We start from the raw sequence: 1,153,433 nt of genomic DNA on the forward strand, positions 1-1,153,433 counted from the left end.
ATATTAACAACATCTTCATGAGAATCATTTAAAAATAAATAAATCAATATTTTTATCCAAATCCAGTCAGGTTGTCTGTCTGTGAACTGCCAATCCTTTTCAATCCCTACACCTGAATCATCTGCACTTTTACATTGTGCGAGTCCTTCTTAACAGTCATACTGCCTTCATGGGATGTATGATGGTACAGCGCATGCTTGACCAACACCTGTTTCAACCACGTCTTTACCATGCATGCCTTTACCAATTATGCCTTTCCCAAGCAATTTTGTTGTAAAGACATGGTTGGTAAAGGGACATGTGAAGTAAAGAGGCATTTAAAATTCTTGACCAACATGTGAATAATATCCTGGGCTCAATACAATCCAGATTAACGAAAGTTGAAACAAGAACTCCTGCCTGGAACGTCTGACAATTTTCTCGACTGGGCAAAAGACATAGGAGACACATAACATAGGCTCCATCCCTGTAACCAAAATTGTAAGCGCAGCCTTAGTTATGAAACCAATTGATAACACTGCTCCAATAGGCCCTACCACAAGCACCTTTAACCATTGAGGCAGCAAAAACACGAGAAAGACTGGGGAGGAAAGGGCAATTATGGGAGACTTGGGGACGGTAAATAGCGATTTTGGGTCACAAGCAGTCATCACAGAAACTACTGATCAGACCAGACAATCTGTAGAACAAATATACGACCGCTTGGATCTCCCATCAGCTGCAGCCCCATGCGTGGTAGTCTTGACAAATGTCCTCCCTTTAAACCTAAATAGTAAGGAGAACTGGATTTCACTGAGAAATAAATCCATAAACTGGCTGGGTGTTAGAACAGGCTTAACTGACCATCTATTTAACAACTTCAAGATGGCAAGGAGAGAGAAATGGGTAGGCAGGGGGAACAAAGTCCAGAGTGGCGATTTTGTGGTACTATCCTTTGGTTCACCCCAGCTGGTGGGGACAGACCTGAAGAGGACTGGGACTACAAAAGTAAATGGGAACGGAATCTCCTCCCGCCCATTGGGCTACTTTTACCATTCAGATGAGGCCCCTAGGAATGAGCTCGCTATATTAGAAGAAGAATGGATGAAGCATTTTACCAACATTTACAATGCACCCCAACGATATATACACAAGATCAGGAATGTACCGACAGTGAGGAAGTGATCCCCTATCAAACCGCGGCTATCGTCCCATTTTCCTTGGAGGAAGTCACCAGTGCAATGCAAGCTAGTAAAAGCAGTAAAGTTCCAGGACCTGATGCCATTCCAGTTGACATGTATAAAGAGAATATCACTCTGAGGGACCTCTATTGAGGCCATTTGCGCCGCAGGTTTTCTGCCATCCTGGGGAGAATCAATCATTGTACCTATATACAAAAACGGAGATCTACTGGCCAATCTCCCGGATTGACTCCCTAGCAAAGATAGCGGGACGCATAATCCTAGAGAGACTACAGAATTGGGCAGACTTACATTATAAGCTTTCAGACTTGCAATACGGCTTCCGCCCCGGGATTGGGACGATAGAACAAAGTCTTAATCTGAGGACGCTAATTGGGAAATGTGTAAAGATCAAAAATGGGAAGTTTTACCTAGCATTTGTAGATCTCTAATCGGCCTTTGACTGTGTAATTTATGAAAAATGATGGTCAAAACTAAAAGATATGTGGGTAGAGATGCCGATTATTAGCTTCTTGAAAGACCTATATACGGTGTGTAGGGCCAAAGTTAGATACGGGGCAAGAGGAGAATGCAGGGAAGTTTTCGGCATCGAGAGAGGGGTGAGACAGGGATGCGTTTTGGCCCCTTTCCTGTTTTCCCTTTACATAAATAGCGTGGGGAGGGGCTAGTGGCAGTTACAAAAGATCTTCCACAAATAAGCACGCGCCCTGTCCTGGCCCTCCTCTATGGCGACGACGCAGTTTTCATAGTCCGCACTCCATTGGCCCTGCAGACATTGCTTAACAACTTTGTCCGTTATATAAAGGAACTGGGTCGCCAAGTGAACGAGTCAAAGACCTATATTATGAAATGCAGTAAAAGAAATATGAAATGTAGGAATATAACGATAAATGGAATGAAGATCGGTTTCAAGGATACTTTCTCTTACCTAGGAGTGCTATTCGGCAAAGAAGGTTCATGGAGCAATACCATTGACAACAGAAACAAAATTTAGCAAGGCTTGTTGGGTTCTCAAAAGCTTTGCAAAACATTTGGGCTCAAATCCCCCGGAGATGATGATGAGGATATTCAAAGCGAAATGTCTTAGCATAGCACTTTATGGGGCGGGTATATGGGGGGTCATAAGAAATGCGAGGAGATGCAACTAATTGAAAATTAATTTTTTAGATACCTCTTAGCAATTCACACAAGCACTTCACTATACATAGTGCATTCAAAACTTGGTGCCCTCTTTCTCACAGACACGATTAAGTTAGAACCAATCCAGTTATGGCACAAAATCTGGACTTCAGATCACACAGACTTCAATCGAGCAATGATTGGCAACTGTCTTAAATCAACCCACCACTCACCCATTGCATGGTTGGCGTATGTCACGCGTTTTTTCTGCGACATGGCGCATCACAAGTATTTTGAGAAACCGTAATCGCTGGGTACTACTAGCAGAAAAATGCTGAAAAGGGAAGCAATAACTCACCTGGAAACTCTTAAATTAGCGATTGAACTTTTAACATCTAGTGTTTTAAAAAATCACCTGATTTTAACTAATTTTAATATGCAACCTTATCTTAAAATGGTCTTAAATGCATGGCAAAAGTTTGTTATTACACGTTTAAGACTGGACATATTCCACCGATTAATTACCTTTCCTACAATGAATGACTGGTCCACAAAATTGTTTAACGGCCCTTGTGATGATAGGATGTCTCAGAATACAATGATTGTGGTATTCCTTTGCTAATTCTACACTTGGCAAAGGAAGAGGTATGTCCTACCGATTAGATAATTGTCTCTCATGCAATGCCGTCCTGCATATTTGTTTTTACAATCATTGCCAACGTTAGAGATTTGCTTTGGAATGTCATCACTGTTTTTTACGCTAGAAATAACATGCAAATGTCACCACTTAGGATAATATAAACTGAACACATAGTATGGATATAGCCACTATGGCCCGTGGCAGCAAGAGCAACCAGGATGTGAATATTAAAATAGGATCCTATTGTACTTTTAACAAGCTGAGTCTATGTTTACACTGTTTATAATTGTATTTAATTATTATGAAATGATATGAAATGGATGCATATTATTATTATTTTTTTAGTACTGTATAAACTGTTTTTATAGATGTTCTTTTTATGACACCGAATAAAGCCATATATGACTATGAAGAAATATATATTTTTTAAAAACCTTTATCAGAATTAGTTAAAATTAAAGATTATTCTACATTTTTGTCCATTTTCAGTCAGGTTGTCATTATACTCATGCCATTCGCGAACTCCCAATCTTTTTCAGCATCTACACCAGCAGCATCTGTACTACTGCATTGTGCTAGTCCATACTAAGAGCACTATTGCCCTCATGTGGCTTACTCCTTCCCATCAAGCAGATATTTATCGTCTGACTGTGCTATGTGCCACAATCGTACATATTTTAACTATCTCAAATATATTATATTTCACTAATGGATTGCAAATATTAAATACAGCTTTAATAGTATTTATTAAACATTAATGATATTTTTTTTTATCTTGGCCAACTTATGGCAGGTTGTCCTTGTACTCCTTCCGTTCTAGAACACATGCTCCTGGATAATATCTGCATCCATATCATGCGTGTCCATGCATTGTGCTAATCTGTCGCTAACAGCAATACTGTTCTAATGTCACATATTTTTTTTCGAACAGGTGTTCTTTATGCTTGCTACAAAAAACAAGAGAGGGGGTGAAGAGGTAGTGTCCTTAACGGGCACTGGAGGTGGATACGTCCTCCCCATGAAATCTATACAAAACACAAGGATCCACCTGTAGATGGGTATCTTTAAAGTGGAAGTTCTATCATTGGTTAGAGTGTGTCTCCTACATTGGTTGGAAGCACACAGTGATTGGTTGGAAGCACACAATGTTTGCTTCAATACCCCTCACACAACAAAAGGGCCCTTGTTGTGACCCAGCTGCGGGACGGGGCGTGCTACGACCTACGACTACGCTGGAGCACTGATCTTCATTACTAAGTGTTGTGTAAGAGTTTGAGAAAGGAAGGGTCAACGGTGAGCGAGAAAGTGAAATTAAAAAGGACCTGGCCCCTGTGGACTAAAAAACTTCACTATTCCCTGGAGCTGGTCTTATTAAAAGCAGTGGGTCAGAGATGTCCTGCGTTAATGTGCGTATACTCCTAGTCAAGTCAACATGTTTTGAAGCTCCGGGGCTTCTTTATCAGGACTAGAACTGATCCCTTCTATTCTCACTATGTTAACGAGAATGATATCGTTAAAGCAAGTTCAAGTTCAAGTTCGGTCATTTGTATAGCGCGCTACTCACCCAGAGGGTCTCAAGGCGCTTGGGGAAGGGGTTCATTATTTGTCGAATAGCCAGGTTTTAAGTTCTTTTCTGAAGGAGATGTGGTTTTGAGTAAGGCGGAGGTGAGTGGGGAGCGAGTTCCAGGTCTTGGCAGCTAGGAAGGAGAAGGATCTACCACCCATGGTGGATTTACGGATGCGCGGGACTGTGGCGAGGGCTTGATTGGACGACCTTAGTTGGCGGGTGGGTTCGTAGAAGGACAGTCGTGTGCTGAGGCATTCGGGTCCTAGATTGTAGAGGGCCTTGTGTGCGTGGGTGAGAAGGCGGAAAGTAATTCTTTTGTTGACGGGAAGCCAGTGGAGGTCTTTTAGGTGTCCGGTGATGTGATCTTGGCGCGGGACGTCTAATATGAGTCTTGCTGATGCGTTGGAGTTTTTTCTGTAATTTTGCTGTGATTCCTGCGTATAATGTATTACCATAATCCAGTCGACTTGTAACCAGTGCGTGGGTGACGGTCTTTCTTGTCTCGAGGGGGATCCAGCGGAAAATCTTTTTGAGAATGCGAAGTACGTTGAAGCAGGAGGATGAGACTGCGTTGACTTGTCTGGACATCGAGAGAGAGGAGTCTAGGATGAAGCCAAGGTTACGTGCGTGGTCTGTGGGTGTGGGTGCTGTGCCCAGAGCGGAGGGCCACCAGGAGTCGTCCCAGGCAGATGGGGAGGATCCTAGGATGAGCACTTCAGTTTTGTCTGAGTTGAGTTTTAGGCGGCTGTGTTTCACCCATTCGGCTACTTCTTTCATGCCTTCATGTAGATTGGTTTTGGCGGTGTTGGGGTCTTTGGTGAGGGAAAGGATCAGCTGGGTGTCGTCGGCATAGGAGATGATGTTAAGGTTATGTTGCCGCGCGATGGATGCGAGTGGGCTCATGTAGACGTTGAAGAGGGTGGGACTGAGTGAGGATCCTTGTGGGACTCCGCAGATGACTTCAGTGGCCTCTGAGTTGAATGGGGGAAGTCGGACTCTCTGAGTTCTCCCAGCTAGGAACCGATGTTGCTGAGGCGTTGTATGAGGGTGCTATGACAGACTGTGTCGAAGGCGGCTGAGAGGTCGAGTAGAATGAGGGCAACTGTTTCTCCGTTGTCTAGTAGGTTTCGGATGTCGTCTGTTGCAGCGATGAGGGCGGTTTCGGGGCTGTGTTTGGCTCGAAATCTGGACTGAGAGGGGTCGAGGGAGTTGTTGGATTCAAGGAAGGCGGCGAGCTGGCTGTTGACGGCTTTCTCAATGACTTTGGCCGGGAATGGGAGGAGGGATATGGGTCGGTAGTTTTTAAGTTCAGAGGGGTCTGCTGTGGGTTTCTTCAGAAGGGCGCTGAGTTCGGCATGTTTCCAGCTTTCTGGGAAGGTGGCAAAGTTGAACGAGCAGTTGATGACATCACGGAGATGGGGTGCGATGATGGAGTCGGCTTTGTTGAAGATGTGGTGGGGGCAGGGGTCGGTTGGCGAGCCAGAGTGGATTGAGTTCATTAGGCGGATGGTGTCTTCAGTGGTGATTGGGTTCCAGGCGCTAAGGATGTTAGTTGGTGGAGTTGGATCTGAGGGGGGTGGGGAGTGTTGATCGCTGGGAGTTTTCTCGAAGCTGTTGTGGATGTCTGCGATTTTGTTGTAGAAGAAGGAAGATAACGCATCGCAGAGGACTTGGGAGGGAGTGATGTCGTTGGATGCTGCGGTGGGGTTGGTGAATTCTTTTACGATGTTGAAAAGTTCCTTGCTATTGTGAGTGTTGTTGTCGAGACGATCCTTGAATGCTGATTTCTTGGCTGAACGAATCAGTTGGTGGTGTTTGCGGGTGGCTGCCTTGAGGGTGGCCATGTTGTCATTGGTTGGGTTTTTTCTCCATGTTTTCTCCAGGGTGCGGCATAGCTTCTTGGATTTTTTCAGGTCATCATTGAACCAGGGAGCCTTTTTGCTTGCTGATTTGATTTGGTGCTTTTTCAGGGGTGCTAATTCGTCAGCACTGTGGGTGATCCATTGCTTGAGATTGGTGGCCGCTTGGTTAGGGTCCAATGAGAGTGTGGGAGGGTTTTGGTTGAGTGAAGCGAGGAGTTGGTTGGAGGTGATTTTGTTCCAATTTCTCCGAGGAATAGGTTGTGGGCGGTTGTGGCTCAGGGTGGTTTTGTAGCTGAAGTGTACACAGCTGTGGTCCGTCCAGTGGAGATCTGTGGTGCGGTCGAAGGAGATGTGCTTACTGGAGGTGAAGATAGGGTCGAGCGTGTGTCCGGCTATATAGGTGGGGGTATCAACGAGTTCTTTGAGTCCGAGGTTGTTCAGATTGTCCAAAAGGGTGGTGGTGTTGCTGTCGTGTTTGTTTTCAAGGTGGTAATTGAGGTCTCCTAGCAGAATGTAGTTCTCAGAGGCGAGGGCATGTGGGGTGATGAATTCTGTGATGTCATCGCTGAATTGAGTGCGCGTGCCTGGAGGCCTGTAAATGAGGGTGCCTCTGAGTGTGGTCCTAGGGTCAGTGTGGATTTGAAAGTGGAGATGTTCGGCGGTTGTAAGATTGTCGTCGGAGCTAGTCGTGATTTTGATGCTGTTCCTATGAATGATGGCGATGCCTCCTCCTGTCTGAATGGTGCGGTCTTTACGGATAATCTTGTATGATTCCGGTATGGCTATGGCGATGTCGGGTGCTGAAGAAGTGTTCATCCATGTTTCTGTCAGGAAGGCGATGTCCGGTGACGCAGTGTCGAGTAGGTCCCAGAGTTCAGTAGCGTGTCTGTGGACTGAGCGGGTGATGAGCAGTAAGCATTTCAGGCGGTCAGGGTCGGTGCTTTTTGCGTAGGGAGTGGATTTGGTGAGGGTTCTGGAGCAGTTGAACTTGCATGAGAGACAGGCGAAGGGCCGTGGGTACGACCAGAGATGGAAACGCAGCAATGAGGTGTGCGTCCGGGGTTGAGGGCGAGGAGGGTTGGGGCATCATAAGTGACTCTAGTGGGATGGGTGTGGCGGGGGACAGGCGCTGGGCGCGGTCCAGGCGCGGACGGGCGAAGACGGGCTTACCTTTGGCGCACCTTCGGCGCGGCCGCAGCGCGTGGACGCTGCGCGTTGAGTCATCTGTCTTAAGTGGATATTGGAGTGGGCGGAGCGTGGGAGGGTCAGCTGGGAGGCGGTAGCGGGGAGGCGGGCCAGGGGAAAGCACAACAACAAAATGGTGGGAGGGATTCAAAGCGAAACCCAGCACAATGCCCGCAATGAAGTGAGCTAAATAACGGTGATGGATCAAGCCCTGATCTTTGGACTGGGTAAGAGTGGCCTGCTTAATTCAGACACTCTGTTCATCACCACCCCCTTTTCTGAATCGCAATGAAGGAGGGCTTACCAAAAATCAATAATGCACAAGCGCTATTAATTTAAACAGCTATTCAGTCAACAGAGCTGCGATACCACAAGCGCTATAAACGACGATGCACAAGCGCTATTAATTTACACAGCTATAGTCAACAGAGCTACGATACCACACACGAGTGCTGAGTGAAAGTGCTTCAGCTGTGGGCGCTGCAGAGATAATTGCGAGCTGGAGCCAGGGAGCGTCGGGGAGCGACCGTTCGGGACGAGGTCCAGGCGGTCTAGCAGAACTAGTGATATGTAAAATAAGTGAAAATGCAAGTAATCATGCACTGTATACAATACCCTTTTTGGCATTTGACTTTGTTAATTTAGTTATTTAGGAGACAATGCTCCATGAGCCTCAAGAACGGGTGGGAAGGGTGTTGCAACTGAATCAGTTTTGTCGACACAGCCTAGCTCAATTCAAAGTCTACCCGCGGCTCCATGGTATGAACACGGAGCCGCAGAACTGAGCGAGAATATCAACATAATGCTTCTTTTGGCCAGAGCCTGGTGCACCCCCAGGATCACTTGAGCCCCCCCCCAGACCTCCCCCCCCCGGTTTGATTGCCCCTGTAATAGGGCATGGAAGTTTAGAGGCCCAGCTGATTTCCTGCACTTGCATGTATGTATTGTTGAGCGTCTGCTGTCACTTAATTCACGCCAGCCTGGCTGATGAAGGGTGATGCCCTGAAACCGGTCCCAGGATGCTTGTTTCCGGTCCAGGGAGGACCTGGCTTGGCAGTTCAGGCTGGACTGTTCCCATAGGTAACAGGGTCAAGACTGATTTGCATACGGCTGGATCCAAACTGGGGTGGTGGGGTGAGCAAAAGAATGATGGATTAAACCCAGATCCTTGTGACTGGGGGTGAATGTTCGCATTGTCCAGCATTCCATCCATCAATTATTTCTTTTGCATATGTCACCTTAAGTGGGAAGGGTATGTCCAGACGTGGGTCCTGTGCTCACTACACCACTGGTTTGAGGCTAGCCAGGCTGATGTAGGGGTATGCCCTGAAATCAGTCCCAGGATGCTTGTTTCCAGTCCAGGGAGGACCTTGCTTGGCAGTTCAGGCTGGACTGTTCCCATAAGTAACAGGGTCAAGACTGATTTGCATATGGCTGGGTCCAAACTGGGGTGGTGTGGTGAGCAAAAGAATGATGGATTAAACCCAGATCCTTGTGACTGAGGGTGAACGTTTGCATTGTCCAGCATTCCGTGCATCAATTGTTTCTTTTGCATATCTCACTTGAAAGGAAACCTTGCTATGCAGACTGTCTTTAAAAGATAAATGAATGCACATTTTGACTTTGGGTGTATAGGCACTTTAAAAGTGATAATAAACTTTATTTTTACATAGTAGGCCCCCCAAACCACTCTACCCCCGGCAGGTGTCCCAGTGGTGGGTGGCCATGTAACTATAGGCAGTGAGAAAATCTGCCTATTTTATTTTTCCCCGTTGTAGGTACTTTTCTCCATAGGCTAACATTGCAATATTTTATATAACTATTGATAAATCCAACAACTTACCACTATTGGATTTATCATAACTAGTACAGAAAAGAAGTTATAGAAATGCATTTTCTGTGATCCAAAATCCAGCCTTCAAGCAGTCTCTGCTGATTGGTCAGCCTAAACAGGCTTAGTCAGGCTGCCTTGATGAGGTAATACGTTGCTGCATAGATCAGGGTTTGTCTGATGAAGAGAGCTCTGAAGTTGTGGAGGATAGGCCACAAAGAGGGGGCATGGTGATTCAAACTGAGCTCAAAGAGGATACCACTCAGGTATATATATTGACAACATTGATACTTCCAGGATATGATCACTACTTTGGGGTTTTTATTAACAGGACTTTACTCTTAGATCTATATGTCTGGTTTCATCTAGACTTTCCTGACTTTAATCACAAAGGCTTTGGGTCTTTCTAAATACCATTTTTTTTGCCAACTTTATTCACTATAAAAGCAGTTATGAGCCACTCTAAAGGCCTTTTTTGGGCCATTTGGTAATTTTTTTAGAGCGGTTGCCTTGATTTTCGCAAGAGACACTTTTTCCATATGCACTGCCACACATTATTTTCCCTCTACAAAGCCAATGATAAAAAGAGCAAACTGTCACATCTTATAACGTAAGTAATTCACATGTAATATTGTATAAATGTCATATATTTTTTAAAAATCAACAGCCTTGAGGAAGTCGTCAACGACTAACCACGTGTCAGCTGTTTCATCTTTTGACATTAACCTGCTGGTTACTGAACTTTTGATGTCTTGAAAATAAAGCTTGGGACCTGTGACACTGGCAGAGGACTGCGAGTAGCCCTGGTGGCGCCGCAATTCTTAAGTGCTCAGCATTAATAACTTCTGCGAAAATCTGTGCAATTTGTACAACTTCTAGTGCTCTGTTTTTAAAATCTGTGAATATTTTAACTGTTACTTTTTTAATCTGTGAGCGTGGGGTACTGTGAACTGCTGTGTTGGGGGCATTTAAACGTTTTTACACTGCTTTACCGACCCCGTTCCGCTGCGGCTGCTGTGCCGTTTGTGCGGAAGGCGGTAACCACTAGTCCACAGAATCCCTACTTCCGGCAGAACGCGGTCTAATCGTCTGCCGGAAGGAAGGGTATTTAGCCACGCATGCACCGGACGCGCAGCGGGCGCGCCTAAGGCAAGCCCGTCTGCGCCTGTCCGCGGCCGAGAGGGGCCTGGGGCCAGAACCCCTGTTGGAATTGGGGCAGCCTTAGGATATACCCGGCAACAGCTTATTGATTTATGCACAGCGGCCAGCCCACAGTGTAGGCATGGACTGGATCCCAGTAAGGGGGATGTAGTAAGGGTTTGCAAATACTGTGGTATCATGTTGAAGGGTGGTGCCCGTGTAGGAAGCAACACCAAGGAACTTAGCTGTGCGCTGCTTAATTGCAGGTCAATAAAAAAGCACAACATGGAAGTACGGGACCTATTGCTGGATAATAAATTGGACATCCTCTTTGCAAAAGAGACTTGGCTCGATGGGTAGTCGGACCCTGAAATACTGGATGCCCTGCCCCAGGGATATGGCATCTGCAGGCAGGACAGGGTCCGCGGCAGGGGGGGCGGGATTGCATTGATCCACAGGGATAATATTATCTGCACCATGGAGCCTGCTGGCATAGCGGGCAGTGAGACAGGGGCGTTCTCTATAACAGCGTCCAGTAATATGATTATCAAAGGCCTACTGATCTATAGACCCCCAGGCGGGAGCAGCAGGTTTGTGGAGAGCCTAATACACAATCTGCTATCTCCTGCTATGCACTACGACAAATTCCTTCTATTAGGTGATCTCAATTTGCATTTTGATGATGAATCTAACATGGCGGCCCAAGAGGTTCGCCAGGAGCTGTCAACCATGCAATTGGCACTGCAGTCGGCGCTACCCACGCATCGGCTAGGCCATCAATTGGATCCACTCTTTTGTAATTGGGAGGGCATTAAGGCAGATCCCCCTGTCCCGATGGTTTGGACTGACCACTACTTGGTACCTTTCCGCTTTAAATTCATGGAGGGCAGTAACCCGGAGAATGGAATTGGCACTAAAAAGAAACAGCGGAAATGGGCTAAATTTTCTTCAGACACATTTGGTGCCAGTCTAATACAGGGGGCCCCCCCTGATGGGCTGGGTATCACTATTGATGAAGCTTGCGCTGCACTTGATAAACGTATTGAGACGGCCATAGATCAGACTGCCCACTGGTCGAGGAATGTCCCGGTGCGCCGCACTAAATCGGCTGCCTGGTTTAATGCTGAATTGAAAGAAACTAAGACAGCCTGCAAACGCATGGAAAGAGCCTGGAGAAAGGGCTACCTTCCGGAGGCGGGTAAGGCGTACAAAGACAGCCTCAGGGGCTATCACGCCTTGATTAGGAAAACCCGTTCGGTCTACTACACCAACCGCATTGATAAGGCTGAGTGTTCGATTAAGGAACTCTCTGTAGTCTATAAGGAGATATCATTGCTGGCTTCAAGAAGCGAACAAGCTGGTTCCTCTGCACAAACATGCAACCAGATTGCTGATTTCTTCTACAAGAAAGTGCAAGATATCTATACCACCTTTCCTAGCGAGGCCAGGACTGGCCTCAGCGGTGACACGCCAATGGAAGGGGATATCTTGGAGAAAGACAGCATCAGTACTTTCTCGGTCCCGGATGAGGCTATGCTAATTGCAGTAGCGAGGGGGGTCAAATCTGGCTCCCCCAGGGATCCGGCTCCTGCTAAGATTTTGACTGGCAGTATGGAACTATTGGCACCCTATGTCAAGCACCTTTTAGCTCTGTCATTTGAATCTGGCAGGGTGCCGAATACATGGAAGCAGGCTGTTGTACTTCCACTTACAAAAAGCCACAAATTAGCATAACTCAACTTAGTAATTTGCGCCCGATCTCCCTCCTACCCTACTTCTCTAAAGTAGCCGAAAAACTGGTTAACCATCAACTGACGGCCCACATCGAAGCGCATAGGCTTTACCATCCCTCCCAGGCCGGTTTCCGTGCCCATCACTCCACCGAATCTGCCCTCCTCTTCTCAAAAGAGGCGCTGAGGAAACACGTAGACAAGGGACAGACAGCAGCGCTGAATCTTCTTGATCTCAGCGCCGCGTTCTACACTGTAGCCCATCACACCTTGCTACAGTGTCTGAGGAGAAGTGGAGTGATTGGGAGGGCTTGGTCATGTCTGGAATCTTTCCTCCTTGACCGCAGCTTCTATGTAGAACAGGGTGCATATAGGTCAGAGGTTTTTGACCTAAAGCAGGGAGTTCCCCAGGGCTCCAGTCTTAGCCCCACCCTGTTCAATTTGTACGTAGCGCCGAAGGCTGCTATTACTGAGCAGTATGGGATAGAGGTGGTAACTTATGCCGATGACACGCAGCTGGTTGTGGCTTTGTCACAACCAGCTGAGCACGCAGCCAGCAGATTCGCATCCTGCCTTCAAGATCTGGCAGGCTGGATGGCCAACAACTGTCTCAGACTGAACGGGGACAAAACCGAGGTGCTCATCGTTGGCAAGTCCCCCTCGGTGTGGACCTCTGCCTGGTGGCCTCAGGCTCTGGGCCCATTACCCGTCCCCAAGGATCATGTGAAGAACTTAGGCATGTGGATAGATTCCAAAATGTCCTTAGATTATCTCACGCGGCGTGTCACAGGGACGTGTTTTGGAATCCTCCGCAGTCTGAGAAGGACACTCGACCAACTTCCAGCATCTGCCAGAAGGGCCCTGGTCCATGCCTTGGTTACCTCTAGGATGGACTATGGGAATGCCCTAAACCTGGGAGCTAACGCGAGTTGCATCTGCAGCATATCCAGAATGCAGCCACGCGACTGGTGCTGCAGCTACCCAGGAGAGCCTCCTCAAAAAGGGCCTTGGAGACATTTCATTGGCTCCCCATCAAGGAACGTATCAAGTTTAAAGCACTCTGTGTCAGTCACAGGATCGTTCATGGTAAGGGTCCGGGCTTTTGCGCAATCTGCTCCTTCCTTACAAGCCCACCCGGCTCCTGCGCTCTATGGGTGCGGGCCTGCTCTCGGTCCCTAGAATCAATAGGGCGAGAATGGGAGGGCGATACTTCCGCTCCTTAGCCGCACGGAGATGGAACACCCTCCCACTTAGGCTTCGTGTGGAGCACTCGGAGGTGGTGTTACGAAGGAGCTGAAAACTTTCCTGTTCCCGAAGCCTTAATTTTCCGGCGCAGGGCTATCCCCATTCCATCTGCCCAGGTTGCTGCTCAGTCCTTTGATAGCGCGGGGACACACTGGCAAGTGTAACCAGGCGCTTTAGAAACTCAGAATTATTATTATTATTTTATTACAGCAAGATAAATTAACTGTGAAATGCTCTGGATATATCAATGAGCTCAAAGAGAAAACAAATCACTAAGGAATGCCAGGCGTACCAACCACCACATCCTGTGCCCCCCGCCAGATGGCAGGCTTAGAACAGGAATTTGCAGCGGTCAGGGGGAGAAGAGCGAATGGAAACGAGGGACACTGTGGGTTTGTTCAGCCAGTTCTAACTCCTCTGGAGAGAAATCATACATGTTGAATTTTGGAAGTGCAGTGCCTTGTAGGACAAGAAGATGCCGCACTTTCGAGGAAGTTGTCATGCTTTTGGGCGACACCCACCATCTCATTGGACAGAGGTGCCCCCCTGCTTGTCGCCCTAGATCACTGAATAAATATGTGGGAACTGCATAGTCTTTAAGTTCTGAGGAGGAGGACTGCCCTGCTGGAATCTGGATCTGCACCCAAAGGCCTGCAACCTGAATGACTGCACATGCGGCACTATCTGGTAATACAGTCCTGGGAACTGTGCCTTGCTTCAAGAAGCTTAAGTAGTGGACGTCAGGCAAGCTACAAGTTAACAGAGTCCACATGCATCATCTCCATCAAAAGTCCCTATCCTGGATTGCGTCCAGTCGACTTTTAAGGATTTGGACAGGTGCACTGTGGGGATTGAAGTCCAGTCATCCCAGAGACCATCCAGGAGAGTGTAGGCCTTTGGATTGGGGTTTTGGACACTGAACCTACAAGGATACTTTGTGGAAGCACATCCTGATGTCTGAGGAACCTTTGTTAAAAACGTCCATGAGGTGACTGACCCGACCTCAAGAGTCAAGCACACTACCTTCAACCACGACCCAGTCTGGAGTTCGTCCCTGAAAGCTCCGGAGGTCTTGACTTCCAGGATTTGACTGGGGCCTCGCAGAAAGTCAAGCCGGCGAAGCCTCAATGAATCTGGCCGGCTGTGGAGAGTCGAGTGACATCAAAATAAAAAGCTCCAGAAATATTTAAGTGTGAAGGTAAACTTTTGACCAGGGCCTCCTGCTTAGTGTATGTGACCAGAACTCCATTGCGGTCGGCCTCAGACGTCAACTTTTTCCTGGCCAAGCTCGACTAGTTGTCCCAGAGTGGCACTATATGTTTTTAGGCACTATAAAGTGGTTAATCTTTCAAAATTCATATTTCTGGTTCCCTACATTGGAATGTTGACGTTTTGGAGTCTATTTGTTCATACAAATATATCCTCTTTTCACAAATTGGGATGGGATTTTTATTGTGTGCTGTGTCTTACTTATTTAATGGATTGGTGCTTTTAAATGCTTTACCCTTCTGTCTCCTAAGTTAGGCCTGACTGTGCGCTGTCAGCTACCAAGTGTTGAGAAAGGGACAAGTTTTCTGAGACCTTTACTGAACCCAATACCATGTTGGTGGCCTTATTACTAGTGGTAGGTGCATACTTATCCCAACCAATAACCCACTTTCCAACAATGTACCAATAAAAATGTGCGTTAATAGCAAGACAGTGTAAGAAGATCAATAATGATGACATTACCGGCCTCCTACTATCCTGGAACCATGTCAAAGACGAAGACACCATCAAAACCATGAACACCATCCACACCGTCAGACTCCTGCCCTCACTACATCTTCAACAAAGTGAGCTCCATCATTGCCCCCCAACTCCGGAAGATCTTCAACAGCTCCTTCAAGGCCGCCATCTTCCTGGAGAGCTGGAAACACGCTGAGATCAACACCGTACTCAAGAACCTCAAGGCGGACGCAAAGGACCTCAAGAACTTCTGGCCCATCTCCCTGCTCCAGTCCTCGCAAAAGTAATTGAGAAGATCGTCAACAGACAACTGACCCACTTCGTCAAAGAGAACAACAACCTGGACTCGTCCCATTCCAGATTCTGCAGCAACCACAGCACCGAAACCGCCCTCATCGCTGCTACCGACAACATCAGGACCCTGCTGGACAACAGCGAAACCGCGGCCCTCATCCTCCTAGAACTCTTGGTCGCCTTCGACACCGTCTACCACCACAACCTAGGCACACGTCTCCACAATGCAGGGATCCGCGGCATAGTCCTGTACTGGATCACCGCCTTCCTCACAGACCGACCCCAAAGAGTCTGCCTCCCTCCATTCCGATCAGAAGCCATGAAGATCACCTGCAGCGTACCCCAAGGATCATCACTCAGCCCAATCCTCTTCAACATCTACATGACACAACGCGCCTACATCGTCCGATCCAACAACGTCAACATCGTCTCATAAGCCGATGATGCCCAACTGATCCTCTCCCTCAACAAAGATCCCGCCACCCCCAAAACCAACTTCTACGAAGGAATGAAGGCCGTCGCAGAATGGATGAAGAACAGTTGCCTGAAACTGAACTCGGACAAGACAGAGGTCCTCATTCTTTGCTCCACCCCCTCCGCCTGGGACGACTCCTGGTGGCCGGCCTCGCTGGGAGCTGCAACAACACCCACCAACCACCCACGCAGCCTGGGGTTCATCCTGGAGTGTCAATGACCCAGCAAGTCAACGCTGTCTCCTCCTCCTGCTTCAACACCCTCCGCATGCTTCGCAAGATCTATAGGTGGATCCCCGCCGGAACCAGAAGGACGGTCCCCCAGGCCCTCGTCACCAGAAGGCTGGACTACGGCAACACCCTCTACGCGGGAATCACGGCCAAACTCCAGAAAAGACTCCAATGCTTACAGAACGCCTCTGCACGCCTGATCCTTGACATCCCCCGCCACAGCCACATCACTGCCCACCTGAGGGACCTGCACTGGCTCCCCAACAACAAGAGATTACCTTCAAGCTCCTCACTCATGCTCACAAAGCACTCCACGACACCGGACCAGCATACCTCAACAAACTACTCACCTTCTACATCCCCAACCACCAGCTTCGCTCCGATGACCTCGCCCTCGCCACTGTCCCACGCATCCATCGAACGAACACTGGCGGTAAATCCTTCTCCCACCTCGCCAAGACTTAGAACACCCTCCCCAGCCACCTGCGCCAGACCTGCTGACCTTCAAGAGACTTCTCAAGACCTGCCTGTTCGAGCAGTAGCAGCTCTCCCACACCCCCTACCCCCTTAGCGCTTTGATACCCTCGCGGGTGAATAGTTCGCTCTACAATTGTTTTATTGATTTATTGATTGACATGATACCTACTTTCATATTGAGTATGTATAAATACTACAGACTTCTAATGAACCATGTTTATATTGAACTCTAGAATTACTCTTTTCACAATTCTGTTGGGACCAGAGGTGGGTATTGAGGATTATGCTGCTGATCTGTCTTCAGTTTTATTTCTCTAGCAGCCTTACACAATTAAGAAAAAACTACCTTTATCGTGAACACTTGTGAAGAGACCAAACAAGTGGCAATCGTTTCGCAAACCATACAAGTCTAAGAGTCCTCTGCCTACCATTACGCTCCTTCTTTTTTCAATGCTCTAGTCAGCCAAGGTAAGTTCTCCTGGGGTCTTTTGACTTTAGGCCTGTCAAGGGGGGGCTTACGACATATATATGTAAATATTGCCACTGCTAACATGGGTCCATCCACAACTAACTGCAGGAGAGCCGCCATGTTCCAGTTGTGGTCTTTTGTCTATGTGACCTTTTGGTGTGGTGCATGGTAGAGGTCTGCCGGCCGCTAGAGGAAACCTGTGCTTATTTGTTCAAGAGCTCTCACACACTACCTGGACCGTGCACTGTCAGCTCTGACAGGCTGAAAGTAACTGACGCGCCCATCCATGTTATTTGTTGAGACCTCTTAAAATATTCCCTGCCCACCGCCTGGAGTCTGAACGCCCTCAGGGTTCGGTATCTCTTCTGTTGTTGCTCATGGTGAGCTGAGGGGCACTCTCTTTCTCCTGGAGACAGCCTGCAGTACCAAGTGGACACCAACCCAGGCGGTTGTAATTGCATACTCTCTGCTGTTGTAAGGAGGTCGTCCCAGGACATATAGTGGATCATTTTGGTGTCCGAACCATCCACTCCAATGAGTCGAACATACTTCATACCACCCTTCACTTGGCACTCCACCCAGCCATACCTAACCCTCTGCAATCAGCTAGAATGCAGCATACAAATTAATCTAACGGGACCTACACTGAGGACGAATTATACCTAATATTTCCCCTTTTGTCAGGAGGTTGGTGCAGCCATTCACAAAGTTGTGTCAGATGTCGTGGCACTACTTCGAGAAGCCTTTGAACCCCGTTCCTTCGAGGGAAGAACTATTTGAACTCTCTGGGGTCTCACAACCTTGTGGGCGGTCTCAGTACTTCCCTAAGTGCATGAAAAACTGCGTTGCACACCAGGAGTTACCATGGCTGCCTTTGATAGGCTGAAGAAACCCTTCAGTGCACACTCTTCACCTTTAAGAGACTCCCCAAGCAAGACCCGTTTACTGATACTCAAGTTGAACCTAACTGTACGGGTGCTTGTCCCTCGGGTTCACCTGAAGGATGATGATTCCCACAGGGACTCGGAGGGGTATGTGGGCCACAATAGGCCATGGTGTCAGTCTTCAAATGCCCCTGTTGTCCCTCCATGAGCGGTCAACGAACTAGGGTCAGATGTTTTAGACCCGAGAGAACATTCTATACCCCCGCTCTTCTGAATGGGTCCCCAGGGACTATGTGGCCGGCAGGCTTCGCAAGCCCCTCAATAAGGGGTTTCGCAACCACCTTCAGGGAGAATGCCCCTGTCCATCGCTGGACAGCAAAATGGCATGTACACTTAAGATAGACGCATGGATGGACAAGCTTCTGGCAAAATATGTGTGTGACCCTAAGAAGGGCATTAACCTGTCCTGGCGCTCGTGCCAGGATACATTTGTGGATGTCACTGGTCCCCCACTGAGAAGCGCAAAGCACTTTTGAAATGTGGCCCGGTTCACCAATAAGGTTTTCTCTAGTGTGGGCAGAGGGGGTGCGTGAGGCTTGCATGCCCTGAGCCTGTGGCTCAGAACTGCAGCAATCATGTGGGATTGGACTCGCTGCAAGCTCAGCACTGCAGCGGGGGGAGTCACCCTTCTCTTACAGGGGTGCGGCAGTGGTCATCTGTGGCTCCACACTGGATGGGACAATACCTTAATTATTCAGTCATGCACGGGCCTAAGGGGTCATAGATCCTGCAGTGCAACTCTCATCTGCCGCTGCCGGTAGGCAGTAAGGAGAGCAGGTGATCGCCAGCCTGACACCCCCACCCCCTTCCGGTGAGGCTGAAATCGGACAGAGGATGGCATAATTACCATTGGCATCTAACTGAGTCCAGCTTATATTACCTCAACTGCACACTGGTGCCTTGCAAAGTGCATAAACATAATTCTCCAGCTGGTCCACCTGCATTAATCTGGCCCGGCAGCCACCCCGACAGCTGATTTCCGTTCTTGGTGGAATGCCTGCAAGCGCCACGGTGGCAACACGGACATTGCGGCCAGCTCTAGCCCTCTAGTGTGTTGACTTCTCAGCTGCTAGCGGTCACTGAGAGCAACCAGTTCCCGCAGATAGCATAGGCGCCCAGGCCTCCCTGCTGGTTGTCATTGGGACTGTTGTACATTTATCTGTGAAATGGGTGTTGCTGGTAATCTTCGGAGTTTTGCTCATGCGCCAAATGCCCTGCTTCACCACTGGTGCTCCCAGGTGGGCCGTGGGTGCTTGGAGCTGGCACACTCAACGCACCAGCAGCACAAAGAGTAACCACGATGGGGAAAACGGACAACAAACAACAAAACAGCACTTTGAAAAACGCTCCGCCAGGCTCCATGACAGTGATCAGACACCACTAACGATGGTGCCGGAGACACAGTTAGAACCGGACCAGGACGACGATGTCAAGGCCATGGTAAGGGAGGTAAAGGTTAGTTTACAGGCGATTGATTCCAAGTTGGATACCCTCGCAGCGCGCATGGATCAGGTCTCCCAAAAAGTGGACAAACACAGACTTGATGCTTTGGAAATCAGTGTCACTGATTCAGATGATCATCAGGTAGAGTCTCGGGAACACCTCCTTCGCATGGACTAAGTGCTGGATGTTATTAAGGCGCATAACGAGGACCTCGAAGCGCGCTCACAATGTTCGCTTAACGGGCATACCAGAATCCACAAATATTCCTAATATGGAGAAGTACATTGAAGGCCTCCTGCAGGACCTTTTTGGTTCTGATCTGTCGCCCATGTTCCTTGTGGAGCACACCCATCGCACCCTGGGGTCCAGAACCCCCCACGGAGCGGCTCCCTGTCCGATCCTGGCCAGCTTATTCAATTATCAGGACAAGGATACTGTTCCCAGACTGGCACGGGAGAGGGTGGAGCTGCAATACCATGGCATTTTACCCAGACTTCACACAAGTGGTCCAGGTGGGAGTTCATTCCAGCGAAGAAACTGCTTCAAAAAACTTACACTAAGTATGCAATGTTATACCCCGCAAAGCTCCGGGTGCCGGGCGGGAGCAAACCACTATTCTTCAAGGAAGCTAGCGCTGCTTTCAAATTTGCCAAGCAACACGCCAATAAGCACCATGAAGGGGTCAGAGAGAGAAAGACTCGTCTCCGCAGAGTCAGTTAACTGACAATGACTAATTACTGTGGCCTTATTGTTTGGTACTTAAATCACTCCGATTAGACCAGACCTATACATCATTTGGTGCCTGTCTTCCTTTTGTTATCTAATAAGGGTGGTTCTATTTATGCTCGGCCACCCTGTCTTTGTGTAACAGGGCAGTATGCCGGCAATTCCACGCCCCCACCGGGATGATTCCCTACAGCCCCACGTTCCGAGGGTGCCAGTTTATAGCGGGTCATTACAATGGTAAAACTGAACCTGTTTTGGGTGGGTGGGTGGGTCGTTAGGGTTTATGTTTATTGTTGTTTGTTGCAGTACATAATGCTTTCCTGGCTGTGGGATTCATATCCAGTGTTGCAGTTGTTCAGATCCGGTAAGGTTGCCACCCTTCAGACAGATTCCACGTGGGTGGTTATGTTGCCCCATGCTTGTTTTATTTTTATTGTTAAACACTCTCGCACTTTTCGCCACAACTGTCCAAGCTAACCTGCATTACTTGGAATGTGCACATCTTAATCACCATTGTAGTCACGACTGGTGCAATCATATCTCACGAGACATGCTGTTGATATTTGCTTCCTACAGGAGACCCACCTTAGAGAGGCCGCCCGATCCAGACTGTTATCCAGTAGATGGAGCGAAGTGCACACGTCTAGCTATTGCAATTACTCATGAGGGGTGGCGACTGATAAAAAAGGGAATCCCCTGACAAAATGTTGAAGGTAGTTAGTGACCACGATGGTAGATATCTGCTACTCTTGGGGAAAATGAATCATCAACAAGTAGTTATTGCGAACATTACAGTCCCAATGTGGACGATCCCTCCTTTTTCAACCAGGTATGGCATCACATACAATCCTTGGGAGACGCGGCACTGTTTTGGGGGAGCGATTTCAACACTGTTTTGTCACGGTCGGCTGACAGAGCTGGACTATCGCATTCACACCATCCACAGGCAGCTGCAGTTCTTAAAGGCTTAATCGCAGATTATCACTTGCTAGACACATGGCGGGTATTCCATCCACATGCCCGTGAGGGCATGTGCATCACACAGCAGCATCTTGCATGGTCCAGGATAGACTTCTGGCTCACTTCAAGGTACTTACACTCTTGGGTCATAGAGGATGCACATCATGCATGCACATTATCAGACCACGCCCCGATAACCTTAACTCTCATGGTACCCACACCTTATAGGCAGCCGTTCACGTGCGCCTTCCCTCAAATGGCTGCTAGACACAGCTTTATTTATCTAGGGTGGATTTTCCAGTCTCTGTTCCAATATCTCGCAGGACCTGGGATGCAGACCTTGGGGAGAGTATAACAGATGAGCTTTGGGAATTCGGGTGTAGATAGTTGGAGCGAATGTCCCCTTATCTATAGCCTCAGGCTCATCCACTTCAAATATCTCCACTGCCTTTACAGCACTCCCACATAACTGCATAGAATGGGTCTGCGTAATAACTGTTGGCGGTGCGGGTCCTCGCAAGCAACCTTTTCACATTTGGCCTGCCAGTGTGGTCCTATAGCAAACTACTGGCTGGAAATATTACTCCACATCAAGAACATAACCGGGCAGGAGCTGCCTTGTACCCCATTGGTGGCACGGCTGGGTGTAATTCCAGGTGTGCCGCAAAAGCTGCCGGCAATGTTATTATTATTAGCCAAAAGACAGGTGGCTGTGCACTGGGGTGCCGTCTCCTCCCCTACTACAAAGTAGTGGGTCCGGGACGTGACATACTGTAGGGCACAGCTGGCAAGTTACTGGGAGCTTATGCCCACTAAATCTCGCCCAATTGATACCTGGGATCCATTTGTGGGATGATTGAGTTCTGCTGCCACAGACGACCTATGATGTAATTGCAATGAGACGGGACCCATGTCTGACACTGGGATCTTGATTAGGAGTTGTAATGTTTTAACTTATGAACAGTCATTGCAGTGATTTATTGTCCTAATGTTCATGGAGTACCTGTTCAATGACTCTTTCCCCATGGTGTGGTAATCGCCTGTTTTGCACGCTGGATCACTGCATATCAATGCTACGATTGGGCCGGCTGGCCCACCTGATTGCATTGTACAGCACTGTATCTTGTTTGTAATTATATTAAAATTAATATATAAATAAAAGATTATGGGGCAGGTTTGCAGACTTTCTATCAACTGGAAACTCTACCTCGGAAGCCTGGGTGCTACAGACAGCATAGGGTGTCCACACCAAGATTTAAGGCTCACCAGTCCAACTTAACCATCCTCACACCATTTCCATGTTGGCATCGGGACGCCTCTCTGGTGGACGACAAGTTATCATAACTCCTTGCCAAAGGGGTGGTAATTACGTCAGTTCAAAATTTAGGGGGTTCACCTCCTTAGGAACATCTTGCGGCCAAAGGACTGGCTTGGTCATCTAGATTTCAAGAATGCTTACGCTACAATACCTATTTAGCCCCTCATCTGAGTTTCCTTCCGTTCCAATGGCTCTCCCAGATGTTTTAGTTCACAATTCTCCAGTTTGGCTAGTCGTCAGGACCATGGTCAAAGTCCAGGCGGTCCATCTGGTAATCTATCTGGATGACATCCTCCTGATGGAGCAGCGCCCTTCGAAACTGGACCCGTTTCTGGATTTTGTGATAGATTTAGTAGCGATAAGCCAAAGCCTGCCATCCAGAAAAATGACCAAGACCCGACCTGCTCTATGAAAGGCTCCCCAGAGACAGAGATCCTCCCTGAGGCAGACCACTTGCCCAGTGGGCCTGCTTTCATCTTCGCCTAGGCTATTTTTCCAGGCCCACTCCACTACATGGCTTTGCAGCATCTCAAGGCGTACCACTGTCACCAAGGGTTCACATACTCTCAAGTGGTGCTGCTCTCTGAGGAAGCTAAGACGGAGAACGAATGGTGGTTAGCTCACTTGGAAGTCTGGAACGGAAGAGCGATTTTCAGTTCTGAACCAGACTACGTCATATAATCAGATGCCAGCAAGACCAGCTGGAGCACAAGATGTGGAGAGTTCTCCACAGAAGGAAAATGGTCTGCTCAAATACTGTGGGGACACATCAACTGCCTAGAACTGCTGGCTGGGTAATTTGCTGTCCGGTGCTGGACAAAGGACAAGGTCCAATGCTGTGTGCTCCTCGCGATGGACAACAAGATTGCAGTTCAATACATCAACCACTTGGGAAGCACAAGGTCCAGGATTCGCTCTACCTGGCAGAATCCTTTTGTGGGGTTTTTCCTGGAGAACTAGAATGCGGTCTTAGAGGATTAGCACCCGGGTTCATCCAACTGGGTGTTGGAATGGCACTCAAGACATTTCAGGATCCAGATAATTTGTCTCTCTCTCCTACACAGAAGGGACCCACTCTCAGCCAAGCTTTTGCACTGTTCCTGTACCATTAACTAGAACTTCTTTTCAGATGGAGTCTAGACCCCAAAGCAGTAGCGATGGAACGCTTTTCTTCAAGACTGGACAAAGGAACAGGGTTATGATTTTCCCCCATTCTCCATGATCACTCATCTTGCTGCCCATGAAAGGAGGCAGAATTCTAAATTGGTGGTAGTGACCTCACAATTAAAATTTCCACTTTGGTATCCAGTTCTAGCATTCAGATCCATAAACACCTTTTGGTCTACCATTTTAGCAGGATCCCCCCATACCACCACCCCAAAAGCGCCACAAAGTGGGGGACCCCCCTTGGTACGAAAACTCTTGAGGGGTAGCCATTTCTCCTTTCTTCCGGAACCCCGTTATTCCTTTCTATCAGTAGGGTCTTAAACATGTTAAATGTATGGATGAATAACCGATCTCTGTCCTGTAAAGAACTATTGGGTACATTAACAATGCTGTTGTGCCTAATTTCTTGCAGATGCGTCTCAGGTGCATGGGCCCTGGATATTACAGGTAGTTGTGGGGTTTTTTTTACCCCAGAAGGGGTACTTTTCAACATTTCACGGCAGACTAAGATCAACACTAGGGTGGTGTTGTACCTGTTTTTCTTGTTGCTCCAAGCCTGTGTGGTGAAATGTATTAAATAACATGAATCCATGACAGAGGACCTGCCCCTACTGGGAAAGACAGTTGCTAATTGCACTCAGGAAGCCTCATGAAGCAGTGTCCTCTTCCATCATAGCCAGATTGGTAAAATGGGTCATGCAGTAGGCAGGCACTGACACCAAATCCTTTGGGGCCGCCCACTCTGCTAGAGGCACCATGGCCTCCAAGGGTTTTACTTTACCCACCAGGTTGGGGGATATTCCCAATTCTGCTCCTCAGACACTACTTTGAAGACGTTTTATTTTAAACCAGACATAAACATGGCCTCCCTTATAGTACGGAAGCTTTGAACCAGCACAATACTTGCTTCCCTTCTTGACACAGAATGAAAATGTTCCTAGCAATCATAAATGAAAATTGCAATTCTATTAAGGACACTAAGGCGAGGATTATCCCCCAGCCCCCGGAGTGCTGAGAGCTACTATTCCCTCGTAGGGATACACTGCAACAACCACAGGTAAACATTTAAAAAAAATAGTGCTGGGGTAGGTACTTTTCCTGGGTTCCAATTCAATTTCTTGTTTCGTGTCCTTGCATAAATACACAGAGTGCAAATTTGTCCTTGATTATAATTTGATTAAGAATTGATTGTTTGGATGTTTTGAATGAACAATACCAAATCAGGAATGTGGTGATAAATCTTATGTTTACTCAGGGAATGATGGATCTTTAGGGGTTTTTTCCTGTTGCATGAAAGAGGAAGAATAATGGCAGACAGGAGACTTTTGAGAATAGAACGGATTATAAATGGTTGGCTTTTGTTTCACCTTTTCGAAAGTATTCATGGCAAAAGTATTTTTTCTTAATTGTGTAAGCTGCTCAAGAAATAAAAGTGAAGATCAGTAGCATAATTCTCGCCTCAGAGTTCTCAATAGATTTGAAATTTTCTGTTACGATTGCTGGGACATTATTTCTTGTTGAGAATCCATAGAGCTGTCAAAATGACTATTAATACTGCTAGTATTATGCATGCTAATATCCTATTAGCTTTTCAATATAAGCACTTCAATGTTAAGAGTTCCAGAGATCATTAATGTCAGAATGGAAAGAAAGCCTTGTAAATCACTGTGGATAAGATGGCTGAATTGACAGATGTGTAGAAAACTCCACCAATGTTGTTTTTCTCTTTTTTCTATTTCTTTCCTTTGGGACTGTATATATGAATTGAATATAGAATCATTATATGAAATGTATAATATAATTGCTATGAACATTATCTATGATATGTTGAGAATTTGTAAATGTTGCATTAAGTAAAGGTTCAGTTAACACATTAGCGTTGTTGAATTAGAGTGTATTATATCTGTAACTGTAATTAATCTCATGTTTTCATTTTGTATTATATCCTCTTTCTGCAGGACTGAAGAAGTGGCCTACTTACCGCGAAATATGTGTTGGTTGTGATTGGACTGTATACTATGTATTGGTTTTAATGATTGGAAAATACGGGTCTTGTGAATATTGGCCTCAGTCAAATGAACTGTACAAGAAAGTCAGAAATTAAGATGTTTTAGGCATATTTTCAATAAAGAGAACATACTGAAAATAGAAATAATTGTTTACAAATGATGACTGAAGAAAAATAAAAACTTTTTTGTTTGGCTCCTGTTGGACTTGGCCCTTCTGGCAGGTTCACCCCTAAACTTTTTGCTTTTAATTGTGACCTAGAGTTAGTTATTCTTGGCTTCTGCGCACTTTAACACTGTGTCCCAGTGTAAAGTGTGTGTGCACTCCGAGTGCATGTTGTGATATAGGCCTGCCCTCCCATAGGAATGCATGGGGAATGTATGTGTCCATGGTAGTTCCTGATGTGTGGGGAGTGCAGGGGCGAGTTTGGTATGTGCAAACTCGTGAGATTAAATGCTGCTTGATGATGTGTGCGGATTTAATGTGTCTAGTGTGGAAGTGCCACTTCTAGAAGCTGGCATGTCTGTGTCATAAATGTGAATTGACTGTCTGGCTTGTGATTGGCTGGAACTGGCTGGTGTGCCTGGCTCCAGGAGTCGGGATGGATCTGCCCCGGTGATGAATGGAGAGATCTGCATGTTGTTGGGAGGGAGGAGTGCACCTGGGAACTGAATAGGGCTAGGCCTTCCCTCCACAATGCTGGCTCCGCCCCGTGTGGTGTGTCTGATGTCCCTAGCCTGTCCTGTGAATGGGGAGATGGGCTGAGCACAACAAAGTGCTCCAGAACCAGCTGCGTCTGGTTTTCCCCCACCCTGCACCCTAGAGACAAAGGAAAGTGTGTATAAAAAGGGGCTGTGACCCCATGAAAAGTGTTCTCTGCCTGATCCTGACTTGAGGGGGGCCTGCTGCCTGCTGGGCGCCAGGAGGAACCGCCGCTGGGGACTGCCTCCCTGCCTGGAGGGCCCTGTGAGCTGGCCCCTGGGCCCAGCCTTTGCCCTCCTCTTTGCCTGCATCCTAAGGACTTTGTTCTCCAAGTGCCTGAGAAGCGCTAAAACTTCATTGCGAAGAAGTGCTAGCCTTTGTGGCTGAGAGCGCTTCAGCTTGGGGGCTTCCGGGCAGAGTGCTGTGCCCGGCTACTAGCCGCGCTGGGATTGGTCCCCAGCTTTCAGGATTCCAGCCGCGTCATCCCTGGGCCGCGCAGGGATGGGTCCCCGGCTCGAGGGCTTCCCCACACGCACCCAGGAAGCAGGCCGGGCCCCGGAGAAGAACCAGGAAGCGATCTGCCACCCAGCTAGGCTTTCTCGAGGGAGAGAGCCCCGCCCGCCACCATTGAGAACACAAGGCCCCAGGAGCAGGACCGGGTGAGAAGGAGAGCCCCGCAGCCGCTTGCAGGCCATCAGAGGGGCCTGGTGAGTGCGGGCGTCTCGGGGAAGGGGCACCGATTCAGGTGAGGAGCGACCCCGGATGGCAGCGGGTCGCTTCCCTGCTCAGTGAGGCACTTTTGTTTTAGAGCCTGAGAGGCTCCACCAGTACGGGGGCATGTTCTATAGGTAGAGCCTGATAGGCTCCAACGTGTGGGCGCATTTGGTATTTAGAGCCCCAGAGGAGAGCCAGGGTGCCCGCTGGTGCCCCGGCTCAGTTCTCCAGCCGCTCAGCACTTAGTGGGCAGCTGCTTCGTTAGGCCCTAAAAACCCTTGCGCATTCTTCCTTGGCTGCCTACGCAGCCCAGCCCTGACATTTTGGACAAAGGGCGTTTTAGCCCCTGAGAAGCCAAATTGGCCTGGGAACAGTTTCATGTGTTGTGCCCTTGCTTGGGGTACATGGTTATGCCGTATGTGATTTTTGCGCAAAGGTGATTACTTGCCTAATGTGATTTATGCATAATATGCAATGCCTTTTTGCCTACACCTCTAAATGTGTTTTCATGCCTAGGAGGATGTTTTACCTAGTATAGTTATGCTAGTGAGTTCATGGTTCCCTGCGTGATATATGCCTAAGGTGGTTAGGATTGTGTAGTGTGTACCTACCCTTTTTACCAGTGGTTACTGGTTGTGTTCTACGCTGGTTCTTTGGTACTACAATTATCCTATGTTCTAAGTGCTATTCCTACAAAGTGCTCCTTCTACAAAGTGCTAGTTCTACTAAGTGCTATTCTTGACAGTGGTCCACGTGGCCCTGTCCGATGTATATAATCCCCTGTAAATACTGCCCAGTGCCAGTTGGCACAGTGTAATTATGTGATTATGATCTAATGTGTTTATGGTAATACAAAGGCTATTTTTATATATAACCTTGTGTGGAGTTCCTTTTGTGGGGGGCCTGGGATGTTGTTGCTGGTGGGTGCGTGCACAAATGCTTTACACATTGCCTCCGGGATCAGCCTTACTGCTAGTGTCATGTTTCTAAGGGGGTGAGCAGGGGTTATCTTTGGAGTGTAACTTCCTTGCCCTAACTAGAGTGGTGGTTTCTGCCTGACTTTGGCGCAAGCCTCAGCCAATCAGAAATCCCATTTCTAACACTCCCTACAAATATATGAGGTGTAGCTTATAATTTATCAGTCAGATGTGTTACTGACTAAGTGGGTAGCAACCTGTGCAGGGTCCTTAGCATCTGTTAGCCCTGCATTAGAAGGTATTCTCTTATGGCTAATGTTCTCTACAAGGGAAGAATATACTTCCTAACGTGTCATCATTAACTGTAGTGTACTGCCCATTTACTAAACATATACTTATAATATATATACTTACTGATGGCAATCTCCCAGTTAATCCTGCACATATGTCCATCATACAGATACAACACATGCAGTTCTATGAGGGGAGAGATAACACATTGGTGGGTAACTTCAGGAATTGTAGGGGTTTTACAAAGGGTTGGACACCATATGCTGATGATTTAGAATTGCACTTTCAGTCAATGAATAAACATCTATGGTTGACAAACCTATTAAATAACATTCCACGCCGGTGGCTTTCTGAACATGCTTGGCTATAAGGAATCTCCTCCAGCCACAACTTTTATTCAGTATCAAACAGCAGCACATAAAAAACAATGAGTATGTTTGAGAATACTCTAAGTAAACGGTCTCCAAACAAGAATCATTTCCATTATATGAAGGCTTGTGGCAGATATCAACCGCCATGTGCGGTTCCAAACTTTGTTTTCCAATTACAAGTCAAAATGTAAGTGCAGGTATACTCTACATAAATCACTGCTCCTTCAAATGAAGAATCCACCTTTTGAAGCAATTATGACATGAGAATGAATAGGTGATGAGAGGGGAGTGTGCTTGAAATTTCCTTGGACAATATCTTCACCTATCTAGAACATGAGAAATTAGCAGATACAGACACCTCTGGGATTTACAAACCCACTTTTCACTGGAGAGTTCTCAACATCTGGTGAAGTGAAGGAAACTCTCTGCAACATTCTCTGCATCTGAGGAAAAAACACAAACCAGATCAGGCAGCTAACAGAAAGCAGAACAAAAACCTGCTGCCTAATACTCTTTTCAGGAAGAAATGTTTAGTCAGCCAAAGGTTGTCTGAGGTAACGTTTCAAACCTGGAAGCGGACTAATAAAAGCAACAATTATCAGAACAAGCACTAATACAATACAAGTTTCCACCCCAGTTAGAAACGCACACCACACCCATTCTCAACGACCAAGCACCCAGACAACTCATCTCTACTGACAAGCACTTGACTATTGGATATGCTGCATCTGTGGTTGGAACAGATTTAACCAACCACTGACCCACCTCAATGCTGCCATGCACCTAACATAGACGTTTAGAGAATAAATATTTGAGTAATGATGCATACTGATACAAGTCCTCCTGAAGAAGGACCCCCTATGGTCCGGAATGCACTGAGGCAAAGAAACAGAACTATCGATTCAAAGAAAGAGTTGAGTCATGTTTGACTGAAGATGCAACAAAAAAAAACACATCTTTAAGGAATGCTCCAATTAAATGCAACCACATTTAGCCAAATAAAAGATATATCACATGGAGCAATGCTGAATATTTGTGATAAACTGTCACAGTGTGGATTCTAACTTACTGATTGAAAAATGTTTTTTGGGCTGTGCACTAAAGGACTCCCATGAGAAGGCTGCACGTTTCTCAGATATGACACCGTACAACACACAGCAGGAAGTAAGATACATGGTGGAAGTAATCTAAGTCAATATTATAAGGATATTGGAGTTCTGTGAACATGTGGAAGTAAACTGCTACTGGTCATAAAACTGAGGGTCTTTGCAATATTCTTTTCATGTACACTTGGGAACATCTTTTTGTTATTATGTGTGAGAAGGGGACAGGAGAAGACAATGGATGTGAGGACTGCAAAGCAGCATTGAGAACTTTAGGTCCCCTTCTCTAAAATACTTTCAGGATCAACAGAGGCAAATTACACTTTGAAGGCAAGGAGATGCATAATTTTCAATGTGGTGCTCAACAACGCACTATCTAAACAGAAATATTTTAAGATGAAAGCAGTTCTATTAAACCTTATGGTACATTCATCAATGCCACAAATGGGCAAACAACGCACACCATGCCTGGAATCTCTGCTGCATCTCCACACCTTCCGCATATTCCCTACCTCAATCCTGTTCCAGCGCTGGATTGAGGGGGGCAAACATCCGGCCGCACATTTGTTTTTGCTTCTCCATGTAATCCCGATAACAGCTGCAAACAAAATGTTGCATTAAACAACACATTGCTAATACAAAAGATTAAATAAAAAACAGAATCATTAGCATTCTATGTAACACGAGCTTTCCTGATATAGCCTTCCTCATATTATCAATGTTACACTTGTGGTGGAACCTTGTGTGCAGAACCCTGCATACCATTGCTCAAAGGCAAGCTTAAGCTCTTCTTTGTACCCCATGCACTAGATTTCTTAGGCTATCAATTTACAAACACAGCAACCAGACCACAAAATGCCGTTCAGAGCCATTGGGAACCGGTCAGAGAATGCTCAACAGCCAGCATCCTCTGATAAACTACAACAAACCACTATCCAGATCAACGCTCAATGTCCACAGGTAAGAGGGTGTTGTTGCATTATGTGCACAAAAAAGAAGCCTGCAGACTGGATACCCGCCAAAGAACATAAAGGACGAGGGTTCATAGGCCTCAGACTTTCTGGTTTCAAGTGCAAGTCATGAAAGTGAGGTCTCCAACAAGTACATGGAAAAAAACTGCACTTGGATATGACATTTAAAAAGGGCTTGCAAATGTAAAAAGAATGAGAAAAATCAACAGGTACCACATTACTGGTATATGCTTCAGCTCCAAATAGGTATTTTTGCTGTTTGTTACTTGAAAATGAAATACCTTGAAAAAACAAGATACAAGAGGCGTATGGCAAAACCAAAACAGTATAATTAAGCAGAGCGGCTGTTAAGACAGTTACAGGCACAGGGTCTGAGGACTTTCTCAATTTACAATTGATCTGAGACTTTCTTATATACTGTTCACCGTAGCAATACATTTTTCTGGCACTCCTTGTATGGTGAGGAATGCAAGTAGCTGCATTTGGATTCCTAAATTAATTGTCTAATGGATAATGCATGCGGGCTTTGACTTTGCGTGGACACAATGCAGCTAGTGGGTAACATGTCCAGATGCCTGGCATGGGAAGGGCGTGATCACTGCGTGTGTTGTGTTCCAACTGGCTGTAAGTTCCTAACTTATGTGGCACCTGACTTTATGTTTTAGGAGCACGAGTATCTGCTACAGCTGTGTGTTTTTTATTGGGGCCAATCACCCTTGACCACTGTAGTGTCGCTGCGCCTATCTATGGGATTGCTTTAAGGTTTCCTGTCGGTGCATTTGTCTGCCGGCTTTGTGCCACCCCACCTGTGACCTATTAATCAATAACTTGGGCATAGGCCTCAGTGCTTGCCAGACTAGGTATTTGCGAGTCAGGGGTTGATGTAGAGTTCACAACGGGCAAATTTGTTAGTAAAGATGCGATTTTGTTCACATAAATGAATGTATCGTTTTTAGTATCAGCATTGACTTTTCCCATATTAGCATTCCCCTTTGTTGATTTTTCAACTACACTATCTAACCCATACTTTTTGACAGTTATTTTACATGGGGCCTGTTCTTTATGCACACTTTCGACAGCTACTACATTTCTAGTTACTGGTATTTTTCCCAGTTTGAGGACTGCGTTTTTATAGCAGGAAATCCCCAATTGCACAGACCCATAAAAACCAAAACAACACAATGAAAACTGGCAACAATGATATGCACAGACCGGAGATCCACCGGGTGAGCCAGGAGAACCAATTCGAGAACCACTCCTGCTCAGGGGCACCTCTCTCTTCACGCAGGTCTCTTTGTAAGTGGTGCAGCGATTATAGTCCATATAATTTCCTGGTATCAACGTACAGCAGGACACACTATTCTTGGCACACACTCATCCCTCCTTTGTGGTCATTAAGTCTAATACATATTGGTGCTGCATCATTATGAGGCAGATTGCTCCCAGGTCTTCCTTGTTCGAATTAAGGCAGAGCTCAGTGCTGTTCATCATCTTAAGCATCTCCCACCTGGTTATCTGTAACCTGCGGGCATTGGCTTTTGTCGTTTGGATAAAGAAGATTATAGACCCACGTGCTGATACTTGTGTGTCCATGAACAGTCTGAATTCTTCTGATTTGTCTTTGTACTGGGCACAGCCAAATTATTCTGCAGCTATCTTTTCACAAGCTTGATGCAACAAAGTTGTCTTCTTCCCTAACAGGTGCTGGTACAAGTCTGACAGTTCTTCTCCGGGAATGATCAGCCTTGAGGGGTGTATTGTGACCAGAGAACAGAGTTCACACCATTCCAAGACAAGCAGAGTATAGGCAAATTCGCCGCAGTGCCAGTAGTAATCCATCAACCTAGAGATGCTCCATTGCACATCAGTTATGTGCATAATCGTGCCGCAGTTCGCATTTGTGCACAGTGGAAGCGTTCCTTTACCTTTGTAACACAAGGAGTGCAAGGAAAATGCTACTTACCAGTAAGCATCTGTTCTTGGCATGTAGAGCTGCATATTCTTACACTGTGCATTAGATCGCCATCTGGTGTTGGGCTCGGATGATTACATGTTGTTGTCTTCTTGGAAGAAGTCTTTGTAGTCACGAGATAGGTGACTCCTCCCTTGGACGATAGTGCGCATGGGCATCGGCTCCATCCTTTGATTGTTTTTCGCCATGATGGGAAATGATGGAGTTAGTAGAAATAAAGAAGGGATGTCTACGCGTGTATATCTGGAACAGATACAGGCCCCGGGGAGGCGAGAGGGAGAGTATGAATCGGCAGCTCTACATGCCAAGAAGAGATGCATACTGGTAAGTAGCATTTTCCGTTCGAGGCATATGAGCTGCAGATCACTGTGCATCGATTGTACATCAGTATCTCCCCTAGCGCCCTAGCGGTGGTCACCTGTATCTGTTGCAGTAGTTTGAAAGAGAGTTTTGAAGACAGCTTGGCCTACTGCAGCTAGCTACTTAGCTTGCACATCAACACAATAGTGTTTAGTGAAGGTGTGTGTTGTAGACCATGTTGCTGCCTTGCAGATGTCTTCTAGGGGAATGTTCTCTAAGAAAGCCATGGAGGCTCCTAGTTTGCATGTGGAATGCACTCTAGGAGGAACTGTTAATGTACGTTTTGCTTTGTGATAGCATATTTGTATACATTTTACAATCCACCTTGCAATTCCTGCTTTAATCAATCAATCAATCAAAGCATTTGTATAGCGCACTACTCACCCGGAGGGTCTCAAGGCGCTAGGGGGGGGGGTCTGCTACTGCTCGAACAGCCAGGTCTTGAGCTGCTTCCTGAAGGCGAGGTGGTCGAGGCAGCAGGACAGCTTGTCAGGGCAGCTCAGGTGGTCAGCGGGCAGGAGCAGCGGAGTGGGGGCGACCTCGCCTGGAACAGGCTCAGCGGTCGCTTTAGAGATGGGGTTGCCTTTATGTGGTGGAGAGAAACCTACAAACAGTTGCTTTGTTTTACGAAAGGATTTGGTCCTATCAATGTAATAGAGAACAGCTCTTTTTTCATCTAGTGTGTGTAGAGCTCTTTCTGCTACAGAGTCTGAGTTTTGAAAAAACACTGGCAACTCTACTGATTGATTTAGATGAAAAGGAGTAATTACTTTTGGAAGGAATTTAGGGTTAGTACGTAGAACCACTTTGTTACGGTGTAACTGTAAAAATGGTTCTTGTATAGTGAACGCTTGAATCTCACTAACTCTCCTAAGAGAGGTAATAGCAATAAGGAAAGCTGTTTTCCATGTGCGAAATTGCAGTTCACACTTATGTAAAGGTTCAAAAGGGGGCCCCATGACCCTTGTGAGGACAATGTTTAGGTTTCACACTGGAGAGGGTTGTAATCTAGGAGGAATGATTCTCGTTAATCCTTCCATAAAAGCTTTAATGGCAGGTACTCTAACATATGTTGCCTGTTTTGTAGATATGCTGCAATGAATGCAAGATGTAAACGTATAGATGAATATGCTAGATTACATCTTTGTAGATGGAGAAGGTAGCAGAAGATATTCTGATGGAAGCATCTAGAGGATCAGTTTGATTATTAGTGCAGTAAATGGCAAATCTCTTCCATTTTGCAGCATAGCAAGCTCTAGTAGTAGGTCTTCTGGCTTCTTTAATGATATTCATACAGGCTGGTGGCAGGTTAAGGTAACCAAACTTCAAGACTTCAGGAGCCATATAGCCAGATTCAGTTGACTTGGATCTGGATGTCTGAGGTCTCCATGGTTCTGCGTTAGCATGGATGGTGTCAGACACAGTCTTTGGTGTGGAACTAGAGAGAGTTCCAGCAGTGTGGTGAACCACGGTTGGCGTGCCCATGTGGGAGCTACTAGGATGAGTTTGAGAGACTGTTGTCTCAGCTTGCGTACTACTAGTGGTATTAGTGGTATCCGATCTGCACTCGAGGCAAAAGATACCAGGACCTTCTGTAATCTCGTTCATACCAAACCAGACGTTAGGACCTCGATTGATCCAAACATCCCTGAAGAATTCTAGTTTCTGCACTTTAAAGAGCTCTACTCCATCTCCCCTATATTAAGAAGTGTAGCCCCCCCAACCCTTCTGGCCCCGGATCCTATGTGGTCTACACCGCGATTTACTTTGGCTGAGGTACAAATTGCTGTGCACAGCCTGGAATCTAACAAAGCCCCTGGTCTAGATAGGATTCCGGCTGACCTTTTCAAAGAGGAACCGATAGTCTGGGCCCCACATCTTTTACTACTATATAATGCAATTTTGCAGGGTCTACCTCTCCCAGGTACTTGGTTGGGGACGGAGATAATACCCATCTACAAGAAGGGTTCTCCTCTCGAACCCTCAAATTTCAGGCCGATCAGCCTTATCGATGCAAGCCAGAAGATCTATGCCAGGCTACTTTTACAACGTTTACAGGACTGGATCAACGACAATAATATTCTGACCCCGCTTCAGGCGGGTTTTAGGGGCAAAACGTCCACAACCTACCAATTATTTCGGCTCCAGGTTCTCCACTGGAAGCATGTTGTTTTGGACGGGGGAAGTCTATATCTAACGTTCATGGACTTAAAGTCAGCATTTGACATGGTGGGCCGGAACCAGCTTTGGTCCATCTTACTATCCATGGGAGTTCCACCATACCTATGCTATCAATTTAAACTTCTCCACGATGGCACCTTTGCCAGAGTACGCTATGGAAAGTACGGTCAACTAACGGGGCCTTTCCCGGTTGAGAAGAGGGTCAGGCAGGGTTGTGTGCTTGCCCCAACCCTCTTTTCCCTCTTTCTCAACGGACTCATAGAAGATCTTCTAACTATTAAAGACATCGACTCCCCAAAACTGGCCTCCCAGAGATTTCCCGCATTAATGTTTGCGGACGACACCCTGTTGCTTTCAAAATCGCCTATGGGCATGCAGAGGGTGTTTAACTTTTGTAACAAAAGAAACCTGGTGGTTAACATCGACAATACCAAGTACATGGTATTTTTTTTTTTTTTTTGGAAAAGCAAGACTTTATTGATGATTCCAACAACATTACATTGAAGCGCCTACATCCCTGAGGCCGGCTGAAAGGGTGTCATACGTACAATATTTAAACAATTACTCCTGTCCTCTCTGGCTGTGGGCTGTCTATGGATCATTAAACATGTTGGACCTCCAAAACCCTTAGTATACGGACAGTACAGCCGCTTGCATTTTGTATTTTATGTAAACAATAAAGAAAAGAACTAAAAAACATGACTCAATATCCACAGTCACAACTGTACTCTTGCGTTCCTGTACCTGCTTATTTCCGTTAGGCGTCGCCTCTGTAGGCTTCACTCGAATCCACCTCCCCTTGTGCCCAACCCCTTCCTGTTGTACTCTCTGTGTCACATACTGCACAAGGCCCTCATGCATGCCATTCCATATTCCCTAACAATTAAACATTGTCTATCTCTTCGTCAGAACTATCGCTATCGTCTTCTGGCAATGGCTCGCATATGTCCCCTCTGTAGGAGTTCCATTGTAGCCAGACCCCATTCCACTTGCGCGGGTTGTCTCTCATCTTGTATACTGCCCTCTCCGTTATCATGAGTGTGTCCATGTTTCTGCTCCATTGTGCCAGTGTGGGGAGCTCCGCCGTCCCCCATTTTTGCGCAATGTCTCGTTTGGCCACCATGCAGCCTATCGTGACCCACAGCTTACCATAGTGCGTCAAATCAGTAGGCCCCCAGACATTTAACAGGCATACACGTGGGGCCAGTGCTACAGTGGTGTTCAGTGTCTGTGCGATGGTACGGAGCACCCGCTGCCAATACCCCACGAGGCGTGCGCAGCTCCAAAGTGTATGCAAGAAGGTGCCCTCCTCACCGCACCCCCTAAGACAATAAGGATGATCCGCCCTCTGCAATTTATGTAGAGCCACTCTTGTGTAGTAAATCCTGTGTAGGATTTTTAGTTGTACCAGGCGGAACCTAGCTGATATGCCAGCTTCACGAGGGGATGCAATAGCTGCGTTCCAGTCAGATTCATCAAAATCCCCGAGTTCCTCCTCCCACTTATCTTTTAGCTTTCCCTGTGGATCAGGTAGATTATTGAGCAGTTTACGGTATGTTAGGGAAGTCGCACCCTCCTGCATACAGTCCGTAAGCAGACGGTCTTCCAGCGGGGAGGACTCCGGGGGTGTGGTGCCCGGTGGGAGCACTGCCAGCAGGGCATGTCTGATTTGTATGTATCTATACTGTTCTGTGTTTCCCAATTCGTACTGTTGTTGAAGGGAGGCGAAGGAGACCACTCCCTCCCTGGACCACATGTCACCCACAGTTGATATCCCAATGTTGTCCCACTGGGCGAAGCCCTTAGTACGCCTCAAGTGACCTAGAGCCTTAGTGTCCCACAGCGGGGTGAGTTTTGTGATGATTCCGTCCCAATGTAGTTTCGATTGCGCCTTATACCATAACTGTACTGTGTGTTTGGTGGGTCCTATCAGTTTCGTCGCAATACCCTTGTGATACAGAGGCGCTAGCATGCTGCTAGTACCCAGTTGGGCCCTATCAGCCTTAAACGCCGGGTCAGCCTGTGGGGCGTGTATCCATTTGTTGAGAACCTTGAGCTGTGTCGCCCAGTAGTACAACTGCATATTGGGTAGTGCAATTCCACCGTCGTACCAGCTCCTGTTGAGTTTCGCGTGAGCAATTCTCGCTGGCCGATTCCCCCACAGTAGACCTGATATCAGTGCAGTCACCTTCTGAAAGTAACTGGGAGGTATTAATGTCGGTGTATTTTCGAGCACGTACAGAAAACGCGGCAGTGCCATCATTTTGAACAATGCTGCTCTGCCCAGCAGTGTCAGTGGAAGTCGTTGCCAGTGCTGTACGTCATTACGCAATCTAATGAGGGGGGGTTGTAGATTACGACTAGAGAACTCCGCCGCATCTCGGGTGACATATATTCCCAGGTATTTAAAGGACGTGGCAGCCACTTCCAGTGTGCACGAGTCCGGCAGGGTCGGGAGTGGGCCCTTGAGTTCATAAATGGTCGATTTCGACCAATTAATGGTGTATCGTGACACCCGCCCATGTGAGTTGCAGATAGATAGGAGGTTTGGGACGCTGCTGTCCAGATCCGTGAGATAGATCAACATATCATCAGCGTACAAAGACACTCTGTCCTCCCAGCTAAGATCCCACCTAATCCCCTTCAGTAGTGGCGTGTTCCGAATAGTGATCGCAAGAGGTTCTAAAACCAATGCGAAAAGGATGGGCGAGAGTGGGCATCCCTGCCTGGTTCCCCGTGCCAATTGTATGTCTCGCGACATGTGACCGTTTGCCACCACTCGTGCTACTGGGTCTTTGTATAGTAACCGGATCCAAGTGATAAATTTGGGTCCGAACCCCATGGAGGTGAGGACCGCAAAGAGGTAGCTCCACTCCACCATGTCGAATGCCATTTTGGCATCCAACGATAGTATCGCTGCCGGTTCCGTTAACAGTGGGGTTCTCGCCAAGACTCCCTGCACTCTACGAAGGTTTAAGGCCGTACTCCTATGCGGCATAAAGCCAGACTGATCTGGGTGGATCAACTGATCCAAGTATGGCATGAGCCTGTTTGCCAACAGTTTCGCCAGAATTTTTGCTTCAGGGTTCAACAGCGAGATAGGTCTATATGACGTACACTCATTAGGCGGTTTGCCCGGTTTCGGAATGGCCACTATAGTCGCCATCCGTTGGTCCGGAGGCAGTGTGCCGTTCTCCCTACTATCCACATACATCTGTAGCAGGGGTTCACTCAGGGACTCCGACATTGTTTTGAACCATTCAATGGGCACCCCGTTTGGGCCCAGAGCCTTGCCGGGGTGGAGTGCATCAATAGCCAATTGAATTTCGTCAATTGTTAAGTCGGAATCAAGATCCCGTGTCGCCTCTTCCGTCAACGTTGGCAGTGCCACCTGACCCAGGGCAGCCCGAGCCTCCTCCCCTGTCACAGTCACCGCCGGGGTGTATACCTCGCTGAAGTGGTCAGCCAGTACATTCACTATGTCTTCCGGCCGCGTGTGTACCTTCCCATGTGTGTCCGTGAGTTGTAGTATGTTCCTGTTGCCCCCTGCTTCCTATCTAGCCAAGCCAGGAGCTTACTGGCTTTGTCCCCAATGTCATATACCCTGTGCTTGGCGGCCGCAATGTCCGCCATGGTCAGTCGTTTCATATGGTCAGCCAGAAGGCGTTGGCTTCTCTGTAGGGAATGCAAAGTAGCACTTGACGGATCTGCCATATGGGCGGTGTTAGCTTTGTCAAGTTTCAGTTCCAACTCTGAGGCTTCCTTCCCCTGTGTTTTCTTGTGATGTGCGATCACTGCTATAGCTTGTCCCCTGAGTACAGCTTTATAAGCTTCCCAAAGCACTGACGGTGATCCCACCGAGGCCCGATTTTCCTCAAAATAGTGCTGGGTAGCTTTCTGCAGGTCCTTACGAATGGACGGGACTTTGAGATACCCCGGATAGATCGGGTAGATTCTCCTACGGTTCATTTCACGACTGGACAGTGTTAAGGTGATCGGCGAGTGGTCTGAAATACCCCGTGGCTTTATTTGTGCTTCATCTATGGTGAGGCGACCGTTCCCTAGTGTGAGGAAGTGTCGTGTATTTCTATAGGTTCTGATTCGATCCCCCTATTCCTGACCCTATTCTGGTTAAACTTACTAGCTAGTTAACTAACAGTCAGCCCATGAGGCAAGAAATCCCCCATGATGCAGATACCGTTATCTGACGCAGTCACACTACGGCACAGGAACGTGTTATCTGATTAGGTCATAACGCTTGAGATCTAATTAGACAAGCGATATTCCTCCAGCCCCTGATAAGGCATACGACGTTCTCATAACAAATCAAACCTATGACAACCTGGATAATCCGTGCGGCCATTGTTTTGATTTCACAGAGAACTTTAGTAAAGAATGTGCTAACGAGCAAGTCGTATGACATCTTTATTGACGTACCTATGTCCATCCTTACGTCAATCTCGGCACCTTTAAGGTATAAATATTGCCGACCTTGCCCTATGCAAACACACGCGTGGTGACAAGACGGAGCAGCCATACTTGCCGAAGCCGAGAGCAGAAGCAGACCCCGCAGGCAGCAGCCCCGCCTTCCTGACGCGCTGAGAGACGCGCTGCTATCTCAAGCCGAGAGACCCAGCACCGGCGCTTCTGGGCAGCCCTCGCAGGCAGCCTGGAATATCGAGAGCAGAGAAAGAGATACCATTCCTCATTCATCCTAAATTCCAGGTACAGAACTGAATAACCCCTCCTAGAGAATTCTTTAGTTATTCACTTGGCAAAAACAAACTTAAACTAAACTGTAACTTTCTATTCCCGCCCACGCATTAGACTTAGGTCAGGTACACGGGGTAGGCGTATTTAGAAACACCAGTTGAGTACGTTTAGTCAAATGTATATGTGTATGTAAATATATTTTAATCATTTTAAACATCATATGGCTCAGAAACCATATCAATGTTTTTACAGTATTATTTTATACTATTGCTTCTAATGTATGCACTTTACTTAACTATAAGTATTGCAATAATATCGATCCATTTCTCTTGTACGAGAAAAGAGACTGATCAATAAATAACATCTTTTATTGAACACGCCCGTCTCTTCCTTTTCTCTACATTCTGATGAGACTAAGAATGCACGTACTGACTGAGTAAAATAATTGCCTTGTGCTCACACGACTCTCGAGATTGACTCTTGATTAGGGGAGAGCAAAGTTGTCATGTTCTATGGTTGTCAGAAACTAAATCCCTTCTTGTCTAATCAGGGGAGTTCATCCTTCCTTGAACATTCGAGAAAGTTTCTAGCGAACTCTGAGCTTAGCTGGCAAACCCAAAAATTAAGTCTAGTTTCGACAGTAGTAGACCTAGTTAACGTCTGGCCTAGGTCTTTACTGCTGTAGGTACTATTCCAATGCGCAGAGCCTATTGGGAAAATAGGAGCTACACTACATGGCGCCCAACGTGTTTGGAAAGGGCGATAAAACTAACGTAAGACATTTAGAGTAACTCAGTCGTGCTTTCTCACTCAGACCCCTTTTCCCAAATACTCCAAAGACGTCTGGAGTGGGTGAAAGGTTATTATATCCTCCAAAACCTCGCAGGAGGGAACTCCTATGTATGGTTCTTGGTCTAGTCAACGTTGAAGGATAAAACAGTTCCAAAATATTGTGCACCTAATCTCTGTTTCCATAAAGAAACCTGATCTGCAAATAAAAATAATACCATCCTGTCAGTAAAATGGGAGACAGTGATGGAGAAAGAGAGGCAATTAGATTAGCTACTGAAATAGCAGATGCTGATGCTACCATGCAAACAGCAGACCCGGATATAATACTCATCCAGGTCGCCAAAAGGAGATCTATAACCTTAAAACTTATAGAAAATGGACTGACACCTATGTTATGTTATGTTATGTTATTTTTTATTTGTTAAGCGCGCATACGCCCGAAGGCTTCTTGGCGCTGGAGAGAATCAAACATAACAGTACATAAAAAGACACAAATCACTACTTACAATAAACCTGAGAAAAAAGAAAAGTTTTGAATGTCTTCCTAAAGGTGAGGAGGTCCCTGCTGTGTCGCAGAGTCAGGGGGAGAGAGTTCCACAATGAGGCCGCTAAAAATTGGAAGCTGCTACCTCCCTGACGTTTCCTTTTAAAACGGGGAACCTCAAGTAGGTCGTGCTGGGCAGATCTCAAGCTGCGCGAGGGTTGATATCTACGCAGTAGTTGTCTAAGAAAGATAGGGCCCTTACCTTCCAAGGCCTTAAACACAATGCAGCCCACCTTAAACATTGCTCTCTGCTCCACAGGCAGCCAGTGCAAGGTCTCCAGTCCATGTCTAATCGATTCCCACTTCGGGACTTTACAAATGAGTCTTGCTGCTTGATTTTGCAGATATTGCAATCTTTTCAGCTGGCCAATAGGAGCCCCCAAATAGAGGCCATTTGAAAAATCGATGTGAGAAAGGACAAGAGCACTGACTGTTTGGATTAAAGCCATACCTGTGAGGAGATGTGCTATTTTCTTGATCTTCCTCAATTGGAAAAATCCCGTGGAAACCACTGTTCCAATTTGACTTTCCAAGGAAAGATCCTCACTGAGAGTCACTCCTAAGCTTTTAGTTGTACGAGATTTTTTAGGAGGCGAGCCCATGTCCGATGGCCAAAAACAAGGGTTCCAACTGATCTCACTCTTCCCAGGTAGAATGAGCTCAGTTTTTCCCGGGTTTAGCTTAAGGTGATTTAGCGACATCCACCTTTGAATAAAAGACATGGTTGCTCGAAAATCCTCAGCCGCGTTGTCTGCGTTTAAAACAAAGACCAACTGCAGATCATCTGCATAGTTGTACACATCAACATTAAACTGTTGTAGGGAGAACAAAAGAGGCCGCATATACAAATTAAATAATAAAGGGGACAAGGAAGATCCTTGGGGAACCCCACAGAAGGAGATATTTTTAGGGGCTGTAAAAGAACCCAGACGAACCGACTGGGTACGTTCTGAAATAAAGGACCTGATCCAAGCCAAAGCCGAATCTCGAAGTCCGGCCTGTTCGACACGGTTGACCAAGATGGTATAGTCAACCGTGTCGAACGCGGCGGACAGATCTAATAACACCAAGGCCTGGTGCAGGTCCCCGTCAGCATTAGACCTCAAGGTGTTCTGAACGGCCAGTATCACTGCCTCGGTGGAATGACCTGGCCGGAAACCTGCCTGGTTAGGTTGTAAATAACCAGAGGTTTCCACAAAACTCGATAGACAATTGGTCACATGGGCCTCCAATATTTTGGATAGGTAAGGCAGTAACGATATTGGTCTATAATTTGAGAGGTCGGAGGAATCAATGCCGGGTTTCTTTTTTAGAGGGATCAGCAAGGCCTGTTTGAAACTGACCGGGACAGTCCCAGACATCAGGGAGTTATTAAGCAAAGGAAGTAGGCTGTTGGGAATTGCCCGACCAATCTCCCTCATTATTTGAGGAGGACAAACATCCTGAGGAGACCCAGACTTAACTCTGGTCAGCAGATCTGGGAGGATTTGGTCAGTAATTAGAGGAAAAGAATGCAAAGTAAGGGGGTTAAAAAAGGTATCATCTATCGGCATGCAAGCTGGCAGCCTAGATAGAGTATCCTTAATCGATGCTATCTTGTCATAAAAATAATCATTCAAGGAGTTACATAGAGATTGTGAGGGGACAACTGGAGGAGAAGTTCTCTCATCATTGCACAACTCAGTCACAATCCTGAAAATTTCTTTCGACTTATTAGTCGCATTAAGTATTTTAGAAGAGAAATAATCAGTTTTGTGAGTGTGCAGTGTTTTTTGGTAGGCTTTACGGATTAGGCAGTATGCAATCCTAGCATGAGGGCAGTAGTTAGTACGCCATGTCCTCTCATATTGCCTCACTTCAAGTTTTAATTTCCTCAACTCCGGTGTGTACCACCTATGTGCACCCACACCGCGTGAGTTATCGAAGCGAGTGAGAGGGACACATGCATTAATGGCCAAATTAAGCCATTCTTGAAGCCTACAATCAGTAGTCTCCACATCCAAGCTCTGTTCTGGCAAGGTAGACTTTAACAAATTTAAAAAATTTGAAATGTCCAAAGAGGACCATTTCCGAATCAGACTGGTAGCCTTCAGTTTAAATTGGGGGGCTTTCACAACACAAAAAGAGAAACTGATAATAAAATGATCAGACCAACTACATGGTTTAATATCAATAAAATCAATAGGTAGGTTCAATGACCAAATTTGATCGAGACTATGGCCCTTTTGATGAGTTTGAGTGTCTATATGTTGTAATAAATTCAGATCACTCAAAAGAACCTTCATTTCAGCTGCTAGGGGGTCTAATAGTATATTGTCAAACCAGAGATTAAAATCCCCGATCAAGAGTAATTTAGAATTATTGGTGGTCAGCATGGCCAGTTGCTCAGCAAGAATAGCAGGAAACATAGCCATGTTTTGGGGCGGGCGGTATAACAAAACCACCACAAGTGTCCCATTAACAGTATCCAGCTTGACAACAATGTTCTCCACGTTAGGTAAGTCCAAGGAGGAGAGTTGTCTAAGTTGATGTTTCTTATTAGAAATGATGGCCACCCCGCCCCCAGAGGTGGCACAGTCATATTCGTAATTGAGGCACACGAATATCGGCAGACAGAGGTATACTATACATGGATACATTTTCCAGCAGCAAATGCTGTAACAAAGTACTTCCACTATTACAAAGTAGAGGAACCTCCTGAAACGTACACTCCTTTCGAGGAGGTGGAAGTACCACTCAAATTCCAAGAGCATTTGCTCTTATTTGATGGCGCCCTAAAACATAATAATCACATTACAAGGCTCGGTCCTTTAGGAAGACCAGGAGCAACGTGGCCGGTCTTAGCCGGATACACACCACATCCAGACATCGACGAGATGACTGCACCAGAGCTATTAATACAGCTAAAACAACTACTAAAAATTCACAGACAATTAGTTCAGTATGTAATGCGGACTTCAACAATTCAGCCAGCGATTAAAATTCCACAGCTGACCCCTCACCAGGGGAACACAAATAAAATCACACCACAGAACATCCAATCCTGCCTAGGTAAAGTTCCAGCTAAACGGGAACAGATACCATTCTGGTTGGCACAGAAAATCACCCAAATAGAGGCGGTGTTTCCTGACACCACCCCATTAGAAAAGCACAGGATTCTGACTATATGTCTCCCAATGGGAATCGCACCACACATTGAGGACTGTGACACTTGGGGTACGGTCTTTGCTTCAATCTACACAAAAACGCACGGTGTTCCATCCATTTCGGTAATACCAGATGTGCTAAAACAAATTCAAGATGAATACGGTCCAGAACCTGCTTTAACTCTTGGTATGAAATTACTGAAAGACTTCAAGCAGGTCTCGGCTATATTACTAGCCAACATAAAGGGTGAAGCAGCAAACGTGGCGATCCGCCAGAGGTTAAAAGAGACAGATATAGCAGACCAACCAGCTGAAATTGCCAGAATCATAGAAAAATCCTATGAAGAACTAGGCAGAGATAGTCTAGGTGGAATACCAGTAAAACCGCAACTGACTACAAGTCCAGAAAAAATATTTTTTAATAATAATTCACCAAAAAAGAACTGGGATGGAAATAAACAATCCAATCCTAAAGAAAAGAAATTCCAGTCCAGAGGAAGGTCTCCTAGGCGAAGAGAGAAATCTCCAAACCCGAGACAAAGGTCACCTCAGAGTGAACCCTCTGGGAATAGATATAACCTTAGAAATAGGGATAATATTAAAAAACCTGATAGATATCAAGACATTGATACACGTCGGTCTCAATCTTTTCAGAATTCCTCGCAGAAATCGGAAAGAAGAGGACGATCAGAAGAGCACGCCAAGTCCAAAGACAAGGAACCTGCTCAACTGAAAAAGAAATCACAATTTCCAAAAAAGAAGGTAGCCAGTATCAAGGTAGTTAACAATGCCGAGAATACTGAGGACACAACTGAAAAACGGAGAATGGGCTCAGACAATGCTAGACAGCGCAGCAGAGGTGAGCATAGCTCGCAAAGTCCTTATGAATCATCTGGAGACAGTGGACACGAATGAATACCTTCAAGTGGAAACTGCAGATACCAGAGTTAGCAAGCCCCACAAAATATACGAGATAACATTACGTATAGAGGGAGATAAGACTAGGAAAATAAGGGGACTATTTTGGGATAACCTATCCAAGGGCTATGACATCCTTCTAGCTGAAAAAGACTGGCCACCGGAGTTTGTCAGGGAGTGCCCTCATGGCGAAGAAGTAATTATGCCTGCCTTCTCGAATCAAATACCGATTCATAAAAAATACACACTTGCTAGAAAGTGGGCAGTGGCCTTAGCACCTGCTTTATATAAAAATCACGTAGGATGGGATGAGGATTCTCCTCCTCACAAAGTCCAGTTAAAATCACAACCTACTGCACAAAGGCAGTACCCAATTAAGCAAGAAGCTAAAAAACAAGTAAATGAAATACTAGATCAGCTAGAATACCAGGGGGTGATTGAAACTTGCACCTCACGAATGAACAATCCTTTGTTTCCGGTCTCCAAACCAGACAATTCGTACCGTCTAGTTTTGGATTACCGACACCTTAACACATGTTGCAAAACTTTTGCAGTGCAAAACTCACACAGTGCTGCACTAATGAATAACATAGTGCGCAAAAAATACAAAACAACCTTGGACATCTCCAATGGATTCTTTTGTCAAAACATAGCACCAGAGAGCAGATATTTAACAGCTTTCTCAGTAAATGGCACTCAAAAACAATTCTGTGGTGGCCAAGGCGGCGATGTGAACAGACACATCTCGGGCGAGCTCCGTCGCCCCGCTGCCCCAACTAGCCATCATAAGCGGAACCCGGGGGGCTTTCAGGGGAAATCTGCCTGCCAACTGCTCCCTGGACAAGGGGTGACCTCCGGGGAAATCGCCCCGGTGCGAGAGACCCAGCGGGGGCCAGCCAGTGCCCAGAACGATTACCGGCCAGGGTGCTCCCGCCATTTTGCCGCCGAGCCCGGCGACTGGCGCCCTGAGCGCGCCTTCATAGCAGGCGTCCCCTTGAGCTGCAGAGGTACCTGGAGGAGCGAGCGGTCTCCGGAGGCGGATTCCCCAGCTGCCGACTACACGTCGGGAGACCAGAGACCGGAGGGAAAGCTGCAGCCGATTTAGAGGCGGCCCCCTGGCGGGGGTGTTGCTGGAGCCCGGCTGCGGACATCACGCGAGACCCCGGCTTCTGCGGAGGCGCAAGGCCGCGACTGGCGCGGGGAGACGGCCGACAGAACTGCTGCTGCGACGCCCTGCTGCGGGACCACGATCGGTTGCTGAGGAATCCTGGAGTGCAGTTCCCGTTGTGCCCGCCGCCTGCCTGCTGACGGCTGAGCCCTGGTCCCTTGAGCCGCGACCGGGCTCCTTCAAGGTACTGTCCGCCATCTTGCCTCCCCTACCGGCCCCCGCCGCCCGGGTGCCTGCCCTCCCGCGCTCCCGGCTGGACACTGCTGGACACCTACGCTCACTCCCCCCTGCCCTCCCGCGACCTGGCTGGACACTGCGGGCCCTGTCGGGTGGTGCCCGCCTGCTAGAGCGGGGCCGGGCGCTGCGGAGAAGGCCCTCCCTGCACCGCGCTGCCACTGGGGTTGAGGGAACCGGCCTTTGCTTTGTGAGCCACAGCGGGTCCCTGTCCCGCCTTTGGATAGCCAGCGGAGCGGGGTGGTGGAGCTGCGGGTGGCGGCGCGCTCCCCGGACTGAGGCGGAGTGACTACACGGCCGCCGGTCCTACTCCGGGACCCGGCTTCAGTGAAGGGGTGAGGCCGCTCTGGGTGCGGGACGACTGCCGGCTCCCCTGGTGGGGTATCGTCTCGCTCCCCCTGACCCTTGCTGGACTGTCCTTGGCGCCCCCCTCCTGACCTGCGGACTGCTGCTCTGCCGGCGCTCTGGGCTGAGGCGCTGAGACCGGTCACGCTGATTACCTTCCCGGCCGGCTTGCCTCCATATCCTGGAACTGAGCCGCCATTTTGGGCCCCTGCATCAGTGCCTCTGCTTGACTCCGCTACCCTTGGGGACCCTCTGGGAGGCGTTAGAGAGGGTCGGGCCCCACTGGTCAAGCTCCGGTGCCCGCGCTGGACCCTCATCTGCACTTCTGCCCCACGGCACCTGGGGGGGGCTTTGGGCTGACCGGCTGCCTGGAGCTATGGCGGCGCCTGGAGCTGCCGCGCAGTGACTGAGAGCGCCGGAGGAGCTGCCCGCTATCCTGGACAGGCCTTGGAGTGCTGTTGCTTGCCACCTCGACTGCACAAGCGACCCCACAGCGTACTGGACCCCTGCTGCCCGGGCGAGCCTCACCTGCCACCAACGGGCCGGGACTGCCCTACCTCGGGCTTGTGGAAGTTGTCCCGCGCCGCCTCCTGATCCCCGGCCTTGAACCCCTGATCGCAGGACCAGGGCTGCTCGACCACCGGGGCGCTGGTGCGACCTCCCTTGATCTTTTCCTCACCACGACCCGGAGGATCCACGCAACAGCCTGCCCTGCTTCTCACTATCCTTGGTCACTCCGAGTTGGTCATGACTCGGGGCAGAGGGACCAAGCCGGACCCCCCCCCAGCGACGACCAGGGGCACATCCGTGGCTTCCATGTGGGGTAAGGCGGGTTCGTCGCCATCTTCTGGGGGTCCCCCGCCAACGGGGGAGAAGCCTCTACCGCCGGCCGACTCCCCTCCGGTGACTCAGGCCTTCATGTCCTCCTTCATGGCAGATCTTAAGTCCGAAATTGGGTCCCTCAGGACGGAGGTCCACACATGCGTCAAGGAACTACGCAAGGAGGTCACCGACCTCGGCGACCGGGTAGATGGCCTGGAAAAGACGGTCGACTCCCGCACCGACGACCTCGAGCAGCTCTGGCAGAGAGTGGCGACCCTCGAAGAGCAGCACATCCAGCTCCAGATCAAGCAGGAGGATTTGGAAAACAGGGGGCGCCGCAACAACCTCCGCATACGGGGTGTGCCACTCGGAGAAGAGGGGACTAACACCATGGCCTATGTGGCGCTACTCCTGCAAGCGGTGTGGGGCGAAGAGGATGCTCCCCCACCGCGTCTTGACCGCGCACACCGAGTCTTTGGAGCGGGGGGCAAAGCTGGCCTCCTCCCAGACATTGTCGTCAGACTTCATTACTTCACGGAGAAGGAGGCCATACTCAAGGCGGCTAGGGATGCCCCGGACCTGCGGTACGAAGGCCACAGAATCCAGATCTTTCAGGACCTGGCCCCCACCACGCTCCACAGGAGGAGGGTCTTCCGACCGATCACGGAGAAGCTCCGGACCCTCAACATTTCTTATCAATGGGGCCACCCTTTTGCTCTCATCTTTAAGTGGGAGGGCAAGCGAAGGGCCCTCCGGTCCTACCAGGAAGCGGCGCAATTGCTTGAAATGCCGGGGTCCCCGGATCACAGCCCGGCCCGCTCTCACCACACAGAGAAGGCTCCTCCGCGCCCCGACTGGTCCACTGTACGTAAACGTCGCCGGTCCCCCCCTGTGGACGCCCTCTCTGCCTCACAGACCAAGCAGGACATTATTGCCCACATCCGCTCCCTCGAGGGCGACCGCGGGGAGCAGGACTCACAGCTTCCCGCTTCTGGCGCTGAGGGCGGGGACCGTCCTACGACACCGGAAGGCCACTGATTGTGACCACTGAGACCCGAGCTGCCTTCTGCCTCCACTCGCCCATCGGACACACGGACTTATCCTATCGTGTCACGGCGGCCTGTTCCTACTGCTCTTGGAGGGGGACCTCCCCCATCTCTCTAGCGGGTCGCCCCTGCGGCTTCCCCCCCTGTGGGGATCGGGAACATCTGACTCTGGCCGACACCTCTCCTGGGTCCTGCTCCACTCCACTGAGCTTCGATGCCCTGTTGGCGACTGGTCCGCGCATGCGGACCCATGACTCACCCCCGGACTACCTAGCGGCAGCGGGGTGGACGAGCTGCGAGACGACTGGATTCCACTTCATCTACCTAGATCTCCGCTCCCCCCCTTTGTCCCATAGGAAGTGACATTCCTGAGTTCATCCAAACCCTTGGGTAAAGGATGTCTGGTACCTGGGACAATGTACACTGGCCCTGTTGGCCTGTTTTGGTTATATCTCTTCTTTGCGCCCTTTATATTTCTTCTCTCTCATCTCTTCCTCCTTTTCTCTTGCTCTGCCTTCTCTTACTGTTCTCTCCCCGCGCCTGCGGAGGGGTGGCGTGGTGGGTCCTACAGGGGTTGACACGCTGGAGGCGAGTTGAGGCTGCCGCTGCCCTGGCTGAGGGGAGATTTGCTACACTGGGTCTTGCGCTGCTCCACTCCCCCTTGGTACTATGACAGCGAACGTCCCTACACCCTTGAAGGTCCTCTCACTCAATGTCAAGGGGCTCAACTCCCCCAACAAGAGAAATCAGATATGGCGCTACCTCCTACACCACTCCCCTGACATTATCCTCCTCCAGGAGACGCACCTTCTCAGGGGAGACACCACACGCATGGCGCACCCTAGATACCCCACACAGTTCTGGGCATCCTCCGACACCAAGACAGCGGGGGTGGCAATCCTCTGCAGGGCTGGCATTAGGCGGGGACCCACGAAACCCTTCAAGAGTGCTGACGGGCGTTTCCTCCGAGCCACGGTGCAGGTGGGTCGTATACAGCTCACCCTCGGATGTGTATATGCGCCCAACCAGTCGCAGGACAAATACCTCCAGACACTCCTGCGGGATCAGTTCCCATCGGGTGACCCTAACGTGATCCTGGGTGGGGACTTCAACCTTGTCTGGGACCCTGAGCTGGATCGTGCGGGGGCCTCCTTCAATGGCACGGGAGCGATGTCCGCTACCCTTAGAACGCAGCTTACAGACCTGGGACTCGTGGATGTGTGGCGCTACCACAACCCGGGGACCCGGGACTACTCCTTTTATTCACACTCCCATCGGACATACTCCCGAATCGACTATCTCTTCACATCCCTTGCATTGGCCCGAGACTCCTTGGCTGCCGCTATATCCGACATCTCCCTGTCAGACCACGCCCACGTGGAACTTTTGCTGCAGGACCCCCTGGCCCACGCCACTCGTGAACGCCGATGGGTGCTCCCGCCGAGAGTCCTTCGGGACCCGGAGGACGTCGCCAGCATCCGTGACGCCATAGACTCGTATTTCGCTGTCAACGACACCCCTGACTTGCCCTTTCATACGATCTGGGATGCCTTTAAGGCCACCATTCGGGGCCATATCACCTCCCTGGCGGTGGCGCGGAGGAAGGAGGAGTTCAAGATGGAAACCGACCTGGCTAACGAGATCAAACAAGCGGAGGCCCGGGACCGGGACTCCCCTTCACGGGCGTCAAAGAGAATTCTCGCCAACCTCAGGGGGCAACTCCGCGCTCTGCGCACCAACAAGGCGGAACACTCCCTACTGGCGCTCAAACAACGCTACTACGAGGGCGGGGACAAAGTTGGCCGCCTGCTGGCCGGCAGGCTGCGGGCACGTGCCGCTAGGGCCCACATCGCCAACGTCAAGCGGCTGGACGGCACCTGCGCCACCACTGAGAAAGCCAAGCAGGCCGCATTTGTCGCTTACTACACTTCTCTATATGCTGAGGAGCCTACCTCCGCGGAGGCGCGGGAGGCCGTTCTTGCGGATTTCGAGGGGTCTCCACTGTCTCCGGCGTGTGCAGCTACACTAGAGGGCCCCCTGCAGGAGGAGGAAGTAACGGAAGCTGTTAAAGACCTTCCCACTGGAAAGACCCCGGGGCCGGACGGCCTGCCGTTGGCCTTCTATCGCCTATTCCTGACCCAGCTCCGCCCGCACCTGCTGCGGCTATACGGTTCCTTCTCGGACACCACCGGCCCGTCCCCTGACATGGGCCTGGCGGAAATCGCCCTGATCCCCAAGCCGGGGAAGGACCCCACCTTATGTGCCTCCTACCGCCCCATTGCCCTCCTGAACACTGACCTTAAGATCTACACTAAGATCCTGGCCAAACGGCTGGACCCGTACATGCCGGGATTGGTAAACCCGGATCAGGTGGGTTTTATACGGGACCGTCAGGGGGCCGACAATGTTCGCAGGTTGGCACATCTGGTGGGGAAGGTGCAGCATTGGGATATCCCGGCTTGCCTCCTTTCACTAGACGCGGAAAAGGCCTTCGACCGGGTGGATTGGTCCTTCCTGCGGGCGGTCCTCCGGAAACTAGGCCTAGGCCCTACCATGATTTCTAGGTGCATGGCCCCGTACCTCGGGCCGCAGGCCAGAATTCGGGTCAACGGCCAACTGACATCGCCACTCTCGATCCACAGGGGCACGAGGCAAGGATGCCCGCTTTCCCCGCTCCTGTTCGCCCTAGCGGTGGAACCCCTGGCGGAGCTGATTAGGCGCACTCCTGACATTCACGGGATCCCCCACGGGGGGCGCTCCAACAAGGTAGCACTGTTCGCGGACGATCTGATCCTTACTCTTACGCACCCTCGGGACTCTCTCCCAGCGGTGCATAACGCCCTCACACTGTTTGAACAAGCGTCCGGCCTTAAGATTAACCACACCAAATCTTGGGCTCTGAACCTTACCATCCCCGAGGAGGAGGTCTCTTTCCTGAAGGGGGTCGCGCCCTATCGTTGGGCGGAAGACCACATTAAATACCTGGGCCTGGACCTCACGCCCCACCTCGACTCGTGGTCCACGAGGAACTGGGCCTCCTGCCGCAAGGAGGTTCTGGCGGACCTGCGGAAATGGAAGCCCTTGATGATTTCTTGGCTGGGGCGATTGAATGCGGTCAAGATGTCGGTCCTCCCCCGTATTCTATATGTTTTCCAGTGCCTACCCACCCCGATCCCGCTCCACTGCATCAGGAATCTCCAACGTGACCTCACGTCCTTCATATGGGGTGGCAAGCGACCCCGGTTCTCGCAGAAGGTTCTCATGGAACCGAGAGACAGGGGCGGTCTCGCCTGCCCAAATCTCCTCCACTACTACTGGGCGGCGCATCTTCGGTTCGTGATAGAATGGGGTGCACGCGAAAGCGACAAGCACTGGTTCCACATGGACCGAGTAGTCACGGGGCGCACCATATGGGATCTCCCTTGGCTGCCGCGTGTGGCGCGCTCCAGAAGTGCTTACATGGCGGTCCCAACGAAGACGGTTCTTGACGTGTGGGACAGAGTGGCAGTGCCCAAGGGACTAACGACGTTCCCCTCACCACACACCCCCATTGCAGGTAATCCGCACTTCCCTCCTGCCGCCCGGACCCGGGCTTTTGAGAGCTGGACACAGGGAGACTGCAGGGTTGTGGGGGACCTCTTTCTTGGGGGGTCGCCTAAATCGTGGCCAGACTGCAGGGACGAATTTAACCTCCCCTTAACCGCCAGCTTACAATATGCGCAGCTGCGCCACTGGACTTCGGGAGACGACATGTTTCGGGCTGCTACCAGGGCATACACTCCATTCGAGAAGTTGGCACGCTCCCTAGGGGGACTGAAGCGGCTCATCTCCCAGATCTACAACATCCTGCAACACCCCACCAATCCGCCCGCACACCCCTACCAAAGGCAATGGCAGTCGGCGACTGGCGCCGATATCACACCTTCTCAGTGGGCTAGGCTGTGGACTGACATTCCCAAAACCTATCGCAGCATTCCGCAGAGGGAAAACGCATACAAGATGCTTACGCAATGGTACTACACCCCCCTGCGACTCAGCAAAATGTTCCCCACTTCCTCCCCACTGTGCTGGAGGTGTGGCACTGCGACTGGCGACTTCGTACACATCTGGTGGTCGTGCTCTACCCTGGCTGTCTTCTGGAAAGAGGTCCTTAGTCACATCAAGAAGGTGTTGGGTTTCCCCCTCCCCGAGGAGGTATGCACACTCCTGCTGGGCATTCGACCCCCCACACTCAGGGCCCTCACGCGCAGCGACTGGATCCTCACCCTTCACATGTTAGGCGCTGCCAAACAACTCATTGCTCTGTACTGGAAGCGGGCTGAGGCACCGCCGATAGCGTCCTGGTTCGTGCGCCTCTGGCAGGTCCTGACTATGGAGCTGCTCACGGCGCGGATACAATCGAAGGGGGTACGCTTCAAGGCGGTGTGGGAACCTCTTGTGCGCCATCTGTGCTCCATCAGCTATGCCCGCCATATGCCTCCCAGACTTCGCGCCCTGCAGTTATTTGAGGACGCCCTCATCCCTGCTGACCCGAGCAGACTAGGCTCTTAGTCGCTTCCCCCGGTGCAGGCTTGCGTCTCCTATCCCCGACCGGCGACTGCAGTTTCTCCCCCTAGACCCCTCTCCGCCTCGCTACTGCTCAGTCCTCTTCCGACTTTTTCTTCTTTCCTACTTGCCTCTCTGGCTTCCGCCCCTCTTTGGGGCAGTTTGGGCCCCGTTGGGCCTTTTGAAAATGTGACATCACTGCTCCCTCTCCTATACGCGCCTCCCCCGCACAACGATGCATCGCCAGCGTATGGTTGCCTCCTGCCGCCATTGCCCCTAAAGCCACGCAGCCGGCCCCCTCCAGGGGTTGTAGGCAGGGCGCTGTGTTAATGCTCCATCCTCCCCTGGCAACGTGAGTTTACACACTCCTTTTTTGCGCGGCCGGCCCCGACTTGGGGTTGTAGGCTTATCGCTGTGTTCACAATAAAACAGTTTTGAACAAAAAAAAAAACAATTCTGTCGGTTAGCCCAGGGGTACAAGAACAACCCGGGGGTATTCTCAGCGAGAGTAACAGAATTACTACAACTATATGATGATGAAGCATTATCTTATGTCGATGACATTTACTTAACAGATGATGACTTGGAAACTCACTTGAAAAGAGTGAACACCATAATACTTGGTTTCGCTGCAGAGGGTTACAAATTCAACTTCAAAAAGTCCAGAATTGCCCATCTGACGGTCCTATTCTTAGGATATGAGTTATCAAGTGAAGGCAAAAGCCTGGCAGACAATTTCCTAGAGAAATGTGCCGTAATCCAAGCTCCTAAAACACTAAAAAACCTACAGTCAATTCTAGGCTTCCTAAATTTCGGAAGAACTTACATTGCAAATTACGCAGAAAGGGTCAAACCCCTTTACGATCTAATTAAACCAGACTTTAAAAGATCCAGTTGGACTCAAGCACACACAGAAATTTTGAGATCCTTACAAACAGACATGCTAATTAAAACAAAATTAGAAACCCGTGATAATACACGCAACCTTGTGATCCGAGTCATCCCAGGGAGATGCGGATTCACATACCTAACCTCTAATGAGGGAGATAAGGTACCAATTGCATTCAAATCACATTTGTACACAAAAGCTGAACAGAGATTCAGCAACAAAGGAAAAATTGTTCAAGCAGTTCAAACCGCAATAGCTAGAGAAAAAGACATAGCTGACGGTAGACATATCACAGTCAGAACAGCAGAATCAGCCTTTGAGGCATTAACAACACCGTGTAATTTACCAACAGCAACATTGGATCCAGAATGGTTACAATGGGTAAATTCAATCACAACGGACAAAGTATATTACTTCTTTGATCCAGAACTAGAAGAATTAAAAAATCTAAAATATGAAAAAACGTATCCTCTGCCAATCGACATTCTGCCTCTACGACATTACGCCTGTGTAATCTATACAGACGGACATGCTCAACCCTCCGTTTGGGGAGAACATGCATACAATCCCACATGTGAGATTACAAAAGAAGTGTGGCGCGGAGGTAAACTAAGACCTCTATTAACAAAATCACACTCAGTAGAAACTAATTCAGAACTACAAACTGAAATAATAGCTTTGAAAATGGCGCTAGATAATGCGGATCGCGAATTCCCGACACTTATAGTGTCAGATTCATATTTCTGCGTCAAAGCATATAACAAGGATTTGCAGACATGGATTCAGAACGGTTACAAAGATGACACAGATGCACCAATAAAGCAGAGACTGCTCTGGGAACAAGTAGCTCTTTTGAAAAAAGAACTACCAAAGACTCACGTGACACACTCACTGAGTCACCAGCGTGATGGCGTTCACGTTGTAGGGAATTCATTGGCTGAAACAGCCGCAGCGGCAGCCAGTAAACCGGCTCCCGTAGATCGAAAAATGCGTACATTAAAATACATTGACGGCGAAACATTGCTGGCGGTGAAAACGTCATCAAAAGGCGACTGCTCAGCGTTACCGATCAATTATCCACTCAATTATACATACATAATCGATGCAAACTCCGTCCCTTTTGCTCGAATCCCTGGAGTGGGGGATAGAGTGATTCCAAACATGGACAGGAGAAACTTGTTAATCGCAGACGCACACATGGGCGAGGGTCTCAGACACCTTAAATTAAAAGATTCTCTGGAAGAATTACAATCACGGTACTGGTGGCCAGGCATGAGCCTGCACTACACCATGTTTGTAAAAAACTGCCCAAACTGCAACAGAGATCGTAGTGGGGAGAGAAGCAGTTTAATACCTCGTCGTATCAAGGCAGATAATATCACCACTAAAAAGAATGGCTTGCGATTAACATATACAGGCTAGTTTCCACTTATAATGTAGATCCACAGCACTCGGCTGACGTCCGGACTGTTATACAAGATTTGCGAGTCTAAATGGCATATACGCTAAGAGCATGCTACGTTCGACCATTTTTTTTCACTCAGGCAAACCAGCCTGGGGGGGGAAAGAATGGCCAAATGAGCACAGCCCAGCGGGAATCTTCTCACTTCCTTCCTGAGGGTATGGGATGGTGTAAAGAAAAAACCAAGGCAGAAAGCAATCTATAATGGAAAGGACATTAGGTTCGGGAGCTGGGTGGGTCAAACATCTAATAAGTGTCCAACGTAGTCTAAATAACTTGCCAAGAAATTCTCTGAAGGGATTCAGTCCGTACGAATTATTATTCGGAACTAGGATGTTGATCTCTGACCTTGATAGTCAGACTTCAGTGGTAACAGAAAAAAGCTTTGATGTCAAAGACCGTTTGGCTATTTTGCAGGACTTAAACAAAACAAGAAAAGACCTGAGCAACATACAGTTGAAAGAACAGCCAACGACCACTGAAGAATCACCACCTGTCCCAGCAAGACCTGTCTGGATTCCAAAAGTCGGGGATCTAGTCAGGGAGAAGATCGCGGTAAAGAAGGAATTTGGGCCTTCTTACAGAAAAGCAGTTCCTGTATTGTCTGTCAACGGGACAAGATCAGTTGTACTACCGCCACTTGCTGGAAAAAAGGAGAACCGAGTTGTATCCATCGACCTGGTAAAACCACAACATGTGGCCGATAACCAACAGTAGGCCAAGTGGACTCCCAATAAGTAGCAGAACACCAAGGTTTGCTACCAGTACAGAGGTCCTATCAAAGAGGCTCATCACATTCGAAACGCCTACAGAAGAACAACAAGGACTATGCAACAATGCAATAGAACTTAGACCTCTGAAAACCCAAATAAAGACATTTAGCAGAGACACACCAATCTATACAGAAGTACCAAGTGAAAATGCGAGAAACAAAAATCCTGAACCAATTGGAACAATTGACAGAACTGCATCCGGTTACTTCATCAACTTCGATGATTCCTCTGAAGGCTTCAGCGAACAAAAGACACAGCCATCATCAAAATCCTTTAAAGACAAAGCGAAGGAACTTTTGAAACAACTGAAAGAAACATATCTGGTTTCTCCATGGATTGAATTTTGGGTGGGTTTTGGTGCATTTATCCTCACACTTTGGCTCATCATGGTATTTACCTTGGGACGCTTCATTGAGGGAAAATATGCTAAAATGGACACAGCAAGTCAGAACATCAACTTGGTCCTCAAACCACACACATCTTCACACGTCGAGAAAAGAGAACTTTCTTCAGAACTTTCTTCAGCCAACTTCACAGCAATTCCAATATCTGGTGGGGTAGCCTGGGACAACACTGACTATGAAATTTATGGTCCGGTCGAGATCCTGAAATATCCACACCAAATCAAGATCTCCTTGAGTGACTTTGCAAAACCAAACTCATTTGCTGATGATTGGGACTTTGAAAGTATAAACAATATGATGTCTGACTTAGTAATGTCTGCTAAATTTACAAAACATGATTATTTGCAGGGTTCTACAAATTATGACAGCATGTACTGCTATAACCATTATGGTAACCATTTCTTGCATAAATCTGCACAACCTAGAAATGTTTTAAATTTTAATCAATGGGAACATTGTGCTACACCTCCAAAAGGGAGCTCTAGAACCGTGTATGGCAAATATTCATATTTTTCAGGTTTTAACATAACTAATGCTGAAACATTTTATTACAAATTGTCAAACAAGACAGGGATGAAAACCATGATAACCAACACAAAATTGATATATTCAGATTCTTTCTTTGAAAAAATGAATACTTTTGGATTTGATTATTGGGACAAACATGTTGATTTGAAAAGTGTTTGGGGTACAAAAGAATGGCAAGTACAGGGTATAGAAGCTTTGTTTAGAGCCTGCATGATCCCAGAACAAATGATATTTTTAAATGACACCGTTCAACAAACCACCTGTCTTGGCTTAGCCAAAATCAAAGATTTAAATAACCTGTCTATTCCAAAGCCAACAATGTTTAGCAATAACTCTGAAACAGATGAAGAAATAGACATAAACCATATACTTAACCAAAACAGAACACATCCTGATTGGAAACAATGGTTGATCTGGCCCACAGATACAAATAACTGTCAAGATAGATTCCTGAATAAAACACAGGGTTTCAAAATGACCAGGCCAGACCCTAGATATCCCCAAAGACATCACCCAGGGATAATAACAACCTACAGTGTGGGCAAATTATGCCTTCAATGGCTACAAACTTCCACACTGCCTGAAATTAAGCAACACCTAACTTTACTTACTGATGGTGCTGACTTGCGTGATTTCATAATGGGACCACGCAAACAGCGTCAAAAGCGTTTCATAGCAGCCTCTGTATATGCAGCATACAATGAGGCCTGGAAGGTTACTCAAATTGAGACAGCAGAAAGAATACGGGAAATTGACCGTATTAATTTGGGAAAATCACTTTCTGTAGTGGACAATGGGTTAATGACTCTGTCCTCCAGAATTTTTTCATTGGACAGCATTGTGTCTTCAGCAATCGATATATTATCGCAAGACTTACTGTTATTACAACATGGTCAGTCACAATTGCGTTCTATTGTACAGCTTGGCTGGACGTTACAAAATCTGCGTTCAGGCTATGTGCCTTGGCGTTTAATCAACACAACGTCACTATTTCAAATCTTTAACCTTACTGATAGACAAATCGGTATGGCGCAGAAGGGTGCTGATTATACAATCTTGAGCATTGAAAAACTAGAAAGATTACCGTTGACAATGTCAGAACGACCTGTCAGTGAATGGATAATCCACGGAATCATAAATATTCCAATCTCAACCTTCAGGTTTCAATACTGCCAAAAATATATACAGGCTGGCATGTACGAGAAATTGGGAAAGGGGTACCTTAAAACAACATGGAACCTGCCCTATTCACATGCATGTGTCAGTAACAAAGGACAGAAAATGTTTCTTAGTGGCATCAATTGTGCTATGTCACTAAGCGGCACGCTTCTGTGTAACGGTATTAGTTTGCACGGAGCCTGTGAAGGGAATTCATACAACCTTTCATGTCACCAGCAAGGCGCACCTGCAACTGAAATAGAACCATTCTTTCAAAGACTCTATAATGGGAGTTACATTCTTATTGTAGACCGCAGATGCTGTAGTCTTATGCCCGGGACTCCTTATCTCGTCACTTCGACGGCGAAGGTCAAGTGCTGTGGACGTTCTTTGTTCCCCAGCTCCTTTCCAGACAGGGAGGCGAGGGCATGGCCCAGTTTGAAAATTACTTCTATTCGAATAGACACTTTAAGCAGAATGAAAACAGTGCTTCTTCAGACGCCTACAAGGCTCACGTCATCTAAAGAAACGTATGATCTACAAGTCGCAAGGACGACTGCAGAGATACATACATTATTATCAATTAATTCCCCCGTACATTTCGCGGAAATCCTGAGCGAAATCTTAAATATTTCTGATACCACAGGGGTCTCAAAGGTATTTAAGACAGTATTTTCGATGGCATTAACACCATTCAAAGCCATACTGGGTATTTTTCCAGACTTCGTCCATTCGATTTTTGGCGGACTTCCCCTGATCCTAGGACTAATTGCAGGAATCCTATTCCTAGTCCTTATTTTTCGTTATGGCAACCCATGTCACAGATCAAACTCTCGCGACAATGGAAGATACGATCCTAGCCATTGGATACCGGGACCGGATATCAAAAATCCTGGGACTATCCCGGCTTAGAGACCTAAACATGACTTGGTTTCTATCATTTCGACCAATGTGGCAAAGGTGTGTTTTACCTGTACTAAGGTGTCTGCTATGCGGAGAAGAATGCGTGTTAGACACCTGTCTGACGCTACAATCGGATGCGCCGGTGGATGCAGATACACTGTTGGTTCCTACCAAGGTTCACGCACTGTGCTGCCCTCAAAGGCTGCCAATTCTGATGACGGCATTCCTGGAATCTTCACCACTGCGATTGAAGAGTAGTGAAGTTCAAGATGAAAGCAGCATCGAACGGGTACGACCTTCTGTCAGCAATGCAAATCAGAATGTCAATGGAGACAATCATGCGCATGAATGCATGGTTACCCCTATTTCCGACTTAGTGGAACTTTCCCATGAAGCTGTTGACAGTTTTTTCGAAAGCCTGAATGATATGATGTTCTCTCCGGAACAGAAATAGAGACTTTTGAGTAAACTCGCACACGGCGTTCCCTGAATTCGGCCTTCAACTTTAAAAATAAAGTCACATGAACAATTACAATCCAGTTCACGGACAGCAACTTTTTTCAGCAAGCCCCTAAAATATTTTTTTCTATATATTTTTTCCCGGGACACTGATTTTCTGCTTAAAGTAAGAGACTATTCCTAGAGAACTAAGATTTCTATTTTAGATACTTTATAGACTTTATAGACTTTAGCTGCCCGCTGGTATGTTCGCAATAGATTTTATGTGATGAAATGGTTTCGACTTTTTTTCTGTATAGCCATATTAAGAGCCATTTCATGTGTATTTCTCATATACCAACAATCAATAATGCATAACAATGCGTGTTCACTTTTGCATCTAATTCATAGCTTAAGTGCATACAATATATATGACTGCAATTTTTCAGTATATTTGAAAATTTCGAAATGCATTTATGTATTTTGGGGTGGTAAGGTATACACTATACTCTATAGTATGTTGTACTATGTTATACTATGCATAGATTAGTAGATATGACCATAGTTAGCGTGGAGTGGGTGTCGTGTATTTCTATAGGTTCTGATTCGATCCCCCTATTCCTGACCCTATTCTGGTTAAACTTACTAGCTAGTTAACTAACAGTCAGCCCATGAGGCAAGAAATCCCCCATGATGCAGATACCGTTATCTGACGCAGTCACACTACGGCACAGGAACGTGTTATCTGATTAGGTCATAACGCTTGAGATCTAATTAGACAAGCGATATTCCTCCAGCCCCTGATAAGGCATACGACGTTCTCATAACAAATCAAACCTATGACAACCTGGATAATCCGTGCGGCCATTGTTTTGATTTCACAGAGAACTTTAGTAAAGAATGTGCTAACGAGCAAGTCGTATGACATCTTTATTGACGTACCTATGTCCATCCTTACGTCAATCTCGGCACCTTTAAGGTATAAATATTGCCGACCTTGCCCTATGCAAACACACGCGTGGTGACAAGACGGAGCAGCCATACTTGCCGAAGCCGAGAGCAGAAGCAGACCCCGCAGGCAGCAGCCCCGCCTTCCTGACGCGCTGAGAGACGCGCTGCTATCTCAAGCCGAGAGACCCAGCACCGGCGCTTCTGGGCAGCCCTCGCAGGCAGCCTGGAATATCGAGAGCAGAGAAAGAGATACCATTCCTCATTCATCCTAAATTCCAGGTACAGAACTGAATAACCCCTCCTAGAGAATTCTTTAGTTATTCACTTGGCAAAAACAAACTTAAACTAAACTGTAACTTTCTATTCCCGCCCACGCATTAGACTTAGGTCAGGTACACGGGGTAGGCGTATTTAGAAACACCAGTTGAGTACGTTTAGTCAAATGTATATGTGTATGTAAATATATTTTAATCATTTTAAACATCATATGGCTCAGAAACCATATCAATGTTTTTACAGTATTATTTTATACTATTGCTTCTAATGTATGCACTTTACTTAACTATAAGTATTGCAATAATATCGATCCATTTCTCTTGTACGAGAAAAGAGACTGATCAATAAATAACATCTTTTATTGAACACGCCCGTCTCTTCCTTTTCTCTACATTCTGATGAGACTAAGAATGCACGTACTGACTGAGTAAAATAATTGCCTTGTGCTCACACGACTCTCGAGATTGACTCTTGATTAGGGGAGAGCAAAGTTGTCATGTTCTATGGTTGTCAGAAACTAAATCCCTTCTTGTCTAATCAGGGGAGTTCATCCTTCCTTGAACATTCGAGAAAGTTTCTAGCGAACTCTGAGCTTAGCTGGCAAACCCAAAAATTAAGTCTAGTTTCGACAGTAGTAGACCTAGTTAACGTCTGGCCTAGGTCTTTACTGCTGTAGGTACTATTCCAATGCGCAGAGCCTATTGGGAAAATAGGAGCTACACTACAGAAGTAGTCAATCCTGGACAGACTATTATGTGTAGCTGAGTAGTAGGTGTACTGTAGTTGCTCTGGGTGCAGTATGCGCCACACATCCACCAAACCCTGCGCCTCCAGGAACCCGCTGAGTTTGTTAGGGCCATCGACATGTGCTCGCACGGGAAATCTGTCACGAGTGTTGTGTAATACTGCATTAAAATCTCCCCCAATGATTAAATCACCTTCCGGGAGTTCTAGGAGGAACTTGCCGAGGTCTGGCAGTGCCACGGCATGTAGTGCTGGTGGGATGTACACCGAGACCACAGATAACGGCCTGCCCTCCCATTGGCCATGAACCGCTGCGAAGCGGCCTTGATCATCTATCTTGGTGGATTCGACGATGTAGTGGGAAGAGTTTCGCATTAGTATGCCTGTGCCACGCGACCCTGAGGTGAACTCCGCATGCGCCACCATGTGGTAGCCTCGCCTATCCATCGCCCGTGTAGTAGCGCCCATCAGATGTGTTTCCTGTAAAAGGACCATGGCGGGACCCACTCTCTTAATTCCCTGAAAAACCAAACCTCGTTTAATCTTATCGCCCAGCCCTCTGACGTTCCATGACATTATTTGTAACGGGGCCCCTTCGGGGTGATTTGATCTAGTCTGGCCATGGCAGTGGCTTGTGGCGGGGCCAACCCAGGATCTTCGGAGTCGAGCCACATCGTTCCCCGTGTGGGAGTCTCTCCCGGGGGCGGGCCCACCGCCTCGTATGCGGGGCAGTGCGTCCGACCAGAGGCGAGACATATGGAGCGACAAGAAATGTACCGTCGCTTGTACTGTAAAGTGACTTGTAACGCTGCTCAGTGCTCATGACGTGTTGCATTGTGTTGTGTTGAGTCAAACCACTAACTTTTAAGACCAAGTGATCTATAAAAATGAACATCCCCTTACCCACAACTGCCCCCCTCCCTGCTTCCCTGCTATACGGACTCGAACCTGCCCGCCTCCCCAACTTAGCAGAGTGCACTTCCCAATCCCCAACCATTGTACTTGCGCGCCGGGGCGAAGGAGTCTCCGAGGTCAGCGGCCCCTCAGTCTTCTCCCCGGAGGCCCATCGCCCAGTGTCCAGTGGCGAGCCTTAGGCGTGCAGCACAGTAAGTTCAATAGAATTTAAGTCTGGAAGTCATTGCTCATCGTTATCCTCTTCGCCTGCATCGACTCTCAATGGTGAGCCCTCGTTTAGTCCCCCTCCTCCCGATGCTTGGGATTCTGGATGATGTCCAGCTGTACGGTCCTTCTGCTGCCGGTGGGGTCGCCGAGGGCGGGCGTTCGTTCTCCATCCCTCCAGCCAGTCCCGCGCAGACTCCGGGTTATCAAAGAACCAAGTTTTATTTTCAGCAACTACCCGCAACCTGGCCGGGAAGAGCATGGAATATGGGATCTCTCTCACTCTGAGTTTTTCTTCACCTCGAAAAACGTTCGTCGCCTGCGTGCCACCTCAGCCGTGTAATCAGGGAAGAAGGCCACCGTGGAGTTTTGGATCTTAACAGGAGGGGACGTCCGGGCAGCCTGCAAAGTGACATCCCTATCCCTGAAATTGAATAGTCTGGCAACAATGGGCCGTGGGGCCGCTCCCGGCTTCGGTTGGCCTCCCGGCACGCGGTGCGCCCTCTCCACCGAAAAGAATGTGGACAGTCCCTTTGGTCGCAGTTCATTTGTGATCAAGTTCTCTACGTATAAGTCCATGGCTCTCACACCTTCTGACTCCGGTACGCCGATTATGCGGATGTTATTCCGTCTGGAGCGCCCTTCCTGGTCGTCGAGCTTCTCACGTAGTACCTTATTGTCTGTTGCCAACTTCTCCACCGCCAATTGAAGTTCAGACACATCTTCCACTAGTGATTTTGTTACCACTTCCATGGCGTTGACTTTTTCCGTCATTTTGTGGAAATCTGCTCTGATCAATGTAATGTCGGTCGAAATCGATCCTACCGTCGTTTGCAGCTGCGCCAGGGCCTGCATCACCTCATCCAGTGTCGCTTTTTTGCTCCCTGGTACGTCCACGGATTTACCAGCTATCTCCTTTCCGGTCGTCGGGGACACAGCGGGCCTGTCGCAAGCATACCGGTCTATTCGAGTCTGTGTAGTGCCACTCTTCAGGCTCTTCCCCGCCATGTTTGCTGTTCCCGCGGTCCCCGGGCACTCCTGCGACGGAGGACCGCGTCTGCCCCTTTTGCGGTTGATTTTGTTCGCCGACGTTTCAGCCTGTGTCGGTGGCCGGACAGGAGGCGTTGTACCTATCCTGAATCGCCTGTGATGAGAGAATCGCGTTTTCGCCCCGGTATGCCTGACGGGGACTGCAGGAGGAGTAATGTTGGATGCGTCCCGTACCTTGTGCCTATGGGAGATGCCACCAGTCAGTTCCAACCCAGGGACCAAGTGTCCTTGAATGCCGTATCCCAGCTCTGTGTAGGGGTATTAGGCTTCCCCTATCGTTTGCATCGATCAGGGAGTGCCCCGAATACTGTCGATCGGGCTCACCTGCGGGACGTAGCCTTACTACATGAAGCCCCTCTTCTCCGCGTCCCTAGTTGCTTGAAAGGCAACCGCCCGCTGCGTCTTGGAGTTGGTTCACACCCAGTCAGTCCACTATAGAGTGCCCAGTTGCTCCCTGAGTGCCACTTGCCCCGTGATGCCAGCGCCGCCGGGGGGGGGGGTTACAATGTAGTGCGGACGGCGGTCACAGTCCTCCGATGCTTTCCCCAATCAATTGGGCCAAGCGTGGTCCTCTTTCACCCTGGGTGCACACCGCCGGCAATTCAGCGCCTTCAGCATCCGCCGCCCACGTCCACTGCCTCTCTTGATTCTGGGCGCGGTGTCGGTAGTCTGCAGGCCGGCCGGGCCCCGGTAGTAGTGTCCTCCGCTCCCCACAAAATGGCGGCTCACCTCAATATCGCCATTCTCCACAACGGTCTATCACGCACGATCTGGGCGTTGAGGAGCGAGGAAGCGATAGCCAGTCTCTGCCTCCGCACTCCCGGTCGTGGGCCGGGTCCGGTCCTCCCGGTACACACACCGAGTCTCCGCGCACCCCAGCTGGACGGGTGGTCGGCGGGAACTTCCGGCGCGGGACCCCCGGGGCAGCTTCACTTCCTGTCGGGCAGGACTATTAGGGCAGTCCCCGGCTTGCTCGCGCCGTGCGGGCCGCTCCGCAGCTCTGCCAGAAGTCGGCTTCCAGGCGTCGGATTTTCACGCCGCTTCCAGCCGCTTGCAACGCCCGGTCCTGGGCTCCGGGTCCCTCCTGCGGGGATGAAAAATGTAGCGGATTGGTTGTCGGATCTTAGGAGAGGCCGCCTCAGCCGCGGAGCCTTTCCTTTATGCTGCCGCCATCTTCGGCTGCTAGCCACGCCCCCAAGTACATGGTATTTAACGCTAACACTACCATTTGACTGATGCCTTCCTGGATCATAAGTCATTTTATAGCTTTGAACAGGAGATTGATGTAATTCAACCTACCCTAGCGAAGAAGCTGTACCTACAGTTTAGATATGGAACACTGCCCCTTTATTCACTGACCGACAGGTGGACGGGGGGTCCTGCACGCTCATGCCCAAGCTGTAGAACAGAGTATGAAACTATTCTTCCCGTCACCCTCTTCTGTCCGGCCTATGGCACTTTACGGAGAAAGTGGATAATCCAGCTGCGTAACAATTTGGGTATTAGGAATTATCTTGCTTTCTTCAGGATTTTGAAATCGGATACAAATCCAGTGATAGTGTCCGCTGTAGCTAAGTTTCTATTTTCAATGTGGATTACTCGAAGGAAATTGCTCAGTTAAGAATGGCACATGTTGCACTTTGTTTTATTGTAGAGACTCAGGGAACTAAGTGGATCAGCAAGGGATATCTTACAATTTTTAAACATTTGTAGACTCTTTAAAGTTTTATAGTTTTAATATATTGTCTCCTCCCCTCTGTTGATTTCAGAAGATGTATTTTAGACATTATATTATTATTGAATTGTTTGGAAACTGTACATGTATTCGTATGTGCTTTTATGGTTAAAAGTAACCGAAATAAAGTTTTTGAACGAACGATTAGTGGTATTGGCGGAAAAGCGTACGCAAATCTGCCTGACCAGTTCATCCATATCGCATTGCCCTTGGACAGCCGGTGTGGAAACCTGGCGCCGAAGATTGTGCATTTTGCGTTTTCGTATGTAGCAAACAGATCTATGTCTGGATGACCCCACTTGTGAAAGAATGGTAGAAGAACTTACAGATGTAATTCCCATTCGTGAATCTGTTATGTCTGTGGACTTAACAGATCTGCTATATGATTGGGAACTCCTGGAAGGTGTTCTGCAAGCAGATATATGTTTTGTGGAATGGCCCATCTCCAAATGTTCTGAGCGAGTTGGGACAGTTGCAGGGAATGTGTGCCTCCTTGTTTTTGAATGTAGTACATAGCTGTCGTGTTGTCTGTGCAGACAACTTTGTTCTGTACGTGTACTTGGAAGGATTTCAGTGCTAGGAATATTGCTAGCAGCTCTAGGTGATTGATGTGAAGCACTTTTTGTTGATCAGTCCATTTTCCTGGAGTTGTATGGTGGAGCAGATGGGTTCCCCATCCTGTGAGGGATGCGTCTGTTGTCAGTACTATTTGTGGAACAAGTTCGAGGAACGGCCGCCCTCTGGACAAGTTTTTGGTGTTCCACCACTGCAGAGTGTGTGCGGCTGTCCACCAACACCAGGTCTGTAAGTTGTCCCTGAGCCTGATTCCACTGAGTGCTTGGCCTTCCTGCAATGGGTGCATTTGCATTCTTACATATGGTACAATAAAAATGCAAGATGCCATCATGTCTATTAGTTGCATGAACACTCTGGCTGGGAGAGAGTGTTGGTTTTGATACTGTGTGACTAAGGCTTGTATGCTCTGTATCCTGGCTGGACTGGGATAAGCTAGAGCTGTATTGGTGTTTATGGTAGCCCCTAGGTATTGATGTACATGAGAGGGCTGAAGATGTGACTTGGTGTAGTTGATTGTAAACCCCAAGTTGTGCAGTGTTTGAATTGTTTGAGATGTGTGTAGGACACACTGCTTGACTGACTAGGCTTTTATGAGCCAATCGTCCAAGTATGGGAAGACGTGGATATGTTGTCTTCTGAGATGTGCTGCTACTACTCCTAGGCACTTTGTAAACAATTGTGGTGCAGTTGTGACCCTGAATGGAGGGACTTTGAACTGATAGTGTTGTCCTTGTAATACAAATCTGAGATACTTCCTGTGAGAAGGATGTATGGGAATGTGGAAGTAGGCGTCTTTGAGGTCTAGTGTGATGAGGAAATCGCCTTGTTGCAGCAGTGGGAGCACTTGTAAAGTGATCATGTGAAAATGATCAGAGTGTATATACACATTGAGAGGCCTTAGTTCTAGAATTGGTCTTAGTGTCCCGTCCTTCTGGGGTATTAGTAAATAGAGTGTGTAACCCCTGTTCCTTGATGTTGTAATGGAACTAACTCTATTGCGTCTTTTTGTAGCAATAAGAGTACCTTTTGTAGGAGCAGCGTTAGATGTTCTGTGGACATTGGACGCTGTCTGGGTGGTATATGTGGAGGGGTAGCTGTAAGCTCTAGGCAGTAACCATACTGGATAATTTGTCTTACCCACTTGTCTGGTATAATGGAATTCCAGACAGGTAGGAACTGTGTTAATCTCCCCCCTACAGGAGTAGAATGCTGTTGGGGGAGCTGACGGAAGTCACTGTTTAGTGGTGGAGGAGGTTCGATTGTTGTTATTACCTTGACCTCTTCCCTTGTTGTTGTTGCCTCTGTAGCCTCCTCTAAAGTATCCTCTATTGGAGGATGTTTGTGTATTTGTCTTAAAGGAAGCTGAATTGTATGCTCCAACTTGTTTGGAGCCTCCTCTGTAGAAGGAGCGACAAAAAGAGCCTCGTGCTTGGGTGGACTGTAGAGCTCCCATTGACTTCGCTGTGTCCGTGTCTTTCTTCATTTTTTTCAAGTGCTGTGTCTACCTCTGGACCAAACAATTGTTGTTGGTTGAATGGTTAATTTAAGATAGTAGTTTGCACTTCTTGCTTAAATCCTGAAATGCATAGCCACGCATGACGTCCAGAGAGGACACTGGTGTTTATTGCTCTGGATGCAGTGTCTGCTACATCAAGTACGCATTTAATAGAGGCATTTGATGTAAGCTTACCCTCTTGTATGAGGTAATTTGCTTGTGCCTTATATTGGTCAGGTAGATGTTGTAAGAGCTTCTCTAACTGATCATAGTGAGCCCTGTCGTATCTTGCGAGGAGGGCCTGTGTGTTAGCGATGCGCCATGTATTGCTAGCTTGGGCAGCTATTCTTCTATGATCTTTGATTCTTTATCAGGAGGTGGTGCTTCGCCTGATGTTTGGGAATTTGCTCTTTTCCTGGCGTTTGAAACTACTAGGGAGTCTAAGGCTAGCTGTCCTTTAATGTAGGCAGGGTGCCCAGGAGCTGGTCTGTACTTTTTCTCTATCCTTGGGTTTATGATTCTAGCTCGTACAGGATCTTTAAACACTTCTGGTGCATGCTTAATGACTCCTTTAATCATTGGCAGTATTTGCAGAGATTTTTGGGAGTGTTCAAAAGTGTGTAATAAAAAATCTTCCTCTGCCTCATCTGAATGCATGGTGACATTGTGATAGATGGCAGCCCTATTAATTAAGTGTCCAAATCAATATTGTCTTCTGGAGGAGAAGGTTTAGATGGATAGGTATGTGGGTCAGGAATATCTGGTACATCCTGTGGGTTTGGATACTCCCAGTCTGGTGAACCTGTTGGGTAGGTAAAAGGGTCATCTGGGTCTCTCCCTCCCCCCATGCAATCATTATCTACATCCTGAGGCGTGTATGTGGTGGAGAATGAGGAGGAGAATTTTGAGGTGAAATTTTTAAAGGAAGAGGAGAAGAAGGAGATATGGGAGAAGAAGGGTGCATAGGAGATGTGGTAGAATCCTTCTGGACAGGCACTGGAGGTATAAGTGCTGTATCTGACTTCCTCTTCCTGTGTGGTGTAGTGGAAACATGTCCTGTTTCTGCATCAATGTAGATCCTTTTTTGTACAGGATCTGGTTGGAAAAGCTCCTCTTCTTGAGGCACAGCCTTCGGCGCCGATTTTTTCGGTTCCAAACCTGTTTGTTGCTTGTCTTTAGGCTTAGGAGTTGATGTTGAGTCCTTTGGCGTAGATTTCGCCACTGAAGAGATTATTTTTATGGCCGAAGCCTGTTTCGTGGACTTAGAAGCATTGGAAGCAGGTTTTGTCTGTTTCGGCATCAAGGGTATCGGCTTCGGAGTGGAAGCTGTTTTAGGGGCATCACAAACAGGCTTCGTTGTTTTCGGAGCCGCTTTGTCTCTCGGAGTCGACGGTTGCGTAGTGTCTTTCGGAACTGGGACTTCTTTTTGTTTTGTTGCCGAGGGAGCAGGTGGTATCGGCACATGCGGTCTGCTCGGTACGGAGCTAGCGGAAGGCTTCATTATTTTCTTCGGAGCCGGGCTCCATGGCAGGGCTTTCGAAGTGTTTTTTCGGTCTCAACTGGGACACGCAGGCAGAGTGTTGAACTTTGCCTTCGATTTTGGTGTTTGGGCTGGGGTAAAGGCAGTGGTACTCACGCGTTGACCTGAAGGTATGGAGTCATCGGAGTCATCTGCCTCGGATACGATCTGGAGATCATCGGAATCTTCTTCTGGGACGCATGGACCTTCATCACAGATATCCACCGGTTCCGGAGCTGATCTCTGCATAACGCGTTGACGGGCCCTCCGATCTCGAATAGTCTTTTTCAATCGAAAGGATGCACGGGCTGTGCAGCTGGATTCTTCGTGTTCTGGCGATAAGCACAGGTTACAGACCTCGTGATGGTCACTGTGTGAAAATTTTGCTCCACACTGGGGGCATCTTCTGAATGGCGTCCTTTCCATGAGGTGTAGGCCTCACGGGGAGGGTAGGCCCAACGGCCCGCGTCGACAACCAGAATCGAGCTGATGAAGTCGAGTCGATGTTTATCGATATTGTAAGTGGTTTGTAGAAGTTTGAAGACAATTTTTCGCGTAGAAGTACTTGAAAAGTAGATTTCGAACCGAAGCGGAAAAGTTTTATCTGAATCCAGTGGCAGAAAAAAACAATCTAAGGATGGAGCCGATGCCCATGCCCACTATCGTCCAAGGGAGGAGTCACCTATCTCGTGACTACAAAGACTTCTTTCAAGACGACAAAAACATACAATCATCCGAGCCCAACACCAGGTGGCAATCTAATGCACAGTGTAGGATCTGCAGCTCATATGCCTCGAACAGTAAGTTTCCATACAATTAGAGGCTGTCCATTTCCTTTTAGCCACGTGTATCCACCTACCTTGGTGTTCCAGATTTCCTGACATGGGATGCTCATGCTCCCATTCAACCCTCCCCCATGTGACTCATTTCCCTTTATATCATCGAGGTGGATGGCCCCACACAGGAACTCCATATCAGCAGCTCACTTGTTATTAAAGAAGACTGCCCCAGATACGCTAACGATCACCTTTGGTTCACAAATGGAGGCAGGAGCAGATGTGTTTGTGCACAGAGTTGGAGATTTTGCTACCTCCAAGAATCTCTTCTCTGGAAAGTCTTGAAGCTAAATAGTATCTTCCCCTATGGTCCCATTTCTACGCATCCTATCCAGCTCGGTTTGGATATAACTAGGTTTAGTAAAGTGGTATAAAACCGTTAGGTTGGTTTAATATCTGGTCAAATGTACTACTACCCTGTGGTGTTCTACCTTGTTGGGTTGGATATTCTGCTTACATAAAGGTGAACAACTAACACCACTGGGTTTGGGCCCCCAACATTAAGGCCAAGCCACTGACCTAATAGAAAACTAAACAATTGCCAATACTGTTCTCTTCAATCCTTCTCTTTTAACCATGGCACATTAGAGTTAAACACAATGTGGGTGCAAGACTTATAGTTCAGTCCGAATCAATCACTTTGTTTATTTTTACTTCAAGTACATTTGTTGGTTAATTTTCATCAAATTTGCATTTTCGACATCTACAATCAACATACAAAACAATTTTTACATTTGATAAAAAATTAAACTGTACATATTCAAAATCATTCAGCACTAGCAGTCCCTCAACACATCCCACATTCAACTAATTCACTCTCACACACACACACAGCTACAACACTCTATTTACACTTGAATATTAATTACAATAATATATAATGGCCATAGACAATGGTTTTGTCTAATCACAAAGATTTGGAGAAATGTTTTTCATTTGAAGATCTTATGGCTGAACAAATAATGGTCAATTTAAAAGTGATTGATTCAGACTGAACTATAATTCTTGCACCCACATTGTGTTTAACTCTAATGTGCCGTGTTTAAAAGAGAAGGATTGAAGAGAACAGTATTGGCAATTGTTTAGTTTTCTATACATAAAGGTGAAGGCATTTTGCTTTTTCAGGGGCTACCTCTTGGGATAAGTAGTATCTTTCTGCGCCTCCTGCATGCGGGATCAATGAAAAGATATAACATGCCCTGGCTGATGTTTGGGAGCCCACTGCGGTCATGTGCTCACACCAAGAGTTGTGTAAAAGGGCGCTATGTAGTGCATGAGAAATGCTACTGTTTGGCTAAGTGGTATTGTAGATGACCTGGACAAGATCCCTACGCAAGCGCTGTGATCATTTCTGAATAGACTCCTTTTGACTAGGCAGTTCCTCGACAGTGAAAAAGTCTGGTATCACCCACAGGAAACAGAGGGAACATAACAATGCAATCATACGTTACTTCTTATTTGGCATTGCAGATCTTGATATGGGTCTCCAAAGAGGAGGCAGTGGTCTTACTGTGATTGTGGTTTCCCTTATTAGTTCAAACAAAATGTTTGCAGTGTTAGTTCAAAGTCTTGATTGTACACTTCTTGTCCATGCTGTTTTTTTCATATTGGCAGCTGGGTGGTGGTGCACTTGAAGGCTCTGTGGTTTGGATCAGAACTCTGTTCATGTGTTAATTTAGAAACATAACATATACACCGTAAGCAATGGCTTTCGGGGTCCCTATATTTTACCTTAGGACATGTGTTCTTCAAACTCCACTAGTCGCGATTTTTGTGAGGTACCAGAAGGTGGCCCCTCTTGGGGTATCTTTTGATAGCTTTGAGAATTTAAGGGTGATTACTAGTTACCAGACAGAATAATCGTTTTTTGAGCCGTTGAGTCCTCTCCCACCCCCCAATTTCTAACTGGGTGCTTAGATTAGTGCAAAATATATTTGTGGAGTGGTCTCATGAGCATAGGAAAGGATCGCATCATGTTGCAGCAAGGGCTCCATGTGCGCCACTAGCTTCCTAAGGGTGTGTCTCGACTAATTTGCACACTTGGGTGCTGTCGGTGAGAGTTGTGTCTTTCAGCCAACATATGTGCAGGAATATGCCATGAAGGAGTGTGTCGCTATTAAGTTGTGGGTGTTTGCAATGTGCCCCGAGAGCCAGTGTGCATGTATTCTGTTCCCAGCATGTGGCATGCAATGTGAACCTCCATTGTGGCCACAGGTATCTCGACTCCGCCTTTTCTCTAGAAACTAATTTTTGGGCTAACTCTGGACTGCTTTCTTTAGTTTTGGGAGTTTTCCCTAAGTCTTGCGTGACCTACTGCACCATTTGTCAATAGACGGAGGGGGACAGTGATTACTGCGTGGCCCCCATTTACTCCCACCTATACTATCTTGTGGTGTCCGATGTCGGGGCGTACTGCTTTTCCTACATGGTGCATGCTAGGCTTGGAGCGTTTGTTAGTCGCTATGCCTGATAAGGGGGTGAGCGCATCTGGCGCTTTACCTTTGTCTAGAGCTGCAGTGGTCATTGGGGATCCCCCTTCTACCAGGCACCTACACCTCCACATCCTGCTTCATTTCAGTGTATTCGGATCTGCTGTCCCTTGTTTGTGGCTAGGACATCCTAATGAACTGGTATGCTTTGTTGCTATTTTGAAGGGGTATGGCACAGTGGTTAGAACACAAATAGGAAAAACCAGGCTGGGAACAAAGTGAAAAACCCGGGGCTTTGACCACAAACATTTGCCAAAGTCTGCAGAGTGATGATGATGAACCGGGTCTGCCTCTGCAATTTGGGGACACCTGGTCACCTGGTGAACCCTCCAACTGAAGGTTGGACTCGACCATGCGGACGCCTCGCAGCTTTATCTGCTCTTTGTGAGTGCACTATGGAGTTTGTAGGGTTTTTACCATCCCAGGCACACAAGAATGCTTGTTCCCGCTACTGAGGACAGCTTAGCTTTAGTACTGAAAAGGGGGCCTCCAGTGTGAGGAGGTTTCTAACTATCTGGAGATGCAGTTGATACTACTTGCTGAAAAGGAAACATTGGTCCCGGGCCAGATGCCCGAGAATGGGGCATTTCGACCTATTGACTTTGCACACGGGGATCTGAATGTCTGTTTATTACATATGTTCTCTGACAGCCGCCTCGCCCCCACGTCAAACTCCCCCTCTCCCCCCGGAGTATGGCCATCCAATCCCGCCCTGGGGTGGGGTTCTTAACCCCTTCCATGCTCATGACGAGCTCAGCTCGTCATGCAGTACACTGCTCGTGTGCTCATGACGAGCTGAGCTCGTCATGTACAATGGAATTTAAGAAGGATGAGCACCAAGCGGGAATTGCTTTAGCATTGATAGTGATAAGCAGCAGAGTGGGGCCTTGGTTCGCGGAGGTGCATTGACGTTAAACTTTAGTGAGGATACCAGGTCGAAGGAACACATACAACAGCCCTCAGTCGTCATGAGCCCCTGGACGCAAGAAAAAGTTTTAATTCCCATTGTTGTCTTATTTGTCTTTCTTTTGGTTTGGTACAGTTTTTTTGTGGCAAGTGGGTGCTATTTATTCTTCCGTCTACTGGGGAGTTTTATTTTACTGTACATTTTGGTGCTGTGATTACGTGAAAGTGTTACCTTCCCAGACAGTTCACCCTTCCTGTCGGGGTTGAGACCCCGGTCCCAGTTGGGCTAAGTTCCGGGTCTGCAATGGTTGTGCCATGTGTTTGTGCAACTACCTGATACCTGCTGTGGGGGTGCAGCGGATTGCGGACTTCCCTGCGGCTTAGTGTAGGGTGTATTCGGATTGCCGTGTACTTTGTTTCGTGGCAGGATATTTGTGGGGTTTTGTGGTAGCTGTCCCTGGCCAATCTATCTCTGCTCAAGGTATTCCTTTAACAAGCATCTGTCTACCAGGTAGCACATCCTGGGGCAATAGCAGTACTCTCCAGTGTCTGGCTGCTGCCAAACTCCCTGGCCTCTACGGCCATAGCTGTGTTGGAACCTAGAGTTCCCCCTTGAGACTGGTGCCGTTTGCATGATCGCGGCCCTTTTAGTAGCGTCAAATATGAGGCGGTATGTGAGACGTACCCAGTGCCTAACAAGCTTGCAAAGCTCCGAGAAGTTTTTCATGTTTTTCAAGACTGTTTCAGTGAAGGCAGTCTAGTTGACCGGGGATGTGTCCGCTTATCTACCTGTGATGTGGGGGTGGGGGGAGTTTAATACCAGGGGTCCCAGGAAAGAAGCTGTAGGGGAGGAGCAAGCCATAGTCCCGTCCCATTGCCAGAGAACTGGGTGGTCATTTTAAGTTCGGCCATAAAGTGGACGAAGGAAAATATAATAGCTGTCCACTCACGTGATTCTCTACTATCTCTAGTTTGAGGGGTTTCGTAAAGGGGATCCATGTCATCATACCTGAAAACCCTTGAATGACTGTAGTGTCTTTTGATAAGGGGACTATCTAGCCCTTCCACTAGGCATGACCTTGTCGCCCGCGTCAATTAGGAAGCTGTATGGTGTATTGTTCATGAGTACCATGACTATGGGTTCTTACGGTTGGCCCGTGGGTGACAGTACAATGCGTGTGTGGTTGTGTGCCTTTTCTGATTAACTGGACAAATCCTATAGCCTCACCCTCGTCAACAATTTCCGGGGCACTGGGTCTCCCTTCCTCACCCCGACTTGATGTATCACTCTCTAGAAATGCCACAAATCTCCCTATCACTCATGTATGTTCGTCTGAACCAGTGGGAGTGTGTGTTCTCCATTCTGCTGAGGTTCAATTTGTTGAACATGGTAGATTAGGGGAGGTCAAACTTTTGGGCACTTTTTCGAGGTACTTGGGTTGCTTTGGAATGGTCTGGTCTTTCTGGCTTTTTGGTTTCTCATGCTTGGGCCTAACTGCCTGTCTTTCGAGGGTGGGGGTGTAGATGCACCGGCTCCTACTATTGGTGGATTGGAATGACTGAATGCAGGGAGGCGCTGACGCCTTGCTTGCTATCTTATCAGTAGTGTAGGGTAATCGATCTGGGACTCTTCGAAAGAGGACTCATATCTCTAGTAATGCCCCTCTCCTGTCTCTTTTAACCTGAGCATTTAGTTTGAATGCGTGTTCTGGTATGTTCAATTGCATTTGTGTCAAAAGTCACTTCCTTAGGGCAGGGAAATGTGTGCCTTACTGTGTGGGTGCCATTCTTGGCAAAACTTATTACGTTTGCCTGCCTGCATTGGGGAACCTGGTTACCATGTGTTTTAATGGGGAGTCAATGATAATTCGGGAGGTTTAGTGGACAAAATACAACCTAGCTCTTTTTGGGGAGTCTGTCTTGATATGATCATGGGGACAACTGTACGTGGTGCACTATTACAGTTTGACATACTATGAGCTCAGCGCTATCTACAGATGCATAAAACAATTCAATATGAAAATTTCAATAAACACAGATGACAATACATATGAAGGATTGCGTCTTAGGTGAAGCAATGCAAAAATAGAAAACAGCATCCAATGTCAACTTTTTGCAAAATATAGTTTGCAATGAATAACGTCACGCTCATACGAAGTATTAAACATAGGGGAAAAACATGAAACATTAGGATAGTATCTGCAGGATATTAATTCTTGTGCTATATACAGTTTGCAATACTTAGTAGCAGCAGAACATCATATGTACATTACACTAACTCAACAAAAACGGACAAAGAAAAATTATTACTTTGTCAAACATCTCTTAACTCGCTGATAGAGCATCCTATCCTGTGACTAGCGGAAGCGCTGTGCGGTACACAGTACTAAGTGAGCATGGAACAAAGGTAATGGTAATAGATAAGGAAAAAGGAATAACTCAGGAACTACGGGTCCCTCTTGGTCCCACACTAGTCACACCTAGGTTACCAGGTCCAAATCTTTTTCCCTAAATTTCCTAATCACACCTTGTCTCACACCCAGGGGCCAAGAGTACTATCTGTGTCATGCTCAGCGGTCCAAGCGACCAACACCTCTCACTCCTTTCGGATAACAACAGTGTGAAAATACCAGTAGGAGGAGAAACCCTTTTAGACTAGACAATATGTGACTGAGGTGCAACCTCTGCCCAATCAGGCTAGCTTCTATCACAAAAATAGCATCCTGGGAGCCATAAAGGGCTAAGAATACTCACCTTTCCTAGCGTGCGGACTTAAAAAAAAAAAGGTGACTTTTGCAGGATCGCCTCAGAGGCCGCCTTGTGACTACTCAGCTAGGACACCTCAAATAGGTATTATTTCAGATTTAGTCAGTGGCAAGGCGTTCAGGTTATCCTTTTGGGATTCTCCCTATTTTACCATATGCCAGATGCTTTAAAAATAGATTCTAAAGCGTCTCTTACCCTCCGTGACTGCTGCTTCAGGACGGACCTCGGCTCCACTGATTTAGCAGAACTTCCAATCAATTGTGGTCCCTGCTCACATTTCTTGCTGTGCAAATGTGATTCCGTCCAGACAGTGTCTCCTTTCTTTGACTGCAGTTGGGTTTGAGCTACCAAATGTGAGAAAGTGCCCTCATTATGCATGGCTGCCCCCACTTTTTGCCAAATTGCTGATGTGCTTTGAATGCGTGTGCCCTGGGCTCCGGCTAATCAGGTACCCAGGGCCTCTATTTTCTTTCCCTTTCCCTAAATTGCATTGAAGCCTAAACCCAATTGGCATCTCTGGCCACCGGTCAGTCCCTGGTAAATGGTACGAGAGGTACCCACGGCACTGTGACCATAGAAGGCCTCTAAGGGCTGCAGCACTTATTGTGCCACCCCGTAGAAGTCCTATACCATTACACTCACACACTGCCTTTGCCTGCTGCGTGTTTTGGTGCAGAACAAAGTGAAAAGTCAACGTTGCACACATCCCTGTGTGCCATGCCTACAACCCACTGCCTTGGCATAGATCAGTCACCCCTCTAGCTGGGTGCACTATACTAGTGGTGAGGGTACAGGTGCATGAGCACTGTCCCCGACAATATCTAAGTCCACCCAGAGGACCTGCCTGCCTTCAACCTCAAAGACTATCTCCTGTGAACACCGGATTTGTTCATCTGCAACCTCTGGTTTCCGCTGGACACTGCGGATCCACCTTACTCTGCACCCGCCGTCCACGGCCCGAGCTCGGGTGGGCAAACACCACGAGCAGGTCCGCCTCGGCGATCCTAACCCAAGATTCAATGACCCTTGACCTGCCTCCAGCCGACGCCTCCAGCCTAATCCGGAAGGTCCCTTCTACCGCGACCAGGAGCTGGTAAGAAGATCCGACCCCCAAAAGGCACCCTTGCACCCGATGCCCCATGGCCTTGGGTGGGGAAACTGACAGTGCCTAACCAATCCCTAACTTCCCAACTTACCTCTCGAAGTTGTGGCTGCACCCAGAAGACCTTTGTCCCCAATCCTGCAGTGCCTTTGCAAACCGGAGGTTCCCCATTGCAAACAACTGGGCGCCTGATGTCGAAACAGCACCCTGCGCCCGGCCGCCCTAGTGCCACTGGTGCTACTTTGTTTCCCCACTTGGCCTGAGCTAAAGTCTAGAAGCTTTGCTCCCACAACCGAGTGTCCTGCTCGTCAGCAGCCACCAGCCGGTTGCCCCCTACCCCCCATTGTATAACATTGGGCCTCAGCACTAGTGCCGCTGAGGGTGAAACTAGAGTGCATACTTGACCCTGGGGGACCCCTGAGTCTACCCCAAAACCTCAACTCTCACTACCAAATACCTCAAAACCGATAACACTATTTTCCTCCATAGGACAACATTGACTGTTTTTCTTGGAACAGTTTCTAAGTGTGAAGTTTGAAAAACTAAAGAAATTCTTAAAAATTGTACCATTTAACTAAAACAATTTCACTTACCTGTTTACAGGAAATGGCCCAGAGTAGTATCCAGGTATACTACTCTGAGTAAGAAAAGTAAAATGTCCATTTAAGTCTATGTACTGTATTTACAAAGTATTGCATTTCTCTGCAACCATACTGTAAGCCAAAACAAGATGCATATACAATTACAATTCACACAGTTTACAAACTGCATTAACACTGTAAAGTATTTATTGCCTACCTGTGCCAGACTTGCTTGCTTCTAGAAAATAAAATAACTAAAATAATATTTTTATACAAAAACAATTGGTCTGAAGTTCAGTCTTTGAGTGTGTGAATTCATTTGCCGACTGAGTGTGTACAACAAATGCTTAACACTGTCCTCTGATACTGCTTTACTGCTCGACCACACTACCACAAGTAGAGATTGAGGTGCTATCTAACTTTACCTCTGCCTACCTTTGGGGTTCCACTATACTCTGTGCACACCACACCTCACTTTGGTATAGTATATACAGAGCCAGCTTCCTACACCAATGAGCTCCGATGGTGGCTCGTCAAAATGTTACTTGAACGTGAAATCCCTTGGGGGAAAAAATTACAGACAAGAGGCATTTGTTTAATTAAACAAACTGTTCCTGTTTTGACAGTTACAGGCACATGGTCTAAGGACTCTCTCAAATTACAATCGATCTGATTTCTTATATACAGTTCCCCGTCTCAATTTTTTTTCCCAGCGTGCCTTGTATGGCTTAGGAATGTTAGTTACTGCCTTTGAAGTCCTAATTTATTTGGCTAGTGGATAACACAGGTGGGCCTCAACCTTGCATGGACACAATGCGGGCAGTGGGTAACGTGGCCAAATGTCTGACATGGGGAGCAAGTGATCACTGCATGTGCTGTGTTCTGATTGGCTATATGTTCCTAACTTATATGGCAGCTGACTTTATGGTGCTTTAGGAGTGCGCGCACCCCCTACTGCCATGTATGCTTAATTGGGGAAAATCTCTCTTGACTGGTGTTGTGTTGCCAAGCCTATCTGTGGGATTGATCTAAGGTTTCCTGTTTGTGCGTGTATCTGCGGTCTCCATGTCACTCCCCCAGTGGCCTATCAATCAATAACCTCAGGCCAAGGCCTCAGTGCTTGCCTGAATTCATATTTGCAAGTCGGGTTGATGTGGAGTTCACAAAGGGCAAATTCGCTAATAAAGAGGCAATTTTGTTTGCATGAATGAATGTATCGTTTTTCATATCATCATAGACTTTCCACATTAACACTTTACTCAACTCCCCTGAGCTACCAACCAATATACTCCATGGATAAGAACCTTTGAACTCAGTACATCAAAGGACCATCAGAACCCCTTTTAGAGGGCCAAAAGGCAAGCAGGAACTATTGGTCTCAACTGTGGAAGTTAAGGCCTTTTACTTCTGTCCCAGGTCCCGAGCTACTATGAGCCCTGAGTAACTGAGCCAAGTACTACCCCTTCAGCACTTGACTTTCGGGGGTAGCACAAGTCAAGCAGTCCAATGTTTCTCTGGGGGAGGTAGACACAAGTATTGCACCTGCATACGACTCAAAATATGCTTAGCAACCGTAATAAATAAACGTGCAACCAAAAATTTTATTGTATGAAAAACGTTATTAATCTATGAACACAAAGTGAAATAAAGCACACTACAAAAAATATCCACAATCTTCATAAGACCGGCACTCTAGCATTTTCCGAGCAAGATCAGAGTTCCACTTCCCGGTCTACAAACTGTGGTTATGCGAGGGAACATTCAGGCTAGGCCCTGCTAGCTTTAGGAGTCTTAAAAGTTCCTTTAAGGCTTGTAAAGTCAACACGCCTCAACACGATAGCCATATAGTATGGGGAAGTTCCCAGAAGGGCTCTGCTGCCCAGTGGTCAGTCTTATCCATTCTATCAGTCATTGCAATGCAGGAGGCCCGGGAGCATGGTGGTCGATGTCAGGCTGTAGTCAAGGAGGCTGGACATCCATGGCGCTCCTTCAGTTGTGCAATAAACCCTCCTAATTCTATCTGCAGGTCTCAGTCGGCTTCCTGTTTCCAATGGTAACATTGATGCTCTGGTTATACGGGTCACCAACTGATATGCTTCACTTTTACACACCTACTTGAGCAAATGCCCTTTCCTTCCCTCTGCTACCTCCTCCTGGCATATAAGGGTCGTAAACAGCAGCACACAGGGGAACAGCCCTTTCCAGTCACATCACTGAACAGAGGTAAGGCCATCCGTTCATACAGCAATGTACCAGGGCAATGGTCCTTAATCTTCACGCCGGCCCCACTTATCATACGGGGTCACGGACTTTAGCAGCACATGGGCACACGGCCCAATCAGTCAAGTGGTTCCACCTGGACCGTGAATCATACACTAACAATATGGGGGTTAACTAGACAGGATCCCCACTTGATATCGCTCCCTCAAAGTACTCTTAAAGAACTTTCAAATGAGGACGTAAATAGTAGAAGAGTTTGAGAAGTATTTTCACATGGTCCCCTGGTCTTGGCAGGCAGGCAGACGCTGGCGCTATAGGGCAAGTTGGCTTAGGTCTCTGGGGTGATGTCCTCCCACCCAGCAGGGAGATCAGCACACCTTGGTACCCAGTCCTGGCCACAATAGGTAGAAGTTGTGCTGAGCATCTCCACGCTGATGTACCGCTACAGTTTGACAATTTAGGAGACTGAAGCTCCTCTTTTTATAATTATTTTCCAGACACAGATGTAATTTAGTGTCCCCGTCTTTGAAATTCACACTGTGGGTGCTGCTTCATTTGAAGTGCCCACTCCTCTGCCTTGCCCTTTGTCCAGGGAGCAGTTTGTCACAACGGCAACTCCAATCTTTATAGCCCCACAACACAGGCCATGTGAGTGCCGAGAGAAGAACAATAGTTACTTACCTGTAATCTGTGGTTCTCCAGTATTGGTGTCTTTCATAGATTCACATGCCTGAATCATTCCCCGTCGTCGGAGTAGGAGTCCCACGGTACATAAAAAAGCAGTAATATGCCATTTGTACATAGCAAATAACAGTAATACTAAACCAGGAAGTAAAGTAGCCTCAGCTACCAAGGAAAAAACTTCCACATTAGTGACTATCCAAGTCATTATGTTTAGACCAAACTGCAGCCAATCAGGCCACAGCTCCCACCAGAATACTCTCCCCAGAGACCCAGGCTGTCAGATTTTGTAGCACCGGAGTGTACCTGAGTATATATATGTATATCTAACAGTCTGGGTGAGACTCTGAGGGGAGGTGGGTGGGTGCATGTGAATCTATGAAAGACACCAATACTGGAGAACCACAGATTACAGGTAAGTAACTATTGTTCTTCTCCAGTATTAGGGGTGTCTTTCATAGATTCACATGCCTGAATCCGAGTAGTTAGCAGTAATACAATGTAACGCTCTTAGACTCTAAGGTAACAATTTTCATGCATGAACAAAAAGTAATGCAATAACATATGAAAGCGTCAAAAGAGCAATAGGAGGTGGGAGAGATTATCAGAGGCTCACCTTATTGAAAAAGATTACGCAGGACTGCTCTCCCCACCGAGGCATCGGTATCACTTGAAGAATCCAGACAGTAATGCCTCGTGAATGTGTGCCTGCTGGACCATGTTGCAGCTCTGCAAATCTGCAGGAGAGGCACACCAGTATCCCCGCAAGATTCTCTGTGGGGAATCCAGCTCGCAAAGTGTGTACATTTCTTGTTCTGATATGTTGCGAAAAGATCCAGATCGGGGTGACCCATCTCTGGAAGATCCGATCCAGCGCTGGCTGATGCAGTTCCCACTCGTGAGTGCTGCTCTTGGATCTGCTCAGTGAATCTGCCAGCACATTGGCTACTCCTGGAACATGCACCGCTGACAAGTTGATGTCGTGAGTCAGAGCCCAATTCCAGATCTCTTGAGCCTGCTGGGACAACCGGGCTGATCTTGTGCCCCCCTGCTTGTTCAGGTAATGCATGCTCGTTGTATTGTCTGTTCGAATTAACACTGTTGCGCCTTCCAGTATCGCATGAAATGATTTCATGGCGAGGAAAATGGCCCTCAATTCCAACAAATTGATGTGCCATTTCTTCTGATGTCTGTCCCATTTTCCACTGATCGTCATCCCTTGAAGGTGAGCGCCCCAACCTTCTAGCGAGGCATCCGTGGTTACGATGAATCTGGGGACTTCTGCGTGGAAAGCACAACCCACCTGCAAGTTGTGTGTCTGACTCCACCACAGGATTGTATTCTTCATTCGAGGTGTTAAGGTGATGATATCCTCGAAGGAACCTGATACCTGCACCCATTGATGACTGAGTTCCTCTTGTAAGGGTCTCATCCGCAGACGACAGTTTGGAGTGAGAGGGATGCATGATGAGATCATCCCTAGGAAAGATTTGAATTTCCGAACAGAAACGCACTCTTTTCTGAGGAGTATAGTCGCCATCTTTTGGATCTTCTCCTGTCTTTCGCTTGAAATGAAGACCTGAGCGAGCTTGGAATCCAGTGTTGCCCCTAGGAAACACTTCCTTTGTGATGGTATCTGTAGGAGAGTAGGGTCTGCAATCCTATGATCACCCAGATTTTTGCTTTTTGCTTCACTGGTTTACGACTTTCCCTGGCTGTGGGCCTGCTAATCAGACCCACAGCCTAGCTGTTCTCTCTAATCCAAATTGTACCCAGGTACTGAATTGGCACTGGGCCCTCTCAAGTCCCTGTACCCAGGGCTGAGGTGCACCCAGAAGTCTCCCAGGGGCTGCAGCATGTATTATGCCACCCCTGGACTGACTAACTAAATCTGACACAACTGGCTGCACGACAGCTGGGGCAAGGTGGTGTAATCACCCTTTGCTGTAGATATAGTATTCCTATATCTAAAACCTAAATGGACACACAGATCTCCTATCAGTCACTCCTATGGCAGGCCTTAACAATCCTGAAGGCAGAGTGCTTGGAATCGTGTGAGATAGTGCTCTGGCATGAGCTGAGCCTGTCTGCGGCTTTCGGGATCTATCCCTTAGCCGTTTCCATGATATCGCATACCATATACTCTTAAGTGCATTATAATCCTCGCGGTTATATGCCAACTCTGGTATCGCTTTATCAAAACATGTCGAGTAAGGTGTCATACGAATTGGAATACTAACCCCTCGCCAATTCTGGCGACGGGGTTAGCATTCCACCCTTCTAGAGGGACACGACATGGATGTAACCTGTAACCCCGGTTAAAGTCAGACAGAGCCTTAGCATCCACAAAATGGATGCTGCCACCGAGACACAAGTCTGCCCTCCTGCTGCTGGGAGTCCTCCCAGAGCAGGAGGCAAGGACAAAGGGTTTCCTGCCAGGGGCGGTGCCAGCACCGTCCCAGACAGGGTTTTGTGTATTCCAGGTAGGCAGGGCTACAGAGGAAGGTGACTGCAAGTGGCACCCCGGTGCTCACTGTGCATAGGCCGGCTTGAACCAGTTCCAGGGGCACACCAGCCCCTGAGCTGGGGAAAGCCCGCCAAAGGAGAGGGGTGTAACCACCCCCCTCCTGGTCCCACCCATAGGGCAGGACTTAGTCGCGTGCCAGCCCCCTTTTCCCAGATAAAGGTAGGAGCAGGCCCCCTTCCAAATTAGATCATCTTTGGAATCAAGACACGACTTTCTACGAAAGGACTTCAAGATTTCTTCTTCAAGATTCTCCCTTGTGACTAAGGAGTAGTCACCCTGCATCCGCAGGCACCATCTTAAGAACACTGCGGTCTGCTGCAAGTCCTTCCTCCGGAATCCGACTGCCCAGCTCGACGAGAACCGGCTTCCCTGGCACCTCTGACCTCTACCCACCTCTACAGCTAAGCTAAGAACCGTGGGTGCGACGAGACCTCGAGGGACCGGCCATCTTCAAGACTGCACGACTTCTTTCCAGCACGACCGCCGAGGAATCCCCTGGTGAGTGCTTTGGGGTCCGAGATGCCCCGACCCTGAGCAGCTCCAGCACCGAAGTTCAGCCTCCCAGCATCTCCACGATCTGCGTGGGGCCCTTCTGCTTTTTGCTGCTCACCGCGTTGTTTGGCTACTAGCCCGCTGGCTTGTGGCCTTCTTAACGACGCCCGACGACATCACCGCTGCTGGTCTGGTTGCTCCAGACTGGCCCTTGCTCCCTTCCAGAAGAGGAGCCCCCTGGACCCTCCTGGTCCACTCCAGATGCCATTTTAGGTCCACCGCGTGGGCTTGAATTTGCCAAGACTTGTTGCCCCAATCCGGGGTCCAGCGACGTCGACAGCATCATCCATCGTGGGACAGCTCGTACCTCCATCCTGGTCGCCGACAACGCCTCCTGGTCCGTGAGACTGCAGAGCACAGCGTCGCCCACTCACCTAGTCGAGGTGACTACCATCCGGTGCCCTCCTGGTGCCACTTGACTACTGGCTAGTAGTCACGAACTTGGTCCCCTCTGCTTTCAGGTGTCATCCATCTTCGATCCAGGCTTGGATCACTCGAACAATCTTCACTGGTCGCCTGCCAGCAACTCCTTTCCTTCAGGCTCCTGGTTCGTCAACGAAGAATCCCGACGTCTTTTCAGACCTATGCAGCTGCAGCCCCTGGGCTAGGTAACTTCGGCATTTCGGTGCCTCAGCATAGCCTCACTATCCAAGGGTCCAGATCCACTTTCGTTTTTGACCTACCTAGTCGGGTTCGCCCGAGAACACTAACTTTGTGAATACTAGCTTCCATAGGCTTTTTCCCGCGTTGCGCGTGAGAGTTCCCACTCTGCACGTGGCGCCCCTAGGCCTCCTGCTCCTAACCTGAGTGTTCAGTATTGTAGGCCTAGCGTTTCTAAAGCCTCTGAGAATCGTTACTTACCTGCTAGTAATCCTCATTCCACTTTTGTAGTATATGGTTTTACGTGCCCCTCGGGCATTTGTGTAAATTGTGCGACTTAAAGTATTTTCATAAGAGTTTTGTTGTGTGCTTAGCTCCCTGTCTCATAAAGAGCCATGGTAGTCTTGTTATAAATAAATACACTGTTTATTTTCATAACAACTTGTGTGGTGTCCTTTCACTGGATGTTCAAGGGGTAATGTGATGGTAAAACAGCTGGCTTAACACGCCCTCTAGAGTCTTAGCCTTAGACTGCTCGTATCCATGCTACTAGGATAGCTGGTCTATAAGGTTGACTTACAACCAATCATCAATAAGGGTTGTTTGGACTGATATATAGTGATCACTAGAATAGTGAACACTGCACATCAGGCCAACTTCTCACATTGGTGGCAGCGGTGGGATTTGAGCTTGCTGTTGTTTTACCACACATATCCTAAGAATATCTTGTGAAAGATCACATAAGTACTAAAGGTACATATAACTTAGCTTAGAATACTCTGAGTTCTACTGAACCAGCTGTTGTAGCTCCTAGGGCCTAGCACACCCTAAACTACAACTCTAGCAAGGGATCAGTAGGCAAACATATAGTGTAGGTAAGTGCACCACTTACACCTCACTAGAAAAGCATGTCTACCCAAGGAGAATCTACTGAGACTCCCCTTGTGGATATTGACCCTCCACAGGTCAAATCAAGATATGCAGCTCTCAGTTTCCAGGAGATGAGACAAGTGTGTACCTCCAGGAAACTAAAACAGGGGTCTAACCCCACCATTCCCTTTTTGATAGGTCTCTTAGAGACTTATGATGCGAGAAAGATTTCTCATCTAGAGGGGAATATGCCAGCCTTAGAGGGTACCTCTGGGGATCCAGACCTCCCCAACACTGCCAATGCAGTTGAGGAGGAGGATCAAGAGGAACTCTCTGGGGATGAGGTAGACAAAGGTCTTGAGGTAGTCAGAAGGCTAACTAGGGCCAACTTAGACTTGCTTGGGCTAGGATCTGGGGGACCCCCAGTACTGACCCTAAGTAGGCCTAACCTTGGAGTTAGGAGAGATAGATCTCTTTCTAGGGACTCCAATAGATCTCTGCACTCTAATGCCTCTTCTCAGAGGAGAAGGAACTCTCCCCAGAGGAGATTGACTTCCCCTCAGAGAATGGAGCATGAAGCTAGGATGAGACAGGCTACTCTGAGGATTGAAAGGGAAGAACTTGCCCTGGCCAAAGAAAAGCTTGCCTTTGCTAGAGAGCAGCAGATGAGTGGGTTAGCTCCCACTGGTGGCAGCAATCTCCCAAGAGATAGAGAGAAGGGTTTAGACACTAAACACCTGACCAAAATAGTGCCCCCCTTTAAGCAAGGGGATGACATCCAGAAATGGATGGCTGCTTTGGAGAGGGCCTGCACTGTGCAGTGCATTCCCCAGAGTCAGTGGGCAGCTATACTGTGGCTCTCCTTTGATGGTAAAGGTAGAGACAAGCTCCTCACTACAAGAGTGGAGGATGCTAATGATTACCAGGTCCTGAAAAATACACTGGTTGATGGGTTTGGTTTAACCACTGAGCAGTACAGGTTGCTGTTCAGAGACACCCAGAAAACTCAGTCTCAGGACTGGTCTGACTTTGTGGATAGTGCCACTAAGGCTTTGGAGGGCTGGTTGCCGGGTAGCAAGGTTACTGATTACACAGGATTGTATAATCTGATTGTGAGAGAACAAATTTTAAATAATTGTCAGAACCAGTTGTTGCACCAGCACCTTGTTGATTCAGATCTGACCTCTCCCCAAGAATTGGGACAGAAGGCAGACAAATGGGTCAGAACAAGGAACAAGGATCAAGCAGAACCAGAACCAGGGTGGTCAGAAGAAAGCAGACCAGAAGGGTAATGCTAAGAAGGAACAAAATGACCAGAAGTCTTCACCAGGCAATCGTCCAGATATGGGTATATCTGAATACCCTGTAATCGTAAGTGGGCCGCTACAGGTGCTAACATCTTTGTGAACACCCTTGGGGCTTAACGTAGTCCAAAGGGAAGCACCTTGAATTGGAAATCCCTGCCAGCCACTCTGAACCTCAGGAACTTCCTGTGTCTGGGGAAAATGGGTACGTGGAAGTAAGCGTCCTGAAGGTCGAGTGTTGCCAAGTGGTCTCCTTCTGCCAAGAACTGGAGGATCTCTTGGAGCGTTAACATTCTGAACGTAAATTTTTTGATGTATTTGTTGAGGGCACGCAAATCGAGGATTGGGCGCCATTCCCCTGATTTTTTGCGTATCAAGAAAAAACGAGAGTAAAAGCCTTTTCCTCTCTGATGTTGAGGTACTCTCTCGATTGCCCCCTTTCGTATCATTGTATTGATTTGGATGAATAGCTCTTTGAGATGTGCTGGGGGCGGCCCTTTTGGGGGTGAATTTGGAGGGGTTTTACAAATTCTAACATGTGGCCTTTGGAAACCACATCCAGCACCCATTTGTCTGTGGTAATTTTGGACCATTTTGAGTAATGTAGGGATATTCTTCCTCCAATTTGTTTTTGGCTGGGACAAAGTGGCGGCAGGAAACGATTCTGACTTTTTGCTGGTGTTGTCTCTACCCCGATATGTTGTTTTCCCTCGGGGCTGTGAATAATTATTTCTTCTCTGGCCAAAAGGTTGTTGTGTATATGGCTGGTACCTCTGGGTATTTTGGGTGTTTGTATAGGAACGCTGTTGGTAATAACCTCCTCTATTGGTGAAGTTCCCTCTTCCTCTTGCACCACGAAAGGAAGATTTCCGATACTGCAGAGTACCCAACGATCGTGCAGTTTCTGTATCCTTCTTGATGGCCTGCAAAGCCTCATCCACATGCGAGCCGAATAGGTACTCGCCATCATAAGCCATGTTCAACACCTTGGCTTGCACCTCCTGTCTAAAGGATGTAGATTTCAACCATCCCTCTCTTCTAAGGACAGCAGCTCCTGCCAACTGTCTGAATCCTGTAGCTGCTACATCCACCGCAGCATCAATGATCTCCGACGAAGCACACTCCCCTTCCTGCAGAATTTTTATGGCTTCGGTCCGGTCCGGTTCAGGCAGTTTCTTAATGTATGGCGAAATGTCTGACCACATTTGCCTATCATACCTGCCGAGAATCGCCATCGAATTAGCAACCCTAACTGTGGTTGCTGCAATCGTCGATACCTTTTTCCCAATGGTATCGAGTCGTCTCCCGTCTCTGTCCGTTGGAGTGGAGATTTGAGACGACGGGTTCTTTGCTCTCTTTTGAGCTGCTTGCGAAATGACTGACTCCGTCTTGGCCTGGCCGATCAGGCAAGCAGGTGAAGAGGCTGGTGCTCTGTACTTTTTATCCACTCGTGGTAAAACTGCAGGTAAAGAGTTTGGCGTGGCCATGATCTTTAGACCTTCTTTCCAAATAAAGTCTATAATTGGAATAGACCAACTTTGCCTCTGAGCCAAACTTTTAAAATCGTACAGGAAACACTCATCCTGCTTAGTCTCCATGGTAATGAGAAATCTCTTGGTTGCATTGTCCATAATCCTATGGAAATTCGCAATATCCACCGGTGGTGACTCGGCCTTTGGTTGTTCATCTGGAGAAGGTGTGTCAGCCTGATAATCTTCATACTCCGACGAGTCCGTTTTATCTAATTCACCTTCTTCCTGAGCCTCCTCCTCAGTATTCTCATCCTCCGTTTGGTTATAGGGCACCGGCATTGATGGGTTATGCCCCGCTTCTTCTGTCATAGTAGGTATTGGATTCGGGGTCACTCGAGGCTGTGGAGAAGAGATTTGTGATTCGCCAGACTCTGAAGGCGGAAAACGGCGATAGTAATCGCTCAACATGTACTGCAAATTTTGGAAAAGTTCCATAGGCATTTGCATCCCTGGTGTCGGTGTAGTATCCAACCTGGGCGGTTGCGTCACTTGCTCCTCTTCCTCCTGATCCTTTACTAGTATAAGCAGGTCAGATGGACTCTTGGCTGCTTGAAATAAATCATCACCAGAGTCCTCTACCTCAGAATCCAAGAGCCTGTCTGGCAGCGTTAGCGGCGACAAAGATGCAGACTGGGATGGGCGTTTTTGTAAAAGTGCCGTAGTGGTGGCTGGAGATGGCAGTGATATCACGTTGCTTCTTGCTGACCAGACTTGGAGATCTGTGCAAGATGACAGCTTTGGTGTTGATGGATTCTCTTGAGCCACTGGAAAGTCTGTGTCTTGCGGCCTAGACTTTGTTGAGATCGATGCACTCGTAGACAATGATTGCTCCGTCGACGACTGTGGCTGTTTAGGCTTCATCGACGAGACGTTTTTCGTCGTCGACGACGAACTCGTCGACGGGACCATTTTCTTCGTCGACGGGGCCGTCGACAGAATTATCTTCTTCGTCGACGAGACCGTCGACGAAGACTTCGTCGACGGGGCCGTCGACGGGGTCTTCTTCGTCAACGATGGGATCGTCGACGGGGTCGTCGACGGGGTCTGTCTCGTCGACGACGGTTGCTTCGTCGACGGTGTCGCCGTCGACGGCAAACTTTCCGTCGACACTGGAAAGTGTTTCGCCGACGGAGGCTCGTCGATGGGAGGTGAAACTTTCTTCGTCGACGAGATGGGACGAATCTGGACATGAACCAAAGTTGGAGAGGACGCTGAGGACATCACCAAAGAGGGTTTTGGTGAGGAAAAAGTCATAGTAGAAGTAACTGTAGTGGCTGTCTGACAGAAAACCGGCAGAGAAGTTGCTGCCTTGGTTACGGGCCTCTGAGGTGACAATAAAGACACAGTCTTTTTTGATTCTGGTGGCCTCACAGATTTTTCAGAGGATTTTTTCATTTTTGAGGTAGAAGGCTCATCAGCGTCCTGAGTGAGCTGGGCCTGCCTCGCCACCTTCGCCTTAGGAGTAGTCACCTTACCCTCAGCCATCCTTTTCCTAGATCCCACAGAAGACACTGAGGCCAAACTTCCTACCTCAGAGAGGGGGACATCCTTGTCTTTAATCCGCTGTATCCACAGCAGCAAGCGACCCTCTCTGTCCCTGAGGGTCTTTGAAGGGAAGGTGCGACAAATCTTGCACTCCTTAGCCTGGTGATCAGGGTACAAGCAGTAGATGCAGAGAGTATGCGGATCCTCCTTGAACAGCCTTGCCTTTCCACAGGATTCACAGGCCCTGAACAGGGACTTTGATTTAGACATGTTTGAAAGTGAGAACTTACAAAAATAGAGAAAAAACTGAGCAGAGCTCAGTGAGACTCCCTATCACACGACGTGCGGTAAAAAATCTGACAGCCTGGGTCTCTGGGGAGAGTATTCTGGTGGGAGCTGTGGCCTGATTGGCTGCAGTTTGGTCTAAACATAATGACTTGGATAGTCACTAATGTGGAAGTTTTTTCCTTGGTAGCTGGGGCTACTTTACTTCCTGGTTTAGTATTACTGTTATTTGCTATGTACAAATGGCATATTACTGCTTTTTTATGTACCGTGGGACTCCTACTCCGACGACGGGGAATGATTCAGGCATGTGAATCTATGAAAGACACCCCTAATACTGGAGAATCACATCTGGATATCAGCCTCACTGATAAATGACTAACAAGAGGTTACAAAGGCCCCAGCCCTGCATGAATTCGTGTCTGTAGAGTGCTTCACTTATCAGACCCATCAGCGCTCTGACAATATGCTGAAGCAACACTAATGAGCGGCCTTTCCAGTATCAAAAAGCCCTTTTGAAGCGCACAAGAGAGCTTGGCTACCACTTTCTCATGTCAGTGCATCCCACCAAGCTCTCAAGAATGCAGGTGATTCACATACCTGTCTAGGAAGGCTCCTCCACCTCCATTTCCCTTTTCAAGACTGAGGGTTTCCAACATGAAAAAACAAGTTACTTACCTGTACACTGTGGTTCTACAGTATTGATATCTTCTATAGATTCACACGCTGGAATCTTCCCTGTCGTCATGGTGGGAGTCCCATGGTAACAGTAAAATAGCAGTATAAAAAGTCAAAAGGACAATCTACATTGATAATCAACAGTATTTAGTAAGCAGATAGCCTCATTAAAGAACATCTAAACTCCAGCCAATCACATCGCAGACCCCTGAGTATCTATCCCCTGCAGGGCCACCATACCTCAGATTTCGAGCAAAAATGTAGTTAGTAAAATAAAAGAGGTATGGAAGGGTGCACATGTAAGGGGAGGATGGAGAAGGAGTAGTTTCTTACCTGTAACTCCAGTTCTGTAGTAGGGGTACCTCTGTTATAGTCATAATCTAGTGAATAGTCCCGCCCATATGCGTGGACCCCGGAGCAATCAAAAATAATCTCTTAAATTGTCCTCAGTGCAGTCCTGCATAGACACTTGAGAGAAAATTAAAGACAATAATGCAGCCTATACCTGCAAGGCTACACTGTCCAGTACTTCAACTAGAAATACAAAGGATATTCCACCAACATCACATTTAACAGAGTCTGTTAAGTTTCACCCATAGAGAGACTTCCACTTCACAAAATCCTTGGAATGATAGAGAGGAAGGGATGGACAGACAAGCCCCCATAGGCTGCCATTATGTGTCTGGAAAAGGGATACCATGCCTCTAAGGAACTCTCCAGAGACCCTCAGTATCCCATGATGCACAGCAAACTCCTTTTACTTTCAGTTCTTTTTGAAGATGTATAAAGAAAGGCCTGCAGCATACAGTACAGTACCATTTTCTCCACCGGGGAGGAGGGCGGGTGCTTATGACTATAACAGAGATAACCCTACTACAGAACTGGAGTTAAAGGTAAGAAACTACTCCTGTAGTAGGGGATCTCTGTGTATAGTCATAATCTAGTGAATAGAATGGCAAGCCCATCCCAACAATCTAACCGGCGGTGGAGAAAAAGACAACACCACTACTGTGTAAACAGATTTCTTAACGAAGCCTGCCCCACCTGAGCATTTGCTCTGGCATCAGAGTCCAGACAGTAATGCTTAGCAAAGGTATGGACCGACTTCCACATGGCAACCCAGCAGATCTCTGCAATGGGAACATTACGTAGCAAAGCCGGTGTAGCCGCTTTGCCCTTGGTAGAATGAGCCTTAGGTTTACCTCCTATGGTCTTATTAGCCTTCTGGTAACATAACTGGATACAGGACACAATCCACCTAGAGATGGATTGCTTCGAGGTAGCAAGACCAGTCCTGACCGACCCATAGTTGACAAACAGTTGGTCTGACCTACGAATGTCCTTGGTCTTATCCAGATAGAATTTCAATACCCTTCTCACATCCAGGGAACGAAGAGATCTTTCCGCTGGAGTGGAAGGATTCTGGAAAAACGTAGGTAAAGTTATAGTCTGATTAACATGAAAATCAGAGATCACCTTAGGAAGGAACTTAGGGTGAGTACGCATCACAGCCTTAGCAGCATGAAAAACAGTATAAGGTTCTTGACAACATAATGCCTGAATCTCACTCATCCTTCGGGCCGATGTAATGGCCACAAGGAAAGCCGCCTTCCACGATAAGTGCTGCCGTGAAGCCTTATGAATGGGTTCAAAAGGATCCTTCATCAATCTGGACAGCACCACATTCAACTCCCTGGAAGGCGAAGGACTCCGAACAGGAGGAAACACTTTCTTCAATCCTTCCAAAAAATCTTTAATCACAGGGACCTGGAAGAAGGAAGTCTGTGAAGGACATTTCCTGTACGCAGTTAACGCTGCGAGGTGAACCTTAATAGATTGAAAATTAAGGCCGGGCTGAGCCAAACGCAAGAGATATGGTAGGACAACATCTTCCTTTCAGGTAGTCGGATCATAGTTCTTGGAAGTACACCAGATGCAGAATCTCTTCGACTTGTAGGCATAAGACGTCCTAGTGGAAGGCCGCTTAGCCTCCTTGAGAATGTTCATGCAATCCTCAGTTGGATGGATACCATCATGCCCTCGTTGATAATTTCCTGAAAGTCTTCCCTCTTGTCCCTAGGAAGGGTGCTCCAGAAACTGTTGTAGGGAGTCCCATAAAAACCGGTCATACCGACCCAGGAGAGCCGTGGCACTAGCGGCTTTCATTGACGTCGCTGCCGTACCACACACCTTTCTTCCCGCTGAATACAACATACGGCTCTCCTTTTCCGGAGGCACCGTAGAGGACGGGGCAGTAGCGTGCTGCTTCCTAGCTGCCGTGACGATCACTGAATCCGGCACCGGGTCCGATCTAAGGAACGCCGGATCGGAGTCTGGGGGTCTGTATTTTTTCTGCAGCCGGGAAGGAGCAGATTTCATCGACGCCCGGAGTCAGGAAGAGCTTCATAGCCGGCTCCTCCAGCCCTGGCATCAAGGGCAACAAGGGCCGAGACAACTGCCTCTTGTTAAGGGTCTCGAAAATCACTGACGTAGAAGGTGTGGGGACCGTCAGCGTAATTCCCAGCTTCGCCGCCCCTCTTAACAACACCTCTTGGAACTACACAATGTCATCCACCGGTGACACCCTCATAAGTGGTGAATCTGATAAGGTGGGTGAGTAGTCGCGGGCACTGGAAGAGTCCGTGCGACGGGACCTGGACCTGTCCCTCCGGTGACTGTGTCTGGACCGTGTTTAAGAGCGACGGTCACTCCTTGAACGGTGTCTCCGCCTGGACCGTGACCTTGACCTCCTAGGCCTAGGACAATCCACTGGCCGTACTGGAGGGGTAAGCCGGAGGCCGTACCGGAAGCCTAGGTTGTGGAGGCCCCGTAGGCGGCAATGGAAGGCAACGGTACAGACCGTGGAAGAGGCCGTGGTGGAGGAGGAGGAAGATGTGGAGGAGGAGGAGTAGGATTACGAGGAGGAGGATCCTTACGCAACGGTGAAGGAGGATCCTTAGGCAACCGAGGAGGCGTGGGCGTCCTGGGCCTAGAAGGCGAGTAGGTCTGAGAATAATCAGAGTCCGCAGACCGCACCACTCTTCTCTTCTTCCTCTGTGCAGGCCTTGATGAGGATGTCCTAGAGGCCGATCTCTTCTTAGACGAGAGCCGGTGCCGCAGCGACCGTGGGCTCGTGGATGCAGAGGACAGGGTGACTACCGAGTCATGGGACACAGTCCTGCCCCTTGAACGCCCCCTGGACCTCGACTTCTCTTTCCTCTACGCCAACTTCTTTTTCGACGTCGAACGTCTCGACGTCGATACATCCTTCGACATCGAGTCTCTCCTCCTCGACGTCTACCTTGACGACGAATGGCGGTGTTGCCACAACGGCGATCACCGGTGTCTCGACGTCGACACGGTCCTCGACGTCGACCTCATCCAAGGTATCGACGTCGGTCCCCTCGACGTCGAACGGCGACGTCGCTTCGACCCAGAGCCCTGGGACGACGGGGAGCAGATGGTGGTCAACGACGTCGACGACGCCGAGGCTATAGACGTCGACGGAGATCTGTGCCGTTTCCTGGTCTTGTCTTGACTGGGGAGCCCCCCAGAGGCCGTAGCACGGGCAGAGGATGAAGTCCCGCCATGCCCAGACCCACCTTGGTCCTGCGGTCTCCTGAGCTCCAGTCCTTGGAGCCGGATCTTCTCTCTGTCCTTCAGGGTCCTCCTGGAGAATTGTTGGCATATCTCATAGTCTTCAGGGACATGAGAGGGTGGGAGGCAGAGGATACACACCCTGTGAGGGTCTGACTTTGCCTTCTTCCTGGCACACTCAGGGCACTTGTCGAACAAGGCTGGCATATTCGACAAAATAGTGGGCAAAACTGGCCAAAAACTCCAGAAACAGGTAGAAGAAGCAGTCAGACGTCGAGTGAAACACTCCAAACACTTTAAAAGTACAAAAAAATGGAAAAACACCCAATAGGGAGTGCTCAATGCTCCAGGGTCCTGCTAGCAAGAGACGGAAAAAACAACTGAAAGTAAAAGGAGTTTGCTGTGCATCATGGGATACCGAGGGTCTCTGGAGAGTTCCTTAAAGGCACGGTATCCCTTTTCCAGACACATAATGGCAGCCTATAAGAGCTTGTCTGTCCATCCCTTCCTCTCTATCATTCCGAGGATTTTGTGAAGGGGAAGTTTCTCTAAGGGTGAAACTTAACAGACTGTGTTAAATGTGATGTTGGTGGAATATCCTTTGCATTTCTAGTTGAAGTACTGGACAGTGTAGCCTTGCAGGTATAGGCTGCATTATTGTCTTTAATGTTCTCTCAAGTGTCTATGCAGGACTGCACTGAGGACAACTTAAGAGATTATTTTTGACTGCTCCGGGGTCCACGCACATGGGTGGGACTATTCACTAAATTATGACTATACACAGAGATCCCCTACTACAGAACCGCATGTAAATCTATAAAAGATATCAATACTGGAGAACCACATTGTACAGGGAAGTGACTTGTTCTTCTCCAGTATTGTACATTTTATAGATTCACATGCTTGAATCAGACTAGTAAGCACTACATAATAACAAAAGGAGGTGTAAAAACAGGTGAACCATCCCACCATGCGACATGAATTCATCACCTAAACTCAACCTAGCAACTTAACTTTATGGGTATACAAAAATATATATACATAAATAGGATTTGCCATAAAATATATTGGCAATTATATTAATAACAATAACATTCTTAGAAACCTCAGAAACTGAGACCTACCTTAAGCGAATAGACGACAAAGGGTTGCTTGGCCAACTGCAGCATCCATCCTTTGTCGAGTATCCAGGCAGTAGTGCCGTGTGAAGGTATGGACGCTTGTCCATGCCGCCGGCCTTCAGATGTCTGGTAGGGAAACACCGGCAAACAGGGCCAAGGATGTCGCCATCTTCCTCGTGGAATGAGCAGTCACTTTAGAGGCAAGCGGGCGACCAGCCCTTTCATGGCAGTAGGTAATAGTAGAAGTAACCCAACGAGCAATTGACGCTCTAGTCAAAGCCTGACCCTTCCTAGGGGCAGAGAAGGCGATGAGCAGTTGAGTAGACTTGCGAAAATAGTTAGTCCTTTATAGGTAAAACCTTAAACATAGCTTGATGTCCAAGGAATGCAGAGCTCTCTGTGCTGGTGCAGACGGATCAGGAAAGAATAAAGGCAGGACTAGAGGTTCATTTAGATGGAATGTGGTAGGCACCTTGGGTGTGAACGAAGGATTAGTGCGTAGCACCACTCTATCCTGCTGGAATTTAAGGTAAAGTTCTGTTGCTGAGAGAGCTTGAATTATGCTAATGCGTCTAGCAGATATGATGGCTAAGAGTAAGCCACCTTCCAAGAGACACTTGTGAATTGGCTCAAATGGTGCTCTCAAGAGAAGGGACAACACAATGTTCAATTGCCAGAGCACCGGAGCAGGTCGTACCGGCGAGTAGACTCTGAAAAGACCTTTCAGAAATTCCTTTAACAATCTGCAGGGCCATAGGTACAACTGGTTCGATCGTCTTCTCTACCTTGAGATCGCGGCCAAATGAACTTTTACTGAAGAATGAGAAAGGCCAGCTTTTGCAAGCGACAAGAGATATGGCATAACCTCCTCCGGAGAAGAAGAGAGAGGACAGCAGGAGTGCTTTATACACCAGGAGCAGAACCTTTTCCATTTGGCTGAATAACATTTGACCATGGAAGGAGCATGGGCTTTGTTAAGAATGGAACAGCACTCCTCAGAACTTTTTAAGTCACCAACCTCAGTGTGGTGAGGATCCAGGCCGACAAGTGAAGAGATTGAATCTGTGGATGAATCACCTGGCCTTGGTCCATTGAGAGTAGTCATTCCGAGGGCTGAAGACGTATTGGAGAAGTTTCTGATAGGCAAAACAGCTCTGTGAACCAGTATTGCATTGCCCATCCCGGGGCAATGAGAATGATGCACCAGGTTCTCGTTTCATCTTCTGTAGGACTTTGGGTATTAAAGGGAATGAAGGAACGCGTTAGCAAACGTCCCTTCCCAGGAAAAATGGAAGGCGTTTCCCACAGAACCTGGCTGAGAGAATCTGCTGGCGTAGAATTCGTATTTTTTGTTGAGAAATGCAGCGAACAGACCCTGGGTTGACTATCCCAAACACTGAATTATTTTTACAGCTGAACGGCATCCAAATCCCACTTGTGACACTGCTTGGAATTCCTGCTGAGCGAATTAGCCCATTCGTTGAGCACCCCTGGAAAGTGCTGGACCTGTAGAGAGTTCTTATGGTGAATCAACCAATTCCAATTTCATTGTGCAAAACTTGAGAGCCGGAGATCTCGTCCCTCCTTGTTTCTGAAGGTAAAACATGGTGGTTGTATTGTCCGTGAGGACATGGCTCAACAAACCTTTTATTCTTGGTAGGAAGGAACATAGCTCCAGAAATACTGCCTTCAGCTCCAATGGGTTGATGTGGCATAGAGATTCCTGATCTGACCACTTCCCCTGAACCTGAAGTTCCTGGAGGTGAGCTCGCCATCCCTCCGTGGAGGTGTCAGTTATCATAACCATCAAGGGTTCTGGCAGAAGGAACGTTTGGCCTTGTGAGAGATTTCTTCTCACTGCCCACCAAGACATCGCCTTGATCATCTGAGGCGTGACTGATAGTGTCCTCGAATGAGCCTCAAGCTTGAATCCATTGGGCGTCGAGCTATTCCTGAAGAGGCCTCATTCGCAAATCGACAGAGAGGAATCAGGGGAATGAAAGGTAACATCATACCCAACATTGATTTGTAAATCCTCACAGAAAAACTTGTTTGAAGAAAGGGACTGAACCATCTTTGGAAGACGAGAAATTCTTTCCTCTGTGGGAAATGCCATTGAGATCAGTGTCTAACCTTGCTCCAAGAAACACCAGAGATTTTGAAGGAAGGAGTAAAGACTTCTCTTCCTTGAGACCCAGGGATAGAAAAAGGTAAAGACAGGAGTTTTTGGACTTTCTTGCCCCTTGAAATGTTGGAGCTTTGATCAACCAATCATCCAAGTAGGGACAAATCTGGTGACCAGAGTGTCAGAGATAGGCTGCTACTGGCGCCAAGCATTTGGTGAAAACCCAGGGGGTGGACTTTAGCCTGAAAGGTAGCACCGTGAACTTGTAGTGGCACCCTGCCACTTGGAACCTGAGAAAAGGATGGTGCTTTGGATGAATAGGAATGTGAAAATACACATCCAGAAGATCCAGAGAGGTCATGTAATCCCCTGAATCCAAGAGACGGAGAAGGAGAATCTCCTGGAGCGCCAAAATCCGAAATGGCTGACTTTTGATGAACATGTTCGACAACCTGAGGTCCATGATCTGCCTCCATTTTCCCGTTCTTTTCTTTGAGAAAAAAATGGGAGTAGAACCCCAAGTTGCGCTGACTGCGTGGCACTATTTCAACCGCCTGCTTGTCGAGAAGGAGTTGTATCTCCCTTTTGAGAAGCGCCAGATAGTGAAGAGCAGTCTTTCTTGGGGGAAAATCCAGAAATTCCAAGGTGCGACAGTGGACGAAATGAAGTTCCACTGAAGAAAGAATTCGGAGCAATCCTGAGCCGAATGTGGTGTGACTAGAGTGGCGCGTGCCTGTTGAGTCTCATTGTCTTCCGCCCATGTCAAGTAATTTTCCTCCAGATGCAGGACTCCTTTGGGCCAGAGCCCTGGAGTAAGCCAATGCAGGCGTCTGCCGAAAGGACTGAGTATTGAGGTCCGAAACCTTGCTGATAATAAGGATGAAAACGCTGCCGAGGCTGGTGCCGAGCTGTTAATTGACCCCTTCCTCGAAAAGAAGAGAACCTTTTCTGTTGCAGATTAGCTAAAGATTTTGCCGTATCTGTCTGATTTAATTGCCTGAAGAGCTTCATCAATATGCTTGCCGAACAGGTTCTCCCCATCAAAAGGCATATCCAGCACGTTAGCCTGAACTTCTGGGCGAAATGCTGTCGCTTTCAGCCAACCTTGTCTGCGCAACACTGCAGCTCCTGCCATTTGCCTAAAGGCGGTGGAAGCAATGTCCACATCCACATCAATGGCTTCAGATGAGGCTCTCTCTCCTTCTGAGATGATCTCCATTGCCTCCTTGTCCTCAGGCAGAAATTCTAGTAAAGGTGCGATGTCTGACCACATCTGCCTACCTTACCTCCCTAGGATGGTCATGGCATTGGAGGCTCTGAGGGCCGTAGCAGCCAGCGCAAAAAATAATTCTCAATATTGTCAAACCTATGCCTTTCCTTGTCTGGCGGTGCGGTATATGGGGAAGCAGGGCTCTTAGATCTTCTTTGAGCAGCCTGCATTATTACCGAATCAGGCTCCAGATGGCCATGAGACATGCCGGAGAGTCTTCCAGCTCCCAGTACTTCTTAACCAGTTTTGGATTCTTCATTAGCTTGATGCCTTCCTGCCACAAGAAATAAATAATAGGGATTGCTTTAACCGAACGTTGTGTGGAAGCTTTAAAATCGTACAAGAAGCCTTCCGTCTGCTTGGCGGGCATAGGAAGGTCAAAGAGCTTTGACGCTCTTTCAAGTAGGTCGTGGAAGCTGCCAATTTCTGCTGGGGCTGAGTCAGATATTGGCAGCGTGGGAGAAGGCGGTGTATGTGCTACATAATCCATCCACTCATCATAGACATCCGTGTCCACTTGTATCTCTCCTTCTTCCAGTTGATGGTCACCACTGCCAGATGTCCCATTGGGTATCTGCAGAGAAGGAAGGGACTTCTGTTTCGGAGGTGAAAGTGGGGTTTCCTGAACTTGAGTCATGGAAGGCTCCTCTTGCCAATAAACTGGTTTTTGGACCACACTTGCTTCTGGGAACCATTTATAATAGTCATCTAGCATCAGACGCAAGTCCGTGACCAATGACACTGGCACATTAATGGAGGGTTCGTGTTGATGGTCCTCCTCTTCCTGCTGCTCATAGTATGGGTAATGCTCCTGGAAGGTATCCAAGCATTGTGTACCAGAGAGTCGGTCCGAAAAAGAATAATTGACTTCCAAGTACGCCAAAGGGTCATCTGGTAAATCCTCTTCATCTGATTCCTGGCACTTTACGCTCAGCTGAGAGGGGCTGTAAGCAGGGCCAAACGGACCTTCATCCTCCGGTTCCTGAAAATCCAGGAGGCGAGAAGGAAGCAGAAGAGATATTCTGGAAAAGTCCTGTAGAAGCGATTTGTAGATGGACATTTCCATTTTCCTCTTCAACAAGATAGTAGACGGATCATCGTCAGAGTGTGCACCAACGGGAAGTATCCGCAGGCGGGGCAGAGACAGTTGTTGACAGCGCAGCACACAATTAGACCGTTGACAGAAAAGCTCTCGTCGACGACTAACTCTTCACTGAAGCCATTGATGACATCACTACTTCCGTCTTCGTCGACGAGACAGCAGTCGCGTCTTAACCGTTGATGTCGCTGATGAAACTGTCAACTGAGACTTCTTTTCAATGGTCGTAGGTGGAGAATGCCTCGTCGACGGGTTCGACGACGGGCAGAAAATTTGTGAGGGAGTAAGAGGTGCAGAAGGAGGAGCAGAACCAGATATTTTTTGCACCTGAGACGAGCCAGGCTGCTCTTTTTTCGCTCCCCTTTCCCTTAAAGACTCCTTGCTCTGGGATCTTTGTTTCTTCAGATCTCTCAGACTAGAAGAATCCTCTTCCTTTCTTTTCTTAGAGGAAGTATTGGGCCTCTCCACACTCTGAGTAAGATTCCCTCACATGTCTTCGGAGGCCAAATCCAAAGTTTTCCCTCACGATCCTTGAGGGGTTTTGAGGAAAAAGTCTGTTAGTGCTTACAGTCTTTAGGTTTGTGATCGGGGCAAAGGCAGTACAAGCACTCTTTATGAAGGTCCTCCAAGAAAAGCCAGCACTTTCCCCAAATCTTGCAGGACCTAAACAGCCCTTTTTAAGACTGACATTCTGTAGAAATTACAGAAAATACAGAAATAAGGAGTAAGCTCACTTTCTAGCAGCACATCAAATGAAGATTAGGATGAGGAAAAGGAACTGCTAGCTGAAAGTTGGAAAGTTCAATGTAGAAACACTGTGTCTGAGCAGAGCTCAGGGAGACTCCCTAACACACGACGTGCAGTATGAAATCGGAGGCAAGGTGGCCCTGCAGAGGATGGATACTCAGGGGTCTGTGATATGATTGGCTGGAGTTTGGATGTTCTTTAATGAGGCTATCTGTTTACAAAACACTGTTGATTCTCAAGGAAGATTGTTCTTTGGACTTTTTATACTGCTATTTTACTGTTACCGTGGGACTCCCACCATGACGACGGGGAAGATTCACACATGTGAATCTATGAAAGTTACAATACTGGAGAAACCCACAGTCCTCAATGTACTGTATCACACAAACAATACAGCATAGAGACAAACACATGGAGCACAGCACTACATACTAAAATGATGTAGACCAATGGGTAGTTAAAAACACAGCAGAGGAACCTTACCTTAGAATGATTTTAAATCGTCCTGCAGGTTCATCTTCGGCTCCTTTGTTAAGGGAACTGCATTGGTTGTCAGCGAAGAAGAGATCCTTTTTTAAGATTTGCTACCTTACATATAACGCGCTGAACGAAAGAGGTCCCCTATATTTGCGGAAAAAACTACTAAAATATTCCCCTTGCAGGAAACTTAGATCTAGTACCCAGGATCTCCTTCAGGTCCCTCGAATTAGTCTCGTTCGCACTGGGGGTAGAGCCTTCTCATATCTGGCCCCGAGATATTGGAATGAGCTCCCTCCAGCTTTATGCAAAATTCCAAATTACAGCATTTTCAGGACACAGTTGAAAGCTTTTCGGTTTTTAATAATGATAGCCAAGCTACTCTGGCTTATCAACTCAGTACACTTGCCTAGTCAGCGCCGAGATGCCCAGGGTGATTTGAGAGCTTTACAAATACATAAAATAACATAACATTAGTGGGCTTGTAGGCCTCACTCCAGTGACAGAGGTAAAAAAAAAATCCTGTGCACTCTACTGATCATTATGACAACCAGCATTGGCAAAAAATAGGCCGCACCTATGCAAGAGCTAATTGGTCTGCCAATGTAGTGTAGCCATGTTGTACACCAGTGTGGCTGCTGTTCAGCATGGCTAAAAGATGGTGGCATAGAGGTTAGTCGTGTGGAGTGTCAGACTGGAGGGAAGAAGAGGGTCGTGAAGTGTCATGAAGTGGATGTGAGTGGAGGGGTGTAGAGTGGAGTATGGTGTTGTAGAGTGGAGTAGAGTCTAGTGAGGAGTGACAGAGTGGCATAGAAAGTGAAATGTCACAGTGGCACAGTGTCTCACAGAGTCAAGCGTCGCAGAGTCAAGCGTCGCAGAGTGGCCTAGACTAGAATTGAGTGTGGTTGAGTGGAATGTGCGGAGTGTTGTGTTGTAGTGTCACAGACTGGAGTGTGCATGGTGTGGTAGCGCACTCACATTTTCAACTGAAATGACCATTACACAGGCATAAGGTTTTACTGATAAAACTATACAGCGCAAACGATAATATGTGAAAAAATTGCAACACCTAGTAGTGGTGTGGCGCAGCGGGCAGAGCAGGTAACTTCGGAGAGCGGTGCTCATGGTTCGATCCCTGGCAGTAGATCAGCACTATGCGACTCTGGGCAATAGATCACCTAAACTACCCATGACCCCCAGCGCCTGGATACTCTTAGGGGTGATGCGTTTGCGCTTTACAAATGTGGAGTTAATATTATTACTGATTAGTTTTAATCATATTTAAATATTTGTTTCCACCACACTCCAGAATTACAAAAAAGGTTTTAATTTGTGCTCTCCCTGAGATATTCTGAAATATTTGCCAGTTCATTTACAACAATTTACATTTCACTGTGTGCTATAAAAAACATTTTCTTTCCCTGAAGCCTGCAAGATTGTTACGTAATTCCTCTCAATTTGAAGTCAGAGATAGAAAAGTGAACACCAAGCTTATTCGGAAGACAGAGGCTGACATTTGACCTCTGTCTTGGAATGCCCAGCAAATGTTAGAAGAGAAGAACAAAATTCAAAGACCTGTCTACAGAAAGCGAACACAAGGAGTTGATGGACGGAGCACTGACATTTTTCAGACACTACCCCCAGTCACAGATCTGGGTTGAATCCATTATCGTTCTTTAGCTCACTTCGCCACCCCAGATCAGACACAGCTATATACAAATCAGTCTTGACCCTGTGTCTCCTGGGAACAGTCCAGCCCGAACTGCCAAGCCATGTCTTCCCTGGACCAGCAACAAGAATCCTAGGACTGGTTTCAGGCTAACAGCCCTCATCAGCCAGGGTACATTGAATTCAGTGGCAAATTGAGCAAGGGACCCACGTCTGGGTATATCCTGCCAACTTGGGCGAACAAAGCAAACACAAGGAGATGATGGACGGAACGCTGACATTTTTCAGACACTTACCGGCAGTCACAGATCTAGGTTGAATCCATCATCGTTCTTTAGCTCACTTCACCACCCCAGGTCAGACACAGCTATATGCAAATCAGTCTTGACCCTGTGCCTCATGGGAACAGTCCAACCCGAACTGCCAAGCCATGTCTTCCCAGGACCGTAAACAAGCATCCTAGGGACGGTTTCGGGCTAACAGTCCTAATCAGCCAGGCTAGCTTGAATCCAGTGACAAAGGAGCAAGGGACCACGTCTGGGCATACCCAGTCAACTTAGGGCGAACAAAGCAAACACAAGGAGATGATGGATGGAGCACTGATATTTTTCAGACACTCACCCCCAGTCACAGATCTGGGTTGAATCCATCATCGTTCTTTAGCTCACTTCGCCACCCTAGGTCAGACACAGCTATATGCCAATCAGTCTTGAATCTGAGCCTCATGGGAACTGTCCAGCCTGAACTGCCAAGCCATGTCTTCCTTGGACCGGAAACATGCATCCTAGGGCTGGTTTTGGGCTAACAGACCTCATCAGCCAGGCTAGTTTGAATCTAGTGGCAAAGTGAGCAAGGGACCCACGTCTGGGAATACAAAAAGATAGCGTTTGCGAAAGAATTCAGCAAAGAGGCAATGTTCCACAGGATGGACATAGAAATGCTGGGCCGGCTATTACAAAAAGTCAGTAAATAGAAAGCCAGAAAATGTGAGTTTTCAAACTGATTACAAACCACAAAGCCAATGAATGGTAAACAATGGGCGGAATGAATTTCAGGAAAGTTTCAGAATGCCCACAAGAAGTCTTTTCACAACTAGACAGTTGCACTGTCTAGTGGGCTTCGACGTCAAAACGGTATGCTGCCACCACTGGGCTTGTGCTACTTATCTCTTGGTAAAGGCAGTAGTCCTTTACCACTACGCTGGCAGCGCTCTGTGCACCATTCCTTGTCTAATAAGACCATAATCTGTGACAGACTCAGGTCATGGCACACATGCATGATTTGTGTTCACCCTTAACCAAAAATCAGTACCAAGGAACCAGATAACATTGCAGCTGGGACACTCAGGGCAGGGGTGAGCGTCCATCACCATTACAAGGGACGTTTCCTTCACAACAGACTTTTTAATTTTCCAGTCATCATTCTATCCAACCTACGAAGACCTCACCCGCTACGAAATCCAAGTTTACCCCACATTGAGCTTTTGGCACCAAAACCAGCGGGAGCGCATTGACAACGTATCAGACTTCAAGTACCTGGACTACCAAAAACTAAAGTCCAAAATTAGGACAAACTACTTAGTTATCCGACCTGAATTTTCCTTCACAGTTGGTTTGTAATCATGTGTAGGTCCTAGTCTACAACAAACAGCGAATTTTAATTGGTACTTTACTTTATCTTGGTGCATTTTGAACTAAAAAACTATTCTAAAATTCATAACTCAAGTCCTCCTAAACTCATTTTAATGATCCTGATGTATTTGAGCTCATTAACGTTTTCTATATTTTTCTAAACTGGTTTAGCAATTTTATTATATTGTGATTCTTTGGGAATCGCATGCTGCTTGTGACGCATACACTGGCAATGGCAATAGGTCAGGCCTGTAATTGAAACTGCCTCCTCAGTGATTGGTAAGTTTAGGTACACATTAGCCCCCAGATGCAACAAGCATCCATTTTGCGAATCCTTATTAGCGAAAAATAAGGATTCGCTAATAACGAATAGCAAAATGCCATCATGAAGAACTCGCTTAAAAAATAGCGATTTCTTAAAATTCCTGAATTGCGATTCGCAAATTGCGAATTGTAATTAAGGAATACATTCCCATTCATTCCTATTGGCCTAGAGGCCCATAGGAATGAAGGGAAAGAATCTCAATTTGCGATTCTCAATTAGAGAATCTAAAATTAAGATTGCTATTTCAAGGGTGCCAGGGTGTCAAAAGGACACCCTGTTGCGCCCCTGAAATCTGCATATGGGTACATTTTGCACACACACATGCCCAAAGGGCATGTCTGTGTGTAAAATGGAACTTTGAAAAATGCACTTAAGTGCATTTTTCAACGTTTTTGAAAATTATCATGAAGTTCAACTTCATGGTAATTTGCGCCCCCTATTAGCAAAATCGCTAATTTGTACACTTTAATGGATTGCATTTAAGGAATCTCAATTTGAGATTCCTTAAATGCAATAGCAATTTAAGTAATTGCAATTTTGCGATTTTTTAAATTGCGATTTTTGCATTTGGGATGATGCACCCCAAATGCAAAAATACCGGTCGCAAAGGGGCAGATTCTGCTAATCTGCCCCTTTGCGAGAGGTTTTTAGCTTGATGCATCTGGGCCTAAGTCCTCTAATACATGCACTCAGTCAATCATTCATGCACTTATGCATCCATTCTGCTACCCACTATCTGATTCTTGCATTTAACCACTTACCAATCCATAAATAAAACACCCACATGCTCAACAAGGATATGCAGGATAAACAGAATAACAAAAACAAAACGTACCCTGGCTGAACATGGCACACATAGGTTTGAAATAAAATAATACAGTTAAACGTAGTAGCAGACGGTCATCTTGCAACAGTACAGCACATATTATTATTATTATTATTATTAAAGGCTTTTGTAGCGCGCTCTATAAAATAGTATCCTGGCGCGGTAAAGGCAGAGCAGAGAGGAGTCAGATGGGTAGCAGAAACAGAAGTGAAAAGAAACCTATAATGTAATGTTAAAAAGATGGGTCTTCAGTCCTTTCTTAAAAGCACTGATAGTAGACGCAGCTTTAATGTGAAGGGGGAGAGCATTCCAGGCTTTCGCGGCTCTGACTGCAATGGATTGGCCGCCTAGTCTGCAGTACTTAAATTTAGGCACGGACATTTGGCACAGATTGGCGGACCGAAGGGGGTGGTTAGGAACATAGAGGACAAACCTTTTTCTCAGGTAGACTGGGCCTATTTGATGGACAGCACGGTAGGAGAGGACTAAAATTTTAAAGAAAATCCTGTGGGCAACTGGGAGCCAATGGAGGTCACAGAGTAAGGGACGGGCACTGGAGCACCTAGGTGTGTTAAACAAGAGTCTCGCAGCGGCATTTTGTATGACCTGAAGGCGGTAGTCCGCAGAACAGTCCATTCGCATAGTCCAACCTAGAGAGTATCAGAGCGCGAATAACAGTCTCTTTTGCCTCTCTCGGGAGGAGGGGAAAAAACCTGCGTAAAGTTTTCAGAGTGGAGAAGCAGACCCCAGTAAGTTTTTTTAGATGATCTTCAAATTTGAGGTCATTTCCAAACCAGACTCCTAAATTCTTTACGGGGCCACCAATGGATTTAGGGCAGGGCAGGTCAGCAGGCCAAAGAAGACCACTAAAATTGTCGGGGAAAGAGCCATACAGCAGAATCTCAGACTTACTTTCGTTGCACTTTAACTGGGCGAGTGCTAACCATTGAAAAACAGGAGATAGGCAAAATTGGGCCGCCGACGTATCTAAATTGTTTTTTGACCAGGTAAACAAAAGTTGTGTGTCGTCGGCATAGGCCATAATTTTTGCCCCTAACTGTTCTGCAAGGTAGATTAAAGGGGTAAGATAAATATTAAAAAGCAGAGGGCTCAGAGTAGAACCCTGTGGGACACCCGTAGTAAGTATTTTAGGGGAAGAGGCAAAGGGAGGCATCCAGACTTGTTGCGTCCTATTATTTAAAAATGATGTCAGCCAGTCAAGTGCAGGGCCAGTGATGCCTATAGCAGCTAGTCTAGAGAGCAAGAGAGTGAGGTACCGTATCGAAGGCAGCAGAGAGGTCTAATAAAATCAGAGCCGCTCTGCCACCTCCGTCTAAACATTCTCGGATAGCCTCAGATATTTCGACTAAGGCCGTCTCGGTGCTATAGGCCGCTCTGAAACCAGATTGAGCTGGATGAAGGGCCTGCGTGGTTTCAACAAACTTATCCAGTTGGTTGAAGGCAATCTTTTCACAAATTTTTGCAAGAGCTGGCAGCAATGATATCGGCCGAAAATTAGAAGGGGCGGCAGGATCCAGTCCAGTTTTTTTTAAGAGTGGGAGCAATTTTGCTTGCTTCCAGCAGGCTGGAACGGTTGCAGTGAGAAACGAAAGGTTAATAATCTGAGTAACCTCGTTTCCAACTGTTTCCGCTAAACCCGCAAGTACTCTAGCAGGACAAGGGTCAGAGGGGGATCCTGATTTTAAAGCCGCAATAACAGCGACAATGTCTGGTTTCAGTGACAGAGCAAAGTTAACAAATTGCTCTGTGGGTAGTGGCATTACAGGGGGAGGGGCTGCCAGGGACGAGGAAAAACCATTACTAGTAGTTTGCAAATCATCCTGAATTTTAGCAATTTTTTCAACAAAGAATACAGAAAGTTCTTCGCACCATTTCTCCGATGAGGGCAACAGAGGTTGTGCCGCACAGGGTGATACAAAACTTTTTACAATGGTAAAAATTTCCTTGCTGTTGTTATTAGCTTTATTAATTCGGCCAGCATAATAACTGCTTTTGGCAGATCTGATGGCTGCGTAATACTTTTTTTGTGCGACCCGCAGATCCTTCTTAGCCTCGGGAAGATATGCTTGTCTCCAAATCCGTTCAAGCTTCTTGCAACCTGATTTAAGATCGCGGAGAGCGTGGGAAAACCAAGGTTAGAAGGGGTGGAGCGTAGTCTACAAACCCGGCCTTTATAAATTGAGGCAGTGGTCGCATGCTCAACCTAGAAGTTAAACGAACTGGCTGCCGCCTCAATTTCTAAAGTGAGTGATGGACGGGAGGCGGCTAGACAGTCTGAGAGGGTATCTAGGTTAATCTTCTGTGTGTGAGCAATTTGGGGGCAGATCTCAGCAGAAATAGATAGGGACCAGGAAAACCTGATAAGCTTATGATCTGACCAGGTTACTAACTCAGGACAGGCCATGTCGATGTCGAAATTCGAAAATACCAAATCCAGGACATGTCCACCCAAATGAGTAGGAACCGCCACCCACTGTTTTAACTGGGCCATAGAGAGAGCTTCGTTAAGGCGGGCTGCATCCGGCGAGTCCAAACTATCAACATGGATGTTAAAGTCCCCCAGGAGAAGATATCTAGAGTATATAGTTTTTTATTTCCAGTAGGTCTGCCAAGTTTTAAAGCAATGTATTGGCCACCTTGGAGCACTGTCCCAATACAAGTATTAGTGAGTCAGAGAGAATACCAATTCAGAAATCCCCCTGCAGATACCAGTAACTAAAGGAACCACTGTCGGCCATAGAGAGAAGCTATACTCCCTTGGCCATTGAGGCACATTAAGAAACTTCTCCAATAACTAAGTACTGCTAATCCTGCTATTTTTCACACGCAGTGCAGGATTAAATCCTGTAGAGGCCATAAGGTAGTCGTCGAAATTTCAGGACCCCTTCCCCTCGCAAATTATCTCCTAATATGTTTTTTGATTTTACCAACCAACAATTTTAATAAACCAATTTTATTACACAAAACTAAACATTAACAATTATTAATGTTAAACAAAAATTAATTGGAAACAAGCTTGATTGTAATTTTTTTTAAAGATCAAATGAATATTAGTTTGATGCGTTGTTGCGGGCCCCCTGAAAGGAATAGGGCCCATAGGTCTTTGACTATTTGGTAATCCGGAACTATGCATACAGAGCTAGAGGTTGGCCTGACTTTATTTACTTGGTATAGGGCAAAGAAAGGGGTGCCACCTAAAGAGTCTTTTGGGCTTTAAAAACTGAGGGTGAGACAACAAAAAGGTGGGTAGTGGCAGAGGATGGGGCATGTCAAAATAGGACCTAAATAGTATTAAGAGTGAAAGAGTTTGAGAAGTATTTTATTTGCACGGCTAGGATGGCCATTCGGTGAAAGACAGTCATCATAACAATGCCTGGATGGAAAGGCTACTGTACTGACATACTAGTGGGCACAATTGAATTGGTTCAGGCATGGTTGGAAAGTTGTAGAAAACATGAAAGTGAAGGAGGAGGTCATGCTACCTGCAATGCAAAACAGTAATGAAAGAGTGAGGATGCCCTTTAAGAGAGGTCTACATATGGACCATCATGCATTGGGATGCAGTCAAATTGGAGGAATGGGACCAGCAGTGTTATAGGGTTAAACATCACACACTTACCAGTCTAACTTTTTTAGTTCCTTATTTATATCCTGGTTGAAGGGTTCCCGTCGTTGAGCCCCAACTAAGAAATCCCGAGCTCGCTTGTATTCGGTCAAAGCTAAGCAGGCCTGAAGAAGAGAGAACGGAAATACATTTTAAAAATGGTGGGCATCAGACAGCTAACGTTACTTATCTTTAACAAAAATTTCTTCAGTGCTGGCTTCTTCTTAAGGTACACATCGACGACAGAACACTCTGCTGCTGTACAGACTTTTAAAATCATATTTTATGCTATGAATTCAGGCTTTTTTTGTACAGCTTTAAGTCATTACATTTTAAATAATGCAACCAGAGGATAGGAGATCCTGCCTATTTGGCCTGACTGAAAACCGTGATAAACAGGTGTAAAAACTGAAGCTTGGAGGAGGAGAAGGGGCAGACATTAAAATTGCTTAAGGAGAGGTACATAGCTGCCAAGGTTTCAGATTGCAATGTGTGACATTTTCATCATTTCAGTGAAATTAAGAGTGACAGTTCACCACTATGAGTGACTCTTTCTCATTAGCAAAATCAAGCAATTAAGACGAGGGAAACATACATTTCAGAAATTACACCCATTTGATCAACAAGAACCCCCAAGAAGATATTACAACTGTTGCAAAGCACTAGAAATAGAAGGGGACTAACCACCTTATTCATGCCACATGATTGCGAGGTGCAGACTACAGGAAGCCCCCAAGCGCCACATTCTGAAATATCAGCATGTTTATTTACAGGCGGGCTGCTCGCTACCGGTCTAATCAGCGCTCAATTAAGAGAACTTGGGAAAATTACACAGCCGAGGATTTGCCTAATGCAGAAAAGCCAAAAAACCTGTACTAACCGGCCTTCCAGCTGCGTACGCTCAACAGATCGATGCGTGCACCGCGGAAGCCTGGGAAGCAGGCTCTGGCTGAGGAGGGCTGCAGGCGCATCCTCAAAACCCCTAAACACAATGTATTCCTAAAACCTTGCCTGGAATCAAAGCTCCTTGTATACAGTTTTATTACTATTTCACGTTTGGATGTTTCAGCATGTTTGAAACTCGGTTGCAGTGAAAATGTTTTCATGTGTGAGGAAATGCGTGTACTTCCCTAGTGCAAATTCTAAACAACTTGTTGCAAAGTGTTTAGACTACATCTAGTGTTGGCTTGTGCGGTTTTAAGTCTCGCGTGCGTTGCAGGGCAGAGCCCTGCTCCGCCTCCACAAGAGATTTTGTAGCAGAGGATTTTCAGAAGTGGGCTTTAAGCCCCGCCCCTCATTCCCATTGGCCGCGTCACTATTTATGTTAAACGGTGGCCTGCCATTGGAAATGAAGTGTTTTGGTTGCCTCCCTTTAGCTTGCGATCTGGACTCGGTGGGCTGCTTCACGGCTGTCGTGAAGCACATTCTTATCTTTATGGGGCCATGTGTTTAAACTTATTTAAATTTAGAGATGCACTCCCTTCTAATTTGCTTTACACTTTCAACTATATATTCACACTGTTTAAACTACTTATATCCAGCGTGCTGCAGGGGTAACACGTTTGTCCTTTCCGTGTCAAAAACTGAACCTCCCTACCTCGAGACCTTAGGTCCCGACCCCTACGCACAATTGCTACGAGGATTTACCAATAATTTACCATCAACATTATAAACACATTGAAACCAAAAATAATTTGCTTAAGTTTGAACATTTATTTCGACACCATAAATATTCATTAGTTTGAATTTTTTAGTAGATCATGAAACACAACTTGAATAATATACATTTCAAAATGTCATTTGTACATGAAAAAAATTCATTCAAACAATTTCTTCTGTACTTTCTTGGAGATGCTCTATGCATTTCGGGTCACACCGGACCCTTCATCAGGAGCAAGTACCATCTAAAAAACAATATCACACAGCAATGAGCATTATATACCAACTGGAGCATATAATGTGTCTACATTTTTCAATAGAACAACATGCTTTAGTAAATTTAAAATGACTTGTAGTGTATGCTACCTCGTGAAAATGCCCTTCACCTCAGTGCTCAAAGCAAACCAAACTTCCTAGTATATGCTTACTTAATCCATCCTAGATAGTACGCTCGTAATCTGTAAAAAAAGAACCATTCAGTAAAAAGAACCTGCATCGAGAAGGTGCATCTAGCTTTGTGATACAAAAAATATATCTGTGGCCTTGCCTTCAGGACTTACCGAAGGACTTCAATAATCTAATGCCTGCTGCAGAACTTCTCAAAGAAACATTCGTCTTCCTCAACGCCCAAGAAGGGATCAACAATCGTAAACCCTGGAACGACAATTCCGATCAGACTGTTGTCAAACCTCCGCTTTAAAAAACAACTCAAACGCACAAAGCTTCTGCTATCGTTAAAATTTACCAGATCTTCCACCTGCTGACTTCGCAACTCCGCTTGCTTGTGCCTCCGTGTAATACAACTCCATGACCTCTGCCTGTGCGTAGGAACTAATACCGTATCTCGAGCTGCTAACAGAAAAGACGGACTACTCTTCCGGCTCTCCACAGGCCGCCATTAGTAAATGGTGTTAAATGGTGTTAAAGGTGATGAAAACAGGCTGCATTTCACTTGAAACGATTCTAAATGCCCTAAAAACTCTTCAAAAAACGGCAACTTCTCCACGACCATAAACCTCAATACTAATTGAAATCAAGACCTATAACGTGCCCAACCCTAATAAAATCGACCTAATTTTTTTTTTTTTTAAACTTTATTGTTCACAGCCATGAACAATGACCTGACGCCTCAAAAAAGTGACACAAAAACACTATACATGCACCAAAACAAAACGTGGAAGTGTAGGGAAATTGAAATGAACTTGCATGTTGGTTTGAAATTTTCAAAGTTCTCTATACAACATTATAACAACATATACAATATATATACATAAGTACTGATCAACGGTATCCACAATAATTAGCAAATTTACAAGAAACAAGATAAATCAATCCTTTCATTTAATCCTTTCGGCTCTTGGGTACCCAGTTTTTTTATCCAAAATATTTCTCGCTGAAGGAGGGATCTGGTACGATCCGCACCTTCAGGGAGAACTACCTGGTCTAACACTGACAACTGCAATTGGGATATACTATGCCTTTCTTGTGTCCAGTGGGACGCCAGACTACTCTTCATATTTTTATTTCTTATGGTGCTCTTGTGTTCTGAAATTCGCACTTTTAATTTTCTCTCTGTCTTGCCTACGTAGACTTTCCCGCAGGGACATTTTATGTAATAAATCAGGTTCATGGAGTTACAATCTGAGTTATGATGTAATACAATTTCTTTGCCTGACAAAGGATGATGTATGATATTTCCAGTAATGACGTTACTGCAGTGCACGCAATTTGCACATTTTTTCATTCCTCTACTAGCTGTAATTTCCTTTTTGTGAGTAGAAAATTTCAAGATTTCTTTGAGATTTTTAGACCTTGTGAAGGCGAACAAAGGTTTGACATTAAATAAAAATCTGATTCACTTTCCAAAAGAACCCAATGACGATTGATTATGTTCTTAATTTTTTGGGTACTAGTATTGAATTTGGATACAAATACATGCCTTTCTTTCTTTTCCTTTGGTTTCTGAATCAACAAGTTTTTACGTTCCATGGCATGAATTCGTTTGTTTGCCTGTTCAATAATGTTAATAGGATATCCTCTTTCCTCATACTCATACATACATACAGGCAACAGACAGAATCTTGAGAGAAAACTCCTACAGTTGAACACGTATGATGAAAATATACAATTCACTCATGACATAAGTGATTCTCAAATACCGTTTTTGGATGTTCTAGTAAAGATTGAAGATCAACAAATAATTACATCTCTTTATAGAAAGGATACTGATGTTAACAACGCTCTTAAATATCAAAGCTTTCATCCACCAAGCTTGAAGAAAAATCTTCCTTTCTCTCAATTCATGAGATTAAAGCGTATATGTTGTGACAAAAATGATCTGGAAGCTCAATTAAATATTCAAGCACAAAAGTATGAGGAAAGAGGATATCCTATTAACATTATTGAACAGGCAAACAAACAAATTCACGCCATGGAACGTAAAAACTTGTTGATTCAGAAACCAAAGGAAAAGAAAGAAAGGCATGTATTTGTATCCAAATTCAATACTAGTACCCAAAAAATTAAGAACATAATCAATCGTCATTGGGTTCTTTTGGAAAGTGAATCAGATTTTCAAGGTTTATTTAATGTCAAACCTTTGTTCGCCTTCACAAGGTCTAAAAATCTCAAAGAAATCTTGAAATTTTCTACTCACAAAAAGGAAATTACAGCTAGTAGAGGAATGAAAAAATGTGCAAATTGCGTGCACTGCAGCAACGTCATTACTGGAAATATCATACATCATCCTTTGTCAGGCAAAGAAATTGTATTACATCATAACTCAGATTGTAACTCCATGAACCTGATTTATTACATAAAATGTCCCTGCGGGAAAGTCTACGTAGGCAAGACAGAGAGAAAATTAAAAGTGCGAATTTCAGAACACAAGAGCACCATAAGAAATAAAAATATGAAGAGTAGTCTGGCGTCCCACTGGACACAAGAAAGGCATAGTATATCCCAATTGCAGTTCTCAGTGTTAGACCAGGTAGTTCTCCCTGAAGGTGCGGATCGTACCAGATCCCTCCTTCAGCGAGAAATATTTTGGATAAAAAAACTGGGTACCCAAGAGCCGAAAGGATTAAATGAAAGGATTGATTTATCTTGTTTCTTGTAAATTTGCTCATTATTGTGGATACCGTTGATCAGTACTCATGTATATATATTGTATATGTTGTTATAATGTTGTATAGAGAACTTTGAAAATTTCAAACCAACATGCAAGTTCATTTCAATTTCCCTACACTTCCACGTTTTGTTTTGGTGCATGTATAGTGTTTTTGTGTCACTTTTTTGAGGCGTCAGGTCATTGTTCATGGCTGTGAACAATAAAGTTTAAAAAAAAAATGTTTTAGGTCGATTTTATTAGGGTTGGGCACGTTATAGGTCTTGATTTCAATTGGTATTGAGGTTTATGGTCGTGGAGAAGTTGACGTTTTTTGAAGAGTTTTTAGGGCATTTAGAATCGTTTCAAGTGAAATGCAGCCTGTTTTCATCACCTTTAACACCATTTACTAATGGCGGACGGTGGAGAGCCGGAAGAGTAGTCCGTCTTTTCTGTTAGCAGCTCGAGATACGGTATTAGTTCCTACGCACAGGCAGAGGTCATGGAGTTGTATTACACGGAGGCACAAGCAAGCGGAGTTGCGTAGTCAGCAGGTGGAAGATCCGGTAAATTTTAACGATAGCAGAAGCTTTGTGCGTTTGAGTTGTTTTTTAAAGCGGAGGTTTGACAACAGTCTGATCGGAATTGTCGTTCCAGGGTTTACGATTGTTGATCCCTCTTGGGCGTTGAGGAAGACGAATGTTTCTTTGAGAAGTTCTGCAGCAGGCATTAGATTATTGAAGTCCTTCGGTAAGTCCTGAAGGCAAGGCCACAGATATATTTTTTGTATCACAAAGCTAGATGCACCTTCACGATGCAGGTTCTTTTTACTGAATGGTTCTTTTTTTACAGATTACGAGCGTACTATCTAGGATGGATTAAGTAAGCATATACTAGGAAGTTTGGTTTGCTTTGAGCACTGAGGTGAAGGGCATTTTCACGAGGTAGCATACACTACAAGTCATTTTAAATTTACTAAAGCATGTTGTTCTATTGAAAAATGTAGACACATTATATGCTCCAGTTGGTATATAATGCTCATTGCTGTGTGATATTGTTTTTTAGATGGTACTTGCTCCTGATGAAGGGTCCGGTGTGACCCGAAATGCATAGAGCATCTCCAAGAAAGTACAGAAGAAATTGTTTGAATTAATTTTTTTCATGTACAAATGACATTTTGAAATGTATATTATTCAAGTTGTGTTTCATGATCTACTAAAAAATTCAAACTAATGAATATTTATGGTGTCGAAATAAATGTTCAAACTTAAGCAAATTATTTTTGGTTTCAATGTGTATATAATTAATGTTGATGGTAAATTATTGGTAAATCCTCGTAGCAATTGTGCGTAGGGGTCGGGACCTAAGGTCTCGAGGTAGGGAGGCCATGAGTTTAAACACATGGCCCCATAAAGATAAGAGATCCCCATGGTCTGGCGCAATCCTCTTTTGCTTTCGGGACTGCGCTTGTTTTTTTAATTACGAGAGATTTCAAAAGCGCAAGAGCTGTTCAGTCTATACGTGTCGTTGGGAAGGGGCTAAGGCACTCTTTATAAGCGGGTTGGAGAGGCATTTACTGAACCTGGTATTACTGCTTTTCGGAATTACGGCTTTTGATGATAAAAATCACATCCTCTGGATACATTTGACATTTGTCAGCTTGGAGGGGATGCCTGGCGCTTTTACGAGCAAATTTAGTGCAATAACGCCCAAAACTGCATTTCATTACCTATCATAGGGTGGGGGGGCGGCGGGGAAGGGAGAGTAATTGGGTGTTATTTATGGCACCCAATAAATTCCGAGACAGCAGAGTCTAACTTTATCGTGTGCAATACACGTTACACCAATTGCTGGTCCACGCGTTAACTTCTGTAAAGTCTCAGGAGCCCCACTTAAACTTCAGGGTTACGGACTTTCAGCGCTCTGGACCGGTCTAGTGCTGTCCATGGTGCTGAATTCTTTTAAGTTTATATTTGTGCATTGTATCGTATGAGAGGTGCTCTTTCCGAATGAACTGATGAGCTGAAACCTGAACTTATCTGTGCCCCAAGAGCAGGGCCAGAGCGCAAAAGCAAGTCTCTTGAATATCTGAAGGCTTAAACATGAGAAACCACCACTCTTTGTATCTTTCACTGTGCTCTCACGTGAGCTGATTATTGAAGTTTGTTTGAGGCACTGACTGGCGCGTTTGTTGTTGGTTAATCATTGCTATGTGATGTCTTGAACACAATCTTCACCCCAACTCGCACAAGCTAGGCCTGGACTATTGGACACCGCTCTCCAGCGCAATTCAGGAAGCCTGGAGCCCGAGCCTCCCTTGTGATAGCCGTCACCCTGCTCCGGAAGGAAGACACCAGCTTTTGGACTGCTGGGTGGGCCCTGCTGCTTCAGCCTGTCACCATCTCTCCTTCCACTCTCGTCCCTCTTCCCTCCCTCTATTGCCCTTCCCTGCTCTCACCTTTACCTAATTTTTCCTTTTTTTTCTTTCTACCCCTTTCCCTCGTCTTTCTCTTGCTTTCCTTGTCTCACACATCTCTCTCCATATCTACCTCGTTACATCTATCCATGTCTCTCCCGCTCTCTTCCATTTGTTCATATGTCGTCATCTGCCAATCTTTCTCCCTACCTCTTCGTTTTTTGTACATCTAGCCCTCAAACCAAATTCCCGTCTCCCCGTGCCACCTCCTTATTATCCATCAACCTCTCGCCCCACCTCTTCCTCTCTTTCTCCTTGTTTTTTCCCCCTCCGTCCCCCTCTCTCTCCATCCCTCCACCCTCCCTAACAGGCCCTCCCTGCCTTCTCTATCCCTTCGGTGGCTTCCTTTCGTGGTTAAGGATTGCGGTATTTTCCACACCTTGGTTAGCCTCTGCTCCTGCGGTGTCTCTTACTGTGTGGATGCAGCTGTATTTATTCTCCAGGTTCACATCGCTCGAGACCCCTGGGTAAAAGTGCTGCGTATAAATTAACATTTGCTGCCTCCGCAGCCCCTCGCCTCCCCGCTACATGCTTTGCAGGTTTCTCACCGTTTCTCTGGATCCCTTTATCACATTTCAGTCCCTCTCCTAATTACTGCATATTTTGGCCTTTCTGCTTTGCTCTCTCTTTTGTTCGCCTTCTTCTCTCTTTCTGTTGTCTCTCTTGTTTGTCTTCACGCTTGATTAATCTTTGAACAACTTCAATTGTCTTTTTGAGAGAAGACATTTAAAAATTTTATGCCTAGAATTTTGGAAGGATTTTCACTTATTTTGTGGGCTTATTGCCTATTTTGTGGGCTTATTGTCTCATTGTGAAATTGACGCATAGAGAATTGATGAGTAAATATTTTTGTGCACAGTTTTGCACTTTGCACCGATTTGAAGCACAGTTTGATTTGGTGGGGTAGCAAGAGCTTTTGCCACCGGGTCGATCTCTCAGTTGGCTGCTTATGACGGCTGTGCAGGTAAGACAGTGGGTTGTGGGGGGAAGGGTTGACAGAGGACAGTGAGCGGAGGGGGGGGGACAGACAACTAGACAGAATAAAATATAAAAAACAAGAAAACTTACCTGGCGCCCACCGCCGCCCCCCAAAAAGTGCCACCCATGGTGGTCTGCCCCTCTTCCCTCCAGCTCCCGCGGTATCTCTTACTCTGTGGATGTAGCTGTATTTATTCTCCAGGTTCACATCGCTCGAGACCCCTGGGTAAAAGTGCTGCGTACAAATTAACATTTGCTGTCTCCGCAGCCCCTCGCCTCCCGGCTACACGCTTTGCAGGTTTCTCACAGTTTCTCTGGATCTTGTTATCACATTCTGGTCCCTCCCCTTATTGCTGCATATTTTGGCCGTTCTGCCTTGCTCTCTCTTTTGTTCACCTTCTTCTCTCTTTCTGTTGTCTCTCTTGTTTGTCTTCACTTTTGCTTAATCTTTGAACAACTTCAATTGTCTTTTTGAGAGAAGACATTTTAAATTTCCATGCCTAGAATTTTGGAAGGGTTTTCACTTATTTTGTGGGCTCATTGCCTATTTTGTGGGCTTATTGCCTCATTGTGAAATTGACGCGTAGAGAATTGATGAGAGTAAATATTTTTGTGCCCAGTTTTGCACAACTGTCTTTTTGAGAGAAGACATTTTAAATTTCCATGCCAAGAATTTTTGAAGGTTTTTCACTTATTTTGTGGCTCATTGCCTATTTTGTGGGCTTATTGCCTCATTGTAAAATTGACGCTTAGAGAATTGATGAGCATAAATATTTTTGTGCACAGTTGTGCACTTTGCGCCCATTCGGAGCACAGTTCAATTCGGTGGGGTAGCTAGAGCATTTGCCACCGGGTCGATCTCTCACTTGGCTGCTTATGACTGCTGTGCAGGTAAGACAGTGGGGGCTGGGGGGAGGGTTGACTGGACGATGAGCGGGGGGAGGCGACAGACAACAAGACAGAATAAAATATAAAAAACAAGAAAACTTACCTTGCGCCCACTGCCGCCGCCCCCCAAAAAGTGCCACCCATGGTGGTCTGCCCCTACTCCCCCCAGCTATGCGTCTGGTTTGATTGTCACTCTCTCACAATTTCTGTGAAGGCCATAACTGCAAGACTCACCTACGGGATACAGCATGCTAATCTGTGTGAAGGGGGGGTGGTCCAACAATATTGTCAGAATATTATCTCTCATTAATATTGGGTTCCAAATATAATTTACCAAAATCTCACCCCATTTGAGTTAATAGAAAATCTACACCCATTGGGACAATATTTATGTAAACCTTATTTAGGATATATTATCAGACAATATTCCCCTCAGTGACATGGTGATATGCAATCATGAAGAGTAGAGCTGTACCGGTGTCCAAAAATACCCAAAACACGTTTGGTGACTTTACTCCTAATTGTTTCCAGCAAAAGTAGCAATCAAATGCAAAAACAGACTTGAATGGGTATTAGTATTGGGGTTTTGTTTTTTTCCATAACTTATTTGATTGAATTTCTGCCATGACATTGGGGTGTGTTTATGGTGTGGCTTGCCAGCACAATTGCAGACAGACAATTATGTTATGCTATAATAATTTACACTGCTCATGGCTGCCCAGGTAAGTGCTTCCCAGACCGTCAGAAGCATCAGTCACTAAAACAGGTTCTCCCACCTAGAACAGCCAAGTCTTTAACTGTTTTCTGAAACTGAGATAATTAGAGAAGCTGCTTAGGTAAATGGGAACTTTATTCCACAGTCTGGGGGCCAAGACGCGGAATTACCTACCTCCCTGTCTAGCCAGCTTGAAGCGTAGAATAGCAGCTAGGTTGAAATCAGTGCATCTTAACATTGTAGTTGGGCGGTAAAACTGCCTTAATAAACATGCATTGAAAATGCAATAGGTCTCGCTTTTGATTAAGTTAAAGCCATTTGCTTTTCTAATGGTATTGTATTCTAGCTTTGCATCATTTAGTGTATATTTGGGATATGATGTAGTTGTATTTAGTTAGAATTGTTTTGTTAGCTGTGTAGTAGTTTAAAGCATAACATTAGTAAGAAAAGAGCAGAGTTTTAGATTTGGGAGCTGAATGAATAGAAGAATAGTATGTGTGTTAATTTCGAGTAGTGAGGATTACAATAGCAGAAGGCACACACCCCCAGCACAAAGCAATGAAGATTATATGTTATATGTGTTAAAGAAGTAAAGCAGGGACAGACAAGCATATTTGTTTTCTGTGTATACTGTATTACCAGTAACTAAGCCAGGCTGGCTGTCACCCCTGTATTGACAAAGCAATGACAATAATATGTTATATGTTTTATGTTGTAAGTGGTTTTTAAAAGTGGCGAGGGAAGAGCAAATATATGTAAATATGTGCACATATCACAAATATACACTAGATAATGCAAAGCTACAATTCAATACCATTAGCCTGGGGAGTAGGCCACACTCGGCGGCACGCTGCCAGCTGCCACACAATCCACAGTTAGGCAGCGCTTCAGTTGAGACACTATGCGCAATGCATCATATGCGTAACGATATATGTCTGTGCGTTGATGCGGAGCACCACACTGAAATGAGTTAGTCTAACGCCTGAAGCGTGGTACTTGGCAGGACTTGAGGCAAAGCAAAGATGGGCCTTCTTTCTTCTCAGACTTCAAGTATGTCAGGAGTACAATGCAATGCACATAATTTTCGCGGAGGAGAGAAATAGAGAGAAGTATATAGCTCTCTCTCTTGCTAAGAAACTAAAAATCTTTTTTTCAACTATGCTATACGCTGAGCCAGCCTCAGATTCATCAGAGGCTGCTGCTATGGGCTCAATGGCATAACATTTTGAGAGAAGTAAACTTCAACAAAGATACCATGTCTGTTAAAATAACCTTGAAGTATTCACTGTTGGAACCATTCGACTTAAGGCACAATGTCAAAACATTCTAGGCTGCATAACTCTCAGGCTAAGAATAGCTTGGAGATGGCGTGGCCAGCACCATGACTGGCTAAGACGTGACTCTCTAGTGCTCCGGCTAGCTGCCTCATAATCCGACGCTCAACTTACCCCAAACTGCACCAAATTCATACCGGAGGTGCCCCTGGCGGGTCCGACCCTGGGGAGCACGCTATTTCGCGCAATTGTCCACGGACGACGACGCGGCGCCGACCAGAGGGTGATCCCCCCCCCTCGGAACCCTGCGAGCCTCAAGATGGCGGAATGACCACAGGTCCGCGACCGGAGCAACCCGAGACCCCCGACCTGAGGGACACACACAGACACGCGGCGCCTCGCACAGTCTTTCCTGCCACTGTCAGCTGGAGAGTCGGCGGGCTGGACAGCCGAGGGGGTGATCCCGCGCTCCCGGGGCATAGCGGACTGAGACTCCTTCACCTACCAATCTGGAGAAGACGCGGGACTGGTGAGGCACCCTCGGGATTGTACGTGGCACCCGGAATGTGGAGTCCGCTGCGGACCGTCTGAGGTATTTAGACTGACCTGGTGAACTATGGGGAAAAGAGATCTACCGCCGAAAGTGTCCAAGCAGGGAACCATGGACAGTTTCACTGCCCCACGCACGGCCGCGGTAGGCCCCAGCGATATGTCAGGTACACGCTCGGACACCGCGCTGCTGATGGAGGCCATTCAGGCGTCACGGACGGATATCCAGGAGTCCAGGGCTGCCCTGGAAGTAAAAATAGGAGAAGTGTGTTCGGAGGTGACACGACTGAGACAGGACTTCTGGAATCTGTCCGAAAGGGTTACCACTGCAGAGACTCGGATGGGTGAGGCGGAAGACGCAATCACTACCCTGCGCAAGGACATGGCGGTACTGCAGGCTTCGCACCGCCAACTCCTATGGAAGGTCGACGACGCTGAAAATAGAGCGAGAAGGAACAACCTCCGCTTTATTGGCTTTAGAGAGGGAATTGAGAAGTCTGATATGGTGTCCTTCTTGCGCACTTGGCTCATGGAGACCTTCCCTACGGCGCAATTCTCCCCTTGCTTCATCATCGAAAGGGCGCATAGGGCCCTCCTGGCGAGGCCCCCGGAGGGAGCGAGACCGCAACCAGTCATAGCACGCTTTCTTAATTTCGCCGACAGGGACCGCATCCTGAGAGAGGCAAGGAAACTGGGCGAGATACGTCTGGAAAATGCTCATATCATGGTCTTCCGGGACTACAGTCAGGAGGTACAAAAACAACGCCGGGCTTTCGACTCCGTGAAGGCGAAACTCAGAGACCTAAAAATCACGTATATGCTCCTCTTCCCGGCAAAACTCAAGGTGGTATATAAGGACCAGTCACTCTTTTTCACCCACCCGGAAGACGCTTGGCAATGGCTGGAGGAACGCCCGATCCTAAACAGCAGGGAAAGAGCCAGCAGAGAGTCATCGGACAAAGCCCGGCAAGATGCAACCCACTGGGAACGTCCGAAATCACAAAGGTTGAGACTCTCGAGGAGGACGAGGAGGCAAATCCAGATGACACCCTACCACGGCCGAGATCTGAGACCCACACGGAAAGGGCGCTCGGCCTCGCCGACTGAATCTGCCGGGACGGGGTCAAGATTTACTGGACTACATTCGAAGGCCCGATCGGAGGACGGAGAGGTAGAGGACCTGGAGGATCGCACGTCTGGAGAAGAGGAAGTGGAGGAAGGGGGTCAATCCGCACACCCGCTGGTGGAAGAGATCCGAGTGCTGGAACAGGACTTCTCTGGACAACTGAGTGCACCTGAATCAGAGACACAAGGCTCCAAATCATGAATTGTGGGGCAGCGGTCCGCTGAAAGTACTTAGGGGAGCGAAGAGGTCCCCATGATGATGCGCTCTTTGGACGATGGTGTGCGTGGGCTGTGGGAATGGCAGCCTGGTAGAGGAGAGGAGAGCACGCCAGTTGACACGCTTCCTTGTTTCACAAGTCGTATTGTTGTTCTTTAGCTTTTGTTTTGCGAGGAAGTCGAGGAGACAATTCCAGGCGACACCCTACCATGGCCGGGATATGGGACTCCAGCGAAAAGGACGCTCGGCCTCGCCGACGGGGATGGCCAGGACAGACTCCCTATCTGCGAGGCTGCGACCACACGCCCGATCGGAGGACGGCGAGGAGGAAGACCTGACAGGACACACGTCTGCAGAAGAGGACCTAGGGGGAGGAAGCCAATCCGCGCATCCGCTTGTGGAGGAGATTCGTGTGATGGAGCAAGACGTCTCTGGACAATTGGGCGCACCGGAATCGGAGACACAGGACTCTAAATCGTGAACCACAGGGACACGGAACTTTGATTGCCAACAGTGAGGCGCAGACGTCCCCTATCTGCCACGTCCTTTGAACAATGCTGCATGCGGGTCGTGGGATTGGCATCTGGCCGGAGGAGTGGAGAGCACGCAAGTTGACACGCTTCTTTGTTACACAAGTTTACTAGTTATTTGACTCTTTGTTCCCTGGGTACTTGACAGGGAGGGTGTTTGTGGGTGGGCGACAGGCCTACTCCTGCGGAAAGTCATGTCCTGTATAGGGACAATACTGGAAGGGGAGGGAGGTGGAGAGGGGGGGAAGAAAGGGAGTTCTCTTGTTTGTTGGGACGAGGGTCCAGGGGGGGAAAGTTGGGGGAAACACGTTTTCATTGAACGCAGCCAGCAGCACGCACTGAACACACGCTTCACCTATACATGCCGGGGTCCAGGCGATGGTAGATCCCATGCGTTCCAATGGCGAGTACCGTAGTCACTCCACAAGGGGGAGATAGGAGACTGAGCATCCTGACGTGGAATGTCAATGGGCTGGGCTCCAAAATCAAAAGAGGCCTAGTGAATGCCTACATTAAAAGGGTGGACCCAGACTTCACTTTTTTGCAAGAAACGCACCTCAGAGGCACTCAGTGTGCTTTTATCGCGCGGGGGAGGCACAAGGTGTTAGCGCATGCGGGATACACTTCGGACTCTAGAGGGGTGGCAGTCATAGTTAAAAAATCATCCCCATTCTGCGTCACACGCACGTGGCTAGACCCCCAGGGAACCTACGCGGGAGTGCAGGGTACCTGGAACAGACGTACCCTTACGCTTATCTCGGTCTATGCACCGCCCAAACTACAACCCCGTACACTCACGGCGCTTACGCATATACTCCTAGAAACCTCTGATACGGTACAAATAGTGGGAGGGTACTTCAACTATGTCATGCACACTGGCAGCGACAGAACTGGTGATGTGGCTAGGAGCGGACACCAAACTACACTCTGCGGCAAGATGTCAGCCATAGGTCTCACGGACGTCTGGCGGTGGCTACACCCAACACAACAGGCGTACTCATACTATTCTGGGGCACATGGGGTGTTTTGAGACTTGACTACGTCTTTATGTCCCGTCAATACCTGAAAGCGGGCGACATTGCAGAATACAGAGCCATGGGTATATCGGACCACTCTCCACTGTACGTTGGGGTGGGACAGACCCAGGGTAGGCATCCTGGATCGTGGCGCCTGGCGGCATGGGACTTACAGAACACGAACATACTCAGAGGCATACGGGCCGACATTAAGGTATACCTGGCCGAAAACATGGGCACGGTGGATTCCAGCGTTACCCTATGGGAAGCCATGAAGCTGGTACTTAGGGATAGGATAAACGCCAGGTTAGGTGAGGAAAGACGGAAACTCCAGGTTGACGTGGCCGCATTGGAACAGGACATTCTAGAGAGGGAAAGAGACCACTTGGCGCGGGCAAACACCGAGACCCTTAGGAGGCTTCTAGACGTACAGAAACAATACAGGGAACTAGTGACTGACGAAGCTAAGAACCAATCCCTCGCCACGCTCCACAGGTTATATGATGTGGGGGACAAGTCAGGGAAGCTACTGGCTTGGCTTAGCAGGAAAGAAAGTGCGGAGAGATGGATAGATAGTGTTAAAACCATTGGGGGGGACAAGGTCAACACTGACATGGAGATAGCCGAAACTTTCGCTACGCATTTCGAGGCATTCTATGCAGCCCGCGACCTTGCAACTCCAGAAGAGGCGCTCCGGTATCTCGATGGAACGCTCCTACCGACTCTGCCACCCGAATCCATGCACGCCCTGGAGGCGGACATTTTCGGTGGATGACATTACTGAGGCTCTCGCTAGAGTGAGGCCAGGGAAAACCCCGGGCCCCAACGGTGTCCCGGCGAAATTCTTTAAGCGTACGGCGGACCTACTAACGCGGCACCTTAAGGGCCTCTTTGTTGGTGCCCTTGGAGAAGGAGAACTCCCCCCAGACTTAACTAGGGCCACCATTGTCCCGATATATAAGGACGGCAGACCTTGGGATGAATGCGCCTCATACCGACCCATTTCCCTCCTGAACACGGAGGTGAAGGTCCTAGCCACCATCTTGGCAGCCCGCCTGAGGACAGTTATTACGGGTTTGGTGCATATGGACCAGTCGGGTTTCCTACCTGACAGAGCCACTAAATTGAATCTCAGACGAACCCATAATTGGCTCCAGGAAGTCAGAGGCCGTAGTGACCCTCACTGGTTCCTTTCCCTGGACGCTGAAAAGGCGTTCGACGCAGTACATTGGCCCTTCCTCTTTGCAGTTCTATGTAGGTTTGGTTTTGGGCCGAATTTCATCCAATGGGTGCGACTCCTCTACACTGCCCCGAAAGCCAGGGTACGGGTGAACGGGATGCTATCACGCGAGTTCCAGATTCAGAGAGGCACTCGACAAGGATGCCCCCTGTCCCCCCTCTTGTTTACCCTTACGATAGAGGTGCTTGCTGCCAGGGTGCGGCATAACGTGGCAATTCACGGCTTTATGAGCAGTGCCACGGACCCGCAGTCTGAAAAAATCTCACTATATGCAGACGATGTTCTGCTTTATGTCACCGAGCCGGACACCTCGAACCCGGAGCTCTTCCGAGAAATAGAATGATATGGTACTATGGCGGGACACAAAATAAACTGCCATAAATCGGTACTCTACGACCCGAGGGGCCAGAACCACTGGGGCCCTATACCTGCCGCTCTCCAGACAACCTCGGAGGGTTTCCACTATCTCGGGATCTATATAACCATGGATGAGCCTCTTTCCTTCAGTAGGAACTTAGAACGGATCATATTTGCAGCGGTGGCGGATATGAATCGGTGGAGGCAGCTCCCGTTGACACTCCTAGGCAGGGCGGCCATGTTTAAAATGGTCACACTGCCGGAATACCTATATGCTCTGCAAAATGAATATCACCCGCTACCGGCAGCGGTCTTCCGTAGGATCCATGCGGACCTGCGCTCCTTCCTCTGGCTGGGCAAGCATGCTAGAGTGGCCCTGTCGACGCTTCAGAGGCATCAATACAGTGGGGGGGATCTCACTTCCCAATCTAGAGGCATACTATTGGGCTGAACATCTCATACCGATAAATGATTGGCTCCATGCCCCAGCTGATCACCCCACCTACGCTCTGGAAAGAGCGAAAATGTCATCCAAACACTTACTTTCATATCTATATGGACCCTCTCGTAGCACCTCACTCCTCCCGGCGACAGCCTTAACTATAGCTGCCTGGACGAAGGCCAACCGTCGTATGGGATGGGATAAAAGGCCTACACGACAGACTCCACTGTGGCACTGCCAGTGGCTAGTGGAACTCAACAAATTACGGGGCTTTCAGAGGTGGGACGACATAGGCATTTCCACGATAGGGGACGTAATTGCCAAGGGAGAGCTCAAATCGTTCCAGGTACTTCAGTCGGAATTTGGGCTCCACAACACGCAACACTTTAAATATATACGGCTACGCCACGCATGGAATGCCTAACACATTACACTCACAGACATTCCCGAGTACGCCCCTCTGGAAGGGCGGCTCCTTCAGGAACACATGTCGGAAACGGCATATAAAACACTAACCAACCATATGTTGGGTGACTTAGCAACGTTGAGGGCTACTTGGGAGGCAGATGTGCGAATGATGGAGGATCTGGACTGGGACACGGTTCTGATGCACCCCCGGGAGGTGGCGGTCAAGTCCCGGTTACGTCTGATACAGTTCAATGTACTCCATAGAACCTACTACGACAGACAACGGCTTTGTAGAATGGGGAAAATAGAGGATCCAGGGTGTCTTAGGTGTCATGGCGAGGTGGGCGACTTCTTTCACACGATATGGTCCTGTAGGGTCATACAAACATATTGGACCCAGATATTCAAAGAACTGGAGGAGGTTCTGGAGGCCTCGATCTTACAAGACCCCAAGTTAGCGCTATTGGGCATGACCAATGAGGTAGATCTGACGCGCCCCCTCCTCATTTTCCTGGTCCTAGCATTGGTGGTGGCGAAAAGGGACATCGCAAAACACTGGGGGGCGCCGGACTCACCGACCCTTGAGGAATGGAGGAGAGGGCTTGACCTCTACATGGCAGCTGAAAGGGTGACTTATAAAGCCAGGGGCTGTCCCAAAAAATTCCGCAGAGTTTGGTCCAAATGGAGACAATATCACGGGTTGGATGGGGGGTTGTGAGGGTGGGCCTTCTTTGCCAGGAGCGGGATGGGCCACTGGGGTACACAGGACATCAACATTGACAAGCTGCAATTCATTATTGTGTTAATGGGCCGGCAGGGGGCAAGGGAGACTTGTCACGTGGAACAATGTAGTGTGCTGGTGGCGTGAGTGAGAGGGGGAGCGGGTGGGAAGGGGCAGCTGCGGCACGGTTCTGGGTTCATAATCTGAAGGAAGGTTAAAACGTGTTTTCTTGCTGTTTAAGGGGAGGGAGGGGGGAGTTTAGTTCACGAAAAAAGCAGAGGCTTGGAATGCTCTTTGATTGCTCAGAAATGTATGTGGGGCATGTCAATGACACCTTATCAAACTTTGCCGCCCAACCTCCGGGATGTGGGCTGAATGGCCGTGTGTCCACATGACGATAGGGTGAGGCACCACGTGTGTCTCACGTCAGAAATATCTGAGTGTTAGTCACCGATTTACAGTGAATCTGCAATAAAAACAAATACAAAAATTTAAAAAAGAATAGCTTGGAGATGAGAAGGTGCTCGCATATTAGAATTCATATGCATTAATAGACAACTTGCCACCCACCTGAGAGTTAAAATTCTGAAAAGGGACTCCACTCACTCATGATGCAGAGAGGAAATCTGAGCTATGGAGGCATCTGGGGGTGGCGTACTCAGACTCACCTCATATGGGGATATTGGGCAGTTGCAATTGGGTGAATAAGCACTATTGTTTGACAGAAGTCATGGTAATACCATTTATGCAACATATTAAATTACCTGGGATTCGCTGTTTAACAACAGGGAATGATTCAGTATGTAAATGTATGAAAGATCCAGCGCTGAAGAAAATTCTGAATACTATAGAGAAGAGAAGACAACATTGGACCCTAACTGGGTCGGTAAAAATAGAGAGGCCATAGGCTAAAAGACTGTAAAGCAAAAACAATTGGATCTGACAACTCTGAGGAGTTTGGCAATACTTGTATGACACAGCCAGTATAATAGACACCAACTGGGGGAACAGATTGAAGCCTGCAAGGGTTTATTTGCCAGTTGACGCCATTGAGCTTGTGGATGTCTAAAAGTTGATGTTAAACATACCAGGATGTTCTGCAACCTCTCCAGCCACATGCAATTATTTTAAATTCTGGTGCCAAATGCACAATCACAAAAATAACGTACCAATGGAACAGGACCCATGCAACTACCATTCAGCCTCTGTCAGACTATTTTTAGATAGTGCTGCCCGAAGTACACTGTGTTAAAGATATCAGAGTAAAAAAACACATCGGAGGGAGAAAAAAAATCATGAAAAAAGTAGGTAAAAGCCAGCAAGAAAATGTTTATAGATACGTATATGAGGCTAGTGGTTCTGTAAAAATATATATTAACAAAAAAATGGAGTAGCAGGAGAGAGACTTTAAAAATACTCCAGTGGAATGTAAAATAAAAATAAAGGAGTCAACAGGTCTCACATTTTTAAAGCAATACTCTTATTCACCTATCCATAACAAATTGCTACTCAGGGTCTCTTGAGTATGACAAAAGTGCTTGCTATAGCAGGATGCAGTACTTTAACTTAGTAGGTTACATTAACATGCACTTGCTCCTCAGAAGACTCCAGACCATTCACAAGTCAGACTCATCCTAGACCTCCCCAAACAAACCTATATTGCCCCCGCCCCACCAGAGAGACCTCCACTTGCTCCGAATCCAACATAGATTTCAGTTCAAGATCATCACACACGCCTACAAAGCCTTCCACAACCTAGGACCTGCCTACATCAACCATCGACTGAGCTTCCACCAGCCCCATAGACACCTGCGCTCCTCTTCACTCGCCCTCGCACACACTTTCAGAAACAGTCACAGCCGCAGCTATGGCCACTACTTGTCCTACATCACTGTCAAGACCTGGAACCACCTTCAGAAAAAGACTCAAGACCTGGCTCATTAATAGGGAAGCAGTGCAAAGAAACTCCTAGGGGTGATAAATAAATAATATAAATAATAAATAATCGATAAATAATGCACCCTCTCCCCAAGCGCCTTGAGACCCTCTGGGTGAGTAGTACGCTATACAAATTCCTGAACTTGAACTTGAACTATAGTGTTGTGCTCTACAAATGCTGTTTGATTAAGTGTGTGCTCATACCCTGGCATCAAAAGCATCAATATTGACTATCCACAGCGCCCTGGAATGCAAAGCACCATCAGTCATGGCCCTTGTATACATTCACGAACCCATCTAGCACACAGTGGGAGCTGAGACGAGGGGCTGCCTGCAAGACATGGCCTTGACGAGGGGCTGCAGTCTTTGAGCTATACTGTAGTTCTATGCACGTCTCAGATGGTACGCACGCCACCTACCTCTGAACTGAACACTCTTATCTTGGTATTTCACTGTGTTCTTCTTTTCTTAGGGCAGGGAGGATGAGTGGGCCACCCGCTTCCAGTCTGGCAACTCTAAATAAAGATAGCACTAGGCCAATGATGAATACATTATGGGGGCCCCTGGTCCCTATGTTTCTGAAACAAACTTGGTGGTTTTGGGGTCTCTGAAGTGGCAGGAGGAAAGCATGAAGCAGCAAAAATATCACACATCCTACATCTCAAGCATGACCTCAGGAATGAAGTGCCTTTCCATCATTACAGAATTGGCAAAGCCAATATATAAGACATTCACTTTCCTTTGTAAACCAGCCCTGTTCACTTTGCCGATTTTATTGTATTTTTTTGCAGAGGAAGAGGAAAGGTTTTGTCCCAGACAGCAGTTTAACCAGAGCTAATCTGTCTGTGATTGCTCCTCAGGACTACCTGCTACTTTACTTCTGCTCCACAACAGGCTCCCTGTCCGAGGTAAGGGAAAGCAAGAGTGAAAAAAGCAGCATAGGGATATAGGTGTGGCGCCGCGGCCAGGGCAACTGACGCTGGAATCTGGGGATCAGGGTTCGATTCCCGGCTCCGGCGGCAGGTTAGCCCAGCACCATGCGACTCTGGGCAATAGCTTGCTTAATCTTCCCGACGGCCCCCCAGCGCCTAGAGACCCTAACGGGTGATTGTGCGCTATACAAATGTGGATTATTATTATTATATTATAGGGAGAAATACAAATCAATGCTTCTTGCTAAATTCGCCTTCTACACATGGGGTTATTGCTTCAGAACATGTAGTGTGTATTCAAGGGGCAACTGACAAGACAACCAACTCATGCAACACAACGCTGTGGTCTTCCAAGCACATCTCTTATTTCATTGAAATTAGAGGACTGTAGAAGAGAAACCCCTAGGTCTGCTTAAGATTAATGTTCACAAAATAATACACTTCCGCTATTTCTGAGTTGTTTGAGAGGCAGCAAGTCAGGTTATCAACCACAGAAGCACGAAAGGCTTAGTTGGCGTGGAAGGATTAAAACTAGACTCCGCAGATGACATCAGTATCGAGTGTTTATGTCACTGTGCCATTTATTGGCCAAACCTACTGTCTTCTAAAAGACATTCCTTCTATTAAAGAACAAGTTATTACATAATTACAGTACCCTCTTTCCCCCATATACGTGGGTCTGAGGAATGGACTTTTCACCAGTCCTGCAAGAACAAAAAGACATTATGTCCCATCCTGCAGACCAGACTGTCGATGAAGTAGTGTCTGGAAAAGTATGGATGGGTGCCTATGTAGAAGCTATGCCTCTAGCTAAAGTCGTAGTAGCGGCCTTCATCCTGGTGTAATCGCAGAGACCCTCAAGAAGCTTCACTTTTCCCACAGCAGAGCTTGAAACACAGGGTAATCTACCTCGAAAGGCCCTCTTTTGAACTGCTTTCTCACTTTACGGTGAGCCCAACTAAAAGTTGGTCACCTACCCTCTGCTCCTAAGTACTATCAACATAGAAATGAAGGGCCACCTTCAATCAACTGGTAAAGCCTCTCTTCTTCCTTAGAAAAAGGTGGTGGCAAGAAAAACGCGGGACACGTTTTGGACTGTCCTACATGGAATGGTGACTACTTTTGGGAGAAAGGAGGCCATGGTCCTCAGTGCCAACTTGTCAGGAAAGTAGGTGGTATGTGGCAGATATACAAATAGCGCTTGTAATTCACTGAAGGGCAGAAGAGATTGCAATCAGTAACAGCCACAGCCTCAATATAAAGCTGGGCTTGGTTTCCATTGATGTACACATCAAAAAAAGTAAGAATCCAATTAAGAGACGATGGCAGCACAATAAAGGGTGCAGGCGAAAACACATGTAAGCCCTTTCAAGAAATGTATCATAAATCTGGACTTAAAGAGGGTTGATCAGGCAAACGTAGAAAGATCAGAAGGGCCAACTAGTAACTTTTAACAGTGCTCATAGAAAAGCCTTGCCAGACTAGGAACCGAATGAATAAAGGAGCATAAAATAGCTTAGCATGGAGACGATCAAGCTGCCTGTGTCCACACAAGGTCATAAACGTAGTCCAACGACCAGAGTAGATGATAACCAGGTGGCAAGCAGCCTAAATCATATCCTCCACCTCATATAGTACATCAAAATCATTCAAAGGTTCCACCCAATTAAGTATAGATGCCTTGAACTATATTATGTGCAGAGGCCATTGCTTGTCGGCAAGATCTGCTGTGATGCGGAGGCAACTCTCCAGGTAATTGGCCATCACAGATATACCGTAGGGCCAGCTGTAGTCTCAGAGCCCCCAGGCATAGTGCAAGAGACTCAGCACTGTTATACTTGTTACAGTGTCACATGGTGGTTGTGTTTTTCACCAGGATTGAACAGACATGCCCTTGATAGATGACAAAGGCTTGAAGACCAGACAGATGGAGCACAGCTCAAGAAGGATGGTGTCTCTGCCCCACATAAGCCTCAAGGTCTTTGATCTGTACTTTCTCATGGCACCACTCTACCCACCAGCCCAGAGAGTAGTGATAGCACTATGAGGTCTGGCTAGGGTAGAAAGAACGACTTTATGCATGTAAGATTAGTATCAGTCATCCATCATTGAACATTCCCGGTTTCTTCATTCAAAAGGCAAACAATGTCCCCCAACCCAAAGTCAAGCTTACGTAGGGCAGAGCTTCCACTGCAGATACCACTGGGAATTAGGTATTAGCTGGATGCAGGAAGCCAGAAGACCAAGGAGCCTCCAAATCATCTGGCAGCTAACACAGGCTAAAACATTTGAATCATAAGTGTCCAGACTCGTCGCGGAGGTGGAAACGCATTTAAACCTAGTGTGTCCATGCCAGTACCTATAATGGGAATATTCTGCTTACACTAGAGATGGGACGTAGGCACAGTGTCCATAAAGTCCAAGGACAGTAAGGGTGGAATTTCCTGTAGGGGCTCTGTGACTAACTGAGGCAAATCCGCTTTCAGCAGCCAGCAGTAGAGGTAGGGGAATGCATCCCCGATCTGTGAAGATGGGCAGCGACCACCAATATCATCTTCATTAATTCCTGGGGACACAAAGAATGGCCGAAGGGCATAACTGTGAATTAAAAGAGTTCCGACCCAAACAAACGGGATAAAGCACTTTCCAGTCCTGTGGGGCGCCCCTTTGCTGGGGCAGCTGTCACACTTTTTCTTTTAACCTAACCTAACTAATGACAGGGTACTCCATGCAGGACAAGGATATCATCCAGTCTCTGATGTCCGAGGCAGACAAGACCAGTGCCTAAGGCATCATTTTGAACTTGTTTTCCTGGGGAAGGTGTTTAGAACCATGAAGTCTAAGATCAGCCTCAGGTCCCTATTGTTCTAGGACACCAAGAAGTATTGGTCATTGCACCTCGGTGCCTTTCTCAGCCTTGGGAACCTTCTGCACATTTGGTAAGCAGTGTCTGAACCTTTCCAGCCATGGTGCTGCCATGATTTGTCAAAGTCAAGAAGCAAACTGGAGGAATGTAGGGAGTGATAGACAAAAATGGAGGGGTGTAACCAAATTGGTCTGATGAAACCGCAGACCAGCTGGGTAGGCAAAATGAGTAAGCAAGCCAAATTCTGCCTGGTGCCCGTTCCAGGCAGCTGTAGTGGGCAAGGTGGAGGAAAAGGACTTCGGCATCTGCTGGTCCCAATGGCCTCCACCATTACCCTTCTTTTGGAGCCACTAAAAGCTAGCAGGTTATTGGACGGGGCCCCCAGGGAGGGCTGCCTCTGCTGGTAGACAAGTCCCCAAGAGTAACCCCAAAACTTATAGTACTCTAGTCAAATTGTCAGAGGGAAGAGCAAACCTAAAGATTGGGCTGTGGCTCGGCTAGCTGTAAAACTTTCAAGGGTAAAGTTAACTTTCTTTTCGAATAGCCTGGGCCCGTTCAAAGGCATGTCCATTCATGATACCTGAACATTTCTAGAAAGCGCAGAGGCTGGCATCCAGGTAAGATGCAGAACCACAATGCTGATACCCATGTCTCGATCTATAGAGTTCAGACCAGTCTGCAAGATTAATTTGGCTGACCAGTCTGCATGATTTATTTGGCTGACCATCATACACCATTTGTGCAAGTGGGTTTTCAAACTCCTCAGCGAGGTTGTTCATAATTAACTCCCCAAGACTGGCAAATGAAAACAACCTCTTGGTAAGGACATTTATGTACTTGGGTTCCCTGTCAAGAGGAGCAAAATGTAAGGTGCTAGGATTCACCTTACTCACATACACCTGAAATACATGGCTCTCTTTGGATTTGGATGTTGTGTCATGAAGACCACATCCTTGTGGGCTAGCCTATGGCATCGAGCAACAGGGTGCTACGATTGCCTGCATTAGGGCTTTGTTGAAGGGCGACAAGAGCTCTGAGGTGGAAAGACCTAGTTTAAAAATGTCAGTGTACAAATGTGCCTTAATTTTCACAGTAACTGCAAAACGTCCACAGCCCTGCCCATGACCACCCTGAAAGAGGTACGCTCCTCAGTAGGTGGCCCAAGTGACAACCAATTCCATCTCGGGCAACGTGTTCAAACATCTAGCCTGTTGAAGGTCAATGTACAAGCCATTGTCTGTAAAACAAGAGGGAGCCAATTATTCACCTTCTCGTCCACGATACAGATAACGTGTGAGACCCTGGGTAGCATCCGAGTCCCAGACAAATAGTGTCTCTAGACTCCAACCGAACTGGCGTTGAAGCAACAGGCCTATGGAAGAACGGTACTAAACTTTCAGTTGTGCCTATGTAATCTCATAGTGGGCACAGCTTCAAAATGTAGAGGACTTCATTTCTGAATCTAACATTGAAGTTGGTATTGGATCTGGAACCAGCACCTCTTGAGCCATGGCCAGAAATTAACCTGAAGGAACACGCATGGGCTGCAGGAAATGGCGAGGAACGGCCTGGCAGCAACATAGGACTGGGAAAAGGCAGAAAAAGCCAAGCCATTCCTGGAAGATCTCAAAGTCAGCAGTCTACCTGGAGGCCTGGCAGATCATTGGGGCCTGAAGGCGCACCAAAGAGACCCAAAATTATACATAATATCTTGACTTCACACTGCTGTAGAGTCAATAATTTGCAACAACAACGTGATGGATAGAATGCTTGAATTAATCTCAGCCACTGACAATCGCTTGGAGGCGAAACCCAATCCACTGGTTTTCACCCACCATGCCACCTCAATTTGGACCCAGCTATATTCAAATCAGTCTTGATGCTGCTCCAATCAGAACAGTCCAGCCTCAACTACCAAATACAAGCAACCTAGGACTAGTCTCACCCTTATTATGGTCTCTTCAGCTAGGTATGGATTGATTCCAGTGGCACAGTGAGCACGGGACCCACATACCCGTTCCACTTATTGAATAAACTGCAGCAACAGCACGGTGATGGATGGAATCCTTGAATGTATATCCCCCACTGGCAATTGCTCAGGGCTGCAACCCAATCGATTGTTTGTCACATACTATGATGCCTCAGTTTGGACCCAGTCATATGCAAACCAGTCTTAAGCCTGCTCTAATCAGAGCAGTCCAGCCCGAACTGCGACGCCAGGCCCCACTGAAATGGAATACAAGCAACCTCGACCAGTTTCTCCGATATTTTGGGTTCTACAGCCATGTCAAGATGTATAGTCAACAATGGCACTGGGAATTTGGGGCACATCAGCTTCAATCTCAGAATGTTGTCCAAATGGGACAACGATGGCAGAATCAGGTTTTTAGAATGCTGAGGATGCAACTTCTCCCTGGAGTGAGAGCGGCAAGAAGGAACAGATTTCAGACTTCTTGCATTCATGCAGAGACTTGCCTTTCGATTTCATCTTGAACTAACCCAAAGACTGCAATCTGGACCTAGATCAGGAGTGATCCCCTGGACTTCAAACAGGACTAACCATGATTACTGTGCTCAGCGATGTACAGCTTCACATTCCCAGATGGACTTTGGATGGATCAGGGAGCACCTGTCACAAGACTTAAAAGTCGTGCTTGGGATGCCAGCACCAAAGAGACGTAATGTGGATCTGCGACCAATATCAACTTCCCGCTGGTGTATTACGGTTTAAACTGATCATTATTCAGAGGAGACAGTTTCCTAATCCACAAGACACCAAAATGGATGGGAGCGGAGCAACGAATTCCTATAGGAGGGCAAAATAAGAGGAATGGACGTTAGTGCACAGGCGTGGTGCCTGTGACTCAGTTTAGTCACTTCCAGAGGTGGGCCACAGACACCATAGTGCCTGAAGAGCCCACCTTTAAGCACACTGGAGCTATTTTAGGTTAACGTTTCCAGATCCAGTCCAGCACCTGGGAAAATTCTAAAGGGAAGGAATTTGTGGTTAGAAGTCTCCATCAGAAATCCTGGATGAAACAGTGAATTGACCAGGATTACATAGTGTAGTCAAATGATGAAGTCAGTATTATTGAATTATTCTAGAAACTATGTCATTACCTCTTTCATTCTCATTTTTATACATGTACACACACATCTCACACAGAAAGCCTTTATTAGGGCTGGTATTGGAAAGGTGCCCAAAGTTTTTTTTTCTAAGAATGTCCCACAAAAGAAAATGAAAACAAATTAAAGCTCTAACATGGCTGCCGCATACTTGCATTAACATTTTTACATTTAAAATACATTCACTTTTTACTGGTAATTTTTGTAATGGATTTTTCATTTGTGCTATGCTTTTTATTATAATTATTATTAATATTTTTGAACGGGACAAGAATAAATTACTATACATCCAAGGTCTCGTATCTCAGGCAGCTACAATGTTAAACACTTCATAACTTTTAAAGCCGGAAAATAAATAATCGTAACTGGGCACCCCAAAGTGCAAGTAAAATAAACAGTTTGTATTTAAAGCTACTGTATAACATACAATAAAACAGCACACTTTCAAGCAGCTTTGTCATTAAAAGCGAAAGGAACTATTTTTAGGCGGACGTGAATAATGTGCACAGATTTGTACAGTCACTCACAGCGAATGGAGCCACTTGTAAAAGTGTGCTGACCCACTGCCCCATGGCGTATGTTGGGGCAGGTGGAAACAACATTTGAATGACAATTCAACAGTTCAACTGATAAAGCCTCTGACCAATAACTCCTCCTACTATGTATATTATGAATTATTTTTTGGGGAAAAAGCAAAAGCCTAGATAAAGAGCTAAATCTGCCTCAATGGCAAGACCTAAAACATCTTTTACCAACGGATGATTATTTGATGAACAAGTAGTCTCCAGTGTCCACGCTCTGCAGCACTGGTAATGCTCATGAGGCCCCTTGAGAAGCATGGCTGCTTTGCTTTTAATGACTAAATGGGTGACAGTGGTTGGTGGAATACTGAACACTATTCTAGCGGGACTTTGTCCTGTTCATTTAGTATTCAATATATAGCAGTAGCCACTACAGAAACAGCTTATGTGTCTGTAACGCTGCTGCTGATCCTAAAAGGGTAATTCCTAACTTCTAATCATAATAACCAGTACAACATCTGTCAAGCATCTGCAGATGGGGCGTGGCATCCCCTGGCGCAAGCAGAGGGTACTTCTCCCATTGAAGCCATACGTAAATCTTCCAGAATTCCACATATCCCCCACCTCATCCAACCCACCAGAGGGACCATCGAGGCTCAATCAGCTTTGAAGCCTCACAGCTCTGGAAGCACCAAGTGACGCAACACCATAGAATATCAAAAGCTTTAATACATTTTTTTAAATATCAAATCAAGTCAGTAGTGAAAGGATACAACTCATCCAATCAGAACATTGTGAGACTGTAGGGTTCTTAAGTGGGACAAACACCAGAACAGGGAGTAATGTCATCAAAGCTAGGCAGGGTAGTGAGAGACACAACAAGCCATCCATTCATTAGAAAGGGGCTGGCTATAGGGGTTATCATATTTATTTGTATTTATGTACTGTTTTTCATGTCTACAGCCTTGAGAAAGTCGTGGTACGGACTCTGTACTGACGAAACACGTGTTGGCCTGTTCTTTCTTTGACGCTTGTCAATAAAAAGAAAATCATATACAAAAAGACCTAGGCTTGATCATCTTGTCACAAGAAGAATATTTTTGACGAATCACGCATATATTATGATTGTATTGTTAAAGAAATTGTTGTGACCAACAGGTCATTAGGTCTTGTCCTACGCAACGCGCATGCGTTGCATAGAAGGGAACCCAATGCCTTTGGCAGAGCTTTTTTAGCAAAGAAGTGCACGCGTTGCATTGCTTGTAATGCAACGCGTGCACATCTTGGCGATTTCCTTTCTGGAGCGCTTGGCGCCATATGGTGGCGCCATATGGTCGCACGCTCCTGAAAGGAAATCGCCCATGTCCCCTTCCCCTGCTGCCACTTTCACTGCCGCGCGGCCGATGCTTGTTTTTGTGACTTGTTCTCAAAATGTGCCATGTTGTATACCGCTTACAAACAAGCTATAAATAGGCCGGTGTTAAGCGCTACGTCAGTCCCTGGAGATGACGACATACCTATGCAAGGCCGGGCCGATGTTCCACTTTGCTCATCTGTGATTGTCAGTGAGAACAGCGCCCACAGGCTCTTAGTGGGGGGATTTAGACACTACATCTCCGAAAAGAAGAACTCAGGAAATGGACCAGCCAGCCCGGCCAAAATCTGACTCCTGGGTTTTGCACACTGTTGGGAAAAAAATCTGTGGAATGTGCAAAAGTTTCTTTAAAAAAAAAAAAAAAAAAAAGAAGAAGTGCGCAGAGATCAGAGTGACTCTCAAAGAATTCCCACCAGCCAATGAAGCCAGCCCAGATGCAGGCTGGCCCAAAATCCTGGTACTCGTTTGAGCAAGATGTCGCCCCAGTCCCCCTGGCCTGGCTGCCGCTTCTGTGCACACGGCAGCTGTAGCAGCGTGATTGTGCTGCTGAGCCCACACCCATCCAGGCCCAGCGTGAGGACATCCTGTTGGAGGCGGGCTGCTGAGCCAGGAGCGCCATTTGGGAGGAGGCCTCCATCTTGACACGGTGCTCGTGACACGGAGTCTATCTTTTTTATGAGAGGTCGAGCGACAATCTCAGGAGACCGAGGGGCAGATTTATAAACCCTTTGCGCCACTTTTGCGTCATTTTTAACATGGGGCAAGGGGCTTGTAAATCTGCCCCCGAGTGCTTACAGAGCTGCTGGAGGTCATTCATTTCATTAATGTGGTGTTCTATACATGACTGTGCACTGATTCAGACGATCGATTTTTGCACTCACTGTTTTAGTTCCCTTGTTCTGGTTCAATCACTCGCTTTTGTAGTCACTCACCCATTAGATCATTCCCTCATTTGTTCCCTAAGTCACTCATTCATTCGTTGGCTCACTTTTTCACACCTACTCACTTGCTGGCTTACTTTCAATCGCTTGCTCACTCACCTACCTACCTACCTACCTACCTACCTACCTACCTACCTACACATAGTTGTTCATGCTCACCCACTCTCAAACATGCATTCACTTACTCATTCACTCATTCACTCGGTCACGAACCCACTCGCAGCAGGGCTCATTCGCTTCCAAGACCAATCGCTCATCCACTGGTTCACTCATTCACACACTCAATTACTCACTACATCGCTAACGTAACTGGCATAAACCCATTACTCCCTCCCTCTCAAAGCTGAAGGGTGGTCACAAAGTCTCTATGTGACGGACAGGAACCTCCCATGTGGTGTAATGGCAAGAGCTGCCGACTTTGGAACTGGGAAACAGGTTCGAGGGTCGGCGTCTGCTCAGCATCCTTTGATTCTGGGCAAATCGCTTAAATCTATCTTCCTGTGCCTAAATAAATGTCTTGTAGAGCGTTCTATCACCCAGGAGATGGCACACCTTCGTAATTCGTATGAACACATCTACTGCCCTGTTGAAAGCGCATGCACTTCTGCCGCGATTGTTTTTCACCCTTGACGCAAGCTCCCCTCCCTCACCGCTCACTGCCACAACCCCAGCCTGCTCTCTGCAATTACATGCCCCCTCTTGACATCAATGATCAGTGTGGCAGGGTAAAGCGCGCTATCATTATCGGTTTCCAAATAACGCCTCCAGGGCGTCTAGATCTCAAGTGGGCGTTATAAGGTGATAATGACCGACAACGACTTGGACGGCGGGACGACGGGGCAAACTTCCCACTAAGTAGAGGCAACTGCTGTCCGATATGACCGAAGGCTCATAACTAGGACACACAGATTTAAGGAGCTTAGGTTGTTGAATTTTTAGTTCATTTTAATCAATATTCTCGTTTTCTCCTCTTAGTCTATTTATTTTGGTAGATGAAAAAATTAAGTAGCCACTTGTATTTCCACATGTATTAAACTGGTGCTTACATACTTGCTAATAAGTGTGGCTTTTTAGTGCTCACTAACCACACACTATGAAAAAAAAATATTCTCATCTGAAACTATTTTCCCTGCAGTAGAGGTCAATACTCGCATGAGCAGCTACTTCAGGTTCATTTATAAACCCCATGCCCTTTTAAACTCCCAAGTGCTGCTGATATGCATAGCTTTTGGGCTTAGTTCTTCTTGACTGGCAGCAAATAGATACACTCAAAGTGCGTAATGTTGAATATGCTACTTACCAGTATGCATCTGTTCTTGGCATGTAGGGCTGCTAACATTCATATCTTATGCATAGATCGCCGCCTAGTGTTGGGTCCGGATGATTGCACATTGTTGTCCTGGAAGAGTCTTCGAAGTATCACGAGATAGGTGGCTCCTCCCCTTGACTACAGTGCGCATGGGCATCGACTCCATCCCCAGATTGTTTTTAGCCATTGTGGCAAAGATGGAGTGTGATAGTGTAAACGATGTCCATGCTAGTGATGAAATGCATGAAGTAGTCTGCAGCTGCTACAGGCGCCGGGGAGGTGGGCGGGCGATATGAATGTTAGCAGCCCTACATGCCAAGAACAGATGCATACTGGTAAGTAGCATATTCAGTTCGAGGCATGTGGGCTGCTAAATTCATATCTTATGCATAGAATACATAGCAGTCCCCTCATGAACGGCGGCCGCCCGTGCCAGCTGCAGAAGTCTGAAAAAGAGTTTTGAGAACAGCCTGTCCTACAGCTGCCTGCTGTTTGGAGAGCACATCTACACAGTAATGTTTGGTAAATGTATGTGGTGTAGCCCACGTGGCTGCTCTACAAATATCCTCTAAAGGAATGTTACCTAGGAATGCCATGGAGGCCCCCAGTTTGCGGGTGGAGTGCGCCCTGGGGGGGACCGTTAAAGTGCGTTTAGCCTTCTGATAACAAATCTGAATGCATTTAACGATCCACCTGGCTATCCCAGCTTTGGAAATAGCGTTGCCTTTGTGCTGTGCGGAGAAGGCAACGAAAAGTTGCTGTGTCTTCCTAAAGGGTTGTGTTCTATCAATATAGTACATCAGTGCCCTTTTAACGTCTAGCGTGTGGAGCATTCTTTCTGCTACTGTTTCTGGGTTAGGAAAGAATGCGGGCAGTTCAATGGTTTGATTGACATGAAACTGTGACACCACCTTTGGAAGGAACTTGGGGTTAGTGCGGAGCACTACCCTGTTTGAATGCACTTGTATAAATGGCTCTTGTATCGTGAGCGCTTGTAGCTCACTAACACGCCTTAGAGACGTGATAGCACTAAGGAAAGCCACTTTCCATGTCAAGAACTGAATCTCACATGAATGTAGAGGCTCAAAAGGTGGGCCCATCAACCTAGTGAGGACCACGTTGAGATTCCATACTGGAGCGGGTGGGGTCCTGGGAGGAATGACCCGCTTCAGCCCTTCTAGAAAAGCTTTAATGGCAGGCACCCTGAAAACAGAGAGATGCTGCCTGTTTTGAAGATAAGCCGCTATGGCGGATAAGTGTATCCTAATGGAAGCGTACGCTAGATTGCATTTGTAAAGATGTAACAAATAGCAGATGATGTTAGGAATGGAGGCATCTAGCGGGTCAATGTTGTGTGCTGTACAATAAATGACAAACCGCTTCCATTTTGCTGCATAGCAAGCTCTTGTAGTGGGCTTCCGTGCCTCCCTGATGATGTCCATGCATTCAGGAGGCAGGTTGAGGTAGCCAAACTCTAAGACCTCAGGAGCCAGATCGCCAGATTGAGCTGTCGCGGATCTGTGTGCTGAATGTCGCCATGGTTCTGCGTCAAGAGCCTGGGTGTGAGGTGCAGCCTTTGATGCGGTACCACGGAGAGTTCTAGAAACGTGGTGTACCATGGTTGGCGTGCCCACGTTGGAGCAACTAGGATGAGTGTCATCGAGTGTTGCTTCAGCTTTCTTGCCACCAGCGGTATCAGAGGTGCTGGGGGAAAAGCGTACGCAAATCTGCCTGACCAGTTCATCCATATCGCATTTCCCTGCGACTGTGGGTGAGGGAACCTGGCGGCAAAGTGTTGGCATTTTGCGTTTTCCCTTGTGGCAAACAGGTCTATCTCTGGATGACCCCACTGTTGAAAGTACGGGTGGAGTACTGATGGATGTATCTCCCACTCGTGCATTTGATGGCTGTACCTGCTGAGCAGATCTGCCATCTGATCATCTGTGCCCGGGAGGTGTTCCGCCATGAGGAAGATGTTCCTCTGAATGGCCCACTTCCACATGCTCTGAGCCAGGTGAGACAGCTGTGGAGAGTGCGTACCTCCCTGTTTCTGGATGTAATACATCGCCGTCATGTTGTCCGTCCGGATTAACACGACTTTGTTGCACAGATGTATTTTGAAGGATTTGAGTGCCATGAAGATTGCCATCAATTCCAGATAGTTGATGTGCATCTTCTTTTGCTGCGTCGTCCATAGTCCCTGCACAGTGTAGTGGAGCACATGAGCTCCCCACCCCTGGAGAGATGCGTCCGTTGTTAGGATAATCTGTGGCACAGGCTCCTGGAACGGTCGGCCCTTGCAAAGGTTGTGTGGATTCCACCAATGCAGAGAGTTGTACGCCCGACCGGTGACCAACACTAGGTCTTTTAACTGTCCTTGAGCCTGAGTCCACTGATGCGCCAAGCATTCTTGTAGCGGACGCATATGCAACCGTGCGTGCGGGACAATGAAGATGCAGGAGGCCATCATGCCTATCAACTGCATGAACACTCTCGCTGGGAGTGAGGTTTGCGGTCTGAACCTCCGGATGAGCGACTGGATGTTGCCAATCCTCACCTGGTTTGGCTGAGCCGTAGCTGTCAGAGTATTGATTGTCGCGCCCAGATACTGCCGCACATGGGCTGGCTGGAGGTGCGACTTTGGATAGTTTAACGAAAACCCCAGACTGTGAAGGAGGTGAATTGTGTGGGACATGTCCGCGGCGCACTGCTGTTCCGACTTTGCTTGAACGAGCCAGTCGTCTAGGTAAGGATAGACATGTATGTTTTGTCTCCTGAGGTGCGCCGCCACGGTCGCCAGACACTTCGTGAACACTCTGGGGGCAGTGGTCACCCCGAAGGGCAGGACCTTGAACTGGTAATGCCTGTTTTGTATGGTGAACCTGAGGTACTTTCTGTGGGACGGGTGGAGTGGTATGTGAAAATAAGCATCCTTGAGGTCCAAGGTTGCGAGGAAGTCCCCCTGGTTTAACAATGGTAGAACCTGCTGTAGTGTTAACATGTGAAAATGTTCTGAGAGTATGTAGAGGTTGAGGGGGCGTAGGTCTAGAATGGGCCTGAGCGAGCCGTCCTTTTTGGGGATTAAGAAGTACAGGGAATAAACCCCTGTGCCTTCTTCCTCCACCGGCACGAGCTCTATAGCGCCTTTTTGCAGCATCACCAGGACTTCTTGCTGCAATAAGTGCAAGTGCTCTGCTGACATAGGACGGTGTCTTGGGGGTATGTTGGGTGGAGTGGATGTTAGCTCTAAACAGTAGCCGTATTGGATAAGTTTCCTGACCCACCTGTCTGTGGTGATGGATGTCCAGACTGGCAGGAACTGCTGGAGTCTCCCCCCGACAGGTGTTGGATGGTCGGGGGCAGTGACAGGGAGTCACTGTTTGTTGGCAGCGGAGGAACAGGAATTATTGTTGCCTCTGCCTCTGCCTTTTGCGCTGTTTCCTCTGTAACCACCTCTATTTTGTTTTGGGTACGAGGCCTGGGCGCCTCCCTTGTTGAAATGCGACTGCTGTGCCAAGTGTCCTCTAGCAACACCCCGTGCACCTGAGCGACAAAAAGTGTTCCCTCTGTATTGCTGAGACTGAAGCGCCCCCATGGACTTAGCCGTTTCAGTATATTTTTTTATCTTTTCGAGGGTGGTATCAACCTCTGGGCCAAACAGTCTGTCTGGATTGACAGGCTGGTTGAGGATAGTCGTTTGTATCTCAGGCTTGAACCCTGAGATGCGGAGCCATGCCTGACGCCTTAACATAACACTAGTGTTTATTGCTCTTGCTGCTGTATCAGCGGCATCTAGTGCACATTTAATCGCAGCGTTAGAAATTAGCTTGCCCTCTTGTATCAGCATCTCAGCTCCTTCTTTAAACTGGTCTGGAAGGTGTTGTAAGAGCTGCTCTAAGGTGTCATAGTGCGCCCTATCATACCTGGCTAACAGGGCTTGAGTGTTAGAAATGCGCCATATGTTGGCTGCCTGCGCAGCCACCCTCTTGCCCCCTGCCTCCAGCACTTTAGACTCTTTGTCCGGGGGAGGAGCTTCACCCGTTGTCTGTGAATTTGCCCTCTTGCGGGCATTGGAGACCACCAAAGAGTCGAGAGGCAACTGTCCTCGAATATAAGTAGGGTCACCAGGCGCCGGCCTGTATTACTTTTCAATACGTGGGTTCACCACTCTGGCTCTGGTGGGTTCCTTGAAAATGTCTGTGGCATGCTTGAGAACCCCCTTAAGCATTGGAAGTGTCTTCACCGTTTTTTCTGATGCCGAAAAAGTATCAAATAAAAAGTCAACTTCCACTGGGTCGGCATGCATCTCTACTTTGTGGTTTGAAGCTGCCCTTTCAATTAAGGCATTAAATGCCGCAGAGTCTTCAGTGGGAGAAGTTTTAACACCATACAGATGTGGGTCACTAACCAGCTGTTGGTCCCCCTGATCACCAGAGTGTATCCATGATTCTTGCTGCTCATCAGGGTCAGTATTTTCAGGAAAGTTATACTGCTCATCTTCGCCACCCTCATCCCCATTGGATCCAGTGGGTGAAGGTGTAGGACTCCTCCCAGGCCCTTGAGGGATGGGTTCAACAAGGTCCGGCGTGTCTGGTGCAGGCCTTTTCTTTTTGAGAGGTATGACATAGGATTCTACAGGCTGTGCTGTAATTTTCCTTTTATAGAGGGTTAATCTACCCGTGTCGGTGTCGATAAACTGCTCTGAATGTTCGGTAGGCAAGGGTGGTCGACCAAAACCTCCCGTGAGCTGAACCACTGATTCCTCGGTCACCGTACGAGGGGCAAAAGCCTTCGGCGCCACCTTTGGCGGTAGAGTGTAGAGTATCGGCATCTGAGTCTTGTCCAGTGGAACACTCTGCTTCGGCACCGAGTGTGTTTTTTGCTCCGACGCCTTGTCCTTTATTCGTTTCAGGGAGTCCGTGACTTGCTTTGTAAACGAAGCGGATGGCTTCGTCGAGCCGACCGACGACCTCTGCCCACCCACAGGGGAAGAGCCATGCGTCGACGATATGTCTTTGTGCGGCGGAGGAGCGGATGCACCTTCGACAGCTGTGTTTCGGTCCCCCGTCCCGGTCTTAGTCATCGACGTCGCTGACTTTGGAGCAGCGGATTTGACCTTCGGCGTAGAGGCTCCAGACTTCGGCTCGGTGCCCTTTGCTGACGCCGTTTCGACTGTCCGCGTGCCTGTTGGTGCGGCAGTCGTTGCTGAAGGAGTCTCGACAGTCTTTTTCGACTTCGGCTCGACCACCTTAGACGACACTAGCTCAACGACCTTCTTCGAGCCGGTCTCCTTGGCCCCTTTCGGTACCTTAGCCTGATCAACAGCCTTCTTTGGCTTCGAGGCCTCCGAAGACGACGGCGCTGATGCAGTCCCAGACGTCTTCAGTTTCGATGGTGTGTCGGCCATCTTTGTAGTTTTCGATTCCGAAGGTTTCGGTTTCGATTTGTGTGATGGAGGCTCCGTAGTCGTGTCCGTAGCCGGGCCAGGAGGCGGGGCCGAGGATCAAGGAGTAGGGTCGTGGGTAAGGCCGAGAGGCGATCCCGTGACCTGAGCCTTAGTAATTGTACGCACGGGGCATAGCTCTTCCTCTGAGCTATCTTCCGCAGCCCCATAAACTTCCTCGTCGTCCCCTACCTCCTCGACGGTTTTGTACAGGTCCAGGCCCTCGATGGGTTCCCCGTAGTCGGCCTCGACCTCCGCCGATGAAGGTGAGATTTGCAGGTGAAGCTCTTGCTCGTCTGCTTCGGGGTCTGTAAAGATGTCGACCGGCGCTGGTGCCGATCGCTGGGCCTCGAGGCGCGCCACGCGCCGAAACTTGAGCGTCTTCTTCGACCTGAATTTGGAACAGGCCATACAGTTGGCCTCGTTGTGGTCCGGCGACAGGCACTTGTTGCATACAGGATGCACGTCGATGTGTGGGTATTTCGACCCGCACACAGGACAGTACTTGAACGGGCTTCGTTCCATCGTAGCGTCATCTGGGTCTTGCTGCGTCGACAGGGCCTCGATGACCGAAGAGTCACCCGACTCCACAGTTATCCGACTCGAAGAGTTGGAGTACACACGAGACCGAACGCTAACAATACCGACGAAGTAAAGAAAGCCTTGTGGCCTTCAAAAGTTGTTTTATCGATTCCGAACAGGAGACGTCGAAATCACATCCGAACCCAATGGCGGAAAAAAACAATCTGGGGATGGAGTCGATGCCCATGCGCACTGTAGTCCAGGGGAGGAGCCACCTATCTCGTGATACTTCGAAGACTCTTCCAGGACAACAATGTGCAATCATCCGGACCCAACACTAGGCGGCGATCTATGCATAAGATATGAATTTAGCAGCCCACATGCCTCGAACCTATATTTTCCAAATGCAGTATTGAACATATTATTAAAATAATCGAGAATCCATAATGCTATTTATAAAAGGTGAACACAAACACAAAATATGCCCTATTACACAACACAAATGCATCTTTTCATAGTAGTGTGCCCATACATGTGCATCCTAATATTCCTTCATTTGTCACCACCACCTACCCTATGGTGCAAATTGGAAACAACACATGAGTACATTTTGCAAACAAATGTACACTCCCGACTGGAATATCCTTGGTGACGTAAAAGGCATGAGAACTCCACCATACATATGAAGAACATATTATAACGTGACTTTAAAAACATGGACCTCGTAGAAATTAGTCCTAGACAAATTCCAGAGTCATCTAACGAGTCTTAACCCACTCCGCAAATATGACAGGTGGAGTAGTGAAAATGGTAGTGTTCATAGTCATTACATATGTGAAACCTCAGGGCAACTTCTTCAGAAGGGTTAGGTAGGGTACATGGGGGGACAAGATTAAACTTAAAACTGGTTCTCCGGGAAGAATTATAGCCCCACTCAGTGCTTTTAAGTGGGCAGGTACTGTCTAGCACTGAGTACCTGCACTTCGATTACCTGTACTCTTCAGCAGCGGTCCAAAGCTTTCAAATGGAGGGTACTGACACCTTTATGTAGTAAAGAGGTACTCTGGGATAGTGTGTATCCTCGTCTATATTTCCATTTCAAGCACTGATCATACTTAAAACTCTGTGCTTCTATACAACATTTCACAATCTTTACGAAATTAGTTGAGAACATATTCTCAAGTCCAAAGTCCATCAAGCTCATAGCCGCAGGGTTACTTTGTTAGCACCAAAGTTGATTTCCATGATTATTTGTGGAAATCATCTCCCATATTAAAGAGCAAATCAATCCCGTTCCATTATTCCCAGCCTTACGCAGATAATGTGAGCAGAGAAAAGCAGACTCCTCACACAATTTGCCAAGTGAAATGTTCTCTGTGGGAGTACATTGGTGTAGGTTAAAAAGGTTCTCTAAGTAAAGCGCCTCCAATTTGTTGAATTCCTCATTGTTTTTTCCCTTTATAACTGAGCAGCAATGGAAACAAGCATTGGCATAGCTAATAGGTCTCACCTTTGGGACCTTATAAGTGTTTAGTTATCCAGCACAATATCCTTGGTGCAACAACACCAACTGTTGCATGGCTGACCACTTATAAGGTCCAAAAGGCGAGACCTATTGGCTATGCCAATGCTTGTTTTTAACATTTCTATCAGGATAGTGCTGAATTGACCCTTTTGTGCATTTCTGTTTCGGCCATCCCTTAGATCTGCTTCAGTCACCCTTGGTAGTGAGTGACGGTGGTCTCCCTAGCACTCCTACTGTACTGTAAGCAATTGTGACAATTCTGTGCCCTAACCAAAACGTTTTTTGATATTTATTTGAATGTGCGGTTACTCCCTTTCAGGGAACACCACTACCAACTGCTTCCGTCACATATTTGATTTATTGCCTGACTGGTTTTAAGGTTGTTGGATCCACCGCTCCTTAGAAGCAGCCGCGGGAACGCTTGGCTCGCTCCTACGCGGCCGCGAGAGTTGCGCATTCACCGGCGGGAGTGCGTGGCGGTTCGCCGACCATCAGAGGGCGAGCCTCCTTCCCTCGGGCATATTTATCCTCAGCGGGACGCGGGCAGAGGTTGCGTCAGCTGCAGCAATCGCCGATCGCCTCCGCCCGCGTCTGTGCTGTCGCGCCTGTTTTTCTGGCACACCTGGAGAGTGAACACCCCCCTGGGGTAAGATTAACTGATTTCTGTGCCGAGCAGCACAGTTCTCCCAGGTTAAATTTTGATTTGTGCCCGTGTGGAAAATAAGGGCGTTTTTGGTGCAGCTCCTAGTGTTGGGCCTACTTGAGACCGATATATACACGGTCTGGCCCTCCTTTAAAATCCCGCCCGCCTGGGGTTAGTTGGTCTCCTGTTTTCACTGTCTGGGCTCTGTCCCAATTTTGATAAGCCCTCTCACCTGGTGGGTGGCCACCGAGATACTTACCCTACTCACCTGACGTATGAGTAACTTACCTTGGGTAACGATGTATCTGGTAGAGACGTTGTCTAGCCGCAGATTCCTTAACTTAGAATATCCCCAGGCGTGAGACTGGATCCGGAATTTTTTTGCAGCAGCACCTTTGTGCGCCGGGTGACAGCGCCACACGACCCCGCCCTGACGTCATCATACGTGACATCAGCAGGGTCATATAAGTCCCTCCCGGAGCACTGACATCAGTTTTCTGAGGCACAACGCGGAGCCACCTACTATAAACTGTGAAAGTATGGGAACAGAGTGCGAGGAATGAAAATTCCGCGAATAAGAAAAAGGGGGATGGTGGAAGACACCATCCTAAAGACAGAATGCACACCGCCTACACAAATAAGTGGAGACCGTGAGGAAAAGCCCCACAAGCTAAGCGGAGGCCACTTCCCGAGTGCCACATGGGAAGAACATCACATTAGACAGAAATAGACCGATAGTGTCCTGTAGAACTGTGCTGTCCAGTAAGACCGGAACACAGAAAGAATAACAGAAAGAGAAGACTGGGATTTCCCCTCTAAAAACAGAGGTAGGAAAGAGAGGACAAATGACCCTCTAAGTGGCTGACCACGAGGAGACCAGGACCCCGAGGCAGTAGAGCAGACTAAAGGGAAGGGAACTGCAGAATAAAACAAACCTTCCCTTGAACGAAAGGTTCCATATAACAGAAAAGAAGCCCCTCAGCAGAGGTTAACTGTATATGAAAGCACCCAGGGGAGTGCAACAACCTGAACCCCCTGAAGATAAAACCCAATGGCAACTGAAGAGGCCAGTGGAGAAAACCACCAGAAAAAGGTACTCGCAGAACGTGGAGGCTGGGTGGGTTTTAAGGAATCTGTGGCTAGACAACATCTCTACCAGATACATCGTTACCGAAGGCAAGTAACTCGTACATCTGATAGAGACATCTAGCCGCAGATTCCTTAAGTTAGAAAAGATACCATAGCCATACCCCAAAGGGAGGCGGGTCTGCGACAGGACTACAGAAAGCGCCAGGCATGTGATCCGGCAACAGAGTGACGGATAAAGGGGAACAAACTGGCAGAACAGTCTGACAGCAACCCCAGCAACTCAAAGCGCAGAAGTCACAGGATAGAAGATATCCGACAACAAGCCAGAATGGCGCCACACAGTACCAGTATAAACAAGCATTTGCAATGCAATAGGTCTCGCATTTGCGAGAGTTTAAGCTATTGGCATTGTAAATGACAACGCCTTTTCTTGATCTGTTTGGCTAATTACCACATACATAAAAGGCATTGTCATTTACAATGTCAATAGCTCAAATTCTTCTAAATGTGAGACCTATTCAAAGAAGCGCCCGCCATTGTCCAGGGTTGCTTAGAAAGTGAAAGCACGCATGGTGCGCTGAATGTTGGAGGAAAACATGTTGTGCCTGCAGTAGGAGAAACTATTTAAAGAAAATAGTGCTTACAGACTAAAGAATATGTACAGTGTCACAACCAAATTCAAAGGACTTATCCTCATAGGAGGTTACAAATGAAGACACAGCGGCACTAAGGAGGGATTAACAAGCCTATTAACGAATCAGAAGCCATCCTTTACAATGAACAATGACACAAGCCAGTGACAAATACGGGCGGAGAGTGGGTGGCGCTTCTAATGCATACTCAAATACAGCATGTCTCGCAGAGCAGCGCATGCGCTGCAAGGCTGGACCTAAAAACAAATGTAATTGGTGATAGAGAATGCTCCAGAACACGTGAGTTAAAGAATCTGTTGCACGTTTCGAGCATTGTCTGAGTGTTGAAAGAGAGGACCCCATTGTAGGTCAGTCTGGGCCTGGTGGTGGCACACCAAGTGTGTCCTCCCTGGAGAGCGATTGTGTTGCTGGAACATCTGCTGAACTTTTCACAGGGCATTAATGACTGTCCGTGCCAGTGGTGGCATGCTCCACTTGTCGGACCTTGGGGGTGAACTACCAGAATACCCAGTTAAAATATCATCACACAAAAATATTGAATGCAGAGTATCGACTCCCTCAATATTGTGAAAGTATATCTAGCTAGTGAGTATTTGATTCATTTTCCTATCCTCCCTTGTTACAGAAAAGTCACTGCTTGCAGTGATATTCAGGTGGTCTAGTGGGTGCCCACGGTAATGTGGATGACAACTGCCACCTCCTTCCTTCTTACAAAGCCTCTTGAGCCCCCTCCAGCCCAATGTAGAAAATCCTGAGTGTGATTTGTTAGTCTCGAATAGGACCATGAAGTGTGGTGCCCCAAGGGGTAGTACTTCTGGATGCTAGCCTTTCTCTAGCGCTTCTATCCCCCCAGCATTTAACACGTGATAGTGAAACCAGTTAGGCTTTCAACTGATCTCCTTGTGAATGTGTCCACTGCACCCACACTGCTATCAATCTGTAAAACGAGACGGATAGTGGTCCATCCTTGTTTTCAGTATCTCCCAGCATCTCCCAACCTAAGGGAGAACAACAAAGAGTTCATCCCCCTCACAACAGGACAGCTGTGGAGAATTCACCAATGGGGCGTATCAGTTCTGTCTCTACTGGCAGCTGGCGTGATTTTGATTATGCTTTTAAATTACAACTACAGAGAGTGCACTGGTCCTGAGGAATGATAAGGACCTATCTGACAGCTGAAACATGTTGACAACATTAAATTATTCTCACTCTCCTTTGGCAACAAATGTGTGCACTCTCTATCCCCCATTAAGTTGACCCACATCACAAACCTTATATTAGTATTGTCTGTGGCTAACCAGAATAGGGTCAGATTTGATAGCCAGCCCTCCATTGCTCATCAAACTTCATATTAAAAATCCCCTGATGTAACAGTAACAAAAACTACAGACAATTATAAGAAAGCTCTTCAAAAACTACTCACCTATGGTTAGGTGTCCCCTTGACAATGTACAATGGGAGAGGAAATAATCAGCAATCTGCCCCTGCTAGTTGCCTGGAATGCATTCACACACTAACACGTTTCAGATGCTTTTTTAGTACTATGTGTCTTATCTGGAGTTTTGCAAATGGGTTACTCCATCTCAAACTTAACAGATATCTGGTCTGCCTTATTACAAGAGCAATATATCCTATGGCACTTATAATAAAGGTGGTGCTATATCCATCTCATTTGTGCCAGAATAAGCTTCCGCCAAACTCTAAATCAGGCTCTAAGTCCAGACCAAGACTTTGGCATTTTGGACTAAGTAATAAACAAAGTAATCACCACTATTCATTAGTCCGGGCTCCTTGGATCTCTATTTTTCTCTGGTAGACTTGTTGTGTATAAAGTGCCCCTACACCATCTGGTGTATCGCCCCAGCACCCTGTTAGCCAGACACTGATTTTCTCTTTCATTTGGGAAGCCAGGAGACAAATGTTTATTTTCGGTGGTGAATTTTGTGCAAGTTAACTTCTGGCAATTTTGTGTCTTCTAAGCAACATGCCTCAACAATACTTCTGTTCCTCTGTGCATACAGGACCACTGAGAAAACTAGGCTCAGAGTTCTGACGTACCGTAGGCGTTTGATACATACTAGCATGTTGTATCATTGACCGGAAGCTGCAGAAAGCCAGCCCATCATAAGATATATCAGTCTGGAAAGTCCACAAAGTTAATTAAGGAGAACTAAGCTCCTTTGCATGTGCCTTGTTTAGGTCTCGCCAATAGAGACCTTTTGGAATCGATTGAGCTTTTGCCCTAAAAACGTGCACGTGTTCCATTACCTTCAATGGCAACGCGTGCAGGTTTGGCGATTCCCTTCCGGGAGCGAGCTTTGACACCATATGTTTGTAATTAACTTGCAAACATATGGTGCCCCTGCTGGCTCCCACAAGGGAAACGCAAGGGAAAAAGGCACAGGCCCCCCTTCTCTCTCCCCTCCCCCTGCTGCCTCTTGTCAAGCGTGCGCGCTTGTTTTCATTAAAACCGCTAAACGCCGGCATCCCATCTCCCCCTTCTGCCGTCTCACGCCTTGTCCTTTGTTAACCAGAATGTGCTTTCTTCTCTCTTGTAAACGCTCGAATACCTTTTTGCCAAGTCCGCACTATATAAAATAGCAAACAAAAATGACATAAGATTAAAGCGCGGTTAATTATTTATTTGCACCATTGAGAGTCTGATAAAATCGGTGTTTCTCAACCCAGCAGAGTAAAGTAAGGGTGAAAATACTATTTAATGATAATGTGTGGTTGTCGAGAAAAAGAGGGACTTTTTTTTCTTGCGTTTTACATATCACGAACTAGACCCAAGACATCGGGTATCAGAGTACTCTACATGAGCACCAGTTTCGTTACAGAAGTACACATTCAAACGCACCGACTGCGCATAAGAGCAGAAGTTTGGGCACCGGTACTCACTATTTTACAAATTAAGCACTGTCTGAAGACATCGGCAGTGCCAGTCTGTCTAACGGGGTTCTGTGTCTCCACCATAGAATTCGCTCATGTTTGGGCCCTGCGTTTACCTCCGTGAGGCGTCCACTCTCGCCCAGTGCCCGTCTCCTCGCCCCTGGGCAATGATCACAGACCTTCAGGCCTTACCCCAGATGGCAGTCATGTGCTGCCAGTCCTACACCTGAATATACAGGCCCGTTCTATCCGTCTTCCCCGCTGTCAGAGGGTCCGCACTTCCAAGGGAGCGCCCAGTCAGATCTCTGCAGGGGGCCAGCGTGTGAGAATCCCCCACCGGCCTCGGGAAGGGGCAGGGACTGACTGTCAGAGAGGCCTCTTTTTTAGTTGGAGAGCCGCACCGAGAAAGCTCTCCTGAGGGGGGTGTCATAGCGCTATGAGCTATTTAAACGCTAAGTTACAGCACATGATAATGTTAACACGGGTCAGCAAAAGCTAATGTTATGAAACGTTTGAAGCAAATGCACTCAGTATTAATTAAACTGATTTTCTTACGGCATCAAAGACACCTGCCACTGGGAATATCAAGAGGATGTGGCGTAATGGTGGGAGCTGCCACCGTTGGAACTGGGGAACCAGGTTCAAGTCTCTACGTCCGCTCAACAACCTGTGATTCTGGGCAAGTCACTTAATCTCCCCATGCCTAAAAATTAATGTATTAGTGTAACGTAACTAGTGCTCATGTGAAGCGGTCTAATTCCTTTGGGTCGAGTTTGCGCTATAAACTGCAAAAACAACACTTTGCCTGTCACGGGGCCACACACTCACTTCCCACTGTTGCGCAGGGCCTTGTCTTTTTAACTGTTCCTTCGCTGCTGATCAACTCCCCGCCAGGTACGATCCCCTCTGCTCACCTCACATACGATTGTGACAGTTCCCCCGGGAATTTGTTACCTCTAGCAAATCTTCAACAAGGAGCATGTCAGCTCACGGTTGTGAGGAGCCAATCTGTATACCACTGTGATGTCACAACTGGGCTGGGCTTCCACATTCTTGCACCGTCTCCAACCGACAACAAGGCACTGATTTAGGCGGGGCGTTCCTCCCTTGGCCCCTCCCCGGACCTCCTTCGAGCCCTCCCCTTCCACGGTGCCTCCCTCCCACTCACTCCCTCTGGGCTTTATGGTTCCGATCACCCTTGGCCCGGAGTCAGCAGTGTAGTGTTGGGGAGGGCCCTAGGCCCGCATGGTGGACAGCAGCAATCATGTACACGCAGACACCAGTTAGGGGTAGTGGGAATGGCTACGAGCACGTGCGCTCGGCCCCTTTTATTGCCAGCGTCATGTGACACCATGACGTCTGTGGTGGGTGGGTGTACAGTGTAATACAAACACTCTTGAACACTAGACCGTGTTCATGCTAGGCCTCTACATCCCTCCCATTTTTTAATCGCAAAAACCCACACACAGAAATCAACCTGTGGGAAAAACAAACTGTATCAGGGTGCAGTAAAGTGTTCAACTTCCGCTGAGTCCTTTTTATCCGCCGCTGCTTGGAATCACAGACGATGTACAATCTGCTGCGGGGAACATCAGTTCACAGTGGCACCGGTTTGGGGGTGCTCGATGGAACCAGTCTATTGACGACTCTGCGACAAGATTGTCCTCACAGTCCTTCTTTTGCTCACTTCTATGGCGACGGGTGCAGTTAGAGTTCTTGTCGTTCGCCGGGGAATGATGCACGATTTCCGGTCTCGGCCTTAGCTTCACTTGTAGTCTGTGTCCTACTTGGCAAAAGGCAGATCCGTTGCAAGGCATCCCTCTCACTAGGATGACCCCTCTCGTCGGTGTTCCCCTGCCACGGGATATCCTTGAGGTCCTCTCTCTCCGATTTGCGCTGGGCTGGATGTGCCACATCAGGTTGCTCCTGCGCCGCCGTCAGTGGGGGTATGTAGCAGACCATGTGCCTCACCTCAGATTCCGCAGCCTCGTCCCGAGGTAGCTGTTGGTTTCTGTCTTTGCTTGCGATGTCTTCGCCCTCCCCGGACCTTTCGGATGGGCGTCAGAGGACCGTCTCTCGTCGCGGGGACTGCGTCCCGGAGGCCTCTGCCCCTGAGTCACCACGGCTGGCATGTGTCCAGTGTCCGTGTGACCCCAAAGGTGGATGTCACAAACGGTCTCGCTTGCTCCTCTCCGCAGATCCTGGGTGTGCGGAAACATCGTCTGTCAGCTGGTCTTCTTTGCCACTGGTGTTCTTCCGGCCTCGTGTTCCTCGCACCGTTGTCCTGGCACTTGTCGCCTCCCTTCTCTTCGGGAGTGTGAGTGGTCTTCATGCACTCCTCTCTCTTTCCTAAGTTGGTTCACTGTGGGGACGTTGCTTCGCCCTGACTTCTCCTTCTACTCTTAACTGTGGCAACAGGCCACATGGATATACTTCCTTCCTATTCACGGTGGCAGACGTGCCACTCAGATCTCTCCTTTTCTTCCTTCCTTTTCACAGTGGCAGACGTGCCACACAGATCTCTTCTTTTCTTTCTTCCTTTTCGCAGTGGCAGACGTGCCACTCAGATCTCTTCTTTTCTTCCTTCTTTTTCGCGGTGGCAGATGTGCCACACGGATCTCTCCTTTTCTTCCTACTGCATCGCGACATCACTTGGTCCGATCTTGTGTCTTCTCTCCTGACCTGGGTCCTCCATGCAGTGCGCGCACTCTGCATGTGTACCCCTGGTCTTGTCCCCGTCGGGGACACTTTCTCCTTCTTCCTCAGCAGCCAGAGTTGGTGTCGCGACCCTTCTTTTCTTGATGCTTTCATTTCTTGATGCTTGTTGGTGACGTTCGGGGGTCCACGTCCGTAGACCTTTTCATGGTTGAACGTCCTGGACCGGTTGGTGGTCCACTTCTGCCAATGCCTGGCAGGTTGCTTACGGTCGTCCTGTCGGACTTTGCGCTACAACAGTTCCTGGGGACCCGATGTGGGTCAGCACTTGATGGGCGATCATTCTGCGGATCGGCTCCTGGGAGGCGCCACGTCATGTGGTCGTGCGTGATAGTTGTTCTGCGCGATGGCGCTGCCTGCGCTCTTCTTTCGCTTGCGGTGGCTGTGCGTCGCCACGTGGCGCGTTGTTTGCGCACTTACTGTTCAGGGTTCTGGGACGCCTGTTGCATGACGTTGGGTACTTGCTGCTTTGGCTGTCGTCAGGTACTTGATGCTTCGGACCGTTGGCGGGAGTAGTTGATGCTGCGGTGAGCGCCTGTGGCCACAAGGCGTCGCTGCTCTCTCCGTCCTTTGATCGCGGCAGTCTTTTCCCTGGACGTTCTTCAGGTGCTTGGCAGTCGTTTCCTCCAGACGTCTTGTGAGTGCTTGGATGCTTAGTGAGGCATTGGTGCCTCTTCCTACGTCGCGTTGGAAGTGGCTGCCGCCGACTCCTTGCTGGTGTTTGTGGGTGTCTTCTGCGTGGTTGCGCACTTACTTGCTGCATGAGTTTAGATGCTTTCGTTGGGGGCGCTACACAGTCTGTGGCTTCTTCGCTGCTGCTGATTGAGCTTATGTTGTGCAATGCTTGGTTTGTCCTTATGGATGCAGGTGCAATTTTGCTTTTGGCCACTGGGTGGCAGTGAAGCTGGATTCTTGGTAGCAGCCTGTCTTGTCTTCCCCTGATGTGCACTCTACTGCCTCAGTCTCTCAGTGCACAGGGGGGGCTGGAGCTGCTGCTGTGAATCGGCCCCAAGGACTGGACGCCAGGGGCTGGAGCTACTGCTGGTCACCTGGCCTCATGCAGCCTTCCAGGTGAGTCCCTTCCCTGATTTGGTTTGTTTGTGCAGGGAGGGGGTGGTAGGCTTTCAGTGTCCTGCTGGGTAAGTGATGTGCAGGGAAGACGGCTCAGTGTTTTGCCCAGTTTGAGGTTTGAGCTCCACTTTGGCAGCACTGGCAGCTTACAGGCACTTTGTTTGTTCATGGAGCCCACGAGGTGGAGGCTCCTCTAATCTGCAGCGGCGCTGGCCGCATGTAGGCGCTTCCTTCTTCAGCCGGGAAGCCTAGGAGGTGGGGCACACTTGGACACGGCAGCGCTGGCCACATGCAGGCTTTGCAAACCTCCCCACGCTCCCCGCTCGCGGCAGCCTCCGGCAGTCCTCACGCGGGCGGGGGGGGGGGGTTTGAGAAATGGTGATGTTTCCCCCGCAGGCAGGGGAAGTGCGTCGCCCCCCTCACTCCTCGCTGGGTAGGGGCACTTGAGGCAGGCCGCGGGTGAGCTCCGCCGGCTCTGCCTATTTAAACGCCGGTAATGATCCGGCCCTGCTGGCTCCACTTTCCGGTCTCCCGCCGCAGCAGCTTCACTATGCACACGCTGCGCGGCGGAGACCTGCCTTGCTTGTCGCAGGCCGCGGGTGGGCTCCGCTGGCTCTGCAGTGTCTTTCCTTTCGGGGGTGCCGTCGGCAGGCCGCGGGTGGGCTCCGCTGGCTCTGCTCTGTCATTCGCCACTGGGGGTGCCGCCGGCAGGTCGCGGGTGGGCTCCGCTGGCCTGTTGAGTCTTCCTTCGGGGTGTCGCTACCGGCGGGCCACGGGTGGGCTCCGCTGGCCCGCTAACTGTCCAGGCCATACTGCGAGGGGGGTCAGGGGACGGGTAGCTACTCCGCTCCCTCCCCCTCGTTCTTGTTCTTGGCTGCGGGTCCGGTCACCCCTTATCTACGCCGCCTTAAGTCTCTGTGCCCCGCCGCTTCGAAGCACCCTGCGGCGGGGGCGGGGGCGACTCGGGCAGGCCGCGGGTGGGCTCCGCTGGTCCTGCTTACTTATTGGTACAGTTCATGGCGGGCACTTCGCCCCTGGGGCTCACCTTCGGCCGGCGGGCCAGATGCTTGGTTGCGGTCGTGGCGGGTGGGCTCCGCCCGGCCCGTGCACCTCTCCGGTGGGGGTTGCAGCCTCGCGGCCGTCGCAGGTGGGCTCTGGGCGGTCCGCTCTTGCTTGGTGGCACTCGGTGGTGGCGGTCGACGCGGGTGGGCTCCGGTCGGCTTGCTGTGGGGCTCCCGGTCGCTGCGGGGCTCCAACGTGCCCACCGGCTTCTCGGCGCGCTGCGCCCTGCTGCAGGGGATGCCCTCTAGGCGGGCAGCTCTCTTCCCCTTTTTCTCCTTGTTCAGCCGAGGGTAGTGGCACGCATGGGCTGCACTACCGGCCTCGTCGCCATTGTAGTGTTGGGGAGGGCCCTAGGCCCGCATGGTGGACAGCAGCAATCATGTACACGCAGACACCAGTTAGGGGTAGTGGGAATGGCTACGAGCACGTGCGCTCGGCCCCTTTTATTGCCAGCGTCATGTGACACCATGACGTCTGTGGTGGGTGGGTGTACAGTGTAATACAAACACTCTTGAACACTAGACCGTGTTCATGCTAGGCCTCTACAAGCAGGAAGCACCGGGGAGATATTCAAGGAGCGTCTGGCAGGTGAACTGAGCGAGCGCCACCGGATCTAGCACCCACCAGCCCTGGAGTCATGGCCCTGCGGGTCTCCGGAGCACTGTGCGTTATACAGGCGCTATTGCCTGCGGCTTGCTTGGGCAGGTGAGACTCGTCTCCGTCGTCACTGATTCCCTCACACCACAGGGGCACTAATGGGCCCCGGGGAGGAGGGCAAGAGCTCACTTTACCTGCCTCAGTGCGCTCTACACGAGCGGGGGGGGGGGCTGGGGCAAGAAAGAATGCACCTGCGGGAGGGGGGGCGCTAGAGGGCGCACTGCGGAATGGCTGCCTGACCAGACAGCTCCGCCGGACGGACTCCAACTAACGTTCTTAAATGCGTTAGCAGCACCCGCTCATAGAAGTAAAAGATGGAATTGGCCAGCGGACTGTGTCGGGAACCCGCTGAGAAGACTTCCGACGCCTAAATAGCGGGTGAGGAGGTGAAACGCAACTTTGATCTCCTGGACACGGTCTGCTTGGGGTCGGACTAGATGGCACCCACGCTCTAAGCCCCGCGGAAACAACAGAAGCGGAGACTCGGTAACGGACTGGGGCTGGAGGTATGTGTCGGGGCGCGATGCGGAGCGGCCAATTGCATCGGTGCGTTATATGAGCACTCGCACTACACAGGTGTGGTGAGCACACGGTGGGGCAACGGACAGCGTCTGTAGCGCGGAGCTACTGCTAAATTGCAGACATACGAACTGAAGCTCAACAAAGTTTGTACTTGCCACGATATCATTCGCACTAACGGCAATCTGAGAGCATTGTATTAAATGCGTGGTACAAACCACATCTTGTCATGGACAGCCCCGGCGCGACCGTCAGGAACTGTGATTGTGATGCACGGGAAGTAATGCCCATAACATGAACTGCACATATCTAACATATCTACACGCGTGGAAGCCGTTCCAGAGTGCGCAATAACCTAGTATGCACACACTGAACTAGCTGCCATGGAATCGTGAGAGTTCCCACACACCTAGCCCAGTCAAAATGGTGCGTCCCTGACATAAAATGGCAGGCAAATGCATGATCAACTCTCCATGTACGTGCTGAAAACGTCCGGCAGTGTCTCCTGCCCTTACAGCTGAAATGCCTCGCTCATCCCGCTCACGACCCTACAGATCCAAGGATTACTTTGCACTGACCCTCAAGGCTCATCACACTGCAGCAGAGCATAGTGGTCATTGCAGACAGCGCGTGGGCAGATATACAGTACACTTCGGGGGTGCCGCTTGCAGTGCAGCCCCCCGCCCAGGCGCTACTTTACCATCGATGCGTGCCGACTGTGAGGAGCCGGAGGTACACGACGTTTCTCACGATAGCACACGCGCAACACACCTCTTGTGCACGTTACACTGACACTGCGCTCAGTCATCATCTGAATGTACAACGCCTGGCTCGCAAACGCTTGTGTGTAAGCGGGTGCGGTGACACCTATCGCCGCAGACGGTACATATCCGCGTCAAAGCTTTGCATCCTTGGTGGAGCCGTGCTGCGCTGCAACCGACTGCTGCTCACAAGCGGAATCTGTCACTGCACGATGGGGAAGCCAGACAAGCAACAACCAAAACTAAATTTTGAACAGCGTAGGACGACCCGGACACCTGCCCCGCATTCGGACACGGAAACGGACGCAGAAGCGGGCGCGACGCAGGGTATGGAATCCATTTTGAAAGCCATTCAGTCTAGTCTTCAGGACATAAACGGTAAATTAGACCATCTCACCTGCCGGTTAGACAACATGGCGGCGAAGATGGACAAACATGGTGAAAGACTGGATGAGGCGGAAACCAGAATATCGGCGGTGGAGGATGAAGCACGCACAAGCACGTCTAAATGCACTGGCTTTGAAAAAATTCTGGAGGTCATCAACTCTAAAGCAGAGGATTTGGAAGCCAGATCGCACCGCAATAATGTACGCATCGCAGGCGTGCCGGATTCCACAGCCACAGGCAGAATGGAGGCGTATGTGGAAGAACTTTGCCTGACACTCTTTGGTAAGGAAGCACTGTCACGATCTTTATTGTCGAGAGGGCTCACCGTACATTAGCACCACGTCCCCCACCAGGCACACCACCCAGACAGATAGTGGCCCGCATCCTCAATTACCGTGACCGTGACACTATATTGAGGATGGCACGCGACCAGAAGGATCTCCAATACCAAAACAATCGCCTGGAATTTTATCCGGATCACACAGTTGCTGTTCAACAAGCTCGCAGGGAATTTACGGCAGCGAAGGCTAAGTTGCGTGATCTGAAAATAGAGTACGCCATGCTATACCCTGCATGGTTAAAGGTGACGTGGAATGGCAAAGCGACTATACTCTCTACGCCCAAGGCCGCGGCTGACTTCATCAAGACAGTCGCTGCTGCCCGGAGGGACAGGAGTGGCCAAGACCCAGATCAAGGCGGGCAATGATGGCTGGTGTGTGGTAGACCAACACAGACTACGCTGTCAATGGTGGGAGACATCCAGATACCTGGTACTAACTACACTGTTTGACGTATCCACTGTATGGTATTGGCGGTGGACCCCACTAGTAGTAACTCAACTTTTTATGTTATTACGGACCAACATCGCCTGAGATATAGGGATGTAACGGAGTGCACGTGAGATAAATTTTCCGATAGATGTTACATTGCCTGGAAGACATAATAGCTGAACGCTATGTACTGCACCATGCTGTGTTCTTGACTTTGGTAATTTGCGGAGATGGCTGAGTTGTGGCTTTGGGACTAAGGCAGTCGTGGCCCACCTAGGTAAGATCTAACCATACTAGATGAGGGGCCACTGGGCGATCTCTGGGAACATTTTGCTGTGCTATCACGTCCCATACACTGTTTAGACGAACTCTATTCCACATAATAGACCTTTACCATTTGAGGGCTCACAGTCTACACGTTGCTATACCTTATTGTTGCGGGCTTTTTGCTTCGGAACTATGTAAGTGTATGTGACACAGTGCATCCTCACACCCTCCTGATCGCTGGTGAAGTCCGGTATACAAGCATACATCCTTATGCCTTGCGATGTGCCTATGCCCTTACTAGGTGGGAGGGTGGGCATACTGAATGGTCGCAGTTGGGCGCCAGATCACATTGTCCTACCCCTAGATGGCATGGAGGGACGACTTGCTGGGTGATAAGCTGATGGACATAGTGACGGGTACCTTTGTGGCCCGCTCGCATTGCACCGATATTCGCCAGTAATAACTGTTCTGTTACACTGTTTAAGCTGCTTTTTGTTAACTTAGTCCGTCCACATCTGATAGGTCGGATGGAGATATGTAACCCAGGCGGACCCCACCATGGGTGATCCCCACAGAAGTTTTATGCATTTAGCTGTTGCAGTTCAGAGGGACACATGGCTTCGGCAAAATTGGGATGCTGGAGTGGGTGGGAAGGGGGCAAGTTGGGGTTTAATTATTATGAAAACGCCAGAACATTTAAGATGCATTGCTGATTTCCATGATGTGCTTAAGATATGGAGCCCGGAGTCAACTATTGTTACATTGGTACATAAGGTGTCAAGAGAAGTCGTGATGAAATATGCTATATTATATACTATGACGGAATATAGGTACGCCAGATAAGAATGGATTAAATCTTTTAACTTGGAATGTGCGGGGATTCACAGATCCCAAAAAGGTCCGACAAATATTTGCATGCCTCGACAGGCACCATATAGACATAGCACTTTTACAAGAGACACATATTGACCCCAAAACAAACAGAAACATTGGAGGAAAATGGGCGGAATCTAGGCATTCTGCGAACTATTCTTCCTATTCGAGGGGTGTGATGACATTAATCAGAAAAGGAACCAACTTTAAAATTACTCGCACAATCCTAGATACAAATGGGAGGTATGTGATAGTCACTGGCATGCTTCGAGGGCAATGTATAACTTTGGTAAATGTATATGGCCCAAATATAGACTCCCCTGACTTCTTCCAAGGACTGTGGAATTACCTACTTGAGTTAGTTGACACGACCATTATATGGGGGGGAGATTTTAATGTTGCCCTGAATGCATCTTTAGATCGTTCTGCGCAATCCTCAGAGCCACATAGAAAGGCCAGGAGTAAAATAGGCGACATTATGGAGGAACTAAATCTTGCAGACATCTGGAGGGTTAAATATCCGACTGTGACCGAGGCAACACACGTTAACATGGCACACAATAGCTGGTCGAGGATAGATTTTTGGCTAGGATCGGACAGTACTATATTATGGACCAAAACAATGAAAACATTACCAAGGACTCTATCGGACCATAACCCGGTCCAATTGACACTACAAATACCGCACTACACACCACCTCCATTCAGCTGGAAATTCAATGCACAAGCACTCTTAGATCTTTTATATGCTACCACCATTGCTACTGCCATTAAAGACTACTTACATTTTAACACAGATACCGTTGACGACCCTGGCACACTTTGGGAGGAATTTAAGGCGACATTGAGGGGTGTGTGCATCAGCACAACGACTGGGATACTGAGGGATATAAGAGGGCAGCTTACCAAACTCAAAAGTCGTATGAAGGACCTAGAACTAGAGTATGAACGCACTCACGACGCTGCACTGTTGAGCGACATCAGGCAGACTTTCACTGAACATCAAACATACGCAGAGGACGAGCTAAAATATGTCACTAAGCGTCCACTAGCCAGACAGTTCGGAGAGGGTGGTAGACCGGGAAGAGTGTTAGCCGGGAAAATCTGTGAGGGCAGACGAACACACACAATCACGCAAGTACGAGATGGGGCGGGTACGCTGCACACACAGCCAGAAGGTATATTTTGCAGTTTTGTACAAAATTATAGAACGTTATATGAATCCAAACATGCAACACCACCGCAAGAGACATTCAGTTACCTACATGACATCGCAATTGCATGGTTATCGGACAACCAGAGGGAATATTTATCACAACCTATAACGGTGGAGGAAGTTACTGAACTTATCCCCTCCCTACCTAACGGGAAAGCACCAGGGCCTGACTGGTACACATGCGAATTCTTTAAAGCGCATGTGGACTTATTAGCTCCGCATCTGGTGGCAATGTATGGTGCCGCATTCGATCAGACTACACTGCCACCTTCCTTGCGAGAAGCAGTACTAATCACCCTCCTAAAACCAGATAAGAACCCGGAACTATGTGAATCGTATAGGCCCTTGTCCTTGCTTAACGTGGATTCAAAGATATTGGCTAAATCTTAGCCGTCCGATTGCAACCCCTGATGACAAATTTGATTTTACCGGATCAAGCAGGGTTCATACCCACTAGAGCCACATCTCATAACACGAGAACTCTATTTGCGCTATCCCATTATTTAGATCCAAACACTAAGGCAGTGGCAGTAATGTTGGATGCTGCCAAAGCTTTTGATTCCATCGAATGGTCTTACCTTTTAACAATATTACAACGCATGGGATTTCCTACACGATTCATAGCCTGGGTAACGCTGTTGTACACAAACCCAATAGCTAGAGTCCGGGTGAATGGGTATATCTCAGAGCCATTCCGAATAACGCGAGGCACCAGACAAGGCTGCCCGCTATCGCAACTACTCTTCACCCTTGCCCTTGAATCGCTAACCTGCATCATTCGACAGACACATAACCACTCAGCACAACATTTCCCGGGAAGGCCACTGCACATCTCGCTATATGCGGATGATATGCTCCTCTATGTACGCGATCCAGAACAAAACCTGAGCCTGCTTTTAAGAGAATTCGTCAAATTTGGACACCACTCTGGATTACAAATAAACTGGGACAAATCGTTAATCATTCCCCTAACTGACTCAACAACACCGCATGTTCCAGACTTTCCATTAGACTGGCAGACCGACCCTACCAGATATTTAGGGATCTGGTATAGCAGAGACCCCGAAGAGGTTATTCGAACCAACTATGGCAGAGTAATCTCAGTGCTGGAAGAGAAGGTTGAAAGATGGATTCAGCTTCCACTGTCGTTGGCTGATCGTATTGCTATTGTGAAGATGAATGTTCTCCCCAAACTCTTATACTTATTTAATAACATACCGATAACGCCACCTAAAGCGATTTTTCAAAGTATAACATCTTTAGTACTAAAATTGATTTGGGCGGGGAAACAAGCACGCATTGACTTACGTACTCCAACACTGCCTTATGAGAAGGGGGGATTCTGTGTTCCAGACTTCTTCCTTTACTACTTGTGTGCGCAGGCGCAATACGCCGCGTACTGGTATCATCCCACACCCTATTTGACACACACTGCTGTTGAAGAGGGAGATGCTGTACCTATACCACTAACGGCAATTATGACACATAAACGCCCCCCTCTGAGCACGGTGGACATCAATACTATTGATGTAACAACGCATTGCGCCCCTATATGCCCCAGCACTCCCATTGCATCATCACCCTGAACTACGGTGACCGGAGAAAGGGTCGGTATGGATCTTCTGAAACAGGTGGGCATAGACACATTCGGAGACCTGTATACTGATGGGACGTTTTGTCAACCAGACAGTTTGTCTTACATATGCAACCAGACCACACTCTTCCGCTTCACTTATTATCGGCTACAAAGGGCGATCCGGGACCTTTACCCAGACTATCCAACGGAGCCACCCTGCTTAAACACGTTACAGCTCATTATAACATCATCCAACACAACACATCTAGTGTCAAGACTGTACAGATCGGCTCAGAATGAACTCCCTTATAACACCACTAAAGCGATGCAGAAATGGAGTGACATATTGCCAGAACCTCTGTTAGAAAACGAATGGTCTGCCGCATGCACACTCATTAAACTACTAACACCAAATGGCAATTTGCGCATCTTGCATCTCAAATACCTGCACCAAACATACCACACCCCACTGCGACTCCATACATTTGTGCTCTGGGAAGACTCTAGCTGCAAAAGATGTGGATGTTGGGAGGCGGATTTTGCCCATCTGGCCTGGTACTGCATAAAAATACATGACTATTGGGGGAACATAACTGATACATTAGAATGCATGGTGGGTGTCGCCATTGAGTGCTCCATGAAGGTCTGCCTGCTGGGTCTTCTCACAACGGTCAGGGCACAGAAACGTAAGTTCTGTGCAGTTGCCCTCCTGATGGCAAAGAGGCAAGTGTCCAAATGTTGGGGTAGTAAAGCAGTGCCGACTCTTAAACAATGGCTACGAGAGATGGCCTACTGCAAAGATAGATTACTTACCTACGAAGAAGAATTGCCGTCTAAATCACGCCCAAGAGACTACTGGTGCTATCTCACTGACTTCTTGCAAAACACGGACACAGACACAGACTCAACCCCATAAGCTGTTTGTATATACATAACACACATGCATGGATACTGAATGCAGTAATGTACTGGCTTTATTAGTTTCTGTTTTTTTTTTTTTTTTTTTTTCGTTTTCTGATCTTGGTTCATAATTGTTCTAGAAAATGAAGTTCTCTACCATTGCCTTACAAACACAGCATTTATTGGTGAACCATATACACACGTCTCTCCCAAAATTTGCCGCCGAGCCCCCGGGATGTCGGCACACAGGCTGTGTTACCCTAAAGTGACAATCAACAATTACTCGCTGCTGGACCCCGGGTTGTAAGCAACTGGCTGTGTTGGATATACTTACTTCAATAAAGGTTTTTGAACAAAAAAAAAAAAAAGAATGCACCTGCGGGAGCCGAAAGGGTCTTGTTTAAATGTAAATCTGCTTGCTGTGACCTATGTGAATGGATTCAATTTGCTTGCTCGCTCCGCACTTTGTGCGGCATAAGAATAGACCGGCTATTAGAAAAAAAAGCTCTTTACTCATCGGGCTTAGAAAATCCTGAGTTGAGCGCGCGTGCGCATTAGGAAAACAAAAGTGAAATTGGCTGAGGCTTTGGAGGACGGAAGGGGGACAGGCACATTGCGTGTTCAAGCGCACGTCCACAATTGCAGTCCAGCCTGCAGCCTGGGCTTGCCCATCTCCTGCCTCCCTTGAGAGCCCTTGAAAGCCTATTCAACGACAATAGGTCTCACTGGTGACCGCGCTTCGCGCTGCATCGCCAGGTGCGAGACCTAAAAATGACAGGTAGAACAATATGATCCCCAGAAGAAAGAGAGAGAAAAGGATCACTCTCCACTAAATGAAGCACGAAAAGTGCATTAACCCAAGCTTGGAATGAACTGGAAGAGATGCAACCAGCGCATAACCGACTATTTATAAAAGGAGGCCGAAAGTGCCAGTGGCAAAAGCTTAAAAGCAAGCCAGAACCAGAGCAATGCAATGGATATAGCCAGCAGGACAAGAAGCACACCAAGCACACACCCAGCCCCAAAAGGGTAAAGAGGGGAAATAGCATCAAATCCCTAACCCGCTGAAGCAGGTAGGATATGCTGCCGGCAAGCGGTAATATAGGCCTTAAGTGGCTTACACAGGAACAGTAGAGCGCCCGACCGGGCAGCACAAAGCCAGAAGGAGGAACAACCACCATATAGAATTGTCAACAGAAATTAACAGTAATTAATGGCCACTGCCATCAGAAGAACTGTCCCACAGGAGTAGTACTAACAAGAGTAGGCCACTCTGAAGGGAGAGGCCAAAAACGCCAAGTGAACGAATGGTGGAAAGAGTCTTACAATCCAAGACCAACACTCCAAAAGACACGGATGGTGTTGAACACCAAAAAGGGAACATATGACCATTGGAAAACACTCCAGGAAGCGGAAGCAAGGAGGACCTATGGCAACTTGCAACCACTTAAAAAGGGCTCTACACAAATGGAGATATTGGTCCGAGTTTGCAACCATGACAAGAGGTGGCAGCGTAGGGAAAGGAAACCTAAGTCAACAGGTATGTAGACAGAACGTATATGCCGGACCACACCCAGCACATTGAAGAACAGGGATGAGCCGTTTACGAAGAGGAGACCATGAAATCTCCAAAAGAGATGGATAACCATGGCAAAAGCAGATGTCACCAAGGAAAAACATAGAATACCACGGACATTCAGTAGGCGCATGGAGCCCAAATCATCCCAGGCTCCAAGGAGATAAGCAAGGCTATATAATAACGTACAAGTACCCCACATGGAGTATGTATACCTCGGACAATGAGGGACACCTCTTAGGGCAAAAGCCAGGTCAAAAAGAATGCAGCAATGGACCGAACCCATGAACAGAGTTCCGGGGCCGTTATAACGTTACCCAGTTGAACTACCGGCTGAAAGCCACAAGCAGAGGACACAGCAACCTGTGAAACACGGCCACAGAAGACCAACAGGCAACCAAAAGCAAAATGCATCCAAGAGATGCTGATAAAAGGGTAACACCCTTGACCACAGAAAAAGAAGACGTAAGGCTCCCTGCTTATTTTAACACAGAGCGCATCGGGAGGCTCACTGCCTATGTTCAAACACAGAGCGCATGTAACGGATGCGAAAATGAAAAAAGTACCACAGAACACCAGCCTAGAAGGACCTAAGTGGGAGGACGAAAGCCCGCCAGCAGCCTATGAACCGCTGACTCGGCGTGAACATCAAAGAGCAAAACCCCATTAAAGGATAAATCAACCCGGATATTTTCAGGGAAAACACTGTCACACAACCAACCATGACGCCTTAAGGCAACACAAGTCACCATGGCTCGCCCCAAAGAATCTGCAGCATCTAAGGCTGAAAGGATTGTGAATTCGGCCATGTCGCGGCCATCCCGAATGCAGAGAAGATCAGCACCAGCACCTTGGGAGGTGGCGGTAAGCAAAGACTCTGCAGAGTCCCACAGGGCAGAAGTAGCCCGAGCCAAAACACAGATGATATTTAAAGACCGAAGGGCTGCACTGGTGGACGCAAAGACATACCTGCCCTAGGATTCGAGCCACCTGGACTCCCAAGAGGGAGGAAGCGTTAAGGGGGCAGAGAAGGAAAGGCTGTCTGTAACACAAACCCCTGCGCATCAGGGTGCACAAAAAGACAGACCGGATCATGTGGAGCTGGGCGGTGGCGGTGCAAAACTGAGCGTGCCACTGGATCACTTGAAGAAGGGCGAACCCAGGTACCCAAGAGGGCATCATAGAGGGATGCCTCAAAAGGCAAAAGTGGCTCCACATTGCCGGTTCCACGGCGGAGGACCTCCAGCAAGGGGTCAACCGACAAGAGGGTAGAAGGGGGTTGCATATTCAGGATGCGGGTGGCCGAAGAGACCACTCTCAAAAAAGCTGCACCAGACTCAGTAGTCCTCCGTGGGGGGGGAAAGAGCTCATCAGTGGGGGATGGTTGTAGACTGACCCTCCCAAGAGACTGAGGGTGCACCCAATGCCCCACGAAGGTAGCCCCATGGAAGAATCAGGAACCTGACGGGGTGCCTGGGGAGAGGAACAGCCTGCCAGATCTGGGAGCTCCTGAGGGGGCTCCACAAATTCCAAGGGGGTCACTGGTAGCACTAGCTCCGGCGACACTGAGCGGGAGGGCAGGGCTGAACCCTCTCCAGAGGCCTCTATAGAAGAATCCAGAACTCGGCGTCGACACGGCGTCAAAACGACATGCGTCGGTGGCAATTGTGCATTGTCAGACGCCGACTCGCCAGCCTCCGGCATCGAGTCGATGCCGTCCGGCGCTGAAACTATAACAAGTTCCCCCTCTCAAGTAGAAGAGGATGCTGGGGCCAGCGAGGCTATCTTCCGCGCTGCTCTGGCGCCGGCTTCGCCTCATCCAGGGCGTGCTCAGATTCCGGAGAAAGGAGCGGAGCAGAGGAGGCGAGCCTTCAGCGCCGGGACGGCGCCGACCCCAGCTCCGGACAGGCAGCCGCCTGCCCGGAATGCTGGGGTGTGCTCAAGTCAGGGCTATGGTTACCAACCACAAGGGCTGTCCTGCAAACCTGAACCAGGGACAATCAGTCTATACACCTAACATTTGGTTCAAGAGGAGGAAAACTTAAAATATACAATTCAACACAACAGATTTAGAATTGCAGACAATAATACTAAATAAACAAGGAAAAGAGAAAATAGAAAAGAGTTGAAGAAGCCCTTCATTCAGAAAATTCACTGTTTTTGGTATCAAAAATGGTTAATACATATAGTATAAAAATCTTGAACATTTACACTCAAGGCAAAATGCTGGTGTACAAAAAAACATATCACAAACCAGACAAGTGGCAAATAGAACAATACATGTTACAATAAAGGTACAACATAAACAAAAATAATGTGTCCTTATGTAATTTTGGCCACATAGGCAGCGACGGCGTTTCAACCGCTGTATCACTTTACAATCATCATCAGATCAGAACTCGCAATTCACTTGAGCGTTACAAGTCTGTATAAAAACAATCAGACCAGTCTGTCAATGCCGGTCGTCCATAAGAATTCTGAGGATATAAATCACAAAGAGTAGCTTAAACTAGTCACACTGTGTAGTGGACACTTAGTTATATAGGTTCCGAAGAAGCCCCAGGAACGGGAGAGGACCCAAGGGAGGCCTGCAAGGCTGTAGCATTGCAGGCCTCCATTTGGGCCCGAGTCACCTACACACCTGGAAAGGGCGGATAGAGGGGGGGCGACCGTCGGGAGTGCAAGTCTGGAAAGTTCCGGGAACCAGTGCCCCTGACAACAGAAGAAGGTGAGGTCGATGACCCAGTTGACAAGCGCCTCGACTTACCAAGTGGATAACGACAGCCCCGGACCCCAGAAGGCGATCGACGGCGGAACCGGACAGCCGAGGGACCTGCAGTTGACGACGAGGCCGGGGGGGGGGAGACGACTCCGACAGGGGCAGCCGTGCTGAGAGAAGCTTCATATGGCGCTCCCACCGAGACTTCGGTTTCAGACGTTGGCATGCTTCAAAGTCCGTGGAGTCATACTGCTTGCCCAGACACCACATACAAATAAAATGCGGGTCTGTCACAGACATCTGTCACGAACAAGAATTACAAGATTTGAAGCCCGAAGGCATCGCACATTGTTCCCGATGCGAAGCATCTAAAATGAGGCCTGAAAACAGGCTAGAGGACCTCACTCCGGATCCGCGTTGCACACGGAAAAGAAGGAAACTGACGTCAGAGCACTGGGAGGGACTTACATGACCCGACTGACGTCACGTATGAGGACGACGTCAGGGCGGGGTCATGTGGCGCCATCCCTCTGCGCGCAGAGGTGCTGCTGCTGCTGCAAAAAAAAATTGGGGATCCAGTCTCACGCCTGGGGATATTCTAAGTTAAGGAGTCTGCGGCTAAATGTCTCTTTCAGATACCTACCTCAGATTCTCCTGTTTTAGGGCATGGAGGAGATTGATGATTATTACGAGGACGAAGAGGAGACCCAATATTTCCCGCTCACAGACTACTTCTGTGACACGGTTGATGCCTCCATCGTCAGGGCAGTCTAAGAGGCGGTGGCTCCTTTGGAGAAGTGGTTAATTGACCTGTTACAGAGGTGCCTTCAACCCCTCCCTGCGAGGGAAGAGACTCTAGGACATTTGGGCCTCCAGGGTTGAGCCCCGCTGCCCCGCCTGAGAAACCGAGCAAACACCCCCATCCCAAAGGGGTGGATTTGGACGGGTTTGATAGACTGAACAAGGCATTTCTGGACACCAAGGTTCCACCTATGCCATCGGGTCCATCCCCTTCAGTCCCTCCGCCTGCAGGAACTCAGGGGCAAGTGGCTTCTCTGCATCCTTCTGAGGACTCCCAGGGCGCTTCGGACGCGGATTCCGATCATGGAAGGTCTTGGCACCCCTCTCCCTCTTGGTCCTTGAACCCACCCCAGGCCCCAACTCCTCAGGGCATCTCCCAGTCTGACCTCTCTGGGATCCAGAGGATTTGATGCGCCCCCGCTCCTCGGAGTGGGTGCCCTGTGAAAAGGTGGCCAAACATGTGGTAAGTCACTTGCGGAAACCCCTAGACCAGGAAATCAACTCCCGCCTTAGGGTGGAATGACCTCGCCTATCCTTTGAGGGCAAGGTAGCCGTAACGCCCAAGATCGAGCTAGAATGGCGACCTTCCTCACCAAAAGACCAGAAGCGCATGCCAAGATAAGTTATTGGATACCACAGGACCATTAGTCAAGATTTTTGACATTGCCGAGGACACCAAGGCACCAGGAGCCCTAATTCCACCAGAAGTCTTGTCCAGCTCGGCACAAAGGGTGATTATTTTTCTTGGGATCGCGAACTGCGCCATCGATACGGAGAGACGCAGTTCTCTCCTAATCTAACTGGGCCCAAAACTTGGCGAGCTAGCCACCTTGGAGGCTAGTCAGGTGGCTCAGGGACCCCGTTTGTTAAGGAATTGAGCAAACTTGTCTCCACTTACAAAACCCAGCCCACCGACAAGTGCATTTTTAACGTGCAGGTATTCGGTGGGGCCTGTTGTGGCAGGGGGCGCTCAGCTGGTCAGTTCCCCCAGACAGCCTCCGGTAGAGGACAGCAGTCGCAGAGGGGACAGTACCAGGACTTCTAGCACTTCAGTGGATTGTACTCCACCACCACAGAGGCCAGCGAGATGGAGCACAAGGTGGAGATGCTCCCCCCGCTCATGGTGAGTTCAGTCATTATCTCATGTCATTGGTTGGGGGGCAGGCTGACCCTCTTTATGGACAATTGGTGGGCTCTTACATGCGACGCTTGAGTACTCCAAATCGTACAAGATTTCCATATAGAGTTTTTGGGTTCACCCGTCCAGGCCTCGCTTCCAACACCGATCAGGTTTTCCGGCAGGGAAGCAGCTTTGATAGGGCAGGAGATCCAGGAACTCCTGGACAAACGGACAATTTGCTATGCATCTCCCCACCCAGGAGTTTTTTTAAGCAATCTTTTCCAGGTTCAAAAACAGGATGGGGGTCAGCGCCTGGTGATAAACATCTGTGACTTCAACGAGTGGCTGGTCTACCGCAATTTCAAAATGGAGGGTATTCACCTTCTTCAAGACCTTTTGCGCCCCAACGACTGGATGGTCCGTTAGGATCTCAAGGACGCCTATCTGACTGTCCCTATTTTTCTTCCCCACCGTTGTTTCCTGCAGTTCCAGTGGCAGAGCCAAATTTTCGAGTTCACCTCTATTCCCTTTGGCCTATCGTCAGCACCCTGGTGTTGCACCAAGGTCCTGCCTCCGGTGGTGGAGAAGGTGAGATCACAGGGAGTCAGGATGATTGTATATCTGGATGACATGCTTTTCATGCATCAGTGTCCACGAACGTTGCCGAATCAGCTTTAGTCGGTGATACTTCTCCTACAGTCTCTGGGGTTTGTAATCACCCAGACAAAAGCTTGCCTCGTTCCCACTCCCTCAATCATATTCCTAGTGTTTGTGATCAATTCCGCGGAAGTGACCCCAAGTCTCCCTTCCAGGAAATGTCGAAGATTCGCCACAAGATTCTACAGATTTTTCTGAAACCTTGGACTTCCCTGTGAAGCATCGCCAGGGTGTTCGGGCTTCAATCATCTGGGTGGGACACGCTCCAAGGCCCAGCGGATTTGGCCAAGAACTTTTGGGAAGACTGCCTGACCCACTAAGTGTCATGATAGCGGAACAACTTCCGGGAGTGACCAACCAGGTGGCGGATTGGCAATCCATATACCTTCGGGGCTCGAGTCTGTGGAAACAGTTCCCTCCGTTGTTTTGGACTCTTCAGGGCCTATGTGGTCCCTTCTCTGTTGACCTCTTTGCTTCTCGCCTCGACCACCAACTTTCCAGGTACTTCAGCTGGAGGCCGGGCTCGGGGTCGTCAGCCACTGATGCATTCCTTCAGGATTGGTCACAGGAGCAGGGCTATGCCTTTCCCCCCTTCGTTATGATAATGCTATTGACAACGCAGGTCCGTCGACAGAGGGCAGAGTTGGTGGTGATCACCCCGGACTGGAGAGCGCAAGCTTGGTTTCCAGTTCTGATGGAATTTTCTTGGGTTTCTCCAATCCGTCGACTGCATCTCCCTTATCTCCTGCTCGATCCAGCGTGCAACCCTCATCCCCCGATAGTGAACGGGACACTATCCCTGATGGCATAGGGGATTACCGGTCTCGATGGCAGGTCCCGGGGCTTTCGAGACATGCTGCAGAACTCCTCTCTCAGGCATGGGCTGACGGTACAGTCAAACGCTACCGGTCAGCCTTGTCTCAGTGGATGGGTTGGTGTCTGCAACGGAGTCTGGATCCTGTGGGTGGCAGATGTCATCCACATCCATAACTTTCTAACCTATCTGGCTTCGGAGGGATTGGCATACAGAACGACTAACACCTTCCGTTCTGCAATTTCGGCAGGCTATACAGTGGTGGCGGATCACCCTATGGGAGATTATCCTTTGAAAAGAAAGCTCCTCCTGGGTATTTGCCTTTCCCTTCCCCCGGAACCACAATATTCAATTCTGTGGGATGTGAACAAGGTCTTGTGCCTGCTTTCAGAATGGCCCAGCAACAAGTACTTGACACGCAAGCAGCTTCCGTCGAAGCTGGCGATGCTGCTATGTTTGGTGTCCTGTGGACGGGTCTCGGATGTCAGAGCTCTGATCATTTCCGGGAGGTCCTTCAACCAGAGTGGGGTCACCTTCCATGTATCCTGTCGGACCAAAGGCCAGTCTCCGATTATTTCCTATCCGGCTTTTCCTGACTGTCCCAAACTCTGCGTCGTCAGATGCATTTAAGGCTTACGAGGTCATGATGGAGGATGCCTGCCCGCCCAGGGAACGGCATCTCCTGATTGCCTTGCGGAAACCATTTTGAGCGGTGTCTTCCCCAACAATTGCACAATGGGTCCATTGGGTGATGATAAAAGCCAGCATCGATACCAATGTTTTCGGCGCACACTCAGCGAGAGGTGCCATGGCATCCAAGGCTTTCAGGCTAGGGGCCCACTTGGAGGACATTTTGAATGCTGCAGACTGGTCGTCCGACTCAACCTTTAAGAGGTTTTACTTCAAGCCAGTCTCCTCCATAGTTGGTCCATAAGCTTTTAACTAGCCTAATCTTCGCCTCTGGGTCCTGACATAGAATGAAAAATTTCCTAGCTTTCATAACGGAAAGTTTCAATTCTATTAAAGACACAGAGACGAATATTAGCCCTCCCTCAGGATATACCTGGGCCCGCCCGGGTTGATCAGGATTTACGTCAGGGTTTTCCTGTTCGGTTATGAGTGTTGCAATAATGATGTGTTCGATAGCCTTATCACACGCAGGTTATTACGACTCCTTTTTCTGCCCACAGGGACAGAGTTTTCGAAGCAGGATTAAGAACTACCGCAGTCGGCTTTGTCGCAGGAAGAAAGAGGATGTCCAGCAGGGATCATGGTCTATTATTGTCCCAGGAGGCGCCTGATTGGCTGATGGACTGTATTACGAACTTGGTGGTTTTTGCTATAGACTTCATGGGAAATGAAGTCCTATTACTGTGGTTTAACCCGTTTACCACGGCTGTTATTTCGGCGCAGTGCTGGCGTTCTAAGTAGTGGGCGTGGCCATATCGGCAGTTGGACGTTCGCAGCACCAGCCAGGTAGTGCTCGCGACAGCCAACGGCTGGCGGGAGCACGGAAGGGGTTAAGGCTGCTTGTTAAATAAATGAAGAAAGATAAGCCTACTCCTCACCTCTGTGTCCTTAATAAAATTGAAACTTTCCGTTACGAAAGCTAGGAAATTCTTAATTCCTGTCAATGTAAGAGATTTATTCTGGGGCAGCAGCCATCTCTAAATTTAGAGTGCTGTTACTAAGTCAAGGTGATGGAGTATTTTACTCAGTCTCCCTGACTGAGTAATAACTGTACTCAGCCCCAAAGTAATTAACAGATCCAACATATTAGAACCATTTAAAAACACAAAACAATCTAAAGCATCTCTAAAAAGATCATTTTTATCAGACATGCCAAAGGGACAATGTTATAGAAAATCTACTGCATAAATACGTTACGAAAGCTAGGAAATTCTTAATTCCTGTCAATGTAAGAGATTTATTCTGGGGCAGCAGACATCTCTAAATTTAGAGTGCTGTTACTAAGTCAAGGTGATGGAGTATTTTACTCAGTCTCCCTGACTGAGTAATAACTGTACTCAGCCCCAAAGTAATTAACAGATCCAACATATTAACAAAGAACCATTTAAAAACACAAAACAATCTAAAGCATCTCTAAAAAGATCTTTTGTATCAGACATGCCAAAGGGACAATGTTATAGAAAATCTACTGCATAAATACTATACAAGTGTCTGCAGTCAGATCCCAGCACAGAACATGCTGAGACCTTTGGTTTTGATGCGATTTGTTTTTGTACTTGCCTGTAAATATAAAAGCTAGACACTGGCTGTAAAGGAGTTTCTACTCCTAGTGCAAGCCTTAAAGCTTGACTTTGGTACTCTGAGTTAAGTACCCATAGAGAGTAACAGAACTATCAAAGTGCAATTGTATAGCTGAACCTGGGGCACCACTAGGGGAATACAGTATCCAAGCAGGATAATGACCAATAACCACAGACCGTCTCTGAACCGCAAGAAAGGGGTCCATCCCAGGGCTACATAAAAAGGATCTGGCCACATCTGTTGGAGAAGCTTTTTCTGGGCCTGCGAACTGGGAAGGAGGGCTGACCTCAGGTAGATCATAGAAATCTATTGTTTCTCATAGAGTTTTATACAGGACAGAGAAAGAAGAGGGCTGCAGCATTGTGCCCTTTGAGGTTACGTAGTTTTCGGCTCCGCTTCGTATTCAGCCGCCATTTTGTGTTGCCTCACTCAGGCAGCACGGCTACCGCGGTAAATATGGTGTTTTTGCCTTTTCAGCTGCTACGTGTTTTTCTGTTAAAGAACAACCCTTGTCCATGTTTACGAAACCGATGTTAGGGTCTGGCCGAGTTCGTAAAGCCGTGTCTAGACTGATTAATCCATGTCTTACTCCACTGTTTGGGTCTCACCATTCTTCTCTTCTTTATCTTGTTTAACTGGCCTTCACCATTCTCTTCGTGTGTTCTCTTGTTACATAGCCCTTCCTTTGAAGCATTCTACACATGTTCTACCACCTGCAAATTGAATTACGGGCACTAGTTTTGATTAACCTGAGGGGAGGAGAGCACACGGGGTCTGAAAGGAGGGTGTGTTTTGGGCATCCGATAGCTTGTTTTCCAACTATTCCTATTTGTCAGTTTTGTGTGTATTGGGAGTTGTCATTGTAAACTTGTTTTGTATAAAAGACTGTACGCCACGGAATGAAGTGGCAGTCTCTTGAGAACCTACCTGTGTGGATAACTGTGCTTAGCTGCAGCTAATAAACTTGCTTTTCTACGCCTAACAGAGTGTCTCGTGTCTCTGTCTGTCAAGGCAGGTGAACCCGGAGATATTAGGCGTGCCCTGCGCCGCTTGGCCCATAAGGCCCGGTTCTCCAATTGGTGCCAAACGTGGGGCGACTTCAGCGGTAGTAGTTTTTGCCCAAAGGTCCTGAGGAGCTGCGCAAGAAAATTCCGCAGGATTTCGCGAACCACGTGAGTGACCCCTGCATGTCGAAGTGGACCGAAGGTCTTTTGAAGCGCGGCTACTCCTTCCCGACGGCTGCTGACGACTGCTGCCCTGACTGTCGCCCTGCCTTGGCCCTCTGGTGATGATTGGTAACGCGAGACGTTAGACAGACATCTGTTGGCGTGAGAAAAACATTTAGTTAAGTATTCGTGGGTAGCGCCCACTCTTTGTTTTCGTTTTTGTTATTCGATTAGCGCGCTAACCGAAGCCAAGGGGTTAGTACGTTTGTGCTGTGACTATATTGTCTAAACACCCTTTGACGTTTGTAAGAAAGTCCAGTTCGTTACGAAATGCCTAGATTTAGTAAGTTTAGGAAATTTTGTTGTTTTGGTTGTTCTAGGGATTCCCGGCTAGAGGATTCTTGTCCGATTCCTCCAGTTGGAACTCCCACTTACGAGCTCTACTCAAAACATGGTTTGGGTCCTATTGTTTTTAATGAAACATGGATCCGATATACGAAAAAGGATGGTTTTTTACAGTGGCCACAAAATGGTTCTTTTGAGTCCGATATACTAGATAATTTGGAAGCGATTCTATTTAAGAAAGAAATTAAGCAAATGAAAAAAGATAAGAAGGAGCAGAGTATGACGATTTTACAGGCTGCCCAACAGTTTAAAATGACGAAGCTGATCAGGTGATAGAGGTATCGGAAAGACAACATCGCATGGCAATAGATAGATGTTATCCTGTGTTACCTACTGCACCAAAGAGTAAAAATCCCGACGAAGATTGTTTTATATCCCATATGCTGACATTACCTCCACCTTATGTGTTAGGCGCTAATGCACCGCCATTACAACCTGCTGTTAATCCAGCTGTTTTGGTTCCTGCACAATTGCCTGTTCCTGTGATTTCAGCTCCGCCCCCTTTGCCAGCGACTTCTGTACCCCAATCTTTGGTGCCTTTGTCTCCTTCATCTGTCGTTTCTTTTGCTACGGATTCTTAGTCTGTTTTGCAGAATACACTGTCTCCTGTTTTAGTGTCAGATTCCCCTACAGCGCGACAACGTTTAGTCGGCACTGTTTCAGGTCTTTTGTCACCTTTTCTTGGGCCTCTTTATTTTTCTCCTGCATCGTCTAGGAGACAATCCCGTAGTCAGATTCCAGATTTGGAAGAACGGACTACGTTAGATTCTCTTGCTCGTAATTGGATTATGAGTAGTGTACAGTATAGTGTACGTGATATTTTAGATACTTTCCTTCAATGGAATGCGCCTACGCAGAGATACGTGTTCAATGCTATGTGCAATATTCTGATTAAAGGATGGGGAGATGTGGATTTGGATTCACCTCCTCAGGATTTATTCGAAGTACAGGATTAATTTGATAATGGATTCATTGTGGGTCCTGCTGTGGAGCGTGCCATTCAAAAGCTTGTTACTTTCCGGTCTTCCTTTTTCTCTCAAAATTCTCTTCAGCTTGATCCCACAGTTCGTCGTAAAATGGCACAATATCCTATGCGAGAGGTTCCTCCAATATGGAGAGATGCGTTTCCTCAAGCAGGTGCTAACTCAGGTATTCCTGCTCATTTTCAGCGTATATGGGTACATGATCCTTGGAAAAGGTCAGAAGTATTGGCACTTAAGCAGTCTTTACCGGACCCTCGTAAGAATGCTGCTGGGTATTATAAAGAGCTGTCCCAGACTGTTGATGCCTGCATTATGAATTTGGCAGATATTGATTTACTTATGGGAAATGTAGTCCCACAAGCGATATGGACTAAGATTCGTAAACAAGATCATGATGCAGCTTTTGGCGGTAATTGGGCTGCTATTTTAGCAGCAGATGCAGGACAAATAGGTGGTGCCAAACCTGATGATTTAATCACGGAATTACCTGGTAAAATAATAGATCTTATGAAAACAATGATGCCTGCGGTACGCGTTAACTGGGATAAGTTAGCGGCGTGCAAGCAAAAGACGGATGAAAGTGTCTCCGATTTCTTTACTCGCTTCGAGGAGACTTTTATCGACCATAGTGGTCAAGATATGAGTACTGAAGGTGGATAGCGATTGTTCGTAGATAAGTTTGTCTTTAATTTACTTCCAGAATGATCGCATAAATTGAAGCAATCAGAGAGTTCATGGGCCGTTTCTTCCACTGCCCAGATATTAGCTACTGCTCAATACTATGAGAATAGGGATAAGGAGGATAAAGAAAAAGTGGAGAAAAAGACTAGGGAATTAAAAACGAAGGTTCTTCTGCAACAGGCTTATCCCCCTCGTTCTGCTCAGCCCCAATTTCAAAAGCCCCCACAGTTTCAGAAATTGTTGCAGAAACCGGTATCCTCAGCTCCGAGAGTTCCGTTGGGTCCTAATCAATGCGCCTATTGTAAAGAGGAAGGTCATTTTAAGAATGCTTGTCCGATTTTATTGCAGCGTTATGGTGGGTCGTTAGCACCACGGGGTCGTGGTGATTCTCGGTCCGCATCCAGAGGTAGGGGACGTGGTGCGTCGACTCAGGAACGACGTCCCACTCCCCCTCAGGATTCTACTAATTGTTTTGATCAACAAAAATATCAGTCCGCACAATATTACAACGAAGACTATAGTTTTGATGATGAGAACGTTGATTTTCATACTAGCTAGGACAGCCGTAGACAAAGTAAGGGAGTCGTATCAGTTCCAGTGGATCAGGAAGGACCTTATGTTAATGTTGTAGCATTAGGTGTTACAGAACCATTTCTCTTGGATACTGGTGCAATGAGAAGTTCTATAATGCATTCCAAACTCCCTGGGGCACCTTTGTCTGGCTTAACGAATGTTTCTGTAGGATTCTCTGGCGCCCCAGTTACTAATCCGATCTCGTGTCCTTTGCCCATTTCTATTGGTCCATACGATTTGGAAGCTCTGCTTCTTTTAACAACGGGTTGTGGAGAGAATTTGTTGGGTGTGGACTTATTAAAACGCCTGAATGCTACGCTGTATTGTTCACCTTCTGGTGTACATCTCACTTTAGGTGATAAATTGACTTCTCCAATGTATGTATCTAAAGAACAGCTGCCACTTAAATTGTGTTCACTTCCTGCTACGCTTTGGGCTACGGGTCCAAATGATGTTGGTTTGCTTCAAATTCCACCGTATGTGATTACCGTTAAACCCGACGTTAAGCTGCCACGTGTTCCCCAATATAAAATATCCAATGATGGAGAGAGAGCTTTGTTGGCTATTGTCCATGACCTGGTTCAGAAGGGTGTGGTTGAAGAGACTAGAGGGAATGTTTGCAATAGCCCTGTTCTGCCTATTCTTAAACGTACTGATCCCTCTCAGCCAGCTGTGTACCGTTTTGTAATTGATCTTCGAGAGGTCAACAAAATTGTTGTCCCTCAGTTTCCGGTTGTGCCAGATATTACTGCTTTGCTCACTATGATTCCTGCTTCGACAGTTTGGTTTTCGGTCATTGATCTTGAAAATGCTTTCTTTAGCATTCCTATTGCTGAGGAGAGTTGGGATCTCTTTGGTTTCTCTCTTGGAGGCCGAAGCTTCCTGTTTAAGCGTGCACCTCCAGGCTATTATGAAAGTCCTTCAATATACAGCCAAGCTTTGAAGTCTCAGCTTGACACCTTTTCCTTGCCCTCGGGTGCTACTCTTATTCAATATGTTGATGATTTGTTAGTGGCTGCTGATTCGGAAAATGTCTGTAAAACTGCAACTGTGTCGCTTTTACAACATTTGTCTAATTTACACCATAAAGTATCATCTTCTAAGTTGCAATATTGCCGACAAGAGGTTACCTATTTAGGTCATCTCTTGTCGAAGCAGGGAAGGCGATTGACCCCAGAACGTATTCATGCAATTTCACGGATGCCTGTACCATCCACACAAAGAGGTGCGTGCTTTCTTAGGCATTACCTCTTACTGTAGACAGTGGATTCCGAATTTTTCCCTACTTGCTAAACCTCTGTTGGCACTTACTCTTAAAGATACACCCCAGCCTCTTCCTTGGACTGATGAATGTCAAAAGAGTTTCTCTGATTTACGTACTGCCTTGTGTTCTGCTCCTGTATTGGGTACTCCAAATTACAGTAAACCTTTTACACTCTATGTTCATGAAAGGGAAGGTTGCGCATTATCAGTCCTGACACAACAATTCGGAGACAAACAACGGCCATGTGCCTATTTTTTGGCTACATTAGATCCGGTAGCTAAGGCATTACCTAGTTGCCTCAGAGCAACAGCAGCAGCGGCGATTTCTATTCGTCAATCTGCTGGATTGGTGTTGGATCATACTCTTAACGTTATTTTGCCACATGCAGTAGATACTCTTCTTAATAGGACGAAAACCCAGCACTTAACGAGCGCCCGTTTGTCTGGATATGAGTTGACACTTTTAGCTAGTCATATACATATCAAAGTATGTAATGTTCTAAATCCAGCAACATTGTTGCCTGTTTTGGACGAGAAAAATGTACAAGATCAGCATGATTGTTTTCTTCGTACAGAAGAGGAAACAAAAGGTTGAATCGATCTAAAAGACACACCACTTGTGGATCCGGATGGGATCCTGTGGGTAGATGGGTCTTGTTTTAAGCTTCCTAATGGCGAGACGACAGCTGCTTATGCTGTTACAACTTTGCATACAGTGGTAGAAACCGCACGTATTTCACAGAACTCAGCGCAAGCGGCAGAGTTGGTTGCATTAACGAGAGCGTGTGTGTTGGCGAAAGGGAAAAGAGTGACTGTTTATACAGACTGTCAGTATGCGTTTGGTGTTGCCCATAGTTTTGGTTGTTTGTGGAGGGAAAGAGGATTCTTTACCTCCCACGGCACTAAAATACAGCATGGTCAGTTAGTAACCGACCTTCTTGAATCACTTGCTTTACCTACTCAAATAGCAATTGTAAAGTGCAGTGCACATAAAAAGATTACTGACTATGTGAGTCGAGGAAATGCGTTTGCGGATGAAATAGCGAGGGAAACAGCGAGGAATGTTGAAAGTTGCATGTATGTTGCCGGCCCTGCAAGATGGGTCGCGGAAGGTGGTATGTGTGAAAACACAATAGAAAGCGTGAAAGCGATTCAGAATGAGGCCACTGCGAAAGAATTGAGTACGTGGAAAGAGAGTACGGGAATGTTGGATACGACGGGATGTTGGAAGGAATTATCAGAGCATCAGCGATGGTTGTTACCAGATGCGTATGTACTACCTGTAGTTACTATGGCTCATGGACCAGCCATATTAACTCAAGGGGTATATGCAAACTTTTAGTTCCAGTATGGCAAAATGAAGGTATTCCCAAATGTGCAGAAAATGTGGTGAAACATTGCATTGTTTGCTTGATGTACAATCCAGGAAAGGGAACTCCAACTCCTGCAGGTCACTTTGCTCCCCCTATGTATCCATGTGAGGTACTGCAAAGAGACTATATCCATATGGAACGTTTTAACAATCTCAAGTATGTCCTAGTGGTGGTTTGTGCCTTTTCCAGATGGATAGAGGCCTACCCCCTAAAGGACAACACTGCTTTGTCCACTGCTAAGATACTTTTAAAGGAATTCTTCCCGAGATTTGGTTTGCCGCGCATTGTCTGGAGCGACAATGGGAGTGAATTTGTAGGCCAAATTATGCAGAAGGTATGTGTGGGCCTTGGTATTAGACAAAAATTCCATGCGGCAAACCATCCTCAGTCAGCGGGTCTGGTAGAGTGCTATAATGGCACTCTCAAACTTAAGCTAGCGAAGATTCAGGCCAGCACAGGTCTTTCTTGGCCTGATGCCTTGCCTCTGGCACTTCTTTCAACTAGGACAACTGTTCATTCTCGTTCGGGGCTTAGCCCATACAAAATTGTTTTTGGACGCCCAGCCAATGTTTGGGGAGTCCCCAGACCCAAAAAGTACTCAGACATTCCGTATCCGTTGTTGGTTGACTACCTGCATGACCACACCACTAAATTGCATGTTATTCATCAACAGGTCCAAAACGCGTTGCCGGAGGCCTCCTCAAATCCAGGACATTCCATCCGACCTGGGGATTGGGTTTGTCTAAAGAACTTCCAGAGGAAAAAGAACCTGGAACCTCGTTGGGGGCTGCCGAGACAAGTACTGTTGACCACTCGTACAGCTGTAAAAGTTGTTGGAAAGAAGAATTGGATCCACGGCGTGCATTGCAAAAGGGTACCATTACCGTTACCTATGACCAGTGGGTCCGAGAAGGTGTCGGTGATAGCGAGTGTGAGAAGGTACCCAGATTTGTACCGTTCAGCAGTGCACGCCTGGATTGGACTAGTTCAGAGAAGGAAGACGACGACGTCTTACAGGAAGCTGTACCTTTACACTTGAGACTCAATACGACAGATCCAGAAGGTTTATTTAAGGATCAAACGATACCTGGGAGGAGACGATACAACCTGAGAAGGAGGTTGCTTAAAGACAATTAATTCTGTGTTTCATAATTCTGTTTGCATTTAAAAAAAAAAAAAGAAAAGTTCCTTTTTCCTTTATCCATCAAGTTTCAGGGTCACGGTAGGAGTCTTGAGCTGTGACCTGAATAGTGACTAGGTCAACAGGACTTGCAGTGTCATAGGACGGCTAACAATCACAGCCAAGTGATTAAGGAAGATTATCGTGAGCAACGCCTTTAGAGTAATGGATATTGCAGGAAAAGGGAGTGATATTAAAATGACGAAAAGAGCTCATTATAAGAAATTATTATTTAGTCGTTGTGGCGTAGCATTGTGTGTTTTAGTGTGTTTATGCAGTTTATTAGCATGCATAGGATGGCTTGTACACATTTTGCAGCTAGCACCTGTTCCTACTTCTGTTTTTCTAATGTCCTCTACTACCGTTTCTCCGCATAAATTTTACACACTCCCAGACCATGAGCAAATGAGAAGAATGGAATATTTTAACAATTCATTCATTCAATTGTTAGACCAGCACCAATAGATAGTAAATACTACTGATTGTTGGGTTTGTGGTCTCATCCCGCATAATACACAGAGAGGAATGCCGTATCTAGTCCTTCCATTTTCTTATGAAGGTTCTGCTTGGGCTTATCTGGCTATGTTTTCCAATGCATACCAGAGTCAACTTCGATATCCTCCTGATGGGTCCTATAATGGTGGAGTGGATTTCAGTCATAGTCCTTTGATAAAGGGAATAGTAACCATGGCAAAGATTGCTGATATTAGTAAAATTCCCAAAGACGAGAAGAAAGCATATGATGGGTGGAATGTGACTCGTTATACTATCAGCCTCACTGACAAAGTTAAACAAAAGAGATTTACACCGATTTGGGCCCTACCCCAAAGCGGTCATTTGTGTCTGCAAATAAATGGCCAGAATACCAAAATTAAGCAAGAGAAGGGTAATTGTTCCCATACATATGTTTATACACCCCTGATTTCTTCACCACTAGTGCCATCTCAAGGTACATATTTTATCTGTCATGACAGAGCTTATACATGGCTTCCCACACATTTTTCGGGAACATGTTATATAGCTTTTCTCCTTCCTCCTACATATACTGCTTCTGCTGATCACCATAGAAAGATTTGGTAGAGGAGTTGTAGATTCGGAAGACACAGCTGGACAAGAGGGAGGAGATTTTCTGAAAGGGTTTCTTCCCTTTTGGGGTCCAATGGCAAATAGCAGAAACATTAGACACCTGATTCGTGTGGTTGATGCCACAATAAATGTAACTTCTGGAGCCTTGAAGAATTTGACAGCCGAACTTCAGGCAGATCGTCTTATGACTTTACAGAATGGGATGGTTCTAGACATAGTTCTTGCAGATAGAGGAGGAGTCTGTAAACTGATTGGGTCTAGTTGCTGCATTTATATTCCGGATAATGCCCCTACAGTATGCCAAGCCATCTCTAAGCTACATGTCATTTCTGAATCCATTCATCAGGACACCGGAGATTGGACTGTGATGGGATGGTTCTGGGGACTACTGTCCACTTGGGGATGGAAAGTGTTAACTTTCCTTGGAATGATTCTAGCCATAATATTTTCTTGCTGTCTCTGTTTACAGTGTGGCCCAGCTATTTGTGGACTTTGTGCCACTGTCTGTGTCTCCAAGCCAGTAGCACAGCAAACAGAGAATATTAGGATGATGTTGCAGCAACAACTCAATGACCTCATGACCATTGATATTGACTCAGACTAACATGGGTCCCTTTGTGCCTTGCCTGAGTATAGCAAAAGGAGGGTCTGATGTTACGTAGTTTTCGGCTCCGCTTCGTATTCAGCCGCCATTTTGTGCTTAGCCGCCATTTTGTGTTGCCTCACTTAGGCAGCACGGCTAACGCGGTAAATATGGTGTTTTTGCCTTTTCAGCTGCTACGTTTTTCTGTTAAAGAACAACCCTTGTCCATGTTTACGAAACCGATGTCAGGGTCTGGCCGAGTTCGTAAAGCCGTGTCTAGACTGATTAATCCATGTCTTACTCCACTGTTTGGGTCTCACCATTCTTCTCTTCTTTATCTTGTTTAACTGGCCTTCACCATTCTCTTTGTGTGTTCTGTTGTTACATAGCCCTTCCTTTGAAGCATTATACACATGTTCTACCACCTGCAAATTGAATTACGGGCACTAGTTTTGATTAACCTGAGGGGAGGAGAGCACACGGGGTCTGAAAGGAGGGTGTGTTTTGGACATCCAATAGCTTGTTTTCCAACTATTCCTATTTGTCAGTTTTGTGTGTTTTGGGAGTTGTCATTGTAAACTTGTTTTGTATAAAAGACTGTACGCCACGGAATGAAGTGGCAGTGTCTTGAGAACCTACCTGTGTGGTACTTCTTAGATAACTGTGCTTAGCTGCAGCTAATAAACTTGCTTTTCTACGCCTAACAGAGCGTCTCGTGTCTCTGTCTGTCAAGGCAGGTGAACCCGGAGATATTAGGCGTGCCCTGCGCCGCTTGGCTGATAAGGCCCGGCTCTCCACCTTAAAGGAGGAGCAACTAACTCCCCACACAGGCTCTAATGATTTCGGTAAAAGTCATTTAGAAAAACAAATTCAATCATAAATATGATCTGGAAGAATTCCAGAGGACTGCTTGACTTACTGATATATACTGCTATGAACACGGCAAACATACCAGGGTTGCATAAGAAACAGCCTCTTGCTAAACAGGACAGGATGCTTTTAGTTCATGTATAGCGTAGCTTATTAGGGACTTTCCTAGAATCCAACAACAAGACAGCAGCTGATTATTAACTTTTCGGTTAGCTATTACTTTAAGAATACCTGGCCTCCCTTTTGTGTAATACCGGTCCTCTACCAATGCCCTAGATATGGGCAGGAGTGGGAGTGCGGTAGTAGAACAGGAAGTGAGGTCAGAGTACTAGACAGTGTGTGAATTTGACGCAATGGGAAACTATTCACATCCTCTTTTCTTGCGCAGCTTGTGGATGATGATGTAAAAAATAGAGAAAGAAAAAGACATAAGCATCATATCAGACAAGTTTGAATCCTACCAATATATGTGTGCATAGCATTGCACATGGAGGCCCAACAATACATGCTCAGTTACAGAGAAAAAAGGGAGACTTGTCAGCACATACAGTTCTTACACATGAGGGGTAGCAGCAAGCCCGCTCAACAATCAACGTATACTTTTCACCTCGACCTGTTGAGTCACTTACATACTTATTTCCTTGAAAAGAGCCCAGGACCATATCTGAACCACTAGCTTATAAACTTGTGCAAGGTAACCCTTCCTCGCTGGCATTTTGCCTTGTGAACCTTCACTCTATTTCCTTCTAAACAAAGAACTGATTTCTAGAAAAATGGCCTTCAACTACAAAATATAACCACAAAAAGCTCATCTCACTAGCACCATGGACAGCGAACCCTTAAAGCTCTGTCAAGGGCCACACTCCAATGATTTGTCATGATGTAAAGATGTGCACCTCGGTATTGGAAATTAACCTAGCACAGCATGCTTCATTTCAACAGGTCTCACAGACAGTCTTAAAGTAGGGGAGTCCTCAAGGACCCAAACATCGAAACCCTGTGTACTCAGAATGGTTAGATATGGTGCAGTGGTTCATATCCAAAGGAGAGCAAAGGGTCCGTTTGAATATAAGAAACCATCAGGCACACTGTGTGCACTGGGTCCCTGCAAATCCGGATCCCAGTGCTTGAGTTCTTTCCGAAAACTGTACCTTAGTTTCCACAATTGGGACACCTCGGGCTCACATGTAAGTCCTTTAAAAATGGTACCAGTGGTACCAAGGGCCTTGTGGCCAAAGAGGGTCCCTAAGGACTGTAGTATGCATTGTGCCACCCTCTGAGACCACTCCCCAAGCACATGCACACTGCCATTGCAGACTATGTGTTCTGGTGCAGATAAAACTTAAGAGTGGACATGGCACACAACCGTTGTGTGCCAAGCCCACAAAACCACTGCATGGGTCATAGGCAAGCCAACCCTCTGGCAGGCCTCACAGCCCTAAGACAGTAGGCACCATTCCAGAGGTGATGGCATAGCTGCATGATCATTATGCCCCTACAGTGCCTGTGCCATTCATAGACATTGGAAGTGCAGTGGAGTTAATATTGAGTACATGGGCATGATGGCTTTACTTAATGCTAAGGAGTTTGGTATCAAACTCCTCAGCATAATTAACCCACACTGATGCCAGTGCTGGATTATTACAGAACGCACTCAGAGGGCAGCTTTGAGATGCCCCCTGAAAAACAACCAACTCCCTCATATCCAGCTGACTGGTCAGCACCAGCCTGCCACACACAGACCCCCTGTCCGACCCCCTGAGGTGGGAGCACTTGTGCTCTTGTCGGTCAGGAACAAAGGCTGATTGGGGTGGAGGTGTCCCCAAGCAGGAACAACATTCAAGGCAGAGAGCCTCAAAGGCTTACTTGCCCTTTGATATGCTAGCCAGGGCCTGTCCAGCTAGAAAAGATGCCCGCCCCCTTGACCAAGCTCCACTGTTGGCGGCAAGGTCGGTGGAAAAATTTGTAGTCAGGAGAGGTGTATAATCTCTCAGCCAGAACCTCCTCTAAGGTTTCTAGAGTTGAAGTAACCCCCGCCTAAAAAAATCCTCCATCTTGGATCAATCTTGATGGAGGGATGTCCCCTCCCCAAAGAGAGGTGACATCTAAGGGTGTAGTCACCCTAAAGGCAAGTAGCCCATTGGCTACCATCTGCCAGTACCTGTAAAGCCCCTAAATTTAGAATTTAGGGGCACCCCCAAAAGTTGATCCTCAGATTTTACAGACCAAAGCAAAAGGCTGAGGAAGACTGCTGACAAACCAGTAACGGAACGGCTGCAGTCAGAACTCAGCAGGAACCCCGCCACCTGTAACCGGTTCGACAACTGGACCTGTTGTGCTCCCAGAAACCCTGCAAGGCCTCAAAGAAACCCCAGAGACCTTTCAGCCTTCACCCAATCACAAAGAACTTCCCTTTGGGCTAGAGGCTTTAGCCCCTGGCATCCGCCGGTACAAGAACGGCAGCAGTTGAGGACTGGTACTGTGTCGACGCGACTCACTGTTGCAAAAGAACGCTAAGACCGCAGTGTTAGAGGACTGCCCTTGTGTCAATGCGACTCTGCCCTGCCAGAATAAAGCACTGCAGCTGGACAGCTTCAATGACCCAGAGGGATCGACTCAGCCCAACGATCAAAGCTGTTCACAGCTCCGTTCGCCGAGAGCCTAAACCCCCCAGTAAATGACAGTCTCCGCCTTCATGACCGCTGCCACTCTGTGAATGTCCGACAATGGCTGAACTGCACATACACTGCGCATCTCTATCCCAGTGATCCGGACTGCTGAGTTGGCAGTGCCTTCATTCGATCTACAGTAATTTGCAGACAACAACCAGGACGGTAACAGTGTTGGCATTCTACTGAATCCTATCCATCTTCATTGCTCTCTGCTGACCACAAGGGTAAGGAATATGCTACTTACCAGTATGCATTTGTTCTTGGCATGTAGGGCTGCTGACATTCATATCTGTGCATAGATCGCCGCCTAGTGTTGGGTCCGGATGATTGCACGTTGTTGTCCTGGAAGAATCGTCGAAGTATCACGAGATAGGTGGCTCCTCCCTCGAACTACAGTGCGCATGGGCATCCTCTCCATCCTCAGATTGTTTTTCGCCATTGTGGCAGAGATGGAGTATAGTACAGTAAGAGATGTCCATGCAAAGAATGAATGCTACAGCTGCGACAGGCACCGGGGAGGCGGGTGGGCGATATGAATGTCAGCAGCCCTACATGCCAAGAACAGATGCATACTGGTAAGTAGCATATTCCGTTCGAGGCATGTGGGCTGCTGAATTCATATCTGTGCATAGAATGTATAGCAGTATCTCCCCTAGCGGTGGCTACCTGTGTCAGCTGCAGCAGTCTGGAAAAGAGTTTTGAGAACAGCTTGCTGTTTTGAGTGTACATCTACACAGTAGTGTTTTGTAAATGTATGTGTGGTTGACCGTGTGGCTGCTCTGCAAATTTCGTGTAAAGGAATATTTCCTAGGAAAGCCATGGATACCCCTAGCTTGCGTGTTGAATGCGCCCTAGGGGGAACTGTTAAGGTGCGTTTTGCCTTCAAATAACATATTTGGATGCACTTAAATATCCATCTGGCTATACCTGATTTTGAAATAGGATTACCCTTGTGTTGTGGGGAGAAGGCAACAAACAATTGTTTTGTCTTCCGAAAATTTGTAGTTCTGTCTATGTAATATAGCAGACCTCTTTTGACATCTAGGGTATGCAAGGCCCTTTCAGCTACTGTTTGTGGGTTCTGGAAGAACACTGGCAGTTCTATAGTTTGATTTATATGGAAATGAGATACCACCTTTGGCATGAATTTAGGGTTTGTTCTAAGAACTACTCTATTTGCATGTACTTGAATGAATGGCTCTTGAATAGTTAGGGCTTGCAGCTCACTAACTCTTCGAAGCGAAGTAATGGCAATAAGGAAAGCCACTTTCCAAGTAAGAAATTGTATTTCGCATGAGTGTAGTGGTTCAAAAGGTGGTCCCATTAGCCTGGTTAAGACAACGTTTAGATTCCAGGCTGGTGAAGGTGGGTGTCTTGGAGGAATGATGCGTTTAAATCCTTCCATAAACGCTTTAATTGCTGGCACCCTAAATAGTGAAAGGTGTTGCCTGTTTTGCAGATATGCTGCTAACGCAGCTAGGTGTATTCTGATGGAAGAAAAGGCTAAATTGCACCGTTGGAGGTGCAATAGGTAGCAGATGATGTTTTGAATGGAAGCATCAAGTGGGTTAATGTCATTGTTGTTACAGTAAATGACGAAACGTTTCCTTTTCGCTGCATATCATGCTCTGGTAGAGGGCTTTCTTGCCTCTTTGATAATATTCATGCAGTCTGGAGGCAAGTTGAGGTATCCAAATTGTAGGATTTCAGGAGCCAGATCGCTAGGTTCCGTTGTTGCGGATCTGGGTGTTGGATTTCGCCATGGCTCTGAGTTAGAAGACTGGGTGTAAGTCGCAGTCTTTGATGAGGCACCACTGATAGTTCTAGGAACGTTGTGTACCATGGTTGCCTCGCCCACATGGGAGCAACTAGAATTAGCGTCAGGGAATGTTGGCGCATTTTGCGTGCCACCAGCGGTATTAATGGAGCTGGGGGAAAAGCATATCAATCAATCAATCAATCAATCAAGGCATTTGTATAGCGCCCTACTCACCCGGAGGGTCTCAAGGCGCTTGGGGGCGGGGGGGGGGGGGTCAGCTACTGCTCGAACAGCCAGGTCTTGAGTTGCTTCCTGAAGGAGAGGTGGTCTTGGGTCAGGCGGAGGTGGATGGGGAGGGAGTTCCACGTCTTGGCCGCCAGGTAGGAGAAGGATCTTCCTCCTGTTGTGGCTCTTCGGATGCAGGGAACGGCGGGGAGGGCGTGGCTGGTCGATCGTAGCTGGCGGATTGGAGTGTAGAAGGTCAGGCGGTCGTTGAGGTATCTGGGGCCTTCATTGTAGAGAGATTTGTGTGCGTGGGTGAGGAGTCGGAACGTGATTCTCTTGCTGACGGGGAGTCAGTGCAGGTCTCTCAGGTGTCCGGAGATGTGGCTGTGTCGGGGGATGTCCAGGATGAGTCGTGCTGAGGCGTTCTGAATGTGCTGGAGTCTTTTCTGAAGTTTGGCTGTGGTTCCGGCGTAGAGGGAGTTCCCGTAGTCCAGTCGGGTGGTGACAAGCACCTGGGTGACTGTCTTCCTGGTTTCAGTGGGGATCCACCGGAAGATCTTTCGTAGCATGCGTAGGATGTTGAAGCATGACGAGGAGACGGCGTTGACTTCCGTCTTATCTGAGTTCAGTTTCAGGCGGCTGTTCATCATCCACTTGGCTACGTCTTTCATCCCTTCGTGTAGGTTGGTTCTGGCGGTTGCTAGGTCGTTGGTGAGGGAGAGGATCAGCTGGGTGTCGTCGGCGTAGGAGATGATAATGAGGTTGTGTTGGCGTGCGATGGCCGCGAGGGGGCTCATGTAGATGTTGAACAGCGTGGGGCTGAGCGATGATCCTTGTGGTACGCCGCAGATGACTTCGGTGGCCTCTGATCTGAACGGGGGGAGGCGGACTCTCTGGGTTCTTCCGGCGAGGAAGGAGATGATCCACTCCAGTGCCTTCTCCTGGATTCCGATGTTGCTGAGGCGTTGCACTAGGGTGCGGTGGCAGACCGTGTCGAACGCCGCAGAGAGGTCCAGGAGGATGAGTGCCGCTGTTTCCCCATTGTCGAGCAGGGCTCGGATGTCATCTGTGGCTGCGATGAGGGCGGTCTCGGTGCTGTGGTTGGCTCTGAAACCGGACTGCGAGTGGTCGAGGGATCCATTCCTCTCGAGGAAGGCGGCCAGCTGTCTGTTGACGGTCTTCTCGATGACTTTGGCAAAAAAAGGAAGGAGCGAGATGGGGCGGTAGTTTTTGAGGTCGGTGGGGTCCGCTGATGGTTTCTTCAGTAGGGCACTGAGTTCGGCGTGCTTCCAGCTCTCGGGAAGGTGGCGGTGTCGAAGGAGGTGTTGATGATGTCCTGGAGATGAGGTGCGATGATGGAGTCGGCCTTGTTGAAGACGTGGTGAGGGCAGGGGTCGGTTGGCGATCCGGAGTGGATGGAGTTCATTGTGCGGATGGTGTCTTCGGTGCTGATCGGGGTCCAGGCGCGGAGGGTGGTGGTGGTGGGGGGCATTGGTGTGGTCGTAGGGTGCGTCGGCTGTGTGCTGAAACTGTTGTGTATATCTGCGATCTTGCTGTGGAAGAACGAGGCAAGCGAGTTGCAGAGGTCTTCCGATGGGGTGATGTCCTGGCAAATTTGCCTGACCAGTTTATCCATATCGCATTGCTCTGCGACTGCGGATGTGGGAACCTGGCGGCAAAGGACTGGCATTTTGCGTTTTCGCTTGTGGCAAACTATTTCTATTTCCGGGTGTCCCCACCTCCGGAAGAATGGTTGGGGCACTTTGGGGTGAATTTCCCATTCGTGCATCTGTTGGCTGTGCCTGCTTAGCAGGTCGGCAACCTGGTTGTCCTTGCCTGGGAGGTGTTCTGCCATGAGAAAAATGTTCCTCTGAATTGCCCATTTCCACATTGCTTGAGCTAGGTGCGACAGCTGTGGCGAGTGTGTTCCTCCCTGTTTTTGAATGTAATACATAGCTGTCATGTTGTCCGTCCGGATCAACACAGCTTTGTTGCGTAAGTGTGTCGCGAAAGCTTTGAGGGCTAGAAAGATGGCCATCAACTCCAGAAGGTTGATATGCATTTTCTTTTGCTGTACAGTCCAAAGTCCCTGTACTGTGTAGTGTAGGACATGGGCTCTCCATCCTAGTAGTGATGCGTCCGCTGTTAGAACTATTTGTGGGACAGGCTCCTGGAACAGTCGTCCTTTGCAAAGGTTTTGTGGATTCCACCAATGCAGAGAGTTGTATGCCCGACTGGTCACCAACACTAGGTCCTTTAATTGCCCGTGAGCCTGGTTCCACTGCCTTGCTAGGCATTCTTGTAGTGGACGCCTATGTAGTCTGGTGTGAGGGACTATGAATATGCCCGAGGCCATCATGCCTATTAGTTGCATAAACACTCAAGCTGGTAGTGAGTGTTGGGGTCTGAACTTTTGTATTAGCGTTTGCATTCCCTGGACCCGTGCCGTGTTGGGATATGCTTTCGCTGACAGTGTATCTATTGTTGCTCCTAGGTACTGTTGGACGTGGGAGGGTTGTAGATGTGACTTTGGGTAGTTTAGTGAGAATCATAAACTGTGCAGTAGGTGTATGGTCTTTGACATGTTGTTGGCACGCTGCTGGGCTGTTGGCGCGCGTATTAGCCAGTCGTCCAGATAAGGGTACACATGGATGTGTAGCCTTCTGAGATGTGCTGCCACTTTAGCCAGACATTTGGTGAACACTCTTGGAGCTGTTGTCACCCCAAATGGCAGGACCTTGAACTGGTAGTGTTGGCCTTGAATGGTGAACCTCAAGTACTTTCTGTGAGCAGGGTGTATTGGTATATGAAAGTATGCGTCCTTGAGGTCTAAGGTTGCTATGAAGTCTCCCTCGCGAAGCAGTGGTAAGACTTACTGGAGAGTGAGCATGTGAAAATGCTCTGACATAATCTACAGGTTGAGGGGCTTGAGGTCCAATATTGGTCTGAGAGACCCGTCCTTTTTTGGAATCAGTAATTATAGGGAGTATACTCCTGTTCCCTGATGTTGCAGTGGGACTGGTTCTATGGCCCCCTTTTGCAGCATGCTGATGACCTCTTGCTGAAGGAGCGTTATATGTTCCTGTGACATGGGACGGTGCACGGGTGGTATGTTGGGTGGTGTTGAGGTGAGTTCTAGGCAATAGCCATGTTGGATCATTTGCCTGACCCACTTGTCTGTGGTGATATTTAACCAGACATGCAGAAATTGTTGTATTCTTCCCCCGACTGGTGTTATGTGGTCTGGGGATAGTGTGAAGAAATCACTGCTTTGTGTTAGTGGAGGATCTAATTGCATTGCCTCCACGACCTCTTCCTTTGGTATTGTTCCCTCTATAACCACCCCTGTTGGTGTTTTTGTTATATGTGGATTGTGTATTAGTCTTGTAGTTGGAGGACTGCTGTGATGTTCCTCGTGCTCCTCCTCTATAATTGGAGCGACGAAAGGAGCCCCGGTGTTGGGACTGCAGAGCTCCCATAGACTTTCTTTTTTTTTGAAAAATTTGTTTATTGAGTTTTGCATGAAATCATTATAACACTCATTTAAATCAAACCATTACACTACAGCATTCCACTTCGGTGACATTGCAATACAATGTACATATCCAAGCCACATAGCGGTGTTAGGAACAGGCTGAGTAATACATCTCATAACAGAATTCTATTCACCAACTAAGTTCGTCGCCTGAGTTCGTAAATAGTCTGTGAGGTATACCCAGTAATCACGTGGTCTTGACCAGGCTGGTAGTTCTTCCTCATATGTGCGTAACGTGTCCTGACAGTATGTCATGTCCGTAATCCATTGCTTAATGGATGGTGTCTGTTTACTGTCCCAGCATAAGGATATTCTACGCTTTGCGAGCAATAAAGCTATTACACAAAATTTTCGTTTTAAAGCTTTCACATTTGGTACTAAACCCAACAAGCAACTCTCCACAGTACAAGCCACCGGTACCTCCAGCATGTCTGTTAATGTCCCCGTAACCCGTTTCCAATAATCGTTTATTTTTACACAGTGCCATGCCAGATGTAAAAAGTCAGCCTGATCATAGTTACATCTAATACATTTCGCTTCAGATCTTAAACCATATTTGTGAAGTTTAGCTGGCGTGTAATATGTTTGGTGTAAGTATTTTACATGAAGTAGTCTTAGGTTCCCGTTCTGTGTCAGCAATTGTGTTAGATTGCAGGTCATTAGCCAGTCGTCATCTGTTAGTGGATCTGCCAGAGACATATTCCATCTATTCATAGCCTTTTGCTAGGTATGTCCTATTTCATCTTGCGCGATTTTATAGAGGCGTGATACCAAGTGTGTGGTATTGGGGGACGTGATGATATGTTGCAGTGAACGTAGCTGTGCAGGCTCTCTGGGAAAATCTGGGTATAGATCCTTCACAGCACTCTTTAATCTATGGTGGTTGAATTGAAATAATAGTGATTGGTTTTGAATATAGGTCAGGTCCTGGGTAGTGTTAAAGACCCCATCCGTGTACAAATCCCCCATAGTGACTTCCCACTTGCTTTAGTAAGTCCATACCCAGTTTTTCGTTCGTCACCGATATTTCAGGGTGATGATGCAGCGGGAGAGCAGGAGCATATAAAGGTAGTTTGTTCGCTAGTTTTCCTAGTGAGCGCCACGCTGCAGCAGTGGTGTCAATGGTGTTTATGTCACGCTCATGTAATGGTGGCCTCTTATGTGTGATTATCGCGTCTAACGGGACCGGAAACGCATCTCCCTCTTCTACCGCTGTCAGGTACGGGACTTCATGATACCAATGGGCAGCGTATTGTGCTTGTGCGCATAAGTAATACAAATAAAAATAAGGCATGTTTAGTCCGCCTCTGGCATATGGTAATGTAAGCGTGCGTAATTCGATTCTCGCCTGTTTCCCTGCCCATATTAACTTCAAAACCATCGTCGTGATTCTCTTGAAGACTATCATCGGTGGGCGGATAGGAATGTTGTTAAACAAGTAGAGCAGTTTAGACAATATCACCATTTTTACTAGTGCTATGCGGTCAGCTAGCGAGAATGGAAGTTGTACCCATCTGTCTACTTTGTCTTTTATGTCAGATATTACTCTGCCATAGTTAGTGCGTATAACCAGTTCTGGGTCCCTATGATACCATACCCCCAAGTATCTGAGAGGGTCCGTCTGCCATTCTAGTGGAAATTCTACATCATGTGGCGTAGTAGAGTCAGTTAGAGGTATAAGGGAGGATTTGTCCCAATTTATTTGTAGGCCCGAGTGTCCGCCAAACTGAATATATTCCCGTATCAAAGTCGTCAAATTTTGTTCTATGTCGTCCGCATATAGTGAGATGTGCAGTGGGTGGCTTGGGAATTGTAATGCAGAGTGATGATGTAATTGTCTGACCTTACAGGCGAGGGGCTCTAATGCAAGGGCAAATAATAAGGGAGAAAGAGGGCATCCTTGTCGTGTTCCACGTTCAATTTCAAAGGTTTCTGATATATAGCCGTTTATTCGGACTCTGGCGACTGGCCTGGTATAAAGAAGTTGTATCCATTGGATATGGAGCGGGGGTAATCCCATTCGCTGTAGAACTGCGATTAGGTAGGGCCATTCGATGGAATCGAACGCTTTTACAGCATCCAACATAACCGCCACTGCCTTAGTATTAGGAGTCAGGTAATGTGACAAAGCAAATAATGTTCATGTGTTGTGAGATGTGGATCGAGAGGGGATGAAGCCCGCTTGATCAGGCAATACCAGTTTGGTCATAAGTGGTTGTAGCCTGTTAGCCAAAAGTTTTGCCAAAATTTTGGAGTCCACATTGATTAGTGATAATGGTCTATACGATTCACATTTTTCTGTACTTTTATTGGGCTTTAGTAATGCTATTATCACTGCTTCACGCAAACTTGGGGGTAAAATACCAGTTTCAAAAGCCGTTCCGTACATTCTTACCTGGTGTGGGGCCAATATATCTGCGTACTTTTTGTAGAATTCTCCGGTGAACCCGTCTGTCCCCGGTGCTTTGCCATTAGGCAAGGATTTGATCGGGTCTACTACTTCTTCTACAGTTACTGGGAGGGATAGGTACTGTCGTTGTGTGTCCGAGAGCCACGCGATAGCAACATTTTCTAAATATGCAAAAATCTCAGCTGTCGATTTGGTGGGTTGCGTTGTGTATAGGGCCTTATATGATTGGACAAAACTAGTCAAGATAAGATAGACCTAGTGTCTGTGCATGTATCTCCATTGAGATCTGTAATTTGTAATACTGATTGTGAGCCTCTGGTTTCAGTTATTTTTGCAGCTAGTACTCTGCCTGCCCAACCGCCTTCGCCAAATCGTCGAGCTATGGGGCGCTTATGTATGTATTTGATCTCGTCTTGTGCAAATGTTTGATGTTCTGAAAGTCTGCCTAATATCAGTCAATATGGAAGTGTCCTGTGTACTGTTGTATAACATTTCCAGGTCCTGCAGTCGTTTTTCACACCGTGTTACCTGTGAACGGATGTCACGGAGTATGCCTGTGGTCGTGCTGATGCAGACACCCCTTATTGTCACTTTAAAAGCTTCCCACAGTAATCCTGGGTCGTCTGTCGTGTCTTCATTATGCATGAAATACTCTGTGATTGCCCGGGTTATCGTGTCAGCATAGATCGGGTCTACAAGTGCAGTGGCATTGAACCTCCAACTAAATGGGGGTGGTGCGTATTGCGGGATTTGTAATGTTAAGATCACTGGATTATGATCTGATAACGTCTTCGGAGGGTGTTGTATTGTTTTGGTCCACAACAATGCATTCTCAGACCCCAGCCAATAGTCTATTCTTGACCAGCTATTATTAGCTGCAGACATGTGTGTGGATATTTGTGTTGTGGGATGTTTCACTCTCCAAATATCATACAGTTGTTTATCAGACAGGATATCGAGCAGTTTGGCCCGTACCTTAGTTTGGTGCTCTATGGTGGAGCCAGATCTGTCCAGTCGGTCATTTAACGCCAAGTTAAAGTCTCCCCCCCAAAATAATGTCCTGTCTAGATCCTCCTGTAAATATCCCCACAGTGTGTGAAAAAAGTCTGGATCATCAGTGTTGGGCCCATATGTGTTCAGGTATGTCACTCTCTATCCCCTTAGTATCCCGTTGAGTAATATATACCTGCCCTCTCTATCGATTACTTCCTTTTCCACCCGAACATTTGTCCCTTTTTTAATCATGATTGATACTCCCCTGGAGTAAGAAGAGTAGGCAGCATGGTATACTGGTTCTGCCCAGCGTGTGCCGATAGTTTTAGAGGCATATGGCGCCATGTGAGTCTCCTGCAACATGATGATATCACCATGCCATCTATCAATGCTAGCGATAATCTGCCTTATTTTCTTAGGGTTAGTGAAGCCCCTTGTATTCCATGTGATCATGTTTAACTTTGTTTTATCTGCCATGTCCTGTGTTACCACCAGTTGGCGTTATCATTCGAGTGTAGTGCAGTGCAACCTCAACAGATGTCTGCATGTCTGTCTGTGCCTGTCTCACATACCTCAAATGTATAGTGCTTACAATATGTGTTTCCCAAAGTGTAGCAATGCTTCTCAAGTGCTTTGGTTTGAACAACTGAACAATGCCCTTCCCCCCCTCCCTCCCACCCACAACAGCAGCCCAATCCTGCCGCCGCCATACCCAAACATAGAACCTTTCATAACTAGAATTCAGGTCAGGGAGCTCCCATGTGGAGGCTCGCCGAGTACACACATCTCCATCCAAGTTAATGGATGTGGACGGACTATTGCATAGTGCTAGATAGTGTCTTCTGGTTTAATCTTATGAGTTGAACGGTAGTAGACTATCTAATTATGTATTAACAACAAACACATTTCCTCCTATAGTCTCAGAACTGGCATGGTCATAGAGATACAACAGCAGGTTGCACATAACACATACTTCGTCGCACATTTTGCAGTCCCACTTGCCCTACAAGATTCCCCACATTTCCCTCCGCATTTCCCCACCACTGTGACTGTGTCACATCCTCTCGTAGAGATCTCAGTGTGAGGTCTTACCAGTAACAGATATGTGAGCTGCCACTTGCCACACCTCCCATACATTATCATGCCATAACCAACATTTTGAAAGGCCCCCCGTCCAGACCATCGCCACTGGCAATCTCAGTACTAAAATAGCGTTGTGTCTGATCATTAGCTACTTTACGGCACATATGTAGGTGAAGTCTAAGAACAGGCGTCAGCAAGGGAGTTAGGTCAGTCTGTGGGCATATCTGCGCTATCTTAGTATGATTCCTCAAGCACAGCACCCTTCAGTGTGTCCTGGTGCAGTGCGCACCTCCGTGCACCCAAACGCCACTGTGTCCTTCCATCCTTTCGAACTGCCTAGTATGTCCGACAACCTTGTCTTCATGACGTAATGAATCTATTGTGTTACAGTCTTATGCCACCACAAACGTTATGTCCTTTGCATCTTTGTCCTTTCTTACCTTGTTGTGGCCGTTCACAATACGCCGGATATACCCACTGCACCTCGTCCGGTATATAATGTCATTTTGCTGTCTTCATTCAGAGTTCTGTTCCTGCTCTTCGCGATGTTGCTGTTTCTCTGTTCATGGATTTTCTTGATAAACTCATGGGCAGCTTTCGGCGTAGGAAGTATCGTCGTTTTCCCTCTCCAGCTGACTTTGAGCCGCGCTGGATATAGCATCGCGTACTCAATTTGTAGAGATCGCAATTTTGATTTTGCAGTATTGAACTCCTTCCTTGCCTGCTGTACCGCATATGTGTGATCTGGGTAGAACTCCAGGCGGCTGCCTTGATATTCAATGTCGTTCTTTTCCCGGGCCATCCGCAATATGTCATCCCGATCTCGATAATTTAGAATCCGGGCTACCACGGGCCTCGGAGTAGCTCCCACTGGAGGCTTGGGTGCCAGTGTGCGGTGGGCACGTTCCACTATGAATATGGGTGACAGCTGTTCAGTCCCGAAGATTGACTTGCACATCTCTTCTATATATTTTTCCATCTTCCCGGTGTTGGTAGTTTCCGGTATGCCCGCTATGCGGACGTTGTTGCGCCGTGACCGCGCTTCCAAATCCTCGGTTTTGTGTCTAAGTTGTTCCAGTAATTTTTCTTTCTCTCCACTTTTTGCGGCGCTTACTCGTGTTTCATCCTCTACGGCTGATATCCGTTTCTCAGCTTCATCCAGCCTTTCACCCTGCTTGTCTAGTTTTATCGCCATTGTGTCCACCCGGCAAGTGAGATGATCGAGTTTGCCGTTGATATCTTGAAGGCTATTTCGTATTGCTGTCAAGATGGCTTCCTTGTTATGTTCAGCGCCACCTTCCGCGCCTGCGTCGTTATCCCCAGAAGTGGTCGGTGCTCTCCCCGACCTTCGTGGCTCAAATGTGAGTTTTGGTTGTTGTCTCTCAGGCTTCCCCATTTTCCCTTGTCGTGGGGGAATGTGTGGTAGTCGGGATCGCAGTTAGTCTCTTTTCGCTCCTGTGGCAGATTCTGATCGCTATTTACAATCTATCCAATCTGTGTCTTCCACCCGAAGTGTTATACAATGAATTAGCAGCTCACATACACACTCTCAGTTCAGCGTATAAGCCTGCAAACATGCTTACATGCACGTAGCCTCGTCACCGAGAGGTGAGGTGGTACTCTTCCGATAGAACTCCAAATCTGCCCCCGTCCACGTGTTGTCTGAAAAGATGCGTGCCAGTAATGCCGTCCAAGACATTTGCCAAGGCGCTGCAGTCGTGTGAATGTAGGAGATTCCGCTGGGTAGTGCTGTTTGTTAATTGTATGCAACAGTTAGGGTCACTTCTGGCAGGGGCGATCTCTGTGTGCCTTTGTCATCTGCCTTCTTTCTTTAAAATGGAGGCTGCCATGCAGATGGTCTGTGAAGGGTACTTTAGTGGGCAGCGTTATTACGTGTGGCATACCAACTCTGCAGTTTATGAGATCTCCTGCAGCCGCATTCGACTCGGGCGTATGTTACACAAGCCGGTCCCTATGTAATCCGCAGGTAGTTGCAGCTTCGGTGATCATACGCGGCCGTTTGCCGAGGTTGTCAAACTCGCGGGCGCCGCCATCTTGGTGAAGTGACATGTGTCCAGCAAGTCGTGTTACGCGAGTCAATCACCACCTTTAGGAGCGCGGGGGGCCAATTCCTTTATAGCGCGCATTACTCTGCAAGTGTAGATAACGTGTTCCGTTATGTCCAGGGTTTTAGCAACAGACGTTTCGCCCTTCCTCCGCCATCTTTGTATAACCGCGCTTGTGCCCGCTCCCAGTGAACCATAGTGAACCTATTTCCACAGAGTGTGGTAACAGCCGTGGTAAAGTGATACGGAGTCGGGTACTCTCCGGTTTAGTTCACACGCGCTCAAATTGGTCAGTGGGACAGTAGCGGCTCAGCTGGGAGTTTTGTTGCAATTTCGTGCGGTTGCCATCTTACCCGCCCACAGCACAGGTCAGTCAACGGAGTCTTGCAGTATTTTCCTCTGGAATCACCGGTATTAATGCATCTCCGCCAATACCCAAGGAGGCACTGTATGTTCACGCATCAGTCTATGCGTTCCTCATTGTCGGCACTATCGGTTTATCGCCGTATTTTCGCTTTTTCGAGTCCGTCCGGCGGAGCTGCTTCACAGGGCAGCCATCCCGCAGTGCGCCCTCTAGCGCCCCCTCAGAGCTCCCATAGACTTTGCAGTTTCTGCATCCTTTTTCATTTTGTCCAGGATAGAATCAACCTCTGGACCAAATAAAAAGTCTGGGTTAATTGGCTGATTAAGAATTGTAGATTGGACCTCATTCTTAAAGCCTGATATACGAAGCCATGCATGGCGCCTTAGTAGTACGCTTGTATTGATGGACCTGGCAGCTGTGTCTGCCGCCTCCAGGGCACATTTAATGGATGCATTGGTGATGAGCCTGTGTATTGGCTATTCTCCAGGAGTTTGCTGCCTGAGCCGCCACTCTTTTGCCTGATGCTTCAAATATTTTAGACTCCTTGTCTGGTGGTGCAGCCTCACCAGTAGTCTGTGAGTTTGCACGCTTACGTGCTTTGGATACAACCAAGGAATCTAGGGTTAGCTGCCCTTTGATGTATGTAGGATCTGTAGGTGCAGCCCTGTATTTTTTCTCAATTCTAGGGTTTATGACCCGTGCCCTAGCCGTGTCTTTAAAAATGTCACTTGCATGTTTCAATACCCCTTTTAACATTGGGAGTGTTTTGACGTGTCTCTCAGATGTCGTCAGTGTATCAAAGAGGAAGTCTTCCTCAACAGCATCAGAGTGCATCTCTACATTGTGGTAGGTTGCTGCTCTATCCAGTAGTGAATTGAATGCTACTGTATCCTCTGTGGGTGATGGCTTAGTAGGGTATACTGGAGGGTCTGTAATGGGTAGAGTCCCTTCAGTGTCTGGTTCCCCTCCTCCACCCCATGCCTGTGTGTTTGGCTCCTGAAGAGGGTTTTGTGGATAACCAAACCCTACATCTGCGTCCTGATCTTCATCAGGGGTGTAGTCAGAGCGTGCTGGTGATGTTGGGGTATAAGGAGTAGTATGCATAGCAGGAGTGATAGGTTCAAAGAAAATGAGAGAGGTAGCACAGTCCCTTTTTTTCTTTAGGGGGATCCTAGAAAGATCTTCAGTTGGTAGAGGTCTTTTCTTTTTGGTGTAGACAGACACCTTACCAGTTTTTGGGTCAATGTAGATTTTTGACTGGTCTTCTGTGGATGGATCTGGGTCAAGAAGTTCCTCTTCCACAGTCTTTGGTTTTTGCGTTGTGACCTTTGGTTTTTGTGTTTTTGGGTCGATGTTTTTTGTGCTATCGACTGTTTTTGGGGGTTGGATTGGTTTTGGGCGTTTTTCCAACAGGTTTTGTTGGTTGAACGTCCTTGGCTTGCTTTACAACCTGTTTCGGACCAAGCGGTTTTGTCGGTTCGACAGTGTCTTTATGTTATTTTGGAGCCTGCTGTTTCGGCTCGACGGCCTTGTTCGGTTCGATGGGCTTCGGCTCGACCGTTTCCTTGTCGTCCACTTTCGGTTTCGGTTTTGGCTCGACTGTAGTTTTGGGCGTAGGCCTTGTTCTGTCGTCGACCAGTTTCTTCCCCTTGTCGATACCTGAGGCTGTTTTGCTCGAATCGACGTGCTTTTTGGGGGTCGACTCGACGGGCTTTTGTTTTTGTGTCGAATCGACGTGTTTCGGCTTCGAGGTTGACTCGACGGCCTTTGACTTTTAGCTCGACTGCTTTGCTCTTCGATGTCGACTCAACGGTCTTTGTTTTCGAAGGTTGTAGTGGTATTACGGCCTTCGGTTCGACGTAATTCGGTTCGAAGACGGTATTGTCGATCAGTTTCGGGTTTGATGGAACCGATGTTTTGTGATGTGTCTCAGAGGGCTCTTTTGAAATGTTCTTAGCCAAGCGGTATAGCGGGGCTGTAGAACGAGGAGATTGATCTCGGCTAAGGCCTGCTGGCGATGCCTTGACCTGAGTCTCTGATAGAGGTGTAGTGTCTATATGGGGCAGTGTACTCACGGTTCGCCCAATGTCGTCATCGGAGTCGTCTTCAACTGCTACGATGTCCTGATCATAGGCCTCGAGATCGACGATCAGTTCTCCCTCCTCGGGGTAATAATCGGAGTCGGGCTCCGAGTATTGTCTGTCGCCTTGATCCGAGTCCTCGGCGCTCGCTAGATCTTCTTCGTCATCGAAGACGTTATCGGGCTCTGGCGCCGACCGTTGCATTTCTTGCCTCGCCGCCCGTCGATTTCGAATAGTCTTTTTCGATCTGAACTGGGCGCAGGCTAGGCAACTATCTTCATTGTGATCTGGAGATAGGCATTTGTTGCACACTGGATGCTTGTCTGTGTGCGGGAACTTCGAGTTGCACTGAGGGCAGTACTTGAATGGACTTCGTTCCATCGACGGTCGCTCCACGTGGTGTCGAGAAGGCCTCGCGGCCCGATTCGACGACCGGAGTGCAACTAAGTTTGAAGAGTGTATCGGCACCGAGCGCTGAACAATACCGACGGATCCAAAGGCCTTTTGGCCCTTAGAAAAAGTTTTTCTTGATTCCAACTTGGAGAGTAGGAAAGTACATCCGAACCCAATGGCGGAGAAAAACAATCTGAGGATGGAGAGGATGCCCATGCGCACTGTAGTCCGAGGGAGGAGCCACCTATCTCGTGATACTTCGAAGACTCTTCCAGGACAACAATGTGCAATCATTCGGACCCAACACTAGGCGGCGATCTATGCACAGATATGAATTCAGCAGCCCACATGCCTCGAACATATCATTACTAGTATCGACCGCCGCGTAGATACGGAATCCTGCATCTTTTTCGGGTGCACCCAGTCTCTATTGGCTAACATTGGGCTCAGTGACCTCTGAACCCAGCCGCCCCATTGCTGCTAGTGGAGCGGTACCTTCCCTACTTTGAATCTTGCCCAGTGTTGGCCTAAACTCTCAAAGACTGGAAGAGTAAGTCGTATACTTACCTGTTAATGCATATACCTGCTTTCCTCCTATAGGATTACATTGCATTTTCTCCTCTTGCACTGTAGTACGAGTTACTTGCCTTCGGTAACGATGTATCTGGGAGAGAAGATTCTAGCCGCAGATTCCTTCACATATATTATCCCCAGGCGTGAGACTGGATCCGGAAATATTTTTGCCACAGCATCCCTGCGCGCCGGGGCGGAGGGACATCACGCGACATCAACGAGGTCACATAAAACCCACCCCCGCGCGGCTACCTCAGTTTTCTTCTGAGAACTTTTCCGCATCACAACGCGGAGCCACCACAAACTGTGGTAGCATGGGAACAGTGTGCGAAAGAGTATACAAAAAAGAAACCCATAGAAACAGTGCAACACCGCAGTGTACCAGGGCAGAGAGAGAGAGAGAACAGAGCAGAACACAGAACAGCACCCTGACAATACATAGACTGCAACGCCCCATCTCTCCCCGGAGAAAAGGAACCTGCATAAAGGTCACGTCACATGCAGCAGGCCTACAACACACTCCAAACAAGGAAGGGAAGACAGTCCCAACAGGCAGGAACAACCAACCTCCAGCCACCGTAGCCTAGAGGGCATCCACCCCCCCCCCCCAGAAACAAGGGTAAGGCACTACCAGAGGGCCCCACCTCAGAGGGGGTAGAGGGGCCAGGCCCCACCAACAAGAGGAAGGGTGGGAGGGAGAGAGGAAGGCAACCTCCCCGACCCGGAGCAACCCAAGCAGTGGGGCACATCAGCACCAGAACCCCACCTTCCCAGAAACAAAGAGGAGGGAAGACTAGCCACCAGACGGAGCCACCATCAAACGTCAAAGAAGGTACTCACAGAGGACATGGCCCCCCACCGGGAGGCGAGTACCAAGAACCAGCCCAGGGGTCCTCGCAGAACGGGGAGGAAGGGCGGGCCGTGAAGGAATCTGCGGCTAGAGTCGTCTCTACCAGATACATCGTTACCGAAGGTAAGTAACTCGTACATCTGATGGAATCTGTGGCTAGTAGTCTCTTTCACGTAGAACAGATACCCTAGCAATACCCACGAGGAAGGAGGTCTGCGAAAGGACCCCACCAGACTGAACAGGACAGAAGGCCCACAGGAGAACAGACCTGTAGACCAGGGAGGTAACCTTGTACCTACCAAGCAAGAGGACCCCTATAAGCCAAAGACCAGCAGTCCCAGAAGGGATGTAGGAGGAAGGAAGAGTGGAGGCCCACACACTCACAACAGAGGAACCAAGGGCAAGGCCGGAGAGGCCAAAGCACCCCAATCCACCCCCAGGGCAACAGAGCTTACACCCAACGCCAGGACAGGCAGAGTAACAAGAAGAAGCCCAGAGGGCCCAAGGAAACCAAGGAAAGAGGCGCGCCCATCCAGGTGGAAGGCAACAGGCAAGCCAGAACAGTAGTTATAACCATAAAAAGCCTGAAGCATGAAGGACTCTAAAGCCTCCCAGCTCTCAGCACAAGAACAGGAAGGAGAGGAAATGCCGGACCTACTAGTACAAGGGCCACGCACACAAACTCAAGAAGCAATAGCAACATACAGAAACGCCATGGAGAACAAGCACCCGAAGGCATCCAGCACTCCCCAGCAGAGCATCACTATTTAACAGCTTCCACAACCCCACATAGGGTACGGTAAGTCCCAAAACATGGGAACCCTCTTTGGAAGAAGTTCCGCAGCAGAGGAGAAAGCAAAAGCGTCACGGGAAAAACCAGCCCCACGGAAGGCTTGACATCAGCCCAAAGAAAAACAGAAGGCCTAATCTCAGGGCCAAGTCTGTGTAACAATGCCAGCAAAAACACACACACACAGGCAACAAGGGCCGTGCATCAGCCAGTAATGCCAAAGTCCCAGCAAGGAGGGTTCAACAGCCAGCACATACCAACTACCGCAAGGGCATCCAAAAGGCCCAAACCCAGGTCAACTCAGCAGTCACTGAGGAGGGGAAGGAGGAGGAGGAGGAGAATAAGGCGGAGGAGAACGGAGCCCCGCCAGGAACCTCTGGATGGCAGAGTCAGCCGGGGCATGGAACAACAGGCTGCCATCAAAAGGAAGATCAATGAGCCTCTCCCGAATGTTCTCAGGGAACACGCCGTCTCGAAGCCAAGTATGGCAACGGAAGGCGACCGAGGAAGCCATGCTTTGGCCCAGCATCTCCGACTTGTCCAGAACGGAGCAGAGAATTAACACTGCTAGCTCCCAGCCATCCGGAGCATGATGCTGTAAGTCCACCTAAACAGTATCCTGGGAAGCCGCGGATCCCAGAGACTCAGCCGAGTCCCACAACCAAGAGTAGGCCCTCGCCAAGACACACAAGGTGTTAAGGGCCCGCAGGGCAGCACTGGTAGAGGTAAACATGTTGCGCCTCCAGAGTCCAGCCAGCGGGCCTCCCGTGACGGCAGAGTTAACAGTGGCGGCAGGGAGGGGAAGGCGGTCTGCAAAAGTGTACTGGCAGCAGAGGGGCAGAGGGGTAGAGGGAGAGGCACGCTGGGTCACGCAGTGCCGGAAGGTGTCCGTGCAGAAGGTGTTGAGGCACCGGATCCCCAGAGGCGGGACGCCTCCAAGTCCCAGTCAGGGAAGAAAGGAGCGTACCCTCAAAGGGGAGGAAGATCCCCCTCCCACCAGAGCCCTAGTGTAGAACCTCCAAGAGATGGTCGGCCGGGAAATGAGCAATCGGGACCCACATGCGCAGAATACCCACAGCCGTGGACAACGCATGAGCGAAGGCCGCCCCCGCCTCCCTAGGGCCCCACGGAGAAGAAAGCAGTTCCTCCATGGGTGACGGCTGCAGACTAAGGTGACCGTCCCCAAAGCCAAGCGGGAAGGGCAACGGCCAGACCTGGAAGCCAGAAGGTACTGAAGAATGGGGGACCTGCAGCTCCTCCGACGAGCACCTCAGCCTCAGAAAAGGTGGGGAGCCACCCTTCGACGATGCCGGTGAAAAAGCCACCACACGGCTGCCAGTCTCTGGGGAAGACGACACCAATATGCAACCAGCCTCCGGAGAAGAGGGAGCGTCCGAAGACGAATCCGCGGCACGACCTCTGTGTTGAGCCGAAGAGTCCGCACACTGAGGCAGGACGCCAGCAACATCCGGCGCCTAAGGAGAGACCGGATAGAGCTCCTCCAAGTCACACCATGCCTTGGACTGGAGTGGGGCCGGAGCCAAAGTGGCCAAGGGGTGGCACCGACTCGACCTCCTCCGAGGCAGCCACCTGCGTGGAGGGATAAGATGGACCGGAGGAGTGACCCGAAGTCCAGCGCCAGCTGCGGCCCAGAATGTTCGGAGGCGGTCCGGCGACCCATGGGGTGGGGCCAGGGACGAATCAACCGCCCACTTGCCCTCCGACGAGGCAGCCGCCCGCGGGGAGGGACGAGAAGGGCCATGAGGAGTCCCCACCCCACCTCGACCCAAAGCGGGACAAGGAGAGGTCACAGACCCCTGTGGCGCTGCCAGAAGCAGGCACCGGCGCCTTGGCGGCATCAGCTCAGCCTTGGACGAGGCCTTCGCCAGAGGCCCGATCGGTGCTCGGGGATACGACGCGAGCCCCGGCGACCTCCCGCGACACCACAGGGACTCCCGCGGGAGTTTGTGGCGAGGCAGAGATGTCGTGGCCTGAAGGAGAAACCCCATAGGTGGGGCACCCCAACAGCACCACATCTTTCAAGCCTGGATCAGAACCATTTAGAACTGGACTGGAGCCGCCGGCAGGCAGCGCCGCGGAGGGCCTCGTGCGAGTCGAAGGATCCATCGACGCCCCAGGAGGGGAAGGAGGAGGAGACGCCAACGAGGCCCACAAAGCCACCGGGGAACTACGCTCTTGCGACATCAGAGAAGGACAAGGACGACCGCCACGCCATATCTGAAGCCGTCTGCCGGAGCTGATCGAGGGGAGGAAGTCGACCTGGAGAGACGCGCCGATAGAAGTTTCATTCGGCGCTTCCGCCGTGACTTCGGCTTCAACTGCAGACACGCCTCACTATGAGTGGTGCCGTGATCCTCCCCCAAACACCACATACAAATGAGATGAGGGTCCGACATAAGACGCCCACACGACGTGCAAGTTTTGAAGCCTGAAGGCATTCGCAAACTGTTCCACCAGACAGAATACAATTATGGTGAAGAAAAAAGGGCCCCAAACAGGCCCGCAACAAGACTATATACGCGTTGCACGTGGTAAAGGAAAAAACTGACGTAGGCGCACCGGGGTGGGGTTTATGTGACCTCGCTGACATCACGTACGCGGACGGCGCCTAGACGGAGTCACGTGATGTCACCCGCCCCCGGTGTGCAGGGATGCTGTGGCAAAAAAGTTTCCTGATCCAGTTTCACGCCTGGGGATAATTCTACATGAAGGAATCTGCGGCTAGTAGTCTTTATCAGATCTATCTTTTTAACAGCTAAGTTTGCTACTGTTTTTGATTGACAATAACAAGGTATTCTTATTGCTGTAAAGCGTATTTACTGCCTTGCAAAACAATTCCTACTGCATTTTGAAAAGTATTACTTCTCTTAAAACTGTTATTTACCTGCAACTGAGTTGCTCTTGGTAATAAAATAAATTAACAAAGTAGTAACTTGAGTGAGCGAAATCATTCCTTGCCTGAGTGTGTACAACAAATGTTTAACACACCCCTCTGATAAGCCTAACTGCTCGACCACACTACCTCGAATACAGCTTTTAGTATTATAACCTTTAAGCCTCTATAAGTCTCTGGGTATCTACTGGACTCTGTGCACACTACACCTTACTTTGGTATAGTTTATAAGAGGCAGCTTCCTACACACTGGCATATTGAAAGGAATTTGGATGGCCAGAATTCTCCCTGGAGGAAAGAAACGTCTTCCTGGTAATACTGCCAGCATGGGGATGGATGCAGGCCTGGCCTCCAAATAGGTCCTGCAACAAACTTCCCACATTCACTCAACATCCATAACACATGGCATTTAGCTAGGTGCAGTAGCTGCTTGCCGCAAGGGCTGGCACTACGGACAGCGCCACGCTGAGCATGGGTGAAGGCACTGCAATGGACGTAAGAGCTATGGTATGCATGGCTGGTGTGCGACTTACTGATTGTGCTCCAGAGCGTAACTTGCAAATCTTAGTGTTTTTCGGGTTTGAATTAGTAACCATAACTGCACTTTAACTTTAATTGAACTCCTTGTGAAGGGGTGACTGGGGAATCAGGAAGAGGCTGTAGACGACGTTTAGGTAACGAGGGTTTTATTTTCATGTACAGCTTTTTATGACGAAACGTCAGTCTTTCTTTAGCAAATTCTGCTGGATCCGTGATGGCTTATCTGGTATTCCTTTTCTCCGTGCCTGGGTGGTTTTGGGGGCTTCTGGATAGTAGTGGAAGCTTCCTCTCTCGTGGCAACCGTAAGGAAACAGAAAACAACAGGACCGTTTTAGTGTAACGTCCTCATACTGTTATCTACCCGGGGAACCAGGGAAGTGCAAGGACACCACTGAGTTGTGCTTGACTAAAGTGCTTAGTGAAGGAGTCGTGGGGACAGCCATGAGGAGGTAGGAAATACACAAGGGATCGGGTAAAGGGAAAGATACTAGGAGGGCGTACCCTGCGCTATCGAGGAACCCCACTCCTCCTCCCCACCCCACTCGAGAGCTTTTCCCGTACCTGTCGCAGCCACACCCCTCCCTCGGGAGTGTGGCAGGGCGCAGCACGGAATCGTTGGCCTCCTGGCTCGTCTGCTTCTCCGCTTGTGTCGTCTTCTTCTTCTCCTAGACAACGCCGTCCTCCTCTCGACTCTTCTCCTTTGGTGATGTCACACGCCGGCTGTGGAAGTTCCGTGTTTTTCACCAATCCGGTACAGTTGACGTCATGGTGGGTTGGGCCGTCCTCGGATTCTCGCGTCCAGTTAAAGGCGCCGCTTGTATTTTCATCTGTGTAGCTTTGCCAAGGGTCTTGCGCGTCCTGCAGGGAAGGAGGTGAGGAAACTGAATCAGTGAGCTGTCACCATTCCACCTCTTGTTTGTCCCCTTGTGAGATGCGTTCCGCGTTACACTCCTCTAGATATACATTGAGCTGTTATAACTAAAACAAACAATTGAAATTCTCCAATTCCAGATCATGGCATAAACCATAAATTAAATCTTGCCTTTGCATTGCAAATGACATCAATAAATCAATCAATCAATCATATAATTTGTAAAGCGCACTACTCACCCGTGAGGGTCTCAAGGCGCTGGGGTGGGGAATGCTGCTACTGCTCGAAAAGCCAGGTCTTGAGGAGTTTGCTGAAGGTCAGCAGGTCTTGGGTCTGCCGTAGGTGGATGGGGAGGGTGTTCCAGGTCTTGGCGGCGAGGTGGGAGAACGATCTGCCGCCTGAGGTCGCTCTTCGGAAGCGGGGGACTGTAGCGAGGGCGAGGTCGGCGGAGCGGAGCTTGCTGGTGGGGCTGTAGAAGCAGAATCGTCTGTTGAGGTACGTTGGTCTGGTGTTGTGGAGTGCCTTGTGTGCGTGGGTGAGGAGCTTGAAGGTTATCTTCTTGTTGACTGGGAGCCAGTGCAGGTCTCTCAGGTGGGGTGTGATGTGGCTGCGGCAAGGGATGTCGAGGATCAGGCGTGCAGAGGCGTTCTGGATGCGTTGGAGCCGTCTCAGGAGTTTGGCCGAGGCTCCTGAGTAGAGGGCGTTTCCATAATCCAACCTGCTGCTGACAAGGGCCTGGGTGACTGTTCTTCTCGTTTGAGTGGGGATCCACTTGTAGATCCTACGGAGCATGCGGAGGGTGTTGAAGCAGGAGGAGGAGACGGCGTTGACCTGTTTAGTCATGGAGAGAGTGGAGTCGATGATGAACCCTAGCTTGCGTGCGTGGTCGGTGGGTGTTGGAGCGGTTCCCAGTGCGGTCGGCCACCAGGAGTCGTCCCAGGCCGAAGGGTTGGATCCGAGGATGAGGACCTCCGTCTTGTCTGAGTTCAGCTTCAGTCGGCTGTTCCTCATCCATTCAGCAACGGCCTTCATTCCTTCGTGAAGGTTGGTTTTGGCGGTGTGGGGGTCCTTGGTGAGGGAGAGTATCAGCTAGGTGTCATCGGCGTCGGAGAGGATGCGGAGGTCGTGCCGACGGGCGACGTGGGCGATCGGTGCCATGTAGATGTTAAACAGAGTTGGTCTGAGGGATGAGCCCTGGGGTACGCCGCAGGTGATCTCGGTGGCTTCGGAGCGGAAGGTGGGAAGGTGGACGCTCTGTGTTCTGCCGGAGAGGAAGGAGGTATTCCAGTCCAAGGCCTTCTCTTGGATCCCAGCGTTGTGGAGGCGTGTTCGTAGTGTGTGGTGACAGACCGTGTCGAAGGCGGATGACCGGTCCAGGAGGATGAGGGCCGCCGTTTCTCCGTTGTCCAGCAGGGACTTGATGTCATCGGTGGTGGCGATGAGAACAGTCTCGGTGCTGTGGTTGCTGCAGAACCCGGACTGGGAAGGGTCCAGGATTTTGTTCTCCTCGAGGTAGGGGTCAGTTGTTCGTTGACGGTCCTCTCAATGACCTTTGCCGGAACGGGAGCAGGGAGATGGGCCGGACGTTCTTGAGGTCCTTGGGGTCCGCCTTGGGTTTCTTGAGTAAGGCGTTGATCTCGGCATGTTTCCAGCTCTCCGGGAAGGTTGCCGACTCGAAGGAGGTGTTGATGACTTTACGGAGATGGGGCGCGATGGATGTGCTGGCTTTGTTGAAGATGTGGTGTGGGCATGGATCTGACGGAGATCCGGAGTGGATGGTGTTCATGATCTTGATGGTGTCATCGTCGTTGATGTTGGTCTAGCAGAGCAGGCGGTTGGTGCGGATAGTGGTCGTGGGGGCGGAGGTCTCAGTGGTTAAGATAACATCTCAAGTGACAACATTCATTACATCATTAACAACCTCCCCATTGATCACACTGCTTGGTCCATAACGTGCACCACATGGGATTTTTCAGTTTTGCATTTGCTGAACCATAACAAACCTTCAACTACATTGCAGAGATCTGTTTCAAGTTTATCACTACAGAAGAGAAAAACATACAAGAGAAAAACACGGTTTACTGCTTCAGACAGCATGTAATAATTACAGAGAGAAACAACTTTCCATATAGTCATTATACCTTACTGCACAAATCTGACACGTTGCACTTTGGTTTTGGGTAAATGTGAGAAGTTGGCCTGATGTGCAGTGCTCACTATTCTAGTGATCACTATATATCAGTCCAAACAACCCTTATTGATGATTGGTTGTAAGTCAACCTTATAGACCAGCTATCCTAGTAGCATGGATACGAGCAGTCTAAGGCTAAGACTCTAGAGGGCGTGTTAAGCCAGCTGTTTTACCATCACATTACCCCTTGAACACCCAGTGAAAGGACACCACACAAGTTGTTATGAAAATAAACAGTGTATTTATTTATAACAAGACTACCCTGGCTCTTTATGAGACAGGGAGCTAAGCACACAACAAAACTCTTATGAAAATACTTTTAAGTTAGCACGTTACACAAATGCCCGAGGGGCACGAAAAACCATATACGCTAAAAGTGGAATGCGAATTACTAGCAGGTAAGTAACAGTTCTAATAGGCTTTGGAATCGCTAGGACTGGACTAGGGAATCGTTAGATTACTACTAGGAGGCCCAGGGGACTCGGGTGCAGAGTGTGCACTCTCACGCGGGATGCGGGACAAAGTCTATGGAGGCTAGTAAAGGCAAAGTTAGTGTTCACGGGCGAACCCGACCTGGTGGGGAGAAAATGACAGTGGATCCTGACCCTTGGATAGTGAGGCTATGCTGGGACACCGGAGTGCCGAAGTTACCTAGCCCAGGGGCTGCAGCTGCATAGGTCTGAAAAGACGTCGGGGATCTCGTTGCCGGACCAGGAGCCTGGAAGGAAGAAGTTGCTGGCAGGCGACCAGTGAAGAAAAGTTCGATGGATCCAAGCCTGGATCAAGGAAGAAGAAAACCTGAAAGCAGAGGGGACCAAGTTCTTGAATCACTAGCCAGTGATTAAGTGGGCACCAGGATGGCACCGGGCGAAGTCACCGCAGTCAGGTGAGTGGGCGCTGCTGGGCTCTGCAGTCTCTCGGACCAGGAGGCGTTGTCGGCGACCAGGATGGAGGTGCGAGCTGTCCCACGAAGGATGAAGTCGTCGGCGTCGAAGTTACCCAGGAGTGGGCAACAAGCCTTGGCTAATTCAAGCCCACGCGGTGGACTCAAAATGGCGTCTTGAGTGGACCAGGAGGGTCCGGGGTGCTCCTCTTCTGGAAGGGAGCAAGGGCCAGTCTGGAGCAACCAGACCAGCAGCAGAAAAGTCGTCGGGCGTCGTCAGGAAGGCCACAAGCCAACAGGCTAGTAGCCAAACAACGCGGTGAGCAGCGGAAAGCAGAAGGGCCCCACGCAGATCGTGGAGATGCTGGGGGGCTGCTCTTCGGTGCTGGAGCTGCTCAGGGTGGGGGCTTCTCGGACCCCAAAGCACTCACCAGGAATTCACTCGGCGGGCTTGCTGGAAAGAAGTCGTGCAGTCTTGCAGATGGCCGGTCCCTTGAGGTCTCGTCGCACCCACGGTTCTCAGCTGGGCTGTAGAGGTGGGTAGAGGTCAGAGGTGCCAGGGAAGCCGGTTCTCGTCGAGCTGGGAAGTCGGATTCCGGAGGAAGGACTTGCAGCAGACCGCAGTGTTCTTAGATGGTGCCTGCGGATGCAGGGTGACTACTCCTTAGTCACAAGGGAGAAATCTTAGGAAGAAGTCTTGAGTTCCTTTCGCAGAAAGTAGTTTCAGGATTCAAAGATGATCTGATTTGGAAGGGGGCCAGTCTCTACCTTTATCCTGTAAAAGGGGGCTGGCACGCGACTAAGTCCTGCCCTATGGGTGGGACTAGGAGGGGGGTGGTTACACCCACTTCCTTGGCGGGCTTTTCCCCAGCACAGGGTCTGGAGTGACCCTGGAACTGGTTCCAGCCAGCCTATGCACAGTGAGCACCGGGGTGCCACGTGCAGTCACCTTCCTCTAAAGCCCTGCCTACCTACAATACACAAAACCCTGTCTGGGACGGTGCTGGCACCGCCCCTGGCAGGAAACCCTTTGTCCTTATCTCCTGCTCTGGGAGGACTCCCAGCAGCAGGAGGGCAGACTTGTGTCTCGGTGGCAGCATCCATTTTGTGGATGCTAAGGCTCTGTCTGACTTTTAACCGGGTTATAGGTTACAGGCATGTCGTGTCCCTCTAGAAGGGTGGAATGCTAACCCCGTCGCCAGAATTGGCGAGGGGTTAGTATTCCAATTCGTATGACACCTTACTCGACATGTTTTGATAAAGCGATACCAGAGTTGGCACATAACCGCGAGGATTATAATGCACTTAAGAGTATATGGTATGCGATATCATGGAAACGGCTAAGGGATGGATCCCGAAAGCCGCAGACAGGCTCAGCTCATGCCAGAGCACTATCTCACACGATTCCAAGCACTCTGCCTTCAGGATTGTTAAGGCCTGTGTTGTATAGCTCCTATATATCCTTATATCGTGTTAAGTTAGCATAGGTACGTTTCAGATTTAAACGCCATTTTTCCTTTCTTGCAACTTCTGCACACGACCCTTAATTGTTGACTTAGCTTTCAACCTAGTAGTTTGCCGTGGTGAATGTGAGAATAATATGTTATTGCTCTATCTGCTTTGTTTAATAAAACATGTCTGCACGGAGAGTGCTGAAGTTTCAGGAGCAACACGATATGGAATTGTTATGAGGTCTGATCTCCACGCCTTCATAGTCATAACACAAGTGCAGCCTTTGCCAACTTGGGCTTGAGGCGGGATTGATATTGCTTTGCACGAGAATAGTTAACACACTTGATGCGGTGCACATGCAGAGAGAGCTGGTGTATGCTGATGTGATTCCTTCATGCTAGGACACTAAGGTATGGGCCCGCCCTAAAACAACCCAAAGAGACCTTCTTAGATAATAATATAATATATGTGTTAGGGAGGGTGAGATATAAGTGTTGTTAACTCTTATTCATTACAGCATGTTAACATGCTGTCACCATTCGCTTTTTATGTCTTAGTAACTATGCTGATAATTTTGCTACTGATAATAAGTATACTTGTATTATCAAAGATACTGCGCCTGAGAAGACGGCATTAGTAAATAAACATTTCAAATGCACATGTGTCTTCTTTACTCCATGTTCTGGTTTGTAATGATAATATAACGAAAGAGTGTTCATGAGTCCCACGTACCCTGAGGTACTGTAAGTTCATGTTCTGGTTTGTCTAAACATTGGGTGTTTGATATGTCCAATGAGACACTGTAGCTAGCTCGGTAAGGGGTGAGTTGGTTGCTAAGGTAAGTTTTGGGACATCCTAATTTGCCGAGGTTCCACTCCTCTGTGCACAGTTCTGTGTGAGTACAGAAACCCTGCAACATGGCGCCCAACGGTTTCGGTGGTCTTATATCATGACACTCGAGTAGTTTATCGTTCATGCCTTAACCCCTTCACGTCCGTTTCCGGAAAACGGGGTGTTGGTGAAACCTACCTATTTTTTGAAATAGGTCTTTATTCAAGCTTGATTCTTACTTAAACGGTTTCTTTGAATTACTACCCAGTTGTGCTACAAAGTATTCTTTGTGTTTTCTTGTTTCCAATTCTGTGATGGCGGCAGCGGTGGCTATTGCGCAGCATAGTCGCGTAGCGGTACGCAACCATCTTCAGACGTACCAGGTCCCAGTAGATGGGATGGCTGTGATTTTCGTGGTAAGTGCAGATCCGGCGTTTCCTTACGAGTTGTTTTACTCTTGGGTTACGTTTCCGGCTGTGGACGCTAATTCTGGTTTGTACCACTCCTACACCGCCTCGGATGTCCCGGCTGAATATACGCCATACAGGGCATTGGAAATACCTATTGATCATTGGCAGCATCGAGTTTGGTTTGATGGCGCCCTCCCCCACTCTTTGTCCCGTGCGAGGTTAGGTCCACTCTCAATTCCAGGTACTAATTGGCCTGCGCTGGGTGGCTTTACCCCGCACCCGAATCACGGGGCTTGTACCCTGATAGAAATTCGCAGGCTGCATGTAGTTTCCATTTCCGTGATTCGTGCTTTAGTGCAATACATCGGTCGACATCTTCCTGGTGGTCCCCAGGTGGGTGTGATCGCTCCCATGGAACGAGGCGGAATGCGTCTCAATCCTGTTATGGTAAATTCGGTTTTTGGTGCGCGTCCTGTTGACAACGATGACTTCCCATTCTGGCTAGCGGAGAAGTTTGATCAACTGGAGGCGGTTTTTCCGAATTCTACTCCTGCTGATAAACATAGAATGTTGACGATTACTCTACCGAAGGATATTACTCCTGAACTTGCTGACTGTGAAAGCTGGGGAAAAACTTTTGCGGCAGTTTATACGAGGTGCTTCGGCACCCCGTCTATGAATGCCCTGCCTGAAATCATTAGACGTGTTCAGAATGATCACGGTCCAGAGGCAGCGGTGGAATTGGGTATGCGCCTGTGTGGTTCTTTTGAGATTGTAAGTGATCTCATTCTCTCCAATGTTAAAGGAGATGCAGTTAACTTTCAGGTGTCGAATGCTTTGGCTGCTCTGCCCGATGCCGACAAACCCCGCCATTTAGCAAAGATTGTAGTGGCCGCTTATAAAACGATTGGCCGCACAAGTAGAGGTCTAAAATATTTTCCAGTAAAGGATAAAAAACAACCACAGGGACAATCTGCAGTGACAGATGCCCAGCCCAAGTCCAAGAAATCGAATTGGCCTAAAAAACGGACACAGGGGAAGCAGACAGTGCAGACTCAGGGTTCTTTTCCTGCAATACAAGCTCCTGCGCCATCCGAAAAAGTTTATGATTTGCGCGACCGCGCGATGATTAAATCACCTGATCGTTTTCAGGGTTCTGATCAACGCTCTCCTCGTTCCTTTCAGGACACATCGGCACCAAAGACCGGTGGAGGAGGAGGGGGTGGACGTGGACGTGGTGGCCAACAAGGACGTGGTCAGTCCCGCCAGACGGACGGCGCAGTGAAGCAGGAGGATTCTACGCCTAGGCGTCCGCAGTTTGCGAAAAAGAAAGTCGCAGCCTTAACAGCGCATCGATATGCCACAGATAGTGAGAACGCGGCTTCGGAATCTGACGTGGGCTCTGACCTTGCTGGACAGCGCGGCGGAGATAACCATAGTCAGAGAGGCGCTGCGTCCACTACTGAGGGTGACAGCGACTGATGTCTACGTTGTGATAGAAACAGCGGATACGAGACTTGCTCCCCCTGAACGACTATATGAAATTGTCCTGTTAATTGAAGGTGACATACAGCGTACCGTTAAAGGTGTATTTTGGGAGAATCTGTCTTCTACATATGATATTTTGCTTTCGGAGGCTGACTGGCCCCCACCTTTTGTGCTCGCGGCGCCGCGAGGGGAGGAGGTGATCCTACCCAGTTTCGCGAACTCTGTCTCGAAAGAGCATGCGCAGCATTTTGCAGAAGAGTGGGCTCGGGCTCTCGCGCCGGCTCTGTACCGTAACCAATGTGGTTGGGATAAATTGTCGCCTTGCCACGAAATTCCGTTGCGGTCTCAGCCACAGCCTCAACCTCAATATCCAATTCGGCGTGAAGCAAAATCTTCCGTCGCGGAAATCCTTGAACAATTGGAATATCAGGGAGTTATTGAAACGTGTGTGTCACCGATGAATAATCCCCTTTTTACTGTGAATAAACCTGACGGATCATATCGTTTGGTTTTGGATTACCGGCATTTGAACTCGCATTGCCGTAACTGTGCAGTACAGAATACCCACGGCTCTGCCCTAGTGGATAGTCTCGTGCGTAAGCGTTTCAAGACAACGCTTGACATATCCAATGGTTTTTATGCCCACCGATTGGACAGCTTTAGCTCCCAATGGACCAGTTTTACAAGCGCTGGAGTCCAAAAGCAATTCCGGCGTCTTCCAATGGGCTACAAGAATAGTCCTGGTGTATTTACCGCTCGAATTGTCTCTATTCTGGAGGCACTCGACCCTGATGCTTTTTCGTATGTGGATGACATATATCTCACAGACGACGATATTTGGGAGCATCTGTGTCGTGTAAATTCTCTTGTTTGCAACTTCGCAGACATGGGTTACAAATTCAACTTTGCAAAATCGCACATTGCTGAACACACAGTGTTGTTTTTGGGCTATGAGCTCAACAATGAAGGTAGAGGTTTGGCTCCTCACTTCTTGGAGAAGTGCGCACAATTGCGCGCACCAACAACACTGAAGAAATTACAATCCTTACTGGGCTTTTTGAATTTCGGCAGAACTTACATTCCGGAATATGCCCAGCGTGTCAAGCCTCTGTATGCTTTGATACAACCAACTTTCTCAAAATCATGCTGGCTGCCTGAGCATTCAGCCATTTTGCAATCCTTGCAGGCTGATCTGCTCGCTTCTAAATATTTACTGACTCGTGATAACCACACCAACCTGGTAATAAGAATTATTCCTGGGACGGTGGGTTTCACCTACCTCACTTTTAATGAAGGTGACACAGTACCTATTGCTTACAAGTCACACTTGTACACCTCGGCTGAGATGCGGTTTCCCACCATAGAAAAGGTTTTAACTGCTGTACAGATGGCAATTCTAAAAGAACGTGCTCTGTCACAGGGGAAACGCATGCTAGTGGTAACACCCTGTCCTCATTTGGAGGCAGTCACGAAAGCCAGTGTACCAAATTCAAAGGCTTTGCACCCTCGGTGGATTCAGTGGGCTGCGTCATTGTCATCCGCAGATGTCATGTTTATTTTTGACGCCTCCTTACGGTCACAGGAGTACTTGCAGTATGAATTCGTTCATCCTGCTCCTCTGGCGATGCGACCTTTGGAGGACTTCCATTGCATCATTTACACTGATGGGTCGGCGCAGGTTGCGCATGGCTCTAAACATGCCTACGTTTCCGCATGCGCCATTGTGGTCGGTGCTATGTTGAATGACGAGTTCATTTCCAGGGAGGTACACACGTTGCCCCTGGGCGATTGCACTGCACAATTGGCAGAGCTTCGTGCTCTATTACTAGCTTTGGAGTACGCAGACCCAAGTGTTACTACTTTGATTGTAAGTGATTCTTACTACTGTGTCCAGTCTTACAATGAAAACTTGTTCTTTTGGATTCAAAATGACTTTCGTGATTCCAAGGGTAGCACAATAAAACATAAAATGATCTGGGTTCGAGTGGCAGAGCTTAAAGCTATGTTGCCACTCGTTTATGTGATTCATACTCTCGGTCATCAGCGCGTGGGAGTACACGCTCTTGGCAACTCGCTTGCTGATGAAGCGGCGAAATCAGCAGTATCTACATACTTAGTTGCAGCAGTTACTAGGTCTAAAACCAAGATTGATAGCGACATCTTGGCAGCGGTTGCTGCCTCTGAGAAGGGAAGTAAACATCCTTCGGGATTCCCTTCGAAGTATAAATACCACTTAAGTCCCGAAACGGTTCCTTTTGTGACAATTCCTGATGTTGGGGAACGGCTGATTCCCAACTCGGATCGCAGAACAGACTTGATTACAGCGGCTCATGAAGGTGTGGCGTCTGCGCATGCGGGCGTCTCAGCAACTGTAACGCAATTACAACAACGTTTCTGGTGGCGGGGACTGTACAAACAGACGCGTGATTATGTCCTTCTTTGTGACATATGCCAGCAGATTAAACCTTCAACTGCTACGCGTCCGCCTCAGACTCAGTTGTACATTTCTAATAAACCACTAGGCTGTGTTTATTTAGATCACTGCGGTCCATTTTCATCTGATACTGCGTATAAATACATCTTAGTAGCAGTTGACTCATGCACACGCTTTGTGTGGTTATGGCCACATCGCAGCGCTGATTCCCGGACTGTCATCAGAGATTTGCGTATCTTTATAGGGATTTTTGCCTGTGGTACCTTCCATTCGGATCAGGGTCCGGCTTTCGCCTCTAAGGCGTATAAGGATGCCATGACTTCGATGGGGGTCCAAGTCAAGTTTTCGTCACCCTACAGACCCGAGGGTAATAGTGTAGTTGAACGAATGAACCGTGATTTAAAGCAATCTTTGACAGCCCGAGTTATAGGCACTGGCAGAAACTGGCTGGCTCACCTCTATGGCGTGCAGCGTGCTCTTAATAATCTCCCTAGAAGGTCTCTGGGTGGGCGGACCCCATACGAAATGCTCTTTGGCATCAAGATGTTCGTCCCTGACCTTGACGGTCTAGACTCGGTGGTTCGCGCCACTTCCTTTGACGCAGATGAACATTACAATGTTTTACAGAATCTACAAAAGACGAGAGACACTCTTGCAAAGGAACATTTGCCCTCCACATCGGATGATGCGTTGCAGATCCCGGTAGTTGGCTGGCTACCCCAAGTTGGAGAACTGGTTCGAGAGAAGATCGACAACAAGAAAGAGTTTGGTCCCTCCTATCGAGCTCCGGTCCCAGTGCTTGGAGTGAAGGGCACAAGAACAGTCATTTTACCACCACTTCCAGGTCGTAAGGAAAACAGGTTTATTTCTATTGACAATGTCAAGATACACAGAGTGGCCGATTCTTCTTAGCATGACACCGGCTGTTTCCTGTCCTTCCATTGTGAGGAATTCAGTTATGCCCACTGCTTCTAATAATGAACCTGAGGTGGCCATCGAATTACCTGCTGTTTCCAGTCCGTTATTGAATAATTTACCAGGAACTAACCTTGATGAGACAGACTATACATACCCCACTGATTTGTCCATGCCTGACCTGCAAGCTCGTTTAGCCACAGAATCCAGATTTTCATTTGACTCTGCTTCCCTTGCCTCGAAAAAACCCTCTAAAATTGCAGTATATGCTAGCCTGTTTAAAAAACATTTTTTGATACCTCCTTGGATATACATTTGGCTGGTCCTTTTTTCAGTTTACCTTTTTATGTCAATTGGTTTTGTGTTTTATTTTTTTCGCATTATGAATGGACACTATGTCGAGGAGAGAACTTGCATTACTCATTTAAATGGAACTTTGGCCCCACTTTCCTCTTCACATTCTACACATAGATTAAAAAGAGACTTGACTTTGGTTAACATCACAGCGTGGCCTGTTCTGGATGGAATCGCGTGGGATGCAGTTCGTTTTCAGATTCATGGTCCAACGGAAGTCGTTAATGTCCCTAATGTACTAAGAGTTAATATGGGGGATGTAGTGAAACAAAACATTCGTTCTGATGATTGGGATGTTAATGCTGTGGAGAGTTTGTTTTCTGATTTGAAATATTATGCTGCTTTTGATGCTGAGGATTTATATTTAGAATCTGCTAATTATGGTGAATTGTTCTGTTACCAACATTATGGCAATCACTTCTTACACAAGACATCTTCCCGGAGGGATGCGGTTAATTTTACTCAGTGGGAACATTGCCCAGCACCAACACAAGGGAGTTCAGAAACGTTTCTTAAAAAGTATACTTATTTCACTGACTTTAATCAGTCCAATCCCGAGTCCTTTTATTTTAAATTTCACAAACAGCCACAGTCCAAGGTTCGACTTACAAATACAAAATTGTTATATTCAAAAGCCTTCCTGGATCAATTAGTTACTGGAGGGTATGAGTTATGGAAGGATACCATCGACCTTAAATCAGTTTGGGGCTCAAGGGCCTGGCAGGTACGAGGCACTGAGGCTTTGCACCGTGCATGTCTCATCCCAAATCATATGTGGTTTTTAAATGAAACCATTTCCCAGACCACGTGCTTTGGATTGGCTACATCTAAAAGGTTAAACACCCCGTCTTTCCCGGAGTTGGAGGAATATGAGAATTGGAGTAATTTTACTAAATTGTCCATTAGAGAAATACAGGCTTTGCTTCTGAATTCCTCCTTTAACATTTCCAGTATGAATCCCAAGGGTTGGCTGCTTTGGCACCGTAGTGCTGATTCTTGCCAACAGAGATTTTTAAATATAACTAACGGTTTTAAGGCTGTTAGATCTGATCCCCGTTTTGATTTGAGTCATACTGTCACCTCTTACTCAGTTGGCAAGTTGTGTCAAGCTTGGCTGAAACATTCAACTTTACCTGCGGTTAAGTATCACCTTTCCAAACTGAATGCAGATGTGGATTTGAATGATTTCATTAAAGGCCCAGCTAGTGGCAGGTCGAAAAGATGGTTATATGGGGTTTACAATGAAATTTGGAAACTCTCACAGATTGAGGCTGCTTCACGCCTTAGGGCTATTGATCAAGCAAATCTTGAAAAGGTGCTTGCAGTGGTTGACAATAGCATTAACGTGCTTTCCTCTAGAATTTACACATTAGATAATATTGTGTCGTCTGTTGTTGATATTGTGCATGATGAAGTGTCTGTATTATACCATGGTCAAAATCAATTACGTTCAATCATGCAGTTTGCATGGACACTACAGACTCTAAAAATGGGTAAAGTTCCCTGGGGATACATGAACGTTTCCTCTTTGTTTGCACCGTTTAATTTGACAGACAAACAACGCTTGCTTTCAATGCGTGACGCTTCCTTTTCTATGCTCCATATTGAAAAATTGGAATCTTTACCTTTCTCTGTGGCAGAGACCACTGCTGCTACGTGGCTTATCCACGGTTTAATAACACTGCCTTTTGCTTTATATAAGTTTTCAAATTGTATGAAATATGTGCCAATAGGTCGTTTTGAACCCTTAGGTAGCGGTTTTCTTCATGAGGTCTGGTCACTCCCATACACATACAGATGTTTCAAGGATGACCAAGAGGTTTATCTAACAGGGGATGAGTGTACTGAGACTCCAGATCATTCTTTAATGTGCAGACACATACAGTTGCACGGTTCATGTAACAAGGACCGCCCGAATATGGCTTGCGTTTTACAGGGCACGCCAGTTCCTGCTATCATCCCCACGTTTAAATTGTTAGAGAATGGTAGTTATTTAATGCTCAATAATGAAAACTGTTGTGGTTTAATTAAAGGTATAGCTTTCATAGTAACAGTTAGTGAGCGAGTTATTTGCTGCAGAAATGTTCTTTATCCTCCCACACGTGAACATAGGGAGTCTTCCATTTGGCCACAGATACCGACCTTGGGAGCAGAATTCAGCGGCATGGCTAGAATAAGAGCTCTATTGTCCCAGAAAGAGGTGGCCTTGAGCTCGGCCCGTGAAACTTTCGTGCTTCACATTGCTAACACCCGCACGGAGGTTCAGGCTCTTTTAAACACTGATTTGCCCTTGCATTTCGGAGCCATGGTCCGTTCTATCTTTAACGCGTCCTCCACGACGGGCCTAGCACATTTTTTTAAAGTTGTTAGCGGTGGTCTCGTGACTTCCTTTGAGAAGATTTTTGGAGTCATCCCTGCTTTCTTCCATTCTATTTTTTCATCCTTGTTTGGAGGGTTTCCGTTTTTGCTTGCATTAGCGGCTGGCGCATTGGTGGTTTTCTGCCTTTTTAAATATGGATGCCCTTCCTGTGCAAGACCACGCACGGCTACTACTGACGCGGTTTCGCAACCGCATGCTTGATTACTATGGCACACTGCCGTTAGCGACTCTAAGCACGGCTTTTGGATTATCTTTTCGGTTCTCCTATTTCACCTGTGTCCAGCCTGTATTTCGCTGCCTGACCTGTGATTTCCTTTGGGCCATTGATTTGTGTCTCTGCGGACCGATATCTGCTGACGTCGATTTTGATCAACTGATGAGTCCTATCATTGCTCACGAGTTGGTTTGTTCTGACGAAAGGATTATGGCCTTGGCGGTGGCACATGGACTAATGGGTCCCTGGGATGTGTTGTCGGCAGCGCGAAATTTCTTGGAACTAAGTTTTCTTGAGAACCCACCGAGCTGTCCTCTGATGGTTATAGAGGATCCGGTGATGGAAGATCACGTATGTTCCTTTCAACTTTTAAACTGGATGGCTGAACTGTTTTCGGATGAGGACAGTGACTTCCTCCTTGAGGCTGTTGCAGCTTACTTTTCATATACAGTCTTATCATAGACACTGCCTCAAATTGCCATGCTGATTGATAGCATTCCCTTGATTTTATTGACTTTTGGTCAAGACATTTTATTTTTTGCTTGCCTATTGGCTTGAGCCACATTATATTTGTGGGCTATTTTTTTAGCATTATTTTTTATAATTGAATTTTTATTCATGCTCGTTTATAAATGGATTCTGCTCTCATGTGATGGCACTTCTGTTACCTTATTTAGTCCGTTCTCGGATCATGGGGGGGTGTTGTATAGCTCCTATATATCCTTATATCGTGTTAAGTTAGCATAGGTACGTTTCAGATTTAAACGCCATTTTTCCTTTCTTGCAACTTCTGCACACGACCCTTAATTGTTGACTTAGCTTTCAACCTAGTAGTTTGCCGTGGTGAATGTGAGAATAATATGTTATTGCTCTATCTGCTTTGTTTAATAAAACATGTCTGCACGGAGAGTGCTGAAGTTTCAGGAGCAACACGATATGGAATTGTTATGAGGTCTGATCTCCACGCCTTCATAGTCATAACACAAGTGCAGCCTTTGCCAACTTGGGCTTGAGGCGGGATTGATATTGCTTTGCACGAGAATAGTTAACACACTTGATGCGGTGCACATGCAGAGAGAGCTGGTGTATGCTGATGTGATTCCTTCATGCTAGGACACTAAGGTATGGGCCCGCCCTAAAACAACCCAAAGAGACCTTCTTAGATAATAATATAATATATGTGTTAGGGAGGGTGAGATATAAGTGTTGTTAACTCTTATTCATTACAGCATGTTAACATGCTGTCACCATTCGCTTTTTATGTCTTAGTAACTATGCTGATAATTTTGCTACTGATAATAAGTATACTTGTATTATCAAAGATACTGCGCCTGAGAAGACGGCATTAGTAAATAAACATTTCAAATGCACATGTGTCTTCTTTACTCCATGTTCTGGTTTGTAATGATAATATAACGAAAGAGTGTTCATGAGTCCCACGTACCCTGAGGTACTGTAAGTTCATGTTCTGGTTTGTCTAAACATTGGGTGTTTGATATGTCCAATGAGACACTGTAGCTAGCTCGGTAAGGGGTGAGTTGGTTGCTAAGGTAAGTTTTGGGACATCCTAATTTGCCGAGGTTCCACTCCTCTGTGCACAGTTCTGTGTGAGTACAGAAACCCTGCAACACCTGCCATAGGAGTGACTGATAGGAGATCTGTGTGTCCATTTTAGGGTTAGATATAGGTATACTATATCTAAAGCAAAGGGTGAGTACACCACCTTGCCCCAGCTGTCGTGCAGCCAGTTGTGTCAGTTTTAGTTAGTCAATCCAGGGGTGGCACAATACATGCTTCAGCCCCTGGGAGACTTCTGGGTGCACCTCAGCCCTGGGTACAGGGACTTGGAGAGGGCCCAGGGCCAATTCAGTACCTGAGTACAATTTGGATAGAGAGAACAGCTAGGCTGTGGTTCTGATTAGCAGGCCCACAGCCAGGGAAAGTCGTAAACCAGTGCAGCAAAAAGCAAAAATCTGGGTGATCATAGGATTGCAGACCCTACTCTCCTACAGTAAATAATTTTCTTAAAACAAATATATGTAATAAAATGCCATGGCAACAAATAAGAGTCAAAAGTTGCCACGGAAGAGTCTTGTTCCATTTTAACTCCCATAAGAATCTTTGCTCTCTGAACAGACAAAGGAAATGGTGAAGGAACTACATCAAACTTGCCATGAAAGTAGAATGCTACTCAGAGAGGCTCCACTGTTTGGTGTGGTGTAAACTAATTTATTAGGAATTAGCATTTAAATAAAATGTTGGGGTAGGCTTGAAAGGGTTAAAAAGTTAGACATATCTGAACAACCAGTCTACAAGTGATTGTTCAAGGAGAAAATCTATTATCGCCTATTTTGGGTACACTGAGTGACCCAAGCACTCAGTCTAGCTGGTCGCAACTTGGAGAAAACCGTTACTGTAACATGGCTCAGGGACTTGGACTCTTGAGTCCTGAAATATAAGATTTATGGACCTGTGAGGATCCAGGGGAGCACTGGCTGACCCCCTGGCTCAGGTAGTTGGGAGTGGAGAGGAAGAGCCCCAACGAGACCCCTTCAGTCACAATGTACAAAAAAAAGTAAATTTTAGCACAGAGTTCACAGATCCTGAAGAATGAATGGAAGCAAGCCACCCCCTTCTATAAACAACAAAAGGCAGCACACCAAACAAAGCATATGCCCTCAAAATAATTATACCAATATATACTAATACTTAAAAGCACAATAAAATTAGATAACACATATTCAACCAGAAGATGAATGTTTCCTTCATAGTGATATCTTTCATAGAATTAATGGTAATATGATATGTAATCTCATTTGTAAGATTTATTACCATTATAATTGAATCTCGCATCACTGGTAAGGCCGTAACATTAAATTTACTGTGCCAGTTATGGTTTCAATAGCTGTTCCGAGAGTTATGGATTGCAGCGCTATCCATAATTTGAGAATTTCAGTGGTTTTACAGTTTTCATCCAAAATTATAACTGTATTTCAACTCTGGCCACCTGCCATATTTCTCTCTTAGTTATTTTTATATTGTGCCATGGGCAAAGTGGTTTGTAGAGCATGGCAGACGGCATGGATTATGGTTTAAGTTGCATACTAGAACTGGCAAAATTCTGAGGTTAGAATAATCTTTAACTCTGTTTTTAGGAAATTTCTATAGGTTTTTATGATGCCCGTCTTTCCTGTGTCATGTACCCTTTCAGCGCTGTGCAGAACCGCAGGCCATATGCAGCGGAGGTTGGCCAGACCCTGCACCCAACTCACCACGGGCAGGTAGCTGTCAGGATCCAGCAAAAATGGCTAATAATACAAAAGCAAGCCACATGTTTTTGATTACAGTGCGTGGGAAAAGCAGACAACCCAGAAAGGATGGTTTAAGAGAGAAGGCTGGAAGGTCTGGCATTCCAGTCTAAGAAATTCTCAGGATCATGGAATCTGGTAGCTCTGGGTCAGCATAAGAAACATCAGTGGTAGCACCACTTTGCTTCACAACCTTCTTGAATGTACGGCTCCTGTCTGGCATTTAGTTCGCTCAACGTCCCGGGTTTCTGCACTTTTGTTGTTTTTCTTCCTCAAATTTGCATTTTCCTTCCTTTTAATAGCCAAATGTTCCTGCATATCCAATTTCTTGCTTCATTCTGGAATTCTGTGAAGCCCCCTCAGCAGGATTTCCTAACGGAATCCATCCTGGCATTCTAGTGCCGTTGTTGTCACTGAGTGGTGCTGCTAACATCATGAACCACGAGGCTTAAGATTCAGTGCTTTTTCCTTTATGATGTACTTCAGGATGCAGACACCTTGAAATCCCCCCCATTCTAAACGAGTGATTGAGGTAAAATAAATGGGGGTTAAGCAGGGGGTGGAAGGGGGCGGTTTGTAAACTCCGAAATTGGTATAGACAAACTTCTGACTCGAGAACCTGTCTCGACCCTAAAATCTTAAAGATGCAGTCCCTCGATTAAGTAAAATGGTATTAGGCCCTTCCAACAGCAATGACTTAGAATGATTTCAGGTACAAAACGAACAAGTACTCGGAGAAGTTCATCACACACAACTCAAATCTTGCAAACATCAATCACAAGAATCAGCCACTGAATAAAATGCAATCCATAAAGCCTATTGTTAAGGTAATGTTCAGTGCATGTAGAAATGTTTTATTATCCAATCAAAATTGAGAAACAAGCGTAACATGCCTATTGAGGGGTCTAGAGACTTCAGTCAAAAGCAAAGTACTGATAACAAGGAGAAGGTGCCAGAAGACAGTAGCAAACTCTTGCTATAGACAGAAAAAAAGAAATGGCCTGGGACAGTTGTTGACACACAGGTAGGGTGTTGGACCAGTAATGACAGAGCATCTCTTCTCTGCAGTCTGTCAGACTTTAACAGTGACAGCATTCCTTTGAAGACTTTTGCCTGTCCTGCCTGTCGCACGATACATTTCCAGCAAGTCGTGAAGCTACGACAGCAGAAAGAAAGAGTAAGGAGGAGTACTAAAGGTGATTTGTAGTGTATGACTAGTGCCCTGCCTGCACAAATCTAGCCATGAACCATGTATCCAAATTTAGAACTGTGTCAGCACTTCTCCTGATTATTTAATGGAGTCTTGTATGATGGCTCTGGTCAGACCATTGTGATTCCAAGCCTCATGTGATTCATTTCTGACTGCTTCTTGCCGGTCCTAAACTAATCCTGAAACACAGATCAGAATCTTAATTATTCGTTTTACAAGATGCAGCCTGCTTTCATAATAGAGTGTCCATCCATCAAGCTCTAGCATCTTGCTTGTTAAAATTCTAGTTGTGTTGTGATTTACCTGGCCACATCTGAAGAGGGCTTTGGGGTTGTTCCGGTCAATTTCAAGGGCCCTTTCACCATACACAAGGGCACGGGCCGGGCGCTCCAGCTTCATGTATGTCAGCGATAGGTTCAGAAACACCAGCAGCCTTGCAGTCCTAATCAGATGCTGGTCGCTCTCTCCAACAGGACTACGGCCTAGGATCGAGGAAGCCTAGCATCAAGTAAGGGGAAGAAAAAAATGGCATGAGAGACCAGAATAAAAAAAAAAAAATCAAAGTTAGGCATTGTAAGATTTATACTTTAGCCTCCTAGGTCTCAACATTCCTACACTATCCTTTCACACAGCATCAGTAACTACTGGTAAGACAGCAAAGAGCAAAATATGCCCTTCAGTAAAATTAACCTGTATCAAGAGCTTCTGAGTGCCCAACGTAATGCACCATTCAGCTGCTCAAATAAAGAAGTATGATGCATCCAAACCGGATGAGGCAAGTGAAACAAGTTATTTGTATTTAAAGGCCAGGAAAATTCGAATCACACATTTACAACTCAGAAAAATAGACAGAAGCTCAAAAACAAGCACTGAACAACCTAATGCCAGATGACTACAAGTTAGACACCTTCCATCTGAGCATGTATCTTTCTGCCAGCTTGTGTAATCTCTTACCCGCTTGTATCGATCCTTGGCATCATAAAAGCGATTCTGGCGAAAGAGGTAATTCCCAAACTCTCTCTCTATGTTAGCCACCTTTAGCATCTTCTCCAGAGGGAACGTACTCTGCTGCTCCTGAAAGTAAACAACACTTCAAAGGAATGTGCTTTACATGCAAACATAATATGCCTTCTTACGGGATACTGTTGCATTTTTGAGAAAGAGAGGAACTAAAACTTGATAGACTAGGCGTAAGCCCTCCTGCTCTTTGACCAGTGCAAACACCACTTGATAGTGTTCCTTGAGCTATCTACTACTTTCAATGCCATCAATCATAATATCATCTTCCGCACTTTTGGAAACGGCCATAGAGTGCATGTTACAGAGCTGGTTTAAAGCATACCTGTCCACTATTCTATCCCACTCCCACTATTCTATCTGTTATATCAGATCCATACTAGCATATCCACTATACAACCTGTACAATTGACCAAGTTTTTTATTTTGTTTCAATCTACTGGAGTGTTGTACTACTAGCGGGAGGCACCATCTCTGCCGCCTTTGTAGACCTTAAAGCTGCATTCGATACGGTACCGAGGAATAAGCTCAGGGCCCTATTGAATGACCTAGGGCTACCTTCAAAGCTTTTACAGCTTGTAGTCAAACTGCATGAATCCAATTATGCACAGGTTAGATGGGGATCACAAGGAAACAAACATTACACCTAGGTCTCAAAGGGGTGCGTTTTGGCTCCCACCCTGTTTTCACTGTTTATAAATGAGGAGGTTAAATATTTTATAAAGTTCTCCACCGACGCACCCGTTGTTGCAGGCAAAAAGGTTCCAATACTAATGTTCGCATATTCTGCAAATTCGGCAAATTCTGTCCCTATTAACCCTGGCCCAAAACAGATTTGTGAGAGGTCTAACTGGCCTTCCCCAAAGCACTCCACTCACACACCTATATTTTGATCTGGGGTGTAACATCCTGGCAGAGGTTGCTAGGTTTAGACCATTGGCCTATTGGAGACGACTATGGTCCACTCAGGAGCTAGCCCACTATGCCCAAGCACTCAAAGATATTAGAGATGCTGATAACACTCACAAGATCCGCTGGTTACAGCGAGTAAAAAGCTCCCTAGTGAACATGGGCATGAGGCACTTGTGGGATGAGCCGGAGAATAACACGTTCCCCCCAACCCCGCCAAAAAAAAGTTTTTAAAGAAGCATACTGGGCTATGATTAGAGCTGGCAATCTTTGTTCTTCTAGCTCATCATCACTATCTTCCTGGAACATAAGTCAGAACCTTTGTATGAAGACTTCGGGGACTTCTTAACTAAACCCGCTGACAGGAAACGTTTCTTCCAGTTTCGGACAGGCACTTTACCGATTAAAGTTTTCACCAAAACCTGGCACCACTCCCTAGACAGTAAATGCACATACTGCCATAATGTGGACGAGACAATTCCTCACATCCTATTTGTATGCCCAGGATATAGCTCTCCACGAAGCAAATGGCTTAAACCAATTTGCTTGAATATGGGCACCAGGTTGAGTGCTACCGCACTGCGAATACGAAAGACAAGCACACAGGAAGCAATCATGATCGCACTAGCAAAGTTTCTAGGATGGGTGATGAGAATCCGTCATATGATCGAATGCAAGTAGACTGCGACAGTGACTATTCGTAATCATTGTCTTCTACTTTGCTTCTTCAGTTTGAGCATGTATCATAGCCCTTAGCCAGCACTGGGATTCATGGTTTTAGAATTTTAGATGTAATGTAAGAGAATGTCTTTTAGCCACCGTCAACGGCTTCTACTGATTCTAAACTTCATGTTTGTATGAGATTTTTTAAACCAAAAAGAAATTTGCCTGTCTTTTATTATGTATTACCATCTTGTCTTGTATAGTTATTGATCAGATTTTGAGACTATGTATATATTGTTCTCTTTTTGATTTATTGTGATGTTATATATTTATTATCTTTTATGATCAGTATGGTCGAAATAAAGACTTAACAAATCGACAACCAGTATGTCAAACCATTAGGTGAGGTCTTCTCAAAAGCAGGTACTGAATTCCACCACTATGCATATGATACACAGCTATTTTTACACTTTAGCTCTATGGCTATACAACATCTGCAGATGTATGAAATGTGAACTAAAGCCTCAATGAGTGAGCTCCTCTTACTACCCCCCAAGCACTCTAAATTCCAGCACCGAAACAACTTCCCCAAAATTGTAAACCCTGCTAAGTCCCTGGACTGCATGTTCGCCAAATAACTCATTATTGAGCTTCGCACCAAACAATAACTTAAAAGCACTTGATTCCAAATGAAACTGTTACAAAACATCAAACATGTCAACCCTAACAAAATTATAAATCTGCTGCTCAAGCTCTAGTGAGACCAGATGTCGAGAATGGGAAATACCCCATAACCATCCTACCTAAATCTTGCCTATTCAACAATCACCTGCCAGACTCCTAACGCAGGCCGGAATATTTGACAAAATTCCCACTGGTCGAAATTCCCTCAAATGGTTAACACTCGAGTCTTGCTGCAATCACAAAACTACCTGCCACACATACACAGCCCTAAGCTTATCCCCTTGCTTCTTCCCCAACACCTCACCACACAAACATTGTAACTGGAAGGCAAAACCAGAATCCTAAGAACCTCATCAAACTTTCTCTGGGAATACCCCGAAAATTTCTTTTTAACAGAGGACTTGGCCACTCGTTGCAAATCTTCAAACCTAAAGGAGCACCTACACAGCATGAGCGAGCATCTTGCACTTCATGGATATGAAGTCTAGCACCACTGTTTTTTATCCTAAGGTAACAAATGCTGAGGTTTATCTGTGATATTAAATGCTGATAATGGCATACTGTTTATTTCCTACACTCTACGCCATAATAGATGCTCAACTTCTCACCACCTCCTTGAGGTCCAGCCTGACATTTACTCCTTGTTCTGGTCCCCGTCCTCTCACTGTCATGCTTGTATACCCCTGACTACTAATGTATGATTGCTAATATTGAGGGCTGTGTGAGATGAACCAAACATTTTGTGGAGGTTCACTGGTGTGAGGTTAGCCCTGTGCAGGATGTTATGCTGTATGTACTGAAACCTAGCGTTTTGTGACAGTTTTTTTGAGTTTGAGTGCCCTTTCCAACTCTTTCTTGGTTAGTTCCCGGCCTATGCCCTCCTTCCCTTCGGGTGAAGGAGGATGGGTCATGTGTAGGGTATGCCAGGGCTTGGACAAACCATGTGATTAGTCAGCGACCACTAGCCATGATTTGGAGCGTGTGTATCAGTGTGTACTGATCAGTCTCTGTGTTGGATGTGCTGGATGTGCAATAGCTGGATTAGTTCATCTAACAATTGGCCATGAGCCAGAAAGTGACCACTCTGGAGTTCACTTTCCTCTTGCAGTCTATCAATGGGTAGAAGCGCGACATTGTAGAATAGGGCTCCCAGTGTGACGGCTCCTGCAGCCTCACATGTCAACAGGCGTTCCCTCCCTATCATGTCGTTAAATTATGTCATGGAGCGCAATCGAATTTCAGGAGTGTAATGGAGGATGGACGGCATGAGACGCGATCTCGCTGCATTTGATAAGACCTGTTTTGGTTCGACATTGGTAAGCCCAGTGGCTCATACTGCACTGATCCTCTGATGAGAGTTCACAAAAAAGTTTATTAAAAAAGTTCCCAAAAGCTACAGCGCTCTTCAAACAAATCTTTGGAAGCCTCCAGCTGCACCTACATTGAATCTACAAGATTCCACTTCCAGCAATAACCACCTCACCTCAAACCACCTCAAATGCATCCTGCTCAACACCCGCTCCGTCCACAAACACGCCGTCGAACTCTGGGACCTCCTGGACAAAACAGCACCGGACGTCGCCTTCCTCACGGAAACCTGGATGAACGCCACCTCAGCCCCCGACATCGCCATAGCCATCCCGGACGGCTACAAGATCACACGGAGGGACCGCGTCAACCAAACCGGAGGCGGCATCGCCATTGTCCACAGAAACACCATCCGCATCACGACCAACACCAACGACACCCTCTCCGCCGCAGAGCACCTTCACTTCCAGATACACACCGACCCCAAGACCACCCTCAGAGGGACCCTCATCTACAGACCCCCGGGACCACGCCCACATTTCAGCGAAGCCATCGCAGACTTCATCAGCCCGATCGCCCTCGCCTCCCCCGACTACATCCTACTAGGCGACCTCAACTTCCACCTGGAGAACGACAAGGACATCAACACCACCACCCTACTAGAGAACCTCGCCAACCACGGACTCAAGCAACTGGTGAACACTCCCACCCACTACGCCGGCCACACACTCGACCCCGCCTTCTCCTCCAGCAACCACATCTCCTTCAGCCACACCACGAGCTCCACTGGACCGATCACAGCTGCGTACATTTCAACTTCACAAAAACAACGACCCACCACCGCCCGCAACAAACCCCCCGAAGATACTGGAGCAAGATCACAACCGACCAACTCACCACCTCCTTGACCCAAAACCCGCTCTCCAACAGCACGGACCCCAACGAAGCAGCCCGCAACCTCACACAATGGATCACCGACTGCGCGGATGCCCTTGCTCCACTGAAGAACCCTCCAAGCAATCCCGACAGCAAGAAAGTCGCATGGTCCACCAACGATCTCAAAGACTCCAAGAAATCCTGCCGTGCCCTCGAGAAAGCCTGGCGCCACAACCAGTCATCGGAAAACATGAAAGCCCTCAAGATCGCCACCCGCAAACACCACCAGCTGATCCGCACCACCAAAAGGACAGCATTCAAAGAACGACTGGACAACAACACCCACAACAGCAAGGAACTCTTCAACATCGTGAAAGAGCTCTCAAACCCCAATGCCAGCAACAATGACATCACGCCATCGCAAGACCTCTGCAACTCTCTCGCCATGTTTTTCCACCGTAAGATCATCGACATACACGACCGCTTCGGCGCCCAGAACCCTCACCCTGCCACCGAACCTACGACCCCCACCATTACCCTTTGCGCCTGGACCCAGGTCAGCACGGAAGACACCACCCACACGATGAACTCCATCCACTCGGGCTCCCCTACCGACCCCTGCCCACACCACATCTTCAACAAGGCCAACTCCATCATCGCACCCAAACTCCGGGACATCATCAACAACTCCTTCGCATCCGCCACCTTCCCGGAGAGCTGGAAGCATGCAGAGTTCAGCGCCCTCCTGAAGAAACCCACCGCAGACCCCACAGACCTCAAGAACTTCTGCCCCATCTCGCTCCTCCCCTTCCCCGCTAAAGTCATCGAGAAAACCGTCAGCGCACAGCTGACAGCCTTCCTCGAGACGACCGGCTCCCTCGACCCATTGCAATCCTGTTTCCGAGCGAACCACAGCACCGAGACCGCCCTCATCGCAGCCACCGGCGACATCAGGACCCTGCTTGACAACGGAGAAACTGACGCCCTCATCCTCCTCGTCCTCTCGGCTGCTTTCGACACGGTCTGCCACCGCACCCTACCAACCCGCCTCCACCACGCCGGGATCCAAGGAAAGGCCCTGGAATGGATCACCTCCTTCCTCGCCGACAGAACCCAAAGAGTCCGTCTCCCGCCCTTCCTCGCAGAAGCCACCAAGATCATCTGCGGCGTACCACAAGGCTCCTCGCTCAGCCCCACCATCTTCAATGTCTACATGAGCCCCCTCGCAGCCATCGCACGCAAGCACAACCTAAACATCATCTCCTACGCCGATGATACCCAGCTGATCCTCTCCCTCACCAACGACCCCGCCTCTGCCAAAGCCAGCTTTCAGGACGGCATGAAAGACATCGCGGGCTGGATGAAGCTCAATTGTCTGAAACTGAACTCATACAAGACGGAAGTCCTCATCCTCGGCCCGTCCACCTCCACCTGGGACGACTCCTGGTGACAAAACTGTATTACCCCTGTGCACTCAAAATATTTCAAACTCTTTTGACCAAAATTTCGAACATTCAAGGTTGCGCATGCATCTGTCACACGTCGTCAATCCGTGCCTTTGAACTGAGAAACTGGAGTGAGCAACTTGTACTCACAAGATGCGCGCTGAATATTACATGGAACGAACAGTTCCTACACTGTTTTATCTAATTAGAATCCAAACAGGGTTACTCCATATTTGTGAGGTTTCAAAGTTTTATTTTTGTCTTTTTAAAGTTCATGATTTAACTGATGTCATCTCAGTAAAACATTCAATTTTCAATCTTCAAGAAAAACCCAATGCATTTCGGGTCACGAAAACAAAGGACCCTTCCTCAGGGGTCTGAAAGGAAACATACGGGACCCAGTTAGTTACCAGTACAAAAAAACAATGTGCATTATCTATCGACATGCTATAACATACATAACAACGAAAACAAAATAAAATGAACAATGCAAATACATAAAGAGCGGCTTTCCTCCTAATTATCTCACTGAAGGTGAACGATAACTCATATAACAGCAATGTTATGAAACGAGTGTCAGCATTTTAAAGCGAAATGATAACAATTGTAGATAGCAATTCATTCAGACGCAGCAAGTGGTGGACATTAAAGCGCTTTAAAAAACGAAGTCTTGAACTTACTAGAAGATAGAAAACAACGCGTCTCTCGAAACGCTTCAACAAACGGGTGCCAACCCTTCACATTGAATATTAACCAATCCCAAATGAGGACCTGTGCACGTGACAGCAGATCACGTGATATGAGTACCTAAGCTTCAACATGGCGGAATCGCCGACGGTGTACTGAAACATGGCAAACTACCTATACAAATAATGATATCTGCAATTGCTAATGGTGGCTGAAAAGTCAAAATGATAGTGCTGATAGATATGCACCAATATACCTAAATATGGGAAAACATTTCACGCAACATACAAGATAAAACGAAAACATAAAATCATAAAACATGTAATATATCAGGTTTCACAGTGAATAGAAATCTACTGTTACCACAATTGTTGATTTCAAAATAAACGTTTTGAAAGGGGAAAAGGAAGGGGAAAAGAACAGTCCAGTTACCAATGTCTTCAAAGATCAAACGATCATTATAAACATTGCCGTTATATGAGTTATCGTTCACCTTCAGTGAGATAATTAGGAGGAAAGCCGCTCTTTATGTATTTGCATTGTTCATTTTATTTTGTTTTCGTTGTTATGTATGTTATAGCATGTCGATAGATAATGCACATTGTTTTTTTGTACTGGTAACTAACTGGGTCCCGTATGTTTCCTTGCAGACCCCTGAGGAAGGGTCCTTTGTTTTCGTGACCCGAAATGCATTGGGTTTTTCTTGAAGATTGAAAATTGAATGTTTTACTGAGATGACATCAGTTAAATCATGAACTTTAAAAAGACAAAAATAAAACTTTGAAACCTCACAAATATGGAGTAACCCTTTTTGGATTCTAATTAGATAAAACAGTGTAGGAACTGTTCGTTCCATGTAATATTCAGCGCGCATCTTGTGAGTACAAGTTGCTCACTCCAGTTTCTCAAGACTCCTGGTGGCCCCATGCCCTGGGCTCCCCACCCAAGCCCACGGACCACGCACGCAACCTCGGTTTCATCCTTGACTCCTCCCTCACGATGGACAGACAAGTCAACGCTGTTACCTCCTCCTGCTTCAAAACCCTCCGCATGCTCCGTAACATCTTCCACTGGTTCCCCACTGGAACCAGGAAAACGGTCACCCAGGCCCTCGTCACCAGCCGTCTGGACTACGGGAACGCCCTCTAAGCGGGAACCATGGCCAAACTTCAGAAAAGACTCCAGCGCATCCAGAACGCTTCAGCTCGACTCGTCCTGGACATCCCCCGACACAGCCACATCTCCGCCCACCTGAGGGACCTGCACTGGCTCCCAGTCAGCAAGAGGATCACGTTCAGACTCCTCAACCATGCACACAAGGCTCTTCACGACTTAGGCCCCGAGTACCTCAACAAACGCCTCACGTTCTACACGCCAACCCGCCACCGTCCCACGGATCCGCAGAGCCACCACCGGAGGAAGATCCTTCTCCTACCTGGCGGCAAAGACTTGGAACACCCTCCCCACCCACCTGCGACTCACCCAGAACCATCTCTCCTTCAGGAAGCTCCTCAAGACCTGGCTTTTCGCGCAGTAGCGCCCCCCTCCCTCCTTCCCAGCGCCTTGAGACCCTAGCGGGTGAGTAGCGCGCTTTATAAATGTGATTGATTGATTGATTGACTTAAACTTCCGAACTGGCCTGAAGGAAGACTAAAAAAAGATTTTGCCAGACTCCATTGGCAGACGCTCAGGCAGTCACTCTTGCACTGGGTTTTAGAAGACTGTATTTTGGAAGGCTGGAGCACATTCCGGTTTTCTGCAGAAAACCCAAATTAGCGCTCAAATAAGGGCGATGGCAGCAGACAGCTAACCTGAGAAAAAGGTCAAGGATGTAGCAGGATCATAGAGAAAACTGACCTCAGATGACCTTAGAAGACAGGGAAAGAAGTGTGCCACTCCAACAGCTTATCCGGTGGTGTTATAGCTTCAGTGGCAGCATTGCCACCTCTTGTGCAAAAGTTAACCAGCCTACAAAGTGTCATGTACTTATGGTGCTTTTTTCAGAAAGCTTCAGTTTTTCCACTGGTGGTGCTGGGTAAAAGGCATCCAAGAATTAGGTCCTCGGGTTACACTGGAACACATGTCAGTTCAAGTCAGCATAGGCCTGGAGCGCACATGACAGAGTTAGGCTTCATAGTAATTCCAGAACATAAGTTTCAGTAAAGACTTGGCCAGAGGGCACTCTTGCATGTTTAGCGCTAGTATCAGGGCCGGATAGGGAACCCAAAGCAGTCCTGGCAAGTTTTGTCAGACCAGCCTCCGTACAGTGAATGGTGAGTGCAATGAGCAAGTCTGACCACTATGAAGGGGGGTTTGGGGGTGTTCTCCCCCCACCCAAGAAAATTTGGGGAACAATAGTGCATTCTACAACACATTTGTCATTTTATAGTTAATTGTATTCGTTTTCAAAGCATAGCAAATGATGACCTTAAGTAGGTTGCAGTTAGGTCGAGGACATTTTTTAAGGTTCTGGTCCTGCTGGGCTAGTACAATTGTTTTGATTTTTCGAACCCTGTGTGCACCAGGATACAACAATCTTTGCTGGGGCTCTTCAATGATTAAAACCAAAGGGGATGATGGACGGAGCATTGAACATTGCAAGCACTCACGCCCAGTCAACTGATCTGGGTTTAATCCATCATCATTCTTTAGCTCACTCCGCTACCCCAGTTCAGACTTGGCCATATGCAAATCAGTCTGACCCTGTGCCTCATGGGAACAGTCCAGCCCGAACTGCCAAGCCATGTCTTCCCTGGACCAGAAACAAGCATTCTGGGACCGGGTTCTGGCTAATCAGCTGTCATCAGCCAGGCTGCTTGAATCCAGTGGCAAAGTGAGCAAGGAACCCACGTCTGGGCATACCCTGCCAACTTAGGGCGAACAAAGCAAAACCAAAGGGGATGATGGACGGAGCGTTGAACATTGCAAGCACTCACCCCCAGACAACTGATCTGGGTTTAATCCTAGGATGCTTGTTTCCGGTCCAGGGAAGACGTGGCTTGGCTGTTTAGGCTGGACTGTTCCCATGAGGCACAAGGTCAGACTGATTTGCATATAGCCATGTCTGAACTGGGGTGGCGGAGTGAGCTAAAGAATGATGATGGATTAAACCCAGATCAGTTGACTGGGGGCGAGTGCTTGCAAAGTTCAGCACTCCGTCCATCATCCCCTTCGGTTTTGCTTTGTTCGCCCTGACTCAATGGTTAGGGTCCCCTCCAATAATAAATAAGAATTTATTTCTGCCCAAATAAACCTTTTTTTTTAGCAACATCAGGATAATAAAAGACTGAAAAAAAAAACCCACAATTTTCTTCCCTGTACCATGCAGCTAGCATGTAGCTCTTTGATAGCAGTTCATAGCTCACTGTGCTAGATTACAATTGTAACTTATAACCCTCTGCACTACCTCAAATGAGTCAAACCTGCCACTAGATAACACTCCCATCTCTCTCCAGCAGGTACATTAATCACCAGAGTTAACTTAACACTTTTATTGGTGCCTGAACACTGCTGAATATACAAGAAACTCCAGTGCTTTTAAAATGACTGCACGCCTACAAAACCAGCCCCCACCCTTCCAGCCTCCAGAGAAAACACCTGATGCCTGGTACAGCAAGTCTAGCCTTAGCTAGCAGGAACCTTAGAGGAAATTCCCATGTTAAGAAAAGAGCCCATCTCAGAGTTCAAAGTTTCTTCATGTGGAAAGTTACTGTCTGATTGGTCGTCTGAAGAATCCTTCCTCAACTGTCAGGATATACTTTGAGAAAAAAATGATCGTTTGGACTGGCTGTGATAACAAAGGACCATTCACCTTAGACTAATTCTTCAATCCAATAGTCTCCTGAAGAAATCAAAAATGTAAAGCCACATAAGGAGCCAGTAAACTCCATGACATGTAGGAATGAAAATAGAAGTGTGCACATTAAAGCTAGGGGAGTTTGGCTTACTATACTGCATTCACCAACATAGGGGAGCAACTTCAGGGTACCTGAACCCAGTGCCCGGTGAGGGGGCGCACAGCCCCCCTCCCCAGGCCACTTTGACCCTGGGGATACCATCCTCCGGGGCCTTCCACATTTTTAAAAGAAGAGGGGGCACACAGCCGGTGCCGGGGACCCCATACCCAGGTTCCGGCCAATTAAGGGTGGGTGCCCTACTGCCCACTCAGGCCTTTCACCGTGTCCATGTTTGGAGCCGCAGGAGAGCACCAAAGCTCAAGTCAGTTCCCTGCATACAGCAGGAGCCAGCATTGCTCTGCCCGAAAAGAGCAGCTAAAAATGCTGCTCCTTGCAGATGGGAGCAATAGTCAGGTCTGTTTCCATGATCGCATTACTAAACAAGCATTTGCAATGCAATAGATCTCGCATTAGGAAAGTTTGAGCTATTGGTATTGTAAATGGCAAAGTTTTTATTTATGTTTTTTTTTTAAATAGCTAAATTAATAGCTTTGTCATTTACAATGGCAATAGTTATAACTTTCGCAAATGTGATACCTATAGCATTTGTAATGCAATATGTTTTGTATTTACATGACTTAGATGTATTGATATTACAAATAACAATGGCGTTTAATTTTTTTAATGTCTTGGCGGCGAGGACCCTGTTCCCAGCAAGCATTGGGAGGGGGAAAGCTGCCTGCCAAACACATTGAAGGGCATAAAAGGACCGACAGTGCCCTCAAAGCATTTAGAGGAGCCATGCTGACAGCAGAAGAGTGTATAAGGGGCGAGGATGTGCCCTGCCTGAGGGGAGTCAGCCTTTACCAGGCAGGACCTTTACAATGTAGCTAAGTATCTGTACCTGTGCCATGCAGGTCTATTTTTGTAATACATTTTTTTATGTTATTTAAAAAAATTATTTTATGGTTTAGGGATCTGTAGAGATAAAGAGAGGTGAGGGAAACTTGCGGGTTTAGGTTGTTAGAGGAAAAGAGCGGTGAGGGTGACGAGGTTTGGAGGTGGATAGAGGTAAATGGGGGTGAGGGCGATTTAAGAGCTCAGGGGTGGGTAGAAGCAAAGGGAGCAGAGGGTGACTCAAGGGTTATGGGCTGGGTAGAGGTGAAGGGAGGTGAAGGTGTCTTGAAAGTTCAGGGGTGGGTTGGCGTAAAGGGGGGTGAGGCTGATTTTACTGTTCGGGCGTGGGCAGAGGCAAAGGTGATTTTAGGATTCAGGTGTGGGTAGAGGTAAAGGGAGCTGAGGGCGACTTGAGGGTTCAGGAGTGGGTAGGAGTAAAGAGAGGTATGGGCAACTTGAGCGTTAGGGTGTGGGTAGAGTTAAAGGGAGGTGAGGGCAACTTGAGGGCTTAGGAGTGGGTAGAAGTAAAGAGGTATGGGCAACTTGAGCGTTAGGGTGTGGGTAGAGTTAAAGGGAGGTCAGGGCAACTTGAGGGCTTAGGAGTGGGTAGAAGTAAAGAGAGGTATAGGCACATTGAGCGTTAGGGTGTGGGTAGAGTTAAAGGGAGCTGAGGGCGACTTGAGGGTTCAGGAGTGGGTAGAAGTAAAGAGAGGTATGGGCAACTTGAGCGTTAGGGTGTGGGTAGAGTTAAAGGGAGGTGAGGGCAACTTGAGGGCTTAGGAGTGGGTAGAAGTAAAGAGGTATGGGCAACTTGAGCGTTAGGGTGTGGGTAGAGTTAAAGGGAGGTGAGGGCAACTTGAGGGCTTAGGAGTGGGTAGAAGTAAAGAGGTATGGGCAACTTGAGCGTTAGGGTGTGGGTAGAGTTAAAGGGAGGTCAGGGCAACTTGAGGGCTTAGGAGTGGGTAGAAGTAAAGAGAGGTATGGGCACATTGAGCGTTAGGGTGTGGGTAGAGTTAAAGGGAGCTGAGGGCGACTTGAGGGTTCAGGAGTGGGTAGAAGTAAAGAGAGGTATGGGCAACTTGAGCGTTAGGGTGTGGGTAGAGTTAAAGGGAGGTGAGGGCACCTTGAGGGCTGAGGGGTGGGTGGAAGTAAAGGGAGGAGAGGGTGAGTCGAGGGTTAAGTGGTGGGTAGGGTACAGGGAGGTCCTATTCTATTCAGATGTTTTTGTATAGCGCTTGGCTATCAGTAGGCCTCCCAGCGCTTTCATAGCTACCGTAGGGGGTATGGGTTACTTGAAAGGTCACGGGTGGGTAGAGGTAATGTGTCTTGAGTGTTGAGGGGCCAGTAAAGGTATGGGAGGTTAGGATGATTTTAGGGTTCGGAGTGGGAAGAGTTAAAGGGAGATATGGATGATTTTAGGGTTCGGAGTGGGAAGAGTTAAAGGGAGTTAAGGATGATTTTAGGGTTCGGAGTGGGAAGAGTTAAAGGAAGTTAAGGAGGATTTTAGGGTTCGGAGTGGGTGGAGTTAAAGGGAGGTAAGGATGATTGTAGGGTTAGGAGTGGGCACAAGCCAGGAACAAATCAGGATTTGCAGATGATACTACAGTGCACCAACCTATTTAGTCGGCTTTTTAATTGAATTGTTGATTTTAAAGTCAAGAAACGACCGCATGCATGTGTATGTGCAGGCTCACAGCTGCTGTCTCGCTGGGGGTGTGGAATCTAAAGAGGTGAAACCAAAATCCTCCCAAAGTCGCCTGGCTGGGCCGTCCTGGGCGCTGGAAAAATGAAACCAGCTGCGGTTCCTCTCCACCCTGGGTCCCGTGCCTCTGTACGTGCTTCAATATGAATAACAACACCCCTGGCATGAAAGGCAGAATAAGGGACTTAAGTCAGGTGACTTGCTTAGCCAGCACACTCCCCCTTGTAATGGGGCAAGGTAAGGCCTGCCACGTGGGCAATACACAATGAGGAATGACACGGACTCTAATTATCAGTTAGCCGGAAAGACCTCGAGCGGTCTTCCGCATGTTTATTTATACCTCGGCGCGAGCCCGCCCCGAGGTTGTGCGTGCGTGCGTGGGGGAAAAGATACATTGTGTGTGAGAGCCCGGGTGGCTCTCTACATCCCTCCTTTATTTTAGTCCTTTTCCAGCCGGCACGTTCTCAGACTCGTGTTCAGGGGGATGACCAGGCAAAGTCTATCAAACGCTGGCTAGGCCTCGGATTGGGCCTCAGGCTGTAGCGGTGGTTCCGGGTCCATGGCAGTTCGACAACCCCGGCTGGGGTTGTCCCTGGACCTTCGCTCGCCTCTTCGGCCCTTGGCTGACTCCGCCCGATGTCGGGGCCTGGTGGCGTTGGCCGGGGCGGAGTGTCCCCTCGTGGCGGGGCAGGTGCCGGACTAGGAAAACTGTCGAAGTCCACATCTTCCGGGTCTCCGGGTTCCATTCTCCCTGCTCTCCGATGTCCAGCGGCGGTGTCGGTTACCTTCTTGAAGCATGATACATTTCTCGTCACAGTTTGACCGTCTCTCCTTGCTGTAATCATGGTCCCTTGCATTCGGTCCACTATCCACACTTCGGGCTCAAAGGGCGTTCGGAACTTCCACCCTGGGTGACGATCTTTGACAATGACCGCGTCCCCTTCTCGGATGGCTGGTTCTTTGGCGTGACGGTGTACACTTGCTTTGATGTTAGTAGCTTGTCTTCGGGCCTGGGTGGCCTCGGCGTCCCTCTCTTCCGGCACCCACGTGCTCGCAGTGGGGATACCGTCCCTCGGAGCTCGTTTGAACAGTACATGTGAGGGAGCACATTTGGTCGTCGAGTGAGGTGTCTGACGGTAGGCTCCGAGGAATTGGTCCAGGGCAGTCTCTGGGTCTTCACCATTGTCTACGGCTATCCGGAGAGCTCTATTTAATGTTCGCATCAGCCTCTCCACTTCCCCGTTGGCCTGGGGCCACAGCGGGGTGATCTTTCTGTGCCTGATCCGGAGAGCCTCCAGGTACGCCTGGAATTCTCTCCCCTGAAAGGGAGGTCCGTTGTCGGACTTGATTTCTTCGGGGAGCCCCATCGTGGCGAACACGCGGTTTAAGACCTTCTTGACCTGCGGGAATGCAGTGGACGCTATGACTTCCACGATTGGGAACTTTGAGAAGGAATCAACTAACACCAGCATGTGCCGTCCGTCCGGGAAGCTGCCAAAGTCTATACTGAGTTGAGCCCACGGCGCCTGGGGTGCTTCTTCAGTGAGTACGGGTGCTGGGACAGGCTCTCCTCCAGTGATCGTGCAGGCATGGCAGGACCGTATCATCGCTTCCACTTGGCTGTCCATCGCTGGAAACCACACTTTACTCCTCAGGCGGGCCTTTGTCTTGGCCATGCCTTGGTGTCCTACATGGGCTAAGCTCAGAGCTCGTTGTTGGAGGCTTTCCGGCATGACAATGAGATGTCCTCGTAACACCACTCCATCATCTCCTACACTTAGTTCACTGCGTACTTGCCACAGCTGTTGTCTGGCGTGACTCACTTCCGGTCTGAGGCAGGAGGCGCCGTCGAGAAAATGGGCCCAACGGTTTCCCTCGAGGGCCTGTCGGACTTTCATCAGGGTCTCATCCCCTGCAGTGGCGTCTCCGATTTCCTTGAGCGACATGTTCTCCGGGCATGCGGCCTGCGTGACCATGTGGACGATTTCTTCCACTTCTTCTCCGTCTTCGGCGAGGGGCTGCGGTGGGACGACATCCGGGTGTCGTGACAGGTAGTCGGCGGGGTTGTGTGCTCCTGGCCGGAATACCACTTTAAATCTGTAGCCCTGCAGCTGGACAGCCCATCGTTCGATGCGCGGGGGAGCCAGCCGTGACGTCCCCGCGAAGAGGGGCAGAAGAGGCTTGTGGTCCGTGACCACCGTGAATTCCTGCCCACAGAGGTAGAGATGAAAGTGCTGGCACGCCCGTTTGATGGCCAGGGCCTCTCTTTCAATTTGGGCGTACCTGGTCTCGGTGTCCGACAGGGCCTTGCTGGCGTAGGCAACCGGTTTCCACTCTTCTGGCCCGTATTCCTGTAACAGAACGGCTCCCAACCCTACTGGACTGGCGTCGACGATCAATTCGGTCCGCCTGCGTGGTTGGAAGTAGGCCATAGTGGTATTGTCCAGAAGGCTGGTCTTGATGGTCTGGAACGCTTTGTTAGCGGCTGCAGTCCAGTCCCATTTCTGATCAGCACGGGTGAGGGCTCGGAGGGGTTCCGCAATGGCAGCCAGATTCGGGATGAACCGGCCACAGTATGTGGCCATGCCCAAGAAGCTGCGCACTTCAGTTTGACTCCGTGGGGTGCTGGCTGCTTTGATGGCCTCCGCCTTCTTGGGATCGACTTTCAGGCCCTCCCTCGTGAATGTGTAGCCAAAGAAGTCCACCGACTCTTGATAGAATGCACACTTGGCTCGGTGTAGAGTCAGGCCGCTGTCTGCAAGCCTTTGCAGGGTCGCCCTTAAATTGGCATGGTGGTCTTCGAGGGTTGTGGAGTACACAAGAATGTCATCGCTCAGGTTGATTACCCCTCGTAGGCCAGATAGCACCTCGCGGATGGCGTTTTGAAAGACTTCGGCTGCCGATGAGACACCGAAGCTGAGCCGGGTGTAGCGACGCAGCCCCACGTGCGTCGAAAAAGTGGTGATGTATCTGCTAGCTGGCTCCAACTCGAGCTGGTGGTACCCTGAGTTGAGGTCCAGCTTTGAGAACCACTTCGCCCCGTTGAGGTCCGCTATGATGTCGTCCATAGTAGGGGTGATATGCCTTTCACGCTTGACAGCGGTGTTGGGGAGCCTCATGTCCACGCACAGACGAATGGCTCCAGGCTGCTTCGGCTTGGGGGCGACCACCAGTGGGGAGACCCAGGGTGTCGGGCCCGACACTTTCTCGATTACTCCCAGTTCTTCAAGTTTGCGAAGCTCCTCCTCCACTTGTGGCCGGAGGTTGAAAGGCACCCGCCGGTGCCTGAGTGCGACGGGTCTGACGGTTGCGTCGATGTGCAGCTTGAACCTCTTTCCTTTGAGCTTGCCAAGGCCCTTAAACAGTTCAGGGAAGTCCTTTAACATGAAATCTGCGTGTGCTTGGTGCACCTGATTGGCGAAGAATACCAGTCCCAGGTCTTCTGCCGTGTGGCAGCTCAGGAGGGTGCCCTTCTTTCCTTCGGTGATGTGAAATTTGGTTTCAGTGGAGTACTCTCCGTTGACTACGGTGGTTTGGATCACTCCTCGAAGAGGCAGAGGTTTAGTCCCTCCATAGGTGTAGATTCTTGCCGCGGACGGTGTCAATGTCGGCTTCGGGGACATCCTCTCGTACTGGTCCGAGTCCATGACATTCACGGACGCTCCTGTATCAATCAGCGCGTTGACACTCGTCCCATCTACAGATATGGAACACATGGGTGGCGGTCTTCTTTTCGTGGATGCTCGGCTCACATAGGAGACGACATATACTTCGTCGTCTTCATCGTCTTCGTGCCTGGGCCGGCGGTCTTGCGCTTCAGTGTCAGGAGGGGGCCTCTCCTGGTCGAGTGACAGCCGTCGGACGCGCTGTGTTACTGTCCTGGCGCGCGGGCCTGCTGATCGGAACTTCCCTCCCCGGCAGACGGCGGCAAAATGATTCAGGCGCCCGCACTTGAGGCACGTCTTGCCTTTGGCGCCACACGTGGCTGTGGCAGGGTGATCGTCACCGCAATATCCGCATTGGTTGCCTCGTGGCGGGCCACCTCGCTGCTTCACTGGCGGGAATCGTCTGTGGATCGCATCCACCCGTTCTTCTTTGATGGTCGGGGCTCTTGCAGCGGGTGGGGCGATCACCGGGGTGCGCAGTGCCACCTCCATTTCCTCTGCTCGGGCATCGGACAGTTCATGCGATCTGGCCAGGATGAGAATTTCGTCAAGTGAAATTCCAGGTTGCCTGAGGATCAGCTTCCTCAGCAGCTTTGACTTGCATCCGACTATGATTTGATCCCTGATTTCCTCCCGGGGGTTGGCGAACGGGCATGTGCTCGCAAGTCGACGGAGTCGAGCGTAGTACATGTCGACCGATTCGGAGTCCATCTGCCAGGCACGTTTGAACTTGAACTTTTCAAAGTCATTGTTCAGCTGGGGATCGAAATGTGCGTTGAGGGCCGCGACAGCGGCATCATAGTTGTCCTCGGGCCCAGTGTTAGGGAGCGACTCGAACAGATCATAAATCTCTTGACCTCCATATAGAATGAGGAGCGACCTCTTCACCGTCCCATCTGTTTCTCTGGTGCCTTTGAAGTACAGATTTAGGCGCCCGACCCACGCTCTCCAGCGGAGCGCAGCTGTCGCTGGGTCCGCAGATTCGCTGAACGGCGGGATGGGCGCTGTGCCGGCGTGCTGATGTGCGTGAGGCGCTGGCATGGGAGGTCCTACTGGGGCCTGGGCCCCTGCTTGGGCTTGAACCAGTGGCGGTGCTGCGGGCACGACTGGCGGCGGCTGGATCGCCTGCTGCGGGGGTTGGCCAGCCCCGTCTTGGGCTGCCCCTGTCGCGTTCTGGCTCATGGCTTGGCGTCACGCAGGCTGTGCGGGTGCTTTCCGGATTTGTGGCGTAGTGTAAAGCAGGGCCGAGGTGCTTGGGCGCGCCACGTGTTGAGGCGCTGTGAGGTCTGGCACAAGGGAGGCGGCTGTGGTGTAGGCGGGGCACTGGGAACTCCTACTGGTGGCAGGTTCCTGGCAAAAGTCCTTGCGGTTGCCAGTGCTTGTTGCACTTCAGACGAACTGCTCACCCTTTCCCTTCATTCAATAATATTTTTTTTTTTTTCCTGTTTGAATGTCTTTTGTGTCCCGCGTTTAATTTCAGCAGGCAGCCGGCCGTCCTCGCAGAGCTGCGGAGGTGTCTGGCGTGCAGCGAGGGCAGGTGCGGAGCGGGAGGGGCCAGGCGCGGTGCTCGGCACGCACCGCAGTAGGGGCGCTGTTCGCGCGCCATCTCCGGGAGGGAAGGCGGGTCCGCTGCAGGCTGTCGTCACGTGGTGCGTCTCCGGGCTCCTTTGGAAGCCTGCGGCCGGCAGGCGCACCTCCTCCGCGCTGGCTGGCGAGAGGAGGCAAGGCGGGGACCGCGCAGGCGGGGCAGACGGCTCACTCACCCGCAGGATCTCCACGCTGCGCGCCGACCCCACGAGTCCCGCCGGCTGAAGGCGCTCCCTCACGGGAGACGCGTGGGCGGGTCTCGGATGGAGGGGGGACCGGCACACCACGGCGGGTGGGCACCGCGGCAGGAAGCAGGCGGCGCAGCAAGCCGGAGGCACCAGGCACCAGGCACACGTGGGGAAACAAACCGGCCTCGTCGCCAATGTAATGGGGCAAGGTAAGGCCTGCCACGTGGGCAATACACAATGAGGAATGACACGGACTCTGATTATCAGTTAGCCGGAAAGACCTTGAGCGGTCTTCCGCATGTTTATTTATACCTCGGCGCGAGCCCGCCCCGAGGTTGTGCGTGCGTGCGTGGGGGAAAAGATACATTGTGTGTGAGAGCCCGGGTGGCTCTCTACACCCCTGAGCATTGTTTCAGCAGCACTGCTGGAACAAGCAGCCTCTTCTCCGTGGCTGCAGCTCTGATCTCCCAAGGAGCAGGCCGAAGGCCTCATCAAGAAGCATGTCCCCAGGGACCCCTCCCCTCCTCCCTTCCCCCACCCTAGTCACGAAGGTGCCTGCCCCGGTGACCTGGAGGGGCTCGGTGTCTGCAGCGTGTGTCTGTTGTCTGCAGCCTCAGGCCCGTCTTGTCGTGTCTGTGAACGGTGCTCTCCAGACTGTAGGGTGACCAACCGTCCGTAAATTTCACGGACAGTCCGTAATTTCGGCCGTCTGTCCGTTGTCCGTGAAGGATTCTTTAACGGACGCCATTTGTCCGTAATTTTAACCCCGGGCACCGGTCGCACTACCCTAAAGCCGGCACAGCTTCCACCCTCCTCCCTTCATGACTCTGATGCAAAGCGCAGATACCCCGCAGCATTGGAGAGGCACAGTGGGGTGGCAACCCTCACACCTTCAGCCCTTGATGAGCTGTTAAAAGGTGCTTGAAGGGGACGGAGAGGGAGGGGCGGCAGCTTCAGGAGCAGGGGCATCTATTCAGATGCAAACAGCCCTGAATGCGCCATGTCTCTGCGATTAAGGAGGGCTTCACACATTACATTTCTGCCCAGGGCCCCAAAAATACTAGAACCGGCCCTGATTACATTGCGCAGCCCTGGTTCGCTTCACAGAGCTTAAATACTGTCACAAAATTTTAAACAAACCTGGGTTCTTCTAACATGCAGTCTTAATGTAATAACATTAAGAAATGGCACAATCACACCCACACTCATTAACAAAGTATGGAGGACAATCAGTTAAATCAGTTCTCTTGGAGCATCTCCTGTAAGTACTGTACATCAGTGTGGGGGGGGGCAAACTAACATTTTGGAAAGAGCCTGTCTTCTCGTTGTCTTGTCCGGGAAGGGGTGAGGAGCCCTACCCCACCCTGGAAGAGGCCAAGATTATACTAGAATACTGCATGGCCACCCCTGTGCCCACTCTGGTGGATCCTGTTCCCCCTCCTGTGATGGCTCCTGCCCCGCCCCAGTGATGGCTCCTGTCCCCCTCCTGTGGTGGATCCTGTCTCTGCCCTGGGTGGCTTCTGTCCCAGTCCTGGAGTGGCTCATGCAGCGAGGGTGAAGTTCTTGATGGGCCTCTTGTCAAAAAGGCTCAGCTCAAAATGTATATGAGTGGATGGCTGGATGAATTAGTGAAAGGGTGAATGAATGAATGAATGAAAGATTGAATAGATGGATAGTGAGAGAGGATGGATGGATTGATGAGTGAGTGGAAGGATGGAAGAGAGAAAAGGTAAATGGCTGGATGTATGGCTGGAAGGGTAGCTGGATGGGTAAAAGGGTGGATGGATGAGTGAAAGGATAGATGAGTGAAAAGGTGGATGATGAGTGAGTGGGTGGATGGATAAGTGAAATGATAGATGGATTGATGAATTGATAAATGCAAGGGTGAATGGATGGACGAATGAGTGAAAGGGTGGATATAAGGATGGATGAGTGAGTGAAAGGGAGGGTAGATGGACAAAATGATGAATGAGGAGTGAAAGGATAAATGGATGAGAGAAAGGATGGATGAGTGATAGGGTCAATGGATGGATTCATGAGTGGATTAGTAGATGGATGGGTGGGTGGATGGATGGAAGGAAGGATTGCTAAGTGAAAGGGTCGATGGAGAGCGAAAGGGAGGATGGATGGATGACTGATAGAGTGGAAGGGTGGAAGGATGAGTGACTGGGTGGATGGATGAGTAAGTGAAAGGATGGCTGGATGGGTGAAAGGGTAAATGGCTGGATGGATGAGTGAATGGATGGATGGATGGGTAGAAGAGTGGATGGATGAGTGTACAGATGGATAGGGTGAAAGGGTGGATGGATGGATAATGGATGGATGAGTGAAAGGATGGATGAGGGGATGGGTGAGTGAAATAATAGATGGAAGGATACATGATGGATAGGTTTGCAAATTGTTGAATATGTTTGGATATGGCTGGGCTTACTTCTATACTATTGCGCGACCTCTGATGTGTCTGTAAAACGTATCCTATTGTCCTGTAGTTTTGTCCTGAATTTTGACCTCCTGTCCTGAATTTCGACCCTTTGTCCTGAATTTTTACACTCACCGTCCTGAATTTGCACCAATGCCAGTTGGTCACCCTACTCCAGAGGCAGCAGCGTGCTAGTGACGGGGACCTCACCCGAAGCCCCTATGCCGCCACTGTCCCCGTGGAGGGGCAGCAGGCCTCTAGCTAGAGTGAACGCTGCCAACCCCTCTCAAACCACACCCGTGCATGAGAAGCTGCCCCCTAGCGACAGGGAACGCTGCCAGCCCCCTGCACCACCCCCGTCCAGGAGCAGCAGGCCTCGCGTGACCGGGGGGTGGGGTGGGGGTGGGGTCTATCAGCCCCCAGCCCACATATCCGTCCAGGAGCAGCAAGCCCCTAATAACAGTGACCGAAGCCGAAGCCCCTATCCAGCCACTGCCCCTGTGGAGGGGCACCGGGCCTCTGGCTAGAGTGAATTCTACCAACTCCTCTCCAACCACACCCGTGCAGGAGCAGCATGCCCCCTAGTGACGGGGACCTCTGCCAACCTACCGTCGCCACCATCACCACCCCGTGCAGACCAACCCCTCCACCCTCGCCCAGGGGCAGCAGGCCTCAGGCGACAGGGGGTGCTAGTCCCAGCCCGCACTCCCGTCCAGGAGCTGCAGGCGCCTTTAGTGGGCAGGCGCTCTGTGACCTTCAGGCCAGGAACCGTCGGTACCACAGAGTGGGATCCACAGTCGCACCTCTCTGCCAACTCTCCACAACAGACTCTCCCAGCGCCTGCAAGCTTTGTTCTTCCCGGGTGTGAGTCAGTCTGTCCGAATTAACATTGGTGCCCCGTCTCCCCAGTGCAGATGTCTCCCCCTTGTCACCTGACGCTCGGTGACTTCACACAATAACGCAGGTTGTTCCCAGTGACCGCAGCTCAGTCATACTCACACTGGGGCAGCTCCTAGCTCTCACTTGTGATCCGGAGCGCTGTGTCACCATCACAGCCTCCGCCACCTCATCTCACCCTCGGGCAAACCAGGAGAAGTCCTTACAGGCCAGCGTCTGGACACCTCGAGGCACAGGGCAAAAGTTAACCAGTCCCCTTAAACAATAACTTTTTCAACTACAAGAAATATTCCAATTACTAGCTTGCAAAATAAATTAACTATTTGGTGTCCACCATACTCGTCACATACAGAGACTTTTATCTTGCCTTGTCAAGTTTGAGCCCAGTCCAGAGACGGACTGGTCTTGCAAAGAACATGTAGCGTCCTTCCAATATACTGACCGGAGGCCTGGAGCAGGGGTCATAAAATATGCAATACTGGGGTAGATTTGGTTGTATATCAGGTAAGTCAACAGGGTTGGGGCAGAGTTAGTCACATGTTGCTTCACCGCCGGCCTGTGAACAGGAAGTCAGGCAGGACGGGCGGGACAACCGGAAACAGGAAGTAGGAGGGCGGGAGCCTACCCCGCCTCCCACGGAAGAGCCGCGATTGTTTGGAGCACCGGAGCAGGCAGGAGCCTACCCTGCGCCCCGGTGCCGAAGAAGGGAGGAAGAGTCCTGCTGCCGGTTAGAGCCGCTGCACCAAGGAAGCCGGTGAGTGGGGCTTCGCCTTGTTATTTGCTGGCCTGCGAGGGCGGGGGGGCATGTGTGTGTGCGCGCGCGTGCGGCGGCGGGCTGTGTATGTGTGTGAGCGTGCGTGTGTGCGTCTTGGAGTCTGTGTGTATGCGTGTGTGACTGTGGGGGGGGGAGGGGGTTGCCTGTCTGGGTGCCTGCGTGTATGTGTAAGTGTAAGTGCGTGTGCGTGCGCGTGTGTGTCTGTGTGCATGCATGCGCGTTAGGAGTATGGGAGGGAAGTGTACGGCGCGGCGCAGGACGGAACGTGCGCGTTCGCGCACACAAATCCAGGAAAAAAGCGCGTACCACTTTCTTGTCCGTCCTTCCCCCCCAGACTGATAACTATACGTCTCCAGCTGGACACATGCATCCTTCGGATGCATTACCAGCGAGACCCAAAAAGCATGGGTACCCGCACTTTTTTTTTTGTACATTTTTTTTTTACACATAGCCTCAGCGAATTTGCTGCAATATTAACAAAAAAACACAAAAGTTTTAGTCCCCCAACCACCTGGCCTAAGTGGTCAGGGTATTCCTACCTGCCACTATGTTTTTTTTTAAACATTTTGCTTGGGACTCGGGCCAAGTTCCCAGATGGCTGCCAACACTGCCTGGTTGAAGTTGTGGCAGCCAATCAGATCTCACCATGAGATCTGTCGGATCTGTGGAGGATTCGCGTTACTAGAGATACATACATCTTTTTTCTTTATTAACTCCAAAACTACTTAATGCATTTACACAAACTTACGAAAAGAAATATTTCTAGACCAAGATCTAGCTTTCTGTCAAATTTGGTGTAATTCTGCGGCGTGGGATGTAGTAATTTCTAAAAATCCCTATGGGAAGTTGCATAGGGAAAAACTTTTTGAGACCTCTCTTTCTTCTCAGCCCCTGCTTTTCCAATCACCTTGAATCTTTCCAGACTGCAACGGACGTGAGTGGCAAATTAGTTTTGAAAAGTTAGGGAAGATTAGCCAAACGGTGGGGGGCGTGGCCTAGCGATCCAGCATGGTGGACGCGCGTTAGACAGGCTCTGCTGAGCCCATAACAAATATCCTTAATGTGTCCTGCTCCGTTGGCCAAATCTTCATCGTGGTTCCCCCGCAGCTGGAGTGGAACCTGGTGGTGGCGGCGGCAACCTATAAGTGTGCCGGGAGCGCAGAGTTTGAGGCGGCAACGGTGGTGCGCTGCCCTGGAGGTCTAACAGGCGCGATCGAGGAGGAGCATCTGGGAGGCGGCTGGCGCTGCGAACGACGGGCGCGGAGCGCTGAAGTGCGACGAGTGTGGAGGGGCTGGCTGAAGAACTGTATTGGCTCCTGGTGAGCTGAATCAAAGCGGGTGCTGCGGCAGTGGCGGCGCCTGTGTGGCCGGGGGTCTTTGGAGCCGGCACGATGAGTGCATTTGTTGTTCCTCCCCCCACCCTGTCCCCGCCTCCTCTCTTTATTTCAGCAGTCGGATCAGGCCGCGTGAGGGGGTCGGGCAGACTCATCGAAGGCCGGAGTTGAAAGCTGCGCTAGCGGGAGTCCGGGCTGCCCGGGGAAAGGCCCTTGAGATTACACAGAGCCCCGATTGGGTGTCAGTAAGCCTGCCTGCACTCTGATACTCCCCGACTGCAGGGGAGTGTGGGCCTGCTGTGGGAGGGCCAGCGCGGAGGCAGTTGAGCCACACAGGTCATTATTATCAGCTTAGAGGAGATACGCAGTGGCCAGTTTATGCACCACAGTCTTCAGGATTGAGCCTTGGATTGTATTGCCCTTGCCTGCAGAGGTGGGGGAACATTGGAGTTACAGGAGAGTGGAGCTGGACGCGGGGCCATTGGCGGTGAATGCTGGGAGTTGCACAGAGCTCCGCTCTGTAGCGGACGGCCTAATACATATATTTACGTTTCACCTGGCAGTGGCCGACGGTGGAATCACGGCATGAAGGTCGGCTTTGCGATTGGCAGCTCATTGGCGCTACTGACTGTTACTTGGTGAAGGCCCGGGTCTAGGTCTTGTATATAGTTTGGGACCTGGTGCGGAGCGTGATGAGCACTACCCTTGGCAGCTGGAGGGAGTACCAGGGAGGAGATTGGGACACCCGATGGGTAGACACGACTGTCCGTGGAGGCAGCCGGGTTAGCACTCGGTGCGGCTTGTGGGCAGGAGGTCTCCGCCCACGTCCTAACTCCTCAAGAGACTTCATAACAGAGACAGATATTGCAAGCTGAGACCGCAGAGGGGGAAGACCTGTACGCCCCAAGATCCACAGGCTTGGTTTGGCCTGGAAGTCTGCCTGGGGGAATATATAGTCGTCATCTTGTGGTATTAGCGTCCAAACTTCATCATGACAAAGGATAAAACAACAGGAGGCTCTGCTAAACAGAGCACTTTGGACCACTACACCGGAACAGGGTCCTCAGCAACCGAACAAGGGGGTGCACTAGGTGGCATCCCAGACAATGCCGCACTCATGGCGGCGATCAAACAATCCAGGGCTGCCTTGGAAGCAAAGTTTGGTGAAGTAGGCTCCAACGTCATGCTCCTAAGGCAAGATCTGCCTAACGCGAAGGAGCACATTACGGAGGCTGAGACTAGGGTCTCAGAGGTAGAGGATTCTGTCACTGCCTTGCAGAAAAAATCTGCGTCATTAGAGACGGTCACCAGAGGACTGACTTCGCGAATGGAGGATGCAGAGGGCAGGGCCAGGAGAAGCAATCAAAGTTTTGTGGGATTCCCTGAAGGTTGTGAAGGAGGTGACATGGAACAGTTCCTGACTAAATGGCTTCCCCCGGAGTCGCTGTCCTATTCTATCGTTGTTGAAAGTGCGTTTAGGGCCCTAATGCAGATGCCGCCCCCGGGAGCCGGACCACAGCCCGTCATTTTGAATATTTTAAATTATCATAAAAGGGACATGATTTTAAAGCAGGCTACAATTAAAGGACACCTGACATTCGAAAACACTTGTATCTTCATATTTCAGGATTATACGAGACTAGTCCAGCAGAAGCGACAGTCATTCATGGCCGCCAAGACTCGCCTCCGAGAGCTGAAACCTCCATATGCGCTGCTGTATCAAGCCAGACTGAGAGAGATGTACTAGTCCTTTACACTGTTTTTTGAGTCGCCAGAAAATGTCTTCAACTGGACGGATGAAACAGTGAAGATCTGGCATCTCACACCGCCCAGGATGGAATCAGATTCCTCATCCAGTGATGTAGTTCGCAAGCCACCTAAGCCTAAAGTCAAAGGAACTAAGAGGTCGAGATCCAGACGCCGATCTAAATACTGCAGCGACCCAAATAGATCCACCTCGGTGCCTCAGCAAGGGATTTCGGCCTCGTAACCACATCAGGACTCTCCCGGATGGGGGATTATAGGTGCCATTTGTTCAAACCTACAGAGCGAGAGTGAAATAAATGTAAATGTAAATGTAAATGTGCTGGACTTGTAAAGCGCACAGCTGCCCGTAAGCGTCCCGGCGCTTGCTTAGGGAACCCGTCCTGGTATTCCCCTGTGAGAAACCCCGGCAGGGTGTCCACAAGGTGAAAGCCAGGCATCCCGCCGCGAGGGGCCGTAGTGGAGATTAAGCAAGCTATTGCCCAGAGTCGCAGAGTGTGACCCTGTGAGTTGAGTAGGCACCAGAGCGAGAATTGTCGAGTCCGTGGAATTTTGAGCCCAAGACCCGCCGAGGCAGGGAGCTGGTACCTTTGTTAGACTCTCAATAGTCGGGGAATGCCCATTGACTATAGGCAGGATACAGGGGAACCATTGGCAGAGCGGACTGGGCGCTCCCGTTGGGGTCCACAAGCCAACTCCGCCGCGACAGATACTTCAGCAGTTTTGAGGTATAGGTGGGCTGGGGGAAAGTTGGGGTATACATGTTGTATGTTTGCACTGCATCACCGCTACACGAGGCCACTATTCACACAACCAGATGATAATTGTCCTAAGTAGCGCAGACCTGAGTCCCTTAGATGGCATTTCCTATAGATAGGGTGTGACTCCAGGCAGGAGACCTCTTGAGCTGCAATATCCAAGTGGCGCTAGATAAAGTTAAAAGAGGGGCCATACTCCAACATGCTAAAAGGTACCGGACTGACATCCTAATGCTTCAGGAGACACAATCAATGGGAACTAAAGCATTATGCCTCCTCAGATATGGTTACGTTCAAGTATTCCACTTTGGTTTCACCAGAGGATCTCATGGGGTTGAGATTTTAATCCATCGTAGGGTCCCATACAAACATATCAAGACATGGACAGACATCCAGGGGAGATACATCTTAGGGGTACCATTTATGAGGAGCAGGTGGTACTGGGCTGTGCATATGCCCCCGCCGCTGTCGTGGGCTAATGTCGAGCGCCTAACAACCTTATGTGGTACATAAGGGGGTGGTGATGTACGGAGCATCTGAACCAATCAAGCACTAACACCCAGTCAACAGATCTGGGTTTAATCCATCACCGTTCTTTAGCCCACTCTGCCACCCCAGTTCAGACATGGCCATATGCAAATCAGTCTGACCCTGTGCCTCATGGGAACAGTCCAGCCCGAACTGCCAAGCCATGCCTTCCCTGGACCGGAAACAAGCTTCCGAGGATCGGTTTCTGGCATTTCAGCTGTCTTCAGCCCGGCTTGCTTGAATGCAGTGGCAAAGTGAGCAAGGACGAGGCGGCAGCAGGTCTTGACCTCCCTCTAACCGAGAAAGAGATTGGTGTGGCACTAAGAGATTTGAATTCTGGAAAGGCGCAGGATACGAATGGATTCCCATGCAAATTTTTAAAGAAATATTTCTCTAAACTGGGGCCTCACTTTTCTCAGAGTTGTGGATGACGCGAGGCACCAAGGCAGTCTACCACGGGACTGGAGACACACAGAAGTGGTTATATTCCATAAACAGGGCCGGCCCCCGGACCAACATGCTTCATATCCCCCCATTTCCTTGTAGAATGTCAAGACCAAAATCTTGGCCAAGGTATTAGCTAATCGCCTTCAACCCCATATAACCACTTTGATCCATCCAGGCTGGGTTTATGCCCCAGAGGGCTATGTGTCACAATATCAGATGAGCCCACACTGCCATAGCCACCATTAAGCAAACAGTAGTAAGAAACACCCTTTCGCTGGCAGAAATGGATAGGGCTTTTGACTCCCTTAGCTGGGTGTACCTGTTTACACTTCTAGACCGACTTAACCTGGGCCCGCGATTTATGTCATATTTGAAATTGTTATATACTGACCTCACGGGGTTGATGCGTGTTGCGGGATCTATCTCCTTCACATTCCCAATCGGCAGGGGCACCCATCAGGTGTGTCCCCTGTCGCTGTATCGGTTTGCGTTAGCTATGGAGACCCTGGCGCGTAGGTGCGGATAGATGCGCAGGTGGCGGGCTTTGAGTGGGCTCATGGGCTCTCGGACCGCATTAAATTGTATGCGGATGATGTCCTATTCTTTGTAACAGACATCAACAGGATAGGACTGAAGCTACTCCTCATTATGCACATTTTTGGTGAAACCTCAGGTCTATTCATGAATCCACGTAAATCCACTTTGTGGGTGCTGGGGGGAGCTGCAGAACTGGGGCCTTGGGCCTCGAAGGTTCAGGTGACGACAGAAGGTGTGAAATACTTGGGTGTTTTCCTGTCTGATCTGCCGAGGGTGGCATGGGACAGAAATATTGATTCTTCCCCTCCTCAAAAAGCCATAACTTGACCCTCTGCTACCTGAGAACTATCGTCCTATCTCGCTCCTACCAAGTTTGGCTAAAGTTTGCGAGAAGGTGGTCACATCTCAGCTAACCACTTTGTAGAGGTGTCAGGCTTGCTTCATCCAGCACAATCTGGTTCCCGCACCTCATGCAGTACGGAGTGAGCACTGTTAGAGGTGACAGAGGCGATCCGGGAGTGTTTGGATGCCGGTGGGAGAGCAGCTCTGGTTATGCTAGATCTCTCGGCGGCATTCAACACTGTGCCCCATTCTCTGCTCCTTGATCGTCTATTGGAAATTGGTATTTCTGGATCGGCGCTGCACTGGATCAGGTCCTTCTTGGAAGGCAGGTCGCAGCAGGTCTGGCTCCCTCCTTGTGCCTCTGTGCCTATGCAGGTGACAACTAGCGTGCCGCAGGGATCGTCACTTAGCCCTCTTCTCTTTAACATCTATGTGACTCCGCTGGTTTAACTTGCGGAGTCATTGGGGGCTAAAGTGATGGCCAACCCGGGTGACACGCAGCTTTTGTTTTCCTGGAGGAAGGGGGACAACTCTGTTGTGGCCGCGCAGCACTGTTTGTCCTCTATTTCACTGGCTGGCAAATGCACAGCTGAAGTGTAACGAAAGAAAATCTGAGGTGCTCCTGTATGGCTAGTTCCCAGTGGACTTTAGAGAAAGGCTGTGGCCTCCTGACTTCCCTCGGCCCACTGTGGGAAAGGGGCCCGCAAAATATCTCGGCGTCTGGTTCGATGAAAATCTGAACTTTTTGACACAAGTGAAGAAACTGGCAGGGACCTGCTTTGGCTCTTTGAAAATCTTGAGGAAGTTTCTTCCTCTTCTGACTGGAAGTGCATAGGAAACCGTGGTCGGTGCTCTGATCTTGTCCTGATTGGACTACGCCAATGCTCTTTTGGTTGGCAGTCCAGGCTATCTTTCAAAGAAAATGAAAATAGTCCAAAATTCGGCAGCCAGACTGTTATTGAGCTTACCTTCTAGACTTAGTGTTCGCACCCACCTGCGTAACTTGAACTGGGACCCAGTTGAATCTCGACTAAAATTCAAAATGCTGTCCATCGCGCATCAGGCCCTTTATAGTTTAGGCCCCATTTATCTTCAGAAGAGATTTGCTTTTTACAAACCCAGGAGACAGCTGCTCTCGTCTGACCAGTTATTGAGACAGACCCCCAGGTTCAATCGCCAAAGGCTCGGCGGGAGTTCCTTCATTCGAAGGGCCGGCCTGGCCTGGAACAAGCTGCTATTGGCACTCCGGGGCATTGCTTTTTTTTTTAAAAACTAAAAACTTTTCTCTTTTAGCTTCTGATCGGTGTGCAGTCTTACTTTCTAAAGCAAGCGCCGGGACACTTCGAGTAGCCGTGCGCTGTACAAATTAAATATTACATAACATAACTGTGAGAAGTTGGCCTGGTATATGATATTCTAGTGAACACCCTGCACCAGTCCAAACAACCCTTATGGTGATGGTTGTAAGTAAACCTTATAGAACAGCTATCCTAGTGGTAGCGTGGACAGAACAGTCTTAGGCTAAAAGACGCTTGAGGGCGGGTAAAGCCAGCTGTTTTACCATATGTAACCCCTTGAATACCAAATGGAAGGACACCACACAGGATATATATAAAATATATATGTATTTATTTACTAAGACACTCCTCTGAACTCTTTATGAGATCAGAGGACAAAGCACATAAGATACTTAGTCAGAATATGTTAAGTTGCACAATTTACAGTTAGGCCCTAGGGGCGAAGCAAACCATATATTAAGAAAGTGGTATAAGTACCACGTCACGGGAAAAGGAAAGGACCAGTGCCTAGGGAATCGCTGGGGCTACACTATCTGAACCTTAGTTTAGAAGTAGGAGGCCCAAAGGCGGCGCGTGCAGTGTCTTTACACACACGCAAGAGTCAATGCAAAGTCAATTGGAACTTAGAAGTTAGATTTAGAAGGATTTAGGACGCTTCCGGTTTAGCTAGGAGGAAACAACTAAAAACCTAGACACTTGGATAGTCAATACCCTTGGGAGCACCGAAGTACTCGCGTTACCTCACCCACGGACGGCGGGTGCATAGGTGTGAAGATGTGTCTGGTTTCGTCGTTGATTCCTATGGAGCCTTGAAGAAAGATGCTGCAGGCGATCAGGAGGAAGATGTCCAGGTGGATCCAAGGGTGGATCGAGGAGGAAGTTGTCCGCTTGGATCTAAGGGTGGATCGAGGATGAAGAGGACCTGAAAGCAGAGGGGACAGAGTCTGGGTCACTAGCCAGTGACCGGGTGGAACCAGGATGGAACCAGACTATGTTGAGGAGCAATCAGGTGCTGTCTTGAAGCTTGTCTTTGCAGCCATGCGGACCAGGAGGCGTTGAGGACGACCAGGTGCTAGAGAGAAGCTGTCCCACGAAGGCTCTCGCAGATGGAGGGGTCGACTGCCGAATTGGAGTCAACAAGCCTTGGCAAAGGCAACCCACGCAGGATTCAAAGGCGGCTTCTGGTGCAGACCAGCAAGGTCTGAGGGGTCGACTGCCGGATTGGAGTCAACAAGCCTAGGCAAAGGCAACCTACGCAGGATTCAAAGAAGGCATCTGGTGCAGACCAGCAAGGTCTGAGGGGCCTCACCTTTGCAGGGAGGTAAGGGCCAGTCTGGAGCAACCAGACCAGTGAGGTGATTCAAAAGGATTGTCGTCACAGAGGCTACTAGCCAACGGGCCAGCAACCGGACAATGCGTCGAGCAGAACACAAGCAGAAGGGCCCCAAGCAGAACTCGTGGAGTGTGGAGGGCTGATCTTCGGTGCAGGTGGAGCTCGGATTCGGGGCTTCTCAATCCCCAGTGCACAGCTTCGAGGATGCCTCAGGAGCTGCACAGTTAGCAAGTTGCAGGCTTTTCAAGATGTCCGGTCCCACGTGTCTCGTCGCCTCCACGGATCTCAGCTATGCTGCAGTCGTGAAGAGAGGGTCAGAGAGGTCTGGAAGTCTGGGTCTCTGTGCTCGGGTTCTGGCGGGAACGTCGACAAAGCAAGCCGTTGAATTGCTGGATAGTGCCTGGTTGCCCAGGGTGGTCACTCCTTGGCCACAAGGGAGTTTCCCCAGTTTTCAGCTTCAGCAGAACGTCGAAGGTCCAGAGTTTCGTGTCAAGTTTCAATTCAGGATTATTCTAAAATCTCAGGACTTAACTCCTACCTTTATACACCTAAAAGAGGCTGGATTACTTTCTAGGTCCCTCCTATGAGTGGGACCAGGAAGGGGGGTGGTAACACCTCCTTTCCTTTGTCCAGTTTCGTGCCAGAGCTGGGGCTGGAGTGCCCCAGCAACCGGTTTGAACCGGGGTATGCATGGAGCACCTACGGTGCTCCAGGCAGTGTCTCAATCTATTCAGCCCTCCCTGTCCCAATACACAAATTCCTGTCTGGGGTGGTGCTCACACCTCCCCAGGCAGGAAACCTAGTCCTTCCGTGACTGGAAGGACTCCCAGCAGCAGGAGGTCAGACTTGTGTCTGTGGCAGCAGCGTCCATTTTGTGACGCTGGGGCTCTGGTTCACTTTAACTGGGATAGTCAGCAACAATATGTCTTCTCCCTCTAGAAGGGTGGAATGCTACCCCCGTCGCCAGAATTGGCGAGGGGGTAGTATTCCAAAGCGTATGACACCTTACACAACATGTTTGGATAAAGCCAAACCAAAGTTAGCATTAACCGCGAGGATTATAATGCACTTAAGAGTATATGGTATGGCGATATCATAGAACAGCTATAAGGGCATGGTTCCGAAAGCTACAGACAGGCTCAGCTCATGCTAGAGCACCATCTCACACATAACCAAGCACTCTGCCTCCAGGATTGTTAAGGCCTGCCATAGGAGTGACTTATAGGTTACTATGTGTCTAAATATAAGGTAGGTATAAGAATACTACACCTAAGCAAGGGGTGATTATACGACCTTGCCCCAGCTGAGTGATCAGCCAGTTGTGTCTATTTGAGGGGCCAGCCAGGGGTGGCATAATACATGCTGCAGCCCCTGGTAGGCCTTGGTTACACCTATGCCCTGAGTACCTAGGGTACACTTCTACAGGGGCTGACAAGGTGAACCAATTCCCAATTGTGGATGTACCTAGAGTACATGGTGTGAATTTAGAGAGAGTGCATCTGTGCTGTGGGTCTGATTAGCAGGCCCACAGCCATATCTAAGTCGAAAACCAGTAAAGCAAAGCAAAAAGTGGGGGTGACCATAGGAAGCAGACCCTACTCTCCTACAATAACAGATATGGACATGGGTACATGAGGAACTGAAAGTTTGGTCACACATGCCCCTCTCCATTTTTGGTAGATCAGCTATTTTTAAATTGGTGTTGTTGCCGCGCTTGCTCTATCAACTGTATAACCACCCGTACCCGTAGAACCCCCTGCGTGGTTTTGCCAGGTTAATGCAGCGCTGGGCCAGTCTCTGTGGGTAGGGGGGGGTCGTCAAGGGTGGCGCTGCGGACTTGTTTTCAGTCGACGGATGTCCAATCAGATTATATGGTATCGCATCTATTGGTGCTGAACGAATGGTGGTATGGGGATAGGAAGGACCCTGCGTATGTGGTGGAACGAAGGTGTATGGGAGAGTCTACCCTTCACACCATATTGTATTCAGTGCCCATACGCAACTCTTTACCGCCGGCCACTCGTGTAGTATTCCAGGTGTGGAAGCAATCTCTCCACAGGATGGGGTTGTGGAACAAGCTGACTGGGGAAACTCCACTGTGGTATAAGGGCCGATTGCCTCAGCTTGCTGCGTTGCCTGGATTCCGTGGGTGGGACAATATAGGAAGCTCTACGCTAGGAAACGTGATGCTTGGTTTGGTTCTGAAATCATTCTAAGATCTTCAACAGGATTATCCGATACCAAAAACAAAATTTTATAAATACCTCCAATTTCTACACACCATTTATTCTAGCATCTCGGGATTAGAGTCCCTCCCAGAATTCAGTCCTATCAAAGCCAAAGTGTTTAATGGTCGATCTGCAAGACCATAAAATCTCGAAGATTTATCAGTCCCTGGTGACTAACCGCCCTGATACGTTAGATAAACTCAGAGAAGCTTGGGTGACCGATCTTGGCCCAATAGACGGAGATGATTGGGTGGATGAACTGGCCTCCCCTCGGGGAGCAGCAATAGCAACGTGGCTACGTCTTATCCAATTTAAATACCTTCACCAGGTTTATTATACCAGGCTCAGGTTGTGGAGGGAGGATCTAGTGTCATCCCGGATATGCCTGCGGTGTGGTTGGGAGGAGGGATCCCTAATAAATACAATCTGGAATTGTATGGCGCACTCAAAATTCTGGCTGGGGTTCTGGCCTGTCTTGCAGAGGTGTTGGGGTGGGAGCACCCCTCCTCCCCAAGATTAGTGATTTTACATATCATGGAGGGCATAGGAGGTAATATATACACAAGAGGCACTTGTTGTTGCTGGGGTTGACTTTGGCAAAGAGGGATATAGCAAGGTTATGGAAGGCAGCGACCCCACCTTCTCTCTCAGCATGGAAAAATGGGCTGGACTTCTGTATGGGATTGGAGATCCCAATATTCAAGGCCAGGGGTTATCCGCAAAAGCACCCCAAGATCTGGAAAAGATGGGCAGGCTATCAGGGCCTTTATTTGGATCCAGTACACCCAGTGGACGCATCTGTATCAAGGTTGTTATGTGGGCCTCTTGTGTAACGGGTCAATTATGTAGTGACGTAATTTATTTGGCAGGGTGGGTGATGTGGTGGCATCCAAAACATAGTAGTGGAATAGTGCAATAGGGGGTTTGAGGAGGTACTCATAGGACGGCACGTGGGCCCCCAGGGGCCCGGCAAGCCTTCCTTGGCGGCCCGCGGACCTTGCAGACATTGTACCTGTGATTTTAAAAAAAATTATTAAAGAGTGTCAGCAAACACCGCCGCTGCAGCGCGGACTGTGAGACACTCTATGGGGGGATTCACAACAAAGCCTCATTAACAAGTAAATGGTCTTTTAAAGACCTGTGAAGTACTCAGGTGAGGCTGTGCGGGCGCCCAGGAAGCTGGGGTGAGGTAACAGAGGGTGACAGACAGAGGGAGGGAGACAGGGAGGGATACAGAGGAAGGAAGACAGAGGGAGGGATACAGTGGGAGGGAGACAGAGGGAGGGAGACAGAGGGAGGGAGACAGAGGGAGGGAGACAGAGGGAGGGAGACAGAGGGAGGGAGACCGAGAGAGAGGGAGAGAAGTAGAGAGAGAGAGACAGAGAGGGAAGAAGACAGAGAGGGAGACAGACAGAGGGAGATAGAGAGAGAGGGGGAGGGAGACAGAGAGGGAGACAGACAGAAGGAGATAGAGAGAGAGGGAGACAGAGGGAGGGAGACAGACAGAAAGAGGGAGACAGACAGAAAGAGGGAGACAGACAGAAAGAAGGAGGGAGACAGAGGGAGGGAGGGAGACAGAGGGAGGGAGGGAGACAGAGGATGGAGGGAGACAGAGGATGGAGGGAGACAGAGGATGGAGGGAGACAGAGGATGGAGGGAGACAGAGGATGGAGGGAGACAGAGGATGGAGGGAGACAGAGGATGGAGGGAGACAGAGGATGGAGGGAGACAGATGGAGGGAGACAGATGGAGGGAGACAGATGGAGGGAGACAGATGGAGGGAGACAGATGGAGGGAGACAGAGGGAGGGAGACAGAGGGAGGGAGACAGAGGGAGGGAGACAGAGGGAGGGAGGGAGACAGAGGGAGGAGGGAGACAGAGGGAGGAGGGAGACAGAGGGAGGAGGGAGACAGAGGGAGGGAGACAGACAGAGGGAGAAAGAGGGAAACAGAGGGAGAAAGAGGTAAACAGAGGGAGGAGGGCGACAGAGGGAGGAAGAAAGAGGGAGACAGACAAAGGGAGACAGACGGAGACAGAGGAAGACAGACAGTGAGGGGGAGACAGAGAGGGAGAGCGAAAGAGAGAGAGAGAAGGAGACAGAGGGAGGGGAGACAGAGAGGGAGGGGGAAACAGAGAGGGAGGGGGAGATAGAGAGGGAGGGGGATACCAGAGGGAGGGGGGGACAGAGAGGGAGGGAGACAGAGAGGGAGAGATGGTGGGAAACCGAGAGAGGGAGACAGAGAGAGAGGGGGAGACAGACAGAGGGAGACAGAGGGAGGGAGGCAGAGAGAGGTAGAGAGAGAGAGGGGAGAGGAAGGGAGAGAGAGGGAGAGAGCGATAGAGAGGGAGGGAGAGAGAGAGCGATAGAGAGAGGGAGGGAGACAGAGAGAGAAAGAGGGAAAGAGAAAGAAAGATGTGTGTATGCCGACTCTGGAGGCTCAGTGGACGAAGGCGTCCACTGCATGGCCTGTGTTCAACCTCATGGTCACAATTGTTTTTTTTCCTCTAGCCCTGCCCCTCTCCCCAACTGACCCTGCCCCTATCGGTGCGGCCCTCAGCCACAAACCACGCTGTAAATTTAGCCCCCGAGAGAAAGTTTGTGAGTACCCATGTGATAAAGTATAAACTACATGTCAGTGTCAATACTTTGCGATGTCTAATTTGGCAGATGTTTCCTAGGGTAATGTCAAATTCTCAAAAAAAAAATTATTAAAGAAAGTATAAATGACCACTGCAATGATTAGATTTCCAGTACTCTGGGGGTAGGGGAGGGCAGATATGGTAGAGGATCTAGGTGATAGTTTAATATTTTTTTAACCAGTTATTAAAAATGCTTGCTGCAGAAAATAACACAAATAAAGACGAGAAAGACAAAAGCCGAAGTCTGAATAAAACTATATATGATAAAGTATAAACTACATGTTAGTGTCAATACTTTGCGATCTCTAATATGGCAGATGTTTCCTGGGGTAAGGAGCTCTGCACTGTACTTGACCTTTGACATAATAAAATCTGTTTTTTAAAAAGATTCTCAGAGCCATCTCTCTCAAAATATTCTTTGGTACTGTTCCTTTTAACCACTTGGCTGCTAAGGGTGTTCAAGGAGCTCCATTGACTTTCCATTGAAATCAATGGAAACTCCATGACGAGTTACCCTTGTCATTAGCTCTGAAGGGGTTAATACGTAGCAATTCCCCACATGGAATGCAATTGATTAAATCACTCGGATGACTGATCCTGGCGTGCAACACCTAGTTGCCAGCTGTTGATTTCCTAAAGAGTGCTGTCAGGATTTTGCTCTCTGCTACAAAAACTCTCAAGTCTAGGAAAGTAACCTCTGTCGAGCTAATTTCGCTTATGAATTTGAGGTTAATGTCATTAAGAGCCCAGAAACTCAATGTTTCGTAAGGTTGACTTTTTTAGTGCCTCACCATATGAAATATGAAATACCTGCATTTGTAAAGCGCACAGCTATCTCCAGAGAGGTATCCTGGTGCTGGGGGCAGTCGGGAAGATTTAAGCAAGCTATTGTCTAGAGTCACATGGTGCTGGGCTAGCCTGCAGCCGGCGATCGAACCATGAACCCCGTGGTCCGGAGTCAGGCACCCTGGCCGCTGCACCACACCTCTTCCACTACATCCTTGACATGGTGACTAGATCACCGATAGGCCTTAACATAGGGGAAGAGCTTGAGGTGCACTTATAATAGCAGTAAGAAGGGGAAGCAGGCAGACTTGCTTTTGGGGGTTTAGGAGCAGTTGTGGAAGAGACTCAGCCCATTCAGGGCTTTAACATGATTGTTCATTATTAGCAAGCACACGCAGAAAGCTGAGTTAGGGTCCCTAAGGGAGTGCTGCCCATACAGGGCTCGATTCCGAAGCACATTTAATTTCATCATATATATGTAAGACACAGCCCTTTTAGGTTCCTGAACTGACACGGCCCATTCAGGTCATGATTACTATGGTGCATGAGCGGTTAGAAATTAGTGTTGCGATGAAATTGTTGCAGTTATGCGCAGCACCAATGTGATGTTCAATGTAATTCTAATAATGTATTAGCTAACCATGCAGGTTTGATTGACGTTGTACCTTTGCACTTCAGCGTTGGCCAAGTGTTTCTATTGAATGCGCTCTGCTAATTCAGCCCGTAAAAGTATAATGACATTCAGCCAACACGCAGCGTGAGAGCACGGTTCGCTAAGGACGAAGTAAAACACCACTTAACAATGGTGGCTCATATATGTTTCGTGCCTGACCGTTGATGTAAATGTTCTGCCTGACTTCCAATTACTTAATATGATGATGTATTTATAGAGCCTTTAACGCGGAGGTCGCCAACACTGAGGAAGGTGTCCCGCTGAAACGAGTTTGTTTTGTTATGCGAGTGCCCCAGGTTTGCCTTTGTAGCGTGGAGATTTTCTACGAGTCTGCCCTCGTACACGGGGCACCCGCCAGCGAGTGCAGGAGTAATATCAGGTTTTGGAGCTATATATATCACTTGCAAACAAGGTCGTAGCTTTACAAACGACATCAGACAGCCAATACAGTGGTTAACCTTGACTCTGATGTGAGTTCCCTTACTAGCAACCGTTTGGTTCCTCTTCTGGTATTCAACCTACAGGGACTACTAGTTTGACATCGGCAGAAGAGTTGAATATGTTTTCGGCAGGACCGACGCCAAACCCTAAGGCCTCGGAATCCCCAATCCAAAATTGGCAAAGAAGGAATCAACGCAGGAGACAGAGGAGGAGGAAACAGCAACAACTCAAACAGGGGAACTCGGGCCAAAAAGTGAAAGCGATAAATGGAGATATGGATAATACTGTCATGTACCTCACGGATACCATGCTTACAGCTGCTGAATTACAACGGCTTTCTTTGCGGCTCATTTATTGCCCTGCAAGTATTCATTTACAATCAGTCAAGTGTGGATATTTTTAAATGTATCCGTAAGTTAAAATTGATCAAATTCCACAAATTGAAAGATTCCACATCAGGCAAGAAAGCTGACTCCATCTCCGACATGGCCGCTTTAATTTGCTTGCAAACCATGTCAGCACTTTAAAGTTTTTACACTCTTTGGCCACTGATGATTATCTGACTGACTCTACACAAGTGGAACTCGCTGGAGTTGGTGTTATCATCAATAAACCAGCCAGTAGTCCTTTTCTTCCTCCTTCTAAATTTGTTCCTGTTATGGCCAAAGATGCCATTGATGTTTTTAGTGCTATTGTAATTGAAGATCCTACAAAACTCAATATCACTATGAATCAAAAAACACAACGAACAAAGCATCTACATCATCAATACCTTAACCTTATGAAAAAACCTGGTGACAACCATGAAATCATCATCATTAATACGGCTATTAGGGTGGCAATATTGTTCTTTGGCCATGGCAACAGTATTTGGAAGAGGCGAATAGGCATTTGGAAGATAACCTATGCTACTGAAAAGTACTGTATTTTACGGCGTATAAGACGACCCGGCGTATAAGACGACCCCCTACTTTTCTTGATAAAATGCAGGTTTCGTGCTATACTCGCCGTATAAGACTACCCCCACTTCCAACGCAGTGCACAGTGCCACCATCGCCATTATCCACATTAGTATTGTTACGTACTCATATGCATGGTGGTTTGCCATTATCCACATTAGGGTAGTTTTGTTACTCATATGCATGGTGGTTTGCGGTGGAAAATACTTCTGTTCATTAGCATAGCCTGTGGTGGAGCCAGATGATTTCCCCTGTGTCTCGAGAACAATAAATAGGGTGGATATGCTGCTGGATGCATTAAGGAAAATTTGATGTTTTAGGCAGATTACCGGTACCGTGACTGTAATTTATTTCCCTTTTTCAGATCCACTTTCAGTGGGTTTGCTTTAGATACTTCCACAGTGCCACCATCGCGTACGTAACGTTAGTTCTTGTGTTTGAGTGCCCTCCTATACCGTACCTCTACTTGCACACATGTAACTTTTTCCTCCTGTAATGCCCATTTCCTATTGAGAAGCGGTCTGACACCTTCGGGTGAAGTCCGCGCTATGTAAAAACACATGAAAACATACCTTCAAATTTTGTACCCAGCGTATAAGACGACCCCCGACTTTCCAGAACATTTTAAGGGGTTAAAAAGTCGTCTTATACGCCGGAAAATACGGTATCTGTGTATGATCTACGCAAGGTGAAAGAAATTGTGTTCGAACATCTGAACCATTAGAAGCGATCTGGACTCCTTACGAAAAATGAAGTCAACTCTCAGAAATGATCATCCTCCAGTTCTATATTTCCTCCCAGAAGTCCCTAAAGGTATCACTCCTATACCGGGTAGGCCCATCATATCTGTGAGAAAGAGTCTGCTTGAATCTATGTCTAAATATGTAGATTACTTCTTGCAGGAGTCTGTCTTCAGTCTTCCGTCTTTCATCAAAGATACTAGGGACTTCATTAGAAAGCTAAAGGGGATTAAATGGGAAGAAGATTATCTTTTTCTCGTGATGGAAATTTCTTCCTTATACACGAGTATCAACCATATTGATGTGATCACAGCTGTTCAATCCTATCTTGATCAAAGATCAATTCATTTGTATGAACATAAACGCATGCTTGTGTCTATGATTGAACTCTGTTTAAACAACAATTTCTTTCTGTTTAACAGGCATTTGTTTCACCAATTGAGAGGTGTGGCTATGGGGGCATGCTTCTCCCCCAGTTACGCATGTCTTCATGTTGGCTGGTGGGAGGAGCATGTCCTCAGAGCTCAACACAAGCCGACATGGGATTTACATGTCATTCATTGGTGGCGTTACATCGAGGATGTTTTCACAATATGGAAAGGCACTAGAGAAGAGGCAGAACAGTTTGTAGCATCTATAAATGTCAATGAATTAAATTTGAATTTCATAGCTCCCATGAGTGATCAGTGTGTAGAGTTTCTGGATGTGTAGATCTATATAGACAACGGAGATATCCACACAAAACTCCACTGGAAATCCACAGCTGGTAATTCGATATTACATGCAAGTAGTGCACATCCCCGGCATTTAATATGTAGCATTACCTATGGTGAATTCTTAAGAATTTGGCGCATTTGTAGCTCTGATATTATTCTCGAGCAGTGCCAATCTGAAGCAGTCAATTGCTTCATTTGCCGGGGGTATAGTCACTCTACTGTCATCAATGCCCTCTCTAGAGCTAATCCCCACACCAGAGAACTTTGTCTGTCGTCTAATGTTGATTGCTTTTCTGATAACACTCTAGAAAGAAGACTCATTACCACCTTCAGTTTTGTTACTTTTTTTTCTATTTAAATAACAACTCAGCACTTTAATTATTTGCACTTCAGGGTTTTTGCACTAGCATTTTATGGTTATGCTCTTTGACTATTGGAAGAAAGGGGTCCTTTACTGCTGCTTAAGGTTTTTCCAATAACAATGTCCTTCATTGCAATTACATGTGTATCGGAGTTTTTATTACTTTCATAACAGCATGCCTATGTTATTTATTTGAGTCACTGTACCAAATTGTAAGAGATTCTCTTTGCACTGGCACTTTAAGAATCTAGGACTTGCACTTTATGAAACCAACACCATGTGATGGTATTTTACCATTTGTGTGTGTGTTTACGTTGTTATGTTTCTAGTATTACGTTCTCTGATCTATAATCATAACGTAAAATTTGTATTTATTTGAATGTCAATTAAAACAATCTGACAATTTATATTTATATATATATATATATATTACCTACTGGCGGTCGCCAGTAGGTAGTTATAGTTAGGATTGTTTTCCATAGGAAATCTGCAACATTCTATTGGGAATAACTTTGGCGCCGGTGGACGAATCTTCGCGAATTTCTCAAAGAAGATGGCCTGCTCTGCTCTGCTCCTTCCCTGAAAGTTTGGGGGGGATTCGTCAAGCGGGGGCCGAGATATTTGGGGGGTCCCAAAACGTGTTTTCCCCATTTTAATTTCCATAGGGCGGTTGGACTCACTTTTAGCTCTAACGGCTGAAAGGATTTCCATCAAACTTGGCAAAATTGTAGGGACTGGTAGCCCGATGTGCCTTTGCTATGTCTGAAGATATGTGCTCCAGTGGATTTTGGGTAATTTAGGTTAAAAAAAATATATATATCTATAAGCGCGCCCCGGTACCCGCACCGGGGAGTGCACCCGGCGCGTAACGAGAGTACGCGAGCGGAAAGCTGATTGGCTTTCGGGTGTCTGTCAACATTCCAAACAGACCGGAGCGTCCGCCATCTTGTGTCTCGGTAGGATCGAGACACAAGAGGTGCCAAAACAAAGGGGGAAATAACCAAAAGGGGGCAGGGTAGACCCCCCCCTCACCCCCTGGGTTTGATGTGGGGGTCATAAAAGGGCCCCGCCACATAAAACATTTTTTTTTAAAAATTAGATTTTCGCGAGGGGTGCGCCCGGTACGCGCCCCGGTGCGCGTACCGGGGAGAGTACCCTGGAGAAAAAACAATGCCAGACTTCTTTACAAATGTAGCATTTTCTAATACATTGGAGGTAGTTCTTTTTCATTTATTTAAGAACACAGCTCTTTGATGAGAATTGGAGGTAGCTCTGAAAAGAACTTTTGTTTTTCTTCTTTTTTTTTTTAACAAAAACAAAAACAGGGAACTGGAAACAGCTCAACAGGAGCCCAAAAAAAATAAAAAATTAGGCCTGGGGATGGGAGCGGTGGTTCTCGAGAGCTCGAACCATGAGTGTGACACTTTGCTCCCCATAGCAAAGAAGATGGTCACATTTTCGGCATTTTATTATAGCCTGATTAAAAGCAGGCTGAATAGTTGGTAATCTCTCCTGCTCACGCCGACGCACAGAAGGTGTTGCTCCACCGGTAGAAGTAGAGCCACCATCCCTGGGAGCCTCTCGTGCCAGAGCCCTGACACTCTCCCGTGCATAATTCTTGGGATGTTTCCTTTCCACGTGGCGTGTCATCGTCCAGTGTATTTTTTTCTGGGATTTCCTCTCGATAAGATGGTGTGGCATATTTTACACTCCACTTTTGGAGCATTTACCTTCTTCTCCCCCTCTTGGAATTTTGAAAAATTTCCAAATGAAATGTTCCTTCACAGTTCGTTCAGGAACCTCCTCATCAATGAAATCCTCAGTCTCATCACTGCTGCTGGATGCTCTTGCAGCCATGATAATAGAAGTAAATATGACACAGGTGCCAAAACCAGGTCTTGCACTCACAAAGTGAAACAAGAAGTGAAGGAAATGGGTGGGGATTTCAGTCTTTGTAAAAAAAAAAAAGTTAGGAACCAATGAAAAGTGTTATTTTCAGATCACATGACCCGACGCGCTTACGCTACGCGCCCCGGTGCGCACCCGGGGGTGCGTAGCGTAAGCGCGGCAGGACGTTGCGCGATCGTATGCGCTCGCATGCTTCCGGCTGCGCTTACGCAGTGCATCATATGACGCATCACGCGGTTACGTGAAACGTCACGATGTTGTTTTCGTTTGGGAGAATAGCGCTAACGGGACGCTCACAGTACGCGCCCCGGGGCGCGCTATAACATTGCGCTTACCCGTGCGTTCACCGGTACGCACCCCGGGAGCGCTCCGGGGTAAAAAAAATTTAAAAAAAAAAAATTTAAAAAACGATTACATAATTATACAATATAAAATTCGTTATAATTTTTTTTTACTTTTTATACCTATAGAGATTTGCTATTAAAAAAACATTGAAATTCACTGAAAAAACCATAGGTTTCACACCAGTTATAGTTAGGAATTAGCATTTAAAAAACCTATTAAATTCACTGAAAAAACCATAGGTTTCACACCTGTTATAGTTAATGAGTGATGTCACTGACCATGTCATGAGTGATGTAATATGTGATGTCATCAGCAGTGCATTGCACGCGCAAGGTATAGTGAGTCCAACTAACTATAACGTGGGAATCTCAATGGTTTTATGCGAGTAAAACTTTCAGCTAACTATAACAGGTGTGAAACCTATGGTTTTTTCAGTGAATTTAATAGGTTTTTTTAAATGCTAATTCCGAACTATAACTGGTGTGAAACCGATGGTATATATCTTTCCACCAGTGCTGGTTGAAGAGTCACGCTGTCACGGGTGGTCTCGTTATAGCCACCAGCAGGCTACCTTATTCGATCCACAAATCTTCCAAATTACGAAGAAAACAAGACACCCAGAGCTTCAGTTCGAGGATTTATTTGGCAGATGAACAAATCTCCACGACGCGTTTCGCCATTACGGCTTGGTCACGCTCATCTCGTGGTGCTGACAGCCATTTTTAAAACCCCAACACCCAGTGCACATTGATTCCATCACGGAAAAGTGGCGGCCATCTTGTAACATGTTTTTAACGGGACAATTCATAAGTTTTAGTAATACAATACCGTCTTATAACCTCAAGGTATGATACAATTGAATAAATATATATATCTCATATTGTTATATATTTGTGATAAACATTTGAGTCCCGTGATTCATTATAAAATATAAACACAATTACATTGTCTTGCGCGGATTTGGATACACAGATCATGGTGAGTTTTTTCTAACCAACTAGTCTTAATATATCGTTCAAAATTCTAAACGAACACAAGGCGTCCCACTTTATAGATCCTTCGTTCTGATTGTTGGTTAGGGACCCGGGGCCAGTGATAATGCCCGTTTGCTCTCCTATTCCTCCACTGACATGCTTAAGTTACAGCGCGCTGGACCTTTGAACCTCAAGGCTAAGAAGGTAGCTATGGCTTGTGGTATTTTCCTCCCTTGCAACGCCTCTCTTGATCTTGACTCTGTGTGTGCTCCACCTCAGTCTACAGCGCCCCTTCAGCCGCCCTTTGATCTCCCCTCTCTGAATACTGACACCCTTACGATCACTTACCTGAACACTCGTTCGTTGGTTAAACACCAACTCGAGATCTTTCAGTTGTTGCACGCAAAGTCTATCGATATCCTCCTTCTATCAGAAACCTGGTTGTCGGATGATTCCAGCCCTGATATTCTGGCTGCTATTCCCTCTGGCTATTACATACTGCACACAAACCGGCCTCAAGGTAGACCAGGTGGTGGTGTTGCAGCTATTATCCGCCATCGACACAAGTTTGTGATCATAGAAGAGGTTTCTCTCCCCAGGGTTGATAACCTCATTTTGAAATTCTCCTCTGCTAGGGCTTCCCTTGTCTGTGCACTTTTCTATCGCCCACCTGAACTCATGCCTCTTTTTCCTCAGTTATTTGGGGACTTAATCTCTCAGCTGGTAATCAACCACGCTAGGGTCGTCATTATTGGGGATTTCAACTATTGGCCCCCGGACATTCGCGAGAGTAATCTCTCGGTAGAATTCTCCGATCTTCTGCGGGGTTTGAATTTCTCCCAGCATATTCATGTATCTACACACATAAAGGGTCATACTCTTGACCAAGTTTGGACTTCCAATATTGATATTACCCCTCCTTCCATTTTCCCCTGTTCCTGGTCCGATCATTTTTTTATTTCTTTTGCATTGGCTTACGCTCCCTTTGTTCCTTTGACCCCCGTCACTAACATCACTGCCCGTAATTGGAAACGGGCTAATGTGGAAGAATTTCACTCCCTACTGGCTGCCTCTGCCCCCAGCAACCAGGCCTCTATTACCACCCAGGCATCTTGCCTCAACTCCTGGCTCAAAGCAGCCAGCGATAAGGTCGCACCCCATAAAAATATTAAGTCCAAACGTCCCCATGACGCCCAACGTTGGTTCACCGAACAACTAAAGAAGGATAAATTAGCACTCCGCCAAGCTGAGCGCCGTTGGCGCCGCACCTATTCACCCGAAAAAAAAATCTGAATATGTCGTATACAAAACTTCCATTCTCCAGGCAAAAAAGTTATACTTTTCTCAAAAAATTTTACATTCTGCATCTAGGGTAAAAGATATTTTCTCCATTGTGAATGAGCTCACACAACCTGACAGGGTGACTCTTCAAGTTGTCCCCTCGCAATCGCTTTGCGATTCTCTTAATTCCTACTTTATTCACAAAATTATCACTATAAAAAATAACATCCCTATCCCTTCCTCCTCCTCTGCCCGGGTCTTTCCCTGCCAGAACTCGTTCTCACTGGATGTCTTTCCCCCTTTCACTGGGACTGATTTTGGGGCCTTACTAAACAAAGCGAGCTCGGGCTCGCCAAATGACTGCTGCCCCCCGCAGATTCTTAAAGCAGCCTTTCTCGCTTGCCCCGACACTCCACTTACACTTCTTAACGAATCTTTAGCTATAGGAATTGTCCCCGACTCCTTTAAACATGCAGCTGTGGTCCCTATCCTGGAAAAGCCTAATGCTGATCCTCTGGTTCTGGCCAACTTTCGCCCTATCTCCCTGCATCCTTATCTAGGTAAGATCTTAGAGACTCATGTCACTAACTGTCTTAGTTAGTTCTTTTATCGAGAACTCCCAGTTTCTTGACTCTCAGCAGGCGGGCTTTAGGCCAGCCCATTCCACCGAATCGGTTATTCTGGCGGTGATGGATGAGCTCAGAAAGGTTGCTGATAATAACATCTCTCAGGCACTTGTGTTGTTAGATTTGTCTGCGGCCTTTGACACGGTCTATCACGACCTGCTGATCGACCGTGTCAACAACGCCGGTGTCCAGGGTCGGGCTCTTGAATGGATTAGATCATTCTTACATCAGCGCACCCAGGCGGTTCATCTGTCTACCTTTGTGGCACCCCAATCCAGTCTGACTTGCGGAGTCCCTCAGGGCTCTGCCTTATCGCCCCTCTTGTTCAACATCTACATGCAGCCTCTGATTGCTTCCCTCCGTAATAGCCCAGTTACCATCTTTAATTACGCGGATGACCTCCAGCTGGTTTTCAATTTTGATTCCACCACTACATCCTGCGCTAATTTTCAATCTACCATGCTCTCCATTAGCGAGTGGATGTACCATAGCCAGCTGAAGTTAAATCCCGATAAAACAAACTTGTATTAACCAGGGGACTTGCCAACTCCTGGAATGCTAGCTTCTGGCCTTCCTCTTTGGGCACCCCTCCCCTTCCTGCTGACTCTGTGAAAAGGCTCGGCATTATCATCTGCAAAGACCTCTCAATGAAACCACAGATCAATGCTGTCACCTCGGCCTGTTTTTTCCATCTGCGCAGGATCCGTAAAATCTGTAGGTTTGTCTCCACGGAGGCTCTCACATTGGTTATCATAGCCTTGATTACATCTTGCATTGATTACGCCAATGCTCTTTATGCAGGCATTCCTGCCTACCAGTTGCACCGTTTGCAACTTGTGCAAAATCAGGCAGCCAGGTTAATCTTTTGCCAGCCTAAACATTCACAAACTTCATTGGCTGCCGGTTGCCATGTGGTGTATCTTTAAACTTGGCTGCATCACTTTTAAGGCGCTATATGATCAAGGTCCTGCTTTTGTAGCCTCTAGAATCCGCCGGTATACCCCTTCCCGTGAGTTGCACTCATCCCATCATAACCTGCTCACCATTCCAGCAGTCAAGCGTAAAAAGCATGGTGGCCTCGGCTTTGCGTTTTTGGCCCCCAGATTATGGAATTCATTCCCGAGCGAACTCAGACTTTTTCCTAGTTACGCGCTCTTTAGGCGCTCACTTAAAACTCATCTCTTCCGGAAGGCCTTTGTGTAATGCTGCACCCTTCCTTTTCCCTGTTGTCTCTAGCGCCATGAAACCGCCTGGTGTCCGTGCGCTGAATAAATGCTTTTAACATAATATATATATATATATATATATATATATATATATATATATATATATATATATATATATATATATATATATATGATGAAGAAGTATATAAGTATTTATTTTTGATATTTAGGTGGGTAATTATTTGTTTATCAATTTAGGTATTTATTTCATGTATCAATCTCGAAATTTATCAAATATAAGTTGAAGATGTATAATGTGAAATCAATACTGTTATAAGCAAGCCTTAAATTCATGGATAGGAATTTTTAGTATATTTCTTGCACAGATTTGTCAATTCTGGAGTTCTACAGTTTTGCCTCGAACACTAAGTATCGTTTCTATGTCTATATATCGGGCAAAGGAAAGGGGAAGTACTTATTTGCACTAGCACTTTAAAAGGGAGGTGACCCCACACACATGTCATGTGATCAAGGCCCTACGCGGGCTGAAACGCATCGTGGTGGTGCTGCTGGGCTTAACGAAAATAAAATAACTGCACCATCTATCTGGGTTTGCCTCGTCTAATTTTCCTACCTTGGAGCGAGGTTGGAGGACGAATTTTGTGTATGTATGTATGTGTGTATATATATATATATATCAAAAATCGTTTCTAAAACCCTCGGCCTCCATGAACGAGAGGCGCGTCGACGCTTGTAGACCTCCGAAGCCTGGTCTATAGATATCAGTGTGTTTCCAACAAACGGAAAGTCGACGCCGTGTTTGGTAAAGTATTTTTATTCAGGCAGCTGAAAAAGTAAGACGCGTTTCGCCCCCCAGCTGTGAATACAGGAGAGCCGGACCGCGACCTGAGCAAGGAACTCACAAGCCACTGAAAAGTCGACCTGCGTGCATTGATGAGTCGGAGGACCCGGAGGAGCAGCAGAAGAGGCTGAGGTGAGCGCGAGTGATAATACGGTTTTGAGGAAAGCCAGTGCCATTACGCAATACCGCAGAGATTTACTGTTAGCCGTTACTGGCGGTTCGTTTGCAGCACGACTTCAGAGCGTGAGGAATTTTTCTATTTAAGACATGTCAGCTGGATCAGGAGGAAGCAGCATTGGCTATATTCAATTATGATGTTTCCAACAGCAGTAAGCAAGTGGCAACAGCTAATACTAATATCAAAGCCACGGATGGGCAAACTCGTTTAAAAAGGTTGGAGAAGCTTAAACGCACAGAACTATTCAAATGGTGGGAGGTGAAATCATATACCAAAGATACCAAAGACTTTTTGAACAAGATTGCTAACATCACTTGGGAGTCCACCTACTTGCTAATGCTGTTAGACAATACGAGTTTGTATACTTGTATTAAGCATGAGCATGGTTTAAATGCTGTCTGACACTATTTGGATCAACGGCAGTTGCGTTTCGCACAACAGAACCTACTGTTACTTGAGTTTGCTGAGTTCTGTCTCACGAATAAAAAATTTTTGTTTGAGGACCAATTCTTCAGGCAAGTATCAGGCACAGCCATGGGCACCTGCTTTGCCCCCAGCTATGCAAACTTGTTCGTTGGCTGGTGGGAGGAGCAGGTGCCCAGGCAGTATCAGGGGTCAGGACAGTGGAAGAGTTGTGCAGTGGCATCAATATATCGATGACCTGTTCATTGTGTGGCAAGGGACGGTGGACATGGCTCATCGATATATCGATGTTCTTAATAATAACAAGTACAACTTGCACTTTTCGGGTACCATTAGTCCAGTGGTAGTGGACTATTTGGACCAGAGGGTGTTTTTTGACAACGGAGGGTTGCACACTGCACTCTTTCGCAAACCTTCGGCTGGCAATTCTATTCTTTTCGCCAGCAGCAATCACCCCCCCAAACTGATCCAAAGCAAAGTATGGTGAGCTCCTAAGAATACGGAGAAATAGTTACCGAGGCGGCCGCCTCGGAGTGCATCAGTAGGTTCAACATGAGAGGTTATGACCAGGGCTCTCTAGAGAAAACTCTTAAGAGGGTTAGAAAGATCCCTAGAGAAAAACTTCTCATAGACAAACCCAAGTACAAAGACATCAGCAAAGAAGGTAAATTCCGTATGATTACTCCTTACTCCTCTGAAGCAAACCATCTGAGAAAGATGCTCAGGAAAAACTGGCACATCCTTAAAACTGACACTGTTATTAAGGATACAATACCGGCACACCCATTGGTCACGTTTAGAAAAGCTAGCTCCCTACAGGATATGCTGGTTAAGAGCCACTTAGAGAAGGTCGCACCAAGACCCGGAACTTTGAAAGAGATTAAGAGCTTTTTTCCTTGCAGCAGGTGTAAGGCTTGTGCCGCAAGTAATTGAGTTCTGGCATATATTTTACCCGACACAGGAAAATCCAAGGAAATCACAAAATTCATTACATGCAGTACACCCTATGCAGTTTACTGTCTAGTTTGCCCAGGTGGCCTACGCTATATAGGCAGTACTATACACCAGCTCAAGATCAGAATCCTAGAACATCTGAGGGCGATAGACAAAGCTGATCCTGCCTATCCAGTCGCACAACATTTTGCAGAGTTCCATCAGAGCGACAGATGCAAACTACAGTATTTCGGTCTGGATTATATTCCGAACAGAATCAGGGGTGGGGACAGGCTACGCAAGCTGCGTCGCCTAGAATCTAGATACATCATTGATTTAATGACCAAATCTCCCAAGGGCCTAAACAGTGGAGAGGAGCTAGTGGTACATTTGGGAAAGTAGTAGATCATTTTCCTTTTCATTTTATTTTACTTTATTTTAGTTTATTTTATTCTGGCTCTGTCTTGATTGATTTTGGATGTGTTCACTATTTCTGAGATATATGTATCTAATGTTTATGAATTCAAGGAATGTTTTAAGATGGATATGATCACTGCATATATGTTGTTGCGCCTTTCAATGATTTTAACTCTCACAGATTTTACATGAAGAGGGAAATTACATTTTAGGAAGGGACACAAGCAGATATACGGCGAGATTTTGATTTGGCACCCCGGTGTAAACATAAATATCTATGGCATTATGGATTGCATTTAGATAGATATCAGCACGAGAGTGCATGCAATATATTATTGCCAATGTACTCTGCGCATGTGCGCTGATGTATTTCAACATGGTGCTCTTGGTTTGCTTAGGACGAGGTGTTGTTCCCTAATTATATGTAACTTAGGTATACAAGTCGTGTTTGTCGTGTTTTTTACCCCTTTGCAAAAAAATATTGTTGCCAATAAGCGGTGGTATCAGGTTAACATCAGCACGAGATTGTAAGCGATAATGTATTGCCGTTGTGCTCTGTCAAGATGCGCCTGGGAATTCAAATATGGCGCTTACTGTTTGCGTCGGAGGTATTGTCCCTTTGTGACTTCCATGAATGTAAACAGAAAACTTTATTAGTACCCCATCTTCGAGGTGCCATGAACACCCAAGGCTTGACGCCGAAACGCGTTGTTCAGCAAAAAATAAAAGAAGTTTGCAAAACGCCCCCGCGAGTGCGATAATTCTTGACAAAACAAAGAATTTAAGATTATATATATATATATATATATATATATATATATATATATATATATATACACATACGCTGCTTTCCTAACATGAAAATGGCACTAATTCAAAAATAAAGATGAATAATTGTCTTTAAAAAATTGGGGGGCGTGGCCAAGGTAGCCAGCATGGCGGACGCAGCCTGAGTTAGCTCCGTCCCGCCACTCCAGAATCCGACGATTTCTCCTGCTCCTCCCCTGCCCTGACCCGTCCCGACGGAGTGCACTGCTGTCCCAAGCGGTTAGCGACCCCCGTGAGCAGTTTTGGGGTGACGGGAGCACCGGACGCCACTGAGCGGGACCCGGCCCGGCAGGGCCTCCTTTCGCCACGAGAAGCCGGGACCTAGAGTGCCACGAGTCCGGGCTGCGGAGTGGTGCGGCCGCGCGAACCATACACGGAGCCACAGGGGTTCCTGCCTACTGCCGGCGTAGAAAGGCCGCGGACCGCAGCGAACGCGAGGCGCAGGAAGCGGAGGAGCGGTGCGGCCTAGAGGGCGGCTTCAACCGGGACCTCGATTGGGCGGCAGAGACGTCCTCATCCGACGCGGCCTGGGACACCTCAAGGTGAGAGAGCTGGGAGAGGGGGCGCGAGAACCAGCGAGGCGGCGCCCTATGCTAAACTGGTACAACAACAGCGACAATCCTTCACAGCGGCCAAGGCACGGCTACGGGACTTGAAGATCCAATATGCCTTGCTCTACCCTGCCCGCTTACGGGTTGTGTTTCAGTCCCGTACCCTCTTCTTCAACACACCGGAGGAGGTGTTCACCTGGACCGACGAAACTGTTAGGGTTCGGGTCCACACTCCACCCGGGCATGACTCGGACTCGTCCTCGGCGGCGGGGCGGCGGCAGTCTTCCCGGAGATCACGGAGTGCGAGCAACTGGAGATCGCGGCCCAAAAAACGCTCTCCTTCTCGGGAGGTACTGGAGGAAGGGCCCGACACCCCGGACACTCGAAAGCCAGATCCTTACGCGGACCAGAGGTCATTTTGCATGCTCAACCGGATGGGGTGAATACGTTATGTGGTGAGACTCCTATTGGGGACAAACGATGGACTAGAGGTTTCTCACGGCTACTGTTAAACTGTTTCTGCAATATTGAGCTGGGACGGGGGTGGGTGTGGGGGGGGGGGCTACGGCCTGATGAGCAGGTACGTTCCCTGGGTTCAAAGTAGTTTATTACCCCAGAACGTAAGTTGGGGATTGGGTGACTAGTTTATGGGGATCCATTGGTGTGGGTGGCTTCCGGCCTCCCGTTGGGGGCTGATGCACACCTACACCGCGACACGCACTTCAACGTTGCTGAGGTATGGGGGGGGGGAGGCTGGGAGTTGAGGAATCGTTGGGCTAGAGGCTATTGGGGGGTGGGGAGGCGGGGGCGGTACGGGGTTGGGGTGGGGCGGTAGTTCTCTGCAGCACGATGTTCAATCAAGTTCCGGTATGGTCCTGTGTACGCTTTCGATCCCTAACACCCGGGCACTTCGTTTTTCAGCCTATTGATGGCGCTTAGAGGCCCCGAGCCGGGGTTCCCCAGTGTGTCGCTTTGGATTGTAAGCTGGAATGTGAGGGGTATGCTGGACAAAATCAAGAGGGGCGCTGTTCTGCGACAGGGGAAGAAAGAGAAAGCAGACGTCCTGCTTTTGCAGGAGACACACCTCCTGGGCACCAAAACCCTTAGCCTGCAGCAATATGGGTATCAACAGGTATACCATACTGCTTTTGTTAGGGGCTCCCGGGGAGTGGCTGTTTTGATTCATCGCAGGGTGTCCTATGCCCACTTGACACAATGGATAGACGCTCAGGGCAGGTACATATTTGTCAAAGGAATGATAGGGGACGAACCTGTGGTCTTCGGAAATGTGTAGCCCCGCCCCCGTTGCAGTGGTCGCTTGTTGAAAAGTTGTTTGCTGTATGGGCTGAGATCCCTGATGTAATGGCTGTGATTGGGGGTGACTGGAACGATGTTATGAACTGCAGAATGGATCGCTTCAAGCCTGGGGGTGAGCAGACGGCGGACGCTCCTACCAAACTAAACGATATGGGGAGAGGGATGGGCTGGATTGATACATGGCGCTACCAACACGGTCATAGCTGGGAGTACACCTATGTCTCGGCGGTGCATAAATCCTTCTCAAGGTTGGATTACCTGTTTGTTCCTTACGCGCGGATTGGGAGGGTGGGCTCGACAGCCATACTGCCGCGGGGTCTCTCCGACCACTCCCCAATTACTCTTGACCTTCTCCTAGACAGGAGGCGACAACCATTTATATGGAGTCTCTCCACATGGCACTTGCAACAAGCCGACTATCAGTTGCATATGATGGAGGCCATAGCCCACTATTGGTAAGACAACGATGGGTCAGAGACAGATGAAGTGACCCTTTGGGAGGCCCTGAAGCCCACACTCCGAGGAGTGGACATCGCATGGTGCGCAGCGGCCCGACGGGCACGTGGGGAGGACCTAGAGAAGGCGGCAGATCGGGTCCGTAACTTAGAAGAAAGATGTACTGCGACCGGGGACGGCGGTGACGTGCGGCGGCTCCTACAGGCGCAGCAGGCCTCTGCGTCTTTAAACCTTGAGGAGTCACGACAGATATGGCTCGCTACACAGAGTAGAATATACCAATGGGGCGATAAGTCCAGCACAATGCTGTATAGGCTTTGCCAGAATACATTCCAGGCGCGGACACTGCCGGGTCTACGAGATGAGTCCGGCGCTTCCATGTCAGCCCCCGAGAACCTGGCGGATAGCTTTGCGCGCTACTATGCGGCCTACTATGCCCCCCCGAGAATCCCTCCCAGCAGACGCAATTGATCAATTCCTTGTGGACCTTCCGCCACGGGTAATATCGGAGGAGGGGCGGGATCGCCTCGAGCTCCCATTGTCGGCTGAGGAACTGGGAACTGCCCTGGGGGAATTAAATGCTGGGAAAGCCCCTGGACCCAACGGGTTCCCATGCAAATTCTTTAGGAAATATCACCTTCAGTTGGGGATACGTTATAAGAGAGCACTGGAGGCGGCCAGGGAATGTGGCCGTTAACCGGCGGTTTGGAGACACGCTGCAATTGTAGTCTTTTGTAAACCCGGGAGGCCCGCTGAACGCCACGAATCGTATAGACCTATATCACTCCTCCAAGGCACTCGCCAATCGCCTCCTTCTGTATATCACTGACCTGGTCCACCCGGATCAGGCGGGCTTTATGCCACACAGAGCAACGAGACACAATATTAGGTGTGCTCAGGCGGCAGCTGAGATGATGCGGGCCACTGGTGAGGTGCCGGGTTTTTAGGAACCCGGTGGTGCCAGGGGGTAGCACCCGAGGACCTCTGAGTTCTCCCTTGTTCCGGACCACAGAAACACGGAGTCTTCTAGTTACCGTCAAAGATCAAGTTTTATTGGTAGCTACCAAGTAACACGTGTCCCAGAAGTACACTGCACGGAGAGTAGGTTCTCGGGAGACTGTTCGTTTTTACAGAACCAGCCGTCTCCTTATATACAAAAATAATAGCTGCAAGAAAGAATTCCTGAGTTTATGATATGGCTATACACATATTTCTACAATAATACAAAGAGCAGAGTCATGTAAGCAAGCCCATATTTTAGATGTCCAGTTTGTTGATAGATTACCCAGTTAGGCCTGGAACTCCCATCAGATATCGATGAAACCTTAATAAAGGAAGGCACAACCCAGTCATAAAACTGGCCATAAACAAGGAATGTGGACAGGTGCATGTTTGCAGAAAGCATGGTCTGTATGTGTGAATGGTTTGTGGAATGTTATGTATTGATGCTATCGTGTTCGGCCACTGGCCGAGGAGCTGGCCAAACAGGTATGGCCTAAGGCCATGGAGTCAGTTGGGACAGGTCAGGGGGAAGTCACGAAAAGGTGGACGTGTCCCTTTTGATCAAGCTCGACCTTTAATTGACTTAACATGAGGGCAAGATGCAAGATGGATGCCGTTCACAAAATGGAGTTTAAGGGATGGGGACGGAAACTACGATTTTGGGGTGTTGGCAACCCTCGATTGTGACGCAAATACATAGGAATGATGTCCTAATTATTATCGGTTCATAGATACCAAAATCGTCTTGGCGCGTTGAGGTTTTGTGACACGGGTATTGGACCTCAATATCGGGAAAACACCAGGGTCCGGATTTTTGAGAACCACAGACCCTCCTTTTGCCCTCATATAAGGCAATAACTCATGCTAATCTGAGTCCAAATCGGTATGAAGAAATTCGTGGAGATGTTGCTGTAGCATCATTCTGTTACTCAGCTCGTCCCGTGACACAGGCTTCCGTACACACGAGGTAGCACAGAGGCCACATAGTGCAGGAGCACACTGTATACATAGGCAAAACATGAACAGAAGTGCCAAGGTCATCCCAATGAAGATCAAAATTTTCCATCCCCAGGCAGTGATCAGCTCCCAGAACCACCCCAGCAGGGACCAATCCCCTTTCTCAACGTGAAGGGAACCAGATATTTCGTGTAGTTTGGAGATGGCCTGGTATACTGTCGGTGCGTTATCAGGGATGAATATGCAACAACTGGATTGGATGACTCTACACACACCACCACGATCGGCGAGTATGATGTCTAAGGCAATTCGGTTCTGAAGGGTCATAAGTCGATCCGACTGAAGCTCGGTTGTCAGATTGCCAAGTGCTCCGGCCGTCGTAGTCAAGGCGGATTCAACTATCCTCGATAACTGGAGAATATTTCTGCTGTTCACCATAGGCCCCCAAAATGGCAGAAAACCCTTTGCGAAGTCAGCGAATTCCTGACCCGCGGTGTCGTCTTTACTCACGACACCCCTAGCTGTCCTTGTCCGATGGTAATCTGCTCTGGCCGTGTAGGTGGGAGGCAGCAGAAATGAGACAAAACATGTACCTGAGAAATCAGGGGGCAACCACGTGTAGGCTTGGTCGTGGCAAATGAAATACGTGCCTTTGGCTGCCAAAAGTATAGGGGAAGTTCGGGAAGTAAATACGTATGTTTCCGTGCAAATGCTCTTTCCTAACTGTGCTGTGGGGTCCCTACCAATACCCTGTAAGCATAAGTGACCTCGGTGGGGCACTATCCAAACTGGGCGGGATTTCTTTGCTGCCTGGCTCTTGACCAGGTAAACCCCATGTTTGGTCACATTCCAACGGGTGTAGGGACTGAGTTCATCTTTGGGCATTGTCAGATATGTGTCGATATCCCTACTCATATTCCTTATCCCTGCAATTAGTGCCTTGTTATTGGAATCGCTCGCAGTGGAACGGGTTGGGTACGGTTCTAGGGCGAATAGGAACATGATCTGGAAAGCCCACAGAGAACCATAGTAGCTGAATGGCAAAATGAAGTATGGGATCCCCTTATCGGTTGTGTGTGGCATAAGTCCGCATATCCAACAGTTTGATGCGTTCATTACGGACTGGTGTTGGTGTAGGAGCTGAATGAAAGAATTGTTTACAAATTCGAGTCTTCGGGCAGACTCGTGTTCAGGTAGAGGGTGAAAGTAGTGTGGAGAAATAGTGGGAGGAGATGGTGGCTGGGTGTCATTCGAAAAGGTAACTTTAAATACGAATAGAGTATAACCAGTAAAAAACACAAGTATGCTACATAACATTAAAACACATAGTATCAGGAATCTTCTTTTGGACAGTATTGTGCATAACTGTTTTCCGAAGTTCGTGAGTCTGATAGGTCTCTCTACCCTTGGAAACTCCATCCTCTAGTTGCTGCCCGCGGTGGTTGATTGATTCTCCCAGGGAGCGCGCTCTGCTCAGTCCGGGGTAACTCCCGTGTACCAATCAGAACCGTGGACCTAGAACTTCCCAGTTGCACTCCCCAGACTTCAACCGCGACCCTAGCAGCAGAACCGGATGGCGGTTCGAAAAATCAAAAAATGAGCTAGTTCCCCTGGGACGAGAGAGCTGAAAAATCAAAAAAATAGTTCTTAGGGGAAAAGGGAAATCACATTAGGTCAATCGTTTATTAGTCTCTTTGTTTAGACCGCAGGTCGTACCGTCGTTTCCCAGGTATGGTGTGGTCTTCAAACAGCGTCTCAGGTTCGGTAGTGTCCAATTGCATAGACGGCGACACAAGTCCTTGTAAAATATAATCACTCTCCTTTTCAGTACTAGTTTCTTTCAAACGTGCATCGCTGAAAGGGATGATGCGAGGTACGGATTCGGTCTCGGAGTCGGCAAGTCCTTTGTTGACCCACCGGTCGTATGGAAGGGGTAGAGGGACCCGTTTGCAGTGGGTCCCATGTACCCAGTTCTTCTTGCCTTCCACCCGAACAGCAGATCTCGTTGAAAGCAGCACTAGGTGCGGTCCGGTCCACCTCGGCTGTCCGTTGTTGGTGCGCTGGAAATTCCGCACCAAAATCCAAGAGCCGGGCTCGATGAGGTGACCTGGATCGTCAGAGGCTGGTGGAGAGGAACTGTGAACCTGTTGGTGTAAAACACGCAATTTAGTTGTCAATTCGCACAAATAGTCAAGTAGTACGGGGTGTTCTATCTCACTTAGTTTCTTGGGTCTTGGCACACCCCAGACGTTGGCTGGGTGGCCAAACACGATCTCATGGGGGCTAAGTCCTAATCTGGAGTGGACAGTCATTCTGGTTGACAAAAGCGCTAGAGGCAGTGCGTCAGGCCATTTAAGACCTGTACTGGCTTGGATCTTTGCTAGTTTGAGTTTTAGAGTGCCATTGTAGCACTCTACTAATCCAGCTGATTGGGGGTGATTGGCAGCGTGGAATTTTTGGTGGATGCCTAAACACTCACACACTCTCTTCATCACGCATCCTACGAATTCACTTCCGTTATCACTCCAGACAATTCTAGGCATGCCGAACCTCGGAAAGAAATCTTTGACGAGTGCTTTGGCAGTTGATAAAGCGGTATTGTCCTTAAGGGGGTACGCTTCCACCCATCTTGAAAAGGCGCAGACAATAACGAGCACATACTTTAGGTTGTTGCACCTCTCCATGTGGATGAAGTCGAGCTGTAAAACCCCGAACGGGTACGTTGGAGGCGCAAAATGACGAGTTGGGGTTCCCCTACCGGGATTGTACTTCAAACACACCATACACTTTTTAACCACATTCTTTGCATATTTTGGGATATTGCTATTCTGCCATACTGGGGCCAATAGTTTACATATTCCTTTTGAACTGATGTGCGCAATTCCGTGAGCTATCGTTACTACTGCAAGTACGTATGCATTAGGTAATAGCCATCGCTGGTGTTCTGATAGTTCGACCCAACAACCATTCGCATCCAATCTACCTGTGCTTTCTCTCCATTCATTCACCTCGTTCTCAGTGGCCTCAGCTTGTATCGATTTTACGCTTTCAATGGTGTCCTCGCACATTCCCACATCAGCAGTCCATCTAGCGGGACCCATAACATACATCCGACTCATTGTGTTCCTTGCAGTTTCTTTCGCAACCTCATCTGCCAATGCATTTCCGCGGCCAACATCATCCTGAATCTTTTTGTGTGCACTGCATTTTATAATGGCGACTTGTAGGGGCAAGGTGAGTGACTCAAGGAGCTCATTAACTAGCTGGCCATGTTGTATCTTTGCACCATGGGACGTAAGGAACCCACGTTCACGCCACAATCTCCCAAAACTGTGAGCCACACCAAAGGCATATTGGCTGTCAGTGTACACATTCACTCGCTTTCCTTTCGCCAACACACATGCTCTAGTAAGCGCAATCAGCTCTGCAGCTTGTGCAGAATTGTGGGAAATGCGTGCAGTCTCTACAATGGTGTATAATGTCGTTACGGCGTATGCTGTGGTCGTATCACCATTCGGCAACTTGAAACATGAACCATCAACCCACAAAGTATCATTGCATTCGGGAAGGGGAGTGTCCTGTAAGTCTACTCTCCCTTTTGTCTCTTCTTCTGTCCTGAAACAGCAGTCATGTTTGTCAATCTTGTCTGTCTCTGTCGGGATGGGTAATAACGTAGCGGGGTTGATTGTATCACACCTTTTTATGTGGATGTGACTTGCTAGCAGGGTAAGTTCGTAACTGGATAGTCGAGCGCTAGTAAGATGTTGTGTCTTGGTCCTATTTAGCAAAATGTCAACTGCATGCGGAACCATAATGATCAGAGTGTTATTCATGACTAGTCCAGCAGACTGTCGAATGCAGACAGCTGCTGCGGCCGTTGCTCTTAGACAACTTGGCAGTGCCTTAGCCACTGGATCCAGAGTTGCCGAAAAATACGCGCATGGGCGCTGTTTGTCCCCAAAGTGTTGCGTTAAGACTGATAATGCACAACCTTCCTTTTCGTGGACATACAATGTAAAAGGCTTACTGTAGTTGGGGTTTCCCAACACAGGGGCCGAACACAATGCAACACGCAACTCGTGGAAACTCGTCTGACAATCTTCAGACCAAGGCAAAGGATTAGGCGTGTCTTTGCGGAGTAGTGCCAGCAAGGGCTTGGCTAGTAGTGAGAAATTCGGTATCCATTGTCTACAGTACGATGTAATGCCCAAGAAGGCTCGAACCTCTCTCTGTGTCCTTGGGGCACTTAGTTCTGCAATTGCCTGTATTCTTTCTGGTGTCAGTCTCCTTCCCTCCTTCGATAAGATGTGACCTAGGTAGGTTACTTCTTGTCGGCAAAATTGCAGCTTTGAAAGGGAGACTTTGTGCTTCATGTCACATAAGTTACGCAATAATAACAACGTGGCTTGTTTGCAAATCTCCTCAGTGTCTGCGGCGATCAGTAGATCGTCTACGTACTGGATCAAAGTTGACCCATCTGGCAGCACAATTGTGTCTAGTTGTGTTTTCAGTGCCTGACTGAATATAGATGGGCTTTCGCAGTAGCCTTGAGGAGCGCATTTGAAGCGGAAGCTTCGTCCTCCTAAATTGAAGCCGAAAAGGTCTCTTCTCTCTTCGGCGATCGGGATGCTGAAGAAAGCGTTCTTCAGGTCAATCACCGAGAACCAGTCTGCTGAAGCTGGAACCATTGTCAATAAAGCAGTAATGTCGGGGACAACTGGAAACTGTGGGATAACTATCTTATTTACCTCTCTGAGGTCAATCACAAACCTATACACAGGGGGCTGTGAAGGATCAGTACGTTTTAAGACCGGTAAAACTGGACTGTTACAAACGTTCCCTGTTGTTTCTTCAATAACATCTTTATCGATCAAATCATAAATGATCGTTAACAACGCCTTCTCGCATTCGTTAGATATTTTGTATTGAGGAATACGTGGCAATCCGACGTTGGCTTTCAAGGTTATGACATACGGTGCTATCTCCAAACGACCTACGTCATTGGAACCATTAGCCCACAGTATATCAGGAAGTGATGATAATTCGGTTGGAATACCTTCTTTCGACAAATACATTGGAGAAATGACTTTTTTCCCTAACGTAAGTTGTACTCCCGAGGGAGAACAGTACAAAGTCGCATACAACCTTTTTAGCAAATCCAATCCTAACAAATTTTCACCGCAACCTGTTGTAAGAATGAGGGGTGCTTCTAATTCATAGGGGCCAACAGAAAGGGATATAGGACTAGAGATCGGGTTTCTAACAGGGGCGCCAGAGAAGCCTACTGAGACATTTATTTCGCCAGACAAAGGTGCGCCAGGAAGTTTTGAGTGCATAATAGAACTTTTTGTAGCACCAGTATCCAGCAGAAATGGCTCTGACACTCCTGAGGTAATTACCTTGACATAAGGTCCATCTTGGTCTACTGGAACTGAAACAACTCCCTCTCTTTGTCCATGGCTGTCCTAGCAATCGTTACCCTCATTGTCGTGTTCGGTGTAATAGTCGTCAGCATAGTACTGAGCTGACCTAGACGATGCGTTATTCTGTGGGTCAAAGCTATTCATGGAATTTTGAGGCGGAAAAGAAGCTGTGTACTGGGAGAAATTTCCACGGCCCCTACCTCTGGGGGCATGTTGAACACCTCTCCCTCTTACACCTGAAACACCGTTTAAGCGTCGCGCAAGAGCCGGACAATTACTCCTAAAATGACCCTCTTCCTTGCAATACGCACATTGATTCGGGCCATACGGAACACGCTGGTGGGAAGACTCGTTTCCTTGCGCGTCTCTAGAATACTGCTTATTCTGTTGATAATTGGGCTGGCTAGCCATACGAGGCGGATAGGCCTGTTGGAGAAGAACTTTAGTTTTTAAATCTTTCGTCTTTTTGTCTGCCTTGTCTAGCTCGTCTTTGCGCCTGTTTTCGTAGTACTGAGCTGTTGCTAGAATCTGCGCTGATGTAGAGACAGCCCAAGCACTCTCTGAATCTTTTAGTTTAGCACACAGTTTGGGAAGCAGATTGTGTACAAACTTGTCTACAAACAATCTTTGGCCACCCTCGGTAGCCATATCCTGACCACTATGGTCAGTGAAAGTTTCCTCAAATCTCGTGAAAAAGTCAGACACATTCTCGTCTTTCTTCTGCTTGCACGCGGATAGCTTGTCCCAGTTTACGCGTACTTCAGGCATAAGTGTCTTCATGTACGCAATAATTCTACCGGGAAGTTCAGCTATTAACGGCTCAGGCTTGAAACCACCGACTTGTCTAGCATCTGTAGTCGCAATGTTCGCCCACGAGTCACCTAATTCTTGGTCATGATCTGCATGACGTATCTTACTCCATAAAGGATGTGGAACAACGTTCCCAAACAACATGTCTATATCCGCTAAATTCATTATACATGAGCTGGCAGTTTGGGACAACTCCTTATAATACCCAGTCGGGTTTTTACGGGGATCGGGTAGTGTCTGCTTGAGTGCTAAAACTTCGGATCTTTTCCAGGGGACATGTACCCATACACGCTGGAAATGAGGCAGAACCGGTGGAACTGCAGTTGCGTCACCTTCCCTCCAGACCGGAGGAACCTCTCTCATGGGGTACTGTCTCGCTCTTTTCCTGCTGGATGTACCACTGTCAGAGGATGACCCAGAATTACCACCCGTACTTCTATGTGATAATAATATCTCAACTGCTTTTTCAACGTCGGGACCTACAATCATACCCTCCCCAAATTTAAATCGTACACTACACAACTCTTGCTCGTTGGTCTTCTGACCATTATCTACCAAATCCTCACACAGAAAAACACACATCTGCTCAAAGACGTATCTTTGCGTTGGTTCATCCCATTGACGGAAAACGTTCATGACAGACTCTACATCATATCTTGCTGTGTCCATAGCCCAATTTCGTGCTAACTTATTCAAACATTCCCTTTCCTGATATTCGGGCATTTGGCTTCGTAATTGTCTTTGTTCCGTGTTAGGGGTCGTTTTAGGCGACCGAAAAAGTGGTGAAGGAAAGTTAGTAACAATGCTGGCCATTTTATGCCAGACGAAAGGTGAAAGTGGGGGAATAACTGGTGGTAGAACAGAGTCACGCAAAGTAGAAACAGAAATGTTCGTAGAACGAGTATCAGAGAGACTAGAAAGTGTGCTAGGCGAAATTTTAGAAGGAACAGTAGGAGAAGTAGATGTGATCGGTGAGCCTTGAGGAGGCTGCGCCAGAGAAACAGGAGCCAGCTGAAGAGTAGCCGGTGAGTGCGGTAAAGGAGCCTGTATAACAGCTACCAGAGGTGCAACTAAAGGTTGCGGAGGTGCTGTGGCATTTTGTGCATAGGGTGGTGGCGAACTTAGCAAATGAGCCATTAATGGATCTTTTTCACGCTCTTTTACTGTCTCTCGCTGAAGAGATGGCAAAACGGGGTAGCATTTATCTATTGCCATTTTACGTTGCCTGTGCAACTGCTCACTTATTCGATCCTCTTCGTTGTCTTTAAATTTTATCGCGGCTTGCATTACTGAAATACCTCTTTCCCTCTTATTCTTCTTTTCTAATTTAATTTCCTTCTGTTTGGCCTCTTTACGCCATAAGCGGAAAGAGTTAAACATCGCCGGTCGGGCTTTCTTCTTGAATAGTTTGACTTCTAGGTTATCTAAAACTTCTGAGTCGAAACTACCGTATTGGGGCCATTTTAAAACACCATCCTTGCGGGTGTATTTTATCCATACTTCGTTATATGTTATAGGACCTACGCCGTGCTTTACATAGAGCTCATACGTTGGAGTTCCAATTGGAGGAACCGGACAAGATTCCTCTAATCGGGAGTCCTTACTACAACCAAGACAAAACAAGTTTCCAAGTCTGCTAAAACCAGGCATCTTCGCTCACTAGTCTAGCTTCAAACTTCAAAGGATTATCTGTTTACGATATATCTCGTGAATACACGAGTCCTTCGGCTTTGGGGCTTGCAAGTACCAAATCAAAGCGTATCTCAAGGATACCAAAAACTAAGGACAAACTAAGGACTGGGAGACGCTCCACTTATACTTAACTGAAGTATTTGAAGATCTGTGACGTCGCTAGAAGACTCGTCTATCGTTTCGCTCTACCAAAGATCACTGGGTCCAAAACAAGGCGATAGTCAGGGCAGCAGTCCTTCGTAGCCGTCGGGACGCGGGGAACCTCGCAGCAAAGACCTTCGGAACCACGTCGACATACAGGGGTCGCTGAAGTGGCTGGCCGTCCTCCGGAATTTTCACACGAAGCTCCTCACGAACATCTGGCTTGGACCGTCACCGCTTGATATCGCCCCGAGTTGGGCGCCAACTGAGGTGCCGGGTTTTTAGGAACCCGGTGGTGCCAGGGGGTAGCACCCGAGGACCTCTGAGTTCTCCCTTGTTCCGGACCACAGAAACACGGAGTCTTCTAGTTACCGTCAAAGATCAAGTTTTATTGGTAGCTACCAAGTAACACGTGTCCCAGAAGTACACTGCACGGAGAGTAGGTTCTCAGGAGACTGTTCGTTTTTACAGAACCAGCCGTCTCCTTATATACAAAAATAATAGCTGCAAGCAAGAATTCCTGAGTTTATGATATGGCTATACACATATTTCTACAATAATACAAAGAGCAGAGTCATGTAAGCAAGCCCATATTTTAGATGTCCAGTTTGTTGATAGATTACCCAGTTAGGCCTGGAACTCCCATCAGATATCGATGAAACCTTAATAAAGGAAGGCACAACCCAGTCATAAAACTGGCCATAAACAAGGAATGTGGACAGGTGCATGTTTGCAGAAAGCATGGTCTGTATGTGTGAATGGTTTGTGGAATGTTATGTATTGATGCTATCGTGTTCGGCCACTGGGCGAGGAGCTGCCCAAACAGGTTTGGCCTAAGGCCATGGAGTCAGTTGGGACAGGTCAGGGGGAAGTCACGAAAAGGTGGACGTGTCCCTTTTGATCAAGCTCGACCTTTAATTGACTTAACATGAGGGCAAGATGCAAGATGGATGCCGTTCACAAAATGGAGTTTAAGGGATGGGGACGAAACTACGATTTTGGGGTGTTGGCAACCCTCGATTGTGACGCAAATACATAGAATTGATGTCCTAGTTATTATCGGTTCATAGATACCAAAATCGTCTTGGTGCGTTGAGGTTTTGTGACACGGGTATTGGACCTCGATATCGGGAAAACACCAGGGTCCGGATTTTTGAGAACCACACTGGGGCCCCGGCGGCACTCCTGTTGGCCGATATAGATAGAGCCTTCGACTCGTTGAGCTGGGTTTACTTACATGCACTCCTGCCTCGCCTGAACCTCGGGCCCCAATTTCTGTCATACTTGAAGCTGCTGTATACCGATTTGACTGCCTCTGTGAGAGTGGCTGGAGCGGTGTCCGACGCCTTTCCTATCGGATGGGGCACTCGACAGGGGTGTCCCCTCTCGCCATACCTGTTCGCCCTTGCCATGGAACCGTTAACGGCGTGGGTACGAATAGACGCACAGATGCGTGGGTTTGAATGGGTGGCGAGACCGTCGGACAGAATCGCGCTATACGCCGATGACGTTCTCTTCTTCCTCACGGACCTCAATAGGTCAGGGCCGAGGGTCCTTGAAATCATGCGAGTATTCGGGGAGGTGTCGGGGCTCAGTCTCAATTTGAAGAAATCCACGCTGTGGACGCTAGGGGTCCGCATGGAATTGGGGTCCTGGGCGTCGGCATTCCAGGAGGCGACCGGGGGCCTAAAGTACCTGGGGGTATTCTTGACAGACCTCCCTGGAGTTGCGTGGGAGCGCAATATTATCCCTGTATGGGACCGGGTCCGGTCGGAGATGAAAACATGGTCCCGTATGCCTCTGAATCTCTATGGCCGTTCGGCCATTTTCAAGATAGTTGCCCTCCCAAGCCTACTGTACCAACTACAGAACCACCCCTACCCTATCTCGCCACAGTGGTTTCGTCAGGTCAACTCGGCATTAGGTCAGTTCCTCTGGGCTGGGGGCACGGTAAGAGTTGCACTCCATACCTGTTTCCTTTCCACATATTGCGGGGGCTTGGCATCGTTGGATATCTTATCCTACTATCAGGCGTCCCACCTATTGATACTAAATGAATGGTGGTACGGAGACCGGAGTGATCCAGTGTACGCTCTGGAGAGGTATCTGATGGAGCCGGACTCCCTTCATACTATATTATACTCGGCTGCGAAGAGGAAGAGGCTCCCGATGGTCACACAGGTGATCTTCCGGATTTGGCGACAGGCGCTGCGCCGTATGGGATGGTGGAACACACTGACGGACGAAACCCCATTGTGGCAGAATGGTCGGCTAACGGCTCTGGCGTCCCTTCAGGGGTTACGCGGCTGGGACGCGATAGGAATCTCAACATTGGGCCACGTAATGAAGGGTACGACCCTTAAATTGTTCCAAGAACTGAGAGACGAATATGACATGCCCCGAACCCAGTTCTTTAGATAATTGTAATTCCGACATGCCATCTCCCCCACCCTAGAGGGGCTAGACTCCTTGCCTGAATTCAGCCCCCTGGAGGCTTAGGTATTCATGGGAGAACTAGAGGATAAAAAGATATCCCGCATATATCAATCGCTGATCACGCATTGTTCCCCCTCGCTTGATAAGCTGCGGACTACATGGGAAGGAGACGTGGGTGAATTAGAAGAAGAGGACTGGAGAGAAGCCCTTGCGGCCGTTGCCGTACGCCTCCGGTTCATCCAATTTAAATATTTGCATAGAGCTTACTATACTAGAGAGGCTGTGGCGAGCTGGCTTGATTGCGTCACCTGAATGCCTGAGATGTGGTCGGGAGATGGGCTCTTTTATACACACGGTTTGGTCCTGTGGAGCACTGGAGAGATTCTGGACTGGTGTATGGGATTGTTTGTCTGAGGTGTTAGGATGGGAGCTTCCCCGTACACCGCAGCTGGACCTTCTTCATGTAATGGAACAGGTGGGGGCAACGTCTACAAACGGCATTTACTGCTTCTTGGCCTTACCGTGGCCAAGAGAGATGTGGCTAGAGCTTGGAAGCACCCCAGCCCCCCCTCCCCCCCCCCCCGGTAGGAGTGTAAAAAAAGGGGTTAGATCACTGTATGGGGCTGGAGCGTCCGGTGTTTGAGGCCCACGGCTGTCCCAAGAAACACTATAAAATTTGGAAAAGGTGGGCGGACTACAGGGGACTGTGGCTGGAGTCGCCAGCAAATCACGATCTTGATGCTGTACAGATACGCTTAGATCCTGGGTGAGGGAGAGTGTACCTTAAATTATTCATAATTGTTTTCCTTCTTGGGAATCGATGGACATCGTGCACGGGTTTGGGTGGGATCCGGGAGGGAGGAATGCCGGGGGGCAGGGAGGCGGGAGAGTTGTGGTGACTGTGTTATTTTGAATTACTGTATTGATTGCTTTCAGTGCATTCTGCTTTTATGCTCACAGCTCCTCCAGTGGTCGGAGTGCTGTGTTTTTTTTCTTGCAATCTCTCTCAAAGAAAATAATAAAATTTTGTTCGGAAAAAATTAGGAATAGGCAGTGGGGTCTAAGGACCTCAGCCTGCTTGTAAAAAATGTTTTTGTTGGCATTCACAAAGGGGAAGGTGACCCTTAGGGACCCTTTCCAGTTTATGAATGCTTGCCATAACTTTTGATTTTGTGGTAAAAAAAAAAACAACATGTTTTGCGACACGACTTTGGCCGGAAACATTAATATATATACTAAAGATTCTGTATTTGGAAGAGTTGCACTTTACACACTCCTTTCAAATACTGATCCTGTATTTATTCTAAAACCCTAATTTCGATTCAGTAACATGTTTCTGAATCACAATACGGGATTGGTACATTTAAAAAAAGCCATTTTGTGGTCACAAAGGCTCTAATTTGACATTGGCAACCGTAAAAAAGTGTTTGATATATTGGGCCCAGTACTGTTAAATCTAAGGAGAAAACAACTTAGACAAGGCTAATAAAAACTGCTCTCAGGTTGCCATAAGTCAATTCTCATTTTAACATTCCTCACTAAAAAGCAACTTTATGCACTCAATGTACTGAAAATAAAAGCAGTACAATACTACTTAGTCCACTGTAAAGTCTAAAAGTCAAAAGAGAACTCACATTGTACAATTAGGGCAGAATAACTGGAACACATTGTCACTGAATTTCATGTAGTCTCCTGCATCTGACTTACCGGTGAAAGATCAAAGAAGTCATCGGACAGAGCAGTATCCAGAAAGTCCAGCAGCTCCATCTCGAAAAGTATGGTGGCATTAGGTGGGATAAGCGGGGGGCAGCCCAATGTCCCATAGGCATATGAAGGCTTGAACAGGTACCTGGAGAGTTCTCCCTTCCGCATGGTCAGCAGAGCCAACTCCATGCCCCACAGAGTAATATCTGCGAGAGAGGAACACAACTTAAGAGTCAGCATACAAGCATCTAATGTTGCTACATGTGTTTAGAGTTATCAATTAACAACACCTCAGGACCACAAGAAAAAGCAATTCATAGGTACTACCAGTGGCGGCTACCATCTATCGAAAGTGGTAGGGTGGCAGGTGGAGATTGGGTTGGGAAATAAAATAAACATACTTGCCTGCCGCTCCGCTGACCCTGCTGGCCGCCTCGCTGCTCTTCTCGTCCAGCCGGAAGTGGATGGATCTAAAAGCCGCCCACCCGACTCATACCCTGCTCTCATGCTTTTCCTAGCATGACAGCAGTACTAGGATTGGTCTGAACGGCATTGTTTGCCACTCAGACAGTGCCTTGGAGATTGCGGCTTTTCTCCAACCCAGCTGTGCAATGCAGGGGGATTGGAGAAACATAAGTGCACATGTCTGTTTTTCCGGCCTAGGACAGCCGGCCAAACTGGCAGGTGCACACTACTCCACCTCTCTGCCATGCCTGGCCCAGGCCTATACTCATTGCTTGTTATGTTATGTTAAGTTTTATTTCTATAGCGCACGGCTACTCAATGAGAGTGTCCCGGCGCTTTATTTAGGCAGCTCAGTGTAAAAAAACATAACACCATAAAACAAAAACAGACAGAGGAAAGAAAGACCTACTAAAGGTTAAAAAGCCAGGTCTTAAGGCTCTTCCTGAACAGGAGCAGATTAGGTGTACGCCGCAAGGCCAGGGGCAAGGTGTTCCACAACTGAGGGGCCCTCAAACTAAAGGAGCGACCCCCGGTACGGGCCTTCCTCACTCGGGGGACCACGGCCAAAAACAGAGATTCCGACCGCAGGGATCGAACCGGGCGATAAAAGACGAGCCTGCGCTGTAAATACCTTGCTCCAGAGCCAAAAAGCGCTTTGTGAGACAGGGTCAGCGCTTTAAACATAATCCGCTTCCGGATGGGCAGCCAATGAAGCGACTGTACCAACCCGGATGCTCTCGCTCGCCTATGAAGGCCAAAAATGGCGCGAGCCGCAGAGTTCTGCACAACCTGCAGCCGCTGAACAAGATAGTCCGGAAGACCTAAATAAAGGACGTTAGCATAGTCCAGTCTGGAGCCAATTAAGGCTTGCACAGTGATCTTTCTATGCTCTTCTGTGAGCAGAGGTAGGAACTTCCGGAGCATCTTAAGAATGCCAAAGCAGGTGCCCGTCAAACCAAGAATATGTGATATCAGCGTCAGATTATTATCAATCTTAACTCCCAGGTTTTTTACCACCTGGGATGCCTGAGCAGGGGGACTCCATCTCGGCTCAGGTAGCGATAAATAAAATGATAATAACATTGTGTTATTATCATTTTATTTATTTATTTATATTTATTTTATTTTTATTTTGAAAGTTTTATATAGCGCGGACAAGATCCTTGCAGATATCAGAGCGCTTTACAGAGAGAAGTACATGAGGGAGCATAGTCAGACAGATAAATCAATAGGTCAAATAGTACAAATAGGTGGCTACAAAGCCAAACATGTGTACAAAATAGTACAAATAGGTGGCTACAAAGCCAAACATGTGAGTAATAAGACAGTTAATACAAATAAACAAATGGGTCAAACATGTAGTATAGATCGGTGCAGAGTACTAACAGTGTTTATCATCTGATATCTGGGCAGTGGGGCAATGTCCTAGGTACTACTGCGCAAAGTCACTGACAGTGGTCTTAATTAGAGCACAAGCTGAATGCTGTGGGATCAGACATGTTCTATTCAGGTACCCAAACAATACAACACATTTATTGCTGTTGTCACCCTGCATTTGTTGATATACATGAATATATTTCATTGTGTAATGCTTCAATTAGAGAAAATGCCTCCGGCACTTATGTTCTGCTTTTGTATTTACAGTAAAGAGACGAGACCTTAGTCCTCAAGGGACAGGGTATTGGTAGTTCTTCAAGTTCACCCCAAGCAGCCGTATAATGTGCGAGGATGTACTTTTTAATCTTTAGATAAGGATGTTCACAAATCACGTTGTAGTTGTACCACCATCTAAAGAAGAAGTTTTGGTAACCTTCAGCATTCTGTACACTGCAACATTTTCCTCTGTCTCGGCACAAACAAGAAGAAGGCAGACCAGCAAGGAGCTAACTGAACTGAGGGCAGCCACTACTGCATTCACACAACACAGACTGGTGAAGCTGGACCAAGTAAGGTGAGAGGCCTGCAACAAAGCCAAAGAAAAACCTGGAAGTGGAATGAAATATCACTATAACAAGAGGTCGCTCTGCATCAGGTCACACTTCAGTAAAGATTTAGGTCAAATCATAATATTTGCATCGAAAATGCTGCACTGCTAGAAGTACACCGAGCAAAGAACCATGGACTACACACATCACCCCTCAATGACAAAGCTATCAGCGGCGGCCGGGACAGATCAGAGGTATGGGAGCGGGGGAGGAAGGACGCAGGGGAAAGTGGGTATAAAAAATAAAAAATAAATTACCTTTTCACTGCTTCCTCAGCACATCTCTCCTGCCTTAGCAGCATTGTGATTGGACTGAGTGCAGTGTTTCGGCACTCAGACGATGACTGGAGGCCTGGGCATGTTCTCCACGTAGGCTGCAACGCAGGTTGTATGGAGAACATGCAAAGTGCGCAAGATTGTTTTGGGCGGCCCGAGAGGGCCAGCCAAGCAGTCATCGCGCAATAAGTGTGATGAATTCTTATAGGTTCTGTATCGATCCGCCTATTCCTGACCCTGTTCTGGTTAACAAGTTAACTAGCAGCCATCCCATGATGCAGAAACCGTTATCTGATTAAGCCACACTACGGCACAGGAACGTGTTATCTGATTAGGTCATAACGCTTGCCATCTAATTAGACAAGCGATATTCCTCCAGCCCCCGATAAGGCATACGGAGTTCTCAAAACAAATCAAACCTATGACAACCTGGGAAAAACCCTGCGGCCATTGTTTTGATTTCATCGAGAACTTCAGCAAAAGAATGTGCTAACGACCAAGTCGTATGACATCCTTATTGACGTATCTATGTCCATCCTTACGTCAATCTCGGCACCTTACAGGTATAAATATTACCGGTATTGCCTTAAGCAAACACACGCGGTGGTGACGAGATCGGAGTAGCCAGACTTGCCGAAGCCCAGAGCAGAGCAGACCCCGCTGGCGCAGCCCCGCCTTCCTGACGCGCTGAGAACGAGACGCTGCTTTCTCCTGCCGAGAAATCCAGCTCCGGCGCTTCCGGGTAGCCCTCGCAGGCGGCCTGGAATATCGAAACCAGAGACGAGAGATACCATCCCTCATTCATCCTAGATTCAAGGTACGGAACTGAATAACCCCTTGCAGAGAATTCTTGAGTCAGTCACTTGGCAAAACAAACTTAACTTAAACTGCTACTTTCTATTCCCGCCCACGTATTAGGCTTAGGTCAGGTACACCGGGGTAGGCGTAGTTAGAAACACCAGTTGAGTACGATTAGTCAAATGTATATGTGTATGTAGCTATTTTATCCATTTTAAACCACCTTATGGCTTAGAAACCATATAAATGTTTTTACAGTATTATTTTATACTTCTGCTTTTATTGTATGCACTTTACTTAACCATAAGTATTGCGATAATATCGATCCATTTCTCTTGTATGAGAAAAGAGACTGATCAATAAATAACATCTTTTATTGAACACGCCCGTCTCTTCCTTTTCTCTACAATCTGGTGAGACTAAGAATGCACGTACTGACTGAGTAAAATAAGTTGTCTTTTGTTTTCACACGACTCTAGAGATACACTCTTGATTAGGGGAGAGCAAAGTTGTCATGTTCTATGGTTGTCAGAAACTAAATCCCTTCTTGTCTATCCAGGGAGGTTCAACTCCTCCTTGCCTATTCGAGAAAGTTTCTAGTGAACTCTGAGCTAGCTGGCAAACCCAAAACTTTAAGTCTAATATCGACAATAGAAGACCTAGTTAACGTCTGGTCTAGGCCTATACTATTGAAGGTATTATTCCAATGCGCAGAGCCTATTGGGATAATAGGAACTACACTACATGGCGCCCAACGTGTTTGGATAGGCGATAAAACTAACGCAAGACATTAGAGTAACTCAGTCGTGCTTTTTCACTCAGACCCCTTTTTACCCATAATACTCCAAAGACGTCTGGAGTGGGTGAAAGGTCATATCCGCCAAACCTCGCAGGAAGAAACTCCTATGTATGGTTCTTGGTTTAGTCAACGTTGAATGATACACTGTTCCAAAATATTGTGCATCTAATCTTTGTTTCCAAAGAAACCTGATCTGCAAACAAACAAAATAACCTTCCTGACAGTAAAATGTCAGACACTGAAGAAGAAAGAGAAATAGCTAGAGTAGCAGCTGAACTCGTAGCAGCTGATATTACTATGCAAGAAGCAGACCCGGATTTAATACTCATCCCGGTCAACATAAGAAAATCTATAACTTTAAAACTTATAGAAAATGGACTGACACCTAGAGGTGGCACAGTCATATTCGTAATAGAGGCACACGAATATCGGCAGACAGAGGTATTCTATTCATGGATAAACTTTCCAGCAGCAAACGCTGTAACAAAGCACTTCCACTATTACAAAACAGAGGAACCTCCTGAAGAGTACACTCCTTTCGAGGAGGTGGAAGTACCACTTAAATTTTAAGAGCACCTGCTCTTGTTTAATGGCGCCCTAAAACACAACAATCACATCACCAGGCTCGGTCCATTAGGTAGACCAGAAGCAACGTGGCCGGTCCTAGCCGGATACACACCACATCCAGACATCGAAAGAATGTCTGCAGCAGATCTTCTAATACAACTAAAACAATTAATAAAAGTACATAGACAATTAGTCCAATATGTAATGCGGACTTCAACAATTCAACCAGCAATTAAAATACCATTCTGGTTAGCACAAAAAATCACCCAAATAGAGGCGGTGTTTCCAGACACCACCCCTGTGGATAAACACAGGATTCTGACTATCTGTCTTCCAATGGGAATCGCACCACACGTGGAGGACTGTGACACTTGGGGTACAGTCTTTGCTTCCATCTACACAAAAACGCATGGTGTTCCATCAATCTCGGTAATACCAGATGTGCTAAAACAAATTCAAGACGAATACGGTCCAGAACCCGCTTTAACTCTTGGTATGAAATTACTGAAAGACTTCAAGCAGGTCTCGGCTATATTACTAGCCAACATAAAGGGAGAAGCAGCAAACGTGGCGATCCGCCAAAGGTTAAAAGAAACAGATATAGCAGACCAACCAGCTGAAATTGCCAGAATTATAGAAAAATCCTATGAGGAACTAGGTAGAGATAGTTTAGGTGGAATACCAGTAAAACCCCAACTGATTGAAAGTCCTGAAAAAATATTTATTAAAAATAATCTAAACAGTCAAAAGAAGAACTGGGATGGAAACAAACAATCCAATCCAAAAGAAAAGAGATTCCAGTCCAGAGGAAGGTCTCCTCGGCGGAGAGAAAGATCTCCGGACCAAGGACCCAAGTCTCCCCAAAGTGAGCCCTCTGGGAAAAAATACAACCTTAGAAATAGGGATAATATAAAGAAACCGGATAGATATCAAGATTTTGATACACGTCCCTCTCAATCTTTTCAGACTTCCTCGCAGAAATCGGAAAGAAGAGGACGATCGGAACCCAGGGAAGGGCACGTCAAGTCCAAAGACAAGGAACCTGCTCATCCAAATAAGAAATTACAATTTCCAAAAAAGAAGGTAGCCAGTATTAAAGTAGTTAACAATGCCGAGAATACTGAGGACACAACTGAAAAACGGAGAATGGGCTCAGACAATGCTAGACAGCGCAGCAGAAGTGAGCATAGCTCGCAAAGTCCTTATGAATCATCTGGAGACAGTGGACACGAATGAATACCTTCAAGTGGAAACTGCAGACACCAGAGTTAGCAAACCTCACAAAATATATGAAATAACTTTACGTATAGAAGGGGATAAGACTAGAAAAATAAGGGGACTGTTTTGGGATAATCTCTCCAAGGGCTATGACATCCTTCTAGCTGAAAAAGACTGGCCACCAGAGTTTGTCAGGGACTGCCCTCATGGCGAAGAAATAATTATGCCTGCCTTCTCAAATCATATCCCAATTCATAAAAAATACACACTTGCTAGAAAGTGGGCAGTAGCTCAAGCTCCTGCTTTATATAAAAATCACGCAGGATGGGATGAGGACTCTCCTCCTCACAAAATCCAGTTAAAATCACAACCTACTGCACAAAGACAGTACCCAATTAAGCAAGAAGCTAAAAAACAGGTAAAAGAAATCCTAGATCAACTAAAATACCAGGGGGTGATTGAAACTTGCACCTCACAAATGAACAACCCTTTGTTTCCTGTCTCCAAACCAGACAATTCATATCGTCTAGTTTTGGATTACAGACACCTTAACTCATGTTGCAAAACTTTTGCAGTGCAAAACTCGCATAGTGCAGCGCTAATGAATAACATAGTGCGCAAAAAATACAAAACAACATTAGACATCTCTAATGGATTCTTTTGTCAAAAAATAGCACCAGAGAGCAGATATTTGTCTGCGTTCTCAATAAATGGCGCTCAAAAACAATTCTGTCGGTTACCCCAAGGGTTCAAGAACAGCCCAGGATTATTCTCAGCGAGAAGTTGTGGAAAAGTAAATTTTGCCATGTTCTGTGTCCCTACGTGTCATCCATCATATGTTATGTGTGCATGATTAAATATGCATATGTATTCCCCATGTACGATTCAAGACACAATTATAGTTGTGTCCACCTCTAACATGCCAGTTTCCAGTCCTCGTGAATACTACGAATATCAGGCCTATGTAAAGCTACGTTGCCACGTTTCTCAGTGTGCACGTTATTCCATTGTAAAGTCCCCGTTTCTAGGCCTCAAAAGGGCCTGGACACCAGATTCAGCTCCTGTCTCCTGAAACCTCGCTGAGGAGCGATACAGCCCCCACCTGTATCCTCGACCCTTCACTTACTTCCTGCCTCACAGTGCCCGGTTCAGCCTGGCTCAGCCTCTGAGTCTGCCAAAAGTATGTTATAGTTCCAGTTATCAGTTCAGTCCTCCTTCTCTGCATTCCTAAGCTACTGAATCGCATCAATAGTTTCCGTCATTGTCTAGCCTTCACGTCTCCACGTTAGAGAAATACTGCATTTAATGGTCATTTAATATTCTTCATCACGTACTACATGTAGAATAATGCATGGTCCAGTCTTAGAATCAAGTCAGCCTTTCCCCTCCTAACTTCTAGTTTATATCAACATGTTCTCTAAACATCAGATACTAGATACTGCTTAGGTACATGTCGCCCTGACTCTCCAGACTTCAGTCTCTGCTCCTAGCACAGAGTTCATAGCCCCCAGCTTCTCCTAGTGATACGTCATTGCTAGTTTGCGCGCACCATCAGGTTAGAGGTCCCGGCTCCTTAGGTAGCCCCCTCCATGGTTTCCGCCCCATTCATGACATATTCTGTTACGTTTGCATCACATGTCTATGTATACGCCCTGTTACACCTCTTTTCACCCTTATCTTTCGCGACTGCTACGCGTCACACCTTCTGCTCCACCCACTGCTACGCCTATTGCAATGTAATGCTATGTGTTTGCGTTATGTATATATGCTCATGCACTGTTATTAAAAACGTCATTCCTTTTCCTTGTCCCGATCCTGACACCAGCAGCGCTGCTGGGCCCTGCCATCCTATTCCTATGCAGGTTGTCCTGTTCCTGTCCTTTATGCTGTAATAAACCTGCGAAACTCCTACTACCTCGAATTTTGACTCTTATTTATTGAGCTATCTGTTATTCATTTATACATTCAAAAATAGGGTATTATTTATTTATTTACCACATAATGGCGCCCGAATAGGGACTTGCCCTTTCCCCACGCGTCGGTGAAGCCACGCCGACCCCCTGACCCTCTGCAGTCGTGACGGAACTCTTCTGCGCACCGGCAGATATTTCTGCTTCAAGTATCCCTCAGGCCCACGGAGGAGACGGAGGAGGCGGTCCAGCATCCAAACGAGACGGTGGAGGAACGCGGCGAGTCCCGACCAGAGCCCAAGCCGAGAGTTCAAGGTCCGAGGTATCCGGAGGCCCACCCGTAACTGAAGTCCGAAGTTCGTCGTCCGTCGTCGTAGCAGTCCAGTCCAGTCCGAGGCCTTCCGTTCTTGCTGCCCGGTGAGTACCGTTACTGGGGTAGTATCTAGACAGGGTCAATCTAATTGACTCTGGTCTGTGGGTTGGTGGTACACAGACCCACAAAACGAAGTGTCCACTTCGGTGGATGCGGGTCCTGACGTGTTTCTTTATGAGACCGGTAAGTTTCGTACTGTTTCAGCAGTGCATCTAGTTCCTGTTCTAGTCAGTTCTGTTCTCAAGAAAATTCATGTATTCTGTGTTCCGTATTCCAGGTAGTATTCTGTTCGAACTGTTATTTTTAAATGTTCTTCATGTATTTTAATGTCGTGGTATGAATGGGGAATAAGTATTGTGTTCATTGTGTATTGTATTGTGTCTAGATTATAGTTCAGTCATGCCGCTCTTTTCGAAATTACGTCAGTTAAAAACCAGAAAGGGTCTGCTGGAAGCAGCAGTTCCAGTTCCGCCTAGGGACAGTCCAGGTCATTTTATGTATCAGAAGCATGGCATAAGCGCCATATTGTATCTAGATTTATGGGTAGAGTATACCAAACAGTTAGAAGAAAAGTATAGATGGCCCGTATCGGGTACATGGGATGCCGAGTGCATCATGCGAGTAGAAGAAGCATTATGGAAAAAGAAAGCCAGACAGTCACAGAAAGATGCCATCGAGTTATGGCGCAAAGAAGCTCATAAAAGAACTGAAAAGGAAATCAGAAAGTCAGAATTAAGTAGAGAATCCTTAGAACGAGCACAAGAAAAAGAACTAATCGAGATAGGTGAACAAGTCAAAACCGAACAGTCAGACAGACAGAGGCATGCCCTTATTAGGGGTATGTATCCTCTCCTTGCCGAGGGCTTGCCAAAAGCGACCCCAGAGGCATCCAGTAATTTCCCGCCACCATTAGTTCCGACCAAGCTACGTCACAAACAGACCGCAGCTGATATTTTTATTTCGTCCTATTTGGACGACACAGTCCCAGAATATGCAAATCCTGTTCGCGCTCCGCCAGTCCCTGTAAATCAGGCACTTCCCGCTCCTCCAGACACCGGAGTACCTGTTACGGTACCCCCGGTCCAGCCCGCCATACAAGTCCAGCCTACATTTCCATTTCCCACTCTGCCAGGACGAAGAGCCTCAGTAGACGACTCTAGTTTAGGGGCCGCAGGGGGAGGTACTCCTCAAACCCCGCCGCCACACAAGCGTTTAACGACAGCCGAATTACATGCACAAGCGTCACAGCGTACGCCCAGACATCAGACTGTAGCAGAAATAAGAAAATCCCTTGCCGAATGCGGCTATGATCCAGTCCCAGGCGAGGATAATATGGTTTTATATTCATTTCGCGTAAGAAAGGTGACCGAGTATCTAGTCACCTTACCGAATATGAAAGAAGATCTAGACAGAATATATCGTTTCATCCGTACAGGGGATGATCCAGAAAGTATTAGCGAGGCCATGTCTCAAAGGAAAGCCGAGATCCAGCTCATGATATTAAAGTTTCTGATCAATTGTCTAATAAGAGAACAAGATTACCCGTCTAAAGATCCGGCTGAAATGAGAACCCTGACAAGGTGGAGTGATAATATAGCCGAGGGTAAGCACAAGACCGTCGGTGCTATGGAGAGTATGTACAAGAAAATCCGTAGAGAAATAATAAAATTACACGAACAGCGTAAAGCAGCACAAGTAAGCGAGAAAGAAAGTAACTCTGATACTGAAGAGGTAGAGGACGAGAATCCCGCCAGAATAGCGTATGTAGGAAAACCTAGATTTCCAGATCGCCATTTACGCCTAGAACACAAGTCTATTTTTCATTCTCCAGTACCAGAACAAGGTTCACTAGAACAAGTGTTTCAAGCTACCGATCACATTCTGAAATCACGAATCGGTTACAGTGAGTTAAGTACCATGCATGAACAAGAACTAGCCCGATCAGCAGTCCGATGGATTACTGATTCTACCACTTTTCCAGACGAAATAGTGGCACAGATGTTTCTGAAAATGCCCCCAGCCGAACAACGACTGGTGGGTATGTATATGATTCAGCACCTCATTACATTGTATGAGGGTCAGCACTCTGATCCAGGTCCGTTACATGATGTCCTGAACGAGTTACTCCAGTATAGATGGAAAGGTTTAGGTACCGATTTAATTAGTGTCATTCTAGAACAGCGTCACAAATATAGAACGTTTCTGAACCCGCATTTTGTTCATGTCTCACCCCCAGAAGGTAAACCATTTTACATGGAGAGACAGAATCCGTTACGAGAAGTCCACCCAGTCAGAGGAACGGGTGGCGAACTAGAACGAGTGTTTGTTTACACTCCGATTACAAAGATGGAACTCCTCGAGATGAAGAAATTAATTCCCTGTCATGACAAAGATCCAGCAGGGTTCCATAGAGAATTAAAAGACATGCTCCGTATGGGAGAATACACGTATCCAGATATAATTAAAATGTTAAAGGTTCTGCTGCCCGCAGGGGTGTATGAAAAGCTCAAGGAAAAAGAATGGGAGGTGGGAGAGAAAAAGATCGATTGGGCAGTTCTAGAAGCTGAAGACAAGGCACGAGTACCAGGTACCGGTCTTGGAGATAAATGTAAAGAATTACCGGAATTATTAATACAAGTTTTACCCAGATTATTGACAACTAGAAAAGAAGACTGGGATGCAATCTCAGCCTGTAAACAGAAACAAGACGAAGATATCAGTGATTTTTATTCTAGATTTGAAAAATGTTTTAGCATCAACAGTGGCCTCAAGACAAGTAGTGAGTCATACCCTCACCTTTTTGTTACTAAATTAGTCGAGAATTCAAGCCCACAAATTAAAAATCGAGTTTTGAAAGTCGAAAGTACCTGGCAAGCTAATACCCCGTCCCAGATGTTGCAGACGCTTCAATACCACCAGAATAGGATCAGAGAAGAACAAGAACACGAAAGAAAACGTATGAAAGACACGAAGATGAAAGTACTAGTTGCACAATCTGTTCCTCAAGACAGTCAGAAGAGGGGTCCGAATCAAGCCAGTCATCCTGCAGCTCCCGTTAAAGGGAACTGCAATTATTGTAAACAGCCAGGTCATTTTATAAATGAGTGTGCAGTTCTGAAACACAACATAGCTACTGGTAAGACTAAAGAAAGACCACGTCCGCCTAGACAAGAACAAGTTTCACAGATTCCTCAGCCACAGAATGCACAACAGACAGTTACAGCACCGCAGCCTATCGCTGCAACACAGCACGTTACACAGCAGATGTACCAGTATGCACAGTCTGAGTATCCAGAGTACCAGCAGTATTCATGAAACAGCCTAGAGAGGGAGGTAGGCTTGCCTCTCATCGAGATACCTGTAGATCAAGAAGGTCCCTATGTTCACAGTCAAGTATTAGGGAAAGACAGAAAGTTTTTGATTGATACAGGGGCAAGTAGGACCACAATTAGTCACGCCGAAGTTCCAGGGGCTCCGCTCTCAGGCTCAAGAAATGTTTCCCTTGGATTCTCAGGAAAACCTATCGTAAATGAGATTTCAAAACCAGTTTCTCTAGAAGTAGGTCCATTGTCCCGCACTACTGATCTGTTACTTACTAAGTCATGTCCAGAAAATCTATTAGGCATTAAAACACTGAAAGAGTTAGGTGCAGTTATATGCTGTTCCCCAGAGGGAATACGATTGTTCCTACGTGACTTTAAGGGTCACTATGTATTACGAGATTTTGATTCAAGACTGTCTAATGTTCCGCAGCACTTATGGGCGCAAGGTCCAACTGATGTAGGTTACATGCAAATCACACCCTATCGTGTGACTCTCAAGCCAGGTGTAGTGTTACCACGAATCAGACAGTACAGATTGCCACCTGAGGCTGTAGCAGCCTTATCCAAAATTATTGACGAGCTTATTGCTCAAGGAGTGGTTGTAGAAACTGACTCCAACGTATGTAATTCTCCGATTATTCCAGTCATGAAACGTACTGATCCAAATGCACCCCCAGTATATCGATTAGTGATTGACCTACGAGAGCTTAATAAATGTATTATTCCGCAGTACCCAGTTGTCCCAGACATCTCTTCCCTATTAACGGCCATTGATTCCGAAGCCACGTTCTTCACTGTCATAGACCTCAAGAACGCATTTTTCAGTGTCCCTATTCATCCAGACAGCCAGTTCCTTTTCGGATTTTGTTTAAATGGAAGGAGCTATATGTTCACACGAGCTCCTCAAGGCTTCACAGAAAGTCCTAGTATTTACAGTCAAGCACTTAAGAGACAACTAGACAACATTCACATGCCAACTGACACTGCCCTGCTCCAGTATGTCGATGATCTACTGATCACAGCCCGTTCTGAACGTGCTTGCGAGCGAGCATCCCTTACAGTCTTGTATTTCCTAGCCGAGATGGGGCACAAGGTGTCCCCTTCTAAGCTTCAATTCTGTGTCCAGCAAGTGGTCTACTTAGGACACTTACTGTCCAAGAGGGGTAGGCAGTTGACACCAGACCGTATCCAGTTAATAGCGAGTCTTCCTCAGCCCAAGACCCAGAAGGAGGTACGTGCTTTTATTGGCCTTACTTCTTATTGCAGACAATGGATTCCTCAGTATGCATTTCTAGCCAAGCCACTGATACAGTTAACGACACAGGAGGCAGCCGTACCGACTGTCCTCCCTTGGACATCTGAACATACACTTAGTTTCAATGAATTAAAGAAAGCCTTATGCCAAGCACCTGTTCTAGCAACACCGAACTACAGTAAGCCTTTTACACTTTTCGTCACTGAACGCGAAGGTACAGCATTATCTGTTCTCACACAAGATCAAGCAGGACAATACAAGCCCTGTGCTTATTTTTCGAGCACATTAGATCCTGTAGCCCAGGCTCTGCCTGCGTGCCTCAAGTCAGTTGCAGCCACAGCACTAGCTATCAGACAAAGTGATTCCATAGTCTTAGGACATACCTTGACAGTACAAGTTCCACATTCCGTGGAAGTTCTTTTAAACCGAACACAAACTCAGCACTTGACAATTGCACGTTTAACAGGTTATGAATTGACACTGTTCCAGCCACACATAGAAATCAGACGCTGCAACGTTTTAAATCCTGCTACACTGTTACCATCAGTTAATTCAAATCCAGCCACACATGATTGCGTGGAAGTAGTTAACATTACGACAAAGCCAAGACAAGATCTGACAGATACTCCGTTACCAGACCCCGACCTGACACTTTATGTGGATGGTTCATGTATGAGAACAAGTACAGGAGAACTAGTCGCCGCGTATGCAGTGACTACTGACACTGAAGTTATTGAAACACACCGTATTGATACCCTGTCCGCTCAAGCAGCAGAGCTAGTTGCTCTGACACAAGCCTGCATACACGCCAAGAACTTGAAAGTTAATGTTTACACAGATTCACGTTACGCATTTGGAGTTGTACACGACTTCGGAGTGCTCTGGCAGGAGAGAGGTTTCATGACTTCTCATGGAACCAAGATTCAGCATGGTCTCCTTATTCAAGCTCTGTTAGATGCCATACATTTACCGACATCTATCGCTATCATGAAGTGCAAAGCACATACGAAAGTTACTGACACCATTTCTCAAGGTAACGATCTAGCAGATCACACAGCCAAGCTTACAGCACAGACTCTAGACATTCCAGTTAACATGACACACACTCCAGATCCGACCACATGTATGACAGTTAAGGACCCTACACAAGATGTCATAGATATCCAGTTACATGCTACTCCCGAAGAAATCAAGAAATGGTCCGAACAAGGAGGGGTCCAGACAGATCAAGGATGGTTAACGAAGGGTAGAGCCACATGGTTTCTCCCCGACTCTATGGTTCAAGTCATTATTAATACCGCACATAGTCCAGCACATTTAGGAGAAAAAGCTATGTTAGACAGTATCCAGAACATTTGGTTCAACAAGCATTTACGAGCTGCAGCCAAGCAGAAAGTCCGTACCTGTATGATATGTTGTCAGTTTAATCCAGGTAAAAGTGTCCCGGTGGAACAAGGTGGATTCCAGCCCCCTGACCACCCTTTTGAAGTCCTCCAGATGGATTATATTCAGATGGAGCGATGTCGAGGTTTCAAGTATGTCCTTGTAGTTGTATGCGCTTTGTCCAGGTGGACAGAAGCATATCCAGTCCCAGATTACACAGCCGCGACCACTGCCAAGCAGTTGGTTCGTGAGTTTTTCCCTCGTTATGGACTCCCTAGAGTCGTATATTCTGACAACGGCCAGCCATTCTCATCTGAACTCATGAAGCATGTTTCCCTGTTGTTAGGGTACCAGTGGAAGTTTCATTGTGTACGCCATCCTGAAGCAGCCGGTCTTGTAGAGAGACATAACCAGACTCTGAAAATCCGTATCGCCAAAGTATGTAAAGAGAAAGGTGTGGACTGGCTAATAGCTCTGCCAGTCGCTTTATTTTATATGCGCATGGTCGCACATTCCAGATCAGGTCTGTCCCCGTATGAGGTCGTTTTCGGCCGCCCCCCTAACATGTGGGGTACTCCTAGACCCCGAAGTATTACCGATGTTTCAAGTAATATGCTGACAGATTACCTAGCTTCCTTGATGTCTGCCCTCAACTCATGTCGTTCACAGGTTGCCGCCGCATTTCCAGACAATACCGAGGTGGCACCGCATGAAATCGTTCCAGGATCCATGGTGATGGTGAGGAATTTTGACAGATCAAGTCCGCTGGAGCCTCGCTGGAAAGAGCCCCGACAGGTCCTCCTCACCACCCGTACAGCCGTGAAGTTGGAAGGTCGCAAAGGCTGGGTGCACCTTTCTCATATAAAAAAGTTTAATGGACTGAAACCCGTCTTAAAGAACATTTCCCAGGATTTGAAGGATTGCCAAAATATTGTTCTCAAGGACTGTCCCGCAAAAGACATTGCTACAAACCCTCCCCTGTTAGAGAAAACTCCGCAACAGGAGTATAAACTCAAGTTAAGGTCTAGTAAAATAAGTCAGTCAGTTTGATTGTCTAAGTCCTCCCCTAGGTGAAACGGTTAGACTGTTTCTGACATGTATAAAATAGACCCCCATAGTGAGAGAGTTAGTCAAAACTCAATCCGATGTATCATTTTTCTATGTTTCATATTATTTCTCAGCATTATGATTTCCTGCACCAGTTATGCATTTTTCTTGTATTTCCCAGTTCTTCATGTAAATAAGTCTGCTAATGCTACAGTAGAGCACACGTTTAGTGATCTGCCTCCTCATGAACTCTCTTACCGCCTCGCTATGCGAAATAATTCCTTTGTCCGCATGTTACATTACTCACACCAGACCAGCAATGCCACTAATTGTTGGGTGTGTGGTCGACTCCCCCCTTTCCAGATGCCGAAGGGAGTTCTGCCACTTTTTCCTTATCCATTCTCACATAATGGTTCGTGTGGAGCATGGTCCACGTTAACGTCATCCTCAACAGATATGTCTTTTCTTAACAATACATGTTTTCCAGACAAGCAAGGTCTTCCCCACAGAACAGGGTTAGATCTAGAAAATGAAGTGTATAATTTAGGTAATTATTCTTCGAATTTCATGGTCTTGAATGTTCAGTCTGATACTACTCCAGACTTACCTGCTATTTCAGTACTGCCAGTCAAAGGTGAATTATGTGTCCGAAATAATGGTTCCGTACATGTAGGACATAGTGATTGTACTACTATTGTCAAGTATAGTGACAGTGGGAAATCTATCTTCAAAGCTTCACGTCATTCTTATTTTATTTGTGGTCAAACTGCATATGTTCGTCTGCCCCTCGATTGGGAGGGAACCTGTTACATTGCCTTCCTACTGTCACCTGTTTTTCTAGCCCCATCTGATTATCACAGGAATACACATCTAGTACACATTAGACATAGAAGGGAGTCCCCAATTGTCGATTATACTGAAACTGCTCTAGAACAATATACAGATTTCAACAGAGGTTTCTTTTTCTTTATAGGACCTATCCAGAATAGTAAGCTAATCCGCAGGTTAACCAGAACCCTTGAAGCAGTAGTCAATGAGACTGCTTCTGCTCTAGGTAATTTAACTGAGGAGCAATCTGCTATGAGATTTGTCGTTTTACAGAATCGTCTCGTCCTTGACGTCATACTGGCCGATAGGGGCGGGGCCTGTAGAGTCATCGGATCTAGTTGCTGCATTTTCATTCCAAATAACGCGCCGTCTGTTTATTCAGCTATAACCAGACTCCATAAAATTGCCCATCTGTTACACCAAGATCCAGGCACCTGGACATGGTCCGGTTGGTTCTGGAATATAATTTCCGCATGGGGATGGAAAATATTGTCCTTCCTAGGTATTGCAGTAGCGATCATATTCAGCTGCTGTCTCTGTATACAATGTGGCCCTGCGATTTGCGGCATTTGTGCTACCTCTTGTATTCCTAGTCCCAAGCCCCGTTCTAAATCCCGTTCCAGGATAATTCGAGACGAGCAAATGATACTGTATGAAATGATAGATGGTATCATGAATATTGATGTTTCCTGATGGAAACGTAGTGACAAGGAGGGAATGTGGAAAAGTAAATTTTGCCATGTTCTGTGTCCCTACGTGTCATCCATCATATGTTATGTGTGCATGATTAAATATGCATATGTATTCCCCATGTACGATTCAAGACACAATTATAGTTGTGTCCACCTCTAACATGCCAGTTTCCAGTCCTCGTGAATACTACGAATATCAGGCCTATGTAAAGCTACGTTGCCACGTTTCTCAGTGTGCACGTTATTCCATTGTAAAGTCCCCGTTTCTAGGCCTCAAAAGGGCCTGGACACCAGATTCAGCTCCTGTCTCCTGAAACCTCGCTGAGGAGCGATACAGCCCCCACCTGTATCCTCGACCCTTCACTTACTTCCTGCCTCACAGTGCCCGGTTCAGCCTGGCTCAGCCTCTGAGTCTGCCAAAAGTATGTTATAGTTCCAGTTATCAGTTCAGTCCTCCTTCTCTGCATTCCTAAGCTACTGAATCGCATCAATAGTTTCCGTCATTGTCTAGCCTTCACGTCTCCACGTTAGAGAAATACTGCATTTAATGGTCATTTAATATTCTTCATCACGTACTACATGTAGAATAATGCATGGTCCAGTCTTAGAATCAAGTCAGCCTTTCCCCTCCTAACTTCTAGTTTATATCAACATGTTCTCTAAACATCAGATACTAGATACTGCTTAGGTACATGTCGCCCTGACTCTCCAGACTTCAGTCTCTGCTCCTAGCACAGAGTTCATAGCCCCCAGCTTCTCCTAGTGATACGTCATTGCTAGTTTGCGCACACCATCAGGTTAGAGGTCCCGGCTCCTTAGGTAGCCCCCTCCATGGTTTCCGCCCCATTCATGACATATTCTGTTACGTTTGCATCACATGTCTATGTATACGCCCTGTTACACCTCTTTTCACCCTTATCTTTCGCGACTGCTACGCGTCACACCTTCTGCTCCACCCACTGCTACGCCTATTGCAATGTAATGCTATGTGTTTGCGTTATGTATATATGCTCATGCACTGTTATTAAAAACGTCATTCCTTTTCCTTGTCCCGATCCTGACACCAGCAGCGCTGCTGGGCCCTGCCATCCTATTCCTATGCAGGTTGTCCTGTTCCTGTCCTTTATGCTGTAATAAACCTGCGAAACTCCTACTACCTCGAATTTTGACTCTTATTTATTGAGCTATCTGTTATTCATTTATACATTCAAAAATAGGGTATTATTTATTTATTTACCACAAAGTAACAGAGTTACTACAAACATATGATGACGAAGCATTATCTTATGTCGACGACATATACCTAACAGATGATGACTTGGATACTCACTTGAAGAGAGTGAACACCATAATACTTGGGTTCGCAGCAGAGGGTTACAAATTCAACTTTAAAAAATCTCGAATTGCCCATCTAACAGTCCTGTTCTTAGGATATGAATTATCAAGTGAAGGCAAAAGCCTGGCTGACAATTTCCTAGAGAAATGTGCCGTACTCCAAGCACCTAGAACACTAAAAAACCTACAGTCAACCTTTCCCCGGAAGCTTGTTTCCTTCCCAGTGTAAGAATTGGCTTTTGTAGTTTGGTTTGCCCTGTTCCCATCATGCACTGGGACAGGGACAGACTAATTTGCATACAGCCAGGTTCTGAAACTGGGATGGTGCAGTGAGCTAAAAAACGGTGTTGGATCTAGCCCTGATCTCTTGACTGGGTGAGAGTATTCTGCTTAATTCAGAGACTCTGTCCCTCACCACCCCTTGTTGTAAATATTTTTGTCCACCCTAAGCGTGGAAGGGTATACTCAGACATGAGTCCCTTGCTCATTGCACCATCAGGATTCAAGCAAGCCGGGCCGAAGACGGCTGTAATGCCAGAAACCGGTCCCCGGAAGCTTGTTTCCTTCCCAGTGTAAGAATTGGCTTTTGTAGTTTGGTTTGCCCTGTTCCCATCATGCACTGGGACAGGAACAGACTAATTTGCATACAGCCAGGTTCTGAAACTGGGATGGTGCAGTGAGCTAAAAAACGGTGTTGGATCTAGCCCTGATCTCTTGACTGGGTGAGAGTATTCTGCTTAATTCAGAGACTCTGTCCCTCACCACCCCTTGTTGTAAATATTTTTGTCCACCCTAAGCGTGGAAGGGTATACTCAGACATGAGTCCCTTGCTCATTGCACCATCAGGATTCAAGCAAGCCGGGCCGAAGACGGCTGTAATGCCAGAAACCGGTCCCCGGAAGCTTGTTTCCTTCCCAGTGTAAGAATTGGCTTTTGTAGTTTGGTTTGCCCTGTTCCCATCATGCACTGGGACAGGAACAGACTAATTTGCATACAGCCAGGTTCTGAAACTGGGATGGTGCAGTGAGCTAAAAAACGGTGTTGGATCTAGCCCTGATCTCTTGACTGGGTGAGAGTATTCTGATTAATTCAGAGACTCTGTCCCTCACCACCCCTTGTTGTAAATACAGTAAATTCTAGGCTTCCTAAATTTCGGAAGAACATACATTGCAAATTACGCAGAAAGGGTCAAGCCCCTTTATGATCTAATAACACCAGATTTTAAAAGAACCAATTGGACTCAAACACACACAGAAATTTTGAGATCCTTACAAACAGACATGTTAATTAAAACAAAATTAGAAACACGTGATAACACACGCAATCTTGTGATTCGAGTCATCCCAGGAAGATGCGGATTCACATACCTGACCTCTAATGAGGGAGAAAAGGTACCAATTGCATTCAAATCACACTTGTACACAGAAGCTGAAAAGAAATTCAGCATTAAAGAAAACATTATTCATGCAGTTCAAACCGCAATAGCTAGAGAAAAAGATAAAGCTGACGGTAGACACATCGCAGTCAGAACAGCAGAATCAGCCTTTGAGGCATTAACAACACCGTGTAATTTACCAACAACAGCATTGAATCCGAAATGGATACAATGGGTGAACTCAATTACAACGGACAAAGTAAAATACTACTTTGATCCAGAATTAAAAGAATTGAAAAATCTAGAATATGAAAGAACATTCCCTCTGCCAATCGACATTCTGCCCTTCCGACAGTACGCATGTGTAATCTATACAGACGGACATGCTCAACCCTCCGTTTGGGGAGAACAAGCATACAACCCCACATGTGAGATTACAAAGAAAGTGTGGCGCGGAGGTAAACTAAGACCTCTATTAACAAGAACACACTCAGTAGAAACTAATTCAGAACAACAGACTGAAATAATAGCATTGAAAATTGCGCTAGATAATGCAGATCGCGAATTCCCGACACTTATAGTGTCCGATTCGTATTACTGCGTCAAATCATATAACAGCGATTTGCAGAAATGGATTCAAAACGGTTACAAAGATGACACAGGTGCAACAATAAAGCAAAAATTGCTTTGGGAACAAATAGTTCTGTTACAAAAAGAACTATCAAAGACTCACGTGATACATACACTGAGTCATCAACGTGATGGCGTTCACGTTGCAGGGAATTCATTGGCTGAGACAGCCACAGCGGTAGCAACTGAATCGGCATCCGTAGCTAGAATAAAGCGTACAATGAAATACATTGACGGTGAAACAGTGCTGGCGGTAAAAACGTCATCAAAAGGCGACTGCTCAGCGCTACCGATCAACTATCCACTCAATTATACATACATAATCGATGCAAACTCCGTCCCTTTTGCTCGAATCCCTGGAGTGGGGGATAGAGTAATTCCAAACATGGACAGGAGAACTTTGTTAATTGCAGACGCACATATGGGCGAGGGTCTCAGACACCTCAAACTAAAAGATTCTCTGGAAGAACTACAATCAGTGTACTGGTGGCCAAGCATGAGCCTGCAGCATCACATTTTTGTAAAAAAATGCCCGGACTGCAACAGAGATCGCAGTGGCGAGAGAAACGGTATACTACCGTGGCGTTTCACTCCAGAAAGGATCAGCAGTAAAAAGCAAAGCGTCCGATTAACATATACAGGCTAGTTTCCACTTATAATGTAGATCCCCAGCGCTCGGCTGACGTCTGGACTGTTATACAAAGATTTGCGAGTCTAAATGGCATATACGCTAGGAGCATGCTACGTTTGACCAATGTTTTCACTTTAGCACTCAAGCTTGTGGGGAAGCACGGCCAAATGAGCATAGCGATGCGGGATTCTTCTCACTTCCTTCCTGAGGGATACGGGATGGTGTAAAGAAAAAACCAAGGCATAAAGCTATCTATAACAGAAAGGATATTAGGTTCGGGAGCTGGGTGGGTCAAACATCTAATAAGTGTCCAACATAGTCTAAATAACCTGCCAAGAAATTCTCTGAAGGGATTCAGTCCGTACGAATTATTGTTTGGAACTAGGATGTTAGTCTTAGATCTTGACAGTCAGACTTCAGTGGTAAAGGAAAAAACCTTTGATATCAAAGATCGTTTGGCTATTTTGCAGGACTTAAACAAAACAAGAAAAGACCTGAGCAACATAAAGTTGATATATGTCAACAAAGAGAGAGGTAGGGAAATCAAGGACACTCTCTTTGTCCCCAGTTAAGTATCAAACAACAAGAAAAGAGAGGTCTGGTCAGTCTTAAGGCTGCCAGAGATATGGAGCAAGGAGATAAGTGGGTTTTGTTTGTACACAGTCACTCCGATTGAGTAGGAAAGCCCTCACACACCGACCTGGTCAGTGTCATGCTTCATCATCGGGCCCCACCGAAGAGGCCGAGTGCCTCTTCGGTGTGCTGCGACGCCAGAAAGACTGCGGAGCTGGTCTTGTGGGGAGGACGTTATGTGAAAATTAGAAAATTAAAAGTGCCTAACAGGGTATCAGAATTTTTTTTTTAATGAGTGATCCCTAAGACACGTGTGGGTGGTTTTATGTGTCTGAATTTACGTGCCAAGTTTATTACGAGTTGGGATAAATTCTGCTAAATACCACGCGTTTTAAAATTAATCAGTCAACCTGACCAAACTTCAAAAGGACCAAAAGAAGTTTGAGTTCGAGAAAGTATACCCTTACTCTGCAGCTTCGTTCACTCCACCAGCACGCAATGCCAACAACTCAGACTACTCAGATGATGATTCATCTAATAGCAGTGGTTCCAGTAACAACTCTTTCAAACAAACAAAAAGAAGAGGGAACCGAGGCAATAGAACCAACAGAAGCGGGCAGGGTAATCAAGGCAACCACCAACAGTGGTATCCCCCACAAATGGGGATGGGCACACACCCTTATGCCTTCCAACAGCCACCCTATCCGTTCATGGGTTGGAACCCGGGCTTCATGCCCCCAGCCAATTTCCAACAGCAGTATAGACAGCCTTTTTTAGAGAGCGGACGGAGAGGCCGAGGCAAAAGGAGAGGGAACACCAGAGTAACCTGGCAAGAAGACGACTCAGTAGCGAACCACACCCGGAGCAATCAGCAACCGGGCACGAGCGGAGTCTGAGTCTAGTGACAAATTTGTCTACCAGAACACTCACTCCGGGGGAGATTCAAGTATTGGAAAAAGGGTTAGGCTTTGTCCCCACAGCAAAACCTGACAAATTCAAACTACACTGCGAACTGGCAGCATTCTTCCGCAAACTAAAATTAAAAGCGTTTTTCGATGGGAAAACAGACCCAATGGAATCAGTCAGGAAAGGTGACACAGGTTTAAGACCTAGCTCGACTTTCATCCCGCCCCAACACACAATACCAGCGGCCATAACTGCTTTTGAGCAAGCTGTGTTTAAAGACCTAGAACATTGCCAAAATCCAAGAACATTCAGCAATTTCAGTACTGCTGAATTCGAGGCATTGCAACAACTACAAAACGACACCTCCATAACCATCAAGCCTGCGGACAAGGGCGGAGGGATCATTATCCAGAACACAACTGACTATGAGATCACCTGCAAAAATCTACTCGGTGATGTCAGAAATTACACTCCACTGACATCAGATCCGACTCCTGAGCTCTCAAAAAGGATCAGCTCTTTGGTTAAACAAGCAGAGGATCGAGACCATATATCCAAGAATGAAGGGGCATTTCTGAATAAAACAAGTAGTGTTATACCCTACTTCTACACGTTGCCGAAAATGCACAAGAATAAACTACCACCACCTGGACGTCCAATCGTCTCAGGGATTGGTTCGCTCCTAGAGCCGTTATCACAATTTTGTGATCACTTTCTGAGACCATTAGTACAGTCCACACCAACCTACTTGAAGGATACAAAAAGTCTGCTGCGTCTACTAGCAGAGATCACCTTCCCTGAAAACTCGATCACTCTGGTAACATTAGATGTGGAAAGCCTCTACACAAGCATTCCACAGGACGACACAATCAAGGTCCTCACTAAGGTACTGGATTCAACCAACTGGGAATTCCAGACCCCAAAAAAATTCATTATTGAGTGTGCCACTATAGCACTGAAAGAGAATTTTTTCTCATTCAAAGACCAACTGTACCTACAATGCTCTGGGACATCCACGGGCAGTACTTTCGCGCCGAGCGTGGCGGGGTTGTATGTGGCAGACTTTGAAGCTAAACATATCCTACCACCCACTGCAACCTTTTTTTCATCAATGTTACTGTGGAAACGCTACATTGACGACATTCTGCTTATCTGGAACGGCAGTGATAATGATCTGGAAAATTTCCTCACATGGATCAACACTCTAGACCACAACTTAAGATTCACTAACACCAAAAGCAGAAGAGAAATTGTGTTCTTGGATGTGGTCATCTCAATCAGTGGAACGACACTCGCCACAAAAACCCACAACAAACCAACAGCAAAGAACAACCTCTTGGAATTTAACAGTTTCCATCCGCGTCCGCTAAAGGAAAACCTCCCTTATGGCCAATACCTTAGGCTACGAAGGAACTGCAGCATCAGCAAAGATTTCAAAGACCAATCAGCCAACCTGACGGAAAAACTAAAAAGTAGAGGCTATCCTACATCCACCCTCAATAAAGGATTTAAAAGAGCTAAAAACCAGCCAAGGGAGGCACTTCTGGAAGAAAGGAATAACAAACCAGACCAGATCCCACTCACATGTGTCACCACATACAGCAGTCTCTCAAACATCATGAAAAAGAGCGTAAACAAACATTGGAATATTGTAAAAACCTTTAAAAAGGACTGGGAAAAACCCCTTTTTTCTTTCAAAAAGGGACGCAGTTTAAGAGATGCCTTGGTACACACACGCCCAAAAGAGAAACCACCAACTATGACACCATCAGTGACAACAACATGGGGTCTCCCTAAAATTACCGGACACTACCCCTGTTCGGACTGCAGTGTGTGCCACCTAACACAAGCTACCAAAACACTGGCTCTAGAAGAAGGGAAAGTGTGGACCCAACGTGGACATACCAACTGTAATTCGATCAATGTGATCTACCTGATCACCTGTCCTTGCCAGCTCCGATACGTAGGCATGACCACCAGAAAAGTGAAACAACGGATCTGCGAGCACCGCAGCAACATAAGGTGCAAAAAAGTAACAACAAAACTGAGTCGCCACTTCCTAGACAAAAATCACACCACCAACGATATGAGGTGGACTGTGATTGAAGCTATCGAAGGTACAAGAAATGTACAAAACAGACTGTTTGAAAAAGAACAGCGTTGGGTATACCGTCTGGGGACAAATACCAACGGCCTCAACGACGATATCCCCTGGAATACAGTCCTTTCGTGAACTCCCTGACTACTAGCCTCTTGTGTCTTCTAACGAGATATATAGGGTGATCTGAACTATTATACCATCAAAAACTAAATAATTGCCGCATTTTTCATAATCTGTGCACACTGAGCATAAAGACATCTAAGTGGAACTATGTCCGTCAAAAAAACAAAAATATTTTGAAATTTCAACTACAGTGCATTTCTCCTTTAATACCACTCAACTGTCCCTCCAATCATAGCAGTATTAATACTCATGTATATATGGAATCCATCCATCCAAACACAAACTATTATTGAATAGAAACGATCGCCTTCGGTAGCCATAACAACCGTCAGCGTGTCTAATTCCCTTTCATGTAGTGTTCAGGGATAGGCTCGCCACTCCAAGCCTCACTCTGATCTGAAACGCTCCGCGCCCAGAGGGGCGTGTGCGCTCCAAGCCTCGCTTTGAGCGAGACACGCCCAACCAGGAAACGGGCGCGCAAACAAGGAACAAAGCGCTTTTAAACGCATTTACCGGCCCCGCTCTCCATCGTCGGGGTCCGGTAAAGAGGATTCTTGCAGGTTTAGAAGCGGATTGTGAACGCTGAGGGCGTGAGTGTGCATCTCCGGCGGAACGACTTTTTGCGATCACCATAAGCTAAGTACCTGTATGCTTGGGTCATATTGACATTTAACTCTCTCATTTCCTAGGATGTGCCAGGCGCGCTCCAATCCTCCTCCCGAGACCCATGGTGCTAGTAGCGCCCTATTTTAAAGTGAGATTTCCTCCATACCTACCAGCTTAGGGGGGTCACCGACAACTTGGTCAAATTGATCCCTGCTCATGGAGAATTCACATCGTGTTTTTACTTCCCCTGCTACAACAGTAGTTTTTAAATAAAACCCACCTTTAGCACTCCACCTCCTAGCGTGTACAATATCCCTAAGGGCTACATGGATGGTGCATAAAATATCATCTATTGTGTGCACACAAAAGCTTGTCACCATCTTAGGAGCACTATGATAAGTGTATTCTGGCATATACTAATTGTATGTATGTCTTTATCTGTTTGTCCGTGTATTGTTTCTTACAGGTGCTGACACACCCTTGAATTTGTTTTTTTTTTAGAATGAGCAATTGCTCTTCTAATTTTTAAGCACTTTTTCACTTTTTCTTTTTCACTTTCACGCCCCCAGGTCAGGGTGGACTATTAGAGTGTCCATACCGCCGGGGTTTAGTCCTGAAGAATGCCTTGGTGAATACATACCACAAGTACGGCAGAAACATGTTGACTGATTAATTTTAAAACGCGTGGTATTTAGCTGAATTTATCCCAACTCGTAATAAACTTGGCACGTAAATTCAGACACATAAAACCACCCACACGTGTCTTAGGGATCACTCATTAAAAAAAAAATTCTGATACCCTGTTAGGCACTTTTAATTTTCTAATTTTCACATCACGTCCTCCCCACACGACCAGCTCCGCAGTCTTTCTGGCGTCGCAGCACACCGAAGAGGCACTCGGCCTCTTCGGTGGGGCCCGATGATGAAGCATGACACTGACCAGGTCGGTGTGTGAGGGCTTTCCTACTCAATCGGAGTGACTGTGTACAAACAAAACCCACTTATCTCCTTGCTCCATATCTCTGGCAGCCTTAAGACTGACCAGACCTCTCTTTTCTTGTTGTTTGCAACATAAAGTTGAAACAACAGCCAACAACCACTGAAGAACCACCACCTGTCCCAGCAAGACCTGTCTGGATTCCAAAAGTCGGGGATCTAGTCAGAGAAAAGATCGCGGTAAAGAAGGAATTTGGGCCTTCTTACAGAACAGCAGTTCCTGTCTTGTCTATCAACGGGACAAGATCAGTTGTACTACCGCCGCTTGCTGGTAAAAAGGAGAACCGAGTTGTATCCATCGACCTGGTAAAACCACAATCATGTGGCCGATAACAAACAGTAGGCCAAGTGGACTCCCAATAAGTAGTAGAACACCAAGATTTGCTACCAATACAGAGGTCCAAACTAAGAGGCTAATCACATTCGAAACGCCTACAGAAGAACAACAAGGACTATGCAACAATGCATTGGAACTTAAACCTCTGAAAACCCAAATAAAAACATTTAATAAAGACACACCAACCTACAATGAAGTAACAAACGAATATGCAAGAAACAGTAATCCTGAAGCAATTGGAACAATTGACAGAACTGCATCCGGCTACTTCATAAACTTCGATGATTCCTCTGAAGACCTCAGTGAATCAAAAACACAGCCATCAACGAAAACATTTAAAGATAAAGCTAAAGAACTTTTGAAACAACTGAAAGAAACCTATCTGATTTCTCCATAGATTGAATTTTGGGTGGGCTTTGGTGTATTTATCCTCATACTTTGGCTCATCATGGTACTAACTTTGGGACGCTTCATTGAGGGAAAATATGCTAAATTGGACACAGCAAGTCAGAAAATCAACTTGATCCTCAAACCACACACATCTTCACACGTCGAGAAAAGAGAACTTTCTTCAGTCAACTTCACAGCCAATCCTATACCGGGTGGGGTAGCATGGGACAATACTGACTACGAAATTTATGGTCCGGTTGAGATCCTGAAATATCCACACCAAATTAAGATCTCGTTGAGTGACTTTGTAAAAACAAGCTCATTTGCTGATGATTGGGACTTTGAAAGTATAAATAATATGATGTCTGACTTAGTGATGTCTGCTAAATTTACCAAACATGATTTGCAGGGTTCGACTAATTATGATAGTATGTACTGTTACAACCACTATGGTAACCATTTTCTACATAGATCTGCACAACCTAGAAATGTTTTAAATTATAATCAATGGGAACATTGTGCAACCCCTCCAAAAGGAAGCTCAAGAACCTTTTACGACAAATATTCATACTTTTCAGGGTTCAACACAAGTAATGCTGAAACATTTTATTTTAAATTGTCAAATAAGACAGGGACAAAGACCATGCTAACAAACACGAAATTGATATATTCAGACTCATTTTTTGAACAAATGAATACTTTTGGTTTTGATTATTGGGACAAAAATGTTGAAGTTAAAAGTGTTTGGGGTACAAAAGAATGGCAAGTACAAGGTATAGAATGAATATGCTACTTACCAGTATGCATCTGTTCTTGGCATGTAGGGCTGCTAACATTCACATCTTTTGCATAGATCGCCGCCTAGTGTTGGGTCCGGATGATCGCACCTTGTTGTCCTGGAAGAGTCTTCGAAGTATCCTGAGATAGGTGGCTCCTCCCCTGGACTACAGTGCGCATGGGCATCGGCTCCATCCCCAGATTGTTTTTAGCCATTGTGGCAGAGATGGAGTGAAAAGTGTAAAGGATGTCCATGCTAATGATTGAATGCAAGAGTATGTCTGCAGCTGCGACAGGCACCGGGGAGGAGGGTGGGCGATATGAATGTTAGCAGCCCTACATGCCAAGAACAGATGCATACTGGTAAGTAGCATATTCAGTTCGAGGCATGTGGGCTGCTAAATTCACATCTTTTGCATAGAATATATAGCAGTCCCTCCATTAGCGGCGGTTGCCCGTGCCAGCTGCAGAAACCTGAAAGAGTGTCTTGAGAACAGCCTGTCCAACAGCTGCTTGCTGTTTGGAATGCACATCAACACAGTAGTGTTTTGTAAAGGTATGCGGTGTAACCCATGTGGCTACTCTGCAAATGTCTTCCAAAGGAATGTTCCCTAGGAAAGCCATGGATGCCCCCAATTTGCGTGTGGAGTGCACCCTTGGGGGTATTGTTAAGGTACGTTTAGCCTTTTGATAGCAGATTTGTATGCACTTAACAATCCACCTGGCTATTCCTGCTTTGGAAATAGGGTTGCCCTTGTGCTGTGGCGAGAAGGCAACGAAAAGTTGTTTTGTTTTCCTAAAGTGTTGTGTCCTGTCAATATAGTACATCAACGCCCTCCTAACGTCCAAAGTATGGAGCATTCTTTCCGCCACTGTTTGTGGGTTTTGGAAGAATGCGGGCAGGTCAATAGTTTGGTTGAGATGAAACTGTGACACCACCTTCGGAAGGAATTTGGGGTTAGTGCGTAGTACCACCCTATTTGGATGAATTTGTATGAATGGCTCTTGGATTGTGAGCGCTTGCAGCTCACTGACACGTCTTAGTGACATAATAGCAATAAGGAAAGCCACTTTCCATGTTAGGAACTGGAGTTCACACGAGTGCAGTGGCTCAAAAGGTGGTCCCATCAGCCTGGTGAGGACCACATTGAGGTTCCACACCGGAGCTGGCGGTGTTCTTGGGGGAATGACTCGTTTCAGACCTTCAAGGAAGGCTTTAATGGCAGGCACTCTGAAGACAGAGAGATGTTGCCTGTTCTGAAGATAAGCTGCAATGGCGGATAGATGTATCCGAATGGAAGCGTACGCTAGATTGCACTTGTAAAGATGTAACAGATAGCAAATGATGTTAGGGATAGATGCATCTAGCGGGTTTATGTTATTGGCTGTACAGTAAATGACGAAACGCTTCCATTTTGCAGCATAGCATGCTCTGGTAGTCGGCTTCCTTGCCTCCTTGATGATGTCCATGCATTCTGGAGGTAGGTGAAGGTAGCCAAACTCTAGGACTTCAGGAGCCAGATCGCCAGGTTGAGCTGTTGCGGATCTGGATGCTGAATGTCTCCATGGTTCTGCGTTAAGAGCTTGGGTGTTAGGCGCAGCCTTTGATGCGGCACCACTGAGAGTTCCAGAAACGTGGTGTACCATGGTTGGCGTGCCCACGTTGGAGCAACTAGGATGAGCGCCATCGAGTGCTGCCTTAGCTTTCTTGCCACCAGCGGTATTAGAGGTGCTGGTGGAAAAGCGTACGCAAATTTGCCTGACCAGTTCATCCATATCGCATTCCCCTGCGACTGTGGGTGAGGGAACCTGGCGGCAAAGTGTTGGCATTTTGCGTTTTCGCTTGTGGCAAATAGGTCTATCTGTGGATGACCCCACTGCTGGAAGTACGGGCGGAGTACTGATGGATGTAACTCCCACTCGTGCATTTGATGGCTGTATCTGCTGAGCAGATCCGCCATCTGATTGTCCTTGCCCGGGAGGTGTTCTGCCATGAGGAAAATGTTCCGCTGAATGGCCCACTTCCACATGCTCTGAGCCAGATGAGACAGCTGCGGCGAGTGGGTGCCTCCCTGCTTTTGAATGTAGTACATCGCTGTCATGTTGTCCGTCCGGACTAACACTACCTTGTTCCACAGATGTACATTGAAGGACTTGAGCGCCATGAAGATTGCCATCAGTTCCAGATAGTTGATGTGCATCTTCTGTTGCTGCGTCGTCCATAGTCCCTGCACTGTGTAAGTGAGCAGATGAGCTCCCCATCCCTGGAGAGATGCGTCCGTTGTCAGGATAATCTGTGGCACTGGCTCCTGGAACAGTCGGCCCTTGCAAAGGTTGTGTGGATTCCACCAATGCAGAGAGTTGTACGCCCGACTGGTAACCAACACTAGGTCTGTCATTCGTCCTTGAGCCTGTGTCCACTGATTTGCTAAGCACTCCTGGAGCGGACGCATATGTAACCTTGCGTGAGGGACTATCAAGATGCAGGAGGCCATCATGCCTATCAACTGCATGAACACTCTCGCTGGAAGCGAGTGTTGTGGTCTGAACCTTTGGATTAGAGACTGTATGCTGTCTATCCTGACCTCGTTTGGCTGAGCCATAGCTGTCAGGGTATTTATTGTCGCACCCAGAAACTGCCGTACATGTGCTGGTTGAAGGTGCGACTTTGGGTAGTTCAGCGAGAAGCCCAGATTGTGAAGGAGGTGAATGGTAGTCGACATGTCCGCGGCGCACTGTTGTTCCGACTTGGCTTGAACGAGCCAGTCGTCTAGGTAGGGGTAGACATGGATGTTCTGCCTCCTGAGGTGCGCCGCTACCGTCGCCAGACACTTGGTAAACACTCTGGGGGCGGTGGTCACTCCGAAGGGTAGGACTTTGAACTGATAATGCCTGCCTTGGATAGTGAACCTGAGATACTTTCTGTGGGGCGGGTGTAGTGGTATGTGGAAATAAGCATCCTTGAGGTCTAAGGTTGCTAGGAAGTCCCCTTGGTTCAGCAAGGGAAGAATCTGTTGCAGTGTGAGCATATGGAAATGTTCTGACAGTATATACAGGTTGAGGGGGCGCAGATCTAGAATGGGTCTGAGAGATCCGTCCTTCTTTGGAATAAGGAAGTACAGGGAATAGACCCCTGTGCCTTCCTCCTCCACTGGCACGAGCTCTATTGCGCCTTTTTGCAGCATCACCACTACTTCTTGCTGCAATAAGTGCAAGTGCTCTGCGGACATAGGCCGTTGCTTTGGTGGAATGTTGGGTGGAGTGGACGTTAACTCTAGACAATAACCGTACTGGACAAGTTGTCTTACCCACCTGTCTGTGGTGATGTTTGTCCAGACTGGCAGGAACTGCTGGAGTCTCCCCCCGACAGGTGTTAAATGGTCGGGGGGCAGTGACAGAGAGTCACTGTTTGTTTGGGGCAGAGGAACGGGAGTTGTTGTTTCCTCTGCCACGTCCCCTGGTGCTGTTTCCTCGATAACCTCCTTTATTCTGCTTGGGGTACGAGGACTGTGCTCCACCTTTAGTGAACTGTGATTGTTGACCCATCTGCCCTCTGGTGACCCCACGTGCACCTGAGCGACGAAAAGTGTTGCCCCGGAATTGTTGTGACTGAAGGGCCCCCATAGACTTAGCCGTTTCGTTGTCTTTCTTAATCTTTTCGAGGGTGGTGTCAACATCAGGACCAAACAGTCTATCAGGATTGACGGGCTGATTGAGTATGGTTGTTTGAATGTCTGGTTTAAACCCTGATATGCGTAGCCACGCTTGTCGTCTTAGCATGACGCTAGTGTTAATAGCCCTAGCTGCTGTGTCTGCGGCATCAAGTGCACACTTTAATGCTGCGTTGGAGATGAGTTTTCCCTCCTCTATGAGCAGTTTGGTACCCTCTTGAAACTGTGTAGGCAGGTGTTGTAAAAGTTGCTCCAGGGTGTCGTAATGCGCCCTATCGTAACGTGCCAATAGCGCCTGTGTATTTGCAATACGCCAGAAATTGGCAGCCTGCGCAGCTATTCTTTTGCCCCCTGCCTCAAGCACTTTGGACTCCTTGTCTGGGGGAGGAGCTTCACCAGTCGTTTGGGAGTTGGCCCGTTTGCGGGCATTTGCGACCACTAGAGAGTCAAGAGGCAACTGTCCCCGAATATATGCGGGGTCAGCAGGTGCCGGTCTGTATTTCTTCTCGATGCGTGGGTTGACCACTCTCGCTCTGGTAGACTCCTTAAAGATCTCTGCAGCATGTTTAAGGACCCCTTTCAGCATAGGAAGTGTCTTGACTGTTCTTTCAGAGACAGAGAAAGTGTCAAATAGAAAGTCTTCCTCCACTGGGTCAGCGTGCATGTCCACGTCATGATTAGCAGCTGCCCGTTCGATTAATGCATGAAATCCTGCAGAATCCTCTGTTGGGGATGCCCGTGCACTGAAAAGCTGTGGGTCTTGCCCCACAGGTTGGTGTCCCTGGTCACCAGCGTCATCATAGGAATCCTGTTGCGCATCAGGGTCAGTGATGGGGAAATTATATTGGTCATCTAGTCCCTCCTCCTCTCCCCCAGAGTGGTCGGGGGAAGGTGTTGGACTTCTCCTAGGCGGAGGCTGGATAGGTTCAACTAGGGCAGGAATGTCCTGAGTAGGCCTTTTCTTCTTCAGTGGAATAATAAAGGAGTCCACTGGCGGGGAAGTGATCTTCCGCTTATAAAGGGTCAGCCTGCCAGTGTCTGCGTCGATAAAACGCTCAGATTCGTCTCCTGAGTCGTGTTGTCGACCCGATAGGCCGCTAGACGTTGAAGATTCTGATGTCTTCGGCGCCGTCTTTGGGGCAAAGGCTTTCGGGGCTTCCTTCGGCGGCAGAATATATAAGAGCTTGGCAGTAGGCTTTACAGGCACGTCCAGTGTCTTCTGGTGCGACGGCGCGGAAGCCGATGTCGCAGTAGCCTTCTCACGAATCCGTTGCAATGAACTGACGATTTGTGATGCTCCACCCGCCGAGGCACCTGGCGCCGACGAGGAGTCCGCCAGCGGGCCGCCGCCCCCGACTTTCTGGGGCACTTTTGGAGGCTTAGACGTCGATGCCGCAGCTTTAGGCACGGAGTCCTTGGGCCTATGAGCCGAGCCTCCGCTCATGGATCCGAGGGATTTCGTAGACTCCGCCTCGACGATGCGTCCGGCTAACGGTGCCCCTCTCGGCACCGAGTGTTTATCACCGACTTTTGCGGACTTAGTCTGTGCCGCTCCGGTCGACCCTTGACGGACGACCTTCTTTGAGGACGCATCCCCCTCCGATAACTTCGGCACTGTTGAGTCAACAGTCTTCTTCGGCTTCAGTGGCCCGGAGGTCGACGGAGCCGATGAGGTAACAGGCTTTGGCGTCTTAGATGGAACGTCCGCCATCTTAGGTGCACTCGAATCCGGTGGTTTCGGTTTCGATTTGGCGTCGGCCATTTTAGGTGCAGTCGATACCGTTGGTTTCAGTTTCGGTTTCGATATGGGCTGCGTAGCCCCCGCAGGTGTGTCCGTGGCCGGGCGTGAAGGCGGGGCCGTGGCTTGCGGTGCAGGGTCTTGGGTAAGGCCGAGAGGCGATCCCGTGACCTGAGCCTGATCCGTATAACTGTCGGGGCATAGCTCATCCCCTGAGCTATCTTCCGCGGCCCCATAAACTTCTTCGACGTCCCCTACCTCGTCGACGTATTCAAGGTCTTGTTCTATGGCCCCGTCGTCTTCGTCGGGTGCAGCTTCGACCTCCGTCGCAGGTGGTGAGATTTGAAGATGATGGCTTAGGCTCTCGTCTTCTGGGTCGTCGAAGATGTTATCAGGTGCCGGTGCCGCTCGCTGGGCCTCGAGGCGCACCGCGCGCCTAAGCTTGAGCGTTTTCTTCGACTGGAACTTGGAGCAGGCCTTGCAGTTCTGCTCGTTATGGTCCGGCGAGAGGCATTTATTGCAGACCGGGTGCACGTCGATATGTGGGTATTTGGACCCACAGACGGGACAGTATTTAAACGGGCTCCGGTCCATGTTGAAATAGTCGCGGTCTTGCTGCGATGAGAAGGCCTCGATGTCCGAAGAGTAACTCGACTCCGCAGATTCCGCCTCAAAGAGACGGGAGAAACTCGAGACCGCACGCAAACAATACCGACGTAGGTAACGAAGGTCTTTTGACCTTGAAGAAGTACGTTTTCTCGGTTCCAACAGAGAGACGTCGAGACCGCATCCGAACCCAATGGCGGAAAAAAACAATCTGGGGATGGAGCCGATGCCCATGCGCACTGTAGTCCAGGGGAGGAGCCACCTATCTCAGGATACTTCGAAGACTCTTCCAGGACAACAAGGTGCGATCATCCGGACCCAACACTAGGCGGCGATCTATGCAAAAGATGTGAATTTAGCAGCCCACATGCCTCGAACTCATTGTTTAGAGCCTGCATGATCCCAGAACAAATTATATTTTTAAATGACACTGTTCAACAAACCACCTGTCTTGGCTTAGCCAAAATCAAAGACTTAAATAAACCGTCTATTCCAAAGCCAACAATGAACAGCAATAGCTCTACAGATGAAAAGATAGACGTAAACTATATATTAAACCAAAACAGAACACATCCTGATTGGAAACAGTGGTTGATCTGGCCCACAGATACTAATAACTGTCAAGACAGATTCCTGAACAAAAAACAGGGGTTCAAATTGACCAGGCCAGACCCTAGATATTCCCAAAGACAACACCCAGGGATAATAACCACCTACAGTGTGGGCAAATTATGCCTTCAATGGCTACAAACTTCCACACTGACAGAAATTAAACAACACCTAACTTTACTTACTGATGGTGCTGACTTGCGTGATTTCATTATGGGACCGCGCAAACAGCGTCAAAAACGCTTCATAGCAGCCTCTGTATATGCAGCTTACAATGAGGCCTGGAAGGTTACTCAAATTGAGACAGCAGAAAGTATACGGGAAATTGACCGTAATAATTTGGAAAAATCACTTTCTGTAGTGGACAATGGGTTAATGACTCTGTCCTCCAGAATCTTTTCTTTGGACAGCATTGTGTCTTCAGCAATCAACATAATATCGCAAGACTTACTGCTGTTACAACACGGTCAGTCTCAATTGCGTTCTATTGTACAGCTTGGCTGGACGTTACAAAATCTGCGTTCAGGCTATGTGCCTTGGCGTTTAATCAACACAACGTCACTTTTCAATATCTTTAACCTTACTGATAAACAAATCAGTATGACACAAAAGGGTGCTGATTATACAATCCTGAGCATTGAGAAACTCGAGAGATTACCAGTGACAATGTCAGAACGACCTGTCAGTGAATGGATAATACATGGGATAATTAATATTCCAATATCAACTTTCAGGTTTCAATACTGCCAAAAATATATACAGGCTGGCATGTACGAAAAATTGGGAAAAGGGTACATTAAGACAACTTGGAACTTGCCCTATTCACATGCATGTGTCAGTAATAAAGGACAGAAAGTGTTTCTTAGTGGCAATAATTGTGCGATGTCACTAAGCGGTACACTTCTGTGTAATGGAACTAGTTTGCATGGAGCCTGTGAAGGGAACTCAAATAACCTTTCATGTCACCAGCTAGGCGCACCTGCAACAGAGATAGAACCATTCCTTAAAAGACTCTATAATGGGAGTTACATTTTAATTGTGGATCGCAGATGTTGTAGTCTTATGCCCGGGACTCCTTATCTCGTAACTACGACTGCGAAGGTCATGTGCTGTGGACACTCATTGTTCCCCAGCTCCTTTCCAGACAGGGAGGCAAGGGCATGGCCTAACTTGAAAATTACTTCTATTCGAATAGATACTTTAAGCAGAATGAAAACAGTGCTTCTTCAGACGCCGACCAGACTCACGTCATCAAAAGAAACGTATGATCTCCTAGTCGCAAGGACGACTGCAGAGATTCACTCATTGTTATCAACTAATTCCCCCATACATTTCGCAGAAATCCTGAATGAAATCTTAAATATTTCTGATACCAGTGGAGTCTCAAATGTATTTAAGACAGTATTTTCGATGGCATTAACACCATTCAAAGCCATACGGGGTATTTTTCCAGATTTCGTCCATTCGATTTTTGGCGGACTTCCCCTCATTTTAGGACTAATTGCAGAAATCCTATTCTTGGTCCTTATATTTCGTTATGGCAAACCGTGTCACAGACAAAACACCTGCGACAAGGGAAGAAACAATCCGAGCCATTGGATACCGGGACCGGATATCAAAAATCCTGGGACTATCCCGGCTTAGAGACCTGAACATGACTTGGTTTCTTTCATTTCGACCAATATGGCATCGATGTGTTTTACCTGTATTAAGGTGCTTGCTGTGCGGAGAAGAATGCGTGTTGGACACCTGTCTGACGCTACAATCAGATGCGCCAATGGATGCAGAAACATTGTTGAGTCCAATAAAGGCTCATGCCTTGTGCTGCCCTCAACGGCTGCCAATCCTGATGACGGCATTCGTGGAAACTTCACCACTACGATTAAGGGGTAGTGGAGTTCAAGATGAAAGCAGCATCGATCAGGTACGACCTTCTGTCAGCAATACTAATCAAAACGTCAATGGAGACAATCATGCGCACGAATGCATGGTTACACCTTTTTCCGAGTTAGTGGAACTCTCCCAGGAAGCTGTTGACAGCTTTTTCGACAGTCTAAATGATATGATGTTCTCACCAGAGCAGAAATAGAGACTTTTAAGCAAGCTAGCACACGGCGTTCCCAACACCCTGAATTTGGCCTTCAACTTTGATAGCAAAATAACATGAACAATTTTCCCTCCAGTTCACGGACAGCAATTTTTTCAGCAGCCCCAAAATATTTTTACGGTTTTTCGGGACACTTATCTTCTGCTTAAAGTAAGAACTATTCTTAGAGAACTAAAAATTTCTATTTTAAGAAACTTTATAGACATTAGCTGCCCGCTGGTATGTTCATAATTATTTTTATTCTGTGATGAAATGGTCTCGAACCTTTTTTTCTGTATTAAGAGCCATTTTCATGTGTAAATTCTCATATACCAATTAGCAATAATGTATACATATGCTTGATTACTTTAGCATTATTCTACAGCTTGAGTGCATATAGTACATGTGAATATTTTTTCCGTATATTACATTATTCGAAATGCATTATATGTATTTTGGGGTGGTAAGGTATACACGATACTCTACAGTATGTTTTACTATGCCTAGATTCGTAAACATGGCCATAGTTAGAGTGGAGTGGGTGTGATGTATTCTTATAGGTTCTGTATCGATCCCCCTATTCCTGACCCTGTTCTGGTTAACAAGTTAACTAGCAGCCATCCCATGATGCAGAAACCGTTATCTGATTAAGCCACACTACGGCACAGGAACGTGTTATCTGATTAGGTCATAACGCTTGCCATCTAATTAGACAAGCGATATTCCTCCAGCCCCCGATAAGGCATACGGAGTTCTCAAAACAAATCAAACCTATGACAACCTGGGAAAAACCCTGCGGCCATTGTTTTGATTTCATCGAGAACTTCAGCAAAAGAATGTGCTAACGACCAAGTCGTATGACATCCTTATTGACGTATCTATGTCCATCCTTACGTCAATCTCGGCACCTTACAGGTATAAATATTACCGGTATTGCCTTAAGCAAACACACGCGGTGGTGACGAGATCGGAGCAGCCAGACTTGCCGAAGCCCAGAGCAGAGCAGACCCCGCTGGCGCAGCCCCGCCTTCCTGACGCGCTGAGAACGAGACGCTGCTTTCTCCTGCCGAGAAATCCAGCTCCGGCGCTTCCGGGTAGCCCTCGCAGGCAGCCTGGAATATCGAGACCAGAGACGAGAGATACCATCCCTCATTCATCCTAGATTCAAGGTACGGAACTGAATAACCCCTTGCAGAGAATTCTTGAGTCAGTCACTTGGCAAAACAAACTTAACTTAAACTGCTACTTTCTATTCCCGCCCACGTATTAGGCTTAGGTCAGGTACACCGGGGTAGGCGTAGTTAGAAACACCAGTTGAGTACGATTAGTCAAATGTATATGTGTATGTAGCTATTTTATCCATTTTAAACCACCTTATGGCTTAGAAACCATATAAATGTTTTTACAGTATTATTTTATACTTCTGCTTTTATTGTATGCACTTTACTTAACCATAAATATTGCGATAATATCGATCCATTTCTCTTGTATGAGAAAAGAGACTGATCAATAAATAACATCTTTTATTGAACACGCCCGTCTCTTCCTTTTCTCTACAATCTGGTGAGACTAAGAATGCACGTACTGACTGAGTAAAATAAGTTGTCTTTTGTTTTCACACGACTCTAGAGATACACCCTTGATTAGGGGAGAGCAAAGTTGTCATGTTCTATGGTTGTCAGAAACTAAATCCCTTCTTGTCTATCCAGGGAGGTTCAACTCCTCCTTGCCTATTCGAGAAAGTTTCTAGTGAACTCTGAGCTAGCTGGCAAACCCAAAACTTTAAGTCTAATATCGACAATAGAAGACCTAGTTAACGTCTGGTCTAGGCCTATACTATTGAAGGTATTATTCCAATGCGCAGAGCCTATTGGGATAATAGGAACTACACTACATAAGGAGGGTGCTGCCTACCACTCCTCCCCTGCCCCGCCCCCTCACACAAAGCTGCATAAGTAGGAGAAAATAAAATGATAACGCAAGTTATATTATGTTCCCTTTGTTTCACTGCAAAAAAAATTGCGAGGCAATGTTCCACCGCCTTAGCGGAGGAGCCGCCACTGAATGCTACGAAATGGTGCAACTGCACGGGGATAAAACTCACATTACTACTATAATAACCAGTTACTTTCCAAATTATTAAACCATGCCTGACCTAGTCTAGGCACCTGCAACCGTCAACCCACCAGATCAATGCGCAGTTACCTGTGCCCAGCTTCATCAATTTGGGATTCCGTCTGTAGCGGTTTGTGTCAAAGGGCTGGTCAGCATACTCCAGGTACCCCGAATACTTCACTGTAGGAAAATATGAATAAACAAACCTTTGCATAAATACATCTAGGGTACACTACAAATGAGACTAGCAAGCAAGCAATGATTGGAATATAATAAAACAGAATTGTTTTAAAGGCAGGTAACTCGCTGAACAATAGGTTTACAGGGAACAAAAACACACCACACCATTTTTTAAATATGTTAAACTCGATGATTTTTCGGCCACATCTTTAGTAAGAGGATATAGTGTCCCCAACTCTACTGGATAAAAAATTAGGAAATGGATGACAGAGGCCAAAGGAGCAGGTGCCCCCATATCATATCAGTTCTGGAATTTCTAGGCTATGCTCCTCCTTCTATAGCTAATTTAAGTGGAAGCCACTACTTGGTTTGTGGGCCGAGATCATCTTTCTCACAAAACCCTGGTGGCCCCCTCATACTTTATACTGCGCTCAAATGAATAAAACTGGCCAGTTACAGGCATGACCAACAGCCACAATTGAGTGCAAGAAGTGCTCCCAAATAAAGATAAGTAGAAATACAGAGGGCTAAAGCACATAAGGACTTTCAGCACAGGGCCATAATAAAAAAGCTGGGGCCTTCTCCCGACCTACTCACACCCCCAGTGGCTACTACTCACATGAAAGCTACCACTCACATGAAAGCTACCACAGCCAGTAAAAGCCAAAAGTGGTAATACTTCGAGGATGGTGGGTGGGGGGCTTAAGGCACCACTCATTGTGCTGGCAAGTCAGGTACATTGTATTCTTCTTCCATAAAAGTAAAGTAAATGAATGTCAGGTTTGTATTGTGTTTCATTACATCTGTCAAAACATATTTTTCATTCGCCTAATGAGAGCAGGCAGAAGTAATTCAGGTCAAATAAACTAGATTGCAGGTGTGCAGTCATTTATAGGGTGATGCCTTGTCACAGGTTCAAATTTTGAATGCTGGCAGAAAAAATTCGGACTAAGTGGACATTTTTAAGGACAAATATTCCGAAGAAAAGTTCACATTTTAGAGAGACAGCATTAGAATACTCAAATTGTATGAAACCGTGAAGATTAATAGTGATGGAGCAGGGGAGTGACAACATTTTTTGTGTACCCCTTGTAAAATCAATCTCTCATAACCATAATGATATTAATAAAATGAAGCATGCAAACTAATCAACAAAATGCATTTAAACATTTTACATTACACGTGGGAAACTAATTGCTGTTTGCGAAAATAATATACTAATAATTGTAAATGAGTCATACGAATATAGAACTGTAATAATATATAAAATCAAATAAATGTGTGCTTAAAAGTAGAGAAAAAGATATTTTATGGCATGATAAAATACAATTGGTAAGTAAAATTACGCTATCTGTTTGCTTTGCTAGGTAACAACTAATTGGGAAAAATTAGAATGGCGGGAGGTAAACAGAAAAACTCTAATTCTTAAACTAATTTTTGTTGTGTTTGTTTTCTCACTAGTTCTCATTGAGGCCTACGCGGCCTGTCTGTGGAAAATGGTTGTTGACTGAAGCGTTGACATCAGTTAAGAAAGAAACGGCCTCCACGCATGCGTGTTGGGAAAAACAGTGTGAATAGAAATGGCCTGTAAGCGAATTGAGTGATGTCATGGTCAACTTGGTCTGATATGAGGAAGCATGCCAAAGGCTGCTTGCTTCTGTTAACGTGGGAAAGGAAGCATAAAGACGAAAAAGAGATGCATGATACAAGCAACAAGTAAACTTTTGGATGATGTTATGAAAAGTGCAAAAGAGGATGACATTGCTAAAATGCAAATTGGTTTGAACGATTGTATGAGGTGATCATCACTACCCCTCTAATGGACCTATCAGAATTAACTGTGGACCCCAAAAGTTTCAATTTTAAGTTAGATAGCTAGAGAAAAAGGGTATAAAAGAGCTTGTTTGGAAAGGGTAAAAAAGCTTGCTCCAGAGATTTCATTTTGCACCACAACATGCTGTCGGTTTGGACAATTTTATGGTGCTAGAGACTTTGAAATATTTTTGGACTTTAATTTTGATGGAGCAAAGAAGATGATTGAATGCTGAATTTTTATTTTAGAAGGGAGGCATCGAGGGGAATAGAGAGACAGTTTGGGAACTTATGTGACTGTCATTTTCATGTGACAGAAGGGTAATATATCTTTTCGAATTTTCATTTTTCTTTTAACATGTACTAAATAAAATGCTTGGATTTTGCTTGTCTAAATAAATTGCTAAATTTCCTTTATCAAATTAAGTAGATAAAATTGTTTTAAAATTTCAACTCGAGTTTGTATTTATTCTAGATAAATGTCATGGCAAATAAGAAATGTTAAATGTTTATAGGATAACTATGATTGAGCTGGTCTTAATCACCATCAACTGACTTCTACTAGCTTGGTCCATCGACCAAAATAGCAGAGTACATTGATGTATTTGTGTCCTATTCTCAGGTTAGCATGATGATCAAACATTATAAATGTATATAATGTATAAAGTGCAGAATCTACGTACCCCGCTATCCAGCAGCTCGCCTTCTTTTTCACTGACTCAGGAACATGTGTGGTGTGTGTGTATGTGTATGTGTGACTCGCGGTGTTATGAACCCCACCGAGGAGTAAGAAATAAGTTGTTTCTGAGTTAAGTGATAGGAGTACAGAGGGTTTTTGGAGAGCTCCGCTGGATCAATAGCAAGCAAAGAAACGTGTGCCAAGGTTAAGTTTTATGCTTTACTGCTTCAGATTGTGTAATAGGGGGGGGACATACAGAAGACTGCCCAAGTGAAAACCTGAATCATAGCCCAGGTACCAGTCACAACAAGCATTTGCAATGCAATAGGTCTCGCATTTACGCGAGTTTGAGCTATTTACATTGCAAATAACAATCCTTTTTATTTAGTTTTTCGTTTTTAAAACATATATAAAAGGCATTGTCTCGTTTAAATGCGAGAGCTATTGCAGTGCAAATGCTTTTTTTTGTATCATGGTGGGAAAACAATGCAATTTGTTTTGATAACGTAGTGCAAATGAAAACGCATGCGAGACCTAAAAACAGATGCAGAACATCTGCTGCAGTCACAATTCGGAGCCCGTTCCTGTGCCAACCTCAAAACATAGTTCATATGTACCCATTACGCAGAAGAAGGTCCATTCATAAACCGCCTCACCAGCTTAAGCTGCCTCACTGTAGAAAGCCCTCTAAGCCAGACGCTGGCTATCAATACAAAGCCCTCTTAAAGCAGTGTCATTTCACAGACAGATTATCTAATACAGGTAATCGAAGGAAAACACCTGCAGGCTGGGCTCTAGTACAAGTGTGGAAATATTCCTCTCATCATAAGGCTCCGGTCCTACAAATCACATTTAACGTCCTACAAATATCTGCTTGCTGTCGCCGTAGACATTCAGGAGCAGTGTGTGAAAGTTTCTCTTTCCTTCATCCTGAAAGAGTATCTTCACCGAAACTCAAGAGCATGAGGTCTCTAGAAAGCAACTGTATTAGCAATTTGGGCTGAGTTACTCAGCAGTTGATGGTCAGTCAGCCATACCAGGATGTACTACTGCAACTATTCCAACAGCTTGATCTTCAACAAACGTTGATCAGCTTCTACCAGGACATGAACGCGATGTACGTAGAGGGTATTCCGCTCCCTCCGTCCACTCTTGCATCAACACATCAAATTCTAAATCAGGGGAGATGCAACTTGAAATTTCTGACTGTGAAATTCAGAGAGTGAGTGGGGTAGAGCGGTTTCCTACTTCCGGGAGAAATCTCTGGATCCCAGTAGATCATTAACAATTTGTCTTTTTTTACCTCTGTACTCCCCAATTCATTATACACTCAATTTGTTTCTTGCTCTCGGTTCCCGCTGGATTCCTTCTTCCTTACTAGGTGCCAAATCTTTGGTTACCCATAACATAATTGTTTTGGTCCAATAACACATATGCGTAATGGTGATGATATTAAAAAAGAGGGAGGTACCCTAATACCCAGAAAGGGACGGGGTAGCACCAAAAACACACAAAGTACCTAATCAATACACAAGTTAATGTGTGGATCATGTGTTGAGATGCAATATAATAAAAATATAGTTGGAATGCAGTAGATATCAATTAAATGTAAAAGGTAAACAAATTCATGAAGGCAATATACAAACATATGTTAATATAAAAATGTTTTATTAAAATTAAAACAAAATATTTACATGTGGGTTTAAAACCTCTTATTTTGTAAAAAAAACATTGTTGGTTCTGACGAAAACAATTTATACAACGCTACAAAACTACACAAAGGTCGACGTGGCGTTTCTGTGAGATGTAACTTCTTCACCTTCTTCAGGACAGAGTTTTCTAAAGATAATCTACGTAAAGTATCAAAGTAACAAGTCTTTTTATGTCACTCGGGAAGGGTGCAAGGAAGAATCTCATACATATAGTTTAAAAAAGGAATGACCTTAATATTGATCAAATAATCCTTATAATTTGCGTTTGTTGGAGCCACCAATGAAGATAACGTAAGTAGAGTTTAAAAAGGCCAATTAAAACTGGTCAGTGAGTAGCACAACCGGAGCGCCGTGATTTGGCTATATGTTTGAGAATCGCCGTATTCAGTAATTGAAGATACTGTACTGATCAGATTTCTTGGCAGTAGTAGAGGGGTGAGGGTAAAATCGGATAAAAGTACATCGGCCTCCCTGCTTCAACTTAACGTCTTCCGGGTCAGGTTGATGACAATCACACTCACAAGATACCCGCCTCTTTTAATATCTCCTGCTCCCCTGCTTGTTGTAAAATTCCGCTACATTCGTCCTGACATATTATGGTGAATTTCAGGCTCAAGTGTTAGGCTTTAGATTAAAATATTGCTGTCGCTTTCATACACCAGAGAAGAATGAAAAGCGGAGAAAATCTAAACCCAAACACGTGCTTTATAACAACCCCGGCATAGTGTTTTATAAACATTAGTGTTTTATAAATACTAGAAAAACAGTGTTTGTCTATTATGGGGGTTAGGCAGCTGAATAAACAGTGGTAAGCAAGGATTTAAAAAGGCTTTGAAAATACTGAGAAAAAACTATTGAATCCACAAAAAAATAAACACAAAGTCAACCGACACACATTCCACAGCTAGTCCCTTATCCACCGGAGATATCTTGGAAGTTTGAAAGGAATGAACATGCATTCCCTGGCTACCTGACCTTCTTGTCTGTGAGGATTCTGACGAGTTCCAGGCATGCTGCGGGCGAGGACCGTGCTCTACAGCACCACGATGGACACTCTCATACGGTGTCTATGTCGGAATGACTGCCTGTATGCAGCCACGACCCTTTATTTAGCCGTGCTAGTGTGTATTGGTGTATGCGAGCATAGGTGCAGTTTGACACACTACTTAACTTACAAACTGTAAACAAAAACGTAATCAACAGCTATACCCGTGTTTGCTTGTTTGTCTTTTTGTTTAGCATAGAAAGTCTTGCAGTCTCACGGATGGTGGGAGATACAATCTGCAAAGAAATTCTATGTCAGGACTGGAGGCAAGGATTATGCCAATCTTTCTCCACTTTATTGGCACGCAGCCAGATAAGTGCTCTTCAGTTTCCTTTCAACTGTTTACTACTTAGATTGCGTATTTATATCTCATATTTTAGTGATGACATAACGCGATTGAATATCATCAATATTTGCTTTCTTGCTGCTGTTGTATTATTGCGCTTTGGTTGTTGTTAGTTATTGTTGAAACAACATCAAATACCAATTGCATGTGCGCTGCGGCGCTTCTTTCTTTGGATTGTGCGCGTGGGCTGCGCTTTGTTGTCTTTTGCCGCGGGGATGGTCTCATCCGTAACTACGCGGCATTCTGCTGGCGTGTGCTCCACATTCCTCCCCCCCTATAGGGCGTGGGTGGCGGTTTCGAGTGTCGCGTTCCTGAAATTTCTACTGACGCGCGCCATTCACGGAGCCTACTGGTAGAACGCCTTTTGTGGGTCTGTAGATGGCAGCGTTTTGTTTTGCTGCTCATCAGACGCGCTGTACGCTCGGTTCCTTGCCCCGAGACCTGAGAGGAACCTGAGTCCGTATCCCTACCTACGAACGCCTCCTCGAGGTCTTGTATCGGTCGCATGCCCTTGTTGGGGACTAATCCCAGACCAGTCTGTTACCCCAACCAGGGGTGTCTGTGCTTCTGATATTCTTTGCCAGCAGCTGTCCCCTGGGGCTAGAACCCCGATGAATTTGTCTCCTGGCCACCCTCGAGTTTGGCTGACACCCAGCCCAGTGTGAGGCCATACCTAAGGCCCGGTGGTTTCCACCCAATATTAAAAGCGTATATATATATATATATATATATATATATACATATATATATATATATATATACACATTTGTTTTCAGACATCTTTGTTTTCCTGGCATATTTTCTGCACTCCTCACTTATCATGGAGTATTATAAGGAATACCAGGAGGAGGAATAACCCCGGGCGGATGTTCCTTGGGCCTTTTACGAGGAGGTTGATACCTCTATTTATAGGGCAGTGGATCAGGCCATTACTCCCTTGGAAGGCCGCCTCTCCAGACAGATAGAGCAGGCGTTTGCGAGCCTGCAAAAGCAAGTGGCGCCAAATGTGCAGGCCCCAGCTGCCCCAGCCCAAGATTCCCTTGGCCGTCCGCTACCTAAACGTCCCTGGGAACCGGGTGTCAATGTGGATGCTTTTGAGCGTCTGAAGCAGGCATTTCTCAATAGCCAGCCTGCTCTACCCGTTGGGATCTCCACCCCACCCCCACAACCTACTGCCCCGGCCCCACAGCCTACAGTCCCTGATGATCAGGGTGACCCAGACTCTGAACCCGGTCCTTCGAGATCTGAGGTTCTGTGATTTCCGACTTCGCTCCGTAGTCAGCCGCCATTTTGTGATAGCCGCCATTCTGTGTTGTCTTCACTCAGGCAGCACGGCGAACATAGTGTTTTTGCTTTCCCAGCTGCTATGCGTCTCTCCTGTTAAAGAGTAACGCCTTGTCCTTGTTTATAAAACCGATGTCAGGGTCTGGCCGAGATTGCTAATCCATGTCTAGACTGATTGATCCATGTCTTAATTGACTGTTCGGGTCCCACCATTCTTCATCTACTTTATCTTATTTGACTGGCCTTCGCCATTCTTCTCTTGCATTCTCCTATTACACAACTATCCTTTGAAACACGCAAATACGTCCTGCCACCTGCAAATTGAATTACATACACTAGTATTGATTAACTTGAGGGGAGGGGCGAACACAGGGTCTGAAAGAAGGGCGTATTCAGGATACTTGATTGCTTGTTTTTAAACTTTTCCTATTCGTTGGCTTTGTATGTTTTGGGAGTAGACATTGTAAATATGTATACTATAAAAGATTGTGCGCCACCGAATTAAGTGGCAGTCTCCTAAGAATCTACTTCCTGTACTTCTTGGATAACTGTGCTTAGCTGCAGCTATTAAACCTGATTTTCTACGCCTAACTGAGCGTCTCGTGTCTCTGTCTGAAAAGGCAGGTGAACCCGGAGATATTAGGAGTGCCCTGCGCCGCTCGGCCCATAAGGCCCGGTTCTCCAACTGGCGCCCAACGCCGGGCGACTTCAGTGGTAGCGGTTCAGCCAGAAGGTCATGAGGAGCCTCGCAAGAAAATTCTGGAGGATTCGCAAACCACGTCAAGCGACCCCTGTATGTCGAAAGTGGACCGAAAGTCTTTTGCAGCGCGGCTACTCCTTTCCGACAGCTGCAGACGACTGCTGCCCTGACTGTCGCCCTGCCTTGGCCCTCTGGTGATGATTGATTTCGCGAGACGTTAGACGGCCATCTGTTGGCGTACGAAAACCCTTAGTTAAGTATTTATGGGTAGCGCCCACTCTTTTGTTTTGTTTTTGTTATTCGACTCATGCATTAGTCGAAGCCAAGGGGTAAGTACGTTTGTGCTGTGATCATTGCCTTAAACCCCTTGAAGTTTGTGAACAGTCCAGTGCGTTACGAAATGCCTGGGCTTAGTAAGTTTAAGAGATGTTGCTGTTTTAATTGTACTAGGGATTCCCGGCTAGAGGACTCTTGTCCGATTCCTCCGGTTGGAACTCCCACTTATGAACTCTATTCGAAACATGGTCTTGGTCCTATTATTTTTAATGACACATGGATCCGATCTACGAAGAGAGATGGTGTCCGGCAGTGGCCACAAAATGGTAGCTTTGAGCCGGACATATTAGACAATTTGGAAGCAATTTTATTTAAGAGAAAAGCCCGGCCGGCAATGTTTGACTCTTTCCGCCTATGGCGTAAGGAGGCCAGACAGAAAGAAATTAAACAGGCGAGAAGAGATAAGAAAGCGCAGGATATGCCGATTTTACAGGCTGCCCAACAGCTTAAGAATGATGAGACTGATAAAATGATTGAAGTCTCAGACAGACATCATCATATGGCGATAGATAGATGTTATCCTGTGTTGTCTACTCCCCCACAGAATAAAGATCTTGACGAAGATCCTTTAATGTCTCATTTATTGAGATTACCTCCGCATTGTCCCGAAGACAATCTCGTAGTCAAATTCCGGACTCTGATGAGCGAATTAAGTTAGACTCTCTTGCTCACAATTGGATAATGAGTGGTCCACAGTATAGCGTGCGCGATATTCTGGATACTTTCCTTCAGTGGAATGCGCCTATACAGAGATATGTTTTTGATGTTATGTGTAATACTCTTGTTAAAGGATGGGGAGATATGGATTTACCTCCTCAGGATTTGTTTGACATTCAGGCTAAATTTGATAAAGGACTTATTGTGGGTCCCGATGTTGAGGAGGCCGTCCAAAAACGTGTCACTTTTAGGTCGTCCTTCTTTTCTCAAGCTTCTCTCGAACCTGATCCTGCGGTTCGGCGTGAAATGAAACACTATCCTATGCGAGAGGTTCCTCCAAAATGGAGAGATGCGGTACCACCTCAGGGTGCTAATCTGGCTATCCCTGCTCATTTCCAGTGTATATGGGTACATGTTCCCTGGAAACGATCTGAGGTTTTGGCACTTAAACAGTCTCTACCGGACCCTTGTAAGAATCCTGCTGGGTATTATAAAGAGCTGTCCCAGACTGTTGATGCGTGTGTCATGAATTTGACCGATATTGATTTGCTGATGGGAAATGTAGTCCCTTAAGCACTGTGGGCTCGGATTCGTAAGGAGGACCACGATCAAGCTTTAGGTGGTAATTGGGCTGCCATGACTGCTGCAGATGCAGGACAAATAGGTGGTGCTAAACCCGATGATTTGATTACGGAATTGCCTGGTAGAATAATAGCTCTGATGAAAACAATGATGCCAGCTCTATGTGTTAACTGGGATAAGTTAGCCGCGTGCAAACAGAAGAAAGATGAGTGTCTCCGATTTCTTTACTCGTTTTGAGGAGACGTTCATAGACCACAGTGGTCAAGATATGAGTACTGAGGGTGGACAGCGATTATTTGTGGATAAATTTGTATTTAATTTACTTCCAGAATTATCGCATAAATTAAAAGACTTTCTGCCAGATTCATCATTCTCCCGTTTTGCGAGCCCCTAATAGCGATTCATAAGGAATCGCTATTAAGGAATTGCAAAACGGGATTCATGTAGGAATTGCAAAAAATATTGCGATTCCTACATGTTCCTTATTTGCGATTGGCAAATTGCTAAAAGCAAATAAGGAATAACTTCCCATTCATTCCTATGGGCCTACAGGACAATAGGAATGAATGGGGAGTTATTCCTTATTTGCGATTAGCAATTAGCTAATCGCAAATAAGGATGCGATTTCAAGGGTGCAGGGGTGTCCAAAGGACACCCTGTAGCACCCCTGAAATGTAATCTACATTGGTGTTGCGCACACACATGTCCAAAGGACATGTGTGTGTGTAACATGCAAAAGTAAAAAAGGCACTAAAGTGCTTTAATCTATTTTTTCGCTATTTACCACGAAGTCAGACTTCGTGGTAAATAGCGGCCAATATTGCGAATTTGCAATTTAAAATTGGTTGATGAATAGCATTTAAGGAATCTCAAATAGAGATTTCTTAAATGCAATTCCTCGCACAATAGCGAATTCTATAATAGAGATTATTGCATTTGGGATGATGAATCCCAAATGCAATAATTGCGCTCGCAAAGGGCCAGATTCTTAGAATCTGGCCCTTGGCGAGCCGATTTTCGTTTCATGAATCAGGCTGTTTGAGAGTTCATGGGCCGTTTCTTCGTCTGCACATATATTAGCCACTGCTCAGTACTACGAGAATAGGGATAAGGAAGAAAAGGATAAAGTTGAGAAAAAGCCTAAAGAGTTAAAAACAAAGGTTCTTTTGCAACAAGCTTATCCCCCTCGTTTTGCTCAGCGTCAGTTGCAACAGCATCCACAGTTTCAGAGATTGTTACAGAAACCGGCACCTTTTGTTCCACAACCTTTGCTGGGTCCTAATCAATGTTCCTATTGTAAAGAGGAAGGTCATTTTAAGAATAGCTGTCCAGTTTTATTGCAGCGTAATGGTGGACTATCAGGGCCACCAGGCCTTGGTGGTTTACAGTCAACGCCTAGGGGTAGAGGGTGAGGTGCGTTGTCTCAGGGACAGCGTTCTCTTCCCCCTCAGAATTCTATGAATTATTTTGATCAGCAGAATTCTCAGTCTGCGCAATATTACAATGACGATTATTGTACTGAAAGTGAAAAATCAGGATTTTCACACTAGCTAGGACAGCCATGGACAAAGCAAGGGAGTGGTATCGGTTCCAGTGGATCAGAATGGACCTTATGTTAACGTTGTTGCATTGGGTGTGTCAGAGCCATTTCTTTTGGATACTGGTGCAATGAGAAGTTCTATCATCCACTCCAAACTCCCTGGGGCACCTTTGTCTGGCTTAACAAATGTTTCTGTAGGATTCTCTGGTGCCCCAGTTCGCAACCCGGTTTCTTGTCCTTTGCCCATTTCTATTGGTCCTTATGATTTGGAAGCCCCGCTTCTTTTAACGACTGGTTGCGGTGAGACTTTGTTGGGTTTGGATTTATTGAAACGTCTACATGCAACATTGTATTGTTCCCCTTCTGGTGTACATCTTACTTTGGGTGATAAATTGATTTATCCTATGTATTTGTTTAAGGATCAACTACCACTTGAATTGCGTTCACTTCCTGCTACCCTTTGGGCCACGGGTCCAAATGATGTTGGTTTGCTCAAAATTCCACCGTACATGATTACTGTCAAACCTGATGTTCAATTGACACGTATTCCTCAGTATAAGATTTCTAATGATGGCGAAAGAGCTCTGCTGGCTATTGTTTATGATTTAGTTCAGAAGGGTGTTGTTGAGGAAACGAGAGGAAATATTTGCAATAGTCCTGTTCTGCCTGTTCTTAAACGTGCTGATCATTCTAAGCCTCCTGTATACCGGTTTGTGATTGATCATCGAGAGGTCAACAAAATTGTTGTCCCTCAGTTTCCTGTTGTCCCAGATATTACCGCTTTGCTCACAATGATACCGGTTTGGTTTTCAGTTATTGATCTCAAAAATGCTTTCTTTAGCATTCCTATTGCTGAAGAAAGTAGGGATCTCTTTGGTTTCTCTCTCGCACGCAGGCCGAAGTTTTCGATTTCAACGCGCACCTCAAGGCTATAGTGAGAGTCCCTCCATTTATAGCCAAGCTTTGAAATCACAGCTTGACGCTTTTTCTTTGCCTGCAGGTGCTACTCTTATACAGTATGTAGATGATTTGTTAGTGGCTGCTGATTCAGAGGATGTTTGTAAAGATGCAACTGTTTCGCTTTTACGTCATTTGTCTTATTTACATCATAAGGTGTCACCTTCTAAGTTTCAATATTGCCGCCAAGAGGTTACCTATTTAGGTCATCTCTTGTCGAAGGAGGGAGGGCGATTGACCCCAGAACGTATTCACGCAATTGCACGAATGTCTGTACCATCCACACAAAAGGAGGTGCGTGCCTTTTTGGGCATTACCTCTTATTGTAGACAGTTGATTCCGAATTTTTCTTTGTTTGCTAAACCTCTGTTGGCACTTACCCTGAAAGATACACCCCAACCTCCTCCTTGGACTGATCAATGTCAGAAGAGTTTTTGTGATTTACGTACTGCTTTGTGTTCTGCTCCTGTGTTGAGTACTCCAGATTATAGTAAGCCTTTCACACTCTACGTGCATGAACGAGAAGGTTGTGGATTGACAGTTTTAACGCAACAATTTGGAGACAAACAAAGGCCATGTGCCTATTTTTAGGCTACATTGGATCCGGTAGCCACGGCATTGCCTAGTTGTCTCAGAGCAACAGCAGCAGCAGCGATCTCTATTCGTCAATCTGCTGGATTGGTATTGGACCACACTCTTGTTGTTATGGTACCACATGCTGTGGATACTCTCTTGAACAGAACGAAAACGCAGCTTCTTACGAGTGCTCGCTTGTCTGGGTATGAGTTGACGCTTTTAGCTAGTCACATACATATCAAGCGATGCAATGTCTTAAATCCGGCAACATTGTTACCTATTACGGAAGAGAAAGATACACAAGAACAGCATGATTGTTTTCTTCGTACAGAGGAGGAAACTAAGCGCAGAATAGATTTAAAAGACACACCACTTGTGGACCCGGATGGGATTCTATGGGTAGATGGGTCGTGTTTCAAGCTTCCTAATGGCGATACGACTGCAGCCTATGCTCTAACCACTTTGCATACAGTAGTAGAAACTGCACGTATTGCACAGAATTCAGCACAAGCAGCTGAGTTGATTGCACTGACAACACCGTGTGTGTTGGCACAAGGAAAGAGAGTGACTATTTACACCGATAGCCAATACGCATTTGGCGTGGCTCATAGCTTCGGTCGTTTGTGGAAGGAAAGAGGATTCTTTACTTCCCATGGGACTAAAATACAGCATGGTCAGTTGGTAACTGACCTTCTCGAATCACTTGCCTTACCTATTCAAATAGCAATTGTGAAGTTCAGTGCACATAAAAGGATCACAGATGATGTGGGTCATGGGAATGTTTTTGCAGATGAAGTAGCGAAGGAAACAGCGAAAGATGTTAAGAGTCGTATGTATGTTGCAGGCCCTGCAAGATGGGTCAGAGAAGCAGGAATGTGTGAGGAGACAGTGGAAAGTGTGAAAACGATTCAAGAAGAAGCGACTGAGAAGGAATTGAGTAAGTGGAGAGAGAGTACAGGAATGTTGGACGCGACAGGGTGTTGGACGGAACTGTCAGAACACCAACGTTGGCTGTTACCAGATGTCTATGTACTGCCTGTAGTTACTATGGCGCATGGTCCAGCTCATATCAGTGCGAAAGGAATATGTACGCTTCTGGCTCCAGTATGGCAGAATGAAGGTATTCCTAAATGTGCGGACAATGTGGTGAAGCATTGTATTGTTTGTTTGATGTATAATCCAGGAAAGGGAACCCCAACTCCGGCAGGTCATTTTGCTCCTCCTACGTATCCTTTTGAGGTTTTACAAATAGACTATATTCTTATGGAACGTTCCAATAACCTCAAGTATGTCCTGGTGGTGGTCTGTGCCTTTTCCAGATGGATAGAGGCCTACCCCCTAAAGGATAATACTGCTTTGTCTACTGCTAAAGTTCTCTTAAAGGAATTCTTCCCGAGGTTTGGTTTGCCGCGCATTGTCTGGAGTGACAATGGAAGTGAATTTGTGGGTCAAATTATGCAGAAGGTGTGTGCGGGTCTTGGTATTAGGCAGAAATTCCATGCGTCAAACCACCCTCAGTCAGCGGGTTTGGTAGAGTGCTATAATGGCACTCTCAAGCTCAGATTAGCAAAGATTCAGGCCAGCACGGGCCTTGCTTGGCCCGACGCTTTGCCTTTGGCACTTCTCTCTACGAGAACAACTGTACATTCTCGTTTGGGACTTAGTCCTTATGAGGTCGTTTTTGGACGCCCAGCCAATGTTTGGGGAGTCCCTCGATCTAGAAAATATTCTAACATTCCATACCCATTGTTGGTTGATTACCTGCATGACCTCACCACTAAATTACGTGTTATTCATCAACAGGTTCAAAACACTTTGCCGGAGGCTTCCTCAGAGCCAGGTCTTTCTATTCAACCTGGTGATTTTGTATGCCTAATGAACTTCCAGAGGAAAAGGAATTTGGAACCTCGCTGGGGACCGCCACGACAAGTGCTTCTTGTGACTCGTACAGCAGTGAAAGTTGTTGGGAAGAAAAACTGGGTCCACGGCGTGCACTGTAAGAGGGTACCCTTGCCTTTACCTTATGATAAGTGGGTTCAAGGAGGCATAGGTGACAGAGTGATAAAGTACCCCGATTTGTACCTTTCAGTAGTGCACGCCTGGACTGGACAAGTTCTGAGAAAGAAGATGACGACGTACTGCAAGAAGCTGTACCAACACATTTGAGACTAGACACAACGAATCCAGAAATTTTGTTTCGAGACCAAACGATACCTGGCAAGACACGATACAACCTAAGACCTAGGTTGCCGAAAAACAATTGAACTTTCTTTTCTTTTCCTTTAGTGACATTTCCTTTTCACTATACATCAAGTTGCAGGGTCACGGTAGGAGTCTTAGGCTGTGACCTGAGTAGTGACATAGGTCTGCAGGACTTGCAGTGTCATAGGACGGCTAATAACCACAACTAAGTGATCTAGGAAGATTACCGTGAGCAAAGCCTTAGAGAATGGATAATAAAATGGAAGGGAATGATAAAGTTACAATGGAAATTAAGTATAAAAAATTCTTTTTTAATCGATGTGGCGTAGCATTGTGTATTTTAGTATGTTTATGTAGGTTATTAGCTTGTGTGGGTTGGATTGTCTACACTATGCAGCAATCACCTGCTCCAATTTCTGTTTCTCTACCTCTTTCTATTACTACCTCCCCGCATCAGTTCTATACACTCCCAGATCATGAGCAAATTAGGAGAACAGAATAATTCAACAATTCGATCATCCAGTTGTTGCATCAGCATCAACTGGTAGTCAACACTACTGACTGTTGGGTTTGTGGGCTTATGCCCCATAATGCTGAGAAAGGAATGCCATATTTAGTCCTCCCGTTCTCCTACGAAGGTTCCGCTTGGGCTTATTTGGCTATGTTTTCCGATGCATATCAGAATCAACTTCGGTATCCTCCTGGTGATATATATTCTGGTGGAGCAGATTATAGTCATAGTCCTTTGATAAAGGGAATAGTGACTATGGCCAAAATTGCCGACATTGGTAAGATTCCTGCTGATGAGAAACGAGCATATGATGGTTGGAATGTGACTCGTTACATTACTAGCCTTACTGATAAGGCTAGACAAAGAAGATCTTTACCAATCTGGACTATACCTCATAAAGGTAGTTTATGTCTGCAAATAAATGGTCAGAATAATAAGAATAAACAGGAAAAGAGTGTTTGTTCCCATACATACATCTATGCACCCTTGATTTCTTCACCACTAGTACCATCCCAAGGTACAAATTTTGTCTGTCATGATAGAGCCTATACATGGCTTCCCGCCTATTTTTCAGGAACCTGTTATGTGGCTTTCCTTCTTCCCCCTACATACACTGCTCCTTCAGGTCATCACAGAAAGAGATATGGTAGAGAGGTTATTGATTCTAAAGATACAGCTGGACAAGAGGGAGGAGACTTTATCAAAGGGTTTCTTCCTTTCTGGGGCCCAATGGCCAATAGCAGAAACATTAGACAGCTAGTTTGTGTTGTTGAGGCTACGATAAATGTGACTTCCGGAGCCTTGAGTAATTTGACAGCTGAACTTCAGGCGGACCGTCTTATGACTTTGCAAAACCGAATGGTTTTAGACATTGTCCTTGCAGATAGAGGAGGAGTCTGTAAATTGATTGGGGCTAGTTGCTGCATTTACATTCCTGATAATGCCCCGACAGTATACCAAGCCATTTCTAAGTTAAACGTGATTCCTGTCTCGATTCGCTCCCTGTGTTCTCTTGTCCACCACCAGGGGGCTGAACTGTGGGACTCTCCAGTGTTCTAATATGCTTCCTGACATTACCCTGCATGCATGTCTTGACTTCCAGCCATTTGGACACTATTTGGGAATGGACATCCATTCCCAATCCATGCCGGGTTTTGTGAAAGCCAGCCTGCTTAGACTTAAAGCCAGCCTACTCATGCCTGAAACTCCATTACCCAGAATTCCCTGCTCACTGCTTTGTCTCCAGCCCTGCAGGCCAAGGATGGGTGGAGGAATTCAGCTCACCTGTGGCTGGCTGCTGCTAGCCTGCTCACATCAGCTGCATGTGATTACTGTGAGCTCTTTTAAGCCCCATCTCCCTTCAGGCAAAGGTTGGTCATTGCAGCTGTTTACCGGTGAGACCAATCCTTGTTTCCAGAGTTCCCTGAGCTTTTGCTATTCTTGTTTCCAGTGTTTCCTGAGCTTTAATTATGCCTTGTTCCTGAACTGCAGCAGTTTCCCTTCTCCTGAATTAGCACTGCTTGCAGTGCTACCTTGTTTCCGGAGGTCCTGAGCTATAGCTATGCCCTGTACCTGAATTAGCACTGCCTGCAGTGCTACCTTGTTTCCTGAGTTCCTGAGCTATAGTTATTCTTTGTTCCTGGGCTTAGCTATTTCTTGTTCCTGATTTGCACTGCTTGCAGTGCTCTCTTGACTCCTTGTTTCCTGAGCTCTAGTAATTTCCCTGTTCCTGAACTCGCACTGCCTGCAGTGCTACCTTGACTCCTGAAGCTTTGGTAGTTCCCTGTTCCTGAACCAGCACTGTCTGCAGTGCTGCCTTAACTGAGCCTTAGCTCACTTCTTGTTCCTGCCCCAGCACTGCCTTCTATGTTAGTTTGTTTTCTTGATTCCTTAACCTGCACTATTCTAATATACCCTTGTAGCCTCCCCTTCTGTATATCGGTTTCCAGTCACTGCCTTGCTTCCCATTTCCTTGGTTCCAATCTAGTTTGCTGCCTGTCTATTCTGCTGTCTTACTTCTGTTACCCTGTATGTTTGTTACCTGCTTTCAGCCAAGTGTGCCCTGTCATTTCCTACCTTTCCTGTTAAGCACTCCTCCTTTCTAGCTCCTTGTCTATTGTGCTTGTGTTTAGTTCTACCCCTTTGCTGTTACTGCCTTGCGCGTTCCTGTTTGATCGCCAGGATCCGTGGGCTCAGCTGACTACCTAGGTGGTGTTTCTTGTTCACTGTGAGTTTTGTCTTTGAGTTACATTTATAACATCACTATAGGTATAAGCTCCACAGACCCTGCCTTTGCATGCATATCCTAGGTATTTGCAGTAAGTATCTGTAACAGCAATTGCTTCAGTCTTACCATGTGGAGCTCCTGAGTGCTTTACGCCACACCCCCCTTTATTGTTAATGTTGTTTCATATATATGTCTTGCACATTCATCCTGGGTGTAGTTATTCTGAATGCTAAATTGCTTTGTGAGTGCCCTTCCTTTCTAAGTCTTACCCATCTTGTTCACTTGTACAGGCTTCCCCTTTGGATCCCTTTTTCTCCTCTGACTCCTGTATGATCTTGGGCAGCGCTGTACTCCTCTACCTGTCTAAGTTTTCTACCCAGTTCCCAGTCCTTGCCCAAGTCCCTGACTGTGTTCCCCACATAGTCCCGGACAGTCCCTGTCAGAATGACCAACCCACATTTCCAGGGTCACTTCTGAGGTTTCTTTACATTCAGTTAGCTACCTCCTTTTGTTTCTCAGAGCTCTCCCAGTCAGTCCTTGCCAAGATGTTTAGTGTCAGATCCAGAAAGTCTGCGCAGGTTGGCAGACATCCATTACCAAATCACAGTTCTATACAACCTAGTAGAAAGTCCTTAGACTCTAGAGATCGATTCATTGAACAAAACAGACTCTTACGTGCTGAATATTATTCCCTGTGGTCAGCTGATCCATCAATGTTAGATTTTTATTCCATCTGTAACCCTGATCCTCACCTGATGTCAGCCTGTGACCTACAGGATGAAAACTAATTTCTGCAAACCTTGTTAGCAGCGGAAAGCCAAAATAGTAATTTAGAGAGTGGTACTATTAGGGGACATTTTCCTGATGTTTGTAACTCAATGTTTTCTTTGAAGATAATTTCCAGACACCGTATTTATCAGCATCTTACCAAACTGGTAGTTCAATGACCCCAGTTAAAGCATGTTTAACCACACAGCAGCCAAGGAAAGAGCAGATTCATTTTATAACCTCTGTATTCCATTCAGATGATGTTACCCAGTCTGTTAGTCCAGTACAGATCACAACACCGAATACTAGAGGAACCTTGTTAAATACTACTTTCAAAGTAAACTGCGATCAGTTTGTCAAAAGAGAGAGAAGACCTATTAAATCACAGACCACTAGTAGCAAGTTTAAACAAAATCCAAGGTTTAGTTCTGTTGATTGTTGTGAAGTTTCAAAGTCTACCACTGTCCTTGTAGAAAAAGATCTTCAATCTTCACAGGATATATTTGAAGCGAAGATTTTGGAATTACAAATGGAGAATAAAATGTTTTAGACTCTGTTAAAAAATTATAACCCAGAATTCAAGTGGGAATCTAAAACCCTGGTACAAGACTACTTTTCAGCTTCTATGATAGCCTCCTTAGAAATGGAGAATGAAACTTTGCGCGCTGTTTTGCGGTCCCCTCAGAGCTGGTCTAGTAATTGTGTAAATAATCCTGTGGCTAATCACTCAGATTCCACTCAGGACAGCCATAGTAACATGTCTCAAAGTGCAGTTAAGGAAAGTATTTGTTTGAATCCTGATTTTTCTAACTCCTCTGTTTTGTCTTCTAGTGCTAAATTACATCTATGTGCTACATCTGAGATGTGTCCCTCCAGTTTTGAGGAACCCCAAATTCCAGGCAAGACCCAAAACTTCTCCTTGCTTTCTTTTTCTGGTAAGGCCAGTTCAATCTCAGAGATAACCCATAGACAGGCCAGTAACATACAGACAAAGCATGAACCAGTGCCCCACATAATCCCTGATGTGACAATGTCCTGTGACTCAGACCATGCTCTTGATTGAACGGCTGTGACAGAAATCAACTTCCTTGCTGAAAAGGAACAAAATCCTGACCCCTTCTTTGCTGTTTTGCCTTCAAGCACACCAAATATTGAAAAGTCTGGAAAGGATAGTACTGTATGCTCCGATGCACCTGTACCACCTTCTAATGCAGAAGAAAATGAGAAAATTTCCAAAGACCAAGTGATCTCTTACTTGTTTGATCTGACTAAGACATGTGAACTGCCAAATGGTAAAGGGAGTCTGATCATCACAGACGCTAAGACAAGCACTATTCTGAGCCATCCTGAAGAAAGAACTTCAGCGTGTTTTAATGTGCAAAGCAACTGTGAAGATTTCACTACAGACAACAAGGAAGCTACTGTTCAAGGGCTACCGCTGTTTCCAGAATTTAAAGCCTATCATTTTTGTGCCCCTATGCCATCAGCTTGTCGGCTTTCAGAGTCTCCAGAATCCTCAGTTTGCTTGGCATCTGAGCCTATGCCTGCAGCCTTCCTGCCATCAGTACCGGGGCCTCCAAACTACCTTCCTCCAGAGCCCGAGTCCGCAGCCGGCCTGCTGCCTCCAGAGCCCGAGTCTGCAGCCGGCCTGCTGCCTCCAGAGCCCGAGTCCGCAGCCGGCCTGCTGCCTCCAGAGCCCGAGTCCGCAGCCGGCCTGCTGCCTCCAGAGCCCGAGTCCGCAGCCGGCCTGCTGCCTCCAGAGCCCGAGTCCTCAGCCGGCCTGCTGCCTCCAGAGCCCGAGTCCTCAGCCGGCCTGCTGCCTCCAGAGCCCGAGTCCTCAGCCGGCCTGCTGCCTCCAGCACCAGAACCTGCAGGCTCCCTGACTCCAGCACCAGAACTTCCAGGCTCCCTGCCTCCAGCACCAGAGCTTCCAGGCTCCCTGCCTCCTGCACCAGAGCTTCCAGGCTCCCTGCCTCCTGCACCAGAGCTTCCAGGCTCCCTGCCTCCTGCACCAGAGCTCCCAGGCTCCCTGCCTCGTGCACCAGAGCTTCCAGGCTCCCTGCCTTCTGGACTTGAGACTCTACTGTGCCAACGTTTTGACCCTGTGCTTCCAGTTTCCCAGCCTTCAGAGGTCTCAATACATAAACATTCAGAGACTGAACCTCCAGCACCAGAGACAAAACTCTCAACATGTAAGCCTCCAGGGCCTGGGTCTCCTGCATACCTGCTTCCTAAGTCTCCTGCATGTGTATCTTTAGCATGTTTTCTTCCGGGGCCAGAACTTTAGGTCTGCTTCCTATCACCTCCTTCATTTTCCGCCAGTTTGTCTTTGACCTCTGTGCCTCCTGCCAATCCGTTATCTGCTTTTGACCCTACAGTCAATCAGCCTTTGTTTTCAGAGTGCTACTCTAGCCTGTCATCATCAGGACTTCAAACACATTTAATGCAGGCGTCTAAGCCCTTGTCACTGGATTTAGACTCTTCCAGTACTACCTTCAATACTGCTGTTAATTTACAGAGTATTATCCAACTCTCCAGAACATCACAATTTACCTTCAGTCCTCTGATAGCCTGCACTGAATCTATGATGGGAATTGACTTAATTCTTAGGAGCAAAGGCTTTAGATCCAGTTCCAGACTCCGGGAGACGGTCTTTGGAGGGGGAATACTGTCACGATTCGCTCCCTGTGTTCTCGTGTCCACCACCAGGGGGCTGAACTGTGGGACTCTCCAGTGTTCTAATATGCTTCCTGACACTACCCTGCATGCATATCTTGACTTTCAGCCATTTGGACACTATTTGGGAATTGACATCCATTTCCCAATCCATGCCGGGTTTTGTGAAAGCCAGCCTGCTTAGACTTAAAGCCAGCACGCTCATGCCTGAAACTCCATTACCCAGAATTCCCTGCTCACTACTTTGTCTCCACCCCTGCAGGCCAAGGATGGGTGGAGGAATTCAGCTCACCTGTGGCTGGCTGCTGCTAGCCTGCTCACATCAGCTGCATGTGATTACTGTGAGCTCTTTTAAGCCCCATCTCCCTTCAGGCAAAGGTTGGTCATTGTAGCTGTTTACCGGTGAGACCAATCCTTGTTTCCAGAGTTCCCTGAGCTTTTGCTATTCTTGTTTCCAGTGTTTCCTGAGCTTTAATTATGCCTTGTTCCTGACCTGCTGCTGTTTTCCCTGTTCCTGAATTAGCACTGCCTGCAGTGCTACCATGACCCCCTAGCCTTAGTATTCCTTGTTCCTGAACTGCAGCAGTTTCCCTTCTCCTGAATTAGCACTGCTTGCAGTGCTACCTTGTTTCCTGAGGTCCTGAGCTATAGCTATGCCCTGTACCTGAATTAGCACTGCCTGCAGTGCTACCTTGTTTCCTGAGTTCCTGAGCTATAGTTATTCTTTGTTCCTGGGCTTAGCTATTTCTTGTTCCTGATTTGCACTGCTTGCAGTGCTCTCTTGACTCCTTGTTTCCTGAGCTCTAGTAATTTCCCTGTTCCTGAACTCGCACTGCCTGCAGTGCTACCTTGACTCCTGAAGCTTTGGTAGTTCCCTGTTCCTGAACCAGCACTGTCTGCAGTGCTGCCTTGACTGAGCCTTAGCTCACTTCTTGTTCCTGCCCCAGCACTGCCTTCTATGCTAGTTTGTTTTCTTGATTCCTTAACCTGCACTATTCTAATATACCCTTGTAGCCTCCCCTTCTGTATATCCGTTTCCAGTCACTGCCTTGCTTCCCATTTCCTTGGTTCCAATCTAGTTTGCTGCCTGTCTATTCTGCTGTCTTACTTCTGTTACCCTGTATGTTTGTTACCTGCTTTCAGCCAAGTGTGCCCTGTCATTTCTTACCTTTCCTGTAAAGCACTCCTCCTTGCTAGCTCCTTGTCTATTGTGCTTGTGTTTAGTTCTACCCCTTTGCTGATACTGCCTTGCGCGTTCCTGTTTGATCGCCAGGATCCGTGGGCTCAGCTGACTACCTAGGTGGTGTTTCTTGTTCACTGTGAGTTTTGTCTTTGAGTTACATGTATAACATCACTATAGGTATAAGCTCCACAGACCCTGCCTTTGCATGCTTATCCTACATGTGGGTATTTGCAGTCAGTATCTGTAACAGCAATTGCTTCGGTCTTACCATGTGGAGCTCCTGAGTGCTTTACCCCACACCCCCCCTTTATTGTTAATGTTGTTTCATATATATGTCTTGCACATTCATCCTGGGTGTAGTTATTCTGAATGCTAAATTGCTTTGTGAGTGCCCTTCTTTTCTAAGTCTTACCCATCTTGTTCACTTGTACAGGCTTCCCCTTTGGATCCCTTTTTCTCCTCTGACTCCTGTATGATCCTGGGCAGCGCTGTACTCCTCTTCCTGTGTAAGTTTTCTACCTAGTTCCCAGTCCTTGCCCAAGTCCCTGACTGTGTTCCCCACATAGTCCCGGACAGTCCCTGTCAATTTCCGAGTCTATTCATCAGGACACAGGAGATTGGTCTGTGATGGGATGGTTTTGGGGACTACTGTCCACATGGGGATGGAAAGTGTTAACGTTCCTTGGAATGATCTTAGCCATCATTTTCTCTTACTGTCTTTGTTTGCAGTGCAGCACCGCCATCTGTGGTCTTTGTGCCACCGTGTGTGTCCCAAAGCCTGTGTCACAGAAAACAGAGAACATTAAAATGATGTTGCAGCAACAGCTCAATGACCTCATGACCATTGACATTGACTCAGATTAACTTGAGTCCTTTTGTGTTTTGCCTGAGTAATGGCAAAAGGAGGGGCTGAGGTTCTGTGATTTTTGACTTCGCTTCGTAATCAGCCGCCATTTTGTGATAGCCGCCATTTTGTGTTTCCTTCACTCAGGCAGCACGGCGAACATACTGTTTTTGCTTTCCCAGCTGCTATGCGTCTCTCCTGTTAAAGGATAACCCCTTGTCCTTGTTTATAAAACCGATGTCAGGGTCTGGCCGAGTTTGCTAATCCATGTCTAGACTGATTGATCCGTGTCTTAATTGACTGTTCAGGTCCCACCATTCTTCCTCTACTTTATCTTATTTGACTGGCCTTCGCCATTCTTCTCTTGTATTCTCCTATTACACAACTATCCTTTGAAACACGCAAATACGTCCTGCCACCTGCAAATTGAATTACATGCACTAGTATTGATTAACTTGAGGGGAGGGGAGAACACAGGGTCTGAAAGGAGGGTGTATTCAGGATACTTAATAGCTTGTTTTTAAACTTTTCCTATTCGTTGGCTTTTGTATGTTTTGGGAGTAGACATTGTAAATATGTATACTATAAAAGATTGTGCGCCACAGAATTAAGTGGCAGTCTCCTAAGAATCTACTTCCTGTACTTCTTGGTTAACTGTTCTTAGCTGCAGCTAATAAACCTGATTTTCTACGTCTAACAGAGTTTCTCGTGTCTCTGTCTGACAAGGCAGGTGAACCCGGAGATATTAGGCGTGCCCTGCGCCGCTCGGCCCATAAGGCCCGGTTCTCCAGACCCTGGCTCCCTTCCTGCCCTTCACAGGTCTCCCTTCCCCCCTCATACATGCTGGACCCCAATGATATTGTGCATCCTTTTCGGAGTGGACCCCGGGCAATAAGGTTGCCTGCTATGTAGCGGGACACATACGGTGCCCTTTCGAAAAGGAGGCCCGTAATTGCCTTAGGGCAGAGTGCCCCCGCCCGTCTTTGGAGGGAAAGGTGGCTCTGACACCAGAGAAGGAAGTTTATCAGAGATCTTAAAAAAGGGATTGATTGTTCATGGAGGGCGTGCCAGGACAAGCTCCTGGACACCCTGGGCCCTATAACGAAGAATCTGGACATGGCCGAAGAGGCCAAGGAATCGGGCTTCATTATTTCCCCTGAAGTTTTGTCTGGTTGGGCGCAATGAGTGGTTATTTTCTTGGGCAATGCCAACTGCGCCCTGTCCACTGAGTGTCGCCGGTCCCTACTCATTAAGATCGATCCGAAGTTAGGGGACCTGGAGGACTCAGAGGCAGGTGCCGTCGCTCAAGGGGGACTGTTTGGCGAGCCCTTTATGAAAGAGCTCGGAAAATATGTTAACACCTTTACTTCCTTGGACAGGGCACCCGGTCCACGATCAAGAAAGTTTTTCCCAGTGTTTTTCGAGGGGCCGGCCGAGGCAGGGGCCGCTCACCAAAACTCAGACCAATCAAAAAGGCTGCAGACGGTACCAGGATCCTTCCAAGTTTGAAAACTTTTATCCCACACGAGGACGCCATGGGAAAGGCAGAGGATCCAGAGGAGGTGCGTCTAACGCTAGACTCGGTGAGTGTTACCCCTTTTTCCCTACAAGATATAGGGGGGCGGTTGGCAAACTTCTACCATGCTTGGGTGGCCATCACGCAAGATGCCTGGGTGCTTCAGACGGTGAGGGGGTTTCATATAGAATTCGTGGGAAACCCAGTGCAGAGGACCCCTCCCCGTCCCATCCAGTTTTCAGCTCAGGATGCGACCTTGGTGGACGAGGAGGTTGCGTCCCTCCTCCATAAAGGCGCCATCGCCCTTACTTCCCTGCATCCCAGAGGATTCGTGAGCAATGTTTTCTTGGTCGACAAAATCGACGGGGGCAAACGCCCAGTCATAGACCTGAGCGAGTTCAACGAATGGCTTGTTTACCAACATTTCAAAATGTAGGGCATTCACCTCCTGCGATATGTGCTTCATCCCCTGGACTGGATGGTCCGCTTGGACCTCAAGGACGCCTATTTGGTGATTCACATTTTTCTTCCCCCCCCATCAACGGTTCCTGCAGTTTCTCTGGCGTCACCAGGTCTACGAGTTCACAGCCCTTCCTTTCGGGCTCTCTTCAGCGCCCTGGTGCTTCACCAAAGTCTTGAGGATGGTGGTGGAGTTTCTGTGGGCTCGGGAGTCAGGATGATTGTCTACCTCGACGACTTTCTCCTGATGGGCGTCGGTCCCCGTCAATTGACGGAGCATCTTCAGATGGCGGTGACACTGCTTCAGGGTCTTGGCTTTGTGAACAACAATCAGAAGTCACTGTTACAGCCAGCCCAGACAGTTACGTTCTTAGGGTTCGTCATCGACTGCACCACCTCTTCTCTCAGCCAGAAAGATCTCAAAAATTAGTCACAAATTGCACCGTGTTCTTGCCAGGCAGCAAGTGTCTCTTCGTCAGCAGGTCCGGGTAGTAGGCCTTCTCTCTGCTTTGATACAAGTCATCTTCCCAGGCCCGCTTCAATACAGGGCTCTCCAACGCCTCAAGGCTTACTTTCTCCGCAAGGGATTTCCATACTCCCACAGGGTCACCTTGTCAGCGATGCTCCAAAACTGCTGGGGCCCCTTCTTGGAGGACCTCTTTGCTTCTCGGTTGGACCATCAAGTTCAGCGATTTTCCAGCTGAAGGCCCGACCCCGTAGCTGTAGCCTTCCTCCAAGATTAGAGTGCGGAACAGGGCTATGCGTTACCTCCATTCGCGATGATCACGCAGTCCTCGGTGCAAATCCACAGACAGAGGGCAGATCTGGTCATGGTTACCCCTCTTTGGAGGTCTCAAGTGTGGTTTCCAGTTCTTCTGGAACTTTTTTGGGATTTTCCAATCCTACTCCCCCAGTTTCAGACTCTTCTCACGAGTCCGAACGGGACTCCGCATCCTCTACTGGTAACGAACTCACTGCAGCTCATGGCGTGGCGGATTTCAGGAGTAGATGGGAAACCCCAGGCCTTTTGCGAGCAGCTGAGACGTTCATCTCCAAGGCTTGGGCGGACAGTACAGTTAAGAGGTACCGTTCCGCGTGGGCCAGATGGTCCCGTGGGTGTTTGAGACGGGGTTTTAATCCCTTGGTTGCGGGAGTGATATACACGTGGTGAATTTCTTGGCGCAACTAGCCAAAGATGGTTTGGCCTACCGTTCTGTCAACAACTTTCGGTCGGCCATCTCTTCTGGTAATGTCCAGGTGGAAGGGGCACCCATTTGCGAACATCTCATGGATTGCAGGCTGCTGCGCGGTATCTGGCTTTCCCTTCCCCCAGAACTGCAGTATTCGGCATTGTGGAACGTTAACCAGGTCCTTAATCTTTTCTGGTCTTGGCAACCAAATAGATTCCTCTCTACTCTAGGAAGGAACTGTTGGCAAAGCTGGCTATGCTTCTGTGCCTGGTTTCCTGCCGGAGGGTATCAGACGTGTAAGCCCTTGATATTTACAGGACGGATGTTTACACCTGATAGAGAAACTTTTACCTTGCTCAGGCGTACTAAGTGTCACACCAGGATTATTCCCTATTCTGAGTTTCTTGACTCTCCCAAACTCTGCGTGGTACGTTGCCGCAAGGCTTATGAGCAGATGACAGAGAAGTTTCGCGACAGCTACTCATTTCCCTAAGGAAGCCCTTTATGGCAGTTTCCTCACCCACCATGGCTAGATGGGTGCGTTGGGGATGCAGGAGGCAGGTATCAACCTCAGACAATTTGGGGAGCACTCTACGAGGGGTGCAATGGCTTCAAAAGCATTTTGCATGGGGTGCCCGTTTAGAAAATATTGTCAATGCGGCGGATTAGTCTTCGGACTCCACCTTTAAGAGCTCCTACTTCAAGCCAGTACTTAATATGGCTCAGTTGGTTCTGGGCAAGCTTTAAACTAGCATAATCCTCGCCTCCAGTCCAGACATAAAATGAAAAATGTACTAGCTAACTTAACGGAAAGTTTCAATTTTATTAAGGACTCGGAGGCGAAGATTATCCCGCCCTGTATTCTAGGTGAACGACCCTCCCTGTACTGTAGTAAGTAACTTCTTTCAGTTCAGATGGTTGTACTGAATGCTTAATGGCTTTGGACTGTACGTGCTTTCCTTGCAGTATTTTCCAGGCCAATTCCTCTGGTAATATTGTTCATATAATTTGCAGGGTCCCACACTCACAAGCAGGACTCCTGAAGACATGGAATGGGCTGCCTTTGAGCTCCGAATGAGAAAGAGGGGACACTAACAATGGACTATGTATTGGACTGAGATACCCTGATTGGTTACGGTCTCCTGTCTCTGATTGGATGTTACCATGTGTTGTTTTTCTTGACTACTTTCCCTTTGGTTCATGGGAAAGGTAGTTTCTTTGTTAATCTTAAGGCTGCTATGCCAATAAAGTGGAGAAAGATTGGCATAATCATTGCCTCCGAGTCCTTAATAGAATTGAAACTTTCCGTTACATTAGCTAGGAAATTTTTAATTCTCAACCATCACGCAATTAATAACAGTAATATTTGTAAAGCTCAAACAGCTACCTCAAACAGATGTCCCGGAGCTGTGCAGTAGTGAGGTATGTAGACTGGGACCTAGTGAAGGAAGTGACCACCCGGGTCACTCGTGACCACCTCTCAGCCTTCCATACAAATGATGAGTCTGTCAGACAGTAGAGAATACAAACCAAGTATATTTATTCCGGTACACTCGAGTTGAGCCCAGTCTGCCAAGTCTCTGTGGATTGTTGCAGAGGGAATGACATCAGAAAACATGGAGATACATTATGTACGATTCAGAACCAATGAAGGCACGCCCAGACTGGAAATTTCCAGATTGAGGCAGCTACAGAAAGGAGGTACAGAAGGATGTTTCGATCCTGAGACCGGGCACAGACTATCTCTAAACCAAGGTCGTTCTGTCTGTGCCCATCACTAGACTAGTGGGAGCAGGCCTCTATCTAGTGGGAAAGATATGTGCTAATAAGAACAGTAAGGCTCAACCTTGGAGAAACGAAAACTATCGAAGCTGAGAGAAATTAGTTTCGGTCAGAGCTCAAAATGGCTGCCAAACATAAAATGGTGCTGCATATGCTAACTTAACATAGGGCACAATACGTAACCAATACAGCAAAAACATTTGTATTCGAACACTAGGAGTTAGCCTTGACTGAAGAGCCAAGTCTTTAAGATCTTTCTGAACTCCGGTTCTGTGTCTACCATGCGCAAGTGCAGTGGTAAGGAATTCCATAGCATGGCTGTCCTAACTGCGAAGGACCTTCCTCCCTTTCAGGATTTTGCAAAATGAGGAACACAGAGTAGGTGCTTGGAATTAGATCTTCCAAGCCTCTTTGCGTACCTTCCATCATCCAGGTGTTTCACACTTTGTAGTTGCTCAAGGACGGTGTACCAGGAGACTAGCCCACCTCCGCCCACAAAGTCATCTTCCTCATCCTCTTTCTACGTGACCTGGGCTGCTTGTGCTAGGACATACCCTTCTTAAGCAAGGCTATGTTTCAGGTTACAAGCATGGAGCCCTTCCTAGCAGTGATCATGGTTCAACAAGTGGCCATTTGCCAGGGCTGACTCGCAAACTGGGTCTGGAATTTGCTACTTGCACCAGGACTCTCATGCCTTTATCTGCCTATCATTGGCTCTCCGTTGCAGGCCAGCATAAACGTCACTTCGTAAAGTTTGTCTCAGGCCTGCCACTGCAGAGCCAGTGTGCAGTCTAGTACTGCCATGCTGACTTGGCAAGTGCACTCACTTGCCAGTCCCCAAACCTTCCCTTTTCTACATATTAGACACCCCTAAGGTAGGCCCAAGGGCAGGGTGCATTGTAGGTAAAAGGTAGGACATGCCCTGATGTGTTTGATATGTCCTAATAGTGAATTACAGCCATTTTCGTTTTTACCTATTACAAGGCTAACTGCTCCCATAGGCCAGAACGGGCAGTTTGATTATAACACCTTATAATACTAACTGACCCAGGGAACATGGTTGAAAAAGGAATTTAGTATGCTTGAACTCAGAATGATAAAATATATTTTTTAGTGAAGTTGGTTTTAACATTCTGTGTTTGAAACGATCACTTTTAGAAAGTAGGTATTTTCTTGCCTAACTTTCCAAGCCTGCCTCTGCTATGTTGTCTATTCCTGGTCTGGTTTTTGAGTGCCAGGGAACTCCAGGAGGCAGGGTGAGTCAGCACAGGGCTGAATAGACCTATCTGCATGTAGAGTGGTGGGAGGAGTTGTACCTGGGCCTGAGTAGGGCTGTGCCTGCCTTCCACAATGCTGGCTCCACCTCCTGTGGTGTGTCTGCTGACCCTGGCCCACACTGTCAAAGGAAAGAAGGTGTCATGTAAACAAAGTGCACCAGGACTGCACAGAACTTGTATGGACCTGGGACAGTCACACTCTGCCTTCAGAAATAAAGGATTTTGGTGTATAAAAAGGGGGACCCAGACCCCAGAACTTTAGATCACTTCTGGGAATCAAGACAAACCTTTGCTGAGGAGAAGAACCAGGAAGCTGAAGGAGGAGACTACCCCTGTGGTGTGTGTTTGGGGATTGGCCTGCAGTGGTTGCTTCATTGCCAAAGAAAGAAGAAAAGGACTGAGTGTGCTTTTCATCAACTTGAAGAAGAATCATCAAGTGTTTGAACTTAAGCTTGCCTCCTGCCTGAAGTCTCAGGGATACAAGACTTCACCAACCAGCTCCCCCTGAAATCTCTTGCTGGGAATTGAAATGCCTGCTGTTGTGCTGGGCCTTCTGAAAGTCTGCGTGTTGCTGGGAGCTGGGAGCGCGACTCAATGACGAGAAGCATGTTGCCGCTGCAGCAGTTGTCGTCACATCACCAGGGAAGCGTGCCGCCACTGCCGCCATCGCATCACCGAAACCCATCCTACATACCTGCGAGGGACTCAAGGCGCTGGAGAGGGTGGGGGGGGGGCGAGCTACTGATCGAACAGCCAGGTCTTGAGTATCCTCCTGAAGGTCAGCAAGTCTTGGGTCTGTCGTAGGCTCAGTGGGAGGGTGTTCTATTTCTTGGCGGCGAGGTGGGAGAAGGATCTCCCGCCGGTGGTTGTTCTTCGGATGCGCGGGACGGTGGCAAGTGAGAGGTCGGCGGAGCGTAGCTGGCGGTTGGGGATGTAGAAGGAGAGCCGTCTGTTGACGTAGGCTGGGCCGGTCTTGTGGAGTGCTTTGTGTGCGTTTATGAGGAGCTTGAAGGATATCCTCTTGTTGACAGGGAGCCAGTGCAGGTTTCTCAAGTAGGGGGTGATGTGGCCGTGTCGTGGTATGTCAAGCATCAGTCATGCGAGACGTTTTGGATGCGTTGTAGTAGTTTGAGTTTGGTCGGGGCTCCCGGGTAGAGGGCGGTTCCGTAGTCAAGTCTGCTGCTGACGAGGGCCTGGGTGACTGTCTTTCTTGTATCTGTCGGGATCCATCTGTAGATCTTGCGGAGCATGCAGAGGGTGCTGAAGCAGGAGGAGGAGACGGCGTGGCCCAGCTTGGTCATTGAGAGCATTGAGTCGAGGATGATTCCCAGGTTGTGTACGTGGTCAGTGGGTGTCGGGGCTGCCCCTAGTGCCGTCGGCCACCAGGAGTCGTCCCAGGCTGAAGGGTTGGAGCCTCCGTCTTTTCCGAGTTCAGGGTCCTTGGTGAGGGAGATGATCAGTTGCGTGTCGTCGGCGTAGGAGATTATGTTGAGGTCGTGCATCACCGGAGAAGCGTGCCGCCTCCGTAGAGGTCGCCGTCACTTCACTGTAGAAGCGTGTCGCAGGGCCTGTCCCGGCTCAGAAGATCACTGAGTGGCCGAACGGCCGTCGGGCGTACACGCATCACATTAACATTGTTGCATCATAATCAAGACGCCATTTTGTCGCATCGCACCGGAGAAGAGTATCACATCGAGGTGTCATCCTATCACATCGTACGGGAGAGCCGTAAGAAACAGACGCATCACCTCCCCACAAAGTAAGGTAGCGAGCATCAACTCCCCTGCGCAGCAGTAAGGAACTGACGCACTACCTTCCCTGCAACTACTTTGTTTGCTTTGCTTTATGCATCTAGGGTACTTTGAAAGTAAAGTGTTGCATTTACAATCTTAAAGAGAACTGAGCTATTTCTTACCATTTTAAAGACTATTTTTGAGGACATTATTGTGGATTTTTGTCGTTTGGTCTTGTGTTAAGTCTATATAAAAATATTTATTTTTATAATACAACCAGTGTGGTGTCCATCTGTAGTGTTGTCAATGTATTACTGTATGTGTTCACAAATGCTTTACACACTGCCTCGGAGATAAGCCTGCCTGCTCGTGCCAAGCTACCAAGGGGGTGAGCCAGGGTTATTTTAGGAGTGTAGCCCCTTACCCTGACTAGACACAAGGGTCCCTATTTGGTCAAAGGGACCTACCTCTGCCAACTAGAAACCCCCAAATCGAACACCCTCCCAAATCATAAGCAAGCTGAGGCAGAATTTGTTGTACAGTGGGGAGGGAGTCATTATGCCCTAATGAATTGATAATGTCAGACTTGAGATTGATCTGTTGTTCCATCGCAATCTTTCCAGTCTTATTGAAAGTGTCAAAATAGCTTAACCTCCCAGCTGGCTTGGGGCCACCCCGGTGTTATTTTCCAATGTCTGGCTCCCTGTTCCTCCACATATTTTTAAAGTCACTGATTTGGAAAGATAGCCCATTGTCTGTCTTCAGCATGTTTGTTGTGCTGTATTCTGTGAATATATTCATGAACATGAGTTGCACCTGCTCCAAGACAGTCGCACTCACAACTTCGACTACTGGGAATTTGGTGTATTAATCAACAAAAACGAGTAGCTGATTTGCATTTCTTCCGTCATCACTGGTAGGCTGGGGCCGCCTGTTACTTGGCAGAACAGGGATTCAATTCTCATTCCTTCAGCTTGTTTGTCCGTTCCCGGGTACCATACTTTTTCCCTCATCCTCACTTTGATTGTGACAATGGCTTGATGGCCAACTTGTGCCAGCTGTCCCGCCCAGTTTCTTAGGGAAGACTAGATAACCAAGTTCATTTTGTATCTTCCACAGACTAGGAAGATCTGTCTGTGGAGGCTAAAATGTTTGCTTTGGATCGAAAGCCTTCTCCAGGAGTTGTCCAGGGTAGCCTTCAAAGCCCGGGTGACACTAAGCTTTCTCTGTGGCTCAGATTAGTGCTTGTGTGGAGATCACTTTTCTTCAAGCTGCCTCAGCTATCAAGCTGTTGAATTCTTCACCATCCCCTGTCTTTGCTATACTCAGTGTCAGTCAGTCGCGGCAGGCATCTCCGGGGAGCGTGCTGGACGAGCGGGTGTGCGCCAGCTAAATAAAAGTAAAGAATGTAAACTTAACTTACCTGGACATGACTTCCTCTTCTGGTCTTCTTCTCTCCACTGGAAATAGCAGCAACTCTCTTGACCAATCAGGGACATGCTCTCATACAGAATGAGAGCAGCGCTCGGATTGGAGGGAGCAGCTTCACTCAGAGCTCCACAGCGCTGTTGAGGTTATGGCTTGCTCTAACCCAGATGTCTTAAGACAGCTTAGTTAGAGCTGTTTAAAGTACACATATGTGGCTGGCCGTCTGAAGACAGCCAGCCAAAAAGACATGCACATTCTAATCCGGACATACAAGCCCACTCTCCTCCCTGTTGAGTGCCATGCTGCTGTCCCTCAGCAACAGCCCCATCACTCTTGACGCACTGTTCAAGACGGGGAAGAACATAAAATGGTAATAAACTACCATTTTATTTTTCAGGGGTTTGTGGGGGGTTTTCAGTGGGGTTACGCTCCTCTGCTCCACCGAAGGCGCCGCCCCTGGTGTCAGTTGGTTAAAGTTGGCTGGGTTATTACAGCCAGGATGGTACAAAACGTTAAACCCCTATCTTTACAACTGATATGTGGTGATGTTAGCCAAACTGTCCAAGAGAACAGATGGATGAGGGATTTGTTACGTCACTTTCTTGTCGCTAGATGCAAAGATAGAATTATTCACACACACCCTTCGCGCCGCCAGCGCTTCTCTCTTGATATAAGTGTGCCAGGTCCTAGTGGGTGACAAAGTTTTGCTAGAAAAGGCTACTGGTACAAGCATTCATTGTCCTATGGTGGTAGGGTCTGGCCTCCAGACCTATGGGCCTGGCATCCATGACCACTCTCGTCTTTTAAGTTGGATTCACATACCTCATTGTGGTTTCACACATTAGGGTTTCTTTGGTGTTATTAAAAGCCTTCTGGTTTTCATACCACCAGGGATTGTCCTTTTTCATCAATTGTCTTACTTGTTCACATGTTTTGCAATGAGCATTGTTGCATGACCTGAACACTATATGTGGCTATTCTCAGGAAGATTCAGACGTCCGTTGTCATACTCAGATACTTGGTTTCCTGAATGTACTCTGATATTTTTGGGTCAACCCGAATTCCTTGTTTCAGGAATATATATTATCAGACCATCATTGTGTATGATAGGAGCACACATTTTTGCCTGGAAAGTCAGTCCACATTCAGATAATCTTTGGATGGCTGCTCTCAGCCTGCCACAGCATTCCTGTATGGTTCTTGCATGTATCAGCACACTGTCACTCAAACTGAGGACTCCAGCAATTACGGGGAGAGCTTCTCATATGTTTTGAAATACCTCTGCTGCCAAGGATATCCCAAAGTCCAGGCACTTGTATGGGTATAGCCCTACATGTGTGGACAAAAGTTGCTATATAACTAATTGCTTTGTCCAGTGGAATTTGATAGTATCCAGCTCATATATTTGTTTTGGTTTTAGCGATACCCAGGGTGCTGGCTCTGATACATTTTCAATTCCACCAAAATTTGACCATGTGTAATTCTTCTTCCATAGATGGTTGGAGCTGGAAAGGGGTCCTCCAGTGTTTGAGTGCCACCGGTCAGACTGACTTATCAATAAACAGTGATATCAACTTTGTCTTCAGTCACCCTAGGCCTTCAAAGAGGTGTTGGGAGTTCTTTGAAAATGTCTTCTACTTTTGCTTTATCTATGAAAGCTAATAAATTCAGCATTTTGGTTGTATCACAGCTCATGAGTGCATCAGCACTTGTCTTCGGTACGAATAATTTAGCTAAAACATTTTCTTTTTTGTGTGAGCTCATGGTCGTGAATGTTTCCAATACCTGGATTGGATTTTTGCTTCCAAATGCAAAGAGGCTGCTTTTTGTTATTTTCAGTTTCAGACATGGTTTTAATTTGCAGAAATTGGGAAGAACAAATGGCTTTTATTTAGGTTTCCATGTCGATCAGGGCTGGGGTGGGCAGGTCTAGTAACACATCTGGGCTGCTCGGATTTGTTCTTTGGGGAGTGTTCTGTAAAAGAGAAGGAGTAGTTTCTGTCCTGTAACTCCAGTTCTGTAGTAGGGGTATCTCTGTTATAGTCATAATCTAGTGAATAGTCCCGCCCATGTGCGTGGACCCCGGCAATCAAAAATAATCTCTTAAATTGTCAGAAAATTGCAGAACTGCAAAGACACTTAAGAGAAAATTTAAAGACAAATAATGCAGCCTATATCCACAGGCTACACTGTCCAGTACTTCAACTAGAAAATTCCACCAAAAATCCACAAACAGCAAAGCCTGTCCAGATTTCCCTTGCTTTAACAGCAAACACCCTCAGAAATGATAGAGAGGAAGGCATGGACAGACAAGCCCCATAGGCTGCCATTATGTGGCTTAAATAGGATACTGTGCCTTTAAGAGAACTTTCCAGAACTTCTCCCAGTATCCCTGAATGCATAGCAGGTCCCTCTCACTTTCAGTTCTTTTTGAAGGCGTAACACGCCAGACCTGTCACATTCCTTAAATGAACATCTCTCTCCACCGGGGAGGCGGGAGGGCGATTATGACTATAACAGAGATACCCCTACTACAGAACTGGAGTTACAGGACAGAAACTACTCCTTCTGTAGTAGGGGATCTCTGTGTATAGTCATAATCTAGTGAATAGAATGGCAAGCCCATCCCCACACCAAAGCGGCGGTGGAGAAAAGAGAATTAACGCCACTATTGTGCGAACAAATTCCGCAGCGAAGCCTGCCCAACCTGAGCGTCTGCCCTGGCATCAGTGTCCAGGCAGTAATGCTTAGCAAAGGTATGAACCGACTTCCAAGTGGCCGCCTTGCAGATTTCTGCAATCGGAACATTACGGAGCAAAGCTGTCGTGGCAGCTTTTCCCCTGGTGGAATGAGCCTTAGGCTTACCTCCTAAGGTCTTATTAGCTTTTTGGTAACATAACTGTATGCAGGACACAATCCACCTAGAGATAGACTGCTTAGAGGTCGCAAGACCCGTCCTGACAGATCCATAATTGATAAACAATTGGTCAGACCTACGAATATCTTTGGTCTTATCCAGATAAAATTTTAAGACCCTCCTAACATCCAGGGACTGTAACGACCTTTCCGCTGGAGATGAAGGATTCTGAAAAAACGTAGGCAAAGTTATGGTCTGGTTGACATGAAAATCAGAAATAACCTTGGGAAGAAATTTAGGGTGAGTACGCATAACAACCTTAGCAGCATGAAATACAGTATAAGGTTCTTGACAACACAACGCCTGAATTTCACTGACCCTGCGGGCCGATGTAATGGCCACGAGGAACGCCGCCTTCCAGGACAGGTGCTGTAACGAAACCTTATGAATAGGAATAAAAGGCTCCTTCATCAACCTGGACAGCACCACATTCAATTCCCATGAAGGCGAAGGAAGCCTGACAGGAGGGAACACTTTCTTCAAGCCTTCCAAGAAATCTTTGATCACAGGGATCTGGAAGAAGGAAGTCTGCGAAGGGCATTTCCTGTAGGCAGTCAAAGCAGCAAGATGAACCTTAATAGAATGGACATTAAGGCCAGACTGCGCCAACTGTAGAAGATAAGGAAGGATGACATCCTCCTTACAAGTCGTCGGATCATAGTTCTTAGACTTGCACCAGATACAAAATCTCTTCCACTTGTAAGCATAGGAAGTCCTAGTGGAAGGTCTCTTAGACTCCTTCAGTATGTCCATACAATCTGCAGGAAGATTCAGATGACCATATTGCACTAACTCAGGAGCCATGCCGCCAAACTCAAAGACGAGAGGTTGGGGTGCAACATCAGCCCCCCGAACTTCGTGAGAAGGTCCGGCCTGCACGGCAGCCGAATGTGAGGAAGGAGAGACCGGTGAAGCACGTCCGTGAACCACCACTGTCTGGGCCATTCCGGGGCAATCAGTATCATCCGCTCCCCGGACCGGGACAGCTTGATGAGAACCGTCGGAATCAGGGGAATGGGTGGAAAAGCGTACAGAAAGCTGTTCGACCAGTCGATCCATAACGAGTTCCCCAGCGTCCCCGGCTGGTAGTACCTGGAGGCGAAGCCTCGGCATTTGCTGTTTTTGGCGGTGGCGAACAGATCTACGTCTGGAGTCCCCCACCTTGCGAAGACTTCTCCTAGTACTTCGTCGTTTATGACCCATTCGTGGTTTTCCTGAATCAGTCTGCTCAGTGCGTCTGCCTGAACATTCTGCACACCTGGCAGATGGGTAGCCGTTATCGTCAGTCCTCGAGCCAGAAGCCAGCGCCAGATCGCCTGCGCCTCCTGCGACAGGGTGCGTGACCTCGATCCTCCCTGCTTGTTGAGGTAATACATCGTGGTTGTATTGTCCGTCTGCACAAGTAGAGAGTCGGTCTGGAAGGACGGATGAAAGGCCTTCAGCGCCAAGTGAACAGCTCTGAGTTCCAGGAAATTGATGTGGTACGTGGACTCCATCGGGGACCACGTCCCTTGAATCTGTAGGTCTCCGGAATGCGCTCCCCAGCCCTGGAGAGAAGCATCCGTCACGATAACCCGAGTGGGAATGTCCTTGTGGAAGGGAACCCCTCTGAGGAGATTCTCCGCTGAACACCACCACTTCAGAGACTGAAGAGCATGCAGAGATAGACTTATCTTGTCGTCCCAAGATCCTCTCCTCTGATCCCACTGATCCTCCAAGCACTCTTGCAACGGTTTCATGTGCAGCCGTGCATGTGGCGTCAGGAAGATACAGGAGGCCATCGTTCCCAGTAGAGAAGACACCGTCCTCACTGTCGTGGATGGAGCGGCCATGAGAGCCCGAGCCTTCCGAAGCAGTGATAATCGTAGCTCCTCCGAAGGAGACACGCTTGCTGACAGCGTATCGATGGAGGCTCCCAAGTACTGAATGCACTGGACTGGAGTCGGAACCGACTTGGACATGTTGATGTGCAACCCCAGCTTGTTCAAAAGAACGCACGTTTTCTGGAAGTGTGCTTGCGCTTCCGTGAAGGAGGAGGCCTTGATCAACCAGTCGTCCAGGTACGGGTAGACATACACCTTGTTCTTCCTTAGGTGTGCTGCTACCACCGCCATGCACTTTGAGAATGTTCTCGGCGCAGACTTCAGTCCGAATGGCAGCACTGTGTATTGATAGTGATTGGCGCCGACATGGAACCGCAGGAACTTCCTGTGTTTGTGTGCAATGGGCACATGGAAGTAAGCATCCTGGAGGTCGATGGCACACAGCCAGTCCCCCCGTTGCAGCTGAGGATAAATCTGATGCAACGACAGCATGCGAAACTTTTCCCTGCGAATCCACTTGTTTGCTTGTCGCAAATCCAGAATGGGCCTGAACTCGTTCTTGTCCTTTTTTGAACCAGAAAAAAACGGGAGTACAGGCCTCTTCCTCTTTGAGACAGAGGTACGACTTCGATCGCCCTTTTCCTTAACAGGATATCGGCCTCCGCCTGGAGCTCGCGCAGCTGATACTGCGAGCCGATCGGAGGGATCGATTGAGGAGGGCTGCTGAACCGAAGACTGTATCCATTGCAAACAATATTCAGCACCCACTTGTCCTGAGTAATTTTTCCCCACTCTGCCAGAAAAGATTGAATGCTTCCCCCCACCGGAGCGGGTAACAGTTGTCGGGGAAGTAAGTGCTCAGGGCCTAGACCCGGCCTGGCCCTTAGTCGCTAGTGCCGACTGATGGCCGCCTCTGCCCCTCTGGCGTTTCTGGAATGGTCTTCTGAACTGCTGCTGCTGTTGTTGCTGCTGTTGTCCAGAAGACTGGCCACGCCCCCTGCCTTGACCACCGAACCGGCGCTGGAACGGACGGTACATCTTCTTGGTCTCCTTGGGCTTCTCCAAACCCACCGCTGTGAGCGTTTCAGCTTCCGCCTTCATGCGGGCCATTTCGTCATCAGCGTGCTTCCCGAACAGGGTTTCGCCAGAGAATGGCAGATTGGCAACCCTCTGCTGAGCGTCCGGTTTCAGAGACGTAAGGCGGAGCCATGCATGTCGTCGCTGGTTTATTCCGTGGCAGAAACCATGCGCCGCCAGAAGAGAAGAGTCGGCCGCAGCGCTGATGACTTGATTCGCCACCAACATTCCTTCGTTAAGCACCTCCTGGAAGTCTTCACGCTTGTCCCGCGGAAGGAGCTCCGCGAATTGTTGAAGGGATTCCCAGAGGGCTCTGTCATACCAACCCAGCAAGGCAGTGGCACTAGCTGCTTTCATTGAGGTCGCCGAGGTTCCACAAACTCTTCTCCCAGATGAATCCAACCACCTAGATTCCTTATCTGGCGGAACTGTGGAGGAAGGCGTGGTGGCATGCTGTTTGCGCGCCGCCGTCACAATCACCGAGTCTGGAGGGGGCTCCAGCCTGAGAGAGGCCGGGTCAGAGTCCGGAGCCCGGTACTTCTTCTGCAGTCTGGAAGGCGCCGCCTTCGACACTGCTGGAGTGAGGAAAAGATCCAGGGCTGGTTCTTCCAGGCCCGGCACCAGTGGTAGTAACGGCCGAGACAAATGCTTCTGATGGAGCGTCTCGAAGATGACCGAGGTCTTCGGAGTGGGCACCGTCAAAGTAATGCCCAATTTCGCCGCACCCCGTAACAGCACGTCCTGGAAGGACACCAGATCGTCGACCGGTGAAACCCTCGTGTCCGGCGAATCTGACAAGGTCGGGGAGTAGTCCCTGGTCCCAGACGACCGGGTCCGTGAACGAGATCTGTGTCTCCTGTGGCGCCGTCTAGATCGTGTGGAAGACCTGTGACGCAAACGTTCCCTTCTCCTGGAGCGGGAGCGCGACCTCCCAGCACGTGGGCGCTCCACAGGTTTCCGTGGAGGCGTCTTCCGTGGCCTGTCCTGGGGCTTCGGGGTAGGCGTATCCTTAGGAGGTGTCGGAAGCAGAGGCAGCGAGACCGACCTCGGCGGCCTATGAGGAGGGACCGGCGGTGGAGGCTGCCCCGCAGGAGACGGGGGAGGCAGGGAAGGGAGAGGCGGCTTAGCCGGAGGAGCCTCCTTCGGTAGAGGAGGAGGGGTCACAGGCCGTGGCAGCATATATACCACCGAGTACACCGTGCCCGATGACTTCTTCGTGGGAGGGGCCTGTGATCCAGACCCTCCAGAGCGTGAGCGACGCCTCCGACGTCCTCCACCAGATCCAGCGTGACTTTTGGCGCCAGAATCCCTCCTGCGCCTCTTAGAGGAGGTTGAGATCCTCGGTGACGCTGATCTCTTCCTGCGCGACGTCGAGCGCATTTTTCAGGCGTGGAACGGCGATCCCTCGACTCTGGCGTCGAACGCCGTCTCCTCGACGTCGAGTGTTTCTTCCTAGACGACGAACGTCGCCCCTTCGACGACGAGCGGTCAGACCTCGACGGCGAACGTCGACTCTTTCTCCTCGACGACCGCTTCCTCGCGGTCCTCGACGCCGAGGATCCCCTCGGCGTCGAACTGGTCGACGGCGACCGGCGGTGTCGCTTCGACGGCGAGCGCCGGTGTCTTCGTCGACGGCGATACTTCGACGACGACGCCGTCGGCGGTGACTTCGGCGGCCTAGCCAGGCCTCTCGACGTCGATCTTCCACGCTGTCTCGACCCGGAGCCCCGGGGAGAAGGGGAACACACCGTCGTCATCCCTCTCGACGTCGTCGTCGATGCTATCGACGTCGACGGAGACCGGGACCTTTTGCTGGTCTTCCTGCCTCTGGGGAGCCCCCCAGAGGCCTCAGCAGGGGCAGAGGGAGCCTTCCCAGCCTGCCCAGACCCACCTGCAGCCTGCAGTCGCCTCTCTTCCAGGCCTTGGAGCCTAATCTTCTGCCTTTCCCTCAGGGTCCTCGTAGAAAAGGTCTGGCAGATGTCACAATCTTCAGGGACATGATCATCAGGGAGGCAAAGAATGCAGACGTCGTGTGAGTCAGTCTTGGCCTTCTTCCTTCCACATGCTGGGCACTTGTCGAATAAAGCAGGCATTTTAGATCCCTAAAAGCCTGAACAAACACACAGAAGTGAAAAGGAAACACCAAGAATCAAATGAGAACACTTTTAAATCCAAAAAGTGTAAAAAAGTCCAATAAACCCTTGAAAAAGGGAGAGCTCAATGCACAGGGTCCTGTAAGCAGGAACCGGAAAAAATAACTGAAAGTGAGAGGGACCTTCTATGCATTCTGGGATACTGGGAGAAGTTTGGAAAGTTCTCTTAAAGGCACAGTATCCTATTTAAGCCACATAATGGCAGCCTAAGGGGCTTGTCTGCCCATGCCATCCTCTCTATCATTTCTGAGGGTGTTTGCTGTTAAAGCAAGGGAAATCTGGACAGGCTTTGCTGTTTGGGGATTTTTGGTGGAATTTTCTAGTTGAAGTACTGGACAGTGTAGCCTGTGGATATAGGCTGCATTATTTGTCTTTAAATTTTCTCTTAAGTGTCTTTGCAGTTCTGCAATTTTCTGACAACTTAAGAGGTTATTTTTGATTGCCGGGGTCCACGCACATGGGCGGGACTATTCACTAGATTATGACTATACACAGAGATCCCCTACTACAGAATGTACATTTCATCATCTTCCTCATCTTCAGGGTAGGTAGGAAGGGTTGATGACATGCATGGTCTGCTACTCAACTACAAAGTTTCGGACATGACTGTATGAAAGGGGCATGTCTGCAAACTCATCCCACTCTAAAAACGTCCTCATTTCCTTCCTCTGCGCTGTCAGACATAGTGATTAGTTTCCCACAGTTACCACATGTCTTATCCTGTGCCTGGCACTGAGCTGCTGGGTGTGGTTCTACTCCACAACATTCTCTGGTCGTTGGTTTGGGGAACACAATGCAGCAAGTTCCTTCTAGGGTTGCACTGCCCGCACTGATTGGCTTTGTCCTCATTAAAGTGGTGGAGTCATACTCTTCTTTGACTGGGACCTTGGTTAGCGCAGATTCCATATGTTTAGCTCTGGGATTGGACAGTTCACGTAACCTGCAAAGTGCTTTTCATCAAAGTGCATGCCTGACTTCCAGAGTATCGTTTTTCGTGGCACCACTGCACTGCATCCTTTTATGAGTTGAGGCCTTGCACGTGGGGCTGTCCTCGATGCATGTGCTAACTGTTTCAGGCATGCATGAAACTCATCGATAGACTAATTTTCTTGCTGTTTGGTTTGTCTTAGCTTGAAGCACTAAGTCTGAATTCAGCAGAGGTTTAAAATAGGAATCTGGTGCCACCTCTCCCATCTTAGTTTCCTTCACTACCTGTTTTAGTTAAGCTCTCAAGGAATGTAGATTACTATTCACCTCTATAATGGAGAAATAGTGGCCTCGTCACTCATCTGTCTCTGTAGTGGCTTCAAAATAGTTATTTAATCTGGTCAGCAAAGCTCTTCATCTGAATGCAGCTCTGGATGGGTCAGCTTCCTCGCTGAACGGGGGTAACGAGTTGTTGGCCCCTCAACATAATGTGTCCTTGGTGCAGTCTCGGACGTGAAGTGGGCTCAAGGGGTCACCTGTTAGTGCTTGCTCTCAGTGTGCCCTCGGGCTGGTGTTGCGATTACCACCCTTCCTGTGGTCACAGTCACAGTCAGGATTGTTGTGTTTTTTAGTGCCATCTTGGGGGAAGATTGTTACCTCACCTGTGTCGCGCTCTAGCATTTGCCTGCCTAACTATTTAAGACAGGAAATGCAAGCGCGCAGCGGGCGCTCCAGAGGCAAGCCCGTCACCGCCCGTCCACGCACCGATTGCGCCCAGCGCCAGCCACGCTGCTAGTGGCAGCCTAAATCGAGACATGATACAATACTCTAGGGAAGAGTTGCTTCATATCGTTAAGGGGGACGTAGGGGGGAACTGCCTACCGCCTATTGCTAAGTGACTAGATAGAGAGATCTTGAAGTGTGGGCTGATTAACAGCAGATCCCTGATAAAGCACTATCAAGAGGTGTCCAATTTGCTAGAGAATATGGACTTAGACGTCCTCTTTCTAACAGACACTTGGGCAAGCCCGGACACTCTGGTAGAAATGGGCTTTGCCTGCCAAGCTGGATATAAAATACTTCACAAACCGACGGTTGGTGGAAGAGGAGGGGGGGGGGGGGGAGAGACGGGTTAATTTTTAAGGAAAGGTGGAATTTTGCACCTATATAGATAGATGAAGTATTAGGGATGGAACTGCTTGGCTTCTCACTTTAAGAGGCCACAGGCAGGATACTCACAGGAATGGTCTGTTATAGACCTCCGGACTCAGCTACCCACGATCAAACCCTATTTGCCATCATTACCAACTTGAGTACATCTCACTCCAGAATGATTGTTCTAGGGGATTTTAATCTGTGGGATAAAAATAAGCCTGATAGTCATCTGAGAGACCTAAGAAATACCTGTGAGAATTCTAACATTTATCAATTGGTCCATCAGCAGACTCACTCAGGAGGACATATCATAGATCTTCTGTTTGCAAACCAGAATGAGACTAAGGTGGTCGAGGTTTTACCTCAAAATTGGACTGACCACTCCCTTATTCATTTTGACATCATGATATCTGGTGTAGAAGTTAGTAATATCCGGCCGGCAATCTATCAAAGGAGAAGAGAATGGGCCAAATTAGTGAAAAATAGGACTAGTCTACCACCCCTGAACCAGAATCTTTTTTACCCTTATGTCTCTGTAAAAGAAAACTATCAAATCTACTGTACCTATGTAGTTGATACTCTAAACCTATTGGCTCCAGAAAAAAGATTTAAGTATAGAAAAAAGACCTCTGCCCCATGGTACAATGAGGAGCTGAAACTGCTACGTTTATCATGTAAAAAGGCTGAAAGAAAACGGAGGAGGGCCTATTCTGAGACAGATAAAGCCAATTTGAGATCATTACAGTCTCAGTAAAAGGTGTCTATCGCTAAGGTCAAAGCAATTTTCTTTGCTACATCCATTTTACAAGCACCCAACAGTACCAAAGCACTCTTCAATGTTTTCAGAGATATCTCCAGTCCTGCCTGCATGAGTAACATGTGACGAGATTGCCTCCCACTTTGAAGAGAAAATTTTAAAAATTGTTGGGGAACTTCAGATCTTGGATCATAGCAATCAGGATGAGTCTCCTAGGAAGGTGCATGAGGGACCTTTGACAGACAGCTCCCTGGGATATTTTAAACCACCCTACGGAAGTATTCTTTATTCAGTTCGCCTAAAGTGTGTCCTCGGGATCTCCCTTAGACCCCCCTCCCACATAAGATCTGGAAAAATTTTGGGCAGGAAACCTTTCCCTGGCTGGGAAAGATCTGCTGCCAGTCCCAGGAGGTAGAAGAGGTGCCAGAGATATGGAAGCAGGCAGTGGTGACTCCCGTTAAAAAAACCTTCTCTGGACCCTACTACCCCAGCGAATTTTAGACCCATATCCCCTTTTGCCATATCCCATTAAGATTCTTGAAAAAATAGTTAATAAAACTTTGTCATGCTATCTGGAAGAAAATTTGTTGCTGGACAAGGACCAATTTGGTTTTTGTCCAGGAAATGGTAAGGAGACCGCTCTGGCCTCAGTCAAGGACAACCTATAAATGCGTGCTGACAATGGAAACTCCTCGGTCCTAGTATTACTGGATAGGTCAGCCGCATTCGATACGGTGAGCCATGTAGTGCTAGTAGAAAGATTAGTGAATATAGGGATAAAAGGACCGGCCTTGCAGTGGTTACGTTCATATCTGTCGGGACGACAACAGGCTATGTCTTTGACGCCTTTTACCTCGGCTAAGTCAACAGTCCATCATGGAGTACCTCAAGGCTCCGCGATCAGCCCCATACTTTTTAATATCTATTTGCGCCGTCTGTTCCCCATGACTAGATCTTTTGGAATTGACCTGGTGAACTATGCAGCTGACACTCAATTAGTGTTTTCCCTGGAAGGAAAACAAGCAGTATCTATGGAGACCTTCCAGGAGTGCATGTATCAGACTGCTAGTTGGCTCAGAGGAAACACCCTACAGTTTAATGGAGGGAAAACAGAGGTGGTGTTTTGTCCGGCAACTAGAATGTCCCGGCCCTTATCGGCAGAGTTTAGGCTCACCCCTGAGGATGAACCACTGTTCCCTGCCAAAACAGTGCGTAATCTGGGGGTCCTGGTGGATGGCAACCTCCAAATGGAGGCACAGGCCAATAAAACCATTGGTGTTTGTTTATCCCTACTGCGCATGTTACAGAAGATCCTCCCGCTACTACCACAATGACTCCCGCTCTTCGGTAGTGAGGAGTATCATCTTAAGTAGATTGGATTATTGCAATTCCTTATATTTAGGAGCACAGCAATATATTCTGCAGGGGTTGCAGAGAGTCCAGTCTATGGCCGCAAAGCTGGTGCTTAAGAGACAGCGTCGGTCTTCTACAGCCCTGGCCTTGAGTGATCTTCATTGGCTGCCTCTTAAGGAGAAAATATGTTTTAAATCTCTCTGCATTGTATATAAAGCGGTCCACCGTTTGGGTCCTGTTCCTCTGCAGGAGAGATTTACCTGGTACAACGCTGGGAGATGGCTTCGTTCCTCTAGTAGTAATCTGATCACGGCCACCAGGTTCAAGAGCTCACGGATGGGTGGCAGAGCCTTTGGTGTGGCGGCGGCCCGCCTCTGGAACGAGCTGCCCCAGAATCTCAGACAGATTAGCACGCTGACGTGCTTCAGGAAGAGCCTGGAAACCTGGCTATTCCCTAGGAACAAAAATTAGTCCCTCTCTCGGACAGCTTTCTCCATTGTTATACTGGCTTTCTTCACTCTAAGCGCTAGGATACCCGTAGGGTGACAGTTTTCGCACTATACAAGTATCTACTTCATATAAGTATCTACTTCACTTCACTCTCAGTAAGTTTGTGCAACATGCTGGAGTCTCATGCTGTTGATTTAGTTCAGTTTTCTGGGTCTTTAGGGAGCCAAGCTGCTCTTGTATTGTCTTGGTCTCTTACAGCCCTTGCCTTCATCAATTTTCAAGGTGTATCGACACCGCTGGAGTCGGGGAACCTTTCAAGGAACCAACGCACTTCAAGAGTCAGGCTCGCCACGCGCCTGGTGCTTGTGTGAGTGTGTGAGTCTGGTGGCGAATGCTGTAGGTGTCTGCTTTTGAGCTGGCATCGTCTTAACAGCGTCTCAGCAGCAAATGTGCCCTCATCAATAGTGTGGCAGGCCTCCTGCGGACTGAGCACTGTGCACACCTGTGCAAGGAAGGATCCGTCATATGCACCGCATGTGACTGCCCACACAAAGCCACATGCTTATATTTAAGAGGGGATGGATGGAGTGTGGGTGTCAGTTGACCCACTAAAGGCAGATCAGCGAATTCTGACTTCAGATGTCAGAAGAACAAACATGTGTTTACTCTGGAGACATTGCTCTTTTGCATGGTAGCATTCTTGAATTAAAGGGTCGGACCAGGAGGCATCTGAGTCTTACCACAGGCCATCCTAACACATGGAGCATTTAGAACAACCAAATGGCCCTTTCCTTTCTGTGTAGGCTACTGGTGTATAATGCAGAGGCCTGATGCAAACCCCCTTTTGAAGGGCCACAGGCCAAGCAGGGGCTACTGAGCCCCACAGGTAGAGGGTGAGGTGGTTTGCCCCGATGTCCCGAGATCAGTTCTTCTAAGGATCTGTAAGCTGGGTTAAGTACAACACCTTCAGCACTTGGATCTGTGTTGGGGATCGCAAACAGTCAAAGGCTCAACAATCACACAGCAGATCAGAAAAGGATTGTTCAACTTTGTGATTTACTTTCAAGAAGAAAGGTACTTTTTAAATCTTTATTATTATATCATCAAGTAAACAAAGTACTACCATTACCAGCTCAAAAACAACAGCAATAACAAACAATATGGATAGGTATCCAATACTCATAATTTCTCACCTTCGCATTGTACATTAAAGAAAAGCAGGCAATTTAAGTATATACACATCATGAAAGCTGAACCATCCTAGTTGTGAGTACACATCCTTTGTTTTTGCTCCAACTTACCTTGGTGTCCCAAGCCAACCAGTGATTGAGCTAGATTACATCAATATTAGGCATCACTCTGTTTTGTGTTTCAGACAGACTACATTTTAAATGGCACACAGATTTTGGAGCAAGTGAAAACACAAGGCACATGAAATATGAAATGAGGCCTAGTCAAATGCTTTACAAAAGGGGCACTTTTGGGGTATTCAAAGTGAAAGAATGAAATGAGGCCTGGTCAAAATGCTTTCAGTCTGAAATGCTTGTACTGAATTAACATGTGTTTTGCAGTGTAGAGAAACTCGTGATTGCAGTTTCCTTTTTAGCTTTGAAGATAATTATGGAATGTGTGCTTTCCTCCCAGCTTCTTTTCCTTGAACTCCCTGTTCCTGTCTTAAGAGACTTTGCTTTTGTTGCATATTTGGACAATGCATATTCAGTTCATAACACACCTTCTTATAATGTGTATTAATTAATCAACCATGCACCAACACTACACACGGGGCAAACGCATTTTGCATGAAAAGCTATCTAAAACATTAGAGCATGTTGCTATGAGTTTGGATTAACTGCATGCGCTTTGAAAATTTGCAGTGGTGCATGTTTATGCTATGTTGTACATTGCACATTTTTGCATGATGTGCACAAATAATAGAAAAGCTGCTTTAAACTAACAGCTTTTGCTACGTAATAACTAATACAGGGTACTAGTTTGGGGGGAGGTAAACATAATGGGTTTTATTTCATAAATCAATACTCTTTTGTGTTTGTTTTGTTTTTGGACCCACCATAAAATGGCTGTCTAAGAATCCAACATGGCTGAGATTTGTGCTGAATGAGAGACGCATACGCAGCTGCATGAACTGCCAAGTGCCTCAAGTGAAGACACATGGGTCAAGGCCACAGTGAACTGTACACTCTTGTCATCGTGCCAATGTATCAGTGTTTGTGGGAAGTGTCATTCCTGCGTGCAATGTGAATGCAAGGAGGAAATAGACTGATACATGTTCTTTCCTATTTAATGTTGCAATAATGTATAATTATTGATGGTGATGCATATTACTGCATTAAGCATTAACGCTTCCTTTGTTAAAACTGGTATGAGTTGCATTTGCAATGAGAACAGGATGGTGAGACCCTCCTGTCATCTATGCTAACCAATCACAGTGCGAGTTTCTATTGAAACTGCAACATTATTAGTATAGTAAGCCAAGAATTAAAGTATAAAAAATTACCCCATAGGGGGTGTGTCAGCCTTCGAAGTCTTAGAGGGAGGAGAGGAGAAGAAGCAGATCTGAGACCAGACATCATATTGGTTGGGTACGTGAACGTCGCAGGTGCAGCCTGGGAGGAGTTTGCGTCTGAGGATAGATAGAGGGAGGAGGGGGCAGAGAGGCATAGGCTAGCCTTGCGCAAGGCAGATCACATTCCTCAGTGATCTTGTGAAGGGAGGGCAGCCTCTCTCAGATGAACAGATCAGGGCCGAGAGTGCAGCTGATGGAACAGGTTTAGATTTAAATGCTAAAACTATAAGTTCATGCTTTGACTAACTAACTAGTTTTCAAAACATTTATTTGTCTTATGCATTTCTATCTCTTTATGGGAGATTTTTGCCAATTATTAATTATTGATTAGCTTTGCATAACTCACTCTTGAATTATTTTTTTCTGAACTCTTTAAAGAATTCTGACTGACATTTGATGCCTCATTCCCTTCCTTAATGGAATGTCTTGTATTCAGTCTGTAATATGTTCAGTATTAATTCTATTTTCCCTATTTTCAATTCTGTAACCTGATTGATATTTGACTAATGAATAAAGGGTCAGAGAACCTTAAATTTTAACTAAAAAATAAAACCCTTTAAAATATTCACAACTCTCTTTATTGGCTTAAATATTAATTGTATGTTAATTTTTCATGTTTATGTAAAGTCTCCTGAAGGTGATTCACCTATACGGCAGTAAAAAAGAGGTAAATGAGGTTTTGCATTGAGAAATTACCGTGAAATTACCGCTGGATCCGTTTCTGGTAGCAGAGGTAAGGTTAACACCATCACCAAAAGGAGCATAGTTTAGTTTAAAGCCTAAAGAAATAGCGCTAGAAATTAATTGCCCAAGTTAGATAAATGTCCTGATTCCTGATTCCAATGCTCAGAACCTGAAGACTAGCAAAGCAGTACTGGAAGGTGACGCAAGAAGGCTATTGCTGGAGTGGTGTAAGTATCAATAGGGTTGTGAAATGTTGTTAATGTGCTATGATGTATTTTTGAAGTGTTGAAAATAGTATGGGATTTTGACAGCTGGTGAAAATTTTGCTCATTTTGAATTGATTGTTTTGTGGATTATATTGGTAATTTCATAGGACAGAATGTTTTGATTATGATCTTAACATGAAAAGTTAGTGTCTTGTTTTATGTTGTCTGGAAATCCCAGGAAGGAATAGCGTGTGGTGAATGGAATCCACAATGCAGAGAGATTGCTCGTCTGTTTTTGAAATAGTTTTGTGAATAATTTAGAGTGATTGTTAGCAAAGAGTTCGCTGGTGAAACTTTGGATAACCTAGAAAGGGTGACACCAAAGGAGTAGCAGGTTCTTCTGAGCTTGAGTAAAGGGTAAAGTGGAAGGGATTTACTCGCAGTGTTTGAAGAGTAAACAGAAGTTCTTACTTTGTGAAGAGTAAGCGGAATGTGTTACTTGCAGTGAAAATAAATCTATCCTTTAGTTAGTGGAACAGACAGAGTAGCGAATGTTTTTTTGTTGTTACTAACAGAATTTCGATTTTGAAAACACAGAAAAATTTTGCAGTAAGATTTTGTGGAGTGCCAGTAGTAGGAGTTACACTGACTGAAATTGAAACTGACAGCATTGGAGAAAAGAAATTGCATTGAACTAATGCAGAAATGAAAATGTTCGAAGGTTTAAAGAAACTTTTGGGAGGTTAAGGGAAAAATGTGTTTTTAATTGGTGATGCTCCTGAAGGAACACCCGTGCATTTTAGGTCTACCAATTTGGGACAAAATTCATGTATGTGGGTTCACCAATGGTGCAAGATTACTGAAAAAGAAGGTCCTTTGAGGTTTCAAAAACATGATACTTTTGAATTGCAAATTATTGACAAATTAAGGGAATTGTTTTGTGAAATAAAGACACCATCTAGAGCTGCACAATTAGTAGCTTTAAGCATGTGGGAAAAGACAGCAAGAGACAAAGTAATTGAGGATAAAAAGGTAAAGCTCCCAAATGCAGGAGAATGGAATTAATGATGACAAAAAGCTTCAAATAAATAATGATTCAGGGGATGAAATAATGGATGCATGGTTAGCTAAGTGTCCACCAACTTATGTGGTTCCCATTAAAAATACTGATAATATTGTAACAATAAGTACTACAGTGGCTACTGCTTCTGTTGAACAGAGAGAAACACAGACTGAGAGAACTGTGCAGACATTTTGTTCAAATATTACAAACTGCAGATGCATATGCAATGCATAGGAAGATTGCGACTGTCCCATTTAATGTGGTCCCTACTCAAAAAGTTCAAAGAGCAGCAGAAGGAGTGATTATGTCAGGGTTTATTTCAGAAACTCAGAATTCACAGATTATTTAACAGAAACTATCACAGACAGTCCAAGCACTGAAAGGTGGGGGGAGGAGGGGAATGGTCTTTACAACATCAATAGCCCAGGGTAAAATGAATATATTTGAAGATGGGATTTTTCAAACCTACTTTGAGGAAGCAGCAGTGATTAAAAAAATAGAGAGCATGGGGGAACAAATTAACCCAGACCCTGAAAAAGAGCGACATCTTAGTGTTTTAAATTCAACATTTGAACATGAAGAAATTAACAGTCCCTGCTGTTTAAATCATGCAAATGTGAACCAGTGTAAGGAGAAATAATTAATTTCCCCGAGTAAGGAAACAGCTGCAAGTGCAGTAACTACACATGATGGACTGACAGATGTGGCTCAAAATTATGAAATTGATGTTTCAGGGAGTTATCCATTTCAGAACATTTTCAGGGCACATGAGGATGATGAAGCAAATGAGAAAATGTGTTCTTCAGGAATGCAATCGCACATTGCAGAAATAATAAAATATATTTTCAAATGCAATGGGTTTGAGAAATGAGGAGACAAATGGGCAAGAAAACATGAGAAGAAAAAGAAACCACCAGACCTTGTTAGGGAAAATAATAAACAGAATGAGGAGAGAAGCTTGTGCTTACTCATTGAGAGAAAAGGTGGGAAAAGTGCATGTTCATGTGCCACGGAACAAAAGTGAACTTGCAGCATTTCTGAACACATTCCCACAATTGAGAGACTTACCTATGCTGTGGTACCCACAAGTTGATGGATTTGTTGAAATTTTAAAAGAGATGTTTATTAATTTGGAAATTTTCTTTGACATTGCTATGCAGACTGAATTGTGGTTTAAAACTAAAGTTGTTGTGCAAAGGTCAGGTGAGGAGACAATGAAAAAGGTTTGCATGAATGCATCATAATTTTCTGTTATGGAGAAATACGTAGCAGTGATTAATTTCCTGAAGGGCAGTGTGCCAGCAAAGGATGTTGATAGGGTACAGATTAAAAGAACACAGGATGGAAGTAAAGGTGTTTTGGTTAGTGCAAATTCAGGTATGGGTGTTGTACTGCTGGAAAAAGTATTCTTTTGCCATCTTTATAACAGATTTGAGCATTGGAAGAAGACATTTTAATTTAAAAATGATGCAGCAAGTGGAAATGCGCAAACACAGAGAGAAATGCAGGTGTAAAATATGCCAGTTAAGCAAATGTCAGTTCAGAAACAGGTACCAATGGCAGGAGTTTTTCAAGCCCAGATGCTCCCACAAAATATGGAAAATGCTCAAATTAATTTAAATTAGTTATCCAGAGCAAGTGTAAATTCATTCCAGAAACAAAATAAGAACCCATTTCAACAGGTTGCTGTATTTGAAATTGAAAGTTTTATCCCTACCAATTCTGAATTTACCAAGTCCATTGAGAAAACAGTGGAAGGTACAGACTTAGTTGTAGGAGTTTAAAAAAAAGAAATTACAAACCCAGTCTTAGAAAAGGTTGGAGCAAAAATAGGCCCATTTGACAAAACTTGCCAAGTTGTTGTTTGTGACTCAGGCCTAGCAGGAAAACAATTGTTTTGCCAATTAAACAGCACATATTTCTGTACACCAGATGATGTTAATTATCAGATTCCTGATGAGGATGTACATTTTAAAATGGCCCAACAAGAGACAGTGTGGTAAATGAATGATGCACAGTCCACTGTGTAAGTTAAGATCCTTTATTGCAAGTTCCTTCCAAGTCAGGTAGACAGGTCAAGATCATAAGTAAAGCCCCACCAGGAGCCAGCTGTTAGCAGCTCAGCCTTTGATTATCAACTGCCACAGTAAGTTAGAGAGAGGCACTGTGAGCCAGAGGGACACCCAGGCATTCTATGATGTCACAGATATCATAGTACAGTCTATCCAGATAAGAACAGCGGAGAGGACATTTACTACACATCCTCTTCCCTTATGGAGTAAGAACAGAATAAAGAAACAATCGGCAAAATGCCTTAAATGCAACATCAGCAGGGAAGTACACAATTGAGATGAACCAAAAGTAAAAATGTACGACCTGAGATGACATTAGAATGAGGTATCATAAGCAGAGAAAAGAACAAAGAAACAACATTACGTCACAATATGCCTCATCCCCCTCCCTTAACAAAACAGCATGGTTTAAAAAAAAAACCAAGACGAACAGCTAAGTTAGCTGGTGACACTTGTAACCTCCCCACACATGGGTACACCACAGGGTAAACACCCTAGAAAACAGAAATGAGTGTGGACTGGGAGAGACACAATAGGGGTAAGATTCACAAAGATACACCAAAGGAAAAAAAAAACGAACCACCCCGATACAGATATGCTGACACTAAACATAAGAAAAATTCACAGCTCAAAATCTTACCAAAACGAAGCCCTGGCCAGTAGCTTCACCTAGGTAGACTTCGACAGGAACATAGTGCACAGACAATCTCCACCAAAAGCAAGGGACAGCACAGAGTGTGGAAAATGGACTACTCGCAACACTTAACCTCCCCAGATAAGGGTACAACACAGGACACTAAACCAGGAAATAAAAATGGGCGTGGACTACCCACAAATAGTCAACCTCCCCTGAAAAGGGTACACCGCAGTGTAGAAACAATAACCCTGGGACAAAAGATGGGGCATGGACTACCCACAAACACTCAACTTCCCCTGAAAAGGGTACACCGCAGGACACTAAGCCTGAGAATAAAAATGGGCGTGGACTACCCGCACATAATCAACCTCCCCTAAAAAGGGTACACCGCAGGGTAAGGATAATAACCCTGGGACAAAAGATGGGGCATGGACTACCCACAAACACCCAACTTCCCCTGAAAAGGGTACACCACAGGATAAAGACAACAGCCCTGGGACAAACGATGGGGCATGGACTACCCGTAAGTACTTAACCTCAAAGGGTACCCAGCAGGGTAGTAATCCTGGGAATAAACATGGGGCATGGACTACCCGCAAACAGACACACAACCACCTCTAAGCAGAGTACAGACATAACATCCCCCAAGAAACAAAATAAGGGAATGACTACAGACAAGCACCTACCCAAAATGCCCTAGATAGGGTACACAATAAAGCCCTAGATCACCCTAGAAAACAGAAATGGACAAGGACTACGCACAAAGCACACAACCACCCTTAGAAAGAGTAAACCTGTTAAACACTAAACACACCCCTGCGGGGACATGTTAACAATACGAAAATTAATAAATAACATGAGCTCCGGTGAGCGACTTCTCACCTGGGGTCTTAGTACTCCGCTTCCTGGAGACGCCACTGAAATTAATAAAAGACATGAGCTCCGGTGAGCGACCTCTCACCCGGGGTCTTTGTACTCCGCTCCCTGCAGACGCCATTGAGATCCCCGCAGTCGCCGTTGAGTTTCGTCAGGAAAATAGGAAGTAATCCAAACTATGAGGAAAGTCCCTTCAACTCCGTTGTTCCACACTTTCACAAAGAAGATTACACTAAATTTTTGGAAGAGGTGGACTAGTAGTGACTTAACTCGTGTGTCACAACTGAAAGGCTCTGCGGCACAGAGGCGTATACAAAAGGTTGTCATTACGCCAAAGTAGAAACCCCACAAAAATGCCTCGAGCTCCATGACGCAATTCACAGCACCAGACACGCTTACAAAAGTAGCTTGGAACAGCGCACTAAAGCGGACCAAGATGGAGGCACGCTGTTACGCCTCCGCCGGAAGGTTCACAGCAAAGGCGTGCTGAACAAAGTCGACCTGACAGTAGCAGCGTGAAACGTAACAGGAGCAACGAATTAGAACGTGAGAAATACCTCGCCAAAGGGAGAAGACCTTCGCTAGCTCCCTGAGTATTCTAAACACGTCATCAGTTGGACGGCAGCAGGGAAAGAGAGAAGATCGCTGCTGACAAACCGTCGACCAACCGTTATCAGCATCCAGGACGGTGAGTAAACGAAATCGGCACCATTTAGACTAAAGCTGAGGCCGTGCAGACTTTACATGTTGCTAGAAACTTTCAATTCTTCAGTAAGCTTAACGAGTTGCCATGCTGTAGAACACTTCAACATTCAGCCTGCGAAATGCAAGAACATTGCGCATATAGTAGAGAGTTTTTCTCGTTGTGAAGCGGAAAATAAAATTGCAGTAATTCACAAGAAAGACTGATCCTCAATATTGTTCTGCTTGTAGTCACACACTGCGCATCAAGCTAAAACGGTACACTCACACGAAAAACAATATCCCAGAATGCGTTGACTCAGAATAGCGTTGCCAATGTACTTGATCAGTATGTTGCTGGATTCTTCAGAAATATTCCAGATGAGAACAGGCTCATAAGTCACAAGTGCTCAGACAGCAAACCACTAAATAAAAACACACGCCCAGGGTTCAGGCTGTCCAGGTGGGACAGGACACTAGTGGGGTCAGCTGGGTGTTACTTTTAAGCTTAGGCATAATTTCCAAATGTCTTTAGTTCCGTTACCTTTCCGCTTAAGTTTGAGTTCAGAAAGTCTATGGTCCCTTTCCTTGAAGTTGCTTCCTTAGTTCACAAGTAGGTTCATCCTTTACAAAACGTCCCCAAGTTGTGGTAAATGAAAATGCACAGTCCAGCTGTGTAGATTAGATAATCTTTTATTGAAGATCCCTTCTAGGTTAGATGGATAAGACAAGATAAGTAGTACAAATATAAACCCCACCAGGAGCAAGCTCCAAACAGCTCAGCCTGAGTTGATCAACTGACACTCTGAGCCAGAGAGAGGCACTGTGAACCAGAGAGTCACCCAGGCATTCTATGATGTAATGAACATTCTATTCAGTGAAGAACAGAAGAGAAGTAGTTTACTACACAGCTGTAGCATTGTTTTCAGACAAGACAGTTGAAAATGCTCCTTCTGATTTGAAAGAAATAATAAAGACAGAAATAAGAGTTCACAGAGAAGGATGTCAGATTAATAAAATGTGCAGAACAGGTCATATTCAAATTAGAACCAGATGACATGTATTCAAGAACATCTTCGGTTGCAGAAATTCTACCCATAATTAGAGATAAACTGAGTAAAGGATTTTTGATGGAATTGATTTGAAGTTTATGTAACTTTTTGATCACAGGTTCACAGAAACTAAATTAAAAGAACAGAATAGTGCAGGAGAATAATAGCATAACTTTTCTATGTTGTCCTGTGGTACTGAATCCAGTCAATATATTTTTTCACATTTCATGTGCTGAAGAATGGCTTACTGTTATTGATTTTAGTCAAGTTCATGTCAAAGTGCCATTGCATGAGAATAGTCAGGAGTACTGTCAAAAAAGAAGATAAATAACTGGGACACATAATTGGAAAGGGAGGTAGAAAGGGGTCACCAGAGAGTGGAAATAATTCACCAGATGAATCCACCTCAAATTAAGAATGAAGTTATGAAGTGTTTGGGAATGGTTAGCTGCTGTAGAGACTGGTTATTCAACGTTTCCCTAGTGGCTAAGCCTTTACTAAGGTTGACACACAAGGGTGTGTCTGATCCGCTTCCATTGGACAACAATAGCACAAAAGCATTCCTAGAGTTGAAAGAGAAAAAATGTTGCGCCCCAGCATTAGGAATGAAAGTTTATTTGAAAGAAAATACACCAGTTTGCAGTGAGAGGGACAGTTGCGCTCTCTCAGTGCCAATTCAAAAACATGAATGAGTTCAAAGATCTGTAATGTATTTCCCAATAAACTTTGACCCGAACGTCACAGAAATGCCAGCAAATGAATTGGTTTGTGATTAAACTGAATAGGAGTGTCTAGATATCATGAAAATATGCATAAAGCCAAGATCAGACTTTAAGGATGAACGTCTGATTCAGCCCAACAATGTCCATTTTGTAGATGGTCCACGTTTAAAAGGTAGTAATGACACATTAAGAGCAGCACATGATATGCTCCCTATACATTATGTTGTCAAAGCTTCATGCTTTCAGTAGTAACCTCAGCCCAAAATTTGAAATGGATTGCCCTTACCATATAACATACATTATATGTGCTCAATTGGGAGTCACTGTTGTCATGGGAGAGAGAAATGTTAATTCAGTTGCACAAAATTGTGTTCTGTTAGCATATACATTAAATGGAATCCTCACAGGTGAATTAATAGAGGCTCAAGAAAATGTTTTAGAAATAGAACAACATGGTTGTATCAGAATACATTTTGAGAAAAATGACAACTGCATAGTAGCAAATGTGTTATAGCAAAAACTGATGCCCAGGTATAGATTGCCAGTTTCTCTGAAATCAGATCACAATGAGGTCTCAAAGATGATGTGTGCAGAACCATAGATTGGACAAGGATTTCATTGTAGCCATCTACATGAAGTTTCAAGCATAATGAAGGAACTCGAAGACAGAACAGAGTTTCACTTTGCAAAAGACTGTGTTCCATCATCACTGAAGTGGATTGAAAATGTCCATGCAAATGCACTTGTGAAAACAACTGATGAAAAGACTAGCCATTGCTGTGAAGGTCTGACTGATGTGGAGCGTGCGGTTTCTCACCAGAATGCAGCTGCTACACAAGATCTACATAATGGATGGTGCTAAAACTGATCTGAGAGGTGCTGTAAAATGGAAAGGTCTGTTCCAAATGATCCTGGCAAAGACTGTTGAAATGTGGAGGCCTTCTAAATTGGGTGCATGCCTCTCACACACATATGGTCCTGTGTCCCCCTGATAAAACCACTCCTCTTCAAGAAGAGATGCCATCTGTGGTCAAAAGTCCACAGAAGAGGGTCAGTCAAGCTGTAAGGGAACAAAAAGAGTCTGAAGCAGCACTAGAGAAAACTGAAGTGGCAGTGGATAAGCAAAAAGTGGAAACTGGCCCAGATGAAAGCGGTGTCCATAGGGTGAAAGAGTCAGATGCAGCCTCTGAAGAAGAAATTAGTGCTGTGGGCCTACGAGTGGAGGTAGGAAAAAGCTGTCTGAAAGGGTATAAAAAAGTCTGCAGTGGTCCATTGAAAAATAATTTGCACCCATAGCTGAAACATCTGAATCTGATCAAAGTGAAAATAAAAGTGGAAGGCTTGGATTGAAAAAGTGCAAAGAATTGATGGTGCTCTGTCAGAGTTTCTCAGCACCTGAGTGGTCAAATTGCATAGAAAAAGTACAGAATGCCACACTGTATGAGCCACCCTGATGGCAAGCTGATGGAGAGCCAAGAAATGCTGAAACAATAACTGAGAATTGTCAAGAGCTGAAGAGAAAAGAATCTTTGAATAATGAAAGCAAAAGAAGAAAAGAAAATAGAAAAGAGAACTGTTCTGTTGACTTTTCCTTTTATTATTTTAGTTACTTATTTTAGAGAAGACTACCAGTTCCAAGAAGCTACTTACAGAGCGCTGCACTAAACATTTGAGCTTGGCTATATATGATCTGATTACAGACTAAACTTGTGTTGCCTTAGAAATAGAGGTAACATTGTTATATGCTCAGCTATTGCAATACAAATGTCATCTGTGAAAATAAATAAGTGTGATGATTTTCAAATCATTTGAGGTATCATGAATTGTTATCATCAAAGGGTGAGTTGAGAGCTAGATTTCATCAAGATAAGGATCATTCTGTTTTGTGTTTCAGATAGACTGCATTTAAAATGGCACGAAGATTTTGGTGCAAGTGAAAACACATGGCACATGAAATATGAAAGGCCATGTCAAATGCTTTTCATAAGGGGCACTTTTAGTGCATTCAAAGTGAACTTGAAATGAGGCCTGGTCAAAATGCTTTCAGTCTGAAATGCTTGTGCTGAATTACCATGTGTTTTTGCAGTGTAGAGAAACTCGGGATTGCAGTTTCCTTTTTAGCTTTGAAGATAATCATAGAATCTGTTCTCTCCTCCAAGCTAATTTTCCTTGTAATCTACACTCCCTGTTCCTGTCTTAAGAGACTTTGGCTTTGTTGCATATTTAGACAATGCATATTCATTTCATAACACATCTTCTTATAATGTGTATTAATCAACCATGCATCAACAAAACACGCGGGGCAAACACATTTTGCATGAAAAGCTATCTAAAACATTAGAGCATGTTTCTACCAGTATGAATTAACTGTGTGCGCTTTGAAAATTTGCACTGGTGCTTGTTTATGCTATGTTGTACATTGCACATTTTTGCATGATGTGCACAAATAATAGAAAAGCTGCTTTAAACTAATAGCTTTTGCTAGGTAATAACTAATACAGGGTACTAGTATGGGGGGAGGTAAACATAATGGGTTTTATTTCATAAATTAATACTAGTTTGTGTTTGTTTTGTTTTTGGGCACAATATAAAATGGCTGCCTAAGAACCCAGCATGGCTGAGGATTGTGCTGAATGTGAGACGCATGCACAGCTGCATAAACTGCCAAGTGCCTCAAGTGAAGACACATGGGTTAAGGCCACAGTGAACTGTACACTCTTGTCATCGTGCCAATAATGTACCAGTGTTTGTGGGAAAGTGTCATTCCTGCTTGCGATGTGAAAGCAAGGAGGAAATAGACGGATTTTTTTTTCCTATTTAATGTTTCAATAATGTATAAATATTGATGGTGATACATATGACTGTATTAGGCATTAACGCTTCCTTTGTTAAAACTGGTATGGGTTGGATTTGCAATGAGAACAGGATGGCGAGACCCTCATGTCATCTATGTTAATCAATCACAGACCGAGTTTCTACTGAAACTGCAACATTATTAGCATAGTCAGCCAAGAATAAGAGCATAAAAAATGACCCCATAGGGCGTGTGTCAGCCTTCAAACCTTAGAAGTCTTAGAGGGAGGAGAGGAGAAGAAGCAGATCTGAGACCAGACATCATATGGGTTAGGTACGTGAAGGTCACGAATGCAGCCTGGGTAGAGATTGCGTCCGAGGAGAGATAGAGGGAGGAGGGGGCTGAGAGGCATAGGCTAGCGTTGCACATCATATTTTTGGCAAGGCAGATCACATTCCTCTGTGGTCTTGTGAAGGGAGGGCAGCCTCTCCCAGATTGACAGTGGACAGTAGCAGAATTGTAAAGGTTGCTTAAGTAAAGGCATTGGCAGACTAGTGCGCCTTCAACTACTATGGCAGAACGGGACAGGTTTCACCGAAAGAGCTGAGCAGTGACAGTGTCATTTTGCACCATGCAGCGTATTCAGAACTGCGGGCTGTACTTTCGTTGCTCCGCCATGTACTTTTCTCTGAACATGACTCCCGGGCTGCAGAGGCTCTTCACCTCCTTGGCCCAACAGTTCACTGTGCCACAGGACACCTTAATATGCTTTGTGCACTGTGAGTTGCTGTCGCTGAGGTATGGGGGTTTTGGCGTCAGGGACAAGGTAAGAGGCGCATTCTCCCCCAACAGTGTTAGAGCTTCCACTTTTCCCATATGAGTTATGTGACCCTCGCCTTCGTAGAAAATATAATTGATATACTCTTTATAGGTTAATGTACCCTCTGCTACATTGGGAGTGCGCCCATTGTACATTTACGCCCTTTTCATAGGCATAGCTGCCATGCTTTCATATTATTTGTGAGAGATATAACATATCCAAGATTTCAGTGTGCTTTTGTGTGACATACCGATAAGTGTCATACGTAGCGTAATGCCACTGTCCAGATATTTAAACAAGTAGTGAAACCCATGGAATGGGATACATATCAGAAAGTACCACATTTTCACTCATAGTAGCTCTGGTGAAACTGTCTAAAAACTACTGCAAAACCCTAAAGGGTTTATGGACGGTCACTGACCTACTTTCCATAACAGGAGCGCAATTGTGGTGCACCGATATTAAACTAGTATTTTAATCCAGTGTCAGCTACTGTCTATTTTCTCAAGGATGCCCACATTTCTTTATGGTACACTTAATAGTTTTTTAGGTCTCCTCCTCTGGATGTCCACTCTGTCTTTTGAATGCAGACTGTGCCCTCTGCATGGTGCTTGCCCCGTGAATGCTGCCCACTGCTTACAGACAAACCTGTGCATGCTCACTTCGTATGTTCCCATGCCAGCACTGCACATTCTCCTCTTACTTCACACTGCCCTTTTTCCTTTAAACTACCCAACGGCAATGTTATGACACGGCCAGCTACATCATAGGATTTTCCAAAATCTTATTTAGCCAAGCTGCACAACATCATGGAAGTTATACAGCATGGCTAAAAACCATTGACAAGCACCATTGAGACAGAACAAATAAATAAAACAAAAAAATCCAAATTACCCACAAAGGTTCCATCAACACACCACTAATACAAAAAAATATTTACATAATATAGAGAGTGGAAAAGCAACTCACGCATAGCTAAAAGACATTTATATTGACGCCTACAAATCTCAGATTGCTTTGTCAATGCTTGTCTTTTTTCGGCAATGTATCTTATCCACATGTGGTTACACAGGTCATTTAATTTAGTTTTACATTAGTCCCAGCCAGGTATGAAATGTTTATCCACTGGTAATTTCACTGTAACCCATTAAGCTTTGGCGTTGCTAGTCTGCTCCTCATTTCTGCCTATGCTAATGTATCTTCACTGACCTCGTCGTAAGTCCGAGCTGCCCACATTCTAATTTCCTCTACCAAGTCTCAATATGGTGTGCCCTTCACCCAGGCCTTGAATATAGGACATCTATACTGAAGCCAATGTCGGTCAACACATCACTGCACTAACACCAGCCCCAGTGCTGCAAAGCTGTGTTGAGCACCCGACCCCCTGGGCCATGGGATGATGCTCAGCAAGCAGTGCTTGATTACTACTTCTATTTTTAGATTTGCTGTAGACCTCCGTTTAGTCACTACTTGTGCCCACTACTCAGTGAACGCCTTGCAAGTACATGTTAAATGTATTAGGGAGGCTTCCATCTCATCAAACCTCAGGTATTTAGTCTCATCGGCTTCAGAGGGATCATATACATGTGATGTAAGAAACTGAAGTGAATTAGTTTGAATCCTTGCATTACTTGATATCTCCGGCACCTATTCTCAAGAACACTCCCAATTCTCATCCGGTAACGGGCCCCGTATGTCATCCTCTCACATCTGTCATGTTTGTATCTATTTTCTTTATATCCCTTTTGTGTGCCCTATTAATATTTAACTCAAGCGTTGCTGAGGTAGTTGATGTATTGGGAAACCCTACCCAGACTTCCCTGGCTATTATGTACAACTTTGCATTATTGACACACTGTCCTGGCCCCACCCCAAATGTCTCATGGGACACAGCAAAAGGAAACTTCCCCCCTCGATATGGCTTTGATGCAGCCACCAGATGTCCTAGCAAAGGGGTGTTCCAGGACCTTTTTCACTGCCAGATCTCATGTACCTCCTGCCTGGTATACACCGTGGGGTTAGTGTGCAGGTATATTTGCCTCATGCATCAGGAGCAGCAGCAGAGATTTCTCCTCAAACATACCTCTTGGCAGCCATCTCCCCCATCCCCAACGGTCAGAATCTGCACACCATTTTGCAACATGATGCGGTTGAATTCTAAACCAGGTAGGTCAAGGCCAACCTGTTCCCAGTCCATTTTTAATATATTTGGTCTGACCCAGCTCTGCTTGCCGGGTTGCACCAGGAAGATCAGAAGGCTATACATTACTTTGACTGTCGGATGCAGAATCAAACATAGTGAGTTCTGTAGCACATAAAGGCAACAGGTACGAAACACCAAGCTCGCTAATGTGATTCTACCATAACAGACAGATTGAGTGAGTTTCAGAAACTTACTGATGCCTCAAGGCACTGGAGCACTCTCCCCACTTTCAACAATTGCTGTCCTTCAGTGGAGTGCATTGATCTGTATTCCTAAGTAGCAGTATATCCATCAGTTTCTCAAGGCAGATCACCTCAAGTGATCCCGGCTAACCTTAATATATTGCCCCCAGACTTTGCCAATCATCTCTAATTCCTGTAAGAATATAAGGAGACACTGATGTGGCTGGGTTAGACACACAAACGTGTCATCAGCATGCCCTGAGGCTGCATGCACCGAGTCACCTATCTCCATAATGCTTTCCCCAATCCAACCACCTAGGTGATAGATTTGGTGTTCAATAAGTGAACAATACTTGAGCCTCTCTGCCTCTTTAGGTCTGAGGCTGGCAATACTGGTAATGACTGCATTGAGTTTGGCGAGACAGTGCTGACTGCTTTAAGATCTATGTATTTATAATTGTAAAACTGGACTGATTTTCTCTTAGATGCTTTGGCCAAACCCGATGACTCAATACCACTCCAAGCATTGTGTTCCGCTACCAGTTACATAGGGTGTTCTATCTGACAAGGCACTGAAGGGCTAGGAGAAGGACGGGTGGCTTGCTACTCTGGAGGTTAACTACATTTGTTCCACATGTTGAGATACAATTAGTCATGTAGTTTATCATGCAGTTGTCACACCTTCTGTAAGCAGTTATAAAGTGATATATCATGCAATCTGTTATACAGCAATAATACCTTCTACATACAATTTGTACTGAAGAGCGTTTGCACTCTACAATGTAGACAGTCATTCAGGTGACTGTATTTGATCAGATACATATCTGTGTGTGTGTTACATGTGCAGGACCACCAAGACCCCAATCAAACTCACAGAACCTACATATTAGTCCATGACAATAATACAAGTTAGAGGCATCTCCTGGCACCAACATGCCCAAAGCATACTACAAGCTATGTAGCTGGCTAAGGGCTGCCACCTCAAAAGCACATCCTCTCACCAATATACATATGTGACAAACTAGAATGCGGCCCCATGTCTCAGGTTGAGTTCACATAATTACTTGTGGACAATCTAAAAAATAAATAAATAAAGACTTGATTAGGTGAATCACAAAATTATATGATATATTTGTATGAAAGGCCTTCGAACGAAAAACTGGCCGAAAATGATTTGGGGCAAGTAAACGGCAGTGTACAGGTTAACACTCCCTAACTTTGCGGTTCATTAGATAAAGGAAGTGAGAATCAGTTTTAGATGTAATGGTAAATAGATAGGAAAGTTATTTTAATCCTGTTCAATGAGGGATTACACATTTCTGCTCCATTAAAGACAAAATGAATGCACCTCGGTGCACCATCCTTTTTGCTGCCAATAGGAGTGCATCAATGTTGTTTATGGTGGCTCTGCTATCCATTGGTTAAATATGTGATTACCGCTGTGACCAATCGTGTGCACTGGCTTGAGGTAGCGGAATGGGGTATGTGCACTAGCTTAATATAGGGCCAGATTGTACCTAAAAAATAAAAGGGCATCCCTGGAAGGTTTCACAAGTGCCAACATCTGTTCAATAACCCTTCTTCCAATTATCAGCATTTGTATTGACAAGTTTCACCACAATGTATTCATTTTGCAAACTCAAGTCTTTAAAGAAAAGCTGTAAAGAGATTTTTGACTTTGCACAAATCGCTCAAAAATGCTTACATTACACATGTCAATGTCCCTGACAATATTTTGATTAAGGACATTGAGGGAAACATGGGTTTCTCCCAAGATTATTACCCTACAACACTACAGTCTGGATAAGCAGAAAGATCCACAACTACAAAGTTACCTAATTACAATGACAGACTGCAGCTTCTTCTAGGATGCAGACATGAAATTAAGAGAACTGAGAACAAAAACAAGTACGCTGTACTTGCCAAAACATAAGATAGGTACAGAGTGAGGGCCATTTAATAATGTATTTATGAACAACGGAGGAGGTTTGCTGCAACATATGTTAACCTGGTAGTATAGTGATAGATAGTAATTTTCCTGTTGCAGAATGTTTTAATGATGTTATGAAATGTTAGCCTAGTGTGTCTGACCAATATGCAGTTACAGCTTAAAATTCATGTGCTGCAACCCACTGAGCTATTTTTGTAATATGCAAGCTTCAACTGCTCTCATAGGAGAGAGGGACTTGTCTATGGCAGACAGACTTCTGATGCTGACATTTGCTCCGCAGCCCCAATGTCTCATGGTACAGTTTCCCCCCCTCCCTTATGAGCAGAAAATCCCTGTTTCAGCATTCCTTGCCTGGAGTTAGTTTTGCAGAAATGTTTCCATGCCCCGGAGAAGCGACCTTGAGGGTAGATAAAGTGTTGCCTTCGCAGGTGCAGATGCCGCATGTATGAGTTCATTGTTCACCACTTTGCTAGTTCTGTAATTTTCCAGGCTGGGCGTGTCTTTACCCTGCCATGTTATGTTATAATGTATTGTCATGATAGGATGAGTCAGTCCTCTCGATGCACTCCCTGGGGTGTAGACCTGACAGGGCCCATCTGCAGATGAATATTATGTCCTAATAAATATATTTCTAATTCTTCTCCACTGCCTGGCTGGCTTATTATATGAGAATGATAGATGAGTGAGGTAAGTCGCTCAGGTGGATTTGAGCCACGCTTATCAGATGGCGCCCGAACAGGGACTCCGTGATAAGGATCTTTCTCACCCGTAAGTGGGTAGCAGAAGGCCGGGGACCCTCTGGTCGGCACGGTGGGTCTGGGTACCCACTTTGATGCCGAGCTTGGTTCTCGCAGCGCTGCCCCACCCTGCTGATCGGGAGAGGTCCCGGTTCATGATCCTGCACCGGAGTCCAGAAGGCGGAACTTTGGAGCTGACCGTGTTGGTCCCAGCAGCCGGCGGTGGAGAACGGTGGAGGTCGGTTCTGCGAGCAGAAGGTGAGTGGTCCGAATGTTGATTGAGGGAGCTGGGATGCTCCATGAGACCAGTGTGTCTCTTAGACCGGTGTGTCTCTGGTGATTGGAGGAGCCAGTGTGCTCCTGGGGCTAGTGTGCTCCGGGGAACTCAGAGTGCAAGTGGCGCTCTGACAGACTATTGGTGATGGGGGTATTGGGTGGATGTCTGTTTAAGAGCATCCGACTGGGTGGTACTGAGTGTGGCTCACCACGGTTAAATACTGGGAAAGGACCCAAACCCCTAGTGTGAGTGGTTTGATGGAAGAGTCCCAGATCTTCTGGGGTAAAGTGTGCAATGGTCTGTAGTGCCGCCCGGGTGGCGGATGTGTCCTCCAACCTCAGAACAGTTAGTGTACTGTTCAAACTGCGGTAGGGTCAAGGTTCCTCAGGACTTGGTCGACGGGCCTTGTCCCATTATGGTAACACGTGTTTGGCATGGACTCAATGCATAGGACGTGCGTGTGCGTGTGTGGTTGTGTGTGGAGATAATTGTTTGGTTCTTTTGTGTCTGGGTATGTGTGGGTTCTTTGGCGGTATCTGAGTGAGTTTGGTGGTGTTTGATTGAGTGTGCAAGATGCCATGTTTCAGTAAGTTGCGATGTTTTGGGTGTTGCTTCAGTTCAACTGATGTCAGATTGGCCGAGAGCCAACCCGCTCCTGTAGAAGACTCTTGATTTTGTTTAATATTTTTGATACAGCTAAGATAGATTACTTGCAAGAGGGATTGTTTGCTAGGCACAGCTGTCAGAGCATGTTTGATTCCCTAAGGTTGTGGCAGAAAGAGGTTCAGCAAAGACAGATGAGAGGATAGCCCAGAATATGGACAGATCAAAAGTTTAGTTTTAAAAGAAGACAAAATGTGTACATTTAAAGTTGCTTTTAATGGCTCAGTGAGCCAATGTGAGCAGTGATTAAGAGGATGGGGTATGCATTTCACGTAATATGTTTGATTTGGTTATAATTGGTTTGGTTTGAGAGCAGTCTGTGGGCTGCCTTTTGTTTGTGTAAATGTTTGTTTGAATGAGGTGAGTGCGTCTTGTTGCATGAGTTAGATTGTCTGGTCCTTGTGAGCTACCTGAGATGGTTGTGCCTGACTATCAGTGTGTTTTTCATGTAGTTTAAAAGTGCATGCAGGGCTGTGCTCTATGGAAAAGAATTTGGTTTCTTTCATCCCCTTAATTTGTGAACAGTAGAAGATGAAGAAAAAGGGATTTGATTACCAGTAATCAGAATGTATATTAATAGAATGTAGGAAGAGTGTAAAGTTAGAAAGAAGAGAAAAAAAAGAAAGAGAAATGTATTTGCCAAAATAGTGTTAATTATTGCATGTTAGAAAGAGTTAGGAAGGCTTATTGGCTTTGTCAGCGCCAGAACGACGAGCGTGGAGCGCGAGGCAGATTTGGCCTTGGTGATGAATGCCAGAAAGGCTGGAAGGCTGGCTAGCAGCCCAGAATTCTTAGCTCTTGGAAGACGGTGAGAGTGAAATGCATTTTTTGAACTGAAAAAAGTGGCCTCTAAAAGGGGTAGAGAGCAGAAGTTGTTTAGTTAGTTTTAAACATTACTTGTTGAGTGGATGTGTTTCAGTCCACAATAAAATAAAAGAGGTTGTAGAACTCTGGGCTGGTAAGGTTTTGAATAACAGTGTGTGAATATTATTAAGTTCTGGAAGGGTTAAATGGAAAAGAGAGAATGTGAGCAGAGCTAGGAAGGTTATGTAAAATGGAAATATAGATGCTAGCAGCAGAGCACAGTAGATGTGACCTTGTGTGATAAGAACATTCCAATGGGTTCGCAGAGCACAGAGAGCAAGAGAAGAGACAAGCAGAAAATTGTGAAGTGGGGGCTAGGAGGCTCAGCTCCTGGCACTGACAGCAGAGATACACAGTTGGAGCCATGTGAATTGTGAATTTGCAGCGAGTCTGCATAATTATGAGTTCTGCTCTTTCCAGCAGACTGCTGCTGGTTCAGACTAAAGAATAATGCAGTTGTTCAGAACACATGTGATTTAGAATTAGGAACAAAATTATGAATAACTTTCAACAGGTTATTCCATTTGGACATAGAGAATTACACTTTAAAATGGCCTAGACTGAGAAAAGAAGGATTGCTTTGAGAAAAAATAATTTACTAAATATGTTAGTTCACCTTGCCATTCTGCCGTGAGGGAAACGGCCAGCGCGAGAGGGGAATCCGCCGTGAGGGAAACGGCCAGCGTATTTACAACACCGAGGGCCAGGGACTACATCCCCCAGCAGCCCCAGACCCACGGCGCTCCCGTGACGCTCCTGCTGCGCCGGCTGGCGCCATAACACCGCGGAGCTCGAGCGGGGCGGTGGGGACCTTGGCTAGCTCACCTTGCCATTCTGCCGTGAGGGAAACGGCCAGCGCGAGAGGGGAATCCGCCGTGAGGGAAACGGCCAGCGTATTTACAACACCGAGGGCCAGGGACTACATCCCCCAGCAGCCCCGGACCCATGGCGCTCCCGTGACGCTCCTGCTGCGCCGGCTGGCGCCATAACACCACGGAGCTCGAGCGGGGCGGTGGGGACCTTGGCTAGCTCACCTTGCCATTCTGCCGTGAGGGAAACGGCCAGCGCGAGAGGGGAATCCGCCGTGAGGGAAACGGCCAGCGTATTTACAACACCGAGGGCCAGGGACTACATCCCCCAGCAGCCCCGGACCCACGGCGCTCCCGTGACGCTCCTGCTGCGCCGGCTGGCGCCATAACACCGCGGAGCTTCTCCCGCCCCGCGGGACGCGCCGGGCTGAGGCCGGGCAGAGGGCGGGCCGTCTGTGGCCGTCAGCGGACTTCAGCGGCCGGGCGGGCCATCCATCTGATATATCTCTTTAGGTGAGTGGAGTCCCATCATCATGGTATTAATCACTAACACGCCCACACTTGATGACTTTACATTTCCGCCACCTTCTTTCGAGACCTTATTAGAGAACGCTTTACACATGGTGTCCAATGAAATTGCCGATACAGAAAGGAGAATGTCAATGAGTAATTCAAATAAGGAGGTACCCATGCAAGTAACCCCTAATATTCCTATTTCCCCAGTGGTCCTGATCACGAAACCTACCACCGGTTCTTTGTCACATGAGCCCTCACCGGAAGTAACTGGCCCTGCCATAATTATTGATTCTCAACCTGATATTATTGTCACAACCCCTGTAAAAGGAAGCACTAAACCGGCAGGGGAAAAACGTAAAAGGGGTTCCTCCAAACCTTTTGTTAACAAAAGGAGACAACCCACTTGTAACAAGAATCCGCCCACACCTCAGAGTATGTGGACTAAGCAGAAGCAACAACTTACGAGCGGGCCAACAATCTCCATCGCTGATTCGGAACCTGTGGACTCTGACGTTACCTCCACCCCCATTGGCATTTCTACTGGTAACAACAATACAATCTGGACACAGACTGTCCCATCAGGGGACAATACTTCCCTAACTAAACAAAATGGGAACGTAATAGAGACTATTGTGGACACTATTTTTAAACGTTTAGAGAGTCAAATGATCTTACAATTTAAGAATGTTTTTAAAAGGTTAGACAGATTGGAAAACTTGGTTAAAAACGAAGAAGTAAAAAGAAAGGGAACTGTTGCACTGGATCAGATTAAGGGTGATCGCCTCCTGAAAGACTTGGAGACACCGAGTAACACCTTATCTAGGGGGGGCCTGTAACCTTATGTAGTAGTACTAAACCCGTCGGTGCACCCAGCACTGGCGGCATACAGACACCTAGTCAACTACCCATCCCCCCACTAAGAAGTAACAGTGTCGGCCATAATAAGGCTGCAGTTAGTTCGCAACCTAAAACAACCATACCTGATGTCTCGAGTACATCATACCGTGCTTGTCCCACCACTAGTAATCTGAAAGATGCTCAAGTAACAGTAAAAACAGGGACCAACTTGGGTAGTACCAGTGATATGGGCCGGTCTGGGGACAGCAGGCCCATAAAACATCAGGGGCCTGCCTTGCATCTGCCCCCAGACGCCTGCCCTTACGTCTTGGTCCTGGCAGGCATCCCACCACTTAGGGAGGGACAAGGAGAATCTTGGGTCCAGTTAAACAACAAATGCATTGACTGGCTATCAAAGCATAAAGGGGTTGGCTATGACATATCGAAAGAGATCGTCTCAGCCCGCAGGGTGTCGTGGGTAGGCCCTCAATTTAAAGACATTAAAGGAGACTGCATGGTTATTAACTTTAGGAACCCCGGCACAGTTAAATTTTTGCTTAACACGAACAATGCACGCCCAGGCCCGTCTACTGTTGTAATTTCACTCCCTCTAAGTTACTTCTATAGACCGCCACAAAGGCCATTCTATTCAGCTCCATCTCCCTTTGGGCTATATAATAGGTTTGCCCTTCTATCAGAACTGGACACGTTGGACTGACCATCAGCTACCCAATTAGATACCATAGTGACTGATCAGCCACCCCTGTTAGCTAATCAAGAGTTAGCATTATCGACCCCTATGGCCGTCTCACCCACTGCTGCCAACAAACTGCCATGCATCACAAAAATGGTAGAACAGAGCTCTGATCTGTCTCTTATGAGCTGGAATATAGCTGGTCTTAAATCAAAATTAAAATTCAAAGAATGGACCGATTGGATAAAAAGTTTTGATATATTAATGATGCAGGAGACCTGGTGTACCACCCCACTCACATTAGAAGGTTTCTGTTGTCATAACCAAACTGTACATGCTCCACCTATGGGTCGACCTAGTGGGGGTCTTTCAATTTGGGTGAAGATAAAAGCTGGTGTGCAAACCAAATTGATCAAGACTAATGCAAAGTGCTTTATGGCCTTGAAATACACCAACAGGTTAAAGTTATGTTTAGTTAATTTTTATAATAATGATTTTATATCCCATCCAAATGAATTTTTTTTAATGTTGTTTAAATTCATTGATGAAGCAATTGTTGGGCAAAAATATGGAATTTTTGACGGTATCTGTATTGGTGGAGACTTCAATGCTCATATTTATCGTAGTAATCCCGTGTGCAGGAGTGGAGAAGAACTGAGGGACCATCTTGCCCCACGTGTTTAATTAAATGTCATGGAAATTGCTGGTACTGAGGGGAATAATGTTCTTACCCCCACATATATTGGTCAGGGGAGCACCTCAACTATAGATTACATATTTGTTTCCCCATCATTGTGTGACATTTTGGAAAAAGCTGAGGTCATGTGCTCCACCTATAGTGACCATCACCCAATATTAAAACACTTAAAAAACCCCGGGATTAACCAAGATGAAATCAATAGGGTAATTGGAGTAAAAAACCTGAAAGCTTCTACAGATGGATTAAGAGTTGTATGGAAGGGAGCCGACAATGAAGGCATTCTAGCAAGAGTGATTCACAAACACCCCACACTAATTAGGAATTGTCTGACCAGTGATAAACCGGGGCATGTTATTGTTGATTGCTCCTGTGAACTCTGTACTGCTATTAAAAGAGAGACTTCGAAACCAGCCCGGGCTAATAGGACTAGTAACCCACGCTGGTTCGATTCGTCATGTTCCAGGGCTAACAGAGATCTGAGGGACGCCATTAAGACCATACCGAGAGATTTGGCACTTGTAAGAACACTGAGAGCCAGGTATAAGTCCATATTACGTACCCGTTCTGAAGCACTACTGAAGGACCATTGGGAAACCCTTGTACGCACTGCGGTTTTAAAAGACATCACTGGGTTTTGGAGGGAGGTCAAGGCCTTAAGATTGCTTGGCTCTAACTTAACACCTATTAATTGTAACATCACGGGGGACACATGGGCCGAGCACTTTTCTAAGATTTACGCTGTATCAGGGTATTTCCTCGACACCGTCCTCCCCGTTAGGTCTTTGAAGATTGAACTATACGAGGTTGAGGATGCTATATCAGAAAGTGCGGGCAATAAAGCCCCAGGCCCAGATGGTCTATCAATAGACCAAATTAAATCTGAAATCAGCTTCTGGGCCCCCCTCCTTTGTAACCTTTTTAACAACTTATCTGACAATTCCATCCCAGAGTCATGGTCTAACAGTGTTATCGTGCCAATATTTAAAAAAGGCGATAGATCAGATCCTGGCTGCTACCGCCCGATATCACTGATTGACAATACCCTAAAGGTTCTCGGGAGGGTAATTTTTAAGAGGATAAGCAGCTGGGCCAACGATAATAATATCTTATACCAAAGTCAGCTCGGTTTTAGATCCAATGTGGGCACTGTAGAACAATGTCTGAATCTGAATCTGCTAACGGCAAAATACACTATTGTAAAAAAGTCCCCCCTGTATTTTGGTTTTATGGATTTAAGTTCAGCCTTTGATTTTGTTAACCGCTCACGTTTGTGGTTACTCCTATGATGATTCTTTGGTTTATTTCCTTTCCTATCTCCACAGGGATTTAAAAGCTCGTGTCCGTATTAATAATGAGGGCGAAGTTTCCAAGGACATTTTAATTGGCAGGGGGGTCAGACAGGGCTGTGTGCTCGCCCCCCTGCTTTTTATCTTGTATATCAATGAGCTGAGCAACACTTTATGCGCTCTAACCAATGATGTCCCAATTGTTAACGGCACCCCCATTCCCGCTTTGCTGTACGTGGATGTCGCGGTGCTAATGGGCCACACACCCAACGCTTTGCGTATTTTAATTTTAGGTTTTGTTTCCTTTATGGCAGATTTGGGTTTGTCGACTAATTTAAAAAAATCGTATATTATGAACTGCGGCCCTAAAAGATATAATATCACTACAATTAAATCAGGAGAAAACACTTTAAAAAGCACAAGCACTTTTCCATACTTAGGATTATTATTCTCAAATTCTGGATCCTGGCAGCCACATGTCGCTTATGGGAGAAATAAGATTGGCAAATCTATTAATTCGATCCTTTCTCTCCGCCAACCTAGACATGCAGACGTCGTCACCTCACTTATAAAGATCTACCGCACTCAATGCCAACCTACGGGCACCTATGGCTCAGAGGTGTGGGGATACTCCAATTGCACCCCTATCCAGATTGAGGAAAATAGATTCTGTCGAAAGGTACTGGGGGGTGTTGTCTCTGCGGCAACATACATTTGCCATAAAGAACTTAACTTACCTTTCATAGAAGACTTCATTCGTTCAAGACCAGCTCTTTTTTGGTTAAAAATCTGGTTGAACCCTTCGGCCCATCTAACACGCAGCATATTATCTGACTGCCTACAAAGTGATAGGTCCCACCATATCCCATGGTTGAATGCGGTCGAGAAAAGTTTGATCAGTGTGGGGCATGGCTCTTTATTCACCTTTCCCAACACCATAGACCGCTCCCATAAGAACATAATTAAAGGGGCTTTGTACAACCTCTATGGTGTGGAACGAGCAACATCTGAATACCTTAAACCATCAATTATCAGGTACTCCACCCTTCTCGAACCCAATGCGGGCTCATCTCCGTCACCGCAGAGATATTTGCTTACTACATTGGGTAGATGGAATAGGAGTCTTCTGTTCCGGTTCCGGGATGGAAGTATTGTGAACCTGTTAAATTTCCCACTTGGATATAATAAACATCTTGATAAGTTGGATTGCCCTTGCACGGCGGGTGGTAAACAAAGCTTGGTACATTTCTTCTTTTTCTGTGGTTTCTACAGGCTGTACACCTCCCGATACTTAATGCCGTACTGCCGTAGACATGAACTTAGAGATTTTAATTTGGCATTGAAAGTCTTTCAAATGTTAAGTGCGGATGAAGAGATATTCTGTGTAAGTAGCTTTCTTAAAGCTGCTGTTCGCTCCCGTGCTTCAATGGATCCACTTTGAAGAAATCAGTATAACTGTATCATTTGAACAATTCTTTTTTTTTGTACATTTGATGGTTGTATATTATTGTATGGATTTGTGGAGGCTCTGCTCTATATGAAATGATATTTTTAATTTTTATATAACTTTTGTACCAATCATTACTGTCTTTTATTAATCACCCTAATATGATGTATTCGCTGTTTTAATTACGATTATTTTTAATGCATATGTACTTTTATGGATGTTTTTACTCCGAATAAAGATCATTTGACTTGACTTGACTTGACTAGTGAGTGTTTCAGATAAGCACATGTTACTCCTATTGTTTGGATTGTATTCAGTAAGTGATTGATTTGTGTGCAGTTCAATGGCAAAAAGAAAAGAGAGATTTATTGGTTGTCTGTTGTGTCCATTTTTGTTGTGATTTTTTTGTTTCACTGTTGGACAATGTCATAGTATAAAAGTTTTCTATTTCAATAATTATTGAGTTGGGGGGTCTCTGATTGGCATACTGATTAGTGTCTTTGCTAGTGGATACCTAGTGGAGAGTACTGATGATGCGAGGGTAGGTACAGAATATTGCTTGTGTTGCTCATAGGAACGGCCTGGTGGGAATGAATATATGTGTGTAATGTATATATGTGTGTAACAGTATTTGTCTGCAGTTTGTCCATGGGACACCATTGCAGTGGGCCCAGTGCCCCACCCGCTGAGTGGAAATGCAGAGGGTGTGTTTTGTGCAAATGTCTGCTAGTGTGGAAGGTGAGAATATACCTTTGGCAACAGGAATAAATGTAGTGAGATGGCGCCCTTTTTGTTTAAAGTTAAGAAATGACATTGGTTATAAGAGGGCTCATTTAGACAGCGAAAGATGACTTTGCAGAAATATTTGGTATTTTAATAGTTGTGTAGTAGTGTGTTATCTAGGAAACCTGAATCGATATTCCTATTTTATGCCCTTGTCCGGTTATAATCAATAATATCCATACAACGGCATAATAATCATATCCATAATTCAGTCGTAGCACATGCTGTCACATTAAGCAAGGCTACTTCTCTGGCCCCCTAGTAAGCACACCGAGTTCTCTAAACAAAACCAAGCCTCCAGCAACCTGGGAAATCCCCCTTGCCTTTGTTTTGATTTCGCCCTAGAACTCCAGTAAAGCACTGTAAGAACGGCCAGTTCTTAGTGACATCTTTATTGACGTCTTATGTCCAACCTTACGCCAAACCCAGGCACCTTTCAGGTATAAATATACCAACGTTGCCTTAAGCAAACACACGGTGGTAATTCTGGAGCAGAGCAGCTATCTACTTCCGAAAGCCCAGCTGATGCGAGAGCCCACGGACGCTGCCCCTCCTCTTTTGACACGCTGAGAAAGACGCTGTCTTTTCTCCTGCCGAGAAATCCAGCTCCGGCGTTTCCAGCCTACCCTTGCGGGTTGCTGGGATATCGAGTCCTGAGAGAGAGATAACAGACCTCCTGCTTTCTATTACCCAGGTACGGAACTGACTAAACCCTTACAGAGAATTCTTGAGTCAGATTCTTGGCAAAACAAACTTAACTTAAACTGCTTACTTACTCCTTCCCACGTATTAGGCTTAGGTCAGGTACACCGGGGTAGGCGTATTTAGAAGCACCGGGGTAGGCGTATTAGAGTACGATTAGTCAATGTATATATGTATGTATATATTTTATCTATTTTAAAGTATCATATGGCTAAGAAACCATATCAATGCTTTAACAGTATTATTTTATAATCCTCCTTTTACTGTACGCACTTTACTTTACCATGAGCATTACAATCGTGGCAATTCATTTCTCTTCTATGAGGAAGAAGACTGCTCAATAAATAACACCTTTTATTGAAAACGCCCGTCTCTCTTTTCTCTGCATTCTGGTGAAACTAAGTACGCACATTTGACTGAGTGAAATAGCTGTCTATTGTTTTCACACAACTATAGAGATACACTCTTATTCAGGGAGAGCAAAGTTGTCATGTTTTATGGTTGTCAGAAGCTAATCCCTTCTTGTCTATCCAGGGAGGTTAAACTCCTCCTCGTTTATTCGAGAAAGTTTCTAGTGACCTCTGAGCTAGCTGGCAAACCTTAAGTCTAATATAGTCAGTAGAGACCTAGATAACTTCAGTCCTACGTCTACACTGCTGAATATATTATTCCAATGCGCAGAGCCTATTGGGAATATAGGAACTACCCTACAGAATAAAATTTTTACGCAAATATGGAAATTCCTGGTTCATGACAAGTGAATGATGTGAACGTAAATGTATATCTTTTTCCCTTTTTGATGCTGCATTAACTGCCATTAACAGATTGTCATGTGATTTTCAATGCTGCTAAATGTTTTATATTCTTGGCTGACGGTTAAAGAGGTTAGGACTGGTTCTTGTCTAGAGACAGCAGACAGGGTTTTCAGAACGGACAGTGAATAGTTAGTATATATACGGTGATGATAGATAATATAGATGAACAGGTGTGAATGAGCTCCAAACATAGGTTTTAAGGTAAGTATTTGTAGAAGGTATTTTTACTAAATCGTTGCCTTTTTGTCCAATATTTTGTGTGTTGTTTTTTTGTGGTTTGATTTGTTTCATTTCAGTGCAATGGGAAATATTTTTATCTGTGTGTTACGGTGAGTGTTGATGCAGCTTTGTGCTAGACAGATTAAGTGTGCACTGACACCGCATGATGCATGACATGCATGAGAAAAATATAGTCCTTTGAGTAACTAATATTGTGTTTTCCTTTTGTGGCCTTTGTGTTTGGTATATGTATTATTGCGTATTATTTTATGTTATACGCATTTACCTACATTGTGTGTTTTATGTTTTCTTTGGCTTATTGTGCATTGCTTGTTCTGTTCTGCGTGGATGGTATGCTGATCGATCTTAAGCCTGACAAATTAAGTAGGCCAGCACGCTGGGTTTTGGGCCACAGGCTCACTGTGCATGTAATGCATGGCATCGTGTTGTGTGTTACAGCTCATTTGCATGTGTTACAGTGAATTTTCTATGCTTTCTGTGCTTAGCACAGCAAGTATACCTGCTGCCTTGGTATGCTTGTTTTTATTTTATGTATGTTTCTGTATTGTATTGTTTTGACAATTCTATTATTGATACTAGAACAAGCTCCTCTATGGGGAATTTGTTCTGGTCCCTAAATTTCACAGACAACACTTCAGCAGTGTATGTCTATTTGGTTAAAAGGGGTATGGAGGAAAATACAAGAGTTCTACGGTGTACTCATGGTGTTGTGTCACTAGCCTGACCATCACCTAAGTAATTTTTGTTCATTTATAGATTTTCCTTTTGCCGCCATTTCCCTAATGAATGTCACATAGTGCCTAGTTATGGGGGACTTTAGCTGTGTCCCAGTCCCATTTCCTTTTCCTTACTCCTTTTCCTTAGGTAGATTGATAAAACAATAGGTACACACATCATTTTATGGCAATGACATTTGTACATGTGCTAAAATATGTTCTAGCCCTCTCAAAAGTGCTATGTCTCCCCTAGAATTTTGTTTATGTTCAGTGCTACACCCAGTGGTTGATGGTGTTGACTGAAGTGAAATATGTTTCAGATTTCCTTCTGTCAAAATGGGGGAGGAGGCTAGCTTCCCGCTGAAGCTAGCTCCCCGCTAGCTCTCCTATAAATTAAAACTAGGTAACATGTATATTGCTCCCTCCTGTCCTGCTTTGATCTAAAAGGGGAATTAAATGTGGGTAGTTTTGTTCTATAAGTGTTGGGTAATAACACCATTATTGTAGTCTTGCAAGTGCATTGCTAGTTCTTTTTCAGCTAGTCTGTGAAAATAAACTGATAGTTTTTATTAGAGAATTATTTTAATTGGATAGGGATGAAAGGGAACAGCCCAGACTAGTGTTTCCTTATTTGACCTTTGAAGGGAACAATAGGTCGGTACCTTTTTGTTGATTTTTTCCTTCACATTCCTAGGTAACATCATCATTATTGTGCAGCACTAAGTAAAGGTGTACAAGTCTCTTATCAGTTAGCTGGTATAGTTGAGCTGATATTCCCTATTAGAGCTGGTGAACAGGTTTTCCCCTAAATTAAATGTTACACGGTCTAAATAGTGAGAAAGGTGAAAGATGCTTGTGCGATCCTCAGCAAAATATTTTTAGAAATTAAAGATTTGTAGAAGTTAGTTTCGTGCTGCCTCTATAATATGTGAGCATGGTCATGAGCAAAAATATAGTTGTTTTGAGTAAGAAAAAGAATATTAGAAGTGTTTGAAGTTTTGCACAACAATGAAGGTTTACAAAATAGACGCTGTGTGCTCGCTATAGGAAGAGCGGTTTGAACTTCCCTTTTTGCTGTTTCTTAAGTGCAAATGCGGGAATACAACATGTCTGTTTTTTTGTTTTTTTCTCTTCTCTTAGAATTCAATAAATGCATACGTCTGTCCACAGGTAATACAGCAAAAAGTCAGATATGTAATGTATCACCTATTGTCAGTGCACAAATTTATTAGAGCAATATGAAAGTACAGAATAGACCTCATTTGGTTTCTTTGAATTTGAATTTTATTCATATGCCTTGTCTAAAGATCTTTGTTCTATTCATCAATAGAAATGTATCACACCGCCGGAGCCAGAGGGGACCCAAGCATCAGATCCAACTTCAAGACTCGGTGCAAGTCAAGTCTCGTCGTCAGAAAATAACAACGGAAGTCTTGCTTGGAGCCAAGGTAGCACTGAAGCAGCTGTAGGTGTGTGATTCCTGGGTAAGAAAAGGGCAGGCCTGACCGAGATGGAGGACTCACTCTTCGCTTTTGTGCCATTTCCCAATGGTTGGAAAGGGTTTCTCAGAAATACTTGAGAGGGGCAGTTCTGTCTGTGTAAAAGGCTGCCACCAGTTCTCCAGTGGTTATGCTTCAGGTTTCCCTGTTCCCCATCTGTTTTGGAATACACAGTTTTGTCTGCTGTCAAGGAGGTACCTGGTCACACTTTATACAATCTATGGCCTCGACAGAAGAGCGGTGCACCAGGAGAAGAAAAGTAGGAGGTCGAGAGAGACTCTAGTCTTAGGGTACAGATACAGTGCTCTTAATATCTGTTAAATTAATATCTGGTGTACTTAGCGAGACACTGGACAGAATTTGTAGAGGGCACTACCTGGATTGGTGGTTGCTAAATTCTGCAAGAAAGACTTTGCATCATTGGCCAAGATTGTTTTCCATTTGAGTTGCTAGTAAGTGCAGCTCCAACGCAGATGATTTTTGAATTTTTGATGGACAATACGAGCCGGCCTGTGAGGCTCAGACGGACCCAGGGAGAAGACTCCCCTCTGGCTGGCTGTGTTGCAGATTGTTTCCTTTAGTTTACTTTGGACTTTTAGCTAGGAAAATGAGTCCTTTTGAATGTTCCTATTCCCAAGGAGGAGCAGCCTCTGCGGCTCCTTGTCCAGATGTCCCTGATCATTTGGTTCTTATGGTCTACAAATTTAATATTGTGATTGTTTGTATCCTGACTATTGCTTTCATATTTCTCTTTAGAGAATTAGTTTCTTGTTGCTTGGCGCATACCCTCATGAGTATTGTTTCAACGCCACCTGAGAATGTCATTGGTACTCTAGATCCTCACGAAGAGGAGCACTGGGAAGTTCATTAGGATGATGCAGTATTCAAATGTTGCACCTGACACGTTATTTATAGAACAGCAAAAATTATTGGGTGTGTGGGTCATTGCCTTCATACACACACAGGGGTGGATAATTGTTGCTTGTATTCTTGCCCTATGGAAGTAGCTGTGAGGGTTAGTATACTTTGAGTAGTTTTTAGTAAAACACATTTCTCAGCCCGATAAAAAATTTGCTTCAAGGATGTTAGATATAGGTCCTAGCTAATAATGCAAGTGAGCCTTCAGTATTGGATTCAATAGGGTGTTTTCCTTGATAATGACAGTTTGATCTTATTTGCATTAATTCCTGCTCATGACTTAAAGTGTGATGTATTTTTTAAGTAGTCCGATCATGACATAGTGTTATAGAGAAATGGTACCTCGAGAACATATGTTTAGATTAGTCAAAAAGGAGGGTGTTTCGCACCCAGAGAATAATTATTGTCTTAGTAGGTATTGCAGGGGTTGTTCTTTTACTTGTTGCCTCTGCATTTCCTGCCCTATAGTATGCTGCACTACTTCTGTGATTATGCCCATCCTAGTATTTAATTTCCCAATACCAGATACCTTTTATGATGATATACTATTGGTTATTCTTGGTTTTTTTTTTGTTTCCCTTTGATTGATGAGTGATGCCTTTAGAATTGTATAGTCCTTACATTTAAGCTGTGACTGCACTTGTGTTAGCCACAATAGGCTAAAAGGAGGGTCTGATAGATAGTAATTTTCCTGTTGCAGAATGTTCTAATGATGTTATGAAATGTTAGCCTAGTGTGTCTGACCAATATGCAGTTACAGCTTAAAATTCATGTGCTGCAACCCACTGAGCTATGTTTGCAAAATGCAAGCTTCAACTGCTCTCATAGGAGAGAGGGACTTGTCTATGGCAGACAGACTTCTGATGCTGACATTTGCTCTGCAGCCCCAATGTCTCATGGTACAGTTTTCCCCCCTCCCTTATGAGCAGAAAATCCCTGTTTCAGCATTCCTTGCCTGGAGTTAGTTTTGCAGAAATCTTTCCATGCCCCGGAGAAGCAGAGCCTCGGCTCTGTGACCTTGAGGGTAGATAAAGTGTTGCCTTCGCAGGTGCAGATGCCGCATGTATGAGTTCATTGTTCACCACTTTGCTAGTTCTGTGATTTTCCAGGCTGGGCGTGTCTTTACCCTGCCATGTTATGTTATAATGTATTGTCATGATCAAAATATGTCATACGGGCCTGGATGCTTAGTTTGGGAACAATGTGGGTTACGCATCGGGATAACCGGAACAATCCGACTAAAGAATTAATGGAATTAATAATGTTTTTTATAACACATTTGAGTTTCCCAAAGGTGGGTAGTGAGTTTTAAGACATGGCTTATTCTGGTGCCCCCTGGCACAGATAGGTTTTAAATGTAAGTTGAGGGAAAGGAGTGTGGACGCAGTGTTTGGGAATACTTTAAACAAACGCTCTCAGCTTTTAAAAGCCAAAGCTTGAATTCCACTGTGTTTGCTATGCCGGATTTTGGCATCTTTTTAATGTATTATGACGAGTCCTCCGAGAAGAATCATGATTCTTGTGGATTATGTAGTCGATCTGACAAAGGATCTTAATAAAAAAAAGTAACTTTTTGACCACATAAGGTCCATGCCAAATTTGCTTCCTTTTCTTCCAACATCATGGGGATTCTAAAGGTACCCAGGGTTTGTGGAGTCCCCTGGAGGGGACCCAGAAATTAGCCAAAATACAGCAACATTTTTGTTTGGGGGAAAAATTGTTTAAAAGTGCTGCAAATGAAAGAGTCTGTTTTTCCCTGCAAATGGTATCAACAAAGGGTTTGTGGTGCTGAAATCACAATTTTCCCAGTTTGCAGGGACTAACAGACTTTTTGTCAGACAACCAACATTGTTTACACAGTTTTGGCATTTTACTGGCACATAGCCTATTTTTGCTATTGTTGTGCTTTCAACCATCTTCCAGTTAATGGTGGAAATAGGTATGAAAGCAATAATGGATCCTGGAATGCTGTACATTTTAGAAAAGTAGACAACATTCTGAATTGTGTAGATCCTTCAAGGTTTCTCCAACAGTTGAACATAGGAAAAATTGAAAATGATTTGGAAAACAAATAGTCATTTGTGCAAATGTTTTCTCCTGCAACTTCTTCTCATTATAACAGATGTTTGAAATCAATATACCGTTACATCCACTAGACCTTTCTGGTTTCGGGGATATATAGGACTTGTTGGGTTCACCAAGAACCCGATGAACCCAGAGCCAATAACTGAGCAGCGTCTTGCAATGGTTTTTAATTATGTACCAGGTATATAGTAATTAATTTGGAAAAAAAAAATATATATATAGTGAAAAATTGGGATTAAAGATACCTTCTGAAATTGGAACAAAATATAAAGTTTTGAAACAGCAGCTATTTGCATATTTCCGAAATTGTGAGTACCCATACTAGCATGAGAATTATAGGACATTTTTCAAAGTGACTTCTTTTTTACACATTGTCTTTCATTTGGAAAGCAGAAATGCATCGAAAGTCAATAGGAAATAACAGTTGCCCTAAAAATCTGTTATCCTAAGTCTCCCGATAAAAATGGTCCTCACTTGTGTGGGTAGGCCTAGTGCCTGCGACAGGAAAACACAACGTGGACACACTTCATTTTATCACAGTGAAAACTGACCCTTTTTTTTGCAAAGTGCCTAGCTGTAGATTTTGAACCCTAACTCTGCCGGCACCTAGGGAAACCTAGCAAATCTATAAATTTTTGAAAACTAGTCACTCAGGGGAAACCAGGATTGGGTGACTTGTCTGGCTCTCACCATGTTCTGTTGCCCAGAATCCCTTGCAAACCTCAAACTTAGTTTAAAAAAAAAACATTTTCCTCACATTTCTGTGATGGAAAGTTCTGGGATCTGCGTGGATCCACAAAATTCCACCCACCACGCATTCCCCAAAGTCTTCCAATAAAAATGGTACCTCACTTGTGTGGGTAGGCCTCGTGCCCGTGACAGGAAACGGCCCAAAACGCAACACAAACACACCACATTTTTACAGTGAAAACTGACCTCCAAAGTGCCTAGCTGTAGATTTTCAACCCTAGCTCTGCCAGCACCTACGGAAACCTCCTCCCTCCCTGGTGCTAGTGGGTGGATCCCTGCTTGCTTCCAATGATATCTCTCCCATGTATTTTGGTGCTCGGGGGGCTGAGATAGCCCCACAAGCACCGAAACTGTGAAACTGAAACTAAGTTCCGTTTTAGTTGCAATGACGATAGCGTGCCATGCGCGACATCGTCACTGCAAGGAAAACCAAAAATAGGCCTGGGGAGCTTGAGGAAGCTCTTCCCTTCCCCCCCCCCCCCGAGGCAAAAAAAAGGGGTAAATCCCTCTGCTCTCTGCAGCTGAGGGATTTTCTGAGGCTGTGCTCATGATGGAATGGTTCCCTCATGAGCACAGGAGAACTGATGCCCATGACGGAACTATTCCGTCATGAGCACCCAAAGGGTTAAGATGTGTTGGTGGAGTGGGAGGATGTGATGTGTGTTGATGAAGTGGGAGGGTGTGATGTGTGTTGGTGGAGTGGGAGGGTGTGATGTGATGTGTATTGGAGGAGTGGGCGGGTGTGGCGTTATGTGTGTTGGTGGAGTGGGTGTGATGTGATGTGTGTTGGTGGAGTGGGAGGCTGTGAAGTGCGTTGATGGAGTAGCAAGGTGTGATGTCATGTGATGTGTGTTGGTGGAGTAGGAGGGTGAGATGTGTGTTGGTGGAGTAGGAGGGTGAGATGTGTGTTGGAGTGGGAGGATGTGATGTGTGTTGATGAAGTGGGATGGTGTGATGTGATGTGTGTTGATTGAGTGGGAGGGTGCGATGTGTGTTGGAGTGGGAAAGTGTGATGTGTGTTGGTGGAGTAGGAAGGTGAGATGTGTGTTGGTGGAGTGGGAGGATGAGATGTGATGTGTGTTGGTGGAGTGGGTGGGTGTGATGTGTGTTGGTGGAGAGGGAGGGTGTGATGTGATGTGTGTTGGTGGAGTGGGAGGGTGTGATGTGATGTGTGTTGGTGGAGTGGGAGGGTGTGATGTGTGTTGGTGGAGTGGGAGGGTGTGATGTGTGTTGGTGGAGGGTGTGATGTGTTGGTGGAGGGTGTGATGTGTGTTGGATGGAGTGGGAGAGTGTGATGTGTGTTGGTGGAGTGGGAGAGTGTTCGTAATCATCAGATTAACATTTCTAAGATGATGACTGCAATGGAAGAAAACTGCAACGGCAATCTAGTTTTCTGGGAGTGAGAAACTCTAAAAAGCCTTAGCGCAAGCACATGAATCATACATACTGAAGTACCACGACATTTTTACCTTTTACAAGCTTCCTCAGAAGCATTTAATCACAATATTATTACTTAGTTAAAGTAACTAGTCCTATATTTTTGAGTGTGTAAACTAGAGGTTATTCCCCTTTTTGAGAGGCCCTCGAGCAGCTGCAGTTTCGTTTTTTGGAAGAACCGACAATCTACGGCCATAATGTTCTGAGAAAAAGAAGTCAGTAAGCAAGAAAATAGTATTTAAAAGGAAGTCTAGGAAATACAGAACGATTCTGAGAACAATTGAGTTTGTCACTTACAGCCATAAGGAACATATTTAACCAAGTGTGAAGATGAGTGTGTAGAATTGTCTAAACTGATTTCAGGCCTCGAAAAATCATAAAAATGTTAATAAGTCTGCAGGTCTAGTAACTTGAATAATCTACTCGACCTAACTGTAATGTACTTGACCCGTAAATAGGTCTCTGTGTGATGCTAGACAAATATTTTATTCAGGCAGCCACCTTTTTCTTTATTATCACATTTGAGAACACCTTCAAATAAGCAAGTTCAGCATTTCTGCTGCACAAAAAAAAAGATCTCTTTTATATTCTATACACTAAGCGTTTGCTCCATGTATATTACGAATCAGGCCCAAATATAGGGTACACATGACTCCTAACTTGCCTCTTAGTTCACTAAAAGAATTGCAGCCACGACTGGTCCATGGAGGCTTAGGGGCCACCCCCCAACCCCACCTTTTGCCCCTCATGAACAGTGTCTGCCAGGCTGAACAAAAGTGAGCCCGACAGACACTGTTCACTTTCAATTCAGGCACTAAATGCGCAGGCTCCTAGCTGCCTGAGCTGAACTATGCTGGGCTGGGAAAGTCAGGCTCCTGTGGGCGTGACCACCTCAGCTCAGACAGGTTCTTGAGGCCCTCCTCTCAGTGACGATGGATAGCAAGCATCACTGATTGCCTCTCACCTGGGCGCCTCAGTTTGAGCCCTGAGGCGCCCAGGTTCGGGTGTCAATCAGTGACACCTCATCACAGAGTGGGGTGGGGTCAACAGTCTCTCCAGAGACCACCGAGGCAGAGCTGCATGCAAGTGTAAATTTTTGGTGCGTGCATGCACATATGTATGGATGTTTGGTAATGAGTGATGTGAATGGATGTGTTTGTATGTGTGCGTGTGTGAATGGGTATGTGTGCATGTGTGTCCCGTCTGCACCCTTCCCTCCCAAACTTACCAGCCACCATTGTAGCATTGTCATCAAGGTAGCAGCAGGAATATTTCTCAGTTCATATTTAAAAACGCACTTTTAATAAATACAATGGTATATCATGATGCAGTAGTTAATAGGCCACGTATTTTTCAATGAAATGGCGAGAAACTTTCCCACTAACAGGCATATTATTTTTCTAATAAAACTATATTGTGTATAAACAATGTTAGGAAATTGGTTTCAACAAAACATATTTATTATTTGTACATCACCAAGTGAAGTGTTTTTATTTGTTTTCATCCTATAAAAATGATTCTATTACCACACAGTATTCATCTATTATTGATAGATGAAAATGTCAGTTAAAACGTAACAGTTAAAAAAGAGAAACTGTACCACCCCGTTATAGTTTACTGAAGAACCTTTAACTTGCACTATTGCCATAGGCACAGTGTTATCACCAATAATTTCATTTCAGATGTCATCAGTGATGGTATTAATAGTGTCATAGAACATTTCATGAGTGATGTAAAACCTGAGGTCATAAGCAGTGCATGGCGACAGAGAATTTTAGTTTTCTACAGTTAATTATAACTGGTGAATTTCAGAACTTTTTGAGTTAAAAAAGTTATTAATTGCCATTTTTACTTCTGCGCTCCTGGTCCTCTGCAATAATAGTGCCAATTTTTTAAAAAGGGAATAGGGACAACCCACAATGTTACCGCCCGATATCTTTGATCGACGTCACGGCAAAGGTGTTGGGCCGTGTTGTCCTTAATCGCCTCACAGAATGGGCGGACACTCAGCAGATAATTACTGACACTCAATACGGGTTCAGGGAGGGAAGGTCAACTACGGACCAATGCCTGAACCTCTACCTTCTGGTGGCTAAGTATACCATAGCCAGCAATGAGGCGGTCTACTTAGGGTTCATGGATCTCTCTGCTGCGTTCTATCATGTGAACAGAGAGAAGCTATGGGCCCTGATGATAAGCCTAGGGATGGACCTTGATCTGGTTAATATCCTTAAAGCCTTGCACTGGAATACCTCTGCTTCAGTACGCTTTAATTCAGACGGAGGTATTACATCACCTTTTCCATGCAATAGTGGGGTTAGGCAGGGCTGTATTTTAGCTCCTTTTCAGTTCTCCCTTCATATTAATAATCTAGATAGAGAATTAGGTAAACTAGGAATAGATTCCCCCCAAGTAGGCAGCCGTCGGGTTCCCGTCCTACTTTACACGGACGACGCGGTGTTGTTAGCCCGGACCCCTATGGAGCTTCAGAGGCTAATTGACGGGTTTGTCGGCTTTATGGACACACTAGACTTATCCGAAAACTTGGACAAGTCTTACGTCATGCTCACAGGGTTCAGACCTGACAAGAGGTTTTCCTACAAGATAGGCACCCACAAACTAGGGCAGGTTTAGTCCTTTTCCTATTTAGGCCTATTATTTGATGGGTTGTTAAATTTCAAACTCCTTGTGGAAAAACACCGTTCAAAACTGGTGGCCTCAACTGGGGCAATAACGAATTACGGTCGCAGGCTGGGAAGGTGGTCGTCTGAACAAGTCATGAATTTGTACAGATCAATCTGTTGTGCTAAAGTAGCCTACGGGGCAGAAGTTTGGGGCTTCGTAAACATCCAACAGCTACAGGAGAGGAAAACAAATACTTTAGAAAGGTACTTAAAACCCCACACAGTATCCCTGCCCAGATCATACACGAAGAACTAGGAGGGGCTTATATTGAAGACCAAATCAAGGTCAGGCCGCTTATGGCCTGGGTGAAGATTTGGACTAACCCGGAGGCAAACTTAAGCAGACAAATTATTACAGATTGCCTGAAAAGAGACAAAGGAATGTGTATCCCCTGGTTAAAATATGTAAAGGCCACACTCTAGGGTATCGGCTGTAAGAACCTTTTTATTAACCCTGAAGTCATTACTACCCAAGACAAACAGAGTTAAAAAAAGGTTCGGGGAACGGGCAACAGCAAGTAGGGCGGCCACTGACGATTGTAAACCCACAGTTGCTGCTTACAGATTACTGAAAACTAAGAATGGAATGCAACCCTAGCTGCACTCACACATAACGCACAGGACAGATTTTTTATGACCCGTTTTAGGCTCAACCTTTTACATCATATACTGGAAGGGTACCTGCGACAATAGGTCTCCGCAGGATACCCTTCATTTTGTTTTATGTTCATTTTATACACTACCTAGGCGCAAGTTCCTGGTGGGATTCTTGAATAGAACAAAGTTTAAACACGCCAAGGTAGCTTTATTGTACCTGCAAAAGGCTAATGATGCTTATACTCTGTTCTGTATTGTGAATTTTATTAAAATGGCAGTCAGGATAAGGAACTTAAGAGGGAGGAGCTGATTGTACTGCTCGTTAACTGATTGACCCTTGGCTAATGAATTGTATTTTAAGGCTTTTTTAACAGTTTATCTACTTTTATGGTATTTTTTAAATGCCAAATAAAGAAATATTTGATTTGACATTTTTACTTAAACATAATGGCAATTTAACCTTTAGTTTCTTTGTGATTTTTTAAGGTTTTTTGTTGTTAATGTAAAGTAAGATATTATTACCATACCAAACTATAACATTTGTTTTTCAGTAAATTTCAACCTTTTTTCCAATGTCAAGGAAGATTTTATTAACATATGTAACTCTGCCAACACTCCGCCGTGCACAGATTGGGTTAGCCATAAAGCTTGGGCTGGGCCCTGTGCCCAAACCCCCACTGGCAGCCAAAGCCCCTCTGCGCACTGTTCTTTTTACATGTATACAATCCCAGGACACTTGTGAGTGTCTCCCCGGAGTCAGCACATCCTCCTGTGCTCCTGAGAGTTTCCTGAAGGATTGTGGTGCACTAAACAAAACATTATTTTAAAAATTTGATTCCAGGGGGTCCCTCATGAACACTCCTTATAAGGGCTGTGGGTAGCCCAACACTGCCCCCTTATACTTACATTATTTTTCATTTTCAGGACACGGGAACCGTCTCCCTGAGTCCTGTAATGGTAACTGCAACATTTTGGTTTGTTTTTCAGCCAGTTACTCAGCGCCAGTGCTCTTGCGAGAGTCACAGGCGATGGACGATGGGGAAAAAGGCCCGTGTCCGATCACTCCATTTTTTTAAAATTGCGTGCCTGTGGGAAACTTGTGACTCTTGCATATCCAACTATCTTGATAGCTATAAATTTAAACCATAACTTCTCAAAACCTATAGGACAAATTTACACAAAATCACAAAAAGCACACTTTCTGGGTATAGATCTATTTTCTGACAAATTTGGCGTAGTTGGGTTCCGCTGTTATGGTATGTCTGGCTGTTTAAAATTCTCAATGGAAATTGCATTGGGAAATTGTTTTATAAGACCCCAATAGGCACCTTCCCCATTTTCTTGGTACCTACATGATGGCTTAGCCCAAAACTTTCCAAGAGAGAGCTGAATTGGATGATCCTTTTTTGTTTTGCTGTTATGGAAATGTTGTCCTTACTAGAACTCATGTGACAACTGATACAGGGAGATTTATAAACAATGTCTCATGAATGAATTAATGACACAGAAGAAGGTTCCACGCTGAAACGTTTGTTTCTTGGTTTGCCGAATAAAGTCTGATGCGAGCCCCCCCCCCCTTGAGTGCGGTATTTTCTCTTTGGGATTTGGAGAAAACGAGCTTGAAAATATATATATATATATATATATATATATATATATATATATATATATCCAACGTAAGAGATTGCCCTCAAAGAAGACACCTCCCAGGGAAGAGAATACTTCATATTTATTGCGGAAAACAGAGGTAACAGCTCCAATGAATCCATCTATTAATTCTTGCAGCCATACGCGTTTCAGACAGCCTCGTGTCCTTGTTCACTGGCCAAACACAGATAACAGCAGCATTGTGGAAACAGTCGATTATATACTTTTACTTGGTTCCGCCCCTGTGGGCGTTTGCTGCAGGGCATCCTGGAACTCGTGGTTTCCACACAGTGTTACCCCAGTGGGTGCTGTCATTTCAGTGCCAAAGTTATAGTTATAAAAAAGTTTATATCCCCAGTGGGTTGATTTCGATGCAGGGAACTGTAAGCGCTGCCAATCTTGCAACCCGCAACATAGAACTCTTCAATCTTTCGGCATCCGGGTTCGGAATCACCGCAGAGCCGCCTTCAAGCGGCGGGGCGTCTTCGCGGCTGGACTCGCCGCTAAATATCCAACGTAAGAGATTGCCCTCAAAGAAGACGCCTCCCAGTGAAGAGAATACTTCATATTTATTGCGAAAAACAGAGGTAACAGCTCCAATGCATCCATCTATTAATTCTTGCAGCCATACGCGTTTCAGACAGCCTCGTGTCCTTGTTCACTGGCCAAACACAGATAACAGCAGCATTGTGGAAACAGTCGATTATATACTTTTACTTGGTTCCGCCCCTGTGGGCGTTTGCTGCAGGGCATCCTGGAACTCGTGGTTTCCACACAGTGTTATTCCAAGAATTAATAGATGGATGAAGGCGTGGTGCCTTTCTCAAATGCTGCAGTCCCAACAGTGTGTCACCCGCTTGTACATCTTTACATAGGCTCCGCCTTCCCAAGTGGTGTTTGGCCCACCTGCCCCTCGTTAGCACTGCCCGCATAATCCACTGAGGAACTACCAGTCCCATAATCCTGCAGGCTGCTCCTTCGGTGCAGGTAAGAGGGAAAACACACTCGAAATGAATTTAACAATTAAAAGTCCCTTTCTTTCTTCACATCAGCCTCCGTTGATCTTTTAGGACGCAGGTACAGTGACAGCGTAATTTCTCTCGGAGGTTACGATGGAGGGTCAAGGAAGAATCCGATATCTCGGTTAACATCGCCAAAAGTTCCCATGTTGCCTTGACCACAATTGTGAAAGGGCCCCGTGTTCGCACCATAGGCAGCGCGATAAAATGAAATCAACTTCTCCTCCTCCTCGCGGTGTTAATGAAACACAGGACTCAGTAGGGTTTCTTTAGTCGTTTTAATGGGTAGCTTGCATAACCGGTTTCGGCGTGGTGCCTTTCTCAAATGCTGCAGTCCCAACAGTGTGTCACTCGCTTGTACATCTTTACATAGGCTCCACCTTCCCAAGTGGTGGTTGGCCCACCTGCCACTCGTTAGCACTGCCCGCATAATCCACTGAGGAACTACCAGTCCCATAATCCTGCAGGCTGCTCCTTCGGTGCATGTAAGAGGGAAAACACACTCAAAATGAATTTAATAATTAAAAGTCCCTTTCTTTATATATATACTAGCAGCCCGTCCTGACGTTGTCCGGGTATGAAATAGAATGTGTGTAATGTGTGTATTTGGTAAGGGCAATTTATTTTAAAATCTCACGGTAGACAACATTTTTTGTTTCATTAGAATAGGGACGGAGAAGGCCCAGCTGCAGCCCTGGTTGATGTTAGCAGGCGCGTGTAATTGGTGTAGTGATCCGCCGCCTGAGCCCGGCTACAGCCCTGGTTGATGTTAGCAGGCGCGTGTAATTGGTGTAGTGATCCGCCGCCTGAGCCCGGCTACAGCCCTGGTTGATGTTAGCAGGCGCGTGTAATGTCGTTGAATGAGAGAGTTATCAGCCGCGGGTAAATCCGTTTAATGAGAGAGTTGAGTGACAGCGAGTAGGAGAGGCTGCAGTAATTGTCCCCGCAGACACGCTTATTTGTGTGTTCCCCCGCTTGAGGCCCAGATGCAGGCCTGTTTGATGTTAGCAGGCGCGTGTTCCCCCGCTTGAGGCCCAGCTGCAGCCCTGGTTGATGTTATCAGGCGCATGTAATTAGTGTACTGATCCACCGCCTGAGCCTGGCTAGAGCCCTGGTTCATGGTAGCAGGCGCGTGTAATTTCGTTGAATGAGAGAGTTCAGTAACAGCGCGCAGGAGAGGCTGCAGTAACGTTACTTACCAGGCCTCCAGGTGAACGCGTTTGTCACGCCCCCAGCACACGGCCACAGCAGACGATCTTCTGATTAATGTACAACCCACATGGCATGAAGGGCGGAACGTAGCATACGCCCCCAGCGTTTCTCACGCCCCCAGCGTGCCCCTTGATGCGGCGCAATTGCATTCACATGGCATGAAGGCCGGACACACGCCCCCAGCGTTTCTCATGCCCCCAGCGTGCCCCTTGATGCTGCACAGCAATGTAATTGGCGCTTGTATGTACGACTCACATGGCATGAAGGGCGGACACACGCCCCCAGCATTTGTCACGCCCCCAGCACACGCCCGCAGCCCACGATGTGATGGCCGAACCACACGCCCCCAGCGTTAGTCAGGCCCCCAGCCCACGCCTACAGCACAACTCAGACACGCCCACAAGGGACTACTTTGCTGGCACGGTTCTTTTACCTTTTAAATGTATAGAGGAGTTGGCCTAATGGCTAGGGCGCTCGACCTCGGACCTGGGGATCTGGGTTCGAGTCTTGGTAACGACGCCAAACATCCTGTGATTCTGGGCAAATCACTTGCCCCCAGATGCATCAAGCATCCATTTTGCGATTCCTTATTAGCGAAAAATAGGGAATCGCTAATAAGGAATAGCAAAATGCTATGCAAAAAGAAATTGCTTAAAAAAATGTGATTTCTTAAAATTCCTTAATTGCGACTCGCAAATTGCGAGTCGCAATTAAGGAATACCTCCCCTTTCATTCCTATGGACCTAGAGGCCCATAGGAATGAATGGGCCTAGAGACCCATAGGAATGAATGGGAAGACATTCTCAATTTGCGAATCGCAATTAGCGAATCGCAAATTGAGAATGCGATTTCAAGGGTGCAGGGGTGTCCAAAGGACACCCTGCTGCACCCCTTGCGCACACACATGCCCTTAGGGCATGTGTGTGTGCAACATGAAACTTTGAAAAATGCACTTTAGTGCATTTTTCAAAGTTTTTGCAATTTACCATGAAGTTCAACTTCATGGTAATTTGCGAGCCCTATTAGCGAAATCGCTATTTTTTAAACTTTAATGCATTGCATTTAAGGAATCTCAATTTGAGATTCCTTAAATGCAAGTAATCGCGAATTTTCGATTTCTTATCCTGCGATTTTTGCATTTGGGATGATGTATCCCAAATGCAAAAATACCGGTCGCAAAGGGGCAGATTCTGAAAATCTGCCCCTTTGCGAGCGGATTTTACCTTCATGAATCTATGCCCAGATCTCCCCGTGCCTAACAAAAATAAATGTGTGTCCTCATGTAACGTAACTGGTGCTATGTAAAGCGCTCTGATACCCGATTCAGTTTGGGTCAAGTTCGCGCTATATAAAACTCTGCAAAAATATATATATATATATATATATATATATGGTGGCTGTCTTTATAGCCTATGTCCTTCTGCTGCAACAACCCTTTCCAACGCTGTATTGGGTGTTGTGATTGGTGCTGTGGTTACTGAGATTACCCGCCTCAAAGGTTTGGGCTCTCTCTTTATAATATTAGTATGGATATGGATATATATGCTTCTATAGTAAAAGGCAAAACTCTATGAAATATAGTTCCACCAAAGCAGATGTTAATAGTATTTCGGCTGCGGGAAACTGATAAGAGAAACAGACGTTTCAGTATTTATACATGCAGGAAAATATGCTACAGCCAATAGAAATGAAGGAAAGGTAAATGTCATGCACGGGAACCAATGAGAAGACAAGAGGAGGCAGGATGTAAGTCTTTTTCAAGTGTATACTAAAAACAAAAGATTTCTTAAGCACAGCTCAAGCGCTGTGCAGCAGAACCCTAAATAGCACTCTTTCTGGATTCACATCTAGCTTTCTACCAAATTTGGTTTTGGTTTGGGCTGTACCTGTTTCTTAAGTTGGAAAAATGAATGGGGAAATTGCGTTTTTAGACCCCTCACCTCCCCGCCCCCTGGTTTTTCGACCTAGGAGTCAGTGCTCTGACCCTTAAAAGTATATGATTAATTGGGGGGCGTGGCTTGGGCAGCCAACATGGCGGATGCGGTCTAGCTGAGTTCCATGCACCCACGCTTCGAATCCTTCATAATCCTGCTATAAATCTTGCCCAGTGCAGCTAACCGGAGGCCAGAACGATTGAGCCTTAACCCGTGACGACATCTGTGGGCTGCGGACCAGAGCGACCGTTGCAGGCCGTACATCCTATGCTGTGGCCCTGGGCGCCGACCGTACCGGACGTTACTGGCCTACCTCCCTCCCCTGTCGAGGCACAGCTGGGAGCAGTGGGGTTGGCTCGGGCCCCCGAGGTGTGGTGCATTATCCGGCAGAGGGCTGCTGCATTCGGACTACTGGCGGGACTTGCTACCGGGCCCCTTCGCTTGCTGGCTGACGTGGCATGTGGTGCTGTGCCCCGGCCGGGGCCTTGACTGTGGGACGGCTCCCGGCAAGATCTGGCTGCTCCCTCCTTAGGAACAGGCCCCTGTTCTGGGTGCTGACCGGTGGTGATGGGCTCCTGCGGGGGCCCCCATGAGGATTGAGTGATGCTGTACGCCGGTCACGTGGGCCCTCTCCACCTCCGTTTCCAAGAGAGATTCCCCCCGCCCAGGGGAAACAGCAGGGCTGGAACTCTAATCAGAAGGTGAATCAGTAACCAGCAAAGTGAGGAGAGGTTGCACTATCCCTTTGTTTGATGCAGTGCCCCATATCCTCCGTCCTTACTGATACCTGAGGGACCTCGGGCACATTGTGGGATCTTGCGCTGGGGCCTGGTGGGCGGCGGCGGCTGCCCGCCCCCCCTCCTCCGCCTTCAGTAGTACGCCATCACAGCCGCTGTAGACTGCACTGGAAGTACATTACTGGAACCATTGCTTGGCTTGTGCTGTGCTGCGGGCTGCAGGGGGAGACGCGTGCTGGGATTGCTTTCAGAGGCGCAGCCTGGTCTGCGGGGCTGGGTATGCCGCGGGCTGGGGGTCCGGTGAGTCTGGTCCCGGTAGGGGTCCTACTTGGCTGGACGTCATTGGCTGCGGAAGAGGCTGAGCTAAGCTCAGTGTGCCTTGTGGCTTAGGGACGGCCTGTTTCTGGGAGGACCGGCCCGCAGTGACCCCCCTTCCCCAGGAGCCTCCTGCAGTGACCAATCCACAACGCATCTTGACCTCGGTCATCATCTTTGGGGTAGAGGGAGCCCCCCCGCTGAGGACCGCTTGGATTCTCCGATAGACCATTCCACGGCCCAACGAGATGGGGAAAGACAAACCTGGTGGGTCAGGTACAAAACAAGGTACTCTCGACCACTATGCCACGACGACGAGCGGGGGGCGCAGGTGGAGCCATTCCAGACAATACGGCACTCTTGGTGGCCATCATGGAGGTCAGGGGCACCCTGGATGCCAAAATTGGTGCAGTGGGATCCGAGGTCTCCTTCCTTCATCAGAACCTACGAAAGACGGTGGTTCACATCACTGATGTGGAGACACAGGTCTCACTGTTTGAAGATACGGTGACCACCCTCCAACAGCATGTCAACAAACTAACAGTGATTTAACAGGAGCTGGCGTCTCGGGTCAAAGATGCGGAGGGCGGTGCTCAGAGCAACAACCTCCGCTTTGTTGGATTTCCAGAGGGTTGTGAGGGCACCTCCATGAACCGTTTTCTCACCCAGCTGCTCAAAGATCTCCTTCCGGTTGATATGTTATGTAAATGTAAATGTAAATGTATTTCAATTTATATAGCGCACGTTTCACCCAGGGGTCTCAAGGCGCTTGCTTAGGGAACCCGTCCTGGTATTCCCCTGTGAGAGATACCCCAGCAGGGTATTCACAAGGTGAAAGCCAGGCATCCCGCCGCGAGGGGCCGTAGTGGAGATTAAGCAAGCTATTGCCCAGAGTCACAGAGTGTGACCCCGTAAGTCGAGTAGGCACCGGAGAGAGAATTGTCGAGGCCGTGGAATTTTTGAGCCCGAGACCCGCCGAGGCGGGGAATCGAACCCTGGTCCACGGCTGATCTCAGCTTCCGGGTCTGCCGCCTCTAACCACTGAGCCACACTTCTCCTCCTGCTTTGTGGTCGAAAGAGCTCATCGGGCACTGATGAAGAAACCTCCCCCGGGAAATACCCATGACGGTCACAGCCAAACTGCCTAATTATGCTGATAGAGATGCCATACTGAAATTTGTTAGATTACACTTGGACAAGCTAATCTTTGATTCCAGGCCAATAATGATATTACCAGACTACACCCGCCTGGTCCAACAGCAGCGGGAATCCATCATGGCAGCATAGCGATGGTTGCGAGATCTCAACATCCAATATAAGCTCCTATATCCCGCCCGGCAACGTGTTCTCTACAATTCCAAATCCCATTTATTTGATACTCCTGAAGCATTGTTTGCCTGGACTGATAAACAAACTCATCTGAAACCTTGTTCTCCGCCCCCGCTGGAATCGGACTCCACCGGCGGTTTGCAGTAAAACCGATCCAGAAGGACAAAATCGAAGCGACGATATAGATCCGGATCCGATCGACCCTCCTCCAGCCCGGAGCGGGCATCTTGAGTTGACCCATTTCTAGACTCTTGGGGTCTTGGTCTCTGCCGATTGTGTAATGCTTTACTTACATCACCTATACTTGCACTGGGTCAGCGTGGCCAACACACTCAGTAATTGTCCTGCCTTATACATTTGTACCCCATGTTAAAGTCTCAGGGACATGTTATGATCCATTGGGGGGGCCGCTGTTCCCCCGATGGGGGCCAGGGGCGCTCTTTGCAGCAACAGATACTCCTTGTTTTAGCAGTATTGGGGTGGCCTGGGGGGGAAGAGTACTTGGTTATTGTTCATATTACTTTTGGTTCTTACACACGCGCAGACACACTTATTGGGTACCAAGGCCCCTTGCTCTATCACACAGGGTTTACGAGGGGTTCCCGGAGGACGAGTATACTCATTCACCACTGTATCCTGTTCAAACTCATGAAGCAATGGGCGGATCCCTGGGGAGATATATTCTGATATCCGGAACTATCTATGGTGAACACATTAGCATTGGCAGTATTTAGGCCATCCCTCACCCGGGCTCTGCCTTCGTTGACAAAATCACTCGCCTATGGGGTGAGCTACCGGATGGCCTGATCCTTTTGGGGGGGGACTGGAATGACGTTATGTCATCATTGGACAGAAAATGCGGGTCCAGTCCTGCACCCTCAACGGAGGAGGACTTTGGGATGGTCTGACATATGGCGGGAATATCACCCTGCAGAGGCAGGTTACACCTATGTGTCCGCTGTTCATGGGTCCCTATTCCGGCTGGACTATCTATTTACACCACGTAGGTACATCCATAGATTCTTGCAGGTATCTCACCTTCCCAGGGGACTGTCGGACCACTCCCCACATCTTGTTAAACTCCGTCTACACTTCTGCAAGCCTCCCTTTAGGTGGAGAATGTCCATATGGCATCTTTGGGATCCCGAGTATCAGGAGACACTCGCCGGGACAATTCGGGAACACCTAGATATAAACGCTGCTTCTGCCCCATCTAGGACAACCCTCTGGGAAGCTTTAAAACCCACTCTCCGGGGAGTGTATATCAGTTACCGTACAAATGCGAGGCGTAAACACTATGCCCAAGGGGTTGAATTTGAAGCCCATCATATCTCCCTTGAGGCACATTACCTACAGGATCCCAGTCCTTCCCTCTGGCGTAATTTACTTCAAGCTCAACAGCAGTTACAGCAACATCTCATGAACGAAGCAAAGGACATTTGGTTGGCGTCGCAATACCGGATCTATCAATGGGGTGACAAGTCAAGCAAAATGCTACATAGGCTGTGTCAGGCGGGGCGTCCATGGCTGCTATTCCGACCATCCGAGGACCTGACAGTGTCCTTCACTCTTCTACCAGGGCGGTCGCCACTGAATTTGCGCGCTATTTCTCAGCATTATATATACACACGGCAAGAACAGCTTTCGTAGGCTCTCATCGCAGAGTTCCTTTGGAATATCCCTCCTACGCGACTCAGTGATATGATGAGAGACAAACTTGACACCCCCATCAGGATAGACAAATTAAATACTGCATTGGTAGCTATGCACCCAGGGCAGTCCCCTGGCCCTAACGGATTCCCCATGGAATTTACCCGTCGCATATGACTACCCTGGGCACGCACCTGTTGGGGGTTATACAAGATGCCCTCCAACAATGCATATTGCCACAGGATTGGCGGCGAGCGGAGATTGTCCTCTTCTAAAAACGAGTGGCTCACCAGAAGACCCCTCCTCCTATTGCCCCATCTCCTTGATCAATTTTGAGCCCAAGCTACTGGTCAAGGACCTAGCTGATCATTTGCGGGCCTGTAGGCAGGATCTGATCCATTTGGATCAGACGGGCTATATGCCACACCAGGCGACCCGCCATAACATCCGTCAGGTCCATAATGCCATGGCCTTGGCCCCCGAACTGGGTCGTCCTGCAGTGATACTTCTGCCCGATTGTGATAAAGCATTTGACTCCCTTAGTTGGTAGTATCTTTTTCAACTGCTTAAAGCAGTCAATTTTGGCCCAGGTTTTCTTGTATACGTTTGCATACTATATACAAAACCCACGGCCTCTGAACGAATCGCCGGGCACTGTTTGGCCCCTTTCTCTATTGGTCCCGGCACGAGACAGGGCAGCCCCTTGTCACTTCTTTTATTTACTATTGCGATCGAACTGGTGGTTTGGGTACGCAGGGATCCGGTGCTCCGGAAATTTGAAAGGCCGTGGTCGCAACCTGACCTCATTGCGCTATATGCTGACAACGTCCTTTTCTTTATGACAGACCCATAGATCGGAGGGCCGCCGATCTTGCAGATCCTCCGAGTTTTTGGTCAGATGTCAGGGCTCCACACCAACCCTTCGAAATCTGTGTTGTTCTCTGCATCTGGTAATCAGGGCAGAGGTACATGGGCAGCCCAGTTGAAGCATGCGTTGGAGGGCTTTAAATATCTGGATATTTTCATGTCTCCATGTGTCTCATGAACACATAACATGAATCCACTTCTAGCGGGACTCCGGGACAAGACAACTAAATGGTCGTTGCTACCCCTCTCGCACCATGTGCGTGCAGCAATCTTTAAAATGGTTTCCTTACCTAGAATACTATATCGACTGCAGAATTTCCCATATCATATATCGCGGACATGGTTTGCACAGATCAACGCTATCCATAATAATTTACCCTGGAACGGAGGGACAGTGCACAATCAACTTATTGCGGCGTCATCGTGGCAGCAGATGTGTACGCTTATTACGCAGCTTCTCATTTATTAATTATTAATGAATGGCGGTACAGTAAGACAGCAGATCCAGCATTCGCATTAGAACATGCAGCGATGGAGGGTACTCCCCTCCTTTGGCTTTTATATAGTACTCAGAAACTTTACCTCCTCCCTCATGCCAGCAGAACAGTAATTAGGCTCTGAAGGTATACTGTGGGGCAGATGGGGTGGCGTGGGTGCTTGACCCAAGTGACTCTCCTGTGGGACGGTACCCATTTGCGCCAGGTGGCAGCTTAACCAGGATTTTGTAAATGGGACCTCATAGGTATCTCCACCCGTGGAGACATTAATAAAGGCACTACGTTGAAGTCCTTGCAGCAGTTGCAGGCGGAATTTCAACTGCATAAAACTCAATTTTATAGGTATCTTCAACATGCTTTTATGCCCAAGATCCTTACCCTGAACACCCTCCCAGAATTCCATCCCCTCGAGGGCTGCCTGCTCATGGGGGACCTTGTGTCTCATATAATCTGACAAATATACTAGACTTTGACGACACATGCCAAAACGACATGACATAAGACCAGAGGACATGGCAGGCAGACATACCAGACTTAACCGACCACTGGGCTGAGGCCGTGGCTAGCCCCTGGAGTACGCCCGTGTCTTGTCGCTACCGCATCACCCAATTCAAATACATAAACCGAGTGTGCAAGATGGGGGGTCATTCAAGCTCCCCAGTGTTTACGCTGCGGTAGGGAAGAGGGGACATTTATGCAGACGGTCTTGGATTGTACCGCGGTTCAGCTCTTCTGGCGCAATGTCTCGTCTTGCCTGGGTGAGGTATTGTCCTGGGACCTCCCATATGACCCCAAAATATTACACAGCACTGATGGGATAGAGGGGGAATCGGTATAAGCAGCACATGATTTTCCTGGCTTTCCCTATTGCTAATCGCGATATCGCTCAGCTGTGGAAAGGGACCTCCCCCACCCCAAACGCATACAGAGTTAGACAGATGAATGGGTGCAGAAATTGGGTGGAGTGGTGTGGCTCACTGGTGAGAGGCGGCAGACCCGGAAGCCGAGAACGGCCCGGGACCAGGGTTCAATTCCTGACGCGGCAGGGTCGTGGACCAGGGTCAGCGGACTCGATAATTCTCGCCTCGGTGCCTACTCTAACCAGGGATCACACTCTGCAACTCTGGGCATTAGCTTGCCTCATCTCTACAACAGCCCCCCACATTCGCCAGGGATACCTGGTTTCACCTTGGAGATACCCAGTAGGGACCATCTCACAGGGATAGCCAGGACGGGTTCCCCAGCGGTCAACAGCGCCACAACGCCTCAGGGCAGCAGTGCGCTTTACAAGACACATACTACTAATTGCAGTTTTCCAGGCGTGTGGTGGTCCCCTAAAACACAGGAAAATACGGTCCCAATTGGCAACATATTGGGGCATCGATCTTCCCCCCTTCCCTCTCAGACCCCCTGATATGTGAAACCCCCCATTCGTTCTTGATGATAACAAGTCACACTAAATATCGAATCACTGCCGTGGTCGGCACTCAAACATGCACACTGACATACATAGATTGCCGGATTGTCAGTGCAAAGTTGTTGCTGTTATATATGCAAATTGTGTATACAAATGCGGTACTCTTGCTTTATCCTTTATTTCAAACTGTATATGCAGGGCTGCTGCCCAGATGGTACCATATAATGGCAATAAAATGCGTTTAAAAAAAAAAAAACTACATTTAATTGGCATACATCCAATTGGTATATGGTACCCTGGGTACCTAGAGCCTCTAAGTTAGAAGAAGCACTATTTTTTCTGCCACCCCCCAACACCGTGCCCATCCTCCCCCTACATCCATCACCACTCCCCTGTGATCCTTCCTACCCTTAGCAGATGAGGAATTGCCTGCCTTACCCTCTGCCTGCCCGCCACATAAACCCCCTAAGTCGGGTGCCATGTTTTTGCACCCTGATGTCACCGCTCACCCAGTCCCGCCCCAGAAGAAAAAAAGAGAGAAAAGAGAAACAAAAAACATTTGAACACGAGAAAGAAACAAAAAAAAATACAATGTCCATCGTGTTGAATAGTCCAGTCTCTTTACTGCTCTTTAGTATTTTTTTGCAATAGTTCCTGGGATTCATCAAGGCTAGTGAACATGTGAAACTTGCCTTGGACCAAAACACGTAGTTTTAATTGTTGGGCAATGGCAGCTTGAGCCCCCTGCGCTTTAAACAAGTATAGGAGCTTGACAAACTCCTTTCGACGACGCGCAGCTGCTGCACGCTTAGCTGAAAAAATGCGGCAGTTACGAACATCTCGAGAGGAAAATTGTTTCTTCTGGATCGCTCTGGTCAAAATCTGCTCCTTTACTCGATAGTCCGCAAAGTTCACTGAGATAATTCTGAGCAATTTTGAATTAAGGAATGACTACGCAGGGACTCTATGTGCCCGTGTGATTGTAAGATTACCTGAGAACTCAGGGAGGGCGTTCTCTTTAATAAAAGATTCAACCCACTGGAGTGCTTGTGATCCGTCGCAACCTTTTGGGACCCCAACTAACCGCTGATTTGAACGTCTGGAGTGATTCTCCAATTCTTCCAGCTTTGTTTCCAACAAATGTTTTTGCTTTTTGTCTATTGACACCTGCTGCTGCATCGAAGTCACCTGATCTTCCAGGACAGAGATTCTTGATTCGGCCTCCTGCAGTCTTGCCGTGTAAGATCCAACTACCTCTTCAATTTTTGATAGGCGTGCATGAAGTGCCGCTATCTTGGTTACCTGAGTGGCTTTCACTTCTCTTATCTCGTTGAGAATAAGGTTGAGAATAGTTTTTTTATCGCACTGGAAGCTTGTCCCGGTCTCCAAATGCTGAGTTTGACGTAATAGCGAGACTCCATTGGCCACTACAGTCGACACTGATGATGAGGAAGGGTGCGCGAATGGTTGAAAGAAGAGTAAAGGGGTTTCCTGCACAGCCGACTTGAGACAAGGTTGAGCCTGTATACCCTGTGCGTCCTGTAAGTCATGATCTGCAGCCTGATGTAGAAGAGGGAGTGGTGGTTGCAGAGGAAGCAAAGGTGCCTTTGATTTCATAAATAACGAATATTTCTTGACTGTAGCCAGAGGCATTCTGAAAGCATTTTCCTGAATACTCTTCTGATTCCCCGTTACATCGTGACTCACCACTGGAGAGTTATTATCCAGACTTGCTTCCATCATTGCCAAGCCAGATGAAGCGTGGCCTTGTTCTAATTTCCCTGAAGTTAATTTCATTTGTCTCTGACTGGGGCTTCCAACCCTCTCTTGACTAATGGCCCTTTGAACCCCCTCCCCATGCTCCAAAACATCGTCTTCAGAACGGATGGGGCTGGTAATTGAGGCTCATCCTCTACAAGCTTTCTGTGCACGCTCAGCTATTGCTGACGCAGTAGCTATCTTCATCTGTGTAGTACAAACATTAGACTTAGGCGCCATATTGAAGTCTTGTTAAGCCAGTGCGTTCGTAAGTTTCAGATGTTTTCCCATTCTGAACAGGATAGTTTTCTTACGAATAAACCCCACACTGCACACTGTCCTGCACAGCCGAATTCCTAGGATAAGTTTTTGGCTCCTTGAATTTTGACTGTCCCTAGTCTGCTGCTTCAATGAAGGCAAAGTTCAGTAAAAAAAAAAAGTAAAAGGGAAGGAGGGGAGAGTCCGGCTCTATAAAATGTTTAAAATTCCTTCTTTACTCTTGCGCAGTGTAGTAGACTGTAATATCTTGTTGCCACTCTCCACTCCCTTCTGCACCCAGCAGGCTTACCGGCTATGGCAGGTGGAAAATCGCTGTCCTTTGGAGTCCTTCACCTTCCGCCCTTCACCTTTCAATTTACAAACCAAGCATCCAGCATATGCGTGTGACACTGTCTCCATCCCTGGCTTTCTTCTCCAACACAGCGCCGCCCTCCAAAACCCCAGCGGCTGCTCAGAGAAGTCAGAGAAGTCCCAGTACAGCAGGTACATCAGGTGCCAGAGCCCAGAGCCCAGAGCTAAGACAGGCCAGGAGCATGCTTTTTTCTTCCCCCAGGTTGCACAAAGAGCAGCGGCAGCCGAAACCACCTCACTCGGTTTCAGAGAGCCTAACACCGCCACTGACTCTCACCATCAGTGGGCACCTTCGAAAACGCGGGCGATGATCACCCGAGGCTGAGCACAGGCGAGATTCGCCATAGCCTCCACCGCCCTGGGGCAAAGCACTTATTGTGCTACCATAAATATGTCAAATTTAATCTAACTTTTAAGTAAAAAGGCAACTTTAGAAAGTTGCCACTCCATAGCCCAGTAGCCATTTACAGTTGATGGCCACAAAACAGCCTTCTACCCTCTCGAGGATAGGTGTGCATGACTCCCAGGAAAAAACACAATAATGCCCACCATTGGAAGAAGTGTTCTCTCCTTGGCAGAAATCTACAGTGTGTGTGAACACAAAAGGCGAGCTTCAAGCATAAGCCACCTCTGAGGGGCAAACAGTGAACACATAGGAGAGGGGTTACTCTTTTGTTCTGGTAGATAGGATGGCGCCGGGGGGAGAGATGGGGATACATTTGCTAAACCAGTTTTACTGTGGGCATGTAGCACCCAGGTTAGTAGCCAACCCTGGAGGTATGGCTACCAAACTCCACATACCGAAGAAGGATTCTGTCATCCTGGAAAGGGATAGAATATTGTACTTTGGGATAGCTATGTGGCACACCTTGCAGGAAGTCATCATCAGGTGGGAGGGACCTATTAGCCCATTGGATAGTAGGCACTGCATCCTCCAAGGGCAAGTTGTGGACATAAAAGTGGCACCTCTGGCACCAAGACATCAGAGCATGATGGAAGGACTGCCCTGCTGTCCCCTGGACCAGGCAATGAGAAGCTATTCAAAAAACTGGACTGCTCCTACTGCTCCTGGGCTAACAAAAAAGATGTTGCCTGTGGTGCCCTGCTTAAGGAAAAGTAGTTCCAGACAGAAGAGGTGAACTCCTGTTTCAGCACCAGGGCCACAAAAGCGGACGCCACCACCTTGGCAAAGTTGGTAGCCACAACTGCTTGCTCGCCTATGATCACTGAAGCAAAGCCCAGGATACCAAGCCCTGACACTCAAAAATTGCACCCAATGTTGCCTCTCACCTTACTAGGACGGGCTACTCTTTTTAAAATGATGGCACCCCCTCGTTTTTCGTAAGCCTTGCAAAATACAGCATACCCAATCCCGCCACAATACTTCTCTACAATTGATTCTGAGGTCAATGATGGAATAGTGGCACTCCCCAGATCGCATTAGACAAACTCCAACGTAGCTGGTATAACGGGGGTATCGTGCTTCCCGCACTCAAAATGTATTATTGGGCCTCTCAATTGATGGTCCTTAATCACTGGGCACACCGCCCTATTGTGGGCCCAGCTTACAGGATGGACCGATTTAATATGACAGGGGGAAACTATCTGAGGGCACTTTACGGCAGGCCCAAGCATGCACCGTTGTTCCCACCCACCTCTACCACAGTTTCAATATGGCAAGCAGCTACAACCGCGTTGGGATGGAAGGGTAAAATCACACGAGTAACCCCATTGCTAGAATCCTGTCACTTTGGGATGTTGTCTAATCAGCCCGGTTTTGATAAATGGGATCTGATTGGCCACTCTGAAGTTGGAGACATGTGGGAGAAGGGCGCGGCGGTTCCGTTCGCCGAGCTACAGGCCAAATGCCAGCTCCACGAGGAGGAAACCTTTCGTTATCTACAAGTACGTAGCGCACTCACTAAGGCCATTCCTAAGGGCTCGGATCTCCCGGCCTTGTCGCCTCTCGAAGATAGGCTCCTAGATGACCTGTCAGATAAGGCGATTTCCTTAACATATCGCAAGATAATTAATAATCTTCCAGAACCACTGGATAAAATCCGTATGAAATGGGTGGCTGATCTGGGGGACATACCAGATGAGGACTAGAGGGAGGCCCTGGCTTCGCCCAAGGAGGTGGCTATCAAGTCCCGGTTTAAACTTATCCAACTAAAATTGCAACACATAGCTTATTATACCGCCACAGCTCTGGTCAAGATGGGATTTCTGCCCTCCCCACTTTCTCCCTGTTCCTGTGGTGGGGTGGGTACTTTTCTGCATCAATGGTGGGAATGCCAGATCCTCCAGCACTATTGGATTGAGATTCCGTCCCTTATGTCCCAATTATGCCAGAAACCAATAGACCCCACCCCAAGGTTGTGTCTCTTAAATATCTGGGATGCCACAGATCTGAAACGCACCGAGCAAATGAGGGGCTCTCTGGGCTAAATTGCAGCAAAGAGGAATATTGCGAGAACGTGGAAGGGAGGTGCTGTGCCCCATAGATCGGACTGGGTAGCGGATATGGACTGGTGCATGCAAGCTGAGTGGGTGGTATACGAAGGAAGGGGCTGCCCGGGCAAATGGACTAGAATGTAGGGCCCATGGAACGAGTAGAGATGACTTCTATGCACCCCTTTTGCAGATGGTGCTCCCTATAATGTAGATGGAGAATCCCTTTAGAAGACGCAGACTGAGATCTGCATGTATGTCATTGCTATTGTCTCTTTTAATTCTTTTTGATCACATCACTGCAGCTTTTATTCTCTGTAATGTATCCTCCCTGACAATTGCTTTATTTTATGTTGTTTTCTGTGGTGTTGTCCTTTTTTGTTCTATATTAAAAAGAATTAAACAATTTTTTTTAAATTGCACCCAAATCTGATGGACCCAGAAGAGTTGTCAAAGTACATTTTGGTCACTCAAGACGGACACTAGCCACAGTTGAATGGAACCGCTGGTTTCGCTGTGAGAAGATGACAGTAGACAAGTGGCAATGGTTTTTGGTGAGACTTCACCTGGAATTCGAGGTACATTGATCTCTGTGGGCAAAATCTCTCCATCGTGTATGTGTGGTGGCCCCAGAAGACTCCTGTCGACCAGATCAGCACCCTCAACATCTTCAGCATGCTGTATCCCTTGCATCAAGGCCACTACTTTTATGTCTAACGTGATTTGCCCATAGAACCTGAAACTGGATTGAAGGGTCTGAGTGGGAGGTAACTGTCCTACTAAGTTTTACCGGCCTCTTTGACTTGCTACCTACCGGAGTTGATCACCTAAAGCAAGCCGGAGTATCCAAACACCACTTTGTAAAAAAATTTCAACAGCTTTCAAAGTATTCGCTAACCCCGATAGTTTTAAATGCTTGTTTGCATTTCAGGTGAAAAGAAAGGATTTACAATTTACTTATTAATTTATATCTCTGGAACCCTCAGGTGGATTTTGTTCATTTTGGTACCTAACAAATCATAAAAATAAGATTCAGGCTCAAAAAATTATAAAAATGTTACAAGATCTGCAGGTCTAGTAAGTTGGTAATTCACTCGACCTAACTGTAATGTATTTGACCTGTGAACTGGTCTCAAATTGAGTGATCCTAGGCAAATATTTTGTCTTGCTTAGCTGCCTTTTTCTTCACTATCGCACAAGAGAGTAAATGTAAATGTAAATGTGGGATACTTGTAAAGCGCACTGTTACTCTACCCGAGTGTCCTGGCGCTGTAGACCGCTGGGGAACCCGTCCTGGTTTTCCCTGTGAAATGGTCCCTTGCTGGGTATCTCCAGGGTGAAACTAGGCATCCCCAGCGTCTGTGGGGGGCCGTTGTAGAGATGAGGCAAGCTTAATGCCCAGAGTTACCGAGTGTGTTCCCTGGTTAGAGTAGGCACTGAGGCGAGAATTATCGAGTCCGTTGACCCTGGTCCAAGACCCTGCCGCGTCGGGAATTGAACCCTGGTCCCGGGCCGTTCTCTGCTTACAGGTCTGCCGCCTCTAACCAGTGAGCCACACCTCTCCACTTTCAAATAGTACCATTTCTGCAGTGCAAAAAAACTATTTACTAGACTAAACGTTTGCTCCATGTATAGCAAGAAAATAGTATTTAAAAGGAAGACTAGGAAATACAGAACTTTTTTGAGAAGAGTTGTGTTGGTCACTTACAGCCATAAGGTATATTGAACATACTGTGAAAGATATACTTTTATAAATTGATGTTGGTTTCCCGTTGTGTCATCTTTCTTTCGTGTTCCATTGATTTAGCACTTTTAAATACTTTGCACTTGTTGCTTTGTTAAAGCCAGACTGCTCGAAGACACAGCTACCCAGGGTTGAGCATAGGTTTTACTAGTTAGCCCGACAGAAACAAAGACAAGTTTGTGAATGTATTACTAAGTGAGGTCACACACCGACACCAAATGATTAAACACATTTCCTTTCAGTTGTCCAAAAGCACCCAATGTCAAAAGCTGAAAACTGAGCTGCAACTAGTATTTGTTTTTTATTGGTTATCAACCGCTCACCTATTCCTACGGTAAAATTAAGGAAATCTATTTATTTTTTAAATTGAGGGTATCTATACACCTCTACATTTGGGGTTATCCACACTATCACGTGATTTAGAAGACATTTTTTTTAAATTGTTCTTTCTGGCAATTTGGCATACATATGGAACCCAAAAGTGAAGAGAAATCCTTTAGGCAATAACAAATTGTAGGAAAGTAGGATCTGCTTCTTAGGATTACCCCCACGTTTTGCTTCATATTATACTGTTTTGACTGGTCTGACTGGGATCCTGCTAATCATGACCCCGGTCTATCTGCTTTTCTGCCTAAACTTTTTTGTTAAGAACTTAGGTACACTCCAGATTGGATACTGGGGTACCCTTGTCAATCCCTAGCATATGGTACCCAGGGCATAGGAACCCCAGAGGCCTCCCATGGGCTGCAGCACATATTATGCCACCCATGAGATGCCATGCAAAATGGATCTACAGCCCTGCCATTGCAGCCTGTGTAAGTTGGTGCATGCACCACTTATTTAAGATATAGGTTTTCTATATTTAAGGGTCACTACACTTAAAACCTATAAGTCACGCCTAAAGCAGGCCTTAACAATCCTAAAGGCAGGGTGCTTGGTTTTAAGTGGTAGGGTGCCACTGCATGAGCAGGACACCCCTGCTGCCTACGGAGTCCATTCTCCCGGGTTGTACGTGCTGCAGCCATTTACAACATATAGAGTGGCATTATGCAACCGCGTGATGACCAACTCTTAAACAGCCGAAAGTAATCCTATTGTGTTTGGTGTCAAACATTGTAGAATCATCCCCCACACCGGTAACCAGTGTAGGAGGTATGATTCCACCCATCAGAAACTAGCTCTATGAGGTCCCTGGAGTTCCCCGGTACCAGCCTTCTAGACCCGGGCAGTCCAAAATGGCTGCTGCCGATCAGAGACACATTTCTGCCCTACTGCTGCTGAGCCAAGCTCAAGCAGGTGAAGGCAGAACAATAGGCATCCTGTCACAGGGATGTGTGACCACCTCCCAGACAGGATTTAGTGTATTAGGCCTAAGTGGGTGCGCTTGCCAGCAACCGAAAGTCTGCATGAGGGGCACATTTGGTCTCCCTGTGTATTGTTCAGTTCAAACCAGTCCTGGAAGCCGTTGGCTCCTGCTCTGGCGCAGAACTGGAAAAAGGACATGGGATTAACCTCTCCACTGTCCTGACCCTCCCCTGGGAGGGGCCCCTAATCTGTCCAACCCTCTCCTGTGGGTAAAAACGGGCTTATCTGGCTGTAGAACCCTAGATTAGACGTGGACAAGATTCTGAACAAGAAAACACTGAACTTTGACCTTCTGAACACTCAGGACTTTGCTGGACTTCGTTTGGGCCTGACTTTGTCTCCCTCTCAGTCTGAAGCATCACCTGTGCCCGTGCACCATACAGGCTACGTGCAGGACCTGTGGAGCATCAAGGACAACTAAAGACATCTCCCTTGGAGTGAAGGAGTCCCTCCCCTGCAGTCGCAGGCACCATATCACGATTGACCGGTCTGCTGCTCCTGAGCTCCTACGAACTCCGATGGCTACAGCAACACAGGAGGTGGGTTTACAAGTCCCTCGAGGTCCGAGCTGCACTCTCACCAAGTTTGAGGCCAAGTTTGAGGCCAGAATCCCTCGTGGCACTGCAATACCCGTACCTCTGTGCACGCGTACTTTTGCAAGTGCATATGCTTGTGGCGTTTCCAAAACAAGTGCACTGGGCTCCGAGTAGCCCCAACTTCTGGCACCATTTCCACCAAAGAACTCCAGCCACCTCACACGAGTGCCCGGTGGGCTGTTGCTTTGTGAAACTGCTGAAGGTCCCTTGCGACTCCTGTGCATCTGGCCGGTGAGTCCTCTTGAGGGTCAACTTTGCTTTTCTGGGGATCCCCTGCTTGCTCCAGGCCTGCCCTGACTCCCATGTGTTTGGGGAGTCTCCTTGTTGTTCCGAACCGTAACCCCTACTGACCTTTTGCGTTGGTTCCCTCTGCCAAGGCTTGTTGGTGCTTCCACCGGACACCGACCCCCCCAGCACTCTACATTCTTTGTGGGACAGCTCGCATCTGGCTCCTGGTCATCAGACGTTTCCTGGTCCCCGTGTCTGCAGAGTCAAGAACCCTCATCGCACCTGAAACACCGACATTGGTAAGCATTCATCTACCGGGCCCCTAGTCACTCCTGAGTGACCCAGACTCTGTACCCTCTGCTTTCAGGTACTCCATAGAAATCGACGGCGGTTTCCAACTCCACTTCAGACCTATGCACCAGGCTTCCTTGGGCTAGGTAACTTTGGTACTACAGTACTCACGGGTGGGGTGGCTCTCCAACCTCCTAAGTACCATGGGGTTCTATTTTATATGATCTCTTTAACCTTTTCCATTGCTACTCTCTTTAGTATAGTGCAGGTGTAATACTGCAAACATACATCATAAGTAAATTAGCTAAAGAAATAGCCAGGATTCATTTTACAAAGATGAGGAGACATTCGTCAACTATATACCCCATGTTATAAAAGACATAGCGTGCACGACTTGTCCTAATCCACATCACATAATTCTACCACACACAGCACATTTAAACATCTCCTAATTCTATGCCAAACAAGTCAACTATACATAATTATACTATACATAATTCCGCTCCACAACATTTTATGCCACATACTCAGTCCTAAAAATAAAATAAAAAAAACATTTCCATGTAACTCCAAACCTCATAATTCCACATCACATTATAGTACTTCACACAACACCATTACACTCCACACAACACAATTAAACTCCAAACAATTCAACTACACTTCCACTTCAACCTACAATATTTCACTTCATGCCACATATTTACACTCCACTCCAAAACATGTAATTCCACTCCTCAACTCAGCAACATGAAACATAATTCCACTCCACACAATTATACACCACCCCATGCCACATAATTCCACATGCCACACAATTCCACAATTCACCCCCACACAACATAATTACACTGCACATATCAGCACTCAACATCACATACATCACCTTAACATAATTACACTCTACTCAATACCGCATTAATACATTCCACATAAGTCCAGCCTATGCCACATAGCAACGCTCCACATAAATACACTTCACACCATAATTCCACTCAACATAATTTTAACTCAACACCACACTCTTCCATGCCACACAATTCACCTCTACACATTTCCATTTCACAACACCTAATTCAACAACAAACCACATAACTCAACAACACAATTACACAACATAACACATTGGTTGGTCTGCCCGAGTGCTCTGGGCTGTCCGAGGATCTGATATAGTGGCATTTCTTAAACAGTGGCTGAGGACTGATGTGGCACCACAAGGATTGTCCCAATTCTTCATGGTGGAGAGCTTACGAGTGCCAGCAGGGCCACCACATCCTCACCCAGTTGTGGCTCTGTCTTCTTAACTAGAGAGATGCACACTGTTGCGCCAATACCAAGCAAAAGGCCCTTTGCGAATCGGAAATGGCAAAATTGTCCTCTTTCTGGACTACATACTGGGTTCAGCGAAGGAAGGCCTCTTACTCAGAGGTGAAACTCTCTCTCTCTCTCTGGCCTGGGCCTCCAGTATATGCTGCTGTTCCTGGCCCGGCCTAAGATCATATTTGATGGTCGCATATGCTTCTGTGATAACTTAACATAAGCTTGGGTCTGGATTAAGTCTCATTGCAGGGGCAGAGGGTACCCTGGGGCTTGCTGCCTCACCTACAATTGTCCAAGCGGAGGCGCATAGCACACTCTCTGGAAGGAGACCCAACAAGACGACAAATGGATCTAGCCTAGGAAAGTGTTTGGAAGGGGCCAGCCAGCTTGGTGGTGCACCTTTCTCAGGGTCATTGGACCTCTGCTCTGGCTCATCCTGTGATGATACTGACTCTGACTCAGCCCTTGCAGGATCCTCTCAGGGCACACTCCTTGCATGGCCGATCACCTCTGATTTCTGCCCCTTCATGTTGGAGTTGTTGTTCCTCATGAAGAACTCCAGGGCATGTGGCCGTGGACAATAGCCGCCCCATGAGGTCCCTTCTACTCTGGTTATGGCAGCTGGGACTGCTATTCTTTCAACAGAGACGGCAGCTGGCAAACTTATTCCTGGAGGTTGTACTCTTGGGTTCTGAAGGATGTAGATGTGGCCGAAGTGCCTTAGATAGGCCGCCTAACAGTATTTTGAGGAAAACTCTGAGACAGTGTCTCTCCCCCCTCCCGCCTGGTGACTTTGTGGGAGGTCTATAAGGTAGTGTTCCTAGATATAGCCCAAATATAATGGCAATAATGAAATGTCATAAGCAGGAGGTGATGCTGCTCCTAAAACGGCGTCTAATGCAGCTGGAGCTGGAATGGGTGACCACAGGAGATGAAACCTCTAACGTGCTCCTGCTAGTGATGAAGGCCCACTACTATAACCATGTGACACAGGCGGCATGGGAACAATACCTGGGGGTCAACATTGCCTTCATTATATGGGCCACAAAGTCCGTCACCTCCTTGCATTGTTAAGTAGAGGAGAGTAATAGATGCATTGGAGGTTTTTGCCCCTTTTGTCTGAGGAGCACAGGAAGTTGACTGTGCAGGCTCTGATTGGCTCTAGGCTAGATTATTCGAACGTTCTCTACCTGGGACTACCAAAGTATTTGCTACAGCGGCTCCAAGTCGCGCAGAACGCTGCTGCCAGGGCCATTTTTGGTCTGAACAGACGAGTTAGTGCTGCGGGTTTGTTGCAGACGTTACACTGGCTTCCCATCCGCAAACGGATTGCTTTTAAGGCATTGACTCTGGCCTATAAGGCTCTCCATGCGGTGGGAGCAAAATACCTCCAAAAGAGACTTGCCTTTTACTATCCGGTTCGCTCTCTGAGGTCAGAATCTCTATTCCTGGCGGCTGTCCCGCGAGTGAAGAGAGCCCGCTTGGGTGGACGCTCCTTCGGATTGCTGGCGCCACAGATGTGGAACTCACTGCCGCTCACACTTCGGGGAGCCACCAGTCTTCTTGCTTTTAGGAAGGGCCTCAAAACCTGGCTGTTTACCCAGTAGGCCATCCAATTGTCTGTTCTCTTTGTGTACTTTTCTTCCCCTTATTTTTACCGTGTTATGTTATTGTGCTGTAGCTCTCCTTACTTAAAGCGCCGGGACACTCTTTTTGAGTAGCCGTGCGCTATACAAAAAACCAATATAACATAACATAACATTGGGCGGCTGAGATTGTGACTATTCTGGGGACCTGGTTCGCGCTGATATGGAAATTGCCCAAGTCTTCACAGCTTACTATAAGGAGTGATACACGGCCCGGCGAGCCTGTGCAGCCCATGAGGTCGCAGAACGTTTGGTGGAGATGCCTCTCACAGGCCTGGATTAGTTGGCTCGGGCCGCCTTTGAAGCCGACCCTGCGATCGTGGATTTAAATGACATGGTCCAGGCGATGCACTCCAGGAAAACGACGGGTGCCAATTGACTTCCTGTAGAACTTTATATATGCTTTGCAGACCTGCTTCACTACCATATCCTGAATTTATTAGAGGCAGTGAATGAGGAAGTGGCCCTGCCCCCAAACCTCAATCATGCCATTATCATGGTCATTCCAAAGAAGAGCAAGCCTCCTGCTCTTTGTTCTTTATATCGGCCCATCTCACTATTTAAAACCGAAAGGAAGATACTGGCAAAGATCCTCACGTCCAGACTGACAGGAGTGATCTCTAACCTGGTCCACGCCGACCAAACCATCTACCTGCTTTCACAGTCCACAAGGCTCAACCTTCGCATACTGTTTTGTGGTCGGACAGCTACAAGGCCGAGCCCACTCCATGGGCGCTACTATCATGAGAGGCTGAAATATCGTTCGACTCCATAAACTGGTCTTACTTGTTTGAGACCCTGAAGAACCTTGGCTTTGGCCCAAAGTTCTGCAGATGGGTGGCACTCCTTTACAAGGCACCCTGTCAGTAAAGGTCAATAAGGAATATGCTACTTACCAGTATGCATCTGTTCTTGGCATAGAGGGCTGCAGAGTGGTACATTTATAAATAGATCGCCATCTGGTGTTGGGCTCGGATGATTGCACTTTGTTTTTCTTCTGGAGAAGTCTTTGTCGTCATAGGTGACTCCTCCTCTCGGTGTTAGTGCGCATGGGCATCGGCTCCATCCTTAGATTGTTTTGCCATAGTAGGGTTAGATGGAGTAGTGTAGTGTAGTACATAAAGATATGCCCATGTAAATGTATCTAAATAAGATAATGTTGGGACAGACAGAGGTTTCCGGGGAGGCAGGGAGGGCATGTACCACTCTGCAGCCCTCTATGCCAAGAACAGATGCATACTGGTAAGTAGCATATTCCGTTCGAGGCATATGGGCTGCAGATGGTACATTTATGAATAGATTGTACAGCAGTTACCTCCCTAGCGGTGGTCACCAGTGTCTGTCGCAACTGTCTGAAATAGAGTTTTTAATACAGCTTGGCCCACTCTGGCTTGTTGTGCAGCCTGTACATCAACACAGTAGTGCTTTGTGAATGTATGTGGTGTAGACCAAGTTGCTGCTCTACATATGTCATCTAGGGGAATGTTCCCTAAGAATGCCATAGATGCTCCTAGTTTTCTTGTGGAATGAGCTCTAGGAGGAACAGTTAATGTTCTCTTTGCTTTAATGTAACATATTTGTATACATCTTACAATCCATCTTGCGATGCCTGCTTTAGAGATAGGATTGCCCTTATGTGTTGGGGAAAATGCTACAAATAGTTGTTTAGTTTTCCTGAAGTCTTGTGTTCTTTCTATGTAGTACAAAATGGCTCTTTTAACATCTAGTGTATGTAGAGCCCTTTCTGCCACCGTCTGTGGCTTTGGAAAGAAGACTGGTAATTCCACTGGCTGATTGATGTGGAATGCTGAAATTACTTTAGGCAAGAACTTTGGGTTTGTTCTAAGAACCACTTTATTCTGGTGTATCTGTAGGAATGGTTCTTGTATTGTTAATGCCTGTAGCTCGCTTACTCTTCTGAGTGAGGTAATGGCTATAAGGAATGCCACCTTCCATGTAAGGAATTGTATTTCGCACCTATGCATAGGTTCGAAGGGTGGCCCCATTAGTCTGGTGAGTACTACGTTGAGGTTCCAGACTGGGGAAGGTGGTAATCTTGGTGGAATGACTCTTTTAAGACCTTCCATGAATGCTTTTATCGCTGGTACTCTGAACAGTGATATGCGCTGCCTGTTTTGTAGGTATGCTGCTATAGCTGCTAGATGTACTCTGATAGATGTGTACGCTAGATTACATTGCTGTAAGTGTAACAAGTAGCAAATAATCTCCCTTGTTGATACGTCTAGAGGGTTGATATTGTTATTAGTACAGTGTATAGCAAACCTCTTCCACTTAGCTGCATAGCATGCTCTGGTGGTTGGACGTCTCGCTTGTTTAATTATTTCCATGCAATTTGGGGGGAGATCTAAGTACCCAAATTCTAGGATTTCAGGAGCCAGATCGCTAAGTTCAATTGAGTTGGATCTGGGTGCATTATTTCTCCATGGTTCTGTGTAAGGTGCATGGGTAGAATTCGTAGCTTTTGATGTGGCACTTGTGAGAGTTGCAGGAGCGTGGTGAACCACGGCTGTCTTGCCCACGTGGGTGCTACTAGTATCATGGTCATTGAATGTTGTTGCAGTTTCCTGACCACTAATGGGATTAGTGGGAGAGGGGGAAAAGCGTATGCAAATTTGTTGGACCAATTTATCCATAACGCATTGCCCTGCGACAGGTGATGTGGGTACCTGGACGCGAAGCTTTGGCATTTTGCGTTCTGATGAGTGGCAAATAGGTCTATCTCTGGTTGTCCCCATCTTTGGAAGAATGGCTGCAGTATTTGTTGGTGCAGTTCCCATTCGTGTATTTGTTCCGACTGTCTGCTTAAGATGTCTGCTATCTGGTTTTGAACTCCTGGTAGGTGTTCGGCTAACAGATAGATGTTTTGAGGAATGGCCCATCTCCAAATTTCCTGTGCTAGTCTGGATAATTGTAGAGAGTGCGTCCCCCCCTGTTTTTGAATATAATACATTGCTGTCATGTTGTCTGTTCTGATCAGGACTGCTTTGTGGATAACATGTATCTGAAAGGCTTTCAATGCTAGAAACACTGCCAGTAGTTCTAGATAGTTGATGTGCAGTGTTCTTTCCTGCACACTCCACCTTCCTTGTACTGTGTATTTGTCCATATGTGCTCCCCATCCGGTGAGCGATGCGTCTGCTGTTATTGTCACCTGTGGAATTGGCTCTAGGAACGACCGCCCCTTGGTAATGTTTGTTCTGTTCCACCACTTCAGAGAGCGGTGTGTGCGGTCGTCTACCAACACCAGATCCGTAATCTGTCCTTGAGCCTGATTCCACTGTGTCGCTAAGCATTCTTGTAGCGGACGCATTTGTAGTTTTGCATATGGTATTAGCAGTATGCAGGATGACATCATGCCTAATAGCTGCATGAACACTCTTGCTGTTAGTGAGTGTTGTGGCTGAAATCTCTGAATGATTGTAAGCATTGCTTGGACTCTGATTGGGTTGGGGTACACTTTGGCTTTTTCTGTGTCTATGGTAGCCCCCAGATATTGTTGAACTTTGTTTGGTTGTAGGTGTGACTTTGTGTAGTTCACCGTGAACCCTAGCTGGTGTAGTAGCTGAATTGTCTTTTGTGTGTGTTGCAGACACTCCTCTTGCGACCTGGCTTTTATTAGCCAGTCGTCCAAGTATGGGAAGACATGAATTTGTTGTCTTCTTAGGTGAGCTGCTACCACTGCCAGGCATTTTGTGAACACCCTTGGTGCCGTCGTGACACCAAATGGGAGGACTTTGAACTGATAATGTTGTCCTTCTACCACAAACCTGAGGTATTTCCTGTGGGCTTTGTGAATAGGGATATGAAAGTAAGCGTCTTTTAGATCCAGTGTAGAAAGAAAGTCCCCTTTCTTCAGTAAAGGAAGTACTTGTTGGAGCGTGACCATGTGGAAATGTTCCGAATTTATGTATGCGTTGAGAGGTCTTAGGTCCAGTATTGGCCTTAGAGACCCGTCCTTTTTGGGGATTAGGAAGTATAGGGAGTATACTCCTGTTCCCTGTTGGTGCTGTGGAACCTTCTCTATGGCATGCTTTTCTAGCAGTGATATTACTTCCTGTTTTAACAGTGTCAGGTGATCTTGTTTCATTGGACGCTGTTTGGGGGGGATGTTTGGTGGGGTAGCTGTGAGTTCTAGGCAATAACCATGTTGGATAATTTGTCTTACCCACTTGTCTGATGTGATGTTTTCCCAGACAGGTAGGAACTGTGATAGGCGTCCCCCTACCGGTGTTATATGGTCTGGGGGAAGCTCTATGAAGTCACTGTTTTGGGGTTGGAGAGTTGCGGTTGTTGTTGTTTCCGCGACCTCTACCCTTGTTGTTGTTACCCCTGTATCCACCTCTAGAATTACCTCTGGGTGATGTAGGTGTAAAAGAGGTTTGCTGTTGGTTTGTACCTGTACTTTTGGATCCTCCTCTATAGGTGGATCTACGAAAGGAACCTCTTTGTGTCGGCTGTTGCAATGCTCCCTTTGATTTAGCCGTTTCTGTATCCTTTTTCATTTTTTCTAGGGCCTCATCTGTCCCTGTGCCAAAAAGTGTTTTCCCATCAAAAGGTTGGTTAAGTAACGAGGTTTGTACCTCTTGTTTGAATCCTGACACTCTGAGCCATGCATGTCTCCTTAACATGATGCTTGTATTTGTCGACCTTGCCGCAGTTTCTGCCGCGTCTAGGGCGCACTTTATTTAAGTGTTAGTAATTAACTTCCCTTCTTGTATAAGTTGATCAGCTCTCTTTTGATGTTCTTTAGGGAGATGTTTGATGAGTGTTTCTAACTCATCATAATGCGCTCTGTCATACCTTGCAAGTAGTGCTTGCGTATTAGCTATGCGCCAACTGTTTGCCGCTTGAGATGCTACTCTCTTGCCAGAGGCATCTATTAGTTTAGACTCTTTGTCAGGAGGTGGCGCTTCTCCTGTAGATAAAGAGTTTGCTCTCTTGCGAGCGTTTGTGACCACTAGTGAGTCTAGAGGAATTTGTCCCTTAATGTATATTGGGTCTTTTGGAGCTGCCCTATATTTTTTATCAATTCTTGGGTTCAATACCCTAGCCCTCACTGGGTCTTTGAATATCTCTGATGTATGACTGAGAAGGCCCCTTAGCATTGGTAGTGTTCCTGATGTTTTTTGTGCAGTAGGTAGTGTCTCTAATAAGAAGTCCTGTACTAGAGGTTCTGTATGTAGGTCTACCTTATGAAATGTTGCTGCTCTAGTAATGAGTTGTGCAAACCCAGTATTGTCATCAGGAGGTGAAGGTTTTGAGGGATATGACTCAAGGTCGGTATCATTACCTGATCCCACATTATACTCCTCCCATGGGTCTGCCTCCTCTGGGATTGTGTCCTCATCATCCCCAGGGTGTCCCCCCTCCCCTGTGTCACTCTCTCCATCTGTTGTAGGTGTAGATGGACGTGTGGGAGGAATATCTGGCCTATTGTGAGGAAGAGGCGAAGATGGTGTGTGAGGTTTGGGAGAAGGGGGAGGAGTTGTATTCGTCCCCATTGTTCTCTTCTTTGGATGAGCCTTGTCGTCCAAATGTTCATGTTTCCTCTTTTTAGGTAGTTCTGTGACTACCTTGCCAGTCTTTGGGTCAATAAACAAAGTCTTTTGTTTAGGATCCGTTCCGTGTTCCTGTGTCGGTACCGCAGTTTTCGGTTCCGAAAGGTGTTTTTTCTTTGAAATGTCCATTTGTATTTTCGGTGCCGAAGTTTTGTTCGGATCCGACTTCTTCGGTATCGAAGATGTCCCCGGTGTCGAGGGTGTTTTCGGCGCCGAAGCGTGCTTCGGTGTCGACATGGACTGCTTCGACTTCGAGCTTTCCTTGACCTGGTGCTTCGGTGTCGATGTGGTCGGTTTATCGGAACCGGAACCACTATGATGGGGGACCGAGTGTTTCGGTTTCTGTTTCGTTGCCGGGCTCGAAGGCGGGGCGTTGGAAACTTTTTTCGGTTGTCTGACCGGGCTCGAGGGCGGGGTCGACACCGTGCGGGGTCTGTTTTTCGGTAAAGGGACGTCGTCACTCACGGTTTGTTGGACGTCGATTTCCTCGACGTCGGACTCGTCCGCTTCTGACCCCGCCTCGTCGGCCTCTTCTTCCTCCTCTTCTGGGTGCTGGTCCTCGAACAGCTCCGGGATTGCTTGTGACTGCATTCTCGATACCTCGTGTCTTCGGGCTCGACGGTTTCTAATCGTCGACTTTGACGAGAACGCTGCACAGGCCTCACAGTCCCTGGATTCGTGTTCAGGGGACAAGCAGAGGTTGCACACTTCGTGTAGGTCCTTGTGTGGGAACTTAGCACCACACGTTGGACATTTTTTGAATGGAGTCCTTTCCATGGACCCCGGGCTGGACTACGTCGAGTTTCTCGTAGTCGTCGTCGCGTCGGTATGGAGTGAAGTCGCGTTCGATAACGATACCGTCGATTTGGAAAGGAATACGCGCCGGTTATAACCTTCTTTGTTGAAGTCGGTCCGGAGCGCTTCGATCCTCATCCGAACCCGATGGCGGAAAAAAAACAATCTAAGGATGGAGCCGATGCCCATGCGCACTAACACCGAGAGGAGGAGTCACCTATGACGACAAAGACTTCTCCAGAAGAAAAACAAAGTGCAATCATCCGAGCCCAACACCAGATGGCGATCTATTCATAAATGTACCATCTGCAGCCCATATGCCTCGAACTGTTGTTTCGGAGATGTCTGCGGTTGGGAGGGGAACAAGGCATAGTTGCCTGCTTTCACCTCTCCTGTTTGCCCTCTGCAAGGAGCTGCTGGCATGCTGGGTGCGCCACAGGGCAGATATTCTGGGGTTCCCCCTGGTTTAGCTGCAACTGGAGAAGATCTCGCAGCATGCGGGTGATGCCCTGGTGTACTTGACTGATCTGAATGGAATGGAAAGTCCGGGCACGGTTGTAGGTGCTTCGCTTATTTTGAGACTTAGGGGTACCGGGAGAAGTCTATTGTTTTTCAGTTGGGTTGCTGGGAGGGCCTGGTTTGTAGTTCTGAAAATTCTGGACTCGTGAATAAAACTTCATCATAGCATGACGATTTTTATATCAAAAGACCGAAAATGGCTAGTACACTATGTACAAGCATTTTCGTCATATTCGAGTGACGATTTCACCTGGAAATCGTCATTTTCGTCTTGAACCCTTGGCTTCCATTTTGTGTACGGCATCCATTTTGTGGGTTGCCCTGACATAGGCTTATAATACAGCTAAATTCGATATCAAAGGACACGTACACCTTGATTGACCTTTTCTCTGACCTGGGCAAGCTGAAACCTTTGCCTCAGGCCGAACCTGTTTGGTCAGTTCCTCTCCCAGTGGCCGAACGAGATAGCATCAAGGCACAACATGTCATAAACCCTTTTCATCGCGCACACACCCTGCCGAATCTTGCTCACACCTGTCCCTGCTCTTTTCTCTCTCACTTGCTTTATGATGGGGAGGTGCCCGTTTTTATTGGGGGTCCACCGATATCTGATGAAATGTTGGGCCTTGCCGGGTAATTTGTTGTGGGCTGGACAAACTGAAATGTGGGCTTGTCATCATGACTCTGCTTTTCCTTTGTAGTGAAAATATGCGAATGGTATACTGTAAATCCAAGAATGTTTGCCTGAAGCACAATATTTTGTATAAAAAGAGAAGCCTAGTTTTGTAAGATTGAGCAGTCTCCTGAGAATATACATCCCGTGTGTTGTACTTCTAGGACCTGTTACTTGGTTGCAGCCAATAAAATCGATCCTTGACTTCACCTAGAAGACTCTGAGTTTCTGTGGTCTAAATCAGGAAAGTACTCGAGGTCTTTGGGTGTGTTCCCTGACACCACTGGGTTACCGGTTCGGTACCGGTTCTGAAAAACCCAGTACCTCAGTTGGCGCCCAACGTGGGGCGATGCCAGCGGTACCGGTCCAGCCAGAGGTTCGCGAGGAGCTTCGTGTGAAAATTCTGGAGGAAGGCCAACCACTTCATCGACCTCTGCATGTCGACGTGGTCCGAAAGTCTTTGCTGCGAGGTTCCCCGCTTCCCGACGGCTACAAAGAACTGCTGCCCTGGCTATCGCCCTGATTTGGACCCTTGAAGTTTGGTAGAGCGAAACGATAAGACGAGTCTTCTGGTGACGTCATCGATATCTCAGTTAAGTATAAGTGGAGCGTCTCCCAGTCCTTAGTTGGTCTTAGTTTGGGTATCCCCTTTTGGGATCACTTTTTTGGAACTTGCAAGTGCCAAAGCCAAAGGACTCGTGTATTCACGAGCAATATCGTAATCGATAATCCTTTGAAGTTTGAAGCTAGACTAGAGAGCGAAGATGCCTGGTCTTAGCAGACTTGGAAATTTGTTTTGTCTTGGTTGTAATAATAGGGATTCCCGATTGGAGGACTCGTGTCCGGTTCCTCTCATTGGAACTCCAATTTATGAATTGTATGTGAAACATGGAGTAGGCCCCATCACATACAATGAAGTGTGGATCAAATACACCAGAAAAGATGGTGTTTTAAAATGGCCCCAATATGGTAGCTTTGACACAGAAATCTTAGACAATCTTGAAGTTAAACTTTTTAAGAAGAAAGCCCGGCCGGCGATGTTTGACTCTTTCCGCCTATGGCGCAAGGAAGCCAAACAGAAGGAAATTAAATTAGCAAGGAAAATAAGAGAGAAAGGGGTATTTCGATAATGCAAGCTGCTATGCAGTTTAAAGACAATGAAGAAGACCAGATGAGTGAGCAGTTGCACAGGCAACGTAAAATGGTAATAGATAAATGCTATCCAGTTTTGCCGCCTCTTCAGCAAGATGCTGCAAAAGAGCTTGAAAAAGATCCGTTAATGGCGCATTTGTTAAGTTCGCCACCCCCTTATGCGCAAAATGCTACGGCACCACCGCAACCTTTAGTGGCGCAACCCGTGGTTGCATTGCCCCCTGCTCCTCTACAGCACCCACCAGCTGTTCTTATGTTGGCTCCTGCTCCTCCGGTGCAGCCTCCTCAAGGGCCACCGACTTTTACATCTGCTCCTCCTTTACTTCCTGCAACTTTGACTATTATATCGACTACCACTCCTGGTACTTCTCCTGACACTGCCTCTGCATCTGCCTCGTCTCACCTTGCTTTCCCTCTTGTCTTTTCATCGACTTCTCCTTCTGTTCGTCAGAGAGTGGCTAGTACTGTCGCTAATTTTTTGCATCCTCTCTTTGGTGCAACGAGTGTAACTCCTGACACAGAGCGCAAACAGTTGCGTAGTCAACAGCCTGATTCTAGGGAGAAAGAAACGTTGAATTATTTGGCACATAAATGGGTTGCTGACCCGGAAAAATATGATTTAGAATGTGTTATGGATGTCTTCACCCAGTGGGAAGCATCAAAGCAGAGATACGTTTTTGAGAAAATGTGTGTTTTTCTATGTGAAGATTTAGAGGAAAATGATTTGGACTCTAATCCGCCCGAGTTGAGCCATGTACGTTTTGAGTTTTCAAAAGGCGTAATTGTGGGTTCAGATGTTAAGAAAGCAGTTGCGACGTTGTTGTCGCTTAGGACTAAAGGGGTTTCTAAGTCTTTGTTTGAATTTGATTCTTCTGGTAAAAAGAAGGGAAGACAGTATCCCATGAGAGAAGTTCCCCCACAATGGAGGGAAGGGGACGCGAATGCTATCCCACCTGTCCAGCCTCATTTTCAGCGTGTATCCTTGGAAGCGAGTTGGAATGTTCCTTGGAAGCGAGCTGAAGTTTTGGCTCTTAAACAGACATTGCCTGATCCCCGTAAGAATCCTACAGGGTATTACAAGGAATTGTCACAGACTGCAGGTTCTTGCATTATGAATTTAGCTGACATAGACATGTTGTTTGGGAATGTTGTTCCCCAACCTTTATGGGGAAAGATTCGTCATGCAGATCATGATCAAGAGTTAGATGACACATGGGCTAATATTACTGCTGCAGATGCCCGACAAGTTGGTGGTGCTAAACCCGAGCCTTTAGTAACAGAACTTCCTGGTAAGATCATTGATTACATGAAAACTATAATGCCTGCGATGCGTGTAAATTGGGATAAGTTGTCTGCATGTAAGCAGAAGAAAGATGAAACGGTCTCAGATTTCTTCACCAGGTTTGAAGAAACTTTTGTCGACCACAGTGGTCAAGATATGAGCACAGAAGGTGGTCAGCGATTGTTCGTCGATAAATTTGTGCATAATCTGCTTCCCGAGTTGTGTAAAAAGTTAAAAGATTCAGAGAGTTCTTGGGCAGTTTCCTCTTCAGCACAGATATTGGCTACTGCACAATATTACGAAAATCGAGATAAAGATGAGAAAGATAGAGCAGAGAAGAAAACTAAAGAGTTAAAAACAAAGGTTTTGTTACAGCAAGCATATCCGCCACGTGGTGGTCAAAATAGTGGTGCTCAGAGTAACTATCAGAGTAATTATCAGCAGCCTCAACAGTATCAGAGGAACTCGCAAAGAGTCGAGTATACTCAACCACATGTCCCTGTAGGCCCCAATCCGTGTTCATATTGTAAGGAAGAGGGCCATTTCAAGTATAGTTATTTTATTACAGCGTGCAAATGGTGCTTCTGGTGTAAGAGGTCGAGGTGTTCAACAAGCATCTAGAGGTAGAGGACGTGGAAATTTCCCCCAGAACACACAGTCTCTTCCACCTCAAAATTCTATGAATAGGTTTGATCAGCAGAATAATGCATCTGGTAGGACAGCTCAGTACTATGCTGATGATTACTATGCAGAAGATGAGCATATGGAAGGTAATGATTGCTAGGACAGCCATAGACAAAGAGAGGGAGTTGTTTCAGTTCCAGTAGATCTGAGCGGACCATACGTTGAGGTGATTACATCAGGTGTGTCAGAGCCTTTTCTGTTGGATACTGGTGCTACAAAGAGTTCTATTATGCACTTAAAACTCCCTGGCGCACCTTTGTCTGGCAAAATGAATGTATCAGTAGGTTTTTCTGGCGCCCCAGTTAGAAATCCAATTTCTGACCCTTTGTCCCTTTCTGTTGGACCTTGTGAATTCGAAGCACCCCTTATTCTGACAACAGGTTGTGGTGAAAACTTGCTAGGATTAGATTTGCTGAAAAGATTGTATGCGACTTTGTACTGTTCTCCTTCTGGAGTACAACTTACACTGGGTAAGAAAGTGGTTTCTCCAATGTATTTGTCAAGGGATAAACTTCCAACAGAATTGTCATCTCTCCCTAATATTCTTTGGGCTACTGGTCCTAATGATGTGGGTCTTTTGGAAATACCACCATATGTTGTAACATTGAAAGCCAACGTTAAAATGCCACGAATTCCCCAATACAAAATCTCTAATGAAGGTGAAAAAGCGTTGTTAGAAATCATTTATGATCTGATTGAAAAAGATGTAATTGAAGAGACAAGAGGCAATGTTTGCAATAGTCCTGTTCTGCCTGTTTTGAAGCGAACTGACCCTTCCTAGCCACCTGTTTACAGATTCGTGATTGATCTTAGAGAGGTGAATAAAATAGTTGTGCCACAATTTCCATTACTGCCTTATTGACTATGATTCCAGCTTCTGCCACCTGGTTTTCGGTGATTGACTTGAAGAATGCTTTCTTCAGCATCCCGATTGCGGAGGAGAGTAGGGATATTTTTGGTTTCAGTTTAGGAGGTCGCAGCTTCCGCTTTAAACGCGCTCCCCAGGGCTACTGTGAAAGTCCATCAATATATAGTCAAGCTTTAAAAACACAGCTTGATACGATTGTTTTACCTGACGGCGCTACTCTTATTCAGTATGTAGATGATTTGCTTGTTGCTGCAGATACTGAGGAAATCTGTAAAGAAGCCACGTTGTCATTGTTGCGTCATTTGTGTGATTTGCACCACAAAGTGTCTCTCTCAAAACTGCAATATTGTCGACAAGAAGTGACCTACTTAGGTCATCTCTTATCGAAGGAGGGAAGGAAACTGACCCCAGAGAGAATTCAGGCAATAGCGAAATTGAGTGTGCCAAGAACACAGAGAGAAGTGCGTGCTTTCTTGGGCATTACATCATATTGCAGGCAATGGATACCAAATTTTTCGTTATTAGCCAAACCTTTGGTGGCATTAACGTGTAAAGATACACCCAATCCCATTCCTTGGTCTGAAGAGTGTCAGAAAAGTTTTTTTGAATTGCGCACAGCATTATGTTCGGCTCCTGTGTTGGGTACCCCCAACTACAGTAAGCCCTTTACATTGTATGTCCATGAGAAACATGGTTGTGCATTGTCAGTTTTGACTCAGTTGTTTGGAGACAAGCAGCGTCCATGTGCATATTTTTCGTCGACTTTGGATCCAGTAGCTAAAGCATTGCCGAGTTGTTTAAGAGCAACAGCGGCAGCAGCTGTTTCTATTCGACAGTCTGCTGGTCTAGTGATGAATAATATGCTAGTTGTGATGGTCCCACATGCAGTGGACACGTTGTTAAACAGAACCAAGACACAGCACTTAACTAGTGCTCGATCGTCAGGTTACGAATTAACCTTGTTAGCAAGTCATGTGCAGATAAAAAGATGCAACACTCTCAACCCAGCTACGTTGTTGCCAATTGTAGAGGAACTAGATGCTTCTGAACAGCATGATTGTTTTCTTAGAACAGAAGAAGAAACGAAAGGGAGAATAGATCTTAGGAACACTCCTCTTGCAAAGTGTGATGGTACCTTATGGGTGGATGCTTCATGCTTCAAGCTTCCGAATGGTGACACGACTGCAGCATATGCGGTCAAGACTTTGCATACAATTGTTGAAGCTGCACGTATCCCACATAATTCAGCTCAAGCAGCAGAATTGATTGCACTTACAAGAGCATGTGTGTTGTCTAAAGGAATGAAAGTGACTATCTATACCGATAGTCAGTATGCGTTTGGTGTGGCTCACAGTTTTGGACGATTGTGGAAAGAAAGTGGGTTCCTGACTTCGCATGGAGCTAAGATTCAGCATGGTCAGTTGGTGAATGAGCTCCTTGAATCACTGACCTTGCCTCTGCAAGTGGCGATTGTGAAATGCAGTGCTCACAAGAAGGTCACTGATGATGTTGGTCGTGGTAATGCATTTGCTGAAGAAATCGCGAAAGAAACTGCAAGGAATGTGATGAGCCGAATGTATGTTGCAGGCCCTGCAAGATGGACTGGTGATGTTGGAATGTGTGAAGACACGATAGAGAGTGTGAAGTCCATCCAAGCTGAGGCCACCGAGAAAGAGTTGAGCACGTGGAGAGAAAGTACGGGTAGAATGGATGCAAATGGTTGTTGGATTGAATTGTCAGAGCATCAGAGATGGTTGTTACCCGATGCATATGTGCTTGCAGTGGTTACAATGGCTCATGGAATGGCTCATATCAGCGTGAAAGGGATTTGCAAGTTGTTGGCTCCAGTATGGCAAAATGCAGGAATTCCTAAGTGTGCAGAGAATGTGGTCAAGAATTGCATGGTGTGTCTGAAACACAATCCTGGTAGAGGTACCCCAACTCCAGCTGGTCATTTTGCACCTCCTACGTATCCGTTCGAGGTTTTGCAGCTAGATTTCATCCACATGGAAAGGTGCAACAATTTAAAATACGTACTCGTTGTTGTTTGTGCCTTTTCAAGATGGGTGGAAGCCTACCCCCTAAAAGACAACACTGCCTTATCCACAGCTAAAGCCCTTGTGAAAGAGTATTTCCCCAGATTCGGAATGCCTAGAATGGTCTGGAGTGACAATGGAAGTGAATTTGTGGGTCGTGTGATGAAGAGAGTATGTGAAGGGCTAGGCATTCAGCAAAAGTTCCACGCTGCAAATCACCCCCAATCAGCTGGATTAGTAGAATGCTACAACGGCACTTTAAAACTTAAACTGGCCAAAATCCAAGCGAGCTCTGGTCTTAAATGGCCTGACGCTCTACCTTTAGCACTTCTATCCACCAGAATGACTGTGCATTCGCGAGTGGGACTTAGTCCCTACGAAATAGTTTTTGGCCGCCCGGCCAACATATGGGGAGTGCCAAGGCCCACAAAGTTCAGCGAAGTTGAACACCCTGTTTTGCTCGATTATTTGTACGAATTGACGGCTAAATTGCGTGTTTTGCATCAACAGGTCCATGACACCCTGCCTCCGGTCCCTGAAACTTCAGGTCATCAGATCGACCCTGGATCTTGGGTCCTCGTGAAGAACTTCCAGCGAACCAAGAACGACCAGCCAAGGTGGACCGGACCGCACCTCGTCCTTCTTTCCACAAGATCAGCTGTTCGAGTGGAGGGGAAGAAAAACTGGATCCACTGCAAGCGGATCCCTGTGCCTCTGCCATATGACCGGTGGGTCCAGGAGGGTGTCGCCGACTCAGAGACTGAAACCGTGCCACGTTTTCTGCCTTACAGTGATGCACGAGTAAAAGGAACACTTACTGAACAAGAGAGTGATAAAATTTCGCAACCAGCTGTATCACCATCAGTTCGATTGGACACTACAGAACCTGAACTCCTTTTCCAAGATAATACAATACCAGGAAAACAACGGTATAATCTGAGGCCGAGAAATACGAACTAATAAAAAAAAAATTTCCTCCAAGTACTATTTTTGAAAGCGCAGCTCTCCCATCTGAGAAACTTGCTTATTTTTGTTTTTCGAACCGCCATCCGGGTTCCGCTGCTAGGGCCGCGATTGCCCAAAGTCTTTGGGGTGCAGCTGACGACGTTAGGTCGACAGTTCTGGTTGGTCTAAGGGAGTTGCCCTGGACTGACAGAAGCATTCCTTAGCAGAAACAACCTCCCATCGCGGGCAGCACTTTAGAGAGGATGGAGTTTTTCGAGATGGAGAGACCTGCCAAAACTGTGAACTTTAAAAACCGAATATGTAAAATAATGACAAAGAAAAGCTTTTTGATATTGTGCATTTTCATGTTATTCAGTGTGATGATATTTTTAATAAGTTATGTGTTATTCTCTTTTCGAGTAACATTTGCACCCACTACATCGCCTATACCTCCTCCTTCTACTGTTTCCCCACACTCTTTTCAATCCCTTCCTGAACACGAATCAGCTAGGAGATTAGAGTTTATTAATAACTCCTTTGTTCAGCTCTTGCACCAACACCAACTTGTAATGAACACAACTAACTGTTGGGTGTGTGGTCTTATGCCTCACACAACGGATAAAGGTATCCCTTATCTGGTCCTGCCTTTCAGCCACAATGGTTCTGTGTGGGCATACAGAACAATGTTCATATATGCACATGAAGTCTACCCCCTACGTTCTGTAACAGACAATCCTAAGAATAGTGCTCTAGTTAAGGGTATAGTAGATATGATAAAGGAAGACATTTCTTATGAGACTATCCCGAGAGATGAGACACTAGTATACGTAGGATGGAACGTGACCGGATATGGAGCTACTCTGAGTGAGAAACAGCAAGTTAAGAGATCTTCCCCGATTTGGATTGTACCCCATCAGGGTCACCTGCGTCTGCAAGGTACTGGCAAGAATCCCAGAGCTCAGCTAGGTAAAAGCATCTGCACTGAAACATATGTTTTTGCATCTCAGACTTCCCCTCCGTTCTTAGCAGCTAAGGGTACCTATTTCATCTGCCATGATAGAGCCTATACATGGTTGCCCCCTGACTTTTCGGGCACATGTTTTGTTTCGTTCCTGCTGCCTCCCACCTACACAGCGGCGGCAGATTAACACAAGACAAGGATAGTTAGAGGTGTCTTCAGCGAAGAAGACACTGCAGGACAAGAATTTGGGGACTTCGTAAAGGGTTTTCTGCCGTTCTGGGGACCGATGGCTAACAGCAGGAACCTAATATAATTGACAAGGGTGGTTGAATCCACCGTGGTTGAAACTGCTGGTGCCCTTAGTAACTTGACTGCTGAGCTCCAGTCGGATCGTCTTATGATCCTTCAGAACAGGGTCGCATTAGATGTCATACTTGCAGACCGAGGTGGGGTATGTAGATTGATCCAATCGAGTTGCTGTGTTTTCATTCCAGATAACGCTCCAACAGTGTACCAGGCCATCTCTTAACTGCATAAGATTTCCGAATCTATTCATGTGGATAAAGGAGATTGGTCATTAATGGGATAGTTCTGGGAACTGATATCCGCCTGGGGAAGGAAAATTCTGATGGTCATTGGGATGGTCTTAGCCATTCTTTTCCTGTTCTGTCTGTGCGTGCAGTGTGCTCCTGCAATATGTGGCCTCTGTGCTGCATCATGTGTAAGGACACCTGTATCAAGAGACGAGCTAAGTACTAGAATGATGTTACAGCAACATCTAAATGACTTTAGGAATATAGACCTGGACTCAGATTAGCATGAGATTAGGTTAATTGCCTATGTAAGGGCAAAAAGAGGGTTTGGAGTTCTGAAAATTCTGGACTCGTGAATAAAACTTCATCATAGCATGACGATTTTTATATCAAAAGACCGAAAATGGCTAGTACACTATGTACAAGCATTTTCGTCATATTCGAGTGACGATTTCACCTCGAAATCGTCATTTTCGTCTTGAACCCTTGGCTTCCATTTTGTGTACGGCAGCCATTTTGTGGGTTGCCCTGACATAGGCTTATAATACAGCTAAATTAGATATCAAAGGGCACGTACACCTTGATTGACTTTTCTCTGACCTGGGCAAGCTGAAACCTTTGCCTCAGGCCGAACCGGTTTGGTCAGTTCCTCTCCCAGTGGCCGAACGAGATAGCATCAAGGCACAACATGTCATAAACCCTTTTCATCGCGCACACACCCTGCCGAATCTTGCTCACACCTGTCCCTGCTCTTTCCTCTCTCACTTGCTTTATGATGGGGAGGTGCCCGTTTTTATTGGGGGTCCACCGATATCTGATGAAATGTTGGGCCTTGCCGGGTAATTTGTTGTGGGCTGGACAAACTGAAATGTGAGCTTGTCATCATGACTCTGCTTTTCCTTTGTAGTGAAAATATGTGAATGGTATACTGTAAATCCAAGAATGTTTGCCTGAAGCACAATATTTTGTATAAAAAGAGAAGCCTGGTTTTGTAAGATTGAGCAGTCTCCTGAGAATATACATCCTGTGTGTTGTACTTCTAGGACCTGTTACTTGGTTGCAGCCAATAAAATCGATCCTTGACTTCACCTAGAAGACTCTGAGTTTCTGTGGTCTAAATCAGGAAAGTACTCGAGGTCTTTGGGTGTGTTCCCTGACACCACTGGGTTACCGGTTCAGTACCGGTTCTGAAAAACCCAGTACCTCAGGATCCCACGGCGTGGTGCCTCAAGGTCATGACTGCTGGATTTAGATATCTAGGTATTGAGGTCACATTGTGCTGAACGCAGTTTCTAGGAGCAAAACATCCAGCGAGTCGTTACAGAATTCCGCAAGGATTTGGAGCTCTAGCGCACACTAATTTTGATGATCATGGGTAGCCCTGTACAAAATGATCACTCTGCCCAAACTGCTATACGCTTTGCAGAACACACCATACTCGATCCCAGACTCATATTTCAACAGTATTGATAAATCGCTTCATACTAGGATGGTGTCGCCCCAAGCATAGCTCGGAGGACACTATACAGATGTGTGTATAATGGGGTCTGGCACTCCTGGACATTAGGGCCTATCATAGTGCAGCACAACTTCACTTCTTCAATGAATGGGGGTCATTGCCCAGAGAGTAAACCGGCACACAGGACTGATCACATGGCCATATCTCCACTATGTCTATGGGAGGAGGGACATGGTGCACCTGCCTGAACTAACTAGGACCACGTTGAAGACCATGGAGGATGCCACTAATGCCAAGGGTTGGAAGGGCAAAATTACTCTAGCGACCCTACTTTGGAAAGGTACGGTGTTGCCTGAGATTGGGAGGCTAGCCAGCTTTGGCCAACAGGAACACATTGGGATTGAGACCCAGGGGGATGTACTGGAGGGGCAGGGCGGTTTAGTCCTTTGTGGCCATATCTGAGGAATATGGTCTTGCTGAGACCGAACAGTTTAAATACTTGCAATTTGCACATGCCCTCAGGGGAGACAGCACCTGGGGTTTGGACCTCCCTGCGTCCTCCCCACTGAAGACATGGGTGTTAAGGGAGGAGCTGGTCCACAAGGTGGTTTCCCACTTTTTAAACACTATACTAAATAATGCATCGGACAATCTGGGGAGACCACTATAGAAATGGGAAAGGGATGTTGGGGCCCTCTAAGATGTGAACTGGAAGGCAGCGCAGAGGCATCCCAGAGAAGTGGCCATTAGAGCCAGGATGCGTTTCATACAGTTCAAAATTCTCCACCGGGTATATTATTACAGATCCCGAAACTACAAAATGGGTAGAGCGAGCATCCAGATGTCCCTCTGTTGTCATACGGTTGAGGCCACATTCCTTCACATGCATGGGTCTGCCGTAAAGGTATCAGAATATTGGGACGAGGTAACTGGCAAGCTGGAATCTGTATTGCCTGGAACACCCGCTTTGATCCCAACTGCTGTGCAGGCTGTGACTGGTTCACTGTACATACTGAAATACAACTGTGGGTGTGGTGCGGGGTTAAAGCATGTATGTTTTCTGTGTGTTATTTTGCAAAACAATAAAATATCTTCATTCTTTTTTTTTCGTTTTGTTCTTTTAAAGTTTTCATATGAGGGAGTTCTCACAGGGCTAGAGTTTCAAGGTTTGTGAGAACAACCCAAGAAAGAATAGTTCAGTGTCCCCTTTTGTTTTTGAAGTAAAGTGTTTCCAGGCAGAGAGAGGGATTGCATTTCAGAGAGCACTGGAGTCTCCCTAAATGATTAATTTGAAAGACAGGCTGTTCACAGAACCCTGATGAAGGGCACTTGGAACTATGCAGGTCAACATTAATAAGATATCCTCAACCAGAAGCAATTTGTGAGTGACCAGGACATTGGTTATATGGTCTGATATTCTTGCAGCTGAAAGCAGTAAGGCAGGTGTGCTAGTTTTAAAAGAGTTCAGCTGAATTTTGCAGATGCAGACAGTAATGAGCTTCTTTAATTGAATTTCAAGAAGACCAGTTATTGGCAACTGTTCTAAAGTCTTCTGCAGGGATAACAGACTTGACGATTCAGAGGATTCAGACATTAAAGTATGCCCCTCTTACTAAAACAACTATGTTGGTATTCAGGTGTGTGTTTATGTCAAAATTCTGTGTTTTTAGCGATTTAATGTGAGCAGCGAAATAGCTACATTTAATGCAGCCATGCTTGTAGCTGGGTAGAGATAAAGGGAGAGAGTAAAAGTAACTCTGATCTTTGGTGTTTCAGTTTTAGTGTTGTGCCGAAATCCAAGCCGGAAAATCCTATTGTTTCTGTGCAAGATGAGCTATGTTCTCTGGTAAGGAGACTTTCAAGTGAAGTTGTGCACTGTTGGCATAAAGATGAAAAGAAATGTTTTCCTTGTTATTAAGGTTATGTTATCAAAACTTACATAGCGCATTTATACCCGTGGGTGTCTTGGCGCTTTCAGGTTCAACATACTATACCAAGAAAGCTATTTTATAAAAAGCCCCACCTTAAGATGTTTTCTAAAATCAAGGCAGGTGGGTATCGTCCTGAGGTATAATGGGAGGGAGTTTCACTGCTTGATGGTATTATAGCTGAAACTCCTACCACCCCAGTCCGTCTTTTTGATTCTAGCAGTGGTCATCAAACTGGCATTAGCCAATCGCAGAGGTCTATTGCGAGAGTACCAGCTGAAAATATTCCAGAGAAATTTCGGACCTTCTCTATGCAGTGCCATTTAACACGCTGGCAGACAGGAAGCCAATGCAGGTCCTGGATACCTGTCCTAATAGATTGATATTTAGGAATGTCCAGGACTAATCTAGCGGCGGCCTTTTGAACCGCCTGCAGCCTCCTAAGTAACCTGGCTTGGAAGTTCATATATAGGCCATTGCAATAGTCTAATTTGGACAAAACAAGCGAGGTCACAACCGTCTTTCTGGTGTTTTTTGGAAAGAAGGGAAAGATTTTTCTAACGGTTTTGATGGTAAGATAGGAAGAGGACACAACCTTGGAAACCTGGGTCTCAAAGTTCAAGTTTTTCATCTATAATAACACCAAGATTCTTAGCTTTAACTACTGGTGTGGGAGGAGAAGCCAGGTTGTCCGGCCACCAAGCCGGAGACCAAGGTGGGAAAAGGTTGCCAAACAACACCACTTCAGTTTTGCTTGAATTCAGCTTCAACAATGCCTACTCATCCAGCTGCTCAACGCAATCATACCATCATGTAATTTGAGGGAGTGATTAACATGTTTATCCACTGTCAAACTTACCAGCTGGGTATCATCAGCTTAGGACGTGGGAGTCAAATTAAAACTTCTGTTCAGCGGGGCAAGTTCAGAGACATATATGTTGAAAAGCGTCGGGCTCAACGAGGAACACTGAGAACGATGTTAAAAGAGAGAGGGCCTTTCCTCCTATCCCTATGGTTTTCAAATGTTGGACCAAAAGAACATGGTCCACCGTGTCAAACGCTGCGGAGAGTTCCAGCAGAATAAGAGCTGCAGACTCTTCACCATCCAATGTAGTGCGTATTTCTTCCGTAGTTTTTATCCCAGTGCTATCATTTGCTCTGATACCGAACTGACTGTCTAGAAGTTGATTTTCTAAAATGAAAGTAGAAAATTCAACATTTATTATTTGTTCTATAATTTTAGCTGGGAGTGGGAGTCTCGCGATAGGACGATAATTAGTAGGATCATTTTTGTCCAGGTTAGGCTTTTGAAGAAGCGGCAGGATACAGGCCTGTTTCCAATTGCTAGGAAACAGTCCTTGTGTGAGCATCTGATGAAAAGGACAAATATTGCCTTATGTGTTGGCTTATATTTTGTAAAATCCTAGGGGTTCTTTACTAGAATTACCAGCATTTTCTATTTGTAGTGTATAATATTGACTCTTCTCAGCAATAAGCTTTTTCATATACTCTGCAGGCATGGTTTTATACCGATATTTTTCGGGTGCTTCATAATTTTTCCGTCAGTTCCTTTCTTGCCTCCTACAGGCTTGTTTTTCTAATATCAGGGCCTCAGAAAACCAAGGAGCTGATGGTATCTTTCTATATTTATTAACCATGGTACCTGGTGCTAGTTTTGCAAAGTTAGACTCAAGCCTCGTGGTGTACTTTATAGCTGAAGAATCTACTTCTGTTTCGAGCTCCAGTTGGCTTTGAACTAGTTGGTGTGCCAGTAATACCGGATCAATTTTATGCCAGGGTGAGTATCTTGGTGTTCGGTGTGATTGCAGAGTTAGATAGAGGCAACCTATATCTAAATAATATTGCATAATGATCAGACCAACCTAAAGGAAGAGCGGAGGGATTAGAGATGGCGGGATTGTTAGTGAAAAGACCATCTAGAGTGTGCCCGGCTAAGTGTATGGGGTCTTGCATAGGTTGTTTAATTCCTAGTTCTGATGTCATTTCAAGGAGATCCTGTGTGTCTTTATCTGTTGTTGCTTCTAAATGAAAATTCACATCTCCTAAGATGGTAAAGAAATTAAATTGGAGACCTAGTTCTAGTAGCATGTGGAAGTTAGACAGAATTTTTGTTTTTGGAGCCTGGTGGACGATAGATCAATAACCCTCTAAACATCTCTTGTTTAAGAGGTGTGATTTTGAAAATGAAAGCTTCACATTTGGAGGAAGAAATTATTGAACAGTGTGTATTTAATTTAGTCCGGTGGATTAACGCAAGACCCTCGCCTCATTTAGTGGTCTATCGAGTCTAAAAGCATCATATCCTTGAGGAACCGCATTGTCGAAATCAAGGTCAGTTGTATCTCCACCCTATGTTTCCGTCACAAATAGTGCATCAAGTTTGTTATGAAGAATAAAATCAGCTATTTCGTATTTGTGCTTTATTAGCGATCTTGCATTAATGAGGGCTAACTGGAGTTCACTGTGTTTCATGCAGGACTCCAAGGGCCCTCTGATGTGGTTTTAATTGGGGCCCAAGGGATTTTTATCTTACAACCTGAGCATTATGGATTTTCTAATCTTGCCCGCTCTTCACTAGAAAATGTATTGCATACTGACGTATAGAAGGGCGTAACGCACACAAACTCTCCCCGGTGTATTGAATCCGCGAGTTGTCTCCAGGGATAGGGCCAAGATTCCTGGCCCTTTGCCTGGTCCAGGCGCGATCGGGCGCAGACAGGCTTGCCTTAGGCGCGGCCGCTGCGCGCATCCGCTCCAGCATCCACCTAAATAGGTGCCACTGGAAGTTGGAACGCTGACCTAGACTGGAAGTAAGAATCCGGAAGAGGTGCAAAATTACAGGTCTTCCCTCCGCAGTAATCGGCGTGAAACCGCGGCGGACCGGGGAAGCTAAAAGGTAAGGGCTAAAGTGCTAAGTGCAAGCTGTGCAAATGATCAATAAAAGTATAAAAGGGTTTTTAAAATAATTTTAAGTTTACCGGCATTGTGCAAGATAGCCGAGATGTGTTGGCAGAGGTGGCCTTCCAACACATATACAAATTGTACGGGAGAGGATGGTGCCTTGGGGAACTCCTACTTGAATATATAGTTTAAGACTTTAACCTGGTGTGTGCGGTTCACAAATTAGGATTTAAAATAATTCAGAACTAGGATATAGATTTTCGTTTTTCTAGGACTTTTAGCAATATGACATGGTTTTCAGTGGTGAAAGCCACTATCGATCAGGGAGGGCGAGGAAGTAAGATTGGTCTTTGCAGTGTGCTGTGCATCCCTATCAAACTTATTGCAGCATTGCCAGCTCAGTGCTGCAAGAACCAGTTGCAGCTTGTCTTATGCATGCCCAGGTTCTAAGGGACACAGGGTTACCCCACTGATTTCATTTGGCATTCAGAACTTAAACATGCCTGAGACTAATCCAGCAAGTTGTTATCTTAGTTGACCATTACTCCTTGTTTTGAAGTGTCGTTTTTAAACATTTTAGCTAGAAAAGGGAGGTTTGATACAGAGCAGAGAAAAAGGAAGTTTGATACAGGGCAGACGTTATTAATATCTTCAGGGTTTGCACCAGGTTTCTTGAGTTCAGCAACGATATACAATTTTCAGGCAATACAGATGACTATGTTATTTGTCAGAGGTACTAATACCATAGGTCAGGTAGGGGGTTAAGGGAAAAGCTCAAATCTCCCATTATCTTTATTGGCATAGGATCAGTCATGTGAAAGAATGGACTCAGATCAGCGAGGGTCCTAACCAAGTCTCTGAGTGTTGGGCTTTAAATGAAAGGATTTGCAGAACACTGAATGCCCAGATTCTACACCCTTTCCACCTAAATATAACAATGCCCACAGTGCGATAGGTAAGGTAAAAGTTCGCAATATCAAATCTTGCCACCCAACAAAACCCCCACCAAGCCCTATCCAATAAGGAACTGCACAAGCTCAAGATGAAAGCCTGAACGCAAGGCTCCCAAAAGAGCCAAGAGGCAAAGAAAATGGTGAACACATATGCACAAAACATTAACATTAAAATAGTGAGTGAAAGTGCGCCAAGTGTTTTAGAGTTCATGCTCTGACTGCAAATTATTCAGAATGCGGCCGTCCGTCTATTATTTAACATACCTAGATGGAAGAGCGTTCGCGCGGAGATGCGCACGCTCCATTGGCTTCCTGTTAGACAGCGCATTGTGTTTAAATCTCTGGTGCTGGCATTTCGGGCAACCCATGATCAAGGCCCCCTCTATCTGAGAAAGAGATTTATCAGCTATGTCCCTGCACGTACCCTGAGATCTTCTACCCTGTTTAAATTGTCCCTTCCACGCTTTAAACGAGCCAGACTTGGTGGCCAGTCGATTTCTGTGATTGTGGCCCGGGCCTGGAACGCTCTCCCTTTCCATCTGCGTTCCATGCCAACAGTGGCTGCATTCAAAAAACACTTGAAAACTCACCTCTTCAAGAGTACAATCTGATGTGTTTTTTTTTTTTTCTCTGTGTTCTACTGTCTGTTTCTTTTTCCCTCTTTTCGCGCCAGGATACTCTCAAGTAATGGAGCGCGTTATAAAATTGTTAATAATAATAATAATAATAATAATACTTCAAAGTTATAAAAATGACCTGAAACAATGAAAATTAGTTTTATAAAACCTATTCAAAGGATGTAAAAATGCATTAAACTCCCCAATTAAGTTTTAAAATAGAACATGCCAAAAAGACCAGCTTTGGGAAGTGACGCCAGTTGCTCGGAAGAGGTTTAATCTGGGGAATTATGTAATCCCAATAGAGAAGTATATTAATCTTTATTCAATTTGTTGTAGCTTTAGGGTAGCAGTGATAAGTATACAGTGATACATCTATATTACTGAGGATCGCTTATGTTGTTTATATCAAGAAAAAGACTGGCATGTCCCATCACCACTACTGTAGTACATCACAACTGCGCGACCATTCACTTATCAATGACAGCCCCAATAGATCCAACTACATACCTAAAACAGAAGCATCAGGCGGCACCAGTTCCCCACTGCCAGAGCGAATAACCTCCTTCAGCACACCAGCATCCCCAGTTACATCTTCCATGTGCTGTTCCAACCTCTGGAATAGTGACTACAAAAGAAGAGAATATGTTTAACTCAAATATAAATACAGTTCTTTAGAGTGGCTTACTTCTGAAATTATAAGTGTGTCACAACATTGCATATGGTAGAAGGATATAAGCAACTCTATAAAGAAACTGATCAGGGGGCAGTGTCAAACAGGGCTTAACATTCCCCTCCCCGCACACACACCCCAGCAAAGGAACATCTAAATTACCAATAGTTGCTGAAGCAAGACTGGGAAATAGCATCTGGAATTATCGCTTTACACTGAATGGCCCCTGTCAGATCCATTATGGAGGACCATGAGGCAAGCAGGGTTTACTAGGTGTTAATAGTGGTGGGTTGATGTTGTTTGCTTCCGAAGTCTCTGGGCCCATCCCACTTTGGCTCTGGAAACTGGGCCAAGTTCATCTCCTGCAGCACTTGACTCTGTGGCAGCGAAGGCTAGCATTCACAGGCATCTCAAAGAGGTAGTGTGGGGGTGCTCAAGTTAATAGCTCACCAAACACAACACAGTGCTTATAGTGTCAAGAAAGTAAAGTACTTTAATGCATACTATAACCGAATACTACACATAATAACAAGATGCAATTTATTGTTCTTGATGATGTCAGACCGTGCAGCATCTCTAAACCCCAAACTTCTACCATGATCCATGCTCAGTTCAACCCAGGTCTAGATGAACCCCCAATTCTATAGGGTACGAGTGAGTAGTGTGATTATTGCTCAGGAGCAATTATATCACTCCTGCAATCAGTGCACTAAGTATTTAGTTCTCATTCTTAACAGACAGAGGATCAGTTCCTGGCGTATCCGTGCAAACACCCAGCTCTGCAGGATACTATAACCCTCTCTCTTGAGAGGTAGCACAGGGCCTAATACAGGAGTCCTAACTCATATGAAAGGTCCATTTTCATGCAGTATTCCTAGTAGAGTAAAAGTGGCATTCCTGGCGCTTTGGTGCCCCAATCGGACCACTTGTTAGTGTCACAGCAGCTAGTATCCTCAGCAACAGACTCCGGTGCAGCTCTGTCCGGCTAGTCATGCTATAGGAATATGTAGCCCTGCACAGGCAGGCAGTTGCAGCCATGTATATAACTCTCAATAGTCGCAGCCAGCAAACCATTCTGGGCAGTTACAGCAGGGCATTGGCAGATCACGCTGGGCAGTTTCGGTCACGCTCACGTTGATGCCATCATGCAATCACAGCCCCGATAAACACAGCAAGTGGCTCCCTTAAAGAGTTATTCACCTCTACACAAAATAGTCTGCAATCTGCCCCCTCTCTCCTACATCTACCATTGACAGCATTCAGGAAGTATAATCAGCAGTTCGTTAGTAAAATGCATAATCGAATTTCCAAAGGAGCCCTGCTCCATGCCCTTCCCTTCAGTGTCAAGGTCTCCTCCCTAAAGCTTCAAGTATGTAAGGAATACATTTCCCCTGTCCACTTTTTCACTGGATAAACAACCTCCCATTAATTTTGTGCTAAGGCCAGAACTAGGGTATCCATTACTCTGCCTCACGCATACATGTACCATGTAGCCTACCTACAGAAAACAAAAAATATTTACTAAGGATGTCACCACCAGGAACTGGGAAAGCACATGGAATGGAACTTAACAGGACCTTTCCAGTAGGCCTCCACTCTACGGACACAGATAAAAAAAAGTTTAGTCACAACTATGTATTCAAAAGCATGGTACATTGCCAGCACAGCCCTATGTATTATACCCAGTCATCAGTCAGTCAATGAGGACATGCTTAGTGCTCCATTACATGTCACAGAACAAGTACAGGACCTTCTCATTTCAAGATATAGTCCTGGGCCTCCGCACATATAATTCATTAGGGTGATGCCAGGGCTAAAAATCCAAAACTAGGATACCAGATACATGCTGTCAGGTCCTCAGGGCAGGGGAACACTACGACACAAAATTAATACATTCCCTTACTAACAGACACCACTCCCAAATCATACTACCAGGTACCTTACTCCATTGCTGGAGAAGTCTGTTTTTTTTGTTTTTTTTAAAGTTTTCAAAAACCTTTATTGGGGAAAATCATGGCAGACACAATACACGGGGCCGGCGGGGAGCGTGGGAGAGGCAGCGCCACTGGGATGGGAACCGGAAAGGAGATAGGCAACCAGAGGGCCCCAAATGGGAACAGGTTGTTGCAGGGATTCTGCTCAGACACAGAACTATGCACAGAGACTCAGGACCTCAGTGAATTAGGGTGTGCCAAAAACTTACCTTAGTACCCAAAATCCCCTACCAGACTAGCATCAGTGTCTCATTAGCTCTTCGACCTATAGCAAAGTAACCAATAATTAGACAACCCAGAACATGCAACTTAGAATACCTCAGGTAAGGTAGGAAACATGAGCACTCTTTCGTTATACTCTCATACCAGTCCAGAACAGGGAGTAAAGGGAGACACGTGCAAGTTTGAAATATTTATTTTAACGCCGTGATCTCAGGTGCAGCTAATACTAGCAGACATGTGATAAGAAATAAGATTCGTCAGGATAGTTACGATTCCATAATACAAAGGGAGAAAGCATGTTATAATGCTAAATTGAAACAGGTTAAATATATACCTATATTTCACACTTGCTAGTAGGTTATTTTATAACTAAAGAATATCTCTTAGGCTTGCATAGGCGACCCCATACCTCAAAGATTAGCAGGAGTGAATCACATCGAAATCTGCACAAGCTCTCAGCATACGAATGTTCTCCAAGTGTGTACAATCATGCCTACACAGTGCATTGTTAAAGGCGCCAGTATCTGAGTTGGCCACAGCTGCATATATGTTAGGGCTAGAACGTGCGCTGATCAGTTCGACCAACAGCTACAGTGCTGAGATAACCTTGAAGGCCTCGGCACTCACTGTTCAGACTAAGCTTACGAAGCAAGTCTAGCAATGTAGAAAAAAAGTTATTCTCATGTGAAGCAAAACACTCAGCCTAACTCTAAACAATAGCTAACGTGTGTGCCGTGTGCAAAAGACAGCAAAAGTAAAATGGCGTTTAAACTGCTAATAAGCTCATGCTAACTTAACACTGTATGAATACAAGGCTCAGCCCCTCTACACCCTTCCTTGATTGGAGCACGGACAAGTAATGGGGGCAAAACAGAAACGCAGATTTCAAGTTCGAGAGATAGAATCAAGTTAAAATTTGCCTTAATGAAAAAGCGGGTGCAAACTCTGAATTTTGTAAAAAATACCCAATTTAGTTATCACTTGTGGGCACAGTAAAGCCAATAGGCTAGAGAGAAAAAAAAATCTGATGTCCAGCATATGACATTGGTCGTGAAAAAGAGAGAGAGAAGGAAATGCACCTCACTCCAACAGTATATATGCCCAGTACGTTGCACCAGCCTCCAACAGGAAGTCATTTATCTCATCCGAAAACATTTCAGACATCCAATTGAGTAACGGGAATGAACATACATGTTCCTCAATAACCGGAGCCTCTAGTACCATCAGAGGACAACTCGGGTTTACTTCAATATAACTGCGTGCCAAAAATTCATGAGCCGCTGCAAAAATATTCCAACGTCCCAGGACTCCATGCATCGCTGCAAAAGCCATAATCCCGCCGCCAGAACAAAGCAAGTCATTAGCAACTAAGGGGCTCATCAGATGATCATAATCTGCGTTGGAAGACACCGTACTGCAGAGACAGAAATCCAGAGCCCTTTCAAAATCGCAGCTCCGGCAATGAAAGACAGGCTGGATGCATGTGAAAAAGGAAAATCGAAACGGCAATCCATAAGCTGCACTCAATGTAGCCAGAGGCAGCGCTCCATAGTAATCAAGCATTCGGTTGCGCAACAGCAACAGCCGGGGCGAATTGTCTCATGGCACAGGATGTGCATTCATTCTTAAATAAACAAATTAGTAGAAGCACACCGGCAACCAGAGCGAGCAACAAGGGAAATCCACCAAAGAGGCTGGAAAAAAAAATAATAAATAAATAAAAAATCGAATGAAAAAATGCCGGGAACACACCGAATATAGTTTGTAAAGAAGTCACAAGGCCACTACTAACAACTTTTAAAAAGTGAGCCAGCCCTGTGGTCGAGGAGGCATTAAACATAGTGTGAATTAACTCCCCGAAATGCAGGGGAAGATCCGTATTTAATAAGGCATGCACTTCTGTGTGGGTGTTTGCCACGTGAAGGACAAATGTTTCACTGGCAGATGTAAGGGCAACTACTTTCTGGGACAAAAGAGCTCTTATTCGACTCATCTTGTTGAACTCTGCTTTCAAGGTCGGAATCTACAGCCAGATGGAAACATCCAGCTTCCCATGTGGAGGAGGAAACATTAAGTTTTTTCAACAAACTACACTTTGGGAGACCGTAATGATGTAAGGAATTCCAGCCAGCATCCCACAACAATCTTCATTATTTAAAGGTAAAAAGCTACCGTTTGCTAGTAATGTGAATGTGGGTGTGATAGCCGGCGTCGGAGTACCTTTTAAGACACAGGCCAAATTAGGTGCATTTTGATTACACGAGTCCTGTAATGGGATATTCCTACACACTAATGAGTGATCACCATTCAAATAAACCTCTTTTATTTATTTATTTATTTATTTAACTTGTAAAGCGCACTATCACCAAAAAAGGCATCCTGGCGCTGTTGACTCAAGATAAGAGTGGTCAAGAAGATGAACCGGAGCCGACATCCGACTAGGTTTTAGGGAACAACCAGGTTTTGAGTCTCCTCCTAAAGACACACAAATCACTGACTTGTCTTACCTCCAGAGGGAGATGATTCCAAAGTTTGGCAGCAGCGTACCCAAAGGTTCGACCACCTGCCCTGACTTTCCTAAATCTGGGAATTATCACAAGTCTTGCTAAAGAAGAGCGAAGGCATCTCACAGGAGCATACCACTCAAACTTTCTCTGCATAGACAAAGGCCCCAGCCTATGCAAGGCTTTAAACACTATGCAGAGAGACTTGAACTGGACTCTTTGTCTAAGCGGAAGCCAGTACAGATCTGCCATAGCCGCTGAAGAGGCAGATCTTCTGGGCCACCCCAAAAACAATTTGGCTGCTGTAGACTGAATCCTCTGCAACCTGTCGAACAAGAATTCCGCAGAGACCTGATAATAGCTAGACAGCAGGTCACAGTTTTCATGACCCGAGATTCCAGAGTAAGTTTGGAATCAAACAAAATGCCAAGATTACGAACCTTCTTCACAGGTTGAACCATGGACTAGGTAGTGGCAGGCCAGAAGTTACATGGCAAGACAGAGGGAATTCTGTCCCTTGGACAGTAAAGCATCTCTGTCTTATCTGCATTAAATTGCAGCAAGTTCTCCTTCAGCCAGATGGCCGTATCACGCAGGCAATTATGAAACACTTCTATCGATATTGATTGGTCTCCCTCAAGCGAGAAAATCAACTGCGTGTCATCCGCATAATTAACAATGTTAACGTTATGCTTTCTGATGACAGCAATAAGAGGTTTCATGATAATATTGAATAGAATAGGGCTGATAGCCGAGCCCTGTGGAACGCCATGCTAGATATCAGAGTAGGTAGATTGAAAAGGGGGGAGGGAAACCGCTTGCTGTCTATCCTATAAAAATGACCGAAGCCACCTCAGAACTGCTCCCCTCACCCCAACCTCTCTCAGTCTCTTCAGCCGGATCCCATGGTTGACCGTGTTGAAGGCGGCAGACAGGTCGAGTAAAACCAGAACAGCTGCCTGCCCCCTGTCTGCCCGCATCCGAAGTTCGTCCATCACGGTCACAAGAGCAGTTTCAGTTCCATGGGCCGGCCGAAAGCCAAACTGCACTTCCTCCAGCAAGCGATGTTGTTCCAAAAACTTGGACAGAGTGCTACTCACCACTCGCTCCACCATTTTGGCTGGGAAAGGCAGGAGAGAGATGGGCCTAAAGTTCTTAGGACACTCTGGGTCAAGCGAGGGTTTCTCCCTCAGGCACCTATGGGTAAATGGTAGTGACCAAGCTTCATGGAGATAAGCGGTGCCCAGAGGTTCATACCTGCCAATTGCATAATACTTCATGCAAGCTTCGAATTTGAACAAAGGAAAAGGTAATGTTATTAACCCATGACGAGCCACAGAGCAGAATTTGTCTCGGCCACAGAAAACGGCAAAGGTTCTAACTTTTCAATATGTAACATAGAAAAAGTTGCATCTTTCATAGACATAAATTGATGTTTCTCAGTCAAATTAAAAGGGACAAACAATGAGGACATGCTCAAGTAGTCCCAAGGCACCTTCCCTGCTTTTAATGTTTGTAAATTCCATGCAAACTGCATAATGGAACACAATTGATTTTGGCCATGGTACAAAACAGAAACATCTTCTTGCACAATATCGACAACAGAAGAAACAATATTATCTAATGTGTAAATGCGGGAAGAAAGTGTGTTAATGCGGTTATATACGACTGTGAGCACCTTTTCTAAATTTGCTTGATCTATAGCTCTTTAGCGTGAAGCAGCCTCAATCTGGGACTGTTCCAAACTTTGTTGTAAATAGCATATATCCATCTTTTGGATCTGCCGGAAGAAGGGCCCTTGACAAAGTCATTCAGATCAACGTCGTCAGTCAATTTAGACAAATGAAGCTTAACTGACGCTAAAGTGGAGTGTTTGAGCCAATTCTGACACAGCTTGCCTACGGAATCGGTAGTTACAGAATGGTCACTCACAACGGGGATCCACCCTAACCTGTGTGTAGCCCGGGGCTATACCCAGAAAACGATTTTGCCAAGAATCTGCATATGTTAAAAGTAGAATTCAGCAACAGGGTCTGTAAATCCCTGATTGAAATACTGGTATTATTATCCCATCCGGGGTACTCTTCCAACTCTGGAAAAGAAGGAGCATTTCATTTTTTAGTAGTCGCCAATCCAAAGCAGGTGGTTTGTAAAATAGTCGAATTCAAAAACAACATATGGTTCGGGATGAGAAATGCACAATGCAAAGCCTCTGTGCCTTGCACTTGCCAACTTTTCGAACCCCAAACAAATTTCAATAGTATCTTTCCACAGTTCATAGCCCCAATAGCCAATTAGTCAAGAAAGGACTCAGAATATAACAATTTTGTGTGGGTAAGTGTAACCTTGGTAGAGGAGTTTTCGGACATCTTAAAATAAAATGCATTAGGATTTGACTGATTGAAATCAGTAAAATAAGTGAATCTCTTCAAAAGAGAACTTGAGCTGCCTTCAACAGGAGCGGGGCAATGTTCCCATTGCTTATAATTGACTATATTCCTACCTTGTGTTTGCTTTATGCAGGTAGTGATTTCCATAGTGTTGATAACAGAACAAATCACCATAAATAGCTGAATCTAAATATAAATCCTCTGCATCAAAAGCAGCATAATATTTCAAATCTGAAAACAAAGCCTCTACGGATTGAACATCCCAATCATCAGAGCGTATATTTTGTTTAATCACATCCCCCATAGAAACTCTTAGTACATTCGGGACATTTATAACCGCTGTGGGACCGTGAATTTGGAATTTAATAGCATCCCATACAATCCCATCTAAGACGGGCCAAGCAGTAATATTTACAAAAGTCAGTGTGATGAGGAATGGGGTGCCAATGTTCCATTAATTAGTCGAATAGAAGTTCTCTCTTCAACGTAGTGTCCATTCACAAGACGGAAAAAATACACCACAAAGCCAATTGACAAACAAACAAAATGAAAAAAGCACCAATCAGATGTAAGTCCACGGGGGTATCAAAAAATGTTTTTTAAACCATGCTGCAAAAACAGACATTTTTTAAAGGGACTTTGATGTGGTAGAGCTAGTGTCAAATGAAAATCTGGACTCAGTTGCCAAACAGGTTTGTAAATCGGGCATCGATAAGTCTGTGGGGTAAGTATACTCAGTATCATCAAGATGAGCATCAGGTGAGGTATTCAATAAAGGACTTGAAACAGCAGGCATCTCGAAGGCAGGCATCTCGAAGGCAACGTCAGGCCTGTTAGGAGACGAAGCCAAAACAGAATTTCTCAGTATCAATGGACAGGAAACCGCAGGTGACATACTAAGAAGAATCGGCCACTCCGTGTAATTTGACATAGTCAATGGAGATGTACCTTTTTTCCTTACGACCTGGAAGTGGAGGTAAAACGACTGTTCTTGTATCCTGCACGCCAAGTACAGGAACTGGAGCTCGATAGGAGGGGCCAAACTCCTTTTTGTTCTCGACCCTCTCTCGGACCAGTTCTCCGACTCGGGGTAGCCAGACAACTACCGGAATCTGCGACGCAGCATCAGATGTGGAGGGCTTGTGTTCCTTTGCAAGACTGTTTCTCGTCTCTTGTAGAGTCGGTAAAACATTACAATGTTCATCTACGTCAAAGGGGGCAGCTGTCGCCGCCTGCTCTAGACCTTCAAGGTCCGGGACAAACATTTTGATACCAAAGAGCATCTCTTATGGGGTCCGCCCACCCAGAGACCTTCTAGGGAGATTATTAAGTGCACGCTGTACGCCATTCAGATGGGCTAGCCAGTTCCGGCCGGTACTTATAACTCTAGCTGTAAAGGATTGCTTTAAGTCACGGTTCATCCGCTCAACAACACTATTACCCTCAGGCCGGTATGAAGACGAAAATTTGACCTGGACCCTCAATGAACTCATGGCATGTTTGTTCTCCTTAGAGGCGAACGCTGGACCCTGGTCTGAAAGGAAGGTGCCACACGCAGAAATTCCCACAAAGACACACAAATCACTTATGACAGTTCGAGAATCAGCACTTCGGTGTGACCACACCCATACAAAGCGCGTGCAAGAATCAACTGAAACTAAGATGTACTTATACGCAGTATGTGAAGAAAAAGGACCGCAGTGATCCTAATAAACACAACCAAGTGGTTTATTGGAAAAGTACAACTGTGTCTGGGGCGTATGCGTAGTAGTCGAAGGTTTGATCTGCTGACAAATGTCATATTGAAGGACATAATCACGCGTCTGTTTATACAGTCACCGCCACCAAAAACGCTGTTGTAGCTGAGATACAGTAGCCGAAACGCATGCATGAGCGGATGCAACACCCTCATGGGCAGCCGTAATCAGCGCTGACCTGCGGTCCGTGTTGGGAATCAATCAGTCACCAACATCTGGTATTTTCACATAAGAAACTTTATCAGGACTTAAATGATAAGAATACTTTGAAGGCAATCCAGTAGGATATTTACTTCCCTTCTCAGTAGCTGCAATTGCTGCCAATATGTCATCATCAATCTTACTTTTGGAACGTGTAACTGCTGCAACCCAATATGTCGAAAATGCTGTCTTCGCTGCCTCATCGGCCAGACTATTGCCAACAGCGTCAACTCCCACACGCTGAGGACCAAGAGTATGAATTACATATACGAGTGGCAGTTGCTCCTTAAGTTCAGCCACTCGGACCCAGATCATTTTATGATTTATTGTGCTACCTTTGGAGTCCCGATAGTCGTTCTGAGTCCAAAAGAACAGATTGTCATTGTAAGACTGGACACAGTAGTAAGAGTCACTCTCAATAAGAGTAGTCACACCAGGCTCTGCGTACTCCAATGCAAGCATCAGGGTACAGAGCTCGGCTAACTGGGCGGTACAGTCCCCTAATGTCTGTGTATGTACGACATCGGACTTGAATTCTCCATTCACCATGGTACCAACCACAATTGCGCAAGCTGAGACGTATGTGTGCTTAGACCCATGCGCGACTTGTGCTGAACCATCAGTGTAAATGATACAATGGAAATCCTCCAAAGAGCACATAGTCAATGGGGCAGGATGAATAAATTCATATTGCAAAAACTCCTGTGACCGTAAGGAGGTGTAAAAAATGAACGTGACATCTGGAGACGTCAATGATGTTGCCCATTGTATCCACTGTGGGTGCAAAACTTTAGAATTAGGTACACTGGATTTCATCACTGACTCCAAGGCAGGATACGGGGTAACAACCAACATGCGTTTTCCCTGCGACAGTGCACGTTCCTTCAGAATCGCCATTGTCATTGCTGTCAAAACTTTTTCCACAGTGGAAAACCGCATTTCAGCTGAAGTGTACAAGTGTGACTTGTAAGCGATAGGTACTGTGTCACCTTTGTTAAAAGTAAGGTATGTGAAACCCACCGCCCCAGGGACGATTCTTATCACCAGGTTGGTGTGGTTATCACGAGTCAGTAAGAATTTAGATTCTAGATGATCAGCCTGCAAAGATTGCAAAATGGCTGAATGTTCAGGCAGCCAGCACGATTTGGTAAAATTTGGTTGTATCAGAGCATATAATGGCTTGATACACTGGGCATATTCGGGATTGTAAGTACGCCCGAAATTCAAAAATCCAAGGAAGGATTGCAATTTTTTCAGTGTTGTAGGAGCGCACAGTTGTGCGCATTTCTCAAAGAAGTTAGTAGCCAATCCTCGACCTTCATTGTTGAGCTCATAGCCCAGGAACAACACTGTGTACTCTGCAATGTGCGACTTTGAAGTTAAATTTGTAACCGAAGTCCGCAAAATTACAAATTATGCAGTCAACGCGGCACAGATGCGTCCATATCTCGTCGCCTGTGAGATAAATGTCATCCACATACGAACACGCATCTGGGTCAATTCTCTCTAGAAGAGAAACTATAAGGCATCAAACACACCTGGACTATTCTTATAGCCATTGGCTAAAGGTTTAAATTTTCGCTGTGTGACACCACTGGTAAAAGCGGTCCATTGACTACTTAAACCAGAAAGGTTGTGGGCAAAAAACCCATTGGATATGTCAAGTGTGGTTTTAAACCTTTTACGCAGAAGACCATCCACCAGGGAAGAGCCGGAGGTATTCTGTACTGCACAGGTATGGCAATGCAAGTTTAGATGCCGGTATTCCAATACCAAACGGTACGAGCCATCAGGCTTGGTCACAGTAAAAAGAGGGTTAATCATCGGAAACACACAAGTTTCAATTACACCTTGATATTCCAATTGTTCAAGGATTTCTGCGACCGAAGCTTTCGCTTCACGCCGCATTAGATATTGAGGTTGAGGCTGTGGCATTGACCGCAAGGGAATCTCATGTTGGGGGGAGAATTTATCCCAACCACAGCGAGTACGGTACAAAGCAGGCGCAAGGACCTTAGCCCACTCTTCTGCAAAATGTTGCGTATGCTCCTTTAACACGGTGTGCGTGAAACTAGGGAGGATGACCTCCTCCACTCTCGGAGCAGCTAGAACAAAAGGTGGGGGTCAGTCAGCCTCCGCTAACAAAATGTCATACGTAGTTGTAAGATTTTCCCAAAATACCACTTTTATGGTACGTTGAATGTCACCTTCAATTAAAAGGTCAATTTCAAAAAGCCTATCAGGGGGAGCTACTCGAGTATCAGCTGTCTCAACAACAACAAATTTGTCAGGCGCTGTCTCCTTCAGTAGTGGACGCAGGGCCTCTCGAACAATGGTAATCTCTGCCGCGCTGTCCAACAGCGTCAGCGCCCACGTCTGATTACGAAGCTGCATTCTCACTATCTGTGGCATATCTCGCTGTAAATCGGCAACTTTCTTTTTCTGAAACTGGGGTCTCTTCTACGAAGAATCCTCCTGCTTGCCTTTTCCGTCTTTCGGGCGGGGTTGGTCGCGATTCTGCTGGCCGCCGCCTCCACCACCGGACGAAGAGGTCGATGTGTACTGTAAAGAACGAGGAGAACGTTGATCAGGAACCTGAATACGATCGGGTGACTTAATCTTAGCGCAGTCGTGCAAGTCATACGAGCACTCAGTAGACGTAGGCACTGGTGACGTGGGACTGGACTCCTGTTTCTGTTATTGTTTTCCCTGTTTCTTGCTTTTGTTCCAATTTTGCTTTGGAGCTTTGGGTTGATCGTCTTTCTCAGACTTCGACCCCTGAGTTAATTTTTTTATCTATAGCAGAAAAGGGCTTGACACCTAAACTATTACGGATTATGGTCTTCTATGCCGCCGTAATAATTCTCGGTAACTGACGGGGTTTATTGGCATCGGGGACTTCGCGCAAACCATTAGACACTTGAAAGTTTACCGCATCTCCCTTTATATTAGAAAGGACGAGATCGGAAACTACGTCAAACGAGCCAACAAGTCTCATTCCCAATTCAACCACAACCTCAGGTCCGTGTTCATCTTGAACACGCTTAATGACCGTCGGAAGGACAGCCATTGACGGAGTGCCGAAGTACCTTGTGTACACTGCTGCAAAGATTCTACCCCATGACTCGCAGTCACCGGCTTCCGGTACAAAGTCCTTGGGCAAACTAATTGTCAGAATCCTGTGTTTTTCTACAGGACTCGAATTGGGAAAAACTGCCTCCAGCTGGTCAAATTTCTAAGCAAGCCAGAAAGGCATATCATCCTTATACTGGGGATCCGTGCCCATAACCATATTAACCATAACAGGACTAAGCTTCATCCCGCTCGGTGCAGCTGGAAGCGCCGCAACACCAGGGGCCCGCCCTGGAAATTGCGGGTAACATATTGAACCAAGGCCCTAATAACTCCTATTGCGGAGGATTATAGGAGCCTCAATTCAGCAACGGGGACTGCCCCGGCATGAGGATGAGGGGTAAATCCAGCCAAAACTGGCCAAGAAGCGCCTGGAATGGACAAAGGACCTAATCTAATCGCCGTTAAACTGTGGGGAAGTGCGCCATTAAACCAAACACAGTGCTGCCATGCAGAAATCGGAGTTTCCCATGTCCTATAAGGAACATATTCCACGGGCACTGGTGTGTGAGTATACGTGTGAAACGGTAACAATCCACCTTTCAATGGAAGGGGTTCCCTACAGTTGTGGGGAGCACCCAGTGTTGGTAAAATACACCTCACACACCAAAAGGACCCTTGGTGTCATGCATCATTATTGGGGTCTTCGCACCCCTCTACGGGATGCGGCGTGCTGCGACCTACGACTACGTGGAAGCACTTACTTAGATGGCTATATGTGGTGCGTGTGAGGGTTTTAAATTATGTGCGTGAGTGGTGGGGTTATGGGTGAGTGATGGTTAAAAAGGACCTGGCTCGTGGGGTAAACTAAAAAATATTTAATGGGCCCCCGGGCTGGTACTATTAAAAGGTGCGAGTGGAGGTGTTTTATGCAGGACAATGTGCATCACCTCCTGTGTGTGTGTCAACATGTTTCGGGGTCGGAACTCCTTCTTCAGGACGGGGTACACAAATCCCCACCTTACTCACGTTTCTCTACTTAAAATCTGTTTTTTAACAAAAAGTGAGATATGGTGCAGGCTATATTGTACCTACAATGCTTGATGAATTCTGCTATTTTGCAGACCTGGAAAGGAAGAGGACAAAAAATATTTTCTGGTAATCGACTCCTTATCATGTGTTAGGCACAGTGACCTGTGGAAAAATATATAAAAAATATTTATATAGTGTGGGTTGCGATCTCTAGACACAGGATGTCATTCTACCCGTGAAATCGTGCCTTTGTGGAAAAAGAAAAGACGAGGACAAAGACATACATACAGACAACATAAAGCACACACTCTAAAAATTAGAATTACTGCTCATCTTGTGGCCTGATCGTAAATGGAGGGTTAAAAGTTAGCATAATATAAAGGCATACTTGTTCATTTCATCTTTGGTGCCTCATGAGTCTGAGAATACTGGGGCCTTCGTGCTGATTCGCTACCTGTGAAATATGCAGAGTATCAATGTATGCTGTACTTGCATCGTGGCTGACCAACCTCCTGATGAATTCTCGGATCATCTACTCACGATGTCTTGGAGAGAAATGCTCCTGACTGCCCCACACGCGGCTCCGCTGAGAGTGCGGTGTAAGTGTCGGGACTCGCCTAATTTATAGCTAGTTGTATTGCCAATTATTGTTAGGGAATCAATTCAATATCAGGATATGTTCATGTATGGGTATTCCGGCTAGCGCGTCGCTGTTGCATCTGTGTTTGGTTGAGGGAGCTCCGTCGTGTGATGTGCGCAAGCGCATTGGCGGAACGTCTCCTTGTTAGCGGGCATGCGCATTGTAAAGACACACGATCGTGTGCACTGTCTCTTTTCCTATATGGCCGCAAAAGTAGTGGGGAAGCGCTTTATAGAGAAAGCGACTTGGGTCCCAATAAAGCGAGGTTTTACTTTGAGGTTGTTATTTAGGGAAACAGTGCAGTGTCTTTTCCATTTAAAGCCTGATTTGCCCTTATTCAACAATGTGGGTACACTTGTGACAAGCTTTCTATAGAGGGTTTGTGAATAACCCTAAATTACAGGACTTAGCCATTGGACCATGAGTGTTGTACACTTGTTTGCTAGTGAATTGTCACTGGCAATGCTGCTGGGGCGCTGTAGGGCACATTCTGGAGAGGTGATAATGTCCTGTAATCAAAAGTGGGATGAAATGGAATGAAATGGAATAAAATGAAATACAATAAAAGGAGATGTATGGACTATCATGCCCTACTGGAGAAAGTTAATGTCCACAATGTAGTTCAATGAGTTGACCCCATGGTATCTCGTCATTAAGGCCTGAGATATGGGTGCCCAGACGGAATACCCAACGCTGCTCTTTTTCAGGCCTGTCTCTGTTTGCAGTTGCTCAATAACTGTCCAGGAGAGGTCATTCACACAGTGTTGTGTTTCCAGAAAGTGCGTTGCCATTTTAGTGGTGCTTTTCTTGCACCTTACGTTGCTTTTGTGTTCACTTATACGTACCTTCACTGCTCTGGTGGTCATGCCTATGTATTCAAGGCCACACGGACAGGTGATCATATAGACCACATTCTTACTGTTGCAGTTGGTCAGTTTTTGTTGGTCCCATTTGGTACCGTTCGAATGTCAATTGTTTACTTTTCTTGGTGAGGTGGCAGCTACTGCAGTTGCCACAGGGAAAGTGTCCTTGTATTCCATGTAAAGCAGGTGGTGGTTGTTGGTTGCGGTTAGGGTGGGTGTTAAACTTCTAATAAGCTCATGCTAACACTGTATGAATGCAAGGCTCAGCCCCACTACAAGGTCGATTCGTGGCAGGCATTAAATCCCAGAACTCTGATAGGAGAGTCTGGCACGAGAGGCATCCTTCAACCAACTCTTGGCTTAGGGGGCAGCCGACGATCACAACACATGGCCACCCTGCGCCTAGCAAGGACCAGCAGCATCGAGATAAGACGTCGAAAAGCCACAGGACAGAATTGAACAAAGCCGAGAAGGCACAGGGGTGGATCAGGGTGCACTACAGCGCAGGTAATGTCAGAAATGGTGGAACACTCCACTCGCCAGAACTCAGAGACCTTAGGGCATAGCCACACTAAATGGGCAAAGTCCGCGGCAGGAGCAGCGCACGCACACAATTGTCCCCAGGAATAAGCCCGAGCCGGTGGAGCAGCACTGGGGTGCGGTACAGCCTGTGCAAATACTTGAAACAGATCAGATGGAACAGCTAGTAGGTGACAGCTTTTTCGTCTGATTACAGCAATATAGCCAGTCAGCCTGCGAAGTGTCAATACTGAGATCCGCACCGCATGCCTCCCGCGCACGATCCGAGGAAACGGGGTCAGACACTAGGGTGAGAGTGTATAGAAGGGGACTAATTTGTGCGGCGACGGGAAAGTGTATATGAAATCCAGAGCCGGCATGGTGGGTGGGGGCTGAGGGAATGTGAGGTGCAGTTTCCGGCAAGAAGAGAGTAGGAGGTGTTCTCTGGGTATAGATCCGCCACCGTCCTCAAGCCCAACCGCATCTCATGTCTAGACATGCTAGAAGACCGAAATGAGGGGAAATCTGGGTGGTTCACTATTGGCACAGAGTTGGCAGAGAGCCGAGGGATGCTAGAAAGCAGACGCAGGCCAGACCAGGCCCATCGCAGCGTCTCAACCGTGTCGACCTCCGCCCGAGGGCGCAAACAAAGCTGTGGATAAAGGCCAGGGAGAAGCTACATCCGTCTTGATTGCGACGTGAGGCTGATAAGGGGTAGGGTAAATCCAGAAATGCAGGAAGCTGGCCTGGGCACACAAGGCATAGATCCTGAAGTCAGGCGCGCCCATCCCACCGGCAGACATGGGGAGAGTAAGGATGGCATATGCTACTCTTGGCTGTTTACCCGCCCAAACGAGAGAAATGATTAGGGAGCGTAATTTGCGAAAGAAATGAGAAGTGAGAGGGTTAGGGATGTCTTAAAACAGGTAGAGAAATTTAGGAAGGACCACCATTTTGGCGATTATGATTCGGCCTGCCAGAGATAGCGGAATGCAGCTCCACGATGGAATCCTGGATTCCAGCCAGTCTACCGCACACCCGAAGTTAGACCTCCACAGTTCATCCAGATCCCTACTCAGCCAGATGCCCAAATAGCGCGTGAGCCAGAAGCCGACACAAATGGAAATTCAGGTGAGAATGGCACGATGGCATCCGTCAAGGGGAATAGAACAGACTCACTCCAGTTCACCTGGATGCCCGAAAGCCAGCCAAAGTGTATGATTTGCCAGACCAAGGGGCTGAGGTTCTCCTGAGGATGGCGGACATATAGGGCAACATCGTCCGCATACATTGAGACGAGCAGGGAGCGGGATGAGAAACCAATACCCCTGTGAGTGTGGTGCTGCTGAAGCCTGGCGGCAAGGGGCTCCATTGCGATGGCAAAAAGCATGGCCGATAACTGGCACTCCTGGTGTGTGCCACAAGCAATACTAATAGGGTCGGAGACCTGAACATTAATGCGGAGACATGCCGAGGGATTGGTGTAAAGGAGTTTAACCTTATGCAGAAAGATTTCACTGAAGCCCATACGCGGCAAGATGTAAAATAAAAAGGGCCACTCCAGCGTATCGAACGCCTTAGTGGCATCCAGCAGGGCAGCCACAGCCGGTAGGTTAGGCTTAATTTGATTCAAGACTGAGAAGATAGTACGAAGGTTGTGCGAGGTAGTCCTACCGGGAATGAAACCTGATTGATCGGGGAGAGCAATGGTGGGCATAAGTAAAAGAAGGCGGGAGGCAAAAAGTTTGTTTATAAGGGAAAGGGGGCGGTAAGAGTCACGATGGTCGGCAGACATGTCGGGTTTGAGAAGCAAGGTTATCATTGCCTCACACAAGGATGGCGGAAAGAGACTGGTATCGAAAGATTCATTGTACATAGCTGCCAGATGTGGTTCCATGAGATCTGCGAACTTTTGTAGAACGAGGCTGGCAGGCCATACAGGCAAGGGCCTTGTCTCCAGGTAGACTACTGATGGCAGTCAGTACTTCCTCCCTGGAAAACGGTTCATCAAGGAATTTACGGTGGTAGTCTTCCAGCCAGACCAGCGCAATGGAATCAAAGTATTGATCAAAATCCTCCCGTGGCAGAGGAGTACCGGCAGAACAGAGTTGTGAATATAATTGAGAAAGCGGGATTTTATGTTATTGGGGAGGTAGTCCTGTCCGGGCCACCATCACTTAGGGGCGTTATATAGGATGCCACTAGCGGTGGACGAAGAAGGTTGGCAAGAGTACGCCCCGGGCGGTCCCCCTCACCAAAGCGACGAGCCCGACCCTCTCTGCCCAAAATAGACAGTTCACGGTCAGCTTCATCCGAGAATTCAGTGTGTTTTTGGCATAGTAGTGCCAGCGTCTCAGGACTGGGGTGTCCCGCCTGGGCAGCATCCAGATCCTTAATTTCCTCCTCGAGCTTAGCCAGAGTGGTAAGAATAGAGCGGAGGATGCCAGCCTCTTTAGAAATACATTCCCCCCGAATGACGGCCTTAAACCCTTCCCATAAGGTGGAGGCGGAGTCAACGGAACCCGTGTTTAAATCAAAATAGTTGGTTATCGCGGTTTGGATGTCCGCCTCAAAAAGCAGAGTCCCGGAGGGCGTTAGGGGGGAGACGCCAAATAAAGGCCAGTCACGGGGAATGAGGAGGGCTGAGACGGATCTGCACCGGCGCATGATCGGAGAAGGTGTGAGCCATGTGCACTGCATCGATGAGCCAAGACAAAACGTCCGGCGAGGTCAGCCAAAAGTCAGTTCACGACCAACAGCCCCTCGCGCCAGTGAAACAGGTGCCTTCCCAAGCATCGGGGCAGAAGGCGCACCAAGCGTCAGTTATTGGCTAAAACTCACGTGAGAGCTGCAGCTGCACGCGGATGGGATATATAGGAGCCCGACCGATCCAAGGTCGCCGATAGAGTGACATTAAAATCTCCACCCCAAACTACCGCCACGGGCCGCAGGAAGAGATGAGGTGAAAGATGTGATTAAAAAATTCGGAGTCATCGGAATTGGGGCCGTAGACTGCAGCAATCGTATCGGGCCGAGGGAGTAGTGAACCATGGAGGATCACATATCTGCTCTCCGGATCGAGCAGTACCCGGGCGGTCTGGAAAGGGAGGCCCCGGCGCATCAAAATTGAGACTCCCCTGGCATACGACGAGTAGGTGGAGGAGTGGGATTCCCCCCAATAACAGGATTGGAGTCTGGAGACGGATCCGGGCAACAGGTTCGACTCCTGTAAGAGACATATATCTACTTTGTGTCGCTGTAAGTGTGAGTGAATAAGACGGGACTTGTGGTGGTCCTTCAGGCAACGGACATTCCAAGTCCAGCAGACGATGTCAGCTATAAGGGGGCGGTTCAAAGTGCAGCACAACGCAGCGCAGACGGCAAGCTACACAGACAAGCACAGCACACATGAGAAACAGGAACGTCAGAGGGAGGCATGAAGCAGCACAGGTGGGAGGCAGAGCAAGCAAATTGAAACGGCCCTCGGGGGATTTCCACAAACAGGGCAGTGCGGGAGAGGCGCGCAAGCATCTAACTGACGCGTATGGCTCAGAGAGCAGAGCGCACAGTGGGCAGTGATAGCGTCCCATGAACCAAACCACAGGAGGCGCAGCTTATAAGGGGAAGGAGGGACCAGTGGAGCAACATGTTGACCAACAATATATGACCAATGAGCGTAAACAGAACAAATCAGAGAGCACAATGCAGTGTGGCAGACAAGACTATCTGCGGATAGCCAAGGCAGGAAGCACAGTACAGTGTTGCGGTCAAAACAAATGAAGGCATTACTTAACAACCATACGGTGGCGAACTGAAGCCACCTCCTCAATTGAGGAGCATAGAACCCCAAAACCCCCACCCCCCACCCCATCCCAAATCTAGAAATCCCTCCAACCCCCCAATCAGGCTGAGTAATTCATCCGCCCCACCCCGGGGACCCCCAACTGGGATAAGAGGAAACAATGGAAGGAAAGGGAATCATCCTGTGAGGGCATGGCAGGGCTAGGCATACACCCCTGCAAACAAGCAGGGTGGCCAAACTGAGGTTATGTCAGGCATCATTCAGAAAGAGGGTAAAAGAAACAATGTCTGCACTATGAATTGTTGTCGCTGAGATGACCTGCACCATCGGGCTGAGATTTAGAAAGGGAGGAGCGAGCATCTTTGTCCAGTTTCCCGGGACCGAGACGTGGACCAAGAGAACGATGTGCACGCTCTACAAAGAAAACCAAGGAGAGGACGTCACCGAAGAGTTCCTTAATCAGCTGTTCCACAAAATCCTCCATCCTTGAAATGCAGGTGGACTCCGGGAGTCCCGTGATGCGGAGGTTGCTTCGGCGGGAGCGGGCCTCCAAATCCTCATTCCCGGATAATCGCCAAGATCTTGTCCATCTGGAGTAGTTTCTGCCGGTCTTGGGTGGCAGCATCCTCAGCATCCAACACTCTGGATTCGACATGGAGTATCCGGTTATCAGGGGAGTTGACACAGGCCTTCACTGTGTCTAGACTGGTTGAGAGTTGGTCCAGCTGGGTCGCTATACCCGTTACTGTTGACTTGACGTCCAGCATGATTGCCTTGAGGTCGTCCTCACGATTGGAGGCCTCCATGGTGGCAGCGGAGTCGGCACCCTCGGAGCCCGCACCGTCCTGGCGAGAGGCTCTTCGGAGCTCAAAGACCATCTTGGTCTGTTTTGGGTCATTTTTCCCCATGATGAGAGACCCTGGCGGCAGAAGGGAAGCCCACACGAGGCAAAAGACAGTCAATACGGCCAGGGGCACGCAGACCCCCAGCATCTGGCAGCGGAAGGCAGTGAGAGAAAAGTAGGATCCACTTGATGGGCCACCAGAAAATGGAGGAGAGTCACCGTAGAAAAATATGAGAGGCACGGAGCAACTGGGATAAGGAGGTGGTGTCGATTAACAGTGACACAACCAGGGCGGGCACCCACCGAAGCACCTGGCAACGGAGGAAGTCAAGCAGGAGTCATGGCAGGCATCAGACTAGCATAATATAGGCAAACCTCCCATTCCACAAGGCCACAGTGAGCAAAGCAAAAAGTCAATGCGCCCATAGGAGGAACAAGGGTAGCAGCCCAACACACACCCAGCCGCCAGTCCAGGTCACGGCACACAGAGGGCAGTGATCCAAACAGGGGCGTACCATAAGCCGTAGGAGGCAAGGCCAGGCCAGCAAGGCACATCCAGGCGCCGGGCAGAGCAACAGGCAGAAATCAGGGACTAAGTGACCCCAAGGAGCTCGCAAGGACCACAGCACCAAACAGCAGAGATACAGTAGATTACAAAGCTGTAGCTCACATGGGCCAGCCAAGTGGTGGCGAGAGAAAACCACGCCAGTAGGAGGGCGAGGCCAGCAGGCTCCAGTGGTGCCCTACCAGACTGAGGCCGAACAAGCGGGGAGCCGCGTGGTGCCCGCCGCTCACGTCACCGAGCCCGGGTGCCTGCAGCGGCCACGAGAAGCGGACGGAAGGTCGCCAAAGAAACAGCGCCTAATCTGCAGCACACCAGGCCGGGCGAAACAGCCCTCAAGCCCCCAGCACCGCCCGCAAGGCCACAGAGGCGGCACCACTCACCCGCTGAAGGCAAACGGAGTCCCCAGCTCGATACTCTGCCGGGTGCGGCACCCAGCAGTCACAGGCAGTCCGGGGCAGAGAAGACCTAACCTTGCGGTCCAGAGGCCGTAGGCCCAGCGTCTCTCACCAATGGCACAGCACCGCCGCAGGGCCCAACCGGGAGGCGGCGGTGCGATGAATCAGCGCCTCACTTGCAGGGGAGCCAGGATTCAGCGTCGGAGTGCAGCCAGGGTAAGGATGCCAGCAGGATATTTACGGATAGTTAAGCTTGGCCGGCAGAGCCCACTCAGAGTGCTGCCATCTTGCAGCCGGCCAAGCTACGCCCCCGGAGAAGTCTGGTTGTTGAATTGGAAAAACAGGAGGAAAAGTCCACTTGTTTACACAGATTCATTCCAGCTTTGAAATCTAGGCCTTGAAACAGGATAAACCATCTTAGCAATTTTGAGTAGTTTGCGATCGGTTTGTACCATAAACTAAGTAGCAAACGGTGTCCACACTACAGCAAAGCATTCCTTTTCAATGGCCACCCAGTTCCATTCTGTAGGACCTACAACTAGTTAAGGTCACCAGACGTTTTCTACCTTAGTCATCAAGTTGAGCCAGCACTGCTCCAACTTCCTTATAAGAAACAGCCGTCTGTACAATGACTTGAGTGTAGCCAGAGATCCTCAGTACAGATACAGCACATACTGCTCTTGTCAGGTCATCAAATACTTTCTGACATTCCTCAGCCCATATTACCAACTTGGGATGCTTTTTGGATGCCAAAGCTGTCAATGAAGCAACTACAATCCCATAGCTAGCCACAAACTTCCTGTAATAACCAGTAAGTCATAAAAAGGCTCTCGCCCATGTGTGGGTTATTGGCACCTCTCACTCGAACATAAAGTGAATCTTTGCATCCAATGGATGTATCATTTTACTACACCCTGGATGCCCAAGGCAGACTCAAGTGGACTGTCCCACTTGGCATTTTGTTGCCTTGATGGTCGGTTTTGCCCCCTGTATTCTGATCATCACCGGTTCTACATGCTTCAGGTGGTCCTCTTGTGAACTGCTAAATGTTGCAAGGTCATCCAGGTAGGCTACATAGAACACTTAAAGCTATGTTAGAGCATGGTCCACCATGTGCTGAAAACTGACAGCAGCATGGTTTAACTTAAGGAGCATTACTCTAAACTGGAATAATCCCTCTAGCATGGTCCTCTCATTTTCACTAGGTCCTGTAGCAATTTGCCAGTAGCCACTAGTCAAAGCAAAGGTACTGAAGTGTTTTTCAGCACCCAGCCAACCACAAGCTCATCCGTTCTGGCTGTACATCTGCCTTAGTGACTTCACCGAGGGTCCATACAAAAGCAAAAATCTGTGGAACCTTCCTTGAACAGCAACACCACATGGCCGGCCCACGGACTATAGCATCATTCCATCACCCCATGTCCAACATCTTGGCCACTTCAGGTCCAGTGCTTTCCTGGATCCGGTTAGACATTCAATAGACAAAAGGGATAGTCTGCCACTGAAAAGGAAGACTAATTCATAAACACAGACATGGGTCAAGCCTGGAATCAGTGATATAAGAGAGGAAAATTGTTCCAGTACCTTTGTGCACCCCCCCTGCTACTCAGGCATCAACACTGATGCAAGCTGTAGCCCCTCCACAGATCCATCATGTCACTAAGCAGCAAGTCAGGAAGAGGCTGACTTCCACGAATGTATCTGCTGTAGCCATGTTTATTGTGCAATCTCTCCAGCGGTAAGGTTCAAGCTACTTTACTTGGAACACCCTCGTGGGTCCCTTGGGGGACCTTTGTCTACCAAGTAGTTAACATCAGAAACTTATAGCACTATCTTGTATGGCCCACACTAGGCTTCAGCACCAATACATCCTGTCCCCCATGTTACCCAGTCAGCTTTGTTTTCTGGGCTTATCACCCTTCATCAGCTCTTGCCTTGCTTCAAGGCTTTTCTTTGCCAGATTCCTGATTTGCACCTTCAGCTTCCTGATACCACATATCCACCACATCCTCCTGAGGTAATTTGAAATGTCATTCCCACCCTATTCTGATCAAGCTGACAGGGTCACACATTGGGTACAAAAGGACTAAATCCTACCTCCTTCTTTGGAATGTCCCCGTGTGGAAACAAGAAACATGACACTAGATGACTTTACTTCCTCCCGAGGCTCTCAGGACTGAAGATTCTCAGGTCATCATGCCCTTAAGGAACTTATTGAAACTTTCTACCAACCCATTAGTTGGAGGTAGAATGCCATGTGAAGAGGTAGGTCATACCTGTACACTCACATGTCTCTCATATACGAGGGGATAAAAAAGAACCTTTGGAACCAGAACCTTTGGAAATCTAACTCTAGAAAAGATCTCTAGATGAGTGCTAGTTTGCAATTGTACTCCTGAGTGGTGTGATCCACCACAACCACCATATACTTACTGCTTTCATCCATATTACAAACATAATATGGATGCATGTAATATTAAAAAACAAAAATATCAGAAATTAAGTATTGATTACAAAAATATCTGCTTCCTATACTAAACTTTATAAAAAGCACAAATATAGAGAACACAAACACAGGCCCAAAAAATAAATGATTTAACTTATATGGGAAATAAAAAAAGTTACCTTTAAATAAACATATCAAAAAAATCAATTCAAACAATATCGCCTACAATATCGCCAACATAATTAATCATTATTAAATTGATTAAAAAAACATTTACATAAAACAATTACTTCAAATAAACCCAAAATATGTGATACACACATTTGGATAAAATAAAAGTATATTACATCAACAAAATATTTTCTAACCAATCCAAAAAATTATTTATATCTAAAATTTGAATGCACCCCCCCCCAAGAAAAATTGCAGTAACTGCATACATTTAAACACCAACCTAGATATTAACAAATATATATATATATATATATATCTACCCCAAAAATATCAAACTACATATCATACATCGAATATAAAACCTAAATTAGCGTTTACCATAGAAGTACTCAACTGATTAAAAAAAAAATGAAAGTAAACCAAACAATAAAATAAAACTATAAACAACTTTAACCAATAAAAATAAAAAAATGAAATTAACAAATAAAAAGCCACACTCCTTTAAACAATTAAATACTTAAAAACATTTGCAATGCAAGGAAACTGCCAAAATCTCTCACCAGACCATAAAAGAAAAATATTAGCAAATCTCAACTACCTATTTAAGTAAGTAAATCTTATATTTAAACTAAAATGTTACCAACTAATACATTTAAAAACATAAAATTGTAAATAAATATTAACTCTGTAACTTCTCTTTACAGAGTTCTTAAAAGAAAAAATCTACGACTTGCAAACTGCCAAAAACCAACCATAACAAACCAGCAGTAATAAATATAAAAAATCGTATTAAGTATACATAAATTAATAAAAAAGTATACTCACCCAAATAACGAGCAAAAATAAACCTAACGACCTCAACCTCTAGAAACTACCAACAAATTAACATTGAAACTTAAATTATTTTTCCATCCAACAGAAAAGAAAGCACCTGCTCCACATTAGAACGCCCCCAACTGAAAAGTTGCAAAACCGTGTGAAACACCTAAACAGAACATGCATGTAAAGTATATTAAATAGAAGTAGTTGCATTTTTTTTCACGTTCATAACAAACGTGCAAAAGTTAAAATATAAATTTATAGCATAAGGGGTTGTCAATGGCATGGGTATTGAATGCGCAAACGTTTCAGTATCCCCATGTAACAAGAAAATAGTAATTTTATGGTGCTCCAGAGGGAAAAGGTGGCCACTTGCCCCCTTAGGATATGCTAAGGACAAAGCCCCCAAACTGAACAAAATATTGAAACCCCCGAGCAACACAACAAAGAATAAGTACAAAAACTGTTCTTGTTCCTTAGTTGTATTTCTTTGTCTTTTTATTCTTCGTCTCCACAAGAGGTGTTAATCATTCATGAAATTCAGTATACATTCCAATCAATCCTGTAGCCAACACGTGTTTCTTCACTGGTGAATAAACCAAAAAGACTTCATCAGGGCTCAAAGATTATTGATATGCAGTAGTCAGTCCCATCCCAAAATGACCTTCATTCTTCAGTCCTCAATTCCCCTGAAGTACTTCAGATATCGAGTTAAAGAGTATCATACACACTGACCCACACGAACCGCAAGAGTACTCACTGAGCGCACAAGGATTATGGACTAAGCTTGACATATTCGCTTCAAAGGGATATCAAACGAACTTCAGACGCATTTAGGATGAAACTCCCTTTTTTTCATGCAACTGAAGAATTAAGTTTGTTTTTGGATGAGACATACTAATGCATATCAATAATTTTCACTGTGATAGATCTATATTTTAAACTCCTTCCGAGGTTTCCATCCTACTGGATCAGCTTCTGGATATGCAAACATTTTCCATCTGGGGCTTCATTTTGAATGCAATAACCATCTTTATATTCTCTCTACAGCACTAGGGTCTTGGTTGTAGTTTCAGGATTTATGTCTAATTATTCAAGTGCACAGGTTGCCAATCTAAACTTCTCATGGAACACATCACTGTCTATGAAAGTCTAAGAGGAACAAATCAGCCATCTCTTTAATGGTCTGGCAATCTGAAGTGATTTTACAACCAGACACAATATTTACATTATTATTATTATCTTAAAAACATTCATATTTTTGTCCAAGATCTAAATTATTTTTTCGTTCCCTCTTTCCATGTTCTAGAAAAATGCCCTCCTTTGCCACAGATCCGGAAGAACAAATTCCTTTCCATGCAGGAAGTGCTGTCAGCTAAGCGGACCACACTGATATAACAAAAACTATCGAAATATGTTGGTATCCACAAAGGCTTGGTTTGCATGTATCCCTGTATTTTGAAGAGTACTAATTTTTGTTGGTATCCTTTACTTCACACACTTCTTGACTTGTAGTTTTAATTTCACTCTATCAGCAGCGCATTCAAAGCTTTTCAAAATCTCATCACCTTTAGATAAGCCTAGGTTAAGCGCAATGAGTTATTTTGGACACCATGATAGTTAGTGCACCATATCAATTGATCCCTTATTAGTCACACAAACTCTAGATTTCCAATCTTTTAGCAAGATTGGTTAAAACTGCAAAGTAGCTTAGAAAGTGTCCCTTCCTCTCTCTAACGCACTTTTAAAAACCTTATGATCTTTCCACCAAAGTGATCTTCTAATTTTTTTAACGTTGCTTTATAACTATTTAGTTGTCCTGTTATTCGAAATGTAGGTTCTGGCAGGCTCTTGCAGACCTTCAGCTCTTCAATACAAAGGTCATATGGTATGACAAGCTGTCTCCTAAATAGTGTGAATTCTTCCCCATCTATTGCTACACAATATGACTAAACGTGCTTACAGTACTCCTTCTAGTATAGTATAGTATAGTGTGGAGAAGTGTGGCTCACTGGTTAGAGGAGGCAGACCCTGATGCAGAGGTCAGACCCGGGACCAGGGTTCAATTCCCGACGCGGCAGGGTCTTGAGCTCAATGTCCACGGACTCGATAATTGTCGCCTCGGCGCCTACTCTAATCATGGGTTCACACTCTGCAACTCTGGGCAATAGCTTGCTTAATCTCCACTACGGCCCAACCTGCGATGGGATGCCTGGTCTTCACCTTGGGGATGCCCAGTAGAGGTTATCTCGCAGGGAAAGCCAGGACGGGTTCCCAAAGCAAGCGCTAAGAGACCTGTCGGTGATTTGGCGCTATATAAATCGAAATTAACATAACATAACAGAAGGGGTGCTCCATAGTGGTTAAGGAAAGTTGGAGGCCAAGACCTAATATCTGCATTCATAAACAGGTATTTAATAAAGTTTAAAAAGCAGCAAAAATTAAAAAGGAAAAAATAAACAGAAATGAGAAATATAAACACTAGTAATTCTTTGAAGCTTTTAATAGAAAATATAACAGTGTTGTGCAATATATTGTATGTGACGAGAAGGAAAACAATAGTTGTCCTCTTTTCATGGCTGGTTCAGGTGGAGAATACAGGAAATTCGGAGAAGTCCACTTTTCATGTCTCCTAAACCGGCCTTCCTCTTGCTTTCACAAGTTATCGCCACAAGTAGGAAAAAGCAGCAAATGTGGTGCAAGCCTTCAACAGCCAAGACGCCATCTGTAGTGGAGCAGGCCAGTCACAAAGTATAGATCCGCCCCACAGTTGGCCAACAGGAACAGCGGATAGTACAGAAGAGAAGTTAGAGCAGCCATTGGACAGATCAGCTGCACAACACAACTGCCAGGATGAGACAGGACATTGTGCCAGACTGCTCAACTTGGAGGACCACTGGGCTCTGTAGATAGATGAAACCACACACCACGGGACAAAAGTGCTCACGAGGGCCACAGAGCTTAAGAGCGAGTGCAGAATGCAAGAGGAAATACCTCAGGACGGCGTTGCTGGAAAGCTGAAGACAGGACACCGGACAATCAGCAACAGGTGTTGTGATGGAAAACGAACCCCAGCACAGCTGTATCTTGTCATCAGTGAAATGAAGTTCCACAGAAATGAAGAACACAATATTCTTTACTGTTATACAATCATTACAAATGCCCAGGGTCCAGTCAGTCACATCCTGACAGTTGGTCTCATGAGGAGAATAGAATCCATACCATACAAGTATAGAGAGCAACAGATGACAAGGCAAAGGGTGGGAGAAGGAAGGAGAACACCAGGGGTCAGATAAAGAGGAAAAGGCAATAGAAACATTTGAAAAGGCTTATAATTTGTTTCAGACTTGAAAAGGAGTTTCAGCTGACAAAGCACATGGCTTCTGGAGTACATTGAAGAGGATTAAAAACAGAATTCTGAAGATGGATTTGAGCAAATAATGTTTTGCGTGCCTCCCAATATCTATTGTTAACTTTGGTAACTGTTGTGTAGAAAGGCAGAGTTTCTTAGCAGCGCACTCTTACAGCACTTGGCTATTTATTCTCAATTACAACCCCAGTTCTGCGATTATAGAATTGTTTACTCTTGAAACACGCCTTTCTCTATTTGAGAGGCAAAAGTAAAAACTTTCAGCTTTGAATCTTATCTTCTTCCATGGCCACTGAGCAAGCTAATCTTGAGAAACAATGTCATTCATTTCAGCTCTGGCACCAAGGAAGTTTTTTTGTTCTTTTTTAAAAACATACTCCCCAATCAGCGCAACTTCCCAAAACCAAAATGCAAGGCAGGTGATGACAGTATCAGTGCAACGTTCCCACAAACATAACAGGTGCAAACAGGAAGAAGCAGCATTGCAGCCTTAGTCCCTCCACCTGCTGCCCTAGGTAGAGATGAGGGGGCATCTTCAACTCATATCCTCTCTTTCTTCACTAACATTTTAAGAAAACTTCAGAATTAAAGGGCTTTGCGCATACCATTGCATGCAAAAAACCACTGAACACAATACATTTATATATAAAAAAGATGAATACTTTAAAGCATTATGGGAGAAATAAACCTATTAACAAATGCAGTGAGAAAATCATACATCTAAATTATACATGGAGAAAAAGCATTGAAACATATGCGAAGAGAAATGCTATCTAGAAATACATTTGCAAATATTCAATATTTAAGACAAGAATTCTATAATGTGCACTAACGATACATCAGGGAGAACCAACATGTGACTCAAGAACACAGTGTAGGGTAATCCAACGAGTGGGCTGCTAGGCAGGCGTTTTATGATTTAATACTGAACAGTTAGACTGAAAGTTCATCTTTTGACATTTTGTGTACGTCAATCCTATCATTATTTGGACATTGTTTATTGGAATCATTTAGAATCACTTCTCAGAATTCTTATAAAATGCAGAGCGGACCAAAAGGTTACAGGTGATATTGGCACGCCATTATGCCGTCATAAGTTTCGATAAGGCTAGCTAGCGAGAAGAATTATAATAAATTGAGAAATTGCAAGATGTGCAAGTGGCCCTTGCCTCAATGTTTTCCATTTACGTTAGTAAGTTCCGTGTTCTTGTGGTTTTGTGGGTGAGCGCAGCACAGGCTTAGAACATCGAAGGAGAGAGGGTCTTTGGGCTGTTGTTGACCAAGAGGGACAGAGGGTGCAGCTTTGTGTGTGTAGCAGAAGAAATATGTGAAATGCTGTTTAGGAGGCACTGGGCCTTTGAAGCTAAAGAATCAGTGAGACAGTTTGGTCAACTTAACAGATTCCTGTACCCTGGCAGGGGGGTCTATAGGAGGGTCTCATGTTTGAGGTGTAGCACGGTGGACCCACTGTGTTCTTATATAGTAGAACGGGACCCTGCTTCACTACTGCAGAGATCTCAAGAAAGAAAAAAGGTACGACAATTCAGCTGGTTTACATATGTGCTGTAGAGATGTGTGCATAATCTGCTGATCTCAGATCTGAATTGTTAGATTATCAAAGATTTAATAAGGTTGTGTTAAACAAGATCATGTTAAATGGATTGGGATGTCAATATGCAAGTGCTTCATCCATAAATCTTGGATTAGCTTGATCCTACCACTTCTATTGGTGAAACATCCCACCCACCTCCCAGCAAGAATCTAAATGTGGACTTAAAGTTGGTAGGTCTAACATGCTATGAAGAGACACTTCAAGGAATTCCTGGTGGGGTAGTAGGCATGTTTCTACTGTTATGCTAATGTTATTTCTTCTCACCAAACCCCTTACTCATCAGTCCTAGACTCAGGCCCGGTACTAGACTTGGGTCCAGGAGAGCCAGGCCCTCAAAAGGGAGTTATCTGAGGCTATAAAGGCTTATAGAGATGGGATTAGGACGGCGAAAACGACCTTCTACTCTGATAAAATCCTAGAGGCTAAATCTAAGCCCAGGGAAATTTTTCAGATAATAAAACACTGCTCAAGTGTCATTACCGCCCCCCCTCCGAGCAAAACCCAAGACCAATGCAACGAGCTTGCGGACTTTTTCTACAACAAAGTCCTGAAAATATACTCCACCTTTCAAACGGGAGCCACAGCTCCGGAGATAGCCGACCTACCCTCCCCTAGAATCCTCCCTCCCCCAGAACAGTCAACCTTCGAGCACTTCCCTCCCCTGGACCTCGACACCCTCGGCAAAATGGCACGCCAAGTTAAATCGGGCTCCCCGCGTGACCCAGCCCCACCAGAAGTTCTGATACAAGCACATGAAGCCACCTTGCCTGTTATCGTGGAACTCCTAAATACATCTATAGCCTCATGTACTGTCCCTACAGCATGGAAACAAGCCATGGTACGGGCGTTGCTGAAAAAACCTAACCTGGACCCCGATGACCACTCCAACTATCGTCCCATTTCACTCCTCCCTTGGGCTGGCAAGGTGTTGGAAAAATACATAAATGCCCAGCTGGTCCAGTTCATTGAAAATCACTCCCTACTGGATGTATCCCAGACAGGTTTCAGGCCGAAACATGGCACCGAAACTGCCTTACTAGCGGTCGCCGAGGAATCCCGAAGGGTTCTGGATCAGGGAGGATCAGTGGCAGTGATCCTCCTTGATCTAAGCGCCGCCTTCGATACGGTCAGCTATGCCACCTTGCTGAACCGTCTCCGGGACATCGGAGTCTCAGGCGACGCTCTAAGGTGGTTCGACTCCTTCCTGTCCGATAGATCTTTTCAGATCTTCGATGGCGACATAATATCAACCAGCAGGCCTCTCAGCTGTGGAGTACCACAGGGCTCTTCTTTGAGCCCTGTGCTATTCAATGTCTACATGAGACCACTGGCTGGGATCGTCGGACCGTACGGCATTAAAATTGTGTCGTACGCCGACGACACTCAGCTAGTGGTATCACTGGCTCAAGAGAACATCAGTCAACTCCATGGAGGCCTGCGGAGCTGCCTGGAAGATGTTAAGGAGTGGATGACCAGCTCCTCCCTTAAACTGAACGGAGACAAAACGGAGCTCTTGCTGTTAGGCCCAGCCTCGCCGATACCTTTCACTTTCCTATGGCCCCAAGCCCTGGGCACTCCCCCTTCCCCCAAGGAAAGCGTCAAGAGCCTAGGAGTGTGGCTGGACAGGAAGCTTTCCTTTTCCATCCAGGCCACTAAGCTGTCCGCCACCTGCTTTGGCATCCTTAAAACTCTAAGGAAAGTTCTTCCACTTCTTCCTTTAGAAGCCAAGAAAGTGGCAGTACAAGGCCTCATCCAGTCCCGCCTGGACTCAAACAATGCCCTATATGTAGGGGCTCCCGAGATGACTCTCCGGAAACTCCAGGTGGTGCAGAACTGCGCAGCACGCACCCTGCTACAGATTCCACGAGCCCAGTCAGCCAGACCTGCATTAAAAAGCCTTCACTGGCTACCAGTCAAGCACAGGGTGACATTCAAGGCGCTGTGCATTGCGCACCGGGCCTTTTGGAAAACAGGACCCGCAATTAACAGCAACCTTGTCATCCCCTATCACCCAAATAGGAACCTCCGCTCCACTGAGGCTTTCCTGGCAGTGGTTCCTAGAGTGAAGAGAGCTAGATCCGGGGGTAGGCTGTTCTCACTGAACACAGCTAAACTTTGGAACACCCTCCCCCTCTCACTCCGTTCCAACCCGGACCTGCTATCATTCCGTAAAAAGTTGAAGACCTTACTATTCGCTAAAGCCTCCGAGCTCTAATCTGTCACTCAGCATGTCTCTCCAATTCTTACCTTTAGCGCTTGGACGCCCTTGGGCAGCAACCGCGCTCGATAAATCTATTTCTAATTCTAATTCTAATTCTAATCTGGCTCGCACCAGGCCCATTCACAAATGGAAGGAAATCCATTTGTGGTTGTTTTTCTATTTTCATAAAAAAAAATATGTAATTATTCGGTTTATTGAAAACTTGACAGGGTACACTACAATGTGCACAATTCCACTGCCTCTACGAGCACATAATTTACAGTCATAAATACTAACACCACATTGCTGTTTCCATGGTTTTACTCTACAACATTTAGTCATACTCTCAGGGGGCCCTATCCCGTCTATCAGTTCATCAGTGCAATCCCCCCACCAGGTTCCCACATGGGTAGCCTCTGTAAGTGTTCCATATACTAAAGACCTGTTCCCACTTCCTGGGACAGCCCCTGCTTTCGTAAACTGCTTTTTCGGGTATCATTCACCAATCAAGGTCCTTCATTCAACCTCGCAGTCTCGGTGTGTCGGGTATCCCCTCATATCTTCACTGTATTATTTAGCAGTGCTACTCAGGTTCGCTCTTTGACACAGAGGTCGGTGGTTTCCCATACATTCAAGAGGCACCATTTCGGGGTAGGAGCCATCTCTGTGACCCGCTCAGGCCGAGGAAAATGGCTGCCCAGTACCACTGTATGAGGGCAATCCCATAGTATGTGATATGTTCGCTCAGGACCACACCCCCTTCTGCAAATAGAGTCAGCTTTTCTACCCATTTTAGAGAAACTGCGACAGGAGTAGTATATTCTGTGAAGTATTTTCACCTGTGGTAGTCGAAATTTACTCGATATGGCCACGTCTCTCGGGGATGCCGGAACCTCCTGCCAGTCCTCATCGCCCAGGTCGCTCATATATGCTTGCCACTGTCCGGAGGCAGGGGAATTATTGACTTAATTCTGGTATATCAGGGATATCGCTTTACGGTTCATGTGGTCTATCAGGATTCTGTCCTCTTGTGGGGAATACTCTGGGAGTTCTGTACCCTTGGGTATTGTTGCTTGTAGTGCATGTTTAATTTAAAGGTAGCAGAATGTCTCAGAGTTCGACAGCTCATACTCTTGCTGGAGTGTTGACAAAGTTATCCCCCCCCCCTTGCCAATAGGTAACATAGGCGGGATATGCCCATTAGATCCGATTTATCAAAACCGTAGATTCTATTCATGGTGCCGAGCCTTTTGGCATCCCATAGTGGAATGTACTGTGTTGTTTTGTTGTCTCATCCCATTTGTTTCTGGACCATGTGCCATAGTTGAACATAGTCTTTGTTGGACCCATCAAGAAAAGATGTTGGGGAGAGGTGTACAACACTCTAGTACAGCCCTTCTTGCCTAATACATATTTGTCCATTCTAAAAGCAGATTTTTTGTCTGGTGGTCGACGTAAATACTGGTTAATGGCTTCTAGCGGTGCAGCCCACTCGTATTTCTGTATGTCGGGCAATGCAATACCTCCATCGTACCACCCCTGGTCCAACTTGTTGTGTGCTATTTTCGGAGGCTTCCAGTTCCAGGGTAGCGTCCTTTGTTCACTTCCCATTGTCTAGTAAGTACTTGGAATGGACTAGATTTGGTGTATTTTGCATAATATATAGTAATCAAGGGAGAGCCATCATCTTAAAGAGGGCGGCTCTACCTAACAGTGAGAGTGGCAAAGTCCTCCAGTGAAACATGTCGCCCTGCAAGCGCAGCAGTGGGGTGAAAGATTGCGATGATAGAAGAGATCAGGATCTGTAGCGATATATACCTCAAGGTAACGAAACCCCTCTGTCACCAGCTACGCCACACAGTCGTTGAGAAGTACGGGGAACGTTCCACCCAATATGTATATGGTGGATTTTAACCAGTTGATGTTGTAGCCCAATATCTAACAAAATTAGTAAATATTTAACATTCGGTTTATTGAGGTTTAGGGGGATGCCAGATAGAGAGGCACATCGTCTACGTACAAGTTTAGGTCCATCGTAAGCTCCTTATCAACGGATTCCTTCGGATTCAAGTAGCTGGTGGCTAGCATTAGAGCAAACATTAACGCAGCCTTTTCTAGTCACACTCTGTAGGGGAAATTTGAGAGATGCTCGACCTGTGCCATGGAGTCAGTATAGAGGAGTCCGGGCCACGGCATGAAGTTGAGGCCGAATCAGATCCTTTCTAACAATGCGAACATGTATGGCCATTCCACTGTGTCAAAGGCCATAAGAGCGTCCAGCGGCATGACTACTGCAACGTCTCACAGCGTGTTCACTGTCCCCAACACCCCGTGGAGCCTTCGTAACTTAAGCGATGTATTTCTTTCGGGCATGAAGCCAGAATGGTCGGAGTGTACCAGCTGTGGAATAATCTGAATTAAGCGCATGTGGAGCCGTTTCGCTTCGGCATTGATCAGCAAAACAGGACGTGCAGTTATCCTTTGGTTTCCCCTCCTTAAGGATCACAACTATGGAAGCAAGTCTTCCATAAGTGCCCCCGCCTCTCGACTATTTGTAAATATTTTTAGGGTGAGGGGCTACTTTATTGGCCGTCAGCTTGTAGAGCTCAATCAGGAGGCCGTTGGAACCCATTGCTTTTTCGATTGTATGCTCCAGATCACTTGGGTTAACTTTTCGGCTGTTATTTTGCCCTCTGTTAGTGCTAAGGCCTCTGAGCTTAGGGTGGGAAGTAAATCCTTGGCCTCCCCTCTTGTCTATATCCCCCAGGACAAGTAGATGCCACAGTAGTAGGCAGCAAATGCGTACGCTATTTGCTGTGGGTCTCTGAGCGTCTCTCCCGCCTTTGTGGTTATGGAAGTGACCAGCCTGTTGGCTTGACCCCGCCTATCGAGCAAAGCGAGCAATTTCCCTGCCATGTCTCCCACTTCATATAACTTATGTTGTGTTGCAGTATATTGGGCCATCGCTGCATCTGTTACCTGCTCTTTATACTCTCTTTTTTTTACCCCTTGTGTTGTTGGGTTGTGAGCCCAACACACATCCACCAGCCCCATGGCGGCCAGAAAGTCAGAGAATCACGAGTTAGTGTGCTGCTAGTTTCGTGCTGGATATCTGTCCAAGTGGTCTGATGGTGTGGCATTGAAGTCTTCCACAATCAATAGCTCCCCAACAGGAAGGTCTAAAAATACGTCACCTATATATCATTCAAGGCCTGTGTGAGTAGATCGGGGGTAACATATAGTCATCATTTAAACTCTTGGCAACCGATTCACCGGATATGTTGTTTTTGGCTGAAAAATGGCACAGAAGAATCCACCCCGGATATCTTGGCCACACTTCCAGAAAGCGACTTTCTCCAAATAAACTGGTAGACCTTCAGGAAAAAGTGGTGGCGGGGTGGAAGTCGCGATTATAAAAAGGACTGTTTTTTTTATAGTCCTCATTTGTTAATTTTTTTATTTATAAATGGAGATAAAAGACTTTTGGTGGTCTCGACTTAGGAAAGGGAGCGTCCCGGTCACTCCTTAAAGGAAGGGATGGATAAAATCCCGGGTTCCCTTCGCGGTGCTACCAAGTTCTTACTCCAATTATAGAGGTACTTGTAGGTTAAACCACAGGCCAAGATGCTAATCATAATTTAGCAGTCCCCTCTAAATGCAAAACCTTTATTTCTGATTGATAATCATTGGACTAGGTATTAGACAATAAAACAAAATGGAAAGAAAGAAGAAAAAAGATTTAGACACAAAAAGTAAGAAAATAGGGGGGGGGAGGACAAGGGAGAATACCTCAAATTAAAGGTATGCTATTTTATACCAGCTATCCCAGAGGCTCCAAAATGGTTTTCTCTTAATGTTCAGTGTAGCTCGATCTAGATTTGCTATTCTTTCTACCGAGCTCACCCACTCTCCTTCAAGAGGGGGATTAGGTAGAATCCATTTAAGATATAAGTGAGTGCTTTATGTGCTTTAGAAAAAAAACGGTTACCCTCCTCAGCTGGTATCACCCCAAAAAATAACTAGTGCCAGGCTAACCTTATTTTCTTGACCCCATATTCACAAAAGCGTCATACCCACTTTCTGCCAGAAGGTCTGGATGGAGGGACACTGCCAAAACATATGCGCTTCATCTGCATTGGGCTCACCACACTTTGGACAGTTCCTCACAGCCTGGGTCCCCATTTTGGCCAATCTACCAGGCATCCAATAAGCCTTATGGATGATAAGAAGGTGATTATTCCTTAATGAAGCAGATTTCACAGATGACCATAGAAGATAAAGATACTTGCCATAATTGATCAAGGTTGTGAGCCGCAAGCTCCCTCCTCCAGATCGCACTCAACAAGGCTTGTGTATCTTCCATAGTCTGTATCAGCATCTAGTACCATTCTGATACCTCTCTCCGCAAAGGGGGATGTAAGTTAATCTTTGATTCCCAGAACAAATAACCCATTCCACCTTTTCTTGGCATTTTAGCCCACCTCAATAGTTGAACTTTGAGATCAATCCCTCAGAAGTCTTCTGCATTCTTTGCCAAGAGGTTAGTTCTGTACCTTTTAAGAGTTGACCCCATCTAAGAAGTCCCCTGTCCTTCAGTGGTATAGCAAGTGAATCTTGCAGGCAAGCTGGTGTACCTGGTGAGATCCAAATGGGTGCATAATGACTAAAATATGGCATCCGTAGCGGAGTTCTTATTTGGTACCAGATCTTACATGCCCCCCGGAAAATCTTGAGTCTCACTTTTTAAAAATACTTAGGGTCCCCGAATTTGAAAAGGATGGAACTGGATATATCTGGTAGGCCGAATGTGAGAGCTCGGAAGAGTGGTGGTAAATCGGGAGTATCCCTCAGCAATTGCCTGAACTTTTTTAAATGAAAAGCTCTTTAATGTTGAAGGAGGTCTGGGCTAGCTATACCGCCACTTTCCTTTTTCTCCCTGAGTTTTTTCCAGGCAATTCTAGGTCTTTTGTTCTCCCATATAAAACTAGAGCAATCCCTTGTCCCTTCTTGATCCACTCCTTCTTAAATTCTAAAGGACTTGTGTTAAATAAAAAGGTGTATTTAGGAAGGATGGACATGTTTAAGAGGTTGCATTTTCCCAGGAAAGATAAGGGGAGTGATTCCCAATACCTGAAGTTGTTTCTTTACTTTAGATGTTACGATGTCAAAATTCACTTTTGCTAATTTCCTAAAACTTTGAACCACTTGGATTCCTAAGTATCTGATGTTTTTTCTAATTAAATCGCATTGATAGTGGGTATTCCATTGCATAATCTCAGTTTTCTGTTGATTTACAGCATTAGCGGATATTTTACAAAAGCTCTCTAAAGTTTCCCAAATAGTTGGCAAGCAAAGCTGTAGGTGACCCGTGAAAATCATCAAGTCATCTGCATAAAGCCCAATCTTTTTCTCCCAACCATTACAGATAAAAGGAAGAATATTACTACATGCTCTTAATTTTAAGGCCAACGGTTCAATGTAAATGTTCAAAAGAAGGGGGGATAAAGGACATCCCTGTCTAGTTCCCCAGCCAATATCTAATGATTTAGACAGATTCCCATTGACCAACACTCTGGCCAACAAGTTTTTATAGAGAGCTTTGACAGCAGATAGAAAAGTTTCTGTTGTAATCTATTCCACTTTATAAATTCCGTCTTCCCCCTCCACTGCACCTCCTACTGGTCTTTCCCCTCCAGTGTTTGACAACATTACACAGTGCAAAAGGAAATAAATGTATAACACTGGTGATGATTCCCCGGGTGGGGACGGTTCACCACCACCCCCAAATGCCTATTCCAGTCCAGCTGTCCTGCTTACATCAACGTTGAGTGAACACTTTGCTGTTTCTGCGTGGTGCCTCTGCCATCTTGAGCTTGATGAACTGTGCACTGCTTACATCTATTCCAAGTGAGTACTTCGCTGTTTCCTGTATGGTGCCCCTACCACTTTCAGCTTTGTGAACTGTGGGAGGTCTTGCCATTTACGTGAGGAATTTCAGTGAGTGAGAGATCTTGCCTGTGGCTTTCAGTGTGCCGCTGTGTGAGGAAGCCCTTTATGGTTCTGGCCTCTCAAGTGACTCCGTCCTCCGTCTCCGTGTGCTTGTTGAGGGTGTTCCCTTCGGCAAACGCTGTGGCGGGAGAACATGTACACCAGCCTGCTTTCCCTCGACGGTGCTGCACTAACCCCACGGCGGGAGGCGGGCCGGCTTCCACGTTACAGCTCGCAGTCAGAGAAGCGGTTCCCGCTTGGAGCGTTGCCTTCACGCAGAGCGGTGAGCAGAGAACGTTTTCCCCAGCCTGAGTTGCATGGACGGTGCCGCACTAATTCCGAGGCGGCCCGGCTTCTACACGGCAGCAAGCTCTCCCGCTTGGAGCTTTGCCTTCACTCCAGAGTGGTGAGCTCCTACCCTGCACACTTTGGCTGCCGCTGTGTGGAATTCCTGTTTCTTCACGCCGGTCCAGCCCTTTTTTTGCTGACAGGCACAGCACATCTCAAGCCGGATACGGCTCCTCACGCCTTCCGTCGCTTCTCCTCTGAGACAGCTGATGGTGTCCGTTTCCAGGTCTGCCACTACTCCTTGAAGCTGCTCCAGGGATAACCCTTTCCTGGGTTAACGCGCTCGTCTCGCTTACATCTTCGCTGACGACCACAGCTGTTCATCAAGTGTCATGATAGGGAGCCTGTCTTTGTGGCGCAGTGGAATACCCACGTCTGCAAGGGGAATCTCTCACAGCTTTGTTAACTCATCAAGGGGCATTGTTACTTTTTTTACCCACGCTGATAGGCACAGCTGAGCTTCCTACATAATCCGCCTGTCATTTTTACGCTGACGGGCACAGCTCTACGCTCTTTCTCTACTTTTCCGTACTGTTTTGGGTTATTGTTGCCTCTGGTGAGGTACCCTTCAGCAGCAATATTGTTTGCCTTTGCTGGTGCTCTGTTCGTGTTGCTTTAAGTGGGTTCTTCTTTGTACTCTACAAGAATTTTTGGTGTATATCTCACATGAGGGCACAATTTTTAATGTTACTTCAGATCGGGGCCACACATTACTGTATACTGTAAACTGTGCATTTAATCTACATTTGAACCTACCTATCTTCTCTACCTCTGCTTACTCCTTTATTGTTACACTGTGCAAATATGGCCGCTGCTAACATGTCGCAACCTCCACCTTTCCTTAACGAGGGGGGGAGAACCATTACTACCATGGAAGCAATGGTTTGGATTATTAGAGTCTTACCTCATTGCTATAGGTGAGGAGAATTGTTCTCACTTACGTAAACTACACACCCTTTTGCACAACTTGGGCATCGAGGGCTGTAAAGTTTACAATGATATTTCTATCAATGCAGATGGTGGAAGTGATCGTGATGATGAAGAGAATGTATATTTGGTGACTGTCAACAAATTAGAAAAACATTTCAGCAAGAAAATGAATGTGGTGTTAGAGAGGCATAAGCTCTTTTCAAGGACACAGGGTAAAAGTGAAAAAGTTAAACTATTCATTGCGGCATTAAAGGGCCTAGCGAACACATGTGAGTTTGAATCTCTTCAAGAATCCCTTATTAGGGACCAGTTGGTAAGGTGCACTAACAATCCTAAGATACAGGAGAGGCTTCTGGAGGCCAACCCTGACCTCAAGCAAGCCATAGACATAGCGGTGAGGATTGAACACACAGCAGATTGTATGTTTGCAATGAAAGGACAAGTGGGCAAATCCACTGAGGTTAATGCCTTAAGCAAACCTGATACAGGTACAGATAACAAAAATAAGACGGAAAACACATTCACTCCTGGAACCAAACTCAAGCGTTTTAGGTGTAGGAGCCCCACCCGCCTTGCCAACAACCCCAGATGCCAAGCACGTACTGTCATCTGCCACAAATGTGGGGAAAGGGGTCATTTGTCCAGGGATTGTAATGATCAGCACTCCAAAGCTGTGTTGGCTGTCAAACCTGAATCGGTTTCTGAGTCTAAGTTAATCTTCCAACTTAAAGATACAAATGATACAACCAAATTTCTTTCTTGCTACATCACCCTAGACAATAAACCGATAACTGTCTTTGCAGATTCATGTTCCCCATACACCCTTGTTGATGCCAAAATATTCTCTCAACTTTTTCCCTCATGGCAAGGTACTGCACAGCCCCCAGACATCCAGCGGGAGGTTACAACAGAGATCCCATATCCTTATGGGGCATGACCACCAAGGAGATAGGGTTTAAAGGAAGGAATACAGTAGGCAAGATATACATCACACAGAAGGGATCACATTTCTAGGGGTGTTAACACCAAAGGGAACTCAGGGTCAAATTAGATCCCAACAGTCCAGATCAGGTTCTGTTGGTAGATCCCTTAGTTGTGTGGATGGAGGTGTGCAACGATTTTCCGAATGCATTTTCAGATAAACTAGGGTTACTTAAGGATTACCAACACTCCATTAAATTAAAATCCAACGCAAAGCCAGTGGCACACAAGGCTAGACCAATACCTCATTTGATGCATGCTCCACTTAGCATGGAGTTAGACAGATTACGGTCTCTGGGTGCGATTGAGTGCTCGCAATGGCTGGCCCCCATTGTTCTCACCACGAAAGCATCTAGTAAAGATATCAGGCTATGTGTTGACCCCAGGGACATCAATGAGAACTTCTGGGTGGACAGGCGCCCTCTTCCACGCATTCATGAGGTCCTTATCCTTATCAAAGGTGCGAGTTGTTTCAGTGTTCTTGACCTATCCTTAGCCTACCACCAGGTAGAGCTCCACCCTGACTCACGCCACCTCACCTCACCTCACCTCACCTCATTTGAGAAACCTCTAGGAGCATTCCAATTCCTTTGCATGCCTTTTGGGTCGGCATCTGCGGTGGCTGAATTTCAGATAATCATGCAGCATGTTCTGAAGGACCTTCCCAGAACACTCTGTTTGCAAGATGACATTCATCAACGGGAAGGATCTGGAAGAGCATAATACCACCCTCAGGATGGTGTTGACTTGGGAAAAGCTGGTCTCACTCTCAAAAAGGAGAAATGTTGCATTGGAATGGGATCAGTTGAGTATCTTGGACACACCATCTCGCAAGATGGTTTTAAACATAAACTGGACCTGGTGGAGGCGATTCGCAACACTGCGGCCCCTAAGTGCGTTCAAGACCTTAAATCATTTTTGTGCTTTTGTGAATATTACTCCAAGTTTGTCAGACATTATGCCTCCAAAGTTGAACCCCTACGGAATTTGCTTACATCCAGAACTCCTTTTGTGTGGTGTGATGACTGTCAATATGCCTTTCAAACTGTAAAAGAAAGTATCATTGCTGCCCCATCTCTGGGTAGATTTGACCCCAGCAAACCTACAATCCTTTGCACGGATGCCAGTAATAAAGGTCTGGGAGCCAGTCTCACCAAAATTGTAGATGAAAAGGAACAGATTGTCGCATTTGCCTCCCGAGCTCTAAAGGGTGCAGAATTCAAATATTCGTGGTAGAGAAAGAGGCACTTACTTGCTTGCTTGCTTTTGGGCAATCAAACACTTTTGTTTTTTTCTGTGTGGTATTCCATTTACGGTAAAGACCGCCCACAAACCATTAATGCTTGCATTCACCACTAAAGGGGCAAATAAAACCACCCCCAGGATCGCCAGGTGGATTCTGGGACTCGAAGGGTACAATTTCAGTGTAAAGTATGTGCCAGGTTCTCAAAACACTGTTGCTGATTTTCTATCCTGATCTCCTTCTGTGGTGGAAAGCAGTTCTGTTTCTTGTGATTGTGACGATGCAATACTGCAACTTACTTGTTTGAACAAGGAGGAATGGGACAAAGGTATGCAAGCAGATGCAGAAATGAGTTCCATCAAAGAACTCATCACTAGTGGTTGGCCTGACAACAAAACTAACGTTCCAACAACCTTGTGCAAGTTCTGGGACATAAGACTAGAATTAAACATACAAGAAGGGTTGCTTTGCAGGGGGGAAAAAGTGATTCCACCAGAGAACTTAAGAGAGAAAATTGTGGAGTTAGCACACATAGGACACTTAGGACGGAGTCTTACTAAGAACAAAATCCGGTTTGAATACTGGTGGCCAGGGATGGATGCCAGGAGGGAGAATGTAGTGAAAAATTGTTTGGACAGTAGCCACAATGACAAAATTCACCAAACCCGGAAGCCACCACTTATCCTGTTGAAGTTCCTGATTGCCATGGTCAAAGTTAGCCTTGGACATTATAGGTCCACTCAACCTGAAAACATTTAATAAATGCTTTATTTTAGTACTAGTGGACTATCACACACGATGAGTAGTTTACAAATGTGTCCATCAAATCAACACAAGAGTTCTCACAGAGTTCTTAGAAAGAGTGTTCTTTGAGGAGGAATACCGGACATCCTCATAACAGACAATGGAGTGCAGTTCACTTCGTACAGTATGAAAAAGTTTCTCTCCCACAGGGGCATCACTCATCACAAATCTGCCTTGTATTGTCCCCGTGCAAATGGATTAGTGGAGCGGATCAACCGTTTGATCAAAGAGTGTCTGCAGAGGGCAGAAGTAATGGGGACACCAGCAAGTTCAGCTTTAAGGGAGACTATTTGGGCCTATCGCACCTCTCCCAGTAGTGGAACTGGTTATTAACCGTTCACCTCTCTCAAAGGGAGGATCCCGAAAACTAAACTTACCCCACCTGTATTGCCAAGGAATGACGTGCGGTAAATCGTAACAAAATCTCTAGAATAGTAGGAGAACATCAAGTCAAATACAAGGTTAGATATGACCAGACCAAACATGTCAAAAACCAAATGTTCAAAGAAGGAGAATGGATCTGTGTGGACTTACCCAAAGCACGCAGGAAAGAAGAGTCCGGATTTTCAGATCCATGCCGATTATCAAGGGTAGGGAAAAGGTAGTCCATCTTGATAACGGTCAAACATGGAGCATGGACAGAATCATCCCTCATGAACAAGGTGGTGATCTCGGCAACGGTAAAAATCTAGAGAGAGAGTCAGAGGCTCTCGGTCCCAGGAGATCTCTGAGAACAAGAAGCACACCCGTGTGGACCAGAGACTATTGTGTTAAGTGAGAGCCACTGTTTCTTACTGTTTTCCTGAAATCCCTTGCACGCTTGGTTATTGTATTTGTATGGTTATGGTATTTGCATGCTTATGACGTCATCTCTGTTCTCCTGTTCCTGCTCTTCCTCGCTCTGCTCCCTCCTTTTTCCTCTCTCTATCCTCCTTCTTCCCTTGCCGCCGCCATCTGTCTTCGCCCTATGCAGGGAGGTGTGTTGTAATCTATTCCACTTGGTACGTTCTGTCTGCCCCCTCCCCTGCAACTCCCATTGTTCTTTCCCCTCCAGTGTTTGCCAACATTCCACAGTGCCCTCCATCTGACTGGAACCTGTGGTGGTGGGAAGACTGATAAAGAAGAGTTCCTTTCTTACCTGCTTTTGGTCTTCATTATAACACTTTCTCCTAAATTAAAACGCTGGATCTCCTCATAGAGAAAAGGCCAACTAAACCTGTCAAAGGATTTTGCGGCATCGCATGTCATAACCGTCAAGGGGTAACCATACTCTGTGGCTAGGTCGATGGCGCCAAGTAACCCATGCGTCAGGTCACCTGTAATTGCCTCCCCTTTATGAAGCCCGTTTGATCAGTGTGTATCAGAGACCCTGCAATCTGGTATAAACGCCCAGTGAGACGGAGTATAAACCTTATAATCACTATTAAGAAGTGAAATGGGTCTATACGACTTGCACACCCTCTGGTTTTTATTAGGTTTAAGAAGAATTGTTATAGAGGTGGGATCCCAGGAAAATGGAAGTTCTTGATTTGAGATGAAAGCTAAATTAAAGAGCTTAAGTAAAATCGGGGCTAATTCTTCTTTTAATACAATATAAATTTCATTGGGGAAGACATCTGGTCCTGCAGCCTTCCCTTTTTTCAAACTACGTATTACATTGTGGACTTCTGCAATAGTTCTAGGGCTATTCAGATTACCTTTTTTGCTCCTCATTAAGGGATGGAAGGTCTAAGTCCTGGAAAAATGCTCCTAGGTGTTCCTTATTAATGACCATATCCTCTGTATACAATTCTTGAAAGAACTGGACAAATGCATTTTCAATCTCGCCATCCTCAGAGATTATATTGCCTGTGACTTGACATTTTAACTCTTTAATGAGGTTTCTAGCTTGATTTGCTTTAGTCTTCCATGCCAAGAGTTTGCCGCACCTTCCCCATATTCATAATTGGAAAGTCTGCTGGCTGCTTCCCATTTTCGCCTTACCTTAGCCTTCAAATAGTCAGCTATTTTAGATTTTACCTTTATCAGATCACTTTCAATCAATCAATCAGGGTGTTGTAAAGTGCACTACTCACCTGTGAGGGTCTCAAGGTGCTGGGGGTGGGAGGGTGCTGCTCAGTTCAGCTGAAGAGCCAGGTCTTGAGAGTCTTCCTGAAGGTGTAAGGGAGGCGGCGCGTCTGATGTCTACCGGCAGCTCGCTCTAGGTCTTTGCTGCGATTTGAGAGAACGATCTCCCGCCTGATCTGGTTCTGCGGATCTGCGGGGTTTCAGCCAGTGCAAGGTTGGAGGATCGCAGGTTTCTGTTGGGTATGTGGAAGTTTATTCTGTCGTTGAGGTATTTGGGTCCGTTGTTGTGCAGGCACTTGTAGGCGTGAGTGAGGATCTTGAAAGTGACTCTTCTCCATGGGGAGCCAGTGTAGTCACCGCAGGTGTTTGTTGATGTGTTCCTGCCGGGGGATGCCGAGGTTGAGTCTAGCCGCGGTGTTCTGTATGGTTTGCAGAGTAGGGACTTGTTAATGCCGGCGTAGAGCGCGTTGCCACAGTCAAGTTTGCTGGTGATGAGTGCATGGATGACTGTTTTCCTTGATTCGGGGGGGGTTCCATTTGAAGGTCTTTTGGAGGATGCAAAGGATGTTGAAACAGCTGGAGGTGACGGCGATGACCTGTTGCCTCATGGTGAGTGATGAGTCGAGTATGATGCCGAGGTTCTTGGCTTGGTCTGAGGGAGTAGGAGGGCTTTCGAGGGGGGTGGGCCACCAGGAGTTGTCCCATGGTGAACGGGTTCTTCAGAGGACAAGGACTTCTGTTTTATCTGCGTTGAGTTTTAGGCAGCCATTAGTCATCCAGTTTGCCAATTCTTGCATTCCTCTCTGGAAGTTGAGTTTTGCGGTGGTGGGGGTCTTTGGTGAGGGGGTGTTGGACGTTTACAACAAATCTTTTACCCCGCAGAGAATCACAATGCAGTCGTTACATACCATTACTCCGCAAGTCGGAACAACGACTTGCAGAGGGGGGGGTGGGGGGGGGAGGGAGGTGTTGGATTTAAAATCAAACACCTTCCCTAGTGTCCGCAAAGACTGGAGTTGGAATAGTAAATGATACTACTCCAACTTCCAGCGCCTCCCCTCCGCAAGTCATTGTTCTGACTTGTGGAGTAATGGTATGCGGAGTCCCAACGCGGTCGTTGTAACGACCACGTTGTTATTCCCTACGGGGTAAAAGAATGCAGGATATTCAGGTATATTCGGTGAGGGGGAGGATGAGCTGGGTGTCGTCGGCATAGGATACGATGTTGAGGCTGTGTTGTCGGACGCTGCCTGCGAGGGGGGCCATGTAGACGTTGGAAAGGATTGGCCTCAGAGATGACCCCTGTGGTACCCCGCAGGTGATGTCAGTGGGGGCGGAGAGGAAGGGCGGTTGTCTGGTCCCTCTTCCAGTGAGGAACGAGCAGATCCATTATAGGGCAGTTCCTTGTATGCCGGCCTTGAGTAGTCTAGTGATGTGCGATGAGAGACAGTGTCAAAGGCTGCGACAGGTCGAGGAGGGTGAGGGCCGCGGAGTGGCCCTGGTCCAGGAGGGTGCGAATGTCATCTGTGGCAGCGAGTAGGGCAGTCTCGGTGCTGTGGTTGGCTCGGAATCCAGATTGGGACGGGTCGAGGAGGTGTGTTCTTCGATGAACCATGGGAGCTCCCTGTTGACTGTTTTTTCTGCCACTGAGGATGCGGACGGGAGTATCGAGATGGATCGGTAGTTCTTGAGGTCGGTGGGGTCCACCGTGGGTTTCAGGGCCTGACTTTGGCGCACTTCCAGTCATCTGGGAAGGTGCATTTTATGAAGGTGGTGTTGATGGTGGGTTGCAGTTGGGGTGCGATGATGTCCTCGGTCTGTGGTAGATGTGCAGGGCAGGGGTCAGTGATGGCCCCCGAGTGGATGCTTTTCAAGGTCCAGGCGGTGTCCGTGGTTGTGATTGGTGTCCAGTGGAGATGGTGGGCAGGCTGGCGTCTTGGGAGGTGAGGGGTTGGCTGAGGTGTCCTGAGGGAAGTCAGTGAAGTTGTCGTAGAGTGTTCTGATCTTGAGGTGGAAAAAGATTCTGAGCTTCTTGCAGAGGTTCTGGGATGGGGTGATGTCTGTGGCTTCGCTGCGTGGGTTGGTGAATTCCTGGATGACGTTGAAGAGTTCCTTGGAGTTGGTGAAGATTTTGTTGAGAATTAAGTTCTTTTTGGTTGTTCTGCATTGGTTGTGGTAGTCGGTCATGGCATTCTTGTAGGTGGAGTGGATGTCGTTTGTCTTGGTATTTTCCACTTCCACAGGCGTCTTCAGGTGCGTCTGGCTTCTTGGAGGTCGGTGGTAAGCCAGGCAGCTTTTCTGGGTCGTTATTTGCTGGGGTTGCGTAGCGGGCGAGTTTGTCTGCGCAGTTGGAGATCCACGTGTGGAGTTCTCTGGCTGTGGTGTTTGCGTCGGGAGCCCAGGTGTGGTTGTCTCGGGAGAGGGTGGAGTTCAGCTGCTCATCGGTGATCTTGCTCCAGTTCCTTCATGGGGGGCGCGGGGCTGGTTTAGGTGTTTTAGGTTTCTCGGCGGTGAAATGGATGCAGTGGTGGTCGGTCCAAGGTGGTTGCGTTGTGTGTCTGAAGCGGACGCGGTTTCCTGCGGCGAAGATGGGGTCGAGGGTGTGTCCTGCCCTGTGTGTTGGTGAGTTCGATGCAGGCGAGGTTGTCACGGAGGATGGTTGAGTTGTGGTCGCTGGCGTTGTCTGAGTGGAAGTTGAGGTCTCCGATGAGTATGTAGTTCGTCGATGCGATAGCGTGGGGTGCAATGTAGTCGGTGACAGTGGTGGCGAAGGCTGTCTGTGGGTCAGGGGGTCTGTAGATGAGTGTCCCACGGAGTGTGGTCTTGGGGGTGGTCCTGATCTGGAAGTGAAGGTGTTCGGCAGAGGGGAGGATCTCACTGGAGGTGGTGAGGCGGAGGGTGTTTTGTGGACTATTGCGAGGCCTCCTCCCACATGGTTGGGGAGGTCCTTCCCCTGGATCTTGTAGCCGTCCGGGATGGCGATGTTGATGTCGGAGGCGGGAATGGCGTTGGTCCAAGTCTCTGTGAAGTAGGCGACGTCAGCTGAATGAGAGTCGAGGAGCTTCCAGATTTCAATGGCGTGCTTGTGTATGAAGAGTACGTTGAGGAGGATGCAGCTGAGGGTGTTGTTTGTATTGGTGCTGGTGGTGTTGGTGGTGAGGGGTGGTGGTGAGGGTCCGGCGACAACGGAGGCAGGAGAACTGGCCATGGGTCGTGTTCGGTGAGGCCTCGTTGCAGTCTGTGTGTCTCCTGGGGATGAGTGCGAGGAGGGTGGTGGAGTCGTTGCGGTGAGCGGTCGGAGGTCCAGGGTTCCTGGCGCTGGCCGCAGTCAGGTGCAGACGGGCTTGCCTTAGGCACGCCAGCGGCGCGACCGCCATTAAGTAGAGGAGGGGAGCGGGAACGTGCAGCTGGGAGGTGGGGGCAGTAACGGCGGGAATAGCAGCTGGAAAAAAACAGAAGGGTTAAGTAAACAGAGGGCAGCAGTACAATGGGCAGCACACAAAATCAAAATATCAGAACATACAAACCAGCCACAAAAGAAGCAAGAAGGGAAAATAAGCATTGAGGCACAAAACACAAAAGTAACAAAAGGGAAGAAAATACAGCGATGGCAAGAGTGACACGAGGGGACAACTACTAGATGTCACAGAGCGGACTCGAACCTTGCCTGGGTAGGGCCAAGGGGATCTGCTTTGGAGAAGAGCACCGCGGAGCTGCTGGGGAGAGAGCAGGCCTCAGACTGGGTCAGAGGTTGTGCTCCGTTCGTGTTTTGGTTGTTAGATTGGGGGCATGAGCTAAAGCACCCTGAAGGGTCTTAATGTAAGCTTCAAAGGTTTTAATCTCCTCCCTGACCTTTTTATTTTGTGCTGAGCTTAAACTGGAAAAGATGCCTCTAAGATAAGCTTTATAGGCATCCCATACCTTATTCAGAGGAGCTGAGTCGAGGTTAAAAGTAAAAAACTGAGCTGTTTTTTTTTTTTTTTAACTCACCCACTATGTTATGTTATTTCAATTTATATCGCGCACAGATACTCAAAAGTGTCCCGGCACTACAAAGAGATCCATCTTATAGCAACATACGATTCAAGGTCCAACGCCGTATTGGGATGCTGTCTTCGAAAAAGATTTCAAGGGAAAACGCTTAATGGTCCAATAAGGGCTCGGGGAAATGGATGACTTTCCTGGTGTCATTTCTAATAGCTAGATCAACCAGAAAAAAAAAGAGTAATCATAATAATAATAATAATAATAATAATAATAATAATAATATCGATCCTAGAGCGAGGTCCTTGTTTTTTATTAGGGAAGATGAAGTTGCCCCCCTCGATCCCCTTTTAGAACTCACGAATTTCCAGATATCAATGAGACCTGTATCGCGTATTGTTTAGGAGCCCTTCTCATTTTGGGTGCAGCGTCAAATGCACTCTTAGAGGTTGTATCCTGCACTGGGTCCAAAAAGACATTAAAGTCACCTCCCAGAATAATCAATTCAATAATGTCCACTAAATGCAGAAATAAAGTACGTAAAGGTGTAGGGTCGTCTAAATTGGGACCGTAATATCCAACGAATGCCAACCAGACACCATGATTTTGGGCTTTAGCAATTACCTATCTAACGGAGGGGTCCACAGCACACTCTCCTAATAAAACTTGAGAGGAGTTTTTGAAGAGAAAGGCAACGCCTTCAACTGTGCAGGACTCGGAAGTACATACACAATGCTCATTCCATTGTTGAACTTTTAGGATCTCCTGTCATTCTTCCTTAAGTAGATGTGATTCCTGGATAAAAATAACCTCTGAGTCATTAAGCTTAAGATACTCTAAAATCTTTCTCCTTCTTGAGGATACCCTGACTCCATTAATATTCCAGGATAGTATTTTTAGAAGCCTAGGCTTATCCGGGCCAACCATAGAATGTTAAGGAACTCCGTGAAAAGAAAGAAAAAAGATACCAAAAGAAACCTAAATAATTCAGCCAGTCTCGAAAAAGGAAAATTTTGAAAAGGGAATTTTCTACTAAAATTGACAAAAGAGGAAGTTTTTTTAGAGGACTGTCTTTTACCACCAAATCCCCTTTAGAAATAGCTCTAGTTGAAAATCTTATAGTCAAATTGGACTTTCCTAACAGTACAATCTGTGTTATTCTGTATAGACCACCTACAGCGTTGCCAGATTTCCCTTAAGTTCTCACAAATTGCATCGCGGCCTTGACGGTGGACTATGCCACATCATAGGTGACATGAATTACTGGGCTAATGAGGCGGAAGGGGGTAAGGCCGCCAGGGAACTAACTGAGTCCCTGGATAGCCTAAAGCTCACACAACACATTTATACTCCCACGCACATCTAGTGCCATATACTCAAGCAAGTTAATGGCTAGGATCCAAGTAATCACTGGACTTGGTATAGAACATAGCGCGCCGAGAACAGTGAGACCACCAGCGTACCTCTCCAATATTTCTATGGATCCCCCCTAAGGGAACAACACAACAACGAGAGAGCGACTAACTGCATGCTCATTAACTGCAGATCTGCAAACTAAAAGGCAACCAAACTGGTAGAAACCATCCTAACACATGACATTGACATCACCTTTATCACAGAGACTTGGTTAAACGAATCATCACCCCCCATCTTCGATATGCTAGTACCGCCGGGGTTCTCAATATTAAACAAGGACAGAAAAAAACAGCGAGGTGGGGGGACCGCTATCATTCATAAAAAGAACATCTCCATATCAGAAACGGACTCCTTCAAATACAATACAGTGGAATACTTAACCGCCATCATCAAGACCGCATACAACAAATTGCTTCACTGTCACCTCCTCTACCACCCACCCGGCAACACTCCGGCATTTGGTGAACACCTTGCAGACCTGATCTCACACAGCTCACTATCAGATGCAAACTACATAGTTCTAGGAGACCTAAACCTCCACGGTAAACAACCCTCTGATACAATCCTTAAGTGAGCTTCTCCACAATAACAATTTGATCCAACACTGCTCCGAACAAACACACAACAAAGGCTCAATTCTTGATGCCATCACCATAGACTGTACCCTCCCTGTGGACTGGTAAGACCACCATCTCATTCTCTTTCATATCAATCAACACTCACATTGATCGCCCAGCACAAACGAGCACTTCCACTTGACGAGAAACCTGAGACAGATCCCCCTCGAGGTACTAAAGAAAGGCTAAGTACACTACCCTCCTCCACCGCAGGCGACTGGTCCACAACAGAACTCACCTCACAATACAATGCGGCTCTGACCGAAATAGCTCCCCTGAAAAGAAAAAAAACCAAGACCATCCCATCGAGATTGTGGTTCATCACTGACCTAAACCTGGAAAGAAGACAACTAAGAGCCACAGAAAGACTTTGGCGTAGAAATCCTTCGACTACACACCTAGAACAACTCAAAAAGGAACGTAGAAGCTATAAAAAGCACATCATAAATGAAAAATCCACCTTCTTCGGCGGTGCACTCAACAATGCTAAAAATCTACCAAAAGAACTCTTCAACATCATCAGACAACAAACATACAAACAATCATCTTCCACAATTCGGCCTCCAAAGATCTATGTAACAAATTTGCCAATATCAAAGATTGAGCTCTCACTCAAGGATCACCTCAGTCCTCCCAATGAAGACCCGCTACTCAACATAGATGCCATGAACCCACTCAGGCATTCCACAAATAACTGGAGAACATTCAAACCCGTCACTGAAACTGAAATTATGGAACAGACCACGGGGTCCAAGTCTTCATTGTTTTTTTTATTTTCACACATTGAGGACCCTCTCCCCACGCAACTGGCTAAAAATCTCAAACTCTCTCTAGTGGCACTCTGGTCAGAGATCATAAATAGTTCCCTGGAAACAGGAACCATACCGGACTGCCTCAAAATCGGTGAGGTAACACCATTACTGAAAAAAGCAGGCGCTGACCCGAACAAACTCAACAATTTCAGACCGGTCTCCAATCTCCCATTCCTAGCAAAACTACTAGAAAAATGTGTTCTCTGACAACTTTCCCATCACATGGACAACAATGATCTCCTGCACCCTCACCAATCGGGCTTTAGAAAAGGATGCAGCACAGAGACTGCCATCGTGAAGGTCATTGACGACATCCACAAATCACTGGACTCGGACCGATGTTGTCTACTTATACGCCTAGACCGGTCGGCGGCCTTTGAAACGGTCGACCACAATCTACTCATAAAAGTACTCTGAGAAAGGGTGGGGGCAGAAGGGGTGGTCTTACAATGGTTCACCTCCATCCTGAAAAACCGCTCCCAAAGAATAAAAATCCGAAAACTCACGTCCGACCTACACCCCATAACCAGAGGCGTTCCTCAAGGCTTAGTTCTCTCATCCTCACTGTTCAACATTGACATGGAGCCACTCATTATCATCCTCAAAAAAGTCAACATTCCCTTCCATCTCTATGCTGACTACACACAGATCTACCTCAAAACCTCTTCCACAGCGGACATATAAAGACTCCATATCACCCTAATAGAAGTCCAAACATGGCTGTCCCATAACCATCTGAAACTTAACCAAGATAAAACGGAAATCCTCCTCATAGCCAGCAAAGAGCAGACCCCTTGAATAACGGAATGGGTAAAGTCTATTGATGCTCTCAACTGCACTCTCGGCAGACTCCTTGAAGTCACTGGAAATAACTTGAGACCCCAACCTTGACATGGTCAAACACATCAAGAACACGGCAAGATGTGCCTTCCTCGACTTAATACTACAAAAAAAAAAAAATCAAACCCTTCATCCCTCCCAAAGACTTCAAGCAAGTCACGCAATCCCTTGTGCTATCCAGATTAGACTATGGGAACGCCACCCTCACAGCCACGGCCAAGCTACATCTTGCTTCTCTTAGAGCTACCCCAAATGCAGCAGCCAGAATGCCGACGTGAGTAAAGAAATATGAACACATCTCTCCCCGCTCTCAAAGAGCTCAATTGGCTCCCAAATGAATTGCGTGCTAACTTCAGAACTTCCTGTCTCACCCACAAAGCTCTGCACACTGGCAAATCCACCTTTCTAGCTGCCAAACAGAAAAAACAATCTGGCAAAAAATAGTTTCTTTTAAAAAAAACTTTTTTCCAGTTTCCTTTAATACGTATAAAGAACACAAAAAAGAGCAACATGAACAATAAAGTATGATAACATATCAAATTTAATTATAAAATTATTTATGATACAAACATGATCAGTGTTTCATAAAGTGCAAATATTTTTTTAAAAAGTCAAACAAACATAAATTTCTTGATTCCAATATTACACAGACAATCCTGGGAGATGATACATTTTTGGCAATTCCCAAGATTATTTGGAGAAATTGAAGACTGTCGACGCGTTTCGACACATACAGTGTGTCTTCATCAGGACAAATTCAGATGAATTCTTAGTACTCAAGGCAGTGCTTCTTTTACTCGAAATCAGGAAAAAAGAATGCTTTAGACGATGATATAACTCAATTACTTAATATCAGCCTGGCTTCAAAATAACTTCAGCCTTAAATGGCCGAACTTTGAATGACGTCGTATTAGTTGTATCCTACGGGAGAGGCGCAGGCCGTGTTGATCAAAATACTGCTCCTCTGGAAAGAGGAGCAAATCAAAGAAGCGTCTCCTCCTAGATTACCATTTCGAACCATGCACGGATTTAAAATAGCTGTAAACGCAAACGTGTTTTTTCCGTCACGCTTGCTCGATTTTTTATGGGGCGGCGTCGCGATAGGCTCAGGGCGGTAGCAATTGCAGAACTTCAAACTATATGTGCCGCGTCAAAATCAACCGCGCCGTGTGAAGCGTAGTTCCGCTGGTATTTTAAGGCGAGTCAAGCGACAAGGGCAGCTACCCTTGTTCTAAAAGATGGTCGAGGTTGCCGTCATAACGGCATGCGTGTATCCTAGGAGAATTTTATCTCTGAGGGCCAGCGTCACGAGTGGTTCCCGGTATCTCGTCTGTTTCAAAAAGTGACAATTACAGACCTGTATCTCTCCTCTCCTTCCCGGCTACACTATTGGAGACCCATGTAGCTAGATCGTTTAGCTACTTCATAGAGGAAACACATTTTCTAGACATCCATCAGGCAGGTTTCTGTCGATCCCATTCCATTGAATTGGTTATACTCTCCGTCATGGATGATCTAAAAGGAAAGGCGGATGAGGACTGTACGCAGGTTCTCTTATCTTATCTTATCTTAATGGGATTTTCTATAGCGCTCTGTCACCATAAGTTTCCGGGCGCTGAGTGGGTGCTGAGGGATGTGAAGGAGGGGAGCTAGCCAGACTGTGTGAAGAGACTGGTTTTCAAAAGTTTTCTGAATTCCAGAAGGGAATTGGAAGATTTAAGCGAAAGGGGCAACAGGTTCCAGAGTTTGGGAGCCAAGTGAGCAAATCTACAGCCCCCATATTTTTTTAGTTTAATTAGCGGTGCAGCCAAGAGTTGGCGATGAGAGGACCGTAAGTTACGTACCGGACAGTAGGGAGTGACTAAGGATTTAAGGAAAGCGGGAGAAGTTCCAGACATACCTCTGATTCTCTTAGACCTGTCTGCAGCTTTCGATACTGTTAACTATGAGATACTGATGGATCGTATTGCTGCAGCTGGTCTCAGAGGCACTGCTCCAAATTGGTACAAGTCTTTTCTAGAGGACCGCAAGAAATCTGTGTGGCTCTCACCCTATAAAACCGGTATTGTAAATATGAGTTGCGGAGTTCCGCAAGGCTCATCTCTTTCCCCGATTCTCTTTAATGTTTATATTTGCCTACTCATATCTAGACTTCGTCGGGAGGGGATCAAGATTTACAACTATGCTGACGACATGCAATTGATCTTTTCCATTCAAGAGTCAACAACATCGGAGGAGTTTCTTAGCAACTCCATGCTATTCATCAAGAACTGGATGAATAGCAATCACATAAAACTGAACTTGGAAAAAACAGTAATCATTATCCCAAAAAACAAAATTTTGCATTGGACTCCTGCACACTGGCCCTTGGAATTAGGCTCAGCACCCTCTCCTTAGACTACAATCAAGAGCCTGGGCATACAGATAAATTTGGATCTCTCGATGAGTACGCAGATTGGTTCAGTTACCTTTGCATGTTTCTTCCAACTCCGGAAACTGCGAAAGATCAGAAGATTTTTCAGCAGAGAGGTCAGCATCCAAATCACTATTGCCCTGATTCTATCAAAAGTTAACTATGGAAACACGATGTACCTTCGCCTCTCGCAAAATCAGAAACACTGTCTGCAGAAGATACAGAATCAAGGTGCCAGAATTATCTACCAACAAGATAGATGTAGTCACATAAGACCGCTGCGGAAAGACCTTCATTGGCTTCCGGTGGAGCAGCATTCTCTGTTTAAAACAGGTTGCATCCTGTTTAAAGCCATACACGGTACTGGTCCCAGGTTTATAGCTTTGAGAATCCTCAAATACTCCCCACCCCGCGCACATTAAGATCCACGCACATTAAGATCCACGCACATGAATGAATTGGTAGTCCCAAGATACAGACGTAAACGGACAGGAGGGTCACAAATCTCTATACTGGGCCCCCAATTCTGGAACTCTTTGCCTACAACCCTGACACTTGAAATGGACTATTTGCGATTCAGAAAGATGCTAAAGATTTGGCTTTTTACTCAAGCGCATAATTAGGTAGGACTTCCTGATATTGGCCTCTCAATAACTAAATTCAGCGCCAAGAGACCTGCAGGTGAACGTGCGCTTTAGAAATTCACGATAACATAACATAACATCATGGTTATTGTCTTCCTGTTCCATGTCCCGGACACTGCAGCATATCTGCCTTGTGTGTCCACCCAACTGCAGCTCACAGCTAGGGAAAGGTTTTCTGCTGTAAAATTCCCACCTCTCGAGATCCTGTGGTAAAGCCAGCATGTACTATCAGTTTACACCTCCCAACGATCGCGGGCTCTACAGGAATTGCCGATCAGGTGGGTCTCCTGAGGTAAAACAACATCTAGGGAATGATGTTTGACATACTGGAGTACCATTCCTCTCTTTAACCTGTCTCCCAGACCATTTACCATTTACGTTCCAGGAGAGAGGTTTCAGTCCTAGGCCCGTGTCAGTATGCATCGTGTCTGCTGTGGTTTTCCCACCACCCTATTCCCTCAGTAGCAGGGTGGGCTCTCGTGTTTTCGGCTTAGTACGTGGTATGTTCCTTGTCATACAGAGTGCTGTATTAGGCATGGTGTAATCAACAAATTTCACTCCCTTGTCAATCCCAGATATCGCTTTTCAAATAGCAGGGAACAACTGTTCTACCCTTCCCGTCCCCATCTCAGCCTCAATTCTCAGTTTTGCTGGGAAGATCATGGAGTACTTCCCTCCCCTGCTTTGAAGATCCTGTTTGACTTCTCTAAACAATCTTCTTTGTCTTTGAACTTTGACGTTAAAGACAGGAAAGAAGGTAATGGTGCTGTCTTCATAATGCACCAGCGGTGCACTCATTGCCTTCTGCAGAATAATATCCCGGTTGCGGAAGTTAAACACGCAGGCCATGATAGGGCATGGAGGGTGTCCAGGTTTGAGCCTGCTCCAGGGACCCAGTGCACCCTTTCCACTGAGAAGAATTTTGAGAGGCTTTGCTGTTACAAATGTTTAGTTAGAAGCTCTTCCACAAAAAGGTCTGTTGCAGGCCACTCTGCGCGCTCTGGCACTCCGATTATTCGGACATTGTTCCACCCCAACCGTCAATCATAGTCATCTAGTTTCGCTTCCAGGACGTAACAAATGGTTGGTAGTTCTTTGACTTGCTGCTGCATGGTTTTTTAATCTCCCTGGAGCACTGTCATGGTGGTCTCTATGGTGATGACTTTGTTTCTCATTTTTTTCGAGGTCTGCGCTCAGTAGCGAGGCCAAATTTGCAATAGTGTCCATTCTGTGCTCCAAGGATGTGTGCACTGCTGTGATCGCTTCCATAATGTCTTTGAGTGAGGGGTCTTCAGCCTCTGGTTGTGGCTGGACAGCAGCAGTAGGTTGCGATGGTTTCACCGTTTCCACTATCTGGTGATTGTACATTGTAAATTTATCGAGCTTGGTTTGATGCCCTCTTCTTGGTCGCCTCCAACAACCCCCTCATCATCACAATAGATTGGGAGGATTTTGTGCATCTCGCTGAGGGTCAGGAGTTTGGGGATAATACCCTCCCCTCCGCATGACAGGTGTAGGAGTTCTTCCCACGCAGCCTGTCGGGTTTCTCCCCAGTGGAGAGTTCAAGGTCTGTGCAAAGGATCTACATACGTGGATTACCCAAGAGTTAGTTTCCACACCCTTAGCCCTGGGTGTAGTAATGTCGTACTCCGCCGAAGTGGTCCTACTACAAGGGCCACTGGTTATAGGGTTTGAGCTTCATGGAGGGGGCCTTCTCAAGTACTGCTACACTGTGCCACACCCGGTGGCCAGTCTTTGGTGCCTTCCTACGAGTGGGGCCCCCTCGGTCTTGTGTCCGCTTCAGAGTGTGGCCTGTTATCTTACCGGGATCCCTCAGGTGCACGACGACTGCTGGGTCCCCCAATGCCGTACTGCTACGCTCTCCTGATAGCAATGCCTACTGGATGGAAGCAGATTCTAGTAGACTACCAAAATGTACCCCCCCCTCAGGACTTCTGCCCCTGGCACTGTGGCTTCTATTCTTGGTGGCTGAGGGCACGCAGTCTTATATGGTCATCGGTGAGGGTCCTCAAGCGATTTTTATCATGTGCCACGAGGCCGTCTGCCCCTGGCACTTTGGCTTCTATTCTTGGTGGCTGAGGGCACGCAGTCTTATATGGTCATCGGTGAGGGTCCTCAAGCGATTTTTATCATGAGCCACGAGGCCGTCTCATCGCCTGTCTGCACTCTTTCCCCGGGGCTGCTTCTCTCTCCGAGCCATCGGAGCTTCGCTTTTGCATTCGGAGAGGAAGAGAGGAAGTGGCATGTGGCGGGCGAGCGCTCTCCTCCCACCCTGCTGGTCCGCTCCTCTGCACGCTACCGTTTGGTCTTCGGCCAGCTGAGTCACGCAAGGTCCTGGCTTTGCATTCCCTGTAGGCAACTCCGGTTCCAGCCCCCGTGAGGGGAGTGCAGCTCTGCCGCAGCAGAAATCACAGCTTGGTGGTTTGATTATGAAGTCTGGCTCTCAGAATTCTAGATTACTGGTCGGATTTCTAGGGGATTGGCCAAAGGTCCGGCGGAGCTGCTCTAACTTGCGCCATCTTCTTTGGTGCCTAGTCATGCCCCCCCTCCATTTGTGTTATTTTTTAAACTTCACATGTACCTGCAACCCCTGCATTCTACATCGACTAACCTGCATAATAGCCAGCAGTGACTGTTTCATGTACATGTGAAAGGACAGTTCCAATAAGAGTACAATTGGATGTGTTATCCCTGGCCTGTGGTTTAATACCACATTATTTTAAGGGAAAAAACAGGTCTTTTATCTTCACTATGGAGACCGCGAAAAGCAGCTGCTGTGACCAAGGGAGCAGTCAAATTCTTCCCAGGGAGGTAAAGTAGAGGGCAAGAGCTCAGTTGTAGGATCCCTGGTTGACAACACAGAACACAGAGGTACCGTTCACTCTGAATACCCCCAAGGAATACATGCACCCCACAGTTCAGTTTCCTTTATGCTCTTTAAGGTTCATCTGTAAAAGTCTCAAATTTATATCACAGACCTCAGAGTGCTTCCTCAGTTCATCATTCTACATGCACATTTAGGCCCCATGGTTTCTTGCATTGTTATTGTTGCAGTGCGAGAGGTGCAGGACAGACACAAGGAAGCGGTCTTGCTCCTTCGAGGAAGCCTTTCGAATCGTAACAGCTGAGGAGACCATAGTTTGAACTTGACGGTTGTAACATTTCAGTTTAACAACACACATTGTGGGGTCTGTCTTCCGCAGTAGTGACCTGATGGGGCACAGGGATGACCAGTGCAGCATCCAGGCCAATAATGAACATGAGTTTTGGGCAGTTGAGGCCTGCAGGACAAGAACTGCTCTAGAACACAGGGGACCCCTCTACACATGGGTCAACTCTGGCTTAGTTCCCTCATAGTCACCTGTTTCTCTGGATATTCTCCATACCAGGAACATGCTGATCAACTCCTCTGGACAGCCTCTCCAACACAGGGCCATGTATACTCTTTTCCTCTCCCAGCAAGCAGGTAGGCATGCTTAAAGGCTCTAGGTAGAGCCTTTAGCTCCTTCAGCAGAAAGCATAGACTTTAGGTAGTCTCCCCTCACATCAAGGTAACTGACTATAATGCAGACTACAAACCTGGTAGCACAGCAGAACTTCGACCACTCTGCAAAGCACTCCCTTCCTTGGTCATAAACAAACTTGGAATTTGAACAATGTGGGGTGGTCTGGATCCCACTTTTGTACTTATTCAACAAAGGAGATGCAGATCCACTTTCTACGGTTTCAGAACTGGTTTGGGTTGGTTCTCTTTCAAACGTCTTTTTCTGGCTGTTTCTCAGATACAGCTTTCCTGCAAGGAAATGGCTCCCACAACAGGTAGCAATTATGCCGGCTTTAAGCAGGAGTATCCAAAACAAGGGCACAATTTAGTGTCAAATCTCTGCATCTAGTGGTCATCAGCATTCCAAAAGCAGTAATTGGGGACCGACAAAAGGACAGGTCATGCCTGAAAAGTTCATCACCTTAAGTAAGCGAAACTGCAAACCGACTCCTCACCTCTACCATCTACCAAGTGGCAGGGCTTAGGCAGAAATAATCAATCAGTAGCCCTTTGTTAATAAGGCCCACATTGAATTTTGAAAGGTAGCCCTGTCTTTTTAGGTCTCGGCTAAGCGCGCGGAAGCGCGTCTCTGCCGAGAACCTATTGTTGCCGTGTCTCCTTTCCAGGAGACAATCCTGGCCACGCGCATCGCCTTGGAGGCGATTTGAAACGAGCACGCGCATGCGCTCACTGTGGGCAGCTGCTGTCGCGCATTCTCGCAGACACACACACAAGCGCCAATGCACGCACGCACATACAGCCCCCCCACACACATACACACGGGCACGCACACAGACACACGAGTGCTGCCCCCCCCCCCCCGCACACAGACACACATACAAGGTCACCAAGACCCCCCCAGCCCTTTTTAACTTACCGGGCCAATCTCGGGGGACTCCGCCGCTGCAGCTCTTGCCAGCTCCTTTCACGGGGCTCCCTCTTGGTCAAGGGAGCCCCGCAACACTCGCCTAACCTCCTGCTGGCGGCCCCGGGGCTCTCCACCGCTCACAGGAGCCCCGGGCCGCGATACGCATGCCTCCTCTTCCGGTCCGGACGCGGCCCCGCCCCCGTCACAGGCAACATTGCCTGACTTCCGGTGGGTGCGTAGATTTTCGTCTTCGAATCGGACTTCTACAAAATAGCTTCTGTATTTGGGGGAAGTTTTCTACAGCGCGAACTTGTTTTTAAAATGGTACTAAAGCATATTTATTAATGTGGTGCATTTCTTTTTAGTAACACTTCTTACATGCACAAATTTCTGATTTTTTTAACCTACATATTAAATAGGAACAGTATGTAGACTTTTTATTTTAATTGTGCTGCATTAAACATTTAGCGACTTTAAAGCGTGTCGGATTCAAGTGCTCCTTAATACGATTAGGTTGGAAATCCAGCGCGAACGCGTTGTACCGTGATTCGGAGTAATAGCGTAATTCAGAGTAATAGCAGGCTTTTCGATTACGTACTTTTTTGGTCTTATGTGCAAATCAAAATGTCGAAAAATATATTATACGCATGCTGCTGGACCAAATTAGATGCATTGTGCACCACAATAAATAACAAGCATCGTTTTCCCATTACTAGCTGCCATTATTGTTAGCTGCATTTCACTCTATAGCACAGCCACCCCCCAACGACTGCAACAGTATGTTTCTTTGCAATTGTCACCCCAATTTGAGCTATAATGCATGGTATTGAGATACTGGCATGGTCCTGTTTTTGTTTAACTTGATAGGTATTTTTAGGTCACGTTTCTTTCACATCCGTGAATATTAGCTGGGTAAATGTACATTTTAACAGCGCTTTTAACGTGCCCAGATTTCAAGGTTAGTATACGTACATACCAAGCAGGCACAGTACAAACACTTTAAAGTGCAATTTTAGCACACTACCTCACTCTATATCTCACTACCTCACTCTCTGCTAATGCAATAGGTATCACATGTGCAAAATATTAGGCTAATGACAACAGAAATGACAATGCCATTTATTTAAAAAAAAAACATTACCAATAGCTCTACCTATACCATTGCCGAGACCATTGCATTGTAAATGCTTGTTTGAAAGGTAGCCTTGTCTGTTTCACTTCAATGTCTGGATTGCCCCTCATGCCACTGGAATGCAGTCAATACTGTAAGTAAGCTGTTCCACCTTCAATCTAGTGCCATGCTAAAACAGGGGTCATAAAAGAAGCATCTTGCTGGTCCTAGTACTCCAACTCTCATCATACATAGAGTCCTACTACCATACATGTGCCATACACTCAATGCATTTACAGGCACATACACACACAGGATGTCAATCCAGGGATCTGGGCCTCGCAACAGTGGAACATTACAGGAGAGGATCAGCAGAACACACTCGCTTTGGACACAGAGCAAAAGGTCTATCCACTCTACTGTTGCATAAAAATGGGAACAGTGCCGCTTTATGCAACTCATTCATGACGTTGACTGTGGTCCTATGCCTACTAATATGGTATGCTTTGTGAGCCCCTACAGGTCACAGAACAGGATCTGGACCTTACTATTCAAGGGGTAGGCCTAAACCTCTGAGGCACATGCTAAGTTACGGTGGAGCCAGAGCCAAGTATAAATTTATGATACCAGTTTCAAATGCAATCGGCCATTCAGGGTAGGGCTACATGTCTGTTTGCCATGAAGCTGGCATTCCCGTCCAAACACCATGCAATCTTTGATGAGTGTACAGAGCGATGGTTACGTAGGTGCCAACTGTAATAACCGTTTTATGTGATGGGGGTGGTTGAGGACTATTTACAGTACCAAAGGAACAGAAAATGCTATGTTTACAGATGAGGGGAGAGAGAAAGAATAAGAGGGAGAGGTCATGGTGAATGAGTGGTGACACAAGGAAGTACACAGAGAAGGAGAGTGAAAAAGCAGCGATGAAGAGGAAGGATAACATATTTATGAGATATACAGACAAAGTATACCAGAAATATGTGGGGAGAAAATGGGCATAAGTGTCTAACAGAGAGAGGGAGATTGCAAAGTAAAGTGGTATTAAGGAGAGAAAGGGAGTGATGATTGAGAAACTACAAAGTTCACTAACCGTTGGACAGCCCAAGTAATATTTAATTCAAGTCTTGCTTTCGGACTTGAAACTGTTTTCATACTAATTATTTGCTGCATTATAATTGTTGTTTCTTTTGTATCTGATACTGCTAACAAGCTTATGCAAAGTGGGGAGGTTTGTCCTTTTTTAAGCATATATTGATTATTGTGAAACATATTTGGATGCAATACTGGAGGGCACATGCTTAAACTGGTTTTCACCACAAAATGTAGTAATTATCTATGTGGCTCCGCTTGCAGCCATCATAAGATCCTGTGTCTTTGAGCTAATCTCATAAGCGAATGACACGCAGGTGATAGTTCCCATCGAGAAAAACCCAGAAAAGTCTAGAGTAAAATTTAGGACCTGTATGCTGCAAATCGCCGCATGGATGAGAAAGAACTTTCTGCAGCTGAATTCAAAACAGAGATCCTACTGTTCGGAAAGGCCACCGAGATTGGTGGCCACCATAATTGGGGGAGGCAACTAACCCTATGGTTCAGGCACAGAACCTGGGTATACTGATTGACAACAAGCTCTCGCTGGAGGAGCAGGTGAAATCAGTATTGGGAACCTGCTTTGGTATCATGTGGATGTTGCGGAAAATCTTCCCATGGATCCCTGTGCAGGTCAGAAAAACCCTAGTACAGGCCTTACTAGTCAGTAGACTAGATTATGGCAATGCGCTCTTAGTAGGAATCGGGGAAGACCTTGCAGCAAGACTACAGGTAGTGCAAAATACAGCGGCACGGTTAGTTCTTAATAAACCTAACCTAGGCGTACCCCCTCCCGCCCTCTGTTACAACAATTGCACTGGTTACCTGTGAGAAAGAGAGCAGTGTTTAAACTATTGGTGATGGTGTTTAGAGCACGTCAAGGGATCGGTCCGCTCTATCTGCGGAGGAAAATAGCCTACAAACCGGCCCGTGCACTAAGATCTAGCAACCGGAATCTGCTTCTCCCTTGTAAAATCAAGAACACCAAAATCTTGAGGACGCACATGCTCACATCTTGCCCCTCCATTGGAATCGTCTGCCGGATGAGTTACGTGCCTGCCCTAGTTTGGAACAATTTAACAAGCTCCTAAAAACCTGGCTCTTTTAACTGCCGTAAGCCCCGTCTTATCCACTAGCACTGTTTTGCCAAATGCGCTGAGAGATCCTTGCTGGGATGATTTGTTGCGCAATACAAGTCTTAAATAATAATAATAATACTAATAATAATACTAATAATAATACTAATAATAATAATAAATTATCCTACCCTTTGCATAAATGTGCCCCCACGGTCTTTGGCCTTCGACTACTCTTAAGTGGACTCCCTAAAGTGGTTTACGTGTTGTGTAAATACCTCCATGGGTAGAATTTCTTTCGCTCTTCGAAGGACTCCATAAACTGATTTACTGGTGGTATAACATAGCCTCCAGAAGTCAGGCCTTGAACGCAACTGGGGCATCTCTATGAAGTGGTTTACTAGTTGCAGGACAGCATCGAGAGGCATTGGGTTATTTGTGTGCTGGGATCAACTCTAATCATCTCCCCTTGAGAGAGAGAGAGAGGCTTCTCTTGTCCTGCCATGCAAATATTGTTTTTTCTCCAATAAAGAATAGTGAATGTCAAAGCGACTGGTATTGAGATCACCAGTAAAAACGACGTCCTCAAATGAGACTCACATGCACTCTTGTATAGCTCAAGTTTGGAGCACACTCACAAAGCTCGGACGCAAAACATGACAACTCTACACTTTAGATGACACCGCAAACACACATCCATGAACTGCAAGATTGTGCCCTGCCCAATTGTTCACTTGCCAAGAGCATTGAGGGCTCCACATAAGATACAGAAAGCACTATATGAAAGCGCAAGCAAATGTGACAAGATAACAAGATTTAAAGGCATTTTTATTGCAATAAAAATGCCTTTAAATCTTGTTCTCTTGTCACATTTGCTCCGTTTTCACAGACAGAGGACAAACGTTTCTGGCGAATAGGACCTAAAAACAGCTTGACCTAGTTAAATTTAGCTTGCATATGCGAGCGGTCGAGTGGATTTTTCGCGCCCGGATACCAATTGACGAGTAATGTTAAGGATTCATTACAGGTAGTGTCCCTCAAAGGCTAAAAAGACTGGGTCAGAGTCACATGGCAGTGAAAACTTTAATTATATTTTTGCTCAGCATATGTCTGAATCAGTTCCGGCTTATCCCCACTTTCACAGATACAATGCTTTTCTAAAATCAACCTGTTTCTAAATTCATTTATTAATCATTCTCTTTCATGCCAATTCCTCATTCCCCATTATGTGCGAACACTGCTACTGCCTCAAGTACTTTTAAAATGCACCATATCTTTTCTAAACAATCATTGGAAAAAATATAAGTACAATTTGTTTGTGTTTTATGCAATGTTACTACCTAAAATGCATCATTCACTGTTTCCCCCCATTTTTTCCAGAGATCGTCTTTGCAAAAACTATAAAAACATATTTTGATTTGATGTGTTACTTTGCACACTGCATTTGAAAACTATGAACACTAAATAAAACAAAAAATAAAAAAAATGTTCATCTATTTTTTCAAAAGTTACCAAAGAGAACTCCTAGCCCTGTGTAAAAGTGTTTTAATTCTCTTAACTTGCAAGTGACACTGAAATATCTCATAAATAGACCCATTTATTATGAACGCTTGAAAATGTTTCGGGGAGAACTCAGAATGAGGCCTCTCGTAAGGGTGGGCGTAGTTCGTGAAGTAGCGCTACGCGAAGTGCACTTCGCACTACGCGAACTTCACGTAGCACTACGCGAGCTGCGTAGTAGCATGTTCGCACTGTGCAAGATGCATTTTCAGTGATTGCACAGTGCGGACAAGCATCCGGCACTGTGCAAGCATTGAAAACGGCATCTTGCACAGTGCGAGCTGTAGTTTTCTGCTGCTCGAGTAGATTATTACTCGAGCGGCAGCTTTCTCAACGCGAACAGGTAGTTTCTCATTGAGAGCGGTCGCGAGCATGCGCAACCACTCACAATGAGAAACCTGACCTCCTCGCGTTGAGAATCTCTCCGGGATGTTATTTTGCTTGCTCGCGGTCGCGAACATGACGTTCAGGACCGCGAACAAGCAAAAAATGACCGCTGCACTACGCTACGCTGCACTACGCATGCTCGCACTGTGCTACGTGCAGCTCGCGTAGTGCGAAGTTGCGAAAACTTCGCAAACTCCGCGAGCGTAGCGTAGCGTAGTGCTTCGCCCAGGGTTACTCTCAAGTAGTTTCTCAGCAGGGCCCCACAAAACATCTTCCTGATAAGTGTGAGTTCAGCGAGGATATAATTCGGTGCCATCACGTCATCAACCATCCACAAATGAACAACATGATATGCCAAGAACTCCACTGCAATTAAAGACCGAGAATACACACTCCAATCAGAAGCTAGTTTAAAGTCAATGGCAGAACAAGTCTTTGCAATGCAATAAGTCTTGCCTTTGGGATCTTATACTGGATTTAGTAATGCAGCATATTGTTCTGCTATATAAACAACAAAAGAGTGATTCCAAATGAACTATATTTGCACAAAGCGGAGGGAGTAGCTATTGCTTTTAAAAAGAACCCTCACTCACCAACCTGGTTGGTGACATGCTCCCCCCCGGTAGGATCTATGGGGCAATAGTCTCCCACATCCGATGTAAGCTACTAATTTGTCCTGTTTCTCCCCACCATGCATGTGTGTATGGTAGCCTTACTCAAATGATGCTGACATTTGGTCATTTTTTACTTTCGTCTCCTTTTACACAAATAGTGTCTCATAAGAGTCAGCCAGCATTTTATGATGGACTTACAGACTTTCAAAACTGAGACATTATGCACGTCGGGTAGCTTGTAGGCTACACTACAACACGGTATAGTAATGATCGTACTCGTGCTAAAGATAAGCACTCCACAATTAGGCACTTTAGGTATGCGAGCCTAAACAGTCACTGTGAACTTCACGTTTGGCAGCACAAGGTTAAATGAATACGCACTTATATAGCGCATGAGGCATCCCAGCGCAAGGTTGGAAGTGTTAAATTGCATTTACGCAGTCTTGATGGGTATCTATAATTGGTCTGGTTGTTTTCTCAATCTGCTTTCTCTTCCAGATAATTGCATGTGTTTTCTTTCAGACAACGCTGAAAGTACAACCATAAGTCTGCGGTACTAACTGCCACAGGAGAGGGTGCACCTAAGTGTGTGCATACCACCATGGGAGTAACAATCCTGTAGAAAGCCTCGATAATTTGCATATGGAGGCTGAAACATGTAGACCGGCCACCCTTCACTGTTTTTTAAGTATGGATGTCACTGGTTAAATAATAGCAGAGGGGACATCCTCGTTTTACTTTTAGCCTTACCTTACTTTTCCAGGATTAAAAATCTTTAGGTCTAGTATAGGTAATTTTAATTCTCATGGTTACATTCTGCACTCCGACCAAAATACCCCCTCCTCAGTAAACAGGCGTTGTAGCACACCCGAGAGGCATTCGGCTGCTCGGGTTGAAACCCCATGATGAAGCATGTCACCAACCGGTTGGCGAGTGAAGGTTCTTTTTAAAAGCTACTCCTTCCGCTTTGTGCAAATATAGTTTATTCGGAATCACTCTTTTGTTTATTGCAAGGGGACCAGGAGTGGTTCCATGTGAATATCCTTTCTCTCTTGGTGTTTAAGCATATTGTGGTGCCCCAGAGCTTTCAGGTTGCCGAGGCGCTGATGAGCAAGCGGTGTCCTGTGACTTTGGACAAATCACTTAAGATACAAGCAGCGATCTCGGTAGGCTATTGAGGGCGGGGTCACGGGGTAGGGAGAGACGGCACAGGGCGAGCAGGCTGCCTCGAGCAGGAAAAAAGATGCAAAGGTGAATATGAATGCGGTGAGGGGGTATTTGAGCTTATAAATTACTCCATCTGGCAACATTAAAAAACAGCAAGAAATTGCATCAAACATTTGTGAGTCTTAGCATCGGCTCAACATCCTATTTTGGGCAAATCACTTAAAATACAAGCAGCGATCTCGGAGGTATGCAGGGGGAGGGGTAAAGGGAGAGACGGCACCGAGCGAGCAGGCTGCCACGAGAAGTAAACAAGACAAAATGGTGAAAATGAAAGTGGGCACGTTGTTAAAAGGCATACGGTTTCCAAAGTAAAACAGTAACTAAATCAGCAATGCAATGCCGACCGAAACATGAAGCACAGTTTCTGCGAAGCAGGCACTGTGTTGATACACAACCTGAGGCAAACAAGAAAAAAACAGTGCGCAAACGGAACCTATGTTAAAAAATAGCATAAGACCACACTTAACAGGGGAGGGTTTGAAACATAAAAAGGCAGGACTAATTAAGCATGCTTACCAACCAAAGCATGCATTTATGAGGGGCACGAATATAAACACATGAAAAAGATGTTAGGTGCTTCAAGCCACAATTTATATTCAGGGATGTGGAATTCCTATGGCCAGACACCCAGGACACATTGTTTGGAGTAAAGGGCAACACCTAATCAAGTGTATTTTGTCCTAGAGACAAGCAGGCCCAACCCCCTGCAGTACAAACCCTTTGGCTGCCAGTTTGTAGTACCACATTATGGATGATGAAAGGGAACTGTCTGCAGTTAAGGTCAAATTTTAGTCCATATGTTAATGCTGTTCAAACTTGTATTTATGGTTCATTAATTGAAAGCCTTTATTATTAGGGTGAGTGCAGAGAGGTAAATGTTGTAAGCTCTGACTGCACTCCTGACAGTGGTTCACGCATAAAAATGTGTACACACGTTTTCAAAGTTTAGCAATATGAGGCTATGTATAAAGCTCCCAGAATGCTCTCTGATTTGAGGCAAATATTTGCTGAACCTGAATGCAAAATTGAAGATTCTTTACGTTCAAAATAAATGTTCATAAAACAAGCATATGCAATACAATAGGTCTCACATTTGCGAGAGTTTAAGCTGTTGGCATTGTAAATGACAATGCCTTTCATTTAGGTTTTAAAAACCAACACGTAATTAAAAGGCATTGCCATTTACAATGCAATAGCTCAAACTCTCACAACTGCGAGACGTATTGTATTGCAAATGCTTGTTCACTTTGCAAGTAGACGTGGCCTCATTTGAAATTTCCGGACTTGCTCACTGGACTTGTCTGCTATAATCGCCATAAACTCAAGCCCTTGTTCATGCCTCGAAGACATTGTTCAGCTGAATTGATTAAAACGCACTGGTTCAGCCTAGCAATGTGTTTACACAGACACACTCGCACGCATTTTCAAACACACACACCTACAGAGACACATAGACACACAAAACACGCACACATACAGACATACACATACAGATACACAGCGCACAGATACAGACACAGTACACATTCAGACACACAGAGACATAGAGCACACAGACACAGACGTGCATGTGAATCAGGACCCGAGAAACGTGAACGCACGGCAGTGCCCCTGTGTGCGTTGGCTGGCACTGGCTCCCCTGCATAGCGCTACAAACGCCTTCATGCTGAAGCAGATGGAAGTGTGTTTTGCCTGTAGCTCAGTGCTGAAGTCTTGGTTAAACAGGTGTACTCAAGTACATTTACAATGACTTTGTCCCATAACTGTTTTTAAGAGCATTGTTTTCCTTCCTAAGCAACAGAGTTAAACTCAGTCTTGAATGGAAGAAATGTAGAGCATAGATTGATGCGCCCCTTATGCCTTTGTCTTAAATTGGCTGTGTCTTGGCACCGCCGAGCGCACTGTTTTTTTATGAACACTTTCTAGTAAAGGCAGGATTATCTCACAAGCACAGTGGTCAGACCTGCCCCCACTGTGAAGGCAGCACGCCCCCGAGACCAGGGTCAAAGGAAATGTGTATGGCCGGCGGAGACAGTGAAACAAAAGACGAGAGATGGTCGGCAGTAGCCTCGGGCTGCACCAGTCAGCGCGTTGACCAAATGACCACAGCGAAGCAGATGACACCACCGCTCTCCCAAAGCAGCGTGTACGTGGCTCATTATCAATTATAACAGGCAGGTGGCACGAGAGACCTCGAGCCGCTGCCACCCGACCCCCAAAGCACAGCAAACTGCGGTCATGTGCCTCAACTACAAAGAGACTCCAGCGCAGGCATTGTTTCAATACATAAGAAAGTCATTAATCAGGCAAATAGTAATCAGAACAAGTACACTGGATCCAGAGCCACATTTGATCCATTTACACGCCTCAGTCTGTGGAGCTACCAAGAGAATGTGAGCAATACCAAGGAGATTAACACATGCAGGTAAATAAAAGATGCCACAATCCAACACTTTGATTTTAATGCACTACCACACCAGGAAATCATTTTCTTTTACTTCCGCTTGGCTTGATTAGATGACAGACCGAACAATCCATTTACGAGTGTCTAAGAGTGGAGTAGTGTGGCTCACTGGTTAGAGGCGGCAGGCCTGAGAGCAGAAGTCAGCCTGGGACCAGGGTTCAATTCCCGACGCGGCAGGGTCGTGGACCTTGGTCAGCGGACTCGATAATTCTCGCTTCGGTGCTTACTCTAATCAGGGGTTCCACTCGGCAACTCTGGGCATTAGCTTGCCTAATCTCCACAACCGCCCCACCAATTCCGGGGATGCCTGGCTCCACCTTGGGGACTCCCAGCAAGGGACCATCCCACAGGGAAAGCCAGGACGGGTTCCCCAGAGTTATACAGCGCCGGGACGCCCCGTTGCTGGGGCAGCTGTGCGCTTTACAAGTATACTACATTTACATTTACATTTACATTTAAGATGCTTCACAGAAAGATTCCTTCATCACCTCTCGCGCACCCCAATGCATCTCTCGGCCCTTGAAATCAGAGACGGAAAAACAAACTGTACTCAGCCTTCGAAATAATGAAACAAAAACTCTGATATGTAGAATCCAGGATGAAACTGGCTAACACAAAGTTGGCAAGGAGTATGTCATTACTGGGGTAAAGTAAAAAGAATGCTTTAATTGGTTTCATCCGGAGGCATATATACAAAAGTTCGATTGAGTCTGAAAGGAAACTATTCGTGGGGACATTAAGATCCTATAAAAACATCCCTGCTCTAAAACCACGGGAAGGAAATGGCTATCATTCTTTAAAACAAGCTTACCCTCACTCTTTCACTCACCAAGCCTCATACCAACCGCTAACTTCCACCACATAGACACCCTCGCACTCTCTCAACCACCCCTATGCATGTTCCACTCTCACACCCGCTCTCTCTTTCCCTCGCTCGGCCTCGCGCCCTCCCTCACAAACACCCCTCCCACTGCCATTCGCTTGCATGCCCAAAGCCCACTTAATCAGACCCCCCAGGATATAGCGGCATGGATTGGCAAATTTAGCGGCACAAAAATGAACATTTAGCGGCACAAAAATGGAAATTTAGCGGCATTTAGCGGCATTTTATTTTGGGGTTTTTGCAACACCAAACACAGATATCTTACTGTTTGAGTTATTTGACAACATGGAGCTATGTACATTTTGTTTATTTACAATTCAGCCCATTTGTTTTAGTTAAAAGGCATGTTAATCTTGGCCATGTACGTTCAGTTCTTCTGAGCCCTCACAGGTTTCAGACTAGGCATGCTGGAGGCAGAGACAGGTCTCGGAGCGAGTGGGACGGGTATGCTCAGACGTGAGTCCTGTGCACTCCATGCCACTGGAATCAAGCTATCCAGGCTGATGAGGGCTGAAAGCCCGAAACCTGTCCTTGGATGCTTGTTTCCAGTCCAGGGAGAACTTGGCTTGGCAGTTCGGGCTGGACTGTACCCATGGGGCACAGGGTCAAGACTGATTTGCATATGGCTGGGTTCAAACTGGAATGGCATGATGAGCAAAAAAACGATGGATTTTGGCCCAGATCTCTGTACTGGGGTGAATGTATGACATTGTTCTGCATTCTGTCCATCACCTGTTGTTTTTACAATCCACAATGTTTTAAGGCAAAGGTCATGCAAGAGCTGCTATATTTTCTAAGGAATATGCAAAATTTGTAAAGTTGTGGCCTGGGAAAGTCCACTCATTTCATAAACCCACTTGTAAGCAAAATGACTTGTTGTCTGAATGAGGCTGTGAATACAAAACATTGCTCCTTAACGCATGTCAGTCAAGGTTAAAGTACAAAACAGCATAAACAGGTTGACTCTGAAAAGCTGCACACAAGGACTATATGAAATGTTGACAAAGAAAAACGAAGTGCCTTAGTAAGAGGGTTTAAGAAATGCCAGGAAAACAGTTGAGCAGTAAGTTGGGCGGTAAGCTGTGTCCTCTCCAAAGCAAGATGCAAATTTGCCTTTTACTCGATCAATTTGCTTGCTACTAACCCCACTCAAACACACAATACTGTCAGAAGGTGTAATAAAATATTACATTGACTTAAATGAAAATGTTGTGACTGGTGCCAGGATCCCGTTAGCAGGGAACAAGAAGCTGTTCGGAAGTCATTTCCGACCCACAGAAATACTAAAAATAAAAGATTAATGTCCCCCGAAGGCCCGCCGAGGGCCGCCGCACACGGGGGACGCGGCGGGCCTCGGGGGACATTAATCTTTTATTTTAGTATTTCTGTGGGTCGGAAATGACTTCCGAACAGCTTCTTGTTCCCTGCTAACGGGATCCTGGCAGGGTCGGACGTACCTCCTGTCTGTGTTCGCCGGCCGGCTGTTCTCCTGCTCCGAGTCCGCTTCCATGGTCTCTGGAGAAGAGGAAGAGTCTTCGTGTGTGTGTGTGTGTCGCTGCCGCTTCTTGCTGGTCTTCTCCCTCTCCCGGCCCTCGGCCGCCGTCCTCGACCTCCTCTCGCTCCTTCTCTCGCCGCGCAATCCTGGGGAATGGAAAATGGGTGCGCATGGGGCTGGGTTTTAAGGCGGAAACGGGCGGAAAACGGCGGAGACGGCGGAAACTGCAAATTTCGCGGGCTTTTGCCCAAATATCGCGGCATTTCAACAGATCGGCCGATTTCGCGATTTTTTTGCAAATCGCGAAATCGCGATAAGCTGGAGGGTCTGCTTAATAACCCCTCAAGCTTGTTCTCCCTCGCCGCCTTGACTACGCGATCGAAGCCATGCGCAGAAGGGTTTTACAGCTTTCACGGGGCTCACAAAGTGCGCCTCTACAGCAAACACCAGGAATAGGCTGAAGGTGGGAGAGCGGGAGAGTTTCTCTGCCCTGCTACAGTGTCTGCCAGCCGGGGTGGATGGGGGTAGAGCTGCACTCCCCTTTCCCCTGCGCCTCCGCTCTCCGTACCTGCTTCACAGCTTTGGTAAAGAATGTTCTTATCTTCTTCTTAAAATAAACAGGTACATACAAGATAGGGGTTTTGCCCAAATCACCCTCATATACCTGAGCAAAACGATGTATATCCAAGAAAAACATACTGTGAATTTGAACACATCTAAGCTAAGTAGGGATTTTAAAAAATTTAATCAAGAGCAAGTATATCCGTACTTGAAAGAAGATTTCTTTAAAAATACGAATCCAGGTGCTTTGAATTCACAATATAAGGGCAGATCTCGCACTAGGTTTTTAACTTTTTCTGACTCTTCCTTGGACTCCGATTAAGGAGCAGGAGCATATTACCAACCCAATCAACCTTTTTATCAATATCCTAACACTCCTCCACCTTTTTTAGACAGAGGGGGTCGCAGGGGCAGAGGATTCAGAAGAGGATGGAGGCCTCCACTGTTCCAATCTCCACAGGATTAGAACCTCTTTCGAACTCGACAGAGAGTATACAGGCGTTAGTCACCAACAGGGTGGGTGCTGACCCTAGGTTAACGCTTGTAGAAGATGTACCCTCTCAGGATAACACTGAACTTATGCCTAAATAGAACTTGTCCAAACATCCACTGCCTTCGGGGGAAATGAAAGTTTTGCAAAAAGGTCTTTCATTTGTCCCCTTAGTGGTACAAGATCCAGTTGATACTAAGACAGAAGTTTTACAATTCCTACGGAAGGTTAGGTTGAAGACCTTTTTAGAGCAAGATGAGAGCCCGGAGTTCAATGTGAGTGGGTTGAAGAAGTCCTCTTTCTGCCCCGACAGTGCCAGTATGCCTGACGAAATTATATTTTTTGAAAACCAAATCCTGAGGGAAATTGATAAACTGAATAAGAAAAATATTTCCTATAAATCTAATTTCAACAGATGGGAACATCTTACCTTAAAAAGTTTAGCGAATAATCCCTTGACGGTAATAAAACCTGCCGACAAGGGAGGGGTAATTGTCCTGTGGGACAGCAATGATTATGACAATGAAATCCTGAAACAATTGGGGAACCCTAGACAATATCGCAAAATACAAGATAGTCCTGTTGTTATGTTAAAAGCTAAGATCTTGCACTTGACTACACAGGCCCTGAATTGTGGATACCTGAGTGAAAAGGAATTAGATTATTTGAATTTCACTATGCAAAAAGTGCCGAGTTTGTATGTACTTCCTAAAGTACACAAGGACGCCGAAAAACCTCCGGGGCATCCCATTATTGCTGGGTATGGCTCATTACTTGAGCCGCTTGCTAAATATATTGACACCTTTTTAAAGCCATTCGTTAGTGCCACAAAGGTATACGTGAGGGACACTATGGATTTTATCCATAAGATTGAACACTCGATGTTTGATGGAGACTACCAGTTGTTGGTTTCCTTCGACTACGAGAGTTTGTACATGAACATTCCTCAGGATGAGGCATTGCTTGTGATGGAAATGGTCCTTGAGCAAAGGGTTAGGCCCCATCAGGTCCCCACAGGGTTCCTTGTAGACTTAGCAAGAATCTGTTTGAAAAGTAGCTTCTTTGCTTTTAAGGGTGAGCTGTTCTTGCAAATAAAAGAAGTGACGATGGGGTGTTGCTTTGCCCCAGAGATTGCGAACCTTGTAATGGATCAATTTGAAAAGAGGTATATTTTCGATGATGCGACCCCATTTCGACAGCATTTGTCGAGGTGGGTACGCTTCATCGATGATATATTTTTAATATGGAATGGTAATGAAGAAGAACTTGAGCAGTTTCATTTGTGGCCTAATTTGTGTACCCCAGATTTGAAGTTTACCAAAACCTACAGTAGTGTTAGAATTAACTTCTTGGACCTTTGGATTTTTAATAATAATGGTCAATTAGAGGTTAGTCTTTACACTAAACCAACAGACAGGAACACCCTCCTGGAGTTTACAAGTGGACATCCAAGAAGTCTCAAAGAAAACCTGCCCTATGGGCAATTTTTACGAATCCACCGTAATTGCTCTAATAAGAGCGATTACTATGACAACGCGGAAGTCTTGTTAAAGAAGCTGTGTGTGAGAGGTTACCCGAGGAAATTGGTAAGGGCTGCTCTGAAAAGAGCCTGGTATACCCCGCGTGAAATTTTGCTCACCCCGAGAGTTAAAGTGGATGCAGCACAAATAACTTGTGTCTTGACTTTTAATCCAAAATCAAACAAAGTCAAACAGATAATTACAAAAAAATGGAGACTGATTGAACATCTCAATATTCCAAAGCCACTCTTTGCCTTCAGGAAAGGGAGGAACTTAAAACAACATCTTGTCAGAGCTAGTAGGGACCCGTTGTCCAAAAAAGACACTAGAAGCATGTTGGGTTTGCCGGCGGTGGTTGGACACTTCCGGTGTACCAACTGTGCCGGGTGCGCAAGCATGACAGATTGCAAATCATTCTTAATCAACAATAAGACTCATACTACACGGTCTTTCTCCAATTGGAACACCAAAAATGTGGTGTATGTGGTGACTTGCCTGTGTGGGCAATCCTACATTGGTCAGACTACTCAAGGAGTTAAAATGTGTATTTGGCAACACAAGTCACGTATTAGATGTAGGACGCCGGGCGCACCTTTGATTCACCACTATAATGAGTGGACACAGTGAAGATGATTTGGTCTGGGCAGTATTGGCGGTGATTAAAGCAAATAATAAGATCGAACTAGAGAGCAAGTTCAATCGCACTGAAGCACGGTTAATAGAAAGATACCACACTGCCATTGAGGGTCTGAATGACAGGGATGAATTGTGGGCATTAACTTAGACACGTACATTGTCTACAAGTAGTGCAGTTGGGCATACATCATTGTAATACACTGGAGGCGGGTGTTTATTGGTGGGGAGAGGTACACCTCTATCTGTGACACTGTGTACATCAGATGTATGTCTTTTTAGAATATAAATTGTGGGGATGTGTTGTCAACCAGGTTGAATACACACTGAATTTATGTCCACTGGATATGATTTCATGCACTGTTGTTGTTCCTGCTAGGTCATCTTGGAACTCACTCACATTAGATTGTAAACCTGGTTGTGAGCATGCAGTGCACAGGAACATAAAGTTGATTATTTGATGCCTTTTAATAGAACCTCTTGCCCTTCAGAGTGTTGGCTATACCTTTACGAATAGAGTGGTGGTTGATAAGTCTAGATGAAGTTTGCTACCTACTTTTTCATATCTTTGATATGATGTGCTTTGGGCCAGATAGATACCCTTTGTCCTTTTGGTTGTGATTTGGCTAACTTTGATTGACTGATTCGGATTCAGATTCCTTGGATTGACTGTTTTTGATTCAGATTGCTAGTGTAGGTGGTAATGATGTTGGAAAGTCTAGATAAACGTTGTATTCTATATACTCACATTTGACTTGATGCACTTGTAGCCCTGGGTGTGGTTTATTTGATTTTGTTTGTTTTTTAATTTTATCTGAGTGAGGCGACCTTGGCTGTAGTCTATTTCATCTTTTATATTGATCTCACCCCTTTCTATCTTGCCGTACCACACCGGGTTTTGTTGATAACATATTTTCGTATGGGAATATTGGCTGTGTCTGTGGAGTGTAGTTCCTATATTCCCAATAGGGTCTGCGCATTGGAATAACATAAACGATAGTTTAGATGTAGGACTGAGGTTGACTAAGTCTCTATTGAATATGTTAGCCTTAATTATGAATGCCAGCTAGCTCAGAGGTCACTAGAAACTTTCTCGAGTAAACAGGAAGGAGTTAACTTCCCTGAATAGACAAGAAGGGATTCGCTTCTGACAACCGCACTTTCCTCCCTCCAGAATAAGGAGTATATCTCCAGAGTCGTGTGAAAACAATAGACAGCTATTTCACTCAGTCAATTGTGCATGCTTAGTTTCACCAGAGTGCAGAGAAATAGAGAGACGGGTGTTTTCAATAAAAGTTGTTATTTATTGAGCAGTCCTCTTTCTCGTGCAAGAGAAGTGAATTGCCACAATTGCAATACTTGTCATAAAGTAAAGTGCGTACAGTAAAAGGAGTATTATGAAATAATACTGTAAAAGAATGTATATGGTTTCTGAGCCATATGATACTTAACCACTTGCATGCTAATGACAAGGTGAACTCGTCATGAGGCACACTGGATCTGTGCTCATGACAAGGTCAACTCGTCATGTATATTGGGATTCATAAATATGCAGCACAGGAGGGGAAAACCCCTTAGCAGCCAAGTGGTTAAAACGGATAAAATATATACATACTTAAAATCATTGACTAAACGTACTCAACTGGTGCTTCTAAGATACGCCTACCCCGGTGTACCTAACCTAAGCCTAGTACTTGGGAAGGAGTAAGTGAGCTGCAGTTTAAGTTAAGTTAGTTTTTGCCAAGAATCTGAATCAAGAATTCTCTTAAGGATTTAATCAGCTCCGTACCTTGGTTATAGAATGAAGGAGTCTACATGTATATGGGACCCCCTCTTAAGATACTTTTAAGGTCAGGGAAAAGAGAGGAACACAATTACAACACAAGAAATAATTCCCTCATGACCTAAGTTACTTTATACTTATCAACATTTATACTTTCAGAGAAAACCTTCAACACAAGGTGACTACATATATTTTTTTCATATTTATAACTTTTATTGTCTCTTTTTTTATTCTTTTTTTTACAAAATTACTATTTTTAACAGTATTTCTTTAAGTTCATCACAATCATTTTCCAAAGGAAATAGGGTTCATTTAATTAACAATTCATCTGTGAACAATTAAAAATGCCATACAGAGAACAATTCTATTAATTATGTGAGTTCATAACATTAATGATTACTTTCCAATATAAGCACGGATATATTATATTTGATTTATTATTACAGATATCCATACAGAGCCTATAAATTATTGGGAAGAGCACCTGTTCTGCTAAAAGGTCCTGAGGAAGGTGGTTCCAGCCCACCGAAACGCGTCGACCTAGCGTGATAGATCACATAATAACTTGCGACTCCTCAGACACAGAATAAAGATTGAATGTGGAGTGTATGAGAGTGTATGTAAGAGGCATTGGTGAGAGTGAGTTAAAATTGTTCTCTGTATGGCATTTTTAATTGTTCACAGATGAATTGTTAATTAAATGAACCCTATTTCCTTTGGAAAATGATTGTGATGAACTTAAAGAAATACGGTGAAAAATAGTAATTTTGTAAAAAAAAAAAAGAATATAAAAAGAGACAATAAAAGTTATAAATATGAAAAAAATATATGTAGTCACCTTGTGTTGAATGTTTTCTCTGAAAGTATAAATTTTGATAAGTATAAAGTAACTTAGGTCATGAGGGAATTATTTCTTGTATAGAATGAAGGAGGTCTTGTATCTCTTTCTCAGGACTTGATTTCCCAGCAACCCGCGAGGGCGACTGGAAACACTGGAGCTGGACTTCTCGGCAGGAGAAAAGACAGCGTCTCTCTCAGTGCGTCAATGGGAGGGTCGGCTTCCTTCGGCTCTCGCATCAGCTGGGCTTTGGGCAAGTAGATAGTCGCTCTGCTCCAAACCACCGTGTGTTTCCTTAAGGCAACGTTGGTATATTTATACCTGGAAGGTGCCGAGTTTGACGTAAGGTTGAACATAAGACGTCACTAAGAACTTACAGTTCTTTCTGGACTCCAGGAGTTCTTGTTCAAATCAAAACAAAAGCAGGGGGATTTCCCGGGCTGCTGGAGGCTTGGTTTGTTTAAAGAACACGTTGTGCTTTCTAGGAGTCTATGGGAGTAGCCTTGCCGTATTTGGACTGCATTGGATATGACTAAATATGGATATGATTCTTATGCCTTTATAAGGATATGGTTTGTTATAACCACATAAGGGCATGAATCTGGAATATTTAAATAGGGTCCTAGATACGTTTACAACACCCACTCCACGTATTATGTCAATCATTACTAAAATACTAAGCAATACTAAGCATATAACGAGGCATGTGTTTTCCATCCCACCCCAAAATACATAAATTGCATTTGAAATGGTATATGGTATATACACGAAAATGAGTATTTGTACTGTACGGTTTTCAAGCAGTGGTATCATTCAGATAATGCATACATAAATATTGGCTGAATGAATTGCGAAAATTACATTTATGAAATGGCTCTTAATACAGAAGAGAAGGTCGAGACCATTTCATCACATATTTATACAAGACTGTACATGTGCTAGAGGCTGAATCAAAATATTGTCTCTAGAGTTTCAAAATAGAAGTTCTGTTCTCTAAGAATAGTTCTACTTTAAGCAGAGTACCATGTGCCAGAAAAATGGTAAATATTTTGAAAATGGAAAAATAATTTTGCTTTCAGGGGAAAAAAATAGTTCCAATTGTTTTCAGTAGTCTTGTTTATCAAAACTGAAGGCCGAATTCAGAGTTCAGGGAACGCTGTGTGCTCGTTGTTTTAAAAGTTATTCTCGTTGTTAGGACAGAAAATCAAATCAGACAGGCTTGCGAAGAATTGGTCTACAACAGTAGGTGAAAGTTCGACCAAGTTCGAAAAAGCTGAAATTGTGCATATGTGAGAATCATTGGTATCATCGATGTCTGGATCAGCAATGCTTCACAGAGGGTTGTACCTGTGTGGTGCTGCTTTCATCTCGTACTTCACCGCCACCTTATCGTAATGGTGAAGTCTCAACGAATGCCGTCATCAGAATAGGTAGCCGCTGGGGACAACACGTTGCATGAGCCGTTACCGAACCAAGCAAAGTATCGATATCCATAGGTACTGCTGATGGTAGTGTAAGACAGACGTCCAACACGCATTCTTCTCCGCATAGCAGACATCGAGGCACAGGTAAGATGCAATCTTGCCAGATTGGTCTGAATGAAAGAAACCAGGTAGTACTCAGATCTCTTAGCCGGGCAAAGCCGAGGACTTTAGTGATCCGTTCGTATAGCCACGATTGTCTCCTCCATTGTAGCCTGAGTTTTGTTTGGAGCTTGACTTGCCATATCGGAGCTGAAGGAACAAAAATAAAATTCCTGCTACGAGTCCCAAAAGAAGAGGCAGTCCGCCGAATACAGAATGCACAAAATCCGGGAAAATGCCCAGAACAGTTTCATAGAGTGCTAACAGTCCTGAAACAAGCATTTACAATGCAACGGTCTCGCCTTTGAAAAAGTTAGAGCTATTGGCATTGTAAATGACAAAAATTTTATTTATGTGTTGGTTTTGAAAACAGATAAATAAATGGCCCTGTCATTTACAATGCCAATAGCTTAATTTCTCGCAAATGCCACACACAAACACAGAGTCCCACACACATACATACTTACAGAGTAGTAGAGTGAGTAGTAGAGTGAGTAGTAGAGTGTAGTAGCGAGTGAGTAGTAGAGAATGAGTAGAGAGTAGAGTAGTAGAGTGATTAGAGAGTGAAGTAGAGTAGAGGAGATTGAGTAGAGAAGTGAGTAGTAGAGTAGTAGGGTGAGTAGTAGAGTAGTATAGAGTGAGTAGTAGAGAGTAGTAGAGTGATTAGAGAGTGAGTAGTAGAGTGATTAGAGTGAGTAGTAGAGATTCAGTAGAGAGTAGTAGAGCATAGTAGAGTGAGTAGTAGAGTGAGTAGTAGCAATAGAGTGAGTAGTAGAGTAGTAGAGTGAGTAGTAGAGAGTAGTGTAGAGTGAGTAGTAGAGTGAGTAGTAGAGACTGAGTAATAGAGTAGTAGAGAGTGAGTAGTAGAGAATGCGTAGAAAGTAGTAGAGAGTGACTCTTCTTCTAAGCGTAGATTTGTACACAATATAATTGTGTAGGTTTCCCACAAGTGATCACAACTGCATTAAATACGTCAAGTTTGGAACAAATGTGTACAGAAACATGACAAAAGATATGGCCAAGGAAATGCCCATTAACATGGAAAAAGTTCAAAGAATATATCATTGAAATCCAGGGGAGGTTTCAATCTGGTACTGTGGTAAATAAATAATTAATTACCGGTACTATTTTTGAATACATTAATAAAACAGATAGCTCAATAAATAAGAGGCAAGATCCGATGTATCTGAGTCGAACGGGCTTTATTCAGGCAAAAGGCAAGGGACAGGATCGGGACAGCCTGAAATAGAATGGCAAGGAAGGCAGCTGCAACGTTTCATCAACAGTACAAGGTATATATAGTAAAACATCACAATTACATTACATACAGTAGGCGTAACTAGTGACAAGCGTAAGATAAGAACACATGGGCGTGAAAAGAAGGCGTGCACAGGGCGTGCACGTAGACATGTGATGAAAACGTCACAGAAGTGTCATAAAGTGGGTGGAAACATGGAGGGGGCTACCTGAGCAGCTGGAACCTTTAACCTAGTGGTGCGAGAAAATGGGCCATGACGTGTTACCGGGGAGAACTGGGGGCTATGACTTCTGCACTAGAAGAGGAGACGAAAGTCTGCGATGTCAGGACGACATGTACCTATAGCATATCTGGTATCTGGTGTTTGGAGTACATGTTGATAGAATCTAAAAGTTATCAGGGCAAAGGCTACTTGACACTAAGGCTGGTGCATGCATATATTCTTCATGTATTGCGTGTGCTATGAATCTTCCATGAATATTAATACAGTAATTCTCTTGCATGGAGACAGAAAGACTAGACTATAGCTGAAACTGTTTATGTGGTTCGTTAGCTTAGGAATGTGAAGACGGAGAGCTGAACTGATAACTAGAGGCATAACATATTCTTGGCAGACAGGCAGGCAGAGCCAGGCTGGGCACCGCGCTGCGCGGCAGGAAGTAAGTGAAGGGTCAGGGATGCAGGTGGGGGCTGCATCGCTCCTCGGAGTGGGTTCAGGAGACTGGAGCTTGAATCTGGTGCTCAGGCCCTTTTGAGGCCTAGAAACGGGGACAATTCAATGAATTAACGTGCATAATGTAAAACGTTGGCAACATAGGCCTAATACTCGTTGTTTTCACGAGAACTGGAAACTGGCATACTAGAGTTGGACACAACTATAATTGCGTCTTTAATCGATCATAGGGGGATATATGCATATCGATCATGCACATATAACATAGGATGGGGAACACGTAGGCACACATGGCAAGGCAAAATTCAATTTTCCTCATTCCCTCCTTGTGCCCTACGTTTCCATCAGGAAACATCAATATTCATGATACCATCTATCTGTTCATAGAGCATAATTTGCTCGTCTCGAATTGTCTTGGAACGGGACTTTGGACTAGGAATACAAGAGGTAGCACACAAGCCGCAAATCGCAGGGCCACATTGTAAACAGAGGCAGCAACTGAATATGATCATTACTGCTATACCCAGGAATGACAATACTTTCCATCCCCATGCAGATACTATACTCCAGAGCCAACCGGACCATGTCCAGGTGCCTGGATTCTGGTGTAACTGATGGGCAATTTTGTGAAGTCTGGTTATAGCTGAATAAACAGACGGTGCGTTATTAGGAATGAAAATGCAGCAACTAGATCCGATGACTCTACAAGCTCCGCCCCTATCGGCCAGTATGACGTCAAGGACGAGACGATTTTGAAGCACGACAAATCTCATAGCAGATTGTTCTTCAGTTAAATTACCTAGAGCGGAAGTAGTCTCATTCACTACTGCTTCAAGGGTTCTGGTTAGCCTACGTATTAACTTACTATTCTGGACAGGACCTATGAAGAAAAAGAAACCTTTATTGAAGTCTTGATATTGTTCTAGAGCAGTTTCAGTTTGATCGACAATTGGGGACTCGATCTCCCTTCTATGTCTAACGTGTACTAGATGTGTATTTCTGTGATAATCAGATGGGGCTAGAAAAACTGGTGGCAGTAGGAAGGCAATGTAACATGTTCCATCCCAATCTAGGGGCAGACGTACATATGCGGTCTGACCACATACAAAATAAGAATGACGTGAAGCTTTGAAAATAGATTTCCCACTGTCACTATACTCGACCATAGTAGTACAATCACTATGTCCTACATGTGCGGAACCATTCTTTCTGACACATAATTCGCCTTTCACGGGTAGAACTGTAATAGCAGGCAAATCTGGAGTAGTTTCGGACTGAACATTCAAAACCATGAAATTCGAGGAATAATTACCTAGATCATATACTTCATTTTCTAGATCTAACCCAGTTCTATGGGAAAGTCCTTCCTTGTCTGGGAAACATGTTCTATTCAGAAGGGACATATCATTTGAGGACGACGTTAACGTGGACCATGCTCCACACGAACCATTATGTGAAAACGGATAAGGAAAAAGTGGCAGAACTCCCTTCGGTGTCTGGAAAGGGGGGAGTCGACCACACACCCAACAATTAGTGGCATTGCTGGTCTGGTGTGAATAGTGTAACATACGGATAAACGTATTATTTCGCATGGCTAGACGATAGGATAACTCGTGGGGAGGCAGGTCACTAAAAGTGTGCTCTACTGTAACATTAGAAAACATACGTACATGTGAATTAGGAAAACATAAATGTAAGGCATAACTTATGCAAGTAACCATAAGACTCAGAAATAACATGAAACATAAAGTAACAATACATCTACTTCGAAGATTCTTTTGATAACGTATTCTCTTAGAGTTTTGACTAACTCTCTCACTGTGTGGGTCTATCTCATACATGTCAGGAACCTGTCTAACCGTTTCACCCGAGAGGGACTTAGACAATTAAACTGGCTGACTTACTAGACCGTAGCTTATCTTTATACTCCTGCTGCAGAGTTTTCTCTAACAGGGGAAGTTTAGATTCAGTGTCTGGGCAGTCCTTGAGAACGGGGCAGTACTTGAAAACAGTCTTTGGTTTGAGTCCATGGAATCTCTTTACATGACTGGAGTGCAACCACCCTTTTCTTCCTTCAATCTTCACGGCAGTCCTTGTTGTTAGTAGGACAAGTCGGGGCTCCTTCCAGCGGGGCTCCAGCGGACTTGAACGATCAAAATTTCTCACGAGGACGAGGTCGCCTGGTATGACCTCATGCGGTTTCACTTCGGTGTTGTCTGGAAAAGCAGCGGCAACCTGTGAACGACAAGATTGTAGTGCAGACATCAAGGAGGCCAGGTAATCTGTCAGCATATTACTGTCAACATCTGTAATTGTACGTGGTCTAGGTGTACCCCACATGTTTGGGGGACGACCGAACACTACCTCGAAAGGAGACAGACCTGAACGGGAGTGAGCGACCATTCTCATATAGAAAAGGGCGACTGGCAGTGCTACTATCCAATCTACGCCTTTCTCTGCGCATACTTTGGCAATGCGGATTTTCAGAGTCTGATTATGTCTCTCTACGAGACCGGCTGCTTCAGGATGTCGTACACAGTGGAACTTCCACTGGTACCCTAACAGAAGGGATACTTGTTTCATAAGCTCGGATGAAAATGGCTGGCCGTTATCTGAATACACGACCCTAGGTAATCCATAGCGGGGGAAATACTCACGAACCAACTGCCTGGCAGTGGTCGCAGCTGTGTAATCTGGAACTGGATATGCTTCTGTCCATCTGGACAAAGCGCATACAACTACGAGGACATACTTGAAACCTCGACATCGCTCCATCTGAATATAATCCATCTGGAGGACTTCAAAAGGGTGGTCAGGAGGATGGAATCCACCTTGTTGCACCGGGACACCTTTACCTGGATTGAACTGACAACAGATCATGCAGGTACGCACTTTCTGTTTGGCTGCTGCTCGTAAATGCTTGTTAAACCAGAGGTTCTGAATACTGTCTAACATGGCTTTTTCTCCTAAATGTGCTGGACTATGTGCGGTGTTAATAATGACTTGAACCATAGAGTCGGGGAGGAACCATGTGGCTTTTCCCTTCGTCAACCATCCTTGATCTGTCTGGACCCCTCCTTGTTCAGACCATTTCTTGATTTCATCTGGGGTAGCATGTGACTGTATATCTAGTACGTCTTGTGTAGGGTCCTTAACTGTCATACAAGTAGTCTGATCGGGAATGTCTGTTTGTGTCATGTTAACTGGAATGTCTGGAGTCTGAGCTGTGAGCTTGGCTGTTCGATCTGCCAGGTCGTTACCCTGGGAAATGATGTCAGTGACTTTCGTATGTGCTTTGCACTTCATGATAGCGATAGCTGTCGGTAAATGTATTGCATCTAACAGAGCTTGAATGAGGGGGCCATGCTGAATCTTGGTTCCATGAGAAGTCATGAAACCTCTTTCTTGCCAGAGCACTCCAAAGTCGTGTACGACTCCGAATGCATAACGTGAATCTGTATATATGTTTACTTTAAGGTTCTTCGCTCGTATGCAGGCTTGAGTCAGAGCGACGAGCTCTGCTGCTTGAGCAGACAGGGTGTCAATACGATGTGTTTCTATAACTTCAGTTTCAGTAGTCACTGCATACGCGGCTACTAGTTCTCCTGTACTTGTTCTCATACATGAACCATCCACATAAAGTGTCAGGTCGGGATCAGGTAATGCAATGTCTGTCAAGTCTTGTCTTGGCTTTGTCATGGTGTTAACAACTTCCACACAGTCATGTGTGGCAGGATTTGAAGTAACTGAAGGTAACAGTGTAGCTGGATTTAAAATGTTGCAGCGTCTGATTTCTATGTGTGGCTGAAACAGTGTCAGTTCATAACCTGTTAAACGTGCAATTGTCAAGTGCTGAGTCTGTGTTCGGTTTAAAAGAACTTCCACGGAGTGTGGAACTTGTACTGTCAGGGAATGTCCTAACACTATGGAATCACTTTGTCTGATAGCTAGAGCTGTGGCTGCAACTGACTTGAGGCACGCAGGCAGCGCCTGGGCCACTGGATCTAATGTGCTAGAAAAATAAGCACAGGGCTTGTATTGTCCTGCTTGATCTTGTGTGAGAACAGATAATGCAGTACCATCACGTTCAGTAACAAAAAGTGTAAAAGGCTTACTGTAGTTCGGTGTTGCTAGAACAGGTGCTTGGCATAAGACTTTCTTTAACTCATTGAAAACAAGTGTATGTTCCTGGGTCCAAGGGAGGACAGTCGATACGGCTGCCTCCTGTGTCGTTAACTGTATCAGTGGCTTAGCTAGATATGCATACTGAGGAATCCATTGTCTGCAATAAGAAGTGAGGCCGATAAAAGCTCGTACCTCCTTCTGAGTCTTGGGCTGTGGAAGATGTGCTATTAACTGGATACGGTCTGGTGTCAACTGCCTACCCCTCTTGGACAGTAAGTGTCCTAGGTAGACCACTTGCTGGACACAGAATTGCAATTTGGAAGGGGACACCTTGTGCCCCATCTCGGCCAGGAAATACAAGACTGTAAGTGACGCACGTTCGCAGTCACGTTCAGAACGGGCTGTGATCAGTAGATCATCGACATACTGGAGCAGAGCAGTGTCAGTTGGCATGTGAATATTGTCTAGTTGTCTTTTAAGTGCTTGACTGTAAATGCTAGGACTTTCTGTGAAACCTTGAGGAGCTCGTGTGAATTTATAGCTCCTTCCATTTAAACAGAATCCGAAAAGGAATTGGCTGTCTGGATGAATGGGGACACTAAAGAATGCGTTCTTGAGATCGATAACAGTGAAGAACGTAGCTTCAGAATCAATGGCTGTCAATAGGGAAGAAATATCTGGGACTACCGGGTACTGGGGTATGATACATTTATTAAGTTCTCGAAGGTCAATCACTAATCGATAAACTGGAGGTGCATTGGGATCAGTACGTTTCAGAATCGGAATGATAGGAGAATTACATACATTGGAGTCAGTTTCTACAACTACTCCTTGAGCAATGAGCTCGTCAATAATTTTGGATAAGGCTGCTACAGCCTCAGGTGGTAATTTGTACTGTCGGATTCGTGGTAATACAACACCTTTCTTCAGGGTAACACGATGGGGTGTGATGTGCATACAACCTACATCAGTTGGACCTTGCGCCCATAAATGCTGCGGTACATTCAATAATCGTGGATCAAAATCACGTAATACATAATGACCTTTAAAATCTCGCAGAAACAGTCGCACCCCTTCTGGGGAGCAGCATATAACTGCTCCTAATTCTTTCAGAGTCTTTATACCAAGTAAGTTCTCTGGACAGGATTTCGTTAGTAACAAGTCTGTAGTTCGGGACAATGGACCAACTTCTAGAGTAACTGGTTTCGATATTTCATTAACAATAGGCTTTCCTGAAAATCCAAGGGAAACATTTCTAGAGCCTGAGAGCGGAGCCCCTGGAACCTCGTCATGACTGATGGTAGTCCTACTTGCCCCTGTATCAATCAGAAACTTTCTGTCTTTCCCCAATACTTGACTGTGTACATAGGGACCCTCTTGATCTACAGGTATCTCGATGAGAGGCAAGCCAACCTCCCTCTCTAGGCTGTTTCATGAATACGGCTGATAATCTGGATACTCTGACTGTGCGTACTGGTACATCTGCTGTGTAACGTGTTGCGTCGCAGCTATAGGCTGCGGTACTGTAACTATCTGTTGTGCATTCTGCGGCTGGGAAGTCTGTGAAACTTGTTCTTGTCTAGGCGGACGTGGTCTCTCTTTTGTCTTACCAGTAGCTATGTTGTGTTTCAGAACTGCACATTCGTTTATATAATGACCTGGCTGTTTACAGTAATTGCATGTCCCCTTAACGGGAGCTGCAGAATGACTGGTTTGATTCGTACCCCTCTTCTGACTGTCTTGCGGAACAGACTGTGCAACTAGTACTTTCATTTTCGTGTCTTTCATACGTCTCCTTTCATGTTCCTGCTCTTCCCTAATTCTGTTCTGGTGATACTGTAACATCTGGAGCATTTGTGACGGGGTATTAGCTTGCCAGGTACTTTCGACTTTCAGTACTCGATTTTTAACTTGTGGACTTGAATTCTCGACTAGTTTGGTAACAAAAAGATGTGGATAAGATTCACTACTTGTTTTCAGACCACTATTAATAATGAAACATTTCTCAAATCTAGAATAAAAATCACTAGTATCTTCGTCTTGTTTCTGTTTGCAGGCTGAGATGGCATCCCAGTCTTCCTTTTTCGTGGCTAGTAATCTTGGCAAGACTTGTATCAGTAACTCGGGCAATGCTTTAGCTTTATCCCCAAGACCGGTACCTGGAACTCGTGTGTTATCTTCAGTCTCTAATGCGGTCCAATCTATCTTTTTCTCTCCCACCTCCCATTCTTTTTCTTTGAGTTTTTCATATATGCCCGCAGGCAACAGGACCTTTAACATTTTAATGATATCGGGATACGTGTATTCTCCCATACGGAGCATGTCCTTTAATTCACGGTGGAACCCTGCTGGATCTTTATCGTGACAGGGTATTAACTTTTTCATTTCCAGAAGTTCTATTTTCGTGATAGGGGTGTAAACAAACACTCGTTCTAGACCACCCCCCTCTCCCTTAACTGGATGTACTTCTCGTAATGGATTCTGTCTGTCTATGTAGAATGATTTTCTTACTGGAGGTGGAACAGGAACAAAATGCGGATTCAGGAACGTTCTGTATTTGTGGCGCTGTTCTAGAATGACACTAATTAAATCGGTACCTAGACCTTTCCATCTGTATTGGAGTAACTCGTTCAGCACATCATGTAAAGGACCTGGATCAGAATGCTGACCCTCATACAATGTAATGAGGTGTTGGATCATATACATACCCACCAGACGCTGCTCGGCTGGGGGCAGTTTCAGAAACGTTTGGGCCACTATTTCATCTGGAAACGTGGTGGAATCACTAGTCCATCGTACTGCTGATCGGGCTAGTTCTTGTTCATGCATGGTACTAAGCTCGCTATAACCTATCCGTGATTTCAGAATTTTATCTGTAGCCTGGAATACTTGTTCCAGAGAACACTGTTCTGGTACGGGAGGAGGAAAAACTTTCTTCTAATCTAGGCGTGAATGTCGGTCGGAAAGTCTAGTTCTACCTACATACGCTATTCTGGAGGGATTCTCGCTGTCTACCTCTTCACTGGAAGAGTCATTCTCTTTCTCGGTTGCTCTTTTTGCTTCCTCCTTCTGGTGTATACTTATAATTTCTTTACGAATTTTCTTGTACATACTTTCTATACTACCTAGTGTCTTGTGTTTTCCCTCGGCTATATTGTCACTGCACCTAGTCAGGCCTTTCATCTCGTCTTGATCTTTCTCAGGATAATCTTGTTCTCTTATTAAACAGTTAATCAAGAACTGTAAAATCATATGTTGAATCTCGGCTTTTCTGTGTGCCATAGCTTCGTGAATACTTCCTGGATTCTCTCCTGTACGGACAAAACGATATATTCTGTCTAGATGTTCCTTCATATCGGGCAGGGTGACCAAAAAGTTGGCAACCCGTCTTAAACGTACTGAATATAATACCATGTGTTCTTCGCCTGGGACTGGATCATATATACAGTCGGTAAGAAGTCTCTTGAGGTCTGCGTATGTAGCCACTTTTGGCGTACGCTGTAACGCTGCGTCTCGCGGCGTCAGTCGTCTTATTTGAGGCGGGGTGATAGGAGCACCTCCCCCCGCACCTCCTGAACTGGAATCGTCAGTTAATACTGTACGTGTTGGCAGAGTGACTGGAAAAACGGGTACATTTAATGTGGGCTGGTCCGGGGGCACGGGCACATTAACTTGACCCCCGGGACCAGTGGCTGGAGGAGCAGGAATTACATTATTTACAGGATGCTGAGCATGAACAGGCGGAATACGATTTGCATATTCTGGGACTGTGTCGTCCAAGTAGGACGAAAGAAAAATTTCAGCTGCAGTCGGTTTATGACGCAGCTTAATCGGGACCAATGGTGGCGGTAAATTACAGGGTGCTTCCGGGGTTGCTCTTGGCAAGCCCTCGGCAAGAAGAGGATACATACCTTTAATAAGGGCATTTCTCTGTCTATCGGACTGTTCTGCTCTAACTCGTTCACCTTCTTCTAGAAGTTCCCTTTCTTGGGCTTTTTCTGCGGATTCCCTACTTAACTCTGTTTTTCTGAATTCTTTTTCGGTTCTTTTATGAGATTCTTTGCGCCATAACTCGATGGCATCTTTCTGGGACTGTCTGGCTTTCTTTTTCCATAATGCTTCTTCTACTCGCATGATGCACTCGGCATCCCATGTACCTGATACAGGCCATCTATATTTCTCTTCAAGATCCTTCGTGTAATCCACCCATAAGTCTAGATATAATATGGCATCTAAGCCATGCTTGTGATACATAAAATGTCCAGGACTGTCCCTAGGAGGGACAGGAACTGATTCTTCGAGTAACCCCTTTCTGGTTCTGATCTGACGTAATTTCGAAAACAGAGGCATGGCTGAATTATACTTGCGAACACAATACACAATAATCACAGTAATGAAATGGCAAACAAATCACTCATACCACGACATAGAATTACATTAATAACAGTTCGAACAGAATACTACCTGATGCACTGAAAACATAACACTTGAATTTCTCGAGAACGGACTTACTAGAATTACTGGATGCACTGCTAAAACAGTACAGAACATACCGGTCTCATAAAGAGACACGTCATACCGTATCCACCTAGGTGGACACGTCGGACTGGATCTGTGTACCCAAACCCATCGGACCAGGAACAAACTAATGAACCTGTCTAGATACTTCCCCCGCAACGGTACTCACCGGGAAGCAGAAACTGGAAGGCCTCGGACTGGACTGGACTGAAACGACGTCGGACTACGAACTTCGGACTTCAGAAACAGGTGGGCCTCCGGATACCTCGGACCTTGCTCTCTCGGCTTGGGCTCTGGTCGGGACGAACCGCATTCCACACCGCCTCGTCTGGATGCCGGACCGCAGTTTCTGTCTCCTCCGTGGGCCTGAGGGAGACTTGAAGCAGAAATATCTGCACGTGCACGGTAGAGTTCCGTCACGGCTGTAGAAGGGTCAGGGGGCCTGCGTTACATCGCCGGCGCGTGGGGAAAGGGCACGTCCCTATTCGGGCGCCATTATGTGGTAAATAAATAATTAATTACCGGTACTATTTTTGAATACATTAATAAAACAGATAGCTCAATAAATAAGAGGCAAGATCCGATGTATCTGAGTCGAACGGGCTTTATTCAGGCAAAAGGGAAGGGACAGGATCGGGACAGCCTGAAATAGAATGGCAAGGAAGGCAGCTGCAACGTTTCATCAACAGTACAAGGTATATATAGTAAAACATCACAATTACATTACATACAGTAGGCGTAACTAGTGACAAGCGTAAGATAAGAACACATGGGCGTGAAAAGAAGGCGTGCACAGGGCGTGCACGTAGACATGTGATGAAAACGTCACAGAAGTGTCATAAAGTGGGTGGAAACATGGAGGGGGCTACCTGAGCAGCTGGAACCTTTAACCTAGTGGTGCGCGAAAATGGGCCATGACGTGTTACCGGGGAGAACTGGGGGCTATGACTTCTGCACTAGAAGAGGAGACGAAAGTCTGCGATGTCAGGACAACATGTACCTATAGCATATCTGGTATCTGGTGTTTGGAGTACATGTTGATAGAATCTAAAAGTTATCAGGGCAAAGGCTACTTGACACTAAGGCTGGTGCATGCATATATTCTTCATGTATTGCGTGTGCTATGAATCTTCCATGAATATTAATACAGTAATTCTCTTGCATGGAGACAGAAAGACTAGACTATAGCTGAAACTGTTTATGTGGTTCGTTAGCTTAGGAATGTGAAGACGGAGAGCTGAACTGATAACTAGAGGCATAACATATTCTTGGCAGACAGGCAGGCAGAGCCAGGCTGGGCACCGCGCTGCGCGGCAGGAAGTAAGTGAAGGGTCAGGGATGCAGGTGGGGGCTGCATCGCCCCTCGGAGTGGGTTCAGGAGACTGGAGCTTGAATCTGGTGCTCAGGCCCTTTTGAGGCCTAGAAACGGGGACAATTCAATGAATTAACGTGCATAATGTAAAACGTTGGCAACATAGGCCTAATACTCGTTGTTTTCACGAGAACTGGAAACTGGCATACTAGAGTTGGACACAACTATAATTGCGTCTTTAATCGATCATAGGGGGATATATGCATATCGATCATGCACATATAACATAGGATGGGGAACACGTAGGCACACATGGCAAGGCAAAATTCAATTTTCAGATTCAGATTCGTGCATGCTAATGACAAGGTGAACTCGTCATGAGGCACACTGGATCTGTGCTCATGACAAGGTCAACTCGTCATGTATAATGGGATTCATAAATATGCAGCACAGGAGGGGAAAACCCCTTAGCAGCCAAGTGGTTAAAACGGATAAAATATATACATACATAAAATCATTGACTAAACGTACTCAACTGGTGCTTCTAAGATACGCCTACCCCGGTGTACCTAACCTAAGCCTAGTACTTGGGAAGGAGTAAGTGAGCTGCAGTTTAAGTTAAGTTAGTTTTTGCCAAGAATCTGAATCAAGAATTCTCTTAAGGATTTAATCAGCTCCGTACCTTGGTTATAGAATGAAGGAGTCTACATGTATATGGGACCCCCTCTTAAGATACTTTTAAGGTCAGGGAAAAGAGAGGAACACAATTACAACACAAGAAATAATTCCCTCATGACCTAAGTTACTTTATACTTATCAACATTTATACTTTCAGAGAAAACCTTCAACACAAGGTGACTACATATATTTTTTTCATATTTATAACTTTTATTGTCTCTTTTTTTATTCTTTTTTTTACAAAATTACTATTTTTAACAGTATTTCTTTAAGTTCATCACAATCATTTTCCAAAGGAAATAGGGTTCATTTAATTAACAATTCATCTGTGAACAATTAAAAATGCCATACAGAGAACAATTCTATTAATTATGTGAGTTCATAACATTAATGATTACTTTCCAATATAAGCACGGATATATTATATTTGATTTATTATTACAGATATCCATACAGAGCCTATAAATTATTGGGAAGAGCATCTGTTCTGCTAAAAGGTCCTGAGGAAGGTGGTTCCAGCCCACCGAAACGCGTCGACCTAGCGTGATAGATCACATAATAACTTGCGACTCCTCAGACACAGAATAAAGATTGAATGTGGAGTGTATGAGAGTGTATGTAAGAGGCATTGGTGAGAGTGAGTTAAAATTGTTCTCTGTATGGCATTTTTAATTGTTCACAGATGAATTGTTAATTAAATGAACCCTATTTCCTTTGGAAAATGATTGTGATGAACTTAAAGAAATACGGTGAAAAATAGTAATTTTGTAACAAAAAAAAAAGAATATAAAAAGAGACAATAAAAGTTATAAATATGAAAAAAATATATGTAGTCACCTTGTGTTGAAGGTTTTCTCTGAAAGTATAAATGTTGATAAGTATAAAGTAACTTAGGTCATGAGGGAATTATTTCTTGTATAGAATGAAGGAGGTCTTGTATCTCTTTCTCAGGACTTGATTTCCCAGCAACCCGCGAGGGCGACTGGAAACACTGGAGCTGGACTTCTCGGCAGGAGAAAAGACAGCGTCTCTCTCAGTGCGTCAATGGGAGGGTCGGCTTCCTTCGGCTCTCGCATCAGCTGGGCTTTGGGCAAGTAGATAGTCGCTCTGCTCCAAACCACCGTGTGTTTGCTTAAGGCAACGTTGGTATATTTATACCTGGAAGGTGCAGAGTTTGACGTAAGGTTGAACATAAGACGTCACTAAGAACTTACAGTTCTTTCTGGACTCCAGGAGTTCTTGTTCAAATCAAAACAAAAGCAGGGGGATTTCCCGGGCTGCTGGAGGCTTGGTTTGTTTAAAGAACACGTTGTGCTTTCTAGGAGTCTATGGGAGTAGCCTTGCCGTATTTGGACTGCATTGGATATGACTAAATATGGATATGATTCTTATGCCTTTATAAGGATATGGTTTGTTATAACCACATAAGGGCATGAATCTGGAATATTTAAATAGGGTCCTAGATACGTTTACAACACCCACTCCACGTATTATGTCAATCATTACTAAAATACTAAGCAAGGCATGTGTTTTCCATCCCACCCCAAAATACATAAATTGCATTTGAAATGGTATATGGTATATACACGAAAATTAGTATTTGTACTGTACGGTTTTCAAGCAGTGGTATCATTCAGATAATGCATACATAAATATTGGCTGAATGAATTGCGAAAATTACATTTATGAAATGGCTCTTAATACAGAAGAGAAGGTCGAGACCATTTCATCACATATTTATACAAGACTGTACATGTGCTAGAGGCTGAATCAAAATATTGTCTCTAGAGTTTCAAAATAGAAGTTCTGTTCTCTAAGAATAGTTCTACTTTAAGCAGAGTACCATGTGCCAGAAAAATGGTAAATATTTTGAAAATGGAAAAATAATTTTGCTTTCAGGGGAAAAAAATAGTTCCAATTGTTTTCAGTAGTCTTGTTTATCAAAACTGAAGGCCGAATTCAGAGTTCAGGGAACGCTGTGTGCTCGTTGTTTTAAAAGTTATTCTCGTTGTTAGGAGAGAACATCAAATCAGACAGGCTTGCGAAGAATTGGTCTACAACAGTAGGTGAAAGTTCGACCAAGTTCGAAAAAGCTGAAATTGTGCATATGTGAGAATCATTGGTATCATCGATGTCTGGATCAGCATGCTTCACAGAGGGTTGTACCTGTGTGGTGCTGCTTTCATCTCGTACTTCACCGCCACCTTATCGTAATGGTGAAGTCTCAACGAATGCCGTCATCAGAATAGGTAGCCGCTGGGGACAACACGTTGCATGAGCCGTTACCGAACCAAGCAAAGTATCGATATCCATAGGTACTGCTGATGGTAGTGTAAGACAGACGTCCAATACGCATTCTTCTCCGCATAGCAGACATCGAGGCACAGGTAAGATGCAATCTTGCCAGATTGGTCTGAATGAAAGAAACCAGGTAGTACTCAGATCTCTTAGCCGGGCAAAGCCGAGGACTTTAGTGATCCGTTCGTATAGCCACGATTGTCTCCTCCATTGTAGCCTGAGTTTTGTTTGGAGCTTGACTTGCCATATCGGAGCTGAAGGAACAAAAATAAAATTCCTGCTACGAGTCCCAAAAGAAGAGGCAGTCCGCCGAATACAGAATGCACAAAATTCGGGAAAATGCCCAGAACGGTTTCAAAGAGTGCTAACAGTCCTGAAACAAGCATTTACAATGCAACGGTCTCGCCTTTGAAAAGTTAGAGCTATTGGCATTGTAAATGACAAAAATTTTATTTATGTGTTGGTTTTGAAAACAGATAAATAAATGGCCCTGTCATTTACAATGCCAATAGCTTAATTTCTCGCAAATGCCACACACAAACACAGAGTCCCACACACATACATACTTACAGAGTAGTAGAGTGAGTAGTAGAGTGAGTAGTAGAGTGAGTAGTAGAGTGAGTAGTAGAGTGTAGTAGCGAGTGAGTAGTAGAGAATGAGTAGAGAGTAGAGTAGTAGAGTGATTAGAGAGTGAAGTAGAGTAGAGGAGATTGAGTAGAGAAGTGAGTAGTAGAGTAGTAGGGTGAGTAGTAGAGTAGTATAGAGTGAGTAGTAGAGAGTAGTAGAGTGATTAGAGAGTGAGTAGTAGAGTGATTAGAGTGAGTAGTAGAGATTCAGTAGAGCGTAGTAGAGCATAGTAGAGTGAGTAGTAGCAATAGAGTGAGTAGTAGAGTAGTGTAGAGTGAGTAGTAGAGAGTAGTGTAGAGTGAGTAGTAGAGTGAGTAGTAGAGACTGAGTAATAGAGTAGTAGAGAGTGAGTAGTAGAGAATGCGTAGAAAGTAGTAGAGAGTGACTCTTCTTCTAAGCGTAGATTTGTACACAATATAATTGTGTAGGTTTCCCACAAGTGATCACAACTGCATTAAATACGTCAAGTTTGGAACAAATGTGTACAGAAACATGACAAAAGATATGGCCAAGGAAATGCCCATTAACATGGAAAAAGTTCAAAGAATATATCATTGAAATCCAGGGGAGGTTTCAATCTGGTACCCTGAATAGAGCAGTGATACAGCAAATCACAACCTTGCCAAGAGGCTGTTCACACTTTCAGCTGTTTAGGATTTAAAACACACCCCTATATGCATTGGGGCCGTAAGTATTTGTGGCTAGTCTTAGAAAAGTTAAATTTTCTCTCCTCAACCTCCTTAGCATAAAGATTGTCTGCTTCCTAAAGGAATCATGTGCCCCCCAGAAGCAGCTGAAGCTGCAGAGAGCCATTTGTGTGCAAAGAATCGAAGGCATTGGAACGGAAGGCATGTGCCATGCAAATACCGATAGAACAATATAATATTAAAACAAACAAAAGCGGCTCAAAATAAGATAAAATAAATTATAAACTACTACCACTGCGTGAGAACCTGAGGTGGGAGCAGGGTAAATGCCCCCGGCCTGCCTTTAGCTAATGCTGCAGGATCCAAGCTGTCAATCACAGGGAACAGATGAAAGATGACGCCACGGGGTGTCCTTCCTCGTCCCATAGGCTCGGATTAACCTAAAACTGACCTCGGATTAAGATATGTTGGTGACATAAACCAGAAAGCCATCAGCTTAGATTCTTGAGCAGAAGATGTAAGCATTGGCACATTTTCAAACACTCATTAAGGGTGCAGTAGGCCACAGAAAGTCGCAGGGGGCAACTGTGTGGGAGATAGTGACGCACTGCTACAGAGCACGACCGCAATGCCCCCTTCATTTCAGAAAACACCCTGACATCGAGCAGCCAGAACATACACTCTCTTTAATGGCACTGATGTCAAAGGCCAGCTGCCAACCGGCCGCATAATCAAAGAATGGAAACATCTTTCAGTCAACAAATCTCCAGTGGCTAAAATCCATACCCTATAATCTGAGGTTGATACAAATTACAAAGGCTTCTCGGTAAATAGTGCTTTACGCTCACAGAAACTGAGCTTCTACAACATATTTTGTTTTGCCTCTTGGGATCTGATCTGGCAGATGTGGAAACGCTTAGAATGGAAATGCAATCATTACAACTTTATTGCACTTTAAAAATGGATTTTGAGGCGTCCACCGGTGCAGAATGAACACGAGTGCAACGGGCAAGCTGAGCTAAAACAACTTTTCATGCAAACACCGCTCCCCCCAGAAGACCCCCGCGCTAGCCATTGGTAGGCACAGTCACCCTGTACCACCGGACTCCCGCTCCTGGGAAGAATGTGAAATATTCTGCGAGCCGAGATAACTCTTTGCCGGATAAAATCTGAGTGTGTCGGGCCGAGGTGGCCAGTCTGCGGCTCCCGGAGGCCCTGGAAGTGTCCGGCAGGTACAGTGGAGCCAGCGGGACTGTGCCTGGGAGGAGGCAATCTGTAGGCCGGGGCGGCCAGGGGCCCAACTCCACAGGGAGCGGTGATCTAGCCCCATCCACCAGATGGCGTGGGTTTCCAAAGCCTCACAAAACACACACCTATATTCACATTCCCAAAGCCTCACAAACCCCATACATCTGCACATACACATTCACACACACAAGCTCACCCGCATACACACCAGCAATATAAACGTACTTTTACAACAAAATGCCCACACACAATCCAAAAAAACAACGTTGTACACCCAGGTGCGCACTCTACAATTCGGCCATCGCACACCAAACTGCACAGGAAGTACACTGCCCGAGGCAAACACATACCACACACATACACAAACCACGGTCGTACATAAAAAATGCACCGCACAGACATGCATCCTCAAACACAGACAAACGAGCACAGATACACAACAGACTACCCATGTCAAACAAGGAAACACAAGCGTTCACGCATGCACACATGAACACAAAATCACCACACGCAGGGCGGCTCTATTAAACGTTTCCCCAGCTCTGCGGTGTCGGAGACAAGCTTCGTTGGGGGCCGCAGCCCCGGCTCTACATCTGCTTCGGATTTGAGATGTGATGGGCGCAGCTCAGCACACCAAGCTCGTGTCTGGAGCGCACCTCAGTGTGCCACTAGTTAGAGTGTTAAAATCAATGCACGTCTAAGCGTTTATCTGTTTCGGGCGCCTCGTGAAGACAAGTGTATGTAGGAAGCGAGCTGCTGCAGTAGAACAAAATTTTGAACGTATGCGTGCGGTGCATATACACTGTACTTCACAGATCCTGATTGTTATCTCCTGAATCTGTAACGGTTAACCCGAATCAAGTTCAATGCCGTGAATGAGAGGTAATTGCGAAGAGCTGGTGCGGAGGTCCAAGAACACTTTGTCCCGGTGCTGAACTACTATTGAAAGTGTGGAGGGGGTGTAGCTCGAACACACACGTCCTCGTGTCAAAGGGCGCATGTGGCTTTCGCAATAGTAAACCTTTAGAACAGGTCTCCGGTGGCGCTGCTAATGTCTTTAGTTTTATGTCTGTATTTCGTGGTACCCCGGGCTTACCTTCGCTGTCTGTGTCGCTGCCATCATGATACACTGCGTCTGGTCAGGAAGTCTCGGCCGCTTGGAGGGCTGCGCGTTTATCATGGTAGGAGGAGGCGGCGTTTTCTCTGCAGATACCTTTACAGAAAGGCTCGGTGTCCAGTAGTACCAGCACTTTAGTTTTCCGCTAGAGCGTATGCGGTAGTGTTAATGTAATCACCATCTTAAACATATAATGGACTTCTTTTGATAAGATAAGCCTCTCTTTTACACCCATTCCAACATGGCCGCCGCTTTCATCAGAAGTCCTGCTGAAGGCGCGGCAATACGGCTTTTTATCGTTCACAAGTGACTGCAAGCTACTTTAAAGAAAATTCAGTATGCTGAGTCATTTCTTCCCTGATTTTGCACTCAGGTTTCCTGATTCTACATCCGAATGCCAACCCAGACAAAGCTGTCTACAATTTTGCCATTTGCAGTGTATACACCATAAAAATTCAGGATTAGAATTTTCAGAAGTCATACATAAACAAGTCAGGTCCCGGGCCGCCCTGCGATTGGCTGACGTCACAGGGGTGTCCCGGGCCGGCAGCCAATCACAGCGTGGCCCGGGAATGACGTCACGGGGGTGTCCCGGGCCGGCAGCCAATCGCAGCGCGGCCCGGGACAAAGGGGCGGGGCTTAAAAAAGCACCAGAAACGCCCACGAATCGCGTTTTCAAGAGAAAGCGCGATTGACAGCCTCTGTCTCCCAATGGCTAGCCTCCATTTATGGAGCTAGCCAATGATAGACAGATGCGGGTCATCACCCGACATAGAACTCAAGAGGTTTTGCTAGCGCATGCGTACTTCGTACGCATTGCTAGGCAAAACCTAAAAATGGTCTTAAATACATGTGCGATGCCACTGGTATCTGACATGTTTAAGATTTGGCTTAACATTTCTACGAAATGCACGGGGCAATTTGTCGATAATAGGGTATGTATCTCTGCCGCTGTCCTTGCAACTTGCAGATCATACGTCTCTTTGGACGAGGTTAAAGGCACCATTTTTTGTAAAAGAATAGACTTCATTCTGCTTAAAGTATCAATTCGAATAGAAGAGATATTCACAGAAGGCCATACTGTTGCCTCCTTGTCTGGATTGCTGTTTGGATACAATACTTGCATACAGCAAATGACCCTGGAAGTAACGCTCACGAGATAGGCTAATCCTGGCACCATGCCACAACAGCTACGGTCATTTATTACAACGTAGCTGCCGTTGGAACGCTGTCTGAAAAAAGGCTCTATCTGTGTTGCAGGAGTGCCATGCAGGTGACATGAAAGGTTATTTGATGAACCTTCGCAGGCTCCATGCAAGTTAATACCTTGACACAGAAGTATACCACTTAGTGAATTTTTACAGTTATTACCACTAAGAAATACCTCTTTTTTCCCCTTCACTATAACATTTGTGTGTATAAGGTAATTTTAAGGTTGACTTGATGTATCCTTTACCCAACCTTTCATACAGGCCTGCTGGTATATACTTTTGGCAATATTGAAACTGAAAAGTTGTCATCGGAATTGTAATTGTACCATGAATTATCCATTCAATGACAGGTCTTTCTGACATTGTCAATGGTAATCTCTCAAGTTTTTCAATGCTCAGAATCGTATAATCTGCTCCTTTTTGTGCCAAACTGATTTGTTTATCAGTAAGGTTAAAGATAGAAAATAATGACGTTTTGTTGATTAGACGCCATGGCACGTGACCTGAACGCAGATTTTGTAACGTCCAGCCTAGCTGTACAATAGAACGTAATTGAGACTGGCCATGTTGTAATATTAGCAAGTCCTGCTCTATTATATCAATAGCAGATGATACAATGCTGTCCAGTGAATAAATTCTGGAGGACAGAGTCGTTAACCCATTGTCCACTACAGACAGTGATTTTTTCAAATTAATACGATCAATTTCTCATATTTTTTCTGCAGTTTCAATTTGCATTACTTTCCAAGCCTCGTTGTAAGCTGCGTATATAAAACGTTTTTGACGCTGTTTGCGAGGTCCCAATATGAAATCTCGCAAGTCAGTACCTTCTTTAAGTAAAGTTAAGTGTTGCTTAATTTCCTGCAGTGTGGATCTCTGTAGCCATTCGGGGCATAGCTTTCCTACACTGTATGTTGTAACTATCCCTGGATGTTGTCTCTGGGAATATCTTGGGTCTGGCCTGGTCTGTTTGAACCCCTGTGTTTTGTTCAGGAATCTATCTTGACAGTTATTAGTGTCTGTGGGCCAGATCAACCATTTTTTCCAATCAGGATTTGTTCTGTTTTGGTGTAAAATGTGTGATAGATCTCCACATCTATAGTACTATTACTATGAGTTATGGGCTTTGGAATGACGGTTTGTTTAAGTCTTTTATCTTGGCTAGGCCAAGACAGGTTGTTTGTTGAATGGTGTCATTCAGGAATATTATCTGTTCTGGGATCATGCATGCTCTAAATAATGATTCTATACCTTGTACCTGCCATTCTTTTGTACCCCAGATGGTTTTTGTTTCAATGTTTTTCCAACATTGAAAACCAAATGTAGACATTTTTTCATAAACTTTTTCAGAATAAATCAATTTAGTATTTGTCAACATATTTTTCATTCCTGTCTTATTTAACATTTTAAAATAAAACGTTTCTGGATCTGTGTTGTTAAACCCTGAGAAGTATGGGAATTTCTCATAAAATGTTTTCGAGCTACCTTTTGGCGGTGTGGGACAATGTTCCCATTGGTTATAAGTAAAAACATTTCTAGGATTAGCAGATTTATGTAAATAGTGATGACCATAGTGGTTAAAACAGTACATTTCTTCATAGTTTGATGAACCCTGCAAATAGTCATGTTCTGTGAATTTTGCTGACATTTCAACATCTGACATCATATTATTAATATTTCAAAGTCCCAATCATCAGAGAAAGTACTCTGTGTTACAAAGTCACTTAATGAAACCTTGAACTGGTGTGGATATTTCAAGAGCTCAACCGGGTCATAGATTTCGTAATCCGTTTTGTCCCATTCTACACCCCCAGGTATAGGATTGGCTGTGATGTTCACTGATGACAGTTCTCTTTTTTCAATGTGAGAAGAGCTGTGAGGCTTTAGGGCCAATTTGATGTTCTGACTTGCTGTGTCCATTGTACTATATTTTCCATCAATAAATCTACCCAAACATAAAATCATGATGAGCCAAAGTAGGAGGAAAAGTACACCTACCACAATCCATAATTCAACCCATGGTGAAATCAGATATGTTACTTTGAGCTGATGAAATAGTTCAGTCAATTTTTCTTTCAAAGTTTTTGTTGCTGGCGTTTCTTCATGTTCACTTGGATCATCCGAAAAGTCATAGAAATTGATGAAGTAGCCAGATGCAGTTCTGTCAATTGTTGGAATTGCTTCCGGATTTTCTTTTATCTTTGGATATGTATGTTCAGATGCTATATCATTGTAGACAGGTGTTTCTTGACGAACTTTTGCAATTTGGGTTTCAAGAGGCACAAGTTCCATGGCTTTGTTGCATAGTCCTTTTTTATTCACTGCAGGTTTATCAAATGTGATTAGTCTCTCAGTTTGAACCTCTTGGATTGTAGCAATATTTGGTCTTCTGCTACTTCTTGGGAGTCCACTGGGCCTACTACTTATTATTGGCCACATGATTTTGGTTTTACCAGGTCGATTGATACAACTCTGTTCTCCTTTTTACCAGCAAGGGGCGGTAGCACTACTGATCTTGTTCCGCTGACAGCTAAGACAGGTACTGCTTTTCTGTAAGAAGGCCCAAATTCCTTCTTCACCGCGATCTTTTCTCCGACTAGATCCCCAATCTTTGGAATCCAGACAGGTCTTGCTGGGACAGGTGGTTTTTCTTCAGTAGCTGTTGGCTTTAGCTTTGTGTTACTTAGACTTCTTCTTGTTTCATTTAAATCCTGTAAAACAGCCAAACGATCTTGGATATCAAAGGATTTTTCTTTCACCACTGAAGTCTGACAATCTAAATCCTGGATTATCATTCTAGTACCGAACAAAAGTTCGTATGGAGTGATGCCTCTTAGAGAATTTCTTGGCAGATTATTAAGACTACGTTGGACACTTGTTAGATGTTTGACCCACCCGTCACCCGAACCGAATACCCTCGCTGTTATAGATTGCTTTATGTCCCGTTTTTTTCTCTCCACTACCGCATTTCCCTCGGGATGGAATGGACTAGAGTACCGCAATGCAATGCCCATGCTGGCCATGGCCTCCTTGTAAGCTCGAGAGCTAAACGCAGGACCCTGGTCAGAATGTAGCATGCCAATTGCGTATGTGCCGATAAAGACTCGCAAATCTTTTATAACAGTTCTGGCGTCAGCCGAGCGCTGGGGCCTCATCTAAATGAATCTCGTCGTAATAATTATGGGATCGCCTTTTTCCATCTGGATTTTTGCGTATAGATAGCCTAATGCTTTCTAATAAAGGTATCTGGGCTGGTGTCTCGTCTGGTTCACCACTGCAATCTCTTTTGCACTTCTGACAACTCGTTGCAAAGTTGTAAATTTGCACGTTTATCCCCAGCCACCAGTATTGCGATTGTAATTCTATTACAGATTTCAAGATCTCTTGGTGCCTCAGACCCATTCCCATGTGTGCTTCTTGAATCAAGTAAGCTCTCCGGTTCGTGTTCGGAATTACTCTATCCCCCACTTCAGGGATTTGAGCAAAAGGAACGGAGTTCGCATCAATTATGTACTTATTTCCGAGTGGATAATTTAGAGGTAACGCCGCATAGGTGCCTTTCATTGAGGCTTTTACTGCTAGTAGCGTTTCACTGTCTATTTGTTTTTTAGTACGCTTGTTTGTAGCTACGGAAGCCGGTTTGACAGCTGTCGCTGTGGCTCTGTTAGCCAATGAACTCCCTGCAACTTGAACGCCATCACGTTGATGACTCAGTGTATGTATCACGTGAGTCTTTTGTAGTTCTTTCTGCAAAAGAACTACTTGTTCTCAAAAGTTTTTTATGCTTTATTGTGGCACCAGTCTCATCTTTGTAACCGTTTTTTATCCATGTCTGCATGTCATTATTGTAAGACTTGACGCAGTAATGCGAATCGCACACTATTAGTGTGGGGAATTCGCGATCGGCATTTTCAAGCGCTATCTTTAAAGATCTTATTTCAGCTTGCTGAGCTGTACAGTTTCTGATTGATTCAGTTTTGGTGACCATCGGTCTGAATTTACCTAAGCGCCAGCGACCTTTAACGATCGCGCATGCTGTATTGTAAACTTGTTTTTTCACAACGTAGTGTTGTGCAAATCTGTCCGTGTAGATTACACAGGTGTATTGTTCTAGAGGCAGAATTTCGATTGACAGAGGACATACACTTTCGTATTCTAGATCTTCTAGTCTTTTCATTTTTGGATCAAAAGCGTGTTTCACGTCTTCTGCAGCAAGAGAATTTTCCCATTGTATCCATTTTGGATCTAATGCTACTGCATTTGGAATGCGTGGTCTTGTTACTGCCTCAAGGGCTGATACTGCTGTTAAAACAGATATGCTTTTGGCTTGGGCTCTTTCTTTTGCTACAGCAGTTTGAACCGGTCAGAATTTTTTCAGTAGAACTGAATTTCATTTCAGCTTGTGTGTACAAGTGTGATTTATAAGCTATTGGTACAGTTTCTCCCTCATTAGAGGTCAGGTATGTGAATCCGCATCTTCCTGGGATGACTCGGATTACAAGGTTGCGTTCATTTGCACGTGTTTGCAGTTTTGTTTTAGTTAACATGTCTGTTTGTAATGTTCGTAACATTTCTGTGCATTTGAGTCCAATTAATTGGTTTGAAATCAGGTTTCATTAATTCATAGAGAGGTTTAACCCTCTCTGCATAATTTAGAATGTATGTTCTTCCGAAATTCAGGAAACCTAGAATTGATTGTAAGTTCTTCTGAGTTTTTGGTGCTTGGAGTACTGCACATTTCTCTAAGAAATTGTCTGCTAGGCTTTTGCCTTCACTTGATAATTCATATCCTAAAAACAGGACAGTTAGATGGCCAATTAGTGACTTTTAAAGTTGAATTTATACCCTTCAGATGCGAACCCAAGTATGATGGTGTTGACTCTTTTCAAGTGTGTCTCCAGGTCGTCGTCTGTAAGATAGATGTCATCGACATAGGATAACGCCTCATCATCATACATTGGTAGTAACTCTGTTACCCTGGCTGAGAATAATCCTGGGCTATTCTTGAATCCCTGTGGGAGTCGACAGAATTATTTTTGCGCCCCCATACAGGAGAAAGCGGTCAAATACCTGCTTTCTGGTGCAATGTTTTGACAAAAGAAACCATTTGAGATATCTAATGTTGTTTTATATTTTTTGCGCACAATGTTATTCATTAGTGCTGCACTGTGTGAGTTTTGTACTGCAAAACTTTTGCAGCATGAGTTTAGGTGTCTGTAGTCCAAAACTAGACGATATGAATCGTCTGACTTGGAGACAGGAAACAAAGGATTGTTCATTTGTGAGGTGCATGTTTCAATCATCCCCTGATATTCAAGTTGATCTAAGATCTCCCCTACTTGTTTTTTAGCTTCTTGCTTAACAGGATACTGCCTTTGTGCAGTAGGTTGATTTTTTAACTGAATTTTATGGTGAGGAGAATCCTCATCCCATCCTACATGATTTTTATATAATGCAGGGGCTTGGGCTACTGCCCATTTTCTTGCAAATGTGTATTTTTTATGAATTGGAATTTGATTTGAGAAGGCAGGTATAATAATTTCTTCGCCATGTGGGCACTCCCTGACAAACTCTGATGGCCAGTCTTTTTCTGCTAGAAGTATATCATAGCCTTTCGAAAGGTTATCCCAAAAGAGACCCTTTATTTTCCTAGTTTTGTCCCCCTCTATACGTAATGTTATTTCATATAATTTATGGGGTATGCTAACTCTGGTGTCTGCAGTTTCCACTTGAATGTATTCATTCGTGTCCACTGTCTCCAGAAGATTCATTAGGATCTTGCGAGCTATGGTCAATTCTGCTGCGCTGTCTGGCATTGTCTGGGCCCACTCTCTGTTTTTCAGTTGTGTCCTCAAAATCCTCGGCATGTTTTATTTTAATACTAGCTACCTTCTTTTTTGGAAATTGTAATTATTTACTTTGATGAGGAGGTTCCTTGTCTTTGGACTTGACGTGCTCTTCCTTGTGTTCTGACCGTCCTCTTCTTTCCGATTTCTGTGAGGAAGTCTGAAAAGATCGAGAGGCACGAGTATCATTATCTTGATATCCGTCAGGTTTTCTCAATTTATCCCTATCTCTAAGGTTGTATCTTTTTTCAGAGTGCTCCCTGTGGGGAGACTTGCCTCCTCGTTCTGGAGATTTATCTCTTCGTTGAGGAGACCTTCCTCTGGACTGAAACTGTTTTTCTCTGGGAGTAGTTTGTGTATTACCTTCTCACTTCTTTTTTGAAGTATTGAGATCATTTTATAAATGTTTTTTCAGGATTTTCAATTAGTTGTGGTTTTAGTGGTTTCCCATCCAAACTATCTCTACCTAGTTCTTCATAGGATTTTTCTATGATTCTGGCAAGTTCAAAAGGTTTTTCTGCTATATCTGTTTCTTTCAATTTTTGGCGGTAGGTAATACCGTCAAGTGTTAATTGAACTAATTCTCTATATGCTTTTGTTAATTCTTTTAGTTTAACAAAGAGTTCTTCGCTTGACATTTTTTCTATGTCAGGATGTGGTGTATAGCTGGCTAGAACCGGCCATGTGGCTCCTTGTCTACCTAGTGGACCGAGCCTGGTAATGTGATTTTGATGTTTTAGGGCGCCATTAAACCAGAGCAGGAGCTCTTGGTATGTTAGTGGAATTTCAACGTCCTCAAAAGGAGCATATTCCTCTGGAGATTCCTCTATTTTGTAATAGTGGAAATCTTGTGTCACAGCGTGTGCTGCTGGAAAATGTATCCATGAATAGAATACCTCTGTATGCCGATAATCATGGGCCTCTACCACAAATATGACTGTACCACCTCTTGGTGATAGTCCATTTTCTATAAGTTTAAGAGTTATAGTTCTTCTTACGTTTACCGGAATGATTATAGCATTCGGGTCTTCATTGTGGAGACTTGCGTCATCCCCTAAAAGTTGAGCTGCTATTCTAGCTCTCTCTCTTTTATACTCACTTTCCCCCATTTTACTGACAGAAAGTTTTTGTTTGCAGAGCAAGTTTCAAGGAAACAAAGATTAGGTGCACAATATTTTGGAACACTGTATCCTTCAACGTTGACTAAACCAAAAACTAATACATAGGATTCACATCCTACTAAGTTCCGGAGGATATTAACCTTTCACCCACTCCAGACGTCTATTGGAGTATTTACGGGAGAAAGGGTTCTATGTGAAAAGCACGACTGAGTTACTCTAGTATCTTGCGTTAGATTATCACCTTACCAAACGTTGGGCGCCATGTAGTGTAGTTCCTATATTCCCAATAGGCTCTGCGCATTGGAATAACATAACCGATAGTTTAGACGTAGGACTGAGGTCGACTAGGTCTCTATTGAATATGTTAGACTTAATTATGAATGCAGCGCTAGCTCAGAGGTCACTAGAAACTTTCTCGAGTAAACAGGAAGGAGTTAACTTCCCTGAATAGACAAGAAGGGATTAGCTTCTGACAACCACGTTAACATGACAACTTTGCTCCCTCCAGAATAAGAAGTATATCTCCAGAGTCGTGTGAAAACAATAGACATCTATTTCACTCAGTCAATCGTGCATGCTTAGTTTCACCAGAGTGCAGAGAAAGAGAGACAGGCGTTTTCAATAAAAGTTGTTATTTATTGAGCAGTCCTCTTTCTCGTGCAAGAGAAGTGAATTGCCACAATTGCAATACTAGTCATAAAGTGCGTACAGTAAAAGGAGTATTATGAAATAATACTGTAAAAGCCTTTATATGGTTTCTGAGCCATATGATACTTAAAACTGATAAAATATATACATACATAAAATCATTGACTAAACGTACTCAACTGGTGCTTCTAAGATACGCCTACCCCGGTGTACCTAACCTAAGCCTAGTACGTGGGAAGGATTAAGTGAGCTGCAGTTTAAGTTAAGTTAGTTTTTGCCAAGAATCTGAATCAAGAATTCTCTTAAGGATTTAATCAGCTCCGTACCATGGTTATAGAATGAAGGAGGTCTTGTATCTCTTTCTCAGGACTCGATTTCCCAGCAATCCGCGAGGGTGACTGGAAACACTGAAGCTGGATTTCTCGGCAGGAGAAAAGACAGCGTCTCTCTCAGTGCGTCAATGGGAGGGTCGGCTTCCTTCAGCTCTCGCATCAGCTGGGCTTCGGGCAAGTAGATAGCCGCTCTGCTCCAAACCACCGTGTGGTTGCTTAAGGCAACGTTGGTGTATTTATACCTGGAAGGTGCAGAGTTTGACGTAAGGTTGGACATAAGACGTCTCTAAGAACTTCCAGTTCTTTCTGGACTCCAGGAGTTCTTGTTCAAATCAAAACAAAAGCAGGGGGATTTCCCGGGCTGCTGGAGGCTTGGTTTGTTTAAAGAACACGTTGTGCTTTCTAGGAGTCTATGGGAGTAGCCTTGCCGTATTTGAACTGCATTGGCTATGACTAAATATGGATATGATTCTTGTGCCTTTATAAGGATATGTTTTGTTATAACCACATAAGGGCATGAATCGGGAATATTTAAATAGGGTCCTAGATACGTTTACAACAACTGAATTACTTCTTTCCAGTTTGGGCAAGAACAGGGTCCATGTGTAGTTCGGGGAGCCGCTGTTGCAGATTTCCGCTACGAGTGATGGGGATTGTAGTGTTACAGGAGATAGTGGACTTGTAGTCCGTCCTCTGTTTTGTTAGCACGCTGGGCATAACGCAAGAGCGTGAACGTTTTGAGTACGGCCTCGTTGGAGGTGACGTGGGCTTGCAGTTTGGACGCGAGCAGACCGAAGGCTTAATGCTTTGATGTTCGTGACGGGGACCCGTTATACAGGTAATTTAATATGGAGGCTGCCGCGACACAAATTGAATATCTGGCGCGTTTTGTACCATGTTCTTTGAGGGATGCTGACATGTGCATTGAATGGGTTTCCTTGTGGTTTTTTGTTAGGAGATGCTTCCCTGAGATAAGAAAAGCGTGAGAAGAGAGCAGTTGACCCTTTACTGATTAAATGGATACAGCGCATTCAAGGTAGGATTGATGTGACTAGCTTAGAGCATTAGCATCTAATGTCATTCTGTCCCTAGTGTACTGCTGTTAATTACTACATGTGTTCTTTGTGCATATTTCTCTAGGACTTGAGTGGTTTCGAGAGCCGGGTGGCTGCGGAATTTTTCCTGCTAGCCGTGATGTGGACAGTGCTTTTGGGCATTTAAGGTCTTTTGAATGAACACCACGTGTGGTATCGTTCTCCTCTTTTGTGGTGATGGCTTTTTGTTATGGGTACCTCGTAGCATGAGTGTTGTTGGCACTCACTGAGGGTGAATGGGTGAGTGTGATCTTGGTTGTTTGTTTCTCCTTGATCACCCAGTTCCCGCACCGTTGTAATCACTTGACTTTCCTGGCACTTCATGGTCACTGAGGGGAGTGAGTAACCTTGGTAGATTTATTTATTTACATATAGATTCAAGTGTATGTTATTATTATTTTAGAGATTTTAATACCCTTGTCCTGATGAAGCAGAAAGGAAACAATGGCTGAAACGCGACTGCGTCGACACTTTTACAAGGAGTCCCATCATCTTTGAGTTGTTTTGAAATAGGAAAGCGTCGAGAAAATAACTTGTTTGGAGGTGTTATGCCTCAGGCGCAATAGGGACTACCTTTGAGTGTACTGCTCGGAATAAGGAGTGTACATTCTGATTGTTTTGTTCCCAGTAGCGGTATTATTATTATTTTTTCTGTGTATTTTTTTCTGTATGTTTTTGTATAGATTGTACATGTTGTATATATGTAGTGTACCATATATATATGAATGGGATTTAAATGCATTGATTGTTACGTCTTGTACATATGAAGTGTATATATGTATTTCTGTTTTGATTTAATTGTGCTCTGCCCGTCACATGACATGTATATAAGTTTGAATTGTGAATATTGTATTTTGTGAACATTAATTGGGATCATCAGGGTAATTAATTGTACTGTTGAATGTTGGATTGGTCCCTCTTAAAATAAACAAGCAGATATGAAAAGTTCTTTACCACAGTCGTAAAGCAGGCAACGGTTTCCGGAGGGGCTGTCTAAAAAGCAGACAGGGCGGCAATTGAAAACCTTCCTTTTCAATGGGAAGCCAGCGTTTACCCTAAACGCTGACGCTACCCAATGAAAAAGGGGGGCGGGGCTTTCAGTACCCTTTTTCTTACAAAATCTCTCGCAGGGAGTGGCAGCAGCTTCGCTGCTCTGCCCACACCTCTGCGAGACCTAATGAAAGCAGGAAAAAAACATTTTGCCAAACTACTGTAAAATTTCAAGTACCATTTCTTTGCAGCATCATTTAGTAACATGTGTTGAGGAACGCAGGTATTTACCCAAACTATTTATAATGGAAAATTAGTGCAACCAGTTTCAATAAGATTATCGAAACACGAATAAACAAGCATTGGCAAAGCCAGCAGGTCTGAAATTGCTGGTCAGCTTTTTAGGTCTCGCCTATGCAGCGCATGCAGGAGACCTTTAGCCATCAGTCCCCTTTTTCACCCACAACCGTGCCTTCAATGGCAACGCGTGGAGATTCACTTGCGGGAGCGAGCGCCACCTTATGGTAGCAATTATTGCTCCCGCAAGTGAATCGTGCAGGCCCCCCGCCTCCCCCTTGCTGCCGCGCGAGCTTTGTGCTTTGGAATGTACCATCATTTAGCTAGTGGGGGGAGTATTTATTTATTATACAGTGTAGGAACACATGCGGGAACGTGTAGTCGAATTTCTAAAAACGTACTTTTTAATAAATATATTCAGTGGCGATAGTGAGTTTGCAATCTGGCGAAACTGCGAGCTAGTATTTCCGGTGATGGCAGAGGTAAACTCTGTAGTTCCACCCGCAATGTGGTTTCATCCTGCCGAATGTTCTGCTTCCCTTGGGTTGGGTATCGCTCCGCGTCATCCCATAGTTGTTTGTACTCCGGGTTCTTAAAGGAGGCATACTGGTTTTAATGCTGGCCACCTCTGCGTGCCTGAACTTGGACCCCTCGATGTCGACAATTTATCTGGCCTCCCGACAGCACGACTGATTTCTCTCGCCCTCTTCGGGTGCCGTGACGAGCCGCGCCAGTCAGCTTATTTGTGGCAGACATGTGACTCACCCAAGTCACATGACTATTTCAGGTATTCCTGGCTTTCCAGGCAACTTTGAGTGCTCTGAATAGTCTGACTTGCAACCCACAAACATATTCTGAGAAACGTGAAACTACGGGTCCCAGAAGGCAAATTTCTCTCAGCCTCAAGAGCTTGCGCAGGGTAAAGGAGTCACACTGCAAAGATATTATGCACAGACATGCTTTGTTCCATCACAATAAATCAAAAAATCTGTCAACTGAAAAAGTAAAATTCATCAAATTTACACAGACTAAGTGCATATAATAGGAACACGGGAGGACAAACAGCAGGCCACGTGGGGGAAATAAAGTCTATTTTCCGCATTCTGTACCTAAGACGCAGCTTCCTACTTCTTCTTGGCGTTGGGAGCGTGTTATCACCTTTGTGACACGCACTCCATTACGTGGAAAAGAACTACCGCTCCTCCCACACGTTTGCTTACTTTAAGGGCCAATGTTGCACTGGAAGCTTTCCGACAAAGCCTGTTACATTGCTCCCAAGGGCCTCGCCCTTCACGGGCTCCTCGGATGCCAAGGTGTTCCAGATCACGTCTGGTCCTGGCTTTTCAGACACAAGAAAATTGCATTCATTGACCTATAGTTTTACGTTTCTAGTATTAACTATGAAATCGTAGGGGCATCTAGACAGTGGTGCTGAAGTCTCCTCCCTTTTTTAAAGGCTTTGGGTATCAGCTGTTCGGGGACTCAGGAAATCTACTAACAGTATTACTGATGATCAACAACAGAAGTTTGCTAATCTTTTTAATTGGGACGCATCTTTTTCTTCAGCTGCAAGATTACTCCCCACCGGAAGAGGTCCTGCACATGAACCTCCACTGCTGGGATTCAACTTAGGTGGTCTTTACTAAACCTTTTCGTATCCTAATTTAGTTTAAAGCAGTCAAAGTGATCTCATTAAGTAATCAGGCAAAGGGTAATACAAAAAAAGAGTAATCGTCCAATGCTACAAAATGCAGAGTGGTGTAATCACAGCACGCAGCCTAATCTCATTCAGGTAATGTGTTCTGAATGATATCCTTTAAACTAATGCTGGCTCTATTAATCAGAGCAATCAATGTACTTCAGGATTCTAATGCAGGGAGAATGTGGAGTACTTTAAGCCAGTTTCTTTGGTCCGAATCAGGGTTACGTATTTTTAGTACAGGATGGAGGAATCTGTGTGCACCCCGTTTTGTAGAGTCCTTTAATCTACATATTTAGGAATCAAATGCAGACTGAACACGTCGAAGAAACTTGAAATGCATAGGGAATGTGTTGAAGAACGACAACACGGCACCTGCTATACTGCTCCTTGTGCTAGACTCCCCCTGTGTGCTCGGAAACTTCCAATACTCCTACCACTACTACATTTGAAGAAGGCTTTCACCGCTAAGGCCGGTGTTCTAATTTTGTGTATGTAGGGACGCGTGTAATGTTGCTGCCTATGCTGTACCTGCTCAACATCTGTCCGGGATTTGTCACTTGTGTGGAAATGTAGGTTTGCGGTGCTAGAGACCATGTCACTCTACTTCTTGCTCTGGGAAAAAGTGGCAATGCTGCTGCAACTCTGCCCGCTGCAATTGCTCACACTGTACCTGTTCAGTGTATACCCTACAAATGAAATTTGGATAGATGCACTGCGAGTTGAGAAATTATTTTTTGATCAGGGTATTGCTGTTTGAGTGGTTTTAAGGTGCTCCGCCAGGTGACGTTGAGTGCCCAACGGCGTCAATAAGTACACATTGAAAAAGTGAAACTAGAGGGTCTCTAGTTTCATCCCTTAGCAGGCACACATATGATTGTCTTGTGAAGAAAAGACTTCCAATCAATAAGTTTCTTTGAGTGTCTTTATTTTTCACTTCATTTTTAACTTGGGTGTTCCAAGATTTGTAGTATTATGTATTCAGGTACATAATATGCTATTTTCACTTAGGCAATGTCTTTACAACGTGTCCAATGCATTTCGGGCATTAACATCATGCCCTTCGTCAGGGAATAGACACTATGAAACAATAAAATAATCAACTATTAGTGTGACTCCTAACAGTATCATTGAGTATTGGCAACAGTGCAAACAAAACAATGTGCTTAAACGAAAAAGTGACTCATAATTTATACTATGCATTTAAATGTGAACTGTCATCAATAGTTGGTAATGTAGAACAGTAAACGTGGTGATATACGCGTAAGGACAATTAAATGCAAACGGGTGATAAATGATAAGGTGCTGTGTCACTTACATGCCTGTCATGAAGGGTAAATCAGTTCTGTAAAGAAATGATAAACAAACGCGGTCAAAGCGTGCTGCTAGAATAAGAGGGTGTAATGCTACAGGTTCGGGGCTAACAAGTATCAGTAACTAACCTGAAAGTTGGTAAAAGGGTGTTGCGGTTGGTTTGTTCGTCTTCAAAAAACGCCGGTACAGGGGATACTGCCCGCGTTTGGATATTTTGAAAGTGACCGATCACGTGACGTGTCACGTGAGAAACACTGAAGAAAGACTATGCAGTTCCGTCATAACGTCGGGGAAAATGTGAACCGAGATGTGAAATGGAAAATCCATAAATTACATGGTGGAATAATTCAAAGTGTGGAGTGAATAAAAACGCTATTTAAACCAGATCTGGTAACCGTAAAAAAAAAAAAAAAAATTTTTAGTATTAATGCGAGTATCAATCTGTGATCGAACTGGGATAGTGTGGAAAGAAATGGTCTGAAGCTAACGTGTTGGCTAATGTGAGGGCTGTGGAAACTGGATAGAAATGTGGAGATTAAGTGCTGATGTGGTGGAATAGTGGCAAGATGGGTGATAAACACATACAGTATTCACAAGTTACAGTACGCGGAGCAAAACTTCAAAGGTAACATGACAGTTCGGTTCTTTCATTAAGACCCAACGGTTTTTGGGTCGACAACTTATGGATCCAAAAGTTCTCTCTTCTTAAGAGGTATTTATTGTTATCTATACCCTCCATTTTTTGAACAGTTTCCAGGACGATGTATTTGATTTGTGAAACATTGTGGTTTTCTTCAACATAATGTGAGGATAGTGCTGACTTCAAATTTTTAAGTCGGATGTTCGACTTGTGTTCCGTGAGACGCACTTTGATGCGTCGTTCTGTCTTTCCGACGTACATTTTGCCACAGGGACATTTTATCCCGTAAATTAGATTGCTGGTATCGCAGGTGGCGTTTACTCGTAGTTTTATTGCGTTTCCTTTCATCGGGTGATGAATAGTATTCCCTTTAATTATGCTATTGCAATTTCCGCAATTGAGACAAGGTTTGGTTCCAAGAAATGTTGCAGGCTTAGTGGATTTGTATTGTAAAATTTCTCCCAAGTTCTTCGCCCTTGTGAACGCAAATAGGGGTGGTTGCCTGAAAGATTGTTTGAAATCAGGTTCAATGTTTAGAATAGACCAATGTCTTAAGATGGCTTGTTTGTATTTATTGCTGGCAGTAGAATATTTTGAAACAACCACTGTCCGTGTTTGCTCAGATTTTATTTTGGGAGTTAAGAGCTCCTGCCTGTCCAGGTGGACAATTCTTGCTTTAGTTTCATCAACTAGTGTTTGTGGATAACCTCTATTGATGAACTTATTGGACACTTCATTCAGGCTTGCATTGAGGGTTGCAACATCTGAGGTGATTCTTTTTACTCTGGCCATCTGTGAAAATGGCAGATTCCTTATCAAGTTAGGTTCATGGAAACTCGAGTGTAAGAGCATATTGTTTCTATCAGTCGGTTTGACATAGAGTTCAGTTGTGAAGCCATGTTGGGTTAATGATATTTTCACATCCCAAAAATTCACTGAGATGTCTGATATATTCCAGGTTAGTTGAATTCGTGGATCGATTTCGTTGAATTTCATGAGTTCCGTACGTAGTGATTCCTCTGAGTTGTTCCAAATCATGAAATAATCATCGATATATCGAATTATCAATCTCAGATTGTTGGTCCAGGCTGTTTTTGTCAAAATGTGTTGATTTTCATACCACTGCATGAAGATATTCGCATACACGGGTGCGGCCGAATTGCCCATTGCCATCCCGGTGAGTTGTTGGTACCATATATCTTTGACTTTGAAATAGCTGTGGTGTAAGATGAAACACATCAATTCCATTAGGAATACCTGTAGGTCTTGGTCCAGTTCAGTATTTACAAGGGCTGATTCCATAGCTTCAATCCCCATGTTGTGGGGAATGCTCGTGTATAGGCTGCATACGTCGGCTGTACATAAGATCACTTTTTCATCTGGATTGAATGGTTGTTGTTGTACTTTTAATAGAAATTGTGAGGTGTCCTTGATATAGGTTTGCATGCCTTGCACTGATGGTTGTAGATATTTGTCAATCAGCTGTCCGATCGGTTCATGTAGGCTGCCTCGTGTAGAGACAATGGGCCTCATTGGTGGGTCCCTGATGTTTTTGTGAATTTTCGGCACCATTCGCAGTGATGGGCTTCTCGGATTAGAAGTTATTAGAAAGTTTTTTGTTCTTTCAGTAATGACTCCCTTGGTGTGGGCTTCATTGACGATGGACTGTAGAGTTTTTGAGTATTCCCCCGTCGGGTTTTGATGTAATAAGCAGTAAGTGTTTGTGTCAGCAACATGTTCCATCACTTTATTGTCATACATGTTGGTGTTCATGATCACCATGGCTCCTCCCTTATCGGCTTTGGTGAATACGGTTTGATCATTGGCTGCCAATTTGAGCAACGTGTCGTGGTCCTTTTGTGTCATATTCCTTGTTTTTGGTTTGCTGTATCTGATCTTGCTGAGGTCTTTTTGACCATTGTTTCAAATAAGTCTAGTGTCTTGTGGCTTATTGGCGCTTGAAAGGTACTATAGGGGCGTAATCCCAACAGTTGGTCTTTCTCTTGTTGTGGACGCTCCGGTACTACGTTGTCGAAGAAGTGTCTTAATCGAAGTTTACGCATTAGCTTAAAGAAGCTTACTTTCAGTTCTAACTGGTTGGTGGAAGTGGTAGGTACGAAGGAAGTGCCCTTCTGGAGTAATCCCAATTCATAAGCAGTGAAATCTTGGTCACTGATGTTAATAGCTAGTTGTTCTGCTATAGATTCTTCTTGGGTCTCTTCTCCTTTTCTTTTTCCTTGTCTTTGGTTGTGGCTGTCGTGCTTCTGGTAGTCGGGGGGGTCTCTTTCCTTGTCCTTTTCCTTTGCCTCTCCTGGGTCTCCTTTTTGGGCTTGGCCCTGTTCTAAAAAAGGATTCTGATCAGGTGCTCTGCTGGTGGTGGGTTCTTCAGTAGATGTTTGGACTTTTGATTTTGCTATGGGTTGAGTTTTTTGAGATTTTTGTCTCGATTCACTGTCGGTGGATGAAGTGTCCGTGTTAGAATTGTATGGGCGGTTCCTGCGTTTTTGAGCATAAATGTCGGCCCATGAGTAGACTTCCCCTAGCCTATAGTCCAATGTATCCCTCTTGAACTTCCTAATTTTGCGTTCATTAATTTCTTTGGAATGACGCTCAATTTGATTTTTAATGTCTTCCAGGGTGGTGTTCAGCTCATCCTCAGTCATCATTTTGGAGAGTTCTGTCGAAGTTTCCTCAATTTCTGTGGTGAGTTCCTCCAATATCGTGGATAATTCTTGGATGATTAAAAGGATCAAGTCTAGTGAACATTTATTGAGTATCTCATACCAACGTTCTTGGAATTTTTTTGAGTGTTTACAAAGGGATGGTTTGAGTGCGATTCTTAGGCCTCGTGGTATGCGTTGGTTACGATGGTATCTAATGAGGGTACTGGCATGAAGTTGTTGATTGGTTTTCCTTTTGGAAAGATAAAGTAGCTGTCTTATATTTTGCTCTTTGGACCGGCTCGTGGTATCCTGTATGAGTTCCTCCCTGATGAGGGAATAGATTTGATCCACGTCTTTAGCATCAAATGCAAAGGTGGAGGCTCTGGCCTCAGTGCTCTTAGATATGTCTTCGTAGTTGCTCATTGTGTCGATGTTGCAACCCTCAATGCAAGCCTGAATGAAGTGTCCAATAAGTTCATCAATAGAGGTTATCCACAAACACTAGTTGATGAAACTAAAGCAAGAATTGTCCACCTGGACAGGCAGGAGCTACTCCCAAAATAAAATCTGAGCAAACACGGACAGTGGTTGTTTCAAAATATTCAACTGCCAGCAATAAATACAAACAAGCCATCTTAAGACATTGGTCTATTCTAAACATTGAACCTGATTTCAAACAATCTTTCAGGCAACCACCCCTATTTGCGTTCACAAGGGCGAAGAACTTGGGAGAAATTTTACAATACAAATCCACGAAGCCTGCAACATTTCTTGGAACCAAACCTTGTCTCAATTGCGGAAATTGCAATAGCATAATTAAAGGGAATACTATTCATCACCCGATGAAAGGAAACGCAATAAAACTACGAGTAAACGCCACCTGCGATACCAGCAATCTAATTTACGGGATAAAATGTCCCTGTGGCAAAATGTACGTCGGAAAGACAGAACGACGCATCAAAGTGCGTCTCACGGAACACAAGTCGAACATCCGACTTAAAAATTTGAAGTCAGCACTATCCTCACATTATGTTGAAGAAAACCACAATGTTTCACAAATCAAATACATCGTCCTGGAAACTGTTCAAAAAATGGAGGGTATAGATAACAATAAATACCTCTTAAGAAGAGAGAACTTTTGGATCCATAAGTTGTCGACCCAAAAACCGTTGGGTCTTAATGAAAGAACCGAACTGTCATGTTACCTTTGAAGTTTTGCTCCGCGTACTGTAACTTGTGAATACTGTATGTGTTTATCACCCATCTTGACACTATTCCACCACATCAGCACTTAATCTCCACATTTCTATCCAGTTTCCACAGCCCTCACATTAGCCAACACGTTAGCTTCAGACCATTTCTTTCCACACTATCCCAGTTCGATCACAGATTGATACTCGCATTAATACTAAAAATTTTATTTATTTTTTTACGGTTACCAGATCTGGTTTAAATAGCGTTTTTATTCACTCCACACTTTGAATTATTCCACCATGTAATTTATGGATTTTCCATTTCACATCTCGGTTCACATTTTCCCCGACGTTATGACGGAACTGCATAGTCTTTCTTCAGTGTTTCTCACGTGACACGTCACGTGATCGGTCACTTTCAAAATATCCAAACGCGGGCAGTATCCCCTGTACCGGCGTTTTTTGAAGACGAACAAACCAACCGCAACACCCTTTTACCAACTTTCAGGTTAGTTACTGATACTTGTTAGCCCCGAACCTGTAGCATTACACCCTCTTATTCTAGCAGCACGCTTTGACCGCGTTTGTTTATCATTTCTTTACAGAACTGATTTACCCTTCATGACAGGCATGTAAGTGACACGGCACCTTATCATTTATCACCCGTTTGCATTTAATTGTCCTTACGCGTATATCACCACGTTTACTGTTCTACATTACCAACTATTGATGACAGTTCACATTTAAATGCATAGTATAAATTATGAGTCACTTTTTCGTTTAAGCACATTGTTTTGTTTGCACTGTTGCCAATACTCAATGATACTGTTAGGAGTCACACTAATAGTTGATTATTTTATTGTTTCATAGTGTCTATTCCCTGACGAAGGGCATGATGTTAATGCCCGAAATGCATTGGACACGTTGTAAAGACATTGCCTAAGTGAAAATAGCATATTATGTACCTGAATACATAATACTACAAATCTTGGAACACCCAAGTTAAAAATGAAGTGAAAAATAAAGACACTCAAAGAAACTTATTGATTGGAAGTCTTTTCTTCACAAGACAATCATATGTGTGCCTTCTAAGGGATGAAACTAGAGACCCTCTAGTTTCACTTTTTCAATGTGTACTTATTGACGCCGTTGGGCACTCGACGTCACCTGGCGGAGCACCTTAAAACCACTCAAACAGCAATACCCTGATCAAAAAATAATTTCTCAACTCGCAGTGCATCTATCCAAATTTCATTTGCATGATCCTACCTAGCGTCCCCGGGACAGTTAGCACGCATTTATAACTCTCATAAACCACGACACAATGAGCAACTACGAAGACATATCTAAGAGCACTGAGGCCAGAGCCTCCACCTTTGCATTTGATGCTAAAGACGTGGATCAAATCTATTCCCTCATCAGGGAGGAACTCACACAGGATACCACGAGCCGGTCCAAAGAGCAAAATATAAGACAGCTACTTTATCTTTCCAAAAGGAAAACCAATCAACAACTCCATGCCAGTACCCTCATTAGATACCATCGTAACCAACGCATACCACAAGGCCTAAGAATCGCACTCAAACCATCCCTTTGTAAACACTCAAAAAAATTCCAAGAACGTTGGTATGAGATACTCAATAAATGTTCACTAGACTTGATCCTTTTAATCATCCAAGAATTATCCACGATATTGGAGGAACTCACCACAGAAATTGAGGAAACTTCGACAGAACTCTCCAAAATGATGACTGAGGATGAGCTGAACACCACCCTGGAAGACATTAAAAATCAAATTGAGCGTCATTCCAAAGAAATTAATGAACGCAAAATTAGGAAGTTCAAGAGGGATACATTGGACTATAGGCTAGGGGAAGTCTACTCATGGGCCGACATTTATGCTCAAAAACGCAGGAACCGCCCATACAATTCTAACACGGACACTTCATCCACCGACAGTGAATCGAGACAAAAATCTCAAAAAACTCAACCCATAGCAAAATCAAAAGTCCAAACATCTACTGAAGAACCCACCACCAGCAGAGCACCTGATCAGAATCCTTTTTTAGAACAGGGCCAAGCCCAAAAAGGAGACCCAGGAGAGGCAAAGGAAAAGGACAAGGAAAGAGACCCCCCCGACTACCAGAAGCACGACAGCCACAACCAAAGACAAGGAAAAAGAAAAGGAGAAGAGACCCAAGAAGAATCTATAGCAGAACAACTAGCTATTAACATCAGTGACCAAGATTTCACTGCTTATGAATTGGGATTACTCCAGAAGGGCACTTCCTTCGTACCTACCACTTCCACCAACCAGTTAGAACTGAAAGTAAGCTTCTTTAAGCTAATGCGTAAACTTCGATTAAGACACTTCTTCGACAACGTAGTACCGGAGCGTCCACAACAAGAGAAAGACCAACTGTTGGGATTACGCCCCTATAGTACCTTTCAAGCGCCAATAAGCCACAAGACACTAGACTTATTTGAAACAATGGTCAAAAAGACCTCAGCAAGATCAGATACAGCAAACCAAAAACAAGGAATATGACACAAAAGGACCACGACACGTTGCTCAAATTGGCAGCCAATGATCAAACCGTATTCACCAACGCCGATAAGGGAGGAGCCATGGTGATCATGAACACCACCATGTATGACAATAAAGTGATGGAACATGTTTCTGACACAAACACTTACTGCTTATTACATCAAAACCAGACGGGGGAATACTCAAAAACTCTACAGTCAATCGTCAATGAAGCCCACACCAAGGGAGTCATTACTGAAAGAACAAAAAACTTTCTAATAACTTCTAATCCGAGAAGCCCATCACTGCGAATGGTGCCGAAAATTCACAAAAACATCAGGGACCCACCAATGAGGCCCATTGTCTCTACACGAGGCAGCCTACATGAACCGATCGGACAGCTGATTGACAAATATCTACAACCATCAGTGCAAGCCATGCAAACCTATATCAAGGACACCTCACAATTTCTATTAAAAATACAACAACAACCATTCAATCCAGATGAAAAAGTGATCTTATGTACAGCCGACGTATGCAGCCTATACACGAGCATTCCCCACAACATGGGGATTGAAGCTATGGAATCAGCCCTTGTAAATACTGAACTGGACCAAGACCTACAGGTATTCCTAATGGAATTGATGTGTTTCATCTTACACCACAGCTATTTCAAAGTCAAAGATAAATGGTACCAACAACTCACCGGGATGGCAATGGGCAATTCGGCCGCACCCGTGTATGCGAATATCTTCATGCAGTGGTATGAAAATCAACACATTTTGACAAAAACAGCCTGGACCAACAATCTGAGATTGATAATTCGATATATCGATGATTATTTCATGATTTGGAACAACTCAGAGGAATCACTACGTACGGAACTCATGAAATTCAACGAAATCGATCCACGAATTCAACTAACCTGGAATATATCAGACATCTCAGTGAATTTTTGGGATGTGAAAATATCATTAACCCAACATGGCTTCACAACTGAACTCTATGTCAAACCGACTGATAGAAACAATATGCTCTTACACTCGAGTTTCCATGAACCTAACTTGATAAGGAATCTGCCATTTTCACAGATGGCCAGAGTAAAAAGAATCACCTCAGATGTTGCAACCCTCAATGCAAGCCTGAATGAAGTGTCCAATAAGTTCATCAATAGAGGTTATCCACAAACACTAGTTGATGAAACTAAAGCAAGAATTGTCCACCTGGACAGGCAGGAGCTCTTAACTCCCAAAATAAAATCTGAGCAAACACGGACAGTGGTTGTTTCAAAATATTCAACTGCCAGCAATAAATACAAACAAGCCATCTTAAGACATTGGTCTATTCTAAACATTGAACCTGATTTCAAACAATCTTTCAGGCAACCACCCCTATTTGCGTTCACAAGGGCGAAGAACTTGGGAGAAATTTTACAATACAAATCCACGAAGCCTGCAACATTTCTTGGAACCAAACCTTGTCTCAATTGCGGAAATTGCAATAGCATAATTAAAGGGAATACTATTCATCACCCGATGAAAGGAAACGCAATAAAACTACGAGTAAACGCCACCTGCGATACCAGCAATCTAATTTACGGGATAAAATGTCCCTGTGGCAAAATGTACGTCGGAAAGACAGAACGACGCATCAAAGTGCGTCTCACGGAACACAAGTCGAACATCCGACTTAAAAATTTGAAGTCAGCACTATCCTCACATTATGTCACATTACACTAGTGGAGAAGTTACGGCATGACGTCATGCCGGGTGAGCGTTGTAGGTGAAGGGAAATCCTTTAAAGAGTCATTTCCTCTCTGGATTTCCCTTCTCTCTTTGAAACGCAGGAGCAGCAACATCGTTGGGGTGTCACCAGGGCTTTAAGTGGAAGCTTTTACAATATTATTTACAAGCCATAGTTGCTGCTAATTTATCTTTTGCAACTAACAACCATTGACAAAGCCAATAGTCCTGACATGTTGTATGTATGATGTTACTTGTTGTATCATATGTCTGGTTGCAATGACAGAAACAGCAAAATGCAAGTCGAGTGGCATACTATGCTAAGCACAGATTTCTAACTTACGTGTTTTTAAGCAACACCCTTAATTACAGTAGCCACACCCATTTCAGAGACCCCCCCCCAGTTTTTTTTATCCCACTTAAAGCCCGGGGAGAGGGTCTTCTTCCACAGAAGCAGACACTACACTGACTTTGAGCATGAACCTCTCTTACAGGCACTTCTTTTATGAAACCCTGCAATAAACCGGCAGCAGGAATGGAGTAAGGATTTTTCTGTGCTACTGGGAAAATAGCATTTTTAGGTCGAGCTGGAGAAAGCATGCGAAGCATGCGTCCAACTCAACCTAAAGTTGCCCGTCTCCTGGGAATCTGAGACAGGGGTCGGGCACGCGCGCCGATGTCTGTGGACACGCACGTCCAGGCCGGCGCCGTACACATCCCCTGCCTCAGATTCCCTGAGGTGCGCAAACACACACATGCAGGCAGACACACACACGAGCGCCCATACACGTACGCACACATACAGCCCCCCCTCGCCGTCGCGCACATACCCACACACACACACGAGCGCATCGAGCCCCTCCGCCCCCTCCCCCGCCGCCCTAGTGTTTGCACATGATCCGGACGAGCGTTCACGATAGGCTTAAACCAGCTAGTTTCAAAACGGGGGTCTCAACGAACCTATGAAGTAAAAGAAACTCTGAGTCCCAATAGCACACAGTGACACACGAGAGCACGTACCTGCCCCTATAACTGCACAGGTCCGTGGAGTCGGTGCCCAGCACAGAGTGCACGATCCTGAGGTACAGGAGGAAGGCCAGCCAGAGCATCTTCACGCCGAGCCCCTGCGCACGACACACGGCATCAGCCTCCACCGGCAGCTTGCATGGTGCCCGAGGATCACAAGAGGGAGGCGCCGAGACTAGCGGAAACACATCCACCACCAACGACCGCTGCTTACTGACCAGCGGCTCCCGTCAGGGCACAGGGGAAGGGGAGCAGGGGCCGGCCAATTGGCCGGAAAACTTCTGACCAATTAGAGACCGGCGAGCCTGGAGGGGGAGATAAACGTCACGAGTCCGGGAGGCGCGGCGGCAGGTTTAGTGGGAGAGGCATGTGCATTCCTCGCTCCTCCTCTGACAACGAATCTGATCCCATCCGAAGAGTTTATTTATTTATTTAGGTGTTTGCAGAGCGCTATTGCTTCGAAGCACTGTTGACTAAGAGTCTTTAATCAGGAGAAAGACAATATTTGGCAGGTAAGGATGCCTTCTCTAGGCAGCTGCCCACCCACTGTCTACTCCCAGGCCGGGCCGCAGAGAGGATTGTGTGCACCTCATAAAAGAAAATAATAATAAAAAACACACTTTTTCTTGATTTTTGTGCGTCACGTAAGTTTGCAATGGCACATAGTGCAAAAATCAGCCGGGCGTCTTCATGGGTCTTTTTTAAATAGTTTGCTTGGCAAAGTTCAAGGAAGAGGTTGGGAAAATGAATTTTTTTCCACTAGGGTCCCACGGCAGCCTCACTGAGCCTCTGCCCGTGGTCCCGACAGCCAGGATTTAATGCCGTCTCTTCCCTGCAAACCCCGTTGCCCCCCCACTCCCCCTCCCCCTTAATGGCCCGGAGAGCGCTCACCCTACTGGGGTTGAGAAAACCACCCTGTGCCCACTGCCCCAGCTGAAACCCCATTCCACACCGTCCCGGGTCCGGCAGTGCCTCTACTCTGTCCCACTTTCTTTTTAAGCAGAGCGTTTTGCTATTAAAGTTATTATGAAACACTAAGTTGTGTTTTTACTATAAACATTTGCTTTTCACGAGTAAAACTCAAATGTGCTTTTCTGTTGACACGGAACCATTTGCAACTGGTCAACTAGAAATTCAGCCAATATAAATGGTGTTCACTGTGGGTATTACCGATGGGGGCGAGTGAGAGAGGGGAAGGTGTACAAGACACGGGGAAAAGAGGAGGGGCAGATTTACATTATACCAAAACGACAAGCAAGTACTATATAAGTAACTCCTTGGTGTGAAATCGCAGGAATAGATGTACCTGTGTTGAAAAGGTGGGAGACGCCGTTCACAATGCTTGTGAATACACAGTCATAAGAATCTCTGCGTGGTCTGCGCATCATTCATGGACACCCTCAGTCCGGCCCCCTCACCCTCACTTGCCACCACCTCCTGTAGGCAGATTCAGGGTATGTGCGTTGCACAGAGGACTTCCTTGGCGCACTCTGTCCTACATAGGGAACGGGGCTGTCAGTGACTAACAGACACTTACCACACGGGCTCCCTGCGGTGGAAGTCACCTGACCTGCAGCACTTTACCTGCATAACTTACTGCAGCGTCCAAAGACAACCTTGTTTTTAATTGCTAACGGAGGGGGTAGGGGATTAAAAACACCCCCTCTCTGAGACCTCTACTTTTCATTACATTGAAACGCCTAAAAGTCCACGAAGCGCTTTAAGGGTGAAAGTCAGACGCACAAAAGCAGTGACTTCATATAGCGCTCTGTTTTAGGTGCAATATAAACTTAGTTCCATAGTGCCCGTATCATTGTCTTTAGTTTATTTGTTTATTTATTTATGCATTTTTATATAGCGCAGACTTTACCCGAAGGTGTCAGAGCGCTTCACAATAGGAACAGTAACGTGACATAAGGAGAAATATACAAGTGTGCATAGTACAAGAGCAAACATTACGTTACATGAGGGAAAAGTGACAAGTGTGCATGTAACAGAAGCCCAAAAAATATAAGAAGAGGAGGCAAACGACGTTACAATACATGAGGAAAAAGTGACAAGTGTGCATAATATAGCAGCATACATGATACAAGAAGGTATAATACTGCAAAAAGTGGCAGTCACTCAAACACAAAAGTGTATGATATAGCAGCATACAAGATACAAGCGGGTAAAATACTGCAATAAGTGTCAGTCACTCAAAACTCGAGAACACATTAGGAATGCGCTTGCCCGAGGCCACGCAGTGGCCATCAGGAGGGCGAGCTCCTAGTCGCGTAGGGCTGCCCCTGCCCCCCTTTTGGCCAGCCACTCCTCGCCGGGCAGGAAGCGCCCAGTAGGAGGCGGGCTGCTGACGCACGTCCGGGGCGGCTAGGAGGAGCCTCTGGGGGGGTATTTGACCCCTGGGCACCATCTTGGAGCCCTCTTTGCCGCTCCGGACGTCGCGCTACACGTCGGGATACTCTTTCGGTGAGTGAGGCCTACGGGCCTAACCCCCCACCCCTCCCCCTCCGCCTACTCCCTCCATGCAGGTCGAGCTGTGGCGAGGCGGCCCGCTTAGTGTCGGGCCGCTGGGGAGGCAGGGGCAGCAAAGATTTAACCGACCCCCCCCCCCGCCCCTTCCTTCGGGGAGCGGGCCATGCTGCTTGCCCACGTGGCGATTGGGCTGCGCAGGGGGTCGGTTTCCTTTGTTCCATCTCGGTGATACTGTTTTGACTCTGTGCCTTTCCACTTGGGGTGGATGATTAAGTTGCCAACAGGGTCGATGGTCGGGCCAAACGAGATGTCCCTTCATGGGCTGGTGTCCCCTTTCAGTCGGACATTGAAAAGGTTTACCCCCGCCTCGCACCCTCCATTGGGGTGCGGGCACTTAATTAGCCACACGGCAGCTGGTGCTGCCCGTGGGTGTCTGGGCGATAGCTCGCTTATCTTCCCGACGGCCCCCCAGCGCCTAGAGACCCTTACGGGTGATCTTGCGCTTCACAAATCTGTACTTTACTTTTGTGCCTTTCGTTCCACTAAGCCTTCGTAACCTTGTGAGCTGGGCGCCGCGTGTGGCAAATTTCAGGCCTCAGTGGGAATGTAGAGCGGGTGCGCTGGCCGGGCGGGTTCAACGGTGATTGGTGTGAACGAGGGGAATATGTTTTGCAATGTAAGGCCGGAGCGCATCATATTGACTCGGCCCGGGCCCTGAGTGGAAAATTGTTCGTATTCTTTCACGCGGGCCGGGCAGGGTCGGTGAGATCGAGTACGATTGCCTGTTGCTCCACATCGTTGGCCTTGCGTGCCCGCAGGCGGCCCCCACCCCCCCCATTCTTGTATGGCACGTGCATCGTTATTACTGTCTGTGATTTATGCTTTATGTCTGAATTAGGCTTTGCGTCTTCGACCACTATGGTGCGCTTAATCATGTGAATGTCAAATGTTCCTTCACTGTATTGCCCTCGTAATAATTTTGCCCTTGATTGCTCAGCCAATCGGGTGTGGATATGCCAGGACATGAGTTTAATGATGTTTTCTAAGTCAGTATGAGGATTACGGGTGTTAGGCTTAGAGAATTGAAACGAGGTCAACGCTTCTCTCTGTGCTGTTCTTCTATGAGGGGCGGTATTTCGGTGTGGGATGCACACGATTAGGAGTGCTCGTGCCACGTCATGTTTAGTGATTACAATGGCGAAGATTATCTGGATGTCTGCTAGTCATGTTTACCATCTTCATGATGGCGTCATTATATGTGGTGGGCGGTATTCATGTGTAAGGCGAGCACTTCCTTTGAAGCCTATAAACTTTTGTTGCGCTGCCACGTGGTGGGGTGCCGCCATCGTGCTAGGGGCAGGACTCGGGGTGCTGCCAAGTCGGGGGGGTGTAGGTTTTCAGGGGGTGCACGTGGCTCGCTGCGATGGCCCCCCCCCCCTCCCCAGCGCTATGTCCATCGACATGTAAAGGTCAGGCCTTGGGTGGCTGCCATGTGCCTAATGCACGGGATCCTGGCTTGGCTTCTGTGAGGTATGTTGTGCATGAGGCCTGCTTGTTCCCCCATCGCATAGTTTCCCAGCGCTCGTGGAGCAACCTTCCACCCGGACTCACGCGCCACATGACTAGCGTCATGCCGGGACTAGTTGCGGTGGCCAAGTTGTTTCTTGCTCGGTTTCTGGGGATTTTAAATCCAGGGCCTCGCAGGGGCGCAGCCGCACCGGATGTAGAACAAGCTCATGGACACGTTTGAGTTGCTCAGCAGTGAGTCGAGTCCTGGCCATGCTGCTCTGCTATGTTATCGCCCCCCCTGTGAGATACTTTTGTGCGACCTTTTAGATAGTGTTTTACAGTGTCACGGCCTTGGGTACGACGAGGGCATTGGCGTGTATTGTTAAAAAAGCAGCGGGGGACAGATAGTAAGGTAGCTGCTGTCCGCGTGAGTTGCTCACCGGGGCCTTTTGAGTTACGCCAGGTCCTCGGGTACGCGTCAATGGTGGGGGACGATTTGTTAATTGTTTCTTTATTCAATTGCAGGGCATACTGGCACCCCCCTTCTTTTCTCTCCTCACCCTTCCGTGCCACGGGGCCCTCGCTGCTTCTGCCACTCTCGAGGTATGTTTTTGGGGGTGCTGTTTTTTGGGGTGCGTGTGCAGGCTGGAGACGTATATGTGACACCCTGCTGTATGGGCAAGCCATGTCCTGTGGTGGGGGTTGGGGGCAGGGTAGCCTAGTTGTTGCTGCCCTCCGGCTCCCCCCCATTCACATTGTAGTGCACCTGTCTCGGGCAGTGTCGCGTTTAAGATATATAACTGTTTGCGCCGGCGGGAGTGGGTGTTGCTGACAACATCTCATTTTATGAGTGTCGTTTCGCTGCTGTGGGTCCCACGCAGGTTGAGTAGCTTGTGTTGCATTATTTTAATTGTACCCCTTTTCTCCATGGTTTCAGACTGCGCTCGCAGCACTTGCCAATTCAGCACGCTCGGCGCCGCGTGGATTATTTCTACTTCAACACCCCTGTTGGGGAGGTATGTATAAGGGTGAAGCACTGTGGGCAAGTTCCCGAGAGCCCTGTTGGGGCGCTGTTTGGATCTTGGATAGGGGCATGGTAGTGTACTGGACAATGTTTACAGTCCCCATTCAAATATAGGCACGGTCCATGAGCTCACTCACCCGTATATCCCCCCTTGATGATGGTTGTAAGTTCAGGTGTGTTAAGTACAAAACGAAAGATTTCTCAATTTTCATGTAGTAGGCCTGTTTCTGCAGATAGCACTGCGTCTAGGGTAGGGTCTCCCAATGCTCATGGGTAGGTGGCCTGTTCTGTGTGCGTCGTTCAGTTCTGGTCTTTGGCTCACAGTGATTTTTCTTTCAGGGGAAGAGCCAAGAGATTTGATGGACGGACAGGGATCCTCCCGCGTGTTACGCAGACCTCTAAGGTTGATGACTCAGGGATAGGCCCCTCCCAAGATGCCCAGATGAAAGCGCTAATGGACATGATCAAGGCCAATGGGGTGGCATGGGCCAGAGAACTTTTGTCAGCCTACGCCCCCAGAAACCCCGGGGTTGCCCCCGCCTCCAGTGCCCCAGAAATTGACATTGCGGAGGACTCTGACACTGGGAGGCCCAAGCGTGTGAGGGTGGCGGCTGTTGCTCGCGTGTGGGGTGGGTACCCTGTACCAGGTGGGGAGGTTTCTCGGTTGGATAGGCCGCTTCCTTCATCCTCAACCACACCTGCCCAAGTGTTGCCCTCCTCCCCTGCGCTATTAGCTGCTCCTGCGCTCATGTCTGGTATCACACTTGTCTCTGCTGCACCCACTCTGTCGCCAGCGCCCTTAGTGGTACCTGCGCTCCCAGCTGCATTGACACAGATCACGGGAGCGGTCCCTACGCCTCCAGCTTTGCTGATGACCATGGCTCCTTTGCTGTCTGGCAAATGTTCCCTCGCTTGGCAGATACCACAAGTGGTGAAAGAAGGTATCTGGCGCAGAGAATTCGTAGACATCCTTGCCCTACTGATGGTTAGGGCCTATGGAGTTGACATTAGGAGCTTGGGTGGTAAGGATGAGGAAAAGAAAGCCCGTTTCAAAACTTGGCCTGAGAAAACGATCAAGAACTGGAGACAGGCTTTCTCAATTTTGGCAGCAGTTATCACAGAGCGTTTTCCAGAACAGGCACAGGGTTTGTTACAATACGCCAGTGTCATCACTGTTGAAGCAGAATCCACTACGGGTATGGGGTGGTACTTGTACGATTGTGAGTTTCGCAAAAGAATGTCAGTGTGTCCAGAGCTGGATTGGGACCAGGTTGAAGTGAGACCCTTGCTTCAGCATATGGGGAAGGGGAAATGCGAAACTCTGGCCAAGGCTAGTCCCCCAGCTAAGGCGGAAACAAGTAAAGGGTCCTCTGAGAAGAAAAGCAACTTTAGACAGTCTTTTCGAGGGAGCAGAGGTGGAGGGGGGTTCAACAGACAGGGCTACAAGAAGGGCTTCAGTGCAACATGCAGATTGTTTAATGCGGGCAATTGCACCTGGGGTAAGGCATGTAGGTTCGCACACTTCTGCAGCAAATGTGGTGCGGCCCTTCCAGGATCAAATTGTGTCAAACGTGAGGCCACAACCAGTGGCGCTCGCAAAGACAAATTAGCCCCCTTGTAGAGTGCTGCCGCCTAGCGACCCTCTTTCCTCCTTGCCACCTCTCCAGCACTCTACCCGGCAGGTCCACCTTGTTCACATTGCTCCGGCTGTCTCCGGTGGGAAGTCCACCCTCTGTCTTGCTAAAGGCCCGTACCCTGTCATCATCCCATACTTGCTAGCCTTGCTTAGATCTTACCCCAACGACAAAGACAGGGAGGCTTTGACTGCGGGTTTCCTAGAAGGTTTCAAGATTCCCTACCAGGGTCCCACGGTCAGCAGAGACTCGGAGAATCAGAAGTCTGTTAGGCAACTCCCTGAGATCGTAGATAAGAAAATATGCAAGGAAGTGTCATTGGTGAGGGTAGCGGGCCCATTTTCTTCCCCCCCTCTGCCTGATTTTGTAGTGTCCCCGCTGGGTGTGGTCCCCAAATAAGAGCCAGGGGCTTACAGGTTAATTCACAATCTTTCCTTCCCAGAGGGGAACTCTGTGAACTCTTGGATTCCAGAGGGGGCATGTTTTGCCACCTACTGTTCCCTGGACATGGCAATTGATCTAGTGAGGAGAGCAGGGGAGGGGGCATGGCTTGCAAAGGCAGACATTGAGGCTGCATTCCGCTTATTGCCTGTGCATCCGGACAGCCAACACCTGCGGGGCTTCAAGTGGAATGGGGAATACTATGTCAATAAGTGCATGCCAATGGGACGTGCCATATCATGCGCTTTATTTGAGGCTTTCAGCACCTTCTTACAATGGGCCCTTGCCGCGAAGTATGGCGTCACGGCTGTGTCCCATTACCTCGACGATTTCCTTGTCACTGGAAGGCAGGGCACGCAGGAATGTCAGGAAGGTTTGAATAGCTTTACTGACTTGGCTAGCCACCTGGGGGTGCCTTTTGCGCCTGGCAAGACTGAGGGTCCGGCACAGGTCTTGACTTTCCTTGGCATAGAGTTGGACACAATTTCAGGCGTGTCTTGACTACCGGCCGAGAAGGTCCAGGGCCTGAAACGGGACATTCAAGACTTGTTGGGAAGAGACAAAGCACCGCTAGGGGTCATACAAAGTCTCCTTTGCGGCGAGTGTCATTCCGGTGGGTCGCGTGTTTGCTAGGCGGTTAGCTAGGGCCACTGCTAAAGTCACAAAACGCCACCACTTTGGTAAATAGTCCGCAGGCCTGTAGAAAGACTTAGTGATGTGGGATGAATTTCTGTCAGACTTCAACGGGACCGTTATTTGGAGGTCCCCATGGGTGGAGAGTCCCGAGATCAGTATGTTCACCGATGCCTCCGGCCGGGAGGGATTCGGGGCAATTCTGGGGGACTTGTGGTGCGCGCAGGAATGGCCCAATGCATGGCGCAAGCGGGGGATCACTTCCAACATAGCGGTCCTCGAACTGTCTCTTATTGTGGTTTCGTTGCATCTCTGGCCGGCCATTTTGTTCAACAGGAAGGTCTTGTTTTGGTCTGACAATATGGCGGTGGTCCAAGCCATCAATGGTTTAACTGCTAGCTGCCCCCTTGTTCTGTGCTTGCTTCGTGAATTGGCCAGCAGATGCCTGCGCTGCAATGTGGAATTTAGGGCTAGGAACTTTGGCGCATCTGGCAGTGGAACAGGAATTGAGAGAGCTAGGCGTGAAGTCTTTAGCTCCTGGAACAAGGAAGCGTTATGCTAGACACCGGGCCACTTTTCTCAAAACTACTGCTGAGTTAGGGGTGGTGGCCCTTCCACTGGAAGATAGAGTTCGGGCTTTCGTAGTCTGGTCCAAAAAACAGAACAAGTCACACTCCTGGGTTTGCTGTCACTTGGCAGCCATCAGCCATGAAGCTAAGCTGTCCGGGGAGGGTGATCCAGCTAAGTCCTTTGCAATCAGGGCAGCCTTGAAAGGCTGGGCGCGGGAGGATCCTAAGACTCCCGATAACAGGTCCCCCATTGAGTTCCCCATGTTGCAGGCTATGTTGGGGGTCCTACAGTCAGTGGTGCACTCTCACTACGATGGTTCCCTTTTTTCTGCGGCCTTCATTCTGGCCTTTTTTGGGGCATTTAGGAGCAGTGAGTTAGTAGCACGCTCCAAGGCAGACCGCTCAGGGGACGCCCTCGGTGTGGCGGATGTTTGCCTTTCTGATGAGCTGTCCATCACGCTCAGACGGTCCAAGACTGACCAGGCTTGTAAAGGGTCACTCGTCCGGTTGGCCCCCCTCGGGGATCCCCGCTTCTGCCCGGTCTCCGCCCTACGATCCTACCTGGCACACCGTCCAGCGGTGCTGGGTTACCTGTTCATTCACCTGGATCTTAGCCCCCTGACCAAATACCAAATGGATAAAATAATGTTAGCTTGCCTGGATCGGGCAGGTTTGTTGAAGCAGGGTAAAAGGTTCTCCAGTCATTCCTTCCGTATAGGAGCGGCAACTTCAGCCTTCAAAGCTGGCTTGCAGCCTGACAAGGTGCAATTGGTAGGGCGCTGGGAGTCCACCTGTTATAAACGGTACATTCGCCCTTAAATAGGGTATCTTACCAGGTCCTTGATTTGTATATATGCTTGCTGTGCTCCTTGGAGATCTTTTGCAATTTTTCTGTTGTGTGCAAGTTTTCAATAAACAGTCCTGAACTTATTGCGCCTTTGTTTTCTTGACAGGGTCAAGAGTGTGGGTCTTGGGGCATTCTACAGTCGCCAGGTTGGGACAGTGGGCAGCAATCAGGAACTGGACCAAGGGCTTCAAGAACTTGGAATGTGTGTGGCTGGGCTTTCCTGGTATGCGTTGGAACAGCTTGCTGCATAGGCTACAGGAAGCCCTGGCCACTGCAGGCCCCCACCCCCAGCATTTGGTAATCCAGCTAGGGGGCAATGACCTGACCAATTTGGGGAGATCTACTTTGCTGCAAAAAAATGAAGGTGGACCTGGGAGTCATCTGTGGGCTCATGCGGGAATGTGAGATTTGGTGGTCAGAAATTGTCCCAAGGCGAATTTGGCGTGGCGCTAAATCCAGGGAGGGAATTGAAAGGTCCAGGAAAAGAGTCAACTGTGCCATGAAGAGGTTCACTCAACGGAGGGGCTTGGGTTTCATCAAACACGAGATGATTCAGGACAAAGTCAAGGGGTACTTTGAAGCTGATGAGGTTCATCTCACGCCTGTAGGCTTAGACCTGTTCCTCCTAGACCTTAAAGAAGCATTGATGAGCAAAGGTTGCAAGTAATGAGGAGTAGCAGTGGTGGGGGGCCCGTGCAGCAGCGGGTACCACCGCACGGGCTGTGGCGGAGTTACTGGGCGATCCGGAAGAAGAGAGGTGCAAACACTGTACTTCTGCGGGCACATAGGGGTGCCAGAGCCTAACCTGTCACCTCATGGGAGGCGCAGGAACTCGTGTCGGCGCCCCAGTAGTCCTTCGGGCGGTTGTGGGCCTGTGCAGCCGGGGGTTTGCCTAGTCACGCCCTGCAAGGGGCGTGTGTAGTATAATTATAATTGTGCAGCAGTTGGGTGGTTCGCCACTATGCTGATTGGCTCAACAGGCGGGCAGGTGGCGAGAATGCGGCCTGCCCTTTGATCGCCCGTAAGATAACCCACCATCATTACATATGTTGTATGTAATAAACCTGCAGCAAATTTTCCCAAACTTAACACTTGTGTCTGTGTGTTATTTGCGGGTTTGGGCATCACGGGGGCGGGGGGTCCTGTGGCCCTGAAGTGACTAGGCACTTCTATAGGTATGGAATACAGAATTAGCTATAGAGAGAGAACTTCCTTGAGAGGGCGTGAATTAGTTCTAGAAGTGTCTTTGTGAAGATGAAAGCATAAGTCTGGCCGAAAGGATTTAAAGGTGTGGCCTAGATAGGGACAGAGCGGCTAGTGGGATTGGCGCCTCTTCTAGTGGCTAGTGGGATTGGCGCCGCAGCCCTGCCTGGCCCCCCTCACTTGTGAGCGCCACTGCCCTAGCTGTAGGTTCAGTTAAGTGACTGATTAACTCTCCCCCCCCCCCGCCCCCACAGGGATAAGCACGGCTTCCCCCCTCCCCTGTTCAGTGCTCCCCTAACCTGTTTATCTCGTCTCTCACCTCTTGAGTCCAGGGAGGAGTGCTGCAGGGGTAAGAGGGAGGGGTCGCACCCCTCATTCTCGTCCTTGGGTACATGATTATCTCCCGTTGCGTTTTACATTCACACCCTGCAGCCCCTTGGGCCAGGGCACCCAGACAACCCCCCTCCGCGCCCATAGAAGCTTCTTTTGCGAGTTGTTCCCACAGCCGTGCTCTGATGTCTCACGGAGATTAATAAACAAACCTTTAAAAAATGCATTTGCAATGCAATAGGTTTCGCAGTTACACGAGTTAAAGCTATTGGCATTGTAAATGACAATGCCTTTTATTTATGTTTTTAAAGCAAAAACAAATATAAAAGGCATTGTTGTTTGCAATGTCAATAGCTCAAACTCGCATAAATGCGAGACCTATTGCATTGCAAATGCTTGTTCCATTAGCATGAACCATGTTGGGTGAATAAGAGCCTATTTTCACACATTTTCTTGTAATTTGTTGGTGGAGCCCTAACTTACTGCCTTACCTTAGCTATAGAAAGCGCTATTTCCAGGGCTTTAAGTGGGTCGGATCTCTGTGGCTTCCAGTGCCTCGTCAGGAGGTAATATAAGCCTTTTAAATTCGAAAACGAATGCACGAGCAGAGCCAGAGATCTCTTAAAAGTGTAAACAGGCAACAGAGGCACTATAAGTAAGCATTCGTCAACGCTTTAGACAGAATTAACAGGTGCCTAAATCAGTGGAAGAGTAAAGTTGTGAAAATTTACACTGCTACCATACGACGCACCATACCGTTAAAAGTGCTATTTTAATGTGTTTAGCCGTCATTGGGTATCACCAATAGGAATGCCCTGAAGCTGACGCCTTATCACAAAATATAAAAATATTAAAAGAGCTTCACTAATGGAAAATGTGTTGCACAGAGAGCAACAGTGCAAGCTATATGCACGAGTATAGAGACACACAACACCAGTGTAATCTAAATGTAATATGAACAGCGATAAAAAAAAACTCTGAGAACGTTCACAGCAACGTTAATAGGCTTCTTAGTCCCTCCTTAATACCACCTTGTCTTCATTTGTAACCTCCCATGAGGACTGGCCCTTTTACTTCTGTTGTTACATCTTATGTCTTTAAGCCCTTTTTTTTCTTTGATGAGTTTCTCCTACTCAGGCATGACATGCTTTCCTGCAACATTCATCGGGCCATACACGCTCTCACTTTACAAGCAGCCCAGGACAATGGCGGCTCCTTCTTTTAAATGCAATAGGTCTCGTATTTACAACAAAAAAAAAACAAGGGTTTGAGCAACTGGCATGGTAAATGACAATGCCTTTTATTTATGTGTTAATTATCAAATTAGATAAATAAAAGGCATTGCCATTTACAATGCCAATATCTTAAATTAAACTCTCGTAAATGAGAGACCTATTGCATTGCAACTTGTTAGTTTTGTGAATGTGTGATTTATTTTGGCATGGTTTTTGTAAAACCTTTTTGGTGTGGGAGCTGCCACCATTATAACAAACATTGGCAAAAGCAAAAATTGTTTTTGGTCTCAAAAAGTACAAACTGTCACAGTAGTTACTGGCACTGAACAAAACTACTTTGTGTGCCGATATGCTCCTTGTGAAAGAGCAAAATGCTGTCTCTCACAGTAAAGCCAGCCGATACAGAAAGAGAGACTGAATTTTAAAAAAAGCAAATGGTCACGGTGAACGCCAGATCAAATAAGGGGCCAATTATTAAAGAAAGTCTCAAGAGTGCACCCATGGTATATGTCCTTGTATTATGTGCAGCTATACGACTTTCGTGAATTCCCAAGAATTTACAGTAGAAGAAATAATATTACTAAAAAGTACTTGTGAACTGCATTTTAGCATGAGCAAATATGCATGTGTAGATTTGCTTGTGAGAAAATCTGAGTGTTTGCAAGTTCACTTTTCCTCCAACCACTTTTTTTCCCAGCTCTGGAAGAAGGTTTAAGTCTGCCATTGTCAGGAGAAAATTTAGAACATTTCTCAGTATGGGAAAAGATTTATTGAAAAGCCTTAAAACATGCAAGTTAGTAGGTTTACACAGAGTCAGAAGGATATTCTAACCCTGGAACTTTTGCTTACCATTACTTTCAGCCCCAGTATGTAGATCTGACTGAAACGTGGCAACATAAGGGGATTGCAAGTATTCAAGCACTACTATGGTATGAGTCCTGGTATGAACCCTGACATAATCAGAGAGGCTATATCAGAGGTCTTATATAATGAGATTGCCGCCATAATTTGTTGCCGCACTACATGGTAACAAAGGGGCAAGTGGATTTTATTACAGGACAAGTAGATTTATGAAGCAACCTGCCCAATGAACAAGTAGATATTTTACTAAATTCCACACCCCTGTAGATTACAGCATGCCTCACAGGGCAGCGCATGCTTGACCTAAAAATGGGTGCTGGGCATGGTGATAAGTCATAACCACGTGATCCAACATTATTAACGTTATGTTAATTTCACTTCTTAGACATGTCCCTATTGGACAGATGTCGGAGTGTAAAAGAGAACAGATGTCGGAGTGTTTATTTTCGAATGTGGAATTGTATTCTTTTATTTATTTGGGAAGAGTTTTTGCTCACAAGCAGGAATGTTTTTGTTTTTTTAAGTGCAGGTAATACACACAGCACGCGTAAGATTCACGGGGTAGGGCTTAGGAAATCACGGCACAGAGTGCGCACAGGTGAGGAAGGCAACGCCGGGTTAAAAAACGGTTAGAAAACCGGGAAGATTGCGATCACGGGTTTGGAGCCATGGCGTTTGGACTTGTTTTAAATTTATGGTTGTACAGGCCGTTTATAACCACACGATTGGAGGTACAAACTGGGGTGTTGGGGGGAGCAAGGCGAGCGGTGCAGACGTGGGGTAAAACGATGGTGGGATTGAGGGATGAAGTATAAGTGGCACTATGGTTATTTTGATATGGGGAAGTCTTACGGTGGAGGTAAATCATGGGGAAGATTTAGAGGGAAGGTGAACTTGGGATGTATGGTAAAGGATGAGAATTATTTCTTTGGTTTAAATGAACGATCACAGAGTTATTGTGTACTCAAACCCGGGAGGTATGATTTGTACATTACATTTGGGGTTTATCATGATTGATTTAAAAAGTTACGTTGCAAACACAATTTTGGGTTCTTGATGAGTTATTGTGCATTATTACTGTTTAAAAATGAGTGGGGCTGATGATCATTTTTTAATCATTTTAGATACCCCTGAGGAAGGTCGTAATCAGACCGAAATGCATTGGGTTATCCAAATGTATTGGAGAAATGGAGTTTGTTTACATGCCTGTGAATAGGCCCAGATGGGCAATTCATGAGCAACTAAAATGCTGAAAACTTTGAACTTCACTTCTTTGACGTGACGCATGAAAATGGATTGAAAATTGGATGAACTTGGTTAACACTATGGAGTACGAGTGAATAGGTTTCTCAAATGTGTACAAGGCTGTGCAACTCATCTGGGGCACGATTCCCATGCATCACAATGTTTGGAGTGTAAAAGAGGAGCTGTCCAAAACACAGTTGTTTATTTTTGCCTGCTTCAGTTATGCATTGTCATGGTTCGTTAACAGCCCTCCCAGATTTAGAATCCTTGCACTGCGCCTGCCTAAACTGAAGATGAGCACTGAAAACGTAGATCCCCTGAGAGAACTTTAGTTAGGAAAACCTGGACATCAATATCAGGCCTCCAGATTTTTCCAGGGCACCCATCCATCCACTACGGCTTTTGGTCGGAAATGTGCCACGGTTTGCAGTCCTTCTCCCATCCCCAGGCCCTGGATTGGCTATCTCCACCCCAATACTAGTGTGTTCGTTTAAGGCCATCATAAAAGGATGGAGCACGCCATGCACAAATCCCACCCAGTGCTTCAGAGAGTAGGGAAATTATATTTCTAAATATTATTATTGTGGGAGCCCAACTACGACATAGACAACACAACCCATTATCAGGCCTTCGACAAAGATTAGGCAACCCTACGCCTGCACCACTTGTTCAACAGCTGCGTGAAGGGGGATGTCCTTCGCCCTTACAGACTTTTAATAGGTGTCCTACTCTGCAGACGACTTCTGAGGTTCCCAGGTCAAGCGGAAACGAAGTCACATGACGCACTCAGAAACACAGACACTTAATGAGAGATTGGGGCGGGGCACGGATCGCTCCCGTGCATATAAAATGGACTGCGGGCGGTAGAAGGTACCTAGGAACCATTTTTTGCTCCTATTCCAGATGCAAATTCTGAAACCAAGACACGCCTTTTTAACGTCACTCACCGTGCCACTGCCCCCATGTCCGCGCCGTGGTGTAGGATGGCTCTGTATTCCATTGCGGTTTTTCAGGTCATCCGCCATTGCGACAACTTCTTCGGTCAGCCCTTGCCACGCGAGAAACCCTGCAACCACTTCAACCACTCCAGGCTTCCTACGACTCAATCACTTCCTACGTTTAGCCGGTCAGAGGCCCGGGACTCGTTCTAACCCCACCCAGGCCGCTACCATTTAGCTCACGTACGACGTAAAATAATTCGATGGGAAAGGCGGAAGTTACGCAGGGATTCATGCCAATCAGAGCAGAGCTGCTGAGCGTTTCCTCAAAGGGTTGTAAACGGGAGAAAAGGCAACGGGAACCTTGGGGTGAAAACATTTTGGTTCCACCTTTGGCGTGAAAAGGTTTTTGTTCGCAGATTAGGGTCTTTGAAACGAATTCAGAATGTTCATATTTTCAAAACGGATATTTTCAGGGAACAGATTATGGCTTCTGTAATATAAATGTAGGACCTTCATGGTGGAGGCGCTTTTGGAGTGATAATACATGCCTGGCACCAGGTTATGTGTGAGATTGTGTGAGTCATCTCTTAAAACTGAAGCGTTTTGCACGTAGTGTTTTCTGAATGATTAAGTCCAATGGTAAATGTTAATCTACAAATCATGCACTGCATATTAAGAGTGTCCTTCCCTAAAAGAGCAGTACATATTTTATACATAATGTGGGAAGTACATAATGTGGGAAGTATTTGATGGTCATTTAACTGGCATTCATGGGGAATTTTAAGATAGAAACTGTGATGTTGCACTATTCACTCACCCACAGAAGACAGGATGCCAAAGTGTGAGGGGTAACTATTCTTTTATTTATATACTCTTGCAGGAGAGCGCTGGGACCTCCGGTGCTCTCGGGGTATTCAGCCGACTCGCGCTCGTTCAGCGCGATCCAAGATGGCCGCCTCGCGCGCTACGTCATTACGTAGCGCGCAACCACTAGAGCGCGACTCTACATATCTCCCCCTTTTTATACCACACATGAAGCCCACAGTCTCTAATATGTCGGGCTAGTTTTCTTCTCCCATTTCATAGTCTCGAAATCTTGTAGGTCTCACTATCGCTCTGCCCCCCGTGTTCGTCTTACTGGGATGGAGGTCACTTCCCTGGGACTGTCCTCTGCTGGGCTCACCACTTTATCCTCCTGAGTACCTGGTCTTTCTCTCCGCGGAGTCTCCCTCTCTTCTCCTAGATGTTCTTCTGCTGTTGGGACCTCACTCTGTCCTCCTGCTACCATGCCCCTTTCTCCTACCAGGCTCACACTGTCATTCTCCTGTGACTTCTGGTCCATTGTTGTTCTCGCTTTATCTTCGGGGGACCATTGTAGGATCTTACTACATCGGGACATGCGATCTTGGGACCACACGTTCCCGTCGCTGAGCAATGCTGCCCTGTCATACACTTCCTTTACTTGTAGGGGTCGACTGTATTTGCTGTCACCTTTTTTCCAGAGCACAGCCAGTTTGACTCTTACCCATTCTCCTTTCTCCAGGGATGTTTCCTTCACATTCCTTCTCCTATTGTAATGTTCAGTATAAATCATTTGGGCTTTTTCAAGATTGTGCTGCACCACCGCCGGGGACCATTTGCTGGTCACAGTCTGTTCCTTCCACGCCAGGTTGTCTTTGGTGAAAGAGTCCCTACCCCTTAAAATCTGGAAGGGGCTGTACCCCGTGCTCGTGGGGGTGATGCGGTAGGCCCATTTCATATTTTGAACTTCCTTTTCCCAGTCCTTGCCCGTCGTGATGGCCGCTTGGATGGAACCCATTAGGACTCTGTTGAAGCGTTCCCCTTGTCCGTTTCCGGCAGGGTGGTATATGGAGGTGTGCTTTGTTTTGATGCCATTCCTCTCAATATACTTGTACCATTTCTCCGAGGTAAACTGGGGACCATTGTCACTTAGGATCGATCTCTGTATGCCTTCTCTGAGGAAGTTTGAAGTGAGGAATCTAAGTACTGTATCAGTGTCCATTTGTTCTTGCACGTGCACTTCAGGCCACTTCGAGTATCTGTCCACTATGACACATAGGTATTTCGGGGTGCCCAGGGTGTCTAGTATGGGCCCCAGGATGTCTATGGATAATTCCTCCCAGGGGTTTTTCGGGTTGATGAATTTCCCTAAGGCTGGTCTCAGAGGTGTCATAGTCTTGTCTGCTCACTGGCACTGGTCACACTCCCTCACGTGTCTCTCAGTTTGTATATCCATCCCAGGCCACCAGTACATCTGCTTGGCCCTCATTTTGGTTTTCACAATCCCAAGGTGTCCTTCATGTAGTATCGCCAATAAGCGCGGTTTCAATGATGTCGGGGGAACGACTTTGTCTCCTCGGTACATGAAGGTGCCTTTGTCATCCAGGGACAATTCTTCTCGCACTTCATAAAATTTCTTGAGTGGTGTCCGCCAATGTCTCTTTTCTGGCCATCCTCGGAGGATACATTCCTTTACTTCTTGGATGTCCAGATCTTCTCCGTATGCCTCGGTCCACTCTTGGTTGCTAATCACCTTCTCAGGGTCTTCCATCAAGGCTACCATTTTGTCACTCTCTTCTGCTCCTTCCAGTGCTCCTTCCATAGCAGCAGGCCTACTAAGGTAATCTGCTACCTTGTTCTTATTTCCAGGGATGTATTCCACGTCATATCTGTATTCGAGTAATTTCAGTGTCATCTTGGCTATCCTAGGCGTGGCACTTGCATGTCCGCTGGACGTGAGCACTTTGACGAGGGGTTTATGGTCAGGCTTAAGTTGGAACCTCGTGCCCCATAGGAACTGGCGGAATTTCCCCATGGCCCATACCACTGCCAGCATCTCTTTCTCTATGACGCTGAATTTTTGTTCTGTGGTTGATAAAGCTCTGGAGGCGAAGCTGAGGGTTTCCGTAGTTCAATTTCTCCTTTCCTGCATGAGGACTGCTCCCAGTGCCTTGTCGCTGGCATTCGTCGTCAGCACTGACTGTCCTTGAGGATCATATCCCTGCAGGGGTATGGCTTGACCGATGTCGTTCTTGATGCCATCGAATTCTCTCTGCGTCTCTTCTGTCCATGCGAACACTATTTTGTCCCTTATGAGCTGTCTTAAGTGGTGCGTCATGGTGGCAAAATGTTGTACAAATTTACTATAATATTCAGCCATCCCTAAGAATGATCTTACTTCTTCCTTGCTGGATGGAGGCGGTGCGTCACAAATGGCCTTTACATTTGCCCTTTTTGGTGTAATGCCATGTTCTCCTATTTCGTGTTCTAGGTAGGTGACTGAGGTCATTCCCAGGCAGCACTTCTCCCACTCTGCAGTTAGGCCCTTTTCTTCTAGGACACGTAGCGCCAGGTCCAATTTCTTGTCATGATCTTTCAGGTCTTTCCCCGTCACCAATATGTCGTCCTGGAAGTACTGCACCCCTTCCATGTCCTTGAAGAAGCGATGCATTAGTTTCTGGAAGACAGCCGCTGCCGATGCAAGTCCAAACGGCATCCTGCGGAATTGGTAACATCCAAAAGGTGTTATGAACGACGTTAGTTTCCTGCTCTCCGGTCGCAAGGCTATTTGGTGATAGGCTGATGTGAGATCAATGGTGGAGAACCATTTTACCCCCTTGGTCCTAGCCAACATTTCTTCGATGCAGGGTAGCGGGAATTTCTCCACAACAATGCACTTGTTTAGCTCTCTCAAGTCTACACACAGCCGGACTTTACCGTTGGGTTTCATCGCTACCACTAGGGGCGCCAACCACTCCGCACAGTTTATAGGTTCGATGATTCCATTTTCCTCCAATCTGCGTTGCTCCTGTTGTACCTCCTCTCTCAGCGCAATGGGAACATTCCTCACCTTGTGAGAAACTGGCTTGGAGTTCTCTTTGAGTTCTATCCGGTGTGCGAACTTCTCCAATTTGCCGACTTTTCCTTCAAACACCTTGGGGAAGTCTCTCTTCATTTTTTCTAAGTCCGGCCAGTGCTCGGGTACCTTGTTCACCATGGGCCTCGGGCCTGTTTCCCTCTTTGCTGCGTCAGCGTACCGTTTTGTCAACTCGGCCTTTTTCACCATGGTGATCACCTCCTTTAGCGTGGCTTCTCCACTCGCCCACAATTTGTCTTGTACGGTTTTATTGGTGGTGTGCATGACTATCTGATCCTTTATGAACTCATCATGTAGTGTGCCGAACTTGCACGTCGTCGCCAACTTCTTCAACGCGGCTACATATTCGTCGATTGACTCACCCGTTTCTTGCTTCCTCTGCTGGAAATTGTATCGGTCTATGCACGTGCACACTGCCGGCCGGTAGGGCTCATTTAGCTCTTCTATAGCATGTCCGAACACGTTATCATCTGCAGCTTGCCTGGGCTTAGGAACCAGGTTCTGAAAGACTTTAATCCCTTCAGGGCCTAAGTTGTGTAATAGTATTCTCTTCTTTCTTTTACTAGTAAAAGCTTCTCCGTTCTCATCCTCTGAAAAAACTATTAAACTGGCTATAAAGGAACTGCGCCCCTCCGGCGCAATGGGGCCTGATGAACTCCCGGTATCAGTCTTGAAACAGGACTCAGTCGCCTGGAGTAAAATTCTTTTTCTCATATTTAGGTTCTGCTTCATGAATAAAACTGTCCACTTGTCTTGGAAAGGGAGCATATTGGTGCCATTGTTTAAGAAGGGCGATAGGAATGCACCCAAGAATTACCGCCAAATCGCCCTGCTCGACGCAATTGGTAAAGTCTTCTCTAAATGTCTCTTATCCTTGATCAATGATTGGGTCGATAGGAGTCACATATTACCCTTAGAACAGACAGGCTTTCGTAAGGAACATGGCACCCTGGACAACCTTTCCGCTCTTCAGATAATCTCTGATAAATATGTAAGGGTTCGTGGGGGAAGAATCTTTGCGGCTTTTATTGATTTCTCCACAGCGTTCGACAAAGTGGATCGGCCCTTGCTGTGGAGAAAGTTATCTGTCCTAGGCATGCCTCCTCTCCTATTAGATTTGGTTCAGGCTCTCCATTCAGACACATGGTGCCAAGTTCTTCAAGGAGGGGAAAGGGGGTTGTCCCATCCTATTCCTTCTATTAACGGACTAAAGCAAGGCTGTCTTCTGGCCCCTCTGCTTTTTTCCCTGTACATTTCAGATCTCCCTCTGTTTTTATCTTCTTGTGATGGTATAGCCCCAGTATTGGGGGGAACTCCAATTTCTTGTTTGCTATATGCGGATGATATCCTTATATTGGACTTAACGCCCAAAGGGTTAAACAATCGTCTGCACACTCTGCACCATTTCGCAGAATCCCACTACTTGAAGATAAACGTGGAAAAAAGTAAAATCATGTGTATTTCAGGGAGGAAAAAACAAAATTTGAGAACTTTGGTTGGTCAGTAGGAGGTCATAAGTTGGAGGTGGTAAAGTCTTATGTCTTCCTGGGGAAAATAATATCCAATCCCCTAAGTGACAAGGCCCACATTGATAATAACACCCGGAAGGCCCTTTCTCAGGGTAGAAGCTTGAGTGCATTATACTCTGCCACTGGGAGAAGACATTTCTCTTACTTGCTAGAGGTCTTCCGGGAGAAAATCCCCTCATCCCTCTTGTATGGAATTGAAATAGTCTATCTGGGGCAATGGGGTTTTTTACACGTTGTAGAAGGAAAAATCTTACGGTCTTTAGCCTCTATTAACACCGCCTGCACAGTGGCAGCCCTGAGACTTGAATTCGGCATCCGTAGTAGTTGGGTGCAGGGCTTGGCAGGGTTAGTGCGATGGGTAGCCTGTCTGGCTAGAGGGGAAGTGGGGACTTTGAGACACCTGATGAAGAATGAATTGCTGGGCTCCTTAAGGGAGTACTCCTTAACTGTAAAGAATTTTAGAAGGGCTGTAGCCCTTCTACAATTGGAGGAGAGTACGCTTTTTTCCCTGTCTCCCGGCCAGTTAAAATCTCTTTTGAAACAGGCCTCATGGGATCTCAGTTTTAGGTTGGACAGGGAGTCCATTCTCGCAAAGAAGGGAGTCACTCCTCTTACTGATACTTGCGTAATAAAACATATGCAACCCTATGTCGCCTGGAACTTATCCCACGGCATACGGCGGTTTTGGCTTCTTCTGAGGCAGGATCTGTTGCCCTTAAATAATCTTATGGCTAGGTGGTATGGTTGTTCGGCAATTTGTAATTTTTGTAACTTATTTACTCAAGATTGTATACACGTTCTCTTTACATGTCCTGCACTTCAATCATCTCGGCATAAGTGGCTGAGACAAATATGCTTGAAATTAAGTATTCTTACTGCCAACTCCTTTCTACACGCTTTATATAATCCCCCCAATGAAATGTTTTGTTTCAGTATTTTTAACTTTTTAAAAAGCTTTTTAGATATTTATTAGATGGTCTTCCATCTATGTTGTGCTGATTATCTTGTATTTTGGTAAATTCTGTACATGTCTTTTGCATTTGAACGAGTACTTTGTATTGTGTATCTTTTTATGTGGACCTCTTTGGAGTTCCAAAACATAATAAATATACTCATCCCCTAGGGCCTCAATGTAGTTCAGGATGTACTCTCTCCAGCCCTCCCTCTTCATCAGGGGCTCTCCCGGTTTAGGTAGGAACGGAATTGCCGTTGTCAGTGATGATGCCTGCGCACTCATTTCTCCGCGTCGTGCTGGTTCTATCTCCTGGCTTCTCGGGCTGCCTGGTGTGCTTGTTTCCTCGCCCTGCTCTGGTTTCAATTGTGGACTCTCTGCACCCCTTGCTCCGTCTCTCGCTGACTCCGCCAGTGCCACTGTCTGGTTAATGTCTTCCCTTCCTGGCTTATTCCCAGGTGTATCTACTCAATCTTCTTCCTCCTTCGTGTTGCTGAGGTCACTGTGGGACCTGTTCTCGTCTCCCTCTCCTGCGTCTGTTTCCTGTAGTAGGGATCACTGTGGGGCCTGTCCCTGTCTCCCCTTTTCCTGTGTCACTTCCCCCTTTGTACCTGGTTGATTTGAGCAAGCGCAGATCTTGTATGTCCTCCTGTGCCACTGCCACGCCCTCCTGCAGTGCCTGTATGCTGTTCCCTCGTGTCTCTTCCTGCCTTCCTAGTTTGTGTCTGGCCTCGTGGTGCTGGGTTCTTCCACATTCTTCGTTATTTATTTATTTTTTAATCCCGGCCTCGTCGCCTCTGTGATGTTGCACTCTTCACTCACCCACTTCAACTAATTGTGTCTTTACTTCCATTAGAGGTAAAGTTTTCAATATGGACCTGCCTTCTGGACCTAAATTGTGAATCAATAAAGCTATTTTCTTCTTATTAGTAAAGGTGTCACCAACTATAGCATCTAAATATGTTTTGAAAGCATCTTTCCAACGTAGCCAAACCGAACGAGGCATACCAGGAGTCGCCAAAAATGATGGAGGAGCTGTACTGCCTTCCATGTTAACTAATGTTGATGAGTAAGTGATGATCAATGTTAAGTCCCACAGTTCTAGCTGTAGTATGAGTAACAACGGACAGTTACACTGTCTGCACAATCAAATAAAACTGACAAAACTATCAATTTGGAAATATTTCACCTACTCCCAATTTAAAATGGTGGCCGTTATGAGGAACTTTAAATGGTGGGTGTCCTGGATCGCAATTCAAAATGGCAGTTAAAGTTTAGGTTATTTAATTATTATCTTTCTGTGTTACTGGACATGTATGGGGGAGGAAGCTGCAATGCAGACATTGCTGAATGCGCACTCCAATGGCGCACCCCCGAAACTAGAGGATAAACAGTCGGAAAGAGCATGACTTACTGTGATGTGTGGCGTCCTGAGAGCCTCTGCAACTGCCGTTTGCCTCAGGCAGTTTGAGCTGGCATCAGAGATGGAAAACCAATGGCCCCAATCACACCACTGCGAAGCTTGCTCCAGCCAATGAAACAAAGAAAGGAAGCCTCCAACGAGGATCATTTTGGTGAGCAGGTTTATTTATCAAGTATACTGGTACACTGCCCCCTCAACATTCTACCCCACACCATGTTCTATGTCACAATTTCAATCATAAACTTATCTATGAACCCTGGTCTGTTGTAAGAATTTATGTCATCAAAGCACCCTATGGTGACTGTTTGTTAAAGTGTTTGCACTATATATCTTTAATAAAAAATAATTTAAAAAAATCATAAACTTATAACAAGCATTCACATGGAACTCATTTCTGAAAAAGATTTCTTAGTACCACAGGAACGTTCTCTGTAGATTTAATCAAAGAAAGGGAAAATAATGATAAAACAGAACATATCTGTCAAAAATGAATTCAAACAGACTTCTATTGCCCAATTTTTGCTGTCACAGACCTTAGTTCAGCCGAGCTGTGTTATTTATCCTCATTATGATACAGAACATGTAGCCGCATACTGTTTGAGTAAATAATGATAAGATTAAAAAGCGATATAGAACTCCAAGTGAAGTAATCATACCCACACATGTAAAAAAAGGTGACCATAATGTGACTTTGTATTTAAAAGGGTTATTGGTGTATATATAAGGGCTTATAATTGACTACTGGCGATCCGTTTTACATTATTGTAAGGTATTATGGTAATGTATACCGTTAAGTTACATTACCACTAGTTGACTCACCATGGATGATAGAGCCTGTATGATCGAGTCGCTGGCCAGTGCAGTTTTTTGTCCTGCCATGCGTTTTATTGGCGCGATTGATGTTTTATATCTTTCAAGGCAAACATCCGGTCAGAGAATCACCAGTTCTTAGGGCGTTGCTTGCCATGTTAGCACCATTCTATAAAATCAGGCGTCTGTGGTCTGAGCCTGTAATTTACGTACATGGTGAGCATGAACAGCACTCCTGGAGGAGTGCAAGCGACTAGACCTGCTAAGATGCAGAGTCAGGAAGGATTCCCTTGCGCTAATGCAACAGTGAGGCCATAGCTTTGTATGTGCTACTTTTTTTTAAAACATACTTTATTGATTTTGAAATTTTTATATCTCCTACCATCACGTTACATATTTGTAGCATCAGTAGTCCTTTTCTTTATATCAAATACACATATTGACGGCATATTCTGCATAACTGTACAGAAACAGTCTACATAATAATTGCAGCAAGTCACATTTCCTTTGGTATAGCAATTCCAAGTGATGGTAATGCATTAACACATTAAAACAATGAACAGTCCGAAACTCCCCCCTCCCACTCCTCCCCAGTCTCACGTGTATGTCTGAATCTTGTGCATTTTGCATCATCCGGTATATGCTCGTGTCAAATCCTTGTGTGCTTATAATACATCCCCTTGTCTATGCGCTGTTAACAAGACTTAGGCGCCTATTAGGATGGCGTCCGTCCGCCACCCCCGAGGTGGAGGGACCGTCCGCAGGGGCAGCGGCGGTCCCTCCGGTGGAATTAGGATGTGACCGCCACCCTGGCGGTCACATCCCGTATATTTAACATTGCGGCGGGTGCTGCTTTAAGCAGCACCCGCCGCAAAGTAAAATATGCATGCTGTGCATTTGCATGCACAAAGCGGCAGGCACCGCGCTGTGCCTGCCGCATTGTGCATGCAAATGCAGGGGGGGGGGGGTACCACGCGCGGTGCCTGCCGCATTGTGCATGCAAATGCAGGGGGGTACCATAGGCACCCCCCACCCACCCTTCACCCCCCAAAGAAAAGACCGTATGCCTGCCCTGAAGCTCATCCTAATATGGCTGGCGGTGTCTGATAGACACCGCCACCATATTAGAGCTTTTCTGCCACGGTCGTCCATCCTAATGTGGCGGGGGGGTCTTTTCATTTACCGCAGCGGTGAAACCGCATCCTCCGGGCCGGCGGTGGCTTCCGCTGTAGGGTATATGAGACATCTTCCCCTCTTAGTGACGGAATTGCTTTCTCACAAATCTGCCATTTAAGGTTGTCAGCTCTGTTTTCTTTCTCTGTATAATGTTGTTCAAGAGGGGCAATTTCAATTTGACAGCGTCTGAGGCTTCTATGTTGTCTGATTCTAGCTTTGACTTGTTGTGATGTTTGTTCAATATATATCAAAATGCACAGACACCAAGGGCCAGATGTACGACCATTCAATTTTGAGAGTCACAAAGTGAGTCGAATTGTGACTCGTAATTTGCCACTCGGAAAATGGAATGTACCACAGTGTCTCAGACACTGTTTGCGATTCCTAATGGGGTTCACAAATTGCATGCCTCATTAATATTCATGAGGCAGTCACAATTTGCGACCCCATTGGGAATGGCCATCACTCCCAGGGATGGTGGCCTACTGGGATCAGCAGACCACCATGTCAGGGACTGCGTTTTAAATAAAGCAGTTTTAAAAAAAAAATGCAGCCCGTTTTCCGTAAAGGAAAACCAGATGAATTTAAAAAGGAAAAATTTTAATTTTAATTTTTCAAGGGAAGGCAGTGGTCACACACACTTACAGAGGCGAAGGAGTCCCCTGGGGACCCTTTCCCATTTGGTAGTTTACCACCAAGTAGGTGCTAAACTGCGAATATTTTGCGGCCGCAAATGCGGTCGCAAAACAATCGTACATTGCATTGACACTCGCAATTAGGATGGGATGCCCCTACCTAATAGCAAGAGTTGCAAACGCTATTTTACGAGTCATTGACTTGCAAAATAGCGTTTGTACATGCCAGGACCCTTTTTTGCGGTCGCAAATGGGCCGATCTCCTGTTTGAGACTGCAAAAAACGGTCATACATCTGACCCCAAGTACAGTAAACAACATTTGTAGTGGCCCAGTTAGTGTATTGCTGCATAGTGATTTTCACATCCCCTTGTATAAATTCTTTTGTGTTAAGAGTGTATTGGCAAGCAATACAATTTACACATTTGCAATTACCTTTAATGGGGGTTAAGCCCCACATTTCTGAAATGGTGTTTGTGGACTTTTGAACAGAGGCATTGGTATGCACTAGATGGTCTCTCATATTTTTTTCTTATCTGTATGAAAAAAGGGGAAGTTCTTTGAAAACATTCATTGTGTTGAGAACTGGCCAGTGTCATCTGATGATCTTGACTATTCTTGTCATATCTGGACAGAAGGTAGTGACACAGACAATTTTGTCACAAGGAGACGTTGGTCTTGTTTTAAGTATTTCTCCTCTCATGCTGTAGCAAGTTAATTTCATATAAGGTTTAACTAGTTGTTTGAAATATCCTCTCAATTTACAGCTAAGAATGTACACATGAAATGAACACTGAAAGCATCCCATTCTTAGACCTAGAAATCGAAAATAGGGGCGATCATTTAATCGTGTCTCTATACAGAAAACCGACAGAAAACAACACACTACTGCAATCTGGTAGCTTTCACCCACGGGTCCTGGACTGAGTTCTGTGACAGCAAAAATTGGGCTCTAGAATTTGAATTTATTTTCGACAGATATGTTCTGCTTTATAATTATTTTCTCTTTCTTTGATTAAATCTACACAGAACGTTCCCGTGGTACTAAGAAATCTATTTCAGAAATTAGTTCCATGTGAACACTTGTTATATGTTTATACTTAACACCCACTTCGCATGGACATACAGGTTGCTATTGTTTTTTTGAATTAACAATTCCAATCATGACATCACATGGAACCCTGCAGCCTGCAACCCCACAACACAGCAATGGTTCCCCTCGCTATATGGGAATACTTTTGCTTGTGTTTTTGAGTGCCCTGCTGGCATAGGCAACAGAGGCCCATACATCATTGAGTTGTTTTTTCATTATAACAGCTTTCCACCTAGTGGGGCTGGCATCAACAACCAGTTACGTAGCTCTAGTGGAGTTGTAATACTTCATGATGGTCTCTGCTGACAGTGCTGCTTTCATTTTCGTGAATACTTGCAGTTGGTCTGATTCCTATACCCAAAGTGAATCTGTCTTGAAGGAATAATGCAGCGCAGTGGGATTATTCAAGTTGTGCGTTTTTGTAAGAATCTGCCAGAGTAAGTCACCATACCTGGCAAGCTTCTTCCTACACATTGTTCAGCGGACATACATTGTCGATATCCTGCACCTTTTTGGGGTCTGGTGATACACCTTCTGAGAAATAGTAGATGTAAAATTCAGGGATCATCTTGAGGAATTTGCACTTCTCACAGTGAAGAGTTGGGGTGTTTTGTCAAATTCTTTCAAATACAGCTTGAAGACAATCCAGGTTTTGTAAAATGGAATTAGTGAAAACCAGAAAGGAATCACTAACATTCAGCACTCCCTTTAGGCTCATCAGCATTTTGTGGATGCAGTTCTGAAACACTTCAGCAGCACTGAAGATACCTAAGTTCAACTTCTAGATAGTTTCTTTGTGCTCTATTGTTTATTCCCTTAATTTTTTCTTGTATTTTTTTTGCATTACTTTAAGATTACCATTGTCTAATTCTTTTTCCCATTCTCGCTGCCACTGCTTGAAGCCGCGCCTCTCTTGTGATCCTTCTTTTTTGATCTCGCTGTTTAATGTTAAACCATGGCTCCCCCTGGTTTCTATTCTCTTTTGGCATCCGGGGATGACTGTGAATTTTTTTATTAGTTGTGGCCCATGTGTTCCCAGTTTTTAGGTTTCGCCTCGCGATCCGCTGCGCAGCAGCGTTCGCGCAGGCGAAAACTTTTGTTTACAAGTATGGGGCTTTGTTCCGCCTCTCTGTCCCATTGGCTAGCTCCATAAATGGAGGCTAGCCATTGGAACAGAGATGCGTCACTCATTCCCCGAGCAGATTCGTGGGCGTTCCGGCGATTTTTACTCATCCCGTCCATTTTCGTGCGTCATTGCGGCGGTGGGCGGATGTTATTTTTTTTTTGGTCTCGCCATGTTTTGGTCTTTTTCGAAGTGTCCTTTGCAGGAGTGGGCTGCGCGATTGAAGTTGCCAGGAAGTACTTTGTATTTGCGATCAGGTAAGCAGCATTTTGTTTATAATTTTCATTGCACTTTGTACGTCTGCCCCGTCTCATGTCGTCTCCCTGTTTGTTTTACGTGTTTGCGTGTCTCCCGGTCCCGTGTGGTCGTATCCTGCCCCCCTCCCGCTGTCCGTGTCTTTCAGGAGCTGCTTGTTCCTTCTGTTTCCTCTGAAGCGACCCGTCGTCTACGGGGCTCAACTCCATGTTGGCGTTGAGCGCAGTCCTTGCCTTGGAATCCCTGCTGCATTTCCTGCGACACATTGATGGCCATTTTATGAGCGATGTATAATCTAGGTTCAGTCATTTGCTGCTGTTGCTTTTAACGCTAACTGCTGCGATTGACATCTCATTGATTGCATCAGTAGCAGCATGTTTTTTTTCTATTGCTCATCACTCCCTGCACACACAGCTATCTCTGTGACATCCCCAGGGCTTTGCATACTTTGTGGAAAGATTGCAGTCATTAGGTAAGATAAATGCTGGTTCCCTTAACACATTGTATGCCTCTCTGGAGTTTTAAGATCAACACCGGTTTTCACGGTATCCCTCGAGTAGACTGCTAATTGAAGTTAATGTTTGCGATGGGGCATTTCAACAGGCCTGTACTCATTATGAAGAGGAAACTCGGAAAAGAAAAGTGCTTATAGTAGGTAATTGAAGTGATTAGCAGATCACAAAGCACACACCACAGGTTTCATTTTTGAAATCGTAAAACATTTTACTATAGAAAACCTCGCAAATAGGAGGATTGGTTTTGACCAATAGTATTACGGCATGCGTATGATATTGTACAGTCTGACTTTGGTAGGTATTTAGTTTTGTAACTTGAAAGTTCTTGTATAAAATTGCATTGTTTTTTAGATTTTCTGAATTCCCTTTTTGTAGGCACCATGTATTGCCCTCCAATTGGCATATGTTTCAGGGTAATAATTGGCTTTCAAGTGGTTTGACTGAGCTCAATCCGACAATCACGGACAGACAGTGGGCTCCTTATTGACGCTAACAGTACAATAGATTGAGTTCTAGAGCATTTCATCTACATTATTGAACAGAAAAGCACCCTCATTTATTCCATGTAAAATGGCTGCTAAATTGCATATCATCCCATATATAAAAATTAACCAGATTTGATGTAGCTAAAGTCACTGCAACTTAAACAGAATGTGCTCATTTAGTTTCTCACCAGAGGTGTGGGTAGAGAGATCCCTAGCGCCGACTCTATTTTCGTCCCCCACCGATCACGTTAAAAAAACATTCACTTGGATGACCTTATTCATGACACTCCTACCACTGTGTCCTACGCCTCCTTACACATCAACCTTCCACTACTAATTCCACATTTAATACCCCACCCGAATATACTCACTCTTCCTCCAGACACCCTTTACCTCACCTCCGTGCATCTATGTAAAACAAATTCCAGCATAACATAAATTGCCTTATTACCCGTGCCAATTATGTTTCAACCTGAATGTCAGTGGCAGCATTGTCCTCTTTATTTTACTGTTATTTTACCTTCGTTTTTCAAAATACATTACAGGAACGCCCTTTCTGCGTTTTAATGAGGCGAGATGAGCGAGTCCTTGTTAAGGAGTGTTCTCGTGTGCACTTAGCTTATGCATCCATTTTGAGGCGGTTCTCCTAGGTGCTGGTCAGATGGTTTTGCTTACATGGATCCCAAACTGTCGAAATGGCTGCCACTCTCCCTACAGAATCTCCCCTTCCTGGTCTGCTGAGTCCGCTCTGCTAGCACAGTGTGCTACTCTGTATTGTAATGTATAAGACCTTTTTCTAACATGTGCTCTGCATAAATCCTGCATAATGTTGTTATTAAAGGAACCGCTAATTTGTTTAGATTGCACATTTTGACCGTTCTCCTCGCCCATGGCTGAGTAAAACAGAAGAGTAGAAGAGATTTAAAACCTGTATTGTTCCAGCAATAAACTTGGAAAAACTCATTGGTAGATTAGGGTAATTTGTTAAAAGTTTATGCATGTCTCTTAATTAACAATGTTATTTGGTGCTTGAAAAGTGGCATATTGCAAAACCTTTCCACGGTTGCCAGCAAGTGGGTTTGGTGAGTGTGCCTCTAAAGAGCAGCAGAGGAGAAACTGACTGAGCTACCATGGAAACAGATCATAAGATTTAAATAGTCATCTGCGCTCATCAAGATTTCCAGTGGAGTCGGTCGCGCGGGCCATACTGCAGCTCCTCACTTACGCAACACCCCCGCTCCAAATGGATGTGGCTGCCAGTTATTCACCACCTGAAAGCAAGACACTGAAGTTTGGATCGAAGGTTGGGCTTGTATCTTGTGCTTTCAAAAAGGGGTTCACCCTATGTTTTTCTTTCAACATGTTTAACTAAAATGCATTTGCAAAACGTGTTTTGTATTTCCTTACTTAGCTCAGAATTTTTCTTTGGTGTATGTGCGCGAAAGCCATCAGACATACATTTTTTCGTGACAGAGGACTGTGGGTGCTATTCCATTGATTTGGCCTGATAGAGCGCAGGCTCACCTGCTCGGGATTTTACCATACTCACCTGGGCCCATAAACACATACTGCTAATGATAATTTAAATGACAATGCCATTTATTTATCTGTTTTCAAAACAAAAACATAAATACAAATGTTGTCATTTACAATGCCAATAGCTCTAACTTTTCCAAAGGCGAAACAATTGCATTGTAAATGCTTGTTTACTATGTCTTCTTCTTTCTGTATCCCTGTTTGATTCACGTAATCCTGGATTGTAACCATTATTATCTTTGTGTCTGATCCTCCCCACTTTAATTTCCTATGTTTGTATTTTTATGGGTGTTGTAGTAAGGATTTTAATTTTTGTACCAGAATCAGTGTGATGTTGATGTTTGTGATCTGTGGGAAGTGGTCACTTTCTGGGCATGGGCAAACTTGGAATTAATCTATTATTGGAGCAAGGTCGCTGCTGGTGATGGTGAAGTCTATGGTTGATTGACTTTATCTGCTCAAGTACTTGATAGCCGCTGGTCTATCTCTGGTTACGTTGCCGTTCAATATTGTCAGGCCCTAAGCTTCCAACTCACAAGTTATTATTTGGATTCCCAGGTCCTCCTTCCTCTTTCTTGTATTCTGCTTATTTGTTATGAGATTGCTATTGCAATCTCCTGAGATGATCAGATAGCTTTGTTCATGGGTCCTTTGCAGCACCTTAATCAAGTTTACTAGTGTTTGGAATTTTTTCTTCTGCTTCTTTTTCTTGCCAGCTTGACATGTTAGATTGAAGCATGCCAGTAGGTTTTAAGACTTGCAACCAGTTTTCCCCTGAGTCTAGTTCTTCTATTCACCAACCATATTTTACAGTTGCGTAAGTTGATTGTCCTCCTCTAGGGTCCCCAAAGTTTGAGAATCTTTCAGCCAAAATATGATGTTCAATGTATCCCGGAATTGGAACTGGGTTCATGTTCCATGTTTCTTGGAGCAAGATGAGATCTTGTTTTTGCAAGAAGTTCAAGGTTTCATGATCTTGGCCCATTTCCCTGAAGCCATGGACATTCCATAAGCAGATCTTGATAATGTGCAGACCGAGTATTCCAGAATCACAGTTGTTCCTAGGGCCATTCTTGGTTTCTACCCTGTTGTTCCTGTCTAGGTGCAGAAGCAGACAAGTGAGGTACATAAAAAGGCAAGAGAGGTGCAGAAAGAGGCAAGAGAGGTGCAGAAAGAGGCAAGAGAAGTGAAGAAAGAGGCAAGAGAAGTGCAGAAAGAGGCAGGTAAGGTGCAGAAAGAGGCAAGAGAGGTACTGAAAGAGGCAACAGAGGTGCAGAAATAGGGAAGAAGGGTGCAGAAAGAGGCAAGAAAAATACAGACAGAAGCAACAGAGGTGCAGAAAGAGGCAAGAGAAGTACAGACACAGGCAACAGGTGCGGAAACAGGCAGGAGAGGTAGAGAAAGAGGGAACAGGAGTGCAGAAAGAAGCAAGAGAGATACAGAAAGAGGGAAGATGGGTGCAGAAACAGGAAAGTGCAGAAAGAGGCAATATAAGTGCAGAAAGAAGCAAAAGGGGGGAAGAAAGAAGCAAGAGAAGTGATGACAGAGACAACAGAGTTGCAGAAAGAAACAATAGAGGTGAAGATAAAAGCAATAGAAGTGCAGAAACAGACAAAAGAGTTGCAGAAAGAGGCAAGTGAGATGCAGAAAGATTCAAGAAAGGTGCAGAAAGAGGCAAGAGAGGTGCCTAAAGAGGCACAGAAACAGGCAAGAGGGGTGCAGAAAAAAGCATGAACAGTGCAGAAAGAGGCAAGAGAGGTGCAGAAAGAGGCAGGCAAGTGAGGTGCAGAAACAGGCAGAGGGATGCAGAAAGAAGCAAGAGAAGCGCAGAAAGAAGTACCAGAGGTGCAGAAGGAGGCAATAGAACTATAAAAAGAGGCAAGAGAGTTGCAGAAACAGGCAAGAGAGGTGCATATCGAGAAAAGAGGGGTGCAGAAAGAGGCAAGAGAGGTGCAGAAAGAAGCAAGAGATATGCAAAAAAAGCAAGAGAAGTACAGAAGGAAGTGCAGAAAGAGGCAAGAGGGGTACAGAAAGAGGCAAGAGGGGTACAGAAAGAGGCAAGATGAGTATAGAAAGAAGCAACAGAGGTGCAGAAAGAGGGAATAGAACTGCAGAAAGAGCAAGAGAGTTGCAGGACCAGGTGCAGAAAGAGAGAACAGGGGTGCAGACAGAGGCTAGAGAGTTGAAGAAAGAGGGAAGAGGGGTGCAGAAAGAGGCAAGAGAGGTGTATACATTTGTAAGAGAGATGCAGAAAGAAGCAAGAGCAGTGCAGGAAGAACCAACATAGGTGCAGAATGAGGCAGGAGGGGTGCATAAAGAGGCAACAGAAGTGCAGAACGAAGCAATAGAGGTGCAGAAAGAGGGAGGAAGGGTGCAGAAAGAAGCACGAGCAGTGCAGGAAGAACCAACATAGGTGCAGAAAGAGTCAAGAGGGGTGCAGAAAGAGGCAACAGGTGTGTAAAAAGAAGCAATAGATCTGCAGAAAGATACAAGAGAACTGCAGAAAGAATAAGAGAGGTGCACAAAGAGGGGGAAGGGTGCAGAAAGAGGCAAGAGAGGTACATAAAGAAGCAAGGGACGTGCAGAAGGAGGCAAGAGAAGTGCAGAACAAGGGAAGAGGAGTGCCGAAAGTTCCCAAGAGGAATGCGGAAAAAAGCAAGACAAATGCAGAAAGAACCAAAGGAGGTGCAGAAAAAGGCAAAAGAGGTACACAAAGAGGGAAGAAGGGTCCAGAAAGAAGCAACAGAGGTACAGAAAGAGGCAAGAGAGGTGCAGAAAGAAGCAAGGGCAGTGCAGAAAGAGATGAGAGGTGCAAAAGAAAGAAGCAGGAGAGGTGCAGAAAGAAGGGAGGTGCAGAAAGTGGAAGAGATATGCAGAAAGAGGCAAGAGACGTGCAGAAAAAGAAAGAAAGGTGCACAAAGAAAAGCAGAAGAAGGCAAGAGATGCACAGAAAGAAGCATGAGTGGTATGCGCACCATTAGTACTAATTTAACACCCATATTTAGCAATAAGTAACAGGTGACCATTCCAGGTTTGTATAGGGCCTTCCATCACACTTGTCACAGAATTTTTATTTATCGTTTGAGCCGTTCAAGCTAGAAACAAGGTTTTCGTTTTTCAAATCTACAGATAAGGCAGCACATTATGTGGCAAATGCAGAAAATGTCTAATTATGCAAAAATCGGTGCAGCCCAACTGTCGCATAATTCCAGTGCGCCGACTAGGTCCAGCAGTGCTCCTCAGTGGTTCCTTCTTTTTTTGTCTCATTGAGTTTATAGTTTAGTTTCTATGGAAATATGGAAGTCTAAACCTTAGGTTACCACTCCACAACACAGACTACCATACCACATAATTACTCTCCATAACACATATTCCCACTTTACATAATTCCAAATCACTAAATACCACATACTTCTATCCACATAATTTCACTGCACAACATACCACATAAATTCGACTACGCACAACATACATCCACTCCTCCCCCCCAAAAATTAGTAAAAAACATTTACATTTACAACGCCAATAGATCTAACTCTCGCCAATACGATTACCTATTTGATTACAAATGCTTCTTTAACTAGTAGTCAATTTTGCAGAGTGGTGGAGAAAGGGGGCTGGGCCTCCGACCAGAACTTAGGAATTCTGCTTCGTAGGATTTACAGTAGGTAACAGGAGGGCTTCTTGGCCCCCAAAATCCATCAGGAGTAAAGTGGACTTCATCCCCAACCCATAGTGTGCATTTGCAGAGTGGTGGAGAAAGGGGGGCGTGGCCTCCGAAGACCTCTTAGCCATTCCACTGTGTGGGGCTTACTGCAGGTAACAGGGTAGTTTGTCCCAAAGGACAACCTTGGGGGCCAACTACCCCTCCTATTACCTCCAGTAAGTCCCACACAGCAGCATTGGTAAGTTCTCATAGCAGGCCACACCCCCTTTGCCCACCAGTCTGCATACGCGCTCCCTGACGTGCTTTTCAATGGGGATTAAAGTCCCCTCCGCTGCTGGGAATCCTTAGGGGCCAACTAGACTACCTGATACCTCCAGGAAGCCCTGGGCAGCGGGATTGCTGAGAGGTAGACACAGGCCACACCCTATTCTGCACCACTCTGCAAACGTGCCTCCTGGTGCGCTCTTGGTTGAGGGATGAAGTCCCCTTGTCTCCTTAGGGTCCCTGGGGGCCAACTAGCCCTCCTGTTATCTCTAGTAAGCTCCACACAGCTGGAATGCTGAGAGTGGTCCGAGGCCATGCCCTTTTTTTTTACACCACTCTGCAAATGTGCCCTTAGGATTTAAGGGGACTTAATCCCCCAACCCAGCAGATTTCCTGCTCTCGCTTCCATGAAGCAAAGCAGTGTTTGCTATGGCAGGGCAGGTGCTGGCAGAGCAAACTGCAATGCTTCAGGGTGGGCACCCTGGGACATTCCTGGAGCCGGCCCTGGGGGCTGGCAGTCCCCAGGACCAAGGAGGTCTCCAGGAGGTGGGGCGCGCAGCCCCCCGCCCATCTTGTAGATAGCCCCAGGGAGGTGGTAGTCTCCGGGCCCGCAACGGACCCCCATATTTGAATAAAGGGTGCCCTGGGGAGGTGCTGGCCCCCCACACAATTTCTAAAGGTAGCCACGGGGAGGTAGCAGTCCCTGGGGCTGCGGGGGCCCCCGCATTTAAAGCATGTAGCCCTGGGGAGCTGGTGGTCCCTGAGGCAGTGTGGGGGGGGGCAGGAGTCCCCCTAACTTAATTTTTTTTATATACCCCTGGGATTGGGAGACCCGCGAGGTCCCCTTCCAAAATTACCTAATGCTCTGGGGAGGTGGCGTCCCCAGGGCAGCGTGGGAGGGTAGAAGACCCCCACACACATTTTTCTGAACAAGCCCTGGGGAGGTGGCAGTCTGCGTGCCCCCTGCAATATTAACAATATAAAAAGCATTGCCCCTGGGACCTGGCCCACCCAAGGACTTAAAACATATGAAGCTCATACCCATGCTTCATTATTTTTATTTTCATCCGGATTTGCGGCCCCTACGTGAATCACGCTGAAAATTTAAAAAAATGCTTTTTTGGGCCCTGGGGGTCTCTCAGGGACCCCCTGAGCAGGCCTAGAGGCTCAGAGTATTTCTACCCGGTCCCCTTTTCTTCTTTTTTCACCTCTTTTCTTGTAACTCGGTTGAACTGAGTCACAAGATGGCTGCCAACACTTCCTGGTTTGAAGTGTTGGCAGCCAATCAGAAATCAGCCCGTGATCCACCACGGTCGCCTGATACTAATAATTTTTTTATATATAATTTTCTCAGGAACTACTAAACCGATTTACACCATTTAAAGCAAGGAGTGCACTCTAAACCAAGAGCTTCCTATCTGTCAAATGTGGTGTAATTTTGTTCAGCAGTTCAGTCTGTAGCCGCGACAAAAGTTTCCTACGGAAATTAACATGGGGAAAATAGGTTTTGGGACCCCTCTTCTTTCCCAGCCCCCACTTGATGAATCACACTGAACCTTTCAAGACAGGAGCTGACCTGAGCAGGGCATTAGTTTTGAAAATTTCACTAAGATTCGTCAACCGGCGCCAAAGATATTGTCAAAAGAAAAAACGCCTTTTTAATAGAAACAAGGTCCTAACTATAACTACCCACTGACGACCACCAGTAGGTAGGTCTATATATATATATATATATATTCACTGAAAAAACCATAGGTTTCAGGAGTTATATAGTTAGGAATTAGCTTTTAAAAAACCTTAGAAATTCACTCCAAAAACTATAAGTTTTAGTGGTGTTATAGTTAGCTGGACATTTTACTCATACAAAACCATTGAAATTGCTCCTATATAGTTAGTTGTACTAACTATATTTCGCGCACCCGCAATCCACTGCTGATGATGTCACATATTAGATCATTCATGACATGGTCAGTGACATCACTGATGACATCTCAAATGACTACGTAGATAGCACTGGCACAGTGATGTGCAAGTGTCTCCTAGGGCACTGGTACTTATGTGCTGAAAAAACAGCAAAGATATCTTCAATAAAGTTTTTCTCAATAAAGTTTTTTCCACAAATTCAATGTTTTTCCTTTGGTATTTTATTCATACTCGTAGGTTTTATCATGATTTATATTGATCTTCATTGTGTGAAATTATTTATATTCCATACATGCGTCTATGGTATCCAATTCATATTTTGAATAAACAAAACAATATATTCCAATGCATTTCGGCTTTGGGCCTTCATCAAGGGAATCTATGAAACAAGAAATTGAATCTATCACGATTTTGTTCAATGATGCCACCATATTTACAAAACATTCATTATAATAAATGTGACTTTAACAATCGTTCTAACACACTATTGTCTATGGCGCTTATTATGCTATCAAATAATATCTTCTTTTCTATCCATGTAAGCGCCCTATGTTCGCGCTATAGCTATACGATATATGCATTTAGTATAGCCATCTGTGACTATTTAGTTAAACACGCAGCTCAATATTAGCTTCCATGGTTTTAAAACAACGACTGTGGTTGAAGCGGAGTGTTACAAGTCAACGCGTGTAAAACGCGGTAGCATTTTACCCGAAGTGTAGCTATCTGCATACTTGACTGCCATAGTTTTAGCTAGACGGATGTTTTTTTAAAAGCGAAAGACTGCAAATCAACGCGTGTAAAACGCGGTGGCACTTTACCCATAGTGTAGAAGTCTGCATACTTCGAACTCGAAGGAAATGTTATAACGTAATGCTATTTCGTCCTGTGCTCGACCAATAGTTATTATTAAGCATATATCTATGAAGCGCATTACAACAATATCACTAGTCCACTAAAATCTATTATAAGCTTAGTTCTTACCGGGATACACTGCTACAAAGTATCAAGCTCGCATTTGAAGCCGCCGTTCTTTCTGTTACTAAACTGGCGTGTGACGTGGGTGGGTTGGGTTGTTCCTTAAACCAGCGCGCGCTGCTCTTAAAGGGCCAGTAATTGAGATAATGATTGCTGCTATAACTCGGTGTTTAACTGAACGGTATTCTAAAAGGTTACACAATGCTACGAAATACATGCACAGCACAGTGGGTCTACAAAATTAATTGAAAAATGTCAACATTCACAAATAAATGCTAAATTCAGTTCGTTCATTAATTCCATGTGGACGCAAAGTTTGCAAATGATAAATCCAATGGTTCTCACGCTTCAGCAAGGCTTTTCTATTGTCCATTTCCTCATTTTTGTCCACAATTTCTAGTATGCATGCCTTGATTTGGTTAATCTGATGTTTCTGTTCAATGAAATGTGTAGCAAGGGCTGATTTTACTACTTTAGTTCTTATGTTGCTTTTGTGTTCCGTTAACCTGACTTTAAGTTTGCGTTCTGTCTGTCCGACATAAGCTTTGCCGCATGGGCATTTTATCATATAAATGAGATTCTTGGAGTCACATGTCCCATTAACTTGGAGTCTAATTTTATTGCCTCTCATGGGGTGGGTGATGGTGTTACCTTCCAAAATGTTATTACAGTTGCTGCAATTTCTGCAAGGAATTGTACCTTTATATATGGCTGGGTGTTTTGCTGCCATAGGTTTCTTAATGATCTCTCCAATGTTTTTTGCTCTCGTGAAAGCAAATATGGGTTCTTCTCTAAATATGTCGTTAAAGTCAGGTTCAGATTGTAAGATACGCCAATGCTTTTTGATGGTTTTCTTGAATTGTGGACTGATTGTGGAGTATTTGCTCACACATGTTGTTCTATTCTCTTTTTTCTGTTTTTGAGTTATCAATAAAGTTTTTCTCTCCTTAGAATTGGATCTTTCAAGAGCTCCTTTAAGTACGTCATCTGGGTATCCTCTTTTTTTGAATTTGTTCAACATTATTTGGGCTTGCGCCTTTGATTCTTCAGGGTCTGAGACAATTCTTTTAACGCGAAGCAGTTGGGAGTACGGAAGGTGCTGTTTGAGTGGCATGGGGTGAAAGCTCTGGTAAGCTAATAAATTGTTCCGATCAGTAGTCTTGGTATGTAAGGTGGTCTCAATTTTGCCACCTTTCATTTTGATGGTTACATCCAAATAGTTGATTTGACTGTCATGTATTGTATAAGTAAATTGAATTCTTTGATCAACCAAATTCAGTTGTTGGATATTTGAAATTAGGTGTTCTTTCGTGTCACTCCACAAGATGAAAATATCATCAATGTATCTTAAATACAGGCGTAAGCCTGATCGCCATTGTTCCTTTTGCAAGATGTGGTTGTTTTCATATTGTTGCATGAAAATGTTAGCGTACGAAGGCGCTGCTGGATTTCCCATGGCGGTTCCTGACTTTTGTAAATACCATGTGTCTTCCCATTTGAAAAAACTGTGCAGTAAGGTGAAGTTCAGTAGTTCTAACAAAAATATTTTCATGTTTTCTTCATATTCCATGTGCAGTAGTGCTTCTTCCACAGCTTCTATCCCTAATAGATGAGGGATGGAGGTATACAGTGCTTGAACATCGATTGTACACATGGTTAATACTTCGTTAGGTTCAAGGTTTATGCTGTCAAGCTTGGTAAGGAAATCCGTAGTATCCTTGACATATGAACTCATGGTGATGACATATGGTTGCAAATATTTGTCAATCAATTTACCAACTGGTTCCTGTATGCTACCGCAAGTGGAAACTATGGGGCGACATGGAGGTTTAACAGGATCTTTATGAATTTTGGGTGTCAAATAGAATTTTGGTGTTTTCGGATACTCTGTGGTGAGATATAACTAAAGCGCCTCCCTAGTTATAATGAACACGGATTACTACCAAGCACAAGCCAGAGAACATCTCCAAGATACAAATACATATATGAGTCTCAACACAAATCCCACAAAGGAAACACAAGCAGTTCTTCAAACCATCATTGCAGAGGGCATCTCAAAAGGATGTGTAGATGATAAAATGAGAAAATATCTCACCACAGAGTATCCGAAAACACCAAAATTCTATTTGACACCCAAAATTCATAAAGATCCTGTTAAACCTCCATGTCGCCCCATAGTTTCCACTTGCGGTAGCATACAGGAACCAGTTGGTAAATTGATTGACAAATATTTGCAACCATATGTCATCACCATGAGTTCATATGTCAAGGATACTACGGATTTCCTTACCAAGCTTGACAGCATAAACCTTGAACCTAACGAAGTATTAACCATGTGTACAATCGATGTTCAAGCACTGTATACCTCCATCCCTCATCTATTAGGGATAGAAGCTGTGGAAGAAGCACTACTGCACATGGAATATGAAGAAAACATGAAAATATTTTTGTTAGAACTACTGAACTTCACCTTAATGCACAGTTTTTTCAAATGGGAAGACACATGGTATTTACAAAAGTCAGGAACCGCCATGGGAAATCCAGCAGCGCCTTCGTACGCTAACATTTTCATGCAACAATATGAAAACAACCACATCTTGCAAAAGGAACAATGGCGATCAGGCTCACGCCTGTATTTAAGATACATTGATGATATTTTCATCTTGTGGAGTGACACGAAAGAACACCTAATTTCAAATATCCAACAACTGAATTTGGTTGATCAAAGAATTCAATTTACTTATACAATACATGACAGTCAAATCAACTATTTGGATGTAACCATCAAAATGAAAGATGGCAAAATTGAGACCACCTTACATACCAAGACTACTGATCGGAACAATTTATTAGCTTACCAGAGCTTTCACCCCATGCCACTCAAACAGCACCTTCCGTACTCCCAACTGCTTCGCGTTAAAAGAATTGTCTCAGACCCTGAAGAATCAAAGGCGCAAGCCCAAATAATGTTGAACAAATTCAAAAAAAGAGGATACCCAGATGACGTACTTAAAGGAGCTCTTGAAAGATCCAATTCTAAGGAGAGAAAAACTTTATTGATAACTCAAAAACAGAAAAAAGAGAATAGAACAACATGTGTGAGCAAATACTCCACAATCAGTCCACAATTCAAGAAAACCATCAAAAAGCATTGGCGTATCTTACAATCTGAACCTGACTTTAACGACATATTTAGAGAAGAACCCATATTTGCTTTCACGAGAGCAAAAAACATTGGAGAGATCATTAAGAAACCTATGGCAGCAAAACACCCAGCCATATATAAAGGTACAATTCCTTGCAGAAATTGCAGCAACTGTAATAACATTTTGGAAGGTAACACCATCACCCACCCCATGAGAGGCAATAAAATTAGACTCCAAGTTAATGGGACATGTGACTCCAAGAATCTCATTTATATGATAAAATGCCCATGCGGCAAAGCTTATGTCGGACAGACAGAACGCAAACTTAAAGTCAGGTTAACGGAACACAAAAGCAACATAAGAACTAAAGTAGTAAAATCAGCCCTTGCTACGCATTTCATTGAACAGAAACATCAGATTAACCAAATCAAGGCATGCATACTAGAAATTGTGGACAAAAATGAGGAAATGGACAATAGAAAAGCCTTGCTGAAGCGTGAGAACCATTGGATTTAGAATTTGCAAACTTTGCGTCCACATGGAATTAATGAACGAACTGAATTTAGCATTTATTTGTGAATGTTGACATTTTTCAATTAATTTTGTAGACCCACTGTGCTGTGCATGTATTTCGTAGCATTGTGTAACCTTTTAGAATACCGTTCAGTTAAACACCGAGTTATAGCAGCAATCATTATCTCAATTACTGGCCCTTTAAGAGCAGCGCGCGCTGGTTTAAGGAACAACCCAACCCACCCACGTCACACGCCAGTTTAGTAACAGAAAGAACGGCGGCTTCAAATGCGAGCTTGATACTTTGTAGCGGTGTATCCCGGTAAGAACTAAGCTTATAATAGATTTTAGTGGACTAGTGATATTGTTGTAATGCGCTTCATAGATATATGCTTAATAATAACTATTGGTCGAGCACAGGACGAAATAGCATTACGTTATAACATTTCCTTCGAGTTCGAAGTATGCAGACTTCTACACTATGGGTAAAGTGCCACCGCGTTTTACACGCGTTGATTTGCAGTCTTTCGCTTTTAAAAAAACATCCGTCTAGCTAAAACTATGGCAGTCAAGTATGCAGATAGCTACACTTCGGGTAAAATGCTACCGCGTTTTACACGCGTTGACTTGTAACACTCCGCTTCAACCACAGTCGTTGTTTTAAAACCATGGAAGCTAATATTGAGCTGCGTGTTTAACTAAATAGTCACAGATGGCTATACTAAATGCATATATCGTATAGCTATAGCGCGAACATAGGGCGCTTACATGGATAGAAAAGAAGATATTATTTGATAGCATAATAAGCGCCATAGACAATAGTGTGTTAGAACGATTGTTAAAGTCACATTTATTATAATGAATGTTTTGTAAATATGGTGGCATCATTGAACAAAATCGTGATAGATTCAATTTCTTGTTTCATAGATTCCCTTGATGAAGGCCCAAAGCCGAAATGCATTGGAATATATTGTTTTGTTTATTCAAAATATGAATTGGATACCATAGACGCATGTATGGAATATAAATAATTTCACACAATGAAGATCAATATAAATCATGATAAAACCTACGAGTATGAATAAAATACCAAAGGAAAAACATTGAATTTGTGGAAAAAACTTTATTGAGAAAAACTTTATTGAAGATATCTTTGCTGTTTTTTCAGCACATAAGTACCAGTGCCCTAGGAGACACTTGCACATCACTGTGCCAGTGCTATCTACGTAGATTTCTATACTCCTGAGCGGGGAGTATCCATAGGAGCACGGCGAACGCCGTAATCAAGAATAACGCAACGCAGTGCACGGTCACCCCTTTATCATTTGAAGACATCTCAAATGACATCACTGATGACATCACTGATGACATCATCCAGCGAATGTGGTTTGCTTCGTTATTTAAATATGCATTATATATATAGCAATTTGCATTGAAGAATAAGTGGATATATATAAATAAATATTTGGATGGAGGATTTAGTAGCAGTGTAATTGACTGTTTACTTGATCAATTTATAATGTCTCACTAAATATAGTGGATAGTGACTAAACTGTGTGAATATCTGTATCACTTTGTCATTTTGTGGAAAAGTAAATTTTGCCATGTTCTGTGTCTCTACGTGTCATCCATCATATGTTATGTGTGCATGACCAATATGCATATGTTATTCCCCATGTCCGATTAATGACGCAATTATAGTTGTGTCCACCTCTAGTATGCCAGTTTCCAGTCCTCGTGAATACTACGGATATCAGGCCTATGTAAAGCTACGTTGCCACGTTCCCCAGTGTGCACGTTATTTCATTATAAAGTCCCCGTTCCTAGGCCTCAACAGGGCCTGGACATCAGATTCAGCTCCTGTCTCCTGAAGCCTCGCTGAGGAACGATACAGCCCCCACCTGTATCCTCGACCCTTCACTTACTTCCTGCCTCGCAGTGCCCGGTGCAGCTTGGCCCTGCCTCTGAGTCTGCCAAAAGTATGTTATAGTTCCAGTTATCAGTTCAGTCCTCCTTCTCTGCATTCCTAAGCTACTGAACTGCATCAATAGTTTCCGTCATTGTCTAGCCTTCTCGTCTCCATGTTAGAGAAATACTGTATTTAATGGTCATCTAATATTCTTCACCACGCACTACATGTAGAATAATGCATGGTCCAGTCTTAGAGTCAAGTTAGCTTTTCCCCTCATGACTTCTAGTTTATATCAACATGTTCCCTAAACATCAGATACCAGATAGGGTTTAGGTACATGTCGCTCCGACCCTCCAGACTTTAGTCTCTGCTCCTAGCACAGAGTTCATAGCCCCCAGCTTCTCCTAGTAATACGTCATTGCCAGTTTACGCGCACCACCAGGTTAGAGGTCCCGGCTCCTTAGGTAGCCCCCTCCATGGTTTCCGCCCCATTCATGACATATTCTGTTACGTCTGCACCACATGTCTATGTATACGCCCAGTTACACCCACTTTTACTGTTATCTTTCGCGACTGCTACGCGTCACGCCTTCTGTTCCACCCACTGCTACGCCTACTGCAATGTAATGCTATGTGTTCACGCTATGTATAAATGCTCATGTATTGTTATTAAAAGTTAGCGCGCTCATCCCAGACCCAGCCCCGGCAGCTGCCGGGCCACTCTAGCCCTGCCATTCTGTTCCTATGCAGGTTGTCCTGATCCTGTCCTTTATGCTGTAATAAACCTGCAGAAACTCCTACTACCTCGAATCTTGACTCTTATTTTATTGAGCTATCTGTTATGATTTATGCCTAGTCAAAAATAGGGTATTATTTATTTATTTACCACATAATGGCGCCCGAACAGGGACCTGCCCTTTTCCCACGCGTCGGTGAAGCCACGCCGACCCCCTGACCCTCTGCAGCCGTGACGGAACCATACCGTGCACTGGCAGATATTTCTGCTCCAAGTATCCCTCAGGCCCACGGAGGAGACGGAGGAGGCGGTCCAGCATCCGAACGAGACGGTGGAGGAACGCGGCGAGTCCCGACCAGAGCCCAAGCCGAGAGTTCAAGGTCCGAGGTATCCGGAGGCCCACCCGTAACTGAAGTCCGAAGTCCGTCGTCGTAGCAGTCCAGTCCAGTCCAAGGCCTTCCGTTCCGTGCTGCCCGGTGAGTACCATTGCTGGGGTAGTATCTAGACAGGACCAATCTAAATTGACTCCTGGTCCGTGGGTTGGTGGTGCCCAGACTCACAAACGAAGTGTTCACCTAGGTGGATACGGGTCTTGATGCGTTCCTTTATGGGACCGGTATGTTCCGTACTGTTACAGCAGTGCATCCAGTAATTCTAGTCTGTTCCGTTCTCGAGAAAATTCTTGTATTTCTGCTCTCAGTATTCCAGGTAATATTCTGTTCAAACTGTTATTTATAATGTTCTTCATGTATTGTAAGGTTGTGGTATGAGTGTGACGTGATTTCGTGTTTATTGTGTATTGTATTGTGTCCAGATTACAGTTCAGTCATGCCTATATTTTCCAAGTTACGTCAGTTAAAAACTAGAAAGGGTCTGCTGGAAGCAGCAGTTCCTGTTCCGCCTAGGGACAGTCCAGGTCATTTTATGTATCAGAAACATGGCATAAGTGCCATATTGTATTTAGATTTATGGGTAGAGTATACCAAACAGTTAGAAGAAAAGTATAGATGGCCCGTATCGGGTACATGGGATGCCGAATGTATCATGCGAGTAGAGGAAGCATTATGGAAAAAGAAAGCCAGACAGTCACAGAAAGATGCCATCGAGTTATGGCGTAAAGAAGCTCATAAAAGAACCGAAAAGGAGGTCAGAAAGTCAGAGTTAAGTAGAGAATCCCAAGAACGAGCTCAAGAAAGAGAATTAATCGAGATAGGTGAACAAGTCAAAGCCGAACAGTCAGACAGACAGAGGCATGCCCTTATTAAGGGTATGTATCCTCTTCTTGCCGAGGGCTTGCCAAAAGCGACCCCAGAGGCATCCAGTAATTTCCCGCCACCATTAGTTCCGACCAAGCTACGTCACAAACCGACCGCAGCTGATATTTTTATTTCGTCCTATCTGGACGACACAGTCCCAGAATATGCAAATCCTGTTCGCGCTCCGCCAGTCCCTGTAAATCAGGCACTTCCCGCTCTTCCAGACACCGGAGTACCTGCTACGGTACCCCCGGTCCAGCCAGCATTTCAACTTCCCGCTCCGCCACGAAGAATGTCCGTCGATGATTCTAGTTTAGGGGCCGCAGGAGGAGGTCCTCCTCAAACCCCGCCGCCACACAAGCGTTTAACGTTAGCCGAATTACATGCACAAGCGTCCCAGCGTACGCCTAGACATCAGACTGTTGCAGAAATAAGAAAATCCCTTGCCGAATGTGTCTATGATCCAGTCCCAGGCGAGGATAATATGGTTTTATATTCATTCCGCGTAAGAAAGGTGACCGAGTATCTAGTCACCCTACCAAATATGAAAGAAGACCTAGACAGAATATATCGTTTCATCCGTACAGGGGATGATCCAGAAAGTATTGGCGAGGCCATGTCTCAAAGGAAAGCCGAGATCCAGCTCATGATATTAAAGTTCCTGATCAATTGTCTAATAAGAGAACAAGATTACCCGTCTAAAGATTCCGCCGAAATGAGAATCCTGACAAGGTGGAGTGATAATATAGCCGAGGGTAAACACAAGACCGTCGGTGCCATGGAAAGTATGTACAAGAAAATCCGTAAAGAAATAATAAAGATACACGAACAGCGTAAAGCAGCACAAGTAAGCGAGAAAGAAAGTATCTCTGATCCTGAAGAGGAAGACGAGAATCCCGCCAGAATAGCGTATGTAGGAAAATCTAGATTTCCAGATCGCCATTTACGTCTAGAACCCAAGTCTATTTTCCATCATCCAGCACCAGAACAAGGTTCTCTAGAACAAGTATTCCAAGCTACCGATCATATTCTGAAATCACGAATCGGTTACAGTGAATTAAGTACCATGCATGAACAAGAACTAGCCCGATCAGCAGTCCGATGGATTACTGATTCTACCACTTTTCCAGACGAAATAGTGGCACAAATGTTTCTGAAACTGCCCCCAGCCGAGCAGCGACTGGTGGGTATGTATATGATTCAGCACCTCATTACTCTGTATGAGGGTCAACACTCTGATCCAGGTCCGTTACATGATATCCTGAACGAGTTACTCCAGTACAAATGGAGAGGTCTAGGTACCGATTTAATTAGTGTCATTCTAGAACAGCGTCACAAATATAGAACGTTCTTGAACCCGCATTTTGTTCATGTCTCACCCCCAGAAAGTAAACCGTTTTACATAGACAGACAGAATCCGTTACGAGAAGTCCACCCAGTCAGAGGAACGGGTGGCGAAATGCAACGAGTGTTTGTATACACTCCAATATCAAAGATGGAACTTCTTGAAATGAAGAAATTAATTCCCTGTCATGACAAAGATCCAGCAGGGTTCCATAGAGAATTAAAAGACATGCTCCGTATGGGAGAATATACTTACCCAGATATCATTAAAATGTTAAAGGTTCTGCTACCCGCAGGGGTGTATGAAAAGTTAAAGGAAAAAGAATGGGAGGTGGGAGAGAAAAAGATCGATTGGGCAGCTCTAGAAGCTGAAGACAAGGCACGAGTACCAGGTACCGGTCTTGGAGATAAATGTAAAGAATTACCAGAATTATTAATACAAGTTTTACCCAGATTATTGACAACGAGAAAAGAAGACTGGGATGCAATCTCAGCCTGTAAACAGAAACAAGATGAAGATATTAGTGATTTTTATTCTAGATTTGAAAAATGTTTCAGTATCAACAGTGGTCTCAAGACAAGTAGTGAGTCATACCCTCACCTTTTCGTTACTAAATTAGTCGAGAATTCAAGTCCACAAATTAAAAATCGAGTTTTGAAAGTCGAAAGCACCTGGCAAGCAAATACTCAGTCCCAGATGCTCCAGATGCTCCAGTATCACCAGAATAGAATCAGGGAAGAGCAAGAACACGAGAGAAAACGTATGAAAGACACGAAAATGAAAGTGCTAGTTGCACAATCTGTTCCTCAAGACAGTCAGAAGAGGGGTCCGAATCAAGCCAGTCATTCTGCAGCTCCCGTTAAAGGGAACTGCAATTATTGTAAACAGCCAGGTCATTTTATAAATGAGTGTGCAGTTCTGAAACATAACATAGCTACTGGTAAGACTAAAGAAAGACCACGTCCGCCTAGACAAGAACAAGTTTCACAGATTCCTCAGTCACAGAATGCACAACAGACAGTTACAGCACCGCAGCCTATTGCTGCAACACAGCATGTCACATCACAGATGTACCAATATGCACAGTCTGAGTATCCAGAGTACCAGCCATATTCATGAAACAGCCTAGAGAGGGAGGTAGGCTTGCCTCTCATCGAGATACCTGTAGATCAAGAAGGTCCCTATGTTCACAGTCAAGTATTAGGGAAAGACAGAAAGTTTTTGATTGATACAGGGGCAAGTAGGACCACAATTAGTCACGCCGAAGTTCCAGGGGCTCCGCTCTCAGGCTCAAGAAATGTTTCCCTTGGATTTTCAGGAAAACCGATAGTTAATGAGATTTCAAAGCCAGTTACTCTAGAAGTAGGTCCATTGTCCCGTACTACTGATCTGTTACTTACTAAGTCATGTCCAGAAAATCTATTAGGCATTAAGACACTGAAAGAATTAGGTGCAGTTATTTGCTGTTCCCCAGAGGGAATACGTCTGTTCCTACGTGACTTTAAGGGTCACTATGTATTACGAGATTTTGATTCCAGACTGTCTAATGTTCCGCAGCATTTATGGGCGCAAGGTCCAACTGATGTAGGTTATATGCAAATCACACCCTATCGTGTGACTCTCAAGCCAGGTGTAGTGTTACCACGAATCAGACAGTACAGACTGCCACCCGAGGCTGTAGCAGCCTTATCCAAAATTATAGACGAGCTCATGGCTCAAGGAGTAGTTGTAGAAACTGACTCCAATGTATGTAATTCTCCGATCATTCCAGTCATGAAACGTACTGATCCAAATGCACCCCCAGTATATCGATTAGTGATTGATTTACGAGAGCTTAACAAATGTATTATTCCTCAGTACCCAGTTGTCCCAGATATCTCTTCCCTGTTAACTGCTATTGATTCCGAAGCCATGTTCTTCACTGTCATAGACCTCAAGAATGCATTTTTTAGTGTTCCAATTCATCCAGACAGCCAGTTTCTTTTCGGATTTTGTTTAAATGGAAGGAGCTATATGTTCACACGCGCTCCTCAAGGTTTCACAGAAAGTCCTAGTATTTACAGTCAGGCACTTAAGAGACAACTAGACAACATTCACATGCCAACTGACACTGCCCTGCTCCAGTATGTCGATGATCTACTGATCACAGCCCGTTCTGAACGTGCATGCGAGCGAGCATCCCTTACAGTTCTGTATTTCCTAGCCGAGATGGGGCACAAGGTGTCACCTTCGAAGCTCCAATTCTGTGTCCAGCAAGTGGTATACTTAGGACACTTGCTGTCCAAGAGGGGTAGGCAGTTGACACCAGACCGTATCCAGTTGATAGCGAGTCTTCCCCAGCCCAGAACCCAGAAGGAGGTACGTGCTTTTATCGGCCTTACTTCTTATTGTAGACAATGGATCCCCCAGTATGCATTTTTAGCCAAGCCACTGATACAGTTAACGACACAGGAGGCAGCCGTACCGACTGTCCTCCCTTGGACATCTGAACACACACTTAGTTTCAACGAGTTAAAGAAAGCCCTATGCCAAGCTCCAGTTCTAGCTACACCGAACTACAGTAAGCCTTTTACACTTTTCGTTACTGAACGTGAAGGTACAGCATTATCTGTTCTCACACAAGATCAAGCAGGACAATCCAAGCCCTGTGCTTATTTTTCGAGCACACTAGATCCAGTCGCCCAGGCGTTGCCTGCATGCCTCAAGTCAGTTGCAGCCACAGCACTAGCTATCAGACAAAGTGATTCCATAGTTTTAGGACACTCCCTGACAGTACAAGTTCCACACTCCGTAGAAGTTCTGTTGAATCGAACACAAACTCAGCACTTGACAATTGCACGTTTAACAGGTTATGAATTGACACTGTTCCAGCCACACATAGAAATTAGACGCTGCAACGTTCTGAATCCTGCTACACTGTTACCATCAGTCAGTTTGAACCCTGACCCACATGACTGCGTGGAAGTAGTTAACATTACGACAAAGCCAAGACAAGACCTGACAGACATTCCGTTACCAGATCCCGATCTGACACTCTATGTGGATGGTTCATGTATGAGAACTAGTACAGGAGAATTAGTCGCCGCGTATGCAGTGACTACTGACACTGAAGTTATTGAAACACACCGTATTGATACCCTGTCCGCTCAAGCAGCAGAGCTAGTTGCTCTGACACAAGCCTGTATACACGCCAAGAACCTGAAAGTTAATGTTTACACAGATTCACGTTACGCATTCGGAGTTGTACACGACTTCGGAGTGCTCTGGCAAGAGAGAGGTTTTATGACTTCTCATGGAACCAAGATTCAGCATGGTTTCCTTATTCAAGCCCTGTTAGATGCCATACATTTACCGACATCTATCGCTATCATGAAATGCAAAGCACATACGAAAGTTACTGACATTATTTCCCAAGGTAATGATCTAGCAGATCGCACAGCCAAGCTTACAGCACAGACTCTAGACATTCCAGTTAACATGACATATACTCCAGATCTGACTACATGCATGACAATTAAGGACCCTACTCAAGATGTCATAGATATCCAGTTACATGCTACTCCCGATGAAATCAAGAAATGGTCTGAACAAGGAGGGGTCCAGACAGATCAAGGATGGTTAACGAAGGGTAGAGCCACATGGTTTCTCCCCGACTCTATGGTTCAAGTCATCATTAATACCGCACATAGTCCAGCACATTTAGGAGAAAAAGCTATGTTAGACAGTATCCAGAACATTTGGTTCAACAAGCATTTACGAGCTGCAGCCAAACAGAAAGTCCGTACCTGTATGATATGTTGTCAGTTCAATCCAGGTAAAAGTGTCCCGGTGGAACAAGGTGGTTTCCAGCCCCCTGACCACCCTTTTGAGGTCCTCCAGATGGATTATATTCAGATGGAGCGATGTCGAGGTTTCAAGTATGTCCTTGTAGTTGTATGCGCTTTGTCCAGGTGGACAGAAGCATATCCAGTCCCAGATTACACAGCCGCGACCACTGCCAAGCAGTTGGTTCGTGAATTTTTCCCTAGATATGGACTCCCTAGAGTCGTATATTCTGATAACGGTCAGCCATTCTCATCTGAACTCATGAAGCACGTTTCCCTGTTGTTAGGGTACCAGTGGAAGTTCCATTGTGTACGCCATCCTGAAGCAGCCGGTCTAGTCGAGAGACATAATCAGACTCTGAAAATCCGCATTGCCAAAGTATGCAAAGACAAAGGTGTGGACTGGCTAGTAGCTCTGCCAGTTGCTTTGTTTTATATGCGCATGGTCGCACATTCTAGATCAGGTCTGTCCCCGTATGAGGTCGTATTCGGCCGTCCCCCTAATATGTGGGGTACTCCTAGACCCCGAAGTATTACCGATGTTTCATGTAATATGCTGACAGATTACCTAGCTTCCTTGATGTCTGCCCTCAACTCATGTCGTTCACAGGTTGCTGCCGCATTTCCAGACAATACCGAGGTGGCACCGCATGAAATCGTTCCAGGTTCCCTTGTGATGGTCCGGAATTTTGACAGATCAAGTCCGCTGGAACCTCGTTGGAAGGAGCCACGTCAGGTCCTCTTGACCACCCGTACTGCCGTCAAGCTGGAAGGCAGGAAGGGGTGGGTCCACCTTTCTCATGTAAAACTTTTCAATGGACTGAAACCCGTTTCTAAAAACATTTCCAAGGAGTCCCAGGATTTTAAAGACTGCCAAGACATTGTTTTAAAGGACTGTCCCGCAAAAGACATTGTTACAACCCCTTCCCTGTTAGAGAAAACTCCGCAACAGGAGTATAAGTTAAAGCTCAGGTCTAGTAAAATAAGTCAGTCAGTTTGATTGTATAAGTCCTCCCCTAGGTGAAACGGTTAGACTGTTTCTGACATGTATAAAATAGACCCCCATAGTGAGAGAGTCAGTCAAAGTTCAATTCAATGTATCGTTTTTCTAAGTTTCATATTGTTTCTCAGCATAATGATTTCCTGCACCAGCTACGCATTTTTCCTGTATTTTCCAGTTCCTCATGTAAATAAGTCTGCTAATGTTACAGTAGAGCACACGTTTAGTGATCTGCCTCCTCACGAATATTCATACCGCCTCGCTATGCGTAACAACACATTCATCCGCATGTTACATTATTCACACCAGACCAGCAATGCCACTAATTGTTGGGTGTGTGGTCGACTCCCCCCTTTCCAGACACCGAAGGGAGTTCTGCCACTTTTTCCTTATCCATTTTCACATAATGGTTCGTGTGGAGCATGGTCCACGTTAACGTCATCCTCAACAGATATGTCTTTTCTTAACAGTACATGTTTCCCAGACAAGCAAGGTTTCCCCCACAGAACAGGTTTAGATCTAGAAAATGAAGTGTATAATTTAGGTAATTATTCGTCGAATTTCATGGTCCTGAATGTTCAGTCTGATACTACTCCAGACTCACCTGCTATTTCAGTACTACCAGTCAAAGGCGAATTATGTGTCCGTAGTCATGGTTCTGTACATGTAGGACATAGTGATTGTACTACTATTGTCAAGTATAGTGACAGTGGGAAATCTATTTTTAAAGCCTCACGTCATTCTTATTTTGTTTGTGGTCAAACCGCATATGTTCGTCTGCCCCTCGATTGGGAGGGAACCTGTTACATTGCCTTCCTACTGCCACCTGTTTTTCTAGCCCCACCTGACTATCATAGAAACACACATCTAGTACACACTAGACACAAGAGAAACCTCCCGATCGTCGATTATACTGAAACCGCCGCAGAGCAATTCATTGATATAGATAAAGGTGTCTTCCCTTATTTAGGTACAGTTGTAAACAGTAAGCTAATCCGTAGGTTAACAAGAACCCTTGAAGCAGTAGTAGATGAGACTGCCTCCGCTCTAGGTAACTTAACCGAAGAGCAATCCTTTATGAGAATTGTTGTGCTCCAGAATCGTCTCGTCCTTGACGTCATACTGGCCGATAGGGGCGGGGCCTGTAGAGTTCTCGGATCTAGTTGCTGCATTTTCATTCCTAATAACGCGCCGTCTGTTTATTCAGCTATAACCAGACTCCATAAAATTGCCCATCTGTTACACCAAGACCCAGGCACCTGGACATGGTCCGGTTGGTTCTGGAATATAATTTCCGCATGGGGATGGAAAGTCCTGTCCTTTCTAGGTATTGCAGTAGCGATCATATTTAGCTGCTGCCTCTGTATACAATGTGGCCCTGCGATTTGCGGCATGTGTGCTACCTCTTATATTCCTAGTCCCAAGCCCCGTTCTAAATCCCGTTCCAAGACAATTCGAGACGAGCAAATGATACTGTATGAAATGATAGATGGTATCATGAAAATTGATGTTTCCTGATGGAAACGTAGTGACAAGGAGGGAATGTGGAAAAGTAAATTTTGCCATGTTCTGTGTCTCTACGTGTCATCCATCATATGTTATGTGTGCATGACCAATATGCATATGTTATTCCCCATGTCCGATTAATGACGCAATTATAGTTGTGTCCACCTCTAGTATGCCAGTTTCCAGTCCTCGTGAATACTACGGATATCAGGCCTATGTAAAGCTACGTTGCCACGTTCCCCAGTGTGCACGTTATTTCATTATAAAGTCCCCGTTCCTAGGCCTCAACAGGGCCTGGACATCAGATTCAGCTCCTGTCTCCTGAAGCCTCGCTGAGGAACGATACAGCCCCCACCTGTATCCTCGACCCTTCACTTACTTCCTGCCTCGCAGTGCCCGGTGCAGCTTGGCCCTGCCTCTGAGTCTGCCAAAAGTATGTTATAGTTCCAGTTATCAGTTCAGTCCTCCTTCTCTGCATTCCTAAGCTACTGAACTGCATCAATAGTTTCCGTCATTGTCTAGCCTTCTCGTCTCCATGTTAGAGAAATACTGTATTTAATGGTCATCTAATATTCTTCACCACGCACTACATGTAGAATAATGCATGGTCCAGTCTTAGAGTCAAGTTAGCTTTTCCCCTCATGACTTCTAGTTTATATCAACATGTTCCCTAAACATCAGATACCAGATAGGGTTTAGGTACATGTCGCTCCGACCCTCCAGACTTTAGTCTCTGCTCCTAGCACAGAGTTCATAGCCCCCAGCTTCTCCTAGTAATACGTCATTGCCAGTTTACGCGCACCACCAGGTTAGAGGTCCCGGCTCCTTAGGTAGCCCCCTCCATGGTTTCCGCCCCATTCATGACATATTCTGTTACGTCTGCACCACATGTCTATGTATACGCCCAGTTACACCCACTTTTACTGTTATCTTTCGCGACTGCTACGCGTCACGCCTTCTGTTCCACCCACTGCTACGCCTACTGCAATGTAATGCTATGTGTTCACGCTATGTATAAATGCTCATGTATTGTTATTAAAAGTTAGCGCGCTCATCCCAGACCCAGCCCCGGCAGCTGCCGGGCCACTCTAGCCCTGCCATTCTGTTCCTATGCAGGTTGTCCTGATCCTGTCCTTTATGCTGTAATAAACCTGCAGAAACTCCTACTACCTCGAATCTTGACTCTTATTTTATTGAGCTATCTGTTATGATTTATGCCTAGTCAAAAATAGGGTATTATTTATTTATTTACCACAATTTGTTGTGTAAACTGATTCTACAGTTGGTTACTAGCTATGTGAAAGTCTATATTAGTTATTGATTAGTTAACTGAGTATTTGTATGGGAGTGTGAAAGTGTGTGTGGTTCAGTGGGGGGTGTGTGACTGTCCAAAGATGTGTGAATAGTTAATTCAGTAGATATATGAAGTTAAAACTACATGTTCTAACAGTTGTTTGGGTGAGTGAATATCTTTATGGGTGTGGTGATGAGCAAATATATTTCTCAATGGTACAGGTCCAACAAACTAGAAAAATAAAAGGCAGTGTATTTGTCAGTTGTTGTATATAAGGAGTAGTTTCTGTCCTGTAACTCCAGTTCTGTAGTAGGGGTATCTCCGTTATAGTCATAATCTAGTGAATAGTCCCGCCCATGTGCGTGGACCCCGGAGCAATCAAAAATAATCTCTTAAAGTGTCAAAAAATGCAGAAAATGCATAGACACTTAAGAGAGAATTTAAAGACAGATAATGCAGCCAAAAGGCTACACTGTCCAGTACTTCAACTAGAAATTTCCACCATAAAATCCACAAAACAGCAAAGCCTGTACAGATTTCCCTTGCTTAACAGCAAAATCCCTCAGGAATGATAGAGAGAAGAACCTGGACAGACAAGCCCCATAGGCTGCCATTATGTGGCTTAATTAGGATACTGTGCCTTTAAGAGAACCTTCCAGAACCTTCTCTCAGTATCCCAGAATGCATAGCAGGTCCAACTTAGCCTCAGTTCTTTTCGAAGGCGTAGAAAAACGCCAGACCTGTAGCAATATGATCATGAACAACACTCCACCGGGGAGGCGGGAGGGCGCTTATGACTATAACAGAGATACCCCTACTACAGAACTGGAGTTACAGGACAGAAACTACTCCTTCTGTAGTAGGGGATCTCTGTGTATAGTCATAATCTAGTGAATAGAATGGCAAGCCCATCCCCACACCAAGCGGCGGTGGAGAGTAAAATAACGCCACTACTGTGCGAACAGATTCCGCAGCGAAGCCTGCCCAACCTGAGCGTCTGCCCTGGCATCAGAGTCCAGGCAGTAATGCTTAGCAAAGGTATGGACCGACTTCCAAGTGGCCGCCTTGCAGATCTCTGCAATGGGAACATTACGGAGCATAGCTGTCGTAGCAGCCTTGCCCCTGGTGGAATGAGCCTTAGGTTTGCCCCCTAAGGACTTATTAGCTTTGCAGTAACACAACTGAATGCAGGACACAATCCACCTCGAGATGGACTGTTTAGAGGTAGCAAGACCTGTCCTGACTGAGCCATAATTGATGAACAATTGGTCTGACCTACGAATATCTTTAGTCTTATCAAGATAAAACTTCAGCACCCTCCGCACATCCAGGGAATGTAAAGACCTTTCCGCTGGAGAGGAAGGGTTCTGAAAGAACGTAGGCAAAGTGATAGTCTGATTGATATGAAAATCAGAAACAACCTTGGGAAGAAACTTAGGGTGAGTACGCATAACAACTTTAGCATTATGAAACACAGTATAAGGTTCTTGGCAACACAATGCCTGAATCTCACTCACCCTGCGGGCCGATGTAATGGCCACGAGGAACGCCGCCTTCCAGGACAGGTGCTGCAACGAAGCCTTATGGATGGGTTCAAAAGGCTCCTTCATCAACCTGGACAGCACCACATTCAAGTCCCATGAAGGCGAAGGAAGCCGGACAGGAGGGAACACTTTCTTCAAGCCTTCCAAAAAATCTTTGATCACAGGGATCTGGAAAAAGGAAGTCTGTGAAGGTCCTTTCCTGTAGGCAGTCAAAGCAGCCAGATGAACCTTAATGGAATGGACATTAAGGCCCGACTGCGCCAGATGAAGCAGATATGGAAGGATGACATCCTCCTTGCATGACGTAGGGTCATAGTTCTTAGACTTGCACCAGATGCAAAACCTCTTCCACTTGTAAGCATAGGAAGTCCTAGTGGAAGGTCGCTTAGCCTCCTTCAGTATGCCCATACAATCCTCTGGAAGATTCAGATGGCCATATTGTACTATTTCAGGAGCCATGCCGCCAAACTCAAAGACGAGAGGTTGGGGTGCACCATCCGCCCCCCGAACTTCGTGAGAAGGTCCGGCCTGCACGGCAGCTTCATGTGAGGAAGGAGAGATCGGTGAAGTAGGTCCGTGAACCACCACTGTCTGGGCCATTCCGGGGCAATCAGAACCATCCTCGCCCTGGAGTGAGACAACTTGATGAGAACCGCCGGAATCAGGGGAATTGGTGGAAAAGCGTACAGAAAGCTGTTCGACCAGTTGATCCATAACGCGTTCCCCAGCGTCCCTGGCTGGTAGTACCTGGAGGCGAAGCCTCGGCATTTGCTGTTTTCGGCGGTGGCGAACAGATCTACGTCTGGAGTTCCCCACCTTGCGAAGACTTCTCCCAGTACTTCGTCGTTTATGACCCATTCGTGGTTTTCCTGCACGATTCTGCTCAGTTCGTCTGCCTGAACATTCTGCACACCTGGCAGATGGGTAGCCGTAATCGACAGTCCTCGAGCCAGAAGCCAGTGCCAGATCGCCTGCGCCTCCTGCGACAGAGTGCGCGATCTCGAGCCCCCCTGCTTGTTGAGGTAATACATCGTCGTCGTGTTGTCCGTCTGAACAAGCAGAGAGTTGGTCTGAAAGGACGGATGAAAGGCCTTCAGTGCCAAGTGAACAGCTCTCAGTTCCAGGAAATTGATGTGGTACGTGGACTCCGTCGGGGACCACGTCCCTTGAATTTGCAGGTCTCCGGAATGCGCCCCCCAACCCTGGAGAGACGCATCCGTCACGATGGTCTGCGTGGGAATGTCCTTGTGGAAGGGAACGCCTCTGAGGAGATTCTCCTTCGAGCACCACCACTTCAGAGACTGAAGAGCATGTAGAGACAGTCGTATCTTGTCGTCCCAAGAACCTCTCCTCTGGTCCCACTGCTCCTCCAAGCACTCCTGCAGAGGTCTCATCTGTAGCCGTGCGTGAGGAGTGAGAAAGATGCAAGAGGCCATCGACCCCAGTAGAGAAGACACCGTCCTCACAGTCGTAGACGGAGTGTTCATGAGAGCCTGAGCCTTCCGAACGAGTGATAAACGTCGCTCTTCCGAAGGAGACACGCTTGCTGACAGCGTATTGATGGAGGCCCCCAAGTACTGGATGCACTGCACCGGAATCGGGACCGACTTGGACATGTTGATGTGCAACCCCAGCTTGTTCAAGAGAACGCACGTCTTCTGGAAGTGTGCTTGAGCTTCCGAGAAGGAGGAGGCTTTGATCAACCAATCGTCCAGGTACGGGTAGACAAACACCTTGTTCTTCCTCAGGTGCGCCGCTACCACTGCCATACATTTTGAGAATGTCCTGGGTGCAGACTTCAGTCCGAAGGGTAGCACCGTGTACTGATAGTGATTGGTGCCGACTTGAAAGCGCAGAAATTTTCTGTGTTTGCATGCAATGGGCACGTGGAAGTATGCGTCCTGTAGATCTATGGCACACATCCAGTCTCCTCGTTGCAGCTGAGGGTAGATCTGATGCAACGACAGCATGCGAAACTTTTCTCTGCGAATCCACTTGTTTGCCTGTCGCAAATCCAGAATGGGCCTGAACTCGTTTTTGTCCTTCTTGCGGACAAGAAAGAACCGAGAGTAAAGACCTCTTCCTCTTTGAGACAGAGGTACATCTTCGATCGCCCTTTTCCTTAGCAGAACGTCCGCCTCCGCCTGAAGCTCGTGCAGGTGATACTGCGAGCTGACGGGAGGAATCGATGGAGGAGGGCTGGTGAAACGTAGACTGTATCCATTGCAAACAATATTCAGCACCCACTTGTCCTGAGTAATTTTTCTCCACTCTGCCAGAAAAAATTGAACGCTTCCCCCCACCGGAGCGGGTAACGGACGAGGGGGAAGTAACAGCTCAGGGACGGGACCCGGCCGGGCCCTTGGTCGCGGTAGAGGACTGTTGACGACCTCTACCACCCTGTCGCTTCTGGAAGGGCTGCCTGTACTGCTGCTGCCGCTGTTGATGTTGACCAGCAGACTGCCCCCTTCCACGACCCTGCGACCCAAACCGACGTTGGTACTGTCGGAAGGGTTTCTTTTCCTTGGGCTTCTCCAAGCCCACTGCCGTCAGGGTCTCCGCTTCGGCCTTCATCCTGGCCATCTCATCATCCGCGTGCTTCCCGAAGAGGGTATCTCCGGAAAACGGGAGATTCGCCACGCGTTGCTGTGCCTCCGGTTTCAACGATGTCAACCTGAGCCAAGCATGGCGTCTCTGGTGAATCCCGTGGCAATATCCGTGCGCGGACAGCAACGATATGTCCGCTGCGGCGCCGATGGCCTGATTAGAGACCAGCATCCCCTCCTTGACGATCTCCACAAAGTCCTCCTTGCGGTCTCGAGGGACGAGGTCTGCGAACTGCTCCATCGAGTCCCAAAGGGACCGGTCGTAACGTCCCAGCAAAGCCGAGTCACTGGCTGCCTTCATGGACGAGGCGGATGTCCCACACGCCTTGCGACCAGCAGAATCGATCCACCGGCTCTCCTTGTCCGGAGGCACCGTGGAAGCAGGGGAGGTGGCATGAAGCTTCCGAGCAGCAGTCACGATGACTGAATCCGGTACCGGGTCCTTCCTCAAGAAGGCTGGGTCTGAGTCCGGAGCCCTGTACTTTTTCAGTATCCTGGAAGGCACAGATTTCACCGTTGCCGGTGTCAGGAATAGCTGTTCGGCGGGCTCAAGGAGCCCCGGCACCAGAGGTAACAGGGGGCGAGACAAGTGCCTTTTGTGTAAAGTCTCAAATATTACCGAGGTAGAAGCCGTAGGTGCTTCAACCTCAATGCCCAACTTCGCCGCACCACGCAGGAGAACCTCCTGAAATGTGCTAATATCGTCTATCGGAGACACCCTAGTCTCCGGCGAATCGGACAGCGTGGGCGAGTAGGAACGGGTCCCAGACGGAGAACGCGACCTGGACCGACGTCTCTTGTGATGACGCCTGGATCGTGAGGAAGATCCACGGCCACTCCTCGATCTGTCCCGTCTCCCCGAGCGAGACCTCGACCTCTTGGGCCTCGGACGCTCCTTCGGCCTCCCAGGGTCAGGAGCTCTAGGCTTCTGAGGAGTCTTCTTCGGAGGCGTCGGGAACTTAGGCATCGACACCGCCCTCGGTGGAATCGGGGGTGGAGGAGCAACCGGACGCGGGTCCCGCGGAGCCGGTTTCGGAGGCGGGGTAGGGGCCTTCGGAGGAGGACCCTTCGGCATAGCAGGCCGCGGAGGAGGTGTAGATGGCTTCATCGGAGTATCCACCCCGGAATGCGCCGGTCCCGGCGAGCCACCATCTCTTCCAGAGCGTGGGGAGCCCCCCACAGTCCTGGGCCTGTCCTTAGGACCTCCAGACGCTGAAGACCGGTGTCCAGACGACGACCGATGTCCCCTCGACGTCGAACGGTCCTTCGGCGTCGACCGAATCACACTTCTCGACGTCGAACCGTGTCTCCGTCTCGACGTCGACCCCGACCAGATCGACGAGCCACGAAACCTCGACGACGGGCGATGGTGCTTTGACGGCGACCTCGACCTCTTCGCCGGCCTCGACGTCGACTTCCTGGATCGCTTCGACGGCGACCCTTTGGACCTTCTCGACGTCGACCTCTCCGACCTTCTCGACGTCGATCTCCTTGACCGTCTCGACGTCGGCCTTTTGGAATGCTTCGACGTCGACCTCTTCGGCGCCGGAGACGCCTTTCGTCTCGACGGCGACCTCGACGACGAGGATCCCCTCGACGACGATGTCCTCGACGGCGAACGGCGGTGTCGCCTCGACGGCGAGCGCCGACGCCGGGTCCTCCGATGTCGATCACTCGACGCCGACAGCGACGACGAGGATATCGACACCGGCTTCGACGGCGGCCGGAACACGTTCCTCGACGTCGACGGGCGACGTTTTCTCGACCCAGAGCCCTGGGGAGACTTGGAACTGGCCGTTGACCGTCCCCTCGACGTCGTGGTCAGCGCAACTGACCCAGACGGAGACCTTGGGCGAGGGCTGGTCTTCCTGCCCCTGGGGAGCCCCCCAGAGGCCTCAGCATGGGTAGAAGGAGCCCCTCCTGACCCACCTCGTGCCTTCAGCTTTCTCTCCTCAAGTCCCTGAAGCCTGATCTTCTTCCTCTCCTTCAGGGTCCTTCCAGAGAAGCTTCTGCAGATCCTACACTCCTCAGGAACGTGGGAAGAGGGAAGGCAGAGAATACAGACCTCATGGGAGTCTGTCCTGGCCTTCTTTCTTGAGCACTCAGGGCATTTGTCGAATAATGCAGGCATTATGGACAAAAAAGAGTGCAGAAACACAGAAAGAAAGTCACCAAAGTACTTTAAAAGCACCAAAAATCGAAATCAGTGTAAAACACTAACAAAAACCCTTGAAAAGGGAGAGCTCAATGCTCCAGGGTCCTGCTTGCAGGAGCCGGAAAAAAGAACTGAGGCTAAGTTGGACCTGCTATGCATTCTGGGATACTGAGAGAAGGTTCTGGAAGGTTCTCTTAAAGGCACAGTATCCTAATTAAGCCACATAATGGCAGCCTATGGGGCTTGTCTGTCCAGGTTCTTCTCTCTATCATTCCTGAGGGATTTTGCTGTTAAGCAAGGGAAATCTGTACAGGCTTTGCTGTTTTGTGGATTTTATGGTGGAAATTTCTAGTTGAAGTACTGGACAGTGTAGCCTTTTGGCTGCATTATCTGTCTTTAAATTCTCTCTTAAGTGTCTATGCATTTTCTGCATTTTTTGACACTTTAAGAGATTATTTTTGATTGCTCCGGGGTCCACGCACATGGGCGGGACTATTCACTAGATTATGACTATACACAGAGATCCCCTACTACAGAAATAAGTATACATAAGACACAATGATTGTGTGAGTGACTGTATGGATAACTGTATACTTGTAATAATGATTTTATAATTCACTAAGTATGACTTACTATCTAAATGAATAGAAGAAGTGGTGTTTGTATAAGTGTTTTGCTAAGTAAATATGTAAGTATTATCCATTGTTTGCATTAGTGAGTAGGATGACTTCATATGTGAATAGGGTGCGTGCTGTTGTTTATGTCGATATAGATGTATAAGTATTTTTGATAGTGTTCTATTGTTCATTGCCAGCATGTATGAGTGAATCCATAGGTAAGTGATTAGATGTGTGTATACATCTATGAATCACTGAGTGGATTTTTAGATACTTGTATTGCTTTGACAATGGATTTAAATATGATACTCTGTATTTTACAAAGAGTGATGAAAAATTGTAATAGTGTATGAAAAGGTGTATGTAATTGTCACGTGGATGATGTCATCAGTGATGTCATCAGTGATGTCATTTGAGATGTCATCAGTGATGTCACTGACCATGTCATGAATGATCTAATATGTGACATCATCAGCAGTGGATTGGGGGTGCGCGAAATATAGTTAGTACAACTAACTATATAGGAGAAATGTCAATGGTTTTGTATGAGTAAAATGTCCAGCTAACTATAACACCACTAAAACTTATAGTTTTTTGAGTGAATTTCAAAGGTTTTTTAAAAGCTAATTCCTAACTATATAAGGCCTGAAACCTATGGTTTTTTCAGTGAATTTCAAAGGTTTTTTAAATGCTAATTCCTAACTATATAAGGCCTGAAACCTATGGTTTTTTCAGTGAATTTGCAAGGTTTTTTTAAATGCTAATTCCTAACTGTATAAGGCCTGAAACCTATCGTTTTTAAAGTGAATTTCAAAGGTTTTTTAAATGCTAATTCCTAACTATATAAGGCCTGAAACCTATGGTTTTTTCATTGAATTCGCAAGGTTTTTTAAATGCTAATTCTAATAGCGGATAACGTTTTTATATATTAAAACGTTTTTTAAATCTCAAATGCCTGCTTTGCTAACAGTGTTTTTAAGCACAGGCTCTTTTGTCTCTGGTGGCCATCTTGGGAGACTGCATATCAGAATTTTTTTAATGAAATATATGAGGATTTGAGAAGTCACTCAAAATGTGCCCTAATTTTTCTTTCTTTGGCACTAATCATAATTTCTATGACAAAGTGAACACCCTCATTTTGTTCCTTTGCAAATTAAATGTTTTAAGTGTTAACACTTTATTCCAATCAAGATGACTTCAGGTGTGCCATACTTTTGTCATAAGTAAGACTGTTAGCGCTCTAGTTGTTCTTTAGAACACTCTGGGACATTCTGTCATTGGGCTATAGTTGGGCTACATCTGGCTGATATTTGGGCTACATTTGTTTTTTTTTGTCTCTGGTGGCCATCTTTGGGCTACATTGGGCTACATTTGGGCTCTAACATATATATAGCCCAATGTAGCCCAATATATATTTTTTCAAAGTTAATTTTCGTAAAAACCACTGGAGCACTTATCTTGAGACAGAGCAAAGGCACATCGGGCTACCAGTCCCTACAATTTTGCCAAGTTTGGTGGAAAACCATTCAGCCGTTCGGGCTAAAAGTGAGTCCAACCGCCCTATGGAAATTAACATGGGGAAAACATGTTTTGGGACCCCCCTTTTATCTCGGCCCCCTCTTGACGAATCCCCCCCAAACTTTCAGGGAAGGACCGGAGCGCCGCGAGGCAAAGTTAAGGAACATTTCAGGAAGATTCCTCAACCGGCGCCAAAGTTATTCCCAATAGAATGTTGCGATTTCCCTATGGAAAACAATCCTAACTATATATACCTACTGGCTATCGCCAGTAGGTAATATATATATGAACACACCGTTACCAATGTAGCTTGCCTTCGATCCAAGGTAAACAACAACACTGGAGCCGTGGCCTCTATTTTCAGTGCGGATTTATTTAGACACAATGTCCGACGCGTTTCGTAGTATAACACACTCATTCTTCACGGGCAAGAGACTGTGTTTCAATGACAACTAATAAAGTTCAAATCACGTGATTCAGACATAAAAGACATACTTCAACATTTGAAATTTGTAAGTTATTTCATCTCAATAAAGTTATAGCAACTGAAGAAAACATTCATATAACCTTAATTATATAATTAAGTTATATGTAAGGACTTTCAGTCCCATAATGCCCAAAAAAACTAATGCATTAAAAAAAAGAATTTAATTTAAAAAGGGAAAGCGGTTCGCGGCATACGGAGCAGGAGGAGGGGGAAGGCTCCATATGTGGAAACCATGTTTTGCAGAACTGTGTTCCGAGTCATCAGCAGCCCACGTGGGTTATATGTAAGGACTTCCAGTCCCATAATGCCTGAACTTACCCTTTTTGAGTTTGAGAAATAAAAGAGGGGAAGAAACTGGATATAGAGTGCGTGGTGATTGGTTTACAACTTACCTTTGAAAAAGGGCATGTCCCGAAATGCGTCAGGTGGCGTGGTTGCCGCAAGACCTTCCGTGAGCTGAGTGTGCCTCCTGTGAGTGCTTTTCAATCGAGGGCATCCTTTTCTTTCCATTAATACGGCCACGTCCAGGTCGTGAGAGGCACCGCCTTGTGATGTGGATCCGCCGCTGTTGGAGACGATAGCGGCACACGGAGCAGGAGGAGGGGGAAGGCTCCATATGTGGAAACCATGTTTTGCAGAACTGTGGTGTTCCGAGTCACCAGCAGCCCACGTGAGTTCTATGTAAGGACCTCCAGTCCCATAATGCCTAAACTTACTCTTTTTGAGTTTGAGAAATAAAAGAGGGGAAGAAACTGGATATCGAGTGCTTGGTGATTGGTTTACAACTTACCTTTGAAAAAGGGCGTGTCCCGAAATGCGTCAGGTGGCGTGGTTGCCGCAAGACCTTCCCTGAGCTGAGTGTGCCTCCTGTGAGTGCTTTTCAATCGAGGGCATCCTTTTCTTTATATATATATATATATATATATATATACATATATATATATATATATGAGGAAGGTGTGCAGCTGAAAACCCGGTTACGCTACCGGAATAACAAACAAAGAGGACCAGCGTAGAAGGTAGAGCGGGTAAGCAGCAGCGCGCCTTGGTGTGCAGTCTCTTGTCCCTAGATTGCCCTGAAAATTCAAGAAGGAGAGAAGGGAAACATGAAGTGCATCCGTTCTTCTGACCTGTTCTCCCTCCCAATGCGTCACGCTGCCACTGTGCCCAGCCAGAGTTCACGTGAGCAAACGGCACGAGACGTGCGGCGAGTCAAAGGAGCAGAAGTGCAAGGAGTGCACTGTTGACAATCACATGTAAAAATCATGGCAGATGAGTTTATGAAAGGGTGTGAGGAGTCCACCAGGGCTATTTTCAACAACTCATCACCGAGCACACAGCCATCCGGTAGTGGGGTTACAGAAAAGAACCATTTAACACTAAGGCAGAGAGTAAATACTTTGGAACGTCTGAGAGAAAAAGAGACGAGCAGATGGTGGGAGGCAACCTCACTTCATAACTACCTGGATGTCAATTGCATTCCAAGAGGTCTCCGCTTTTTTATCACCCCCATGCTATCTGTACCAAAACCACAAGTGTTAAAAGACTGGGTCGACAACACCACAGCCTGTTCCAAAATAAAGCTGAAAATACTAATTGCCAATCCCTGGGATGAGCACAAGAGCATACTGGAACAGATCCATGACTTAATGGAGGACCTGGGGAAGGAAACAGATAAAAACAGATAAAAACAACTGAAAAAATGATAAAAGCTGTGGATGAAAGATGAAGGCTTTTGAAAAAGACATCATAGCCAGAAAACAGCCTAAATTTGCAGTGATAAGAGAGATTAGGCGACTGGGCATTTCCTGACTTTCGCCAAAAAATACGACAAAATGAGAGCTGAGACCACAAAGAATCAGACACTGAGCATACTGGCAACGACCAAAAGAGACTCTGTGACAGATCTGAGTTCGGATGCAGAACCGATAGACAGTAGTGCCTCAATGAACACTGAACAACAGTCTTTTTCTCAGGAACTGAGCCTCCTGCAGAAGGAAAGAGAACACTCCAACAGAGGAAAACCGAGATTAAAAGCGCAAGAAAACGCAGAAAAAAACGCAAGCGGAACCTCAGTCTCAGAAAATCAAAGAACAACTGGCATGGGAACAAGAGGCCAGAAGACCAAGAAACAATGATGGAAGACACCGCACCTAAATTAACGGTAATGATTCTGAATGAAAAGATTCTAACTAATGATGAAATAAGTGTGCTAGAGTTGGGGTTGTCTTTTTGTCCTGATGTGGGGTTTGATTATGCGCAAGCTCAAATTGACTGTACAAATTTGAAAGAAAGTTAAAATTGTACAAAATACATGCGACCAGAAAAAAACAAAGTGAGACAACACCCAGGATCATAGGGGAGGTGGACATAGGCCTAGCAATTGAGGATATTCCTACCCTACCCACCATCACCACACAAGATGAAGCCATGAGTGCCCCGCTTGACCCTTTTAATCCCGCACACACTGGTGAAATATCAGACCTAATGGGAATAGATGTTACTGAAACCACTTCTACAGAATTCAGACACAAATCCAAACATGTCCCCATCACAGTCAAAGATAATATTGATATCTTTAGTGATTTAGTGGCTCAAGATTTTCTGGAGCTACTAAAAAAGAACACCAAAAGGGGTAACATGACTAAAACCCAGTGGGAGGCGGTCTCCAAACTACAAAAAGACTGGGATCTTGCCATCAAGCCATCAGATAAAGATGTCAATGTGGTTCTTATGACTAGGACCATGTATACCAGAGAAGCGTATCACCAACTGAATGACATAACCTGTTATGGAAAGGTCAACAGAAAATATCTTGTAGACCTGAAAAACATGTATATAGGCAAGCTTCAAACATGGCAGGACAAGGGCCTACTCAAGTGGGATGAAGTACGCTTCCTCAAAAATGACACACCCACCACACCAACTCTATAACTTCTCCCTAAGTTCCACTAAAATGATACCAACCCACTGGGCAGACCCATTGTATCGTCCAAAAATAGCCTCCTGGAAAATACCAGCAGATATGTTGACCATTTTCTCCTCCCCTATGTGAAAAACCCGTCATCCTATCTCAGGGACACCACACATTTCTTGCAAACGATTAGGCATGTTAACATGGAAAATGACCAATGGCTAGTAAGTCTCGATGTGGAGTCGTTATACACGAGCATCAGGCATGATGACGGCATCAAGGCGTGTTAGTTTTTCCTGAAACAGCGTAGAGCAGAATTCCTAGAACATACTCTCATGGTCTTAGACATGTTAAAAATATGCTTGAAGGAGAATGTTTTCATTTTTGAAAAGGAACACTACAAACAGTTACACAGGACTACTATGGGCACCTGCTTCACTCCCAGTTATGCCAATCTAATGGTGGACTGGTGGGAGAATCAGGTGCTCTGGAACGACTACACTGAACATTGGATATTCAGTGTATCCACATGGCTCAGGCATATTGACGACATTTTCTTTGTGTGGAAGGTGTGTGAAGTGGAACTCAATCAGTTCATAGACTGTTTAAACATTAACAATGTGAACCTCAGATTTACCAGACACTACAGTCAGGAATCGATGGACTTTCTAGACTTAAAACTAAGTGTAGACAGGGGGAAGATTGTCACAAATCTATTCAGAAAGAAAACAGCAGGGAATTCCATCCTTCATGCCGCAAGCTCTCACTCTCCGAGCTTTAGGTGGGGAATTCCGTACAGTGAATTCCTCAGGGACAAACAGAACTGCAGTACCCCTACCACATATGAAAACACCAAACTAAATATGATGTCTAGAGTCAAAGAAAGAGGATACCCTAGAAAAGCCATTACACAAGCAGAAAAACGAGTCAAAAGTCAATCAAGGGAGGAAATCGTGAACAAAACTCCAGAGCAGAGGCCCCTTAGAACTGATAAATACAGTGAAGTCAGATTCATTCTCCAAATACTGCAACCAATCTAATGAGATAAGAAATATCCTCATAAACAATGGGATACTCTTAGGAAAGATCCCATTCTGAGAAATGAAATAAACCCGACTTCTTCTGTGACGTATATGAGAAGCCCATCCCTGAGGGACATGCTGGTTCACAACCATCTCCATCCAAAGGAGGGTAGCTGGCTGAAACAAACCACAATGTGGAAAATGTATAGCCTACAAAAACAACAGTAATGTATCTGAGGTTACCCTAGAAAGAACTAAGACCAAATGGAAAATACCTAAGTTCATCTCATATGGAACTGAGTTTGTTGTGTATGCCATAGTTTGCCCTTGTAATTTCTGGTACATTGGGTCAACCACATTTACTGTAAAAAAGCACATCCTAGAACATTGACAGGCAATCACCAATCATTACCAGAGCTGTAGCACTGCCAGACATTTTGCCAGGGAACACGGGTCGGAGAGCCAAATATTTTGGATTAGACACTATCGCACCGAACCCAATTATTATTATTATAATTCATTTTATTGAGCGCACAGCTACCCAGAGGGTTTCCCGCCGCTGACCAGAGAACAGGGGTATGACCATTAACAACTAGTTTACTGGTTAAATAACCACGACTTCAGTTCCCTGCGGAACCTAAGATAGTTGGGCTCAGTTCGAAGAGCAAGAGGAAGGGAGTTCCAGAGGGAAGGACCCAGAAAAGAAAAAGAACGCCCACCCATTCTTGCTCGCTTAATCCTAGGGATCAGGAGCTTGAACTGGGTGGATGATCTGAGAGTCCGGGAGGGGACATAAGAACTAATGAAGGATTTAAGATATTGTGGGGCTTTGCCAGCGATAATTCTGTGTATAAAACACAGGGCCTTAAATTTAACCCGACTCTCGATACGAAGCCAATGAAGGCTGCGTAGGAAAGGGGAAATGGATGACCTATAAGGGAGTTTACCAAGCAGGCGAGCAGCCATGTTTTGAACTGTCTGGAGTTTCCGGACAATCTCCCTACCAGCACCCAGGAAAAGAACATTACCATAGTCCAGGCGAGATGTAATTAGCGCCTGGACTACAGTTCTCTGGGTGTCATGGGGGAGCATCCAGATGATTTTCTCAGCCACTTGAGAATGGTAGTACAGGTGGCACAGACCTTCACTACATGGTCCCTCATTGATAGTTGGTCATCAAAGATGATGCCCAAGTTTCGAGCCGTTCTAGAGGGCAAGGGAAGTATGCCCATTTGATTGGGCCAGTGCGAGGGTCCCCAAAGATCATGATTGTTTCCGAACAAAAGAAGCTCCGTCTTCCCTCCATTCAGTTTTAATTTATTGTCATACATCCAGGCAGATATGTTACTAAGCCCAAGACGCAGAGAAGAGGGGCATGAAGAGTGACTGGTGGATAGTGAGAAAATCAGCTGGGTATCATCAGCATACGAGTAAATGGAGAGCCCCGCTTGCTCCGCAATTGCAGCCAAAGGTCTCACGTACAGATTGAAGAGCAGGGGGCTCAAGATGGAACCCTGTGGAACCCCGTATGCTGATGTATGGATCTTAGATGATGATGAAGATGAAAAGACTTGAAACGTCCTGTTGCTCAGGAAACTAATAAGCCAATCTAAGGCAAGATGGGTAATGCCGATAGATCTGAGGGTGTTAATGAGGATAGAATGGGGAACCGTATCAAATGCGGCACTTAAATCCAACAGGATAAGTGCCACGGTTTCCCCTCTATCCACCAGATGCCTAATAGTTTCCGAGACTCCCAGAAGTGTGGATTCCGTGGAGAAACCAGAACGAAAACCCGATTGAGAAGGATGTAAAATAGAGTGGGTTTTGATGTAGCTGGTAAGTTGTTGGTTAATATGCTTCTCCAAGACTTTGGAAAACACAGAAAGGAGGGAGATGGGGCAAAAATTAGCCAAGTTGTTCGGATCAGCATTGACTTTCTTAAGCAGTGGCACAACCATGGCATGTTTCCATGACTGGGGGACCTTAGCCTCTTTAAGTGAGATGTTCAATAACTCCAGAATAAGATTAAGTGAGGAGGGATTAAGAGTGAGCAAGACTTGAGGGGGAATAGGATCAAGAGGGGAACCAGATTTGATGGTACTAATAATATTACGTAAAGTAAGTGAGGTCAAAGGGGTCCAGACAGTAATTCCGGAATCTAATGTACAGGAGTCAGATTCAGGAGACTGGACGTAAGATGGTAAAACAGAGGCAGTTGAAATAGCAGAGGGAATGGGGCCAAAATCCAGATAGATGTTTTCAATTTTTGAAATAAAGAAATCGGCCAAGGCATCACATTTAGCCTCATCCAAGCAGAGAGCTTTGGGTTGCTTCTTGGCGCCCGAGAGTTCTTGAACCACCTTAAACAAAGCTTTGGGGCGGTTTTGAGCGTTAAGAATAGAGAGATTGGCATGATCTTTTCTAGCATTTTTGCATAAGGCATGATAGCTGGATAATGCAGCTTTATATTCTAGTTGATATGAGGGTCATAATTCAGACGCCACTTCCGCTCAAGATGTTTACAACCCGATTTGGCCTTTTTTAATTGGTCATTAAACCAAGGTGCCGGGGGGTGGTGTAGGTTAAATTTCTGCTTACGAAGAGGGAGGCAAGAGTTGACAGCAGAAATAAGCCAGTTATTAATGGTTTCTGATTGTTCAAGACAGCTAAACTCAGGAAATGGTGTCGAGATCCTAAGGGCCGCATTCAGTTTATTCGTATCTAAGTTCTTCCAGTTTCTGGTCAATTTAGGTACAGTTATATCAACTGGAGGAGTACGACCTGATTCAATAGTAATGGAAAACTCAACAAGAAAGTGGTCAGACCAGGGAACAGGGAGGGCTGGCTTACACTCAATAGCCACCAGATTGGATAGAACAGGATCAAGTAAATTGCCTGCTTTGTGAGTAGGGCCGGAGTTATGCAGGCTAACGTTCAGGGCGGCTAAATCAGCTAGCAGGGCAGTACTGCTGGGACAAGTAGTGTCGTTCAAATGAATGTTAAGATCTCCGACAAGTATAAAGTTCGCAGAATTGAGAAGTAAAGGAGCGATATGCTCAGCAAGTAATGATGCCCATAAGCCAGCAGAGCTCGGGGGACGATAAATGAGAGCACCAGACAGCGTGAAATTGGCAGAAAGGGATATCTTAAACGACCCAGCTTCACAGTTAGGAATGTTCAGATCCTCCCAATTACAAGAATAGCATTCTTTAAAAATAATCGCAATCCCACCACCCTCCCTATTTACTCTATTCCTGGCAACATAAGTGTAATTGTCTGGAAGAGCTGCGGCAATGTCAGGGCCCGAATGGTCACTCAGCCACGTCTCCCTCAAAAACAGAGCGTCTGGCTGAGATGAAACCAAGCGATCAAAAACATTTCTAGAGTGTTTGGGAAGGGATCAGCAGTTTGTGGTGATAAAGCTCATCGTGTTAAAATGTGGAATCTGGATAATTTTTCGTGTGAAAGTAAAAGACGAAATATCCAGCAAAGAGGGACATGCTGAGAGACTAAAAGAGCATCCAGAGCAAGAACTGGGGGATAGGTGAGCATCCATGGGAATGGCGCACGGACATTGGGAATAATTAAGAGCCATAAGTGTATCCTTAGAATAAGTTATGAAGGGGGCAATAGTCTTAGTAGCCGGGGGTATAGCCCCTGGCCGCGTACTGTCGCGGACGGGCGCAGACGGGCTAAACTCTGGCGCAACTCCAGCGCGCCTACGTCGCGCCCGCTGCGCTCGTCCGCTGCGCTGACACATGTTGTCCGTTTAAGTAGGGAAGGATCTCGGGGGGTGTGGCGATGATGTCACTCGCCTGACCAACCCAATCCAAGATGGCGCCCACGACCGCTGTGAGCCCGCCGAGACGATCAGCACCCAGCCGGCCGCCGGGGCTCTCTGAAAAGGAATGCAGGTTAGTGTCCTGTCAACTTTGAGGTACAGTAAAGTTAGTGAAGAAAAAAATATTCCCAAAGGTTAAAACGCGCCTCTGCTATCAGATCAGCAAAGCGCAATGTAAAACTATCCAAAAGCTAGTTGAAGGTAATAGCATCCGCTCTCCAGCTACAGGCATGGACCCACTGCCACCGGGTCACCCGCCTGCTATCACAGGAAAACGGGGAGGGACACTCCTAAGTAGGGAAGGATCTCGGGGGGTGTGGCGATGATGTCACTCGCCTGACCAACCCAACCCAAGATGGCGCCCACGACCACTGTGAGCCCGCCGAGACGATCAGCACCCAGCCGGCCGCCGGGGCTCTCTGAAAAGGAATGCAGGTTAGTGTCCTGTCAACTTTGAGGTACAGTAAAGTTAGTGAAGAAAAAAATATTCCCAAAGGTTAAAACGCGCCTCTGCTATCAGATCAGCAAAGCGCAATGTAAAACTATCCAAAAGCTAGTTGAAGGTAATAGCATCCGCTCTCCAGCTACAGGCATGGACCTACTGCCACCGGGTCACCCGCCTGCTATCACAGGCAAACGGGGAGGGACACTCCTAAGTAGGGAAGGATCTCGGGGGGTGTGGCGATGATGTCACTCGCCTGACCAACCCAACCCAAGATGGCGCCCACGACAGCTGTGAGCCCGCCGAGACGATCAGCACCCAACCGGCCGCCGGGGCTCTCTGAAAAGGAATGCAGGTTAGTGTCCTGTCAACTTTGAGGTACAGTAAAGTTAGTGAAGAAAAAAATATTCCCAAAGGTTAAAACGCGCCTCTGCTATCAGATCAGCAAAGCGCAATGTAAAACTATCCAAAAGCTAGTTGAAGGTAATAGCATCCGCTCTCCAGCTACAGGCATGGACCCACTGCCACCGGGTCACCCGCCTGCTATCACAGAAAAACGGGGAGGGACACTCCTAAGTAGGGAAGGATCTCGGGGGGTGTGGCGATGATGTCACTCGCCTGACCAACCCAACCCAAGATGGCGCCCACGACCGCTGTGAGCCCGCCGAGACGATCAGCACCCAGCCGGCCACCGGGGCTCTCTGAAAAGGAATGCAGGTTAGTGTCCTGTCAACTTTGAGGTACAGTAAAGTTAGTGAAGAAAAAAATATTCCCAAAGGTTAAAACGCGCCTCTGCTATCAGATCAGCAAAGCGCAATGTAAAACTATCCAAAAGCTAGTTGTAGGTAATAGCATCCGCTCTCCAGCTACAGGCATGGACCCACTGCCACCGGGTCACCCAACCCAAGAGGAGGTAATCGCATTGCGCCCCTCCGCAAACTAGAGTCACGTCTGATCCTCTTAGCAAGGACCAAGTACCCAGATGGCCTCAACCAGAACGAGGAATTGTATTCCCATTTGTAGGATGTACACTGCTAGTTTAGATCATAGCCTTAGCTGTATACTCACGCCCTACCCTCGCCTCCCTTTGGTTCATTTTGTTTAGTTGCACCCATTTCTTTTTTCATACATGTGTTATTATATTAGATAGACAGACCCATAGCTCAAATGATTACAACGTATGTAAAGTCTCTTTAACTTTATGTTTTTTTTAATGTAACAGCTAAAACATGAATACTGTTCAGTATGTGATATGATGATGTTAATCATTACAACTTTGTCACATTTGCAGAACTAGAGCTGTGAATCACCCTGAAACAGCACTTTGGCAATCATGTAAGAGCACCGGAGTATGGCAGACCTTCCATCCAGCTCCTAGTCACTTCACGTACTCACCTGGGTACTACACCTGTATTGCAGCGAATTGTTGGAGGTAAAACATAGCCACTAGATATTCCTCTAGTCACCACAACTTGAAAATAGGGCACTAGTCCCTTCACTATGCCAAAAATGAGCAGTCCCATTGTGTTATATTGTAACAATATTGAATGGATTTACCATACATGTTACAACTTTGAGACTTTTCAAAACAGTTGAAATGCTACAAATGTATCAACATTCAAACAGCTGCGTCTGTTCTTACTGTGCACTTTTTCACATCATTTTTTATATGTGCTTTAAACATTTCTTTTATGTTCATGAAACAATCATCTGCACGTACCTTTAAAATGAACCGAATGTAGGCGATGGTCATGTGACCAAGACCACGGATGTGGTCGAAACGTGTCGTCCTTGTCTGTCATGAGAAAAATAAACTGCTTTGACCGACCGAGTGGGCTCACCTGGATTCTTTTCCTCAAGATCCTTTTGCTGGCGAGATATATATATATATATCTCGCCAGCAAAAGGATCTTGAGGAAATATATATATCCTCATATCCTCTATAGAAAATCTACATCAGGAAACTTGGTACTGAATGCTAAAAGTTTCCATCCCCACCATACAATAGCCAGTATTCCATATGGCGAATTTTTGCGCACTCATAGAGCATGCAGTACTGAAGCAACCCGTGATAAACCTCCTTCCTCCCCTACGGGGAGGAAGGAGGGGCGAACTACATAGACCATCACACCTCATTGTTACCAACGGTTGCGGCGCCCACCAGGGGGCCTCCACCCCTTCCAGTCACCTTGTGATGCCCACCGTGGGATTTAAAAGGCACGCAATGAGTCACAGATGCTGCACGCCTCTCCACCCAGTTGATGCAACCAGCCCCCATGAGAAAGGTCTGCAAACACAGACCGAAATGCATTGGGAAAAATGAAGGCTGAAAGAATGCAAACGGAATAAAAGCTTTTCGAATTCACCCCCAGTTGTGCGACTCACCTTCTTTCTTAGAAAGAACTTTGTTGTGATATAAAGCGGCCGGTCCTGCCGCAGAGGACGCACCGCCAAAGAAAGGAGCTTCCCACACCTACCCACCACGGGACCACAACTTTCGCCTGCGAAAGCAAATCCAGGGCAGAGGAAGCCGCCAGGGACCGGACCTTGGATTGGCCATTTATACCTCGAAAACAGGTCATTGAGGTGAGGGTGTTTTGCGAGAAGGAACTTGGTTTCAATATCGCTCCCCTACGGGGAGGAAGGAGGGGCGAACTACATAGACCATCACACCTCATTGTTACCACCGATTGCGGCGCCCACCAGGGGGCCTCCACCCCTTCCAGTCACCTTGTGACGCCCACCGTGGGATTTAAAAAGCACGCAATGAGTCACAGATGCTGCACGCCTCTCCACCCAGCCGATGCAACCAGCCCCCTTGAGAAAGGTCTGCCAACAGACCGAAATGCATTGGGAAAAATGAAGGCTGAAAGAATGCAAGCGGAATAAAAGCTTTTCAAATTCACCCCCAGTTGTGTGACTCACCTTCTTTCTTAGAAAGAACTTTGTTGTGATATATTTAAGGGGGGTTTAGTCATATTCATTTCTGTTGCTTTACCATGTAATATACGTAGAGTTTTAACTGATAACCCAGGTATCATCGGGTTGATATTAACTGGAGATAACTGTTCGGCTGGCCTGGTTACTTTTTATAACAGTATAAATGTATGCTCTGTTCTTAGTCAAATTCAGGTACTAAATAATTGTGTTCGCGCCCATATGAAAGAATGTCTCCATAACCTCTTGATTATGGGTGACTTTAATGTCCACCCATGTGGTGATCTCTTGCTGAAAAGTATCTCGGATGTGCATTGTGTACGTTCCCAGGGTCTACATATGGAACACACAGTTGAAGGGGAATTACTCAATGATCTACTGAATGGTTTAGATCTGACAATAGCTATGGAATTGAGGGACCCTACTAAGTGTTTTCTTACCCCAATTTTTAAAGGGCACGGACGGGGAACTTTCATTGACTATGTGCTACTCACATTGCCAATGCAGTCCTTTGTGGATTCCTTTTCTATTGAAAATAGTGTATTTAGTGACCACAACCCACTCATTTTTCAGCTGAAGGGCCCCTGGGTAGTCAAGGAAAAGCGGAACTCTGCTGTAGGTAGGCTTAGCACAACGGATGGTAGACACCGCATTAGATGGTCTATGATTGATACTGATGTCCTGTACAGAAAAATAATAGATACTTGTACAGACGAAATTTCGAGCTGGATTTCAGCTGAGACCGAACCAAATAGGGTCCTGGATGCTTTCCAAAATCTGTCGGATAAAGTATCTCAGCTGATGTTGGCCCCTGCAAAAAATACAGAAGTCATGGGACCAAGATGGTGTAACCAGGATTGTTCGAAAGCTGCACGCAATTTAAGGGTGGCTCTGGTAGCTAAACCCAAAGTAAAAATGACCGTTCAAGCGTGCAGGAAAGAATATAAATCAGTTATTGCCACACGAAAGGACTTTCTAAGAGAGGAGGCGTGGAATGAGATTCTTGACCCTGACATCTTAAAGTGCAGTTCCAGATTTTGGGCAGTGGTAAAAAAAACCCTTCCTGGTGCAGGATTCGGGTGATGGTCTGGAATGTTGCATAACGAAGGATGAGTGGGTAAATCATTTTAAAACACTATACGGTTGTACGTCAACGGAAAATTGTAATTCTCCTCCTTGCGATAGCGATAGTACTATCAGGTTTGAAAGAGGTGAGATTATGAAGGGCATAGCAGGATTGACAGCAGGGAAAGCGCCAGGCCCTGATGGGATCCCCCCTGACCTGTTTAGATCGGACCCCAGTTTTTGGTCACCCATATTGGAGGCGGTCTTTAATGCTGCTGTAATAGCCGGCTGTCCACAATCATGGGGGGTGTCCACTATTGTTCCGGTCTTTAAGAAGGGGGACAGGGGAAGCCCACTCTGTTATAGGCCAATTTCATTAATTGATTCTATGGTTAAAATAGTAGGCAGAATACTACTGCAGAGACTGTCGGACTGGGCGCAGGAAAACAACATCATGTCCATCGCGCAGTATGGGTTCTGCAGTGGACGTTCAACTATCACACAGTGCCTCAGTCTCTCCTTAATTTTAAGCAAGTATACTATAGCAAGGAGGGGGACAATCCACCTTGCCTTCATGGATTTGTCATCTGCTTTTGACTGTGTAAACAGAAGAAAGCTGTGGCAAACCACTAGGGCAAAGGGTGTTGATAATGGGATTGTCAATTTTCTTGTTGACCTACATAGTAATACCAGTGCTAATGTAAGGTATTCTAAGGATCTGGGGGTAATTTGCAATTTTGACATCACAAAGAATGTGCGCCAGGGCTGCATTTTAGCCCCCTTTCTTTTTAATTTTTATATTAACGATCTTGATAGCGACCTGCAGAATATCCAAGCCGACTGCCCAATAGTTGGAAGGCGGGGTATTCCAGTTCTTTTATATGCAGATGATGCGGTTTTAATTTCTAGAACTGAGAGGGGACTCCAAGCTCTACTCAATGCTTTTAAACTGTTTATGTCAGACAGAGATTTATTGGTAAATAATTCAAAATCTTATATAATGCAAGTCGGCCAACAGCCTAGCAGAAACTTCCTGTTTAAGCTAGATGATGTAGTGATCCCTGTATCGAAATCATTTTCGTATTTTGGGGTTATTTTCGATAACAAACTTAGTTGGGGTCCATATCTTGCTAAGAAGAAAGGCGAATTGGTCAGGGTGAACGCCTCCATTTTTAATTTCGCAGCAAAGCTTGGGAGAAAACCTACCAGTGCCATGATGAAACTTTATAATGCGAAAACAGTGGCAACTGCTGTATATGGTAGTGAACTGTGGGGTTATGCTGTGGGGGAGCAGTTACAGACTGCTGAAAACTCTTTTATGAAGCGCCTTTTGTGTGTCCCAGCTGGTATCTCTAATTTTGCTGTACATGGAGACCTGGGGGCACATTATTTAAGCAACATTTTCTCTTTACGCCCGCTGATTTGCTGGCTTAATGTGTGGTTAAATGAGGATATTCCATTGACTCATTTGATCATGAAAGACTTTTTGTCCCAGGACAATGCAATGGGCACCCCATGGCTAAATTATTTGAAATCCAGTTTTTCCAGGCTTGGTCGCTCGGATCTTTTTGAACATCCAAGTAGGATTGAAAAAAGGGATGTGGAGGTAATTAAAAGGACATTCCTTATGGACAGAAGTATGCAAAGGGAAGGTGTGGAGCTTTTCAAACCAACTGTTAGAAAATATGTCATACTTAATACATGTGATTCAATGGAGCCATATTTGACTGGTTCATTGACCTCGCGTGAGAAGTTTTTGCTAACAAGGTTTAGGCTAAACCTCTATCACCATTTGCTGATTAGATCAAAAAGTGACATTTTTAATAAATCTGCTGCACCCTGTGGCTGCGACGGAAAGTCTCCACAGGATATGCAGCATTTTATATTTTTATGTAGGTTTTATGATTATCCACGCAAACGCTATCTGATTGTTCTTTTAAAAAAACTTAATTTTAAACAAATCAGGCCAGCCCTTATGTACTTACAACTTTTACATAAGGACAGTACTCTTCAAGTGACCGAATTTTTAAAGTTATGTATAAGGATTAGAAATTGTATGGATCAGTGAAGATCTGTTGTGTTCATTTATTCCTCTTCTGAATTTTATTCTTGTATGAAAATCAGTGATCCTTGTATGTTTTGCACTTTATCGTATACCCATATACTACTGTATATTTAAATTGCATTGTTGCACATGTACTTTTATGGTTTGAATCAAAACCGAAATAAAGTCTCTATTGAATTGAATTGAATATATATATATATATATATATATATATATATATATATATATATATATATATAAATCCAAAAGTTCTCCCAGTAGAAGAAAACGTGCAACGACACACAAGGGGTTGCTGTGCTTCAAAAGTATTTATTCGGCAGCAAAAACAAACAACGCGTTTCACCTTACGGCTTGCAAACGTGAGCAAGCCGTAAGGTGAAACGCGTTGTTTGTTTTTGCTGCCGAATAAATACTTTTGAAGCACAGCAACCCCTTGTGTGTCGTTGCACGTTTTCTTCTACTGGGAGAACTTTTGGATTGAGAATTGGGCCACCGGGGCCCCATCAACGACCCACTCGTGAGCAGGTACTGGCCAGATACCGGACCTGTGTGTTTTGATATATATATATATATATATATATATATATATATATATATATAATAAGCCTCTATAGAAAATCTACATCAGGAAACTTGGTACTGAATGCTAAAAGTTTCCATCCCCACCATACAATAGCCAGTATTCCATATGACGTATTTTTGCGCACTCATAGAGCATGCAGTACTGAAGCAACCCGTGATAACCATCAGGAAGAGGTAAACAAAAGTGGTTAAAGGCTAGAGGACATGCCCCATAGAAGTTGGATATAGCCAGAAGAAAAGCCAATATGAACGATGGGGCAGCTTTACTAGATCCTGAGAGAGACAATACCAGCACCATTGACAAAAATAAGAAAACCAATGCTGACGGGAATGAGCTTAGATTGGTGACGACATATAGCAGACAAGCCAAGGTCATTACTGCGATAATTAAAAAAGAATGGCCAATAGTCATGACAAACCTGACTCTTAAGAAAGTGCTGCCTCACCACCTGACAGTCACTTTTCGTAAAGCCTATTCCATGCGTAACGATCTAGTTAGTTCAGCTAACTATAACTCGCCCACCCGCAATGCACTGCTGATGAGGTCGCATATTACATCAATCATGACATGGTCAGTGACATCACTGATGACATCTCAAATGACATCACTGAGGATATCAACCAGAGACTGTGTTTTTCTTTAAAATTTAAATAATTATTATATGTATATGCCAAGGTGTATTGAAGAATGAGTGGGTGTAGAAGTGTCTGGATGGAGGATTTAGTAGGTGCGTGACTAACTGTTTAATTGAGTGATTACATGTGTCTTACTGAATGCATGGGTTAGTGACTAAACTGTGTAAATGTCTGTATCAGTTTGTCTGTTGTTGTATAAACGGCTGCATGGGTTGGTGAGTAGCTACATGAGTGACTATATGGGTTTTTGATTGGTTGCCTGAGTATTTGTATGGGTGCCTGAGTGTGTATGTGGGTGGGTAGGAGGTGTGCAACTCTGTGCATAGATGTTTGAGTGGTTGATTCACTGTGTGTATGGGTTCAAGTGTGCATGTGGAAACAGCTGTATGGATGGGTGAGTGTGTGTATGGGTTTGTTGATGGATGTCTCAATGGTACATGTCTAAGTAACTACATATGTAAAAGGCAGTGCATGTGAGAGTTGAAGTATATAAATGACTATACATGAAAGTCAATTATTGTGAGAGTGGCTGTATGGATGAGTGTGTACTTGTGTCAGTGGTTGTATAAGAGAGTAAGTATGTGTTTGTTTCTGATTGAATAAGTGATGTGTGTGTGTAACTGTATAGGTGAGTAAATGGGAGTGTGATTGATTCTTTGCATGACTGACTACGTGTGTGAATGCATATGATAGTGTTGTATTGATGAGTGACTGTATGTAGGAGTGATTGTATGGGTGAATGAGTGGATATGTGTGTAGACCTAGGAATCAGTGAGTGCGTATGCAGTAACTGGTATTGGTGTGGTTTCAGAAATGATAGTCTGTTTTTTACAGTGGGTGTATTAAAGGTTATATTAGAGTGTGAGGAGGTGCATCAGATTTTCACGTGGATGATGTCATCAGTGATGTCATTTGAGATGTCATCAGTGATGTCATTAGCGATGTGTCTGACCATGCCATGATGGATGTATTATGTGACGTCATCAGCAGTGCATTGCGGATGCACAAGTTATAGTTAGCTGAACTAACTATAACAGGGGAATTTCTATGGTTTTGTACTAGAGAAATGTCCAACTAACTATAATGTCCCTGAAACCTATGTTTTTTTCAGTGAATTTCGAAGGTTTTTTAAATGCTTATTTCTAACTATAACGAACCTCAAACATATGTTTTTTTCAGTAAATTTCCAAGGTTTTTTAAATGCTTATTTCTAACTATAACGTGCCTGTTTTTTGGGTGAATTTCAAAGGTGTTTTAAATATGGAACTACTATTTTGCTATTTGTCACTAGTATTGTTTTTTGCACTTCTGTTGACGTAACATATTACATCACTGATGACATGCTCAGTGACATCACTGATGACATCACTGATAACATCTCAAATGACATCACTGTGACAGTATCCTCAGACTGTGTGTTTCTAAAAAGTTAAAGAATGTTTTATGTTTATATGCTAATGTATGTTCAAGAGCGATTTGTTGCATTGGAACCTGTTTATGTGCTAACGTGTCTGTATGCATGGGTGGGTGTGTTACTGTTTGCATGGATGTGTGAATGAATAAATCTGTGCATGTACGCATTCATGAGTGTATGAGTTAAGGACTGAACGTATGTATGGCTTTTTTGGTAAATGCAACAATGTGTTACTGATATGTGTAAGTAATTACAAATGTAAAAGGCCGTATTTTATAGAATTAGAGTACATAAGTGAGTATATGTGACAGCAAGTGATTGTGACAGTGGGTCCATGGATTAGTATGTGGTTATGTCATTAATTGTTAAACACAGTACATATATGTATGAATAAGTGATGTGCTGTGTGTATAACTGTTTAAAATCCTCCTTGATCAAAGTGCCGCCTTCGACACTGTGAGCCACAACATCTTACTGCATCGACTCAGCAGCAAGGGAATCTCGGGTACGGCAATCACCTGATTTAAATCCTTCCTGTCCAATCACTCCTTCCATGTCTTTGAGGGCGACAACACCTCTCCCAGCAAGCTCCTTGGCTGCGGCGTACCGTAGGGCTGCTCCTCCCTGAGCCCTACAGTATTTAACATATACATGAGCCCCCTAGCTGAGATCGTCCGCCCCTTCGGAGTAAAAATCATCACCTATGCGGACGATACTCAACTAGTGGTGGCTCTTAACCCCCCACAAAACGCACCCAACGGCCTCAAGAACTGCTTGGAAGCAGTACACGAGTGGATGACATCTTCCTGCCTCAAATTGAATGGGGACAAAACAGAGCTCATGCTCCTGGGCAGTTCCATAAACAACACCATTGATCCATTCTGGCCCCCATGCCTAGGATTGGCCCCCGCACCTAAAGACAAAATCAAAAGCCTGGGCATTGGCTTGATAAGTCCCTTAAGTTCAACTGTCAGGCGGCCAAACTTTCGGCCACCTGCTTCGGCTTGCTAAGACTTTTGCGCAAAGTCCTTCCCCTGCTACCTTTTCACGCAAGACAGACAATGGTCCAGGGTTTAATCTTGTCCCGTCTAGACTTTGGAAACGCCCTGTATCTAGGGGCGCCTCAGACCACCTTAAACAAACTGCAAATTATCCAAAACTGTGCAGCCAGAACCCTCCTCCAAATCCCCCGTCGCCTCCCTGTCAAACCCAGACTCAAGGATCTCCATTGGCTCCCAATCAGGGAAAGAATTCAATTTAAAGCAATGTGCATTGCACACCGATCCTTCTGAGGGACAGGTGCCGCCATTAACCAACCTCTGATAATCGCCTATCACCCAACCAGACAGCTCAGATTGGGCTCTTCCTTCCTGGCCGCAATGCCTAGGTTCAAGAGAGCCAGGTGTGGAGGCTGTTCATTCTCCCACAACTCGGCCACGCTTTGGAACTCCCTCCCTCTCCAACTCAGATCAGAGCCTAAGTTGCTCGTCTTTCGTAAACTCCTAAAAACCTGGCTTTTTAATAAACCCGAATAGCTCTTAACTGTCGCGGAATAAGCGGGATGTCTGCAGCGCTAGGACACCGGAGGGTAGCTACTGCGCTATATAAATGGTCTTTTCATTTCATTTCATAAAAGAAGTAAATGGCAATGGAAAGAATTCTTTGGGTTACTCACTATGTTTTAGATTAACTGTTAGGGTAAGTAGCAGTGTGTAGGTATTTATATCGGTGTATGAGTGGATATATTAGTGGCTGTATTGATGAATGACTTTGTGTATAACACACTGTATGAATTTGTGGGTGGATGTGTATGTAGACCTATAAATCAGTAAACAGCTATGTAGTAACTGCTATTGGAATGACCATGGTTTCCATTTTAGTGGTATGAACCTTTGAGTGAGTGTATGAAAGGTATTTTTTGGATGTGAAGAGCTGCATCAGATGATAAGTAAACAGCTATGTGACCTAAATGACCTCCTCCCTGCCAAGATGGTTGCCCCTCTGATTTCTCTCTTGGGACCCTCTATACAGAGCGTCATTAACATCTCTCTTGCGAAAGGGCAGGTCCCGGCAGACTGGAAAAGAGCGGTGGTAAACCCAATAAGGAAAAAAGCGGCATCTCCATGGACAGACCTCTCAAACCTGCGTCCTATTTCACTCTTGCCTTACATCGGCAAGATAGCAGAGAGGCACGTGAACACCTATCTATCAGGACATCTAGAAGCAACGGAGGGCCTGGACTACTCGCAATCTGGGTTCAGGCCAAACCACAGCACCGAATCAGCCCTTCAAACAGTGACCAATAACATCAAAATGGCACTGGATGAGGGCAGTTCTATGATTCTGGTGCTGTTGGATCTCTCCGCTGCTTTTGATACGGTGTCTCACACGGTGCTTCTCGATCGTTTAAGGGACGTAGGCTTGGAGGGAGTGGCTCTGTCATGGATGAAGAGCTTTCTATCTGGCCGCTCCCAAGAAGTTAGGCTGGGCTCCCACAAATCCACCTACAGGGAGCTCGACAAGGGAGTGCCACAGGGCTCATGTTTAAGCCCGACACTATTTAACGTGTATGTGGCCCCCTTGGCCAACTTAGCAAGATCATTTGGGTTTACCCCGGTGTCGTATGCTGACGACACCCAACTCCTCTTTCCTTTTAAAAGTCTGACACCTGCAATAAAAAGATCATTTGCAGATGGAATGAGAGCAATATCAGAGTGGATGTCATCAAACTGTCTTCAGTGTAACGTAGGGAAAACAGAGGTCATGCTGTTTGGACAAGCGGCAACACACTGGTCACCTGAATGGTGGCCTTTACAATTAGGACCTGTTCCCAGCCCCAAGAGCACGGTAAAAAACTTGGGAGTGTTATTAGATCAGACACTCACATTTAAAGACCACGTAAACCAAGTGGCTGGTACCTGCTTTCGGGCAATTGGGATGCTAAGAAGAGTGTTTCCCTATCTGCCAGATTGCCACAGGAAAACACTTGTGCAGGCGCTAGTCATCAGCAGAATGGATTACTGTAACGGTCTTCTTTTAGGAGCTAATGAAGGTCAACTTAATAAGTTACAAGTAATCCAAAATACGGCCGCAAGGACTGTCCTGAATGTTCCCCCTAGGACTCCTTCTCGCCCCCTGCTGACTAGACTCCACTGGTTACCAGTGAGGAAGCAAGTACAGTTTAAGACTCTATGTACCATTCATAAAAGTGTGATAGGCGAAGGCCCAAAATATCTGGCTAAAATCTTTCAGCCATATGCTCCTGGGCGTTCCCTGCGATCCAGCAATTTGCAGCTATTGCAGGTACCCAGAATAAAGAAATCCAGACAAGGAGGCCGCGCGCTGGCCCATGTAGGACCAGTGCTCTGGAACTCTCTACCTCTTGAGTTGAGATCACTCACTAGCCATCTGGCCTTTCGGAAGACCTTAAAAACACACTTATTCACTAGTAATTAACGCTTCCTTTGTAATATGTACTACCCCCCTCTGAACACGACTATCTGGAGTCATATTCTTACTGGCAAAGCGCGGAGATACCCCTTCGGGGGTCTATTCAGGCGCTATATAAGAATATAAAATAAATGTAGTAACTGCTATTGGTATGAGCATGGTTTTCATATACGTGGTGTGTCTGAAAGGTGTTATTTGGTTTTGAAGAACTGAATCAGATGATCACGTGAATGATGTCATAAGTGATGTCATTTGAGATGTAATCTGTCATGTTATGAGTGATGTCACTGAGCATGTCCTGAGTGATGTAATATGTGACGTCATCAGCAATGCATTGCGGGGCGCAAGTTACAATTAGCTCCACTAACTATAACGGGCTAATGTCTCTGGTTTTATATCAGTGAAATGTCCAATTAACTATAATGTCTCTGAAACCTATTTATTTTAGTGAATTTCAAAGGTTTTTTAGATGCTAATTTCTAAATCTAACGTTCACAATACCTATGGTTTTTTCAGTGAATTTCGAAGGTTTTATAAATGCTAATTTCTAACTACAATGTCCCTGAAACCTATATTGTTTTTAAGTAAATTTTAAAAATACGTGCATACTTTTTGTAGTGAAAAACGAACTGTAACAGTAGTCTGTTATATGGATATATTTTAACGATGATTAAAACTTAATTATCACTAATTAACATATAAGTGTGGAAAAAGTGTGACGCAGCAGCTATGATACCTGACTTCGAACAACAGCATTTACAGTTTGATTCCCGGCTCCGGCGGCATGTTAGCCCACCACTATGTCACTGTGAGCAATACCTTGCTTAATCTTCCTGAAGCCCCCGAGCGCTGGGACAGCTCTCTGGATGTAGCTGTATGCTTTACAAATGCTAGCATTTTTTAAATTTAAAACCATAGTGATAAGAAATAATAGCATGTATTTTTTTTTCTTCTATTCTGAACGATATTTTTTATATGTCTTCTATTTAGAATTATGGCAATTTAAAAAATGTTTTAGGCACGAGAAAGGAAATAACACTGTTTGCCGGGTAACAGTTTTGAAGCTCTCCAACATATGTACATATTATGCTGCTTATACGTGTGAGAATCAAAATCGAAACCTTTACCACTTCACATTTTGCAACTTTTCCCAACACTTGCACAAGTTAAACTGTTAAAACGTGAGCACGTGTCAACTGTAAAATGTGACATCTAAATAGGTGGAGCCACATGTTACTTCCCTAGACTACTCAATAACCTAAAAGTATATAAACCACACCCGTTGCTCGATTAGTTTTGTTTTAGTGAGTTATTTACGCTGTCCATTCTGTGATCGAGGTTCCGTTTTCTAGCTTTGGATTCTTCTTTTGCGACAACAAAACATATTACGGAGTTGTAAGTTGTTTGATTATTGCATGGTAGATATTTATAATACTTAGCTATTTACGAATATTTAAAGATTTGTATTTAGAAAAAAGTGTTATTGTTTTTTTTTTTCATTTATATGTAACGTCAGCAGCTTGTATTCAGAAACACCCAGAATAGAGGAAACACTGTTCCTTTTCTGGCTCCTTTGAGGTCATATACTGTGACTATGTACATTGTAATAATCAAAGTATAGCGGACCTCAGAGGTGTTCGTGACCCGTCGACGCGAATAGTAAAGATTTATATGTAACGTGAGCAGCTTGTGGTTCTTATTCTGTTTCCCCCCTGGGATCATATAGTGTGAGTATGTATATTGTCATATTTGCGCTATATATGCTCTCAGAGGCGTGTCCATTCTGTGATCGAGGTTCCGTTTTCTAGCATCGGATTCTTCTTTTGTGTGACAAAACATATTACGGAGTTGTAAGTTGTTTGATTATAGCATAGTAGATATTTATAATATGTAGCTATTTATGAATATTTAAAGATTTGTATTTAGAAACAAGTGTTATTGGTTGTTTTTGCCATTTATATGTAATGCAGGGATGTGGAATTCCTATACCTCGATGCCCGGGACATATTGTTTGGGGTCAAGGGCAACAAGTTTTAATGTGCATTTTGTCCTTGGGACAAGTAGGCCCAACCCCCTGCAGCACAAACGCTTTGGCTGCCAGTTTACAGTACCACATTGTGGATCAGGGAAGGGCATTCTCTACAATTAAGGTAAAATGTGTGTTATATGTAATATGCGTGTTAATGCTGTTCAATCTCGTATATATGGTTCATTAACGCAAAGCATTTATTATTAGGGTGAGCACTAAAAGTAAATGTTTTAAGCTCAGCCTGCACTACTGACGGTGGTTCCAGTATAAAAGTCTACACACATTTTCAAAGTTTATTTATATAAGGCTCTGTATAATGTACCCAGATGCTCTCTGATTATATGCAAATATTTGCAGAAGCTTGAAAGCAAGAGTGATGATTCTTTGCTTTCAAAATAAAACGTTCACAAAAGAAATGCATGTAAGAAAAGAAAATATTTAGCTAAACGACTCTAAGATTTTAGGTACAGTATCTTTGCAGCATCATTTAGTAACATGTTGATGTATTCAGAATGGAAAATCAGTGTAACCAGTTTAAATACGAATATGGAAAACAAAAATAAACAAGCATTGTCAAAGCCAGTGGGTCTGAAATTGGTGGTCAGCCTTGTGGTTTTGTCAAGGCTTGACTTGTTTAGGCATGTTTTTTGTAAAACCTTAACAGTGTGGGAGCTGCAGGGTCCTCACCATTCTAACAAGCATTGGCAAAAGCAAAACAAAACAAAAAATGTTGGTCTCCGCACACATCGCCACAGCGGTTCTGGGCACTGAATTTAAACTACTTCGTGTGCCAATATGCTCCTTCTAAAAGAGCAGAATACTGTCACTTACAGGGGCGCCAGCTGATAGACAGACAGAGAGACAGAATAAAAAACAAAACAAAAGGTCATGGTTAATGCCAGGCCTAATTAGATGCCCAATTATTAAAGAAAGTCTCAAAAGTGCATCCATGGTATATATCCTTGCATTAAGTGCATATGTACAGTTTCCATTAATTCACAAGAATTTACAGAAGTATGCCAAGAAATAGTACTCCGAGAAAATATTTGTGAACTGCATTTTAGCTTTAGCAAATATGCAGGTGTAGATTTGCTGATTTGAAAATCTGAATGTTTTCAAGTTCACTTTTCCTCCAACCACTTTTTTCCCAATGCTGGAAGACGTTTTAAGTCTGCCACTGTCAGTAGTAAATTTCCAACTGTTCTCAGTATGGGAAATGATTAGAGAAGAATTGTTGAAAACCCTTAAAACATGCACATTAGTAGGTTTGCACTTACCACTACCTTCAGCCCCAGTATGTAGACCTGCAGAAACATAGCAGCATAAGGGAATTTCTAGTATTCAAACACTACTATGGTATGAACCCTGGCATAATCAGAGAGGCCCTATCAGAACTCTAATGAGATTGCTGCGTAATTTGTTGCCGCATTACATGGCACAGAGGGGCCAAGTGGATTTTGTTACAGGACAAGTAGATTTATTAAGCAGCCTGCCCCATTGACAAGTAGATATTTTATTAAATTCCACACCCCTGTGTAATGTCAGCAGCTTGTATTCAGAAACACCCAGAATAGAGGAAACACTTTTCCTTTTCTTGCTCCTTTGAGGTCATATACTGTGACTATGTACATTGTAACAATCAAAGTATAGCAAGCCTCAGAGGTGTTGGAGACCCATCGACGCAAAGACTAACGATCTATATGTAATGCGAGCAGCTTCTGGTTCTTATTCTGTTTCCCCCGGGATCATATAGTGTGAGTATCTATATTGTAATATTCGCTCTGTATATGCTCTCAGAGGCGTTATTGACCCATCGGCGCGAAGACGAAAGATTTCGAAGTCCCAGAGAAAAGAAGCTTATACATAGCGTTTCATTTAATGTTTTGATGAAGCGTACATTTATATGTAATATGACCATATTTGTGTTTAACTGTTTTTTACTTGTTATTGTTGTTGTGACTTGAGATGATGTAGTGCGGGAGTGTTTGTTGCAGCACTTCTTTTCTACTTTATCTAAAAGTAACTGATGCCCTCTTATATTAACAAGAATGTGGGGCAACACTTTTACAAACTATAAGTGAGAAAATGTAGCCTATGGGGAAAAAAGATAGAGTATGGTCACGCTTAAGGGATATCTTATGAATTGCGTTTTTATTTGTTACCCCTTTGATATGCACAGCTACACTTTCCTAAGAAAGTATATTGTTGATTGCTTAATACAACAGTTTCAAACCTGCACTGAAATTTTGGCAGCGCAACCACACCTACTATTTTGCTGCAAGAAAGTAGCATTCCCGCGACAGAAGTAAGCACTGCACTATAAGTTTACATTATAAGTAAACATTGCTTACAAGAAGTAGCCTACTCATTACCTTATTTAAATGAAGACCGCAACAGCGCGCTTTGTTTTTGCAACCCCCTCCTCCATAATATAATATTTGCTCCAAAGATGTAGCACTCCCCGTCGGAAAAGTAAACACCACATTCTAAGTAAATAGTGCTTCTGGGAAGTATCCCACCCACGAACTTAATAAAAGGAAAACCTCAACACACTCGGTATTTTCCTGCAGTGATTTGTAGGCCCCATGCAAATTATATAAATGGCCCATAAAATATATTAAAAAAAACATTTTCTACCTTCACAGTCCCTGTCCACCACCTGTACAAACTTAATAGTGTTCCTACCCTCCCCTCTACTACTTTTTTTCCCGTATTCCTTTGAAGTGCATCACAAAATGGCTGACAACAGTGAACCGTTCCCAGCCAAAAAGGAGCAAACTTGTACTGGAAACACTTTAGCCAATAAAATGTCCATGGTGTTCCACAGAGGGGGAGGAAATGGCTGCCAATACTTCTACTTTTAATGCTTCACAGCCAATGAGCATTAAGCTTGGGAAGGTCCTGCTTGGAACACGTTAGCCAATCAGATGTCTCTGATACTCCACGGAGGGGGAGGGAATCGCTGACAACACTTCTACTTTCAATGGTTTACAGCCAATGAACATTAAGCTTGGAACGTTCTTCTTGGAACACATCAGCCAATCAGATGTCCCTGCTACTCCACGGAGGGGGAGGGAATGGCTGGCAACACTTATACTTTGAATGGTTCGCTGCCAAACAACATTAAGCTGGTTGTTGGAACACCTCAGCCAATTAAACGTTAAATTTGTTCCGCGCACGGGGACAGAACACGCTCTCCCACATAATATTAAATTACCTCTAACAAAGTGACACTATCCGTGATAAAAGTGAACACCGCATTATAAGTAAACATTACTGCGCATTATATTAAAGGAAGGCCACAATACGGTGCATTGTTGTTTTCCCGATGTGATTTCCACAGCCTACGGAACATTGCCGCAACACCGCGCATCGATGTTTTGGGGACGGGATTTCCACGGCCTGCGCAACATTCACACTACCTGTGTATGCACCCTACTGTCGGGCTGTCAGCGACACAAGTATAAACTAACTGCCACTAACCTTTCTGGAGACTCCAGCAGAGACGATGTATGTAGAATAATTCCCCCACATCTCCTGAACGTAACCCCCAACAGAGGAATGAAAATCCTGCTATGTGGAACTTAGCCCAGGGGAAAAGGGAAAGGGGACAACATAATAAACTTGCTTCTACTGGTCTGGTGGCGTCAAGGCCATCTACCTGGGCTATGGTCTGGCACCTTGAGTGAAAACAACCCTGCAGGACAGGATGAGAAAGCACAACAGTTGTAATGGAAATGGTGTCATGCACTCTCTCTATAGTATATATATATCTATCCTCACTCACCAGATACTCAGAAGCTAGATATAATATAAAGGAGTACCCCAACTCCTATCCTAGAAGCTAGGTACTCCAAGGCCATCAACTGGTAAGAAATAGCATAAAGGAAAGCAGCAGAACGTAGCCTCCTAAACTGTTAAATTCACAGTATTTTTCCCTCTCCGGAAGAAATATACAATTGCAATGCACATAATAAGAACTTTCATCACCAGCCGGTAATGTCTCACACTGCGAGTCTGTTCATTTGCCCAGTCTTTAGATAAGCCTTTTCGCAAGTGTATTATATCACTAGAGAGACTCTCCTGGAGCCTCGGGGTCTCGGAAGTCAGATATCGCATTTAACCAAATGCGGAAGGGAAAAAAGAACAACAAGGGTCTAATGTCACGGAGTCTCAAAAGAAAAGGATACTTGAAAAGTTAATCCGAGTGCGGCCCCGAACACTAAGTCTGAACAACTGAGTCTTAAACGAAAATTCTCTGAATACTAAAGGATGCGAGAGTCACGGGTACGAAGCGGCCGCTTCGTTCTGCGGAAATACCTGAGTACAAGGAAAGTCAACAACACGGCAATTGCAGGATTGCGTTTCCTTTGACGTGAAGAACTCAAAGGAGGCTGGAACGCTGCACGTTCTTCAAGCTGAGGTCCGGCGGGGAATACCATCCGCCATTACGGCTTCTCCGGGAAGGATTATCAAGCACCGGAGGAAGGTGTAGGCGTTGCTTATGTAGCACCCGCCCTCGACATGCATGAACCGGCCCCTTTGCCTGCTGGGAGTTGTAGTATCGTTTACGATACTTGGACGGATTTCTGGTTCTCAGGTGGGTAATCGCGACACCTACACACTGCTTGCCGCAATACAGCGCATTGTTTTCCCTACGGGATTACCACAGCCTACGCAACCTTGCTGCAATACCACGCACCGTTGTTCTGCGGACGTGATTTCCACAGCCTACGCAACATTCAAACTCCCTGCCTCTGCACCGTACACACAGTGTTCCTACTATACGCTCTTATACAATTTTTCTCTTTTTTTCCCCCTACTCCTTTCAACTGAGTCACAAAATGGCTGCCAACACTTCCTGGTTTCAACTATTCACAGCTAATAAGCCGCCGGCGTGTGCTCGTAACGCCTTAGCCAAATCAGATGTCAGAATTCTCAAATATCGATATCTGTAAATTTTTATATTTCTCAAAAACTACTGAACAGATTTACACCTTTTAAACAAAAGCGTGCTTTCTGGACCAAGACCTTTCTCCCTGCCAAATTTGGCGTAATGCAGTTCAGCAATATGACCTGTAGCCTTGTCTAAAGTTTCCTATGGAAATTGCATGGAGAAAACACGTTTTGGGACCCACATTTTTTCTCAACCCCCGTTAACGAATCACCCCCAAACTTTCAAGATTGGAGCTGATCTGAAAAAAAATGCTGAGGGTCCCTGGGAGCCAACTAGGCCACCAGGTACGTCAAGTAAGTCCCACACAGCTGGATTGCTGAGTGTGGTCCGAGGCCACACCCCCTTTTTACACTACTCTGCAAACATGCGCACTGCTATTAGGGGCATGAAGTCCACTTTAGTCCTGAGGTCCTCAGGACACAAGAGGACCTCATTGCCCCACCAGCAGTGAGCTAAGAGGTGAGTTTGCAGAGTGTTATAAAAAGAGCATGACCTCGGACCACCTCTCAGCAATCCAGCTGTGTGGTACTTACTGGAGGTACCTGGTGGGCTAGTTGGCCCCCAAGGACCATCAGTATTCAAGGGGATTTAATTCCCCAACTTAGAACGCACTAGGGGGCGTGTTTACTGAGTGGTGCAGGGAGGGGCCGAGCCTCGGGTGAGGTGCCTTCTTTTTTTTTCTTTGAAGGAAGGCTGTGTGGCCCTCCTTCTTTCAATATATTTTGGGCCCTGGGGACCCCATCGCCCAGGGCCTGCACATTTTCATTAAATAAAAGGAAGGGGGCCGTGCGGCCTTCCTCTTGAGGCCAATTTCGGCCCGGACCCCATCCCCGGGGCATGGCCAAAAATACATTTATGTATTTTCCTAATGGAGGGGGATGCATTGCATTTTTTTTTTATTTAATTCCGGAGGGGGTCCGCGTCGCCCCCTCCCCTGGGCCAGTTCTGGCCCCGGGGACCCATGCCCCAGGGCATGCCTAATTCCTTATTTTATGTTTTAGAGGGGGGGGGGGCACTCCTGGGCCATTTTTGGCCCCATTGACCCCCATCCCCCGGGGCATGCCCAGTGCGTTTTTCTTTTACGTTTTTAGAGGAGGGGGGCCGAGTGGCCATTTTTGGGCCCGGGGACCCCATCCCCGGGGCATGGCCTCTCGTTGGGGACCGTGAGGGGAGGCCAATGCCCCCACGGTCCCTACCGGCTCCCCACCTCCTGCGGGAGCCGGCATTACTTTTGAGCAAGGGGAGCTGCTAATATACAGCTCCCCTTGCTCAAAAAAAAATCCTACTTTGCTTCATTGAAGCGTGAGCAGGTTTCCTGCTCTCGCTTCAACAAAGCAGAGCAGAGTTTGCTATGGCCGGGCAGGAGCCTTGCTCCTGCCCGGCCATAGCAAACACCAATGTCCCGGCGGCAGGCTCCCCGGGTGTGAGAAGTTGGCCTGATGTGCAGTGCTCACTATTCTAGTGATCACTATATATCAGTCCAAACAACCCTTATTGATGATTGGTTGTAAGTCAACCTTATAGACCAGCTATCCTAGTAGCATGGATACGAGCAGTCTAAGGCTAAGACTCTAGAGGGCGTGTTAAGCCAGCTGTTTTACCATCACATTACCCCTTGAACACCCAGTGAAAGGACACCACACAAGTGTTATGAAAATAAACAATGTATTTATTAGAATCACAACAACCCTGTACTCTTTATGAGGACAGGGTGCTAAGCACACAACAAAACTCTTACGAAAATACTTTTAAGTTAGCACGTTACACAGATGCCCGAGGGGCACGAAAAACCATATACGCTAAAAGTGGAATGCGAATTACTAGCAGGTAAGTAACAGTTCTAATAGGCTTTGGAATCGCTAGGACTGGACTAGGGAATCGTTAGATTACTACTAGGAGGCCCAGGGGACTCGGGTGCAGAGTGTGCACTCTCACGCGGGATGCGGGACAAAGTCTATGGAAGCTAGAATTCACAAAGTTAGTGTTCACGGGCGAACCCGACCTGGTAGGGAGAAAATGACAGTGGATCCTGACCCTTGGATAGTGAGGCTATGCTGGGACACCGGAGTGCCGAAGTTACCTAGCCCAGGGGCTGCAGCTGCATAGGTCTGAAAAGACGTCGGGGATCTCGTTGCCGGACCAGGAGCCTGGAAGGAAGAAGTTGCTGGCAGGCGACCAGTGAAGAAAAGTTCGATGGATCCAAGCCTGGATCAAGGAAGAAGAAAACCTGAAAGCAGAGGGGACCAAGTTCTTGAATCACTAGCCAGTGATTAAGTGGGCACCAGGATGGCACCGGGCGAAGTCACCGCAGTCAGGTGAGTGGGCGCTGCTGGGCTCTGCAGTCTCTCGGACCAGGAGGCGTTGTCGGCGACCAGGATGGAGGTGCGAGCTGTCCCACGAAGGATGAAGTCGTTGGCGTCGAAGTTACCCAGGATTGGGCAACAAGCCTTGGCTAATTCAAGCCCACGCGGTGGACTCAAAATGGCGTCTTGAGTGGACCAGGAGGGTCCAGGGTGCTCCTCTTCTGGGAGGGAGCAAGGGCCAGTCTGGAGCAACCAGACCAGCAGTAGAAATGTCGTCGGGCGTCGTCAGGAAGGCCCCAAGCCAACGGGCTAGTAGCCAAACAACGCGGTGAGCAGCGGAAAGCAGAAGGGCCCCACGCAGATCGTGGAGATGCTGGGGGGCTGCACTTCGGAGCTGGAGCTGCTCAGAGTCGGGGCTTCTCGGACCCCAAAGCACTCACCAGTGGATTACTCGGCGGGCTTGCTGGAAAGAAGTCGTGCAGTCTTGCAGATGGCCGGTCCCTTGAGGTCTCGTCGCACCCACGGTTCTCAGCTGGGCTGTAGAGGTGGGTAGAGGTCAGAGGTGCCAGGGAAGCCGGTTCTCGTCGAGCTGGGCAGTCGGATTCCGGAGGAAGGACTTACAGCAGACCGCAGTGTTCTTAGATGGTGCCTGCGGATGCAGGGTGACTACTCCTTAGTCACAAGGGAGAAATCTTAGGAAGAAGTCTTGAGTTCCTTTCGCAGAAAGTAGTTTCAGGATTCAAAGATGATCTGATTTGGAAGGGGGCCAGTCTCTACCTTTATCCTGTAAAAAGGGGCTGGCACGCGACTAAGTCCTGCCCTATGGGTGGGACTAGGAGGGGGGTGGTTACACCCACTTCCTTGGCGGGCTTTTCCCCAGCACAGGGTCTGGAGTGACCCTGGAACTGGTTCCAGCCAGCCTATGCACAGTGAGCACCGGGGTGCCACGTGCAGTCACCTTCCTCTAAAGCCCTGCCTACCTACAATACACAAAACCCTGTCTGGGACGGTGCTGGCACCGCCCCTGGCAGGAAACCCTTTGTCCTTATCTCCTGCTCTGGGAGGACTCCCAGCAGCAGGAGGGCAGACTTGTGTCTTGGTGGCAGCATCCATTTTGTGGATGCTAAGGCTCTGTCTGACTTTTAACCGGGTTATAGGTTACAGGCATGTCGTGTCCCTCTAGAAGGGTGGAATGCTAACCCCGTTGCCAGAATTGGCGAGGGGTTAGTATTCCAATTCGTATGACACCTTACTCGACATGTTTTGATAAAGCGATACCAGAGTTGGCACATAACCGCGAGGATTATAATGCACTTAAGAGTATATGGTATGCGATATCATGGAAACGGCTAAGGGATGGATCCCGACAGCCGCAGACAGGCTCAGCTCATGCTAGAGCACCATCTCACACGATTCCAAGCACTCTGCCTTCAGGATTGTTAAGGCCTGCTATAGGAGTGACTGATAGGAGATCTGTGTGTCCATTTTTAGGGTTAGATATAGGTATACTATATCTAAAGCAAAGGGTGAGTACACCACCTTGCCCCAGCTGTCGTGCAGCCAGTTGTGTCAGTTTTAGTTAGTCAATCCAGGGGTGGCATAATACATGCTTCAGCCCCTGGGAGACTTCTGGGTGCACCTCAGCCCTGGGTACAGGGACTTGGAGAGGGCCCAGTGCCAATTCAGTACCTGAGTACAATTTGGATAGAGAGAACAGCTAGGCTGTGGGTCTGATTAGCAGGCCCACAGCCAGGGAAAGTCGTAAACCAGTGCAGCAAAAAGCAAAAAATCTGGGTGATCATAGGATTGCAGACCCTACTCTCCTACATGACCCCCCCCCAAACTTTGGGACAATAAACTAACCTTGACCAGGTGAGTCTTCTTGCTCTAAGTGGAAATACCTGGAGAGCCCATCAGCATTGCTGTGATCAGTCCCAGGTCTATGCTCCACTGTAAAATCCATCCCCTGTAGGGAAATGGACCACCTAAGCAGTTTGGGGTTTTCACCCTTCATCTGATTTAGCCACAAGAGGGGCTTATGGTCTGTCTGAATGGTGAAGTGAGTGCCAAACAAGTAGGCCCTCAGCTTCTTCAGGGCCCAGACCACAGCAAAGGCCTCCCTCTCAATAGCTGACCAATTTTTCTCTCTGGGTGTCAACCTCCTACTAATGAAAGCAATAGGCTGATCATTACCATCAAAATTCAGTTGAGACAGAACAGCTCCCACACCCAACTCAGAAGCATCTGTTTGGACAATGAATGGCTTGGAGTAATCTGGACTCTTGAGGATAGGTGCTGTGCACATGGCCTGCTTTAGGTCATTGAATGCTTTCTGACAGCTTGCTGTCCACTGAACTTTCTTTGGCATCTTCTTGCTTGTCAGGTCATTAAGGGGGGTCACTATGGACCCATAATTTCTGACAAACTTCCTATAGTACCCAGTCAGGCCCAAGAAAGCTCGAACCTGAGTCTGGGTGATTGGAGGAGTCCAGTCCTTGATGGCCTGTATCTTACTCTCCAGTGGCTGAACCTGGCCTCCACCTACAAGGTGGCCCAGGTATACAACCTGTGACTGCCCTATCTGGCACTTGGTGGCCTTGATAGTGAGGCCTGCCTTTTGCAGGGCCTCTAACACTTTCCTCAGGTGGACCAGGTGATCCTCCCAGGTGGAGCTAAAGACAGCAATATCGTCAAGATAAGCTGCACAGAAGTCATCCAGCCCAGTGAGGACTTGATTCACCAACCTTTGGAAGGTGGCAGGTGCATTTTACAGTCCAAAGGGCATTACCACAAATTGATAATGCCCTCCAGGGGTAGAAAATGCTGTCTTAGGTTTGGCTTCCTCAGCTAACCTGATTTGCCAATACCCAGCTGTCAAATCGAATGTGCTTAAGAAGTTGGCAGAAGCCAATCTATCTATAAGCTCATCTGCTCTTGGTATTGGGTGGGCATCAGTCTTAGTGACTGCATTGAGGCCTCTGTAGTCTACGCAAAACCTCATCTCTCTCTTACCACCCTGGGTGTGAGGCTTTGGCACTAGAACTACTGGGCTAGCCCAAGGGCTATCTGAGGGCTCAATGACTCCCAGTTCCAACATTTTCTGCACTTCAGTTTTTATGCAGTCTCTAACATGATCAGGCTGTCTGTAGATTTTACTCTTGACAGGCAGACTGTCTCCAGTGTCAACATCATGGGTACACCAATCAGTTTGGCTGGGTGTCAGAGAGAACATATGTCGAAAGGATTGCAGAACTTGCCTGCAATCCTGTTGCTGATGTTCAGTGAGGCTGCCACAAAAGACAACACCATCAACTGACCCATCATCAGGATTCTGAGTGAGCAGGTCTGGGAGAGGGTCACTCTCTTCCTCCTGTCCCTCATCTGTGGCCATGAGCAAGCTCATGTCCTTCCTGTCAACATATGCTTTGAGCCTGTTAACATGGAGCACTCTGAGAGGGCTCCTGGGAGTTCCAAGGTCCACCAAGTAGGTAACCTCTCCCTTTTGCTCAATGATGGTGTGGGGCCCAGACCATTTGTCTTTCAGAGCTGCTGGGGCCACTGGCTCCAGCACCCACACCTTCTGTCCTGGCTGGTACACAGTCAGTACAGCCTTTTGGTCATGCCAAGCTTTTTGAAGTTCCTGGCTGGCCTCAAGGTTTTTAGATGCCTTTTTCATATACTCAGCCATCCTGGAGCGGAGACCAAGTACATAGTCCACTATGTTGGTTGCAGGCTTTTTGAGAGGTCTCTCCCATCCTTCCTTCACCAAACACAGGGGTCCTCTTACAGGATGCCCATACAGAAGCTCAAAAGGGCTGTAGCCAACCCCCTTCTGTGGGACCTCTCTGTAAGCAAACAAGAGGCAGGGGATCAGGACATCCCATCTTCTCCTAAGAGGTTCAGGTAGTCCATGAATCATCCCCTTCAGGGTCCTGTTGAATCTCTCAACAAGCCCATTGCATTGTGGATGATAGGGTGTGGTGAACTTGTAGTTCACACCACACTCTTTCCACATGGCAGTCAGATATCCTGACATGAAGTTTGTACCTCTGTCAGAAACGACCTCCTTAGGGAAACCCACTCTGGAGAACACTCCAACTAGGGCTCTTGCCACTACAGGGGCTGTAGTGGTCCTAAGGGGAATAGCCTCAGGATACCTGGTGGCATGGTCCACCACCACCAGTATAAACTTGTGTCCTGATGCTGTCTGGGGTTCCATTGGACCAACAATGTCAATCCCCACTCTTTCAAAGGGAACCCCCACCACAGGTAGTGGTATAAGGGGGGCCTTTGTTGTGCCACCTGACTTACCACTGGCTTGGCAAGTGACACATGAGCGACAAAACTCCTTGGTATTCTCATTCATATGGGGCCAGTGAAAGTGTGAGACAAGCCTGTCCCAAGTCTTTGTCTGACCTAAATGACCTGCAAGGGGAATCTCATGGGCCAAGGTGAGAAGGAAACCTCTCAGAGACAAGGGGATGACCAGCCTCCTGGTTGCACCAGGCTTGGGGTCTCTTGACTCAGAGTACAGGAGTCCATCTTCCCAGTATACCCTGTGGGCACCTGTGGCATTCCCTGCAGCCTCAGCAGCAGCCTGCTGTCTGAGGGGTTCAAGGGAAGGGCAGCTCAACTGTTCCTTCCCCAGGTCTGCTCTGGAGGGTCCCCCTGAGCCCAGAAACTCAACTTGATCAAGTTCAAGCTCTTTAGGCTCAGTTTCCCTCAGCTCTTCTAGATCAGCCTCCTCAGAGACTTGATCCTCAACCTGGGGCAAGGGGGAAGGCAAAGCCTTACCCTTACTGCTCTTCTTCTTGGAAGGTGTCTGGTCCATAATTTCAGGATCCAGCACCTGTTCAGTGGGGCATCTTCTGGCCTGTGACCTAGTCACAGCAAGCACATGTGCTGGCAAGCCTAACATCTCCATGTGAGTCCTCTGCTCCACTTCTGACCATTGTGATGACTCCAAATCATTGCCCAACAAACAATCAACTGGGAGGTCTGAACTGACTACAACTTTCTTTTGTCCCTTCACTCCACCCCAGGAGAAAGCTACAATTGCCACACTATGACTAGTAGTGACATTGCTGGCATTGGTCACCAGGAAATCAGTACCTGGCATGATCTGTCCAGGGTCCACAAAGTTAGGTGTCACCATGGTGACACTGGCACAAGTGTCCCTATAGGCCTGAGCCATTTTGCCATTAATCAAAGGTGTCTGCCTGTATTTGCCCAAAGTATTGGGACTTATTTCAGGGGACATATCCATATCCCCTGTACAGACAAGGACAGCTTGAGTGAGTGTGCCAACTAAGTTGTCAGACCCCTCAGTACCCAAGGTTAACCCAACTAATGCCTTGGGAGTGACACTACCACTACTGACTGTACTAGGGGGTGCAGTTGCTTTAGGAGCTGTAGTGGCAGGAGTTTGTCCTCCTCCTCTTTTGGTGCACTCACTAAACCAGTGAGATTTACTTTTGCAGTACTGGCACCACCTTTTTGACTGGCCTTCTTGAGTCTTCTTTTTCTGGGAAGCCTGACCCCCACCCTCTTTGGTTTGTTGGGGACCTGGTGAAGACTTCTGGTCATTTTGCTCATTCTTACCATTACCCTTCTGGTCTGCTTTCTTCTGACCACCCTGGTTCTGGTTCTGGTTCTGCTTGATCCTTGTCCTGACCCATTTGTCTGCCTTCTTTCCCAATTCTTGGGGAGAGGTCAGATCTGAATCAACAAGGTGCTGGTGCAGCAACTGGTTCTGACAATTGTTCAAAATTTGTTCTCTCATCATTAGATTATACAATCCTGTGTAATCTGTAACCTTGCTACCCAGCAACCAGCCCTCCAAAGCCTTAGTGGCACAATCCACAAAATCAGACCAGTCCTGAGACTGAGTTTTCTGGGTGTCTCTGAACAGCAACCTGTACTGCTCAGTGGTTAAACCAAACCCATCAACCAGTGTATTCTTCAGGACCTGGTAATTGTTAGCATCCTCCACTCTTGTAGTGAGGAGCTTATCTCTACCTTTACCATCAAAGGAGAGCCACAGTATAGCTGCCCACTGACTCTGGGGAATGTTCTGCACAGTGCAGGCCCTCTCCAGAGCAGCCATCCATTTCTGGATGTCATCCCCTTGCTTGAAGGGGGGCACTATTTTAGTCAGGTGTTTAGTATCTAAACCCTTCTCTCTATCTCTTGGGAGATTGCTGCCACCAGTGGGAGCTAGCCCACTCATCTGCTGCTCTCTTGCCAGGGCAAGCTTCTCTTTGGCCAGGGCAATTTCTTCCCTTTCAATCCTCAGTTCAGCTTGTCTCATCCTAGCTTCATGCTCCTTTCTCTGAGGGGAAGTAAATCTCCTCTGTGGAGGATTCCTTCTCCCCTGAGAAGAGGCATTAGAGTGCAGAGATCTATTGGAGTCCCTAGAAAGAGATCTATCTCTCCTAACTCCAAGGTTAGGCCCACTTCGGGTTAGTACTGGGGGGCCCCCAGATCCTAGCCCAAGTAAGTCTAAGTTGGTCCTAGTTAGCCTTCTGACTACCTCAAGACCTTTGTCTACCTCATCCCCAGAGAGTACCTCCTGATCCTCCTCCTCAACTGCTGAATCAGTGTTGGGGAGGTCTGGATCCCCAGAGGTTCCCTCTAAGGCTGGCATGCTCTCATGTAACTGAGAGAGCTTTCTGGCATCATATGTCTCTAAGAGACCTATCAGAAAGGGAAGGGTGGGGTTAGACCCCTGCTTCAGTTTCCTGGAGACACAGAGTTGTCTCATCTCCTGAAAATTGAGAGCTGCATATCTTGAAGTGACCTGTGGAGGGTCAACACTGACCAGGGGAGTCTCAGTAGAGTCCCCCTGAGTCGACATGCTTTTCTAGTGAGGTGTAAGTGGTGCACTTACCTACACTATATGTTTGCCTACTGATCCCTTGCTAGAGTTGTAGTTTAGGGTGTGCTAGGCCCTAGGAGCTACAACAGCTGGTTCAGTAGAACTCAGAGTATTCTAAGCTAAGTTATATGTACCTTTAGTACTTATGTGATCTTTCACAAGATATTCTTAGGGCATGTGTGGTAAAACAACAGCAAGCTCAAATCCCAACCGCTGCTCACCAATGTGAGAAGTTGGCCTGATGTGCAGTGCTCACTATTCTAGTGATCACTATATATCAGTCCAAACAACCCTTATTGATGATTGGTTGTAAGTCAACCTTATAGACCAGCTATCCTAGTAGCATGGATACGAGCAGTCTAAGGCTAAGACTCTAGAGGGCGTGTTAAGCCAGCTGTTTTACCATCACATTACCCCTTGAACACCCAGTGAAAGGACACCACACAAGTGTTATGAAAATAAACAATGTATTTATTAGAATCACAACAACCCTGTACTCTTTATGAGGACAGGGTGCTAAGCACACAACAAAACTCTTACGAAAATACTTTTAAGTTAGCACGTTACACAGATGCCCGAGGGGCACGAAAAACCATATACGCTAAAAGTGGAATGCGAATTACTAGCAGGTAAGTAACAGTTCTAATAGGCTTTGGAATCGCTAGGACTGGACTAGGGAATCGTTAGATTACTACTAGGAGGCCCAGGGGACTCGGGTGCAGAGTGTGCACTCTCACGCGGGATGCGGGACAAAGTCTATGGAAGCTAGAATTCACAAAGTTAGTGTTCACGGGCGAACCCGACCTGGTAGGGAGAAAATGACAGTGGATCCTGACCCTTGGATAGTGAGGCTATGCTGGGACACCGGAGTGCCGAAGTTACCTAGCCCAGGGGCTGCAGCTGCATAGGTCTGAAAAGACGTCGGGGATCTCGTTGCCGGACCAGGAGCCTGGAAGGAAGAAGTTGCTGGCAGGCGACCAGTGAAGAAAAGTTCGATGGATCCAAGCCTGGATCAAGGAAGAAGAAAACCTGAAAGCAGAGGGGACCAAGTTCTTGAATCACTAGCCAGTGATTAAGTGGGCACCAGGATGGCACCGGGCGAAGTCACCGCAGTCAGGTGAGTGGGCGCTGCTGGGCTCTGCAGTCTCTCGGACCAGGAGGCGTTGTCGGCGACCAGGATGGAGGTGCGAGCTGTCCCACGAAGGATGAAGTCGTTGGCGTCGAAGTTACCCAGGATTGGGCAACAAGCCTTGGCTAATTCAAGCCCACGCGGTGGACTCAAAATGGCGTCTTGAGTGGACCAGGAGGGTCCAGGGTGCTCCTCTTCTGGGAGGGAGCAAGGGCCAGTCTGGAGCAACCAGACCAGCAGTAGAAATGTCGTCGGGCGTCGTCAGGAAGGCCCCAAGCCAACGGGCTAGTAGCCAAACAACGCGGTGAGCAGCGGAAAGCAGAAGGGCCCCACGCAGATCGTGGAGATGCTGGGGGGCTGCACTTCGGAGCTGGAGCTGCTCAGAGTCGGGGCTTCTCGGACCCCAAAGCACTCACCAGTGGATTACTCGGCGGGCTTGCTGGAAAGAAGTCGTGCAGTCTTGCAGATGGCCGGTCCCTTGAGGTCTCGTCGCACCCACGGTTCTCAGCTGGGCTGTAGAGGTGGGTAGAGGTCAGAGGTGCCAGGGAAGCCGGTTCTCGTCGAGCTGGGCAGTCGGATTCCGGAGGAAGGACTTACAGCAGACCGCAGTGTTCTTAGATGGTGCCTGCGGATGCAGGGTGACTACTCCTTAGTCACAAGGGAGAAATCTTAGGAAGAAGTCTTGAGTTCCTTTCGCAGAAAGTAGTTTCAGGATTCAAAGATGATCTGATTTGGAAGGGGGCCAGTCTCTACCTTTATCCTGTAAAAAGGGGCTGGCACGCGACTAAGTCCTGCCCTATGGGTGGGACTAGGAGGGGGGTGGTTACACCCACTTCCTTGGCGGGCTTTTCCCCAGCACAGGGTCTGGAGTGACCCTGGAACTGGTTCCAGCCAGCCTATGCACAGTGAGCACCGGGGTGCCACGTGCAGTCACCTTCCTCTAAAGCCCTGCCTACCTACAATACACAAAACCCTGTCTGGGACGGTGCTGGCACCGCCCCTGGCAGGAAACCCTTTGTCCTTATCTCCTGCTCTGGGAGGACTCCCAGCAGCAGGAGGGCAGACTTGTGTCTTGGTGGCAGCATCCATTTTGTGGATGCTAAGGCTCTGTCTGACTTTTAACCGGGTTATAGGTTACAGGCATGTCGTGTCCCTCTAGAAGGGTGGAATGCTAACCCCGTCGCCAGAATTGGCGAGGGGTTAGTATTCCAATTCGTATGACACCTTACTCGACATGTTTTGATAAAGCGATACCAGAGTTGGCACATAACCGCGAGGATTATAATGCACTTAAGAGTATATGGTATGCGATATCATGGAAACGGCTAAGGGATGGATCCCGACAGCCGCAGACAGGCTCAGCTCATGCTAGAGCACCATCTCACACGATTCCAAGCACTCTGCCTTCAGGATTGTTAAGGCCTGCTATAGGAGTGACTGATAGGAGATCTGTGTGTCCATTTTTAGGGTTAGATATAGGTATACTATATCTAAAGCAAAGGGTGAGTACACCACCTTGCCCCAGCTGTCGTGCAGCCAGTTGTGTCAGTTTTAGTTAGTCAATCCAGGGGTGGCATAATACATGCTTCAGCCCCTGGGAGACTTCTGGGTGCACCTCAGCCCTGGGTACAGGGACTTGGAGAGGGCCCAGTGCCAATTCAGTACCTGAGTACAATTTGGATAGAGAGAACAGCTAGGCTGTGGGTCTGATTAGCAGGCCCACAGCCCGGGAAAGTCGTAAACCAGTGCAGCAAAAAGCAAAAAATCTGGGTGATCATAGGATTGCAGACCCTACTCTCCTACACCGGGACATTGCAGGAGCCAGCCCTGGGGGGTTGCGGTCCACATGACCATCAAGGGCTCCAGGAGGGGGCCACACGGCCCCCCTCCCAACTATTTAAAACCCCGGGGAGGTGGTGGCCCCTGGGGCAGTGTGGGGGGCAGGAGCCCCCCCCTCACTTCTTTATTTTAGTTTAAGTCCTGGGAGGTGGCGGTCCCCAGGACAGCGGGGGGGCAGGAGCCTCCCCCTAGCATTTTATTAGAAGCCCCATGGAAGTTTCGGTCCATGGGGCTTCCTTTACTTGTTTTTCAACCTTTTTTCCACTGTTTTCTTATGCCTTGGTTACTGAGCCACAAGTTGGCTGCCAATACTTCCTGGTTTGATTTGTTGGAAGCCAATCAGAAGTCAGCTCGTGCTCGGAAGGAGTTGGGACTCCTCCTCGGCACTCAGATATATAAATGTTTCCTTTTTTTTTTATTTCTAAGCAACTACTGAACGGATGTACACCATTAAAAAAAAAAAGGTTGCTTTCTGGACTAAGAGTTACCTTTTTGCCACATTTTGTGAAATTCCGCTCAGCAGTTCAAGCTGTAGCCTGTTCCAAAATTCCTATGGAAATTAACATTGGGAAAACGCATTTTGGGACCCCCCTTTTTCCTCGGCCGCTGCTTGACGAATCCCCCCAAAACTTTCAAGACAGGAGCTGACCGGAGAGCCCCATTAGTTTCGAAAATTTCGCGGAAATTAGTCAAACGGCGCCAAAGCTATTGCAAAAGAAAAAACGCCTTTTGAATAGAAACGAGGTCCTAACTATAACTACCTACTGGCAACCGCAATCGCGGAGGCGATCGAAACGCGTCTGAGGCAGACACTTGTCTATTTTATTTTGGTGAAGGATAAATTCACAATGAAATCTTAAAAACCAGCCTTCGAACCTTCTTGGGGTTCATCCTGCCGTGGTCTGTGCCTGCGACCTCCCTCCGTGGATTTGGAGGGTCAGGACTTTTGTTTTATATATATATATTCACTGAAAAAAACATAGCTTTCACACATGTTATAGTTAGCTGGACATTTCACTCATACAAAACCATTGAAATTCCCCCGTTATAGTTAGTTCAGCTAACTATAACTCGCGCGCCCACAATGCACTGCTGATGACGTCACATATTACATCACTCATGACATGGTCAGTGACATCACTCATGACATCACTGATGACATCTCAAATGACATCACTGATGACATCACTGATGACATCATCCAGTGAATGTGTGTCTTTCTGAAAAATAAATATGTATTATATATGTATATCTAAAACTTGATGGAAGATTAAATGGGTAAATAAATGTCTAAATGGATTTTTTTTCTGTAAAAATGATTGCATAACTGACTTATTAAGTGTATCTTAGTGAATACATGTATTAGCGACTAATGTTTAAATATGTAAATATCTGTATCAGTGTCTCACTTTGTCTATAAGTGGCTGCATGGGTTAGTGAGTAGCTACATGAGTGTCTATATGAATTATTAGTTGGCTTTTTGAGTATAAGTACGAGTGTCTGTATGGTTCGGTGGGGGGTATTACTTAGCGCATAGATGCATGAATGAGTAACTCACTGTTTGTATGTGTTTTGAAGACAGCATGTGTGCAGGACTGTATGGGTGGATGAGTGTGTGTATGGGTGTGTTAGTGAGTGAATGACTGTCTTAATAGTATCTTTATGAGTAACTACATATGTTTTATTCTACTATATGTGAGTATTGATTTATATAAGTGCTTATATGTGAGAGTGTGAGAGATTGGAAGAGTTCCTGTATAAATAAGTATGTGTTTCTAGAAGTGATTGTTTAAGAGAGTAAGTATGTCTACGTTTCTGTAGAAGTAAGTGTAGTGGTGTGTGTATAGCTGTATATGCAAGTAAATGGATGTTTGATAGTTTATTTGCATGTGTGAGTAACTCTATGGATGAGTATCAGTGTGTAACAGGATGTATAGGCGTATGAGTACATATGATGAGTGAGTACATGTATGAGTGACTATATAGAACTGTTGGTGAATGAGTGGATTTGTGTATGAATGAATGAGTGTAGTTGTTGGAATTACTGAATAGGTTTTTGTAACTAGTATTGGTATCTCCATTTTTTTGAAAATGTTAGTTTCTATTTTTGAAAGTGTGTATCAAAGGTCATATTAGAGTGAGAGGAGGTCTACCACTTTTTCACAAGGATGATATCATAAGTGATGTCATTTGAGATGTCATCAGTGATGTCATATGTGATGTCACTGACTATGTCATGAGTGATGTAATATGTGACGTCATCAGCAATGCATTGCGGGTGAGCAAGTTATAGTTAGCTGAACTAACTATTTAGGGGGAGTTTCAATGGTTTTGTATGAGTGAAATGTCCAGCTAACTATAACATGTGTAAAACCTATGTTTTTTCCTGTGAATTTCAAAGGTTTTTTAAATGCTAATTCCTAACTAAAATGGCTGAAAACTATGGTTTTTTCAGTGAATTTCAAAGGTTTTGTAAATGATAATTTTTAAATGTATTAATTGTTCTATTTTTTTTATACTAATTTACTACATTGTTTTTTTTTTTTAACAAATTTTTTATTAGTCTGCACCAACAAAGATGCACAGCCCCTAGCACCGGAGTCTGATGCACACATCAACAAGACGAATATAGCATAGACAGACAATTTGGTCTTTTTATAGAACATGAAGGAAACACCCCCCCCACACCCCTACCCCTCCCCCCCCCCGTGGTTGCGCTGCTGCCATACCCCAAACCACTTTAATGCAGTAGTACATACATTGATTGCACACAGGTCCATCTGGGCGCCCACGACAGACTCCGACCACCCCCTACAGTGAAAGTGCTGGAGGGAGATCACTCTCCGGAGGAGGGTCCAAGTCCAGCCCCCTATAGTCAGCCCATCGTTTCCAGATTTGAAAATGCTTGTGGGGACAGCCCCTGGCCAGGAAGATGGGCTGCTCCAGTCCCATAGAAAAGTCCATGCCGTTTTTCCAAGCAGCCAGGGACGGGGCCAAGGGAGCCTTCCAGGCCCGAGCGATATCATGCTTGGCCAGGGTGAGGCCAAGCAGCAGCAAGTGACGTTTGTAGCGATTCCCCCCTACCCCTTCCATAACATGCAGTAGCGCCAATCTCGGATCCCTGGGCAACTCCCACGCCAACACTTCTGAGAGACAGCGGAAGACCCCAGTCCAGAACCTATGCAAACCGGAACAACCCCACGTGGTGTGTAAAAGTGTGCCCACCTCAGACCCGCAGCGCAGGCAGTCTGGAGAACTTATCATGCCCGCCTTCCATAGACGCTCCCATGTGAAGTATGTGCAGTGGAAGTATTTGAATTGTATGAGTCTCAGTCGTGTGGATATTGCCGCCCCCCTAGGACTCGCCAGGGCCTCCATCCAGTCCTCCTCCTCCAACTCCCCCACATCCCCCACCCACGCCGCCCGCAGCCTCTGCAGATCAGGGGAGCAGTGTCGCACCAGGGACTGGTACACCCGGGACAGTTTCTTGTCTGGGAGTTCCCCCATGAACAGTTGGGCCTCAAGTGGGCTAAAGTCCGGGAGAGAGCCCACGTCCGTCAAGTACGGCGTCAAAGCATGCCGGAACTGGAGGAATCGATAGAACTGGGAATGGGGCATCTTGAATTCGGTCTGCAGATCCCGAAAGGACTTCAATGTATCACCTGACATAACATCACCCAAGGAGGAAATACCGATAGCATCCCAGCCACCAAAACCTTCAAGGGTCTCCAAGTGGGGCTAGCGGCCGTTGCGCCAAAGTGGGGTTTCCCGGGTGAGGACATTCCACCATTTCATCCTACGTAGCGCCTGCCGCCAGATAGAGAAGACCACCTGCGTGGCGGAGGGAAGGCCCCGGCGGAGCAGTGCCGAGTAAAGCAAGGTGTGGGCAGATGGCGAGCCCATCAGGTGATGCTCCACCGCATAGGCTGGATCGCCCCTGTCGCCGTACCAACAATCATTAAGGACTAAGAGGTGCGCAGCCTGGTAGTACGACAGGATATCGGATGTGGCAAGACCACCTGCATACGTGGACAAGAAGCATGTCCGGAGTGCCACCCTCACGGTCCCCCCCTCCCACAGAAACCCACCCAGTGCCGAGTTAACCTGCTGAAACCAGCGGGGCGGGATGGGATATGGATGATTCTGCAGCTGGTATATAAGCCGCGGGAGTGCCACCGTTTTAAATATGGCCGATCTCCCATATATAGACAAAGGCATACGAGACCACACCTTCAGATCCGCCCGCGTGCGATCCCAGACCGAGGCAAGGTTGCGAGCTCGGGAGACTCCCGCGCTTTCAGACAGATAGACTCCCAGGTACTTCATCCCTCCGGTGGCCAATTGTAGGTCCGCCGCCCATACGCCAGCCCTCTGTCCGTCACCCAGCACCCATAAGGTGGACTTACTAGGGTTCACACACAGACCAGAGGTTTCCCCCAAAATCTGCAGAATGCGCAGCAGCTGTGGCCCAGACCGATCCAGGTCCGTAAGGAAGAACAGCACATCATCTACGTATAACGCTATCCTATCAGTCAGGCTGAGGGACCACCGAAAGCCCCTAAGCTGGGCGTCAATACGCATCCACGCCGCCAGGGGCTCCATAGCCAGTGCAAACAGATACGGAGAGAGGGGGCACCCCTGTCGTGTTCCCCTCAGAACCGGAAAGCGCCGGGAAGTTGCCCCCCCGACACGCACGGACGCAGTGGCACTAGTGTATAGCAGCCGTATATAGGTCAGAAAGCGAGGACCCAGGTTAAGGCGCTGTAACAAGGCAAATAAATATGTTCAACTCAAGGAGTCGAAGGCTCGGTCTATATCCGCTAACAATAGTGCGGCCGGCTCACCTAAGCTCCTCCAAGCAGAGATCGCCACCTGGGCCCGCCTGATATTGTGCCGGGTCGCCCTCCGGGGCATAAAGCCCGCCTGGTCCGGGTGTACCAAGTCCATAATGTAAGGCTTCAGCCGGTTAGCCAAGGCCTTGGCCAACACCTTGGCCTCCGTATTGAGTAGCGATATGGGGCGGTAGGACGCGTGACTCTCCGGGGGTCAACCCGGCTTCATACTACATTGTTTTAAAGTATTTATTTTTAGATATTTTATTTTTTAAATTACATTACATATTTTAATATAAATTGAAAAAAAAAGATTTTTAAATTTTGAAATTGTATTTTTTTATTTAATATTTTTTTAATTTATATATATTTTATATAGCAGGCAATGATATCCTATGGAAGGAAATTCAGGTTACTGGTAAGTACAGTTAAATTTACTTTTCAGGAATAGTAGTGGGCTGAAAGATGCAGTACTGAGGTCTCTCCTGATAACAATCGAGTAAATCGGAATTCTTAGTTCGGCTGATTTTAGAGGAATTTTATATATATATGGCAATTGGTTAACAGCTCGCAAAGGGTTTGTGAAATGCAACAATTGTCCTGCATGCAATTGTGGAATCAACAAGACTGTGTACAATATCTCTTTTTCACAGCACCCAATCAAGTTATCTAAATTTTTAACATGCCGTACGGAGTATGTGGTGTAGGGTTGCCTCTGTGGGCTGCAGTATGTGGGCAGTACTAAACTACAGGCCCGCAAACGTATACTGCAGCACATGAGGGCAATCACCAACAGTGACCCCACGTATCCGATGGCACGACATTTTAAAGAAAAACAAGGCAACCATTTGGATTTGCTAATATATTTTTTAATTGATTGTATGCTAGTGTCTAGACGAGGAGGTAATTGTGAGGCTAAACTCCGTCTCCTCGTGACGAAATATACACTAGAGCTAGACACTAAGACCCCAAATGGACACAACTCCAGTAAAGACTTTCCGACATGCTTATGTATGAAATAAGGTGGGCAGAATGAGATGAAACAATATATGACAAAGAATATATATATGAAAGATTCTTCAAACGCATTGCCGCAGCGACATTGTGTCATAATGAAAGTGGATGAAATGTTTTAACAGCACACGTTTTTTATATACAACAAAAAAAGTTTATTGGTAGCACTATATTTATTTTTAGCACTTGCACTTTAAGTTGTAACGTTGAACATATAGAAAATGCAATTATGGTAGTAAATGCAGTGAATGGCATCAATGTGCATAGTAGAATATAACAAAAAAGTCTGTAGAACAGTGTACATCACAATATCAACAATTTGTAGGTCCAGTGAACATCGCCTACCAGTAGATTAAACATAGGTGGAAACAGTAAATTAATAGTTCAAACTGGCAGTTAGGTAAAGATGAGACATAATTGAACATTCATGAGGCATGGAGTGATATAATAGATGTAACCCGTGATAAACAATGAGTGGGGTATTAATCCTAAATTACAGTACACAGTGAGTTTTTAACTTCATGCTATTTGAAAATGCACTATGTTTGATTTTATGAATTTCATGCAGTGTAACATATGGGCCCATAAATGATATGTTTTAATTTGGTGTACATGATCAACTGGATTTTTTATATAGAAAAGCTTTTAGAATAATGATGTTGGTATTTTACCTGAATTATCATATAAATTAGTTTTAGTATTTAAATCTGTTTTTAAATAAGTTAAATCCTTATTTATGGCAGTACTTTGCACATTTGAAGTATACAATTGCACGAACAGTAGTGTGCATTTAAAGTATGTTGTTTATGCTTATGAAACGTAAAACATCATGTGTGTATACACTGGCACTTTAAAAACAGCATGGTAACTCCCTAGCACGTTATTTGAACAAGGCCGAGTGAGGCCGAAACGCGTCATGGCGGAAATGGTGGCTGAATAAACAAGCATTTGCAATGCAATAGGTCTCGCAGTCGTTAGAGTTTGAGCCATTGGCATTGTAAATGGCACTGCCTTTTATTTATGTGTTATTTAACGTTTTAAAAACCAACACATAGATAAAAGACATTGCCATTTACAATGCCAATGGCTCAAAGTCTAACAACTGCGAGACCTATTGCATTGCAAATGCATGTTGTTGTAGCTACCCGGAAACCGAATGAATCAGTTTGGATGTTTCAAACTACTAATGTAAGTGCTTTAAATGGACAGGTACTGTCCGGTACTTCTGCACTTCTTTTAACTTGCAAGGGAGAATACCTGCATCTCTCAGCACTGCAACAATGCATTTGATGGGACCGTACCGGCATACTACCGGCAAGTACCGATGCTTACTCTAGTAAGCATTTAACATTGTAACCAATGGCATGTGCTGCTGCTCATTTCATGCAACAACTGCCGAACGGTTTGCTTTAGAAAGCACGTTATGCCTCGGTGCCTACAACGAACAAACTTACATTCGTTACAAGCGAACTTCAACTAATGTAGGTTGCAGACATTCACTGATTGCACTGTGGAGCTGGGTGTGAACAGCGTGACATAATGTGGGTAGGTAGAAGTTGAGAAAGCGTCCCAAGACAACCACTTTGAACAAGAGAGCCAACAAAAAGAGAGAAGAAGGTGAACAAAAGACAGAGCAAGGCAGAAGGGACAAAATACGCAGCAATATGGAGAGGGACCGGAATGTGATAAAGAGATCCGGAGAGACGGCGAGAAACCTGCAAAGCGTATAGCGGGAAGGAGAGGGGCTGCAGAGACATCGAATATTTATTTATAGGCAGCACTTTTACCCAGAGGTCTCGAGGGATGTGAACCTGGAGAATAATTACAGCTGCATCCACACAGTAAGAGACACAGCAGGAGCAGAGGCTAACCAAGGTGCGGAAAATACCGCAATCATTAACTGCGAAAGGAAGCCACGGAAGGGATAGAGAGGGCAGGGAGGGTCGGGTGAGGGAGGGTTGACGGATGGAGAGAGACGGGGACGGAGGGGGTAAACAGAAGAAGAAAGCGAGCTAGAGGTGGGGCGAGAGGTTGACAGATAAAAAGCAGGTGGCACGAGTAGACAGGAATTTGGTTTGAGGGCTAAATGTACGGAAAACGAATGAAGAGGTAGGGAGAAAGATTGGCAGATGACAACATATGAACAAATGGGAAGAGAGCGGGAGAGACATGGATAGATGTAACGAGGTACACATTGAGAGAGATGCGTGAGACAAGGAAAGCGAGAGAAAGACTAGGGAAAGGGGTAGAAAGAAAACAAGCTCGGCATTGCGTGGCGGGAGGGGGCGGGGGGAACGTCGGAGGGGGGGAGGAGAAGTCTGGGCAGGCAGGATGACTCAGGGGAGGGGGCGGAGCGGGGCAGAGCGGCATGTGGGTGTGAAGAAGCCGGCCCTTTGAAGTGAAGCTAAGCTTCACTTCAAAAGGTGTCGGAGGAATGCGGGCGGCTGTGCACGCGCTTTTAAGCTCAATGCACATGCGCATTGAGCTTAAAAGTCACGGGCACTGCAAGGAATCGCCACGATTCCTTGCAAGTTAGATAAAGTCTGGATGAGCCCCTATAGTCTCGCTTGCTCGATGCGCATGCGCATCGACAGGCGAGACCTAAAAACAAATTGCAGGACGAATTTGTGGTCTTGCAGTCCGTTTTTCCCAGAGGAAGGGAAGTGCATGGAACCACGTTGTGGGATATTACCTACTGGCGGTCGCCAGTAGGTAGTTATAGTTAGGACCTAGTTTCCATTGGAAGAGCATTTTTTGTTTTGCTTATAACTTTGGCGTTGTTTGATGAATCTTCATGACATTTTCCAAACTAATTCTTTGTTCATGTTAGCTCCTATGTTGAAAGTTTGGGGGTGATTTGTCGTAGGAGGGGCTGAGAAAAAAGGGGGTCCCAAAACGTGTTTTATCCATGTTAATTTCCATAGGAAACTTTAGACAAGGATACAGGTCGAACGGGTGAATGGAATTACCCCACAGTTGGCACGGAGAAGGGTCTTGGTCTAGAAAGCACACTTTTGTTTATTTGGTGTAAATCCATTCAGTAGTTTTTGAGAAACATCGAAATTTACAGATATCGATATTTGGGAATTCTGCCATCTGATTGGCTGAGGCGTTACGAGCACGAGCTTGCTGCTTATTCGTTGCGAGCGCTGCAAGTGGTTGCAACTCGGAAGTGTTTGCCTCCATCTTGTGAATCTGTTGAAGCGAGTAAGGGGAAAAAAAGGCGACAAAAGTAGGAAAGGATGGTAGGAGCACTGTAAGCTCTATGGGGGAGTGTGAAGCAAAGTAATTACTCCTACTGGTCTGAAAGTGCGGTGTTGTTCAGAGTGACATGGTGCGGAGATGATATGCTGCTACACTCGGGTATGAAACCGTGGGCCTAAACTGTGAGCTCATTGTTGTAAATTGATGTGCTCTGGTCCGTGTAGCATACGTGTGCAAGTAGTGTTAGTAAGCGTTTATACCATACCGGGAGTGAGAAGCGAACTACTGACCGCTACCGTGCGTTTATACATTACCGTAAGCGAAGTTCTCACGCCTACCGGTGTGAAGACTCGGGGATCAAACCGAGCTGATTGCTGTAAAGGGATAGGCTCTGGGCGCTGTAGGATACTAGCCACTGTAGTATAATTGTGTAAGTAGTGTTAGTATGCATGTATAGTATATAGGGAGTGGGTAGCACACTACTTTCTCCTACTGGTCTGAAGACTGGGGAAGTAGTGTTAGTTGGCATTTATATATAATACAGGGAGTGGGAAGCGAAATACTCACCCCTACCGGTCTGACTCCTGGATGAAGCCATGACCTCATTGCTGTAAAGTCATGTGCTCTGTGTAGTATTCCAATGTAAGACACAGTAGAATGTTAGTATGTAATTCTACTAGAATGTAAGTATGTAATGTTAGAATGTAGGGCTGTCATGAGAGGAACCTTGGGGAGTTTGTACACGGTGCTGGAGAAGACGGTTGCCTTGCTGTCTGCTCCTGTTGGTGACTGTTTAAGGTGTCTTATTTTCCTGCAATAAATCTACTTATTGGATCCACTGCTGTCTGCCTCTTCACTACATAAATTTGGCGACAAGCGGGAGAAGATAAAAAGAAGGCAGCACTCACCAATACTTCAAAGTTGCTTGCGTTGGGCAGAAGACCCATTTTGCTGGTTCTACTCATCCCAGGGTCGTCAGCTCATTGAACTCTGTCATCCGACCTCTGGTAGGATTTATAATTTTTGTTTTATCGCTTCCTCTACCTCTTCACTACACTCTGGTTGCTGTACTACACCTGTGTAAGTAGTGTTAGTATGCGTTTATACTAACCAATGCATCATGGCCCTAGGGAGCGGGGCCTCCCAGGCGCAGCTCATACAATGTCCCAGGGTGTGCATCCGCGGGACATTTATGTTTGCTATTAGAGGGCGGGTGCATGGTTTCCACCCTGTGATAGCAAATCCTTGTTTGACTAGTTGAAGCAAGAGGAGGAAAACCTCGTATTGCTGTAATAGAGCGGATCCAGATGGTAAAAATGGAGAAAAAAAAGCGGGGTCTCACTCGTTGATTTAAATTAGGCTGCTGGTGGGTAATGTTCCGTGGCTAATCCTAATATTATATTGCGGGGTCTCTGTAGGACTGGGGATCTTAATGTCACATGTAAATTAGGCACGGAAGGGCATAGAGATGTTTCGTAGCGTAGGGGATCGCCACCTTCTCGTGTATTGTTTACTATTTGTTCGGGGGGCTTAGACGCCAACTGATGTTCGGGGATCGCTGTCACGATTACCACTCACCTGTACTCCTGAATCTTCTCTTGAGAGGTGAACGAACTCAAATCCCCCTGGAAGCCGTTGAAAAAAGAGGCTAGAAATAACTTGGCAGCTTCAAAAGGTTCCCAAGGAGAAAGGGGGAATGGGAAACAAAGAAATCTTGATTGAATGATCACTGTCTGTCAATCTTATTTTCTTGTACTATCACTCGATACCATTTATCTGGCAGCGTTCATGAGTGTCTAAATAAAACAATCGGAGAACATAGATTTAGACACAAAAGAATATAACTCACTTCTAAGACATCACTAATATCTCTTAAATGTTCCTTCGCAATCTTTACCTATGATATATATAGTACTGATGCACACCCACGATAAGAATTCTCTACTCTCGGGTAAGAATATATCTGTGCTTGAATTATCTTTTTTTTTTTTTTTTTTTATCCTCATTTGCCGTCTTGCCGCCCATACCTTCGTACTTATCCACCACTGGGCTGTTATTGTCTATTAGGCTGGTCTAGAGTTATGGGGCGTAGACAACACATATTTTTGGTTCTGGTGTCCTCTCAACTGTCCTTCTTGACCACCCGACCCAAGATGTGTATCCTCCACCATCTCTATTCCTCGTCCTCGGATGATCCATATACCAGCTAGACAGGCACGGGCTTAATCATCGGACTTTTAACATAAATATAACTTTAACCAAAATTTAGCAGGAAGGGTATCCAAAAACCTCTATTTCTTTTAGAGCGATCTAACATATCAAGCTTAGCCATGTATCTCATGGCTAAGATCCAGTCCAATAAAGTAGGACTGAGTGGTGAGACCCATAATTTACATATCTCTCGGCGTGCTAATAACATAGCATAAAAAATAAGTCTAACATTGTTACCCAAAACTCTATTTTGTAAATCATATCTCCCGGTAATAATTAATTCAGGGCTTACCTCAATGGGTTGGTTCAATGCTTTGGAAAGGGAGTTACTCACTTCAATCCAGAATTGTTTGATATTCGGACACGATACAAACATGTGTAAGTCATCGACATTTGGAGCTTTACATTTTGGATATTCGACTATTCCTCCATCTTTAAATTTAGAGAGCCTGTACGGGGACCAGTATGCCCTGTGAATGGTAAATAAAACATTTCGCCTTAGGTTTGCAGGTTTAACAATTCTGTATAGCATGCTCATAGTTACTTGCCATTGGTCTTCTGTCGCGATCCTTGGCAAGCTTTTCTTCCACAGGGTCTCTGGTAAATCAAATGTTCCATCCTCCATTTCCAATATTCGCCAGTACCAGCAAGCAACTTCCTTCTTAAAAACCATTGACTCCAACTTTAGTTCAAAATCATTTTCCCGTCCAATCCCTGATTCTGACTGATTTACCCAACTTTGGATCTGTAAGTACTTGTATTTTGAAAAAACTGGGCCCCACTTTTGTTGGCAAGAACTCCAAGAAATTAAATTTCCGTCTAGAAATAAATCTTTCCATCTTTGCAAGGCGGGCTCCTTTATCAAATTTAAAGCTAAAGCGTCTCTTGTCCAGGAAGGAGCTCCCGGCGATTCCCATATCGGAGCCATATAACTTAGATAGGGGATCTTAAATACTTTTCTTATTTTATACCAAATCTCAGCCAGATCCCTCAGAGTCTTGAGTTTCACCTTTTTAAAAAACTTGGGGTCTCCAAACTTATATAAGTATTCAAACTCGTGATAACCTGATATCTTCAGCATTATCCCAAAAAGTCCGCCGATCTGAGATTGAACAAGGGTACCCAATAACATCCTACAATTTTTTTTTTTTTTTTTTAAATTCTTTATTGTCAGGAGTTTAGAAGAGATATACATATCGACATTCTGTAGTTGTATTGACATAACAGCAGTACTTTGCCCCCAGCGGGGAAAGGATTTAACACAGGTTGCATCGACAGCGATCAGTTCCAATTATGTCCTAGTAGTTGAACAGTGCATAGAACCGTCATACGTATTACATGGCCCAATTTCACCCCTTCTCCTTAACGCTTATCCCGTTCACACGATTTCGATTCATTAGTCTGTCTTCACCCATATGGGGTGTTAGTGGGAACATATAAGAAAATAGAAAACAAGCCTAAAAACCCAACAACGGTCATCATTGTACAATTAAGAGTGTACGTTCACATATAATATTCTACAGGCTCATACATTCAGCATTCCGTCTTCAGTAGCGGTGCACATCCTCCGCCCCCCGGTCTCCCCCTTTATTATGGTGGCATACCCTTTGCCACTAGTCCTCGTCTTCCTCCGAATCTGAGTCCTCACCCTCTGGCAACGCCTCACACGGGTCACCCCTATATTTGTTCCATGGCAGCCACACCCGATTCCACTTGCGGGGGCAGGCTCTTAGTACATACACTGCTCTCTCCTTTACCATGAGAAGGTCCATGTTTCTAATCCATCCCGCCACCGTTGGTAACTCCGGAGCACCCCATCTCTGTGCAATGTCCCGTTTGGCCACTGTCACTGCTAGTGTGACCCACAGTAGTCCATACCTGTTTAGGTCCGTAGGGTCCCAAATGTTCAACAGGCACTTACGAGGTTCTGGCAGGACAGATACATTGATGGCCTGAGAGACTGTGCGCATAATCTGTCGCCATAGTTCCCTGATTTGTGGACATTCCCATAACGTGTGGAAGAGAGTCCCGTCCTCCCCGCATCCCCTAAGGCAGTATGGGTGTGGTGCTCTCTGTATTTTGTGGAGTAGTGTGCGAGTGTAGTAGGTGCGGTGTAACACCTTGAGCTGCACTAGGCGGAATCTAGCTGATATGCCTACTTCCCTTGGCGATGCCAGTGCCTCGTTCCACTCCGCCTCATCCATGTCGCCCAATTCTTCCACCCATTTCTCTTTAAGTTTAAGTGTGGGGTCTGGCAGGTTGTTAATTAATTTTTTGTACGTGAGTGAGGTTGCTTTTTGCTCCATGAATTCGGTGAGTAGCCTATCCTCAAGTGGCGTTGATTCTGGGAGTGTGGTGTCTGGCGGGATCGCTCGCATTAGAGCATGCCTGATTTGTACATAACGGTACGTTTCAGTGGGCCCCATGCCGAATTGTTGCTGGAGTTGCTGGAAGGGAATAACCGTGCCTTTGTCCCAGAGGTCCCCCACCACCGAGATCCCTATGTCGTCCCATCTCGCAAACCCCTTACAGGTTCGCAGGTTACCCAGTGTTTTAGTGTCCCATAGCGGAGTTAGCTTGGTGATTGTACCCTTCCACCCTAGGCGCGATGTTGCCGTATGCCAGAGTGTCGCCGTGTGAAGCGTTGGGCCAAGCAGGGTTTTCACTTGCGGGAAGTTGTACAGCACCGAGAGCATGCCCTCAGTCCCCAGTTGCGACCAGTCCGCTTTATATGCGGGGTCCTCCCGCGAGATGTGGATCCAATGATTAATAACCTTAAGCTGTGACGCCCAGTAATATAGTTGGAGATTGGGTAGTGCAATACCCCCCTCGTACCAGCTCTTTACCAGTTTTGCCTGCGCTATCCGCACCGGGCCATTACTCCACAACAAACTGGAGACTAAAGCCGCTACCCGTCTAAAGTACTGTGGGTTAACCACATAAGGGGAGTTTTCGAGTACATACAGAAATCTCGGGAGAGCCATCATTTTATAGAGCGCCGCGCGCCCTAGAAGGGTCAGTGGCAGTGCAGCCCAGTATTTAACATCAGCACGCAATCTTTGCAGAGGCGGCTGTAGGTTTTCGATATAGAACTGTTTAGAGTCATTCGTCACATAAATACCTAAGTACTTAAAGGAGGAGGTGGTTATTGTGAGAGGACAGTCAGCCGGCAGCACCGGAGCCGGGCCTTTAAGGACATAGAGTACAGATTTGGACCAATTCAGGGTATATCCCGAGGCTTTGCCATGTTCATCGCAAACCGCCAACAGGGCGGGGACCCCTTCATTTGGTCCGGTCATGTATATTAACATGTCGTCGGCATACAGGGAGACCTTGTCCTCCCACCCTTCACTCCAAGTGATGCCCCGGAATAACGGCGTTGATCTGAGCAGGATTGCCAGTGGCTCCAGCACAATCGCAAACAACAGGGGCGACAGCGGGCATCCCTGCCTAGTCCCCCTCCCCAGTGGAAAGGTTGAAGATATGCGACCATTGGCAACCACCTGCGCCATCGGTTGCGTGTAGAGTAGTCGCACCCATGCCAGATATTGGGGGCCGAAACCCATGCGGGCTAGGACAGCAAAGAGGTACTCCCACTCCACCAAATCAAACGCCATTTTAGCATCTAGGGAAAGTATCACAGCCTGCTCCGTAAGAAGATGCGCCTTCGCCAGTACCCCATGGACCCTCCGTAGATTCAGCGCTGTGCTTCTGTGTGGCATAAAGCCCGATTGGTCAGGGTGTATCAGGGTACTCAGATGCTTGGTTAGACGACTGGCCAGGAGTTTTGCTAGGACCTTTGCTTCTGTGTTGAGCAGGGAAATGGGTCGGTACGAGGCACCGTTTGTTGGCGGCTTGGTTGGTTTGGGGATGGCCACAATGGTGGCCGTGCGTTGGTCGAGAGGAAGCAGCGCCTTTTTTGCGCTGTCTTTATACATGTCTAAGAGGGGCTTGGCCAGCACCGAGTCCATTGTCTTGTACCACTCCACAGGAATACCGTTCGGGCCTAGGGCCTTGCCTGACTGCAGCGCCTGTATTGCCAACTGGACCTCTCCCTCTGTCAGGTCAGCATCAAGCTCCTGCTGTGCTTCAGGTGTGAGCACGGGGACGGGAATGTGACTAAGTGACTCTGTAGCCTCCTGCTCAGTGACTGGCCGTGTTGGTGCGTATATCCCCTGGAAGTGGCGAGCTAGAGCGTGGACTATTTGTTCCGGGTGAGTCTGCAGCCTGCCGGCCGCATCGTAGAGCCTGTGTATCCCCTTGTTACTGCCACCCCGTTTGTCCAGCCATGCCAGCATCTTCCCTGCCTTATCGCCCACATCATAGATTCGGTGTACGGTGTTCGCGAGGTGTCCTTTGGTGATCGTAGTGAGGTGCGCCTGGTGTTGCTGCTGGCGGAGCTGTAATTCATGTGCTGTCTCAGGGGTGGGGTCAGCCATATGTGCAGTGTTCGCCGTGTGTAATGCTAATTCCAAATTAGCCAGTGCAGCTCTAGACTCCCTTTTATACCCAGTAATGGCTGATATGGATGCCCCTCGGAGGACCGTCTTGTAAGCCTCCCAGAGGACTGAGGGTGAGGTGACCGATCCTGTGTTCTCATTGAAATAGTGTGTGGTGGTTAACTTGAGTTTTTTCCTAATGTCAGGTATCTGTAGGTAATTGGGATAGATCGGGTACAGCCTAGCTCGTTTACATTCTTTAGTAGAAAGGTGAAGGGATATCGGGGAGTGATCGGAAATGCCTCGCGGCAGGATATCAAGTCCATCCACGGAGCTCAGCCCAATCCCCAGAAGGAAGAAGTAGTCAATACGTGAGAGGCTATCGTGGGTTGCTGAGTAGTGTGTGTATTGCTTCACTGCGGGGTTCAGGTGACGCCAGACGTCTGTGAGGCCCATAGCTGACAAGAAGCCCGGAAGTGTGGCAGTCCCTCTCTGGCGATCCCGTATGGGAAAGGCGTCCAATAGGGGGTCTGTGATAGCATTGAAGTCCCCCCCCAGGATCACGTCCCCTTCCGGGAGATCAATAAGGAATCGGCTAAGTGCTGGCAAGGCTGTAGCGTGAAGTGCCGGGGGGATGTATACAGATATCACATTCAGGGCCCTCCCCTCCCACTGGCCTGAGAGTGCTGCGAACCTCCCCTGATCATCTGTCTTGTGACCAGTGACCAAAAAGGAGGAATTGTTTCTGAGGAGTATCCCAGTGCCCCTGGAACCTGAGGTGAACTCGGAGTGTACTGCCATGTTGTACCCACGCCTGTTCAGAGCCTTGCAGGTGGTCCCTGTCAGATGTGTTTCCTGCAGCAGCACTAGGTCAGATTTATGACGTTTAATAGTTTGCAGCACCAGGCCCCGTTTAATTTTGTCCCCCAGCCCCCTGACATTCCATGTAAGGAGCTTCAGTGGGGGCACCTGTGTCGTTACAGGGGTACCTACAGCGGGTGCAGCTTGGTCTTGTTGTGCCATTTGGGTTCATGAACCATGATATCAATGCGCAGCAGGATAAGGCAGCCAGTGTGCGGAAACGGTGCATGCCGCCTGTAGTTAGCAATGTATCTGTGCCTTGTAGAATCGCAAAGATGATGACCAAAAAGCTTAACTTTAACTTTAACCTTGTAACTCCCATCCCTCCACCCCCTCCCTGCTCCCCTGCACCACGGACGAAATCCCGCCCGCATCCCCAACTTGGCAGAGTGCTTTTGTCCCCCCCCTATCTAGTCTTACTTGCTTGTGGGGTTGGTGAGTCCCCTACAGGCTCCGGCCATGCCCTGCCCTACTCAGTTCCATCGGCCCAAGGTCCCAAGGGCTGTGTCCAGACCGTGTCGCACCCATTGTAGTCACTCAGCCCCTGTTAGGTTGACCAGAATCAAACGGGTCCCTCTCAAGATCAGAGTCCAGGCCCCCGGCCGCGCCCTGTTCAGTGGCCGGGCTGGCCGCACGGTGTTCCGGCGTCCTCTCACTATGGCGGTCTCTGCGATCATTGTGCGGGCGTTGAGGCTTGCCCAATGGTCTCCAGCCATCCAGCCACTCTCGCGCCACCTCGGGGTTGTCGAAAAACCATGTCCTCCCCTCAGCCACAATCCGCAGTTTGGCGGGGAAGAGCATTGAATAGGGCAGACCCCTGTCACGAAGCGTCTTCTTAACTTCATTGAAGGATTTTCGACGTCTGGCCACCTCGGCCGTGTAGTCTGGGAAAAACGCCAGAGTAGAGTTTAGTATTTTCACGGGCTGCGCCACCCTGGCTGCCTGCAGAATGGCGTCCCTGTCCCTAAAGTTGAAGAGTCTGGCCAGCACCGGCCGCGGCGTGGCGCCCGGTTTGGCCGTACCTCCCGGGACACGATGTGCTCTCTCGACGGAGAAGAAGTTGGACAGGCCTTTAGGTTGCAGTTTGGTCTTAATGAGGTCCTCGATGTACAGGTCCATGGCCCCCTTCCCCTCCGATTCCGGAAGGCCCAGGATGCGGACGTTATTTCTTCTCGAGCGCCCTTCCTGGTCATCCAATTTTTCTTGAAGTTGTTTAGTGGTCTTTTCCAGTCGCTCCATCGCCACCTGAAGATCTGAGGTGTCCTCAACGAGGGACTTTGTGACTACCTCCACTTGCGACACCCTCTCCGATATTTTCTTAAAATCCGCTCGTAGCAGGTTCACCTCGGTGGAGATGGTGCCTACCGTCGCCTGGACCTCTATGAGGGTTCTCATAATGGCTTCCAGTGTGACTTTCCCAGTGCCATTTGCATCAGTGGAAGCACCGGTGGAGGCACCTGCGGAGTGTCGTCCAGGCCCCTGTGAGTGGCCGGTCTGGGCATAAGCAAATTTATCAAGCTTTGCTTGCACCGTTGTCGTGCTCCCCCTGGTCTTGCCCGCCATTATGTTATGCTTGGTTCTACAATGTCCGGCCTTTCAGTTGGTCCCTGCCCGGCCTCCCACTGTGCAGACCTCCCCCTTGGTGTTCGCCGTTGAAGCAGCCGGTAAAGGTACTGATAGCGGCGTACCGCAGGGCCCAGGTCGCTCCCCGCCCAGAGTGCCGCCTTATGTTACAACCCCGTGCGAGGCCTCCGTCGCCGTGGCTGCTGCCGCTGGAGTCAGTAGAAGGGTTTCGCTGCGTTGTTGGCGATGTAAGCGCTACTCGCACTCCGTTACGTTTTCCCGCTTCACGTGGGCCAGACCGCCGCCACCTAGGTCCGTAACGGGCGGTTTGGTGACTGGCGCCACCACGGTGGAAGCAGCTCTCTTGCCCAACGGTATCCCGGATTAATGTTCAGAGCTGCGGGGGGGTTGCGCCGACCCAGGCGTCCTCCGTCCTACCTTGCCGTGTGTGATGGGGCGGCCGCCCGGCAGCGCAGATCCAGGATGGCTCCTACGCTGTGCAGGGTCTCGTCTGCCCCCGATGGTGTCGAAGGCTTGGCTCAGGGGGTCCGGAGGTCGATCCCAGAGGCTGCGGTATTTAAGCGCTGTGATGAGACCTGGTGTCAGGCGGGGAGGCGCGGGTGCCGGCTGAGGCCGACTTCTTCCGGCCGGGCAGGGTGAGCTTCCGGCCGGTCAGTCCCAGTACTTTAGGCCGGTGCTGCTGAGCTGTTGTAGGCCCCGCCTCACCGCCGACGAATGGAGCACTTCCCGGCGTCGGATTTGCACCGGGGGCGGCTTAAAGGGCGCCGCTTGGTTCCCGGAGCCGATGTCACCCCTTCAGGCTGGTCAATAGACGGATGTGCATGCGGATTAGTGCGCGGGCCGGTTTGCCTTGCGGAGCTCCCAAGTTAAGCTGCCGCCATGTTCAGCAGTTGGCCACGCCCCCACATCCTACAATTTTTTTAACAAAAAGCCCATGCATATATTTGTAAATCTGGAGCCGCCAACCCTCCTTTATTTACACTTCTTCTTATTTTCTTCCATGAAATTCGAGAGGTTTTTGACGCCCAAATAAATGAAGTTATCATACTTTGTATTTTCGCCAACCATTCCTTTTTAAAGCACAACGGAATAGTCTCAAACAAAAAAGTAATTTTTGGTATAATCACCATCTTTACAAGGTTAGATCTCCCATATATTGACAAAGGTATGTTTATCCAGCCTTTTAGCGTATCACCAACCTCTTTTTTCACTCTGTCAAAATTAGTTTTAGCCAAGTCCTCAATCTTCTGTGTAATCCTGACACCAAGATATCTCATTTCTGCTGTAGTTTTTACCCCTCTCGTGTTAAGATTCCAGGTCATTATCTCGGTCTTTTCTTGATTTAACTGGTAACCAGAAATCCTACCAAAGTCTTTTGTTGTGTTTACTAAGTTTTCCAAAGATCTAACTAAATTAGTAGAATAAACAATAATGTCATCCGCATATAAACCTAATTTCTTTGCCCAGCCCATCACAGCAAAAGGAGGTATCTCTTCTGAGGCTCTAATTTTACAAGCGAGAGGCTCTATATATATATTAAAAAGTAAAGGTGATAAGGGACATCCTTGCCGGGTGCCCCGCATTACCCTGATAGGAAGCGTAAGAGTTCCATTTATAAGTACTCGCGAAGTCGGGACACAATATAATGAAAAGATGGATTGCGTAAATTTGTCTCCTAAATTAAGATATTGCAGGAGAGTTTTTAAGTATACAAAATTAACTCGATCAAAGGCCTTGGCAGCGTCTAATGCTATCACTGCCAAGGGATATTCATATTTAGAGGCTACATCTATCAAACCTATCAAAGAGTAGGTAAGATCTTTTAAGTACCTCCTCTTAATGAAACCCCTTTGATCTTCATGTATCAATTTATGGATTATTTTACCAAGCCTATCAGCCAAAATTTTAGAAAAGAATTTATAATCACAATTTAAAAGTGAAATCGGCCTATAGGCATCCATGTTTTTTGGAGATTTCCCTGGTTTAAGTATTAAAACAATATTTGCCTCATTCCAAGAGCTTGGAATTTTCACTTCCCCCCTAAAAATTCTATTATACAAGTGGCACAGAGTGGGGGCCAACGTATTTCCTAGGGCTTTATACACTTCTGCGGGTAGACCGTCTGGTCCAGGGGCTTTCCCTCTTTTGCTATCCTTAATCACTTTTATCAGCTCTTCTTGAGTTATTTCCTTATTAAGCCCAAGCATATCCTCATCTGACAGTGGTTTTATTAGGGGTAGCCAGGTCTCAATCTCATTTTTATCGGGACAAAGGTCTTCTGTATAAACATTCGTAAAGTATTCCTGAAATGCTTCTACAATCTGTTTGTTTTCTGTTATAGTTTGATCTATGCCCGGTTTCTTGATCTCTTTAATATGGTTCCGTACGACATCTTTCTTGGCTTTCCACGCTAGTAACTTGCCACATCCCTCTCCATATGAAAAATGTGCCAACCGACTAGCTTCCCATCTCTCTTTAACTCGTTGTGTAAGTATTGCAGTAAGTTGAACCTTTAAGTCTAAAAGATTTTTCTCCCATGGGCCATCTGAAGTAGTCACATCCTGGGGGATTCGATTAATTTCGCACTCTCGAATCTCTTTTTCTAACTTTGAGACCTGACTATAATACAGTCTTCGTTTCTTTGCCCCTTGAGCTCCCATTCTACCTCTCATAAACGCTTTACACGCTTCCCATACTGTATCTTCCTTAGCTGAGCCCACATTTACTTCTAGAAAAACTTGTATCTCTTCTTTAAGAGTTTCTAGGACCTCTGCATCAGCTAAAATTGTCCGATCTAGTCTCCAAACTGAAATGATTTCTTCTGCTTCCAACCTCAAATTTAGACTCACACCAGAATGATCTGATAAATGTGCCCCTATGTAATCTACACCTATAATTCAATTCAAGGGGCACATTGAATTATCTTGTCCTATGGGTAAACAGAAAACTTAGTAAAGGCATGAACATTTCCTTGACAACAACAAATATGTCCCTTTTAGTTATTCACTTTTACCTTTGTTTTGTTGTAATTCTTCTTACCACTAGTGTTCAATTTTTAACATCCATAATGTCTACCGAAGTCTTTAAATGTGAACTTCTGAATTGGAACAAGTCTGAAAACCAAGTTCCTAGAGCTCTTTTTACATTCCAAGAAACTGTTCCTTAATGTGTCCGAAGAAATGAATACTTTCGTTATTTGTTTAAAGATTAAATCGTTGTTTGTTTAAAGATTAAATAACATACTCAAAAATCACTTATCTCTGCTTGTTTTCTTTTCTTTTTTCCATTGTCTAGGCAACTCGAGGAGTGGGAAACAAACGCGATCCTCCGGAAGGCCAGGAAAGTTTCTCTATGACCTCGGAGCCAGGAAGTGACGAAGGAGCCAAGGTCCGATCCAGAGGAATCCAGGAAACCGGCAGAAAAAAAGTTACAAATACCGGGAATCGACAGGAGTGTAGGTAAGGGTTTTCCTTGACGAGACTAAGCGTTGCAAACTAGGCGCGAGCAGCTTAAATAGAAGTCTCTGTCAAAGTGAGCCGCGTTTGCCGTGTGAGCCGTGTGAGCTGGATTTTCAGTTTTAACACGTGCAATCCAGAACGGTGCCGTTCTTTTATAGCGCATGAAAGGAAGGTCTTGTGTGTACTTATGGTTACCAGGTCAGCACGGGTAAACCAAGTTTTCTGTTTTTTCACACAGTTCTATTGAATGTAACACCTTGTACCAAAGTAACACATGACTTTTATCTTGAATGAAGTACATTGTACAAATTAGTGCACGAGTTCTAACATAGGAATTGCTAACAGAAGGCTCACTATTCAATAACAATCTCTAAGAATATCTGGCGTGATTGGAAAGGGAAATTACCGTGACAGTTCTCTCTGCAAAGGCCGCCCTATGGGTCGTGGTTTGTTCGGGTTGCGGGCATGAAATACTCTAATCAGTCTTGGAGCATTAAGATTAGACGCAGGTTCCCAAGACCTTTCAGCAGCATCGTAACCCTTCCAATCAATCAAATAATACAATTTGTTGTGAATTCTCTTAGCATCCAGGATTTGCTTTACCTCGTATTCTAGGTGACCATCTATAATGATCGGAGAAAGGGGGTTATCTTTTCGGGTTCCAGGATGGTAGGGTTTTAATGGTGAGACTTGGAAAACTGGGTGAATGGAATACTCAGATGGAAGTGAAAGCCAGACAGAGACTGGATTTAGGATCTCTTGAATTGGATAGGGTCCTATGAAACAGGGTTGTAGTTTTCTGGGTCCATCTAACTGAATATTCCGAGTTGATAATCAAACCAAATCACCAATTTTATAAGGGGATTATGGATTTCTATGCTTATCAGCTTTCCTTTTTTGGATAGTCTTATTTCTAGCCAAAAGATTTCTTGTTTTTTCTTGGAAAGTCTGCAACTGTTTTATTTTTTCCGATACTGCTGGCAAATCCTCTTGATCTAATTTGTACAGGAATACTACGGGGATGATAACCTGTCAGAAAATAAAAAGGTGAACAACCTAAGGTTGAATGTTCACAGTTATTATAAGCAAATTCTGCCAAAGGCAGCGCTTTGTCCCATTGAGAAGTTAACTTGGCTAGAAACCATCGTAATGTTTGTTCCAGAAATTAGTTAACCTTTTCTGTTTGGCCATCAGTCTGTGGGTGGAAAGCTGATGATAAAGCTACCTCAATTTCTAGTTTTTTGCACAAATGTTTCCAAATTTTCTAAATGAATTGTGGGCCCCTATCCGAAATAATTTTACTTGGCAAGCCATGTAATTTAACAACATTCTGGATGAATATATCAACAAAATCCATTGCAGAAGGTAATTTTGACAGGGGAATAAAATGACCCATTTTAGATAATAAATCTACTACCACCAAGATTGTGGTAAAACCATTTGATAAAGGCATGTCAGTGATAAAATCGACACTAATGTTGTGCCAAGGAACTGGTGGAATAGGTAAGGGCTGTAAATAACCAACAGGAGCTGTGTGTAGTGATTTATTACCAGCACAAATGGGACATTTTCTTACATAATTTTCGACATCTTTTCTTAATGTATTCCACCAAAAGGTTCTAGAACACATTTCTATGGTCTTATGAATTCCAGGGTGACCAGTTAGACTGGAATCATGATGCCAAATCATAACATTTGGTCGTAATTCTTCAGTAGAAATGTACAGTCTCTTTTTATAAAAATATAAACCATCAGAAGATGAACAGTCTTTCTTATGTAACCATGATTTTGAGCTAATCTTTTTTTATTCTTTTTTAACATTTTCCAAGAAGGAATCAGACTGAGTTACGGCTACAATTCTATCAACTGGTATGATATTCTGAGCATTCTTTTTTGGATCTTGTGACTCTTTTTCATGCAAACGAGACAAAGTGTTGGATAACAGTTGCTTTTGCCCTGGTCGATAAGTTATCAAAAAATCGAATTTGCTAAAGAAATGCAACCATCTCATTTGCCTTGGTGTTAGTGCCTTGATGGATGAAAAGAACTGTAAATTCTTGTGATCAGTATAGATTGTGACTGTATGTTAGCTCCTAAAAGATGATGTCTCCATTCAGCAAAAACATATTTTATCGCTAACAACTCACGTTCAGCTATGGTATAGTTTTGTTCTGCAGGTAGCAGTTTTCGTGAAAAGTATGCCAAGGTATGGAGGTATCCAGTCCTTGGATCCTTTTGCATTAATACTCCTCCTACTGCAGTTTGAGAAGCATCTGCTTCGACTATGAAGGGTTGGTCTGGGTCACAATGTCTTAACACCGGAGCTGACGTAAAGGCCTTTTTTAATTCTTGAAACGCTTCATTAGCCTCACTGTTCCAATGAAAGGCTTGACCTTTTTTTAACAATTGCGTGATTGGAGACACAATTCTTGAGAAATGAGCAACGAATCGTCGATAAAAGTTAGCAAACCCTAATACTTTTTGGATTTCCTTTACAGAAGTGGGAACCGGCCAATTAGTTATTGCTTCTACTTTCTTTGGGTCCATTTCTATTCCTTTGGGTGAAAGCACATATTCTAAAAAGTCTACTGAATGAGCGTGAAATACACACTTTTCTAATTTGGCAAACAAAGAATATTCTCTTAATCTTTGAAGTACTGTCCTGACATGTATTGTGTGTTTCTCTTCGTTTTTAAAAAAGATCAGAATATCGTCAATTTAGACGATAACAAAAATGCCTAACAAGTCGTGAAAAACCTCATTAATGAAATATTGGAATGCCGCTGGGGCATTACATAGCCCAAACGGCATGACAGTATATTCAAAAAGTCCAAATTTAGTACGAAATGCGGTTTTCCACTCATCACCTTCACGCATTCGTATCAGGTGATTAGCACCGCGAAGGTCAAGCTTGGTGTAAATAGTGGAACCTTTTACCTGGTCCAATAAGACAGGAATCAATGGCAGGGGATACCGATTTTTTTATTGTGGCTTTGTTGACGGCGTGATAATCGATACAAGCCCTCAAATCTCCAGATTTTTTCACCACGAAGAAAAGAGGCGAGGAAACCGGAGAGGTTGAATGGCGAATGAAACCCTTTTCTAATAGGTCATTTAGGTATTCTTTTAGATACTGATTCTCTGGCTCGGTAAGGGCATAGATACGACTGCAAGGTAATGGTATTCCAGGAATCTGGTCAATTCTACAATTGTTTACCCTTGTGAGGGGGTAACTGAGTAGCTTGAACTGGATCAAAAACGTCAGCATAGTCTTGGTATCTAATCAGTAATGTGCTCTCTGGAATGTGTGTTGAGGCACAATGTAAGGGAAATATTGGATCTTTAGCTTCCTGATAACAGTGAGTTATACAGAATGTGGAATCAAGACTCACTATTCTTTGTACCGAGTCTATTTTGGGATTGTGCTTTTCAAGCCAAAGAATACCTTAAATAATTCCAAAATTAACAGTATCGATAAGATCAAACCATCTGCTGTTCAGTATGTCCATTTTCGCTAATAAAAGTTAGAGGAACTGTGTGTGATCGGATCACACCTGATGATAAGGCTGAGCCATCCACAGCCCTAACTGGCTCGGGTACCTCCTTAATGTGTGCGATATTAAATCGTTTGGCTAAATTTAAATTTAAAAAAAATCCTGTAGCACCAGAATCTACTAAAACTGGTAAAACATGTCTTTGTTGAATAGTTACAATGACAGTCATTAGAACCATCATGTATTTAGCTACACTAGTTTTAGTATTCAGAACCTTCTTTGAGATCTCTGGTTCTACTGTCTCAAAGAAACGACCTCAGCTTTCTTTGAGTAATTTAGTTTCCCGATTCGGATAGTTCTGCCAGAGCAACATCTTTCTTTTTCTTTGGTTTAATTGTACAATCTCTGGCAAAATGCCCACTTTTACCACAGTATAAACACAACTTTTCTTTTCTTTGTCTTTCTTTTTCTTCTGAGGAAAATGGCCCTCTAATTCCCCCTATTTGCATTGGTTCAGGATCACTATGCTTTTCTTCCTTGTCCTTATCTCTTTTTTCAGATTTAAACAATACTGGTCTGAAGTCCGTTTTAGGTCTAAAATCAGTTTTAGGTCTTTCACCTTTTCTCTTGGTCAAACGGTGATCCAATTTCACCACCAAATCTACAAACTCTCCGCAATCAACAGGTAAGTCAACAATATGAGCTAAGGAGTCCTTCAATTCCTCTCTTAGACCTCGCTAAAATAGAGAGGTAAGTTTTTCCTCAGGCCAGTGAGCCTCAGAAAGGTGTATATTAAAGGTAGTAATGTAACTAAGCAAATCTTTTGTTCCTTGACAGAGGTTTAATAACTCATTATCACTTAACTGAACGAACACATGACGAGCAAAAAGCTGTGTCATGGCATCCTTGAAGGCATTATAATCTTGCAAAAGAAGGTAATTTTTATCAACTAATGGTATAGCCCAGCCCGCTGCCACTCCTCCTAAGTAAGAGATAATGAAGGCCGTTTTGGTAGAGTCTGAATTAAAAATCTGAGGTTTGCAAAGAAAATGTAGTTGACACTGATTTATGAATGGTGCAAAGCGAGAAGTATCTCCCAAAAAACGTTCTGGATTAGCTAGAGGAACAGGTGTTGGAGTTACCACTGTCACTTGAACATTAGAATCATTCTGCTGCGCTACGGGGTTTACAGAGGGAAAGGTTGTAACACCAAATTTAGGCGGAGAAAAAATGGGACTCTTGTCAGGGCCTTTGGGGTCTCTCCATTGCATAAAACCCATTTTAGTTTTTGATAATTCTTCTCTAAGTACATAGTTTTCTTGCTTCAATTGCTGCATTTGTAACTGGAGGTTCCTAACTATTTCTGTCAAATCTGATGAATCGCCCAACTCATCCATTTTCGTTTATCTCTCAGGGAAGAGGTGTAGTGGCTTAGTCTTCTGTCACGATTACCACTCACCTGTACTCCTGAATCTTCTCTTGAGAGGTGAACGAACCCAAATCCCCCTGGAAGCTGTTCAAAACACAGAGACTAGAAATAACTCTGCTGCTTCAAAAGGTTCCCATGGAGAAAGGGGGAATGGGAAACAAAGAGACAAGAGAAAATCTTGATTGAATGATCACTGTCTGTCAATCTTATTTTCTTGTACTATCACTTGATACCATTTATCTGGCAGTGTTCATGAGTGTCTAAATAAAACAATCAGAGAACATAGATTTAGACACAAAAGAATATAACTCACTTCTAAGACATCACTGATATCTCTTAAATGTTCCTTCGCAATCTTTACCTATGATATATATAGTACTGATACTCACCCACGATAAGAATTCTCTACTCTCGGGTAAAAATATATCTTTGCTTGAATTATCTTGTCCTATGGGTAAACAGAAAACTTGGTAAAGGCATGAACATTTCATTGACAACAACAAATATGTCCCTTTTAGTTATTCACTTTTACCCTTGTTTTGTGGTAATTCTTCTTACCACTAGTGTTCAGTTTTTAACATCCATAATGTCTACCAAAGTCTTTAAATGTGAACTTCTGAATTCAAACAAGTTTGAAAACCAAGTTCCAAGAGCTCTTTTTACATTCCAAGAAACTGTGTCCGAAGAAATGAATACTTTCGTTGTTTGTTTAAAGATTAAATCGTTGTTTGTTTAAAGATTAAATAACATACTCAAAAATCACTTATCTGTGCTTGTTTTCTTTTCTTTTTTCCGTTGTCTAGGCAACTCGAGGAGTGGGAAGCAAACGCGATCCTCCGGAAGTCCAGGAGAGTTTCTCTATGACCCCGGAGTCAGGAAGTGACGAAGGAGCTAAGGTCCGATCCAGAGGAATCCAGGAAACCGGCAGAAAAAAGGACCCAAAGACCGGGAATCGGCAGCAGTGCAGGTAAGGGTTTTCCTTGACGAGACTAAGCGTTGCAAACTAGGCGCAAGCAGCTTAAATAGAAGTCTCCGTCAACGTGAGCCGCGTGCGCCGTGTGAGCTGGATTTTCATTTTTAACACGTGCAATCCAGAAAGGTGCTATTCTTTTATTGGGCATGAAAGGAAGGTCTCGTGTGTACTTATGGTTATCAGGTCAGCACGTGTAAACCAAGTTTTCTGTTTTTCACACAGTTCTATTGAATGTAACACATTGTACCAAAGTAACAAATGACTTTTATCTTGAATGAAACACATTGTACAAACTAGCACACGAGTTCTAACATAGGAATTGCTAACAGAAGGCTCACTATTCAACAACAATCCCTAAGAATATCTGGCGTGATTGGAAAGGGAAATTACCGTGACAATCGCCACCCTCTGGGGCTTTACTTAAATATGCAGGGTGAGCTTCGGCAGTCCCTAAAGTCGCGGTGGTGCTAGGCAGTGCCTTATTGGTTCTGTAATCACACGGGCAGTACTCATGGTGTTATAAAGTGATACATGCATAGAACCCTTGCAGTTGTAGAACTACGCAGGCTTCATTTATGTAGTAGTCTATTGGTTTATATTTGGTAGGTGCACTGCAAAATTAAAAATTGTTTCTCTCTAAACCTCCTATAAACAGACGATTTTCACAATAAACTACAGACAAGTGTTGTCAGAAACAGAAGACCTATACACTCACTTATTTATTGGAGAAAAGAAATCTTTATTAAAACAACACAAATAAATAGAAACGCAAGTTTATTAGAACAAACAACAGTATAACATTAAATACGTGAGTGGGACTCCTCCGGAAGCAGCGTACAAAACCTGAAAGACAAAAATGAAACATAAGTATGTATGCCATGTGGAAGAAGAAAAGAAAGGTAGTCCGAATGAAAGGAAGATAGTGAGAATGGGAGGGAAAGGGAGTGGGTGGAAGGGAGAAGGGGAGGGAGAGTCAAAAGAACAGAGAGAGGAAGAGACAGAGCGTCGGCCTATTGCATTCAACCCTCGGTGTTTACGTCCCGTCACCCATTTGTCTAGGACGCTGGGGTCCGCGAGAAAGAGTGTGGTTGAGCAAGTCCTTAAAATGAAACATATGAATGAGGCCAGAGATTACATTATTAGATACGGGAACATCATTTGTCTGTACCTGTGCACCCAGGGTGCGGCACCCCAGCCCCTTCCCCTGCACTGTGCTTAATTGTAGGTCCTGCGCACCGAGGCTTTACTGCTCACCTGTCACCACTGGTGTGTCCAACGACGTGTTGGTGCAAGCTCCGAGTCCGGGGTACCTTTGTAGGGTGGGAGAACAGGTCTCCGGTCGGGGACGGTGTCTTGATACCAAGATGGAAGGCGTCAGAATGCAGGGGGCATCATGACGGGGTGATCACCTGCTCCGCCCATTTTCGGTCAATTCAGTGTCTGAAAAGGGAGAAATAATTTAAAGGTGGAAACATCTGGAGGTAAATGAAGGTTTATTTCAAGCTTAATAGAAAACACCAGTTGAGTGCATACTTTGTTTTTGAAGTACGATCTACCAACTGTTAGTGGTAATCGTGGTTCAAAGAGGGGTTGGAGTGCTCGAGAATACACAAGGTTAAATACTAATATGTTATGCTAATGTTTACATACAAAGGAACAGAGCGCATGCTAGAAGCTTGGCGTAAGCCTGTGTGAATGTACACCTAGTAATGAGGTCACTACAGTGCCCTAAAAGCCAACACCACGTGTCTGTTGGGCAGCGCTGCCCGCTGGCTCAGACCTACAGTACGGTCCAGCAGGTCCTTAAAATGAGACAGAGATGAGCCTGAATCAGGTCAGAGATCACATCATTACGCACGGCAACATCGCTTGTTTCGGACCTGCGCACCCAGGCTGATGCACCCTACCCCTCCCCCAGCACCGTGCTCTACACGTGTTTGTAGGGTAGTGCTGTCCGCTGGTTCAGGCCTACAGTACGGTCCAGCAGGTCGTTGAAATGAGACAGAGATGTGACTGAATGAAGGCAGATCACATCATTACGGACGGCCATATCGCTTGTTCGCACTTGCGCACCCAGGCTGATGCACCCCAGCCCCCTCCCCCCTCACTGTGCCCATTTGTAGGTCCTGCGTACCGAGGCTTCACTGCTCACCTGCCACCATTGGTGTGTCCAATGACCTGCCGGTGCAAGCTCCGACTCCGGGGTGCCTCTGTAGGGTGGCACAGCAGGTCTCCGGTCGAGATGGTGTCTTGATTCCACGATGGAAGGCGTCAGAATGCCGAGGGCATCATCACGAGATGAGCACCCACTCCGCCCATTTTCGGTCAATTCAGTGTTTGAAAAGGGAGAAATAATTTAATGGTGGAAACATCGGGAGGTAAATGAAGGTTTATTTTAAGCTTAATAGAAAACACCAGTTGATTGCATCCTTCATTTTTGAAGTATGATCTATCAACTGTTAGACGTAATCGTGGTTCAAAGAGGAATTGGAGTTCACAACAATACACATGGTTAAATAATAATATGTTATAACAAGGATCCACATACAAAGGAACAGAGCGCATGCTAGAAGCATAATGTGCGCGTGTAATGCAGTGGCGGAAGCCTGTGTGCATGTACACTTAGTAGTGAGCTCACTACAGTGCCCTAAAAGCTAACGCAGCGTGTCTGTCGGGCAGCGTTGCTCGCTGGCTCAGGCTTACAGTATGGTCAGCAGGTCCTTAAAATGAGACAGACATGTGACTGAATGACGTCAGAGATCACATCATTACGCACGGCAACATCGCTTGTTCGCACCTGCGCACCCAGGCTGATGCACCCACCCATCCCGCAGCACAGCGATCAATTGCAGCCCCTGTGCACCCAGGCCCCACTGCTCACCTGCTGTCATTGTTGTGTGTGCAAACACTACGTGCAGCAGTGTTCAGAATTCAGTTATAGTGTTAATGGCAGGATGGTGTACACCTCATGAATCCCTATGGAAACAAGACGGGCAGTAGGGTTCACAATTTAGAACCAGTGTTGATTGTCAGGATGGTGTACACCTCATGGATCCCTTTTTTTTAATTACGTATTGTGATATGCGAGGTGGATGCGGCCATATCACCTGAGGCAGTGTGGAAGAACTGGGACATGTGGCGTCGTCGTTATCCTATTTATACATACGCAAAGTGGGCTGGGCTTTCGTACGCCAGATCAGCGTAGGGGTGTGAATAATTGTTCCCGGCATTGTTCAGTTCCTGCCTGGCCAGGAAGTGTTGTTATGTGTGTTTCTTTTGCACTTTTTACATCGCAGAATACACAATTTATATTACTGTAGCATGTATCAGGAGGGCGGCAATTATCACTAATGAGATGCTGTTAGAAAAGATTGAATGGCGAACATTACATGTCGTTGTCAAGGTTGTGGATATGTGCAGACATGCATGTCAATGGTGTGCGGTATTATTGAAAGTGTTGCTATCGCGAAGCGTACACATGTGAATGTGCTTGGATGGAGGGAGGAAAAGCAGTGAGGCTACGTCATACACAGTGATAACGCTCATTGCAGTCAGCAATGTATGTCAAACGTAAATCTGAAAGTCTCACATGTCACACTACTATATTGGTAAAGCCTGACAACAGAGCGTACAGCAATACAAATCTACACATTACTGTTTGTGACATGTGATCTAGGATGTGCACTCTGCCCATAGCTGATGATACTTCTTAGAGCCACCAATACCCAGGCCGAAAGGCAGCACAATAATGTACACACAAACACACACACCAGGGGCATCGTGTAACACACATTTGTTTTTTGATGTAACATTTGAGATGCATGGCCATCACACATGGAAGGCTTAATGTACAGACCATGAATATTGATCAAGATGATGGTTGCATGTTATGTGTAGTATGAGATACGTGTACACAGAAAAAATACTTTTCAAAAAAGCTGTTTAAGGTGAAGTGGTGTCTCTCATTAAACGCTGTAGAGAGAATTTTTTAAGGTCACATGGCAATCACACACCGAGCGTGCAAGGAGGCCGCACCCGACGCAATTTTGAGAAAACATATTTATGTTTTTGAGATTTTTATTGCGCACAACTACCCGAAGGTGTCTCGGCGCATATCAGACTGCCTGGGGCGGAGAGCTACCAGTTAGATCATTGGTTAAATAACCAGGTTTTCAGGAGTTTACGGAAGATGATAAGAGTAGGACTGGTTTTGATAAACAAAGGAAGAGGACTGGTTTTGATAAACAAAGGAAGAGAGTTCCACAGTTTGGGGGTTGCCACTAAAAAGCGTCTGTCTCCCCAGCTGGTGGTTCTGGTACGTGGAACGGAGAGGAGGTGAGTGTTGGCCGAACGAAGGGATCTTTGAGGAGCATAGATCCGAAAGGCCTCTTTGAGGAACCTAGGTCCTGAGTCATGGATGGCTTTATAGGCAATACATAGTGCCTTGAACTTTATCCGGCTCCTGACTCTAAGCCAATGTATGTGACGTATGGCCAGAGAGGTGGGGCGGCGGCTGGGAATGTCTAACAGAATTCTGGCCGCTGCGTTTTGCACCGTTTGTAGTTTAGTTAGGGTCTGTTCTTGCGTGCCTAGAAGAGGGCGTTGCCGTAATCCAATTTAGAGAATACGAGAGTGGTGAAGAAATATATAAATGTTTAAATATTTTAGATTATCGCTTGCTGTCATATACTGTTTAAAGTTATTTACATATACTTTTGAGACAAAAAAAGAGGGAATGGCATACCCTAGGTTTTACAGGCGTTATAGTAAGGAATTAGCATTTAAAAAACCTTAGAAATTCACACAAAAAAAATAGGATTCAGGGACGTTATAGTTAGTTGAACATTTGACTCATATAAAACCAGAGAAATTCACCTGTTATAGTTAGTTGAGCCAACTATAACTCGTGCACCCACAATGCACTGGTGATGACGTCGCATGTTACATCACTCATGACATGGTCAGCGACATCACTGATGATGTCACGGTTGTGGCTCCTCAGGATCGGAGAGATGCTCTATAGGGGTCCACCTCCAGACGTTCCTGCACTCTGGTGTTTACACGATACAGAGTGCAAGATAGTCAGGCGAGGGAAAAAGTCGGGGCTAAAGAACCCCTGGGAGTCAGGTCCTGAAACAACAAAGAAAAGAACACGTATAAGAACACGCCCTCTCTTACTGTTACAGTAAATGACAGATAACATACAGGAGTGTACCTGAGATGTTTCCAGGAGGCGACCCCTTCCCGTTCCTGCTCCGTCGATGGGGAAAAGAACGAAGCTCCAACAATGGTGGAAGAACGATTTCCACAGGAAATGGGAAAAGACTGACTCCCCAGTGCAAACAAAGAAGAAGAAAGTAAACTAAACCCTCCCAAACAGTATCGGAAAGTAAACGAGTTCCAAGAGGGTGCAAATCCAGCGTCTCTTGACTCTACAGTAAAGGAACCCCACTGCAAAGGAGAGCGCACTCAGCCGAGTGTCCAATATCACCACCCAAGAATGAGTGAGGGTGCGGAGGGGGCAATCCTGCGTCTCCCACACCACTCCAATAAGTAACTGAGCGGCGATGCCAGCCGGCACCACCGCATGCACCAGGAACTTCCTAAGGCAAACGTGAAGGGGGCAATCCAGCGTCTCACACGTTGCGCCTGGTAAGTAAATCTGAGCAACAATACCAGCCGGTAATGTTCCTCAAACAGGTAATTCTCCGAAGCTCGCGCTGAGGGGGCAATCCTGCGTCTCACGCGCTAACTTCTCCAGGTCAACAGAACCAGCCGGTATCTGCTGCGGCCCCCAAAACTAGGGAAATACAAGGATAATGGCAAGAGCGCTGAGGGGGCAATCCAGCGTCTCACGCGCCTCACCTAACCCTTAGAAAACAGTAGACAACACCAGCCGGTGTTGTCGATAGATCCCCACAACAGGTGAGAAAGCGGAGGGGGCAATCCTGCGTCTCCCGTCTCACTCACCTCTCCAAAGTAGGCAGCCCAGCCGGTACCTGCCGCGACAAAGTCCGTGGTTCAGCCGAACCACGAAATTGGGTCTTGTTCCACAACCACGGAACAAGTACCAGAACTCCGTCAAAACTCCGCCAAACTCCGCGGGGACAGGGCGTCCGCCTACAGCCCTTTCAGAATGACGAATCACGAGCACCGTTGGTTAGTTCCCATGACGCTTATGCTTTCTCGGGCCCTGCCCACCTCCCTAAGCCTTCTGGGAGATGTAGTTCTATAGTTTAGGCAGGCACCCAGGTCGGATCCTGACAGATGACATCTCAAATTACATCTCTGATGAGATCATCCACGTAAAAATCTGATGCATATACTGATGCCCTAAGATAAAGTTTGATACACGCAGTATAAAATACAGATAGGCTGTCCGGTTTTAGGTTTAAACCTATAATAACTCGTAAAACCCCACTGAAAGAGAAATAGCCCTCACCAGTGAAAACATATAAACACTGAAAAAACACCTGCACAATCACAAACTAAATGCCATTCAAAGAAAGGAAAAAGAGAGTAAGTCATTCTTTTCTTCCTGAACAGGCGCATACAATGTAACTTTGTTATACAAGCTAGCAGTAAGAAAGACTGGGCTAACATAATTCTGCTTGAGTTTTGTTGTTTAGTGATGCCCCTCAAATATTGTTTCTTCTTGTTTTTCTTTTTCAGTGTTGTGGTCTTTGGTCTAAAGATGCAGGGTTTAGAAGCAAGTTTTGGGTCTTGTTTAATTATTTTATAAACTGTAGAGAATCAGGAAATATCAAAATCATATTTGATATTTTGGCTGTGTCTGATTCTTTCACTGATAGGTACAAAGGCTGGTTTCCTAAGACTCTTTCCTAATATGTGTCATCACATTTACCCACAGAGAATGGGTAAAAACCCTTAACCTCTTCTGTGTGTCGGACCGCCCCCGGCCGTCTGACGTCACGTACCGTCTGACGTCACGGTGGGCGTGTGCGTCAGATGGCTGGGGGCCGTCCGATTTGCGCATGTGTAGAATTCGCCTTCACAGTGGGGAAATGTGCGCCGCAACGAAGCGGTCAATACATCAGCCCCCAGGTTCTAGTGAGCCAGTATTGATAGTAGGTGAATTGTCAACACCTCATGCTTTAAACATTTAATGGAAGGTATAGTGACAAGTATATGCGAAAAGAGCGCTATCACCAAGCATCTCGGATAGTGGTGAAAACATGACACCAGACCTTTAGCAAACATGGAACGCAGTGTCACTAAAAAGAGAGCAGCATCCACAGGGGCCTGGTACCAGATCAAATTATACTGCAGGAAACAAATACGTCTTCAAACCTGTCTGAAAGATGGATTCAGAGCACTCCAGCCGGAGACTCTGAGGAAGAGTATTCCACATCTGGGCCTCCACATGCCAAAAAGAGCGGCCACCCATCCTGGATCTCATGATTTTGGGGACGTGCACCTTTCCTTTCCAACTAGATCTTAGCAGTCTGGTAGGTACATAGGGAGTGAGAAAGTCATGCAAATACGAAGGCCCCATCTTCTGTAAAATCCGATGACTCACACACATGGCCTTAAACTTCACTGTATCCCTGATGGGAAGCCAATGCAGGGAGGCCAGCGCTTTTTTGGCTGAGGCTCTCTTTGGTAGCATAAGAACCAATCTCGCAGCTGTGTTCTGGATACACTGCAAACTCCGTATGCATTTACAGTTGCACCCAAATACAGGAGATTGCCGTAATCCAGGCAAGAAGTCACCAAAGCATGTACCATGGTCTTCCTAGATGCCATGGGAAGGGTGTCAAGGGTTTTCCATAAACCCCATAGAATACCGAAGCAGGCGCCTGCCACCCGCCTGGTATGGTAATCAAAAGACAACTTGTTGTCCACCCATACCCCAAGATTTTTCGCTTGTTCACACGGTGTGGGGGTAGAGCCCAAAGTCCGGGGCGACCAGGCCGATGACCATACTGACGGAGCCTTTCCTATCAGCAGCACCTCGGTCTTGCTACCGTTCAACTTCTGGCAATTGTTTGCCATCCACCCAGCCAGTTCTTGAAGGCAGGACACGAAGTTGGAGGCAGCGTCAGCCCGTGCTTGAGTCAGAGACCACCAGCTGGGTGTCATCAGCGTAGGACAGGGCATTAATTCCAATTTATCCGAGATTTTTGCCAGGGGGGCGACATAAAGATTGAACAATGTTGGGCTTAGGGTAGAGCCCTGAGGCACCCCCTGAGTCAACTTGATGTTCCTGGAGTAATGAGTACCCTGCATGACTTGGAAGCTGCGCTCGGATAAAAAAGATTCCATCCACTTCAAGGCCCCGCCGGTTACACCACCTCTCTCTAGGTCCTGCAGCAGGGTATGATGGGCAACAGTGTCGAAAGCGGCACTTAAGTCTAAAAGAATTAAGGCCGTTGTTTGCCCTTCGTCCACATACTTCCGAATGGTCTTGGTGGAATACAGCAGAGCCGTTTCGGTGGAATGAAGGGCACGAAAGCCAGACTGAAAGGGGTGGAGAAGGTTGTTTTTGCAAATATGTGCTGTAAGGTGTATATTTACAATCTTCTCTGCTACCTTGGCAAAGTAAGGTAGCAGGGAGATGGGGCGCAGGTTGTCAAGTTGATCAGCACTGAAATGGGGTTTCTTTTGTAAAGGGAGCACCACTGCCTCCTTCCATATGTTAGGTACCACTCCTGAGCTAAAAAACATTTCTGTAAGATATCTTATGAAAGGCTCTAGTGTGTCCATGCTCCCTCTAAGTACCCTAGGGGTAGCTGGATCCCTTGGTGAGCCTGATTTAATACTGGTGGCTATAAGTTTAGGAGTGTCCAGGAGTGCACAATATATTTGTGGAGACACTGTATTGTCAGAGCATCCACAGGTGCCCACTCCACTCCCTTGCTACCACGGGCAGAGTCAGGGAAGGAGGAATAAATCTTTTCCACCTTCGCCGCAAAGTACTCAGCAACCCGATTACAGGATTCCTCAGATCCAGCAATAGGCGCTGCAATAGATGCCAGAGAGGAAATTTCTTTGAAAACCTTAAATAGCCCTTTGGTAGAATTCTCAGTTGTTTGGATTTTTTCCTTGAAATAGGCTATCTTCACCTTTCTAATAAGCGAGTGGTAGGTCATAAGGCAAATTTTATATTTCTCTTCCAAGTGGACTGAGAAATCTTTCCTCCACCGTCTTTCTAGGACCTTACAACCTGATTTAGCAGTTCTAAGTTGTTCACCAAACCAGGGAGCTGATTTACGTTGTTTTGTGGACATCTTATATGACCAAGGTGCGGTGCAATCAAGGGCGTCATACATACATCTCGCTAGGGCTTCACAAGCCAGGTTAACATCCAGACCAGAGGGTGGTCCATCTCTTAAAAGGGCCTGATTAAAAGCCCCCTGAGAGAAGCCCACCAACTACCTACTTTTTATACCAATCTTAGCTTTCTCCTGTGTCTTGGGCACCGGTAGATTTATCGTAAACAATATCAAAAAGTGATCCAACCAGAGCACCGGAAGCGGAGTTTCCATGACCAGTGCGTCCCAGTTGGCAAAGATGGGGTCACGTAAATGTCCTATCTTATGTGTAGGGCATTCAGACTTTAACAATAATTGTAGCATTGCTAATTCCTGACGCAACTCTTGTGCCCCAGAATTGAGTGCATCATCAAGGTGCAAGTTTATATCGCCCAGCACCACTAGTTTTTCGTACCATAGTGCAGGTTGAATGAGGTAGTCAATTAAGCCAGGAGAGAACCTTGAATGGGGTCCCGGAGGTCTGTAGACCAATAGACCTTTGATAACATAATTAGAGGCTGTTCTGATCGTGAAGAGGCCTGCCTCACTGTCAGTAATGTCAGCTGGCTCAAGGGAGCACTGAATGTCATGTTTATAAATGATAGCAATGCCCCCTCCTCTACCAGACAGTCTGACCACTCTCTTAATTCCATACCCCCCAGGAAGCGCCTCCAAAATATCAGGTGCGGAGTCCGTATCTAACCATGTCTCGGTAAGAAATAGTACATCTGCTTGCCCCTCCATCAATTGGTCGTATATCTCGATTATGTGCTTCCTCAATGACCTACAGTTAATTAAAGATAACCTGAGTAGGGGGCCTCCCTTCCTGTCCTCCACTGATTTATCTGCCTTAAACGAGCAGTAGCTACATTGCCAACTATTACTCTCTGTGTTTATGCTGTGCTTACACTTCTCCTCCTTGATTGGGCAGAGTGCGCGAAGTGTCTGAGCGCTATAACAGGTAACCGAATCAAATCCAGCAGGGGTTCTGGCTCCTTGCCCCGGTCGGCCGCGGACGGGCACAGACTGGCTTGCCTTTGATGTGCCGCCGGCGCTGCGTACGTCCGCAGAGGCATGCTGAATTTAAATGCCAGCCCTCCCAACAACTAGAGTGCTGCCCACCCCAGCCGGAAGTACCTGGCTCTGTCTTCCCCGCCCTCCGCGCAACGGTGAACCACCGCGTCGGACCCAGGCAGGAAGACCAGAAATCGAGCGCAGGTAGGATGTAAGAGGCACCCAAAGCCCCTCACATGTTTTTTTAAAAAGAAACAGTACCCCAAAAGTTAAAAAGATTCCAAAGGAGTTGCTGCTTACTGAGCCGTACCACAGCGGACTCAGGAACACTGCCATTGTCCCTCTATCTGTAATACAGTACTATAATATGCAATCATACACCTATACATACAGTAACACACCACTACTCATCCATAGAGTTACTCACACACCTAGTCAGTCATGCAAAGAATCTATCACATACCAAGTTACTCATGTATACAGTTATACACACCAACTCCGTTATTTATACACACACCACATCACTTATTTATGCAGATACTAACACATACTTACTGTCTTATTCAATCACTGTTACAAGCAGACACTCATTTATACACACACTCTTCAAATAACTTACTCTCACGTATAGTCATTTATATATTCTAACACTCACATATACTGCATTAAAACATATGTAGTTACTTACACATATACCACTGAGACATTTGTTCACTCACCAACACACCCATACACACACTAACTCACCCATACAGCCCTTCCTAGATGGACTTTTGAAGCCATACAACCAGTGAATCACCCACTCAGACATCTATGCACAGTCACACACCCTCCCACCCACCCATACAGACACTCAGGCACCCATACAGATACTCAGACAACAAATCAATAACCCATATAGACACTCATGTAGCTACTCACCAACCCATGCAGCCGCTTACACACCAACTGAGAGACTAATACAGACTTTCACACAGTTTAGTCACTAACCCATGCATTCAGTAAGACACGTTCAGTCACTCACTTATACAGTCGGTCACGCACCTACTAAATAATCCATTCAAGCACTTTTAAATCCACTCATTCTTCAATACACCTTGGCATAGATATATATGAAAAATATTTAAACTTTCCAGAAACACACATTCACTGGATGATGTAATCAGTGATGTCATTTGAGATGTCATCAGTGATGTCACTGGCCATGTCATGAGTGATGTAATATGTGATGTCATCACCAGTGCATTGCGGGCGTGTGAGTTATAGTTAGTTCAACTAACTACAACAGGCAAATTTCTCTGGTTTTATATGAGTCAAATGTTCAACTGATTATAACGTCCCTAAAACCTATGTTTTTTTAGTGAATTTCTAAGGGTTTTTAAATGCTAATTCCTAACTATAAAGTCTGTAAAACCTATGGTTTTTTCAGTGAAAATATATATATATATATATATATATATATATATATATAACATCCAACACCTCCTCCAACGACGAGAGTGAAGAGGCCACAGCAGGGGAGCGGGTGAAAACAGCCTTTATTCCATTACAGCAGGTAAGAGAATCTTGCAACACCCGCTGTGAAAACTACTGGCTGATATTTGGGAATCAAAAGAATTCATTATAAATCCCCTAAAAGTAGTAAATTTTTTGGGTCACCACTGTAAAAATTCACCTGCCACTTCTGGATTATTTGTGTGCCCATGCATGCAGATTGTATGAACAGTTCCTATTAAGCTTACTTTTCGCATGCTGCCAGGCAGTAACAGCAAGATAATTTCCCTTCCTTGATTATCTACACTTGTCTTTAGCTCTGGTTGACAAATGTAGGGTGAGTATTTAACAGTGGTTAACACCAATAAGAGAGGACAATAAAAGCTGTTATTGTTGCTTCACAGGAAAGGTTTGGTTCAATTGCCATAGAATTGCACTCCTTTCTCACAACTCAAAATAATCTCTCTGGAGGGTTTCTAGGAATGGGGTTAAAGTTCTCTATCACCATTAAAGGAAGTCCTTATGCAGAGGTGACTCCATCTACAAGAGGGCACATAACGGATTTTCCAAATAAATGAAATAATATTGTACAATGGACAATCCTCAACTCCTTCATTGCAAGGCCGCCTGTTACTGGTCATTGTACGTGTAGACTGAAGCAGTGTCCACTGAACATTCTGTAGCGCGTTGCCCAAGAAGCTTGTGTTTCTGTTAGTCATGTATTTACTCTAAAGGTTTCCAAATGACTCCATCCTGGACTTTCCTTTTACAGTCTATTATAATCCAGTGATTTAGCCCAATTGGTTGTACTGATGGGAATGAAGACCTCAACTACCAGCATGCATTAGGTTGTTCACTGATAACCGAGGACTGGATCTTTGGTGACATGGATTCATGATGAAATCTTAGTTTACACACAATCAGCATCTTTTACAGTCTCCAAATGTCGCTGTAAACAAGCAAGTGGGAATTCGACAAGTGATTTGCGATCACAAATCTTGCCTCTCTCTTTCTTGTATTTAATGTGATGTTTGTGTGGAGTGAGCATGTGCGACTCCCTCTGGTTCCACCTACAGGTTGGTGAAGTTGAATCATCGTAGTCTCAGCCTTGCAGCACAGTCCTCCCTCGCCACACCCCATCACATCCCCTTCAGTTACCCACACCCCCCGTCCCACGGTCCAACCACATCATAGGTTAGACTTCATTAAAATGCACACACATGACCACATGACCTGCACGAGGCCCGCTAAGAGATAAGAGCTCGAGGCACCGCCAAGAAGGCTCCGTCCGGAGCCAGTTCTTGGCGAGCTGGGTAAGGTTCGCTCTGACTGCACAAGTCACCCACTGGCACTGCTGCTTCCATCTCCTCCCCGAGGTCTCAGGTGAAGGAGCACGCGCTCCCCGGGATCTGGGAGCAAGGGCAGCTTGCTGCCTGCCTCTCGGAAGGGCGCGCGGTCAGCAGCAGCGAGAGAAGGCGAAGAAGGCTCCAGAAGGACATCTTCAAGGTGAGCGCGCGCCAGCTCTCTGGTCGCTGTTGGCAAAGAGGGGGGTGTGAAGGAGGTTCTGGGGACCCCCGCAGCTGTCTGCTTCTTTTGTATGCACAATCCCTGTCAAACATAAGCGAGTCGACGCTTTTTTTTTTAGCACTATGAGCTTTTAAATGTATACTTTGTTCCCACAGAATGATGTCCTTAAAGCAGTGACACATTTTTGGAGCTACGGGCCGCCACGTGTTCCAGAACCTGACAGAGTCCCCAGGGTTAGCTACTGACTAAAAGTATTTTGTGCTCTGAGTTTATCTGTACGTTTCGTAGTGAATCAGGTGTTTGCAGGTCTGCTTCCTTCGTGGGGCAGGATCACGCCTCCACTGGTTGCACCCTCTGGACCTTAGGAAGAGAGCACGACCAGATGACCCATCAGAATTATACATAGCGTGTGTGGCCTCACCCGAAGATTTCGACTGCGGTAAAATTCTAGGGTAAAATCTACGAAATTGGTGCAGAAACATTGATTTCCACATAGCCCTAAAATGATGTCGTTCCCACCAATTCCCCACCTCCGAATTACTCGGACAGGGAAAATCCTTGAGATTTTAACGAAACCCTCATAACGAAGGCCCTAGTGTCCTTAGGGAGGGATTCTCCATTTAGTACCAATGGAGTTAGGGAGGGATTCTCCATTTAGTACCAATGGAGTAGTGAAAAATACAGTATCCCGTGTTTTGCACTTCGGAACAGGGTAAACGCGTTATTACAATGTCAAAAGAATTATCACCAGGTGGTGGCTGAGATTTGCCAGCCTGTCTTTAAAAAACATTCCAAGCGCTGCACGCTGCTGGCAGCTCGACCTTTGCTGTTTTCCCTCGCAAGGTGCCACACTGGTGACCGGCGGCTGTTTGTAGCCACCACACGGTGTGTGTGTGTGTGTGTGTACAGTGCTCCCTAGGAATGTGCCCGAACCAGCGCTGCCATCTCGGCTCTGTTGTTGTCAAAACGCACGCTGGCCCAGGGCAGGCACTTCCTTTCCATCAGAGCCGCCTCGGATTGGCTGGGCGGGCGATCGGCATTTCCCCAGCGGCCGGAGGCGAAGGCCAACTGGTGGGCCGGTACTTTCAGCTGGAGATAAAATCACATTTTCCTGGGCCGTCTCTGCCGCTGGCTCTTGACCTTTAAGGCTGCTGTAGCCAGGGCCAGACTGGGGACCCAAAGTGGCCCAGGCCATTTGGTCAGACCAGCCCCTGCTGCTTTTGTTACTGGAGGCTGATATTGCTGCACTACTGCAAAACCGGCCCCACCCCTCCCAGGGAAACGCCCAATGCCCGGCACAGCCATTGGCCCTGGCTATAGCCTAAAGGCCCTATTACGAGTCTGGCAGTCCAAGGACCACCAGACTTGTGGTGGCGTGGTGGTAGCAGATGCAGCCACTGCCGCACCGGCAGTCCGACCGCCCAATTACGACTCGGGCAATCGGACTGCCCTGGGACTGCCAACTCCGCCAAGGAACCACCGTTCTTTGGTATAGGAGTGGCGGTCAGAGGCAGCAATATGCTTGGCGGACCGTCATGGTCCCGCCAAGCATATTAGAAGTTTCCTATCAGCCAGGCTTTTCATGGCGGTTCACACCGCCTTGAAAACCCTGGCAGAGAGGAAACAAAGTGAGCCCGACAGGGCACCCCTGTGCCTCAAAAAACATATGTGGATGCACACAGGGGGGTATAACATGTGCCTCCTTGTGTGCATGCACAGAGGTTCCTGCACAGCATGGACTTTCGAGTCCATGTCGTGCAGGAACCCTGTAGTGCCGTCCCATTGCGGTGCCTTTTTTAATGTCCCAGCCGCCTTTAAAAGAGGCATCGCCATGGTACCATAATGCCCTGGGCAGACTATTAGAAAGTCGTAATCTGGCAGGCAGCGCGAGCTTTGGTGGAGCGGTAGTGCAGCAGTTTGCACCGCCACGCCACCACTCGTATTCAGGGCCTTAGAGGTAAGATTTGAGCTCATGATAATCAAGTAGAGAGAATTTCTGGCTCATTGCCTTGTGCTGTAGGACACATCATGTGGTGGGTCTCCTGTCCCAGGTCTCTCAGCAGGACAGTGAGGCCACTGGGAGGGGATTTGCTCTTTTTGAGCGTCACAGCCAGCACTAATGTTACCTTGGGTTGAGGTGAAGCGGCTGTGCAGGGAGACAGATTACATGTGGTGGCCATCTAAAAGTCTCTACTTTTGTCTCCAGCAGCAGACCGAGGAGACACAGGTGCCTGCTCCTACCTTGTCATCTTAAAAACTTGGAGGGGACTCTGGTTCATCCCTGAACTAAAATAAAAAATAAGAAAAATGTTTTTGACAACACAAAACAATTTCTTTTTAAACAATTCTGTGAACACGTTCATTCAGGACCAAAACGACAAAGGGAAGGGAGAATAGACATGGCCAGACAGTAACAAAATGGATTGAGCGAGAAGAGCAAAGTGGAGACATCCCAGTTTAGGAGTCAGGTTAAAACCTGGCTTTTCCCTGCCCAACAGTGGTCAAGCCCCTCCTGGCTTCTCCACCATCATACTCTCCCCAGTGCCAAGTTGCCTCGGCATTCATGCGCTTTATAAGACTTTACTTACTTACTTACAAAAGAAGAAGTGAGAAAGCAGAGTAAAGAAGAATGACACAAATATGTGAAGAGGAAAAAGTAATCAAGGGAGGAAGAAAGGAAAGGCAGAGGAGAGAGGATAAGAGTGCAAGAGATGCAGACAGATGGATGGACTGAGGGGGAAGAGATTAAGGAGAAGTGATGGAAGATAGTGGAGAGAACTGCAGAAATTGTTAAAGATAGAGAGAAAGATGGAAAGCGAAAGTGGAAAAGTGGGAGACAGGAATGTGGTAGAGGATGTGGCGTAACAGCCAGAGCTGCCAACTTTGTAACTTGGGAACCAGGTTTGAGTCTCAGTGTTGGCTCAGCATCCTGTGATTCTAGGCAATTTATGTAATCTCCCAGTGCCTAAAAAAAGATGATTGTGTCCATGTAAAGCACCCCAATACCTTTAGCTAGAGTTTGCACTATTTAAACTACAAAAAAAGTGAAAGGGGAGGAGAGAAAGTCAGTAGAGGGTGTCAAACATTTCCTGGTCTATGAGACAAAAAGGGAGGATGGTTACTACCTCACATGCACTGTCCTAATTCTCTCGGTCAATCTAGGGCTTTGTTTAGAGGTTGTTGGTATTCCAGGAGGTATTCCTAAATGTAGATTACAATTCACCAGTGGAATTTCCTTCATTAAAGGGATGGAATAGTAAAGGAAATTCCACCAGTGGATTCTCCTTTGGTTTAAACTCTGCCTCCAGGCACAGGAGGACTTTCCATTACTGTATGCAGCAAAACAATAAAGGGGACACATAAGAATATAACATTAGTTATAGTACAAATAAATTCAAGGGGCAGAGGGACATGAAAGAGGCTGCCAGGAGAGAGCAAGACAGGATAAAAAGAGAAGGTTTGCAAGACAGAGAAATGGAATAAAACTTCAAGGAGAGTTACAAAATGATAGGAGGAATAAGGGCATGAGAGATATACAAATAACTGATGAGAGAGCCCACAGGGGAGAAATCAGAGCCAGAGAGAGGTGGATTTGTAGAGAAACAGAAAAAGACAGAGGGGAAATGTGAGAGACTGAGTGAAGCACATAGCTACAATGCGAGATACCAAGAAGAAGGAAATAAGTAGAGTATGAGAGAAAAAGGAAGACATAGAGAAAGGGGCAAAACGTGTTAGAGAGAATGAGTGAGGTGCACACAGAAAGTAAGAGGGGGTATCGAGACAGAAAGAATGAAAGGCATTTGAAGTGAATGCCAGCAGCTTTTCCAGATTCAAGTCAAGTCTCTACCCAATATACAAAACACATCAAACACAAAGTTGTATGCAATCCCCAAATACATGGGTTGCAGAGAAGTCCCTGACTGACAACCAAAAGAGGAAGACCCCTGGTTCCTTGAGGGCTAACAAAAGCCTCCAGACACAAAGGATGTGCATGATTCTCTTTCTCAAGGCCTGATATAATACAGGCTATTCTGCGATCTTTGGGGACGGAGCACAGACCTAGGCACCAACAGGTGACTAACACATTCAGGCACCCAAACAAGAGAAATGTATAGGCCTGAAGAAGAGGTGAGGAGACCTGTGGGTGAGTTGCAGTGGAATTATGGTGTGTCTAGTGGTGCGTCTAGTCTTGGCCAATGCTACGGACTCCACGAGTTTAGAAAACTTAACCTATCTGAGATTTCTTTCTGAATTACTTTCGATACTAAGCAATGTTTCATGAAAGGTCATTATCTACAAATATGGGACACTTTTTCTTTCAATCCTACTTTTGTTCCCAATCTGACCCTGCATTCCACATCCACTAACACCCTCCATTGGGGTGTGTGTGTGTGTGTGTGTATGTGTGTGGTCAGGGCGCCAAGTGTAGCGACACAACATTAGAACATGTTTGACAATGCTCAATATCACAGCAAGCAGCCCTCCAAGTTAGGTAGTGACCCCACCCCACCCTCTCCAGGAAGTAACGCACAAAACCCAGTCATTGGACCAAAGTTTGGGTATTATTTACAACACACTCTCAGTAGTACATGTGACGGACATATATACCTGACATCAGCTTGTCTAGGCCTAATGCATGCGTGGGTAATGGGCCACAGTGAGGCATCGGTTAGTAGTTTAAACACCCATACCTGTGGTGCATAAGGCCTCTCGCAGGCTAATCTTACAAGCCACTGCGTGGCACATAAAATGTTGGCTTTATTATAGCAAAACTATAAAACTTAAAAATAAAGGACAGCACATTTTAACCACATGTAACATATTTTATTTACTGTTTACACATAGGAAACATCATAGCTATAACTCAGGCATTGTATCTCATACATATGTACTTGTCTACATATGTTCTAGAGTAGTGGTTTTAGGATTGTTTGGGGTTGGAGTTTATGTGGGACTGTTTATGGCTAGGACATATGCATTATGGTTTATGGTTCACTAATATCCGTGTCAGACCCTGAAGCATGGGAATTCAAGGTTGAGTGAAGGGATTAGGGATGTGATGAAGGTTAGGGATGGATTTTACAGGTTAGTTTTATTGTTCAAGGTTGGAATTACCATTTAGGATTAAAGGTGATTCTTACGGTCTCATTCTACAAGCCATTGTATTTAGGGAGTTATGACCACATTTTGTAAATACTAATACCACTAAATGTGGTATTTCCTGGGGATTTACTGGGGATAATGAGGTAATGCCAAATGGTTCACCTATTCAAAACTGCAAAAGTCATAATATGCAGTTTTTTTCCTGCAGAAATTCCTCTAGATTTGGCTTGACAAAATTTGAATGGGCCATAAGAGGAGGGGTTAGGGGGGCGTGGGGTGGGAGCTGGAGTGTGGTAGTACAACACACATATCAATCATGATTAGGGCCAAAAACCCTATTTTTGCCCAATACGTAACTAATGTAGGGATTTGTGCATCAGGGAGAGGTTTTGTGTATGCGCAGGATTACATATATCTTTACAGAAGGGCTTACATCGAACACTCCAATTGTTCATTATGTTGTCCTTGCAACTTCTTGGCGGCGAGCATATTTGTTTGCTCTATTATACTTGTGAATCCATGTGTTCCAAACTGTGGAATCTGTCCTTAGGATTTACCAGCAGAAGCAAGAGATTTAATATGACCGCATCCCTACCTCAATTTAATCTCTGTTATTTGCACAGGTGCCGCACATCAATATTCAAGATGACGCTCTCTTATTCTGGAATGTTGTCGAGCTGTCTGGTGACTGCCTGAGAGGTTCTAATTCTAAAGCCAGAGTGATATTGCATCTCAAATCCAAACATAAGTAACCATTAAAGGGCACTAAAGAAGAAAAGAAGTGTCCTTTTCCACCGGTGTCCCTGTTAGCCCACCTCCAAGGGCCAGCATGGCACGTAAAATGAGCTTACCCGTCCTCGAGGACCAGCTGATGTGCCCCATCTGCCTGGAGGTCTTCAAAGAGCCACTGATGCTGCAGTGCGGGCACTCTTACTGCAAGAGCTGCCTCAGTTCCCTCTCCGGCGATGTGGACATCCAGTTCCTGTGCCCAGTATGCCGTCAAAAGGTCAGCTGCGCCAGCTCACCTCCTAATGTGACACTGGCCCGCATCATCGAAACTCTCCAAGCCTTGGAAGACTCTGATCTCAACAAGGAGTCCTGTCCCGACCACCACAACCCCTTGAGTCTGTACTGCGAGAAGGACTGCCAGGTCATCTGTGGGCTTTGCGGTACCATCGGCAGCCACAGGCAACACCAGATCACCCCCATCTCCAGCGTCTACGGAAGGATGAAGGTGAGACTTTGGGGTTGGTATGGAAATATGAATGTGTGCTTTGGGGTGGGTAAGGATGAACATATCTGCTCTAAAAACACCCGAGTACACACATCTCCTGCTCCTATATTTATGGGGAGCTGGGAAGAGGCTTGAGGTTGAACGTTCACAAAAAAAAACATTCACCAAATATACAAGACCATACACACCTTCAGTGTCTACCATTGGATGATGGTCAGATGGTTCAAGAGAGGAGATAATACACAAGCGATGCCAAATCACACTCTTCTCTATTGTGTACAGAAGGATGTAGGGAACCATCAGGAAGGTATAATGGAATGATAAATTCGGCATTAACCAAAACCACCTGAGTGAATAGATCTTCTGTGCATCTGAAGATGGACATTGGTAGGCTGTTGGGAGGGCATATGAGAAGATAACAAGAGTATTTACTAAAAACATCAGAAAACACACCTCTAGTGCCCATGGAAGTGTGTAGTTGAGGCTTTGTGGGATCATGGAGGACATCATAAAAAATCATAAGTACATAAACCAGCAGAAGGTGGGCAATGGCAGAAGAAGTGATTGTGCACAGCAAACACCAGACTGCACTCATCTACAGCGTTTGCGGAAGGATGAAGGTGATCCTGGGTGACAGAAGAGGGAACATACAGCAGTGACCAAAAACAGGGTCTCTCACCCACCTGCAGGATGAAGGTGGGGAGCAGGAGACAATGTTGCTTCAAGTTGCCACAGAGACATGTTTCCAGTCCTGGGCATTTCTGTTGTAAATCCTTGTCAGTAGTTGTGTCTCTCCAGTTGGGTCGTGGACACAACCCATGTCTACAACAGCCAGAACCAATAGGTTGTTGGATGAAAAACAAGATTGGAAGCATAGTGCTTTGACAACATGAGGCTAGATGGCAATCCCAGCAGGAGGGCATATCCCAAGCATTCACACATGACATCCAGTTATAGCCATTTTACGTGTCTGTTGGTAAGGTCATTCAGGAAGGGACGACAAAAATCTCATAGCATGGCCCGACAGCTGGAGAAATCAAAACCTAGCCAGCGTGAGGTGCCACCGGATTCATTGCATCTTTTGATCTGCTCCTTTTGCAACTCCACTAGTTTGCTGGAGATCACACATGGTTTAGGCGCTGCTATTATTAATGTAGGGGCATATTATCAAGAACGGCGTTAAAATTATCGCCGCTTTAGCAGCAGGAAACTGCAGCTAAAGCGGCGATAATGGGCTTGATAATATGCCCTTGTGAATTTCCATAGAAGCCCATGTTCACACCAGAACATGAGCTACTATGGGAATTCACAAGGGCATAGTATCAAGCCCATTATTGCCGCTTTAGCTGCAGTTTCCCGCCGCTAACGCAGCGATAATTTTAACACCGTTCTTGATATTATGCCCCCACTTTCGCCTCTTGGCTAATTTAGGAGAACTCTCCTTACCTCTGTACCAGCACCTCCTTCCTTTAGGTTAGTGTTGGCTGCCTGTGATTAGCAGCCAACACTAAGCTAAAGGAAGGAGGTTTGGGGCGGACCAGCTTCCTGTGATCCAATCTATTCAACCAGCTGAAAGAAACCATCCATATCAACGATAGAACTGCAGCTGCTCACCAGCTCCTATGCTGTCCTCACCAACAGCGTTCATGTGACCAGGTGGATTCCATGGAAAAGCAGACTCATGTGCTAGCACTACAAGAACAAGATAAGAATGAATAAAAATTTCCACTGCCTGCTTTTCTTTGTACCTTTCTAGAGTTGATAACGATAGGGCGGGCTTTGCACTTGTAAAATTCCTGCAGCAGGATTGCATGTCGCTGTATAGCGGTCGAAATGTCAACCTAAAATAATTTCACCCAGAACATCAACCACCATTATATCGTCACAGTTTAAGTATATATAGGCAAGTGTATATTTACTATTCTTAACTGCACATTACTTACCTTGAGGATATACTGGTAATCGATATTGTGAATGCACTATGTTTGTAGAGCAATATATCTACTGCAAAATAACGACCGCCCCAACATATACTAGAATTTAGAGTATTTAACGTTTAGCATTAAAATTTTACATTTCATAAAAAAATTACACAGCGATGACCGATTTACCCATAAAATGCAGACAAGTATACCCTCTCAATGACTATGAAGATGAAAATCCACACCTGTTCCTGCTGTGCTACTGCTTTAGTCTCCTGATTGTGTTTATAAAAAAAAAAAAAGGGCTGTGTGTGAGTGGTCACCTAATTCCACGGGCCACCTGAAAACCAAGGTTATGTCTACTTCGATTTTAGTGGATCCCAATTGAGTTCCAACAAAATTATATTTCATTGATGTAACTGTTTAAGGCCTCTTTGTGTCTCCGGCTGGCTGGGGGCAGCCATTTGTGGATATATCATGGTTGCACCTAAAGGTAACCACTGCAATCGCAGTGCATGCTGGGAGTAGGACAAGCCTGACTTGCCCAGTACCAACACCCCCCACCTCCAGGCAGTCAGGACTACTCAGTCGCTTCCCCATAGAGGAAGGAAAGAAGAAGCCAAAGCCTGATTGGCTGGCATCCAAACCTTGAACTACACAGCGACCAGATCTTTGTGAACCAGCACAGATGACTTTCTTTGCATCTGGATCTTTAAGCTGCTGGTTTCCAAAGCTGGGGTCGAACCATCAGCTCTGCCCAAAGCCCTGCAGTTCTCTCCTGGCTGTCTGGAAAACCTCAAGAGTTCACCGCAGATAATGGAGGAGCAGTGCCATGAAGCCCTCTACACTGGTTCCTAGAGACAGCAGAGGACCAAAAAAGTTAAATGACTTTGAGGCATAGACTTACATGACTCCCCTCTCCCAAAAAGGTATCTAAAACACTGGGTGCACTGTGGATTTTCAGGCTAACGTTCTATTGGGTAATTTGAAATGTCTTAATCGCATATCAATTTCATTATTGTTGGCTAGTTGGGAACAGAAAAGGACTGGATAAATGTAGCCAGCAACTATATTTCTGTTATTGCGATGTTAGGTATTTTCATTAAAGATGAGGAATAAGAGACAGCAGGATTACTGTAAGAATGTCAGTATAAAAACTGTGCAATGTTTACTCCTACTGAGGCGGATACATTCGAGACAGAAGTGGCAAGCATATTTTTCTGCAGTTGTCAACTAAGTTATCTTTCAATATATATCCTTAAAAATAAGTAATTTTCAACAACAATCTGCATTTACCCTAGTGGAGAATCTATTAATATCACCCCTCCACACTTGGTGGTATCTGCCAGTCTTAGCTGCAGTGTTCATGCACAGATCCCTCTCCCGCTGGCTACTGAATTCATGAAAGTAGAGCACAGTGTTTGTGCAGGATTAAATTTACCTATACACAAGCTCTATGCTCTAAGGAGAATGTTCAGTAACGAGAATTTGCTTGTAACTGAGACTCTTGAAATACATTTGTGACTTGAAAGAACAACTTGAACTAAGCTCCAAATAAAACAAACATTGAACCATTCTGTATGTAAGCGATTATGATAATTTTGAGGGAGTTCACCGAATTTTATGTTTATGTTGCCCAATTTGCCAACCTTGGAGGGAGGGATGACTGACTTGGCCTTGCAGCATTTGGGACTTGTGATCTGCAAGTCCCAGTAGATATCAGCGCTGTCATTTATCTCATTGTGCCAAGCTAGTCTCAGCTTTAACCTTAAGAAGAGTTGGGTCAAGAAGGACTGTAAAGAGGATACAGACAGGACTAGGTGAATATCCACAAAATCCTAGTAAAGATTACCCTTTCTGCATCAGGATGGCAGTTGGTAGCTATAAGAACCGATCGCATGTCTCTAATCTCAAAATAGCATTTCACCTCTCTGCCAGGCTATAGGTCCGACGGATAGACCATGGGCAATGACACTCAATCCTGAACCACTAAATTATGGTGTAGTCAGCATTTATATACTACCTTTCACCATTAATATGGCACTCTGGTGGTTGGTACTAGTTTGTGTTGGGTAATGTAAATGTAAAATGATTTAGAACTGGCTCTAGATCAATTTTTGTGAAGGGATATGATGAAAGACTTCTAAACCTAAAATGAGTTAGATGCAGCTAAAGGTCTTTGTAGAATGTTAGGTTTATGGATGGATGTGCTGAAGGACCTTGCTTTTCTTTGCTGATCTGGTTGTCCATTGCCCGGCCGATTCAGATTGTGTTTTTCTTTTTTTAAACAGCATTTTTAGCCAAGTAAATAGCTATTAAGCAATGTTATGCTCACAATGATGTTGTATGTTTATGCGAAGATTACCTGAATGAGTCTGTATATTAATGTGGTAGTAGTGGTAGGACTTTTAATGTTGTATTGGTAGCCCTTTGTCAGCCTTAAACATTTGGTTCCCTGGATGTGTCAGTAAGCAGGCTTTATGGGCTCTTATGAGCGTTTTTCTCTCCCAGAAAGGAAAATTATAACTGTAATTTTAAAGATGTTGTGTAGTGAGTAGTGTTGGTTGGAATGGGTGTTGTTCAATGGTAGCCATCAATGGCGCATAGGAAGTGTGTTGTGTCCATGTGGTGTGGGCTGTCTATTGTCTCCCAATGGGTGGTTGTGTAGTTTGTCTTAGATTTGGTACAGTATTAGCTGACTCAATGGTAAATTGTTGGTGACTCAGTGGATGTATTTGATGTTACAAGCAGGACAGTTTGGCATTTCAACAGAAGGGGAAGAGGGAGAAATTGGGAGGGAGAGAGTCCAAGAGAGTGTGCATGAGAAATGGAATGAAGTGTGTCTATGTCTGTCTGAATGTGTCTGTGTGCATATTTGGGCTTTTGACAAGGGTTTGTTGTGCCTTTCCAGGAGGAACTCTCCCTATTGATAAGAGAAGTGAAGACACAGAAGAATAACCTGGAAGAGCAGGTCAGCCGCCTCATAAACAACAAAACCCGGATTTCGGTGAGTGCCCTTCGTGTCCCTTAGTGAATACTTTGTTCTTAGAGGTTTTGCAAAATATTCTTTTGGGTCTTATTAGTGTCTGATCTGGTGCTGATAGTTTTGTTCTTTGGTGGTTGTCCTATTTATAGAGAGGTTGTACTTTAGGGTGTTACTTATTCCACTTGGGTTTTAACTGGTCTATGTTGGTGAAAGATTTTGTCCATACGGGTAGGGAAAATGTTAACCATGAACCAGAGTAGTTTTTTGTTTGCTATATATTCAAGCCAAGATGTGTGCTTTGCCAACATCAATACCAGAAGACAAATGCTGTGGAAGGTTTGAAATGAATGAGTTGAAGGGGTTTATGTTGAAGGGGATATACGGAAGTCTTGCAAGCCACCAACTGACATTCAACCCACATTTAAGAACAGCTTCTCGAAAAGTGTTATAAATTAAGGTGGGGGACTGGAAACAGTTGGCCAGATGTCCATTTGAACAAGTCAGTAAGGGCATATCTGTACCTGAGTGGTTAACTCATATTCATGCACTCTGCCATTGCTACATGCTTTGGCTCCGATGGTGAGCAGGAGACCAGCAGGGTTCAAGAATTGACAGTCTTTTTGTTTTCTGACTGGAGTTGCTGCTAAGACCATGCCCATTCAGAATCCTTCCTTGTTGAGGAAACCCATTTGAAAATAGCTTCATGCTGAGCACAGCACTGGTACTCAATATCTTCTGTAAGGTGGAACTGTAATACACAGAATTGGACTAATATGCGGACAGACTGGACTGAACCGGTTGGAGTAGTGTTGCTATATCGCTTAATGCACACCTGTCACCATCTGTTTTTTAAATGAAAGCCCAGAACTGATTACTTGGTGACTCCCCCGGACTAACACGATATGGAAGCCCTGGGATGGAGCATTTTTATTTAGTCCTTTCCTGCACTGGCAGTATACACAAAGTCCCGCCTTGCAGAAGGTCACAATGAGCATGACCATATGTTGTGTCTTCACTTTTGGGTTATTGAACTTCGTGGCTAACAAACTCAAAAGTTCCAAGGTTCATTATGTAGAGTTGAAGGCTGGTAGGCGAGGGGGTGAACACAGTAGGGCATTGGGAGTTGCCTTGTCAAGGAATCCAAGAGATACAGCCATCATCGCCGGTCGAAATCCAGTCTTGAGTACCGTGTTACAACAAATTCCTGCCAAAAAGTTCCAGTGATTTTGGAAGCCATCTTAAAATGGATTTACTGCGGCTAGTGGCCATTTAAGTTGGGAAGTCGAATTTACTCTTTATTCTCCAGAAGTAAATATCAAGGATTGCTATTAAGTTTGTGATTTTATTTTGGGTAATGCAATCCATAAATCCTCCACTGCCTTTTCTACAATCACCTGGAGAACCGCCAATTGCATGGATAGAGTGGTTCAGTGCTTTCAACGCTTTTCTTGGAGCCATTAATGGGTTTAATTCAACCCTGACTGGAAAAAATGGTAGTGGAAACATTCGTTAGGCATGTAAGGTTAAGAGATGTTTGAGCATCTTCCAACATTCACACCTGATGACGATGAAAAAGATATGGATGTATACGAAGAAACTGTCAAAAGATTACAAAAACATTTCTTCAAGCCACCTAACCTGGTTGTCAGGAGACATACATTATTTTCTAGAGAGCACAGTGCCTCTGAAACAATTGACATGTATGTAGCATCACTAGCGGCCAAGTCTGAATTTGGGAAATTCACTCACCAACTCCTTAGAGATCAATTAGTCACCAGATGTTATAATAAAACAATACAGGAAAGATTATTGACATACAAGAACACTTCCCTAAATCACGATCAAGGCGTCCTTACTGAAACACGTGGACCTTGTTTGTTTTGAGCGTTGGACCGTTTGCTATAAACAAATCCTGATTGAAATTTTTGCAACACTTGGTTGGTGTGTCACCTTTTCTGTTCGCAAATCATCGACGGACTTCATAAAGGTGGCGTTATACAAATGTTGCAATAAAATACAGTGTGATAAACAGCAAAAGGAAGTGAGTCACAGCATTGTAGCAGCATGCAGAAAACAATGATGTGAAGGCCTGGGGCCCCAGAGCCTTTTGCTGCTGTGTCTGTGACATTGCCTTTGTCCTTGATGTAAAGATAACAAGTAGGAAAACACATTTGTCATGACTGGCTTGCCACAGTACAAATATTTGCAGTGGAATGTGTTCTCTATGAGCCATGGCTTTAGCTTTAGTTGAAATTTGTGTTTACTTTTATTCAATGCTTCCCTCCAAATGTTAGAATGTACTCACTCAATACCACAATCAGGAAAGGAATGAGAAGAAAAGTAAGGTGAGAGAGAGAGTGTGAGAGTGACTAAACATGTACAGTAGAATATTGCCTTTCTTGTTTGTGTACCAGGAAAACATTAATTCAAAACATAAGGGATGTGTTCAATATCAAGATTTCGTATATAAACACTGGCTGCTTAAGAGGGAAACATCGGAGAAATTATGGCAACTTTACATTATAGCTCTCAGAAGGACATTTGAGGTTAGACTCAAAGATCCGTTTGTCTCTCTACTATTTCAACTTTCAGATCAAGTTAACTCAAGGGTTCTATGGCTATAATATGTGAGTGGGACATTTAAGTCCAGCCGAAGACCGATATTAAGTACAGAGATCATAGCTATTTACACTGTGTTTTTTTTTTTTTACAGAACGAGTCTGATGCCTTCAAGTTTGTGATCCAGAAAGAGTTCCAGGAGCTTCACAAGTACATTGAGGATGAAGAGGCTCACTTCCTGAAGACCATGGCGAGGAAGAGCTCAAACCTCATTGCCTCCATTGAAGCCCAGGCTCAACAGATAACAGAGACTCTCAAGTACTTTGAAAACATTGAAGGCTCATTGGAGAACCTTAACAACGAGAACAACTTAGACTTCATTCGGGTAAGCTCAAACTCCTACTTTTATTTCAAGCTCATTATTTTTTTTATATAACTTTATATTGATGTTATGTTATGTTATGTTATAGTGGTTTTTGTAGCGCGCACTGTTACTCATGAGTGTCCTGGCGTGGAAGAGATCAAGTAGGGCAGCATGGAGTTAGTAAATCATGCTAAACAGGTGCGTTTTTAGCTGCTTCTTAAAGATCCGAAACTCCGTAATGTGTTGGAGATCAGCGGGGAGTAAATTCCAGGCTACCGCCGCTTTGACCGAAAGAGATTTGCCTCCCAATCGAACTCTGCGGAAGCGAGGGACCACCATCCGGAGTTGTGCCGCTGAGCGCAAGAGGCGTTTAGGGACGTAGAAGGCAAAACGCTTCCTAAGGTAAATGGGGCACAGTCCATGTAGCGCTCTGTGGGCCAATGTAAGTGCTTTAAACTGCACCCTCTGTACTACCGGAAGCCAGTGCAGTTCCCGTAGGTACAGACGCGCACTAGAACGCGTTGGGGCATTGAAAAGGAGCTTAGCTGCAGCATTTTGAAGAATTTGAAGCCTGTGCAGCAAATAGGCTGGCAGCCCCAGAAACAAAGCATTGGCATAATCAAGTCTTGAAACAATCAGGGCGCGGGTTACCATCTCTTTCGCCGCCCTCGGGAGCAGGGGAAAAAACTTCCTGGGCATTTTGAGGGTCCCGAAACAAATACCCGTGAGCTTTTTTATATGATCGGAGAAGCTGTGGTCCTCGCTAAACCAGATACCCAGATTCTTAGCTGGCCCTGATTTAGGAACCGGGCAGGGAAAGCCCAGAGGCCACACACGAGTCCTAAAGTCCTCCAGAAACTGGCCGTAGAGATGAACCTCCGACTTATCCTCATTGCATTTGAGGGAAGCCTCGGCCAACCATTGAAAAACCGAGGCTAAGCATAGTTGTGCCCTGTCGGTGTTCAAGGTAGCATCATTCCAGGTAAAGAGTAACTGCGTATCACCTGCGTACGCGATCACCTTAGCCCCCAATTCCTCGGCCAGGTAGACAAGTGGCGTCAGGTAGATATTAAAGAGAAGGGGGCTAAGGTTCGATCCCTTTGGCAGCCCTGTCTCCAAATTCCTGACCGATGAGGAACATGGGGCCATGCGGACCTGTTGAGAGCGAGAGTCCAGAAAGGATTTAATCCATTGCCAGACCAGACCCGAAATTCCTACAGCAGATAGTCTGTCAAGAAGCCTCTGGTGGGGCACCGTATTGAAGGCGGCAGAGAGGTCAAGTAAGATCAGGGCAGCTCTGCCGCCCCCGTCTAGACACTCTCTGATAGCCTCCGACATCTCCACCAGGGCAGTCTCTGTGCTGTAGGAAGATCTGAAGCCTGACTGTGCTGGGCGGAGAGCCCCCGAAGGACTCAACGAAAGCCTCAAGCTGCTGGAAGACCACCTTTTCACATACCTTAGCAAGTGCAGGGAGCAGTGAGATCGGTCGATAGTTAGCCGGCTGCAGGGGGTCATGGGTAGGTTTCTTCAGGAGGGGAAGAAGTTTAGCACGTTTCCATTTAGTAGGAACGTATCCCAACTGAAGTGAGGAATTGACCAAATCCACTACTGCTGGGCAGACTACCTCAGCTACACCCGCTAGGACTTGCGCAGGGCAGGGGTCTGCTGAGGAACCAGACTTGAGGGCCTGCAAGAGGGCCAGTACATCCGCCTCTGTGGTGGGTAGGAAAGATGAAAACACAACAGAACCTACTCGAGGAATTAACAGGGGATTCAAGGAGGGGATCTCATTGTGCCTAGCTACAGAGCCTACACTCACTTGAATCTTGGCAATTTTGTCAATGAAAAAGGACGAGAGCTCTTCACACCACTCGTTAGATATGGGTAGTGTGCTTTGTTCCGCACAGGGGGAAAGAAAACTCCGCACAATTGCGAAGATTTCCTTGCTATTATTCAAGGCCAGCATAATCCTCCCAGTGAAGTAATCGCTCTTAGCCTTTCTAATGGCTGTGTAAAATTCTCTCTGTACTAATCGCAGGGCCACCTTGGCAGACGCACCATAGTTCTGTCGCCAGCAGCGCTCCAACCTTTTGCAGCCATGTTTCAGATCCCTAAGAGTGGAAGAGTACCATGGCTGCGAGGGAAGAGAGCGCTGGGTGCTGCTCAATTGATGACAGCTTAATTACATTATAAACATCACATAATTTGTGCACTGAGTCTACGACAATCATAGTTTGGGAAACACAGTTTCTCACTCAGTGCTTGGTACATTAATGGGTCAGTCTGTCACTTTTTTCGGAAGTCTCTGGCTCCTCAAGGGAATGCGGGGGAGGAAGAAAGGGTGGAGCACAACTATTCTCTCTATATTCATTCCATTTGCCGCATATGTGTGTCCATTCTTTTGGGTAGCCCCTGGATACATACAGTTTGTTCCCTGAACATGCACCAATCCATGTCTTTCTTCCATTCATTTACTGTTGGTACCCTCTCCGCCCCCCACATTCTTGCAATGTTCTGCTTGGCAACCATCTGACCCAACGTTGCCCTTGTTTTCTCTCTGCTGCCTAGGTCTGGTGGCGACCATATATTTATCAGGCACGTGTTTGCCTCAGGCACAAGACTCACTCCCAGAGTTTCCTCCATACTCTGGAATACTTCTTTCCAAAACCCACTGATGTGGGTACACTCCAACATTATATGTAGAAACGTGCCTTCCAGGCCACACTGCCACCTGCAGCTAGAGTCTTCCCTGTACCCCATCTTAACAAGTGCAGGCCCTGAGAATTATATTCTGTGTAGAATTTTTAACTGTACAAATTTTAGTCTGGAAGAAATTGCGACTTCTCTGGGTGAGGCCAATGCCTCTAGCCAGTCATCATCTTCTAGCTCCGATAATTCATTTTCCCATTTTCTACGGAGTTGTGGAAGGGGGGCCTGGGGAGTGGTTAATCAATTTTAGGTATGTCATTGATATTGCTTTTTTAGGCATATATTTGTCAAAGAGTCTATCCTCCAGCGGCGAGGCCTCAGGGGGGTGTCCATCCACTTGGGATATCTGCTTGCAGAGCATGCCACACCTGTAGGTACCTAAATCTTTCTGTATTTGCCAATTCATATTTGTGTTGCAGAAGCGAAAAGGATATTACTTTCCCTTTTCTCCATGAATCGCCCACCCGAGATATTCCTATAATATCCCAACTATTGAAGTCTTTAGTCTTCCTTAGTGAACCCAGTTCTTCTGAGACCCACAGTGGGATGGCTTGTGTAATTTTGTTTGTCCATCTATGAGCCATATGCCACACTTGAACAGAGTGTCTCGTGGGTCCCGTCAGTTGTGGTTTTGTGGGCCTTGAATAAAGTGCCCTTACATAAGTTCCCCCGGTAAGAGCCATCTGTCCATTTTATATCCTGGGTCATCTTGAGGTCGGTGAGTATAATGGTTGATGGCCGCCAACCGGGCGGCCCAATAATATTTCTTAATATCCGGGAGCACAATTCTGCCATCATACTACCCTCTCACTAGCTTTGGGAACGATATTCAAGGCGGACCATTAACCCAAAGTAGCGCCCTCTGTTCAGTTTCTATGGCCACAAAGTAAATTGTGGGCACAGGATTAGGTGAGTTGTGCACGACATATAAGAAGTGTGGTAAAGACATCGTTTTAAACAGTGCCACTCTACCTAATAATGATGGAGGGAGAGTCTTCCAGTGTTCTACGTCGTTTCTTAGCCACTGTAGCGGTGGCAGATGGCTTCCTCCACCTGCAACCCTTGGGCAGGGGAGGAAAGCTCCCCCTCAGTACAAATATAAGTGATGTCATCCATTTAATAGTATAACCCGAATATGTGCCAGAATTTGTGAATATATTAAGAACCCTGTGTATCGATCTCCCAGGTGACACCAAATACAACAAAATATCATCTGCGTAAAGGGAGATACGGTCTTCCCACTCCTCTGACCATCTTAAGCCCCTGATAATGGGGTCTTTACGGATCCATGCTGCTAGGGGTTCCAGTGTCAATGCAAATAGCAGTGGTGACAAGTGGCAGCTTTGTCGGGTCCCACTGTAAAGGGAAAAGACGTCTAATTTTTTGTTATTCACGACTACTTGAACCAATGGGTCAGTGTATAAGAGTTGTACCCAACTGGTGAAGTTGGGGCCAAATCCAAGTTTTTCCAGGACGGCAAAAAGGTAGGGCCACTCAATGGTATCAAACGCCATGGTGGCATCTAAGGATACCACCACCCTATCTTCTCTCAAACTGTCCACCCTTCCCATGACCCCGTGAAGTTGGCGAGGATTTAGTGATGTGTTCCTGGACGGCATAAAGCCCGATTGGTCAGGGTGAACCAATCCAGAGATGACCTGGATCAGACGGGAGGCCAACAATTGTGCTAATATTTTGACCTCGGCATTCAACAAAGAGATGGGTCGACATGAGGAGCATTTGTTTTTGAGTTGGCCTTCTTTATGTATGATGACCAGTGTGGCTATTCTCTTGAGGAAACTAGCCCTTCTCTCGGCTCTCCTCCCTCATACCTGGTTTTAAGGTAAGGGGCGATTTTGTCGGATTTTAATTTTTATAACTCAATTGGGAGGCCATTCAGACCCATCGCCTTTCCGGATTGGAGGCCTCATTATTCATGAGGTCACTTTCCAGTAATGCCATATCATCTTTTGATAGCATCGGGAGTATAATTTCCGACAATAGGGCCCTCAATTCTTCCTCATGTCGAATAGCATAAGATTCATATATTAGCCGATAGTGTTTCGCAAATTCGTCTGCTATTTCCTGTGTATCTGAAAGAGTTTCTCCAGTGTCTACTAGTAGCTCTGTAACTAGGCGGTTTGCATGTTCCCTTCTATCAAGCCATGCCATCAATTTCCCAGCTCTGTTGCCGAGCTTGTGTACTCTACCGAGTATATCTCAACGTAACGTTTTTGCAATGTCTGTAGCCAAGCTTCTATATTCTTCTTTCTTAAGGATGAGAATGTATGTCATGTCCTGCATCCCAGTTCTCGTTAGGTCCCCTTCTAGTTGCAGGATTTCCTCATCTGACAAGATCTGCGTTTTTCTCCTTACGTGCCTGTGGAGTGTGGGGGTGTGCGGGCCGGAATAACAGGCGTGGAGGCCGGAGGTATTGTGCTATGGTTAGCTTGAGTTTTATTAAGTATAACAAAGTCAAACTCTTGGGCGCGGTGGTTAGACACAGTCCTTGTGGGTCGGGATGGTTCCTAGTGAGGAGGGTCCGCAGGCGAGAACACAAGCAGGATGTCCACAGCAGGGCTGGTGTGCTTCTTCCGGGTTGCGGGTCTTGGGCGTCCCTCGGAGATAATGGAAAGAGACACAGGGCAGTTAGTTCCAATAGACGCGGAACTTGGTCGACTGACACCGGCACCGGGAGTGTGAGGGCGGAAATAGACCGTGAGGGAGGGCGGTAGGGCAGGGGAAGACGGGAAAGATAAGACAGGATGCAGGGACAGGGTGAAAAAAGGGGGAGTTGGATGGGCGATAATGTACAGTGGAGGGTGTTTATAATATACAGTGGTGTGTGCGTGACTTCTGTGCATGCAGTACAGATTTACACTAATTACACTATCTACACGGGGAGGGGGAAACACGGAGAATGGTAACGGGTTACTCACGTGCCCCGCCGTAACTCTCATCCGAGTTACGGCCGCTTTCCAGCCGCCTCCTGAGGTTGCCACCAGTCCTCGCACCAAACGTCTTCCTCTTCCTCCTTCTCTCGCCTCGTCCTCTCTCCTACAGACTCCGCTGTCGGTCCTCCGCGTCTCGCCAACTCCTGCCACGAGTCCACCGCTGGGAACCCTGTCTCCCCGGCGTCGCTGGCTTTTCTATCATCCGGCCGGGTTCCTGGAGAACAGCTTCCGGGGTCAGGCGGGGTCACTTCCGGTCCGTCGGTAGCCGGCGCGCTTCCGGGGTCAATCCAGGTCGCTTCCGGTCCGCTGTGTTCCGGTGATGCTGTCGGCGCCTGCAGGGAGACAGAGAGAGGGGTAGCCGGTTTTGGCGGCAGGTTAGTGATGCCGCCCGTATGGGCGTTCCTACTGTAGCGCTGAGCCCGGGAAGGAAGGGGCGTCCCTTTACATCCCCTTTCCCTGGGATTGTTTCTTGTAGGGGTTGGGGAAGGGGGATACCGGGAGAGGTAGTCTGCATTTCCCTGGTCTCGCCCTTTTCGGTGCAGTGTTCGAAAGCGATAGGGTTGGAGAGAGAGAAACCACCTGAGTACCCGATCATTATTACCCCGGTTCCTTGCCATCCATTCCAGAGGGGCGTGATCTGTGTATAGTATGAATTCCCGCCCCTCCAGGTAATATCGGAGGCTTTCTACTGCCCATTTAATGGCGAGTGCCTCCTTTTCAATCACTGAATAGTTGTTCTCTCGGGGAAACAGTTTCCTACTGAGGTATAGGATAGGTTTTTCAGCTCCCTCTGCGTCTTTTTGGGACAGCACCGCCCCCAAACCCTGGTCAGACGCGTCGGTTTGCAGTATGAAGGGCTGTGTATAGTCTGGACTCATCAGTACAGGCTCGGTTATTAGGGAACGTTTGAGGAGGTGAAAGGCATGCAACAACATGGGGGTTGGGTGTTTGAGGATTTCTTCTGTTTTCGTTGTTTTCTTCAGGAGATCCGTCAGGGGGGCTGCTGTATGGGAGAAGTTGGGAATAAACCTCCTGTAGTAACCCAACATCCCCAGGAAGGCACGGAGGTCTCTACGGGTTTGGGGAAAAGGTATGGCTTGGATAACCTTGATCTTACTGTCCTGTGGACGGATGTGCCCCTCACCTAGCAGGTACCCTAAATACTTCACACTCTGGGCCGCCAATGTGGTCTTGGCGGGGTTGATGGTGAAGCCGGCGGTCCCTAGGGAGGTGACAATCGACCGCACATGGGACAGGTGTTGTTCCCAGGTATCGCTATAAATGACTATGTCGTCTAGGTAAGCGCCTGAGTAGCGGGAGTGGGGTTGTAGGACCTGGTTCATGGCCCTTTGAAATGTCGCCGGGGCGCCGTGAAGGCCGAAGGGCATAACTTTAAACTGGAACAAGCCCTCGGGGGTGGAAAAGGCGGTCTTGTGCTTGTCTTCTGCTCTCAAGGGGATCTGCCAGTATCCCTTGCAGAGATCAAGGGTACTTATATATTTGGCCCTGCCGATGCGTTCGACCATCTCGTCGACACGTGGAAGGGGGTATGAGTCGAAGGCTGAGATCTTGTTCACCTCCCTGAAGTCAATACAAAATCTGGTGGAGCCATCGGGTTTTGGGACCAAGACGATGGGCGAGTTCCAGCTGCTGCAGGAGGGCTCTATGATGCCCATTCTCAGCATCTGATTGGTTTCCTCTTTTATGATAGCCCTTCGGGCTTCCGGGATACGGTATGGTCGTTGTCTGACCACTCTCCCGGGTTCCGTATGGATGGCGTGCTCCACTACCGTGGTGTGTCCTGGCAAGGTTGAAAACACTGCTTGCACTGGTGACAATGACTGGCACAGGTCCTGTTTCATGCACTCCGATAACCCTTCATCATAGCAGCACTCAAACGGGAGGGGGCTAACACCAGACAAAACGGGACGGGCCCCTCCCATTTCTTTAAGAGGTTGATGTGGTATATTTGGGCGGACCCCCGGTTGACATCCGTTTGGACTTCGTACGTGACCGGAGTCACTTGTCTTGTGACCGTGAACGGACCCTGCCATTTCCCCAGTAACTTATGGTCCGAGGAAGGAAGGAGCAACAGTACTAGGTCCCCGGGAACGAAGGACCGGGGTTTGGTTCCCTTGTCGTATTGTTGTTTTTGTGAGGTTTGGGCGGCCAGCAGGTTCTGTCTTACAATCTCTCTGATTTCACCTAAATGCGTTTTCAGGTTGTTGACATATTCGGGGAGAGGACGGGTCCGGTCTGGCTCGGCTTCCCAGGCCTCCCGAGCCATGTCTAAAAGAGTCCGGGGGGCCGACCATACAGCAGTTCGTAGGGCGAATAACCCGTGCTGCTTTGTGCTTTGCACCGAATGGCAAAGAGGGCCAACGGAAGCATCTCCTCCCACCTTCTGCTTTCGAGGCCCAAAAGTTTTTTCAAGGTGGTCTTTAGCGTGGCGTTATAACGTTCCACCAAGCCGTCAGTCTGGGGGTGGTAGGCGGAAGTCCTTATCTGTTTAATCCCCAGAGTAGAACAGACTTGGCGCATAAGAGAGGAGACAAAGGGCGTGCCTTGATCGGTCAAGATCTCCCGTGGAAAGCCCACCCTAGAAAAAATGGAAAGGAGAGCCTTAGCAATGTTCTGGGTGGTTGGTTGACGGAGAGGCACCGCTTCCGGGAATCGCGTGGCGTAATCCACTAGCACCAAGGCATACCTACAGCCGCTTTTGGAGGGTAACAGGGGGCCTATAATGTCCATACCGACCCTGGTGAAGGGGACATCAATCAGAGGGAGGGGTTGGAGGGGTGCCTGCGGTGGCCGGTACCGGCTGGTCTTTTGGCACACCGGGCATTCCCGACAGTAACGTTTGATCTGGGCATACACGCCTGGCCAGTAAAACTTCTCCAAAATCGCCTCTCCCGTCTTTACGTCACTGAAATGTCCTCCCAGCAGATGGCTGTGTGCCAGAAACAGCACCTTCTCTTGAAACAACCCCGGGATAACCAATTGAGAGGGAGCCTGGGTTCCCCCCTTCCGATACAAAAGTCCATTCCTTATGAAGAAGTGAGGACCTACTTGTAAGGGGTCTTCGTTGGGTAGCGCACGACCCCAGGCTTCCTGCAGTACGGGATCCTCTTGCTGAGTTGCACGGAATTCTCGGTCGGTTTCCCACGGATGAGGGTCTACCTGTATGGGGCAGGCCAGGGCGAATCCCCTCTTCTCTTTTTTTCTCTGGGCTTTGGTCTTTAGGGGTTTGTGATTCTCCCATGAAGCAGGGGTGTCATGGGAGAATGGGGCCTCCGCCCACCATTTCTTCAGGGACTCTGTGGTGTCCTGTAGGAGAAGAGGTAGACCGCTGTAGTCGCTCCCCAGAATAGCCTGTTCGGGTAAGTTGGGTATCAACCCGACTGTCAGCAGGGTTCCTGAGTCGGTTGGATGCTGCACCCGTACTTGTGCCGTTGGATAGCTTTTCGTGTCTCCGTGGACGCACCTGATGGCCACCGATCCTGTCACGGGTCCCACTGCATGGGGTAGTTCTTGTGGACGTAGAACACTATGGCGACACCCTGTGTCTGCGAGCGCCATCATTCTGTGACCTTCGATTTGTACCGGACATCGGAAGGGTGGAGGGGTTGTTTCTGTGGTGAGACACACATAATTCCTGGTTACTCCTATCTCCATGGGTTCCTCCTTCTGGGGGCATATGCGGGCTATGTGCCCGTATCCACCACAGTGATAACATTGTGGACCCGGATGTGGTGGTCTCGGTATGACAGGGTAGGGCATCAAAGGGGCTGGCTCTGGTTTCCGGACCACCGGAGGGGGTCTTGTTGGTCGGAGAGGGTTGCCACGGGTTAGGTGGGTGGGGTGTTCTTCCTTCGCCCGCTGGGATTCCTGGGCTCGATTGTAGGCACTGGCTATTTCGACAGCGCTGTCGAGAGTCAACCGGGCGTGTTGGCGGACCCACTTCTGTGTGGTGGGATGCAGGGAAGCTAGGTATTGTTCGAGGTATATCTTGGACATTATTTCTGCCTTGCTGGAAGACTCCGGCTTTAGCCATCGGTCGGCCAAGTCTTGTATACGGTATGACAACGCCCTGGGATTTTCTTGCGGTCCCTCCTTGGCCTGACGGAGCCGCACCCTGTATGTTTCATCGTCTATTCCCAGACGTTCCAATATGCACTTCTTGATGTCAGCATATGGGGTTTGTCCCTGTATGTTTGCTTGCTGATATGCTGCTTGCAATTCACCGGTCAGCAGGGGACCGAGATAATGACCCCAACGATCCGCGGGCCAGGCAGCGGCCTGTGCGAGGCGTTCAAAATTGGTGAAAAAAAAGTCGGGATCCTCGCCAGCCACATATTTTTGCAGGACTACAGAGGGAAGAGAGGCCATGGGTCTTTGCTGTCCCATGACGGTCGTTAGCTTCTCTAGTGCTTGGTCCTGGGCCGTGCCCTGCCCCTTCAGGACGTCGTGCAACTGTCCCCGGTCGTCTTCGGCGGTTTTGAGGAACCGCTCCATCAGCTTGCCGAGCAGTTCCTGGCCTTCTGCCAGCTGTTTGACGGCGGCCTCCATACTTCCTGGCGATCCCACTTCTGACACCACTTGTGGAGTGTGGGGGTGTGCGGGCCGGAATAACAGGCGTGGAGGCCGGAGGTATTGTGCTATGGTTAGCTTGAGTTTTATTAAGTATAACAAAGTCAAACTCTTGGGCGCGGTGGTTAGACACAGTCCTTGTGGGTCGGGATGGTTCCTAGTGAGGAGGGTCCGCAGGCGAGAACACAAGCAGGATGTCCACAGCAGGGCTGGTGTGCTTCTTCCGGGTTGCGGGTCTTGGGCGTCCCTCGGAGATAATGGAAAGAGACACAGGGCAGTTAGTTCCAATAGACGCGGAACTTGGTCGACTGACACCGGCACCGGGAGTGTGAGGGCGGAAATAGACCGTGAGGGAGGGCGGTAGGGCAGGGGAAGACGGGAAAGATAAGACAGGATGCAGGGACAGGGTGAAAAAAGGGGGTGTTGGATGGGCGATAATGTACAGTGGAGGGTGTTTATAATATACAGTGGTGTGTGCGTGACTTCTGTGCATGCAGTACAGATTTACACTAATTACACTATCTACACGGGGAGGGGGAAACACGGAGAATGGTAACGGGTTACTCACGTGCCCCGCCGTAACTCTCATCCGAGTTACGGCCGCTTTCCAGCCGCCTCCTGAGGTTGCCACCAGTCCTCGCACCAAACGTCTTCCTCTTCCTCCTTCTCTCGCCTCGTCCTCTCTCCTACAGACTCCGCTGTCGGTCCTCCGCGTCTCGCCAACTCCTGCCACGAGTCCACCGCTGGGAACCCTGTCTCCCCGGCGTCGCTGGCTTTTCTATCATCCGGCCGGGTTCCTGGAGAACAGCTTCCGGGGTCAGGCGGGGTCACTTCCGGTCCGTCGGTAGCCGGCGCGCTTCCGGGGTCAATCCAGGTCGCTTCCGGTCCGCTGTGTTCCGGTGATGCTGTCGGCGCCTGCAGGGAGACAGAGAGAGGGGTAGCCGGTTTTGGCGGCAGGTTAGTGATGCCGCCCGTATGGGCGTTCCTACTGTAGCGCTGAGCCCGGGAAGGAAGGGGCGTCCCTTTACAGTGCCCCAGCAAACTGGGATATCGCATGTCCCCGTGCAACTGTTTTGAAGGCCACCCAGAGTGTCTGAGCTGATCCCAACGATCCCTCATTCTCCTTAAAATAATGTTCTATTTCTTGGGTGATTTTCTTTTTAACCTTTGGGATTCGCAGTTACCAGGGGTTTATTGGCGCTATTCTTCCCACCTGTCCTCTCCCGACCACAACATGTGCCCATATTGGAGAATGGTCGAATATACCCAGTGCCAAATGCTGAATTGCCTTAATGTGCCCCGCCTGGCCAGCCGGGGTGAGGATATAGTTTATTTGGGAGAGACTAATATGAGCCCCTGAGTGGAATGTGTACTGTGCTTCAGTGGGATGATGGACTCGGCATGCATCTACAACTCCCATTGCTTCCAGGAAATTCTGGAGGATCAACTGTGTGGGTCTTATATCTCGGGGGATGTTGGTCCAGACGTCCTGATACTACTGAATTAAAGTCTCCTCCCATGTGTAGCCTCCTTTTGGCGAATGGTAGCATGGCATTGCGCAGATCTCTGAACGCCGCCACATGTATGCCTGGGGGCACATACACCGACACAATGGTGAGTGCTACACCCTCCCAGCTCCCTGACACTGCAGTGTATCTTCCCAATGCATCGGTCTGCGTTTGATCTATCGCCATTGAATAGGATCATTTTGTCATGATGCCCACCCCTCTAGATCCAGTGGTGGACTCTGAGTCTCTCACTAGTTGGTAGCCCCACCTAGCCAGGGCCTTACAAGTGTTGCCAATTAAGTGCGTCTTTTGGAGAAGGACCACCTCAGGGGAATGACGTTTTATAAATTGCAGTACTATTCCTCTTTTAAGCTTGTCCCCGAATCTGTTTATGTTCCAAGACAGGAGCCTAAATCTTTTGTCCCCTGATGAGCCCATGTTTGTGTTTGTTGATTTCCTTCACCTCAGTGACCATTTCTTCAATGTTAAGGCGATTGTACCCAGTAGTGGAGCTGGTCCTTGGCCTGTGTGGGGCACTGGACAAACCCCCCCCCCTTGTGTCCCTTCCGTTACCTGTCGTGTGAAATGTAATTTTGTCATCTAACTGATACAACAAAATTATCAAAACCCAACTTTTCCTTTCCCTGCTCCCGCACACTCTGGGCTCAGAACTGCCCATATTCCCGACCATGCAGAGTGCCTGTCGCCCTAAGTCTAAACTATTTGTAAGTAATGGGGGGTGGATCGGGTTCCCAGCACCCACCATCTATGCATTTTATACACACATATCAGTATAAGTAAATCGAACAATATTGATAGAGTCACTTAGCGTTCCTCGATCGCCATAGTCCGACTGCGACACGGCACCCGGAGGTCCCCCAGCAGTCTACGCTATTCCCCAGGTACGTTTTTACTGGTGAGCCTCCCCGCCCTCTCCTGAAGGGATGTTTTTTTTACTGGAGGTTGCTCCTTTCCTTGTCAGGAGTTGTGATCTCTTGCCGGTCTCCATCCTTCAAGCCAATCCACCTCTTACTCTGTGGTGTCAAAAAACCAGGCCCTACCCTCTGCTTCAACATGGAGCTTCGCAGGAAACAGCATTGAGTACCGGATACCTTTATCTCTGAGTTGCTTCTTGAAGGCCAAAAAAGTGCACCTTCGCCTCTGCACATTGATAGTAAAGTCTGAAAAGAACGATATTTTACTGTTTTCATACTTGATCGGGGGTCCGAACGGGCGGTTTGTAGTATAATGTCTTGGTCTCTAAAGTTTAAAAGTCTTGCCAAAGAGGTTGCGGGGGAGCTCCCGGTTTTGGTCTACTTCCTGTGATCTTGTGCGCTCTTTCTACTGTGAAGAATTTGGACAAGTTCTTTGGTTTTAAGTGATTGTTGATTAGGTCTTCAGCAAAGAGATCCGCTGCCTGTCCTTCTGCTTTCTCGAAACTCGGATTATTCTGACGTAATCCATCGTGACCGACCTTCATAGTCATCTAGTTTGCTTTCTGTCCTTTTACGTGCGGCTTGAAGCTCTTTGATTTTTTGTCGCATCTATTTTGCATCGCAACTTAACTCTGTGGTGACCACGTCCATGGCTTTGACTTTTTCGCTCATTTTATGTAGATCTACCCTTATTAGTGTTACCTCATTAGTTATCGAGTCCATTCTGTGTTCCAGAGACGTACGCACGCCCGCAGTGGTGTCCATGATGTCCTTTAACGTTGGGTCCCCATGGACTGAGCCCAACTCCATCGTCGAGATTCCTTTAATGGCTGTGTCTGAATCGTCCGGTTTCTGGGTAGCAAATTTGTCCAATTTAGTCTGGAGTGTGCCCTTTGATCCCTTGCCACCAGACATTATGACCAGTGTCTTGAATACCGGTGAGAGCCCTACTGAATACAGCCCACCTCCTAAGTTCTGGCTATGCGGTGAGAGTCCTACTGAATACAGCCCACCTCCTGCGTTCTGGCTATGCCTCTCAACCCCGATGGGTTCTTGCGTTGCGCTATTGGCGAGTAACCGGGCACCTTCTTACACTACTCTTTTTCTGCGTAGACCAGTTCTCTGGGCCTTTGTTGTCTCTGATTGATTATACGCCCACCCTCTGGCGTTAGTGCTCAATTTCCAAATAATGAACCGGTCTCACCTCTGCCCCAACATGCTGCTTGTTGCACTCATTTTTCCTCTGGTGGTGTTCCATTCCTGTGTACTGGGGCTTTGTGAATGATCTTGGGATCAGAGACGTCAATATCTATTGCCACAGGAGCCTTTTGGGCACCGCTGCCTCCTTTCCTTAGCCGCGGTTCAAGCTGACGGGTTCCGGTCTACCGCTCACGCCAGGCCGCCCACTCAGAATGCCTGATCTTTCTTTCTTTTTTGATCTCGTCTTCCTCTGTTTATTTCCTGCGCCATGGTTGTTGGAGATGTAGAACCTTGCGTTAGCGTGACCTTGGCCTCACCACATTTGTGACCCAGGAGTTATCATTCTGGATCGCAGCCTGCCCCGAGCTGATGTGCACATTATAGGCCTTCAGGCTGTTGCCATTCTGCTTGATTGGGGGCCGTCCCCATTGTCTCGCGCCTGCACAAGCGCTTCTTCCTCTATGTCTCGGCTCCCCTCTTTTATGCACTTATTGTGCTCCGGTGAGCCAGTGAGTTGCGCTAGTCGGTGGTTTCCTCAGTTTTAAATTCCTCGGCGTGCCCCCGTCTGGCCCCAGTTCGTCCCCGGCACCTCTCTATAAATGGGCAAGTTTCTGTACGGCCACCGCCCTTCACAGCTCCCAGTTTAGGTATTGTTTTTCCTGGTCCCCCCGTCCCAGGGACACGCTCGCCTGCTCCTCTGAGGAGCAAGTCGGCCACAGCTTTTCTGCCCGATGCAATGCGGTTGTCTGGATATTCTATTTCTGGAGGTCCGACCGGGCGCAGCTCACCAGTCGAGCCTGGGGCTTTCAGGTCGCGCCAGGCCGCAACCCCAATCTTGGTTGCGCTCTTCCGATACTTCCCCCCCCCCCCCCCCCCCCCCCCACTCGTCTGGACTGGACTTCGCTGTTGTCTCTACAGCCTATACGTCTCCGCTGGGGGTAGGATCTGATATTCAGCCATACATAATCGGGAAACAAAGAGATTATACCTAGAAGGGTTTCTTGAACTGCTTCAGAGGGTAGGGTCTGATATTCATCCATACAAAATTGTCAATCAAAATGTTTGTACACAGAGGATTTCTTGCGCTGCGACCGTGTTGTCGGACTCGAATTTTAGTAAAGGTGGATCGCCAGTTGGGGGACTTTCCAGGGTCTGTCAGTTCCCTCAAGTGCTTTCGAGGAAGAGGTCTTTCAGTAGGCTCTTGAATTTTGGAAACGAGGGGATTGTTCTGATGTGGGGTGGGATGGAGTGCCAAATTTTAGGTGCGTTTCCAGCAAAAGATTTGGCTGTGGTTCTGTGCTTGCGAGTTTTTGGTGGGATGAGCAGTATTGAGCTGGAGCTCCTGAGGTTGCTGGACTGGCCTGCCCTTTTGAGTTTGGCGGCCAGGTATTCTGGTTTACCTGTATGCAGGGCTTTGTGCGTGAGGCAGGCTGTTCTAAAGCTGGATCGCAACTCCACTGGGAGCCATCTGAGTTCTCTGAGGGCTGGAGAGATGTGCTCGAATTTCTTAATTCCGGAGACCATTCTTGCTGCTGCGTTGAGTGTTGTCTTCAAGGGGGCAAGGTGGGTTTTTGCTGCCCCCGTCAAGGTAGCGATCCCGTAGTCTATTCTGGAGAGAACTAATGCTTGGGTGGCTTATTGAAGGTCCTTGGGTGGGAGGAAGGGTTTTATTATGTATAGTAATTTTAGGTTGAGAAGGGCACTTTTAGCGGATCTTGAGGTGTGGTTCTTCATGTCCAGTTTTGGGTCTAGGGTGTTCCCTAGAGATTTCACTGAGTCTGCCAAGGAGAGGTTACCATTGAGGGCATTGATGTCTTTGAGCCATTCTTCGATTTGAGGGTTATCATCTTTGTTGGAAATGAGTAGTATTTCTGTTTTTTCTTGGTTCAGTTTCAAGTGATTGGTTGTGAGCCAGTCTTGAACCTCCTTGAGCGTGTTGTTTAGTCTCTGGATGTCCTCAATTGAAGTAGTTTCCAGATAGAGCTGCATGTCGTCCGCATTTAGATGAAAGGGGATGTTAGATTTTCTGAGTAGAGAGGTGAGGGGTTCGATGTAGATGTTGAATATCTGGGGGGAGACAGACCCTTGTGGAACACCTCTGATGACAGGGTGGAGGTCGGATTTGAGGTTTTTGATTTTTATTCTCTGTGATCGGTTGTGAAGAAAGGAAGAGTACCAGTGAAGGACCGTCTCTTGTAGACCAGCTCTTTCTTGAAGAACCCTTATGAGCAGATTGTGGTTGACTGTATCGAATGCAGCCGATAAGTCTAGGAGGATGAGAAGGCAGCATTGATCCAAGTCGAGTGACTTGAGATGGTCGTCTATGACATTGAGTATTGCAGATTCAGTACTGCAACCCTTTCTGAAGCCCGATTGGTGGGGATCTAGTAGTTTGATATTTTCTATGTGTTAGGTTAGCCGAGGGAGTACACATCTTCCCATGATTTTGGCCAAAAAAGGAAGGTTCGAGACCGGTCTGAAATTGTTCAGATCTTCAGTGTCTAGCCCTGGTTTCTTTATTAGTGGTGTGACTTGCCCTACCTTGAGGCAGTCTGGTACGATTCCAGAGCTCAATCAGCTGTTGATGATCTTGCACCATATTGGAGCTAGGACTAGCTTCAGGTCTTTGGTCAGGAGAGGAGGTAGCTGGTCCAGGGCGTGAGCTGAAGGCTTGGCATTGGAGATTAGATTGACTATCTCTGTTTTCTGGATGGAAATGAATGATGACCACTGTTTTGGAGATTTCACAGAAGCGTTGACAAGGTGTGACGGGGCAGGTCAGACGACTGAGGGGTCCGAAGAGTTACAGGACTGGTGGGCCGCCGTCCCCTTCTCACCCACCTTTGTACCCTCTATGCAGCAACCACCTCCTGCTGATGATTGGCTCCAGGACAGACGAACCCCTTGGTGGTGGCAGGACGACGAAACTATCCACGGCTCCTTTAACGCGACTCCGCCTAGATGTGACGTCATCGCGCAGGACCCCTCAAGAACGAGCGGAACCAGGAAGTCGACGGACGACGTTTCCCTGGAGGTGGAAGGAGTGGAAGGTGAGAGAGCGGAGTGGAAAGCAGCGAGACCGGAGGAAGAAGACGAGGGGAAGGAGAGGGGTGCGGAACAGAGGAGCATCGACAGCAAGCCAGGAGGCCAACGTTCCTACGAGTCGCCCCACCACGTTCCTACGGGAGGAGCGTGGCTCGACCAGGAACGGGGGAAGGTAGCGGGTTTGGTGGGAAGACACAACCCTCCTGCCTAGTAAAGCGCCCCGCCACTCACGTACAAAATTCCTTGCTGTGTACAGACTTCCTTGTACATAGTGTGCATATTGTAAATACTCTTCCTCCCGATCACGAGCACCAATCCTCAACGCCCTCCTCACTAGAAACCCCGGAGCACCAGAGCACTCGGTTTCCCTCACTCCCGGTCCCTGGTAATAAGTAAGAGGACGGTTGTCCTGAATCTTGGTTTCTTTTCTTTTCTTTTGGGGCAGCAACACCTCCGGAGCCACCTGAGACGCTAAGACTGGGTGAAGATACCAAGAGAGCCTGGAGCCCCCATGTCAGACCAGAACGGACCCTGCCGCGTTCGCCAGGGAACGACTGACCAGTAGAAAGCGACGAGTGTTTATAAAAATAAAGCCATCGCTGAAACATACGACTACCGCCTCTGCGTCAGTTCCTTCTGCCCCACTTGCCCCGCAACACAAGGGTTTTGGACATTTTGATCTCATTGAGAGAGATGGGATTTAAGCCCAGTGCGAGGTCGATCTTGACGATTTTATTGTTGAAAAATGTTGCGAAGCTGTCGCACCGAGCTTTGGATGCCTGAGTTATGGGAGGTATGGGTTTAGAGGTTTGATTCTTTATGATATTGAAAAGTTCTTTGGGTCGTTTTTTTGCGTTATCCAATGCCTAGCAGAAGAAAGCTGACTTTTTGTTCTTGATGTGATTTTTGTCGTCCGGCCGGCTGCTTGGAGTTGATCACGGTGGAGGGTTGAGGGATTGTTCCTCCAGTTTCTTTCTGCTGCTCTTAGTTGTCTTCTTTCATCGTTGATGTCAGTGGTGAACCATGTTCTAGAGGGGATGTTCCTAGATTTCTTTAGCTTCAAGGGAGCAATTTGATCCAGGGTAAGCGTCATATTGGTGTTGTAAAGAGAAGTGAGATCCTTGGTTGAGAGGTGGTCAGTGGAGAGGGCGAGCAGCAAGCTGATTCTTTCTTTAAGGTCCGCTCGTGGTACTTGGACTGTGTTCCTGACCCATTTGGGAGGGTCTCGTTTGGGAATTGGATTGGTCAGGATCGAGTGGTTGATGTGAAAGAGGACTATGTGATGGTCGGACCAGTCGACGGGGAGGATGTGATCGATGGAGATAGCCTTGCTCTTGGCTATAATGGCGTCAAGGATAGCTCCTCTGTGATGAGTTTCTTCTAAGCAGTGTTGGATCAGATTGTTAGCTAGAAGTAGGTTATTTAAGGTTTGAATGAGCGGGTTTTTAGTTTCATTCCACCTTAGATTAAGGTCGCCCAGAATTATGTTGTTAGAGTTGCCTAGTGCGCAATGGGCAATCAAGTCGGAAAGGTGAACCCCAAATTCAGAAGAGTTGCCTAGAGGTTTGGTATAGAAGATGGCAGAGTGCAGGTCTGGTATCCTGAGTTTTGATGTTGACTGAGAGGCACTCAAAGGAGCTGTTAGCACAAGAGGATATTTCCGTGATGGAGATGTTGCTCTTGTGGATGATTGCTATGCCCCCGCCTCTATTCCCTTGCCTGTCCTTTTTGATCATCGTGAATCCAGGAGGTACTAACATGTCCATGTTAGGGTAGGAGAGGTTGTTACGCCAGGTTTCTCTTATGAATGCTATGTCTATGTCATGGGATAGTATGGCTTCCGCTAGTTCAGATGAATGTTTTGAGGCTGATCTGCAGTTTATGAGCATGCAGTTGATGGGGGGTTGTTCTTTGAATTCGTTCGGATGGACTTTTGGAAGGAGGGCAAGGTGGGACGGGGCTCTGGGGGGGTCTCTAGGAGGAGGGTGTTTGCTTCTGAATCCCGTGATTACTTGGATCGTGGATTTAGGGGATGAGTTCAGAGGATGATCGAAGGGTGCCGCTGGGTGTATAATCACTTGCGGGGAAAGTGAGGAGGTTGTTCTTCTAGGTATTTCCAAGGAGCTGCTCTTCCCTTTACTGGGACTGATAGCCTCCTTCTTCGAAAGGTACAAAGACCAAGCTGATGCTTGGACTATGAGAGCAGACAAGAAAGCACCTCTTATCAACAAGGAGTTTCCACTTCACATTATACCAATGCACAAATAAAAATAAAGGGCTTTTTACAGTCTTAATTGGTTTGTTGAGAAACACCCTCTTAACGGATGCACTGTTATGGTGAAGTAAACATCAACGACAAGTGGGACAAATGATTGACGTCAAAGGTTCTGCAATCCAAGGATCCTTAGCAGAACATGAACTGACAGTAAAGGTAAACAGGAACTATGTTTAATCACTGGGCTATGCTGTATAACCTAATAGAATTCCCAAAGACACTGCCTCAGATTCAGTCTCCCTTTATAGGCAGAGTGATGTGTTATCAGGCCCGGACTTCCCTGGGACAACTGTTATTGACTTTTGAAGCAGACTGGTTGCCCAGTTTATTTACACACGGTTGTCGTGTAGAGTGCTGGCATGGTGAACCAGGTAAGATGGTGCCAGCTCCAGTCGCAGAAGCTGGATGGAAGTTCTGGTGCTTATGGCTTGCATCCTTCCTCAGGCCCAATCACAAAATCTACCACCCATACAAGCAAGGTGCCCACCCTTGGACATATCAGTGAGTACTCCGGCCTGGGCACAAGCCCCTCCCATGAGGTCAGGTTTCCTTTTGCACTTGCATTCTTAGCTCAGCTGCACCGTGCATTGAGTTTATATTCCTCTAGCAGCTTAATACTTTTTGGTGCACCGCTTCACGGAAGATCTTGAGAGGAATCGAGTTTCTCCAGTCATGGGGGTGAGGCACTTTGTTCTGTCCTCACTGTGGAGTCACTTAAGGTATCCCCGGTCTTACCCTCAAAAAGCAGTGCAGGTTCTTCCTAGGTGTTGCATGAAACATTTTCGGCTCACTCCGTCTATGCTTCTTTGCAGCCCCGCTGTTTCTGAGCAATGTTTTCAACACGCAAGGTCCCCTCCAGTGCCTGGCCTGAACAGTCGGTCTGCTGTCTACCTCAAAGTAAAGTCCTGGCAGCCCCTCCTGGCAGTCTTAGTTGAAGTTCAAATGCCTCTGGTCCCAACCTTGGAAAGGAGAGTTAGCAGTAGTTTTGCCCAGGAGCATTTAGAGTGGCTCTTGCACCACTGGTGTGGACACCCCAGATTCTTGGTAGAGAAATCTTGGCACTTTGTCTACAGATTTTAGTGAGTCCTGAGACCAGTTACACACTTTCCGTACACATTCTCTATACACATCAGTAAGAAATACACATGTGACAGCCCTGTTCCACCTGGATGGACGAAGAACCCAGTTGTAGTAGGCTGGCAGGCCATTTGGGAGATGCCAGCAGGTGACTCTCTGTGGCATGGACAGATAAAAAGCCTTGTACTACAGCTATAATTGTTATCACTGCTAATACTGTCAGTCTGCTACTGCCCAGTGAGCTAACAGTAGTAATGTTTGGTAAAAGGGGGGAGCACTTGGGGTGCACACTTAAGACACCAGAGTCCTCATCTGGGTCTCAAACATGTTGCTAAAATTCGCTCATATACGCATGATTGTTATATGTGCTGAAGTATTGTCAAAAATATACATCTTGCACTGATTACCTTGTGTAAGGAGCTAATGAGCTCATGCTGTCCAAAGCCATGCAGGGGATCCTTCTGCATCTCAACACTGCTTAGACATTTTTTTCATTCACTAATACTCCCCTGTTCATTCCTTCTGCCATTATGAGGTATGAGAGCATTTATGTTCAGATGCCACTAGATGATAACCACCAATAAAGAGGGCATATTTTGTAAGTGCTCAATTATTTAGCTGGAATCTTTTTCAGTTTCTTCATCCTCATCTCAGTAGTTAGATAATGAATGGTGTCCACATGCTAGGGAAAGACAGACATCATGCTGACCCCGAAAACAAAACAAAAACGTTAGTCCTTCCTATCCATCTGTTAAGGGCCATCCCTAAATAGAATCCACCTGAGTAAAATAACTAAGCAGCCCAACACACCATGAGAAAAACTGTGCAGACAGCTGGGCTGGGAGTGAGGGGAACTGGAGGGTTCATAAGGACTGTGAGTAATCAAATTTCATCTCCCATCCTAGTCTTTACATCAAGAGGATCTACAAGGAGGTACAGCCATCATTGATCGCCCACCTATGTAGCCAGTATTAAAGGACAAAGTCTAGAGACACATAGAAAGCAAAACCAAATCCAAAAGGCCAATAAAAAGCCACAGGCACAGCATCAAAGCAAACTGAAAGTCACTGGCAACTCAAAAAGAGGAATGGTACAGTCAGTTTTCACAAAGGAGATAGCACCCCAAAAGGAACAATGTCCACAAGGACTGACCTCCACCAAGCAGCAGGAGATACAGGGAAGTCAAACACACCTGATTGTCAAGGCTCCTATCATGCAAAGCCAGTGAGGTGTGTTTGTGGAAAGAAAGGCAGAAGAGACCATAGGACAGCAGCAGAAAGACACAGGTCCATGGTCCTCGGCAACCCCCTAAAAAAGAGCATGCACACCGCAGCCCAAGCTAAAACAAGAGCACAGTAATAGCAACCAAAGACTCCCCAAACTTTTCACTCTGATCAAAGAATTTGCCAAACCCAGCATGGATGCCACAGAAATCCCCCCCCCCCCCCCAAGACAGCTGCGACAACCTCTCCACCTTCTTCCACCACAAGATCATATATATCTACGACAGCTTCTTAACACAGGACCCATCAACCCTACCCACAAGCACTGCACCCAAATGGTCTAGGTCCCAGATGGCCCTGCTCAACTGGACCGCCATCACCACTGAGGACACCCTAAGGATCATAAAAACCATCCACTCTGGAGCCCCCTCGAACCCCTGCCCCCACCACATTTTCAACCACGCCAGCACCACCATTGCTCCCGAACTCTGATGCACCATCAACTGCTCCATCGAGTCCGCCACCTTCCCTGAAGACTGGAAACAGGCAGAGATCAACCCCCTGTTGAAAAAACCATCTCTACTGGCCTGATGGACCTTAAGAATTACATACCGATCTCTTTGCTCCCCTTCCCAGCCAAAGTCATCGAAACTACACTCTGGATTCTTCCAATCAGCAACCACAGCACTGAGACTGCACTCCACAGCAACCACAGCACTGAGACTGCACTCCTCAACGCAACAGACGACATCTGCACTTTCCTCGACCGAGGCAAAACTGCAGCCCTCATCCTTCTGGACCTCTCCGTCCCCTTCGACAATGTCTCCCATCACACCCTCTGCACAAGACTCCATAATGCCGGCATCTGTGACAAAACCTTAGAGTGAATCCCCTCCTTCCTCACCGGCTGAACCCAGAGAGTTAAGCTCCCATCGTTCTCCTCAGAACCTACGGAGATCAACTGTGAAATTCCTCAAGGCTCCTCTCTGAGCCTCACCCTCTTCAACATCATCATGGTTCCACTTGCAGCCATCATCAGAAACCCCAGACTCAACTCGTCTCCTATGCCAAAGACACCCAGCTGATTCTCTCCCTCGCCTATGAACCTACAGCCACATGGATGAAGGACAGCTGCCTCAAACTCAACTCCAACAAAACCGAAGTCCTCATCCTGGGCACCTCTCCTTCTACCTGGGATGCCTTCTGGTGGTCCGCAGCACACACCAACCATGCACGTAACCTCGGCAGCATCCTTGACTCCTCCCTCTCAATGAGCCACCAAATCAATGTCGTCTCATTCTCCTGTTTTCAAACACTCCACAAGCTTCCAAACTTTTCAAGTGCATCCCCACCGAGTACAGGAGAATGGTCACCCAGGCGCACTTCAGCAACAAGCTTGACTAAGGCAATGCACTCTATTCCAGTGCCACCCAAAAACTCCAAAAGAAATTGCAGAGCATCCAGTGCGCCTCCACCAGGCTTATCCTGGACATCTCCAGCCCTCCATCCACCACCGACAGAGGAGTGTTAGATAAGAGCCCCCTTTGAGTGCTTCAGGAAAGAGCAATCACACACTTGGTACACTTGCACTACACTCTGCAGTGATATGCCTCGTTCCTTCTCTGCCAATGCTCCTCTAACCCTCTCCTCTGGCATCGCACACATGTACAACGCTAGCCTCCTCTACACCAACGTCCAGTGGGACCACCTTCCTTTACCATGCCAGATATCTGGAACCTGCACCATCATAAACCTCCCACCTTGATCACCCTCAACAGTGTGGGTCACTCAGTTAAGTGCAAAGTCAAGACATACCTTCCTTTTAAATCATTTATTGTGCTTATACAATAAATATACTTCTCCCTGGTGAATCCCACAACCCAAGGAGATGCATGGAAAGGACAATTAGCAGTAGTAGGGTGCAATGGCAGGCGGATCCCTTCCATAAGTGCGCCATCCTTCCTCTTCTAAAAGGTGTGGAGTAGCTATCCTCTTCCGTAAGTCTTTGAAACACAGCGTGCTAAAGAGATGGACTGACCCAATGGAGAGGTATGTCATCGCCAAGATCAATACTTTGGGGACTTTGCGAGTCATTAGCTTTATCTATGCTCCAAACAACTTCAGGTATGCCTTTCTATCCTCCTCCTTCCAACTACTCACAACATTTGAGCCTGTGAACATCGTATTAAGGGGCAACCGGAACCTAGCAATGGGTTCATTAGTAGATAGGAAGGATCCCATTGACGGGAAATGGGAGGAATAGGGCAATCCTTTATAATGGGGCTCCCCACTTCTGTGGACCTCCACTTAATCATTACTGGAAGCCGTAGACCCTCAATGAATCATTATTGGAATCTATGAACCCCCACTGATTCATTATTGGAAGCTGTGGAAAAGAATTTTCGATAATTTGAAACACAAAACAATAAACAGAAATTAAAGAAAAAAACAATCATCATCAAAGAAAAGAATAATTAAATATTCTATTTAATTCACAAACACATTTTTTTTCAATGAGAAATGTAATTTTAATAGGAAGGTTAGAGCTTTTTTTTAAATCAGCTTAGTCCACTCAACGTCCATACTGTATTCTTTTTGATGCACTTGCACTGCTCCCACAAATAATTCTAAGGATAGTATTTAGATTTTTGGCTTCCAATTTCAAATTCCTTCACATTTACATAATGTTTTAAGATGTCCAACTTTTAAATTTTGTTCTTCATTTATATACACTTCATAAATTGATTAGTATTAGTTACTTTTCTAAGCAGTTGCGGACCCCCAATTAGGCTTTGTGGCTCCACCAGGGATCCCTGGACCCCAGGTTAAGAACCACTGCTTTATAACATTGCATAAGACCTTGGTTTGTTTGACCCCAACACATCACAAATCCTTGGGCTGAATAATTCACGTTTTTTATTTCCTGTGTGTATTTGGATGGTATGATTTTGAATCACTGCCCAGTGTATTCGACCTTAGATTTAGGTCACTTGACACCTCCAAAATGTGGTGAATGAATGTCTCCAGGTCTAAACTTCTTGCAGACAAACCTTCCTGTAGGAGAAACTTCTCGGCTATCTTGCCTTGAGCAAGGACTCCGTGTCCTTGGTGCAATCATGAGGCCACAGAGAAAGCTGTTTTGAGAAGAGATTTGATATGTGTTCTCCACAAATGCAAGGCAGGCGACTCAAGCCATCCTAAAAAAGGAGATCAGAACCCCTTACAGCCTCCTCTACTGGGTACGAGACACCATAACTGAGAGGGAACCTGGAGTTGTAGAAATTTGACTCTAATCCCACGTTTATGAGCAAGGAAGAGTATGCTCTGACCCGACTGCATCAGTACTACTATGAACAGAGGTAGAAAGAGGACAGGCTCCTAGCATCCCAATTTAGACAAATGGAATCCCAGTCACCTATATATACCATCAGATTTAGATACTCTTGCCACGCAGCCCACTTAAATTAGCACGGCATTTGCAAAATTCTTTTGATGCCTTTACGCCTCCGAGTGCCCTAACTTGTCTCAAACAGAATCCGACTTCATGGCTGAGGTACGACTCCCTGTTCTGAAAGAAGAAAAGAGAGCACTACTGGAGGGAGAAGTCACGGTTTAGGATCTTGAAGGGATGATGACGTACCAATCATTTGGTCATGCACTGGGTGAAGATGGCCAGCCAGGTGCATTTTACCGAATCAACAAGACACTGATCTCCCCAGTTTTGTGTGAGGTTTTCAGGGAGGAGAAGACCTGGGTGGACCCCATAATGAATTACACCTGAACCAGACCACAACCACCTGCAATGTATCACCTACAGGCCCATTTTTAGTCATCAGCACAGATGTTAAGATACTAGCCAAGATAAAAACTAACCATCTGAAAAAACGTTATTCTGATTTTGATACACAATTTGCAAGTATGATTCGTTACTAGCCACATGACAAGAAACCACTTACACCTTCTCTCAAACGTATTGTGATTCGTGAAGCACGACCTTGATGACCGGATCATGGTCTTGCTAGATGCCGAAAAAGCGTTTGTAGTGAGTGGGGGTTTCTCTTCCACACTTTATCTAGAGCCAGGATTGCCCTGAACATTCTGGCCAAAATGAAATGACTCTAGGGGAGGCGCACATAAGCGCCGCAGGGCCGGCGGAGCTCTGGGACAATATTTTACTTACCTGAGGAGACGCCACCATACTCCACAGCTCCACAGCTTGCCAGGAGACTCAGCCCACGCCGCCACCGCCGAGAGTCACCTTACCTGCAGTTTGTTGGCGCCGCCGCTCCGGGACTACGAATCCCGGCAGCCTACGCGGCGGCGCGCGTCAGTGACACCGCGAGGGCGCCAGGGGAGGCGCACATAAGCGCCGCAGGGCCGGAAGAGCTCTGGGACAATATTTTACTTACCTGAGGAGACGCCACCATACTCCACAGCTCCACAGCTTGCCAGGAGACTCAGCCCACGCCGCCACCGCCGAGAGTCACCTTACCTGCAGTTTGTTGGCGCCGCCGCTCCGGGACTACGAATCCCGGCAGCCTACGCGGCGGCGCGCGTCAGTGACACCGCGAGGGCGCCAGGGGAGGCGCACATAAGCGCCGCAGGGCCGGCGGAGCTCTGGGACAATATTTTACTTACCTGAGGAGACGCCACCATACTCCACAGCTCCACAGCTTGCCAGGAGACTCAGCCCACGCCGCCACCGCCGAGAGTCACCTTACCTGCAGTTTGTTGGCGCCGCCGCTCCGGGACTACGAATCCCGGCAGCCTACGCGGCGGCGCGCGTCAGTGACACCGCGAGGGCGCCAGGGGAGGCGCACATAAGCGCCGCAGGGCCGGCGGAGCTCTGGGACAATATTTTACTTACCTGAGGAGACGCCACCATACTCCACAGCTCCACAGCTTGCCAGGAGACTCAGCCCACGCCGCCACCGCCGAGAGTCACCTTACCTGCAGTTTGTTGGCGCCGCCGCTCCGGGACTACGAATCCCGGCAGCCTACGCGGCGGCGCGCGTCAGTGACACCGCGAGGGCGCCAGGGGAGGCGCACATAAGCGCCGCAGGGCCGGCGGAGCTCTGGGACAATATTTTACTTACCTGAGGAGACGCCACCATGCTCCACAGCTTGCCAGGAGACTCAGCCCACGCCGCCACCGCCGAGAGTCACCTTACCTGCAGTTTGTTGGCGCCGCCGCTCCGGGACTACGAATCCCGGCAGCCTACGCGGCGGCGCGCGTCAGTGACACCGCGAGGGCGCCAGGGGAGGCGCACATAAGCGCCGCAGGGCCGGCGGAGCTCTGGGACAATATTTTACTTACCTGAGGAGACGCCACCATACTCCACAGCTCCACAGCTTGCCAGGAGACTCAGCCCACGCCGCCACCGCCGAGAGTCACCTTACCTGCAGTTTGTTGGCGCTGCCGCTCCGGGACTACGAATCCCGGCAGCCTACGCGGCGGCGCGCGTCAGTGACACCGCGAGGGCGCCAGGGGAGGCGCACATAAGCGCCGCAGGGCCGGCGGAGCTCTGGGACAATATTTTACTTACCTGAGGAGACGCCACCATACTCCACAGCTCCACAGCTTGCCAGGAGACTCAGCCCACGCCGCCACCGCCGAGAGTCACCTTACCTGCAGTTTGTTGGCGCCGCCGCTCCGGGACTACGAATCCCGGCAGCCTACGCGGCGGCGCGCGTCAGTGACACCGCGAGGGCGCCAGGGGAGGCGCACATAAGCGCCGCAGGGCCAGCTCCGCGGGACGCGAGCGGGACGCCGGGCGAAGCCCGGGCCAAGGGCGGGCCCGTTTTAGCCCGTTCTAGACTGTGAGAGACTGGACTGGGCCACCCCTCTTTCCTCCACCTGCGAATCTACTTGTGGTAAGGCGACACAACTCTATATCTGAAGCACAAGTGGCCTGTTGTTGTTATATTTATATTTAGGGTTGTGCTGCTTGCAACTGACTGACTACAATGTCGAAGCAAAAAACGCCTGTAACTCCGGCTAACACCATGGATAATTATCTGGTGCAGGTGGTGGCAAAAATTAACAATGTTCGGAGGTCTTCATTGGGAATTATTGAATCGCCACCTTGTGCCCAAATGAATCAATCAGGGGTATTCCACCCACTTAGTGATGAAACCTTCCCCACCGATCCAATCGAGGACCTTAATGATTGTTCTATTATGAATGTATCCATGGCCTCTATCACACAGCAACATGACCCTTTTGTAGATCTAATTAATTTAGAAGAACAACATAATGTTACTACAGCTATGGAGTTAGTACCTCAGAGCAATACCCCTCCGACTCCGGTCCCTGCACCAAGAGCAAAAAAAGGGACCACTAAGGCTCCACCTAGAAGAGGGGGCTTACGCTCTTCAAAGAACAAACCTGTAACTCCCCTTAGAGGAGCAAAGAAAAGGGTGGAGGACAGGATAAGGGAAGACGAGTATGAAAGTACAGATGGGGAGGATACCCTCTTAAGTAAACTTATGGGCATACTTGAGTCTACATTATCTGGGTTAATGAAACCCCTTATATCAAAGGTAGACCAACTTGCAAACAAGGTTAACAAGCTAGAGACCCTCTTAAGGAAAACTAATGAGGGGGTGGGGGAAATATCAAATTTAATAACAACTAAATGTGAACTCATAGAGGCTGCAGGGAAATCTCTCGGGGGGATCATGAATGTAGATCCACCAGTTCCAACTGACCAAATCCAACAAGTTAGCTCTGGGCATGGTGAAACCCCCGATATGGCTTTAACTACAGATCCAGCACAAGCAGCACCCAACACCACCTCTGAGCTTTTTAACCTAGAAACTGGCCCAGTCGAATTAATTGTGGAAGCCTCCCCCTTGATTCTAGTACTTGCAAACACTCCATCGTTGAATATAGGACAGATCGAATCTCCAGATTCCTTAAGACATAAGGCCCTTCAGTGGCTTGGTAATAACATGCATATATCGCCCTGGGGCAAGGAAAAACTTTCTGATGATTTGCTCACAGCAAGAAGGGTCAAGTGGATAGGTACAAAGGTAAAGAAATTTCAAGGGGATTGTGTGGTTTTGAACTTCAAGAGCCCTGAAGTGTTGCCTGATGTTTTACGGAACATCTTCCCCCCACAACTTAGAACAGCAGAAATAGTACCCTTGACTCTGGATTTCTTCTATAGCAGAAGAGGTCTAGTAGCTAAATCTAGCATACTAAGAACTAAGTGGACTGTTGTGGGAAATAGAAGGGCCAGGGTCAAACCAGCAGGCGAGTGGGGGCTAAATTTGGATAACCATTACACAGTGTTGTCCGACTTAAATGCATGCGATTGACTCGCATGTGTATCTATTGCTCCTCCGGAAGCCCAGTTGAACCAACGATACGTTAAGACTCTCTTCTCAGATGAGCCTCTATTATATAAACCATCTATGGCCTCTAGTGTATTTTCCACTTTTGTTCCAGAGGAACCAATTAGAGTGCTGTTGGAACAAAATGCAGCACTGGAGGTAATCAAGAAGTCATCTTCAATGAGTAGAGTTGTAGTCCCAGGGATAGTTCCCGTAGAAACAGTAAATACCCCTGATATTGTTCAGATGTGCTATCAAAAGGCCTTACACCCATTATCTATCATCTCTTGGAATATAGCGGGAATCGCAAATAAGTTAAATATCCCAGATTGGGTCGACTTTATCGACCAGTACGATATTGTTATGTTGCAAGAAACTTGGTCGCTTGTACCAATTTTCCGGCAAGGGTATTTGAATTTTTATATTCCTGCTGTAAAAAATAGAGTGGGTCGTCCCTCATGGGGGCTTGTTAATTTGGGTACGCCAAACTTTGAAAAGTGTGGTCAAGCGAAGGTCTATACCCTCTAATGATATTCTAGCACTGGATATTAACTGGCAAAATGGCCAACAATTGGCCTTGTTCAATCTTTATTCCAGGGGAGTTGTTAGAGGTAAATTATCAGAGACCTTGACGATTCTTGAGCATCATATTGAAATGCTGCCAGTGTTACCTCATATAATAATAGGCGGGGATTTCAATACCACCTTCGAACCTATGGGCGAGGAGGATAGAACCTTGGCAGAAGATGAGGATATAAAGTGGAGAATTCCCCAACTAGATATCCCTGCAATCAAGAAATGGAGCACAGTAGCTATTCAATTGAAAAGCTTTTGTCTTTCTAGAGGGCTCAGAGCAGTAAATGGGCGGGTAACGTCGGACCCTAAGGGGAAAAATACTTTTGATAATGGTCGATCGGCCAGTAGAATAGATTATATACTACTGGATGTAAGAGCTTGGGATAGACTGATAGATATGGAAGTGAAGGACAAATTAGAAAGTGACCATAATCCTTTGTGCCTGACACTCCATCACTATCATGAAGTACCCGACCTCCCTAGAGGGGATCAGACGGTTACACAAGATCTTGTAAGCTCAAACAACCTCCGCCATTTGAAGTGGAGTATGCTCCTAGAGGACATTGTAAAAATAGAGACCCTAAAGGAAACAGTGGTGGAGGAAGTCTGTAAGATTAAGTCCCATTATGGGATGACTGACTTCGCAGATTACATGATGGCTGCTCATGAGAAAATGTTTTCTAAAATTCAAAGTTTTTTTGTTAAAACGGTAGCCTCAAGTAAAAAGAGAAAGCCCCAAGAGACTAGAGGGTGGTATGATAAGAGCTGTAGGGTTGCACGAGATAATCTTAGCATGGAACTAAGATTAGGAAATGCCGAAGCAGTAAGGCTTGCGAGAAACCACTACAGACAGGTCCAAAAAACAGCCAAGAAGCGGTGGGACGAGGATTGTTGGCAAGAACTTAAGGAGGCGTGTGCCTCAAAGGACTCCAAGCGTTTCTGGGCTTCAGTAAAATGGGCAAAGGGTGGCATAGCACCCCAGCCAACTAATTATGTCCCGAAAACCGATTGGGTAGAATATTTCCGACCACAGTATGCTCGTAACCCTATGTTTAATACTGATTGTCCTCCTCATCAAGTTTATTACAAATCACCAATTTTTACTGAGGGGGATGTGAGTGTAGTACTGGATTGCGTAGCAAGGGGCAAAGCACCAGGTATGGATGGAATTCCGGCAGATATTTTTCTATCTGATCGGAAATCCTGGTGTACCTACTTTGTAATGCTGGCTAATGCGGTGGCTATGGGAGGGAAAGTGCCTGCTTCATGGAAGGGAGCTGAAATTATTCCCATATATAAGAAAGGTGATCGTTCCCAGGCTAGAAACTATAGACCCATTAGTCTGATTGACACTGCACAAAAACTAATGGGCCGATTAGTCCAAAACAAACTGCAGCAATGGATTGACGAAAAAAACATTTTGTCACCTTATCAAGCAGGGTTTCGTCCCTCAACTAGTAGCGTTGATCAAGTTCTCCACTTCCTAACCATCTACTGGAGAAACGTTACTTTAAAGCAGGGGCCATTGTATGCAGTCTTTGTGGACCTAAAAGCAGCTTTCGACCTGGTCCCCAGAGAAATGCTCTGGAAGACCTTGTCGGAAGTGGGCCTAAGCCAGGAATTGCTTACACTCCTTGTTCGTCTTCACGAAAACAACTTTGCAAGAATAAGATGGGGCAAGCAAGGAGAAGTAACTGATCCCTTCCCAGTAGAACGTGGGGTAAGACAAGGGTGTGTCCTAGCTCCTACCCTTTTCTCTATTTATATAAATGGTATTGTTGAACATCTAGAAAAGGTTGCTAGTGACGCCCCTGTAATTGCTGGCTCTCGTGTACCAGTCCTCATGTTTGCGGATGATACACTCTTACTTTCCCGCACCCCTAGTGGGCTTCAAAAAGTGGTGGATGCCTTTGGTGTATTCTGCGATGGGAGGGGCCTTGAATTGAATACCACCAAAACAAAATTTGTGCCTCAACCAACAGTTCACCTTTAAAGGTGTAATAAAATACAAAGGTACACCACTGGAGAGAGTGGATTCTTTTTCCTACCTAGGCATCACCCTCCAAGAAAACATGAGCTGGAAGCAACACATAACCATGACCTTATTAAAGTATAGGCAGCTAGCAGGCGCTATCACACTCAAACACCGCACCTCATTGACAAAGCCAGTAAACAGTGTGCTGGAAATCTATTCTATGAAAGTACTGGGGGCTTGTTTATATGGCTCCGAACTATGGGGTTTTTCTAATTTGAGAGAATTGGGACGAGCTGAAAACAGGTTTTTACGAGGGATTGTGATGGTCCCCCAAAGTACACCGACAACCCCGTTAAAATTGGATCTGGGAAGAAAATCTATAGAGGACATAGCGAGGTTACGTCCTCTCCTATACTGGAGAAGGATTATGGTGACCCCAGAATTAAGCCATTATGCAGCAGCATTGAAGGATGTCATCAAATTTGATTGTTTCCACAGTATTCCATGGTTAAGGGAGCTTCGGGAACTCCTAATAAAACTGAAATTGGACTATCTGTGGGAAGTTGAAGATGTAACCTGCTTTCCAACAAAGGCTAAGTTAAAAGAACTATACTGGGAAATGGTATATCTTACAATGTTTAGTGACAGTACAAGTTCAAATTTAACATCTCGCTTCTTAAATATAAAAATGTACCCTTTCTGCGAACCTTTCTGGGATATAATTGAAAAACCCCATGATAGAAAACTTTATTTCCAATTTCGCATAGGTGTACTTCCGCTGAACGCGTTTAAGAAGCACTGGTCCCCGGCATGGGACGAATATTGTCACCATTGTAATGAACAAACTGAACACATTTCCCATTTTTTGTTTTGTTGTCCTCTGTATTCGTCTCCCAGACGTAAATGGTTAAAACCCGTGTGCTCAAACTTGGGAACCCGTAGCCAATCGGAAGCTCTCAGGATACTTGAAACTGATTGTTCTACATTTCTTGTGGTTGGTGTAGCAAAATTTCTAGTGTGGTCTTGGTTAATTCGTACCCGATCGTTAATGGCAATTGCACCTTAATGAAATTATGTATTTTGCATTTTGCCACATGGATTATACTATTTTACTTTAGGAACCTTACATTTTTATGAATTGCTATAAATTGTTATTATCAGATCTATTTTTATCATGTATTTATTCGACATTTAATGTTTAATATGTATTTTTAGAACTATTTTTAAATGTAGTATTTATTGTATTAGGGTTAGGTGAATGCTTTTATGACAAATGTCGAATAAAGCTTTAAAAATGAAAATGAAATGACTCTATGAAAACCCATCGGTATAAAATAGACTAAAGGCTTTCTCTTGGATACCTTCTTTATACGTTGAGGAATGGTACATGGTTGACCACTTTCTGTGCTCCTTTTCCTGCTTGCTCTGCAGCCCTTGGTGGAGGCAATCAGGGTGTTGGAAATTATCAAGGGATTTTACACAGCTGTCTCTCCAAAATCTTATATGAGGACAATATCCCTCTTATCGTCAAAGACCCTGAAACTTTGCCCTCATTGACTTCTCTTTCTTTTGAGGATACAGAATAATTTGAGAGAAGTCAAGTATTGCAGATCTTGAGGGGATAGCACAGGGCAATTGCAGAGCAGTGCAGTTTTCTGTGGAAACTACGGAGTCTGAAATACTTGGGTGTCCTACTTTAAAAGGTGCCTGGAACGCATGGTTGTGAACAGTCTGCAAACTCTGCTAGACAAAAGGGACACTGATTTCATTGCTACAGCTATAAGGATGGGGACAGGGCCATAAAAATGGTGGTTGCTCTGACGTATATTAACTGCTGGGGATGTTACTCCTTCAGATTGACACAAGAACATTAATAATCATGACCACTGAATACTGTATTTTGTATGGCCTAAAAAGAAACCACTTCTTCAACCTTCGAAACGCCATGCGACTTCCAGAGCTGGAGGCCTGAGGGTATCTAATATGTACTTGTGTCAAATGGTGCACCAACTGTCTCAGTTACTTTACCCACGACTCTGCAGAACCAGCCCTCCCATCAGTGGTCATAAAAAGGGCACATGTAGGAGATTTTTCCAGTCTCAGTTGTCTTTGCCACAAGAAGATCCCATCGACAACAATTATATCCCGCTCTACCCTGTGCTGGGAGAGATATACAACTAAAAGAATTTAAGTATTCTTAGTTTTTCCCCTTGTACTTGTTATGCTTCTTACTTTCACTTTGCAAAAAGGGCAAAAAAAATGAATCCACTTTTAATTCAGAATAATTAAACGTGTTACTGAGAATGACATTTTATATATGAGATGCTCATCCTCAGTCAGCAAAGCAAAAGAACTAGTACCCTGCTCGTTTTGAAAGAAGTTGTTGCGGGGATTCTGCACATATACAGAACTATGCACAGGAAAACAGGACCTCAGTGAATAGGGGTGTACCAACCTACCACATTAGTACCCAAAGTCCCAACGGACTAGCTATAGTGTCTCATTTGTTCTCCGTCTACAGCAAAGCTACCAATGATTAGACAACCCAGAACACGTCACTCTATCTTGGGAATCGCGTGAGCCAGACACTCTTTCGCTCACTCACTCGTACTTGTCCACAATGCGAGTAATCGGTGACACGGTATAGTTTAAAATTTTTATTTCAACTAACACTATGGTGCAGTACACAAGCCAATACTAGCAGCAAAATTCATAAACACAATATAGTCAGCATTGTTACAATACGATAGAATACAAACGGGGATATCATGTTATAAAAAACTGTGGAAAAGGACTGAACGACCTAACCACCCTCCCTGTGGTAAGAGATAGTTTATTATAAAAAAAGAAGACCTCTGGGCTATGTCAGCAGAACCCCATACCTCTAGGCATAGATGCACTGTTCACATATCAGGACAAGCACAGCTCTTCTCTTAGGAAAGGTGCCTCTCCAAGTGCCTCAATACTTCTTACGCTTGCAATATTAAAGCACACGATTTCCAATAGTGCAGCTGTGTGTAGCTTGTTATGTTTAGGTGAGAGGGACTGACCAGAACGGAATAACAAAGGGCATTGTTGTTTAACCTTGAACACCGTGTGCAGACTAAACCTCAGAGCACAGCAGAGAAAGTGCAAGTTAGACAGTTCTCATGTGACAGGGGCACAAACAGGGTCTTGCAAAATATATGCATGCAGTGTCGTGCGCAAAAGCAGCCTCATGGCAGCGAAGCTCATGCTAACTTAGAAAATGTCGACAATGGACCTGTAAGCCATACTACAAAGTTTGTCAAACTGACAAAGTTAACAGTCTAGTCAGCAGGATGATACAGAACATATCAGGACTAAATATCAGCACAGCATTCCACTGTATTTCATACGATCTTCATACAGAGCACCCCAGTGCGACTGATCGCATGGAGTGAAAAATGTCCCTCCCTTACCACCGAAGAATCTTGCAAGCAGTAAGATGCGCACTGAGATTTTAGAATGCACAAGCTAACTTGCACAAGTGGTGAGGGCCCAAGCAGGAATGATAGCTTGTAAGGTTTGTCTATTTTGTCCTTCCTATGGAATGGCAGAAAAGTTGTGTACTGTGGTTATGTAATTCTCACTGACTGTTGAGGTGGGTAGGTGAGACAACAAAGTTCCGACCACCACCATGCGTCCCTCAACTTGATCGGGACCCTCCATTTTTTCCTTAGGAGCTTATGAGCCTATGAGGTGGAACCAGAGGCCGGCATACATTTAGTGATAGGCCGGTAAAACTTTGATAGGTCATCCCTTATTAGAAGGGAGACCTAAAGCCTCAGTTTGAGGCACACTTCATTATTTTTGGTCCTGAAGAAGTGGTACCTGATTTTCGGGGCTGTCGAGGCACGAAACATATTGACTACCTGACACTCAAAGCTATCCTGCTACTTTAAGACCACAAGTTAGCGGCACTGTTTTTATTTTAGACTCAGTATCCTTCCTCTATAAAATGTTGTTTTTAGGATACCTGAGCCTATTTTATTCTCAACTCATGTACATCACTTACATCACTTGTTACACTGTTAGTCAGCCCACTCACATCCATTCATCTACATGGCAGTTTTGGATCAAAAGATCTCCGATAAAGAGCCCCCAGGCCAATCAAGCATTGCAGCACCGGCTTGACGAGGAGCCCCCCGTGATGAAGCATGAGACCCTAACAGGTGTGTGAGGGCACCAAGATCTGACCAACAGGTCTTTCTGCGACAGGACAGTTAGCCACTTGGATCAACTTTCCATGAGCATCTTGGCTAAGGATGATCTACCCATACCCTGATAACTAGTAATCCTCACTGACTCAGACTAAGCGGAAGAATCACTCTCAAGCACCACCAGTCACCTAGAGAGTTGAGGTTCGGTCGAGATAGTTCAGAATAGTTTGGCATGTTGAGGTGCTGTTTCACCACTCTTCGCCAGTGTAGAAAAGAATAGTCTTAGTTCAAAAGATAAGATCCATGTACTTTATTAGGAGCCCTGCTGCCATAGTCTGCAGGACACCTCTGCTCATCTCCAACTGACTCCAGGTCGAACCCTCAGTCAGAAGAAGACGAAGGCACTGTACACTAAACGTTCAATCAATACATGATATGAGGAAGAAGGAGTAGTTTATAACAGAGATACCCCTACTACAGAACTGGAGTTACAGAACAGAAACTACTCCTTCTGTAGTAGGGGATCTCTGTGTATAGTCATAATCTAGTGAATAGAATGGCAAGCCCATCCCCACACCAAAGCGGCGGTGGAGAAAGAACATGACGCCACTACTGTGCGAACAAATTCCGCAGCGAAGCCTGCCCAACCTGAGCGTCTGCCCTGGCATCAGAGTCCAGGCAGTAATGCTTAGCAAAGGTATGAACCGACTTCCAAGTGGCGGCCTTGCAGATTTCTGCAATCGGCACATTACGGAGCAAGGCTGTCGTGGCAGCTTTGCCCCTGGTGGAATGAGCCTTAGGCTTACCTCCTAAGGTCTTATTAGCTTTTTGGTAACACAATTGAATGCAGGACACAATCCACCTAGAAATGGACTGCTTAGAGGTAGCAAGACCCGTCCTGACTGATCCATAATTGACAAACAATTGGTCTGACCTACGAATATCTTTGGTTTTATCCAGATAAAATTTCAACACCCTCCTCACATCCAGGGAATGTAAAGACCGTTCCGCCGGAGAGGAAGGATTCTGAAAAAACGTAGGCAAAGTTATGGTCTGGTTGACATGAAAATCAGAAATAACCTTGGGAAGAAATTTAGGGTGAGTACGCATCACAACCTTAGCAGCATGAAAGACAGTATAAGGTTCAGTACAACACAACGCCTGAATTTCACTCACCCTGCGGGCCGATGTAATGGCCACGAGGAACGCCGCCTTCCAGGACAGGTGCTGCAACGAAGCCTTGTGAATGGGTTCAAAAGGCTCCTTCATCAATCTGGACAGCACCACATTCAATTCCCATGAAGGCGAGGGAAGCCTGACAGGAGGGAACACCTTCTTCAATCCTTCCAGAAAGTCTTTGATCACAGGGATCCGGAAAAAAGAAGTCTGTGAAGGGCATTTCCTGTAGGCAGTCAATGCAGCAAGATGAACCTTCATGGAATGAACATTAAGGCCAGACTGCGCCAAATGTAAAAGGTAAGGAAGGATGACATCTTCCTTGCAGGTTGTAGGGTCATGGTTCCTAGACTGGCACCAGATACAAAACCTCTTCCACTTGTAAGCATATGAAGTCCTAGTGGAAGGTCTCTTAGACTCCTTCAGTATGTCCATGCAAGCCGCGGGCAGATTCAGATGTCCATACTGCACTATCTCAGGAGCCATGCCGCCAAACTCAAAGACGAGAGGCTGGGGTGTAACATCCGCCCCCCGAACTTCGTGAGAAGGTCCGTCCTGCACGGCAACCGAATGTGAGGAAGGAGAGATCGGTGAAGCAGGTCCATGAACCACCACTGCCTGGGCCACTCCGGGGCAATGAGAATCATCCGAGCCCTGGACCGGGCCAGCTTGATGAGTACCGCCGGAATCGGGGGAATGGGTGGAAAAGCGTACAGAAAGCTGTTCGACCAGCTGATCCATAGCGCATTCCCCAGCGACCCCGGCTGGTAGTACCTGGAGGCGAAGTCTCGGCATTTGCTGTTTTCGGCGGTGGCGAACAGATCTACGTCCGGAGTTCCCCACCTTGCGAAGACTTCTCCCAGCACTTCGTCGTTTATGACCCATTCGTGGTTTTCCTGAATGAGTCTGCTGAGTTCGTCCGCCTGAACATTCTGCACACCTGGCAGATGGGTAGCCGTCACTGTCAGCCCTCTGGCCAGGAGCCAGTGCCAGATCGTCTGCGCCTCCTGTGACAGAGTGAGAGATCTCGAGCCCCCCTGCTTGTTGAGGTAGTACATCGTGGTAGTGTTGTCCGTTTGCACAAGCAGGGAGCTGGTCTGGAAGGACGGAAGAAAAGCCTTCAGTGCCAAGTGAACAGCTCTGAGTTCCAGGAAGTTGATGTGATAAGTGGCCTCCACCGGAGACCACGTTCCCTGAATCTGCAGAGTCCCGGAGTGCGCTCCCCATCCCAGGAGAGAAGCATCCGTCACGACAGTCTGCGTGGGAATGTCCTTGTGAAAAGGAACCCCTCTGAGGAGATTCTCCGCCGAACACCACCACTTCAGAGACTGAAGAGCATGCAGAGACAGACGTATCCTGTCGTCCCAGGATCCTTTCCTCTGATCCCACTGGTCCTCCAAGCACTCCTGCAACGGTCTCATGTGCAGGCGTGCGTGCGGCGTCAGGAAGATACAAGAGGCCATCGAACCCAGTAGAGAAGACACCGTCCTCACTATTGTAGATGGAGTCGACATAAGAGCCTGAGCCTTCCGAAGGAGAGATAATCGTCGCTCTTCCGAAGGAGACACGCTTGCTGACAGCGTATCGATGGAGGCTCCCAAGTACTGTATGCATTGGACCGGAGTCGGGACCGACTTGGCCATGTTGATGTGCAACCCCAGCTTGTCCAAGAGAACGCACGTCTTCTGGAAGTGTGCTCGCGCTTCCGAGAAGGAGGATGCCTTGATCAACCAATCGTCCAGGTACGGGTAGACAAACACCTTGTTCTTCCGCAGGTGCGCCGCCACCACCGCCATGCACTTCGAGAATGTTCTCGGCGCAGACTTCAGTCCGAATGGGAGTACTGTGTATTGATAATGATTGGTGCCGACTTGGAACCGCAGGAACTTCCTGTGTTTGCGCGCAATGGGCACATGGAAGTATGCATCCTGTAGGTCTATGGCACAGAGCCAGTCCCCTTGTTGCAACTGAGGATAAATCTGATGCAACGACAGCATGCGAAACTTTTCCCTGCGAATCCACTTGTTTGCCTGTCGCAAGTCCAGAATGGGCCTGAACTCGTTCTTGTCCTTCTTGCGAACCAGGAAGAACCGGGAGTACAGGCCTCTTCCCCTCTGGGACAGAGGCACGTCTTCTATCGCCCTTTTCCTTAACAGGGTATCGGCCTTCACCTGGAGCTCTAGCAGCTGAAACCGCGAGCTGACCGGAGGAATCCATGGAGGCGGGCTGGTGAATCGAAGACTGTATCCATTGCAAACAATATTCAGCACCCACTTGTCCTGAGTAAATTTTCTCCACTCGGCCGGAAAAAATTGGATGCTTCCCCCTACCGGAGTGGGTAACGGATCCGGGGGAAGTAAGTTCCTAGGGCCTAGACCCAGCCTGGCCCTTGGGCGTCGGAGCCGACTGCTGGCCTCCCCTGCCCCTCTGGCGCTTCTGGAACGGCTTACGGAACTGTTGTTGCTGTTGCGAATGTCCCGAAGCCTGGCCACGTCCACGGCCTTGTCCACCGGACCGCCGTTGGAAAGAGTGGTACGGCTTCTTCGTCTCCTTAGGCTTCTCGAGGCCCACCGCCGTGAGCGTCTCGGCCTCCGCTTTCATGCGGGCCATCTCGTCGTCCGCATGCTGTCCAAAAAGAGACTTGCCGGAGAACGGCAGGTTGGCCACCCTCTGCTGTGCGTCCGGTTTCAGGGACGTAAGACGGAGCCAGGCGTGACGCCTCTGGTTGACCCCATGGCAAAACCCATGAGCAGCCAACAGGGAAGAGTCCGCTGCCGCACTGATGATCTGGTTGGCCACCAGCATCCCTTCACTCAGCACTTCCTGAAAATCCTCACGCTGTTCACGAGGCAAGTGCTCCGCAAAACGCTCAAGGGAGTCCCAGAGGGCGCGGGCGTACCGACCCAACAGCGCCGTGGCACTCGCAGCCTTCATGGAGGTGGCGGCAGTTCCACAGACCTTTCTCCCTGCCGAATCCATCCACCTGGACTCCTTATCCGGGGGAACCGTGGATGACGGAGCGGAGGCATGTTGTTTGCGTGCCGCCGTCACAATGACGGAGTCCGGAGGTGGTTCCGCTCTCAGAAAAGCCGGATCCGAATCCGGGGCCCGGTACTTCCTCAGCAACCTAGATGGCGCCGCCTTTGTCACCGCTGGGGTGAGGAAAAGGTCCATAGCTGGTTCCTCCAGGCCCGGTACCAGAGGAAGGAGAGGGCGAGACGAGTGTTTTTGGTGCAACGTCTCAAAGATCACGGACGTCTTCGGCGTGGGCACTGTCAGGGGTATGCCCAGCTTCGCAGCGCCCCTCAAGAGGACATCCTGGAACGCCACCAGGTCATCAATTGGGGACACCCTCGTATCCGGTGATCCCGACAGGGTAGGAGAACGATCCCTGGAGCCAGAGGATCCCGTGCGGGAGCGAGACTCGCGCCTCCTATGGCGGCGTCTCGACCGCGAGGACGATCTGTGTCGCGACCTGTCCCGTCTCCCAGAGCGAGAGCGAGACCTGCCAGTCCGTGGCCTCCCCACCGGTTTCCGTGGTGGAGTCTTCCTCGGAGCCTCCTTGGGCGCAGGTTTAGGGGTCCCCTTAGGAGGTACAGGCAAAAACGGCAGCGAAGTGGACCTCGGCGGAGGTACCTCCGGCTGCGGTGCCGGCCCACGCGGAGGGACCGGTGGCGGCGGGTCGTCCGCTGGAAGTGGAGGCAGCGTCGGAGGATCCTCTTGAGGCAGAGGAGGAGGAGGAGTGACCGCCTTCGGAACAGGTGTATGCGTCGACCGAGGCCGAGAAGGAGTGTACACCGCAGAGTACACCGTGCCCTGTGATCCTTTAGGCGAAGAGGGCTGAGAGCCCGCCCCTTCAGCCGGAGACCGCTTCCTCTTGCGTCCCCCACTGGAAGCAGTGTGACTCCTGGGACTAGAATCCCTCTTGCGACGTTTTGGAGAGCCTGACCGACTCCTAGACGTCGACCTCCGTCTGCTCGACGTCGAGCGTCGCTTTTCCGGCGTCGAAGGGCGTTTCCTTGACTCCGGCGTCGAACGCCGCCTCCGCGACGTCGACCTCTTCTTCCTCGGCGTCGAACGCTGATCCCTCGACGTCGAGCGCCGACTCCTCGACGTCGACCTCTTTCTTCTCGACGTCGACCTCTTTCTCCTCGACGTCGCACGCCTCCTCGACGTCGAACGGTCCTTCCTCGACGACGAGCGTCGCCGTCGTCGTCTGGATGTTCTCGACGTCGAGGATCCCCTCGACGTCGACCGGCGGTGTCGCCTCGACGGCGAGCGCCGATGTCCATGACTTCGGTATGAAGCCCTCGACGTCGACGGTGGCTTCGTCCACGGTGGCTTCGACGTCGAGTCGTCCCGATGTCTCGACCCGGAGCCCCGGGGAGAAGGGGAGCACACCGCCGTCATCCCTCTCGACGTCGTCGTCGACGCTATCGACGTCGACGGAGACCGGGATCGCTTGCTGGGCTTCCTGCCTCTGGGGAGCCCCCCAGAGGCCTCAGCAGAGGCAGAGGGAACCTTCCCTGACTGCCCAGACCCACCTGCAGCCTGCAGGCGCCTCTCCTCAAGGCCAGACAGCCTGATCTTCGCCCTTTCCTTCAGAGTGCGAGTTGTAAACTGCTGGCAGATGACACACTCCTCAGGGACATGATCTTCAGGGAGGCAGACGATGCAGATATCATGTGGATCACCTCTGGCCTTCTTCCTCTCACATGCTGGACACTTCACAAAGAGGCCAGGCATTTTAGAGCCCTAAAACACCTGAAGCAGCACACAGAAGAGAAGAGAAAACCAAGAAAGTAAACTGCAACACTTTTAGAATACAAAAGTGCCAAAACATGCAATAACCCCTTGAAACAAGGGAGAGCTCAATGCCAGGGTCCTGTAAGCAGGAGCCGGAAAAAAGAACTGAAGTCAGTGGGACCTGCTATGCATTCTGGGATACTGGGAGAAGGTTCTAGAAGGTTTCCTTAAAGGCACAGTATCCTGTTTAAGCCACATAATGGCAGCCTATGGGGCTTGTCTGTCCAGGCCTTCCTCTCTATCATTTCTGAGGGGTTTTGCAGTAAAGGCAAGGGAAATCTGGACAGGCTTTGCTGTTTGTGGATTTTTGGTGGAATTTCTAGTTGAAGTACTGGACAGTGTAGCCTGTGGATATAGGCTGCATTATTTGTCTTTAAATTTTCTCTTAAGTGTCTTTGCAGTTCTGCAATTTTTTGACAGCTTAAGAGATTATTTTTGATTGCCGGGGTCCACGCACATGGGCGGGACTATTCACTAGATTATGACTATACACAGAGATCCCCTACTACAGAATACAACATGCGCCTTTCATGTAGCAATTTGGTATGGAGTAGCAAACCAGTTTTAGGAGTCAGCAAAAATATCTTATTCAGCTAGCTTGTCTGCAGGGTGGTCCAATGGATATTTGCAGGCTCTGTCAGGTCAAGCCGTTGCTTCTTTAAGTTAGGCTTGAAGGGACAGGTTTTGGGTCATAACAATTAGGGCAGTGGGCTGTGGGCATGAACAACTAATTGCATAAGAAAGTGGATTCACACTTATTTGCTTTTTTGATTATATGGTCTGCTAGAAAATCACAAAGTTTCTGGGTATGGATGATGCCAGAGAAGACGAAGTCAGGGTTACGACATTTGATAATGATTTACATTTTTCTGTGGCTAGACATGTTGCTTTCAAAATGCAACCGGTCTTTTAAAATCTCTTAGCTTAATTGAGGTCTGCTTTGTAGATTCTGTAGTGAAAATGTAAATGTGTTTCTCTTCTCATGATTGACTTTGAAAGCACAGCTGAGCCCATATACTTGTTGACACGTTCACTCTGGGTTATCACTTAATGATCACATTTAATGTCGTAGACAGAGAGTGTCACCTGTTGAGTCCATTCACTACCATGGACACTTTCAGCCCTAGTTGGCCCCTTTTGAATCTATTGAGGCCATAGACTCTTCACATTGGGCTGTCGGCTGCTGAGTTCCTTTCCTGCTATTTATTTATTTTATTTTTTTGAAAAGTTTTATATAGCACAAACCTGACCCTTGCAGGTATCAGAGTGCTTTACAAGTAAATGAGACAATACGGGATAGGAGAACAATAATCTCAAGAGGCAGAATTCTAATGATTTATACCAAGAATGTGTTCATTAACAGGAGTTTGACTTTTTACTTGAAGGAGGTAGTGATGGGAGTCAGTCTTATTTCAGGGGCTTGCCTAGGGGGGAGAGTTCCAGATTCTAGGGGTGATCCAGATAAAACTCTGTTGTTGGTTTTCTTCCTGTTAAAACGTTGCTGTAGATGCATTCACTCCGAGGTATCCCCTGGTGATCTCATTCACAAAACAATGATACCTTTTACACTGGTTTGTCATCTGGAAAGTCCATTCACAGCTATGGACACCTTCACCCCCAGGCATTACCCTTCTGAGCCCATATATATCCAGGGGCCCTGTAGTTATTTGCTTATCATATGTGTTTCTGGAACATTTCACTTGTACTTCTACTGCTATGTCATTGGCTTTGGTTTGTATGATTCACACGATGTGCACTGTAGCATACTAGGCTGTCCTAGTATGACGTTGTCTAGTGGGTGATGGTTGTGGTGATGCCATCAGTAGTTATCTGGTCAAGTTGTAATCCAGATTTTAACATCTGGTGAAATCCTTTACTTGCAGTATTCCTTTTTAAATAGCCACCGTGGTTTATATTTCGTACTTGATAGTGCTCGTCTATATGTTGTTGGTTGCAGGCGGGCCAGTCCAACGCCTCATGGACAAAGTACTGGCCTTCTGGTTTCATGAAAACCATAAGGAGTGTGATTTACAGACAAAAGTGATGCAGTGCGCTCATTCCTTACCACTCTACCTAAGGTGTCAACCAAATCTGTCAGGTGGGTGCGTGGGTGCGTGGGTATGTGTGCATGTTTGTTTAGATGGCTGGTAGGCCCATCTTCTAAGGCTGTGTAAGGGCACTGGCATTTTCCCCTTCATATTCAGAGTTCCTATACCATCTGTCTAACATGGCGTGGGCTAAGGGGGAGCTAGTTGTCAATTTTGTTGTCGCTGAAGACACCTTTACGGTTCCAACATGGCATACAGCCCTCTCTCAGATGGGTAGAGGTCCCAAAATAAATGCACTTTAATGTGATTAGCTAGATTCAATTCAACATTCTTTCCCCATTGCTAGTGTATACTCTTGTTAGTCCAATAAATATGTTTATTGCTGGATGGACTTTGAACCCGTTTATGGCTGCACATGACCCTCCACGGACCACGACTGATGATTACACCACCTACCCTGCTGCCGCTGGTACTCTACACTCCTTCTACTGTGCAGTCCAGTTTTGCAAGGAATAGATTCCTGCATTGTAGAGTTTGTTACCTTTGACACTGTGAGGTTAGAGAAGAACGTTTCCCTGATTCTCTGAGTCATGAGTGTTCAGTGCATATGTCCTTTAAGATATACCACATCCACCTTTCCTTAGCTATTTCAGAGGACTTGAACTTCAAAATATGTATTTTTTTGTAATTGTTTTATTGCTTCCATTGAAATGCTATAGATTATTCATACTCAATCTTTTTGACACCTCCCCTCCAATTTCTGGCCTTCATCCTGGCCTAATTCCCCTGTTCAAGTTAAGTCAGTAAATAACTTGAGTTTCTATTTGCAGTAGTGTCTTTCTTATGAACAATAATTTAATATTTTATCTTCCACGCGCTTCTTGCTACTCCGGGTGCTGAGGAAAATTTTGTGGCTTCTTTCTGTGTCGGTCTCTTAAGTGGTGAGCCAGCGACCAAACTCATCTGGACTATTGTAATTCTCTCTTTTTTGGTGCCTCTTTGGGTGTGTTTGAAAAGCTCTAACATATCCAAAATACCGCAGCCAAATTGGTTCTTGGTCTGCGCCATATTTACAACGTGACGCCTCTAGGGAGATGCGTCATGTTGTGAAGCCCTGCGCCACATGAAACCTGCTTTAGGTTTCATGTGGGCGTTCCGGCGCAGGGTGGGCGTTCCCTCGTAGGTACGCCTCATAAAAGTGACGCAGTGAAATCTACAAGAATTCACGTAGTTACTTTTACGGCCATGCTGCGTCAAAACCCTGCGCCTGCTTGAAGCAGGCGTAATGAGTGATGCAGCATGTTAGGCATAAGGCGCCCCCGAGCCTGGCTGGAGCCGCGTCACACTTGCAACGCGACTCCAGCAATGCGCTGACTTTACGCCGTGGGATAGGACACGCATCTGCCTATCCGTATGGCACGCCGCATTCTAAATGCGGCGCATCAGTGGTGGCGTACAGGTGGTTTTGCGTGTCGCATCTGTTCTGGCACATCCCTGCTGATTTGCAGAGATGGTCCAGAACTCGTAAATCTGCCCGAAGCCTTTATATCTCAGCAAAATGTTTACCCCATTTGTCTCTAGTTGTGCCCTTCACTCAACTGAGGCATGCTGACTAGCAGTACCCAGATTTAACTGGGCTTCCTCTGGTGGTAGCAGCAAAACTATGAAATACTCTCCCAGTAACACTGCACAAGATACATGAACTACTGCATTTTAGGAAGGCCTTGAAGACCTGGTTTTATGGGCAATAGTTCCCTCCTATATATTTTTTTTTAATTCTTTTTTATTATTTCCATTATCAGCCTAGCCGAAAATCTTCAGGTGAAATACAATCAAATTGTAACACATTATTACACATATCCATACAAAAAAAGTACACATTCTCATCTAGATCGTCAGAGTCTACAATAAATCCCCTCATATAGGCCATGTTACTATCTTTAATGTTCTTCCTCCGAACTGTCCTCATTTCGTTCCGGTTGCGGTTCACAAATGTCTCCCCTGAATTTATTCCCCGCTCCCCACACCTTACTCCATTTCTGTGGGCAGCCACGACTAATAAACACTGTTCTCTCAGCCACCATAGCCGTGTCCATGTCCTTGCACCAGGCGGCCAGAGATTGCACCCCCGCCACCCCCCATTTTTGCGCAATATTGCGTTTAGCAACCATTATCCCCAGCGTGGCCCAGTTCTGCACCGGATGAGTAAGGTCATTCGGCTCCCATATATTTAACAAACACCTCTTTGGTTCCGGTACCAACGACAACCCTTCAGTCTGCGATATTGTTTTCATTATTTTCTTCCAGTAGTCAGCGATTTTTGGACAGTGCCATATGGTATGGGAAAAGCTGCCTTCCTCCCCACAGCTTCTAAGGCAATATGGATGTGGTGTTTTTCCCATCTTCCATAAGGTATGTCTAGTATAATAGGTGCGATGTAGTATTTTAAGCTGTACTAGCCTGAGTCGTGAGGGTATGCCCACCTCCCACGGGGAGGCCAGTGCCTCCTGCCACTCTGTGTCATCAAGGTTGCCTAAGTCACGGGTCCATTTATCCCTGAGTGGTGCCGCGGGGTCCGGAAGGTTATTAACTAACTTCCGTAAGTGAATGATGTAGCCCGCTTTTGCATGCAGTCCGTCAGTAGCCTGTCCTCCAAGGGGGTAACCTCAGGTACCTCGGTACCATGTGGTATGGCTGTGGTCAGTGCGTGTTTTATCTGCATGTAGCGAATGATTTCAGAGGGTGCCAGTTCGTATTGTTGCTGAATATGCTCGAATGTGACTACTTCCCCCCTTAGACCACATGTCTCCCACCGTGGATATGCCTATGGTGTCCCACTGCTCAAAGCCCTTGCTATTCCTGAGTCGTCCCAGCCGCTTAGTGTCCCAAAGAGGAGTAAGTTGGGTTAGAACCCCTTGCCAACCCATTTTTGCCTGCGCCGCATGCCATATGGTGACAGTGTATTTTGTGGGCACTATTAACGCAGGGGGTATGTCCCTTATTGTAAAGTGCAGAGAGCATATTTCCAGGTCCCAATAAAAACTTGTCCGCTCTTAATGTGGGGTCTACCTGCAGGGCATGTATCCACTGGTTGATTACCTTTAATTGCGCCGCCCAGTAATAGATTTGTATGTTTGGGAGTGCTATCCCACCATTGTACCACCCACGGGTCAACTTATCCTGCGCTATACGTGCCGGTTTGTTACCCCATAACAGGTTGGATACTTGGGCTGCTATCTTTTTGAAGTAACCTGGAGATACGGGGAACGGCGCGTTTTCTAGCGCATATAGAAAACGGGGATGCCCCATCATTTTAAAAAGTTCGGTTTTTCCCAACAGCATATGAAAAAAGCACCTCTGACACCATGAATCAAAAAATCAAAAGTCTTCCCAAAAGATTTTTCAATTATCCTTGGGTTGTATTCATTTACATTATCTTACTTTTTTTTCTATTTTTGTTTTGCAAAACCATCAATCCTGTCACGGGGCAAGCTAGAGCAAGGCCCACTTTGCCTTCTCTCTTTTTTATATATATCTATGCACACATTAAAAGTGAAAAAACATTTTTGTTCAGAAAAACTTGTGCTCACATTTCAAATCAAGAAAGCTTAAACATACAGTGCATTTTTCAATTACATATATATATATATATATATATATATGTATCGCAAATGCAATGTTGCCCGACAATGAATCTAAAGTACATATAATATCCTAAGAGTTTCCTCAGGCAAAGGGTAGTCCTACTCAATTCTGTCGTAGTGAAATAGAGTTAAGGTAGGTTATTAGATGCTCCAACGGGGGCATCAGATTTCTTGAGAAGAAGTTATCTGGGTTGGCTGTAATGTATATACCTAAATATTTAAATTTGTTGTCCGTGACCTGGAGCGGGCAGTCAATAGGGAGTTGCAGTGGGGGGCCGTGTAGGACGTATAAGATAGATTTGGACCAGTTTATGGTGTACCCCGATGCCCTTCCAAAAAGCTCGCAGATATTGAGGAGAATCAGTATGGCGCGCCTGGGGGAGGCCAAATATAAAAAAGACATCATCCGCGTACAGGGAGATGCTCTCTTCCCAACCATCTGTCCACCTAAGACCCCGTATCATTGGTTCCCATCTGATCCACGCTGCCAGTGGCTCCAGCACCAGGACAAAGAGCAGTGGTGACAAGGGACAGCCCTGACGTGTTCCCCTCGCAAGTGGGAAATCATCGGAAATGTGCCCATTGGCCGTAACACGTGCTACTGGTTTAGTGTACAGGAGACAAATCCAAGCGCAGAATTTGGGGCCAAAGCCCAAGTGATGAAGCACTGCGAATTGAAAGGGCCACTCAACCATATCGAATGCCATTCGTGCGTCCAAGGAAAGTATGACAGCTGGCTCTTGGAGATATGGAATTTGGGCCATCACCCCATGTAGGCGTCTCAGGTTCAGTGCCGTATTTCTGCCCGGCATAAACCCAGACTGGTCCGGGTGTATCAGAGTTGTGAGATGCGGTGTTAGTCTGATCGCCAATAATTTCGCAAGGATTATGGCCTCCGCATTGATCAGCGATATCAGGCGATATGAGGTACATTCTGCAGCAGGCTTTCCCGGTTTACATATTGCTACTAAGGTAGCTAATCGTTGATCAAGCGGCAGTTTAATTACCTCCAGGCTGTCGGAGTACATGCATAGTAGGTGTGGGGCAATAGTCCCCGCCGTCTTTCTATATAGCTCAATAGGCATACCATTAGGTCCTACCGCTTTGCCAGATTGCAACGACCGGATCGTCACTTGTAGTTGTAGTTCTTCCACCGTGAGGTCCGCCTCAAGCGCGAGGGCCGCCTCCGGGGTGAGCCTAGGCATCGCTATATCTTTAATTTAAGTCAACGGATCCTCCATTGTCATCGTGGAGGATGATGTATACACTCTTCGAAAATGCTGTGCTCGTGTGCTTACTATCGTCTGTGGGTCCGTCGTCCTCTGTCCTTCCCCCGTCTGAATCTGTGCTATCCCAGTATTACCCCGCTCCCTCTTGTCGAGCCACGCCAGAAGCTTTCCTGCCTTGTCACCGGTTTCGTATATTTTATGTTTAGTGGCCGTGAGCCTTGACTTGGTCGCCTCCCTAAGATATTCTCTGTACTGTTGCTGCCTAATGCTCAGCGTCTGGGATGTAGCTGGTGTGAGGTTAGTAGAATGGTGTGTCTCAGCCTCATGCAACTTTAGCTCAATATCATGTAATTCCCGCTGCTTCTCCCGCTTGTGCCCTGCAATAGAAACTATGGCCTGCCCTCTAATGACAGCTTCCCACAAGGTAGTCAGCGAGCTGACCGACATATCATTTTCTTTGAAGTAGTGTTTTGTTGCCGTAACGACCACTTTTTTGATCTTTGGGACCTGTAAATAGCCAGGGTAAATGGGGTAAATACGCCTCTGAGTTTTGTGGTGCTATGAATAAGTTAATAGTATCGGGGAGTGGTCGGAGATGTCCCTAGGTCTGATTTCTATACTATCAATGTTCCTAAGACTATCCGCTGAGGCCAGGAAGTAGTCTATTCTAGAAAGGCTGTTATGTACCCCCAAGTGGAAAGTGTAGTGCCGTGTTGTGGGGTGGTGCCGTCTCCACACGTCAGTAAGCCCAAGCGCCTCCAGAAAACTCTGAAGGCGAGATACGTCAGGCATGTGCGGCCATACAGGTTATCTGTCCAGATTACCATCTATAGTCGCATTGAAGTCCTCTCCTATCAGGAGTTCCACTTCCGGAAAGTCACATAAGAATTTGCTAAGGGCTGGGAGTGCTATCGCATGTAGTGCGGGAGGAATGTATACAGATACTATATTGACAGTCCGTCCCTCCCACCGACCCAGTATGGCCACAAACCAGCCTTGATCATCTGTTTTTGTTTTATGCACTATTAATGGGGATTGTTTTTTCACCAGGATGCCAACTCCTCTGGAACCAGAAGAAAACTCTGAGTGCACTATCATTTTATACCCCCATCTGTCCATCGCCTTACATGCGGTACCAGTGAGGTGCGTTTCTTGCAGCAGGGCTACCGTCGGGGCGTACCGTTTCAGACACTGTAGAACCAGGCCCCTCTTTATTTTGACCCCCGGGCCATGCACGTTCCAAGTGAGCAAGGACAGGAGGGTCACGTGGGTCTTGGGGTACAACTCTGAGTTGGGACCAGCTGGGGTTTGTGTTGCCATGTCTAGTGAATTGCCTGGGAGCAGTTACGGAGTTATCTACGCACTGTATCTGTCGGCCAATGTGTGGGAATGCCACAATCCTGAAATTGCCGCTGAAAACAAAAACCAATAACATACAAAACCATAGAAACAGTCCCATACCCCCACCCCCTCCCTGCCTCCCTGCCAGACGGACTCAAAACTACCCGCCTCCCCAACTTTGCAGAATGCTCAGTCCCAAACCCCCAAAACGGTACTTGCGTGTGGGAGGTGAGAGGTCCAAGGACGGTCGCAGTCCTTCCTCACCCCAAAAACAGCTTTCGCATAGAATATGGTTCATCTCTTTGTGCAGTTAAGTCCGCCTGTGCGCCCCCGCACATTGCCCAGTTGCAGAGTCCAACGTTCTCGCTCAGTCTCACTCCTCGGTCTCACTCTGGTGCAGGTGTTCTTCCTCTCGCTCCAGGCCACGGGCCCCGGGGTCCCCAGCCATCCTGTGACGTCACTGGCTTCTCTCCGACCTTTTGGGTCCTCCCACCCGACGCCATCCCTCGATCCAGTCATGTGCCTCTTCAGGTGTATCGAAAAACCACATTTTTCCATCTGCTACCACACGCAGTCTCGCTGGGAATAGCACTGAGTATGGAAGTTCCCTGGCTCTCAATTCTTTCTTGACCTCAATGAAACTCCTAAGGCGCTTGGAGAACGCCGTTGTATAGTCTGGGAAGAATGACACTACTGAATTCTGGATACGTAGCGGTGGAGCCACCTTTGCTGTTTGCAATATAGCGTCTGTATCTCTGAAATTGAAGATGAGGGCCAAAACAGGTCTGGCGGGGGGCCCGTATTTGGGCTTACCCCCCGGCACCCTGTGGGCCCTCTCAACTGAGAAAAAGGTTGATAGCCCCCTGGGTTGGAGTCTAGTTTTTATGAGGTCCTCTACATACAGGTCCATTGCTGGGCTCCCTTCGCTTTCGGGAATTCCCGTAATTCTGACATTGTTGCGCCGGGAACGCCCTTCCTGGTCGTCCAGCTTTGCTGCCACGAGTTTGTTCTTTGCCTCCAGGCGATTTACCTTTTGTATAGTATCTTTCGTCAGAGATTTCGTCACCTGCTCGACTCCCGTGACCCTGGCCGTCATTTTTTGGAAGTCCGCTCGTAGGAAGGAGGCATCCGCTGATATCGATCCCACCGTAGATTGTACACTGGTGAGGGCGGTCATTATGCCTTCCAATGTTACCTTGTGTGTACCTTCCTCTCCAGGGGTCTGGTCCGCAGGGCCCTTACATTCAGGTAGCATAGGGAAGTCCTTTCCGTACGCGAATTTGTCCAGTTTGGTCTGGACAGTCGTGCACAGCCCCCTGCCCCCCATCCTCGCCTGGATGACTCAGCGCTATTCGGTAATCGCTGCCACCTGCTGCGACACAGTCTGCCCCGCGCGGTCTGTCGGTTTTCCCTTGGCGCCACTGGATGCTGTTACGAGGTCTTTGATTGGCGATGTAGGGCCAGGAATGTCTCCAAGCAGCACCTCTGTATCATGCACTTCACAAATTCCACTTCCCTGTTCTCGGGGGCCGCCAGCCGGTTAGTCTTTGTGCGTCTTCTCCTGCAGCTCTCCTTAGTATTTGGGGTCGCAGGCCCCGTCTCTGTCGGTGTGCGTATTTGGGCCCCACTGTCGCTAGGATCCACAAGTCTACTTATGCACCCCGAGGGCGCCTGCATGCCAGATGGTGGGGGCCGTTCCAGACGCCCCTCAGGCCGATAAGCCGCCTGCCAGTGCTCTGCTACCAGCCAGGTATTGCCGCAGTATCGGGCGTCTTCCGCCCCTTGTCACAGTCCTATAGCCAGGCCCTCACTGTAATTGAGGTCCCGACTTCACTTGAGTGAGCAGGCCGCACACCTCCTTCATGCACTGTGGGGCCTCTAAGGTGTCAAACGGGTTCCAAAGCGGGGCCGCCGGCCGCAGCGGGCCGCCCCCACCGCACCGCAGGCACCAGATCCGCCCACGCCACAGGATCGCTTCTGCCCCCGTCGTCCGTGCGTCGTCGGCGTTAGGCGGCGTTGTAGATCTGGAGGTTGCTGAGATCAGGTCCCAAGGGGGGGGAGGGGTGCACCTCGCACACGCATCCGATGCACCTGCGGTCTATAATAGGGGCAAGCCCCCGCCTGCGGCACCGCCTCCAGGGCCCCCCAGCTGAGTGTCCCACGATGATCCTCGCTCCTCGGTCTCACAGGCGGGTACTCCTCGGAATTTAATACCCGGCTGCAGCAGAGCCGACAGGCCGCTCCTGTCTTCGCTCCATGCCTGCTCTACCGTGCAACGGATTACTACCAGAGTCGGGTCTCCAGATTCCTCCTGCACTCCGATGCCAGTGTAGGTCTTTGGGGTACGATCTGTGACCGGATTATGTGGCGGATTATCGGGGGAGTCTGCCTTACCCTCGGAGCTCTCTTAAGCAGCAGCCATCTATTTTGGCTGCAAGCCACGCCCCCTCCCTCCTATATTTAATTCAGTTTGGTTTCTCTTCAGTGGCAGGACACCTGTATAAGTATTAGAGTGCTTAATACAACTTTTCACATAACAGTCAACAAACATCAATTGGAACACTTTACAGTTTAATATTGTTAGCTGTACTATATGTCCAACAACTAGCCACATGCCTCTTTGAGACAAAAACAGTATACATTCACTAACCACTTAATGCTTCCTGTCAAAAGCATAGTCTTATATAGCAACATGCTTTCTGCCACTAGAAATAGCTGTGAAATTTCATCCAGATTTTGTTATACTTTTGGGGATATCATCTGCCTTCACTTATTTATTTCTTAGCAAGAATACACCAGTCCATACCTCAGTGCCATGCCACCAGAGTTGGGTACTCAGAGGTTTCCCATAGTCTGCAGGTGCGATTAGTGACCCACAAAAATGATGTGTCGACATAAATACAATTAAAAAACATACAAACAAATAATCAAACATTTAAATATGGAAAAAAGTTTCACTTACCTGAGCCTGCAGCACGTCTCTGTGTTCTCCAGTCCCCGGCTCCAAACTCCTCGGAGCGCGAGGGCCTACTGCTCCCACAGGTCCTTGTAAAATCAAGACACTGCTCTCATGCTGCATGGGAGAAGTGTCTAGATTGGCTGGAGCAGGCTTCCTCAGCACTCCGAAAAGCATCTAAGGCCTGTGCCTGCTCCCCAACCCAGCTGTGGGTTGGATAGGTTGAATTGCACATGTCGGTTTAGCCGTAGCAAGGTATCCAGCCAAACCAACATGTGCCATTTACATTGAAAGGGCCGCTCGCCATGGCTGCCAATCAGCAGCAATGACACACTGGCCCCACCCTGCCCTCTCCGTTCAGCAGAAAGCCGGAAAAATAAAATGGAAATAAAATCTTTTTATTACCATTTTTATTTTCCAGGTTTCTGTGCAGCAGTTTTTGTGAGTGTGTGTGGGGGTGTGTGGGGAGGGAGTTGGGGGGGGGGGGGAGTGGCGCTCCTCAGCTCCCATGGAGGAACAGCCGCTTGCAGTCTGGCAGTGTCTTTCCACAACACCCTAAACCTTAGGTCACAAACAATGCTAACGTTTCTTACAGGTGCACTTTCATCCCTTGTGTCCAATGCATATGCACCCCAGAGTATGCTCGAGCTGCATGTACTGGAATGCTTCTGTGTCCCCCATGTTATATTCTTTTTAGAGCTATTCAAAGATTTTTGAGCCACCTGAATCCCACATCTCTACCAGAGTGGATAGCTCTATCATGTCCCATCAGCCGAATCTCTATAGTCGTCTCAGGTCTTTAAGTCCTCTACTAATCTATGATGGAGTTAGAGCAGACAACTTATTTTCCTACCCTAGTTTCCTAGTAGCTCCCTTCTATATCCTAATCCTAGCAGATGTGTGCACCATCAAGTATCTAACTTTGTTGATACCACATAGTACGGAATTATAACCAGGTTGACCTAGAGTATTCATACCAACCCTTAGATTTGGCTCCCACTGAGACCAGAATGTCTAATCATGTATCATCATAATTGTGAACTCCAATAGTCCAGGCATATATTAGGGAGTGCATTCCTCCCAGTGTATACACACACGTCTAGATGGTGAGCTCTCGGAAGACCTACACTCCACGAAAGACTACATATAGCTGAATCTGTTTTTTTTTTAAAGAAGACATTTGGCACTTAGGGTGTATTTTAGGTCAAATAGAGAAATCTTGGCTGGATAACCATGTTATACAGAGTGGCCCTTCCCGTGGGGTGAATGTGGTAATATCCTCCAGTGTTGCACATCGCTCTGGCATTCTACCAGGCTCCATTCAGATTACATTTGAGGAATTCTCCCTCATTCTTCGGTATATAAATACCAAACCCTCATAGTATTCTGAAGGGAGAGGAGCAGTGGGGGAATAGATCCTAGGAAGCCAAGAGATACAGGATGGACTAGTCCCAATTAATATGGAAGCCGAATATTGTCCGAACACTTTAAAGATATACAGGGGCCTTTAAACAGAAATCACTGGTTCAGCTGCATACAGTAAAATATCATCAGTGTCTATTATATTTTCTTCTTTCTCAAGGTACCCCAGCTATCCCCAAGGCATACTTCCTGACCCTGCATACCAGCTGCTTCAGCACCGAGGCAAAGAGCATGGGTGGAAGGGGAGACCTCTGCCTAGTACTTCTCCCCAGGGTGAAGGGTTCCAATAGCGTGCAATTACCCATCTACCAAACTTTTGTAAATATGAATGCTTTATGTCTAACATACTCCAAATGGATATTCCAGTCTGTACTGCTACTTCTGTTTAATATGTGTGTATTTTACCCTCTCCATTATACTGCCTTTTCCTTTTAGCTCCGCCTTGCCACACATCCCTGCTATCCCTCAGAGAGCGAAGGAAATCTCAATTCAAGAGCCCAAAATCTCATTCCAGGTGCATTCACGATAACCAATACTCAAGCTTTCCTGTACTTATACCATTCACTGGCATGGACAGCATTACCCCAAGGGTTTCTTTACTTATCCCATTCACAACATTAACAATGGCACCCTGAGCTTTCACCGATTAATCCCATTGGCTGACATTGACAGCATCACCGAAAGCTTTGCTGTGCTGATCCTATATAAGGATCTTGACAATACCACCTTGAGCTTTCCTGTAATGATCCGATCCACTAACTAATAGTATCACCCAAACTGTCCTATGCTGATCTCATTCAATGACATTAACTACGACACCTGAGGTTTTGTAAGCTGATTCCATTCGGTGACAGTGACTGCATCACCAGAGCTTTCTGGTTCGGAAACCATTCACCAACATTGATCTGAGCTTTTCTATCCCATTCACTGCCATTGACTTTATCATTGTTGATGGTATCACTTTAAGGAGAACCAATCCCAGCCTTTTCTCATTGCCTTGAACATTGTAAATCAACCAAAACAGGCTGAGCTATTTCTCTACAGGGAAGTGTGTATTAATTCCAAGGGCAACCCCTCTGAGCTGCCTTCCTCCAGATTCCTGCACACCAAGATGCTTCATCTAAGACTCTTCTATTGATATTCACTAATCACTCTTGATTGAGGATTCAATACTTCAAGAGATGCGGAGCCCATTAAGATCTATATAGGAAGCACATACGTTACAGTTAACAAAGGTATTTGCCAAGTAGCTGCTCCTCAATTTACTTCCATAGTCAGGTAAGGTTACACCTCTGTCTATGACTGACTGTGACCCGGTGGTGGCTCATACCACCCACAACACGTGTACAGAAGCAGGTCGGTGGTTGGATGCAGGCACCCTTAATCTGTTAAGGCAAAGAATATACTTCATCAAGTCATTAGTACGTCATAACATCTTAATTATGGTATTAAATGGGGTACACAGAAGCAAATTATTAACACTATTGTGATTTATTTCTCCTTACAGAAATACTCCGCCATTGCCTCAAGGTGAGCTATGTTTCATGAGCCTATATTCCTCCGTACACAGGGTGGAGAGTTGAAGGGGGTGGTTGTGCCGGATGGGGGCCATTTTGAATGCAGGCCCATGAACTCTGGACGTTTGATGGGACTGTGTACCAAAGGGATAACTTGAGCAGAGAAAGGTAGTCTTTGGGATGTTGCAGTCTTTTCACAAGCAGAGAGGTAATGGGAATAAAGCAGATGACTGGTGGTTTTGGGGGAAGCATAGGTCTGATGGGAACAAGGCTGGAGTGAAGAGGGAAAGACTGCAAGTGAGTGGAGGCCTGATGTCCGTAGGGGTGGAATATGAATACATGGTATGATTTCTATAGCGCTTGTACACCAAGGTGTATCTACGTAATCATAATAAAAGAAGACCGCTTGTGAAAATCATTTAGTACAAAAAAGGGTATTTTGTGCTGTACAAAAAAGATAAAATGAGGTAGTGAAATGCAGGGTGATTAGAGTTTATTTCACTCTCTAGATGCTACGACTGATGATAGTGTATCCCCATTCTATACTGTGCAGCTTTAGGAATGTTTAACAGAAACTGTCTGGTGGTTTGAAGAGGCTATTGCAAGTGGTGGATATGAAACTTGGTAGTCCAAAAAAAGACAGATTTGACATGAATGGTACAATGAGCAATTGTTAAGGGTTCAAATATGATTTGTGTTTTAATGGGCCGTCAATGGAGATGTGGAAGAATGGGTTTAATGGGATCTTGTTGATGGGTGACTGTAATGAGATAGGCTGCTGTAATGTATACCAATTGTAGATATCATATCAGTTTCTCATGAAGACATAAGTAACATGGATTGCCGAATTGCCATAGTCTAGGTGAGCATGGACATTTAAGGTTACACAGGGCGGGATCTTTTTCAGTAGTTATAACTGCAACAGCAGGAGCTGGCTACTTTAGAGATGTGATGCTTCAGCTAGAGAGCAGAGTCCATGGAAATGCCCAATTTGTGTATGACTTTGGAGAGGGAAGTATGAGGTTCCATTACTTCTGGCCAGCTGGAAGGGTTTCATTTATTGATGGTTTTTGGGATGAGTAGTTAGGTTTTTGCAGTCACTCAGAAAGGGCAGAGAAAAGAAGGGGCTTCTGGGATGAGAATAGGGTATTTTGGGATGATTGCAAAGTCATTGGCATAGAAGCAGCAAATGACTCTCATTGAATGAGAAGTTGCACCAATGGGGTCTTGTATTTGTTAAATAAGAGTGGCCAAAAACCCAGTGGGGCACCGCAGCGAATGGAGTTACAGTTAGACGTAGCGTAGTGTAAGTTCCTTCCCCCTCGTGGGTGCACTGCAATGTCCTCAGTAAGTGAAAAATTATAGTGGGTTGATGTGAGATGCTGGTAGGGTGCCCCCCTTGCTTTATAGATGAAAATCGAGTGTCAGGCTGACACCCCCTGCAAGGCTTCAGCTTGTCTCCCGTCGTTGTGCAAACACCGGGTGATGCCTGCACCGATCCGCCACAGCGGCGGGCTTCATTCACGACCCGGGCAGGCCGTCTTTAAATTCACTACACAACAGGAAACCCAATTCGAATGAAGCCACCACAGGAGTTTGCTGAATATGCTCGTCTCTTTATTTCATCTTGCTGGAAGGCCACCCGATCCAGAGCCCACACCCAAAGTTCAATGACGCCAGACGCGTTTCAGGAAATGAATCCCTTCATCAGCGGCGAATGTTCAGCGGAAACTGCAAGCGCCATCGGATTTGCACACCTTTATGTTAAACGCATTGTATGACTTTGGAGAGGGAAGTATGAGGTTCCATTACTTCTGGCCAGCTGGAAGGGTTTCATTTATTCATGGTTTTTGGGATGAGTAGTTAGGTTTTTGCTGGACTTATTTTTCAAGGAATTAACAGTCACTCAGAAAGGGCAGAGAAAAGAAGGGGCTTCTGGGATGAGAATAGGGTATTTTGGGATGATTGCAAAGTCATTGGCATAGAAGCAGCAAATGACTCTCATTGAATGAGAAGTTGCACCAATGGGGTCTTGTATTTGTTAAATAAGAGTGGCCAAAAACCCAGTGGGGCACCGCAACGAATGGAGTTACAGTTAGACTTGAAAAGGTGGATGAAGGATGGTTTGGGCCTTTAAAGAGAGAAAATATTACATTAATTTCAATTACTCATGTTGTCCTTCATACTTTAAAAAAACAAAATAGCATGGTGATGAAAAACGATAAGCAGGCCATGCCTGCCTAGTGTGTGGAGAAGGTAACTTATGATCTGTATGAAACATGAAAGACAGTTTGTGATGTATGCTCCACATCCTAATTGTAGCACTGTAAGAGCTATTGATCAGAGGATTCATTTATAGTGAGAAAGGCTTAGGACTGTTCTTCTACATTGTGCTGCAGAGGTACCATTCCTGATGACAATAGGACATGGCAAAGAAAGAGTTCAGCCAGACTGATACTATTGACAACCTCTTCTTCTGTTCCCATGACACACAGGGCACAGCTTCCTCAACAGCGCCGCTCAGATGTCCCTTATAGTGCTGTGTCATTCAAGCCAGGCTTTCGGCACGATGACCTCAAGATTACCGTCTGGAAACGACTCTTCCGCAGAATCTTACCAGGTACGTGGCTGCTAGAATTATTTATCCACAGCCTTAAATGGGTGATGGTCGAGTCTGCAGACAGACATGCTACATGCACCCAGGGTATTAGTCATGGCTTTAAAGGGTAATGCATGGACTGCCTCCTGACAGGGGCGTATCTTTAACACTGAGATTCAGACATTGTGAGTCTCCGATTTCCTAACAATCTTTAAGATGTGCCCAAGTTAAAATGGCTGGGCAACGGGTGGCACGATGGGTACTTGGAGGAGAGAGCATTGAGTAGTGGTGTCTCAAGGGACCACATAGATACAACTGGTGAGGTCACCTGAAATGGGTAATCATGAAGAATATATATATATATATATATATATATATATATATATATATATATATATATATCATGTGCTCATATAAATGATATCTCCAATAATCCATTGTTGCAAATTCTAACAGACCTCGGCAGTCTGACACGAGAGTATTATAACAAGCGTAAATACTTTAGTGCAGCTTTACAGCTTTTTATTTGACGCAGTGTATGGAGTTATTTTTAAATATGTCAATACAAATAACTGGTCATGATGACTGCAATTAATTAATTAATTAATTAATTAATTGTGGGTTTATATTAATTAATTGTGGGTTTATATAGCGCTAGAATCGACTCCCGGAGGAGTATCTCCGCGCTTCGACCGCTGGGGAACCCGTCCTGGCTCACCCTGAGAGATGGTCCCTAATGGGTATCTCTAAGGTGCAACCAAGCATCCCCGGCGGTCTGGGGGGGCCGTTGTGAAGATGAGGCAAGCTAATGCCCAGAGTTGCCGAGTGTGGTCCCTGACTGGAGTAGGCACCGAGGCGAGAATTATCGATCCCACTGACCCTGGTCCACGACCCTGCCGCGTCGGGAATCGAACCCTGGTCCCGGGCCGTCCTCTGCTTACGGGTCTGCCGCCTCTAACCAGTGAGCCACACCACTCCACTCAATCAGTTGCGATCTAGTGTTGCAATGGAGTTCAGAGAGAGAAAAAAACATTCAGATGCTTTGAGAAAGCTGGTGATATCATTAACAAAATAGAATGTCCTGTCTTTCCTTTCTTCTAAAAATACTTCTTGTATCAGTTTCATTTAACGTATGACACTATATGTTTATTAATTTAGCTCCTGAAAGAATTAAACACAAAACATTACCTCTTGGTGTTAAATGGGGAACAGAAGAAGAAGCCACCCAATAAATGGCTTGCGCTATTTATAACCAGGAAACCACAGTTCAATTCCTTCTCCTGATCTTGATGAAACAGTGTGATCCTTGGCAATTGCTTTACTCCACTGTACCTCCATTGCTTTGATCATCACATTTGGGATCTCTTGGAAGTAATTAGGTTCAGGGTGTAGCTCTAGCTGTAGAAAAATCTTTCATGTATAAGGTTTAATAGCTATAATGTTGGTCTTTTTATAATAACGTATCAAATCAAGAGGAGGGAGAAGGAAGGGGTTGTGATCCATTCAGCTTCCTTGTTTCAATCGTCAAAAAAATCAATGGGGGAATGGATCACTTGTCCTGAGTCACCAGGGTTTATTAGTTTTTCGTTTCATTGTACCGATAAAAAACATTCAATCACGTGCCAAGGCTCGGGTGGCGGTATTTCTTGGTTCTCCGCCTCTCTTTTAGGTACTTGGCAGCATCATCATTGGCTTAGTTTTTATGCTTTCTCCACCCAGAGGTTAACCACTGGTTGTTACAGTAGTGATCAGTGATGGTGGATAACAATGTGAGTGAAAAGCTTTATTTAGCCGTTAGGGTGCTGGAGCCATACTCATACTCAGCCTCTCCCCTCTTACCTGGACTTTGCTGGGTGGCGGGTTCTCTCTGACCCTGCTCCTACGTCAGTGGAGTTGCAGCCCCCGCGTTGTGTGGCTGCCATCTTTGGATCCCCAGGGAGGACACTTGCGGGCGCCATCTTGGGTCGGCGGTCTTGTATTCCGCCCGACCTCAAGAACCTCTATTTAATGGCTCCTGTGTGGAGGATGCGTGCAGCGGGCGCGCCGCTTTCATGCTGCTGGCGCTCCTAAGGCAAGCCCATCAGCACGCGTCCGGATCGCGGCCAGCGCCATCCACGCTGCATCTTTTGTCCCAGCAACTAGATTAACCTGGACAAGGGAGCAGCTTTTAAATTTGAGCACAACAAGGTGTCCTGGCCCTCCTTGTTTCTAAATATAACAAGGGAACCCAAACAGTTGGCTGAGGACCATGGGGAATTATGCTTCATAAGACAAGGGTCCTTAGCTTATCAAAAATAAATAAAGTGCAATGAAATATAGGCCATAATAGGAAACTATATTTGTCCTCTGTCCAGCCGGACAGGGTATTTATTTGAACACAATGAAACAAATGAGTAGTTGATTTCTAGGCACAGTCCTGTACCATACTCAAGGAAAACAAACAACAAATAAAGAGATTTCACAGGCAAAAAGGAGAGCAATGCTGGCCACTTTTGACGTTGGCGGGTTTCTAGAATTTTTTGGATGACTAGTAATGCTGCCGTTTGTGGTTCAACCTGGTGGAACATCTCGTTTTTTACCCCCTTCATGAGACACTCTGTACGTTAGACGTGGAATCACTTTACACAAATATTCCACAAACGGCAGCATTACTAGTCATCCAAAAAATTCTAGAAACCCGCCAACGTCCACACAGAGTACCAACTCTCTTTATTCTCCAATTATTGGAACTGTGTTTAACAAGAAACTTCTTTTTCTTTGACAACACATACTTCCAGCAGATCAAGGGGACATCCATGGGGGCTATTTGTGCCCCCAACCTGGCTATATTGTTTATGGACCAAATTGAAACTGGTTCCATACTGACACCATCCAATCCCTTCTTCTCAGGAATAAAAATGTGGAGGCGCTATATAGACGACATCTTCCTAATTTGGAACCAGACCAGTGAAACGTTGACCAATGTTCTACATTGGCTTAATAATAATTGCTGTGGGCTTACATTCACTCTAAGTCATGACAAGTCCTCAATAGCCTTTCTGGACCTCACCATCTATCACTCAGAAGGCGAGCTCCTAACCAGACTGTTCAGGAAACCAACAGAGTGAAATACGCTTCTTTTTTTACAAAAGTAACCATCCCAGAGCACTAAGGGACTCCTTGCCATATTCTCAGTTCCTGAGGATCAGACGCAACTGTTCCTGCAAAACTGACTATTTTAGAGAGGCTACAGTTCTCTCGAATAAACTAAAAGACCGAGGCTACCCAAAGAGAATAGTCAAGCAGGCCCTGAAACGAGCATGGTACTGCCCACGAGAGGTTATACTGACGCCAAAAGACAAAAACCAAAAAGAAAGAATCGCATGTGTAACAACCTTCTCGCCTGTTTCGAATAAAATCAGACGGTCTATCATAAAACATTGGCCCACTGTAAATGCGGGTTCAATAAATATTGAAAGGCCCCTCTTTGCATTTCGCAAGAGTAAGAACTTAAAGGACCACCTGGTGAGAGCAGCACTACCCGTAATACCGCAGGCAGGCACACTTGATTCAGCATGGGGCCTACCACCACTTGTAGGCCATGTTAAATGTGGATGCTGCAATGTCTGTGAATACACGGTGGAGGGCAAAGAATTCACTCACAATACCACCACGTATGAAAGGCGCTCCTTTTCAAATTGTAACTCGTCAAATGTAATCTATGCAATTCAATGTCCTTGCCCAAAACTGTATGTAGGCCAGACCACACAAAAAGCCAAGACACGTATTTGCCAACACAGAAGCCGGGTACGTTGCAAAACAACCAATGCCCCTTGGTGGACCACTTTGTGGAATTTGGGCACAATGACGACGACATAAAATGGACAATACTGAAGGTTGTCAAACTACCGGCCCGAGGCTGAGACATTGGCCAAATTCTCAACAGAGAGGAGCTAAAGACAATGATTCAGTTTGATACGATAAAGAATGGCCTAAACCGAGCTGAAGACTGGACCACCCTACTATGATGAGCCCATCGCTCTTCCAGGCCTGGAAGACGACATCTGAACTATGGTGGAACATTGACAAGATGCCAAATCTTGTACCTTAAATTCTCATCTTACTGTAATTTATTTCAAGTTGCTGATTATTGACCACTTGATTGTCACGGAAACTCACTTTCACATGTGCATCACACACGCGCCTGTTTAGTAAGCACTTCCTTGCACCCCCTGCGCAGCACTCATTGTAGAAATTGTAAACACCCTGTCACACTCCCATTCAGCCTGAAGGAGTATTACGTATTAAACCCACTCCAAAATGGCTGCCACCAATTGGCCGCTTTCCATTTCTATATACACGCTGTCCAGGACGATTTTTCCTCACACTGCATCAACAGCAGTGGACGGTACGGACATCGTTCCTCCGATCCCCAGAACACCAATTACAACGTAGTCATTGTACTACCCAGGTAAGAGTATGAACCCTCTAGACCCAGTGCATGTAACTTGTTGGACCTTAACTGAAATTATTTATAATCGGTCCGACTGCATTGTTTCCTTTCCCCTTCCTCTAATACTAGACGCGGCGCTGTCTCCCGATCTGACCCGGCAGTATAGAACAAACTGCCAAGACGAAGGACACTGTTCCACAGGTAACTCCCGCCAACTATATAGAATTCAATTCACAGTTATAGCCTGTCCCCACAGGTCTCATTAATCCAGATATATATTTGGTTTTAGAAAAATTCGGAGACATAAGGACCCTAATACCGAATTAATCTACATGGGCCCAAAGCACCCGATATTTCAGGTAAAACGAATGGTTGTATGCCTGAAATTAATTAAGCAATTGTGGCTTAACTATTAGTACCTAATGTTACCTTTTGCCTCCCAGGGAGAATACTATACTAACGGCGCAGGACACCGAGCGTGGGGGCGCATACACCGCACGCTTTGTCCCAAACTGTGCCCTATACCGGATAAGACAATTCCCCTAGCCTCAGGACCACAAGGCGCAATCACTTCGATCCTAGGACACTGCATGAATGCACACGGCTGTTTTGTTCACTCGCCGGTTGCCTGAAGCTGCATAAAAAGGTTCCTCAGAGACCATTTGAATTAAATAACTTAGATCTGTCACCGCAACAATCGACTTTAGTAGAATCATGATTGAGCATGCCAACAGGTTTTTCGATTCTAGTGCAAGCATGACTAATTATGCCGACACGAGTCACTGATGCACCCAGTTCTGTATGCCCGGTAACCGCACCCAGTTCAAAACACCTATTAGAACACGTTAAGCCGTTTCCGAATAAGTGTAAAATGTGCAAAGCTATGGACTGTCTGATACGTTTCTATATCACTCCCTAATTCAGCCATTGGCTACCACTTCTTCCTTTTTCCTTTTTTTCCTCCTCAACAGGCGGTTATATTGTAAATACAGGCAGGCAAATGTTGTCAATTTTAGTCCTGATGATGATCCCGTGTAATTAGAGCAAAAGGGATCGAAACGTCGACTTCATGTAGTGTTGTCACAACACAACCATTGTGTTTTACCCTTGTTGTGCTTAACACTGTCTGGCAAATACTTTAATTTTACATCTACTCAAAAGTGGCCAGCATTGCTCTCCTTTTTGCCTGTGAAATCTCTTTATTTGTTGTTTGTTTTCCTTGAGTATGGTACAGGACTGTGCCTAGAAATCAACTACTCATTTGTTTCATTGTGTTCAAATAAATACCCTGTCCGGCTGGACAGAGGACAAATATAGTTTCCTATTATGGCCTATATTTCATTGCACTTTATTTATTTTTGATAAGCTAAGGACCCTGGCCCTCCTTGTATCGTCCTCAATATCAATTTGGACTGCCAGGACATGCTAGCTCAAACGCCTTAATGTAGCAGATGCACCTTTTCTTTGAGGTATGAAGGGGGGTGGAGTAACAGGTGTATTCCCCCCAAAAGACACTCTCAATATATCATATGACCACAAGCCATGTACTCAAGGCCTGCTTAGTAAATTGTAGATTTTTATCAAAACATGCTGACGAGGTCTGGCTGGCACTGAAGTCAAACTCTTGGGACCTTATGTTCTTAACTGAAACATGGTTAAAAGATAGTTCCAATCCTGATATTTTCCTGGCAATACCAGGGGGTGTGCGGGTCGTTACCTCTAACCGGGTGGGCAACAGAGTGGGGGGGCGGGCTCGCTGCAATTCCGAGAGATGATTGGGAAATCTTCAGCAAGAGAATAGACAGCTCTAGGATGATCGAGGCCCTGTCTTTCTGCACTAAAACTTTCCCGGCATCGTCCTTAGCAGGGTTGATGGTCTATAGACAGCTCGAGCTGTGTGGTACTATTGCAGACCTGTCTCTGAGACGTCCTAACTTTGTTGTCCTCGGAGACTTCAATGTCCATATGGACAACAGTAACAGCTCCTTGGCTTCAGTTGTCAGACACTCTTAGTGGCATGAATCTAGCTCAGAAGGTGTGCGTTCCCACCCATAAAGCTGGACATATGCTGGATCTTATCTTTACTAATGATTCCACTCTGACTGTGGAGGCTCCGCTCCCTCTTACTTGGTCAGACCATTGGTTAGTTCCTTTTAGCTGGACTACCTCTACATGGTTAAATAAAGCTAGTTCTTTGTATGAAGAAAGGAGATATTGGAGAAAGATCTCCCCTGAGATTATGGATTCCATGTTACAGGCTGACCCACTTGAGCTGTCGGATGACCCCTGTAGGGATGCATGCTCCTTTAATTCTTGGGTTACTTCTGCCTTGGACAAAGTTGCCCCAATTCAGACATTGAAACAGGCCAGGAGGAAACCCTCTGACCCCTGGTTTACTGCTGATCGCCGGGTGGAGAAAAGCTCATGTAAGAAGCATACAATCCTGAGGCCAAGTGTGCCTACCAAGCAGCTTAAAAAAATCTCATTACCTTAAACATAACACCATCAGAGATTACATGGCCTGCCAAATTAAGTCCTCCGACAATTCACTCAAAGAAGTTTTTATGATTGTCCATGGCTTTATCACACCTACGGCGTTGGATAGTACTATTGTTCCCTCAGCTCCCCTTTGTGAGGACCTATCTCTTTTTTTCAGGAGAAAGTGCAATCCATCTACTCCTCTTTATCCCCAGCTGGGACACCTACGATTCCAAAACTTACTCTTGACCTCCCTAGGCAATGGTCTGAGTTCAGTCCGTTTAGCCTTGCTGCATCCCTGCTTGTACTGGGCAAATGCAGATCAGGTTCACCTGACCATCCCTGCCTGGCGAAGTTTTTTAAACAGCTGGCTGATGGGTTCAGTCGGCAACTGAACCCTATATGGAACTGCTCCCTGAGGACAGGTATCTACCCCGCCATCGCGAAAGCGGCCTACGTCCTGCCTATCTTGAAAAAAGCTGTCGCTGATCCATTGGAGCTCAAGAATTTCAGGCCTATTTCCCTTTTGCCTGTTCCAGCTAAGATCCTCGAGAAGGAAGTTCAGAAGCAATTATCTTACTTCCTTGAGTCCAACAACTGCTTGCATGACTCCCAATCAGGCTTTAGATCGGGATATAGTACAGAGACTACCCTATTAGAAGTGACAGAAACTGTACGTGAAGTCATTGATCAGGGTAGCTCAGCCATGCTTGTGCTGTTGGACCTCTCCGCAGCATTCAACATGGTGTCTCATCAAATCTTACTGGAGAGACTTGAGCACCTGGGAGTGTCGGGCACTGTACCTGCTTGGTTCCACTTGCTCTTAGAGGGCCGGTCGCAGCAAGTATTTCTTCGCCCCCATGTCTCCGCTCCTAAACCCCTGGTGTGCGGAGTGCCCAGGTCTCTGCCCGGAGTCCCACTCTGTTCAATGTTTATCTGGCCCTCCTCGCTTCCCTTGTTGAGCATTGGGGAGTGAAAGTGGTCTCCTATGCTGATGATACTCAGATGGTGTTCACTTTCAAAGAGCATTCAGAAGCAGCATTCAACAACTTCAAGAACTGTCTGGTCAATATCTCCACCTGGATGACAGAATGTTGCCTCAAATTATATACTGATAAAACAGAGGTGCTGTTTTTTAACCAACCTTCTCCTCCGCCTCACGCTCTCTGGTGGCCCTCGGAGCTGAATCCCCCTCCTACTCCAGGTGAGGCAGTTAGGAATCTTGGTTTCAAATTCGATACACACCTTTTCTGTAAAGCTCAGATTTGCCAAGTCTCATCCGCTTGCTTTTGGAAATTAAAAGACTTTTGGAAATTTCTGCAATTCCTCCCCATTGGACTGTCGGAAGACTGTAGTCCATGCCATGGTGACATCAAGGTTAGACTACGCTAATAGCCTGTACCTGGGTCTTCCTGTCTATCTGACTCAACGATTACATGTTGTTCAGAATGTGGCAGCCAGACTTATTAGAAATGTGCAGTTTCGTCATCACATCTCTCCCCACCTGCGGAGCCTTCACTGGCTGCCTGTCCTAAAAAGGATAGAGTTCAAGGCACTCACCATCACCTTCAGAGCAACCAGGGATAGGGGCCCGCTTTACCAGCGTCAGAGACTCCGGAAATACCGCCAAGCAAGGACCCTGAGGTTCAATCTCCACCAGCTTCTCTGGATCCGTTGCTTCTCTAAAACCAGGATTGGTGGTAGAGCTTTTTTAGTGAGAACCGCATCCTTGTGGAACTCTATGCTGGTCCACCTTCGGAAGACAGAGACTAAATAAGCATTTCGCAAAGCACTGAAGACCTGGCTATTTGCCTGCCCCTAATATGTAGTCCTTCTCTCTCCTCCTCCTCTGCAAGATCCGTCTTCAGTGCCAGAACATCTCCATTGCCGGTAGCTGTGACTTGACTTAACTTGACTTTGCAGCAGCACACACCTGCAGATTAACCACCAACAGGATCTCCTACCCTGCAATTAGGCTCAGCAGTGCTGCCGGCACTGAGAATTCCTAGAAATTATGCAACCGATCGCCTGTGCTGTCTGATTGTCACTGGGAATGAAGTTCCGGAGGTGGAAAATCGCCTTATTGCTAAAAAGCTATTGAACAGGGCCTGCGCAGGTCAAAGTCGCGGCCTACCAGTGAAAAGTCTGGGAAACCACTTCCCAGTGCTAGCCTCTGTGCACCCCCACCTAGCTGTTTGCTGCTGTGGCCACAGCAGCATAATTAAAAGCATGGAGTGTAGTTGACATGTTTCACAATGTGGGTTACAATCAGCGGTTGTACGACGCCACATCGCAGGTAAAGACATCGTATGTCTTTACCACACATTTTTTACCATGCATGTTTTTACCACGAACATGCTTTTACAACCCAGGCCATTACCAAGCATTGGTTTTATATATAAAAACAATGTATTTTTAGGGAGAGAACCGTTGTAAAGGCATGCACGTGGCAAAAATATGCGTGCTAAAAAATTTGTGGTAAATACACAACGAGGTAAAAACCTCATTTTAAAGGCTGTTTCTCCAGTCAGCAGTCTAACCTGTGCTGTGACTTATGGGCCTCTTATGCAGTTTGTCACAAACATTCTGACCCATCCATCAGCAGGGAGAAATAGCGCTGACTGTGGCAGGGGGTGCCTGTTATGTTGCCCCCTTCCCCCAGTCCCACTGTAAGCTTTAATCCACCACATCAAATGTAGTGGAGGACAAAGGGGGACAAGGGGGACAAGGACAATTGCAGCTGGAGCATTGACCCCACCTGCCATCCCCCTTAATGACCCCACTGGGAGCTAATGAGAGGGAGGGTGGTATTCTGAAAACTAATCATTATTCTTGGTATCATTATTGATCTGATCACTTACAGGTTGATACGTTCTCTGGGGCACTCAACCCTTCCCCCAGAGTTGCAGGGGCTGGATTTCTAACCCCCTAAGGAAATGACTTAGTCAGAGTACCAATACAAATTGGATGTGGTAGACTCCTCAGATGAGGATAGAGAAGAAGGGGAAATCCCTGACAGCCAATCAACACCCAAGGAATGGGACAATTATCTAATTCCAGTGCCATCCCTGTCTGCACCACAACCGTTAGATTCTGCACCTGTTGACATTGGAGGGTTTCATATCTGATGGAATGCGCTGCAAAAAGGTTTCAATTGCCACTGACTTTATCAAGGAGTCAAATAGTTTTTTATATAACTTTAAGGAACCTACTAAACAAATCAGTTAAGGTAATCCCGATAGTAGATTTTATTTTGGAAGGAAGGTGTCAAAATAATTAAGAACGATGCTACAGTCTCTGCAGTTTTACCGAGGTTAGATAAAAAAATAAAGTACCAGAAGACTCGCCAGCATGCCTCATTAGTCATCTAAAACCATATTTTGTGGTGATGCAAGTACCTCAAATGTGGGTCCAAGAATCCATCTACACCCATCTCCATACTACCAGATAGAGAAGGGCGGCGCTTAAAAAACATTGGATTTTTTCCCCCACTATGTCAGCTACTACTGATCGTGCCATCAATTCACTTGCTATTTTTGGCTGTTATGACAGACAAATGTGGTCAGATAGTGCAACATATATAGATCTCTTGCCAGAAGATGTTAGAGGAGAAGCAAAGAAGATTCTTCAGGAAAGAGAAAGAACTTCCTTAGTAATGATAGTAATGATTGACTGTGCTATTGATATCGCATCAACAGAGTTCGCCAACTAGCAGTTATCAACTGTACTTTCATGTGTATCTTGTATTGCTTGGATTTTGCTTGTATCGCATGTATTTCAGAATTTTTGCTTCCTTTTCATTTTTAACTAATACAAATACTTGAACTAAAAAGTCACATCATTCAGGTCGGAAGTTCCTATCAAAATAATGGACATGCCATATGATGGCAAAGCATTGTTTGGAAAGCTTGTGAATGATGCCTTACAGGTGATAAAAGCAGAAAAGAATACTGCAAAATCTTTAGGTACTCTACAGATGAGAAAGATCCCTTTTCGAGGTGCAAGAGGAAGATGGTTATTTGCATATAGAGGAGGATATCAAACATATAGATATCGACAATATAATCCCTTTCAACAACAGTATCTGCATTCGTATCCGCAACAGCAATTTAGACAACCAGCAACAGCAGCTTATACCAAATAGGCTCCAATATGGAATCAAACTTCTCAAGACAGAGACACTGGTCAAAAACAGTGACAATCTGAGGGTGCTGGTCACACCTTCTCCATCCCATCAATAAATTAGTGCCAACATTTCTAAATTATTTACACCAATGGAAATGGATAACATCAGACAGGTTGGTTCTGGACTTGATTACCTACAGTCATTCCTTAGAATTCACCCAGAGAGCACCAAAAGGAGCACCCCTACCTCACCTACATCTGCTCCAATGGAAAGTACTGACCATGCTCAAAAAAGGAGCGATAGAGTAAGCGTATCACTCCCAGAAAGCAATTGGTTCTATTCCTGATTCTTCTCAATAGGAAAGAAATCAGGAGATTGACGACAATTTTGAACCTGAAGAAGCTAAACAAGTACCTGAGAAAAAAATCCTTCCACATTGTAACTCTTCAGGGCATCCTGCTTCTACTCAATCATGGCATTATATGCCAACTTTGGATCTACAGGATGCCTACTTTCATATTCCCGTTCACAGACATCATAAATTCTTTAGATTTAGAGTGTCCGGCACTCATTACCAATTCAAAGTTTTCCCTTTTCGGCTGAAATCAGCTCCCCATATTTTTACAAAATATTTAGCTCCTTTTGCAGCTCATCTAAGGCAACTGGGTTTCCAGGTATTTCCATACCTCAACAGTTGGTGATAAAGGCACCACATTCTTGGCAGGCGATAAAAGCAACAAGAGCCTGTCTAGCATTGGTCAACAACATAGGTCTTACCATCAATCACTAAAAATCGACGATAAATCCTTCAGCGGAAATAACGTTCCTGAGAGCACTTCTTCCTATAATTCAAGACAAAGCATTCTTATCAGAGGAAAGGCAAATAAACTCAAACTGTTGGGGCAGAGGCTACTGAAAAGGAAGTCTGTTTTTGGTTTGCCTATTAAAACCACTTCTAGGGATGATGTCCTCTGCCATTTCCCTAATACAGTTTGGCTGGCTCAGAATGTGGCCTCTACAGCAAGAGTTAGACAAGCAATGGATTCAAACTCAGGGATCATTCAATGACATAATCCAGATCACTCTGCACATGACAGCGGCTTTACCTTGGAGTTCGAGGGATGCCAATCTGTTGACAGGATTAACGTTCCTACCAAGTTCGTTATTACCACAGATGCTTCTCTAGAGGGGTGGGGCGCTCACCTACAGGATTTAAAAATAAGTGGAAAATAGTTTCTGCATCAAAAGTAAATGCATATATGTTTGTTAGAACCTAAAGCCATTTCGTTGAGTCTCCTGGCATTCCTACCCCGGATAAGAGGCTCACAGACAACACCACCAGCATACATTATATAAACAAGCAAGGGGCACATGATCTCTGGGTCTATCACAGGAAGCACAAGAAGTCCAGAAATGGGTGCTACAACAACAGATAACAATAAGAGCAGAACTTTTCCCAGGGACAAACAATGTTCTGGCAGATACACTAAGCAGAACCAGAAACAGCTGTCATGAATGTGAACTCAACTATAGAATTCTAGACAGATTCTTTGATTGTTAGGGCAAGTTGGAACTAGACCATTTTGCGACAAAGGAAAATAGAAAATGTAAGTTTTATGCAAATTGGCACCCACAACAGGGGTCGCGGGGGAAGGTATCTTTAATAAGATGGTCAGGGATCATTGCTTACGCTTATCCCCTGATTCCCTTAATTCCAAGGCTTTGCAGAAAAATGAAGAGGGAACTGTGTCGAATAATTCTGATTGCCCCAAGATGGCCCAGACAGCACTGGTTCACAGAACTGTTACTCCTATCAGAAAAAACTCACATCCAGCTGAAACCTCTACATACATTGCTGACCATTAACCACATCCAAGCACATCATCCAGACCTCACCTCCTTGCACTTTATGGCCTGGCTCCGGAATATAATGGGTTGGTGAGCATGAACATCGATCAAGACTGTAGAGAAATTCTTGCGAGAGCCAGAGCTGATATCACTAATCAGGCGTATAAACTGAAATGGAAAATATTGTGTTTATGACGCAAAGATACGCCGTGTATCAGCACTGCCACAGTGCCAGATTCTACCCTATTTATTATCTTTAGTAAAGTCAGGTTTGCTCCATTCTTCTATTAAAGTGCATTTAGCAGCAATTTCAAAATATAAAAAGTCGACTGGTTCACTGTCCTTGTGTTCTAGAAGGGTGATTAAACAGTTTCTTAAAGGCCTTTTCAGAGTCTTTCCTCCAATAAAGGCACCTTCTCCCTCTTGGCAACTCAAAACAGTGCTTGCATAACTGATAAAGGTTCTATTTGAACCTTTCACAAAAGAGACATGACATTTTTAACATGGAAAATGGCATTGTTATTGGCTCTTACATCAGCAAGAAGAGTCAATCAATCAATCAATCAATCAAGAACATTTGTAAAGCGCGCTACTCACCCGCTAGGGTCTCAAGGCGCTGGGGGGGCTGCTACTGCTCGAAAAGCCAGGTCTTGAGTTGCTTCCTGAAGGAGAGATGGTCCTGGGTGAGTCGTAGGTGGGTGGGGAGGGTGTTCCAGGTCTTGGCCGCCAGGTAGGTGAAGGATCTTCCTCCGGTGGTGGTTCTGCGGATCCGTGGGACGGTGGCGAGGGCAAGGCTGGCGGAGCAGAGCTGGCGGGTTGGCATGTAGAACGTGAGGCAGTTGTTGAGGTATTCGGGGCCCAAGTCGTGGAGAGCCTTGTGTGCGTGGGTGAGGAGTCTGAACGTGATCCTCTTGCTGACGGGGAGCCAGTGCAGGTCCCTCAGGTGGGCGGAGATGTGGCTGTGTCGGGGGATGTCCAAGACGAGTCGTGCTGAGGCGTTCTGGATGCGCTGGAGTTTTTTCTGTAGTTTGGCGGTGGTCCCAGCGTAGAGGGCGTTCCCGTAGTCCAGACGGCTGGTGACGAGGGCCTGGTTGACCGTTTTCCTGGTTCCAGTGGGGATCCAGCGGAAGATCTTACGGAGCATGCGGAGTGTGTTGAAGCAGGAGGAGGTAACGGCGTTAACTTGCCTGGCCATCATGAGGGAGGAGTCAAGGATGAAGCACAGGTTGCGTGCATGGTCCGTGGGCTTGGGTGGGGGGCCCAGAGCAGGGGGCCACCAGGAGTCGTCCCAGGCAGAGATGGATGGGCCGAGGATGAGGACTTCCGTCTTGTCTGAGTTCAGTTTCAGGCGGCTGAGCTTCATCCAGTCTGCGATGTCTTTCATTCCGTCCTGGAAGCTGGCTCTGGCGGAGGTGGTGTGGTTGGTGAGGGAGAGGATCAGTTGAGTATCGACGGCGTAGGAGATGATGTTGAGGTTGTGCTTGCGTGCGATGGCTGCGAGGGGGCTCATGTAGACGTTGAGGGTGAGGCTGAGCGAGGAGCCTTGAGGTACGCCGCAGATGATCTTGGTGGCTTCTGCGAGGAAGGGCGGGAGACGGACTCTTTGGGTTCTGTCCGAGAGGAAGGAGGTGATCCATTCCAGGGCCTTTCCTTGGATCCCGGCGTGGCGGAGGCGGGTTGTCAGGGTGTGGTGGCAGACCGTGTCGAACGCGGCCGAAAGGTCAAGCAGGATGAGGGCGGCGGTTTCTCCGTTGTCCAGCAGGGTCCGGATGTCGTCGGTGGCCGCGATGAGGGCGGTCTCGGTGCTGTGGTTCGCTCGGAATCCGGACTGCCATGGGTTGAGGGAGCCGTTCGTCTCCAGGAAGGCTGTCAGCTGTTTGTTGACGGTTTTCTCAATGACTTTTGCAGGGAAGGGGAGGAGCGAGATGGGGCGGAAGTTCTTGAGGTCTGAGGGGTCTGCGGTGGGTTTCTTCAGGAGGGCGCTGATCTCTGAGTTAGCTTGATACAAGCCTTCCCAGTTAAAGGGCCTTTTCTGCTGATCAAGGATTATAGTGTGGATCTCAGGACCAATCCCAAATTTATCCGGAAGGATTTGCATTGAAAGGAGCCTATTGTCCTGAGGACATTCTTTCGGAATCTGCAAACAGCAGCTGAAAGATTGTTGCATATATTGGATCTTAAGCTCTATCTGCACTGGACTAAACAAGTCAGGAAAACAGACCAACTGCTGATAGCATATGGGAATCCTCCTAAGGGTCTTTCAGTTAATTATGCCTCTGTGGAGAGAGGGTGTTTTTGCCGGATTGGCTGATTTTTGGTTCTTTATAAATAATGTGAATGTTTTCTAGCCATTATAGGCTATATAATATATGTAAAGCTTTACATATTTACCGTGGGACTCCTACCTCGATGATGGGGAATGATTCAAGCATGTGAATCTATGAAACATGCCAATACTAGAGAACTACAGTTACAGGTAAGTAATGTATTTTCTAGTTTGACCAGGGTACCTGTGTTCCTATTCTGAAATGGCAAAAATTGTAGCTTGTAAGAAGCTGGAGCATAAACAGTGACCTTCTGAAAGCCACTTCTCTTTGATGTCACTTCCAATGAAAGTTAATGCTGCAAACTGGTGTGGCCTTTGCTTTGATAGCCCTGTTGCAAAATTCCTCTCTAAAATACAGTCTGATACCTGGGTTTTAAAAGGTCTGATTATCGAATTTGTTTCTTACATTTTGAAAACAATATTGGGACTAGCAGAATTAAGATAAAACAGTCAAGGCGACAAATGAGTCAGCTCGATTATCATTTGATGAAGAAGGTGAGTACCCTACCTTTTGAGAAAGTGGCTGAGGGAACAACGTCACACTCCTCTACAATGGCGGACAAGGCGCCCGCTGTGGAAACGCCTGAACCCTCAGGTGCCTCTGGCGCCTCACTGCTACTCTAGATGAAGGCAGGATTTAAGGCGCTGGACTCCCGCTTCGACACTCTGGACCAGACCATTGCGTCACTGGGCGCCAAAATACAGGTCCACAATCGGCGTCTAGACGTGGTGGAAGCTCGTGTCTCAGACTTATAGGACGGGACAGCCCAGTCCTTGAAAAGGCTGGAATGGACGGAACGCCTTCTCAAAGAAGTAGCCATCAAGAACGAGGACCTGGAAGCATGTGGGCGCCGCAACAACATTCGCATTATGGGGCGTCCCCGAGACGACATCTACAGGCCGGATGAACCTCTTTGTAGAGAAGCTACTCGCAGAACTATTTGGCAGCAATGCTTTCACCCCTGGCGTTGTGGTAGAGGGAGCCCACCGATCGCTTGGCCCCAGGCCTAACCCTGGCCACCCCACGACTCATCATAGCGAGACTCCTGAACTTCAGGGACCGTGACACCGCGCTACGACTGGCAAGAGAACGTGGTGTAATTGAATGTCAGGGATCAAAACTGTCCTTCTACCCAGACTTCACTCCAATGGTCCAGGAGGCACGCCGAAAATTCCAGGGGGTGAAGGCCACACTGCGTAACCTTGGGCTCAAATATGGAATGTTATATCCAGCGAGACTTAAAGTTGACTTTGGCGGTAGGTCCCGAATATTTGACACTCCGGCAGAGGCCCAGGAATTCTGCCGCACGCAAAAGATGCGGAAAACACAAAACTCAACGGAGGGTGCGCTCACCTTATAGCGGCTCAGATGCAAGTGCGGAACTCTTCTTGAACTTGGGAACTGGGTGATGTTTTGATCGTTTTCTCAGTATCAGAGATTCACAATGGGGAAATTATATTGTTTAGTATTGTTTATTGATACCTCACTTTGCCGGTCTGATTTCTGGCTGCTACCCCCTTTGGTATATCCACTGTGTTGGTTCATTGCCATCTTGGGGTCCATTTCTTGGTCCTCAATTGCTAGCCCGTTGGTCCCTATGACACCCGGGTGGGAGAAGTTACTGGGGGTTGGCCACCTTTGAGTTGGAGGGCGGCTGGGTGGGGGGGCGAGGGGGGAAGGGCCGCTCATTGTACTTGTTGTTATTCACACTTTATTTCAGTATTGCTTGCCAAGTTGCCATTGTATAAATGTCCTGACATACAAATGTTCACACAATGTTTAGATGTCACGGTTAGGAAACATACAGGGGCCCTTGACCATCACCTTAATGTCCTGGAATGTTAGAGGCCCCAATAACACCCGTAAGAGGAGGCGGGTGATCCATTATCTTATCCGACACAAGGTCGACATTGCATATTTACAAGAGACACACCTCCCCCCCCCACATGCTCGGCTCGTTTTGGCGCTAGCTGAGGTACACACCGATTCTTTGCTAATTATAGCAACTACGCTATGGGCAAAGCTATATTGATTCATAGGAGAATCCCCGTTCACACTTATAGACGTGGCCTGAGACCCGGTGGGCAGATTTGTAATTGTCACGGGCAATCTATATGGCCATAAATTCACCTTGGTAAATGTGTATGCTCCCAATATAGACGCCCCTGAGTTTTTTCACGACCTGAATGCCCGGATCACCAAACACGACCCTCATGCGCTGTTTTTGGGAGGGGACCTCAATCTATTGATACACCCCACACTGGACAGCACATCAAATGCACCGAACGCTAAAACACGTGCGAAGCGCACCCTGAGGGACCTCTGTGATCAACATACACTGATCGACATCTGGCGACAGCATAATCCCACCCTCACCAAATACACCCATCACTCTGGCCCACACGGTACCTGGTCCAGGATAGACTATTGGCTGATATCTCCCTTAGTTACGGATTGGTTTGACTCCCACACTACGCTCACTTGCACATACTCTGACCACTCCCCGATTGCTTTACATTTGATGCTCCCACGACCGGAAGGGTATGAGAGACAATGGCGTTTCCCTAGTAAAGCCCTCCAAGATGACTTGTTCAAGGCTGAAGTTCGGGAAGCAATAGAGGACTATTTTGAACTCAACACAGGCTCGGTTGATACCGTGGCGGTACTGTGGGAGGGCTTCAAGGCTGTTATTCGAGGGGTATGCATCTCCAAACAGGCGGGGGTACTAAGGGATCTCCGACACACGATGACCCGCATCAAACAAGAAATAGCCACATTGGACTCCCAACTCGCGATCCTCCCTGACCCAGCGGTTCAGGCTGAGAGACTCGCCCTATTGTCTGAATATAGGGACACGGCCAATCGTAAAATTCTATATCTAGGTAAATATCATACGGCACGAAGATGCGGTGAGGGCGAGCGGCCCCGGCAGGGTGCTGGCGCAAATGTTGAGACCACCTTACAGTAAAAATTACATCACTGAACTACACTCAGCTACCAGTACCCCTCTCACCTCTACAGCTGCTATCCGGGACGAGTTCCTAGACTATTATGCCACATTATACTCATTCAGGGCAGAACCCGACGGCACGGCCCAGACTGCATAGCTAGATGAAGTTGCATTGTTTTAAAAAAAAAAAATACATGCTAGACTTTTATGGCAGAACCAATATCTGTTGCCGATGTCACACTAGCCATAGACACCCTGCGGGGGTCTACAGCCCCGGGGTTAGATGGCTTCACTGGTGACTTTTATAAAGAATTCAAGGACATTTTGGCCCCCCAGTTAATTGAGGTTTATGCGGAAGCATTGGAGAAGCAATGTATCCCCCCCACAATGCGTGAAGCCGTGGTAATACTTCTTCCGACACCAGGCAAAGATCACAAGCAATGTAGCTAGTATGGGCCGCTGTCCTTATTGAATCTGGACTATAAAATGTTGAGTAAAGTGCTCGCAAACAAGCTATCACAGCTGATGGAGTACATCATTTCCCCAGTGCAATCTGGCTTCGTCCCCAGACGCTCGACATCCCTAAATCTCCGAACGCTGTTTGCTGTGCTACACAGAATACAGCCTGAGGTGCCGGCATCGGCTGTATTACTTGACGCAGAGAAAGCGTTTGATTCCTTGGATTGGCCCTTCCTCGTAGAAGTGATGCAGCGCATGGGACTGCCTTATAGCTTCATAGCCACAGTCTCCTTGCTATATAGTGGCCCCTCGGCATGGCTCCGCTGGAATGGTACTCTGTCCAGACCATTTCGACTATATCGGGGGACTAGACAGGGTTGCCCCCTGTCCCTGCTCTTATTCATTCTAGCTATGGACCCACTAATCAGACGTTTCCAAGAGCGCCACCTACACAGTGGCCTGCAGTTTAACCCCTTCGCTGCTAGGCCTTTTCCCCTCCTGTGCTAAGCCTTTTTTTGGCGATTTGGGGTAGTGCATGCTTAAGCCCCAGTAACTTTTTGACCACATAAGGTATCCACGCCAAATTTGCGTCCTTTTCTACCAACATCATGTGGATTCTAAAGGTGCCCAGGGTTTGTGGATTCCCTTGGAGGGGTCCCAGAAATTAAGCAAAATACAGTGAAATTTTAGTTTTTTTCAGAAAAATGGGAAAAACGGGCTGCAAATGAAAGCCTCTAGGTTTTTCCCTGCAAATGTTATCAAAAGGGTTTGTGGGGCTGAAATCTCCATTTTCTCAGTTTCTAGGGAATGACGGTGTTTTGTCAGAGAACCAACATTTTTCACACAGTTTTGGCATTTTTCTGGGACATAGCCTATTTTTGCTATTTTTAGAGCTTTCAACGTCCTTCCAGTTAATGGTAGAAATGAGTTTGAAAGCAATAATGGATCCTGGACAGCTTTACATTTTCGAAAAGTAGACAAAATTCTGAATTCAGAAAGGGGTCATTTGTCTAAATCCATGAAGGTTTCTTTATAGAAATTAACATTTAAATATTGAAATAATTGAAAATTAGTTGGAAAAAAAACAGCCTTTTGTCTCAACGATTTCACCTATAACTTCTTGAAATTTTGACAGCTCTTTGAAAGCAATATACCGTTGCATCCGTGTGACCTTCCTTGTTCTGGGGATATATAGGACTTTTAGTTTCACCAAGAACCCGACGAACCCAGAGCCAAAAACTGAGCAGCAACTTTCAATGGTATTTTATTATTTACTGGGTATAAAGCACTTATTCTTGGAAAATGTATACATGGAAAAATCGGTATGAAAGACACCTATGTATTTCTGAATTGGGTACAAAGTATAGAGTTTAGAAACAGTATATATTTGTACATTTTCAAAATTGGGAATACTCATACTAGCATTTGAATTATTGGTCATTTTTCAAAAAGATTTTTTTTTTACACAAGGTCTTTCATTGGGAAGGGAGAAATGCATGAAAACTCAATAGGTAATAACAGTTGATTTACAAATCTGAATTACCCTAAGTCTCCTGATAAAAAAGGTACCTCACTTGTGTGGGTCGGCCTTGTGCCTGCGACATGAAACGCCGCAAAATGCAATGTGGTTACACCTCAATTTTGCAGTTAAAAATTGACCCTTTTTTGGCAAAGTCCCTAGCTGTAGTTTTTGCACCCTAGCTCTGCCGGCACCGAAGAAAACCTAGCAAACCTATACATTTTTGAAAAGTAGACACGCAGGGGAATTCAGGATGGGGTGACTCGACTGCCTCTCACCAGGTTCTGTTACCCAGAATCCCTTGTAAAGCTAAACAATTGACAAAAAAAACGCATTTTACTCACATTTCTGTGGTGGAAAGTTCTGGAATCTGCGCGGATCAACACATTTCTACCCACCCCGCGTACCCCTAGGTCTCCCGAAAAAAATGGTACCTCACTTGCCTGGGTATGCCTAGTGCCTTCGACAGGAAACGGCGCAAAACGCAACGTGGTCGCACCTCAATTTCGCAGTCAATACTGGTCCTTTTTTGGCTAAGTGCCTACCTGTAGTTTTTGAACCCTAGCTCTGCCGGCACCTAGCAAACCTATACATTTTTCGAACGTAGACACCCAGGGGAATTCAGGATGGGGTGACTCAACTGCCTCCCACCAGGTTCTGTTACCCAGAATCCCTTGCAAACCTAAACAATTGACAAAAAAACGCATTTTCCTCACATTTCTGTGGTGGAAAGTTGTGGAATCTGCGTGGACCAACGAATTTTCACACACCCATCGTTCCCCCAGGTCTCCCGAGAAAAATGGTACCTCACTTGCCTGGGTCTGCCTAGTGCCTGCGACAGATTTCAGATTTTGTTTATTGTACAGTTAATAAAAACTCACAATATTAAAACAAGCAAATTATAAGACAGTCACTAACTAAAGTGTTTGTGATTAAAATAACGGGTGAATTCTCCTTATTAGTTAATAAAAGCACAATTTGGTTTGATGCTGACCTTTAGGGCGACTGGATGCTGACAGTTTTTTTATTTTAGGTAGTGCTTCCAGTTGGCCCGGCAGCTGTTTCTTTTAGTCTTTTGGCCACAATGTCAAAAAACTTGTTATTCTGCAGTTTAACTGGGTTTCTCCGGGGTTAAAGCAGAGCAGCACAGCCTGCCTGCAGCTTGTTGTTCCCTTCTGAATCCATAGGGGCCGAAGCAGGTAGCGTTTTATATCCAGGAGATTTGTGCAGATGCAGATTATATGCTTCAGGTCCTCTTTTCCAGTGAAACAGTGGGGGCATCAGTTTGCTGCGTTTTCTCTTTTCCAGGGTGCTAAATGAGGCGTTATGGGTATATTGCCAAGGCGCATGTTGAGGAACTTGTTTTTTGTTGTCTGTGTAAGGCCCGTTGTTAAATACTGTTGTGGCTTGAGAGCTGTGTAGCCTTCCAATACCACCCATCCATGTGCTCTCTTGGCAAGAGTTGCTTTATCCTCAATAGATGAGACCGTCTTGGTGACTTTCGATACCATTTTTTTGAAAGTCTTGGGGTCGGTTGCTGACTCCCATAAATTTGTTAGTCCTAGGGTCTACAATGATTCCATTAGGTAGTTCCTTGCTGGTGAGTTCTCTCTAATGGATAGTTCGGTCCAGAGGTGGGCATTTAGGGATCCGTGCTCTGCAATCTGATTTTCCGCCAGCTTTTAATATGTGCGCCTCTTCTCTCCACCGTTTGTTTCTGCAGCCCGAATTCAAGGCGGATTTGAGCGGGCGAGGTGTAAGTGGGCAGATGGAATATTGCCCTGTAGGCTCGACTGATGGTGTTGTCTAGTGTCATTGCGTCTTTGCCACGCATAGGTTTGCTGCCGTAGGTGAGCATTGGCAGTAGGCGAGCTCTTATTACCTGTAGGAGAGGGCCCAATGTCCGGTCAGGAAGAGCTTTCTGCAGCGGCTTTATCGACAGGTGGAATGTCGTGCCCTTCCGCCGGATAGCCTCTAATTGTTGTTTAAATGAGCCATTGCTGTCTAATATGACGCCTAAGTATTTGTAGGAGGTTACCTGCTCTAACTTCTGTCCATTCAGTAGCCATGTGAAGTTCCGTTTTCTATGGTGATTTATTGTCATAATTTTTGTTTTGTTTAGGTTAATTGTCAATGAGTTATTTGAGGAAAATGTGTTAGTTTTATCCAGCAGGTGTTGAAGGCCTATAGGGGACCGGCTAATGAGAACTAAATTGTCTGCGTAGAGAAGATTTGACAATGTGGTGTTGCCCAGCCGTGGTGCATGAGATTTAACTACCTCTAGCTCACCGGGGAGATCTGCAAGGAAGAGGTTGAACAACATTGGGGCTAGGACGCAGCCTTGTTTCAGTCCTTTGCTGGTCCCAATTTCTCTTGAGAGGTGCGTTCCGGGTCCCAGTTTTATCCTGACCCAGGTGTTGCTGTGTAGCAGTATTAACTGCTGTAGGAGTGGGCCTGGGATTCCCCAATCGCTCAGTTTCTGCCAGAGTTTGCAACGGTTTACGTGATCGAATGCAGCGCTATAGTCGATGAAGCACAGAAACAGAGAAGTCTTGGTTACTTTTGCCGCATCTGCCAGGAGGGTTAGCTCCGTGATGTTTGTCGTGGTGCCCTGGCCACTGTGAAATCCAGTTTGAGTTGCTTGGGATGATGTTCTTTGCGGTTGCCCAAGCTGTCAGGTATTCCAGGATTAGGCCCGCATAGTACTTTGCCTCTGTATCAATCAGAGCTATGAGGCGATAGCTGCTTGGGTCATTCCTGGGGCCCTTTTTGTAAATCGGGCTTATTATCGAGCCTCTCCAGGATGTTGGCATTGTTGTTATTTCCCTTATTTTGAGAAAGACCAGTGCCAAGATGTTGCTCCAGTAGCCAGCATCGTTTTTCTATAGTATTGGCGGGATCCCGTTTGGGCCTGGGGCCCCCTCAAGTTTGCCTTTTAGGATTTTTTTCTTAATCCTGTCTGCTATTTCCAGGTGTTGGTTATTCTCTATGTCTGCTGTTAGGTTGGCGGTTGATTTTGAATCTATACTCGCGTTTGGATTGTGAGGCGGGGAAGTTATCCTTTTGTGAGCTGAGGTCTCATCGTTTTTGGGTGTACCAAAATTTATGAGATTCTGGTCAGCATCATCTGACCAGTCTCCCCCTCTGGAGCTGATCGTTTTTGGGTCAGCTGTGTTAAAATGTGCAGATAAGTAATTGGCCCAGTTAGATTCAGATATATTGGAGTCAATGCCCTTGTGGCCTGGCTGTTGAAGGGAGTGGATTATTTTCCAGAAACTGGAGATATTCTTCTGTTTTGAGCTATGGACGATTTTTATCCATTGATCTTCACTTTGTTGTCTTTTTCTTTCCCAGGTCATCTTTTTTAGTTTTCTTTTTAAAGTGCGAAGCTCTTTTTGAGGGCCTTCATTATTAGGTTTGTTTCGGAGCTGTTTCAAGGTCTTTTTTATTTCGCGTTTTATGTTTTTTATCTCTGGTGTTGTACCTTTTCCATGTGAAGACCAAGTGGTGTTCCCTTTATGGGTTTTCAGCTCAGTAGCATGTTTGGCTCCCAGTTCTGTTATAAAGTCTACCCAGGCGTCTAGCGGATTTATGTTTAAGCAGGATGCCTGGTGCATGATTATTTTTGCACTAGTTGATAATTCCTCGATCTCTGTGGTCTTACACCTTATTCGTTTGTAATTGGCGGTGTATTCTGTTCCAATATTACGTTGCCTGCGACAGGAAACAGCGCACAACGCAACGTGTTCGCACCGCAATTTCTCAGTGAAAACTGGCCCTTTTTTGGCAAAGTGTCTACCTTTGGTTTTTGAACCCTAGCTCGGCCGGCCCCTAGGGAAACCTAGCAAACCTATACATTTTTGAAAACTAGACACCCAGGGAAATTCAGGATGGGGTGACTCAACTGCCTCTCACCAGGTTCTGTTACCCAGAATCCCTTGCAAACCTAAAAAATGGAGAAAAAAAAACGCATTTTCCTCACATTTCCGTGGTGGAAAGTTCTGGAATCTGCGTGGATCAACAAATTTCCACCCACCCCGCGTTCCCCCAGGTCTCCCGAAATAAATGGTACCTCACTTGCCTGGGTCTGCCTAGTGCCTGCGACAGGGAACAGCGCAAAACGCAACGTGTTCGCACCGCAATTTCGCAGTGAAAACGGGCTCTTTTTTGGCAAAGTGTCTACCTTTTGTTTTTGAACTGTAGCTCGGCCGGCCCCTAGGGAAACCTAGCAAACCTATACATTTTTTAAAACTAGACACCCAGGGGAATTCAGGATGGGGTGACTCAACTGCCTCCCACCAGGTTCTGTTACCCAGAATCCCTTGCAAACCTAAATAATTGACCAAAAAAACGCATTTTCCTCACATTTCTGTGGTGGAAAGTTCTGGAATCTGCGTGGATCAACAAATTTCCACCCACCACACGTTCCCCCAGGTCTCCTGAAAAAAATGGTACCTCACTTGCCTGGGTAGGCATAGTGCCTGCGACAGGAAACAGTGCAAAACGCAATGTGCTCGCACCGCAATTTCGCAGTGAAAACGGGCCCTTTTTTGGCAAAGTGTCTTCCTTTGGTTTTTGAACCGTAGCTCGGCCGGACCCTAGGGATACCTAGCAAACCTATACATTTTTGGAAACTAGACACCCAGGGGAATTCAGGATGGGGTGACTGAACTGCCTCCCACCAGGTTCTGTTACCCAGAATCCCTTGCAAACCTAAAATATTGACAAAAAAAGCATTTTCCTCACATTTCTGTGGTGGAAAGTTCTGGAATCTGCGTGGATCAACAAATTTCCACCCACCCCGCGTTCCCCCAGGTCTCCCGAAAAAAATGGTACCTCACTTGCCTGGGTAGGCCTAGTGCCTGTGACAGGAAACAGCGCAAAACGCAATGTGTTCGCACCGCAATTTCGCAGTGAAAACGATCCCTTTTTTGGCAAAGTGTCTACCTTTGGTTTTTGAACCGTAGCTCGGCCGGCCCCTAGGGAAACCTAGCAAACCTATACATTTTTGAAAACTAGACACCCAGGGGAATTCAGGATGGGGTGACTCAACTGCCTGCCACCAGGTTCTGTTACCCAGAATCCCTTGCAAACCTAAACAATTGACAAAGAAAACGCATTTTCCTCACATTTCTGTGGTGGAAACTTCTGGAATCTGCGTGGATCAACAAATTTCCACCCACCCCGTGTTCCCCCAGATCTCCCAAAAAAAAATGGTACCGCACTTGCCTGGGTCGGCATAGTGCCTGCGACAGGAAACAGCGCAAAACGCAATGTGTTCGCACCGCAATTTCGCAGTGAAAACGGGCCCTTTTTTGGCAAAGTGTCTACCTTTGGTTTCCGAACCGTAGCTCGGCCGGCCCCTAGGGAAACCTAGCAAACCTATACATTTTTGAAAAGTAGACACCCAGGGGAATTCAGGATGGGGTGACTCAACTGCCTCCCACCAGGTTCTGTTACCCAGAATCCCTTGCAAACCTAAAAAATTTACAAAAAAAACACATTTTCTTCACATTTCTGTGGTGGAAAGTTCTGGAATCTGCGTGGATCAACAAATTTCCACCCACCCCGCGTTCCCCTAGGTCTCCTGAAAAAAATGGTACCTCACTTGCGTGGGTCGGCATAGTGGCTGCAACAGGAAAAGGCCCAAATTATACGGTGGAGAATTTAAAATAACCTATAGCAAAATTACCTTCTTTTTGGGGGGGGCACCTGTGTTTTTGGCTTGGGGCTCGGCGGCAAACTTGTGAAACTACCAAACCCAAACAGTTCTGAAAACTAGACCCCCGGGGGAGTCCAGGGAGGTATGGCATGCGTGGGTCACCCAGTGTTTTCCTAACCAAAATTCCTTGCATACTATAAATTTAGGTTAAAAAAATCACTTTTCCAAACTTTTTTGAGTGGGATCTCCGTGCCGGCACAAATGTCCTACCACCCAGCATTCCCCTTGTTCTCCCGAGTAAAATGATACCTCACTTGTGTGGGTGGGCCAAAGCAGAACAGGCCAAACATTTATTTTTAAGAAATTGTAGCATTCAGGATTGACAAATTAAGCACAGAGAATTCAACTGTTTTGGGGTCATCCTAGGCACAGGCCTTTGGCCCACCCACACAAGTGAGGTATCATTTTACTCGGGAGATCAAGGGGAACGCTGGGTGGTAGGACATTTGTGCCGGCACGGAGATCCCAAGCAAAAATGTATGGAAAAGTGTTTTTTTTTAACCTAAATTTGAGGTTTGCAAGGAATTTTGGTTAGGAAAACATTGGGTGACCCACGCATGCCATACCTCCCTGGACTCCCCCGGGTGTCTAGTTTTCAGAACTGTTTGGGTTTGGTAGTTTCACAAGTTTGCCGCCGAGCCCCGGGCCTAAAACTCAGGTGCCCCCCCCCAAAAAAGAAGGTAATTTTGCTATAGGTTATTTTAAATTCTCCACCGTACAATTTGGGCCTTTTCCTGTTGCAGCCACTATGCCAACCCACGCAAGTGAGGTACCATTTTTTTCAGGAGACCTGGGGGAACGCGGGTGGGTGGAAATTTGTTGATCCACGCAGATTCCAGAACTTTCCACCACAGAAATGTGAGGAAAATGCGTTTTTTTGTCAATTTTTTAGGTTTGCATGGGATTCTGGAACATAACCTGGTGGCAGGCAGTTGAGTCACCCCATCCTGAATTCCCCTGGGTGTCTAGTTTCCAAAAATGTATAGGTTTGCTAGGTTTCCCTAGGGGCCGGCCGAGCTACGGTTCAAAAACCAAAGGTAGACACTTTGCCAAAAAAGGGCCCGTTTTCACTGAGAAATTGCGGTGCGAACACGTTGCGTTGTGCGCTGTTTCCTGTCGCAGGCACTAGGCAGACCCAGGCAAGTGAGGTACCATTTTTTTCAGGAGACCTGGGGGAACGCGGGGTGGGTGGAAATTTGTGTGAGCCCAGTAATGCCACACTTTTAAACAGAAATGTTTGGAAAAAATAAAATATTTCTGCAACATATAAAGTTTGCTAGGGATTCTGAGAAAAGGAACGTTGGAGGATCCATGCTAGCCATACCCCCTTGAAAGCCCCCGGATGTCTACTTTCCAAAAATGTGTGGGTATGCTAGGTTTCCTTAATGGCAACCCAGGAAGGATTGAAAAACCCATGTGACCCCCTAGCTAAACCAATTAGTTTTGACAAAATTAGTTGTTTACTTGTGCAGCGTGACAATTTGGGCGCAATATTGCAAGGAAAATAAGACGGACATTGTGAGTTTTGCAGGATATTGTGGATACAATTAATTGTTAGATTTCACCAGAGAGACATCACCATGTAGTCCCATGGGTTTTCAAGAATATCTACAATTGGCAGGTTAATCAGAAGCGGAATGTACACCTTGGCACAGAGACTAAGAAAAACAAGATCCCTACACAGCCGTCTATTCCTCAAACACACACACATACTGGTTGGATTTGGCACGAGGGCGAGTGATGATTCAGTATATATAATTTTATTAACAAGAGATTTCACAAAAATGAAATGCACTGTCAATTACATGGACAAAAAAACTGAACCAATGACTTGAAGATCGTGAGCTGTAAAGCCACTTCAAGGCACCAACCGCTTTACAGGCCATTCACACACCTTTCATACCTGACACACAGAAGACCATTCACACCACCAGGCGCAAAAGCAACACATCACAACATTTACAAAAAAAGTGACAAGGTGCGTCCTGCTTAAAAAAAAAAAAAAAAAAAAAAAACATCACGTTTTCAAACACACACACATACTGGTTGGATTTGGCACGAAGGTGAGTGATGGTTCAGTATATACCATTGTATTAGCAAGTGGTTTCACAAAAAATGAAATACACTGTTAATAATGGAAAGGACAAGAAACTGAACCATTGACTCACAGCCCGTGAGCTGTAAACCACGACAAGGCACCAACCGCTTTACAGGCCATTCATACACCTTTCATACATGTGACACATACAAAACATTCACACCGCCAGCCGCGGACCCATCACATTACTACACTTCCACCAGCAGACAACGCCAATCAAGGGCCCATCACTTTCACACGCCAACATTCCTGACACAGCAACAACACAAACTCATGGATTACATGGAGTGGCGCTCAACAAGCACTGTGTGTAGTAACCAGCATTAAGTCACTTCCCACACACCGCCAGCAAAGCACCAGTCCACGCACACCACCAGTCAAGCACCAGAGCAGACACACCGCCAGTCAAGCACCAGACGAGGCACACCGCCAACCAAGTACCAGTCCACACACACACCACCAGGAAAGCACCAGTCCACAGACAGCGCCATCCAAGCACCAGTCCAGGCACACCACCAGCCAAGCACCAATCCAAACCCAACACCAGGCAAGCGCAAGAGCACGCACACCGCCAACCAAACACCAGACCACGCACACCGCCAGGCAAGCACCAGTCCACACACACCGCCAGGACAGCACCACTCCACACACATAGCCAGCCAAGCACCAGTCCAGGCACACCACCAGCCAAGCACCAATCCAAACACACCAACAGGCAAGCGCAAGACCATGCACACCGCCAACCAAACACCAGACGACACACACCACCAGCCAAACACCAGTCCACACACACCACCAGGCAAGCGCCACTCCACACACACCGCCAGCCAAGCTCCAGCCCAGGCACACCACCAGCCAAGCACCAATCCCAACACACCACCAGGCAAGCGCAAGACCACGCACACCGCCAACCAAACAACAGACCACGCACACCGCCAGCCAAGCACCAGTCCACAGACACCGCCAGACAAGCACCAGTCCACAGACACCGCCAGCCAAGCGCCAAACCATGCACACGGTCAGACAATGGACAATACACGCAAACCAACATCATACTTTAGTTTTTTTTCAAAATAAAAGAAAAACAAAAATAAATTGCAAATTGATACAAATCTACTAACACAACAACTAAATCTAAAAAGACTACACAAATGCCAACTTTGAAACTGAACAATACATTTTAAAGAATAAAGACCAACCAGTTCACTTTACCACTCATGGATGCTCCCAAAAATTCTTTTGCGTGTGGTACAATCTAAAACAAGCAGGTACACACAGCCCGGGGTTTGAAGGGCAGTCGGGGCAGTACATACGAACCTCCTTCCGCAAACCTCTTCGCCAACAGACTCTACATCTCCGACTGGGAAAGTCTTTTGAGGTTGTAGTAAGAATTTGATCAGGAAAGTGGCAATCTTTCAATCTGGCAACATCCTCCACCACTCCAACTCTAGGAACACTTGCCTGTTCCACTAAAACAAGGCTGCCTATTACAGACTCCTGAAACTTTACAAAAGTCATCTTTGACTGGGGACAAGATTTCTGGAACACAACAAAAGCATTAAAGGTTGCCAAGTGGAAAAGATGGATAGCCAACTTCTTGTACCAAATGTAAGCCTTACGAAGAGCAGCATACGGTTCCAACCTCTGATCTACTCTGTCAACACCACCCATGTGCCTATTATAGTCCATTATGCACACAGGTTTGCGCGCTTTTGCAACCTGACCCCAAACAGTCACCGGTTCAGTGCTTTCATCATGTATGGAAGTCAACATGTAGACATCTCTCCTGTCTGAAAACTTCACAGCTAGAAGCTCCTCACAACGCAATGCACTGCACTGTCCCCGAGCAAGCTTTTGACAAACAAGTTCTTTTGGGAAACCTTTACGGTTTGAGCGGATTGTGCCACAAGCAACAGTGTCCACTATTGCCAATTCCCTAAACAACCGCACACCAGTGTAGAAGTTATCGACATACAAATGATGGCCTTTGTTAAAAAATCCACGACCAAGTTCCCACACAATTTTCTCAGTCACTCCAAAAGTCGACGGACAACCAGGGGGGTTAATCCTGGATTCCTTACCAGTGTACACCCTGAAATTAGAGACATATCCAGTCAGAGTGTCACACAGCATATAAAGCTTAATTCCATAGCGTGCCCTCTTACTAGGAATGTATTGCCGAAAAACTAAGCGGCCCTTGAACAACAGCAAAGACTCATCCACTGCAATTTCTTTCCCAGGATAAAAGATCTCAGGAAATCGATCAACGAAATGATCAATGACAGGCCGAATCTTGAAAAGACGGTCACAATCAGGGTGATCTCGTGCCAAAGCAGAACTATTGTCAACAAAATGCATCATCCGAAGCAGAAGCAAATACCTATCACGACTCATGACTGCCGGAAATATAGCTGTTGCCATCAAGGGACTAGTAGACCAATATGAAGCCATTGATGGTTTCCTAAGCAAGCCCATCAAAAAAGTTAAACCCAAAAACTTTTTCATCTCCTCCAAATTTGTGGGAGTCCACCGGGTAGCTCTAGCGTGGGGCTTAAGGCTGGCACTGTTCACCCTCAAAAAAATTTCAGCATACAAATTAGTCTGCTCTACAATCTCTGCCAAAAACACATCATCCATAAACAACTTGAAAAAATCAATAGGCAAAAAGTTTTCAGTGTTCACCCTACACCCTGGAACACCAGTAAATTCAGGCAATGCCGGCTGCACCATGCCTGGTGCAACCCAGAGGTCAGAACTTTCAACGTCAAGTCTTGCAGCCGCAGGCTGCCGCCCAGCTGCCTCTTGTCTCACTACACCAACTAGAAGTCTAGCAGCCCCAGGCTGCAGCCCAGATGTCTCTTGCCGCACTATTGGCACAGCAATGTCCTCCGCAACCACAGGCACTTCATCCACACCAAAAGTAGCTTCATCAGCACTCAGAGTGTCTTCATCACCATGTGTAGAGAAAACTCACTACCTGAATCTTCACCTCCCACCTCTGGCTCAGAATCAGAGTCAGTCTCTGGACCATGGTCAGAGGAAGAATCAAAAAGCATTCCAACAACTTGCTGAGCAGTAATCCGGCGGCTATATATGTAAGCAAAAGTTCCCAGGCAAGCACAAACGTAACTAGCAGGTACACTTGTAGATAGAATTAACTACAATGACATTAGACAAAACTGCTTTTTCCAATACAATTAGTTTTAATTATTCAAATATGCATAAAAAATTCCTATGATAAAAATGCATTACAATGTTCAGAGTCAATGCAAACTTCATTGTAATTATACATGATCTAATAGTGATAAAATTTGATTAAACATTATAAAAAATGATGGTTTCCTGTCGACGCGTTTCGACACGTAAGTTGTGTCTTCCTCAGGACTGTACCATCGATGTTCTGTAAAAATAATAATTGTAAATATATTTTTACTATACAATTTTCTTCCCTGGAAAAGCAGTTTACACTTGTTTATATCATGTTCCTTGTACCGCTAGTCAAACTTTCAAATCTATTGATATACCGCATTATGCCTCAACATATCAATGTGAAACCCACGCGACTATGTATAAGCATCTCCAAGATAAGGCATTACCTATTTTAAATGCTTATATAGTGTCCATATCAATTGTTCAACATAATAACAATAGAGCACAAACTTGTCTTCACCTTTTTTCCCACATTATTGACATTTTGCATCTACATTCAAAAAATGCCTAGTGGCCTTGATGGTTCATTGATGACTTAAAGACAAACTGCAATCGAACAATAATAATTTAAAGACATATTCTTTGTCTTGTCAGGTTGGCATAAGTATATACTGTGCTGTACATATATACATAAAACTAGATATCGGTAAAGCCCAATCCCGTGTAGGTCTGCACAGTAGTAGATTTAATACTATGCAGAGCATGCCATCGTATTACACAACCGTGCATTCATTTCACTCCCCCGCAGGAAAGGTTATCCAACGAGGCCCTACAGTGAATAGCTACTACTTCTTTAGGGGTTGTGTGTTATAAGGAAGTTTAAAACATAAGAACTGGCTTTTACCTGTATGCCAGTTTCTACATTTATCAATTAGTTCACACCTGTTGGCTTTAACTGGTTCCTATCCGAGGGACAGATGTTTCAATTATAGACATACATTGTAATAGTCTATCCCTTCCCTATCCTAGGCAATTATTTACTAAATCTGTCTCACCTTTTAGTGTGTTTCAAAAAATGGCGTTGATTTTTTTGAATGGGATTTTCTAAGGGCGAATTACACACCGACGTTCCCCCAATCTGCCGGTGAAAAGGCACTTAGTATCTGGAATATTTTTGAAAAACAAGTGGTATTATATAGATTGATAAATTTAGTTAGGTCCTTATATTTATATAACATCTTTAACACTCATGTATGTTACCTCGTAAATGGTAGTATCTGTTCGTATGATGATATTAAAATATATTTTTTCTCCACTGTATGACACCAAGAGACTGGGGACGTTGTAAAACGCTAGTATTGCCGACCCTAGAATAGAAAGCAATGTTTGGATGTTATAGGTGTGATTACTTTTCCTTTTTAGTCAGGTTTGGGGACCTAGCGGTTTTGCCGACCTAACTACATGGAGTCACACTTACTGAAAGAATTAGGTTGGACGCGTGGAACAGCGGGGGGACAGCTCGACCTCACAGGATACAGTTCCTCCGTTCGGTAGCGTATTCAATAAACAAAGCTCTATGCGGACCCCAGCAGCTGAAAAAGCAGAGTCCTAATTTTAGATAAATGGTCTGTACATCTATTGGTTCTCTCTAATCGAAAAACAAAGCGGTTCTTACCGATTGGGCCCCACGACACATCTCCTACTCAAAAGGTTAAGTATGGCGTCTGGATAAACAAATAGACGACCAAACTTGACAGAATGCAAATTGTCCGTTAGGCGGCGAGTCAGGTGAAGGCTGCTCCAACGGGAAACCGTCAGCTGTAAGAACGGAGTCCTGAATTAAAAAAACATTTTTGTGTCTCTATAGACTATCTCTCTAAAGTAGCCGGGCAACAAAACAACGCCGATAAATCTTACCAATGTGCACACAGAGATGCGCTTGATTGAATGGAGAGGTACGGAATTTCTGTAATTCGTGTTGCCGCAGGTCTACACTAAAAGGCAAAAGAAAGCGGGCGTTACCCAAAGGGAGTTCACAGCCCGTGTGCACACCATGGTTACGAGTGTCCCTAACGCTTATTTACTCTTACCGTTGTCCCCGGGCTGTATGTCACGGCTAGCCATTATCCTTACAAATAAAGGAGTCTGCACAAACAACTCAACAACCCCAACACTGTGCAAAGTAAGTTAAAAAATGTAAGCCTTTATCACAAATATCTATATTTAGAAAAAATATACAATTCACTTACAAGAGACAACTACACTCACCAGCACCTACTCTGCAAAGACACAGCAAATAGGCAACGATATCCCACTAGAAAGAAGAAGAAAAAAAACTTACATCTACAGAAGTACACATCAAGAACAAATGCAAAACATGTTTTACAATCATAAAAAACAGAAACCAAACATACTCGTATTATTACACACTTTACAAAAAAAACAATAACATTAGAATTGAACAAAAAAGGTCTCTTACCAAACACATGCAACTACACAAAAAGCAGAACAACAGAACCACCAGTAACGGAACCGCACACTGCAACAATCTAAAGAGAAAAAAAAACAATACACATTACAACAGGCTATGTCACCGGGTATGTCACAAATGGGGTGTCTGTCCCCATGGGGGGCAGAATAAAAATCATTATACACATAGGTCCCCTGGAAGCAAACCTACGGAGGGCAGAGAGGCCAAATAAAGACACTAATCCTTTTGAAACAAATAGGCCCAAGGAAGCGACCCTTGGCCAAGGGGTCGTTTCCTATAAAAAAAAAACAATCCCTGGAGTCTAGTGGGCTTTTCTATCCCCCCTGGGTCCAGAAATGGTAAAAAAAAACATTCATATTGCCCCCTGGAAGCAACCCTTGCCCAAGGGGTCGCTTCCTTTATAAAAAAAAACAATCTCTGGTGTATAGTGGGCTTTTCTGCCCCCCCCCCCCCCGGGTCCAGATTTGGCCCAAAAACCGGCTGATCTGCCCTCAGGGGGGGGGCAGAAAACTCTAAAAAATATTGTTGGCCCCTAGGAAGCGACCCTTACCCAAGGGGTCGCTTCCTTTACAAATAAAATACAATCCCTGGTGTCTAGTGGGCTTTTCTGCCCCCCCTGTGTCCAGATTTGGCCCAAAAACCAGCCGATCTGCCCCCAGAGGGGGCAGAAAAGTCTAAAAAAAATTGTGGGCCCCTAGGAAGCGACCCTTACCCAAGGGGTCGCTTCCTTTATAAATAAAATACAATCCCTTCTCTCTAGTGGGCTTTTCTGCACCCCTGGGTCCAGATTCGGCCCGAAAACCGACCGATCTGCCCCCAGGGGGGGCAAAAAGTCTAAAAAAAATTAAGGGCCCCTAGGAAGCGACCCTTACCCAAGGGGTTGCTTCCTTTTCAACTACAATACAATCCCAGGTGTCTAGTGGGCTTTTCTGCCCCCCCCCCCCCCCACCTGGGAGCAGATCGGCCAAAAAAACGGCCGATCTGCCCCAGGGGGGGGGGGGGGGCAGAAAAGTCTGTTATTAAATTTACCCCAAAGGAAGCGACCCTTGCCCAAGGGGTCGCTTCCTGCACACATAAATAAAATGAAGAAAGAATCCCTGGTGTCTAGTGGGGGCATCTCTGGTGCAGGATCGCGACGCTGTGCGCGATCCTGAACCAGAAATGCCCTGCATTGGGACATCAGGGGAGAGGAAACACTGTTTCCTCCCCGCCGATGCCTCAAGGCACCAAGAAACGGGCCCCCCGCCCCACCGGAGCACAAAGACTCACCTTTCCTGCTGGACGCGCTGGAAACAAATGGCTTCCAGTGCGTCCAGCGCTTCCTGATGACGTCGGCGCGCGCTGTGCGCGCTGACGTCACCAGGAAGCGTGGGGGGGCCAGGGGGTGGCAGCGGAAAGTCTTCCGCTGCCACCCCTGCTAAAGGGACCACGATCGATGCCCCAGGGGGGGAGCGCCAGCGCTCCCCCCGAGGGCTGTGCTGATGACGGAGCGGTTCCGTCATCAGCACAGCCCAACCGCGCTGATGACGGAACCGCTCCGTCATCAGCGTCGAAGGGGTTAACACCAGCCCTCACCTAGCTTCCCTATACGCGGACAACACCATCCTGTATGTCCAGGAGCCACACCTCAACCTATCGCCTCTTATCCGGGAAATCATCCGTTTCGGTAGATTCTCGGGTCTGGGTATCAACTGGAATAAATCCATCATATTCCTGCTAACAGAGAGCACAGTCAAATGGGACTTCAAATTCCCTCTTGAGTGGTGCAAAGATTCGGTGAAATATCTTGGTATACATATTCACCTGGACACCACTCAAATCATACACTTAAATTATGGACAGACTTTCCAAAAGCTAGAAGAGCAGGTTGACAGATGGCTGAGATTGCCCTTGTCACTGGTGGGCAGGGTGGCCATATTGAAAATGGTGGTTCTTCCCAAAATTTTATATCTCTTTAATAATATTCCAATACCCCTATCGGACGGCTTCTTTCGCACTCTGCAGACACTCATGACCCACCTGGTCTGGGGCAGAAAATGGCCACGCGTTCGCTGGTCCATATTGACCCTGCCGTATGACTAAGGCGGTTTCAACGTCCCGGACATCCAACTGTACTATTTGGAAGTGCAATGCCACTATGTGTACGCCTGGTTTCACGCAGATGCACTCATCCCTTTTCTAAGGCCAAAGGTGGACCTGGTTCTCCCAGATAAATTGAGCGAGGTACTACCTGGGGGTTTCCCACGGGACAGACGTGATATCCAGACAGTATCCACAGCTGCCTGGGCGTGGGGCAAGTTGAGAAAGCGCACAGGTGCCGCACTTCTATACTCCTCCGCCCTGCCATTACCCAATGCCAGATGGTTCCCAATCACTGGGGTAGGAATAGTGCAGCGTACATTGTCTGCATTAGACATTGAGAAGATGGGCGATCTCTTCTCGGGGGGTCATGTTTTTTCCATAGACGAGGACGCCAGGTTCACTGACTGCAGCTTCATGACCCGTTTCCTAATGAGCCGAGTGAGATCCGCGCTACGCGCTGTGCTCCCCAGATACCCGGTAGAACCAGACTCGTTTCCCCCACTCACTTTGGTGTTAGAGAACCCAAGTGGTGCACGCCTCATTTCTAAAATGTACAAAGCCTGCGCCCAAATGCTCCCTGTGGACGACTCAAAATTCACACAGGCCTGGGAAGCAGACACGGGAGGGTCTATATCAGATGAGCAATGGACAAAATGTTGTGAGGCCACCAAGGACATTTCACTCAACAGCCGCCATAAGCTGCTGCATTTTAAATTCCTCCGCCGTGCTTACTTTACACCAGCCATGGCGCATAAGTTAGATGCTACTAGGCCTCACACTTGTTTAAAATGCGCTTCCCCACATGCTGACTTTCTGCACCTGGCGTGGTCCTATCCCCGCTTGCAGACCTACTAGGCAGTGGTACACGAGACATTAGGGAGAATACGTTGGCTACCACTTTCTCCCCTTCCCGAAATTGCACTTTTAGGATACACAGTTCAGATCCCCAGAAAAGTAAGAAGATTAGCGCCATTGGGGCTACTGCTGGCTAAAAGGGAAGTTGCCATCCACTGGGGCAGGAAAACCGCCCACAAGCTACAATATTGGCTTGGAAGTCTGGTGTACTGCAACACCAACGCAGAGATATATGCTAGTCTTATGCCTCCGACATGACATCCCAAAGACATATGGGGGCCGCTGAGGGCACATTTGGATGCCGCCAAGCAGGCTTCCAACGCACAGGCAGACAACTGCACGGTGCCGGAGGGAGTGGGCTGATGGGGAAATTCGGGTGCCACGGTGGCTCTGTACAGTACAGCAAGACCCTTGGGAGAAACAGTCGTTCAGCTTTACTTGTGATGCATTGATAGCCTTAACGTTTTACACCATGGATTGGGACTGTGGGAGGGGGCGGAGGGGACGTGTTAGGGACAGGTTGAAATATTATACGTTACCACTGTACAGGCTGGTCATCTACTGAAAATGTCAGGCACAAATTGCTTTGATTGTAAAGTGACTATATGCATTGCAATGTGAATTCTCTCCTTTATTTGAAAAAAAGTGTTATAAAAAATTCAGTCTGTCCTGACTCCATAAGTTCCGACCACATGGATCTTGGAGCAATACAGGATAGGGGTGGCATATAGGAGCCTTTTATGGTGGCATAAAGGTGAGGAACCTTCGAAAGAGACCAAGGTAGGATAGGTGAAGATCATTTTATTTTCCAATATGTTAGACAATCCCAGCTCTTGATCAAGGCTAAAACTCAGTTAGCAATGATGGTGATGAAAAATGGACGAGAAGATAAAGCCTTTATTTTAGTATGTGTCTTACCTACTTATTGGTGTTTGGGAAGCGACAAGGGATTTTTCAAAAAGACGTTCCAGGGGACCATGTTCTGTGCCTCGAATGCTTGTGATCCCATAGGATACCCAAACACAGATACACCCACATCTGACTTAAAAAACAGCACCCTACAGAGCAGCCCTGAACATATGTTCCTTACATCACAGTAGTAACAAGCATTTACAATGCAATGGTTTCGCCTTTGGAAAAGTTAGTTATTGGCATTGTAAATGACAAAATTTGTATTTATGTGTTGGTTTTGAAAACAGATAAATAAATGGCATTGTCATTTACATTGCCATTAGCTTAATTTCTGCAGTCACTCTGCACTCTCTAGCACTCCCTAGCACTCCCTACTCACTCTGCACTCTCTAGCACTCCCTAGAACTCCCTACTCACTCTGCACTCTCTAGCACTCCCTACTCACTCTGCACTCTCTAGCACTCCCTAGAACTCCCTACTCACTCTGTACTCTCTAGCACTCCCTAGAACTCCCTACTCACTCTGCACTCTCTAGCACTCCCTATGCACTCTCCACTCCCTATGCACTCTCCACTCCCTATGCACTCTCCACTCCCTATGCACTCTCCACTCTGCACTCCCTATGCACTCTCCACTCTGCACTCTATGCACTCTCCACTCTGCACTCCCTATGCACTCTCCACTCTGCACTCTATGCACTCTCCACTCTGCACTCCCTATGCACTCTCCACTCTGCACTCTATGCACTCTGCACTCCCTATGCACTCTCCACTCTGCACTCTATGCACTCTGCACTCCCTATGCACTCCCCACTCTGCACTCTATGCACTCTCCACTCCCTATGCACTCTCCACTCCCTATGCACTCTCCACTCCCTATGCACTCTCCACTCCCTATGCACTATGCACTCTCCACTCCCTATGCACTCTCCACTCTGCACTCTCCACTCTGCACTCCCCACTCCCTATGCACTCTCCACTCCCTATGCACTATGCACTCCCTATGCACTCTTCACTCCCTATGCACTCTTCACTCCCTATGCACTCTCCACTCCCTATGCACTCTCCACTCCCTATGCACTCTCCACTCCCTATGCACTCTCCACTCCCTATGCACTCTCCACTCCCTATGCACTCTCCACTCTCCACTCCCTATGCTCTCCACTCCCTCTGCACTCTCCACTCCCTCTGCACTCTCCACTCCCTCTCCACTCTCCACTCCCTCTGCACTCTCCACTCCCTCTGCACTCTCCACTCCCTCTGCACTCTCCACTCCCTCTGCACTCTCCACTCTCCACTCTCTCTGCACTCTCCACTCCCTCTGCACTCTCCACTCTCCACTCCCTCTGCACTCTCCACTCCCTCTGCACTCTCCACTCCCTCTGCACTCTCCCTGCACTCTCCACTCCCTCTGCACTCTCCACTCTCCACTCCCTCTGCTCTCTCCACTCTCCACTCCCTCTCCACTCTCCACTCCCTCTGCACTCTACACTCCCTCTGCACTCTCCACTCCCTATGCACTCTCCACTCCCTATGCACTCTCCACTCCCTATGCACTCTCCACTCCCTATGCACTCTCCACTCCCTATGCACTCTCCACTCCCTATGCACTCTCCACTCCCTATGCACTCCCTCTCCACTCTGCACTCCCTATGCACTCTGCACTCCCTCTGCACTCTCCACTCCCTCTGCACTCTCCACTCCCTCTGCACTCTCCACTCCCTCTGCACTCTCCACTTCCTCTGCACTCTCCACTCCCTCTGCACTCTCCACTCCCTCTGCAATCTCTCTGCACTCTCCACTCTCTCTGCACTCTCCACTCTCTCTGCACTCTCCACTCTCTCTGCACTCTCCACTCCCTATGCACTCTCCACTCCCTATGCACTCTCCACTCCCTATGCACTCTCCACTCCCTATGCACTCTCCACTCCCTATGCACTCCCTCTCCACCCTGCACTCTGCACTCCCTATGCACTCTGCACTCCCTATGCACTCTGCACTCCCTATGCACTCTGCACTCCCTACTCTGCTCACTCACTACTCTGCTCACTCACTACTCTGCTCACTCACTACTCTGCTCACTCACTACTCTGCACACTCACTTTGCACTCTGCACACTCACTTTGCACACTCACTTTGCACTCTGCACACTCACTTTGCACTCTGCACACTCACTTTGCACTCTGCACTCACACTCTGCACTCAATTTTATCAAATACCGAGGAGAGGGGACTGCCTGGAGTGTGCTTATGTGGAGAGAGAGGCCGCCTGTCTGAGTTAAAACACCCCGTCATTTCTGCTCCACGTAGCCTGGGGGGGGGGGGCAGGAATGGTTAGTCGGACAGCGGGAGGGGATGCTGCTAAATTTACCGTGCAAAACCTATACAGGTGGAAAGTAACATCTACAGGGATGACGCAGTGTAAAATTTAATGTAAACAAGACAAACTGTCAGGGGAACAGTGTTGTACTCTGTGGACTCTTGTACGAATCCAAAAACGTAATTACGTCAATAAGCTCAACTTGACATGAACCAGGATTTCCACGGAACTGCTGTAAATCTAACCCAGCCAGACACAAACTCTCTTTTGCTCAATTGGTCTACTTAGCAAGGAAAAAACAAAGACCTTGACAAAAAATAAATCACAAAAATTAAGCCATTCTGTGAATCTGAGCCATCTTAGTCACATTGAAAGGGAATGGTGGCTTAAGAACTGATTTTTGTTGTTGTTGTAAAAATAAACTTTGTTTATAAAAAGGTTTAAAGCAGATACATTTTGTTTCCAATCTCAGAGGGTGGTATACAAAAGAATCCGATTAGGGAATGCGTGCAGGCACCAACCTTAGGAACTGATGCTACATTAATATTATGCAAGGGCGGCGCCACAAACTGTGGAACTAAATTGCCTCTGAAAGAATTAAATGACGACCACTGCTGTAGGAGAGAGATGGTAACACCTTGTTTGTCTATGATTCCGTTTGTAACAGTGCCGGCATATTCAAAGTGACTATCTATTAGAGCAACCTTGAAACTTCTGTGGTTTGTAACATTTTGTCCATGCTAACCGTGGTTCTTAATTAAAAGGAGAGGACCACTCAACAGCCAGCCTAGGAAAGAGGGCTGTGAGCGCCTAAAGTGACCAGAATACACGTCACACTAATTTCAATCCCATTGTAATCACCGTTCTACCCAGGGTTTGTGCTATGACCTTCCTTTTCTTGAGCTGCCACAATCCTCGTACGACTGCACAAGGCACGTGTTGTGTATTTGACTTGATTTTGTCTCGCAGAAGTTCGTTAGATTTCAAGATAATCATGTTTCGCTGTTTAAACTTTGACTGTGAGCTACTCACAACCAAACGTTAACAGTTATATACAATAATTTCATGGCGCGCATTCTACTCTGTCGTCAGCATGGCGTCGCCGCAATTTGCAAACACGCCCCTCAAGCATGCGTTCAAAATACTTCTGGTGTAAACAATCACCCGCTCACTGGTAAACTCACCCACGAAATGTGAATTATTTAGCACCGAGCAAAGGCCGCAACTCTGAGAAGTTAGCAGCTCTCCCAGAAAACAAAGGTCTGCTATTATGAAGGGGGAAGAGTGTGCGTCAGAAGGCTGCCGGAGACAGGACCACAGGGTCCCCAGACCGACAGGGGTGCGCCCTCTCTCTGCCTGAGCCCGCGGAGACTCAAGTGTAAATTAAAAACAGCAGTCGCACTATCAAGAAAAGTAAAAATGTTCATGGGTGGCAAAAAGTAATGGGTAGCATAATAACCAGGACGTTTGCCCTTTATTTCTATTCTGCCAAACCCCTCTCACAGTGCTACCTCCTCCTCCTGCTGGCGGCAGTGGAGTTGTCCCCGCCCATTGTTTCTGTTCCCGTGAGTGCATTCTCCTGGGCTCCCGTGACTGACATAGGGGAACTAGGAATGAAGCATCCACTCAGTACACGGGGCAGGCTGCATCTGAAGCGGATGATTAAAATCCGTGAAAAAAAGATGTAAGTAAATGAGGAAGTGAATTTACACAGGGCACCAGTGCACTGCACACGAACGGTTGATGTACTCACCTCATTTTGAAGCTCTATCAATTCACTTTGCGGTCTGTGGTTACGGTTCAAAATAATGCACAAACAGGATGTCAGGGAAGCCCTTTGTCTGATGATCCCCTACGAACGGCGGTCTCGGAGCAGGGATAGTCACAGCTGGGCAGAGCAGAATTCAAAACACGGACGGCGGGAGGGGGCGGGAGTGGACACGGACGGCGGGAGGGGGCGGGAGTGGACAAAAAAAGATGTAAGTAAATGAGGAAGTGAATTTACACAGGGCACCAGTGCACTGCACACGAACGGTTGATGTACTCACCTCATTTTGAAGCTCTATCAATTCACTTTGCGGTCTGTGGTTACGGTTCAAAATAATGCACAAACAGGATGTCAGGGAAGCCCTTTGTCTGATGATCCCCTACGAACGGCGGTCTCGGAGCAGGGATAGTCACAGCTGGGCAGAGCAGAATTCAAAACACGGACGGCGGGAGGGGGCGGGAGTGGACACGGACGGCGGGAGGGGGCGGGAGGGGGCGGGAGTGGACACGGACGGCGGGAGGGGGCGGGAGTGGACACGGACGGCGGGAAACGTGCACAGGACAGCGAGGGGGGGGCGGAAATGGACAGCGCATCAGTGAAAGGGGAGGGAACGGAAATAACGTAACTCCGCCCTGGGAAAAAATCTCGGGAACGCCCCCGAATCTGGTCCGGCCTTGACGGACAGATCTCTGTTCCAATGGCTAGCCTCCATTTATGGAGCTAGCCAATGGGACAGGGGGGGCGTATTCCAGAGTCCTTACTAAAATCAAGAAATTTCTCTGGAGGCGGAGCTAAGAGCTCCGCCCTCCAGCGAAACCTAATAAAGGGACATCCCATACTCAGAAGAGGCACATTACTGGTGTAGGTGTACCTCATTTCTGCAACATCACTCAGCTTAACTGTGCTACTCCCCATTCATCCAGTCAGCTTTGATCTGCAACACTACAACTTTTGAAAGTAGTGACAGGATCAGATTTAGCAATCAACACTTCAGAAAGTGACAGATTAGACTTTTGTACAAACTGTAAGCCATATTTTCTTTTTTTTAATATTTATTTTTATTAAACAATAAAATCAACATTACTAGGTGCATTGTCATGCTGTATTAAGTTTCCTTGACGCATATACTGGTTTCAGATACATATAAGTTGTTACATATCATTAGTTACATGTTCTCATGACAGTACTGGATCATCTCGAGCTGGGTGTGTCAGTGGGGTACAGATTTCACCTCTATATACATTCCAATCGTTCCATATGCGAGACCACTTTTCCTGGCTCCCCCTTGCTACATATACAGTTTTTTTCCAAAACATCACCAGTCCATATCCCTGTTTCAGGCTGACACAGTCGGAGCCTGAGTTGCTCCCCACATTTGGGCAATATTGCATTTCACCACCATTAATCCCAGTGTGACCCACGTTATTCTGTTGTAGTTTAAATTTGTAGGATCCCACACATTAAGGAGACATCTTTTGACCTCCAAGGGGATAGTCTGATCAAGTACCTCACCCATTACCTCATGTATTTTCTCCAGTATCTCTGTATGTGTGGACACTCCCAGAGCATATGCAGGAATGTTCTCTCACCTCCACAGTTCCTCCTGCATGTGCTGTCCTCCCCCCTCCCCATTCGTAATAGGCAAGGCCCTGTTATGTAGATGCGATGTAGCATTTTGAGTTGTACCAGTCTCAGCCTAGCCGAGATCGCTACTTCTCGTGGGGAGGTAACCGCTATTGTCCAATCTTCGTCATCAATAATAACATCATCCCTTTCCCATTTTGCTTTTAGCTGTTGGAGAGGTTTACCGGAGTTATTTCTTAATTTTTTATATGTGAGGGAGATAGCTTTCGTTGGCAAGTACCCATTCAAAAGTCTGTTCTCGAGAGGCGAGGATTCGGGGGAGGGGGGGGCATCACCCATCCGGAGACATGTCTGTAGTGCATGTCTCACCTGCATATATCTGAAGTGCTCAGTGTTGGTCAATTCGTGGTCCTGGTATAAGGAGGAAAATGATCTAACTTCACCCCTGACCAAAAGGTCACCTATCTTGGATATCTCGATAAAGTCCCATTTGTCGATGTAAGCATTATTTTCCTTTTAGATTTTTGTATTTGACTGCTGATGAATCCATTAAAATACAATCTAATTTAAGTAAAACATCATCAACAACCTCTCTTCCATGCAGAAGCTTTTATATTGTTTATTTTCTAATCGATGCTCGAGTAGCTACCATGAGCCCAAAGCCTGTGATCTAATTGCCATCTAAACATCTATAACTGGAGAATTACTCTTATCCCTAAAGAGCTTGTCCTTATAGCTGATTTTTCTTTCAGAGACAAGACTCCTAGGGGCCCATTACGATGTCGGGCGGATCGCCACCGCCATGGTGGCGGTGGCGATCCCCCTGACATTCATGCTCGGCCGCCACCCATTTTCACCCCGCCATATTACTATGGCGGGGGAGACCGCGGCGGTCGTAAACACCATCCGCCGCTTTTCCGCCCCGGTCGCCCTACGGCCGGGGCAGAAAATGTTTAATATGGTGGCGGTGTCTATTAGACACCGCCAGCCATATTATGATGGGTTTGCAGACATGCGGAGACTCCCTGCGGGGGCCCGTTGCGGGCCCCCTGGGACTCCGGGGGTGGGAGGTTCACATGGGGGGTACCTATGGTACCCCCCCTGCATTTCAAAGTTCAACATGGCAGGCACCGCGCAGTGCCTGTCATGTTGTGCTTTGAAATGCACAACGTGCATTTTTTCACTATTGCGGCGGATGGCGCTTTCAGCACCGCCCGCCGCAATCGTAAAAATACAGGATGCGCCCACCAGTGTGGCGGGCGCATCCTAATGGCCAAGGCAGGACCGCCGCTCCTATGGCGGGCGGTCCCGTTTTGCACGGGGATGGCGGGCGGGCAAAGTCCGCCCACCATCCTAATGGACCCCCTAGTTTGAAGTGCATGATACTGGGTTGTGTCCGAGTTCGACTGATAGAAAGGAAGCATTTCACAATCTTTTTTAAATTACTTCTATATTGTTAGATCTATGTAGTATGGCCTGCACCTCCCTTCAATACAGAGAAAGGGGTACCACACTCTAGAAGATCCTAAATGCTGGTTGGATAAAGTGATATCCAAATTTAAAGTAAAAATTAATGAGACCTCCTAATGTAAGCTCCACCTAATCAGTGTATTTGTGTGCCATTGGTTACACCGTAAAGGTCAGGCAAATTAAAGTATAGGATTTATACTCTTTAAGGAAGAATTGTGACAAAGACCATGCATAATGAGTGTAATTTCTCAACATGCATTTAGAAAAATTGAGTTCTACATTCTTACACCTAGCATAATGGAGTTCTACGACTAGCTCTATAGCAGTGCTTTTGGCATAATGTCCAGAGGACTGTAATGTCACCGTCCAACAACATGTTTACCTCTCTTAAATTTCATTTAGGGCTCTTTAACCCCTTCAGTGCTAATGACAAGGGTAACTCGTCATGGAGTTTCCATTGATTTCAATGGAAATTCAATGGAAGCACAGAAATGTGCTTAGCATCCAAGTGGTTAATACTATTTGGTATTGCATTGCAAAAGTATCATGTTGAGAAAGGATAGAAGTGTGCCAAGACTCATAGCACCCCTGTCCTACTCCAGTATTATTGGTGAAACATTCTGTATTTGTACACTTTCAGCCATATCAACTATTTCGCTTTACGAATGGAGACCTTTATTAATTTCCGGGGGGTTTCATATTTCTGATGGGAGGTTTCTTTTGAAGGAATTGAGGCTTGTGCTAAATCAAACAAAGACAATTAGAATTCTTCTTTCACCGTAGTACAGTGTTCTTTTATGCTAAATCCTAGATGAAAGAGAATGTAATTGCCTCGTGCAATCCTTGAGCTATTAAACTAAAATATAAACAAGCGCAAAAGGAATACTATAAAAAAATCCGTATTTCTAAAGCCATGCATTACAAGACGCGCATTGGGGAGGCAGAGAACTCCTCTAAAGAGCTTTTTAAAATTTTTAAAGAAATTTCTGTGCTCACTAATGATAATGTGCCTTGCAATAACTCAGTGGAAACTTGCAATAAGATTGCACGCTACTTTTCAGACAAAATCACCAACATCTATGCCAGTTTTTCTGACAAGCTGCCATCCGGCCGTGATTTTACAGAAAGTGCTGTTGCTAATTCTACTGAGTCTTGCCTCCAATACTTTTCGGTTCCCCCTCCTGATACTCTTATAAACATCTGTAAGAGCGTCAAATCGGGTTCCCCTCGTGACCCTGCCCCCCCGAAAGTACTCAGAGAGAGCTTACAGGTACTAGAACCCTACTTTAGGCACATAATTCAATTATCTTTCTCCTCAGCGCACTTACCGCTCGATTGGAAGAAGGCAATTGTATTACCAATCAAAAAGAAGCCTAATGTAAGTCAGGACACCTTGGAAAACCTGAGACCAATCTCTCTATTACCTTATCTTGCTAAAGTGACTGAAAAAATTGCAAATAAACAGCTCATGGCTCACTTTGAAGCTAATAAATCCCTGCATAGCTCCCAGTCCGGTTTCCGGACCAATTACTCCACCGAGACAGCCCTCCTGAGAGCTACTGAAACGCTTCGGGCAGGAGCTGATGAGGGTCATACAATGGCGCTCATAATGCTGGACCTCAGCGCTGCGTTTGACACTGTAGCTCACTCCATCCTGCTACAGTGTCTAAACCAGGCTGGGGTCACCAAGGCGGCATTGGGATGGCTTAAATCCTTCCTAATAGACCGAAGCTTCCAGGTTCAGAGAGGCAATTCCCTCTCAGACAGCATTGCCCTAGAACAGGGGGTGCCTCAGGGCTCTGCCCTGAGCCCCACCCTGTTTAACCTTTATATGGCCCCGCTGGCGGAGGTGGTTCAATCGTACGGCATAAAATTAGTATCTTATGCCGACGGATACCCAACTCCTCATCTCCCTATCCCAGGCACCCACCTTGGCTGCTGCTAATTTCAAAACGTGCATGCAGGAGCTTGCAGGCTGGATGAACCAACACTGCCTCAAGCTCAATGGCTCTAAAACAGAGGTGCTTGTGATTGGGGGTAACTCGGCTAGTTGGACCCTGGACTGGTGGCCTCCTTGTTTAGGTCCTATGCCTTCTCCGTGCAAGGAAGCAAAGAACCTGGGTGTATGGGTTGATCCGAGACTCTCCTATGACAGCCACGTCCAGAAGCTAGCAGGGAAGTGCTTTGGTGTATTGAAGACCTTAAATCGCACCCTGGACCTCCTTCCTTTAGAGGCCAGACGCACGATGACCCAAGCTCTAGTTACCTCCCGTATCGATTACGGTAATGTTCTACTCTTAGGGACCACTGAGAAGAACATAAAAAAATACAGGTTCTCCAGAACACGGCGGCCCGACTGGTCCTTAGGCTTCCTAGAAGAGCTGCCTCCAAGCCTACACTAGTGGCCCTTCACTGGCTCCCTATAAAAAAGAGGATCTTGTTTAAAGCGCTCCTTATATGCTACAGGATCACCTCTCAGGTAGCCCCTGAATATCTGAAGGATCTTGCAATCCCCTATATGCCCAACAGAGAATTGCGCTCCAAGGGTACTGGGCTTCTGTGTGCCCCCCGGATAAACAAAGCCAGAATGGGAGGGCGCTCCTTTCGTGCGCTGGCGGCCAAAAATTGGAACCTTCTTCCTCTGCACATTAGATTGGCAGAGACAGAGACCTTATTTAGGAGACTTTTAAAAACCCACCTCTTTACCCTTTAGGTCGCTCACTTTCTCCTGCTACTCTCTCCACAGCGCGGGGACACGCCGAGATGGCGTCACCAGGCGCTTTATAAAATCCTTTATTATTATTATTATTATTATTGAGATGAGTTCACCTTTTCATGTATTTGTAAAAATCACTTAAAGTAACATGTTTTAATAAGTGACAATTTTACTTTCTGAAATGACAAGTACTGTGGATTAGTCCATAAGTGGCAGCTACTATGTTAGCAAACAACTTCTGTAAGTTACAGGTACTGTGTTTACGCAAGTAATGAACTCTGATATTGACAGTTACTCTGTGTTTGTGGATACCAACAGTCTAAAGATATCGAACTTCATTAAATAACTGTAAGGTGATGAGTACTTTATTATAGTAATTATAAAAGCACAAAAGTAACAATACAAGTCTTTAGCACATAATTCTACCCAAAAGTAGCAGTTTCTCCGTTTTGGTGAACAAAGACACACTTCAGTGATACGATAGCAGGTCCATTGTATTATTAAGTAACAGTTGCATGAAGGAACAGTTATACAGTGGGTCATTGTAGACCATTTGAATTTCCATGGTGTGCAGACAGAATATCGAGTTGAAAATGTCGAACTACAGAAATATTAAGTCCTAAATATCGTGAGTCAAATATCGACAGCAATAATATTGTGGTCAAGAATATCGATTTTAAGGCAAGAAATATCTTTTTTCAAAATATAGAAGTTATTAATACTGTTTGCAAAAATATCTTTGTTTAAAATATCGATTTTTGAAATAGTATTATGTATTTTAGTATTTATTTTTAAATGTCAGTGATGTATTTTTTTTGTATAAGAATTGTTTGTTTTCTAATATATGTGATACATTTGTAGTAGTTATCAATTCTATTTGAATTAAATGTTGCCTTTTTTAGTTCCGTAGAGGGTTGTGGGTTTATAGGGGAATAGGGTGGGAAGTAATTTAATTATAATAAATTAATGATTATTTTGTATTTATTATTATTTATTTAATTGAGATTTTATAGAGTTAATTGTGGGAAGTAATTTATTATTCATTAATTATTAATTGGTTGTTAATCAATATTAATTCATTGATAATGATGGTATTTTTGTAATTCTTTTAGGTGCGGTTGTGGGGTTTATAGGGGCAAAGGGTGGGAAGTAATTTATTTTTAATTAATTAATAATAAGTTGTTAATTAGTATTAATTCATTGAAAATTAAATATGGAAATTGTGTGATTAATTTCAGGTGCCGGTTGTGGGATTTATAGAGGTAATGGGTGTAAAGTAATTAATTTTTTATTATTAATTAGTTGTTAATTGATAATTAATTGTAAATTAATTATGGAAATAGTGTAATTTTAGGCGAGGGTTGTGGGGTCTATGGGGTAATGGGCAGGAAGTAATTTATGTTTCATTAATTATGAATTAATAATTAGTTCTTAATAATTAATAAAAAATTAAACAGAGAAATTGTGTAATTAATTTTAGGTGTGGGTTGTGGAGTACATAGGGGTAAAGGGTGGGAAGTAATGTATGGTTAATTTATTAATAATTAGTTGATCATTAATAATAATTAATTGATATTTAATTAGGGTAATTGTTTATATCTTTTTGTGTGTGGGTTTTACTTTTATAGGGGTAAAGGGTGGAGAGTAAATTAATTTTACTTACTTTATAATTAGTTTTTAAATACTATTAGTTCTTTAATTGAAAAACGTTTTGATTGTGCAATTACTTTTTTTACAGTTGTATTTTAGCTGTGGTTTGTGGGGCTTACAGGGGTACAGTGTGGGAAGTTTATACATTTTTATGAGTTTTTATTTGTTTTTTAATTAATAATATTTCTTTGGTAATTATTTATGTAAGTCATTTTGTTATTTGGAAGTGGGTTGTGAATAGTGTGGTGTAGGAAATAAAAAAAGTAAATTTATGTAATAATGAATGTTTTTGTATCTAAATAGTTTCTAATTAAAAATACTTTTTTGTTTGAATATATAACATTTGTAGGCATGTGTCATATGTATGTACCATTATAATATGTTTTTACAATTTTTAATATTAAATATATTTGTATTTTTATTTTCAAAATATTATATATTTTTTTATTTAGTTTTTAAAATATTTTGGTTTTTGTTAATATTTTGTTTGTTTTTAATTTTTATCTGACTGGAGTGAGAATATTAATTGTTACCCCCCCCCCCGCAATCCAACACTTCCCCTACTGTTGCACTGATTGGAGTGGACATAGTAAATTCCCTTCTGTTGCACAAACTGGAGTGGGAATAGTAAGTTTTACCCCTCAGCTATCCAACAAGGTCACTACTGATTCAGACATTAGAGTGGGAATGATACGTTTTACCCGTCCGATATCCAACATTTTCCCTACTGTAACACTCACTGGAGAGGGAATAGTAATTTTTACCGCTCTGCTATCCAACACTTTCCCTACTGTTGCACTGACTGTAGTGTTAAATTTAAGTTTAAGTTTAAAGATTTTTAAATGGTTAAATGTTTTAATTTATAATCGAATGGTTCTCTTTCAATAGATTTTATGTTATTGGTATATATATATATATATACATATATATATCCACAGATTAGGCTCCAAACTCGTAGTCCAATGGCGCTCTTGTCACCGGTGCTGACTTCAAAGCAGAGCCCCGCTTTCGTCTATTCTCCAAAGAGCTATCAATGATAGCATAAGTCAGCACTCAAACAAAGGATATATTTCCCAAATTTTCCTTTTATTGTTCAAAAAGGCAGCATTCCTCGCATAGTACCAACGCGTTTCGCAACGTACTGTTGCTTGATCACGGTAAGGATACAATGTTGCTGTTCTTTCTTATATTTTTCAAAAAAACGGCCTGAGACCCATCAGTATGATCTCACTTCCTGTCCAACAACAGGAAGTAGCTTGGGAGTTGTAGTTTTTACATTAAAAAAACGAGTGTTTGTAGTTCTGACATTGGGGTCAATACAGTCTCTTATCTCTCTATGGATGTGTCAACATAATCAATCAAGTAATACATTTCTGTACATTTCATAGAAAATTTCAGGGATGACGCTTATTGTATCATAACATTTATCAAAAAAAAATTTCCCATTAAGGTGGGTGTCGGGTGTTCGCCCTCTGGTGGGCACAATTATTTTACCATCTATTCTCCATTCAAAACTCTCTAGTGAGTATCTCTGTCATACTTGTACATCTATTGAGGCCCTCTAGTGGGCTGATGGTCCTCACCTTAACACCCCCTCAACTCTGCGTTTTAGTTATTTAATTCCCGTTAAGGTTGTTTAAGCACCCCAACATACATCCAGCTACATTCCTGTAAAGTAACCCTTCTCATATCATTGTTATTCCATACTGTTCATAGGGTACTGTGTTATCCCCCAATGTTTCTCATTATTCCCACTCCTTTATATACAGTTTCTCAACACCTCTATTGCATTCTGTCTCTCCTTCCAAAGAAAGACATATATAGAACATATAAAGAAATTCAGCTGTTAGTCCACATATCTCAGAACAGTAGTAAGTCCAATTGATTATAAATGTACGTAAAGTTCCTCACTCAAATTTAAACCCCAAGGGCTCATCGTTCGGAAGTTTAGAATTTGTCTTGATTCCCTGCATCGTAATTGTTTTTCTTGGTCTCCGCCCCTTTCGTGTGGCAATACACATTCCAGTGCATAAGTTTTTAGGAGTTTCCAGTCGCTGTTGTGCATCAGTTCCATATGTTTTGCAACAGCATTGTTTTTGTCTTTGTTTGCTGTCGCTCTGATGTGCTCAAGGATTCGTAGTTTGAATTGTTTCTTCGTGCTTCCAATATATTTTAGTGCACACGGGCATTCGATTACATATACCACGTGTGTGGTTGTACAGTCTATCAATTGGTTGATCTTCCACAATTTTTTATTTGGTAACATTACTTCTTTTTTGTTAGTAGCAATTTGACAGACCTTACATCGTTGGCATTTGATGAATCCTTTCGTATTCATCCATTGGATTCCCTTCTTCTTTTTTGTTCTGTCCTGGAAATGACTTTGTATCAATTTGTCTCTCAGGTTTTTTGCTCGACGAAATGTAACCAAAGGGTGATTGCCCATTATTTTTCCCATTGTTGGATCTAATTGCAAAAGTTTCCAATTTTTTCTGAGGGAGTTCACAATTTGTTTTGATTCTCTTGTGTAGTCCAATATTAGTCTCACTTTTCTTTCACTTGGTGGGTTATCGGTTGCATTTGTTGTTGATTTTTTTGTTCTCAGAGCATCTTTTCTTTCTTTCTGATTTGCTCTTTGCCATCCCTTGTTGATAATAGCCATGTGGTATCCTCTGGTTTTGAATCTTTGAGCCATGTTTTTACTTTTTGATTCCCATTCATTCTTTTCTGAGCATATCCTTCTTGCTCTCAAAAATTCACCATACGGTATATTTTCTTTGACCGAAGATTTATGAAAGCTGTCAAAATGTAAGATCGAATTGGTTGCCGTATCTTTTCTGTGGAGTGTCGTTTCCACTCTATTGTCTTTGATGTAAATTTCTGTGTCAAGGAAAATTGCTCTATCCTTGCTTATATGGTATGTAAAATGAATGTTGGAAGTTGACGAATTTAGGATCCGAAAGTAGTTCTCAAATTCCACGGCTGTTCCTTCCTAAATTATTAGGAGGTCATCTATAAATCTGACCCATTTGGCTATTTTCTCCACGTGGATGTCATTGTCAGTGTGCCAGGCAATCTGTTGTTCCCACCACCCCATTGTGAGGCATGCGTACGCTGGGCTGAATGAAAAACCCATAGCGCAGCCATGGACTTGTTGGTAGATTTCCTCTCCGAATAGGAACACATTTTGGGTTAGGCACATTTCCACCATGTCGATTAGCATTTGGTTATGTTGTTGGAAATGAATGTTTCGTTCTTTCAAGAAGAAGGCACAGGCCTTTAGTCCCATGTCGTTATCAATATTAGTGTACAGCGACACTACGTCCATTGTTACCAATAGATAGTTGGATTGCCACGGTAAGTCCTCTAAATGCTGTAAGAGATCTGTGGTGTCACGTAGATAAGAGCTCAAGCTGGTAACAAACGGCATGAGGAAGAAATCAATATAATTAGCGATTGGTTCCATTAGCGACCCCTTTGATGACACTATGGGTCTCCCTGGTGGTCTTAGTGGGTTTTTGTGCACTTTTGGCAAAAAATAAATCGTCGCCATTTTGGGATGATCTGTGCACAAAAATTTCATTTCATCTGTGTCGATTAAATCTAGTTTGTTCCACAATTGAAGTTTTTGGTCCAATTTCTCTTTAAATATTGTCGTTGGATTCGCCTCTAATTTTCTGTAGTATTTTTTGTTTTCCAATTGTGAATGTGCCTCTGCTACGTAGTCGATTGTGTTGAGGACCACAATGTTTCCGCCTTTGTCGGCGCATTTTATAGTTATAGTTTTGTCTTCTCTTAAATGATTCAAGGCGTTTCTTTCCTCTTTGGATAGATTGTCTTTAAATTTCTGTCCCTTGATTTTATAAATATCTTTCACAATGGCCTCCTGGAATAGGTCGATCTTGTTACCTTGGGGTAATTGTGGATAGAATTTGGAGGGTGCTTTCATTCCACTTAGGCCTGCGCCTTTTTGGTGTATTATCTGAGATTCTGAGATGTTTTCCCCTTCATTGTCCGTATCTAAATTAGTTAGTAGAGTCAGTGCTGGTAAGTCTGCTGAGGTTAGGCTTTGTTCTGTTCGAGATTCATCCACTCTGTTTCGATTTTTATTTTTTGCATAAGATGCCATTCTTTCATTTTCTTCAAAAATCTTTACGAGTTTTATTTTCCTGATATACTTGTATATATCAATTCTTGTCTGTGCTATGTCCATTGATTCAGTAGGGCAGAATGTTATTCCTTTTTTCAATAGTGAGGTTTCATATTCGTTGATCTCTCTGTCGGACAAATTCACAACCACTAATTCATCATGCATTGCGTAATTTATTTGCCCCTCTTCTGACGCATCGATCTTGTTTCCGTACCTACAGTTTCTGATCCATTTTTTCCTTTGTCCCCTTCTGGTTGTTTTTTTTGTGAGGTTCCTGACCTGGGTACCCATCTGCGTCCTCGACCTCTTCCTCTGATATTTTGATTTTGATTGAACTCCCATGTCCTTTGTTCTAATACCAGTCTCATATCCCCTAAAAAATCCTTACTAGCGGGGTCCACATTTTGCACTCCCTCTTCACTTGTACCCGTAGATGTCAGTGATGTAGCACTCGAAGAACTCTGTTTATTGAACACTTTACTTTGTTTTTTGAAAATATCAAATTTTCTGGCATATGTAAAGAGACACTTGCTGTTTGCTGGCCGGAGCTGGGAGAGCCCTCTGCGTGTTGCTTTGCCCTTAAAGACTGCTCCCTCCTTCCTGGAGACCTCGCGGTACCCGCTGCGCGGGTCCCGCTTCGCCCGTGTGCCTGGGCGGCTGCTTTGCTTTCCGGTGAATCACTCTCTGGATTGGAGGCGGACAACAGGGCTGCGAGCGCCAGGTGAGGTACAGGGACTCCATTGCCCAGGAGTCCCTGCGCTGTCATCACCTGCACCTGGTCGCTCTCCCTGTTTGTCCCGCCCCTGAGCGCCGAGTCAAAGGTGCCTGCGGATCACCGCCCTGTGGGAGACACTTGCTGTTTGCTGGCCGGAGCTGGGAGAGCCCTCTGCGTGTTGCTTTGCCCTTAAAGACTGCTCCCTCCTTCCTGGAGACCTCGCGGTACCCGCTGCGCGGGTCCCGCTTCGCCCGTGTGCCTGGGCGGCTGCTTTGCTTTCCGGTGAATCACTCTCTGGATTGGAGGCGGACAACAGGGCTGCGAGCGCCAGGTGAGGTACAGGGACTCCATTGCCCAGGAGTCCCTGCGCTGTCATCACCTGCACCTGGTCGCTCTCCCTGTTTGTCCCGCCCCTGAGCACCTCCTCCCCATAACAGGAGTGGTAGGAGCCGCTGCGCGGGAGCGCGCCCGGGAGAAGCCCGGGACAAGGGCGGGACCGTCTGTGGCCGTCCGGGGCCGAAGGAGGCCGGGCAGGGCCACCCCACTTACATCCACCATACCGGTTCCAACTTGTGGTGCCTCACTGTGGTGCCGCAACTCAGCATGTCAACTCGCTCCGGTAAGGCCTTGAGGGGTGGTGGGGAAAGTGCCCCCGGGGGTGCTATGTTCGGCTCTATGGACAAATTCCTGACTAGGGTGGCGGCTGTCATCGACAATGAACTTGCCATATCTGAACGGCGCCTTTCTTTTGACTTTCCTCCTTCTAAAAGTCCATCTCCAGCAATAGTGTTGTCCCCTCAAAATTCTACTTCCCCTGCACCCTTGCTTGGGGGTCTACCTGGGGATTCTTTTATTGCACCATTAGAGGGTGGTATAGAAGGGGTAGAAAGCTCATTGACCGGTAACCACGGTACTAGCTCTTGTCCCGTGCTTATAGATCCATGCACTGAGTTTTCCTTAGCAGGCTCACCTGGCATTCAGTTCCAACACTGCCCTGAGGTTCCTGCTCTCGTCCCACAAGCTCCGCCTAAAAATCGACCTAACCAGGAGCCTATCAAAAGGAAGGGGAAAAGGGCAATTTACACTCGAAAGGGCTGTCCATCCAAGATTACTAACCATCCCAGGTACCCGCCCCAGAGGGGTCCTTCCCCCCTGGGTGCCGCAGGACCTGTACCTTCAGGGACTCCTATTTGCGCTCCAGCTGCTATTGATACAGTATTACCTTCCCTGCTGGCCCCACCAACGCCTGACCAGGCCAACGTGGGTCCCTCCTTGGAGTCGATTGAGAAGCTGGTCAAGTCTCTCGTGTTGCCACTTATAGACCAGGTTAAGAGGTTGGGGGACAGGCTTGACTGCTTTGAACAGGTTACTAGGGACAATTTTTTTGCCCTAAAGACCCTGCTCAAGCTCCAGCCAAAGCCCAGTGAGGATAGGACAGATAGGTTGGATAAGTCCAATAGGATAGAGGTTCCAGTGAGACCCCCCTCGGGAGATCAGCTGACGCAGCCGCCCAAGCAACCAGCCCCATGGAATACTATCTTGGCTGCTCCTAAGGTTGGTCCTAGGCAGATAAAGCCGAATGCTTCCACTCATGCTGCTCAAGTGCATGCTACCCCTCCCCCAGTAGTAATAACCCCGGTGTCTACCCAGGGCCCAAGGCAACATCAGAAGGGAGGGACGGGCTCTACTTCGCAACCTGGGGCTGTTATATCTGCCACAATTGGCGGTGTAGCATCAACTCCTACGGTTGCATCTATCCCCGTCCCACCTATAAACCGTCCCCCTTTAGGTCCTCCTCAGAATAGTAGACGAAAGTGCCCCCCAGTTAACCTCCCCCCTGAGTGTCACCCGTATGTTGTTATCCTTACCAAAGTCCCCCCTATTGGGAGTACCCAGCGGGAAAACCACCAGGCACTCAAGAATAAGGTCATCCACTGGCTGAAAGCCAACAGGCCCTTGCCTGAGGGAGTGGATGGTATTATTCTTGGTGTACGCAGGGTGGGATGGATTGGAAACGGGAAAAAATCGCTTGAAGGGGATTGTGTGGTGGTAAACTTCCAAGATGCCAGGGTCGCCCATCTAATATGCTCTCAAGGTCAACCCACGGTTGGAACGGGTATCGACATAGTCGACTTGACATTCTTTTACCCACGGTCTATTATGACCACTCCCACCATCCACCTTGGACAACCCACCTATATCAGCAGTCCTGGGGGCCAATTCTCTGTGGAGAACACTGCCCACGGCCTTTCGACCCCGGGAGTATTTCCCCAGCAGCTATGCCTAGCTCCAGTGATACCAAACTGGGGACCCTGGAGCTGTTGACTCAGATATGTTCCCGGGGAGGTCGCTGTGGCTCCAAGCTTTGTTGCTGAGTCAACACCTTACCCCAAATCCAATGGCTCCTCCTCCTCATCGCAAATTCAGGCTACGGCCGAGTTTGTAGAGGAGAAGGGGGAGACTGGGGCATCTTATAATCTTCTGGCTAGTCCCCCTGGTGTGGGTCTTGTGGTCTTATCACCCCCTGTCGAGGATTGTAGCATTGCAGCTGTAACGGACCCCCAGATTAGGGTTTTCAGCTGGAATGTGGCGGGCCTCGAGAGGAAGCTGGCGCTGCCGGACTGGAGCGAGCGTGTGGAGCAATACTCCATATGCCTGTTCCAGGAAACCTGGAGTCGGGTCCCCCTACACAAGGCGGGCTATTCCACCCACTTTTTGCCGGCAGTAGAAAGTGCAACTGGCAGGGGCCGCCCTTCCGGTGGCCTGTTAATCTGGGTAGCCGCTGAACTCAACTGTAGGGTGGAGGAGAGGGACACTAATTGCCCTGACCTCCTAAATATTTTGCTTAGAAATTCCCAGGGCAGAGTTATTCTAAACATTTTTAACATCTACGCCTGTGGCACTAAGGGGGGAAGAGAATCCCCAGTAATAGCTTGTCTGGAAGCCCAACTCCGCTCATCTCCCCACAGGTCCTGTACCTTGCTGGCAGGCGACCTGAACTGCACTTTTGAGCCCCTGGACCTGGACATCCTAGCAGACCAAGAGGAACTTGATAATGGGTGGGGGATTCCGCCCCTCGAGCTTAGTCCTATTAAAAAGTGGACAGAAGTGGCCCTCCAGATCAACTCATTAGTTATGGAGTTTGGTCTTAGAGCTGCCAACGGCAGGACTAGGTCCGACAAAGTAGGGGCGCACACCTACAATAGGCCAGGGCACATGTCACGGATTGATTATTTTCTCCTTGACATACACCTGTGGAGCCTGGTGGAGGACATGGTAATTGTACCTTCTGTGGAGAGTGACCACAATCTCCTGTCCCTCACCCTGTCCCACAGGTGTTTCAATAGCACCGTGAGTAGATCTCCTTGTAACCCCGCTCCGGACCCGTCAGTGGTTACAAACTGTGGTCGAAGGCTAAAGTGGGCGAAGCTAGCTCTTTCGGAGGAGAAAACTTCTGCGATTAGGCAGCTTCTGGTCTCAGCCCTAGCCAATCTTGACTGCCAAGAGGAAGGGCTGATGGAGGTGGCACCCAGGTTCTGTGTCATAATTCAGGCCATTGGCGACCTCTTTGTAGTTCCAGCTCACCCGAGCGGAAGGAATCCAAGCCTACGATCGGGTCAGGGCTGGTACAATCAGAAGTGTAGGGAGGCGAAGTCACTTCTCATCGAGGCGGTCAAGTCCAAATTACCGTCTAGGACTAGGGAGGCCAGGAAATACTATGCACTCTGCCAGAAAAATGCAAGGATGGAGTGGGAGGTTAATTTCTGGCAGGACCTCCTGGCTGCCAGTCGTAGGAAAGATGCTAAACGTTTTTGGGACATGGTGGGCAAAAGGAATCGTCCTGACGACTCCCGGAGGACTTGTGCCATCAATGCCCAGACTTGGTTCTCCCATTTCCAAAACCTTTATTCTGCTGTCGAAGGCCCACTTAATGATTCCTTTAAAATCCCACCCTTTACTCTAGTTCGTGACCTGGAACTGTTTTCTCCCTTGGATGTAACAAAGCAGATCAAAACCTTGGTCCCTTTGAAAGCAGCTGGTCCGGATGGCCTACCGGGGGATATCCTCCGTGCTTACCCGGAAGAATGGGGGGTACTAATCTCTGCACTCCTCAACGCAATCATGGGGGGAGGGCCTGTGCCTGACTCCTGGAGAGGTGCGGAGGTGGTCCCCATTTTCAAAAAGGGCAGTCGGGACTTACCAGGGAACTATAGGCCTATAAGCCTAATAGACTCCAGCCAGAAATTGGCTGGGAAAACCATCTTGGGGAGAATCACTCAATGGGTGGATGACAATCACATTCTGTCCGACATGCAGGCTGGGTTCCGTTCGGGTACAGGAACTATTGAACAGGTCTTTAGGCTTTTGTTGTTACACTGGAAGGTGGTGGTGCTGGGCAAAGGCAGTCTTTATTTGGCCTTTATTGACCTTAAGACTGCCTTTGACCTGGTACCAAGGGAGGAACTTTGGAGGGTGCTTCATGGTTTAGGGATGCCCCCGTACTTATTAGACCTCCTTATTAACCTGCACACCAACACCTATGCCCAGGTTAGATGGGGGCTGAATGGGGAAAAGACCGATAAGATAAGGGTCGAGAGGGGAGTAAGACAGGGCTGTGTTTTGGCCCCAACCTTATTCTCCCTCTATATTAACGGGGTGGTAGATCATCTACTGGGCGAACCATCAGACGCTCCCATAATTCCAACTCTGTTGTTCGCCGACGACACCCTCCTCATTTCTAAAACCCCCCAAGGTCTACAGACATTGCTGAACCGCTTCCAGGACTTCTGTACCACCAAGGGCCTCGTCATCAACATAGACAAGACCAAGTACCTAGTCATGCATCCACCTTGCAAACTTGGCCGCCCTCCAATTCTGAACTCTATACCCCTAGAAAGAGTGGCGGAATTTGATTATCTGGGAATCCGACTGAATGATGCGATGAGCTGGACTGCCCACATTGATAAAATGACTTTGGCCCACAAAAGGGTGGGGGGCGCCCTTCTTAAGGAGTACAATAACTCCACAAAACATTGTGTTGCTCCTATACTTGAGATCTACAAAGCACGTGCGGTCCCAGCGTCACTCTATGGATCGGAACTGTGGGGCTTGGGCAAAGTTGACTCATTGAGCAAGGCCGAAAACAAATTTATCAAGGATCTCCTTGCCATTCCATCGAGCAGCCCGACCATCCCAGTGCTCATGGACACTGGCTGTAAAGCCATAAGGGACCAGGCTCGGCTTCGTCCCCTTCTGCTCTGGGCACGCTTGTGGAGGGTCCCGGAGCTACAATCCTATGCCAATGGCTTGGCAGAAGTGATGCACGCTGATGGTTGGAGTAGCATCAAATGGCTGAAGGACATAAAACATCTCTTAGGGGAACTAGGTTTGGATTCTTGCTGGCATAGTCACTCCGCTCCTCCAAAGAAGATTTTAAAAAAACTTTTCTGGGAGTGGGTTTGTGTGAAGCGCTCTAGAAGCCAGCTGCACTGCAAAACCACCGCAGCTTTCCTGCTGTTCAAAGACGCTGTCTTGTACGAGCCATACATGGATATTATATCAGTTGCTATGGATAGGTCCTTGTATATTAAATTTCGGCTAGGAACTTTGCCCCTGGCCGACCTCTGCTCGAGGTGGAATAAAGCCCAGCCCACATCACGCTTCTGTGCTTTTTGCCAGGACAAGCCAGAGACGGTGCCACATTTCCTTTTTGAATGCCCGGACTATGGTCGCCCCAGATCACGTTGGCTTGGTCCCATTTGCCGAGAACTGGGGACTCGTCAGCACTCCGTTGCCCTGCGGATTCTTTTAACTAATACAGCCCCTCCTATTGTTTGTGCTGTTGCTAAGTTTTTAAAATGGGCTTGGTTGATTAGACTTAGAAGACTGACTACATCAATTTAATTCTTTTTTATCTAATTTATGCTGACCTAACGTGTTTTTAATTTTCATACTATTTGTACAGTCTTACCTATTTCGACATGCTGTTTTTATCTTTTTGTACTGCTTTTATGATATGTGCATATCGAAATAAAGCAATCAATCAATCAATCAATCAATCAATCAATCAATCAATCAATGTAAAGATTCACCCGTTATTATAATCCTCCTCATCCCTTTGAAATTTAGCTTGTTTACGATTTCTTACCACTTCCTCATGTTTACTTACATATTTTTCCAACTCCTCTTTGAATTTAGTGTGTTCTGGGCTCAAATCCATAGACGCTAGTTCTTTTTCTAATTCTGCCAATTCCTCCTTTATTTTTACCAATGTTATTTCCAAATGTTTCACAAGAATTTTAATTAATCCCAAGGATGATTCCAGTATAAATTCGCCCCATTCATTTAGCAATTCATCCGACACGTCTTGTTGGCTTGGCATTAGTGAGATCCGTAGTCCTCTCGGGACCCTCTTTACTTCAATGTATTTTTTTAATGTGATTAGTTCCCACCATTTATTAATTTCTTTCTTACTTAGTCTCTCCCACATCTTGAGCTTGCTTTTAGTATCCATTTTATCATCCTTATTTTTATCTTTGTTTTTATTTTTGTCCGTTTCCGTCTTTCTTTGTTCAAAGAAACATGAATCCAATAGTTCAGTTCTCTCGGCGTCACGTTTATCCATTATGTATCACAAAAAAGGTTTTTTGTATCACACAAATTACTGTGCTTTCCGCTGCTTAGAGAAGAACAAATCTCACGTGTTCCTCTCCTTTTATTCTTTCCAATTTCAATTTTTAGGAGTTTGATTAATTGAAATTGGAAAGAATAAAAGGAGAGGAACACAGATAGGGCGAACAAACTCTGTATTCAGGAGCCATATCCTAGTAGTTGCAAGGCAACTTTTTCCTGACATACAGCTGCTTAAATTGTCCATGATGTAGTCCTTCCGTTCTGATTGGTCTCTCTTCAAGAATACGCAGCACCTGTTTCTCTGCCCTCACTACCACTGTCTGGTCTTCCATAATCTCCAGATCTCTGATCTAATTTATTCTGTGAATTCCTATTATTATTTCTTGTCTGGTCTTATATTTTGTACCACCTCCCAAGCCTTGTTGATTCATGACAGTGAGTCTGAGTTGTTCTGCATGATGAGAATGAGGTAGGGTTTGTAGGTGGGACTAGAAGAGTGTCTTTACAGGACATCTGGAAGAGATGTAACAACACACTTGTCCTTTGCAGAATTCACCAACCCACCAATAAACGATCCAGTGTAATGAGGAGACAAGACATAGATAGCCCAATCTAAACTACATTAAGGAATACTATCCTGAAATGCAATGGTTAAGGAATAGCTGACCACAGACATAAATAATGTAAATAAGTGTTAAGGAGGGGCACCTGGTCTTGTGTAAGAGATGAACAGATGTTCCCAGCAGTGGAGCTGAAATGCCTGATTGATGTGGCACAGATATGAGTTACTCAATGTAGAAACACAGCCAGACCTTTCTAGACTGTATGTTTTCAGGATGTTGTCACTGGTGGGGACTCTTGTGACCTAGAAACTAGAAATAGGGTTTCAGATATTAATGGATTAGCCTGTGGACGATAGAGTACTGTTCTTCAAAATACTTTCAATCCTGAATAATTTCAGTGGCCAAACAACTCCAATTGCTAATGGAGTTGTTTGGCTGCTGGGGTGAATATAGCATGGCTGCAGATGGTAGACTGATTTATAAATACATTAAACATTTACAATTTATGACAGGAAAGGAGATTCCTGCTGAGATGCAAAGACTACTTTTTTTCATGAGCCTCTAAACCTCAGCAGAACAATTTACCCTTTCAAATCTGTTCATTTAGACATAAAAAAGAGAATGAAAAACAGTTTTGAAGTCTCAGATCTAACGTAGGGGCCCAGTACGATGTCCGCCCGCCACCGTATCTGGAAACGGGATCGCCCGCCATTGTCCCGGCGGTCCCACAAATGGCATGTCCAGGAATACGGTGGCGGTGCAGGTTGAAATTTGTAACTTATTGTCATCCTCACCCATCTATTTTAAATTGGGCAAACTTTGTCACCTGGAGGTGCTTTGAGTGGTGCAGATTGTATAGCCCCTGGAGGTCTTTGATTAGCTATTTCCATTATGGACCTCGGCTATGTAAAAATTGAGGTCTTGTTTTTTTTGTTTTTGCCCACTGCTCCATACCCAGTGCCATCCCTCTTCCTTTACTCAACCTCTCCCCCCCCATTGGAACCCTCCCTTGACTATCAGGAATTTTGCCTGTTGGGCCGCCAAAGAGAAGAAGAAACCTCACTAAACTAAAACAAATAACAGTGCCCCTCTGCCCGCCACTCAGCCAATCTCTGGTACCTTTGACTACATTAAGCACATTTCCTCCATTTTTTATTCCTATTTAGGATTATTCCTCAAGATTTTCCACCCTTTTTTATACTATCTATCAGGCTATCAGCTTCCTCTATTGATCATAAATTGTGCATCTGGTTGTTCCACATAACGCATAGCATCGCCCGGAATTTCAATTGGGCTTTAGCTAAAAGTTTGTTTAACTCTTCCATCCTTTTACCCAATTCTCACTGCTTCTGGTCTGTTGCACGGCATACATCCGACCTAATAGAAAAGGAGAAGTTCTGAGCTGGATATGGCCCATTCCTCAGTGTTGCTGTCAGGATGGTTTCTTTGATTGAATATGAGATAACATTTACGAGTATTTTCTAAGTCTCAACGAAGATCTTGAAAGAATTGAGAATCACATAAGGAGGAATAACTTGAGGGTTCAAATATTCCAGAAGCGGATGAGGGGTCTAACATCAAAGCTGTGATAATTAAACTACTAATAGAGACCACCCTGAAAGACAGGCCTGATATTGATTTAGACCATGAAATAGAACAGATATATCTAGACCCTTTATGCGGAATATGCAGAGCCAGAAGTCAAGGAATATACTTGTAAATGTTCTCTCATGTTCAGTCAAAGAACTAATCCTGATAGCAGCACTGAGGAATGGCCCCTGCCTCCTTTGTGACTGATAGGTATGGGTGATACGCTAATGTTAATGATGTTGCATATAATGGAGTTTTGTCTGCTCAGGTTGCGAGTGCTTGCCGTTGCCCTAGTTGTGGTATACACCGGGCCAAAGGATTTAAGATTGTTTGATAGCTGCCCTTGGAGTATCATCGCACTGAGCGGAGCCAGGTGAGCCTCTTTGTTTTCCACAGTGGGGTGTGCTATGTATCGTTGGGGGTGATACCAGTAGTGAGCAAAATGGGCCTGGGTGCATAGGTAGTATAGATAGAAATCCAGACCTGCAACTCTCCTTTGAGATAAGGACGTGTAAGTGTCTGCCACTTAATTCTAGTTTGCCAACCTGCCCTTGTGAGAGTTGTCAAAGAAATCTTGTATTAATGGGATTGGGATGTTGGTAAATAGATATAAAAATTTAAGTAGCATGACCATCTTGATGATGGCAAGTCTGTCTGCCAGCGAGAGTAGCAGGCGGATCCATCGGCCTACCTGATCTCACAGTTACGTTATAGCTGTACCATAGTTTTGGCGTATTACTATTTCTAAGTCAGTGTGCACCCAGAATCCCAGATACTTGAGGGGTTCCGTACACCATTCAAGTGTGAAGCCGTGGCAGAGGTCAGCAAAAAAAACAATGTTTTGGACCAATTTAGACTTAAACCAGAAAACCATATATATGTGACATATTCCGCACCATTGGGTCTAGGTTTATGCTGGGTTCTCTCATGTACACCACCATATGGTCGGCATATAGTAAGACCGCCAACGGGGTAGGCGAAATCGCAGAGGTACGGATATGTGTTTTTGCCTGATAATGCATGCAAGTGTTTCCAGTGCATGGGCAAACAAAATCACGGAAAGGGGCATCCCTACTCTGCCTCGTTCCTCTGTGTATTATCACAGGACCTGAGATCTCACCAATAATACGGACTCCCACAGCCGGGTTTGTGTACAACAACAATTCGGGCCAGCGCAGTGAACATGTATGACCACTGTATGGAGTCAAATGTCTTAGCAGCATCCAGAAAAACAGCCAAAGCTGGCATCACTGGATTCAGCTGCTGAATGACAGCAAATAGGGTGCAAAGATTATGAGTGGTAGATCTAGCAGGAATATATCCCGCCTGGTCCGGCAGTACGAGTAACGGCAGCAGTGGTTGTAGGCGGGATGCGACTATTTTTGCTAGTATTTTTACATCAGTGTTCATTAATGACAACGGTTGATATGAGTCTGTCTTATTCAGCGGTTTGACCGGCTTTAAAAGTGCGATTAGTAATGCTTCACACAGCGTGGGGGGTAGAGAGTGATTGTCAAATGCCTCTAGATACAGTTCAATAAGGTGGGGTGTTAGGAGGTCCGAGTATGTTTTGTAAAACTTGCTCGGTAGACAGTCCCTTCCAGGCGATTTACCATTTGGTAGCTGGCGAATGGCTTCCCTCACATCCCTTGGGATAGCCATGCCAGTGCAATGTCACTTAGGTATGCATCGCTCTCGCTTGGCGGACACCGAGGGGCGCTCACCAAAAAGTTCAGTTTAGAGATCCACGAAACATTTCAGGATTTTCCTGGAGTCATGGTCTCGCGTCCCATCCTGAGTCTCAATACTTAGTACTTGTGGGATGTCTCGTGGGCCACCCAACTTAGCCACCAGACTGCGTCAAGGTCATCCACCCTCCCCGTACGAATGTGTGATCCATTGCTTTGACATATAACGAATTTCTTGGTCTGCCGTTTCGGTATATTCGCACAGATGCATCTGAATGTCTACCAGTATCTTAGGTTCCAGGGTGGCCACATGCACCCTTTCCTTTGGCTGAAGCATGGTTTCCAGGTGATACAGATGCGAGCGCAGGGAGTGCAATATTCCCATCCGAATCCCCATGCATGTCCCGTGAATCATGATCTTGAAAGCCTCCCAGAGTGTCCCGGCTCTTTTTTTCGGCAAAGTAGTGCACAATGGCAGACTTGACTCCACATCTAAAACCTGTGTCCTGTAGGGCGGAAGCTTGGAGCCTCCATTGAAAAGGGCGGCGTTCCGGATGGTAGTGGCAGAGTCAGCGACACTGTGGAGTGATCCAACAACGTTTTGGGCAAGTATTGCACGTTCTGCACCCATGGGGTAGCCCCTCTGTTCACCAGCCAATAGTCCAGGCATGACCACATATTATAAGGTTCAGCGAGGGGTTATAGGAGTGTTCAGAATTGTGTAGGCGCTCTACGGGTAGTGGTCAATGGGTCACTTGAAAAATTGGTGGTTGGTGCTACTTGCTCTGAGATAACCCTTGTTTTAGAAAAGGGAAGGTAGAGGAAACCTCTTTCTTCTGTATGTTTGAAAACAATGTCAAGCGCACACAACCTGCATATATGTTCAACAGTTAAGTTTGGTCTTCATTTAATGGAAAGGAAAGGATCAAACTCTAATATCTTTGACTCGTGAAGTGTTTATTCATTCAATTTCAGTAATTGTTTCATAAGAAAAACCAGCCAACACGTGTTTTGTCAACACCGGGGTAAACCCGTGACTCTTCAGGGCTGTCGGGTATGATGAAATGAGCTGTGTCGTCGGACCGGTGATAGTTCCGACCCGGTCCTGATCGGGTATGAGCGAGGGGGGACGCGTAGAGGAGGTGCTTATGAGCGTCTCAGTAGTAAGATATTTAGGCAAGTCCGACGCCGGATAAGCGATCGGAGGGCAAAGGGAAGCAAATCCGCTATCCCTAGCCTTTGAGCTTGTGGTCGTAGTATTAAGGGAGGACGATATCTGCGCGTCTGCAGGTAAAATCCACCCTCCCCGTACGAATGTGTGATCCATTGCTTTGACATATAACTAATTTCTTGGTCTGCCGTTTCGGTATATTCGCACAGATGCATCTGAATGTCTACCAGTATCTTAGGTTCCAGGGTGGCCACATGCACCCTTTCCTTTGGCTGAAGCGTGGTTTCCAGATGATGCAGATGCGAGCGCAGGGAGTGCAATATTCCTATCCGAATCCCCATGCATGTCCCGTGAATCATGATCTTGAAAGCCTCCCAGAGTGTCCCGGCTCTTTTTTTCGGCAAAGTAGTGCACAATGGCAGACTTGACTCCACATCTAAAACCTGTGTCCTGTAGGGCGGAAGCTTGGAGCCTCCATTGAAAAGGGCGGGCTTCCGGATGGTAGTGGCAGAGTCAGCAACACTGTGGAGTGATCCAACAACGTTTTGGGCAAGTATTGCACGTTCTGCACCCATGGGGTAGCCCCTCTGTTCACCAGCCAATAGTCCAGGCATGACCACATATTATGTACAGTTGAAATGAATGTGCCCTCTCGGTCCTTGTGTTGTTGAATCCGCCATACATCGATAAGGTTGAAGTCCACCAGTAGTCCCGGAGTATCTTGCTCGCCTGTTTAGTCTGCCCAGCCAGGCCTGGGGGTCTGTTAGCATGTGGGTCCAATGTTATGTTAAAGTCCACCCCCATATAATAGTGGAGAATTGCAGCTTATGTATGTGGGCATTAAGAGTGGTGTAAAAGTCGGGATTATCAATATTGGGTCCGTATACATTAATTAGAGTTAGGGCCGTTCCCCCACATTTTCCCGGCCAAATGACATATCTTCCCTGGCCATCCATTTCGGAGTGCAGTGTAGTAAAGGGAATGCCTCTTTGTACCATGATGAGTACTCCCCTGGGAGGAATAGGAGAAGTCTATTTTCACGTTTGCCCAGCGCAACCCAACACTTTGCGCCGCCTACGTGGTGAGGTGTGGTTCCTGAATGAAAGCAATGTGTACCCGTAGCGGTCCAGATATGCGAATACCTGATGGACTTTTTTAGGGTTATTCAAACCCCCTCACGTTCCATGTGAGTAGGTTGAGATTACTTGTCTCAGTTTTCACAACCATGTCTTGGCTGCGTGACAGCGTTGTGCATGGGATAGTGTGGCAAGCGGTTGGTCTTTGTGGTTGCATGTCAGGTGAGGTGCAGTCAGAGCCTCAACATCTGAACAACAGTAACATACCCTCCCCCAACCCACTCCAGCACCCTCAATTTACCAAAGCCATTCCCAGTACAGAACCCAGGTATAATTCAAACATGCCTAACTACTGGGTCCAGTGGGACTGTAACATTAAGTGTAGTACATTATTCTCGATGGGGTTTACCCTCATGGGGTTGCTAGGCGCCTTTTGCCCTCTGCCGCCTGCCCATTGTTCCAGTGTTATTGTGTGAGTTATAGCATGCAGTAGGTCTTACTATATGTCCTCTCTCCATCTTCCTGGACAGCCATCCTGAGCTTTTTTGCTCCGCTACTGTTTTTTTCTATGCTTGCGCAGTCAGTGTCCAACACCTGGGGTTTCAGTTCCTGACCCAGCTTCGTGAGCTGTTTTCTGCACATGCCTCACTTGCCTCGCGACCCAGCCGCTAGTTTTTGTTGTCCGTCGTGACTGCCCCACTACTTATGGTTTCAGGACGAAGACGCCGCCCAATGCTTTTAATGAAGTCCATAGCTGCCTTGGGGGAAGCTAGTATTGTGTGATGCCCGTCATGTTCTACTTTCAAGCGAGCCGGATAAAGCATGGCATACTTGAGGCCCAAGGCTTATAGTTTCATCTTCGTTGGGCCAAACTCTCTCCTCGCTGCCTGTACGGTCGTTGTAAGGGTGGAGCACCATGTCCCGGTCTCTGTAATTCAGAATTCAGGAGTTTGGCAATAAACGGCCTCTAGGGTGGGGGGCCCGGTAGGTGGGCACGCCTGCAGTGGTCTGTGGGCTCGATCCACTATTAATAATCCACTGACAGCTCCTCACTTCCAAAAATTTCTCTTAGCATACCTTCGACGTAGTTTTCCAGGCAGGCTATATTAGTGGACTCCGGGATGCCTGTTATTCGGATTATTGCGCTGTGATCTTTCCTCTAGAGCTTCGTTTTATGCTTGGATGGTGGCTAGAACCTTATCCATGTTTAGCTGTTTGCGGGCGAGCTGTTGAATATCGTCTTCGGCCCCCGAGATGCGTTGTTCCGCTATGGTCAGACATGCGGCCTGTTTATCCTGCTTAGAAGCCATGTTGTCCATGCGTGCGTTCGGTACATCAATTTTGCCGTCTATTGACTGTAAGCTTTGCTGCATAGCTAGCAGAGTCACCTCCAGATTTGTCCCAGGCTGTGAGGGTTGTTTCTGCTCTGAGTCAGAATGCGCGTGCTGTGTATGTTTAGGTGTTTTCTTCGCCTCAAACGTGAGTTGCGACTGCTGGCAGTCCGTTTTCCCCATGGTATACGCCAGCAAATACCAATGGTTGGTAGGATAGCCCTACCTCTCCTCCTGCTTCATGGAACGCCTCACTGTAGTGTGGAATTTATGTAGAAAGGCAGCCTTCTGCCTCAGACAGGGTGTGCTACTCTAGGCATCAACTTGGGCTTCACTCATGCTGGCTCGGTGGTGTGCTTTATTTCTGAGCGTTGGGCCCCAGTGGAGCAGCTTCTGTGGAACCCCCGCAAGGCCTCCCGTCCCGTGCCCTACAGGAAGTAGTCCAGCGTCCTCTCACCTCTCTGGGGACCGGGCCGTTGTGTTCAAAGCACCCTCCTAGCAGCAAGCACCTCCCAAGACCACCACTTCTGCAACCCTTGCCTCCCTGTCAGTGCCAGCCAAATGTGCTGCCAGGGCTCCGGGCCTCCTCCTGGGTTACAGTTCCGGCGCCCCCCACGGAGGCTAACTCGTCAGTGCCAGCCGTTGCTGTAAATGTACAGTGGTTGGGAATCCACCCCGGGCACTGCGGCCGCAGTAACTTAGCAGTTGCACATTCTCCGCCTCACCACGTAAGTCTTCACTGTGTCGCCGCTCACCTGGAGTGGGTTTTGCGTCTTCGTTTGACCTTCTTCGTCTACACCGCAGGCTCCCTTGCACCACTGCAGCTTTCTCACGTCCAGCTACAGCCATGCTAGCGGGGCAGCTCGGACAGCCAGCTTCTCCGCATCTCATCAACGCAGCTCACCCCGCTCGGCCAGGTCTCTTTCAGCTTCTTCACTGCGGGATTCGTCCAGCTGCCATTTTGGGAGACCGCATTTCTTACTTGTTGTGTCACCTTTTGTCACTTTTCTGGATGTTCTCCGGTAGGTTTCCCCCCTAGAGCGGTGCCCGGCTCATTTACAGATTTACATGTCACGTTTGTGCCTGGATTCTTGACGGATTGGGGTCCCGGCCGGCAGAGCTACACTAGAGTGTGGCCATTTTGCCGTGGGCTTGCTAGTGCTCCCCCTAGCAGACACTGAAATTCAAAGTGTAGCACAGGTAATGACTGGGGGCTCCCCATTCCTGGGAACTCTCTCTCCTGTGCCTTCCAGTTGCCGAGACATGGCCTGGGGAAAAAGCATGGACTTCTGAGTGTTTCTGGCAGAGACAGCCTACTTTCTTAAAATACGTTCCTGACGAAAAAGTTAAAAAAACTCATAATATCTCAAACAACCTCCAGGGCGCTTGGACTTCCGGTTTGTTATTCTTCTGTAAATTAATTTATATCTTCTTGGTTTTCATCTTAGTTTTGTTACTTTAAGGCAGCATCTACTTCAAACAATGTTTTCCATCTCACACATTCTGCTTATTAACAAAGGTTCAGCCAAGGCAAGAATGTGTGTAACTTTCCCATTTCGTTCTTGAGATTCTGCTATAAGTTATGACTTTTTGTTAACGCTTTATAGGTCGGCTCTGGCAGCATTGGCTAACTGCCAGATACAGGGGAGGCTCCTCTGCAATGGCAGAGGAGCGTCGCACCACTGGCTCAGAGCCAGCAGCAAAAAAATTAAACAATATTTCAGTATCATTTTATTTTTTAAGCCACTGGCTCAGCCAGCGTGTGCAGGGAGGGGCGGGGCTGAGGCATGGGAGAAGAGGAGGTGTGCTAGTGCACTCCCTAAATGCTCATGTGTGTTTGGCCTGTCGTTCCAGGCCGGCTAAAACTCACATGCGCACTTATGTTTCTGTAACCGGCTGTATTGAACAGCCGAGTTAGAGAAACCCCACAGACTCCCTGGTCTGAGCAGGGTATCTTTCTAGCCTGCTCAGGCCAATCCCCGCGATTGGACAGGGAGTCTGTGACTAGCCTGCAGTGTCTGCTGGGACAAGGAAGTCCCAGCACCAAGGCGCGACGCAGGAGGCGCTCAGCAGCAGGTAAGTTTAACTTTTTTTAAATGTTTTATTATTCTTATTCTTATTATGTTACCCGCACCCTCCCCCGCACACCCTCTCGCACTCCCACCCATGCTTCATCCCTCTTCCCCACCCCTCCACTTTGTGTATGTGTCGGCCGCAACTAACCTGATATCATGTTAGCAGAACATGTAACATAACATTCAGATAGCACTCCCTAGAAGAGGTATCCACAGCCCAGCTAACAGGAAGCCTTAGATGGACGAGAACAATGCATGCAGTCAATCGTCTCTATACTTAATATGTTTCTGCATGCATAAATTAGAGCACAGGCTTAGTGCAAGCAGGCTCACAGATTTACCAATAAATTATATACTTTAGGATGCCTTGTTATGTGAAATGTTGGATGTGATGACTTCTTGTAAGACCCCCAATCATGCAAGTCATTCTAAATGTGGGATGAGAAATGTAAGTACCTATCATGAAATAAACTATTTCATTCTAGTCATTAATTCATAATTTATATACAAATAGGTTTTGTGAGTACATAGTGCATATGCTAAAGAATATAGCATATATATGTATTATTTGACCTAAATGTATTATTTGACCCCTTTTAATGATACTCATTCATTTTTATTTCCACAGCTCCAGAGGTGCTTAAGCTAGATCCTATGACGGCCCATCCAGTTCTTGACCTTTCTAAGGGGGACACGATGGTGCAATGCAGACTCCTTTACAATCGACGGGACAGCAACCCTGAGCGCTTTGACTATAGCAACTGCGTCTTGGCCAATAAAGGCTTTTCCACAGGCAAGCACTACTGGGAAGTGATCGTGGGCACCAAGCAGAAGTGGCGCTTAGGCATCATGAAGGGCACCACTAGCCGCAAAGGCAAGCTCGTAAAGTCTCCTGAGAATGGCATCTGGGTCATTGGCCTAAAGGAAGGCAAGATGTATGAGGCCTTCACCAATCCCCGTGTCCCGCTGCCCCTCACAAGCCGGCCACATCGCGTGGGAATCTTCCTCGATTATGAGAGGGGAGAGCTGTCCTTCTACAATGCTGACAGTCCCCATGAGCTTATACACATCTACACCTTCCAGGCAGAGTTCCAAGGCAAGTTGTTCCCCCTCCTAGATGCCTGCTGGCAAGAGCGGGGCACAAACACTCTTCCTCTCATCCTGTCCTCTGCATGAGGAGCAGCCCATGCCTTTAAGAAGATTGTTAACACTGTCCCTGACACTGTGTACTGCACTGAATCTCATCCTGGATTGAACTCTGCTCCTAAGAAATGCATACTCTTCTGCTCTCAGTGAACAGGCTCTTGCATGCGGTCACTCCAGCAGTGGAACACTTGAGGACAGTAATTGGCAGGAATGACAATTGCAGTATAATGCACACTGCCTATCTTGAATAAATATTTCTTATCCACATATGGCTCATGACATAGCAGTGCAGTGGCACTACCTATGGCAGACCAGAGGTGCTGTAGTAGCTCCCCTTGAAGAGCGAAATAAACTAAGGGTCCTAGATGACTTCCTTCAAATTCCAATGCAATATGGGTCCCATTTACTTTTAATAAAAATTGGTGAAATTACACAGGCCTCGTGAGAAATATATGCTCATAGTTTGAAAGACGGGAAGAGGGGCACTCTATTTGTCTTCACAGGGGATGTACAGAAGGTATTAAAGAGATTCCCATCTTCATAATCCTTGTGATAAGACTCAAAGAAAGCATTTAAAAATAAAGATTATTTACCAATCTGATGTCTGTCTTGTCTAATGATGAATTTCAGTCAAAGGTTATTAGAGTCAAAGTTTGTCCCAAATTAAATCACTGATGTTTATCTCTGTTTATTTGTGTACATACGACTAGAGAACGTCTCTGTAAATGTAAATGTAAATGTACAGGAATTTATATAGCGCAAATCACCAAGCGGTTTCTAAGCGATTGCTTAGGGAACCCGTCCTGGTATTCCCCTGTGAGATAACCCCGGCAGGGTATCCGCAAGGTGAAAGCCAGGCATCCCGCTGCGAGGGGCCGTTGTGGAGATTAAGCAAGCTATTGCCCAGAGTCGCAGAGTGTGAACCCGTGAATCGAGTAGGCACCGGAGCGAGAATTGTCGAGTCCATGGACATTTTAGGACTCAAGACCCCGCCGAGCCGGGTATTGAACCCTGGTCCCGGGCTGACCTCTGCTTCCAGGTCTGCCTCCTCTAACCAGTGAGCCACACTTCTCCACGGAAAGGCAAGGCAATCGAAGGCAATTGAGCACTGTACAATAAATTTAGAGAATAAAACCTAGGCAATAAAAAGATGGCAATAACAGAACATTTGAGAAATAGTGTTAGATGTCATTTTGAGAGGTTGATCTCCATAGCGTCCCAGAATGTCAGAAGAGAGAATGGTGGTTTGAATAGATTTACGATTCCTGGTTGGGTAGCAGAAGAAAGTTTGAATAAGAATTTAGGGTTTTATTAGATCACTAATATGTTCAACACAGACGTTAAACCAGTTGAAAATCTGGATTTCAGCAAAATAAAATAAGCGCCTGCTTTCCATTTATTTTCATCAGAACATATGATTTGTCTGATTTCTTGACCGTGTACTGAATTCCTGTGAAAATCTGCAATAGTTAGTAGTGCTTCCAAATGCCATTGGTTTCTTCCCCCTCGGCACACCAGTAATCCTGAAGTGAGGATTTGAACAAATTTCTCTATAGGAATCACGTTCACTAATCAATAGTTCTTCATTCAATTCTTTATTTCATTTTGTTGCATATTCTTGAAATTATATTCATTTCAATTCTTTCAAATTAGATCTCCGATTGTAACATCACTTAGTATAACTCTTATGCATTTCGGGCTACTTGCCCTTCTTCAGGGTGCATGTCTGTGAAGAATTATAGCACATTTACAGTTCAAAAAATCCTGTAACTGTTTCCTGTCCCCTGTTCATTCAATACATAGCACACAGTGTCTTTAATATTTCTGAGAGTTAAAAATATTCAAAAGTGTAGAACATTTGCGGGTGCACCCATATGTTAATGAGTTATTGTGAAAACGTGATTCAAACAAAGTGCTTATTCGCAAATGGCTCGTGCCCCGGTACCTATTACATGGAACACATTCCGGTGACAAAGCGACATAAATCAAGTGCATGTAGTGCAGTTCTGGTGTTGTGTTAGCAAAGTTGCGCGTGACTCATAGTGAGATGCGGCAATCTAGATTAGATAATGTACTGACGATGCTGAACACTATGGTATCGAACGTTTCCCTGAAAGTGAAGAACAGGGTTAACGTAAGATAAACCCGGCGTGATAATTTATAATATCAACACAGACGTTAAACCAGTTGAAAATCTGGATTTCAGCAAAATAAAATAAGCTCATGCTTTCCATTTATTTTCATCAGAACATATGATGTGTGATATCTTGACCGTGTACTGAATTCCTGTGAAAATCTGCAATAGACCATCTCTACTCCTAAAATGAACTTACATTGTCCATGGAGATATTTAGGAAACCAGTAGATACACATTATGGTCCCAATTACGAGTAAGGCGGATTTATGTGCAGGAATACTCAGTGGCTGGAACTAATAATTCTGGCTGGTATGTCTATACTTAAATCTGCCTATTCTGAGTTGTTGTCCCTAGGATGGGGAATCACATGCAGATCATTGTCTGCATGTGGAGTTGCAATTCCAGAGACGATCTCTTCACTTGTACCGTCTGCTTTAAACCAGACTGTTCTTGTTGCCCTTTTACCGTCTTCATTTTCCAGCCAGTATTATTGTGGCCAGTGCTCTGGCACCTAGGAAATCCAGGTGCAGGAAAACTGGGCCAGCTGTACCTGGTCGGAGTTGTATTCCACCCGCTGATACCTCTCTATACCGCCCCATTCTATTCATAACCGTGCCCCCCCCGTTTTAATTTATTACTATTTGCTATGTACAAACTTTTTGAGAAATGTGAAGTGTTTTGCAAGTTTTACCCAGCGTGTTGTCCTGTAAATGATCCCAGGTTCATTCTAAAAGTAGTGATATTTCACTTGGTGGAACGAAGGGAGTTAGAACATTCTAGGAAAAGCAAAGTCCACAAATACACAAAGGTGTGGATGTGAGTTACCTTTTAGGTTTATAATTGGTGGGGCATATTCTACCACAGTAGTCCTTTTTTAAAGAGCCAGTCACCAAAGTATCTGAACATAAAACCCCAGACTGCTCTACACCATTTTTTATGCTAATCAATTATGTAGGCGATAACAATTTTAAATGTGTTCTGCAACATAGCAAATCACAAACTTCAAAAGTCTATACTTCTCTAAAGGCAACTCTCAATTAACATCAGTGCTTATTGTGCATGTTCCAATCAACTAGAAGATTTGCATCTTTCCAAAGTTCTAAATTTATCCTTAGTTTCATATTTTGTCATGCAAACTGTATGTTCATGGAGAAATTTTCTGGCCTGAAATACTAACATATGCATACTGATGATAAGATTCATCTGTTAAATCTTGCAATACTATTTTGAAATTCAGGACTGAAAATTATAGCATGATATATAACCGAGTATGTTTATAAAAAATGGAAAACAATATTATCGTCATGTGTGGGCCTCTTACGAACCAAAAACATTGGGTTGTGCGTCTGAATAAAAAATTACATTGGAAATAGAAATACAGCTTTGAAATAAGTACTTATTCAGAAAATTGCTACCATTAGAGCTAATATCCCCCCTCCCTCCTCAGCCTTTGTGGACCCCCAGTGCCCCCCCTCCAATGGACTACTCGTTGCCTTTCCTCTTCTAACCAAGGAATCCCTGGCCTCTATAATTCCGCTAGTTAAATCTGGCTCCCCTCTTGATCCTTGCCCTTCTCATATTCTTCGTCATATTTTTTCCTCCTGCTCTGACCCCCCTCTTCAGGTTCTCAACAGTTCTCTTTCTCAGGGCGTTGTTCCCGCTCTTTTGAAATCTGCTATCATTGTCCCTATCCTGAAGAAACCGGGTGCAGATCCCACGGCCCCTACCAACTACCGCCCTATCTCCCTCTTGCCGTTCTTGGCAAAGGTACTCGAGCGCCATGTCACCTGCACTCTGAGTTCTTTTGTGGAGACGCATGGGATCTTAGCCCCCCGTCAGGCTGGCTTCCGCCCCGCACACTCTACGGAGTCCGTAGTACTATCGGTCCTGGACAACCTCAGGGAGGGAATGGATACCAACCAGACTCAGGCTTTGGTCCTCCTCGATCTCTCAGCCGCCTTCGACACGGTTGATCACACCATCTTACTTTCCCGTGTCGGAGCGGCGGGGATCGGGGGCACCGCCCTGGTATGGTTGTCCTCCTTCCTGAGAGACAGCACCCAGGCGGTTCGCCTGGGTGATTTTACTGCGGACTTCCGGAAAGTCCAGTGCGGGGTTCCCCAAGGTTCTTCCCTTTCCCCCCTTTTGTTTAATCTCTACATCGCCCCTCTTATTTTTTCACTGCTGCAGATGGAGGTCTCCGTGTATAACTACGTGGATGACCTCCAACTTGTCTTTAATTTGTCTTCTTCCTCCTCCTCTGTTTCTAACTTTCAATCCACTATGATCCATATCCGAGACTGGATGAGCCACAACCATCTGAAACTCAACCCAGACAAGACTGAGCTGGTGTTGACGGGTGGCTCATCCAGTCCCTGGTCTTCTTTGTTTTGGCCCCCTTCCTTAGGGTCCCCTCCTGTTCCCTCTACCTCAGTAAAAACGCTAGGCATCAAACTCAACTCCCAGCTCACCCTTCACTCCCAGGTTAGTTCTGTGGTGTCTTCCTCTTTTCTTTCACTGCGCACTATACGCAAGGTGTCCAGTTTCTTTTCTTTTGATGCCCTCAAATTGATCACTTTGGCAATGGTTATATCCCGCCTGGACTATGGTAACGCCCTATACGCTAGCATACCTGCATATAGTTTAAGGCGATTACAGCAGATCCAGAACCAGGCGGCGCGTTTAGTGTTTAAATTGCCAAAGTTCCATCATGTCACTCCCCTCCTCAAAACCCTGCATTGGCTTCCTGTCCGTGAACGTGTGCAGTTTAAGCTTGCTTCCCTCACTTTTCAAGCTCGACTGGACACGGCACCGGCCTTTATCTCATCTGAGATTACACCCTATATTCCTATTAGGGAATTACGCTCTTCCACCAAATCCCTTCTTACAGTCCCCCGGTTTCGGAGGAAGAAATGGGGAGGATCGAAATTTGCGACTCTTGCCCCACTCCTTTGGAACTCCCTTCCCCCAGAACTCAGAGCTTCCCCTTCTTATCTGAAATTTAGGAAACAGCTAAAAACTTATCTGTTTACCAAAGCTTTTAATTAGTCTTTTTTAGTTTCAGTTCCCTTTATTTAGGTTTACTTCTCCCACCATGTTATTTGCCAGTTATAGCGCCATGAAACCGCCGGTGTCCGTGCGCTTAATAAATCATTTTAAATTCAAATAAATTCAAATTCAAATTAAATTAAATTCAAATTTTAAATTCAAATTCACTGCCTACATGAAATAAATGAAACCACAACTCCGTTTTCAGGTCTCGCCTGACCCAACGCTTGCGCTGGACTTGCGAGACCTTAAGTAAAGAGGGCTTCAAAAAATTCTACCCCCGGCTACTGCGTGCAGTGCATGTGCGCGGGCTCGCGCGTGAGCAGAGGTGCCATATGGCATTGCTCATGCTCTTAAAGCTCATCGCTCGCCGTGCGCGATCACTTTCACTTTCGTAAATCTCCTTCTGGCTCCTCGCATTCCCCCCTCCCTTCTCGCCCAGCCCTTTGATGCTCTGTTCGCATCTCCCTCCTCCCTTTTCGTCAGTTTCATTCTGTTTTTTTTTATAGTACTACATATCATATTTCCGCCATTTGCATGCGTTCTAAATAGAAGATGTTATTGCCCGATTTAATTAAACTTTGTTTACCAACCTCTGCAGCATGGAAGGTGGAGTCAGTCTCCCTGGATTTCTAACTCGAAAGATGTTATTGCCCGCTTTAATTAAACTCTGTTTACCAACCTCTGCAGCATGGAAGGTGGACTCAGTCTCCCTGGACTTCTAACTCGTGCACTTTTGATAACCACAGATAACAGTGGCGAGCGTTCACTCACTCACAGAGCCATCCTGCTGGTTGGAAATAATGCCGATAATAGTAACATGTAGCATAGTCTTTTCTGATCCATATCCCCTTTTCGTTAAGTCTGTAAGACTTTTTCTGCATTTTATATGAATTGAGTGTAGGCACAAAAAGGAAATTCCCTGGTATTTTGTGCTGTGTATTTCCTTCTCTTTTCTGCTGCAGTGTTCCTGCAAGCAGCCTTTTGTGTGGTAACGTCATGGTTGGTGCTTTGAATTCAGTGACTTTGTGGGAATGTCGGTGTTTACCGTACTCATTTGTGTCGCGGCAGACCAATGGTGCTGTGTCAGGTTAAGAGTTCTGTTATCTTCTTGTTTTTGTGGAAGAGATTCTGTCTACGGTTTTCAGGATTCAGGAAGAAATTACAACCGCTGTCAGCTTCCTTCCTCCGAGTGTGGCCGGGCTGCGATGGGAGCGGATGGCGCCTTCCTTTTTATCTCTCCCAATCTCCCTTTCTCCGGATGTCCAAGTGCTGTTCTTGGTAGCATGTATGGGTTAGTCGTACAACGTCATGCAGGGCTCAATTAACAACAACAACAAAACAATAATTCTATTTTAAAATTTATAAAAAAATAATCCCAGGTCCCTCACCGGAAACTTTGCAGTCACACCTTTCCCTACACCACCATTAGTTTGGGGGATGCTCCTTCCCCGTTCCCACCCTGTATATGGATTTACCACAACTGTATCCAGAGTGGGGGGTACCCCTTCGTGAGGTTTCTGAATACCCTCAGCCACAATTTTTTTTTGTGAACATCAAATTTCTGTGGCACCCCCCATGCCTTCCTTCAGCAGGGAGCTCATTTACTATGGAGTAACTTCACAAAATATATTTTCGTAAATATTAAATGTTAAAAATGCATTCGAAAATCATGCATCCCATGTGGAGTTTAGGTGCTCAAATGGATTTCTGAATCGGGCCTGGCAAAAAGATTGCGCCATTAAACTGGTGCCACTAAATCTGTGCGCGTGCAGACAGGAAGTGCACAGACACAACTTTCAACAAGCATTGGCATAGCCAATAGGTTTCGCCTTTGGGATCTTATAAGTGTTTAGCCATGCAACAGTTGACGTTGTTGCACCAAGGATATTGTGCTGCTTAACTAAATACTTAAAAGGTCCCAAAAGCGGGACCTATTGGCAATGCCAATGCTTGTTTAAAATGTATTTTATATGCGGGTAGGCAGCTTTTCTATTTATATAGATTATACACAAAATAATATCAGCAACACAAGATCAATTTAAGACTACTGTAGAGAGAGGATGGATTAAACCCCAGTATTAAATATTATCAATTAATTAATCCTTAGTGTATGGAAAAGGGTACAGTGGAATCCGATGTCTGCTTTTTAGCGCCACCATGAGGCATGCTTGTAATCTTCATGAGCCAGATGTACGAAGAACTGGTCACAAAATACTGGTTGCAATTTGCAGGCAATATTTTTGAGAACCGTGTGGTAATTTGCAAAACAACCTATGTACTAATAGATCTGTTTGCAAATTATTACTGCTTCCTAGTGGATCGCAATTCGACCTTCCTCATGAACATTAACAAGGTAGTTTGCAAATTTCAATCCATTAGGAATGAAAGCCATCACAGGAATGCAAGCCTGCTGAGATCAGCAGATCACCATATGTACGATTGCTTTTAAATAAAGCATTTTTTTTAAAATGCATCCTGTTTTCCATAAAAGAAAACGAGATGTGTTAAAAAAATGAAAAGTGTAACTTTCGTTTTTTAAGAGTAGGCAGTGACTCTTTAAAAATGCTTTTGTCAGCATTCTCAAAGGGAAAGGGCTCCTTTGCTGACCGCTCCCATCTGCGAATGTTTTATCAGCTCTTTTGAGGAAGTGGTACAAGATTATTGTTTTGTGACCGGAATTCGGTGCAAAATATTAATACATACCACTGGGATTCATTATTTTGAAGGGACGCCCTAAACACCCCCTTCTAAATACCGAATCAGTATTGCACTGCAAACCCCAATTGCGATTTGATAACTTGTTACTTGTTACTTGTAACTTGTTACCGAACCGTAATGTGTGGTCTTTACATAAGAAAAGGCATTTTTGTGATCGCAAAATAATGGCCTGATTTTGTGACTAGGGCTGTTTGCACACCCAAAAATGCTTCATAAATGTGGTCCCATGTTCTTAAACTTCGTATTTGTAATACAAATGGTCTTATATTTTGTCACTCTAACATCTTTATTTATTCTTCTTTCATTATTTGGGAAGTGTAAGAATAGATCTGTGGATTTCTACTAATTATCTTAAATATTTCAAAGGTACAGAACATAGAAAAAAATACAAACATCTGCTCTATATCAGGAAGGTCCAGTCGCTGTCTCAGAGCCGACGCGCATTTCGGTGTTAGACTCCTCTGTGGGTCTCACCTTCGTCAGGGCACATGTACAGTGGTTGTGCTTGTGGGACATGCCTGAAGCTCGGTATAGATGAACAGCTAGTAATAGTTGGAAGTCCGCAGGGGCACACTAAAATCAATACCGCATAGCGATATGCTGTATTCTAGAATATCGTGCCGCCAGGGTCCTCTAATCAGCCGCACGGCACTCGGACCCGCCTCGCTTCTCGCGATTATTCATCCTACCGTCAAGGAGCGTTATACTTAAACCCCTATGGGCTAAGAAAGGTTCCACTACAGATGAAAATTGAGGTGAAACACCCAGGGGCTCTAGTTTCTGGGTCTTCCATGGAGCTCGCCCCCAAACGCGATGAACGAGTCAGCATTCAGTCACTTAGGGGCTTATTTACAAGCCTCTTGCGCTGCAGGTGCATCACTTTTTGTTATCCTCTATCGGCACATAGTGCGGACCCATATCTAGCTACTTTGCTTAGCTTTTCATGGCCTCGTAGATATGGTGTAAGGCAATGCAGCGCAAGTCGCTGTGTTGCCTTACACTACGTCAGGGAGGCGTTCCATTGGTGTTGCGGCAGATGTTCTCATAAATCGCCCATGGGTTTTGACGCATTCCCAAATTTACAATGATGTGTAAACCTAGGAATGTGTCAAAACTGTACGCCTCCCCAGGGCAGGAGTAACGAGGAGAAATATCTTTATTTCTCCTTGTTTTTTTCGTCTTTCTATGTGTGCAGCATTCTGCTGCACCCTAAAGAGAGTGGGGCCCATATGCTGCTGCCTACTTTGCCTAATCAGTAATTCAGAACTCAGTAACGGCTCCTCCGCTATGGTAGAGGAGCGTCGCCCCACTGCTTCGCAACAGTGTAGTAAAGGAAACATAAAATGATAATAACTCGCATTATTATTGTATGTTTCCTTCTGTTGCAGCTTTGCGTTTGGAGCGGGCTGCTACGACGACAGAGGAGCAGGGGAGGAGTGATTTGCCCACTCTTAAGTGCACATGACATTTTGGCCGACCCTCTTGGGCTGGCCAGACATTAATGCGCACTTCGCATCTTCTCCATGGAGACTGCATTACAGCCTGCGTGGAGAATATGCCCTGGCCCCCATTCCCTGGCTGAGGGTCAATTCATGGCCCTCAGGCAATCACAATGCTGCATTTCAGCGTTGTCATTGGCTATCGAGAGGCTGGGAGCCGGGTGCTTCCCTACTACTTCCTGCATTCTGCTGCTGGAATTGAGTCAGGAAGAAGAGGACGGAGGAGAGGCGGCGGCTAGCCTACGTCACAAGTACGTGTTTTTATTTGGTTTTTTTAAAAAACGTTTTTAGTCCCTCCCCACCCCTTGGCCCCGCCCACCACCTTGCTTTTTACCGGCAGCAGGAGAAGCTTGACTTTGTTTTGCCAGATCTTACTGGCGTTGCATGAGCGCTTCTAGGCCCCCCTCCAGTCCCTGGACAGCCTCACACCACATGTGCCGTGGGGCCCTGCATACCATCCCTTGCCTGACCTCCCTCATTAAGAGAAAGCGGTCCCTAATTAGGCTGTATCTCCTCAGTACTGGTGCATTATGTTACAACTGTGAATACTGGCACCAAAATCCTTTCAGACTTTGGACCAGTCATGATACTATTGACTCTGGATAGACCTGTCATACAACCCATGTGATATTGGAACATGAATAAACTAGCTTCCATAATTTACTGTCAATTACTATTGTACATAAGGCACTCAAGAATTACATAGCCAAATATGCTCTATACTCTATGGTTACTCTACAGCACCCAACTCAGAGCTGCCCGAGATAGAACTTTGCCTGCTCTTCATGTACAGAACGTCTCCACTACGCTGCGAGCTGAAGCACAACGCTCGCTCATGGCGCAACGGTAACTTAACTCAGTTTTTTTATGAACTAAGCTAATATTGAAAAAACCTGCACTTACCTGACAATTAACCATAACCCATAAATTGGGTATACTGAAACCTTAATTTAACACAAATTACAATCTGAAAAGACAAACAAATCCATCTTTCAATCCTTTCACATCAATAACATTCTTTGCTTATCATACAAATTAAACACATAACACCTCATATCACTCAAATGCACAATAATTAAATGCAACTTTTAAAAATACTCTCTGAACAGCAGGCTTACCTTATTGCAGATGGCTGCTGTGACAGGGTTTATATATGTTGTTGGACATTCTAAAGTTCCATAATTTTGATGTTAGTGATGTAATACTTTGAAGTGCTGCAAGGAGCTGGCAATAAAAGTAATATGCATAATGCTAGCTTCCGGTCTTGTCATGAGATCAGAAGCCCTTTTCACTAAGGAGTCTGCCCAAAAGCCCTTGACAAAAAACAGAAATAATATGAATAGGGGTGTAAAACGGACTAACAAATTAGATTAGCCAAGTCCTTCAAATACATAGAATTTTCCCAAAATGCTTATCAGACAGTCCATAGTTTTGATCAGCGTGAAATGAACTCTTTCTTGAAGTTTTCTCCTGCCTCTATCAATAAGAACCCCACAACTCTGCTTTCCATGGCATGCATTTGATGGACTTTAGCTTCCCCACAATCCCACCAGAGATGCTAGAGGGGCTTGACAACAACTTTTCGGAAAGAGAGGTCAGGACTGTTGTTGAAAACCTCACAAATAATAATGCTGCATGGCAGAATGGGTTCCCACCTTTCTTTTTTAAGGTGTTCTGCGACATATTGGCTTCCACATGGCAAGAGGTTTCAACTTCTTCTAGAGGCGCAGTTGCACCTAGGAATGAGGAACCGAAAATAGACCTCAGTTGTTTTGCCTCTACCAGCTGGGAGCTCTTTTAAAGTGTGATCTCCCAATTTGCAGAAAAATGCTCACAGATATTTATCTGGCTGATCCTCATCTTGTTAGTTAGTTTCAAATAAGATTCATCAAAGACTGACAAACCAGAGACTAGTCTATCTAGACTTTTAATATACTGGATAGTAGTACTTGGGACAATATCCAGATGATCCTTCTCTCACTAGATGCAGAGAAGGCATTTGACAGGACTTATTGAAGCTTCACTTGCAAAACACTAAGGGCCAGATGTAGGTGTCCAAATACCGGTCGGAAACGGCCGAAAATACCGATTTTCGGCCTTTTCTGACAGGTATTTGGACATTGGCATGTAGGGGCCACAAAACACACAGAATCGGTATATTTACCGATTCGGTAAATTTACCGATTCTGTAAAATACCGAATCGGTAAATACAGATGTAGGTGGCACTGAAAACAGTGCCACAGGCCATTCGTTATTTACCATGTAATACTATTACATGGTAAATAACGAATTCCAGTGTACATGCACATCTGTGCATGTACACCTGTGCTATGTGGCACACAGACATGCCCTAAGGGCATGTATGTGTATCACATGGCACACAAGCCAGAAACGGGTGCAACAGGGTGTCATAGTGACACCCTGTACCCCTTGGCAATTCGGTATTTTTACCGATTCGGTAATTACCGAATCGGTATTTGCTATTGATTCCTATGGGCTTCAAGGCCCTTAGGAATCAATGGCAAATACCGATTCGGTAATTACAGAATGGGTAAATACCAAATCCTACCGATTCGGTAAAAATTACCGATTTTTTACCTACATCTTATTTACCGAATCATAAATACCAAATCGGTAAAATTCGGTATTTATGAATCGGTAAATAAGATTTACCTACATCCAACCCTTGACCTTTAACATGTATAAAATTAATTTATAATAATATTTAACATAATAATATTTTACCAAGCCTAATAAAACTTTTTTGTTTTTCCTATACTTTAGTATACAGAGATCTCTACCCCAACTGCAGAATCTCTCTATGGCAAAGTAAGAATAAAAGTAAAAAAGTTTTTTAACTCTCAAAAAATGTGTAAACAGATTTTTATTAAATATTACTGTCAAATAATTTTATATAATTATTGTAACTGTAAAACAAAAGAAAGAAATAATACAACACAACTACCTTAATTTTGAATTCAATATTTAATCTAAAACAATTAATTAAAATTCTTTCTTTTTCTAAAATTTAAATAAAAAAATTAATTCTCACTTACTGTAAAAACAAATGTTACTATGCCCTAATAATCAAAGTAATTATATAATTAAAAGTAGTTTAGTTATATTTTAATAAAAATGTAATCATGTTAATTTTTACATTTTAAAAAGATTGTTACAATATTTTATACTCAGATATTTTATTTTTTATATTTTTAACATTAAATTATATATATTTATATTTTTAACTATTTCAAATAATTGTATTTATTTTAATATTATTTCCTATTGGGTTTTAAGTCCCTATGTCCATTATTTTTTATGATAAGGTCCAATACCAGTGGGTGGCCTTGTGTGGTGCTGGGCTTTCTTCAGTTCTGAGCTGCAGTAATTTACTATTACTATTTTGGGTCAGTTTTTGGATGAAGTAACTTTAGAATTGTAGTTTGAGGGTGGGTGCATGTCCCTCCCTAAACCTCGAACTGAACCCTTCTTTACACCTCCGTAATCCCCCTTTGAGTTATAAGTATTACCAATTGTTTAGCCACTCTCCTCGGTCCCTCCCACATTTACTACTAAAATGCCTACTAATGTGTGCAACGACTCTGCAGTTGGGGTGGATATCTCTACACTGACAAACAGAGGACAGGCGGAGGTGTAACATCCACAATAAGTTTTTGAAAACCATTTTGTAGTCATTTGCAGCGCTATTGGGGTACTACAAAATGAAATTTGTGAATATGCCCCATTAGTTATACAAGGACTTATAGTGACAAAGGGCGGTTCATAGGCAAAATAAGGGCAAGAGAACATCATTTTACATCAGAGGTGTCTGTAATAGTGATTGGAGAGGACAGTTTAATACAGGTGAGTGCCAATGTTTTAGAGGCATACGGGACATCCAGGAACTCGACATTGAGAACGAAAACCAACAACCATCACTGAATGTATTCACAGTGGATTTATTTGAGCCAATCCAAATTACTTTGTTACATGTGTCTCAAGAGAGACAAGTAACCAAGAATTGGATTATTTAAGAGAGGTATCTTCGGGTCAAGCCACAGATATTTATGACAATCTTGTCAAACAAGCGTTTGTAATGCAATAGGTCTCGCATTTGCGAGACTTTGAGCTATTGGCATTGTTAAATGACAATGCCTTTTGTTTATGAGTTGGTTTTTAAAACATCAATAAAAGGCATTGTCATTTACAATCCAACTAGTTTAAACTCACGCAAATGCAAGACCTATTGCATTGCAAATGCTTTTTTTGTGTGTTTTTAAAACCTTCTAAGTGACCCGTTGCCCCCGCCTTTCACCATGCGCAGTTAATGATACTGATGGAGCAAGGACTCGTAGAAAAGAGACTTGCTCGGACTCAATCCTCTCGCATAACTTTTAACCCCATATTAACTTAGTATTGTGTAAATTAATATGCATAACAGATTACACTATAGAAAGTGAAGCTTGCCTATGTGTTTTACTAACGAGTAAATCGAGTGAGATTCTAAAATGACAGTTAACTGAAAATCTTTAGTACACATGCGTCTACTGCATCTACGTAGTATAACATACTTTCGCTTGGAGGGAATCTTTTGCGCTTGCGCAGTGGCTGACAAAATGGCTGCTTTGAACTCACATGCTTGGCATCTGCTTTGCTGAAGACTAAAACAAGTAATTTTACTAGTGTTAACGCGGGGAAAGCATTAGTAAGTAAAGGGGGTTTGCATAGAGATAGGTGGTATACAGTGAAACCATTTATTTTTTATTTTAACATTTGCCTTTTTGACTTTTTTAATAGTGCTCATTATGGGCCTTTTTACGTGAACCATAGTAAGTTCCCTTCTGATTGCTGCACATGCGTAGTACAATCGAGCTGGAAGAAGCGATGTCATATTGAACACCATCCAAGGTTAATAAGGGATACTTTTCCTGGGAAACGGAATGACATTCCACTGACATGGATGGGAACCTGTGAACTTTTATAATTTGTGACAATAATGATGTGAATGCGGGCGGGAATAAAGACATATGAATAAAGTTTGAATAAAGAATTAAAGTAGATGGGTTTATGAACAAAGGGCTAACTGAAAAGAGTGAAAAGTAAGCATGGTGTGATGATCACCTCCCTTTGCCTGTCCAATCAGAGTTAGGAGTTTCATGATATTGAAACATTATTGGGAGGTATAATTGAAGTAGATCCTAGTTCGTTAGAGAGAGAAGAGCAGAGAGAGCAGAGCATTAGGAAGCTTGAGACCAGGATACTGCCCGATGAGACGTCGATGCTGAATGCTGCAGAGGTCGGGATGCTCGGAGGGACGAGAGAAGCTGAAGAAGAATCGAATGCAGAGCCACTTTATATTAAATCAATTTAATTAGAAGAAGATGGCGGAAGAATCTTGAGGAGGAAAAGAGTGTCAGAGAGGGGTGCTACACAAGCGTCGGTGATAGAGAGGTCATCTATCCTGTCCTGATTGCTGCCCTGAAGCCTTTGGTCGCCAGATCTTCCCTTGGGGACCCTTCCCAGCCCCTTGGCCAGGGGATTGGTTTTCACACCATACTCTGTAACTATAATTATATGTCTGTTTATGTGCCTATGTCCTTTTCTCTCTATCCTCTCCTTTTCATGCATAGTCTTTGCGTAGTACAAACGAATACATTTGATAATTGATTTACTTAATCTTCCTTCATATGAAAAATGTAAACAGTACTGTACTTGTAAGTGGTTTACATGAAATTAATCTAGATTAAGATTTAAAATATTTCCCCAGTCAGTGGTTATTACATCAAAATAAGTAGATTGTTTAGATGACATTTCGTCATCAACTAGTTCAACTAATTCGGTCCATTGAATAGAGGAAAGAACATTCTGATCAGTGAAAGATTAGTTGAGAATAAGGCAAGACTAATCTAGAGTATATGGTAATAGATTACCTGTTGCTGGTAAGTCGCTGGATCAATACAAGGGAGATACAGAGCAGAGGTTTAGAGGCTTGTTGTCATTACTGCTCTTTACAGGCCTGTTTTCAATGCGCTTGAAATCGAAAGCAAGTGGGAGCAGCTGTGCAACCAGAGCCTTCCCATGCTGCCTCCAGAAACAAAAGAAAACAAGCAGCATCCCACAAGTGGTGCAAGCAAAGCGGGCGCCACTGTACGAAAGCATGTCGTGCCAGCAAAAGGAGAAACTCATTAAGAAAAATAGTGCTCACATGCTGTAAATAACACATACTGTGTAAAGACCGAAGTAAAAGGACCAGTCCTCATGGGAAGTTACAAATGAAGACAAGGTGGTACTAAGAAGGGACTAACAAGCCTAGACACGAATCGGAGGTCAGTATTTATGAAGGGGAATTACACAAGCCAATGACAAATATGGCCGGAGAGTGGGCAGAGCTTCAAGTCCATAATTGAGTACCCCAGGTCTCGCAGCAGCGCATACGCTGCCCAGGCTCGACCTAAAAAGCATTCAAAAAGTGGTACGAGTGGCTCACAAAGCCTATCACTTCACATACCTGATGAGTACATTGAAAATGGCAAGCTCTGTACTGGAGCACTGTGTCTTTTTATTATAGTAATGATGATAAAAATATGTCAGAAAAGTCAGGAAGAACAGAATGAAAATAAAAACTGCATTGTTGGGGAAAGAATAGTGTATTAGAATGGTAATGGCTATGATAAAAATAAAAAAATGGGCTTATGTATAAAATTGATTCAGCATGTGTAAAAGCAATGCATGAAGGTACCCTACAAACAAGCTAGCTGTAGTTTGTATGTCTATGCTGAGTGTCAATTGCTGTAATAGAGAATTCAGACTATGGGCCTAATTACAATATCGGCTGGAGGCACCGTTTTGTGGAAGGAATCGCCCGACCATAGGTCGGCGGTTCCGACTGCTCAATTAGGATGCTACCACACTCCCATTGAAAAATGTAGGTTTTTAAAGATCCTTGCACCGATGAAGGAATGTTTACGGGGGGGGGGCATAGGTGCCCCAGGGCCAAATACGGAGGGCCAGGGGGACCCCAGAGTCAGTTTCCGACAGTCAATCCATGTCAGAAAGGGCAACATGGATTGACTGTTGCAAACCGACATCATAATCCCGATTATGAGGGTTTCAGAGTGGCCTCCTTGAGCCCATCTGAACCGCGTCCGGTTCCCCGGCGGGTTTAAACTCTGACCACCATCATCATAATACGACAGTCTGACTTTAAACCTACCATGTCGGTGGGAAAGTTTTCAAACCGACATTGTAATCAGGCCCTATGTGTTTCTACATAGAGCGCCACCTAACAATAATGTATTCTTGGTTTTCCACATACTACATAGGTTTGCAGGCTACTGTCATCTGTGCCTGTTGAGAACCCATTTAAAAGCACTTTTTCTCACCATACTAGACCCATAAATCAGACAAAAACACAGATTTGGCTGAAACACATACTCCTGGCTGGATGGACAGTAATAGCAGCACCACTCCCTTGGACACTGAATGACAAAACTAATACAATTATGGAGCTCTTGGAATAAATGCCTGCAGCTTTTGCAAATTTAGTGTATTTCTTAATAGGGTTGCTGTTTTTGCTCCACATATCCTGGAAATAAAGACAGACCTATTAGGCAGCTGGGGAGTGCTAAGGGGTTGTCCTTCACATGAACACAAAGCTGTGTGTGCACGGAAGAAAGAACTGTAACACTTGCTCTTTGGCAGGTCATGGTCAAATAAATCCTGATATGTAGATTTTGAACCTCTGATAATGTTTGTATTTGAGAAGATGCATTTGCTGTGTTGCACAGAATCATAAGGACATGACTTATTGTGCAATAGCAACTATGCAACAGTTGTATCCATTCCTCTTCAACTGCTGGAAGAAGATTTTTAGTGCATACCACCTGAGCAATCTAGGCAAAGTCTCACAAGAGCCTAGCCTTGATAGCTACAAGAAAGAATATTCAAAACAATGGCATAATGAAGTGTAAAATCTCGGCACACGGCAGTCATCAGCCTTCCTGAAGCAGTAATCAGGGACAGACAAAAGAATAGGCCCTGTCTAGAAACTTCCTCAGCTTGAGCAACGGAAACTGTTGTCCTGACCCCTACCATCTAACAAATGGCAGTGCTAAGGAAAACTAATCAACTGCCCTTTGTTAGTAAGGTCCTCATTGAATTTATAAAGGGAGGCCTATCTTATCCACTTCACTTCAATGTCGTGGGCTCCACCCTCCAGTTACAGGAATGCAGTCAAAATACGTCCACCCTCTGGGGAAGCAATGCCCATCATCCATCTTGTGCCATGCCCAAGCAGGGACATCAAAAATGGACTCTATGGTCCTAGTACTCAGACTCTAACCACACATAAACTCCTACTAACACACATTTATCTCACACACTATAAATACATACATTCAACATGCACATAGAATGACAGCTCAAAGATCTGGGGTCACAACCAAACTTTACATTAGAGAGGTCAGGAGACCACACTCTCCGTGACCAAGAGAAAAAGTCTGGTCACACTAATAATTCACAAAAACTTGGTATGCTGCCAACACCGATTTATAAGTTTCACCGGGGAACATCCTTTACAACGGAACCGTTACAACGCGGTACCGTTACAACGCACGATTTACAACGAAAGTCGTTAAAACGACTTTCGCTGGAGGGCGCTCTAGGATAGGGAATAGTTTAATTTACTATCCAACACCTTCCCTACTATCCACGGGGACTGGAGTTGGAATAGTAAATTAAACTATTCACTATCCAGTGCCCCCCAACGCAAGTCGTTGTAACGACTTGCGTTGTAAAACCTGCGTCCTAACAGTACGCGTTGTAATGGTACGCGTTGTACCGTCATACATCCGGCCTCAGCGAAAGTATTCATGCCACTTCACACAGGGGATATTCCCATTCCATCACAGGTTGACACTAGCAGGACGTTCCCTCTTGGGAGGTCTTGTGATGCAAGCAGTCAGGGGCAACCACGCTAGAAGAAGTGGGCATGCTGCTACAGCAGGTCTGACGGGCTGCTGAACCACATACTCGTCCAATCAGTCATGCTGCAGCTCAACTCCCAACTGCTCAAGAATGATGTTACCTCGAATTATCAGCACGTCCTGCGTAGGGCAAAACAAACTGCAGGCCTGAGCTCGGCTTTCCGATAGGGAGGGGATATTGGAGAAAAGATGGAAAGATGTAGTGAGAGAAGTGGGTAGAGGGACGCATAGCCCGAGGGAGAGCTTATGTTTTCATGCTGTTCCCGTTCATCATTCTGTGCTGGCCAAGGAAAGCAGAGCTTTGTAGGCTAGGGAGTTACACCTCACACAGTACCATGATGTACCGGTTAGAGTGTCTTACTCAACTGCTATACATGATACTTACCAGATGAAATGGAACCAACAGTCTGGTGATGAATGCCTTGATCTCCATCTGTCCCTGCACCTTTGCTCCCTTCTCTCGACGGCGCATGTATAATGTGCCACAGTTGTATTCCGTCCATTAATTGTTTGCTGTAACATTTTTCGCCCTAAGTGGGATGGGTATGCCCAGACGTGGGTCCCTTGCTCACTGTGCCACTGGATTCAAACTAGCCTGGCTGAAGAAGGGTGACATACCCTGAAACCTGTCGCAGGATGCTTGTTTCCAGTCCAGGGAGGACCTGGCTTGGCAGTTCTGTCTGGGCTGTTCCCATGAGGCACAGGGTCAAGACTGATTTGCATATGGCAGGGTCCAAACTGGGGTGGCGAAATGGGCAAAAGAACGATGGTTTGAACCCAGATCTTTTTACTGGGGGAGAATATTTGCATTGTCAGCCTTCCATCCATCATTGGTTTGCTGTAACACTGTTGTAGAGATGACATGAATATTCCAATACTGTCTCCATCACAATAAAAAATAGGTATTCATAAACATGTGTCCATAACTTAAGCCATTTAATACAACATCGGGAATGTTTTGATGAGTTTTTCCATGGCTAGTTCAATCCTGTACACTTTCAATAGTGTTTTGAAGACTGTAGATGCAAGTTCTATAACGTTTTTCTTGTCAAGTTCAAAAGCTTGCTCTGGAATAGTGATCAAAAGGTGCAATACCCGTGTCACTGTCCTGTCCTCACTGGCATCGATTTTCTAAAAAATGATTAATTCACACCCAGTCCATGGTCCTTACGATTATTTTTTTTAATATTTATATTTTTTTATTTTATAGTCTTGTAAATTGCACACCTACCCAAAACGGGTTTCCCGGCCCTAAGCATAACAAAGAAACCAGTTTGTCAACTTAATATAGCTTAATATAGCCATGTCTTCAAGCCTTTGCGGAACACAAGCAGAGAAGTAGTCCCTGATGGATTTGGGAAGGTAGTTCCACAGTCTCGGAGCCAACGATGCAAAAAAATGCCCTCCCAACCGGGCCAGATGGAACCTGGGTACAGTGCAAAAGGCCAGGTTGGAAGATCTCAAGTAGTCCTTATAGAAGTCCTTATAACCATGTGCTCTGCTGAAAATCCTTATGGCAGCCTGATAGTATCAGGCTACTGAGCCTTGAAATCACCTAATGTCACTTTACAATACCTACACCACAGAGAATGCTGAGATTATTAAAAAAAAAAAGTGTTTCCTCCCCTCCATTTTAGATACAAATTTGCTTTGATCGAAATTGTCTCCTACTGGATTATGTGGTTTAGTCCTTCAGCAGATTATGTAAGAGATCTAATTCATGCTTTAAAAGTGGACAACTTCAACTCCTAGTAAGCCTATACTTGGAAAAAGGTTGTTTTTTTGTTGTATTTCACTGTTTTGCTGGAGTACTCTCTCATTTAAATTCTTATCAGCTCCTTTAGATAAACTAGCTGTTTCCAACAGTTCCTGATCCAGCTCCATCTGCCTTCATATCTGTTACATGTTCTGACTTTGGGAGAGGAGTGTACAGCTTACCCAGTCATCTGAAGCTGTTCATCAGTGTGATGTTTCAGTTTTATGTCAGGATTGGAGGCGCAAATTATGCTTCTCTTTCTTTCCCGTACTCAAACAGCACCTAATGAAAACAATATAATATCAACCACAAGTTCCATTATCATTAGGGAAAAACATAAGCAGTTCAGTTCAGTCCACCATTGTCCATCCTCCAGAGTGACCAAATAGGATAGACCAAACACACAAGAAGTGATGGGAGGAATGTTTACAATAAGTCTAACCACTGCCAATATCTTGGAGTAGCATTCAAACCCATTGTATTTTTTGCTTACCATGCCACAATGCCCCCTAAGTTTAGACTCAGCCATTTGTAAATCAGTATTGACCCTGCTCCTGTCCAGCCCAAACTGCTAGGCCAGGTCCTCCCTGAACCAAAACATAAGCTACCAAGGACCGGATTGGCTTGATTGGGGCTTGTCAGTCCGGTGTAGCTTGGTTCCATACGTGACGTGAGTCTCGTACAATCTTGACATCAGAAAGGTTTTGAAAAAGAGGTGGGGAATCACCTGCTGGTGCAATATCTGAGGCTGTCTCTATTTGGCAAGGTGGCCGATACTCAAGATGTAGATGTGAATATGATCACATTCATGAAGAAATTTACTTCTGATCCCAAGAAGGTATTAGAAAGCTCCTGGTGGGCCCTTTCACAAAGATTTTGGAAATGGCATTTTACACCAATGAGCAGGAACACAATACTTATCCAGACATTCTCAATACCAGGGCCTAAAGGGGCTATTTGTTTATTAGGGAATTTGTATTGCGCCATCTTGGCTGAGAGGTGTTCCATGCTTTGGTGCATTGACCCCAAATTGAACTCGATGACTTCGGCTGAAGCTGGTCCTATTGCAGAAGGCCTTTTATTTGGTGACATTGTGAAGGACTTAGGAAGGTTTGTCAGAACTTGCATGGCCTTGAATAAGAACCAATTCTTTAAGAAGGTTTTTCCTAGCCTTTTTGAAAGGGCCAGATGAGGCAGGCAAACTCTTTTCGCAAGGTTCATAGAGAGGTTATTTTACAGGCCTACCCCTCACAGGGCAACCCTTTTCATGAGTTTCCCAGCTAGGTTATTTTAAACCAGGTAGCGGTGGATGGTTTGACAGCTTCTGAGGAGGGTATTCTTTCCGTCCAGATTGAGAAGAATCTGAGACCGATATGGCAGAGGTGGCAACAAAGGGGGGCTCGCCTCTAAACCCCATTGCAGGTTTTACAGCTAAATCTCACTCTTTTATCTCTACTTGCAGTGGGAGGCAGAGTCCATCGCTTTGTTCACAACTGGTGCAAACTAACACAAGAAGCATGGGTCATAAACACAGTTCAGGGGTTCTGATTAGAGTGTCAGTATTGTCTTTCAAGACCACTGTATTTTTCCCTTCAAAAGCAAGTCTTTACCAACACAAAGATTTGAGAACTGTTATTCGAAGAGGCAATATGTCCTACTACACCTCATGCCAGAAGTATCTGCAGCAACATATTTCTGGTTCAAAAGAAGGGAGACGGATGGCGTGGCCAGGCAGTCCAACATGGTGGACGTGCACTAGTGGGGCTCCTGTAGCCCTACAAAAATCCGTCATTTATTCTGCTGTATCGGCTTTCACATTTGCTCTCCCGACCCTCAACGGCTACTGACCCTTTCCTGCTTCCGCCTGGACTCCCCTTTGAGGTCGCCCATCTGGCTGAAGGAGGCGGCCTTCCATTAAGGGCGATACCAATGCCTGGTGATCTCCGGCCCTCAAGGAGAGGATGAGCTGAAGTGGGCGGCGAGCCACTATACACGAGCTGTGGCGTACTCTGGAGAGGTATCGCTGCTACCGGAGGTCACCGCTGAAGAAAGGCATTCGGCGGAGGTAACGTGCGGCTGAGTACACTGGGGACACGAGGGGCCGGTGCCCGGTTCTTTGTCCCGCTCTCAAACCTCGAAGGCCATACCGGGCCGTATTGCGACTGACTCAGGCCCGTGATGCTTGGAGTGGCCGAGATGGTGCCCTGATTTCAATCCTGGGGCCGGGGCTCACCTGCCGTATAGCCCCTGACCTGCAGGATCCTGTGCATGTAGCGGACTGCGAGTGGGCGGGCCCGAGGAGGTGAGATCTCCACCTGCTCTGAGCGACGCCCTACACTACTCAATGTCCATATCGGGCCGTGGCACAGGTGTCGCGGGGCCTGCATCGCTTCAGAGAGCCAGGGTTGGTTCCTGCCCGTGATTAACTTGATGAGAACTCACCCAAGGCGTTATTCAAACCTTGGTTCATCTTGACCAAGCTGGCTTTATACCAAGCTGTGCTACACAATGCAATATTCGCCGCGCCCATAACGCTATTGCGATTGTTGACTGCCTTGTAGGACCAGCGGGGCTCCTTCTGGCAGACATCAACAAGGCTTTTGATTCGCTCAGCTGGACATATTTATTCGCACTTTTGAGTCGACTGAACATTGGTCCCCGTCTCCTTATCTGTATTCACTATCTCCACACTGACATTACTGCTTCCGTCTGTGTGGCAAATTCGACCTCGCAGACCTTTTCCATTATACGAGGAACCCGCCAGGGATGTACCCTCTCTACTTATCTTTTTGTACTGGCTTTGGAACTGCTTGCAGCTTGGGTGAGGATAGACGCACAGGTCTGTGGCTTTGAGTGGTTATGTGAAGTTTCGGATCGTATAGAGCTATATGCGGACGATATCCTTTTCTTTCTCACACACCCTAACAGATTGGGTCCGATACTACTTAGGATAATGCTGATTTTTGGAGACCTCTGGCCAATATATGAACGCTCGTAAGTCCTTCCTATGGCCACTGCGGGGTGGATGCCAACTGGGCGAATTGACACGTGCGGTGAGGGTGGTCCCGGATGGGTTTAAATACCTTGGGGTGTATCTATCGGCCTCCCAGCATGCTTCATGGAAAAATAATCTAGCCCTACTATGGATGCAGACTAAGGAGCAGGTGCGCAGTTGGATGCGCCTACCGCTTTCCAGTTTGGCATATACGACATTTTTAAGATGGTGTTCCTGCCCGGCCTTCTCTATCAACTTCAAAACCACCCATAGCCAATATCGCCCGTCTGGTTTTGACAACTAAATGCAATTCTTAGTCACTTCCTTTGGGATGGGAGCTCAGCCCGGGTAGCCCTGAGAACTTGTTTTCAATCTACATACTGTGGCGGCATGACACCCCTGATATCCAGACATATCATGCTGCCTCACACCTACTTATCCTGAATGACTGGTGGTACGGGGACAGCCGAGATCCCGCATATGTGGTCAAATGCTGGTTGATGGACACTATGCCCTTACACACGATCTTATATTTGGGTCTGACGCTCCAAATGTTGCAACCAGGATAGTGTTTGTGTCTTGGAGGGAATCGCTGCGTCGAATTGGGTGGTAGGGCAGACTGATGAAGGAGGTTCCCCTTTGACACAACAGCCTCCTACCTCAGCTATTAACGCTGCCTGGCTTTAGGTGATGGGAGGTCATCTGTATATCTATGGTGGGAGATGTTTTCCATGGTCAGACCCTAAAGTTCTTTCAGGAGCTACAAAAAGAATATGATATTCCCTGCTCACAGTTTTACAAATACCTCCAATTCCGACATGCCTTCTCCCCATACATCACACACCTAGAAGATATACTTGAATTTAATCCTATAGAGGCCAAAGTCTTCATGGGAGAACTAAGCGATCACAAGATCACCAAAATATACCCAACACTCGTGACCAATGGCCCCGCCATACTTGACACAACACTTGATGCCTGGCAAAAAGACCTAGGCCCCATTGTTGATGATGATTGGGCCGAGGCACTGGAGTGCCCGCATGATGCTGCTATTGCGGCACGCATATGACTCATACAATTCAAATACATCCATAGGGTCTATTTCACGAGACACAGGCTCTGGAGGGCCGGACTAATTGACTCTTGTCTGCTTGCCCTGCAAAATCGCAGATGGTACTTTTATACACACCGTGTGGCAATGCACATCGCTTTTGAAGTTCTGGCTGGGGTGATCACGTGCCTTTTGGAAGTATTGGGATGGGATATCCCATATTCACCACGACTGGTCATACTCCATATCACTGAGGGTGTCGGAGGCAACATATACAAGCGGCATCTATTGCTTCTTGGCCTTACACCGGTGAAACGCAACATTGCTAGGGCATGGAAAGACACGTTCCCGCCACTAGTTGTGGTGTGGAAGAAGGGACTCGATTTTTGCCTGGGGTTGGAGATACCAGTATTCAAGGCAAGGGGGGGCACCCAGAAAGATTGAAAGAGGTGGGAGGAATACCGAGGATTGTCTTTGGAACCCAATCCATTCCAGATGTATCAACAAGCGGGGAATTGGTGTGATGACAAGACAATGATAAACAAATTCAGTTGTAATTGCATAATCATTAGATGAGGGCTGAGAACTGCATGTGCTAGATTGTATATTAGATGTATGGCACTGCTGTTTACTGTTGGGGTAATGGTTTTGACGTAATTAGATTCTAAACTGTTCTATTTTGATATTGCAAATGTCAACATCAATATAACTATGATGTAAACTGTATTATTGAAAACCCTGGATGCTCCAGGGCTGCTGCGGCTGTTGACAATAAAAATCTGTGATAAAAAAAAAAGAAGAGAGACGCTTACAGGTTGGTATTGAATTGCTGATATTTCAATGTCTGGGTCCTTTACAGGCAGAACAAAATGGAATATCCATCTTTTGACGGATATTCTCAAAGAAAACAATTGAATAGTCTGTCTGTTCCTAAAGGATGCTTATTTGACAATCCCAATGTTTGCACCTCACAGAATATTCCTACAATTTCAATGAAAGGGTCAATGGTTTGAATTCTCTATCCTTCCATTCAGCATGTTGTGAGCTCCTTGGTGTGTTATCAAGGCAATGATACCAGGTGTGGAAACTCTGAAAGCTAAAGGAATGCGAACGATCGTCTGTTTAGAGGACAAGGAGGCATATGTAGGTAGCCGTTTGCGATTCGCAAACACCGAAATTCTGCAAATTTCAGCGTTTGCGAATCGCAAACGGCGTTTTGCTATGTAGGTGCATATTAGCAAAATGCTCAGAGGCAAGCAGAACTGATGACTTCTTTGACTTTGGACTGTCCCTCTTTTTATTGCAAGAATTGGGGTTTCTCATCAACGTGAGGAAATTTGTTCTGGTTTCTGACTCAATACATACAGTTTCAGGGTTTTAGGTAGATTCTACGAAGGCACAATTTGTCAGGTCTGTCTGGAAAGAATCCAATGCTTCTCAGCAATGATACAATGCTAAGAATGAACCCACCTCCAGGCACCACTGGGTTCCTTAATGAAACTAACACAGGACCCCTGAGATGCCAGGTGAGACGTAGGAGGAGGGAAAGGGACTGCCGTACGGAGATCTGAATTGAAAAATGTAAGAAAGATTAGCTTAGAATGTGTATATCTCAAATTCAATAATAATCTAAAATGTATGTACATATAATACCACTGGTACCTTTAATAAATATCTTGAAAATGTTTCCTTCCAGAAGGAAACAGGCTTTCCAGAATAAGATATATATATCCTCTCATAAAGTAAAAATACACATAGCATGAATGTTTTCACTATGAATACGTCTTGTTCAGCGTTTATATTAACCCTTTAGCGAGGCTGGTGGTGCCGTTTGGGATACACATAGTGACCTATGTAGATGACACCCAACTGGTGGTAGGACTCAATCATGCCAACAGCGCATCCTCCAACATTCAACTGCTTGGAAGAGACTGCTGAATGGAAGGATGACTCCTTTTTTAAATTAAATGGGGAAAAAACGAGTTGATGGGGAACCAGTCACCCATTGACTTCAACGTTATATGGCCAAATACACTGGGTCCCGTCTCTATTCCCAAGCCCCAGATAAAGAGCCTTGTTATCTGGCTAGACCAAGGCCTGGGGAAAAAGGATGCACTTTATAATATGAAAGGTGTGCCGAATATGGGAAACAGCAGTCAAAATAGTGTTACGATGCTTCCCAAAAGTGAGGGATATGCTGATTTGGGATCTGAAAGTGTTCGAGCAAGGTCAAGGAAGACTTCACACATGGAATCATATTTTATTTATTATCACTATCAATATGCCAGCACTACTCAAAGTCTCATGCCAGTCTCGTGCCTACCTTAGCTTGCCCATCAACATGAAATACCAGCACTCAAATAGGCCCACAGATGGATCACACCAACATAAACGGGCACCCCAAGGTCGCTCAAGAGCAATGCATCCAAGCTTGAAATCAATGCAACCAATGCCGATGAATGAACATGATCTCTAGACTCTCACTCACCTCTTCAATTAGTCTAGTCTGTCTCTAGCTGCCAATGCCACTCTCTGCTCTGCCTGAATAAAGCACTACCCAGTGCCCGCTGGCCCCCCCAGGCCAGAATTAATTAGACTAGTCTCCGACACGAGTGCGTAGCAGTGAGCGCGTAACGCGTCATCACTGCTACGTTCTTCTGCCCGTGACTCGGCGAGGGCTGGCCAAAATCTCAATACTCAAAGTCTCGTGCCAGTCTCGTGTTGTGCCTACCTTAGCTTGCCCATCTACATGAAATACCAGCACTCAAATAGGCCCACAGTACAGATGGATCACACCAACATAAACGTGCACCCGGTACAATGCAGAGTCCTGCAGCTTAAAAGATGTACCACAGACGTTGCTCCCAGGGGTGTAGAAGCGGTGCTTAATTTGTGCTAGAGGTTTCCGGTGCTCAGCACCTGCACTTAAAAGTCAACACCGGCTCTTATGGCAGTCAGACACATGGGGGTGCTCAGCTGTTTGTTACTTTTGAAATGAACACAACAACAGTTATTTAATAATGTAATATTAATTACAAATGACAAATACCTGTTGCCTGAGGCATTCCTGTAGCTTTTAGTGGCCTGGAATAGTCTTTGCTGCAGACTTTTAGGAGTGAGATGGATAGTGGTAGTGCTGGTACAGTCATTAGCAGCGCTGGCAAGGGTAATGGGCAATGCTGGCTGCTATGGCCACCTGACTAGGGCCCTGGTGCTTCGTTTTTTACATGTTAAGCACTGTGTAGAAGCTTCTCGAGTGAGAGGGACTGGTGGGGTCGTACAGTCATGTCATGCGGGAATATTTAACATTTGCACCTGTAAGGTCGCTCAAGAGCAAGCAATGCATCCGATCCAAGCTTGAAATGCAACCAATGCCATTGCCGATGAACGAAAATTATCTCTAGATGTCTGACTCTCACTCACCTCTTCAGTCGTCTGTCTATAGCTGCCAATGCCACTCTCTGCCTAATAAAGCACTGCCCAGTGCCCGCCAGCGCCCCCAGGCCAGAATTAATTAATAATTAAACAGACACACGAGTCAGACGACCACGACGAGAGCGTAGCAGTGAGCGCGTAACGCGTCATCACTGCTACGTTCTTCTGCTCGTGACTCGGCGAGGGCTGGCCCAAATCTCCATACAGGGCCGTCATTGGTAGCACTTGTGTAGACCGCGCACGACACGCTACAACTGATTGACAGCCCTGGCCTGGAGGACGTCACTTCTCTGAGCGGGGGGTGCCAACAACGGTCAGAACGAGGCAGGACCAGTGTGTTACTAACGCCGCGGCGGGACTTAGGCCGCGCGGGCTGCACTATTTTGCACTGTCTGCCACACTGACTGCCACCACTTCTGTCACTGTGACTGGGCGGCGGGGCGCGGCACTGGAAGCCCGGTGTTGCGGCCGCGGCCGCCTTAATAATTTATTTTTGATTTGGGGGTCACACTGTGAAATCGGCCGGCCACTGCCCACTTCCAAATACATTATAGAGGCCACCGCGGCCGCAAAACGGACCTCCAGTGCCGCGCGGCCGCCTCAAGAATGGTGCCGCCTGGGGCGGACCGCCCCCTCCCCCCCGCCCTCCCCTAGCTACGCCGCTGGCCAGATAGGCTCTGTGTATTGCCGCCAGGAAACAAAAAGTCGGGATTATCTCTGTTGGGGATGCAGCAGGTGTGTTGGAAACGCCTGCCTCATTTAAAGACTGCCATTGAGCTTATTTAATTGTAGAGTTTGCGTGTTTGTGTGCTTTACAGTGTGATTGGAAAGAGTGCATTGCAAAGAAACAGGATTCAGTGTCGATAGCTTACGTGGTCCTGGAACTGCAAGGAGCAGTTTAGGGACATACGGGGAAGCAATTGCTCCTAAAAGTCATCAAAGACTTTCAGATAAGTGTTTAGCTTATTATCATTTATTTTTACATGAATTACACATTTGAGTTTAAGAGCCCTATCAGTTCGGAGGTCTTCAGTTTTTGTCTTGGTTTGTGCATGTGAATGAATGAATGAGTACGCTCTTGTATAGCTCATGGCTACCCTGGAGGCATCCTAGCGCTTTGACCTGAACAAGGGACAATGACATTCAGTGGAATAGAAATGTCTTCAGCAACTTCCTGAAGGCAAGATGATTGACTTCAAGCCTGATGTTCTCTGGGAGTTGGTTCCAAAATTTAGCTGCTTGGAAACAATGCTGGCGGCCACCCATGCGTGACCGCTTCACCCTAGGTACTACCAGCAAGTTACGATAGTTGGATCTCAACAATCTGAGGGATTGGTGACGGCGGAACAAAGGGAGAAGGATGGCCGGGCCATTATTGGAAATGGATTTATGAGCCATACACATGGTTTTGAACAAGATCCTTTCCTGTATGGGGAGCCAATGGAGAGACCGAAGTGCGGCCTTCGCAGAGCTGCGTCTGGGTAAATCCAGGAGTAGCCTGGCTGCACAGTTCTGAACCGATTGCAGTATTTGAATGGTACCTGTAGGGGCCCCAAGATAGACCGCATTTGCATAGTCCAGACGAGAGAGAATCAATGACTGGACCAGCACGCGTCTGGCCTCAAAGGGAATAAGAGTTAGAACCTTCCTCAGGAGCCTGAGAAGACCACAGCAGGTTGCAGCAACTTTCCTGGCTTGAACTTGGAATCCCAAGGTGGAATCAAGCCAAACCCCTAAGCTCTTAATTTGGTTCTTGGGGGTGGGAGGGGGTCCCAGGTATGTTGGCCACCATGGATCAAGGTTGATGGGAGCCTTGTAGCCTAAAAGCATGATGTCAGTTTTGGAACCATTAAGCTTGAGGAATGAGGCCTCCATCCATTCTAAGACCTTGGTAAGACAAGGGGTCAGATTGTTAATTCCCTGATTAGTGGCATCATCCCAAGCCAAGGAGACAACCAACTGCGTATCATTGGCATAGGTGACACGCTGGATTCCCCAGGGAAGAACCACACCAGCCAGTGGTCTCATGTAGATATTAAACATGGTAGGACTTAATGAAGATCCCTGGGGAATGCAGTGGAAGTTGTGCTGACGAAAATTCATCCTCAAAAACTGAGAAGAATCTCTCCGACAAAAAGGACTGGAGCCATTTGAGGGCCATTCCTTTGACTCCCACCTGCCGCAGGCGGTGTATCAGGAGGGGGTGGTTTACTGTATCGAAGGCTGCGCTGAGGTCCAACAGGACCACCGCGGCGCAGCCTCCAGCATCCACGATATTCCTGGTCGCCGCCACCAATGCAGTTTCCGTCCCCTGCTTGGCTCTAAATCCCGTTTGAGTGGGGTGAAGAGCTCTCGTGGTCTTTACAAATTAGGATAATACCTGGTTAACATGTTTTTCTGCAATTTTACTACGCCCAGGCAGCAGCGAGATGGGCCTATAGTTGGACAGGTCTTCAGGATCCAAACTAAGTTTTTTAGAAGCGCCTTAACTCCGGGCAACTTCCAGGCCGAAGGCACCACCCCTGCTGCCTGGGAGGAATTTATAATGTCTTTTATAGCAGGACAAACAGTCACCAACATCTGTTTGAGAACCGATGGTGGGGCAACATCCAAAGGAGACCACATACTCCTGTCATGGAATGTTTTGCATTGTATTGTGCCTCTGATACTCCCGCCCAGGTAGGGCGGCAGCGTATGTTATATGCATGATGACTAAAAAGCAATAGAAATTGGTTCACAATAAAAAAAATCTATTTACAGATTAAAACATTCCATAAAGCTATTGGATTTATTATGAATGAAACTGATAATACTGTATCAGTTTCTAATGCTGATATCTCTAATTCTTTTTAAACCTTTTAAAAATCATTATATACTGAAGACAACCAACCATGTGAAATTGATATTCAGACATTTTTTATGATATTCTCAAACTGCCCTCTTTCCTTGATAAATTTGCAGATCTAGAACCTCATATTACGCTTCAAGAAATATTGACTGCCATTGACTCCGTAAACAAAGTGAAGACTCCAGGCCCTACTGGTATTTCCACTGAGCTTATTTCCACACTGTCCCCTTTTTTTCACCTAAATTATTATAACTTTTTAACTCTTTTACTTCCAATTCCAAAGCATGTGGCTCTTTTAATAACTATTATACCCAAACATGATAAAGATCCAACATTTTGTGAAACCTTCAGGGCCATTTGGCTTATCAATTATGATAGCAAGATAATTGCTATGGTCTAAGCTTCCCGTTTAGAGTTTGTTGTTACCTTTGATGTCAAATCAGATCAATCAGGCGTTTTCAAAGGCAGGCTCGCTGCTAATAATGAAAGAATGTTCTACAATTTTTGTGAAATCAGATCAATCAGGTGTTTTCAAAGGCAGGCTCGCTGTTGATAATGCAAGAATGTGCTCCATTTTTATTTGTCAAGCCAGGCAATTAGAATCTCCTCTAGTGGCGCTTTCCTTAGATGCTGAGAAGGCTTTTGATAATATTTAGCACTATATGTTCACAAATCTTCTTTTGGTTTCGGCCCTAAATTAATTTAATTTATAGAATTACTATAGTCCAACCCCAGAACTAGTAGCGTATTTGTTAATGGTTGATATTCCCCTTATTTTGATTGATGTAGAGGTAATAGACAGGTATGTCCCCTGTTCCTCTTACTTTTTGTTTTATATTTAGAACCTTTCCTGGAATGAATTCATTTTAATCTGATGACATCTGGCTTTAAATATAGTTCACAAGAAATTAAGTTGTCTGCCTATGCTGATGACATTTTGATATATATTTTGATACATATGTCCAATCCCCAAGCTTCTTTGAACCCCTTTTTATTTTTTCTTTGTATCCTATTAACTCAGGATATAAACTAAATTGCACTAAGACTGAAAGGAATCGCTCTAAAATCAAATATCATGGTATCTGGTTTTCGTCAGCTATTAAAAAATAATTAATCAATTTCCTACTTTTGAAATCTAAGATACAAAACATTTCTGCATGGTTTTCTCAATGTTCATCTTGGTGGGGCAGAGTAGATACTATTAAAATGTTTATTGTACGACGTCTTTAAAATATTCTCTTTATGTTACCATTCAAAATTCCTAATTACTATTTCAAACATCTTCATTCTATTTGTCTGAAATTTCTATGGAATAACAAGATTCCACGCATTGCTCTTTCCAAGCTAAAGAGACAGAAAACTGAAGGTGGTGTTAGATTCCCTGATTTCATATTATATTGTAAATGTTTTATAATTTGCCAATATTGTTCCTTGACTCTTGATTTTCATAATATTTCTACACCCACCAGAATTGATTTTGAAAAACTTTACTTAATGACTTCTCTTTTAAAGATATTATTATTTTTTTGTCAAGTTGTACATTTATTTCTAAATACCCTATTTAAAAATATTCTTATGGGGGTGGTCACGGGAGCAGTGGAGTAAGACGTGCTTTTGAAGGGCTCCGTCTCCCCGGGGCCCGCTATGCTGAATTGGAGCAGCGGCAGCGATCTGGGAAGCTTTCCTCGGCCAACCCGAAATCAGTGGCGGCTTGCCTGAGCACAAATCGTGCCCCGGACAGCCGGATTCCCGGCACAGCGCAGTGGTGACACCCTGCGAAGGGGAGACACCATTTTAGAGCAGAGAAACAGAGGTTCGTGGACAGGCTCAGGAGATCGTTGGCTGTACCTGGGTGACTTGAAAGTATTTAGAATCCTGCTGCAGCTTTTTTGAGGATGACCCACACCCATGGGTGGGCCGGAGGGTGTTCACCTTTGCCCTGGAACCTTGAAAAGCTGCGGAAGGGACTGGCGGACGCAATCTTCCAGCAGGCACTCGCGGCGAGCCCGCCCCCTCCACCAAAGCACCTACATGGGGGCCCATCGGACAGGCATCCCGGAGATGAGCGTGCGCCTGTTTCTCCAGGGCAGATACTTGGGGGCGCTGGTGCTTGTTCCCGGGGTCTGTGGGGGCCCGCCTGCTCGTGGATAACATTCCTGACAGCTGAATTTACGCTGTGAAAGGTGATCGTCGGCTGCCATTTTGGGGCTGGAGCTGGGGGCTTGTAATCAACCACTAGGAGCTCTTGGCGGCACCCGGACACCATAGGCAAACCTAGGACATTGCCGCAACCTGCCTGAAGCCTTTCTGCCTGCTCATTTGTGCAGGTAGGCAACACCCTGCACTTCTGGGACCTAAATCTCATCGTGCAGGCACTGTGACCCGTTTGGCTGGTGTGCCGGGGGGGGGGAGCTGGTATTTGCTTACTTGAGTGCTCGCCGGCGGCAGATCTGGGTGACGGCCTGTTGAACAGGCTTGGACTGGGACCGCAGCGACAATCCCCTATGTAAGATTGCATAACTCGGCACCTCTGGATCCTAGTTATGCCGCGCTCCCAGGCACGTAAGGAAACCCCGGTGACAACTTTATGGAGCAATATCACCCAGCCTGACGCCGGTCCCGATGGGTGGGGAACCCTCGGCGCCGGTCACATAAGGGTACATGGACCGGTTCTTGGAGGAGATACGCATTGATATCTCGTCTCTCAAAGAGGAATTTAAGTCTGGTCTCCGCAATATTGGAAGGGAGGTAATGGAGGATGGGGACTCGGTGGATGACCCTGTTGTTGCTCGGTCAGAAAACCACGAGATGCTATTGCGGCGCATTAGTACACTAGAAGACCAGCACATTTAACTTCAGACCAAGCAGGAGGACCTTGAAAATAGAACCCGCCGCAACAATATTCACATACGGGGGTTCCCGATTGGTGCCGAAGGCGCAGACATAGTGGCATTCACTGCTGAACTACTGCAGGTGGTGCGAGGAGACGCTTCTTCGCCCGTCCTTGATCGGGCCCAGAGTCCGCTGGGGTGGTTCGTAAAGAAAGTGGTCCGGATATCCTCACCAGGGTGCACTTTTACACAGAGAAGGAAGGATCTTGAAGATAGAGGCCGCCGCAACAATATTCACATATGGGGGTTCCCGATTGGTGCCGAAGGCACAGACATAGTGGCATTTACTGCTGAACTACTGCGGGTCGTGCGAGGACACGCTTCTCCGCCCGTCCTTGATTGGGCCCAGAGTACGCGGGAGTGGTTCATAAAGACAGTGGTCCGGATAGCCTCACCAGGGTGCACTTTTACACAGAGAAGGAAGTGATCAAGCGATCATGCAGGTGGCCCGCAGCAAGACAGAGATCAAATATCAGGGGCATGTAATCCAACTTTATCAGACCTCTCTGTAAACGGCACAACTTTAAGCCTGTTACTGACAAACTCTGAGCGCAGGGTGTCCATTACCAGTGGGGCCACCTGTGCGCTCTTGTTCCAGTGGGAGGGCAAGCGCCGATCACTGCACTCATTGGCGGAGTCCAAGGCCCTACTGGGTATACCTGATGATCTCCAGGCGGACGGCAGCTCTTATTCCTTGGGCCGTGATCTTAAGCCCAGATAGGCCACAGTTCCTCCACGACGCCCAATAACTAACATGTAGGTCTATCTTCCTTGAAGGCAAGAAAGGATGTTATCGACCACTTGCGGAGTGTCAGCGGAGACACCTCGCCCACACACTCAACCACTAGCTCTATATCAGAGTGAATCCCTATATAAGGATGAGACTCTATATAAAATGACTACTTGCAATATATGCAATATGCCTGCAGGGCCTTAGCATTGCCCCGCTAAACAACGTTCGAAATTAGACTCAAGCGACAGACCGGGATAGTAGTCCTTCTGAACACATCTGCCATGCTATCTGCCAGACAAGCTGCGGTACTGCCATCAGATGGAGGGCGGCGAGGGGTCCCTTGTACGGGATCTAGAGAGGTAACTGGTGGGCCCCGGGGATGCAGGGGGTCTGCCCTGACAGTATTCCGTCACTCTAACTGTGCACTTGATGACCCGCCTCCCAGAACCTTTTCCTACAGAGGGTGACTCCTCCAGCAGGACCAGAGCACCTCGCTGCCGGTCTTTGCGCCTGGAGACGGACTTGTTGGGCTCATTTGGCCCACTGTTGGGTTTTATGTTATTTTTGATGTTCCTAAAGGTCGATTGTGACCCCACTAATAACACTGGTAGTGGGGCACATGTGGTCATGGGCAGTGGGGGGGGGACCACAGTTAAATTGGCGCTCTCTTTTACATAAATGTGGGCTACATCGGTGGCAGTTCAGCGGGATGGGGATCACATAACTTTGAGGAGGAGGGAGGGCAGGCGCCTGGTGTGGGGACAGTGTCTTTCCCCTGCAACGCAACCTTTGTTAACCTAGCACGGTTAAACCTTCTATAACGGACAGGGTTGCCACCCTTGACCACCCCTCTCCTAGGGGAGACACTAAACGGCTCTCACCAAATGTTTGAGGCTTGAATTCCCCGAACAAGCGCAAGAAAATATGGCAGTACATCCTACACCACGATCCACACGTCGTGATGTTACAGGAGACCCACCTGATGAAGGCAGACTTACACGGCATGACACATTCGAAGTATCTACTCCGTTACTGGGCTTATGCGGACTCTAAGACCCTGGGGGTGTGGGTGCTGTGCAAGGCCAACTATTCCACCTCTGTGGTCCATGTGTCACGGGATGGGGAGGGCCGCTATTTGAGAGTGCAACTGCTAGGGGGACAGCTACAGTTGACGCTACTTAATGTTTACGCCCCAAACACCGCCCAAAACACAAACATTTGGCGCGTACTCTCTGTACAACTCAAGGGGGTGGATGGGGACGTGGTGGTATGCAGGGACTTCATTCTAGTTTGGGACGCTACCATGGATAGAAGCAATGCAACATATCAAAATGTGGGGGCAATGTCTGCACATCTTAAGAGAGACATTGAAGGATGGGGCCTGGTTGATGCCTGGCGGTACAAACACCCAGGCATCAGGGACTACTCCTACTACTCACATGTGCACACTTCCTATTCGCGCATCGATTACGCCTTTGTCACACCATCTCTTCTCACATGCCTACTCTCTGCAGAGCTTTCTGACATCTCTATCTCTGATCATGCGCACCTTGAGCTCACATGGGAGAATCCCGCCTTGGCCGGCCCACCCCGATGATGCTTTAACATCTGCTGCGAAACCCGGCTGATGTGGAGGAGATACGGAAGGGTATAAAGGAATACTTTCATCTCAACGCTTCTCCCGAGATCTCTCTGCACACTCTGTGTGATGGGTTCAAAGCAACGATCTGGGGTATAATATTGTCCATTGCCAGAGGGAGAGAAGCGTAACTGGTAGAATCTAAACTCACTGCAGAAATCAAACTGTTAGAGCGTACGAGCAAAGCGGCCTCAACCGGCAGTATAAAAAACCAACTAATCCTGCTGCATGGACAGTTGTGTGCGCATCACACGGGAAAGGCAGAACGGGCCATGCTGTCCCTGCAGCAGAAATACTCTGAAAGGGGGGACAAGGTGGGCAGACATCTAGCTTGTAAATTGCGAGAGCGTCAGGCGAAAGCACACATTGCCAAAATTCAGACAGGTGATGCCACGTGGGCATCGGAAGAAAAGGATAAAGCGGAGGCGTTCCGTACTTACTATCAGGGGCTATACTCCCGGCAGGATCCCTCTCCCACGAGACTTCATTCCTACCTAGCTGATTGTGAATGGGAGCCCCTGTACACACATCACGCGTCCCTCTTAGACAGCCCCATTACAATGGAGGAATTAGGTGCTGCCATTAAGAGTCTCCCCGTAGGTAAAGCCCCAGGGCCAGATGGGCTTTCTGTACATTTTTAGTGTGTCTTCCTCCCGCAGCTGCAGAAACACCTCGTGCCAGTGTATAATTCCTTCACCGGAGACACAGGCCTCATCCTCACCATGGCTATGGCTGAGATCACCCTTATTCCTATGGCAGGCAAGGACCCGGTGCAGTATTTTTCTTACCGCCCGACAGCTTTGCTCAACACTGATGCCAAGATCTTTACTAAAACACTGGCCTTGCTTCTCTAGCCACACATGCCGAGACTCATTAACCCCGACCTGGTGGGGTTTATCTGTTACCGGCAGGGCGCGGACAATGTCCGTTGCATAGCTCACCTTGTTGGAAAAGTACGACGCCTGAACATCCCTAGATGCCTCCTCTCGCTCGATGCGGAGAAGGCATTCGATCAGGTGGACTGGTCCTATCTCTGCGCTGTGTTGAGTAAAATAGGCCTTGGGCGGGAATTCCCCTCAAAGATTATGGCGTCGTACATAGCCCCCAAAGCCTGCATCCGACTCAGTGGACAGGCTACGAGGCCAATATCATTACACCGGGCATGAGACAGGGGTGCCTACTCTCACGCCTCCTCTTTGCATTAGCGGTAGAGCCCTTGGACATACGGGTGAGGGAGATAGAGGGGATCAAGGCCTTAACCTTTGGAGGCCAAATCCATAAGATCAACTTATTTGCTGATTACCTCCTGCCCACGCTCACCCAGCCTAAATTATCGCTTCCATGCGTGGTCAAACATCTGCAGACCTTTGAAGCTGTCTCTGGCTTCAAAATCAACCTCTGTAAATTATTTGTCCTCAACATCAATATCCCGGTCCCTGAGGCCAGGATGCTGCAAGGGCTGACCCCCTTCCAATGGCAGAGGACTCCATCATGTACTTAGGGCTCCTAATTACCCCCCACTCGCCTCCTGTTCCCGTATAAACTGGGCGATACTGCGCTGCTCAGTGACCCCTCCATATTTCATGACTGGGAGGCGTTAATATTATTAAAATGAATATTCTGCTGCAAGTCCTACATTTGTTTCAAACACTGCCGACCCAGATCCCACAGGTGAATATTCAGCGCCTCCAGGGAGACTTGCGTGCCTTTGTGTGGAACAGGAGGCGACCGCGGGTGGCGCATTCACTACTGATGCGCCCGCGGGATAGAGGGCGCCTGGCATGCCCAAACCTACAGGAATACTATTGGGCAGCACATCTGAGGTACATCTCTGAGTGGGTTGTGCGGGAGAGTGCAAAGCATTGGTTCCACATGGACCGTGCAGTGGCGTGCCGGCCATTGTGGGAACTTGCTTGGTTGCCTAAGCATGCCCGACCCCGAAGTGCATATGTTGCGGCACCGACAAAAACAGTCCTTGAAATATGGGACAAAATAGCAGTCTAAAAGGGACTGACCACGTTCCCGTCCCCAAACACTCCTATCGCGCGCAACCCGGAATTCTGTCCTGGCTTGCCAAAGCAGGCATTTACCTCAGTTTCGTGTGGTCCCAAAAGGAAATAACATGTTAGTGCAAGCATAGAGATCAACCTTCATTTAGTGCACATAGAAGTGTGTGAGCGAACTGCCGCTTTCAGGAAGGAACCTACACGAAAAACCAGTGCATCCTCTTCCAATTTAGGAATTTCTGTGTAGGCTGTATTGTGGTCAATAATAGCAGATTTCTAAAAGAAAGGAATCAAAAACAATTTTGTGTATATTTGATAAAAATTACCGAAAAATAGAAAATGTGGCATTGTTTGTTTGCTATGATTATCACATGTGCATAACATTTGATAAAGCTTGGCATGAAACCCTAAGGGAAAACAGAGCATATATTTCATAGTTCCCGCTCTTAGACGAAACAACAATCCTCTTTCCCAGCGGCCAATACTCTTCAAAAGATATCTCGATGGCAGATGGGATGGCAACAATCGTACATCTTCTAGCGACAAGTACCTTACTACTGAGGATTTCAGGAGCTCTTCATCATATCTTGCCTTGCTATATTTATCATATAACGCCTCCTGAAGCGATTTTTTGCTTACACCGCCCATATTAGTTGGATTTAAGAAAATATGTTCGAGGTTTACACTAATCAGACTTTCCCTACGGAAAAGAGCCACGGTATGTCCATCCCCTTTTCACAATTAAGGCAATCGGAGATTATATTTCCTGTAAGTATTGCTGCTGGGTTCTGCCAAATTTTAAGCCAAAATATGCTGGGCCAGCCCTTAATAAAATCCTCAATATATGGCAATTTTAACTCTCCATGGCAGATGTACTGTGATGCGGAGATCGGGGCCCCCAGCAATTTCCTGCTGAATCTATTTTCCTCACCCTGGATTCCACTGAAACCCGTGAAGCCCCAAACTTCTGCCCTATAGGTTGCAACAGCGATACATTGTAATTTAAAATTTTTAGTGATGGGTAGTACCACCTCAACTTTTTTCGGTTGGGGTAGTGACAATACCGAATTGATTTGCTTTAACAAATTTTCCACTGCTGTGTGCCACGTGAGTAGTCCAGGAGCTATTGGCTGCGAATACCAGCCCCAGGTATGGGAAAGTGCAAGTGCGTTGTAAACGTTCTTTACCTATAGCGACTGATTTAACAAAGTGCTTTTTTGGGCCACATGCCATTAAAAAAGATTTGTTAAAATTTGTACGAAGATCTAAGGCAGCCATAAAATCAACAAAGCCCTGTATTGAAGTGCGCAGTGCATTTGGTGTACGGCCCATCAGGACCGCATCATCCGCATATAATAAGGCGGGTAGGATATTACCATTGATAATAGGAACATCATTAGTGAGCTTAGTCAGGGAGTCAAGCAGATCGTTAATATATAAAATGAATAAAAGTGGGGCCAATAAGAACCCCTGTCTGACCCCTCTGCCAATAGTGATATCCTGTGTGACCTCACCGCCTTTGCCAATCCACACCCGGGCCTTTAAGTCCCTATGTAGGTACGCCAAAAAATTAACTAAAACTTCATCCAACCCATATTTTAAAAGAAGAGACCAAAGGTGTGATCTGTTAACAAAATCAAAAGCTGAAGTAAGGTCCATAAAGGCCAAATAAATTGAGGACTTTCGTGCTACGGTATATTTACCGATGATCAAGTTGAGGTTTAGGCACTGTTCTACAGCGTCTATTTTGCTTCTGAAACCTAACTGACAAGAATTTAAAATATGTTCATCCTCGGCCCAGGACCTAATCTTATTAAACAGGATTCTCCCAAGTATTTTTTAAGTATTATCAATCAGAGAGATTGGTCTGTAGCAGTTAGGGTTGGAACGATCACTTTTTAAAAAAATAGGGACAATAATACTGGTAGACCATGTGCAAGGAATTGAAGCGACAGTTAAATTATTAAAAACATTCAGTCGGAGGGGTGCCCAGAAATCAGGTATATGTTTGATAAGATCTATCGGTAGCCCGTCAGGAAAGGGGGCTTTATTGCTCAAGCTTTGGTGTATAGCATCCTCTACTTCTGATACAGATATCTCGATCTTAGAGGGTCTTTGATAGTTATAGTTCCTCATTCCTTGATGTGGCTTGATAGATCTTTGAAAAATGGGATGCCCACGCTTCACTGGAAATTGGGCAACTTATGGAAGTTAATGTGTGGCCTGCAGTTCTCATATCCTTCACTGCTAACCAAAAGCTATTCCCATCATTAAGTTTAGCAGCATACACAAGGCTATTCCATCTCTCTTTAAGACCATGTCTTTCCGTTGTTTCGTGATACACTTATATTGATTTCTCATGTATTTTACGAGTACCGGGTCCCTCTGGTTCATCGCGAGGGCCTCGCGAAGATCTCTATTAGCTCTAGAGCATGCACTATTGAACCAGCGTGGACCTTGATTGGACTCAGTTATTGGTCTAGATATCATTTGTTTGATGCCCCCACACAATTGGACAAAGGCTTCAATTACCACAGGGTTATGATCACCTGGTGACAGGCAACTGTCAATGAGTGTTGGATGAGTTTTTATCATTCTAGGAAATAGGTCATTAATATCAACACCTCGCCAGGCCAATTTTAGGTTGTCACTGGAGGGCATTAGGTTACTAGCCCTGCATTTCACAAATTTTGGCCTAGGGGCGACTCTTAATGTTGTGGCAATAGGATTGTGATCGCCCAAGAAGGTTGGTATGACCTCAGCCATTAACAGACAATATTCCAGTGGGGCAGATATAAACACGTAGTCAATAGTGGAGGCCCAACCTCGCCCTCTATATGTTGGTACAGTATGACTATCTTTATGGGATACAGCCGCAATTTCCATTACATTTATCAAATTGTATTTGGACAAACGGACCAACAATTTTGCCCCCCTAATACACTGGGTAGTGGGTTCTTGTCTAGTATGTTATTGCTTGAAATCCTGACATTAAAATCACCACCTAGACAAATACCAACTAGCTTATCAAACAACCTTTGCCAATTTAAAAGAAAATTAAACAAATTTGTAAAATTCGCATTTGGGATAGTATGAAAATCATTATTATAAAAATTAATAAAACAAATTGAAAGGCCCGAGTATAAATTAGAGCCTGAAAGTTGTCATTGTCAGTTGGTAGGGCCCTGATGCTGCCACCTGTGGAGATTTTGATAGAAAGACCGCCTGATGGGCAGCCGATCTTGGGGAAAGGGGCAATTATATTATAACATTCGAACCCTTCTTGATGTAATTCCTGTGTTACCCAGGTTTCTTGCAACATAAGAATGTCATATGCTTGAACTGTTTTTGCCCATTCATCCAATTCAATTTTAGAGGCCAAGCAAGCAATATTCCCACTCAAAATGTTTAAATTAAGTTGGTTCTCAACAATCGGTAGGGGATCTTGGCCTGGACATACGGGCATGGTTGGTGAGGGAATAATCGTGCCAGATAATGATAGAGGTGCCAGTCAATCCTGGTTATCAAGGCCAGACAGGGTGGAGACCTATTATGCATAGTCAATGGAGGGCCCTCATGAATTACTGTCCCTGGCACTGGCTTGTAAAAATAACCCAGCGGCAATGACCAAATAAGGGTGGGATTCACTATGTTGGGCACCTCCATGGTTAATAATAATTTTTTTACCAGTGCTGGTTTTCTAAAATTGATGACTATGCAGTCACCCTTGATGTTCTTTGGGGAGATACCAACCAACCCTATACTCCGTACCATGATAATATCATTAATGTTTGATGCCTGCAGCCATCTGTGTTTTCCAAGCCAGTCAGCACATTTATTGCGTAACTGGACCCAAGATTCTGTCTGGTAGTTTCTGAGTGGGGGTACTCCGGCTAAAACCAATACATATGGGCAAGCTGCCGGGGAAGTCTGAGAACTTCCCTGCTCGGGCAACTCGGGACTCCACCACTTTGTGTATTATACATAATATGTGGGCTATCCCTCGAACTTCCCGCGTTTACTCGCGCTGCAGTGCTCACTTGGGCATTATGTGGGGCTGATGGCCCACGTAATGGGATAACAGGTGGGCAGCTCATTAGCCCTGTACTAAGTTGGTCACCGTGGATAGTGATAGATTTAGATACATTCCTTAACTTTGTGGCATGTGACACAAGTTTCTGAAGAGGCGGTAGCTGTTGTGACTGGTGTCTGTGATTGCTGACCATCGGTCGATATACCAACAAAACTAGAATTTGACTCTTGTTGTGAAATAGCTTTAGGGGTGATTATTTGGGAATTTGACTTGTCTGACAGTATCTCCAAATGATCTAATCGTTGCTAAGGAGCGGAAAAGTTCCTATCTATAATATCTTTAAAGCGTTCACATACAGTGTCTACAATGGAATTGATTGAGGCCTCACCCAGTCCGTAGCTGGTGGAAAAGGTTGCGGCGGCTTCAGTTTGTGTGCTGGTGGAGCAAGTTGTTACCTTAGTTTGTGTTGGCTCCGCTAATCAGCCACGGCGTCGTCGGAAGCGTTTGCAGAACCCTGGATCCATGCAGGGATGGGTTACACTGGGCGGTTGTTTCCTCTTGGAGACAATAGGTTTTGTTGGCTTCCTTTTCCGATTTGCGCCTGTTGATTGAATTATGGGAAGGACAACACCATCCAAAGCGCCGTTACAGGGTGCCACCAATACATCCTCATTATTACAGTCACTAGATCTTGTTACTGGCTGGGTACTGGACATTGCGGTCTGTGTATTGAGTGCCATTAACTTATCGGCATTGTTGTCTGTGGCTTCCCCGACACTGAGGCTGCATGGTGGTTCCGCTAAACCCAATGGCCAGTGCCTCTCAAGCAGTTCTATTTCATATTGACTGCTCTCGCCAACATGCTATCGATACTTGTCGTGGTCCAAGGGTTTAAGCTTAATACTCCATTGCGTTTCCCCATATTTATGTATTTAGCAGCACTTGCGGCAGGTTAGAGGGGATTTTAACTCGCCTCCTGGCGCGCTGCCCCACGTCAGAGTTGTGGTCCAGGCAAGGAAGAAACCACAGTGCCGTTGCCCTCACGACGATGGTGCTGGCGTTGTTGCCCTCACGGCAGTGGTGGTAGCTGTCCGGTTCACTCTCAGCTCAGTTTCGGCGTCCCACGCTGCGGGAGGTCAGATGGGATTTTATCGCGCCTCCTGGCACGCTGCCCCGTGTCAGAGCGGGAGACAAAACCAGGATTCCTGGGATTTGTGGTCCCAGCAAGGAAGAAACCACAGTGCCGTTGCCCTCACGGCGATGGTGCTGGTGATGTTGCCCTCACGGCAGTGGCGGTAGTTGTCCAGTTCACTCTCAGTTCACCATGCAGGACATCTGCATAGATCTTCTTCGGCCTTACTAGGGTTTTCCTGTGAAATATTTGATACAGAAATCATATGGTTATTTCCTGTTCAACTGTTGACATTGGATAACAAATACTTAGTGGTGACTCGTGGCTGTAGACTCATTTCGCCCTGAAGAAGTCCTAGGTCAAGAGAACAAATCATGTTGGCTGACGATTTTGTACAAAACAGAACAATAAAGAGGAATGAGATTACACAACCTTGCTATAGCAACGACTTTCTGCATGGAATTAGATAATTTAATTATTCAGGCCTATATATATATATTTTTAATGGACGTCTATTTTGACAATTTGTGGTGCAGTTCTGATTAAGTGACTTTATACTGTATCCCCTAATGGGGGGGGGGGTGCTTCTGGACAGGGGGCGCATTTAGGATTTAGCACACAAAATTGTCTTCTGCGCATACCATTGGGTGATTGATGGTACAGGTGCGTTCTTTTCATATGGCCCACTGTCCAATTTGTTTAGTCTTAAATAGTTTGTGCTTACTGTTGTTTTAATTGGCTAGTGTCTGTAATTGTATTTATATTGTGTTTACTACCCCTGACAAGGCATCAAAGCACTTTTCGGCGAGTAGCACGCTACCCCAGAACCCAAAAGGAGTGGTGAATTAGAATAGCGAAATATTAATTAATTTGAGCAGTGGACATGTGAGGCTGTAAGTTGGATTGGAAAGCATAAGGGAGCGATAGTAGAGGGAAGAGTCTAGAAAGTTTTTATTGGGAGTTTTTTGTAGTAGGAGGAGGTTTGGGATGAGTAAAAGAAAGATGAGGGAGGTGTAGAAAGCTGGCTCTGTATATACTATACCAGAGTGCAGTGGATCCCCAAAGGCTTACAGAGGTAAAAGTAGATAAAACCTTACTCTCTGTTTGTGGTAGGGTGGGGGAGCAGTAAGGCTTTATTGGAGGGTAGTGTTCAGCATTTATTGTACAGACTCAGGCAAGAAATGATGTCATACACTTAAAGACTGAACTCAGACCAATCCTGGGATCATCACCCTCTGCCTGGGACGACTCCTGGTGGCCCCCGGCCCTAGGAGGCGCACCCAAACAAACGCAAATATTTCTTTTGTTGTATTTTATTTTTAGAACCAAGCAGGACTTGGTACAGGTAAATAGAATTGTACTTTTCAAGACAGATTGATCAAAAAAGCAAGCTGGATGAAAATGACTTTTGTAACAGGTTTGTAAAATATTTCAAAATAGTAAATATTTGTAATTTTTTTGTGATTACATATTACTTTTTAGAGTACTTTTTCTACTCAGTGTGAAATGCCTAAATATCACACTGGGACATTTTCTAGATAAAACATAGGTAAAACAATTTTGCAATAAAACACAGTTTCTTATGTTTCCATATAAATGCCCTCAACACGGACGTTTTTCAGAGGAAAACAGTCAATGCAATCCTATGGAGAAAAATTAGGTTATCGGTTTGCAGGTAAGTTTGTCTTGAGGGCTGAGTTTCTGGTGTTAGAACAAGGGTTCCCTAGGGTCAAGGGTGCACTCAAAAAGCACCCACAGCGGCACTAGGGTGGCCGGGTGCAGAGTGCTGAGGTCCAATGTTAGCCTATGGGGCAAGGTGGCCGTTGGTTGGTGGCTGCTCTTGGGCAAGCCACAAGGTTGAGGGAGCAAAGCTCCTAGGGTTAAGCTCAGGGCAAAGGGGAATAATCCAAGTTAGCACACAACGTTCACCCACAGCTACACAAGGGCGGGCGGGTACAGGGTGCTGGACCGGCGTTGGGTGCCCTGTTGTTTTAAATGGTCGGAACAAACACTGCAGGTTTGGGCAAGGATGCTTCTTGGAGGCGACCACTGTTTGGAGAACTAAGCTGGGATACTGGGGGTTGCCTGGACACCATCGGTTGGGCCACCCAGGGCCGTGGGGCCTCGGGTGCAGGGGTGTCTTTAAGCATCTGGTTTCCTTACCAGCTCTGGTAGTGGTCAGGGGGACTCTCCAGATAGAGGCTGCAGGTGGCATCTGGAGGCTTGTGGTATGTCAGGGGACACCAGGGCCCAGGTCAGGATCACTGGGGGACCTCCTCGTGGAGTTTGGCTACTCAAACTCAAGCCGTGGGTGTTGGGTGCAGAGTGGTGCAGACTCGCAGATTTGGCGGGACCGAGAGTCTAGTTCTTGAGCAAGTCCGATGCTCACAGGAGACAAAGTCTTGGCAGAGAAGGCAGGGCAGGTCCTCCAGGTTTTGTGGGACTGCTGGCTGCAGGACACGCCGGGATTCCGTTGGAGCAGGTTGAGGTCGGAACAGGCCAAAAGGGCTGGTGTCAAGGCAGTTGGCGTCTTCCTCTTCTTCCTTCAGCACGGCTCTTCAGTCCTTCTTCTTCTTGTTTGTCTGAGGAGGCAAGGTTTGGGGTTGCCCCTAAATACTACATTTAGGGTCGTTTCAGGTAGGTAAAGGGCGAGATCAATGGGTCCCTCCCTTGGGATGGGTTTACCTCCTATTATGCCACCCTCCAGTGGGAGGGGGCATAAGCCTCACTCTGGTGCTGGGTCCCCCCATCTTCAAGATGGCAAGGACTGAGAGTTGTACTTTGCGTTGCCTCCCCCAACTGCGTGGTGGGGTTGACAAAGGTGGGCACACCACTCCTTTTAACTTGGTTTTCCTGCCGATTCTCTCGCCCAAAGTGGGGGTCAAAACCGGTGGGAGTGTCATGATCCCGCTAGGACGGGACTACAGTTCCCGGCATACCCTGGGCCAGAACTACTTGTCCCATGATTCCTCGCGACGGATCGCGAACTCGCGCGAGGAAAAATAAGAAAGGCGGAAGCAGGGATTCGGCGTCGGGAATTCCTTTGGTGTTCTTGCTGTTCGCGTTGCGGTGCTGTATTCTTCGACGGTGTGGTAAGGGTGCCTGGCGCCACTGGGATTTCCAGCGGGCTCGCTGGATTCAGTAACTCTGTGTTTCCGCTCGAAGAAATCACTCTTGCTTCTGTGATTATTTGACTAAGTGTTGGATTTTGGCCCGGTTGGCATTTTCGGCCTACGGAGGAGAGGAGGTTGTTTTGGGTGTCTGTCAAAGACTTCCTCTGTTACTGACTTTAGGTGCCTTGGTGTGCACCCAATACCCCATTGGTTGGGCTTCGTATGTACTTTGGATTCCTACCCCACCCATATAAGAGGCATTATATGGATCTATGAATATACTCATTATTGTGGGGGCTTCCATACTTATTTCTTTTTGGATTGGATATATATATTTACGTATGTGGCAGCGTGCATTGAATTGTGTCTTGGTGTTTAACTACTGTTTATACCTCTTCTAATTAACAGGGGTTCTTTGGAGGTGTATTATTTACACTCAACCCCTATGAAGCATTATAGAGGTATACCTAGGTAGGTCATTATACCTGTGATATCTGTGATCTGTTTGACCTCCGGTATTGGTTCCGATATGTTTCATATGACTATTCCATGCCTTTGTGTATTGCTGTAGTTTCACAGCAACAACTCCAACGCTACCAGATACCTCTACACATCTACAAGATTTATATTTTCCTTTACAGGTATAACCAATAGGAGTATGTGTGATATGTAAAGGGTTTGCCCTGTATCGAAATCGCAGTTTCATGTGTGTGTTCTGTTTATGTCTTTCAGATCTCCCTCCCTGCTGTCCCCTTCCTTTCCTTCCCTGTTCCTTCCTTTATTTCCCCTCACTTGATCTTCTCAATGCTCTGTGCCATTACGGTTATTCAGGCGTTGGTTCGATCTAGAGGTGTGCATACTATTCAACAAACCGATCCTGAGGACGTTAACATAACAGGGAGCCAGTTGCTGGGAGCAGCAAATGGCTGGATCAGCTCACAAAGGTGGCAAGCTTCGTGGACCCTGCCCATCCCGAAGGAGGAGGCTTGGCACCTCTTATCAGGATGTGTTTTGTTTCAAGACCCCGAGAGTGGGAGGATCTAGACCCAGGGGTTCAGAAACATGTCTGAGGGTGACAGCTGGCAAGCAGCCAGAACACTAGAGTTAGTTCATTTTTCAGGGGGCATCTCTAAGATGCCCTCTGAGTGCATTTGGCAATAAATCCAACACATTAAACCCAGTGTGGTTTTAATGTACTGAGAAGTTTGATACCAAACTTCTCAGAATTCAGTAAAGCCATGATGGTGTTGTAGAGTTCGTAATGACAAACTCCCAGATCATATACTCTTTATGGCTTTACTGCAATTACAATGTCTAAGAATGGACTTAAGACACTGTAGAGTACCGGGCTCATGCACCTGTACCCTGGCCAGTGGTATAGTGCACCCAGCTAGAGGGGTACCAATAACATAGGCAGTGGATTGTAGGCATGGCACACACATATGAGCCATGTCGACTCTTCACTTTTCTCTGCACCAAAATATGCAGCCTGCAAGGGGTGTGTGTGTGTTAAGGTACAGGGCCACTAAGGGTGGCATAATAGGTGCTACAGTCCTTAGAAGCCTTCCCTGGTCACAGTGCCCTTGGTACATTTTAAAAGAGACTTAAATGTGGCCAGAGAGGTGCCAATTGGGTTTGCAAAGTTACAGTTTTAGGGAAAGAACATAGACCCTGTGCCTGGTTAGCAGGAACGTGGGGCACACTTAATCAAAGAGCATCAACATCAGGCAAGAAGTGGGGGGCAACCATGCAAAAAGGGAAACTTTCCTACAGGAGGGAAGCGTCTCTAGAAATGGATTAGAGAGATAAAGTAGTAAAGGAGGTCTTGGATGAGTCTAAGGAGGGATATATGAGGGAAGAATTTATAAAGGGTTCTTAGGGGGATCTTAGTAAAATGAGGTTTGGGGTGAAGTAAGGAGGGAAGAGTCTAGAAATTTTTATTTTGGAGATCATAGTAGTAGAATGATTTTTGGGATGAGACATTGTGGAACTACAGAGTATATTGAGAGATGTATAGAGTTAAATATAGGGTACTCCATTGGAGAGACTCAAATATATATATTTTCTTCACATTAGGATTAAAGCAATAAATATATAGATACATAAGTACATGGAAGGTATACATGTATTAGGAAGGTAGTATATCAATATGTAAGTTGTGTTTAATAAACTCAGACTTTCAAGTGTTGCTGTACTTTAAGCAAATGTATTCTTTGTTTTTTTAGCTTATGACATATTTTTCAGTAATTTAATAGTGAAGCAATTGTAGATACATAGTTATGATGAAACTTACATATTTTGATAGATAAATAGATTGTAAAGCCCTTCATAATGATGCACCCTATTTCCTTTCAATCAGCCATCTAGTGTTTTGACTGATAAGTAAACAAAATCTACCCAGAACGGACTTGAGGTTTTGTGAGTCTCCCTGAACTTAATCCTGTACTCCTCACTGGTGAGTCCAAAGCCCTCAATCGGGGTATCATTCATGAGGTCATAATGCTCTACATTTGCCTCATCCAGTGCCAGGAGTCCATCCCTGCACTTTCCTGAGAACAACTCAGAGAGTAGAAAGCCTCAGTATTTCTGGTGTAACATAATTGTAGATGCCTTCTTAAAGGCAGTAAACCATTTGGTAATTTCATCATACTAATCATATTTAGGGACAGTACCTTTTAGGATTTTGGGTTCAAAATGTTCTTCTCTCTCCCTAATCACATTATTACTGCCAACACATATGTGTCCTAAACCCATCTAAACCTGTTCACTTTCTATTGCCAGAATGTTGGCCTCAAGGGCTGCCGCTTTTTTGCCTAATCTCACAAGGTCTAAGTCATATTCATCCAGCTATTCATCCTATCCTGAGTGGCTTGACCTACCGTCAGTAGGGGGAAATCCTCTAGGTACAGTGTTAGGGCAGAAGTGAGGGATCTCCTAATCATCTGTACCATTGGTAGGGGAATCATCCCCATGATTGCTGGTTACAGAATCATCTTCACTGACTACTTCCTCTTCAGGAATGTCAGGATTCTATGCTCTTGCAGGGGCTTTATCAAACTCAGCAAGCAACCCCTGGAGCTGTGCCTAGGATGGAGAAGACCCAGGTTTGATTTTACAAGCTTTACAGAGGGCCTTCAACTGCTTCACATTAAGCTGCAGATAAGGTGTCAGGTAGAGCTCCTTGACTCTATCCTCTATGATAGTCATGCTTAGTGTAGTTTGAACTTTTTCAGAAAACCAACAAAAATTCTAAATAGACTTTAAGGCCTAACTAACTGGTACACTTTTTACATTTCTAATACAGTCAGATAGGGGACATAACAGAAGGCCCTAACTGTTCAAATTAGAAAATCTAAAAAGTAAAAAATAGAAAAAATTGTTTAAACCAATATAGAAAAATATCATACATTTTTATATTAGTCTTTGAGATCAGGTAAGTATTTTTCGAGTTAGCGATTTTCAGAAACACAGACAATACAGCTGCCAGATTTAAGGAATGAGCCTCGAAAGCAGTTATGTTATCCTATGGGGAAAACATACACTGCATAGGTATACTTGCAATTGAGTTACAGGGTTCTTCTTCTGGACATAAGGTTAGTAGGAGTCAAGGTCCTTATTAGCACCAGCAGTTTCAGTTTACCTGCCCTGGTGTGTCTAGGTGCAGAGGTGCTGATCACAAATGTAGTCTCAAACGCTACTGCTGAAGTCAATAGGGAAACCTGTAGCAGAAAAAGGCTGCAAGTGGGGCCTGGGGGACCAGTCCGGCATAACCCAAAGGGGGGTTTGGCTCTTCAGGGTCTCTTGAGCAAGGATGCACTGTTGGTAGGCTTGGACTCAGGTTGCGGGGCTCGAGTGCAGAGATGTTTTGTCCGGCGGACCGCTTGCGTTGGAGGCTCTCACTTTTGTGAAAGCCTTCCTCCCGAGCAGGCACTGTTGCTGGCCTCAGAGGGCATAGGTTCTCATCTGCAGGGGGTCAGAAACTTGTCTGTGGTGGCAGGCTGAACGAGAGCAGTCAGCCAGCACACTAGATACTAGTAGGTTTTTCAGGGGCCACCTCTGAGGTGCCCTCTGGGTGCATGTCTTAATAAATCTAATACTGGCAACCGTACAGATTTATTAAGACAGGTTGTTTGATATCAAACACCATCGGTTTCAGGTAAGCCATCATGTAGCTCAGAAACTTGGACTGACCAGTGCGTCGTACATATACTTAAGATGGCTTCTCTGTTCACTTGTACCATCTAGTAATTGAACTAGACAGCACAGGGACATAGCTGCTTATGCCAAAATAACCTCCTTCAAGGAATGCATCGACAACAACGCACACAACAGCAAAGAGCTCTTCAACATCGTGAAAGAACTCGCAACCCCCTGCTCCAGCTCCAGCTCCAACGACGCACCGCCATCGCAAGAACTCTGCGACTCCCTGGCTACCTTCTTCCACCGCAAGATCGCAGATATCCACAACAGCTTCAACACCCAGACGCTGATGACAGACGCCAGAACCCCCGACTCAACACCCACCAAACACACCGACCCCCTGCTCTCCTGGAACAACGTCAATGATGAAGACACCATCAAAGCCATGAACACCATACACTCCGGCTCACCGTCCGACCCATGCCCCCACCACATCTTCAACAAGGCAAGCTCTATCATCGCACCCCAACTCAGGAAGATCATCAACAGCTCCTTCGAAACCGCCACCCTCCCAGAGAGCTGGAAACTAAACACATCGAGATCAACGCCCTTCTCAAGAAACCCAAGTCGGACCCAAAGGACCTCAAGAACTTCCGACCCATCTCCCTGCTCCCGTTCCCGGCAAAAGTAATTGAGAAGACCGCTAACAGACAACCGACTTACTTCCTGGAGGAGAACAATGTCCTGGACTCCTCCCAATCTGGCTTCCGCAGCAACCACAGCACCGAAACCGCCCTCATCGCCACCACTGATGACATCAAGACCATACTGGACAAGGGCGAAACCGCAGCCCTCATTCTCCTGGACCTCTCGGCCACCGATGACACCGTCTGCCACCTCACCCTGCCCACACACCTCCACGACACAGGGATCCGAGGCAAACCCTAGACTTCATCACCTCCTTCCTCCCAGGCAGAGCCCAGAGAGTCTGCCTCCCCCTGTTCCGATCCGAAGCTACCACGATCACCTGCAGCGTACCCCAAGGATCATCCCTCAGCCCGACCCTTTTTAACATCTACATGGCACCGCTCGCCATCATCCTATGAGCACACCACCTCAACATCGTTTCGTACGCTAAAGACACCCAGCTGATCCTCTCCCTCACCAAGGACCCGGCCACCGCCATATCCAACCTCCAAGAAGGAATGAAGGCCGTCGCAGATTGGATGAAGACCAGCCGACTAAAACTGAACTGACAAGACGGAGGTCCTCATCCTCGGCTCCACATCCTCCGCATGGGATGAATCCTGGTGGCCGACCACGCTGGGAGATGCCCCAACACCCACAAACCATGCACACAATCTGGGGTTCATCCCAAACTAAACGCTCTCTACGACCCAGCAAGTCAACGCTGTTTTCTCCTCCTGCTTAAACACCCTCTGCATGCTCCACAAGATCTTCAGATGGATCCCCACCGTGACCAGAAGAACGGTCACCCAAGCACTCATCAGCAGCAGGCTGGACTAGGGCAAAGCCGCAGGAACCACAGCTACACTCCAGACGAGACTCCAACGTATACAAAACGCCTCCACACGCCTCAACCTCGGACTCCCTCGCCACAGCCACATCACCACCCACCTAAGAGATCTGGATTACCTCCCGGTCAACAAGAGGATCACCTTCAAGCTCCTCACCTCCGCTCACAAAGCACTCCACAATGCAGGACCAGCATACCTCAACGAACGACTGTCCTTCTACACCCCAAACCGCCAGCTTCGCTCCGCCGACCTTGCCCTCGCCACCGTCCCACGCGTCTGGTGAGCGACCACAGGCGGAAGGAGTAGTTTCTTACCTGTAACTCCAATTCTGTAGTAGGGGTATCTCTGTGATAGTCATAATCTGTGAATAGTCCCGCCCATGTGCGGGGACCCCGGAGCAATCAAAATAGTCTCATAAGTTGTCTTATTCTGTAATTCTGCATATAGACACTTAAGAGAAAATGAAAGACAAATAATGCAGCCTGACATAATAAGGCTACATTGGCCAGCACTTCATCCTGAAGTGAAAAAGGATAGCCAAACAATATAGAAATGTACACATTTTACAGCGTTTCACACATAGAGAAACTCCCCTTCACAAAAATCCTTTGTCATGATAGAGAGGAAGGGTTGGACAGACATGCTTTTAAGGAACCCTCCAGAGACCCTCGTTATCCCATGATGCACAGCCAAAGGCAAGTTACTTTCAGTTCTTTTTGAAGGTCTCTTAAATCCAGGCCTGTAGCATCCAGGAAAACAACGTTCCTTTCACCGGGGAGGAGGGTGGGTCGCTTATGACTATCACAGAGATACCCCTACTACAGAACTGGAGTTACAGGTAAGAAACTACTCCTTCTGTAGTAGGGGATCTCTGTGTATAGTCATAATCTGTGAATAGAATGGCAAGCCCATCCACAACAACCAAACCCAGCGGTGGAAGAAACCTAGAAGAAAATCCCTACTGAGCAAATAAATTCCTCAGCGAAGCCTGCCCAACTTGCGCATCTCTCCTGGCATCAGAATCCAGGCAGTAATGTTTAGCAAAGGTGTGGACAGATTCTCACGTAGCCGCCCTACAGATGTCTGCAATGGGAACATTATGCAGCAAAGCCCCTGTAGCCGCTTTGCCCCTAGTACAATGAGCCTTAGGCTTATCCCCTAGAGTCTTGTTAGCCTTCTGGTAACATAGTTGTATACAGGACACAATCCACCTAGATATGGACTATTTGGAGGCGGCAAGACCAGTCCTGACTGAACCGTAATTAACAAACAACTGATCTGACCTACGTATGTCTTTGGTCTTATCTAAGTAGAATTTCAACACCCGTCTCACATCAAGTGGATGAAGGGACCTCTCCGCTGGAGGTCCGTAGGTAAAGTGATTGTCTGATTGACATGGAAGTCAGATATCACCTTAGGTAAGTAAGTAATTTGTTTATTGTTTATAGGTTAATAAAAACCATTACAAATAGAAGAATACGTTAAAACAACAAGTCTCACGAGAGAAGTTAAAAGAGACTTTTAAAAACAAGAGATTTGAGTAAAAGGCAAAGATAAAAGAGAATAAAAAATGCGGGTCGGATATATTGTTCACAGGAGGATGATCCTAGCCCAAGATTTCCTCTTAGTCAAATGCCTAGGTTGTTTGTTTCTGTTCTGCTAGTTTCAGAAATTTCACCAGCTTCCCATTTAGTGGCGGGTGACCAGGGTCGAAGCAGGCGAGGACGGCTTGTCTACATGTGCGGACTCCTAGTTCGTTGAAGGCTGTTTTCAACAGGGCTACCCTTTCCTCGTTCAGCCTCGAGCATGTGCATAATAGATGTTCTAAGTCTTCAATCCCCGTTCCGCAAAGCCGGCATTTAGTCCCATAGTTCTGTCTCAGCCACGGTGGTAAGTGAGGAATGGCGGGTAGGAGCCCTAACCTAAGTTTTAAAAAGGCTTCCTTAGTTTTCCAACCATACTCCTGACCGAAATATGCTTGGAGCTCCGGAGTTTTATAAGTACACAGGGTCATCCAGGCATGGTGTCTGTGAGAAAACGTGGCTTTGTCCTCCCCATGCGAGTGTCTCTTTAAGCTCTTTCAGTCCTGTGACAGTCAGGGACTCCTCTAAGTATTTTTGTGCAGGCATTCTGAATGAGGTATTTATGTCTTGCCAGAGCTGTCGGTTCAGGGTATTTTCTGGAGAGTTCTTTAGTTTGTGCCAGCACTTGATGTATGACCCTCTTCGTGCAAGAGTTTGGCTCGTCAGCCCAAATTCCAGCTGAATCTGGGCTTGCAAAGTGTACGATGGCAGGTTAAAAATAAGTCTATAGGCCTTTGAAATGGTTGTATCCAGAAGTTTTGCGTCAATTCCTCTTAAGGCCTCACTGCCATCCGTAATTGAAGACTCTATTTTGATTTTAGCTACTAGAAGTCGTGGCAGTAGAGTTTCACATCTCAGGTTGGGCTTTAGCTGTTTCAGTGTCGTGGCTATTAACATGCCTTTTCTCTTAATGGCCACTAGTTGGTTTAGATAGCGGCCCCCTTTGTCGACTAGGGTTCCCAGGTATTTTGTATTCAGAGCAATTTGAAATTTCTTTTGTGCCAAGCGACCAAGTGTACGACTTTTTGTTCCCTGTTATGGACAAAACTTTTGTCTTACTGATATTCACTTCTAGTAGGTTTTCAACGGCATAACCATGAAGCGTGTTAATAAGGTTTTGAAGACCAACTTTCGTGTGACTAAGTAGGACAACGTCGTCTGCGTATGAAATACTGGGCAGCCCTTTACCCCCTAACCGGGGGGCATGGGAGTTGCAAGCCTCTAGGGCAGGTGGCAGGTCAGCTGTGAATAGATTGAAGAGAGTTGGAGCTAGCACGCACCCCTGTTTTAGGCCCTTTGTGGTTGGAATACGCCTAGAGAGGTGCGAGCCGTTCCCAAGCTTTACCTGAACCACCGTGTCTGTGTGCAGTTCAATCAAGAGGCTTAATAAGGGCGAGGGGATCCCCCAGGAGGCCAGTTTCCGCCAGAGAATTTCCCGGTTGACATTGTCAAAGGCCGCCTTGAAGTCCACAAAGCAGAGGTGGAGAGTCTGTTTGGTCACCCTAGCCTTGTCGATAAGTAGCGAGATGGCCACCAAGTTGGTTGTTGTTCCCATGACTTTGCAAAAACCCGTTTGGCTAGATGGTATTAAGCTTTGATTTGCAGCCCATTCTCGCAACTGAGACAGTAGGAGGCCGGCGAAGTATTTGGCCTCAATATCAAGGAGTGCAATCAGGCAATAGTTTTTTGGAACGAGTCTGTCCCCCGCCTTGTATATTGGTGAGATAATTGAGCCCCTCCATGAGGTAGGGAGGCGCCCGGAGTTGTTGACGGATGAATAAAGGGGGATCAACATTTCAGCCCAGTATTCCGGTTCGAGTTTGAAAAGTGCCGACGGAATACCGTTAGGTCCAGCTGCACCGTCTTTCCTACCTTTGGAAATTAGTTTCCTGATTTGGGCCGCAGAGGGAGCCTTAGTTCCGTCTTCACTTAGTGAATGTATAGGAGGATGTCGGCTCTCCGGAGGATTATAGGGGTCACTTATTTTGCCGTCCTGATGATTAAAATGATCGTCGAGAAATGATTCCCAAGATGATTTCGTTATGTGAGATGGTCTACCATTGTTTTTCGGATTTCACAATTTATTTATAATCAACCAGAACTGGGCGCTGTTGCTGCCCTTGGAAGCATGGTGAAGTTTTGCCCAGAAGTCTTCATCATTAGTTCTTTTAATTGCCCATTTCAACTTTTTAAGATCCACACGGTGTTTGCGGAGTTGTGCTAGAAGAATTCTGTCCCCCGGGCTTTTCTTCAGCAGTTTTAAAGATTTATTAATCGCTTTTTTGTGGGATTTCATGGCCAATTTCTGGGTGCCTGAGATCTTCCTTGTGCCAACGGTAGCTCGCGGTGGAAAATGCCGTACGGTTGTTGAATAGTTGTTTGCGAACTCCAGCGTAAATTTTTCCCAGCCTGCTACTATGTTGCCAGAGGGATAGTTTGAGGAGTTCAATTGAATTTTTGCAGCTTGAAGTACCTCCGCGGTATTTGCTACTGAAGTTTTAATACGTTTAAGGTTGACGGTATAGCTGTCATGCGGCCCGATTGCGTTGAAGGAACGTCGTCCGGAAGAGCTCCTAGACTGACTTCTTAAGGGCGATGATCGCTATCACCCTTATCTCCTAAGTTGAAACCCAGAACGTGATGAAATATCGTGAGAGAGACTAAGGTGTAATCAATTGAAGAAGTAGAGGCGCCTGAGGTAAATGAGGCCACAGGTAGTGAGTCGTCTGGGAATCTTCCATTTAAGACCCGCAGGCCCATGTGTTCCAGATCTTCCAATAGTGCCTTTGCAGACTTGGAAGCCTTGCATTGGCTGCTAAAAAGCTGGGTTGGTATGTTCCAATGGTACGACTGGGCCTGAATGTCACTGTTAGCCTAAAATGCATTGATTGAAGTCTCCCGATCGAATTAGATTTGGTGCAGTTCGAATAGTCATAATATATTGTAAGTGGTCCGTTAGGAGTTTTCCCTCCTGTCTCTTTTTTTTGGGGTTAATGTAGATATTCATTAGCTGGAGTTCTTTCTTCTTACCCCCAAAGTTAAGTGATAACTCCATTGTGTTTATGGCCAAGGAATTTGTAGAAAGTGACCGGGCATGGCCAATAGTTGATATTTTAAGGTAGGTTGCTAGGCCTCCTGACAGACGGCCAAACTTGCTTTTCCTTGTGGCTGGGGAATGATAGCAGGTGTAGCCCTCCAGATGTATCGGCTCTTCCAGCCATGTTTCCTGGAGGAGGATGATGTCAAACGATTTAATATATTGTAGGAAGCCATTGTCCTCTGCTTTCTTGTATAGCCCGTTAATGTTACATGAGCATAGATCTATGTGTGATGCATCCGTTCGCATAACTGGCTCTATTGGATATCCTTGTCATTGGAGATTAGCTTGTGAGTTACATATCCTAAAGAGCGGATGTTCAATCGTACTGTGCGTATTAGTGATCCTTGAGCTGTTTTCCGTGGTTGTCGCCTGGGCTGTTGTGATAGAGCAGCCCAGTGCGCCCCTCAGCACGGACCTTGTCATTAAGGTTGTTTTGGTCAGTCGCTGCTTGGGCCTCTCAAGCAAGGGCAGCGGATATCCTATGGTGTGATAGGCAGCTATGTTGATCCCCCATAATTTAAGGAGGCCTTGCTCCGTGAAAATTTTATTGATGATTTCCGGGGAAGTCCATGTAGCTTTTGTCGCCTCATTCCCATCCACCCTGTCCGTTCTTATGAATTCTATGGAGAGAAGGTCTGCTGAAGATAAGTTCTTTAATGCTGGTATAGTGTTAAGTAGCCGTAGTAAATTCCCTCTGTTCAGGATATCAAATCTGCCCTTCGATTGGTGCTCAGGAGTAAAGAGGATGCTAGTAGAGAGCTCATTTGGATAGTACGGCAGAGGGATTAGCTGATTAATAGAAGCTTGAGAACTTAAGTTGTTGTGGACGGAGTGAGACAGGATTCCAGTGCGGTTCTCTTCGGTGGTAAGAGTTAATGTAATGGGCATAGTAGGACCTGCGGGGGTGTTGGCTGTGGTAGATGGAAGCTTAGTTTGAGGGCTCAGGAGCCGTGGGTCCGCTGGTACCTGGGGGCGGGAGCTTAGACAGGTGGTCGGGGATGGCTCGACCCGTGCAAGATCCGAGTTTTGAGCTAACTGTACCGCTGCAGGTTCAGTTGTTGGAGGAAGAATAAGAGGGCTTTCATCAGTCGCTTGATGGAGGCCATGTTTGTCCGACTTGAGTTGGATATCAGCCTTTCCGCCAGGTGAGATTTTACAGTCCTCCAGCGTGGAGGCAGGAGTGCTTGCTTTTGCGGGTACTCCATTGGGGGAGAGACTGGGACCCGTAGAAGGTAGGTCCCTTCTGTCACTGCTTGCTGTATTAGGACTCCTGGCCAGCTGCTCAAATCTTTTTCCTGGCTGAAAGAGCGGGTAAACTTCTGGTATACTTGTTAAAGATTGTTTTTTCCGTCCATTCCTTTTCAGCTGACGCCGCCCTTTCGCGTTGAGGGGCAGCTTACTCGCATTTGTTGGAGAAGCGAAACAGGTTGCCATGTGGGCTGGTTCCAATGGCATGCTCCCCAATTCCGACACCGATGAAACTTTGTCGGGGGTACTTGATGTAATTGTCCCACCTATTGATGCTATGTGGAAGGCTGTTTCACCCATGTTTGTGTGCTGGAGCCTTGCGTTGGTCCCTTTTGGCAGCCCTTCTAGTAGGCAGGATACGATTTCTGGAAGTGCTGCGATTTTGTCGATGATGGGACCGCAACTACATACCAGCTTTGCCTCCTGCTGGGCCCTACTGATTAGAGTGTTTAGTTGGCCGAGTTTATCATCTATCCGCCCTACAAAAACAGCTAGGGTATCAAGTAGAGTCAGCTGTAAGTCCATTTTGTCTGATTGAAAATGAAGAGTATCAACAGTACGTTGCATAGTGTTAAGCAGGATATCCCACGTATTTGACGCTTCTGTTGCTTGTGATTTTGTTGATCTCCCAATTTCGGTGGTCCCTATTTTGGGAGTTGAAGACAGTGAAAAATTCGGCAAGGAGATTAAGTTGGAGAGGGCACCCTCCTGGATTGGGCCCAGTCCGGGTGCCTAGATTTTATTAGTTGGTTCCACCTTTGGCGAACATGGAATCATACACGTAGGTGGAATGTATGTGGCAACTAGGTCGGCCCATTCTTGCGAGCCCAAATAGGTTGTGTTGGCAAGGCCATCGCACCCAAGGTTTGGATTGTTTGCCCACTCCTCCTTGCTGTGAGCTAGCTGATCTTTTATTGCTCTTTCAGGTGGCTGTTAATGGGGGCTTATGCTGTCCAGTTGGGCCAGATGGTATTTGTTTGCACTCGGCAAGCTGCTAGGATTGCCTGTATCGTCGCTGCTCGGGGATTCTTGCAATTGGTTGAGCATTGTGCCACTACTTGAGGTAGAGTTATGCGAAGAATGATTGTTTGTCTCACTTAAAGTACATGAAGGGGGAGCTGCTGAAGTCGGGGGGCGTTTTGGTCCATAACAGAGGGAGGTAGATGGAAGATGGATATTGCCCCCCAGTCACCTGCTAGGGGTGGTGATAATCTGCAAGTGGCCTTGTTTGAGAGCTCGTGATCCACCAAGCCCCCTGGTACCACCACTACCACTGGCCTCAGTGCTGGTTGGCTGGCCAGTGTGGAAGAGTAAGGTAAAGTACAACTGGTTTGCTGTAAAGATTGAGTTAGATGCAGGTCCACCGGTGAAAGGGGAAGAAGTGAGTCCTGGAGGCCTTTGATTTTTTCCTCTAGACGAAAAAATGGTGGAAAAAGGATCTTTCAGAAAATTTAATTTAGATGTAATTTTTGGTTGTCATAGATTGGGACGAGGGATCGCGGTTGGGGAAATTCGATATCTGGATGGACCTATTTCACCTGGTTCTCCTTGAGACGGTGCCCAAATCCCGCTGACTTCTTTGACCTCTGACTCGGTAATGCTTGGTGTGGCCTCAAGCTTCGCCTTTGACTTTGTTTTTGATTTATGCTTTGGCTTACACTCAGGGGGGACCCTTTTCTTGCCTGACCTCATGCTGGGTTTACTGGACCTCTGCGGTTCTCTGCAGTACTCTGCGATGCTCTAGAGATAGACGCTTAATGCAGCTTGATGTAGCACAGAGGTATGACTGCACAGAACCACTGCCACTACTGCTGCCACTACCGCTGTGTCTCCTGCCGTGTCTCTAGGATCAGCTTGAAGTGGCGCTCTGGCACTGCTGTCTCACACCGATCGTTACCAAGGGGCCATGGAAGACAGGCGAAGCAAGCGGAGCTCACAGGGGGGACCACCGGCAATGTCGGACCTAGTCAGACCTGCCTGGGCCTCAACCCCTGGGCTCTTACTTAGCAGCTGCCTCTAACGGCGGCCGCGCTCGCGTTTGCCCAGTCAAGGGAAATTCCAAAAGAACAGTACCGGCCTAGAGACAGTGCGTGTGACCTTGCCTCGTTGAACTTGGTAACTTTGGTGTGGATTCAGGACACCCCCGCAGCTCCGCACGACCCACTCAGGATGGAGGTGATAGGTGCTGCCGCGTTCGCCCCTCGGCTATCCCCGATTCTGGGGCGTCGCTGTTGGGTCGTTGGGAGGCGGGTTGCTGAGAGCGAGGCAGGCGCAGCTTTTACTCGCAACTCCTTTCCTAAATTCCTGGAGTCCCCTTGGTCCACCTTTAGGAAAGAGCACCCCTTGGTACTGCGCCGCCCTGCAGCTCCCAACGGGGTGCTTCAGGGCGTGCTTGGTGGTTTCCTCCGTCTCTCTCCGAAATTATTTTTAGCAGCTTTAGCAGTTTTGTGCGACTGAGCACACCCCAGTCTAAGGACAGTTCTCAACAGCCGCGACCTTAGGGAGAGACTATGGGTGAGTCCTCATGACAACCTTGGAAGCATGAAATACAGTATAGGGCTCCTGACAACACAGAGCCTGAATCTCACTCACCCTGCGAGCCGATGTTATAGCCACAAGGAAAGCGCCTTCCAGGATAAGTGCTGTAACAAAGCCTTATGAATAGGCTCAAAAGGATCCTTCATCAACCTAGACAGCACCACATTCAGCTCCCACGAAGGCGAAGGATGCCTAATGGGGGAAATACCTTCGTCAAACCCTCCAAAAAATCTTTAAAAACAGGTATTTGGAAAAAAGGATGTTTGTGAAGGGCATTTCCTATACGCAGTTAATGCTGCGAGGTAAACCTTAATAGAATGGAAATTAAGGCCAGATTGAGCTAAATGCAGTAGGTATGGAAGGATGACATCTTCCTTGCAAGATGTAGGGTCAGCATTCTTGGACATGCACAAAATGCAGAACCTCTACCACTTGTAGGCGTAGGAGGTCCTTGTAGACGGTCTCTCTGCCTCCTTGAGCATTTCCATGCAGTTGTCAGGCAGGTTCAAGGGTCCAAACTGCACTATCTCAGGAGCCATGCTGCCAAACTCAACGATGAGAGGTTGCGGTGTACCATTTGCCCCCCGAACTTCGTGAGAAAGTCCGACCAACATGGAAGCCGCAGATGGGGCTGGAGAGACCGTTGTAGCAGGTCAGTGAACCACCATTGCCGAGGCCACTACGGAGCAATGAGGATCATCCGGGGCCCTGGATTGGGACAGCTTGATCAGCACTGCTGGAATCAGGGGAATGGGCAGAAAAGCGCACAGAAAGCTGTGCAACCAGCTGATCCACAGTGCATTCCCCAGAGTCCCTGGTTGGTAAAACCTGGAGGCGAAGTCTCGGCATTTGCTGTTGTCGGCGGTGGCGAACGTATCTATGTCTGGAGTACCCCATCTTGCTAACACCTCATCGTTTAAGACCCACTTGTTGTTTTCCGTTATCATCAGTCCCCTGGCTAACAGCCAGTGCCAGATTGCCTGTGCTACCTGAAACAGTGTGCGCGATCTCGAGCCCCCCTGCTTGTTGAGGTAATACATTGATGTCGTGTTGTCCATCTGTACAAGCAGGGAGCTGGTCCTGAAGAACGGATGAAAGGCTTTCAGCGCCAAATGAACAGCTCGGAGTTCCAGAAAATGTATGTGATACGTGGATTCCGCCTGGGACCACGTGCCTTGGATCTGGAGATGGTCCTAATGCGCTTCCCAGCCCTGGAGAGAAGCATCCGTCACAATGGTCTGTATGGGAATGTCCGTCTGGAATGGAACCCCCTTGAGGAGATTCTCTGCTGAACACCACCACTTCAGGGATTGCTGAGCGTGTTGAGACAGTCGGATCCTGTCCTCCCAGCACCCTCGTTTCTGATCCCATTGATCCTCCAGACATTCCTGCAGCGGCCTCATGTGGAGCCATGCATGTGGTGGGAGAAAGATACAAGAAGCTAGCGACCCCAGGAGAGAAGACACCGTTCTCACTGTCGTTGATGGAAAAGACATGAGAGTCTGAGCCTTCCGAAGGATCGATCAGAGTCGCTCCTCCGAAGGAAACATGCTTGCTCTGAGAGTATCGATGGAGGCTCCCAAGTACTGCAGACACTGAACAGTTGATGTGCAGACCCAGTTGGTTCAAGACAACAGCCGTCCTATTGAAATGCAGTTGCGCTTCCTGGAAGGTGGATGCTTTGATCAACCAGTCGTCCAGGTATGGGTAGACAAACACCTTGTTCTTCCTCAGGTGCCCTGCCACCACTGCCATGCATTTTGAAAACGTCCTGGGTGCAGACTTCAGACCAAACGGAAGTACGGTGTACTAATAGTAATAGGTGACGACTAAGAAGCGCAGGAACTTCCGATGCTTCTGTGCAATGGGCAAGTGGAAATACGCGTCCTGCAGATCTATTGCGCAAAGCCAGTCTCCTCGATGCAGCTGAGGATAAATCTGGTGCAAGGACAGCATGCTAAATTTTTATCAGTAAATCCATTTGTTTGCTTGTCGCAAATCCAGAATGGGCCTGAACTCGTTTTTGTCCTTTTTGCGCACAAGAAAGAACCTTGAGTATAGACCCTTTCCCCTTTGAGACAGATGGACGTCTTCTAGCCCTTTTTCTTAACAGGGTATTGGCCTTGGCTTGGAGTTCACGCAGCAGGTATTGTGAGCGAACCGGTGGAATAGCTGGAGGAGGGCTCAGAAAACGTAGACTGTATCCATTGCAAACAATATTCAGCACCCACTTGTCCTGAGTAATTTTCCTCCACTCTGCCAGGTAGTTCTGAATGCTTCCCCCCACCGGAGCGGTTAACAGAAGAGGGGGAAGTAATCCCTCAGGGCTTAGACCTAGACGGGCCCTTATTCCCCGATGTGGACTGCTGGTTGCCTCTGCCCCTCTGACGCTTTTGGAAGGGCTGCCTCTGATTTTGTTGTTGCTGCTGTTGCCCAGCTTGGCGACCCTGCCCACGTTGAAACCGCTGGGAGGAATAGCGCCGTTGGTAGGGACGGAAAGTCTTCTGCTGTTCCTTGGGCTTGTCCAAGCCCACAGCTTTGAGTGTCTCAACTTCCGCCTTCATACGGGCCATTTCCTCGTCCACACGGGTCCCGAAGAGCGTGAAACCAGAAAAGGGCATGTTGGCAATCCCCTGATGTGCTTCCGGCTTTAAGGAGGTAAGCCACAGCCAGGCATTCCGCCTCAAAGTCACACCGTGACAGTATCGATGGGCTGATAGGAGAGATGTGTCCGCAGAAACAATAATGATTTGGTTTGACACCATCATGCCTTCATTAACAACCTCCAGAAACTCCTCACGTTTATCCCTTGGGAGGAGTTCAATAAACTGCCTAGTTGATGAGTAGGTCCTGGAGTACTCAGAATCCGGTGGAACGCGTCACTCTTCTCCTCTTCCGGGCTGGCCTTGAGGCCGTGTCCCTTGATGGAGACCGCCTGCGCCGCCCTGACTTAGAGCTGGCAGATGTGGAAATGGTGACCACTGAGCTAGACCTGCTCCTGGAAGGAGTACTCTTCCTAGATGTCGATTTTCTCCTCGACGTCGATCTTCCTGACTTCGACGTCCTCCTCGACGTCAATCTCCTGTGTGACGTCAACTATCTTCTTGGCGTCAACGGCGAAGATCTCTTTCTCGACGCTGACCTGCAGGTTGATTGCGAACGGTGGTGTCGCCTCCACGGCGAGCGCCGATGCCTTCGGGACACAGATTGACGACGATGATGTGTCGACGTCGTCTACGAAGTCCTCAACGTCCACCTCGTCCCAGGTCTCGATGTCCTGCCCCTCGACACCAAGCATCGACGTCGCTTAGACCCAGAGCCCTGGGTCGGCGGGGAACATATCGTCATCATACCTTTCGACGTCGTAGCGATCGACGGCGACCGAGACCGATGATGTTTCTAGGCCTATTCATGGGAAGTGGAAGGAGATAGATTCCCTCCATGCCCCGAGGTCCCACCTGCACCCTGATGTCTTCTCTGCTCCAGGCCTTGAAGAAGAATCTTCTGCCTGTCACGCAGCGTCCTCCTGGAGAATGACTTGCAGATGACACAGGAGTCAGGAATATGAGAAGATGGAAGACAGTGTATACACACTCTGTGAGAGTCTGACTTGGCCTTCTTCCTGCCACACTCAGGGCACTTGTCAAATAAAGCTGGCATTTTGACAAGAAAGAGGTGGCTTAGCTGCTCAAAAAAGGCAGCAAATGGAAGAGAAAGCCCACAGACGTCGAGTGAAACAATAAAACGTATCAAAAATCTCCAAAAATTGAAGTTATACCAATAAAGGTAGAGCTCAATGCTCCAGGGTCCTGCAAGCAGGAGCCGGAAAAAAGAACTGAAAGTATCTTGCCTTTGGCTGTGCATCATGGGATACCGAGGGTCTCTAGAGGGTTCCTTAAAGGCATGGTATCCCTTTTCCGGACACATAATGGCAGCATATGGGGCTTGTCTGTTCAACCCTACCTCTCTATCATGACAAAGAATTTTTGTGAAGGGGAGTTTCTCTATGTGTGAAACTCTGTAAAATGTGTAAATTTCTATATTATTTGGCTATCCTTTTTCACTTCAGGATGAAGTGCTGGCCAATGTAGCCTTGTTAATGTCAGGCTGCATTATTTGTCTTTCAATTTCTCTTAAGTGTCTATATGCAGGACTGCAGAAGAAGACAACTTAAGAGACTATTTTACTTGCTCCGGGGTCCCGCACAAGGGCGGGACTATTCACAGATTATGACTATACACAGAGATCCCCTACTTCAGAAGATACTTCTTGTTGTAACGTGGTATCTCCCTTCCTTATTCCTCCCCTTCCCTCCCCTTTGGTACTCCCTGCTTAGAACGTTGGTATGAAGCTTGCTCTAGAATGTTGGTGCAGTCACTCTGACAGTTGGCACCGAAGGATCCTGCACCTAATAAACAGCTTCTCACCTCACCTTTGGTGTGAGCCTCATCTTTACAAATTGGCGACGATCACTGTGCTGGTGACGGTAGGATCCTTTCCCCAGTTTCTTTTGCCAACTATCATCGGCAGACAGCCATTCCGAACATCGAGGTCAATGTGATTCCTGTGGCAAGTTCGTTCCGCTTTTCTCCCTTCGAACCCATCTGGCATGTTCCTTTTTGAAGTACAGCTGATTGGTATTTGTTGGTGGCTGTGACACTTTTGTCCTTCATTCCGGCCAAGATCATCTCGTCAGCGACTCAACGCCTTTGTGGAGTTCTGCGGAATGACAGCTGTCAGCTGACTGTTTATTTGGAGCTGTGACGCATTCCTTGCCTTCTCCTCGGTGTGGTACTTATTTTTCCCGTTTGGCTGCCCCTCGGCTGTGTGAGGTTGGTGGAGTATACCTGACTTCTTCCTGTTTATTTCCCTCCTAGCTCCTGGTTCCCCGCCTCTTCCGCATCCCGTCTGCCTCTCAGCGGTTGTGGTGTTTCCGGAGTGGCGGACTGAGGGAATGTACGCCGCTTTTACGCCCTCTTCATTGAAGCGGCAGTAGCAGCGTGTTCGAGGTAGGAGTGTACCTCCCATCTCCTTTCTCCCTCGTTTCGTCAGTTCTTCACCGAGATACTCTTATTCTTCTTAGCAGCCATTGCCCTGTACTTGCTGGAAGTCCGTTCCACGGTGTCTGTGTGAGTTTAACGACGAGCGTTTTTCATTTATTCTTGACTGTCAAGTTACGCTCTACTTCATCCTGCCTTGTACTGCCTCATAATTTTTATTTTCACGTTCTGTGAGGAAATCCTAGCAGGCACTTTTCAATTTCACTCTAAGGGTTCGAGTGACTGCAACATTGATTTCCACAAACTTTATTTCTTCAAGGGTTTTCTTCATTCTACTTCATACAGGTGGATTTATTGTCATTTGTTGCCAACAGTTCCCTTCAGTGATTGGCACAGTTGAGACTATTGATTTTATTGCTGACAACAGTTTTCTCTCCTATTTGGCATAATATTTGTTTAATTCGCAGGTGTTTTTTTTCCATTGATTGTCACTGCTGATACATTTTTTTTCCTCATTAGTTTTATGAATAGTTTTTTTTTATTATTCTTTTGTCTTTCAGCTCAACTGTCCCTACTTATTCTGCTGCTTTGCTCTTTGATCTGGGTTTCTCTTCTATTGTTTTCTTATTCTTCTTTTCTATCTTTGTCTTTTTCTTCTCTGGTCTCTTTTTCTTGTCATTGTTTGCTCCCTTCTTTCTTATTTCCTATACCTTTCTTATTTTCATTCTCCTCACCATGTCTGCTTGCTCTATGTCCCAACCGCCACCATTTCTTGATGATGCAGGTGACCCCCTTATTCCCTGGAAGAAATGGTTGCAATTATTTGAATCTTACTTAATTGCAATTGGTGGTGACAGATTTTCTGCAGTTCGCAAACAACACATTTTACTTCACAATCTCGGTAAACAAGGAAGAAATGTATTTGAAGATTTGCCTTAGGTGGAGGAAGGTGTTGTAAATCTGATGCGGGTGGTGAGGTAGCTGCTGTGGTTCAACTTGATGTATATGAAAAAACTGTAAAGAAATTGGAAGAACAATTTGGTGACAGAATTAATATAGTTCTTGAACGTCATAAGTTTTTTTTACGCACTCAAGGGAAGAATGAAAAGGTAAAAAATTACATTGCTGTGTTAAGAGGGTTGGCATCTACATGCGAATTTGGTCCACTTACTGAGTCCCTTATTAGGGATCAATTAGTTAGGTGTACATGTGAAAGGAAAATTCAAGAGAGACTTCTTGCTGAAGCTCCTGATTTACAGAAGGCTATTGAAATTGCTATTAGCATTGAGCACACAAATTTCTGTATGAATGAGATTAAGGAAGCGTTGGATGTTAAGCAAGTTTCTGACATGGGTGTATACAAAGTAGTCAACAAAGACACCAGACCTAAATCATTTCCCATTGACTCAGACAGGCAGAGTGTGCACATGAGCAAACCTAAATGCTTCAGATGTGGTAATCCTAACCATGTAGCTAACAATGTCAAATGTCCTGCAAGGGGTGTCATTTGTAGTAAATGTAAAAAAAGGGGTCATTTTTCGAAGGTTTGCCATGAAAAGAATAACACTACACACATGGCAGTCCAAGATCTGAGTCCTCAACCAAGAGAAGACATCATTTTTCAAGTTCTTAATGTTGGGGAAGAAAACTCTAATCCTTATCCTAGCTGCGAAATTTTTCTGGATAATGTTTCTTATGATGTTTTTGCTGAGTCATGTTCTCCCTATACCCTTATAAGTGAAGCTTCTTTTCATGCCAACTCTGGTCACAAAGGTTATAACATTCTGCCCCCTGATGTTAAACCAGGTGTATACAATCGGGACTTAATACCCCTGGTTGGCATGTTATTGATGCAAATTGATTTTAAAGACAGATCCACTCTGGTAAATGTGTACATTACTAAGTCAGGTTCTAACCTGTTAGGGTGGAAACACCAAAGAGACCTTGGTATCAAATTGGACCCCAATGCCCCTGAACCGGTGTTACTCATTGACAAACCCTGTGTGGGTAAGGAGATATGTGACAAATTTCCTGAGGTTTTCACAGATAAGCTTGGGAAACTTAATAGTTTTCGTCATAAAATCAAACTAAAATCTAATTGCAAACCAGTTGTACACAAACCTAGGTCAGTCCCCTTACTATTGAGAGAACCCCTACAAAAAGAATTGGATAGATTGGAAAACAGTAAAATCATAGAGCGCATAGAAAGTTCTGAATGGTTGGCCCCCATTGTTGTAGCTGCTAAAGGGGGGGGGAAGAGGCATTCGTCTCTGTGTTGATCTCAGGGATTTAAATGCAAACATATGGGTGGATAGACATCCCCTCCCAAACATCAACGAAATGCTGTCTGTCATTCAAGGAGCCACATTTTTCACGGTTTTAGATCTATCATCGGCTTACCACCAGGTGGTTCTCCATCCAGAGTCAAAGCACCTGACTTCATTTATAACTCCCTTAGGGGCGTATCAGTTTTCAAGACTACCATTTGGGCTTGCGTCTGCAGCCGCTGTTTTTCAGCGCATAATGCAACATATTCTTCAAGGTCTTGGAAAAGTAATGTGTTTTCAAGATGATATACTTTTGTATGGAGCATCGGAAGAAGAACACAACATGATCCTGGAAAAAGTGTTATCCAAGCTCAGCCAAGCTGGTTTCACAACGCAGAAAGAGAAATGTAAAGTAGGCGTGGAGTCAGTTGTGTACCTAGGGCACATGATATCCAGTGAAGGCATTAAACCCAAAGAGAGTTTAGTGGATGCTGTCAAATTGGCACCACCTCCTGCAAATAAAAATGAATTGAAATCTTTTTTGGGTCTTGTGGAATATATGTCGAAATTTGTCAAGAACTTTGCGGATCAAGTTCAACCCCTTAGGGAGTTACTCAAATTGGGAGCTAAATTTGAGTGGAACTCAATACATCAACAGGCTTTCCAACAGGTAAAAGGTGCCATATGTGATGCCCCGATTTTGCACACTTTTGATCCCAATGCTAAGACGACTCTTTCTACTGATGCCAGTAACAAGGGTCTAGGCGCTTCTTTAACCCAATTAGTGAATGGTGAAGAAAAAGTTATAGCTTTTGCCTCCAGAACCCTGAAAGCTGCGGAGAACAATTATTCTACTATCGAAAAAGAAGCCCTAGCCTGTTATTGGGCTACTCGTCATTTCAAGTTTTTCCTGGTGGATTCCTTTTCAGTTGATAACAGATCACAAACCCTTACTTCCTTTATTTTCTTCCAAGCTTCTGGAAAATACCACTCCACGCATTGCTAAGTGGATTCTAGGGCTCCAAGGTTACAATTATTCCATGGTGCACATCTCTGGTTCAAAAAATTCGGTAGCAGATTGTCTGTCGAGATTGCCCCTTGTGAATGTTGATTCTTGTTTGGAATCTTTGGATGAAACCATTCTTACGATTGAAATTCCTGCCATCAAAAAAAGATGAGTGGGATAAGTCTCTGTTGGAAGACAATGGTTGGCCAAAAACCGAAAATGAGGTCCCGGAAGACGTTCAGAATTTTTGGATTGTGAAGGATGAATTATCTGTGGTGGATGATCTGGTTTGTAGAGGTCACAAGATAGGTCCCCCCGTGGGAATGAGATATCGTATCATCCAAATCGGCCATGAGGGTCATCCTGGACGCAATCTTACTAAAAGCAAGATCCGGCAGAGTTATTGGTTCCCAAATATGGATTCCATGATTGAAAATCAAGTTAAGAATTGTTTAGCTTGTGCAGCCAGTGATAAATCCAAGGTTGTCCGAAAAGCTCCCCTCATCCCTATCTCCATACCTTCCAAACCTTGGGACAAACTTGGGATGGATATAATAGGTCCATTGAATCACCTACAAATTTCTCAAAGATTTTTGTTTGTTCTTATCGATTACCACTCACGCTGGATAACAACAAAAATGGTTTCTACCATCACTACCACTTCTTTGATTGACTTCCTTAGAGATATTTTTTTCCAGGGAAGGTATTCCCAGTGAAAATATTACAGACAATGGGGTACAGTTCACCTCTGATGAAATGAGAGAATTTCTAACTGACTTATCCATTGTTCACATTAAATCCCCACTTTATTCTCCAAAATCTAATGGGTTAGTTGAAAGAGCTAACAGAATGCTTAAAGAGACTATTCAATTGGCAATATCCACTCATGAACCGGTTGAAGATAGCATCAGGAAAATGTTGTGGTCATACCACATTACCCCTAACTCTGTATCTGGTGTCTCTCCATTCATTTCACTCAAGGGGAGAAATCCTGGTTCTAAACTTACACCCAATTGGTTGAATGGAGGATCCCCTGTTTGAGTAGACAGGAACACTGTGTTAGAGAAAGTAGAACAACATCAAATCAAATACAAAGACAGTTATGATGCTAAATGGGGTACCGCTGTTGTCAAAAAACCCACACTTGTCAAATCCAAAGCTTCATCATTCTCTAAACCCCTTAGAATCAGGAAGGTTCATAATAACTCGGTGGTGTTGGAAGATGGTAACCTATGGAGCATGGATAATTTGCCTCACTGTACTAATGTTCATTCCTCAAAGCTTTATGACAACAGTGACTTTGGGGCACATTGTGAAGAGCGTTGCATCCGCCAATGCAGATGCCCTGTATGGCAAGCTGATTACAGTATGTAACGTATTGTGTAACCCATTTATCACGCTTATTTTTACAGTTTTTAGTATTCTGTATTCTGTATGCTTTTCCTTTTCTATCCCTTATAAAGGGAGGTGTGTTGTAACGTGGTATCTCCCTTCCTTATTCCTCCCCTTCCCTTCCCTCCCCTTTGGTACTCCCTGCTTAGAACGTTGGTATGAAGCTTGCTCTAGAATGTTGGTGCAGTCGTTTCGTTTCAAAACTTTATTCGATTCATAAAATGGATCATAAAAGTACTAAACATACAAACCATCGTACCTCATATAAAAGAAAATACACAATTTACACAAATTTATAAAAGACATAATAAAAGGACCATTGTAAACATATATACAGATTTTTGGACAGAAAACATTGTGTGCATTATGGTACTAGCCATAGCCCTTCCTAATCTTTAGCGAAACTCTAATAAAATTTAACATGGCACAGCAGGTTTCAACAGAGGATAGTGAAGACAAGTAATCATACCCTTCCTTATAAGTACAAGGTTGCCGCCCCTTCAGAATTGGTTTAATGAACCGAATTCTTGGCTCTTGATATAAGGGGCAAAAAAGGACCACATGTATGGTGCTTTGACTAACCCTGTTATTACATGGGCAAGGGGGCAGCCTCTCACACCAACCCCCTTGTTTCGGGAAAGCAAGCAGAAAATGCAAAATATCCAATCTAAACCTTGTTAATAAGAACCGCCATTGCACATTGAGAGTAAATGTTAAATAGAACTGGGGTTGGGGCTTACGAACATGAACATTAACATCATCCAAAGGTGGTGAATTCAGTGATTTCCAGTACATTGTCTTTATGTCCCCCTTTTGGTTTCCCTCTATTTTTTCTGGGTTGTCATAAAAGGAACCCAGACCAATCTTATTTAACATATTGCAAACATAGGACAACCAAGGGATCTGTTTTGAATTTTCTAAAGCCATGCAATCCATGATGATATCTTTAGTAAGTTGCAAGTCTTCAGATCGCCATATTTTGCCCCATAACAATAAAGGGGACAAACGAATCGTATCAGATACACTGACCATTCCCATTTCTTTGTGACAAAAGATGTTTGAGGAGCCTTCGGGGACTGATAAAACCCTTTTTATAAAATTATTTTCCACCACCTGTATCACAGTTGGTGTTTCAGTCCCCCAAACCCCTGCCCTGTAGGTGGCCGCTGATAAACATTTAGATATATAGAGGGTTTTGAGGTGCGTAACATGTTTTTGACCCAATTTGCTACAAAAACGGAAGATGCCCTCTATTGCCCGGGTCGCACTCTGGGCTCGAACCTTCATAAGTGGAGTCCAGATTAGTTTGTTATTAAACAAATTACCTAGATAGTTGAAATTATCCACCTTTCCAATTGTGCGATTATTTACCACAAACTTCCTGATGTTTGACCCTTTAGGACCACAGCTCATTACAAAAGATTTGGTGAAGTTTACCTTTAAGTCAAGGTCTAGCATGAAAGTATTAAAGGCATCTAAACATACTTGCATGCTATTTCCAGTTAGGGTCATTAAGACAGTATCGTCTGCATAGGAAAGCATGGGGATACTTTTGCCATTAATTTTTGGAAAGTCGCAACCCTGGTCTAATAAGTACTTTTCTAACCCGTTCGTGTATACCAAAAAAAGAAAAGGCGCCAAAATGCATCCTTGACGCACACCCTCAGTTGATGGAATTGATTTTGTCATTTCGCCTCCAGGACCAAATCTAATTGCTACAGTTGTTGCTGCATGTAACCTTCGAAGCAATGTGACCAGAGGTTCCTTGAAGCCCATGTCATCCATCATCTGCCACAACTTATGTCTACAAACAGTGTCGAAAGCACTCGACAAGTCCATGAAGGCAAGATGTATTACAGACTTTTTTGCCTTCATGTGCTTGCCTATAATTAGTGCCAAATTCAGGCACTGCTCGACAGTCCCCTTTCCTTGCCTAAAACCATATTGGGAATCAACTATAAGACCTGTTGAATCTGCCCAGCTTTCTAGTCTGGCTAGGATAACCCTGCCCAAGATTTTACATGAGGCATCTATTAGGGATATAGGACGATAGCAACATGGGTCGCACCTATCACCCTTCTTGAAGATTGGCACTACAATTGCCTCCTTCCAAGAACCAGGAATGCGACTGACCACAACAGCCTTAAATACATTCAATAATAAGGGTGCCCACAAACTGACATTATGTTTAAAAAGGTCCAAAGGGACAGCATCTGGGCCTGGAGCTTTTAGTGATAAACCCTTCCCTAAGGCTTCCTCAATCTCTGTCAGTGTAAGTGAAGAGCTGAGGATCAAAGCCGAGGGTGGTATCGCCAGATCCTCTGTGCTATCCAATATTTCCACTGTTAAAATAGAATTAGGATTAAAAATCTTACTAAAATGTAGTTCCCACTGATCAGCAGTAACCTGCATAACTAAAGTTTCTTTATTGTCATTCTTAAAAAGGGGGCGGTTTAGGACCTCCCAAAAAAGCCTACTATCTTTTAGTTCTGCAGCCTTTTCTAGGTCTTCCCAAGCAATGTTTTTTAGGTCCTGCTTTCTTTTTACAATAGCCTCCCTATAAGCCTTTCTACTAGTTCTTACAAGTTCTCTATTTCTTGGTTTTTGGTGCAAGGCTAATTTTAGGGATTTGTGTGTGGTAGAACACACGGAATCAAACCATCTAAAGGCCTTTTGGCCACCCTTTCCTTTGGGTTTCCTAAGGTGCTTAGCTACGTGCCCACACAGTTTCTCGAAACTCTCAATAACCTTGTGAGGGTCAGGAACTGGGAGTAGACATGATTCCATTTCTGTTTTACAACTGTCAAAGATATAATCATCCAATTTTATCGTATCTACCTTCCCCCATTTTAAACTAACATCCTGATTCTTGCTGTACTTAATTGACTGATCCCAAGTCTTTGATGATTCTTGTACTGGCAGGGACAATGACAACATTAGGGGATTATGGTCACTTGCGGGATTGGCCACCACCTCGAGCTTGTCAACGTATTTAAGAAAGCTACTGGACACCAGGACAAAATCAATGGTACTCATCTCTCCCCTTGTACCCTGGAAAGTTGGTATTTGCGGTATATTAGGGGCTGACCAGGGTTCCACCACACACAAGTCATTCAAAATAATAATATTATTCAAGGCGTCCCCCTGGGGTGTGTGTTTGAAGTGAGTCAAGGGCTGTGTGTTTGAGTCCTCCACACCGCACACATTCGAACCTCCAAAACTGCACAACGAACAGTTAAAATCGCCAACCCAAATAACAGACGATAATGGATGCTCGCTTCGTGCTTTGCCCACTGCGTCCTCCAGTCTTTGGATTATCGATATGTCACGTCCATTAAAGATATTGTGATACCAGTTGACTAACAACACAGGTTCTGGGAAAAGATGCTCCAATAACAGCAATTGATACCAATTTGTGTCCACCAGTTTTGAAGTTGTCAACTTCTGTAGTTTTATGGACAACGCTGTCATTATACCACCCTTTGCCCTCCCAGATGTCGATGGAACGGCCAAAACATTAAATGATTGAAAGCCCTCAATGTCACAGGCAGTCCTAGTCCAAGTCTCCTGTAGACACAAGATCCCCTGAGCTCCTACATAATCCAACCACGCATCATCCTCCAATCTGCCTATAAGTCCAGCAATATTCCAAGATATTAGAGACAGACCCGGTTTCCCATTAGTGCTCCCCAAAGTGTCTTTTGTGACTGAGGGGTCTTGCCCAGACAGTAGTGGATAATTCTCACAACCCAAGATGGTATCTCCTCCATAAATAACATCGTTCTCTACATATGGGGGGCCTATACTCACAATATCACAATCACCAGTCACCACAACTGGGTTATCATTGCGGGCTATCCCTATGTTTTTCCTCTTTCCCAAGTCTAGCGTGGGTAGAGCGTTGCCCTCAGAACTAACTGATGGTCAATCTACACCCTCCATACCCATTAATGTTGGTGCAGTCACTCTGACAGTTGGCACCGAAGGATCCTGTACCTAATAAACAGCTTCTCACCTCACCTTTGGTGTGAGCCTCATCTTTACACTTCTCCCACCTCACCGCAGGGACGTGGAACACTCTCCCCACCCACCTGCGCTTGACCCAGGACCTGCTGACCTTCAGGAGACTCCTAAAGATCTGGCTGTTCGACCAGTAGCTGCCTCACCCCCTCTTAACGCCTTGAGACCCTCACGGGTGAGTAGTGCGCTCTACAAATGCTTGATTGGTTGATTTGCCCTCACATGTAAGATGATGCACCCTTCCTTAGGGCTACAAGGCCTGCTGTAGGGGTGACTTGCATATATTTCATGCATTGACTTTGGCATGGTTTGCACCATGAAACCCAGTCTGCAATGGCAGACTGCATGCAATTTATAGGGATGTTCCTAAGGGCCGCAGCCCCGAGGGACCTTCTCTACTACCCAAGCCCTAGGTATCAGGGGTACCACTTACTAGGGACTTACAGGGGTGCTTAAGTGTGTGCCACCTGCCCATTTTACCTTGTTTTTAGGTAAGAAGCACTAGCACTGTGGCTTGGTTAGCAGGGACCCATTGATAGAGCGCGCAGGTCCCCCAACTATAATTTTACCATAATACGTATTGGGCCCATACGATTTCAGTTTACCATATTTATAAATCGGGTGACCTTGCACTCTACTTCCAGCAATTCTGATTCCTTCCTATTTTATTTTCCAGTGTACCCGACTTACCAATCCACCGCTACGGGTACCTATGAACACAATGGATCAGGGAGCTAGCTATAAAAGAAAGGCAGACACCAAAAATATATATGCCATATATTCTATTTGCACTCATATAATAACCACAAACTCGGAAAGTTTTGAAATCCTTTATCTAAAGTTCGTCAGTTTCATTAAGCATTAGATTTACAACCAATAAGCTGTCAATAACTAAAATTACACAGAGCACGTATCCATATAGGAAATAAATCAGGCCAACCATTTAGAATTCTAAAGGAAGGTAAAAAATCAGGGAACATGCTAATAAGAATTTTCAGGATTTTAGACTAGTTATAGAGTAACTAAAGGACAGGGAAAGATAAGGAACATGCTAGAAAGTATACCATGGCAAACGAGAGCACAATACGAGAATTTAGTCAGTCTATGGAGACTTAAAAATAACACATGACTATAGGGAAGGTGGAAAAGTGGAACACGCTAATATTTCAGAGCAATCACTTCATTTTGCTAAAGGAAGGTAAAGAAAAGGAACATCTATATATCATGAACTGTATGCAGGAAGGTACTTAAAGGATAGGGAAAAATTGGAACATGCTAATATAACAACTATAAGGTATGACTTTCTCATTTGTCGGTGCAAAGAAAGCATGGAAAATCAATATGCAAGAGTACGTCTTTATTAAAGCAAGGAAAAGAATGAAAAATGCAGAATAGATTTCCCAGCACTATATTTACCTAGATCGGTGTGAGAACCAACCCTGGCCACGGGTCAGTTTAGGACGGGAGAAACCCCAAGGATAGGACAGTCGCCAGTAGGCCAGCATGTGCGGAATGGACACCCCAGGACAGGACAGGAAAACCAGATTAGGATCAGGACAGGACCACCAAGGAAAGACCAGCACCCGCAGTTCGGTAGCAACGCCTGCGCTACACCCTCTCTGCAGCTATCAGTCAAAACCCTGATTGGGTTATCGAATGCCCCAGCAAAGTGCTCCGCCAGCACTTAAGGTTCTCAAAATCCCCCGCTTGGGGCTGTGGAAATTACGGACAGAGTGCTCCGCAGCTCTCTGTATCAGTCACCTATTGAGTGCGTTGGGTCAGTGACAGGTCAGCTATTCGGACAAGTCGGACAATTACTCTAGCTAAACCTAGGCTAGTTATACTGTTTTCGGGTCAGTGTACCACCCCCCAAATGTTGCAAGTGCAAGAATTCCCAATTTCGATTGGTCCTCAAGTAGGACAGGTCAACACACCAACCAGATTCCACTTTCACAAGTCCTAATTTACATCTTTTGGGACCGCCTATTGAATTTTGGGGTTCCCATGACTTGGGTTTCAATATTACAATAGCGCATCTATGAATTATGACACATTTAGTACATGTCAGCTTCTTCTGCTAGGCGAAGGTGCATCTTCCCAGGCACATCTTGGCTGGGACCTCGGGTTGGCAAGGGTTCAATGTCATAGAATTCATCCACTGGCAGAAGACTGTCATGCGCAGAAAGGTTGTTCAATATGGAGTATTCCCATCCCTCATGCCCACGGATTTCGATACATGAAAAGAAAGCGAAAACAAATTAAAACACAGAAAATAAATGAATACACTGTATACCAAGAATCCCTATATGACTCCCCTTACGTTATACTAACTTATAGCATAAATATTAGTGCAAACGAACGGAAGTGCAGAAAGAGATAGTCCAAGCTTCGGCATGTGAGAACACATAGCGGCCATTTTAAGTCGAGTGCGCAAGCGCAAAGATTCCCACCAGAACTGCGAGTATGTCACGTCACGTGATTGTGACCAACGCATGCGCAGAAGAAACCCCGCCAAGCAGCGGCCATTTTAGAGGCAAATGTATTACGGTTAATGAACACATAGGCAAGCATCACTCGGATACCAAAAAATGACAGAATAAATGGGAAATTAGTAAGACAAACATGTTGGTTATATTCTATTAGGGTTATGCGAGGTTCTTGAATACAAGCAAGACGCTTTACGTGCGAATTCTTGCTCCATCAATTCCCTCTCTGATGATATTTTATATCATCACAAACCATTAGAACCAGATGCCAACTTCTTTATTTTTTTCCCAATTCAATTTCTTCAAACATTCGGTTCAATCTCCCTTTTGTTTCTTTATTAGGGTGAGAATTTTTCACCCTTTTATAAATCTGATTGTTCATTTCTTCTAATTCAAGTTCATCCACATTTCTTTTTACCCCTCTCTGGTTCACAGTATACTTTTTCTGGTGCTTTCGACATTCATAACAGGCAAATATGATGAACACTACTAAACCTATTCCTACTATTGGCATTAGTACTTTAATTGGAAAACTATTACCTAAATTAGCAAACCAATGACCTATAGCGGAAAGACCATCAGTAAGTCTCTTCCAGGCACTGTCAACCTCCAGTGGTTTGAGTTCCTTTGCCAAATTAGTAATGTTCCTTACATACCTTTGGATTTCTACACTTTTATCAGGTATGTAAGTGCAACAATGTTGCGCTTTCAACATTCGGCAGACTCCGCCCTCTTTTGCTAATAAGGTATCAAGAGCAAGTCTGTTTTGTAAAACCATTGATCTGACCGCAACCATTTCGGTATTGACCATCAGGAAACCTCCAGCAGTATCGGTAGATAACCGGTCTACTACTGTTGACAATTTGCAAATTCTGTGTGTATTCAGAGTCACTCCCACTGCAGGTATCAGTGCACTAAAAATATCTCCTACAATTTCACCAGCACTTTCTCTTTTAATACGTACTAATTGGTTAGTTTCTTCATTGCTTCCAGTTATTTTTCCCACATGGTATATCTTTGGGAAGACAATACCAAAATAACAACTCCCGTACCAATGGTCGGGCAATTTGAAGTAAGCCTTGTTCCCACAAATAAAATAAATTCCAGGAAACACAGGCTCTGTCCCATCTTTGAAACCCCAACCTCCAATTACCTTGTAATTATGTTCGCACTCACTGGAACCAATGAAAACATTGTTATAATAACTAGTCATTTCCCTTTTAAGACAGAGTTTCCCCTTCTTTTCGAAGTCCAAAAGCATTGCAGCATTAGCTCCACCATTTGAGGTGCTCCCTATACTCTCTGCCCATTTAGGAACTTTATGGTTCTTGTCTTTGGCTTTCTTTTGGAAACTCTCTCTTCTCTTCTCTACCATGTCCAGAAATTCATTTTCCTTTTCATGTAAAGAACAGGTCAGGTTATTCTCATGTGCATCATCTATATTAATTTTTCCTACAGTTAGAAAATAATCACTCATGTATTTAGCTACATCCCTAGTCGTATGTACAGGGTTCAGGTTTCTTCGAACAGGAAGTTCGGAAAACATCACGTCAGAGTTTGAGTAGTAATACTGTAAAGGTCCTCTTTTGTAAATTAAGCTGGTTAGTATACTACAGGAAATTCTATAGGTTAAGGGCAGGTGATGATAAGTCACGCCTTCAGCTACAGAAGTAGGTAGCTTCATGCAGACATAACAGTCGTCTATTTCCATAGTTTCTACATAATGCAATAACAGGTTTGCAAAAACATTTAAATGTGTCTTGTTCTTAATTTTGTTAAAGTGTAATCCTTCCTCATCTGGTGCTTCTAATTCTAATTGTCTCCGTTTCAGGCTAAGTGGTTTGTCCAATGTGTCTACTCTTCGTGGTGTAATTCTAGTGTGTGATTCTACAGTGTCGTCAGGTAAATTATTATTTGGGTACAAACTAGGATTTTTGCTCATCATAGAAGGAAGGGTTATTGTTAGTCCTATCCAGAGGATCAGTACTATTGCTACACTACATAAACATACTTGGCAGCATGTTTTACAACAACTTCGTCTCGGTCTCCCATTCTCAAAAGAATCAGACATTTCGGCTCAAAAGAAGCTTCAACCCCTCTCTGTAACTCTGCACAATTTTGCTTACTCGAGTAACCTTTCAGGGTGGTTCTGCTTCGTCTTCGCTCTGTTCAGCAATCAATTCTTTGTCACTTTCAGTACTTGCGTCACTTATCTCCAGGTTCTCAAATTCTTCCAGTACATAGTAAGTCCATTCAGGGCTCGAATACTTGTTATTCAGCTTTTTAATGCGAGCACTTCTTCTCCTTTGCTTTGTCACCACTGGGTCAGTTTGACTCGAAACCTTATTTATTTGGTTTGGCTCTTCGTCTATTGTCTTCAAACGCAATCTCAGCCTTTTTACAAATCGAGGAACTGAGTCACCTTTTCTGAGTCTTTTAACTGGCACTGTGTCTTGGCCTTTTCCAAACACTCTTTTGTTTTTGTTCAGTTGTGGCACATTGGGATCAAGTTCATCTCCTGTATTGTTCCCTAACTGACTAGGTCCAGGTCTTTCATCTGTTTCGTCTGCCTGGTCTTAAACTGGCCTTGTTCAGGTGTTTGCTGAGCTTGGCTTTTATCTTTTTCGGTCTCTTCTTCCAGAACACAATTGTCAAGCCCTACCTGTTCCTGTTCAAGCTCTTCGAACTCTTGATTTTCTTCCGCATGAACTTCCGCCCTAATTTCTATCTGTTCCTCTTCTGGTGCAGGTGTTCTTGGAGGAGTGTCTATTACCTGCTCTTTCCCTACCTGGTCCTCCTCAGAATCAGATTTTACATGTATTTCGATGATCTGAGTAGCTTCTTCTTCACCTGTCTCGTCCTCACTATCCCAATGTCTATCTAACTGAGCTTGACTTCTAGTTCGTATAGGGTCGATGGTCAGATCGATAATTGGAATCGAATCTTCTTGACTGGAGCTCGGTTGTTCTTCAGCTACTTCAGGACCGACGTCTTGGGATCCTTCAGCTGCGCAACCTTCAGCTTCAGTTAGGTCTGGTTCAGTCACTTTCTTGGTATGGCTGGCATGGATCCAGCGAGGTACTCCTGCACACTTTACAGCTGTGGTGGTTACCAGGATCACCTGTTGTGGCTTTCCCCACCTGGGTTCAAGGCAACTTTTCCGAGTGTGCTTCTTTATTGCGACCCAGTCACCTGGATTCAGGTTATGTGCTGGAGTTGTTGGTCGAGCGACGTCTTCTCCTCAAACCTGGTGAGAGATAGAACGCACTTGGTCAGCCAGCTCTTTACAGTATTCCAGTACCAAATCATCAGATATGCTTATTAATTTGTATCCTGGCCCCCATGCTTGCCGCATTGCTCTTCCCATCAGGATTTCATGGGGACTCAAGCCCGTGTTCCGATCTGGAATACTTCTGAGTCCCATCAAAACAAGAGGCAGAGCATCTGGCCATTCCAGTTGAGTGTATTCACACATCTTTCCCAATCTCGATTTGATTGTGCCATTTATCTGTTCTACCACTCCAGATGCCTCTGGACGATACGCACAGTGCAGATGTTGTGTGATTATGAATGCTTCACAGATCTCTTTTATTATTTCATTCTGAAAATGACTTCCTCTGTCTGATTCAATTAAGACCGGGAAACCGTAACGAGGTATTAGTTCCCTAAGTAACAATTTTGCTACTGTGATACTGTCATTTCTACGTGTAGGGAAAGCTTCCACCCATTTTGAAAACAGGCAGACAATGACGAGTAGGTATTTCATTCCTCTACAAGGGGTCAACTGAATGAAGTCAAGTTGCAATCTAATAAAAGGGCCCTCTGCCTTTCCAATTTTTCCTGGCAATACTATGGTTTTCTTTCCAGGGTTAAATTGCTGGCAGGTTAAACACCTCTGGCAGAGTGCTTCTGCTACGCTTCTGAACTTCGAGTTGAACCATGTTTGGCGGAACATGCGAATCATCGCATCTCTGCCCACATGGGTGTCTCCATGAATCAGCCTAGCCATGGACGCCTCAGGGCAATTGTTGCGCTTTATAAATACTATTTTCATTTCATTTCATTTCATTTCATAGGAGCAAGCATACAGTCTGGTAATACAGGCATATCATCAAGGTAAACAATGACACAATCTTCATGCCTCCTACGACAACCCAGGTTTCTTCATCTTTGCCTCTCCTGTGGGTCTGCTGCTTCCTGTAAGTCTCTCACTTCCTCCCATGTATTCACTCCTTCTAGCAACAAAAGTTGGCAGCTGCTTCCGTTTCCCCCAACCTTTATGTTGATTGCCATTTTGTATTTTGCACAATGTTTGGCTAACTGGTCAGCATAACAATTACCTGCTGTCACATCGTCATTGCCAGATTTGTGAGCAGCACACTTGACCACAGCCAATTCTTTTGGTAACTGGATTGCTTCCAGTAAATCCTGCACAAATTTCCCATTTCGGATAGGGGTGCCTGAAGAAGTCAGGAACTCCCTTTGTTGCCACAATTGGCCAAAGTCATGCACAACCCCATAACTGTACTGGCTATCAGTATATAGGGTTATTCTCAAATTTCTCCCAAATTTACAAGCTTTTGTCAATGCAATTAATTCGGCTATTTGTGCAGACTTAACTCCAGGCAAATAGGATGCTTCCACTGGTCGCTCTAGAGTGCATACTGAGTAGGCGGCGCTCAGGCCCCCATCCACATGTCTCATGCATGAGCCGTCTACAAACAGCTCACAATCTTCACTGTACAGAGGGCTCTCTTTAATATCGGGGCGTGGTTTCGTACTGAACTCAGTCAAATCAATGCAATTATGTGCACATTCCTCCCTCACTTCCTCTGCAAATGAGCTGGGTAGTAAAGTAGCTGGATTCAGAATGTTACATTGTTCGATGATTACATTTCCTGCACCTACAAGGATCCTCTAATACTTAGTCAGCCGACTAGGTGTGAGGTACTGGGTTTTTGTCCTTGTCAGCAAAATTACAACAGAATGTGGAACATACACAGTTACTGGATGTCCCATAACGATGGACTCACTTTGTTCAAGACTCATGCAAGTTGCAGCTACAGCTTTCAGACATCCCGGTAATCCAGCTGCTACTGGGTCCAATGTGGAAGAAAAGTATGCCACTGGACATCGAGTCAAACCATGAATTTGGGTCAGGACTGAAAGTGCACAATTATCTCGTGTGTCACAGAACAGTGCAAAGTCTTTCGAGTAATCGGGCATTCCTAAGGCAGGAGCAGTACAGAGACAGTCTCGTAATTTTGTAAAAGCGGTCATGCTTTCGTCATCTCATTCTACTGGGTCACTTGCTCCTTTCTTTGTCATTTTTATTAACGGTTTTGCTAGGACTGCAAATCCCACAATCCACTGCCTGCAGTATCCAACAACTCCAAGGAACATTCTGATTTCCTTTTGGGTATTTGGTAATTCCATGTTTCGAATTATCCTGATTCTTTCTGAGGTGACTTTTCTGATACCTCTTTCTATCTGGTGCCCCAGATATTTCACTGAAGTGGTATAGAATTGCAACTTTTTGGGGGATACTTTATGCCCCCCTTCACCTAAATGGTTTAGCAAGGCAATGGTGTCAATTACACAGTCTTTTCGGCTTCTAGACGCCACCAAGAGGTCGTCTATGTATTGCACCAAAACTGATTTTCCGGGCAAAATTAGGGTCTCAAGGCACTTTTTCAGAATCTGATTAAAGATTGAGGGGCTCTCTGTATTCCAGACGTACACGTGACTGTCGAATTCAAATGAGAAAAGAAATTTGCTGTCTGGATGCAATGGAATTGAAAAGAATGCATGACATAAGTCAATGACGGTAAACCATCCTGCATTCCATGGGATTTGGTATAGAATCACTGCAGGGTTTGGTACGACAGGACAACAAGGAACCACAATTTTGTTAACTTTGCGCAGGTCCTGTACTACCCTGTACTTTCCACTAGGTTTCTTGATCCCAATTATTGGCGAATTACATGGGCTGCTCATCACTTCTTGTATGATGTTTGCTTCTAACAATCTTTTTATTTCAAGGGCAACTCCTGCTTTTACTTCTGCACTCATTTTGTACTATTTAATATTTGGGTATGTTGCATTTTCCTTTACGGCTATTTTGATTGGGTCAACATTTTCCATTAATCCTACATCTTTTCCAGTGAAATCCCATACTTCTGGTTTCACTGTTCCTTGGAGCTCTTCAGGCAAGTCTTGCATTGTCAGTCTTTTAATTTCAGAGTCGGGTCTTGCTAACATTAATTTGTAAATTCCATCTTCGTCAGGGGTTTGAATTTCGACGCCATTTGGTGTGCAAAAGATAGTGCAATTCATTTTACACAGCAAATCTCGTCCTAACAGGTTTACAGGACTGGAGTCACAGACAACAAATCTATGCATCTCTTTAAAATTTCCAATTTTAATCTCCATGGGTTTTGTAACTGGGGTACTAATTAGCTGGTTAGAAATGCCCACTACTTGGATCGCTTCTCCCGAGAGGGGTATGTTTCGAACGTCTGCTGTTCTCACAGTAGAACGGGTAGCACCAGTGTCCAACAGAAAGGTGACGTCATTTCCTTCAACCTTTCCTTCAATGTATGGCCCTGACTGGTCCACCGGCAAGGAGGCGCCAAGCACGCACTCCTCGTCCTCCCCCCTCAGGCACCGTCAGTAGGTGTCATCACAGAGAAACGTGTCATTTAACAGAAATTGGGATGTTGCTGCATTCTTATTTTCCCTTATTTCCCACACTTCGGTGTCTTCACCCTGCTGTGCTTTGCTCCTAAAATTTTGTCTAGGTGCACAAGGCAACTGATTCTGTTTTACCTGTTGCTGGGTCTTTCGTGGTTTCTCATTCTGCGTCTGTGGATTTAAATCAGTGATTTGGACATTACCATTCTGTACATGTGGACACTCGTCTCTCCAGTGCCCTATCTGTCTGCACCCGTGACAGGGGAACTTCTTTTTGGCCTCTTCTCTGCTCATTATTACTCTGGGCTTTCCCCCACCCCCGGGGCCTTGATTCTGATTACTGGTCAATTTATTTAGCTGTTGTTCCTGCTGTTCTGCCAATTTTACCTGTGCCCACATGACCTTTTCCTTCAATGCCTTTCGTTTGTCTGCCATCTCATCCTCACAATACTTGGCATACTTCAGGACCTCATCAATTGGTTTAGACTGCCAACAGATTTTATTGTCTTTGATCCATTGTGAAATCTCAGGTCTTAACCCTAGCACAAATCTATAAATAAAGTGGGTCATGTCCTTCATCTCTATGTTATCCAGGCCACTGTACGTTTTGAACACCTGTAACAGTCGTTCATAATAGGAATGCACAGTTTCATCTCTATTCTGGGTAGTTCTATCTATTCGGGTCCAATCAGTTTCCTTTGCAGGCACTTTTCCCTTCAGGTGCAACATTACCTGGTTGTACTTTTTCATTACCTCGGGTGAAGGAGCCCCTGTGTTAGGGTCCCTCGGGAATTCCTCACTAGGCCAATCAATAGCAATTTTGCATTCCGTCCACAAATCTACGGGAACTACAATATCGAAGAAACCATCCAAATCTTTCCAAAGGCACTTTTGTACCTTCACAAACCTTTCTACCTGTCTGTACCAATCTACAGGTTTTTCTCGTAATTTCGGGAAGTCATTGGTAAAGGACACAATATCCTGTCGGGACCATGGAACATGCACATATTTTCCACCTGGCACTTCTTGCATAGGACATAATTTTTCTGCCTTGTCTGCTTCTTTTAAGACATACTCAGAAGCCATTTGTTTTGATCTAATCTCCTCCTTTTTCTTAGCCCATCTGGCTTTCCATTTTTCTAACTCTCCCCATTTTTGCAACAAGTTCAACAATTCTCTGATCTGTACCTTCTTACCTGACACATTCATGTTTTCCAAATCTTAGTCTGAGAATTCTGCTCTGTAGGGTTTTTGCAACGCTTTAGATTTCCCAAAATCTATTCCCATACTAGCCGCAGTGTCCATTAATTTCTCATGGAACACTCTGGTATTACGGGTGATACTCTTACAGATAAACAGCAATTCTTCCTCGGAGAAAGTATTTAGTCTGTCTAACCCCAAATTTCCAGCCATCAGTTCTTCCAGTTCTATTCTTAATTTGTAAATATCTATTGGTTTCGACTGAGGATTCTGTTTCTCTAATTCTCGACTCCATCTCTCGATTTCTTCGGGAGTCACTACGGTGGCACTTCTAGTCCCAGAAGCTGACTCAATCTGCACTTCTCCTGAACTGAAAGGAGTGTTCTTCTTCCTTGAACCCCTTCCCGGTTCCCTTATAGGTAAATCCATCAAGGAAATCACAGATTCGCTTTCACTTGCCTGGTCATCTACAATTAGGGGCTCTTTTCTCGGCTGCACTACAGCTGGGGTAATAATCTGAGTCTTTGGACACCCCTGTTTATCCCCATACAATGGAACTACTGGTCCAATAGTCACTGGGATTGTCAAGGCTTCAGGACTTGTGTTAAGTTGAGAGGTTTTCTGAATCAATTCTGTTCTCTGTTTAGCTATAGCCTCTCGCTCTCTCTCCTGGAGTACTCTTTCCAGGCTTGTTTCATGCACTATTTGCGGAGTTAGGGTTGGGGCATAAGTCGGGGCAGTTGGATGCGTCATACTTGGTCCCTCACCATAGTTAGGTTTCAGAAATGGATTCCCTGTGCTTAAAGGTCTCGGCACCTCCTGATAAGGAGGTATTTGACAGCCGTCTCTTACACTTACAGGTCTAGATCCCTCCTGGTAAGGAGGTCTTAGGCAAGCATCCCCTACGCTTGAGGATCTGGGTCCTTCATTATAAGGAGGTGGATTCTTCATTAACAATTCCTCCAAATAATCATCATCTGAATCCCCACTGGTCATCAAATGTTTTGTTTTTTCTGTCCTTTTCTCTCCCATTGGGGCTTCTAGGGCAATTACAGGGTACAGTCCTTCTGTTATCAGTCAGTCATAATAACTTTATTTCGATTCGTAGAAACAAATCATAAAAGTTCAGACAATTACACAGTTTAAAAACATAATACCATTATATTTACAACCTTAAACATTATTATATTACCACTGAAGATTTTACAAGTACAGAAAAGTCACATATATAAAAACACATAAAATTTTAGTCGATACAATACAATTCATATCAAATGGTAATCTATACGATATTTTGTCAGTCAACTTGTATACCATAAAGATAATTAATATCGATTTTTGATAGTAAGTGCCACTCTAATAAAATTAAGCACGGCATTACATATTGCTGGGGTTGATAGTGAGAGTAAATGGTCATATCCCTCTTTATAATAACGGGTTCCAAGGGATATCAAAACCGGCCTGATAAAACGGTTTCTTGGATCTTTGTACAGGGTGCAAAATAGTACAAGATGAAGAGTGTTTTGAGAAACATTGTTGTTACAGGCACAGGGGGGTAAACTCTCACACCATCCCGCTTGTTTTGGAAAAGCAAATAAGAAATGCAGTGTATTAAGGAGGAACCTAGTCAAGTAAAAGCGCCATTGTACATGTCCTATATAAGAAAGGTATGGTTGACGCTGCAACCTTCCCTTGTGATAAATCGCACTCTCACTATTTCTCAGAGCACCTAACTTGGTGCGGTATGCCTCTTTAATTAATACATTTGTCTCACTACCAATGGACTCAGTGTTCGTAAAGATGTGACCCAAACCTATCCTAAAAAAAGTTTCCCTAACATATGATAGCCAAGGGATCTTCTGGAAGTTGCTCCAACTTGAGGCAATCTTGTAATATTGCCTTTGTGAGTTTCAAATCATCTGAGCTCCAAACCTTACTCCAGAGCAGTAAGGGGGAGACATGGATGGTGTCACTCACAAATTCAAGACCCACCTCAGTATGGGAAAACATATTAGAGGTGCCCATTGGCACACATAGGAGCCGTTTGACAAACTTATTTTCCATAATTTGAATTTTGTTGCAGGACTGCGTTCCCCACACACCCGCACCGTATATTGCAACTGGGATGCATTTTGCTTTGTATAGGGATATTAATTCTGCAACTGGCTTCTGACCCAGTTTACTGGAAAAACGGAAAATAGCCTCTACTGCTTGGGTGGCCTTTTGGACACGGGCAGACACCAGGGGGTCCCAACTCAAGGTTTTATTAAAAATGTTCCCCAAGTAATTAAAGCAGTCAACTTTCACAATATGTGAGTCCTTCACCATAAGCCGGCGAGATTTTACTCCTTTGGGGCCGCAAACCATAGTGAAGGACTTTGTGAAGTTGACCCTTAAATCTAGACCCTGCATGAAGGTTTCGAAAGCATTTAAGCAAATTTGCATGCTGTTGGCTGTTAGGATCATCAGAACCGTGTCATCTGCATACAATAGCATCGGTATCCATTTGCCATTAACCTGGGGAAAATCAGCACAGCTCTCCAACAGGAAAGCTTCCAGGCCATTTGTGTACACCAGGAATAAAAAGGGGGCCAGTATACACCCCTGCCGAACACCCTCGGTCGATGTAATGGCTTTGTTTTCTCCCCGGGTGGGCCAAATCTAACCCTTACTGTCGTGGCAGCATGGAGTCTGCGGAGGAGTGTAACCAAAGGCTCCTCAAACCCCATAGACTCCATCATTTACCAAAGTTTGTTTCTACAAACAGTATCAAAAGCACTGGATAGGTCCATGAAAGCCAAGTGGACACAACCACACTTGGCCCTCATGTACCTACCCATGATTAGCGCCAAATTTAGGCACTGCTCTGTGGTGCCTTTTCCCCGCCTAAATCCATATTGGGATTCCACAATGATATCATTCAACTCAGCCCATGTTTCCAGACGGGCCAAAATCACCCTGCCCATTAATTTACAAGATGCATCAATAAGCGATATAGGTCTGTAACAACAGGGGTCACGTTTATTGCCTTTCTTGAATATCGGGACCACTATCGCCTCTTGCCATGAGGCTGGAATACGACCAACCACAACTGCTTTAAACAAGAGTAGTAAAAGTGGTGCCCACACTTCTATATTGTGTTTAAAAAGGTCCAAAGGCACTGAGTCCGGCCGAGGGGCCTTTAATGACATGCCCTTACTTAATGCGGCCTCTACCTCAGAAAGAGTCAATGAGCGGCTGAGCATATTCGCTGACTCCAGCTTAGGATCACCGATGCTGTCATTGCTTGTTACGTCCGGGGCCCCCTTTGGGTTAAAGATATGCCAATAGTGTACCTCCCAGGTTTCCCCTGGGATGTGCACCTGAAGGGTATCCTTTTCCTCACATGTTAAAAAAGGGCGATTTATAACCTCCCAGAAGAGTCAGCTGTCTTTTAATTCTGAGGCCTTCCGTAAGTCATCCCACGCCTTTGTTTTTAACTCTGTTTTGCGCTTAAAAATGGCATCTCTATAAGTTTTCCTTGCCCTTTTAACTGAATCCCTATCCCGTGGCACTTGGCGTAAAGCCTTCGTTAGACTAGACTGAGCTCTTGAGCATTCACGGTCAAACCATTTGCAGGTATTTCCCCTATTACCACCTACAGGTTTCAGTAAATGCGAAGCCACATTGTCTAAAAGTTTCTCAAAGTTATCAATTATAACCTCCGGCTCATTAAGAGGATTTAGGCAGGCATCTATCCTATGTGTGTTTATTTTAAAAATCTGACGCTCGAGGTAGCTTACATCTATCTTATTCCACTTTAAGGTAACCCCCTGATTCTGGCTGAATTTGATTGTATGCTCCAAAATCTGCATTCTCTTGGAGGCAGGACACAAACTCAGAATTAATGGATTATGGTCACTTACTGGGTTAGCCTCAATATGAAAATCATTAATAAGATAAGAATATTTTCTAGAGACCAGAACAAAGTCAATCACACTCGCCTGTCCTCCTGTTCCATAAAAAGTGGCAATGCTCGATAATCTTGAGAAATTAGACATGTCCAGGGCACAAAGATCATTAATTATTATTATATTGTTTAAAGCCTCTCCCTGTTTTGTGTGCTTAAAATGAGCAGATGGCTGATCATTTAGGTCTACCAGGCCACAAACTCTTGTACCGCTAAATTTACACAGAGTACAATTAAAATCTCCTACCCACATAATAAATAAAGGTGATGTAGTATTGGATACTTTAGCAATCTCGTCCTGTAGTTTTTGTATGACCTCTGTGGTTTGGGGAATCAAATATATTGTAATACCAATTGATTAAAAGCAAAGGCACCAAAAATAAGTCCTTAATCAATAGTAATTGGTACCATGGAGATTCCGTCAGTATAACAGTATTTATCCCAGTATGCTTAATAGAAATAGCTGCCATGAGGCCGCCCTTGGCTCTACCAGCAGGTGAAGGTTCAGCTGGAACGTTAAAAGATTGATAACCATCAAGTCCAAGGTCCCCTCTACTCCATGTCTCCTGGAGACAAATAATATCGAAGGATGTGACAAATTTTAACCATGCCGGATCCCCTAGTCTCCGTGCTAGCCCAGCTATATTCCACGAAATCAAACGGAAAGAGTAACCCTCGACCATACTAACTTTCTCCCTCTGATGTGTTAAAATTTGCAACTGGGATGCGTCATTCACTCTCGGAATTGCTACCGTTAAACCATTATCTACAGCCAGTGGGGCGGATTCTAACTGTCTGGGAATAGCTCTCTCTCCCTGTGATGAGATACAATCAGTGTGCAACCGATCCCCGTTTAGACGGCTTGTTGGAGTTGGTGGTCAGTCCACCATCTCCAAACAGCTATACCTATTCCTAGTTGGGATTCCTCTCCAGGTATCCCTAAAAAAAGGTTCTTTGGGGAGAAATCTAGTGGGATTTCCACCCCATTCTTCTCTAGTAGGATATCCATCAAAATGTCCTCTCCAATCCTCCCACTCTCTTCCTGAAGTTCGGTGGCCTACTCTATGCCAATTATCTTCATATGCTTGGTCATTACAGGACCGAGGGGATAAAAAAAGGAAAGCCGTTTTGCATCTATGCCTGCATTATTATCTCGAGGGCCCCATGAACAGATATAATTCACCGTACGAGGATCCTTGAAATTGACCAAAATACAGTCGCCTTGGATTGACTTCTTTCCATGGCCCACCCAGGGAACTCTACGAACAGTTAGAATCTGGCTCGACCAGCAAGGTAGTAATGGTCGGTTGTTATTTAGCCAGTATTGGACCTTGTTGTTTAGTGCCCAAGGGGGTTCCTCTGAGGTGTTTGACAACTCTGGAACACCAGTCAACACCACCACAAAAGGGCCAGCCTCAGGGGGAAGATTGGCAGGGAATCTACTTTTAACAATTTCCCTATTGGAATCCCCATTAAGATCTGTCAGGGGTGCTATGGGGGTATTACTAACCACCTTTGTTTTTTCAGCAGTTTTCTTCTCTACTGCTGTAGGGGTTTTTGTTGGTTTTGATGTTACAGTTTGCCCTACTCCCGCCGCTTTTGCTACTTGCGGGACCACAATTTTATCAGTAGGTAGTTTATTGCCCCCTATCTTTGGTGCCCCATGAGTCAATGGGTTGTTCCTTTTAGAAAGAGTGAGTAGTTCATCTAGATGTTTTTCCATTTTCTGTAATCTAGTTTCTAACGGGGAGAGGAGGGATTTAAACAACTCTCCCAATTTTGTTAGAAATTGGTTATCTACCACTTTAACTTTATCTCCCCCCACAGTCATAGTCAAAGCTTCAGGGATTTCATTTCTGATGGACTCATTTGATACTGAGATTTGTACATCATTTTTCCTATTTTTACCTATGTCTCCCCCACCCTTCGGGGAAGTTTGATTTAGAGTCACCCCCTGATGTTTGGCTAGTTCCTGTGTCCTCTTTCTCCTTTGAGTTGTCGGTTTATCCCTTTTTTCCTTACAGCTCCCTCCCTCTTTCCTCTCAACCGTCTTGTAACCTCTGGCGTAGTGTGTAAGGATAGGTCTGGTGTTCTTTCTAAACTGATTTGGGAATCAGAGAGGAGTTCTGATGCTGATAGGTCCACCACATTTGGTAGACTATGGACATCAGCACGAACTTCAATCGAGGGAGTTTTCCTTATCTGCTATGGGGTTTTTGCAGTTGCTAGAAGACCCAAAGAGGATCTTTTTTGAAGAGCCAATGTTAGATCTTGAGATACTCTACGTTCCAGATCGGCAATACCCTGATCGATAAACGAATTTGCTCTTATAAGGAAGTTATCCATGGGACCCACTATCTGGCCCCCTTCGGCAGCGGTCTTACTCCTACTTCCTCGCGTGGACATAATTTTAGAATATGTACATATAAAATACTAACCCACACAGGCGCCCAAATAAAAATATACAATAATACAATAAACAGTATTAGAATGTAAATCAGTACAAGTATGAAACGACAATACTGGCTTTTACACCAAATATAGTACAATAAACAAAGGACAAACTTAGAGGGGGGGCCTGGTCCGGTCTTACACAGGCTCTAACGGGCTAAAACGGGCCCGCCCTTGGCCCGGGCTTCGCCCCGGTCCTTCTGTTATCATGTTCTGTCTCCACTGTTTCATCTTTTTCTCTTTGGCTTTTCCATGCATTTTCGGGTACCATTTACTTATTCCCTTGTCAATTCTAGGTCTATCTCGTTCAAAAGCCTCTATCTCCCATTCTTCTAAGGCCTCATATTGCGTTAGTCTGGGTCTGGGATGTAACTCATTCATTCGGGTTCTCAAATTAAACAGAATCCGGCTATTAAAGGTACCATCTAATGGAAATGCCAAAATTCCGTCATTTTTAGTATATTCCACCCAATTTTCCAACCATACACAGGTGTGATACCCTTTGTCAAATAACATGAATGATGCGGGAGTATTAGGTGGTGGAATAACCATTCCTTCTCTAGTTTTGATGGGCTTGTCCTTTTTAAAATAATTTTTAACTTTGTCTACTAAAGTCATTTTTCTCTTGCTTCCGTACATATTATAAGGTCTGCCTTTTAGCATCTGTTCTTTAGCGAACCCTAAGTATTTCGGATCAGGTAAAAATTCTGGATACCACATATAATTTTCCCACAAGCGACTTTGTTTACAAAATCACTTTCAATCAAAAAGCGTCTTTTATTTTTCTGCAACCAATCAAATGCGCGATTTCAAAAAAATTTCAACCAATGGGTGTGCGGCGTTTCTCGTAAACGAGTTTCTCACGCTCCTGTGCTCACCCCTCCCTTACAATTCCTCCTCAGCTACACACCCGCTGTCTTGACCAATACCAACGCGGCACTGAGTGACGTCAGCGCAGCTCCGCAACTGACTCCCTCCTTCACAAGGTAAGAAAACGCTTCGATTTCTATCGTTTAAAGTGCAAGTGCTCTGTTTAATTTACAACGAAAACACATTCGCCAATGTACTCGAGTGTCTAGAAAGAAAAGATTTGTTTCACTGCAAGTAAACTTCCCTCGTTTACTTTTCAAATACGAGTAGATCCCTTCTGCCTACCCTTCACACAAGCATTAGTGAACCTGTTACTCCTTTGACTCATCCACTTTGGGCTATATACTAAGCCAAAAGTTTCACTAGTGAACTCCTTTGCTATAAATCAAGCTTAGACGAACCTGCTACTCCTTCCGTGTGACCCTTACTAGGTTATATCACAATAGAAGTTTTGCCAGCGAACTCTTCGCTACCATTTATTCATACATTTATACAGAAAACCCTAATTAGTGCTTCCAGTTTTGCCTAACCTGCACCAATTTTCCTCAAGCCACTGACCTCACTGCGCGATGGATTCTCCTCACCACCCGCTATTCTTTCCCCGGGGATTCCAAACAAACATATAACAATCACTAACGAGTGGATTAGTACATATATCAATATAGCAGCAAGAAAAACAATTTATAACATTTCATAATTTTCACAGCAATAAAACATTACATTCGATCGATCTTAACAGTAAAATATTATTTTCACAATTAGCAGCAATTAACCTACCTACCTATCCTAACTAGTCCTACCTAACTTTAACTAGTCCCTAACCATACCTCTGCTACCAGAAAAATTACTGATAGAGCGCGCAGGTCCCCCAATTATAATTTTACCATAATATGTATTGGGCCCATACGATTTCAGTTTACCATATTTATAAATCGGGTGACCTTGCACTCTACTACCAGCAATTCTGATTCCTTCCTATTTTATTTTCCAGTGTACCCAACTTACCAATCCACCGCTACGGGTACCTATGACCACAATGGATCAGGGAGCTAGCTGTAAAAGAAAGGCAGACACCAAAAATACATATGCCATATATTCTATTTGCACTCATATAATAACCACAAACTCGGAAAGTTTTGAAAACCTTTATCTAAAGTTCGTCAGTTTCTTTAAGCATTAGATTTACAACCAATAAGCTGTCAATAACTAAAATTACAAAGAGCACGTATCCATATAGGAAAAAAATCAGGCCAACCATTTAGAATTCTAAAGGAAGGTGAAAAACCAGGGAACATGCTAATAAGAATTTTCAGGATTTTAGACTAGTTATAGAGTAACTAAAGGACAGGGAAAGATAAGGAACATGCTAGAAAGTATACTATGGCAAACGAGAGCACAATACGAGAATTTAGTCAGTCTATGGAGACTTAAAAATAACATGTGACTATAGGGAAGGTGGAAAAGTGGAACACGCTAATATTTCAGAGCAATCACTTCATTTTGCTAAAGGAAGGTAAAGAAAAGAAACATCTATATATCATGAACTGTATGCAGGAAGGTACTTAAAGGATAGGGAAAAATTGGAACATGCTAATATAACAACTATAAGGTATAACTTTCTCATTTGTCGGTGCAAAGAAAGCATGGAAAATCAATATGCAAGAGTACGTCTTTATTAAAGCAAGGAAAAGAATGAAAAATGCAGAATAGATTTCCCAGTACTATATTTACCTAGATCGGTGTGAAGACCAACCCTGGCCACGGGTCAGTTTAGGACGGGAGAAACCCCAAGGATAGGACAGTCGCCAGTAGGCCAGCAGGTGCGGAATGGACACCCCAGGACAGGACAGGAAAACCAGAGTAGGATCAGGACAGGACCACCAAGGAAAGACCAGCACCCGCAGTTCGGTAGCAACGCCTGCGCTACACCCTTTCTACAGCTATCAGTCAAAACCCCGATTGGGTTATCGAATGCCCCAGCAAAGTGCTCCGCCAGCACTTAAGGTTCTCAAAATCCCCCGCTTGGGTCTGTGGAAATTACGGACAGAGTGCTCCGCAGCTCTCTGTATCAGTCACCTATTGAGTGCGTTGGGTCAGTGACAGGTCAGCTATTCGGACAAGTCGGACAATTACTCTAGCTAAACCTAGGCTAGTTATACTCTTTTCGGGTCAGTGTACCAACCCCCAAATGTTGCAAGTGTAAGAATTCCCAATTTCGATTGGTCCTCAAGTAGGACAGGTCAACACACCAACCAGATTCCACTTTCACAAGTCCTAATTTACATCTTTTGGGACCGCCTATTGAATGTAGGGGTTCCCATAACTTGGGTTTCAATATTACAATAGCGCATCTATGAATTATGATACATTTAGTACATGTCAGCTTCTTCTGCTAGGCGAAGGTGCATCTTCCAGGCACATCTTGGCTGGGACCTCGGGTTGGCAAGGGTTCAATGTCATAGAATTCATCCACTGGCAGAAGACTGTCATGCGCAGAAAGGTTGTTCAATATGGAGTATTCCCATCCCTCCTGCCCACAGATTTCGATACATGAAAAGTAAGCGAAAACAAATTAAAACACAGAAAATAAATGAATACACTGTATACCAAGAATCCCTATATGACTCCCCTTACGTTATACTAACTTATAGCATAAATATTAGTGCAAACGAACGGAAGTGCAGAAAGCGATAGTGCAAGCTTCGGCATGTGAGAACACATAGCGGCCATTTTAAGTCGAGTGCGCAAGCGCAAAGATTCCCACCAGAACTGCGAGTACGTCACGTCACGTGATTGTGACCAACGCATGCGCAGAAGAAACCCCGCCAAGCAGCGGCCATTTTAGAGGCAAATGTATTACGGTTAATAAACACATAGGCAAGCATCACTCGGATACCAAAAAATGACAGAATAAATGGGAAATTAGTAAGACAAACATGTTGGTTATATTCTATTAGGGTTATGCGAGGTTCTTGAATACAAGCAAGACGCTTTACGTGCGAATTCTTGCTCCATCAGACCCAGAGCACATCAGTCGAAAAACGTCAGTACCAGTGGCAAAAAGTGTGGGTAAACATTACAAAAAGGGGAACTTTCCTATACTATATAGACTAAAATTAATTGGCCCCTCAAATCTCCTTGTATGGACACACACAGAAATACCACTGGCGTGACTCACAGAAAATGACTGAGACTTGCCGTAGTTTGGGTTCCATATTACACTAACGAGTTCACTCATTTGTAACAGGGAACTTAAAAAAACTTTGATAAAGAGTCCGCTTCTGAGATCTGCGATTACTGAAGCTTACAAGGTTTTACAGAATTCCTACGATCACGGAGAATTACCTGGTGAATCAAGAACACTGGCTAATCTAAATCAACATTCTTTTGGCATATGATTGTAGGAATGCTTGTGAAAATGTGTTTTTTATCAAATCAGAGGATGAGATTCATTAATGTACGAGAGCTCTTAAGATACCAACCTGCCTGCAATACAGCAGAGCCTCATTTGTTTAATGTACCTTTAAACCATCAGTAGATCAAAATAACGATACTTTGAAACATGTAACGTTTTTGGTTATACGTTTGATATTTCATCTTGGAGACTATTTGTTAATAGCAAATAACATGTGGCCCTTTTTGACAATACTTATCTACACATTAAACATGTTAATACTGCTTAGGTTTAAATATTTAGATATGGCAACAAAATAATCAAGCTAGTTAACTTACATCAACAGCATCGCGGCCAAATCAACTGCCTACTTTCTTCATTTTCATCCATATCAATATAAGTGAGGAGATAAGGAAAAGAAGCATACGCCTCGCCTCTTTGTCCTTAATATGTGTTTGCCCAATTGAGACTGTTGTAGAAGCTAGAAAGAGATTTTTACAACCAATCCGAACAAATTGCAAAATTAACTCTGTTCAGAATTTGATTTCTCTCTGCAAGGTACCACCTAACAAATCTGTGTGTATTAATATGTACAATTTTTTAAAATCATTTTTAAGTTTGTTTTAGAATGATAATTTTATTACCAAACTGTAATTTTATTCGTCAAATATTTGTTGTTCTCAGATGAGAACTAAATCAAATAAACTTAAACTTGAAACTTATCCTTAATAGAATTGATTTTTTTATGCAAAAGCTAGATTGTTAGGTCTTGGCTAGCGTAGGCTGCGCTTGCGCAGTCTCGCTGGTGAGATTTTATGTTTCTAATAGTGAGGCTTGAACCCGCCCCTCTTCTCCATTGGCTGGCTTCCTAAACGGCGGCCAGCCATTGGAGAAGAGGTTTGTCTTTCCATTTAAGCCCCGTCTTGTTCGGATTGGGGGGCGTGTTTTTTCGGTCCTTTCTCTCCGTGACGTCCTCAGTCCAAAACACGCCCCCCATCACACTGCCTGCACGCCCAAGTCGGCTCTCTGATGTGTTGACAACTACCAAATAAACACTACCATTGGTGTTCCTTATTAACCAATCAGAAGGCCGACTGGCGCGTGCAGGCAGCGTGAGCAGACACACTGTAGACTCCATGTGTTCCACCCTGCCCGGGTTCGCACTCTGCCTCCTCTCCACACTGCTGGGCGTGCGGTGAGGAGCCACGCTATTGCCGCCGTCTCTGCTGTAAGGAGACCCGTGAGCTGCCCCTACACTGTAGACTTGTTTATTTTTTTTAAAAACTTGCAACATACTCGTTTTCCAACATAAAGCAGTAAGGTTTGGCTTATTCCTGTTGTAATGTTATATATTTAAAATAAGCAAGGTTGCATTGTTACCCTCTTTGCTTCAATGATGCCCATTAGTAAAAGCTCGTAATCGTTTTGCAAAGAATGCAATCATTCGCTGACAACTGCAGTGCCAGTACCATTGCAGGTTAACATGTGAAGAACAAGGCTTCATGTTTGCAAATATTTTTCCCACAATGTATTTACTAAGATCGCCATCCTCTCATCTCTATCAAATGCTGAAGAAAGCTAAACGGAGACCCGGTTGCGTGTTTTGATAAACTCATGTTAACGCTCAAAGGACATTATGCAAATTTAGGAAGCTGACCGCACGTTAAAAAGAGGAACAAATAAAGCGAGCGAACGGATTAAGGTTAAAGTGGGTGCGACGCAAGCAGCAGAGACAGCACACAAAGGTAATCTGCCGGTAATAGAGTCCTTGATTATCTAGCGCACGCAGTAATGAGGACGCTACGGGTGCCCGGCCGGTTATCTCACCACCAGCACAAGCACAATCTGTGAAAACAAGCCTCTTCATTTTATGCCTGAAAGGGCCTTTGTGAAATAATGCCATACAGAGGAGGCCATGCTGATGTATTGGCAGTTAAAGCTGCAGGCTCACTGCCCTCCCTTCAAAGCGAGCCTCCCTGGGACTCAGCCCAGAAGATTGCACCGTGGCCTATCTCAAACAGGGCGAAACCCAGCCTTCAAGCGGGAAATGATTGACTTGCGACCAGTGGGGAAGGGACTACTGTTTGCTGTGCGGTTGGTTGTTTGCCGACCGTCTGAACCCAGGCGGTGTTACCTCACGTCAGTTTTTACAGAAAGCCTATTTTTTTCAGGCTGTGAGGAATGATGAGTCTGAAAGTAAGTTATCCCCGATCTCTCAGTTTGCAGATCTGTCGGATCAATATGTGACTCAGGAAGTCGTGGTAAAGGACCATCTGTTGTGTTTGCAGGACTTCCGTTTACGTTTCTGTGTTCATCCTAGCTTTAGGCAGCCGTTAATGCCCAACTAGGCCTTTTTGTAAGCGCTCCCGTGATAGGAAGATGTTTGGCGAGAAGCACAAACAATTAAACGGAGGTGCCCAGGATCACACAATTTGCAGTTATGGGGTTGGATGGATTACAACTCTGGTTACTAAGCTGATAGACTATGTCTACACTTCACTTGTCCTTGTGGTTGGTGTGTGGTGCACCTGTGTTACCTGCATGCACCAATGAGTCAGAGTGCAGGCAGTACACGGTAAAACGTATGTAAAAAGAACGGATATTGTTAAGAGTGCACCAGTCACTGACTCGATAAGCCCATCATACCAAGTTTCAGTCAAACCCACAAAGTCAAGTATTTTGAGACCTCTGCATGATTTTGAGTCTGCTTGACAAGGGGCGGCCGGGGAACTTACTGCAAATGCATGCATTTATCCCTCTCTCTTGCCATGCGATTAATTGGGCTAGCAGGATCTCACAGTGGACAGCCATATACCATCGACCTCCCGCCCCCTGCTGACACTGACCTGCTCATTGCCTAGATAGACTGTAAGTAATAAAATGATCATTGCCGGCTATCATGGAAACAGAAGGTTTCTACAATTCTTGGCTTTGTTACGGGAGAGGTGTTGGCCTAACGGCCAGGGCGCTCAACCTCGGACCTGGGGAACCCGGTTGGAGTCTCGGTAATGTCGCTAAACCTCCTGTGATTCTGGGCAAATCACTTAATCTTCCCGTGCATAACAAAAATGCCTTTGTAGTATATCCTTCCTTCTGCGCTTGCGTAGCTGAAGCCCCCACACATTTTGAAAATGGTAGACAGGAAGAAAGAGGGCGAGGTGCAAGCTCGGAGTCTCATACAGGTACGGGGCCGGGAGTGGGAAAGAACCACTAAGATTAAGGGAAGGATTTCGCAGATACCGGTGCGAAGGCTGGGGATGTTCTGTGCAGAGATCGACCTTGGAGTGGGTGCACCACGGGACCAAAATCAACACAAACACTTTACATAGTATTACATTGGTAAAAATATATTTTAAAATTTTCTTTTATAGTGCAAAAAATAAAAACACTTACAGCCGCCTAAATAGTCTTTTAACGTTGTGTCTGTGTGGCTGTGTGTGTGGCTCTGTGTGTGTGTGGCTCTGTGTGTGTGGCTCCATGTATGTGGCTCTGTGTGTGTGGCTCTGCGTGTGTGTGTGTGTGTGTGTGGCTCTGTGTGTGTGTGTGGGGCTCTGTGTGTGTGTGTGGCTCTGTGTGTCTGTGTGTGTGGCTCTGTGTGTGTGTGGCTCTGTCTGTGGGTGCAAATGCAATAGGTCTCGCATTTGCGAGAGATTAAGCTATTGGCATTGTAAATGACAATGCCATTTATTTATCTGTTTTCAAAACCAACACATAGATAAAAATAATGTTGTCATTTACAATGCCAATAGATATAACTTGGGGGCACCACGGACCGAGATCAACACAAACACTTTACATAGTATTACATTGGTAAAAATATATTTTAAAATTTTCTTTTATAGTGCAAAAGATAAAAGCACATACAGACGCCTAAATAGTCTTCTAACGTCGTGTGTGTGTGTGTGTGTGTGGCTGTGTGTGGCTCTGTGTGTGTGTGTGTGTGTGGCTCTGTGTGTGGGTGCCAATGCAATAGGTCTCGCATTTGCAAGAGATTAAGCTATTGGCATTGTAAATGACAATGCCATTTATTTATCTGTTTTCAAAACCAACACATAAATAAAAATGTTGTCATTTACAATGCCAATAGCTCTAACTTGGGGGCACCACGGGACCAAAATCAACACAAACACTTTACATAGTTTTGCATTGGTAAAAATATATTTTAGAATTTTCTTTTATAGTGCAAAAGATAATAACACATACAGATGCCTAAATAGTCTTTTAACGTTGTGTGTGTGTGTGGCTCTGTGTGTGTGTGTGGCTCTGTGTGTGTGTGGCTCTGTGTGTGTGGCTGTGTGTGGCTGTATGTGTCTCTGTGTGTGTGTGTCTCTGTGTGTGTGTGTGTGGCTCTGTGTGTGGGTGCAAATGCAATAGGTCTCGCATTTGCGAGAGATTAAGCTATTGGCATTGTAAATGACAATGCCATTTATTTATCTGTTTTCAAAGCCAACACATAAATAAAAATGTTGTCATTTACAATGCCAATATTTCTAACTTTTGCAATGGCGAGACCGTTGCATTGTAAATGCTTGTTGTTAATGCCTGTTGGGTGTGGCACTTTTGTGTAAGCAGATGGAGCTCATATTACAAATACCGAATTTCGTTCTTCTACTGCAGTGACATTCCCATGGCCATTGCTAAAATACAAGCATACTTGCATAAAGCAAGATATACTGGAAAGAGTACAAGAATTTACATCGATGAAAGACGCGAGCAAATTTCACAGGGTCGGCACAGCCTTGTCTAAAAGTATGAACCCGTTACCTTGCTTCAGATTAAACGCAGAACATTAACACTGTCCAATAAATCAAAGATAGGTCTGCCATGCAAAGTTGAAACGGGGCGTTTCGAGGAGAGGTATATCGCAGAGCTAACGCTAAATGAAGTCAGTCTACTGCAAATAATAACAACTCTCAAAATAAATGTTTATTTCCTAGTTGTCACTAGTAAATGACCAATATTGTTTTTTTAAATAAAAAAATATCCTTAGTTCCTTCATGGGTTGCGGGGTTGCGGCTAGGGCATTAAAGTCCCTGAAGTCTGTCGTCTCTGCCTATGAATCCTGCCGTCCGTCGTTTATTTCCAGGACTGTAGTCTCTCCTCTCTGTCAATGACCCTCGTGCTACTCGGGTCCCACTGTTGATCTCTCGGGGTACCGGTGCCGGAGAAGCCATGGCTCTGTACCAAGTTGCGGCTGGGATCTTGGAGCGGGCGCAGCGAAAGGAGGGGGCCGTGAAGGGGCTGGTATACGAAAGCGGCTACAAGGTGAACTGCCGCGGAGCCCATATTCTGTCCTTTTAGTAGTACACTTATTTGTTTCTGCACCTACCCCACCGATATACAGCAGCACGCGCTGCGATGTTAACTTGGCTTACCCTACTGCAGGGCCCAATAAGTTAGACACGCCATCATCCATTACACCGCTTTTAGGACTGTTGCAACCGAAGTATCCATCAAAGTAGACACGGCGGCGCCCATTGGTCCAGTACTACTGATTTGCCAGAACAACAAATGCAACACTTCAACAGCATACGCCGCACCTTCTGCCTTTTATCCACTCTCACGACGTCATTTTGCACTATTACTGCAGCAGTGTTGCCAGATTGGGCTACTTCCCGCACAAATTGGTGATATTTTTCCCACTAGTGGTGGTTGACACTATATCATCATTGTCAACCAACCACCACTCACCACTTGCTCGTAGCCATGTGAATCATTAGACACGTAATGCAAGCTGTGCGTGTAGCATGCAGCATGGCACAGGTGTGATTTGGAGAACAGGACTCGCACGTTGATACACGTGCAACAGCAGCACCTCCTCTCATGTGTTCTGCCACCCTAGCTGAGATGGTACGGTGTGAGTGTATGGGACATAGGGCAGCCAATCTAGTAGCTCGCAAAAGCGCTACCAATGCAAGCCGTGGCAAAAATGATTGCCCAGCACCTGCGCAGCCTTTAAAAGCCTGATGACGCGCACAGGCTCCTCCTCTTCTCCGACTTAGTCGTGAGTAGCTGACTCTCTTGTGCTGTGCAGTAGTAAACTTACTTAGCTGACACACATTTACTCAACTTGAATCAACTGACTCATGTGGGGTTGAGCCGTTGTCAGACTCACTTGAACTTCAGTGAGTTGAGCAGGCAGCCCGCAGGGTAATGTCAGTGTGAGAGACAGGTAATCTCGACTCTCCAACTTCCTCGTGGTGGTGGTCTTGAGCAGTGGCAAACAATACAACGTCAATTCTTTTTGGGAAATGCACATATTAAATCACTGCATGCTTGGATGTCATGTACCAGGGGCGGATTGGCAAGGCGGCATTCGGGCATGGGCCGAAGGGCCGGTGCCCTCTGTGGGCCGTTTTTTTCTTCCCAGTCCACAGAGAGTGGACTAGGAAAGGGGAGAAAAAAAAACGGCCCACAGAGTGCACGGAGACAGACAGAGAAAATGAAAGCAGCCTCACTGTGCGGCCGGACAGCGATTGTCAGCTGTGGCCTCTCCTTCACCCCTGCCCTGCCAAGCAATCAAGCTGGGGAGGGGTGATTGTTTGCAAGAATCGGCCTCCCTGGGGGCCAGGTGTTTCTCAGGCCTTTGAGCCATTTTCACCTCGGCCCCCCTGGGGCCCATGCAGACCAGAAACGGTGTTAGTCTTAACACCTCGCCCACAGCCCTTCACATTCAGGGCATAGTGGGCGAGGAAGAATGGGTCTTGCTGTGGGGGCCAGGTGATGTTTTGAATTTTTTTATTTTATTTATTTATTTATGCAATTTTATATACCGCGGACTTTACCCGAAGTTGTCAGAGCGCTTCACACTAGGAACAGCAATAATACATGAGGAGACCCGAAGTTGTCAGAGCGCTTCACACTAGGAACAGCAATAATACATGAGGAGAAAAATTACAAGTGGACAAATTACAAAAGCAAACGTTAAGTTACATGAATCAAAAGTGACAATAGTGAGCAACCAAAATACATGAGGTAGCGGACTTTACCCGAAGTTGTCAGAGCGCTTCACACTAGGAACAGCAATAATACATGAGCAGAAAAATTACAAGTGGACAAATTACAAAAGCAAACGTTAAGTTACATGAATCAAAAGTGACAATAGTGAGCAACCAAAATACATGAGGTAGCAATCGGTACATTACAGGAGGAAAAAGTGATATGTGTGCAGGTTACAAAAGCGTACAAAGTACAAGTAGAGGTATAATACTGCAATAAATGGCAAACACTCCAGCACAAGAACAAACGTTACGTAGGCAATGGTGGTACTTGTGCAAGTATCTAAAGCAAACAAAAGTGAGAGGTAGCATACAGTGTGATAACAGAGAAAAGTGACGTGTGCAAGTTACAAAAGGGTACCATACACAGGTACAAGGGTAATACTACAGTAAATGGTAAACACTCAAACTGCCGGAACACACTGGGAAGGCACTTCCCATGCTCCAGCTTCACCTCAGCTTCCACCCTGGCTACCTGGCTACCTTGGATGACCCAGAAAGCTGTTTTTTGTGCTCCCTTGCCAGGACATTTTCCCGAGGCCTGGAGGGCTGATTAATTTACTAATTGCAGGGGCCTTACCTCTGTTCATGTGCTCCTGAGCTGAAGGTCTGGGGAGGGCTAAGTAGGTTAGTAATAGCAGGGGCTTTGCTGCTTTTCAGGTGCTCCTGTGCTGGAGGGCTGGAATAATTTTGTGACAGAAAGGGGCCTTGCTATTTTTTTTAGTTGCTCAGCATGTAGGCCATTGTCACCTTGGCCCTGTGTCCTGTGCAAGAACAGTATCCTCCCACTTTCATTCCTTGTCTGTGCAAATGGTGTTTCATGAAAGGGCACGCCCCTTGAATGTGGGCCACGCCCCTTAAATATGGGCCACGCCTCTTGAATGTGGGCCACTTTTTTCGTCAGTGCCCGGGCCGAATTGTGATCTCAATCCGACCCCAATTACTAATTGCATTTGCGACTCGAGTCACCAGCTTGACATTGTGTACGATGTAGTGTAGCCTGGCTGGCCACTGTGACTGGGGGCACGGCCCAGGCAGTGCCAGTGGCCTAAAGTTGCTCGCTCATGCGAGTCCACGACTAACACTAAACTGGACCATGGCATTGAATTGGGGGCGCAGTGTCCTGAAGTGGGTCTCTACCTCTGTGCTCACATGAATGAGTCCAGGGGCTTGGCAGGCCATGCCACACAGGTCGGCTGGTGTAGCCTGGCATGTAATTACTTGGAGAAACTGCTCCATATTCTATGAAAACATTGGTTGGTCTGATTTTGATGGCACTTGTGTATGCCTGTGTGAGTGTATATATATATGTGTGTGTATATATATATATATATATATATATATATATATATATATATATATACACGTTTTTCAATGTACTCTACCTTCCTCCGCACCTCATGTCCTGGGTACAACTCCAGCAGTGGTGAATCGCGGAACAGCAACAAATTCCAATGGCCACAATAATATAGCCAGTAAAACGGGTGCACTCATGGGTGAATGTCAATAAAATGTTTTTATTGGCTTAGTCAACAAGCACTGAACCGATGCGTTTCGGCACAACGCCTTCTTCAATGTTTACATTTTATATATATATATATATATTTTTTTTTTCCACTGAAAAACAAAGGTTAAATGGATGTTATAGTTAGGTGAAAATGTCAGGTAAAACATACCGTTTGAAACTAACAAAACAACTGAAAGGGTCCAGGCCTGCCCCTATCATTTAGCCTGTGTGCTTAGCTTGCGGACACCGGCTCCCTCCCTCTTGCTCACCATGTAAATTTAAATGTACAGGAATTTATATAGCGCAAATCACCAAGCGGTTTCTAAGCGCTTGCTTAGGGAACCCGTCCTGGTATTCCCCTGTGAGATAACCCCGGCAGGGTATCCGCAAGGTGAAAGCCAGGCATCCCGCCGCGAGGGGCCGTTGTGGAGATTAAGCAAGCTATTGCCCAGAGTCGCAGAGTGTGAACCCGTGAATCGAGTAGGCACCGGAGCGAGAATTGTCGAGTCCATGGACATTTTAGGACTCAAGACCCCGCCGAGCCGGGAATTGAACCCAGGTCCCGGGCTGACCTCTGCTTCCAGGTCTGCCTCCTCTAACCAGTGAGCCACACTTCTCCACCATGTTCTATGGACCTGCCCCTGTTATGTTGAACTGTCACTGCCCCTTCTGCCTGCCCAGCATGGTCAGATGGCAGCTGCCTGTTCCTTTTGTGCATGTCCCTGCCACTTTCCTCTTGCTCACCATTGCCGTTGTGCTGCCACTGCCCTTCCCATCTTCCCTGTGCTTAGGAGATATGCTGCACAAAAGATTCACTTTCGTTGTAAGGCATGAAATCTATTAAAGGGAAACCTCACTTTTTAAAGTGCATTTGAGAGAATTTCACAGATGAAGTGCATGGATTTAGAAATTGTGTAAAGTTTTGCTTCAGTAGCAATGGTTAATGGAGTCATTTTTAAATGTGGACTGTAACATCTGCAAAGCACACATTCACGCTGTTGGGTATTTTGGCTGGTAAATAATGTTTGTTGCTGGTAAGGTATGTACTTTCACATAAGATTACCAATTAGGCACACTACTTTATACTGCCTTTAATTCTGATCAGAATTTTTGAGACACCATGTTTGTGTCTTTGCTGAAGAGAGTGGTGGAACAGTACATGAGAAGTGAGTGACTATTTTTCCATGTCTACTTATAATGTGCGTAATGCAGTGAATGATTGAGGCACTGAGTTATACATATTTGTTTAAAATAGAAACTAGATTTATTCTTCTAAATGTTTGCTTCAGCCTATTATTACATTATTTGAGTGTTACAAGTTTGGGCTTGGACTGGTTCGTTTTGGGCTGGTAATTAAACAGCTTTGGAAGCCTTTCAAAATCTGGCAACACTGTCTGCACCACCCACCCGAGGCAATCGCCGAACTAGCGCTCACCAACATCTCCACAACCACATCACTAGGACACTCGCAGTATAATCACTACAATAGTCATTACAGTTGCAATATTAGCAGCAAAATCGACTGCACTACTGCTACAGTGCTGCTATTGCATAGCTCAATGTACCATCCTTTGTACTTACACAACGCAACAGATCGAAGTGAATCGCTATAGCAGCACTCGCCACACTTTTCTGTAGAAATCTTATTGAGCCACTCCCGATCAAAGCTCCTCCCACACACTATCGAATGCACCTCCGACTGTTCCAATGTTCTACCACTCCTTGCAGTGCTCACTTCGCATCCATTAAACTATTCAATGCAACACTGATTGCAACAACTGCTGCACGCCAGAAACAGCAACTCTCACTGAATAAGTACTTTGTCTATCCACATTTACTACACTGGACACTTGCTTAAGTACTGCACTTCTATTTAGGGTGACCAGATTTTGAGATGCAAAATACCCGGACAGATCAGATATAAAAGTAGGCCTAAGGTTTTTCGGGTTACTTTTATGTCTGGCCTGTCCTGGCTTATATAAATATATTATATTATATTATATATCTTCATTTACAACGGTCCTATATATATTATCATCTGTGGCAGGACCTCTACCCTGAGCCCCCTTGCCCTCCTCCCCACTCTGTCTTCCCTCTGCTACGAGCATGCAGCAGACCTCCTTCTGTGCTGCCTGAAAGAAACAGCTAGTAACTTTAATCACTTCAGAGGTGCTTGTTGAGACTAGCGTATAGTTTCAATTCCACTTTGCAGAATTACTTGACCCTTGCCCCCAAAACCGGGACATGAACTGAAAATGAAGAAAAGCGTTAGGACACTAGTACAGTCCTCTGAAAAACGGGGCTGTCTGGGGAAGTTCGGGACATCTGGTCACCCTACTTGTGTTACAAATACTGCATCACACCTCAGCTGCAACCACCTGAAGTATGTATTGCAAAAATGCATTACAACTCACTGCTGCACCTCTACTTAGGCATGATATTGCTAATCCTGCCATGACAGTATTGCTCCACGTCATTCCCTGTATTGTCAATACGGCAAAATAAAAACTAGATGTAACATTTATTGCAAAACTCAGCAGACTTCAACTGTAGTACTCTCTATGATATACCGTGAAGCGTTTACAGTACTACCACTATCGGAGCCTATCGTGGTACTGATCACACTTCCCAGCGGCAGTTCAGCAGAATTCACTACACTATCCACAGAAGGACTCAATGCAGCCCCACAAACCCTAAATCACCACCATCTGCTGCACATTTACTGTTGTCTTCCTCCCATGCCGATGTCTTATAGACGCCATGTTCCTCAATATAGCAGTCTCTCATTCACATACCATCGTATTTGATTATAGCACAAGCTCTGAATACATGTTCCTAAAATGTTACTTTTTAGCATCAGTTTAGAACTTGCATGAAGTTTCCTGGTAGTTCCTTTGGAACAGGGCACACCCTTGTCTCTTCCTGTGATCTGAAAACTAGTCAGGTTATTAAAGTCCTGATGAGGATCTACTTTAAATGGAGTTATTGCACTATAAAAAGTGATATTCATCCTACAACCACAAAAAAGCCAGCTACCAGCACTCAGCAGCCAATTACCTCTGTAATGCATCATTATACCAAAATTCCATGGATGCTACTTTCCTCGCCTATCAATCCCCCTTGAATGACATATACCCCTCAATGGATGTCCTTTTAGTCCTTTGCCCAACGGAATGACGTTGTATTTCTCTCACTAGTGATTTATGAATGCTACCTACCTCCTATTCCAATTTCCCATGGCCACCATCGTCCTCTATACCAGTGACCCATTGATAGCCATTTTTCCCAATTTTAATGTCCATGGTTGTTGTCTTCCTTGTACCAGTGTTCCATGGACCTAATCTTCATTGCCTACCATACTGTCTGGATGCCATCTTTGTCCAATACAATGGCCAAGCATACCTTAACCGCATCTGCTTTCAAAAACCTTCCATGCACCACCACTCATCTGGACTCCTACTTGCACAAATCCCACGCATAAGGAAAACAAGATCTGGCGGTCGAGCCTTCTCCTACATCACTCCTAACGTGTAGAACGCCCTGTTGCAACAGATAAGAGCCGCTTCCTCATTTTGGAGGTTTCCCTAGGAGTTGGCTGCAGCGCTCCATTTTGTCTTGGCCAATTCAACATGTGCACATAAATGTGTTTAGTAAAGGTTTAATTGTGGTCTCTTTTTCCTTCACTAGAACATTAAACAACTTTATGCCTTGGTTTGTGAAACTCTTCGTTATTCATCCATTCTGGAGGGGATCATAAACCGCACCAATCTCCTGCGTGAGGAGAAGAAACTGAAGATGAACGTAGCAAAGGTAACTTCTTTCCTGCTGGTCATGCTTTACAACTCTATCGTGAGCGTGTGCCGTCCTCTAAAATGGCCATTTCATGCCTCTGCTTCACCATGTAAGTTAACATGGCGGCTGTAGAACTTCTGCCTATTCTTTGTGATAATAGACCATTTTCCTACAGGTGCTGGTCTATGACATCCTCTTTGGGAAGGGACTGAAGTGCGGGGGTGTCTGGAAGATGATTGCTCGGAAGCACCAGGCCAGACTAAAAGCTGATCTTGCCCGTCTGAAAGTCAAGAAAAAAGTGAGCTGCAATGAGGATCTCTTGGCTCCAGCAGCAGGAGCAGTAAAAGGTGTGTGACTAGGCTATTCTTAAACAGGCAGGCAGACCCCTACCATGCAAAGGTCTATTGTCTGTAGCAATCCAGCTGTCCATGTTGAGCAACTTTTGCAGAATTCTCATACCACAACATGGCACTATTCAGTTGCATATTACTAAAGGGTTAAAAAGTATTTTTTCTTTTTAGGGCTATTGTACAGAATAGATAATAAATGTTTACGAATTCTTGAGGTCTACTACATCTGGGCTGGTAGTGCTGCTTTTTTGGGGGGATGTTTTGTGTCACTCTTTAACCCCCCAAGAGCAAACACAAAATATGTTCTTGTATTAAAAAAAAATGTGCAAGTTATATTCCAACCATTTTCAAAAAAATCTATTTGAAATATATCCTCCAGTATCCTTGTAAAACCAAAGAATGTTTCTTTACTAACTGTTAATGTTGGTATGCTAACTTTACTACACACTTTACTATGTGGTATCTTTACCAAGCAGGCTTTAAATTGCAGGTAAATACAGTACATACCATTTTCAGTTATTTTGCACTGCAGGACTTCATCACACACACAAGTTATTATTTATTTAGGTCAACACGTTGTATTATATGCATTGTAATTTACTGCATTGTAAATGTCTGTAGTGGTAACAACTGATATTCTTGCAGTTTAAATATTCCCTTTGCTGTACATAGTCCTAATCCTCCTTGTTCAAAGATGGCCTTCACTGATGCCCTTTTCCCATATGCCACATACACCTTTCTTTTAAAATGGTAGCAGAACTTAATTATGAGAAAGTAACTTTATCAGGAACTTTATTATAGTCCAAGTTCCCCACAACACAAAGCCTTGCTGCCTTATTTTATCATGTGGTGCTGCCTATGCAGTGGTGTAATTTCATGTAAACAGATATGCATGGAGGAGAGCTTGGCTTATCTTTGCACAACAAAAAGCAGTATGCCAAAGAAAGAGGACAAGCACTATTTATCTCCCACGTACCAGAAGCAAAAGGCATGTGTACGTTTGTGCGTATACACAAATCTGAATGCAAAAAAAACAGATGATGGCCAGAAGGCTGAATCAATCAAACATTCACCCCCCAGTCACAGATCTGGGTTAAATCCATGATTTTATTTTTGCACGCCACACAGTTCCAGTTTAGACCCAGCCATATGCAAATCAGTCTTGACCCTGCTCCTCATGGGAACAGTCCAGCCCGAACTGCCAGGCCAGGTCTCCTCCCTGGACCAGAAACAATCATCCTCGGACCGTGTTGTAAAACGAGGCAGCATCTGTGAGGCCTGCACAAATAACATGACTACATTTGTCCTTCACTGGGAACCAAACATCCAATTGTAGCGCCTGACTCGCAGAGGTTAGCGTTGCAGAGCAGTCTGAGGCTTACTCAAGGGAGGTGGTGTGGGCTAAAAATCGCCACATGCAGGTGCGCAAAAATAACACTCAATAATTGATTGTCCAGTCTGTACTTTGCTTTATAAAACACACACACTACTCAATACTATGCACCAATTTACAAATATGTATAAGCTGTTGGAGTGACATTGCGTAAAATCTCCAGCCCTCTTGCAGGGGGGTGGGGTCTAGTACCACCACTCCCATGTTTGCACATCATCTTGCCTCCAATGCAGTTAGTTGAACATACCCTGGAGCAAGAGCCCTGCACACTGGCACCATCCGAGTGGCGACCCCCCGCCACCCCTCCCCCATCACATCAAGCATTTAAAATAGGTAACCCTGCCTTGGTGACACACACCCTGACTGAGCATTTCCTACTGACCATGAAGTATACACCTCTACATCTTAAGGGCTAGCAGTCTAGGTCCTTCACCTAAGTGCAGCAGCAAGAATATATGTTTAAGCATCACTTTAGAATGACAATACTCGTCACATTTGTGTATCATTCGAATGCATTGCAGTTACAGCCCCTAAAGGATTACACATAGACAGCCAGATGCCTTAGCAGTAATGTCTGGCAACATAACCCCACTTTGCTTATGACATCGCCTTACAAAGGCACTTCAAATTACATATGTGACCTTAAGTCCCTCTAAAAGAAATAACATTAGTAAATGCACAATGGGTGCAATTACACCGCATCACCTCCAGGGGATGCCCTTCTCCAGACTTCCCCCAACTCAGCCTTTCACTCCTTGATGCACTTCTCAACCCTCCTCTAGCTGTAGAACAAACGTTTCAGCCCAAGATGATTTAAAATGCTGGCTGAGCCCTTTGGGGGTTATTCTTTTCAAGTCCCCATGAGACTTAGGGAGGTACTTCTCTTCCTGCTTGGGGGGAGGCTGCGCTTCTACAGCAGCTCCCCCAGCGCCTCTTTCACAAATGAGGGTGACCCCCCTGCTATGATTGCCACCAGGCACCAAAAACAATAGATTTCCCCATGCCTTGCAATGCGTTATGGGGAACTTCAGGCTCCTTTCTATGCATATTATAACAGCGGCTCTCCCACTGCGTCGGGGAGAGCCGCGATGTGGGCCTCTGGCCGTGGCGTCCCACGTTGGAGGGTCCGGTCCCACCCGGACCCTCGGGTGAGTGTAATGGCTCGGGGAGCCCACCCCCAGCTCCCTTTGCCAACTTTTGGGGGCCCGGTCCCACCCGGACCCTGGTCGTCTTCCTAGCTCCTTCGGGATCCCGGTCCCACCCGGGACCCCTACATGCCTGCCCGGTGGAGGGCAGTTCAGGGAACCCAGCTCCGGCTGACCGCGCTTGGCCAGCACCCTCACGTGCTGCCGCGGGAGCAGGCTACCCCTTCTGGTCTGTCCGCTCCGGTGGGCAGACGCCCTGATCTTCACCGGCTCCTCTGGCTTCCCAGGTGCAACGGCACTCCCCACGCGCTTACCAGCACTCGGGGCCCTGGGATGGGATCCCGGGCCCCCGAACATCTTCGGGGGGGGAGGGCACGACGGCGCTCCCCCCATTCCAGCGGGGGCCAGGGTGGGCTCCTGGCGCTCCGCTTGGGGGCATCTTCACGAGGAGCGCGACTTCTTCTTTTTTTTTTTTTTTTTTGCAGAGTTTTATATAGCGCAAACTAGACCCGAACCGAATCAGGGATCGGAGCGCTTTACATAGCACCAGTTACGTTACATGAGGACGGACACACATTCATTTTTAGGCACGGGGAGATTAAGTGATTTGCCCAGAATCACAGGAGGTTTTGGCGTCGTTACCGAGACTCGAACCCAGATCCCCAGGTCCAAGCTCGAGCGCCCTAGCCGTTTGGCCAACTCCTCTCCGCTCCCCCATTTTGGTTCGGGCCCGGCTATGGGGACCCAGGGCCCTTGAGACCTCTTTGCGGGAGGCGCTCCCTGCCCCCAGCTCCTCTTCATCTTCGAGGCCTGCGGATGGGGTCCTGGGCCCCTTCCGCACGTTTTCAAGGGGGCGCAGTGGCGCTCCCCCGCCTCCTCGTCTCACACAGGGCCTGGAGTTGGGATCCCGAGCCCCTGCTCCCATTCCCAGGGGGGTGCGACAGCGCTCCACTACCTCCGGTTTCAGCAGGGGCCAAGGTGGGCTCCTGGCACCCCGAGAAGGGCATTTTTCATGTGACTTCTTCTTGTGGGGGCTGCCCCCAGGACCTGACTCACCCCGGGGGCATTCTCTGAAACGGCGGTGGAGCCCTACGCGCTTCGTCGTCGGTTGGCCACAAGTCAAAGGTCGCTCACCTTCTGGGGGGGCACATTTCAGCCCCCAGGGGTATATCTCAGCCCCCAGGGGTCCGATCCTCCTGCTTTTGGCCTCTTCTTGCTCCTGGTGGCGTTACCCAGCCACTAGGAGCCCTCTCCTTCGCCCTCTGGTTGTCTGAGAGGGGGGATTCAGCAGGGAGCTGTCTTCACTAGCTCCCTGCGCCAGCCTTTCGCCTGCTCTCTTCCTGGGCCTCTCTTCTCCCTGCGCAGAGACCCCTGCTTCTGCACACTGGTCCTGAACTCTTCTCCTGGCACTGTTCAGGACCCTGGGGCAGTCCGGGGGTTCCTCCTTCCAACTGCCCATTGTGCCAGGCTCCGCACCTTAGGCCTCAGCAGACCACACCACAGAGAGCTTCTCTTCCTGTGCAAGCACTTTTTAAAAGTTGAGTAGGGGGCTGGCAGGAAGTCTCTGTTTGTCCTATCAAACCGCGACACATCACTTCACTGCCCCTGCTCCCTCCTTCCTGCCCGGGCCTCTGGGTTGGTTCAAGATGGCGTCGTCCAGGGTCTCTGGCCATATGGTCTCTGAAAAAGACCCTTTCCCCCTCTCTGCCTTCCCTCCTTGGTGCAGCCTCGTGCCTGGCACCCAGTGATAGCTGCTGATGGATGAGCCTGTAGCCACACCCATCTTCTCTTTGTGGAGAGGAGGTCTTCGCTCTGGGACGAAAGGGCATCAAACCAGGCTACAGAGATCAGCTCCCAGCCAGGGCCTGGTTATGGCTGGCTCAGAGAAATATGACCGTTCTGGATGACCCAAAAGCAGTAAAATATGACTTTCGACTCTGCAGAATACTTCTTCTCACAACCGCTACAGTGGACTTTAGTGCGTGTGTGGAATTTCTAGGCCATAGGAAAGTAAAACTTGCACATGTGCTCCCTATCCCCATAAGAGAATATTGGAATACACACTGTAAAGCACACTGACTTTCCTTGGCATGTTTCTTCCCACTGTGTAAAGCCTATTCCATGTCACCACCCCATTCTGCATAAATCCTGCCACACCAGTCTATCTGCCCTGCTCCTTGGCTGCGCACACTAGGAATCTCCCCTACGCAGCCCCTATACGTGTGCACACGCATGTAGACATGTGTCTGCATGTAACCAGCCTGGTGTCCCTTATTCCAGCTGCTGTGCAGTGGCCTGGTCAAGCCAGGGAGACACCAGTAAAATCCCCATGCAGTCTCTTTCATTATGAGTTCACTGTTGGTGAGTCCCAACTTATGAGTCTCCCACACAGTAAAAGCTCAACAATTAGGTGCTCAAAAAGCGAAATATCCGGGCGGCCCATAGTGTCAGGACCACCTTCTAACAGACCATTTTCGGGGTTTCACCCCTCAACAGCCAGGTTAGCTTGAATGTGGTGGCGTGGCGACCCACGGGTCCCACTGGCCATACCCTTTCCACTTAGGGCAGCAAATGCAAAACAAACCGATGGAGCCCTGCCAAGTGTCACATATCTCTCGTTATACTAACGCATTTTAAGTCTATATACCGCATTACTGTAAGCAAAAATATTGTAACACACAAGTGTGGCTCAATGGTTAGAGCGGCAGACCCTGATGCAGAGGTCTAGCCGGGAACCAGGGTTCAATTCCCCGCCTCGGCGGGTCTTGGGCTCAAAAATTCCACGGACCTGATAATTCTCGCCTCGGTGCCTATTCCAATCATGGAGTCCCACTCTGCATGTTTCTTCCCACTGTGTAAAGCCTATTCCATGTCACCACCCCATTCTGCATAAATCCTGCCACACCAGTCTATCTGCCCTGCTCCTTGGCTGTGCACACTAGGAATCTCCCCTACGCAGCCCCTATACGTGTGCACACGCATGTAGACATGTGTCTGCATGTAACCAGCCTGGTGTCCCTTATTCCAGCTGCTGCGCAGTGGCCTGGTCAAGCCAGGGAGACACCAGTAAAATCCCCATGCAGTCTCTTTGATTATGAGTTCACTGTGGGTGAGTCCCAACTTATGAGTCTCCCCCACAGTAAAAGCTCAACAATTAGGTGCTCAAAAAGCGAAATATCCGGGCGGCCCATAGTGTCAGGACCACCTTCTAACAGACCATTTTCGGGGTTTCACCCCTCAACAGCCAGGTTAGCTTGAATGTGGTGGCGTGGCGACCCACGGGTCCCACTGGCCATACCCTTTCCACTTAGGGCAGCAAATGCAAAACAAACCGATGGAGCCCTGCCAAGTGTCACATATCTCTCGTTATACTAACGCATTTTAAGTCTATATACCGCATTACTGTAAGCAAAAATATTGTAACACACAAGTGTGGCTCAATGGTTAGAGCGGCAGACCCTGATGCAGAGGTCTAGCCGGGAACCAGGGTTCAATTCCCCGCCTCGGCGGGTCTTGGGCTCAAAAATTCCACGGACCTGATAATTCTCGCCTCGGTGCCTATTCCAATCATGGAGTCCCACTCTGCAACTCTGGGCAATAGCTTACTTAATCTCCACAACGGCCCCCACAACGCTAAGGATGCCTGGCCTCCACCTTGGGGGTGCCCAGGAGTGGACACCTCACAGGGAAAGCCAGGATGGGTTCCACAGCGGTATTCGTACAAGCGCCTTGAGACCCTTGCGGGTGAGTAGTGCGCTATACAAGTATCAATTTACATTTTACACATACGCTTATTCTTAAAATTGAGCGTGTTACCTCCTTTTGAGATCTATAATATCAGCTCCCAATTTTTTTCGGGAGTCTACTTATACGCAAGTGGGTCAAGGTAACTCAACACCCAATTGATGTTCTTGCAAGTTATGATGAGGCTGGCTGATTCACCCTGATTGGACGACATTTTATTTGTTAGCAGAGTGATTGGTCACTACCACTACACACATGTGTGCTCTGTGCAGCCTGTCCTGCACCACGAGATTTACTGCTGCTCCCCCAGTAGAGTGTGTGCTGGTGAGGGAAGTTTGGCAGTTGCTTAAGTGTGGCCCACAGGGTTGGGTATACAACGTGAGACAAAAAAGCATCAGTATCCTAGCAAGAGTGTTCTGGCCGCAAGACACTGATATCACCTAACAGCAACTGTTTGGTGGTTTTCTGAGGCTCGATAGTGCCAAGTGAGTAGAGTATTATTGGCCCTTTTTTATGACGTATAATTTCTCTGCATGCTTGAGACACTTGGACTGCTAATGGCTTTTCAGTAGCTCTGTATGAAAATGAGGCTTGCACTGCCATTCCCTTTGCTGGGCCTGTTTGTGAAGATTTCACTGCTGCTGTCTATTCTGCTCTACTTTATGGGATTGGGAACGCAGTTTACTCCATCACATTTGTTGGTTGCCTGTTCTGTGTATCTTTTGTATGCATATGTTGCTTGCACTGCCACCCCAGAAGGACGCTGTGCCCTTTGGGCAGGTCAGTGCAGTGTCAGGCCCAGATCAGCACCGGAGCAGTGTATGGCTACTGTAAAGAATACCCACAAGTGGCGACGAGAGGCAAAATGATCTTTAATTTGCACAGCTCTAGGTCCAGATGCCGTCTGTCAGTGACACATTGACAGTGCAGTATATATGAGAGAATGAGATTGTTGTGTGGGGCAGTAATCGCCACTGAAGCACCGAATCCACGTTAAGTAAACTATTAGTAATTTGAAGCGTGTTCATCAGTCATACATAGGTCTCTCACTGCAAAAGCTTAGACAAGCTACTCTGTAAACCATTCTTTCCGAAGATGTAGAGAGAACAGGCTTCTGTGTGCTCATGTGAGACCTGTTTTGACGCAGATGCACCTTACTGGAACCAGCTCAGCCAGCCTCTCACACTAATCAGATGAGCTAGTTCAGTTGTAATAGCTGCCAAGTGGCTGTGTCGCCTTTTCATACTTTCAGCCAGTAGTATCAAGAGTCCCAAAATGTAACATCATGTAGGTTAATAAGTTAGAATTATAATAAGCTGTTACAATGGATAAAGAGCAATGTAGGAAGTAAACATTAAATAAGAGTCTTTCTGACTAAAAGAGGCAGTAGCGCTAAATATGAACAGGAGTCATCGGGGGCGTGGCCAGCAGCCGATGGAGGTGGACGCAGCCTAGCGAGGCTCCCGTCCCTCCGCCCGGCTATCCGTGAATTAATCCTGCCCAAGACTCGGGATCCCCGCTCCACCTGGGTGGATCCCGAGTATCACGTCCACACCTGCTCCGCTGGGAAGATCAGGCCGGTAGCGCTGCTGCGGGGGCTGCGGCGGGCTGAGAGAGGATTGAGCCGACGACGGCCAAGATGGCGGCACCCGAGTGACCGAGCGCCTCGGGACCCTGGAGGCATCCTCGTAGGCAACCGCCAGCGTTGTGAGCGGCCGGCGGGCCCTGGGTAGAAGGACCGGCGCTTCCTGGGGGTCGGCCGACCCCGCCTGAGGGACGGACTGGGACGAGTGGCGGCCCGCGGAGGAGCCCGGTGAGGCCCCCCGCCCGGCGCAGCCGTAAATCCAGGCCCCGGCTTTGGGGCCTGTGGAACCACCGACGTTAACCCCTCCGGGCGGGTGAGGAGACCCTGTAGGGCCTCTGAAGGCGGGAGACAGAGGGACGTGCGGTGTCGCGCCGGCCTGGTGGCGGAGCCTGAGAGGGGGCGACGGAGCTCCGCCCCAGCAGGGAGCAGAACTTGAGGACCCGGCTCCGAGGCCTATCCTATAGGTCCTGGCGGTGCCGCCCCCACTGCGGGCTATACACTTGGGCTGAGTCGCGGGGGCCTGGCATGGAGTGAGGACCCTGGCCGGAGCTCTGTCTGACCGCCACGCCTGCTGTGGTGCCCCAAGGGACGGCAGCTCAGCGGCGACCTCGCCCTGCTATCCGACTGCGACCGTGCTCCCCTGCCTACTCCGGGGTGCGACAGAGACCTTGGACGCCCTACAGGGAGGTCATTCTCCCCATCACCGGACCATGGTTGGGAGGCGCGACCCCCCCCCCCCCCCCGAGTGCTGCTCCGGGCACTGGGGATCCGCCAACGACTACCTGGACCTAGGGTTTCCCCAGAGGTAGACGCCGAGACGCCGCTTTTGGTGGGGGCCTGCGACGCTCTTCTCTGCGGGGCCCCGGGGCCCGACTGACATACTGCCTGGACTACCGCGACCACCCCGGAAAGAGTGAGCTGATCCTGGCTGCGCCCCGTTTCCTACCTGCCGGGGTCCGGCCTTCTGTGGGGATCTTGATTGTGCCCTCTGCTGGGGCGCTGACGTCGCAGCTGGGGGCCCGAGGAGACCGCTTTCTCGGCCCGGGCGCGCGGGGGCCGACCCAAGACAGAGGAGCTTCCCCTCGCCGCCTACCCCCTGGGTCTCGGCTCGACGACGTGGGTGCGACATGGGCAAGCCTAGGGGCCCCAAGGGGGACGGGCCCCCTACTACGGACACACCTGAGGACCCCGTGCAACCTGCGACGGACCTACAGCAAATGCAGGACAGGATCCTGGAGGCCATAGCCGCCACAAAAGACGCTCTGCACCACGATATAGCGCAGGTGTCGGAGGGGCTGGGACTCCTGCGAGCTGACCACGCGAAGCTGTCGGACAGGGTCAAGGAGGCAGAAACCACCCTGAAGGACCTAGTGCCGGCGCAGAAGTCGTTGGATGGGAAACTCGCGGACGCGCTCGACCGGATTCAAGCGCTTGAGAGGAGGGCTGAGGACGCTGAAAATCGCAATCGGCGGAACAACGTGCGCCTCGTGGGCCTTCCGGAAAAATCAGAATGAACGGACATGGTGAGCTACCTACAGGAATGGCTGCAGACTGTGGTGGCCCCGGAGGGACTATCCCCTTTCTTCACGCTTGAGAGGGCGCACCGGGTGCCGTCGAGACCCCCGAAGCCGGGACTCCCGCCGCGCCCAGTGGTCATAAAACTGCTCCACTACAAAGACAGGGACTTGCTGTTGCAGCGGGCGAGAGAGATGGGCCCATTCCGGGTCGACAACAGCAAGGTGACACTGTTCCCGGACTACACATTCGAAACCCAAAGACAGCGCGCCTCTTTCCTTTCTCTGAAAAGGGAGCTCAGAGCGGAAGGTATACAGTACTCGCTGCTATTCCCGGCCAGACTCCGAGTGGTGGTAGACGAGAACACCCTGTTCTTCCCGACGTCTTCGGAGGCTTGGGCCTGGTGGGACACCTACAAAGCTGGCACGGATGGGGCCCGGTTCCGGGCTGAGGAGGAGCGCCAGGGACAATCACTTCGACGTTCGAGGTGCCACAGGGGGCGCGGACGGGGCTTGAAGGGGCCGACGAACTTTCAAACGGCGGATGAACGGCAGGCGGCGCTACAAGCGGTGAAAGAAGTATCGGGAGCGGCGATGACCCACTCGGAGAAAGGAACGGGCTCGGAGGACCAGGGCACGGGCTCGGACACTGATCTATCTGAACTAGGAGGAGTCAGGGGCCCGAAGATCACGCCACAGACATCGGGGGAAATCGTGGAGGGCTGAACTCCTTGACAAGGTACCGGGTGGGGCTGAGGGGGCTTGTTGAGATTTCTAATGCCCTTGGAGCAGAAGTTTATGTGACTGAAATGATGTGGGACTTACTGTATGTGAATGGGCAGGGGGTCAGGAAACAGCACTTGAAAGACCCGGAAGCTTGTTTGCGCACCCCGAGGCCCATAAGGCCAACGCAGTGTTGACTGCGTATTAGACGCTACGTGAGCACGTTGCTCAACTGTTTGGATGGGAACGACTCCTTTGAGGTTGGATCCCATTCTGGGGGAGGGTGGGCCTGGAGAGGTTGGGGTGCCTCTGGGGACTACTTGGGGATGGGCAGTTGGGGGCTACTCGGGGAGGGTGGGGGCGGGGTCGAGTCAGCGATCAGGATGCTACACACCAATGATTCTCCTTTTCTCCACCGGGACAATGGCTAATGTGGGGTTGTTGAAGTGTGTATCGTGGAATGTGCGGGGATTACACACAATGGCGAAGAGACACAAGGTCCATTCATACCTGGTTCGTAGAGGGGTGCATATAGCGTTTTTACAGGAGACCCATCTAACCAAAAAAGAGGGTGTTGCGCTCCAGCGCAGGTGGAGGGGTCATTTGTTCTACACTGTGTACTCTGCGTTTGCTAGGGGAGTGCTCATTTGGGTTAAGGCGGGAATCCCCCTTCAGGTGACTAGGCATACGGTGGACCCAAATGGGAGGTATGTGGCTGTTGAAGGGCTACTGAGAGGTCGACACATAGTGCTCTGTAGCGTTTATGCACCAAATACGGAACAGGCGACATTCTTTACAGGTCTCTCCGGGGGGCTTGCCAGTTATCTTACAGGACCGGTGCTAATGGGAGGGGACTACAATACTGTAGAGGATGTTACGCTAGATAGATCGCACCCACCACTCCACACCTCACCTGTACACCGATTGGCGAGATGCAGATCTGACTGGCAGAACACAAGGGCCCTGTCTGACTGTTGGCGCTCACAGCACCCCGCTGAGCGCGATTACTCATTCTACTCTAGTATACATGACCTCCACGTGCGCCTAGATTCTTTCCTGTGCTCCCCCCCGGTGCTTGCCGCGGTGGCCCGAACGGAATACCTAGCACACACGTTATCCGACCACAACCCACTCCTCCTGACGCTGGACTGGGTGACTGAACCTCCTAAAATTCCGACATGGCAGTTGCGGCCCGACACGCTGGATGATCCACCATTCCGGGCTGAACTGGAGGAGCGGATTACCCAGTATTTCGCGGAGAATGAGGGCACGGCTTCCTCCAGGGCAGTAGAGTGGGATGCATTTAAGATAGTGGTGAGGGGACACTGCATCGGGAAATATGTGGGAGTGCGCAAAACGTTAATAGATGACTTAGACAAGGCTGAGCGCAATCTTCCTGACTTGCAGGAGAAAATGAGAGGAGCGCGGGAAGCGGTGGCAGTGGAGATGGAACGCCTCCGTAGTTTCGATTATAAAGCATACCTGACGAGGACCCTAGCTGAAGGGGACAAAACAGGGACTCTCCTGGCCTGGTTGGCGAACCCCAATAGGAGCAACCAGCCGGTCTTGGCCTTGCGGGGAAATGGGAACCACACCCTTACTACACAATCAGAAATACTGGACTGTTTCAGGTCGTATTATGAGAAATTATATAGAGCGGAGCTGAGTGATCGCGCTGCGGAATTGGATGCTTTCCTGAGCGACCTGCAACTACCACGCCTAGAGCGGGAACAAGCAGATGCTCTAGGGGGCCCAATCGCCCTGTCTGAAATAAGGGGGGCAGTGAAACGAATGGCGTGCAATAAAACGCCGGGGATTGACGGGTTGCCCATAGAGTTCTACGGGAGATACTTAGATCAACTAGCCCCGAGACTCCAAACGATATATAACGAGGCCAAGGAAGTAGGCAGACTCCCCCGATCGATGAGCGAAGCCATAATGGTCCCCTTGTTAAAACCTCGTAGGGAGAGCACGGACCCGGCGTCCTACAGACCACTGTCGATGCTTGCAACTGACTACAAGATACTGAGCACAGTGCTGGCCACCAGACTACTAACACATATGCAGGACCTGGTCCATAAAGACCAATCTGGTTTTATTCCCACGAGGAACACTACCCACAACATTCGCAGGTTGCTTCGTTTGGTGGACGCTCCGCCATCTGAGGCGCGGTCCCCCCTGGTGTTGGCGATCGACATTGAAAAGGCCTTTGATAGCCTTGACTGGCAAAATCTGTATACGGTAATGCACAAATTCGGTATAGAGGAGGGATACATACAATGGACAAGGGTGCTCTACTCCTCGGCGAGAGCGAGAGTGGGCTCGTTGGTGTCAGACCAATACGAGATACATCGAGGTACCAGACAGGGGTGTGCATTGTCCCCACTGCTATTTGCGCTCGCGATGGAACCGCTTGCGGCTCAGGCTCGGAAGGGGGCTTGTTACGCCGGACTGGCTCACGGGGGTGAACTCCATTATATCTCCTTATACGCGGACGACCTCCTCCTCTTTCTAGACAACGCCGACAAGGCAGTAGAGGGCGCTGAGAGTCTGCTGGAGCACTTTGGCAATGTGTCGGGTCTGCGGGTGAATTGGTCGAAAACCTGTCTCTTCCCACTTCGGAGGGGGGAGGAATGCCCTTCACTCCGCCAGAATCTGCGTTGGGAACCCCAATGCCTGAGCTACCTCGGAGTGCACATCTACCACGACCCGAAAGACCTTCTCGACGGTAACATAGGCCGCTGTATCCGATCCCTGAAGAGTTGTATGTCCTTTTGGGCCACCCTGCCGCTCTCGACAGCGGGCCGTGTTGCTCTTTTGAAGATGGTCGCTCTGCCGCGTCTCCTATATTTCTTCCGATCCCTCCCAGTATGGATACCCGGCACGGTTTTCAAACAGTTGAAATCAGCGGTGGTGTCCTTCTTATGGGGAGCTGGCAGACGAAGAGTGGCTTTGACGATGCTGACCCGTCCTAAGGACGAAGGGGGCCTCGCGGTTCCGGACTTTGAGCTCTATTATTTAGCGGCTCAGTTACAATTCTTCACGCAGGAAGTGGCGAGAGTGTACCGCGGCCCAGAGCAGGGGAGGGAATTCGGCACACCCCGCCATGTTCTAGCATACATTACTCTTCAGCAGAAACTGCTTCTGCGAGAGCTCTCCCTGGAGGAGCGGACCCTTCGCCAGTGCTGGAACAGATCGCAGAGGCGTACCGGAACTGGGCACCCGTATGCTCCGGAAATTCCACTGGGCATGGTAACGGCACTCCCGCATGGCGGCGATTGGTCGAGACTGCACCTTTGGGAGGAGGCGGGATTGCAGATGGTGGGTGACCTCTACGAGGATGGTGAGTTATCCCCTTACCAGACTCTGCAAGAACGGTATGACCTCCCGAGGGGGGACTACCTGCTGCATGCGGCAGTGGTGAGAGCCATACAGGCGCATTGGGGTGAGGGCCTGATAGAACCTGCTACATCACTGGCGTGCCAGTATACTATGATGGCAGCGGGAACGATTAAAGCTGTTACGTGCCTTTATCGCAGAATGCACACGGACGCCCTACTACCGCTCACGACACTTAAAAATAAATGGGAAGCTGACCTGCAATTAGAGATTCCAGACACTACATGGACACAATTGGTACGGAGAGTCAAGAAAAGCACTAGGAATGCGCGCTTCCAATTAATACACCTATATGTACTCCATCGCGCGTACCTCACGCCATGCAAGATCGCAGAGTACTTTCATGTAACAGATGCAGCATGCCCCAGATGTAATCTTGCGGGGGCTGACCTGGTCCACATGTTACGGGGTTGCCCGAGGCTACAGGTATATTGGGCGGGAATTGAAGAGACCCTGAACACAGTCACTGACAGAAACTTACACTACGATAGCGCAGTGTCCATCTTACATTGGTTCCCCCACACGAAGAAGACCAAGCTGACGAGTAAATTTATAGATATGGGACTACTGATAGCAAAGAGGGAGCTGACTAGAGGGTGGAAATCGAAAGTGGCACCGACACATAGAAGATGGATGAATGAATTCCTGAAGTGGGCGACTGCGGAGAGCACGATACGCTACCAGTTGGCCCGCCGTAGTTCCAATGACAAGGGGCAGGAGGCTGCAATGTCGTGGGAAACACTGGTACAGGCGTTGAGAGACAGTTTGGTAGAGGGGGAGGAGGAAGAGGAGACACTAGACGAGACACCTCGAACAGGGTCGAATACGCCCACGGTACATTCACCAGATGCACACAGACAATAAGAAGCATTGACTCCGTTTTTCCCACGTTTAGGGCCTTACGGTTGCACCGATCACTGACGATGACACAGGGAGGGGCGGATAGGGGGAGGGGGCGGGTTTTGTTCAGGGTTCCCGGGGTGGGTTATGCACATCACGAACACCCCAATAGAGCGGTGACGCATTACACGAATAAAAGCAGAGTAAGGAGTTCCTGCAGAGCTGACAGTAAGAACGTTCTCGGCCCGCAGAGTGTACGATATAGCGAATTGACGCCGCCCTGCCTCCGGGATGTGGCTAAATGGCTGTTTCATATAACTGGGTAACAAATATTGCACTGTGACACTGAACTGTAAGTCGCTCGATGTATCGTGGTATGTTTTGCCTATCCCTGCAATAAAAATTGTTTTACAAAAAAAAAAAAATGAACAGGAGTCATCAAGACTTGGGAGAGTGCAGGAGAGAGATAGACAAGGGTAAAAGTGGTGCAACAGGAGGAAGTACGGACAAAAAGAAGAGGGTGAAATGAGTAGAGAGAAAGGATGCAAGAAACAAAGGGTGATGGAAGAGAGCTGGGTGGAGAGAGACTTTCCCTCGTCTTCATTGCTTGATTTTTCTTGCAATAAAGTGTCACTCATAGTCATTGAAATGTCACTCATATTCACACTGAAATTATGGAAATATCACACATAGTAATCCAAAACCTTGGCAGCTATGCAAATGATGGATGGAATGCTGAATCAAACAAAGATTCACCCCCCAGTCACAGATATGGATTAAATCCATAATTTGTTTTGCACGCCACGCCGTTCCAGTTTAGAACCAGCCATATGCAAATCAGTCTTGACCCTGTTCCCCATGAGAACAGTCCAGCCCGAACTGCCAGGCCAGGTCCTCCCTAGATCAGAAACAAGCATCCTAGGACCGGTTTCTAGGTTTCACCCCTAATCGATGAGGATATCTTGAATCTCGTGGCGTAGTGATCATGGACCCACGTCTGGGCATACGCTTCCCACTTAGGACAACAAATGCAAATAGAACACATGATGGACGGAATGCTGAATCAATCGAACATTGACCCCTAGTCACAGATCTAGGTTAGATCCATCATTTTTTTGCACGCCTTACCGTTCCAGTTTAGATCGAGCCATATGCAAATCAGTCTTGACCCTTTTCCCCATGGGAACAGTCCAGCCCAAACTGCCAGGTCTGTCCCACTGTATTCAAGCTAGCCTGGCTGATAAGGAGAGATACCCCGAAACCAGTACCAGGATGCTTTTTTCCGATCCAGGGAAGACCCGGCTTGGAAGTTCAGGCTGGACTGTTCCCATGAGGAACAAGGTCATGACTGATTTGCATATGGCTAGGTCTGAACTTGCGTGGCAAAGTGAGCTAAATAACGATGATGGATTTAACCCAGATCTAATAGTGTCTGGGTGTGTGTGACGGAAATGTTTCAGCACTCCATCCATCATCTTATTGTGTTTGCATTGTTCGCCCTAAAATGGCACGGTATTCCCAGACGTTGGTCCCTTGCTCAGCGCATTATAGATTGGCTACCTGTTGGAATTGTTCAGAGAATAATGGCGATTGAAGCAAATCTCATATGGATGGGTATCTTCTGCCATTTAGTTGGTAGTTCATTTTACTGTCTTCAGACCATTCAAGTTAGTGTTAGTCCCGGCTGGGACATCCATAATTGCCCACACTACGGGACATAGTACCCTATTTTATATCCAGGAGCGGGTCCATACAAGTTATTGGTATTGCGCGTTGTGCCTTGGATTTAAAAAAAAAAATCTTTTTATTAAAACAGCATCAGTAAATAAACATCAGGTGACAATTGAAACTGTTGTAAGCTTCATCATTTCTATCCATCATAAATTACAATACAGAATAGTAAAAGTGGATCTAGGGGACTCGTGCACCTCTTCGTCATCTTATTTACAACAAGGGGTGGTGAGGGACAGAGTCTCTGAATTAAGCAGAATACTCTCACCCAGTCAAGAGATCAGGGCTAGATCCAACACCGTTTTTTAGCTCATTGCACCATCCCAGTTTCAGAACCTGGCTGTATGCAAATTAGTCTGTTCCTGTCCCAGTGCATGATGGGAACAGGGCAAACCAAACTACAAAAGCCAATTCTTACACTTGGAAGGAAACAAGCTTCCGGGGACCGGTTTCTGGCATTACAGCCGTCTTCGGCCCGGCTTGCTTGAATCCTGATGGTGCAATGAGCAAGGGACTCATGTCTGAGTATGCCCTTCCACGCTTAGGGTGGACAAAATTATTTACAACAAGGGGTGGTGAGGGACAGAGTCTCTGAATTAAGCAGAATACTCTCACCCAGTCAAGAGATCAGGGCTAAATCCAACACCGTTTTTTAGCTCATTGCACCATCCCAGTTTCAGAACCTGGCTGTATGCAAATTAGTCTGTTCCTGTCCCAGTGCATGATGGTAACAGGGCAAACCAAACTACAAAAGCCAATTCTTACACTGGGAAGGAAACAAGCTTCCGGGGACCGGTTTCTGGCATTACAGCTGTCTTCGGCCCGGCTTGCTTGAATCCTGATGGTGCAATGAGCAAGGGACTCATGTCTGAGTATGCCCTTCCACGCTTAGGGTGGACAAAATTATTTACAACAAGGGGTGGTGAGGGACAGACTCTCTGAATTAAGCAGAATACTCTCACCCAGTCAAGGGATCAGGGCTAGATCCAACACTGTTTTTTAGCTCATTGCACCATCCCAGTTTCAGAACCTGGCTGTATGCAAATTAGTCTGTTCCTGTCCCAGTGCATGATGGGAACAGGGCAAACCAAACTACAAAAGCCAATTCCTACACTGGGAAGGAAACAAGCTTCCGGGGACCGGTTTCTGGCATTACAGCCGTCTTCGGCCCGGCTTGCTTGAATCCTGATGGTGCAATGAGCAAGGGACTCATGTCTGAGTATGCCCTTCCACGCTTAGGGTGGACAAAATTATTTACAACAAGGGGTGGTGAGGGACAGAGTCTCTGAATTAAGCAGAATACTCTCACCCAGTCAAGAGATCAGGGCTAGATCCAACACCGTTTTTTAGCTCATTGCACCATCCCAGTTTCAGAACCTGGCTGTATGCAAATTAGTCTGTTCCTGTCCCAGTGCATGATGGGAACAGGGCAAACCAAACTACAAAAGCCAATTCTTACACTGGGAAGGAAACAAGCTTCCGGGGACCGGTTTCTGGCATTACAGCCGTCTTCGGCCCGGCTTGCTTGAATCCTGATGGTGCAATGAGCAAGGGACTCATGTCTGAGTATGCCCTTCCACGCTTAGGGTGGACAAAATTATTAACAACATCATCTTGGCGCACCGAGGGCTCACAGAGATCTCCACGTTAGTGATTCCATGCCTCCCAAATCTTCCCCCACTTTGCAGGACACCCCCGAGCCGCATATACTGCGTGTTCGCGAAACATGCACCTGTCCAAATCCTGCGCCCCTTTCTCTACTCGGGGCAACTGGCTTGCCCCCCACAGCTGAGCAATATGACGCTTAGCTCTCATGTACGCAAACGTCGCCCACTGCTTTTTGAGTATTCAGATCTGTGGACTCGCAGACATGTAGGATACACCTGCGGGCCTCCGGCCTCATCTCCACCCCCAGGACCTCCCGCATCTTATCGTGGATCTTTCCATAGTATGTCTGTACCCCTGTGCAATGTGCTACATAATATGCATAAACGTTCCAAGTTCCCGCATCCCCTCCTTCACTCCCCACCCTCCGAACAGCCCATGCAGATCAAACTCGGCCCCGTAACATATGTACAGGAATTTATATAGCGCAAATCACCAAGCGGTTTCTAAGCGCTTGCTTAGGGAACCCGTCCTGGTATTCCCCTGTGAGATAACCCCGGCAGGGTATCCGCAAGGTGAAAGCCAGGCATCCCGCCGCGAGGGGCCGTTGTGGAGATTAAGCAAGCTATTGCCCAGAGTCGCAGAGTGTGAACCCGTGAATCGAGTAGGCACCGGAGCGAGAATTGTCGAGTCCATGGACATTTTAGGACTCAAGACCCCGCCGAGCCGGGAATTGAACCCTAGTCCCAGGCTGACCTCTGCTTCCAGGTCTGCCTCCTCTAACCAGTGATCCACACTTCTCCACGTATGACCTGTGCAAAATCTTTAATTGCACCAGCCTGAGCCGCATCTGTATCGCCACAACCTGCGGAGAGGAAACCGCCTCCCTCCATTCCTCCTCATCGAATTCCAGCCCATCCTCACTCCAGCGCGCTTTAATAAGGGCCAGGGGATCCTCCATGTTATTTATGAGTTTCCTGTAAATTAAAGAGATGGTCTTCTCACGGAGGTGACCATCCAACACTCGGTCCTCCAAGGGGGAGGCATCGGGAAGAGATGTATCTTTGGGAATATGTGCATGACTAATCTGAAGGTAGTGGTAGTGTTCCCGGTTGTGAAGGTGGTACTGCTGCTGAAGAAATTGAAATGTGTGGACCGTGCCCCCTCCCCAGACATCTTTAATCTGTGTGATCCCAATGCGGTCCCATTTATCGAAGCCCCTAGACTTCCACAGACTGCCCAATTTCTCCGAGCTCCACACCGGGGTGGCGAGTGTAAGCCTCCCCTCCCACTTCAGATATCCATTAGTCGCGTCCCGCTAAGGGGAATCAACAGGGTTTGGCATAGAGCGCTCTCGTGAAGTCGTACCCTGGCACTTGCCAGCAGTCCATGGCGTATCCCGGTTCCCCAGGGGGACCGTAAATAGCGTGATTCACCGCGGCCAACTGCGAGGCCCAATAATATTTACGTATGTCTGGTAGACCTATCCGTCCATCGTACCATGGAAGAGTAAGTTTAGTGAATCCGATACGGGGCTTTCTGTCCCACAGTAGCTGCCTCTGTAGGGACTCTATATCTTTAAAGTAGGAGGCTGGGATTGGGTCCATCGCATTTTGGAGAGCATACAAAAACCGGAGAAGGGCCAGCATTTTAAAAATCACTGCTCTACCCAGAAGGGAGAGCGGCAGTGCCTTTCAGCACGCCACATCTCCCCTTAGCCGAGTCAGTGGGGTCCCCAGATTGTTGGCAAATCATAGCTTCGGGTCAAGCGTTACGTAAATGCTGAGGTATTTAAACCCTACCGGTTCAATTCGTATCGGGCAAGTATGAGGAATTATCGGCGAATCCCCCCTGAGTACATAAAGAACCGATTTCAACCAATTAATTGCGAAGCCTGAGTATCTCCCAAAAATTGCAAGCACATCTAGAAAACGTATCAGCGATCCCCTCTGGTTAGTGAGATAGAGCAAGATATCGTCTGCGTATAAAGAGATCTTGTCCTCCCAGTCCAGCGTCCAGCGCAGGCCACGAATCTACCGGCCCCACCGATCCCAAGCCGCAAGCGGCTCCAGGGCCACGGCAAAAAGGAGCAGGTACAGGGGACAACCCTGCCTCGTACCTCAGCCGAGGGGGAAGTCGGAGGACTTCCGATTGTTAACGACAACTCTGGCCAGAGGGGCCGCATACAGGAGACGCACCCAAGTAGTAAACTCAGACCCAAAACCCATCTTCCCCAACACCGCAAATAAGTATTGCCATTCGACCCGATCAAAAGCCATAGTGGCATCTAAGGATACCAGTACCGCCGGCTCCTGTATCGTCTGTGACCTGCCCAGCACCCCATGTTGGCGGCGCAAATTGAGGGCTGTATTGCGACGTGGCATGAAACCGGACTGATCCGCATGTATCAGGGAAGTGATAACTTTGACCGGCCTTGTTGCTGATAGCTTTGCCAAGAACTTGGGCTCTGTAATCAATAAAGAGATGGGCAGGTAAAATGAACAGCTAGTTTTGGATTTGCCCGCCTTGTGTATGACCACCACATTGGCCACTTGCTGGTCGTAAGGAAGTTGTCCCTTTTCTCTGCTCTCCTCATACATAGAGCGGAGGAACGGAGCGAGACTGTTTGTGCTCAATTCATACAGTTCTATGAAAATTCCGTTCGGGCCCATGGCCTTCCCTGATTGTACACTCCTTATGGCTTGCGCCACTTTGTCGTCCGTAAGTGGCTGGTCTAGATATTTCCTGTTATCGTCAGAGTTCGGGTGATTGGATGTCTCTGATCATTACTCTATTCTCAGCCTCTGTATACCTCTCTACAGAGGTATACATCCCACTATAGTACTCTGCGAAACTATCTGCCACTGCCTGTGGGTCTGTAATTTTACAGGCATCCTCCTTCAACAACTCCGCGATGCCTGTGCCTTAGATTTAATGCACCGTCTTCCACACTATGATGCTTTGTCAAACTTAGCCAGCATCCTTTCTTCTTCCTTAAAAGCAGACCTATTCAAAACGTAAATTGATACATTGCCCCCTACACTATATATCCAACTTTAGTGTATGATACGCAGATGGCCTGCGGCCACTGATTTATTAGTTCTCTCAGCGCCCGATGAAGGAATTTGTTGTGTACCTCCCATTTCTAAAACGCGCGTCTGCCTATTTCCTGTTCATATGTATTTAATGTCGAGAATTGTGTATTGTAAATTTTGTGTTCGTATGTAATTCTGTTGTCTTCACATATATTTTTTGTCCAGTTTTGACCTATGTGTATTGACAAATCAGTGTTGCCTTTTCTCATGTCTCTTTTCTTTTTCCTTTCTCTCTGATGTGTATATCCCGTTCACTGTTTCTCATCTTGTTAATGGGGCTCCTTCAAGGTTGATGTTTTCATGATACTTATATATATATAATTGTGATATCAAAAATGAATTCATAAAAATTATTTGTACTTTTTGATAATGAATTTGGATAAATAACTGGTCTGTGGGACATGTGTATTTTTGGATACACTACTCTGCTTTAAAGTATGTATTAGGGAGAAGTACTTTTTGTTATTTATCCCTTGCTCACTATGCCACTGGATTCAAGCTAGCCTGTCTGATGAGGGGTGTTACCCCTAAATAAGTCCCAGGATGTTTGTTTCCGATCCAGGGAAGACCTATCTTGGCAGAACGGCTGGACTGTTGACATGAGGAACAGGGTCAAGACTGATTTGTATATGGCTGGGACTGAACTGGTGTGGTGAAATGAGCTAATGAATGATGATGGATTCAACCCAGATCTAATAGTGACTGGAGGTGAGAGTCTGAAATGTTTCAGCGCTCCGTCCATCATCTTACTGTGTTTGCAGTATAGACATACCTGTCAGCCCATCAGTCTAAAAGACTTAAATTTCATTTCATTTTGGACATATGTAAAGCGCCTGGAAGTACGCCCACCGGCGTGTCCCCGCGCTATGATAAGTGAGAGCTAACAGTTCACCCACCCTCCCAGATGCCTACCTGCTGAATAAAAGAGTTTTATGTTTTTTTCTAAAAATGGTTTCAGATGGTTCCAATCGCAAATATAGGGGTAGAGCGTTCCAGTACTTGGCAGCCAGGTATCTGAAAGACCTCCCTCCCATACGTGCTTTCCTTACTCTTGGCACCATCAGAAGACCCGTGCATGAAGAGCGGAGGTTACGCGTAGGCTCATACCAAGTCACCAAGCTCCTAAGCAAGGCAGGAGCTTTGCCATTCAGGATACGATGGCATGTGGAAAGAGTTTTAAATTCCACCCTGCTAGCAACAGGAAGCCAGTGAAGTGTCTGGAGCGCTGTTTTGGAGGGAGATCTTTACACTTTGCAAGAACTTCACACTGGCAACATTTAATCATGTATTTATTAATAATATTTTTTTAAAGCCTGAACTAGATCTACATGGTGTGAGAGCGATGTACAGATAGTTGACATGTGTGGTTCTAGAAATCCACATACTCCTACTCAGGGGTCTTACCAATAGGTAGTCCATTCTAAAAGCAGCAAAGGAATTGACAGAGAATCTGAAATATGAAAAGACATCTTTATTACATACAACAGTGAGGCTACGTCGCCCAGCCACGCCTAAAAGCGACTGAATGAGATAGCCTGCCTTCATGGACTCCGCACAGTCCTTTTATACAGATTTTTGTGCCTTAGGCACATATTTGAAATACATTCTCAGAACGTGCACACAGATACAAAACCCACTTTCAAGATAAGTCCAGGCCATAAACAATGTCCACATAATGAATACATTCTTTAGCTGACAAGGCCGGATAACCCCAAAACAGTAAGATCACAGCCCATGGCGTAAATAGCTCGTGGAGGCAGGAACAGGGACAGATGGAAGTGAGATAGGCAGGGTGCGTGCGCGATGAAAAGGTTTATGGCATGTTGGGCCTTGATGTTATCTCGCTCGGCCACTGGGAGAGGAACTGACCAAACAGGCTCGGCCTGGGGCAATGGCTTCACCTGGTCCAGGTCAGGAAAAAGTCAATCAAGGTGTACGTGGCTTTTTGGGATCGAATTTAGCTGTGTGTTATAGCCTATGTAAAGGGCAACACACCACATGGCTGCTGTACACAAAATGGATGCCAAGGGTTCAAAACGAAAATGACAATTTCGAGGTGAAATGGTTACTGGAACATAACGAAAATGCTTGTACATAGTGTACTGGCTATTTTCGGTCTTTTGATATAAAAATCGTCATGCTATGACAAAGTTTATTACATGTGTCCAGAATTTAAAGTACCACAGACGCACCTTTTGCCCTTACATAGGCAATAACCTATACTCACTCTAGTCTGGGTCCAGATCTATATTTTATAAAAATCCTCAAGATGTTACTGAAGCGTAATCCTATTGCCTAGCGACTCTCTCGGGACAGGTCTCCCTACACACGCAGTAGCACAAAGGCCATATATGGCAGGACAAAAATAGGGAGTGCCTCTATCTGTAGTATGTGGTACAAGACCACACACCCAACAATAAGTGATGTTCAACTACTAACTGGTGTTGATGTAAACGGTACAAAAGGGATTTATCAGTAAACTCTGATCTCCTAACTATCCGTGTTCGGGTAACATCTGGAAAGATGAAAAGAAGTAGAAGTAGGAAAAGACATAGGTTTGGGAGGTGGGTGCAGATGTGATTTGGGCAGCAAAAACAATCCCACCCATAAAAGACAATGCCTGCTTAAAACACACTAGAAAACACGTCATTAGGAACATAAGAACAAAGTAGTGACCGCTATTACAAATTAATCATAATTTTCCACAACCCTAAGCAAGCGTAAATCCTAAAATTATCTAGTACATTTTAGGTCTTCTCATGCATTTCTGTAATTCATTATATGTTCAAGTGAAACAGTGGTGACTCTCATTAATGCTCTGAGGTGAAAAGGGAATACTCTTTCACAAAAAATGGACGTTATTCTGCTTCTACTCAAGGGAATAGTACTTTAAAATAATGCTAGCAAAGCTGCAAAAATTAGTTTCCAAACTCCAATTCTATACAAGCTCACAGAAAATACCCAGAGTCCGTCAAAGCCTCTACTGGCAGGCTTCTATTGTCCATCAAATCTGCTTCCAGTGTCTTCTTCGCGTTGGGCCTCTTCATTCAGGCTCTACATGACTCAGTGTCCGTTGGAGTGCCCTCCTGGCAAACACTCATAGCTCAATTACAAAGTCTCAATGTCTCAAGGCAGTGCACCAGTGTCTCTTCTTGTGGCAGATACTACAGATGATGCGCCCTTCATTGATCAAGGGCACAAAGCATTTCATGCAGATCCAAGCACTACTGAGAAACGACCCAGCAAGATTAGCAGCACTTTCAGACTCCAACACTCATTATTTAGTGTCAGAGGACGCTCAAGCTGCTCTCTCACGGGCACCAGAATGTAGTGCCTTTTTCCAAATGTGGATCCTTGGGTGCACTGCCTTTCCATTGGAGCAAAGGGAAAGAGGTGTGTGGAGGGCCAAAAACTTAGGCCAAGGGGATCAGGGGACCGCGCGCTGTCAGAGGTTCAAGCACATGACAGTTGAACAAACTGAACAAACTGGATGACAGCCCTGTCATCAACAACAGGGATCCTTCGCATCTTTGAAACCAGCTCCTCTTTTCTTTTTCTGTTTACAACGCCTTCTGATGAAACAAATGGCTTGCTTGGGAGGTACCATTGGGGGGGTACGCTGATGATCGCGGTCACGCTGATAATTGGTGTCACACTACTTGGTTGCAGGAATTGTAGGGCCAAGAAGTCTGTCTTTCATCTGTCACTGATGGAGAGTGTGCTTAGTCTCGATCACAGGTCTGCAGGGTATCACTCTTCCTTTGACTCTGGAAGATTCCCGCAGAACCTAGTGATATAGGAAATGTGACAACTGTTAGTTTCCTTCAAATCAAGCACAAAAAACAGTTCATGGGTTTTGACAAGGGGACTGAAAGCAAGTGGCCTGCAATCTGCAAAGGAGTGGCCACGCGCCATGGGACAATGTTGGTCTAGAATGCCCTGTCATTTTCAAAAAGCAATTTCAAACATAAAGGCAGTAGGCAAACGGTGTCTCTGGGCTTTTCAATTGGGTTTTCGTGTGAGAGCATATCCTTCATCATCTAAGGGTAAATAACTACATGAAAATTCTATCTAAATGGATGTTTTTACATATTGTGGCATTGTCTAATGGTGCAAATACATATTTTCCTCAATGATTAAGTGCTCCTAAATTCCTTATCTAGAACATCTCAAATAGAGGAATGACATAATACAGAATATCGAGGACATGAAGAAAAGTCTCTAAAAATGTGCATTAAGTGCACTATGCAATACAAAGGCTAATGATCAAATGTGCAGACAACAAGACCAGAACTGGAGAGTCCCGCTATTTGCATGATTAAAACACATCTGATCCCACCACAAATTAAAGCAGCAGGAATAAAAGAGAACTGAGGAATTAAAATACGTCATGTTAAAAAGGTAAACTTAAGATATCTCCTATTGAGATGGAAAACGTGTCTTACTATAACATTGGGTCAGTTAACCAGCCTGTCAGGAAATGAAAATAGCACACAACTAAAATCCCCAATAACTAAGCATGATGCGGCATCGGTCAGGGGAGAAACAACAAAAGAAAAATCTATAGGAAGAACAAAAATTCTTGGGTGATAGTCAAGTTTGTGACATAATACCAAAAAACATGGACACAAAAGTCACAAATAGTGCAGAAATTTGGACTCTACCACGCCCTTACACCATATACGGTAATGTCAGGTAATGGTCCAGTTCCTTCTGCAGGGAAAAAATGAAAAGTTTAGGTCACCTTTAACAAGAGCCACAAATCCATAATTTCATCCTTAGGTCCAATCAAGGATACATAAATTTAGAATTACCTGGTCCATAAGGGAGAGGGCAATATCATGACTCATGTATATCTCTTTTATTTTACTTCAATACTATTATGGCCAAATTTTGACTTACACTGGTGAGGTGTTTGTCTATTCGTGTCAACAGCATGCAAACATCATGTCTGTGAAATTTAGTGTCAATACAAATTTTACCCAATTATTGTAAAAGTGACACATATCGTCATACATGCCTCCTTGCAATAAAGGCAAACTTGTAATAATTTCTTAAGTAGCAACATAAAACACAGCCAACATATACCAAGCCATCAAATATACATGCAGTATAGCAAGCACAAAAAGGCATGGACAAATCACAATAACATAAGCAGTGACGCATGTATTCATGCAGCCCAAAACCCATCAATGCAGGCCTGCTTAATTTGTCAGGTTTAGAATCAAAAATCAAAATTGCACACTTTCATTTAATCTCAAAATGTACACTTTCACTTACTCCCACCCTTTTGACAGATCATCACCAGCACTGGAGATTGAACTGTCAAATAAAACTTACAGTGTCGACCAGCAGGAACGATTCATAAAGGGGAAAATGCTAAATCATGAAAAAACACGAACATTTCCTTGCAAAGAAGTCATAATAAAAACCCATCTCTTTTCAACATACTGCTGACTTGCCATAACATACAAAATACCAACTGTAATTAACCATCTTCCAAAAACATACTAATTCCAACTTCTCAAAAAGCAGAACTCATTCACAGACACTCTACATCCCCTGCGCCAAAATGCCCTGAGGTCCGAAAGGCCCTCAGCAGAACATCTGGTTTCACTTACTCCTAACCCCCACCTCACTGACCTTCAGGTCAAACTCTGCCTGACATACTTCGTGCGTTCCTTGACCATCCTCCAATTCGTCCCTGGAGCTGAAAAATGCAAAAACTGTCCCACTCTTTTTAACCCTCCAATAATCAACCCTATTGAAAAACACATGTTATAAATGACTTCTTTAAAACGTTAAAAGTCACTTATTCTTAGAATTTTTAAAACATTCACTGTGAAGAATTTGCTGAGCACAACAACACAGCATACCAGCTTAAAACAACTGCTTGTTACCACCCTATGCAAAGATACCCCTTTTCACCAACCCTAAACATGAATGTCCAAGTAGGCCCTGCCAAGGCTAGAACCTTCAATCCTGATACAAAACAAAACCTGTGCATCATTCACATTGGCTCACTGAGGCAGCATAGCACCCCAAATAAGAATAACTGGCAAACTTATATGATACCTAAATGTATGTATTTACTAAAGCTTAAGACACTGTAAAAGTTACTCTAATGGCAAGAATGCCTCTTTAAATGTCTAATGTACCCATTTTCGACTTTGGCATTCAGGGAACTTAAAAGTTAATATCCTATGATTGCTTTACATATTAATCATCCTCAGAATGTCCTTTACACATGACAGAGGTTGAACATTGGGCATCTCTCATGTAAATCCTAGAAAAAAGTCTTTTACGCCTGCGTCACGCGAAAACCAACATGCAATTTACCTAATTATTCAGTAACACATAACCCTAATCGAATTTTAATGCTAGGGAGTCATAGCATGAGTACTAAGCTTTATAAATATCAAAAAACGATATTAAAAAGCACTTATTTTTTTCAGATAATTTTTTCATAATTAATAATTTTCCTTTCAAAGAAACCAATTATCTTTTTATGAGAATTCCACATATAAAGGTAAGTTGCATCCCTTGCCTATAATTTTAGATGAGTTCATTTATGCGCCGAAGCACAAAAGCTTAACTTTAAACATGACATTTTTCTGCGCCACTTTTTTAAAAGGCCATCAGTATTTAGCATAAGAACCAAAAATATACTTTTAAAATTTGCTTAAAGAGAATAAAACTACATTTGGATGTTTTCCAGTGATACACAGAACCGTATTTTGTAACCCTCTAAAACACTAATCTAAAATTAAAAAAGATCCAACTGTGCTAAAAACGTTCCAATGCAATTTATGGCCCTCGAAAAACAACATCTGCTGCCTTAAGGCAGGAAAGGCTGAAAACCTGAAAGAAATGCTGAAACCTGAGCACGCTTTTAGTTTTACTGAAAACGGTTTAAAAATGCACGTGCAAAAAGATGCATTTAAATCTGGCAAGGAAAAATGTACTTTAGCTGAAATGTTTGCCTTTCAAAAACCGCTACCAATTCGTTTTGCTACCGAAGGCACAATTATTTTTGAGGCCCTTCATATTCCTAGTGAATGTGAATTTTAACTTTATCTAATTTCAATCCTTTAACATTTTGCACATATGCGTTTTGCTTAATTTATAAATTAAATAGCAACATATAGCGATTTTAGCATGTCGCATGGTAAACTGCTTCATGTTCATGTAATTTTCGACCTCATATAAATTAATCTAACATTTCACTCAACAAACTGAAAAACATCAAAAAACTCTTAATACACACATGAGCTCATTTCAAACAGAAACAGAAAGTGTTGAAACATTCAAGACACACAATACAGCGCGCTCTAACCATTTCTTGTAAATAGCGTTGTCGCAATTTACAACAAAACCCACAAACAAAATAGACATTTAAACACACATTTTAAACACACATTTAAACACATATTTAAACTCATAATTCAACACTCAGGACGAAAACAGGACAGTCCAGACTGTACGTAGCTGTAACCATATTTACAAGGAACACTTCTCAATAGTGTTCAAAAAGACTGCATAAACAGCGCAACAGACCACTGTATGTGCAAGAAACCAAAAATACACTCAATACACTAGCTTTAGGTGGCAGAACACCAAAAATCGTTTTGCATGTAAAATTGCCCAGAGCAAAGGATCCTTGTTTTGCAATATGTCATATTTTAATTCCCTGGGGATACAAAATCACCAAGGAAGAAATATGTTTGTATATCTAAACCTATTTAGATATTCCCTAATGGAAGCCGGCAAATTCAAACGTATACCAAAGTTGGCCAACACAAATCTCCAAAAATGCTAAGATCAGGCATCCTGTATCCCACTAATCTAGCTTCTAAACTTCAAGGGGTTATCTCTATCGATACATTTGTAAATTTACAAAACCCTTGGTTATTGAAAATTGCAATGTTCAAATAATCGTAAGCGCAATAATGGACGCGACCCACAGATACTTCCAAAGTACCAAAGAACTAAGTAATGGGAGCGACCCACAAAACTACAGAATGGGCGCGACCCACAAATACTTCAACTGGAGCAGATGGAGAAAAGTCTCTTCATATCCGCCTACACAAATTGCAATTCGCATATCCAAACCTATACAAACCTATCAAAGCTATAGCAAACAAATAGTTGTCCAAATTCTAACTGCCAATTTCTAACTGCACTAACAGTCTCTTTTCTTTAAAAAAAACACTTACGCCAAAAAGAAAGGGTTTCTCAATCAAGAGTGGCATCTTTTGGAGATTCTGAGTCAGAAAAAATCAAAAACATACTGAGCCGCAAAGACAGAGAATCCCCCAGAACCTCTGTGCACAGAGTACCTTTTTTGTAGATTTCTGTCTTGCCTTCCCCAGCAGTTTTTCCATCCTCTGACACAATACTCCTCAGATAGCCACTGGACGAACGAGCCGCGAGTTGGGCGCCATTTGTGGTTCTAGAAATCCACATACTCCTACTCAGGGGTCTTACCAATAGGTAGTCCATTCTAAAAGCAGCAAAGGAATTGACAGAGAATCTGAAATATGAAAAGACATCTTTATTACATACAACAGTGAGGCTACGTCGCCCAGCCACGCCTAAAAGCGACTGAATGAGATAGCCTGCCTTCATGGACTCCGCACAGTCCTTTTATACAGATTTTTATGCCTTAGGCACATATTTGAAATACATTCCCAGAACGTGCACACAGATACAAAACCCACTTTCAAGATAAGTCAAGGGTTCAAAACGAAAATGACAATTTCGAGGTGAAATGGTTACTGGAACATAACGAAAATGCTTGTACATAGTGTACTGGCTATTCTCGGTCTTTTGATATAAAAATCGTCATGCTATGACAAAGTTTATTACATGTGTCCAGAATTTAAAGTACCACACATGTTGCACATTGATTTCAGAATAACATAAAATAAATAGTATGTCCCTTCTTGAAGATGATCCTGTTTGCTGGAGGTGATCTGCCTGTCCGTGTGCTATCAGCAGTAGGTGCTAGCACAGAGAACTGGCAATGGCAGGTGTTTGCCATTCTGGGCTGTAGTCCAGATCCTGATGCAAAGAATGTGTGTAATTTTAGGCATGCAAGATCACCCTTTAGTCAGGCCTGGTGCTTCTGGGCAATCATCTTCCAGACACCGACGCACTTCAGTCCCTTCCCAAAGAGGATATGAAAGACCAGCACCTGTAGGCAAATGGTCCATTTCCACAAAGATCATCACATGCAGACCACAGCGCACACACCACAGCAGATCCTGATACAAAGAATGGGCGGAAGTTCTACAGCCCCCATGTTAAGAAACTTACATTGTGAGGCAGAGGCATGAAATATCTATATTTGAAAAAGGCAAGCCTGATTTGTGTCTATCCAGGTGATTAGGGTTGATCTGGCTTTGGGTTTGAAAAGTCCCCCTTTGTTACATAGCTTTGTATACTAAAGTGAACACTAAGAAATAGGGCAGTTCAGGTAACATTCAATGCCCATTTTGAGAGAAAATGGTCCGATTTTGCTTTGCTGATATTCTTACCTGTCTCCTCCTTTTTCTCTTCAGCTCAAGCATTGCCCCGCTACATCCGAATCAACACACTGAAGACAAATGCTGAAAATGTAATTGATTACTTTAAGCGCCAAGGCTATGGCTACCTTGGCCGAGCCTCCAGGTGAGTTGTGTGCTGAGTGGGTCCCAGATGGTTTTACTGGCAGGAGGCACGGGAGGGAGTGTGTTGATGTTCCCGACAGTTTCTGGGAGTTACAAGTGTTGTTGCAGAGAAGTGTTGCATGCATCGTCTAGAGGGGTTTCGAGTCACCTTCATATCGGCGATGGACGGTACCGCAGAGGCATTTGGTTTGTGTAGATTGTCCTCCACCCATACCCCTGTAGTTCTGTCTTATTTGCCCAGCACTCCTGTCACTAGCCCTTCCCTATACACACTAGACTTTATTTTATGTTCCTGTCATTTGATTTTGGTCTCAGGAAGTGAATCGCTCTATTTATAATGCATTTATTTTTCTGCATTCACAGCGAGGCGGGGTTAGCTAGGTAGGTCCTTATGTGAGATGGGGAGGGAAGGTCTGCACATAGATAATTCTTACGCTGTGTTTGCTGTGTTTCTGCTTATCCTTCCCATTGCAAGGATGCTGATAATATGCTCACATTGCTTTTTTTCTGCCCCTGCAGTGTAAGGGTCTGAGGTCATCCTGTGAGCATGGCTATAGAGACTGTACATAGGTGAGGGTACAGTGCTGTTGGGACAGGAATGTTCCCTGCATGCTTTTCAGTTGTGTTCCCCAACTACGAATATCTGATATACTGTTTTTTGACTTTGGCTCCAGCCTCACACTGATCTACTGTGTGTGGGAAGGTTTAGGTCTGTCTCTTAACACGAATCAGGTTTTGGGCCTTTCCTGTGACCTGGTGGTGCACGACAAGCAGACCTTCATTTGACTGCTCTGACTACTGTCCTCGTTATGGGTATAGTATGTAGAGCAGTTTACCATGTTTTGTTTATCTGTATTTGTGACTAGATCTTTTTATCTCTGTCAGTACACGAGTGGGCCAGTAGGCCTCCACTCCGAAGTATCAGTTCTGTGTGCTAACCTAAACCCTAGCACTAACATCCCAAGTGTATGTTATGGTCTTTTGGCCTGGTTCATACATTGCGTAGATGAGTGAATCAGAGTAATGAAGGCCTCTAGGTACCATTTTTGAAGCCCCTGGTCTGTTCATGTATACAAGTTGAATATGAGGTTTTTCCCCCAGACATTGGAAGTGTATTGCTGATATTCATATATTCCTGAAGCTGGAGGTAGAAGACCTAGACACTGAAGTATGGTAAGAGGAGTTAAGGTTTCCTTTAGAAATTAAATTCGGCCCTTTTGCTGAGCGAGTCCGCTGATTAGTCTTCCAGCGCACTGCAGTTTGGTAGCTGGTGGGGGTGAAGGTTTGGACTGCAGTTTCTGTTCAGATTGTGAGGGTCCTTTAGAAGAAGACCTCTTTTGCTCTCTTTCTTGATCACTGTTTAATAGGCTATTGATAGCCAGGTGCTGAACGAACACACCTTTTTGTGCCTCTGTTGTGGGTATTCCCAACTAGAGACTACATTGCTGTAAGGAGCATCTCTCTACACAAAGGCTGTGTCTGGAGTACAGCCTGGAGATGACCCCTGTAAAAAACACATCTTACTGGTTCTAAATGTGCAGACAAATAATCCATATCACGTCTGTTTTCATTGTATACAAATGGGAGCCACTGGGCCAGTTGTTCCAATAAAATGTTCTACAAAAGATGGGAGTGCTCAGCAGAGACAAAAGACAGGAGTGCTCAGCAGGGGGCTGCTGCGTAACTAGAGATGATATCTGCATGATAGCTTACTTTGCAGAGGTGAGGGGCTATTCCATAGAGACTGACCTGGAAGGAAAAAACAATCCTGCCCCGAAACACCTGGATGCCATCCTGCCTGCTGAGAGGGAACAAGCATGAAAAACTTGCAGGAGGTGTAATTGTTCTGGGTAAGCAGCTGACCTCAGAGTTTGAGGGCCCACCCTTCAAGGTAGGAGAGCGATCTGCATTCTCCATTGATTATAGCTACTTCATGAATTGTGTCCGTGCAAACTGTGTCATTACAACATTGTGAAGCAGCGCCGCTAACCCAGCCTGTGAGCTGTGGGAGGTTGTGCAGCTCCAAGAAGAGCGCTTCAAGTTTACCCTGCAGCCCGTGGCCCATCATTCCACCTCAATTGAAGCCCAGAAGCAGGATTTCAACCAACTGGATATCTGCGACAATGCTGGAGCCTGCACAAAATCTGGTTGGCAGCCTCTACTGCTGCTTTCCACTGGCTAGACCTCATTGCAGAAACGCTCGCAGCAAGCGCATCTCCTCCCAGAATGGAGGAAGAGAGACAAATATATACTATGGATCCCTGCAATGGCTGAAGAATAGACAAAACTCAACAGAGGTGACAAAAGGACAATTGAAACTAATAAGATTTACTGAGTGCACAAACGTAATAGAGGGGTGTTACATTCCTCATTTACATTTTTATTTATCTATTCTGCATTAAGTCTGCATCTTTCAATGTTTTCTGTTACCTAGCATTGTAGAATGTTCCTCTCTTGTAAGCTCCAGTCTGCAGTTAGGGGATGCTGATGAAGAGAGACGCTCTGTTGGATCTTGAGTGCTGTACTTCTATCAAGAATAAATCTTCCTTTTATTTACCTCCTGGACTCCTGCAATTGTATTCCAGGATACATTTGGCGACGAGTGGGCGAAGACAGCACTCCATGAACTCACGATTGTATTCATTTATCAACTAATTCTACGATCCTACAGGATTACCTCAGTCATCTCTTGTTTCCATATATATTTTTCAATTCAAATACTATGGAATTTGCTTGATTTTAACATATTTTAAACCTTTCCTGCCTAGTTTTCAACTATCAATTACATGCTGATCCTACAACTTCATTGAACATCATATCATCTTTTAGCTGAACATCTTTATCTACATTGATCGAGCGACGTGTTCAATTTTGATATGTGGACTTAGCCTATTTTTAAAGAACAATTTTTCTGCTTAATTTACTGCCAGCTGATGCTCCACTTATTTGTTGAGACTTGATACGTTTCCCTATCTGAAAACTAATTACACGTATCTTATCGACGTGTTTACATTTGGGTTTCTTCAGTCTCTGAAACAGTCACTTGTGCGCTGAAGATCTGATATTTCCAATCTAGAGACATTGCTTGGGTTCAACTCAACGAAGATTCCCAATGACTTGATACTTTTCCCTTGCTAAAAACCATTTACACACAACTTATTGTTGTGTTTAAATTTGCATTTCTTCACTCTGACACGGTCATTTGTGCGCTGAAGATTGGATATTTTCAAATCTAGCGACATTGTTTGGTTTCAACTTAATGAAGATTACCAACGACTTGCCGACTTTTGTAATCTTTTAAAATCTTCATTCTGCACTCTTCATGATTGGAATCCTCATTCTTCATTCTTCACGATCTGGCTGCAGGTGACGTCTCATCACTACGTGGCACTTTTTCATCATTACGTTGCGCACGTCATTCACGTTACGCTACGTTCTCCTCATGTCTCCTAGCAACTAGCCTAATCTACATCGTACTGCAGTTCTCTTCAAGCACGGTGACGCGTACACCTTAATACGACTGACAATTCAGCCTGATTTACATCGTACACCCTAATACAACTTATATTCCTTCTGCAGTTTTTTGCATCATTTTAGCCTTATATTTCAACATTCGTAAGTACTTTGAGCGCGGTGACGCGCACACCATATTTAGTTATATTTTTATAAGTTTACCTGTATAATGACTATCCTATTGCGTGGTGATGCGCACACCTTTTATTGAACATTCAATTTAATATTTTTAAGCCATTTATTTATTGCACATTATTTTTACTCTATTATATTAATATTTTTACTGTGGTGACACTATTTATTCCTTTCTCTAATACATTTACATTCACTTTCTGTTTACCTTGAACTATTACATTTACTTCTATATTGCATTGTATTTAAAGATATGGCTGTTCAAACTGCTGTTCTTCCTTCTCCTTTTCTCCCTTTCTCCCTGAACCTGGCACTCCTAAAATCAAATTGACCCAATGGTATAAATCCTTCAATAGTTATATTATAGATGGTGTAAAACGTTCTCCTGTTAGGAAAAATGCAATGTTACATAACTGTCTGGGTAATGAAGGACAAGGAATTTTCGATCATCATCTTCTATAGTTCGTCCTCCCTCTGATTATTGAAATTATTTCACTATAGCAGTTTTGAGATTAGAAAAACATTTTAAGGATGAGCCAAGTAGAATTGTTGAAAGACACAAATTTCATACATGTAAACAACGCGAACAAAGTATTGATCATTTTCTAGCTGAATTAAGGGTGCTTGCTTCCTCGTGAATTTGAAGGCCCTGTTGAACAACATGTAAGAGATCAAATTGTAGTGAACTGTTTTAGTAACAAGGTTCAAGAAAGAATTTTGTGCTGCAGAAATCCTTTTCTCATTGAAATGTTGGAAATTTCTAGAGGAATTGAAAGATCCATTTCTGCTTCTAAAGAATTAGGAAATTCAAAAAACACCACCACTGAGTCAATAAACAAAATTTCTCATCAAACACCACAAACTGTTACTCAACGTTATAAATCCTCAATTAACAAACATGATTGGAAGAAACCAGATAAACAATTTCAATGCTACAGATGCGGTTCCAAATCCCATTTAGCGAATGCTTCCAATTGTCCTGCTATCAATAAACTTTGTAGTCATAGTCAAAATACTTTATTCGGTTTTACAAATAGCAAACCATAAAAGCAATATTTCAGCAATAAAAGGGACAATTATATAATTAAAAATATGTGCGTTAAACTTGTACAAGTAGTACAATAATTCATTCACAAGTTAATACAAAACAAGTTAAAAAGCTTTCATCCCAAATGTGCAAACTTAAAACTAAAATTTGGTTGATACCATAACTACAGTACAAGGTTCCGTTAGTTTGGGAGGCTTTTTCTCAGTCTCAATGCATTTTTTAAAAAACCAACCACAAATAAATAAAGTGCTTTCTGGGCTCAGCATTTGCACTAATTGTAAGAAAATTGGACATTTTACTTCTGTATGTAAGTTTAAGTCTAAAGTAATGCATTTAGAATCCAGAGACACCAATATCTCAAACTCTCATTCAGATAGTACCACAATCAATAACATTTTATTGTCTGTAGACATGTTGGAGTCGACCGAAGAAGTTAATAACGGTGATCCTGTTGGTGACATTAAAATTGGTGACATCCTCACAAAAGTTACTGTGGATTCAGGTTCACCTGTAATCATCCTCTCTGACATTTTCTTTTTTAAAGAATGGAAGGAAACCAATTTACTTACTCCAGACATTCACACACTAGCCTTTGGAGGTCAGGAGATTGATATGATGGGATATTTCACTGATGATCTCAATTTCAAGGATAGAATTATCCATTAAAAAATGTATGTGGCTAAAAAGGGTTGTAATATACTTGGTTGGAAAGACCAAGGCAAATTTCGCATAGTGTTAAGGCCAGGTACTGACAATCCCATTTCTTTAGATGATTTTACTAACATTAATGCCTTACACTCTGAAAATCCATCATTAGAAGCTATTCTTGACAAACATGAAGCTGTTTTTAATGACAAACTTGGATCAGTTAAAGGATTCCAACACACAATTATTTTGAAACCTGATGCCATCCCAGTCATTCACAAGGTTAGACACAGTGGCGTCACTAGGGTTGTTGTCACCCAGTGCGGGTAACTCATGGTGTCACCCCCTCACAACTTACCGCATGGCCCTCCTCCGCTCTGAGTCCGCCAGTGGACACAGATGGCAAATAACCGCGGCTGCTGCCAGGAGCCCCTATGCGGGGCTGCAGAAAGTCGTTGCAGCGGGCTGGCCCTTTCCTCTGATGGCGCTGCCTGCTACAAAGTACAAGTAAGTGTCTGAGTCACAAGGTAATCTCCAATTCTTCTCCAATTATTTTAAACATGTCTGATACTGAGCAAACTAAAGTTGAAGCAGCTGAACCTGAGGCCTCAAAGCCTGTAGCTCCACTATAACAGTGACCATAATGAGTATACTCACTCAAGCTGTGGCTGGTGCCTCTCCGGGTGTGGGGCTGGGGCAGCAGCACAACACTGCACCTGCTCGACAATCGTGACAAGCCACTTCTCATTTATAAGACTCATTTGATGCCCTCAAATATCCCCGTTTACATGGGGGGGGGGGGGTCCCCATCATCAGGCAGAACTGTGATCCTAGGTAACGTTGGGACATGTTCTGCTGTGTGCTGGCTTGCCTGTCAATTCCACACCCAGAGAAGGTGACACAGAGCAACCCTATTCTTTGTGGTCTTTGGGGCCTGTAAGTGGTCGTGCTCCTGGGCCAAGCCATGTGTCTGAACACCGTCCGTCCAAGCCAAAGAGCAGACCTCCCTCACTCTGTACCCCTGTGATCCCGCAGTATGGCCCCAATTGAAAATGATTACAGCTATCGCCTGGGTCAACCGATTCTGGCTGTCATGTCTGGTCAGCATCGGTGTTTGCAGTGCCCAAGTGTAAGGTATAGGCACAATTCACTTTAAACTGCATATAAAATCATAGCTCACACACTTAAAAATGAAAGACAAGTAAAACTTAAATATTCAGTAGGATTATTTTTTTACATTAGGAACTTCTGACCTTTTCCATTACGAAATGTTTTCATCACATCTATCATACTACACAGAAGAGTTAAAAGAAAATGTGCATTATCTTTTGTTATCTATTTTGTTTTACATCTGCAAAATTATGTAATTCTGAATGTTGTGTAGTGTTGTTGTCCAGGCACTACCGTCAAGTTCTGGCTGGCTGCAGAGTGCCCTGTTCTTATTGGCGTTTCTCTGTACTTTAAGTAAACATTTTTAATAACACTAATGTGCATTCTGATATTGTTGCGAGCATGGAAGCTGAGACTTCCTATCAGAAACAAGTGACCTGTTTGGGGGCAGGGCTCTCTGTGTCATATTAGTTAGTGTCCTTCCATTTCTGGTATAGCAGCAGTTTTAAGATTTAGTTTTTTTAGAATTTCTTATTCCTCACATGGGTTTAACTTCTAACATTTATATGTTTCAATCGTCTTCATTGCTTGACTTTGTTCGTGAGAAAGTGTCACTCATAGTCATTGAAATGTCACTCATAATAACACTGTAATTACGAAAATGTCACGCATAGCAATCTGAAACCTTGGCAGCTATGTCCTCATTTGGTATTGTGGTGCTGCTCTTTCAATAGGGGTTTTGAGTTTGGTGGCACAAATTTAGTGCCTGTTTATATTTAGGGATATGTAGTGACCTTCAGTACCAAACCCGACCCCCAAAGAGTTGACAGCAACGCCAAGCGCACATAAATAATGAAGCGATAGCGAACACCAGCTCTGAAATTATTAGTTCGCTCCTTGACACGTCTTTAAAGCTTCCTTTTTTATAGCACCCACTGTGTGACCGTCTTGGGCCGACCTTGGGGACTGGGAGTCTAATGCGATTGCGAATGCGATCTGATTGTTGTGTGCTACATTTCCATTTGCACCCACATCCAGGCACCGACTTCAAACACTTGATACGATCGGACACTGGATACTCACAACACAGTAGTGCACGACGCCGCTCCCTCCCAGTTCACAGCAGGTCAGGCACTTTTTACATATGTGTATTGGCGCTTTTTGGGACACCGGATCCGATCTTTCACTATCCAATTATACTACCAATTATTCCGACAAGCCCAATTAAGAGCACTATATAAAAACCACTCTCCCCAAATCCATTTACCACCATTTCATTACCGGATGAAGGGGAGATGACGGCGCGCGATATCAAACACTGCGACCGCCGTGACGCGTTGAGGAGCACAGCGCGCGGGGGCTGTCCCAGGGCCGTCATTGGTAGCTCTACAGATTGACGGCCCTAGGACCCACAAACTGAGTACGCCGCCGCGCATCGCACCATCACATCACCACTATAGTAGGTGGTGCGTACGTGCGTGGCGACGTGCACTGGCAGCACTGCACTGACTTCAGTATTTCAATTTGTAAGCAGAAGCAAATGCGTGCGCTGCGCACTATAATAAAGCAGCATACTCAGAGCAGAGTTGAAGCTGCACTGCAGTGCAGAGCTGTGTTTGTGTTACACAGCGAGGCGAGCCAGCAGTGTAACCAGATTGGTGTCACCCCATGATGGGGTGACACCCGGTGCGGTCCGCACCCCCTGCACCCCCCTAGTGACGCCGCTGGTTAGACATGTTCCATTAAGTATCGGAGATAGACTTAAAGCACATCTACAACAGCTCTGTGTAGATGGAGCCATTGAACAAATTGATTCTGCTGCATGGGTTTCAACAAAAGGTGTTGCACTCAAAAAGAATTGTGATGAAATTAGGCTGTGCATTGATTTAAGATCTTAAACAAAAATATACAAGTTGATTGCTTTCCATTACCACGCATCCAAGACATGTTAGCTCAATTAAAAGGCACTAATATTTTCTCTACCATAGACTTAAGAGCAGCGTACCATCAAATTGATCTACATGAAGATTCCAGAGATTTGACTACTTTTAACACTCCCTTTGGTGCCTTTAGATTTCTTAGAATACCCTTTGGACTGGCTTCAGCAGCCTCAGTTTTTCAAAAGCTTATTTTTGGTGACATCAAAGATGTCTTAGCTTATCAAGATGACACTTTAATTTCTACCAATTCTGTTCAAGAACATTTAGAAAAGTTAGACCAAGTTTTAGGAATTTTAGGCAAATTTGGCATGACAGTCAAGAAACAAAAATGCTAATTCTTACTGAATCGTGTGGAATATTAAGGTCATGTAATTTCTGAGATAGGAATCAGTCCAAAAGAAGATCTCTTAAAAGCTGGCCGAGAATGTGCATAACCCTCAGACAAAGATCAATTGAGATAATTTTTAGGATTGAGCGAATATTATTCTCGTTTTGTACAAAATTTTGCTCTTATCGGTGAACCTCTGAGAAAATTAACTAGAAGTAACGTTACATTTATGTGGAGTGAAGAACAACAAATTCATTTGAAAGTTTAAAGAATTTAGTAATTAATGCTCCTGCACTCAAACCCTTCAATGAAAGTTCCATACCTTACATCACTGTTGATGCAATCAATTCTGGTCTAGGTGCTGTCCTCAGTCAAATGGTGAAGGGTGCTGAAAATATGGTCTCATTTGCATCCCGTAGACTTTCTTCATTTGAAAAAATTACCGGATCATCGAAAAACAAGCACTAGCCTGTGTATGGGGTGCCAACATTTTTCTACTTATGTATGGGGAAGAGAATTTGTGCTAGCTTCTGATCATAAACAGTTAATCTTTATTTGGAACGATAAAGGTTTAAGAAATGCCATTCCCAGGCTAGTACGATTTATTTTCGAAATTATATGATTATAATTTCTCCATGAAACCTATTCCTCGTGGAAAAAACTTTAAAGCTAATTTTTTGTCCAGGTGTCCTATTTATGAAAATGATATTGAAACATTTTTGGATGAGCAAGAAATTGTTGTTAATTTCCCAATCTGATTGGATGCAAGCTTCTTCATCTGATAATTGCCAAATCATTCTCAAGAAATTCATTTCCAATGGTTGACCTAGAGAAGGTCAAATTGACAAATAACTCATTCCTTATTCTAAAGTCAAGAATGAAATAAGTGTTGAATGTGATTTCATCATGAGAGGTTCCTTTCTCATTCCTCCAGCCACCATCAGGAATAAACTCATTTATTTAGCTCACAAAGGTCATGGTGGCATCACTAGTTCTAAGAAAAGGTTGCGATTATATTATTGGTGGCCTGGAATGGTCATTATTGTAGGAACCTCTTTAAACAACTGTATTGAGTGTGCAAATGTGGAAAAATCCCTTCATACTGCCAATTCCCCTTTATGTCCTGTTGACTTTCCTCATAACCCTTGGGAAAAACTTGGCATTGATTTTCTCGGCCCCATAGGTGGTTTGAACCAAGGTGTTAGGTACATATTAACCATTGTTGATTATTATTCTAAGTGGGTTTTATATGAATTCATGAGAGATCCAAACACAGAATTTTTTTAACAACTGTTTAGATCTGAAGGGATACCTTCTTTCTTGGTGTCAGATGATGGTGTACAATTTGTATCACGTAATATGAAAAGTTTCCTACAAAATCTTGGCATTAAACATCTTACAACTGCACTATATAGTCCACAAGGCAAAGGTTTAGTGGAAAGAGTGCACCGAATTGTGAAAGATTCGAAACAATTAGAATCTTCCTCAGGTTTGCAGGTACAAGAAGTTGTGAGTGATAGAATTTGGTCTTATAATAACACAGCTCATTCAACCACAGGTGTCACTCCCTTTGCTATGCTGAGGGGAAGGCAGTCTTTCAATGAGCTTTCTCCTAAATGGGTCATTACTAACATTAATTCAAGTAGAAATATTCCTTCCTTGGATCAAATTAAAATGTTGAACAATCTCGAATCAAATCCAAGTTCAGATATGATGAAAATAAACATGTTAAGGATGAAAATTTGAATGTTGGTGATAAAGTTCGAGCTAGAAGGCCATTTAAAGTAAGAGGTTCTAGGTTTTATCCTGAAACAACCATTGTTAAAGTTAGTAAACATGCTGTTATGGTTTCAGGAGGAAAGTGGTGGAGTAAAAAAAATGTTGCCAAGGCAAAGAATATTGATTCCAATATTTGTCATCAAGAAAAGTATTCTCAAACCTCTGATTGCTTAATTGACATGAATGTTTATTCAGATTCTGAAACCATTCTCAATGATAAAGTATCCTATGTTAATGCTCGAGATGACATACTTGAAAGTTCGTCATGTGATCTCTTTTGACAAGTTAAAATTTTACAAGATGAATATGTAAGTTCAGAAGTTTTAGGTGGTTCTGCATCTGAAAAGGTTGCTGAGAAGGTTGGAGATTCTTCCTATTCTAATGTTTTAAGATTCCATAATGATTTTTGTTCTAGACAGACATTTAGACTAAAATATCTAGAGGATTATATTACTTAGTGTTAATTAACCTTACCTTTGTTTCATTTGCTGTTATAGGAGGGAAGGTGTGTTACATTCCTCATTTACATTTTTTTTAATCTAGTTTGCTTTATTCAAGTCTGCATCTTTCAATGTTTTCTGTTGCCTTGCAATGTAGAATGTTCCTCTCTTATAAGCTGCAGTCTGCAGTTAGTGAGTGGGTGTTGATGAAGAGAGACACTCTGTTGGATCTTGAATGCTGTACTTCTATGAAGAATAAATCTTCCTTTTATTTACCTCCTGGACTCCTGCAATTTTATTCCAGGATACAACAAGGGGGTAACACTGCACCTATGCTGATACTTGTATATGGCAGAACTCAAAACCTGGAGATGGGGAGAGTGAGGGGAGGCTGGAAAAGGAAATTACCAGTGCCATCTACAGTTACCCTTGTCAATGAAGCATCAGTATCAATGGCCTGTAGTATATAGTATTGAGTTTTCTTTTAACAAAGACAAGCATTGGATTGGACAATCCTTTATAACGCTGCTAGTTGATTGTTGAGTTCTGCACTTGAAGCATCCCAAAACTACATACCTGATAATCCTGTGACTATTCACCATCTCTACTATATTGAGAGTCATGGGCTGAAGCCTTGTACTTGACCCTGTTTGCAGCTCCATAGTAGGACTGATTCAGGACATCAGAAGCAAACAACCCCAGACCCACACAGTAAGGCCCACTAGCCCCAACTTGCCCAGTGGCCCCTAAACTCGGTCTGACAAATGCATTGCTTTTCCTAGCACACTGCATAAATGATGTGGGCAGGGAAGGAGGAATGATTGTGTCAGCTGGGGAAAGGTTCCATGTGGTGTTTGCTGTTTACATTTTTCTGTCTTTAGCTTGCAGGAGCTGGGTCGTCTCTCTGGCAAACACTTCTTGATGGATCTTCACCTTCCAGACATTCTGGTTTTCCCACCACGAACAGATTTCCACAAGAACTATCTATACACTGCTGGTCACATCATCCTACAAGATAAGGTGAGGTGTTCAGGGAAGTTGACTAGTAAAGGAAAGGAACATACAATATACTACTGCTCTCCGTCGTCTTAATCAGATTTATGGCCAGTGCTCTGCGATGAAAGATGTCAACTAATATTTTTGGACCTTCCCAAAAAACTACTTGAGCTGTCCCAGAGGGGGGCTTTACATGTTTGCATGGATCATTCTGTGGCTTTCAATGTAAAGGTATTACCGAAAAGAAATTAAACTGGTCTGGTTCTGCAAGCATTTCATTAGATGTTATATATTTTTTTAGGCCAGCAGCCTTCCAGCCTTTCTCCTGAATCCCTCCTCTGGTTCCCACGTCATTGATGCTTGCGCAGCTCCTGGCAACAAGACCAGCCACTTGGCTGCACTCCTAAAAAATAAAGGGTGAGTATCTTGCAGTGGAGAAAGTAAAACAGAGGGCTGAGTTATCAGGTAGTAGGTATGTGTGATCAGTGTTAAGGTTCAAGATAAAGTGAATATTAAGTCATACGCAATTTGCAGGCATTTGTGCTGGACGGTTTTTGCACCCTTTTTTTTAGTATTCGTTACTTAATACCTTCTGTTGGTGCTAACATTTGGAAGGAACTCACCTTCTCATGTTAGGTAGCTGGTATCCTTCCAATTCTTAGTTTGAATTTGCTGCTTCCTACTCTCGATGTTTCATACATAAACAACCTTATCTTGTGGCGTTGCTTGAGTGACTTATGCAGCAGTACTGCATGCTTCCATTGTAGTCCTGCTTTGCAGCTTATCTAAAATCCATACCCCTCGCGTGTACAAAACTCAAATTTACTGCCTTCCCCATCATCTGTCAGAGTTCCCTCCATCAGCCCTGTACCTCCCAAAGCTATCCAAGTCCTAGCAACTCCGTGCCTCCTGATTCACTGTGCTGAGATGTATTTGTTGATGGCTCTAGGGACCATGGGGCCACATGTACAACGTACAAAATAGCATGTAAAACAGTGTGTTTAACACTGTTTGCGATTCCCAATGGGGTTGCAAATTGCAAGGCTCATGAATATTAATGAGCCTCTCGCAATTTGCGAGCCAATTGGGAATGACAGGCCTCCCAGGGATGGTGGCCTGCTGGGCTCAGCAGACCACCATGTCTAGAACTGCTTTTACATAAAGCAGTTTTTTTCTCAATGCAGATTCATTTTTTTTAAAAATGAAACGTTTTCGTTTTATTTTTTAAAGGCAGGTAGTGGTCCCTGGGACCAATGCCTGCCCGTAAAAAATATTTTTAGCGACAGTCACAAAGTGGAAGGGGTCCCCTGGGGATCCCTTCCAAATTTTTCCAAAGACATTACACTCAGAAGAAGCCAGTGGATTCTGTACGAAACCCCGTGCAGACCAGTAGTGGATGGAAGTGGTAACTCGTTTTCTAGATACTGAGCAGCAATAATGTAGTGGAGACCCTAGACACCCTTGACCTATCCCAAAGCCAACCTCTCCCCCCCTCCCCCCCACCCCCACCGGAGAACAACCCCTCCTATCCACTCGACTGACAATGAGACATTAAATATTATGTCATTACTGAGCCCAAGCACCGTCAGGAGCCCGTATTCGATATTGACTGGCAAGATAGGGTGTTTTTATAGGGGGTTTTTTCAGTATTTTTTTATGTTTCTGTTAGCCGCTAGCATGCACTGAACAATTAGAGATTGGTTACTCACTCGGCTCCTACATATTCAAGGGTTAAGAAGGAGGAGACTAGGGGCGGGGGCTGAGGAATATGAATGAACTACGATCCTGTGATAAATGTGACTAAATTCTATGTATACACCAAACGCAAGTTTTGTAAAAGACAATACATGTTTGCTGCGCAGGCGAAGAGCGAGCTGTGTGCACGAGAGTACATCAGTTTCTCGCGCAGCCAATTTGCACAGTAGTGTTGTATGTGTCTAAGGCTGATAGCTGTGCAGTACCCTTACACTAGAATGTTGAGATTGGAAATTTGCAGCCCTCTTTTGTGTAACGCGAGACTTCAAAACTCACTGCTAATATGTTTAAATTTAGGAAGATTTTCGCCTTTGATATGGACACTAAGCGGTTATCCACCATGAGCACCCTACTGCTGCGTGCCGGGGTCACATGTCACCAGCTGGCCAATGAAGATTTTCTTAAAGTTGAACCCAGCGACCCCAAATACAGCAGTGTCCGGCACATCTTGCTTGACCCATCCTGCAGCGGGTCTGGTAAGGAGTCAAGAGTAGGTGATAAGGGAAGAGGGTCATGGTGGGTGGGGTCACTCCTTGCATTTCTCACTTGATTTTCATTTCTGTGGGACTTGTGTATAGTGGTCAGTATATTTGAATTCATGAATAATGTTTGTGTGGATTTAGTGCTTTTAAAATGTGTTTGATGCGCAGTCCCCCACAGCAGTGGTAGCTTCGCACACAGCCTACTGGTATACATCAGACTTGCTCAAGAGAGCCAGGGAAAAAGGAAGGCTATTCCTCTTGTCGGTACTTTGCCTCTGCGGAGACTACCAAACCTGTTCCAATTATATTAGGGGTGGTGTGGGGTGGGGTGGGGTTGCAGAACAAGCAGAATATTTAATGCAACATGGGAGGGGGAGTTATGGCTACTTATGATGGTTATATGGTCAAAATGCGGTCACCAAGAGAGACGGGTACAGCATGTGCTCAGATAGAGTCTGAGCGATGAATCTGATGGACTGGAGAAGAGCGGAGGGGAGGAGGGGGTGGTGAGATGATGGGTAAGTGCCCAGGAGGAGGATCTCCAAGACCTCAATTAAAAAGCTTTTATTTGTTCGCTTGGGCACAGGGATCGTGGACCGCCTGAATGAGCTCACGGATGATGACGGCTCGTCGTCGGCGGTGCGACTGCAGGCACTGGCCTCGTTCCAGCGCAAGGTGCTGAGCCACGCCCTGAGATTTCCGGCTGTGGAGCATCTGGTCTACTCGACATGCTCGGTGCACCAAGAGGAGAATGAGGATGTGGTGCGAGATACGCTGCAGGAGAACAGTACTTTTAGGTACCTGTTGGTGGGGTGGAGAGCTCCTCTATTGCATGCTCACCTTTTGGGAGGGTTTGAATGGGGGGAGGAGGCAGAATGCTGCATGCTTCAAACTGCTGCCTGAATTGTGATGAACTGAAGCCATCCTGTGCTGAAAGTCAGAGTGGGAAAGTCTATAATGCATCGATGGCCGGAGGTGAAATGATGAGTATCTGTGTGACATGGAGTCCTGCAGGTGAAAAGTCTTGTATTCCTGAGTTATCCAATTCATAGATGAGATTAACCCTTGTTTGCGTAGTAGCGCTACGCGTAGCTACACGAAGTGTACTTCGCACTACGCGAGCTACGCAAAGTGCACTACGCAAACTAGGCCTAGCTGCGCGAACTGCGTAGTGTGGTAGGGAAAATGCTGTTCGCACTGATTGCACAGTGCCGGATGCTTGTCCGCACTGTGTAATCATTGCAAACCACATCTTGCACAGTGCAAGCAGTCGTTTTCTGCCACTCGAGTAGATTTGTACACGGACTGGTAGTTTCTCATCGCGAGCGGTCGCGAACACTCGAAATGAGAAACCTGACCTCTCCGCGTTGAGAATCTCGCCGGGAGGTTTATTTGCCAAGCTCGCGATCGGCAACTTGATGTTGCTGATCGTGAACAAGGAAAAAGTCTTGCCAGGATGTTGATTTTGCTCGCTCGCGGTCGCCAACTTGACGTTGAGGACCGCGAGCAAGCCAAAAGAGCCAGCTACGTGTTTTTGCACTGTGCTACGTGCAATTTGCGTAGTAGCGCAAACTACGCACGCTCCGCAAGCGTAGCATAGTCCTACGCCCAAGGTTAGATGAGATGCTCTGTGTCCTAAACATACACCTAGTGTTGGAAATAAGAGACTTTTTATGTCAAAACCATTCGATCTTAGTGCTATGAGGCACTCTGATCCTGAGAAGCGAGGGCCTGAATAGCTGAGACATCAATTCCTAGAGACATACCGCTCTGTCGCACAGTAATCCATGGCTGGGCCGGGCGGGGGAGCATCTCGGTAAATGTGTGACATAACTTGGATATTGACAGTCTCCTTTCGGGGTGGAAGGGCCACTCAGACAGGGAATTGACCCTAATTGTTTGAATAAACATGTATTTTCTTCTTCCTGCAGGCTGGTGAATGCTCTGCCTCCCTGGCCCCAAAGGGGCCTGCCAGTCTTCCCTGGAGCGGGGTGCTGTTTAAGAGCATCACCGACCGAGACACTGACAAATGGCTTCTTTGTTGCCCTGTTTGAGAGGAAGAAGGGGGGAGAAGCGCTTCTGCCAGGGTAAGAGCCTCTCCGTGGGGAAGGCGGAGTTGTCACAGTCTTTAGGCACCTTTCCTATGCATGGTGCTGGAGGTTTCCGCAGCTCGTTCTTGCTTTGGAGTGGCTTGATTTTGATTTGAAAATGCAGGTTGTTTAGTTGATTGGTAGTGGGTGAAGGTGTCAGAGCCAGGCTGTGAAGCGGAGGAGTTTTCCATTGTCGTGGGGACATACACGAGTAATCTGGCAGATAATGCTGAAAACCCTAGTCGCTGCAGCATGTTTTTGTGTAGTATGGCCAGTCCTGGCCACGCAGAAAAATACACCACCAAGAAAAGAATGTAATCAAAAAGAGAATAAGAGAACCGATGCTGTGGATAAAAAAAATTGTTTGAGGAGGAGGGCTATTATTATAGTGCTTGCACGCTTATCTTTCTAAATTAAGATGTCACTTGTAACGCTACTTTTCCAAGCCGACCACTCTATTTGTTTGCTGCCTTGTTCAGTTTGTATGATTTAGATGCAATCCACGATAGTTCTCTCTGTGTGATTGCTGTTTGATGTACTTTCTTATTCCCCCGGTAGAGGTACTTGCAAGATTGCTGAACAAGCGGATAATGACGAACAAGTGGAAAAGACAGAAGGGCATCCTCTCTCAGCGGCCAAAAAAAGAAAGAAAAAGAAGAAAAGTCAGCAGGCACCATTGGAGAAGATACAAAAATCTGAGACATTCTGAGGATGCCAGTTTCCAGAGGACACTGGAGAGTAATTCAGGAGTACCGCCCATTAAAGTGGATTAGGTCCACGGCCCCTGTGGTTATTGTCGTACAAAGTGCAGATGCTCAAGAAAATAACCCTCTGAGGATTTCTCTCTATGTGGATCTAATGTTTTCCCTCAGGAGAAGAGCAGTCTACGGGGTGGGTGTAATAGGGGATGGGCTTTTATGAAGACTCAAAGGCCGCCACCAGGTCAAACAGAACCCCCCAATCCAACTTTAAACCAGGGCGTTCTTGAAGTATTGTTTCAACCACTGGTTCCTGGCGAGCTTGCCTTCCAGTAAAGGGCCAGTCCACCTCCGACACCAGTTATTTACCAGAAAGTACACATTAGGGAGCCCCAAGGGTTATTATGGTCGAAGGCCGAGCAGTGTGTGATGAAGGCAGTACATAATGCACTGTGCATAGTTTAGTAACCATTTAAAGATGGGCGTAGTTCATTTATACCGCAGGTCTCTGCATAACAAATTGACCTACCGCATAACTGCTGTATTGCGCGACCTGGGGAGACAAATAACCCTGTTTTTAATGTATTCAGTCATATTCCATTTGAGGGAGGGTAGCAACCAAAACAGTGATCTATGCAAGGCTTGATGTAATTATTGACATTTGTGCTTTACAAGCAAGTATGATTTCATATTACCCTTTAAAAATAAAATATGAAAACAAATTATTGAAGTATTCGTCAGGAACGTTAGTTGCTTTGGTTATTTTATTGTGGCTAAGGAAACTATGAAACTCTTTGTACATTATGGGGCCGATTCCGATCCGGTAAAATGCGCTCCGAATCGTCGTACGGAGAGTTTTTTCCCCATACGAATCGTACCCATAGACGTCCCGTACGTACGACGAAGTACGATCCGTACCAGGTGCCAAACTCCGTACGAGTCGTACAGGACTCCGTACGACTCAAATCTCCGTACGAGTCTCACTCGGAACCGGCTGTACGCGACATCACTACGGTTCGCGGCTGGTTTTTACAACCCAGCAAGTACGATTCGTGTTGGGTACGCGCCGTACGACCCTTTTCCTACGGGAGCCAAAAACAGTCGTAAACGCAGAGTTTGCGCCGAAAAAGGTACGGAACGCCCCCCCCCCCCCCGGGTACGGCACGTACCCCCCATGATCGCAGGGGTACGCGCCATACCCCTGTGATCATGCGGGGTACGTGCCGTACACCCAGCGTACATGGGGTACGCACCGTACCCCATGTACGGTGGGTGTACGGCACGTACCCCATGTACGCTGGGTGTACGGCACGTACCCCGCATGATCACAGGGGTACGGCGCGTACCCCTGCGATCATGGGGGGTACGTGCCGTACGGTGTGTAGGTGATCGTGCGCTTTTCCGTACGAATCGACGTGTACCGTACGAATCGTGTCCGGGTCGGCCGATCGGGATCGGAATCGTCCGGTCGTACGGCGTCCGTACGAGTCGTACGGAAACGGCTCCGGATACGATTCGTACGGACGGGGATTTTACCGGATCGGAATCGGCCCCAATGTCTGTGAAAAGAAAGTATACTTGTGGGGGCAAAGCTCATTTATATTTTTTATAACCTGATAATTGCCAAAACAACTTATTGGTAATTTTCTCCTTTGTAGTCCTCAGTGTTTAATGTGAGGAGATATAGATGTTTCAGCCAGCCCTCTTCATCCATTGGTCAGTTGTTGCATCATTCACTTTTATCTTCCACCCACTACAGCATAGGGCAAAGGTTCAGCCATTGGCTAATTTCACTGTGAGTGACAGCATTCTACTCTTTCTACAAGGAGCACATACACAGTAACTCCCTTCCATGCTAGAGACTACCATGGCAATCCGTCACACGTTTTCCCACCATTTAGCGGGATCCCTCCTGCCTTTTCCCGCCTCCAAGAGCCCCTCCCTCCTTCCCGGACCTACTTCATGGCGGCCAAAGTGCAGGTGCGCTAAAGGCAAGCCTATCTGCGCCTGTCCGCACCAGGAACCTTAGATCTCCTGCCATAACCTTGGCTCTCCTACCACCCGAATCTACCCCACAACAACCTCTGCCACCGCACCTCGAACTACAGTGGGACCTTTCACCTGCTGGAATGCCTTTTCACCTGCAACATCGGAGCACCCGCTCCAACAGCCTCCACTACCACGCTCACCTCAACCATCTCAGAGTATCTCCACTGTGTCCTGCTCAACGTAGAGTCTCCCTGAAAACACCATCGAGATCTGGTCTGTTATAGGACCGCTTCTATTCGATGTTCAGAGGCATCTGTCTGCACTACGGACTCCTTAGAATAATCTAGAGCTTTCAGAATGGGCGCTGAGCACATTGATTCCTGCAGAGTGTCAAAGGCCTTTTGACCGCTCACTGTCTAGTTTATCTTCTTTGGTATTTATTTTCGTGGAAGTCAAATCTGTGAGTAGTGTCACAATGGTACCCCCTTATTTGAGTCTGGGTGGTTGGAGCTAACATCTTGTAGACTTCCCACCTGATGCTTTCCTTAACTTGGTAGAATGTCAGTATATTTTACCTTCGAAAGGCATACTGTCACCAGACATCATGGGTTCACCAGCTAGTTTGGCCAGGGGTGAGCGAAAAGACTGCTCCAAGACTTGCCTGCAGTCAGCTTGCTGTTGGGCAGAGAGGGTGTCTGGAAAGACCACTCCATCAACTGACCCATCTTTAGGACTGTGAGAGAGGTTGTCAAGGAGAGGTTTACTCTTTACGTCCTGCTCCTCATCAGTGTACATCCGCATGACCATATCAGCCCCATCATAGAAAGGTTTTAGGCGGTTTATATGGACGACCCTCAGGGTTCCTACTAGTGCCTAGGTCAACCAGGTAAGTGACCTCACCTTTCCTTTCAAGGAAAGAGTAAGGGCCACTCCATATGTCCTGGAGTACCCTGGGAGCCACAGCATCTAGTACCCACACCTTCTGCCCTGGTTGTAACTCCACCAGTTCAGCCTTTTGGTCATACCAGAGCTTCTGGAACTCTTGGCTGGCCTCAAGGGTTTTGGATGCTTACTCCATGTACTTAGCCATCCTTGAAAGTAGGTCAAGTACATAGTCCATAATGTCTTGTTTAGGCTCTTTGAAAGTTCTCTCCCAGCCTTACTTCATTAGACACAATGGTCCCCTCACAGGATGACCAAACAGCAGCTCAAAGAGGGAAAAATCGACTCCCTTCTGCGGTACTTCTCCGTAAGCGAAAAGTATGCATGGCATAAGGACATCCCATCTCCTTAAGAGTTTGTCAGGGAGTCCCATGATTATGCCTTTCATGGTATGGTTGAATCTCTCAACTAAACCATTGGTTTGTGGATGATATGGGGTTTGGCGCAGGTTGATAGGTCACTAGCAAGGGCCTTGGTGCCAATGGCGGGACCAGCCATTGCCAACTGTGTACCTCGAGGGATGGAACATATGGAATCAAATGGTGAACCTGCTGGTGGTTTCCCAAATGAAGCCCCGAATACTCTGTGGGGCGAGTACGCCGAAGGGAATCCCTGTGTTCCTGAAAATGATCATTATGGCATGGAGGAAACGTGGCAAAAACTCCAGATAATCTATAATAGGAAAAATGATAATAAATCACTCCAAAAGGCAACTTCAAACAGTGTGACCCACATCACATGTGTTGGTCACAACATCCCTGCCTCCACGCACCACGAATCAGCAAAATGGCAGCATACTCCTCCACCGGTGTTCCTCCCTGGCAAATACGCCCTTGACTGCAGCCACAGCCAACTTGCCCTGTCTACCAGCTCCCTACAACACCAGCCACACTCCGAATCTGCTGATCTCAGATGTCCGTTTTTTTAAAATGTAAGTGGATTCAGAGTGTCACAGGTGCTGCAGAGTGCTCTATATAGGAGCTGCTCTCCAGCCAAATTTGGGAACCACCCAGAGTTAGCTCCTTGCCCTTCTGCATAACGTATGTGACATTCTAAGCCTGAAAGGGTATTGTTTTGATGTATATGTATTTATATTTGATTTCTTTCATGTTGGGGGTCCACGTAGTAGGGACTATTTTACGTTTATGACCAACAGTGAGAATCCTACAATGCAGAAGCACTCGTTTAGTTGCTCCATAGCAATCTGAAGTTCCCTAGCTATAGTGGACATCAAGTCAGAAAAAATAATGGGTCATTCGGGAGCGACTCCTTAGTAGTAACTGCAGCATAATGTTGGGGTCCCTCCAAATCTTGTCTTGCATCACAGAGAATCGCATGAGGGCTTCATAGGGTATGAATCATCAGAAAGTGTTTGTGAAAAGATTCCAGAAGATCGGCCAGAGATTCCAGAAGATTGTTCAGCTCTTTGTGCACCTGCAAAAAGGTAGCACATGTTTGTCATGAAGGTAATAGTTTCCTAAGCACATCACATAGTCCCTGTCAGAAAACTCTTCCTTGCCGCAGAGGGAGTCACTCAGCTCCAAACTTCCCACAGCGCTGAAGGAAAAACTACACTCTGCCCAACAGGAGAGCCTTCATTGAAATAAATCTCCACGTAGGGGAGATGTGACTGAGACATTGAGAACATCGCAAAAAGGTGTGAATGCTGCATCTGAAGAATCAAAGATAAAAAGATTGGGTTGTCACCACTGTTCCCCTATAAGATGTGCGCGAGCGCACTGAAATCACCCCCAGTGCGCAATGTCCCATATTTGGAGCGCAGACACCGCACATCCCACTAGACTGTTCGTGCCACCACTTTTAAAATACAAGCGGCAAAAAAAACCTGTAATTTCTTGGTTGGGCGAGGTAGAGGAAGAGACCACTGTGATGAGGTAAACACGAGGCAGGTAAATGTGTGGGGTTGGGGAGGGCTCGCATTCACCAGCAAGTGGTTCTGGCACTTGCTCCATTCCTTTTCCTAATAGTGCACGGCTGTGAGGCAGATTGTGGGCCTTTGTGAAAGTATTTGTGTTAATCGCAGTGCCATCATGCGCTGCAATTAACACAAATACTTTTACAAAGGCCCACAATCTGCCGCGCTCTATTAGGAAAAGGAATGCAGCAAATCTTAAGCACGACATGTGCTTTCAGATTCTGAAAGCACACGTCGTGTTTGAGACTGCATTTCTTTTAACAGTGCGCAGCTGATTGTGGGCCTTTGCAATAGTATTAATGTTAATTGCACCACACACGGACGCTGCGATTAACATGAATACTATCTCAAAGGCCCACAATCAGCCGCTCACTATTAGGAAATGGAATGCAGCAAATCTAAAGCACAATGTGTGCTTTCAGAACCTGAGTTTGAGACTCTGCATTTCTTTTAATAATAGTTCGGGCGGCAAGGCTGATTGTGGGCCTTTCAGATGGTATCATAGCTGCCAATGTTTCAGATTGCTTGTGTGTGACATATTCACAATCCAAGTGTATTTATGAGTGACATTCAACAACTATGGGTGGCACTTTCTCGCTGTCAAAAATCAAGCAAGGAAGAGGAGGGAAACATAAATATCAGGCATTACACCTTCACTGAGGGCGTCAGACTCTACATAGGAATAGCATAAAGGCGGGACATGTGACCAGCACCAGGGTACATTCATGCAGTTATCATATCAGTGATTCTAAAATATTTTGTGAATAACAATAAGCTATTTATGATTACAACTGTGCTCAAGGCCGCTGCCCTTTTGTATAATATACAATAAGAACCTTAAGATGGCCACTGAAACTTGGCTTAAGGACAAGCCTCACCATTGACTTAAAAAATAAAAACGCCAAAATCTGAAAAATAGCTGATTTACTAAATGTATTTAATTGAATACTGCTATTTTATTAAAGTACTGAGGCTTGACAACCTGATGCCAGTGAATTAATTCAATCTATGCAAACGAATGAACAATTCAATGATGCAGACTAGAGTAGAGGGCTACAGAGTGTCTGCTTCGACACACAAAAGGAGGAGGAGGTGATGAGGGGGAGAGGCTATGTAGTGATGAGGGGCACTGGTGGAGGGTGGCAGTGAGGGAATCCAAGGAGTATGTCATGGGGGGGGGGGGCTACGGAGAGATGAAGTGAACTGTTGGAGGGTGGTAGTGAGGGAGTCTGAGGAGGAGGTGATGAGGGGGAGAGGCTATGGAGCGATGAGGGGCACTGGTGGAGGGTGGCAATTAGGGAATCCGAGGAGGAGGTCAAAAAGGGGAGAGGCTATGAAGCGATGAGGGACACTGGTGGAGGGTGGCAATTAGAGAATCCGAGGAGTAGTTCATGGTGAGAGAGGCTATGGAGCGATGAGGGGCACTGGTGGAGGGTGGCAATTAGTGAATCCAAGGAGGAGGTCATGGGGGGAGAGTGGGAGATACATAGAGATGAGGGGCACTGGTGGAGGGTAGTAGTGAGGGAGACTGAGGGGGTCATGAGGGGGAGGGGCTATGGGGAGATTGTGAGGGGCACTGTTGGAGGGTGGCAGTAAGGGCATGCGAGGAGGTCATGAGGGGGAGGGGCTTTGGGGCAATGAGGGTCCCTGTTGGAGTGTGGAAGTGAGGGAATCCGAGGAGGGCATTGGGGGAGGGGCTATGGAGGAATGAGGGGCACTGTTGGAGGGTGGCAATGAGGGATCCATAGAGGAGGTCAATAGGGGGAGGGGCTACGGAGGGATGAGGGGCACTGGTGGAGGGTGGCAATGAGGGAATGCAAGGAGGAGGTCATAAGAAGGAGGGCCTTTAGAGAGAGGAGGGTGGTACTCAGGGGATTCAAGGATAAAGTCATGAGGGGGAGAGGCTTTGGGGAGATGAAGGGCACTGTTGGAAGGTAGCAGTGAGGGAATCCGAGGAGGAGGTAATTGGGGGAGGATTGGAGATACGGAGAGATGAGGGGCACTGGTGGAGGGTGGTAGTGAGGGAGTCTGATGAGGAGGTCATGAGGGGGAGGGGCTACAGAGAGATGGAGTGCACTGTTGGAGGATGGTGGTAAAAGTATCTACAGAGAAAGACGTTAGTGGTGGGGCGCCAATAAATAACTCTCCACATGCTCTGTATACACACAGAAGCAATCCTTGTATCTCCGTGACTGTTTGCAAGTAGATATAATGTAATCTATGGCTTGTAGACTAGCTCCAGAAGAGACAAATTGGGCCAGTAGTGGCCCACCCAAATTAAAATTCCTGGAGCCGGGCCTGATCCACACCCTGTGGGTAAACGTCCCCATCAACAAAAAAAAGTGACCTGTAGTCTAGATCAAATTACACAGACAGCTGCTTCACTGTCGTAATGAAAGATAATTATTTCAATTATTACCTGTTTGCGACAAGCAGCAATCATTTCAGTGTGCCGTTGCCCAGCTCCTTATTCCAGGCTGGTCAGCTGTCCTGGAGGTCCGGGGCGCTACACAACCGAGTGAAAGTCAGTCACTGACTCCGTGACTGCTCAAGACTTGGACCCCAGGCTTGGCAATATAATTGATTTTGCCGTGGGTGGCGGCCGCCTCTGCATGGGCGGCCCGGCAATTAAGAGCAGCAACTCTACTGTGAGCTGAGTGCTATGATTGCGCCAGCACCGCCCTCAAACAGTACCTCCCCGCGCACTGGCAGCAGGACATGAAGAGCCCAGCACAGCGCCACAGGCACCCAACTGATTGCCTGGCACACCCCGTTGTTTCATTGGGCACTACCTCATAAGATCAGGCCGCAGGCCCTCTGACTCAGAGCCGTGTGGAGTCACAGGAATTGTGATACATTGTAGCAGAGCAGGGAGCCTGCTAGCAGCCCATAGCTCAGGTACAAGGCCCCAAGCCTGCAGGAACAGCGCAAGAAGTAGGCCAGTGCGACGCGCTGCCAGCTGCCACCTGCCACATACTCCACAGGGCAGCGCTTCAGCAGAGATACATAAATGCGAAATGCATCATATGCGTGACAATGCATTTCAGTGCGGTGATGCGAAGCTCCACACTGAAATGCGTTACTCTAACGCCTGATGTGTGATACTTGGCAGGACCTTGCCATACCAGGTCCTTTTTGAAGACTCGGCTTCATTACAAATCAGACACGCTGAAGACGTTATACATGTCCCCTATATAACCCCTGTGAGATAATCCTCGTTACAGTTTCCTGAATAAAGTAAAGGTATGCATTACATTCCTGCATGCCATTACAATCCTAACTCGCTATACCTATCAGAGACCAGCGTCCCACCCTCAGCTTCACGCTGACGTGTTGGGTTCCTATGAGTTGTGTCCTCCGTTCCGTTGGAACCTTTTTTTGTGTGAGTTAGGCATGCCAGATTACAACAAAAGGAAGGCAGGCATGGTGGGATTTGATGCACATTTTCATCCAGAGTGCCTCGTCAAGACAGCCAGTGATTTCATCTTCACTTCTAATAGTGTGTCTATGCACATGGGTCCTTCTTTCCGAAAACCTACTCCACACCAAAGACTGCACCTCAGGTTACTACTCTACCCTAACTCACACTCTTAGGGGCATATTATCAATACAGGCGATAAAATTATCGGAGTTTTAGCGCCCGAAAACTGCCGGTAAAACGGTGATAATTGGCTTGATAATATCCTCTATGGAATTCCAATTGAAGCCCATGTTAAATGTGAAGGACTTCTAACATGGGCTTCAATTAGAATTCCATAGAGCATATTATCAAGCCCATTAATGCTGTTTTAGCAGCAGTTTTCTGCCGCTAAAGCGGCGATAATTGTATCGCCTGTCTTGATAATATGCCCCTTAGTTCTTGCAAGAAGAGATAGTAGTAGTCTCTTTGCTCCTGCTCACCTCATTCATTGGTGCAGTACTTCGTGCTGCCGGGTTTCTATATCCGCTTCACAGGTCTGTGCATCCCTGTCTTGGCTCTCTGGATATCTGAGGACCTCTGTAGTTCACTACAGCGCAGAACACCCCATTAAGAGGCACCGATGACCATCAAGGTGAGCCCTTCAATAAAGGCTCAGTGCATCTTCTTTTTCTTGGCTGTGATTTTGGCCACACCACCGGTAACGTTCAAATTGAGGTTTATTAGCTTAATCTGTGAGCCAGGCATGACGACCCCTGCCTTGTTCAGTTGCAGTCACCTAAGATTCATTCAACCATCTATATTTGCAAGAAAGAAACACATATTACTTTATTGGTTCTGTGAACTGTATACTTATGCAGCTATTTGTGTTGTTGGTGTGGGACTTGAAATTCATTCTCTTTCTGCCAATGATGTCACTGGAGAATACATTACCACTTAGAAGTGGGTTTCTTAAGCAGAATTTTTCTGTGCTTTATATCTATGCTTCAGTGACATATATTAGAACCGCATGTTTATTTGGACTAAATAGTCACCCGTTACTTTATTTTATTTAAAAGGCGCGCACTTTGATAAAACAAAAGATTTATAGCTTACACATTATAAAATAGCTTCTTTGTATTCTAAAGGAAAAGAGGAGCGTTAAACACATCGAGGCCTCCTAAATAAACAATGACACTTTAAACCAACTGAAAAACAGGCCTATTTAGTATTACATTCCTGCTGACTGAGGAGTCCACAGATTTTTACTAATGTTGTGCCGGTGCAGCCACAAAAGTGCAGCACCCCACTATCATTTCTGCCCCTAATGATTGGCAAGCCCAGACTTTGTATTTCAGTGCAGTGATATGGACCACCACACTGAAAGCGTTAATCTAATGCCTGATGCGTAGTATTTGACAGGGCTGAGACTTCAGAGACAATTTAAGGCATGGCCAAAGTGGGCTCTGGCCCAGGCCCCAGCCTTTAAGGGGAGCCTCCTGATAGTCTTGCCGTGATGACCTTGAATAATTACTAAACTGATTGTTTTGAATACTATTATCCCTTAATTTATTTTTAAGGTGGGTAATGTGTGAGAGTCTATTATAGCCATTCTGCAGAGAAATATTTATTTTTCATACAACATCCATAAAAAGGTTTCTTTTTTATCGCAATAGGACCAAACATATGAGGAATGGGAGTGTGTCACAGATATTATTTGCAGTAATATTAGTGAACTGCTGATGTTTTACAATATTGATAACACACATCACTATCCCTGAACATTAGATGTAAACCCATTTAGAATCCAGACAATTGCACCTGTATACTGTCAGTGAACTGGCCTAAGAGGGCAAGAAAGAGCTGAAATGAAATCATGAATTCAAACCCATTCTGAACAGGGCCCCCCAAATAGGTTTGGCCCAGGGACCCCAAAATCCTTAAGATGTCCCTGGTAGACTTGCTGCATTTCTTTAGTTGATAGGGCCGGTCCTAGGGAGGTGTGACTGGTGCCACTGTACCGGGTATTGACTTCAGGGGCGTGGGTGAGGGGGAACACCGTGTTTGCAGGTATATTATTGTTTTAATAGCACCTGCTGTGATGTTCCTTGACTCCAGCAATTTTCATGCAATAATAAATATGTCAAGATAACTCTCTGAGTTTTCTCTAGTGGAAGTTCTAAGGTAGCGCAGAGGGTTAATATGCCTGCTGCAAAGAATATGCCATATGCAGATCTCAAAGTGCCTGGCTATCTCAAGGCGGTACCTATAAAAAAGGCACCGAAATGGGAAGGCCAAAGCAAATTCCTGCAGGGCATGGACTGCCAAGTACATGCCCTGCAGGAACTTAGGGTGCATGCACACAGGGGGGCATAACATGTGCCCCCCTGCATGTATCCCCAGCTATGCGATCTTGTACAGGCTCCTGACATTTCCACACCCTGTGGGCAGAGCTCTAGTTGAGAATCTTTAGGGAAATCTTATATTGGTACCACTGTTGGAGGCCTGTGCTTTTCTAAAGCCGAAGTGTACTTGCCCGTGTAACCAATTCATGTCATGGTGTGTGTGTAAATTGCAAACCTGCCTTAAGAGCCTTCATGTGGCGCTGTATGTGTGGAATGCACTGTATTTTCATTTTTTAAGCAAAAGTTTGGAATGATGTTTGCACTGATATTTGTCAATGCACCCATATGCGCGGTCCGGTTCTTGGCGCACACAGCATTGGCTGCAGCGCACCCAACACTGCCGCACACAGAGGAAAAAAATTAGAGGAAACATTGCACAGGATGCGTGGGTCTTACAAACAGTCCAAGGTTTCTGCATAGATTTCTATCAAACTCCACATCACAAATTTCCCCAACAAGACAGCATTTTTATAGATGCGGAAATAGAAGACTTGCTGCAGAAGAACACAGTAGCATATTGCGACAACAGTTAAGGGGGCTTATGCAGAAATGTCTTCCTGGTACAGAAGAGGGGAGGTGGACACAGGTTGATCTTGAATTTGAGGGATTTCAACCATTTCATCACATACAATCACTTCAAAATGGAGGGTATCCATCTGTTGGCGGACTTACCGTGGGAAGGAGACTGGATGGTCCGGTTGGACCTCAAGGATGCAGATTTAACTATTCCATTCTTCCCTGCTCACCGGCGCTACCTAAATGCCGTGCAAGGGCAGGTGGCTGGAATATTTTGTACTTCCTTTTGGGCTATCTTCAGCTCCTCGGTGTTTCACCATGCTGATGAGGCCAGTAGTGGCCCATCTCGGGGAACAGGGAATTTGCTTTATAATTTATCTAGATGACATTCTTATCATGGCCTCATCTCTATCCCTGGCCTTCCTTCATCTACAGATAATGATGGCTCGTCTGCTGGAATTGGGGTTCATCATCAACAAACTCAAATCAGTTCTGTTTCCTGCTCAGATGATAGAGTTTCTGGGATTTGTGATTGAATCTCAGGCGGCGCAGATGAAACTTCCAGAAGCCAAATTGCGAGACTTGGAGAAGGAACTGAAGTTGACACTATCTAAATAGGTGGTATCCTTGCAGACTATTGCTAACCTGGTCGGTCTCCTGGCATCCTCGATACAGGCTATTTTTCCTGGTCCCCTTCATTCCTGGGCCTTACAACGTTTGAAAATACGCCACCTTCAGAAAGATTTGTCATACACGGATCAGGTTCCTCTGACAGAGGAGGTCAGAGAGGAACTCCGCTGGTGGCTGGGCCACGTAGATGCTGGAATGGAAGAGCTATCTTCGGTTTCCGTCCGGAAATAGTGATAGAATCCGATACCAGTCATTGGGGCTGGGGGGCTCGTTGTTGAGAAGTATCCACAGAAAGCAGGTGGTCTCTCCAGGAATTGTCCCTTCACATCAATGGCTAGAGTTTTTAGCAGGTTCATTTGCGATTCTGACACTTTCTCCCAAGTCAATATCATGTTGCATCCTTCTTAGGATGAACAACATATCGGCAGTATGATACATCAACAAGCTGGGGGAGTATGAAGTCCCCTATGTTAGTTGAGATAGACATGGATTTTTGGCACTATGTCTCAATCACCAGATTTCAGTGATAGCGGAGTATATTCCAGACCAGTCCAACACTGTAGCAGACTGGAACTTCCATGACCTGAAAGATTACAACGATTGGCAGCTCCAGCCGTCACTGTTCCAGATGATTCACTCGATTCAGGGTCCATGTGTGATGGACCTTTTTGCCTCCAGATTGAATTGCCAGTTGGAGGTTTTCTTCAGCTGGAGGCTGGATCCCCTAGCATGGGGCCACGGATGCTTTTTCCCTGGATTGGTCTGCGACTCTGATTTATGCGTTTCCCCCATTTGTACTTATTCGAAGGGTGGCGACTCAGATCTCTCGCCCGTCGGCGGAGGTAGTCTTGGTACCCCCCTGTGAAAAATGCAGCCTTGGTTTCCAATGCTCTTGGAACTGATATGCAATTTCCCTCTCCTTCTTTCTTGGTCCCAGATGATGCTCCTGGGCCCTCGGGGAGTTACACTCATTGGTAATATCAGCTATTCCTGATGGCCTGGAGGCTTCCCAGCAACAATGAACGTTAACACGAATTTCAGAAGTGGCTTCAGGCTTCATTCAGCAAGCCTGGGCACCATCCACCAGGTAGCGATACTCGTCAGCATGGCGATGCTTGAAGGGTTGGTGACTGGAACGGCATGTGGATCCAGTGGAGGCAGTCATCTCAAGTGACAAATTTCATTTCGTACAAGGCCTGGGAGGGTCACACTTACAGGTTGGTAAATAACTTTAGATTGCTATTTCGCATGGACATGACCAAGTTGACGGTAGACCGGCAGGTATGCAGCAATTGGTTTGTAAACTGCTCAAGGGTATTCGAGTGGTGAACAGTCCTAAGGCTAAGTGTTCCTGTTTGTGGGATATAACTAAGGGACTAACCTTGTTTGAAAATTGGCCAAACAGTTATAAGTCAAATTGGCTATGCTTTTGTGTTTATCTGCCTGTCATCACACCTCTGATGTGAAAGTTCTCAACTTGACAGGATCCCCCAGGCCCGGGCTATATTACGCTTGGCTCTTAACATTCCAAGTGTTACCCATTTCTTTTCTTTACTCTTTCAGTCTGTTTCCCCTCATATATATTCAAGAGGCACCATTTTGCGTCTGGTTCAAACCGTTTTCCCAGTACTCCGCCAAGCAACCCACAACCCCCTCCCAGTATTTTTTTATGTAGACACATTCCCATATTATATGAAAAAACGTCCCTTCCTGGTTGCACACCCTCCTACATTTTGGATTTTCCCTAAGGTTTATTTTGGCCAGCATCTGACATGAATAATACTTTCTATGTCATTTTTTTTGCTGTACTCGACTAAACTTGGAAGAGATCCCCTCCTCCCGCGGGGGAGGCAAGTGCTTCCCGCCAGTCCTCTTCATCCAACTCTCCCACATTTCGAGTCCAGCAATCTCTAAGTGAGAGGAGGGAATCCGGGGTATTGTTCAGTAAATTTTGGGAAGTTAGGGAGATAGCCCTTTGGCTCATGTAATCTATTAAAATTCTGTCCTCCAATAGAGAGGATTCAGGGAGTACTTTGCCTATGGGAATTACCGCTTGGAGGGCATGCTTAATATGCATATATCTAAACATTTCTGTAGTGGCTTGTTCATACTCTTGTTGTAACTTCACAAAATGAATCACTCTGCCCTTGAGCCATAAGTCATCCACCTTAGATATTCCTAGTAAGTCCCATTGTTGGAACCTGGGATGACAGGTCACCTAGGGTAGCCTGGCCTAGGGTAAGACATAGATACTAGAGGCACAAGTGTGAAGGTTGCAAACCCCCCAGCAGTAAATCCACGCAATAACACACAAAAATGACACTACACCAAAGTATGGAAAAATATGAGCTGCTTTATAAAAATAATATCTGTTCTCTTGTTTGTAGTTTTCACAGCTTATTAGGATACAGTCTATCTGGTAAGATAATATTGCTTTTGAAGTTGTCAAATCATGTCACACAACAATTCTCTTAATTTAACAATTCATTACATTTGGCTAGGCATTTATTAACCTACGCAAAGTTATGAGCACAATTCCCCTTTTTCTGAGCTTATCACTTTTACATCATAGAACAATAGTTCCCCTGTGGAAGAGCCTGTACTCCTCTAGAAAAGATTACACATTTCTTTCCCCTTCACTACTGACCACAGAAAAACTGGCTATTCCAGTTTAGGCCCACATTCAATGAAGCCCCTTCAGGGATTCCTCAAGGGCACTGCACACCTTGGGACAGATTCTCTGGTTTACTACTTGTTATGTCTCAATCTCTTGCATGTGTTTTACTCTTTTTGTGGCAGTCACTTCCCCCTCTTGATCAACTCCTTACCACCAGTGAAGTGGATGCTTTCAAACCTCCTGCGCCAGAAGAAGGGGGGGAAAATGGCCGGTAATGCCAAGGAACCGAATGTTGATAAGCCTCTCTTGCCTCTGAGGGCTCCGCAGCTCTCTCTCCCCGCTCGGGCCAGCTCCTCCGTGTGGCGCTCAAGCGGAAAACAAAGGCAGTTTCAGCGATTCCCCCAGGCCGCTACCGGGCCCCTCAGCTCTCCCTTCCCGCTCCCGCCAAGTGCTCCGTGCGGCGCTCGAGCAGGGAGGAGAAGACAGAACACGCTCACCAGCTGCTGTGGGCTCCCGGCGCTTCTCCTCAGCGTCGGTCGGGAAAGGACACTACTCCGGCTGACATGCGCGGTACACCCACGCTGGCGCCGCCTCTCACTGCGCTGGCACCCAAGGAAGAACGCTTCTCCCACGGGCCTGCTCGGTCCTAGGCCTCTCCTGAAATGTAGCAGTGGGTCCGCTTGGGGCATGCGCGATAGCGCTCGACTACCTCTCAATCAGTGGCACATCCACAACAACGCGGCTGGTGCCCCCGGGGTCCTGTACACGGCGAGATCAGCGCTGCCTCCTAGAAACCGGCACCTCTTTCCTTCCTCTGTTTCCTGAGTGGAAGTGGAGTTCTGTCGTCTGCGTGACTGGTAAGGTCCCACAGGGACACACGGCCACAAGTCTGATGTACACCCAAGGCAATGGGGAATAGAGCTATATCTCTTCACGTGTCAGCTCCTGATCTCTATCCTTTTCAGAGACTTCTTAACCCTCGGTACTGGGTAGAGGTGGGGGATGAAGAGCACCCTTTTCAAAAGTCTCTCCCACTGGGCAGAGGACTGCGCTCCGCAGCGCTGCAGTCTCCTTCTCCTTTTTACACCCCACTATTTCTAAGCTAGGGGTTAGTCAGGCGCCCAGCATCTCCAGCCATCCAAAACAGCAGGGTCAGGACAAATAACCCAAGGGAGGAAGGGTGGTGAATCAGTAAGGCAACCCTCTGACTATCCTACCCCCACCTTTTGCTACAGCCTGTCCTCTAACTGACTCTCTCTACTTAGACAAAATGGCTGTCCAGCATTCCGCCTTTTATAGGCTGACCCTCAGGAGTCCAGAAGGGACCAGAAGGTTCTAGAACGCCCTATTCTACTCTATGGGACAGGTTCTGGGTTTGGCAGTTAGGACAGTTAGTAGCCACCATTTTGTGACTCCAACTATTTCCCTGTCAGAAAAGGCCTCTAGACCTGAGGTGAAAAACTATGAGGGGAGGGGAAAAGAACGCCTATCCCCTTGACCAACACCTAGAAAAAGCTAGTGGACACAAAAATTAATAAAGGTATGAGGGGCAAAAAGGGGACAAAATAAATAATAAATTGGAGGGACTACGCAAAAAGCCAGACAGGTCTGACACGCGTCCCCCCCCAGCTGAAAGTGGGGAGAACTACCCAACCCCTTGGGAGTCCTCATCACTAAGGCGGAAATACCTGGAGAGACCGTCTGCATTGGCGTGGTCCACTCCAGGCCGATGTTCCACCCGGAAGTCCATTCCCTGTAGGGAGATGGACCACCTCAACAGCTTGGGATTCTCCCCCTTCATCTGCATTAGCCAACGAAGGGGGCGATGGTCAGTCTGAACCAGGAAGTGCGAGCCAAACAGGTATGGCCGCAGCTTCTTCAGAGCCCACACCACCGCAAAAGCTTCCCTCTCAATTGCACTCCACTTCTGTTCCCGGGGAAGCAGTCTCCTGGATAAGAAGACCACAGGCTGATCCAGGCCCTCTTCATTTAGTTGCGATAACACTGCCCCAATGCCATGTTCTGATGCATCTGTCTGGACAATGAACTCCTTGGAGAAGTCTGGGGCCCTCAGGACCGGTGCTGCACACATTGCCTGCTTCAGTTTCTCAAAAGCTTGCTGACAAGCTTTCGTCCAAACTACCCGTCGAGGTTGTTTCTTTGAGGTGAGCTCTGTGAGGGGCGCTACAATAGTGCCATATCCCTTCACAAAGCGACGGTAGTAGCCTGTGAGGCCCAGGAAAGCTCGGACCTCAGTCTGTGTCTTGGGGGGTTCCCAGGCCATGATCGCCTCAATCTTTGCCTGCAGGGGCTGCACTGACCCCCTACCCACCAAGTGTCCAAGGTACACAACCGACCCCTGCCCAATCTGGCATTTGCTGGCTTTGATGGTCAATCCAGCTTGTTTCAGGGCCTGAAGAACTGCTTGCAAATGTTGCAAATGGTCCTCCCAACTGCTACTGAAGACAGCGATGTCATCCAGGTAAGCAGCAGAGAAACTCTCCATCCCAGAGAGGACCTGGTTCACCAGCCGCTGAAATGTGGCAGGGGCATTTTTGAGCCCAAAGGGCATCACGCAAAATTGGAAGTGTCCCTCAGGCGTGGAGAAGGCTGACCTTTCCTTTGCTCCATCTGTCAAGGAGATCTGCCAGTACCCTGAAGTGAGGTCAAAGGTACTTAGATATTGGGCAGCTCCTAGCCGGTCAATTAATTCATCCGCCCTAGGGATCGGATGAGCATCAGTCTTTGTAACTGAGTTCAGTCCCCGGTAATCCACACAGAACCTCAGTTCTGGCGAGGTGCCCGGTGGAGCGGCTTTTGGCACTAGCACCACCGGACTGGACCAAGGGCTGTTGGAAGGTTCTATCACTCCTAGCTCTAGCATCTTGTCAACCTCTCCATGGATGCTAGCCTTCACCTTGTCTGACAGCCGGTAGGTCTTTGATTTCACTGGTGGGCTGTCACCTGTGTCCACATCATGGGTGCACAGGTGGGTTCTTCCCGGGACAAGGGAGAACAACGAAGAGTACTGCTCCAATACCTGGCGGCAATCCTCTCGCTGCTCAGGAGTTAGGGATGGGGAGAGAATCACTCCCTCCACCGACCCATCCTTCTCTTGAGACGAGAAGAGATCAGGGAGAGGCTCGCTTTCTGCTTCCTCGGCACCATCAGTCACCATCATCAGGATGACCTCTGGCCTCTCATGGTGGGGTTTGAGGCGATTGGCATGCAGCACCCGTAGGGGCTGTCGAGGGATCTTAAGATCCACCAAGTAAGTGGCCTTACCCTTCTTTTCCAACACCTCAAATGGGCCTGTCCAACGATCCTGAAGGGCACTTAGCTCTCCAGGTTCCATCACCCACACTTTCTGGCCAGGCTCCAACTCCACCGGGTGAGCATTGTGGTCGTACCATTCCTTCATTACTGCCTGGCTGGCCTCCAAGTTGTCAGAAGCTTGCTTCCACAACTTTGCCATTTGGCTCCGGAAGGCCAGCATGTAGCTCACCACATCCTGAGGAGGCTTTCTGGGAGACTTTTCCCATCCATCCTTCACCAGGCTAAGAGGTCCACGCACAGGGTGCCCGTACAACAGTTCAAAAGGGCTAAAGCCCACTCCCTTCTGCGGCACTTCTCGGTAAGAGAACAGCAAACAGGGCAGGAGGACGTCCCATTTCCTCCGTAGGCTCTCAGGCAGACTTCTTATCATGCCCTTCAGGGTCTTATTGAACCTCTCTACCAGTCGGTTGGACTGGGGGTGATAAGGAGTGGTGAACCGGTATGTCACTCCACACTCCTTCCACATCGCCCGCATGTAAGCTGACATAAAGTTGGTCCCCCTGTCGGACACAACTTCCTTGGGGAATCCCACTCGGGTAAAGATCCCCATCAGGGCCCTAGCCACTACAGGTGCAGTGACAGTCCTCAGAGGAATGGCCTCTGGATACCGTGTGGCATGATCCACCAGAACCAGGATAAACCTGTGACCAGCTGTTGTTGGTGGATCCAATGGCCCTACAATGTCGATGCCCACCCTTTCAAAGGGGGTGCTAACGACTGGAAGTGGTTCCAGGGGAGCCTTCGCTTCACCCCTGTTTTCCCACTGGCCTGGCAGGATACACATGTCCGACAGTAAGTGTTGGATGCCACTTTCATTTGAGGCCAGTAAAAGTGGAGGACAAGCCGAGCAAAGGTCTTGTCCTGTCCTAAGTGTCCTGCCAAGGGTATAGCATGAGCCAATTCCAGCAGAAAGGCTCGGTATTGTTGCGGGACTACCAAGGCCCGTGATGAGCCAGGTAAGGGTACCTTGGGTTCACTGTAGAGGAGTCCATCCTCCCAGTAAATATGGTAGTATCCCGTAACATCACCTGCTGCCTGGGCTTCAGCCTGACGCCTCAGTCCCTCAAGGGTAGGGCACTCCCTCTGCCCCTTACAGAATTCCTCTCTGGTAGGTCCTCCCTCCACATGCCACTCAGCAGGGATGGGTAAATCCTCCAGAGAGTCTACTTCCCCCTCCACAGACTCCTGGTCCACCACTGCAGGTGGCCGATCCGTCACATGGGGTGCGGAAGCCGAAGCAGGTTCTTCCTGTCTTCGGATCTGTCCCTTTTTGGCAGCGGGTTGGGCCATTGTTCCAGGCTCCAACCCAGGCGAACTCCCTCTCCGGGCAGCCGCAGACCGTGTGCTCACACAGGCCCAGTCAGGTGTACCCAGCATCGCAGAGTGCGTCCGGTATTCCACCTCTCTCCAAGTGTTGTGCTCCATGTCATTCCCCAGCAGACAATCAACTGGCACGGCAGGGCTTACAGCAACTCGAAGTGAACCTGCAACCCCTTCCCACTCAAAGGGAACCTCAGCCACTGGATAGTGGCCCATTCTGCCGTCAGCCATCGCGGCGGGGTGGAGTACATGGGGAACCACCTGCTCTGGAGACACCAGTTGACTTCTCACCATAGTCATACTGGCTCCTGTATCTCTCAGAGCCTCCCCTCTCTGGCCATTGATGGTGACCCATTGCCCATACTTTGCAGTATTTGGGGGCACCTGGATCTTAGGAACCATCTCCCGTTCCCCCAGGGACACTAAGGTGACACCCGCCCACTCACCCCCCTTATCTAAGGGCAACTCCTCCCCGAGCGCTACACTAGCTACTCCCGGTGGTTTTCCTCCGGTGGGAGGGGGTGGTCTCTTTGGGCATCTGACATCTCCCTTATAATGTCCAACACCACCACACTCAAAGCAGTGGAGAACCCTTGGCTGCTGGCTTTGGCCAGGATTAGGGTTTCTGGGCGGGTTTGCCCTAGGGGTGAAACCTGTTCCCTTCCCTTGGAAATTGTTTTGGGGACCTTTAGTGAACTCCCTCTTTTTATCTCCCCCCTCCTTCTTCTGGGGGGCGCCCTGTCCGGCCTTTTGGGAATCCCCTCCAGTCCCCTTTGAGGACACCCGGGTACTTGCCCAGATGTCCGCCTCCTCTGCAAGCTTCCGGGGATTGGTCAGCTTGCTGTCCACCAGGTGTTGGCGCAGCTCGGGAAAACATTTCTCAAGGAGGTGCTCTTTCAAAAATAGATCATACAACCCCTCATAATCCTTCACCTCGCTGCCCTTGACCCAGCCCTCCAATGCCTTTCTTGCATAATCAAGGTAGTCCACCCAGTTCTGGGTGCTTAACTTGTGGCTCCCCCTGAACTTCTGGCGATACCTTTCTGGGGTAAGCCCAAACTTCCTTACTAATGCTAGCTTCATGGTGGGGTAGTTGGTTTGCTCCCCTGGTTCCAGGGCCAGCAAGGTGTCCCGACCAGTAGGAGGCATGTACATATACAAACCACCCCCCCCAGTGCTTCTCCTGCACCCCATGGGCTCTTAAGGAGACCTCATAGGCAGCCAACCATTTGGCTATGTCATCTCCCTGACTAAAGCTAGCAATAAGGTCTTTTGGCAAATAGGGTCTGGACTCCCTGGCTGTCTCTTTGGATTCGCTGCCACCATTTATTACAGGAGAGGGCCCCCGTTGCAGGGCCTGGAGTTCCAACTCTTTCAACCTGAACTCGTGAGCCATCCTCCGCTCCTCTTTCTCCTGCTCCAGCTTAGCCAACTCCCATCTCAATTGCCTTTTTTCCCTCCTGTCAGTAAGCTCGGCTTCAGTTAAGCTTCCCCCAGAGGCGCTACTGCCCTTGCTGGAGTAGGACACTGGTCCTGGGAGTAGGTTTTCCCCCTCAGGGTGGAATAATCCCTCTATCTCCACAACCGTGTCCCGGTCTGCCCCTTCATCCTCCTCCTTCCCTTCTTTGTGTGCCTCCACCCAAGCCCTGAGACTGGTCTGGAGTTCCCCCTTCTTGGCACCATGCTTAAAAAATACCCCCATTTTCTGGCAGAAATCTTTCAGCTGAGCCACAGAATAGGTATCTAAGTTTTCTAGTGCAAACTCCATTTTACAACAGGAAATACCAAGTTATACACACCAGGAAATTAGAGTTGCAAGGGCAACCTAAAGCCACCTCCACCCCACCACCAGGAACAAATTTGGAAAAACAAAAGGACAAATTAGGAGGGCCGCTAGGAGAAAACTCCTGGTGTAGGCTAGTGTATTACGTTTAATTACTACTGAGTAGCTGCAACCACAGTCAAGATCCCACCGCTAGCCACCAATATGTTGGAACCTGGGATGACAGGTCACCTAGTGTAGCCTGGCCTAGGGTAAGACATAGATACTAGAGGCACAAGTGTGAAGGTTGCAAACCCCCCAGCAGTAAATCCACGCAATAACACACAAAAATGACACTACACCAAAGTATGGAAAAATATGAGCTGCTTTATAAAAATAATATCTGTTCTCTTGTTTGTAGTTTTCACAGCTTATTAGGATACAGTCTATCTGGTAAGATAATATTGCTTTTGAAGTTGTCAAATCATGTCACACAACAATTCTCTTAATTTAACAATTCATTACATTTGGCTAGGCATTTATTAACCTACGCAAAGTTATGAGCACAATTCCCCTTTTTCTGAGCTTATCACTTTTACATCATAGAACAATAGTTCCCCTGTGGAAGAGCCTGTACTCCTCTAGAAAAGATTACACATTTCTTTCCCCTTCACTACTGACCACAGAAGAACTGGCTATTCCTGTTTAGGCCCACATTCAATGAAGCCCCTTCAGGGATTCCTCAAGGGCACTGCACACCTTGGGACAGATTCTCTGGTTTACTACTTGTTATGTCTCAATCTCTTGCATGTGTTTTACTCTTTTTGTGGCAGTCACTTCCCCCTCTTGATCAACTCCTTACCACCAGTGAAGTCGATGCTTTCAAACCTCCTGCGCCAGAAGAAGGGGGGGAAAATGGCCGGTAATGCCAAGGAACCGAATGTTGATAAGCCTCTCTTGCCTCTGAGGGCTCCTCAGCTCTCTCTCCCCGCTCGGGCCAGCTCCTCCGTGTGGCGCTCAAGCGGAAAACAAAGGCAGTTTCAGCGATTCCCCCAGGCCGCTACCGGGCCCCTCCGCTCTCCCTTCCCGCTCGCGCCAAGTGCTCCGTGCGGCGCTCGAGCAGGGAGGAGAAGACAGAACACGCTCACCAGCTGCTGTAGGCTCCCGGCGCTTCTCCTCAGCGTCGGTCGGGAAAGGACACTACTCCGGCTGACATGCGCGGTACACCCACGCTGGCGCCGCCTCTCACTGCGCTGGCACCCAAGGAAGAACGCTTCTCCCACGGGCCTGCTCGGTCCTAGGCCTCTCCTGAAATGTAGCAGTGGGTCCGCTTGGGGCATGCGCGATAGCGCTCGACTACCTCTCAATCAGTGGCACATCCACAACAACGCGGCTGGTGCCCCCGGGGTCCTGTACACGGCGAGATCAGCGCTGCCTCCTAGAAACCGGCACCTCTTTCCTTCCTCTGTTTCCTGAGTGGAAGTGGAGTTCTGTCGTCTGCGTGACTGGTAAGGTCCCACAGGGACACACGGCCACAAGTCTGATGTACACCCAAGGCAATGGGGAATAGAGCTATATCTCTTCACGTGTCAGCTCCTGATCTCTATCCTTTTCAGAGACTTCTTAACCCTCGGTACTGGGTAGAGGTGGGGGATGAAGAGCACCCTTTTCAAAAGTCGCTCCCACTGGGCAGAGGACTGCGCTCCGCAGCGCTGCAGTCTCCTTCTCTTTTTTACACCCCGCTATTTCTAAGCTAGGGGTTAGTCAGGCGCCCAGGATCTCCAGCCATCCAAAACAGCAGGGTCAGGACAAATAACCCAAGGGAGGAAGGGTGGTGAATCAGTAAGGCAACCCTCTGACTATCCTACCCCCACCTTTTGCTACAGCCTGTCCTCTAACTGACTCTCTCTGGTTAGACAAAATGGCTGTCCAGCATTCCGCCTTTTATAGGCTGACCCTCAAGAGTCCAGAAGGGACCAGAAGGTTCTAGAACGCCCTATTCTACTCTATGGGACAGGTTCTGGGTTTGGCAGTTAGGACAGTTAGTAGCCACCATTTTGTGACTCCAACTATTTCCCTGTCAGAAAAGGCCTCTAGACCTGAGGTGAAAAACTATGAGGGGAGGGGAAAAGAATGCCTATCCCCTTGACCAACACCTAGAAAAAGCTAGTGGACACAAAAATTAATAAAGGTATGAGGGGCAAAAAGGGGACAAAATAAATAATAAATTGGAGGGACTACGCAAAAAGCCAGACAGGTCTAACACCCATTTATCAAATCCCTTGGTATTTCTCAATAACCCGAGTTGATCTAAGTCCCATAGTGGGGTGATCTGTGTAATCTTCGATGACCAGCCCAAGATCTTATTTGCTGCATGCCAGACATGTACCGTGTGCATATTAGTGCCTGAGAGGCACCTTCTGCGAGAAAGTGCCCTCTTTCTTGCATGGTATGCCACCACTTTTTGCTGAATTGCTGATGTTCTTTGACTGAGTGTGCCCTGGGCACCTACTAATCAGGTACCCAGGGCCTATGTTCCTTCCTTAAAAATGCATTGAAGCCTGAACTCAATTGGCATCTCTGCCACATGTCAGCCCCTGGTAAATGGTAACACGGTACTCAGGGCACTGTGACCAGAGAAGGCCTCTAAGGGCTGCAGCACTTATTGTGCCACCTTTAGAGGCTCCGTACCCTGACACTCACACACTGCCTTTGCAGGCTGCGTGTCTTGGTGCAGAACAAAGTGAAGAATCTGATAGAGACATCTAGCCGCAGATTCTTTAACTTAGCATATCCCCAGGCACCAGACTGGATCTGAAAAACGTTTCTACAGTAGCACCTCTGCGTGCTGGGGAGCGCCGCCGCCCGGCTCTGCCCTGATGTTGTCCACGGACATGACGTCAGTGGAGCCATAGATGGCCCTCCCGGCACGCTGATGTCAGTTTTCTTCTTTTCCGCATCCGAGCGCGGATCCAGGAAAACCAGCAGTTCATTGGCCTGGTTTTTGGGCCTTCTCGACACGTTTGATGTCAGGTGGAACAGTGTGCAATGCCTTCCCGCTTTAAGGCTTGTGAAGCCTGTGCTCGTCAGATGTCTGGCACTGACCCGCACCTCATTTGTATGTGGTTCCTCGGTATGCACCACGACTCTAAGGACTATGATGCCTGTCAGCGGATGAAGCCAAAGTCCGTGAGGGAGTGTCGCATGAAGTTGCTGGCCGTACGGGTGTCCGGTCGGGCTCCCTCCTGTCGCCGCTCCTCTTCTCGAAATCGTGCTAGTTCCCGTGGTCGCCCCGCGACCGACCTGCGACTACAGGTAAGCGTAAGCCCAGGCATTGCTTAAGGAGTTCTTCTTCCGCTGCTAATGCCGCTGCCGCCCATTCCTCTTGCACTGAGCTGGGTAAACATGCACTACAGCCTCACCCTCCGTATCCACCCTTTGCGGGTGTTGGGGCAACTCGTACCCAAATGGAGGCCTATTGTAAGGTGCTACAGGCTTGTTTTGAGTCGCCCCCCTCTCCCTGGTGCGCCTTTGGGCCCCACCGAAGATTCAGGCACTCATGCTGGGTCCTCGTCTGCGGACGTTTCCCCGGCACCGGCTGTGCGTGTCGACTCCGAATCCGGAGCCGACACGACGCCACCAAGCCAGGGACCAGAGCCCAGCCAACTCCGTCAGTCAGCGCATAGTACTGTGTGGCTTCCTGTGCCGTCATCGGAGGCAGCGCCGTCGATGCCCGGGTTGACGCTAGGTACTACCCCAGGCTCGACGCCGACTCCGGCATCTTTTGCTGTGGGATCAGCATCGGTCGGCGTCCAGGTTAAATCCTCTGTGGAGGTCGTCGATATCCAGGCAACTCCGTTTTGTCGCTGCTTTCATTTACGCCTCCTCATTTGGAGCTTGATGCTTCCCTGGACTTCTCTGATGATGGGGCCAGGGTGCAAGTACCCTGTGTTGCCTGGCCTTCAGGCCAGTCTCCCTCTCATCCACTCCTCATGTCCAGTGGTTGGATTAGCCTTCAACCATCCCCTACTGACAATTTATTGTCACCTTCACGGTTAGTGGATAAATCTAGTGCTGCCTTTGCACAAACTATTCATGGGGCGGCTAATGTACTAGGCTTTCAGCCTCCTAGCGTGCAGTTGCAATCTGATCCTTTAATGGATCTGCTCCATTTGGAGCCTATTGAGGTTGAACCTTTGCTGCCTTTCGGGGATTCGATTCTTGACATCCTCCGTGGCACTTGGTCGAGGCCAGCTTCTGGTGAATCCGTTGAGCGCGCTGTTGCTCGTAAGCACCGCCCTGCTACGGGTGATCCTCTCTGTCTGTCTCTTCACCCAACTGCTCAGTGCAGGGTTGTTCAGGCAGCTTTTAGTTTGGAGTCCTCACCATCTTTACCGTTATTGCCTCTCACTAGGGAATCTCGGTGGCTGGATGTGTTGTTTTTCTATCTAGGACCCTAATTCGATATTCCCGATTTATGCCTTTATGTGGTTATAATAAATAATATCCTTATAAAGGAATAAGAATCATATCCATATTTAGTAATAGCCCATGCAGTCCAAATATGGCAAGGCTACTCCCCTAGACTCCTAGAAAGTACAAGGCGTTCTTTAAACAAACCAATCCTCCATCAGCCCGGAAATTCCCCCTGCTTTTGTTTTGAGTCCAGAAAGAACTGTTAGTTCTTAGTGACGTCTTATGTCCAACCTTACGTCAAACCCGGCACCTTTCAGGTATAAATATACCAACGTTGACTTAAGCAAACACATGGTGGTTTGGAGCAGAGCGGCTATCTACTTGCCCGACGCCAAGCTGATGCGAGAGCCGAAGGAAGCCGACCCTCCCTTGACGCACTGAGAGAGACGGTGTCTTTTCTCTTGCTGAGAAATCCAGCTCCGGTGTTTCCAGTCACCCTTGCGGGTTGCTGGGAGATCGAGTCCTGAGAGAGAGATACAAGACCTCCTACATTCTAGAACCAAGGTACGGAGCTGACTAAACCCTTAAGAGATTTCTTGATTCAGATTCTTGGCAAAAACCACCTTAACTTAAACTGCAACTTACTTACTCCTTCCCACGTATTAGGCTTAGGTCAGGTACACCGGGGTAGGCGTATCTTAGAAGCACCAGTTGAGTACGTTAGTCAACGTTTTTATGTATGTATATATTTTATCCGTTTTAAATGATCATATGGCTAAGAAACCATATCAATGCTTTTACAGTATTATTTCATAATACTCCTTTTACTGTGCGTACTTTACTTTATAAGTATTGCAACTGTGGCAACTCATTTCTCTTGCATGAGAAAGAAGACTGCTCAATAAATAACACATTTTATTGAAAACGCCCGTCTCTATTTCTCTGCACTCTGGTGAAACTAAGTATGCACGATTGACTGAGTGAAATAACCATCTATTGTTTTCACACGACTCTAGAGATATACTCTTTATTCTGAGGGAGCAAAGTTGTCATGTTTATGCGGTCAGAAACTAATCCCTTCTTGTCTAAATCAGGAGAGTTAACTCTTTCCTGAACATTCGAGAAAGTTTCTAGTGACCTCTGAGCTAGCTGGCAAAAGTAATTAAGTCTAATATAGTCAGTAGAGACCTAGATGACCTCAGTCCTAAGTCTACACTGCTGTTTATATTATTCCAATGCGCAGAGCCTATTGCGAATATAGGAACTACACTACATGGCGCCCAACGTTTGGTAAGGCGATAATCTAACACAAGACATTAGAGTAACTCAGTCGTGCTTTTTCACACAGACCCTTTTTCCCGTAAATACTTCAAAAGACGTCTGGAGTGGGTAAATGGTTAATATTAGCCGGAACTTAGTAGGAAGAGATTCCTATGTATTAGTTTTTGGTTTAGTCAACGTTGAAGGATACAGTGTTCCAAAATATTGTGCACCTAATCTTTGTTTCCCTTGAAACTTGATCTGCAACAAAAACTTTCTGTCAGTAAAATGCCGGAAGGTGACGAAGAAAGAGATGCTTTAGCAGCTCAACTTATAGCGGATGACACAAGTCTCCAAGATGAAGACCCGAATGCTATAATCATTCCGGTAAATGTAAGAAGAACTATAACTATTAAACTTATAGAAAATGGACTATCATCGAGAGGTGGTACCGTCATATTTGTGGTAGAGGCCCATGAATATCGGCAGACAGAGGTATTCTATTCATGGATAAATTTTCCAGCAGCACACGCTGTGACACAAGATTTCCACTCTTACAAAATAGGGGTACCTCCGGATGAATACGCTCCTTTCGAGGACGTTGAAATCCCACTAACTTACCAAGAGCACCTGCTTTGGTTTAATGGCGCCTTAAAACATCAAAATCACATCACCAAGCTAGGTCCACTAGGTAGACCAGGAGCCACGTGGCCGGTTCTAGCCAGCTACACACCACATCCCGACATTGAAAAAATGTCAAGCGGAGAACTTTTAGCTCAACTAAAACAACTAATCAAAATACATAGACAATTGGTCCAATATGTCATGCGGACTTCAACAGTCCAACCAGCAATAAAAATTCCACAGACCACCCCTCACCAGGGGAACACAAATAAAATCACACCACAGAATATACAATCAGCAATTGGCAAAATTCCCGCAAAACGGGAACAAATTCCATTCTGGTTAGCCCAGAAAATCACTCAAATAGAGGCGGTATTTCCGGATACTACACCTCATGAGAAACACAGAATTCTGACTATCTGTCTTCCAATGGGAATCGCACCACATGTGGAGGACTGTGACACTTGGGCACAGTCTTTGCTTCGATTTGCACAAAAACACATGGTGTTCCGTCCATGGCGATTATACCAGACGTACTAAGACAGATTCAAAATGAATACGGTCCAGAACCTGCTTTAACTCTGGGTATGAAATTACTGAAAGACTTCAAGCAGGTCTCGGCTATATTATTAGCCAACATAAAAGGAGAAGCAGCATCTGTGGCGATCCGCCAGAAATTGAAAGAAACAGATATAGCAGAACAACCTTTTGAACTTGCCAGAATCATAGAAAAATCCTATGAAGAACTAGATAGAGATAGTTTGGGTAGGAAATAAGTAAAACCCCAACTACTTGAAAATCCTGAAAAAACCTTTATTAAAAATAATCTAAACACTCCTAAAAAGAGTTGGGATGGAAATAAACAATCCACTCCCAGAGAAAAACGATTTCAGTTCAGAGGAAGGTCTCCTCAACGGAGAGATAGATCTCCAGAACGAGGTGGCAAGTCTCCCCAGAGGGAGCCCTCTGAGAAAAGATACAACCTTAGAGATAGGGATAAATTAAGGAAACCTGACAGATATCAAGATATTGATACACGTCCCTCTCGATCTTTTCAGACTTCCTCACAGAAATCGGAAAGAAGAGGACAGTCAAAAAACAAGGAAGAGCACGTCAAGTCAAAAGACAAGGAACCTGCTCATCAAAGTATTAAATTACAATTTCCAAAGAAGAAGGTAGCTAGTATTAAAATAAAACATGCCGAGGATACTGAGGACACAACTGAAAAACGGAGAGTAGGCCCAGACAATGCTAGACAGCGTAGCAGAAGTAACCATAGCTCGCAAGATCCTGATGAATCTTCTGGAGACAGTGGACACGAATGAATACATTCAAGTGGAAACTGCAGACACCAGAGTTAGCAAACCCCATAAATTATACGAAATAAGATTGTGTATAGAGGGGGACAAGACTAGGAAAGTAAGGGGTCTCTTTTGGGATAACCTTTCAAAAGGATATGACATCCTGTTAGCTGAGAAAGACTGGCCACCAGAGTTTGTCAGGGAGTGCCCTCATGGCGAAGAAATGAATATGCCTGCCTTCTCAAATCATATTCCAATTCATAAAAAATACAAATTTGCAAGAAAATGGGCAGTGGCCCAAGCTCCTGTATTATATAAAAATCATGTAGGATGGGTTGAGGATTCTCCTCACCATAAAATCCAGTTAAAAAATCAACCTACTGCCCAAAGGCAGTATCCTGTTAAGCAAGAAGCTAAAAAAACAAGTCAGGGAGATCCTAGATCAACTTGAATATCAGGTGGTGATTGAAACATGCACCTCACAAATGAACAATCCTTTGTTTCCTGTCTCCAAGCCAGACAATTCATATCGTCTAGTTTTGGACTACAGACAACTAAACTCCTGCTGCAAAACATTTGCAGTACAAAACTCACACAGTGCATCATTAATGAATAACATCGTGCGCAAAAAATATAAAACGCCATTAGATATCTCAAATGGCTTCTTTTGTCAAAACATTGCACCTGAAAGCAGGTATTTGACCGCTTTCTCAACAATGGGGTCGCAAAAACAATTCTGTCGACTCCCACAGGGATTCAAGAATAGCCAAGGATTATTCTCAGCAAGAGTAACAGAGTTACTACAAATATATGATGATGAGGCATTATCTTATGTCGATGACATCTATCTCACAGATGATGACCTGGAGACACACTTGAAAAGAGTGAACACCATAATACTTGGGTTCGCAGCCAAAGGGTATAAATTCAACTTTAAGAAGTCACGAATTACCCATCTAACTGTCCTGTTTTTAGGATATGAATTATCAAGTGAAGGCAAAAGCCTAGCAGACAACTCCTTAGAGAAGTGTGCTGTACTCCAAACTCCAAAAACGCTGAAGAATTTACAATCAATACTAGGATTCCTGAATTTCGGAAGAACATACATTCTAAATTATGCAGAGAGGGTTAAACCTCTCTATGAATTAATAAAACCTGATTTCAAACCAATTAATTGGACTCAGAAACACACAGAAATTCTAAGATCATTACAAACAGACATGTTAACTAAAACAAAACTGCAAACTCGCGAAAACGTACGCAACCTTGTAATCCGAGTCATCCCAGGAAGATGCGGATTCACGTACCTGACCTCTAATGAGGGAGAAACGGTACCAATAGCTTACAAATCATATTTGTACACACAAGCTGAAATGAAATTCAGTTCTACTAAAAACTTCTAATAGCGGTTCAAACTGCTGTAGCAAAAGAAAGAACCCAAGCCCAAGGTAGGAGGATATCTGTTTTAACAGCAGAATCAGCCCTTGAGGCATTAACAAGCCCAAAAAATGGATACAATGGGAAAATTCTCTTGCTGCAGAAGACATGAAGCACTATTTTGACCCGAAAATGAAAAAATTAGAAGATCTAGAATATGAAGAAGAATATCCTCTGCCAATCGAAATTCTGCCTCTCGAACAGTACACATGTGTAATCTACATGGACAGATTTGCACAACACTACGATGTAGGGGAAAAATCCTACAACGCAGCATGCGCGATTGTTAAAGGTCGCTGGCGCTTTGGTAAATTCAGATCGATAATCACCAAAACTGAATCACTCAGAAACTGTACAGCTCAGCGAGCTGAAATAAGAAATTCAAAGATGGTGCTTGAAAATGCCGATCGCGAATCCCCCACACTAATAGTGTGCGATTCGCATAATTGCTTCAAGTCTTACAACAATGACATGCAGACATGGATCAAAAACGGTTGCAAAGATGACACAGATTCCACAATCAAGTATAAAAAGCTCTGGGAACAAGTAGTTCTTTTGCAGAAAGAACTACAAAAGACTCACGTGATACATACACTGAGTCATCAACGTGATGGCGTTCACGTTGTAGGGAATTCATTGGCTATCAGAGCCACAGCGGTAGCGGTTCAACCGGTTTCCGTAGCCACAAAAAAGCGTTCTAAAAAACACATAGACGGAGAAACCATGCTAGCGGTAAAAGCCTCATTAAAAGGCGACTATGCAGCATTACCTCTCGGCTATCCACTCAATAATACATACATAATTGATGCAAACTCCGTTCCTTTTGCTCAAATCCCTGGAGTGGGGGATAGAGTAATTCCAAACACGAACCAGAGAGTCTTATTAATAGCAGACGCACATATGGGAGAGGGTCTAAGGCACCAAGAGATTGTGAAATCTCTAAAAGAATTACAATCAGAATATTGGTGGCTGGGGATGAGCCTGCAAAATTACAAATTTGCAAAGGATTGTCCAGACTGCAACCGAGATCGCAGTCGTGAACCGGACCAGACTACTGCCAGGACACCTCTATTAGAAAGCATAAGGCTATCTATACACAAAAATCCAGCAGGAGAAATGTGATTCCATAAAGATACACTTAAAATACAGACACCAGCGCTCGGCTGACGCCAGAACTGTTATAAAAGATTTGCGAGTCTTTATCGGCACATACGCAATTGGCATGCTACATTCTGATCAGGGTCCTGTGTTTAGCTCTCAAGCTTACAAAGAGGCCATGACCAGCATGCGCATTGCATTGCGGTACTCTTCTCCCTTCCATCCTGAGGGTAATGCGGTAGTGGAAAGAAAAAACCGTGACATAAAGCAATCTATAACGGCGAGGGTATTAGGTTCGGGTGATGGGTGGGTCAAACATTTAACAAGTGTCCAACGTAGTCTTAACGATCTGCCTAGAAATTCTCTAAAAGGTTTCACTCCTTACGAACTATTGTTCGGCACTAGAATGCACATCCAGGATCTAGATTGTCAGACTTCAGTGGTAGAAGAAAAACCCTTTGATATCAAAGAACATTTGGCTGTTTTACAGGACTTAAATGAAACAAGAAGAAGTCTTAGTAACACAAAGTTAAAGCCAACAGCCACTGAAGAGAAACCACCTGTCCCAGCAAGACCTGTCTGGATTCCAAAGATTGGGGATCTAGTCAGAGAAAAGATTGCGGTGAAGAAGGAATTTGGGCCTTCTTACAGAAAAGCAGTACCTGTCTTAGCTATCAGCAGAACAAGATCAGTTGTACAACCGCCCCTTGCTGGTAAAAAGGAGAACCGAGTTGTATCCATCGACCTGGTAAAACCACAATCATGTGGCCAATAATAAGTAGTAGGCCCAGTGGACTCCTAAGAAATAGCAGAAGACCAAATCTTGCTACAATCCAAGAGGTTCAAACTGAGAGACTCATCACATTTGATAAACCTGCAGTGAATAAAAAAGGACTATGCAACAAAGCCATGGAACTTGTGCCTCTTGAAACCCAAATTGCAACAGTTCGTCAAGAAACACCTGTCTACAATGATGTAGCCTCAGACTATGCTAATGAAACTGTTGGACGGGGACCGGGAGGGTCGGCCGAGCACAGGGGGAGAGGCCTCCGGTGAGGGCCGTCTCCAGTGATCGTACAGACAAGTAACTTCCTCCCCCCACAGATGGACACCACACGAAGATAAGATTCAACACTCTTTATAGGCCGTTCTTGGAATAAGGTAATACGGTACAGTGAGGGTAGGACACGAGGATCCTCTCGATTCTAGTCTCTAGTAAGGGAAAGGGGTAGCGGGACAGTCTTGGTACCCACGGGTACTGAGGTGAGCCGGTTGTAGCTCACAATCCTCGAGCTCGGTATTCGGACAGGTCGGACCGCGGCAGCGCCGGCAGGTCCCGAAGAGGTCGTAGGTGGTGACGGGCCGCGGCAGCGCCTGCAGGTCCCAGCAAAGATGGCAGTTACAACGGGCCGCGGCAGCGCCAGCAGGTCCCCACGAAGATGATGGTCACAACGGGCCGCGGCAGCGCCAGCAGGTCCCACGAGGATGAAGGTTACAACGGGCCGCGGCAGCGCCAGCAGGTCCCACGAGGATGAAGGTTACAACGGGCCGCGGCAGCGCCAGCAGGTCCCCACGAAGATGATGGTCACAACAGGCCGCGGCAGCGCCAGCAGGCAGGACAATAGTTCGCAAGGCAGGGCTGCGGCAGCGCCAGCAGTCCGTCAAGGATGAGTTTGTCGCGGTGTCTCTCTACTCCAGGATACAACTGCCTTCCTGTCCTGGGGCTGCCTCAGTTATAGGTCTGGCCCCCTTTGATGTCCGGACCCTCGCTCTTGGAGGTCGGGAGGTCTGGGATGAGGGAGTCCAGACACCCAGCAGGGGGGTGGAGCCATCGCCCGAGGAGGTTGGGGGTGCTCGGCCCCTGGCGGGGGAGAGCCATCGACACTTCTTACTCCCATTGACCTGCCAAGTGGTCCGTTCACCTCCTGGGTGGATGGTGGTGCCGGGATGTCGGGGCCTGGCCAGGCCCAGGGTCGGGGTCGGGCGGCGGCCGCGTGGTGCCGTGTCCAAGATGGCGGCTGGGCCGGGCAATGGTGCTGACGGTGGCCCGGGCCCGTGACACAGGGACATCCGGGAGCAGGCGCCCCATGGGGGACGGGGTGCGGGTTTGTTCTGTGGGTAGTACCTGGAAGGCCGGGACCCGGGCCCTGTCCTGCGGGGAGGGAGCGAGCTCTTCATGGGGCCTGTCCAACATGCGTCCCCCCCAGCTGAAGGCGGGGAGAGTCACCCATCTTCTTGGGGACTTTCCTCGTCGAGGCGGAAAAAGCGGGACAGGCCGTCCGCGTTGGCGTGGTCTTGGCCAGGGCGATGCTCCACAGTAAAGTCCATCCCCTGCAGGGAGATGGACCACCGCAATAGTTTGGGGTTCTCCCCCCGCATCTGCATGAGCCATTGCAGGGGCCGATGATCTGTCTGTACCCGGAAATGGGTTCCGAAGAGGTACGGCCGGAGCTTCTTGAGTGCCCATACCACTGCGAAGGCCTCTCGCTCAATGGTGCTCCAGCGCTGTTCTCGGGGCAGTAGGCGTCTGCTGATGAAGGCCACTGGTTGGTCCACCCCTTCGGGGTTCAGTTGGGAGAGGACGGCCCCAATACCATGGTCGGAGGCATCGGTCTGCACGATGAACTCGCGGCTGTAGTCGGGGGGCCTGGAGCACAGGAGCGGTGCACATGGCGGCCTTCAGCGTCTCGAAGGCTGCTTGACAGTCGGGCGTCCAGTTGACTCTTTTTGGGTGGTTTTTAGACGTGAGTTCCGTGAGGGGCCCCACAATGCTGCCATAGTCCCTTACAAACCGCCGGTAGTATCCGGTGAGCCCCAGGAAGGCTCGGACCTCGGTTTGTGTTTCGGGGGGTTGCCAGGACTGAATGGCAGCTACCTTGAGTTGGAGGGGGGCCACCAGACCGCTCCCCACTTGGTGTCCGAGGTAGGTCATGGACCCCTGGCCGATTTGGCACTTGCTGGCCTTTATGGTGAGGCCGGCCTGTTGGAGGGCCTGCAGGACCTCTCTGAGGTGGTGGAGGTGGTCTGTCCAGTGGCGGCTGTATACCGCGATGTCGTCCAGGTATGCGGCGCTGAACTCTTCGAGGCCCGCTAATACCTGGTTCACCAGTCTTTGAAAAGTGGCTGGAGCGTTCTTCATGCCGAAGGGCATCACTCTGAAATGGTAGTGCCCATCCGGGGTGGAAAAAGCGGAACGTTCTCGGGCTCTGGGGGTGAGGCCGATCTGCCAGTAGCCCGCTGTCAGGTCGAAGATGCTTAGGTAGCGGGCTGCCCCCATGCGGTCGACTAGTTCATCTGCTCGGGGGATAGGGTGAGCGTCGGTTCGGGTGACCGCGTTCAGACCCCGATAGTCAATGCAGAACCGGAGTTCAGGGGTGGTACCCGGGGCCGCGGCCTTGGGGACCAGGACGACCGGGCTGGCCCAGGGACTGTCCGAAGGTTCGATGACTCCGAGGGCGAGCATCTTGGAGACCTCTTCTTGGATGCATGTACGTACCCGATCCGGTACTCGGTACGCCCGGTGTCGAACAGGAGGACTGTCCCCCGTGTCCACGTCGTGCAGGCACCAGGAGGTGACTCCGGGTGCGAGGGAGAACAGGTTTGCGAACGGCAGCAGGAGGGCCCGGCAATCTTGACGCTGCTCTGGGGTCAGGGCCTCGGAGAGTCGGACCCCGTCCATCGAACCATCTTTTTCCCGGGTCCTCAGTAGGTCAGGGAGGGGCTCGGAGTCTCCTTCTGCGCCACTGTCGGTAGCCATCAGCAGGCTGAGCTCGGAGCGCACGAAGTGGGGTTTGAGTCTGTTGGCGTGGAGGACCCGGAGGGGGTTCCGGGGGGACTCCAGGTCGATGAGATAAGTGACGGGACTCTTGCGCTCAATCACCTTGAAGGGCCCCGTCCATTTGTCCTGCAAGGCACACGGTTCGGTGGGGGACATCACCCATACCTGCTGACCCGGTTCAAACTCGATGGAGGAGGCATGTTGGTCGTACCACTTCTTCATGTCCTCTTGACTGGCCTCCAGATTGGCTTTAGCGATCTCTCGGAATTTCCGGGTCTGTTTGCGGAGGGTCAGGAGGTATTTGTAGACGTCTGGAGGGGTTTTTAGGGGGGCCATTTCCCATTCTTCCTTCACTAGGCTGAGAGGCCCGCGAACGGGGTGTCCGTACAGGAGTTCGAAGGGGCTGAAGCCGAGGGACTTCTGGGGGACTTCTCGGTAGGCGAAGAGGAGGCACGGTAGTAGCACGTCCCACTGGCGGCGTAGGGGTTCTTCCAGCCCCATAATCATCCCCTTGAGAGTGCGGTTGAACCGCTCGACCAGTCCGTTCCCCTGGGGGTGATAGGGTGTTGTGAATCGGTAAGTGACCCCGCACTGCTGCCAGAGGGATTTCATATACTTTGAAATAAAGTTCGTACCCCTGTCGCTGACGACTTCCCGGGGGAAGCCCACTCGAGAGAAGATCCCCATTAAGGCTCGACCCACTACTGGGGCTGTTATAGTGCGAAGGGGGACCGCCTCAGGGTAGCGGGTAGCGTGGTCCACCAGGACCAGGATGAAGCGATGCCCCTGTGCTGTTCGGGGGTCCAGGGGCCCCACAATGTCTATTCCCACCCTTTCGAACGGGGTGGTCACCACGGGGAAGGGTTGCAGGGGTGCCTTGAGTTTGCGGCCGCTCTTCCCGCTGGCCTGGCAGGTCGGGCAGGACCGGCAGTGGTTGCAGACGTCATTTCTCATTTTGGGCCAAAAAAAGTGAGTCACTAGGCGGTGGTAGGTCTTGTCTTGCCCCAGGTGCCCAGCCAGGGGGACATCATGGGCCAGGTTCAACAGGAAGTCTCTGAAGTGGAGGGGTACCACCAGCACTCGACCGGCCCCCAGTTCTGCGATTCTCTGCTCGCTGTACAAGAGATCATTGTCCCAATAAACCCAGTGGGCCCCGGTGGTGTCTCCTTGGCCCTGGGCGAGCGCTTGCTGTCGCAATCCCTCGAGGGAGGGGCAGGTCTTTTGCTCCCGCCGGAATTGTTCCTGGGTGGGCCCCCCCTCTTGACGCCACTGAGCCAGGTCGGGAAGCTCGGGGGGCTGTGTGGACCCCTCTGTGGTGGGGTCCGGGTTGTCGGTCTGGAGGAGGTCCTCTTCGGGATCGATCGAGGGCGGAGGTGCTGCCCATTCGGGTTCTTCTGGTCCGGGGATGGTGCGGGTGGCCATGGACCGGGTGGTCACGCACGCCCAGTCCGGGAGACCCAACATCCCCAGATGCTCTCTTCTTTCAACAGCTGCCCACGGGGAGCTCTCAAGATCGTTCCCCAGGAGGCAGTCCACGGGGGCATCGTCGCGGACAGTTACTTTCAGCATGCCGGACACTCCTCCCCATTCGAAGGGGATGCAGGCCATCCGACACAGGCTCTCCGACTTATCTGCCGATCGGACGGGGCAAAGCGCGTTTGGCAGGATTTGTTCTGGGGTCACCAGGTGACAACGGACGGCCGTCACACTGGCCCCGGTGTCACGCAGGGCCTCGGCCTTGCGCCCATTTATGCTCACCCATTGGCTGTACTTCCGAGTGTTGGCGGGCAGGGGAGTCCGCGGGACCATGTCTCTCCCTCCTAGGCATGCCAGGGTCATGGCGGCGGGTTCCCACTCGCACTGCTCCGACTCGTAGGCCTCCGAGTCTTCGGAGACTTGTTCTTCTCCTAGGGCGGCAGCCGCCATCTGGCGGGGTCCGGGAACCTGGTTCTTCGGGCAGGTCGGGTCACTGGCATAGTGGCCGACTCGCTGGCATCGATGACACGTCACGTTGGCTCGGAACCCCGGGCGCATCGGGGGGTTTCCCCGGCCCGCTGGGGGCGGGGTGGCGTTGGCGGGAGCGGCTGGGACCGCGTCTCTGCCCCGGCCTGGTCCTCCACCTCCTCCCCGGGGGCGATGATGACCTTGGTCGGTTCTGTTCTGCTCGTTCGGCCCACTCCGGGCCACTCGGGTGCTTTCCCACCGGTCAGCCTCGGTGGCGAGCTGCCGTGGGTCGGTCAATTTACTGTCGAGGAGGTGCTGCCTGAGCTCGACGAAGCAGTTGTTGGAGAGGTGCTCCCACACAATGAGGTCGAAGAGTTGTTCGTACGTGGTTACGTTGTTGCCCTTGATCCATCCCTCGAAGGCCCGGCTGAAATAGTTCACGTATTCCAACCATGTTGTACCTGGGATCCGGGTGCAGTTGCGGAACCTCTGGCGGTACATTTCGGGCGTAAGCCCATATCGACTGAGGAGGGCGGCCTTCATGTGGTCATAGGACGTCATTTGATGGTCCGGAAGCTGCAGCAGGGCATCACGGCCCTCATTGACGAATCTCCCCCATAGACCGGCCCCCCAGTCACTTCGAGCGATCCGGTGGGCAGTCATGGCGATCTCATAGGCCTTGAACCACTGCTGTATGTCGTCGTTTCGGTGATGTTCTCGGACCACATCCTTGGGGATGTGGACCTTCTGCTCGGTAGTACTCGGGGAGCGCAGTGTCTCGGGCACCCCTAGGGTTTTGTTCAGTTTGCGTATTTCTATCTCCGCTAGTTTGCACTCGTGCTCGTATGCCAGTCTTTTCTCTTCGAGATCCCTCTGTCTCTGTTTTTCCTCTCGCTCTTCTCTGAGCCGTAAGTGTTCTAAGTTTATTTTTTGTTCCGCCAGCTTCAATTCTCCGTCTAATTTGAGTCGTGCCAAGTCTAACTCGTGTAATCTATTTTTTTCCCGTTCCTGGATCTCTTCTCGGGAGGGGCCGGTTCTCCGTTCTTCCGTCAGGGAGGTGTTGACTTCCGGGGCTACGGGGTCCCGGGGGGTTGCGGTATTCGTCTCTGTCCAGACCTCTAGGGCGCTTTTGAAGTCTTCTTTTGTGCTTAGCCCGGTGGTAGCAATGCCTAAGTCCATGCAAAACTGTTTTAGCTCTCGGTGGTTGTATTCCTCCAGTTTTTCCATCTGGAACTTCTCTGCAGATCCGCTCTCTTTGGTCGTCATTGTGGTTTAGTCGTAGGGTGAGTTACTATCTGTACGGTACGCGTTGGTTTGGATCGCGCCGCTGGCCACCAATGTTGGACGGGGACCGGGAGGGTCGGCCGAGCACAGGGGGAGAGGCCTCCGGTGAGGGCCGTCTCCAGTGATCGTACAGACAAGTAACTTCCCCCCCCACAGATGGACACCACATGAAGATAAGATTCAACACTCTTTATAGGCCGATCTTGGAATAAGGTAATACGGTACAGTGAGGGTAGGACACGAGGATCCTCTCGATTCTAGTCTCTAGTAAGGGAAGGGGGTAGCGGGACAGTCTTGGTACCCACGGGTACTGAGGTGAGCCGGTTGTAGCTCACAATCCTCGAGCTCGGTATTCGGACAGGTCGGACCGCGGCAGCGCCGGCAGGTCCCGAAGAGGTCGTAGGTGGTGACGGGCCGCGGCAGCGCCTGCAGGTCCCAGCAAAGATGGCAGTTACAACGGGCCGCGGCAGCGCCAGCAGGTCCCCACGAAGATGATGGTCACAACGGGCCGCGGCAGCGCCAGCAGGTCCCACGAGGATGAAGGTTACAACGGGCCGCGGCAGCGCCAGCAGGTCCCACGAGGATGAAGGTTACAACGGGCCGCGGCAGCGCCAGCAGGTCCCCACGAAGATGATGGTCACAACAGGCCGCGGCAGCGCCAGCAGGCAGGACAATAGTTCGCAAGGCAGGGCTGCGGCAGCGCCAGCAGTCCGTCAAGGATGAGTTTGTCGCGGTGTCTCTCTACTCCAGGATACAACTGCCTTCCTGTCCTGGGGCTGCCTCAGTTATAGGTCTGGCCCCCTTTGATGTCCGGACCCTCGCTCTTGGAGGTCGGGAGGTCTGGGATGAGGGAGTCCAGACACCCAGCAGGGGGGTGGAGCCAGCGCCCGAGGAGGTTGGGGGTGCTCGGCCCCTGGCGGGGGAGAGCCATCGACACTTCTTACTCCCATTGACCTGCCAAGTGGTCCGTTCACCTCCTGGGTGGATGGTGGTGCCGGGATGTCGGGGCCTGGCCAGGCCCAGGGTCGGGGTCGGGCGGAGGCCGCGCGGCCGCGTGGTGCCGTGTCCAAGATGGCGGCTGGGCCGGGCAATGGTGCTGACGGTGGCCCGGGCCCGTGACACAGGGACATCCGGGAGCAGGCGCCCCATGGGGGACGGGGTGCGGGTTTGTTCTGTGGGTAGTACCTGGAAGGCCGGGACCCGGGCCCTGTCCTGCGGGGAGGGAGCGAGCCCTTCATGGGGCCTGTCCAACAGAAACAAAGAAAATTGCAAAGACAAATGAGAATCCGGAAGCAATTCCAACAATTGACAGAACTGCATCTGGCTACTTCATCAATTTCGATGACTTTTCTGATGATCCAAGTGAACATGAAGAAACGCCAGCAACAAAAACTTTCAAAGACAAAGTAACTGAACTCTTTCATCAACTAAAAGAAACATATCTGATTTCTCCATGGATTGAATTTTGGATTGTGTTAGGTGTACTTTTCCTCCTGCTTTTGCTCATCATGGTTTTATGTTTGGGTAGATTCATTGATGGAAAATGTAGTACAATGGACACAGCAAGTCAGAACATCAACTTGGTCCTAAAGCCTCACACATCCTCACACATCGAAAAAAGAGAACTGTCATCAGTGAACATCACAGCCAATCCAATACCCGGTGGGGTATCATGGGACAAAACGGATTATGAAATCACTGGCCCGATTGAGCTCTTGAAATATCCACACCAATTTAAGGTTTCCTTAAGTGACTTTGTGACACCAAGTACTTTCTCTGATGATTGGGACTTTGAAAATATTAATAATATGATGTCAGATTTAATAATGTCAGCCAAATTTACAGAACATGATTACTTGCAGGGTTCATCAAAATATGAAGAAGTGTACTGTTATAATCCTTATGGTCATCACTATTTGCATAAATCTGCTCAACCTAGAAATGTTTTTAATTATAATCAATGGGAACATTGACCAACACTGCCAAAAGGCAGCTCGAAAACATTTTATGAGAAATTCACATACTTCTCAGGTTTTAACAACAGTGATCCAGAAACGTTTTATTTTAGAATGTTAAATAAGACAGGAATGAAAACAATGTTGACAAATACTAAATTGATTTATTCTGAAACATTTTATGAAAAAATGACTCCATTTGGTTTTGAATTTTGGAAAAACAACATTGAAACAAAAACCATCTTGGGTTCAAAAGATTGGCAGGTACAAGGTCTAGAAGCATTATTTAGAGCCTGCATGATCCCAGAACAAATAATATTCTTGAATGACACTATTCAACAGACAACCTGTCTTGGTTTAGCCAAGATAAAAGACTTAAACAAACCGTCTATTCCGAATCCCAAGCACTACAGATGTGGAGATAGACGTATCCCATATTTTACACCAAAACAGAACAAATCCTGATTGGAAAATATGGTTGATCTGGCCCACAGACACAAATAACTGTCAAGATAGATTCCTGAACAAAACACAGGGGTTCAAACTGACCAGGCCAGACCCAAGATACTCCCAGAGACAACATCCAGGGATAGTTACAACATACAGTGTAGGGAAACTCTGCCTCGAATGGCTACAGAAATCCACACTGGCTGAAATTAAGCAACACTCGACTTTACTTAAAGACGGTACTGACTTGCGTGATTTCATAATGGGACCACGCAAACAGCGTCAAAAACGTTTCATATACGCCGGTATATACGCTGCTTACAACGAGGCTTGGAAAGTAACACAAATTGAAACAGCTGAAAAAATACGAGAAATTGATCGTATAGATTTGGAAAAATCCCTTTCTGTAGTGGACAATGGGTTAACGACTCTGTCCTCCAGAATATATTCACTGGACAGCATTGTATCATCTGCTATTGATATAATAAAGCAGGACTTACTAATGTTACAACATGGGCAGTCCCAATTACGTTCTATTGTACAGCTTGGCTGGACGTTGCAAAATCTGCGTTCAGGCTACGTGCCATGGCGTTTAATCAACATAACGTCATTATTCTCTGTCTTTAACCTTACTGATAAACAAATCAGTTTGGCACAAAAAGGAGCAGACTATATGATTCTGAGCATTGAAAAACTTGAGAGATTACCATTGACAATGTCAGAGCGACTGTCATTGAATGGATAATATATGGAACGATTACAATCCCAATAACAACTTTCCAGTTTAAGTATTGCCAAAAATATATACCAGCAGGCCTGTATGAAAGGTTGGGTAAAGGATACATCAAGTCAACATGGAATTTACCTTATACACACAAATGTTATAGTGAAGGGAAAAAAGAGGTATTTCTTAGTGGTAACAATTGTAAAAAATCACTAAGCGGTACACTTCTGTGTCAAGGTATTAACTTGCATGGAGCCTGCGAAGGGTCTTCAAATAACCTTTCATGTCACCTGCACGGCACTTCTGCAACACAGATAGAGCCATTTTTCAGACAACTTTCCAACGGCAGTTATGTTCTAATAAGTGACCACAGCTGTTGTGGCATGGTGCCAGGAAAAGCCTATCTCGTGAGCGTTAGTTCCATGGTCACTTGCCGTATGCAAGTATTGTATCCAAACAGCAATCCAGACATGGAGGCAGCAATATGGCCTTCTTTGAATATCTCTTCTATTCGAATTGATACTTTAAGCAGAATGAAGTCTATTCTTTTACAGACAACTGTGCCTTTAACCTCGTCCAAAGAGACGTATGATCTGAAAGTTGCAAGGACCGCAGCAGAGATACATTCCCTATTATCAACAAATTGCCCCGTGTATTTCATAGAAATGTTAGGTCAAATCTTAAACATGTCTGATACCAGTGGCATCGCACATGTATTTAAGACAATTTTTTCGGGACTGTTAGCACCCTTTGAAACAGTTCTGGGCATTTTCCCGAATTTTGTCCATTCCTTTTTCGGCCGCCTGCCTCTTCTTTTGGGACTCGTAGCAGGAATTTTATTTTTGATCCTTCTGCTCCGATATGGCAAGCCAAACCACAGACAGAACTCCAGCTATAATGGAAGAAACGATCTTAGCAATATGCTACGGAGACCAAATCGCTAGAGTCCTCGGATTAGCCCGGCTAAGAGATCTGAGTGCAACCTGGTTTCTTTCATTCAGACCAATCTGGCAAGATTGCATCTTACCTGTGCTTTGATGTCTGCTATGCGAAGAAGAATGCGTGTTAGACGTCTGTCTTACACTACCATCAGCAGTACCAATGGATATCGATACTTTGCTAGGTCCGGTAACGACTCCTGCAACGTGTTGTCCCCAGCGGCTACCTATTCTGATGACGGCATTCGTTGAGACTTCACTATTACGAGTAGGTGGCGGTGAAGTACGAGAGGAAAGCAGCACCAAACAGGTACAACCTTCTGTGAGCATTGCTGATCCCGACATCGATGATAGCAATCATTCTCATATATGCACAATTTCAGCATTTTCGAACTTGGTCGAACTTTCACGTGATGTTGTAGACCAATTTTTTGCAAGCCTGTCTGATATGATGTTCTCTCCAGTCAACGAGAATAACTTTTAAAACAACGAGCACACAGCGTTCCCTGAACTCTGAATTCGGCCTTCAATTTTGATAAACAAAACTACTGAAAACATTTGGAACTACTTTTTCCCCTGAAAACGAAATTATTTTTTCCACTTCCAAAATATTTACCTTTTTTGGCACACAGTAATCTGCTTAAAGTAGAACTATTCTTAGAGAACAGAGCTTCTATTTTTAGAGACACTAGAGACAATATTTTACCTCAGCCTCTAGCACATGTACAGTATTGTATAAATATGTGATGAAATGGTCTCGACCTTCTTTTCTGTATTCAGAGCCATTTCATGTGTAATTTTCGCAATTCATTCAGCCAATATATATATGCATTTAACTGAATGATACCACTGCTTAAAAGACGTACAGTACCAATACTCATTTTCGTGTATACACCATACACCATTTCAAATGCAATTTATGTATTTTGGGGTGGTTTGGAAAACACATGCATCGTTATATGTTTAATATTGCTTAGTTTTTAGTAATGATGGACATTAATACGTGGAGTGGGTGTTGTGTTTCTATCTAGGACCCTAATTCGATATTCCCGATTTATGCCCTTATGTGGTTATAATAAATAATATCCTTATAAAGGCATAAGAATCATATGCATATTTAGTAATAGCCCATGCAGTCCAAATACGGCAAGGCTACTTCCCTAGACTCCTAGAAAGTACAACGCGTTCTTTAAGCAAACCGAGCCTCCAGCAGCCCGGGAATTCCCCCTGCTTTTGTTTTGATGTGCACAAGAACTCCTGGAGTCCAGAAAGAACTGTTAGTTCATAGTGACGTCTTATGTCCAACCTTACGTCAAACCCGGCACCTTTCAGGTATAAATATACCAACGTTGCCTTAAGCAAACACACGGTGGTTTGGAGCAGAGCGGCTAACTACTTGCCCGACGCCCAGCTGATGCGAGAGCCGAAGGAAGCCGACCTTCCCTTGTCGCACTGAGAGAGATGCTTTCTTTTCTCTTGCTGAGAAATCCAGCTCCGGTGTTTCCAGTCACCCTTGCGGGTTGCTGGGAGATCGAGTCCTGAGAGAGAGATACAAGACCTCCTACATTCTAGAACCAAGATACGGAGCTGACTAAACCCTTAAGAGATTTCTTGATTCAGATTCTTGGCAAAAACCAACTTAACTTAAACTGCAACTTACTTACTCCTTCCCACGTATTAGGCTTAGGTCAGGTACACCGGGGTAGGCGTATCTTAGAAGCACCAGTTGAGTACGTTAGTCAATGTTTTTATGTATGTATATATTTAACCGTTTTAAAGTATCATATGGCTAAGAAACCATATCAATGCTTTTACAGTATTATTTCATAATACTCCTTTTACTGTGCGTACTTTACTTTATGATAAGTATTGCAACTGTGGCAACTCATTTCTCTTGCATGAGAAAGAAGACTGCTAAAATAAATAACACCTTTTATTGAAAACGCCCGTCTCTCTATTTCTCTGCACTCTGGTGAAACTAAGTATGCACGATTGACTGAGTGAAATAACCGTCTATTGTTTTCACACGACTCTAGAGATATACTCTTTATTCTGATGGAGCAAAGTTGTCATGTTTATGCGGTTGTCAGAAACTAATCCCTTCTTGTCTAAATCAGGAGAGTTAACTCTTTCCTGAACATTCAAGAAAGTTTCTAGTGACCTCTGAGCTAGCTGGCAAAACTAATTAAGTCTAATATAGTCAGTAGAGACCTAGATGACCTCAGTCCTACATCTACACTGCTGTTCATATTATTCCAATGCGCAGAGCCTATTGGGAATATAGGAACTACACTACAGATGATTGTGGCAGCAGGCTTTTCGCCTCTGCTAGCGCAGGCGTCCAGGCTTTGAATAGAGCCTGTGTGTTCACCCGCGCATCCTCCGCTCTTTGGGACTCAGTTGCCCACCTTCTCCCTTCTATACCAGGAGGGCCACGTACAAAGTTGCTACACCTTCTTCTGCATGGAAGGATCATGGCCCAATTTTCCATTAGGTCCTCTCTGGATGCCACTGACTCTATAGAATGGGTCCAGGCCCGCGCTATGGCTTTACACCGCCATGCTTGGCTACGTGACCGTTGCTTCCAGGATCATGTTTGGGATGCCCTCAGGGATCTTTCCTTTAATGGAGTAGATCTGTTTGACCGCCACGCGGATTCAGCGATCTCCCGTCTGTTATCAGGGCTGAGATTAATCTTGTGGCTCTATCTCTGCGTTATTTTCCGGTGTCCAACCTAAGGCACAGGTTGGTTTTTAGTGGCCAGTTCATGTTCATGGCTAGTTACTCCTTTATCTGTTCGTTCAGTACAGCCATTTGGCTGCTTTTCTTCTTTTCAGTCCTGAGCATAGCCCAAGAGGACACCCCTACTGGGGATTTGCCTTACCCTATGTGAAGTATTCATGGCATTCGGTTCTGCCATTGCCTTGGTATGCTCCTCTGGAGTCTCCGAGCACACTTTCTGCTGGGAGTCACTTGTTGATTCCCACAAAGTTCCTAGTGTGGCTTGCTTTATCGCACGTTGGGGTTCTCTGTCTGTATTGCATCGGAACTTGGCATAGGTTCTGTGCCGTGTGGTGTCTATCCCGCACGCCTGGTGAAACACCAGGTTGTAGCAATTCTTTTGTTACGAGGCATCCTATTTGCTGCTATGTGGCATATTTATTACATGGCCTAGTGGTTGTTGCCGCCTCTGCAGGGTTTTCCTTCAGGATATTGGCTATGTCCAATTATGGATCTTTAATGGAGATTGCGATGTCTCCTCCTGGTGATGTGTTGTGGTGCACTCTCCTTACTTTAGTGTTCCGAACTTGTTCTCCTTCACAGTTTTACTTCCCAGGTGTGGACTTTCTTCCTCTGCCAGGCTGTTTTTCCACATCCTTGTCTTCCTTTCACATTGATTGAGCCTACGCTCTTGCCAGGTGGTTCTTCAGAGCGCTGCTCTGTCTCTCCTGTCAATTTCTTCTTTTTTTTTTTTATCATTTTTGCTCACTCTTCCCATATTCTCACAGTTTTTTGGTGATGGCTCCGCGTTCTGACGTGGAAAAGTTTCTCCAATGAAAACTGACGTCAGCGCGCCGGGACGTCATGTCCGTGGACGGAGTCAGGACGGAGCCGGGCGGAGCCGCCCCCCCGGCAAGCAGACGTATTGCTGTGGAAAGGTTTTCCGGATCCAGTCTGACGCCTGGGGATATTCTAAGTTAAGGAATCTGCGGCTAGACTATGTCTCTACCAGATACATTGTTACCGAAAGTAAGTAACTTGTTCGTCAACATGGCACATATCCCTGTGTGCCAAGCCCACAACCCAGTGCCCTGGCATACATCAGTCACCTCTCTAGCTGGGTGCCCTATACCAGTGGTGAGGGTACAGGTGCATGAGCCCTGTACCCCTACAGTACCCAGGTCCATTCCTGGGCACTGTAAGTGCAGTGCTGCCTGTACGAGTATATGATGTTGAGAATTTGTCATTATGAACTCCACAGCACCATAATGGCTACACTGAAGACCGGGAAGTTTGGTATCAAACTTCTCAGCACATTAAACCCACAATGATGCCAGTGTGGGATTTAATATGAAATGCACCACAGAGGGCATCTTAGAGATGCCCCCTGAAACTTGACCAACTTCTAGTGACCTGACTGAGTGGCTGCTTAGGCAGCCACCACCAGACATGTTTCTGGACCCCTGGGTCGAGAGCTGCTGTTCTCGGGGGCCTGAAACAATGCACATGCCTCCTCCCCCAGGATGAGCATAAACAAAGATAATGCAGTGGAATAGATACAACAATCTTTCACAATAAACTCAATGGAAACTTAAATGAATCCACTGGTGAAAAATCCTTCTCAAAAGCAACCAACTATTTCATTTAAAGACCACACTCACACCAGGTTGTGGATCCGTTGTAAAGCTTCCAATTTTTTATCTTTCTTATTTTTTCAACGTATACACAATACACATTTATTTACAATAACATTCACAAATATATATACACATATACACATAAATCAACAATCATATGTCGAAAAACAAACAGAATACTTGGAGCCTGGATACTAATGGTCCTGCGAAAATACATTTTAAAGAAAAAACCATGTACAGTTCGCAGTTCACGCTTAAGAGAACCCTTATATCAACACCTTTCGGGCATATACCATTAACGTCCTATATAACTATACACTGGTGTTGCCAAAATAGGTTTGCACAATGAATTCAAATAAATAAGGGCTTCTTGTTATGTATGGTCGACGCGTTTCAGCCCATTTAATTTGGGCCTCATCAGGACTGTAGGCCAAAGGAAACCTTTCTGGAGACGCTATCTAGGCACTCGTATTGTAGCCTCAGACTTCACGCTGAGTGAACGGAATGTAGGCAATAGAAAAGGGGCCCATAATAGATATGTGGGGCGGGAACGTCGTGCTGTAAAGCACTGAACCAATCTCTGACGATGCAGTTCTCTCAGAAAATCTTTGCCGGGAGAATTCCTATCTCGCTCTGGGAAACAAGCGCCTATCGTAAGTTCTTGGCGTCACAAATAGTAAAGCATGCCCTCGCCCAGGATAGGCAGGGTTCACGAAGGAGAAGCTTCAAAGGCATGCCGCCGTTGTGAGCCTCTCCAGACCATTTGCTGCTTTCAGAAACTAGTTCCCACTGGTTCTACCCCCCACTTTGGGCGAGAAACACAAGTGAGGAAGAGAGGTGTGCCCACCTCTGCCAACTCCACCCCTAAGGTGGGAGAGGTGAGGTGAAGCACAACCTCGAGTCCCCGCCATCTTGAGAATGGGGTAACCCAGCCAACCAGGGACAGGCTCCTGCCTCCCTCCCACTGGAGAGTGGCAGAATAGGGGGTGTACCCACCCCAGGAAAGGGACCCATTGGCCCCTGCCCTTTACCTACCTAAGCAAACACATTTACCTGTAACGCCCCTAAATGTAGCATTTAGGGGGCACCCTGAACCTTCCTTCCTCAGATCCAGAAACAAGAAAAGAAGATAAGAAGGAGGATAAAGAGCTGTGCAGAGCTACCAAGAGGACAACGCCCACTGACTTGGCCCCAGCCCTACTGGCCTGTCTCCCCTCGAACCTACTCCTGCGAAATCCTGGTGTGTCCTGCAGCCAGCAAACTCATAAACCCCAGAGGACCTGCCTGCCTTCACTTCAAAGACTGAATCTCCCGTGAACACAAGACTTGTTCAAACTGTAGCTTCTGGTGCCAGCCAGAGCCCACTCTACACCCGCCAAGCTCGAGTGGAAAAACAACATGAGGAGGTCCCCCCAGCGATCATGACCCTAGATCCGGCGACCCCTGACCTGCCTCAAGCCTCCAGGTGACGCCTGTAGCCTCAATCCAGAGGACCACCCCAACCACGACCAGAGCGGGTAAGAAAATCCGACGTCCCAAGCAATGTTTCCTCTAATTTTATTCCTCTATGTGCGGCAGTGTAAGGTCTGTGCGCTGCAGCCAAGGCTATGTGCGTCAAGAACCGGACCGCACATGGGGGTGCAGCGACAGGGGTTCTGACATGGGAATTCCTGCTTGATTTTGAGTAGCACACCACCCTTCCGGAACCCAAACAGGATTAGTGGGGAATTAGTATAGGGAAATATGAAATTAATTTGAGTGGTGGACAAAGCGCAAAGAGTCTGACACCTAAAACACTCAGTCAACATTAGGGTAGAGACTAATCATGGAAAAGAAGCTGCCAGTTCTGCCCCTGAGAACAATCTGGGCCAGTGTCAGACTGGAACAGTTAAATGCAAACCAGGGAGAGGGGCTGAGAACCCCCCTTGTTGTGGAGACATAACATTGGTACAGACCTGGAGGAGGAAAGGCCCAGTTCACACCTGGGAAGGTAGAGGCATGAGAATACCTTCCACAATTCCCAGCTACTTGTGTCACGAGTAGTGCTTATTGATGTATCCCCTGCATTCTGGGATTTGTGGTCCTAGTTTTACAATACTACTAGAATTGTAAGTAAGCCCTGTACTGGATAAAATTGGTCATAATTATTTATGATGTTTGTCTGCACACAGTACATTTGACAAATCAAAAGGAGCACTATTTATCAATAAAGATCGGGCTTTTACGGTGCATAAACTGAAATACGTGCTAATGTAGGAACGTCTCTCCTGCTACAGTAGTACCTTTTTAGTAGAGGGGCCAACAGTGCACATAAAGGGGTCATTTGTGAAATGCATTCACTTACATTAGCAGGACCGGTTTGCTCCACTCGAAATAGAATATCACTCAAAGGGTCATACTTTAGTGTTGTGTTGTAAGTACACGTTTGAATGTCATGTATTTTGTATGCCCGGAGGGGTGCCGTGGTATTGGTGAGTCATACGCGGCAGTAGACCACTGGATGAAGGCTGCCCACGGAGCGAATGCCTCTAGTGAGTCCCAGGGTATTTCCGAATAAAATATGACATACTTAATTCGTATATCCATGACCCATCTGTACAATCGCGTCACATAATCACAGCAAACATTGGAAATGCCACACTAAAGTCCTATGAATACTCGGCATATGGAATGACCTGCCCTCTGTTTGAAACACTCCTTTAACCCTTCTGTTCTAGGGGAAAGTGGGGGAGAGGGATTTATGGGTTTGGGCTTGGGGTGTTTTTAGGATCAGAGCAGTGATTGTGAAGAGGATGCAGTGTAAGGGCTAAGAGCTGCCTACTTTGGACCTGGGGAACCTGGTTGAAGTCTCAGCGTGGCTCATCATCCTGTGATCCTGAGCAAATCACTCAAGCTGGAGAAATATAAAATTGCTATAGTAAAAAAAAAAAATGTGACATATCGTATAGGAAATGCTGATATGTATGACTGGTCTGAGGCATGCAGCAAGTCCAGAAGCTAAATCAATAGCCCAACCTTCATTGGGTTGGATCCCCTGGTGCACAATCCTGTTCTCTAGACCACTAGAGGATTTTAAAATTTGTATGATTTTTTGAAAAAACAGTAGTCAAAGTTTTTCAATCCAATTGGTGTTATTTGATGAACTTGCATTCAGTCCATTATTGTATAATATTCAAAGTACCATCAACATTTTTTTTTTTGCAGAGTTTTATATAGCGCGAACTAGAACCGAACCGAATCAGTTATCAGAGCGCTTTACATAGCACCAGTTACGTTACATGAGGACACTTTCATATCTGAAAGAAACAGGTTAGTATTAGATTCCTTACCTTAGAATATCCCCAGGCGTCAGTCTGGATCCGGAAACTTTTGCGTAGCAGTACCCCTGCGCGTCGGTAGGCGTCGTCTGCAGGCGTCCCCTGCGGCTCCGCGTCGTCTGCGTCGTGCGCCGTGATGACGTCGCTGGAGTATATAGACGCCGCCTCCGCGCGCTGACGTCAGTTCTTCTTTTTTCCGCGCCAGTTAGCGCAGATCCGAAGAGCAGTACTCCGGTCTTTTGACCAAGTTTTGTTAACTTAACTCTTTCTTCAAGGTGCCGGTAGGATGCCCGGGTTTAAGAGTTGCGACGGGTGCGACCGAATGATGACGGTCACCGACCACCATCGACTCTGCCTCCGGTGTCTGGGCGCGGACCACGACGTGGAGTCCTGCGTCGACTGCCGGGCCTTGACAGGTAAAGCTAGACGGGAGCGGTCCCGCAAGCTGCTCGAGCTCCGAGTGTCGGCCCCGCGTCGAGAGCGGTCCCGGTCCGGTCGGAGGTCGATGGAGCGGTCGAGGGAGCGATCGCGGAGCCGCCATGAGCGCTCCGGGAGTCGCCACCATTCCTCCGGTTCATCAGGTAAGCGACACAAGAGGTCGGGACGTCGTCATCGTACCCCCGACTCCCCCCGACGCCCGCGTGATGCGGCCGGGTGTTCGGGTGGCCCCACCCCCGCGGCGTGGGTCGCCGACGCCGTCTGCCCCATACCCGTCGGTCCCTGGGGAAGGCGCGTCGCGCGAGGAGATTGAGGAGTTCCTCATGGCTATGAGGGCGATGTCTCCTCCGGCGGGGCCTACGGCGCCTGCGGGCCCGTCGGTCCCGTCTGGGAGCCCGAGCGGTTCGGGTGCACCTGCCCCGACGCCGCCGAGTGCTCCGGCCCCGGCGCCGCCGGCGGCTCCGGCCCCGGCGCCGCTGGGCCCTTCAGGGTCGTCGCCGGCTGGTCCACCGGCCTCTCCGGCGCCGATTCCATTGGGGCAACCCGTGGTGCCGCCTCCGCGCGGCGCCGTGACTCCGCCGTCGGTTCCGGCCGGCGTCGGGTCCCCGGCGCCGGCGTCGGGTCCCCGGCGCCGCGCGGCGCCACCCCCGTTCCCTCTCTGACTCCTGACGCGGAGTCGGACCGGCGTCGTCCGACGCCGAGTCCGGCGCCGTTGGGGCCCATTGGCTCCGAGGAGCCGGTTTATATCGTCGACTCGAACTATGGCGATGAGGACGATTATGGAGAGGGTTGGGAGGGGTCTGAGGACCCTTTGTCACGAGCCTGCCAGTATGACGTGGACTGGGTAGGTGACTTAGGTGATGCCAGTGGTCTGGACGAGTCGCCCAACCCTGGGTTTGTCTCGCCTTCCCCTGTGGCGTCGGAGGCGGGGGCTGCCTATTCGGTGGTCCTGATGAGGGCTGCCAAGGCCTTGAGCCTTGAGCTCCCCGTCGCTAAGGTGAAACCTAACATCCTCACCGAAGTATTTAAACCGCAGTCATGCCCACAGGAGCCTCTGCTGCCGTTTAATGAGGCCCTGACGGATGTCCTTTTGGGCACCTGGTCCAGGCCCGCTTCCGGTGCACCGGTTGACCGGAACGTTGCCAGGCGTCACCGTCCGTGTTCGGACGACCCTGCCTTCCTTTCCACCCATCCCTCCCCGGAGAGTCTGGTGATCCAGGCCTCCACTTCCCAGTCCGCATTCCCGTCGGCTCCGCCCGATCGGGAATCGAAGCGATATGACCAATTTGGCAAGAAGGTCTTTTCGTCTTTGAGTGCTGGACTGCGGTCTTGCAATACCGCATGCCTCTTGGGCCGCTACACCCACTCTCTGTGGGACAGGGTCGCGGAGTGTCTGCCGCAATGCCCGCAGGAGGTGCGGGACAAGCTCAACCAGGCCTTGGTTGAAGGCCGGGACGCGGCGAGGTATTCGATAAGGTGTGGTCTTGACACGACCGACTCGCTGGGACGGGCTATGTCCACGACGGTGGCGATTCGTCGCCATGCTTGGCTGAGATCCGCCAACTTCTCGCCGGATGTCCAGAATGCCCTCATGGACATGCCTTTCGATGGCAGTCGCCTGTTCGGTGACAAGGCGGACAACGCGCTTGAGCGCTTCAAGGACTCCAGGGTCACGGCCAAGTCCTTGGGTCTTCCGACCCAGCGCCAGCAACCGGGTTCGTTTCGCCCCTTTCGTGGCCAGGGAAGGGGCGGTCCCACGCGTGCTGCCAGCCACGCGCCGCAGAACGCTCCCCAGCGCGGTGGCGGCCGTGGATTCCGCCGTGGTGGCGGTAGAGGGCAGCGGCGAGGTCAGTCCACACCTCCCCCCGCAGCAGCCTCCAAATCTTCCTAGTCCGAGCTTTCGGGCCCATGTGACGCCAGTGGGTGGCAGGGTTCGCCATCACCACTCCCGCTGGCGCACGATTACATCGGACAGGTGGGTGCTGCAGCTCGTCCGAAGGGGCTACTCCCTCCCCTTCGAGTCCACTCCTCCAGCCATGCCACCGCAGAACCACCGTGTGTCGGGGGACCACTTGACACTTCTGCAGGAGGAAGTTACGGCCCTCTTGGCCAAGGGGGCCATCGAGCGCGTTCCTGGGCCAGAAGTAGGGTGTGGTTGCTACTCCCACTACTTTCTGGTGCCCAAGAAGGACAAAGGGGGCCTACGTCCTATCTTGGACCTACGGAACGTCAACGGCTTCCTCCGGAAGGAGAAGTTCAAGATGTTGACTTTGGCTCAGGTCTTGGCTGCTCTAGACCCACAAGACTGGATGGTAGCGTTGGACTTGCAGGATGCGTATTTTCACATCCCCGTCCTGCCGGCCCACCGGCGTTACCTGCGGTTCACGGTAGGCCACGAGCACTTTCAGTTTATCGTGCTCCCATTCGGCCTTACCAGCGCCCCACGGGTGTTCACGAAAGTGATGGCGGTGGTCGCAGCTCATCTGCGCCGGTTAGGGGTTTCAGTCTTCCCCTACCTCGACGACTGGTTGTTGAAGGCGGGCTCGCCCCAAACAGTCGTCCACCACCTTCAGATGACGGCAGACCTCCTGCACGAGCTGGGGTTTTCCATCAATGTGCCGAAATCACACCTGTGTCCCTCTCAAAAGCTCCTTTTCATCGGAGCGGTTCTCGACTCGGCGCAGTTTCGGGTTTACCCTCCGGAACGGCGGGTCCGGGATATTCAGGCTCTGATTCCCATCTTTCAGCCGTTGTCCCGGGTTTCGGTCAGGTTGACGCTGCGGCTTCTGGGGCTGATGGCCTCCTGCATCCTTCTGGTGCATCACGCCAGGTGGCGGATGCGGGCTCTGCAGTGGGACCTGAAGTTTCAGTGGGCCCAGCATCAGGGCAACCTGTCCGACCATGTCCTGATCTCGGAGGGCACTGCGAGACAGTTGCAGTGGTGGTTTACGGACCGCGATTGGGTCAGAGGCAGATCCCTCTCCCTTCCCCAACCGGAGCACGTAGTTGTGACGGACGCGTCCCTCCAGGGCTGGGGAGGCCACTTGGGAGAGGCAGAGATCAGAGGCATCTGGTCTCCGGCGGAGTCCCGGCTCCATATCAACATGTTGGAGCTGCGGGGGATTCGCCTAGCACTGAAGGCATTCCTCCCTTTTGTCAACGGGAGTGTAGTGCAGGTGTTCACGGACAACACCACCGCCATGTGGTACTGCAACAAACAGGGCGGTGTGGGGTTGTGGACCCTTTGCCAGGAGGCTTTGCGCCTCTGGCAATGGCTGGAACGTCAGGGCGTGACTCTGACGGTTCAACACCTGGCAGGTTCTCTGAACGCCAGGGCGGACGAACTCAGCCGTCGGTGCTCGGTGGATCACGAATGGCGTCTGAACTCGGACGTGGCGAACGGCCTCTTTCAGCAATGGGGAGAGCCTTGGTTAGATCTATTCGCCACAGAAGAGAACGCGCAATGTCATCAGTTCTGCGCGTTGGAATTTCCAAGACGGCACTCGCTCGGCGACGCCTTTCGGCGCGAGTGGAGCTGCGGTCTGTTGTACGCCTTTCCGCCTATACCACTTCTGCCCAGAGTGCTGAAGAAGATCAGGCGCGACCGGGCCCAAGTTATCCTTGTGGCTCCGGACTGGGCTCGAAGATACTGGTATCCCGAGCTACTCAGCATGTCAGTCGGTCCCTCGATCCGCCTGCCCCTTCAGGAGGACCTTCTGTCGCAACAGCAGGGGATGGTCCTCCACCCGAACCTGTCCAGCCTCCACCTCCATGCGTGGAGATTGAGCGGCGACAGTTGAGGCCATTCGACTTGCCTCCTGAAGTCTGTGATGTGATTCTGGCAGCCAGGCGTCCCTCCACAAAGTCGGTATACGCCTGCCGGTGGAACAGATTTGTGGCATGGTGCACAGCAAAGGCTGTGGATCCCCTTTCTGCCCCTCTTTCCGAGGTTCTCCTCTTCCTTCTTTCTCTTGCCCAGCAGGGCTCTGCTCTGGGCACTATCAAGGGCTACCTTTCTGCCCTTTCCGCCTTCTTAAGGCTACCTGATCAGCCATCTTTATTCAAGTCCCCTATTGTACTGAGATTCTTGAAAGGCATCACGCACATGTATCCTCCTGTTCCGTTCGTGATGCCTCAGTGGGACTTGAACCTGGTTCTGACATTCTTGATGTGCGCTCCCTTTGAGCCGCTTCATTCCTGTCCTCTCCGTCTTCTCACTTTAAAGACGGCCTTCCTGGTTGCCATCACCTCTGCCAGGAGAGTGAGTGAGCTCCAGGCTCTTTCTGTTAAACCTCCTTTCTTGTCCGTCCATCCTGACAAGGTGGTTCTTAGGACTAGGCCTTCTTTCCTGCCCAAAGTAGTTTCTGCTTTTCACATCGGGCAGTCCATCACCTTACCCTCCTTCTTCCCGCCTCCGCATCCTTCAAAGGATGAAGAGCGGCTCCATCGTCTGGACCCAAAACGTGCGCTTTCATTTTATATGGATCGCACACGTCAGTTCCGGGTGGATGACCAACTGTTTGTTGGCTACGTGGGTGAGAAGAAGGGAAGGGCGGTACAGAAACGAACCATCCCTCGGTGGGTCGTCCTGTGCATCAAAGCATGCTACTCTTTGGCTCGGAAGGAGCCTCCTGTTGGGCTGAGGGCCCATTCCACTCGGGCCACGGCGGCTACTACTGCCCTGGGCCGGGGAGTCCCTTTGCAGGACATTTGCCAGGCGGCTACGTGGGCCTCGCTGCACACCTTTGCGAGGCACTACTGCCTGGACAGTCAAGTCCGGAGGGATGGCTTCTTTGGCCGTTCGGTCCTCCAGGACTTTCTGGTGTAGGTTTTTATTGGTTCGCAGACCCACCACCGGGGTTGGTATTGCTGGGGTATCTATTCTAAGGTAAGGAATCTAATACTAACCTGTTTCTTTCAGATGAACAAGTTACTTACCTTCGGTAACGATATATCTGTAAGAAACAGTAGTTAGTATTAGATTCCTTACCGCCCCACCCGTCCTCCCCGTTCTGCGAACTGATACCTAGGGTTAAGGACATCCCTTTCAGGGCCCTAGTTTCAAATGGCACCAGTGTTAGTTCTCACATGGCTCTGCGTGTTCTGGCGCGGAAAAGCTGTGTGCAAAGAACTGACGTCAGCGCGCGGAGGCGGCGTCTATATACTCCAGCGACGTCATCACGGCGCACGACGCCGACGACGCGGAGCCGCAGGGGACGCCTGCAGACGACGCCTACCGACGCGCAGGGGTACTGCTACGCAAAAGTTTCCGGATCCAGACTGACGCCTGGGGATATTCTAAGGTAAGGAATCTAATACTAACTACTGTTTCTTACAGATATATCGTTACCGAAGGTAAGTAACTTGTTCTTTAGGCTCGGGGAGATTAAGTGATTTGCCCAGAATCACAGGGGGTTTTTGGCGTTGTTACCGAGACTCGAACTCAGTTCCCCAGGTCCGAGGTCGAGCGCCTTAGCCGTTAGGCCAACTTATCCTTTTAGATTTCCGAAATCCAATGCATTTTGGGCTGGTGCCCTTAGTCAGGGATCACTCTAAAGTTAAATAAAAAATAAAAAATGCAGTGAAGTATGGGAGAAACCATCATGTCATTCATGAAATATAAAAGTCTAAAGTCTAATCAAAAAATCTGATGACTGTATTAAGTAGACGAATGATGAAAAGAAAGGTGAACAGTTATATGGTTAAAAGAACGTGATCATAAACTAACAAGTAGTGTGTATAATGTTAAATAGGCAATATTCAGGATCTGATCAAAATATTAGGAAAGAATCACAGATTAGCAATGAGAGCATGCCGGGTGTTGAGCAATGAGCATTTGTCTATTAAAAAAAGAAAAAGAAACTTGCCCGATATGAAGCTTGATGCTCTGGTGCGTTAAAAAAGAAAAAAAATCCTATGATGAAAGTGCATAACTTGTGCCGCTACATTACGGCAAGGAACAAGAATTTACATGAAGCGGCATTGAGCACGGTAATCATGTGCTAAAAAGAGAAAGTGAGATGCTTTTAAGGAGTCTTAAACACTCACTAACATATATTAGTGATTGTGAAAGCACACGTCATCCTTTTAGGCTTGCTGCATACCTTTTGGTAATAGAGTGCGGCCGACTGCGTGGCATTTTGAAAGTTTTCTGTTAATTGTAGCGCCCGACATGCTAATACAAGGGCTGCAATTAACATGAAAACTTTCAAAACAGGCACAAAATCTGCCGCGCTCGATTAACAAAAGGCATGCAGCAAGCCCAAAAGCACGACGTTTGCTTTCACAATCACTAATATTTAATAGTGATTGTGAAAGCACTCGTTTCACAATCACCAATATATATAAGTTTCTAATATATATTAGTGATTGTGAAAGCACAGGTCGTGCTTTTAGGCTTGCTGCATGCCTTTTATTAATAGCAAGCATGCCCTTTCTTAATACAGCACAGCTGGGGGCAGATTGTCTGCTTTTGTTAAAGTATTCCTGTTGATCGCAGCGCCCGTCATGCTTCTACATGGCGCGGCGATCAACATGAATACGTGCCTCTGGGGGAATGGGTGTGCTCTGTGTGCGCACTTCAAAGCCACTGCTCACTGGGAGTGAAATAGGTGCACGCCCACGCGCGTGCACACGTTGCTGGGAACAGTGGTCCCAAGTCACCCCTGCACTCGACGCCCCAAGGCCTTGTGTGCCCAAACCAACGGCACCTAACCAACCCACGACATCCCAACTTACTTCTCGAAGTGGTGGTCGCACCCAGAAGATCCTTGTCCCCGAGCCTGCAGTGTTTCTTTGTCCCGGAGGTTCTCCATTGGAAACAGGGCACCCGACCTCAAAACAGCACCCTGCACCCGGCCGCCCTAGTGCCGCTGAGGGTGCACCTTTGGTGCTACTTTGGTCCCCAACTTGCCCTGAGCTAAACCCTAGGAGCTTTGCTCTCACAGCCTCGTTGCCTGCTTGCCAGCAGCCACCAACCGGAGAGCCCCCATCCTCCATAAGATAACATTGGGCCTCAACACTCTGCACCCGGCCGCCCTAGTGCCGCTGAGGGTGCACTTCCAATGCATCACTGACCCTGGGAGACCCCTGAGTCTAACCCCAGAACCTTAACACCCACAGTCGATTACTTACCTGAGAACGGTTAACCTGTTTTCTGTCCATAGGATAACATTGACACTTTTTCTCCAAAAAGTTTTTGTGTGGAGTTTGGAAATCTAAAAATATTCCTTAAAAATCCGACAAATAACCAAAACGTGTTTACTCACCTGTTTTCAGGAAATGTCCCAGTGCTGAATCTAGGTATCCAGCACTGAGTTAGGAAAGTAACGTAAAAAGTAACTTACCTGCAATTTACTGAAAAAGCAGATTAATTCCAATGTACTGTATTTGCTAAGCGTTGCATACTACTGCTCCCCTGTAAATCAAACAAAGTACAACTTCAATTGCATTTCCAAACTGTTCTATATCCAGGAACCTATTACTGAAAAGTATTTAATGCTTACCTGTACCAGGCATGCTTGGTTCTAAAAATTAACAACAGTATATTTTTATAAAAAAACAGGTATCCAGCACTGAGTTAGAAAATTAATGTGAAAAGTAACTTACTTGCAATTTACTGTAAAAGCCTATTCATTTCAACGCACTGCTCCAAAAAGTTTCCAAGTGTGAAGTTTTGAAATCTGAAAATAATCTATAAAAATCGCACGAATAACCAAAACGTAATTTCTTACCTGTTTCCAGGAAATGTCCCAGTGCTGAATCTAGGTATCCTTTTTTTTTTTTTTTTTTTTGAAAAAACAAGTACCACCCCCACCAATTTTCAGTGCTCTTTACTGCGAGCAAACAAATCAAGAAATGAATCACCGATCTGTTTGGTATATTTATTTTTACCTGTTATTTACTAAGTTCAACATATAGACTTCAACGAGTTGTCCGAGGAAGACACTCAACATATAATTATTACTGGACACAAAAGAAAATGTATATACCGAAATTCACAAAAACAATTTAAAGAGAATATATATCACGAAATTCACAAAAACAATTTTGAACAAGGAAAAACACACAATTAGTGTAATACATATTTCATGGTGAATGATCATTTAGCAACATTCATTTCATAGTAACTTAAATTGATCGGAACATTTGCTCATCCAAAAACAATATGTACTCAATGAAGGAGACACGTTCTAGGAAAACAATGGGAGAATGCAGACGAATTAATCAAATGGCCAGTTAAACCAAGAAGACAATTATGTATTCTCTATGCATTCCTCCAATGATGCCGACGCGTTTCGAGTCCGTGAAACAATTAACGGGCTCTCATCAGGGCTCATTCAATCTGGATCTAAAAGTGTGTGTTAAAAACAAGAACAGAAAGAGAGAGCGACATGTCACCATTGTGTTCAGTATCCGAGTGACTGCCCCCACTGCCCCTCTAGGCCCTTTTAATACCTGAAAAGTGGCTCCGGAGGCCTGATCTCGGGGATCTGTGAACACCAAAACTTGTAGTAGGACCTTGTTATCTGTAAGATAACATAGAACTTAAAATGCCGTCAGGCATAGCATAATCATTGAAAACACACGCGGGAAAACCCGCGAACCATCAAGAAAGAAATCATCGTGTTCATACCTGGGACAGTACCGGGATAAATCCCTGCCCCTTTCTTATTTCAAATGGCCCGTCATTACTTCTTTAGACCTGTAAAATGCGAACCAAAATAGCCGCATTAGGCTAATATCCCAATTCACAACATTAAGGGAGCGCAAACGATATTCCAGAGCCAAAGGTTTTGCAGTCGCCTACCTGGAGACTCAGCGTTTTGTCCGTGGTCTCCGGTAAAAGGGCGTGCTGTTCGTTCTGGTGGAGGCAAGAGAGCGTAGTGATGTATTAAAAGCCTGCCAACAGTCATACTATTTGTATTTCAGGCGGGATGAGTTTTAAATATCAGATCTTAAGTGCAAGTTTACCTTAGCTTCAGTATCTGTGGATCACAAACAAATCAGTAATCCTTCGTGCGTTAGGGTGAAGCAGGTAGTGGCAACGTGGCATTTAATCCCATACAAATGTCTGTAGCCTGTCAAGCAAGGGGGGAAGACTCATCAGTCATCGTCTCCATTTACGCATAAAAAACCATGACATTGAATGTTGTGTGGAGCACTCACCAGCTCAGTAGGCGCTCCGTTGTCAGTCTGTTCAGGTTCGATTCCGAATCAGTACTGCCATGTTTGGGGCGGAGTTATAAACCTTTATTTAGCGCTTAGGATTCTGGGACATGTAGTTTCAAAAAGAGGTTAAATGGATTAAAGCCTCGATACTTCAGACATGGTGTTTAGTCCAGTTTGGGCACTGTTGAATCGCATAATTAAGTACGCCTCCTTGCGCAGGAGGGTTTCCTCGATATCAACAAGAGCTTGTTTAGTGGGCATTGTATACAACACAGTCCAGGAGAAATCAGTTTCTGTATGTGATTTATCAAGAAAGTGTTGGACCATTGGTGCACTAAGCACTTTATTTTTGATACGAGATCGATGCTGTGTTATCCTGGTGTTCACCTGCTGATTGGTCTTCCCTATGTACAATTTAGGGCAAACGCAGGTAATGGCATACACAACATTTTTGGTCCTGCAGTTGGAGAACCCTTTGTTGGTCCATTTGACCTGCTTATGTTGAAATTCAGAACCTTCTAGGCAGGTCCCACAAGACACGCAATTACCACATTTGTGGTGCCCCTCAACTGGTTTGAGGCCCCATCTGGATAAAAGATCCTGCTTGGGTTTGGATGTGGCAATGTCGGCACGTACCAAGTGTTGGCCGATACTTCTGTTTTTTCTATAGGCAAAAATCGGCCTAGGGAAGGGACACTCTAGTTCTTCCAATAGGTGCCAATTCTTTAGGACCATTTGTCTGACACGATGTGTGTCAGGACCAAAGGTTGTGACACAGACCATCTGTTCTAGTTCAGTTTTTGTTTTGTTCTGCAGTAAGCATTCTCTTGGTGTATACCGAGCCCTTTTATATGCATGTTTAAGCATCTTTTTGGGGTACCCACGGGTAATCATTTCATCACAGAACTTTCCAGCGTGATGGTCAAAGTCCTCCAAACTTGAACAATTTCTCCGTATACGGAGTAGTTGTCCATATGGTAGGTTACTTTTCAAATTGCGCGGGTGGGCACTCCAGTGATGGAGGATGGTGTTTTTGTCCGTTTTTTTACGATAGAGTGAGGATTTAAGGCGCCCCTCTGGACAGGTAATTTGGACGTCCAAAAACGTCATCACAGTTTTACTCTGTTCAAGGGAAAATGCAATATCCTGGTGTTTATTATTAAGCCACTGGTGGAAGGACATCAACTCGGCGTGGCTCCCCTGCCACAGGAGCCACACGTCGTCGATGTACCGTAACCACTGCCTAATGTGTTTCTGGAAGGGATTGTTGTTTTCAATGAACATTTGTTCATATTGTGCCATGTACAGAATGGCTACCTCCGGCGCATAAGGACAGCCCATCGCTGTCCCTTTGATTTGCATGTAGAATTGGTCATTGAATCGGAAATAATTCTTTTTCAGTGTCAATTCAGCCAATTTTACAATGAATTGAGTTGGTACTCTATGGGGTCGTTCCCTAGTGTCCAAATACATCTCGATCACCTCAAGTGCCTCGTCTTGAGGGATCTGTGTATATAAGGACGTCACGTCCATTGTGACCATAATTTCAGATTCGGAATCAAATTCCATGCCCTCAACTTTAGCTAAAAAATCCGTAGTGTCCTTGAGATAGGACCTTACCCCACTGACAAAGGGTTTTAAGAAAAAGTCAATGTATTTGGAAATAGGCTCCAAACACGAGTCACAACCAGAGACGATTGGTCGTCCCGGGGGGTCAGTCAAGTTTTTGTGGATCTTCGGGAGGAGGTACAAGACAGGGGTTCTAGGGAACTTCTTCACAAGAAATTCACTTTCCTTTACTCCTATGAACCCACTGTCTTTACCATCCTGGATGAGTTGCATGATCAATCCTTGGATTTCTTTAACAGGGTCTCCCTGCAGTTTCCTATACCATGTTGTATTCTCAACCTGCAGTTGGCCTTCCATTAAGTATTTGTCTTTGGGCCACAGTACCACGGCCCCGCCTTTATCGGCAGGCTTTATCAGGACGGAATGATCTTCTTGTAAGTTCTTAAGTGCTTGTCTTTGTCCTTTACTCACATTGGAGGGGACATACTTTTTTTGTTTCTCAAATTTGTTGATGGAGGACAATAATACTTGCTCATATGCAAGAACTTGCTTGGGAATGTTTTGGTGTGGGATGAAGTTTGACTTGTTCCTCAACCCAGTCGTTTCAGTGTTTACAGTAGGGGGTTGGTTGGCAAAAAATGCTCGAAGGCGTATTTTGCGGCAAAAAGCAATCATCTCCATCTTCAGTTTAGTAAAATCAGTCTGTTGGCTAGGAACAAATTTGAGGCCCAAATTAAGCACAGCTGCCTCGTCCTGAGTAAGTTGTTTAGTAGATAAATTGACAATATTATTTGGAGCCCCTATGATTGGTAGTGGTTCCTGCGCGTGCGCATTTCCCACGGTACTTTGTGTCTTGTTTTGCCCTGTTGGTTTTTGTCTAAAAAAGACACCTGTTTTTTATTGGAATTACCCTTCGAATCAGACCCAGAGGAGTCAGATGAGGAAGATGTTTCTGAAAAGGTCTTGAAACGATTTCGTGACCGGCCCTGAAATTTATAGAGTGCGCCGCGCGAGTCCGCCTGAGTATAATAGTCGTCCTTCAGGAAGGGGTATGCTTTTTCCAAACTGAAGGATTTGGCGTCTTTCTCGTACTGTGAGGTTTTATTGTTAATTGTAATATCCCGAAAAGCCAGAATTTCCTTTTCAATTTTTTCAATTAGGGATTTTGCATCAGAGACTACAGTACTGTCCAGAATACTTTTGGTGAGTTCTTGAATTTCTTCCAGTTCCTTCTTACATAAGCGTTGTGCGGTCTCAATGGTATGGACCATGAGGTCCCGACTACACTTTGTATTGATGCAACTGAATCCTTTCTTATATTCAGCGTCGTCCGTAAATATTACCGGGACATTCTTTACTTGAAGGCCCCAGGGGATGGTGCCTCCCCTTAGGTGCTTCAACAAAAAATGCCCGTGCAATTCCGTTCTAATATGCTTTTTACTAAGCCTCGTTAATTTGTCGGACTCGTTCTGTTGTTGTGCCGAGGTACTTAGGGCAACGTCAGGGAAGAGGTCTGACTCACACAGAGATTTAATATGGCTCTCAGAAAATGAAAGAGTGTCTTTCTCGGACATCCCAAATGAAGGACAATGTGTCCTTCCTTCTATTAATGGAAAAGAATCACAAAACAAAGTGACTTGAATGCCCTTTGTACTCTCGCGGGTTGCACCCGCCCTAAACTGTTGAAAGTTAAGGAGATAGGCCCCGGGACGTGGGGTAGGCTGGACCGTGTATAATTTTTGAAAAAACAAGTACCACCCCCACCAATTTTCAGTGCTCTTTACTGCGAGCAAACAAATCAAGAAATGAATCACCGATCTGTTTGGTATATTTATTTTTACCTGTTATTTACTAAGTTCAACATATAGACTTCAACGAGTTGTCCGAGGAAGACACTCAACATATAATTATTACTGGACACAAAAGAAAATGTATATACCGAAATTCACAAAAACAATTTAAAGAGAATATATATCACGAAATTCACAAAAACAATTTTGAACAAGGAAAAACACACAATTAGTGTAATACATATTTCATGGTGAATGATCATTTAGCAACATTCATTTCATAGTAACTTAAATTGATCGGAACATTTGCTCATCCAAAAACAATATGTACTCAATGAAGGAGACACGTTCTAGGAAAACAATGGGAGAATGCAGACGAATTAATCAAATGGCCAGTTAAACCAAGAAGACAATTATGTATTCTCTATGCATTCCTCCAATGATGCCGACGCGTTTCGAGTCCGTGAAACAATTAACGGGCTCTCATCAGGGCTCATTCAATCTGGATCTAAAAGTGTGTGTTAAAAACAAGAACAGAAAGAGAGAGCGACATGTCACCATTGTGTTCAGTATCCGAGTGACTGCCCCCACTGCCCCTCTAGGCCCTTTTAATACCTGAAAAGTGGCTCCGGAGGCCTGATCTCGGGGATCTGTGAACACCAAAACTTGTAGTAGGACCTTGTTATCTGTAAGATAACATAGAACTTAAAATGCCGTCAGGCATAGCATAATCATTGAAAACACACGCGGGAAAACCCGCGAACCATCAAGAAAGAAATCATCGTGTTCATACCTGGGACAGTCCGGGATAAATCCCTGCCCCTTTCTTATTTCAAATGGCCCGTCATTCCTTCTTTAGACCTGTAAAATGCGAACCAAAATAGCCGCATTAGGCTAATATCCCAATTCACAACATTAAGGGAGCGCAAACGATATTCCAGAGCCAAAGGTTTTGCAGTCGCCTACCTGGAGACTCAGCGTTTTGTCCGTGGTCTCCGGTAAAAGGGCGTGCTGTTCGTTCTGGTGGAGGCAAGAGAGCGTAGTGATGTATTAAAAGCCTGCCAACAGTCATACTATTTGTATTTCAGGCGGGATGAGTTTTAAATATCAGATCTTAAGTGCAAGTTTACCTTAGCTTCAGTATCTGTGGATCACAAACAAATCAGTAATCCTTCGTGCGTTAGGGTGAAGCAGGTAGTGGCAACGTGGCATTTAATCCCATACAAATGTCTGTAGCCTGTCAAGCAAGGGGGGAAGACTCATCAGTCATCGTCTCCATTTACGCATAAAAAACCATGACATTGAATGTTGTGTGGAGCACTCACCAGCTCAGTAGGCGCTCCGTTGTCAGTCTGTTCAGGTTCGATTCCGAATCAGTACTGCCATGTTTGGGGCGGAGTTATAAACCTTTATTTAGCGCTTAGGATTCTGGGACATGTAGTTTCAAAAAGAGGTTAAATGGATTAAAGCCTCGATACTTCAGACATGGTGTTTAGTCCAGTTTGGGCACTGTTGAATCGCATAATTAAGTACGCCTCCTTGCGCAGGAGGGTTTCCTCGATATCAACAAGAGCTTGTTTAGTGGGCATTGTATACAACACAGTCCAGGAGAAATCAGTTTCTGTATGTGATTTATCAAGAAAGTGTTGGACCATTGGTGCACTAAGCACTTTATTTTTGATACGAGATCGATGCTGTGTTATCCTGGTGTTCACCTGCTGATTGGTCTTCCCTATGTACAATTTAGGGCAAACGCAGGTAATGGCATACACAACATTTTTGGTCCTGCAGTTGGAGAACCCTTTGTTGGTCCATTTGACCTGCTTATGTTGAAATTCAGAACCTTCTAGGCAGGTCCCACAAGACACGCAATTACCACATTTGTGGTGCCCCTCAACTGGTTTGAGGCCCCATCTGGATAAAAGATCCTGCTTGGGTTTGGATGTGGCATACATAATTGTCTTCTTGGTTTAACTGGCCATTTGATTAATTCGTCTGCATTCTCCCATTGTTTTCCTAGAACGTGTCTCCTTCATTGAGTACATATTGTTTTTGGATGAGCAAATGTTCCGATCAATTTAAGTTACTATGAAATGAATGTTGCTAAATGATCATTCACCATGAAATATGTATTACACTAATTGTGTGTTTTTCCTTGTTCAAAATTGTTTTTGTGAATTTCGTGATATATATTCTCTTTAAATTGTTTTTGTGAATTTCGGTATATACATTTTCTTTTGTGTCCAGTAATAATTATATGTTGAGTGTCTTCCTCGGACAACTCGTTGAAGTCTATATGTTGAACTTAGTAAATAACAGGTAAAAATAAATATACCAAACAGATCGGTGATTCATTTCTTGATTTGTTTGCTCGCAGTAAAGAGCACTGAAAATTGGTGGGGGTGGTACTTGTTTTTTCAAAAATTATACACGGTCCAGCCTACCCCACGTCCCGGGGCCTATCTCCTTAACTTTCAACAGTTTAGGGCGGGTGCAACCCGCGAGAGTACAAAGGGCATTCAAGTCACTTTGTTTTGTGATTCTTTTCCATTAATAGAAGGAAGGACACATTGTCCTTCATTTGGGATGTCCGAGAAAGACACTCTTTCATTTTCTGAGAGCCATATTAAATCTCTGTGTGAGTCAGACCTCTTCCCTGACGTTGCCCTAAGTACCTCGGCACAACAACAGAACGAGTCCGACAAATTAACGAGGCTTAGTAAAAAGCATATTAGAACGGAATTGCACGGGCATTTTTTGTTGAAGCACCTAAGGGGAGGCACCATCCCCTGGGGCCTTCAAGTAAAGAATGTCCCGGTAATATTTACGGACGACGCTGAATATAAGAAAGGATTCAGTTGCATCAATACAAAGTGTAGTCGGGACCTCATGGTCCATACCATTGAGACCGCACAACGCTTATGTAAGAAGGAACTGGAAGAAATTCAAGAACTCACCAAAAGTATTCTGGACAGTACTGTAGTCTCTGATGCAAAATCCCTAATTGAAAAAATTGAAAAGGAAATTCTGGCTTTTCGGGATATTACAATTAACAATAAAACCTCACAGTACGAGAAAGACGCCAAATCCTTCAGTTTGGAAAAAGCATACCCCTTCCTGAAGGACGACTATTATACTCAGGCGGACTCGCGCGGCGCACTCTATAAATTTCAGGGCCGGTCACGAAATCGTTTCAAGACCTTTTCAGAAACATCTTCCTCATCTGACTCCTCTGGGTCTGATTCGAAGGGTAATTCCAATAAAAAACAGGTGTCTTTTTTAGACAAAAACCAACAGGGCAAAACAAGACACAAAGTACCGTGGGAAATGCGCACGCGCAGGAACCACTACCAATCATAGGGGCTCCAAATAATATTGTCAATTTATCTACTAAACAACTTACTCAGGACGAGGCAGCTGTGCTTAATTTGGGCCTCAAATTTGTTCCTAGCCAACAGACTGATTTTACTAAACTGAAGATGGAGATGATTGCTTTTTGCCGCAAAATACGCCTTCGAGCATTTTTTGCCAACCAACCCCCTACTGTAAACACTGAAACGACTGGGTTGAGGAACAAGTCAAACTTCATCCCACACCAAAACATTCCCAAGCAAGTTCTTGCATATGAGCAAGTATTATTGTCCTCCATCAACAAATTTGAGAAACAAAAAAAGTATGTCCCCTCCAATGTGAGTAAAGGACAAAGACAAGCACTTAAGAACTTACAAGAAGATCATTCCGTCCTGATAAAGCCTGCCGATAAAGGCGGGGCCGTGGTACTGTGGCCCAAAGACAAATACTTAATGGAAGGCCAACTGCAGGTTGAGAATACAACATGGTATAGGAAACTGCAGGGAGACCCTGTTAAAGAAATCCAAGGATTGATCATGCAACTCATCCAGGATGGTAAAGACAGTGGGTTCATAGGAGTAAAGGAAAGTGAATTTCTTGTGAAGAAGTTCCCTAGAACCCCTGTCTTGTACCTCCTCCCGAAGATCCACAAAAACTTGACTGACCCCCCGGGACGACCAATCGTCTCTGGTTGTGACTCGTGTTTGGAGCCTATTTCCAAATACATTGACTTTTTCTTAAAACCCTTTGTCAGTGGGGTAAGGTCCTATCTCAAGGACACTACGGATTTTTTAGCTAAAGTTGAGGGCATGGAATTTGATTCCGAATCTGAAATTATGGTCACAATGGACGTGACGTCCTTATATACACAGATCCCTCAAGACGAGGCACTTGAGGTGATCGAGATGTATTTGGACACTAGGGAACGACCCCATAGAGTACCAACTCAATTCATTGTAAAATTGGCTGAATTGACACTGAAAAAGAATTATTTCCGATTCAATGACCAATTCTACATGCAAATCAAAGGGACAGCGATGGGCTGTCCTTATGCGCCGGAGGTAGCCATTCTGTACATGGCACAATATGAACAAATGTTCATTGAAAACAACAATCCCTTCCAGAAACACATTAGGCAGTGGTTACGGTACATCGACGACGTGTGGCTCCTGTGGCAGGGGAGCCACGCCGAGTTGATGTCCTTCCACCAGTGGCTTAATAATAAACACCAGGATATTGCATTTTCCCTTGAACAGAGTAAAACTGTGATGACGTTTTTGGACGTCCAAATTACCTGTCCAGAGGGGCGCCTTAAATCCTCACTCTATCGTAAAAAAACGGACAAAAACACCATCCTCCATCACTGGAGTGCCCACCCGCGCAATTTGAAAAGTAACCTACCATATGGACAACTACTCCGTATACGGAGAAATTGTTCAAGTTTGGAGGACTTTGACCATCACGCTGGAAAGTTCTGTGATGAAATGATTACCCGTGGGTACCCCAAAAAGATGCTTAAACATGCATATAAAAGGGCTCGGTATACACCAAGAGAATGCTTACAGCAGAACAAAACAAAAACTGAACTAGAACAGATGGTCTGTGTCACAACCTTTGGTCCTGACACACATCGTGTCAGACAAATGGTCCTAAAGAATTGGCACCTATTGGAAGAACTAGAGTGTCCCTTCCCTAGGCCGATTTTTGCCTATAGAAAAAACAGAAGTATCGGCCAACACTTGGTACGTGCCGACATTGCCACATCCAAACCCAAGCAGGATCTTTTATCCAGATGGGGCCTCAAACCAGTTGAGGGGCACCACAAATGTGGTAATTGCGTGTCTTGTGGGACCTGCCTAGAAGGTTCTGAATTTCAACATAAGCAGGTCAAATGGACCAACAAAGGGTTCTCCAACTGCAGGACCAAAAATGTTGTGTATGCCATTACCTGCGTTTGCCCTAAATTGTACATAGGGAAGACCAATCAGCAGGTGAACACCAGGATAACACAGCATCGATCTCGTATCAAAAATAAAGTGCTTAGTGCACCAATGGTCCAACACTTTCTTGATAAATCACATACAGAAACTGATTTCTCCTGGACTGTGTTGTATACAATGCCCACTAAACAAGCTCTTGTTGATATCGAGGAAACCCTCCTGCGCAAGGAGGCGTACTTAATTATGCGATTCAACAGTGCCCAAACTGGACTAAACACCATGTCTGAAGTATCGAGGCTTTAATCCATTTAACCTCTTTTTGAAACTACATGTCCCAGAATCCTAAGCGCTAAATAAAGGTTTATAACTCCGCCCCAAACATGGCAGTACTGATTCGGAATCGAACCTGAACAGACTGACAACGGAGCGCCTACTGAGCTGGTGAGTGCTCCACACAACATTCAATGTCATGGTTTTTTATGCGTAAATGGAGACGATGACTGATGAGTCTTCCCCCCTTGCTTGACAGGCTACAGACATTTGTATGGGATTAAATGCCACGTTGCCACTACCTGCTTCACCCTAACGCACGAAGGATTACTGATTTGTTTGTGATCCACAGATACTGAAGCTAAGGTAAACTTGCACTTAAGATCTGATATTTAAAACTCATCCCGCCTGAAATACAAATAGTATGACTGTTGGCAGGCTTTTAATACATCACTACGCTCTCTTGCCTCCACCAGAACGAACAGCACGCCCTTTTACCGGAGACCACGGACAAAACGCTGAGTCTCCAGGTAGGCGACTGCAAAACCTTTGGCTCTGGAATATCGTTTGCGCTCCCTTAATGTTGTGAATTGGGATATTAGCCTAATGCGGCTATTTTGGTTCGCATTTTACAGGTCTAAAGAAGGAATGACGGGCCATTTGAAATAAGAAAGGGGCAGGGATTTATCCCGGTACTGTCCCAGGTATGAACACGATGATTTCTTTCTTGATGGTTCGCGGGTTTTCCCGCGTGTGTTTTCAATGATTATGCTATGCCTGACGGCATTTTAAGTTCTATGTTATCTTACAGATAACAAGGTCCTACTACAAGTTTTGGTGTTCACAGATCCCCGAGATCAGGCCTCCGGAGCCACTTTTCAGGTATTAAAAGGGCCTAGAGGGGCAGTGGGGGCAGTCACTCGGATACTGAACACAATGGTGACATGTCGCTCTCTCTTTCTGTTCTTGTTTTTAACACACACTTTTAGATCCAGATTGAATGAGCCCTGATGAGAGCCCGTTAATTGTTTCACGGACTCGAAACGCGTCGGCATCATTGGAGGAATGCATAGAGAATACATAATTGTCTTCTTGGTTTAACTGGCCATTTGATTAATTCGTCTGCATTCTCCCATTGTTTTCCTAGAACGTGTCTCCTTCATTGAGTACATATTGTTTTTGGATGAGCAAATGTTCCGATCAATTTAAGTTACTATGAAATGAATGTTGCTAAATGATCATTCACCATGAAATATGTATTACACTAATTGTGTGTTTTTCCTTGTTCAAAATTGTTTTTGTGAATTTCGTGATATATATTCTCTTTAAATTGTTTTTGTGAATTTCGGTATATACATTTTCTTTTGTGTCCAGTAATAATTATATGTTGAGTGTCTTCCTCGGACAACTCGTTGAAGTCTATATGTTGAACTTAGTAAATAACAGGTAAAAATAAATATACCAAACAGATCGGTGATTCATTTCTTGATTTGTTTGCTCGCAGTAAAGAGCACTGAAAATTGGTGGGGGTGGTACTTGTTTTTTCAAAAATTATACACGGTCCAGCCTACCCCACGTCCCGGGGCCTATCTCCTTAACTTTCAACAGAATCTAGGTATCCAGCACTGAGTTAGAAAAGTAACGTAAAAAGTAACTTACCTGCAATTTACTGAAAAAGCAGATTCATTCCAATGTACTGTATTTGCTAAGCGTTGCATATTACTGCTCCCCTGTGAATCAAACAAAGTACAATTTCTATTGCATCTTCAAACTGTTCTATATCCAGAAACTTATTACTGAAAAGTATTTAATGCTTACCTTTGCCAGGCTTGCTTGGTTCTAAAAATGAACAACAGTATAATTTTATAAAAAACAATTGGCCTAGAGTTCAGTTCTTGAGCGTGTGAATTAATTTGCTGACTGAATTGTTGCTCAAAATGCTTAACACTGTCCTTTGATACTGCCTTACTGCTCGACCAAGCTACCACTATTAGAGCGTAAGGTTCTATCTAACTTTAACCTCTGCCTACCTCTGTGAACACTTGGAGGTCCATTACCATGTTGGACGGTGGCACCACCGTGGTGCTGGCGGTACGGAAAAATGAATTTTTCCACCCGCGAGCAGCGGTACTCATGTCCGCCATATTAGTATGGCCAAACAGACCATTTCCCGTCCGATGCGGTGTGACTTGCACTGCCATCAAATTGCACCCGCCGCGGCGGTGGGAGCCAATGGAGACACACCGCCATGCGGAATGATGTCCGCCCGCTTCACAAATTGGGATGCCCCAAACAAGCAGACGCACCGCAGCGGAGAAACCACATAATCAGAGACGGCGGACGCTCGACAGCGGAGCGCGAAACCAGAGAACCGATCCACACCACCCGGTCACGACTGCCATGGACCCTGCTCTACACGTTTTTCTGGTGCTGTACCTGCTACATCACCAGCAACTCATGGACCGCTGCGGACGCCGCCGCAAGTATGCAATTACACAAACACAACCCACAACACGGGGTTCAAATCCACATCAGACACCCTGGTGGGAACAGGAACACATCCACAAGGGCACCCACACATGACCCACCTGCGACCAAGTCACCCCTCCGCGTCCTGGACACACATCTTCGGCAACCATGCAGCAATGTCCCGGTCACGTCACCACAGCGGTGAACACAAGGGAATACATGCGCACAATGCAAAAGGCAGGGCCAGTGCCAGACATGGGCAGGGCACAAAGACCAAAGGGCCCCACCTCCTCCCACCACACATTAGTACACCCCATGAAGGCACGTGCCATGTGCCCCTCCTGTGCACCCCCATGCACAACAACAAGCCAGGTCAAACCGCACCCTGCACCACACAACAAACAGCCAGGGAGACAGCCACTGCAGGAGTGGCTGCACAGGAACACACAGCACAGTAGCACAGTGCCAAGGAAACACACACAGCACAACACCACCACACTCAGGGAAACCAAAATTAGTACAAGCACCAAATGAACACATACAAGGAATAAACATACAAATGGACACACAGCCTGCATAGTCACACATACATACCACAGACTGACACACATACACATCCCAAATGCCAACAGCAATGGAGCACAACAAATAGGAAAGCCAAAGTGGGATGCACACAAATGGAAGGCAATGGAGACACACAACAAGCATGTGTACATCACATGCAAGACAAGGAACACAGAACACCCCCCTCAGACCATCAAACCACACATGGCTGGTACAGTCAGTGAAGCCAAACCACAGACATCACAGTGCAACAACACAGGGAGACAGCAAGGCAAACCATGTATAGGCACAAGGATTAAAGGAAGGCCCTGAAGTCAAACTGTGAACAGCCACACGTGTATACAACTACTTCGCAGGAGTAGACCAGCAGCACAATTCACAACGCCCATTGACACACTCCATGACTGCCAAACACCAGGCGGAATGTACACACATAACCCCCTCACACCAGCAGCACACAACACCAGTGCCAAACACACTGAAGGCTGACAATACATGCCAGTCTATACACACACTAAAACAAACACACACCCTGGGTGTAGCCACAAACATCACACACACACACACAGGGATGCCAGAACAAATGTCTGCATAAAAACAACAGACAAACACAGAAAAACACATAACCCAACCAGCCAAAATGTGGAAAAGCAATGGCAACACAGACACAACAAGAGTGCACAACCTCATCAGTCAGGAACAATGCACAGACAACATACCACAACACACACAAGAAGTGCACCATCACAGAACAACACAGCCACATGAAACAAACAACAGATGCACAGGCAAAAAATCACAGAGCAAACACAGCAGGACATCAGGGGATGCACACCAGGCAATGACAAGGCAACATACACACACATCACTGCATGCAGTGTGTGCACACCAAGAATACCAGCCACACATAGACACGAGTGACACTTCAACCCACACAACACAAATCAGCACAGCACAAAGACAACAGCAGACCCAGGAAGTGAAGCAATACAACAGCCAACATGCATACATCCAACACAACAACAAAAGATGCACAAGTCTGGGATACAAAGGTGGAATCAACTTGACCAGAGGACTGGGCAACACATACAGTTGAACAGCAGATGAGCAACCATGACTGCCAAACAGCACAAGAACATCATAAATAAACAATTGGGGAAATATCCTGAGTGGCACATTGCTCCTGGCAAAAGAACTGCATCACAAAGCACAGTGTCACACATGAAGTGATGAGGAGGCACATACACGTGTAAACCAAGGGGACAGTTGACATCTAAGTGAAGTGTACTGCACGTCAGTAGTGGACATGGCAGGAGTGCACCATACATTCATTCATAATAACTTTATTCGACAATTTAAGTCATAAAAGTATACATAAAATACACAATTTTAGATTAAAAATCCATAAAAACATATACATAAATATTAAAAGGTATTAAACTACATTGGACTATTGCCGAATATATTCTTACATTAGTTCATAAATCCTAAAAACAAACTCATCAGTGTGCATTTGGTCCAGGGGAGTATTACAGAAAAGTTTATAAAACAGCCGCTATTTGTTTTGTATGAATTACCCAGGCCCATTTCAGAAATTTAGCCATAGCGACAGCAATTAAAGGCATCGGGTCAGTACATAAGATTCTTAGCCCATCTTGATGTCTATGCATACCAAACAATTTGCATATAGGTTTTATCCACATCGATCTGGGTGCCGAATACAAAGGACAAAGAAAAAGAAAGTGACTTAATGACTCTTGTTCCTCCCCACACTTAGGGCATCTGTCGTTACCGTTTTCTCCTGCCCATTTAGCTGTAAAAGATAACACAGGAAGGGTACCTACTCTTAGTTGGAAATAGAGGTTACGGTCCTTCTGTTTTCCGATAGTGTCCCAATATGGTTCCAGCTTCGGTCGGGCTTTTATTTCCAGAAATCGGCTAGTTAAGTGCGAGGAGAGTCCCTTTGTCCTTGCATCTGTAAGCACCATCTCCCAATACTTTTCTTTTACAATTTTTTGGGAGGGGAATATAGCGTTTTCTGAGTCGTCCCAGAGTTCCCTCATTCCCATTTTGAAAAGTAAAGACCGAATGGCCTTCAGCCAAGGAATTTTCTGGCATGAATCCATGATCATTATTTCCCTCAGCCCATGGGCATAATGCCGTAGTTCTTCAGTGGACCATAGATGGCGCCAGTACAGTAATGGCCGTAGGAAGGCAAGATCTTGCACCGTCTTTTTTCCAAGATCCCACATTAGTGGTGTTATCGGGGTACTTGTGGGAACGCTTGTAGCTTTCCGCAGAAATTCATTTTCTGCCAGCGTCAGCTTTCTTAAGTCCTCGAACCCTCAGAGTTCAGCACCATAAAGTGCCGAACTTACCACCTTCATCCCGTATATTTCCAATAGTAGGCTAATGGGCTTTGATAACGAAGAGGATTTTTTTTTTAAAAGAATGCCTGCCTGTTGGCGATGTTTTAACACTACAATATCTAACTGGCTAGACCACCCCAGATCTCTCTGGAGGGTGACCCCCAGATATGTGAAGGCATCTACCCTCTCCAACAGGGAACCATTCATATGTATCGGCCCTCTAAAAGGTCTAGCAGACCCATGGGTTTTACGGCCTGCAAGGACCATAAACTTGGTTTTTGCCGTGTTTATTTCTAAACCCCTATCTCGGCAAAAGTCTTCAAATCGTTTCAGTGCGAGCTGGAGCCCACTTGGTGTTTTTGAAATGATGAGAGTGTCGTCCGCGAACATGAGGATCGGAACCCGCTCACCAGACACCGCAGGGGCATCGGTAGGGACCAGGGAGAGGAAGTCCGCAACCCCGTTCACAAAGAGCGAGAACAAGGTCGGCGCCATGATGCAACCTTGTCTCACTCCCTGCTCCACCGGGAACGGCTCTGTTACCTCTCCCTGGCCACCCCACCGTACCCGAGCGAACGTACCCTCATGCAAGCGGACGATCAAACTCAACAGTTCAGGTGCCATCCCCAACCCCGCAAGGACTTTCCAGAATATATTGCGTGGGACCAAGTCAAAGGCCGCCCTTAAGTCCACAAAGACAGCATACAGGGTACCTTTTTCCAGGACTACGGTACGCCAATATAACATAATAAACCGAAATACCTGGTCTATGGTACTTGTTTTTGGGCGAAATCCAGCCTGAAGGTGACTCAAGATATTGTCATCATCCATCCAGGTCTGAATTCTACCCAAAACCAATCGCCCCATGATCTTTTGTATACAGTCGATCAGGCTTATCGGCCTATAGTTTCTTGCTAATGCCTTGTCCCCTTTTTTGTATACCGGCACAATTTCTGCCCCTTTCCATGATTTAGGGACTTCCATCCCTTGGGCAATGGCGTTCGGCACATATAAAATATAAAACCGCCATCGCCCTCTATTGTTTAAGAAGAGATCTGCGGGGACACAGTCCATGCCGGTAGCACGTCCTTCCGTGACTAGGTCCAGTGCCCTGTCCACTTCTCCCAGGGTAAAGACAGTCTCCTTATAGAAGGTATAATCAAATACTCCCTCGCTGATGCCAATCGCCCTATTTGCAAATTGCGGCTTAAAAAAGTCTACCCATGAATTTCGGTCGACGTTGTTTTGGGGGCTCTCGTGATGCCCTCCCCTGTCCCATTTAAAAATATCCCAAAACAGTTTAGGATTCTTTACGTTGCATGCCACTGTAAGATCCTGCCACATGCCCTCTTCCCAATCCCTTTTGGCTATATGTTGCTTGAGCCTATAGTTCTTCCGGGCTGATCCTATTGTGCCCATTTCATTGGTCTTTAATGCTTGGCCCAGTTCTCTCCTAGCTTGGCGGCAAGAGCCGTCATACCAGCTCTCCGCTTTTTTAATTTGGCCTCTTCTATTTCCTGAACTTGGTTTACAAAAGTAAACTTTTAATTTAGTGGAGAGCTTATTATGTACCTCTAGCAAAAGATTGAAGGGGGACCCATTCAGGGTGCCTTCCTCCATAGCCTCTAAAGCCCCTTCCAAGTCTCGTTAAATGCTATCAATGATTTCCTGATGTTCTGCCACTTGACGCCACTTAAGGTGGCACTCATCATTTGTCAGAACTAAATCTGGAAGAGTTGGTCCCCCAGAATCCTCGTCCTCATTTTGTAGACCCAGGTTGAATATAGCAGTCAGGGGATTATGGTCACTCTCAATACGAGTGACCACCTCCATATCTAAAAGGGTGGACCACATCCGAAGGGGGGACAAGTAAATAGTCAATGTTGCTTGCCCTGACACCATTGTCGAAAGTTGCCATTCCCATTTTATCAGACAATGTGCGTCCATTAGCAGCCCACAACTGATTTCCCAAACAGAAGCCCTTTAACTGGATTGCAGATTCGGTCCATTTTCTTATAGGTTTAGTGCTAAGTTGGGGAACTCCCCACCTACCGTCCTCATCCTCTGTTAAATGTGTATCATTCAAGCCAAGGGGTTCAAAAGTGGTGTTAAAGTCCCCTGCAATCAATGGCAATATGTTAGGAGGGGTAGCCTGCAGTAGTATATCCAACTCTGCTACGACATCAGATTTCTTGCCACCTCGAAGCCCCCTAGCATATACATTGTAAATATCGATTTCTAAGTTGGCAGGGAACCTTAACCTGACCCCTAGAATATCATTATTTACAACAGGGAGGAGCTTGGTGAGACATTTTAAGGACTGCCTAACCCATATCACTAATCCCCCCATAGGTCGCCCCTGGCATTTTTTCACAGCTGGAACAAAAAAATTCAAAAAGCCTACTCTAAACATTGGTTCAACCGCCCACACCTCTTGAAACAAGCATATGTCAAAGCGATCAATAAATTGTACCCAAGGCTGAGAGTTAAGTTTTGTCCCCAGTCCCGCCACATTCCATGAAATAAAAGATGTTTTACATAGTGGTCCTTCGAGTGCTGCAGCCAGTTCATCCCATAAAGAAGGATCCCCTGGGCCTTGTTGTACATAGATCTGCCTTCCCAGTGACTGATCTGGCTTTGAGATCTCAATATTGCCTTCGCACCTAACCCTTTGCCTTTGGTCACCCTCATCCGTCCCTTCTATCCCACTATTCTGGGGGGTTACTTGCCCTCTCAAAATCTCTACCCCTTCACTTATGCCCCCAGCTCTTTTACCCGGGGTAAGCCTTTGGGGAGCAAACTGTCAGTCGCAATCCCCCAGCCCCGACAAGGGCTGGAATCTGTTGAACAACCTTATGTTCCCCAATGGGCAGAAATTTGGTACCACCCCATGTGAGAACATGTCCCTCTCAAAGGAGACCGGAGTTGGGGGTCCGTAAAAATAGGCTAAGGGTAGAGCTTGTATCCCATTAGACTGATCATTATGAGGCCAGTTACAAATGTAATTAACACATGACTGGTCACTAAAATTAATAATGATACAGTCCCCTGCCACCGTCTTACAACCCCTACCTATCCAGTTAACTCTCCTAGTACCCAGGATATTAGCACGCATATTTGCAGGCAGTGGACGGTGTTTATTAGGCCAGAAAATACATTTATGCTTAAGGTCTTGGAATGATTCTCGTTGCCCCTGAGCTACTGGTGGAACCCCTACGAAAACTACCACAAATGGGGCTGATTGGGGAGGGAGATCAATATAGGGTAAAGGAGCCTCACTATGAGCCCTGGGTAAGACGGTGGGATTTTGCTTCCTAACATCCGTCTTAGTGCCATCTCCCTGTTTACTCCCTTTGCTCAAAAGTGACACTCCAACCCCTGCTTGATTATGAGATGGGGGTGCAACTGTCATGGCCAAAGTTTTTTGGGGCACCCCATTTGGCTGTACTATATTTCCCGCCCCTGTCTGTACTGGTGGTTGGGGTTTATCAGCGTACACTTTATCAGCAGCTAGAGTAGATTTACCACCCTGCCCTAACCAGGCACCACTACTGGGGCAAGCGGGAGCCTGGGTTACAGGGATTTTAGCCCGACCATTATGGACACTGTGCCTTGGGCCTGCGTGTTTCTGAGATGTTGCCAGCGAAAGTTCAAGGCACACCAGTCTATTTTCTATAGAGTTCAATCGGTCATGTAGTGGTTGGTTATTTTCTTAAGAGTTCCTTCCAATCTTTTCCAAAAAGAAGGACCCAGATCCAGATGTGATTCCTCCCCCATGTTATCCGGGTGGCATCCCTGCCCATTTTTTTCCAACAATCCATGTTGAAGGGGGCAAGGAGATGGTGTCGCTACTGGATCATCAGCAGGAGGAATATTTTTGCCGGACTTTGCTTTTTTCCCCCCAGCAAGTGATTGGGGCCCAGGACGCTTTCTTTTATTTTGCATCCCTCCCTTCTGCTGGGCCAGACCTGCTTTTACTTGGCCAGACGAGCGAGTTTTAATGTTAGGGGAGGGAGGTCTACATACATCACTGACAGGAACTCCAACTGTTGAAGAGGTATCACTTATATTTAAGATGGTTTCTAGTTGGGGAGACAAGGTAATTGCCTCCACTCCAGACGGAAGAATGCGTACCCTGTAAGTCAGTTGCTATATATATTGGTGATTTTGCTCCTGCCAGGGGGCCCAATGAAGATCTTTTATCAAAGGGTATGTCCAAGGATAGCCTTTTCTCCGTAAGTTCTATATCCTTGGCAAGTGCAGATGATACCCTGATAAGGAAATTGTCTAGTGTTCCCAATGAAGAACCTCCTGTTGACTTCCTACTACCATGGCCAACATCCGGAGAGGTAGACATCCTCACTGTATCCTACGATTTAGAGCACGTAATATAATGATTTATATATCACAACCAGTTACTTAGCAGGAAAAACTGACCTTTCTGTCCAAATGTAGGTGTTAGATGGGTGGCCCGTCCCGTCCTTGGCCGGTCTTGAACGGGCTTAAACAGGCTTAAACAGGCTTAAACGGGCTTAAACGGGCTTAAACGGGCTTAAACGGGACCGCCCTTGGCCCGGGCTTTGCCCGGCGCGTCCCGCGCGCGTCCTCGCGGGACGAGGAAGCGGTGAGTGTTTTATGCGCCTCCTGGCGCTGGAAAGTGAGGGGGGCGGTGTCCTGGCATCGAGGCTGCTGGGGCTTGTAGTCCGACCTGACCGGCGGAGCCAAGCCCGGCCAGTCGGGGCGAGAAGAGCAGCACGGCGGAGCAAAGCCCGGCCAGTGAGGGCGTGGAGAGGAAAACGGCGGAGCTGAGCCCGGCCACCACACACAAGCAGGAAACCGTAGAGTCGGCGTGCACCCCTTCAAAAAGCTACCACCTGGTCCTCGACAGCGGTGAGTGTTTTATGCGCCTCCTGGCGCTGGAAAGTGAGGGGGGCGGTGTCCTGGCGTCGAGGCTGCTGGGGCTTGTAGTCCGACCTGACCGGCGGAGCCAAGCCCGGCCAGTCAGGGCGAGAAGAGCAGCACGGCGGAGCAAAGCCCGGCCAGTCAGAGCGTGGAGAGGAAAACAGCGGAGCTGAGCCCGGCCACCACACACAAGCAGGAAACCGTAGAGTCGGCGTGCACCCCTTCAAAAAGCTACCACCTGGTCCTCGGCAGCGGTGAGTGTTTTATGCGCCTCCTGGTGCTGGAAAGTGAGGGGGGGCGGTGTCCTGGCATCGAGGCTGCTGGGGCTTGTAGTCCGACCTGACCGGCGGAGCCAAGCCCGGCCAGTCAGGGCGAGAAGAGCAGCACGGCGGAGCAAAGCCCGGCCAGTCAGGGCGTGGAGAGGAAAACGGCGGAGCTGAGCCCGGCCACCACACACAAGCAGGAAACCGTAGAGTCGGCGTGCACCCCTTCAAAAAGCTACCATACACAAATAGAGGGAGTGCAGACCCACAATGGGTAGGCATCTGAAGCACAGATAGGGGATGGCATGACACTACACACAACATGCCATACTGGAGGCAAAAAGGCACCATGTGACAGCACTGCATGAGAAAACACAACCACAATGGCAGTGTGGAGCAGCAGGTCTGCACAGTCTCCACAAACAGTATCAAGACAGATGGATGATCAACAAAACAAAACACTGACGTGCCAGTCACACACTCTGCATACTCACAAGTGACAAAAACAACAAGTAGGAGTCAGACAGAACTGCATGGACACACCAACACATTGCACTTTGCTCAACATACAACTCACACATGTGAATACAAGCACATCCACAGGGCTGAACAATCCAACCAACAGGCACCCAACTCCTGGGTAACACATGTGTGTAGTTGACAATGCAGGGGCACACACACATTAACACTCCCTACAAAGTCACCCCGTTCACACTGCACACTTCTTGGCTACCCATGAGCACACATCTAAGGTAGGCCATGGGACCAGGATGACTGGCCATCACAAGATGACCACACATATACACTGCTGGGCACACATAAAGGAATAACACACTTACATGACGACACTGGCCAGCCTGCCTACAACCTGTGGAAAGAATCACACTCTTTGCTGGCAGTGCCCCCCAACCTGACATGTGAAGAATATAGCTAACATTAACAAATCATGAAAATGACAACTGCATTACATGTACAATTGACATCATGGACATCACAAGTATCAGGGTCAGGAAGAACTGAAGTTCCTCTCACCCCTGTAAAAAGAGTAAGTGAGCCAATACTTTGGCAATGTTGAAGTGGCACACAGAGCATGGGGCACAGTAAATCATATACACACACCAAAAGAACTTTATTCAGTAAGGACACTGACAAAACAGTCAACAGGAGTAACTGTTTTTTGTTCACATATTGCACAGATAGGCACTAAGAGTAGAGAAGAGCAAGGCACAAAATGCAGAGCATATCCATGAGAATCTTCACAGGCAAGGGCAAAACAGCAGCGAAGGACAAGGCCAGTGGGCATGGCAAAGTGCAGAGTGAGTACATGAGAAGCTGCACAGGCAAGGGAAAACAGCAAGGCCAGTGGCCAGTTCAGGGTGCAGAGTGAGTACATGAAAATCTGCACAGGCAAGGGCAAAACAGCAGAGAACAACCAGGTCAGGGTCCAGGGCAAAGTGCAGAGTGAGTACATGAGAAGCTGCACAGGCAAGGGCAAAACAGCAAGGCCAGTGGCCAGGCAAGGGTGCAGAGTGAGTACATGAGAAGCTGCACAGGCAAGGGCAAAACAGCAAGGCCAGGGGCCAGTCCAGGGGCCGGTCCAGGGTGCAGAGTGAGTACATGAAAAGCTGCACAGGCAAGGGCAAAACAGCAGTGAAGGACAAGGCCAGTGGGCATAGCAAAGTGCAGAGTGAGTACATGAGAAGCTGCACAGGCAAGGGCAAAACAGCAGTGAAGGACAAGGCCAGTGGGCATGGCAAAGTGCAGAGTGAGTACATGAGAAGCTGCACAGGCCAGGGCAAAACAGCAGTGAAGGACAAGGTCAGTGTCCAGGGCAAAGTGCAGAGTGAGTACACGAGAAGCTGCACAGGCAAGGGTAAAACAGCAAGGCCAGTGGCCAGTCCAGGGTGCAGAGTGTATACATGAGAAACTGCACAGGCAAGGGCAAAACAGCAGAGAACAACAAGGCCATTGTCCAGGGCAAAGTGCAGAGTGAGTACATGACAAGCTGCACAGGCAAGGGCAAAACAGCAGTGAAGGACAAGGTCAGTGTCCAGGGCAAAGTGCAGAGTGAGTACACGAGAAGCTGCACAGGCAAGGGTAAAACAGCAAGGCCAGTGGCCAGTCCAGGGTGCTGAGTGAGTACATGAGAATCTGCACAGGCAAGGGCAAAACAGAAGAGAACAACAAGGCCAGTGTCCAGGGCAAAGTGCAGAGTGAGTACACGAGAAGCTGCACAGGCAAGGGAAAAACATCAGTGAAGGACAAGGCCAGTGGGCATGGCAAAGTGCAGGCTGAGTACATGAGAAGCTGCACAGGGAATGTGTGCAACTGTACCTTTCCATGGTCAGCAACACAGTCAGGGGATAACAATGGGCAGTACAGGCCCATCTGTGTGAGAGACAGGTGTGTGAGGGTGACTACCACTCAGACTTGACTGTCATGCTGACTGGGAGATGGCTGTGTGCCGGGGACAGTTGGAGCACTTGACTGGGGAAAGAGTGGCCCAGCTGAGGGGGAGGTATCAGTGACTGGGCAAGCCAGAGGGCTGCTTGGACCAGGTGATGTAGTGGCACGTGGAGGTGGAGTCATGCTGAAGTGAGACACAGTGAGGCTGGGATATTGTGGAGGGGTGCCTTTCCACTTCTTGGGGAGTCTAAATGGCCTCACTGTCTTGGTAGGAGTGGGAGGTGTGGCGGACAGAACAGGCACACTCTCCACCAAAGCTGCATCAGTTGCAGACGCTGGCACTCCCTCTGGAGACGTGCTGGATCTAGCGAAACGCTTTGCCTGGCTTTGCCTTTGCCCCTCCATCCCATGTTTAGCAGATGTTACCCCTACAGTGCCCTCCTACCCCTGCTTCACTGGGCTTGGAATAGGAGTCGAGGTGGTGGGTGAATCTGCATTGGAGCCCTTCTTAGGTGTACCTTTGCCATGCACCACCTCCTCAGTGGGCACAGAAACTGCATGCTTCTCTTTGCGAGATGCTTTAGGGACAGGAGAGTCCTTAGCTGGGGATGCCTCTGAGGCATGTGAGCCTGAGGTCTGCTTCTTTGCTTTTTGGGCTTTGGTGTCACCTGATGGGCTTTTGTCTTTGCGCTCTGGGGAGGCTTTGGTCTTCTCTGGGGATGGTGTCTGGGGCCTGGGCCGCTTGGGTTGTTGCTGCTGTGTGCTTCGTGTGCTGTATCGTGACTTTGAGGTCTGTGGACCATGGTCACTATCGTCAGAGATGTCCACTACCAGTGGGGTGGACAAAGGCCCCGTAGCTGGACTGGGAGTATGTACCTGTTGATGGGAAGACTTCACTGTGGAGGACAAAGCCTGGACAGTCCGGTGCAGCCCACCCACATCTGAATGTATGCCCTCCATGAAAGCAACCACCTGGGCCAATTTTTTGTCATGGTCAATGAAGGCATTGAGGAGAGCTTTCTGGCCTATACACAGCTGGTGCAAAAGCGCAACAGACTCAGGACTGATGGCAGCAGGGGGACATGGGCAGGGGCAGCTGTGCCAGGAGTGAAGGAAACTCTTCCCCTCTTACTGAGGCAGGCACGGGCAGCACCAGAGGAAGTGGCTGGGAGGGTGGGCACTGGCCGCTGTGTGGTTGAAGATGATGCAGAGTCCCCGTTCCCTGTGCCCGCCAACATGGATGCATCCCCGCTGGCATCAGATGATGTGGTACTTTGCGTCTCAGGCTGGGATTCCTCCAGCAGACTCCTGTCCCCCTCTGAGGCGCTGGTGACATCTGTGTCCTGGGCTCCTGTGCAGCTGTTGTGCTACTTTCACCCCCACTGGTGACTGTCTCCTGTCCCTTCGTGACCACAGGAGATTCTAAGAGAGAGAGAGAGAGAGAGAAGTAGGGTCAGGTCAGTGGCAGCAACAGAACAAACCTATGCAAGCAATGCTTTACAAAATATGACCAAATCTACATGTTGCACACCATCCTCTGCAATCACATTGCAGCAACTCACTATATAGACTCAAAAAGTGCATGGAACCCAGATTTTCAGTCATGATTGAGCCATGTGATGACCACACAGCACAACACCCTGCTTGTGGCTCTGTTCAACCAGACACACAACTAGCTCTGCGCACACCTAGGGACATGATGGGGGCACACCACTTGTTGCCACTGACAGATCTGGATGGAACAGGAGGGGACAACACAGACACAGACTACAACATGACAGTCCACAATGGCGATTAGCCCATGCCACCCACCATGTTGTACTTTGGGGCCCAAAGACTGGTGCACATTGTTGTCAGATGTCTAGGCCTCCACAATCTGGGTTCATGCAATGGACACATTGATGAAGGCACACTCAGATTGGGAACACTGCCGTTTCCTCCCAATGTGATTCCCCAGACTACCCCATTGCAGAAGAAACCTGAAGAGCACAACTTGGAAATGCACAGCATGGAAAGTTACCTTTGTAAGTACAGGTAGGGCAAATGCGTGACACTGGGACCCAGCCCAGCAGTCACTTTCATGCCACTGCATCACACCACCTACATCACATAGGCCAGCGCAGGCACTGTACACATGCAGCCACTCCCAGCCAAAGACACCCTCCCCAAATACTCACCCCTGGCTTGCTGCTGATTTTCTTTCAAACGTGCATCCAGCGCAGGCTAAGTCACCACCAAGATGCGGCCCATTAGTGGTGTCATTCTGCGCCGTGCTAAATGCCCAGTGCGAGAAAGCAGCCCCAAGGTCATCTCCGCCACATTCTTTGCCAGCCGGCTGATGTCGTCCCACCTCTTGTGGAAGTGGATGCGCCATCAGTTAGAGACCCCCAGAGCTCGCACCTTGGCTGCAATGGCCCTCCACACAGCCTCACGCTGGTGTACCTTGAGCTGCAGGCATGGGAGACAAGAGGTGGAAATGATCAGTGACACAGTGTAATGTACCGCTATCTATCAGTATAGCAGCAAGATACAAACTCATCACAAATGCAACGATATGTCTATCAGAGACTAGAGTACATCTCACATGGGACATCTGCATGGGAGAAGCTGATGTCCCATGCATGCAGTTGTGAGGGGGAACACAGTCTCTGCACATCTCACACACATGCAGGATACCAGCACTGAAACCCCTAAGTGGCCTGCCCACATCTCTAGTCCATTGTTGGGTTGAGCAACACATACATCACATATCAACCTGTGTCTGGGCGTGAACTCACTGTGTCCAAGACTGTGCAGCACTCAAATTCTTGGGAATTACAGACCAATCTCCCTTTTACCATATCCAGTAAAGATAGTGGAGCGCCTGGTGAGCCGATCACTTTCTGGCTTTTTGGAAGGTAATAATAAACTGGGGGAAGATCAATCTGGTTTTCGTCCAGGCCATGGGACTGAGCCAGCATTGGTTACCATGTTGGATAATCTTTGGATGCGTGCGGACAGGGGACAATCTGTGACACTGATTTTGTTGGACTTGTCCGCCGCATTCGATACGGTAAACCATAGCACCTTACTGACAAGACTGGAAGAAGTGGGGGTGGCAAATATGGCCTTGCGTTGGGTTCAGTCTTATCTGGCAGGAAGACAGCAGGCTGTTGATTTGCCTCCTTTTCAATCAGACTTCACCATCAATGAGCATGGGGTCCCTCAGGGGTCCTCAAATAGTCCCATCTTATTTAAAGTCTACATGCGGCCACTTTTGGATGTCATCAAAGCCCACAATATAACTGTGGTTAATTACGCTGATGTCACTCAATTGATTGTGTCCTTGGAATGCGACCATGCGGACTCCCAAGAAACATTTCATAAGTGTATGTGCGAAATGGTGTCATGGCTGAGAAACAATGTGCTGCAATTTATTAATGACAAAACTGAGATTTTGCACTGTGGGGTGGGCAGAGTGCTGACAGCTTTACCATCTGACTTCTTGCCTATCCCTACACGGGCACCTCTGGTACCCGTGAGCATGGTACGCAATCTGGGGTCAGCTTTAATGATAAGCTTAACCTAGAATCGCATGTAACCAAATTAGTCAGGAATTGCTATACGCTCATCTGAGGACACGATAAGGTTTTACCGTTATTGCCTCCTCAGGTTAGAGGCACAGTGGTTAGGAGTGTTGTTCTCAGCCGCCTGAATTACTGTAATGCTCTGGAGTCCCCAAGATATTTGATCTTGCGGCTCCAGAGTATCCAGGCAGCAGCAGCAACGCTTGTCTTAATGAGAACTCGTGGATCATCAACATCTCAAGCATTAGCTGAGCTGCATATTGCCTTTAAATCGCTTCACAGACTTGGACCTAAACCGCTTCAGGTTAGGTTTGGATGGTATGCACCTGCACGAAGCCTGCGTTCTTCGGCAGCTAATTTGGCAATCATTCCGAGGATTAAGAGATCGACAATGGGGGGACAAGTGTTCGGCGTAGCAGCCGCCCGCTTATGGAATAGTCTCCCACCGGGATTAAGGCAAATGCAGGATTTCCTGCTGTTCCGAAAGAAAGTCGGCTGGCTTAGTTTCTGCAGCTCGTTTTTAACCTTCTATTTTTACTGTGTCTCAGCACCAGGATGGCCGTAGGGTTACAGCGCGCTTTATAAATGTAAATACATACATACATACATACATACATACAATGTCCCTGCCCTGTGAATCGATAACTGTGTCATGGGTATCGCATTGAGGGACATGGAATCACAAATAGAAATCCCTCAACACAAGGCCGGCCGTGTGCAATCTACAGTGCTGAGATGGCGCATAGCTGGAGTGCAATGAGAAAATACTGATGTAATACACAGTAAGTGAAGTGATGTGTCCTTGTCTTTGTGGGCGGGCACTGTGCTGGCCAGCTGGGCTCACACTGAGATGGACAACAGGGGCACACACAGCCATTCAGCCAAGCAATCACTGTCCTCAATCCTGCATGAACAACATTCTGCATCACTGTATGGCTGACAACACACACAGGTCAGTTATACCTACATCTGCAGGCAGTGAAACCTGTGACATTGGGACACACTCCTTCACCCTGGAGACAGCATGTTTGACACTGCACGATACAACCCCACATTCTCAGGCACATACTGCATCAGTCCAACTACATGTGAGCCCCCCCCCTGCCCTACACCTCCACTTTTGAGGACTTACCAAGACATTTGGGGCACCATACAGCCTTGGGTATGGTGTGAGCACCTTGTCGACCTCCAGCTCCTCGCTTGTGAATGGACAGGCACAGATCTTCTCTGTCCTTGCCATCACTGTGGACATGGAACAACTGCGGTGGAATTGGGTGGTGAGGGGTCTCTGGTAGCAGGCTCTGGAGGCAGCAGCAGATGAGGAGTCTCTGGCAGCAGTCCCTGGACGCAGCAGCAGAAGTGGGGTCTCAGGCAGCAGTCCCTGGAGGCAGCAGCAGAAGATGGGTCTCAGGCAGCAATCCCTGGAGGCAGCAGCAGCAGGTCAGGGGTCTCTGGCAGCAGGCTCTGGGATCAGCAGAAATGTGAGGCTCCCTTCTACACATATATAGCCCCCTGGGGTTGTTGCAAAGGTGCCAAGCTGGAGCAATTGGTTGTCCAGGTCTACCTCTTTCAAATGCATCCAAAGACCGCCTCCGCAGTGGCGGAGCACGCCTACCGCGATTTTCAAAATTGCATCATGCCACCGCAATCAACGTTCCTATTGGCTGTAAGGGTATGCTCCATGGCGGTGACACATCGCTGGGTCCAGGCGGTAGCTACCGTGATTTGGGTGGTAGAGCATGCCTACTGTCATTTGGGCATGTCTCCATGCCTATCACTACCGCACTTATGTGAATAGGGGGTGCTGGTGACACACCGCTGGGGCCAGGCGGTAGGTACCGCAATTTGGGTGCCATACAATCACATGAGGCACCACGATTTGGGTGGCGGAGCATGCCCACCGTCATTTGGGCATGTCTCCATGCCTATCACTACCGCACTTGTGTGAATGGGGGGTGCTGATGATACCGCTGGGGCCAGGCGGTAGCTACCGTGATTTGGGGGGCGTAGCATGCCCACCGCCATTTGGGCATGTCTCCATGCCTATCACTACCGTACTTGTGTGAATGGGGGGTGCTGGTGACACACCGCTGGGGCCAGGTGGTAACTACCGAGATTTGGGTGCCATATCATCACATGCGGCACCACGATTTGGGTGCCAGAGCATGCCCACCGCCATTTGGGCAGGTTTCCATGCCTATCACTACCGTACTTGTGTCACACCACTGGGGCTAAGCGGTAGCTACAGCGATTTGGGTGCCATACAATGGCAATGGCCATCTGGCACACATCAACAGTGCACAGTGGCCAATAGCACATCATTGTGCACACAATTCCAATGTTCCATTTACTACACTGGTAACTACACATGCCATGCTTGTGTATGTGTTTCGTAGATTGGCCTGTACTCCCTCACATGTCACTTATGAATTTGATGGTCGATGAGGCAGGACAGTGTTGTTGTGGACTGTACAATGTGTACACATGTCAATGTGTTGAGGTGCAGTGACAATCACAACAATGCTCATCTCAATGTATGATGTAGTTTCTTGCATGGCCTCTTATGTCTGCTCATGCACACGATCATCATTTCTGAGACAACTGTGGTCATTGTGTTGTGGATCTGTACCAGGTTGAAATGACGCATTAAGGTGTGACAGGTACAGCAGCTAGGTATGAGACAGTGGGGTTGTTTTGTTACACATATGCTGGATGCTATACCCCCAAGCGTGCCCATGTGTAATGTGGTCAGATCCCTATGTGCAATCACATTGACCGAGGTGGTGTTTGAGGAACTTGTTTTGTGTAAGTTGACAAGTGTGCCCTTTGTGTAGATGAAGGTGTCCCTTCATGTAAGCTGGTCTGTTACTCAATTTTGATGACAGTCATTGTTGTTGTTGTTGTATCATCCAGAATGTGAGATGCTGTGCCCATCTCATGATGGATTGCATTGACATGTGTCCACTTTCATCTCAACTAGGAGGAGGCCAAATCTGCTTCGTCACTTGACAGTGCTGGAGGACATGGAGAATGTGGCGATCATCCGGAAATTCCGTCTGGATAGAGCCACCCTGAAAACCTTTTGTGATATGTTGGAGCCCCACCTGCAGTCTTGCCGGACATATCCAACAGCTTTCACCCCAACTTATAAGGTGATGGCAGCCCTGCATTTTTTTGCCACTGGATCGTTCCAGCACACAGTAGCCAGTGCTGGTAGGATGTCACAACCGATGTTCAGCATGGTGCTGCGTGATGTTCTGTCCGCCATGCTAATATACAAGGACAGATATATCCATTTCCCCAGGGGTGCTGAATTGCCTGCTGTGAAGGGAGACTTCTATCCCCTTGGGCACATCCCCCATGTTGTTGGTGCCATAGATTGCACCCATGTCGGTCTTGTGCCACCACAGGCAAGTGAGCACATTTACAGGAATCGCAAACATTACCACTCCCTAAATGTGCAAGTGGTATGCCTGGCAGATATGATCATCTCCCACGTGTGTGCCAGATTCCCAGGCTCAGCCCATGACTCCTACATCCTGCGTAACAGCATTGTGACCCAGCTGATGACTAATCTGCTTCCCGTGCGTGCATGGATTGTGGGTGAGTATGCCTAAAGCATGCGGGTGTGTGACCTCCTGCCCTCTGCCTCAGCGACACTGCGATGTCGATTTGTGTTTGTCATGCCTAGGTGACTCTGCATATCCCAACCGTCCCTGGTTGCTGAGCCCACTGCGAAATCCCAGGACCCCGGCTAAAGTCCACTACAATGATGCCCATGGGAGGACACGTCGTGAGGTGGAGCGTACTTTTGGTCTGCTCAAGTCACGTTTCCGCTGCCTGGACAAGACCGGAGGTATACTGGCATACTCGCCTGGGAAGGTGTGTCAGATTGTAGTGGCATGTTGCATGCTCCACAACCTAGCCATTCGCAAGGAGATTCCCCTGCTCCTGGATGATGATGAGGACCCAAGGCCCCCGCCTGCAAACCAACCCGTGTCCAGTGATGAGGACAGTGGAGAAGAGGAAGGCATTGACCTGCGCAAACAGCTCATCACCCGCTACTTCACTTGAAGGTGGGTAACAATGTACAGCATACCCATTGTCTGATGATATTGCTGCTGTCGTGAAGGGGTATGTGAGAATTGTAACAGCAGCCAGTTTAGATTCAGCAGTGGTTGGCAATGTTTCCAGGACAGGTCATTTGGGGATATCTACAGGACGTGTATGCTGACACTTGTTGCCCATTGTGACGTGTGCATGTTGGCTTATCTAGATGGTGGGTGTTGTGTGTTGTCTGTGATGCCACACCCAGACCAGTGAATGTTGTTCTGTTGTGTTTCCCATGGTGCCTTCAACCTCTCGTCTGCTTGCCTACATACACTCCAGTCTCCTGGTACATTGTAATCATGGACTGTACGTCCTGGAATAAACACAGAGCTGACACAACAACATGTGTATTTAAGGTGTGTTTATTTACAATGGAGACATGTGACAGGGGGGTGGATATCTACAATAAGGTGATTGGTTGGGCAGTGAGTTGACAGTCATGGTACATGAGGTAATAGGGTAGTCACCACATGGTTGTGGCGACCCAGTCCAACAGACAGATGCCATTCACAAGGCAGTGTGGGGTAGGACAGTCCAAAGAGTCCATGCAGGGGTGAATAGGGTTGCCATCAGGGCTGGCTCCACTTGCTGGCCCAAGATGTCCACAATTTGTCCCATGCATGTGTCGATGGACCTCATCAGCAGGATGAGCATCCGTAACAGGTCGTATGACCAGCCAGTTTGTTCCTGGACCTGTTCATAAGCGCCAAGGACTCTGGTAATGTGGTCCAGGGATTGTGCCCCAGCCTCCTGGTGTCTGTGGGTGACCCTGCCCCTCCCACCTACACTGCTGCCACGCACCTGTTGCCTCACCACTGTGTACACCCGAATCCTCTCCCTGCCTTCCTCAGTCGGTGGTGTGGGGTGGTCATCCTCTGGGACAGGGAGGGTGTTGCAGGCATCACTTGTGGTGGTGGTGGTAGTGGTGGCAGTGGACGCACAGGCCATAACAGCAGGGGTCCGCAGTGAAGATGTTATTGCAGCAGATGTGGTGGGGGGACGTGGTCATTGTAGAGCACACCGTAAGCTCCGTGTTAGCTCTGTGTCATTCACTGTTTGTATACTACACAATTGACTGATCATCACATTGTTATCTATGTGCACTACTGTGCCTCCTGACATGATGTGACCTATTCCAGGACACCCCCACTCCGCACGGCCCACCAGCTGAAGGCGCGGCTCTCCCCTTGCGCCACAGGTCCATCCCTGGCCTCAGGTGCCCCCTCACTGCTGCTCGCGATCTTCGCCCGTATTTTGCCGCTTTTTGCCCTCTGTGCCTGTATTTCAACTGTATCTCCTGTTTAGTGCTTCCTTTCCTGTAAATAGAACTGTGGACCCCTGCCCCCGACGATGCCAGCCCACACGACGGACCTACGACGCCGCCACCATCCACGCACTCAACACCGGCCGAAACCCCGCCTGCTACCGAGCCACCCCGAAACGCTCCCATGGACCCTTCACCTGCCAAGCCTGCAAATTCACCTGCCTCCGGACCGGTACCGCACCCGACAAGCCGAGCACCAACAACAACTACCTCAAGTGCATCCTGCTCAACACCCGCTCCGTCCACAGGCACGCCGTCGAACTCTGGAACCTGCTCGACACTTCATCACCAGACGTCGCCTTCCTCACCGAAACCTGGATGATTGCCTCCTCAGCACCTGACATCGCCATAGCCATCCCGGACGGATACAAGATCACCCGGAAGGACCGCGTCAACCAGACTGGAGGAGGCATCGCCATCGTACACAAGAACACCATCCGCATCACAACCAACCCCGACGACACCTTCACCGCCGCCGAACACCTCCACTTCCAGATACACACTGACCCAAAGACCACCCTCAGAGGCACCCTCATCTACAGACCCCCGGGACCACGCACCCAATTCAGCGAAGACATCGCCGACTTCATCAGCCCGCACGCCCTCCCCTGTGCCGACTCCATCCTCCTAGGGGACCTCAACTTCCACCTGGAGAACAACAAGGACCGCAACACCGCCACCCTGCTGGACAACCTCGCCAACCTCGGACTCAAGCAACTGGTGAACACTCCCACCCACTACGCCGGCCACACGCTTGACCCCATCTTCTCCTCCAGCAAGCACATCTCCTTCAGCCACTCCACCGGACTCCACTGGACAGATCACAGCTGCGTCCACTTCAACTTCAGGAGAACCACGACCCACCACCACCCACAACAGGTGCCCCGCAGAAGCTGGAGCCAGATCACCGCCGAGCAGCTCACCACCTCCCTCCGCCAGAACCCTCCCGCCAGCACAACGGACCCCAACGAAGCAGCCAGCAACCTCACACAGTGGCTCACCAACTGCGCAGATGACCTCGCCCCACTGAAGGACCCTCCCAGCAGACCCGGCAGCAAGAAAGCCCCCTGGTTCACCGACGAACTCAAGACCTCCAAGAACAACTGCCGCACCCTCGAGAAAGCCTGGCGCCACGACCAGACCACGGACAACATGACGGCCCTCAAGCAAACCACCCGCAAACACCACCAGCTGATCCGCACCACCAAGAAGACAGCATTCAAAGAACTACTGGACAACAGCGCCCACAACAGCAAGGAACTCTTCAGCATCGTCAAAGAGTTCTCCAACCCCAGTGCCGGGAACAACGACATCACTCCTTCGCAAGACATTTTCGACTCCCTCGCCTCGTTCTTCCACCGCAAGATCGCCGATATACACAACAGCTTCGGCGCACCAACCACGCACCCAACCACCGAACCAACGCCCCCCACCACCACCCGCTGCGCCTGGACCCCGATCAGCACCGAAGACACCATCCGCACGATGAACACCATCCACTCTGGATCACCAACCGACCCCTGCCCCCACCACGTCTTCAACAAGGCCGACTCCATCATCCCACCCCAACTCCGGGACATCATCAACACCTCCTTCAACACCGCCACCTTCCCGGAGACCTGGAAGCACGCCGAGCTCAGCGCCCTCCTGAAGAAACCAACAGCGGACCCCACCGACCTCAAGAACTACCGCCCCATCTCGCTCCTCCCTTTTCCTGCCAAAGTCATCGAAAAGACCGTCAACAGACAGCTTGCCGCCTTCCTCGAGACGAACGGATCCCTCGACCCTTCGCAGTCCGGCTTCCGAGCCAACCACAGCACCGAAACCGCCCTCATCGCAGCCACTAACGACATCAGATCCCTGCTCGACAATGGGGAAACAGCAGCCCTCATCCTCCTGGACCTCTCTGCAGCGTTCGACACCGTCTGCCACCGCACCCTAGTACAGCGCCTCAGCAACATCTGAATCCGAGAGAAGGCACTGGAGTGGATCATCTCGTTCCTCGCCGGAAGAACCCAGAGAGTCTGCCTCCCCCCGTTCAGATCCAAGGCCACCAAAGTCATCTGCGGCGTACCACAAGGGTCATCACTCAGCCCAACCCTCTTCAACGTGTACATGAGCCCTCTCGCAGCCATCGCACCCAAACACAACCTCAACATCATCTCCTATGCCGACGACACCCAGCTGATCCTCTCCCTTACCAACGACCCCGCCACCGCCAGAACCAGCCAACACGAAGGGATGAAAGACGTCGCCGAATGGATGAAGAACAGCCGCCTGAAACTGAACTCAGACAAGACGGAAGTCCTCATCCTGGGATCATCGCCCTCCGCCTGGGACGACTCCTGGTGGCCCCCCGCCCTGGGCACCACCCCCAAATGGACCGTGCACGCAACCTGGGCTTCATCCTGGACTCCTCCCTCTCGATGACCAGACAAGTCAACGCCGTCTCGTCATCATGCTTCAACACACTGCGCATGCTCCGTAAGATCTTCTGATGGATCCCCACCGAAACCAGGAAGACGGTCACCCAGGCACTCGTCACCAGCCGACTGGACTACAGAAACAACCTCTACGCCGGAACCACAGCCAAACTTCAGAAAAGACTCCAGCGCATCCAGAACGCCTCCGCACGACTCGTCCTGGACATCCCCAGACACAGCCACATCTCCGGCCATCTGAGAGACCTGCACTGGCTCCCCGTCAGCAAGAGGATCACGGTCAGGCTCCTCACCCACACACACAAGGCACTCCATGACCTGGGCCCCAAGTGCCTCAACAACCGCCTGACCTTCTACGCACCCACCCGCCAGCTACGATCGACCAGCCTCGCCCTCGCCGCCGCACCACGCATCCGCAAAGCCACCGCCGGGGGAAGATCCTTCTCCTACCTGGCAGCCAAGACATGGAACTCCCTCCCGATCCACCTCCAGCTGACCCAGGATCATCTCTCCTTCAGGAAGCTCCTCAAGACCTGCCTCTTTGAGCAGTAGCGGACCCCCTCCCCCCCAGCGCCTTGAGACCCTCCGGGTGAGTAGCGTGCTATACAAATGCCCATGATTGATTGATTGATTGATGATGCAGTGATACATGCATTACTTGTCCATGGTGTGAGGTGTCAATGCATACCATGTGACCCGTGCCTAATTTATGATTACAGGGACCTCTTGCCATCTAGGGACTGGCACAACATGTTTTTAATTGAGGACTCTTTGTTGATTTGTCTGACCTGGCAGACGTTTACATCTGGGCATGGACTGGCCATTGTCATCTCCTGCATACCTGTGTCATGTCATGTGCATATCTTGATTTGTACCGCCACACATTATTATTTTTTGAATGGTCCTTGTTGCTCTTGCCCCATGGCGATGCACATGTCAATAGGTGATATGCATGTTTGTGCCCAGATTTTATTCTACAGCTGCATTGGTGTGTGACACTTTAGTAGCAGTGACTGTTTCCTTTGCTTAGCTGTGTGCACACTGTGCGTGGCAATGGGCTCGGAGTGCATTGTTGTGCAATGAGAGAGCTGGCGTTGTCATATGGCACAATTTCTTTTGTGACAAATGTGTGGGTGCACGTACTTACCTGTTAAGTGCTCATATTTGGTTTTGTAATGTGACACGTCTGTGTGTGCTTGGTGGAGGCTTACATCCTGCTCAGTGGTGTCATAAGACAGAATAATATGTCTACCTACCTGTTAGTTTGTTTGAGGTGGGCCATTATATGCCACATGCATCTGGGTGGTATGGAGAGCTCCATCCTGCTGGGCTGTGGGACAAGGGGTCATGGTGGGAGTAGTAGTGCAGGCCTCCCTCACCAAAACAGCCCTCCGAGGGAAGATGGCTAAGTACATGTTAGTTTGTTTGGTGTACTGCAATGGATTTCAAGTGCTTCTGGGTGGGTGAGTACTCCAACTTGTTGGGCTGTGGGCCAGGGGTCATGGTGGGATTAGTAGTACAGGCCTCCCACCAACAAACAGCCCTCCAAGGGAAGATGGCTACCTACCTGTAAGTTTGCTGTGGGTAATGTAATAGGCTGACACATGCTTCTGGGTGGGGTGGGGGGAGTGCTCCATCTTGCTGGGCTGTGGGCCAGGCGGAATGGTGGGAGTATTAGTGCAGGCCTTCCACCCACAAACAGCCCTCTCAGGGAATATGGCTACCTACCTGTCAGTTTGTTTGGTGTACTGCAATGGCTTCCAAGTGCTTCTGGGTGGGTGAGTGTTCCATCATGCTCAGGTGTGGGACAGGGGGCATGGTGGGAGTAGTGGTACAGGCCTCCCTCTACCAGACAGCCCTCCATGGCACGATGACTACCTATCCGTAAGTTTGATGGGGGTAATGTAATGGCTGACACATGCTTCTAGGTGGGGTGGGGGCGGGCTCCATCTTGCTAAGCTGTGGGACAAGGGGGCATTGTGGGAGTTGTAGTGCTGACTGCCTGTACACATGCCACCATGGTAATGTTGGTGGCTACGTTTGGGGTGAATGGGAGTGGGTGAATGTAGGATCTGTGAGACATGTTTTTGTGAGTGTGTGGTGCAGATGAATGGTATTTATCCTAGGTTGTGTAGCTTTGTAGTTGAGCAAGACAGATCAGTGTGGTGGTAGTCATTTGTTTGTACTTACCAGCCTCCACTCTCCCGGCTACTCCTGTGAGACTCTCTGGATGCAGTATGGCAAGCACCTTCTCCTCCCATGGTGTGAATGGTTTTGGTGGAATGGAAGGGCCACCGCCAGTCCTCTCAGCCAGCTCATGGTTCTTGCTTCTCCTTTCTTTGACAATCTAAAAGCACAAAGGCAGTGAGGAAAAATAATTATAGCCGCACTTGCTTTTATTACACTCTAAATTGATTTACTCCACAGTCTGGCTTGGGCCCACCTTTGTAAGTCCACTGCCCCGAAACTTATATTGAAAATATACACTGTAATTGCATAAAGAGGCACGAAATAGATGGCATACAATATGCACAATAAACAACACAAATTGATGTGAGAGACTTGATTTCTTTGAAAAAATCTTCTTTTATTCTTTGTCCACACAGCCAACGCATTTCACCCCAGCGGGCTTCATCAGGGCTGTTAAAAACAATACATCATTTGTAATAAATATCCACAACATCTTTAAAAACCTTACACCAAAGTGCAAGTGATGGAGTATTCACTTCTCCCAAACGTCATCACAGTAAAGAAGCACAAGCATGTTACAGCAAGTGATGGTAATGAGAGAAAAAAAAACTTTAATAAAAAAATTATTATTAGTACACAGGTGAGTACAGACAGAGAAAATATGGACCCAAGAATCGCAAGTATAAAGCATAGTGCATCTCTTCTTTTCTGACAATGCAGTTAACATAAGGCTGTAGATTAAACCACTTTTATTGCAAGATAGAATCTGCTATTTTCATGCCATATCCATACATCCATATGCGATGCATAGCCAAAAGAGAGGAAAGCAATACTTGTATATGAATGAGTAAAAAATAAACCAAAAAATCAATACACACCACCACTCCTGTGACCAGAAACCAAATATGTGAAAGATACTCAAAAACATTTACCTAATTGTGAAAATATCAAAAAGCCACGTCCTGGCAAGTTGATAGAGCGTAATCACAACTTCCCTCCTTCTCGGAATATCCTATAGCAAGAAGCGTCAGTTTTTGTGACTTACACGGTTAAGTATATCTTTATGAAAACAAATCCAAATATACCAAAATCCATATCAAGAACGAAACTAGCATCACACACCCAAACCAGCATGGAGATAAGCCTGTACATTCTTAGCCTTATAAGAACTCTCAGTTGTTCCAAAGTGTGGGATCCCGTGTGCTCGTATCAATATATTCCAAGCAGGTAAGGAAGAAGAACATCAGCGAGTTCTAAAAAACACAAATAAATAAGGAAAGTTGTGAAAGAAGAAACCAACTCCTTAGGCTACGTGTTTTTCGTAAAAAATTATAGAAAGAAGAAACCATAACAACATGTTTCTTCTGAAAACCAACCCTTGCGCGAGGCATTATTTCATTGTCCCATTTGCCGCTAATATCCCTAAACTTTTGTACGTTCAATTTCCCAAAGGGCCATCTCCGAGAGTTAATTAAAACATGCCCTTCTTAGATCTCGGTAACAAAGGACTATCAAAGACAACCTGTACAAATCAAAAGGAGGGTAGTCATATGTATAACGCCCCTCTATTTCATACACCCATTTAATAACAAGAGATTAAAGCGCTATAACGCTCAATCAAAGAACGAGGGAAATGCTCCACCAATTAATAGTCACAAGCGTGAGACTGCACATGACCTGGTGCAAGCGAAGTAAGAAACCTTTGTGCAGTGTTTAATGTCACAAAATGAAGAAAACCTCTCGAGGCTTGGGGTTACAAGAACCCATTATTTTTAAAAGAAATCAAACCAAATATTGTCTCTTCGATTTGACGTAAACCTCGACTCTGTTCACAGGCCAGGTCGCTCCCCCACCGCGTCAGCATCCCTCTTGCTGCCTCTGTTGATTCCTGCTTTTTCCCCGCCGTTTATTCACTTTCCCGCCGTTTATTCACTTTCCCGCTCCCGCCGCTGCCTCCCCTGCGGCCCCACCTCCGCGCCTGATTCGCCACCCGCTCCCCCTCGCAGCTGCTCCTCCCTCCCTCGCCCCCTTCTTAATGGAGGCTGTGCGCACTAAGGGAGCGACCCTCAATCCTGTTCACAGGCCAGGTCGCTCCCCCACCGTGTCAGCATCCCCCTGCTGCCTCTGTTGATTCCTGCTTTTTCCTGCCGTTTCTTCGCTTTCCCGCTCCCGCCGCTGCCTCCCCTGCGGCCCCACCCCCGTGCCTGATTCGCCACCCGCTTCCCCTCGCAGCTGCTCCTCCCTCCCTCGCCCCCTTCTTAATTGAGGCCGCTGCGCACTAAGGGAGCGACCCTCGACCCTGTTCACTGGCCAGGTCGCTCCCCTACCGCGTCAGCCTCCCCTTGCTGCCTCTGTTGATTCCTGCTTTTTCCCACCGTTTCTTCGCTTTCCCGCTCCCGCCGCTGCCTCCCCTGCGGCCCCGCCCCCTGCGCCTGATTCGCCACCCGCTCCCCCTCCCAGCTGCTCTTCCCTCCCTCACCCCCTTCTTAATGGAGGCTGCTGCGCAGCCGCGCAGCGGACGTGTGCAGCTGGCGCGCCTAAGGCAAGCCCGTCTGTGCCCGTCCACGCCTGGACCACGCCCAGCGCCATAACCCCTGGACCCACGCTCGCCACGACGCCAGACTCAGATACGACGCCGACTCCCTCCACGCACTCAACGCTGGCCGACGCAACACCTGCTTCCAGGCCGCCCCGAAACGGACCCTTCTCCTGCCACACCTGCAGCTTCACCTGCGACAGACCCACCAAACCTCCTAGAACTAGACTCAACCAACTCCGCTGCATTCTGCTCAACACCCGCTCCGCACACAAACACGCCATCGAGCTCTGGAACCTGCTCGACACCTTTGCCCCAGACGTGGCCTTCCTCACCGAGACCTGGTGGAACGACTCCTCGGCAACTGACATCGCCATAGCCATCCCGGACGGCTACAAGATCACCCGAAGGGACCGCGCCAATGGAGTCGGAGGAGGAATAGCCATCGTCTACAAGTCCACCCTCAAGGTCACCACCCACGCAGACGACACCCTCAACACCACAAAACACCTGCACTTCCGGATCCACACCGACCCCAACACCACCCTCAGAGGAACACTCGTCTACAGACCCCCCGGACCCCGGGCTCAGTTCAGCGACTCCATCGCCGACCTCGCCAGCACCCATGCATTCACCTCCACGGACTACATCCTCCTCGGGGACCTGAATTTCCACCTCGAGAACAACAACGACGCCAACTCCGCCACTCTGATGGAAAACCTCGCCAACCTCGGCCTCAGACAACTCGTCCCCGCACCCACCCATGCTGCAGGCCACACGCTGGATGCCGTCTTCTCCACAAGCACCCACGTCGCCTTCAACCACATCTCCGAACCCCACTGGACCGACCACCACTGCATCCACTTCACCTTCAAAAAACCAACCACGCACCATCCCACTCAACAGCCGCCGCGCCGCTGCAGGAACAAAGTCACCAAAGACCAGCTGACCACCACCCTTGCCCAGAACCCACCCATCGACCCCACCTGCCCTGACGCCGCAGCCCGCAACCTCAGACAGTGGATCGACGACTGCGCCAACACCCTCGCCCCACTCAAGAGACCATCCAACAGCCACGCCAGCAGGAGAGCCACCTGGTTCACCGACGAGCTCCTGACCTCCAAACGCGCCTGCCGTAAGCTGAAGAAGAAATGACTCCACAAACGAATGCCAGAAAACCACACAGCCCACAAGGACACCACCCGCAGACATCACCACCTCATCAGACTAGCCAAGAGATCCTCCTTCAAAGACCGCCTGGATAACAACGCACACGACAGCAAAGAGCTCTTCCCCATCGTGAAAGAACTCTCCAATCCCGACGCCAGCGCCAACGACATCCCGCCCTCACAAGAACTGTGCGACTCACTGGCCATCTTCTTCCACCGCAAGATCGCTGACATCCACGACAGCTTCAACTCCACGACCGCACCAACGATGCACGACTCCACCACCCCTGCGATCACCAACAGCGCCAACCACCTGACCTCCTGGACCAACACCAACGACGATGAGACACGCAAGATCATGAACTCCATCCACTCAGGATCTCTGTCAGACCCATGCCCAGACCACGTATTCAACAAAGCAGACGCGGCCATCGCACCCCAACTACGGAAGGTCATCAACATCTCCTTTGAAAAAGTGACATTTCCGGAAAGCTGGAAGCACGCCGAAATCAACGCCCTCCTCAAAAAGCCCACGGCGGACCCCAAGGACCTCAAGAACTTCCGACCCATCTCCCTGCTCCAGTTCCCGGCAAAGGTCATCGAAAAAATCGTCAACATTCAACTGACCCGCCACCTCGAACACAACAACATCCTGGACCCGTCCCAATCCGGATTCAGACGAAACCACAGCACCGAGACAGCCCTCATCGCCGCCACAGACGACATCAGACGCCAACTGGACAATGGCAAAACATCAGCCCTCATCCTCCTGGATCTGTCAGCTGCATTCGACACAGTCTGCCACCGCACCCTAAAGACACGCCTCCAAGAAGCCGGAATCCAAGAGAAGGCCCTTGAATGGACCACGTCCTTCCTCTCCGACAGAACCCAGAGCGTCCGCCTCCCACCTTTCTGGTCAGAAGCCACTGACATCATCTACGGCGTCCCCCAGGGCTCATCCCTCAGCCCGACACTGTTCAACATCCACATGGCCCCCCTCGCACAAGTGGCCCGCCACCACAACCTCAACATCATCTCCTACGCCAACGACACCCAGCTCATCCTCTCCCTCACCAAGGACCCCCACACCGCCAAAACCAACATTCACGAGGGCATGAAGGCCATCGCCGACTGGATGAGGAGCAGCCGTCTGAAACTGAACTCGGACAAGACGGAGGTCCTCATCCTCGGACCCACCCCCTCAGCCTGGGACGACTCCTGGTGGCCGACCGCTCTAGGGACAGCACCAACACCAACTGACCACGCAAGCAACTTAGGATTCATCCTCGACTCCTCCCTCTCCATGTCCAAGCAAGTCAACGCCATCTCCTCCTCCTGCTACAACACCCTACGCTTGCTCCGCCGGATCTACAAATGGATCCCGACCGAAACAAGAAGAACAGTGACACAGGCCCTCGTCAGCAGCAGACTGGACTACGGCAACGAACTCTACGCAGGAATCCCGGCCAAACACCAATGGCGGCTACAACGCATCCAAAACGCCTCCGCCTGACTGATCGTCAATGCCCCCCGCCGCAGCCACATCACCCCCCTTCTGAGAGACCTGCACTGGCTCCCACATCGACAAGAGGATCACCTTCAAGCTCCTCACCCACGCACACAGAGCACTCCACAACGCCGGACCAGCCTACCTGAACAGCAGACTCAGCTTCTACACCCCCACCCGCCAGCTCAGCTCCGCCAGCCTCGCCCTCGCAGATATTCCCCGCATCCAACGTACGACCGCTGGCGGCAGATCCTTCTCTTACCTCGCCGCCAAAACCTGGAACACCCTCCCAGCCCACTTACGCCAGACCCAAGACCTATTCGCCTTCAGAAGACTCCTCAAGACCTGGCTCATCAAGCAGTAGCAGCATCCCCCCTCCACCCCCCCTCCCCTCAGCGCCTTGAGACCCTCACGGGTATGTAGCACGCTTTACAAGTACCCTGATTGATTGATTGATTGATAAACAGTCATGTTACTCGACATCGGGAATAAACATTAAAAACACATCCAAACAAGGCATCCATGCACTTACCAGAATTCAGTACTAATTTCCCTCCGAGCTGCAATCAGCGATGTGATAATCTCTTCGAACGGCAGGACATGCTTGGAAGTACAATTGACGTAATCGTTTATTTAAACAGACACCAACCAATGAAAGCACAAAGAACGTTCCAACCAACAACTGCCAGAGTCTAAGGAGTCCCACAGCAAGCCCAATCCAAGTTCCTCACAACAGTCAGTCAGGATGACACCATCAGCTTGGTACACCACTATCTATACTTCCCCCACACTGCGCAGGAACAGCTGGAGACCAAGCAAGGCTTCTACGCCATAGCTGGCTTCCCGCACATGTTGGGGGAAATTGACTGCACACATGTCCTACTTGTGCCCCCTGGCAACATTGCACACAATAACCGCAACAGAAAGCACACGTATACCACAAATGTGCAGACAATAGTGGACCACCGGGGACTCTTCACCAACGTCGATGCAAACCACCAAGGCAGTGTGCATGAATCCTACATCTTCCGACAGTCCATCATCAACCAGCACTAACAGGATAGCACCTACGGAAATGCACTGCTTGTAGGCAAGCACCAAATGAACACACCACACAAATCAACTACACAATCATGCAACTCACAACATTGGGAATGCACATGTTACAAACTCACATATAACATGCCAAACAACATGCCCACCCACCAGACACGACAGCACAACTTACTGTGGGAAGCTGCCCCAGCCATGCACATAAGCCATCAACGGCATGGCACCTCAGCCACACAATAGCAGGTAGAAGTGGGAACCAGGCATGTGCGAAGGAGGCAAGTGACCGATGAATGAGAAGGTACACAATGCCAAGGGTGACGTGGATGAGATGGCCAGACTGCAGTATGCAGACCACACACATATCCATGTCGACATACACCGCAGGTGTTTGGAGTGTAGTGGACAGTGGACGCAACCATGTCACCCCAGCCAGTGGGGAAGCTCACGGAAATGTAGCTTGTTATGTGCCCCCTCTGTAAGCGTGAGCGGAGTGGACTGGCCAGGCGTACGTCAGGCCAGCATAGGGGTGTGAATAAAAAGCACATAGCTCTGGGCGTGGTTCTCTTCCGGGATGCCCAAAGTCTCTGCCAGGGTGGCGCCCCTCAGTCCGCATGAGGCCGATGCCGTCGCTGTGAGCGGTGTTGCCTGCAATCCTGTGCGCCTGCTGCACCCCGGGCCGCTGGTCCCCGAACCAGTCTTGCCCTCCCCTGCGCATGTGTAAGAAAGCCCACGTTGTTGCCTGACAGATATTCAGGACAGAAACTCCAAAGTTAACGCAGAGGATGCAGCTTTGGCTCTGGTAGAATGAGCGTGCAAACCATCAGGGTGTTGCTTTTTGGCCAATGCGTAGCAGATTTTGATGCAGAGAACTAGCAATCACAAGGTGGTCATCTTCTACACTGCCTTCCCTTTCTTGGCTCCAACGTACCCCACTAAGAATTGATCATCCACCCTGAACTCATGAGTGTGATCAAAATAGAATAACAACCCTCTTTTGGGTCCAGCTGGTGGAGTCTCTCTTCTTTAGAGGGATGAGGTAGTGCGTAAAATGTAGGAGTGATGGACTGGCCTAAATGGAAAAGAGTAACCATTGTCAACAAGAAAAATGCCCTAGTTAAAAAAAACAGTTTGTCAGGTAGAATGTAAGATTTAGATGATGTGCGGACCCTATGGGCAGATTGAGGAAGGCTGTTTTGATGGTCAGAAGCCTGAGTGGACAGTTATGGAGCAGCTAAAAGGGAGCGCACATCAGGAATGTGAGAACCACATATAGGTCCCTCTGAGGCATAAAAAAGGTGCTGGTAAAAAACGTGTTGGGAGACCTTCCAGGAACCTATGTATAATAGTAAATTTGGAAAAGGATGGCTGACCTTGCAACCACAGAAATGTCATAAAGTTAACCTTTTAAAGATCCCAATGGAGAGCCCAGCTGGTCTAACGAAAGAAAAAACAAGAGGACATAGAAAAGGGGGTGGTGAGAGGGTCAACATGTTAATCTGCACACCATGCCACAAACTTGCTCCAACAGCAGGCTTATTCCTTTTTGGTGGAGGGATGCTTGGCTGCAAGATGACATTGCAGACTTTGGGTGGAAGGTCAAAAGTGGTCAACTGTTTGCACTTAATCTCCACGCATGAAGGCAAAGTGTTCTCAGGTTCGGGTGCCAAACCCTGCCCTGCTGCTGCGACAGAAGATCCTCCTGAAGTGGCTGGTTGCTCGGAGGACCAATGCTCAAGCACATCAGCTCGCGATGCCAGACTCCCCATGCCCAATCCGGAGCCACAAAAATGATTTGGGCCTGGTTGTTTGTGATCTTCTGGAGTACTCTAGGAACGAGTGGTATCGGAAAGGCATACAGGAGGCCAGAGCTCCAATCAAGAAAAAAGGCATCTCTGAGCGAAAGCCACCTTTTAAACTCCAGCGTACAAAACTGCTGTCATTAGGTGTTCTTGGTGGAGGTGAACAGACCTAACCAAGGTTCTCCCCAAATGATATCTTGCATCACCTAAGGCTAGAGACACCATTAGTGATCCACTAGGCAGACGACTGAGTTAGTCTGCCCTGGCGTAGAGAGACCCCGCCAGATGTTGAACCACCAGGGATATGCCCTGGTGTTCCAGCCATTTCCAGATGTGCAAGTAAGGGTCAATGACCCCACCTCGCATTGTTTGTTGCAATACCACATGGTGGTGGTGTTGTCCCTGAACATCTGTACCACCCTTTCCCTGATGAATGAAGAAAGTCTTTTAATGGCAACTGGACTGCTTGATTCTCCAACAGGTGAATGGAGAACCTTGACTCCACCGGAGACCAGAATCCTCTGATCTCCACCTCTTCCAGAAAGCCGCCCCAGTCCAGGAGTGATGCATCTGTCACTACAGTCTGCTTTTCTGGGTTGGGGAGGAGAGAGGTTTGCCACTAACCCAATTACAATTCGTTAGTCACCACTGCAGATCTTTTGCAATTTCCCTACGAGATCTGGACAATGTCGGAAGATTTCCATTGATGCTGAACCCACTGGGGCTTAGGTCCCACAGCAGAACCTACATATGCCAACGTGGTACAAAAGGGGGTGGTGATGGACGGAGCATCTGGCTTGGCAGTTTGGGATGGACTGTTCCCATGAGGCACAGGGTCAGACTGATTTGCATATGGCCAGGTCTGAACTGGGGTGGCAGAGTGGGCTAATGAATGGTGATGGATTAAACCCAGATCTGTTGACTGGGTGTGAGTGTTTGATTGGTTCAGATGCTCCGTCCATCACCACCCCCTTTTGTACCGCTTTGTTCGCCATAAGTTGGCAGGGTATGCTCAGGCGCGAGTCCCTTGCTCACTTTGCCACTGGATATCAAGCAAGCCGGGCTGAAGACGGCTGAAATGCCAGAAACCGGTCCTCGGAAGCTTGTTTCCGGTCCAGGGAAGACATGGCTTGGCAGTTCGGGCTGGACTGTTCCCATGAGGCACAGGGTCAGACTGATTTGCATATGGCCATGTCTAAACTGGGGTGGCAGAGTGGGCTAAAGAACGGTGATGGATTTAAACCCAGATCTGTTGACTGGGTGTGAGTGTTTGATTGGTTCAGATGCTCCGTCCATCACCACCCCCTTTTGTACCGCTTTGTTCGTCATAACTTGGCAGGGTATGCTCAGACTTGAGTCCCTTGCTCTCTTTGCCACTGGATATCAAGCAAGCCGGGCTGAAGACGGCTGAAATGCCAGAAACCGGTCCTCGGAAGCTTGTTTCTGGTCCAGGGAAGACATGGCTTGGCAGTTCGGGCTGGACTGTTCCCATGAGGCACAGGGTCAGACTGATTTGCATATGGCCATGTCTGAACTGGGGTGGCAGAGTGGGCTAAAGAACGGTGATGGATTAAACCCAGATCTGTTGACTGGGTGTGAGTGTTTGATTGGTTCAGATGCTCCGTCCATCACCACCCCCTTTTGTACCGCTTTGTTCGCCATAAGTTGGCAGGGTATGCTCAGACGTGAGTCCCTTGCTCATTTTGCCACTGGATATCAAGCAAGCCGGGCTGAAGACGGCTGAAATGCCAGAAACCAGTCCTCGGAAGCTTGTTGCCGGTCCAGGGAAGACATGGCTTGGCAGTTCGGGCTGGACTGTTCCCAGGAGGCACAGGGTCAGACTGATTTGCATATGGCCATATCTGAACTGGGGTGGCAGAGTGGGCTAAAGAACGGTGATGGATTAAACCCAGATCTGTTGACTGGGTGTGAGTGTTTGATTGGTTCAGATGCTCCGTCCATCACCATCCCCTTTTGTACAGCTTTGTTCGCCATAAGTTGGTAGGGTATGCTCAGACGCGAGTCCCTTGCTCACTTTGCCACTGGATGTCAAGCAAGCCGGGCTGAAGACGGCTGAAATGCCAGAAACCGGTCCTTGGAAGCTTGTTTCCGCTCCAGGGAAGACATGGTTTGGCAGTTCGGGCTGGACTGTTCCCATGACGCACAGGGTCAGACTGATTTGCATATGGCCATGTCTGAACTGGGGTGGCAGAGTGGGCTAAAGAACGGTGATGGATTAAACCCAGATCTGTTGACTGGGTGTGATAGTGTTTGATTGGTTCAGATGATCCATCCATCATCACCCCCTTTTGTACCGCTTTGTTCGCTATACATTGGCAGGGCATGCTCAAACGTGAGTCCCTTGCCGCCTTTGCCACTGGATATCAAGCAAGCCGGGCTGAAGATGGCTGAAATGCCAGAAACCGGTCCTCGGAAGCTTGTTTCCGGTCCAGGGAAGACATGGCTTGGCAGTTCAGGCTGGACTGTTCCCATGAGGCACAGGGTCAGACTGATTTGCATATGGCCATGTCTGAACTGGGGTGGCAGAGTGGGCTAAAGAACGTGATGGATCAAACCCAGATCTTTTGACTGGGTGTGAGTGTTTGATTGGTTCAGATGCTCTGTCCATCACCACCCCCTTTTGTACCGCTTTGGCCGCCATAAGTGTGGCAGGGTATGCTCAGACGTGAGTCCCTTGCTCACTTTCCCACTGGATTCAAGCAAGCCGGGCTGAAGACGGCTAGAATGCCAGAAACCGGTCCTCGGAAGCTTGTTTCCGGTCCAGGGAAGGCATGGCTTGGCAGTTCGGGCTGGACTGTTCCCATGAGGCACAGGGTCAGACTGATTTGCATATTGCCATGTCTGAACTGGGGTGGCAGAGTGGGCTAAAGAACGGTGATGGATTAAATCCAGATCTGTTGACTGGGTTTGAGTGTTTGATTGGTTCAGATGCTCCGTCCATCACCACCCCCTTTTCTACCACGTACATAGGCCAACGGAGGATGCACAAGGCCATGAGTCCCAACAACCTCAGGGTAATTCTCATTGTAATTCAGGATAGAGGCTGGAACATCTTATCTTAGCCTGAATATCCTGAACTTGCCGCTCTGGAAGATAGGCACGATACTGCATTGTGTGCAGAACAGCTCAGATGAAAGGGAGTGTCTGAGAGAGTTAGATATGACTTCAGCATGTTGATAGTGAACCTAAGCGAGTGTAGAAGGTTCGCCGTAGTCTGGAGATGGGTGACGACTGCCTGTGGCAAGCCCATCTTCAACAACCAATCGTCAAGATAGGCGGAAGACCCCAACCCCTGATCTCTGGAGGTGAGCTGAAACCATCGCCATCACCTTATGAACACCCGAGGAGTGTTGGTAAGATTGAAGGGGAGCATGGCAATCTGAAACTGCTCTTGGCTTACCGTGAACAGCAGATAACGTCTGTGTGCAGGCAAGATGGGGATGTGATAATAGATGTTCTGCAAGTCCCACTCTACCATCCAATCTCCTAGTTCCAGGGCAGACAGGACAGGTGCAAGCAGCTTTTATTTCTCCTTTTTCAGGAATAGGTTGTGAAGGCGCAGGTCTAGAATAGGAAGAAGGACTCGTCCTTCTTGGACGCCAAAAAGTAGTGGGAATAGCAACCACAACCTACTTCTAATGCAGTCTCCCTTTCAATAGCTCCCTTTGCCAAGAGAGCTAACACTACCTAATAGAGCAAGGAGAAGTGTTCCACGGTCAGTTTGTTGTAAGTTGGTGGCAGGGGTGACGGCAAAGCTCCCCTCTCCCCACTGGATGCCCGCGATGGTCGGAGGGCAAACTAAAGAGGTTTGAAGCAGGGCCGGTTCTAGGATTTTTGGGGTCCCGGGCAAAGGGGAATGAACATGCGAGGCCCCTCTAATTTACATAAGTGACTCCTTCAGGGATCCAGAAGCTGCTTTGTGCAGACTCCTCCTGGGTTGCAGCTCCCTCTCTGCCACCTACAAGCACCTCTTTCACAGCTCTCATCGAGCTGAATGTGTGAGAATACGTTGGGGCTGAGAGATAAAACTGTGCAGACGGTAAAGTGCTTACAATGGGCGTCCCGCAGTGTCGTTCTATGGACAGACAGCCAGGAGGACAAATTGCAGGACAAAATGCATCTCCTTGCAACTGGCAAAAGATGAAGTGTCCCCCTCTCCTAGGCCTCCCCACACCGTCCCTGAGAGGCAAAGGGAGGGTGCCCCCTCCTGTAAGCCCAATTGAAATAGACACCTTTCTTCAGTGGGATCGGCAGGGGCACAAGAACTTTTGTTGTGTGTTGCACTGGTGCGGGCCCCATGTGGTGAGCTGAGTGCGAGGCCCTGGGCAGCTGCCCACGCTGGCCATGCCTAGCACCGGCCCTGGTTTGGAGGCTGCAGCTGCCGGACGGTTGTTGGACTTCCAGCTGGCTGTCCCACGTGGTCTGCAGGAACCGCAACCTCGATCACAGAAAGATTGCGAAGCTTGCTGGCTGTGGAGGCTGGGAGTGTATAGACGTGGTTGGAAACCCCTTCCATTACCACGAAAGGGGCGGAATATAGACTGTGGTTGACGAGGGGCCACAGAACGACCCAAGGACCTGCCCATAGCTTTACTGTCCTTAAAATGCTAAAGTGCTGAGTCCGCCTTCTCACCGAACAGACGCTAGATATCAAAAAGACATGTTCATGAGCGAAGCCTGGACATCCCGCAAAAAGCCAGTGGTTCTCACCCAGGCATGGCAACTAAGGGCCACTGACAATGAAATCACTCTGCCCAATGAGACTGTTGTGTCCAGCCCACAGTTTATGGTGAACTTGGCTGCATCTCTCCCACCGGCAATTGCCTGGGAGAGTATGGCTCAAGTCTCCTCCGAGACCACAGGCAGCTGTTAAAATAAATTAGTCGGGTCGGGGACAATCGATATTTGCCCGGCGGTATTGCCTCTGTGACCCTCTAGTCATTTAATCAATGAAGAGGCAGGCGCTGGAGACTGGAAAGCAGGAAACAAGGTTTTTATTCTCTCCGGAGGAGAACACAGCAAAACGGACAGCAGGTATCGTTCTGAGGTGCTCTAACTTATGTTTGAGGCCTGGCCCCTTATATACAGTGTTTGCGGTTTTTATTACAGTTTACATACATATGATAAAGCTTTGATGTACGGAAAGACATTCCCGGAATCCCCCCTTCGGGCCCGTTCCCACACACATTTACAGTTGAAGTCCCCACCCTAGTCACAACAGGTGATGAGTATCGCGCAGCTGGATATTCCGCCGATTCATGGAATGTGGGGGTCGATCGGATCTCATGGGGAGGGGGCTTTGATCAACCCGGGGATCCTTTGATGGGGGAAGCTTTCTATTGTGCGGGGAGGGGCAAGGAATAGTATCGGCAGAGCTGGGTGTCGGCCTGGGAACGGGGAAGACAAACGGGCACACGGGGAAAAAGGGGGGTTTGCATCCAAGGGCCGGGGATCATGAAAGGGAAGAAGGGAGGTGTCGCGCTGGGAACAGGATGAGGGCCTGGGGCAGAGCAGCGCCGAAGAGGGGTTTATGATTCAAGGCAGGTGCAAGCAGGGGGTTGGTCAGCGTGCAGGCTTAGTGAGGGCGAAGGGCTATGTCAGGGGCCAGCGGCATGCAAAAGGGTTCGTTCTGATCAGGGCATCTTAAAATGGCGGGTGCGCACGACAAAAGTGTGGCATCAGGGGAAGAGGCAAGATGGCGCAGATAATGTTCACCAAACCGTACTAATTTTCAACAGTCCTCCCTTTAACATATTCAAGACATCTTGCTGGTTCATTTTCTACTCGGTTCTATTGTGGTGGGCATGAGAAAGAAAACGGTAGGAACCCTAGATGAAAGAGTTGTAAACAATACATTTTGAGATTTCTAGTTTTTAGGAGGTGGACCTATTTGATAAACTTTGATAAACTTGTTCAGCAGGAAAGTCATAGAAATGCAATACAAAAATGATTCTGTAGCGAGAGCAGCAAGTACATTTCATAACGTGGACTGGTAGGTTATTACATATATCAGATTCGGATTGGAGCATGATCAATACAATGGCGGCTGGGAGAGAAATGAGGCGCAGCAGAAACGGTGATTGAGGACGTCAAAATGTTCGTAGTTAACGAGTTCTCAGTATTCTTTGTTGTCTTTCGTTGGCGCTGTGGAGCACCGGCGATGGAGCTACGGGTCCAGCTCTATTCTAGGTCTCGCGTTGCAGGGCACAACCTTTCCCTCGTATTCCTGGTCGGAAAGGTCCTTTTTGCCCTGTGTCCTTTGAGGTGATTGTCAGAAAGTTCAGATGGAAGGAGAGCGTACAAAACAGTCCATAGGGTAGGTCGGAGAAAAAAGGGGGATGGAGCAAGGCCAAATTAGGAACAAACTAGGGGAACGAGAGACTTCAGATGGGCGGGCTCATGACCGAGTCTAGAGAGCGGGGACCTTTCGGCACACATTCGAACATAGAGCGGGGGCATCAGGTTAGCCCTTTCTTCTCACTTTGCTGGAGGTAGTGCCTCGTCCTGTAGCTCTGTTCTGTCGCGGTCTCGCCTTGGCCCATGTCGCAGGTGTTCCATAGTCTGCAGTCAGGCCTCGTGCTCCCACATCCGGTCCTTCTCTCTCCTGACAGCCGTACCCTTAAACGAGTTTGAAAAGACAGTCTTTAGAGAATTTGCAGAGGAAGGTAATCACAAAAGTCTATTTCTCTCCCAGCTTCAGACAGAAATGAAAACGTCCGTTATTTTAGGGTTCACAGCTAACATATAAATGACCGATGACGGGCCTGTTGGATGTACTATGACTTTCTTTCATAATTATTTATTACAGTTTCGACAGTTTATCTGATGGAGACCTACCTTCGTAAGACGAGCTTGACAAAGATAAGCCGTTCTCTAGGGTTTTATATATACCAAGGGTACTGTGTGCTATCGACATGGTACTAAACAGGTATTTTGCTGAGGGACGAACATAGGCTAAACATTTATTTTTATCAATGCGTCCTGTTTTTCAACTAAACATTTTTCACTTTCGGCAGGGTTCATTTCAACGATTTCTTCACTTTGGTCTAGTCTTTTAACCTTGTAAAACACCATTCTGGTTCCTACGTAGCTTCCTACGGCCTGATTACTTTATCAGAAAAGACAGGGGTTTTATGGGAAACAACTAGGGACATAGAAAACTTATGGTAAGGGCGTAAATCGACCCATCTCTCACAACCGGGAATGAGGGGTAGTTTCATAACTCCAGTTTGGAGCGGCTGATACAGGGGATGTAACAGGGGTGATCATTTTTCCTGTTTGGGTATTGCGACAATTCGGGGCGGGGAGGGTCGCGTATTCTGAGGTCCCTTTTTTATACCATAGGAGCCGTTGACATGTAGTTCCCTTATTACGGGCCAGGTTAGGGAACCTCTGTCGTCTTACCTGTCCTTTCCCTTACGGCCCAACCTCGGTTCATTGACTTCTGGCGGAAAAGGAGAGGTAATGACACGGTCTCAGGGTGATTGTATTAAAGACAAGTTTTTGTGCAAATACTGACGGTATTTGAAGCCAATTAGGTGGTGTGCTAGGGGTGGCAGTCTGCCAATTTCGGGGCTAATCGCTCGGAAGAGTGGGAGTGCAAAAATAGAGGGAGAGAGAGAGAGAGAGAGAGAGAGAGAGAGAGAGGGAGAGAGAGAGAGGGAGAGAGAGAGGGAGAGAGAGAGAGAGAGAGAGAGAGAGAGAGAGAGTGCAACGGCAGGCTAAATAGTACACGTGCAACAGAGAGGGTGGCAGTGTATTCAAGAAAGGCTATTTAGTGCATTACACAGTAAAGGGCATTCACGGGTCTGCGTTAGAATCTCGTAATCATGCAGTTTGAGCATTAGACAGGGTAGAGGGGACGTGCCTTGAGAAAAAGGAAAGAAGAAAGGAGGTACCATTTTGTCGCACTTTCTCGCATTCTCGGTCCTTCGACCAGTTGGGTCAATGCCTCAGTCACACACACACATTCTCTCATAGTTTCGCATCATACGTGACATGGGTTCATTCGTGTGGTCTGGTTTAAGGGTGATCACTTTTTATCAGGTCATACTAATTTTACGGGTTTGTTCGATACGTGAGTAGTTAGTAGGCGTGCTTAGGCACCACCTTGCAGCGCTAGTCTGCTTCGTACATTAGACACGGCAAGGCTTCAGGTCTTCGCCACACCTCGGCTGTAATCTCTGATGTAACCTGCAGAGGGAGGGAAAAAGGGGTGGGGGGGGGGGGGAAGACAGCATTCGCGCACATTCAAATACATGGATTCATAAGTCCTTTACTTACCTCTTACTCGTCCTTCCTCCTCGGGGCAGAGTCCCGGGGGTATGGTTTCTGGGGTCGGGAGGGGAGAGGGGCAGTGTGCCCTTATAGGTCGGGTGTAGGAAAACGTTAAGAAGAAAACCAAAGATACCTAGTGTGAGGTATCCAGTTGGTAGGTGCATCTAGCTATCGGGGTCCTTAAATCTCCTTCAACGCTGTGACATTCTGCGGTTCATTAGTTCTTTGGTCAACTCTGTTCCCTAGTACCTTCGAGCGTTGTACTTCATAATATTTACATCATTTCATTTCACCCTTCTTTCACATTCCCTCATTTACACCGTTCGTTTTACCCATCCTTGGAAGTCGAGGTCTTCCTCCATGCGAGAGTTCATGACTCAGCAGCGTACTTTGAAGGCAGAGTGTCGTGTTGTCGATCCGATCCGACCTCCAGGGCTGGGCAACCATCTTCTTTCAACCTTAAAGAGAGAGCAGAGTAGGGTGCACAGAAAAGAACTTTCCCACCGATCCCACATTTTTAAAATAAAACATGCAATACCCGTCCATAGTTTCGAAAACCTTTATTTTGCAAAATCAAAAACATGCAATACCCGTCCATAGTTTCGAAAACCTTTATTTTGCAAAATCATTTCAGCACGTGGATTATGAGGGTGCGGTCGTATTTGGCCGGACGTGGCAATGGCTAAAGTGCGTACAGTGGGGGTGTCGTCTTGCAGCAATAAATACATTGGAAAGTTTTATTCATTCATTTGTAAGAAACTAAAACGTCTATTAATTGGCTGGGGGTTCGGGGGCATTTATTTCATAATTTAGAAGCATAATCATAATAGTTGCAATCAGATTTCCTATATGCATACCGTATGTGTGCGTCATAAATGGGGTTATACATCAGCAACGAAAATATAATACACCGCACATTTGTAATCAACATTTTTAACGGGACCCTTTCACAATGTTCGTCGAGTGAACTCTCCTTGTCTTTTCTAGCCAAGTGTACGAAGGATCATATAAGTCTCAGAACATCAAGTTTGTATTAGTGCGAAGGAACACCACGAGGTGTTCGTAAGTTCCTATTGATACCAGCGCCATTTTGGGCGGGGCCGGCTCAGTCCGGAAGTAGCATCAGGGAAAAATGTTTCCTACAACCGGCAGTTGGACCAGAGTCCTTTTCGGCAGTTCTAGAATTCATGCTAACAGAAGGAGTGGCAATGTCATGCTTGTTTCGTTAGTGATCAAGGCAGTCGTCCCTTACCGGAAGCCTGCAGGGGCCGAAGGCTCCGCCGGGGACCTTTGTAGGATCTTCAAGGCTGCGGAGATGCTGTCGGAGATGGGGGCTCGTGCCCCAGTGGGCAAGGGTCCGAGTTATATTGTTGGTCAAAGTTACTCTAGCGGCCGAGGCCCGCCTTCCAGCGGACCCAGACGCCATTTTGAGGCCCTACAGGGGCCACTCTCGTCGAGTTTGCAAGAGTGGAAGAGATCCTTCGGAGTGAAAGGAAGAGGTCTCTGTTTTGTGAGAGCGGGACGTTCGGCTGGGGTGCAGCTGTGATGCCCCCACCTGGGGGGCGAGGGAGACTCGTTCGCGCCGTCTCCTTCTTCCGGTGCACCCCATGCTGCTCCTTTTCATCGGCCCGCACGAAGGTCTCTCCCCATCCGGTGCTCCCCATCGTGTGCTCAGTGCTGACGGAGTATGGCCACCTGTGGCGCGCATTTGGTGCGGCACAAGTATCGGTGCAGTCATTGCAGGTTCGGTGTTCCGAAAATATGGGCACCATTGCACGTTCGGTGCTGCGCAAGTATTGGGGCATCATCGCCTGGCTGGGGTGTTTGGCGTTGGGCCGGGGGCTGGGAGACCTCCTATCCGTGGAGGTGGGAGAGGCTCGTCCGCGTCGCCTCTCCCTCCCAGCCCGACTTGGACAAATTGTTGTGGAGGTACGTGCAGGACATCCCGCCGTCCAGAGCTGCTGCGGCTGTTACGGAAGGGAAAAGAAAGAGGTGCCTCGTTCTTCTCTGGACATGTGGCGGGACTACTTAAGACTATCCAGGCCCGTTGCGGCTGGCCGAGGAGACATGTGGCGGGACTACCTACAACTGCCCAGGCTGCTGGCTCCTGCCTCTCCTCCGGCTCCCCCATACGTTAAGATTTCCTGACCAAGAGTTGGCAGCAGGGCCCGCCTTATATGGGTTGCCGCCGGTTGGGCGTAGCCGTAACCCTACCCTACTTTGGAAGGTTCCAGAATGTGGGGGGGGGCGAATGTTCTATTGACTTTTCATGTTCTACAGTTTACCGTTCTTGTTTTTCTAGCGTTATTGTGTTTTCCCTTGCCTGTTATGTTAAAATAAAAGTTCGTGTTTATCAGTGGCTTACTGATTTCGTTTCCCATTTCTTTCTTTCCAGGTTGTTTCATGCTAAAATTTCTATTAACATAGTTTATGTAACATGGAAGCACGTGCAGGGGGATGACGCAGATTCATATATTACGTACACACAAACTCAGACGGGGGGGTAGTAGAAAAGTATGACACTCAAGATCCGAAGACGAACATTAAACAGTGATTATTTGGCCAAAATTATCTTTTTCCGTCTGTCAATTTAGAGCTAGGCTGGGTTTCCGTTTTTATATTGTGCGACCTAGGAAAACTCGAACATGCCGCTGAAATCGTTCTGGCGGAACCTGTGCCATCGGGCATAATCAAACGTGGTGGTTCTATCTGGTCTGTCCGTGCGAGTCGGATTTTTCTTTGTCTCGCGCTTTTTCTCATTCTGCTGGCCTGTCATTCCTGTCGGCCCTTTGCCTTTACTCATGCTCAGTAGAGTCGGGCATTGGGCTTTCCAGTGTCCGACATATCTACAAAAAGCGCATTGGTCTGGCCCTAAGTCTGGCCGTCTTTTGCGTAGTGTCGGGGGATAACTTTTGGGTAGCGGTGTCCCGGGGTTGTCCTGTCGGTATATTTCTCTACCTGGTTTGTCCTCGTCTTTTCTCTGTCGTTGCATAGCCTCTCTGCGCCACATACCGAGACTGTCGAGCATAATAGGCGTTGTCTTATTATTGCGAAGGGCTATTTCCAACGTTTCTATTTTATCAAGGTCAAAGGATCCTGCCAGTGGCCACTGTTTGTCTTGACTTTCTTTGGTATACCTGTGCCACAATTTATTATAGGCTATGGTAACTAATCCATAGTTTATGAACATGTCCTTATTAGGGGTGCCTTCTAGTGGAGCTACATGGTCCACCTCTAATACACGGTCCGGGCTGAACCAATTATCAATCAATGGGGAGAAGACAGACATGACGGCTCGTAACGAGGGACTAAAAAGTCAGCACTGCCTATCTTATCACTAGGTGCAAAGACTAGACAGAATATTCCTATTCTTCGTTGTTTGCAGGCAGTGAATACCTCATGAACAAAAATAAAAAGTAACCAATAACGAGGAGCAATCAAACAATCAAATAAATAAATAAGATAGAGAAAGGACAATGGGGAGAGTAAGTAGGGCGCAAAAGTCTGCGTCCTCTACCCTTTCACTAACCGCAAAGAGGAATCTGTTGTTTCCGGTTTGCAGACAGAGAATCTCCAGAAGACAATCTGCGAACAGTAGTTCGGGGTTAAAGAACCCAGTTAATCAGTGAGGGAGAGGGGAGTCTCCCAAAAACCGTTAGGAAATAATAGAGTCAGTGGGGAAGAAAGATAGGCGCGACGGTTACGTTACCTATCCTTCACTGTTTGCAAAAGAGAAGGAGCCTACTGTTTCTCCGTGTGCAGACAGTGATTCTCCAAAATAAGTTAACAAAGAGTAATACTAGTATATATTGTAAACAATCAAGCAATCAATTATTTTCGCACTCCGTCGTGTTTACACGACCTTACCCGGACCGTATGGACAGTTTCTTGTCTTCCGAATCCAGCGCCCGTTCGTCCTCTTTTTCTCGTATTTCTCACGGCACTCCTAATGGTCCCCAGTCAGGACCGTAGATCACTCGAGAGAGGTCTGTTCGGAACTAGTGAAGTTCGGATGATCGGCTGCCAGACGAGGGTCTATTGGGCAAGAGCTCTCCCGATCGTTGCAGTCGTTCACTCTGTCGTCGGGACCTCTCCCACTGGATCCACGAGTCGCTGATGGGCCCCACGCTTGGGACGCCAATTGTTAAAATAAATTAGTCGGGTCGGGGACAATCGATATTTGCCCGGCGGTATTGCCTCTGTGACCCTCTAGTCATTTAATCAATGAAGAGGCAGGCGCTGGAGACTGGAAAGCAGGAAACAAGGTTTTTATTCTCTCCGGAGGAGAACACAGCAAAACGGACAGCAGGTATCGTTCTGAGGTGCTCTAACTTATGTTTGAGGCCTGGCCCCTTATATACAGTGTTTGCGGTTTTTATTACAGTTTACATACATATGATAAAGCTTTGATGTACGGAAAGACATTCCCGGAATCCCCCCTTCGGGCCCGTTCCCACACACATTTACAGTTGAAGTCCCCACCCTAGTCACAACAGGTGATGAGTATCGCGCAGCTGGATATTCCGCCGATTCATGGAATGTGGAGGTCGATCGGATCTCATGGGGAGGGGGCTTTGATCAACCCGGGGATCCTTTGATGGGGGAAGCTTTCTATTGTGCGGGGAGGGGCAAGGAATAGTATCGGCAGAGCTGGGTGTCGGCCTGGGAACGGGGAAGACAAACGGGCACACGGGGAAAAAGGGGGGTTTGCATCCAAGGGCCGGGGATCATGAAAGGGAAGAAGGGAGGTGTCGCGCTGGGAACAGGATGAGGGCCTGGGGCAGAGCAGCGCCGAAGAGGGGTTTATGATTCAAGGCAGGTGCAAGCAGGGGGTTGGTCAGCGTGCAGGCTTAGTGAGGGCGAAGGGCTATGTCAGGGGCCAGCGGCATGCAAAAGGGTTCGTTCTGATCAGGGCATCTTAAAATGGCGGGTGCGCACGACAAAAGTGTGGCATCAGGGGAAGAGGCAAGATGGCGCAGATAATGTTCACCAAACCGTACTAATTTTCAACACAGCACCTGTGCAACCGACTCCCAGATCGTATGAGGTTATTACCCCAAGAGGTATGCAGTGTTCTCAACCACAGTGCCAGGCTGGCAGAAGAGAAAATCCTCTTCTCTAAAGGATTCAACCTTTTGGATTCCATATCCGGTGGAGTGGTAGGGAATGCTGGGTTTAATTTTGGAGCTGGAGGCTGTAGAAAGTGCCCTTTTTTGACATGGTCACCCCTCCCTACCCCCCCCACTTTTTGCGTGGTATTCAATGGAATTTTGACTGAAATTCCACTGGGCTCTTGCTAGCCACGTCCCCAGTGACAGATCTCTTTCTCTAAAACTGTACAATTGTTCCCCCAAATGGCAATACTTTTGGCACCCCTGCAAGTCCATAGTAAATGGTACCCCAGCGCATGGTACTAAATAGGGTCCATAAGGGTAGCAGCATATATTGTGCCATCCTTAGGGGCCCCTTACCTAACTCATGCAGCCTGCCACTGCAGGCCGAGTGTCTTTTGTGCAGACAACAGTGAAAACATGAAATGGGACTCATCTCTGTGTGCCATGCCTGCAGACACTGCATACAGAATAGGTAACTCACCCCACCTCAAGCAGGCCTTACAGCCCTTAAGCAGGATGCACTACATGTGTGGACATATATGCATGAGCAGATATGCCCCTGTGCTGGCCAGTTCAATTACTGCCAGTGCAAGTGACAAGAGTAGCCATTTTAAATACATGTGCTGGACACTGGGAAAAACGAGTTCAAGGACCAGCAACTGACTTGGCACTAAACCTGCCAGCCTGCCTGCTGTGCCTGACAATTGTGCCAGCCGACTCGTCCTGCAGCTGGTTGTGCCTCCAATACCTAGGAGGACTGCCAGACTTCACGCAAGACCTCCCGTGGAGCAAGCCCCCAGAATATCTGTGAGGATTCCGGCCCGCCAAAACCAGACACTGTAAAGCACTAATGCAACAAGGCCCCCTAGTCTGAGTCGAAGTGGGCCAATGGTGCCAGTTTGGTCCCCAGAGATAAAGCCCACCTTGGGTTTGCCAGCAGTGGACTTCCTGGCACAGCCTGCAGCCTCTTTGTGCAGGTCCTCTCTCCTGTGAGTGTCTCCAGTCTTGCAAATCTGACACCTGAGACTACCTCTGCACCTGACCCGAGGAGAAGAGGACCAAAGGCATCCCTACTTCCCATAGCATTCTGAGAGCTGAGCCGCCTTGTTGGTTCCGCTGGACTGGTCCCCCAGTTCCAGCTTGCAGCCTCTTAGTAACTGGACCCATCCCCATAACCTTACACAGGCCACCTGACGCTGTAAAGCACCTCTGCACCCAGCCGCCAAGGTAACCTGTTGGTGATGCCTTGGACCCTACCCATACTCCCCCAATGTCCAGAAGATTGGTCATGTATGATGCTGTAAAGTACGTGTATGCAGTATATGTCTTTTCTCCATAGGACTACATTACTGTCAATTGCACTAAGTGTTGACTTTTCAAACCTGTAACTATTTATGACTCAAAACGTACTTACGTGATTTTGATGATCTTAGTGCCTAAATTTATATAATGACAAGTGTTATTTTTATAAATTGGTGTGGATCTCCTTATTGAGTCGTGTGCATAATTTATTAACACCTATGCAGCAGAAGTCTAACACTCCTCTCTGATAAGCCTAGGACTGCGCAACCACACTAACCCCAGTAGAGCACCTTGGGATTGCTAGAGCAATATGACTTATAAGGGATACCTGGACTCTTTGCACAGTATACCTCTTTTTGGAATATAAAGAGCCGGTAACCTGCGGTTAGACTAAATTGAAATATTAAAGGTTTGAATGACTGTCGAACAGGGCTGGACTGGTTGTAGCGGGCACCGGGCATTTCCAAAATCGACCGAAACCAGCCCTAGCAAAGAGCTCAGCCGGACCCTACTTTCCCCCCAAGGGGGGGGGGGGGGGGGGGCATGCCGAGCAGTTGCCAGTGGCGGTTTCGGTTCCCACTCTGGCCCTGTGTCGAAAAACGAATACGGTGGTATCGTACTCGCAGCGTCATCAGATTGATGTAACCATATTTCAGGAGACACATTTGGCCCCTAGCACTATACTCCTTACACTACGACGTATGTCTGGTGAATGTTGGGCTGCAGGGTTTCCAATCATGTGCATGGAATTTTAATATGGGTGTGAAAGATTGCAGGGATTAAGTTATGAGAAGTGCTTACGGACACCAGATGGTGCTATGTGGTAGTACGCTGTCATAAAGAACATTCGGACATACTTCTGGTGGGTCTATATGGATCTAATTATGACGATCCCCAATTCTATTACTCATTATATGCTAAACTCACTGCATACAGCTCTTTACTACAGATATGAGGTGGTGACTTTAATTGCGTCCAGAACACTGATGTGGACCGTTTCCGAGACCCTCAACGGAAGCCCTCAATGGAAGTCCTCAGCGGCTGCTCGTGCTATAGCTGCGATAGCCGAGGAGTTCAGCCTGCTGGACGTGTGGCGCTATCGATCACCACGTGGCAGGGACTGTACTCATTCCACTGTCCATGACATACATACACGCATTGATTATTGGCTGGTTTCTCGCAGTCTTTTGTCTGAGATACAACAATGTAATCATTTACCTCGTACATACTTGTATCACACCACAGCGAGATTGGTTATAGGCCTGAAGCACAAGTTACTACTTCTGTAACGATATATCTGTAACCTTACCTTAGAATAGATACCCCAGCAATACCAACCCCGGTGGTGGGTCTGCGAACCAATAATCACACCAGAAAGTCCTGGAGGACGGAACGGCCAAAGAAGCCATTCCGGAGCCACAAGGATAACCTGGGCCCGGTCGTGCCTGATCTTCTTCAGCACTCTGGGCAGAAGTGGTATAGGCGGAAAGGCGTACAATAGACCGCAACTCTACTCGCGACGAAAAGCGTCTCCGAGCGAGTGCCACCTTGGAAATTCCAACGCGCAGAACTGATGACATTGCGCGTTCTCTTCTGTGGCGAAAAGATCTAACCAAGGCTCTTCCCACTGCTGAAAGAGACCTTGCGCCACGTCCGACTTCAGACGCCATTCGTGATCCATCATGCACCGACGGCTGAGTTCGTCCGCCCTGGCGTTCAGAGAACCTGCCAGGTGTTGAACCACCAGGGTCACCCCCTGATGTTCCAGCCACTGCCAGAGGGGCAGACCCTCCTGACATAGGGTCCACGACCCCACCCCACCCTGTTTGTTGCAGTACCACATGGCGGTGGTGTTGTCCGTGAACACCTGCACTACACTCCCCCGGACAGAGGGGAGGAATGCCTTCAGTGCAAGACGGATCGCCCGCAGCTCCAGAAGGTTGATGTGGAGCTGGGACTCCGCCGGAGACCAGAGGCCTCTGATCTTTGCCTCTCCTATGTGGCCCCTCCAGCCCTGGAAGGAGGCGTCCGTCACAACTACGTGCCCCGGTTGGGGTAGGGATCTGCCGCTACCCAATCGCGGTCCGCGAGCCACCACTGCAACTGTCTTGCAGTGCCCTCCGAGATCAAGACATGGTCGGACAAGTTGCCCTGATGCTGGGCCCACTGAAACTTCAGGTCCCACTGCAGAGCCCGCATCCGCCACCGGGCGTGATGCACCAGAAGGATGCAGGAGGCCATCAGCCCCAGAAGCCGCAGCGTCAACCTGACCGAGACTCGGGATAAAGGCTGAAAGATCGGAATCAGAGCCTGAATATCCCGAACCCGCTGTTCGGGAGGATAAACCCAAAACTGCGCTAAGTCTAGAACCGCTCCGATGAAGAAGAGCTTCTGAGAGGGGCACAGGTGTGACTTTGGCCCATTGATGAAGAACCCCAGCAGGTGCAGGAGGTCGGCCGTAGTCTGGAGGTGGCTGACGACTGTCTGGGGAGAGCCCGCCTTCAACAACCAGTCGTCGAGGTAGGGAAAGACTGAAACCCCTAACCTGCGCAGATGAGCTGCGACCACCGCCATCACTTTCTTGAACACCCGTGGGGCGCTGGTAAGGCCGAAGGGGAGCATGGTAAACTGAAAGTGCTCGTGGCCTACCGTGAACCGCAGGTAACGTCGGTGGGCCGGCAGGAGGGGGATGTGAAAATAAGCGTCCTGCAAGTTCAACGCTACCATCCAGTCTCCAGGGTCTAGGGCAACTAAGACCTGAGCCAATGTCAGCATCTTGAACTTCTCCTTCCGGAGCAAGCCGTTGACGTTCCGTAGGTCCAAGATAGGGCGTAGGCCCCCTTTGCCCTTCTTGGGTACCAGAAAGTAGTGGGAGTAACAACCACACTCTACTTCTGGCACACGAACGCGCTCGATGGCCCCCTTGGCCAACATGGTCGTAACTTCCTCTTGCAGAAGTTGCAAGTGATCCCCCGACACGCAGTGGTATTGCGGTGGCATGGCTGGAGGGGTCGCCTCGAAGGGGAGGGAGTAGCCCCTTCGGACGATTTGCAGCACCCACATGTCCGACATGACAGTGTGCCAGTGGAAGTGGTGATGGCGAACCCTGTCCCCCACTGGCATCACATGGGCCTGAAAGCACGGACTAGGAGGGTTTTGAGGCGGATGCTGCAGGGGGAGGTGTGGACTGGCCTCGCCGTTGTCCCCGACCGCTGCCACGGCGGTTTCCACGGCCACCACCGCGCTGTGTATTACTCTGCGGTGCGTGGCTGTCAGCACGTATGGGGCGCCCCTTCCTTGGCCACGAAAGAAGCGAAAGGCACCCGTTTGCTGGCGTGGGCCCGAGAGGCCCAAGGACTTGGCCGTAGCCCTGGAGTCCTTAAAACGCTCAAGCGCATGGTCTGCCTTGTCGCCAAAGAGGCGACGGCCATCAAACGGCATGTCCAGAAGGGTGGCCTGGACATCAGCCGAAAAGTTGGCGGTCCTCAACCAGGCGTGGCGTCGAACCGCCACCGTCGTTGCCATCGCTCTGCCCAGTGAGTCCGTGGTATCCAGCCCACACCGGATGGAATAGCGTGCCGCATCTCCACCCTCCGCAAGGGCTTGGGTGAGTTTAGTCCGGGCCTCCTCCGGACATTGTGGCAGCACGTCCGCGACTGTCCCCCACAGTGTGTGGGTGTAGCGGCTCAAGAGGCATGCGGTATTGACTGACCGCAGTCCCAAATTCAGGGACGAGAACACCTTCTTACCAAATTGTTCGTACCGCTTGGATTCCCGATCGGGCGGAGCCGTCAGGAATGCGGTCTGGGAAGTAGAGGCCTGGATAACCAGGCTCTCGGGGGTGGGGTGGGTGGACAAGAAGCAAGGGTCGCCCGGAGCCGGGCGGTAGCATCTGGCCACGTTCCTATCCACAGTCTGACCTGTAGCGGGCTTGGACCAAGTGCTCAAAAGAACGTCACACAAGGCCTCATTAAACGGCAGCAGAGGCTCAGTCGAGCT

The 1,153,433-nt window shown here is 46.5% G+C and overlaps 3 protein-coding genes across 7 annotated transcripts; 2 read left to right on the forward strand and 1 right to left on the reverse strand.

The window, feature by feature from the left end:
- Positions 1-28,710: 28,710 nt before the first annotated feature.
- FKBP6 (FKBP prolyl isomerase family member 6 (inactive)) lies at positions 28,711-904,590 on the reverse strand. 2 transcript variants are annotated; one of them, XM_078679581.1, is made up of 9 exons: positions 904,463-904,590; positions 469,017-469,134; positions 334,641-334,730; positions 296,031-296,233; positions 229,052-229,171; positions 228,401-228,595; positions 109,553-109,662; positions 30,348-30,433; positions 28,711-29,175 (listed from the first exon to the last, which is right to left on the reverse strand). In XM_078679581.1, exons 2-8 carry the CDS (start codon positions 469,105-469,107, stop codon positions 30,349-30,351), a joined length of 894 nt encoding a protein of 297 aa, XP_078535707.1. In that variant the 5' UTR covers positions 469,108-469,134; positions 904,463-904,590; the 3' UTR covers positions 28,711-29,175; position 30,348. The 2 variants fall into 2 exon arrangements, with proteins under 2 accessions (XP_078535707.1, XP_078535706.1); XM_078679580.1 differs by lacking the exon at positions 904,463-904,590 and adding an exon at positions 605,235-605,460.
- On the forward strand, positions 605,497-877,448 carry TRIM50 (tripartite motif containing 50). Of its 4 annotated transcripts, XM_078679583.1 has the most exons (10): positions 605,497-605,630; positions 662,462-662,602; positions 713,893-714,056; positions 719,783-719,946; positions 738,989-739,599; positions 744,433-744,528; positions 747,221-747,451; positions 803,146-803,168; positions 805,651-805,775; positions 876,330-877,448. In XM_078679583.1, the coding sequence occupies exons 5-10, from the start codon at positions 739,195-739,197 to the stop codon at positions 876,875-876,877; spliced, it is 1,428 nt and encodes a 475-aa protein (XP_078535709.1). In that variant the 5' UTR covers positions 605,497-605,630; positions 662,462-662,602; positions 713,893-714,056; positions 719,783-719,946; positions 738,989-739,194; the 3' UTR covers positions 876,878-877,448. The 4 variants fall into 4 exon arrangements, with proteins under 4 accessions (XP_078535709.1, XP_078535710.1, XP_078535711.1 ...); XM_078679584.1 differs by lacking the exon at positions 662,462-662,602 and having other exon boundaries at positions 605,575-605,630; XM_078679582.1 differs by lacking the exons at positions 605,497-605,630; positions 662,462-662,602; positions 713,893-714,056; positions 719,783-719,946 and adding an exon at positions 732,969-733,241.
- Positions 904,591-976,842: 72,252 nt separating the features above from the next.
- On the forward strand, positions 976,843-1,032,522 carry NSUN5 (NOP2/Sun RNA methyltransferase 5). The gene is made up of 10 exons (XM_078679586.1): positions 976,843-977,009; positions 983,937-984,059; positions 984,217-984,388; positions 1,014,729-1,014,837; positions 1,026,653-1,026,791; positions 1,027,069-1,027,184; positions 1,028,820-1,028,998; positions 1,029,591-1,029,801; positions 1,030,936-1,031,091; positions 1,031,653-1,032,522. The coding sequence occupies exons 1-10, from the start codon at positions 976,917-976,919 to the stop codon at positions 1,031,801-1,031,803; spliced, it is 1,449 nt and encodes a 482-aa protein (XP_078535712.1). The 5' UTR covers positions 976,843-976,916; the 3' UTR covers positions 1,031,804-1,032,522.
- The last annotated feature ends 120,911 nt before the right edge of the window (positions 1,032,523-1,153,433 follow it).

Source organism: Lissotriton helveticus, chromosome 3_1, assembly GCF_964261635.1.
Source record: "Lissotriton helveticus chromosome 3_1, aLisHel1.1, whole genome shotgun sequence".
In the NCBI taxonomy this organism is placed as follows: Eukaryota; Metazoa; Chordata; class Amphibia; order Caudata; family Salamandridae; genus Lissotriton; species Lissotriton helveticus.

Excerpts from the sequence above, each read along its gene's own strand:
- TRIM50 (XM_078679583.1), top strand. The coding sequence starts at position 739,195 with ATGGCACGTAAAATGAGCTTACCCGTCCTCGAGGACCAGCTGATGTGC. Across the intron at positions 744,529-747,220 it reads ACAACAAAACCCGGATTTCG|AACGAGTCTGATGCCTTCAA; the intron begins GTGAGTGCCCTT and ends TTTTTTTTACAG. Across the intron at positions 747,452-803,145 it reads ACAACTTAGACTTCATTCGG|AAATACTCCGCCATTGCCTC; the intron begins GTAAGCTCAAAC and ends TTCTCCTTACAG.
- FKBP6 (XM_078679580.1), bottom strand. The coding sequence starts at position 605,312 with ATGGCGGATGACCTGAAAAACCGCAATGGAATACAGAGCCATCCTACA. Across the intron at positions 109,663-228,400 it reads CCCTCTTCAGATGTGGCCAG|GCCTGCTTAGCTTTGACCGA; the intron begins GTAAATCACAAC and ends TCTCTTCTTCAG. Across the intron at positions 30,434-109,552 it reads GAACTAAAAAAGTTAGACTG|CTGTTATCGGGATTACATGG; the intron begins GTAAGTGTGTGA and ends TTTTGTTTGCAG.
- NSUN5 (XM_078679586.1), top strand. The coding sequence starts at position 976,917 with ATGGCTCTGTACCAAGTTGCGGCTGGGATCTTGGAGCGGGCGCAGCGA. Across the intron at positions 984,060-984,216 it reads TGAAGATGAACGTAGCAAAG|GTGCTGGTCTATGACATCCT; the intron begins GTAACTTCTTTC and ends ATTTTCCTACAG. Across the intron at positions 984,389-1,014,728 it reads AGCAGCAGGAGCAGTAAAAG|CTCAAGCATTGCCCCGCTAC; the intron begins GTGTGTGACTAG and ends TTTTCTCTTCAG.